The 1,078,266-nt window shown below is 45.3% G+C and overlaps 4 protein-coding genes, 2 non-coding genes and 2 pseudogenes across 18 annotated transcripts; 6 read left to right on the plus strand and 2 right to left on the minus strand.

Moving 5' to 3' along the window:
- The first annotated feature begins 18,654 nt into the window (after positions 1 to 18,654).
- LOC101598801 lies at positions 18,655 to 19,616 on the plus strand (annotated as a pseudogene).
- Positions 19,617 to 69,269: 49,653 nt separating this feature from the next.
- LOC123455714 lies at positions 69,270 to 69,481 on the plus strand. Its single transcript, XR_006634089.1, has one exon. It is a non-coding gene; the product is annotated as a small nucleolar RNA U3 (small nucleolar RNA).
- Positions 69,482 to 117,975: 48,494 nt separating this feature from the next.
- Positions 117,976 to 136,696, minus strand: Anapc13 (anaphase promoting complex subunit 13). 6 transcript variants are annotated; one of them, XM_045136470.1, is made up of 3 exons: positions 136,418 to 136,594; positions 122,124 to 122,265; positions 117,976 to 118,138 (listed from the first exon to the last, which is right to left on the minus strand). In XM_045136470.1, the coding sequence occupies exons 2-3, from the start codon at positions 122,220 to 122,222 to the stop codon at positions 118,013 to 118,015; spliced, it is 225 nt and encodes a 74-aa protein (XP_044992405.1). In that variant the 5' UTR covers positions 122,223 to 122,265; positions 136,418 to 136,594; the 3' UTR covers positions 117,976 to 118,012. The 6 variants fall into 6 exon arrangements, with proteins under 6 accessions (XP_044992405.1, XP_044992404.1, XP_044992406.1 ...); XM_045136469.1 differs by having other exon boundaries at positions 122,124 to 122,249; positions 136,418 to 136,592; XM_045136471.1 differs by lacking the exon at positions 136,418 to 136,594 and adding an exon at positions 133,819 to 133,843 and having other exon boundaries at positions 122,124 to 122,249.
- Positions 136,271 to 207,444, plus strand: Cep63 (centrosomal protein 63). 8 transcript variants are annotated; one of them, XM_045136461.1, is made up of 15 exons: positions 136,271 to 136,501; positions 145,821 to 145,889; positions 153,972 to 154,149; positions 169,937 to 170,032; positions 171,638 to 171,760; positions 183,038 to 183,151; positions 194,524 to 194,757; positions 195,052 to 195,191; positions 195,955 to 196,092; positions 197,341 to 197,455; positions 200,345 to 200,542; positions 201,267 to 201,353; positions 203,633 to 203,838; positions 204,514 to 204,784; positions 206,959 to 207,444. In XM_045136461.1, exons 2-15 carry the CDS (start codon positions 145,846 to 145,848, stop codon positions 207,115 to 207,117), a joined length of 2,103 nt encoding a protein of 700 aa, XP_044992396.1. In that variant the 5' UTR covers positions 136,271 to 136,501; positions 145,821 to 145,845; the 3' UTR covers positions 207,118 to 207,444. The 8 variants fall into 8 exon arrangements, with proteins under 8 accessions (XP_044992396.1, XP_044992398.1, XP_044992397.1 ...); XM_045136463.1 differs by lacking the exon at positions 136,271 to 136,501 and adding an exon at positions 136,529 to 136,564; XM_045136462.1 differs by lacking the exon at positions 136,271 to 136,501 and adding an exon at positions 136,824 to 136,871.
- Positions 207,445 to 237,506: 30,062 nt separating this feature from the next.
- On the minus strand, positions 237,507 to 289,086 carry Ky (kyphoscoliosis peptidase). The gene is made up of 11 exons (XM_004664342.3): positions 288,936 to 289,086; positions 285,640 to 285,702; positions 281,238 to 281,300; positions 265,597 to 265,671; positions 262,845 to 262,907; positions 259,922 to 260,004; positions 255,631 to 255,739; positions 254,300 to 254,417; positions 243,934 to 244,122; positions 242,189 to 242,379; positions 237,507 to 238,564 (listed from the first exon to the last, which is right to left on the minus strand). The coding sequence occupies exons 1-11, from the start codon at positions 289,072 to 289,074 to the stop codon at positions 237,669 to 237,671; spliced, it is 1,989 nt and encodes a 662-aa protein (XP_004664399.1). The 5' UTR covers positions 289,075 to 289,086; the 3' UTR covers positions 237,507 to 237,668.
- Positions 289,087 to 470,344: 181,258 nt separating this feature from the next.
- On the plus strand, positions 470,345 to 974,661 carry Ephb1 (EPH receptor B1). The gene is made up of 16 exons (XM_004664344.2): positions 470,345 to 470,417; positions 629,211 to 629,275; positions 657,670 to 658,351; positions 806,055 to 806,210; positions 836,995 to 837,330; positions 867,023 to 867,147; positions 875,198 to 875,360; positions 878,928 to 879,036; positions 880,154 to 880,218; positions 892,325 to 892,447; positions 909,801 to 910,048; positions 918,597 to 918,812; positions 956,398 to 956,547; positions 966,740 to 966,933; positions 969,218 to 969,373; positions 973,183 to 974,661. The coding sequence occupies exons 1-16, from the start codon at positions 470,357 to 470,359 to the stop codon at positions 973,289 to 973,291; spliced, it is 2,958 nt and encodes a 985-aa protein (XP_004664401.2). The 5' UTR covers positions 470,345 to 470,356; the 3' UTR covers positions 973,292 to 974,661.
- LOC123455711 lies at positions 650,116 to 650,211 on the plus strand (annotated as a pseudogene).
- LOC123455672 lies at positions 844,322 to 844,456 on the plus strand. Its single transcript, XR_006634056.1, has one exon. It is a non-coding gene; the product is annotated as a small nucleolar RNA SNORA66 (small nucleolar RNA).
- Positions 974,662 to 1,078,266: the final 103,605 nt, after the last annotated feature.

A 1,078,266-nucleotide genomic window follows, 5' to 3' on the forward strand; every position in this document is an offset into this window, starting at 1 on the left:
AGTGGACTGGTGGGCTGAAGAGTTCTCACCCAGGTGGGATTCCCTGGGAGATCTAACATCACTTGCCCATTCCATGCCCTCTCTCTCCCGAGTGGCTTCCGGGACAGCTTCCGTCCTGTAGCCTTCTGTCGAGGAGCGGTGGCTAAAGGAGAAGGGTCAAGGGAAGGGGGTCTGCATGGAAATTGGGATGAAGGGGTGAGGAGAGCCCTAGTATCTGCCACTGCAAAGCCCTGAAATCCAGTCTGCCCTGGTCCCCTGAGCGCACAAAGCCCCCCTCTAAGTCAATCAGAGGAGCCTTGGACTTCAGCAGAGCCAAGTCTTTCTTGGACTTCTTTCTCTGTGCTCTAAGCCAATGGTGCTGCCTGGGCTTCTGTCACCTGCATGATGGCCTGCTGGGCAGTCCCTGGGGGAGAGAGGAAGTGGGTTTGCAAGAAGCTGAGGGCATCTCAGCGGGACAAGCCTCCTCCTCTGCTACAGTTATACTGAAAATGAGCTTTGGGCTAGAGAGATGCATCAGGGGTTAAGGTGCTGACTGGTAAACCCTAACGACCTAGGTTTGATCCCCCAGAACCCAGGTACCACATAAAGGCAGACACACAAAGCGGCGCATACATCTGGAGTTCATTTGCAGTGGCTGGAGGCCCTGATGTGCTCATTCTCTCTCTCTCTCTCTCTCTCTCTCTTTGTCTGTCTCTCTGTCTCTGTCTCTGCTGGAGTGTGGTTGCCCACACCTTTAATCCCAGACTCAAGAGGCAGAGATAGGAGGATCACTGTGGGTTCAAGGCTAGCCTGGGACTATATAGTGGATTCCAGGAGGTCAGCCTGGGCTAGAGAGAGATCCTACATTGATCCTACAAAACAAGGTGCTGGAGAGATGGATTAGTAGTTAAGGCGCCTTACCTTTGAAGCTTAAGGACCCGGGTTCAGTTGCCCAGGGCCTAGGTAAGCTACATGTACAAGGTGGTGCATATGTCTGGAGTTTATCCGCAGGGGCTGGAGGACCTGGAGTGCCCATTCTCTCTGCCTCTCTCTCTCTCTCATACATACATAAATAAATAATTTTTTTTTTTTAAAGTGAGCTTCATTTTCATCTTGTGAGAAGGAAGCATTATGACAGAAGCCACCTCAGGATACAGTCGCAGTGAGTATCAATGGGTCAGTAAAGCATTCAGAACATGCACCTTCAGTGCCCGCTCTGTGGCACAAGTCTGTAAGTTCTTACTTCTTCCCCCTTCAGTGGGACCTGCTGCGTTCAAGTTCTTGGCCAGAGACTCAAGGGCAATTCTGAGCCAGCAGCGCCCTCAACCAAAGCTGTTCACAGGCCAAGTTCTTTTCTTGAGTCTCTTCTCTCCCTGCCCTGGCATGAGGCCATTGAAACTTTTGAGGTACCATTTGTCTCCCACTCATTCATTCCCTGCAGGTCTTTTCATCAGTCGTCATTTCTCAGGGTGACCTTTCCTGCTGACCTCATTGAAGGCGCAGCCCAGGGGACCGCTGACTCCCAGTCACCTGCATGCGTGTTCAGTCTCTAGTTTGTTACCAGTCTGCATACTGTGTATCTTTGTTGTTCACTGGTTTCTTGTTTTCTCCTCAACTTGAGTGTAATCTGTACATGATGGGGGAATTCTGTCTGCTTGTTCATTGCCGGCTGTAAACCTAATGCCCTGATGACTAACAATGTTTGGCACGCAGCAGGGGCGCTGCAAATATTTGTTGAATGAGTGAAATGAAGTTTGGGGTTTGAGTCTTTTTTTTTTTGACATGGGAAGATTCAAGTTGGTCCATGATTAAGTGGCTGCCTGGTGGAAACTGAAAGGTCACTTCTAAAGTACACAGGGATGTCCTTCTAGGTGTGAGAAGTGGTCACTTACTGTATATACCAGAGTGAAACTGGTCTGGGCCAATTAGACTGTACTGTCGTCTAACTGGCCCAATGGTCTCTTCTCTTGTCAGGCTACACTGTCTCTCTACATAGTAAGCAGCCCAGTGGCTTTATTGGGTTGACAATCATTGGCTTTTGCAGATATGATGTTCCAAGTCTTATGTATCAGGAATTATTATTTGGCTATGAATATTAGATACTATACAAAGAACATCTTACTTACTTTTTTTTTTTTTTTTTGAGGTAAGGTCTCACTCTAGCCCATGCTAGACTTGGGATTCACTATGTAGTCTCAGGTTGGCCTTTCAACTAACAGTGATCATCCTACCTTAGCCTCCCAAGTGTTGCTGGGATTAAAGATGTGTGATTAAAGGTTTATTTTTCTTAAAAAGTATTTTATTTGGGTTGGAGAGAGAGCTTAGCTATTAATGCACTTGTCTGTGAAGCCTAAGGACCCAGGTTCGATTCCCCAGTACCCACATAAGCCAGAGGCACAAGGTAGTGCATGTGTCTGGCATTCTTTAGCAGTGGCTAGAGGCCCTGGTATACCCACTTTTTCTATCTGCCTCTTTCTCTCTCTTAAAATAAATAAAAAAGGGCTGGAGAGGTGGCTTATTCAGGCATTTGCCTGCAAAGCCAAAGGGCCCAGGTTCAATTCCCTAGGACCCATGTAAACCAGATGTACAAGGTGGCACATGCATATGGAGTTTGCTTGCAGTGGCTGAAGGTCCTAGTGTGCCCATTCTCTCTCTCTTCTCTGTCTCAAATAAAATAAAATTAAAAAAATATTATTTATTTATTTATTTATTTATTTTCAAGCAGAGAGAGAGAACATGGGCACGCCAGGGCTTCTTGCTGCTGCAAACGAACCCAGATGCATGTACCACTTTGTGCATCTGGCTTTATGTGGGTGGTGGGGAACTGAGCCCAGGCTTTGAAGGCAAGGGCTTTAACCACTTAGCCATCTCTCCCTCCCCTTTTTTCTTTTTTTATTGGTTATGGGGGCATTCATGGTAGGCTCTTACTGTAGCCCAGGCTGACCTGGAATTCACTATGTGAACTGGCTTGGAACTCACAGCAATCTTCCTACTTTTGCCTCCCGAGCCAAAGGCTGGAGGAGCAGGAAGGTTAAGAGAATGTGCGACACTGAAGAGTCTGTGGGGGAAAAAAAGAGTCCGCGGAGCTTCCAAACCAGCCCCAGATTACCGTCTGCGGACTCCATGCTTTCTAAACGGAAAAGAGAGCTGAGTGTGGCGCTGCACGCCCTTAGTCCCAGCACTCGAGGCAGAAGTAGGATCACTGTGAGTTCAAGGCTAAGGTGAGACTATATAGTGAATTCCAGGTCTAGTGTGCCTACAGGGAGACCATGGTGTGCCCTTTATCTCTCTCCATCTTCCTCTCTCTCTGATTGCAAATAAAAATATTTTAAAAGAGAGAGAGAGAGAGATAAAAAGACAAAAAGAGCTGGAGAGATGGCTTAGCAGTTAAGGCATTTGCATACAAAGCCTATATATAATTTGTTGTTGTTGTGTTGAGGTAAGGTCTCACTCTAGCCCAGGCTGACCTGGAATTCACCATGTAGTCTCAGGATGGCCTCGAACTCACAGCGATCTCCTACGTCTGCCTTTCAAGTGCTGGGATTAAGGGTGTGTGCCACCATACTAACTTCCCCATTCTCTATATTGCCCTTCTCTCCCTCCCTCTCTCTCTCTCTCTGTCTCAAAAATAAATAAATAATAAAATAATTTTTTTTTTTTTTTTTTTTTTTTGCGAAAAGGAAAAAAGAAAGACGAGCCTTCCTTTCTGTACGCTAGCAAGCCAGGGGCCACGGGTAGGGAGCCTGTCACTTTCTACTTGTCACATGCTTCATTCCCAAGATCGGTCACCTTCCTCTATGACTCCAACCTCCTCATTCACCCACAGATGCGTGAAGACGACGTACAAACCGGAGAACAATTCATTTCTCAGAGGGACCAAGAATCTGGCCAGCTCATACCCTGGCCTCAGAGGTCTGTGAGTTGCTTTCGGAGGAAAAGCTGGGGAATTTTTTTTTATTTTTTATTTTTGAAAAAGCACATTTCCCTCACTCGCACAGTTGAAACTGGGCTGTGCTTCGCATGCTGGAATTTTCCAACTCTTTTCTGCTTCCCAAACACAGAAGGCCATGTGGACAAAGCAGGGGCTTGTTCTTAGGGGAGGAACGAGCTGGATCTGCGGTCCACCTTCTGTGTGCCCAGCGGGAGCTGGCATTTCATGGGCACCGCAGAAATAACAACAAGGGAACCCCCAGGATGGCTGTGGGGACCAGAGCAGCAGTCAGGGGACAACGGTGGAACACGGACGTCATGGCCTCTAGCGTGAAGCACATGAGGTGTGCTCTTAGAGATGAGAAGAGGCAATTGCTGGGGCTGAGGTGGGCAAGGAGGGGTTCTGGGAAAGAAGGACTCGACTTTTCCCTGTGCCCACGAGCCATGTTAGAACGGGAGTGTCTGTCATAGGCAAAGAGTGTGAGAGAACAGGCAATGGGGATTGGGACAAAAGGGACATGCCCATGATGTAGAAACAAACAGGGGAGGGAACAGGGAGATAGCTCAGTGGTAAAGATGCTTGCTTGCAAACCCTGAAGGCCTGGGTTTGATTCCCCAGTACCCATGTAAAAGGCAGATGCACAAAGGGGCCGTGCGTCTGGAGCTCATTTGTGGCAAGACGTCCTGGCACTTGCTTTCGTTCGCTCTCTCTTTCTCTCTCTCTCTCTGCTTGCAAATAAATAAATAAAATTTTTTTAAAAAAAGAGGGCTGGAGAGATGGCTCACCGGTTACAGCACTTGCCTGCCAAGCCTAAGGACCTGAGTTTGATTCCCCAGTACCCACAAAAAGCCAGATGCACAAAGTGGCGCATGTGTCTTGTTGCAGTCAGGTTCACACTGCTGGTAGAAATCACCCACCCAAGAGCAGCTTCTGGGTAAAAGAGGTTTATTTTGGTTTACAGGCTCAAGGGGGAAGCTCCAAGATAGCAGGGGAAAGCGATGGCATGAGCAGAGGGTGGACATCACCCCATGGCCAACATCAGGTGGACTATATCAACAGGAGAGTGTGCCAAACACTGGCATGGGGAAACTGGCTATAACACCCATAAGCCCTCCCCCAACAATACACTGCCTCCATTAGGTATTAATTCCTAAATTTCCATCATCTGGGAACCTAGCATTCAGAACACCTAAGTTTATGGGGGACACCTGAATCAAACTACCACATATCTGGAGTTTGTTTGCAGGGGCAGGAGGCCCTAGCATGCCCATTCTTTCTCTTTTTCTCTCTCTCTCTCAAATTAGGAAATAAATAAATAAATATTTTTAAATAGACAATGTTTTTCTTTCTTTCTTATTTGGTTTTTCAAGATAGGGTCTCACTCTAGCTCAGTCCTAAATTCACTATGTAGTCTCAGGGTGGCCTTGAACTCATGGCGATGCTCCTACCTCTGCCTGCGGAGTGCTGGGATTAAAGGCGTGCGCCACCATGCCCAACTAGGCAATCTTGCTTCTAAAAATTAAAAACAACACCAACAACAAAAAACTTAAGTTGTGGGCTGGGGTGATGGCTCAGTGATCAGAGGTGCTTGCTTCCAAAGCCTATAAGCCAGACTTCAATGTCCCAATACCTACTTACAGCCAGATGCACAAAGTGGCACATGCATCTGGAGTTCATTTGCAGTGGCTGGAGGCTCTCTCTCTCTTTCTCTTTCCCCTTGTAAATAAATAAATAAATAATACGTTTTAAAAAGTGCATAAGGGCTGGAGAGATGGCTCAGCAGTTTAGGCACTGGCTTGCCAAGTCTAAAGGCCAGGCCTTGATTCCCTCAGTACCCATGTGATGCCTGATGTATAGAGTGGTACATGCATTTGGAGTTTGTTTGCAGCCACAGGAGGCCCTGGTAAGCTCTCTCTCTTCCTCTCTCTCCTTGCAAATAATTTTTAAAAAGAGTACCAGGGTTTGGAGAAAAGTCAGGGCCTATATGAGGATTTCAGGGCTTAAGAGCCCAAACTCATTCCATTATCATAGGCTGACCCTAGATGGCCAAGTCTGTTGGCAGGAGCTATGTGTATGAAAATTATAGTTAGAATAGCTGGAATTCTTTATATAAATTCCAGGAAATCCAGGGGATTCTGGGCACCATATGAGAACATAAAAGAGGGAAAGCAGGCCACTTTCTGAGAAAAAAAAAAATGAAATAAATTTCATCCTCTTTCTTACTTGTTGGAGCTGGGGGTGGGTGCTGGGAGAGAAACCCCAGTTCTGCCTGCCGTTTCCAGCCAAAGTCTTAGGCAGAGGTGGTCATGATGCCCACTGAGGCTGGTGAGACAGGCACAGAGATGAGGCACATGTGGGCCAACAGGGACGTGAAGGGTGTTCTGGCACAGGCCTCCTCAAAGAGGTGGTGTGGTGGTTTGATTCAGGTGACCCCCCCCCCATAAACTATGTGTTCTGAGTGCTAGGTCCCCCGCTGGTGGCAATTTGAACGTTATGGGTGTTACAGCCAGCTTCTACTTGCCAGTGTTTGGCACGCTCTCCTGCTACTGTTGTCTACCTGATGTTGGCCAGGAGGTGACGTCCACCCTATGCTTATGCCATCATCTCCCCTATCATGGTGGAGCTTCCCCGCAAGTCTGCAAGCCAAAGCGAACCCTTTGCTCCCACAAGCTGCTCTTCGTCGGGCGTCTTCTGCCAGCAACGTAAAGCTGACTGCAACAGGTGGGAAGTTCACTTGTCTAGTGGAACCCAAGCTGTTAGAACTCAAAGAAGCCGCGTGTCACCTGCAGCCTTGCCTGGTGCCCAGACTGAAGGCCGGATGACTGATGTGTAGAAGGCTTGGTCTCTAGTGCGGTGCCCTGGGGAGGTGGTAGAACTTGGAAGAGGTGGGTCTAGTGGAAGGGCTTTAGGCCATTGACTGTGTGTTCAAAACCAGCTGTGAGGGGCTGGGGAGATGGCTCAGAGGATGAAGTCCTCTGCTCAACTGAAGTTCCTGAGTTTGATCCCCAGACCGCACATAGGGAGCTGGAAGCTCTTGTGAACTTCTGTGATCCCAGCACCTTGGTGCTGATGGTGAGATGGGAGACACACAAAATCAGTCAAGTAGAGTCAGGGAGATGGCTCAGCTGTTAAAGGCACTTGTTTGCAAAGCCTTCTGGCCTGGATTAACTTTCTCAGTATCCACATAAAGCCAGAAACACAGTGTGGCACATGCATCTGGAGTTGGTTTGCAGCTCCAATTGGTCCTGGCAGGCTCATTCTCTCTCTCTCTCTCTGCCCCCCCAACAAATAATAAAGTAAAAATTTTACAAAGGTATTATGAGATAATGGGGATATAGCACTTGGTGGGTACGGTACTTTGTTTAGCATGCATGTCCCCCCCCCAGGACTACATAAAACCTGATGTGGTGGTATATATCTGTAATCCTGTACTCAAGAGACGATTTAAGGGCTGGGGAGATGGCTTAGTGGTTAAAATGCTTGCCAGGTTCAATTCCCCAGAACCCACATAAGCCAGATGCATATGGTGGCACATGCATCTGGAGTTCATTTGCAGCAACTGGAGGTCCTGGCATGCCCATTTTAAAAAGAAGGAAAAAAAGAGAGAGAGAGAGAGATTGAGAGAGAGAGAGAGACTTAAGAGGTACATGGAGACAGTAGTATCAGAAGTTGAAGGTCATTCTCAGCTACATAGTGAGTTTAAGGTCTGAACAGACTACATAAGAGCCTATCTCAAAACAATAATAAAAGCCAGGCGTGGTGGCACATGCCTTTAATCCCAGCACGGGGGAGAGAGGGAGGAGGATGGTGAATTTGGATGGCAGCCTGAGACTACATAGTGAAATTCCAAGTCAGCCTGGGTTAGAGCACTAGAGTGAGACCCAACCTCAAAGAACAAAACAAAACAATGACAATAACATAGGGCTGGAGAGATGGTTCAGTGGTTAAAGTGCTTGCCTGCAAAGCCTAATGATCTGAGTGTGATCCCTAGTACCCACATAAAGCCAGATGCACAAAGTGGCACATGCATCTGGAGTTTGTTTGCATGGCTAGAGGCCCTGCATGCTTATCTTCTCTCTCTTTGCTTGCAAATAAATAAAATATTTTTTTTAATTTTTTTAAAATTTTTATTAGCATTTTCCATGTTAATTCCCTCCCTCCCCCCACTTTCCCCTTTGAAATTCCATTCTCCATCATATTACCTCTCCATCACAATCATTGTACTTACATATATACAATATCAACCTAAAATATTTTTTTTCAAATCAGAAAAAAACAATAATAATAAAGGGGGGAGCTAGCAGGGCATGGTGGTGCACGCCTTTAATCCTAGCACTTGGGAGGCAGAGGTAGGAGGATCACCTTGAATTTGAGACCACCCTGAGACTACACTGAGTTCCAGGTCAGCCTGGGCTAGAGTGAGACCCTACCTTAAAAAGCCAAATAAGGGCTGGAGAGATGGCTTAGTGGTTAAGCGCTTGCCTGTGAAGCCTAAGGACCCCGGTTCAAGGCTCGGTTCCCCAGGTCCCACGTTAGCTAGATACACAAGGGGGCGCATGCGTCTGGAGTTCGTTTGCAGAGGCTGGAAGCCCTGGTGCGCCCATTCTCTCTCTCTCCCTCTATCTGTCTTTCTCTCTGTGTCTGTCTCTCTCAAATAAATAAATAAATAAAAATTTTTTAAAAAGTCAAATAAAAAGGGGGGGGGTGAAGAGATGGTCTAGTGGTTAAGGCACTGGCCTACAAAGCCACAGGATCCAGGTTTGATTCCTCAGGACCCGCACAAGGTGGCACATGTGTCTGGAGTTTGCAGTGTCTGGAGGCCTTGGCATGCCCATTCTCTCTCTCTCCTTCCCTCTTTCTCTCTCAAATGAATGAATAAAAATAAAATATATTTTTTTAAAGGGACAGAACCAGGCGTGGTGGCTCACATCTACCATCTCAGCACTTGGGAGGCTGAGACAGGAAAACCATATGTGTATAAATGTGTGAGTTCAAGGACAGCCTGGGCTACAAAGTGAGTTCCAGGTCAGTCTGGGCTAAAGTGAGACTCTATCTCAAAAAAAAAAAAAAAAATAGGGCTGGAGAGATGGCTTAGTGGTTAAGCGCTTGCCTGTGAAGCCTAAGGACCCCGGTTTGAGGCTCGATTCCCCAGGACCCACATTAGCCAGATGCATAAGGGGGCGCACGCGTCCAGTGGCTGGAGGCCCTGGCCCACCCATTCTCTCTATCTCCCTCTCTGTATCTGCCTCTTTGTCTCTGTCGCTCTCAAATAAGTCAATAAAATAATAAATAAAAACAACAAATTCCAGATGTATGGACCATTTAAAAAAATAAATAAATAAAAAATAAAAATGAAAGAAAGAGAGACTGTGATCCCTGGCCTCTTCCTCACTCTGTTTGGAGAGAATGCTTTTGCATCATGTGCCACCTCACCACAGTCCAAAAAGCAACGGGACCAAGTGACAATGGGCTGGAAGCTCCCAAACTGTGAGCTACAGTAACCCTCTTCTCTGTGTGAGTTGATTGCCCTAGGTGTTTGCCTCAGTAATGGCATGCTGACTAATACAACCCTCAACGTGGTACACATGCCCATCACCCCCAGTTTTCTTGTTCTTCCTCATCCTCCCTTGCATTTTTTCCCCCACTCCACTCAGGCAACCATTGATGCTTGGGTTCCCAGACACCCTTGCCTTTTCTAAACTGTTACCAGTGGAATCATGCAGAGGCAAAGGAAGGAAGAACAGGAAGTGCTCAAGCAGATTGGACTTTGTTCTGTGGCTCTTGGCTATTTTGCTTTGGTATTTTTCCCCCAGGCTTCAGGTTCCTCCTGCATTGTGTGGAGATGCTGATTCTTGCGCTGAGAAGCAATGAGAACCTCACAGGCTGTCCAGAATAGGCTCGCGGGCCAACCCTAGCTGCAAGGGAGTCTGGGAAAGCCTGAGTGAGGCTGCTCTGCTTGACCTGAATGTCTCTGGAAGAGCGGGCACCTCCCAGGGAAGCCAAGCAAATGCTGGAGGGGAGAAATGGATCAGTATCCCCAGAAGGCTGAAGAAAGACCAGAGGCTGCAGGGAAGGGCTGGGAGAGTTAGGTCTCGGAGGCCATGGCCAGGAGTCTGGATTTTGGTGCAAGTGCAACGTGGAGCCATAGAACAACTTTGAGCATGACAGCAGTGTGATCTGATACAGATTTTGAAATGATCACGCACATTCAAATTCTATTTGTTGGGTGCCAGGTACTATAGGAATAGATAGTAATAGAATAGAATAGTAAACAAAGCAGAGAAAAATTAGTATTCATGGGTTGTCAACCGCCAAGTTTTTTAAAAAATATTTTTTAATTATTTAATTTAATTTTTTTGTTTTGTTTTTCAAGGTAGGGTCTCACTCTATCCCATGCTAACCCGGAATTCACGAAGTAGTCTCAGGCTGGCCTCTAACTCACAGTGTTCCTCCTGCCTCTGCCTCCCTAGTGCTGGGATTAAAGGCGTGTGCCACCATGCCAAGCTTAAAAAATATTTTTAAAAAATTACTTATGTATTTATTTGAGAAAAAAAGGAGTAGAGCAAAAGAGAGAGAGAAAAGAGGAGGGAATGGGCGTACCAGGGCCTCCTGCCACTGCAAACAAACTCCAGAAGCATGCTCCACATTGTGCATCTGGCCTTTGGCTGCTGGGCCATCTCTCCAGCCCTGATCACCCCAGTTTTTCAGGTAGGATTCTTTTTTTTTTTTTTTAACTTTTTTTTTTTTTTAAATTTATTTATTTGAGAGTGACAGACACAGAGAGAAGGACAGATAGAGAGAGAGAGAGAGAATGGGCGCGCCAGGGCTTCCAGCCTCTGCAAACGAACTCCAGACGCGTGCACCCCCTTGTGCATCTGGCTAACGTGGGACCTGGGGAACCGAGCCTTGAACTGGGGTCCTTAGGCTTCACAGGCGAGCGTTTAACCACTAAGCCATCTCTCCAGCCCTCAGGTAGGATTCTTAAGATGGCGGCTGCGCATGGAGGACACATTGTTCCCACAAGAGGCAGAAGGCAAGCAAAATAAACTGGGACACTGTACCACATGCTTAGTGGTGAGAAGAAAGGGAATGTAGAAGGTTGAGTCAGAATGAGGTTTTGGATACAGTGGCTGAGAAAAGTTACCCTGACAAGGAGGAACAAGGACTCTCTCACTGCAGATGTTTGGGGAAGAGCATTCCAGGGACAGGGAACGTTTAATGCAAAGGCCCCGCCTGACACCTGTGGACGCCTGACGGTGTTTGCAAATGTCAGTGCAGAACACAACTCTCACCTCAAAGGGAATAAGAGAGAGTTTCTTCTGAGCCAAATATAAGTGACTATCAACATGGATTCAGCTTGATGTTAATAATGTTTTTCAACATGGAAGCAGTTAGATGCTTTTTTTTTTTTTTTTTTTTTTTTTTTACAAAGAACAAAAGAAAGTCATAAATCAAGGCATTCATCAAATATATTGGTGAGGACATGAGGTAGGCAGGTTAGAGCCAAGTGGGGAAGTCTATACTTAAAGGTCTCAGATAGTCTCTCTCTCTCTCTCTGTCTTTTAATATTTTTATTTACTTATTTGAGACAGAGAGAAAAATAGAATGGCTCACCAGGGCCTCCAGCCACTGCAAACGAACTTCAGATGCATGTACCCCCTTATGCATCTGACTTATGTGGGTCCTGGGGAATCAAACCTGGGTCCTTTGGCTTTTTGTAGGCAAACACCTTAACCGCTAAACCATCCCGCCAGCCCTCAAATGGTCTTTTACTTTCAGATGACATTCTTAGCTTTTGGGGTGATGGAAGCTAGTGGTCTGTTAGTACATCCTCAACGTCTTACCTGATAGTTGAAAGGATGTTAGGCTAGACACAGAAGACAAGCTCTGGATGGCTATTAAGATGACTAAAGATAGCCCAAGATAATTTTGGCTGTGGTTCGGTCACATTCCAACTCTCCACAGCCAGGAAGTTCTAATCAGTCCATCAGCCCAGTGGAATCATTAACCTAGATGTGGCTTTTTTCCTGGGACTTCTGTAGTTCACTGGGAGCAGGCGGGAGGACAGTATGAGGACCGAGTACAGGAAATGAAGCCAAGGGAGGGCAGGTGAGATGGGGCTTGTAGAGCATTCATTGTAAACAATTTGGCTTTTATCGGAGAAGAAAGCCACTGGAGGGGTCATGAGGCCTGACCTCTAGTTTATGAACGTCTCTGTGCAGAGAAGAGACGGGAGCAAGGCGGAAGCAGGGGCATGGATATGAAAATATACCAGTTATCCAGGAGAGGTGCTGAGGGTTTGGCTCGAGAGGGAATTTAAGTAGCAGGCCAAGAGACCCAAAGAGGGAACACCGGGGCTGGAGAGATGGCTTAGCGGTTAAGCGCTTGCCTGTGAAGCCTAAGGACCCCGGTTCGAGGCTCGACTCCCCAGGACCCACGTTAGCCAGATGCACAAGGAGGCGCACGTGTCTGGAGTTCGTTTGCAGTGGCTGGAGGCCCTGGCGCGCCCATTCTCTCTCTTTCTCTCTCTCTCTCTGTCTCTCTCTGCCTCTTTATCTGTCTGTCACTTTCAAATAAATAAATAAACATTTAAAAAAAAAAAAAAAAGAGGGAACACCGTGCCTGCCTGCTTCGGCAGAACCAGGATTCAGTGGCCGATCCTTTCTATCGAATCAGCTCTCTCATGCCCTATCAGACCTGTCCTGTCCAATACGCTCAGACTCCCCCGAGCCTGAGAGTAAAGCCCACCATTCTGTAAGATCATAAACACGTCCATACCAGGTGGGCCAGGCCTCCTTTCTCCTGAGCTTCCAGGTTCCTGCTCTGGTAAGCCGCCCTCCCCTGTGCCCTGCCGGACTGATTGGGTTAACACTACTCCGTGTGCCCTCTGCCCATCCCGCCTTCCACGAGGCAGGAGCTTTCTCTCTCTGTACTTTTATTTATTTTTTCTCTTTATTTCTCCTAATATAATAAAGTCTCTCTAAGTCTTAACCTTCTGTTCTATGGGTTTAATTCTTTCAATTCTTTTTTTTTTTTTTTTTTTTTTGGTTTTTCAAGGTAGGGTCTCACTCTAGCCCCGGCTGACCTGGAATTCACTATGGAGTCTCAGGGTGGCCTTGAACTCACAGTGATCCTCCTACCTCTGCCTCCCGAGTGCTGGGATTAAAGGCGTGTGCCACCACGCCCGGCTAATTCTTTCAATTCTTAAGACAAGGATCCAGGGCACTAAATTTATTGGTGAGGATGGCATTGGCAGTGAATCCCAAAACTCTTGTTACATAGCCAGGGAGAATCTCTAAGACTTTCACCTGCAGAAATGTCTAAGGTATGCAAGTGGAGATGCTGGGGGAGAGGGGATTGTGGGAATTTAGGGGAACTCAGGAAATAGCCCCAGACTGGAATGTAAGTTAGGGAATCGTGAATGAATACATGTGCTACTCAGCTTTTTTTTTTTTGTGGATCATGCCTTTAATCCCAGCACTCCAGAGGCAGAGGTAGGAGGATTGCTTGTAAATTCGAGGCCACCTGAGGCTACATAGTGAATTCCATCATGTCAGTTTGGGCTTGAGAGAGAGCCTACCTCAAAAGACAAGAAAGAAAGAAAGAAAGGAAGGAAGGGAGGGGGGAGGAGGAAGGAAGGAAGGAAGGAAGGAAGGAAGGAAGGAAGGAAGGAAGGAAGGAAGGAAGGGAGGAAGGAAGGGGAAAAAAGAAAATGGAGAGAGGTCAAGTTTGGCTATAAAGAAGGGAGTGTGAAAAAGAGACTCCAGATGAAAGCCTGAGATCTTGCGTCTCTCCTCAGGGAGGCGATGAGCGGAAGGCCATTGGTTTGTACTCCGGGCTCTCACTTAAAGAAGGGTACCGAGGGCTGGAGAGATGGCTTAGCGGTTATGCGCTTGCCTGTGAAGCCTAAGGACCCCGGTTCGAGGCTCAGTTCCCCAGGTCCCACGTTAGCCAGATGCACAAGGGGGCGCCGCGTCTGGAGTTCGTTTGCAGAGGCTGGAAGCCCTGGCGTGCCCATTCTCTCTCTCTCCCTCTATCTGTCTTTCTCTCTGTGTCTGTCGCTCTCAAAATAAATAAATAAATAAAATTTAAAAAAAAAAAAAAAAAAGAAGGGCATCGAGTCCAGTCTACATTCACAACTCTCAAACCTTGCCCCAGCCCGCAGGCCTGCCCTTCATTCCGACTCTCACTAAGCACACATGGGCTGTGCACGCGGAGTCTGCGTCTGGGAAAACAACGCGGCACCCCCCGGAGTTTGCAGGAGAAATGAGGATGACCTAGGAGAATCGCAGGGACAGGGCACCCAATTGCCAGAAGCCACCCTCATTCTTGGTCCATTGGGCCGGGGACACATTGGTATCTCGTATTGAGCTGCGTCAGGCACTCAGGGACTCTACTTTCTACCATTACAACAAAATACCACAGCTAACCGGTGTGAGAGGTTTTCTTTGGCTCACGGTTCTAGAGGTTTCACTCTGTGGTCAGGAGGCTCTGTGTTTGGTGGCCTCCGATGAAGCAAAACGTTATGGCTGATGGAGTTAGGACAGTAAGAGAAAAAGGAAGGGGCCAGAGAGAAGACATATTTATTTATTTATTTATTTATTTATTTATTTATTTATTTATTTATTTATTTCCAGGGCAAACCCCCAGTGACCAACTTCCTCAAGCTAGGTCCCATTTCCCAATAATACTATTATGTGGTGAATCCATCAAGAGATTGATCCACTGATTAGGTCTGAGCCCTCAGAATCCAATCACTTCCCTGAAGGCCACCTGTTGGCAACCAAGTTTGCAAAACTGAAGCTTTAAGGGGGACATTCTAGAATCAAAGCCCAACGGGTCACGTGGCTCACTTGGGCTCTGGAACACATGTTAAGGGCGCCGTACTTGTGTGGTTTGCCTTAACATCCCCTGTCTCTGCAGTTGTCAGAAGAACATTCTCAAGGGAGCTGGGCCCCTCCTCTCAGCCTCTCCCTCAGAAAAAATGACCAGGGCCTCCACAGGCACTGCCGTCTCACACTTGGGAGGACGACATAGAAATTTCAGGTCAGCCGGGCTGAACAGTGAGACAGTCATCTAAATACACAAACAAAAGACAGAAAGACTGGAGAGATGGCGCGATGGGTAAAGATACTCGCTTACAAAGCCTGACAGCCCAGGTTCAATTCCCCAGCACCCACGTAAATTAAAGCCAGGCTCACAAGGCAAGGCATGTGACTGGAGATCGTTTACAGTGGAAGGAGGCCCTGGAATGCCCATATGCTCCCTCTATCTATCTATTTACATATTAATTTAATTTGCTTATTTGAGAGAGAGAAAGAGGCACAGTGAGAGAAAGAGAGACAGAGAGAATGGGTGCGCCAGGGCCTCCAGCCACTGTAAATGAACTCCAGGTATGTGCACCACCTTGTGCATCTGGCTTATGTGGGTCCTGGGGAATTGAACTGAGGTTCTTTGGCTTTTCAGGGAAGTGCCTTATCCACTAAGCCATCTCTCCAGCTCCTGTCTCTCTCTCTCTCTCTCTCTCTCTCTCTCCCCTCCCTCCCTCCCTCCCTCCCTATCTGTCTCTCTCTCTCTCTCTTGAACAAACAATAAAAAGGAGTGCTTATTGTCTGTGGGGGTTTTTGTTTTTGTTGTTTTGTTTTTCTTCAAGGGGTCTCATTCTAGCCTAGGCTGACCTGGAACTCACTCTGTAGTCCCAAGCTGGCCTTGAATTCACAGTGATCCTCCTACTTCTGCCTCCCAAGTGTTGAGTTTAAAGGTGTAAGCCACCATGTTCAGCTGTTTTTCTTTTTGTTGTTGTTGTTTCTGTTTTTTAACATCTTATATATATTTGCAAGAGAAAGGAAGAGAAAGAACAAAAAGAAAAGAAAAAGAATATGGATGTGCCAGGGCAAATAAACTCCTGGCACATGTGCCACTTTGTGCATCTGGCTTTATGTGGGTACTGGGGACTCAAACCCTGGCTGTCAGGCTTTGCAAGCAAGCGCCTTCAACCACGGAGCCATCTCCCCAGCCTCAATATTCTGTGCTTACTAACAGCACAACCTAACTGACCTTCCTTCAACCCTTGTGCCTGGTCCTCCTTCAACTCCAGTTTTTCTCTTTTTAACAGTCTATCTCCTGCCACCTGCCAATGTGTCCTTTGCTCATCCAAAAATCTTCCAGCCCTCTCCCGAGACTTCTCTAGACAAAACCAGCAGCTGGCCATAGGGCTTTGTCTCAGGAGTGCACTCAGCAGGCCAGAAATGCTTCTGACACTTTCTCACTGGGTCCTAAATCCTCCTTTGTTGAATATCCCTACCCTTGTTTCCCTAGGAGGAAGCCCAGGTTCAAAGAGGAGAGTTTTCCTCAGGGTCTCCCAGCAGCAGGCAAGACCCGAAGCCCAGCAGGGGGGATGGCCTGCCTAGGGTCAACAAGGAAAGAAAAGCAAACACTGCCATCTGGAGCCATGTGAGAAGGCTTGTTTTGAGTTTGCTAGGTGTACCTGGTATCTGCTCTCTCTCTCCTTCTTCCCCCCCCCCCATCTCTCTCTCTCTCTCTCTCTCTCTCTCTGCCTAGGAATATTGAAGGAGAACTAGGAGAAAGCTAGCTTCTTTCAGGCAGTTAGTTAGGGACAGAATCCCAAAGAGATGGCAGTCTGTCTCTCTTGGTACAAATAAAAATTCTTTCTGCTCCTGTCTCTCCAAGATGGCTGCCAGTGACCCTCGTAGTGACCCCGCCTCTCTGGGTCAGCCCTTGAGCACAAACCAATCAGGTCTCTGACTATACACCTCAGTCTGATGACAAGATGCAGCTGGATTGGATGTCGGGTCTGTATTCAGGAGGTCGCCCACTGGCTTCCTGTCTCTTGGTCTTTCTTCCTCTTGCCCTGTGACCTGTCTGTTGCAGTCCGGTTCGCATCGCTGTTAGAAATCACCTAACCAAGAGCAGCTTCTGGGAAAAAGAGATTTATTTTGGCTTACAGGCTCAAGGGGAAGCTCCACGATGGCAGGGGAAAACGATGGCATGAGCAGAGGGTGGACATCACCCCCTGGCCAACATAAGGTGGGACACAGCAACAGGAGGGTGTGCCAAACACTGGCATGGGGAAACTGGCTTTAATATCCATAAACCCGTCCCCAACAATCCACTCCCTCCAGGAGGCATTAATTCCCAAATATCCATCAGCTGGTAACCTAGCATTCAGAACACCTAAGTTTATGGGGGACACCTGAATCAAACCACCACACTGTCTGAGCATCCACTTATGTCCGTCCCTCATTCCAGGCCAAGAAGGGTGGGGAAAGACTACCTTGGCTTGAGGATTTTTCCATTTTAAAAAATATATTTTTTATTTACTTATTTGAGAGAGAGAGAGAGAGGGTGGGTGAGCCAGGACCTCTGGCTACTGCAAAGGAACTTCAGCTGCATAGGCTACCTTGTGCATCTGGCTTATGTGGGTCCTAGAGAATTGAACCAGGATCCTTTGGCTTTTCAGGCAGACATCTTAACCACTAAGCCAGCTCTCCAGCCCCTGGAGATTTTTCTTCTTGCTTTTTATCTGTGTCATGCTTTGGAGGTACTCTCTCATTTTCACTATATATGTAAGATTTATCTTTGATTCTTCACTATTTCTTTCAGTTTTTCAAGGTAGAGTCTTATTCTAACCCATGCTGGAATTCACTATGTAGTATGAGGCTGGGCTTGATCTCACAGCTATACTCCTACCTCTGCCTCCAGAGTGCTGGGCCTAAAGATGTTTTTGCAGTCAGGTTCATGTTACTGGAAGAAATCAACCGACCAAGAGCAGCTTTTGGGGAAAAGGGGTTTAATTTGACTTACACACTCTAGGGTAAGCTCCACAATGGCAGGGAAAACAATGGCATGAGCAGAGGGTGGACATCACCATCTGGCCAATATAAGGTGGACAATAGCAATAGAAGAGTGTGCCAAACACTGGCAAGGAGAAACTGGCTATAAAACCCATAAGCCCACCCCCAACAATACACTGCCTCCAGGAGGCATTAATTCCCAAATCTCTATTAGCTGGGGAACGTGGCATTCAGCACACCTAAGTTTATGGGGAACACCTGAATCAAACCACCACAGACTGCCTCACCCGGCCCTTCACTATATCCTTTTTCTTTTTTCTTATTGTCAACTTTCATAATTATAGACAATAAACCATGGTAATTCCCACCCTCCCACATTCCCCTTCAAATTCCACTCTCCATCATATCCCCTCCCCGTCTCAAACAGTCTCTCTTTTATTTTTGGTATTTTCATCTTTTCCTCCTATTATGGTGGTCTTGTGTAGGTAGTGTCAGGCACTGCAAGGTCATGGATATCCAGGCCATTTTGTGTCTGGAGGAGCATGTTGTAAGGAGTCCTACCCTTCTTTTGGCTCTTACATTCTTTCTGCTACCTCTTCTGCAATGGACCCTGAGCCTTGGAAGGTGTGACAGAGACATTTCAGTGCTGAGAACTCCTCTGTCACTTCTTAGCACTATGGTGCCTTCTGAGTCATCCTAAGGTCCCTGCTATCTGAAAAGAGAAGCTTCTCTAACCAAAAGTGAGAGTAGCTGCTTTAATTCAAGTAAAGAAAGAAAGGTGTACGTAACTTGTCTTGGAGGTTTTTCTTATTGATATCTTGGCGTAACGCGCTGTGTAACGTGAATGTTTTGATTTCATGACATTTGTCTTGGTAGGCGTGTTATGGATTGCGACGCTTTTGTCCCTATCGTGGACAGTTTTCTAGGAACATGATGTGTACTCTTCTGCGAGCTGTGCACTATGCAGAGAAGATGCACGGGTCCACAGGAAAGAGATTTTTGTCATACTTTGTGCTCAACAAAGCTTGATTGAAAACTGGGTCCCGTTTGAGATGCGGGCTGCAAGAGCAGAAAAAAATGGTGCAACCTAAACCAGTATGTGGAGTCGCCCAGAAAACCATTGGGACTCAGACACCGAATCCTCAGAAAGCAAAAGAGGACAGCAGCAAGCAAGTGTCTGTGCGCAGAGGTCAAAGTGGAGAAACCACCATCTCACCACCTTAGAAAGTGAAAGAAACTGGAAGGGATTTCACCTCAGCGTGACAGGGGGCTTGTTATACACGATTTGCAAAGAACTTTTCTCTTCATTCAGTCCTAATATTTTGTTGTTGTTGTTTATTTTTGCTTATTTATTTGAGAGCGACAGACAGAGAGAGAAGGAGGCAGATAGAGAGAGAATGGGCACACGAGGGCCTCCAGCCACTCAAATGGACTCCAGATGCGTGCTCCCCCTTGTGCATCTGGCTTATGTGGGTCCTGGGAAATCAAGCCTCAAACCAGTGTCCGTAGGCTTCACAGGCAAGTGCTTAACCGCTAAGCCATCTCTCCTCAGTCCTAATATTATATGTGGGAAAGCCTTTGAGAAATGCAGAGTACATCCTGAGGTGACCAGTGTCTTCGGTGAACCTGTCAAAGGCTATGGGGAGACGGCAAGACGAGGTCGGGGGCAGCACGTCAGTTTTATCGAGTATGTAAAAGACGGGCTGAGACGCATGCGAGAGAAATTCTACACCGAGGGCTCCAACCCTGGAAAGCAAGGAGCGGTGCACGTGGAAGTGGGGGAGAACTGGGAAAGGGAAAGAAAGTATGAGTCCCGATGTATATTTGTGGAAGCAGAATCCTATCCTACAAGAAGTACTGTCACAGAAGATAACCGATTCCAAGAGAGTTAAAAGGATCAAGCCAGCTGCTCTCTCCTGATGGCTGTGGAGGGTCGCAGTCCCCGCTCTCTCACAGTGTCTTCAGAAGAACAAGGCAGGAAGGAACACCCTTGCATAATACACACATAAAGGATGTTTGGAGTGTTTAGACAAACCAAATTAGAAATTTTCCTTGTGAAAAATCATGAAATGGAACACATTTTACATGACTGTGTCAAGTTGTCAATTAGGACAAGTATTTCAGCTCTGCTTTCATGATGAGAATTTTTTGTTACTGAAATTTTTATACCATGTAAATAAAATACATTTCAGTATTTTTTTAAAAAAAGTGAGAGCAGCATTAATATGTGGGTATGAACAATACAAGAAGTGCTTACTGGGCAGGTTGGTAACATAATGTGTACATTTAGGCTTACATTGGCAGACGTTACACCCCTAGGGCTCATGATCTTCCCATCAAAGGGTTGCAGTATCAGGCACGTATTCCCTCCTATGGAGCGTGCCTCTAATCCAATTAGAAAGCTGTTGGTTTCTCCCATAACAGACATGCCACTATTGCACCTGTTGGCTCATTTGGCCTTCCTGGCCATATTTAAGGCTTATAGTGTCCATTGTTGTTTATCTCCACTGGTGATTTCTCTCTCCCATGGAGCTACATGAAGCATAGTTTTTTCCAGCTTTCTGTTAGCTGGTCTACACGGAGGAGGTTTTCAGTTCAGGTCCCACAGGGTTTCTCAGTGACTTTGCAACCCAAGTATGTGGAGTCTTCAGCAATAGGGTCTTACCACCTATTCCTGTGAGGAATCAAAAGCCTCGGCAATGGCCTATAATGTTCTGAGGGCCATCAGGGACCTCTCTGGCCAACAACTGATTGGAAGGTATCCCATCTCTGGCTCTGAAAAATTTCTAGTAACAATCTATGCTTTCACTATTTCTTTTTTTCTTCCTTCCTTTTTTTTGTGGGGGGGGTGAGCTTCAAGGCAGGGTCTCACTCTAGCCCAGGCTGATCTGGAATTGACTCTGTAGTCTCAGGGTGGCCTCAAACTCACAGCAATCCTCCTACCTCTTCCTCACAAGTGCTGGGATTAAAGGTGTGCACCACCTTGCCTGGCTTTGACTTCACTGTTTCTTAATCCTTTTTGGTCTGTTATTTGAAGGAGCTTTATTTCCAGTCTTTGTGTGTGTGTGTGTGTGTGTGTGTGTGTGTAACTGCCCCAGCCTTTTCCTAGATATCAGTTCCCCTGAACAAACTCAATAATTCACAATTTAGCCTTCTTGAGTCTATTTTTATCAATCCTTTATTAAAAATATGATAGAAAACCCCAGTGTGCTCTGATCTACTCTGGTGGGACTCCCTGAAGACATATGAGTGGGCTTCCTGGGGGGCTGGGCTCTTTCAGGGATATAGTTCCCTTTCTTGTATAAAGAGACCCCAAGCTGGATGTATTCCTGTAATCCCAACACCAGGGAGGCTGAGGCAGAAGGATTGCTGCAAGTTCCAGGCTAGCCTGGGCTCCAGAGCAAGATCCAGTCTCAAAACACTTTAAAAAACAAACAAACAAACAAACAAGGAACTGGGCCCAGGCTTCACTGGCTAGCCAGTCTAATCTTCTTGGCTCCCTGAAGGCTAGTGGAGAGACTATTACCTCAGAAAATAGGGAGGACATCTAAGAGGAACAACACCTGAGGTTGTCCCCCCCCCACCCTCAGCAATCCTGGCACTTGGTTACAGAATGAGCTAGACTGAATCCCTTCCTCAAAAAAAAAAAAAACAACAAACCAATAAGGGCTGGGGAGATGGCTTAGCAGTTAAGCACTTGCCTGTGAAGCCTAAGGACCCCGGTTCGATCCCCAGGACCTATGTTAGCCAGATGCACAAGGGGGTGCATGCACCTGGAGTTCATTTGCAGTGGAAAGGAGGCCCTGGCGCACCCATTCTCTCTCTGTATCTGCCTCCCTCTCTCTCTCTCTGTCACTCTCAAAAAAATAAATAAATATGAACAAAAATATAAACCAATAAATAAATAAATATTAAAAAATTTTGTAGCTGGGTGTGGTGGCGCACTCCTTTAATCCCAGCACTTGGGTGGCAGAGGTAGGAAGATTGCAGTGAGTTCGAGGCCACCCTGAGACTACATAGTGAATTCCAGGTCAGCCTGAACTAGAGGGAGACCCTACCTTGAACCCCCTCCCCCTAAAAAGAAAAAGATTCACAGGAAGGGAGTAACTGTCCTTTTGCTGGGGCATCCCAGAGAGACCAACCTGAGCTCCCCTGAAACCCTGACTTCTCTTTGCACGAAGTGCCCGTCAGGAATAATGACCCAAGTTAAGTGAGTCCCATTTGTTTTACATACACAGAGATGGGTTTCACATATGCCCCATAGAGCCTCCTGTCCTTTGGCCAGTTTTCCCAGTGGGTGTATTTAATGGGAGAGGACCGCGAGATCTCTAAACCGGAGGTGAAGAGAGGAACCTAAGAGGGAGGGAGGCGTAGAATTGGGGCCCGCAGGGCTGTGGTTAGGAAAGGCCAGCCCACCAGCACACAGTGTCCATGGTCTATTTTCTTTTCTTTTTGGTCAGGATATATAGGAAAGGCTATATTTGCAGTCTCTAGGAACAGTAAGAGAGGATGTGAAATAGTCAACAAATCTGGGTGAAATACTGACTGCAGAGCCAACAGAACGGCTCGAAAGACAGACTTGTTCTGCGATCACAGAACAGACACGCTGGGCTTTCAACTCGCATCCCCAGAGGCTGGGACAATGGCGCTCAACGAAGGCAGACAAAGCCAACATCTGCATTTGAAACGGGCTGCCCGGGTTCTTCTCGGAGGCTTGGAGGAGGAATCTGCGGGCTGAAAGTTGGGGGGCGGGGGCGGGGGGAGTCTTCCAAGATAGAATAGCATCCCCGAAAGACAAGGCTGGCCTCCGTCCGTCTCCCCCACCCCCACCTAGGGGACGTCCCCAAAGAAAGTCCGCACCAGAAGCTAACGGGCGGGGGGAGGGCAGCTGGGCTGTTTTGTTCAAGGTCACCTCCAGACAGGACTGGAATAAACCTTCCTTGTTTGCCTCTCGCCGGGCCTGAGCCCCCGGGTCCCCTTGGGTGTCGTCCAGGACAATGGCGCGCAGACGACAGATGGCGGGCGGGTGGACGCCCGGGCGGGGCGCGGGCAGGTGCGCGGGTGGACGCCCGGGGCGCGGGGCGGCGGGGGCCGGGGCTGCGGCCCGCCCCGGGCAGGCAGGCAGGCAGCCGGCGGCCGCGGGGCGTCTGGGACAATCACGGAATTCTCCACGGCGACTGCAGCCCGCAGGGCTCGGCCACGCGCCAGGGGTGGGGGGGGGGGGGAGAGCCCGAGCAGGACTGTCCCCCCCGGGCGTCCCCGGTCCCAGGGCACTTTTGGTGCACGCGCGAAACACTCCCGAGCCCTGGTACTCAGGGCACACGGCTTGCTTTCTTTTGAAATCTTAAAACAAACAGACAGACAGACAGACAACTGTATTCAGGGCTGGAAAGGTGGCTTAGCGGTTAAGGCGCTTCCCTGCGTAGCCTAAGGACCCAAGTATGATGATTTCCCCAGGACCCATGTAAGCTAGGTGCACAGGGAGGCACATGCGTCTGGAGTTCATTTGCAGTAGCCAGAGGCCCTGGTGCATCCATTCTCTCTCTTCCTCTCCCAAATATATAAATATAAAATATTTTAAAAATCTTTATTCAATCTAGTTCTACTGTTAGTATTTTTAAGCTGTAGGAGACAGGAAGAGAGTATGGGCACATCAGGGCATCCTGCCATTGCAGACGAACTGCAGACACATGTGCCGCTTTGTGCATCTCCCTTTACATGGGTAGTGGGGAATCGACCCTTGCCCATCAGGCTTTGCAAGCAAGTGCTTTTAACCGCGGGGTCATCTCTCTAGCCCATAAGGGCTTTCTTTCTTTACTAGCGCACAGCGGACTCCAGAGAGAAGAGATGTTTTAAAAATTTATTTGATGCCAGTCTCACTTTTGGTAGAGAATCTTCTCTTTTCAGATGGTAATGACCTTGGGATGACTTAGAAGGCATCGAGGTGCTGGAAAGAAGTGACAGGAGTGCTCAGCACTGCAATGTCTCTATCACACCTTCCAAGGCTCAGGGTCTATTGCTGAAGAGGTGGTAGAAAAAATGTAAGAGCCAAAGGAAGGGTAGGACTCCATACATCGTGCTCCCCCCAGACACAAAATGGCCTGGATATCCATGACCTCACAGTGCCTGACCATCAGTACACAAGACCATCATAATAGGAGGAAAAGATGATGGCATCAAAATAAAAGAGAGACTGATTGAGATGGGGAGGGTATATGATGAAGAATGGAGTTTCAAAGGGGAAAGTGGGGGAAAACAGGACATTACCATGGGATATTGTTTACAATCATGGAAGTTGTAAATAAAAAAAAAATTATTCATAGCCGGGTGTGGTGGCGCACGCCTTTAATCCCAGCACTTGGGAGGCAGAGGTGGAAGGATCGCCATGAGTTCGAGACCACCCTGAGACTATATAATGAGTTCCAGGTGAGCTTGGGCTAGAGTGAGACCCTACCTTGAAAAAAAAAATATTTGAAAGAGAGACACAGAGAAGAGACAGAGAAAGGGAGAAGGGGAGCATGCTGCAAAAAAAAAAAAAAAAAAAAAAAAAAAAAACCCTCTAGATGCATGCACCATGTTGTGCAACTGGCTTTAGCTATGTTCTGGGGAACTGAACCTAGACCGTCAGGCTTTGCAAGCAAGCACCTGTTGTGCCCAGATCATAGAATCCCCAAAGACCACCAAGAGACAATCACGTATGCAACAGCAGAGAGCTTTATTTCAGGCTTAAGCTCAGGCTCTAGGCTTCACCAATGCAGTGGATCCATCTAAGAGCCCCGAATGGCGGTTGGGAGAGGTTTTTATTGAGGTCTGAACAGGGAAAAGGGAATTTCCACCTTGGCATTTATATGATTGGTTGGCATTTAGCAAGAGCATACATATTACAAGCTGATTGGTTACATTACTGTTGAGGAACATTAAGCAAATTTATGTAAAACCACAGGAATACACAATGCTTACTTAGTCCCTTCTGATTGGCCCACTACAGGCAAGTTTGCAGGTGCTGGACAGTTTGTGGCTTTTCCAGTAACTGTTAAACCTTTACCAGGAAACATAAACTTCGGCCTACTGATGACTTTGAAGCCTGTCCTGGCTTTACTCTGGGATGGCCCTTCATTCCCCCCTTTGCTTGTACTTAAGAGGGCCCAATCTTGGGTCCTTATTAGAAGGTAGGTTCCAAGGGACGGTACTGTGCCCTCAGTACCATGAGTTGCACTGTGTTAATCCGTTTCCTAACGAAGGAGACTAGTCTATTGATAATGCAGGGTCCGAAGGTGAGCAGAAGCAAGACGATTATTAATGGCCCTGTTATGGCTGACAGCAAGGTGGTCAGTCCTGGTGACCAATTAAACACAGACTCATACCAGGACTGGGTCTTTTTCTGTTCTGTTTTCCTGTCGTGTAGTCTTTTTCTAAGCAACAACATAGATTCTTTGACTATACCAGAATGGTCCACATAAAAATAACATTCTTCTCCCAGCGCTGCACAGAGACTTCCTTAAAAAAATAATAAATCTAAACCCCTTCGGTTTTGTAGGGCCACTTCTGCTAAGAATGAGAGGGGCTTCGGGAGGTGGGATACTGACTGTTCCAATGCGTTTAAATCTGCGTCTATGGCCAAACGGAGGCTGTTGTAATTGTGATCCTGGAGGACTATGGCAGACGCTCTGGTGCCTATGCCTCCCGCGATCCCTAGTCCCAGTAAAGAAGATAGCAGGATGGCAGTTGCTAACTCTCTCTTGGGGCATCCTAGGTTGGGAGTGGGAGGCTTGAGGAGAGCAAGCGTCTCTTCCTTGAGATGGCAGGAAATTCTAGGGAGGAAGTGGACCAAAACACAAAAGGATTCCTCTTTAGTCAAAATGGCAGAGTGAAGATGAGGAGTCAGTCCCGTAGAGCAGGCCCACCAGGTGTTATTGGGCGGCAGGAGATAACCTGTGCCATTCTGAGAGTAAGTGGAGTTACAGATGGGAGGGTGTGGGGGGTAAGTTGCCCATACGTAGTCCCTGATCTGAGATTGACTGGAGGGACAGGCCTTCAGAACATTGCCACCTACATAGCGAATGCTCTGAAGTGTTAGGAATGACTCCCGAGGCAGCAACGCCTTCATAGTAAGGAGGGTTAACATTCAGGCAAAGCCAACAGGAGGTAGTGAGGTTGGGGCGCAAGGCGTTCAAGACAAGAAGGGAGGCCTGTGGCCAGGAGCCAGGGATTCAGTGGAAACTTGGGGAGGAGGTGGGCTTTATATTCAGGGGGAGAATGGTAGACGTGACACTCAGGGTGTTTGGAACAAGGACATTTAAAGGTGCAGGCGTAGGCTTATTTGGTGGAATCAGGATTTTATTAGGACCTATGACTGAGGGACATCGGGCCTGAACGAGGAGCTGAACTGTGAATATTGCCCCTGGGTCTTGGGGCATAAATCTGGTTTTCTTGTAAAGGTGAATTCCCCCGGTCAGTCCTCTCCAACGTGTGCCTTTTATTTATTTATTTTTTTTTACCAAGCTCAGTGAATTTGAGCAACACTGAATGACAATTGTCCTCTATGGTTCCATGAGCTTGTTTTGCTGTACAACATTTAGGCAGACCCCCAGAAAGTCGATTGAGTCCACCAGATCTGAGGCATACGGGGCCGACCACCAAATGTGCCCAGTAGATACACAGGCCTGAGAGGGGCAGAAATAGGTTTTTCCTCCTCCACATTTTTTTTTTTTCCCCTGATGTTGTTTCCCTGTTAAATGTCCAGGGCAGACATAGAACCGGTGTTTTTGGATGAAAGTGTCATCCCATGTCAACTGAAGCAATGCTGCAAGGTCAAAGGTCAAGTCACGGAACCAGGTTGTGGGGCGAGCTACCATTGTGGAAGAATTTAGAACATCTCCTGTTGCCAGGTTTATTATCTGCCAGGTGAGGTTCTGAGACTCATGGGGGTTTTCAATACATACAGTTAGGAGTGTGGTCAGGATCAGGAGCATTTGAATGGGGTGCTGTGTTCTTGATCAATTTTCCATTGTGGTTTATAGTCCTCAGGTTGGACCAGGGGATCTGTGAAGCGGACATGGGTGTAATGAATCCAGGTGGTGATGCTGTCGACATTAACAGCTGTGGGGGTGGTCAGGATTACCATGTAAGGTCCTTTCCAATGGGGTTCAAGGGTCTCGTGGTGGTGGCGATGCATGAAGAACTAGTCGAGGTAGGGTCTCACTCTAGCCCAGGCTGACCTGGAATTCACTATGGAGTCTCAGGGTGGCCTGGAACTCACGGCAATCCTCCTACCTCTGCCTCCCGAGTGCTGGAATTAAAAGCGTGCGGCACCATGCCTGGCTCCTCAAGTATCTTCTTAGTTACTACATGCGCCATGTCGTGTTTGGTGGGGAAGGCTTCAATCCACCCTGAAAAGGTATCTATAAAAACTAGAAGATAAAGCCAGGCCTGGTGGCGCACGCCTTTAAAGAATATTTTTTTTAATTATTTATTTATTTATTTGAGAGCAACAGACACAGAGAGAAAGACAGATAGAGGGAGAGAGAGAGAGAGAATGGGCGTGCCAGGGCTTCCAGCCTCTGCAAACGAACTCCAGATGCGTGCGCCCCCTTGTGCATCTGGCTAACGTGGGACCTGGGGAACCGAGCCTTGAACCGGGGTCCTTAGGCTTCACAGGCAAGCGCTTAACCGCTAAGCCATCTCTCCAGCCCGGCGCACGCCTTTAGTCCCAGCATTCATGAGGCAGAGGTAGGAGGATTGCCGTGAGTTCCAGGCCACCCTGAGACTCCATAGTGAATTCCAGGTCAGCCTGGGCTAGAGTGAGACCCTACCTCAAAAACAAAACAAAACAAAACAAAAACTAGAAGGTATCTGTAGCCATATTTCCCTGGTTTTACCTCAGTGAAGTCCAACTCCCAATGGGCTCCTGGTTTAGAGCCTCTCAGCTGGGTTCTTGGTTCCTTAGGCTTGTTATCAGCATTGATGAGTTTATAGGTTAGGCATTTGCTTGAAATGTCTTCAATTTGTGGCCTCAAATTTAGTATTTTAAGGTGAGATGGGGATGCGTTTGACGGTACTCACCTAAATCTTCATGTAGGGCCTCATCAAACAGCATAGGTGAGTTTTTAAATCCCTGGGGCAATCTTGTCCAGGTCAGCTGTGTCAGCTGTCCATTAAATCCTTCCTCTGTGTTGTGCCATTCAAAGGCAAACATGGCTGACTCTGAACAGCCAGTGGCAGACTGAAGAAAGCATCTTTTAAATCTAGAATTGCATACCAAGTCCGAGAGAGGGGCAGAGAACACAGAAGTGTATAAGGGTAAGGCACGGTAGGGTGTATGTCCAGCACCCGTTTATTGACTTCCCTTAAGTCTTGGACTGGCTGGTAGTCCCCTGTGTGAGGCTTTTTCACTGGGAGGAGGGGTGTGTTCCAGGGGGAATGACAGGGGATTAGTATTCCCAGGTCCTGGAGGTGCCTAATATGAGGAGTGATTCCCATATGGGCTTCTCGGGACACGGGGTTCTTTTTTCCCTAATGGGGGTCATTCCAGGTTTTAGCTCTACCCAAATGGGTGGACGATGTGAGGCTAATCCCATTCCCCCAGTTTTGGTCGAGGCTGCAGGAAATTTCTATAACCAGGGAGCAATGTCTCTCAATGGACCAAGTTGTTGGTGGAGCCTATATTCATCTTCTAATTTCATCACAGACAGGACCTGTATGGGCTGCCCCCCGCCTGTCAGCAATGTGAGGTCCATCTCAGTCAAAGGAAATTTGGGCTCCAATTTTAGTGAGGCGGTCTCTTCCTAGCAGGGGGCATGGGCATTCTGGTATGACCATAAAAGGGTGGGATACCCAGCCCGAGCCAAGGTCCACCGTTCTTCAGGTAGTCCATGGAGAGCGGTTCATACCAGTAACCCCTTGCACCCAGGACTATTTGTCAGACAATTTACCTTGGGGCAGTATTAGCACTGAGTACTGAGTGCCACTGTCTACCAGAAAGTTTATTGGTGTCCCCTCCACTCTTAGGGTTACCCTGGGCACAGGGAGGGGCCCGAACCCTGTCTCCCCTAGTCATTGAGTTCTTCCAAATCTAGGACTTGGACTCAGTCCACACGTTTTTCTCTTTGTGAGGGTTTTTCAGGGCAATCTTTGACCCAATGTCCCTTTTTTTTTTTTTTTTTTTTTGTACAGTAGGCACACTGGTTACACTGGAGTTTGGGCCTCTGATTTTTAGGTCCCTTCTTACCTTGCTCAGTGGTGAGCTTTCTAAATTGTTGGTTTTGTCCTCCTGGGGACTCACCAGTTGCTGCTAAAAGATCTTAGCCAGATTGTGAGTATTTTTTCCATTAGCTGAAGATATGGCATGAGCTTGATGTTCCTCTGAGCTTTCCCTATTATTGTAGACTCACTCCGCCAGGGCAATCAGCCCCTGCAAGCTCTTGTCAGCTAGCCTATCTAATTTTTGTGTCTTCTACCTTATATCTGGTGCCACCCTGTTAGCAACTAAGTATGACTGCAGTTTCTTTTTCAGGCCTCTCTGGGTCCATGGATGTATATGTACGATACGCTTCCTTGAGCCTTTCTAAAAAGGCAGCAGGTGATTCATCTTTCCCTTGCTGTACATCACTGACCTTAGCCAGATTAGTGGGCCACCTAGTAGCGTGCCAGAGACCCCTCCCCCCATTAGAGTCTGGTGGAAGACTTAGAGTCTCTCATTACCTTCTGCTGTGTTGAAGTCCCTGTCGGGTCTGGTTGGTGGGAAACTTGCATCTATTATAGCCTGGTTATTGGTTGGGGTCCCATCTACTCCCGGGACCAGTTTACAAGCTTCAGTCTGGATTCTCTCTGTTTCTTCTGTAGTGAAAAGGATTTGCAAAAGCTGTTGACACTTATCCCAAGTTGGCAAGTGGGTGAAAATTATAGAATCTAATAAATCTATTAAACCCCCAGGTTTCTCAGAGAATTTTGGGGTTTGCATTTTCCAGTTACAAAGATCACTGGGGGCAAAAGGCCAGTAGTGACGTGGTTGATTACCGTGCTGGTCAGGGGGGCCCCAAAACTCTTGAGTGAAGAGCTTGGGAGTCAGCCTGTTGACTCCATTGGATCCTCTGGTATGGGGGGGGCATTCCAAGGGAAAGTTGGCCCACCTGACCAGGTGGTGGTGCAGGTTGTTCCCCTTGATGGGCTGCTAGAGGAGTTTCAGGGCGTTCAGGGTGGGCATATGGGGGAGGAAAAATGAGGTCCTCCCCAGTAGATGCCTATAGGACAGGATAGAGAGGATGAGAATCTGGGGGTACAGTGGGTGCTGGGTTAGGTTTGGCTTTTTCTTTCTTTTTTTTTTTTATTTGAGAGCGACAGACACAGAGAAAAAGACAGATAGAGGGAGAGAGAGAGAATGGGTGCACCAGGGCTTCCGGCTTCTGCAAACGAACTCCAGACGCGTGCGCCCCCTTGTGCATCTGGCTAACGTGGGACCTGGGGAACCGAGCCTTGAACCGGGGTCCTTAGGCTTCACAGGCAAGCACTTAACCACTAAGCCATCTCTCCAGCCCAGGTTTGGCTTTTTCTTTAAGGGCCAAAACAGTAGGAGTTTTAGCCTGTGGAGGAATAAAGTGTTGAAGCCAAGGAGCGGGATCCTTGACAAGGTCCTGCCAGACAATGATGTAGGGCACTTGGTCTGGGTGGCCAGGCCAGCTGAAGATTATCCTGTGGACTTGGTGGATGGTTGGCAAGCCAAAGGTACCCTCAGGTGGCCATCCTACATTGAAGGTCAGCCATTCACTCCTGCAAAATGTACTCAACTTTCCTTTTTAAATTTCTACACTCACATTATGAGCTCAGAGAGGGAGGGTGTCACCTGCGCCTGTCCCGTTCTCTCAGTCACAGTCACAAAAATAACACAATTGACAGACACTATGAGCACACACAGAGAAAGAATAAATCCTCCCGGCCAACAGAGGCAAAACTGAAAGTGAGATGTTGGCTTCTCGCTGAACCGTGGGAGTGACCCGCTTCATCTCTGCAAGTCCACCAGGGGGATTAAATCCCCTACAGGTGGGCCTGGGGCACGCAGGACCCACTGCCCAGGCAGGGTGGTCACCAATGGCACGTCCGCCTGACCATGGGGGTGAATACAGAGGTACAGGACAGGCCAGTTTCTAGGTTGAACAGAAGGAAAAACAACTCAAACAAAAACACCAGCCGGAGGTTTTAGCTCAATGTATTGGGATTCTCAGGGGGTCTTGGGGAATCCCGGATGAGCCTCCAAATGTTATGCCCAGATCATAGAATCTCCAAAGACCACCAAGAGTCGATCATGTATGCAACAGCAGAGAGCTTTATTTCCGCCTTATGCTCGGGCTCTAGGCTTCACCAATGCAGTGGATCCGTACAAGAGCCCTGAATGGCGGTTGGGAGAGGTTTTTATTGAGGTCTGAACAGGGAAAGGGGAATTTCCAGCTTGGCACTTACATGATTGGTTGACATTTAGCAAGAGCATACATGTTACAAGCTGATAGGTTACATTACAGTTGAGGAACATTAAGCAAATTTATGTAAAACCACAGGAATACACAATGCCTACTTAATCCCTTCTGCTACAGGGGAGGTTGCAGGTGCTGGGCAGTTTGTGGCTTTTCCAGTAACTGTAAAACCTTTACCAGGAAACAGAAACTTGGGCCTACTGATGACTTTGAAGTCTGTCATGGTATTACTCTGGTATAGCCCTTCAGCAACTTTAACCGCTGAGCCATCTATCCAGTCTCTTGTGTTTTTTGTTTGTTTGTTTCTTTTTTCTCTCTGTGGTGCTGAGGATGATATATACCTAGGGCCCCTCTCTTGCTAGACACTTTAGCCAGTGTTTGTGTCTGAGTGACCAGCTGCAGGTCTTAAGCTATCTGATCCTGGGAGGCTCAGGCAGGTGTGGGTGTAGAACCCAAAAAAAAAGAGTGGAGAGGGCTGCCACCTAGCCATGACTCTGAGACTTGGAGGTGAGAGGAGAAATGCCAAGTTGATGGGCTCCCTTCCCAACTACTGAAGTCTGCTCTGTTCTTCTAGTGCGTTTCAGCTTAAACTAAGTGAACCTGAACCGGGCAAGGCAGCCCCCTCTGACCATCCCCTCTGGACTGGCTTTTCCTGGGGACACTGAGCCATTGGACAAGTCTTTTGCAAATTCAGGCAGGACCCACTTTCACTGGTGCCAGGATCCATTTGCTGCTGAAGAGCTAATGGCCCTGCCAGGACTGAGAGTGTGTGCGGGACCTGGGTGTCTGACTTCGAGAGGGGTGAGTGTGCTAGCTGAACTTTAAAGAGGCAGCACAGTGAACCCCTGCTCCCACACTTCTACCTTGTCTTGACAAGCGATAGTAAATACTCTGTGACAAAGAAACAAAGCAACATGGTGGCTTTTGGTTTACTCTGCTGTGAGCACGTAGTGCCAGAGATGCAGGAAGCCTGTTTCTGTCTTCCTGCAATGTTAGAATTTATTGAATGAAATAAATTGAATAGCGATAAATAACAAGTTCACAAGCTACCTTGGCCGTTATGTTTTGTTGGCTGGAATATACCAAGTAGTCTGATATCTCTTGATAGCTGACTATTGGCAATTACAAGCTCTTTTATTCCAATCTTAATTCCTAATATTAACTGTCAGAGCACACATTATACTTCACATAGTAACATAGCCATGTGTGTGTGTGGCTAAGGTCAGTGATGTGCAGCAAGGGAAAGATAAAATTTTTTTTTAAAAAAGACTCTCAGAACTCCTTCCCATTTTCCACTCTTCCCTTCCCCCCTCCTAACCTGCCAGGCTCTAACTAGGCCAGTCTAAAACTACCTCCTGTTATGGTAATGGGACTTCAAAGAGAGTTGACTTTTCCCCCTTCCCTGTTTGCTCAGACTAGCTCTGAATCCCTAGGATCCCTCTGCATTATTATGGAAATTTGACTAGGCTTTTCTGCACCTGGGCTGGCCGGAAAACAACTTCCTCCCTGCTTCTGTAAAAGGGTTCAGCCTGGGTTCCTCCTCCACCCCCCACAATTTCTTTTGGCTTTCTTAGAGCAAGGTAGGGCTCGCTGTACCCCATGCTGACCTGGAATTCACTATGTAGTCTCAGGGTGGCCTCGAACTCACGGCGATGCTCCTACCTCTGCCTCCCCAGAGCTGGGATTAAAGGCGAGCGCCACCACGCCCGGCCTCTATCTCTTTCTCTCTCTGTCCTCTCCGTGTCAGTTTCAGAAGTTCCTCTCCCTTGCTCCGCTCCTGGTTTTCTGAGTTTCGACCTCCCTCCTTCCTCTTGGCGGGTCCGGGGTCCCCCGACTCTGAACTGTACTGTGTACTGCTCTCTCACTGGTGTTCCACAAAACCTTAAGCTCGGCAGACGTCTCGGAGTCCTCCCTTCCAAACCTGAGAGTCACAGGATGACCACGCGGACGTTAAAGAGGCCTTCCTGGAGGCACAGGTGATTAGATACCGAAGAACGCAGCTGGAGAGCTGCTGTAGGCACCGAGCGGAGCTTCAGAGTCCCGCGAAGCCACGGAGCCGCAGGACCAGGGGGGCCCAGGTCTGGATCCATGTGGATGGACAGAAAGATGGGACGAACCGATGACAATCTGAATGGGCCACAAGCAGCGGGGACCACGCTGAGCTGAAGCCTCAGGGACCGTCTCTTGTATGTACCATGAGGTTGAATGACAGGTCTTTGGGACCATCACTAATGCAGGATTCTGGGGTTCAGGGAGGGGCTGTGAACCCCAGCTTTGGGGTCCTTATCAGCGAGAGATGGACAGCATGCCTGCCTCTACCCTGCAGGCTTTGCGTGCCTGCAGCTGCTGCTGTACAGAGCTTAGAGGGTACCCGCTGAAATTTCCAGGATGCTGTGCCCTGGGACAAAGCATTGTAACTGAGGGTAAGGTAGTAGAAATGGAGACAGTGTATTAAGAAAGAGAAGGGAAGCTGGGCGTGATGGTGCACGCCTTTAATCCCAGCACTTGGGAGGCTGAGGTAGGAGGATCGCCATGAGTTCAAGGCTACCCTGAGACTACAAAGCAAATTCCAGGTCAGCCTAGGCTAGAGTAAGACCCTACCTTGAAATATAAAAATAAAAATAAATAAAGAAAGAAAGGATCTTACAAGAATGGAACTGGGCTAGTGAACTGGGAAAAGGGATGCACTCAAAAGTGCTGGGAGAGCTGGAGAGATAGCTTAGCAGTTAAGGTGCTTGCCTGCAAAGCCAAAGGACCCAGGTTCAATCCCCAGTACCCACATAAAGCCAGCTAAAGGTGGTGCATGTGTCAGCAGTTTGTTTGCAGTTACTAGCGGGCCCTGGAGCACCCATTCTCTCTCTGCCTCTCTCTCCCTCCCTCTCTCAAATAAATAAATAAATAAATAAATAAACATAAAATATGTTTTTAAAAAGCACTGGGCAGCAAGTTTCATGAACCTTTGCAGGTTATTTACATAGCACTCACCCTTATATATCACAGGCTTTTTCCATTCATGTTACTTGTTGCATGAAGCCTTTGCCAACTGGCTTCTTTCCTATGTTAATCTTGACCCCTCTCTCTCTATGTCCTTACTGTCCTGACACACCACTGTCACAGGGCACTGTCCCTTCTTCCTCTCCCATAAAATATCCATCCTTTAGGGTGCACTGGTGCCCAGATCTGAGCTCCTGTGAACTGTCAGAGAAAGAAGGTAGTCAGGAGGGACCGAATGACATAAATCTGTTAAAAGTCAAATGACAACATGATTTTTTTTTTTTTCCGAGGTAGGTTCTCACTCAACCCTAGGCTGACCTGGAATTCACGATGTAGTCTCAGGATGGCCTCGAACTGATAGCGTTTCTCCTACCTGCCTCCCCAGTACTGGGATTAAAGGCATGCACCACCATGCCCAGTGTCACACGAAAAAAAAAAAAAATTGTTTTGAAAAGCATGTGCAGATATTTAAATAGAGCAATGTGCTTAAAATATGTAACTTCTCAATCAAGCAGCTGAGCAGATGAACTGAAAGAGAAAATGACCATCACCACCCAGATTTGGGAAATAAAAGCCGAGAAAATCAAGAGCGCAATCAAGCTCCTCTGAGAGCCCAGAGCAGAAGTATAAAGATGGAAATCAGGGAAAAGATCAGTCTGGGAGGGCAGAGTTAATGATAAAACACGGGAAGACTGACAGAAGGAAAACGACCCTGTGAAAGAAATAATGAACTCATGGGCTGGAGAGATTGCTTAGTGGTTAAGGCCCCTGCCTGCAAAGCCAAAGGACTCAGGTTTGATTCCCCAGTACCATGTAAGCCAGATGCACAAGGGGGCACATGCATCTGGAGTTTGTTTGCAGTGGCTAGAGGCCCTGACAGTCCATTCTCTTTCTCTTTCTCTCTTAAAATAAATAAAAAGAAATAATGAACACGATTATTAAAAAGAAAGAAAAATGGGCTGGAGAGATGGCTTAGTGGTTAAGGTGTTTGCCTGTGAAGCCTAAGGACCCAGAGGTAAGCCAGATGCACAAGGTGGCGCATGCATCTGGAGTTTGCAGTGGCTAGAGACCCTGTTGTGCCCATATTTTCGCTCTCTTTCAAATTAATAAAATATTAAAAAACAAAAATCAAAAAATCAACCTTGCTTGGGTCTGTAGATCAAAAGAAATGTCCTGAATTTCAGACTGAAGGGACAAGAAAATGTCTTTGGGTGTGTGTGTGTTTACAGATGAGCATACCCTGTGCACATGCAGGCCGGAGGAGAACATGTCCCTGCCAGCATGTTTCCCGGAAACAGAGTGTATCACTGATTCCAGATTTTATTTTCATGAGCCCCAGATCTACTCCCTGCTCCTGCTCCCCACAGGACTGGAGTGGAAAGAGGGCGGAGGACGGAGGACGGGTGCAGCTCACATCACTGACGCCAGAAAGCAGAGAATGCCTGTGCTGGGGGATTTTTCCTTTCCTTTTTATTGCATCTGTGCTCCTAGAACCAAAACTTCTCCCTCCCTCCCTCCCTCCCTCCCTCCCTCCCTCCCTCCCTCCCTCCCTCTCTCTCTCTCTCTCTCTCTCTCTCACACACACACACACACACACACACACACACGCACACACAACTATTTTGGATAAAAAGAACAAAAATGACTTCACAAATTAGAAAATAGTCACTTAGATCATCCCAAAACCAATGGGATACAATGAACATTCCACTTAGAGGAAAATTTATACCTAAAAATCTGTTTATTTAAAAATACAAAAGGCTGGGCGTGGTGGCGCATGCCTTTCATCCCAGCACTCGGGAGGCAGAGGTAGGAGGATCTCCGAGAGTTCGAGGCCACCCTGAGAATACAGAGTGAATTCCAGGTCAGCCTGAGCAAGAGTGAGACCCTACCTCAAAAAAAACCAAAAAATAAAATAAAATAAAAATAAAAAAATAAAAATACAAAGGAGATCAGGCATGGTGGCTCATGCCCTTAATCCCAGCACTCAGGAGGCAGAGGTAGGAGGATCATCATGAGTTCTAGGCCACCCTGAGACTACATAGTGAGTTCCAGGTCAGCCTGGGCTAGAGTAAAAGCCTACCTTGAAAAACCAAAAACCCAAACCAACCAACCAACCAAACAAAAAACCAAAGGAGTGGTTGGAGAGATTTCTTGGTGGTTAAGGTGCTTGCCTGCAAAGCCTAACAACTTGGTTCAATTCCCTAGTGCCCATGTAAAGCCAGATGCACAAAGTGGTGCATGCATCGAGTTCATTTGCAGTGGCTAGAGGTCCTGGAGGGCCCATTCTCATTCTCTCTCTACTTGTAAATAAATAAAAAAGAATACATTTTTAAAAATACAAAAGAATGGGGAAAAGGTATTCTAAAAGGATAAAAACAGGGCAGGCATGGTGGCACATGCCTTTAATCCCAGCACTCAGAAGGCAGAGGTAGGAGGATCACCATGATTTCTAGGCCAGTTTGAGACAACATAATGAATTCCAGGCTCATGTGGTTTAGAGCAAAACTAGACTCTACCTCAAAAAACTAAATAAATAAACAAAACAGGGGCTGGGAAGATGGCTCAATGGTTAAATCTAGAAATTTCTTGCCTGCAAAGCCTAAGGACCTGAGCTTGATTCCCCAGTACCTACGTAAAGCTAGATGCATAAGGTGGCGCATGCCATGGAGTTTGTTTGCAGTGGCTTGAGGCCCTGGAGTACCCATTCTCTCTCTCTCTCTGTCTATCTGCTCCTTTCTCTCCCTCCCTCCCTCTCAAATAAATAAAATATTTTTAAAAAGAAAAATTAACAAAACAGAAACAATAAAAATGGTCAAGGGGCGCTTCCAGGTAAGATGGCAGCCTACTAGCCACACTAAAGCAACCTAGGGAGGGAAACAAACCGAAACATAGCGAAACACACTCTTCTACTGAAGAACACAAACAGGACCAGCTGAGCAGCTCTGATATGACTCTGACACATTGCAAAATCTCCCACCCCTCAACTGTCAGGGCTGTGAACCTCAGAAGAACTCATTCAGCCATACAGCACCGAGAGGGATCGAGCTGGGCGCTCAGCGTGGGTGAGATTGGAAGCCATCCCACAAGGTAACAGGGCTACTTATACAAAGCCAGATACATAGGCCTGCCCTGGAAGTGCTAATCGCTCTGTCCATGTCAGGAAAGGTTATGTATTACATTTGACTGATATATTCTTGGTTGGCTTTACGCTTCTCAAATAAGCTGTACTTTGGTTTTGACTATTGTTGCCTTTGGTGTTTCCTGATTTTTAGGGCCTTTGTCTTTTTCTTCTGACATTATTGAGGGCAGGGACTGACTGGCCCCAGGCTGACTTGGAATTAGTTTCAGACTAGAAATCTCAACCTCCCAGTTGACAGGATTAAGGGTGTGGGGCAACACACACCCTTAGGGACTTTGGCTTTGCTAGATTATCTGTTTAGTTTAATCCCCACATATAAATACTCTGTGCTGATTTTGACTGACTGTCTATATTGCTTAGTTGAATTTTAGAATTTGCCAGTAAATTGCTTCACCCAATCTACTACAACACTCGAATAGCAAGCAAATTCAACACCTAGGGTCACTTCTGCTGTTCCTCTTGGAGTATAAAATCTATACCTGACTTCTTAAACTTCTACATTGAAGACATATAAAGTTAAAGTTAGATTTATATTGCTAAGAACACTGCAGATAATTAGAAAACCCAAGCATCAAATTAACTCAGGATGCAAAAGTCTCTGCATTATAATATAAGAAACACAAAAAATCAAGACAATACAATCCCACCAAAAATTATAAATCCATCAGAAATGACCTCCAGTGAGACTGCTTTAAATGAAATACATGATAAAGATTTTTAAAAAGTGATTGTATTTATACTCAAAGAAATCAAAGAAGGAATCCAATAAGAAAATCAACTCCTGAAGGAATCCCAAGAGAACACAGGAAACCAACTTAATGAAAAAAGCCGGTCAATACAAAACATGAGTAAGGAAATGGAAATACTGAAAAAAATACCAACCAGAAATACTAGAAATGAAAAACAGAGCAAGCCAAATAGAAAACTCTGTACAAAGTCTCACCAGTAGAATGGATCAAGGAGAGGACAGAATATCCAAACTAGAAAAACCAGGTGGCAAATGTATTACAAAGAGCAAAACAAACTAATAGGAAGGTATGAATAGGAATTTTAAGACATTTGGGACACTGAAGAGATCAAACATAAGAATTTGGGGAGAGTTCCTACATTGAAAAACAAACAAACAAACAAACAAACAAACAAACAAACAAACAAACAAAGAATGTGGGGCATAGTAGGAAAAGAAATTCATTCCAAAGGCATAACAGGTATCTTCAACATAATCAAAGAAGTAGGGAAAATGATGGCAATATAGATGCAGGAAGCCTGTAGAACACCAAACAGACAAGATTAGGAAAGAACCCCTCACTGCCATATTATGATTAAACTACAAGACATACAAAGCAAAGAAAATATATTGAAAACAGCTAGAGAGAACAATCAAGTCACATACAAAGGCATCAGAGTAACAGCAGCTTACTCAACACAAATGTTAAGAGCCAGAAGGGCTTGGAGTGATGTATTGCAAGTTCTGAAAGATAACAACTGTCAACTAAGGTTACTTTATCCTGCAAAGCTATCCATTCAAATAGACAGAGAAATAGGACATTCTACAACAAAAGCAGGCTAAAGGAATATTTGAAGACAAAACCAACTCTACAGAAAATAGTTGAAAGAATCTTCCATGCTGAAGAGAAAGAAAAGCACACATATAAGGAACCTGGAAAAACAAGCCATACTCAAATACTAGTTAATACCAGAGCAAAGGTAAAACCAGAGGTTCTACACAACAAGAAAAATGGCAAAAATAAATACACACCTTTCAATAATATCTCTTAGTATCAATGGCCTCAATGTCTCAACCAAGACACAGGTTTGCAGACTGGGTTAAAAAGCAGGATCCTTTGATTTGTTGCCTCCAAGAAACTTACCTTGTCACAAAAGATGTACACTATTTTAGGATGAAAGGTTGGAAAATGGTGTTTCAAGCAAGTGGGCCTAGAAAACACGAAGGGGTCACTATCCTAATATCAGACAGGGTAGACTTCAGACCAACATTGGTTAGGAAAGATAAGGAAGGTCACTTTATATTGAGTAAAGGCACACGCCAACAGGACATTACAATCCTAAACACATATGCATCTAACATGGGGGCTCCCAATTTCATCAAATAAACACTATTGAAACTAATGTTACAGATAACACCAAACACAGTTGTAGTGGGTGACTTCAACACCCCACTCTCATTAATTGACAGGTCATCCCAGCAAAAAATAAACAGAGAGATATCTGGATTAAATGATGTCATGGAACAAATGGACCTAACATCTATCTATAGAACATTTCATCCAAGTGCTACAGAATACACATTTTTTTCATCAGCACATGAAACATTCTCTACAATAGACCATATATTAGGACACAAAGCAAATCTTAACAAATACAGGAAAATTAAAATAATTCCTTACACGCTATCTGATCACAATGGGATTAAACTACAAATCAATAGCAAGGAAAGCTATAGAGCATACACAAAACCATGGAAACTAAACAATGCACTACTAAATGATGAATGGGTCAACGATGAAATAAAAAAAATTCATAGAATCAAATGACAAGAACACAACATACCAAAACCTTTGGGACATAATGAAGGCAGTTGTAAGAGGGAAATTTATAGCTTAAAGTGCCTATATTAAGAAATTAGAGGGCTGGAGAGATGGCTTAGCAGTCAATGCACCTGCCCGTGAAGCCTAAGGGCCCAGGTTCGATTCTCCAGGTCCCATGTAAGCCAGAAGCACATGGTGGCACATGCATTTGGAGTTTGTTTGCAGGGGCTAGAGGCCTTGGTGTGCCCATTCTCAATCTTACTTTCTCCCTACCTCTCTCCATCTCAAATAAATAAAAATAAAATAAAGACCTAGTGTTATACTACTTCACATTCCAGTGGGTGACTATAATTTAAAAAAAAAGAAATTAGAAAGGTCAGGCTAGAGAGATGGCTTAGTGGTTAAGGTGCTTGCCTGTGAAGGCAAAGGACCCAGGTTTGATTCCCCAGGACCCATGTAAGCCAGATGCACAAGGGGTGCAAGCATCTGGAGTTTGTTTGCAGTGGCTAGAGGCCCTGGTATGCCCATTCTCACTGTCTGTCTTCCTTCTCGCTCTCTCTCTGCTTGCAAATAAATAATTTTTAATAAAAATTAAAAAAATTAGAAAGGTCACAAGTAAACAACTTAATGCTTCACCTTAAGGTCTTGGAAAAAGAAGAATAAAGCAAACCAAAAAATCTAGATGGGAAGAAATAATAAAGATTAGGGCAGAAATTAATGAAATAGAAACAAAAAACAATCCAAAGAATCAATGAAACAAAGAGTGGGTTCTTTGAAAGGATAAACAAGATTGATAAACCCTTAGCAAATCTAACCAAAATAAAGAGAGAAGAGACACAAATTAATAAAATTAGAGCTGAAAAAGGTATCATCACAATAGATACCAGAGAAGTTAAAAAACCATAAGGATACTCTACTAAATTTGAAAGTCTGAAAGAAATTGATGATTTCCTTGATTTGTATGACCTATGAAAATTAAATAAAGATGAATTTATTCACTTAAATAGACCTATAACAAGTATGGAGATCCAAGCAGTTATAAAAAATCCCCGACTACGAGCCATGTGTGGTGGTGCACGCCTTTTAATCCCAGCACTCAAGAGGCAGAGGTAGGAAGATTGCTGTGAGTTCAAGGCCACCCTGAGACTACATAGTGAATTCCAGATCAGCGTAGGCCAGAGTGAGCCCCTACCTCAAAAAACAAAAAACAGGGCTGGAGCGATGGCTTAGCGGTTAAGTGCTTGCCTGTGAAGCCTAAGGACCTCGCTTCGAGGCTCGGTTCCCCAGGTCCCACGTTAGCCAGATGCACAAGGGGGCGCACGCGTCTGGAGTTCGTTTGCAGAGGCTGGAAGCCCTGTTGTGCCCATTCTCTCTCTCCCTCCCTCTGTCTTTCTCTCTGTGTCTGTCGCTCTCAAATGAATAAATAAAAAATGAACAAACAAACAAACAAACAAACAAAAAAACAAAAATCTCCCAACTAAAAAAAGCCCAGGCTCAGATGAATTCACTAGTGAATTTTTACCAGACCTTCATGGAAGAACTAACACCAGTGCTTCTCAAACTTCCATAAAAATAGAAAAGTAAGGAATCCTACCAGACTCCTACAAAGCTAGCATCACTCTGATACTGAAACTAGACAAAGACAGAACAAAAAAAAGAAAATTACAGACCACTCTCATGAACATAGATGCAAAAATTCACAACAAAATATTGGCAAGCAGAATGCAAGAATATATCAAAAAGATCATTCACCCTGACCAAGTAGGCTAATCCCAGAAATGCAGGGATGGTTTATCATACACAAATCAATAAGTACAATATACCATATAAATAGACTGAAGGACAGAAATCACAAGATCATCTCAATAGATGCAGAAAAAGCATTTGACAAAATCCAACATCCCATGACCTCGCAGTACCTGACACTACCTACATAACACCGTCATAATAGGAGGAGAAGATTATGGCATCAAAATAAAAGAGAGGGCTGGAGAGATTGCTTAGTGGTTAAGAGTTTACCTGCAAAACCAAAGGATCCTGGTTCAATTCTACAGGACCCACATAAACCAGATGAACAAGGGGGCACATGCATCTGGAGTTTGCTCACAGTGGCTGGAGGCCCTGGCATGCCCATTTTCTCTCTCTCTCTGCATCTTTCTCTCTCTCTCAAATAAATAAATAACATATATTAAAAAGAAAGAGAGATCCAGCACTCAGGAGGCAGAGGTAGGAGGATCATCGTGAGTTTGAGGCCACCCTGAGACTACATAGTGAATTCCAGGTCAGCCTGGGCTAGAATGAGACCCTACTTCGAAAAACCAAAAAAAAAAAAAGAGAGAGACTGATTGAGAGGGGGAATGGATATTAGGGAAGAGTAGAGTTTCAAAGGGGAAAGTGTGGGCGAGAGCGAGGGAATTATCATCATGGAGTATTGTCTATAATTATGGAAACTGTCAATAAAAAGCGAATTAAAAATAAATGAAGTTAAAAAAGTGAAAAACAAATGGTCAAGGTACAAAGCCATCTCTCCAGCCCTGCATAGCAGTTTAAAACAAAACACTCAGGACTGGGAAGATGACTCAGTCATTAAAGGCACTTTCTTGCAAAGCCTGCTGGCCTTGGTTTCAATTCCAAAGCCATCCACATAAGCCAGATGCAAAAAGTGGTGCAAGTATCTGGTGTTCGTTTACCATAATAAGAGGCCCGTGCCCACTCCTCCGTGTGCAAAGAAATAAATTAAAAATTAAAAAACATTGACCCTTCCCCCACTATCTCAACGGTTTTCAACGCAGGCTGTATTCATTACTTTTTTCATTGCTATGACCAAACATCTTCCAGAAACAAGTCAAGGGAGGAACAATTGACTCTGGCTGATTGGCGTACGGGGGTTCAATCCCAGGACTCTTGGCTCTGTGTTTCTGGGCCTGCTGTGAAACATCACATCGTGGTGGTGGGAACAGGTGGTGGAAGAGAGTCCCCACTCTTTGGTGGGAGGACAGAAATCAGAAAAGCAAACAAACGGGAAGAGGCCAGGGAAGATATAACTCCCATGGACATGGCCCAGTGACCTCCTCCCTACCTCCTCCCTGCCCCACTTCACAATAATGCCATCAGATTAGATTCATGACGGGATTAAGCCATTCCTTAGGTCAGAGCCTTCATGATCTAGTCATGTCTGGAAATGCCATCTCAGGCACATCCACAAGTGTGCTTCATGAATCTTCTCAGCATTCTTTTTATTTTATTTTATTCTTTTCAGCATTCTTTTTAAATTCATGCTTCATTTATTTATTTTTTATTTTTGCATGTGTCCATATGTGTGGTACATGTATGTAAGTTCACACACTGTGAGCGTATGTATGTGTAGGTATATGTGTATGTGGAAGATAGAGGTCAACAGCATGTGTCCAATTGTGCTCTTTTTTGTTATTGTTAATATTAAATATATAGTTTTTTATTAAGTATATATTTTTAAATGAACATACCAGGGCCCCTACCCACTGCAAACAAACTCCACACACATATGCCACCTTGTGCATCTGGCCTATGTGGGTACTGGGGAATCAAACTTGGGTCCTTAGGCTTTACAGGCAAGAGCCTTAACCACTAAGTCATCTCTCCAGCCCTAAAAGTATATTTTAAAATTTACTTATTTGTGAGAAGAGTGAGAGAAAATGAACAGATGTTCCAGGACCTTTTGCTGCTGCGAACAGACTGCAGACGCATGTGACATTGTGCATGGGCCTTTTCATGGGCACTGGGGAACGGAATCTGGGCTAACTCAGGCTGGCAGGCTCTGCAAAAGACACCATTTTTTAAAAAAAATATTATTTATTTATTTGACAGAGAAAGAGGGAGAGAGAGAGAGAGACAGAGACAGAGAGAGAATGGGCATGCCAGGGCCTCTAGCCACTGAAAATGAACTCCAGACTTGTGCGCCCCTTGTGCATCTGGCTAAAGTGGGTCCTGTGAAATTGAACCTGGGTCCTTTGGCTTTGCGGGCAAGCTCCTTAAGAGCTAAGCCATCCCTCCAGCCCCAAACAAACACCTTTAACCACTGAGTTATTTCTACAGCCCTCTGTTCTTTTATTTTATATATATATATATTATATATATATGCAGAGAGAGGGAATGGGTGTGCCAGGGCCTCCAGTCACTGCAAATGAACATCTGGCTTACATGGGTCCCGAGGAATCAAAACTGGGTTCTTTTGCTTTGCAGGTAAGCACCTTAGCCACTAAGTCATCTCTCTAGTCCCCTCCTTTCTTTTGAGACAAGGTCTCTCACTGAACCTGAAGCTCATCAATTCAGCTAGCCCAGTGTGACCTGGAATTCACTATGGAGTCTCAGGGTGGCCTCGAACTCATGGCAATCCTCCTACCTCTGCCTCCCAAGTGCTGGGATTAAAGGCATGTGCCACCACACCCTGCCCCTCTTCTTTTTTGAGTCTGGGTTTCACATAGCTGGGGCTGGCCTGGAATTCACTTTGTAACAGAGGATGACTTTAAACTCCAGATCCTCCTCTCTCTACCTTCCAAGTGCTGAAATTCCTGGTGTGTGTCCCCACACTTGACAGGACAACCTAACAAATGCAGTAACAAAACATAATAAACAGTTGCTACAGACACTAGAAGAGGAGAACTATGTCTTTTTTTGGTCTGGTCATATTATAATTCCCCCAGTGTATCCGAAAATTTTAGGAACCAAATTTATAGGAATTAACAAAAACACATGGAAGGTAGCTTGACAGATGACACATCTATCCACAAAGTTGGCAATACTCACCTACAAGTGGTAGTGGAAAAGTTCTCATTGTCAGGACAGCAAAAATTAAGTGGTTACCTAGAGTAAATTTAGCATGAAAAAATATACCATCTGTTTGTCAAAATTTATGAGTCAGGAGTTCAAGGCTGGTCTGTGCTACATCGCATAGCGAGTTTGAAGCCCTCCTGTGAAACATAAGACCCTGCTTCAAAATAAAATAAAAATAAATAAAAAACAGTGAGCAAGTCGACACTCCCTACACAGGACCATAATCATAGGAGGAAAAGATGATGCCATCAAAGTAAAAGAGAGACTGGTTGAGAGGGAGAGAGGCTATGAATAAGAGTGGAGTTGCAAAGGCAAAGTGTGTGTGTGCGGGGTTACCCATGGTTTATGGTCTATAATTATGGAAGCTGTCAATAAAAAATTTAAAAGTTAGCAAACACCCCAAACTACACACACATATGTAATTTCCATCTCCATGGGCATATTGGAATAGGGTTCATTGATTTCTATGATTATAAGGAATTATAAAAATACCTAAAAATTGGTAAGAAGATTACATACATACATACATATATATATGTCTAGAGTCTGTTTGCAGTGGTTGGAGGTCCTAGAGCACCCATTCTCTCTCTCTCTCTCTCTCCCTCTCTCTCTCTCTCTCTCTGTCTCACTATAATAAAGAAAAGTAAAATATTAAAAAAGAGAGAGAGAGAGAGACTCCTTTGCATGGAACACACAGGGGGTGAGTGACGGAGGGGCCACACTCAACCTTCTCTTCTGGCCTCTGAGGGCGAGCCCATGGGGCACTTCGGGCAAGCACACAGGGCACCGCATCGGTACTTACATGTGCATACACCACACACACACCCCGCCACACATACAATGTACATGAAAAGAAACTTAATGAAAACACAGCTCCCCTCTGGCCAGCCATGCCATTCCTGAGCATCTGTTCCTTAGAAATCAAACCATGAATGCACAAAGATATGCATTGTCAGATGCCTACAGCTGTGTTGTTTATAAAGGGCAAGAATCAGGGCCTGGAGAGATGGCTTAGTGGCTAAGGCACTTGCTTGTAAAGTCTAAGGACCGAGGTTCATTTCCCCAGTACCCACGTAAGCCAGTTGCATAAGGTGGCACAAACATCTAGAGTTTGGTTGCAGTGGCTAGAGGCCCTGGCATGACCATTCTCTCTCTTTCTCATAAATAAATAAATCTTTTTTTTAAAAAAAGAATCAGCCCCCAGCACCTCAGCACTGAAGCAGACCAAAAATGAACCCAACATGGCTCAGGGAAATTTTGTGGAAGAGGGGGCGGAAAGAATGTCAGAGTCACATGTTGGGTCATGATTTGCAGAGACATTTATCATACCAATAACTGGGGGTTAACTCCACAGTGCACGACCCATTTTCATTAACAAGGAAGGTCTATTGGGAGGGGGTAGATCACAGATGAGCCTAAATAATGGTACCAAACTGCCTGTATTTACTGAAAAGAAAACTAATAAATTAAATTAAAAAAAATAAAAAATAAAAAAAGAATCAGTATTGATATGAAAGGCGATGGCTAGACATGACATACCCATGCCATGTTATATGTACTGCTTCTAAAAATGAATTGAAGCCAGGTACGGTGGTGCAGGCCTTTAATACTAGCACTTGGGAGGCAGAGGTAGGAGAATCACTATGAGTTCAAGGCCAGCATGAGACTCATAGTGAATTCCAGGTCAGCCTGTGCTACAGCGAGACCCTATGTGAAAAAAAAAAAAAAAATTGGAGGAATTCTTGTGGAGCAAACAGTACTCAAGTCCTTATATGTGTTCAATTGTGTTTAGAAAGGAAAGAAATCTATGACAATTTTTCAAATAAATAAATAAGAACAGAAAAGACACTTTTCTCATTCCCTGCTGACAGGTGTTGACCAGCTCTTAATTTCCACATGTGTCTGGACAGACAACTTTGAGTCAGAGTTCATTGGCGGGAAGAACCCTCAAATTGACCTTTTTTTTACTTAGGAACATTTTAGGGTGTCTGAGGTTCCCTCTGTCTGGTTCATTCCTCATATCTGGAAAGACCAATCAGGTAGATTTTCTTAAACCATACTTCTGCCCCTGACTTCTGCCTTTTGGCACTGACGCGAAGATGGAAATTTAGCTTTCAGTGAAAACAACTGACAAAGACTCATTTCATTACAAATAGAAAACTCAGCTATACATAAAATAAATAGAAGGAAGGAGTTGTTAAAAGTACTGTTATTAGGGCTGGACAGATGGCTTAGCGGTTAAGCGCTTGCCTGTGAAGCCTAAGGACCCCGGTTCGAGGCTCGGTCTCCCAGGTCCCACGTTAGCCAGATGCACAAGGGGGCGCACGCGTCTGGAGTTCGTTTGCAGAGGCTGGAAGCCCTGGCGCGCCCATTCTCTCTCTCTCCCTCTATCTGTCTTTCTCTCTGTGTCTGTCACTGTCAAATAAATAAATAAATAATTAAAAAAAAAGTACTGTTATTAAATTCTAGCTCCCAGTGCCAGAGGTTGGCTGGATCTAAGGCTCCCTCTGACTGTCATGAAAGATTACAAAGCTCTTCAAGGTGTGAAAAATCCTTCAGTACCTCACTGAGGCTTTCGCCCTTCCGTAGTTAGGGACTGGAAGGTACTTGCAAAGGACATAGTTCTTTCAGAGCCTTCTTCAATATCATTTGAGGCTCTGCTCAGGTGTCCCCTTAAGACCTCTGGTGGCAAAGCTGGGACACCAGGGCAAATGCTAATTTAGTCATAGCTTTTTTTTTTTTTTTTTCCAGTTGGTATACCAGCTCTTGGAAAGGTGTGGCACCTCTGTCAAAGTTAAACATCTGGATGGTGATATGGTCTGTCTGCTATGCCAGGCTAGCTCTTCCTGAGAAAGATAAATTTCCTGTAGATACTTTATTTAAATTTAATTAATTTAATTTATTTATGTGTGTGTGTGTGAGAGAGAGAGGTGTATGTGGGAGGGAGACAGAGAATGGGTGCACCAGGGCCTCTAGCCTCTGCAAACGAACTCCAGACACCGGTGCCCCCTTGTGCATCTGACTTACACGGGTATTGTGGAATTGAACATGGGTCCTTAGGCTTCGCAGGCAAGTTCCTTAATCACTAAGTCATCTCTCCAGCTCCAACCCTTGGGTATTTTAAAGAAGAAGCAGGGGTTGGGCTAGCCTGGTGTGGTGGCGCACGCCTTTAATCCCAGAATTTGGGAGGCAGAAGTAGGATGATCAACTTGAGTTTGAGGCCACCCTTGAGACTACAGAGTGAATTCCAGGCCAGCCTGGACTACCATGAGACCCTTCCTTGAAAAACAAAAACAAAAGAAAACAAAACAAAAATATCAACAACAAAAAAGATGGAGAAAACTGAGGAAGACAAACTGATGTTGACTTCTGTCTCCCACATCACAGGGAACACACATGTTCAAGAATACCTGCACACCCATGTACCCACACACATGAAAACACACACACTCCACACACATACACACAAAGAAGCAGAGGAATAAGGAGGAGAAATAGCTGCTGCCTGATGAGAAGATGAAACACTGCTCTTGGCTGTGCACAGAGAATATTTCACTCCTCTTTTCCTTTTCCTCAGAAAAATGATCTGTGGACTGGAGAGATGGCCAGGTTTGATTCTCTAGTACCCACCTAAGCCAGATGTACAAGGTGGTGCCTGCATCTGGAGTTTGCAGTGACTGGAGGTCCTGGCATACCCATTCTCTCTCTCTCTCTAGCCAATAAATAAATAAATAAAAATGTTTTGTTTTTAAAAAAAGAAAGATGGGGCCGGGTGTGGTGACACATGCCTTTAATCCCAGCACTGAGGAGGCAGAGGTAGGAGGATTGCCCTGAGTTTGAGGTCACCCTGAGACTACATAGTGAATTCCGAGTCAGCCTGGGCTAGAGTGAGACCCTGTCTCGGAAAACCAAAAAAAAAAAAAATCTCTCATGTTAGCAGCATGGACCATGTGAAAGTCTTGGAGAGAGAAAACACACACACACACACACACACACGTACACACACACCCCTCAAGAAGCCTTTTAAAGTGTTTTTGTCTTGTTTCTCAAGGTGAGGAAGGAGTGTAAGACCAGAACTCACGGAAACAAGGGTTCCAAATGGAAGAGTAGTTATAAAGCGATGGGCAATTGTGGTTTTCCAGGAAGTGCCTAAATGACAGGGCAAGTGTCATTTCTACGCTCCTTTTGCCAAGGGAGGGAAAACAAAACACAGGCATATGACACCTAGGCAGGCTGGGCTTCCCTTCCAAGGCTGAGGCAGCTTTGTCTGGGGTCTCCTCCTTCCTGGGGCCCCAGGCCCCTGTCACTTGGGTGAAGGGTGGCAGCAGCCACTCCATCTGCCTTCTCTGACCCAGGTGGTGCGGCTCTGCAGTCCCCTCCCTGCCTTCCCCGGGGCTCCAGAGAGATGGCATGGCGAGAGTCAACATGGATGAGGTCATGGAGAACAGGAGGCCACGAACAGCAGAACCTCCCTCCACTCTGCTCGGTACAAAGGCGACCTTTCATTCCCTTGGAAAAACCCACCCCAGCGCCCCGTGAAGCCGTGGTCGCCCCAGCACTCCTGTCTGCTCAGCTCTTGCCTGCCAGGCCAGCGCTGGCTGATAGAAAGGCCCCCCTTCCCAAGCCCCGCTGACCTCAGGCTGGCAGAGCCGAGAGCTGGGAGCTTGTGCGAGGGGCTCCTTCAGGGAGAGCGCGTGGAATTTTCCTCTGACTGCGACTGGAGCAGCTGTTTCTCTCAGTTGTTTTGAATGTGGGGACTTTTTGGACTCAGCCTAAAATCTAACCATTGAACTTTAGGAAACTTAAAAAAATAAAGGAGTAAGAACACAGATGTCCTTATCCTAGCCCTGAGCCTCACCCCTGGGTAGGGTGAAAACCAAGAGACTCCTTTTTTATATTGACTGACAGTTTTAAAAAACAGTTTATCATGTCAAGAAGGTGGCATGAGTGTCCCCATGCAAACCTCCAGCCATCTGTTGCGCCCTTTTCTCCTATGGGTGTTCTGTTGGTCCCTCCTTCTTTCTACTTCTCCTATTTAGACCTGGAGAGAAGGCTCAGCAGTTAAAGGTGCTTGCTTGCAAAGCCTGATGCTCTAGGTTTGATTCCCCAGTACCCACGTAAAGCCAGGTGTACAAAGTGGAGTTCATTGGCAAGGCACAAGGTCCTGGCATGCCTGTTCTCTACCCCTTCTCTCTGCATGCAAACAAACAAATAAATATAAAAATTTTCAGTAAATATTTATTTTTTAACAAAAGTATTTTTATTTGCAAGGAAGCAGAGGAGAGAGGGAGAGAGAGAGAGAGAGAATGAATGGGGGCAACCAGGCCTCTTGGCACTTCAAATGAACTTCAGGCACATGTGCCACTTTGGGCATGTGGCTTTACGGGAGTACTGAGGAATCGAACCCAGGCTGTCTGTCTTTGTAAGAAAGCGCCTTTAACTATTGAGCCATCTCTTCAGCCCCAAACATTTATTCTTTTAATAAAATTAAAACGTTATTAAAAATGTATATGATCCCCTCCACCACTCTCCTTTCTTCACTTCCCCATCTCCTTCCACTGAACACCCACTTTTTTCTTACTATTCACTTTTCTGTATTGATGTCTTCCCCTCCCCTTCCATCATCCACTGCAATCTGCTGGGGGACTCAATATCATGCAGGTCTGTTTTTAAATACTTATTTATTTATTTATTTTAAATTATTTATCTATTTATTTGAGAGCAACAGACACAGAGAGAAAGACAGACAGAGGGAGAGAGAGAGAATGGGCGTGCCAGGGCCTCCAGCCTCTGCAAACGAACTCCAGATGCATGCGCCCCCTTGTGCATCTGGCTAACGTGGGACCTGGGGAACCGAGCCTCGAACCGGGGTCCTTAGGCTTCACAGGCAAGCGCTTAACCGCTAAGCCATCTCTCCAGCCCTTTAAATACTTTTTTATTGACAATTTCTGTAATTATAGACAATGAACTATGATAATTCCCTCCTCTCTCCCACTTTCCCCTTCACAAATGCACACACCACCATATCCCCTCCCCCCTCAGTCAGTCTCTCTTTTATTTTGATGTCATGATCTTTTCCTCCTATTATGCTGGTCTTGTGTAGGTAGTGTCAGGCACTATGAGGTCGTGGATATCCAGGCCATCTTGTGTCTGGAAGAGTGCATTGTAAACAGTCCTGCCCTTCCTTTGGCTCTTACATTCTTTCTGCCACTTCGTCTGCAATGGACTCTGAGCCTTTGAAGGTGTGATAGAGATGGTTCAGTGCTGAGCACTCCTGTCACTTCTTCTCAGCACTATGGTGACTTTTGAGTCATCCCAGTGGTCACCACCATCTGAAAGGAGAAGCTTCTCTAACCAAAAGTGAGAATAGCACTAATACATGGGCATGGACATTAAAGAATAGTGCTTATAGGGCAGTTTGGTGGACATGAGATGCATTTAGCCAAACAACAGCAGCCGTTACACCCCTCGGGCTCATGGCCTCTCCTGCTCTTAAGTTTTTTTTTTTTTTTTCAAGGTAGGGTCTCACTGTAGCTCAAGCTGACCCGGAATTCACTATGTCGCCTCAGGGTGGCCTCAAACTCTCAGAGATCCTCCTACCACTGCCTCCCATGTGCTGGGATTTAAGGCATGTGCCACAACTCCCGGCTGTTTGCCATAGGCTTTTCACTAGGTTTTCAGTACTAGGCATGTATTCCCTCCCGTGGAGCGGGCCTCCAGTCCAATTAGTGAGCAACTGGTTTCCCCCATAACAGACATGCCACTATTGCACTCATTGGCTCATGTGGCCTGGCTGGCCAGACTTAAGGTTTGCAATGCCCACTGTTGTTTATCACTGCTGATGACTTCTCTGTCCCATAGGGTTGCATATAGCATAGCTTTCTCCAGCTTTCTGTCAGCTGGTCTATAGGGAGGAGGTTTTCAGCTTAGCTCCAGCAGGATTTCTTGCAGCCCAAACATGTGGAGTCTCCAGCAATAGGGTCTTACCATCTATTCCTGGTGGGAAACCAAGAACTTTGGCAATGGCCTGTAATGTTTTTGGGGCATCAAGGACCTCACTGGCCAACAACTCACTGGAAAGTATCCCATCCCTGGCATTGACATTTTTCTAGTAACAATCTATGGCTTCTGGGTGCACCATTATCCAAAGAAGTAGGTTTCCATAAGGCTTATTCATAACATCTTAAATTTTGGTTTTACAAGGTAGGGTCTTGCTGTAGCCAAGGCTGACCTGGAATTTACTATGTAGTTTGAGCATGGCCTTGAACTCACGGCGATCCTCCCGAGTGCTGGGATTAAAGGCACGCGCCACCACGCCTGGCTCAGGCAGGTCTTGAGCAGGTAAAGACAGCCACTGTGTGGTCATGAATACCGTGACCACTTAATGTCTGGGAGACACTATTCCATGCTCTCCTGCCCATCCTTTGGCTTTTACCACCGGCTCTCCTACAAGTCCTGGAGCCATCAAAGGGTGTGCTAGAGACGTGCCATTAATTTCTGAACATTCAGCTGTCACTTCTCAGCACTTTGATGAGTTTTGAGCCTCCAAGTCACTTTCTCAGAGGACGGTAACACACATACACATTTTCTCCATACAAACGTTTAACGAAATGGGACTAGGAAGATGGTTCAGTGTTTAAACATGCTTCCTTGCAATCCTGCCAACCTGAGTTCAATCTGCTTTGGGGCCCACATAAAACTGAATGGAACGTGGCATATGCATCGGAACCCCAAAGCACCTATGACTGAACAAGCCACGGGAATCCTGCAGCTCATAGGCAGAGAGAGGAGAAATACCCTGGGGTCATTCTCTGACCTCCACATGGTGGAGGCAAGTGCATACCCATACACACACACATATATGTGTATATATATATATATATATATATATATATATATATATATATATGTATACACATACATACTCAACACACACACATATACATACACACATATATATACATACACACACAAAACAAGATGTTTAATGAAATGAAACAGATTTATTAGCTGCCTTTGTACAATGGCTTTCTCCGTGATGTTTTCATACATGCATCTTACTTGCTTTGATATTTACTTCACATCAGCCTTCTTGTCTTGTCTCTTCCCCCCTTTTCTCATCCCTAAATGACCTCTTACCGACCCTACCCCAGTTCTGCAGATGACAGAAACCACGTGACACTTGTCTTTTTCAACCTCGCTTACTTTACTTAAGACAAATCTCCGGTTTCAACCATTTTTCCTGCAAAATAAATATTTTTATTCTTTATGGCTGAATGATATCCTTATATGTGTGTATTATGTTGTCTTTATTTATCTGTGAATTCGCGCCCAAGCTGAGTCCATTAATTGGCTGTGGCTACTGCCACAGTAATCATGGCTGTGTAAATGTCTCTAAGCTGCCTTTGATTGTTTGGGGGTATATTCCCAGGTGTGGCATAGTTGGATTTTATGATAGTTCTATTTTTAGTTTTAAAAAATTTTAATATGATTTATTTTAGAAAGAGAAAGAGAAAGAGGGAGGGAGGGAGGGAGGGAGAGAGAGAGAGAGAGAGAGAAAATGAGTGTGCCAGGGCCTTTAGCTGCTAAAAACGAACTCTAGATGCATGCACCACCTTGTGCAACTGACTTAGGTGGGTCCTATGGGGAATAATCGAACCTGGGTCCTTTGGCTTCGCAGGCAAATGCCTTAACCACTAAGCTATCTCTCCGGCCTTATTTTTAGTGTTTTTAAAATTAATTATTTATTTGTTTGAGAGAGAGAGAGAGAAAGAATGAGACAGAGAGAGAGGATAGACATGTTAGGGCTTGTAGTCACTGCAAACAAACTCCAGGTGCATCTCACCTATGTGGGTGTTGGGGAATTGAACCTAGATCCTTAGGATTTGCAGGCAAGTGCCTTAACCGCAAAGCTATCTCTCCAGCCATTTTTTTTTTTTTTTTTTTTTTTTTTTTTTTTACTTTCTTTGGTTTTTCAGTTTAGCCCAAGCTGACCTGGAATTCACTATGGAGTCTCACGGTGGCCTTGAACTACTGGCGATCCTCCTCCTTCCTACCTCCCAAGAGCTGGGATTACAGGCATGTGCTACCATGCCTGGCTTAAAAAAAAAAAAATATGAGACAGAGAGAGAGGGAGGCAGATAAAAAAGAGAGAATAGGCACCACTAGCCACTGCAATTGAACTCCAGATGCCTACACCACCTGTGCATTTAGCTTACATGGGTTCTGGGGGATCAAACCTGGGTCCTTTTGCTTTGTAGGCAAGCACCTTAGCGGCTAAGCCATCTCTCCAGCCCTGTTTTTGTGAGATAGGGTCTTGCTGTAGCCCAGGCTGACCTGGAATTCATTATTGTAGTCTCAGGCTGGTCTCAAACTCACAATGATCCTCCTACTTCTGCCTCCCAAGCACTGGGATGAGGACCGTGCGCCACCACAACCAGCTCATTATTTTTAGATTTATAAGGAACCTCTATGTTGATTTCCATAGTGCCCAGACTAATATGTACCCCCTGCCCCTGCCTTGCCAACCAACAGTGTATAGGAGTTTCTTTTCCCCGGCATTCTTGCCAGCACTTTCCCCCTTCCTTTTTTTTTTTTATTTATTTGAGAGCGACAGACACAGAGAGAAAGACAGATAGAGGGAGAGAGAGAGAATGGGCGTGTCAGGGCTTCCAGCCTCTGCAAACGAACTCCAGATGCGTGCGCCCCCTTGTGCATCTGGCTAACGTGGGACCTGGGGAACCGAGCCTCGAACTGGGGTCCTTAGGCTTCACAGGCAAGCGCTTAACCGCTACGCCATCTCTCCAGCGCCCCCCTTCCTGATAGCCAAGTTGAGTTGGAATCTCAATGCAGTTTTTTTTTTTTTTGGTTTTTCGAGGTAGGGTCTCACTCTAGCCTCAGCTGACCTGGAATTCACTATGGAGTCTCAGGGTGGCATTGAACTTACAGTGATCTTCCTACCTCTGCCTCCTGAGTGCTGGGATTAAAGGCATGCCCCCATCATGCCCAGCTTCAATGCAGTTTTGATTCATGGTTCCCTGATGGTTAAAGATGAACATTTTTTCCATGCCCTTATTGGCCATTTGTACTGCTTTTGAAAAGGGTTCAGTTCATTTGCCCACTGACGGGTTGGATTGCTGGCTCTCTGGGTGTTCATGTGACTGATGTCTTTGTGTATTCTGGGCATGAATCCCCTGTAGGATCCAAAACTGGTGGAGGTTCTCTCCTATCTTGTAGACTGTCTTTACTCTGTTGAGCACCTCCTTAGTTTTGTAGAATCTCTCATTTTTAAATAATTTTATTTATTTATTTATTTGAGAGAGAGAGAGAGAGAAAGTCAGAGACAGAGAGAATGGGCACTCCAGACGCATGTGCCACCCTGTGCATTTGGCTAACATGGGTCCTGGGGAATCAAACCTGGGTCCTTTGGCTTATTAGGCAAGCGCTTTAACCGCTAAGCCAACCCTCCAGCCCCAGAACCTTTTATTTTTATTTTTTTACTTATTTGCAAGAAGAGAGGAGAGGGATGAATGGGAGTGCCGGGGCCTCCAGCTACTGCAAATGAACTCCAGGTAGATGTAAGAGTCACTCTGTACATACGGAGTTATGTGGATCCTGGGGAATCAAACCAGGGTTGTGAAGGCAAGCACATTACCCCTGAGCCATCTTTCTGAGGATTACCTGCCACTGTCTTCCGTGTGCTGGGGCAACAAACTCTACTGAGTGGAAGGAATATAATGGGTCCTGCTTTTGTTTGTTTGTTTTTTTTAGTTTTTTGAGGTAGGGTCTCACTGTTGCCCAGGCTGACTTGGAATTCATTATGTATTCCCAGGGTGGCCTCGAACTCACAGTGATCCTCTTACCTCTGCCTCCAGAGTGCTGCTTTTTTTTTTAAATTACAAGATAGAGCCAGGGAGAGAGAGAGAGAATTGGTGCATCAAGGCCTCTAGCCACTGCTATCGAACTCCAGATGTGTGTACCACCTTATTGGCGTGTGTGACCTTGTGCATGTGGCTTACATGGGTTCTGGGAAGTTGAACCTGAGTCCTTAGGCTTCATAGGCAAGCACCTTAACTGCTAAGCCATCTTTCCAGCCCTGGTCCTGCATTTTACCACCCATTACTAGAGTTTCCCAAGGCCCATTCCCCATATGCAATCATGTGTGCCTGCTTGCTCTCCTTACCATCTTTAGCTGGACGCTGGAGCCGTCAATCTTCAAGAGAATTTGAGATCTACTCTGTCCTGAGTTCATGACTTGACTGCTTCTACATAATTCCCTGAGGGTTACACTGAGCATGAGGCAGATGCTGGCTGGGAAAACGTGGCAGTATTTGTTACGAGTTCCAGGGGAAAGGAAAATGGACAAACTTACATGACAAATGCTTTATCCACTGAGCCATCTCTCTTGTTCTTAAAAAAAAAAATCGGGCTGGAGAGATGGCTTAGTGGTTAAGTGCTTGCCTGTGAAGCCTAAGGACCCCAGTTCGAGGCTCGGTTCCCCAGGTCCCATGTTAGCCAGATGCACAAGGGGGCGCACGCGTCTGGAGTTCGTTTGCAGAGGCTGGAAGCCCTGGCGCGCCCATTCTCTCTCTCTCCTTCTATCTGTCTTTCTCTCTGTCTGTCACTCTCAAATAAAAAAAAAAATTTAAAAAAAAAATCCTAGGCCAGGCATGGTGGCACACACCTTCAATCCCAGCACTTGGGAGGCAGAGGTAGGAGGATTGCCACGAGTTCAAGGCCACCCTGAGATTCCATAGTGAATTCCAGGTCAGCCTGGGCTAGAGCCGCATTCATGCATATTCAGTTGGTTTGATGGACAGCAAATGGATGGCAATAATGCTACACTTATCACTTTCTGGGCCCATTCCTGATAGTGTTAATCAGGACGCCAGCCTCGGGAGTCACTGCCCAGCCACCTTAGGAGAGGCTTCCTAAAGGCAGAAGATGCTGTGCTGTGTGTGTGTGTTCTGAGGCTGGCCGGTGCTGGCTCTCGTTCCTCTGCATGTGCTGGCACCTGTCCAGCTGGGCATACTGAGCCTTCTGTGTCTCAGGAATAACATGGTCCAGCGTGGAGCTGAGACCTGGCATGCTCTTTAGGGTGCGCTTGGGAAAACAGAAGCCATACCAGGTATTTCAACAGAGAGGAACCAATGTAGGGAATTGCTGATGCAGCTGTCAGAGGGCACACCTACTGGTGAAGGCATGTGAAGGAATGTCAGCGGCCATGTCGAGAGGTCAAAACGTTCCTAAGCAGTGGCATGCTGGCAGCAGCTGGGTTGGCGTGGTCCACATCTATAGATTTGCCTGGCGAGAGGACAGAGACAGCCCTAAACTTGCTATATAGCCTGAGGAAAACTTTGAGCTTTTAATCCTCCTGCCTCCACCTCTCAAGTCCTAGGATTACTGGTATGTGCCAATACACCTGGTTTATGTTGTGTTAGAGGTCAAACCCAGGTTTTCATGGGTGCTAGGTGTGGTGGTTTGAATGTGGAATGTTGCCCTAGGCTTAAGTGTTTGTGGTTAAGCCTCATATTTAGTCCCCAGCTGGTGAAACTTTTGGAAGGTGGAGTTTTGCTGGAGGAGGTGTGTCACTGGGGTGGGCCTTGGGATTTTATAACCTAGCCCCACTTGCCAGTGCTGACTGGCTCACTCTTATTGCTTCTTCCCAGCTGGTAATGTGACAATGTGAGTTAGATTCCTGCTTGTGCCATCCTTTCCCCACCATAAAGAAATTTCCCCTTGGAACTATAAGCTAAAATCAACCCGTTCCTTCCATATGCTGCCTCTGGTTGGGTGTTTTGTCCCAGCAATGAGAAGGTAACTGTTACAATGGGCAAAAACTCTCCAAACTGGGCTATATCTTCAGATCCCTAAATGGATTAAAAGAGGAAGAGGACAAGGAAGAGGGAGAGAGAGAGAGATAGATAAAGAGAGTGAGAATGGGCACACCAGGGCCTCCAGCCACTGCAAATGAACTCCAGACACAAGCACTACTTTGTAATCTGGGTTACATGGGTTCTGGGGAATTAAACCTGAGTCCTAAGGCTTCACAGGCAGCACTTTAATCGCTAAGTCATCTCTCCAACCTGGTTTTTTAAAATTAAAACTATATATAAATTTTATGGGCTAGAGAGATGGCTTAGAGGTTAAGGCTTGCAAAGCCAAAGACCCAGGTTCGATTCCCCAGTACCCATGTAAGCCAGATGCACAGGGTGGCACATGTTTCTAGAGTTTGTTTGCAGTGGCTGAAGGCCCTGACATGCCCATTCTCTCTCTCTATGTCCCTCTGTCTCTTTCTCTCAAATAAGTAAAGTAAATAAAAAATATTTCATTTATTTATTTGAGAGAGAGAAAGAGGCAGACAGACAGTGAGAGAAAGAATGGTGAACCTTGTGCATCTGGCTGTACATGGCTACTGGAGAATTGAACCCAGGGCATTAGGCTTTGCAGGCAATTATCTCCTTAGCCACTCAGCCATCTCTCCAGTCCCATAAATGTATTTAGACAGTCTATCATTCTCCTGATAGTAAGCACCATGAGCATCAGGTTTATATGAGCTTCTCTGGTCGTTAGTCTCCAGGGGATGATGAGCAGTGGGCCTATGTGGATGCTAAGTACGTAGTGGATCTGAGGAGCCTTGAGCTCAGCAGATCTCTAATCTTATAAGGCCCTTGCTAGCCAGCCTTCTGTATTGGAGCTAGGGCTAGCTTTAATAATAGAATTGATTCCCCAGCAATTTCAGTGGCTAGAACTCTGAGGTCAAGGGATCCTGAGGCTATTTCTTCTGAGGCCTCTGTCCTTGGTGTGTAGACGGCCCACTTCTTCCTGTCTTCACTGTCTTCCCTCTTCTGTGTCTGTGTCCTCAGTTCTCATCAGTATACCAAACAGAACTTGAACTTACCCACATGACTTCATTTTACCTCTTCGAACACCCTGCCTTGATCATCTGCATTAGCGTGACTGACTCCAGGAGTGTTCCTTAAAGTGAAGTCATCAATTTTACTTAGCCAATCTCCTATTAATGAGAATTTTGGAAGTTTTTCAATGTTTATTTTAATAAACAGTATCACAATAAACAAAACAGACATTTTTTTTTCCCCCTAGATGTAGTCATACTCTGAGGTTTTGGAGTTTAGGAATTTTGGGAGAACTCAGTTAGCCTATAGTAGTTGTTTAGATTTTTCTCCAGAGGGAGCCATTATTACTACTATTTTGGTCAGAAAACCTTCCCTGTGCCTCCTGAAAGACTATCTCTAGCTTCCAAATCTGCTTGCTATGTAAACTTTGAAAAGACAGTCCTTACCAAAAGCTGTCACAGCATGGAGCACTGTCCCCCAGGACATAAGTGTAAGGTGTAGCTGTGACCTCAAGGGCTGCAGCACCTAAACAAGCCAGGTTCATCAGAACCCAGATTAGGATGGCTCTAGTAGTTTATCAAGAAAATGGGGGCAGGGCTGGAGAGATGGCTTAGCCGTTAAGGCGCTTGCCTGCGAAGTCTAAGAACCCATGTGTGACTCTCCAGATCCCATGTTAGCCAGATGCACAAAGGTGAAGCAAGCACAAGGTCGCACATGCACACAAGGTGGTGAAAGTGTCTGGAGTTTGATTTCAGTGGCTGAGGCCCTGGCACGCCAATTCTCTCTCTCTCTCTCTTCCTCTGTCTCTTTTGCTCTCACTGTCTCTAAAATATAATAATAATAATTGATAAATTTCAAAAATGAGGACTTTTGGTTAAGATAGTGGCATAGGAACCACGCCAAAGCAGCCGAGGGGAGAACCCCCCCCCCAAAAAAAAAACCCAGCAAAATAAATTCTTATACTAAAAAGTGAGGTGTATAAGAAATTATCAATGGCAGCAAAGAAGTAGGAGAGATCCAGAGCATCCAGAGCCCATATAGGCTGGCAGAAGCGGCTCCAACAGCCGTGGCACCAGGTCTGTGGGGGCAGCAGATCCGTGGGGCCACAGCTGCAGGGCTTGGCTTGAGCCCCAGGAAAAGCCAGGTGAGGGGATTTTCCACTCACACCAGAGCTCCTTGCAAACTCAAGAAACGTGAAGGGAGGACCTCAGCGACCCGATCACAAGGCAGAGGATCATGTGGACCAGAAGGAGAACTAGAACCACACTATCCACAACCTCCCCTTCCCCACATCCAGTGCAAGCGCCAGCAAGCACCAGAGACCTGGGGAAGGGAGATCACAGCACCTAGCATCGGCGACCAGAGCAGCAATCCAGTGACCCAGCCAGCCTACTTGAACCCACCGTGCACCAAAGAGGGACCCAAGCAGGCTCACAGCATAACTGAGACCAAAATCAGCCCCAAAAGTAACTGGGATTATACCAGTCAGTACCCACCAAATAAGCCTGGTATATAGTCTTACATCAGAAGTGCTAATTACAACTTCCATATCAAGAAAAATTATATGTTAAATCTGATATATGGTTGGATTTGCCATCCTTAAATAAGCTATATTTTGGGTTTATTGTTTGTTGTTTACTGATTTATGGTGGCTTTGTTCCTCTTCTGTTGTTCATTGGGGAAGGGTCTCACTTGGTCAAAAGCTGACTTGGAACTCTCAACAGACCAGAAATCTTAACCTCCTTGTTGACAGGATTAAGGGTGTGGGGGATAACACACCCTAAGGGACAGTGATATTGTTAGAGGATCTGGTTGTCATATCTACTCTTGCATAAATATGCTGTGCTGTTTTTCATTGAAAGTGCACATTGTTTAGTTAAATTTTAGAATCTTCCTGTATTTTGTTCCACTCAGCCTACTTGAATACCTTCAAAGCAGGCAAACCAAACATCAAGGGTCACTTTTGTAGAAACTTTGAGAGTCTTAAGAGCCACACCTAGTACCTTAAGCTCCTACCCTGAAGATATATAACATCAGATTGATTGACAAATCTAAAAGTACTGCAGCTAACTAGAAAATCCAAGCATTAAATTAATCCAAGATGCAAACATATGTACATTATAACACAAGAAACCCCCAAAATCAAGACAATGTAAATCCACCAAAAAGCATTAATACATCAGAAATGACCTCCAGTGAGAATGAGTTAGAGGGAATGCCTGAGAAAGATTTCAAAAAAAAAAAAAAATTCTAAATATGCTCAAAGAAGTCAAAGAGGAAATCAAAGGAATAAAAGAGGAAAGCAAAGGAATCAAAGAAGACACAGGAAACCAACTTAATGAAATAAAGAGGTCAATACAAGACATAAATAAGGAAACAGAAATTATAAAGAAAAACCAGTCAGAATTACTAGCAATGAAGAACAGTCAATGAAATAAAAAAAAAAAAACAAAACCCTGTAGAAAATCTTACCAGTAGAATGAATGAAGGAGAGAACAAAATATCTAAACTAGAAGACCAGGGGGCAGATCTAATACAGTTCAACAAAGAGAAAGACAAACTAATAGGAAAGTATGAATGGAAATTTCAAGATCTTTGGGACACTATGAAAAGATCAAACATAAGAATTCAGGGTATAGTAGAAGGAGAAGAATTTCACTCCAAAGTATAGTAGGCATTTTAAACAAAATCATAGAAGAAAACTTTCCCCAAATTGGGAAAGAGATGCCAATGCTGATACAGGAATCCTTTAGAACACCAACAAGACAAAACCTAGAAAGAACCTCTCCTTACCATATTATAATTAAACTACCAAACATATAAGCCAAAGAAAATATATTGAAAGCAGTTAGAGAGGAAAATCAAGTTACATACAAAGGCAAGCACATCAGGATCACAGCAGATAACTCAACACAAACCACCAAAGCCAGAAGGGCTTGGAATGCTGTATTCCAAGTTCTGAAAGATAACAAGTGTCAACCAAGGTTACTTTATCCTGCAAAGCTACCCATTCAAATAAATAGAGAAATAAGGACATTCCACAACAAAAGCAGGCTAAAGGAATATTTGAAGACAAAATGAGCTCTACAGAAAATACTTGAAAGGATCCTTCAAGCTGAAGAGAAAGAAAAGCACACATACAAGGAACCTGAAAAAACAAACCATACTCAAATACTAGTTAATACAAGAGAGCAAAGGTAAAACCAGAAGAACTACAAAACAATAAAAAATGGCAAAAATAAACACACACCTTTCAATAATATCTCTTAATATCAACGACCTCAATGCCCCAACCAAAAGACCCAGGTTTACAGACTGGGTTACACAGCAGGATCCTTCAATTTGTTGCCTATAAGAAACTCACCTTTCTATAAAGGATGGACACGATCTTAGGGTGAAAAGTTGGAAAATGGTGTTTCAAGTAAATGGGCCTAGAAAACAAGCAGGGTTGCTATCCTAATATCTGACAAGGTAGACTTCAGTCCAACATTAGTTAGGAAAGATAAGTAAGGATTAAAGGCACACTCCAACAGGAGGACATTACAGTCCTAAACATATACGCACCTAACATGGGGGCTCCCAACTTCATCAAACAAACACTATTAGAACTAAGGTCACAGATAACACTAAGCACAGTGGTAGTGAGTGACCTCAACACCCCACTCTCATCAGTTGATAGGTCATCCTGGCAAAAAATAAACAGAGGGTTTCTGGGTTAAATGAGGTTATAGAACAAATAGACCTAACAAATATATACATGACATTTCATCCAAATGCTGCAGAATACACATTCTTTTCAGTAGCACATGGAACATTCTCTAAAATAGACCATATATTAGGATACAAAGCAAATCTTAACAAATACAGGAAAATTGAAATAATTCCTTGCATTCTATCTGACCACAATGGAATCAAACTACAAATCAATAGCAAGAAAAGCTATGGATCATACACAAAATCATGGAAACTAAATAATACACTACTAAATGATGAATGGGTCAATGAAGAAATCAAGAATGAAATCAAAAAATTCATAGGGTCAAATGATAATGAGAACACAATATACCAAAACCTTTGGGACACAATGAAGGCAGTCCTAAGAGGGAAATTTATAGCTTTAAGTGCCTATATTAAGAAAGTAGAGGGCTGGAGAGATGGCTTATCATTTAAGCAGTTGCCTATGAAGCCTCAGGACCCCCGTTCGAGGCTCAATTCTTCAGTACCCACGTTAGCCAGGTGCACAAGGGGGTGCACGCATCTAGAGTTCGTTTACAGTGGCTGGAGGCCCTGGCAGGCCCATCGTCTGTCTCTCTCTCTCTGCCTCTTTCTCTCTGTCTGTCGCTCTCAAATAAATAAATAAAAATAAAACAAAAAAATTTAAAAAAAGAGACAGTAGAAAGGTCTCAAGTAAATGACCTAATGCTTCACCTTAAAGCCTTGGAAAAAGAAGAACAAGGCAAAGGAAAAAGAAGGAATTCTACCAAACTCCTTCTATGAGGCCAGCATCACCCTGATACCAAAACCAGGCAAAGATAGAAAAAAAAAAGAAAATTACAGACCAGTCTCCCTCATGAACATAGATGCAAAAATTCTCAACAAAATATTGGCAAACAGAATACAAGAATATATCAGAAAGATCATTCATCCCGACCAAGTAGGCTTTATCCCAGTGATGCAGGGACGGTTCAACATACATAAACTGATAAATGTAATAATTATATAAATGGACTGAAGGACAAAAATCACATGATCATCTCATTAGATGCAGAGAAAGCATTTGACAAAATCCAACATCCTTTCATGATGAAAGGATGATAAAAGTCCTACAGAGACTGGGAACAGAAGGAACATATCTCAATATAATAAAGGCTATTTATGACAAGCCAAAAGCCAACATATTACTAAATGGGGAAAACTGGAAGTTTTTCCACTAAAATAAGGAACAAGACAAGGGCGTCCACCATCCCCACTTTTATCTAATATAGTATTGGAAGTCTTAGCCATAGCAATAAGGCAAGAGACACACATAAAAGGGGTACAAATTGGAAAGGAAGGGATCAAGTTATCATTATTTGCAGATGAGATGATTCTATACATACAGGACCCTAAAGATTCTGCCAGCAAACTGTTAGAGCTGATAAACCGTTAAAGCCATGTAGCAGGATACAAAATAAACACACAGAAATCAGTAGCCTTCCTATATGCTAACAACAAACACTCAGAGGATGAAACCAGATAATCACTCCCATTCACAATTGCATAAAAAAAAAAATAAAGTACCTTGGAATAAAGCTAATGGTGAAGTGAAGGATCTCTACAATGAACACTTTAAAACACTCAAGTGAAAAATTGCAGAAGATACTAGGAAATGGAAAGACATCCCTTGTTCCTGGATTGGAAGAACCAATATTGTGAAAATGGCAATATTACCAAAAGCAATGTACACATTTAATGCAATCCCCATCAAAATTCCAATGGCATTCTTTGTGGAAATAGAAAAAACAACCCAAAAATTCGTCTGGAGCCACAAAAAATCTTGAATATCTAAAACAATACTAAGCGAAAGAAATAAATCTGGTGGTATCACCATACCTTATTTTAACCTATACTATAGAGCCATAGTAACAAAAACAGCATGGTACTGGCACAAAAGTAGACATGTAGATCAATGGAACAGAATAGAGGACCCAGGTGTAAGTCTGGGTATCTATACCTGATATTCGACAAAAATGCCAAAAATATTCATTGGAGAAAAGACAACCTCTTCAGCAAATGGTGTTGGGAAAACTGGATATGTATCTGTAGAAGGATGAAAATAAATTCTCTCTCTCTCCATGCACAAGAATTAAGTCCAAATGGACTAAAGACCTTAACATCAGACCTGGAACTCTGAAACTGCTAGAGGAAAAAGTAGGGGAAATCCTTCAATATATTGTTCTTGGCAAAGACTTCCTGAATATAACCCCATTGCTCAGGCAATAAAACCACAGATTAACCAATGGGATCTCATGGAATTACAGATTTGGTACAGCAAAGAACACTGTTAATAAAGCATAGAGGCAACCTACAGAATGGGAGAAAATCTTTGCCAGCTAGCTATACATCTGATAGAGGATTAATATCTAGGATATACAAAGTATTAAAAAAATTAAATAATAAGAAATCAAGCAAACCAATTAAAAATGGGCTATGGAACTAAATAGAGAGTTCTCAAAAGAAGAAATATGAAGGTATGAATTTTGCAGGAAAATGGATGGATCTGGAAAGGATTATACTAAGTAAGGAAACCCAGGTCCAGAAAGCCAAACATTACATGTTCTCTCTCATATGTGGATCCTAAGTAGAGATGATTAGACTTCTGTGTAAGTAAGAAGAAAACTCAGTAGCAAAGGCCAGTAAGCTAGAAAAGAGATATAAAGGGAAGAGAAAGGAAGGGAGGGGGGTACCTAATAGGATGGTACTGTATACATGTAAGTGGAAGAATAGATTAATGAGGGTGAAAAGGCCTAAGTGAGGTCAGGGGAAGAGAATGCGTAAAGGAAAGGTGGAGAGAGAGCTAATCAAAATCTAAGAGGATATAAATAAATCATATGTAAACCTACTTTTTTGGACAATGGAACACTCAGGAGCCATAGATTGTTACTAGAAAATTTTCAGTGCCAGGGATGGGATACTTTCCAGTGATACTTTGTTGGCCAGGGTGGTCTCTGATGCCCCCAAAACATTATAGGACATTGCTGAGGTCCTTGATTTCCCACCAGGAATAGATGACCCTATTGCTGAAGACTCCACATACTTGCAAGGCCACTGAGAAATTCTGCTGGAAGTGAGATGATAACCTACTCCATGTAGACTAGCTGACAGAAAGCTGGAAGAAGCCATTCTGTATGCATTTCAATGGAGGAGAGAGAAATCACCAGTGAAGATACTCAACAGTGGATACTGCAAGCCTTATACTTGGCCAGCCAGGCCAAATGAGCCAATGGGTACAATAGTGGTACATCTGTCATGGGAAGGAACACATCCCTGATACTGAAACTCTACAACATGGGTAGTCATGAGCCCTAGGGGTATAACGTCTGCTGGTGTCTGGCTAAGTGTGTATACTATGCTCATCAACCTGCCCAGTAAACACTTCTCTTAATGTTCATACCCATATATTAATGCTACTTTTACTTTTGGATAGAGAATCTTTTCTTTTCAGATGGCAGTGACCTTGGGATGACTCAGAAGGCATCACAGGGCTGAGGAGAAGTGACAGAGCTTAGCACTGAACTATTGCTACCACATCTTCCAAGGCTTAGAGTCCATTGCGGAAGAGGTTGCATGAAGAATGTAAGGGCCAAAGAATGGGTAGGACTCCTTACAGTGTGCTCCTCCTGACACCAAATGGCCTGGATATCCATGACCTCACAGTGCCTGACACTACCTACACAAGACCATCATAATAGGAGGGAAAAATCATGACATCAAAATCAAAGAGAGACTGATTGAGAGGGGGAGGGGATATGACAGAGAATGGAGTTTCAAAGGGGAAAGTGGCCAGGGGGGAGGGCATTACCATGGGATATTGTTTCCAATCATGGAAGTTGTTAATAAAAAAATAAGAAGAAGAAGAAAAAAAAGGAAATAGGAGGTGGAGCCCAGTGCTGCTGCATGAGTGAAAGGCTGTTTGTAAGACAGGAAGCAAAGAGGAAGAAATCCTGCCACCATGTAGCTCCTCCTAGCTGTGGAACTCAGCAGGGACCAAGCTCGTGAAGGAAGAGTTTTCAGAGTCTTACTCCCAGCATCACAGAGGGGAGTATAGAAAGGGTGGCTAAGAGACAGACCTAATGACCAACACTCTACAGAAGACTGCTACACACCCTTCTGTAAATACTTCAAGTTCCATGCATTGATTACAACTTTGTGTTTCCATATAACAAGATGCAGCTATACTTTATGACAAGGGAGATCCTCTCATTGCCATCAAAATGAAGAAACAAAACTTCCTCCCACTATTTTATCCATGTTTGGAAAATAGTCATCATATTTACCCCTGGGTGATAATAATTATTTCTTCAATTCACTCCTAGTCCCATGAAATTATCTGGTAACCTCAAACAACCAATAGGCAAGTACCAACAGCAACTGCTACAGAAAAGAAAATAGCAAGAAGAGTGAACACACATACCCCTACCTTCTGTGATCCCCACTTTCTGTAGCTGGTCATGAGGCTGGAGACAACATGTATTGCTTCTTTCTTCCCAGGAAGCTCCAGGGATGCAGCTTTTGTGAGTCATCATCTCTGCTGGGGTACAGTGGCCTTTGAGCCACCCATTCTCCTGTAAGTAACCCTTCACCCATGCTCTTGTAAGTAGCACCATTAAACTTACTGGCTCACTAAGCTACACTTGGGAGGAGTTGTTTCTTTCCTTTCTGTGCTCTGTCATTGTGCTGTATCTGGAGTGAGCAGATGTTTTTCTTTGTGGCTCCCCAGGAGAAGTCATGTAACATGCACCATAATTTGTCACTGAGCAAAGCTGGGTGTTGGCACCTAGGAATGGGGAGTCAGAGGTCTTGTTTACAGGGAGACATCCACATTAGGATTATCAGCACTGCTTTGAAGTTTGTCTTGCTCATCCATTCACTGTCAGTGGATATAGGCCTCAGTTTCCCTCATTATAAAATGAGAGGCCAGCCTGCTTCAGCACTGCCTCAGATGTTTTCTGGCTACAGCAGTCAGTCCCGCAAGGTTCTCTGGGACGATAGCACTTTTATTAATGAGACCCAAGCTAAAGATGTCCCTGAGAGTGTCTTGGGAAGCCTGTAGGCTATGTGCGTCCACCCAAACAAGGCTGACCACCCACCCTGGCTGAACCACATAGCCCTTTCCCTCAGGCAGGTTTCTGGACATTCAGCTGTGCAATTCTAGTGGCCTTCCCAAGCAGAGATGAGAAAAACAGGATGGGGTAGAAGGAATTCCATCCTAGACTGTGAACAATGCAGCACTCTCTCAGACCCGATAGAGACCAGTGGTCGCTTCCCTGCTGTCCATACTGAGCTATGGCAGCTGCCACAGTCAGAACTTGAAAACTGCTGGCTAGTGGGCAGAGCCATCCGGATATAGCCAAAGCTTGGCCACCCTCAGAGGTGAGCAAACCGGGGTTCCATTCCCATGGTGCCTCATCCCGTCTTTCCCACCTCCGCTCAGGTTTTCCAAAGATGCCCGAGGCAGTGAGACTGGGGAGGCTCAGGCTGGCCTGCAGGGGCAAGTCCACTTGTCTGACTCCCAAAAACGGTAAAGAGGAGGCATTTAGAGTAGACAGATTAGTTCTTCTGAAGCGCCTTCTCCAGGCTAAGAAAGAGAAGTTGGGGGCTGGAGAGATGGGTTGGTGGTTAAGGTGCTTGCTTCCAATGCCTGGTGGCTTTGGTTCGATTTCCCAGTAACCATGTAAAACCAGATGTCCAAAGTGGCACATATATCTATCTGGAGTTCATTTGCAGCAGCAAGAGGCCCTGGCAAGGCCATCCTCCCTCTCTCTCTCTCTCCCCCTCTCTTTCTCTCTGTGCTTGTAAATAAATAAATTAAAGTTTTTTTTTTTATTTAAAAAAAGAGAGCAGTTGGACTCAGTGGGCAAAATGCTTGCTGCTTAAGCATGAAAACGTGAGTTCAGAGTTCCAGCACTCTGTCTCATAAAGGCTGGGCTCCACAATGCCTGTAACTCCAGGGTTAGGAAGAGAGATATAGAAAGATCCCTAGGGCTTTCTCGCTAGCTGGGTTCAGGGAGATTCTGTCACTTGTTCCAAAAAATAAAGTGGAAGGCCAAATGTACTAACTGGTGCAATGGTGGCGTGTGTCTTATGGGGAAACCAATTGCTCTGTGATTGGATTTGAGGCCTACTCTACAGGAGGGAATTCCTGCTTGGTACTGAAAACCTCATCAAAAATCCTTGGCTGGGGAGGTCATAAGCCCTAGGGAGAAAACTACTACTGTTGTCTGGCCAAGTGGATATACTACACCCACCTGATTGCCCTCTAAACACATTTATGCCCATAAACTAATGCTACTGTCACTTTTGGTTAGAGAAGCTTCTTTATTCAGATGGCAGTGACCACTGGGGTGACTCAAACTTCACCGTAGTGCTGACAGGAAGTGACAGTGGAATGTTCAGTACTGAATGAGACATCTATATCACACCCTGGAAAGCTCAGGGACCATTGCAGAAGAGGTAGTGGGAAGAACGTAAAAGCCAAAGGAAAGGGAGTACTGCTTACAAGGCTGTCTTCCAGATCCAAGGTGTCCTGAATAGTCATAACCTCAGCCAGGTGTGGTGGCGCACCCCTTTAATCCCAACACTGAGGAGGCAGAGGGAGGAAGATCACTGTGAGTTTGAGGCCACCCTGAGACTACATAGTGAATTCCAGATTAGCCTGGGCTAGAACAAGACCCTACCTTGAAAAACAAACAAACAACAAAAAAATAAAACAACAATATATACATATATATATGTATTCATAACCTCACAGTGGCTGACACTACCTACACAAGATTTGCATAATAGGAGGGGGAAAATGGTGTCAAAAGAACAGACAGACCGAAAAGAGACCAGTTAGAAAGGAGAGATTCAGTGGAGGGAGGGGGGATTCGGGAGGTAGAAAAAAGGAGTGGTAGAAGGCAATTGTGCTCATAGTATATTCTCTATATTTGTGGAAGTTGTCAGTAAAAAGTTAAAAAGAAAATAAGTGAAGACTATACTTTCAGGGATCATTTCTATAGCTTGTTACTAGAGAAGTTTCTCTGACTGTGCAGAGCACCGGAAACCTCGAGGAGGAGGCACAGCTCTCTCCTGAGCGTGAAGCCGGCCCTTGGTGTTGCTTCGCTGCAACGGGCATTTGCCATTGATGATCGTTCCTTCTCCTCTTGGGGAACTGGAGGGAGAGGACGCAGTCTGCGTGGCTTAAAGAAAAATAAGTGGAGCCGGGCGTGGTGGCGCACGCCTTTAATCCCAGCACTCGGGAAGCAGAGGTAGGAGGATTACCATGAGTTCAAGGCCACCCTGAGATGACAGAGTTAATTCCAGGTCAGCCTGGACCAGAGTGAGACCCTACCTCGAAAAACCAAAAAAAATAAATAAATAAAAAATAAGTGGAGAGTGACTGAAGGGCAGGCGAGGTGACGCGCGCCTTTAATCCCAGTACTTGGGAAGCAGAGGTAGGAAGATCTGTGTGAGTTCGAGGCCACCCTGAGACTACAGACAACATAGTGAATTCCAGGTCATTCTCGGTGAGAGCGAGACCCTGCCTTGAAAAACAAAAAAGAAAGAAAGAAAAACAGACTGACTGAGAAGGTACCTGAAAGTGATCAATTAGTTCTCCATGGTGAAGAAAAGAAAGTCTCCCAGTGACTGAGGCAGGAGTCAGGGCTGAGACACTGGTGTGGAGACAGTGACCTCAGCCCTTGACAGTTGCAGCATTGGGACCTTGGAGCCCCACTGCCATGGCCGCAGGAGGTCTGGCTGCAGTGTGCACTGAGTCACCCCGAGGAGTCACGCCCGGCAGTGATGCGCACCTTGATGGAGACCTACGTCACGGCTGCGTCTGGAAGGTGAGTCAGGGGCCCACAGAATGAAGCCTCCACATTCCTGGGAATGCCTGTGTCTTACTGTGTTTTCTCCTCCTAAGTGACCTCAATGGAATAAAAGCTTTGCAATTCACATTTCTACAGTGGACTGGGCTACTGTGTGCTGCAGTTCCCAGTGCACAGTATAGCCTGCAACCCAAATTCCCTTGGGATTTCAGAGGGTGACAAGCCCTCCTTCACTCTTTCCCTCCTGCCATGTCTGCCGCCGTCTGTCAAGCCCTTACGAAATAACCACACATGCCGGGCGCTGCGGGCTGCGGCACAGTGATGTAGGGTACACACTGTTCCTGCTTGCACCCACCACAGAGTCACAGGGAGGAGGACCCTAAACGGCTCTACCAGTCATTACCTGCAATTTGCTGTGAACTGGGAATTAGTTGTCTGTCCCAGGCGTCTGACAGAGGACAGCACAGGTGAGAGGAGATGACCGGTCAGATGTCCACCAGGGAGGAGGGGGTCCTGCAGAGGGAGCTGAGGAGATGCGCAGCCACAGTCCCTGGGTGTGAGTGGACAGAGGTGAGTGGAGGAGGCAGGGCGGAGGGGGCACTGGGCTTCAGGGCTTTGATCAGAGAATAGGTCTTAGGCTAGGAAGGCCTCATCCAGGCAAGAGAGGAGAAATTTTATTTTATTTTATTTTAGAGAGAGAGAGAAAAAAAAAAATTGGCACACCAGGGCCTCAGTCACTGCAATTGAGCTCCAGATGCTTGCACCACCTAGTGGGCATGTGACACCTTGTGCTTGCCTCACCTTTGTGCATCTGGCTTACGTGGGATCTGGAGAGTAGAACTGCGTCCTTAGGCTTCACAGGCAAGCGTCTTAACTGCTAGGCCATCTCTCCAGCCCCTGCTCCTTTTTCTTTTTGAGGTAGGGTCTCACTTTAGCCCAGGCTGACCTATTCACTAAATAATTTCAGGGTGGCCTTGAACTCACAGTGATCCTCCTACCTCTGCCTACCAGCAGAGGTGTGTATCACCAGGTCCAGCACAGGAGAGGAGAGATTCTAGAGACACTTGTGCCCCTCCTTTCACCCATCAGACTACTTAAACCATGTCCATCAAAGAATTAAAACTTCCCCAGGTGTCCTGTGCTGGGAAAAGAGAAAGGCCGGAGCCTGGTACCAGCCAGAAGAGGAACTTGCCTCTCACGAGGAGGTGTTACACTTTTCTGGAATCTTATCCGGTCTCGTCAATACAATGATGGGCCAGTGATGGGCTACACCACACCAGGACCAGGGCTGCATGGTTATTCGTGCCTCTTGCCCTCTGTTTAACCCCAACTCTCCAAATGGACCTGGTGGGTCACTGGATCTCTTTATGTGTTCCTCTTCCCGGCGTGGCCCTCTTGAGTAAACCTTTATTCTCTACTTTACATCGTTACTTGTCTCTTTCACTGGCATGTTGGGGATGAGCAGCTGAGCCTAGCTTGTTAGGACTGCCGAAGGCCCGGAATATGATGCTAAAAACAAAAACAAAAACAAAAAAAAAAACGAAAGAGCGAAAGAGAGACAGAGAGAGAGAGAGAGAGAGAGAGGTGGCGGAAAGAATGTAAGGGCCAAAGGAAGGGTAGGATTCCATACAACGTGCTCCCTACAGACATAAAATGACCTGGATATCCATGACCTCATAGTGCCTGACACTACCCACATAAGACCATCATAAGAGGAGGAAAACACCATGACATCAAAATAAAAGAGAAAATGATTGAGATGGGGAGGGGATATGATGGAGAATGGAATTTCAAAGGGGACAGTGGGGTGGGGGGAGGGTATTACCATGGGATACTTTTTATAATCATGGAAAATGTTAATAAAAATTGAGAAAAAAGATAAAAAAAAAAGGGGGGCCGGATAGATGGCTTAGTGGTTAAGACACTTGCCTGCAAAGACAAAGGACCTCGGATTGATTCCCCAGGACCCAAGTAAGCCAGATGCACAAGGTGGCACATGCATCTGGAGTTCATTGCAGTGGCTGGAGGTCCTGACATACCTACTTTATGAGAGAGAAAGAGGCAGGTAGAGAGAAAATGGCATGGCAGGGCCTCCAGCCACTGGGAACAAACTCCAAACATTGTGCATCTAACTTACATGTGTCGTGGGCAATAGAACCTGGGTCCTTTGGCTTTGAGGGCAAACACCTCAACCACTAAGCCATCTCTCCAGCCCAGTCTTTTTTTTTTTTTTTAATATTTTTTGTTTATTTTTATTTATTTTATTTTATTTATTTGAGAGTGACACAGAGAGAAAAAAAGAAGCAGATAGAGAGAGGGGGAGAGAATGGGTGTGCCAGGGCCTTCAGCCCAGCAAACAAACTTCAGACGCGTGCGGCCCGTTGTGCATCTGGCTAACGTGGGTCCTGGGGAATCGAGCCTCAAACCGGGGTCCTTAGGCTTCACAGGCAAGTGCTTAACCGCTAAGCCATCTCTCCAGCCCACAGTCTTTTTTTTCTTTGAATTAACTTTTTATTGGTAACCTCCATACAGATAGACAATATGCCATGATCAAAATCTACTCCCCAAACCTTTCCTTTTCCCCTTCTCCTTTCCCAACTCCAGTATATCCCTTATTTTCAGCTAGTCTTTCTTCTGTTGATATCATCATTTCTCCTCCCCTTTATGCAAGTTCTGTGTTGGTAGTGTCAGCCACTCCGTGGTGATGAATACCACAATCATTTTGTGTCTGGAAGACAGTATTGCAAAACACTCTTCCCCTTCCTTTGGCTCTTACATTCTTTCTGCCATTTCTTCCTCAATGATCCCTGAGCCTTGGAAGATGTGACAGAGATGTCTCAGTGCTGACCACTCCACTGTCACTTCTCAGTACTTCCATAAGTTTTGAGTCACCCCACTGGTCACCATCATCTGAAGAGAGAAATTCCTCTAACCAAAAGTAAGAGTAACATTAGCACATGGGCATAGATGCAAGTATGGGAGGCGGGGAGTTTCATAGGAGATGCATATGCATTTCACCAGACAACAGTAGTAGTTTCCCTGCTAGGGCTTAAGATTTCCCAGCCATATGTTTTTGATTAGTGTTCAGTACCCAGGAATGTATTCCCTCCCATAGAGCCGGACTAAAGTTCGGAGACAGTTGGTTTCCCCCATAACAGACATGCCACCACTATATCAGTTGGAGCATTTGGCCTGGCAGGCCAGCTGTAGAACTTGCAGGGTCCACAGCTGGTCAAGACCACTGGTGACTTTTCTTCCCCTTACAGGCTACATAGCTCTTTCCAGCATCCTGAGAGCTAGTCAACAGTTAGGTGGCCTCCAGCTCAGCTCCAGCTTGATTTCTCAGTGTCCTGCAGCCCAAGCATGTGGAGTCCTTAGCAATAGTGTCTTACCATCTAGTTCTGGTGGACAACCAAGAGCCCTATAATATTTTAGGGCCTCAGTATCATTCCTGACCAATAACTCACTGGAAGGTATCCCACCCCGGGTACTGAAATTTTCTTATAACAATCTATGACTTCTGGGAATAGCATAGCATTATCAACCCACTTCTGCCCAAATCCTTTTTTTTTTTTCCAACAAAAGCAAGTTTTTTTGTTTTTATTTGACTGGTTTTATTAAGTAAGTCTACAAAGGTAATAAACTGAAGCACAAAGTGGAATCTTATGAAAAGTGTAACACCTTTGCTGGGTGTGGTGGCGCACACCTTTAATCCCAGCACTCGGGAGGCAGAGGTAGGAGGATCGCCGTGAGTTCGAGGCCACCCTGAGACTACATAGTGAGTTCCAGGTCATCCTGGAGTAGAGTGAGACCCTACCTTGAAAAACAAAAGCAACAACAACAAAAAAAAGTGCAACACCCAGAGTTAGTGCAAAGTGTACAATTAATGGCTGCTGAGAAACCCCTAGATTTGAATTCAGTTTTTTATTTGTTTGGTTAGCATGAGGACCTTAGCTCAAATCTCTTGCCCACGTACAAGCTGGGTGGTGGTGCATGCTTATATTTCCAGTGCTGGGGAGGTGGAGACAGGAGGACCCCAAGGGCATGCTGGGTAACTAATCTAGCTGAATTGGTGAACTCTGGATTCCATGAGATCCCTTGTCTCAATAAATGAGGTAAAGAGTTGTTGAGGAAAATGCATGATACTGACCTTCACACACACACACACACACACACACACACACACACACACACACACAAACATACACATCAATACATACCCTGCTCTCCCCCAACATGTTATTATGAAATGGGGATGGGAGCTGTAAAAATGGCTGGAGGGTATAGAACCATCCAGATGGCCAGCTTCTGGGCATAAAACGAGCTGAGAACTGAGCACTTCTAAAGCATTCTTCCCACCTGCTATGGCTGGTGGAGGGCAGGTGGAATCTTGTGAGCTTAGTCACCGAAGGCTTTGCGGATAGTGGGGGCAGGGCAGAAGCCCTGGGGTCAACCCAGAAGCCAGCCATGCGGGTTGCACCTGGAGAGGGTCTCTGGCACTTTCTGTGCTGGGCGGCGAGGTTTGCAGAGGTGTCTGTGAACGGGCCTGCCGTGGTCGGTGTCGGTCCTCTTTCCTTCCAGGATTAGACCTGTCCGGACGCTGTCACTCACGCATTTTGACTCTGGAGGCAGGTCGGGAGAGATGAACGGAGGAGGGGTTTGCAAGCTTCGAAGAAAATGTGACCATCTGGATGGGGCAGGTGTGAGGCGGCCGGGGCCAAAAGGAGGCAGGTGGCAGGGTTCTGGGAAGACAAATGGGGACAAAAGCTGACAGATGGGCAGGTGTTGGGTCATTGTGAAAGGGATTTGCTCAGGTAAAACAAAGATTGCCCCCCCCCCCCCATTTCAGTTTAGACTGAGCACAGGATTTCGTCATCGCTTATTAACTGCCTTTCAAGTTTTGCCCACAAATACAATAAGAATCTCTTGAGGGTACACCAGCTGGGGAAATAACTAGAAAAATGAAAAGCAGAGAGGGGAGGAGCAAGGTAGACCTATACATTCCATATCTACAATTCCAAACAATTAAGCACCTCTGAGAACTGCTTCTAAGGAATGCATTTGGCAGCATAAGCTGACTGGACTTGCCTGGCATTGGCCGAAAGCTCTTGGCTGCTTTCATCCTGTGTAAGGTGACCATCTGTTGCAGAAATGTGGCTGCTTTTATATGACTTCTGGTACTGCCCCGACCCCACGGGGGCTCTAGTTAATACAGCAAACGTGCTTCCCATTGTTCTTTTCTTTCCTTTTTAAAATTATTCTTATTTATTATTTGCAAGGAGAGAGAGAGAGAATGGGCATGTCTTGCCACTGCAAATGAACTACAGAGACACGCACCACTGTGTGCATCTGGCCCTATGTATCTACTGAGGAATCAAACCCAGGCTGTCAGGCTTTGCAAGCAAGTGCCTTAACCACTTAGCAATCTCTCTAACCTTCTATTGTCTCTTTTCTTAGTTTAATTATTTGAACGAGAGAGAGAGATTGGGTGGCATATAGAGAGAATGGGCTCTCCAGGGCCTCTAGTCACTGCAAACAAACTCTAGACACATGAGCCACATGGGCCACTTTGTACATCTGGCTCGATGTGGGTACTGGCTAATCGAACCTGGGTTGTTAGGGTTTGCAGGCAAATGCCTTAACTGCTGAGCCATCTCTCCATCCCTTATTACTTTTTTCCTTTAAGAAAGAGATGCCTATTCCAATGTCTAGCTTTGTCTTTACATAGTTGTTTCCTTTCTAAGCATCTGGCTTAGGTGGGCACTAAAGAATCAAACATGGGTCTTTCGGCTTCACAGGCAAGTACCTTAACTGCTGAGCCATCTCTCCAGCCCTTTATTGCCTTTCTAATACATCACATAGTTCCCGGGTCTGAGACAGAGAGCTGGCTCTCATAGCTTATGGAACAGATCAAAAACAGCAGAAAAGGAATCTTGGTGGCCACTTGGAGTCCACTGCCAGGGACACTAGAGGAAAGGCCACTGGTGTTGGGTATCCACCTGGGGTGCAGAGGAGCAACCTTGTATATTATCGGGCTGCTTCAGATGTAAAATTAGCCAAGAGAAAAAGAAGCCTTTAGGAAAGCCATGCTCTTTAAAAAAAGACTGTTGGGGCTGGAGAGATGGCTCAGCAGTTAAGGTGTTTGCCGGCAAACCCTAACAGCCCAGGTTCGATTCCCCAGTACCCATGTAAAGCCAGATGCACAAAGTGGTGCACATACTGGAGTTTGTTTGCAATGGTTAGAGGCCCAGGTGTGCCCATATTCTCTCTGTCTCTTTGTAGCTCTCTGCTTGCAAATCAATAAGCAAATTGTATTTGTTTTGTGTTGTTTTGTTTTACAAAGACTGTATCTCCAGCTTCTCGTGTAAGTAGATATTTGATAAATAAGTGGATAGATGATGGGCAATGAATGCCTGTGAGAATGTCGGAGGGCCATTGTGGAGAGGGCATAGTGGAACTCTGTACAGAGATGCTACCTTAAGTAGGTTAATGGAGACTAAAAAAAAAAAAAAAAAAAAAATCGCTGGAAATTGCTGGCCAATTTTCTTCCCCTGAAAGGCTTTGAGATTCCTGCCACTCTAACCCTGTGTTCCCTGTGTTTTGGTTTGTTTTTCATTCAGACATGGTCTCCTATAGCCCACACTGTCCTCAAACTTACTGTGTAACTGGGGATGGTCTTAAGTTCCTGATCTTCCTGCCTTCACCTCCTAAATGCTGGGATTATAGAAGTGTGCCACCATACCTGCTTTTATGGGGCACTAGGGATTGAACCCACGGCTTTGTGAATGCTGGGCAAACACTCTGCCAACTGAGCCACATCCCCAGCTCATTCCTCGTGGTTTTGACAAATATAGATCAAGATAGAGAACATTTCCATCACCAACAGAAAGTTTCCTTGTGCCTGAGTTGGTCTCTTGAGGGGACCACCGGGCTTCACACACTACGCCACGTGTTCAGAAGGGCCCATGACTGCCAACATACTGCTGCTAATGAGTCGTGGTTTTTTTTCATAGTCTGGCAGTGTAGCCCAAATTGGCTTCAAACCCATGATACTCCTACCCCAGCCTCTTGAGTGCTGGGATTATCTGAATGAAATTTATTTATTGATTTAAAAAAATATTTTTATTTATTTATTATAAGCAGAGAGAGATAGATGAGAGAGAGAAAGAGAAAGAGAGAGAGAGAAAATGGCACAGCAGGGTCTCCAGCCACTGCATACGAACTCCAGATGCATGTGCCACTTTGTACATCTGGCTCGATGTGGGTACTGGCTAATCGAACCTGGGTTGTTAGGGTTTGCAGGCAAGCGCCTTAACTGCTGAGCCATCACTCCATCCCTTATTACTTTTTTCCTTTAAGAAGGGGATGCCTATGCCAATGTCTGGCTTTGTCTTTACATAGTTGTCTCCTTTCTAACATCCTGCCCGACAAGTTCCAGCCACCTCAGTTCTCTCTAACTCTGACCTCTGCCCGCTTAACCTGGTGAGGCGCAGGGCTGCACCTCTGCTTTTCCTCCTGCACCCCACCCGTCTGGGCCAGCAGATCACTGCACAGGCCAGGGTGAGCGCAGACATCAGTTTAGTTCCTGGCTCTTCTTTACCACAATCCTACACTGCTTGCTGCACACTATCTGGAAATATATTTGTGTGTATGTGTGTGTATTTTGTCCAATTTTCTCATGAGCCATATAGCATCAGTTATCCCACCATGACTAGAAGGACAAGATGTACTTTAAGAAGAGCACATGGGGGCTGAAGAGATGGCTTAGCGGTGAAGGTGTTTGCCTGCAAAGCCAGAGGATCCCGGTTCAATTCTCCAGGACCCACTTAAGCATCTGGAGTTTGTTTGTAGTGGCTGGAGGCCCTGGCGCACCCATTCTCTCTCTCTCAAATAAATAAAATATACTTAAAAAAAAAAAAAGAGGGGCTAGAGGGATGGCTTAGCTGTTAAAGTGCTTGCCTGCAAAGCTAAAAAACCCAGGTTTGATTTCCTAGTACCCGCATAAGCCAGATGTACAAGGTGACACATGTGTCTGGAGTTCGTTTGCAGTGGCTGGAGGCCCTGACGCTCCCATTCTCTCTCTCTCCCAAATAAATAAATAAATAATATTAAAAAAGAAGAAGAGCATATGAGCCTGAGCTAGAGTGAGACCCTACCTCAAAAAACAAAGCAAACAAACAAACAAAAAAAAATTGCACATGGCCCCGCTCCTTTCTGAGGACCTAGTGGTAGTTTGTGGTTTCTAGGGAGGGAGGAAAAGCCTTCTCTTCAGTGGGTAGGCATTGGTAACTGGTGGGCAGAGGAAAAATTCAGTGGAAGTGGGATACAAGAAGGCAATGGGGAGGGGGTTATATGATCAAAATACAATATATATGTACAATTATCAAAGAGCTGGCTAAGGCATTTGCCTGCAAAGCCTAAGGACCCAAGTTTGATTCCCCAGTACCCATGTAAACCAGATGTACAAGGTGGCACATGCATGTGGAATTTGTTTACAGTGGCTAGAGGCCCTGGGGTGCCCATTCTCTCTCCCTCTCTCTCTGGCTCTATCTCTCTCAAATAAAAACACATAATCTGTTTTTAAAAAAAGAACAAGTGAAAAACAAAACGAGCTGGCATGGTGGCACCCGCCTTTAATCCCAGCACTCGGGAGGCAGAGGTAGGAGGCTCTGTGAGTTTGAGGCCAGCCTGAGGCTACATAGTGAATTCCAGGTCAGCCTGGGATAGACCGAGACCTTACCTTGGAAAAACAAAACAAAATCACACAATTAAAATAAAAGGGAGACCTGACAGCTTGGTGCTGAGACAATGATGTTTCTGGTGTGTGGGATGGGACTAGAATGGGAAAAAGGATTTGACAACTTAAAAAATAAAACAAACTAAATATGTTTGCTTTTTATTATTTTATTTATTTGCATGTATAATTACATTTTGGAGGCAAGTTATCACGTAGCTCAGGATGGCCTTAAACTCACCAGGCAGCTGAAGCTGGTCTTGAACTCCTGATCCTCCTGCATCTACCTCCCAAGTGGTACAGACAGGTGCCACCACATTTGGATAAATGCATTTTTGTCTCTTCTAAGATGTAGATCTCACTCTTAGTCAGATTAGAATCAAGAGAACAGTTATGCCACTGAACAAAACCAGTTAGTCTATGGTCTGGGTCCAAGCATCTCTACCTCAGCGCTCTTTGGGTTGTTTTGGCATCGTGCCTAAGCTGAGGGGCACGGCTCTGAGGTCCTCCTCCACCAGCGCTGGGCTGCAGAGCTTTCACCCTGGAGAGCTGCAGCAATGCTCTGTCTTACTTACTTCTCGACCATTCCCTCTTCCTCCCCCTCCACCCGCCCAATCTTTTTTGAGGTAGGGTCTCGCTCTAGCTCAGACTGACCTGGAATTTACTATGTAGTCTCAGGGTGGCCTTGAACTCATGGCGATCCTCCTACCTCTGCCTCTCGAGTGCTGAGATTAAAGGTGTGCGCCACCATGCCTGGCTCCCTCTCCCCCAACTTAAAAAAAAATATTTTATTTATTTGTTTATTTTTACTTTTATGTTTTTGGTTTTTCAAGGTAGAGTCTCACTCTAGTTCAGGCTGACCTGGAACTTACTATGTAGTCTCAGGGTGGCCTAGAACTCACGGCGATCCTCCCACCTCTGCCTCCCGAGTGCTGGGATTAAAGGCGTGCACCACCACGCCTGGCTATTTATTTATTTATTTGAGAGAGAGAGAGAATGGGTACACCAGGGCCACCAGCCACTACAAACAAACTCCAGATGCATGCGCCCCCTTGTGCATCTGGTTTATGTGGGTCCTGGAGAGTCAAACAGGAATCCTCTGGCTTTGCAGGCAAATGCCTTAACCACTAAGCCATATCTCCCGCCTTTCTCTTACTTATTTGTTTGAGACAGAAAGAGGGAGAAAGAGAGAGAATGGGTATGCCAGGGCCTCTAGCCACTGCAAATGAACTCCAGATGCATGTGCCACCATGTGCATCTGGCTCATGTGGGACCTGGAGAATCCTACCAGGGTCCTTAGGCTTTGCAGGCAAGCACCTTACCTACTAAGCAATCTCTCCAGACCTTTTTTAAGAACATTATTTTATTTTACTTATGAGAGAGAGAGAGAAAGATGCAGATAGAGAGAGAATGGGCACGCCAGGGCCTTTAACCACTGTAAGCAAACTTCAGACACATGCGCCCCACCTGTGCATCTGGCTTACGTGGGTCCTGGGGATTGGAGCCTGAGTCATTTGGCATTGTAGGCAAATGCCTTAACCGCTAAGCCATCTCTCCAGCCCCCTCTCTCCCTTTCTTGAGTCTGTTCTTACCCTGCGCTTGTTCGAAGGTGGCTCAGGACATGAGGTAAAGGGGCAGCCAGGCAGGGCTATTGTGATGGGTTAGAGAGCGGTGTAGATGCGGGAAGATGGAGGACATGAGGACAGAGGGTAAATGCCACCATGACCAGGGCTGGGGAAGTCCCCAGTGCCTCTGCTAGCCCTCCTCCTCCTCCCGCTCCTCACTTCCTTCAGATGCTCCAGGCCCAAACAAGTCTTCAGTTAGCCCTCTCAGTTGGTGACTGTCCAAGGTCTCCTGCCTACACTTCCTCTTCTGGAGTGATGCAAAGGCCTTGGAAGTCCCTTCCTACTTATCATGGATGCGTGGGCTTGTCTCCTGGGAACAGAATCCACAGATTCTCTGTGATGGAAAGTGCCATGAGGTCAGCCGTGTGCTGTACCCCCAAACTGCAGACTGACCCTGGGCCGCATTGCTTCCCCGTCTGTAAAACTAGAGAGACAAACGCATGTTTCCCCTGATGTCTCCGATGTGTATGCAGGCAGCCTGTGGCCTAGCAGTTGGCTGCAGAGACTCTTTGAGCTGTGTGACATCTGGGGAGTGTTGACTCTAATCTCCCCTCCTAAAAGTGCCTAGCTCTGACAGGTTGGAAGTGGTGGCAGGATTTGTAGCTAAGAGAGAGCTGATACCATGTTTGGTTTGAAAGGTGCCACTCAGCAGCCCCTGGTGGTTCAGGACAGGAAAGCCCAGAAGTGCCGTGGAGATGCCTAGAGTTTGGGTGAGGTCAGGGTGGTCAGCAAGATAGGAGCTGGTAGAGAGGGCCCTGTCCTTGGAGGATGTCTGAGCTCTGGATTGAAGCCAGTTCAAAGAGGGCCTCAACATACAGGACTGAACGTGAGGCTCTCTATCGTGGTTCTTGGGGCTGCAGTGGGTGTGGGGGAATCTCCTGTGCAGGGAGAGAGGACCAGGTCCTCAGTGTAGACCCCAAGGCCATGCCTGGCAGGGTTTCACCACTGCTACCAGGAGCGATGTCCCCTCAAGGACATTGGACTAAATGGACAGAATTGCCTGGGGCCAAAGATGACTGAAGTGGCTTTTTTTTTGGGGGGGGGGTGTAGGATCTCTCTCTCTCTCTCTCTCTCTAGTCCAGGCTGACCTGGAATTCACTATGGAGTCTCAGGGTGTCCTCGAACTCATGGTGATCCTTCTACCTCTGCCTCGCGAGTGCTGGGACTAAAGGCGTGCGCCACCACGCCCAGCCAAAGTAGTTTTCTGAAAGCATGTCCAAGGTCTTGCACTAGAGCCCGTGGGCACAACCTGAGAACTCTAGAAACATCAGGAGAGCCCAGAGCCCCTGAGTCGGGAGGTGAGGGCTGTGAGAACAACATGCAGTTCTTCCTTTTATACGCCGAGGCCTTGTCAAGGTTCACACAGAGACATGAGAGGTGGTAAGAGCAGAGTGGGAGACTGGAGAGATGGCTTAGCGGTTAAGGTGCTTGTCTGCAAAGCCTAAGGACATAGGTTCGATTCCCTTTCTTCTTCCCCATGTAAGCCAGGTGCACAATGTGGCTCATGCATCTGGAGTGGTTGGAGGCCCTGATGTGCCCATTCTCTCTCTCTCTCTCAGATAGATAGATAGATAGATAGATAGATAGATAGATAGATAGATAGATAGATAGATAAAAAAAGAGTGAGCAGAATGTGTAGGATCAAGTGCCTCTGGGTGTTTACAAAGCTGCTATGATGATCATCATGGCTAACGAGCCATCTCGGGAATGTTTTCATGAACTGTGGCCCACTTCCAATGGATCCCTCTGTTGACATCTGCTTGGTGACCAGGACATTGTTGTCCTGACCTACGCTGACCGTCTGTGGAACTCAGGAGTGAAATGGTGCCCATATCCTCTTTTCATGGTTGTTGTTGTTTTGTCTTGTCTTGTCTTTTTTATTTTTACTTATTTATCTGATAGAGAGAAAGAGGCAGAGAGAGAGAGAGAGAGAGAGAGAGAGAGAGAGAGAGAGAGAGAGAGAGAATGGGCATGCCAGGGCCTCTAGCCACTGCAAACGAACTCCAGATGCGTGTGCCCCCTTGTGCATCTGGCTTACATGGGTCCTGGGGAATTGAACCTGGGTTCTTTGGCTTTGCAAGCAAACACCTTAACCATTGAGACATCCCTTTGGCCCTGTCTAAGGCATCCCTTCAGCCCTGTCTTGTCTTATTGAGAAAGGGTCTTCATGTAACCCAGGCTGGCCTTGAACTCACTATATAGTGGAGTATGACCTTGAACTCCTGTCTCTACCTCCCAAGTGCTGGGATTACAAACAGTCCCCATCATGTTGGATGAGACCCATATTCTTTTTTTTTTTTTTAGGTAGGGTCTCACTCTAGCCCAGGCTGACCTGGAACTCACTATGTAGTCTCAGGGTGGCCTCAAACTCATGGCGATTCTCCTACCTCTGCCTCCCAAATTCTGGGATTAAAGGTGTGAGCCACTATGGCCAGCTTTTTAAAAAAACATTTTATTTGACAGAGAAAGAGGGAGAGAGAGAGAATGAATGAGCATGCCAGGGCCTCCAGCCACTGCAAACAAATTCCAAATGCGTGTGCCCCCTTGTGCATCTGGCTAATGTGGGTCCTGGGAAATCGAACCTGGGTCCTTTGGCTTTGCAGGCAAACATCATCCCTCTTTTTTTTTTTTTTTTTTTAGGTAAGGTCTTGCTCTAGCCCAGGCTGATCTGGAATTCACTATGTAGTCTAAGGGTGGCCTTGAACTCAAGGTGATCCTCCTACCTCTGCCTCCTGAGTGCTATGGTTAAAGGCATGTGCCACCACACCCGGCTTCATATTCTTATTTCATATATTTATTTATTTGAGACAGAGAAAGTGGTAGAGAGAGAGAGAAAGAGAGAGAGAATGAATGAGCATGCCAGGGCCTCTAGCCACTGCAAACAAACTCCAGACACATGTTTCACCATGTGCATCAGACTTACGCAGGTCTTAGGAAATTGAACCTGGGTCCTTAGGCTTTGTAGGCAAGTGCTTTAACTGCTGAACCATCTCTCCAGCCTGAGGCCCCTCATCCTTACCATGGTAGCCTGAGTTTACAACCAGCAGTAAGATCAGTGCGGGTGATCTAATATTGCAGCTTGTTTCACAGCCACACTGCGCAATTGCTGTGAATATAGCACGGATCCCGGAGAGATGCTCAGAGCACAAGCGGACACAGGAAGCGAAGCGAGAACGTAGACGCCCGGCAGGACCGGGACAGGATGGTCTTCCACACTGTTCTGTGGCACGCCGTGCACGCTGCTTGGGGGAAAGGGCAAGTTCGCTGGCCTCTGCTGCTCTAGAGCGAGAAGCGCTGGTCCAATCCAGTGCTGAACCTCCCCAGCGCCGAATCACCTTTGCTTGGAGAATGCAAAGCCAAAACTCTGGAGACAGGTTTTTTGGGGCCCCATACCCACTAATCAAAAGAATGGACATTTAGAGTTGCGTGTTTGTATGTATGAGGTATTGGAAACATGGGCTTCTTTCAGTATTTTTTTTTTTTTTTTGAGGTAGGGTCTCTCTACAGCCCAGGCTGACTTGGAATTCATTATGTATCCTCAGAGGGGCCTTGAACTCAAGACGATCCTACCTCTGCCTCTTGAGTGCTGGGATTAAAGGAGTGTGCCACCATGCCCAGCTTCAGTATTACTTATTGTTTGTTTGATCTGTGAACCTTAAGTATGTAGATTTCAGTTCAGTCTATGATACAATGTAATCTTTGGTATGTCTAACCATCTCTTTTATTAAAAAATTACTATTCATGGGCTGGAGAGAGGCGCTTGCCTGTGAAGCCTGAGGACCCTGGTTCGAGGCTTGATTCCCCAGGACCCACGTTAGCCAGATGCACAAGGGGGCGCACGTGTCTGGAGTTTGTTTGCAGTGGCTGGAGGCCCTGGCACACCCATTCTCTCTCTCTCTCTATCTGCCACTTTCTCTGTCTGTCACTTTCAAATAAATAAAAATAAACAAAAATTATTAAAAAAAACATTTAAAAAAACTCACTATTCAGGATAAATGTTCTGCTAAATTGGTGGTCTTCGTCTATTGTGGGAGCCATAACTTAAAATGAGTTTAGGAGATGTCCAAAGGATGGGGCTGTGGCATAGCTCAGTCGGTAAAATGCTTGCTGAGCAAGCATGAGGACTCAGGTTCAGGCCTCCAGCACCTGCATACATGCTGGATGGGCGTGGTGGCCTGCCTGTAATCCCAGCGCTCAGCAGGTAGACGGGAACCTTCACGTAAACTGGCTACCGAATTGGTGAGCTCTAGGCTCAGGTAAGGGACTGTGTTTCAATAAATAAGATAGAGAGCAAACAGAAACAGCTGACATCAACCTTTAGCACCACACACAGGGGTACACAAGGGTGCCCCCCCATGCAAACACACACACATGCACCACACACACATGCAAACACATACACACATGCAAACACACATGCACATGCACCACACACATGCAAACACATACACACGCACCACACATGCAAACACATAAACACACATGCACCACACACATGCAAACACATACACACATGCAAATACACACAGACATACACACATGCACCACACACATACACATACAAACAAAACACCCAGCTTAACTCTTTGATGAAAAATAGTTTTCAGGAGCTGGAGATGGCTCAGTGGTTAACAGATCAAACCACTGCAAACCCTAACGACCTAGGTTTGATTTCCCCAGTCCCCACGTAAAGCCAGATGCACGCAGTGGCACATGTATCTGGAGTTCATTTGCAACAGCAGAAGGCCCTGGTGCACTCATTCTCTCAATCTGTCTGCCAGGCACGATGGGATGGTGCATGCCTTTAACCCCAGCACTTGTGAGGCCAAGGTAGGAGGATCACTGTGAGTTTGAGGCCAGGTAAGACTACAGAGTGAATTTCAGGTCAGCCTGGGCTAGTAGAGCAAGATCCCACCTTAACAAACCAAACACTTAAAAAAATTTTTATTTTTATTTGGGGCTAGAGAGATGGCTTAGTAGTTAAGGTGTTTACCTGTAAAGCCCAAAGACTTTGGTTCAATTCCCCAGACCTGGACCCACGTAAGCCAGATGCACAAGATGGCACATGTGTCTGGAGTTCATTTGCAGTCTGGAGGCCCTGGCGCACCCATTCTCTCTCTCTCTCTCTGCCTTTCTCTCTCATCCGCTCCCAAATAAATAAATAAATAAATAAAAATTTAAAAATTTTAAAAAACATTTTATTTGGGCTAGAGAGATAGCTTAGCAGTTAAGGCAACTGCCTGCAAAGCCAAAAGACCCAGTTTTGATTACCCAAGACCCATGTAAGCCAGATGCACAAGGTGGTGTATGTGTCTGGAGTTTGTTTGCAGTGGCTGAAGGTCCTGGTGTACCCATTCTCTCTCTTAATCTGCCTCTTTCTTCCTCAAATAAATAAATAATATAGTCAATATTTTATTTATAAGGGGAGAGGGAGAAAATTGTCATGACAGGGCCACTTGTGACTGCAAACAAACTCCAGATGCATACACTGGTGTGTGCATTTGATTTTACATGGGTCCTGGGGAATCGATCCTGGGCTTCTATGCTTTGCACGCAAGCACCTTTAACTGCTGAGCCATCTCCCCAGCTCCTTTCATTATATTTTTGAGCCTCCAGAACTATGAGCAACAAACATCTTTTCTTTATAAAGTGCCATTCTCCATAAAGCTTTAGGCATTTTGTTATAGCAATGGAAAACTGGCTAAGATAAGCTGCTGAACTTGTGAGCAGGGCTGCCTATATGAGGAACAGGTAGTCTAGCTCCCCAACATCTCCCAAACTGGCTTGTTCACTGAAGTGGTCCCCAGCGGCCAGCCCCTCACCTTCTACCTGGCAAACACTATTTGGACAAGGCACGCTGCCTTTCTGATCCTTGTGTTTTTGCCTCCAAATGTCCACTTAGCTATGGTAACTGGCCCTGCTGGAGCCTTGACAGTGCTCCTGGTATTCAGCCAACTCCAGGAGCCCGCTCGTGCCCTGTGGTGCCCACCTACCTCATGTTTCACTGTCTCCATTAGTAGCCAGGGTCTATGCTGATGGAGACCCTCGCCTTGGCTGGGAGTCATGACAATGAAGCTTAGAACAGAGCGCGCACCCACGAAAGCCTGCCAGGGAGCTGGCCAGGGAGGCGCTCCCTCGAGGGGAACCTGTGGGGGGAAGCTGAGGTAAGGACAATTGCATTGCTGTGTGAGGGCTCTCTCTGCCTCCCTCTGCTCTCTCTTCCCCTTCATCTTGTAGAGCCATTCTTCCTTAGCATTTCTAACTCCTATTTTGACAGCTGGTTCCTGGAGGATCTGAGGTGATACAGCGTTGTGTTGTGGGAAAGTCTGTGTTGGATAGAGCCGATGGAGGGTGCCCTGCTCAGAGCCCATGGAGGGTGCCCTGCTCAGAGCCCTGACCCATAATAATCATGGCTTGGGTAGGAAGCAAAAAGAGAACGAAGATGCAGGGCTTTTGGTGGCTGTGTTTCCCACCGTCTGTACAGAGAATAGGGAGGCTAGGATCTAGGCTCAGTCTCATCTTTAAATATTTTATTCATTTATTTCAGAAAGAGAGAGAAAGAGGGAGGGAGGGAGAGAAGGGGCGGGGAATTGGCATGCTAGGACCTCCAGCTGCTATAAAAAAACTTCAGATACATCTGGTTTATGTGAGTACTGGGGAATTGAACCTGGGTCTTTTGGCTTTGCAGGCAAGTACCTTAACCGCTAAGCCATCCCTCCAGCCCTAAGTGCTGGGATTATAGGCGTGCACTACCATGCCTGGTATGATGGTCATCTTTGTCAAGTAGGCCTTGAGATGTCATTTCTGTATGCCAGATATTTTTCTTTTCCCCCATTTCCACACTCTGAGCGATTTCTCCAAGTGGTTAAAACCAGGTCTGGCCATGTTGGGCAACATATTTAGGGTGTCTAAGACTATAGCCAAGTCCAGGAAAACCTGTGAGGTGACATTCCAGAGAAACGCCTTGCCTCCCCTGCCTTCTTTCATTGAGATAATGACAGGTCTCTTCTTGACAGGCTCTGAAAGAACTTTCCCAGGGGGCAAAGTCCTTTGGAAGGTGGTTCAAGCCCAGCTTTAATGATATGCACTCATCACTCTGTCAATTATCTCAGGCACGGGGCAAACTCCCAAGTCATTATTTGTCAATACTGGGAAGAAAAATAATAGGCATACCGGAGAGTCAAGTTCAACTCAAGATAGAGTGTATTTTTCTGTTTTTTTTTTTTTCAAGGTAGGGTTTTACTCTAGCCCAGGCTGATCTGGAATTCACTCTGTAGTCTCAGGGTGGCCTTGAACTCAGCGATCCTCCTACCTCTGCCTCCTGAGTGCTGGGATTAAAGGCGTGCTTCACCACTCCCGGCTTCTATTTCTGCTTTCAGCAGTTCGTGAGCATATAAAGCAGTAGGCCATTTTTGCTGGCAAAACCTTTTCTTTCTTTCTTTTTACTTTCTTCTTTTCTTCCTTCCCTCCTTTGTTTTATTTTATTTGTTTTCTTGAGGTAGGGTTTCCCTCTAGCCCAGGCTGACCTGGAATTCACTATATAGTCTCAGGGTGACCTCGAACTCACAGCAACCCTCCTACTTCTGCCTCCCAAGTGCGGTGATTAAAGGTGTATGTCACCATGGCTGGCTCCATCCTTTCTTCCTCTTGCCAGGTCTCTCTGAAGCCCAGGCTGACCTGTAACTCACTCTGTAGTCCATGCTGGCCTTGAGTTCACGGCCATTCTACATCAGCTTCCCAAGTTCATGCTGAAATTACAGTTGTGAGCCATCAGAACTGGCCCAGAATGCCCTTTAAGATGAGGGCTGGCTGGTCCTGGCAGGCTATGTTAGATGTGCTCACAGAGAAGGCTGGGCTCTGAATAAAGTCCCATGTTCCCTTCTGGCTGCTCATCTGAGGACAATTAAAGAGCCAGTTGCCACACCAGGAGTATTTTCAGCAATCTTTCTCTACCTCTGAATTTTAATCACTTGCTCATCCCCCCAGCAACTTCTAGAAAAACATTCTAGAGGAAGACATTTCTTGAAGATCAAGACAGGACCGGATGTATTCATTCAATCACTGACTCACGCAGCAACAACCATTCATGATATGGACACCACATGCCAGAAATTCTTGTCACAAGTGAGGGTGTGACAGGAAGCAGAGCAGACATGGTCTCTCTTCTCACAGAGTGGATTTTGTTGTTGTTGTTTTGTCTTTTGTATATCGAGATAGGGTCTCACTCTAGCCAAGGCTGACCTGGAATTCACTATGTCATCTAAGGGTGGCCTCGAACTTACAACAATCCTCCTATCGCAGCCTCCCAAGTACTGAGATGAAAGGTGTGTGCCACCACACCTGGCTGGAGCAGATGTTTTACTGGAGAGGAGAGATTGATTTAGCAGCAATGTTCAGTGGGAAAGTTAGTTTCTAATAGTGAATCTCAGAAAGATTAAAAAAAAAATAGGTTACTTGGATGGAGAGTGTGGGTTCTTTTGGGTAGATGAAGTGGTTGCTAATGTGGTTTGTAAATTAGGGAAGAACTCATCACAAAGATACTTGGCCTGGTGTGGTGACGCATGCCTTTAATCCCAGCACTCAGGAGGCAGAGCTAGGATTGCCGTGAGTTCAAGGCCAGCATGGGACAACATAGTGAATTCCAAGTCGGCCTGAGCTAGAGTGAGACCCTACCTCAAAAAACAAACAACAACAACAAAAAGGTATGTGTACTACAACCCAAACAATCCCAAGAAGCCTTAGGAAGGTGGAGGTGGGAGACCTCTTTCCAGGTGGGTAGGAGGGCAAGGGCCAGGCTGTGAGAGGCAAATGAGCAGGTGTACTTAGGACTTAGAAGGAGGGCAGAGTGAGTGAACGGCAATGAGCCGGGAAGAGGACAAGGACAGGGCGAAATAAGAGGCAGATCATATGGTAACAATAGCCAAAGCGACATGCCAGCGCAAACACCACTGACTCCATGCTGTCTCTGTCTCTGGACACCTAACCCAGGGATCTGTGTGTGCAGGGAACACGGATGGCTATCCAACCCAAGATGACTTTCGTCACTCCCCTAGTCACACAGGCGTGCGGGTGTAGCTAGAGTCCTTCCTTCCCACCAAACTTCTGGCTGGCCTCACCCGCGGTCCAGTCTCATGTCAGCAAGGTCAACAGAAGTGGCTGAGCAACTAGAGAATCCGCATGAAAGTACCCACGTTTTGCGGGAGGGAACTGGGGTAGCCCTCTACATGGTGATTCCTCTGACTTCCATGGTAACTGTCTTGCTAAGCAGCATGGGCCACAGATTGAGGCTCCTTCTGAAGAAATGAAGCCCTTTAGTTGACAACTTCACACGCCCTTAAAGCCACGGGCTTAGCCACCGGAGTCCTCAACAAGTAAGTATAACTGCTGCCCCAAGATGCCCATAAGCAGGCCTTTAATGTGTAAGGGCTCTGGGTATGAAGTACACACACAGAGGCCAGAGGAAGAGGATGTTCAGTGCTCTCCATCATCTTTCTTTTGTAAAAATATTTTTATTTATTTATTTATCTGACAGAGAAAGAGGGAGAGAGAGAGAGAGAGAATGAATGTGTGCGTCAGGGTCTCCAGCCACCGCAAATGAACTCCAAACACATGCGCCCCCTTGTGTATCTGGCTAACATGGGTCCTGGGGAATCGAACCTGTGTCCTTTGGCTTTGCAGGCAAGCACCTTAACCACTAAGCCATCCCTCCAGCCCCTCTCCATCATCTTTCTACCTTACTTCTTTGAGACGGGATCTCTCACTGAACCCCTGATCCCGGGCTCACTGCTTCCTCTGCTGGGCTGGCTGAGCAGCAAGTCACCCCTCAGTGCTGGGTTTACCACAACGCTTCACTGAGTCTTTGTGCCTATGCAGCAAGTGCTCTGACCTGCCTCCCTGAGGGCTTTTGAGGATTCAGAATAATTACTTTTCCTGTGCTTGCCTAATGATTTGCTCATTAGTGTTCTGAATTTAGCAAATGATCAACGTCCTGTTCACTTTCAATGTCCCATATTTCCTTACATTTTCACATATTTACACCATTGTAAATGGAAACTTGCGGAACTAAGTATTTCTAAACAATTTTCCATTGATTGAAAATTGTCTTCTAGATATTTTTATTTATTTATTAAAAAGGTTTTTTTTTGGGGGGGGGTTTTGAGGTAGGGTTTCACTCTAGCCTAGGCTGACCTGGAATTCACTCTGTAGTCTCAGGGTAGCCTCGAACTCATGGCAATTCTCCTACCTCTGCCTCCCGAGTGCTGGGATTAAAGGTGTTCACCACCACGCCTGGCTTGATATTTTTATTTTTTAATACTTCATTTATTTATTTGAGAGAGAGAAAGAGGGAGAGTGAGACAGAGAAAGAAACAGAGAAAAAAGAATGGGCAAGCCAGGGCCTCTAGCCACTGCAAATAAACTCCAGACACATGTGCCACCTTGTATAGCTGGCTTTCTGTGGGACCAGGGGAATCGAGCCTTGGTCCTTAGATTTTGTTGGCAAGTGCCTTAACCATTGAACTATCTATCCAGCCCCTCTTCTAGATATTTATAACATCCTAGAATTACAAGCCTATCCTATCAACTTTTCTACATGCTTTCCTTTCACTACTTCATGAAAGAAAATCATCCCCAATATCACGTACAATGATGATTATTAAACTTTGTTTTTATTTTTTCTTTTTTGTTTTTTGTCAAGGTAGGGTCTCACTTTAGCCCAGGCTGACCTGGAATTCACTATGTAGTGTCAAGCTGGCCTTGGACTCACAGTGATCCTCCTATCTCTGCCTCCCAAGTGCTGGGACTAAAGGCGTACAGCCTAGTTTCATTTTTCTTTTGGTTTTTCAAGGTACAGTCTCATTCTAGCCCAGGCAGACCTGGAATTCACTATGTAGTCTCAGGGTGACCTTGAACTCACAGGACCCTCTTCCCTCCACCTGCTGAGCAAGTGCTAGGATTAAAGGTGTGCACCACTATGCCCATCAAGTTTCATTTTTAATTTACTGGAATTGGTGTAGATTTTTCCATAAATGATGGATCTCAAGCTTTGCATCCTGGCTCACTCCACCCTCTGCCCTGCCATATGATTTAAATATATATGTGTATGTGTATATATATATATACACACACATACATATATACATACATACACACACATATACATACATACATACATACATATATATATATATATATATATATATATATATATAAATTATTATTTCAGAGAGAGAGAGAATGGGCATAACAGGTCTTCTAGCCACTGTAGTGAACTCCAGACACATGTACCACCTTGTGCATCTGGCTTTACATGTGTACTGGGGAATTGAACCTGTGTCCTTCGGCTTTGCAGACAAGTGCCTTAACTGTTAAGCCACCTCTCTAGCCTGCCATATGATCTTTTGATTTGGTTAAGATCCTTGTAGGCATGTCTTCATGGGTAGTATGGTCATCTGAGGCTTTCCCCTAGTACGAAGTTAGGGGCTGAATCTGAACAGGAAACATCACCTTTGGGACACCGTGTTCCTGTGTGATACTGAAATCTACAATTTCAGTATCTTTGTAAGTAGTCACTGAGTGTCCACCAAGGCTGGCAAAGCTCAGGCCCTGGTCACTGTGTGGCTTCTGGACCTAGTCAGTTGGTCCTGCTTCTGGCACAGCAAATATTTTTCTTTCAGTTTTACTTGGCTTTGTCACAGCTTGTATGTTTTTAAAATTTGCATTTCAAGTCCATATCTTTAAATTACTAACACACACACACACATATATATAATGGAAGAAACATAATAACCCTATCTGTATGTACATGTATGTATTCATATGTGTGACTAGATATAGGTACTCTCTCTTTCATACCTATTAAATTGTTAAAAATAGAACCTAGGCTGGAGATAGTGCTCAGTGGTTTAAGGCACTGGCTTGCAAAGCCTGATAGCCAGAGTTTGACTCCCCAGCACCCACTTAAAGCTAGTTGCACAAAGTGGAGCAGATGCCTGCAGTTTATCCTGGGATTCCTGTGCAGTGGCAGGAGGTCCTGGTATGCCCATTTTCTTTCTCTCTCTCAAACAAGCAAACAAATATTGAAGAATAAACAAAAATAGAAACCATTTTATTTTCAACCTTAAAAAAAAATTTCTGTATGAATGTTTTCTTGGGTATTCTTGCACTCCAAAACTGTTTCAGTCAGTTATATTCGCCACTTTCCCAACGAAGGCCAAAGGTGTCACAGCTCAGGCCGTGGGGAGTCCTGCAAGCCAGCTCCTTGTTCCACCCTCACTGCCTCAAACATCCTAGACAGTCTCCTTGGTGTCTTGCAGCAACTAGAATGTTCCAGCTCCTTCCCGATTGTTCCTTATTGGTCGGGACCAAAGCCTTGGCATGCACAGAGTCGAATGCACAGGAGAGCTGGGGGAGGGAAAAGTGTCTGTTATTTCACTTTTTGAAAACAAAAATTACTTTAAAAAATGTGTGTCCACTGGTTGCTCCAGTGTAGCATTTCACTTTATCTCCCTTTTTTGGGCGGGGTGGTGGTGGTGGTGTTTGAGGTAGGGTCTTGCTCTAGTCCAGGCTGGCCTTGAATTTACTATGTAGTCTCAGGCTGGCCTTGAACTCACAGTGATCCTCCTGCCTTAGCCTCCTGAGTGGTGGGATTAAAGGTGTGCACCACCATACCCGGCTTCTTTCTTTTTCCTTCCCTCCCTCTCTCTCTCTCTTCCTTCCCCCTCCCTCCTTTCTTTCCCCTTTCTTTTTCTCTCTCTTTTATCTTTCTCCTACTATTCCTTTATTCTACTTGTGTATGGTTGGAGATGTTGGTATTTTTTTTCTTTTCAAGGTAGGGTCTCAAGCTGGTCCAGGCTGATCTGGAATTAACAATATAGTCTCAGGGTGGCCTCGAACTCATGGCGATCCTCCAACCTCTGCCTCTCGAGTGCTAGGATTAAAGGCATGCGCCACCACGCCTGGCAATGGTTGGAGTTTTTAAACCAAGCAGTAACTTCCTTTGTATTAATAAATAAAATTTTAAGTACTCTGAATAATAATCATTTTTTAAAAAATCACCCATGGTAAGCACTATTAGCAAGTACATTTTGTGTTTCCTTCTAGCCTCTCTCCAGGCCTGTATTTCTTTCTACATGATGAACCATGACCTGTGCTTAATTTCTTGTTCTCGCTTTTCATTTCATCTGACACGATGTAGCAAGCACTTTCTCATGGTATCAAATATTCTGGGGAAACACAGGGCTCAAAGCAACTGCATGATATCCCATCACAAAGATGAGCCATGATTTATTCAGTTCCCCGGCTGCTGGCAAAGAGTCATTTTGAGTCTGGAAAGTTCATTTCCAGATGAGAGAACTACAGTCCAGGGAAGCCAATCACGAGTCCACACATGGCCAGCTGGTGGGAGGGTTGGCTGGGACCGGATCTGCTTGTTCCCATGGCCCCTTGCTACAGTCACAACTCAGTCTCCTGGGCCTCCACAGGGCACTTTTGGAACCTACTGTAGGGCACTGCCTACATTCTTTCTGAATTCCAACTTTGGAATTTGGGGCACATTACTCTTGCTTGTCAAGATCATTATATCTTCTGTCACATAACCATTAGCTAATGAGGGACAGTGCCGAAAACGTCAGAAATTGTGGCTTTTCCCTCTATCAAGATGCACACCCTAAAACACCTGTGTGCAGGAGGAAGGGAAGTGTTGTCCCGGCTTTGATCAGATAATTCCAATAGTCACAGGCAATTACAGGGAAGGGTGCTTAATTAGCAGATCCCCTCTTGTGTTTCTCAGGGATCCCCTGGGTTCTGACATTTTGGTGCTCAGCATTCCAGCAGGATGTCTGGACTCTGCCCAGGGGCCAGCGCTCACAGGAAGGGAGAGGGATAATTACTGGGTGGGGAGAAGGGGAGGCGGGTGCTCACACTTGTGGATGACTCTGCCTGGCTCAGGGTTCCAGGGCCAAGGATCACAGAAGCGTGGGAGGAGGGGGCTGGGGGTTAGGATTGGTGTGGGCTTGGGGATGGGGGAAAGGTGGCTCGGAAGAATCTCTTTTACTCAAGTTAAGGAACATGGCCTCACCCTGAAGCTGCATTGTGAAAGTCGAAGCAGATGCCAAGGAATTCATGAAGCTAGAGGTGACTCTCGAGAACTGGCACTTATTCCGACTTTTTTCCTCCGCATTTTATGAAACACAGTTTATCCACGCTTTACAAACGAGACTTTGACATCAGTGTCTGTCATCACTGGAACCATTTCTTGAGTCATCCAATATAATTTTTTTTCCAGGTCATGTCATGCTCGCTCCCACCTACGTTATTTGAAACATGACCCTGTTTAAAATGTCTTTAAGAATATTGTTGGCTCGGGTTTGTTCCACACCAACAATTTTTCACAGATTACCTTTCAGAAAATGCTTAATTCACGCGAATGTGATTGACAGGTGCCGGAGAGGGTGGTGGTTTCTATTTATGCTTCATGTTAATTCAGTGACCATATGGTAGTGTGAATTTCCCGTACAAATATTTTTTGCATGAAGCTATAGCTCATTCTTGGACTGCGATAATTGTGTAATTTATCAATGTGAAAAATGGACTTTGAGATGGAATAGTCCAGAGCCAATATGGTTAGCAGCCTAAGGAAATTCTGTGTGTTTAGGAAGAAGCTGTTTCTATGGGAACAAAATCCTTTCAGAAAGTCCCCGGGATCCCTGGGCTTCAGTGTAAATCACACTTGCAGGTGACACAAGCCAAAGTCCCAAGCTCAGCTCTGACACGAACTACCAGTGGCTGTGGGCAGTTCCTTTAACCTCTCAGGGACTTAGCGTGCTTACCTGTGAATGCAGGAAGTCCGGCTGGACCTGTACCTGCCAGGCTTTGAGGGGTCACTGACCACTCATGTACTAAAAGGATTAAAACTTTTTTTGTAATAATTTCTTTGGTGTGTGTGTATGTGTACTATTGTGGAGTGTGTGTATTGGTATGGTGCACACACATGTGCATGCAGATAAGCGTGCCCTCTGCACACATAGACGGAGGCCAGGGGAAGAGGTCTGGGGTCCCCCACTATCATTTTTGCATCTTATTTTTTTTTTTAATCTTTTCCCCTTTAAGTTCCACTTTTGTTTCTTTTTTTTTTTTATTTTATTTATTTATTTATTTATTTGAGAGCGACAGACAGAGAGAAAGACAGATAGAGGGAGAGAGAGAGAATGGGCGCGCCAGGGCTTCCAGCCACTGCAAACCCAGACGTGTGCGCCCCCTTGTGCATCTGGCTAACGTGGGACCTGGGGAACCGAGCCTCGAACCGGGTTCCTTAGGCTTCACAGGCAAGCGCTTAACCGCTATGCCATCTCTCCAGCCCTTGCATCTTATTTTTTGAGACAGGGTTTCTCGGTGACCCTGGAGGTCGGGCTGGTTTTCAGTTAGACTGGCTGACCAGTGATCATCCTGTCACTGCGTCCATCAGTGCTGTGGTCACGGGTGTGTGGCCATGCCCAGCTTTGTACAGGAGTGCTGGGGATTGGACTCGTGTCTATGCAGCAAGCACTCTTAACCCACTGAGCCATCTCCTCAGCCCGTAAGTTTTGGAATAATTTTAGATTCACAGAAAAGTTGCAAAAAATAATTAGCTTTCTTGAATATGCTCCATTCAGTTTCTCTTACATCTTACAGTAGATGGGTCAAAGCTAGGAAATCAATAGAGGTGCAGTATGAAAGCTACAGACATTATTTTGCATTTCACTGATTTTCCTATTAAGACTTTGTGTGTGTGTGTGTGTGTGTGTGTGTGTGTGTGTGTGTGTGTGTGTCAGGTTCCAAGCCAGGATACCGTATCATACACGCATAACTATCCTGTCTGTTTAGTCCTCTCTAGCCTGTGGTGACCATTAATTTTTTTTTTTTTTTTTTATTTGAGAGAGGTGGTGAGTGTCAGGACCTCTAGCCTCTGCAAACCAACTCCAGATACTTTCTTTGTTGTTGTTTTTTGAGGTAGGTTCTCACTTTCACCCAGGGTGTCCTGGAATTCATTTTGTAGTCCCAGGCTGGCCTTGAACTCACAGCGATCCTCCTACCTCAGCCTCTTGAGTGCTGGAATTAAAGGTGTGTGCACCAATCCTGGAGCTCTTTCTTTCTTGATCATGACCTCAGTCATTTTAAATTTCAATATTGTACTATATCAATTAGTGATGTTAATAAATACATAAATACAATTGGAATCTAAGGTTGGCCATTTTTTACTTTGACAAGTTAAGTATATGAGTAAAGTCTCAAGACTGTAAGCGACAGGTAACCTGGAAGAAACTTACTGGATCCTATAACTCAAAAGTCCAGAAGCTTTCGTGGATTCTAGATGACATCTGTGCCCAGTTGTAACCCGTCTCTTGGCTCGGCTCTCCTCTCCTTGAAACAGTTGGGTTCCTTTTCAGACATGCCACCATCACCTAGTCACCCAAAGCCAGCCTCCCACAAGGCCATCTCCATCCAAGTGCGTGCGCACATGCTGTGAGTATAATTGCTGTGGGTGGTACGCTGGCCTCCCGTTCATCCCCCACCTCTCCAATCAACTCCAAGGTGCTCTGATTTGGCCATCCATCTGAAGTTGAGCCAGAGGGAGAAGGTCACTGTAGCTGTTACTCTCTCACTGCCGGGACAAAACACCCGGCCAGAAGCAGCTTATGAGAGGAAAGGCTTCATTTCCGGCTGGCAGTTTTGAGAGGAAGTTTCAGCGAGTCAAGGAAAGCGTGGCACAAGCAGGAAGCTGGCTTACATGTCCACATCAATGGGCAGAAAGAAGGATGAGTGAGCTGGCTCTGGCAAGGGGGCTTGGGCTACAGCCCCCCAAAGCTCACCCCAAATGACACGCTTCCTCCAGCAAGGCTCCACCTCCCACAATGCCACCATCTGGGATTGAGTGTGAGGCTTAACCACAAACACATGAGGACTATGTGGGGGGACGGATGGACTTTACATTCAGTTACCACAGTGACCGTTTTTCCGCCCTGAGGTTGCACAGAGATGTGGCTAGCATCTTGCAACCACGATGGGAGCACGAGGAAATAAATCAAATAGAGAGAGAGTTGAAGACACAGGACCTTCAAGATAGATAAGAGCCTGGTCTTGGGTAGTGCCATTTGGCTGGTGAATTAATCAATCTTGGAGCTCATCTGAGCTAGGTTGAGCATATGAAATAACAAATCTCCTTGGTGTTTAAGCCCCTTGTATTTGGGTCTCCTGTTACTGTCAGCCAAAGCAAGGGACAGGAAGGCATTCCATTACCCCGTTTCCTGTATGTTGATTTCTTTGTTGGACATCTGTAATTGATGGTGCTGGGTAAGATGAAGGAGATTGGCCTACCTGGCTCAGAGCTTTCATCAGAATTATTGGTGGAAACTCCAGCTTCACACGGGCACGTAGGCAGAAGCAGAAGGGGGCACTCTTTATTTTCACACAATATTGAGTGCTAACGTTAACAGCTCCAATGTTTCTGGTTGTTTCTTCTTGTGAAATCTGGAGGGAAGCCATGGGGACCAGGCAACGAGGGGAGCTGAGGGATCCTGGCTCGTCTGTCCTTAAGTTTCCTCCCATCCAGTGGGGACAGTTTGGAATTGTCTAGAAAGAGGCGCCTTGGTGGGGAGCACTTCCTTATGACAAGCAAACACATGGACCCCTGGGCTGCAGGGACGTCCACAGCCCCTTCCCTCTCCATGAGGCTGGTCTCGCATGGGTGTGGTACGTGTGCGGAGGTTGCCCGCAGCGGGATCCTGCTCTTGTTGCGGCTAGCCATCAGCCCACAGTTTCCCATCCGGGAACAATGCTTTCAAGGACTAAAGGGACAGAAATTGGAAAAGGCACTGGCTTCTCTGAGTCTTATGCCCTCCACTCCTTCAATGATGCATATACGAAAGTTTTACTTAACCCTCCCCCATCCAGCTTTTTAAAATGAAAGCAGTATCTCATCTTCCCTCTCCTCCCCTCCCACACACACTTTCTCACGAGCAGATACATACCTACACAAGCACTCCCAGACTTCTTGTGGATCCACATATTTTGGGCATGTACATGAAGCCGTTTATAGGAGTTTGATCCATGAATCACAGACAGAAGATTTTCATTAGGAAGGGGCAGTGGCTTCCGGAAGCTTGCATGGTACTTATGGTATTTGAAGGTGGAAAACTCAGCTTCCAGATTCATAGCGTGCTTTGCATGTTAATATTAAGAACTCAGGTATAGTGTCCAGCCCAAGAAACAATAATAATGTTGATATGCTAACAGCACCGTGTTTGGGAACTGGCATATAATAGCTGGTTAAAATTATTTGCTAGGGAGTGGGCAGTTGCTCAGTGAATAAAGTGCTTGCTGCTCAAGCATGAGGACCTGAGTTCAGATCCCCAACACCCATGTAAAACAAAAGAACATAAAAATGGTGTGGTTGTACGTGCCTATAATCCCAGCATAGGGAGGCAGAGACAGGAGGATCCCTGAGACAAGCTCACTTGCTACTCTAGCTGAATCTGAATCAGGAGTCTCAGGTTCAATGTGAGACCATGCCTCAAAATAAATAAATAAATAAGATAGATCTGGGCGTGGTGGCTCTTGCCTTCAATTGTAGCAGCAGCATTTGGGAGGCTGAAGTCTGAGAATCACTGTGAGTTTGAGGCTAGCCTTGGTTCTAGAGTGAATTATAGGTTATCCTGGGATAGAGTGAAACAACTTGACTCAAAAAATAAATAAATAAAATAAAAACCCCAACAGGGAGCTAGAGAGATTGCTTAGTGGTTAAGGGTGATGATAGCCAGCCCTGACAGCCCAGGTTCAATTCCCCTGTCCTCATGTAAACCAGATGTGCAAAGCGGACCATGTTTGCAGTGACAAGATGCCCATACTGTCTCTCTCTCTCTCTGTCTGCCTCTTTTCCCATCTCAATAAATAAATAAATATTAAAAACAGGGCTGGTGAAATGGCTTAGCAGTTAAGGCATTTGCCTGCAAAGCCTAAGGACCTCCGTTCAATTCCCCAGGACCCACAAAAGCCAGATGCACAAGGGGGTGCATGCATCTGAAGTTTGTAGTGGGTGGAGGCCCTGGCATGCCCATTCTCTCTATCTGCCTCTCTCTCTCTCTAAAATAAGTAAATAAAATATGTATTTTTTAAATATGAAAAACAAAAACCAACAGGCCAAGTGTGGTGGCACATGCCTTTAAACCCCCCCAGCACTTGGGAGGCAGAGGTAGGAGGATCGCTGTGAGTTTGAGGCCACCCTGAGACTCCATAGTGAACTCCAGGTCAGGTCATCCTGGGCTAGCTAGAGTAGTGAGACCCTGCCTCGAAAAACAAAGACAAACAAGAACTCCCCCCTAAACAAACAAAAAATAAAGTGGAAGAGTACCCAATGTTGACCACAGGCCCCCACTTGCGTATATGCCTGCTCCTAGGTGTGCCCTGGGATGGGACAGGACTGGGTTTCGGCTCAAGCAGCCCAAGGAACACACATACACACGCCTATACCACACATACACAAATCAGTTGGGAAAAATGCACAACTCCCCAGGAGGTTTTGAAGATAAAATTTTACAAAACCGAGCTTTAGAGAAAATTGATTATTTCTGGATAAACATCAAGCATCCCTGGATTGCTAAGTGCTGAAATAATTTTTAAATCTTTCCACATTAAATGTCCACAGGGCCGGGGACAATCTTGTACAGATTATGTCTCAGCGCAGGAAGGTCTGCGTCGACAGCCCCCGGGGCCTGGACACTGCTGCTCGGCTGAGCGTGTCTCGTGGTCCCTCCAAGTCTCAAATTAGCTTTACTGAAACTCTATCTTTATGTGGGTCAGGACTTGCTTCTTTTTCCTTAAAAACATCTGTTTTTTTTTCTACTTTAAAAACAAACAAAAACCTCCCTTCCATTTCCAGAAATTCCTGAACTTCTTATTTCCTGTTGGCTGATTCTGGGGCATTTTCTTTCTCTCTTTTTTTTTCGGAGATGATTTCTTGGATCTGCTGTAAGGTTATGTAAGTTTGCTGACTGAAAGCTATCTTCTTGGCTAAATTCTTCACGGTTGAGTCTCTTTCTGCTTTCAGGACAGAGGCTCCTTCTGAACCACTGATGTGGTCGCCATGGTGAAGCCGGAGTGGATGGTCTGCCACGTTGATCTCAGTTTTGAAGAATGTTGATCCGTGATGCGTTTTGTTTCCCCAGAACCCGATCTTAACGATCCTCTGCTCAGTCCTGAATTTGACTTAGTGGATTTCACCTAATTCTACCCTCAGACTCCAAGGCCCTGTTGCTTGTTTCTGGATTCCTAGGTCATACAAGACAAGTTTGAAGTGGCAGGTTTTTTAAAAATATATTTTATGGGCTGGAGAGATGGCTTAGCGGTTAAGCGCTCGCCTGTGAAGCCTAAGGACCCCGGTTCGAGGCTCGGTTCCCTAGGTCCCACGTTAGCCAGATGCACAAGGGGGCGCACACATCTGGAGTTCGTTTGCAGAGGCTGGAAGCCCTGGCGCGCCCATTCTCTCTCTCTCTCCCTCTATCTGTCTTTCTCTCTGTGTCTGTTGCTCTCAAATAAATAAATAAATAATAAATGAGGGAAAGAGAGAAGTGGATGTACCACAGCCTCCAGCCACTACAAGTGAGCTCCGGATGTGTATGCACCTTGTGCCATCTGGCTTATGTGGGTACTGGGGAATCGAACCTGGATCCTTAGGCTTCGTAGGCAAGCATCCTAATTGCTCAGCCATCTCTCTCCAGCCCTAAAGTGGCAGTTTTGATTGTGCCTCGTCTTCCTCAGTTGGGGAACAAGGAGCCTGTGGCGGGTGTCTTTATGGCTCTTCTAGTACCTCATTTTTAACCTGCACCGAAACAGATATTAGCTATTACATTTTTCAACTAGGTCTTGGAGAAGAATATTCTAGAACCAATGGCTTCTTTAGTTTTTCTGCCTAGTAACTCTAAAGTGTTTTTCCTTCCATCACATAGATTCTTTCTCATCCAATTAAAGCCATGTCCTTGAGGCAGGAGCACATGCCCGCATCTGCAGCCAGGTAGCTGTTAGCATTTGTACACCCGACACTGCTTTATTTTTTTTTAATGTGGGTACTGGGGAATCAAACCCCCATCATTATTAGCCTTTGTAGGCAAGCAGCTTAACCACTGAGTGATCTCTCCAGCCCCTCATTTGTTTTCATTTTGAGAATACAAATTGCCCCTGTGATGGCCCTGGGCTTGGGCTCCAGCAGCCACTCCTTATCTCCAGGTGACCCTGGCTCTCTGTTCCCCCGACTCCACGTGTAAGGCCGAAGCCCATCATCCGGGCAGCAGGGCGGTGGTGAGGATACACGGAGATGGTACACTGAAGTCCACATGACTAAGTGACTCGCCTGCGCCATGTCACCTGATGGGCTGCGGACCAGGGTCAGGCTGTGACGGAGACTTCCTTCCTAGGGGTGGCTTTGACCCCTATGGAATCTGTGAGGGAATGCAGTGTGCTAAAAATAAACGAAAGAATAAACTCAAAAGCAAGGACTTGAGGCTCTGGTTTCCTGTCACTCTATTAGGGTGCGGGGCAGGGAGGGATGATTGGGAGCATGCCGGCTTTCTCCTTGTGTCTCCCTGGTTTAAAAGGAGAGGGAGAGAGAGAAAAAAAGAAGAAGAAAGAAAGAAAGAAAATAAAAAAATAAAAGACAAGGTAAGGAAGAACAGAAAGGAAAGGAACAGAACTTTCCCGAACTTTCCCATTCCTCCACCGCCTGGCTGCAAACCCTGAAATTCCAGCCTGTGTTTGTTGTCACCCGCGCGGCCCCGTTTCCATAGTTACCCAGATTCCAGGGGCTGGCCCCGGGCCCACCGCAACCCATCCTTCAAAGTCTCCCTGGCAGAAGAAAAGCATTCCTTCTCCCTGTGGCAACATCAGGGCCAAGGGACACTGCTGTCCTTCTAGGGCTCCCACCCCGGGCCCACTGGCATGAGGGACGTGTTCAGTCTAGGTGGTTCCACTGGGCATCATTTTGAGGGTAAAAGCACTGTAAAGGTCTCCTCTATTTCTCCTCTTTGGAACCAAGGAATTACTTTCTTGTACCAAACGTTACGCTCTTGGAAAACACTCCAGCTGGTACTCATTAAAATTCCAGTTCCTTTTTTTTTTTTGACCCCCCCCCCCCTCATTCTTCTCAAACTGCTATCTGAAAAATAAACACCAGGTTGAGGAACAAACTCCAATGAATAGAGTCTTTTCAGAACCTCCTGCTGTGGTTTAAAAAAAAAAAAGTGCGGGGGGGGGATGGGGTGGGGCTTCAGGTCCTCTCCTCAATTGTGCCACCTGGCCCTTTCTGGGGCAGCTGGGGGAAGTCACAGTGTGACATGCTTTCTTGTCCACTGTCACCAGCCAGAGTCCAGGCACAGCTGGGGGACATGTTAGATAAAGGAGACAAGAAGAGGGGGCAAAAGACAGCCTAGGAGCTGCTCCCCAACAGACCCTGGGTGGCAGAGGGGCTGTCCACGCCAACCAGGGCGCACCGTGGCATCTGCGAGACAGCGGCCAAGCAGCTGGGCTGGGGGTGGGGAGGAGGATTGCTAATGCTTTCTGGCCATAATTGCAGCAGAGCAAGCCACAGGCTCTGCCTCCACATCTGGAAAAATCTGCTTACACAGGAAGAGTATGTGGGCGTCCAATGATGTATGTTCAGCGTGTTTTTATGCCCAACTTTACATTCCGCAAACATATTTAAATACAGAAAAGTAGTAAGGTTAGTGCAATGAATATTCATATATTCCTCTAGCGGGATGCAACAAGTGTCACGTTTGGTCACACTCTCTTTTTACTCATGGCTCCCCTTAGATAAGATAGACTATCTTGTCTTAGACATTTGTATCTTGCTCTGCAAAGTGCTTGATTTGGATGTTAATACAGCCGTGTGATATATGAGTATGTTCTTCTCATAGAATATTGAAACAGAACCGTTTAGAGAGGGAAAGCCATGCGTTAGTTTCCGCTCCTGTCACCACCCCCAACACCAGTTTAGATTAGCTTGCATCCTTTCTTGCCTTTTGTTCTCTTTATGCAAACGTATACATGTTCAGGCAGAACATGTCTTTTGTTATATGTGTTTTTAAATATGTAACTGAGGTTGTACTACACATGCAGCTGGCAATTCGTGTTTTTACTTGGAGCTGTGTCTATGTCTGTATTAGTATGGAGTTCTGTCTCATTCTTTGCCCACTGTAGAGAATTCTACAGAATGATTTTTTAGCCAGGTGTGGTCATGCAGACCTTTGATCCCAGCACTTGGGAGACTGAGGTAGGAGGATTTCTGTGAGTTCGAGGCCAGCCTAAGACTACATAGTGAATTCCAGGTCAGCCTGGGCTAGAGTGAGAGTGACACCCTACCTCAAATAAAAATAAAGAATTATTTTTTAGTTTTTTAAATTTGCTTGAGAGAGAGAGAGAGAGAGAGAGAATAGGCATGCTAGGGCCTTCAGCTGCTGCAGACAAACTCCAGATGCATACACCACCTTGTGTATTTGGCTTACATGGGTCCTGGCAAATTGAATCTGGGTTCTTTGGCTTTGCAGACAAGTGCCTTAACTGCTAAGCCATCTCTCCAGCCAAAGAATGATTTTTTAAACTATTTCCTCATGATGGAAGTTTCAGCCCTTTATTATTATTTTTTCATTACTCACAGTGAAATACTTAATATCTTTGGGGGCTATTACCTTAAGGGCATGTGCTAGTATTTTTCTATGACAGTTACCTTGAGGTAGAATTGCTGGGTTTGAGCTGATAAACATGTTACATTTGGGTAGATAATGCCAAACTGCTATAAGACACACAGCCTTCAAGACAGAGCCTATTTCACTCACCCTCGCCAATGTGGAGTTCTGTTAGTCCTTTAATAGAAGTGTTGACATTTTGGGCTGGAGAGATGGCTTAGCGGTTAAGGTGCTTGCCTGTGAAGCCTAAGAATCCAGGTTCAATTCTCCAGGTCCCATGTAAGCCAGATGCACGTGGTGGCACATGCATCTGAAGGTTGTTTGCAGTGGCTAGAGGCTCCAGTATGCCAATGCTCTTTCCCCTTTACTTTCCCCCTCTGTCTTCAATAAGTATATAAAATTAAAAAAAAACAAACTTTAAAAAAGAAGTGTTGACATTCTGATGAATGAGAAATAGCATTGTTGGTGTAATTTTCATTTCCTTCATTATTAGTAATGTCTTCATTCAGCTACAGATGACAGAAACCACTTTAGTTAGTTTATGTAAAAAGAGATTTACCACTGGAAATTGGTTGGTTAAACTCTTGTTGGATAAGATGGAATAGAAGATTCCAGGTTGAGGGCTGAGGAGATGCCTCAGTTTGCAAAGCACTTTCCATGAAAGTGTGAGGACCTGAGTTCGGATTCCCAGCCAGGCCGTGGTGGTGTGAGCCTGTGATCCCAGCACTCTAGAGGCAGAGACTGCCATGTCTCCCAGGGAAGTGGAATCAGTGAGCTCTGGCTTCAGTAAGAAACAGGGTGGAGAGTGAGAGAGAGATACCTGATGGGCTGCAGGCCACCATATGCATGCACATAGATGCATACACATGAACACACACAATTCACGGAGCCATCAAGGGAGCTTCCAGCTGGAGACTTGGGAAGCTGGAATCCAGCCACAGACTTGTCAGTCAAGAAACCAGTCTCCAGGACCACATTGTCTAAGGTGCACAGTGGATCCCCATGACAGGGACACGCACATAGACCTGGATTTCTCAACCTCTGTATGTCAATGGAGTTAAACTCTTGGGGGCACATCTATCAGAAGTCAGGTCACATGCAGAAGCTCAGCTCTAAGGAAGTCAGATATTACATGGGAAGCAGAGGTAGGAGGATCACCGTAGGTTCGAGGCCACCCTGAGACTACATAGTGAATTCCAGTTCAGCCAGGACTAGAGTCCAGCTTACCTCGAAAAACAATAAATAAATAAATACGACAACAACAAAAAAAGAAAAAAATGCCATGCCAGAAGAAAAGAAAATAAAAGAAATTACAGGCTTTGCCTTTCAAGCCCCAGAGATAGCAAGACAAGTTGCCAGGTGTCGGGCATAGGCTGAGGCAGGCTGAAATCTGTGCCATAACCACACTTTCATGTTTGGTACCTTTTTTTTCCTTTGAAGTATTTGTTTTTAATTTTTTTTTGTTTTATCTTTATTTATTTGAGAGCAACAGACAGACAGAAAGAGGCAGATAGATAGAGAATGGGCACGACAGGGCCTCCAGCCACTGCAAACGAACTCCAGACGCGTGCGCCCCCTTGTGCATCTGGCTAACGTGGGACCTGGGGAATCGAGCCTCGAACGGGGGTCCTTTGACTTCACAGGCAAGCGCTTATCCGCTAAGCCATCTCTCCAGCCCCCTTTAAAGTATTTTGATTTATTTGCAAAGAGAGAGAAAGAGAATGGGCCTACCAGGGCCTCTTGCCACTGCAAACTCCAGATGTATATGACACTTTGTGCACCTGGCTTTATGTGGGTCCTGGGGATTAAACTCAGGCCGTTAGGCTTTGCACACAAGATCTTTTAGCCACTAAACCATCTCTCTCCAGCCCTGTACCTTTTCTTCCTGTGAAGTGCTCAGTGATATCCCTTGCTTATTTCAATACTAGAGTTATTTCTTCTTATTAATTTATTGAACTTTTTATGGGTTGTCTGGAAAATAATTTTTATGTGTTATGTATATATAAATGATTGTATAATGATTACCTTCTGTTCATTAATTTTACATCCCCTGTCAAGCAGACATTTTAAGTTTGTTTTTATTCTTTGTAGTTCCTAGGTTTTATAAGTTCCTTAGGAAAGCCTTCAACTTCGTTTTCTCATAATACTTTTGTAAGTCATTTATGTTTGAGTTTTGAGACTACCTCTAAAATTAATTGTCTCGGCATAATGTGTTGAATATTTTAAAATATGTATGTATGTATGTATGTATGTGTATATATGTATGTATGTATACACACACACACACACACACACACACACACACACGCACACACACACACGTATATAAAGAGAGAGGGGGGAATGAATATGGGTATGCCAGCACCTCTTGCCACTACAAATGAACTCCAGATGCATATGTCCACCACTTTATACATCTGGCTTTTACATGGGTACTGGACAATTGTATCCAGGCAGGCAGGTTTTGGAAGCAAGCACCTTTAACTGCTGGACCATCTCTGCAGCTCTGAATATTTTTATTTTAATAGTTGAAATTGGGCTGGAGAGATGGCTTAGTGATTAAGGCACTTGCCTGGGAAACCAGGTTCAATTTCCCAGTATCCCCATAAGCCAGATGTACCAAGTGGCACATGAATCATTTAAAATCGCTAGAGGCCCTGGTACATCCATTCTCTCTATATATGCTTCTTTCTCTCACTCTCAAATAAATAAATAAACAAAATATATAAACTTTTTTAAAAAAATAGTTGAAATTTAGAGAATATAGAATAATCTCTGTCTCTTCTCAAGCTTTCCTTTTGGATAAAGCCTGAAGAAAAAAAAAAAAAGGCTACCTTGTTATTACCGCATATTTTGGTTATCTAAAAACTTTAAAATAGGGGTTTGGCATTTCTCAAAGGGCAGACAAGACAGAGCATTCTAATGAAAAGCTTGAGTAGGTCCTTTCCCCCCAGACGAAGGCTCAAGCTGTGTGACTAGTCCTCTGCTTACTCATTAGAGCTCCACGCCCAGTGGCCTTGGCAATCTTACTTCCCTGCTCATTTGCCCAGAAGAGAAGATACATCATATGAACTGGCTGACAAAAGCAAAAAATGTGTGCAGATATCTGTATCAGAGATTCCTTATGACAGTGTCATCTGTTTATAATGCTTCTCCCACCTACTGCTGTTTCTCCAAGTGTTCTCTATTAGAAGTTGGATAGACCAACTCTTTGATGCAATATATTGAATGGTCCAGGCCAGCCTCTTACTACACACAATGGTACCCTCTGACACCTACACTCTTCCCCCAGTTGTTGTGACGCCCAAAAAATGTTCCCACATTTTTGAACACACCAAACTTATACCTTAATTGAAAAGAAGGGAGAAAGGAAGAGAAAAGTGGATTTGAATCAGAAATAACAGGATGATAGGCTGGAGAGATGACTTAGTGGTTAAGGCACTGGCCTGCAAAGCCAAAGGACCCAGGTTCGATTCTCCAAGACCCACGAAAGCCAGATGCACAAAGGGGCTCATGTGTCTGGAGTTCATTTGCAGTGGCTGGCGGCCCTGGAGTGCCTATTCTTTCTCTCTCGCTCTCTCTCTCTGACTCTTTCTCTCTCACAAATAAATAAACATACATTTTTAAATAAAAAAGAAATAACAAGATGCTATTACCACAAGACACCTTCCTAACAGATTTGACTGGCTGAAGAAAGAAATTGTCACATCCAGCTTTATTGCCCCTCAAAATAGTCATGGCACTTCATGTAATCTTTCAGGTAACAGGTAAATATTGTGAAAGTCAGAAGAGCATTGTTCATTTTAAAATATTCTCACTGCTTCTGAATACATTTTAATGCACATCCCAAGTCTTTATTCAAAAGCAGTGAGGATGGTTCTTTTTAAAACGAACAATGCTCTTCTGACTTTCACAATATTTACCTTATTATCTGAAAAAAAAAAAAAAAACTCACAATGCCATGACTTTTTCAGAAGGCAATCAATCAAGTTGGATCTCACAATTCCTTTCCTCAGCCATTCAAATCTGATTGCAGAGGTAATCCTTGCCAACAGTTTGCTGCCTTTCCTTCCAGACTGTAGAAAAACATGATTATGTCAATTCACCTATGACTTTGCCCACATACACATTCGCTAAATTAGCACACATTCTAAGAGCTGTATAAAACATGAATTTGAGGGGAAAAAAAAATGTAGCCCGCAGTAAATAAATTCTGGCGTTTAATTTAAATGTGAATAGTTCTTCAAACTACCAAGCAGCTTTACATACATTTTCACTCTTCAATCCTGGAATGCTCAAAGAACCTGGCAGACAGGCTCCTGGTCCCAGAGTCAGTAACAGTTGGGAAGGAACTTGAATGCGGCTTGGGCTGGAGCTGGAGCTCAGTGGTAGACTGCTTGTCTAGAACATACAAGGCCGTGGGCTCAATCCCCAGCACAAACTTTGCAAAAAGAGCTTAAACCCATTCTTCTGCTTTTTAATTCACGGCTGTTTCTAGCTTTTAAAGTACTTCCTGAAGGTGATACCTAAATGCTTATGCATGTAATGAAATTGTTCCTTGACTTCCGAGCTCAATGCAGGATGCCTTTGAAATGCTTACTGTGTTATATTGGGCGCCAGCAATAGACCATGTTTATCAAGTGCTTACCATGTACCTGGCCTAAGCACTTGACTTGCATTGTCTCATTTAATCCTCCATGAAGCCTATTATGTAAGCAGCATTATTAATTCCACGGGGGGGGGAGGGGGCGGTGGTGGTGTGTGGTGCACATACGCACACATACAGAGGCCAGAGAACAGTGGGTGTCCTCTCCTAGTCTTCCACCTTTCTTCTTTGAGACCATCTCTCATTGAACCTGCAGCTGCTGTTTTCCAGTCAGACTGGCTGACTACGTGCATCCCAGTGACTCTCCTGTCTCTGACCCTCTGCACTGGGGTTATAGTTGTGTGGCCGTGCTAGGCTTTTTATGTGGGAGGCTGGGTTCGAACTCAGGTTCTCCTGCCTGCACAGCAGGTGCTCTTGCCTTCTGAACCATCTCCCCAGTCCCGTCAATCTCATTTTCAGTGAAAAGGTTCGGGTTCAAAAAGGTAACTGAAGTCGGGTGTGGTTTTGCACGCCTTTGATCCGAGCACTGAGGCCGAGGTGGGAGGATCACTGTGAGTTTAAGGTCACTCTGAGACTGCATAGTGGATCCCAGGTCAGCCTGGGCTCCAGTGAAACCCTGTTTTGGAAAAACAAAACAAAACAAACACAGGTAAATAAGCCATGCGGGGGTAGCTTGTTCAGATGTTGAACCCAGTATTTCTGCCTCCAGGAATTTTATTTATATATATATATATAATCATTATACTACATACATTTTATGCACATGTAATTTTAGTTTTACTTATTTGACAGAGAAAAAGAGAGAGAGAGAGAATAGGTGCGCCAGGGCCTCCAGCCACTGCAAATGAACTCCAGATATGTACGGCCCCTTGTGCATCTGGCCAATGTGGGTCCTGGGGAATCGAACCTAGGTCTTTTGGCTTTGCATGCAAATACCTTAACTGCTAAGCCATCCCTCTAGCTCACACATGTAATTTTAAATAAATAACTCATATAAGGCAAAATAAACTGTGACGTTGACATGAGTTCTATTTTAGAGATGTTTTCATTGTGAAAGAAGAGAGAGAGAGAGGTGTAGTGTGTTTAGATAAATGCTTGAGTAAGAGCTAGGGAACAACGAGAAAAGAGCTGAAACACAAGAGAGAAATAGCATATGGAAACATAGAGTGGCTGGCTGGTTGAAAGAGGTAGAAACATAAAATAAAAGAGAGACTGATGGAGGGGGAGGGGAAGGAGATGGAGCTGCGAAGGGGAAAGTGGGGGGAGGGAGGGCATTACCATGGGATATTGTGTATAATCATGGAAGTTGTTAATAAAATAAATTTAAAAAAAAGTGGTAGAAGCAGAGTTGATGGGAAAAGAGGGATCAGAGCTCTTGCCCTCTATATGTCTGCTGCGAGTCCTCCTGGGGCTCCCCCATAGGAGCTCAGGGCTCCTTTTTCTTGGAGGATCCTTTCATACCTGTAGTCCTGGGCTGATACTCATGAACCACTCACCTCTCCAGCTACACATCAGCCTGGCTGAGAGAGGCAGAGAGGCAAGTGTATTTCTTTATTAAAATTTTTTTTAGGGCTGGAGAGATGGCTTAGCAGTTAAGCACTTGCCTGTGAAGCCTAAGGACCCGGTTTGAGGCTCGATTCCCCAGAACCCACGTTAGCCAGATGAACAAGGGGGCACATGCACCTAGAGTTTGTTTGCAGTGGCTGGAAGCCCTGGTGCACCCATTCTCTCTCTTTCTCTGTTGCTCTCAAGTAAATAAGTAAAAATAAACAAAAAAAAATTTTTTTAGAGAGAGAGAGAATTGATGGTCCAGGTCCTCAGCCACTGCAATCAAACTCCAGATGTTTGTGCCACCTAGTGGGCATGTGTGATCTTGCACTTGCCTTTGTGCATCTGGCTTACATGGGATCCGAAGTCAAAATGGCAAGCACCCTAACCAGAAAGCTCTCTCTTCAGCCCACAAGTGTATTTCTTAACACCCACACAGCCCTGAGAATAGAGGCTTGGTAGAGAGGGCTGGGGATATGAGAACCAAGAAGATAAAACCTGAAAGATGGGTCCCACTTGGCAGGCCACCGCCCTAGCTGTGGGAGCAGAACTGAGGCAGGCAGTATGGGGCATCAGTGAAAGGCAAGTGTGTTTGCACAAACCCACTGCCAAGGGGACGAGGACGTAGCTGCCTCCCTCTTCCACAGGAAGTCCTCCCAGACTGGGCACCAGTTAGAATGAGCAGCGTTCTGGGAGCAGGGCAGTGGGGGAGGAGCTCTGCTTGAGACTAAATTGTTAGGTTCGGAGGAAGACAGAGTAGAGCTACCATGAGCGAGGAGGCAAGACCACAGCATGGGTGGAGGAAGACCTTTTGCCCTTGGGTAGTGGCATCACTGTAGTAGGGTGTCTGAGTCATGGAAAGAAAACATGGGATAACTGGGATGGGTTTGTGCATCTGCCTCCCTCACTTCCTCTCCAGTCATTTGGTTGTTTTCAAATTCGCCACCCCTTGCCAGTCCCCTGCAAATCCAGTGTGTGTGTGTGTGTGTGTGTGTGTGTGTGTGTGTACACACGGACATGTACAATCAACTCTTGGTAAGAATTTATCAGCTGAATCCAAAGGAAACTGCAAGTGTATCTGGCTAATTTCATCCTACAAAAATAGCTTTCGGGCTGGAGAGATGGCTCAGCGGTTAAGGAGCTTGCCTTCAAAGCCTAATGACTCTGACTTGATTCCCTAGTACTTACGTAAAGACAGATGCACAAAGCGACACACGTATCTGGAGCTCGTCTGCAGCAGATGGAGGCCCTGGCACACCCATTCTCTATGCCTCTTTAAATAAATACAAAACTGAAAACAAAAGTAGCTTTCATAAGGTTTAACCAGTTGGGCAAACTAATAAGAGCTCAGATAGACTCCTTTACAGTAACAACACAACTAATGAGCTGATGAGTTGATCATTGTCTCTGGATGTCATTGTGCTTCACGCTTTCGGTCAGAGACTCCAGTCTGGCAGGACTAGAAAAGGCTACAAGCAGGGGACATGTCCTGGAGTTGAAAGACCTTGCCGGTCTCGAGTCTTTCTAGCTGTCCACAAACCTGCTCAGCTGGGCTTTTGGCGTCGCTGTACCTGCCCCTCACCCCTTGGTCAGTTAGGTGAGCTTTCATGCGGCACTGACAGAGGGCTTAGTCAGCAACTGCCCTGGACGATCTTTAGAGGCCCAGGGAACCCCATCGGGCCGCAGCAAGCCTGCTCTGCCCCGGACTTTCTGCGGCTTCTCCCTGACCTGCCTGCTCTCTCACCCGTGGGTTGTCGCTCAAGTCTGTGTCCAACGTGGAATTCCCCGCAGATGGCTGCCATCCACTAAGCTCTAGTTATGTAATTTATTGGGTGCAGTGCAAAATGAAGATGTGGGTCCTTTGTTACAAATTATTAAAGATTCTTAACACAGCGGCAGAGCAATAGGCCTGTACTTCTGAGAGCGCACACGCATGAAGCCGACCTTGGCTGGCTCAGAGGCCCGCCCGTCAGCTGGGGCCCAGGTGTCCTTCCGGGCCAGCCCCCACTGGCCTTGCTGCTTCTCATCAAGCTCTGATGGACTGTATGGTGCCGAGAAACTGAGGAACAGCATCTAATGGGATTGAAACAGGGCCAGTGGAGAGAGAAAAACTCTAGAAAGGAGCCTTCCTAGACCCTGATGGAATCCTGGGGGGAGGGGTGATGCCTACATTATCCTAGTGATTTCACCGGAAGTTGGGACTCAGCATAATGAAAGAGCCCCGGGCCTGAGTATCAGCTGGGATCACAAGCATACAGAATTCTTGGTTCTGGCCATTTTTCTCCCTAACCAAAGTCCTGAGCTGCCTTCTCTACCCGCTCGCCTTTACTGGGGTCCTCCACAAAGCAAGTGCACTTTCCACACTTACTCCTTACCCAGCACTTCGGACAATTCAAATGTGGAGGGGATGAGCACGTTTCCAAGAAAGAGACCACGTTTATTCTGGACGCTGAGTAAGGTCAGCCAGTGAAACTTTCTAAAGGGAACTGCGCGCCCCCTGCTGGGCTCTGAATGGCATTGACATCCACTATACTCACAAGCGTCCAGTCTACCCAATGGCAGCTAATGGTTGCCGGGCAAGGAGGAGTCAGGATCTTCAGTGATGTAGCCACTGTAAGTTGCCCATTCCACAGTAAATAACCTTCAACTCATGATCATAAAGCACCCTTAATTTATTAAAAAAAATTAGGCATGAGCTGGGCGTCGTGGCCCATGCCTTTAATCTCAGCACACAGGAGGCAGAGGTAGGAGGATCGCCGTGGGTTCGAGGCCACCCAGAAACTACATAGTGAATTTCAGTTCAGCCTGGGCTAGAGTGAGACCCTACCTAGAGAGAGAAAAAAAAAAAAAAAAAAAGGCTGCATCTCTAGTTCTGTGTCTGGATCAGAGAATTCAGCCATGGATCATTACAGTACTCACACTGCACATGAGTCTCTTTAGAACCATATAGTCACATGGCTTCATAATATGAGCTCTGCAATGGGCTACCCTAAGAGAGTCTACCTGTAAGAGATATCCCAAGTCCCTGTACTTTAACCCGCATCTAGCTGGTACAAGCTGCCATCATCTCCCACTTGCATTCTTACCTGCTCAAGTCCATCCTCCAGGAAAACTTGAAGAAAAAACAAAACAAAACAAAACGGAATATCCCCATCTCTGATTAAAACCTTTCAAAGGCTGGGGAGATTGCTCAGTGGTTAAAGGCACTTGTTTGCAAAGCCTGACTGCCCCAGGACCCATGTAAAGCCAGGTGCACAAAGTGGCAAATGTGTCTGGACTTCATCTGCAGTGGCGGGAGGCCCTGGTGTGCCCATTCTCTCCTCTCCCTAACACACACACACACACACACACACACAGTTTTTTTGTTTGTTTTTTTTGAGGTAGGATCTTACTATATACCAGAGTAGCCTGAAATTCACTATGTAGTCTCAGGGTGGCCTCGAACTCATGGTGATCCTCCTACCGAACCTCCCAAGTGCTGGGACTAAAGGCATGTATCACCACAGCCAGCTCAATATTTTTACTTTTAAAGAAAATATTTTTACTTTATTTGCAAGGGGGGCGGGAGAGAATAGGGAAGTGGGAGCACCGGGATCTCTAGCCACTGGAAATGGACTCCAGATGCAAGTGCCACTTTGTGCATCTGATTTTATGTGGGTACTAGTGAATTGAGACCAGGTCATTAAGCTTTGCAGGTAAGTGCCTTAACCGCCGGACCATCTCTTCATCCCCTAGTTTTACTTTTAAAATATTTATCCAATGACTGAGGGAGATTTTAACAAGCCTGCCTTGCTTGCAATGCCAGTCCCACTTTGGGGCTTTATGTAGTCTGTAATGAAGCCTCACCTCCCAACTTTTTCCTGGCCGCTGCTGCTCACTTGTCACGTGTTGGCTTATATACTCAAGAAGGGAACCAGGAATTACAGTTTCTTTAAAGCCAGTGAAATCTACTTGGCCCCACTTTGCTGCGGTGCAACAGAAATGCAATCGATGGATTCTGGGACGCCTTATCCCCTTCTTAGAGTCTCCTAAGAGAATGAGCTGGAGGGTGGGTGAACATTCCTGCTCTTCATTTCACCCATCACGGCTGCTCTGCTGTCAAGTCTGACAGAGGCGGGGTCGCGGGGGTCTTGCAGAGGCCAGAAGGCTCAGTGTTGAAGTTCAGGTCTCCTCTGGACACTCCGCCAACCAAGGAGCTCTAAAGTTTGCCAACTTATCAGGAACCGCTAGTGAGTGGGACACGGTTTCCAGGCCTCCCACGAGGTTCCTGTCTGTGGACCCTCTTGGCTCCCCCTCTAGTCCCCAAACAAGGGACAGGGCTGTTTTTGAGCATGTCTACTTCTACTGTGCCCAGCAAACACGAAGAACTTGGCCACTTCCTTGGAGAGTAAAATCCAGAAACACAAACAGTATTTAAAATTTTATGCTAAGCCAGTTGTGGTGGCGCACGCCTTTAATCCCAGCACTTGGAAGACAGAGGTAGGAGGATCGCTGTGAGTTCATGGCCAGTCTGAAACTACATAGTGAATTCCAGGTCTGCCTGGGCTAGAGTGAGACTCTACCTTGAAACACCAAAAAATAATCAAATAAAATAAAATTTTATGCTATAGAAGCTACTAGTCAAAACGTCTCCCCTTGATTACCCAATATACATCAGGTTCGCCCATTGTTGGTTGGTACCCATATCCCTTCCCTGATGGGGGGTGTGTTCTTTGGCTTGTGTGTGTATTGTGGCTGCCAAAGGCATTCAGCTCATGTCTTCTGGCAATGCCTGGGGAGAGGAGGTGGGAAGGCAGAACCAATGACTGATAATTCATGGATCCTCTTGTCCCAAGACAATAAACCTTCATCCCATGGTCCAGAGCTCCTGTGGGATCAGACTGGGCTCTGCTTGATCCGAAAGCACTTGCTCCGTTTTTCCCGCTTCCTTCACAGGTGTCTTCTGGCAGCACAAGCAACTGCATTAAGGGCTTTGATAGGAACTTGGTTTAAGTTACGTCCTTTGTAGTTCCTACTTTGTCACCATTTGAATCCACAGATTTGCACAAGTACTTGTTCAGTACGTACTTCTCTCCTGGTAAACAAAGACTCCATGGACACAGGGGCCATGCTTATTTTATTCACTAGCACCAAGTGTGGAACATGTGTTCCAGAACATTCCAGCATATGTGTTCCTACTGTATGAGGACAGGCATTAAAGCACGGTGGCTGAAGAGAGGCAGAGGTCCAGAGTGCAAAACACTGGGAGACGGAATGTCACAGGCATGCTTCTGGACGGGAGTACATTTAGAACAGAAGTGACTTCATCCTGGCAGGAATGTACCTGGTTTATCTTAAGATGATCTCAAAGGATCAGGTCCATCCTGGGAGCCAGGAGGTGCTTGTGAAGGCCCACATATAATTAATGGCTTTTATCTGTTTAAAATGCCGGGAAACCTTGCAGGGAAAACTAGCTAGGGTTACTTGGGAGTAATCATGGCGGTTGCAACTCAGGAAGGCAGCTGTCATGTCAAGCTGAATCCATCTATATAGCATGCTTTGATCTGAAAAGCTGTCAGGCGCCAAGAGCCACACAGCCTCTCAGCCTTTGTTGACACTTTTGCCTTTGGTGCACATGGTGAAGAAAGCCACCCTATGGTGGCAGTGTGTCATATCTTGGGCCCATACTGCTCAAGCTGGATCCAGATGGACAGCATCCAAAGTCCCCGTCTGATTGGCTCAGCTTAGGTCCTTTAATTCTTATATATATTAATTTACTTACTTATTTGAGAGAGCATGAAAGAGAAAGAGCGAGAATGAGAGAGAGAGAGAATGGGCACGCCAGGGCCTCTAGCCACTGGCAAACAAACTCCAGATGTGGGTCCTGGGGAACTGAACCAAGGTCCTTTGGCTTCGTAGGCAAATGCCTTAACCTCTAAGCCATTTCTCCTGCCCAGATCCTTTAATTCTTGACACAAGACACAATTCTGGCATCAGGTCACAAAGTGGCCAATGAGGCTGTTCTTGGATATGGGGGCACTTCTCAGATGAGGGCCATAAGCTAAGGAGACAAGCCAAGGACTGTCACATCCTGTATCAACTCAAGACAACACTTGTACGTTACTGCTATACCAACATTCCAGGGCAAGCCTGGATTCAAAAACATTTGCCAAGTTCCCAGAAGTCAATGTGTTACATATTACATCCCACAAAGAATTGCAGAAGACATCATTTAATAAGAATGTGAAAGAACTGTGGCTTTTTGGGTTCTTTAAAAAAAAAGTTCAGTAATTTTTTGGCATAAAATTTCATTTTGAAACATAATTTTCTTTTCCATTCGGCTGTCTTTTTTTGGTTATTGAAGGAATGGTGCCTTAGGGGGTTTTAATTCTGAAGAAGGAGTACCAGGTGGGACCACTAAGGCAGAGAGAGGTGAGTCTGTCTGCTGCAACCATCTTTCTGGTCAAAATCCTAAAATCAGCCCCTTTGTTTTGTGATCCACTTCTTCCTTCTGAGAGCTACATGTCAATGAAAAGGACAGTAAAGAAAGGGTAGAAGGAAAAAAACAGCAAAAAAAAAAAAAAAAAAAAAAAAAGAAAAAAGAAAGAGTAGAAGAGGCAGTCCCAGGAGAAAAAGATTATGAATGTGTTTGGTAAACCACACATTCTTAAACAGAGTACTAGCTAAAGATTCTGGGGAGTTTTATCTGTAAGAACTTTGAGCCAAGATGGCATTACTGAGTTAGAGAGAGTGGACTCTCCAACCAAAGCCTTTTCTTAGTTGGCACCATAGGCAGCTACCATAGCTGGGGAGAGCGAAGGTAAGTATAACAACTTTTTAAAAAATATTTTTATTTGAGAGAGAAACAAAGATGGAGATGTGTGTGTGTGTGGGGGGGGGTAGAGAATGGGAATGCCAGGGGCTCCAGATGCTACAAATGAACTCCAGATGCATGCACCTTGTGTATCTGGCTTATGTGGGTCCTGGGGTATCAAACCTGGGTCCTCTGGCTTCACAGGCAAGTACCTTAATGACTAAGTCATCTCTCCAGCCCCATATGACTCTTTTTTGAAGCAGGGTCTCACTGTAGTCCTGGGTGGCTCAGGGTAGCCTCAAACTCACATGGATCCTCCAACTTTAGCCTCCCAAGTACAAGGATTAAAGGCATGTGCCACCATGCCCAGCTCAGATAACTTTTTGCTAATTAATGCAAAGTTTGAAAATCACCTGGAATCTTAGGAATCCCAGTGTTAGTGAGTGGAGTATTTACAGGGCACAGGCATCTGGCTAACTACCCAGGCTATTTCTTGGCTGGGAAATTCAGGCTGGTGGTTCTCCTTATGTCTGGCTCCCATCTTTGGCCTTTCCCTCTCCTGGTCTGAGTTCCATGAGCCACAGGACTCATCAGTCACTGGGAAGTGTTAAACTTTGACAGTGAGGCAAAGTCAGAGTGAAAGGCAAATGTTGAACCAATCATGTTCAAACACAAATGGATGAGGAGTTGTAGATACAAAGGGCCAAATATTTGTCATTCCTGAGAAGCCTTGGCTTCCCATACAGAACATCTTCACTCTGCACATCGGTGCTACAAACCAAATGGATACACAGTTTTGAGTGTTGACTTCTCAAATAACTGAATTTGGAGACTGAAAAAAAAAATACATATTTTTGAAAAACCCCTCAGTGAGAAAGGTGTCAGGAGTCAGTTTCCAATGGGGGGGCCGTTCTCATGGAGGTACTGTAAGGCCAGGTCTGTCCACTTCATTTCTTGTTCCTTCACAGATTCTGTGGTGCCGCCGTTGTCTTGCTCGGGCTCAGGAAGCTCATTCTGAAAGGCACAAGGGACATGTGGAACCATGACCAGCACTCACTCCCGAAAACACAGAGGCCCCGGCGCTGAAGCTCGCGTGTGGGGGCAGACCGCACAGCTGATCCGTGCATTCTAAAGAGAAGCATGGGAGCACAGCTCCTGTGAGGCCTGGCCCCTCTCCTGGAGAGAATGCTGGGCGTCATGACCCTGGAATCAATGTAAGAGGCGGCGTGGGAAAGGGGCTAAGGGTAGAGGCCTCTGGCACCCACTAGGCTCCAAGCCCAAGACTTTGCCACATGCTAGGTTACTTGGGCAAGGTATACACACTTCGGGGCCTTTCTTTACTTTCTGGCAAGTGGGTGGGAAAAAAAGCAGTCATCACCTCACAGACTGCTGTAAGGGTTAAGTGGGGTGATTTAGATCGAAGTCTTAGCACTGTGGGGGCGTCTAGGGCTCTAGAAAGGAACACTCCCTATTACTGTTTGTGGCTAGGAACACTGAAGAGCCAACACTAATTTTTTTCTTTTTCTTTGAAGAGCGCTTTAAGGCATACCAGATTTGCTGGCATATTCCTTGAATACAAGAAATGGCTCAAACAATTCACTTTACCCAACATGTTTAGGTTGCAGCAGAGGTAGGCTGGATGATGAGGGACCCTGGGAATGTAATGAAAAGATGGGATCGCCCCCTAGTGGTACAACAGGACAACATAAAACAGCAAAGACCAAATCTCACTCTACCGGCAATTCTCTTACCCCAGCAAGGTGCCGCCACATTCAGTATAGAATCTGATGTCATTTCCTTATGCCTCATATGAAAATTTAGTACTTCTGAAACTGTTTTGTACCAGAAGTCACCGATACCACTATATTTCTTTTCAAACTACTGCTTAATATTCTCTCTAAAACTCCCATTTGTAGTATGCAGGTAGGTTTTCCCTCTTTAAAATTAAGTTCTATATATATTGAATGACATTTACTCACAATAGGTACAAATGTATTTGAATAGCATATATCCTACTTTACAAATGTTAGTTGGAGAGTCAAACATCACGTACAGAATCAAGAGCTATTGCCGGGCGTGGTGGCACACGTCTTTAATTCCAGCACTTGGGAGGCAGAGGTAGGAGGATCGCTGAGAGTTCAAGGCCACCCTGAGATGACAGAGTGGTCAGCCTGGACCAGAGTGAGACCCTACCTCGAAAAACCAAAAAAAAAAAAAAAAAAAAAAAAGAGCTATTGTTCTCCAGTCAGCTTAGAAAATTTGACCCAGTAGTTGTTAGTGAAGTGCTTAATTCAGCGCCAGCAAACTGCTTAATTTAATTCCATCTATGGGATGTGGTATGCTTTCTACACAAGTTATCTTGTGTGTGTATGTGTGTGTGTATGTACGTACATGTGTACATATATATGTACATGTGTTTGCTGCTGTGAATGAATATCAGACGCATGTGCAGCTTTTTGCATCTGGCTTTATGTGGGTTCTGGGGAACTGAACCTGGGCTGGCATATTATGTAAGCAAGTGCCTCTACGTGCTGAGCCATCTCCCCAGCGCTAAATAAGATATTTTTCATTTCTTGCAATGGATACCAATGCATCAAAGTGCACATGTGCCTACAAAACAGAATCATAAACACAAGCACCCATGATGGTGGATTGCACAAATGGCTGCAGTTCTTTGCAGTCGCTCCTGACAAAAAGGTGGGGTGTTTATCCCCCTGATCTTGTATGTGGCCATGTGACTTGCCTTGGTCTGGGCATGGGTCAGTTTTTCGTCTGGACTCTAAGAGGCTCTGCAGTTCCCTCTTATGCGGCTCTCAGACCCACTCCCAGGTGAGCCTCCCAGATCATGACAGAACCAGACCAGCTGCCCCGTCTCCCAGGCATGTGCCGTCACCCTGGACCACCCAGGCCCCGCCCGTGCGCTGGCTGACAGCACAGTCCCAGCAAGCCTAGCAGTGGTCAGCTGGAACTCCCAGCTGACTCAATCAAGACACAAACAGCTCTTACTTTAAGCCACTGTTGCAGCCAGGTTCGCATTGCTGGTAGAAATCACCCAACCAAGAGCGGCTTGTGGGAAAAAGGTTTATTTTGGCTTATAGGCTCAAGGGGAGGCTCCACGATGGCAGGGAAAACGATGGCATGAACAAAGGGTGGACATCACTCCCTGGCCAAGATAAGGTGGACAACAGGAAAAGGAGTATTCCAAACACTGGCAAGGGGAAACTGGCTATAACACCCATAACCCACCCCTTACAATACACTGCCTCCAGGAGGCATTAATTCCCAAATTGCCATCAATTGGGAAGCTAACATTCAGAACCTCAGCTTATGGGGGACACCTGAATCAAACCACCACAGCCACTGAGTTTCAGAACAATCAGTTTTGCAGCAAAAGCTCCATGATGCACACACTGCATGGATCAGCACCAGGGTCACACTGCCACCTGGAGTCAGCATGGGACTGTCCCTTTTCCTTATTCCTAACATGTAAGTGGCTCCCAAATCTTGCTGTACAAAGTTTGGCAAGTTTCTACCAGTTATTTCCTATTCTGACCTTCCCCCTTGCCTGGACCTCTTCAGGGGTTTCCCAGTTGGTTTCATTGGCCCCTTTCTCTGTATTGGGCATCTCTAATAATGCTAGAAAGTGTCCATCTGGAAGACAGGTGTGAGCATGGTGGTCTTGATTAGACCAAGCATGGCAACAAATCTGCTCCAAACCTGTGCCCAGCTGGTAATAAATGATAGCCATAATTCTGATTTCTATACAACTGAACTAAACCGTGACCTGTTATTTGATATTATGTAATATGTATTATTCATTAAACACATTACTATCTCTTAGATGGACATGTAGGTGAGTTGAATATTGTATTTCTCAGTAAATAGCAGCAGCAGAAGACAACATTTCTATGTCATCATGTGAAGAGCAACTGGCATGCTTTATAAAAAACAGTCCCCAGCCCTTGTTTTCCTTCTTTAAAAGGCCTATGACATAAACAAGAGGGTATTGTTGCCATATGTGTGGTACGTATACACATGTATGATGTTCATATGTGTTTGAGGGTATGTGTGGCACATTTGTGCATGTGTGTGTGGAGGCCAGAGGACAACCTCTGGTGACTTCCTCAGGATGCTATTGACCTGTTTTTGAGACAGGGTCTTTTAACTGTCTTGAGTTCATTAACTGTAGACTGGCTAGCCAGTGAGTGCCAGGGATCCTCCTGTTTCCCAATTTTGCGATTACAGGTACATGCCATTACACCCAGCTTTTTTACTTGGGTATTGGGAATCAAACTCAGGCCTTCATCTTGTGAAGCAAGTTCTTTACCCACTGAGATATCTCCCTAGGCCTACATAAAAGCTTCAATGAAGCCAGGCATGGTGGCACACGCCTTTAACCCCAGCACTCAGGAGGCAGAGGTAGGAGGATCACTGTGAGCTTGAGGCCAGCCAGAGACTACATAGTAAATTCCAAGTCTGCCTGGGCTAGAGTGAGACCCTACCTCAAAAAACAAAGCTTTACTGAACATTTATATATGAAATATTGGGGGATCACTTATTGGACATGGTTTAACAAGCACCTTTCAGGGAAGTTTTTCAGAGCCCAGGAAAGAAAAGAGTATTCTGGGAGTTTGTTGGCTTGAACACAGAAGAATAAGAGCCAGGGACCGTCTGAATATGTTCCAGAGCACTTAGCAAATGTGTGCATGCCAAGAATGTTTCTTAATTATGCCACCAGATGGATGCGCCAACTCACATTACTTGGTTTACATCTAGCTTTGATGTGGTACACAGAACATGGCTCAGAAAATCTGGGTCCCAGTCCTGGTCTGGCTCCTAAGTGACCTGGTCACACCACCTCTGTGAGCCACACTGTTCTTGATGAGCTAGCTGTAGAGAGATGCCACAGTCTGATCACCAGGCCTTGCTACTTCATCCTCTGGCATCAACATCCCACCACACCTTTTACCCGCCATCCTCAGCTTCGACCATTACTTACCAGTGGGATTGCAACATCCTCATAAGGCAACTTGTCTTCTCGCCAAGCATCATCAATCAAATCCAAGATCCTCCCGTCTCTCTGCACCTCACTGTCCATCTTCCCGCAGCTTTGCTCTTGTGAGATCTGTAAGACAAAGAGGCTACTTCCTCAATGAAGACTCAGGGGATGGTACGGCACGTCATCACCCTAGAAAAGACTCATCTGGCATAGGTCAGGCGACAAAAGAAAACAGCTTGTTCCCGCACCTCATTTGACAGTTGCTTGATAGTCTATGTTGGACACAGACCAGTGTCCCAGTGTGACAAGAGAGCAACACACTTCTGGAAAAAGCCCTGAAATATACTACACCTAAATTAGTTTTCTTTCCTAACCTGCACATTCACTTTTCCCTGTTTGCACACCTTTACTGAGTCCCTGGTTTATACCTGCTTCTCTCCTGTTCCTCAGTCCACTCCTGCGTCATTTTGATGAAAGCCTCCATCTCTCTTAACTCAGTACCTTAGCATTCCTAGGCACAGGAGCTTCGTGAACATGTTGAGATAGCACTGAGTGAAAGGTCCAAAGTGACCAACCACAGGCCAGACACTAATCCTCAAGGCAAGCACTATGTCGGCAGGTGCACTTACATGCAGTCGCACATGGTTTACGCAGTGCTGGGGAGCAAGCTCAGGGCTTTGTGCATGGCAGGCAAGCACCTGGTCAACTGAGATACATCCCTGGACTTTCTTTGTTTTTGAATTTTGCTTGTGTGTGCACACACACATGCACACACATGGACGTGTGGTGTGTATATGTGTATGTGCCCTTGCTGAGCCCTACGGTCACCTGTGGCAGAGTCCCTCACCTGCAGTGGCCAAAGTGGAACATTAGGTGTCCTGCTGCATTACTCTTCTGCCTGGCTTTGTTTTTGAGCTGGTGTCTTTTCACTGTTTCCAGTAAAAACCTGCAGGGTCCTGTGGAGTCTCGGGTCTCTGATTGCCTGCAGGACTGGAGTTACACGTGTGTGTGGCTGAGCTTAGCTGTTTCATCTGGAGATCTGAACTCAGGCAGTCTTGGGCCCTCATGCCTGAGCAGGAAGTGCACCTAAGTGCTGTCTTTAGCCCCCCCTCCCCCCGGTATTTCTGTGTGTGTGCACAGTAGATGTGGTTGCGGGGTCATGTGTGTATGTGTTGTATGCATGTATATGTGCTGATGCAGCATCCAGGAGCAGGCCTGGGGTGGCCAGAGGAGGATGTCATACATCCTCTTCCAATCGCCTGTTTTTTCTTGAGATGGTGTCGCTTCCTGTTTCTGGAACTTGCCATTTTCACTAGCCCCAGAGAGTCTTTGGTGTCTGCTCAATAACGGACTATGGTTATAGACGTGTGTGGCCGCATCCAGCTGTTTGCATGGAGGCTGAAGATTCTGCCTTGAGCAGTCTCAGGCCCTCATGCTGCGTGGGACATGAAGTGCTCTTAACCACTGAGCCATCTCTCCAGCCTCCCTCTTCCCTGATCTTCAGTACTGCACTCTCTCCAGCGCCTGGGTCAAGTGGTCAAGATGTTTACTTAGCTGCTTCATTTAACAGCTGTAATCTCATCCAAGAGGCTGATCATCCTGGAGAGCACTTCTGGGTTTCCTACTTGAGTTTGGGCTTCAAAACAGGCATCATCCTATTGTGTTTCCAACTACAAATCCTAATGGCCTGGAAGCCACTGGCAGCAACTCCACTCTATCACTCCTCATTTCTGAGACGAAGACTCATGCAATTTATAGTCCTTGGAAGTGGAGTTCAACTCTGTTATACAGGTATGGGACTGTCTTCAACAGTACAATGTCAAGATAGCCCTAACTAGGTTATAGCTATACTCAGTTTGGAATGGGGAAGGGATTTTATCCAAAAAAACAAAAATCAAGTAAAACAGCCTAGCATGGTGGCTCATGCTTGTAAGTCCAGCACTATGGACACTGAGGTAGGAGTGCCAGGAGCTTGAGGACTGCGATACAGAGTGATTTCCAAACAGTCTGGCTAGCTAGAGTGATACTGTGCCTCAAAAATAAAAATAAAAAAAAGGGAAAGATGCAGCTTCTTCCCTGGGGCAGCCAGGTGAGGTCGCAATGTTTCTCTCAGATTTGATCAAGTCCTACTTTGTAGCTAACTCAGAACCAGTTGGAGAGTCTTGTCTATAGAAAATTTATACACTGGTCCTTCCTTTCAGTTCTAGTTAAGCTCTGGAGTCCCTTTCCTACAAGGTCTCTCCTTTTTCGGTACCACTCTCTTCTTGCTGCTCAGTTCCCTGGGGTACCCTTTAATGTACGCTTTCCTCTGCTGATCCAAACCTGCCTATTCCCCAGCCCTACACAGGTTAAACTGTTTTCTAAAATCACCCCAGCTTAAGAAGACATTTGGCCTTTAATGTGTTTTTCTTGTCTTTTTCCTGTTTTTGTTTTTCAATTTTTATTATTTGTGTGACAGAAAGAAAGAGGCAGATTCACTGTAAACAAACCCCAGATGAATGTGCAATTTTGTGCATTTGTATTTGTGTGGGTACTGGCGAACTGAACCTGAACTGTTCAAGATTTTGCAAGCAAATGCCTGTAACCATTGAGTCATCTCTCCAGCCTGGGCAGGGGGAGGGGGTGATGTTTGTGGTAGGTCTCACTCTAGTACAGGCTGACCTGGAACTCACTCTGTAGTCCCAGGCTAGTCTTGAACTCACAGTGATCCTCCTACCTTTGTGTGCCCCAACATGCCTGGCTTTCTTGACTTTTTTTTTATTGACAACTTCCATAATTGGGGTGAGCCCCCTGTCCTACAGGAGAAGAACGACCACCAAACGAAGATCCTTCTTGATCACACTTTATTGGAGAGCCTCTTGGTTAACAGGAAAGTTGATGGCGAGGGGCGAGGGGTGCAGGAGTGTAGCTGCTTTTATAGGGCAGAATACTACGGGGCGCCTGCTGGTTGGCTGCCACAGGCTCACCCGCCCACAGGAGCCACGGGATAGGCTCGGGACAAGGTACGTCTAGCGCATGCGCAACCTCAAGCGAGGTTGGCGCCAAGGCGTTGCCTAAATAAGGAAATGTTTACCTCAAGACTGGCAGGAAGCCAGTGCCATCTTGTAATGGCGTCTGCATTAGCTCCCTGCAGTTCCCCCTTTTTTGTTAACTTATGGCATAGCTCAGGAAAAATAGCCACCCTCCCGATCAGGTCCGCACCTCATGATGTGTTGACCGATTAAGGGAAGAAGTTCAACCTCCCCTTCCTCAGTGCAATGGGACAGATCCCCTGAGAGTGCAAAGGCGATGGTCAAACGAAAGGTACCAGATCCCTGCCCATCCTCGTGTAATGGGTACTCTGAGACCCTGAGGGTGCAAGGGCCAGGGGAGCTATTTGCCTTTTAACGCTGACAGCCAAATTTGGGGGAGGAACCACTTTCCAAGGCAGCGAGCTCTTGAGAGATGACCACCTTGTCTCTCTTAGTCTGGGTTCGCAGGCGGCAAATCAACCAGAGGCAAAGTACGCATCCTCCCAGGCAGCACACCAGGAACATTCCCACTCCTACCCATTCCTTAAAATAAGAAAACACTGAGGATATCCAGGAAGTAAACCCCTTTGCTAAGCTAAGGTCCACTCGGGTAGAATTAATCTGAACCACAGCCCTTCTTAACTCCTCTAATTTGTTATCAAACTCCTTGGACCAATTTGTTGTAAAGAACAGAGATAAGCTGCGGGACAAATTGGCAGCCCTAGTAAACTTTTCATAAGGGACACCGGCTGCTGTGGCACCAAAATCTCTTTTTTGTCTGAATAGCGATAGTGTGCTGGGGGCTTCTACAGGCACGGGGACCCACCGGGGCACTCTAAGGACCATAGCATTCTTGAATACCTTGGCATTCCAGCATTGAGACAAGTAACAGGAAACATTGGTACAGTTACTGAAAGAGAAATTACTAAGAACAAACATAAATGGTGGATGGACACACACCGGCACAGGGGCAAAAGAAGTATTCCTCCCACAGCCATGTCCAATGTCCTTAACACCCCCCGAGCTATTTCTTGTCTCCCAAAGTGCCCCGTATCCATCCGTAGGTGGTTCTTTTTCAAATTCCACCTTCTCTATGGACACGGAGACATTGTTGCAAGCTATAATTCCTCCCTGTAACAGCACAAAAGGTGAAAAGTCCGTGCAGCTGCCATTCACTCCACACAGGAGCCATTTTGTAAATGGATTATATCTTTCATCCTGGAGGAACAATCCGTCTTTCCAGGCACCAACATAGGGATGGCGACCTCTCATCTCCGGGGAGAAAGTGAAGAGGTGTTGTTTATCCGCCCACCCGACAGCTGATGACTGACAATCTGACCATGGCCAAAGGTCCCCTTCATCAACCCCCCCGCAACGGGGGGTAAGATGTGGCTGATATAAAACCTCCGAGGCATTGTCACCAACAACAAAAGTTCCATTAAACCAAATTGTTAGCTCAGTAAAGGTATAATTTGCAAACCGGAACTTTGAGGTATCATTTTTTGGACCATATTGAGAGGAACGTCTTTCGTGGTTAACGGGTCCCCACACTGGGCGTCCCGAAAACCAGCCAAAAGCCTGCTTTTTTAACACTATACAGGATGGATGTGACTGATTAATCGTAAAACAAAGAGTTCCAGATTCCTGAAAAACTCGGTTTTCCCCCAAGGCGACAGAAAAGTCGTCTCTAGTCACCATGGGGAGACCCAGCTGCTTCTCAGTTGTAAAGAAACGAGGGAAGACCGTGGCGGAATGAGGCACTGGCATAGGTTTGGGAAAGGCTGACAATATGCCCCACCGCGGTTCTCCCTCAATGTGCTCCAGGCGTAGGAGAAGGATTATCCACAGGACCTTCATCATCTTTGTCCTGGTGGACATCACTGTCTTCTGGACCTTCTTCTGAAGATCGCTTGACTGTCCTCACCAGCCGGGCTGGAACCCAATGAGGGGAATTCTATTCCTGTGGAAAAACACAAACAGCTCCCCTGGATCTTATTACAACAAGATTCGGTCCTTTCCATTTATTATCTAAGACATCTTTCCACATCACCATCTCACTGGATGATTGGACCCTATGTTGACTGTGTCTGTCAGCTGCAGATTTATCATTGTTGTCTAAAATTAAAAAAATAAGGGTAAAAAGGGCTAAGGAAACTCTCTCCTTGGGGGTCGCATTTTCTGTTATTCCCCCTTTTTTGTTTTAATAAGAGAGTTTTCAAACTTTTATTTGCTCTTTCTACTATACCTTGACCTTGTGGGTTGTAAGGAAGGCCAGTGGTATGAGCAACCTGTATTTGTGCGCAGAAGGCTCGGAAACCAGTAGATGTGTATGCTGGGCCATTATCAGTTTTTAAATGGCGCAGCTTTCCCCAAGCAGCCCAGGCCTCCAAACAATGAGTCTTGACATGAGAGACCTTTTCACCTGCCAATGGAGAGGCGAAAATAACGCCTGAACAAGTGTCCACTGAGACATGTAGGTATTTTAATCTTCCAAACTCTGGAAGATGTGTCACATCCATTTGCCAAAGGTCTCCAGGACGTAGGCCCCGGGGGTTAACGCCCACATGTGAGGAGGGCAAAAAGGTGACACAAGACCGACAAGATTTTACAATGTCTCGTGCTTCATTTTTGGAAATAGAAAATTTCTTTCTCAAGGTGTTTGCAGGAACATGATATAGTCTATGGAATTCAGTAGTTGAAGCTTTTGTGTCTTCCAGAGAAATCATGGCGAGCCTAGTGGGCCGGTCCACGAGGTCATTAGCCTGTGATAAGGGGCCAGGCAGTAGTGAATGTGCCCGAATATGAGTTACATAGAAAGGGCAAGTTCGCTGCAAAATTAAAGACTGAAGTTGTAAAAGAATATTAGACACTAGACTAGTAGAGCGAACCGAAGCGGCAATCTCTAGGCCAGCAACCGCATTAGCTACATATAGGGAATCCGTGAACAAGTTAAAAGAAGTAGAGAATGTCTGAAAGACCTCCAAAACAATGAGGCATTCAACAATTTGAGGGGAATTGGGTCTGAACATTCTTACTACAGGCTCCGAGCCCTGTACCAAGTAGGCCCCACGACCAGACTTTGAACCATCAGTAAAGGTGGCAGGGGCTGATGTAATAGGCTCCTGAACAGTGATTTTTGGAAAGTAAACCAGATTATTTTTAACAAAGGACAAAATAGGGCTCTTCAGATAATGATTATCTATGACATTTGGGAAAGCACACATGAGAATGCTCCAATCATCCACAGTGCCAGACAAAACTTCTACCTGTTCCTTAGTATAGGGGATGATGAGTTTGTCAGGCAGCTTTGTAAAGTGTAGTAAACAATACTTAAGCCCCAAAAAGGCCTGTCGAGCTACCAGTTGTGGAAAGTACTGAAGAGTGCGGGCTCCCAAGGAGTTTCCATGAAGCCACTGTAGGAAAAAACCCCCGCAGGGGGCCCCCACGCTCTGCCCGGATAAGGCGACACCCCAAATCACTCACGAGAAGCGGTCTTGATGCAAACTGCAAGAGGATTTTATTCCAAGCGCGCTGGGGCCCACAGTCGTACACCTCACAGGGGTAGAGGACTGCAGAGCCCCGAATGCAGGAACAGGACAGTTTTTATAGGGTTTCTAACAAAGCCTGTGCATTAGACCAATCATTTTCTAATATTAGGAGCCCCGCAGGGTGTTAGCCAGTCAGTTTGTGCCACCCCATAGTTTCTAAGCCAATTAGTTTATGACCTTGGTGGTCAGCATTTGCGCAGGTCCTTGGGTGGGAGTAGCAGAGTGTGGTACCAGTCTCCTATGACCTTGGTGGTCTGAGGCAGGCTGTTATAGCTTATGGTGCGAGCTACTAAGGCTAACAGTGTGGGCTATTAAGGCTTATAGTGTAAGGCTTATAGTGCAGGCTATTTACAGAAACCAAATAAGTGGTTCACTTCATTACTTATTTCCCATCCTTGAGGGCTATCTCATGCCCTTTTTACCTAGTTTTATATTAGGAGCGGGCTCTGATATAATGAGAAGAGGGATTCTTTACTTACTTCTAACAGAGAGTAAAGCCTGGAGTTTGAGGTATGCAGGGGGCCCGCTTAAGCTCCCTTTGGAGTGTGATAGTATTTCTGAGCTTCTGAATTCTTGGGCCTTTCACCACAACAGGGGCCCCTCCTGCCAGATCACTCCTGTAGGGACATCCTTAGTTTTTAAAATACATAGAAAAAGCAGTTTTGAAGGATCAAACCGATTAAGGTGTGTTTTATTAAGTGCCTCTTTGATCTTATTAAGCGCCTCGCGGGCTAATTGTGTAAGCATGCGAGGAGACGAAACATCGGGGTTGCCTTCAAGGATGGAGAAGAGCGGCAACAACTCTGATCGAGGCACATGAAGGAATCCTCGCAACCAATTAATATCTCCCAGTAGCTTTTGAAAATCATTGAGAGTATGTAAATGGGAGGTGCGAATGCACATCTTTTGTGGCCTCACAGAACAAGGGCTAATGACAGACCCCAGAAAAGTAACAGTATCTGTCTGTTGAATCTTCTCAGGGGCAATGGTCAAGCCATAATTCTCTAAGGCCTGAATAACCCTTTGAAAAGAGGAATGTAGGGTAGCCAATATGGGGGCTGTTAACAAAATGTCATCCATATAATGAATCATGCAAAGAGAAGGGAACTCCTGGCGGACAGAGGCCAATGCAGCATCTACAAAAAGCTGACAGATAGTAGGGCTGTTAGCCATTCCTTGCGGTAGCACACGCCACTGAAAACGAGCGTCCGGTCTCTCATGATTGACTGAAGGAAGGGTAAAAGCAAAGCGTTCCCTATCTTGGGGACAAAGCGGTATAGAGAAAAAACAGTCCTTAACATCTAGAACTATGATAGGCCATCCCTTGGGCAGGGCAGAAAGTGCTGGGAGGCCTCTTTGAACAGGCCCCAGAATCTGCATTTGGGCATTAACCGCTCTCAAATCATGGAGCAATCTCCATTTGCCTGATTGTTTTTTAATCACAAATATTGGGGTGTTCCAGGGGGACACAGAAGGCTCTAGATGGCCAAGATCCAACTGTTCCTGGACCAAGACTCTTGCTGCTTCCAGTTTTTCCTGTGATAGGGGCCATTGAGGAACCCATATGGCTTTGTTAGTTAACCAAGGAATGGGCACCTGAACCCTCTCGGAAGCGGCGTTTTCAACAGCCCCTAGGAAAAACCCAATCCAGAGCGGCCCAACTTTTCTTTTGGGATGATTGGGTCTGGACGCCCCTGGAGGAATTTTCCCAGTCCCTGTTCTGGGACAAAGCCTTGTATTTTTATCATATTTTTATTAGCCTCCGAATAGTCATTAGTCAGACGGAGGCGCAACTGGGACTGAATGTCCCGACCCTACAAATTAATCGGGACTGCCAATACAAAAGGCTGTACCTTTCCCTTTTGTCCCTCCTCAGTATACCAAGTTAGTTCTTTTGTGCTCATCTGGGGTGTCTCTGCATATCCCAGACTGTGTAGGGTCTGTGAAGATTTTTGAAGGGGCCAAGACTTAGGCCAAGAATTCATTTGGATAATGCTCCTGTCTGCGCCTGTATCCACCAGGCCTGAAAATGTCCTACCCTCAATAGTCAGCTGTAAAAGTGGTCTTCTATCTAATTCTAGTGATAAGCAAGCCAGGTCTATCCCAGTGGACCCAAAACACCCCTCCCCCCTCTCCCTCTGCTCAGCAGGGAATGTAGAATGCTTAGAGGGCAAGATCAACAATTGAGCAATACGATCTCCTGGTGCAATAGATACGGCCCCATAAGGGGAATGACAGAGAACTTTTATTGTGCCCATATAATCAGGATCAATGACTCCAGGAAAAACAAGCAGGCCTTTTAAGGTTGATGATGAACGCCCCAAGAGGAGGCCCACGGTCTCCTTTTGTAAAGGTCCACGAACATCAGTCTCTATGGCCTGTATGGCCATCTCAGGGGTTAGGACCAGTCCGGAGGCAGCACAGAGGTCCAACCCTGTGGAGCCTGATGTGGCTCTTCTGAGCGGGAGGACGGCGGCGGGCCCAATGTTGGGACTGGCGCCTGAAGTGCCCCATAAATTTGTGGGCCCTGGGGATGGGGGCCCGTCATTCCGTTTTTTGACTCTTGTGTATGTTGAAGGGGAGGTATAGGCATACCATTGATATCTTTTGTCGACCTACACTCATTAGCCCAATGTCTACCCTTTTTACATCGTGGACAAGTACCAGGAGGTCGTTGTTTTGGCCCCTCCCTAGCTGGGGGGGTGGACCCCCCATCCCAAGGGCATTGGCACTTAAAGTGCCCAAGCTGTCCACATTTAAAGCACCCTTTTGGGTTTTGTGTCTGTTGAGACTTAGTAGCAGCAAGAACTGCTGCGGCCAGACCTGCATTAGAAAGTGGCCCACCAATCTCTCGACATACTTTAATCTAGGCCTCAATTCCCTTCTTTCTGACTGGGTTAATAGCTCTTTGGCACTCTTTTGTGCTTTGCTCATATATTAGCTGGAGTACAAAGGGCATGGTATGATCTGCAGTGCCTATAGTTTTCTCGGCAGCCTCCATCAATCTGGCGGCGAAATCTGCAAAAGGTTCTGTTGGGCCCTGGATAATTTTTGTCAGGTTGCCAGCTACTTCCCCCTTGTTGGGGACATCTCTCCATGCTCGATAGTGTATGTCATTAACCTGTTGATATACCTCTATGGGAAAATTTACTTGGTCAGCCATGTGGGGGCCGAGCCCCAGGAGCATGTCGGCTGTCCATCCCGGGTGACCATTCTGGATATTTTGTCTAGCCTGTGTCTGAGCATTATCTGTGACCAAAGATTTCCACTCAAGGAACTGGCCCTTTGAAAGACAAGCCTTTGCCAACTCTGTCCAATCTGTAGGAGTCAAAGGAGCTGTAATGATCCTGCGCAACAGCGCAACAGAATAATCCGCACCTGGTCCAAAGTCCTTGACAGCCTGATCCAGATCCTTTAGTTGTTTATAGGGAACTGGTTCATGTCTCCTTTGTTGAGTTACTGGATCCTCAAAAACGGGAAAAGCGGAGGCCAGCCGCGACCAGGTTTTTGTTTTAATGAAGCGGCATGTGTCCCCAGGGAAGTTATAGGGTGGGGGTGCGGAAGGCTCTATCAACTGTGAAGGACCACACCCTTGGCCTTTAGGCCCCTTTGTTAGCAGAGGGTGCCTAGTCGGGGACCTGTGCTGTTCCCTTTTATAATAGGCAGTGGCCTCCTTTTGTCCTTTTACTTCCCCTTTAAACAAATTTTCTTCTTCCTCTTCTGTTGAACCGGAGCTAGCTTCCTCATCTGAGCTAGCTTCCTCATCTGCATCTAGCACACTTAAATGTGCAAGGTCCTCAATAGGAGGATAAAGCCTATTAAAGGCTTCTCTTCCCCCCTCAAGAGTGGGCAATCATAAATTTCACCTACTTCTTTGAGCTCATCTTGCAAACTTTTATCTTTGTTTAATCCCTCCTTTTTTATTTCTTCTCTTTTTCTAGGCCTAGTTTTTGACTCCCCATTTGAATCTGACTCAGAAAGGCTATCCTGATTGTCTTGCCAAAGCCTCCCATCCCTTTCTAATAATGTCTATGTGGTTCCCCTTACTCAAACAGGAGTGAATTGAGAGACCAGAAAGAAATAACACGTAACTAATTAAACAATGACACTGCCATTGTAGGACAAACCAAAGGAGGATCCCGGGCTCGGCTCAGATAAGGAACTAACTGATTAAAGTGCTGACCTTTGCTTCTGAAACTCATGCTCGCTTGCTCAACAGGACATTCCAGAAATACTTAGCTCTGGGGGCCTCCGGCCCCTTGCAAAAGATAGGATCTGCAAGCAGTCTGCTGACCAGAGATGAGCAACTAGAAATGTTCCCGCGCGCGCCTTCTTGGAACCAATCATTTTAAAAGATGCTATGTGATATAACCCTTTTGCCCCCTTCCCACTCTTTTCCTTTATAAACCCCTACTTTTAGAAGGTCGGGGCTCTCTCCCACTCCCGCTGCGTCAGTCTGTGTGGATTGAGTCCCTGCTTAAGCTTGACATTAAAAGAAACCTGTTGCTTTTACATTCGAGTGTCTCGGCTTCTGTGGCGGTCCTCTAGGTGACTCCTGGGTGACCGGGGGTCTTGGCTCCTGGTCAGGGGTCGTGGCACAACAAATAAGCCGCCAGAACGGCAATGTACCCTTACCAATTCTATCCTCTTGTTTTGCCGCTTCTAGGTCTCTACCTAGCTTCTCCCAATTAGGGAGGGAGAAGTCCCCCGACATCCCAAACCATGGCACAATCTCATCCAGATCTTTAACAACCTTTCTTATTGTTGCGGAGGAGACCTTAATGTCCCTTTGCTTAAGCAGTTCTTTTATTGGCTGGACGAAATCAATGGGCGCGAAGTCTGCACCCTGAGAATTACCCATGTTATGCGCTGTTATCTACCAGCATTCTTATCAACCGGGACAATTAAATAATATTGTCAAAAACCTTAGCGAAAAAACTTGTTATCTACCAAGGGTTTACTTTCGATTCACGCCGTGAGGTTAATTCTCCTCAAAACAGCGACACATCTTGTCAGGTTCATCACAGCGGCAGCAACAACAACAAAGGATAAGAACAACAAACCACACAGGGATGAAAATGGCAAGAATCAGGTAGGGGTCTAAGGAAAGGCACATAATGACTGGGGATGACTTACCGACGTCTTCCTCTCCGTGTGTCAAGTTTTGGATCCTCTTCGGCCCCTCGCCCGGTGACCACAAAACACCCGGCGTCCCGGGTTTCGGCACCACTTTGGGGCGAGCCCCCTGTCCTGCAGGAGAAGAACGACCACCAAACGAAGATCCTTCTTGATCACACTTTATTGGAGAGCCTCTTGGTTAACAGGAAAGCTGATGGCGAGGGGCGAGGGGCACAGGAGTGTAGCTGCTTTTAAAGGGCAGAATACTACGGGGCACCTGCTGGTTGGCTGCCACAGGCTCACCCGCCCACAGGAGCCACGGGATAGGCTCGGGACAAGGTACGTCAAGCGCATGCGCAACCTCAAGCGAGGTTGGCGCCAAGGCGTTGCCTAAATAAGGAAATGTTTACCTCAAGACTGGCAGGAAGCCAGCGCCATCTTGTAATGGCGTCGGCATTAGCTCCCTGCAGATAATTGTAAACAATATCCACAGTAACCCCCTCCCTCCCCCCATTTCTTGCCTTTTTTAAAAAAATATGTTTTTATTTATTTGTGAGCAGAGAAAGACAGAGACATAGAGAGAATGGGTGCACCAGAACCTCCTGCCACTGCAAACAAATGAACTCCAAATGCATGTGCCACTTTGTGCATCTGGCTTTAAGTGGATACTGGGGAACCTGTGAGGGAAGGCTTTGTAAGCAAGTGCCTTGAAACGCTGAGCCATCTCCCCAGACATTTTTCTTGTCTTAACTGGATCCATTAAAAAAGGTAGGTTAGCGGGCGTGATGGTGCATGCCTTTAATCCCAGCACTTGGGTGGCAGAGGTAGGAGGATCTGTCAGTTCGAGGCCACCTGGAGACTTCGTAGTTTATTCCAGGTCAGCCTGGGCTAGAGCGAGACCCTACCTTGAAAAACAAAAACAAAACAAAACCAAAGGTAGGTCATGGGCTGGAGAGATTGCTCAGCGGTTAAGGCGCGTGCCTGCAAAGCCTAATGACCTAGGTTCAATTCTCCAGGATCCACGTAAAAAGCTAGATGCACAAACAAGGTGGGACTGAAAGGCCCAAGAATTCAGAAGCTCAGAAATACTATCACGCTCCAAAGGGAGCTTAAGCGGGCCCCCTGCATACCTCAAACTCCAGGCTTTACTCTCTGTTAGAAGCAAGTAAAGAATCCCTCTTCTCATTATATCAGAGCCCACTCCTAATATAAAACTAGGTAAAAAGGGCATGAGATAGCCCTCAAGGATGGGAAATGAGTAATAAAGTAAACCACTTATTTAGTTTCTGTAAATAGCCTGCACCATAAGCCTTAATAGCCCACACTGTAAGCCTTAGTAGCCTTAATAGCCCACACTGTAAGCCTTAGTAACTTGCACCATAAGCTGTAGCAGCCTGCCTTAGACCACCAAGGTCATAGGAGGCTGATACCATACTCTGTTACCCCCACCTAAGGAATTGCACCAGTGCTGACCTCCAAGGTCACAGGAGACTGGTACCACACTCTGCTACTCCCACCCAAGGACCTGCGCAAACGCTGACCACCAAGGTCATAAGAGAGTGATTGGTCCATGAGGGGCTTGAACAAAGTAAACTAATTGGCTTAGAAACTGTGGGGTGACACAAACTGACTGGCTAACACCCTGCAGGGGCTCCTGATATTAAATAATGATTGGTCTAATACACAGGCTTTGTTAGAAACCCTATAAAAACTGTCCTGTTCCTGCATTCGGGGCTCTGCAGTCCTCTACCCCTGTGAGGTGTACGACTGTGGGCCCCAGCCGCTTGGAATAAAATCCTCTTGCAGTTTGCATCAAGACCGCTTCTTGTGAGTGATTTGGGGTGTCGCCTTATCCGGGCAGAACGTGGGGGACCCCCTGCCGGGGTTTTTTCCTACAGGACATGCATCTGGAATACATTTGCAGTGGCTAGAGGCCCTGGTGCCCATTATCTGCCTCTAATAAATAAAATTAAATTAAAATGGTAGGTCAGTTTTGACAGTTCAAAAGGATTCACTTTACACTTGCACTAGCCACATAGTATAGTCACTGTGTACTAGACCCCTTGTTTTCTCTCTCTTTTTTCTTTTTTTGCCAGCTAGTCTAAAGGTCTTAGGTACCAGGTTGTGTCCTTTAAACCTTAGGCTGAGCTTGGGGGAAAAAAGCCCATTTCTTCACCGGTTACGCAGATATCCCGGCACAGTGCTTAGCACCCCGCCCCACGTGCTTAGATATGTCTTTCTAGATATGCGATGCGCACATTTCCCGAGGTGGACACACATTTTATTTATCTTTGAATTTCACGGCTCTGCAAACTACGTTCAACGAAGTAGATGCTTTTCTAGAAATGGCCCTCGCAGGCCACCACTGGTTATCAGCGGAGCGCGATACAGCCCACATCTCCCACTTCCGGCCCGGGAGATACCAAATGCGGAAGCGCGGAGGGGAGGACTAGCAAGGCCGGTTCCTTTACAGCCGACACAGCGTGCGGTAAGGAAAATGACTACGAGGGTCAGGTGAGGGTATCGGCCGCCGGTGGTACCGGCCTCTCGACGGTGAGGACCGAACGCCTTGACCGCCCCTTCCAGAACCCGGGCAACGGGCGCGAGAAACCCTTACCTGCGGCGGGAACAGCGGTTTCTTCAGGACCACGCCCTGGGCGTCACGTGACTCGCAGGCTCCGCTTTGAGACCCCGGATGTGGGTGAGTCCATTTGTTCGTGTAGGGGGGGGGGGATAATGAACGTGCCCGTGCCGGAGGCTAGACGTAAGTTTGGCGGTGACGCGCGTGCGCATCCTGGAACCGAGGAGCGCGCTCTGGCTGCTCCGTAACCGCCTTGCGGAACGGAAGACCGACGGGCGGGCGGCCGCGGCCGTGTCCTAGACCGTAGACAGCCCCGGCCGCCGTCGTGCCGCTGGCCTCCAGGCCGCATGGCTCGGGGCAGGTTGCCGCACCCGTCCGCCAGCTGCCCGCCCAGGCCCGCGCCCCGCCCCCCGGCCTCGCCGTCTCCGCCCCGCGGCCGCGCCCTGGCGGCCATAGCCAGGCCCGCGGCGGCTCCGTGCGGCCTCCCCAGGTGCTGTGCCCCTGCCCGGGGCTGGGGTGACTTAGGGAAGCCCTCCCTGCTCTGCCCCTTCTCCGGCTCCGCCTAGGCCTGCTGCTCCTGCTGCGGGCCGGTAGACCGTGGCTCACTTAGGATGATGGGACTTGAGAGCTGAGCAGCTAATTCAAATCAGTGAGCTGGTTTCAGTGTCCCTATTAATGCCGGAGGCTCGGCAGTGTGGCAGAAGTCGCCAGCGATGAACTTCCCGGTGGGAACGTGCATTTAGATCAGGGATACGTAAATGGGTAGCTTGCTGTTGAGTTCGAGGCCACCCTGAGACTACATAGTGAATTCCAGGTCACCCTGGGCTAGAGCGAGACCCTACCGCAAAACAAAGAGCGAGCCGTTTCAAATAGCTCTTTAACCATGGAGGTCCTTGACGACTACATCCAGATCGCAACCGCGATCCTGACTGAGTCTCTTAGGAAGTTAAACTGAGTCGAATGTCACAGTTGTTTTCATTTATATACGCTAGGCTTATTTTCACAAAGCATTTCTCCTCTGAGCTTTCTTTAATAAGTTTATGTTATTGTAAGGTAGATGAGATGCCTTTTGTGCGGTTCCTCATGAATTTGCATATAGTTTTATTTTTGTGTGAAGAGAAAATGATCGTACACTAATTTCAGATATTTACACACGTTTAATAGCTGTATCTTAGTGATGGAATAGTGTTCTTACTTGGAATATGTCCATCTTTAGATTTGGTTTTTTTGTCCTGTGTCTTTTTTTTTTTTTTTTTTAATTCTCTCGCTGTAGCCCAGGCTGACCTAGAATTCACTGTGTAGTCTCAGGGTTATCCTCCTACCTCTGCCTCCTGAGTTCTTGGATAAAAGGCGTGTGCCACCACACCTGGCAGCTTTTGCCCTGTGCTTTTAACGATATACTTAGTGATCAGTATGGTAAAGCGGGCTGTTATACTGAGATTGGTTAAACATTAGCAACATCCACACTGTCTGTTAAAATGTCTGTATATTGAGGTTTTAAAGTTTTTTTTTTAAAAGTATCCATTTGAGAGAGAGGGCGAAAATAGCGTGCTAGGGCCTTAGCCACTGCAAATCATCTCCAGGGGCATGTACCACCTTGTATATCTTGGCTTAGGTGGGTACTGGGGAATCAAACCTGGGTCTTCGCAAGCAAGCACCGTACCTGCTAAGCCATGTCTCCAGCCCTATATTGAGGTTTTAAAAGCTGTGTAACAGGTATGTTAATTGTGCTGTGCTGTTTCTTCCCATGGAGAGGTGTAAGGCCTTTACTTAGTGCTGTCCTCATTGGTCATGTGGTAGCAGATGGTGACAGCATCGTGGGTGCACATTATCCTAGCTAAGACCTCCTCCAGCTCAAGGTATAGTTTTGCTCTTTTCAGTTTTCCAAGACCATACAGATTTTGCACCCATACACATCAGTAAAAAGTCCCTCTTGTCAATATGGAGCCAGGGATCAGGTTTCCTCAATTGCCCCATATGTGTGTTTGTGGTAGCACATGAGACCAAAACACTGCCTCATCCACGTGCTGTGTTTGGCTGCTGTACCCTTTGATGCTAATGTAAGTAGCTCCTTTACGCGGCTCTCCCTACTCTTCCAAATTGAGCTCTTTGTCGCCTGTCTTTTAATATGTGCCTCTACTCTGTGTCCTCTCATCAAGTGCCTATGTCTGTTATACATGTATACACACATATATACATACATGTGTGTGTGCTTATGTCTGCATAGATGCATATATTGAACAACATCCACCATGAAATTGCCCAAGAGCCTTTCACTTAGAGGAAGGCTCTGGGTCGATTGATAATGCATGTGTCCAGTACTGCCTGAGTGGCTGCAATGTGGAGATTCTCTAATTGTATCATTCCTTCAGGATTGATTAGCTGGAACTTTTTTTTCTTTTGAGAAAAGCAAACATTTACTTCAAATTGCAGTATGTGCTTTTCAATCACAAAAAGAAAGAATAGAACAGTGTAGCTGGGATTCTTATGAAGAACTTTCCCTCATCAGCTATCTGTTTATTCTGATACAGCTTGTACAGGCAGGGCAAGAAAAATGTTTAATTTTCTCCTCTATTTTCAGACTACAATAATGAGTTGGTGGCCTCGCAGCCTCCAAAAGTACACGTGAGGGTATTACCTGTAAAAACAATTTTATCATCATGAACTGATAGACTTTAATGTGCTTAAATTATTTCAACATGTTGCAACCTTCTCCCCTCTCCCCTGCAGGTAGGGACTCACTCTAGCCCAGGCTGGCTGGGAATTTAGTATTCAGTCCTACAGCTTGCAGTAATCCTCCTGCCTCAGCCTCACATGTGCTGTGATTAAAGGCATGCACCACCACAACTGGGATTTATTTTCATTCATTTATTTTATATTATATTTATTTTTTATTTGGTTTTTCAAGGTATGGTCATGCTGTAGCCCAGGCTATCTTGGAATTCATTATGTAGTCTCAGGGTGGCTTTATTTATTTTTGTTTATTTTTATTTATTTGAGAACGAGGTAGAGAGAGAGAATGGGCGCACCAATGCCTCCAGCCACTGCAAACAAAGTCCAGATGCATGCACCGCCTTGTGCATCTGGCTTATGTGGGTCCTGGGAAATCAACTCTTGAACCGGGGTCCCTAGGCTTCACAAGCAAGCGCTTAGTGGCTAAGCCATCTCTCCAGCCTCGGCTTTATTATTACTTTTTTAATGCCCAAATTGTTTTCTCTTTGGCTTCCTGGTCAAACATGCCTGGCTCATTTGCACATTTGTGGCCATTAAATGTCCTGGTCCTTTGAGTGGGAGAGGAATTTAGAGACCGCAGGCTGAGTAGGAGAGATTTTTGCTAGTAGGTTAGTCACTGGTATTAGTATTTATAGTGTGAAATACTTTTAAAATATTTATTTCTTGGGAGGAGAAGAGGGCAAGAGTGAGAATTGGTACAGCAAGGCCACTGCAAGCTGTAGACACACGTGCCACTTTGTATATCTGGTTTTACACAGGCACTGGGGAATTGAACCTGGGCCATCAGGCTTTGCAAGCAAGTGCCCTTAACTGCTGAGCCATCTCTCCAGTCCTGTGAAATATATTTTTTTTAACTAGAAGTATACAGAGTTCACACTTTGCAATTTAAACAATTTTATAAGTTTAACATGATGAAATAAAATAAAGGCCAGTTGTGGGTGCATGCCTTTAATCCCAGCACTTGTGAGGCTGAGGTGGAAGGATCACTGTGAGATCCAGGCCAGTTGGAGACTCCATAGTGAATTCTCAGCCAGCCTGGGCTAGAGTGAGTCCCTACCTCAGAAGAAGAAAGAAAGAAAAGAAAAGAAAGGAAAGGAAAAGAAAAAGAAAAGAAAGCAAGGTTGCAGCATGTTGAAATAATTTAAGCACATTAAAGTCTATCAGTTCATGATGATAAAATTGTTTCAGCATCCGTATACCACAGTTAGAATGCTGCAGAGAAATTAGCATGGCCCCTGTGCAACAATAACGTACAAGTTGAAGTGTTCTATATTTTAGAAACAAAGTTGTATATTTGTATATTTTCTCTTTTGCTGAAAATCTTGGTACCCAATTTCATGATTGTACTTTTAAAAATCAAGTATTATGCATAATGGTTTCAAATAAAAGATACCAGCTTTTTTTTTTTATCAACAATGTGATTTTAGAATAGTTGGAATTTCTTTGTGTTGCCTTTTTTAAACTTTTTAATTTCTTCTTAGTGTATGTGGTACTAAGGCAAGTGCTTTAAAAGTACTGCATCTTAATTTGAAAGCAGTTATTTGTTATATGGTTAACTTACCAATTGATATCTAGCTGATAATTTATTTTGCTTCCAGATGTTCTGCATTTTCTCTCTCCTCCCTCCTTTCTTTATTATTTTTCTTTTCTTTCTGACAAGGTCTCATACAGCCCCGGCTGGTTTTGAACTTGTTATATGTAGTGGAGGGGAAGATGACCTTGAACTCCTGATCCTCTGCCTCTGTGTTCCAAGTACTAGGAGCCTGCTTTGCCATACTCAGGACAGGTTTTTTCTTCTTTGAGGTAGGGTCTTGCCCTAGCCCAGGTTGACCTGAAATTCAATATGTAGTCCAAGGTTGGCCTTGAACTCACAGCATTCCTCTTACCTCTGCTTCCTGACTGCTGAAATTAAAGAAAGGGATGTGCTACCATGCCTGGCCAGCGCCCCCCCCCCCCCCCGCCCCAGTGTGTGTGTGTACATTTCAGAAACTAGAGGAGAAGTTTGGGTGTCCTCTTACCACTGATCTGCATTTTTCTTTGAGCCTGGGTCTCCACTTCAACCCCAGTGATTCTCCAGTGTCCGCGCCCCCCCCCCCCCAACTGAGGTTACAGAAGTGCGTGGCCATGCCCAACTTTTTCCATAGGTTTTAGCGAGTCATACTTGGTGGTCTACGGCCTGAGACTTAAGTGACAAGTACTCCTAACTACTAAGCCATCTCTCAGGCTCAGTATTACTTTTTCATTTTGATTTGTTATGTATAAAACATTATGAGGGGGCTGGAGATATTGCTCAGCAGTTAAGGTGCTTGTCTGCAAACCCTAACGACTCAGTTCAGTTCCCCAGTATCCAGGTAAAGCCAGGTGCACAAAGTGGCATATGTGTCTGGAGTTCATTTGCAGCATTTGGAGGCTCTGGCACACCTATTTTCTCCCCCCTCTTTCTTTGGAAATTAATAAATAAAATAGAAAAAGTTATCAGAATTCCTATAAACTAAATAATTTAAAACAAGATTTACCTAGAGAAGGTTACCTAGAAAAGGTTAACTTTCATCCCTTTTTCTTCTACCCTGATGACTTCTTTTTTGGGGGGGGTTGGTTTTTGAGGTAGCCCAGGCTGACCCGGAACTAGTCTCAGTAGTATTTCTACTAGCTCTTGGTTTATTCTTTCATTAAACAAGGACCTAAAAGCAAACACACACATGTACAGTTTCTGTTCTCATAAAATACTGTTTATATACACTATTTTTTTAAAATATTTTTTTGTCCATTTTTTATTTATTTATTGTTTGAGAGCGACAGACACAGAGAGAAAGACAGATAGAGGGAGAGAGAGAATGGGCGTGCCAGGGCTTCCAGCCTCTGCAAACGAACTCCAGACGCGTGCGCCCCCCTGTGCATCTGGCTAACGTGGGACCTGGGGAAGCGAGCCTCGAACCGGGGTCCTTAGGCTTCACAGGCAAGTGCTTAACCGCTAAGCCATCTCTCCAGCCCTACACTATTTTTTACATGTACTTTTTTTTTTTTTTTCCCCCCGAGGTAGGGTCTCACTCTAGCTCAGGCTGACCTGAAATTCATTATGTAGTCGCAAGGTGGCCTCGATCTCATGGCAATCCTCCCACCTCTGCCTCCCGAGTGCTGGAATTAAAGGTGTGCGCCACCATGCCTGGCTACATACACAATTTTTATCTTTTTTTTCACCAAAGAAGTATGTGGTGATTATTATACCTTTTGACAGTTTCATAGTATTCCCTCAGTGAATGAATGTCCAACTAGTCTCTGTTGATGTTAGGTTATCTCCTGCTGTATAAAAAAAGTTGCAGTGAATACCCTTTATGCATATGTTATTTTATGGTTTTTTTCTGGTGTATATTCCTGAATACTTCCTAGAGATAGCATTGTTGGGTCAAATAATAAATATGTAGATGAGCAGTTTGCATTCCCACCTGGATTGCATATGAGTGCCTGTTTTCCCAGAGCCTTGTAATCAGAGTACCAGTCAGACTTTCCCTTTTTGGTCAGTCTGATATGAAATAAAGGGTTTTCATTCCTCTCTCTTGAATAAACAAGGTTGAGCATTTTTCATATACTTAAGGTCATTTGCATTTCTTTTTCTGCTCACTGCTTATTCACATCCCTTACTACCAATAGATTTATTTTTGTAAGCTTTTTATAAGATATTTATTTACTTGGATAATTAACCTTTACTTTCAAGCACCATTGTTCTTTTGTGGCTTTCCTTATGATTTTTTTTTTCCATTTCAAACTTTATTTTTAAGTACTCATATTACTCAGTCTTAGTTATACTTTCTGATTTTTGTCATAGTATGGACATTCTTTTTTAAAGTTCCATTGTTGTCTTGTAAAGTTGGTTTACAGTATCTGCTGTCTTTCTCACCCAAGTTGAAAGAGGAGCTGTTCTGGGAAATATAAATGATATTGCTTAGTGGAACAGCTACAGTTCATTAGCATAGTGTGTCTGTCACAGCCACAGAGCGGACAGCACAGCTTCATTCTACTCCATGGTAGCCTTACAAATTAGGCATGTCCCTGTTCTTAGTATGCACACATGCATTCATAATTCTGTCCACAATCTTGATAGTCCTTTTGTGTCTCTCTCTCTCTCTTTGTTTTTGTTTTTTTGAGGTAGGGTCTCACTCTAGCTAAGGCTGACCTGGAATTCACTGTGTAGTCTCAGGGTGACCTTGAACTCACGATGATCCTCCTACCTCTGCCTCCCGAGTGCTGGGATTAAAGGCATGTGCCACCATGCCTCGCTTGTGTGTCTCATTTTGATCTTGTAATATAATCTTGGACATATAATCTGGATATTTTTTCCTTATCTGTAAAATGAAGAGGTTAAATTAGAGGCCTAAAGGCCTTTCTAGCTGTTAATCCCAATATGATATTGAATTTCAAAGATTTGCTCATCATCAGACACCCTGTTTATATGTCCTCCTCTTCTGTGGTGTTTTGAATGTGAAATGTCCCCATAGACTTGGATGTTTAAATACTTAAGCTGCAGTTGGTGGCACTGTTTGGGAAGTTGTGGAGCCTTTAGGAGGTGAAACAGGTGAAACCTTGCTTAAGAAAGTTATCCCTGGGATCAAGGGGTGGGGGAGCTTTGGGGAGTCCTAGCCCATTTCTGCTTGGTGCAATCAAGCTTTCCTACTTCCTGCTCTTTCTACCATACGGTCCTTGCTATTGTGGGCCCTTCCCCTTGAAACTGTCAGCAGAAATATCACCCCTTCCTCTCAGTGAGGAAAAAGTAACTGATGTACCCACTACAATTCAGAGCGTGTTTCTCCTGCTCTTTCTTAAAATCGTTCATTTCCAGATTTCACTGTGTGCAGAGATCAGAGTGACAGTGCATAGAGCTGAGTGAGGTCAGGTTGGTTAAAAACGTAGTCAGTGATGTGGCCTCATCCTATTATTTGCCTGGTCCTAAGGAAGATGCACTGCTAGTGAAGGTATCGTTAAAGAAACACATTTCACAGCCCCAAGCACTTTGTACAGGGGATGCTGCTGGTCCCCACTCCTGTTCTTTAAGCAAAGATCTCTTTCTCTTAGTCCTAGACCATTATTTCAATTTTAGCAAAGGCGATTTTCCTTACCTGAACTGTTTATTGGGCACTGCTGCCACCTGGTGGCCATAGGGTGATAAGATTTTGTTTAATGTCAAAAAAAGATAACTGATGTATTCTCAGATCTGCAATGCTAGTAGAGAGTAAAAGTCATTGAACGGTCAGCTTATCTACCTGCCTTTCATAGTGTCTAATCAACACTGGCAAAGATGTTGCTATGTGAAATCTGAGGCTCAGAGGGTAAAGTAACTTCACTGTGGCATGCTAAAAATTTGTAGCCCTACTTTTTTTTCTTTTTTTTTGAGGTATGGCTTCACTGCAGCCCAGGCTAACTTCATGGCCATTCTTCTGCCGCATCCTCTCAAGCCCTAGGATTATAGGTGTGAGCCACCATGCCCAGCTTACTCTACCTTTATACTGAGGGAAGATTTTTGATTAATTTTTTCAGCCCAATACTGGACTTTAACACTTTGAAAATGACCAAATCCTTTATTACTATATTGAGAGTGGTTAGTACAGCATTGAATTATTATTTGTTGAATAAAGGAATCTGCTTCTCAGAGAAGTATAGCTTTGAGATGAAGCATTAAGACAGAAGCTGGGCCTCCACACCCCAGCCTTGGCTGATTAAAGGCTGTAATTCAGGACTGGGCCTTTGAAGGCTGAGAGAACGAGGACAGTTTCTCAGGGATGAGAAGTGGTTTGCCAGGGAACGTTTTGAGGGTTCATGGTGAGAGGTGAGGCGCTTACAGCACGCACTACTCAGCGGTGCTTCCCAACTTAGAGTGCTTTCCCTTTTCACTCTCACCTTCTGGAATTGCTTGATGTCACTTTGCTTTTTCAGGCAATCTGGACTGTCTCCCTTCCCCTCTTTGTTCGCTAGACCCTGCTTGGCACTGTGCTGTGACTGGTTTGCATGCGGGGAAACAAGGGAGATGAGCGCCGAGCAGCACCCAGCGTGGCCGCGCTGACGTGCTCCTGTGGGCTGTGCACTGCAGAGGAGAATAGCATTGGTCTGTGCCCTTGAGGGAAGGGTGATCTAGAAAATACATGTGCAAACATTTTATTCTCAACTCCCATGTAATTTGTAATTGCTATGGAAAAAAATGTGTTAAGAACTAGGAACTATGAGGTGCCTCAGGAGGACCCTGTGCTTGCCTTTCCGAGAAGTGTCTTCTTGTGGTGGAGGATCTCTGACTGACCAGGGGGCTCACCTCAGTGTAGTCTACGTTTTTATAATAGCTCTTGTTTTAAAGTAAGAAAAGCTGTATGTGTCCTCTAATGGGGAGCCCTTGATATCTTTCTCTCCTTTTGTAGGGGTTAAGTCAGTGTCCCTCGAGAGAACCCCCCTAAAGTAGGCATAACAGATAAGGGGTTTCACTGATCTTGTAGGAGGAGTGCCGACAGGCAATTAGGAGTCTGTGTTCTTTTAGTTTAAGATGTATTTGGTTGGTCCTAGCATTGCTTAAATTACATTCTTTCCTTCTACATCATCTTAGGCACTGTGTTTTCTCATTGTGATTCAAATGTTTGCTTTCATATTCATAAAGTTGAAACTGGAATGTTGAACTTGGCACTTGAATTTTCTCATGACGTTTTCTTGTGATTTTCTTTTCCTTTCCCAGTTGCCAAAACAAAGGGGATTTGGTGATGGAGGCTTTATTGGAAGGAATACAAAATCGGGGCCATGAAGGGTAAGTCCATCTTTGACCCTAGGCTTCTCATTGCAGTTAGAAAGCTTATCTGAGTTATGCCTCTCATGGATTGTGCTCTGTCTGTGGAAAGAAGCAAAAGCCAAGCTGACCTGTGGCATGTCTGTAGCCAGCAGCTCTCTTCAGGATGTTTGCCTCAGCTCAGCTGTGTGTGTCTGGACTATTCTTCCTAGCTCTAGTTTTCTATTCTTAAAAGGGCTCTTTTTTTCCTGCTCTTAAAAGGGCTGGAGAGGTGGCCGAGTGGTTAAGGAATTTGCCTGCAAAGCCTAAAGACCTGTGTTTGATTCTCTAGTACCCACATAAAGCCAGATGTACAAGGTAGTGCATTTGTCTGGGATTTGTTTGCAGTGGCTAGAAGCCCTGGTGTACACATTTTCGCTCTCTCTTCCTCTTTCTCTCAAGTAAATAAAATATTAAAAAAGATCAAAAGTAAAATGACAGAGGTTGTATGAAACTAAGGATATATGCTCTTTAAAAAAAAAAAGCAGCACTACTTAGTAGCAGAGGCCAGTAAGTTAAAAAGGAGATATGAAGGGAAGAGAAAGGAAGGGAGGAGGGTACTTAATAGGTTGGTATTGTATATATGTAAGTAGAATGATTGAGATGGGGAAGTAATTTGATGGAGAATGGAATTTCAAAGGGGAAAGTGCGGGGTGGGAGAGGGAGGGTATTAACTTGGGATATTTTGTATAATCATGGAAAATTTTTTTTTTTTTTTTTTGTTTGTTTTTTTTTTTTTTTTTAAATTTTTATTAACATTTTCCATGATTATAAAATATATCCCATGGTAATTCCCTCCCTCCCCACCCCCACACTTTCCCGTTTGAAATTCCATTCTCAATCATATTACCTCCCCATTACAATCATTGTAATTACATATATACAATATCAACCTATTAAGTATCCTCTTCCCTTCCTTTCTCCACCCTTTATGTCTCCTTTTCAACTTACTGGCCTCTGCTACTAAGTATTTTCATTCTCACACAGAAGCCCAGTCATCTGTAGCTAGGATCCCCATATGAGGGAGAACATGTGGCGCTTGGCTTTCTGGGCCTGGGTTACCTGACTTAGTATAATACTTTCCAGGTCCATCCATTTTTCTGCAAATTTCATAACTTCATTTTTCTTTACCGCTGAGTAGAACTCCATTGTATAAATGTACCACATCTTCATTATCCACTCATCTGTTGAGGGACCTCTAGGCTGGTTCCATTTCCCAGCTATTATAAATTGAGCAGCAATAAACATGGTTGAGCATGTACTTCTAAGGAAATGAGATGAGTCCTTTGGATATATGCCTAGGAGTGCTATAGCTGGGTCATATGGTAGATCAATCTCTAGCTGCTTTAGGAACCTCCACACTGTTTTCCACAATGGCTGGACCAGATTGCATTCCCACCAGCAGTGCAGAAGGGTTCCTTTTTTTCCACATCCCCGCCAACATTTATGATCATTTGTTTTCATGATGGTGGCCAATCTGACAGGAGTGAGATGGAATCTCAATGTAGTTTTAATCTGCATTTCCCTGATGACTAGTGACGTAGAACATTTTTTTAGGTGCTTATATGCCATTCGTATTTCTTCCTTTGAGAACTCTCTATTTAGCTCCTTAGCCCATTTTTTGATTGGCCTGTTTGATTCCTTATTAGTTAACTTTTTGAGTTCTTTGTATATCCTAGATATTAATCCTTTATCAGATATATAGCTGGCGAAGATTTTTTCCCATTCTGTAGGTTGCCTCTTTGCTTTTTTCACTGTGTCCTTTGCGGTGCAAAATCTTTGTAATTTCATTAGGTCCCAGTGGTTAATCTGTGGTTTTATTGCCTGAGCAATTGGGGTTGTATTTAGAAAGTCTTTGCCAAGACCAATATGTTGAAGGGTTTCCCCTACTTTTTCCTCTAGCAGTTTCAAAGTTTCCGGTCTGATGTTAAGGTCTTTAATCCATTTGGACTTAATTCTTGTGCATGGCGAGAGAGAAGAATCTATTTTCATCCTTCTGCAGATATTTATCCAGTTTTCAAAACACCATTTGCTGAAGAGGCTGTCTCTTCTCCAATGAGTATTTTTGGCATTTTTATCGAATATCAGGTGGCTATAGCTACTTGGGCTTACATCTGGGTCCTCTATTCTGTTCCACTGATCTACATGTCTGTTTTTGTGCCAGTACCATGCTGTTTTTGTTACTATGGCTCTGTAGTATAGGTTAAAATCAGGTATGGTGATACCACCAGCCTCTTTTTTGTTGCTCAGTATTATTTTAGATATTCGAGGTTTTTTATGATTCCAAATGAATTTTTGGATTGTTTTTTCTATTTCCATGAAGAAAGCCTTTGGAATTTTGATAGGGATTGCATTAAATGTGTAGATTGCTTTAGGTAAGATTGCCATTTTCACGATATTGATTCTTCCAAGCCAGGAACAAGGGATGTTTCTCCACTTTCTAGTGTCTTCTGCAATTTCTCGCTTGAGTGTCTTAAAGTTCTCATTGTATAGATTCTTTACTTCCTTAGTTAGGTTTATTCCAAGGTATTTTATTTTTTTTGATGCAATTGTGAATGGGAGTGATTCTCTGATTTCATCCTCTGTGTGTTTGTTGTTAGCATATATGAAGGCTACTGATTTCTGTGTATTTATTTTGTATCCTGCTACATTGCTGTAGGTTTTGATTAGCTCTAACAGCTTGCTAGTAGAGTCTTTAGGGTCCTTTATGTATAGAATCATGTCATCTGCAAATAGTGATAACTTGATTTCTTCCTTTCCAATTTGTATCCCTTTTATGTGTGTCTCTTGCCTTATTGCTATGGCTAAGACTTCCAAAACTATATTAAATAGAAGTGGAGAGAGTGGACACCCTTGTCTTGTTCCTGATTTTAGTGGAAAAGCTTCCAGTTTTTCCCCATTTAGTAATATGTTGGCTGTAGGCTTGTCATAAATAGCCTTTATTATATTGAGATATGTTCCTTCTATTCCCAGTCTCTGTAGGACTTTTATCATGAAGGGATGTTGGATTTTGTCAAATGCTTTCTCTGCATCTAATGAGATGATCATGTGGTTTTTGTCCTTCAACCCATTTATGTAATGTATTACATTTATAGATTTGCGTATGTTGAACCATCCCTGCATCTCTGGGATAAAGCCTACTTGGTCAGGGTGAATGATCTTTTTGATATACTCTTGTATTCTGTTTGCCAATATTTTGTTGAGAATTTTTGCATCTATGTTCATGAGGGAGATTGGTCTGTAATTTTCTTTTTTTGTTCTATCTTTGCCTGGTTTTGGTATCAGGGTGATGCTGGCCTCATAGAAGGAGTTTGGTAGGATTCCTTCTTTTTCTATTTCCTGGAAAAGCTTAAGAAGCAATGGTGTTAGCTCTTCCTTAAAAGTCTGGTAAAATTCAGCAGTGAATCCATCCGGGCCTGGGCTTTTTTTAGTTGGGAGATTATTGATAACTGCTCGGATCTCCATGTTTGTTATAGGTCTATTTAAGTGATTAATCTCATTTTGATTTAATTTAGGTAGGTCACATAGATCAAGGAAATCATCCATTTCTTTCAGATTTTCATACTTTGTGGAGTATATGCTTTTATAGTATGTCCCTATAATTTTTTGAATTTCTCTGGAATCTGTTGTGATGTTACCTTGTTCATCTCTGATTTTATTAATTTGTGTCTCTTCTCTCTTTCTTTTGGTCAGATTTGCTAAGGGTTTATCAATCTTGTTTATCCTTTCAAAGAACCAACTCTTTGTTTCATTAATTCTTTGGATTGTTCTTTTTGTTTCTATTTCATTAATTTCTGCCCTAATCTTTATTATTTCTTCCCGTCTACTACTTTTTGGTTTGCCTTGTTCTTCTTTTTCCAAGGCTTTAAGGCGAAGCATTAGGTCGTTTACTTGCGACCTTTCTAATTTCTTAATATAGGCACTTAAGGCTATAAATTTACCTCTTAGAACTGCCTTCATTGTGTCCCAGAGATTTTGGTATGTTGTGTTCTCATTATCATTTGACTCTATAAATTTTTTGATTTCCTTTTTGATTTCTTCATTGACCCACTCATCATTTAGTAGTGTATTGTTTAGCTTCCATGATTTTGTGTATGCTCTGTAGCCTTTCTTGCTACTGATTTGTAGTTTAATTCCATTGTGGTCAGATAGAATGCAAGGAATTATTTCAATTTTCCTGAATTTGTTAAGATTTGCTTTGTGTCCTAATATATGGTCTATTTTAGAGAATGTTCCATGTGCTGCTGAAAAGAATGTATATTCTGCAGCCTTTGGATGAAATGTCCTGTATATATCTGTTAGGTCCATATCTTCTATGACCTCATTTAGTCCAGATGCCTCTCTGTTTATTCTTTCCCTGGATGACCTGTCAATTGATGAGAGTGGGGTGTTAAAGTCACCCACCACCACCGTGTTTGGTGTTATCTGTGACCTTAGTTCTAATAGTGTTTGTTTGACGAATTTGGGAGCCCCCATGTTAGGTGCATATATGTTTAGGATTGTAATGTCCTCCTGTTGGAGTGTGCCCTTAATCAATATAAAGTGACCTTCCTTATCTTTTTTGACTAACTTCGGACTAAAGTCCACCCTGTCTGATATTAGGATAGCAACCCCTGCTTGTTTTCTAGGCCCATTTGCTTGAAACACCGTCTTCCAACCTTTCACCCTAAGATAATGTCTATCCTTTGTAGAAAGGTGAGTTTCTTGAAGACAACAAATTGTAGGATCCTGCTTTTTAACCCAGTCTGCAAATCTATGTCTTTTCGTTGGGGCATTGAGACCGTTGATATTAAGAGATATTATTGAAAGGTATGTATTTATGTTTGCCATTTGTGTGTGTGTGTGTGTGTTACTTGTTCTACCTGTGCTCTCTTCTGTTAACTGGTATTTGAGTATGGCTGGTTTTTTCTAGGTTCCTTATATGTGTGCTTTTCCTTTTGTTCAGCATGGAGGATTCTATCAAGTATTTTCTGTAGAGCTGGTTTTGTCTTCAGATATTCCTTTAACCTGCTTTTGTCATGGAATGTCTTTATTTCTCCATCTATTTGGATGGATAACTTTGCAGGATAAAGTAACCTTGGTTGACAGTTGTTATCTTTCAGAACTTGGAATATATCACTCCAGGCCCTTCTGGCTTTAAAAGTTTGTGTTGAATAATCTGCTGTAATCCTGATGGGCTTGCTTTTGTAGGTAACTTGATTTTTCTCTCTAACTGCTTTCAATATTTTTTCTTTGGTTTGTGTGTTTGGAAGTTTAAGTATAATGTGGCGAGGAGAGTTTCTTTCTGGGTTTTGTCTGGCTGGGGTTCTAAAGGCTTCCTGTATCTGTATTGGCACCTCTTTCCCAATTTGGGGAAAATTTTCCTCTATGATTTTGTTGAAGATGCCTACTATGCCTCTGGAGTGGAATTCTTCTCCTTCTACTATGCCCTGAATTCTTATATTGGATCTTTTCATAGTGTCCCGAATATCTTGAAATTCCCACTCATACTTTTCTATAAGTTTGTCTTTCTCTTTGTTGGACTGCATTAGGTCTGCCACCTGATCTTCTAGCTTAGATATTCTGTCTTCTCCCTCATCCATCCTACTGGTGAGATTTTCTACAGAGTTTTTTATTTCATTAACTGTGTTCTTCATTGCTAGTAATTCTGACTGGTTTTTCTTTATTACTTCTATTTCTCTATTTATGTCTTGTATTGCCTTCTTTATTTCATTAAATTGGTGTCCTGCCTCTTCTTTGATTCCTTTGATTTCCTCTTTGATTTCCTCTTTGATTTCTTCTTTGATTGTTTTCATGTGTTCTTTGACCTCTTTGAACATATTTATAATTATTCTTTTGAACTCTTTCTCAGGCATTTCCTCTAACTCTTTCTCACTGGAGGACATTTCTGATGCATTAGTACTTTTAGGTGGATTTATATCGTCTTGCTTTTTAGTGTTTCTTGTGTTATAATGTATATATTTTTGCATCTTGGATTAAGTTAATGCTTGGATTTTCTAGCTAGCTGTGTATTCTTAGCTGTATCAGTTGATTTGGTGTAATATATTTTCAGGGTAGGACCTTAAGGTATTAGGTGTGGCTCTTAAGACTTTCAGAGTATCTACAAGGATGTTCTTAGGGGTTGAGTTTCCCTGCTATAGGAGTATTCAAGCAGGCTGAGTGGAATAATATACTGGTAGATTCTAAAATTTAGCTAAACACTGTACCCATTCCATCAAAAACAGCCCCGAGTATGTATGCAAGAGTAGTTATTATAATGACCAGATCCTCTATCAACATAGAGGTTTAGATTTCTGGTCTGTTGAGGTATCCAAGTCAGCTTGTGACCAGGTGAGACCCTTCCCTGGTGCAATCCCAGTTACCTTGGGTGATTGTGGTCTCAGTCAAGTTGCTGCCTGGGTCGTCGGGCTGCTGTTCTGATTTCTGGAGCTGGGCACTTGCTTTTCCTACGGGGCAAACTGAGCCGCTGCCGCCGCCTCTGCAGCTGTTGTAGGCGGCACCGCCGGAGCCCCCACCACTGCTGAAGCTGCCGTTGTCGTGTCCACCGCTGCTGCTCACCCCGAAGCCGCTGCTGCGGGATCTGTCACCGCTGCCGCTCCTGGGTCCACTGCTGCTGGGGCCACTGGTACCGGTGCTGGAGCCGCTGAAGTTGCTGCCAAATTCTGCTCCTGCTTGGGTCCCGCCGTCAGCCCAAGTTGGCGTGGCCGGGTCCCGGGCCGCTGCTGTGTTCGCTGGAGCTGGGTTCAGGCGGCAGGGGAGGGGAGGGAGCCGCGCTGTTCTGGTTGTATCGTTTCTCCACGTGTGCTTTTACCTCGCGGTCTGCTCCCCCCTCCGTTGCTCGCTGCCGCTCTCCCCTCACGTTTCCCGAGTTGCGGAGAGCGCGGTGTGAGGGGAAAATCCCGCACCTGGCTTGTCTTGCGGCTCGAGCCGAGAGTCCGGCGGTTTTCTGCCGCTCCGCGGTTGCGGCGGGTAGCCAAGCGGCCCGGAGCCGCTGTTCTCGCCTGTGCAGGCTCTGGATGCTCTGGAACTCTTCTACTTCTCCGCTGCCGCCTCAACTTCCTATACACCTCACTTTTTAGTAAAAGTGTGTATTTTGCTGAGTTTTTTTTTTTTGGTCTTCCCCCCCCAGACTGTTTTGGCGTGGTACCTACGCCGCCATCTTAACCGGAAGGAAAATGTTAATAAAAATTGTGGACACATAAAAAAAATAATGTAAGAGCCAAAGGAAGGGTAGGACTCTTTATAACGTGCTCCCCCCAGACACAAAATGGCCTGGATATCCATGACCTCGCAGTGCCTGACACTACCTATACAAGATCCTCATAATAGGAGGAAAAGATGATGACATCAAAATTAAAGAGAGACTGATTGAGAGGGGGAGGGAATATGATGGAGAATGGAGTTTCAAAGGGGAAAGTGGTGGGGGGGGAGGGCATTACCATGGGATATTGTTTATAATCATGGAAGTTGTTAATAAAAAAAAAATTCAAAAAAAAAAGCAGCACTGTGAATTTGACACACCACTTGGGCTCACCTGTGTTTCACGTCTGCAGTTTCTGGTATCTGCTCCCGCTCGGAAGAACATCAGCAAGCTTACAACAGCAACAAAGTGGGGTGCAATACCCTTCTAGAAGTAAGGTGGGAAGCAAGAGAGGACGGGTCTCTTGACACAGCTCTTGAGCTTTAGTGTCACTTTCCCACACAGTAGCCTGCGTGCTTCCAAGAACTTTCATTTTGGCTGGACAAGAAAGTTACAAGGTTTGCCTGGACTCTTCCCAATCGCGTCTCTAACATATCACAGAGCACTCTACAAGGCAGACATAAAACAAGAGTCTATGCTTGACCAAATGACCTTGGCCTTCGTTAGGTCAGTCATGAGAGGAGGCAGAGTGCCCTGCAGGATAAGTAGCCTTACTTGAGCACGGAGAGTGGAGAGCAGCCCTCAGAGACCCGGTCTTCTTTCCGGCCGGTGCTTCATAGCTCTTTAGGTAGGCTGAGTTTGAGGTATTTGACATGAAAAGCTACTTGACATATGCTCTGTGCTTGGTCTATTCCTACTTACAGGGGATTTCTGACATCCTGTGAAGCAGAACTACAAGAGCTCATGAAACAGATTGACATAATGGTGGCTCATAAAAAATCTGAGTGGGAAGGGCAGACACAAGCTCTAGAAACATGCTTGGACATCCGTGATCGTGAACTCAAGGCTCTGAGGAGTCAGTTGGATATGAAACACAAAGAGGTACAGCATTTTGATCTTCTATAGTAAATATAATTCTTAAATATTTGTTGAAGTATTTGTGTATCAAGTTAAAAATTTTTTAAAATATTTTATTTGGGGTGGGGAGGGAGAGAGAGAAAAAGAGAATGGGCACACCAGGGCCTCTAGCTACTGCAAACAAACTGCAGATATATGAGCCACTTTGTGCATCAGGCTTATGTGGGTACTGGACAATCAAACCTGGGGCTTTGGGCTTCATAGGCAAGTGTCTTAACCGCTAAACCATCTCTCTAGTCCCCAAGTAAAATTGTTATTTTGCTTATTTTCTAATTCTGATGGTTTCTTTTAGAAGAAAAATTTATTATGGAAATATATAAGAATATTGAAATTATTTCAAGAATCATTTTTTCTTTAAACATGTGTAATACATACTTAATTTCTTTGTGTGACTTTCATCATACCACGTGTCCATATGCACTGAGTTTGGTGGAAGTTGTTTTGGCCTCATTTGTATGGCTAGTTGTTGTTCCCTTCACATTGCTAGGACATAACACCCTATTAAAAGCAGCTGACGGGGAGAAGGGGTTTACTTTGGATGACAGTCTTCAGGGGAAGTTTTAGCATGGCAGGGAAAGGATGGTAGAACAGAGGCTGGACATTACTTCTTGCCACAGCAGCTGGCAGAAAGCAGCAAGAGAGTGAGCTGAGCTCTAAACACTGGCAAGCTAGGCTAATCAATCTCCCCAGTGATGCACCTCCTCCATCCAGCAAGGCTCCACCTCCCAAACTGCCACCAAGCGTTCAAATCACTTGAGTCTGTAGAGGACATTGGATTCAAACCACCACTTAAACCACCATACTAATTAAAAAAGTTGAGGCCTGGGGGTGCAGTTCATGGTTCAGTGGTGAAACAACTACTTGACGTGCTTGAGACTCTGGGCTCAATCTCCAACACTGAAAACAAACAGAACCCAAAACTGTATCCCTGCTTCAACAACATTTATTTATTTATTTATTTTTTAGATTTAAAACAAAATTCGGACTGGGGAAGCAGCTCAGTGGTAGAATGTTTGCCTAACATGCATAAAACCCTAGGTATGACTCTTAGCATTACAAAAAAGGAAAACAGACAAAATTAAGAAAACCCATTAAAATTACTTGCAATTCTACCACCATTAATATTGGTAATTTGGTAGAAGAGCTTAATAATATTGGCTAATTCCTTGCTCATAATTTAGCTGACATAGCAGGAAGTACACTGAATAGTAGAGGGAAAGCAGAAAGCATTTCTAGGTGCAAGGATTGCCTCTAAGTTGGGCATGAATGTTAGTCTGAGAATGAGAGTTGCGGGCAACCACAAATCCTGAGCCCATTCTGGTAGCCTTTACAGAAGGATCACCACTTGAGGCTGTTTCCAGTTGCCTGCCAAGCCAGGTACACCTCCATGTGTGGTAACACAGTGACACTGTGGTTGGATGCAGGTACACCTCCATGAGTGGTTGGATGGCTCATGATGTCAGGAGTAGTCTAGAAATGTTCCATGTGACAAGCTTCATAAGAATATATATATATATATATATATATATATATATATATATATATATATATATATATATAACAATTTTGAGGCAAAGTCTCACTCTAGCTGAGATTGGCTTAGAACTCATGGTGATCCTCTTCCCTCAGTTTCTCAAGTGCTGGGGTTATAGGTGAGAGCCACCAAACCCGGCTCATAAGAAGAACCTGCCAGAGGTTGCACATGTGGACTTTGGGCCATGGCAGTGTGTGTTAGTGTTGGCTGTTATCAGATGCAGGTTTCTGCAAGTGGTACTTGCTAAACTAGAGCTCTTGTAAAGTTTAGGGAGATTTGTTAAACACACACTTTGAAGTTAGACATTATGAAAATATGCAGACAGTGATGGGATAACACATTGGATGGTCATGTTTGGTTTTCTTTTCTTTTAAATATATTTTCAAGCAAAGAGAAATAGAGAGAAGACACACACACACACATACACACACACACACACACACAGAGAGAGAGAAAGAGAGAAAGAGGGGGAGAGAGAGACAGAGAGTGGGCATGCCAGGGCTTCCAGCTGTTGCGGATGAACTCCAGATGCATGTACACTGGCTTTATGTGGATACTAGGGAACTGAACCAGGGTCATTCGGCTTTGCAGGTAAGAGCTTTAACCACTGACACAACTCTCCAGTCCATGTTTGGTTGTCATCAAAGCAGCTTACGTAGGTCCGTACTACTCTAGCTTCCACAGCTTTATTCTCTTAGAGCAAAATAAAAGTGATACTTAGTACATGAGGTCATAGTGGTGTCCTGAGTATGAATGCCACATATTGATAGCTAGGTTATTTTGTTAAAACCCATTAAAGAAACTAGTATTTGTAAGTATATTTAATTATCCTTAGACAAAGCTAAAACTTGAAATTTTATTTATTTATTTATTTGAGAGTGACGACACAGAGAGAGAGAGAGAGAGAGAGAGAAGAATGGGTGTGCCAGGGCCTCCAGCCACTGCAAACGAACTCCAGATGCGTGCACCCCCTTGGCTAACCTGGGTCCTGGGGAATCGAGCCTCGAACCAGGGTCCTTAGGATTCACAGACAAGCGCTTAACTGCTAAGCCATCTCTCCAGCCCTTGAAAAATTTTTTTAATTAATTAATGTTTTTTCAAAGTTAGAACTTTTTCTTCTGGCTTGGTTTTGATGTCAAGGCCATTATTGCCATGACTCACTGCTCAAAGAGAAAGGATTAAGTGAAGTTCTGTGATAAAGATGTGGAGATTACACGGTAGCATGGGAACCAGAAGAAATTTTGAATTTCAGCTGTCTGGTTAATTTGCTGCTTTGTTGACTGGGCTGCTAGAAATGGCTAAATCGTAGATATAATATACTTTGTCAAACACTAATAATGGGAATCTATTCTGTAGTTTTTATAACATTGTGTTGTGTAACACTCCTCCTCCTCATCTGTTCATAATCTCACATGACAGAACTAGAAGACAGGGCTTTAGGTTTTTGTCATTGTGTTTGAAAGGTCAAGGCTGGAGTAGCTGGTCTGTGGTAAAGTAGTGCTCCTGGAAGGACAGTCCAGCTGGTCTCAGAATGCACATCCAGCATCCGTGTGCTGCATCCTTCACTGAGAAGGTTTTGTTATGTAAAAACATCATCTGCCCTGAGCAGGGTATTTTCATGGCAGCATCAGTTTTCAGTGTGCAGCAAGCTCTTGTCTCATGCGGTGGCTGCTTGTGGATCAGCTCAGACCCTGCTGATCACACGTGAGTAAGCAGTTCATTTCCAATGTTAGTGCAGTACGTGATTCCTCATTAGAGTGTGGGCATCTCAGGGTTGCTTGTGATAGAAATTTTGCTCTGACCCTTTACATTCTGTAGTTCAGGTTCCATTACTGGAACTGGGAAGGAATCTGGAGTCCTGACTCTGCCCCTTCCTAGCTAGATGGGCATGGACGAGTATCTTGAGCCTGTTCTGTTATATGTAAATTTTGGATATAAACTCGTTGTGAAGTTGAGTTATCTTAAAGAAACCGTTTTGAAAGCTGTGTAGCATATTTAAAATGATCATCTAGGACCAGGAATGTAAGGTGCTTACCTAGTGTGTCTTTTGCTCTGGGTTTGAGCCTAACAATACAAAAAAAACCAAAAAAACAAAAAAACACAATCAGTTATTTCAGGTCTCTTTTCCATCATTTGCACAAACCCTGACTTTCACTTTTCTCATGTTAATTCTTCACTCTCAGTATTTAATCTCTTTTTCTTTTAAAAATTTTAACTACTGTTAAGTGCCCATTATGAACCAGAAGTTGGTACATAAACAAAACTAAGTCTTTTCTTCCCATTTAATATTGATACTTATAATAAATAAACAGAGAAAATAATCCTATAATGCCCTTTAGGAAAAAAAAAGCAACAACTCCATTTGCCTCACCCCTCTGAGCCTAGAATGCTTGCTTGCTTGTGCAGAAGTTTCAATGCCTTTAATTCTTTCTTTTGAATTTTTATTCCTGTTCCCAAGTAGCATTTACCCCTCTGCTTTTTAATATTTATCTTCAGCTGTCTTAGATACAGTGGCTGTGTTTTGTCCTGGTAGGAGCATGGGTTCTAGTTGCCTGTTCGGTTAGCTTTCAGTACTTGCATCATTAAGAAGGCAAGCATCACAACTGAGTCACACGGTTTAACTGTAATCAGACTTACTTCTTGTACTGTTTGTTTTGTTTTCTGGTAATTAATAATTGTATCATTTTCATTTGCCTTACTTCAACATATACACCATTGTTTCTTCCTAAATCCTCTGATACAAGTATAGTGTATTGAGACATGGAATTGGTAAAACTACTAATTAACATTTGATTTGTTATGTCACAAACCCCTCTTTTAATCTAAGGGCACCAATGAAAGGAGAATATATCTTCCCAGTTAATATAAGGAGAGAAATGGAATTATAAAGACTAATCAGGAGAGATGGCTTGGCAGTTAAGGCACTTGCCTGTGAAGCCTAAGGACCCAGGTTAGATTCCCAGAATCCATGCAAGCCAGGCACACATGTGCACAAGGTGGCACACATGTCTGGAGTTTGATTGCAGTGGCATGCCAGTTCTCTCTCTCTCATTAAAAAAAAGTCTAATCACAGCTAGGAGATGGCGCAGGGGTTAAAGGCTTGCAGAGCTTGTAAGCCCAGGTATGATGCCCCAGTACCCATGTAAAACCTGATATACAAACTGGCACATGTGTCTGGAGTTTATTTGCAGTGGCTAAAGGCCTGGCATGTCCCCCCTCCCCCAAATAAGTAAATAAAAATATGTTTTAAAAAAGAAAGCAAGTAATGAGAAACATACATGGCTTATTAAGTGCACATAGCACATAAGATGATATGCTTACATTTAAGTAGGGCTATTAAGTGCAAGTGCTGTAAGTGGTCCAACTAAAAGATAAAAATCGAACCCTGGGTCATTAGGCTTTGCAGCCAAGCACCTAACTGTTGGGCCATCTCTCCAGTGCCCACATGAATTTAGATGCACAAAGTGGCACATGTATCTGGAGTTGGCTGGGGGCATTGGTGCATCCATTCTCTCTCTTGCTCTTAACAATATTTTTAAAAAGATAAAAATTGGCCAACTGTATGAAAAAATAATTAACTGCAATTATTTGATGATTGTAAATAGACAAGAAAGTTGAAAGCAAAAGTTAAAATAAGGGCTGTAGAGATGGCTCAGCATTAAGGCGCTTGTCTGCAAAGTCTAAGGACCCAGGCTCAGTACTTCATAACCCACATAAAAGCCAGATGCACAAGATGGCATATGTGTTTGTAGTGGTCTTTCTCTCTCTCTGTCTCTCTCAAAAAAATAAAATAAAATCTTGCAGAGTTAGAAATAGAAAAGGTAAAATAAAACACCTTCCCTGCAGACACTCATATAGATGAGGTAGCTATGTTCATATTAGGAAAAGTGTATTTGAAGCAGAAGGAAAAGCACTGGCAAAGGGGAATAGAAACACTTACTAAAGGCCTAGGGCTGCGTTTCAGAATATGTAAGTCATGAATACTGTGTGCTCTTTACTACACAGTGCCCTTCCTTTCTCCTGATCTCAACTACAGGTAGCTCCTTGTGTGCGGCCAGCATCCCACTGTGCTTTGCTACCTTGAAGTGCGGGGTGGTTCACCTCTCTAGGACAAACCTCAAGTTGAGGAGGGGTGGACGGTCAGTGGGTAAAACCAGCTTCCCTTGCTTAGGCACACAGTTCTGACACACACTCTGTGGGTCCTCAGAGCTTCCCAGTGATCCAGCTCCAGCTGTTTCTGTGGAAGACTGTCCAGGAGCAGACCCCATAAAGCTCCTTTGCCTTCCCTGCCTGGCCCTCCCTGTCCCCTCACTGTGCTTTCTGGGATCACCTCAAGCTGTTTGACAAAGTGCATGTCTCAGAGTGCATTTCTGTGGTCACCTCCAACTGTCTGGCAAAGTGCATGTCTCAGTGCATTTCTGGGCTTACCTCCTACTGTCTGCCAGTTGTATGTCTCACTCAGAGTGCATTTCTGGGGTCACCTCCAACTCTTTGCCAAAGTGCATGTCTCAGAGTGCATTATTGGGGAAACTCAAAAGTAGGACACACAGGAAATACAAGAAAATAGTTTTAAAATAAAATTCTCTTTTTCTCTCTCCTTGATATGTATGCAAAAGCATCAGGATTATAAATGGGAAGGAGATGAAGCCATAATCACGTGTGGGGGTGTTAGCACCTTTATCTTTGTAACTGGTAGGAGATATCAGTAAGGATATAGAGTTGAGCAGCATAAGCAGCAGACTTGACCCAACATTCCACAACAGAACTGCAGAGTTCCAAATTGATCGTATAGTCAAAGGCTTGAAATCTTAAGTATGGTCTCAAAATAAATAGAAACAACTTGTGGGGTGCAACTAATGTAGTGCTTAGAGAGTTTTTTTTTTTTTTTCTTTTTTTTTTGAGGTAGGGTCTTGTACTAGCCCAGGCTGACCTGGAATTCACTATGTAGTCTCAGGGTGGCTTTGAACTCATGGCAATCTTCCTACCTCTGCCTCCTGAGTGCTGGGATAAAAGGTGTGTGCCACCATGCCCAGCTTCTTGGAAAGAATTTTATCTGTCTGTTCCTATGGATACACATTACAGTAGAAGGGCCAAAAAAATCCATCATCTAATACTTATTTGCTTGAAAAGAATAAAGCCAGACATGGTGAGGGAGAGAGAGAAGAGAGCAACAGAGAAAGAGAAAAAGAGAGGGTGAAGGAGAGAAAGGGGAGAGGAGGAAAAGAGGAGGGAGTGGAGGGAGAGAAGGGAGAGAGAGAATGATGTCCACAGTCAAAGAGAGTAACTAACAGGGCATGTTGAGATGCTGAGGCAGAAAGATGTTGTTCTCAGACTTACCATGCAGACCAGGCTGGCGTGGAACGCAAGGAAACCTCATGTTATTCCAGTCAACAAGACAGTGTATTTCCAGGAGGAGGTTGACAAAACTGATTCTAAAATTTAGGTAGAAGTAACCAAGACAATTTTTTCTTTTTTTTTTTTTTTTTGAGGCAAGGTGTTATGTAACTTAGGCTGGCCTTGCTCTCACCAAGACTGGCTTTGAATTCTCTTTTTTATCTTATTTTATTTTTGTTTTATTTTTATTTATTTATCTGAGAGCAACAGAGAGAAAGAGGCAGAGAGGGAGAAAGAGAGAGAGGGAGAGGGAGAGAGAGAGAGAGAGGGAGAGAGAGAGCCCACACGTCAGGGTTTCCAGCCACTGCAGATGAACTCCAGACGCGTGCACCCCCATGTGCATCTGGCTAACGTGGGTCCTGGGGAATTGAGCCTTGAAACCAAGGTCCTTAGGCTTCACAGGCAAGTGCTTAACTGCTAAGCCACCTCTCCAGCCCTGTCCTTGAATTCTTAAAGTCTGCCTCCAGCCCTGTTCCCACCTGTCTCCCCCAAATGCTGGGATTATATGCATGTACCACCACCTCTAATTTGCCTTTTTTCTCTGTTTTTTTTTTTTTTTTTTTAAATATTTTGTTTATTTATTTGAGAAAGAGAAAGAGGCAGAGAGTGAGTATACCAGGGCCTCCAGCCACTGCAAACTCCAGACTCATGTGTCACCTTGTGCATCTGGCTTATGTGGGTACTGAACTGTTTCTAGTAACAGTCTGGCTTCTGGGTGTGCCGTCCAAAGAAGTATGTTATCATATGGCTGATTCACAATATCCTGAGTTTAGATTAACCCTCCCCCACCCTTCTTTTATTCAGTCTCTTCCTCTGACCTTGCTTAGGCCATTCCACCCACAGTAATCTGTTTGTCTACTTATATATATACAGTACCATCCCCTTAAGTTCACCCCTCTCTTCCCTCTCTTATAGCCCTTTTCTAGCTTACTGGCCTCTGCTACCAATTTTTACTCCAACTCAAATACAAGTCTAAACATTTGATACTATGATCCACATATGAGAGAAATATGTGATGTTTGGCTTTCTGGGTCTAGATTACCTCAGTTAGTATAATCCTTTCCAGATCTATCCATTTCCATAAAATTTTATAATTTCATTTTTCTTTACTGCTGAATAGAATTCCATTGTACAAATGTACCACATCTTTATTATCTATTCATCAGTTGAGGGACATCTAGGCTGGTTCCATTTCCTAGCTATCATGAAAAGAGTAGCAGTAAACATGGTTGTGGAAGTATCTCTAAGGTAGTGAGAAGAGTCCTTAGGATATATGCCTAGGAGTGGTATAGCTGGGTCATATGGTAAATCTATTTTTAGCTGTCTCAGGAACCTCCACACTGATTTCCCCAGTGGTTGTACCAGATTACATTCCCACCAACAGTATAGTAGGGTTCCTCTTTTTCTGCATCCTCACTAGTGTTTATTGTCATTTGTTTTCAGGATGGTAGCCATTCTGACAGGAGTGAGATGGAATCTCAAAGTAGTTTTAATTTGCATTTCTCTTAAGGCTAAGGATGTAGAACATTTCTTTTAGATGTTATATATGCCATCTATATTTCTTCTTTTGAGAACTCTCTATTTAGTTCCTTAGCACATTTAAAAAATATTTTTATTTGTTTGACAGAGAAAGAGGGAGAGAGGGAGGGAGGGAGGGAGAGAGGGGGGGAGGAGGGAGGGAGGGAGGGAATGGGTATGCTCCAGCCACTGCAAATGAACTCCAGATGCGTTTGCCCCCTTGTGCATCTGTCTAATGTGGGTCCTGGGGAATTGACCCTGGGTCCTTTGGCTTTGCAGGCAAATATCTTAACTGCTAAGCCATCCCTCCAGCCTTAGCACATTTTTTAATTGGGTTATTTGATTTCTTATTATTTAGTTTTCTGAGTTCTTTGTATAGCCTAGATATTAATCCACTCAGATATATGGTTGGCAAAGATTTTCCTCTATTCTGTAGGTTGCCTCTTTGCTATATTCAGTGTCTTTTGCTGTTCAACAGCTTTGCAATTTCATGAGGTCCCGTTGGTTAGTTAGAGGTTTTATGTCCTGAGCAACTGGGCAAAATTGAAAAAGTCATTGCCTATGCCTATATGTTGAAGGGCTTCTCCTACTTTTTTCTCTAGCAGTTTCAAAGTTTCAGGTCTGATATTAAGGTCTTTGATCCATTTGGACTTGGTTATTGTACATGGAGAGAGATAAGGCCCTATTTTCATCCTTCTATATATAGATATCCAGTTTTCCCAGCACCATTTGTTAAAGAAGCTGTCTTTTCCCCAATGTAGGTATTTGGCATTTTTGTTAAAAGTCAAATGGGGGCTGGAGAAATGGCTTAACAGTTAAAACACTTGCCTATGAAGCCTAAGGACCCAGGTTTGATTCTCCAGGTCCCACATAAACCAGATGCTGCATATGGTGGTACATGTATCTGGAGATTGTTTGCAGTGGCTAGAGGGTCTAGTGTGCCCATTCTCACATTCTCTTTCTCCCTCCCATCCCTCTCTCTGTCTCTAATAAATAAATAAAAATAAATAAATCTTTAAAAAAAAAGTCGAATAGCTGTAGCAGCTTGGATTTACATCTGGGTCCTCTGCTCTGTTCCATTGATCTATGTGTCTGTCTTTGTGCCAATACCATGCTGGTTTTGTTGCTATGGCTTTGTAATATAGCTTAAAATCAGGTATGGTGATACTGCCAGCCTTATTTTTGTTGCTCAAAATTGTTTTGGCTGGGCTGGAAAGATGGTTTAGCAGTTAAGTGTTTGCCTATCAAGCCTAAGGACCCTGGTTCAAGGCTCGATTCTCCAGGACCCACGTTAGCCAGATGCACAAGGAGGCACATGCGTCTGGAGTTCATTTGCAGTGGCTAGAAGCCCTGGCGTGCCCATTCTCTCTCTCTCTCTCTCCCTCTCTGCCTCTTTCTCTCTCTGTCTGTCACTCTCAAATAAATAAAAATAAACAAAAAAATTAAAAAAAATTGTTTTGGCTATTTGAGGTTTTTTGTACTTGTTTTTTTTTTTTTTTTTTTCTATTTCCGTGAATAATGCCATTGGAATTTTGACCAGAATTCCAGAATTGCATTAAATGTGAATTCTGCTTTTGGTAAGATTGACATTTTCACAATATTTGTTCTTCCAATCTAAGAACATGGTATGTGTTTCCATTTCCTAATGTTTTCTGCAAATCTTACTTGAGTGTTTTTAAGTTTTCATTGTGTATAGATCCTTCACTTCCTTGGTTAGATTTATTCCAAGGTACTTATTTATTTTTTGAGGCAGTTGTGAATGGGAATGATTCCTGGATTTTATCCTCTGTATGTTTGTTGTTAGTATATAAAGAAGCTACTGATTTCTGTGTATTTTGTATCCTGCTACATTGCTAAAATTGTGTATCGGCTCTAACAGTTTGCTGGTAGAGTCTTTAGGGTCCTTTATATATCAAATCATATATTCTGCAAATAATGATAATTTGATCTTTTCCTTTTCCTTTTGTATTCTTTTTATGTGTCTCTTACTGCTATAGCTAAGACTTTTAGAACTTTATTAAATAAAAGTGGGGACAGTGGACATCCTTGTTTTATTTCTGATTTTAGTGAAAAGCTTTTAAGTTTTTCCCCATTTAGCATTATGTTATGTGTAGGTTTGTCATAAATATCCTTTGTTATGCTGAGATGTGTTCCTTCTATTCCCAGTTTCTGTAGGACTTTTACAATGAAGGGATCTTGGATTTTTGTCAAATGTCTTTTCTGCGTCTATTGAGATGATCATGTGATTTCTGTCCTTCAGCAGCCCATTTATGTTGTGTATTACATTTATCGATTTGCATATATTGAACCATCCCTGCATCTCTGGGATAAAGCCTACTTGGTTGGAGTAAATGATCTTTCTGATATATTCTATTTTTTTTTTTCCAAGGTAGGGTCTCACTCTGGCTCAGGCTGACCTGGAATTCCCTATGTAGTCTCAGGGTGGCCTCGAACTCTCGGCGATCCTCCTACCTCTGCCTCCCGAGTGCTGGGATTGAAGGCGTGCGCCACCACGCCCGGCTTTCTGATATATTCTTATATTCTGTTTGCCAATATTTTTTTTGAAAAATTTTCCTTCTATGTCCATGAAGGAGATTTGTCTGTAGTTTCTTGTTTTGTTCTATTTTTGTCTGGTTTTTGTATCAGGATGATGCTGGCTTTGTAGAAGTTTAGTAGAATTCCTTCTTTTTCTATTTTATGGAAAAGTTTGAGAAGCAGTGCTATTAGTTCTTTTTCCATGAAAGTCTGGTAACATTCACCAGTGAATCCATCTGGACCTGGACATTTTTTAGTTGGGAGACTTTATAATTGCTTTGATCACCATACTTAGTATAGGTCTGCTTAAGTGGTTAATCTTATCTTGATTTAATTTTGGTAGGTCATATAAATCAAGGAAAACATCCATTTCTTTCAGATGTTCAAACTTAGAGGTATATATATTCTTAAAGTATGCCCTTAAGATTTTCTGAATTTCTTTGGTGTCTGTTGTAATGGTGCCTTTTCATCTCTAATTTTATTAATTTTTGTCTCTTTTCTCTTTCTTCTAGTCAGATTTGCTAAGGGTTTATCAATCTTGTTTATCCTTTCCAAGAAGCAACTGTTTGTTTAATTGATTCTTTGGATTGTTTTTTTTTTTTTGTTTGTTTGTTTCTATTTTATTAATTTCTGCCCTAATCTTTACTATTTCTTCACATCTAGTGAATTTTTTTTTGAGGTAGGGTCTCACTCTAGCCCAGGCTGACCTGGAATTCACTGTGTAGTCTCAGGGTTGCCTGGAACTCACTGTGATCCTCCTACCTCTGCCTCCCAAGTGCTGGGATTAAAGGCATGTGCCACCATGCCCAGCATGTCTAGTGATTTTTTATTTACCTTGTTCTTTCTCCAAGGCCTTAAGGTGAAGTATTAAAATGTCTACTTGTGAACTCTCTAGTTTCTTTTTTTTTTTTAAATTTTTTATTTATTTATTTGAGAGCGACAGGCACAGAGAGAAAGACAGATAGAGGGAGAGAGAGAGAGAATGGGCACGCCAGGGCTTCCAGCCTCTGCAAACGAACTCCAGACGCGTGCGCCCCCTTGTGCATCTGGCTAACGTGGGACCTGGGGAACCGAGCCTCAAACCGGGGTCCTTAGGCTTCACAGGCAAGCACTTAACCGCTAAGCCATCTCTCCAGCCCTCTAGTTTCTTAATATAGGCACTTAGAGCTATAAATTTCCCTCTTAGGACTGCCTTCATTATGTCCCAAAGGTTTTGGTATGTTCTATTCTCATCATCATTTAAGTCTATGAATTTATTGATTTCCTTTTTGATTTCTTCAATGACCCATTCATCATTCAATAGTGTACTGTTCAATCTCTACAAATTTCTGTATGCTATGTAGTTTTCCTTGTTGCTGATTTATAATTTAATTCCATTGTGGTCAGATAGAGTACAAGGAATTATTTCAATTTTCCTGTATTTGTTAAGATTTGCTTTATGTCCTAATACATGATCTATTTTACAGAATGATCCATGTGCTGCTGAGAAAAATGTGAATTCTGCAGCATTTGGATGGAATGTACTATAGATATATTAGGTCCATTTGTTCCATGACATCATTTAATCAAGATGGCTCTCTGCTTATTTTTTTGCAAGGATGACCTGTCAATTGATGAGAGTGGGGTATTGAAGTCACCCACTGCAATTGTGTTTGGTGTTATCTGTGACCTTAAGTCTAGTAGTGTTTGTTTGATGAAATTTGGAGTCCCCATATTAGTTGCATATATGTTTAGCATTATAATGTCCTCCTGTTGGAGTGTTCCTTTAATCAAGATAAAGTGATCTTCTTTATCTTTCCTCACTAATGTTGGTTTGAAGCTTATCCTGTCAGATATTAGGATAGCAACACCAGCTTATTTCCTAGTCCCCTTTGCTTGAAATACCATTTTCCATCCAATTTTCTATCTGTCTTTCATTGAGAGATGAGTTTCCTGGAGGCAACAAACAGAAGGATTCCACCTTTTAATCCAGTCTGCAAGCCTGTTATTTTTGGTTGAGGCATTGAGGCTATTCTCGCCATTCTTCTTGTTTGTTGTGCTTCCTGTTTTCTCTTTACTCATTTGTTTTAACTGTTATTTGAGTATGATTTATTTTTTCCTGTTTCCTCATGTGTGTGCTTTGCTTTCTCTTCAGTGTGAAGGATTCTTTCAAGTATTTTCTGTAGAGCTGGATTAGTTGTCATCAATTCCTTTAGCCTATTTTTTTTTTTTTTTTTTGCGGAATGTCCTTATTTCTCCTTCAGTTTGGATAAGTAGCTTTACAGGATCAAGTAATCTTGGTTGACAGTTGTTATCTTTCAGAACTTGGAATACATCATTCCAAGCCCTTGTGGCTTTTAAAGTTTGTGTTGAGTAATCTGCTGTTATCCTGATGGGCTTGCCTTTATAATTGACTTGCTTTTTTTCTCTAGCTGCTTTCAATATATTTTCTTTGGTTTGTGTGTTTAGTAGTTTAGTTATAATATGGCAAGGTGAGGTTCTTTCCAGGTTTTGCCTATTTGGTTTTCTAAAAGCTTCCTTTATCTGCATTGATGCTTATTTCCCAATTTGGGGAAATTTTTTTTTTCTATGATTTTCTTGAAAACACCTATTATGCCTTTGGAGTGAAATTCTTCTTCTACTATACCCCGAATTCTTATATTTGATCTTTTCATAGTGTCCTGACTATCTCGAAGTTCTCATTTCTATTAGTTTGTCTTTCTCATTGTTGGACTATACTAGATCTGCCACCTGGTCTTCAAGTTTAGATATTCTGTTCTCTCCTTCATCCATCCTATTGGTGAGACTTCCTACAGAGTTTTCCATTTGACTTACTCTGTTTTTCATTTTGAGCATTTCTGATTGGTATTTTTCATTATTTTTATTTCCTTATTCAAGTCTTGTAATGACCTTCTTATTTCATTAAGCTGGTTTCCTGTGTTCTTCTTCAGGAATTTGTTTTTTTCTTTGATTCCTTTGATTATAGATAAAATCTTTTTTTTTTTTTTTGAAATCTTTCTCAGCATTTCATCTAAAACAATCTTATTGGGAGTCATTTCTGATGGATTTATAATATTTTGGGGGATTGTGTTGTCTTGATTCTTTGTGTTTCTTGTATTAATGTAGAGAGTTTTGCATCCTGAGTTAATTTGATGCTTAGGTTTTCTAACTATCTGCGGTGTTCTTAGCCATGCAACTCCAACTTTATATACCTTCAGGGTAGGAGTTTAAGATGCCAAGTGTAGCTCTTGTACTCCAATCCAACTGCAGAAATAATCCTAGGTGTTGAGATTGCCTGTTATTCAAGTATATTTGTAGGATGGGTGGAACAATTTATTGGGAAATTCTAAAATTCAACTAAGCAATATACACATTTCATAAAAACCAGCACAGAGTATGCTAGTGTGGGGATTAAAATAAACAGATATCCTTATGAAGCCAAAGTCTCTAGGGGCGTGTGTTGCTCTACAGCCTTAATCCTGTCAGCTGGGAGGTTGAGATTTCTGTTCTGAAATGGGTTCCAGGTCAGCTTGGTTCTGAATCAGACCCTACCCACAAAAATGACAGAAACAAAAGAAAAAGGCCCTATAAATCAGAAGGCATCCAAGGCAACAATAGTCAATCCCCAAATACAGCTTAATTAAGAATGGTAATGCCAACCAAGAATAGGTAACCCATAACCTGCCCTGTCATGGAAAGAGATATTAGCAATTCCACTGCAGGCCTATGTACCTGCTTTTTTGTCAGTTGTCCACATTACCTTCTGGGGTGGCTTGCAGTCTCACCAATGTTGAGTACCCCTCTTGATCTTTCTGTGTTGCACTGTGGATCTGGTGTTCTGATCGGCTGTGCTGGATGCTGAATGAACTCTCTGGAGGTACATGGGCCCTGAAGGTTGTGGGATGGGAAAATGCAGGAAACCTGGGATTGTACTGGAATCGCTCACGTGTCCCGCCTGGATCTCCTTCAGCAGCTCCCCAGGTAGCCCTTGCTGTCTTCTTCAGGTTTCTTGACTTTGTGAGGTGGCTGATGTGAGTGGAAAATCCCCTCTCTTGGTCTCTGCTCCTGCAGCTCTGCGCTGGGCCAGGTGGGCATGTAGACTGGGGCCTCAGTGGGATTCTGATTGTTTTCCTTGTTTCTGGAAGATCTTGGTCTCCAGTTTCTCTACTGTGCCTAATGCTAACCTTTGTACCTATGCATGGAAGGAGAGTGTATTTTACTGTGGTTTTGCTTAAATCCCTCTATAGGCTGGTTTGGTATGACTCCTTTGCTGCCATCTTACCCAGAAGTCCTAATTTTTTTAATTAATTAATTAATTTATTTATTTATTTATTTATTTATTTATGAGAGAGAGAGGGAGGGAGAGAAACAGACAGACAGACAGACAATGGGTGCTCCAGGGCATCCAGTCTCTGCAAGCAAACTCCAGACACATGCACCGTTTTGTGCACCTGGCTTTACATGGGTACTGGGGAATTGAACATAGACCATCAAGCAAACACCTTTAACTTCTGAACCTTCAGCCTGTTCTGAAACTTCAGCCCTGTTTGTTATGAAAAGCACTGGGGAGAATAAATCATAGGATATGAGTTTTCATCTAACCTTAAAATTCTAGAATTGCTCTTGTGTTTTTTTGATAGTCACATGGTTTACAAACTCGTCATTTGATTGCTGAAAAGGAGATATATATTTGAAAACTTGAGTAAATACAAAGAGTATTTTCTGTTGTTCTGTTTCAAGAACATTGTTTCAGGGCTAATATCGGGAAGTTTGTCTTCTATCTGCTTTTAGGTTGGAATGCTACATCAGCAGATAGAAGAACATGAAAAAGTCAAGCAAGAAATGGCGGTGGAGTACAAACAAGAGTTAAAGAAGCTACAGGAAGAAGTGAGATTTTAACTTGATTATATGCTGTCTAGTAGTTCCTCTTGACTCTTAAGTTTTCATTTGTTGAAGGAAAGGGTTTCTTTTGGCTTACTTGTCCAAAGGGATGGCAGCAGGACTAGGAGGTGACTGTCACATTGCATCCAAAAGCAGCACAGCGTGAACAAGAAGTGGGGCCAGGCTATAAAACCCGGAGGCTTGCCCCAGGTACCCAGTTTCTCCAGCAAGGCTCCACCTCCTAAAGCCTCTACACCCTTACTAAACAGCTCCACCAGCTCAGTGCCAAATGCTCAGACACAGAGCCTGTGGAGTACATTTTACATTCAAACCACAAGATTTAGCACCTGACACCCACAGGCTCATGGCCATCTCATGATACAAAATTCCTTCAGTTCAGCTTCAAGTTTCAGTTGAGCTGGGCATGGTGGCACACGCCCTTATCCCAGCACGCGGGAGGTAGAGGTAGAAGGATCGCCCAAAAACTACATTGTGTATGTGTGTGTGTGTTTCAAGGTAGGGTCTTACCCTAGCCCAGGCTGACCTGGAACTCACTCTGTAGTCTCAGGCTGGCCTTGAACTCACAGAGATCCTCCTACGTACTCTGCCTCCCAAGTGCTGGGATTAAAGGCGTGCACCACCACGCCCAGCTCAAGACTACATATTGAATTCCAGGTCAGGCTGGGCTAGAGGGAGACTCTATCTTGAAAAACCCCCCAAAAAAGCCTCATAGTTTTAACATAGTGCCAACATTCAACATTGTTCAAAAGTCCAGTCTTTTCTATGACAAGGCAGTAATGTCTAAACCATGAGCCCAGCTCCAGTGGTACAGTTCATCATTGTGAGGAGGTCATGGAAGCTGGGGCAGGAAGCATCCAGTCAGAGCAACCCTTGACAGTTGTGTTCAGAAGAGCCAATTTCTACTTTGTACGATGGGAGGCACATAGTCCATGGAACATACATGGAGGAAATCTATTTTGATGATCTTGAATCTTGGCAAACAATCTTGTACAAAATACTTGATGCTACTTAAAACAAGGGTTGGTTGAATACCTGAAAGAAACAGCTATTTTTATATAATCCTATGGCATATTGATTCAGGAAAATTTAATATTTTAATTTCTGAGTTCTCAGTTACCAATTTTTAAGTTATGGGATATCTAAGGTATTAGAAGCATTTAGAATAAATAAGAAAAGCAAAGTAAGAAAATTCTATTTTCTTACTCAATTTTATTTTTCAGCTTTAGGGAAAAAATCCATTTATGTTGGTTTAATTCAAAGTACTCCTCTCCTGCTTATTGTATGTCAGTGCCCCTCGGAAGGTATGTCTTGAGAACCAGACTGCCTAAAAGAAAGGTTTCTATATGTGCAAGGCAATTATAATAAAAATGAAAGTTTTGTTTTAACAATTATTTTCCTTTTCTTTTTTGCCTGAACTTACTTCCTTGCTAGAGTCTGTTTTCCATATATGATGTTTAGTTTTGTTTTGAGTTTTAGCTTGCAAGCCTGTGTTCTTTGTAGTACTTCCTGGCGTGTGCTCACAATACCAATTTGCCCCACCACCACTGTTTGCTAATGCTCAAATTTAAGTTAAATAATTGTCTTCCACAGTTGGGCAGACTGAAGAGAAGCTATGAAAGGCTGCAGAAAAAACAAATAAGAGAATGCAGAGGAACTACTAAAAGCCACAGGGAGGACCGGTCTGAAATTGAGAGGTTAACTGGAAAAATAGAGGTAGGTTCCTATCAATAGTTACAGTACTGATTGTCAGCCTTCATGTGGGAAAATGCTGAAACCATTTCTGCCACTTCTAGGTCTGCCATTGAGCTATTTCAGTGATTTGAGGGTAATCCAGGGACCATTACCTGGTCCCCTGTGGCTGGTGTGGTTCCTCTCCACCAATTATTCTCAACAGGGTAGTCCTACCTTTACAAGGCATTTGGACATGTATGGGGATTTTTGTTATTACTGTTGCTAAAATGATGGAGCTAAAACTGGTTAGGGGACAGAGCATAGGGTAGCAGCATGCCTGCTTTACCTCCTGGAAAAGATTATTGTGTTCAGTATCTCCCATATTGAGAAACACGGGCCATCAGTTACTAGCAGTGTCCTTATCACTGTGTCTCAGGCTCTCAGTAGAGGAGGGTGTCACTGAGTGTGGAAAGCACATGCCTCTTCTTGAACAAGTATTCTGCATATCAGGTGGTTGATCTTCAGTTCCCATTTAGAGCGAGCAAGCTAAGTTACAGTGGATTTGCCTCCCTCTGTGCTGACTTTTTGCTCAGTTAAAAAAATGTTTTTTGTGTATGTTGACACAAGGTGGTGAGTCCCCACAGCCAGGAGCAGATGGAGCAGCACTGGGTCATCTGCACTACCGCTGTCTTCTCCCCAACTTCTTCCGTGCACATAAGAGTAACCTGGTGTGCTTTTAGCCTTTTTCTGGTCCAGTAGTATGCACGGGACTTGGAAATCTGCATTTTACCCAGTTCCTCTGCTTGATTCCCATTTGAGAAACATAGTTCAATGTCTTTTTATAATTTTTTTTTGTTTATTTTTATTTATTTATTTGAGAGTGACACAGAGAGAAAGAGGCAGTTAGGTAGAGGGTGGGTGCGCCAGGGCCTCCAGCCATGCAAATGAACTCCAGATGCTTGCACCCCCTTGTGCATCTGGCTTATGTGGGTCCTGGGGAATCAAGCCTCGAACCAGGGTCCTTAGGCTTCACAGGCAAGCGCTTAACTGCTAAGCCATTTCTCTAGCCCTAGTTCAATGTCTTTTTGTGATCATTTCAAAATATTCTACTTTGGGCAACTTGTCATCCATACATGCTCACTATATTTTAATACCTAGAATTGTAATTTTTATGTTTAATGCTATTTTATGTCTAGTTTTACATATTAGACTTAAGAGGACTGCATGGATGTTGCTTCCTCTCCAGCTTTTCTCATGGATGCCTTTCCCGTCCACTCCCCTGTGTCTTACTTGCCCCTCATTGACATTTCCTAACCCCCCCTTTTTTTTTCTTTTTGGTTTTTTGAGGTAGGGTTTTACTCTAGCCCAGGCTGACCTGGAATTCACTATGTATTTTCAGGGTGGCCTCAAACTCAATGGTGATCCTCCTACCTCTGGCTCCCGAGTGCTGGGATTAAAGGCAGGCGCCACCACGCCCGGCCTTCTTTTTTGTTTCTACTTTGAAAACCCCATCTTCAGTTTTCATGTCATTAGCCTACACCACCAGCCAGTGAAGTATCCTCTGACTCCCAGGTTACTCCACTGGCTCATTGCCCTTAGCTCCTAGTTCATTATCATTCTTCTCTCCAACATTCCTCTTGCTGTGATTCTTAAGGGCTCCGCCATGGGGATGGTGCTTATTGTACTCTGGCCTTTTAGTGTCTTGGTGTCCTTTCTTCCCTAGGTAGTTTGATCTCTTCCTTGTCTCATCCACTTACTCCTATTACCATCCTTTACAGCTTGTCTACCAGTGTTTGCAATCCCTGTAGAACTGCATTTGTAAGCATTTATTCATCACCCCTATCTTTTCAACTTTTTCCTTTTAGTCTTTTGATGTTCAGTAATCCTTAGCTATCTTCAAAGCAAGTGAGTTGTGGCATGTTACACTGCTCCATATCTACCTTGTGTTTTCCCTCACCAGCCCTGACCCAGCTCGCATTCCGTGGTCACACTGTGTGCACTCCCCCACATCTTCTGCGCCCTCTCTTGCTTCATTCTATTCGCTTGGTAACATCACAACTCTAGTTCAATGTGTTTTCTGCCCACTGCCTACTGGCCACATATTACTGAACATTGCCATGTTGTCTGGCCTTGTGTTAAATTCATTGTCACTCACCTTGTATGGCTCCTAATGTGACCTGGAATCACTGCAGTTCCTCTCATGCTCCCACTCTCCACAGTGGCCCTTTCATTCTTCCTCTTTTCCCCGCAGATGTTCAGCACTTATTCCCATGTTGCCTGTGTGCAGCCTTCCAATGCAGTGTCCACCTGCCTTTTTGCAGCTGCGCTTGTATGCGCACGTGTCCTGCCTCCCTTTCCCACTGAAACCACCATTGTCCTCTTGCCTCCCCCTTTTTTCCTAGCATTTTCTTTCTCTTTTCTGCATATTCATTTTGTTATATCCCTGCTTAGTGTTGCCACTAGCATCCACATTTCTGTCCACTTAAATATCCTTCTCTGTCTTAAATTGTGTTTTCTTTTGCACATTGATGTATACAGTATGTATGCATGTGTGCAGTCATGTTCACATTTGTGTGGGTGCTGACACAGTATGTGGGGGCAGTTGTGGGTGTGCATGCATGTATGTGCTTGTGTGTAGACGCCAGAGGTCAGTGTCAAGTGCTGTTCTTAGTCATTCTCCATCTTTTTTTTCTGGTCATTTTAAAATTTATTTTTTAAAGCCGGGCATGGTGGCACACACCTTTAATCCCAGCACTTGGGGTGCAGAGGTAGCAGGACAGAGTGAGTTCAAGGACACCATGAGACTACAGGTCAGCCTGGGCTAAAGTGAAACCTCGAAAAAAAAATTTGTGTGTGTGTGTGTGTGTGTATTGATGTTTGTGGGTATGAGTGCAGGTATGTGTGTGCCATGATGCACTTGTGGAAGTCAATTCTCACCAGTCCACCTCATTTGAAGCCAGGTTTCTCTTAATCTCTCTTGGCTGCTATTCTTTTTGCTACACTCATTGAGAGGTTCCAGAAGATTCTTCTGTCTCAGCCTCCCATTTTGCTAATAGAGTGCTGGGACTACCAAAGACTGCTTCAACTTCTGTTTTTTTCCCCTCTAGGATAAGGTCTCACTCGAGCTCAGGCTGACCGAGAACTCATTCTGTAGTCTCAGCCTGGCCTCAAATTCATAGTCATCCTCCTACCTCTGCTTCCTGAGTGCTGAGATTAAAGGTGTGTACCACCATGTGTGGCAGCTTCTGGCTTTATTTTTTTTAAAGTTTATTTATTAGAGACAGAGAGAGGGAGGGATAGATAGATAGAGAGAGAATAGGCATGCCAGGGCCTCCTGTCCCTGCAAATGAACTCCAGACGCATGTGCCACTTTGTGCATCTGGCTTACGAGAGACCTGGAGAATTGAACGTGGGTCCTTTGGCTTCACAGGCAAGTGCCTTAACTGCTAAGCCATCTCTCCAGCCCAGCTTCTGGCTTTTTTTTTTAAACTTGTTTATTTTTATTTATTTATTTGAGAGCAACAGACAGAGAGAGAAAGAGGCAAATAGAGAGAGAGAGAGAGAGTGGGCACGCCAGGGCCTCCAGCTACTACTGCAAACGAACTCCAGACGCATGTGCTTCCTTGTGCATCTAGCTAATGTGGGTCCTGGGGAATCGAGCCTCGAGCTGGGGTCCTCAGGCTTAACAGGCAAGCACTTAACCGTTAAGCCATCTCTCCAGCCCAGCTTCTGGCTTTTTATATGGGATCTGATGGTGGTAGGTAAGCACCTGATCCATGAGCCATCTCCCCAGCCCCTCTCCCCCTTTATTTCTTGAGACAGTCTTTCACTGCATCTGGAGCTCACCATTCAGTTAGACCAGCTACCCAGCAAGCCTCTCCTCCCCTACAACCATGCCTGCAAACTCAGGTCTTCATGCTTGTACAGCAAACAGTTTAACTGACTAAACCGCTCCCCAGTTTCTAATTTTTATTTTATTTTATTTTATTTTTTTGGCTTTTCAAGGTAGGGTCTTACTCTAGCTCAGGCTGACCTGGAATTCACTATGTAGTCTCAGGGTGGCCACAAATTCATGGCATTCCTCCTACCTCCTACCTCTGTCTCTCAAGTGCTAGGGTTAAAGGTGTGTGCCACCATACCCAGCAAGTTTCTAATTTTATTTTATTTTATTTCAGAGAGAGAGAATTGGTGTGCCATGGCCTCAGTCATTGCAATTGAACTCTAGACACTTGCACCACCTACTGGGCATGTGTGACCTTGTGCTTGCCTTATCTTTACGTGTCTGGCTAACATGGGATCTGGAGAGTTGCCTTGGGCTTCATAGGCAAGCACCTTAACTGCTAAGCCATCTCTCCAGCCCTATTTTTAAAATTTTTTAAATTGGCATATATTCATTGTACATTGGATTTGATTTCTAAAGACTTTTTTATTTTTTTAAATTTTTTTTAGGTAGTCTCACTCTAGTCCAGGCTGACCTGGAATTCACTATGTAGACTCAGGGTGGCCTGAAACTCATAGTAATCCTCCTACTCATCCTCCCAAGTGCTAGAATTAAAGACGAGTGCCACCACATCTGGTAAGACTTTCTAAAGTATATCGTGCAGTTGGACCATATTGATTCCTGTATATCCTCGCTGGTCTTCCCTCCACTGTCCTTCCTCCTGCTAATCTCTTCCTATAGTCTCCTTTTTTAAAAAAAATAAATATTTATTTTAATTTATTTGAGAGGGAGAGAGAGGGAGGGAGGGAGAGAATGGGTGTGCCAGGGTCTCTAGCCACTGCAAGTGAACTCCAGATGGATATGCCACCTTGTGTATCTGGCTTACATGGGTCCTGGAGAATCAAATCTGGGTCCTTTGGCTTTGTGGGCAAGTGCCTTAACTGCTAAGCCATCTCTTCAGCCCCCCGTCCCAACCCCTGGTCTCTGGTTTTATTTATTTATTTATTTTGGTGAGAGCAAGATCTAGGGTGAGAATTGGCACACCAGGGCCTTAGCCACTGCAATCAAACTCCAGATGCTTGTGCCACCCTGTGCTTGCCTCAACTTTGTGTGTCTGGCTAATGTGGGATCTGGAGAGAAATTGAACATGGGACCTTAGGGTTTGCAGGTAAGTACCTTAACTGCTAAGCTATCTCTCCAGCCCCGCCCCCTCCCCAGTCTCCATTTAAAAAATATTTTTATTTGGGCTGGAGAGATGGCTTAGCAGTTAAGCACTTGCCTGTGAAGCCTAAGGACCCCAGTTCGAGGCTCAATTCCCCAGGACCCATGTTAGCCAGATGCACAGGGCTTGCATGCATCTGGAGTTCATTTGCAGTGGCTGGAAGCCCTGGCACACCCATTCTTTCTCTCTCTCTATCTGCCTTTCTCTGTCTGTTGCTCTCAAATGAATAAATAAATAAATAATGAACAAAAAATATTTTTATTTATTTATTTTTGTTTTTTTGAGGTAGGGTTTCACTCTAGGCTAAGCAGACCTGGGGTTCCCTATGTAGTCTCAGGCTAGCCTTGAACACACATGATCCTCCTACCTCTGCCTCCCGAGTGCTGATTTAAAGGCATGAGCCATCACACTTTGATTATTTCTATTTATTTATTTGACAGAGTGAGGGAGACAGAAAAGAGAGTATGGGCACACTAGGACCTCTTGCCACTGTAAATAACTCCCGATTTCTGTGTTATTTTGTGTATCTGGCTTTACTTGGGTACTAGGAATCGAACCCATGCCATCAGGCTGGTCAAGCAATCACTTTTAACTGCTGAGCCATCTCTCAAGCTCTCCCTAGTTTCCTTTTTTTTTTTTTTTTTTTTAAATTATCCATGTATTTATTGGTGAGAGAGAGACTGGGTGTACCAGGGCCTTCAGCCACTGCAAACAAACTCCAGAGGCATATGCCACCTTGTACTTCTGGCTTATGTGGTGCCTGGGGAATTGAACCTGGGTCTTTAGGCTTTTCAGGCAAGCTTCTTAACTGATAACCCATGTCTCCAGCTCCTTAGTTTCCCTTTTGCTTTCATGTCTTATATGTAAAAATGGTTGAGGGAGGGGAGTGGTGACACACGCCTTTAATCCCTGTACTTGGGAGGCAGAGGTAAGAGAATTGCTGTGAGTTTGAGGCCATTCTGAGACTACAGAGTGAGTTCCAGGTCAACTTGGGCTAGAACGAGACCCTACCTTAAAAAATAAATAAAAACAATGAAAATGATTTTATATATTTAGTATGAACCTTTATAAAGTCTAGGATATACAAATAAAATATGTCTGGATTATTTCACTTAATATGATGATCTCAAGTCCATTTTCCAGCAAACAACACAATTTCATTAATCGTTACGGCTTGATAAAGCTCCATTGTGTTTTTATACATCATATCTTTTGCTGCTAAGCTGATTCCATAAGCTGGATATTGTGAATAATATTGCAACAAACATGGATGTGAAAGTATCTAGTTTGTTAACATTCTTTGGGTATGTACTATAGAAGTAGTATAGCTGAGTTATATGGCAGTTCTGCTGTTATTTTATTTTAAATATATTTTATTTATTTATTTGAGAGAGAGAAAGAGAGAGAGAGAGAGAATGAATATGGGTGTGCCAGGGCCTCTAGCCACTGCATATGAACTCCAGATGCATGTACCTCCTTATGCATCTGGCTTCCATGGGTCCTGGGGAATCAAACTGGGGTCTCTTGGCTTTGCAGGCAAACACCAGCCCTACTTTTTTTATTTTAAGGGAAACTCTACTGATTTTTATATTAATATGTATTCCTACCAGCAGTATAAAAGGGTTGCAATTTCTCTATATCCTCACCAACATTTAATTGTTTTCTTTATGATAGCTATTCTGACTGGGATGATATAAAATTTCAGTGTGGGTTTAATTTGCATTTCCTTGATGGCTAAGAACACAGAACATTTTTTATTTTTTTATTGGCCATTTGAACCTTATACTTTGAAAACTGTTAATTTCCAAGTCCATTTATTGGCTGGGTTATTTGGTTTTCTACTACTTAGTATAATATTCTAAATATTAGCCCTCGTCTGATGTACAGCTAGCAGAGCTGTTTTCCCATTCTGTAAGGTGGTCTCTTCACTCAGTTGTTTCCTTTGTGGTAAAGAGGCTAATTGCATGCAGTTCCATCTGTCAGTTCAGGTATTATTTCCTGAGCAATTAGCATCCTTTTCAGAAAGTCCTTGCCTGTGCCTGTGTCTTCAAGTGTTTTTCCTATGTTTTCTTGTAGCAGTTTCAGAATTTGCTATTTTACATTAAGGTTTTTGATTCATTTTTAACAGGGTAAGAGAGAGGGATCTAGTTTCATTCTCCTACATGTTTGTATCCAATTTCAGCACCATTGTTGAAGAGGCTATCTTTTCTCTAATGTTTTTGAAACTGTTGCAATCAGGTTTACATTGCTAGTAGAAATCACCAACCAAGAGCAGCTTGTGGGTAAAAGGTTATTTTGGCTTACAGGCTTGAGGGGAAGCTCCATGATGCAGGGGAAAACAATGGCATGAGCAGAGGGGGGACATCACCCCCTGGCCAACATAAGGTGTACTGTAGCAACAGGAGAGTGTGCCAAACACTGGCATGGGGAACCTGGCTATAAAGCCCATAATCCCGCCCCCAACAATACACTTCCTCCAGGAGGCATTAATTCCCAAATCTCCATCAGCTGGGAACCTAGCATTCAGAACACCTAAGTTTGTGGGGGACACCTGAATCAAACCACCACAGAAATTTTTGTAAAAAATTATGTGTTTGTAGCTGTGTGGGTTTAATTCTGGGTCCTCTGCTTTGACTTGCTGATGTACATGTCTGTGTTTGTGTTACTGCCATGCTGTTTTGTTACTATAGCTCTTCAGTGTAATAGACATTAGGTATTATGATACCTCTAGCATTGTGGTTTTCCCCAGATTGCTTTTTCTACCCAGAATCTGTTTCATTTCCATATGAAGTTAGGATTTTTTTTTATTACTGTGAAAATTGCATTCAAATTTTTGTAGAGATTGCATTGAATCTGTAGATTGCTTCCATAGTATAGTGATTTTCATGGTATATTCATTCTGGAGTATGGGAGGCCGTTCCGTCTTCTAGGGTCATCTTCATTTTCTTTACTCAGTGTTTTAAAACTTTCATTGTAGAGTTCTTTTACTTGGGTTGGTGGGTTTATTCCTAGGTATTTTATTTTTTAAAAATGCTATTGTGGCCGAGCACACCATTAATCCCAGCACTTGGGAGGCAGAGGTAGGAGGATTGCTATGAATTCAAGGCTACCCTGAAACTTCATAGTGAATTCCAGGTTAGCCTGGCCTAGAGGGAGACCCTATCTTGCAAAAAAAAAAAAAAAAAAAAAAAAAAAAGCTATTGTGAATGGGATTATTTTCCTATTTCTTCTTCAGGATGTTCATTATTGGTAAATAGAAAAATTACTGATTTTTGTTTGTGCTTGTGGAGGCCAGGTAGTTAACATTCGGTATATCTTTCTCAGTCTCTCTCTTGATAACTTTGATGCTTAAGAAAACTACTGGAAGGAAAAGAGATGACATGATTTGACTTACATTAGTACAGCATCATTCGTACACATAAGAACACACACATATACATACACATATGTCACACACATATGTATGCAAAAAAGTTAATTACTGTAATGACCTAAACAGTATCACTGATGTAGGATTTTGGGGCTTAGAAGGGGCCCCTCAGTTCTAGGTCCTGTCCTGTTTTTAACAAAGAATTGACAAAAGTGGACTCAAGAAGGATAAATTATAAATTACTGAGGTTGGACTGGAGAAATGGCTTAGTGCTTAAGACACTTGCCTGCCAAGCCTAAGGACCCAGGTTTGATTCCCCAGTACCCATATAAGCCAGATGCACAATGTGGCACGTACATCTGACTAGAGCCTCTAGGGCATCCATTCTCTCTCTCTGCTTCCTTGTCTCTCAAATAAATAAGTAAAAATGAATTACTGTGTTTATTTAGGGAAAATATCCCAAATTATGGGGTTTATTTAAGGGAAATTGGGACCTGGGAATAAGGCGAGAGCAGAGTCCTAAGCACTGGGAAGTAGGAAACATGGACTTATGGAAATCAGGGGATAGTCTGTGAGATTCATTTCAGAGAAATGGCTGGAGCAGAGACCTAGACCCATGAAAACAGAACCCAGGTGCTTATGTAGGTAGGGTTAGAAGAGACACATATAGTATCCTCCCTGCGATTCCCCATGGAAGAAAATTAACAGGGCAAATTGTGATGGCTTAAGGAAGAACAGCAGAGGGAAAATACGAAAGCAGATCCCAAGAAATTCAGATGAGAAATGAGTAGTAGAGAGAATTACATGCATGCTTACCCCAAGTTTAGAGAAATTGCGTAGATAGCAGGCCTAGAGTTCAGAGAACGCACCCACATGGTAAATCTAGAGTGTAAATGAAACATACATGTGGTGACTTCAGTGACCAGAGGAAAATCACACACGTAATTAAAGTGAGAAATTACCGCAAAGTATAAGGCAGAGGTTAGTAGAAACTTACCCAGGCCAAGAAACAGTACTCTGCTGGGCGGAGGTGGGGGGAGGGAGAAGGAGCAGACTCGTGTATCCAAGCAGAGATCACAGGGCAGGTCGAGGAGAAAAAGCAGAGCAAAAAGAGCATGGACAAGCCTTTATAGTCAATTGAAAATGTATTCTTATGCCGTTTTAGGTATGTAAAGGGAAGGCCTGATAGGTTTGTAGATTTAAAGGGCAGAACCCCAAAGTCAGCTCATCTAGGTAGTGTGCGTTGGTAGTAGGGGCACTGCAGCTGTTGAGGATGACTCAGCCAGACAAGGCAGGGTGGCCTTGCTTCCCTCTTTGGGCTTCTGTCCCTAACAGAAACTGCCTAAAAGCAGCTAGTTTTCTCCCCATTTTCCTACACCACTCCCTAAGTCTCTGCCCTTATCTACTCCTATTTCCCTTCCAGCCACATCTACCTTCTTCTCACCCCTTCAACACAGGAGGCTCCCACTTTCAGGCTGTTCCTTTTGCCTATATTACTGCAGCTTCATTCCCATCTTCTGAGGTGTGAAGCTCTTTATGCAGTCTGGCCATCTTTTTTAAAGCTTGTGCCCCACCCCCAACTCTGAACACCCTGAGCTCCATTTCTCTAAGTTACATATTGTCATCTTGGGTGTAGTAAAATGAATTTGTTGACTGTCATCCTCCAACTGAGTGGCTTTTAATAAGTAATTTGTTTATTCATGAGTGAGCGAGCGAGCAAGCGAGCTAGAGAGAGAGAGAGAGAGAGAGAAAGAGAGTATATGGGCATGCCAGGGCTTCCTCTTACTGGAAACAAACACCAGACACATGTGACACATGCCCACTTTTGCAGCTGGCTTTATGTCAGTACTGGAGAATTGAACCTGGGCTGTTGGGCCATCAGGCTTTGCAAGCAAGTGCCTTTAATAGCTGAGCCTTCTGTCCAGCCCTGTGTGATTTTACTTGTTTTATTAAACATTGTACACAGATTAGTACTGAATATATATGATTGACTGAATAAGTGAATGAATGAATGAATAAATGAATAGGATATCAGAAGTCTGATTGTCAGCAGTTGGCACAAGAAGAAATCTACAAATGAGAATTCCTGGAGGAAATGATAGACTGTATTTCTTTTCCCTTTAATTTGCCTCATTTTCACAAATATTGGGCTCATTTTAATGATCATACAATTTGGGGTTGCTTGTTAACCATTAATTTTGAACTGTTTCACTTTTAGGCAGAAATTCCTGTTCAGTTATGGTATGTATTTAGCATGTTATTCACATCTTTGCAGTTCATCTGTGGAGATGATAAAAATTTATCTATCAGAAGATACTGTCTTAACCTGAATGTACTTGGATCCTGAGTTTTCAATTCTGAAATGTGAGAATTGGTCTACCAAGTTACTTATCTGAAAAATTTTTTAAATCTGCTCAAATCCTTGGTCTGGATGTCCAGAATTTGGATAATGAAGGATATGTGTATCTAATTTTGAAATGTTAGTTATCTTGGCATCAGGTTTCTGAAAGCAGTCACAGAAGCCCTTAGGTGGCAGCAGATCTGTGAGCTGCTTCTGAGCCACTGTTCAGCACCTGGGTCCTACTCTTCACCATTAGAAAGAGAGAACCAGAGGCGCAGTGTGAGCGGAATGCAGCGCTGCTCTGTCAGCTCAATGAGTAATGCAGCTCTTGCTGTGGAAGAAGGTGCCAGTGTACCCAGGGGGCTGGAGGAAGTTAAGGAAAGGGATTCTGGGAAGCAGTGACAGCTAAAAGCTCTCAGGAGTACCTTCCTTCATTGCCTTCTCAGGAATTTCGTCAGAAATCACTGGATTGGGAGAAGCAACGTCTGATTTACCAGCAACAGGTGTCTTCTTTGGAAGCACAGAGGAAGGCTCTGGCAGAACAATCAGAGATCATTCAGGTAGGCTGGAGCCATTTAGCATAATGAGTGGCAAACAGGCTTTGATGGAATCTAACTTACTGTCATGCAGCTCCTGGTGCCACTTAGTCTTTTCTTAGAGCCTCTGCTACCCCTCTTCTCTTTCTTCTTTGGTAAGCCCATCCTCCTCTACCTGCATGTTATCCTCTTCATCATCCGCTGCTCAGATTTCCCTTACCCTCCATCACACTCACCCTCTGTCCTCACCTGGGTCCTGCACCCAGTTCCTCCTGTGCTTTCTTGTGTTCACAGTCCTCATCTTGGTCCCTTGCCATTTCTCCCTCCCTTTCTGGCTCTATCTTCTTTCCCATGGTTTCTGCCTCTGTCATTGGATCTCCTGGATATACTTCTGTTTGCTTTGTTTCTTTGTTCATCTCTGTGACAGCTGGGGATGTGGCTGAGGTGCCCCACTTGGGAGTTTGTGGAGCCCGTCTGTTTAGACACACGTATGAAGAGTCGCGCTGCACTGGTGTGTGTTCTAACTGCCAGTAATGTCTCTGTGGCTACAGAATTACCTTTTTTTTAGAGCAGTGGTAAAAACTTTTATGAAAACCAGTGACTAATCAAAACCAAGTAGACACTGAGCTTAGGAATGTGTCTTCTTAGGACCTATACAGCTCCCTTGCTTTTTCTCAGTTGAAATCAAGAGAATGAAAGGAAACATATGTTCCGGGAAGTGAATGGTTGTGGCCCCATATCATGTGGCAAGCTAGCACTGCCTCAGTGCTGCTTCTAGATGCAGTTTGTACGTGTCATTTGTAATATGGTAATAGTCACGGTTGGTAGCTAGCTCAGTTTCTAGATGACAGAACAGACTGGGTAAGTTCACAGAGCTGGAGGGGATTTTTAAAAGTATTTTCTTTGCTGTTTTAAATATTAGCTTTTTGTTTGCCCCTTTGCAGTAGTTGTCTGATAAGCTGTCATGAATGGTTCTGCTCAATGTTCCCATTCAGATTGTCAGAAGGGCCCATAACAACCCCAGCAGACATGACTGTTTTGTGAATTGCAGCAAGCATGTAGCCAGAGCAGGACAGTGGAACTCTGAGGTTTCTAGAGCAGGGGTTTGACCTGAAAGAGAAAGCACTGTGCACACTTAGCTGCTCTAATACATTGTCATCTGCTAATTACAGCCTTCAAATTGGAAAGAAATAAATGGAATCTTTATTTTTTTCACTCTTCAGTGATTTGTCCATGAAGTGTTGTTCATTGATTGCAATGCCTCTTTTCAAGATACTGTTACCCTGTTTCAATTTGCTATTGTGATTATCAACTCTATATAATTAAAACTTCATTGTTAGCAAAAATGGGATTTTTATTTACCATAATTCAAGTGGAGCTAGAATAAGAAGTCTTCAAAGAGCCCTTTGTTTTGCCTACTAAGGACATTTGAACTATTTTTCTGAAATGACTTAGTTAAAATGTTACTTATAATGTATTTTCCTTTTTCTTTGGCAAGCTCACAAAGACTAGAGTTTTCTGTGGTTCCCTATCTATCTATACTGCATAAACATCTTTACCAAACATACAAGTAAATGTTGCTATGAACATTACCTCACATTAAGTGTTACCATACCTTGACAGTATGATTTTTTTTTTTTTTGCTGCATTAAAAACTCATGACAAAAATTGCTTCTAAATTTTTGTTCTTGAGGACATGTCTCATGTATCTCAGGCTGACTTTGAACTTGCTACATAGTTCAAGATGATCTTGAGTTTCTGGTCCTTCTGCTTCTACCTCCCCAGAGCTATTCTGGGCTTACAGGTAAATATCACCCATGCCTGGTTTTGTATGATGTTGGGCATGAAACCTAGGGCTGTGTGTGCTGGGCAGGAACTCTACCAACTGGGCTAAAGCCTCATCCATCTTTTTCTTATCCTTTTTTTTTTTTTTTTGCTGGAGGTTGAACCCAGGGCCTTACTCATGCTAGACAGGTGCTATAGCAGTGATCTGTGCCCTCAGCCACATCTAAATGGTTTGTCAGTGTGCAGTTAGTGAAGATTGCACCATGTTGTGTGGTACAGCAGTTCTGTAGAAATTTTTTGTTTGCCAAAACTCTGTACTCTTTTCTAACTTGCACTTTAAAAAATTTATTTTATTTTATTTATTTTTTTTTTTTTTCTAGGTAGGGTCTCACTCTGGCTCAGGCTGACCTAAAATTCACTATGTAGTCTCAGGGTGGCCTCGAGCTCAAGGCGATCCTCCTACCTCTGCCTCCTGAGTGCTGGGATTAAAGGCTAAAAAATTTATTTTTATTGCTTTATTGAGAGAGAGAGAAAGAACGAGCATACCAGGTCCTGTAGCCACTGTAAACTAGCTCCAGATTGCATGTGCCACCAAGTGCATCTGGTTTTCATGGGCTCTGGAGAGTCGAACATGGGTCCTTAGGCTTTGCAGGCAAGTACCTTAACTGCTGAACCAACTTTCCAGCCCTTAACTTGTATTTTTGATGACTAAAATATTGTAAAGCAAATCATAGATATCATCTTATTTCCCAACAAGTAAGACCAAAAAAAAAAAAAAAACCTTTAATATGTCAATATCACATTAACTGGATAGCTAGTAACTTCTTAATATAATTTAATATCCAGCGTGTCCACATGTTCCCAGTTTCTCAAACCAATACTTTTCCAGTAGCATGCTTGAGTCAGAATTCAGCCAAGCTTGACTCTTCACTTGTTTGATACGTGAGTCATCACTGGGTAACAGTAGAAAACCTGGGAGACTGGGTAAATCCTCTTTTGAAAAATTCTTGGCATAAAGTTTTTCTTATGTGTTTTTAGCATCTAAAAATGGGATTCAGAAATAGCTTTGTACTCTTTGATTTATATTTGCTCAGGTTCTTTTAGTTAGCTATTAAAATTATGTACTACAATGAAAATGAGAAAATTAAATAAAATAGCTCATGATTTCACCTTTTCAAGAATTACCATGATTACTAGTTGGTGTAAATTTCTTCTGAGGTTTTCTGTGTTTACATATAGTGTGCATTACCTTCAGGTACCCTTGAAAAAATTAAACTGTAAATACTGCATGGAAAGAGGAATAGTTGTAAACCTCTAAAAATACCAAGAACCATTGGTCATTTTGAAGCTAAGTATTAAGCATATCTTACTTTCTGTAGATAGGTGTACATTTGAAATTTCCATGAAATACCTTTTAGGAATGGGAAGGATGCTTACTGTGTGGAAGGTACTCTTTTCAGTACTTTTGATTCAGGATTTTGGGGTTCAGGAGGGGGTCCCCTAAGTTTGTGAACCCCAATTTTGGATCCTGTCCTTTTTTTAAATAAAGAACTGACAAAAATGGACTTGGGCTAGAAAGATGGCTTAGTGGTTGCGGTGCTTGCCTGCAAAGCCTAAGAACTCATGCTCAAATCTCCAGAGCCCATGTAGCCAGATGCACAGTGACACAAGCGTGTAATGTCACACTGTGCATAAGGGGCTATACGCATCTGGAGTTTGTTTGCAGTAGGCCGAAGGTCCTGGTGCCCATTCTCTCTCTACCTCTTTTTCTGTCTCTCAAAAATAATAAAGAGTAAAATAAAAAAAAAATTAAAAATGGACTCACGGGCTGGAGAAGTGGCTTAGCTGTTAAGACATTTGCTTGAAAAGCCCATCAACCTGGGTTCAATTTCCCAGTACCCACATAAAGCCAGGTGCACTAAGTGGTGCATGCATCTGGAGTTTACAGTGGCTGGAGGCCCTGGGGCACCATTCTGTCTCTCTCCCTCTCTGTCTCTCTCTCTCTCTCTCTCTCTCTGTCTTCTTGCCAGTAAATAAATAAGTAAGTTTTAAAAATAAAAAAATGGACTGAAAACTGGGCATAGCGGTGCATGCCTTTAATCTCAGCACTCAGGAGGCAGAGGAGGCAGAGGTAGGAGGGTAACTGAGTTCAAGGCCATCCTGAGACTGCATAGTGAATTCCAGGTCAGTCTGGGCTAGAGTGAAACCCTACCTCAAAAACCAAAAAACGAAACAAAACAAAAAATGGACTCAAGAAGGATAAATTATTGAATTATGGGCTTATTTAGGGAGAAATCACAAATTGTGGGGTTTGTTTAAGAGAAATTGGGATCTAGGAAGAACAGAGTTATAAGCACATGGAAAATAGGAAACACACGCTTATGTGGAAAACCTGCATAGCCTGCAAGATTCATCTAAGAGAAATGGAGGTTTTCGGGAAAGACCGGAGTGGGGCCATAACCACATGGGAAGAAAGTTACGAGGGCAAATGGTGGTGGCTTGTGGATGAATAGCAGAGGGAAAGTATGAAAGCAGAGACCCAGAGCTTCAGATGAGAAATGGGTAGTAAAGACAGTTCTACCCGAAGTTGTCCGAGTTTAGAGAATTACACAGGAGGCAGGCCCAGAGTAGGGGAAGCACCCACATGGTAGATCAAGAGTGTACAGGAAATGCATAGGTGATAGATTGAGAGACCAGGGGAGAATCATACATGTAATTAAAGTGAGAAGTTACCCCAAAGTATAGAGCAGAGGCAAGCAGAAAATTACCCAGGCCAAGAAACAGTACTGTGCTCTCCTCCCACCCCCACTGTGGGCCAGGTGGTAGCCACACTCCTTGTATCCAAGCAGCACAGAGTAGGAGGGCAAGGAGGAACATGCCCAGAGAAGGAAGGCTGGGAACAGCCTTTATAGTACATGGGAAATGTGGGTTTTGTTGTTGGATTCAGGCATGCAATGAGAAGACCTGATTGGTTTGTAGATTTAAAGGGTGGGCTCCAGGGCCAGCCCGACTGGGGAGTGAAGGCCACCCCTCTAGCTAGCATGCTAGACTGGACAACAGGTGGACACTGCAGCTGTTGATGAGTTCCATTATGCCAAGGCGGGGTGGCATCAGTTCTCTCTGGACCTGTGTTCCTAACTGAAACTGCCTAAAAGAAGTTAGCTTTCTTGGGCTGGAGAGATGGCTTAGGGTTAAGGCATTTGCCTGCAAAGTCAAAGGATCCTGGTTCAGTTCCTCAGGACCCATGTAAGCCAGATGCACAAGTGGGGGGTGTATGTGTCTGGAGTTTGTTTGCAGTGGCTGGAGGCCCTGGCGCACCCATTCTCTCTCTCTCTGCCTCTTTCTCTCAAATAAATAAATAAATAAATTATATTTTAAAAAGAAGTCTTTTGAAAAAGAAGTTCACTTTCTCCTGCTTCTTCTTCACTTTATGATATAATATTTATTTTCTCAGCTATTGAAATAAGGTATTTCAACATTGTGTAGTCATAATAATTGCCTGGTAATAGTTTTGTAGATAAATGTAATTTTACTTGTGTAACCAATCCCTTAATGTAGAAACATTTCCTTTTTAGGTTTTTACTTTTATAAAACATTCTTCATCTTCTTTTTATAAGTTTATATTTTATTATACAGACAGAGGTTTTCATAGATTAAGTATGAAGTATAAGCCCTATACTCTTATGTGGTAACTGCATGTATATATACAATTTATCTTAATTTGTTTTGTGTTATTTTTCTACTTATTTGTTTATTTGCAAGCAGAGAGAGAGAGCAAGGCAGGGAAAGAGAAAGAGAGAGAGAATGGGTGTGCCAGGGCCTCAAACCACTGCAAATGAACTCCATATGCATGCACCACTTTGTGCATATAGCTTTATGTGGGTACTAGGGAATCAAACCTAGGTCTTTAGGCTTTGCAGGCAAACACCTTAACTGCTGAGCCATCTCACCCGCCCCCAATTTATCTTAATTTTACCAAGTAATTTTTTTGTTTATTTTTATTTGTTTATTTGAGAGTGACAGACAGAGAGAGCAAGAGGCAGATACAGAGAGAGAATGGGCACGCCAGGGCCTCCAGCCCCTGCAGACGAACTCCAGATGCATGTGTCCCCTTGTGCATCTGGCTAATGTGGGTCCTGGGGAATCAAGCCTCGAACCAGAGTCCTTAGGCTTCACAGGCAAGCGCTTAACCACTAAGCCATCTCTACAGCCAAAGTAGTTTTTATAGAATGAAAAATTTAAAATAATTATTTGGAATTGCTTAATTCTGCCAACTTTTTTAAAGGTTCTTTTATATCATATTACAAGTCTTATTTAGGCCAAGATTGTTTCTAATGCTTTCTGACTTTCCTTTCACTTCTAAAAATAGTTTATATATTTATTTGCAAGTAGAGAGAGATAGAACGAGTGAGTGAGTATGGGTGCACCAGCTGCTGCAAACAAGTTCCAGATGCATGCTCCACCTGGGTCATTAGGCTTTGTAGGCCAGTGCCTTAACTGCTGAGCCATCTCTCCAGCCTGCTTTCTGACTTTTTAAAATATATTTTTTCCAAGATTTATTTTGGCATTGGTCTAGAGATATAAATTTTTTTCAAATAATTTTACTTTTTAAGTGATTATTCATACAGTATATTCTACTTTGAGGATTTGACAGACAGAATGAGTCTAAAATTTATATGGAATCATAAGAAATGGTACAAGGGTCAGCAGTTAATGTATTAGGAAGGGACTAGGTCTAGGGTTGGATTCAAATCCTTTCCTGGTTTTTGTTATGTGCTTTGGGAGCTTCAAGGCAATTACTGCTGCAGATAGGGAGGCTGCCAGAAACAAGATGGTCAGAAGCAGCGAGGAACCCTGCTATGACAGCATGGTCGCTGCAGGCACTGTCCCTTTCCTGGCTCCCACCATGGTCAGCTCCAGATGTGTCCATTATGTGCAAGCCTTGCAGTAAATATCCCAGTAGGCAGCTGCTTGAAGCGCCCTGCAGGGCACCAAGCTCCCAGTGCCATCCCCTGACCCATCTGTCTGGGTCACTGTAAACGTTCATTCATAATTAAGGAGGCAATGCATATCAGTGAAAGTTTCATCACCAGTATTGCAATTTTCTTGAAATAACTCTACTCACTTAAGTGGAGTAGTTACAATGGAAAATTAATGAGAGAAATGTCTAGATTTTGGTAGTAGTTTATGCAAAAAAAGATTTAAATTAAATTACCTTTAAATGCACCTAAAGCTGATTATTTAAGAGAAATAATCATTATTTTATAAGTGGTTCATCTGATGATTATTTCTGACTTTCTAAATATTGGTAGTGGTATTCTTAAGATTAGTACAATGTACTATCTAACTCACATATTTAAAATTTTTGTAGTTCTATTAAAAAGGTAAAACTGATGTTTTTCTTTTTTGATTTTTCGAGGTAGCACTTCACTCTAGCTCAGGCTGGCCTGAAATTCACTATAGCCTCAGGGTGGCCTCTAACCATGATGATCCTCCTACCTTCTGCCTTCTGAGTGCTGGGATTAAAGGCTTGTGCTACCCTGCCTGGCGTAAAATTGCTTTTAATAGTATATTTTATTTAATTCAGACTGTCAAAATACTATCAGTACACAATATATATATATTTTTTCTAGCAGAGTCTTTGGCATCCCAGGGCATGTTTACAGTTAGCGCATGTCAGTTCAGTGTTCAGTAGCACAGGTGAGCCTCTGCCCTGGGGCACCTTTACAGCTAGAGCCTGTGTCATGTCAACTAGCTACAAGTCAGTGCTCTGTAGCCACTGTGAGCCTCACCTCAGAGGTTGGTCAGTTTTAAAGCGACAGATCTACACTAACTGGTTAAACTACAGCTTAGTTCCGTTCAGGTCCCAGTTTGAGTTGAATAGTGTTCAGCAGTAGTCAGTGCAGCCCTGGGTGTTGGACACGCTGTGTTCTCTTTCACCTGAAGGCTCATTAGGACAGAGGTTCCACCTGGACAAGTTAAGGTGTGGCGAGCAGAGGTTCAGCTAACTGAACTCTTGCCCTTTGCTCTTTCCTGCCCTCACCCCCTCTACATTTACTTATTTTGCACAGGATTCTCTGTAAAATCTCCTATAAATCTTATATTGTATTTGAAAATCTTGGAGTAAACCTGATGAGTCTTCTCCTATAGTATTACAGGATCTGGTAAAAATAATATATGCCTCTGCACTGGAGTCTTGCTTTGTAATTTACACAAATATTACTTCTCTGTGTCCTTGTCTCTTTCCTGCAACTCCTCCCTTGATTTGCGGGCATTTTTAGTAACTATTTTATGTACAAGTACAGTACAAGATTTGGTTTTTAAGTCTACTACAGATGGATTCCCCAGAATAAAATTGTAGTGCTTAGGAGATAAAGACTCTTGTTTACAAAGTGTTCCAGGTTCATTTCCCCAGTACCCACTTAAATCCAGATGTACAAAGGTAGGCATGCATCTAGATTTCATTTGCAGTGACAAGTGACCTTGGTGTGCCCATATTCACACATACTGCTCTTCCATCTCTCTTTTTCTCTTCTTCTTTTAAAAAATATTTTTATAAGCTGGGTATGATGGCTCACACCTTTAATCCCAGCACTCAGGAGGCAGAGGTCGGAGGATTGCCATGAGTTCAAATCCACCGTGAGATTCCATAGTGAATTCCAGGTCAGCCTGGGCTAGAGCGAGACCCTACCTCGAAAAACAAAAACAAAAACAAAAACAAAACAAAACAAACAAACAAACAAAAAATATATAGCTTAATTTATTTATTTGCAAGCAGAGAGATATAAGAGAGAAAATAGAGAGAATGGGCACACCAGGGCCTCTAGCCACTGCCAATGAACTCCAGACACATGTACCACCATGTATATCTGGTTTATGTGGTTTCTGGGGAATTGAACCTGGATCTTTAGGCTTCGCAGGTGAGTGTCATAACTTCTAAGCCATTTTACTGGCCCTTAGAGATATTTATTTATGTAATTATTTTTTTGTTTTTCAAGGTAGGGTTTCACTCTAACTCAGGCTGACCTGGGATTCACTATGTATTCTCAGGTTGGCCTTGAACTCATGACATCTTTCTACCTCTGCCTCCCGAGTGCTAGGATTAAAGGAAATAGGGAAGTTTGCCTCTAGAAATGACTTATGAGTCTGGATACTGAATAAAGTTATGACACTAGAAAGTGTGAGGTCAAAATGATATCTGCATGCAGTTCCCCAAAACTTAGGGAATATACACCACAGGCCTGTGAGACAGTTGCTAAAGTGGTTTCGGTTTTTCTTTTTCTTTTTTGGTTTTTCAAGGTAGGGTCTTGCTCTAGCCCAGGTTTGCTTGGAGTTCACTATGTAGTCCCAGGGTGGCCTCAAACTCATGGCGATCCCCCACCTTTGCCTCCTGAGTGCTGGGATTAAAGGTGTGCACCACCATGCCTGACTTCTTTTCTTTTAAAAATATTATTTATTTATTTGTAAGAAGAGAGAGAAGAGAGATAGACAGAGAGATAGAATGGGCACATCAGGACTCCCAGCTGCTGCAAACAAACTTCAGCTGCATGTGCCACTTTGTGCATTTGGCTTTATGTGGGTACTGGGGAATCAAACCCTGGTTGTTAGGATTTGCAAGCAAGTGCCTTAATCTCTGAGCCATGTGTCCGTCTATCTAAAGTGTTTTTTTTTTTTTTAATCACCTCAGCAGATAACATCAGGAACTAATTTTAAGATGTGCTATATTTGGTTAAGTCTGTTAGTTTAGGAAATGTCCAGATCCCACTGACAGAACCAGTCCTCTCCTGTAAGCACCATTTTCCTCAATAAAATTCTGTAATCACCCCACCTCTCCACATTTAAACACATTTTGTGCCTGGTTTCAATGATCTGAAGATGAGTGTTTCTAATGTTGCTAAAAAGGACACTAAAACAATAATTTCATGCCGCATGCTATAGGTGGGAAGAGAATAAAAATGTACACTACAAATTTAATAAGTTTGGTGATTTAAGAAATTTTAATTTTTAAATTATTTTTTATTTAATTAAATTAATTTTTTTTAAATTTTTATTTATTTATTTATTTATTTATTTATTTATTTGAGAGTGACAGACACAGAGAGAAAGACAACAGATAGAGGGAGAGAGACAGAATGGGCGCGCCAGGGCTTCCAGCCTCTGCAAACGAACTCCAGACGCGTGCGCCCCCTTGTGCATCTGGCTAACGTGGGACCTGGGGAACTGAGCCTCGAACCGGGGTCCTTAGGCTTCACAGGCAAGCGCTTAACCGCTAAGCCATCTCTCCAGCCCATAATTAAATTAATTTTTTTTTGAGGCAGGTTCTCAGTCTAGCTCAGGCTGACCTGGAATTCACTATGTAATCTCAGGGTGGCCTTGAACTCATGGTGATCCTCCTACCTCTGCCTCCCGGGTGCTGGAATTAAAGGTGTGCGTCACCACGCCTGGCAGAAATTTTAATTTTTAAAAAATATTTAATAGTTATTTGATAGAAAGAGGGAGAGAGAAAGAAAGAATAGGCATGCCAGGGCCTCTAGTCACTGCAAATGAACTCTAGATGCATATGCCACCTTGTGCATCTGACTTACATGGGTACTGGGAAGTCAAACATGGGTCCTTAGGTTTCGCAGGCAAGTGCCCTAACCACTGAGCAATCTCTCCAGCCCGAGAAATTTTAATTTCTAAGCTACCACAAGATGTAGAAAAATTCATTTGAGCTAGAGGTGGAGCTCAGTGGAAGAAAACTTGATTTACCTAGCACATGCAAGGCTGCAGGTGCTTACCACGCACAGTACATATGTGCACAGAGCTTGCTGGTGGATGGTGGATGGGTAGGTAGGTAGATAGATAGATGAAAGAAAGAAAGAATAATGCATTATAGTTCTTTTTTCCTTTGTTTTAAGTAGGGGATAGCTCTACTTTTCTTCTGCCATGGCTCATGACTGCAGTTAAATTTCTACATGCAGGTGGAACACAGTCGTCTTTAGTAGGTGAACAGCATCTGTTCTCCACAGGAACCCTGTACTTCCTCAGTTCTGTCTTATTGCTTGGTAGGTACCACATACATTCTTAGTGAGCTAATGCTATCTTGTTGCTATTGTTGTTTTAGATAGGGTCTCACTGTAGCCCAGGCTCATGTGACATTCACCCTGTAGTCCAGGCTAGCCTTGTGCTCACGGTGATCATCCTCGGACCTCTGCCTCCTGAGTGCTGAGATTAAAGGTGTGAGACACCATTCCCAGCCATAATAATGCCACATATATGTGTGTATATGTATGTATATGTATATATATGTGTGTATATGTATGTGTATGTATATATATATTATTTATAACACACACACACACACACACACACGTATATATATATTTTTTTTTGAAGTAAGGTCTTAATCTAGCCCAGGCTGACGTGGAACTCTGTAATTCCAGGCTGGCCCTAAACTCACAGTTATCCTCCTACCTTTGCCTACTTAGTGCTGAAATTAAAGGTGTGCACCAACATGTCCATCTGCTATATATTTTTAGAGAAATAAAATTAAGTTTTTAGTGTCCCTTATTCATCAATTATTCTTTGATTATTCCCTTTTTACTTATTAATAGTCTGTTTGTTTCTAGGCTCAGCTTGCCAATCGGAAACAGAAACTAGAGTCTGTGGAGCTTTCCAGCCAGTCAGAAATTCAGCACCTGAGCAGTAAACTTGAGCGGGCCAAGGACACCATCTGTGCCAATGAGCTGGAAATAGAACGCCTTAACATGAGGGTCAATGACCTGGTTGGGACCAATATGACTATTCTGCAGGAGCAGCGACAGAAAGAAGAAAAGTTGAGGGAATCTGAAAAACTACTAGAGGTATGTCTTAAAATTACTAGAATTAAGGAAATGTGCCTATAAGTATTTGAGCGAGAATAACCTAGAACTAGGTTCAACATATATGGCTTCTTTTGTACCGGGAGGCCCAGCTGTTGACGGCTGTGTTAGTGCAGTGCCTGTCATGCAGTGACCGTCGGCCTCCCTGGCTGCTGTTTCTCATGAAATGGAAACGTTGTAATGCTATCATTCTCAAGAGTGTCTTGCAGGCTCTGCAGGAAGGAAAGAGAACAGAAGGAAAGTTGTAATAACTGACTTATTCTGAGTGTTTTGCAGGCTCTGCAGGAAGAAAAGAGAGAGCTAAAGGCAAGTCTTCAGTCTCAAGAAAGTTTTATTCATGAGGCTAAAATGCAAAAGGAGAAACTACAAGCAAAATTAAAGGCTACTGACACTCAACACTCAGTAGAAACCCTAAGGTTGTTTTAATCGTAAATATAATTCTGCTTATCTATTTGGTAGTTTGACATTAAATGCAGATTTTAGTATTAAATGTTTTTAATTCTTTGATCATATTGGGGGTCTTATTCAATTTCAATTTGTGAATTAGATTTTTATAATATTATAAAATTTGCATGGCTAGTTTTTTTCTCCTTCTTGTTTGGGTCTCTTAAGATTCTAATGTTCATAGAGTTGGAAATTTCTTAGTCTGCCCTCCTGGCAAGGCTCTGGATGGGAAGTGTGGCGAGAGTTATATCCTGTCTCCTGGAAGGCTGCCCTGCCCAGGTTGCCTAGGTCATGTTTCTCATCAGTATTAGCCTCTCACCAAGCTAGACCTTCTACCACATTTCTGAGCCGAATCTCATTTTTATGTGTGCCCAACTACTAGGTTAGATCTGTAATGGAAAACAATAGAGGGAGGGAGCTGTGCTCCTTTTGTTTAAGTCTGATAGACTTTATCCTCAACAGTAATCTGTTTTTATTTATTTATTTTTTATTAGTGCAAGGAATCAGGTGTCAACAAAGTGATTAGCCTTTTTGTATGGCTTTTCCTCTTGGAACATGGGCCAGTTAGGAAAAGGAGTAAATTACTGCTGACTGTTGACTCTGTTCTCCCAGTGTTTTCTTCTTAAAGGAGACAAATGGAAGACTTCCAAAGAGCTTAACTGTCAGACGCATTTGGGAAAAATAGGCTGGATCTGTGTTGTTTTTGCCTGTAACCGTCACACTGTCTTGCTGCAGGCTGCAGGAAGTCTCCCAGGCAGAAAGGAAGTACTCTTCTCAAGGGCAGGGCATCTTAAACCATGTGCTTTCTGAACTGGATTTCACCCATACAAGTGAAGAGCTTCTGCAGGCAGAGGTGACTCGTCTTGAAGGCAGGTAGATAATTTTGTGCACATTAAAAACTTGGAGTTATGAAAAAGTTTTGAGCTTCATGTTGACTAAGCAAATTACTATCATAGTCATGGTGAAAAACAAGCTTTTTCTGTAGTACCCACAGATGGCAGTACTTCGTATTTCATTGAAACAGCAAAAGTAATTAAGAGAGAACCTAATCTTTCTGACACCAAATCTTGTGGTCTGCCTGCGTCTGTGCTTGTAATCTGTTTTGTGGCTGTCTGTTCTCCTGAGACAGCCCAGCTGCTGTGAGCTGTTTTTGCCATTCACTTCCTTTCTCACTGCTGAACACAGAAAATATGCTATGCTCTCCCACTATGAAAAAAAATCAGAACTCTCCTTTAATCCTCTTGTCTCCATCAAGTTCCTTTCTCCTATTTCTGTTCTTCAAGATTCGTGTGCGTTGACTACCTCCACTTCTTCACCCTGTACCATGTTCTGCAGGGGCTCAAGGAAGAAGGCTAAGTTTGGCAGGATATAAGAAATAAAGACATTTTTAACAATGGAATTTGTAGTTTCAGAGATAAAATATACATGTTAAAGGACCAGAGAAAAATTTAAATCAGTAAATTTATAGTAGAAAATTCTAGAAAAATTTATATTCAAGTTATAAAAATTTTAAATGAATTTCATTTAAGGTGATTTGGGGACTAAGAATTGGGTCAACCCCAGTCAGGTAGACACGGATCTTGTTCTTGGGAAGGTATTAATTATCAGACTGGGTCAGAGGGGAAGGAGGAGCTTTGTGGCCAGTGAGGTGATACATGAAGAGGCATGGCCCATGACAGACAGGTTTATGTCAGTAGAGGTAAGCAGTGGATCAGAGAGGCGAGTTGTCTCTGAGGTTCTTACATCTCATAAGGGATTGGTTCTCTAGTAGGAATGATGAATGAGAAGTTCTTTAAAGATTATTGTGTGGCTCTTTATGGTATGGGATGTGTGTAATTAAGTGTGGTGAACTCTCAGACAGTGCTGGCTGTTTTACCCTCTAATGCAGCTAAATGAAAAATATTAGTGAAGTTGTTTATGTCTTTATAATTTTGTAACTAGTAAGTATCAAGTAGCTTTCTCTGTGAGGTAATAGATTATAATCTGAGAGATATCCAATAACATGCCAGTACTTAACATTTGACAAGTACCAATACTGACACTGCAGTTTCAGTGCTGCGAAGAGATACACGCATCTTGTAGGAGTTGTTTGAAATATGTAATTGTGTTTTGGTCTTGCAGTTTAGAATCTGTAAGTGCAACATGTAAACAGCTGAGCCAGGAACTCATGGAAAAGTACGAAGAACTGAAGAAGATGGAAGGACACAACAACGAGTACAGGGCCGAGATTAAGAAGGTGATAGTCCCTTTGCTGTGGTCACAGAGCTGCATGCATTTATGGTCTAAACGTGGATCGCGTTTAGTGCTAGTCAGCAGATTTCAGGGAGAGCACTCGGGATGTACTTACTGGAAATGCTTTCTCTGTTGGTGTCGTCAAGGATATGACTTTTATTTTCAAGATAATGTGAGCCTGCTGACTTTTTTTTTTTGTTTTTGTTTTTGTTTTTCGAGGTAGGGTCTCACTCTGGCTCAGGCTGACCTGAAATTCACTATGTAGTCTCAGGATGGCCTCAAACTCACGGCGATCCTCCTACCTCTGCCTCCCGAGTGCTGGGATTAAAGGCGTGCACCACCACGCCCGGCTGAGCCTGCTGACTTTGAACCCTGAAACTTTATTTGAAATATCTTCTTGGAAAACTTTCTTTTCTTCTTACTTTGCTCTGTATGTGTGGTGAGGTGTGGTGTGTGTATATCTGGCTCCCCATACGCTTGCCTGCAGCATGGTGTTCTCACCTACCATGTTGGTGTGGAACATCTGGTGTACACTCCATGACTCTTTTCTCTGCTCTTTGTTTTGAGCTGGGGTCTCTTTTACTGATTGCAGTTGTGATGACTCTCGGGTCTCTGCTCCCCTGTGGGGCTGGGGTTACAGGTATGTGTGGCCACACACAGTTCTTTACATGGATTTGGAGATTTGACTCTGTGGGTTTCAGGCCCCTTTAGGCCTCATGCTTGCACAGGAAGTGCATGAAACTGCTGAGCCATCTCTCCAACTTTATTTATTTGCAAGGAGAGAAGGGGCTAATGGGCATGCCAGAGCTCTTGGCACTACAGATGAACTCCAGATGGGTAGTGGGGAATAAAATCCAGGCTGTTAGGCTTTGCAAGTAAGCACCTTAATGGCTGAGCCATCTCCAGCCCAAAGCTTTCTTTCTTTTTTAAAAATTTTACTATTTTTAAATAATTTTATTTTTATTTATCTATTTGAGAGTTACAGAGAGAGAGAAAGAGGCAGATAGAGAGAGAAAATAGGTGCGCCAGAGCCTCCAGCCACTGCAAACAAACTCCAGCTGTGTGCGCCCCCTTGTGCATCTGGCTAACGTGGGTCTTGGGGAATCAAGCCTCAAACCAGGGTCTTTAGGCTTCACAGCAAGCGCTTAGCCACTAAACCATCTCTCCAGCCCTTATTGTGAGAGAGACAGAAAGATATATACGTACATGTATATATGTATATATATATACACACATATACATACACACACACATACACACATACATACATACATACATACATACATACATACATACATACATACGTAGAGTGAATGGACATGTCAGGGCCTCCAGCCACTGCAAATGAACTCCAGACGCATGCACCACCATATGCATCTGGCTTATGTGTGTATAGAGAAAAATACCTTAACCATGAAGCTATTATTGCAGTTTCAAAGCTTTCTAAAAAAACACGTATTTTCCCACAATTGCAAAAAGATATTATGTAAGCTATTACTTAATATTTTCTTCTTGGCTAAAGATGGATATGAATATATACTTTCCTCTGTGCTGTGATGTGGCTAATGTTCTCACTGTCTGTTGAATTACACAGAACTATATATCTCCATTAAAGGGCCCTGGCACTGGGTGTGGTAGCACATGCCTATGGTCATAGCACTTGGGTGGTGAAGGCTGGAAGACCAGGAGTTCAAGGCCAGCCTGGATTATTTTACACCCTGACTCATAAAACAATAACAAAATTAGGAATGAAGGAGGGAGGATGTGAGGAAAGAAGGGGAAGTGGGTCTTGGCTGTTCTATATGCTGAAATTTGTTTATTTAGAGAAAGGGTCTTGCTATATAGCCTGGATTGGCCTCAAACTCCTGCCTCAGGATCCTGAGTGCTGGATTGCAGGTGTGCTCAACCATCCTGATTTGAGCTTTTTATTACTTCTTTGAGAGGATGCTGACCCCCCCTTTCTTCCTTTTTCTTTTATTATTACTTTGTGTGTGTGTGCATGCGCACACATGGGTGCTTACACAACACACACACACACACACACGAGCCATGGCATGTTTGTAAAGGTCATAGGAAGACCTCAAGGTATCCATTCTCTCCTTCAACCTTCTTTCGAGATAAGGTCTCTCGTTATTTTGTGACTGCAAGCACCAAACTAGCCAGTGAGCCTCTGGATTCTTCTGGCTCTGCCTCCTTTTGCCATAGGTGCATTGATTAGTATCACAGATGTATGGACTGCTTTGGGTCTGGCTTTCCATGGATGCTGGGGAGATCCAAACTAGGGTCACCAGGCTTGCAACCAAACACTTTTAACCACTGAACCATCTCTTCAAACCTGCTTTAATCCTATTTGTTAATCACTATCTTCTATTACCAGAAAACCAGGTAAACACAATATTTAGATTTGTAGCTGATCCTCCCCCAAAAATGAAGGTTACAAGTTCTTTCCTCTAAGTTAATTGTGTAAGGACTTTGATATTGATCCTCAGTATTTGAATCATTCATCTCTTCCTCTTTTGATAGCCAATAAATGAGCATGGACATATAAGTTGGAGAATTGCCAATTTTCTGTACATTTAATTTAGGAAATATTTCATATGTTGAGGTAGGAAATCATGACCTTATTTTTTATTATGTATTGATACATGTTTCTATCTCACTACTTTTCTTTCAGGCCCTTGTATATGCCAGGCAAATGCAATACCTCTCACCTTGTGATTTTTGAGACAGGGTCTTGCTGGGAAGCTCAGGCTGGTCTTGACCTACAATATCACTTGATCTTGGGATTGATTCTCTGCCCTCTGCCTTCCGAGTGCTGGGATTACAGGTGTGCACCACCATATGCCTAAATTTGAAATAACTGTTGTCATTATTTTTCTGATTTTTTTTGTAGTTGAAAGAACAGATTTTGCAGGCTGAACAAACTTACAGCTCTGCACTAGAAGGAATGAAGGTGGAAATCTCCCAGCTAACTCGGGAGTTACATCAGCGAGACATCACTATTGCTTCTGCCAAGTGTTCTTCCTCAGACATGGAAAAGCAGCTGAAAGCAGAGATGCAAAAGGCAGAGGAAAAAGCAGTGGAGCATAAGGTAAAGCCTGGGCCAAAGCTCTTGACCTGGTGTTCCTTCTGTTTTCATTTGTTTCATTCCACCCTGAATGAGGACTTCCTTGTGGCCACTTCTAGAGGCTCCTTGTTCCTATCCAGGAGCAGGACAGCACAGAGAAGCACTTCAGTGGGGCTCACTATGTCAGAATTACTCCCAAGAATAATCTTCCTCCCTCAGTAGGGCTTACTTACAGAACATGATGCCCCAAAGAAACCACTGAGATGGAGCTCATTGTTCCTAGATTTTTTTAAAATTATTTATTTATTTGAGAAAGAAAGAGGGAGGGAGAGAATGAGAAAGAGAGAGAGACTGGGTGCACCAGGGCCTCTAGCTACTGCAACAGATGCATGCGCCAACTTGTGCATCTGGCTAATGTGGTTCCTGAATTGAACCTGGGTCCATTGGCTTTGCAGTCAAAGGCCTTAACTGCTAAGCCATCCCTCCAGCCCTGTTCCTAGATCTTTCATGCTCTCTATACTCTTATCTCCCTCTACGGTCATAAGACCTCATGATTATTGCATAAAGTGAGTGCAGGGGATACCTGAATCTCGGGTGGGGATCTGAGAGCCCTCCCCACTCCTCTCGCTGCTTTTGACAAAGTTGCTTTTACACCTTCAGTGCAGATACAACACTTAGTGAGAATTAATATGTGGAAAATTTTATAAAATGCATTTGAGGTTTTTTTTTTCCTGCTTTTTTCCCCCAGGAGATTTTAACTGAGCTGGAAACACTCAAGTTAGAAAATCGTCGTCTCTCTGAAACAGTGATGAAATTGGAATTGGGTTTACATGAGGTAAATACATAGGAGTTTAATTTTTTCTACCCTGTAAGCCTTTAAAAAGAATTTTGTATATATTGGTCTTATCAAGAGTAAGTTAACATTAAGTTAATTAAATTATCCTTTAGCAGATAGAGCCTCAAAACAAATGAAGTAGTATAGCCTGTGGTGGGAGTAAGGGGTTCAGTGGGAATGGGAAGGGTTATTACTGTTCCTTCTTTCCACAAGTAGGTACATGCTTGTTACTCAGTTTTTATATTACCCTTTATGTTCATTTCTGGAATTTTTGTTAATAAAGTAATGACTTTGAGAAATTTCTGCATAATGCCTAGAAAAGACCAGTATTATCTCTCTTTTGTTCTTTTAGACAAAAAAGTATGTTTTATGATCTTTAGATATCAAAGTAGTAAAGGTCCTATCAGCAGTTTAAGCTTTCTCTGGTTTCAGAGTCACAGTAGGTATGTGTCATATACATACTGAAGACCAGTGGTTAGGAAAGTCCCTTTTGCATTTTACCACCTAAGAGGGTGAACTTGCTCTTCTAAATTAATGTTTGGGTTAAAAACATTTATTTCAATAAGTCATCTAATTATCTTAATGAAAGCAGTAGCTCCAAAAATCAATTGCCCACAAACTTAAAAGCAATAGTTAGTTAGTTCATATATCTTGCAAATACTCTTCTGTAATTTTATCAGACATGGACAGTATATTGAAAGACTTTCTCACTCATCCTTACAGCATCTGTGTGTGTGTGTGTGTGTGTGTGTGTGTGTGTGTGTGTGTGTATGTATATACATACATATATACATATACTTACACACATATATATAACTTCCATTTTTAATTTCAATTTTTTTTATTTATCTAAGAGAGAGAGGCAGATAGAGACAGAGAGACAGAATGCGTGCACCAGAGCTTCTAGCCACTGCAAATGAACTCCAGATGCTTGTGCCACCTTGTGTATCTGGCTCTATGTGGGTACTGGGGAATCAAACCTGGGTCCTTTGGCTTTGCATGCAAGCACCTTAACCACTAAACCATCTCTCCAGCCCCACTTACAGTATATTTTATTTATTTATTTTATTTTATATTTAGAGAGATTGAGAGAGAGAGAGTGAGTATTGGCATGCCAGGGCCTCTGCCACTGCAATTGAACTCCACATGCTTGTGCCACCTCATGGGCATGTGCAACCTTGTGCTTGCCTCATCTTTGTGTGTCTGGCTTATGTGGAATCTAGAGAGTTGACCCTGGGTCCTTAGGCTTTGCAGACAAGAGCTTTAGCTGCTAAGCCATCTCTTCAGCCCTACAGTATATTTTAAAGTATATAATTTGCTAGGTAAATTTTTGAATTTAAAAATTTTTAAAATAATTGTTATTTATTTGAGAGAGGCAGATAGAGAGAATGGCGCAGCAAGACCTCCAGCTGCTAGAAATGAACTCCAGATGCACATGCCACCTTGTGCAACTGGCCTTCATGGGTCCTGGGAAATTGAACCTAGGTCCTTTGGCTTTGCAGGCAAGTGTCTTAACCATAAAGCCATCTCTCCAGCCCATAGATAATTTTTTTTTTTTTTTTGTTAGAACACTATTGGCAAACTAACTTTCAGAAAATTTTTTATAGAAAAGACCAAGGTTAATATCATATTAAGCTCTATTGATCACTATAATTTTGTGGAATGTTAATTAAGACATGTCATTAGGGATAAAAAAGAAAAAGCCATGTATTATCAAGAAACATCCAGAGTTGAAGGGCAATAAAATGTATGGTTGTAGAATTAAGACCAGATCAAGGTTTGTAGTTCCTACCACATACTTGTTTTGCCTTATTGGGTCTGCATCTTTATACAGATAGTCAAAGTTACATAAAAGTGATTAAAATGAGAGCTGTTTATTTAGAAATTGTCTCTGTTGGCCAGAATTCATTTTAGAACCTTTGGTTTTAATTTGCTTCCTTGAATTCTAGTTCTCTTGATTCCTTCCACAGGTGTCCTGGGCTTTACAGCCATCTTGCCGCAGAACTGTGGTTAGGACTTCCTTTTCCCTCTCTCTGCTCCTCAGGGCCTTCCTTCGGCCTTTCCTCCAGTGTCCCCCCCACCCCCACCCCGGCACGTGAGGAAGCCGTTGTGCTTCCAATTTTACTTTTTACTCTAAGCAACTGAGACCAATGTTCACTTTTTCCAAAGTAAAGCCATAGATAAGTGACAACTAAAAGCTTGTTTTTTTTCTGCCAACAGTATTATAGTCACAAGTATTCCAATACAGTTAAATGATTTTAGTATTCTTTTTTTATTAGGCAAAAGAGATTTCAGTAGCAGACCTTCAGGAGAATTATATTGAGGCATTAAATAAATTAGTGTCTGAAAATCAACAGCTACAGAAAGATTTGATGGATACCAAATCTCAGCTGGAGATTGCCACCCACATGTGCAAAAAAAAAGATGACAGGATCTTTAAACCAACACACACCAGAACAACTGAGTTCAAGAATACAGAGTTTAAGTAAAGTTTTTTTAAGTCTCCTTTTTAAAGTGTATAGTTGGATATAACTCATTTTTTAAAGAATAATTTCTGGCTTACAGAAACAGAATGGTGTAATAAGGGCAGCTGAATTCTGAGCATGGTGCGCTCAGGCAGAGCTGCCATCAGTCAGAAGTGGAGGAAGGTGACTAGGGGCCTGGTTGAAGCTCAGCTCTGGGCACTCTGGATGTAGTGCTAAGCAGCGACTTTGTTCCTGAGCCTTTTAGTGCTGCCTTCCACCTCTGCAACCCCGCCTGTTCCTAAGAAGTAGAGCTGTTTATAAAAAACCTCCATGTGGTTTTGGTCAGTTAATTATAGACTGTTACTATAAGAAGCAGTCATTCTGCGAATATGCACGTGCCTTCGGCACATGCGTTTTCCAGTCAGAAGCCTTTGCCGACAGACACTGTCACCCCCAGTCTTATGTGTGCATGAGGCGGCCCCTGTATGCTACTTCACTCTGCCTGCCTGGCCTTGCTGTGGTGTGACAGGCAGGCCTGAGGGAAAGAACACTCCCGGAGTGAGCTGCTCATTCTGTAGGCGGTAGAACCCCACAGGTTAGCTTCTTTCTGTTTAAGTGAGCTTCCTACAGCATTGGTTGAAAAGTGAAAAGTTACTACAACTTTTATTTATTTTGTCTTCCAATCTGCTCTTCAGGCCAACCCATGGCCAGCGCAGACATGGTGGAATAAAGAACGAACACTGCAAAGCAGGTCTGCACTCTCTGCGAGGACAAGCGTCGGATAGCATAGACCCCTTGAGCAGGAGCCACAGCCCCCCGAGTGCTCACATCAGTCCTGGCAGCTCCACCGTCTCCTTGCCTTCCCACTTTCTGTGTCAGACTCACTGCTTGCCTTCAGTGCTAGATAGAAATGCCAGTTTTTCTGACATGTCTGACAGTATGGACCAAGAAGAATTTGTGCCTTCGGTATGGAAACTTAACAATTTGACTAGCTTATGAGTTCATTTAGCTTGATTTTATTTTTAAGTTTAAGAGTAAAGAGGGGGATTGTTTTCTTTACTCTGGGGCTGTCTCATCAGTACCCTTTTTTCTTTTTTCTTTTTTTTTCTGAGGTAGGGTCTCTGTCCCAGGCTGACCTGGAATTTACTGTGCATTATCAGAGTGGCCTCGAACTCACAGCGATCTTCCTACCTCTGCCTCCCGAGTGCTGGGATTAAAGGCGTGTGCCACCATGCCCGGCTCCCCTCTTTTCTTATGTATTTCTGCCATATGGTTTTGCTGAAATGACTTTGAACACTGGATCCCAGCTCCGAAGTGGAAGGTGTTGCAGGCATTCGTTGTCTTTAGCCTTAACTGGAAAATCCCTTCCTGCCTTTATCAGAGAGTCTGTTCTGTGCTGCAGGAGTTGCTTCAAGGACTGTCTGTGGAGGCAGAAGAGTTCTGAGGCATGGTCTGTGAGGGGAGAGAAGGGGAGCTTCTGGAAGGGCTGGGTGCCAGGGGCAGAAGACAGTGCATCTGTGTGGCACAGAGGGTGCTTGGGGTGACTGTGATGGCCCTGGTAAACTGTCTCCTTTGCACTGGCCCATCCCTTCCACCGCTCCACAGTCATTCCCTTTGTCAGCTATTTTTTAAGTAAATGTATTTATTTATGTATGGGAGAAAGAGGCAGATGATAGGTAGGTAGGTAGGTAGATAAGAGAATGGGCATGCCAGGACATCTTGCCACTGCAAACAAACTCCAGATGCATGCACCACTTTGTGCATCTAGCTTTACATGGATCCTGGGGAATTAAATCTGTGTCCTTTGCCTTTGCAGGCAAGTGCCTTAACTGCTAAGCCATCTTTCCAGCCCCTCATCAGCTGTTTTTGTGTCCTTATGAAAGTTCAGGAGTCTTGATTATTTTAGTGTGTCAGAAGATCTATGGAAAGGCTATCCAAATAAGGCCTCATTTTACTCATGTACTTCTGAACCCAAGAGAGGAAGGACAGACAGACAGACAAACAAAAACCTTTCTGGAAAGTAACTTTCTTCCTAAGTATAGCAGCAAACTTTCTGTCTTTTTACAAAAATGTCCTCTGGCCTATGCTGTTATGTAGAGTTTAGTTTTTCTACTTAGTGTGAGTTTCCATGTTTTGCTTCAGAAATAATCAGAGTATCTGGCTATGGTTGTCACCTTAGACCCCATCAGGTTTGTAGACTGCTCTTGGTTATTCGTGCGTTGAGCGTTTGCCCTCCCCTGAACTCTGCTGTGGCCCTTTAATGCTCATGTGTGCACATGAACAGCGCAGGGGCAAATCTCAAGTCACTGACTGCGTGTCCCTAGCAGATGGGAGGTGGCCCAGGGCGTTGCCTCTGCCCTCAGTGCTCACTGGCTGGTGGTGGGGCAGCACCGTTTGGTCAGGAAGCTCAGCTCCGGCATAACTGCACAGGGTGTGAACCTGAACACTAGGTAGTGGGTGGGACAGCCTCAGGAGAATCATTTCCTGGTTTTGAAGCTCATTTCTCTTGTGAAGTAGAGACAAGAGACCCCGAGGCTGAGGTTGTTCTGGGGTTCAGGGTTGTCATCTGTGAGAGGGATGTGTGCATCTGTGTGATGCACGTGTGTGTTTCTTCTGGGGTGTGATGCGGCGCTCACTAACTCAGTGGTTGTTGACTTCTGGGACATAGCAGCTGTAAAGGAGGGTGGGCTGCATGTGGTGAGTTTCCTGTATTGCCTTCCGTACCGGAGCCAAGAGTTTCACATGGAAGACCGTGGACTAGAACTTTAGGGGAGAGAAAATATGCACATATTTGTAGATTTTCAAATGAAAGTAACATTCAGATTTTTGAAGTATCTTGAAAGATTAGGCATTGCTATTCTCTTCTGGCCATTCAAGAAGGCTTAAACTGAGAGCTTCTTCAGACCAGTGGCCAATACTAACCACTACACCTGCCTCACACTTTACATTGAGACCACTTGGCTCAGAAAGGGAGAGACCTGGGTTGCAATTTTTGCAAAACTTTTTCTTGTCATTAGGATGAAAATGTGTCTCTTCCAGGGGGCAATCATGTTTTTATTATGGCTAGTTATAAACTGTCAGTAGCTTACGAGTGCTTTTTCCTACTCACTAATACATGTCATGATTTGCTTCTCTCTTAGTGCTCCATGCCTGTTTCTCCCCTGGGTTCCATAGCTACAAGGTTTTTGGAGGAGGAGGAGCTGAGGTCTCATCATATTCTAGAGCGGCTGGATGCGCATATCGAAGAACTGAAGAGAGAAAGTGAAAAGACAGTGAGGCAGTTCACAGCCCTCCTTTAGCACTGCACAGCCACAGACTTAGACCTAGAGGTCACACTGAGGAGTCACTGTCACCTGAAGGAGCAGCTTTTTAAAAACATGAACACAGGAAATTCTAAAGATGATGTCTACTAAAGCAGTGGGAAAGAAATCTGAAAAGCTAGTACCTGGATGTTTTCACTGGTTTGTTTGAAGGACTTCTTCCAGCAATAACTTGTGAGAATAAACCACTTTGCAGACTTTTCTTCTGTGAATATTTATTATACCAAAGCCCTGCTTTCTTGGGTTGACTTAAATGTGAATAGCTGTGTACTGATTAAATAAAGCTTTTCTGATGCACATTGGAAACCAAGTTCCTACAGGAGATCTCTTAGAGGAAGTGTGCAGCGGTGCGTGAGCCCCAGTGTCGCTCCTGGCGCTGCCCTGGCTTCCGCCTCTGCCTCCCGAGTGGTGGGAAGAAAGGCCTGTGCCGCCACATTGGCAAATTGTCTAAATTTGTCAGAACATTTGACTGTAGTTTAATCCTTCAACTTCAATTTTCAAATATTGTCTACTATCAAAATGTGTCAGTACTAAGTTTGAGTTAGTTTCTTAGCAAATTTTATAAACTCAGTGATCAGGATGCCAAATGAAATTATTTTTATTATTATTATTCTCTTTTCCTTTCCCTTCCTTCCCTCCTTCCTTCCCTCCTTCCTTCCCTCCTTAGTTACCTTCCTTCTTTTCTTTCCTTCTTTGTTTTTCTGAAACAGGATCTTATGTAGTCTAGACCAGTCCTGAACTCTCTGTGAGCCAAAACTGTTCTTGAGCTCCCAGTCCTCCTGCCCCCACGTCCCAAGCGCTGGCATTACAGATATGCGCTCTGAAGTCTGCTTTCATTCTTCACAGGTAATGCTTTGTTGGATGAGTGCATTGTTCCTCCAGCCCTGAATGTCCAGGAATTCATATGTGGATTCCTATGCAGGGTTAACCGGAGGACAAATTGGGGTTCCCATTGTGTGCCGGACACACTCTTCCCATGAACCTCATTTAATTTTAACAAATTAAGGAGGCAGTGACTGTCTTCCCACATTTTACAACGAGGTTTATGGGATTTGCAAAGCATCTTGGGCCCTGGCTTTACCACAGCTGAGAGGTAGAGGGTGGAGGCTCTGGTGAATGACCCTGTTCTTGATCATTAGCCACCTATTAGCAGTGTGATCCTGAGTAAGTTTATTAATTTCTCTATGCTTCAGTTTTCTCTTCCGTGAAATAGAGCCCTCCTTATAGAGGTGTTGTGAAAACAACTTATTTAACTTTTTATTTGTGAAGCACTTAGAATGCTGCTTGTATTAGAAAATACCTTGTTGGATGGAGGAAACACCACAGCCTTCTCTTTATGTCTAACTCCAGTTAGATCTGCTTTGCCTCACCCTCGTGTATCACAGCTGTAGGACTGTGGGTGGTGGTCCTCTGTTTGCAGAGCACCCTTGAGCCCAGTACCTAAAAGAAAGAGGTGAGAAAAGTATCAAATAGACTGTCTGTCATTGAGGACATAGGTGAAGCAAACAATTGTCCTGGGGACCACTGAAGTGCAGAATATGAGAGACGGGAGATTGTCAGCTTGTTCCCAAAGCAGTTGGAAGTCATACATCATAGAGAGCCAAACAGTAGTGCAAAGGGAAAAGGAGGGCTGTAGACACTGGTACAAAACCCAACCCAGATGTACAATTCAGTTGCTTGGGGCAGGCAGCCAAGTTATCCCCTTTCTGAGGGGCAAAGGCAGAGCAGAAAACACTGTCACATAATAGTTTTATGGCCCCCACAGGACTGAAGCAGACCTTGGGCTAAAAGCTTGTTGTGGGTGTCTGCATGGGCCTGGAGGAGGCTCTACAGTATTATCCTAACGAGTAAATATCTATGGCACTTCTTACAGCACATGGGCGGATGGCGCAGGCCAAAGTGCGGTGCAGGGGACTGTTCTGAGACTGTCCTCATATAACAGCATGCAGCTCACAGCCTGGCTGGCTCCAAGGGGAGGTTTAGAGGAGCAGCAGACGGTGGGCCTCGAAAGTAGCACACTGCAAAAGCCTTTCCTCCGAAAGAAGCGCTCCTGGAAAGCATGTAGGTCATGCTGTGATCCAGGTGAGCAGTGGCAGGTGCAGGAGCCTTGCGGCTTCTCCAGGGGCCTCCTGTCTTGGCTGACAGACCCCAAGATCCACCTCTTCATGACTGTCGGGCCTTGAGCAGAGAACGGGAAGGGAAGGGTTCTGTAGCACTGGCATGCTCAACCCACCATCTTCTGCATAAGCTACAACCCGCAGACTAGTGCATCCCCTGATCTGTTCATTTTGTTCCAAAGTCATCCAGTGTTAAACTATTGTTGATCATCAGTATCTTCCCAGGCTGAATCATTCCCTAAATCCACTTACAGTCTTTTCCAATGATCTGAATGAATGTGCCAATCAAGGCAATTTTGAGCCCAGTAACTTTCCATCATGGCTGATGGAATGACAGAAAAGAAAGTGACATCACAGCAGAAGAGGGACTTGTTGAAAAGGAAGCATTCGATGGAAGGCGTATGGGGTAAGACAAGGTAAAGGGAGAGGATTATGAACAAGTACTTTATGTACATATGTGAAAATTGTCAATAAAAAGTTAAAAAAAGAATGCGTCAAAGCAGGGGAGGGGTGTTGGGGAGCTGGCTCAGTAGATAATATATTGTAAGACAAACAGGACCTGAGCGTCCCTGATGCCCGTGTGAAGGCCTGGCAAGGCGGCATGTGCCTGTAATCCCAGTGCTGGGAAGGTGGAGACACAAGGACCCTGGGCTCACTGGCTCGTCTAGCTGAAATGGCGACCCCCCCCCCAGGTTCAGTGGGAGACCCTGACTCAAAACACAAAGTGGAGAGTAACACACCCAACGTCAACCTTTGTCTTCCATATGCATGTACACATGTATCTACAAACACATACATGAACACACATGCACACCACACACACTCTCCCAGAAGAAAAGGTGTATGCCAAAGCAGAATGGGAAGTTTTGTATACTTGCACAATATCCCAGGACTAGGCCATCCCCTGGATAACCTTGCAGGGGGTTGGGGGGAGTCCTGTCTCCCTCCCACTGGCCAGGATCCATCCCCTCTTCTTCCCCCATTGCTTCCCCAAATGGGCTGACATCTGGCAGCCTGAGCACTTAGAAGTTCTTAACCTTTTGTGTGTCAGGGCGTCCTTCCTCTGGCAGAGTGGTAGAGCCCCAGGATTTCTTGGAATTTGGACCAGGTACACAACATAAAATGCATAGCATTCAAGGGAATACCAATTCTGTTGCCACTGAACTATCAAAACGCCAACACAGATTTGTGATACGGGATTATGTGTGCTTCCTTAGTAACTCATTAAATAAGCAGGCCAAGAGGCAGGTCTGTCACCTACCACGCCTTCAACGTGGTGGTGCGTGAAGACAGTGCTCTGAAATGTCTGGGACAATTTTAATGAGTGATGAGAAAGAACAGTGATTTCTGTTGGAACGAAAGCCACAGATACTGCCACGACTGGGTTATGGCCTGTGGACATAATGAAAGCAATGTCAAATTTCACTTACAGGGTGTTGAAAATAAGGATGTCCGTTCTTCCTAAGTTCACGGGACTCTAAATTGCATTAGGAACCCTTCAGGGGCAGTTTGTGGCCTCCAGGATAAGACTGCATAGGCTCCCTTAGTTTCACTGCAGTCTGGCTCCCTGGGGACAGTCACTTGTTTAGAAGGGGCAGTGCTTGTGCTTAGCTGTGACTCTAAGAATGGCCTTTAAGTGGATTGAGATGATAAACCAACCTACCCAAGCAAGGGAATCCTTTAAAAAAAAAAAATACATGGCATCAGGCTGGAGAAATGGCTTAGCCATTAAGGCGTTTGCCTGCAAAGCCAAATACCCAGGTTTAACTCCCCAGGACCCACGTAAGCCAGATGCACAAGGGGGCACATGTGTCTGGAGTTCGTTTGCAGTGGCCAGAGGCCCTGAGTGCCATTCTCTCTATCTGCCTCTTTCTCTGTTCTTCTCTCTCTCTCAAATAAATAAATAAATAGAAATGTTAAAAAGAATACATGGCATCAACTTTGGAGAGCTATTGTTCTCTGTCTGATCAAAGCATTCTACCTGGGCTATAGACGGATCCTGAGGTCTTAGAAGCCCTAAGAATTTGAGGCAGCCCCCCACCCCCTGGATCTCCTTGGAGTAAAGTCAAGTCAGCCCTTTATGACCACAAGCCCTGTGAGCACCATCTTGGGTGGCTGCCCGTGATCAAAGAGGATCCACCACTGGGACATCTGTCTCTCAATGGGGCTGTAGAGGGCCCTGCTATGAATGAGGGCTGCTGTTCAGGGGGCTGGTGTTGGTGGCCCCGAGACAACTGTGCACAGCCCGAGTACAGCTCCCTGGGGACTGAGGTGGGAGAGATGGGGGCGGTTGGTACAGGTAGGGCAGAGCTTGGGACAGTGTAGGCAGTAGTTCCTTCCAAACCTGTTCTACAAAACAATAGTTCTAACCATTTATGTGAGCTCCACAAACAAGGCTAAATGTATTAACACTGCATCAGATTTTTTAAAAATATTTTATTGACTATTTTTCATGTGATCTGTTTCCACTCTGGGCCAGTTCACCCCTCCTTAAGCAACCTGGTGGGGGAGGTCACCAAATTTATGCAGACACCCAGTTGGCATAGCACGCTGTAGCCCAGAACCCCAGACTCAAGCAATCCTCCAGCCTCAGCCTCGCAAGTAGCTGGGACTACAGGTGTGCACCATTGCCTGGCATTGTTAACGATTTTCACACCTGTGCATGTGTTTTGATCATAAACTTCTCCCATTACCTTTGTTTTCCCCTGTCCCCTTCCACTGAATCCTTCTTTCCAATTAGTCCCTCTTCCCCTTTTAAACATTTTTTTTTATTTATTTATGAAAGACAGATACAGAGAATGGGTGCGCCAGGGCCTCCAGCCACTGCAAATGAACTCCAGATGCGTGTGCCACCTTCTGTATCTGGCTTACGTGGGTCCTGGTGAGTTAAATCTGGGTCCTTAGGCGTCATAGGCAAGCACCTTAACCACTGAGCCATCTCCAGCCCCCTCTTCTGGTTTTATGTCTTCAGCGTTTTCCTCTCCTCCATCATGATACAGTGTCGATGGGCTCATTATTGTCATATTGCTGCAGTTATGTCATAAATGCAATGGCCACTTCGTGTCTGGAAGACTGAGATCCCAAACATGCCCTGGCTCTCACATCCTTTCCCTCCTCCCTTTTCCTCAATGCTCCTGCCTGGAATAATTCTTTCTGTCTGCTACCTGAGTCTCACCCCAAGCCAGCCTCAGAATGTTTGCTTTCACAAGAACCACAGATTCATTTGTTTTGAAAATTAATTTTATTAGGTTAGCCTACAAAATAATGGATTTCACCATGACATCTTTTTTTTTTTTTTCAAATGCCAGGTCTAAAAATGTTTGGTTGGATTAAAAAAAATCTATTCATAATATTAGGAATTCCAACAAATTTGTTAGTGAAAAGAGGACTATCAGTCTGAGATTTTGGGTACACTCTGTACTGTTGCGATTTCTAAATGAATGTTGCAGAAAAAAAATGATCCCATTTTAGGGCTGGCAAGATGGCTCAGCACTTCCTGTGTAAGCATGAGGGCCTGAAGGGCCTGAGACGACCTGAGTTCAAATCTCCAGATTCTACATAAGACAGCTGGGCGTGGCCGCATGCGCCTGTGACCCCAGTCCTGCAGGGGAGCAGAATCGGCCCGAGCCAGGCGAGCTGCAGAGTTAGTGACAAGGAGGCTGGCTCAAAGCAAGACCAGGCCGAAGAGCCTCGGAGCATTGGCCCAGTGTTCCCCTCCTGCTGCAGGCAAGCAGCTCCTGTGCAGGTGTCATGTGGGGCGCCTCAAGCTTTCCTGAATGTGCATATGCCACACACACCACACCCTGCACCCCCACACCTACATAGAGCAACAATTTAGAAAAACACCATGTTGCAAGCTCTCATCAGTGTGGGCTGTGAAGGATTTACAGACAGACGTCACAAAACTGCCTAGACCAGGAATTGTGTAGCAAAGTCCAACCTGAGCCTCAAGGAGGACAAACCCCATTCAACCTGTCGCACATAACAACATCCTTCAGTGCTCTCCACAGGATTAATCCCAAATCATACTGACATTATTGTTGGCATGGAAAACCCTCCTTTCAAATACATAGTCACTAGGAGACAGAACCGCTTCTGAAGGCCAGGGCCATGGGTTCTGGTACTGAAGGCCAGCCCTTCTCTTCATGCTTCGGCGGAAATCTTTCCGCAGTTGAAATCTATTTTGATGAATGACTAATGCTACGGGCACTACTCAGAAGACAGTTCATCCATTTCCTAATCGGTCCTTCAAACATGAACCAAGCAGGCCCTTCATCTGAGAAGACAAGCTCCGGTCAGTCTCTGAAGATTGCAGGACCACGGACACTCGGATACCCGTGCCAGACCCCCACCCCCTCCCAGAACCCTTGACTAGTGCACTTAGCACTTTCTATCGCTCACCAGGGTTTGAAGATAGCCCCAGGGCCCAGGGGCCAGTGAAATGAGCCTGAGAGCTGAGAGAGGGCCTCAAAGCAGCTGCACACCCTTGGCCAGAGCCTTCCTATGCAAAACGGGCGCTGTGATCCTAACTCACAAAGGCTGTCCCGCCGGCCCAGGCAGAGGCTGAATGAGTAGGAAAGTGACTTGGATGGCTGTGGGTGGGGCCCTGCAGGGAACATCAGTTGCAGAGGGCACCTACAGAAAACATCTGACCAGCTTCAGGGTTTGGAGGAAATTCAGAGGACAGGAAGGGAGTGATGTGGAGACCCAGGCCATCCCAAGGAGACGCAGGGGTACAGGGCAAGGCTTTCAGGAAAGAGGAGCTGGGATCAGCTGATCTCTGCGGTGTTCCAAAGGACACTAGATCACAGGGACCAGACTATTCACCATGTGTTCTTTCAAAGTTGCAGAGAGAAAGGGGCTCATTTTTACAACACAGCGACTTCCTTTAGTGGCTAAAGCAGCCAGGTGTGATGGCATATACTTGGAATTCTACTACTTGGGAGGCCGAGGCAGAGGAGGAAAAGGCCAGCCTTGGCTGTATAATAAGACCCTGTCTCAAAAACAAAACAAAGCTGCTGAGCTTCAGGAGATCTTTGCAAAATTTCTCTTTAAAAAATCATTTATTTGCAAGGAAAAAGAGAGAGAGAGAATGAGTGGGCATGCTACGGCCTCTTGCCATTGCAAATGAACTCCAGGTGTATGGACCGCTTTGTACATCTGGCTTTATGTGGAACTGGAGAATTGAACCCAGGTCATCAGGTTTTGCAAGCAAGTGCCTTTCACTGCTGAGCCATCTCTCCAGCTCTGATGTTTAACTTTTTAAAATACCAAGCTTTTTTTTTTTTTTTTTAATGGTTAAGCCATTTTACATTCCCACAAGTAATTTTGACAATGATTGACAGTCACCAGTCTTTCAGATTACAGACTGGTGGTTTGATACAGGTGTCCTCCCATAAACTTAGGTGTTCTGAGTGCTAGGTTCCCAGCTGACAGAGATTTGGGAATTGACACCTCTTGGAGGCAGTGTATTTTGGGGGATGGGCTTATGAGTTTTATAGCCAGTTTCCCCTGGCCAGTGTTTGGCACACTTTCCTGTTTCTGTTGTCTACCTCATGTAAGCCAGGGGGTGATGCCCACCCTCTGCCCATGCCATCATTTCCCCCTGCCAATATGGAGCTTCCCCTAGAGTCCGTAAGCCAAAATAAGTCCTTTTCCCCCCAAAAGCTGCTTTTGGTAGGGTGATTTCTGCCAGTAATGTGAACCTGACTGCAACACAGCCATTCTAGTGAGTGTAGAGTGGTAACCTCTTGCTAGAGTTTGGATCTGAAATGTTCCCTGAAGGCTATGGTCTCTAGCCTGTGCAGCAATCTTGAAGAGGTGTGGCCTAATTAGGACCGTTAGGTCATAGGGTGTACTCTTTTTTTTTTTTTAAATTATTTATTTATTTATTTGAGAGTGACAGACACAGAGAGAAAAACAGATAGAGGGAGAGAGAGAGAATGGGCGCGCCAGGGCTTCCAGCCTCTGCAAACGAACTCCAGACGCGTGCGCCCCCTTGTGCATCTGGCTAACGTGGGACCTGGGGAAGTGAGCCTCGAACCGGGGTCCTTAGGGTTCACAGGCAAGCGCTTAACTGCTAAGCCATCTCTCCAGCCCTAGGGTGTACTCTTGAAGAATATATTGAAACCTTAGCATGCCCCCCCCCCACCATGTGCTTCCTGATCAACTTTGCTCCACCACATGCCAGGATCTTTCATGCCACAATCTCAAAATCAACAGACCCAATCAGCCACAGATTAAAACCTCTAATATCAACCCTAATCTTGCTTATATTAGGGTATTTCGTTATAGTCACATAAAGCTAACTAGCATACTTGTTATGATATTAATTTGCATTTCCCTAAAGACTATAGATGTTGAACACATTTTTTATGGGCTCATTAGGTAATTGCATGCTCTAGTTTCTTTGATGAAATGCATATTTAAAACTTTTGTGTGGTTTTAACTGGGTTGTTTGTTTTCTTATTATGAAAGGGGTAAGCGTGCTTCCTGTATTTAATATGGAATTCTACTCCTAGGTCCCTACAAAATAGAAGTGGAAACATGAATCTATCTATCTACCAACTTTATTTGAATGTCTATAACAGTAGTCACAAAAAAGTCAAACTCCAGAAACAATCTAAATGTCCATCAGATGGTAAAGAAAACTTATTGCACACCCATCCAGCACGCTGCTGTAACAGAGCAGTACAAATAACAGAATGCTGATATATTCTGCAGCACGGATGAGCTTCAGACCCATACTAAGAGACAGAAGCAGAAGGTTATGCATGGTGTGAATTATTGTACAAAATACCTAGAGAGGGCTAGAGAAATGGCTTAGCGGCTGTGGTGGATTGACTCAGGTGTCCCCCATAAACTTGGGTGGTCCAAATGCTAGGTCCCCAGGTGTTGCGGTCAGGTTCTCATTGCTGGTAGAAACTCACCCAACCAAGAGCAGCTTGTGGGAATAAAAGAGGCTTTTTTTTTGGCTTTCAGACTCAAGGGGGATGCTCCATGATGGCAGGGGGAAATGATGGCATGAGCAGAGGGTGGACATTACCCCCTGGCCAATATGAAGTGAACCATAGCAACAGGAGAGTATGCCAAACACTGGCATGGGGAAACTGACTATAACACCCATAAGCCCGCCCCCAACAATACACTTCCTCCGGGAGGTGTTAATTCCCAAATCTCCCATCAGCTGGGAACCTAGCATTCAAAACACCTAAGTTTATGGGGGACACCTGGATCAAACCACCTCATCAGCTGATGGAGACTTGGGAATTAATGCCTCCTGGAGGCAGTGTATTGTTGGGGACGGGCTTATGGGTGCTATAGCCAGTTTCCCCTTGCCAGTGTTTGGCACATTCTCCTGTTGATGTTGTCCACCTGATGTTGGCCAGGAGGCGATGTTTACCCTCTGCTTATGCCATTGTTTTCCCTGCTATGATGAAGCTTCCCCTCAAGTCTCTAAACCAAAATAAACTTTTTTTTTCCCCTCTAGCTGCTCTTGGTTGGGTGATTTTTTGCCAGCAATGTGAACCTGATTGCAATACTAAAGTTGGTACTGAGACTGTGGTCATTACTTGAAACCTGACTGTGTGGCTTTGGCCTTTTGGGGTTGATTTTCAAGAGGAATGTGGAAGGATTTGAAACCTTGACATAAGAGATGACATGCAATGCTGTAAGTATAGCTTGATGGACTATTCTGGTCAGAGTTGAAAGCCCTGAATGTAGTAAGAACTATGGACTGTGAGGTTTGGCTTATGAGGATGAGAAAAAGCTGTGCCTGGACTGGGCTAGAAGTAGTTTGTGTGAGATGCTTGCTGTTGTGCCTGTGTCCTGAGAATTTGTGCAGAGTTGCTTTGCATAGAAACGAACTGGCGTGAGCAATGGGATATGGCACAGAAATGAAATCTTTGGGCTGAAACTTCTGCCTGTTCAGCTGCAGTTATATGAGAGATTACAACCTTTGAGACTGGGCCAGCTGACCTGCATTGGGACAACAGAAAGAGTGCAGGTTTTTGAAGGGGTCTGAATGCTGTTCTTCAAAGTTTTCTTTATTCCCCTCTGGATTAACAAATTGGCACCCCACTTGGTATTATGGAATATAAGAAATTCAGGAAAGAGAGGGTCATTGAATTTGCAACATAGTCTTGTGTTTTGGAAATGGCCATGGGCAGTGTGAAGCAGGATTGCCTGCATGGAGACCTGATAGAGTCATGAGAATGAACTGTGGGTTGCTGTGGAAACCCAGTGGAGATGCCAGGACCATGAGATGGCTACTATGGAGAGCTTCTGGCCCTGATGAAGTTTTCCAGACTGTGAGTAGCCTAGCTGGAGGGGTGGAATTGAAGTTCCAGAGACTTGTTGCTGGTTAGAATTATCAGACTCAGAGACTTGTCACTGGCTAGGGTTGTTGGACTTGAAGCTACAGAGTTTGATGTTTGCCATGTTTAAATCTTGTATTGGTTGAATATTTCTTTGTTATGCTCAATGCCATCTTTTGCAGTGTGCTTATTCTGTGCCATTATGTTTTTGTTTTTTTTTTTTTGGTTTATTTTTAGTATTTTGACTCAGTTAAAAGACCTTGGACTATGGGGATGTTTGAACATAATTAGGATTGATTAAAAAAAAAAACTATGAGGACTTTTAAAGTTGGATGAATGCATTGCACTGTACATCATGTATGGTTTTCAGTTTATGGGGGCCAGGAACAGAATGTGGTGGTTTGATTCAGGTGTTCCCCATAAACTTAGATGTTCTGAATGCTAGGTTCCCAGCTGATGGGGATTTGGGAATTAATGCCTCCTGGAGGTGGTATATTGTTGGGGGAGGTCTTATGGGTATTATAGCCAGTGTCTCCTTGCCAGTGTTTGGTGCACTGTCTTGTTGATGTTGTCCACCCAATGTTGGCCAGGAGGTGATATCTACCCTCTGCTCATTCCATCATTTCCCCCTGACATCATGGAGCTTCCCCTCGAATCTATAAGCCAAAATAAACCTTTTCCCCCACAAGCTGCTCTTGCTGGGTGATTTTCTGCCAGCATTGTGAACCTGACTGCAACAGTGGTTAAGGTGCTTGCTTGTGAAGCCCAAGGACCTATGTTTGACTCTCCAGATCCCACATAAGCCAGACAGACAAGGTGATGCTAACATGCATGGTCGCACATGTGCACAAGGTGGCACAAGCATCTGGAATTTGACTGCAGTGGCTGGAGGCCTTGGTGAGCCAATTTTCTTTCTCCCTCCCCTCTTCACTCTCTTAGAAACATTAAAAAAAAAAAAAAACCCAAAAACTAGAGAGGCAAATCTATGGGTTAGAGGTTGCCTGGTGTTTTCATTATCCTGTTGTAGGACCTAATACGTAGCCAGAAGCAGTGCAGGGAAGGAAAGAGTCCATTCTGATTTACAGTTCCAGAGCAGTAGAGTTCATCCTGGTGGGGAAAGCACGGTAGGAGCAAGAAACTGGTGTCACATTGTCACAAACCATCACCACGAGGAAGCCAAGAGCAGTGGGTCCGGTGCTAAGTTCTCTCTCTCCGTTTTATGCAGTGTGGGACCCCCAGCCGGTGGAATAGCGCCTCCCACCGTTAGGTGAGTCTCTCATCTCAATTAATCTAACTTCAAAATTCCTGGCTGGGGCTTGGAGGTGCACACCTTTAATCCAGCACTCAGGAGGCAGAGGTGGGAGGATCGCTGTGAGTTCAAGGTCAGCCTAAGACTACATAGTGAGTTCCAGGTCAGCCTGGGCTAGAGTGAAACTCTACCTCAAAAAAAAATCCCTATCAGACAAGCCAAGAGATTTGTTTCCATGATGATTCTAGATCCTGTCAAACTGGCAACTAGAGATTAACCATCTCGAGACTACTTCTTGTCAACTCGACACGTCAGCATAATTCTTTTAAGCCATAGCCTTCTACTCTTTTTTTCCCTATAGGCTCATGGTCATCTCATAATGCAAAATCCATTCAGTCCACTTTCAAACATTTCCATCACTTTTAACACCTGTGAAAGCAATGGATTTGAGGGAGCTTCACAGTGTAAGTGACATGTGCTAAAACTGGATTGTGGGGAGCTGGTGTGTGGGGAGCTGGAGAGACAGCTTGGCAGTTTTGTTTTTTTTTTCCTGCCTGCAAAGCCCGAGGAACCAGGTTTGATTCCCCATATAAGCCAGATGTACAATGTGGCACATGTGTCTCAAGTTTGTAAATAGAGGCCCTTATGTGGCCATACATACAGACACACTCTCTCTATCTTTGCCTCTTTCTCTCACAAATAAATAAAATCTTTTAAAAAACCTGGATAATGGTAATGACTATAAGAACTTACAAAAACTATTTAAAGGTATCTTTTTTTTTTTAAGGATAGGGTCTCACTCTAGCCCAGGCTGACCTAGAATTCACTATATAGTCTAAGGCTGGCCTTAAACTCATGGCGATCCTCCTACCTCTGCCTCTCACATGCTGGGATTAAAGGAATGAACCACCATGCCCAGCTAAAAGGTTTTCTTTTACAAGGTGAATAATATGGCCTATAATTTAATCCTCAAAATCCCTTTTAAAAACACCTAAATGGAACTGGGGAGATAGCAGCAGGTAAAAGTGCTTGCTGCATGCACAAGGACCCAAGAGGACCTGAGACACACTGATTTTGATTTCCAGGATCAACTTAAACAGCTGGGTGTGGCTATGTACATATGTAACCCTAGTTCTGTTGGGAGCAAAGACCAGAGATTAGCTGGGGCTCTCAAAAATGGCAGTCAGCTGGGTGTGGTGGCACATGCCTTTCATCCTAGCACTTGGGAGGCAGAGATAGGAGGATCACCATGAGTTCAAGGCCACCCTGAGACTATATAGGGAATTCTAGGTCAGCCTGGGCTAGAGTGAGACCCTACCTCAAAAAATGAAACAAAGCAAACAAAAAAGAAAAAACCACACAACATAGGCCGGGCATGGTGGTGCATGCCTTTAATCCCAGTACTTGGGAGGCAGAGGTAGGAGGATCACTGTGAGTTCGAGGCTACCCTGAGACTACATAGTGAATTCCAGATCAGCCTGAGCTAGAGTGAGACCCTACCTCGGAAAACCAAAACACAAACAAAAAAAGGCAGCTCCGTTTTCAGAGACAGACTTCATCTCCAAGACATATGCTCTGTAGATGAGTGAGCCTTCATGCGCTTATGAGCACATCTGCACACATACGTCTGCACACATATCACATGCACAAACATGCCGTACTACACATGCAGAAAAATTCCCCATACAAACAAAAGTACTAACCAAGCTTTCAAAACTACAGGAAACTTTTTCAATTTTTAAAAATTAGGCTAGGCTGACAAAAATATTACAAGTAAAGAAATTTACAGATGAACGTCCCTCATGACTGTAAATACCCAAACCATTGATGAAATATTAGCAAATCAAGTCAGTTAGAGGGTTAAAAAATTCCTAGAGTCGTACTGTGGTAGTTTGAATGTATGTTCTCCATAGCCTGAAGTGTTTTTTAAAATTTTTAAAAATATTTTATTTTTATTTATTTATTTGAGAGAGAGAGAGAGAGAGAGAGAGAGAGAGAGAGAATGAGAGAGAGAATGGGTGTGCCAGAGACTCCAGCCACTGCAAACGAACTCTAGACACATTTGCCACCTTGTGCATCTGGCTTACATGGGTCCTGGGGAATCAAACCAAGGTCCTTTGGCTTTGTAGGCAAGCACCTTAACCACTAAGCCATCTCTCTAGCCTGCTTGAAGTATTTTTACTTAACTTTGTAACTTGGTTCTCCAGCTGCCTGCTGCAGGAGGCGTCACTGGGGGTGGGTCTTAAGTCCAGCCTGAAGGTATGTTCAGAGCCAGTTGATCTCTGGGAGTTTGTGCTTACGGGTCTTGGTTTTTCTTTCTCTGCTATGCTGATGTATGATGGAGTGAGCCAGCTTCTTCCACCTTGGGTGGAACTTCCCTTGGATTCTGTAAGCCTGAAATATACCCTTCCCTCCTGTAAGCTGCTTCTGGCTGGATGTTTGTCCCAGCCACAGAGGTAATTGCAACACACTTGAAAATGGGAAAACAACAGAGCAGAATCTGTGGCAGTTTCAAAAGCATTACATCAGCAAGTAAGGAAGAGAGATCTTGTCTACAGCCATCGCACCCTGAATGTTCCCCATCTTGTCTGATCTTGGAAGCTAAGCAGGGTTGGATCTGTTTAGCACTTGGACGGGAGAAAGTAAGAGAGGTCTCAAATGATTTAGTGATGCATCTCAAGGCCTTAGAAAAACAATTTGGGGGCTGGAGAGATGGCTTAGCGGTTAACCGCTTGCCTGTGAAGCCTAAGGATCCCAGTTTGAGGCTCAATTCCCCAGGACCCACATTAGCTGGATGATGTACAAGTGGACGCAGTGGCTGGAGGCCCTGGCGCATCCATTCTGTCTCTCTGCCTCTTTCTCTTTCTGTCTGTTGCTCTCAAACAAACAAACAAACAAACAAAAAAAACAAAATTAAAAACCCCAAAAAACAATTTGGTTTCATTCCAGGGATAAGACTTTGATTCAATATTTGCAAATCAAGAAACATAGGAAACAAGCACAAGCCAAACTCCAAATTAGTAGCAGGAAAGAAATAACAGATATCAGAACAGAAATTAATGAACCAGAGACCCAAAGAATAGAACAAAGGAACAATGAAACCAAGGGTTGGTTCTTCTAAAATATAAATAGGGCCTGGAGAGATGGTGCAGCAGCTAAGGTGCTTTCCTGCAAAGCCTAACAGACCCAGGTTCGATTCCCCAGTACCTATGTGAAGCCAGATGCATAAAATGGTGCATACATTTGAACTTCTTTTGCAGTGGCTGGAGGCCCTGGCATGCCCATTTTCTCTCTCTATCTCCTTTTTCTGCTCTGCCTGCTTTCAAATAAATAAATAAAATTTAAAGATAAATGGACAGGACTGGAGAGATGGGGTGATTAACATGCTTGCCTGTGAAGCTTAAGGACCCATGTTTGACTGTCCAGGTCTCACATAAGCTAGATGCACAAAGTGATACACGCACATAAGGTCGCATATACACACAAGGTGGCACACGTACCTGGACTTCAATGGCAGTGGCTGGAGGCCCTGGCACGCCAGTTCTCTCTTTCTTGCTCTCACTCTCACTCTCTTGCCTTAAAAAAAAAAAAAAAAAAAGAGGCCAGTCTGTTGTGGTTGCCTGAAGAAAAAAAAAAGATAAATGGACAAAGATTAACAAACCCTTTCCCAAAGTAAGGGGGGTAGGGAGGATAAATTAATAAAATTAAAGACCAAAAGGGATGACATGCATCAAGAGAATTACTATTTTGAAGTTATATTCAGGAAAATTAGAAAATCTTGAAGAAATGGGAACATTTCTAAATGTATATGGCCTGCCAAAAGGGAAGCAAGAAGATATAGACAACCTAGATGGCCAGGAGTGGGGCTGACACAGTAATAAAAAGTTATCTAGCAAAGCAGGCTCGGGACTAGGCGGGCCCACTGCAGGGTTTCACCAGACCTTGGGAGAGAGCTAAAACCAAGGCTTGGTATACTATTCAGAAAGCAGAGAGAGAAGAAATGCTTAAGAGCTCATTTTATGAAGCCAGTGTGATGCAAGAAACACAATGAAGCACAGGAATGGAATTCAGAACAGCAACAAAAAAATACATGATCATCTCACCAGATGCAGAAAAAGCTTCTGACAAAATTCAACATTCTCTCATGATAAAAATCTCATAGAAACTAGGAAGGTTGTGGCTCAGCGTAATGACAGCTGTATATGGTACTGGAGAGATGGCAGTACAATTGGAAGGTGCTTGCTTGCAAAGCCTGCAGGCCTAGGTTCTGTTCTCCAGTACCTACTTAAAGTCAGATACACAAATGTGGCACATATGAATGGGGTTCATTTGGAGGCAGGAGGCCCTGGCATGTCCATTTCTCTTCCCTTTTTCTCTCTCTCCCCACTTCTCTCTGTATCAAATAAATAAACGACTATTTAAAAAGCTATATATAGTAAACTTATTACCAACATCAGACTGGGGAAAAATTGGAACAGATTTTTTACAGAATCTGGAATTAAATAAGGGTGTATATGGTCACTATTCTTTATTCTTATATTTTGACAAAGAGAAAGAGAGAGAGAGAGAAAGAGAGAATGGGTCCACCAGGGCCTTCAGCCATTGCAAATAAACTCCAGATCCTAGCACCCCTTTGTGGTGCATGTACAACATTGCAGGCTTGTACCACGGTATGTCTGGCTACGTGGGACCTGGAGATTCAAACATTAGTTATTAGGCTACACAGGCAAGCACTGTAACTGCTAAGCCATCTCTCCAGCCCTTGCCATTCTTATTTGGTATTGTACTTTGAATTTTATTTTATTTTATTCTATTTTTGTTTTTTGAGGCAGCGTCTCACTCTAGCTCAGGCTGACCTGGAATTCACTATGTAGTCTCAGGGTGGCCTTGAACTCTCAGCAATCCTCATACCTCTGCCTTCCAGGAACTGGAATTAAAGGTGTGTACCACCACACCCAGTTTGTACTTGGAATTTTAGCCAGACAATTAGAAAAGGGATACAAACAGAGCAGACAAAAGTCAAATTATTTCTGTCTGTACATGGTATGATCCTGTACTTAGAACCTTGAAGACCACACTGGAAAACTCCCAGATCTGATAAATTCAGCAATGTGTCAGGATACACCATCAACATTTAAAATGTATTTTTTTGTTTTTTTGAGGTAGGGTCTTGCTCTATCCCAGGCTGATCTGGAATTCACTCTATAGTCTTAGGCTTGCCTTGAACTCATGGCAATCTTCCTGCCTCTGCCTCCCAAGTGCTGGGATTAAAGGTGTGCGCCACCATACCCAGCTTAAAATTTATTTCTGCTATATATCAATAATAAACTGATTGAGGAAGAATCAGGAAGACCATCCCATTTGCAATAGACCCAAAAGAACAAACTGAGCTGGGCATGGTGGTGCACACCTTTAATCCCAGCACTGGAGAGGCAGAGGCAGGAGGATTTCCATGAGTTCAAGGCAAGCCTAAGACTACAGAGTGAATTCCAGATCAGCCTGGGATAGAGCAAGACCCTACCTCAAAAAAGAAATGAAAAATTTGGAATAAACGTAGGGGCATTGTGGCCCCTACAGCGAAAATTGTCAAGCCCTGGAGAAAAAACTTGATGCAGACATTAGAGATTGAAAGATCACTCATGCTCATGAACTGGCAGAATTAATATAGTTAAATAGCTATATCATCAAAGGTGATCTACAGATTCAACATAATCCCTGTCAAAATACCAGTGATATTTTTCACAGGATAGAAAAAAAAAAAATCCTCACGCTCATATTGAAGTACACAAAAGACCTTGAGTAGGCAAAGTGGTTCTGAGCAGAAGGAGTAAACCTAGAAGTATGGCAGCATTGCACAACTATAGTAACAGAAAAGCATGGTGTTAGCATAGGACACATAGACCAATGAAATACAGTAGAGAATCCAGAAAGAAATCCACATAGCTGCAGCCATCTGATTTGCAACATAGGTACTAAAAACCCAAGTTAGAAGAAATACTTGGCAAAATCTAAGAGGGTATGAATATGTCATTTGGAAACCTACTTTTTTTGGACAGTGGCACATCCAGAAGCCATACACTGTTGCTATAAAAATTTTCAGGGCCAGGAATGGGATACCTTCCAGAGAGTTGTTGGCCAGGGAGGTCCCTGATGCCTCCAAAACATTACAGGCCATTGCTGAGGCGCTTGGTTTCCCACCAGGAATAGACTGGCAAGACCCTATTGCTGAAGACTCCACATACTTGGGCTGCAAGGTCACTGAGAAATCTTGCTGGAGCTGAGCTGAAAGCCTCCTCCCTGTAGACCATCTGACAGAAAGCTTGAAAAAGCTATGCTGCATGTAGCTCCATGGGAGACAGAAAAGTCATCAGTGGAGATAAATAACAGTGGATATTGCAGACCTTACATTTGACCAGCCAGGCCAAATGAGCTAGCAGGTGCAATAATGGCATGCCTGTTATGGGGGAAACAAACTGTTCTCTAGTTGGACTGGAGGCCTGCTCCATGGGAGGGAATACATGCCTGATACTGAAAACCTATGACGGGGAAGCCATGAGCCCTGTGGGTGTACTGTCTGCTGCTATCTGGCTAAATGCATATATCACGCTCACTAAACTGCCTGATAAGCACTTTCCTTAATGTTTGTACCCATATATTAATGCTACTCTCACTTTTGGGTAGAGAAGCTTCTCTTTTCAGATGACAGTGACTTTGGGATGACTCAGAAGGCACTATAGTGCTGAGAAGAAGTGACAGAGGAGTGCTCAGCACTGAAACATCTGTATTGTACCTTCCAAGGCTCAGGTTCCATTGCAGAAGAGGTGGCAGAAAGAATGTAAGAGCCAATGGAAGGATAGGACTGTTTACAATGCAGTCTTCCAGACACAAAATGGCCTGCATATCCATGACCTTGCAGTGCCTGACACTACCTACACAAGACCATCATAATGGGAGGAAAAGATGATGACATCAAAATAATAGAGAGACTGGTTGAGACAGGGAGGGGAATATGAGAATAGAGAGTGGAATTATAAAGGGGAATGTTGGGGGGGGAGAATTATCATGGTTTATTGTCTATAATTATGCAAGTTGTCAATAATAAAAAAATAAAAAGAATCCATTTTCAATTCCCCAGTATCCACATAAGCAGATGTACAAGGTAGTGCATGTGTCTGGAGCTCATTTGCAGTGGCTAGAGGCCCTTGCATGCCAACTCACTCTTTCTGTCTACCTCTTTCTGTCTCTCCCTCTTTCTCTTCAATAAATAAATAAATAAATAAATAAATAAAATATTAAAAAATAAAAAAGAAGAAATACCTGGTATTTTCTGACCTACACATGCACGTGTGTGGTGTGTGCCCATCTGCACACACATATGCATGTACCACACACACACACACACACCACATATACTGCAATACACACAAAAAAAACCTCAAAAAAATCACCTCCTTCCCCGCAAGAAAGCAAAAACCAACAAGTAAAAACCAGGAAAAATAACAGAACAGGAAAATGGAAGCACCGTATGGCCCAGAGATACCACTCCTGGCTATGTACTAGGAGTTGAACTTTGCATTCAATAGAGATATCTGCACACCCAAGTTTATTGTGGTACTCTTCATAATGGCCAAGTTATGGACTCAGCCGACATGGATGGATGGATGAACGCATAAAGCAAATGGGGTCTGTGGAGATTTCCCACCATATGGCCCAGCACATGAACTCCAGATGCATTTGCCACCATATGCATTTGGGTTATGTAAGTACTGGGGAATTGAACCTAGGTCTTTAGGCTTTGCAAGCATAACTACTAAGCCATCTCTTCAGCCTCCAGTTTAAAAAAATATTTTATTTATTTATAAGAGAGAGAGGAAGAGAGAGGGAGAGAGAAAATAGATGTGCCAGAGCCTCTAGCCACTGCAAAGGAACTCCAGATGCACATGCCACCTTATACGTCTGGCTTTACGTGGGTACCGGGGAATAGAACCCCAGTCCTTAAGCTTTCGTCATTTTTCTTCATCACCATTCTGTGCCTATACAGGGATTACCACAGTCTCCTTACTTCTCTCTCTCTCTGCGTGTGTAGGTGTGCATTAGCTCGTGTGCACTCATGTGGAGACAAGAGAATGTCTGGTGGATTCCTCTATTGCTCATCTACATGTCTCCTTCAGTTGAAGTCTCTCACCAGCTCCAGAGCTCCTGCTTTCTGTCAGACTGTGTGACCGACTAGAGCGCCCCAGCGATTCTCTGGTCTCCGGTCTCCACAGGACTGTGGTCACAGGCAGGCGTGTCCATGCCCAGCTGCTTACGTGGTGCTAGGGGGATTGAACTCAGGCTGAAGCAGACCATGCCAGGCCCTCATGCTTGGTCTGCAAGCTCTCTTACCCTCTGAGTCACTCCCTAGCCCTGTGACTTCTATTGCTTAACTCTTCACTGACCACTCAGCGCAATTGTTCCTGACCTTTCACAGTTGTGGCTGCCATTCTGCCTCTGTCCCTTAGGTCTCTCCACAGTCGCTCTTTCTGCTGCCCTGCAGGGGGGCGTCACTACTTTGGTCTCCCCCACAGCTAGGGTGACGTGTGGGCTGATTCCTTGTGTCACGGAGGCAGCCAGCCAGCAATCTCAGGATAAGTTCAGAGCAGGCGGATCCCCTGGGGCGAGGGGCTCCTTTGATCCACGGGTTGCCTAAGCACTGATTGCTTTCCTGGAGAAAAACACCGGGAGCCAGGTGACCATTTGTCTCTTCTGGTGCGTCCTAGCTCCCATAGGGGCAGGGAGCTCACGGTAATGCATCTGTTTCTTTGCTGAGTTGGGGACAAGAAGGAGATGACTGTTTAGGATGGTGTAACTCAACAACAGCCTTTTCAGTCAGCAGCCGTGTAAATAAAACAGTGAGTCATTATTTCATTTTTTGAAATGACAAATCAATACTCATTTCGAATCACTGCTCATGTTAAGTGCAAGGCAATGCTTAATAACCCCGACACCAGTCAGTGATTTTTGGCTCCTGCTTTCTCTTGGGAACGACATGCCTGCCTGTACTAATGTGCTCCAACTGAGGATGCTGGGTGGAACCCCGCCTGCAGCCCAGGGGTGTGCAGAGGCCTCCAGAACACCCAGAGGGCGACTGACTAGTTGTCAGACAGCCTAGTTTAGCTAGAAGCTTCTGCCCCCATGGTGCTGAATAACCTCTGTGGCTCTTTTGGTTTTTGCCCTGTTTTGACTGGTTGGGAGATACGTGGCACACTTTCATTTTCATCCCCTGAGTGATTTCTAGTCACATTGACAGCTTTCCTACCGAGTCCAGATGGGACCTAAGAATCCTAAACTGAGTGCTTCAGGCACCAATGACCAGCCATCCAGACAGCTGATATGAAAGATGAGAGCTGGGCTGGAGGGATGGCTTAGTGGTTAAGGCACTTGCCTGTCATGCCAAAGGACCTGGGTTTAATTCCCCAGGACCCACGTAAGCCAGATGCACAAGGTGGTGCATGCATCTGGAGTTTGTTTGCAGCAGCTGAAGGCACCATCACACCCATTCTCTCCTCTCTCTCTCTCAAATGAATAAAATAAAAAAAGAAAGAAAGAAAGAAAGAAAGAAGGAAGGAAAGAAAGATGTGAGTCTTTGTGGGCCTGTCCAGGCATCCTTCTCACTTTCAGACCCTCATGGCTCCATTGCCATCTTCTTGTCCCGGCTCCCGGCAGCTCTTCGTACCTTGGACTCAGCCTTGGGTGTCTCCCTGTCGAGGATCGGCCCTGAGAATAATCCTGTGTGAAGAAACCATGTGCATTGAATGTTCACTTGGGCACTGTTCTCAAAATAAATATCGACTTTCTTGAGACAGTCCTCCATATCCAGGCTTCGCTGGTAGAAAATGTTTGTGCCTTTGGGTCCTAATTAGCAAAACTTGCCATTTTGTCTCTGCCCCACCTCCCATAAAATAACAGGATCTCCTGGGACCTCGGCGGCTGGACAGCAAGGCTTGTTGGCTGAGTTCTGTTCAGGGAGGTGGCGATGCAATTAGCAGAGCCTTAGTGATCTGCATCTGCGGGTTACCTTGGGTTAAACACAAGCATCCAGTTCTGGTTGATAGACGCTCCTTTGAACAATGGTAGGAACCATGATTAGGAAAGACAATTCCGCAAGCTGTTCATAGCCTTCTGCTTTCGCTTTACAGCCCGGGTGACTCTCCTTCTCTTGTCACACAGAAATCCTGCATGCAGGGCTGGAGAGATGGCATAGCAGTTAAGTGCTTGCCTGTGAAGCCTAAGGACCCCGGTTCGAGGCTCGGTTCCACAGGACCCACGTTAGCCAGGTGCACAAGGGGGCGCACGCATCTGGAGTTCGTTTGCAGTGGCCGGAGGCTCTGGCACACTCATTCTCTCTCTCTCTTTCTATTTGTCTCTTTCTCTCTCCCTCTCTCTGTCCATCGCTTTCAAATATATAAGGTGGGGTAGTTGGTCAGGGGGTCCGTCACATCCTTGAAGCTCACCATTAACAACACCACAATTTCTCTCCCAGGCAGCTATTCCAGGGTCTCCCTCCACCCCGGGTTCCTGGCCCTTAGTTGGGTTGTGAGCCCCCACGGAGAGGATCTTGGGTTCTCGTCCTCAACATTCAGACAGTGGCATCCAGAATTGAGCAAAGTCACCAAGGCCAATCCCTTCAGGAATGCATCAATTACTTTCTCATTGCTGGGGCAAAATACCTGACCAGAAGCAGCTTATGGAAAGAAAGGATTTAGTTCAGTTACAGCTCCAGAGAGTAGAAGCCATCGTGGCGGAGAAAGCGTGGCAGGAGCAGGAAGCCAGTGTTGCATCATAATATCAACAGGACAGAGGGAGGGAGGGAGGGTGGGAGAGAAGCACCTTCAACAACACCATGCTTGGCTTTTTTTTTTTTTTTAAAGAGTTTTGGGGCTGGAAATCAAGGCTTCATGCTTGTGCGGCAAGCACTCTACTGACTGAATTACCTCTCCAGCCCCACACCCTAGCTTTTGAGTGGAGGCTAACTTCTACCCAGGCAGTCCCACCCAGCTGAGCACAGTGGGTTGTGGACGGACTGGCCATTGAAATTTTTTTTGTTTAATATTTTATTTTTATTTATATAATGCCTCAAGGCTCGTTCCCCAGTGATACAAGCCTCCAGTAAGTCCTCACCTCCTAAAGGTTCCACAGCCTTCCCGCACAGTGCTGCCAGCTGGGGATCCAAGTACAATAGCCTATGGGGACCATTGTCCACTTAAAGCCCCAAAGGGAGCGTGCTTCAACACTCGGAGAATGGTTGCTGGGATGCTCCATGACTGCCTCACGGTCTTCACATTCCTTCCTACTCTCCCAGTGAAATCTTGCCCGAGCACTTATTTTTTTTTTTTAAATTATTTATTTATTTGAGAGCGACAGACACAGAGAGAAAGACAGGTAGAGGGAGAGAGAGAGAATGGGCGCGCCAGGGCTTCCAGCCTCTGCAAACGAACTCCAGACGCGTGCGCCCCCTTGTGCATCTGGCTAACGTGGGACCTGGGGAACCGAGCCTCGAACCGGGGTCCTTAGGCTTCACAGGCAAGCGCTTAACCGCTAAGCCATCTCTCCAGCCCCCGAGCACTTATTAAACACGTCATCTGTGCCGAGGAGAACCACAGCATGTGTATTTCTGTTGTTTAGAGAAGCTTCTCTTTTCAGATGGCAGAAACCCTTGGGGTGACTCAAAAGGCACCATGGTGCTGAGAAGAAATGACAGAGGAGTGCTCAGCACTGAAACATCTCTATTACACCTTTTGAGGCTCACGGTCCACTACAGAAGAGGTGGTGGAAAGAATGTAAGTGCCAAAGGAAGGGTAGGACTCTTTACAATGTATTCCTCCAGACACAAAATGGCCTGGATATCCATAACCTCACAGCGCCTGACACTATGTACACAAGACCGTCATAATAGGAAGAAAAGATGCTGACATCAAAATTAAAGAGCGCCTGATCGAGAGGGGGAGGGGACATGATGGAGAGTGGAGTTGCAAAGGGGAAAGCGGGAGGGAATTATCATGGTTTATTTTCTATAATTATGGAAGTTGTCAATAATACAAAAGAGAAACTCACAACTTAATAGCATGAACTTTCAACATCCACTCATCCTAGAATCGTATAGAAAGTGCTGGGGTAGCAGATCAACATGAGTGGAATGAACATGGAAGGTGTTCATGACACTGGGTAATAGAAGGTTGGGGAAGATCTGGTCCCCAAAGACTAGGCAAGGCTTCTGAGAGACAGAGAGAGAGAGAGAGAGGGGGGGGGGGAGAGAGAGGGAGGGAGGGAAGGAGGGAGGGAGAGAGAGAGGGAGAGGGAGAGAGGGAGAGAGAGAGACACACAGAAAGAGAGAGAGAGAGACAGGGAGAGAGAAGGGTGTTAGCATGACAAGGGGTAGCATGTAGAAAGCAGGGTGAGGTGAGTGGCCTGTGGTTGATTAATCTAAGGCGCTCTCAAGGATAGTCATGACACACTAGTGTGAGTGAGAATGGGGGCTCAGCTGCAATCTCAGGCAATGGGAAACACGAGCAAGTTTTATGTGCCAGCATCGTATGGATGTCGTGTTGATCCTGCCTGGGTGGCAGAGCCGAAGGGACAAGGAGGTATGTGGAACAAACTGCCTTCTTTCCATTAGTCCCCGGGTTCTGGAAGGAGGGTCCTGGGAGGAGGTCACATTGTGCTGTCACAGAGGCAATCTGACCTGGAGTCTTACATGGTCCCTTCTGCAAGTCATCTTATAGAGCCTCACCCGCCGTCCCTGCATCCCAGATGCCCCTTGGTCATGCTATCTCCGCTTCCTCAGCCCTTCCCTACCCTTTCTCAAATCCTCAGCAGCATAGCCTCGAACTCACAGCGATTCTCCTGCCTCTGCCTCCAGGGGGGTGGGATTAGAGGTGTGTGCCATCATGCCCAGCATGTATATTGTGTGTGTGTGTGTGTGTGTGTGTGTGCGTGTGCATGCGCATGTGTGCATGTGGAGGTCAGAGGACAACCTCAGGTGTTGTTCCTCAGGAACACGCCTCAGCACTTTTTCAAACAAGGTCTCATTGTCTTGGAGTTCACCAGTTACTTTAGACTGGTTGACTGGCAAGCCCGTCTGTCTGGCTCTGTTTCTCCTGTGCTGGGATTTTAGGCATGCAATGCCATGCCTGGGGCTTTTTTTTTTTTTTTAAAGAGTTTTGGGGAGGAAATCAAGGCAGACACATGCACCACCTTGTGCATCTGGCTTCCTGTGGATCCTGGGGAGTTGAACCTGAGTCTTTTGGCTTTGTGGGCAAGTGCCTTAACCACTGAGCCACCTCTCCAGCCTTGGGACTGGCCAGTTTTGCTTGACTGGAGACTCTTCTCTCGGAGAGCTTTGCTCTGGAGCTTCCTGCTGCCTGCGCACAGACATCACCCTCCAGAAGCCCGCACGCCTCGCGCTCAGCACCGGCTCCCCATGGTGCCCCTGAACACGTGATTAGTGCATGGGGAGGCGGTCTGTGAGCCATGGCTCTGGGTAACCTGATTGACAAGGGTTTTCTTCTTCACCCGCAGGTGGGGCTTCTCTGTGGGCCCCGTCACTGTCTCACAACTGGCTGTAGTGTGAGGCTGTAGGGAGAGGGTAAGGGAGAGGGGGAATTGGCATGCCAGGGCCTCCAGCCGCTGCAAACGAACTCCAGACACATCCATAGCACTTTGTGTATCTGGCTTACATGGGTCCTGGGGAATTACACCTTGGTCCTTTGGCTTTGCAGGCAAGTGCCTTAACTACTAAGGCATGTCTTCAGTCCAAAGCTTTATTGTTATTATTATTATTTTTTGCTTCAAATGCAGCCTATGTGGACAATAATGACATAGTGGGGAGGTGGTGACTCCTCACAGGGAGGACAGAACAGCGAAGCTAAAAGAGTCGGAACTCTAGCAGGGCTGTGATGAATATGGGAGAGGGAACAGAAATGTAAATCAGAGCTGAGACACCTCCATATAGGCCAGACTTCATCTCAGGGGCTTAAGAGTCTCTGTTCATCATCTGGCTTGGGAATCTGAGAGCAAAGGCATGCATTTCCTGAGCCGGGGGGCCCAGAAGAGTTGGAAGTAACCTGGGAGAGAAAGAGAGCTTCAGGTGAGCATCTTTGTCCATGGACATGCCCATGGGACGTGCGGAAGAGGACAGCCCAGGAGGGGCTGCCTGCAAAACCAAAGAGGACTGGTCTGCAGCGTAGACTTCAGTTGGTAGAGTGCTTCTCTACTTTGAGGTCCTGGGTCTGACTCCCAGTACTGCATAAACCAGGTATGGTGGCACACGTTTGTCATTCTGGCACTGGGGAGGCGGAGGCAGGAGAATCTGGGATCTTGTCTCCAAAAGCAAGAAAGAGTAAAGGAAAGAAAGGAAGAGAGAAGGAGAGAGAGAAGGTAATTAGAGAGAGGCTGTCCCTTCCCCTTGGTCCCTCTGCTGGACGCTGCATCCCCTTGCCCTAGGTGAGAGTGGGCCCAGTGGTACAGTCTGCGTGGTCTCACGGAGTGGCTCTTATCGCAGCAGGGCCTTTCAGATGCCCCCTCGCTGACAACCCCAGGCCCAGCGCCTGCCAGCATCTGCTGAGAGACAGAGCTTCACAAGTTCTCTGGACTGGAAGGGACACTGGACATCATACATTCCAGCCTCTGGCCTGGAGCTTCCAGACTGTTCTGATAGTTTCTGCAAGAGCTTTTCCTTCTGTGTACAAGACCATTTCTTTTGACTTCCTCTTTATACGCAAAGACGCTATCTGCCTGTCGTCAAGAAAAACACACCGGGTCTCATTTTCTCTGGATCTAGCATGGAGGGCACAATAAACCCAGGTTTGGGAACACATTCTTTTTGTCCTTCATGCTGGTCTCCATGGTGACAGTAGTTTCTTCTTGGAGGCGTATAGAATTTCATTTTTTTCTCCCCTAAATGTCTAATTTATGAATAATCTGTTTAGGTAAGTGCTGGAAAGTTTCTGCATGAATATGACTATCAAGAAATTAATCTGGGCGTGGTGGCACACGCCTTTAATCCCACACCCAGGAGGCAGAAGTAGGAGGATCGCCATGAGTTCGAGGCCACCCTGAGACTACATAGTGAATTTCAGGTCAGCCTGGGCTAGAGTGTGACCCTACCTCAAAAAATTAAAAAAAAATATATATATATTATATATTCAGAAACAAAAAAAGTAGGTCGACAAGCATTTTTGGCACATTTTTTTCCTCCCACTATAAAAAGAAATTTAGATTGATTTAAAAATGTTCACGTTAAACAAGAGTCAATGAAAGAAACTGCCTTCATGTTCTTCAAAGGCATGTGAGCCATCGAGGGCTGGAGCTAACCTAATTATGTTTTCTTTAATGTGGAATAGCTATTTGCCCGACATTCCATTTGCATCTTACCATCACATTCAAATGGCTGGGACATTGATTTTTTTTTTTTTCTTTTTTCTTTCTAGAGTTCCCTTTGAACATGAAAGTGTTTTTTTTTTTCTTAAACTTTTTTTTTTTTTTTCTCCTTGTGAGAGCAGTGATAAGGATGGATCGATAATTACATTGTTGGGTAAAAATGAATATAAATTTTATTGAAAAAACACCACCAGCAACAATGTGGGAAAAGCATATTCCACAGCCGCCAGCCCACACAACCCAATACACACATGATAAGAAATAATCACCTCTTAAGGGTCCTAACTGCTTATTCCAAAGGAAAAGACGTTACAGACCTCAGAGAAACTGATGCAGCCCGCAGATACACACTGCCTTTGAAAACTTCTGCCCCCATCAAGCCATGTGGCCCATAACGTTAACTCTATGTTTGCTGTCGGAGGGCCAGTGTATTTCAGGAGTTAATTGGTGTCCAGAGAACCTAACCCTTCCAGTGGACTTGGCACAGAAAACTTCACACCACTGGAGAAACTTCTCTCATTTTTCTTAAAGTCCTTTTGAGAATCTCACAGACTTTTCTTGGCAACATGTTCCTCTTGCTCTGAACAACAGGAAGTAGTTCTCTATGTCTAGCCTAAGCCCTTCATGCTTCAGTTCATCTATTTACGTCTCTTTAATCTCAGCAGGTCCGTGAGGAGTTTGTCCTGGTGGGACAATGTAGCATATGGAGAGCTCAGTGATGACAATCAGGCTGAGAACAGAGTCCAGCTGCGCTGGTGGCATTTCTGAAGCAAGTGGAAGTTAATTGCGCCCTTCTGCCCCAACTGTCCCTCTGACTGCCTTACCACGCCCCACCCTGGCACCTAATCTGGGGCTTGCTGGGCAAAATGCTGAGTTTGATCAGTTTCAGCCCGTCATTTGCATAGCAATGAGTATGATCAAAGCTTCCCCATTCATGCCTATGTCCAGGCACCCCCCTCCCCCCCCCCCCCCCCCCGTCCACCCCCCCCCCCCCAGCTCAGGAAGGGATTTCCGGGCAAAATATTCTTAATTCTTACCACATCCCAGGGTTTGTCACCATGCCAGGCAGTCTCCCAGGCTCTCCTCACAGCTTGTGCATAGCAAAAATAAGCTCGGTGCATACAAAGAAACTAGGAGGAAGCACCAGCCATTTTAACATAAACATTTCAGGCATCTCTCAAGTTTTGAGTTAAAAGGCCTCGAGGAAGTAGGCAGCGACGGTATTGACACATCTTAGCCACCAGGGGGCGCGCGCGCCATTCCATCGGCGTCTGGGACTCGTGGACCAGTGGAGGACAAAGATGCGGGGTGGGGGGTGTGTGTGGTGGGTGCGTGTGTGTGTGGGTGGGGGGGAGAGTGGATTTGAATAAAAAAGCCTTCGAAACGCGACTCCAAATTTTCCAGCCTGAGCAGCATGTGCGTAAAATTCATGAAGATTTGCTTTTGTTTCATGTATCTTTACTTCAGGGGAGAGAAAGGCCGGCGATTGAGTCTGGCTGTACCTCCTACAGCTGTCTTTACAAAGGGGCTGCCTGGTTAAATGAGGAGGGCGGGGCGGGCAGATAGATGACCAAGGGGCACTTGGAGAGGACGACCTTCCCTCCGCTTCGTGTGCTGGGATCTGCGCTTGTGCCATATACATGTACATGAACGTGTACATGTACATGTATGTATATAGCTGGGTGGCCAGTGTTGCGTCCAGTGACTGACGGGACGCATAGGAGGCACTTGATATTTTGATGAAACACAGCGCATCTCGTTCAGCTCATGAGATCAAAGTGTGAGAAAAGGCTGCTTGCAGGGTGTACAAGCTCCTGTTTCCCTGGGGCAGAGTGTTGGCACCTCCCGGGCGTTTGTGCATTTTTCAGGCTTGAGCCATGTGGCGCTGGGAGGAACCTAGCCTGGCGGAGGGTGCTGGCCACAGACCCAGAGCAGCTCAGCCTCCCAGGGGGTATGCCCATCGTAAGCAAGGCCCCAGGGTGGTGGCAGGTGGGCACTGGGTGCCCGATTGAGGCAGTCCAGCTCACAGGGACTTGGGGTCTTGAGATGGGAAGAGGCGGCATCACACAGCCCAGGAGTTTGTTGGGGAGCCACCGCCCTCCCGTGTGTCTGCCTGCAGGGATGGTGTGGCTGTGACCTCTCAGGGGCGTTTCTCAGGCTTGCCTGCGACAGCTGGTCTTGCCATCAGCCGTTGCCATGGCAACACCAGCCTTGGGCGCTGTTGAGGGCCAGCTGGGCAGCTGAGCTTTCTTGGGACAGGCCAGAGCAACCGAGAGGCCCTTGACCGCTTCCCACTGCCTCCTGAAGAAGGCGGAAGTCGGGGAGGAAAATGTCTTTCATCTCGGAGAAAGACAGGAAGGAAGATGGTTCATGATGGGGCCTTTTTCTGCGCCAGGCACAAAAACTGCTCCCAGGGCAGGCAGTGGTCCCCTAAGCTTGGTAGGGACCCCAGGACAGGCAGAGAGTTCTATTGTCATTCAAGCGTCCCTGAACAACTGTTGCTCATTCACCTCCTCTGCCCACCCAGGGCCCTGTCTGCCTAGCAGGTATTTAAGGCTCCTGTGAAGGTGGAGGCTCAGCCTGCTCTCAGGTTCCAGCCGAGCTCTGGTGGGGACATTGAGTCAGGCCTGTCTCTGTTAGGCTGGGGGTTGCAGGACTGCCAAAGGCATCACTCCATTCCTGGTCCCTGCCTCGGACACCCGTGTGTGCACGCTGCTACTGCTTTCTACTCTGGTCACATCCCAGCAACCTGCAGCTGGCTAGGCTTGCCATCTAGGTTCTCCACCGCATCTTCTTTTTTTCTTGGGGGGGGGGTGATCTTGAAGAGCAGGAAGTGGTTACAGAAGCAGCAGCAGGAAAAAGGAAGACGGTAGCTCCACCCGTGGCTGGGGTCCCCGAGGTTGTGGAGGATCACCCGGGCGCTACTTGGAAGGGGCTCTCTGACTCAACTAGGGCCCCCTACGTCAGGGCTAAGGAGGAGAATTCTCTTGAGCATCCTGCAGCCAGTTTTCCACCTGGACAGCACGCCGGCTTTCCCACATCAACCCTCACCACGACGAGGCGCCAACACAAGACGGGGCAGGGGCCCGAGGGCGCACAGTTCACAACACCCTAGATCGACATAGCACCTTTTCTTCTAACTGGCCTTCGCCTCTGTGCTTCCGGCCACAGCCACCACCACACTGAGCGTAGCTTATAGGGACACCAGCAGCTCAGTGCCTGTGGCCGAGGAGGGCCGGGGGGGGGGGGGGGGAGTGAGAGGGGAGGTGGGGCGGGGCGAAGGGGAGAGGTGTGGGGGGGAGACTGAGGCAGAGGCCTAGAAGTGATTTCATGCAGGTCAGTGTCCTGGGTTCTCTGCACTTCCCTAGAGCCCTTCCCGGGGCAGAGCTGCTGGCCCTGGCCCTGGGAGGCTGTGGGGCGGGGTGCAGGCCCTCACTGGGCACTCACTTTATATTTCAGGATGTAAGAGTAGAAGTTGTGATTGGCGTTCTCCAGCACCATGACGTGCACCTCGTCGCAGCCCGCTGTGCTGCAGCTCCCTTCCCAGTAGCCCTCGGGGTTCAGGGTCAGGGGCCACGTGTCCTGCCCCTTCACCAGGACTTTGGCGATGCCGTGCAGCTTCAGTTTGAAAGGCACGTTCCGGTTGGCGGGCAGCACGCCCGACAGGGGCTCCAGCAGCTCATTGTTCTGCCCCCAGTTGCCGAAGCTCTCCGGGAACACGGGCCAGTTCACCTTGGTGTTGCCGCAGCACAGGAGGTAGTTGAACACGAAGACGTAGTTGCCCGCCTCCTGCCTCTTCTTCACGAAGATCTTGAGCGCAAACTTGCCGGCGTGGGGCAGCTGGACCCTCAGCTCGGTCCGCTTCTCGCGGTGCAGCTGGAAGATGTAGCGGCGCTGCGTCTCCTCGGTGATGGGGCCGCCGTCGCCGTGCAGCGACGCCAGCACGCTGACGCCTTCCTCCACGCCGAAGCTGACCGAGCAGCGCCCGTCCCTGGTGTGGATGATGGGGTCGGGGTGGGAGGGTTTCAAGATGCCCATCTGCTCCGAGAACCAGCTGGGGCCCACGGGCTGGTGAAGCTCAGCGGGCAGCCGGACCCCGAGGTCCACGTAGTTACACTTGATGGTGTATTCCAGCACGGAGCTGTAGATGTCAGAGTTGCCTTTGGCGAAGATCTGCAGCTTGTGGGTGCCCATGGTCGGGGGGAACACCTCCAGCTTCATCCCGTTTTTCCGGAGGCTCAGTAGCCCGTGCTCCTGCCTGCCATTGAACATGAACATGAAGAGGGTGGGGGCGCAGCTCTCGATGGTGATCGTGGCCTTGCCGTTCACTGTGGAGACAGAAAGTCAGGGGGCAGGTGAGATGGGTCCAGCGTAGGCTGGTGTGCTTGCTGGTCCATGCTTAACAACTAACTGGCTCTCAGGAGGAAAAGGGCTCTGACTTCCCACGCTTGCTTGGGTGTAAGTAATTCCACCAAGGTTAGTTTCACCAGTGTGGTGTCGCTGAACGTGGCATACGGCAGGTGACGCACACCGCTGGGAGGATTCTTTGGCTTCCTTGAAAGAGCTGATAGGGGCAGGAAGGGTGGCATAGTGGTTAAGGCGCTTGCCTGAGAAGCCTGAGGATCCAGGTTGGATTCTCCAGATTCCATGTAAGCTAGATGCACAGGGTGGGGCATGCATCTGGAGTTTGTTTGCAGTGGCTAGAGGCCCTGGCTGTCCATTTTCCCTCTCCCTCTCTCTCCTCTTTAATAAATAAAATAAGATAAAATAAAATTAAATATTTAAGAAGAAAGAGCTGATAGCTGGGGGTGGGAGGGGTGTTAACAAGAGTCTGCCCTTAGCCATATCTTCTTGGAGGTTTGCCCTGACTCCAGAACTGGTAAGAGGTTCCAGGGGCAGGAAGGTTCCTCTTCCTTCAAGTCTCAGGTCTTGCTTTCACACTCCCCCAGCAGCCTGCATAGTGGTATCAGCAGCAGTAATGCTGACATATAACTTTGCAAACCAGCTGGCCCTGGGAGGCTGTGAGTGGGGTGCAGGCCCTCGCTGGGTATTGGAAGGGTTTCACTTCAGAACACTGTGCCCAGGAGTGGGCGTGGAGTACTTTCCCCGTTCCCTACCTCCCCCACACCTGCTTCTCCCTTAAGGGGACCAGAGCTGTGTTTCTGGAAAGTCAGCATGTGAACCCCTTCTCCCTCTGCCTCCCCATTGGCCTGCAGTTGCTTCTTCCTGTCTCCATCCTTATTTCTTAGGGACAGGTGGCCAGTTTCCTGGGCTTTGCAGCTCATGAGGACTCACCTGGCCCTCTGTTTCTTCGGGACCTCTGTTTTTTTGTTAGAAGATGGTCACCTGCCCCTGGCCAGAGCAATGTGCCCGGCCTTTCTTAGGCAAAAGAAAAGGCCATCTGGTCCACGGTCACTAGAACCCCTTCCTCCAAAACCTGGTATGGGCTCGTCCTAAAGCTTAGCTGTAGAGAAGGCTGCCCGGACTCCTTGGGTGATACTGACCTCCTGGGAGCCTCTCCACTGGCCTTGGCTTTCTGTAGAGAGCTTATCACCATTACAATGAGTTGTGTGAACACTTGGGTATAATCTGTCCTCGTCTGGGCTGCGGGCTCTTTGGGAAGAGGACTACAGACAGAGGTTGCTGAGTATCTGGAAGATGATGCAGAGGGAGGTACTGAGGGCCCTAGTGACCCTCTGAAGGAGCTATAAATGGCCTCTCTCTGTCCTCCTTCCTCTTCCTTCCCTAAGCCCTGAGCACTCCTGCCCTTATTGGCTCATCCCTATCTTGGGGCTTTCTTCCCACCCTTACTTTTGATCTTTTAGTCCCCCCTTTTTTTGCTTCTTTCTTGTCTTTACACTTTAAATTTTATTTATTTATTGTGTGTGTGTGTGTGCGCGTGCACACATGTGTGCTAAGTGGTAAGCGTGCACGTGTACCACAGTTCATGTGTGGAGGTCAGAGGACAGCTTTGGGGTGTCTGTGTCCCACCTTCTTTGAGACAGGGTCTCTTGCCACTACAGATAACCTGCTGGACTGCAAGGGGATGTCACCATCTGGCCTGTGACTTCAGATTCTCCCGGCTCTGCATTGGGATCACACTGCGTGTGCCACTTTGTATCCAGCTTTATGTGGGTGCTGGGGAACTGAACCCAAGCTGGCAGGCTTTTCAAGCAGGTGACTTTAACCATTGAGCTATCTCTGCAAACCCTTGTTTTTACACTTTAAGCAGATCACAACCAAAAGAAATATATATTTTTTCAATTATGCACCATGAAGCAGAAGCAGGTTCTAGATTTCTTTTAAGGAATTTGGTGTCTATATATACATGTATATTTTGAAGCAGGGCATCATTCACTCTGGAGCTCACTCTGTAGCCCAGGCTGACCTCGAATTTACAGTGGTTCTCCTACCTCAGCCTGGCTTGGTGCTTTCATTTTTTTAACCTTTTTTTTTTTTTAATTTTTTGGTGTTTTGAGGTAGGGTCTCACTCCAGCCCAGGTGGACCTGGAGTTCATTATGTAGTCTCAGGGTGGCCTCGAACTCACTCTGCCTCCCAAGTGCTGGGACTTAAGGCGCGCATCACCACACCCTGACCTGGCGTTTACATTTTCGTGCCCCTTGAAAAGGTAAACTTAAACCAGTGACATTAGTGTGAAGTTGTGGCCTGGCTAATTCTGTCCTGGGGTTTAATGGTCCATTCACAGGCCTCCTCTGAGCACAGCACTGGCCTCTGAGCCAGCAGCTGCATGCTGTAACTTGAACAACCTCAGGCGGGGACTGCTGGGTCTGTAGCTTTACAGAGCCCACGGGGGCTCAGCTTCCCTGTGAAGGAACCCCGGGGGAGGTGGGGGGCTCATGTTGGGGCACCTGCTTCCCTGTGGCCCCACCATCTTGCAGTATGGAGTGCAGTCAGCCCTGCTTGACCCCAGTTGAGCGCTGTTAGCTCAGGCATCTTGTTCCAGATGAATGAAGGAGCGCCCCCTGCTGGCGGCCCGAGTTGGTGCTTTGCCACAGTGGGAGATGGGTTGACCCGCCTTTCTGGGCCTGGCACAGAGAGGCAGACTGACGACAGAAAGCCCTTTGCGGCCCAGGACTGCATGCAGTTCCGGAACCCCAAGTCTGAACCCTCAGAGTCAGTTTCCGAGGTCTTCTTGTGGTGGGTGGAGAGCCAGTGTCAACCCAGGCCAGTTAGCCACGGGCTCACAGCTAAGCTCGCTGCTCTGCCCATTCTGGCCCCCAGCAAGCGGACAAGTAAAGTCCAGGTCCTGCTTCCAGAAGGGAGGAGTCTGAGCAGGCCAGGCTGAGGGAGCCCCGTGGAGCTCTGCAAGTCTAGGAGATGTTTTACAGTGTCCCCTCCACTTATCTGTCCCCACTTCCTGCAAATTGCTATGTAGTTATTTCCTCAGGACTGACACATTCCCTCTTGGATAGGGAAGGGAGGCTTACGAGATTCAGGAAGCTGGGGCTGGAGAGATGGCTTGGCGGTTAAGGCATATTTGCCTGCAAAGTCTAATGACCTGGGTTTGATTCCCCAGTGCCCACCTACAGCCAGATGCACAAAGAGGTGCATGCATCTGGAATTTGTTTGCAGCTGCTGGAGGCCCTGGCACACCCATCCTATCTCTCTGTTTGCAAATAAAGGAATAAATAAATTTAAAAGAAAGACCAAACTTACAAGGCTTGGGACTCTTAGAAAGGTTATAAGACCCACAAGGCCCCTCCTCCCTGAGGTCCTATAGTCAGGGACCATTGCAAGTTGGGTAAGGAGCTTGAGGGGTACAGCTTTCTTGACACCTCCCTCATCCTAGGGTGGGCTTTTCAGCGACACAGCTATCTTTGCATCACCCTGTAAGCAACCTCACATGTACGTGTTGACTTCTCAAGGCAAGGAACAGACTTCTCTATTCCTACGGACGGTACCCTGGCCTGCCCACCTGCCCATGGGTTACCTGTTCGGATTATGGGGGTGTCCGGGTGGGCACTGAGCATCCCCTTGTTGTAGAATTCGCTTTTGTGGTACATATTGTTCTCAAACTGCCTCAGAGACTGAGGAGGCCTGAGCAGCTGCCAGTTCTTATTGTCTGGGAAATGGTCCTCGATGAACAGGGCAGGGTGGGTGAGGAAGTAGAATTCATTGTAGCTGGAGGGGAGGAGCGGAGGAAGAGCTGGTTAGGAGCTGTGTGGGTGAACAGGCCCAACTCCCCTCCCCCAGATCTTCCAGGTGGCCCCTCTTGTTTTCTTTTATTTGAGAGAAAAAGAGGGGAGAGGGGAGAAACAGGGACAGGCAGAGGGAGAGAGAGAATGGGTGCGCCAGGGCATTAGCTGTTGTAGTTGAAAACCAGGCGCTTGCGCCACCAAGTGGACATGTGTGACCTTGCGCTTGCCTCACCTTTGTGCATCTGGCTAATGTGGGATCTGGAGCGTAGAACATGGGTCCTTAGGCTTCTCAGGCAAGTGCCTTAACCACTAAGCCATCTCTCCAGCCCCTAGGTGGCCCTCTTGGTTCTTCCTTTAGCTGACACAGGACAGCAAGCAGCATGTCATTTGAAATCCCATGTGCCATCCTAATGTGGGCCCTGGAGACTCCTCCCCAGTACGTGCTTCCACAGCCTGGAGCCAAAGCAGGATCTGAGGCTCCTTCTGAGACAAAGCCACAGCTTGAGCACAAGGCCTGCTCTCAGAGCCCTAGGGTGTCTGGGTGGGGGGAGGAAGTGGCTTCCTGTGCTCTCAGTGCCAAGAAGACATGATCCGAGAGCAAGATAGGAAGGTATGGGCTGTGACTCCGGGCAGGCAGTGGGGCTTTGGGGGTGGGGGGGGAGGCGAGGTGCCCCGTGCTCTGCTTCCAATGGACTCTTCTCGTTTCTGCCCCTGGGGAGCTGTGCACTGAGGGGTTTCTGAGGATCCTTTCAGTGCTCTGAGGAGCAGCAATGAAGCCCGGGAGAAGAGGAGGCTCAGCCTTGGGCTGCAGGAGGCTTTGCTCTGCCCAAGGGGAATGGTGTTCAGAGTAGCAGCGGTGTGTGTGTGGGGTATGGGGTGACTGGGCACGGGGCTTGCACTGGTCCCGAGTGAGGGCTGACATCCCAGCTGCGCCACCGAGGGAATGCGTTCTCCCCTGTTATGTAAGCGTCCTGCGTGGCTGTAGGTCAAGGCCAGGACGCACCAAGGCCCGCAGGGAAGAAAGGGCTGAGTCTGCACCCCGGTAGCCCCAGTGTGGCTGGGCACCCTGCACAGTACTCCTTCCTGCCACCTGTGGCCCCTTCCTCTCCCCCAAGCACAGGACAGCTTGTGTCTGAGGAAGTGGGAGGAGAAAATTCTAGCATCTGTATGTCACAGTGACAGCAGCCCTGCTGGCAGTGACAGAGGCGGCTCAGCCTTGTGTCTCCTTACCTGTGCCCTTAGGGCCACCCCAGGGTTTAGGTGGAAGGAGACACAGGGAGCCAGAGGAGGGCCCTAGTCAGAGGAGGAAGAGTAGGCACACAAGTCTGGTTTCCCACAAGTGGCCTAGAGCTAGCTCCCAGCTGGGGGGTGAGGGTGGAGTGGGGGATGGGGTGGGGGGATGGGAGCAGCCTGCAGCATTGTGAGGCCGCCCGACTTTCATTTCTCTCCCTTCTGATCTTTTACATCAGGTGCCTCCTCCAACCAGGCGCCTCTCCCATGCCCACCAACCAGACCCCAGGACGGAGCCAATACTTACAGGAAGGTGAATTTGGAGGTGGCAGTGTCCACCAGGCCACTGCCCCAGGTGCTGTCCAGCAGGTGCCATCGCCCCTCCAGGAACACAGCGTTCCAGGCATGGTCAAACTCTCCGGAGAAACTCTGCCCTGTCTTGTAGCCGAAGCCCTTGGAATAGCCAGGCACGGCCATGCACTGCACACCAGCAATCCTGCGGGTGGGACACGGGTCTGAGAAGGGACCCAGGCTGGGGGCATGTTTGCAACCTCTCAGTCCTCTCTCCTCCTTTCTCCTAGCTCTCACACTCACACTCACGAAGAGCGGGTTTTGAGTGCTGAGCACTGGGGCAGGACACAGCGCGGGCAAGTCCCGCCGGTGCGGACCGGCTGCAGTCCCCCCCCCCCCCCACCACCGTCTGTTCCTCCCCTGAGACTGTTCACATCACTTCCGAAATGTGTCCCCAGAGCCTGCTTGACATGATCCACGAGCAGCTCTTCAGAAGGAGAAAAATGAGGGCAAGAGCGAGGACGGCCTCAAGAACATGAGGAGCAGGGAAACCACAATGCTCTTGAAACAAAACTAACCGGGGGGGGGGGGGGGCGGCGGGGGGTTGGAGGGATGGCTTAGCGGTTAGGGTCAAAGGACCCAGGTTTGATTCCCCAGGACTCATGTAAGCCAGATGTACAAGGTGGTGCATGCGTGTGGAGTTGGTTTGCAGCCACTGAAGGCCCTGGTGAAGACCCCTTCTCTCTGTCTCTCTCTCTCTGCCTCTTTTCCTGTCTCTCAAATAAATACAATAAAAATAAAAACACTGACATGGAAAGGCTGCGCACAGAGGCTGGGAGATTGGGCTCCTCAAGAGAGAGCTGAGCCCTGTTAACAGGTTCTACCCGCCCATGGGTGTTTGCATGGGGACCTGATGGGTGCCTAGGCACCCTGCTGTGTGCAGCAGAGACCTCACTTGGCAGTTCTGTCCTTCACAAGCAGGGTCCAGGAAACACTGTGGTGCATGAAGACTGACTGCCCGGGCCAAGGCTGCTAGGCCAGCAGTGGAAATGTTCTTCAGGCTTTGTGTGTGCATGTGTGTGGAGTATATGCAGTGTGACGTGTGGTCTATGCATGTGTGTGCACACAGATAAGTGTGTTGTGCGCATGCTTAGGGAGGCCAGGAGAGAACTTTGCTAATCTTTGTTTAAAATATTTCATTTTTAGTTATTTATTTATTTGAGAGAAAGAGGGAGAGAGAGTGAGAGAGAATGGGTGCACCAGGGTCCCCAGCCCCTGCAAACGAACTCCAGACGCGTGCATCCCCTTGTGCATCTGGCTAACATGGGTCCTGGGGAATCGAACCTGGGTCCTTTGGCTTTGTAGGCAAACGTCTTAACCACTAAGCCATCCCTCCTGCCCTTTGCTGATCTTCTTTATAGCACAACTGTGTATTTCCTGGAGACAGGGTTTCTTCTTCAACTCAGAGTTAATATTGTTTTTTTCAGTCAGCAAGCCCAATAATTCTTTGGTCTCTGCCCTGCCCCCTGTCCCCCGTGAAGATTGAGGTTATAGGCATGCATGACTGTGCCTTGTTTTTTTACATGGGTTCTTGGGACTCGAACTTAAGTGCTTTCCAGCCCTCCCATGCTGTCATGCTTAAGTGGCAAGTGCTCATAACCAATATGCCATCTCTTCAGCTCTGGGGTATTTTTGACAGATCACTCTTATACCGTTCACCACCAAGCTGGTACACTTCCTGGGAGCCTATACTGTGGGCAGTGCATGCCATCTCTGGATACTAGCCATGAGTTACTGAAGCCTGAGGCCAAGGTTGTGGGTCCAAGAAAAAAAAAGTCCTGACGGTCCAGCGACCCCGACCAGGGTTGCTGAGGGATGGACAGTGTGTATAATGCTACATCCAGTGTGACCCGGGGGAAGCATCTGGCCCTTCCGGTACATCGGGAATGAGGGAAAGGTGCCTTTTCCTTGTGGAAAACCAGCATAATATAAACACAAGCCTATACACTTCTGCATGCTCAGGCCGGCCCTCTAATTCAGCTCCTTTGCATCCCACAAGCTTCCCTGCCCTCCACACAGTGGCTGGCCCAGGGGCAACCCTCTGATGTGCTGAGTGAGCAGTTCAGACATCCAGGGTGTGCTCTGTGGGGCGCCCCCTGGAGGTTGGGTCCTGCTGTGATCTGCAGCCTCAGTTCCTCTAAACAACGATGGATTTACTTACTGTAGGGATAGAGGGATGTTTCCCTCTGTAGGGAAATGTTTAACTAAAATTTATTCGGCTCTTGGACTGCATACTGCCGCTCTAAATCTATGCATCATTTGTTGGATCATCAAGGCAAAATGTGGCGCCACGAAGATTAACGGATTCCTGTTTCCCTGCCATCCAAATGGACCGTGCCGGAATGGCACCTTAGCTTTTGTTCACCTGCACAGTCACGCTGTGGCCACTCACGCTGAGATCTGTTAGGGGCATGACGCTTGGCGGTCCCTGACTTCTGCCCGCAGGGTCATAAAAGGGGGCTTAGGCCTCTTGGACTCTTCAGGGATTATACTAGCTGGGCCCCACGGACAGACACCCAAGAGATTCCCATGACCAAAGATTACCAAGAGATTCTGATGGCAGGATTTTCTGCTAGAAATAGTCTAAAATGAACCCCAGAACAGAAGGTCTGCCAGGGGCAGGAGGCCACAGGAGACAGCGAGCCTCTGAGCCCAGGGGAGAGGAGAGAAGAGTAGGCAGACCCCTTAGGCTGTGCTGGAGGGGAGGCGGGGCCAAGCAGGGTGCTTCTCTGCATGGGGAGACCTGAATATTTTGATAGCCTGCCGGAGAAAGCCAGCAGAGAGGAGAGTTGAGAGCATTGTCAAGAGGGGTGGGATGGAGGCGTGGACAGGAGCGGGTTTTGAACTGGGAGTCAGGGTTCTATCCTCTCAGACTGGGAGGGGAGAAAAAGACGTGAAAACTGGTTAGGGAGGTAAATAATGACATAATGTTAAAACTCTACAGTCAATATGGTATCTCCGTGTGTAAATATGCACATGCATGGAGAAGAAAGAGAGAGAGAGAGAGAGAGAGAGAGAGAGAGAGAGAGAGAGAGAGAGAGAGAGAGAGGGTCCTTTTAGTAATGGGATTATGGGTGATTTTAATTTATTTCAAGTTTTTCTACATTTTGAATAATGATTATGTTTTATTTTAGAGTCGAGGAAAAGAAATCAATACATGCTATTTAAATTATAATCCTTCAGTGAATTATTTCCCCGGTTGCTTAGGACATCCATGTGTATCCGTTTCAAGTGTGGCATGCAGGGTTAAGGGGCGTCTTGGGAACCGTGCTGTGAGGACAACGGCTCATTTTGCATCAAGGTTAACTGACTAGCAGATGTTCTGGGCTCTGGACCCAGTGCTCGCTAGTGTCGTCCTAGAGTTCAGAGCACCTGGGATCAAGGAAGGGAGAAACGGTTAGCATCCATCCGGGTCTCCCAGTGTTGGTGCCAAGTGCGGTGGGCACCATGTAGGTGGCCAGGACTTCCTGCTGTGAGAAGTCTATCCTGAGCAGTGCACCAGGGGACATCCTGCCACTCCGCGGGGCCACTGGAAGGAATATCTGAAGAAGCAAGTGGGGAGCCATAGTGAGCCTCCCCCAATCCAGGAACGTGCCCGAGGATGAGGAAAGTGAGTGGTGGGTTATCCACCTGCATTTCTCCAAGCTGGGGGGGGCGACTCGACCTAGCCAGGAAATCAGGACTCCAGTCCCAACTCTAATGGTCACCTTCAGTGCACCCTTGCCAGGCTCAGTATGGGCGAACGAGAAGGAGAGTTGACATTAAGTGATGGGGGGGGGTGGAGGATGGAGGGTGATGCGCCTCTGACAGGCTGAGGAGAAGCTGGAAGGGCCACGGGGAATGCCTGCGGCAGAAATAAGATGTAAAAATGAACTCAGCTGTGAGCTTATGCATCGCTTGAGTATGATATGAGGGTGTTTTATTACCTGGCAGCCATGCGCAAGATGAATTGGACAGCATGAGTCATAATGTTAAAGCACTATTGTCGATACTCCAGAGTCGTTATGCAAAACAAAGCAATCCATACGTATCAGACAATGATGGTGCAGCTAGCCGCTTTACATCCAGCCTCTGGTTGCCGGTCAGGATGACCCCTGACCCTTTCATGTCATCAAAAGACCGCGGACCGGGTTAAGTGGTGGGCCAAGCGCTGAGGCAGGCACCAGGACACGTCACCGTATGGCCACGTGGCATGCAACCAACACCATGATAGAGTATATTGTTCCCTAAACGAGGCTCGGTGGCTGCCTTGGATGTGTTCGTGTTTGGAGGGAGGGCTGATCTGCGGGCTGTCACCGCGCCGCCAGGCTGGCAGCAAAGCCCTTGGAACTCCGTGGAGGAGCTGAGAGGACGTGGAAGGCGTCAAGGATTTAAAACATTTCTACCTGCTGAAGAGCTTGACCAGCCATCCCCAAAATATGGCCAAAGGCCATCTGTTTAACAACCTCAAGCCACGGCAGGTGGCTTTTCCCTTCGGACAGCCTTGGCAGTGCCAATGCCACCTGCCTAACACAGGGCTGCTACCTCAAGCCATCAAGCAAATGTGTGTGCAAGGCACCTCGAGCAAGACACTCCTGGGGCACCCAGAGTGCTTAGCGGAGGCTCCAGCCCCATCTCCAGCAAGGACAGGATAGGGTTCAGGGACCCTTGCAACATTGTGACTGCAAAGGACTATGTGGCCATGCACTGGAGCCTGATGGAGATGGTCTGAGTTAGAGGTTCAAACAAGTGGAAGGCAGTAACATCCCCGGTAACCCTGAGCTGCCTTGGCTCTCAGGATACTTGTTGTTTCGTTTTTGTTTTTTGAGGTAGGCTCTCACTCTAGCTTGGGCTGGCCAGAGCCTCCAGCCACTGTAATCGAGCACCAGACGCCACCTTGTGTGCTTGCGTCACCTTGTGCTTCGGGCTTACGTGGGACCTAGAGATTCAAACATGAGTCCTTAGGCTTCCCAGGTAAGTGCCTTAACTGCCAAGCCATCTCTCCAGCCCAGGAATGTATTTCCTATGCTTAGCCAAGAGGCTGAGAAGCTATTATGAACGTATTTTCTTATCACTCCAAAAGATCCTTGTGTATTCGTTTGTGTGTGATCTATCTTCAGGTATTAACTGAGTAGGTGGTGGGTCAGGAGTGGGACTATTGTTTGATACTGAAATGGTGCCACCTATGCCACAGAAACCATGTAATGCAACTATAGCTAATGAGCTGCCAGGCCCCAGAAGCCATGTGCTTAGAAGGATGTACACGTAGGGGCATCCTACTCACCTTGGCCTCTGACCATAGTGGTCTATTTTGATCATCTCTCCACAATGTCTGAGAAGAAGTGGGGGAGGAAAGAAGGAATCTTGCCTGCAGGAGAGGCAGTGAAACATGTTTTTTTTTTTTTTTTTTTGTAATCTTGTTGAAAATGGTGTGATTTCTGTACCACAGTAATGCAAACAAACTATGACTTATCGTTCACAATTTCTATACCTGATTTCTTACAAATGTAACAGTATCTCTATGTTTCTGTGATGTGTTCCTACAACCCTATGGACAGGTCACTTGTAATCATGCTAAGTCTTACTCCATGGCCCTTAGAGGGAGCCCCACAACATGAAATCTCACTGGCCTTCTCTCTAGCAGGGCAAAGGTTATGGCTCAGAGATGGAGGCTACCTTTCTTGGGAACACTCAGCTAGCTAGTAACTAAAGTGAAATTGTGGGCAGCTGTCCCCAGGCGCAGTCAGGAGTTCTGGAGTTACATTAGACCTTCCTCTGGCAAACCAAAATTTTTTTTAATCTGTAAACTTGTGTGTGCACATAGAATAAAATTAAAAGATGGTTTGGTGTGTGTGTGTGTGTGTGTGCTGGAGAGATGGCTTAGAAGTTAAAGCGCTTGCCTGTGAAGTCTAAGGACCCATGTTGGAATCTCCAGGTCCCACATAAGCCAGTTGCACAAAGGTGAGGCAGGTACAAGGTTGCACATATCCACTAGGTGGCGCAAGCCTACGAAGTTGGATTGCAGTGGCTGAGGCTCTGGAGCAGTAGTTCTCTCCCTCCCCCTCTCTCTACAAAAGATGGTTTGGTATAGCTCTACATTCTCCTTTGGTGTGTCTATAAGGGGAGGAAGAGTCAGGGGTTTTATATGGCAAAATCTGATTTGACAGTATTTTGGTGATTCAAGGTGGGCTTGGTAATCCAACTATATGGAGGTTGTGTCAGGAGACTCACAATTTCAAGGTTGGCCTGAGCTACAGAGTGAGTTGAAGATCAGCCTGGGTAACTAAGTGAGAGCCTGTATTAAAATTAAAAATAAGAAAAGATTGGGGATACAGCTCAGTGGTAGCATTCTTGGCTAGCATGAGCAAGACCTTGAGTTTAGACCCCAGTATTACTAGAAAAAGAAAGTTATCCATCTTCTGGGGAATCCATATCTCCCAAGAGGTTTGGGTGGCCACTTCTCGCCTTTTGGGGCATTTGGAACCAAGTGATGCTTTGGTACCTCTGGTTGTCATGCTGACTGGTAGCTGGCATCTGTGCCTGCCTGCAAAAGCCCTTGCTTCCTGTGACAGCTTGAGGGTGGACAGAAATTCAACTGATCTATGATTGGTGACAACTGGCCCACTCAGTGTCAAATCCTCAGACCGGTAATAAACTCCTGGTTATCCAAAACATCCGGGAAATCTGCTAGCTGGTAGTGCTGGAGCCACGAGAATAGGGGAAGAGAGTTTCCGGGAGGCGCCTGGGGAGTCAGCCTCAGCCCTGGCAAGGAGATTGGGCAGAAACAATTAGGGCTGTGGGCGATTGTGGCATGAGAGGAGACATTCACGCCCGATGATAGAAAGTCACAGCAAGACCAGAGCAGCCCGAGCACTATCGAAACACTCCACATCGGCCACTTGGGGAAGCCAGTGAGTGAATGAATGATGGTAAGAATGTAGCCGAACTTCCTACCAAATCACTTCATTAAATCCATTCTTAATGACTCTACTGCTAAGAGGAAAAGAAAGCACCAGCAGGAAGGACTGATGGCCGTGTGTGGACGACTCTTGCTCTTCAGGCCACCCTGACAACCAAGCAGGCCTAAGTCGTCAAGTGGATTGCTTGTTTTCCGTTATTAAGGAATCAGCTTAATGAATTTGCCAGACTTTTGGCAGTTATTCCAGAGGTGGAGGGAATTAGGGAAGCGATGCGTGGATGCGTTACTGATCTTCAAAGCCTACGCTAAAGGAATGTGTGGCACCGGAGCTCTTGTGACGCATCCCGGGCAGTGCTAGGAGTGTGTTTTAATGAACAGCTGCAGGCCAGGATATAGATGCCCGTTGTTAAGCATCTGGATCAGGCCAGAAAGCTGACAGGTTCATTCAAGGCAAGTGTCAATTTTCTGAATCTATAGGCTGGCACATTCTGTAGGAAAGTGCCATGAAGTAAAACTGCTCCTATACTTGAGAAAGACAGAAAAGATTTTTTTTTTTTTTTAAAGAAGCCACTCCAGCAAAGCCTAAGGACCCAAGTTTGACTCCCTAGAACCCATGTAAGCCAGATTATCTGCACAAGGTGATGCATGCTGGAGTTCAAGTGCAGTGGCTAGAGGCCCTGGCACGCCAACTCTCTCTCTCATAAAATAATTTATTTTTAAGATAAATAAACATTCTAAAACAGAAGCCACTCCAAAGTCAGGTGAGCAAACCCTAGACTGCTTGCTCTCACTCAGCTAGACTGTTGAGCGGTGCTGGCAGCGTGACCCCCCAATGCAGAGATGAGGAGACGGGGCCTTAAGAAGGTGATAGCAACTGAACAAAACGAAGCGGCGCTCGGTCAGGGACTGCGCCTAGGTTTTTCTGGCTTTGCAGATGGCTCTCCCACAGCATGCTAAGAAACTTCTAGTAAATAAAGAACACTTACGACCAAAAAAAAAAAAAAAATCCCAAGTACAGATGTTTTAGATGAAAACAATTATGTTTTGAAAGATGCCAGGCATGCATGGCCCTGAAAACACACTGGTGTGTTACTTTGTTATTTGAAAGAGAATATACAAGGCTGAGAGGACTATCCTGCCATTCTGTAAGTGTCTGTCGAGGGTCTATCGTGTGTGGGATTCTCAGCTGGGTATTCATAGGGGAGATGGAAAGATAGGGAGCAAAAAAGACACTTAAATGTGTAAGGCCTGAAAGACATGAGAAACAAGGGAGCATGGGGAAGGCCTATGTGCTTAGATTGAAATCTGGAACAGAATAAGATGAATGTCACCAATGACATCTCAAAGTCGTGGAATTTATAAATTTTGTACAGTGAGTCAGTTTTTAAAATCTAAAACATGTATTAGCAGAGCATGGTGGTACACACCATGGCCTCAGCACTTAGAAGAGCAACCTGGACGATATACTAAATTCAAGGCTAGCCTGAGCTATATAGCCAGACCTCACCTCAAAAATCCACGGACTTGGGCTGGAGAAATGGCTTAGCAGTTGGGGCACTTGCCTAGAAAGCCTGAGGACCCAGGTTCGATTGCCCAGATTCCAAGTAAACCAGATGTACAACGTGACGCAAATGTACAAGGTCACACACGCACACAAGGTGGTTCACGCACCTGGAGTTCTATTTCAGTGCTAGATGCCCTGGCATGCCAATTCTCTCTCTCTTTCTATCTCTTACTCTCTCTCTCTCTTACATAAAAAAGGCCAGTCGGTTGGGCCTGCTTTAAAAAAAACAAGCCATGGACCGAGGATGTAGTTCAGTGGTAGATCACTTGTCTACCATGTGCAAGATTCTGGGTTTGATTCCCTAGAACTGTCTTAAATCAAAGATATTAGATGATAGCATCCAGTGTGTACAAGGTGTGAAGACATCAAAGGAGGGATAGAGTGGGACCTTGGGGTGGGGAATGAGCATGAGGAGCCAGAAGTGTGTGGGGTGTTGAGTGACTCAGGGCTGAAAAGGTGATTGAAATCAGATTTTGGAGTCCTTGGTAAGACTGTCTTATCCCAGGGCCCGGGAAACCTGGGCTGGGAGGCCCAAAGGCAAAGGGGGCACCTGGATCTAGTGGTGCAGATGGGCAGTGAGACTGTGGAAAAGTAGAGAAGGCTGCTCCAGAGTAGGGTATGGGGCAGCCAGGGTACAACCTGACCCGGCTGCCTCTAAGGCTCAGCTCTCAGAGGTGAGGGATGTTCAGAAAAGTGAAGAGCTGGGCCAGAGGGCTGGGGCAACTTGGGGTCCAGGTACGTACTGTGCTTGGAAGTGGTGAGGGCAATGGGGAAGGCAGCAGAGCTGGGAGGTCAGGCCAGGAAAGGGTTGCATGTTCTCTCAAACAGAGTACCCCGCGGCTGCCTGACGAATGTTGAGGCATCACAGGCTGCTGGCCTGTAGACCATTCGTTTCTACACTTGCTTTGATGAATGCCACCTGGAGTCTTGGAGGCTGACATTGGGGGCCCGAGAAGACCTACCCAACATACACAGTCATTTCCTGGGGAAGGGGCTCTGTGGTGCCCCTGGGCAGCCAGCTTGTTTCTTGGAGAACCCAGAAGACCTCAGAAGGAGGGCGCAGGAAGGAGGAAGCGGGAGGTCAGCAGGGCTCCTCCAGCCTGGAGCCTGTCTTAGTTCACTGGGAAGCAGCACGGCCTATTGTCCTACTCAGACTGACAGGTCAACCCCGGGCTCAATCCCACAGCCCTGGAAGTAGAGCCCCAAAGACACTGAGAACTGCCATCTGGTTCCTCAACTTTCCAGTGGATGGATCTTTGCGCTACAATTTATTTTATTTTATTTGGGGGGGGGGAGGCAAATAGAGGAGAGAGAGAGAGAGACAATGGGTGCTCCAGGGCCTCCAGCCACTGCAAATGAACTCCAGATGCATGCACCACCTTGTGCATCTGGCTTATGTGGGTCCCGGGGAATTGAACCTGGGCCCTTAGGCTTTGCAGACAAGTGTCTTAACTGCTACCTCATTTCCCCAGCACTCACTACTTTTTTTGTATCACCCCAAAGAGGTGGTACACCAGCACGAAGCATAGCCCTTCAAAGTCCCCTGACATCAGCGGTTACTGTCCGGGTGCACCCGGGCCTGCCATACTTTTAACCTTCAGCTGCAGGGAGATGGGAGAATTTTGGGAAAAGGGCTTTTTATAACCAAATTATCTGTGTGCATTTATCTGCCATTATGCTAATGCATCACAAAGCCAGCAGATGGTACAAAGTCAATTATGCTGGCATTAAAAAAAAAAAAAAGGGAGAAATTGACCTTTTCAGAACACACTTGGATTTCGGAGTGGAGTTTGCAAACTTGGGCCTCAGGCCTGGCATGGGGGCAAAAGCACGTAGGGCTGTGGATGGAGAAGGATATACCTGCACATTCTTTCAAAGAGTCCGGCATAGCCGTCGCAGTTGGTCTTCTTGGTCCGCAGGATGTCAGTGGGTTTGAAGGCCTGTCGGTCCTTCTCCTGGGCAGCCTCGACATCGTACTCTGGAGGGCAGAGGAGGGAGCTGTGAGGATGCAGGGCCCTTAGGTGACCAAGGAGGGTGTAGAGAGAAGAGGAGGCTTCAGTGTCTGTAGCAGGGTCCCTGCCCCCCGCTGCGTTTCGGGCCTCGGATGGCCACGGGGAAGCAAAAGTGTGATGAATGGAACCAAGTCCCCAACCTAGCCTGATCTCGACCTGCCATTAATTTTTGTGAAGGTAGCAACAGGAGGGGTAAGGCCAAGCCAGAGAGCCACCTCCTTCTCAAGGACTGAAGAGACACTGTGTGTGTGCGCACATGGGGCCGGAAGCAATAAACAAGTCCTACTGAATATCCTATTTTTTATTAAATATTTTATTTTAGTTATTTATTTGAGAGAGATAAAGAGAGAATGGACGCGCCAGGGCCTCCAGCCACTGCCAACGAACTCCAGACGCGTGCGCCACCTTGTGCATCTGTCTTACGTGGGCCCTGGGGAATCGAACCGAGGTTCTCTGGCTTTGTGAGCAAGTGCCTTAACCTCTAAGCCATCTCTCCAGCCCTGAGTGTTCTATTTTTGATCCTGCCCCTTTAAGACCAGGCATTACTTAGTGGTGTTGGCATGGGTGGAGATGGCACACGACAGGTCCTGTGAGGTGAATACATGTTCTAAATTGCCCCCGGAGGACAAAAACAAAGGCCTGAGGCCTGGATGTTCTTTATGTAAAAAGACCAGGGGTCCACCTTATACCAGGCTCCATTGTCCCCTCATTTGCAGGTCTTGGCAAGGGCCAGCACACCCTTCACATTTCCAAGGCTGTCCTGTGTGAAGCAGTGAGCAGCTGCTCAGGCCCACGTCCCCCGAGCTCTGAGAACCCAAGAAAGGGTTCTGAGTGGTGGCACAGGTCCCCAGGGTGTCCACAGGAAGCAGACAGGCAAGAGCCTGAGCTCGCTTATATTGGTACTTTATGGGTGTTGTCCGAGCTTTTCAAACAGCCAAGCCTCTTCAACGCGTGGTCACCCCTCTTGGAGATGGCCTGTCCCTGGTTCTTGTCTCTGTGGAGTCTGGACCAAGGCCTAGCTCCGGAGGGCAAGTTTACCGTCCTGGTTGTCCTTGGTTAATCGATGCAGGCTCTAGGGAGCCCGTCTCCTCTATCTCCCCACTCGCTCCTCACACTGGTGATGGGATGGGGAGCAGAGCGCAAGCAGGGGTTCCTGGCCTCGCTACCCTGGTGACCTACCTATATGGTGGCAGATCCACGTCCAGATGGCACGGACCCTTTCCAGATCGCTGTGGGCCTCCTGGAGCAGGTCACTCACCAGCTCGTCCAGGCCACTCTTGACGGTCACCTGGAGAGCAGAAAGGGCACGCTGCACGGGGGACCTGGAGAAGGGTGGGGAGCCCAGCGCCTGCTGTCTGTCTGTCAGCACAGCTCTTCCTTCACACAGGGAAGCTGGGGGAGAGGCGCCGAGGGACGGAGGCTCCAGGAGGTCAGTCCCATGGAAGTGGGGGAGCTGGACAAGGCAGATGCTGCTGGCTAGCTGAGCCACAGGCCCAGAATTCCCTGAGCTTTTCTCTCTCAATCTGGGGCCAGGCTCTTGTCAGGGTTAATTCAATCAGCAATCTGCGGTTGAATGCTTATAGAAATTCCAGTAGATACTATGAAGATTAAGTCCTTATCAGGTGTATGATTTGCAAAGCTTTCCTTCTTTGTGTTTCTTTTCTTTGAGTGCGTGTATGTTCTTGTTTGTAAACACGTGTGAGTGGGTGTGCATGTGTGTGAGTGAGTGTGGAAGACAGAGATCAACAATACTCTCCGTGTTATTCTTCAAGGCAGGGTCATTCACTGACCCTAGAGCTCACTGACTTGGTCAGCTTAGCTAGCTAGCGAGCCCCAGGGTCTTCTATCTCTGTCTCTCTAGTTCTGGGACTCTAGACACACCCCCCATCATGCCTGGCATTTTACATGAGTGCTGGGGATCCGAACTCGGGGCCTCGCACTTTTGTGGCAAAGTGCTTTACCCACTGAGCAACCTCTCTCGTCCCCTTTGTGTTTCCTTTTTAAAAAAGTTTTATTTATTTATTTGAGAGCAACAGACACACACACACACACAGAGAGAGAGAGAGAGAGAGAAGGAGAAAGAGAAAATGGGCGCACCAGGGCCTCCAGCCACTGCAAGCGAACTCTAGATGCGTGTGCCCCCTGTGCATCTGGCTAACATGGGTCCTGGGGAATAGAGCCTCGAACCAGGGTCCTTAGGCTTCATAGGCAAGCGCTTAACCACTAAACCGTCTCTCCAGCCCTGTGTTTCCTTTTGAAGGGTTTATTTTTTATTGTACGTGAATGGGTATGTTTGTGTGTAGCATATATGCGCTTGTGTACAGACGAATGTGTTCTGTGTACATGCATGTGGAGGCCCGAGGAGAACGTCAGGCATCGCCCTACGTAACTCTTTTGCTTTAGTTTCTTGAGACAAACTCACTCATTGAACCTTGAGCTGTAGTTCTGTTTTTTTATTTTTTTTGGTCAGCCTGGCTGACTAGTGAGCTCCAACAATGCTCCTGCCTCTATTGCCACCCAGCGCTGGGGTTACAGGTGTGTCTGGCCATGCCTGGCTTTTTGCTGGGGATCAAACAGAAATTCTCGTGCCTACATAACATACTGTTCTTACCCACTGAGCCATAGCTTCAGCCCTTTCTTTTGGTTTATTACCATCCATGAAAATATATGTTAAGTATATATTAAATATATTAATATATATGTTAAATATACATATTGCTAGAATGGGAAAACCAATCTTTAAATTCATCTCGATATGCAAGGGGTTCCAACAGGCCAAAGATATTTTGAAAAAGGAACGAGATCGAAAGATTCACGTTTTCTAATTTCAAAACTTACTATGAATGTAATCAAAGCAGGTTTGTACTAGCCTAAGAATCTGTTGACCAATGAACTATAGAGAGTTGAGCCCAGACCCATGGCCAGTTGACTTTTGACAATGCTAAGTCCACTCAATAGGGGAAAGAACAGGGTATTTAACAAGTGCTGCTGAAATAGCTAGATTTCCACTTGCGAAAGAATGATGATGTTGGACTTATATCTTGTATCATATTCAAAAGTCAACTCAAGGGCTGGAGAGATGGTTTGGTGGTTAAGGCACTTGCCTGTGAACCCTAAGAACTCATGCTCGAATCTCCAGGTCCCACATAAGCCAGACACACCGTGTCACAAGCGTGCCATGTTGCACATGCGCACAAGGGGGTGCACGCATCTGGAGCTCGTTTGCAGTGGATAAAGGCCCTGGAGCACCCATTCTCTAACACACTCTGTCTGCCTCTTTCTCTCTCTCTCAAATAAAAAAAAAAAAAAAGAAATCAACTCAAAATGGAACAAGAACCCAAACATAAGAGCTTAAGCCACACGGCAGGTGGAAGAAAACATTAAAGTAAAGCATCATGATCTTGGATTTGGTGTACTCCCCAAGAAATTAAACAGAGAATTACCATATGATGCAGCAATTTTACTCTAACGTATGTCACCCCACACTGAAGACAAAGGCTCAAAAGATATGTATCCATCCATTTCCACTTCAGCACTATTCCCACAATAACAACTCCAGCATCCACCCAGGGATGAGGGGATGCATCCAATGTGACACATACATTCAGTGGACGTAATTCACCACGAAAAGGAGAAATCCAGGGCCTCACATGCTACCACATGCTGCTACGCGAAGTAAGCCCGGCGAAAGGACAGGTATTGTGTGTCTGCACTATAATGAAATATAGAAACTAGGTAAATTCATAGACTGTAAGCACAGGGTATGAGAGGTTGGGGTGGGGATGGGAAATCATTCCTTAATGAGAGAAGAGAGTTTCTGTTTGGGATTACGAAAAGATTTTGGAAACAGTGGTGATGACCGTGCAATGCTGTGGAGTCATTAATGCCAGTTGAGGTTGCTGGGAAGGCAGCCGTGACACTTCCCAACTTTCTAGAACCTGGAGCAGGTGGTACTCATGGCTGTGGTGCCCAGGCCCCACTGGGTCCCACTGTGAAAACACTCCTTTCTATCACTCACACTGGACTCACACTGGACCCAACTTCTGGCCACTCCCATGCACCACAAAGACCTTCTTCCACTCTCCCCGCTGTCTTCTGCTCTGTTCTTCTCCCATTTACAGTGCCCACCCCATGGCTTTTGTGTCTACCCCTCTCCCAGGGCCTAGAACAGCACCAGACTCATTAAAGGTCCACACTGCAGACTGGAGTCCAGTTCCGAGGCTGCTTCCTTGGGGCCTTTCTCCTGGCGCCCTGGGCCTGGCTTGCTCTGGCTGTCCATTGCTCTGAGGCGGGGGCCTGTGGCCTCAGCTGGGTCCCATTCCTAGCACTGCACTCTGTCCCAGCCCTTCTGGGCACTGCCATCCAGAGTGCTGCCCTCCTTAGTCTGCGGACTGCACTCCTCCTACTCAGTACATGGCTGGGTTTCACACGCCCAGTGAGGCCAGGCGGACCTTGATAACTGGCAGATCTTCCTCCTGCTCCCCCAACCTTAAAACGCCCTCCCAACCTCTTCCTCTGATCTACATGGGAGATTTTTTTTTCTTTCCCCTGACAGCCTCCTTGGGGGGAGTGGGGTTCATCCATATTCTACTGCATCCTCAACCCCCTGGAGTCTGGCTGAGTCAGTTCCTTTAATGCTCAGCCTCACAGGCAGGAGGTCATGGCAGCTCACACCTCGTAGAGATGAGCGGCGCTGAGGTCATGGTGGCTTTGGCCATCCGCATCTACAGCCCTTCCTTCCCCATCTTCTCCCTCCTTCCCTCCACGGCCTGGACGCTAACAAAGCTTCACACCCCTGATGACCAGATGGGCAGGGCAGGGCTGGTCAGACGAGCTTGTGAATGGAGAGGCTCCAGCATGTGCAGCCTGTGGCGGAAGCGTCAGGATGATGGCAGAAGAGGACTGGAAGGACCTTTGGTACTGGGTGTGGGCCGGCTGCCTTGAGGCTTTTCTATAGTGCTGTGATCTGAATGTCAAACGTCCCCCCATAGGCTCATGCGCTTAAACACTTGGTCCTCAGGACGGCGGCACTGTTTTGCCGGGTTGTGGAACCATGAGTGGACGAGGGCCTTGCTGAAGGAAGTGAGTCACCGAAGGACAGATCTCTAGGTTGCATAGCCTGTTCCCACTTCCTGTCTGCTTTCCATTCCCGACTGTGGATGCAAAGCAACTAGCCACCTCACGCTGTTGCCACCATGCCTTCCCCACCACAGTGGACCACGTCCCTCCGTCTGCAAGCCCAGACAAACCCTTCTCCCCTTAAGTTGCTTCTTGTCCAGTGTTTGGTCACAGCGATGAGGAAAGAAGTACACACATGCACCGTGAAAGGCACCCCTGGGCCATCCACCTGGGTGACCCAGGATATGTGCAGATGGGACCTCTCAGAGGGATTTTTTGTTTTTGCTCTCCTGATTTAGATAACTCTAAGCCAACTTTGGATGCACTTGGCCAAAGGAGACAGCTGTCCTACCTGTGCTGCATAGGTGTCTAGTTTCTCGAACTGCCGCAGGTCCAGGGGCATGGATTTCAAGCTTGACCTGTCCCAGGGGTAGGCTGGAAACACAGAGAGGACAGGTCAGCAGCGACACCCACTGAGGATGGGCTTCTCAGCCCCAGGCCTCATCGTATTTTTTTTTAAAATTATTTATTTATTTGAGAGCGACAGACACAGAGAGAAAGACAGATAGAGGGAGAGAGAGAGAAATGGGCGCGCCAGGGCTTCCAGCCTCTGCAAACGAACTCCAGACGCGTGCGCCCCCTTGTGCATCTGGCTAACGTGGGACCTGGGGAACCGAGCCTTGAACCGGGGTCCTTAGGCTTCACAGGCAAGCGCTTAACCGCTAAGCCATCTCTCCAGCCCCTCATCGTATTTTTTGAGGAGACATGAATACTCAAACCGTGGACCTGATTCCCAGAGCCTGAAACACGCATTCCAGGAGCTGTACCTCCTAGCAAGGTTCCTTGATCAAAGTAGTTTGGGAACTATGGCAAGTCCTATGGTCCTCTTGGAGAGCCACAGGGAAGATGAGCCTGGAGAGTCAGCATTAAAGAAACATAGACCTTAACCCTGGATGATATAGCAGTGCCCAGACTTATTAGTGATGGAATTCCCTTCTATATAAAATTTAAAAAAAATTGTAATTTTCTGTGAGAAGCATCCAGGGAGTGCTGTTTAGTCCCTTGACCAGGGAGGGCTCCTTGGTAATATACCACACTCTGTGGGTACAAAACAGAATACTAGGTATAGAAGAAAATGGCAGGGTCAAGTATCTGGGTCCCATAGGAGGACCCCCCCCCACGACCCCACCTGGAGATTGGACTTTGAGTCAGGTTTCAGGAACAGAAAGGAAGAAAGAGGGCTGGAGAGATGGGTTAACAGTTAAGGCGCTTGCCTGCAAAGCCTACGGACACATGTTCAACTCTCCAGGTCCCACGTAAGCCAGACGCACAGTGATGCAAGTGCACAATGTCGCACATGCACACAAGGGGGCGCACTCATCTGGTGTTAAATTGCAGTGGAGAGAGGCCCTGGTGTGCCAATTCTCTCTCTCTCATAAAAAAAGAAAAGACAAGAAGAAAGGGAACTGGAGATTGATGCTTCCCCACTGGGCACGGGGGAGCCCAGTTGGTGCTGGGAGGCAGTTGGGAAGTGGATCTAGAATTCAGGGGCCAGTAATGACTCATGACTCATGTTCACACCTCTGAGAGAGGTTTCCTGAAGATGAGATGATCCACCCCAGTCTGTGTGGTCCAAAGGCAGCCACATTCCAGCCAGGGGTGGGGGATCCTGACATGCTCCTACTGAGCCCCTCCCTACTTCTCAATGCCCTTCCCTCCTCAGATTGTCACATCTGAAAGAAGCCACCAGGGTGACCTAAGTGGACATGAAAGTGGACTTCCACATCAAACAGATTTCCACTGAGTGGAGCTCTTCTCTTATCCCCCATTTAGAAGAAGAAGGCATTTCTAAAATGGAATTGAACTCCCCTTCTGTTTTTTGAGGTACGGTCTTGCATTAGCCCAGGCTGACCTGGAATTCACTATGTAGTCTCAGGCTGGCCTTGAACTCACAGTGATCCTTCTATGTCAGCCTCTTACCACAGCATGGATTAAAGGTGTGCACCATCATGCCCGGGAGAGAGACAGAGACAGGGAGAGAGAGAGGGAGAGAGAATGGGCACACTAGGGCCTCCTGCCACTACAAACAGATTCCAGACACATGTGCCACTTTGTGCATCTGGCTTCAATTGGATACTGGCGAATTGAACTTGGGTTGTTAGGCTTTATGGGCAAGTGCCTTAACTGCTAAGCAATCTCTCCAGCCCTGAAGACCCTATTTTACTACTATCCCTTTCCTTGTTTCCATTTTAAAATACATAATATTTTGTATCAAAATACCTATGATTTATGCTTCATTAATTCTACCTTCCGAAAAGATTATAATATGATTTTGTAGGAATACATTTAAAATACCAGTAGTGTTGACCAAATTATTCTAATTTTAAAGCAAAACTACAGGAGGAGGTGCTGAGCTGCAGACAGCCTTTGGTGGCATCTGTTTTACAGGGGGTGGGGAGAGGGAACTGAGGCTCAGAGGAGACACAAGTGAGGGCGACATGTAGGATTTGAGTCCAGACCATTCACTACCCCATTTAGTATTTCCTCATCTGCTGTCACATTCGTATTCCAGTTTTACTTTGTTTTTTATTATTATTAGGTTTTCAAGGTAGGGTCTCACTCTATCCCAGGCTGACCTGGAATTCCCTATGTAGTCTCAGGGTGGCCTTGAACTCACTGCGATCCTCCTTCCTCTGCCTCCTGAGTGCTGGGATTACAGGCATGTGCCACCATGCTGGCTCAGTTTTAATTTTTTATAAAAATATTTATTTAATTATTTTTGGTTTTTCGAGGTAGAGTCTCACTCTAGCCCAGGCTGATCTGGAATTCACTATGGAGTCTCAGGGTGGCCTCGAACTCATGGCAATCCTCCTACCTCTGCCTCCCGAGTGCTGGGATTAAAGGTGTGCGCCACCATGCCTGGCTTAAAATATTTAATTTTAATTTATTTATTTGAGAGAGAGAGAGAGAGAGAGAGGGAGGGAGGGAGGGAGAGAGAATTGGTGCGCCAGGGCTTCCAGCCACTGCAAACAAACTCCAGACGCATGCGCCACCTTTGCTTTATAATCATGACATCTGACATGTGATCATTTCCCTTCCCCACCTGTGTCCACATCAGGCATTGTTAATCAATCATGACACCCTTCCTCCCAAACCCACAAGTGGCACCAGATATTCAGTGTTCCAAGAAGCCAGTGCCAGTTAATCGGAGACCGGCCCATGAGGCTGACTCAATGCTTTTTGGGGAATGGCCCAAGGGAAGGCCTAGAACTTACCATGGGCATCTTTCCCTCCAGGTTGCCGGGGTCTCGTGTTTCCATTTTTGTCACCTTGTAAACCTGCAATATGTCAGAGGTCAAAGGTAGAGACACTTCGAAAGAAACAGAGCATCGAGCACCGATGACCCCCTGTGTGATTGGCTTTGCCTCTGGTGCCCCCTCACTCTCCCCACGGAGTCCTTGCTCCCACCCCCACTCATGAGGCCCTGCTGGCATTGCCACGTGGCCTGGTCTGGTGGGGCAGCGAGGAGGCTGGAAACACGACTGGATGGCAGCAAAGGGAGCTTCGGTCTTCAGGTGGAGTCCGAATGTGCCCCGACCTCAGCTCCCTGTGCTGTGCTGTGCAAGAGGCTCAGCTGCAGCCTGGCTCCCTGCCCTCCTCTCCTCTGCGTTCTCCTGCCATCTTGGAGTACCCGGCCGGGTGGGGGGGGGTGCTGAGCACATGCGTCCATTCCCGCAGATAACCGCAGGACGCAAATTGGCCACGGGTCAAAAGGAAGAGAGAGGAGTAGACAGCATCTGTATGAACCTTGGGGCCCAGTGAGTTTGAGAAGTTCTCAAAGGGTGATTAAATCCTATAGATTCAGGACGGTTAAGGCCGACTGGTGGTAAATAGTTATTAGAGTCCACGGGCAAGAAGAAAAGGATCTTTTTTTTTTTTTTTTTTTTAAATTTTTCCTGCTGATTTGATGCTGGGTCGGGAAGGTGTGGGTCTCTAAGGGAGCCATTTGGAGTTGGGGATAGGGACGCCAAGGCTGATGGCAGGTGCTTTATGCCTCTGGAAGGTACTTGAGGCTGTAAGTATAACAACAGATAGCTGCGAATGAGCACAAGTCATTCTGAGAAACAGTGAGCCTTGTGTTTCTGGCATTTTGTTTGTTTGTTTCCACCTACGTCCATGATGGGTTTTGAGCTCACTATATCTACTCCTGGGCTTTAATTTTGCTATTTTATCTAACCTTGCAACAAATGTCTGGGGGTGGGTGGGGAGAGGTGTATTCATTTCCTTTCTTTTCTATAAAGAAATCCAATGAAACAATAAAAACAGGGTAAGCCATTTGCCCAAGATTTCACAGCTTAAGTGAATGCCCTCAGTGGACTCCTGAGAGCCACCCTTGCCTGCCTTTCTGGGATTCTGACTTGTGAGGACCACAGAGGCAGTCTTAGAGGAATTTGGCCTACTGAGTAGATGTGTAGTAGACATGTGCCTTGCTGCCCTGAAGCCACCCCTTCTTGGCCTCTGTGGTGGTTTGATTCAGGTGTCCTCCATAAACTTAGATGTTCTGAATGCCAGGTTCCCAGCTGATGGAGATTTGGGGATTAACGCCTCCTAAAAGCAGCGTATTGTTGGGGGCGGGCTTATGGGTATTATAGCCAGTTTCCCCATGCCAGTGTTTGGCACACTCTCCTGTTCTTGTTGTCCACCTATGTGGGCCAGGAGGTGATGTCCACCCTCTGCACATGCCATCATTTTTCCCTGCTATTGTGGAGCTTCCCCTCAGGCCTATAAGCCACAATAACCTCTTTTTCCCCACAAGCTGCTCTTGGTTGGGTGATGGCTACCAGCAATGAGAACCTGACTGCAACAACGTCCCTTTCTCAGAAGGTTCTGGATCAGCCAATAAGATGGGCATGTGCAGGGTGAAGATGGCGTGGGGAGCAGAGAGGCATCATCTGGGCACCACGTGGGCAGCAGTTCCGTGGCTAAGACCACAGGCTGCAGTGTTCGATGGGGAGGCTGACCTGCCCTCAGGCTGGGTAACTTGGGCAGTTACTTCACAGTTCTTAAACCCTCCCTCTGCTGACCTGAATATCATGGGGCATAGGTGAAGACATCACAAAATTAATGCGCAGAAAGGACTTGGCATCGCACGTGCTGCAGTTTCGGCAGTTGGCAAACGTGATGACGATGCTCTTGTGAGGAAATGCGCCGTTAACTACACGTTTTGTGTCACCCAGGTCTGATCCCAGAGTTACGGGAACAGCGGAAGCTAGGTGTTGTGATTTGGGGGGGTATGAAACGTCCCCCAAGGGCTCTTGTGTTTCAACACTTGGTTCCCAGCTGGCAATGCTATTCTGGAAGACTGTGGGCCCTTTCGGAGGTAGAGCCTTGCTGGAGGAAGTGGGTCAATGAGGGCAGGTCCTGACGTTTAATTTTCATTTATATATTTATTTATGAGAGAGAAAGAGGTGAGGAGGAGAGAGAGAGAGAGTATATGGGTGCACCAGGGCCTTCAGCCACTGAAAATGAACTCCAGACCCATGCACTACCTTGTGCATCTGGCCTATGTAGGTCCTGGGGAATTGAACCTGGGTCCTCTGGTTTTGTAGCAAGTGTCTTAACTGCTAAGCCATCTCTCCAGCCCAGGGCCTTAAAGTTTGCAGCCCAGCCTTACTATCTGTCCTCTGCTTTCAATTCCAGCAAGATGTGGAGAGGTAAGGCTTGCCAGCTGTTCACTCCTGCCTCCGTGGAACCACCTGTCTTCCCCTCTAGGATGAATTTTCTCTCCTTAGACTTTAAGTCATACTAAACCCTGTCTCCCTTAAGTTACATCTTCTCAGGTATTTGGTCACAGGAACAGAAAAGCAATAAATACAATGGTTGTGGACAAAATGATCATGCTTCTAGCTTTTTCTCATTTATAAATTCCCCTCTCTCAGAAGACACTTGAGTTTGGGTCTGGCCCAGCCCATTGCCCTCCAGCCTGCTTGTCAGGCCTCTTCCGTGAGCAGCCCTGTCCATACGTACGTTTAGCCAAGGAGAACTTCTTGAGCAGCTGGGGCACAGTGTCTCGGGGGTGAACCTCCACAGTCAGCTGCGTCCCTGCAAAGAGGAAGTGGTGACATCCTCAGACCAGTGCTGCTGGGAAGGGAACACTGCTCCACATCAGATGTTCAAATAGCAAAACATGATTTGTTCTAGAGCTTTCTTTTCATTATACAAATAGTTCTTGTTTCTGAGAACAAAGTCAAACCAGCAAACCAAAGTTTCTACATCTAAGCAGATGGATATTCATAACCTCACAATGGCTGACACTACCTATAAAAGACCTGTGTAATAGGAGGAAAGAATGATGCCATCAAAACAGAAGAAACACTAGTTGGAAAGAAGGGACTCGGGGGAGGGGTTTCTTGGGAGGGGAGAAAAGGAAAGGTAGTGGGAGAGGATTATGGTCATGGTGTATTGTTTATGTTTATAGGAGTTATAAATAATAAAGTCGGCCAGGTGTGGTGGCGCACGTCTTTAATCCCAGCACTTGGGAGGCAGAGGTAGGAGAATTGCCGTGAGTTCGAGGCCACTCTGAGACTACATAGTTAGTTCCAGCTCAGCCTAGACAAGAGTGAGACTCTACCTTGAAAAAACAAATAAAAATAATAATAATAATAATAAAGTTAAAAACTAATAACAATAAAGAATATTCAATAAAACCAGAAGCTAGTTTCTTGAAAAGGTCAGGAAAAAATGGTCAAACTGTAGAGTGACTAATACAAATATAGCTACAACACAAACTAAGAATTCAGAAGCTAAAACCAGGATGAAATGGGGAACATCACTGCAAAGCGGTACAAGTAGTAAGCTGGTAAGTATAGCATGTACTTCTCATTACTGCAAGAAAACATCATACCAGAAGCAGCTCATGGGGGAACGAGTTTCTTCAGGCTTAGAGTTCCAAGGGGCAATTTCACCATGGGATGGCAGAACAAGCATGACAGAATGGGCAGCCAGGGTGCCACTCACATTTTCTTACCCAGCAGACAGGAACTTTGCTACGTGAGCTAGCTCTGAAACTCAGTGGGGCTGGATGACTAAACCTCAAGGCCCGTCCCCAGTGACACTCCACCTCTTGTAAGGCTCCACCTCCCAAAGGCTCCACTAGTTAGGGACTAAATAAGAGGCTTAATCACAAACGCAGGAGGCTATGAGGGAAACTACCACAGTAAGGGAATGCTACCAAAATCTCTATGCACACTCATTCTACAATTCGGATAAAATGAATCAATTTCTTAAAATTCAAAGTACTACAAAGATTCATTCAAGAAGCAGATATCTTGAACATTTGTATATCATTTTTTTAGAGAGAGAGAGAGAGTGAGAGAGGGAGGGAATTGGCATGCCAGGGCCTCAGCCACTGGAATTGAACTCCAGATGCTTGCGCCACCTAGTGGGCACATGAAACCTTGCACTTGCCTCACCTTCATGCGTCTGGCTTATGTGGGACCTGGAGAATCAAACATGGGTTTTTAGGCTTCACAGGCAAGCACTTTAACTACTAAACCATCTCTCTAGCCCTGTATGTATGTATGTATGTATGTATGTATGTATGTATGTATGTATGTATGTATGTGTATATATATATATATATATATATGTATATATATATGTATGTATATATATATATATACACATACATACATATATATATACACACATATATATATATATTTTAAAATTAAACTTTTAAAAAACCTTTCATTTTTTAAAAACAGGGCATTTGTAGTTTTTATGGAAAATTCTAATCAATGTTTACAGAGAAATACTACCAAATTTTCACAAGATCATTAAAAAATAGAAGTGGACTAAACACCTCATAACTTGTTTTATGAGACCAGCATTAACCTTATGTAAAACCAGTGACAGCATTAGAAAAGAACATTGCAGACCAATAGCCTTTATGAAGATAAACACAAAAATACTCAACATAAAAAAATTAAACCTAGCAATATAGGTAAAGATTAATATACCACAAGTACATGTGGTTTGATTTGGGAATGTAAACCTGGTTTAATATCTGAAAATTAATAAACACAGTTCACTATATTAGGATAAAGAAGAAAACCATACTCATGAGAAAACCTCATAACTAAGAACAGAAGGGAACATACTTAATTTGAAAAGGACATTTACAAAAAGTATACAACCAATATCATATTTAAAGGGAGAAAATAGTATGTTTTCTCTTTAATATTTGGGACAGTCAAAGACGCCCACCCCCACTGCTTTTAATAATGTTGTACTGAGCTGGGTGTGGTGGCACACATCTTTAATCCCAGCACTCAGGAGGCAGAGGTAGGAGGATTGCTGTGAGCTCGAGGCCACCCTGAGACTACATAGTGAATTTCAGGACAGCCTGAGCTAGAGTGAGACCTGAACTTGAAAAACAAAAACAAACAAACAAACAAAGTTGTACTGGAAGCACCACCCAATGAAATAAGATAAGAAAAAGAAAAAAAGCTATATTGTTTTTATTCACAGATTATATCTGTGTAACATAAAAACCCAAGTAATATATAAGAAAAACTCCTAGAAATAATTGAATTTAGCATCATAATAGAATACAGAATCAGTTTTATTTTTCCATATTAGCAACAAACACTGGAAAATGAGTTTAAAGGCTATCATTTTCCACAGCTCAGAAGTGGAAACAGGCATAAGCATAAAATAAGCAACAACTGTGTGGTGAAATATTAAAGAGGATTTAAATAAATGAAGAGACATACCATGATCAGGAATTGGAAGACCCAACATTGTCAAGTTGTTATTATATCTCCAGATTCATCTCTAGATTTAAGGCCATTTCAATCAGACTCCTTGGAGAAATTATCTAGATACACCAAGGTAATTCTAAGATTCAGATGGTAAGGCTTGCAAGTAGAATAACTAAAGCACCTTGAAAAGGGCCAGGGTGCCTTCGCTACCTGATTTTAAGATGTGTTCATAGAACAACAGTCATCCCAATGACCGGGTGCTGATGTGGATCCAGGGAGCAGATGCAGTCAAGAAACTGACCCACATAAATTAGCAAATTGTTTTTCTATAGAAATGCAAAAGCATTCTGATTAATAAAAAGGGAGAAGAGGGTGTGTGTATCTCACCATAAAAGAGATTTAAAATGGAAAATAAGTATGTGAAAAGACAATTGCATCATCAGCCATTACAAAAAAGCACATTAAACACAACAATGATCTATCATGTCCACTAGAGAAGCTGTCAATACCATATTAAAGTCATGATACTGGATCTCCTACCTGATTTTGGGATTGTAAAATAGTACAGTGGCTCTGGCAAATAGTTTGGTAATTTCCTTTGTTGTTTAGTTTTGACTTGAGGTCTCACTATGTTGATCAACCTGGTCTTGACTTCATAGCTCAAGTGATAGTCCCTATTCAACTTCCTGAGGAACCGGGATGATAGGGACAGGCCACCACTCTTGGCTGACAGTTTCTTATCAAAGAAAATATGAACTTGCCCTAAAACCCAACTATTGGGCTGCTGGGCATTTAACACAGAGAAATGAAAACATGTTCACACAAAAACCTGAACCTCAGTGTTTACAGCAGGGCTGTTCATAATCACTCTATTGCAGTTAGCTTTGCGTTGCTGGCAGAAAATACTTGACTGAGAGCAGCTTGGGGGAGGAAAGGGTTTATTTTGGCTTACAGGCTCAAGGAGAAGCTCCACAATGGCAGGGGAAAACGATGGCATGAGCAGAGGTAGACATCACCTCCTGGCCAACATCAGGTGGGCAGCAGAAACAAGAGAGCATGCCAAACATTGGCAAAGGGAAGCTGGCTATAACACCCAAAAGCTCCCCCCCCCCAACAATACATCACCTCCAGGAGGCCCCAATTGCCAAACCAGCTGAGGAACTAGCATTCAGAACACTAAGTTTATGGGGGACACCTGAATCAAACCATCACACACCCCAAGCTGGAAATACCTCAATGTCCTATAGGGAGTAAATGGACAATCTGTTATACTGCATTGAGAAATATCTAAATGTGCTCCAGGGAGTGAATAGATGGATTATTGTGGTAACTTCACATTGAGAAACAACACAGAGGAGCTCTGAAGAATAACAAGAATTTTCTTGGAAGGAAGAGCAGTTCTAGTGCTAATGATGGTGATAGTAACATGATGGGATTCATGTATTAAACTAAGAAGCACACACCACAAAAATTCACTTTTATTTTAAACCAAAAGCAAAAAAAAAAAAACAAAAACAAAACCAACCAAAACATACATATACAACTCCAAGTAGAATTTAAATAAAATAAGAATGTGGATGGAATGAAAAGATATAAAGGCAAAAGGAAAAAGCCCTTTCAGACTTAATTTGTACATTTAAAAATCCAAAATAAATATTATGGTAAATATTCTATTTATGATCTGTGTTTTTTAAAAACTTATTTGAGAGAAAGAAAGAGGCAGAAAGAGGAAGAGAGAGAATAGGCACACCAAGGCCTCCAGCCACTGACGAATTCCAGATGCATGTGTCCCCTTGTGCATCTGGCTTACGTGGATCCTGGGAAATCGAACTGAGGTCCTTTGGCTTTGCAGGCAAATGCCTTAACCACTAAGCAATCTCTCCAGCCCCTCTTTTTCTTTTTTTTGACATTGGATTTCATGTAGCTCAGGCAGGCAATCTCTATTTTTTTTTTTTTTCAAGGCAGGGTCTCACTGTAGCTCAGGTTGTCCTGGCATTCACTATTGTCTCAGGGTGGCCTTGAACTCATGGTGATCCTCCTACCTCTGCTTTCCAAGTGCTAGGATTAAAGGCAGTCTCTAATTGGATGACTTTGAACTCCCAGTCTTCCTGCCTCCAGTAGGATTATAAGCATGCACTACCACAACCAGCTTGTAACTTTTCTTTTTTTAAATATTTTTTTGTCCATTATTTATTTACTTATTTGAGAGAGACAGACACTGAAAGAAAGACAGATAGAGGGAGAGAGAGAGAATGGGTGCGCCAGGGCCTCCAGCCACTGCAGACGAACTCCAGATGTGTGCACCCCCTTGCGCATCTGGCTAACGTGGGACCTCGGGAACCGAGCCTTGAACCGGGTCCTTAGGCTTCACAGGCAAGCGCTTAACCACTAAGCTATCTCTCCATCCCGTAACTTTTCTTAAAAGAAAATATTCTGTATGTATTATAATAGGTTATACTCTTCTATCCCCTCACCCCTGCTCCCATTGCCCTGGGGACCCTCCTCAGTGGGGTCATGGTAGTCACTGTGGGGTCATGAAGGCTCAGTCAGTCCCTGTAGGGTAGTGGGGGGCTGTGCCTCAGGGCACTCCTTCCACTCTATGGCTCTGCAGCCTCTTTTTAAAAATCTTTCATGTTAGTCAGTGCAGTTGTATGTTCCATTTTAAGTGACTACATAATGCTCTGTTTTAGAGATGACCTATATAGTCCATTTAAGCAGTTACTTTTTGTTAGATATTTTACATTTCCCAAATGCTTTCCTATTATAAACATTGATGGGATAAACATTCTGATATAGACATCATTAAAGTATTAAACCTTTTCAAATTAGTCTCATTGAGAGAACTGTTAAATATCAGTGAAAGATATTCCGGAGGGCTCCTCTGGCCCCTGTGTCTTAAGGCTTTTTGATATCGGCCAACTTTTCACATGAACTATTTCATTGGTTTATGAGTTCTGCAACAGGGCAAGAGACTGCCCATTTTGTTCATTCTTGCTGTGACTGATTGAAAAATTCCCAGTGAGACTTTTTTTTTTTTCCTATTCCTTGAATTTGGGCAGACCTTTGGACTTAGCGTAGCCCATGAACATGTGGTAGAAGTGATGTTATTATCCGAGTTCTGAGCTTAGCCCTCAAGAGACTTTGCCATGCTTGTGTGCATTCTTGGCACTGCTGTGTGGATGCACCAAGCTGAGGCCGAGAGACCACACAGAGCAAAGCAGAGCCTCTCTGGCGAGGCTATCTGAGACCAGCTGGTCTTCAGCCAGCCCACCAGCTGACAGTAGGCAAATGCACAAGCCCAGCCAAGAGCCCAGGTCAGCTGGGCATGTGGCTCAGGCAAAAGAGAATGTCCAGCTGACCTACAGGCTTGGCTGCTGGTCAGCGCTGGTGGCAGCCGAGTTCTTTGGTGGCATATGACATAAGCATGACTGGTACACTCACTGACATTTGCTTTTAAAAAATCTTCAGTATTTTTGCATGTGTGTGGTATGGTGCGTATGTGCAGTGTAAGCGCTTGTATGTACAGATGGGTGCCCTGTGCATGGATGGAGGCCAAAGGAGGATGTTGGGTGCCTCCCCCCAGCATTGATTATCCACATGTTTCCTTGAGATAGAGTCTCTCACTGATTCTGGAGTTTGCTCCAGCGATTCTCTGGTCTATGCTTCTCACAGGACTAAGGTTATAGCTGCTTACACAGGTGCTGGGGAGTCAAGCTCAGATGGTCCCAGACTCTTTCAGGCACTTAACTGCTGAGCCTCTTCCCCAACCGCAAATCCTTTAAATTTTTGTCTTTGTGTATTTCTCTAATTTTTAGTGTAGTGTTCTCTTCATGCATTTACTTGCCATTTAAATTCCCATTTTATGAGTTGATTATTTTTCTACTGATTTATTGATTGTGTAAGCACTCATATTATTAACTTTGATAAATGTGTTTCAAGCATTTTTCTGCAGAAAAACAATATGGATTTTTTAATAATTTTATTTATTTATTTTTAATATTTTATTTTTACTTATTTATTTGACAGATAAAGAGGGAGAGAGAGAGAGAGAGAGAGAGAGGGAGATAAAATGGGCACGCCAGAGCCTCCAGCCACTGCAGATGAACTTCAGATGCATGCACCCCCTTGTGCATCTGGTTAACATAGGTCCTGGAGAATCGAACCTGAGTCCTTTGGCTTTGTAGGCAAACACCTTAACTGCTATACCATCCCTCCACCCCTAATTTTATTTATTTATTTGAGAGAGTGAGTAAAAGAGGGAAAGAGACAAAGAGAGAGAGATAATGCGATCTCCAGGGCCTCCTGCCACTGCAAAAGAACTCCAGACGTACGTGCCACATGGTGTATCTGGCTTTAGGTGGGTACTAGGGGATCAAACTCGGGTCTTTATGCTTTTAAGCAAGTGCCTGACTGCTGAGCCATCTCTCCAGCCTGTTTTTTTTTTTTTTTTTAATGCCTTATAAACTTGCCCTGAGCACTAAACAGACTAAAGAGACAGTGTGATCTCCCTGTTACTGCTTTGAAGGGGTTCACATGCATTTTTGAGGTTTGGATCTAGTAGATCACTGTTAGCCTTGTGATTTTTATGGTGAAGATATGTATTTCAGAATGCATGGAAGAACCAGGTCAGGGGACTGGGTACCCTCACCATCCATAGCAAATACTGCCCCTGTGTGGGCTTGATTTATTTTACCTCATTACTCTCCCTACACGAATCTCTGTCTGGGTTATTTTTCAAAAAGTGTGACATGGCTATAAGGTGCCTTGTAAAAGATGAACTGAAAAATATATCCACCATCTCTCCAACTTTACATCCCGATCCACAGTGCTCTGAGAAGCCCTGCAACAAAGAAGTCCAGGCTTGAATTCACTACGGAGTCTCAGACTGGCCTTGAACTCACAGCAATCCTCCTATCTCTGCCTCCCCTGTGCTGGGATTAAAGGTGTGTACCACCACACCCAGCTGCAGTTTGGTTTGGTTCAGCACAATTTAGAGAATGCTGGGCTGGGATGATCTCCCTAAGCTTAGAGAGCTGTGAATATGAACAACTTGTTGGCAATAGAGTTCAATTAAGCTCTTCCCCAAACTTCTCACAATGTCCAAGAGTTTCCAACCACTCCCATTTTAGCCACATCTTTCTTTTATGAAGGAGGGTGCTGAAAAGCCCAATGTGGTGACAGCCCTTCCAGGGCTGACACTGAGGTGTCGTGGGCAGATGGGGCCTGGGCCGGAAGCTCTTCCCATCACTGTGTGAATCCCTTCTCTCCTTCCTGCAGTTCCTCACATAGCCATGAGGTTCAGGCTGCTGCAAGGCCTGTTTTGCACACGCCAAGCTTTCCAACCCTACACTGGCATCCTGCTCTCTTCCACACACACGTGAGGGCTTCCGGAGGTCTCCTCTGGCCCCTGTGTCAAGGGACGCAGCATTCACTAGCTCTTCATGCTTCCTGAAGGAGTGTGGGAGAGAGAGGATGTGCTGACCTGAGACTCCTTTGTAAAATAAAACTGGCTGGGTGCGGGGGTGCGTGCCTTTAAACCCAGCACAGGAGAGCTGAGGTGGGAGGATTGGTATGAGTTTGGGGGTTACCAAGTGAGTTCCAGGTTAGCCTGGGCTAGAGTGAGATGCTACTTCAAAAAAATCAAAGAGAAAAATCAAATAAAATTCTAAATTTAAGTGAAAAAAAAAAAAAGCCCCATTAATCTGACCAATGTTTTATCACAGAGAGTCAGATCTAAACTCTAAGAATAGCAGACACCATCATATTGATCTTGGCCATTCATCAAACATAACAGAGCCTCTCCCTGGGACTTGAGGTGACCTGGCTGGCCTCTCATTTATTTTCATTTATCACCCAAATAACACTTGTGAAACTGGTTTTGGCCGTCATAATGAGAACATTTTCGGGATTATTTCTTGCTAACCCTATGAAGTGTGGCTTCCAGGCCTTTATCCTCAGTGCTACAACTTTTCCGCCCCTTCTCTTCCAGAAGCGGAGACGCACGCAGGGTCACCGGCTCCGCACAGGCTTTGCTCAAGGCTGTCTTTCGCTCAGTCAGGCGACATCTCCCACACCACCTTTCTCTGTGTCGCTCCAGGTTTCCATCAGGATTTGTCTCAAGTCCTAATTTGCTCAGAATATCTAATGCGGGGATGGCAAACAGGCTTCTTGCTATTCATTAACTTTGACTGATTGGAAGTGGCTTCTGGGAGCGTATAGATCAATTAACAAACACCGCCAGGCACGCGTGTGGGTGTGAATGTGAGTGTGCACATATAGGGTCAGATCCGCGTGTGTGGAAGCCCCAGGATTCACGCTAGACACTCGCCATCATTTACTCTAGGTGTTTGGGAAGCCTTCCTACAGCAGCAGACGGCTACATTTACAACCTGGGTTTGCTGCCTTGGAAATATTTTTCTACAGTAGTTCGGAGTCAGGAAAACCTTACTTAAAGCATTTATGATTTAAAGAAAATACTCTTGGGCTGGAGAGATGGCTTAGCAGTTAAACATTTGCCTGTGAAATCAAAGGACCCCGGTTTGAGGCTCGATTCCCCAGGACCCATGTTAGCCAGATGCACAAGGGGGCGCACGCATCTGGAGTTCATTTGCAGTGGCTGGAGGCCCTGGCGTGCCCATTCTCTCTCTCTCTCTCTCTCTCTCTCTCTTTCTCTCTCTCTCTGCCTCTTTCTCTCTCTGTTGCTCTCAACTAAATAAATTAAAATGAACAAAAAATAAAAATTAAAAAAAAATACTCTTAAACAGGGCTGAGGAGATAGCCCATACAAGCCTGAGTTTTTGAGTTCAGATGCCCAGACCCCACATCAAAGTCAGGAGCAGGCAGGGGAGATGGCTCAATAGTTAAAGTGTTTGCTTGCAAAGCCTGCTGGCCCAGGGTTCAATTCGCCAGTACCCATGGAAAGCCAGATGCACAAAGTAGCGCATGCACCTGGAATTTATGTGTAGTGGCAAGAGGTTCTGGTGTGCCCCTTCTCTCTCTTTCCCTTTCTCCCTTCTCACAAATGAAGAAATAAAACTATTTTTTAAAAATGCCAGAAGCTGTGGTGGGCTTCTGCGACCCCACTGTGATTATGGCAAGAAGGGAGGCTGAGACAGGACAACTTCTGGATAGCTCATGGACCACTTAGCCTGGGAACACCGTGGTGAAAAGCAATGAGAATGGCAGACCCTGTCTCAGAACAAGGTGGAATCAGAGAATACTGCCTTGAGGTTGTCCTCTGCCCTCCATCTACATGCCATGGCACAAGTGTACCTGGACTCATACTTGAACACACATTGCACCTATCTCACACACACACACACACACACACACACACACACACCCCTCTTTAAACAGACCCCAGCTAGGTATTCAACTGTGGCTCTGCCCAGGAAGGATAACAGTAGTTGGGAGGTAGTAAGTGACGACATCCAGGGAACAAGCATGTTAGATGGTGACAGCCTTAGTTGTGTGGAACATTAACTGAGCACCGCCCTCCCTGGGTACTGCCACATGCAACACGAAGGCCCCACACAGCAGCTGTGGTTCGGAGGTGACAACGCAGAGTGTCACAACTCAGAGCTGCGTCTGATGAAAGGTTCTTGGGCCCATGCTGGCGCGGCTGATGAGAGGCGTCTCTTGAAGCCCACGCTGCTCCTGGCATGCGCTCTTAAAAACACAGCGCCGCTCATGAGTCTTTCTGCACGGCAGAGCTCCACGGGAAGCCCCAGGTCTAGAAATACAGCAGTTCAACCCCAGGCGTGCTCATTTCAGGATCAAAGTTCCATATGGAGCAAGGGCTGGGGACCAAGAAGGGCAGAAGCTCTGACAATCACTTTTGGAGCCTGAACTTACAGGATGTCCTGCAGATTAACTGCCCTCTTACCCAGCCCACAGACCCACTGTAGATCCATCTTTTAAAACCTTTCATGGGAAGGTCCAAATTTCCAATGGGATTATTTTTTTTTGTCACCTGATGCATAAAAATCTACCATCTACCATCGAGTGGTAAATCCAAGGAGTAGGGGAATAGCTGAACCATTCAGAGCACTAAGCTCTGTGTGAAACCTTGGATTTCTTGTGGGGAGGCACGTGTGTACACAATGCGAGTATGCCCCCACCCCATATGCCCCCACCCCCAGATTGGTTCCTGTCCTGTATGAAGGAGGCCACATGGTGGAGAAGCAAACAAACTCCAGACACATACGCCACTTGGTGCATATGGCTTTACATGGGTACTGGGGAATTGAACCCAGACCATAAGGCTTTGCAAGCCAGTGCCTTTAATCACTGAGCTATCTCTGCAGCCTTTACTCCTTATTAATTCTTTTCTTTTTAAAAAGTATATATTTTATTTATTAGAGAGAGAGACACAGAGAGAGAATGGGTACACCAGGGCCTCTAAGCTTACTGGCTTTGGGAGCACACAGACAATAAGTCAACTCCTGTGTAGGACATTTTCTAATTGTGGAGAGGCAGGCAAGCTATTTGGGCCTCCATGAGCCTTAATTTCAGCATCTGCAAGGCAGGGGAAATGTGGGAACATGTGGCCGGGGGCATTAGAGAGGAGCTTAGCTCAATGCGTGACACACAACATGTACTCAACCTCTGGTCTGTTACTTTGATGGAGTCAGAAAGAACTTCCAGGAAAGCTACCCTGAGGTTCATGGGGACCACAGACAGCACTCAAGGATTTCACTGTTCTCAGGAAGAGTGGAAAAAGGGCACACGGAATACAGCATCCTCAACACTGCTTTCTGGATAGCCAGGGGCTGGCACCAGACTCAGCGGAGCTGAGTTTCTTCCTCAGTCTGCTTTTTTACCTTCCCATTGCTTAGTCCTTAATCCTTGGCTCCCCTCTTTCTCTTTGCACCCCAAGTCTACTCTGTGAGAATACCTCTTGTCCAGATTACTAATATAATGCCCCTAGGGAGTTTTATTTTTTTATATTAATTTTTATTGTATGTTAATTAGAATAGGTTATTCTTCTTTACCCCCTTTCCCCAGCTCCTGTTTCCCTGGAGACCCTCCCCAGTGGGGTAGTGGTATTCACCAAAAGGTCATGAAGGCCTGTCAGACCCTGTGGGGTAGCAGGGGACTGTGCCTCAGGATATTCCTACCCACTCTGTGGCTCTTACAATCTTTCCAACCTTGGTTCCAACTTTCCTCCTTTGCTTACTCTCTGCCTTCTGGAGGCTGTCATGTGGAAAACTCTAGTGATTCTGATACTTTCAGATAGGAGGCTAGCACACCAGAGGCAGTCTTCAGGCTCTACAAGTCCCGTCCAGAGTCCTCTGAGATGCACTCCCTACTTGTTCTTCATAAAAAATATTTATTTAATGGTGTGTGTGTGTGTGTGTGTTTGAGAGAGAGAGAGAGAGAGAATATGGGCATGCCAAAGCCTCTTGCTACAGCAAACAAACTCCAGACACATACGCCACTTGGCGCATATGGCTTTACATGGGTACTGGGGAATTGAACCCAGACCATAAGGCTTTGCAAGCCAGTGTCTTTAATCACTGAGCTATCTCTGCAGCCTTTACTCCTTATTAATTCTTTTCTTTTTAAAAAGTATATATTTTATTTATTAGAGAGAGAGAGAGATACAGAGAGAGAATGGGTACACCAGGGCCTCTAGCCACCCCAAATGAACTCCACACGCATGCACCACCTCGTGCATCTGGCTTACGTGGGACCTGGGAAATTGAACCTGGCTCCTTAGGCTTGCAGGCAAACACCTTAACCACTATGCCATTTCTCCAGCCCTCCTTATTAGTTCCCACTCTGCCCATACCCCTCCTTCCCTTTCCTGCTGCAACCATCTGCTCTCTATATCTGTCGGGTCATGCTCTTGCCCAGTGCCTTCAGGCCTGTGGCTCCTCTAGCTGAAAGCTCTTCCCTGGATGCCTTGGGGGCTTTTTCAGTCACCTCTTTCCTCCCTCAGATGTTGTCTCAATAAGGCCTTTTATATTTTGCAGGGGGTGGGGAGGGTTTGCTGTTGATGACTAGCCTAGAACCTAATATATGTGAGGCAAATACTCTACCACTGATCTCTACCCCCATCCCTGCCTGCTCTTTTCAACTGTTCCCTGCCACAGGCCATTGATATCTCTCAAGATCCACATGCAGAATCTCTGGAACCTGGGTTGGGACGATGGCTCAGAGGGTAAAGTCCTCACTCAGCAAGCATAAGGATATGACTTTGGACCCTCAGAGCCCATGGAAAAGCTGAGCATGGCGGCAGAAGCCTGTCATCCCAGCACTGGGGAAGTGAAGGCAGAAAATCCCTGGGGCTTGCTGACTAGCTAAGTCTGGCTCAATCAGTGAGGTCCAGGTTAATGAGAGGCCCGTGTCTCACAAAACAGGGGGGAGAATGACAGAGGAAGACAATCAATGCTGATCTCTGGCCTCCATGTGCATGTGCACACCCATGTATACACACCAACACACACACTAAAAAGAGTCTCCGGAGGGCTGGAGAGATGGCTTAGTGGTTAAGGCACTTGCCTGCAAAGCCAAAGGACCTAGATTCGATTCTCCATGACCCATGTAACCCAGATGTACAAGGGAGCGCATGTGTCTGGAGTTCATTTGCAAGGCAAGAAATTCTGGCACACACATTCTCTCTCTCTCTCTGCTCCTCCCTCTCTCAGATAAATAAAAATATGCTTAAAAAATGAGTCTCCAGAATCTGAGACTGTTGCCTTCTGTGACAAAAGAGATTTTTTAGATGCGATTAAACAGAGGAGCTCAGGGTGGAATGATTACTTTGTATGATCAGGTTGGACCCTAAACACAACCACTTAACTTTTTGAGAGGGAGACAGGATGAGGTCTAGCTACTTATAAGGAGAGAAGGCAATGTGATAATGGAAGCAGGGACTGGAATGACACAGCCAAAAGCCAAGGAATGCTGGCAGCCCGTAGAAGCAGAGGGAGGTGAGGAATGGATTCCCCCAGAGCTTCCAGAAGCCTACAGCCTTGCTGACACGTTGCCTTTTGCCCACTGAAGCCAGTTTCAGACTTCTTCACTCATGGAAATGTAAGAGAACAAATCGGCGCTGTGTTAAGCCACCAACTTGGTAGAAATTTGCTATAGGAGTTGCAGGAAAATGACCTATGGCCCCTCCCCCACCCTCCTCCTGCCCTGACTCACGGTCAGGTACCTGTTAGCACTGCTCCCATCCCCTCACTGGGACGTTGGCTCTACCAGGGCGGGAATCTCTGCTTGTTCCCTAAGTGAGGTGAGTGTTTTCCTGCCCACTCTCTTTCTAGCAGGGTGGGGTGTGTTGTGGTGAGCCTGTGCAGTTAAGTAGATTGCAAAGAAGCAGCAGGGCCCAGATTGGTCTTTGTGCGAAGGACAAGTGGCAGCTGTTGGTGGACCAATCAAGTGGGTTCCAGGGTCTGTCCTGGAGATGTGATCCGATGAATTCTGGCCTCAAGAGATACTGATGTAGACTGTACAGGAAGCTGGCTCCTTCATGCTGGTGATCCAAGTTGACTGGTCCTTTCTTACTATCTGCTGGTGTCTTTCTGAGGAAGGTGCTGGGTCAGCTGCATTTCTCTGAGAGGTTCTCCACCCCCAGGGCCTTGCCCAATGGCCCTGGATGCTATCGTATGATTTGCTTACAGGTCAGGGCATCAGCACTATGAGAAACGGCGGCACACTTTCCAGACGTCATAGAAGAGTCATTGGCCATGGTGAGTGTGAGTCTCTAACCAGGCCTCACCTCTAGCCATGGCTGTGGAACCCTCTTGATTATCTTATCATGTTCTCAGATCCAGTCAACTACAGCATTACCCTGGAAATGGCCCTGTCTGAGCTTCCTGAGTCCCCAGTCTTGGGACAATGAGCGTTCTCAAGGAAGGGCTCCATTGCTCTGCTTTGCTGGGGGTGACCCTGTTCAGGCTCAGTCTCAGGAGAGGTCATGAAACCTGGGGCTCAGGGTGAAGGAGGACTGGACACTGTGAACCAGCAGTGAGAGGTTGTTGGGTTCCAGAGGAGCTGTGGACTCCAGCCATGTGAAGGCTAATGGTGGAGACCTTGGTGGGAGTGAGGATAAGTGGCCCTGACACTTGCTGGCCATGTGATGTTGGCTACATGACAGCCATCCTAAGCCCTGGTTTCCTCATCTGTCAAACGAGGGCAGTTATTTTGGATCATGCAGAGAATATATATTGTACTGTAATAATTTTGTATTCAAATTTATATGATGTGACATAATAGATATGAATGTTAATCACTGCTTGACTATGCTAATAAAGTTATTTAACTGCAAACAGTGAGAGTACTTATCAAACAGGATTAAAATGCATGTAAATAGATGTGTGAATGGGCTGGTACCCAATAAACATTGGCTCTAGTGATGATGATGTTGATGATGGGTTCCAAGGACTTCCTGACTCCCCTGCCTCATTCCCTCCCTCCCTCCCTCCCTCCCTCCCTCCCTCCCTCCCTCCCTCCCTCCCTCCCTCCCTCCCTCCCGTCCTTCCTTCCTTCCTTCCTTCATGTGTGTATACATGTATGGGTGTGCCAGAGCCTCTTGCTGCTGCAAACGAACACCAGACATTTGTGTCACTTTTTGCATCTGGCTTACATGGGAGGCTTGGGAACTGAGCCCAGGCTAGTAGGCTTGTAAAGCAAGCACTGGTAACAGTTGTGCCATTTTCCCAGCCCCTGGGACTTCATTTCTTGATGGCTAATGAAGCATAGACTTGGACTGCATAGCCTCTCAGTGCTTCCTTTGGGATGTTAGGAGACAAAACGATACTCCAACCTTCATAGAGCAGAGAGGAACTGCTTCCCACAGTTTGAATGAGCCCCATACCCTGGGCTTTCTAGCCAGGGCAGCAGATCTAGACACACTTCCCCAAGAGATATCATAGCTAGCAATGAGTCACTTACCTTGGTTGTCATAGGAAGTGATGACCTGAGGCTGTTGAAGATGATGCTTCTCTGCCAGGTTTCCTGTTTAAGGAAGATGGAGAAGGCTGTTGTGACCACTGGAACCAAAGTAGAATGTCCCTGGGCAGAGACATGGGAGCTGTGTGCAACTACAAGAAACGTAGGCAGTTGACGCCAAGCATACCCACAGGCGGGCCTGGTCCAAAGGGGTATACTCATGGGCATACTTCCATGGTATGCCCCCTGCCCTGTTAGCCAGTACAGTCACACCCCTGGGAGCCTGTGTGTGCACACCCCTCCTGCCTCTCAGCAGGAGAAAGCACAGGGCGATTTGCTGCAGTAGTCTGTGGAGCCACTTCTCATCACAGTTTCTGAAACACTTTCTCATATACAGATGCCTCACTAATGATCACACCTTTCTGTGGGGTGGGCTGGGAGGTTCTAGCATGGTGCCTGAACCCCAGCTTTCCGAACTTCTGGCTCAGCCTCTTGCTGGGGTGTACAGACCAATGGCCTGCCTTGGAGTGTAGAAGGTGTTCAGTTTGGTTCAGTTTCACTGACATTTCAGGGCACACACTTGGGGTATTTCTGTCTTTGGGGCACAGAGTTGTTCTTCCAGCCTGTGGGGTCAGGTTGCTGAAGAGAGATGTCTAGTTCTTGCCACAGGCCTCCCTGCCCATCCTGAGCATGCTCTTTCCTTCATTTCTGCTTTACAGTTGCTTCTTGGCCTATGGCCTGTTTTTGCTAAGGCTGCCCTTGATCTTCTGCCTCAGGGGGATGGGGAGGGCCTGGGGGAAGCCAGAATTATGGAAGAAAAAGATTCCTCCGTTACTACTGCCTGATCCTATGGCCTTCTGGTGGCCTGCAGTGGGGCAGGGCTATCACTGGAAGTGGCCAGTGGGACAAATGTTTCAGTCTAGGAATTAATGTGCCTCCAGCCAAGGGTACTGTCCTGAACATACAGCCAATCAGATTGGCAACTCATTATTTCCCATGCCTGAGCCCAAGCAGAGGACTGTTAAGGTGGGTAGGTGATGCACTGAATTGGGTTCGGGTCCACCAAGCAGGGTCTTGCCCTGGAAAAGTCTATGTGCTTCAGAGTTCTCCTATGAATGGGCCCAACTGGGTCCCCAAGGCCCTCAGACCATGGTTGTTTAGTTCAGGCCAACTCCACTGTCTCTATGTGCCAATGTGGACTGATGTGGCATGCTGGGCTGGAGCTGTAGGCCAGACCCAGGCAAGGACAGGAAGGCTGCTTCTGTGGGCACAGCTGGCTGCATCTCCAGGAGGAAACAGGATCTGGGAAGGGAATCCTCAAGGAGGGTGATTGGCTGGCATGGTTTCTGCAGGGTATTTATAGTCAGGGTGACACAACTGGTTTCCCTGTAGCTGTACGGCATCGGACACTGCTGCTAGGCAGACTCCAGCCTGGACCAAGGAGAGCAGCCAATCACAGCCGGGGAAACCCGTTGCTGGGCAAGCTATGGAGGGAGGGGCCGGGTGCTGGTGGCCCAGACCAAACACCTGCTGCTTGCAAAAGTTTGGAGCGTTCCAGGCTCCTCCACCCTCACTCTTGCCAACACCCAAGCCCAAGGAGTATACATGGCATCAACAGGGGAAAAATGTGCCCCTTTGGATCGCTGCCATGTTCAGCCACATTTGTGCACACTCAAGCAGCACGTGCCACCAGCTACTTCCTTTTGACGTGAATTTCTACCAGCTGCTAGGACTGGGCAGTTCAGCCCTGGGTATCTTGGGCACTCACAAGACAGGTATGATCAAAGGGCCCCTTCAATATTTGAAAATATAAAAGAAGCTTTAACCCAACGTTCTGCATGCATATATTTATATCAGTGAAAAATAAATGAAGCTTTACTTTCAACTACCTATATTGGTGGAGTGGGAGAACTATGATGCTTATTTTTCTTAAAATTGAGAACTTTCATATAGCATTGCGATTGCGTCATATTCCCATGGGGTTATACTTGTATGTCCTCGCTCCTCGGCTCCCATTTCACTGAGGCCCTCCTCCACGGGTGACTGGTAATCACTGCGGGATTATGAAATCACCAGTCAGTCTCTGTGGAGGGGGAGCAATGCCTCACCTTCCCGCCCTGTGCTTTTTCCCTTCTTCCCACCGCTTCTTCTGCAGTGAGCCTTGGAGGGCTCATTACAGGTCTTTTTACCACGGAGCTTTCAGCAGCCTCTACTTTTCTGTTTTGATGAGTTTTGAGTCTTTCCAGTGTCTATAGAGCTATGTTGCTTTCTGAACTCAGGCTCTGTAGATCCTTCTTCCAGTCCTGCATTTATGCCAAATCCTTAGTCTGCAAGTTATTTTTTTGTTTTTGAGGCAAGCCCAACAGACTGCCTTTTTTTTTTTTTTTTTAATGCAAGAGTAAGAGAGTGAGAGTGTGTGGGGGGTGAGGAAGAATTGGCATGCCAAGACTTCCCGTCACTGCGATAGAACTCCAGATGTGTGCGCCCCCTTGTGCGCATGTTTGCGTCAGTGTGCATCTAGCTCACGTGGGACTTGGAGAGTGGAACATGAGTCCTTAGGCTTCACAGGCCAGCGCCTTAACTGCTGAGCCACCTCTCCAGCCCTGCAAGTGGTTTTGCAAGTGGTTTTGCAAGAACTGTTTTACTCACTCTCTATGGACTGATACCTCATACTAAGAACCACCTTGGGTCTTTTCTAAGCATCTAGCATCAGTTTTGCAATAGTTACTCCATCTCATTGTGGTTTGCTGAGTCTTACCACTAACCTCTCACCAGATCAGGAATCTGGAAGGTGGTGAAAGTAGAATGAATTCAGAATATTTCCCGAGAAGAAGCTCTAAGATGATTTTCGGATGACTCACACAAGGTAAGAGGGAATGGTGATGAACACGGATGTGTACTCTGTCTCTGCACCCACCTGCAGCTTGTTTTGCCCACTTACCTGCTCACACACTGTCCTGGCATGCTGCCATGCTCTGAGTGGCCATTCCTGTGGCTCACAGGTTTCTAGAGGTCTGGCCTTATTAGAATTCCCACTAGCCTACTGCATAATTTTACTAGCTGGGACATCTTCCTCAGTAGAGTTGAAGTTGGAATGCTTACTATGTGATGGGTTCATGTCTGTTAGCTAGGATGTGGATATCTGTGTGTGTGTGTGTGTGTGTGTGTGTGTGTGCGTGTGTGTGTGTGTGTGTGTGTGTGTGTGTGTGTTGATGATGTCTCCTATCTATGAACAAGGTAAGGGAATCAAGTAAGTTCCTCATGGCCTGATTTTAAGAACCTACTGCAGTTAATCCAATCATGTTAACACAGACCTCTGAAGACCAGGTTCTTGACTAACTTGTTCACTATTTCATCTTCAACATTTGAAACTGTGCTTGTCACCGGTAAGCAATAAACATAGTCACTGAGGGAATGAATGAGTGAACTTAGTTTCATAATTTTACCCTTCCTTTTTTTTTTTTTTTGCCACCATCACAAGGTGGCAGAGAAGCTATTCATTCTTACTCAGTTGCAATCCTATCTCGCCATTGGTGAAGGGTCAGTCAAACTGATTCCAGGGCTCACACAGCCGGGGTCTGACAGAGCTCCAGAATGGGGCTCTGGGAGTGGTGGTCAGATCTCTACTAGAATTCTACCTGCTATCACGTACAACGCCACTGATGTCTGTCCTTGGAGGTTGGGCTGATGAATTCGGGGGGTACAGAACAAAGCCTTCTCTAGCTGGCTCATCTACAGTGTTCTGGAGAGATCCTAGCCCTGCAGGGAAGACAAGATGCCTGGCACCAAAGAGGAGGCTTGTTTGTTTGTTTGCTTTTTTTTTTTTTTTTCCCCCTGTGGTACTTGGAATTGAACCCAGGGCCTAATGTGTGCCAGGCAAGCACTCTACCATTAAGCTCTGCCTGCAGCCCCAGAAGAAGCATTGGAATCTGACTTGTTACTGACTTTTGAAGCACAGGCCGGCAGGGAGCTACAGAACCTTCGATTGACTCCACCCTAGGCTTCAAGCCATGCTATTCCAAGGCAGGCCACCATTTTCTCTGTTCAGAAAACATTTCAAAAGATGGATCAGCATGCCTTCCATGGGGACACATGCACACTTCACCATTTCAAGCGATGCCAAGTCCACCCCAACAGCTCAGCCAGGAAACAAGTGGGTGCTCAAGTTTATGGCACTGCTCTCCAGCTACAGCCTCCAGGAGTGCAGGAGCCCTGATGCCAGGGACAACTTTGTAGGTTCACAGTGGCCTTAGAGTTCTGGCAGAGTCCCAAGAAGGTACTTTCTGCTCAGTTAGATGTCAGAGCCAGTCATCCAGCAAATGAAACCCAACCCTTCCAGTAATTTTTCCATGTACTGAATTACAAAGATTGAAAAGAAAATAGAAAGAAATAAAAGAGAAGTTACCATGAAAATCATTTCCTTCTAATTGCTGCCATTTCCGGATCCCGTTTCTGACCCCTTGGGGTCCTGTAAAATAAAGAACTTGGTGTGAGTAGTTCCCCATGGAAAAAGTTCCAACGCAAGAGCCACGTGGGCACCGTATACCACCTGAAAACTTATTTGAGCTAAAGTGGGGCTGACAGAATGTGGCCCTCTTAGTATCCAAGGCAGGGTGCCCTTGAGTGGGAAACTTCTGAGGATCAACCCCCCAAATAAAAGCATTAAAATAAGACATGTTAGAATGGTAGTTTTCAATGATGGTGGAGTTGGTTGTCAGGATTTTTCCATGACAAATTGTTGCTTTTAAAGATGTTCAACTCTCACTACCACACCTCCAACACATCAAAAGAATTATTTTTGAAGAAATTGCTCTGTTCTGCTCACTCATTTCTGTATGTTGCATAGCCCCTACTTGGGACCTTTTTTTTTTTTTTTTTTTTTTTTTTTTTTTTTTTTTGAGGTAGGGTCTCACTGTAACCCAGGCTGACCGGCAGTTTACTATGTAGTCTCAGGGTGGCCTCGAACTCATAGCAATCCTCCTATCTCTGTCTCCCAAGTGCTGGGATTAAAGGTGTATACCACCACATCTGTCTGGGGACTTCTTAAAAATGCTTATTATTATTAGTAGAATTAACAACATGGGGACTTTTTGTAATAGGGGGTGAGGCAAGGATAGACACAGACTGCCTAACCCCATGGGAACCAAAAGTGACAGCTGCTGCTTTCCCAGCTTCCCTTGCAGCTACAGCATGGACATGAGGCCCATCCAGCCCATTCACCCGTGTCCCATGCTGGTGCTGATGCAATGGAGAAAGGCAGTGGCTGGAAGTGGAAGCCGGGAGGTTGAGCTCCTGGCCCAGAACTGACATATGTCCTGGCAGTGGGAGCCACTGCCATAAAAGAAGTGAGTTCTTGGCCTGGAAAGAGTGTCGAGTGCACCTTGGTGGCGGCAGAGGTTTCCCCACCAGACCAGCTCTCACAGCATGTGCTAGGGCGGTGTTCCCAGAAGCTCAGTCTCGAGCCTGCTTCTCCAACCTTTCACCCATTCAGAGTCCCCTAAGTCCCCCTCGGGCCCTCTTGCTTCCGCAGAGTCCTTCACGGTCAAGGTGCGTGGGTTGCCACTTAGAACTCTTGCCTATACGCGCCCCCCCCCCCCCACCTTGGCTTTTGCTGGACCCGGAGCTATCTATTCTGGCTTGGTGCACTAGGCTATGCCCTTGGCTGCCACGGGAACATGGGAGCGATCCTCACCAAGGCGTGCTTTCTGCGAAGTGCTCTAGGGGCCCAGCTGGGGAAATGCTAGGGCCCTAGAGGAAAGCAGAGGGAGCGTCTGCCGGCCTTGCGGTTTCGATGCCTGGTGACTCTTCCTGCTTTCGTGTCCCTCTGTCTTGTGACAGTAACAGAACTTCGTTCTTTTTTTTTTTCTGACACGGGGCTCAGGCCTTTATTTACTAAGGCAGAGGAGGGCTGCTCCTCAGAGGGGGAACTGGCTGGTAGAGAGGACAGGAGGTGATGCCTAGAAGCTGTCACAGGCTTTTTTGGGATCTTGTGCACCCATGACAGGCGTTGGCTCCGTGTTTTCCTCCTTACGTTGTTTTCCAAGGAGAAGGAGTGCAGGCTGGCTTATCCTGGCATCTCCTGTGCTTCTTTACTACCCAGCAGACCTTAAAGGCCGGGCATTTCTGCTTTTCTCCACTGTGGTGCAGACTGATGTGCCTAGGGGACAACAGTTCCCTCCACTGGAAACTTTATCTGTAGGTAAACATCACTATCTCTTAAGGAGGGGTGCTTTCTCCACCGAGTCATGCTGGAAGTTTGAAGTACATTGGAGTGGAGTTTGGTGGGGGCTGTTAGTTCCCTCTTAGGGCACTTCTGGTATCTCACATTTCCTGGGCTACTCTGTGTCCTTTGCCCTCTGACTGACAGAGTCTTTAGGACAGCTGCGATCCAAAGAGGCTGGAAGGTTGGTGGGGGGGACTCCTGGGATGACCTGAAACAGGGCCTCACTCCCCACACACTGGATTGTCCTACAAGCAGTAGGGGCAGTTCATTTCCAAGAAGCTAATGCCCTCCGCTGTTTCTACGCAGACCTACCTGCCATCTTCCTCGGGGACAGCACGCAGGAACCAGAGCCAGCTAACCTCAGCAGCTCCAGGACCCTCGGTCCCTCCCCAGACTGGAGCGTCTATTAACTTCTCAGCCCCTGCAATCTCCTTTTCCTGACTCCCTTCGCGAAGCTTCCCAGGCAGGAGCTGCAGTCCGGCCTGGGCACGGCTAGCTACAGAACCGCCGCTCTAGCAGGGCAGCTGGGCAGTGGGTGTCCAAGGTGCCCAGGGGCTCTGAGGGCTCCGGGGACAGCCGGGCCAGAGGCAGAGCTGCAGCAGGAGCTCTGCAACTGGAGGGAAAGTGAGAGGCAGAAGTGGTTTGATAGCAAGTGGTTTTGAAGCATCATGTGTAACGTGGTGCAGTCGGCCTTGTGTGTACCCTCAAGCCAGTCTCAAAGGTCCCCTCAAGAGACCCAGGATGCCATGGTCCCTGGTCCCCACACTTCTCCGTTGTGTGCTATGTATACGCTCTTCCCATCGTGTGCATAGACAATGCAGAGGCTGGTCCTGTCTTCCACTACCACGCTATCACCAGTCTATCAGTTTTCAGTTTCCCACCAAGTCTGTAGAACAAGTGAGACGAAGAAGGCCAAGTTCAAACTGGGAGAGGAGACTTCAAAGCCCATCCCACCCAGGCCTGTGTTCGCTTTACCCATCTTCTGTCTTTTACGTGTAATGGGACAGGAGGGCAGGGTTACGAAAGGAGAAACTGAGACTGTAAAGCTATCCCAAAGTCTGTCTTGGGTACACAGATCCTCTCCCGTCCCTGTTGCCTCACCGCGTGCTGCGGTGAAGACCTGCACCAGGGCCTGCCCTTTTCCTCTAAGATCTTTTGCCAACCCGTCCTGCACCCTTCAGGGAGGAAACAGGCACCCGAGGTGACCGAAGCACCCATCGGCCTGCCTGCACGGGGAGTCAACCCGGGACAATCACTGAGCCGCGCGCGCGCGGCGTTGCCAAGGGACGCCGGTGTCGGAGGAGAGGGTTGGGTTCACTGGTGGTGTTGGGGAGGGAGGTGGTCAGGCGAGGCGATCCCTCCCACCCTGGGGGCTGGTCCCCTCTTTGGGGGGGAAGAGGCCGACGTGCCCATTGCCCATGGGGGGGGGTTGGAGGGTGGGATGGATTCAGAGACCCGGGCCAGGCGCGCGCGTTTACCTCCTCCGCTCTGCAGCCGCGCGCCCGGCTCGGCCTGCGGGTCCAAGTGCGCGCCCTGCGCCGCGCGCCGCTTCTCCGAGTGCACTATGAGCAGCATGTCGATGGTGACCGCGTTGCCTCCGTCCTTCTTCAGCTCCATGGTGCGGTGCCGCCTCCCTCCCGGGGCTCGCGCGCCGCGGCTGCTCGCGACGCTGCCTGGGCTGCAAATGGCCCCGCGCGCGCCGCTGCCAGGCGCGGGAGTGGAGGGCGAGGGCGCGGGCGCGGGAGAGGGCGCTCCCCCGCCAGCCGCCGCCGCCGCCGCCGCCGCCGCTAGCTCGCTCGCTGGGCGCAGCGTTTCGCTGACTCGACCAAAACGCACCATTTAGGACCCGCCCGGGAGGGCGCTACCCTCCTAAGTCACCTTTGAAAGGAAATCCCCCAGGACCAAGCCCTGACCTGCACCCGAGGCCACAGTTTTGCAGAGGCGGGGCCCTTCCAGAGCCTCCCAGGCGCTCCGGGTGTCCAAGGCGTTGCAAAGCGCTGGACCCGGCCTCTGGGGACCCGTGGTTCCACCCTCCACAGCGGGCATAGAGGGGCTTCCTTTGAGGGACCCTAGCAGACCACCTGAGAGAAGTCACTGGGCAACCCAGAAACCTTACCAAGTGATGAAAATCAAGCGTTGGTTTTAGGAAAAGAAAGACAAGGGGCGTCAGGATTGAGTATCAATCAAGGTGTGCAGAAATCGGCCAACTTTTGGACTTGACCTCAGCCGTTTCCCTGGGTGGGCTTTGGAAAGGTGGGGTTTACAGCTCTCTCTGTGCGTTGGGGTGTTATGGCCAAGGTCCCTCTCCTCCTGATATGGCTGCTCCAGAACTTGGGTCATGTCAACCAGACACCAAGCTAATGATCCTATTGTTTACTTTTTCTTCTTTTTTTGGTGGCTGAGGAATGGGTAATCCTATTTTGACTGAAATGGAAGTCTTAAAAAAAAAAATCTCCATTTCTTCTGGAAGATTGGCTCTTGCCTGAGGGGAAGTGAGAAGGGACAGAGAGGAGGAGGCCTGAGCGCAGGCTGCTGTCAGGGAGCTGGACGTGAGAACCCCTTCTATTTATAACCAGGCCTGGTCTGCCCAGCCAACAGCCACAGGGTGTTTGGCTGTAGGACTGAAGAGTGTTTACGTGGGCTTCTGCCTGGGAGCCTTTGGCAACACAAGCCCACCGAGTGGGGGATATATCCCTAATTTGAGGTTCCACCAGTAACAAGAGGCCACCCACATGGAGGCCTTGCCCTGGGACACCTTCCCACATTGGAATACACTGACCTTGCCTTGCAGCATGGCTCCCAGAGCTCCCACTTTGTCCTTGGAACAACCGGTATCACCCAGGCTGTGTTCCAGCCCCTGCACCAGTGCCACCGCTTACTGGCCATGTGACCCTTGCACCGGCCGTTTCCCCTGCATTTTCTCACCAGTATCACTGGGGTAATAAAAATTCTCACAGGGCTTTTGTGAGAGTGACATGCACGTAAGGTGCGTGGCACATGGTAAGTGGTCTCCAGACGTTAGCTGCCATTCTTATCTCATTGTAAGGCCGAGGAGAGACAGGTGAAGGGACAAGCCAGTGATGGAGCTGGGGTGGGAGGGGATTAGAGCCACACCCTTATATTGGGAAGGTCTTCCCCCAGTGCTGATGGTGGTTCACAGTAAGGTCGTATTAAAGGCCGCCGTCCCACAGCCTCCTTCCCCTTTGCCTGTCTGCCATTGATTTCCGATCCTGTTGAACAGGAGTTGCTAGACTAGACGGACAGGTAGATATGGGTGACGCTTAAGGCAGGTTTCCTCCTGCTGAAGTGAGTCCTGTCCCCTGTATGTGTGTTTGCGTAAACACACACAGCCGAGGAGGAAGAAAGGACCGTGGGTTACAGAGCTTGGAGGTTGCCTAGGCCTCGCCTCCACCCTAATGTAGCCTAGATTCTAGTTAGGGGTCAAATGTGAAATGTCCCCTACTAAGTCACATGCTTGAACACTTGGGACTCAAAGAGTGGCGCTGTTTGGGAAAGAAAGTGGGACCTTGAGGAGGTAAGTCCTAGCTGGAGGAACTGGGTCACTGCAAGGCAGGTCTTGAGGGCTATAGACCGGCTCTGCTTCCAGCCTGAGATCTCTGCTTCCCCCTTGAGCAAGTGAGATGTGAGCAAGTCAGCCATTTAGACACACACACACACACACACACACACACACACACACATACACATACATATATTTAAAGCTTGCAATGAAACAAACTTGATCTGTTCTGTCGGTTACTGCATCATTTTCTTTTGTGCTTGATTTAATCTCATGTTATTTTGCTCATTATGACCCTAGAAGCAATAAATTATTTTATATATTCCTATCTATACCTAAACTATCCAAAACTGATAGTTGTTTTTTTTTTTTTTTGAAGTAGAGCAACTCACAGCGATCCTCCTACTTCAGCCTCCCAAGTGCTGGGATTAAAGGCATGTGCCACCATGCCAGGCATATATCTATGTATCTGTCATGTATTTATGTCACTACCTATTTATGCACCTATTTTATAGCTAAAATATGTCATATGGTACACCAAAGCTTTTTAATCTGTGTGTTTGACAACTTGAATGTGGGAATTGTAAAAAAAAAATTGGTAATAAAAGGTGTCTAAATGCACAATGGCAAAAAATAACTCAAGGCTGGAGAGATGGCTTAGTGGTTAAAGCACTTTCTTGCAAAGCCAAAGGACCCAGGTTCAATTCCCCAGGACCCACATAAGCTAGATGCACAAGGTGGCACATGTGTCTGGAGTTCATTTGCAATGGCTGGATGCCCAGGTACACTCATTCTTTCTTTGTCTCTCTCTTTCTCTCTCTGTCTCTTTCTCGCTTTGCCTCTTTCTCTTTCTAAAATATATAAGTAAATGAAAAGAAAATATTTAAAAAAAATCCAAAATCAGCTGGTTGTGGTGCACATGCCTTTAATCCTAGCACTTGGGAGGCAGAGGTAGGAGGATTGCCATGAGTTAAAGGCCACTCTGAGACTACTGAGTGAATTCTGGGTCATCCTGGGCTATAGCAAGACCCTACCTCAAAAAAAAAAAAAAATCAAAACCAAATGTGTAATTCGTCTGAGGTGTTTCTGGTATCATGTGACTTCCGTGGTTCTGAGCACAGAGGATTCGTACCGTGCATTGTGCAGTGATGGTGTGCAATCCTGGCTAAGGCTGCCTGCAACACCTTGGCTCAGACCCAAGACTATTGTATGCCATAAATTGCAACATGTTTCTTAACAATACATGCAACTTTGTTTTGCTATTATAGAAACATAATGGCTTAATTATGGAAAACAAAAAAAATATTTTCTTACTGTGATTCCTCGGGCTATAAGTATCAAATTAGTATCTCTTTGGGTTACATTGTGTTGTGTTAGAACAACTGATTTTTTTTTAAAAACTGTTTTATTTACCTGTAGACCCAAGGTGATAAAAATAAAACTTCTTGGATTCAAAAGGGTCATAATTGGAAAAGGTTAAGAAGCCTTGGGCCACCGACTTTCTGTAGTCTGCACTGCGCCTACCTAGGATTGTATAAACATGCTCTATGATGACGTAATAAGAAACTCACCTAATGATGCCGTGCTCCTGTTAAGCAACGTATGCCTGTCTCTGGGTTGCCAACTTGATGTTTTAAATTTGTCACTCAGACGTGTCCAGCTGTCATCCACGCTCCTTCCATCCCCTTTGCTTGAAGACGGGTTTGTCAATTGTCTGATGGGCTCAGGGCCCTGACCAGAACCTTGGAAATGAGGAAGGGGAAGGAGGCCTGGCTTCTGACCACAGAGACCCCCACGTGAGGAGTGTGCCCTTGCATCCTCACTCCCCTTGCTGCTTTTCCTCAAAAAGAGGAGCTTTTCAGGAACTGCTGGTCCCAATCCTTTCCCATTCCCTGGGCTTCCCCAGAGGCAAGATGTTTGTCTCTTCTCCACAGAGTCCATGGCAGGCAGGCTTTTCAGCAGGCCTTACAGACGTGGCATGTGCTTCTCCATGGAAGCAGCAGAGAAGGGGCAGCAGAGAGGATGGGGACTTGGTGAAGAGCCAAAGACCAGGGTCTCTGAGCCAGGCGGCCACGGGCTGAGTTTGGTTACGGCGCTCCCTTGGCCACAGCGAGACAATGTGCTCTGCCAAACTCATGCTCAGCATAGAAAATTCAGAAAATGCCCCAACTGGACAAACGAGGAAATATAACCCCATCCCACCATCTAGACATAACTTCTTTTTTTGTTTTTAAGGTAAGCCCAACAGACTGGCCTTTTTTTTTTTTTTTAAAGCGAGAGTGAGAGAGAGAGAGAGAGAGAGAGAGAGAGAGAGAGAGAGAGAGAATTGGCTCACCAAGGCCTCCAGCCACTGTAATAAAACTCTAGATGTGTGCACCACCTTGTGTGCATGTGCAACCTTGTGAATGCATCACCTTGTGTGTCTGGGGAATCAAACATGGGTCCTTAGGCTTCACAGGCAAATGCCTGAACCACTAAGCCATCTCTCCGGCCCTAGACATAACCTCTTTTACACATTGTATTATGCAGTGTTTCTATGTATCACTGCTGATATATATATGTGTGTGTGTGTGTATGTAGGTAAAATATATGAGTATATATACCTTTAAAATAATACTGGTGGGCTGGAGAGATGTATTAGCAGTTAAGGCACTTGTCTGTGAAGCTTAAGGACCCAGGTTCATTTCCCCAGTATCCACGTTAACCAGATGCACAAATGGCACATGCATCTGGAGTTCATTTGCAATGGCTGAGGCCCTGATGCACCCATTCTCTCTCTCTTTCTCAAGTAATAAATAAAAATAAACTATTAAAAAAATAATGGGATGGCACTATGTGCAATTTGGTATCATGCATTCCCTTTGTTCAGTACATGTAATGATTAGTTTACTAAAGCTGTCTTGAAACTAAAATAAAATTTTACAGAAACTCAGTTGAAAAGGTTCATCAATGATTATATCGATGTGATGTGTACCATCTATTTTCTTACTGCTGGACTTTTAGTGTGTTTCACGTTGGTCATAAGTGATGGATGATAATGATCTGTGTGCTTATACCTTGACCACATATCTGGTTATTTCCTTAGAATAGATTCCTGGAGGTGGAATTACTGACTCAAAAGGTTATGACTATTTTAAGGCTTGAGATATATACAATGTCAAATGGCTTTCCAGAATGATTGTGTCTATTTACAACTTCCCTAGCCATGTTATGTCCACTTCCTCATACCCCATCACAAGCATTGAACACTTTCATTAGACAAACTTTCACTATTGGGGTAATTAATGCAGTGGATAACTTTCTAATTTTCTTTTTGTGTTACCCATGAGAATGAACTTTCTAATATAAGTTTATGTGTGTGTGTGAGCGAGCGAGCGAGCGAGAGAGAGAGAGAGAGAGAGAGAGAGAGAGAGAGAGAGAGAATATTTGTGTCTTTTGGAGATCAGAGCCTTATTTTCTTTTGCCTACTGGAATGGCACCGACACTTAAATGTTAGTTGGAAGGAAAAACACATCTTTGTCTAGCCCAGATCTTTTTTATTTTACAGGAGGCTCTCTGGTGGTAAAGGCCCTGCCATGCTTTTGACCCCTTTAAGCTCCTTGAGGGCTTCACCACCTCATTCTTTCCTGAATCCTTCATTCTTCCTGCACATTGTGCTTATAGGTGTGGTACACAGGAGGTGCTCAATAAATGTCTGAATCAAATTGGGCAGAATGAATGCTCCCAGCCAGTAGACACGTCTCCAGTTAGCCCAGAGCTATCGCTCAGTTTCCATTTGCAGCACTAGCTCTTCTGAATCTTCTTCACAGACCTTCACGGGACCAAGGAGAAGGAGGTTAAATGAGGACAGGCAGCTCTAAAGGCACCTTCCTTGGCTGCTGCCAGAACTTTCTGGTGCATGAACTTGGGCGAAGCTTGGTTCTAAGACAGAGCTGCTCCAGCCTTGATTAGCCACCACCCCTACCCATGCCAAAGCATGACTTGTTCTTGTGCAGAGAATTTCCACTCTCCTCCGCTTTGCCGTTATCTGCCTGTGAAGTCTGTGGTCTGTTCTCAGCCATTCCTCATTTCAGCAGTTCTGCTCATGACTCCTTCATGACTTGCAGTTTTTAATTTTAATTTTTTTTTGCCTATAGCTCATTAAAACCTCATCTTCTTGCACATGTCATGTACAAATGTGGGAAGCACTCCATTACAAACTTTAAGTCCTGTGAATTTGGAGTCTTTATCCTCTGTGGCTGTCTTGGCATTTTTCCTGGGGATGGACATGATGAAAATCAATTTGTCTCTCACCACCATTTCCCAAATATCTTGAGCCATGCCAAGGGAGGTATCCAGTGGCACATGAAAGCCTGTGGAGAGATTACCCCTTCAGCCTTGCCAAATGTGCATCACTGAGCTCTCGACACACCCCGTGCACGCCCAGTCCTTGACGCATCTGGCCCTGCCTGTGAACGAGAGACCACATCCCTGGTGCCCCCTTCAGAGTTGGCTGTGTGTTCAAATTCAGCTTCTGCCTTCTTATCTCCTTGAGTTTATGCTGTCTCATAATAGCCCGAGGCGGGGCTTTCAAGTTTGTACCCACTTTCTTGACAGAGAAACGAAGGCTTTCCCCAGGGCTTCTGGACAGGTCTAGTTCTCCCACGGAGAGCAGCATAGTCACGAGTCCTCATGTTCTACTTCAAAGAGGCAAAGGTGTCATTTCTTGGGGCAGACGGAGATTTGGGCTGCACGCTGGCAGGGCAGTGCTGTGAGAGACGAGAGTCCCCCAGGAGAGCTCTCTCTGCCGAGCAGGGGGAAGTTACCTAAAAGGATACTGAGGAAAGGCTTGGAAGATGCTAAGTGTACCCTTCTGATCAATACTTCAGACCTCCAGGAACCTGTGGGGAGGATGTTGCTGGGGAACAACAGGCCAAGTGGCCCGGATCCCAGAGGGCACGAGGGAGCCAGCGTTCGGCGTCTGCACCCACTTGGGCTTGGCCTGTCCCTGGGGCAGAGCTTCTAATAGGATCCCTGGGTATTTTTAGTCTCACGTGTGCAGGCGCAGGACAGGGTGAGCTGGGTGGAAACAGCTAATAAGCCATGGTCCTTGTTAAGTTGGGAAGGATGACACAGGGGAGGAGAGGGAGCTGGCTGGAACTTTTCTCAGCCTCATTTTCGGAGAACTCTCCATAATTCACGGAGAAAGATTGAGGTCAGGGTAATCACGTACAAGCCTGGCTGCAGAAACCTGAAAGTGGGACATACTCACCTCCTGTAGCATGCCGTCCCATCCTCACGGTCCCTGCTGTGCCCTGGTGGGGAGGAGAGAAGGCAGGAGTGGCCAAGGCTTGGAAGGTTAAGCCGGGCATGGTGCATACCTTTAATCCCAGCCCTCGGGAGGCAGAGGTAGGAGGATCGCCATGAGTTCGAAGCCAGCTTGAGACTACGTAGTGAATTCCAGGTCAGCTTGGGGCTATAGTAAGACCCTACCTCAACTCATGCCCCTGAAAAAAAAAAAAAGACTTGTAAGGTTGGAGAAGCCCATAAATAAACCCCATTATGGGGGTGGGGGAGGCTCTGGGGAGATGGCTCAGTCAGTAAAGCTCTTGCTACAGAAGCAAAAGGTCCTGAGTTCGTATCCCCAGTACCCGTGTGAATGTTAGGCATGGCGGGTCACATCTCTAATTGAGTACTGGTGAAGGCAGAGAGAGGCAGATGCCTGGGGCAAGATGTCTAGCTAATCTGGCCAAATTGGTGAGCGCTGTGTTCCTGCCTCAATACCTAAAGTAGAGAGGACTCGAGGAAGACTCTCAAAATTGACCTCCGGTATGCATACTCACCCACATGAACATGTGCACATGCACATGCAAGCACATTACACACACACACACACACACACACACACACACACACACACACAAGCTTACCAGAGAGGCTGGAGAGATGGCTTAGCGGTTAAGGCATTTACTTGCAAAGCTAAAGGATCCCTGTTTGATTCTCCAGGACCCACATAAGCCAGATGCACGGTGGGGGTGGCGGTGGGGGAGGCAGAGCATGCGTCTGGAGTTCATTTGCAGTGGCTGGAGGTCCTGGTGTGCCTTCTTGTCTCTTTCTGCTTCATAAATAAATAAATAAATAAAATATTCTTAAGGGCTGGAGAGATGGCTTAGCAGTTAAGGGCTTGCCTGTGAAGCCTAAGGACCCCGGTTCGAGGCTCGGTTCCCCAGGACCCATGTTAGCCAGATGCACAAGGGGCCCCACACATCTGAAGTTTGTCTGCAGTGGCTGGAGGCCCTGGTGTGCCCATTCTCTCCCTCTCTCAACTAAATAAAATGAAAAAATAAAACAATTTTAAAAAGCTTACCAGAAATTAATTCCTTATGTGGTGCTGTGTGGTGGTTTGGATGTGAAATTTTTTCTAGCCTCCTGTGTTTGTGATTTGGCCTCAGACTTAACCCTCAGCTGGCACAGCCTTTGGGGGGTGGAGGTGGAGGAGGTGTTTTGCTGGTGGCAGGTCTTGAGGTTTACTGGTCTCGCCCCACTGGGTGTTCGGAGCTCACGCTCACTACTCCCTCCCTGCTGCTGTGGATGTGTGACTCCAGCAGTCTGCTCCTGTTTTGCTTTCCCTGCCGGGATGAAATTTCTCCTCAAAACTACACGCTGGAGCTGGGCGTGGTGGCGCACGCCTTTAATCCCAGCACGCGGGGAGGCAGAGGTAGGTGGATCGCTGTGAGATCAGGGCAACCCTGAAACTACATAGTGAATTCCATGTCTGTCTGAGCGAGAGAGAGAGCAAGCGAGCAAGAGAGAGAGAGAGAGAGAGAGAGGGACAGAGGGACAGAGGGACCCTACCTTTTGAAAAACCAAAACAGATAATGGAAATAGATCCTTCTGGTTGGGTGTTTCCCCCCAGAAATGGGAAGGTAAGTAGTGCAGGTACTCCCAACCGCTGCTCCTAGCTGAGTGGCATTCAGTACGATGAGCTCACAGGTGACCATGTGGAGGGTCAGAGAGGCCCGGGACTGGGTATGAGCATCCGGTTGGGAAGTGACCGAGTTGGGGAATGCGTTCTCAGTCATCTAAAACAACACCCATCGTTGTTTCCCCACAGTGACAACCGGTTATGCCTTAGATGCCTGGCTCATGTTAGTTAGCCCACAAGCTTCTTTTCCTATGCCAACTCCGTGTCAGGGACTCTATGACTGGAGCGGGGCAGTGAGGACGATACCATTCCTGCTGTCAAGGAGCTGTGGATTTAGTGAGGGCCACCCAGGGGTGACGCACAGCTGAACCTCGGTGTGGCTGGAACGCAAGCTTGCGCTGGGGGAAGGGCAGTTGGCAGGGGTCCAGCCTTTGGTGTCGAACGTGAGGACAGCGACAGCTCTGCTGGTACAGTTAGCTCTCATTTCCCATAGCACCTCCCGAGGGGGACACTGGGCTCATGGCCAGAGGAGGCAACTGCGTCTTCCACCCCTTCCTATGCCCCCACCTCTATAGTGCTTGGGTCCTGTGGCAGGGTTCACCGAGTGAGGGCTTAGACAAAACTGGCATGGGGGCGGCACCCCGTGCCCGCTGTCATCAGTTTTACCCTCCCCACCGTCTCCGTGTTTGTGGTTTGGCAGCAATGGGAGACTGAACGGTTGAGGAAAAAGCATCGAAGGAACGTCCTTCCAGCCTTCCTGCTTAGCGTCAAGACAACTTGCCACGGGCCTGTGGCCATCTGTCTGCTCATCTCTCCTCTTCCGTACGTGAGCAGCACATGTTGACATTCAGCCAGCTCCCTTAGCTCTGTATTCATTCATCCTCCCACCTCTACCTGGAGATGACTCCTCAATCCATCTACCAGTCCCACTCTTCCTCCCCTTGTATCTAACACACTATCCATCCACCCGCTCACCTGCCCTCATGCCCGTCGAAGCAGTGCGCTCCTTGCATCGACAACCAGACACGGTGTTCTGGGCCTGCGTCAGGTGCTGTGGGAGCGCAGAGGTGAATGAGTCTCCTCTTGTAGGTGACCTAGCAAACAGTATACGGATCCACTGACGAAGGAAACAGAAGGGCTGAAGAGCGTCCTTAAAGGAGCCTCCCAGGCTCACCAAGAACTGAGATGGAGTAAACAAGTGGGAGCTGACTGAGGAGCCATGCTTGGGACAGAAAGGAAGGAAGAAGGAAGGGAAGAAGGAGTCAGGAGCAGATGTTAGGTATATACGGTCTGAATGCTTGTGTCTAATTGTGTACTGAAATCCAATGTCCGGTGTGATGGGAATAGCATGAATGGACCTGAAATTTTTTTTTTTTTAACTTTATTTATTTGACAGAGAGAGAGAGGGAGAGAATGGGTGCACCAGGGCCTTCAGCCACTGCAAACGAACTCCAGATGCATGTGCTCCCTTGTGCATCTGGTTTACATGGGTCCTGGGGAATTGAACTGAGGTCCTTTAGCTTTGCAGGCAAATACCTTAACCGCTAAGTCATCTCTCTGGCCCAGAACTGGAATACTTATAAAACCAGGCAAAGTAACTTTCCTCTGCCCTTCCCACCACAAGTGGACATTGTGAAGAAGGGTTCACTGGTGAGCCAGGAAGCTCCCTTCCAGATGCTGGATGTTCTGGGAGCTTGATCTTTGATTTCTCAGCCCCCCAGAACAGAGAGAAAAACAGTTCTGTTGCCCAGGCTTCCTAATTTATGGTATTTTGTTATGGTAGTCTGAGCAGACTAACTCAGAGGAAAAAAAAAAAGAAAAGAAAAGACTGTGTGTCAGGGCCTCACCCTATGTCAAGTGCTGTCTCCAGCCCTTGATCACCCAACAGACTTAGTCTTGATCACCCCAACAGAATTTTAATGCAGCTTCCTGCATTTGAGACAGGAGTCTGGGGGCTCAGAGAAGGCATCTGTCCAGCATGCATCAAGCATAAAGAATAGCATGGGTTTGAATGTGCTTGCTAATACAGAACATCAGAATGAGGGTTTGATGCAAATAGGGCCAGGATAACTGAGAGTCATGCTACTTGACAGGATCCTCTGGACTGGACTGCTCAGAGGCATATGGGACCAGAACCACAGAGTCTATAGGCTCTGTCTATAGCATCCTGTGAGAAGGTTTTGGGGTACGCTGCTGCCGTGCGATGCCAGTTTGTACCTATGTGATATGGACTTGGAACACCCCTTGGTAGCTGCATCAGATCCAGGGGCAAACTGGAAGACTTCCAGACTCTCTCTAGCTAGGATTTACCCAGTAATCTTGGGTCAGGTCTAGGGGCAGTCACACGGTGGGTTCCGAGTCCAGCCTTGCTTTACTGATCGAGAGTTTGAGGTGGGAATGGAAAGCGTAGTTCCATGGCTCACGTCCCACTCACTAAGCCTTCAGCCAGGGCTCCATGAGGGCCATGTTGTCTCCTGACAGGATGGTTCCTATATATTCTGGCTCCACACTCAATTTTCGTCCCAACTAACTATCTGTCCTTTGATCATCCTAATAAGTCTCTGAGGATCATTGACTGATATAACTCCTATCCCAAAACAGGTACATTCCCAAATGGTGAGGCAGGTGGCCCAATCAACCAAGGGTCTCTAGTACCATCTTAGGGTGTGAAGTTTGCCACGCAGATGCCTTCCATCAGCTGTCACGTTTATTCCATAGGAGTGGCGTTAGAGGCCGGGAGGGGTGTCAGTTCTGACTAGAGATTCTAGAGTTACATATTTCTCATTCATTCCAGCTCTGCTATGCTCCATATATGTCATGGGTTTCTAATCCCTGCAAGTCAGTCTTTCTGTATGTAGAAAAAAAAAAAACCCTATATGGTTTGCAAAGTCTGGGGAAAAGAAAGTGAGGTGCCCATAGACTGGTGGGTGCTAGGTTTGGTGGATTCTGCTCTGGTGTACTGAGGGGTAGCCAGAAGTGGGGGGGTGGGGGTTGTGGGAGCTCAGAAGAGTAGCTGCTCCAAGGTCTGAGTTACTTCAGCAGACCTTCCTCCCCAGCTTCGCCCTCAGCATAGCCAGGCACCCGCCCACCTGCCAGCTCAGCTGTCCTTCTTGCTCGCCATGTAATCCCTGCCAGGAAGAGAGGAGGGAAATTTGAGCCGGGCCTGCTCCGCACCGCATCCTGCCATCCTGTCCTCCCTCCAGCCAGGAGGAGGGTGGCTGAGGTGGGGACAGGGAAGGGCAGGGCTGGGGGAGGGCTCCCCACCTGTCCCAGAGGCTTCTGGCGGTTGCAGGGCCAGTGGCCCCTGGGGTGCTTGGTAATCACAGGGCTTTCCTTGGGAGCAGGAGCGCAGGCCCACTTGGCCCCCTGTAGGCATACACCTGCTAGGCCGAGTGAGCCCCAGCAGCTCTTCGGCCTTCTTTGAGGGTTGCCTTTCCCCTCTGCCTCTCTGCATGTGGGAGGACTCCTGCTGCGGAGTTTTGTTTTGTATCCAAAGAGATCATCTAGGAACCAGGGAGTTGAAGCCCCAGCATTTCCAGGCAGGCCACAGCCTCAGCCTTCTCAGGTAACCCAAGCAGAAGGCATAGGAGACCATGGAAAGTCCCCCCCCCACCTCTCTCTCTCTCTCTCTCTCTCTCTCTCTCTCTCTCGACATGTGCTTGGAAGGAGCAGGGACAGAAGCTGCCCATGGACACACCTCACGTTGACATCTCAGGTGCTTGTGTGGTGAGGTCTCTAGGGCAGGGATGGTACCATTTGTGTTTATATGGCCGTGTGTGTGTGTGTGTGTGTGTGTGTGTGTGTGTGTGTGTGCAAACACCTATCTGTGTAACAGGGAATTTGAACCTCAGGGTCCCCGCTGAGGCTTTAGATATTTGCGAATCCTTTCATTTCTCATAACTCTTGTTTCCTCTCTGAAAAAATAGATGCACTGGCCAGGAGTGGTGGCGCACACCTTTAATCCCAGCACTCAGGAAGCAGACTAGGAGGACAGATGCGAGCTACAGGCCATCCTGAGATTCCTCAGTGTATTCCAGGTTACCTGGGCTAGAGTGAGGCCCTACATTGAAAAACAAAACAGAACAAAACAAAACGCATTGATTCTCTGGCCTGATATGGCTGGTGGCTTGCTAGTTGGCACAAAGTAGATAGAGGGTACTTTAGACCCTGTCCCCTTTGCCCACCTGTTGCCAGGATGGGCTGCCTGAAGTCTGATCCTGAGAGGAAGGGAGCAGAGAAGGGTGGGGCAGAATGAGGGCATAGGGGTGTGGGGGCCCTGGCTTCCCTCTGCACCCTTGGGTTCTTTCTGACTGGCTCTCAGGACAGCAACACAAAACCACTGTCACCACCCTGCAGGGCCAAGAAATCAAGCATAGGTCTTGGGGCACTTTGACCAGCGTGGATTTATACCATCTGTCAAGAGAGGGTGGGGATGGGAAACGGGCCCGGGGCACCTCAACACCACGACCATGTCTCTCAGCAAGAACCTTGGGCTGCAGATGACTGTTGCTTCCAGGTGCGGCCCCTGAGCCTGGCAAAGCTTGCTGGGTGCAAAGCTCCCTCCCTCCTTCATCCCACTGTTGGCTTCTGGCCTCTGCAGTGCCCATTGCGCAAGCAAGACCGGGAGCTGGCTGCTCACAGGGTTACCCAAGGCAGGCTGAGCCCAGGCTGGGCCAGGCCCTGAATCACTGGTGACAGTGACTTGTTTGTGGCAGGACAGTTTGCACTCCCCAGGTGGTCACTGACAAGCAGCGTGAGGGAGGAGCCTCTATAATGACATGGGGCCTCTGGCCAACACCTAACAGCCATCTGTTCCTGGCCACCAACCTGGAGGCTTCCAAGGAAGGAGGAGACAAGGAAGGGACAGAGAGATAGAGATAAGCCTGAAGACACAGAGGCAGACAGTTACATTCAGAGATGGTGAGATAAGTGGACTCAGAGGCACAGGGACAGATGGAGCAGAGAGACATATGGGGCAAAGAGAAGAAGCAGGAATGACAGTAAAGGGCTGAAGAGATGGCACAGAGGTTAAAGGCACTTGCAAAGCCTGATGGGCCTGGGGTTCGATTCCTTGGTACACACATAAAGCCAGATGCACAAAGTGGTGCTGGAGTGGCTGGAGGCGCTGGTGCACCCTCTTTCTTTCTCTCTCTCTCTCTCTCAAATAAATAAACAAAAACATTTTTAAAAAGAACCTCAATAAAGTAGAGAGACATATATAGGAGAGGGAGAGGAAAGGAGGAGGGAGGGAAGAAAGGAAAAAGAGAGAGACAGAGAATAGAACACAGAGATTAAAAAAAGGGCAGGATTATAGAAACAGAATGTAAGGAGGAAGCCAAAGGGCAAAATCAAAGAAACCTCAGGACAGGTGATGTATGGGGTGTCCTCTGGGGTGGGCTGGCCTGGGCAGAGGACATGCTTTGGTAAAGCCCTCTGGTGGAAAGGACCCTCATGAGTCAGGTCCTTTAAGCCTCAGCACGCCCAAGGTAAGATGTCACACTTGATCCTGGCTTTAGGGTCCTGGCAGTGGGTCTCGGTTATTCATGGGTACTTGAGCCTCATTTCAGAATCTGACTCCCCCCACCTCGATTAGGACAAGGCCAGGAATCTGCATTTGCAACTTGCTCCTGGGATGTTTTGATGTACACAGTCCGAAGTGCTCGGCATAGACTAACCAGGACTGGTCCTCTGCTTCCTTCCCCCTCCTCAGCCTATGCTGCAGAGCCCTGGGTGGGTGAGTGTCTGGTGGGAACCAGGGCAAAAAGAGCTGTGAGCAAATTTCTCCATATATTCTGGGACCTCCTGCAGCATGTTATTTTAATCAGCCTGTGATTGACAGGATGGGTGAGGCTCTCTGTCCACCCCTGGACAGGTAGGTTGGGCAGTACCTGAGAGGTTCTGACCCAGTCCCAGCACTGTGGGAAGTTGAGGGGTTTCACTGGATGAAGTAAGTTTATGACATCCCATGACTGCTCGTTCCTCAAACTCCTGTGATGTCTCATTCTCTTAAACAGCTCAGGAATCAATATTTGCCCCACCTTAAAGGTGAAGCAATGGAATCCAGAGATGATGGCAAGTGACATGTCCAAGGTCACAAAGCAAGTAAATAACAGAGTCTGGGCCCAAATCCAGGTCTGTCTGACCCTAAAACTCATGCTTGCTCCCAACTCCTCTCCTGTGCCTATTAATGGCTTGTTACATTCCAGGTTACGAGAGCCCAAAGTCAGCTGCCTTGCCTAGGCTTGGGGAAAGGGGAAGAGGAAAAAGGAGAGAGAGGGGACAGAGAGAGCAAGAGAGAGAGAGAGAGAGAGAGACAGACAGATACAGAGAGAGAGAGAAAGAGAGAGAGATAGAGGTAAGGAATACAATGCTGAGTTCACTACAGTTTTAAGAGCAAAACCTGTTTCATTTTATTTTACTTTATTGTAGAAGGTTATACGAAGCCATTTTCATGCAAGTCTATAATGCACATCGGACACATCCCCTGCACCTCTCTACCTAACTCTTTGTCGCTCCCTTCTGCCATTAGGTCCCTTTGTTCTGATGTTTCAATTTCACTTTTATAGCATCTGCGCATATATGGCTTTATGTACCTGTAAAGATTAGGACCGAGGCTGGGAAGACGGCTTAGCAGCAAGAGTGTTTGCCACACAAGCATGAGGACTTGATTTGCCCCGCGTTCCATTCCCCAGCATACAGGTAAACAGCTGGGGATGGTTATGCATGCCTTAGCCCTGGTCCTGTGGGTACTAAAGACCTGAGAATCCTTGGGGCTTGTGAAAATGACAGCACTAGGGAGAGAGAGAGAAAGAGACTGTCTCTAGGGAATATATGGATGCCTGAAGAGCAGGGCATGTCTCCTGTGGCCTTTGCTTGTATGGGACGCCTGCACTGCATATATGTGTGCATATACCACAGTACTATACAGACACCTTGCCCACAAATAAGAGGAAACATGCAATATTTGTCTTGTGAGACAGACTTAAGTTGCTTAATAAAATTATCTCCAGTTGCACAATTTTCTTGCAAACGATATAACCCCATTTGTCTTTATGGCTAAAGACATTCTACCGTCATTATAAATCCCCTTTTCTTTGTCCATTCCCCTGTTGATGGACAACTAGGTTGGTTCCATAACTCAGCTTTCATGAATAGTGCTGCAGGAAACATTGATGTATAACTATCCTTGTGACATTTTATGCCAGTACCACGTTGTTTTTGTTACTATGGCTCTGTAGTATAGGTTAAAATCAGGTATGGTGATACCACAAGCCTTATTTTTGTTGCTCAGTATTATTTTAGATATTTGAGGTTTTTTGTGATTCCAAATGAATTTTTGGATTGTTTTTTCTATTTCCATGAAGAATGCTTTTGGAATTTTGATAGGGATTGCATTAAATGTGTCGATTGCTTTTGGTAAGATTGCCATTTTCACAATATTGATTTTTCCAATCCAGAAACAGGGGTTGTTTCTCCACTTTCTAGTGTCTTCCTTGTGACATTTTAATGTGAAGTCCTTTGGGTAAATGCACAGGTACAGATTGGCAACAGTGGTAGAACCACTTTTAGTTTTCTGAAGAATCTCCATACTGATTTCCATGGAGGCTGGTCTACATTCCCATCAACAGTGAGTAAGGGCCTCTTTTTGTCTGCATGCTCCCCAGCACTTGTTAGCAAATAGGCACGCCAGGGCCTCCAGCCACTGCAAACGAACTCCAGACACAGGCGCCCCTTTGTGCATCTGGCTTATGTTCGTCCTGGGGAATTGAACCTGGGTCTTTTGGCTTTGCATGCAAGTGCCTTAACTGCTAAGCCATCTCTCCAGCCCTTGTTATCTCTTTCCTTGATGACTTCCATTCTGACTGAGGTCAGATGGAATTTTAATGTAGTTTTTTAAAGTTTTTAAATTTTTCATTTTTATTTCTCAGCAGGAAGAGAGAGAGAGAGAGAGAGAGAGAGAGGACATGCCAAGGCCTCCAGCCACTGTAAATGAACTCCAGATGCATGCACTACTTTGTGCATCTAGCTTTACATCGATCCTGGGGAATCAAACCCGAGTCATTTGGCTTTGCAGGTGAGCACTTAGCCACTAAGATCTCTCTCTAGCCCTCCATGTAGTTTTTATTTGCATTTCTCTGCCAGACAAAGCCCATTTCTTCAAGCACATGATGGTTTCCAAGACAAAAACATTCATGTTTTCTCTTGAAGTAAGGTGTATGTGTCCACACCTGCCTGCATCTTACCTCTCATTGGTGAGAGCTTACCCAGAAGGCATTCATGTCTCAGTGACTAGGTGTTTGGGCAGTTGTACATTCACCAAGGTGGGCATAAGAGGGCTAATGTTGAACCCAGACTTTGTGCTATGGGAAGGCTGCATTTGTGTTAAGAAGTGGGGTGGCAAGCCAGTGGCTGGGACCCTGTCTAGACAGTCAACTGAGGTGCAGGGAGCAGAGAGGACTGATCAGCTCGGCTAAAGCTCACAAACAGGGTCTGGTACAGGAAGACATTTTTGTTGGTACGGGTATGTGGTCTACAAGCATGCGTATGTGTGTTCATAATCATGTGTGCAAATATGTGTGCGTGTTCATTGACATTATATATTTCCTCAATTGGTCTACAACTTATTTGTTTATTTATTTTTTCGAGGTAGGGTCTCATTCTAGCCCAGGCTGACCTGGAATTCACTATGGAGTCTCAGGGTGGCCTTGAACTCATGGCGATCCTCCTACTTCTGCCTCCCAAGTGCTGGGATTAAAGGCATGCACTACAACTTATTTTTTTGAGATAGGTTTACCTCACTGGACCCAACGTTCATTGACTTGGTTAGATTAGCCAGTGGGCTCTAGGGTTGCCCTTCCCCACCTCCCAGAAGTAGGATTACAGGTGTTCACCACCACACCCAGCATTTGTGTGTGTGCTGGGGACTTGAACTCAGGTCCTCATGCTTTTGTGGTAAGCACTTTACCACCTGAGCCATTTCCTCAACCCAGGAAAACATTTTTTACTGGTAAGCTGATACTGAGTCAATTAGGCAATAAACCATAAATCAGTATAGTCAAGTTCGAGTTATATTTAGAGGCATGCAGACTTGGCAACATGAAAACAACAGGTCAGTGGAACACCCACGGCCTGCCTCACACTTAGCTGTCCTGGAGACACATTTTGGGAGGGACCCTTGTCTCCCAATGTGGTGGCCTGGCAGGCTTCACGATCCACCCATCATAAGGACTGCAGGAGCCACCTCACATCAGTCCGTAGTCCTCTGTCCAGCTTCTATGATGCAAGTGCCCGGATATGGAAAGATAGGCTACTATTGGCACCTGAAGGCCATAAAGGGCGGCGCCTTGCAAGAAACAGCTGGGGATCTGTAAAAAACTGTGAAGCCTCTGGCTTGGGAATTCTTCAGGCACTGTGGTCCGCTGCTTTTGATGCAACCCTGGCTAGGTTTGGGGAGGTTAGGAGGTCAGCAAGCCCCTACAGCCATGTGAACCTCTTGTTGGAAAAGTACCCACTTCCATCTGAGGGGTAAATTGAGGATGAGCCAGTATAAATTGGCAAGGAAAAGTCCATCCCCAGGAAAGGAGCTGAATTGCATTGAGTTCATTGTCTCCTCAATGGTCAAGCCAAAGCTATAACACACCACAGAGCTGCTGTTGGCAAAGCAGACTTTCAGCATCTTCTAAATCCTGAGTGTAGTCCAGTTCACGCTCAAGGTAACACCACATCTGCTTCTTCATTGAACTGAGCTCAAATGCTCTGCGGGCAGACAGCTTATACCTAGGAGATTTTCATTTGAGGAAGGTATCTTCTGCTTCCCTCAGGACTGGTTTCTTCTTCTCGTTTATTTCTGAGGCAAGGCCCAACAGACTGGCCTTCTTTTGTTATGAGAGAGAGAGCAAGCATGAAAGAGTGAGAGCAAGAAAGAGAGGTTGGCATACAGGGCCTCCATCCACTGTAGAGGCATGTGCCACCTTGTGAGCATGTGCACCCTTGTGCATTGTCACCTTGTGTGTCTGGCTTACACGGGATCTGGAGAGTCGAACCTGGGTCTAAGATTTCTCAGACAAGCACCTTAGCCACTAAGGCATCTCTCTAGCCTAGTTTCTTCTTCTTTTTATTTTTTAAAATTATATTTATTTATGTGTAAGCATAGAGAGATAGAGAAAAGAGAGACAGAGAGAATGGCCACAGCACAGCCTTCAGCCACTGTAAATGAATTCTAGACACATGTGCCACTTTGTGTATCTGGCTTTATGAAGGTACTAAGGATTCAGACCTGGGTTCTTAGGCTTTGCAGGCAAGCTCCTTAACCACAGAGCCATCTTTTCATCCAGATTTCTTCTTAATAAAGCATATTATTGCCACATAGAAGCCACCACCTGCGTCATCTCTACCTCCACTGTCTCACCATCTCCACTACATCTATTTTTATAAGCACTGCTACCTTCATCTCTATTTCTCCCACTTCCATGCCGATTACTGTCACCTATGCCATGTCTACCTTCATCGCTTCCACCATCCTCCACCACTTCCAGCTCCATCCCTCCACCACCTTCTCCCGCATCGCTTCCACCATCCTCCACCACTTCCAGCTCCATCCCTCCACCACCTTCTCCCGCATCGCTTCCACCATCCTCCAGCACTTCCAGCTCCATCCCTCCACCACCTTCTCCTGCATCGCTTCCACCATCCTCCAGCACTTCCAGCTCCATCCCTCCACCACCTTCTCCCGCATCGCTTCCACCATCCTCCAGCACTTCCAGCTCCATCCCTCCACCACCTTCTCCTGCATCGCTTCCACCATCCTCCAGCACTTCCAGCTCCATCCCTCCACCACCTTCTCCCGCATCGCTTCCACCATCCCCACTGTGTTCATTTCAGTCACCATTACTTCCATCTCCACTACCATCATTTTGTCACCGCTACCATATCCATCACCTTCACTCCTCAACCTCCATTGTCTTTGCCATCTCCCTTTCTATAACCTGCGCCACGGCTGCCTCTGCCACCTCCACAATTCACCATCTCCATCACCTCCATTGCCCCCATCACCTCCGCTCATTCCACTTCCACAACCTGCATTACATCCACCAGCAACACTGCTATCTCCATAACCTTTATCACCTACATCTCCATCACCTCCACCATCTTCTTTGTCATAAGCGGCACCACCTGTACCACCTCCACCTGCATGTCTACCGCCTTCATCTCCATCACCTCCATCACTTCCACCTCCATCACCTCTACCTGTACCACCAACCTCCATCACTTGTGCCACCTCTACTTGCATCACACCCACCCTCTCCACCTCTACCCCAATCCCCTCTACCACATCCATACTGCCCCTCCAGAAGAATTTTTCCTATATGGCAGAGACATCAAGTCTTCAAAGAAGCAAGCAAGGAGAGAAGGGAGGCGGAGTCCAAGAAGCACCCTTTCCTCTTCTTTGTGCGCCTGCCCTTGGGCTTCTGGTCAGACACTGTGTTGGGGTGCCCTGAATATACCTTCTATACACTCCTCCATCCCTGACATGTGTGGTCTACACAATATAGATGCTTCCAGAGCAGCAATAATCAGTGGTCTCTCAAGCCATGTAGCATTTCAGTCCATTTTCATGGTATGGCTGCCCCGGGCTGTTGACAGGTGCTGTTTAGATTGATCAGCTTCTGTGTAATGTGGACCATTAAATAGTTCTCATTGCACCGAAGCTATGCCTGGTGAACTGTGACTAGTTTCACGTTACTTATTGATGAGGCTGAGGAATTCAGTAAGGCTAAAGCTCTTTAGTTATTGTTCCGCGTTTTCTGGAGGATTAAATTGCCTGGAGAGTTGGATTGGAAATCCAACGTAAAAATATAGAGCCAGTGTTTGTTGAAAAGATAGGATTTGGCATCTGACAAATTATTTCTGAACACATGAAAAGGTTTTCAATTATTACTGAAAAGATGATTGCTATAGACCGAATGTTTATGCTCCCACAACATTTGTATGTTGCCATCCTAATCCTGGCGTGAGAGGGACGGGAGGGAGCCTTTGGGAGAGGATTTGTCAGAAATGCAGAGCCATCATGAATGGAATGAATCCTTTAATAAAATAAATCCCAGAGATCTCTCTTGCTTTCTCTGCTAGTGAGAAGGTGGTAGTCTGTAGTCTGGAGGAAGGGACTCACTAGAAGCCAGGTATGCTCCATCTTGGCCTTTTAGTCTGCAGAGCTGTAGACCTAATGCCTCAGGACTGTGAAAAAATAAATTTCTGCAGGTTATAAGCCACCCAGTCTATGGTAATTTATTATAGTAAGTACCCTGAGCAAAGACAAAAATCTCAAATATAAATTTTGAGGTTCTCTGAGCTAGTTTCACAGTTTTGTAAATTATTTGCCTTTAGTATATATGCATTTCTCGCCAAACCACATATTTAGGTAAAGAAACAGTTGCTCACCATGGGACATCCTGTTTTAATACTTGATGAAATACTCTGAGGGAAAGTTAAGTGGCCACAGAGAGCCTTCAGTATGGAGAAGGCAGAGTGAGGATCAACGGGGGCAGAGAGGCCGTGCTGCATCACTGTATGGAAGTAACTTGCAGAAGTCGCCATGAAACCAGAGATGGTGCTGAATTCCCACCCGTTACATATAAGCAGGATAGTGACTTCTGGATATATTATGGTTGGCTGAAATCCAAATAGACTAGTTGTATATGGCTGGTGGGAATAGAGAATGTTAGCATGAACTTAGAGAACAACTGGTCAGCGTTTAAGCCAGTTGAAATGTGGGCGCCTCACTATCCAGCTCAGGTCATGTGCATGGCTGTTTATTAGAGAGGAACTGGTAAGACTTAAAAAGTAGACTGTGGGTCTGGAGACATGACTTGATGGGTAAGGGGCTTGCCTGCAGAGCCTAAGGACCCAAGCTAGATTTTTCCAGAACCCATATAAAGCCAGATGCACAAGATGAGGCATGCGTCTGGCACTCATTTGCAGTGGTCAGAGTCCCTGACGTGCCCATTTTGCTCTCTCTTTTTCTGTCTGCCATTCTGTCTCTCTTGCTCTCATTAAACAAATAAATATCACAGAAAAAATTCAAAAGTGGACTTGCTAGAGTGTGATTATATAAATCATGGTACCCTCCCACAACAGAATATTAAATAGCAGTTTCCATGAATGGATTCAGTCTATAGGAACCAAATGAGGTAACAACCACAACACAAAACTGAATGAAAAAAAATAAACTAGGGTTACAAGGATACTAGAGTATCACATCATTTAGAAAATGCTTTAAAACATGAAAAACAGCATTATACACCATCTATAGAAACATACAAGTGTAGGACAGTTTAAAGAAATGAATAGCATGTACCACTACCTCAGGATCGTGATTCTTTTGTGGAGAGAGGGAGGGAAGGAAATGGAAAGGGCTTCATAGAGATCATGAATACATCTATAATATTTTACTTTCTCTAAAAATGATCCAAGGCAAACGTTGAAAAACAAGTTAACCTTTGTTCACTCCCAGTGGTGGGCATGTGGGTATTTGTTATCTTGTCAACTGAACTCTTCTGTGTGCTTGAAATATTTTAGAATGAAAATAGCAAATGTGCAAAGGAAAAAGAAAACCCAGGGTCCTGGCTTCATGGCAGTGTTCAGACAGAAGCTATGGAAGTGTCATCAGGGCACAGCCGAACAAGTCCTTTCTTTACGGGGGTGGGGGGTGAAGTCTTCACTTAGAAGACCCAGAAATCAGAGGAAAAGGCTGGAGCCCTTGCCTTGGGTTCCGGGAATGTGAGATGTCCCAGTTAGTGGGGATGGCCTCGTTCCTCCTCACCGTGGATTCCCATCTGTGGGACAGGGCATGCTGTCATCTGAAGAAGGCTGTGTGTGAATATGGGCATAGCCTATGAAGATAAGGACCTGGCCTGGTCAGACATGGCCTCTGGCAACCTCCAGGAACAGACAAGTTGTTAAATGACTCAAACAAGGTGGAGTGTGGAAGTGATTAAAAAACATTTTTTTTTTAAGTCAAGCCCAACAGACTGGCTTTTTTTTTTTTTAAATTTTAATGCAAGAGAGTGAGAGCATGCGTATGTGAGGGAGAGAGAGAGAGAGAATTGGCACACCAGGACCTCCAGCCAGTATAACGGAACTCCAGACGCCTTGGCCTTGTACGCACGTGTGACCTCACGTGCTTGTGCCACCTTATACATCTGGCTTACGTGGGACCGGGACAGTTGAATAGGGGTCCCTAGGCTTTGCAGGCAAGCGCCTTAACTGTTAAGCCATTTCTCCAGCCCTACAGTGATTTTTGAAGTGCCCTCTATCTCCTCAAGGCCCTAAGTGCTGGCATATGCAAAGTGCACACAGATTAAATAGCAGTACACTAGAGTTAGGTTCAGAACATCTTTTTTTAAATTATTTATTTATTTATTTGAGAGTGACAGACACAGAGAGAAAGACAGATAGAGGGAGAGAGAGAGAATGGGCGCACCAGGGCTTCCAGCCTCTGCAAACGAACTCCAGACGCGTGCGCCCCCTTGTGCATCTGGCTAACGTGGGACCTGGGGAACCGAGCCTCGAACCGGGGTCCTTAGGCTTCACAGGCAAGCGCTTAACCACTAAGCCATCTCTCCAGCCTGGTTCAGAACATTTTGTCATCCACTTGTTACCATCTACCCCACTGTGTGACCTGATGTTTTCCTTGCTTCTAAAAATGAATAATGAGAGGAAGATCTGCCTTGTTTTCTCCTCTGAGAGACTTCACGTATGAAATGCTTACTACATACCCTGGGGCTTGGCAAGCAGCCAGCGAATTATGACTGTGATCGTGACCAGTGTCCCCTCCTGGTTCAGGACTGAAACAGATGACTGGGAATCCATGGCTGCTCAGATCCTTTGATAGGTGTAACTTGAAAATAAACCCAAGGAGAATGTGGCTGTTAAATTCCAAGTTGTCATGATTGTGGGATATTGCTTTTGGGATTATACCTCTGAAGAAGAGAGGAAAGTAGACCATCAGGAATCTAGCAAAAGGTGGTTCTGTCCTGATAAATTTTTTTTTCTCCATCCATCCTCATTTTGGGGCTCTTCTTCACTGCATAAGCTATTTCTCTTCCTGCTTATATTAACTAATTCTTTTTGTTGTTGTTGTTGCTGTGACAAAATATGTGACAAAAACAACTTAAGGAAAAAAGGGTTTATTTTGACTCAGACAGAGGTTGATGTTACGTGTTGAGGCGGCCCCTGTGGTTGTTTCTAACTCGTCCTTCTCTAGAACTGCTTCCTCTCTGAGGTCTTCAAAAAGCCCCCTGACAACTCTCTTGTCTTCTGGACTCACACAGGCACTCCTGGACTTCCCTGAGACCTCCCGTTCCAAGCTCTCACCTTCCTCCCCAGAGAATGGTTCTGTGCCGCCTCTCTTTCCTGCTTGCTCCACGCAGTGTTCAGTGAACAAGCCACTTAAATGACTGGCTTGTTAGCTCCCAGAGTTCCTCTCTGCCTTGTCTTCAAATCTTGACACTTGGCAAAACCCCAAGCCCTCACCCTGGAGGATGGAGCAAGACATGGTCAGGAACCCCATTGTTACTGGGCCCTTGAGGCCACCCTTCTTCCCTTGGTACCTTCCCACCTCACTCCATCCTGGAGTACTGCAAACTGTCATCCCTTTCCTCTCCATTTTCCATTTAATTTCTTCCCTGAGATAAGAAACAAGCAGTAGAATCATTTGAAAATGATATGATATCATATATGGAAAACCCTAGGAGCAACGCATTAAAAATCTGCTTAATCTAATAAGTGATGAAAATAACAGGATAATAATTAATACGTAAAAGTTCACCATGTTTCTATAGCTTAGCAGCAAGCATTCCAAGAATAAGGTCAAGACAACAATTCCATTTACAATAGATTTCAAAATGAATGTGGTGCTTTGCATCATATGTCCCCATAAACTCATGTGTTCTGAATGCTTGTTCCCCAGCTGGCGGCAACTTGGGAGGTGGAGCCTTTCTGGAGAAGGTGTGCTGTTGGGGGTGGGCCTAGAGGTGTTATAGCCAGCTCTCCCTTGCTAGAGTTCAGCTCATTCTCTTGTTACTGTCTCCTACCTGCTGTGGCAGAGATGTCTAGCCTCTGTTCATGCGACGCTTTCCCCTACCATCATGAAGCTTCCCTTCTAGACTGTAAGCCCAAATGAATGCTTTCCTTCCACCAGCTGCTTTTGGACAGTTGCTTTGTTCCAACATCAAGAATGTAACCACAACAATGAATAAAATAGTTAATAAATTTGACAAAAGAAGTTCAAGGCTGGACAATGAAAGCCACAAAAAATCCAGAAATTAAGGGCTTTACAATGGAAAGTCATCCTATATTTATGGGGTAGAAGATTTAATATTAAGATCCCAACTTCATTTACAGACTCGACACAGCCCCATTATCAAATTTCCAGTGCCCTTTTCTGGTGGAAAATGATAAACTGTGTCTAAGTATCCAGTCAGCCTAAATAATCTTGAAAAACGACAAAGTTCGAGAACTCATGCTTTCCAAATTAACAACTTGCTGCCTTGCTTTGGCAATTAACACTATGTGGAGGGTGAATTTAAAACATACATACATATCAGTGGAGTAGAATTGATTATCTAGAAGTAAGCACACATGTTTATGGTCACCTGATTCATGAGGAGCATGTTACAACCATCAGGTAGGGAAAGATGGTTTTTCTTTTTTATTTGAGGTAAGGTCTCATTCTAGCCCAGGCTGACCTGGAATTCACTATGTAGTCTCAGGGTGGCCTTGAACTCATGGTGATCTTCCTACCTTTGCCTCCTGTGTGCTGGAATTAAAGACATGAACCATCTCAGGGTGGCCTTGAACTCACAGTGATCCTCTTGTCTCTGCCTCCTGTGTGCTGGGATTAAAGATGTGAGCCACCACGCCTGGCAGGAAAGATGGTTTTTCAACAGATAGTGCTAGGATACTGATATTCACATGAAAAGGGCAAATTTGGATACTGGCATTCCACCACAAACAGAGTGAACTTAACATGGATGATAAAAGTAAATGTAAGAAACCAAACCTTACAATCATTAGAAGAAAACACAGGAGTAAATCACCATGACCTTGGGTTAGTAACTATTTCTCAGATACAATACAAAGAGCCAAAGGAAGAAAGTAAGGTAAGTTGTACTTTCCCAAAATAAGAATGTTTGTGCTGCCAAAGGCACCACTAAGAAAGGAAAAGACAATTCATAGAAAGAGAAAACACTTTCAAATCTTGTATCTTCTCTCTAGATTATGTAAAGAACCCATACAACTCAATAAAAAAAACTCTGTTAAAATTATAGGCAAGGATATAAATATATGAGTCCCCAAAATATGTATCAATGGCCATTAATCATTGCCCAACAACTTTAGTTATTCAGGGAATTACAAACCAAAGCCATAGTGACTGGCTGCAAGTACAGATAGCAATAACAAGAAATTGATCCCTTACACACCAATGGTGGGAATGTAAGAAGGTAGAGCCACTTTGGAAATTCTTCAAAAAGTTAAAGATGTAGCTATCATATGGCTAAAGAATTGAGAACTTATTTTTACATTAAAAATATAGTAATAGCAGCATTATATATAATAATCCTCAGATGAGAATAACATCAAATATCTATCAATTTATGAGTGGATAAACAAAATATGGTCTAGCCACACAAGAGAATATTATCTAGGCAAAAATGGAATGAAAAAATGGAGGCTATGAGAGGTCCTTCAAAACATTATCCTAAGTGCAAAATCCAGTCACAAAATGCCACGTGTTATATTTCTACTTGCGTAAAATCAAGATGGGCAAAATCAAAGTGATGGAGTAAACTAGTAGTTGGGGATGGAGGTAGGGAAAATAGGTGAGTAACTGCTGACACAAGCTGATTTAAGTTTTGGGGATGTGATGAACATATTCTGATTTAGATAGCTGTGATAGTTGCATAACTTTATGAATATAGTTTTTTTAAAACCATTGTAAAAAATATCTTCCTGTTAAGACACCAAATTTCATGGCATGTGGACTAAATTACAGCTTGTTTTAAAAAGAGCAGAAACAAGGTTGGAGGAGATGGTTTAGCAGTTAAGCACTTGCCTGTGAAGCCTAAGGACCCCGGTTCAAGGCTCCATTCACCAGAACCCACGTTAGCCCGATGCACAAGGGGGCGCACGCGTCTGGAGTTCGTTTGCAGTGGCTGGAGGCCCAGGCGCGCCCAGTCTCTCTCGTTCTCTCTCTCTCTATCTGCCTCTTTCTCTCTCTGTCTATCACTCTCAAATAAATAAATAAATAGAGCAGAAACACTGGTGAGTTTGAGAATGGGGTCTTTAGTGAGGCATCAGTGAGCGCAGGTGGAGGGAGACACAGGGACCTTTGTTGCCATACGAAACCCTTATATCCGGTTGTGCCAGAAGTCGGGTTACCTAGATAGAAATGCTTCCGTTATGGGATCCAACACCTGCTCTGCTTCTTAGGTGATGGAGGATCAGGGCTTCTGCCACCGGTCCCAGGTGGCTGGCACAGGCGCCCCCTGACCTGGGGGACAGGGCCGTTCCCTCCTGCACTACCATCTCCACCTTTGGGCTCCTTCTTCCACATGTAAACTAATCCTCTCCCTACCCTGCTTTGGGCTCTTTCCCTCTTCCCCATGTCACTCTAATCTCCCAAAGAGTGGCCCACCCTTGCTGGTTCACTTTCCTCAGCCTCGTACCCCTCCCCTTTAAGACCCTGCCCCACAACCCCTGGGCCCTCTACTGCCCCCCGGTGACTAAACCCAGACAGCACTTTTGGCCTCCATCTTCCTGATCATCTCTGTTCCCACCAGGCAGGGCTCTGAGTGTGTTGGACAGGGCTCCGTCTTCTCTCTTCACCCCTGGATGCCTGCCATCCTCTGACTCTGAGATCAGCCTCTGTTCTTCCCTTCTTCCTCCATCTCCCTGAACTGCTCACGACTTGCAGCCTGAGTTCTGCCCGGACTTTTTGTCATCCTTTATCCTCCGCTGGTTTGGAAGTACCCTGTGGACCAAGTCAGTCAAGCTGCCCATGTCACCTTTCCCTCTCTTCTCTCTTCATATAGTCATCCAATCCCTTTCAAGCATTTCTGGTGCCCTTTAGTTCCGGCATCCCTTTTATCATTGCCATCCATGCCAGTCAGCCTACTGTGATGGACTCTTGACTCCAATGTTTGTCCCCCTACCCCCCAAGTTGTATTGTCTACTGCACTTGGATTTAGAACACAAATCTGAGCGCACCTCCCTCCCTCCCTCTCTCCCTCCCTCCCTCCCTCCCTCCCTCTCTCTCTCTCTCCCTCTCTCTCTCTCTCTCTCTCTCTCTCTTGCCTGCGTGGGATCCACCCCACTCTCTTAGAACAGGCTGGCTCCCACTTGTTTTTCAAACGCACTTCCCATCACCTCCGCTTGTTGGTTGGACTGTGTAGGCCCACAGTTCTCTTTTTCCTTCTGACTATCTCCTCCTGCTACATTTCTGTTCTTACTGTAAGATTGTGCATCTTGGGCTGGAGAAATGGCTTAGTGGTTAAGGTACTTGCCTACAGAGCCTAAAGACCCAGGTTTGATTCTCCAGTTCCCATGTAAGCCAGATGTGCAAGGTGGTGCATGCATCTGGAGTCCCTTTGCAGTGTCTAGAGGTCCTGATGCGTCCATCCTCTCTCTTGAATCAATCACTGAAAATATTTTTAAAATTTTTGTGCATCTTCCTGAGGATGCTTTCCTAGACACCCTCCTCCATATCTATGCTCGTCTCTCCTCCATCCAGCTAGATCTTTGAAGCACTGCTTAAGTGAGCTTTGTACCTACGCCAGGTCCTTCTGTAGGGCGTGCCTGGTATACAGCCAGCACACACCAGGTGATCAGTCCATGTTTAATGAGTGTGGTGGTTTGAAGAGAATAGATGGCCCCCAATATATTCAGTTCTTTTTTGTTTGTAGTTTGCATCTGCTGGCTACCTGGCTGGAGGCAGTGTCACTGGGTGGATCTTAAGGTGTGGTGGTGGGTTTCCAATTTCAATCTAAAGATATGCAAAGTGTGCCTAGCTGGAGTTCCTGAAGTGTGCTGTGTGGCTTTTGACCTTTAAGCTTGTACTTCTCTCTCTCTGTTTGGGCCTGTGAAGGCAGGCCAGCTTCTTCTTCCATTTATGGAACTTCCCCCAGATCTGTAAGCTTCAATAAATCCCTTCCTCCATAACTGTGCCTGGTCTGGAAGTTCATCTCAGCCAACCTGAATCTGTCTGCTACAATGACTGAACAGGTGAGCCATATACCTAACACTCCTAGGCCACTGGCTAGATGCCTGGCATCATTCTAAAACTTCTTTATGTATGAACTCATGTATATTCACCTCCGCTTACAGATGAGGGAGGACATTGACATAGGGTGAGTATAAGTAAGTTGCCCAAGGTTGTGTGGTTTGAATCAAGTGCAACCCTAGGAGCCTAGTTCACACCTGCCCCACCCACCCCACAGCTTTTGTAGCTTGGCCACATCCAAGCTGGACTTACGTTGACGTCTCCTCCCCATTCCTAGAGTGGTGGTCACCAGGCACTTCCTCCATCTTGCCCAGGACTCAGCTTGGGCTCTTTCTGTGCATAAGCTACAAAAACCCTGTGATACAAAGGTAAGTGAGCCCCTTGTATGTGCCCTTCATTGAGTATTCCAGAAAGCCTTACTTCTGAAGCTCTCATTCAGATCTTGAAGAAAGCCAGTAACATTGGCCCAGTGGGTCTGCTCCACTCTGCACATCACGAGTGGTTTGGACATACCGTGTGGTGGTGGTTGTGGTGGTGTGTGTACGTTTTGCTGTCTTTCATTTGTTTGGTATGATTACGACTCATATCATGATGCCACCTAGGTGAGTTCGTTGATAGTCCCTATTTTCCTGTGAAGTGTTTAGGGCAGAGAAAACTGAATGTCATGAACAGTAAGTCACATGTACTATGGGTCACTACACACGGCTTGTCTAAGGGTTGAACACACCTGCTCAAGGTGTCTAAACTCCATGTAGCAACAGAACAGACCCTCAGCAGAACCTCGTCCAGTGAGCAGGTGACAGAAGCAGCCCGGCACTGAGGAGCCCCAGTCGCCGGAGTGGGCTGTCCCCACACTGTGATGAGGACCCCCACTGGCCTCGCATCAGGTGAGTCCCCAGGGCTCCTATTTCACCAAAGTTCTTCTGATTCTTCTCTCTTATGTGGGCTGGATGGGATCCTCAAATTCATGTTTTAAAGTCCTAAGTCCCCATTATCTCAGTATGTGACTTTGCTTGGAGATAGTTTTAAAGATGGAATAAGGTAAAGTTGAAGTCATTAGAGTTGACCCTTATCTACTGTGTCCTCATAAGATCAGGAGACCCACAGATCCGTGCGGGGAAGGCTATGCAAGGCTAGCCGATGGCTGTCGCAGTTTCCTTCTCATTGCTGAGACAGTCCCCAGACCAGGAGCAGCTCATGGGCGGAAAGGCCTTATTTCAGGCTGACAGGTTCCAGGGGAAGCTTCGTCATGGCAGAGCAAGCCGGCTCACTTCAGCATCCCTCCAGAGCACAGAGAGAACAAGCAGCCAGGGTTCAAGCTGTCTCAGAATACACCTCAGGGCTGGACTGAACCCCAAGCTCTTCCCCTGGTGGCGTACGTCATCCAGCAGGGCTCCACCGTCTCCCAAACACTCTACAAGGTGGGGGCTAAGCAGGAAACTTAATCACAAACACTTGAGGCTATGAGGAAATTACATTCGAACTACCTCAATGGCTTACCTATCAGCCATGGAGAGAAGCCTCAGGACAAAGCAACCCTGCCAGTACTTTGATCTGGAACTTGCCAGCCTCCAACTACGAGGAAATGAAGTTGTGCTGTAAAAACTCTCCCCAGTCTGTAGGACCTTGTTATGACACTCCCCTGGCAAATGAACACGTGCAGGATTTTAACTCTGCTTAATTCTGTGATTATTTACTTATGACATGTCATGGGCCCCAAATTCACGTTTTGGAATCCTAAACTCTGAGTACTTGAGAATATGATTGTAGATGGAGGCAGTTATCATGGGGGGAGTGAGGTCATTAGAATAGATCCAATTCCAGTGGTTTTAGTCTTGCGAACACCACCAAGTTCTCTAAAACGATGACCACTGAGGAAAAGGTGTGTCACGGTGTGTTGAAGTCGTCTTCTGAGAATTCTGTGCACTGGCACATGTACTGAGGAGGAAGAACGCTGGACAGCCACATGCATGCCGGGTAAGGGACTGTTTCCTGTATCTTTGGAGGTGATTCTACTTGGCCACTCACACAGAGGTGACTGAGCAAAGAAGTGCACTTTACCAAGCCTCAGTTTCCTTGACCTCAAGTCTTCCAACTTCCATAATTTCCTGATGGGGGAGGTGTGAAATCTGAGTTTTTTTTTTTTTTTTTTTTTTTTTTTTGAGGCCAGGTCTTGCTCTAGCCCAGGCTGACCAGGAATTCACTATGTAGTCTCAGGCTGGCCTCGAACTCATTGCAATCCTCCTATCTTTGCTTCCTGAGTGCTGGGATTAAAGGCGTGCGCCACCACGCCAGGCAAATCTGAGGTTTCTGAAGTTAGGAGACTCATGTGTGCGCTTTGGGGCCCAAAGCAACCCCCCTCTTTCATCATCGTAAAGAGTAAGTACAAAGGCTCTTTGGTTTCTTTGCAGAATCTAGTGTTGGATGAGGACAGAGTTCAAAGAGATCCAACAGACCCAGGGACTGTCAGCAGATGGAGGAGGTGGCCAGCATTTTACGAGGACTTTAACGAGTGCCTTTGAAACTTTCTGCTATTCAAGTCTGTTTAGAGCTGTCTTTGGAAGCCCATTATCTTTCACCTCTGGAGTCTTAATTCGTCCCTCTGCCCTGGAGACCGAGCCCAGAGGAGCTTTACAGGACTGTGGCACTTGTGAGTGATGCCCCAGGACAGGTGGCACTTGGGACACAGAAGTGGACCTGGGAGCAGGACAAGTCTCAAGGGCTGGAGAGAGCCCAGGGGCAGGTGGAGAGCGGACCCTTTGCAGGACCCCCCATTTTGGAAGGGGCCCCAATTTTGAGAGAGCCAAGATACCATGTTTGCTGAGGCTGGTACTGTGGAAGAGAAGCTCAGAAGTGGTGGAAGTGGCCTCTGGGGCTGCCCAAGGGAGAGGGCGCATCACCTTGCTCTATGGAACTCTGTAAACTGTGAAGTGAGGGACTGCTACCCTGTACCTTCAGGTGACCCATGGACACGCTGCCTGAGGACAGAGCGGATGACCAGCTGCTAAGGTTCACCTAAGGCAGGGATCTTAACTTAGGGATTCCATGAGCCCAGAGAAATCACATGCTAATACATGGCCATTTTCTCAAGTTTGAGGAACATAGCTTTTATTAGACTCTGAAATAATTTTTAGTCTAGAAATGTGAGGAAGCCCTAATTTGGGGTAAAATACTAAGCTGGAATCTGCCTGTGAGTTCTTCTCCAGAGGCAAGAGTGTGATGAAGCCAAGGCAGGAGGCAACAGAATCTAGGTTTCTCTCTCTCTCTCTCTCTCTCTGTAACGTAGTGGTAGTGGGGTGTGTGTGCATGGGTGCACACATGTGGTGTGTGTGCGTGGTATGTAAATGTGCATGTGTCTTTTTCCATCCTTCATCCACCCATTACTTCTTTTTTGGGGGCGGGTTTTGAGGTAGGGTCTCACTCTAGCCCAGGCTGACCTGGAATTCACTGTAGTCTCAGGGTGGCCTCAAACTCACAGTGATCCTCCTACCTCTGCCTCCCGAGTGCTGGGATTAAAGGCGTGCACCACCATGCCCGGCTCACCCATTACTTCTTGAGCTGGGACCTCTTCCTGATTTCAGAGCTTGTCATTTTGTTTTTCAGGATCCCCAGTGATTCTCTCGTTTCTGCTCCCCTCCGAGTTGGGGTTGCAGATGGGTGTGGCCACATCTAGCTGTTGATGCAGGCCCTCAGGATTGAACTGTAGTTCAATAATGTCTGCAGAGGAAACTCTTACCCTCTGACCCTCATGTTTGCCCAGGAAGCGCTCTTAGCCTCTGAACCATTGTCCCAGCTCCAAAAAGAGTCTGAGCCTGAAAATTCCTTGGGGGTTATGTGTCCCAGTGAGTGGGGTGCAGAGAACTGGGGAGCCCGAATGAGGGGGCTCCTGGCACAGCAGTTTCTCTCAAGACGAGGGAGGGCTCTCAAGCCCACACAGTGTGTTGTGGTTTGGTGACATGGCAGGTGTTTTACATGAGTGATCTCAGCCAGGTCTCCCAGTTACTGCAGAAGGCGTCATGGCCCCATGTTACACTTGACGAAATTGAAACTCAAAGACGTACAGGATGTGCTCAGAGCCAAGCAGCTCACAGTGTGGGAACTGCCCTGTGCGCTGCTGCACCCGTCAGCCGACTTGGTTACACTCTGCAAGTCACCTGGGAGTGCTTCTGGCCTCTTTGCCTACTTCTGAGAGAAACCTCCTGAGCACTTGGAGGGCATCTTCTGAGAGTCCTGGCCTCTGGGAGGGTGTCCTTCGAGTGATGTCACGGACTGTGTTCCTGTCTAGTGATCGCTCATCACACCTGGATGAACGGTCTAGCTGAGGTGTCAATTGGCTTCGTTCAAGAGCAGGTTGGGAGGATTGGTTCCCACATCCTGCTGCTTCTGAGCGCCCTGGAGAGCTGAGTTCTGAGTCAGCTGGCCCCTCTGGAAACCCTTTACCTGCAGTCTGCATATCACTGAGAAATGACCCTGCAATTGGATTGGGAGCAGCTCATATTAGTGACTAGGAAGAGAAGGCTTAGGCTAGGTGTTTCAAAGCACAGTAACTAGGTGACATCCTAGTCCTGCTGGACAACAGCCAAAGAAGGGATGTGTTGAGGACGTGAGAACAGGAACTAAGACTTACTCCTTCTGATTGTTCCTTTTGGACCTCAGCACACCATTGCTGCTATTTACCGATAGTATACATTATACGAATCACAAACTCTGTGGTTGAATCCATTTGTCCATCCATCTATTCAAGCAACCATTCAGCCTTTGCTGATGAATCTATTAAGAATATCAGTGGGGAAGACTTGAGCTAACACACTGCTTACTCTTGACTATCCAACGTTCTGAGTCTTGTATTCCTTTAGGGCTCCGAACAGTACTCACAGGAAGGGACTGCTGTGATCCCCGTTTTGCGGATGAGGTGGGGAGACTGAGTTATGACGCGTGTGTATTAGCATCTGGAGTGACAAGCGGTCGTTGAAAGTTTATCAAATGGGTCCTGTGTGCTATGGACTAGACCGCCACAATTCTGCTTTCTGAAGATTATTGCACTGCTAGGCTGCTCCTGCCTCTGGCAGTTTGTAGACAAAATCTAAGACAGAGTAGCCAAGCCAGAGCTGGGCATTGCTCACTGGAAGTGGGCAGGAGCTAGTGGAAGTGTTCAGGCATGAGAAACTAGCGACGCCATGTTTACATCACAAATGGGGCTATTGTGTGCTTTGCTAAAGTAGAAAGATCTCAGAAGGTTTGCATCATCTGGTATGGGATAAATCTTTTTGTAATTGCATCTTAATATTTTGAATCCATATCCTTGAAGAAAATGATTCACCTAATTATTTGACAGTGAAGGTTGCTAACACACTATTCAGAGATACATATAATTTCAGAACTGGAAGGGAGATTGAGTTCAGCATTTTCATTTTACTGTTGAGAACTCATGGATGTGCCTTGTTCAAGATCAGACAGCAAGACTTTTCAAATTACTCTTTAAAAGAGTATTTATTTGAGAGAGAGAATGTATGTGTGTTCCAGACCTCGAGCCATTGCAAACGAACTCCAGATACCTGCACCACCTTGTGCATCTGGCTTATGTGGATACTGGGGAATTGAACTTTGGTCCTTAAGCGCCTTAACCTCTAAGCGATCTCTCCAGCCCTCAATTGGCCCTTTTTATTGACAATTTCTAGTGTACATAATGACTTCATTAATTTACAATCAAAGAGAGACAGACAAGAAAATGGATGCACCAGGGCCTCTGGCCACTGCAAACAAACTCTAGGAGAAAACATCACATTGGGCATCAGCCTTTATGTGGGTACTGGGGAATTGAACCCAGGTCATTGGGCTTTGCAGGCAAGCACCTTAACTGCTGAGCAATCTCTCCAGCCCTGCATAATGTATTTTGATCAAAATCCCTCCCATTACCTTGTCTAACTTGCCCTTCCTGTCCTCTTCCACTGAACCTCTTCTTTCCAAGTAGTGCCTCCTCTGCTTTACGTCTTTTTCTCACCTTGTACATGCCTGTGACCCACTGAGCTGAATTAGGGTCGTTTGCGTGAACATGGGTGGGAGATTACTTACCAGAGCACGCACAGCTTCCAAGTGGTGACATCACTGAAGAAAATGTCTCCAACCACCTCAGCAGCCATTGAGAGGGATCCGGACCATATGCTTGCCTCCATCACCCATGAGGGAACATTGATGGGCCCAGTATTGTGTGGGTCTTGTGCAGGTACAATCCTAGTGAGGTCGTGAACATAATGGTCATGTGATGTCTGGAGGACAGCATGCCTCTGGCTCTTACATTCCTTTGGTCTCCTCTTCCTCCATGTACCCTGTCCTTTGGGAGGGGTGATAGAGCTGTCTCTTTCCATGCTGAGTACTCCACAGTGACGTATTCTCAGCACTTGGATGGCTCTGAGTCTCCCCAGCAGTCACTGCCACATGCACAAAGAAACTTCTGTAATCAAAAGTGAGAGTTACAACTAATCTACAAGAATAAACACAAATATTTAGAGGGCAATATGACGGATGCAACATATCCATTTAGGCAATCACCAGTGGTAACTTGTGTAGCTGCTAGATTGTGTAACTTGCAGGGTGTACCCTTGGGCAATATCATTGATGAATTTTTGCCCTCAGCATAATGCCTTCCATCACTATGACAACTAGCCAGCAGAAAGTGGGTTCTCAGATCATTTATAGCTTGATTTCTCAGTGTCTTACAACCAAAACAAGTGTCTTTAACAATGGGGTTCTTACCATCTAGTTCTGGTGGACATCCAACAGCCTTGGCAATAGCCTGTATTATTTTGGAGGCCTCAAGTGTCTCCTTCCCGACCAACAATTTCGTTGGGGGCCGTCCTACTTCTGCCACTCGGGTTTTCCTATAACAACCTGTGGCTTTTGGAAGCTTTGTTATCCACACATAAAAGGAGGCAACAAGCATTTAATGCACACTAGAAACAACCCAGCTCTTTTTTATAAGATGAAGAACCAAATAATAAAAGGAAGAACATTATTCCTTTCAAAGGTTGAGAATTGTTATCAACCCAAACTCCATCAGTCACAAGGGATAGAAAAACCAGATACAAAAAAAAAAAAAAAAAAGAAAGAAAGAAAGAAAGAAAAGAAAAGCCAGATACAGTACTTAGGTTGAAACGAAACAGAAATATAAATCATCAGGTTATCTGCATGAAAGGTGCTGGCTTCAGACAAGAGGCTCCGTTGATATAATCAGGGCTCAATCTGTCTCCCTCTGAGCACCTCTTTCTAGCTTTGCTTCATTAGTAAGCAGGTGCTTCTCGTCAGAATGGTCCAGGGTAACTGCTCAAGGGCTCACATCTCCCTGGGTTTAGCAAGTAAAGGACTCCACGATCCTTTCCCACTATCAGTTGTATCTCATTCATCTTGTTGGCCTTGGCTGGGATTTATGTGCCTGTTCCTAAGGTGCTGAGGGCTATCAGGGGGAGGCACTGGCTAAACCTGGGCCATGTGCTCACCCATGGATCCGGGTGGGGTCAGACCCACTGTGAACCACAGTGTTTCAGGGCAAAATGGGGTGCTGCGAATGGGCGCATAAGTGGATGCGTGGTACGTAGAACCACAGATGTGGTCCACAAGGTTTTGCGAGAACAGATAGTTCCTACATTATTCCTTCTCGTTTGGCTTTTGCACCAGTGGGGATCTAGTGAGACCAAGAGGAAGTGTTAGGAACCTCTGTTAGCTTGAAACGAAAGCTAAAAAAGCTCTCTGTGCATTAGGGGCTGTAAGGAAGGCTCTAGAAGATGGTACAAGTTGCCTACAAGAGATTTTGGTTCAAAAAGGCATACTTCTAGATCTCTAAGCAACTCCCCTCACATCGTAGGGATGGGGGCAATAACAGTGTTTCAGGCTCTTATCAACTTTTGGCCCCCTCTTCTGCAATACCCCCTGAGCCTTGATGGGTGAGATAGAGGTCTGATTCACTGTAGCTTTCTCTGTAGACTCTGGGTCTCTGTTTTGATGAGGTGTGAGGGACCTCAGCGTCTGCTGCCCTTTCCCTGTGCAGGCTAGCGGTGAGAGAGTATTCAAAGAACACTTTTCTTATACTCATAAGAAAAAGGGGTGTTCTCAGTTCGATTGAGTTAAGTTAGAGCTCATCTCCCCCCTTGGGCCTCTAGACTTGCCAGAGGCTTCAAAGTGCTGATGCCAACTGTCCCCGAACCCAACACCGGCAAGAGATGTGCTTGTCATGACAACTCTGTTCATCAGACCCCTCCCTGTGCTTAGCCTTGGTCCTCGTGACCAAACGCCCTGGGTGGAGGAGGGAAGAAGGCTTGGCTGCCAGGTCAAAGTTACCTTGTATTTAATTGGATTGAGCATGTTCAATGTGTTCTAATATTCACGAATGCTTCTCATTAAAAGACAACTTTGCCAGCATATTTTGGCCCAAGCAGGCCTTTATGGATTAAAAGTATAATGCAAACATCACATATAGAATTGTCTGAATGGAGAAAAATGCATAGCCACATGTCAAACATCTTATTTATAAATGCACTTGTAGCAATTTAAACTGGATTGAGGGGAAGCAATGATTAAAATGATTGAGGTTTTGTTCGGGGAGCTGTGATCATCAGGCCCCATGCAGAGCTGTGGGTAGTGCCCTGTCACTGCACAGCATCTGTGTGAGTGCCCACATACGCGCAGCCATGCTGAGGGGTCTCCATGGGATGCTCGCCATTCCCCGTGCATGTGGACACTCATCCATTTTTAAAAATTTTTTGTTCATTTTTATCTATTTATTTGAGAGTGACAGAGAGCGAGAGGAACAGAGACAGAGAGAGAGACAGACAGAGACAGAGGCAGATAGACAGATAGAGAGAGAATTGGGGTACCAGGGCCTCCAGCCACTGCAAATGAACTCCAGACGCATGCGTGCCCTTGTGCATCTGGCTAACATGGGTCCTGGGGAATCGAGCCTCAAACCCGAGTCCTTAGGCTTCACAGGCAAGTGCTTAACTGTTAAGCCATCTCTCCAGCCCCTCTCATCCATTTTTATGCTTGGCCCGTTGTGCCAGAGTCTGGGCATAGACAGGTGGGCCGTGGCTCTGAATATTGACTCTGGTTTGTGTTTGGTATATGATAACTTGAGGGTTCATCCCTGGAAGCCCTTTCTCAGCCCTTTCTAAAGAAAATGTTCATATTCTGGGGTTTGGATGCAGCTCAGTTGGCATGGCATTTGCCTGCCTGGGTCAGATCTCCAGCACTCAATAAACCGGGCATGGAGGCAGGAAGATTAGAAGTTCAAGGTCATCCTCTGCTATATATTGAGTTTGAAGTTAACCTGCGATACATGAGAACTTGTCTCAAAAAATAAAAATAGGTAAGCAATGTTTTGGCTTGGTGGAACAGAGAAGTGGAGCTTGGCAGATCGATGATGCTGTCCCAATCCTAGCTGGCGTTTTCCATCTCCTGCCTGGACCCCCGCAGCAGGAGACCACTGCTCTCCCCTTTGTCCCCTGCAGTTTCTGTTATAGAGCACTTAGGCACTAAAGCTTGCAGCTTAATCCTCCTGCGTTCTAAAAGAAATTGGGATACAGAAATCGGTAAGTGAAAATGGATTTATTTACAGTCTGGTCAAACTGGGTGATGAAAGACTCTTAGTTTCTCTCTGTCTTTCCTGTAGTGTTATAAATTTTAAAGTATATTTTATATTTATTTATTTAATTATTTGACAGAGAAAGAGGGAGAGAGAGAGAATGGGCGTGCCAGGGCCATCAGCCACTGCAGACAAACTCCAGATGCGTGCGCCCCCTTGTGCACCTGGCTAACATGCTAACAAAGTCCTTTGGCTTTGCAGGCAAATGCCTTAACCACTAAGCCATCTTTCCAGCCCCCGGTGTTATAAATTTTATAGAAAAGATGAAACAATACCAAGGCATGTGCACATGTGAGTTTAACTGTGAGGCAAGCTGGTAGAACTCTGTGGTGCCCCTGCCTGAGAAGTGAATTCTTCTTCTGGCTGTACCAGGACTTCAGCCCTTCCCTCACTGGATCCCAGGCTGACTCCTGGGTATTAGTTATTTTTGGGTTCTGGCAAGGGGGATCTGACTATAACACCCCAAAGCCTGCTCCTGGGAATGTTACCTCCTCCAATACGGCTCCTCTTTCCAAATTGTTACCACTTAGGGACCAAGTATTCAAAGCATGTGGGTTTATGGGGGACATCTGATTTGAACCACCACGCACGTTGGGGAAGTCTTCATTCTTTGGGGTACACTGTTTCAATAGTCTGATGGCTGGAGGGAGGGATATGAGTGTCCGTCTCTGGAGTTTCTTGTCTCTGGCCAGGGCCTCAGTAGAGAGTCGTGGTTACCATTCAGGCTGTGATGGGCACTGTGCACTGTAGATGAGAACATGAGCTGCTTAGGTTCTGACCTGGTGGGCTTCAGTGTTCTCATGGGTCAGCAGGGGACACTTCTCTGCATTTCACCGCCATGTGTCACTTACCCTGTATCAAAGTCTGAATTGCATAGTCTCATTTTATGTCTCCAAAGCCTTAGGTTCACTGACTTGCTCAGGGTCAACAACCAGCCTGCACTGGGGCTGGGGCTCCATCCGTGGCCTGTCTGATGCCAGCGCCTGAGCTCTGAGAAGGAAGAAAAAGGAAAAACCTGGCTCAGTGGTCAACTTATGGTGGCGGGTGTGACGCTGTTGCTGTTTCTGCAAGAAGCTCAGGTCCTGGCGCTTCCCTAAACCGGACAGCCAGCCCTGCAGAGCGTGGAGCTGGCCGTGGTCTCCCTTGAAAACTTGTTTATTGGCCTTGTGGCTATCTGAAGAAAGAGCTGTCTGTCCTCTCTCAATTTCTGAAGGCTCCAGAAGGTAGGCTCGAGTTACTGAGCACACACACCTGTTGTTCTGGGCCGTGAGGAGTGGCGAGCTGGGTGAGCTAGCACACTTCTGACCTGGGCTGGGGTCAGCAGTGTCCTTGGCAGGCTGAGGCGCTGGCCGATCAAGGGTGTCTAGCTGGGGGGTGCTGGCTGAGCTCCTGCAATCAGGGGCCTGCCAGGACATGGGGCTGCTCGGGGCCTTCAAGCTTACCTCTTGCCTCATCCTGTCCCACCCATGTCCACAGTCGACTGAGCACAGGGCTTCCCCAAGCCAGTTGTACATCAGTGGGAAAGAGGACAGCTTCCTGCCCACAAGGTCAGAGAGAGGGAAGCAGCAGCAGTTTTGAAAAACAGCAAGTGCTAATGAGGGCTTCTGAGGTCCCAGGAGGGGTGTTCAAGGAGCTCTGGCCACATATGCTCCAGCAATTGCAGAATGATGCAGCGACTTTGGAAAATAACTGGGTGGTTTCTTGAAAAATTAAACTTAATATTTACCACATGATCCAGAAACTTCCCTCCTACATAGCGATTCAAGAGGAATGAAGAAGTTGGATTTGACTGTCATGATTGTGGTCTGACTCCGTGGGAAGCTCTGGGCTGTGTGTCCTTATCTGCTTCTCTAAGGCCCTTGGTGGCTTGCTCAAGCAGTTTGTGGTGGGGGGGCTGGGGCTTGAGGTCTGGCCTTATCGGACTCTTGTGGGTGTGCTCTCAGAAACTGCCCTGCTCCCGGGAGGCTGTGGGAGGCAGAGATGGAAAGTGGCCCAGGAAGATGCTGGCTCGGTTCATAGAAGCATTGTTCATGACAGTCGCAGGATGGAAACAGTCCACATGTCCATCAGCTGGTGGTTGGATAGGCCAAATGTGGTGTAGCTATACAATGGAGATGAACTATTAATTATCACGTTATAGCAGAAGAAACTAAAACAATAGTATGCATGTTACATGGCTCTATTTACATTAAACACCCTGAAAAGACAAATCTATCGAGTCAGACATGGTTGTCTTGAACATAGCATAGTGGGGGGGGGGATGCGTGATGTCAATGTTATAAAATTAAATTGTGGGGCTGAAGAGAAGACTTAGTGCTTAAGGCGCTTGCCTGCAAAGCCTAAGGACCCATTGACTCTCCAGATCCCACATTAGCAAGATGCACAAAGGTGAGGCAAGTGCAAGGTTGAACATGCCTACTAAGTGGTGCAATGTCTGGAGTTCAATCGCAGTGGCTGAGGCCCTGGCATGCTAATTCTCTCTCTCTCTCTCTCTCTCTCTCTCTCTCTCTCTCTCTCTCTCTCTCTCAAAACAAACAAATAAATAAAACATTTTAAATTTTGATTATGGGTATGGATTCATACCTCCATAAGTTTACTAAAAGTCATTGCATTGTTTATTCAAATTATAGCTTAATGCAACTATTTAAAGAAGAAAGAGAGAGAGAGAGAGAGAAAGTGAAAGAAACAAATTGAATTCTGGCAGAAGTGTGCTGTCCCCTGGTGTGGCACATTAATTCACAAGTTTACCAAGATGACCTCGAGAAGCTGCAGACAAGCAGGTGCCGCTCGATCAGCCGCCCAGTGGAAAGAAAGCTTATTTGTCAGGTAGGAACCTCAGGCGTGCCAAACACAGGCCCTCGATGAGAGCCATCAGACGGATCCAACTCTCCCCACGGGTATGTGGCTAGAGATTAAACAACTTTTAAGCACTGTTGAGAAGGTTAATTCAGACAGGTTTTTATTGCAAGTACCCTTTAGTGTTTCTGTTTGTTCCCTAAGCTAAGTTGTTAGGATTTCTTGGTAGGCCCCTTGAATGAGGATAAGGGCCGACAAACCCTTTCCTGGTGCCTAGCTGCCTTCGATGGGGAGCTGACAAGCAATGCCATCTTTGGCAATTTTGAACAGTGCACGGCCAATGCGCGGCAGCCCCGCTGTGATTGTCAGCACCACGGGAAGTCTGGGTGCAACGGAAGCCATGCCCTCTGCGTAAGGAGGTCTTACTCCAGTCAACACTGCTCCAGGCAAGTTGCACTGGCTTTGGAAGGCTCTACTTGAGCAAGACAAGTCCCCGGTGAGCTCTGGGTGACCCAACTCACCTCGCAGCTGTCCTCACTAAGGAGAAGAAGGGTACCTCCTTGGTGACTGAGCAAAAAGCATGCGATTGATCTCCTGAAAGGCTGGTACTTGCGCTGGATGTAAGGCTGGTGACTGGCGAAATTGGAAGCCATTCGTGTACAAGCCTGTGTGACTGCTGGAACTATGATCTTAGTGCCAGCATGCCCCACCCCTCTGGTGGCTAAATGAGCACGGTGTTTGCCACTCTTGCCAGATTGGTCCAGGAGGCTTCTCCTCTGTGTGCTCTTCTCCAGTATTACAGTAATAAACCCCTATAAAAGCTGTTCCCAGCCGGGTGTGGTGCTGCACACATTTAATCCCAGCACTTGGGAGGAAGCAGAGATAGGAGGGTTGCTGTGAGTTCGAGTCCAGCCCAAGACTACATAGTGAATTCCCGGTCAGCCTAGGCTAGAGTGAAACCCTATCTGAAAAAACCAGAAGGGAAAAAAAAATTATTTATTTTTTTCCTGAATGAGCTTCTGCCTACATGTGGCCTTCATTGTGGGTACAAGCTGACCAGGTTGGCAGCACAAAGAGCTGACAAGACAGATCAGAGGTAGGAGGATCTCCATGAGTTCGAGGCCACCCTGGGGCTCCCAGGTCTAGCAGTGGCAGTGAGATGAGGAGGTGTTTGAAAAGTTCTACACAGCCATTGAAAGTTAAGGGTTCCAATACTCCAAACTCTGGTCTGCAAGACTAGGAGGAGGCTGGAAAGTTCCAGTGAGAAACCAAGGGCAGAATGTGTGAGGTGCTAAGACGATGAGGAATGGCAGAGAAACTGAAGCTGCGGTAGACAAGTGGCTGTGGAAAGGCCAAAGTGGGAGCCTGGGCTACAAGGGCTGCAGGCTCTGGTCCCTCGACGAGTTTGAAAGAACTGCCAGAGTTGAAAGAGCCGAGTGTCCCGCCACTCACGGCTCAGGGACCGTAACTCTAGCTGCCGGTTGTTCGTTTTCTAAACCCAGTGCAGTCAGCCTCTACCTTGGGCACCTAGAACAGTAAGCCTCTTAGAGCCATAGCACACTGGCTTTTTCTTCTCTCTCTCTCTCTCTCTCTCTCTCTCTCTCTCTCTGTGATGCTGTGCATATGCTGTATGGACACGTATATGCCCATGTGCTTGTCTGAGGTTGGGGTGGGAGCGGGCTCTTTCCTACAGTGGCCAGAGCAGAACATGAGGTATCCCACTCCATTGCTCTTCTGCCCATTCTCATTTTGAGCCAGAGTCTCTTACTGATACCAGGGTTTGATGTTTTTAGGATCTTGGGTGATTCTCTGGCCTCTGCTCCCCCTCGTGGGACTGAGATTTCTCAGCGTGCCCCTTGCCATGCCCAACTGTTTACGTGGGTTCTGGACATTTGGATTTGGGATGGTTTCGGGCCCCCTCAGTCCTCGGGTGTGTGCAAGATGCACACTTACTGGCCGAGCCATCTCTTCAGCGCAGTTTCTGGTTTGGAAGCCCAGCTTGGGGGCCTCTTGGACTCAGGGTCGTCAAGGGCTAAGGGAGCTGCCACTTTGCCTGTCCATAATTTCTACCAAGCCAGAACAAAAGGATCTCCAGACAGGTGTTTGTGACAGGAGGGTCACAGATGGTTCTGCATTTTCTCAAATGTAGATCGAGTCCCTGGCTTTGTGGTGCCAGGGTGCAGATTCTCATGATAAAGGTCTTCCACAGGACTTGGCTTCTGGGGCTGAGATTACATTCCGGCATGGAGACATTGACGATCAATTTCACGGACAAGCATTGAGCCACTGATCTTATAGAGGTGTGGTTTTTGCTCACTTTAACAAAAGTAGGTGCTTAGTGACAGCTGGACACAAGTATTTCTTTTTTTTCTTTTTTCTTTTCCCCTGAGGTAGGTTTTCACTCTAGCTCAGGCTGACCTGGAATATGTAGTCTCAGGGTGGCCTTGAACTCATGGAGATCCTCCTACCTCTGACTCCCAAGTACTGGGATTAAAGGCGTGCGCCACTACGCCTGGCCCCAAGTATTTGAAATTCACATATAAAAGAATACATGGGATAATCCCCATGATTTCAATTCTCTCTCTTCTCCAGCTAACACAATCTCCCTTAGGTGTGTTATAATTTCTTGTGTTCTCTACTACACAGCCATGATAATGAGGAAGCCAAAACTAGAAGGAAAGAAAAGCTACGAGGTAGAAAAAAATGCATGGAGCTGGGTGTGGTGGCCAGCACGTCTTTAATCCCAGCACTCTGAAGGCAGAGGTAGGAAGATTGCTGTAGTTTGAGACCACCCTGAAACTACATAGTAAATTCCAGCTCAGCCTGGGCTAGAGCAAGACCCTGCCTTAGGAAAAAAAAAAAAAAAAAGAAGAGAGAATGTTCTTTGGGTTTGAGAGATGACTGAGTTGTTAAGGCACTTGCCTATGAAGCCTCAGGACCCAGGTTCGAGTCCCTAGTACCCATGTAAGTCAGATGCACGAGGTGGCACTGGCCTCTGGAGTTCCTTTGTAGTGGCTGAGGCCCTGGTGTGCCTATTCTCTCTCTCTCTCTCTCTCAAACAAATAAAAAAAATTTTTTTTTAAAGTATCAGAATGAGAATAAGAGAAACTTACAGAAAGCAACTGAGTAAAGTCAGTGGCGGGGTCTGAGAGCAGAGCTTTATAAACTTTGTGACTAACATGAAATATTATATTATTTTTAATTAAGTTTTATTGGAACCATGAATGGAAAATTTAGTGAGATGTTTCCTTTAGGTCCAAAGAGAATTCAAAATCATGTATATGTGTAGGGAGCCAATGCAGACGCCATTACAAAATGGCGCTGGCTTCCTGCCAGTCTTTAAGTAAACAACTCCACTGCAGGGGGCTAATGCAGACGCCATTACAAAATGGTGCTAGCTTCCTGCCAGTCTTGAGGTAAACAATTCCTTATTTGGGCAGCACCTTGTCCTGAGCCTATCCCGTGGCTCCTGTTTGGGTGGGTGAGCCTATGGCAGCCAATCAGCAGGCGCCCCATAGTCTTCTGCCCTATAAAAGCAGCTACACTCCTGCACCCCTTGCCCCTCGCCATCAGCTTTCCTGTTAACCAAGAGGCTCTCCAATAAAGTGTGATCAAGAAGGATCTTCGTTTGCTGGTCGTTCTTCTCCTGCTGGTCAGGGGGTTCGCCGCATATATGTAATTTAAAAACAGGAATATTGGCATAGCTAAGCAAGTGGAGGCAGAGCTGGCCTTTTCTTTCTTTCTTTTTTATTTTATTTTTATTTATTTATTTATTTCACAGAGAAAGAGGGAGAGAGAGAGAGAGAAAATGGTTGTGCCAGGGCTTCCAGCCACTGCAAACAAACTCCAGGCGCTTGCATCCCCTTATGCAGCTGGCTAACAGCTGGGGAATTGAACCTGGGTCCTTTGACTTTGCAGGCAAGCTCCTTAACTGTTAAGCAATCCCTCCAGCCCCAGAGCTGGCCTTTTCTATAGCAAGGAAAGAAAGTCAGTTGCCTGACAGTTGCATGTCTATAGGCAGAAATTATTTCACGTTGCTCTTATTTACATATAACTTATAAAAGTTTGAAATTTCAATCACAGGCTATAATCAGGTAATCAGGAAGGGTGTGTGTAGTAGTTTATATAGATGGCCCCCATTATGTTCAGGATTTTATCAACGTTTGTAACTTAGATCTGCAGCCACCTGGCTGGGTGAGGTGTCACTGGGAGAATCTTGGGGTCCAGCCCTAAGGTGTGGAGGTGGATTTTGAATTCCAGCCTAAAGATGTGCAAAGTGCCTGAGCTCTGCCTGATGTCCCTGAAGTGTGCTTATTGGCTTTTTGGAGGCGTTGGTGTGGCTTATGGCTTTTGTCCGTGCTTGAACTTGTGGAAGAAGGCTATCTTTTTCTACCGTTACAGAACTTCCCCTTCTTCCATAAACCCTTTCCTCTCATAACTGCGCCTGGTCTGGAAATTCATCCCAGAGATGTGCAGCTGTCTACCAGAGCGTGCTCTAAACAATGCACACTTTCCCCAGAAACACAGAACTGTGTATGTTATCCGGCACTGCGGCTTAGATAATTAGCATTTATCCCTTGTGATTCATCTCAGGCATGAAATGACCATATTTTCTAAAATTCCCAATGCATCGTGGAATACTTTCGTGAGACACAAGTAAAAAAATAAATTGCCAGAAAAGGAAAATGATGGAAGAAATACAAAAGACAAACCAAAATGTTCTGCTCATTCGCTTAACAAGTAAAGCTACTTTGCCCAACTTCTATGGAAGTTTCTAAAAGCTTCTCTATGGTAACTGAGCTGCAGTGTCGCAACATTGTTCACACGCACAGCTGCAGAAGGCCCTGGAACTGTTATTGCCTCTCTAGGAGCAAGCAGTCTCCGTGTGGTATAGAGGGCCCTAGCATCTGTGGGGGTTTGAATAGAAAATGCCCCCCCAAGGGCTCATGCATTCAACAATTTCATTTCCAGCTGGAGCCACTGTTCTTAAAGGCTGTGAAACCGGGCGGGAGGGATGCCTTAGCAGTTAAGGCATTTGCATGCAAAGTCAAAGTACCCGGGTTTGATTCCCCAGGACCCATGTTACATTAGCCAGATGCACAAGGGGGCACATGTGTCTGGAGCTGGTTTGCAGTGGCTGGAGGCCCTGGTGTACCCATTCTCTCTCTCTCCCTCCCTCCCTGTCAAATAAATAAATAAAATATTTTATTTTAAAAAGACAAAGTTGGGCTGGAGAGATGGCTTAGTGGTTAAGCGCTTGCCTGTGAAGCCTAAGGACCCCGATTCAAGGCTCGGTTCCCCAGGCCAGATGCACAAGGGGGCGCATGTGTCTGGAGATCGTTTGCAGTGGCTGGAGGCCCTGGTGCACCCATTCTCTCTCTCCCTCTATCTGTCTTTCTCTCCATGTCTGTCGCTCTCAAATAAATAAAAATAAAAAAATGAACAAAAAAAAATTTAAAAAAGACAAAGTTGTGAAACCTTTAGGATGTGGAAACTTTCTGGGGGAAGTGTATCACTTGGGGCAGGCCTTAAGCTTTTATAGTACAGCCCAGCTTGCTGTTCTCTCTCTCTCTCTCTCTCTCTCTCTCTCTCTCTCTCTCTCTCCTTCCTTCCTGCTCATATGACAATATGATACCAGCTTCCTGCCCCTGACATGCGTTCCTCACCATGATGGACTCTACCCTGGGGAACTATAAGAGGAAATGAACTCTGATCTTCCCTAAGCTTCTTTTGCTTGTGTATTTTGTCTCAGCAATAAGAAAGGAACTCCAGTGTGGGGAGGGGGGGAATTACCATGGGATTTTTTTTTATAATCATGGAAAATGCTAATAAAAATTAAAAAAAAAAAAGAAAGGAACTCCTGTACCACCCTTTAATTTCCAGGAGATTCTACATTCTAATTCTTTAACCTCCTACCTTTAGACTATGTCAGATAAGCTAAAGGCTTTTTAGACCTAGGATCCTTTTAAATTCTAGGGTTTTTGTCTTTTAAATGTTAACTATAGTTATTGATACTTATTGCATTAGAAATTTAGGCCAAGAAAAAATTTTAAAAGTTACTTATCACTGGGGATGATGGTGCATGCCTTTAATCCCAGCACTTGGGAGGCAGAGGTAGGAGGATCACTGAGAGTTCAAGGCCACCCTGAGACTACATAGTGAATTCCAGGTCAGCTGGAGCTAGAGTGAGACCATACCTCCAAAAATAAGTTACTTATCAATTCTTTAAAATAATCATAATAAAACCTTACATGATAATCCAGCAGTTTTTTGAAAAAATATTTTTTTAAAATTTATTTAAAAGAAAAGAGAAAGAAAGAGAGAGTAAGAGAGAGAGAGAAAGAACAGGCAAGCCTGGGCCTCTAGTTGCTGCAAGCAAATTCCAGATACATGAGCCACATTGTGCAAGTGGCTTTACGTGGGAATGAGGGAATGGAACCAGAGTTGCCAAGCTTTACAGACAATCACCTTAATTGCTGGGTTATCTCTTCAGCCCTAAATAGTTTCTTAATTAAAGTAAGTAACCAAAGAAAATAGTAAGGAGAATGATGTTGCAGTCAGGTTCACATTGCTGGCAGAAATCACCCAACCAAGCAGCTTGTGGGAAAAAAAGGGGTTTATTTTGGCTTACAGGCTTGAGGGGGAAGCTCCATAACAACAGGGGAAAATGATGGCATGAACAGAGGGTGGACATCAATCACCTCCTCACCAGCTTTGGGTGGACAAGAGCAACAGGAAAGTGTGCCAAACACTGGCAAGGGAAAACTGGCTATAACACACCTAAGCCCGCCCCTAACCATACACTGCCTTCAGGAGGCGTTAATTCCCAAATTTCTATCAGATGGGAATTTAGCATTCAGAACACCTAAGTTTATGGGCGACACATGAACCAAACCACCACAAGTGACATTATTTTTAGTAAAAAATCTCTGGTATTTAATGTTTCTTTCTTCTTGTCTCTCTCCTTCCCCCGTCTTTCTTTTCTTTCCCTTTTCTTGAGAGCACTAGAGATTATTAGGACGAGCTTTATTTTTCCTTTTCCTAACAGTGCTGAAGGCAATTGGATTCTTGCTTCTCTTATTTTTAAAATATATTTTTTTGTTGTTCATTTATTATTTATTTATTTGAGAGCGACAGACACAGAGAGAAAGACAGATAGAGGGAGAGAGAGAGAATGGGCACGCCAGGGCTTCCAGCCTCTGCAAACGAACTCCAGACGCATGCGCCCCCTTGTGCATCTGGCTAACGTGGGACCTGGGGAACCGAGCCTCGAACTGGGGTCCTTCGGCTTCACAGGCAAGCGCTTAAACGCTAAGCCATCTCTCCAGCCCAGCTTCTCTTATTTTTAATTAAAAAATATTTTGTTTACTTATGTGTGTGTGAGAGAGAGAGAAGGAGGGAGGGAGGGAGAGAGAGAGAGAGCAAGAGAGCATGCCGTGGCCTCCTTCCATGGCAAATAAACTCCAGACACATGAGACCCCTTGTGCATCTGACTTTACATAGGTACTGGGGAATCGAACTTGGGTCCTTAGGCTTTGTAGGCAAGAGCCTTAACTGATGAGCCATCTCTCCAGCTCAGCTTCTGCTTTTTCCACCCCCTTCTGTTGCCATATCTCCTGTGGAGAGCTTTTTGTATGCCAGTGCGAGAAAAGAGAGCGACACGGACGGATAGCTTCATCATCTATTGGAAAAATAGTCTGCACTTACAGTCTCCCCAGAGGGGAGGGCTTTGGGATCCTTCAGAGGCTGGTAGTGGAGGCCTTTGTAGGCACTGGCTAGGGATATCCAGTCTAAGAACAGCCCTTTCACCCTACATGTGGACTGAGTTTTATCACCTGAGGTCCTGTGTCCCCCGCAAACTGAGCGCTAATCCTCCTAACATCTTTTTGTTTGAGCTAGGCTGAGCAGGCTGCCCCTAATTTACAATGCTTCTTCTCTACCTTTCCCCCTCCTTCTCTTCCTGTCTTTACTCCCTTTCCAGCCCTTTGATGACTAGGGTTCGAGCTGTTACGTAGGTGTTGGTGTAGACAGCGGGCGCCCACCCCCTGTTCTTTCTCCTCTTCTTGCAAACGATCAGGAAGGCCATTTTGTGTGTGTGTGTGGGGGAGCAACAATGTGTCCCGGAAAAAAAGAATAAAGAACGTTTCCAAACCTCCCAGCAAGCAGATGATCATTTAACAGTTTTAGTTAATAAGATGTTCAAGAAGTTTGTTGGGCAGGGCTTCTGGGAAAGCTCACTAAGCCTAAGAGGGCTGGAAAGATGGCTCAGCTGTTAAAAGGCACTTACATGCAAAGCTGGACAGCTTGGATTCAATTCCCCAGTACCCACATAAAGCCAGATGCACAAAGTGGTGCAGGCATCTGGAGTTCAGTTGCAAGAGACCCCAGCACACCCATACTCTCTGTGTCTCAAATAAATAATAAAACTATGTAAGGATTAAAACAGAGTATGGAGCAAATAGTGGTAGCTCAGCAGTGTAGAAGGGATTGCCTGGCCACAAGGCCCTGGAGTCAGTCTCCAGCAAGAACAAACAGTTCTGAGAGGGTTCCTGGCACATTATGTCCCTTCTATTCTCCTACATGGAGCTCACCCTGGGTAGGTGGCTTTCCAGAATCAATCCTGTAGCCATACTGGGAGGGAGGCAGGCACAATGCCAAGGGCCGGAAGGACGCTGGATTCCTAATGTCTCTGTGAAACTGCCTCAAGGGCCTTGAGTGAATCAATTCTTCCTAGATTTCTTCCGCAGGTCAAGGAACGAAGCTAGAACGCCAAATCTCCGTCGGGTTTAAATCAGTGCTCTCCACATTTCTGTTGAAAACACCATTTATAATCAATCGAAGCTGCTTTTTTTTTTCTTTTTTTTTGTGATTCCACAGAAAATTTCTTCACACAAAACAGTGGGGATGAGAGAGAAAAATACTGGCTCATGTATGGCCTTGGTCTAGCTGCACTTAAATGCCAGACACCCCCAGAAGGCAGAGAAGCTTCTGCAGGTGCTTCTTCCACCAGGGCCTGGGTTAAGTGGCTACCCACTGCCGCCCACAGTCACCAGACTCTTAGAACTGTCATCACTCAAGAGCTCAGAGGAAACAGGACAGAGGCCTGGGGGACAAGTTTCCGCCTCATCGCACAGAAAGCCGGACTGACGTCTAAGGGCCCGGTGGGGAGCTCGGCATCCCTTCTCTTGCGGCAGCAGATGGGAGGCAGCCCCCCTATGGACTGCTCCTCACTGCCTGTGTCCTGGAGACTGCTGTTCTGGGCTCAGCACGCTGGGAAGGAGGCAAGGGCATCCTGCTGGAGTGTTGGCAGCGGCCCCCCCCCTCCGCCCCCCGGGGCACACGGGCAGCTTTCTTTACTTGGGCTGTGATACTTAACATCCTTGTGGTCCACTGTTTTCTGGCCCTACCCTGGTAAGTAAGACCCCCCCAGCCTCCAGGCCTCTCTGAGCATGTTTGATGTGGTGGGCAGGGGTCCTTGATGTCACCTTAAGGCTTCTGGGGTTGGGAGGTGTGGAATGCTGTCCTTTGGGCGTGACATGGCTTTTGCCCTCTTGAACTGTCATCAGTTGCGAGGATCCAAAGGAGACCTATACAGCTTAGGCCTACATAAAGCTAGGTCCATTAGCTTTCAGTCACCAAGGATTCATAGACAGTTAACCGGTATTTGTGTTTGTATGTATGTATGTATGTATGTATTTATGTATGTATGTATAGAAGATACACACACACACACACACACACACACACAGAGAGAGAGAGAGAGAGAGAGAGAGAGAGAGAGAGAGAGAGAGACTGAGCTTTTTTTGTGTGAGGTAGCTAGCTTCCCATAAATAACCCCCATTAAGCTCACTGGCTCACCAAGCTACACTTGCATGGAATCATTTTATTGTTCCTGTCACTTGTGCCCTCAGGTAAGTAGCCTTTTTTTTTTTTTTTCCTGTTCTCCTCAGGAAAAGTTCACACAACAGGAGGTCATCATGCCAACCGTAACTTTGTCGGTGAACAGAGTCATCACCTTTGGACGTGCTGCATCCACGTGCTGCCCTCTTGGCCCACGGACAGGCCAGAGACCTCCATGTAGCCAGCCCCGACCCCCCCCCCCCCTGTGTAGTTCTCCGGCCAGCCTCCTCTTTTGACTGCAGAGCGAAACTTCTCTGAGATGCCACCCTGCTCGGCATGCCCGCCGTTCTCCGAACGCTGACCCAAGTTATGTAGTTGCCCAGAGTCTCTAAGTGCATGGATCCTTTTGTCCTTCCAGCCCCCATCAGCAAGAAGTCCCCGAGTGCTTGTCTGCAGGCGAGGGTTCCAGGACAGGACAGGGGACAGACTCGCAAGTCAGCTGGATGTGGCTGCTGCTTTTGCAGCACTCTTTTCCCCCATCATCTTTCCCCAAGAACTCTTGAGGGATGTGGCCTCACTTTCCTCTTGTTTTGAGCTCCTCGGACTGCTTCTATTTCTCCCTCAAGGAAAATACCACTGCACGCTGATACCCTGCAACCTAGACAAGAAACTATTGGTTTTGGGCTGGAGGGAATGGCTTATTGGCTAAGGGGCTTGTCTGCAAAGCCAAAGGACACAGGCTTGATTCCCCAGGACCCATGTAAGCCAGATGCACAAGGTGGCGCATGCATCTGGAGTTCGTTTTCAGAAGCTGGAGGCCCTGGTGTGCCCATTCTCTCTATCTGTCTCTCTCTGTGTGTGTGTGTCTCTCTCTCTCACTCTCAAATAAAAAAAATAAAGAAAATGAAGAAACAGTTGGTTTGCTTTTTGCACGTATATGTGATGTGTGTGTGTGCAGGCATACATGTGTGTCAGGGTATATGTGCACAAGCACATGTGTGTATACATTTGGAGGCCAGAAGGTGACCTCTTGTATCACCCTCAGGGACAATGACCCCTCCTTAGACACAGTGTCTCTCATCGGCTTGGAGTTTACCTATTGGGCTAGATCGGATGGCAGCAAGAAACCAGGGATCTTGCTGTCTCCGCCTCCCTGTGCTAGGATGACAGGTGCATGCTGCCAATACCCAGCACTTTTGTGGGTACAGGGGATCAAATTCAAGTCCTCAAGCTTGCATGGCAAGCACTTTACTGAGCTATCTCCTCAGCTGACAAAATGTTTTTTCATTATTCCAGACGGCATACTTCTATTTCCCAGGGTTCATCATTGACGTTGAACTAAACATTTGCTATGCAAGCATGTGTGTCTGTGTGGGCACATGTATATGCACATGTGTGTGTTCATGTGCACATGGGGTACAGAGGAAGAAGGCTGTATGAAAGCAGGGGTGAGCTGGACAAAGATGTAAAGAAGGAAAGTGCCCAGGCCCTTGCGAAGAAGGACCAGCTGGGCTGGAGAGATGGCTTAGCTCGCCTGTGAAGCCTAAGGGCCCATGGTTGACTCTCCAGATCCCATGTTAGCCAGACTCACAAAGGTGAGGCAAGTGCAAGGTTGTACATGCCCACTAGGTGGCCCAAGTGTCTGGAGTTCAATTGCAGTCCTGGCATGCCAATCCTCTCTCTCTCACACACACACTCTCTCACTCTCTAAAAGAAATAACATGTTGAAAGGGCTTGGCCAGATAGTATAGTCCCTGATATATATAGCAAGAGGCTCTGGTTCAGCCTGTCAGGACTGCCTGAGCTGTGGGGTGCCCTGGCCAGATAGCACAGGGCCTGATATAGCAAGAAGCCCCCATTCAGTGTGCGGGGACTGCCTGAGCTGTGGGAGGTGAGAGGCGGGAGGCACCGAGCACTCTGGGCTCCAGGTGTCCCCTCAAAGTCAAAAGCCACTAATGGAAATAAGCACCAGGGCATGATTTTTCATGCCCTGGTTCCAATCACAGACCTGTCATCCAAGAAGAATATTGAAGGGGAAATCCCATTTCCTTTCAAACCAAACGTTCCCCACAGAAGCCACAGCTCGTGGAAACAGGGCTGATTGGAAAGCCTGGACGTACATTGCTCTGGCTCCTCAAGTGAGAGGCGGCAACACTCATCACTGACTGAAAGATGACTTTGCACAGAGTTGGGGGGCGGGCTTGTCTGTACATAGCGGTGACCGTTCCTGTTCGCCTCGACCAGACACACGGCTCACAGGAGGACGTGTGGCCCATCTGGTCCTTGTGAGCAGACAGATGTGGGTCCTGGTGGGTGAAGGGCTCTGAGGCATGGCAAGGAGGGCAGTGGCACGCAGTAGGGTTCCAGGGATGCTCTGAGGGCTTGTGGACCACCTCCAGAGAAGGCATACAGGCTGACGCGTGGGTGCTTCCGCTTCCCCAGGCCATGCACACATAAGAAATTCTTGACTGGGCAGGGAAACAAGGAGGGTTGCAGGGATAGTGCCCCAGCTAGGACCAGGTAACCAAAGTCACCTCTCTGACCTCCATCTTGGGCCCAGAGAGACTGGGTAACTGGTAGAGCCTGTGGGCTTTACCACCTCACTGTGCCCATCTCTTGTCCACTACTTCCTACCTTATCTGTCTAAAGCAGCTATATGGATGGACTTTCTTTTTGCATGTGTGGTATGGTATGTGTGTGCATATATTGTGTATGCACATGTACGTGCAGATGTGCAGACATCTGTGCACAGGTGGAGGCCATAGGAAAATGTGGAATGTCCTTCCTTTGCCCATCCATGTATTTCCTCTCTCAGAATGCAGAAGTATGTTTTTAAATTTTTTTCTAATATTTTGTTTTTATTTATTTATTTAGAGAGAGAGAGAGAGAGGGAGGGAGGGAGAGAATGGGTATGCCAAGGTCTCTAGCCACTGCAAATGAACTCTAGATGTGTGTGCCACCTTGTGCATCCGGCTTACGCGGTTCCTGGGGAATCAAACCTGGGTCCTTTGGCTTTGCAGGCAAGTGCCTTAACCACTAAGCCATCCCTCCAGCCTGGAACTATGTTTTGTGTGTGTGTGTGTGTGAGCATCAATGATTCTTCCAAACTGGGGTGACAGAAACAAGCGACCATCGCCAGCTATTTATGTGGGTGCTGGGGAATGGAACTCAGGCAGCTGTCTGGTCCGCTCAGGCACTGAAGCTGGTGGCAGTGTTCTCAGTTGTTGAGTCATCTCCCCGGCACTAGATGGGGATTTTGTTTGGAGACTCAGGGAATTCCATGATGCAGGTGAAATCTGTCCACCTGGACATCCTTAATGCATGGAAATGACCCTGAAAACTCTGGCCCCAAGGGGACTATGTGGAAGGCACGTGCTGCCGTGGCAGGACTTCATTCACTCCCTGAGCACGACTCAGCCTTCAGCACCACCTTCAGCCACTGCTCGTGGTCCTTTCTCTGCCTGGGCCAAGCCTTGCATTGGGTAAAAATCATCACCCACAAGGCAGCACTGGCAGGGAGCGCTGGTTAAGGACGGCTCCTGCAAGTCTCGGGGCTGTTAGCTGATGGGGCTGCAACAGGAAAGTACAACATCTCTCAGCTTTAGAGCGAGACCAGCACCCTTTGCTAGCCAGGCTACAGGAAGCATGTTGGGTCAAGTTCCTGGCACCATACTTTTATTAAAAAAAAAAAAAATTCTTATTTTTGTTTTAAAATATTTTTTTGTTTTTTTGTTTTACTTTAAATATCTTTTAAGGGTTGGATGAGTGCCTTAATGGTTAAGGTGCTTGCCTGCAAAGCCAAAGGGCTCAGGTTTGATTTCCCAGGACCCACGTAAGCCATATACACAAGGGGGGTGGGGCGCATGCGTCTGGAGTTCATTTGCAGTGGCTGGAGGCCCTGGTGCATCCATTCTCTTTCTCTCTCTCTCCCTCTCTCCCTCCCTCTTTCTCTGCCAAATAAATAAATAAATTAAAACAAAATATTTAAATATCTTTTTAAAAATCCTTTTTTATGCTTTAAGTTTTTAAAGATTGGATCTCAGGTAGTCCAGGCTGGCCTGAAACTTGCTATGTAGCTGGGACTGGTTTTCAACTCTGGGTCCTTCTGCTTCTACTTCCCGATGCTGGGATTACAAGCATGTGACCCACATCTACCTACTTTTCTTCATTTAAAAACATTTTATTTATTTGAGGGGGAGAGAGAGAGAGAGAAAGAGAGAATGGGCACATCAGAGCCTTTAGACACTGCAAATGAACTTCAGATGCATGTGCCACCTTATGCCCCGAGCTTATGTAGGTACTAGGGGACTCAAACCCGGGCTGCTGAGCTTTGCAAGCAAATGCCTTTAACTTCTGAGCCATTTCTCCAACCCTATTTTTCTTTTCTTTCCTTTTTCTTTCTTCCTTTCTTCCTTTCTTTCTTTCTTTCTTTTTTTTTTTTTTGCAAATTAGGGGTATTGCACTCTCATCAAAATATTTGAGAACTGTACAGGAAGTGTAGGATGCTTATCATCCATAATTCCACTGTTCATATTTAAGGATGTTTCCTGTTTTAGGTATGCATGTGCATGTGTGTGTGAGTGTGTGCTTAAGAGTATTTCACTATGTAATACTGAGTATTCAAATACTCTTTTTCTTTATTCCTCAAAACACAGTGGTTTGTAGTTGCATATACTTCACCATTATGTGGATGTGACAAACTTTATATGCTTGCTTTCCCATTATTGTATATTATTCCATAATAAAGGTTCACACTTCAGGGAAGAGCTGTAAAAGCAAAACCTGGCTACATATGTCATCATTTCCTTCCTTAAGATAGATTTCTGGCAGTCAGATGGTGGAAATACAAGCTAAGAACGTTCGTAGCTTCCTCAACTACTTTGCTAGACACCAGTCCCAGCTTCCAGGGGCTTTGACATACTAGAAACACATCCAGGGGTAGGTTATTGGCCAGTTTGGATACCAGCTCCCTTGAGGAGTTGTCAAGAGAGAGGAAAGTCTTTCATCTAAAAAGAGAGGGCATCTGAGCAGAGCAGCTGTCTGCAAAGTCTGAAGATTTCTCTTGTGACAAGAGGTGGGGATGGATTTTTCAGGGATGCTTCCATCCGGTGAAATGAGCACCCTGGAGAGATGCTAAGAGGGAATAGGAGCTAAGTCTAACATAAGGAAGTGCTGCTTTTATGTTTCTGACGCCAAGTTCAGTGTGGACAGAGGGGTTGCCTCAGTACTTCATGAGGAATCTCTCAGCAATGTTTTGGATAGGCAGGCATGCCCCACCCTGGAAAACATATGCTTTTGGGCATGTGCTTTTCTAAAAATATGCATGTAGGTGGGGGTGTGTGTGCATACAGTTCATATGACAGAATCCCACAGCAGATAAAGGCAGGGCCACAGAGTCAGTGTGTGCACAATGTCTCCACATTCAGTCTGGACAGGGTGGACGTGCAGTCACCCACACACAGGACACAGGACCCTTGCACAGGCCGTGTACTGCAATGGTAGGCTTGCAGACAGGTGACCTGCCAGGCTGACACCCCATGGCACAACACGGATGGCATCTTCATGATGGCCTCAAGTTCAGCAGCATTGAACAAGATTTAGAAAAATATGAGCATCATTAATTATACATACTAATGGATTCCATTAGGATATTCTCATACATGTTTATAACATTTTGATCATATTCATTCCCATTAGTGTCTACTATTCCTCTCCCATTCCCAAGGATTCATTCCCTTCTTTTTCCCAATAGTGAATCTTGTGCTTTCACGTTTATTTTTCTTGTTTGCCTGGTTTCTGGTTCTGGTTAATACGGGTAAAATGGTTCGCTTAATGTGGTTAGTTAGAACTACTTACAGAAGCATGGACAAGTCACAAGTGGCTACAACGCTAAACAAAACATCTCTTCTTCCTTTGGCAACCATCAACTGCCTGCAGAGCCTCAGAGAGAGAGAGAGGTGGGGTTTTGTGAGGCCTTGTGGGGTCTCTCTGGGTGGCAGATGTTGACGGTTCAATCTTATGCAGGTAATGGCATCTTCTAAGAGTTCAAGTATGCAGCAGTCAGGTCATACCCACCATCCGTACTTTCGGCTCTTACATTCTTTCTTCCCCCTCTTCTGAAATGTTCCCTAGTTCTTGGGAGGGGGTCATATAGTTGTCTAACTTAGGGCTCCACATTTAATTTACGTCCCTTATATATGCTCAGCACTTTGAGTCTTTGCAGTAACCACTGGCTCTGGCAAAAAGAATCTTCTCTGGGCAAAGCTATCAGAGCACATGGCATGGTGGGCATAATCGTAGATAATTAGAAGGCAATTTGACAGGTATGTCATGTCCTATTAGCAAAACAGTAGCAGTAGCTTCCCCACTGGGGCCTATGACTTCCCCAGCCATAGGCTTTTGATCAGGTGTACAGTACCAGATACGAACTCTTTCCTGTGGAGTGGGCTTCAAATGTACTAAAAAGTGGCTACAGCCCCCATAACAGTTATGCCACCATTTCACTAGTGGGCACAGCTTGCCTGGCAAGTCAGCAGTATAGCACATGGGAGCCAAAGCTGAGTAAGGCTGCTGTGGACGGTTCTCCTCCAGCAGCCTGTATAGCGTCTTCAGACACCATGATCGCGAGTCTGCGGGGAGGAAGCTCACAGCGAGGTCCAGCTTGACTTTATTTTAATGGCCTGCAACCAAAGCACGTGATGTCTGCAGCAATAGTGCTACCCGCTGCTTCTGATGGGTAACCAACAGCAATATCACATTCTATTTTATTTATTTATTTATTTACTTACTTACTTACTTACTTATGAGAGAGGGAGAAAGAGAGAATGGATGCAACCAGGCCTTCCAGCCACTGCAAACGAACTCTAGATGTTTGTGCCACCATGTGCATCTGGTTTATGTGGATTCTGGGGAATTGAACCTGGGTCCTTAGGCTTCGCAGGCAAATGCCTTAACTGCTAAGCTATCGCTCCAGCCCAATATCCTATATTCTTTCAGGACTTTAAAGGCCTCCTTTTTTTTTTTTTTTTCCTTTTTGGTTTTCTGAGGTAGGGTCTCACTCTAGCCCAGGCTGACCTGGAATTCACTATGGAGTTTCAGGGTGGCCTCAAACTCAAGGCAATCCTCCTCTGCCTCCCGAGTGCTGGGATTAAAGGTGTGTGCCACCATGCCTGGCTTAAAGGTCTTCCTTTCAAATAACTCACAGGGAAACATCCCACTCTTGGCATTGGGATTTTCATTTGATAACTCAAGGTTTCTGCAATTTTATCCACTCATACAGAAGGACAGGATTTGTTTTATGCATATACATATATATATATATATATGTAATTTAGTATAATTTTATATATGTATATATATATATATATATACATACATACACACATACACATACATACTCACTGTGACTCTGACCAGAGATAATTTGTGGAATTCAGATATGGAAGTAAATGCTAGGAACATTGTCTTCAATGTACAACATGCCTTGAGGCCGAGGGAAATCCTAGGGTTCTTGCTGCCTCTACTCCCCGGTTCTTTTGAGGCCAATTCTCTGCTTTGGTATCATAGCCATGTAGAGGTTCCTAACAGCCGAGTCCAGAAACTTCCCCAAGGCTGGCAGGGGTTTCCAAGGCTATGCAGTGCTTCCCACTTCCTCATGGAGGCAGAGATCAGCAAATGGTTCACTTTATCTGCTTCTCTGGCTTCCAAGTAGAGGGGTTGGGACTTGAGCAAAAGTCCCCACTCGCTGCTGCCGAGGCCATGAGGGGCTTCCCTCTATGTCACCCACACCCAGGGCCAATTTCCACAGAGATGGGATTAGAAAGATAGACATAACCCATCAAGAATGCATTCTCGAGCTGGGGGCTTGCAGCTGTTGCTATCTGGGGTTGTTGGTTGCAATTAGCTGCCAAAGCCATAGGCTGTGGAGAATGGGGGTGCTGGGCTGGCTCCAGGCTAGAGCCCGAGTAGGGACCAGGCTATAGATGGACAGGAAAGGAGGTATATGGCTTCCTCTTGGGCTGAGTGATACCAGGGGAAACAGATCCCTGGGTTGCCCGCATCTATACCTCCGCTCTGGGTGGCCCGGCATGGCCCTCCCCTTCCTCAGACAACCTTCATCAGCGTCTCCATGAACACATTCCTCATGTCTTTGTTTGGGTTGCCAGAATATGCCAGAATATCCGTGATTCCACAGAGCAGGCACTTCCTTCATCTACCCACCAATTCAGTCACCGTTGTAGGCCAAGCACCATACTGCCAGGATTGGCTCTCAAGAGCGGAGCACAGCCAACCTGAGATTCCAGACAGTGGGCTTTAGAGAGCTCCTCAGTTGGAGGAAGGTGAGGAAGGGAGAAGAACGCCTTCGTTCCTTACATTAGCCATTTCACATAGCCAGGGTGTGAGACCAGACCAATGAGCAGGTGACTTAGGAGATAAGGGGACAGGAAACCATGACCTGGGGGAGGTGTTAGGCAAGGATGGGACAGTGGCTGGGTGGTTTCTTAGGAATGTGGATGACCCACTTCCTTGTGTCTGTTGACATCCTGCTGTCCCTGGTGACTCCGTATTGGGAGCCTGTCCTGATCGAACACGTCTCAAGCTCTAAAGTGATTGGGCACATCACCAGCTACCATTCTTTGGCCATTCCAGGCATGCTTTTCACTATTGTAGATTTGTTTTTAATTAATTTGTTTTTTACTGATAACTTTACTATATGAACTTGCTGCAAATTGGTCATATTCCCATTGAGTTATATTCTTATGTCCTATCTCCTCTTCCCCCATTCCATGGAGAGCCTTTCCCAGTGGGGTTGTCAGTAATCACTGTGGGGTCATGAATGCACCAGTCGGTCTCTGTGTATGTAGGGGCACAATGCCTCAGAGTACACCATACCACCCTGTGATTCTTATATTTGTTTTCTACCCCCCCTTCCACAATATCCCCTGAGCCTTAGAGGGTGTGTTATAAATCTCTTTTAGTGTTGAGCTCTCAGAAGCCTCTACTTTTTTGTTTTGGTGAATTTTGAGTCTCCTCTATCTATCTCATGGATGGTTCTAGCAGCCCATGAGGCATCACCTCAGGGAGAGGAAATGTTAGGGCTCGGTGGGCTTGCCTGGGGCTCTGGCTACCGGGCTGGGACTGGAATTCAAATGTGGGCAAGTGGTGTATCTATCTGAATAGGCCTAGAGCAGAAGTATCCCAAAGACCTATGGATCTCTCTGGAAATCAACATCTATCTGGGCATATTAGGTATTTACTTAATAAGAAGCTACTGAAAGAGTGGCTAAAGGCCAATTCTTAGAAGCCAGCAGGGGTTGCTGAGCTGGGCTATGAGGTCCTGGGGAAAGGGAGAGCCGCAGACTTCAGAGGCAGGAAGTGGCCTGGGGGTGGAAATGGAGCAGGCTCAGCAGTACGGTGCCAAGGAAGGTGAAGAGGGTGGGCCACACAGTTCCAGGTGGGTACACAGAGACAAAGCTTGGGCAGGATAGAGCCCAGTTTCTGTAAGTGGGATGGGGGGGTCTAGGAACATCCTCATTGCAAATGCTTTCATTACAGCTACCCCCTTGCTGTTCTGGATGATTCTTTGGTCCTGCTTGATGGTTCTCTTCACTGGCCCATGTCAGAAGGTCTCGGATCTGACGCTTCACCATCACTCCAGCTAGCTGGTCTCCATCTGTGAGTCTAGCCATTATCTCTAAACTTGAGGCCCGAGACTGTGTCCAAGGCCTTGACTGTCTCCCTGAGCCGCTGATCTACAATGCTGGTAACTTTCCGTAGATTGCCAGTAGGTGACTCCATCATCACTTGTCTAATGGAAAATGTTTGCCCTCCCACTCCTCCCCACGATGCCTACTTTTGCCATTAATTTCCCTATTGCAGCAAATGGTACATGAGCCCATCAGGTCAAGGCTAGATCAGAACAAGGCTGCGAACTGCTGAGGCCACCATACATCAAGAGGTCCTTACACATAGGGTACCCCACACATCCCGTTTGTACCTGTGCGTCATAAAGAGTGACGGTCTCCTTAGGTCCTGTGCCCTGGGTAGTGGGTTTGTCTCACACCGCTGCTTCCTTCCACATGTACCAAGTTTCTCCAGCCAAATGCTTAGAAAGAATGTTTGAATCCTCTCATTTCTCACTGCCTATACTCAATCATTGAGGAGTTCATTTGAGTCTGCTTCTCTCCAAAACTTTGCAAACACATCCATTCTTCTCCGCCTGTCATACCTCTATCATCTGCCCCTGGACCAGGTGATGGGCTTCTCTGGCGCCATTCTGCCCTCCTCCAACCTATTTTCTGCACAGCAGCCAGAAATTTGATTTTTATTTTTATAAAAGTAATACGCGGTCATAGTTTTAAAAGACAAATGGTTTTATAAAGCTTATCATAAAAACAGCAGGCTCCTGTCCTATTCTACCTCAGCCACAATTCACACTTCCCAGAGGTGGCAGTTTCCATTCTCACACTACCAACATTTGGGTTTTAGGTTTTTAGGTATTTTCTGGTGAATTGCAACCACGGGATCAGATTTATTCTCTTGTCATTCCGCCACCACACAGACATCTCCTATTCCCACGAACATCTTCCCAATCCAGTCACACTACGTGGCAGGTCGAAACACCAGGTCCTCGTAGTGTGTGGGATGGGAGGCGTTCAGGAATCTCCTTGTCTCTTAAGTTGACCTTTAAGGTCTTTTCTCACAGCAGTCACACATGTTCATGGTTCAGGTTTTGCAGCACAAGCCAGCTTCCTTCCTGGCTGCCCATCCCCTCCCTGCAGAGATGCACTGTTCTTTTATTTGGCTGATTTGCCAATGTGGCTATTCCTTGTTGGTGGGGGGCAGAATGGGCACATCAGGGCCTCCAGCTACTACAAATGAACTCCAGATACATGCACCACTCTGTATCTGATTTTACATGGGTACTGGGGAATTGAACCAAGGTTGTTAGGCTTTACAGACAAGCACTTTAAATACTGAGCTATCTCTCCAGCCCCATCTCTGAGCTTTCGCCATTACACTTTTCTATGTCTTATTTGCTATTATCTCCCTCAATTATTTTGGTTTCTATATGGTAATTCTGCTTATATCCTTTTTTATTTCATCATTTTGTTGGGGTCTGGGGAAAAAAAAACCAAAAACATGTGTTCAGACTTTTTTTTCCAAGTGGAAGCTAAAGCAGTATGTATAGGACTCAAAATTTCATTTTTGTCTCCTTTTTTATAAATATTGTTTTTTGAATGATTGAGTAGTATACTATGGATTTAAAGGGTATTCATGATTAACATGATTTATACTGATTTAGGGTGATCTATGTATCACCCTAATACATATATATGTATAATATGTATGTGTATATATATATATATATATAATATATGTAATATATATATTATATATGATATATAGCATATATATATATATATATGTATGTATGTATAATGTAAAAGTTTTATTTAAAAATATATTAGTCAACACTTGTGGGGACCCATCAAAGCTGACAGATGCAGGGAAGTTCCGTAAGGGTGGAAGAAGCCGGCCCCCTTTACTAAACCCACGCTGAGAGAAAAGCCTCCAGCAGCACCATGGCCAGCACTCTCTGGGAACCCCAGGCACAGCTCAAGCACTCTGCATACCTTAGGCTGGAATTCACATCTGGCCCCAGCAACCCCTTAGGGCTGCACCCCAGGATCCACTCACAGTGACGCCTCCTCCAGCCAAGACTCTGGAAATCCAAGTTACAGTTTTAAATCAAACATCTGAGTCAACTGGGGAACATAAATTCAAACTAGCACAGTGATGATATTTATAAAAGAGATGGGAATTAAGGCCAATGCAGCAGTTAACTTCTTGTTTTGAGGACAGGGCACCAGACAGCTTAGGGAAGGAGAGTTTTATTTCATCTCACCGTTTTGAGGGGAAGTTTTGCCGTGGTGTAGAAAGCATAACATAAGAAGGAAGTCTGGCTCATATCCACATCAGTGGAAAGGAAGTAATCCAAATATTGGGCTTGGACTTGTGTTATATTATATCCCAAAGCCCACCCCTGGGGCACACCTCCTGCAGCAAGGATCCACCCTCCAAAGACCCCATAACCTTCCCAAATTTCCATCAGCTGAGGACCAAGTATTGATGACACACGAGCCTGTGGGGGGCCACTTCATTTAAACCATTATAATGGAGTGTTAGAAGTCCAGGAAAACCCTTGCACCCCAAATCCTAGGTTTGCTTCTAATTTTTAATCAAGGAATTAAAAAAAAAGACTGAGAAAGATAATTATTAACTTATTATATATATATTGAGGGAAGTACAGAGCTAAGGAAAGGCACCCACGTGGCTAGAGATCCTGTGTGGATGGCCTGGAAAAACTGAGGAACGAAAACAGAGAAAAGAACATTCGAGGAACTCCTACATGTGGGGAGCTGGAGGGGATAAAGAACCCATGTGGAGAGTAAGGTCTGGGGTGCCCTCCTGGCTGGGTCAGCACAGGCCTAGCCAAGGGAAAAACTCATGCACCCACAGTTGGAAGCTCCCAAGAGGTCAGACACCTCCAGAACATGCCCTCCCCTTGCAAAGGTGTTCATAACCTTATAGTTGTGGGCTGTCTTTAGGCTCAGGTGAATCAGAGGGCCAGCTGGTTGGTTAGGGCTAGGGGCTGTCTCAAGAAGAAGCTACCCCAGGGGCTGAACTTGACTAATCACAAGGCTTAAAATCTTATGAAAAACCTCCCTCCCAGGAGGGGTCCTGGTTGTTTTTGGAAAAACAGGTCTAGGGAACTAGGCAAGAGATAAGAAGTCAGATCATTTTTGATTTCTTGCAAGTGTAGACTTTCCTGTCTTAATTTTTTTTTTTTTTTTTTTTACTTCAGGGGATCCAGTCACCCTAACTGGTCTCCATTTCACTGTCCCAGCAGATTAAGAAGGAGTCAGAGTGCCTGGGGTGGGGGCAGTTTGCATTACTCGATAGTAAACAGGGAAGGCTTCATTGGGAGGTTGGTGTGTGAGTAGAAGATTTGTGAAAGACAACTGCGTGGCTTTTGGGAGGAAGAGTCTTCTAGAAAGAGGGAACCACTCATGCAAGGGTCTCTTGCAGTGCTGTGGTGGCAAGGAGGCCACTGACTGTTCTGGAAGTGGAGCGATGGAGAATGAGTGGAAGACGGGAGGAGAGAGATCTTGAGAGGCAGGTTCCGTGAGGCCTTGAGGGCTCTTGTTGTTCCTGGGTGAGGGGGGAGCCCCAGGGACTCTGAAGAAAGGGATTATGGAATCAGATCTAAGAGGCTTGACCTGCGTGGCCAACAGATTAAAGGAGGTGTGATGGTTCATCTCTGGTTGTCAGCTTGACAGGGTTTAGAATAACTATGGAGGGCTGGTTTAGGGGCTAAGGTGTTTGCCTTCAAGGCCAAAGGACCCTGGCTCAATTCCCTAGGACCCATGTCAGCCAGATGCACAAGGGGGCACACGCGTCACGTCTGGAGTTCATTTGCAGCGGCTGGAGGCCCTCGCGCACCCATTCTTTCTTTTTCCCTCTTTCTCTGTCAAATAAAATAAAATAAACTATTTAGAATCACCATGGAAACAAATCTCTGGGCATGTCTGTGAGGGACTTTGATTTTACTGTTTGAGGTGGAGATGCCCACCCTGACTGTGGGCAGGGCTACTCCCTGGGCTGCAGTCCTGGGCTGCATATTGCAGACCCAATGTGACCATGCTCCTGCCACGGTGTCTTCTCCGCCGTGATAGTCTATAACCCCAAACTGTGAGCCAAAATAAACCCAGCTTCCTTTCAGTTGCTCCTGGCCAGGTGTTTTGTCACAGTCATGAGCCGGTAAGTAATACAGAAGGCAAGGGGAGAACTAGGCATTTTTAGTGACCCAGGTAAGTGACAGCTCAGGAGGTGGTGAGAGGTGGCTGGGCTGAAGATACGTATGCCAAAGGTAGACTGCACAGCATCTCCTTGAGGTTCCAAGTAGCGGTGTGAGGAATCCCAAAAGTGTAACCTATGCCTTTTGTCAAAGGTTGAGGGGAGTTTTTAACTTTGGCAAAGGCTGGGAAAAGCATGAGTGGGGTTCTTGAGTGGTCAGAGAAAGGATAGTATAGGCCAAGGGTAGCATAGAACAAGGGAATTTTATATTTCTTTTGCATCCCTAATAATGCTGCATTATTATTTTTTTTTTTTTTTTGGTTTTTCAAGGTAGGGTCTCACTCTAGCCCAGGCTGACCTGGAAATTCACTATGGAGTCTCAGGTGGCCTCGAACTCACAACAATCCTCCCACCTCTGCCTATCTGGGATTAAAGGTGTGCGCCACCATGCCCGGCTCAATGTTGCATTATTGAAGCTCCATGTCTCAATGAATAATTTACTTAATCTGCTTTTGCCCACCCTTCCCACCTATTGTCTAGTCACCTTCCTGGACACCTCTACCAACTACACCGGGCCAGCCACAGTAGCCTTCTACAAAACTTGTTTCCTGTAGGTAGATTGATCCACTTCGGCCCTCTGCCGGAAACCCTTCTGCATCCAGACATCCAAGTGGTTGCCTTCTTCTTAGCCTTCAGGTCTGAGTTGAAATGTCACTAGCTCAAGAAACCTCTCTGGCCATCCCGATGACCAACCTCTATCTCACATCTTGCTTTGATGTCCTTGTAGCGCATTTCTCCAGGGAATGCTTGCTCACTTCTATTGTATGTTGTGTGTATCAACTGCTGAGGTACCTGAAATGTACTAGGCTGCTGCTGCTGCTCTGTGAGCAAGTCTTTGTCCATCATGTTTACTGGGGTGACCCCAGGCCTCGAAAGAGAAGAGATTTTATATTATGGAACAAATGAGTGTCACTTAGGGCATCTACGATGCATGGGAATTCTCCTTTGTCTCCTGTCACTGTTTGGCTTTGATGTGAACTGGTTTTCTCTTGAGACACAGAACAGCGGCCACTCACGACTTCATGGCTTCCAGGAAGGGCAACGGGAGGTGGAGTACTTAAGACTCTCAGGCAAGGTCATAGACCAGATGCAGGCTAGGTTGGAGCCTGAAGTCTTTCTCTCCCTGTCCAAGGAAGAGCCAGTTTGAGGGACTTTAAGATTCTTTTCCTATTTGCTTTCAGTCTCAGCCAGGTAAAATTCCATGGCTGGAGGGAAATGAAAAGCCCTGGTGTGGTCCTAATATGGGGATGTTTCTCATGTCTATTTATTAGCAGTGGTGTGAGTCTAGGGAGGGGAAAAGAGATTTGAATGAGGTCCCTTTCTTTAGGCAGGTAAAGAATTATTCTTGGAGTACTGTTTGAGCCTCTCCTGGATGCTTCCATGCACGTTGACTTTAATTTTGATCTCCTGCAATCTAGCTTATGCAGTGTGGTCACAGTGATCTCTCAGCTACATTTCTCTGAGTTTTATATGTTGTATATTTTCTACTGATAGATCTTTGAGTTCATGATCCCTCTCTGGCTATATCTGCTTTCGTGAAGATATTGACCATAGTTATTTTGGATTTGTTTACACATATTTCTGTTATGTGAACTATTCTCTCTGTTAGCAATCGGTTACATTTTCCTGGTTCATAGCCTCAGGGAGACTATCTCCAAGGAACAAGTTCCAACTAAAAGTAGCCAGAGCCTTCCCAGAACTGCAACTCTCCTGGAAATCCATCTATGTTTGTGTTGGATGGCTCTCTTCATCCCATCTACCGAGCAGAAGGAATCTCTGCTGGTGGATATCTTCTGAGACCTTTGTCTTTCTGTAGTATTCCATGACTAGCATGGAATAAAAAACTACCAGATATGGGGCTGGAGAGATGGCTTAGTGGTTAAGGTGCTTGCCTGCAAAGCCTAGTGACCTGGATCCGATTCCCCAGTACACACGTAAAGCTAGATGCATGAAGTGGCACCTGCATCTGGAGTTTGTTTGTAGTGGTGGAAGCTCTGGCACGTCCATTCTCTCTCTCTCTGCTTGCAAATACATAAGTGAAACTATATTTTTTTTTTAAAAAACAACTGGCTCAGTCAAATGAATATTTGTGATCAATTTTATGGTTGGAAATAATAACTTTGAATACCTGTCAGGCAAAATGTTATTTTAGCTCCCAAATTTTCTTTTCATAGATAGTCTTATATTTAATATATACTCAGTTAAAATTATATTTTGAATTTAGCTGGGTGTGGTGGGGCACGCCTTTAATCCCAGCACTTGGGAGGCAGAGGCGGGAGGATTGCCATGAGTTCAAGACCACCCTGGGCCTACATAGTGAATTCCAGGTCAGCCTGAGCTAGAGTGAGACATTTTCTTGAAAAAAATAAAACCAAAAAAAAAACCCCAAACCCTCAAACAAAACAGCAACAATAAAAAAAAAACAAAAAAACCCCAAGATTTTGAATTTTGCTCAAAATTTGTATATTTTGGCTCATGGTTTCTGTCCATCGTTACAATTGTGAAAGCGTGACCAAGTGTTGTATTGGAAGCATGTCACATGGCTTTGCCCCTAGAGGCAGAGTATAAGCCAGAGGCAGGGCCATATATAACCCTTAAAGACCTGGCCCTAGTGACTTACTCTCCAGCCAGGGCCCCAGCTCTTAAAGTACCCACAGCCTTCAAATTAGCACCACAAGCTGGGAGTTCAAAACATAATAACTCTTACATTTTTTTTTTTAAAATCATCCTCTCTCATTTATCCTTCTATTTCTAGCTGTGATAGCAGGAACACCAGTCTGCTACAACTTTCAGTATTCTTGCTGGATACCCCAGTCATGCTCAGGTCAATGTGGTCTGCTCTCTTGTTCAAGTCATACTTTCCCACTGGTCACTGGACAAATCCTATCTTAGCACCCATGGCTGTCCAGGAAGTCTACTCACGTTCAGCTTCCTCTCCTGTACCTACCCTACTGACATACTTGCTGCCCTCCTCCTCAAATACCCTATCTTCTCTCAGGTCTGGGTGTTTTTTCTTTTAACCCGTTACAGTATTTCAGTCCTAAATGTCCTCCCTGATTTTCTACCTAACCAACATCCAACAATCTTTCAAATTCCAACTTGATACAGCAGGCTGGGGTGCCCCACCTCCTGAGATTTCCCCACTGTCCTGTGTATGTGAAGTCACCATACTCATTTCTTTTTGCTTTTGCATGTGCACAGCACATGTGGTGGTGGTGGTGTGTGGTGCACATGTGTGTGCTGTGTGCTGGTGTGGAGCCCTCTGCGCTCGCCGTAGGGCCACACGGGCTTGCCTGGGGTGGCGGAAGAGCATGTTTGCTTGCCCCTCCCATCGCTCACCAATCTGTCTTTCCTTGATGTGGAATCTCTTACTGATTCAGGAGCCTGACTATTCTCCAGTGTCTATTCCCCCTCCCCCCCACCACAGGACTGGGTTTACAGACGTGCCCAGCTGTTTTAGCATGGGTTCTTGAGATTAGAACTCAGGTGGTCTCAGGCACCCTCAGGCCCTCATGCCTTTTTTTTTTTTTTTTTTTTTAAAGAAGCACTCTTGACTACTGAGCTAGCTCTCCAGCCCATCATATCCATTTCTTACTTCATGGGGGGTCTCGTTCATGACTTTGTGCCCAGTACCTATGACCATATTTATATTCAATAGACATCTGCCTTGTAGCAAGAGAGAAAATAGAAGCAAGAAAACAGAAGAAAGGAGGCCAGAGAGGTGGCTCAGGGAATAAAGCGTTTGCTGTGTAAGTGTGAGCACCTCGCGTTGGGCTCCACAAAACCCACTCTGATCATCCTGCACGCTTTAGCAGGCGTCTGTAATCCCAGCATGCCTAGGGCGGGAAGGGAGGCAGAGGCAAGAGAACCTGCCAGAGGCTTGGGGGCCAGCTAGCCTGGCAAGCCCAACAGTGAGCGAGAGACCCCGCCTCAAACGCTGTCTTCTGACCGCCACGTGCACACAGTGGCACTGCCTGTCTGTACACTCACACACATCACATGAACACACACACGGAAGCATACATGCACCATGCATATACATACAACAAAGAAAGAAAATGCAGGATGATGTATAAAACGCTTATATATAAAAGGAAAACGGTTGGGGGAACTCAGTGGGTAAAACTCCTGCTGGGCAGACATGAGGACTTCAGTTCAGATCTCCATCACACACTTGTGGAAGCTGGACATGGTGATGCCCGCCTGTAATCCCCGAACTGGGGAGGCGGAGACATCAAGACCCCAAGACATTCTGTCTAGTTTTCTAGCTGAATTGGTGAGTCCCAGACTCGGTGACCCTGTCTCAAAAAGTAAGGTGACAAACAATTAGGGAAGATATCTGACATTGACACCCCTGGCTTCCATGCGCATGCACACACAAGTGTGCCACACACGTAGGAGCATGATAAGTGCATACGCACATCACACACAAATACACACGCAAAAAGAAAAGCAAGAGAAAATGACAGGAGCCTATCTTAGATGTGCATTCTAGTTGAATCCAGAAGTTACTGAGATTAGCAAGTGTTCTGACCCCAGGCCCATCCATGCCGAGACACTGTTACCAGTAGCCAGCCTCTTTGGAGCCGGAGCCAGCCCATGCCTGCTGTTTACAGAGAGAGTGTGCGCCCACACATTGGCAGTGCCAATCTCCTATAAGCCAACCTGCTACATGGCCCCTAGGTGCTTTATTTGGACTCATTGGGCAAGCCTGGACATGTTCATGGGCTAGAAGCTTCTGCAAATAGTACGTGGATCCCAGAATGGAAGGGTCATGGCTGGCTGGGAGGAGGGGCCTGGCAGGGGTTTCTGAGCTCTCTTTGGAGAGCAATAGCTCAGGATCTGCCAGACCTTCAGAAACAGAGGAGAATCAGCTTGATTCTTCTCTAACTTCCTAGGTCTCCCACCCAGGTGCCAAGAATCATGGGTCCCGTACAACATCCCCAGGGTCTCCCTCTCTTTTTTTTTTTCCAGGTAGGGTCTCACTCTAGCCCAGGCTGACCTGAACTCACTATGGAGTCTCAGGGTGGCCTCGAACTCATGTTGGTCCTCCTACCCCTGCCTTCCGAGTGCTGGGATTAAAGGTGTGTGCCACCTTTCTTAATTAGGGCTGTGTATATAGAAGGCTGTAGGAAGTGCATCTCCAGCCCTCTAAGGACAAAAACAACTAAGCTGCAAGAGGCCGAGAGGCTCCTCTGATCCCTTTAGATTTACTCTGAGACCTAAATATGCAGGACCTTAAAGGAACTAGGGTTGTTTTTCTTCCTGTCACCTTGTAAATACCTAGCCAGACTCCACCCTTCATTCTAGGAGGTCAGAACAAGTGGTGGGTGGTCGCCTGGGTGTAGGCCTGGGCATGAGTGCAATGGGCATCTCACCCTAGCCATACTTGAATGTCCACCGTTGCCCTGGAGGCTCTGGTGGGATGGGCTTGGGACACTGGTGGAGAAAAGTGTGAATTACTTTTTTTTTTCTTTAACTGCAAGTTTGAGTTCAATTCTCCCGATCCAGTGCTTTATATAACTAACTGCACCAAGTGACTCTAGTGAAAATTATAAAGAATTTGTTTAAAATGAAGAATACTTAGTTGAATTATAAAAACCTGAAGTCACTAGCACTAACTCTATTTGTTGTTCAGAGGGGTTCAGGGTGTGGGGAGAACTAAATCAGGGTCTCCTGGTGAAGGAAGTAACATGTAGAGGGTAAGAAGAGAGAATGGAGCTAAATGGGAGATATATCAGCACACTGTCTAGAAGGTTCCTAACTTTCCTAGCCCATCCCTTTCGAACACATCTTGAAAAACTGGGCCTTAGGCAAGCTGCTTGTTTGATTTCTAAGGTCCTCTTTAAAGCTATAGACCTAATATCAGACTATAGTTTCAGACACTCAGTTATCTGGTTTTACCGCTTAGGGGAGATTATTTTACTGATATAAGTCTGTTTTCTCTCCTATGTAATAGGGGACTTTGTGCTTGGAGGCCTCTCCCTGTGAGATCTGAGAGGAGAAGGAATGGCTTGGCAGAGGCCTGAGAGCTCTGGGGCCAGGTGAGGAGGCAGCTGTAAAATTTTGAGAATGAGTCTTTTTTTTTTTTTTTTTTTTTTTTTTGCTTGTAGATATGTGTATGGTTTGAATGTGTGTATTTATGCTTGCATGCATGTGGGGGCACGGGTGTGTGTGAGTGTGTGTGCCAGAGATCAACACTGAATTGATTTTCTATTGTCTTTCCACTTTATTTGTATGAGACAGATTCTTTCTATGAACTCAGAATTCACCAATTCAGCCAGACAAAGTGACCAGCAAACTCTCGGGGTTCTCCTATCCCTGCCTCCCAAGCGGTGGGATTACAGACCCACTCCACCATGCCTGACATTGTACACGGGTTCTGGGGGTCCAAAGTCAGGTCCTCACACTTGGGTGGCATGCACTTCACCCACTGGGCCATCTCCCCCGTCTCATGAATGCTTTGGTTTTTTCAAGAGCTAGTCCCAGGCTCCTGTTCTACGTCACCCTAGTCCTCTTGATGGTTTGTCATTCGGATAAAGTCGCTTCTAAATTGGTGTATCTGTTCCCCGGGGCTGCCTTAGCAAAGCAGCACAAGCTTGGCGCTTTGGAAAACAGCGAGGTGTTCACTCCCAGCTCTGGAAGGAAGCAGCTGGATGAGGGCAGCGCTGGCTCCTTGTGGAAGGGCGGAGGGAGAAGCCCCTTCCGCCCCCTCGCCGTCGTTCTGGACGTTCCGCAACCGCTGGTGCTTCCTGGCTCGTAGACACATCACTGTACACCTCTGTCATGTAGCTTGGCTGTCAGTGTATCTCTGGGTGGAAGCTCCCTCCTTTCTCTCTCTCTCTCTTTTTCCAAGGTAGGGTTTCACTCTAGCTCAGGCTGGCCTGGAATTCACTATGTCATCTCAGGGTGGTCCTCGAACTCACTGCAATCCTCCTACCTCTGCCTCCCCAGTGCTGGGGTTCAGGGTGTGCACCACCATGCCTGGCTACCCTCCTTTCACTTATAAGACCCCTGTCATAGGATCTAGGGCTCACCCTAAATCTAAGATGGTCTCATGCTGAGATCCTTAGCTTACTTATATCTACAAAGATCATATTGCCAAATAAAGCCTCATTCAAATTCAAAGGTTAAGATTTGGTCATTTTGTTGTTGTTGTTGTTTTGTTTTGAGATAGGGTCTCACTCTGGCCCAGGCTGACTTGGAATTCACTATGTAGTCTCAGGGTGGCCTCGAACTCACGGTGATCCTCCTACCTCTGCCTCTCAGAGTGCTGGAATTAAAAGCATGTGCCACCATGCCCAGCTTTCTTTCTTTCTTTTTTAAGGAGACATTATGCAACCATTTCAGTTCATTTTCCATTATTCACAGAACAAAACTTTTAAAAAATCATTTAATTAATTTATTTATTTAAAGAAGAGAGAAAGAGAGGCAGATAGATTGATAGATAGAGAGAATGGGCATGCCAAGGCCTCCCGCAGGTGCAAATGAACTCCAGATGCATGCGCCACCTTGTGCATCTGGCTTTATGTGAGTATTGGGGAATTGTACCTGGTTCCTTTGGCTTTGCAGGCAAGGCCTTAACTATTAAGCTCTCTCTCTACTCAGAACAAAATGTTTTGACTCCTTGCCTTAGAGTATGCTATCTAGGGCTCTGCTTTTCCAGTCTCTTTGCAGACAAGTAATACTGCATGGCGAGTTCAATGGTTCAGACTGTAACGGTACAGACGTGTTTTCAGGAGTTCTCAGGTAGGACAAGCCAGCCCAGTGCTGACACACACGGAAGCCAAGACTTAGATAACCAAGACCCTAAGGTCTTGGGGCTGGACACTCTGATGGTGTAGACCAAAAGGAAAGTTAAGAGATCCCCGAGGCTGGAGAAATGGCTTAGCAGTCAAGGCACTTGCCTGAGAAGCCTAAGGACCCAGGTTTGGTTCCCCAGGACCCACATAAGCCACATACTCATAGTGGCACATGAGTCTGGACTTTGTTGGCAGTGGTTGGAGGCCCTGGCATGCCCATTCTCTCTCTCTTTCTCATAAGTAAAAATATTAAGAAAGGGATCCCTAGCTGTCCTCTTGGCCGCAGAGGTCCTCGTTTATTGACATTTCATCATGGCTGGCACTATTCCTGCCCTCCTCTACTGCTGTGCCCCCTCCTCTTCACCCTGTAGGGCGAGATCAGCGCTTGCACCAACTGCTAGGCACAGACCAGACCTTCAGGCTCGGTGATGATGGTGCCAAGAAGCGCAGGCCTCTTTGCCGCAGAAGACACGCCGGCGTAAAAGACATCTTTGTGAACTTTAATTCGTCTTTACTTGCGGCGAGTAAATGCTGCTCAGCTGGCGTTCATACCTTTAATCTCGTATCTTGGGAGGCCGAGGTAAGAGAATTGCCAGGCGTTTGAGGCCTCCCTCATCCAGAGCGTGTTCCAGATCACCCTGCGCTCCACTGAGATCCTGCTTTAAAAGACAAAACAAAACAAAACAGGAAACGATGCTTTTTGAGGTGTCTTGGAATTAATGATGGTTCAGTCCCCCTTTCACTCTGGGTTGAGCACCAAGGGTCCTCTGAGATGCTGCCACAGAGGGGATGCCTTCCTGACCCATAGACGAGCCCATCTTCAAAAGGGCCACCTAGGTACCTTGATAGCTCAAGGTCTCTGCTGATTGAAATAAGACTTCTTGACCCCAGGGGCCATGCCAAAAATGCAAATCTGTACCCAGGGAAGGAAAGAAATGAACCTAGGGCAGCCACTAATCCTAAAATGGCAAACAAGCAGGGCCTATAATGCCACTGGTCCCCAGAGGGCTCAGGGCTCGGACATTGCAAATTAATCTTGGCTCTGTTGCTTGCTGAGCTAAGCTCTGGCCACACGGTCCTTCTTAAATGAGCACTTTCGGTTGCCCCTACCAATCAATCACTGTTGGCAGCAAAAATGAAATCCATTTGCCATCTTTGCATTAATCTTTTATCAGAGATTAATTTGTCCGATTAGTCAAGGATTTCTAACAACAATAAAACTCTGCCTGGCAGAGGCCAGAGTCTCAAGGGAATGGACGCCAGAGTGGGGAGAATTTCATTAACTTGATGGGTCACTGAAGGAATAAGCATGAAGCCTGGAAATTTACAGGCTTGGTGTGACAGAGTTGGTCACGAAGGGCTGCTCGGGCTGGCCTCTCCGCACTGGGAATGGCTATCATAGTCTCACTGTGGTGCTGTAAAGTTTATACTTTTTGCTCATCACAGAATATACATATGATTGCCTGTATTCTACATCCTTTTCTCATAGTGCCAAGGGTTATTTCTGTTATGTAGATATCAATTATTAGACATTTTTACCCTTAGAAATTTCAGGGTATTTCCCTGAGATGTGACAGGAAAGCAATTCAGTGGGAGGCACATGGCTTCGTGCCCTCTTCAAACCCTAGTGATAATGTTTGAGAGTGGCAGGTCCTTGACCAGGTATGGTGATTTATGCTAGGGTAGGAAAAGGTGTGTGTGTGTGTGTGTGTGTGTGTGTGTGTGTTGGGGAAGGGAATGTTGGCCCACCATGGTCACTCAACCATGGAAGCAGGTATGTGTCTAAGAGACCAGTAAGAGATAAGAGATATTATGCCCTGAGGCACCAAGGAGACTCCTGACAAGAAGTATTGTCAAGTAGAAGGCTCCGGAACAAAAACGCTTTTTCTGCACTCATCACTCAGATGTGTGGAGTACCAAGGAGATCTTTCCATGGAGACCTTGTTGGCCTTAGGGGCAGAGCAACCTTGCTTTGGTGCCAGGTGACAGAGGTTTTTCTCAGGAGAAGGGAGGAGCCAAGAAACTCCGTTGTAGGAACCAAAGCAGTATGGCCTCAGTGTGCCAAGAGGGCAGATGCTAAAACGGCATTGTGGCAACTTCGGGGCTCCAGAGCGTTGGACACTGCTGTGGTTTCTGGAGGTGGTGTATGGTGACGGTGGCTGCACTTGGACCCTGGGCTATTAGAGACAGCCAAGCACATGGACCTTGCAAGTCAGGAGTGTACGATGCTGCTACATGATCAGTCGTAGGTCATGTTCACAAACACATGAGAGACATCTGAGGAGTCTCAGAAACAACTGGGCCAGGGTGGAAGGTGGGCCCCCTCATCAGAGAGAGGTGGTGACTTGTTCTTGTGTCTTCCTCCGACATGGAACTTGGCCTGGTTGAAGACAGGAACATCAACCTAGCATCAAAACTTCTTGAGTTAACAAGTAAGTATTTGTTTCCTGCAATACTTATTCATAAGTATCCTCTCACTGAAAATGTGCAGCCTCTTGGGAATAAGATACGTGCCTCTACATTTATAGAGACAGTCTGGAGAGAATCCAGATTTCAGGGCCAACAGGGCTGAGCTAGCAGTTACTACCTATGTTGCTGAGGTGGAGTCACTTAACATCTTGATTAAGACAAGTAAGATGTTCAGAACGTATTTTTGGAATATGTAGTTATAGAGGGATGGCTGAGAAATGGGTACTCTGTGATTATGCAGCTGGCTAGGACAGGGCCTGGGTTTGCATACAAGTTCTTTTCACTTTTGATGCACTGTCCTCCCATGATTCTGAATGAAGACGGTTGTAAGAAGCAAGGGCAATGCTCACATGATTGTGGCCAATGGCTGTGAGGTGGTCTGGGATCAGATAGGCAGAGGGGAACCTAGTCTTCAGTCTCCAGTTGACCTGGCTCCTGGTCTGGGCAGATAATCTGTAGCTCAGTGCTATCCTAAGACCCAGGGATGTCTCTAAGTCCTTGGCCTTAAAATCTTTGAGGCCAAAGATTATATTTACAAGCTCTCAGACCCAGAGCAATGGGCTTGGAGTTGTGTGTCTTAGGGGCAAAGGAAGGTCAAGTTGTAGCTTTGAAAAGAATTCTAGTCATATCCTTTGACTTCCACAGTGGCCAAGGAGAGGCCCATGCTATTTCTTTTCTTAAAAGTGGTTTTTAAAATTTTTTGATTTATTTTACAAGCAGAGAGAGATAGAGAGAAGAGAGGCAGAGAGATAAAATGGGCACATCAGGAGGTCCAGCTGCTGCACACAAACTCCAGATGCAGGTACCACCTTGTACATCTGGCTTTCATGGGTACTAGGGAATCCATCTCGGGTCATTAGGCTTTGCAGGCAAATGCCTCAATTGCCAAGCCAGATCTCTAGCCCCCTCCCATGCCATTTCTTCCTTTTCTTAAAAAAATAACTAATTTATTTGAGAGAGAGAGAGAGAGAGAGAGAGAGAGAGAGAGAGAGAGAGAGAGAGGGAAAGAGGGGGTGGGAAGAGGCAAATAGAAAGAAAGATTGGGTGTGTCAGGGTCTCTAGCCACTGCAAACAAACTCCAGACGTATACGCCACCTTGTGTGCATCTGGCTTACATGGGTACTGGGGAATCCATCTCGGGTCATTAGGTTTTGCAGGCAAATGCCTTAACTGCTAAGCCATCTCTCCAGCCCTCCCGGCCCCCGGGCTATTTCTAATAAGAGAATTTTACCTAGGACCAAGGTCCACAGGCTCACTCACAGTGGAACATTTTGTAATAAGTGGAAGTCATTTCTGTCTTCAAAAATAACATGGACATTAGATTTGGTTGATCATGGCCCAAATTATTCTTTATTTCCTTCCCTCCCAAGCCCCAGGGAGCCTGTCACCAGGGTTTCCTGCATACCCATATGTTTCTCAATACTGCAATTATACTTCAGCTTGCTAACTGCCCACTTTCAGATATTATCTACTGACAATTTATTTCAAGGTTAGGATTTAGCACTTTTGCACACAGACACTTCTACTCCCTTCTCTCGGCCTATTTATCTCACAAGATTTGATTAAATAAACTTCCAGGGTTTACAGCATTATGACTATAAATATAATTGACAGCTAAGCCACCGATTGCTCTTCCATTACACGTCTTGTCTTTAACAACTCATCGCTCATTGCTTTCTGGGAGGGTTGGGAAGTGAGGGTAATTGCCTCGTTGTTTTCATTTGCTTTTACTTCGTGCCTCTGTCACTAAACTCCTCTGTGCTCTTCATATGTATACAGTCTTTCAATTTCATACGTTCCTGGGATGTCACTCTAAGTTCCTCCCATCCTTCCTGGAGTCTCTGCAATCATATACACTTGAAATTGTCACCTCACATGCCAGAAGCTTCCTAACTGAATAGGCAACTGCCTCTGAGGGTAAGGAAGAAGGCCCAGTTTCTAGTTCTGGGCATGTTTATATGATCAAAGACAAAACATGTGGCTGGAGAGATGGCTTAGTGGTTAAGGCACTTGCCTATGAAGCCTAAGGACTCAAGTTCAATTCCCCAGTACCCACATAAGTCAGATGCACAGGTGACATGTGCATCTGGAGTTCATTTGCAGTGGCTAGAGGTCCTGGCATGACCATTCTCTCTCTCCCTCAAATAAAAAAAAAATTAAAAAAAAAAAGATGAAACATAGGTACAGGAGTCAAATTCATAGGCAGGATTCGTCTGGGGAGGAAGACCTGCCCTGGGCTACACAGAGCCAAATAAGGGACAAGAGATAAGATGGTGGTGTCTAGATCCCAGGGTTATCATCCATTCACTGGGTAAACTTAGTAAACTAAAATGCAAGCAGTCATGAGAAGTTCTTTCTACATTGTTGAGATTAGCAACTGAGAGAACATTTATTAGGATCTCATATCTGTGCTTGGCATGAAACAAGGGCTCTTCATTGTCAGAGGCTTGATCCACCAAACACTGAGCTGGAGCTACGTCAGACTGACTGTGTAAGGGATACTAAACCTCAGAGCCAGGCTGGGCCTAAGTGGATGTCAGCTAGAGGCAAACACATTCTCCCAGAGGCAGGGGAGAAAAGACACTCAGCAAATTGGAAAATCATCAATGTGTGGAAGTCTTGGAACTGCAAGTTCTAACATTACAGCAGTGGTCCTCAGACTTGTGTGTGCATCACCACCCAGAGAGTGTCTTAAGAACAGTTTCCTAGATCCCATCTCAAAGTTTCTGACTTAGTAGGTCATGATGGTCTTGTGAGTTTGCCTTTATAATGTGTTCCTACGTGATGCTGAAAGGTCAGTGTGTTAAAAGATGAGTCACTAAGATGTTGCCATTAAGAAGTGAGAGAAACCTTTTGAGTAGGGCCCAGTGGGAAGTCTTCAGGTCTTTGGTGTTTAGGCTCTTGAAATATCATAGTCTGGGAGCTGGAGAGACAGCTTTGTGGTTAAGGAGTTTACCTGTGAAGCCTAAAGATCCATGTTCTACTCTCCAGATCCCATCTAATGTCACACATGCCCACTAGGTGGCACATGCATCTGGAGTTCAACTTCAGTGGCTGGAGGCCCTCGTGGGCCATTTCTCTCTCTCATTAAAAAAAAAAAAAATCATAGTCTACTTCTACCTCTCTTTTGGCCTTGAAGCGTCATGGTCTTGATTTCTTCCCCTCTTTTGTTTGCTTGCTTTAGACAATCCCTATGATGTTTTATTAATATCAATGTCCCCTCTCACCATAGGCTCAAAACAATAGGGATACTTGATCTTGGACTGAAACCTCCAAAACTGTGAGTCAAACACACCTTTTCTCTTTTTTCTGTTAATTGACTTAGGCATTTTGTTATGGCAATAGAAAGTTGACTGACACATCTGGAGACCACAGCTGGGAACCATTGTGCTGGAAGAGTTGGTAGTGAATAAGACCATAAAGAGGAATTATTTGAAAATTCTGTATTTAAAAAAAAAATTATTTTTATTTATTTATTTAAGAGAGAGAGACAGAAATTGGCAGGGAGAGAGAGAGAATGGGCACACCAGGGACTCCAGCCACTGCAAACAAACTTGAACTTGACTGAGACCAAAATCATCCAAGGTAACTGGGATTGCACCAGGGAAGGGTCTCACTTGGTCACAAGCTGACTTGGATCCCTCAACAGACCAGAACTCTAAACCTCTTTGTTGATAGAGGATCTGGTCATTATAATAACTACTCTTGCATACATACTCGGGGCTGTTTTTGATTGAATGTGTACAGTGTTTAGTTAAATTTTAGAATCTACCTGTATTTTATTCCACTCAGCCTGCTTGAATACTCCCATAGCAGGGAAACTCAACCCCTAGGAACACCTTTGTAGATACTCTTAGAGTCTTAAGAGCCACACCTAACACCTTAAGCTCCTACCCTGAAAATATATAACATCAAATTAATTGGTACAGCTAAGAATACCCAGCTAGCTAGAAAATCCAAGCTTTAACTTAATCCAAGATGCAAAAATATATACATTATAACACAAGAAACACTAAAAAGCAAGATGATATAAATCCACCTAAAAGTATTAATGCATTAGAAACTTCCTTACATGGACTGGGGAGATGGCTTGGTGGTTAAGGTACTTGCCTGTAAAGCCCAAGAGCTCATGTTCAAATCTCCAGGTCCCATAAACCACACGTACAGACAAGCATGCAGTGTCACACATGCACCATAAAGAATTGCACACATTTGAAGTTAGTTTGCAATTGACTGAAGGTCCTGGTGAGCCCATTCTCTCCCTCTCTCTCGGCCTCTTTCTCTCTCTCTCAAAAACAAAAATAATAAACAGAAAGAAACTTCCTCACAGACTTACCCGTAGATTTGTTTCTCATGGGATTCTAGATCCAGTGAAGCTGACAACCAAGATTAACAGTTACATGAGCCTTCACACACCTGTCACTCAGCTTTAATATGTATAACTCATATCTCAGCTGTGTCAGGTGATGGCTTTTACGTGAGTGTTGTCTCTCCAGCAAGACTTGTCTCTAGACTCAGAAAGATGCCTCACGCATCTTTGAGGACCAGCCAGATGGAAAGATACTCAAACAAGATGATAAGTGATACTCCTTAATACTCCTCTGTCATCCTCAACTACTGTCCTTCCCATATGTGTCACCTGGCCAGGGGATTGGCTTTTTAGGAGGAGAGCTGGTCTTTAAAGTCCAACACTATGCTAGCCATGGCTACCTGTGGCCATAACTGTCCAATTGAACAGCCAACCAGAGATAGGATAGCTGGATGCTATCCATGCATGGTAAATTGATGGTTGTAAGATAGCAGGCTAACTGACCAGAGGAAGCATATGCAGGAAGTGTCATGGGACCATGATGATGGTGCCACAAGCCCAGATGGGGCGGGTGGTTATCCATGGAAACCTCCCTGACTTCCTCAGAATAAGGAGGAGCTCTCAGTACCCACCCCCACCTTACTGATAGGATATCTGCTTGGGCTGTTAGAGTCACCTTGACTTGTCATAGCTTATCAAGGCTTCCTGTAACCTGCATGCATTCTTTTTTTTTTTTTGAGATTTATTTATTATCATTTGCAAGCAGGGATAAGTGAAAGAGAAAGTGAGGGAGAGGGTGGAGGAATAGGCATGCCAGGGCCTCTAGCCAGTGCAAACAAACTCCAGATGCATACACTGGCTTTACTTGGGTTCTGGGGATCTGAACCTGGTCCATCAGGCTTGCAAGCAAGTGCCACAACCAGTAAGTCACCTCCCCAGTCCCTAAAGCACCCACTTCTCTCCACACAGACTCTACGTGTCTAATTGCAGTTTCTTGCCATGAGTACACATGTGGGTGAGGATCCTTGGGGGAACTGCTTGGAACTAGCAAGGGGCTGGAGGTCACAGCAGATGGTGAGTGCTTTGTCCTGAATTTATTCAGGAAACAATCTGAGTTATTGGTGATGACTTTCCCTCCTGGGTGACTCTGAGGCGCCCTGCTTTGTGTCCATCGGGCTTGGGGGTGGCCTGAACACTTGTGCACACACGCTGATGGTGGGAGGTCTGTGCAGCCAGGAAAGGGAGTTTCTCTCTCTCTAGTGACGTAGGAGACAGGCGGACCTGGGGTCTCATGATACACTGCATCCTCCTGATGTAGAAGGCCCCACCCACTTACAGAGGTCTTGGCACTGGTATCAGGCAAGAAGGGAGAAATTCACGCTTGTAATTGATGTTATCCCCTCTCTAATGTCTGCTTTTGAACCCCCTGATGGTACTAGAACCCATTTGTTCAAGATCTCTCTTCCCACAACTACTTACGACTTACCAATTTATCATCATCTTTATATTTAACTAAGTTGCTGTCTTCTGTTTAATATTTTCAATTAAGCTCCTAAAACCAGATCTGTCTTATAGATCTCAGTAGTTGCTTTCAAAGGCTTTGTCATGGGAGCTTTTCTTTTATTACCATTAATCCCCTATAATAAATAACATAAACTCCGATAATACTATACCACATACTCTCTCCCAACTCCTGTCTCTTTCCACATTTATTATTGACTCAATTTATGTTCCTTTAAATCAGTTTCAGTCTGGGTGGCAATACTTTAATTTACTGACTGATCAATTTGAATTTGTTTTATAAGATTCCATTAATTACTGTGTCCCATCTCCTTGCAATGTCTGGAAACAGTTCATCCCTTAGCATGTCTTCCAGCCCCTCTGGTTATATATTTTCATAGATACATTGTCACTAGGTTAGGCTTGTCTTGGGTAGCTGTTTCCTTCAGATTGAAATATTCTCTCCTAGAGGCAGGATGGAGACTAATAAGATTCAAGAAGCTAAGGAAACTTTTGTAAGGCTCAAGAAGCTTAGAAAGTTACAAGACTCACAAGGACCCTTCCCACATCTACGAGATCAGCAAATGACTGTTGGAGGAGGGCAGACTATTTTTGATGTCGTTACCAGCACGTTGGGCCAGGAGCTCCTGGGATGCAGCCCTTGTGAGACATCACTCATGCTGGGGTGGAACTGATGTGATACAGCAGCCTTAGTGTTCTCAATGGTACTGTGAAAAAATCTTTTACTTACTGTCCTGTAACCCTTCATTCACGCTTCCTATCAGTAACCCCAATAATCACATTGGTTCACCAAGCTAGACTTCAGTGAATCATTCCCTTTGTCTGTTGCCAGTGCCCTCCTTATTTGAGGTGAAAAGATACATCTCCCCACAAAAAGTTATACAACAGCTAGAAAGATCTCAGGGGCTCAGGTTGCTGAAGCTTTTTAGTCTTATTCTCAGCAAAGAATAAGGAGATGCCTTGCTATGCGGTCTGGCTTTTCGTATACCTTAGGTCATAGGTTGGACCTCTTCTCCAGTGAATCCCCTAAAATTCTTTTTTTTTTTTCCTTGTGGGTTTTCTTTATTATTTTTTTCTTTTTTTTTTAATTTTTAAATTTTTATTAACATTTTCCATGATTATAAAAAAAAATCCCATGGTAATTCCCTCCCTCCCGACCCCCACACTTTCCCCTTTGAAATTACATTCTCCATCATATTACCTCCCCATTACAATCATTGTACTTACATATATACAATATCAACCTATTAAGTATCCTCCTCCTTTCCTTTCTTTTCTCTTCCCTTTATGTCTCCTTTTTAACTTACTGGCCTCTGCTACCAAGTATTTTATTCTTATAGGGAAGTAGATGACAATTTGAAGAGGTACCAGTTTCTGAGAAGGGGTGTGTGGGGGGGCTCATACGTGCTTTCTGGTATGTATTGTTTGGGTTTCTTAGTGTGCATAGTCTGCAGTACACATAGCCCTTCCCGGGGTACACTGTAAGCACAGTCATGATGGGCCATCTCCTGTTGGCTGCTGGTCCCACACACTTGTTGTTGGTGGATTTCTTCGCACCTTTACTCTGATCCCACTCCTAGCAATAGTTACAGACACATTAAAAAAGAAAAGAAAACCAGCCCCACGACTTCCACTGCTTCCACCATTTGACAAGACAGTGACTGTACTGCTCCGGTGGCCCTGTCACCTAACCCCTTCAATTCCCTAGTTTAGCGGGCTTGAATCCATTCTTCTCGAGTACGAAACTCCCCAGTCATTTTATCCTGAGGAGGATAAACAAGGTGGAAGTTGAGGATCAGCACCTGGGGTTCTTCTCTGACCTCCACATGAAACATGGCACGTGGGTGTGCACGTGTGCACATGCACACGCGCATACACACACGCACAATTGGGTTAAGCCAGCTAGGAAAGTGACTAGCTCATGGAACATGAAAGTCCAGAGATATATTCTGAAACTCCATCATCCTGTAGCTGTCTGCTTCCTTATTCTGTTGACTGACTGTCACCAGCTGCCTCACGTTCCTGCCACCATGCCTTCCCTTTCCTGATGGGTAATAACATTGTACTGTGAGTGGAAATAAACCCTTTCTTCTTCACATTGTTTCTTACCAGACATTTGGTCACAGCAATGAAAAGGAAACTAATGTAACAGTATAGGAATGACTTCTAGAAGTGTCCTTTCTGTTGTCTTTGAAAACTCGCTGAGCATCATGGCATGAATATGCCCATGCTTTCCAGCTCAGGAAAGTATGGTGGTTTGATTCAGGTGTCTCCCATAAACTTAGGAGTTCTGAATGCTAGGTTCCCAGCTGATGGATATTTGGGAATTAATACCTCCTGGAGGGAGTGTATTGTTGGGGGTGGGCTTATGGGTGTTATAGCCAGTTTCCCCATCCCAGTGTTTGGCACACTCTCCTGTTGCTATGGTCCACCTTATGTCGGCCAGGGGGTGATGTCCACCCTCTGCTCATGCCATCACTTTCCCCTGCCATCGTGGAGCTTTCCCCCAAGCCTGTAAGCCAAAATAAACCTCTTTTGCCCAGGAGCTGCTCTTGGTTGGGTGATTTCTACCAGCAATGAGAACCGGACTGCAGCAATGGGTTATGTAGGAAAAGCAAAGCTTGGGAGGTACAGGGCCTGAGGTTTTCTTTCAAGTAATCTTCCGAATTTTAAGCATGTAAAATTGTAAGTGATGAATTCAGTTCTCATCAGCGCCTCGTCAAAGCAGGAGTTCACTTATTCGTGAACACAGTCAATAAGCCAGAACGCATAAGCATAATTGCTGCATATACCCTCTTTCCTTTCTTGATGGGACTCGTGGAAAGTAGAGTTGATTAGAATTCCTACACTACAGGCACAGTCCCAGAACAATATTTCAAACCATAAGTACAATTGCAACCACTCTTATATGAAAGAAACTTGATAACCATTTTTCTAAATTTGAACAATCCTAGAAATAAATGCACACAGTACTGTCAATAATGAGCAGTGAAGCCAAACGAAACTTTTCTAAGCTATCAATAATTTAAAACAAAATTCAACCAGCTGATCTGGAGAAAGATTGGATCTCCTTTGATTCCTTCCGGAGAAAATATGACAAAAATCATTTTCATGTGGAAACTTAATCAAAGATCGTCTAGCCAAAATATCAAGAAAGAAGTGTTGCGAAGCAGATTGGGCAGTGGAGTGCTACTTTTTCCAAATTATGGTACTATTTTGGGTTTTGAGACATGAATATTTTTTCTATTCATTCCTAATTTGTAATTATCATTCTTGATATCTGTCATCAGAATTATTACTTTGTAGAGTTTCTCTTGGCATTGTGAATCAGTGTTCATGTTGCTCCTCACTTACTGCTGTGGTTTAAATGTTTTACCAAAGATCATGAAACTCATGACAATTTCATTGACATCAGGAAACAGTAAGAAATCATCAGATTCTACATACTTGCATGTCTTAATCCATTCATGCTTATGAGATCCACAGACAAATGGGTCTTTAAAAAATTAAAATAAAACCATCATTAGAAATTTATATTATCATCTCCCATCACCCTCCTTTGCTTCTTCCATCTCCCTCCACTAAATCCTCTTTTTTTCCTGCTATTTCTTCTGTTTTAATGTCACTTATTCATTTATTTGCCCTCCTACATCATCCCCGATAAGATATAGAAGGGGCCAATATTATTTAGGTCTTGTGCAGGTCACAATGACAGCTGCTATGTGGTCAAGAATACAATGATCACTTCGTGTCTGAAAGAGAGTGTTCCAAAGCATTCCTCTCCATCCTTTGGCTCTCACATTCTTTCCATCACCTCTTCCAATATAGTTCCTGAGCCACTGGAGGGTGTGATAGAGATGTCTCATTTAGTGTTGAACACTCAACTGTCACTTCTCAGCACTTTGTTGAGTTGTGAGTCTCCCCAGCAGTTACCATTATCTGAAAGGAAAAACTTTGCAACCAAGAGTGAGAATAGTACTAATATATGGGCATAAACATAAGTATTTGGAGAACAATTTGGTGGTCATAATATGTCCATTTATCCAGGTAACAGAGAGTAAAGTTTTTTTTTTTTTTTTAACAGTGTGGCTCAGTTCTTGTAGGTGACCCATCTACACATATACTTCCTCAGTGTCTGGACTCTGCAGAAACCTTATCAGAAAGAAGGTGCTTGCCAGATGTGGCCCCTCCATCTCAGACTTATCAGCTTCCAAAGCTATAAAAAATTAATTTCTTTTAAAAATGATGCAGCCTATAGTATTCTGTTATAGCATCCCAATACAGGCTAAGACATTTTGTATATGTAATAATATATCTATGTACATGCATTTGTAAATGTTACCCCAAAGGGTCTAGGTTTCTGAGTCTAGGATACCGGCCTCTACCCCTGCCTGAAAGAGGGGACATACCAATTTCTTTAAGGGATCCCCAGGAAACTCACAATGTCAGCCTGAAAGCCCTCTTCCAATGAAGAGGAAGGCCTGCCCAGCTTCCACTGAGAGCTGACAGGTGGACTTAGAGAGATGTCTCAGTGGTTAAGGTGCTTTCCTGCAAAGCTTAATGATCCAGGTTCAATTCCCCAGTACCCATATAAAGCCAGATGGGCAAAATGGAACATGCATATGGAGTTCATTTGCAGTGACTGGAAGTCCTGGCACTCTCATTCGCTCTCTCTCTCTCTCTTCTTTCTATCTCTCTCTCTCTGCTTACAAATAAATAAAAATATTTTAAAAAGAGGTGACAGGTGGATTATCAGTTTTGGGTTGCCAGGTTACTGATTTTCTAAAACCTGATGGCTATATAGATTTTTATATGCATCCTCCTGGGTTTCAAAAGTTAATACAATATTATGTAGGCTATCCTGTTAAGCACTCTGTTAAGATAACATTCCTTTTACTTTTTGCGTGTGTGTATGTGTGTGGTGTATATTCCTGTGTGTGGGGGTGCCCATGTATGTGTGGGCATGCATGCACTGTACATATGCCTCTGGAGGCCTCAGGTCAATATTAGGTATCTTCCTCATTCCCTGGTCACCTCACTTTTTGAGACAGGGTCTCTTAGTGAACCCAGAGCTCACCACTGTGGCTAAACTAGAAACCCTAGGGCTTCTCTCATCTTTGCTCCCCCAGTGCTGGGATTATAGATGAGCCGCCACCACACCTGTCTTTTACATGAGTGCTCAGGCTCTCCCTAACCCTTGAGACACGTTTTCTTTACAGGACTTGGTTTGTTAACAATACATTGTTGGGGAATGGAGAGATGGCTCAGCAGTTAGGCACTTGTTTGAAAAGCCTAGCGGCTCAGCTTTGATTCCCCAGAACCCACATAAAGCCAGATGCACAAAATAGCCCATGCCTCGGGTGTTCATTTGCAGTGGCAAGGGGCCTTGGCATACCCATTCTTTCTCCCTCTCTCTCTGCCTCTTTCTAGTTGCAAATAAATACATTTAAAAAATACATATGGTCTACAAATACTAGAAATTTGTCGGTAATAATAATTCTATGCCTTGGGCCTTATGGTGACACCAGGCATTCAGAATCTAGCAGCAGATGTTCAGACTAACCCAGCTGTTGGGGTCCTGTGTGCACGATACCTCTGCATCATCCCCCAGCAGAATCCCTGCTGACTGGCATTCGTGCCAGTGACAATAGGCTTGAAATGGGGTGGCCAGGAAGTTACCCCAGGCCCAGGCAGCTCTGGGGACTGTGAGGAACAAGGGCAGCAGAGGCTACAGCCACCAGAGCCAGGACTGTGTCCTCCCCTGTGGCCCTGAAGGGCAGGAGTCCTGTAGAAGGACGGGGGATTGCAAGAGTTAATGTGATAATGTCTGTTGATTATTTTAAACCACATGGAGGAAAAATACATTATAAATAGCAAGGGCCATAACAGATTCAAAGGGTAAGTGTATTGATAGCCTTTTCCTCTTCCTAAGATTTCTGATGTTTCAAAACAAGATTATTTTCGGAGCACATCTATTTTAATTCAAAAGATTCTTCCTGAAACACGTTTCATGGTGAGAGAGCCTGTCTCCTTCTTGTTCTCCTCTGTCTTTTTCCACGGAAAGGCACGGCTCTGGTTTCACTCACCTCGTGCCGGCCTCGAGCCTTTCTAAACCTTTCCGGGCTCGGGCTCACCCAGCCACCACCAGGCCACCATGTATTTTAGCAAAGGCTTGGTTTTGGGCTGGCCTCAACATTTTAATCCCCCAGAATCCTCTTTGCTTACCACTTGACAGCAGGGTTTCATTTATGAACTAGGTGCTCTGTAACTGTCAGCTTCTGAAGTGTAATAACACAGATGCACTTGTGCACATGATTACATGTGCGCACACACACACACACACACACACACACACACACACACACACACACACGAATGAACCTTCCTTAAGGGGACGGATGAGTCTCTCTCCCTCCGTCTTCTTCTCCAAATGATACCAGGCTAGGCTGGGAGATGCTAAAAAGTCGGCAGGAGGCAAAGGCTTGACCCCAATACAAATACGGCTTTGAGCTTTTCTGGAGAATGTTGAGGATCTGGGCCACGTCCTGTCCTGGGCCTTGACAGGCTGGTATTTCTTCCCCCACATGGCACAGCTTCCCAGATCCATAGTCCCAGCCTCCACGCCAGATGCTGAAGTCAGGCAGGCAGCTCAGATTCCTGAAGCTCCTATTGCTCTCACTGGGATTAGCACAGGGAATGGACGGCCAGAGCACGGGGCTAGAGTGGCCTTCTCCTCTTCCAGCCTGGCTGCGGTTATGTCTTTGCAAGCACTTGTTTTTTTAAAAGCTACTTTTGCTGTCTTGCCGGCGTGTCTCTCCCTCCCTTGTTTCTCCACTCTGCCCACCGTAGTCCGCACGCTCAGGGCAGCTTGCTCGGGTTCGGATCTCCTCCGAACTTCGTAGAAATAATGACATTGCCACCACGTAGGTGCTCTGCTTAAGACAAGACCCCATCTGCCAAGGGAAAGGCAAAGGTGGGGTTGATCTTGTTTCCAGTTTGACCGAGAAACCCCAGTGAATGGAGGGAGGAAGGGAATAAACTCAGTTTCCTTTCCCAACACCAGCTGCTGTTTAATGCAGATGAATAAAGATTTAGGCAGTGTTAATGCTGTTGAATTATGGGTTTGATTAAGGTAGGTATCAGCCAGCAAGAACACAGGCCTGGAAGACACGCTGTTTATGTTCCCAGCAAATGCTAATGGATGATTCTTCTCTCCTGAAGATCTGGGTGGCTTTGACAAGGCCTTGGCCGTTCACTGTCCTAAAGTCATGATAACAGTATTTTACCAATAGTCCAGGGAGTGCATGCAGGTGGGCTGAGAAAGGACAAAGCTACCTTTTATATATAGGTTAAATGAAATGGGAAGGCATGGCAGAGGGAAGGATTCTGACATGTTATAAACAAACTCCTCATTGTGAAAGTTAATGTGTGAATTTCTTAAATAGGAAAAAAATATCGTGAAACATCCCAAAAGTTCTCTGCTTATAGGAAAAAAAAAAAAGGCACAAGGCCTAGGAGGTTTCTAAAATGCGTGTGTACTGAAGAAGAAACAAGTAAAAAAAATTACAAGTCAGGCTCGGTGGTGCCAGCCTGTATTCCTAGGTACTCAGAAAGGCTGAAGCAGGAGGATCAAGAAAGAGTTCAAAGCCTGCTTGGGATATAGACCGAGTTCAAAGCCAGCCAAGGCAACTTAGAGAGACCCTATCTCATAATGGAAAATAACAATAAGAACTGTGTCTCTAACTTAGTGGTAAGGTTGCTTACCTAGCATGTGCAAGGTCCTGGGTTCAATACCCGGGACGGTCACTACCACCATTGTAATATCAAAACCACAGTTGGGTTGTTTGGTGTTTAGGATTGTTGAAATTGGGTGATGAAAAGATGGAAGTTCAATGTACTATTCTTTTTGTTTTGGTGTTTGTTAGAAATTTTCCACAATATGAAGTTCTCTACACCTTAGAATGACTCTCTGGAGACAGTTGGGTTAACCATGAAGTGAGAGGCAAGTAAGACACTCCAAATAAGAGAAGATCTACAAGAAAAGTGAAGTGCCCAAGTAAACAGACAAAGCGTTTAAGGAAGCAACTGGTAAAAAGGAAAAAAGAGAAAAAAAAAAAAAAAACTAAGAAAATTTGAAAACTTGTTGAATTTTACTAAAATGATTTAAGTGAAAGCAATTGGATGTCTTTACCAGTTCCCCATCCCCCAAACCCTTTTTTTTAAAAGATCCAGGGATGGAGAGATTGTCTAGCAGTTAAGCACTTGCCTGCAAAGCCCAAGGACTCAAGTTTGATTTCCCAATACCCATGAAAACCAGATGCACAAAGTGGCACATGTGTCTGGAGTTTGTTTGCAGTGGCTGGAGGCCTTGGTGTGCCCATTCTCTCTTTCTCTCTCTTAAATAAATATATACATAAACAGACAGATCCAAATATTACATATATTCATGGAGTATAATGTGTGTATAATTTTGATACATGTAAACATTGTATAATGTTTAAATCAGACTAATTGTACCTGTTTTCTCAAACATCAGTCATTTCTTTGTGGTTAAAACTGGAGTAAAAAAAAAATCCTTTGTTGGGCTGGAGAGATGGCTCAGCAGTCAAAGGCACTTGTTTGCAAAGCCTGATGGTCTGGGTTTGATTTCCCAGTACCCACTTAAAGCCAGATGCACAAAATGGCACATGCATCTGGAGTTCGTTTGCAGTGGCAAGAAGCCCTGACATTCATTCTCTTTCTCTTTCCTGTTTGGAAGTAAGTAAATAAAATATCTTTTTAAAACAAACACTCTTTCTCTCGGTTTTTTGAAATATATGATTAATTTTCACCATCTATAGTTAACTCTACTGTGCCACAGAGAACCAGATGTATTTCTTCTGTCTCTGGAGTTTGGTACCTATTGACTGACCTCTCGGCCCTTTCTAGTACTTTCTCCAGCCTCTGGCCACTACCATTCTATACTCAATTTGAATGTGACCAGCTTCTATAGTGACTACATATGAGTGAGATTGGAGGTGCTTTCTTGCTGTGCCTGGCTAATTGGGTCCCCAAGGGAGTGAGCAATGCAAGGACTAATAGTTCCTAATTTCAGGGTGCGTCAGGGTCCTAGTCACCCCACAGAGCAGTTACCGAGAGTGCAGGTCGGGACAACTTTTTGGAAGGCAAGTTAGCAATGTGATTTCAACAACCTGAGGTTTTTTTCCTACCCGGGAGCCAGCGATTCCACTTCTAGGAATTTTGCCGAAGGAAACAAGTGAAGATGTGTTTGGTGATTGGTGATTTATGCTGACCATGACTGTGTTGACATCATTCAGAGGACTAAAGCACTGGAGATCACCCAGACCCCAATCAAAAGCTACGGGTTAGGTAACTTTCAGATAATTAATTTGTGTGTTTATTCCATGGTCATTTATCAAGTTTTCCTCTATATGCCAGACACAGGGGGCACAGAGGTGGATTAGATGTAGAGCCCCCTTTCCTAAGTAGTTGACAGTGTATTCAGAACAGGGACAGATAACAGGTGACAAAGGCTATTTATATGATGGTGCACACAGCAGATATTAAAAACAGAGGTTACAAGAAGTGGCTTTGCTTTAAGGTAAATACAGGATAAAAGTTGTATATAATGCCTTACATAAAGTGCATATGTAAAAAGTAAAAGATTAATAAATAGGATGCAGTCTGCTGGAGAGGATAAAAATGGTTATTTTTTTCTGAAGATTTTTTCTAACTTTCAATTTTTCTTTATTTTTTTGTTTTTTTTTAATATTTAATTTTTATTTATTTATTTGAGAGAGGAAGAGAGAGAGAGAGAGAGAGAGAGAGAGAGAATGGGCGTGCCAGGCCTTCCAGCCACTGAAAACAAGTTCCAGGTGTATGAGCCACCTTGTGTGTATGGCTTACATGAGTCCTGGGGAATCAAACTGAGGTCCTTTGGCTTTTCAGGCAAGTGCCTTAACCACTAAGCCATCTCTCCAGCCCTCTATTTTTATAATTCTAAAATATCTATAAAAAGAGAACAGTGCTGCATAGAATGAATATTTATTGTTTGTATGGCATGTGAATTTCTGGGTACTACATGCCATTGTATATATAAATCCATACAATCCATACTACATATATAATACACACATATACCTGGGCTCATTTATCTCAACTTTAAAAGGTAGACTGCTTTTTTAATTTTTGAAAATTTTGAACTTTTAACTTTTATATTTAGTAAATTATATATTCAAGTGGTTCAAAAATTAAAACCATATAAAATGACACATAATGAAACATCACATTCCCACTCCTGCCTCCAACCCATGAGTTCTGTCACCTTTCCCATCCTCATGTCAGATGTAGTCATAGCTATTAAGTTTCTTATGAATTGTTTAAGATAAGCAAATAAATTTTGATGTTCTTAATTTTTATGTAGAAGTCACCACTCACACACACACACATACACACAGCATACACGCACATACAGACAACATACACATATATACAACACACAGACACATACACACATAACCACAAACACATGTCACACACACACTTGATCTGATTCAAATTTGGACTTTGCAATTTTTCACTCAGTATGGTTGAATGAAGTCAGTTGTTCTCACCCCATTTTATAAATGGAGGAACGAAGTCTTGGAGAAACTGAATTGTTCAGTGTCACACAGTTTGTTAAGAGTGGATCTAGACCCCAAAGTCCAGCCTGACAGGTGCTTTCCTGCAAATCCTAAGGACCCAGGTTTGATTCCCCAGTACCCATGTAAGCCAGATGTACAGAGTGGCATATGCATCTGGAGTTCATTTACAGTGACTGGAGACCCTGGTATACCCATTCTCTCTCATAAATAAATAAATAAGCAAACAAGCAAACAAAAGTATACCAAACTCTACTTAAAAGGTAAGTTTAGGGCTGGAGAGATGGCTTAGCGGTTAAGCGCTTGCCTGTGAAGCCTAAGGACCCCGGTTCGAGGCTCGGTTCCCCAGGTCCCACGTTAGCCAGATGCACAAGGGGGCGCACGCGTCTGGAGTTCGTTTGCAGTGGCTGGAAGCCCTGGCGCGCCCATTCTCTCTCTCTCTCCCTCTATCTGTCTTTCTCTCTATGTCTGTCACTCTCAAATAAATAAATAAAAAATGAACAACAACAAAAAAAAATTTTAAAAAAAAAGGTAAGTTTATCAGATAAATTTGAAAAATTTATTACTCATCAACATGTATCTTAACTTTTGGGGGAAATCCATTCATATTCTGTTTGCAAGAAGCACACTGAAATAAAAAAAGACATTAAAAGGTTGAAAATGAGAGAGTGGCAAAAGATATTTTTAGAGTAATCAAAACAAAGTGAATATAGATATACTAGCACCACCTTTTAAAAGATCAAGCATGTCATTATATAATGATAAGTCTTTAATTCAATAGGAAAAAAATCTTCATAAACTTGGATATGCCTAGTAACACACTCTTAAAAATGTTCAAAGCAAAATTGGACAGCTCACCAAGAACAAACTGAGAATTACACATCATGCTGGGAATTTTTTAGTGTACTTTCAGTAATTAACAGCTCAAGCAGACAAACAAGTTCTTAACAATATTTCAATAACTGCCACTCCATCTATATTTAGAATCCTGTGTTAAGAAATTGGAGCAAACGTATTCTTCTCAAGCACACAAGAATCATACACAAACTATTCAGAATCTAGGCCACTGATAGGCTCTCTATTTCACAGAACCAGCAATATACAGAGCACATATCCCAGTGCAGGATAAACAAAAAAATAATAATTTTAAAACCTCATCTATTTTGAGATTTAAGAATACTGTTTCTGAGCAACTCGTGGGTCAAATTAAAAAGGAATTAAAATGGGCATTTATGGTTCTTAGAATGGGAGAAAGCATTTATGATTGGAAAATAATGTGAACCACTTGGATCTGCTTAGGTCTGTACATTATCTTCAAAGCCAATGAAGTCAAGTAAAAGAGGAAGTCAAACCACTCCAAACTCACACCTCCGCATTGACAGGAGGCAGAGACCACCATCAACATAACTAACTGTACCTTGAGAAATAAGCATCACATCCCATCAGAGCAGCTGCCACTGCTGCCCAGCCGGGGAGAGGAAGACAGAGGAGGCTCAGAGGCATCTGTGGAAGGAGAAATGAAGGGACGCATAAACCAAGGACGTGCAAAATCACCCCCCGAAAAAGTGTCTGACAGGAAGTGCTGAAAGGCTGAACACAGGCTGGTGGCACAGTTGTTCACAATGGCAGCCAAAGGGAAAGTGGCTTGAGGATTACCAGGGCTGGAACTGGCTGTCTCTGAGAAACACAGATTCTAGGAAACAATAAGACACAGAGATGAATAATGCCCCTTGCAGACATGGCAGGAGAGGAAAGATTGCAAGTAAGAGAGGAAATACACTGATCTTGCAGAGGTGGAAAAAGATACGGCCGACCTCTCCTCCTCCCTCATTACCCACAGAGATACGACACTTTGCCAACTCGACAGGAGAAGGTACTTTGAAAGCACAAACCCTGTTCACACAATGCAGAGGAATAGGGAGGACTAAAAAACAGAAAACCAAGCCAAATCCAAATAAAACTATTAGCCTACCATAGAGCTGCTCCAGCAAACACCCACAAAGTCCGAGAAAATGATAACACAATGTTCTGCTCTGAATTAAATACACTTACAGAAGCCATTTGGAGATTTTTAAAAAAAGTAGAACCAGAAATTAACAAACTAAAAACAAAAACGAACAAAGAAGGGAGGCCTGATGAAACTCAGGAGATACACTGAAGAAGAAAGCAACAGAAATTCAGAAATGAAGAATAAATTACAAAATGTTCCAGAAGGCATGCACTGAGCTACACAATCTAAAAAGGAACACACACACACACACACACACACATCCAAAAAGATGTCCAAGCACTTAAAATAGTAAAACTGAAATTATGAAGTAAAATTGTCCAGAGGAAAAGTGATTGTCATGAAAGATGGGTAAAGAAAATTCAGTCTACATGTAATTGGCAGATAAAAGTTAATAACAACAAAATTTTAAATTCTTTCTGAGAAACCTGAAAAGACTCATAATATTCAAAGGGTGCATCCTCCTAAAAACTGTGAAGGGCCTTATATTTTATCCTACTCACAAGCTAGCAGTGTAGCTTGTCAGAGTCTTACAAACACCACTGAAAATGCCTGACCTTTCTCTGCTATGGAGAAAAAATGGTTAGTTACAGAAATAGCAATACATAAAGTATTGTCAATTTATCCTGATCCCTCAGCTCCTATAGTTACAGGCTGATAGAGAAAGTTGGGGGAGATGGCTTAGTGGTTTAGAGTTCTTGTTGCCTAAGCAAGAGGGCCTTTCCTGCTGATTATCATTAAGTTTGACTCCCCAGAACTTCCGTAAAAAGCTGAGCATAGGGCTGGAGAGACGGCTCAGTGGTTAAAGGCACTTACTCGCAAAGCCTGATGGCCTGAATTTGATTCCCCAGTACCAGATGCTCCTGCTTTTTCTCAATCTCTCTCTCTAATAAATAAATATTTAAAAATCTGGGTATGGCATGCACTTTTATAACTCCAGTGTGTGTGTGTTGTGTGTTTGTGTTGGGATGGGGCAGAGACCAGAGAATTGCTGGGATTCATTGCCCCACAGGAGCTTGGAATCAGGGAGAAACCTGGACTCAAGAAGACAGATGGATGAGCAACAAGAGGGTACCTGACATTCTTCTCTGGTTTGCACATGCTAGTGCAAGAGGTTCATGGATATGCAAACACGCACACACTAATAAAAGCATAAGTCTTTAAAGGTCATGGGGCTAGAAAGATGGATGTGTAGTTTAAAAGTGCTTGCTTACAAAGCCCTCGTTTAATTCTCAAGCCACTCACATAAAGCTAGCTGTAAAACAAAAATGGTGCAAGCATCCGGTATTCATTTTCAATGCCAAGAGGCCCTGCCATGTGTGTGCGCATGCGCACACACATGTAAATAAGTATTTTCAAAGGCCATGCAACATTTATGCATAGACGTTACAGAAGACGAATCCTGAGCTTAAGGAACTTCAGCCTTTCATGATGGGTTGGAGGCTGCATTCCCTTTAAAGTTTTCTACTGGACAGAAATCACTTCTTGCCTTTTTTCAGGAGGGATGTGGAAACCCTTTCTCAAAGCTGATTCCTATATATTCTCCTTGAAAAGATAGTCTAGTGTCTTGCCTGCGATACGTAGGGAAACGCAGCACCCCAAGGAGAACTATCTGCTAACACATGTACTTGCAATGTTGTTCCAGAATGATTAAGCCTCAAATATGAAATCTATATTAATAAAAGTACAGACATGAAAGACAAAGAAAAATCCTCAGGGCTTCCAGGCAAAAGTATCAAGTTACTTAACTGCATATGAAAATTAAGCTTTCACCGGTCTTCTTTAGCTCAAGCTAGAAGGGAAGGCAGCAGCAACACGACTTTATTTGGAAATAGAATCATTTCCAATATAGTTGGTTAAGATAAGGTCATAGTGGGTCAGGGCAGGCTCTTAGTCCAATGTGACATGGAGATACGGAAGGGGAGGACACTGTGTGTGATGGCTAACCCCAGTTACTGGCTGGACTTAGAATCATCTTGAAAACAAATGCCTGCAAATTTCTGTGAGGGATTTTTTTTTTTTTTCTGGATTAGGACAACAGAGGTGGGGGGACACGCCATAACTGTGGGTGGAACCATTTCCACGGGTGGGGTTCCTAGACTAAATAAAAAGGAGAAAGATGGCTGAGCACCAGCATTCATCTCTCTCTGCTTCTTGACTGTGGCTACAATGTATCCACCTCTGCCTCATTCCCCTGCCCCCATGCCTTCCCTGCCAGGGACTGTAACTTCAAACCTGAAGCAAAGACAAACCCTTCCTCTTTTAAGTTGCTTCTTGTCAGGTATTTTATCCCAGTGACAAGGGAAATAACTCATACACTGTGTGAGGAAGGAAGCAGGGCTGGAGAAATGAAGCAGTGAGCCAAGCAATATCAAGCATTGCAGACAAAACGCCCAGAAGCCAGGGAGAGACAAGGCGAGAATCTTCCCTAAGGCTTCAGAGAAAGGACAGACTTGGTTTCATACCTCTATCCTTCAGGAAAAAATTCTGTTTCTTAAAGCTATACAGCATGTGGAACTTAGCAAAGCCTTAGGGAACTAATCCAGGTAGATACTTCCTCAACATGGTAAAATACCTAAACCCCAACTCTCAAGGGCAGAGTTTTATTGGGTAGGGAAATATTGAATGTATTCCCACCAAGGTGAAGGTTTCTACTGTTTTTAATATGACTAAGCATTGTTCTTGATGCATTAGCCAATGTAATTAGATAAGAATAAACATTTAAAGGGCTGGAGAAATGGCTTTGCAGTTAAGGTGTTTACCTGTGAAGCCAAAGGACCCAGGTTCAATTTCCTAGGACCTACGTAAGCCAGATGTATATGGTGGCACATGCATCTGGAGTTCATTTGCAGTGGCTAGAGGCTCTGGTGTGTCCATTTTCTCTCTGTCTCTCTGCTTGCAAATCAATAAGTAAAATTTTTAAAAAATCCAGAAAACAATAAATATTTAAGGTCGTAAGAGTTACAAAAGAAGGAAAATATACATGGACTAGAAGACCCAAAAATGACACAACTGGGCAGTTATATCAGAGAAATGAAGACTTATGTTCATACACAAACCTTTTTACATGGATTTTAATAACAACTTTGTTTATAATACTCCAAGCTAAAAATAACCAAAATATCATTCCATAGTTGAAAGACGATTCTGTGGCATTAAACTATTCCTTATAGAAAGAAGCCATTGAAATACCCAACCATTTGGATATAGCTTTGTTTTTTTTTAAGGAAGGGCCTTGCTCTAGCCCAGGTTGACCTAGAATTCACTATATAGTTTCAGGGTGGCCTCAGACTCACGTTGAACCTCCTACCTCTGCCTCCCAAGTGCTGGGATTAAAGGCATGTGCCACCACACCTGGCCCATTTGGATATATCTTAATGGTACTTCATTAAGTGAGAAAAGACAATTTTACAAGGTTAGACACTATATGCTTGATTTCATGGGCACACACATATACACACACACACTAGACATGGTTGACACAGGATTTTACTATGTTGCTACTCTGACTGACCTGGAACTTGCTATGTAGAACAAACTGGCTTAGAACTTCCAGCTAGCCCTAGCTGAAAGAAGTTTAATGATTTCCTGCCTTGGATAAAATACCAAACTTATTTGGTTTTCAACCTCACCACAATGATACCAACTATGTTTTAAATTAAACCCCTATTATCATCTGATGACTCCAAAAATTTCACTGCTTTTCATCTTTTCTATAACTTCATCTTGTATTACAGTTGTTCCTCAGCATTTCGTGGAGAAGCCTCATACATAGATCAATGAATTCCTTCTCATTTTCTTTTTTTTAAAGCAAGGAATTTTTTTAAATTTTATTTTTTATTTATTTATTTATTTTATTTATTTGAGAGCAACAGACATAGAGAGAAAGACAGATAGAGGGAGAGAGAGAGAATGGGCGCGCCAGGGCTTCCAGTCTCTGCAAATGAACTCCAAACGCATGCGCCCCCTTGTGCATCTGGCTAACGTGGGACCTGGGGAACCGAGCCTTGAACCAGGGTCCTTAGGCTTCACAGGCAAGCGCTTAACCGCTAAGCCATCTCTCCAGCCCTCCTTCTCATTTTCTTAATGAACTGAATTGTGGATTCATTAACATTGAGCTCTCAGTTAATAGCACTGTCATTCAAGCCTAAATTAAGTTTATCTAGCACAAATATTTTCTCCAGAAAGCTTGTGATAGCTTTGTTATACATAGAAACACTACTTAGCCCCTTTACCCTAAGTTTGATGACATTTTAAGCAGCAAAATCACTAACAAAAGTCCCAGATATGAAAAATGTGGCACTAAACAGGCTATGAGAAAGAATACTGTTTATATTATGAAAGTGGAAATAAGAAGGCCAAACATCACCTTCGTTTAAAAAATGTTTATTTATTTATTGGCAATGAGGGAGGCAGGGAGGGAGGGAGGGAGAGAGAGAAAGAGAGAGAGAGAGAGAGGGAGAGAATGCATGCCAACGCCTCTTACCTATGCAAACAAACTCTATATGCATGTGCCACTTGGTTCAGTTGGCTTTACATGGGTACTGGGGGATCTAACTGGGGCTATCAGACTTTGTAAACATGCATCTTAAATGTTGAGCCCTCTCTCCAGCCCCATCACCTTCTTTGGTGAAAGTCACCACTCTGTGCCTGTGGATAGACGACCACTAAGGTGCCACAAGTATTGACTTTGCGATTATAGATACGTTTTAGGGAGTAGACAAATTCTCAGAGACAGATTCCACATATAATGAATATAAATTATAATTCGATCTATAGCTCATAGTCTGTCAATTAAAAAGCCCTAAAAAATGTAAAACCAGCTCAGGTGATTTGATAGGGAAGTTGGTGGACTTTCCATCAACACCACTTGCTTCAGGGAACAGGTGAGGATTGATTCTCAGCAATATGAGGCTGGCATTTCCTTCATACTAGAAAAATTAAAGATAATGCAAGTAAAGAAAATGATAAGCCAGTAGTCTTCATGAAAATAAATTAAAATTTTTGAGCAAAACACTAGAGAGCTGAGAAAAAAATGTGACACGATCAAGGTAGCTTTGTCTCAGGTACACATGGCTGACTTAATGGTATAAAACTGTAAAATTCACTACAGCTGCAGATAAAGGGGAAAAGCACATTACCACCATGAAGCTATCTTTAAAACCTCCACAAATTATATGGAAATTGTATGGGTGTTCCAAACACCTACTGGAATCACTGCACAGTTTGCTGAAATATTAGAAGCAATGTATTTAAAACTAGAAGTAGAAAAAGGGTGCTTCCCGTTCATTATTTTTATTCAATGTTTATGGGAGCTCCTGGCTCACACAGCAAGACCGGGTAAAGAACAGAAAGATAAAATGATTGTAAAGGATAAAAAAGAAAATTATAATCACTAAGTAATGTGATAATCTATATGGAATCATTAGAATTAATATGATGGATGATTGCTGAACACAAGGTCAATATGCAAAAATTAAATGCCTTCCTACTTACCATCAGAAGAAGAGTCAGAAAATACAATTTTAAAAATATCATTTGCAGGACCAACAACACAAATATAAAGCACACAAGGATAAATGCAAGCACAAATGCTAGTGACCTTTTTGAAGAAATTATTAAACTTTATTGAAAGAGAGCTAAATAGATGGAGTGATATATCACATTCATGGATAGGAAAGCTCAATCCTGGAAATATAAATCTTCTCTGCAGTATTCTATAAATCAAAATCTTTGTAGGGTTTATGTTGACTTTGCCAACCTGATTTAAAAATTTACATGGGAGAATATTTATTTATCCCAGATAATAGCACAAGAATGGGCAAGAGCAGATAAAATAATTTTAAGAAAGGACCGGCATAAATCTTACTAGATAATAATTTTTTAAGTTATAATAACTGAGGGATGGAGAGATGGTTCAGGGGTTAAAGGCTCTTGCTTACAAAGCCTCACACCCTGGGTTTGAGTCCCCAGTGCCCATGTGAAGGCAGATGCACAAACTGACACATGTGTCTGGAGTTTGTTTACAGTGGCAAGAGGCCCTGATGCAGCCATTCTCTCTTATTTTATCTTTACAAGTAAATAATTTTTTAAGTTATAATAATCTAGACATTGTGTTATTGGTACGGGGCTACAAAAGTAGGTCAATGGAGCACTGTAGTGTGTGTGTATAGTCGTTTTATGTCCAAAGCAACATTATTATCAATGGAAGAAGGAAACATTATTTCATTAATAATACTGGGTCAATTTTTGTTTAATGAAAACAAAATAAAATTGAATTCCCATTTGTTAACATATGTGATGACTATTCCAGATAGATTTAAAATAATAGCGAAGAAGCACAACATTAAATATTTTACAAAATACAGATACATGTTTATGGCCTTAGGATAGAAAAGGATTTCAGAAGCAAAACATAAGAAGCACAAGATCAAATAGAAAAAAAAAAGGTGAGTTCAGCTGTATCATAATTAAAATCTTATGATCGTCAAAAGATTATTCAAAAGTGAACTAGAAGCCAGAGGAAGTAATTTGTTGATATACTCAGCCAATACAAGATTGTCACCCAGACTATAAAAAAAAAAATCCAGCAAACCAAAACCAAGAGAACAATCCAGTTAAAAAAAAAAGCAAAAGATATAAGTAAATAATTTACCAAAGAGGCAACAAATAAACAATAAATCTATGAAAAGATGTTCCCCTTTACTAGCAGCCAAGTCATTCAGTGAGTCTGAGTTGGAGCAATGTGTACCCTGTGACCCATCAAATTTAAAAACACAAAGCATTCAGAACTTGCCTAACAAGCTACCTCAAACGTAGTGGCTTTAAAAGACGATAGGAAATCGGTCAGCTCTGTTTTGCTGTTTATAAGCTTAGAAAGTTGCACAGAGCCCAGAGAGGACAACTTATTTCTGCCCCACATGATGCCCGCTGGGCCTGGAGGTGCACTGAGGCTTCCTTCGTTCTCTGCCTGGCACCTGGCTCAGTTAGTTAGCAGCAGGGGTGCCAGCTGGCATGACTTCACAGGGTTATGCAACTCTTTTGGCTAGACTCCTCAGTTCCCAGGGCCACTCTTTCTGCATGTGACCCTTCCACGTGACCTCTCACTGTGTGTCTTCATGTGGCCTCCCCAGCACTGTACGGACTTCTTACATGCTGACTCGAGACTCCTCTCTGAGAGCATGCATCTAGAAGCTGGCAGTCCTCCTTGAAGCTCTGGCCCTGGCGTCATTGCTGTCATATTCCGGTGGAAAAAGCAGATCACAGGGACACTCAGTCGGAGAAGAGGAATAGATACAAAAGCCAAAATGGTGACATGTGTGAATCATTGAGGGGCACCACATTAACATATAACGCATGAAAGAAATTCAAAATAAATGTCATGATCAGATAGAACTTCATCACTGTGAATTGAGCAAAAATTTAGAAAGGACAAGAGGAATGATTGAGGTGGGTTTGCTGGAACCTTTATGCATCATTGTGTGAGTATAAACTGCCTCAGACACTCTGACAAGTGAGTCTGAGTTGGAGCAATGTGTACCCTGTGACCCATCAAATTTAAAAACACCGAGCATTCAGAAAACTATTATACACCTTCTAGCAGGCTAGAAATCTTCACAGAAGCATTTCTGATGATCATACACATGTAATACGATTTATATGTCTGTCAACAGGAAAATGGAGAGTACTGTAATGATAAAAATTACTGAATTAGTTACACACATTAACAGAGATGCATTTCCAAACATAAGGTTGAGCATAGAAAGTAAATTGTAGGATAAATGCATTCAATAGTACACCATAGATGCAAGTTATTATTGTTATTGCTATTGTTATTATTGCTTGTTGGATTGGAAGCGCTTGTTACGTGCTGAGGAGGTTTGGATGTGAAATGTTCCCAAAGCCCATGTGTTTACGATCAGTGCTCATTCTCAGCTGGTAGAGCCTTTGGGAGGTGGAGTCTCACTGTCAATGGGGATGAAGCTCAAGGTTCATTAGTTTCTGCCCACTGGATGTTCAGAGATTGCTCAGGCTTGCTGCTACCTCCCAGCTGATGTCACACGTGATGCTTCACCTCAGCTCTGTCATGCTTTCTCTGCTATGATGAAACTTCCCCTTGAGACTGTAAGCCAAAATAAACCCCCTTTTCCCATTAGCTGCTTAAAAAAAAATTATAGAAACTGGGCAAGAGAGACAGATAGAGAGAGAGGATTGGTGTGCCAGGGCCTCAGCCACTGCAATCGAACTCCAGATGCTTGCGCCACCTAGTGGGCCTGTGCAACCTTGCGCTTGCCTCACCTTTTGTGCGTCTGGCTTACGTGGGATCTGGAGAGTGGAACATGGGTCCTTAGGCTTCACAGGCTACTGCCTTAACCACTAAGCCATGTCTCCAGCCCTCATCAGCTGCTTTTGGTCAGGGCTTTTTGTCCCAGCGATGAGAAGATAACTTCAACACATGTCCACATGGACTCAAATGGGGAAAACAAACTATCCTTGCTTACAACCATAGGAAAGGTCTGAAGAGGGTCTCAGCCACTCCAGCTGTCACATGTATCTGAACGTCCTGGAGCTTATCATGTCAGGCAGGTACTGTTTTTAGCAGCAAATTCCAGTAGGCAGTCACATCCCAATAACCCCCATGGACTTGAATATCCTTGGTTTTCAGAAGAGGAGAAAGGTGACGGGCTTCCTCTGTACTTCCAGTGTTCCTCAAATGTGCAACTCCTGGATTTTTATCATCCTTGCGTTTCTGGCTGGGCTCATAGGAGCCCTTGCTTCTGGGAGATGACATATATGTCCAGTGGGTCCCCAGAGTAAATGAACTCGCTGAGTTAGAGCTTTATAGGGAGTAGAGAGGACAGCCAAGAGTGAAAACTGGGGGACCTTGACATTTAAAGGACAAGTGAAAAGAAAAACCACAAAAAAATAAAAATAAAAAGAATCACCAAAAGATATCAAGACAGGCACATCAGGGGAGCCAACCTCTTTGCACGTGGAAGTTTGGGAGTCCTTGGGGTATGGAGGCCATACTGCATGTACCTATCACTGCCATCAGATGATGCCTGGTGAAAGCATGCCTCATGAGTGAGCTGTTTCATGCCACGAATGTCCCCCCCCCCCACCTCCAGGAGGGGGACCAGCAAGAGATCTGACTACATTGGGTATCTCCTAGCCCAAGTCTTGTTCTGTTCTTTCTCTCTCTCAATCTATATGCTGTGGTGGTGGATGGAAGCCAACACCTCCTGCAGGTGAAAGACAGAAGGGACAGCAGGTGATAAGCCACAAAGACAGCGCGCCCATTGATTCTCCTCAGAAAGAATTAGTTACAATCATAAAAAGAAGACAGAAAAAAAAAAATCAGTACCCGCTTCGGCAGCAGATTGGAACAATACAGAGGAGATTAGCATGGCCTCTGCGCAAGTCTCAGGGAATTTTGCAGAAGAGGGGGCGCGGGAAGGTTGTTAGAGCTACAGGTTGGGATGTTATACCCAGAGGCACTGCCTCCCCCCAGTAACTGACTGCTGTTCCCACAGTGCACAGCCCACAATCCCCATGGGGACAACCTGCAAACCCCAGTGAGGAGGGCCTCTTTGGAAAAGGAGCAGGGATGAGGGAAAGGATGGTACCAACGTGTGTTGTTTCCATACTAAGTATGTGCATAACTAATAAAAATAAAGTTCCGGAAGCCCCTCCCGCCCCCAGAGTGGGCAAAGCCAGACCAGGGAGAGGTTACAGCCTGAGTGGGCCCAGGAATCACAGAAAAAAAAAAAAAAAACACCTTATCCAGGGAGAAAATTGCACGAGGTCTCATTAATACGATTAAGCTGCAGGGCTGACAAGTGAAGGCTCCTCCGTAATTGATCGCGGCTGTGCTATGGAATCAGCCTTTTGAAGTGCTCTCCTCCTCCTCCTCCTGCCGCAGCTCTGCTCCCCGATGATGTGCTCTGCCTCGCTCCCCATGCCCCCACCGCATGCTCCACTGCTGCCCGGGCACGATGTGGGCTCAGTGGCCAGCAGCCTGGCAGGAACCCAGAAGGGAAGGGCCTCTGTGGAGGCCGGGCACTTAGCAGGCTCAAAGGTCACAGGTAGACAGGCATCTGTGTCTCCACCCTCTTTCTCCTGTCCTCAGCTAGGAGTGTCTGCGCATGTACAGTTAGTTAATCCCACCTACCTGAAGAATGATTCTCGTCTGTCTGTCTGTCTGTCTGTCTGTCTGTCTGTCTGTGGGCCTCTGCTGTCTGGCCATGGATGGTCTTCTTAAGCTGCTTCTATATACAGACCACCTCTGCTCTTTGCATCTGTCACCACTCTATTTAGAGTTTCTCTTCTTCTATATTTATCCCAGCTCTCTCCCTCTCATTGTCTCCTCTGCTCTGTGCCTGGCTCCATGGGGACCTGCCACTGAATCCTGTGCCTCCTCAGGCAAGCAGCAGATGGGCTCAAAGAACCCTAGCTCTCTCTGTCCCTCTGACAGTCCACATGCTGCAAGTGTCAACACTTAGTGAGCCAAGGACCTTCATGTCCCATGGTTCTTTGTAATTGGAAAAGTAGCTTAAAATACAGTAATAGTGGCCAGGGCCGGAGCCCATCACCTAGGGTATAAACCAGCACCTCTTGATTTGTGGAACCTCTTCTCCCTCTCCCAACACCATGCAGTGCCGTCTTCCTGGGTAACCACTTCCCAGTGGTGCCCAATGGTCAGCACTGATCTTGGGCTAAGACTTTGTGGGCCATCTTCCCAGTCTTCAGTAAGTGCCTTGGAGTTCGGTGGTTCTGACACATGGAGTTTCAGAGAGGCACAGTAACTTCCCCGAGGACGCAGGGCTACGGAGAACAGAACACGCCTGCTCAGCATCCTCAGTCCCATTGCAAGGCTGCCTCAGCACACTGCCGCGTGCGGCTTCAAACGTGTGCCTGCCACACACTGGTGTGCATGAGCCGTGAGCAGCGTATGCTTGTGAGGCTCGTGCCCCTGCCTACGCGTGTGCAGGGAGCTCTACGTTTGTTAGTGTTGTGTGTGAAAATCTAGTTTCTTTTTTTTAGAGAATCCCTTCGGGCAATGTGAAATGCTCCTGTCAATCTTTCCTGAAAATGTGACAACATATAACATCTCTGTACCCAAGTGACCTGCTAGGTGCAGAGTTCCTCTTGGCTATAGCATTTGTGTGTGCATATGCATGTACACACACACACACACACACACACAGCAAAGGCTGGCAAGTAGCTGACCAGGGCCAGACAAGCAAGGGCTTACTTCCTTTGTGCCCTAAGGCTTATTTCTTGGCTGTCGGTCCAGATCAGCAGTGGGGTGCATGCTCCGAGAGTCTGGGCTTCCCCTGAGCCCAGAGAGGTTCCATTAGAAGGCTGTGGCTTTCTTTTCTGGCATTGGTAGATGACTCAGCTCATCTTGTCACAGAATGGTCCCAGCATGAGGACAATCTCCTGCTTGGTAGCACTGCCCTCCTTTAGACAAAGGGCCATTTTCTTGGCTTTGTTATGTGCAAGGCCACAGGATGCCAAGATGCCTAGCCCTGCGAATTTCACGTGGCTTCCTGGAGACTCACAGCCTCTCCTAGAGGGGCCTCCATGGCTACTCCATGCCGGTGGTGGAGAAGGTGGCTGGGCATAGGAGACTCAAAAGATAGGAGTCGGGCTGGAGAGATGGCTTAGCAGTTAAGGCACTTGCCTGCAAAGCCAAAGGACCTCCGTTTGATTCCCCGGGATCCACGTAAGCCAGATGTACAAGGTAGCACATGCATCTAGAGTTCGTTTGCAATGGCTGGAAGCCCTGGCGTGCCCATTCTCTCTCTCCCTTCCACTCTACCTCTTTCCCTCTCTTAAATAAATAAATAAAAATAAAATATTTTTTTGAAAAAGATAGGAGTCTGCTTCCCCTCCTCTGACCAGTGCGACCTGATTTTTCGTGTGCCACACTGTGAATGTGCAGTAGCTCTGTTAGGCTGACGCCCAGGCTTGTGCTGTGCTGTGGTTTGAAGGTGAAATATCTCCGGCAGGCTTATGTGTTTTTTAATGCTTGGTGGCCAGCTGCTGGTGCTGTTTTGAGAAGCTGTGGAACTCTAGGATGTGCGGGACAGCTAGCAGAAGTGGGTCACTGGGGCAACCATTGAAAGTTATCCTCAGTCTAAATCCTGCAAGATGTGGGATGGCTTCATTGTAAGTACCCAGCAGCACAGACTGAGGCTACGCCTTCCCTGCCATGATGGATGGGTGTCCCCCCAAACTGTGAGACAAAATGACCCTCTTTTCCCTTAAGTTTCTTCTGTCAAGTATTTGGCCACAGGGACAAGAAAAGTAACGAATATGGGTTGCATTTCAATTTATACTGCTTTTTTGTTGTTGTTCTGTTTTGTTTTTTGAGGTAGGGTTTCACTCTAGCCCAGGCTGACCTGCAAGTCACTCTGTATTCTCAGGGTGGCCTTGAACTCACAGCAATCCTCCTACCTCTGCCTCCCGAGTGCTGGGATTAAACCCAGCCACACTGCATTTTTTTGTTTTAAAATTTTATTATTTATTTGTAAGGAGAGAGAGCCAGGCTCTCTAGCCACTGCAAATGAGCTCCAGAGGCATGTGCTGCTTTGGGCATGTGGTTTTATGTGGGCGCTGGGGAGTTGAACTGGGGTGGTTAGCCTTTGCAGTCAAGTGCCCTAACCACTCAGCGATCTCTACAGCCTACATGATGCATTTTTAATCATTGTGTGTATGTGCATATGATGTATCTGTGTGTGTTTGTGAGGGCGCACGGTGCCAGGTTCACATGGGCACGATGTCTATGCACGCGCCTGTGAGGGCGCACGGTGCCAGGGTTCTCCTGTGGCGGTCAGGGGACAGTCTTGGGCGTTGGTCCTCACCTTCCACCTCATTTGGGACAGGGTCTCTTGTGCAACAGCCTAGTTGGCTTTGAAGCTTCTAGGGACCCCTATGTCTGTACCTGCTATCTCACTACAGGAGTGCTGAGATTGTAGTACTACGTCTGGCTTTATTTGGGCTCAGGGATCTGAACTTGGGTCCTTACGCAAATACAGCAAGTGCGTTACCCACCAGGTCATCTCCCAATCCACTGTGGCGTTTTTACTTGTATTCTTAGAACCGGCTCAGCTCCTTTCCCCTTCTGCCATGATGCATGACAGGTGAGCATTTAGCCCCTCAAATGCGCCTCCCTCCCCCCGCTTGGCTCTGTGGGCAACTCTCACATGATCGTCTGAATCTTAGCTACACTTTGGACTCCTGTTTTCTGGGTCTTGGCCAGGACAAGGGGCCTCTCGGGTAGGTAGATATGAGGTGGGAATGGTCAGAAGGGTGCTGGCTGGGTCATGTTTCCTCTGAGAGATGATTTACGGCGCACTGGCAGGTATAGTCAAGTGGGAGGCGAGCTTAATTTTCCACCTGCTGAGCGGCTCCTTAATTCTTGAGCTCTGGGCATTTGAAGGTGGTAGAGCTCCCAGGAATGCGTGCTGAGTCCTGCCCTCGCTCGTAACTGACCTCTAGTGGAGAGTGCGTGAATGGCACTCCACCCTCACGGTCCTTCCTTCCCAGAGGGTGCCCGGGCATTCAGGTGAAGACATTTACTGTATTCTATGCTGAGGACATTTGGCTCCAGCACAGCCACGGACTGTGCCTCGGCTGACTCGGCCTCTGAGCAGAAGGAATCACTCTAGCTGTTTGCTCAACCGTGTCAGCTGCTTGGGGCAGGAGCCTCCTTGCCCGGCAGAGGGCTTAGGGCCACCCTACCCAGGTGCCTTGTCTGTGGCTCATCTGAGCTTCTTTGCGCCCCTTTCTCCTGGGAAGGGAGAGGATCCCCAGGGGAACCGCTTTTCTCAGCTTCCTTTCTAGGATACTCACCGCCCAGTGTGGGCACCAGCTCTGCTTATTTAGGATGGCAGAGAGGGCTGGGAGAAGCACACTGGTGATTTTTACACTTCCCCACAGCACTATGTAAATGGTCGGTCCTGGGCAGGACAGCAACAAGTGAGTGTGGTGGTTTGAATGACCCCCCCCAAAAAAAACAAATAACCAACAAAAACTCCATGTGCTTGTGATTACGTCTCATAACTAATGCCCAGCCGGTGGAGCCTTGCTGGGGTAAGGGTGTCATGAGGGTGGGCTTTGACGTTCATTAGCCCATCCCCACGGGATGTTTAGGCCTCGTTCTCTGTCCTGCTGTGGAGATGTGGCACCTAGCAGTGCACTTCTGCTGTGATTTCACTGTCACAGTGAAATGTCCCCTTGAGACTGTAAGCTGGAAACAATCCCTTGCCTTCCATAAGCTGTTCCTGGTCAGGCGTTTTTGTCCTTAAAGGAGTTAACAAATCTTGCCATGGAGGCACTGAGGAATTCATCATATGTCTGCTGACTGCTGGTATTTTGATAACCCCTGGGGAGATGGATACCTGGCCATATCTCAGAAGGAAGAACTTCAAAGAAGTTCGCTTCCCTCACACTGGCTGAAGCTTCTCTCTTCCCCCTCTCCTTGGACATAATCGCCCCCCACCGCACACACACATCGGCCCTATGCCGGGCAGGTGCCTCGCCCTTCCAGGGTCTCCGCTGCTGGGATGTGAGGTGTCCCTGTAGAACTAGAGTCTCCTCTGGTACAGTTCCTCTGTTGTAGATAGTCCTACTGTTCTGTCTTTTTCTAACAGTCCTAGCAATGAGAAGGTAACTTCCACAGTGTGGAATGGTGCCTGGGGAAATTTGCTCCAATTTGGAGAAAAGCATCCACCTGTGACTCGTGGGGTGACTGGAGCTCCGTCCAGAAGACAGGAGGAACTTTAGCTCCTGCTGGAAGCCTGTGCCATTATGGCTGGAGGCAGGGCCAGTAGAGGGTCTGGAGCTGGACACTGAGCCCTTTGCGCTGGTCACTTGCCCAGCTCCAGGGGTGGGAGTGCCAAGTGTTCCTGGTCTGGATGGCATCTCATAACAAGTTCCCTAGCTTCTCTGAGTTCAGCTTCAGATCAGAGGAGACTGCGGGCATCCATCCCCACAGGGACCTTCCATGAGCAGTCAGGGAATTCTCATCTCAGCACGAACTTGGGCAAACAGTCAGAGAGCTAGCTACTCAGTTAAGAAGCGTGTTTTCTTCCACGGGCTCATTGGTAGTGTCAAGTTCTAGGGTGTGGAGGGATGGAGGACCACATTCCCTGTGATACATTTCAAGAGGACCTGTTTGCTGTAGAGGCTGGAAACAAGCTGTGTTCTGACAGCTGACAGTTTCTCTGGGTCTAGGAAGAAGGAGCTCTAAGGTTAGTGGACATGTGCTTCTTTGAAGCACAGTCCCTAAGTTATCACAACTCCAGATGGGAGACCAGAACTGGTGAGAGAAATTCTACACAGGCCCTGAGGGCTCAACAGCAAGCACTTCACAGGCCTTGTTGGGGTCTTGGGGTCACCAAGGAGTTAGGACCCAGTGAACAGCTAAGCCTGGTCTGTTTGCAGGTACTGATCTCTGAGCATAGGCCTCTCTGACTCATGGGACCATTTATGAGCAGATGCTTTCCTCTCAACGCTGTTGTGTGGTGGACTGGCTGGTTGCTCGGGGCAACTGATCACTTGGAACCACGAGGTCCTATAGGATGCAGCAATGTCATCTTTAGGACAGAAGTGGTCACCCAGAAGTAACTGGGGTTGTGGCTGAGTGTGTTACTGTCCAGAGCAGAACTAGGGTTTGGTTAAGGAATAACATGAGAATGGGTAATAGGTAAGAGCCAGCAGAGTTTGCTCAGTAAAGTTCCTTTATACCAAATCCTCACTTCACGGCCGAGCAAACAAGCCTATAGTCTCTAAAGAGTCGCATAGACACAGTGTTAAAGTTTAGAATGAAACTCAGAGCTCTAGACACTCAGAACCAGATTGTGTTTTCTCATGTCTACTGTTATTATTATTAACATAGTTCATATGGATACGTCATATGTTGGTACCCTTTTTTCCAACGTCCCTGGCCCCCTTCCATTGGGGATGCTCCTCAGTGGGGGTGCAGGTATTCTCCATGAGGTTGTGATCTATGTGTGATCTACTTCAATTCAATAGTCCTCATGAAATGTTCATAGGATCTGATGATGAGATTAGTAGAGGACAAAAAAAAAAAAAAAGGAGGAATTAAGAATTATTCCAAAGTTTTGGGCCTTAAAGAGATGAAACATGTGCGAGTTAGAGAAGCAATGAGTGGTGCCTAAGCTGTCCATGTGAATGTGTACACATGTGTGTGCGTTGAACATGGACATGCATGTGGATACACACACATGTGTTTGTACATGTTTGCACATGTATTTGTGCATGTTCCCACATGTGTGTGTGTGTGCATGCAGTAGATTGTGGGAAGGCACACTGGATCTGGGGGGCTAAGGGACCCTGAGGTGGTGCAAAGTGGAGAACTGTAGTCTGCACAGGACACAGCTTTGGAGCCCCACGGGGGTTAGAGAGGCCCACGCTGCAAGCGAGACTGGCTCTACACAGCACAGTGCTGGAGCGGAGCCAGGTGAGTGCTTAGCCTTCCGGGACCCTCTGGGGAGGAAGAAGAGATGAGAGGACAGGGGTAAAGCTGCATCAGGGCAGGAGGTGGGACATGGAGATGGCAGAAAATTCCTGAAACAAAGATGGGAGGGTTTGGTGGCCCCCTAGTGCCAGCAGAGTCCTATGGAAGACAAAGACCCTAAGATAGTGTCACCCTTTTGAGGGAACATGTCCTTTCAGTCTTAGGTGGTGCTTTGAGATTGGGTTCTGACATGAGGAATACCCCTGTGTCAATGAAGTCAAGGGGCCGGCAGAATAATAACCACGAGAGGGGTGGACGGACCAAGGAGGCTACTCTTCGGGGCTGAGGAGCACTCAACAGGATGGTAGGCCTTTGAAGAGGAGCTGGAGAGAAAGGTTGGGGGGCAGAAACTGCAGGACCAGGGATGGGGGTTGGGCAGGAACAACCCTAGCCATGAGCAAGGGTAGATGTGGGACTTCCGCCCTGGGTGTAGGATAGCAGTTAGCATGTGCCAGGCCTGAGCATGTTTCCAAATGTGAAGTGGGTATGCGTCTGCCTTCCTGTGTACCATGGAGAGCCAGACAAGGGTTAAACCAAAATGGACTTGGCCAGAGAAGTGGTCTATTCTGATATTTGGATAACTAAAAGGATAAAGAAAACCAAATATTTAAAAGACACAACTAGACTGTGATAGTCACCCCTAATCATAGCTGCTATGATGATTACAGAACATCCATGGGCTGCTTTTGTAAAAACAGGGAACCCAAGTGTCAACTGGAGCCCCTTACCTCTAAGACCTGTGTGAGAAAGGGCTTTGCGCAGCCTGTGGGTGTCCACTACCTCTGTGTGCTGATGTCTGGACATGTGGTGTCCACACTGTCGATGCATAAACCTGCGATCATCATATCTGCCGCTTCTTTGACCTCTCCAGAACCTTCCACGGCAGCATGGGCTCTATGGGAGGGATGCTGGGGGAGGGACAGGAAGGGCTGGTGTCAAGACATGGGTTGATCTCAGGATCCCCACTTAGGCCTCTACCCTTACAGTGTCCACTGGCTGTGCAGTATTTCCCAGCTACACTCCATGTCTCCATGACTCTCAGATAGATCACTTTTTCCTCTTCCTTTCTTCCTCTCCCATCTCCTGTTGAGTCTTTCTGAGCAGGTTCTCCCTTCCCCGGAAGCCATGACTTCTGCTGACACGTATCAAAAAATTCTTCCCCAAAAGGATAGCATGTTCTACCAGAAAATTTTCATTGAATCAATTTTTCATCACCCACTTAGTATTCATGCTCCAGGTTAGCTTTATTTTAAGCAGCACTTCGAGGTTTTGTGCTGAGCTCTGATCACGTCTGTCACCTTCTCTACCGCTCACAGGGCTTGGGTGACATAATTATGTGAGTGTGGTTTCCAAGCCGAGGTGGCAGCACTGTTTCTTGTGTGGAGGAAAGGCACTGGGTCGCGGAGAGAGAGTGGGGACTATAGCTGGGACTGTCTCACAGGCCGGGTATGCACTGGGGGAGGAGCGTTCTTCCTGGGACGTCAGCTCTGCATCTATGAGGTGAAGTTGGGCTGGGAGTCCTAAAGAACCAAGCTGTGATCCTTCCAGGTGCTGGGCTGGCCTGGATAGCAACTCTACAGAGAATACTGGATGCCCCTCTCCAGATCTCGCTTACCTCCACCTGGCTCTGCTTGGGTAGTTCCGTTTCAACCATATCCGAGTCCCTTCCTTGCGTCCCTGCTGAGGTTTCTACCCTTGCAGGTCATCTTGGCCTCCCAGGCAGGTGTGAGCTTTTTCTCTCTTGCCCTTTGTTCCTAAATTATGGTCTCTCCACAATCAAGGGGAAGCTCGATTTCCCCAGAGGTGTCCCTTATCGCCAAGACCAGATTACACTGGTGTGCATGTTGCCCTGATATCCAAGGGTTCACTTTGCCTATGGGGCTTAGTCTCAGCTGTGTGGCTTGAAGCTTGCTTCAGAAGCTCTGGGGTCTTCTAGGTGACAGTTCAAAATTAGGACTGGATTCTAGTTGTCAAGAAGCAGAGGAGGGGCTGGAGTATGGCTCAGTGGTTAAGGCCGTTGGCCCTAAAGCCTAACGATGGCGAGAGCTGGTTCTCCATCTTCTCTGGGTAATATAATTATGTGAGACTGTCTGACACTACATAGTGAATTCCAGGTCAGCCTGGGCTAGAGAGAGACCCTACCTAGAAGAAAAAAAAGAAGAAGAAGCAGAGAAAGAGGTTCATGAGACATCTCAGTGGGTAAAGGGATTGTCAGGCAAGCAGGAAGACCTGAGTTTGGGTCCTCAGAATCCATTTAAAATGCTGGGTGTGACATCATATGTATCTGTAACTCCAGTACTGAGCAGCTGGAGACAGGGGATCCCCAGGACTTTCTGGTTGGTTGTCTAGCCTAATCAGTGAGTTTTCTGGTTCAGTGAGTGAGAGAGATATAGAGACCCTCATGCCAACCTTTGGCTTCCATACATATGTGCACCACACACATATGAGCTTGCTTATATGCACACCACACACCACATGCACACCACATACACAGGCAAAAGGAAGAAAGAGTAAAAGAAAGGAAAAAAAGAGGAAAATATCCTCTTCATCAAGTCATTTACTCAGCAATTACAAATGAGCATTCATTATCTCAAATTGGATACAAAAGTACTGTAGACTCCAGATTGTTTCAGATTTTGGATTATTTAAAAGATTTTTATTAGTTGGGCATCTTGATTATGAAAACAAAAACTAACATTCCAAAATTTGAAAAAGTTTTAGCACCTTGTCAGTTCTCAGAATTCAGACTTTGGAACCTTTTAATTTTGCATTTTGGGGTTACGGATGTTCAACCTGTACTTCTATAAGAGTGCATTGAAAGGCGAGGCCATGTGGTCAAGCCCTAACCTCTGGTACCTATTAATGTTACTTTTTTTAAAATTTTTTTGTTGTTGATGTTCATTTTTATTTATTTGAGAGTGACAGACAGAGAGAGAAAGAGGCAGATAGAGAGAGAGAGAAAATGGGCATGCCAGGGCCTCCAGCCACTGCAAATGAACTCCGGTTGCGTGCACTCCCTTGTGCGTATGGCTAATGTGGGTCCTGGGGAATCGAGCCTCGAACCTTAGGCTTCACAGGCAGGCACTTAACCGCTAAGCAATCTCTCCAGAAGTAATTACACAAAGGGGTGTGGGGGACACCTATGTGCCATGGTGCATGTGTAGTTACTCCTCACCTTCTATTTCATTTTAGACAAGGGTTCTCTTCCTTGCTGTCAGCCAGCAAGCTTCGGGATTCTCCTGGCTCAGTGTCCCATCGCTGTAGGAGAGCTGGGGTTACCGACATGTACGCCACCTGCTTGCATCGAGCTTTACAGCTCTGTGGGGCTCTGGGGGTCTAACCTCCAGTCACCAGGCTTGCTCGGCTAGCACTTTTAATCACTGAGCCATCTCCCGAGCACTCACGTCAAGGATTTTGAGGCAAGGAAAACTCCCAGGAAGGGGAGAAGAGTATGGGCAGCGGGAAGCAGAAGTCAGACTTAGGTTGCGCCAGGCAGGGCGCGGAAGACACGCAGCCTCTGAGCTGGGAATGGTAAGGAAAGGCTCTCTCCTAGAGCCCTTAGGAGTGCAGTCCTGCGAACACCTCCATTCAGACTTCCAGGCTCAAGAAGTGTGAGAAAACGTGTGTGTGTGTGTGTGTGTGTGTGTGTGTGTGTGTGTGTGTTATACATATGCTCCCCTCAGGTGGGGGTTACTCGCTTGCAGTGGCCTCAGTAGAACACTGGGTGAACAGCTCCATTGATCTTTCATTAGGTCTTATTTTGAGCTACAGTCGAATCTCTTTTCACTGATTCTAAAACTCGTGGGGCTCCTACAAGTCTTGGGTCTTTGCTCCCCTGCAGACCTGGGGTTACAGGTGAACGAGGCTGCACCTACCTGCTTATGTAGGACTGGGGACTTGAACTCAGGCAGCCTTCACGCCCTCGTGCGGGTGTAGGACGAGTGCTTAACCTCCAAGCCATCTCTCCAGCCCAGGAGGACGCATGGCTTTCGCTGAGAGCCACCTGGTTTGTGGTAGTTTATTCCAACAGTGGTGGGAGACTAGCGAAGTTCCCCGAAGGCTGTTTCTGCAGTAGGTGTTGTTCTTGCTGCTGAATCAAGGTGTTACCTATGCCACGGAGAAGCTCAGAGTTAACAGGAAACTGCAAGAAGAGTCATTCCTCTGTTTTTTTTTTTTTTTTTAATTTTTTTTTTTTTTTTAATTTGAGAGCAAGAGCGACAGACACAGAGAGAAAGACAGATAGAGGGAGAGAGAGAATGGGCGCGCCAGGGCTTCCAGCCTCTGCAAACGAACTCCAGATGCGTGCGCCCCCTTGTGCATCTGGCTAACGTGGGACCTGGGGAACCGAGCCTCGAACCGGGATCCTTAGGCTTCACAGGCAAGCGCTTAACGGCTAAGCCATCTCTCCAGCCCTCCTCTGTTTAAGAAAAGTTTTTCGGCACAGCCACGGTAGGCTGTGGGGATAGAGGACTGAGCCAGACGGGCCAGCTTCCTGGTCTCGTGGGCTTTACCACGAGCATGGTTACGGCCCTGGCATTTGGATGATAAGGCTTTATGGTCGTGGGGGTTATGAGCTTGGGTCAAATGTATCACTTCACAAACAACAGAAGCACCTAACAGGTGTGGTGAAGGTCAGCTCTGCTGGGCACCAACTAGACTCTGGACCTCTTTAGTTTACATACCTTGTCACTATTCCCTCAGGAGATGACTCTCACAAACCTGGAAGGCCCATGGGGCGGCAAGTGAGGGAGGCTCCTGTCCACACGTGACAGACCCTTGATAGTTAAATTCAATTGTCAACTTGGTTAGGTTAAGAAATGTCTAGGACTGGGCTGGAGAGATGGCTTAGTGGTTAAGTGCTTGCTTGTGAAGCCTAAGGACCCCGGTTCGAGGCTCAATTCCCCAGGACCCACGTTAGCCAGATGCACAAGGGGGTGCATGCATCTAGAGTTTGTTTGCAGTGGCTGGAGGACCTGGTGTGCCCATTCTCTCCTTCTCTCTCTCTGCCTTTTTCTCTCTCTGTCTGTCTGTTGCTCTCAAATTAAAAAAAAAAAAAAAAAGAAAGAAAAAAATGTGCAGGATTAGAACAGTAGTCAGGCATACCTTTGGGCATGTTTATGAAACTATTTCTTGGGATTAACTGTGGCACTGTGGCAAGGGGAGGGGTTAAGATCCACCCTAAATGTGGGCACCATCATCCCATAGGCTGGGATACTTGAAGTGAATGAGAGAGAGAGAGAGAGAGAGAGAGAGAGAGAGAGAGAGAGAGAGAGAGAGGGAACCAAGATTTGAAAAAGTTATATGGAGGGCTGGAGAGATGGCTCAGCGGTTAAGCGCTTGCCCGTGAAGCCTAAGGACCCCGGTTCGAGGCTCGGTTCCCCAGGTCCCACGTTACCCAGATGCACAAGGGGGCGCACGTGTCTGGAGTTCGTTTGCAGAGGCTGGAAGCCCTGGCGCGCCCATTCTCTCTCTCTCTCCCTCTATCTGTCTTTCTCTCTGTGTCTGTCGCTCTCAAATAAATAAATTTAAAAAAAAATTAAAAAAAAAGTTATATGGAAATCTACTACCTTATAAAGCAATTAAAATTTTATTTAAAATAAATGATTACAAAAATAAGAGAATACTCTACACACATGGATAATGCTGCTCCCAGAAGTCACACATCATTTATTAAACAAAAATAACAGTGCCAGTGGATGGGGCACCTCCCTATGAGTTGTTGGTCAAAGAAGCTCCAGAGGCCTCCATAAACAATGCAGGTTATTGCCGCGGCTCTTGGTGGGTTGCCTACCGGAACTGGACAGTAAGACCCTGTGACTTGAGACTCCCTACTCCTGGCAGGATGGAGGAAAATCAGGCTGCCACTGAAGAAGAACCCTTTTCTCTACAGGCTCATTAGTTCTCATGGTGTCCAAAGGTGCCCTGTAGACTTGTAAGGGTGAGAATTCAATGGCCTCACCCAGTGATGGACTCTGTATGCTATACTACTGACCTGCCAGGCAAGAGGTACCCACCTGTGCACTAGTGGCATGACTGCTGTGGCGAGGCAGTGTGCCAATCATGCCTGATACTGTAATCCAGGTCAAACACCCATGGCTGGGAAGGCCATAGGCCCTGGGGTGGGGAGGAGGCCTACTACTGCTATTTAACTCAACAGGTAGGTTGTTAAGCTGCCTTCTAAAGAGCTATGTTTATATAGTGTCGGCTTCAACCTTGGGCAGGAAAGCTTGCTGTCTGTAGTGGACTACAGTTAATGCAGAATCTCATAACTGGTCAAAAGACTGAAAATAAGTGACTGCTGAGCACTCACTCTTATAGGGGACATCAATATAGTCCTCCCCCAAGTACCCTGAGAAATTGTAGAAGTGAGGTGGAAAGAATGAAATAGTTGGAGGGTGGGAAGGAAGGCTGTGGAATTCTCTTCCCTGGACATGACATGGCTGTTTCACTCATGAACTCCCAGGAGCTTTGGTGACCTTCCCGGGACAGGGCCCTTCACCAGTGGGCCATGAATGGGCGCGGAGCTTATGAGTCCCCACTCCTCCTGGAATAGTTACTGGTATTTCATTGTTCCTAGGAGAGGGGGAATCAGTCTCTTCAAAAATGTCTCCACTAATATAGGGGAGAAGAAGAGCAGGGGATAAGACAGGACAATGAGGGGTCTATCAAATCAAATTATAATGCACATGTATGAAATTGTCAGAGAACACATACAAAGCATGCAAACATTTAAGAAGTTAAAAGAGAAGGCCAGCTGTATTCTAGAGCTCACCTCCCCCGGCTTCCTGATCCACCCTCATGCGAGCAAGCTGCCTCACACTTCTGCCCACATGGCCTTCCTGGACCCTTCAAGCTACAAACCCAAACAAGTCCTTCCACCATCAAACTCCTTTCTGTCAGTCATTTTGTCACAGAAATGAGAAAAACAACTAATAAAAACAACAACAACAACAAAACCCTAAGCAAGGCCCAGGTGGAGAAGCCATTTAACATTTGGAAATATTTATTGAGTGTGTCTTACTGTAGGGCTGCTGAATCTGGTTCTGGGGACATTCTTAAACTCCCTCATGTCTGCCTTGACCCAAGGGGAGGACACTTCAAAGTCACATTTCAGAAACCTGCTCTGGCATTCACAAATTGTCCAGCATAATTTGGGACAAGATTTGTGAATGAATCTACGTGGTAGGCTGAATAACGTTTCTTCCAAGATGCCCGTGTCCCAGTGCTTGCGTGAATGTCTCACTTCCTGGGTGAAAGGGCCTTTGTGGAAATGATTCATGATCTTGGACTGGGGAGACTGGGCTGGGTTATTCACATGGCCCTGTTATAAGGACAAGGGCCTAAGAGGAATGCACGGAGGTCAGACACAGCAGATGCTAAGATGATGGCTTTGAAAATGTATGGAGAGGCCAAAGCCAAGGAGCATAGGCAGTCTTCGGAAGCTCGAAGTGGCAGGGACACAGATTCTCTGTGGTGGGTTGAACCAGGTGACCTCCCATAAACTCATGTGTCCTGAGTGCTAGGTCACTGGCTGGTGGCAATTTTGGAATTGGAGCTTCCTGGAGGAGCTTATGGGTGTTATAGCCAGCTTCCCCTTGCCAGTGTTTGGGACACTTTCCTGCTGCCGTTGACCACCTCATATTAGCCAGGAGGTGATGTCCATCCTCTACTCATGCATGTCCCCCCCTGCCATGAAGGAGTCGGTAAGCCAAAAATCAACCCTTTCCCCCCACAAGCTGCTTTTGGGTCAGGTGTTTCGTGACAGCAACAGGAAGCTGCTGCAGCACTCTCCTCCAGAGCCTCCGTGAGGAGTGAGTGCCTGCCTCTGTCCTTCCTGATGCTAGGTTCCTACCTCCAGGACCGAGAGATGATACATTTGTGTGATTTTGCCAACTAGGCCTATGGTCATTTGTTATAGCACCAGTGGGAAACGAAACCAAATGGTCTTTCTGCCTCTTTGAAAGAGCAGCACTTTTTTTTTTTTAATTTTTATTTTATTTATTTATTTAAGAGAGAAAGATAGAGGGAGAGAGAGAGAATGGGCGCGCCAGGGCTTCCAGCCTCTGCAAACGAACTCCAGACGCGTGCGCCCCCTTGTGCATCTGGCTAATGTGGGACCTGGGGAACCGAGCCTCGAACCGGGGTCCTTAGGCTTCACAGGCAAGTGCTTAACCGCTAAGCCATCTCTCCAGCCCGAAAGAGCAGCACTTTAAGGCCAAGACCTGTGATTTCACAGGAGTCAGGGCCTCCACATGCCAGCTTGCTGTGTGAACCTGTCCTGTGCAGAGCCTTATGCCTTTGTCTCCGATGACATCACCCACTGAATTTTCCTGGCAAGAGAAACCACGTTCTCCTCTCATTGAACCCAGCAGTCCGAGCAATGGAAAATTTTGTCTGAGCAGAAAAAGAGACATGCCTTGACTTTGGCCTCTGGCACCTGGATTCTAAAACTCAAGCTCAGCATAGTCCGCCTTGTGGAACTGTGGCATGTGGAGTTAATGTGGTGTCCACTATGAGAGGGGGCCATTTTTCTATGAGGCAAATAAGAGGGAGTTTCTGGCAGCTGCACATGAGCATATGAGATATCTCCCAAGAGGAAACAGCTCCATGGTCTTTGCATGTACTGCTGTTGATAGTAATGGCACCAATAATTGTACTAATAAATGGGGTGGACAGTAGCTGTTGTGAGCTTTTATGTTATGTTTTTAACATTTTGCTCATACTTTTAAATCTTCATAGTATCCCATAAATTAGCTGCCTTCTTTAATTCCTAGGGCACAGGGAAGTAAAGTAATTGCAGAAAACACAGAATTGAAGCCCATGATTAGACAAGTGTGACTTGGGAGTATGCTGTTGAATCAACTGTAAGCATTTTTTATTATTTATTTTGAGAGCATGCATGATTGGGAGAGAGAGAGAAAGAGAGAGGGAGAAATGGAGAGAGAGAGAAAGAGAGAAAGGGAATGGGTGCGCCAGAGCCTTCAGCTGCTGTGAATGAATTCCAGATGTGTGCGCCCCCTTGTTCACATGTGCAACATTGCATGCTTGCATCACTGTGTCTGGCTGTGTGGGACCTGGAGATTCGAACATGAGTTCTTAGGCTTCACAGGCAAGTGCCTTAGCTGCTTAGCCATCTCCCCAGCCCAACTGTAAGCATTTTTATTCATGTTATTACAGATCCCAAAGCAGTCTCCCATTCCTGGATTATTTTTGTGCTCAGAGCAGTAGTCAGAATACTCACCTCCATTCTTGAGGCGAGGAAGATGTCAATAGTCTGATCCAAGGAAATGCCAGACATTCCTGTCAAATGCCAGTGTGGAACATCGACAGGAGTCATGGTGGTGAATATGATAATAGAAAGCATTAGCATTTACTGAGCCATTACTATGTGCTCTTCAGGGATGATGTCACATGATCATCTGCTCACTTGATCCTCATTACAATGACCCAAAGTGCTCAAGAACTTGTTTGAGCTTGCATGGCTATAATGCTGGGCAGTCATGCCAAGGCAAGCACTGATCATAGTCTTGGCCTGACAGGAGCCCAGAGTTAATTAATGCAAATAGTGTTCTTCCCCTGCTTGAAGACCTGGATGAGATAGAGCTGTCTTTGGTCTCTTGGTCTTGGTGGGCACCTCTTCTTAGTGTCTCAGTGCCTGCAGAACACTTTCCCTGCCCCACCCTGATGAACTCTCATGCCAGGACACTTCCTGGCATTTTATTTATTTATTTTTAAACTTTATTTATATTTATTTATTTGAGAGACAGAGAGGCAGACAGAGGGAGAGAGAGAATGGGTGCACCAGGGCCTCCAGCCACTGCAAACGAACTCCAGACATATGCATTCCCTTGTGAATCTGGCTTACGTGGGTTCTGGGGAACTGAACCAAGGTCCTTTGGCTTTGCAGGCAAACGCCTTAACTACTAAACCATCTCTCCAGCCATTTTTCTTTTCTTTTTTTTTAAGGTTTTTATTTATTTGAGAGCAACAGACAGAGAGAGAAAGAGACAGATAGACAGAGGGAGAGAGAATGGGCATGCCAGGGCTTCCAGTCACTGCAAACGAACTTCAGAAGCATGCGCTCCCTTGTGCATCTGGCTAACTTGGGTCCTGGGGAATCGAGCTTTGAACCAGGGTCCTTAGGCTTCACAGTCAAGTGCTTAACCGCTAAGCTATTTCTCCATCCCTCTTGTTTTAAAATTTTTAATTTTATTTATTTATTTGAGAGAAAGAGAGAAAGATTATTTTTTAATAGAATAACTAAACTCATTGCCCAAACGGCTACTGTAAAAATAAATAAATAAAATAAAAAGGCCACAGGGTCTCTTTGCTGTTAGATGGTATATCCTGTGGCAAACATGCTTTAGATTTGTGTCTCAGGAAAAGCGTGGAAGCAGCCTTGGTTGTTGCTAAGGCGATTCCTCTGCACACCTACCATTGTCCACTCACACGTTACACACCCCATCCCCGGGCCCACAAGCTTTCCTTGGCTGACCACCAAGCTCTGCCTCCTCATTCTCCCAACGTGGTCTGAATGAATGTTCAGGAACCTTTAAAATGATCATAAGGGCTGGAGAGATGGCTTAGTGGTTAAGCGCTTGCCTGTGAAGCCTAAGGACCCCGGTTCGAGGCTCGGTTCCCCAGGTCCCACGTTAGCCAGATGCACAAGGGGGCGCACGCGTCTGGAGTTCGTTTGCAATGGCTGGAGGCCCTGTCGCACCCATTCTCAATCTCACTCTCTCTAGCTGCCTCTTTCTCTGTCTGTCACTCTCAAATAAATAAATAAAAATGCACAAAAAAAATAAAAAAAAATGGTCATAAACATGAACTGAAAATTGAAGGGTCCTGGGAGAGGACCAGCTGCCATGAGAGGGGAAGGGCTCCCTCTATGCCGAAGGCATGGGTGTGGGGCTCTGGACTCCCCCACCTCTTGGCATTGAGCACTCTTTGAGCTGAGCCTTCAGGTAGATGGCTTTGAGAAAGGGTTCTCTGGCTTCATTTGAGACCAAGCCAAGAAAACCTCATTTTATCCAAAAGAGTGGGGGCTGGGGTGGACTGCATTTTGCTTTGGCTGAAGCAAGTATGGGCACAGGTGTGTCCTTCGCTGCGGGCAGCGAGGTGTGACAACGCACAGGGAGGGACAGTGGTGCGGCCCAGCGCAGCACTGGTGACCAGCTCCAGTGTGTGTCTTTCACATCTGTAAGGAGGCTCTGAACAGAACTGGCAAAGCGATGTCTCTGCCTCGCTCTGCCTCCGCCTGTCTCTCCTGTGTGTTGATGTCCAGCAAGCACAGCCCCTCACTTCGCCACCTTTCCCTGAGCAAGGAGGCAGCCGAAGGGTCCTCTGAACCCCTCAGCTACCAAGGCTAGAGGAAACCTCAGAGGATTTTCCCCTCCATATTTTGCCCATGACACTGAGCTTCTTTGTAAACTCTCTACCTGTCCCTTTCTTCCTCCAGCAGAAAGCAAAGCCTTTCATCAGTTTCTATCCTGAGACTTAACAGTTCTGAGATTTTTTTTTTTTTTTTTTTGAGACATGCTTGGCAGAATGAGAGGTGAGAAACCTTTCTATTGATCCCTGGGCTATGTATAGTGTCTAATGTCCAAGATGAAACAGACAACAGTGCCACCATACTGGAGGACCTAGCCTACCTGGCGATTAGTAAGGTCATGAAGACAGGCCTCAACTGTAAGTCCAGTCTCAGAAATATTGGCAGCTAACCATAAGCGGCCTGACACAGCAGTGTGTGCCTTTTAAACGTTTTTTAAAAATATATATTTTTATTTATTTATTTGAGAGTGACAGAGAGAGAGACAGAGAGAGAGAGAGAGACAGAGAGAGACAGAGAGAGAGAGAGAATGGGCGCGCCAGGGCCTCCAGCCACTGCAAATGAACTCCAGATGTGTGCGCCCCCTTGTGCACCTTGCTAACGTGGGTCCTGGGGAATTGAGCCTTGAACTGGAGTCCTTAGGCTTCACAGGCAAGCACTTAACCACTAAGCCATCTCTCCAGCCCTGTGTGCCTTTGTAAGCTGCTTCCCTGGGGTGGGCATGGCTTAGGTAGGGTACCTAGGAAGACTGAGAATTTCTTTCCTCCTTTGTACAATGTGGACCATTTTCAGGTATACCTGCATTCTCATGACCCAGTGTATGTGAGTGGACTTGCAGGATTTGGGGAGTTGCATCGTATCTCAATTCGTGTGATAAAGTCTGGTCCCCAGTGCCTTAGAAAGTATCCACATTTACAGACAGAGGTTTTATTTTTTATTTTATTCTTTTACAAAAGTAGTTACAACTTAAAGGAGGTTGCTAGGGAGGATGTTAATTCAAGATGACTCTATTCCTGTGAGAGGAGGGAGTGTGGACACCAGCATGTAAGAGGCAGTCGAAGGAGGCACTGCGGGCCACGGTGACGCCAGGAGCGGACCTCACAAGCCCCAGGGACAAGCCACCTGGCCCCCACCTTGAGATGTGGGTGTCTGCCCTCACAGCTGGGAGGAAAAGCATTTCTGCTGGCCAATCAGCCCACACCGTAGTACTTCTTTCTTTCTTTTTCTTTTCTTCTTTTTTTGTTTTTGGGTTTTGGAGGTAGCATTTCACTTTAGCTCAGGCTGACCTGGAATTCTCTATGTAGTCTCAGGGTGGCCTTGAACTCACGGTGATCCTCCTACTTCTGCCTCCCTAGTGCTGGGATTAAAGGCGTGCGCCACCACACCCGGCTTCTTCTTTCTTGCAAACTAATACAGGGAACTTCTTTGGTCAATAAAATGAAATAATCCCACACCCAGCAGACAAAAGAAAAACAAACAAAACAACAACTAATTTCCAAACGAACAAATGCAATACCAGATAACATTTCAGGCCTTGGTGAATAAAGGAGGGCGGGCATTCCAGAAGGCTCCCCAGGAAGCTTCTTGCCTGTGCTGGTGACCTTTCCCACTGACCTTTCTTCACTATCAAAAAGCAAGGGTAGTCTGCCAAACCACATCAGAAGACAGGAGCAGTTTCTTCATGCATTTTTAAAATACTCTTCACAACTCATAAAAATCCATGGCCTGCCTGTAATTTAGGGCTATCTTAAGAAGTTGCATGTGTCTACTTGGTGTGAAAGAAAATTCAGACAGGCTAGGACTATATAATCTAAGAGGTATGAAAAGATCAATACCATTAACATTTATGTTGTGATGTGTCTATGAGGGGAAAATGTTATTTTGTTGAATTCTCCAAACAACCCTGCCTAATATTTTAAAAAAATTTATTAGCTTTGGGCTGGAGAGATGGCGTAGCAGTTAAGTGCTTGCCTGTGAAGCCTAAGGACCCTGGTTCGAGGCTCGGTTCCCCAGGTCCCACGTTATCCAGATGCACAAGGGGGCGCACGCGTCTGGAGTTCGTTTGCAGAGGCTGGAAGCCCTGGCGCGCCCATTCTCTCTCTCTCTCCCTCTACCTGTCTTTCTCTCTGTGTCTGTCTGTCGCTCTCAAAAAAAAAAAAAATTATTAGCTTATTTGAGAGAGAGAAAGCAAGAAAAGAATATATATGTATATATACATAGATACATACATACATATATGTATATATGGAGAGAGAGAGAGAATGAACGGCATGCCAGGGCATCCAGCCACTGCAAATGAACTCCAGATGCATGCACCACCTTGTGCATCTGCCTTAACCACTAAGCCAGCTCTCTAGCCCCTAATAGACTTTTAAAAATATTTTATTTATTTCTTTGAGAGAAAGAGAGTGGGGAGAGAGGCAGATAGAGAGAGAGAGAGATAGCCAGCCACTAGCTACTGCAAATGAACTCCAGACACATGTACCATTTGGTACATCTCACTTACATGGGTACTAAAGAACTGAATCTTGGTTTTTAGGCTTTGCAGGCAAGCACCTTAATCACTAAGTCATTGCTGGATTCCCTAATAGGCCTTGTGTGTGTGTGTGTGTCTGTGTGTGACGTATATATGTGTGTGACATATATACGGCATATGCACTTGTGTATGCAGATATATGGACTTGTGTGGAGAGCAGAGGAGAATGTAGGTTTTCTTCCTCTGTCACTCATCATGGAGTCTCTCGCTCAACCTGGAGCTGCAGACTTGGTTAACATGCCTCAGCTCTTCCTCAGTCTCCACCCCTTCCCACAGTATTGAGGGCTGCCTACATTTGTGGTCAGGCCCAGCTTTCTACATCACTGCTGGGAAATCAAACTCAAATGGTCTGCGGCCATCTCAGGCCCCCGTGCTTAGCCACTGAGCCATTTCCTAGTCCCCCTTTGCTGTTTGGATAGTATCATGAAGAAATAAGAGGGGCTGGGTAGCTTGCTGACTCACTGTTAGTGCGTATTGAAGAAACATTCCTCCAATGCATGCCTGCTTTTCAGGACAATCAATTTCCTCCAGATTAAGTGTTTGCACTGAAAACTGAGCTCCTGTGCCCAGATATCTCTCGCCCTGATTTAGGTCAAGTGCTGATTTCAAGAATTATCTACCAGGCTGGAGAGATTGCTTAGTAGTTAAGGTGCTTGCCTGTGAAGCCTAAGGACCCATGTTGGACTGTCCAGATCCCACATTGGACAGAAGTACAAATGTGAGGCAAGCGCAAGGTTGCACATGCCCACTAGGTGGTGCAAACATCTGGAGCTCGATTGCAATGGCTGAGACCCTGGCATGCCGATTCTCTCTGTCTGTCTGTCTCTCTTTCTGTGTCTAACATAAAAAAATTAAAAGATAAGAAAAACCTACCCTGTAGTGACCTAGTGAAAGATGTTTGCCCTTAGTGGAGCACCTCAAGTGCCCATTGCTGGATTCCTAGCATCTCCCTCATGGGGCCTAAGGTAGAGAAGGACTGCAGCCAAGGCCTCCCATTTGTGCTCTGGATCACTAGGGTCGCCCGAGGTGAGTGGCAGTTACTCAGTAAACGATATTCTGTTGGCATGTCAGGGCTTATCTGAGAGCAGGCTGTCAGACACGGGCAGTCAAGAAGCATATGGTAGAACTGCAGACCGGAGCTTGTCGTGGTTTAATAAACAAGCTCAGCCTCTTATTTCTGGTCTGTTTCAGTGCCAAGTAGCTGCATGTGTTCTCTACTTTCTAGTCTTTGCAGGAAAGTGAGTCCTTGCTGATGGGATGTGAGGGAAAGCCACCCAAGTTCAAGTTGACTTTTCTCTTCTCACCTGGGCTCTAGCCTCTGGGTCCTTTTGTCTTGACAACAGGCAGTTCTTCCTTGCCTTATGGTGTAGTACTACCTTCCAGGGCAGTTTGTCTTCTCCATCATCCCCTTGCCTGTTGTGGGGTTTGAGGCTGAGCTGGAGCCTCTCCTCCAGACCCGAGCCGCCTGCACCCGCGTGCTTATCCGTTCTCTCGCATTTTCCGCTCATACCCAGACCCATGCTTGATGTATCACAAGGAGGCAGCTGGAAGAATCTGCACAGGGCTGGCTGGCTAGCTTCAGCCTGCCAGGTGCCAAAACAACTCTAGCAACCAACACTTCTTCATGTGCGTATGTGGGGTACACCTGTATGTGAATGTGGGTACACATGTATGTGCATGTGGAGGCCAAAGGACAACCTTGGGTGTTGTTCCTTCTACCTTTTTAAAAAAATCTTTTGTTTATTTTTATTTATGTGAGAGTGACACAGAGAGAGGGAGAGAGAGAGAGAGGGAGAGGGAGAGGGAGGGAGGGAGGGAGAGGGAGAGGGAGAGGGAGAGGGAGAGGGAGAGGGAGGGAGAGGGAGAGGGAGAGGGAGAGGGAGAGGGAGAGGGAGAGGGAGAGGGAGAGGGAGAGGGAGAGGGAGAGGGAGAGGGAGAGGGAGAGGGAGAGGGAGAGGGAGAGAATAGGCCTGCCAGGGCCTCCAGCCACTGCAAACAAACTCCAGATGCATGTACCACCTTGTGCATCTGGCTTACGTGGGTCCTAGGAAATCAAGCCTCGAACTGGGGTCCTTAGGCTTCACAGGCAAGTGCTTAACCACTAAGCTACCTCTCCAGCCCTATCTTTTTTTTTTAAAGGATGAGATATCCTAGTTCTCCCCTTTTATTTATTTTTTATTTTTATTTATTTGACAGAGAAAGAGGGAGAGAGAGAGAGAATGGGTGTACCAGGGTCTCCAGCCACTGCAAACAAACTCACAGTGCATGCGCCCCCTTGTACATCTGGCTAACGTGGGTCCTAGGGAATTGAACCTGGGTCCTCTGGCTTTGTAGACAAATGCCTTAACTGCTAAGCCATCTCTCAAGCCCCCTTCTTTTATTTATTTGTTTTATTTGTTTTTATTTTTATTTTTAAATATTTTTTTGTTCATTTTTTATTTTATTTATTTGAGAGCGACAGACATAGAGAGAAAGACAGATAGAGGGAGAGAGAGAGAATGGGCGTGCCAGGGCTTCCAGCCACTGCAAACGAACTCCAGACGCGTGCGCCCCCTTGTGCATCTGGCTAACGTGGGACCTGGGGAACTGAGCCTCGAACCAGGGTCCTTAGGCTTCACAGGCAAGCGCTTAACCACTAAGCCATCTCTCCAGCCCTGTTTTTATTTTTTAAGAGAACTGCCAGTCTGGGTGACACAGAGGACCTTGTCTCAACCCTGGGGCTGTTTTCACATACTCAGGCACAGAGCAGAACTGCCCAGGCTCTGACAGTTTCTTTCTTTCTTTTTAAAAATTTTTTTTTGTTTATTTTATTTATTTATTTGAGAGCAACAGACAGAGAGAAAGAGGCAGAGAGAGAGAGAGAGAGAGATAGAGAGAATGGACACACCAGGGCTTCCAGCCACTGCAAACGAACTCCAGATGCGTGCGCCCCCTTGTGCATCTGGCTAACGTGGGTCCTGGGGAATTGAGCCTCGAACTGGGGTCCTTAGGCTTCACAGGCAAGCACTTAACCACTAAGCCATCTCTCCAGCTCCCTCAAGCCCCCTTCTATCCCTTTGACACAAGGTCTCTCATTGGCTTGAAACTTGCCAAGTAAACTAGACTGGCTGGCCATTGAAACCCAAGGATCTACCTGTCTCTGCCTCCACAGTTCTGGGATTACCAGGGTGTACCACAACACCCAGATTTATTATAGGGGTTCTGGGGATGGAACTGAGGTCTCCATGTTTTCAGGGTTAGCACTATATGGACTGAGCTATCTCCCTAACCCCCCCACCCACTTCTTACTCAAATTCTCAAACTGACCTACAGCTCATCTGGTTCTCATTGTTGGTTCTAAATGTAGCCCTCAAATCATTCACCTGATGCACAATTGTCTACTTTCCAAATACAATAGAGGCTGGGTACTCCAACAATGGCCATCTGTCTGCTGGAGAAGCTAAAGAACCTGGTAGCTGCTCAGTCCACCAAGCCGGAGCCCTCAAGGAGTCCTAATCCAGTGCAGGAGGCCTGAACGATTCCTGGAATATCTCTGGTACTCAGTCTATGTTGGAAGGCTGAAGAGGCTGGAGTCTGATGTCAGTGGAAGGATGGCATCTTCCTTCTGTGGAAGCACCACGTGTGGTCACAATAGATATTCATTCAGGAAAAAGTGAAGGCAGATGAGCCATGCTGCTTTGCCCTTGGACCTATTTTCTATGGGTTACCACTTTGATGGGGCTGCCCACTGTGAAGGCAAGTGTTCCCCCAGTATTTAATCATCTCTGGAAATGCCCTCCCAGCCATGTATAGATTTCCTAACCCTCCCCCCACTCTGTATGATATATTCTGATATGAGAAAGTCACTGAGCCAAAGAGTCAGGAAGGGACCAGATAGAGGCCATACAGGTCACTTAGGAACATCTGGAATTGGATGTCTTTATGCCCATAGCACAGAATCAGGTCTCAGTAAATAGTTACTGAATAAGTGAACAAGTGAATGAATGGGAATGGCAGTGTGCGGTATTTTCAAAGATCTTCCTGATCAGTGTAAAGAATGACTTCACCTACCATATGTCTGGGTATGCCTTTATTTTCAGGGTTAGCTGTCTCTTCATTGATGTAAGATATGGGATCAGAGATGAATGTATTGGCTAAGCCAGACTCCCTGAGCTTTCCAAAAATTTTTTTAATTAATACGCACATACGATAGAACCATCCTGATCAGCTTACATGGGAAGGAAGAGGGTGTTCTGGGAAGTGAAACGTTCAGGACAGCTGACGGTGAGCCTGAACAAAGTGGTGCTGGGTGAGTGTTTAGGGAGCTGGGGAGATGGTTGCATCAGTCCAGTGCTTGTTTCACAAACATGAGCCTCTGAGTTTGTATCCCTAGCACCCACATAAAAACCAGGAACTTTTCAGAAACTTAAACTTCACAGAGCGACAGAAAGAGAGAGAGAGAGAAAGACAAAATTTATACCATATCTTGAATTTTTTTTTTTATGTACAGGTGAGAGATGGGATCTAGTTTCATTTTTTTAAAAATATACATATCCAGCTTATTTTTTCAATAAGTAAATCCACCATTTATGGAGCGTGCTGGTCTTTCCTCCAGTGTATTGTTTTTACACCTTTGTTGAGAATCAGATCATGATAGCTGCATGATTTATTTATGGATCTTCTATTCCATTGGTCCACATTTCTGCTGTTATGTAAGTATCACGCTGCTTTTTTTTTTTTTTTTTTTTGTTACCAAGAATCTATATATCACTTTTGATAACATGCCATTTTGGCAGCATTAATTTTGCTGACCCATGATGGAAAGTCTTTCATCTTATAATGTCCTTTACAATTTATTTCTTCAGTACTTTATAGTTTTCATTGTAGAGGTCTTTAAGTAACATATTTTTTTTGGTTAAGTTTATGTTAAGTTTCTTTTTGGCTATTGTGTATTTTTCCTCTTTTCAGTGATTTCATTATTGGTGTATAGAAAAGCTACTGACTTGCATGTTGATTTTGTATCCTGTTGTGTCACTGAATTTGTTGATAAAAATCTAAGTTTTCTGGCGTAATCTTTAGGATTTTCTAAGTATAGGCTTACATCATGTACAAGCAGGGTTAACTAAACTCCTTCTTCTCTTTGTTTGTATCCTTTTTGTTTCCCTTTCTTACTTGATTGCTCCAGCTATGAACTCAAGCACTGCATTGAACTTACGTGGAGATAGTAGACACACTTGTCTCAACCCTGATTTGAGGGGAAGTGCTTTCAGTTTTTTTTTTTTCCATCTGGTATGATGTTAACTATGCATTTGTCACACATAGATGTGAGGACATGGAGCTGTGATCCTTTTACCACTGGCTTCATCAGGAAGGGACGCTGAATTTGGCCAAGGGCTTTTACTTTGCATCTATTGAGATGATCATGTGTTTTTTTGTTGTTGTTCTGTTTATGTGCTGCATTACATTTATTGATTTGTCCATGCTTTTCTTCTGTGATCATGTAATCATGGTGCATGTTTCAATGTGTTGTCTACTTTCATTTACAAGTATTTTGTGGAGGATTTTATGTCCATGTTAAGCAATGAGATGATGTGAATAAATATTGACTATGAATACACAGGATAATTCTGGCTTCATAAAATGAATTTGGAAGCATTTCTTCCCTTCCTATTTTATAGAATAGTTTGTGAGTCATTGGCTTTGTTTCTTCTGTAAAGATCTGTAGAGTAAGTCCACCTGGTCCTGAGTTTTATTTGTTGGGAGACTCTGGTATTTCACTAATCTCATGAATTTTTGTTGTTCTGTTTGGGCTTTTTTTTTTTTTTTTTTTTGCATTCTGTTTGTTCAATTTCTTTCTCTTTTTTTTTTTTTTTTTAAGGTATGGTCTCATTTGAGCCTAGGCTGACCTGGAATTCATTATGTAGTCTAAGGGTAGCCTGAAACTCATTGCAATCCTCCTACCTCTGCTTCCAAGTGCTGGGATTAAAGGTGTTCACTTTCTGAAAGATGTATTTCTCAAGAAGTTTAGTCACTTCTAGAATTTTTAATTTACTGCAGTAGGAGTTTGGAAAAAATAATGTCCAATGGTCCCATGGTTTTCAATGTTATCTGTTGTAATTGTTAGAACCAAAAAGACTCCATCTTTGGATTCTGACTGAATTACAACTCTCCTGGATGGAACAGCGAGGCCAAGGCGGACGTCATTCTTTGGTGCGCTCTCACAACTCCCTGGTGGCTAGGGCAAATCTCCAACAACTTGGTAAATTAATCCACCCACCTTAATCCTTTTCCTTCTCCTCTCTTCTCAGCTCCAGCCATATCCATTGGATAATCCAACACCGGACCATCTTTAGCCTAAGGAGGTGGTGAGTCAGCTTCTGTCCATTTGTCTTCCTACGGTACCTAGGAGAGGCAGACCAGACTCCCTTGTCTTGTCCTCAGAGGGCTACCCTGCGAGGCTCTGGTCAGAAACATTGCTCAGAGACAGCTGCTTTCCTTATGAATCACACGTCCTTCTCCAGGAGAAGGTTTCCTGCCTCTGTCTTCAGATAAGAGATGCCTGATCTTCAGCTAGGCATCTTGGCCCAGCCCACGAAGATTACTACAACCCTCCTTCACTGTGCATATGGCATTCTCTCTGTGTCTCTTTCTCTCCCAAAGTGCATTCCTAAACTGCAGTTAAGTTTGCTTAACCTGTTTCTGTTTAAAGTGCAGCTGTAAAACTGGCCTTTGAGATTGGCTCATTCTCCAGATACCACTGGTTTCCTTTTAAAAAAAATTTTTTTTGTTCATTTTTTATTTATTTATTTGAGAGTGACAGAGAGAGAGATTGAGAATGTGTGCCCCAGGGCTTCCAGCCACTGCAAACGAACTCCAGATGCGTGTGCCCCCTTGTGCATCTGGCTAATGTGGGACCTGGGGAACCGAGCCTCGAACCGGGGTCCTTAGGCTTCACAGGCAAGCACTTAACTGCTAAGCCATTTCTCCAGCCCTGGTTTCCTCTTTTTAAAAATATTTAATTTTTATTATTTATTTGAGAGAGAGAATGGGTGCATTTGAGCTTCCAGCCACTGCAAATGAGCTGTAGATGCATGCACCACCATGTGCATCTGGCTTACGTTGGTAGTGGGGGACAGAACTTGGGTCCTTAGGCTTCACAGACAAGCTCCTAACCTGCTAAGCCATCCCTCCAGCCCTGGTTTCCTATTTTGTGCCTCTTCTCCTGCCTTGAATATTTATGACATGATTTGCTTTTCCAGAGAAATCTGCCTGTGATCAACAGCCACATGGTGAGATGGGGCCTCTGCTCTTCATTTGCTGGTCACAAATAGGGGCCACCTAGATTGTTCTTTATGGCTTCACATAGAATTAGTAGGACCCACTCATCAACTCCATGCCTTCCTGGAGGGCATACAGGCCTCCTCCACATGTTACAGCCTTCCCAGAGGCAAAGAAAAAAAGTGTCAGTTTTAAACTCAAACTACAAGCAACTGTTGCCATGTCTTTAAGATTACTTAATGCCTTAATAGTAATAATAATCAGAATAACAATTTAGCTTAAAAATATTGTCTATATTGCTGATATGGGAACATTGGCTCACGTGTTATTATTCTAATAAATTTAAGAATTAACTTAAGTCCTCATCAATTTAAAGTATAACTAAAATCTTAAGTAAAAGCACCTCTCTTTTAATCATGTTATGTGCCCTTGCCGTATGTCTGATGCTGGCCACCTGTCATGTGTCCATATGTTTCATGTGGTCTGTCTTCATGTGTAACTGCAATCTCTGACAATTGTGTTCCAATTTTGAAGTGTGCCACGTTCATGGATTTATATTAAGATGATGCTAAGTTATAGAAACAGGTTTGCAATACATTCAACATAATTCATTTCTGTGCTTTTGGCTTCATGCTTGTCCATGCTTATCAAATTATAATCCTGCTTCTAACATTGCATTCTAAATGATTATTATGACTTAAATAAAAAAATTAATTAATTTGGGTTAACTAAGAAAACATAGACTGTTGATATATTTTGCCTGTATTTACAGCTGTTAAAATACAGGACACGTGTCTTCTGTCAAGTATTGCTTCCTGAGTTTTATTATTTTTTTTCTTAATTTTTAAAAAAATTATGTGTGTAATTATTTTTAAATATTTTATTTATTTATTTACTTGACAGAGGAAGAGGGAGAGAGAGAGAGAGAGCACTCCAGGGCTTCCAGCTACTGCAAATTGATTACCAACACGTACTCCCTCTTATGCATATGGCTAACGTGGGTCCTGAGGAATCGAACCTTGAGTCCTTTGGCTTTGCAGGCAAACACTTTAGTCACTAAGCCCTATATTTATTTTTTAATTATTTATTTTTCATTTAGTTGAGAAATAGGCAGATACAAAGATAGAAAGAGAGAGACAGGGAGAGAGAATGGCTATGTCAGGGCCTCTAGCAACTACAAATGAACTGCAGACACATCCTCCTCCTTATGCATTTGGCTTTACTTGGAAGTTGGGGAATTGAATTTGGGTCCTTTGGCTTTGCTGGCAAATATTTTAACCACCTAGCCACCTCTCCAGCCCTTAATGGTAATTTCTAAATTATAAGTTTGGTTCTCTGTATTTTTTTCTCACCTTAATGGTTATATAATTAAAACTTCACTCCTTTAAATTTATTTATATTGCCATATCTCATATCAAAGTTAAAATTCAGTTATTATACCTCAGTTTCCTACTAAGTCTAGTAAGCTTTAAAAACTGAGTCACTAAGAACATCAAGATTTATTTTAACTAGTTTTTGTTTAAAGTTTATTTAAGTGTTATCTAAGTGTGACATGAAAGTCATAAATGCAAAATCAATATAACTGACCTTCTGGAGATTCTACAAAAAAAATGGGACACCTTTACCGTTCCACCAATGCACTTCAGAGGGTTCTACAACTGCCTAATACCATGTATCTGGTCCCCCTTTTAGTTGTTCTCCAAGGCCTAAAAGTCAACAAGAGTAGAGAAAACCCCCAAAATTACCTTCTTTACTCCATTTCACCTTGAAGAGTCAGATTTGAACTGATGACCATCTCCTGGAAGAAACTGGGGGGTCTCAGTCCTTGAAAGAGTAGTGATAGATACATAGGAAGACATTGGACTTGGAGGTCATCAGGGTACAGATCTGATATCCTTTCTCCATGGTAACATTAGAAAGGAAAGAGCCACTCCCTCCTAACCCAAGGTCTTATCCTAAATAGAGATGTAAAGGACACATGTGCTTCTAAATTCAAAGGTCATAAGGTTATTAAATTTCTGATTAAGATATATTTGATCATTTAGCAAAAATATAGAATGAACATATTATTAAGTGTTTTTAAATTTCAAAGGTCAGAATTCAAGTTTACTTAAATATGATTCTGCTCTTGTTTGCAAAATGCCTGATCCTCTGTTTATAAAAATAGATCTCTTAGATATCGCTCTACTTTTTTAGAAATATTCACAAAATGGTTTATATAAAAAAGAAATTTATGTTTTATCTTTTATTAATTGAGCTACTTAAAATTTATGATTAACTTATATCCAAATGCTAAGTTTATGTGTTTTCCATTGGATGAAGTCTTTATTTTGTTTGATAGAATATCTGATTCTCTCTTTACGATAGATTTTTTTAAATATTCTGCTTTCATGTTTTTCAATTGGGTATAACTTTAATAAAAACTTATTCATATTGGGCATGGTGGCACACACCCTTAATCCCAGCACTTGAGAAGCAGAGGTAGGAGGATCGTCATGAGTTCAAGGCCACCCTGAAACTACATAGTGATTTCCAGGTCAGCCTAGACTAAAGTGACCCCCTACCTTGAAAAACAAAACAAAACAAAACAAACAAAAAAAAAAACCTTATTCGCAAATAAAAATTGGCTGTGATTATATAAAATTTCACTGTGTGCGTAAAATGAACAACTGATAATAAATTATCAAGATTAATCAAAGCTTTAAGCCTTTTTAGCCTGAAATACTTTCATTAATTTTCTATAGTTATGACTTCTTTTGACCTCTGTACCAAGTAAGTAAAAAATACCTGTCTTCTATATTAAATACATATAAAGTTTAACTTATAAAACTAGCAAGTAAACTTCAAAGTTAATTTCATAATTTCTATCTTGTTTAAATTTATAATTGCTTAAGATATTTCAAACATTACTTCAATACTACTTTCTTTTACTGCCTACCTTACCTAAGCCAAATTTGCATAGTTCCATAAATTTCAATTAATTCCCTATAACAAGTAAACAATTCCTTCTTCCTTACTTTTATAGGCAGCACTCCTTGCTTCCTTTCCTACCTACTGCCTATGTTATTATTTTCAAACTTAGACATAATATTCATGCCACCTGAAAATGTCATGTCATATACAAGAGAATTCATATATAGCTATATAATGACCATATCATAATGGCTAGTAGATTTTACATGATCTAGGAGTTTCTTTCATAATGGCCCTGATACATACCACACTCCTGAAGAACTGCCTGCCTTCTTGCCTGTTCAGCAGCATCCTTAACAGTTCCTAAGAGAAAGCATCTTAGCCACATGGGACAACAGCCTTCCATGTGCACGAAGTACAAAGCGATGTTTGGCAAATCAAAAACCAAAGCCTGAGGCTTCTAGATGCCTGGCCTGCGTGACTAGAACTTCAACGGTGGACAGCAACTATGCAGAAGTCAATGTTACCAGAGCCTAAATTGTATGGGGCTATGTTAGCCTTTTGAAAATGACCAGTTTATTATCTTTTCCTCTATATGACCTGACATCTCTGTGACCAGCTGAGGCACCTGTTGTTCTGGGTTGTAGTTCTTACAGACATATTCCTATTAAATTAGTCCTATATCTTGTGTATTTCCTTGGAGGTAAAACTCATTCTCTTGTCTTCCAGGCCTCCTCACATTTACTGAGTTTTTCTCTTCTCAGTGTCATGTGTCGATCTTTTATTTACCTACTTATAGAGCTTGTTTCAGCAGTTCCAGTTCTAAACGGTTTCAGAAGTATCCATTGCTAGTTAGGATTTTGAGACTGATGCCAAGGATGTTTTTATTTCCAGAGCCACCTCTTAGGACCACATCAAGTCCGTACTCCTGCTGCAGACCCACTGGTGACACATCCACCTCAACAGCCATGTGACTAGAACCAACTCCTGTAACCTTCCTGCCCTGGATTTCTACCTAATGACAGAGTTGGGAATGTTAGATCCACAGTGACTCCATCTTTGGACTCTGACTGACTGTTCATTTTACTTCTCTGTTTCCCAAGAGTGACTTAACCACTGCTCCCAATGATCACATCCTGGAATGATCCAGAATACCCATCCCCATTAACATTTTTCTGTAGTGGCCCACGCCTTGAGGCAAGGTGGACTGCTCCACAACCAAGGAATTACAATGACCCCCCACCACCCCTAGTCTGTAAGGGATATGGCTTCTGACCTGCTTGGTTAGAGACCTTCTTAGACTTTTCCTGAATAAAGCCTGTCTCCGCTATTGAGCCGTGTCTTCACTCTCATTTCTTTCATGCTTTTTCTAACAGTAAAACCCCCTTTTTGTCTCCAAGTCTTTCAGTTTGAGTTTTTGCTCTCTTTCTAGTCACTACTTATGATAACAGTGTGTCAATCTTGTTAATCTTTACAAAGAACCAAGTCCCCATTTTGTTGTTCTTTTATGTTCTTTTATACTGTATTTCATTATTTTTAGCTCTGATTTTAATTATTATTATTTTACTGCTTTAGGGTTTGCCTTGTAGTTGTTTTTTTTTAAATACTTTCAGATGTATAACTTGGTTATTTGAGATATCTGGTTTGGAATGTAGGCACCTGTATATTATATAAAGTTCCAATTAGAACAGTATATTCTACATATATATATATATATATATATATATACACACACACACACACACATATATATATATACATACATACATATATATGTGTGTGTGTGTGTGTGTTGTGAAGACTTGCTTTATGGTCTAATGTATGACTTATTTGGATTCATATATATATGTGTATGTGTGTATATATATATATAAAATGAAATATATATTTATATCATTTTTATTTGATTCTAGGAATTAATTTATTCCAGTATCTTCAGCAATCCATTGATCATAGAAAAGTATATTGTTTAGTAGCTGTGTGTATAGTTTCTCTTGTCACTGACTTCCATTATGCTCTGACAAGATGCAAGAAATTACTTTGGTGTTGGGGAGATGAATCAATGGATAAAGTGCTGGCTGTGTAAGTATAGGATCTGAGTTGTGATCTCCAGATATTACTTACAGACAGGTGAGTTCTGATCTCCAGATACTACTTACAGACTGAAGAGTTTTGATCTCCAGATATTACTTACAGACAGATGAGTTCTGATCTCCAGATCCTATTTTCAGACATGTGGTAGCACATTTCTGTAATCACAGCACTCCTGTGGTGAGATGAGAGGCGGGGACAGGGAGAATTCCCAGAACTCTATGGCCCAGCAAGCCTGGAGTATGCAGCAACAAATACCAAGGACACTCTGTCACAAACGTGAAGGGAATTTTTTTTTTTTTTTTGGTCTAATGTATGACCTATTTGGAGAAAGTTCCATGAGTCACTAAAAAGAGGGAGGCAGAGGTAGGAGGATTGCCCTGAGTGAGTTCAAGGCCACCTTGAGACTACAGAGTGAATTCCAGGTCAGTCTAGATCAGAGGGAGACCCTACCTTGAAAAACCAAAAAAATAAAAACTATAAATAAATAAATAAATAAACGAAAAAGAAAAAGAATGCACATTCTGCAGTTAGTGGATGGAATATTTGGTAGATATAAGTTAATTCATTTGTCCTACAGTGTAATATTTTCACAATTTATTCTTTTGGTTAACATATAAAGAAATGGGCGGGCTGGAGAGATGGCTTAGCGGTTAAGTGCTTGCCTGTGAAGCCTAAGGACCCCGGTTTGAGGCTCGGTTCCCCAGGTCCCACGTTAGCCAGATGCACAAGGGGGCGTACGCGTCTGGAGTTCGTTTGCAGAGGCTGGAAGCCCTGGCGCGCCCATTCTCTCTCTCCCTCTATCTGTCTTTCTCTCTGTGTCTGTCGCTGTCAAATAAATAAATAAAAGATTAAAAAAAAATTGAAAAAAAAAGCAATGGGCTTCACTGTGCTACTTTCATATGTGTATTTCTCATTACCTTTCCACATTCCTGTCTTCCCTCTCCTCTTGTTTATCCTCTTCCTCGCCTTCTGCTTTCATTACATATAATCTATTACCTTCTCCTATTTTCACTGACATTTCCCTTTAGATCTCTTTGTACTATATCATAGTATCCTATTTCCATATCTCTCTTGTCCTCCATGCGTTACATGACATTCATAGAGGAATGAATGGAACTGGGCGCATCATGCTAAGTGAAATAAGCCAGGTTCAGCAAGACAGAAATGTTTCCTCTCACATGTGAATGTATGTTTAAATTTGTTGAGTAGTTTATGCTGAAGTTTCTTTGCTAATTAAATTTTTTAAATTTATTTCTTTGAGACAGAGAGAAGGAGAGAGAGAGAGAGAGAGAGAGAGAGAGAGAGAGAGAGAGAGAGAGAGAGAGAGAGAGAGAATGGGAGTATGGGAGTGCCAGGGCTTCTAGCCACTGCAAATGAAATCCAGATGCATGCACCACCATGTGCATCTGGCTTATGTGGGACCTAAAAAATCAAACCTGGGTCTTTAGACTTCACAGGCAAGTACCTTAACTGCTAAGCTGTCTCTCCAGCCCTCTTTGCTGATTTTTTAAAGGGGGGTATAGATAACCTACCTATTAATGAAAATAGGGTATTCAATTCATCTAATATTATTGTATTTGGACATATTTTTTCCTTTACATTCAATGGTGTTTGTTTTATGAAATTGAGTGCATTCAATTTGTAATTTTGTATGATATACAATTTTGTGTAATATACATTTTAAATTTCTATGTCTTCTTTTTGGCTTGTGTATGTGTGTGTGTGTGCATATGGAGGCCAGAGGTTGACATCAGGTATCTTTCTTTATTGTTCTACACCTTAGTTTTTGAGGCACTGAACCTGGAGCCCCTGACTTAGCTAGCCAGCAAGCCCCGGGTAGCTGCTTGTCTCTTCCTCCTCAACACTGGGAGTACACATGCATTCCACTGGAATGGCCTGGCCTTTATGTAGGTGCTAGACTCACATCTTCATGCTTGTCATAAATACTTCACCAGTTGAAGCATCTCTCCACTCCCTACCCTCACTGGGGCTTCATCTATCATGCCTCTGGTCTATATTGACCTTCTTTGTCAGTTATGACTTTTTTAAAAAAAAATTTTTTTAAATTTATTTATTTGAGAGTGACAGACACAGAGAGAAGGACAGATAGAGGGGGAGAGAGAATGGGCGCGCCAGGGCTTCCAGCCTCTGCAAATGAACTTCAGACGCGTACGCCCCCTTGTGCATCTGGCTAACGTGGGACCTGGGGAACCGAGCCTCAAACCGGGGTCCTTAGGCTTCACAGGCAAGTGTTTAACCGCTAAGCCATCTCTCCAGCCCATGACTTTTGATTTGATGTCACTTTGTCAGATGTGCATAGCTTCTGCTTCCTGTTGGGTTCTATTTGCTTAAAATGTCATTTTCCATCCTCTCACTTTCAGTGTGAGTATATCTTTACCCTGAGCTGTGTTTCTTGCAGGCAGCTAACAGCTGGATGTTGCTTTTAAATCAACCTGCCAGTTGCTGTCCTTTCCTTGGTTATAACTGAGAGCTGTGAGCTAATTCCTGTCATCTGTTGTTTTTCTAATGTTTGTTTCTTTCCTAATTCTTTTTTTTTTAAGTTTATTTATTTGAGAGAGTCAGAGAGAAAGACAGAGAGAATGGGCTTGCCAGGGCAAATAAACTCCAGATGCATGTGCCACCTTGTGCATCTGGATTACATGGGTTCTGGGGAATCAAACCAGGGTCCTTTGGTTTTGCAGGCAAACACTTTAACTGCTAAGCAATCCCTCCAGCCCTCTTTCCTAATTGTTATGCACTTACCTTCTGCTCTAATGGGATGTATTCCTTTGTGTGCTCTCATATTTTGTTTATGATTCTCTTATATGCATAGGGTTCATTTATGTAGCTTTTGCAATGCTGATCACAATATCTTTAGTTGATGCTTTTCTTGGGAAGTTTTTTATTTTTCCTTATTTGGAAGGATAACTGTGCTATAATGTATGTTGGCAACTATTTCCTTCCAGGATGTTAAATACATCTTTCGATGCCCTCCTGGGCTTCAGAGCTTCTGTTGAGAAATCTATTATTGTAATGGTTTTGCCATTGTTAGTGAGTTAGCTCTCTCACAGCTTTCAACAGTTTCTCTTGGTTCTGTACTCTTGGCATTTTAAACTATACTAGGGTAAGGGGAGTTTATTTTCTGGTCATGTCTGGTTTGAGACTACAAATAGTTCATCCCTATCTCAAATTTGGGGCATTTTCTGCTAATATTTCAGTGAAGAGCAGATGCCTTGGAATCTTCTTCTATGTCTAAAATAAATAATTGTTTTTCAATAATGTCACAGAGACTTGCATATTCTAGTCAGAATCTTTATTATATTCTGAATTTCTAATTAATAACCTTATCTTCAAGCCCTGAAATTCTTCTGCATGAAAAGAAAATTAGTCTGTTTGTGACACTTTGTATATACACACACATATGTATGTATCTAAAATATTTTTATTTATTTGTAAGCAGAGAAAGACAGACACAGGAGACACACAGAGAGGGAGACAGAAAGAGAGAATGGGCACACCAGGGCCTCTGGCCACTGGAAACGAGCTCCAGATGCGTGCTCCCTTTTGTGCCTCTGGCATTATGTGAGTACTGGGGAATCAAACTCAGGTCCTTAGGCTTTGCAGGCAAGCACCTTAACTGCTGAGCAGTCTCTCCAGCCCTGTATTAATATTTTATTTTAATTTTTGATTTTTTTGTATGTGTATATGGGAGATGTACACACATGTATATATGCATGTGTGTATGCAGGTGCACATATATTCATGTGCATGTAAAGGTCAGAGGACAACCTTAGATGTTGTTTCTTAGCTACTCTGTCCACTTCTTTTTGAGATAGGGTTTCTCCCTGTCCTGGAGCTCACCAACTGTGCTAGACTGGATGACCAGAAAACTCCAGGGATCGTCTTGTCTCTGATTCCCCAGTGTTGGGATTATAGGTACTTGCCAACATGCCTGACATTTTTTACAAGGATTTTGAAGATACAAAGTCAGGTTCTCGTACTCAGACAGCAAGTGCTTTATTGACTGAGTTGTTTCCCCAGCTCCATCTGACCTTCTTTCCAGAGCTGCCTGAGCTGTCAGTCATTAATGAGGAACCATGTAAACTCTGTTCTGTGCCGCCTACCCGGCACAGGGGTTTTGGAGTTCAGAGAGAGCTTATGAAACCCAACTGTTGGGTTCTTGTCTATTTTAACAAGGAATTGAAATAGACTGAGAAGGATAAGTGATAAATTATTGGATTTATTTAGGGAAAAATTATGAATCCAAGGAGGAGGCTAGAATGGGTAGAAATGCCCACATGCAAATGAAACCTGACAGCCTGCGTGGGAAGCTGAGCACGGAAGTGGAGGAAAAGCATGAAGGGTGTTTCCAGCAAAACTGATTAAAAAAAGAGGGCCAGAGCTTATAGAAACATACACACATGCATGCACACACATGAAGTGGGGCAAAAGAGAGAAGAGCGTCTCTTCTTCATTAGGACAAAAAGGAAGCTAAGAGGTCAGTTAGTTAAGGACCCATAACTTAGAGAGGGTAACAAAATGAGAAAGAAAAAAATTCCTCCCCCACTACCCCAGCAGCCAGGCCTTACTGGAATAGGGACTCCATGGTTCGGGCGAGGAGAAAAGCATTACCGAGAAGAAGGTCTTGCCCACCTCAAAAGCCTCTCACTGGGGTGAGCTTTACTATGAGGCTCAGGCAAGTCCGGGAGAGAGTTGGTTTGGACTCAAAGGGCTTGACCCAAAAGGGGCCAGTATTCCTAAGTATGTCAGATTGGGGAAGAAGCAAGGGGCTGAGGGATGAGAATAGACCAAGCACTGAATTCCAGCCCTGCCGAAGAAGGTGGGGTGACATCTCTGTGTCACCTTTCTTTGGGTCTTTCCCTACCTAAAACACAAAGGACCTAGCTCCCATTTCTCTTTTACCCCATGAACTCCATTCTGTATGTATAATCTTTACTGAGTCTTCTTCCTGTGGAGTTATGCCAGGGCCACTCTGAACTACAAGGTGCATGCTGGCTGGGACACCATGGCAATATTTCTTTTATTTATTTATTTATTTATTTATTTATTTATTTATTTATTTATTTGAGAGCGACAGACACAGAGAGAAAGACAGATAGAGGGAGAGAGAGAGAATGGGCGCGCCAGGGCTTCCAGCCTCTGCAAACGAACTCCAGACGCATGCGCCCCCTTGTGCATCTGGCTAACGTGGGACCTGGGGAACCGAGCCTCGAACCGGGGTCCCTAGGCCTCACAGGCAAGCACTTAACCGCTAAGCCATTTCTCCAGCCCAATATTTCTTATAAGTTCCACAGGAAAGGAAACATGCAGGGTCTTAATGATTTCCAAAGCTGCCAGTTTGGTGTGACCTTCTCAAGATGGTTCTCGGCCAGAGTGCCATGTTTCTATGATGAGAAACATGAGGTCTTCTCAAGCACAGACTTGCTGTGCAGCTCCTACATCAGCTGTCACACATTAGCTTCAGTGCCAGCTTTGCCCATTATCATATCTCTGCTACTTACCTTGCTAGCTCTCCCCTATACTGCACCACGGAGCTACCACCGGTTCAGCATTGTTTCTGTCCTCTGTTCCAATACCCAGAGTCTCTATATCGCTTTATCTGTGTCCAACGTTGAACTTAAGTCCCTTTACTTCAGTCAGCCACCTCGCTGAGCAGCTGTTGTCTGGCTCTTTTGATTGGGAGTTGTTCATGAATTAGAACATACTGCTTGTTAGTAATTTGCCATCTTAGCACCTCCTTGCCAAAGTCTTTGCCGTGGTTAATGAGTTCACATGCTGGGCCAGGCACCATGCGTTGTTCAAAAAGATCTTCAACTTCCCAAGATGAGCTTGCTGCTGAACTTGGTCTGCCACGTGTAGACATTCCTGCCTAGCCATGGAGAGGGATGAGCTTTTCTGAAGGAGACATTGTGTGAAGTGGTGGGTAATGACAGACCAGCCAAGTAAAGACTTCAGGAGAAGGACTGTAGGAGCTGGGACATGAGCTGTCACCATGTTTTCAGGGAGCTTCAGGTTCTTAGGGAGGCTAGAGGGACTGGAGAAGAGCCTGGATGGACCAGTGAGGTCCAGACCACAGGATCTTCATACACACATCTTTGGCTCTGTGATGGGTAATCTTCATCACCAACTTGATGGGATTTTGAATGACTTAGGAGACACACCTCTGGGCATGTCAATGAGAGGGTTTCTAGAGAGATCTGAGGAGGGCATGCCTATTCTAATTGCAGACAGTACCACCAATCCCATGGGCTGGGGTCCAGGGTTGAATAAAAAGGAGAAAGTGAGTTGAATACCAACATTCATTTCTTTCTGCTTCTTTTTTTTTTTTTAATTTAATTTAATTAATCTCGTTACTTATTATGAGACAGAGGGAAAGAGAGAGAAGCAGACAGAAAGAATGAGCATACTAGGGCCTCCAGCCACTGAAAATGAACTCCAGATACATGTGCTACCTTGTGCATGTGGCTTACATGGATACTGGGAAATCGAACCTCGATCCTTACAGTTTGCAGGCAAATGCTTTAACCACTAAGCCATCTCTCCAGCCCTCTTTCTGCTTCTTGACAAGCCGTCTCTTCTCACCCTCATATCTCCCCTTCATGATGGACTGTATCCCTTAAACCATGAGCCAACTGCCTTGTCCCCTTCATTCCATAAGTAGATTTTGTTAGGGCATTGAGCAAAAGCAACTCATGTGGACTTCAAATAAGGTGCCATTGATGGCTTAGACGGAGTCAGGGATATAATCAGATTTGCATATTCCGTGGGTGGTTGTGTGCTGGGAATGGATTAAGGGCAGGGTGCCTGCAGGGTACCTGTCATATGATATCCCATTGTTAGACATTATCTGTAGCCAACCAGCCAACCAGACTAAAACTTTCCTGCAACAAGAAAAATTGCTGAAGACTTTGCCTTCTGATTTGAATTTCCCAAGCCATGCTTTCAAGTTGCTCGCGCTCTGATGAATGCAGTGACATGCTTTCACACTGACCAGGGGCATATGACCTTCGCTCTCTCTTTCTTCACAATGCCAGAAGGACCCAAGACCCATCCTCTCTCTTCCCGTCAGCATCGGTGTCCCTTTCTGACTCAGGGCCAGTCCAGGCACAGGAAGGCTTGAGATGATGGTTGTACGACCACAAATAGTAGTTATTTACATAGCTGACGCTGGCTCCAGCATCTTCTCTAAGTGCGGTTTCATTGAAAAGTGCTACTAACCAAGAGGAGAGTTGTGTTTGTTATGTTATGTTCCTCAAAGCTCTGTCCCTGGGTTACTCAATCAAAGGCTTAATGGGCTGCACTGCTGTGAAGGAACTTTGATGATGTAAATAGAGTTGCTGATTAGCTGGCTTTTAAATAAGGAGATTGGCCTGGGTGTCCAGGTGGGCCGGATGTAACTACAGGAGAAGGCAGGGGCAGAAGAGATCTCAAGTATGACGAGTGTTTAATGTGCCGTGGCTAGTCACATGCAAAGATAAGGAAGGTTTCTTGAGGCTAAACACACCCCGACTCTTAGCAGCAAGGAAACAGGGGCCTCAGCCCTGCACCCTCAAGAAGATGGGGTTTCTCCAAGAACCTGAACAATTTTGGAAGAAGTTTCTCAACTAGAGCCTCCAGTGAGGAACACCATTTGCCCTTGTTCCTTTTCTCCCGCCTTCCCCCTTTCTTTTTTTTTTTAAGTTTTTTAAAAAATTTTTTTTAAAATTTTTATTTATTTATTTATTTTGAGAGCAACAGACACAGAGAGAAAGACAGATAGAGGGAGAGAGAGAGAATGGGCGCGCCAGGGCTTCCAGCCTCTGCAAACGAACTCCAGACGTGTGCGCCCCCTTGTGCATCTGGCTAACGTGGGACCTGGGGAACCGAGCCTCGAACTAGGGTCCTTAGGCTTCACAGGCAAGCGCTTAACCGCTAAGCCATCTCTCCAGCCCTTTTTTTAAGTTTTAAAATTTTATTTTAGAAAAATAGAGAGAGGAAGAAAGAATTGCAATTGAACCCCAGACACTTCCGCCACCTAGTGGGCATGTGTGACTTTGCACTTTGGGATCTGGAGAGTTGAACATGGGTCCTTAAGCTTTGCAGGCAAACACCTTAACTACTTAGTATCTCTCCAGCTCCCCCTTTACTTTTCAAATCAAAGCTAACTAGCAAGCTTGAGCCTCAAGGTTTTCAAAGGAGATGATCTTGGATGTTCTGTATGAGGGAGGTATGATTTCACGTGAGCTCTGATGCTAGGAGACAGGCGAGAGTCTATATTTTTAATTGGCTGTAGATTTCCTGAGATATAAGCACACCATGTTCTAAGTGAGGTACTGGACTAAGAGGGCATCACCTAGGAACTGGTAGAAAAGTGAATCATTGTCCCCTATCTCAGACCTACTGAGTCAGGAAGTGTGTGGAGGCAGAAGCCATGTTTTCATGAGCCCGGTAAATGATTCTGATGCCCATTCACATTGGAGGGTCAATCACTAAATGGAACTCTGCTATCAGGAGTCTCAATCTTGGCCACATCTTAGGAACACGTAGGACATTCTCAAAATTACAGTTGCTGAGACTTGATGTATAACCGATTTACTCAAAATTTCTGGGGTAGGATTTGGGCATTGGTGATTTTTAATTAATTTAAAAAATTCATTATTTATTTCTGTAATTAAAAAAATTAGTCTTATTTATTTGCAAGCACACACACAGAAAGGGGGGTGAGAGAAAAGAGAAACAGAGAGAATGGGTGCACCAGGGCCTCCAGCCACTGCAAATGGACTCCAGATATGTATGGGCCACTTGGTGTTTTACATGGGTACTGGGGAATTGAACCCTAGTCCTTAGGCTTTGCTATAAAGCATCTTTACCAACCATCAAGTCATCTCTTCAGCCTTAATTAATTTTTGAGACAGGATCTCACTCTGTAGTCCAGGCTGGCTTGAAACTCAGTATGTGGACCAGCTGGGTCTCAAATTTGTGGCAATACCCTTGGCTCTGCTTCCCATGCACTGAGATTAGAGGTTTGTACCACCACACCTGTCTGTCACTTGTAAATTTGAAAGTTTGCTCAGTGGCTAGGGTATACATAGAGAACTGCTGCTCAAAAGCCTGACACATATTTGAAGCTTGATGATTTCTTCCTAATTACATGGGTGCTTAATACACAACGAAGTATCCATGATTTCAACCATTCTTCCATCAGAGTAACCCCACAGCCTGACCCTAAGAGGCCCTGGGGTATTCTTTGTATGTTTTGGGAGGTATGGGAGTATCCAGACATTTGACTGATTGCAATATTGGCCTTGGTTTCCATTCTCCTTCTGAGCATGTTTTTGATATTTAATGTAATCTACTTATGTTTACCAAAAAAACAACAACAAAAGGATCAGAGAGGAAATCAGAAATAGGAGGGCAAAGGCCCACTAGGAATAGCTAATTCTGTTCTAATTCCCATCCATGCCTTCAGCCCCACGTCATGCACAATGAAAAGGCTCATTTCTGAGACATGGGAACTACATTACATCAGGCTCCTCGGCTTGTGCTGTACAACTTGCTCCCTGTCAAGTGCTTGGTGTGTGGAGATGGCACGTGAAAGCTGCTGCGCTTCCCTTGGGAATGCTCTTTGCATTAAGAGAAGCTACAAGGGTGTGATAGGCCCTTATTTTTACAGCCCAGATAGTTAACAGCGGGTGGATAACAGAGAGACCCAGATAGCGGTTCTCAGACCTGACTGTCCACTGAAATGTGCTTCTTTCTACCCAGACCCACTAATTGGATGCTGGGGAGTGAAGCTCCCAGGTCTGAATTTTAATAGAATCCCCAGGTGAGTAGGATATAGTCAATCCATGCAAGTGTGGGAGTCATTGTATCCTAACCTCTTATTATTTTTTTTTCACAAACTGATGCTATTTCCAGAAAAGAAATTATGTCTTAAAGTTGTTACACAAACTGGTACTAGCAGAAAGAGTATATAAATAATGTGGCACCATTGAGAGTAAAAGTTAAAGCAATGTAAACACATCAGAACAGTTGTAGTTCTATTTTCATTTCTTTCCCACTAACTTGACTCCTTCTCAAGGTTTAGTGGAACCTCTTATCTTAAACACTAGATTTCATAATTTATCTCTCTTCCCCTAGTGGTTATGAGCATTAAGCTAATTTCTTATCAAATGTCATTCAAACTGCTTTTCTTTCTTCTCACTTCCCAGCTACAACCATTGGTTAAGGAACGACAGTTGAGGAAGGGTGCAGTCATGGAGTTTTTTTCTGCAGCATCTTTGCCAGTGCTCCCCCATCTTGTTCTGAAGTGGCAAAGGAAAAATATAAGTACTTAAGCCACATCATATCGCCATGATCTCTCCAGAGTTCTCCTCTTGTGTCTGTTTTGCTTTAATCACTAGTACATATGCTAATTAGCTTCAAAAGTCTTTCAAAGTTACAGCTTGTGTTGATGATAATTTGGAAAACAATGATAAGATTTGCACACCAAATACTTTTCTTTTGATTCCCTTAGCAACCATTTCCAAATCTGATCAGAAATTTTCAATCCATACTGGCCAGAAGGTAAACTTTAAGAATTCATTGGAACAGATATTAACAAGGGTAGGCAACATCCTTTCTTGTGTTGGGGAGGGGATCCTGCTCCCAGGGTTCAGTCCTCAGGACAGGACAACCCAGCCTCATGCTTCAATGTCATTAACTCCACTGGTTTTTGTTCTTTCTTTTTAAAATTATTTAAGCAGACAGAGATAGAAAGAAGAGAGACAGAGTGAATGGGCATACCAGAGCCTCCAGCTACTGCAAACGAACTCCAGGTGCATGCGTCACTTTGTGCATCTGGCTTTATGTGGGCACTGGGGAATCAAACGTGGGTTGTTAGGCTTTGCAGGCAAATGCCTTAACTGCTGAGTCATCTGTCCAGCCGCTCTGTTGGCTTTTTGAATATTGTCAAGAAAGCCCCTTCTGTCCCTTATCCAGGATGGGAAGTGGCAGGTTTACTGAAGAGCTAGTAGAAATAAATTCATGCCCCTCTATACCTTCAGAGGGTACTAACTTGGTCATGAAACTTTTCTAGCTGCACTATACTGATTCTTGAGAAATACCAGGATAGGCCTGGCGAGGTGGCTCAATGGATGGGAGTGGTACTTGCAGGGCAAGCTTGAGGACCTGAGTTCCAGCCTCAGTGTTCACATAAAAGCCAGGGGAGGCTGGATGCCCTCGCTATCCCAGTGCCGAGGAGGTGGAGACAGAAGGATACCTGGAGCTTACTGTCTCACTAGTCTAGCTGAATTGCTGAACTCTAGGTTCAGTGAAAGATCCTGTCTCAAAAAATAAGGTAGACATGTTCTCCCCATCCCTGTAGAGCCCACCAAAGACCATCCACAGAATTAGGGCTGGGTAGAGGGGGTCTACGTACGCAACCTTTTTATTAAAAAAATTAATAAATTAAAAAATATGATGGAGAGCAATTGAGGAAGATCCATGATGTTGGCTTCTGGCCTTCTCACACATGTGCACACCTGTAGATGCATGCATATATGCACATACATATACACACATGGCAACCCCCCCCCCCCCCGCACACACATAAAAAGAATGAAATACCAGAAAATTCTTACAGGGGATTCTTTTAAAAATTTTTATTTTAATTATTATTAGTTATGTACGCAGTGTGCATACAGTCATGTTGGTACCATCGTTAGCCTCCTCCCTGTCCTCCCTCCTCCTCAGGGACCCTCCTCATTGGGGAATGTGGGTCGTGCATTGTGGGGGTAGTCATCAGTTATGGTTAAGGGGCAATGTCTCTGTGCATCATGTCCCCACATGTGGCTCTAACAATCTTTCCTCCCTTCTTCTTCTGCGAATTTCCCCTTACAGGGAATTCTTACAGCTCTACGCCTTCTAGATCCTGACTGAGGCAGAAGCATTTCCCTGTAAGGTTAGCTACAACCCCACTGGTGTGAACAAGTTGGTGGCACCTTCAAGCTGCATAGTAGACCCAGTCTTGCAGGGTGGAAGGGGTTAAGTCAGACACAGGCCCCCAGAACACAGTGGTTCCAGACAGGCTTGTCTGAAACATCAGTCTTGGCTACCCCGTTGCCCTCTTCCCTGGTGGCCTTGAAGATATTGTCCACTTTGGGTGCCAGAAGAGGAGGTGAATGGGAGACACCTGGCCTTTAGTGCCAGATATCTGGTAGAGCTGACGTAGGCCTGGGTCCTCCTGCAAGACTAGGCAGGCCTTCCTCTGTGTTCGAGGAAGCACTAAGAAGATCAATTTCTGTTAGCCAGGCTAACAGGAGACTAGGATGGCTGCAAGAGAAACACTTGGCTTGTGGATACCTTGTGTGGGTGCCAGTTTCTTGGGTGGAGGTGGGAGACAGAGCTTTTCTGAGTTTTTCCTTTCCCCTTCCTTTTCCATTTGTTTGGTTTCTATTCTTTTTATTAGCATATGTTAATTATGAAGGATTGCATTATATTATCATACATGTCCACAATGTGTTTGTATCACATTCACCCTCTGTTACCTTCTCCTGTTTCCCTCCCACTTCTGTTTTTCCCATTCCTCTCCCCAACTAGTCCTATTTCTGCTTTCATATCTTCTTTTTTTTTTTAATTATTTATTTATTTATTTGAGAGCGACAGACACAGAGAGAAAGACAGATAGAGGGAGAGAGAGAGAATGGGCGCGCCAGGGCTTCCAGCCTCTGCAAACGAACTCCAGACGCGTGCGCCCCCTTGTGCATCTGGCTAATGTGGGACCTGGGGAACCGAGCCTCGAACTGGGGTCCTTAGGCTTCACAGGCAAGCGCTTAACCGCTAAGCCATCTCTCCAGCCCTCATATCTTCTTTTTTTTTCCTTCACTCATCCTTCCTGCCTCTGTCCCAGTGTTTTATTAGGATTGCTTACAGGATCCTGTGTGACGGATTATTTGTAGGAGGATAGGATTCTTCCCTGTGATGACATTATTGGTGAAAGTCTTTCTCCCACTTTCAGGAGCTTTAACTGCTAATAACTATTCAGGGAGGGTGAACCACTTCCCTCCCAGCTACTTGCCTATAAGACCCCGTAATGACAAGAGCTTGGTAGGACAATTTCCTCTTTACATTCTGCATTCTGTCCCTCTTGGTCTAGGAATGCTGTGGGTAGAAGGGTCTCAGGCCCCCTCTTGGCTTTGAATGTGAGGGGTGCCTCTTTCATAACATAACTCCCTGTATCTTTGCCAATGGCACACATGATTTGAGCATCTGTGACATTTTTCCAACTTCTCAGCATGATCTTTGGGCTTGCAGGAGGGTGAAAGCTTGATTCCAGGAATGTGAGAATAGTTCCTCACAGCTCAGTCTGTGATACCATTTATGCCCTCGGTAACTTTTGGAGCAAGATGCCTGGCATGACCTAACAAGACCATTGTAACAGGAGGAAAAGATGATGACATCAAAATAAAAGAGAGACTCATGGAGAAGGGGAGGGGATATGGTGGAGAGTGAAATTGTGAAGGGCAAAGTGGGGGGGAGGGAATTTTCATGGGTTATTGTCTATAATTAGGGAAGTTGTCAATAATAAAAAATATATTAAAAAAGAAAAAGAGAAGGAATGCAGCTTCCAGAAGGTGGAGGAGGTCTCCAGGCTGCTGCTATCAACACTTGGCCAGTAAGCCCCACCTGATGGTTATCACTAAACTCTAAAGTGAGGAAGCAATAACTTCCTCTATATCCTTCCAAGTCAGCTTGCCCATGAGCTCATAGAGGCAGCAGTGCGGGAAGGCACTGGAAGCTTGCTGGTCAGAGGTCCTGCTTCTGTTTTCTGCCCTCAGCACACAAGCATGCCCAGGGCTCATGTACTGACGGGCACTCTGTGGGCCTCCTTCCTGGTTAACTCATCCCTTTTAGAGAAGGCACAGACTTTTACTGTGTATGGCATGCCCAAGAGGGATCTTTGACAGTCATTGAAGCCACTCACTTGGCCCAGGCAAAATGTTACCCAGAGAGGTCAAGTCTCTTTGAAAGCAAGAAGTTCACCATTGAAATGGCAACAGAAACAGGTGGAATTCCTTTTAATTATACAACTTAACTCCATATATTCAAATACTATCATTTGCATGTGTAGTCTACACAAAAATCTTCAGTAACATGCAGTCATGCACTGCAAAATGATACTTTGGTCAATCAGTAACCACATATACAACGGTGGTCCTGTAAGATTATTTCTTCTAATGACATCATAGCCACATTCATATAAGTGCACTCTACAATGCGTGTACAATACAGAATCAGCTAACAGCATTCCTCAGAACTTACCCTGTTCATACGTGTTTTCCATTTCTCACATTAAGTCCTTTAATTCTGGTATACTGATAGTACATTCATGTGGACTGGCTGTATCTTAAATACTCGGTAGGCACATGTGGCTAATGGCTACCATGTTGGGCTAATCATATTTTATGGTCCCTGGAAGTCAGCCTGGCTTTGTTGACATGGCCTGGCCACGAGGTCTAGGCTGGGTTAGGAAACCAAGCAAATCCAGTAAGTACCCACTGTTCTCAGTGTTGCGGCAGCCAAGCTGAGGCCGAGGATGCAGGTTTCTGAGGAAGCCAGCTCAAGGGTGCTGATGAATCAGGATGTTGGAAGCCTTGTAAGTCCCATTCTAAGAGTGGAATTTCCAGAGCTGCAGATCATGGAAGTGGGGTAGTTCCTAATCCTGGTGGCTTTTTTAAAAAAAAAATTATTTATTTATTTATTTGAGAGCGACAGACACCAAGAGAAAGACAGATAGAAGGAGAGAGAGAGAATGGTCACACCAGGGCTTCCAGCCTCTGCAAACGAACTCCAGACACGTGCGCCCCCTTGTGCATCTGGCTAACGTGGGACCTGGGGAACCGAGCCTCGAACCGGGGTCCTTAGGTTTCACAGGCAAGCGCTTAACCGCTAAGCCATCTCTCCAGCCCTCCTGGTGGCTTTTGAGAGTGGATGGAGATAGGCCACTTGACTGGAGTGGTAAAGGAGCATACAAAGCAGTGCTTGTGAAGTCTTTGAAACCATCTGTGATACTGACTGAACTTGGGGTAGACAGACAAGATATAAGACCAGGCTGAATAAAGCTCTTTGGGGAGTCAGGACCCCTTTGGTTTGAGTCCAGTGGTGCCCATTTGTGGCTCATGTATTAATGATTTTAAAAGTTTGCTATTCTTTTCTCTTATTTGAGAACTTTTATTATATGAATATATTGCAAAGTGGTCATAGTCCTATCAGAATGTCTTCTCTCCCCCACCCACATCCCGTTGGGGGTTCTCCTCAGTGGACCTATCAGTAATCACTGTGGCGTATGAGTGTGCTGGTTAATCTCTGTGGTGGGGAACAATCCCCCAGCACACACCTTTCCTCCTTGTTGCTCTTACATTCTTTCCATCCCCTCTTCAACACACAAAAAGAATCCCAACTTTCTAATAAGAAGATTAAAAAAAAAAAAAAGACGAACACAACGTCAGCAGCATGCTTCCTTTCCCATTATTAAGTCCTCAGGGAAGGTGTGAAAAGCAACACACTTTTGCAGTGATCTCTTTGAAGATCCCTTATGGATTTTCCCAGTCATAAGTCCCCTTTGGTTCTCACTCCCCAATTAGTTGTGTGATCACCTAACGGTATTTTGATCTGGACTGTATTTCTTATTTTAATGACTAGCATTTCATACCTTGGCTCATCATGAAAAGTAAGATAAATTGCTTCTATTTCTCCCTCTTGATCAGCCACGCATGGGCTCCGTAAAGAAAATGGTCAGAGTTTTTACTCGCGGGTGCCGATTCCCTGACTTGTGAAAAACATACACTCACCTTGTTTCTCAGATGGGTAGGCCAACGTCTGGAGCAATTACTGGACTTGTCCAATTGACTCACTTATAAAACAAAGACCCGGGAGATTTGCTTAATGGAAATAGATGGAAATACCCAGTACTGTGCTTCCTAAGATGCATTAGTGGTGTGATTCAATCTTGGAAGTGATTGATTTTTGTCAAGACTGGGCTTTGCCTTTAATTCACCACTCTATCCACATTCCGACATGAGTGTGTATGCTTTTGTTCAACTTTCACAGTGGCAAAATACCTGATATGAACAACACACAGGGAAGAATTATTTATAGTGCCTCATTACTTTAGAGGTTTAAGTCTATAGTCCTTAGAGGCCCATGGCCAGGTGATGGGAGCTTGTGACAGAAGCTACTCACCTCATAGCAGATAGGAGAGAGAGAGAGAGAGAGAGAGAGAGAGAGAGAGAGAGAGAGAGAGAGAGATTGTATATTGATTCATTTTCTCTCCTTTTATTCCATGTAAGCCATATTCAAGGCCTGTCTTTCCTCCATTGGCAAATTTCTGAAGATACTCTCACAGACACATACACAGAGGTGTTCTTTGCTTGTCTCCTATCCAGCCAAGCTGACAATTATCCTAGCACTCAAGAGCTGTTACTCCTACCATTGTCATCATGATTTTGTCATATTTGGAGTCAAACCCAGGGCCTTGCACATACTAGGCAAGAACTCTACCACTGTGTTACATTCCTGTCCCTAGAAATGGTTTTGAATGAATGAATAAATGGATGAGTTGTTTCATCTCATCATCTAGCTTTATCTACATGTGAAATTATTTTTTTATAATTTAAAAATGTTTAAGCTCTTCTTGGAAAGATGGCCACATAATAGCTATACCAAAGCAGCCTATGGAGGAAATAGGCAGAAAAACAGCAAAATACACTCTTCTACTGAAAAGTGAAGGTGTATAAGAAATTATTGCTGTGTGTGGTGATGCACGCCTTTAATCCTAGCACTCAGGAGGCAGAGGTAAGAGGATCGCTGAGAGTTCAAGGCCACCCTGAGACTACATAGTGAATTCCAGGACAGCCTGAGCTAGAGTGAGACCCTACCTCGGAAAAACCAAAAAAAAAAAAAAAAAGGAAAAGAAATTATCAACCTAAGAAGAGAAGCAGGAGAGACCCAGAGCTTCTAGAGACCATAAAAGCAGGCAGAAGCAGCTCCAGCAGCAGTGGTGGTCCACACCAACCATGGGGCTCTGCCTGAGGTGCAGGAGAAGCCAGGTGAAGGGAGTTTCTACCCACATCAGCCTCCTCACAAAGCCGAGAAAACTGAAGAAGACAGCACAGAGACCAACTGAGCAGCTTGTGAAGAAGAGGATCACAGGGACCAGCTCCGCAGCTCTGGTACAGCCTCTCCACCCCCAACCATCAGCACTAGCAACCACTGGAGACCTGGAGAAGGAAGATCAGCTACACAGCATCCAGCACAGATGATCACAGCAGTGGTCCCACTGATCCAGCTGGCCTAGCTGAGCCCACGGCACAGTAAAAGGGACTCTAGCAGACACACAGCCCAGCTGAGACCAAAAGGTAACAAGGCCTACTTACACCAGGTTAGTACCTACCAAAAAAAAAAAAAAAAAAAAAAAAAAAAAAAAAAAAAAAAAAAAGCCTGGTATACAGGCCTGCATTGAAGTGCTAATCACATCTTTCATGTCAGGGTGGGTTATATGATTGATGGTTGGCTTTGCCACTCTTAAATAAGCTCTATTTTGGAGTTGTCCTTTGTTGCTTCCTGATTTATAGCACCTTTGTCTTCTTCCGTCATTCATGGGGGCAGGGTCTCACTTGTCCCTAGGCTGACTTGGAACCCTTTAGAGACCAGAAATCTCAGCCTCTCAGTTGACAGGATTAAGGGTGTGGGCAACACACCTCCTTAGGGACTTTGACTTTGTTAGATTTTTTTGTTTGTTTTAATACCTACTCATATAAATACTCTGCTGGTTTTGCTTGAATGTGTATATTGTTCAGGTGAAATTCAGAATTTGCCTGTATTTTACTCTACCCAGCCTACTAGAACACTTTCATTAGTAGGGAAACCCAACATCTAGAATCACTTCTGTTGTTAATCTGGGAGTCATTTAAGATCCACACCTAGCACCTTAAGATTCTACCCTGAAGATATATAATGCCAGATTTGTAGGTCTAAGAATATTGTAGATAATTAGAAAACCCAATCATCAGGTTAACCTAAGATGCAAAAATATCTTCATTATAATACAAAAAACACAAAAAATTACGACAATATAATTCCACCAAAAATGACCTCCAGTGAGACTGATTTAAATGAAATTCCTGAGAAAGATTTCAAAAGAATGATTCTAACTATGTTCAAAGAAATTAAAGAGAAATTAGAGGAATCAAAGAAGAAAATAAACTCCTGAAGCAGAACACCAGAAAACCAATTTAATGAAATAAGGAGGTCAATATAAGACATGAGTAAAGAAATAGAAATACTGAAGAAAAACCATTCAGAAATACTAGAAATGAAAAACACAGTAAGTCAAATAAAAACTCTCTAGAAAGTCTCATCAACAGAATGGATGAAGGAGAGGACAAAATATCTAAACTAGAAGACTAGGTGGCAGCTCTAATACAGTCCAACAAAGAGAAAGAAAACCTAATAGGAAGGTATGCAGAGAATTTCAAGATATTTGGAACACTAGGAAAAGACCAAACATAAGAATTCAAGGTATAGTAGATAAATTTCAGTCCAAAGGCATAGCAGGTATTTTCAGGACATCATAGAAGAAAAATTTCCCCAAATGGGGAAAGAGATGCCAATGCAGATACAGGAAGCTTTTAGGACACCAAACAGACAAAACCTGGAAAGAACCTCTCCTTGCCCTATTATAATTAAACTACTAAACACATAAACCAAAGAAAATATATTGAAGGCAGTTAGAGAGAAAAAGCAAGTCTCTTACAAAGGAAAGCTCCTCAGGATCACAGCAGATTACTTAATAAAACTTTATAAGCTAGAAGGTCTTGGAGTGATGTATTCCAAATTCTGAAATATGATTGTCAACCAAGAATATTTTATCCAGTAAAGCTATCCATCCAAATAGATGGAGAAATAAGGACATTCCACAATAAACACAGGCCAAAGGAATATATGACCACCAAACCAGCTCTACCAAAAAAGACTTGAAGGGATCCTCCATGCTGAAGAGAAATGAAAGCACACACATGAGGAAACAGGAAAAAATAAAACCATACTAAAATAACAGTTAACATAAGAGAGTAAAGGGAAAACAGGAAGCACTACAAAATAGGAAGAATGGAAAGAATAAATACATCCCTTTCAATAATAACTCTTAATATCAATGGCATCAATGTTCCAACCAAAAGACACAGACTGGATTAAGAGACAGAATGCTTCTGCTTGTTGCTTCCAGGAAACTCGCCTTTCTATAAAAGATAGGTACCATCATAGGGTAAAAGGATGGAAAATGTTATTTCAAGCAAATGGACCTAGGAAACAAGCAGGTGTTGCTATCCTACAATCCGACAGGATAGACTTCAAACTAACATTAGTGAGGAAAGATAAAGAAGGTCACGTTATATTGATTAAAAGAACAATTCAACAAGAAGGCAATTCTAAACATATATGTACCTAACATTGGTGCTTCCAATTTCATCAAACAAACACTATTAGACTTAAGGTCACAGATAACACCATATACAATTGTAGTGGGTGACTTCAATACCCCACTCTCATCAATTGGCAGGCCATTCTGGGCAAAAAATAAACAGAGAAGCATCTGGGTTAAATGAGGTCATAGAGCAAATGGACCTAACAATAGAACATCCCATCCAAATTCTGTAGAACACACATTCTTTTCAGCAGCACATGAACATTCTCCAAAATAGACCATGTTAGGACACCAAGCAAATCTTAACAAATATAGGAAAACTGAAATAATTCCTTGTACTCTATCTGGTTACAATGAGATTAAACTACAAATCAGCAATAAGAAAAACTACACAGCATATACAAAATCATGGGAACTAAATAGTACACTACTGAATGATGAATGGGTCATTAAAGAAATCAAAATGGAAATAACAACTGCATAGATTCAAATGATAATGATAATACAACATACCAAAACCTTTGGGACACAATTAAGGCAGTCCGGTCAGGAAGTTTATAGCTTTAAGTGCCTATATTAATAAATTAGAAAGGTTATAAGTAAACTACTAAATGCTTCCCTTAAGTTCTTGGAAGAGGAATGCAAACCAAAAATCAGTAGATGGGAAGAAATAATACATATTAGGGAAGAATTAATGAAATAGAAACAAAAATATCCAAAGAATCAATGAAACAGTTAGTTATTTGAAAAGATAAACAAGATTGTTAAACCCTTAGTAAATCTTTCCAAAAGAAAGAGATAAAAGACACAAATTAATAAAATTAGAGATGACAAAGGCACTATTACAACAGATATGAAAGAAATTCAAAAAGTAATAAGGATATGACTTTAAGAAATATATTTCACTAAGTTTGAAAATCTGAAAGAAATGGATGATCAAGATGAGATTAAACCATTTAAATTAGACCTATAACAATTGTGGATATCCAAGCTGTTATAACAAGTCTTCCACCTAAACAATTCCTGGCCCAGATGGATTCACTGGTGAGTTTTATCAGACCTTCATGGAAGAACTAACATCACTGCTTCTGAAACTTTTCCATGAAATAGAAAAAGAAGGAATTCTACTGAACTCCTTCTATGAAGCCAGCATCACTCTGATACCAAAACCAGATAAAGACAGAACAAAACAACAACAAATTTACAGACCAATCTCCCCCATGAACATAGATGCAAAAATTCTCAACAAAATATTGGCAAACAGAATACAAGAATATATCAGATATATTATTCACCCTGACCAAGTAGACTTTATACCCAAGAATCCAGGATGGTTCAACTTAAGCAAATCAATCAATGCAATACACTATGTAAATGACTGAAGAACAAAAAAAAGAAATCACATGATCATCTCAACAGATGGAGAAAAGGCATGTGACAAAATTCGACACCACTTCATGGTAAAAGAAACTGGGAATAGAAGGAACATATCTCAACATACTAAAGGCTATTTATGACAGACCTACAGCCAACATAATACTAGATGGGGATAACTTGAAGCTTTTCCACTAAAATCAGGAACAAGACAAAAGTGTCCACTGTCTCCACTTTTATTTAATATAGTACTAGCACTCCCCATCAAAATTCCAATGGTATTTCTCACAGAAATAGAAAAAAAAATCCTAAAATTCATTTGGAAGCACAAAACCCCTCAAATAGCCAAAACAATTTTGAGCAACAAAAATAAAGATGGTGGTATCACCATACCTAATTTTAAACTATATTACAGAGCCATAGTAACAAAAACAGCATGGTACTGGCACAAAGACTTATATGTAGATCAATGGAACAGAATAGAGGACCCAGATGTAAATTCAGGCAGCTACAACCATCTGACTTTCGACAAAAATACCAAAAATATTCACTGGAGAAAAGACAACCTATTTAACAAATGGTGCTGAGAAAACTGGATATGTATCTGTAGAAGGATGAAAATAGATCCTCATTTCTCTCCATTCACAAGAATCAAGTCCAAATGGACCAAAGTCCTTAATATCACACCTGGAACTCTGAAACTGCTAGAGGAAAATATAGGGGAAACCCTCCAACTTATTAGCATAGGCAACAACTTTATGAATATAACCCCAGTTGCTCAGGAAATAAAACCACTAATCAACCACTTGGGCCTTATGAAATTACAAAGGTTTTGTACGGTAAAGGATACTGTGAATAGAGCAAAGAGGCAACCTACAGAATGGGAGAGAAATCTTTGCCAGCTATATATCTGACAGAGGATGTCCAAAGAACTCAGAAAACTAAATAATAAGAAATAAAACAACCCATTTTAAAAAATGGGCTATGGAACTAAATGGAGAGTTATCAAAGGAAGAAATACAGATGGCTATAAATATCTTAAAAACTGTTCTACATCTTTAGCTATCAGGGAAATACAAATTTAAAATACTTTGAGATTCCATCTCACTCCTGTCAGAATGGCTATCATCAAGAAAACAAATGACAGTAGATGCTGGCCAGGATGCAGAAAAGAGGAACACTTCTACACTGTTGGTGAGAATGCAATCTGGTACAGCCATTGTGGAAATCAGTGTGGAGGTTCCTGAGACAGCTAAAAGTAGATTTACCATATGAACCAGCTATACCACTCCTGGGCATATATCCTAAGACTCTTCTCACTACCTTAAACATACTTGCCCAACCATGTGTATTGCTGTTCTAGTCACAGTAGCTAGGAAATAGAACCAGCCTAGATATCCCTCAACTAATGAATCAATAATGAAGATGTGGTACATTTATACAATGGAGAGCTATTCAGTTGTAAAGAAAAGTGAAATCATGAAATTTGCTGGGGAACGGATGGATCTGGAAAGGATTATACTAGGTGAGGTAACCCAGGCCCAGAAATTTAAATGTCACATGTTCTCTCTCATATGTGGATCTTAGCTACAAATGTTTAGACTTTTATGTGTATTGGAGTAAAAATCAGTAGCAGAGGCCAGTAAACTAGAAAAAGTCTATAAGGCATTAAGGAGAAGGGAGGATTTAAGGAGATGATATTGTATATATGTAAGTAGATGAACAGATTACTGGGGGTGTGTGGAGTTTGATTCATGTGTCCCCCATAAACTTAGAACACTGAATGCTAGGTCCCCAATGGATAGCAATTTGGGAATTAAAGCCTCCTGGAGGCAGTGTATTGTTGGAGGTGAGCTTATGGTTGTTATAGCTAGCTTCCTCTTGCCAGTATTTGGCACACTCTCTTCTTGCCCAGGAAGTAATGTCCACCCTCTGCTCATGTCATCATTTTCCCTGCCATCATGGAGCTTCCCTCAAGCCTGTAAGCCAAAATAAACCATCCCCCCCCCCACAACAAGCTGTTCTTGGTTGGGCGTTGTCTGCCAGCAGTGTGAACCTGACTGCAATAGCAAAGTTGGGTAGTGTGAAGCAGACTTGTTGAATTACCTGTGTGGGGCCCAGTGGAGTCATAAGGATGAATTGTGGGTTGCAGTGGAGACCAAGTGGAGATGCCAGGACTATGGCATGGATGCCTAGGAGAGCTGCCAGCACTGGATGAAGGTTTCTGGGACTGTGCGTAGCCTAGCTAGAGGGGTACAATTGGAATTCCAGAGACTTGTTGTTGGTTAGAACTATCAGACTTGGAGGAGTCTTGCAACTAATTAGAGTTGTTGGACTTGGAGCTACAGAGTTTGGTGTTTGCCCTGTTTAAATCTGTATTGGCTGAACATTTCTTTTCTATGCCCAATACCATCTTTTGCAGTGTGAATGTTTATTCTGTGCCATTATGTTTTTTTTTTGTTGGTTTTTTTTTTTTTTTTTTTTGTAATACAGCTCAATTAAAGAACCTTGGACTACGGTGAAATTTGAACATTATTGGGGTTGATAAAAAAAAAAAAAACTATACGAACTTTTAAAGTTGGACTGAATGCATTGCATTTTACATCATGTATGGTTATCAGTTTATGGGGGCCAGGGGCGGAATGTGGTGGTTTGATTCAGGTGTTCCCCATAAAGCTAGGTGTTCTGAATGCTAGGTCCTCAGCTAATGAAGATTTGTATACGAACACACACACACAAACACACACACACAGAAAGAGAGAGAGACAGAGAGAGTTTTAAAAGCGTATACACAAACACTCACACCCTATAGGAAATATAACAATGTCTTCAGTCATTTGTTTACAAATTGCCTTTTTAAAATTTTTTTATTTTTATTAATTTATTTGAGAGAGATGAGAGAGAGAATGGGCATGCCAGAGCCTCCAGCCACTGTAAATGGCCTTGAGATGCACGTGCCACCTTGTGCATCTGGCTTATGTGGGTTCTGGGAAATCGAACCTTGGTCCTTTGTCTTTGTAGGCATGTGCCTTAACCGCTAAGCCACTTCTCCAGCCCCCTGCAAATTGCCTTTTTACAGAACTCTGATTTGAAGATCTCTGGCACAAATAATTCCACATCACTCTTTTTTTTTCTTTCTCACAGCATTCTTTTTTACTACTTGGTAAAATGGTAAACTAGGTGGTAATATGGTGGGTCATAGTGGGGATAGGCATTACATCAATGGCATCTACCTTTTGCTGTTTTAGGGTTTGCTGCAATGAACATCTTTCCATGCTGCTTTTGACGTGCTTCTCTGGCTGTTTCTCCAGGTTAGTTCTTAGCAGTGAAACAGCCCGTCATGGTCATTGAAATGTCCAATTCAAACCTTTTCAATTCAAGCCTTTTCTTTATTATTTATTTATTTATTTATTTGAGAGAGAGAGAGAGAGAGAGAGAGAGAGAGAGAGAGAGAGAGAGAGAGGGAGGGAGGGAGAGGGAGAATGGGTGTGCCAGGGCCTCTAGCCACTGCAAACAAACTCCAGATGTGTATGCCCCTTGTGCATCTGGCTAAAGTGGGTCCTGGGCAATGGAGCCTTGAACTGGGGTCCTTAGGCTTCACAGACAAGCGCTTAACCACTAAGCCATCTCTCTAGCCCACGCCTTTTCTTTTTAACAAAAGTGCCAACTAGGTGTGGTGGCTCACATCTTTCATTCCGGCACTCAGGTAGCAGAGTTAGGAGGATTGCCTTGAGTTTGAGGCCACCCCGAGACTACATAGTGAATTCCAGGTCAGCCTGAGGTAGATAAACTGAGACCCTACCTGTAAGAACCAAACCAAACAAAACCCAAAACAAAAACAAAACAAAACATGCTCTCTAGAGTAAAACTACATTTCATTCTTTCACTATCCATCTGCTCTTATCCTTGCCTACATTGAATATTAGCAAATGTTTGCTTTTACCAAACTATTGGATGAAAATGATATCTATTTCATTTTGGGGATGTAAGCAGAAGAATTCGTCATTGTAAATATAGTCACAATAATGAATAAAATATACACGCATATGCATGTATCATTTGAATATTGCTGATTACAAAAAACACACAGGTACGTACTGCTCGGCCATATATGATTTTGGTAGGAGCATCTTTAGTCACCGGCTCCCAACGGCTGCTTTTGTTCCAGCGATCAAGTGACTGTGATTTCTCTTTCTGTTCTGCAGTCTTGGGCATTTGGGACGTTTCCTCTTTCATCCTCATGTGACAGCGCTTCTGTCCGTGCCGTGCATATGCAGTAGCCACGAAATTGCTGAATCGTGGTGGAGACGACCAGGTGTCCATCCGGATCCCTTTCCCTTTCCTCCTAATTCCCAGGCTTCCCATTCAGCTGGCTGTGGTTCTAGGACGAAGCTCACGGCAGTGAGCTCTTAGCAGCTCTCCATCCTACCCGCCACGTGCATTTCCTCCAAGCTTCCTTCTCGCTCCCCCCAGGTCAAAGGCGACAGAGACGCACCTCGACATGGCAGCAAAAGAGTTGGGAAGAATTGAGAGCCCGGATGACTGTGAGAATCACAGTGAGCCCGGTCCTCCAGACTTTGGAACTGCAATGTGACAGAAAAAAAATATAATAATCTCCTTTACCTTTCTAGCCATTTTGACATTATTACCAACTTCACGGCAGCCAGCGCTCCCTGTCATTAATGCAGCAGGAAGGTCACTGCGGAGTGAGGCCTTCCTCTCCAAAGTGCTCCCACGGACTGGCACTCCCACGGGCATTTCATGACCGTGCCCACGGCCCCACGTCCTGCCAACACCAGTGATTTTCTGACTTCATTGCTTTTGCGTGTTGGCAGGTGAGAAATATTAGCTTGGCGGTGTTTTCATTTGAAATGAGATCGTCCATCTTTTGAGATATCTTCAAACATAGGTAATGCAAAATTCGCATTTAAATTCTTTGAAGTGTAAACTTCGGTGGCATTCATTACAGTCTCAGAGTTATGCAATCATCAGTACCTAATTCCAAAACCCTTTTGTCACCCCCAAATTGAGACTCTGTGCTCATTAAACTCTAACTGTGCCCTCTTCCCTCCCCTTAGTTCCTGGCAAACTCTAAATCAACTTGCTGTCTCTGTGAGTTTGCAAACCTTAAATATTTCCTATCAGTGGGGTCAAACAATTTCTTTTTCTGCTGCATGTGGCTTAAAGCATGGAATGTGTTCACAGATTTGCAAGACCTCTTAGCGTGGAGGCCGTGAGAATATTTGCATCATTCTAATGTTAGTGCAGTGAGCTGCCCAAGCGAGTGTCTGGCTAAGTCCCCAACCCCCCCCCCCTCTCTCTCATGTGTGTGTGTGTGTGTGTGTGTGTGTGTGTGTGCAGAAGTTAGAGAACAACCTCGAGTGTCATTTCTCAGGTGTATTCTACTTTTTTTTGAGAAAGAGTCTTTGGTTGACCTTGAACTCCCAAGTAGGCTAGACTGGCTGCCCAGTGAGGCCCAGGGATCTGCCTGTCTCTGCCTCTCCAGAGATGGGATTACAAGTGTGTGCCACCATTCCTGGCTTGTTCTATGAAATCAGGTCCTTGTGTTTGCAAAGCAGCCACTTCATTTATTTTTTTTTTTAATTTTAATTTTAATTTTTTTTTTTTGAGGTAGGGTTTTGCTCTAGCACAGACTGGCTTGGAATTTATCATGTAGTCTCAGGGTGGCCTCAAACTCACAGCAATCCTCCAGCCTCTGCCTCCTGAGTGCTGGGATTAAAGGCGTGCACCACCATGCCTGGCTACCAGGCACTTTATTAGCTGAGCTATCTCCATAAATCCCTGAATAGTTTTTTTAAACATATGATTCTTATTGATCTGTGGAAATTCTTTACATATTGTAGAGACTTATACTTTATTTAGTTTAGGGTGGGGGAGGGAGGGAGGGAAGGAGAGAATGGGCACTCCAGGGCCTCTAGCCACTGCAAATGAATTCCAGATGAATGTGCCACACATGGGTACTGAGGACTCAAACCTGGGTCCTTTGGCCTTGCTAGCAAGAGGTTAATACTTTTTATTAAATAGGCTGCAAATATTTCTGCCAGTGTGACTTGACTATGTTTATGGTGTCTTTTTCCCCAACATTTTCCAGTTTTCTTAATTATATTGCATTGTCCTTTGCAGTCTTTTTTTTTGTTTTGTTTTTTTGGCTTTTCAAGGTAGGGTCTTACTTTAGCTCAGGCTGACCTGGAATTCTCTGTGTAGTCTCAGGGTGGCCTCGAACTCACGGTGATCCTCCTACCTCTGCCTCCCGAGTGCTGGGATTCAAGGCGTGCGCCACCACGCCCGGCTCTGCAGTCTATTCTGTTTGTGTCTTGCTTATAAAGAACTCTTCCACACCTCTGCTTCATTATGGAATGATATTTTCCTCAAAAGCATTTTCAAGTTTCACTTTTGATACGTGTTGTCAAGTCCACCTGAAAATGATTATATTTAGAGGGAGAGCAGAATTTCAATCTCCATTTTCTTTTTTTTTTTTTAATTTTTATTTATTTATTTATTTGAGAGCGACAGACACAGAGAGAAAGACAGGTAGAGGGAGAGAGAGAGAATGGGCGCGCCAGGGCTTCCAGCCTCTGCAAACGAACTCCAGACGCGTGTGCCCCCTTGTGCATCTGGCTAACGTGGGACCTGGGGAACCGAGCCTCGAACCGGGGTCCTTAAGCTTCACAGGCAAGCGCTTAACCGCTAAGCCATCTCTCCAGCCCTCAATCTCCATTTTCAAATGGTCTCATCAACATTTACTGAGTTATTTGTTTTATAATATATATAATTTATTTATTTTTAGATTATTTATCCTTCCCCAGTTTGGTAATGCTTCTCCTGCAATGGATTTTTCCACACAGATATTAATCTTAAATTCTATATGAATTTCAAAGTTTTAAAAATTATGCTAGTTATAGTAAATTTTGACAGTCGGTAAAATGAAGTCCTCCATTGTGCCTTAGTCACTTTGCCTTTTGCCTTTGAATGTTAGGGTTAAATTTCCATATTCTTAAAATAGTGTATTTTTTTTTAACTTTCATTAAATTCAGAGTTAAATTGCTATGAAATCCCTCACTTTTGAACCTACTATGTCTCCCCAGTTTTTAAAATACTTTTTAATAAAGTTTTACAATTTTTCCATGTAGGTCTTTAAAGCTTCCTTAAGACTGTTTCTTTTTCCAAAAGATATTTTAGATTTGTTCCAAGATACATCAGAGTTCTTAAATAGTTCTTAAATAAAATGCTATATTACTAAAAGTATTTGTTTTGAATGTTTAGAAAAGACTAGATTTTAATATATTGACTTTGTAACCAAAAACTTCATTGATGTATTACATGTGGTCTGATGGATTATTTGGAAGACTATTGGATTTTCATGTGCGTTTGTGTATGTATGTATACATCTGTGTGCTTGTAGGTATGTGTTCACATGTGCACATGTATGTGGAAGCTAGCGAACCATCTTGGATGCTGTTCCTTTAGCAATTTTGTTCACCCATTTAAAAAAAAATTTTTTTGTTCATTTTTATTTATTTATTTGAGAGTGACAGACAGAGAAAGGCAGATAGATAGAGAGAGAGAGAATGGGCGCGCCAGAGCCTCCAGCCACTGCAAACGAACTTGAGATGCGTGTGCCCCCTTGTGCATCTGGCTAACATGGGTCCTGGGGAATTGAGCCTTGAACCGGGGTCCTTAGGCTTCACAGGCAAGCGCTTAACCACTAAGCCATCTGTCCAGCCCTTGTTCACCCTTTTATCTTCTTTTGAGACAATGAACTTGCCAAGTAGCCTGACCAATAAGTCCCAGGGATCCACATGTCTCTGTCTCCTTAGAGCTGAGATTATAAGAATACATCATCATACCTATGAAAAAGATTTAATTTATTCATGAGGAGAGGGAGAGAGAGAGAGGCAGAAGAGAGAGAGAGAGAGAGAGAGAAGGAGGGTGGGAGAGAGAGAGAAAGAGAGAGGGAACGAGAGAGACAGAAAGAGAGAGGGAGAGAAGGGGGGGATGTGTATGGGTGTACCAGGGCCTCTTACCACCACAAATGAGCTCCAGATGCATGTGCCACTTTGTGCATCTGGCTTTATGTGGATATTGGGGAACTGATTCCCAAGCTGGCTGACTTTGAAGTCAAGCAACATCTTTAACTACTTAGCCATCTCCATCTCGGGTTGATTTTTTTAGTGGGTTCTGCAGATTAAACTCAGGTCCTTATGCTTATAAGGCAAATATGTTTCCAACAAAGTTATCACCCACCACTTCTTAGCCCTTCTATGTGCATTATTTCACTATCTATCATTCAATATAGTTTTCTTTTCTCTCCTTATGTCTCCCATTTCTCTCCGATGTCTCTGAATGCTAGGTAGGACCTGCAGTAAGATGCTTTCATGATTCACTATCAAATGTGATATGTGCTCTGGAGTTTTGGTAAGTATCCTATCCTGAGAAAGTCTCTATTGTTTCATTATATATTTTTCAGTGGTCAAAAGTTCTGCGTTTTAACCAAAGTTCTGTTTCAGCCTATTGAGAATATCAAATGTTTTGTCACTTAATCAGTAAATGAGGCGAATAGATTTCTCTAAAATTGAACCATTTTTTTCAGTCCTGGGACAAGCATAAAAAGGTTATCCCAGCCTCCTGGGAAACGTTTGGGAGACACATCTGTCTGGGTGTGCAGTAGAACTCAGGGCACAGCTCCCTTCCTGTGGCACATTTGGCACATTTAAATTACTGACTCAAATTCTCTTATGGTGGTCTACTCAACTAGTCTCATATTTTGTGTGTGAGTCAGATTTGATATGCTGTATTTTCTTCTCAAAGAGAGCAATTTGATTACTGGATTTAAGTTCATAGTATTTTCTAAAGGTTTAAAGCTTTACTCTCTCTCTTTCTCTATATATATGTGTGTGTGTGTGTGTGTGTATAATGATAAAAGAAAATATTTTTATTTTTAAAGGTTTGTACCACTATATTAATAGCAAACAAAATACTATTAGGGATGATATATATATATAAATTTTGAATGTATGCAAATCATTATGGTTTTGGATTTGTTTATAACTTCTTCTTAAAGATTTTACTTTTACTGATTTATTAATGAGAGACAGAGAGAGGGAGGGACAGTGAGAGAAGAGAGAGAGAGAGAGAGATAGAATGGGCATGCCAGGGCCTCTAGCCACTGCAAACATACTCCCAACGCATGTGCCCCCTTGTGCACCTGGCTAATGTGGGACCTGGAGAATCAAACCGGGGTCCTTAGGCTTCACAGGCACATGCCTTAACTGCTAAGCCATCTCTCCAGCCATGGATTTGATTTTTAACAGCATATAATGGGATCTTTTTTTTCTTAGCCAGTCTGATGTCTGTCTTTTAGAATGATGCTATCACTGTATTGTATGTATTCTTTTTGCTGGCACGCTTGGTTTACTTCCATTCTCGCATCTTATGCTTCGTATGTGCAATACTCCCCTTCTTTCCTACTTCCCTGACTGATTAATATTTATTATTACTCTTGTTTCCATTGATTATTTGGAAGTGGTCACCCTTAACATTGTCAGCATGGTTGACTTATATAAAATTCTTCAATATTTCTGCCTGCTTTCAGAATGACATTACTGTTTTAGAAACTTTTGGCTTTTTAGCTCTCATATTAAATGCCCTTACTCTGTATTTTAGTGTCGTTTCACTGTTATACACCCTAATGATTTCCCTGCTTGTTTAACATCTCCTTTACTTATGATGTTTCTTTCCTCTTATTTTTGCTCCTTTTATTTCCCTTATTCCTGAAATAGTTCATAGTATCTTGGTACTAAACTTCCTCAGTCTTACTTGAAAATGTATCTTTTGGGCTGGAGGGATGGCTTAGCGGTTAAGGCATTTGCCTACAATGCCAAAGGACACAGGTTCGATTCTCCAGGACCCACGTTAGCCAGTTGCACAAAGGGTCACATGCATCTGGAGTTCATTTGTAGTGGCTATAGGCCTTGGCACACCCACTCTCTCTCTTTCCCTCTTTCTCTGTCAAATAAATAAATAAATAAAATTTCAAAAAAGAAAATGTATATATATATATATATATTTTTCAATTTTAGCCTTAAATAAATATACCACTGGGCTGGGCTGGGCTGGACATAGGATTATAGGATCTATATGTATATTATATGATGTGTACATATACATACATACACACAGAAACACATTTACAACTTAAATTTTTATTTGTAATCTATTTTCTTCTGTTGTTTACATTTTGTTGCTAGGAAATCTGTAATTTCTTGCATTTATTTTAGTCAAGATTCGGTTCATTCATATTTGTCATTGGAAGCATTTCTGAATTTCTAATAAAATAATATTGCTTGAACTGTAATTTTCTTTTGGTTTATCATTTTGCTCAACTCTTCTGTCAACATAAGGATGGTTTACCTATTTGAGAGAGAGAGACAAAGACAAAGACACACACACGCACACGCACACACACACACACAGAAGAAAATGGGCATTCCAGGGCCTCCTGTCACTGCAAACAAACTCCAGACACGTTCCCACTTTGTGCATCTGGCTTTATGAGTATTGGGGAATCAAGCCCAAGACATCAGGCTTTGCAGGCAAGTGCCTTTAGCTGCTGAGAAATCGCTCCAGCCCAAGGATAACATTTTGTTTTTATATTCTCCAATATTTTCAAAGGTATTTATATATTTCCTTAATGTATATTTGTAGAAACATCTAACTTTTGAAATCTATGTTTAAATTTTAAACTGAGTACCTTTTTTAAAGGAATTTCAGTGTTTGCAAGATAGGCAAGTGAGAAAGCTTCAGAGTGCTTGTATTTCCCCCCCCTTACTCTTTGCTCTCGAGGTGTGACTCATGTGATTTAAACAAATAGAGTTAGATTTCAGTAATCATAATTTTAACAATAGATGATTTTTGAAACATTTATTCCTTTCAAGGTAGAGTCTCATTCTAGCCCAGGATGACCTGGAATTCACTATGTAGTCCCAGGCTGGCCTCGAATTCACAGCAATCCTCTTACCTCTGCTTCCCAAGTACTGGGAATAAAGGTTGCACTACCCCATCCAGTCCCTCTTTGTACCTTTTTCTTGGCAACTTTTATGAAACTATATGATATATTTTGATCATAGCGCCTCTAATTACCCTTTCTTTAAAAAAATATTCTTATTTATTTGAGAAAGAGAGAGAGACAGTATGAGCATGCCAGGGTTCTCCTGCCACTACAAATGAACTCCAAACACATGTGCCACTATATGTATCTGGCTTTACGTGGGTACTAGGGAGTCAAACTCAGATCATCTGGCTTTGAAAGCAAGGCCCTTAACCATCTACTCATTTCTCCAGCCCTCATTACCCCCTCGACCTCCTTCCTGGTCCCTTCCAACGAACCCCTCCTTCTTCCCAACTAGTCTTTCTTCTACTTTGATGCATCCCATTTTTCTTGTGTGACTCACTGAGTTCAACTAGGATTGCCTGCCTGAGTGTGGATAGGGAATTATCTAGCAGATTAAAAATATTTTATTTCAAATTAAAAGGATACAAGAGCAACAAAAAATCAGATTCATTTCTTTTTTTATATTTTTATTTTAGAGAGAGAGAGAGAGAGAGAGAGAAAGTATGGGCACATCAGTCCCTTCTGCCACTGCAAATGAACTCCAGATACATGTATCACTTTGAGCATCTGCCTTTACATGAACTGGGACTTTAAACCCAGGGCATCCTGCTTTGTAAGCAAGCACTTTTAACCACTGGGCCATATCTCCAAACCCCAGTTTCATTTCTTTCTTTTCTTTTCTTTTTTAAATATTTTTTGTTCATTTTTTATTTATTTATTTGAGAGCAACAGACACAGGGAGAAAGCCAGAGAGAGAGAGAGAGGTGATGGGCATGCCAGGGCCTCCAGCTACTGCAAACAAACTCCAGACGTGTGCGCCCCCTTGTGCATCTGGCTAACGTGGGACCTAGGGAACTGAGCCTCGAACTGGGGTCCTTAGGCTTCACAGGCAAGCGCTTAACCACTAAGCCATCTCTCCAGCCCCATTTCTTTCTTTTAAAAAAATATTTTATTTATTTATTTGAGTGAGAGAAAGAGGGGAGGGGGGAGAGAATGGGCGCACCAGGGCCCCCAACCACTGTAGCTGAATTCCAGATGTATGTGCCCCCTTGTGTATATGGCTTACATGAGTCATGGAGAGTTGAACTGGGTTCCTTTGGTTTTGCAGGCAAACGCCTTAATAGCTAAGCCATCTCCCCAGCCCCCCAGTTTCATTTCTTAACATCAATTGCAACCTGTGGAAAAGAAATCAATAAAACAACCCCATTAACAACAGCCTAAAACTAATAAAATACCCAGCAATAAATTTAGCTCTGGGGATGAAAAAGCTATATACTAAAGACTATGAAATATTAATCAAAGAAACTGAAGAAGATACAAATGCATGGGAAGATAGCCTGTTTTCAGAGACTAGAAGAATGCATATTGTTACAGAGCACATGATAACCAATGTGATACACAGATCCAACATTGTTCTCTATGAAGATTCCATTCCAAATTCATCACAGAAACAGACAACAATGCTCACATTTGTATGGAGACACAAAACATCCCAAATAGCCAAAGCAATCTTCAAAAAAGAAAAATAAAGTGGGAGGTATCACACTTCCTGATTAAAAAAAAAGTATATCTTTGGGCTGGAGTTAAGGCACTTGCCTGTGAAACTTAAGGACCCCGTTTTGATTCCCCTGTTCCCACATAAGCCAGATGCACATGGTGGCTCATGTGTATGGAGTTTTTTTGCAGTGTCTAGAGGCCCTGGCATGCCCTTTCTCTTCCTCTGTCTCTCTCTTTCTCTAATAGCTAGCTAGCTAGCTAGCTAACTAACTAATTGACTATGTGTGTGTGTGTGTGTGTGTATACATATATATATACATATATGTGTATATATATATATGTATATATATGTATATATATATATGTGTGTGTATATATGTGTATACACACACACACACACACACACACACACACACACACATATATATATAATCTTTATGCTAGTTTGTGAGTAATGTGCTGCGCTGTGTGTGTGTGTGAGGTGTGCGTGGAGTGTGTACATGTCTGTTCCCTGGCAGGGCACCACGCACTCCCCTGTGGCAGCCTGCTTTCACTTGGGCCAGAGCCAAACTTTGGCTGTCCAGGTTTCCATGTTGTTACTTGAACCAGACTCTCTTACTGATGCCAGAGGTTGCTCCAGTGATTCCTGGGATTTTTCAATTCTGGGTTCTCTGCTCTTTGGAACTGGGCCACGCCCAGCCGTTTGTGTGGGTCCTGGGAATCAAGCTGGAACAGTCTCTCGGGACCCAGACCTTGCTGCTTTCACAGGAAGCGCTCTTAACCACTGAGCCATCTCTCCAGTCCAAAAACTGTTTTTTTTTTTTTTTTAATTTTTTATTTATTTATTTGAGAGCGACAGACACAGAGAGAAAGACAGATAGAGGGAGAGAGAGAGAATGGGCGCGCCAGGGCTTCCAGCCTCTGCAAACGAACTCCAGAGGCGTGCGCCCCCTTGTGCATCTGGCTAACGTGGGACCTGGGGAACCGAGCCTCGAACCGGGGTCCTTAGGCTTCACAGGCAAGCGCTTAACCGCTAAGCCATCTCTCCAGCCCCAAAAACTGTTTTTGTGATTGTGTGTGTATGGTGTGCATGTGGGGGCACACATGTTTGTGCATGTATGGAGGTCAGAGTTTGACTTTAGTGTCTTTCTTGACCAATAACCCCCTCCTTATTTACTGAGGTAGGGTCTCTCATTACCCGGAGCTTAGCGATTCGGCTAGTCTACTCTCCAGCTTCCCCCGGGATCCTGTTTCTGTCTCCTGAGCACTGCGATTACAGATAGACTGCAGTGCCTGACCCACATTGACGTGGGTTCTGGGGATCCAGACTCAGGTCCTTAAGCTTGCGGTGTGTTTTATCCACTGAGCCATCACCTCAGCTCCTATCCACTCAGTTTTGACAAGGACACCAGGAAGGCACCATGCATCTGTTCAATAAAAGGGGAATGGGAAAAGTTATCCACGTGCAAGTGAGTGAAATTGGACACTTACTGTACACCATCCATATATTTGAACTCTAAATGAATGAAAGCTCTAAATACAGACATGAAAACTTAACTCCAAAAGAAGGTGAAATTCCCCTGACAGCAGCCTTGGTTGTGAATTCTTTTGGGAATCACATCAAAGTTCAGACAGTTAAAGCACAAAGAAACAAGGGGCTCTATGCCAAGCTACGCAGTGTTGGCACAGTAAAGAAATAGCAAAATGAACAGGCAGTTGATAGGTTGGGAGAAAATGTTCACAAATCGAATATGTAATAAATGGTTACCATCCAAAACTCATGAGGACCTTACACAACCCAACAGCAAACAAAACAAGACAAGCTGCAAAAGGGGAGCATGCCTGGAATAACTATTCCTTTTTTTATATTTAAAAATTTTTATTTATTAGAGTCAAGGAGAGCGAGAGTGAGAAAGGGCGCGGCAGAGCCTCCAGCCACTGCAAATGAACTCCAGACACGTGCGCCCCCTTGTGCATCTGGCTAACGTGGGTCCTGGGAAATTGAACCTGGGTCCTCTGGCTTTGCAGGCAAGCGCCTTAACTGCTAAGCCATCCCTCTAGCCAGATAAGTTATTTCTTCAAAGAAGATGTAGGTGTGTGGAAAGGATCTCAAGTAAGCAGTGGGGAGATGAAAAGAGAAACCGCACTGAGACAATGAGGTATTGCCCATTGTGCTGGAATGGCTGTTGTCAAATACACAAGAACACGTGATGGTGAGAGCAAGGGGAGAAGGGAACCCTGTATGCTGTTGAGGGGAACGTACATTTATGCGGCCATTGTGGAACAATATGAAGGCTCCTCAATAATTTATTCTTCAAATTTTAATTAATTAGAGAGAGAGAGAGAAGCACATAGAAAGAGAAAATGGGTGCCTAAAGCATCTAGCCACTGCCAATGAACTGCAGACACATGTGCCACCTTGTGCATCTGGCTTACATGGGTACTGAGGAATTGAACCTGGGTCCTTAGGTTTTGCAGGCAAACACCTTCACCGCCTAGTCATCTCTCAAACAGCTACAATAATTCAAAAATGAACCTACCATACGAACCAGAAATTTCTCTTCTTTAATACTTAAAGGTCGTGAACTCCCCACCTTGCAGAGATGTCTGCACTCTTCTGCTCATAAGGTATTATTCATAATAGGAAAGACATGCACATAGCTTGAGAATATATCAATTCATGAATAGATAATGAGCTGATAAGATATCTAGACAAACACAAAGTGGAATTAGTATGCAGCTTTTTACAAGGTGATTTTACCAGTTGTGACAATGTAAAGTGAACCTGGAAGACATCATGACAAGTGAAATAAACTAAGACCATGAATGCTGCTTGCTCTTGCTTCTACACGGAATATATATTTTTCTTTCTGTAAATACAAAGAAATGGAGTAACACAGTGACCACCAGGAGCAAGGGGGAGGAAATAAGGGATCTAAGTCAAAGAGGACAAAGGTGCAATTACACAGGATGAATACAAAATTAAAAAAATGTAAAATTGGGCTGGAGAGATGGCTTAGCAGTTAAACACTTGCCTGTGTAGCCTAAGGACCCCAGTTTGAGGCTCGGTTCCCCAGGTCCCACGTTAGCCAGATGCACAAGGGGGCGCACGCATCTGGAGTTCGTTTGCAGAGGCTGGAAGCCCTGGCGTGCCCATTCTCTCTCTCTCCCTCTATCTGTCTTTCTCTCTGTGTCTGTTGCTCTCAAATAAATAAGTAAATAAATAAATAATTAATTAATTAATTAAAATAAAAAACAGGGCTGGAGAGATGGCTTAGCGGTTAAGCGCTTGCCTGTGAAGCCTAAGGACCCCGGTTCGAGGCTCTGTTCTCCAGGTCCCACGTTAGCCAGATGCACAAAGGGGCACACGCATCTGGAGTTCGTTTGCAGTGGCTGGAAGCCCTGGCGCGCCCATTCTCTCTCTTTCCCTCTATCTGTCTTTCTCTCTGTGTCTGTTGCTATCAAATAAATAAATAAAAAAAAACATAAAGCAGTTTGCAAAACTTGAGCATATTATTGTGACACAAATTTTCATTGTTAAAAGTGCATACTAAAACAAAACAAAAATACAAGACAAAATAACCCTAAACACCTAAAGTTATAGTTCTTGTTCCATTTTCATCTGGATTTAGTGTTATTTAATATTTGCTCTGTCATAGGCAACCTGCTGCATGTCCATGGTGTGTCTGATTGTGTGTGTCATTGGATAGACATGAGATTTCTTTGAAGTTTCTAAATGAGGCCTGGGGAGAAGCCCCAGCGGGGTCTTTCATTGGCAAGAGTTCACCAGGTGGGCTAGACTGGCTGGCCACTGAGCCTCAGAGATCTACTTGTCTCTTGCCCCTCTTCCACCCAGAGCTGAGATTTCAGGCACATAACGCCAGGTTCAAAAGTTTTGTGTGTAAATGTCCTCTGTCAGTAGCTGACTAAGACCCCCAGGATGTCTTCAAAGCAAATGCGGCACTGGGAGATTGAACTTGCAAGGTAAGCACTTTACCAACAGAGCCAGCTCCTCAGCCCCGTGATCTCATTTTCAAGTCCTTCCAGGGAATACAAGGGTCTGAAATGGAGGCAGCGATGGATCTTTTCTTTCTCCATTTTCTGGTAGGCAGAGATCCTGGGCGACTGAGTAGGTATTGACAGAGGGCATTACAATGTGCCCTGCCAGCTCTTTCTTTAAAGCAATTTCTCCTTAAACAAGAGAACTTGGCATGTGTCATACATGTGCTTGATGGTTTTTCTCAACCCTACTTCATCTACGTTGCAAGTGTGGTCACATCCTGGCAATTACCCTGTCTGTCAACATTTGCTCACCTTGTTATATAAATCCTTATATTTGTCTGTATTTGCTGGGGTATTTAACTGAGAAGGAAAGATGAAAGAGAGGAAGGAGGGAAGGCAGGCAGGCAGGCAAGTAAAGCTTTTTGGAAGCTTCCAGCCAGAGGCCATTTGGATAGTAAGTCCTACCATGCGTTTCGGTTCTTTACCTACCTTCCTAGAGAGACCTTGAGAGCCTGTGTGATCCTAAAGAGAGATGCCAAGTTCCAGGCATCACTGGGTCCCTAGCACCGTGCAAGGCACTGGTGCAAGATTGCTGCTGATAAAATAAAGAGCAAAAGATGGCAGATGTAGATTTTCATTATTTGTCTATCATCCATTTCAAGTTTTAAAAAATATTTTAAAATATGTATTTATTTGTAAGCAGAAGGGCATAGAAGACAGACAGACAGACAGAGAGAATGAGAATTGATGTGCCAGGGCACTGGAAATGAATTCCAGACACATGTGCCACCTGGTGCATCTGGTCTACGTGGGTACTGGGGAACTGAACCTGGGTCCTTAGGCTTCACAGGCAAGCACCTTAACTGCAAGCTATCTTTCCAGCCTTCAAGTTTTTCTTTTTTTGTTTGTTTGTTTTGCTTTGTTTTGTTTGAGGCAGAGTCTCACTGTAGCCCTGAGTGACCTGGAACTCACCAAGTAGTCCAGGCTGGCCAAGAACTCTCAACAATCCTCTTACCTCAGCCTTCCAAGTGCTGGGCTTATAAACTTGAGCCCCCATGCTTGGCTTTCAAGTATTAAATGAATTTTAAAGGGTCCATTTGCTTCTCAAAAAAAAAATCATGAAAATGTGTCTTGCAGTTTAAGAATACAATTACAAGCAGCCCAGGCCATGTAGCATGCAATGAAACCTTACTCGTTTATGAGTAAAACATATTTTTAAACAAAAGATAAGATTCAGGGGCAACAGTAACTACCCGGTACAAACACATAGGTGCTCTTCCTTGGGATAAATGCTAGTAAGTAGAACGGAGGAAAGAAGTGAAAATGTTCTAAAAGAAATGTAAGTTTGAGAGAGCAGGACCTTCCTAAGCATTTTCATGGTGTGGCTTCATAATGAATAGAATTACCAAGGGAAACTGTATAGTTGTTCTTGCTAGAAACACTTTGCAATCATTCAGACACAAAACTATTCAACGGTAGGAAGTGAGCCGGTTGGCTGCCTCCAAACCTCCTCCTCAGAAGGGCCTCTGAGTCCTAGTGAAAGGGTTCAGTCACCCTTGGGTGCCTGTGAGCCCTCAGCTGCTGGCCTTTGTGGTGAGCATCTGTCGCTCTGAAGGAGTGATTTAGCGATATCAAATAGCTCAGTGATTAATCAAGGAAACAAGTGAGCATTTGACATCAGAGAGGAATAAATAGCCAAGGAGGTGCAGTGGGGCAAAACAAACCCCCTCCCCTTCCCCGTCAGGCTTAGAATCCCACTCCCATGGTGCTGTTGGGGGGGGCACTTACAAACCATGACCCATTGCAGAAGAAAGATCAACATGTTTCACAGCAAAGTTAGTGTTTCACGTGCCTAAGAAACATCAATCTCTTGAGTTAGGGAAATTAACTGAGGGTTTTCTTACAGAGCCATGTACAGATTCTAGAAGTGACTGGTGCTGTTCTTATAGCTCTCTGAATTGATAGTCCTATAATCACCCCAAACTAGTCCTGTCCCCTAATGCTCTCAGCTGTCACCCTACCAAGCCCCCCATGCAGAACGCTTCCTTCACATAAAACCTCCTGTAGGCATCTGGTACAAAACTTAAAAAGAATTGTTGAGGCAAAGGTGAGACTGGACGCCCTTTCCCTTGGATGCTGTGGTATTTCTCTTCCAGGATATTCCCAGAGAGGTCTAAGAGTGGTTTTCATGGGCAGGAAGGAAGCTCACAACCACCGGAGAGAAGCCCCCATTGTTCTTTGGATAAGTTGAATGGGTATCTTCATGAAAATATCTCTCAAAATTATATACATATTCCTTTTAGTCACAGAGATGCTCTCAACCATGGCTGGAGGATCTACTTTACAGATGGCAGAGAATACTGGGAAGACCCAAGATCCATCGATTTGACAAGAAAACACAGCTGACTGCCCACCATGAGATGTGCCTCCTCTACCACATCTACTGGGTTCCAGAAGAATCTGCAGAGGAAGCAGTGAGGAGTACTGCTCTCAGTGCTAGCCTGACAACTGCCTCCAGGGAAATGACAACCAACACAGTAGGGAACTGAAACATATCATAACAGAAATGCAGCATCTACAGAGAACTCAACACTGAAAAATCAAACTGTAACATTCCCACCCTGGCTCAAGGCCTGTTGCTGAAGAGAGACACGAAGACTGTACGAGCTACAGAGTGGGAAGACATAACCTGGGGCACAGTTCCTACCACCAGACTCATGGAGGCCCTAAATACCCCACAGTAAAGGCCAGGGACCTTACTGAGGAGGGCCCTCAGGGAAATGGAGGTTGGGGTGAAGGGATATAAGACTATAACCTATGTGAAAAATATACATTTATATAAATTGAAAAAAAAAATAAATGCCTGGGCCAAGCCTCCAGGCCCTTCCTAATCACCAATATTGATTGAAACTCTTCAAAGGCTCAGGCCAAGGGGACGTGTTTTCAGAGCACCCAGTTGGTGGTCCTGGCACAGGTGGAAAGATTTTCACAGGGTTTTCTTCCTGGTATCTGTACTTGGTGGGCTCCAAGAAACCTTCCAGGTGTGACATTTCAGAACTGGATAATGTCCAGTCTTATCTCTAGCCAGATCTAAAAGAGACACTTAGTTCTCACACAAGATCCAACAGGATGGTATAGGTGAGGGAGACAAGCAGAGGGACAGTGGAGAAGGCTTCGGGGAGAGAGGGACCTGAGTAGAAATGGGAGGTAGGAAATATGGTTCAAGTCATTTTGGTTCTGCAAGTAAACACCTAATCCATGCTTGCATGCAACAAGTGCTCAATCAGTGGCTGTTATTTCCAGCTTCTTAGCAGACACCTAATTTCTTTCTCCCGAGTCCTCACAGCCTGGCAAACCCTTGCCTGTTTGCTTATTATCATCCCTCCACAATTCAGTAAGATCTATGTCCACTGTGGTATCCCCAGTCCACTTCAGGGCCGGTCAGGCATGTAATTGGTACTCAGGGAATATTTCTTGCATACGTGGGTGAGTTCAGGACTAGCTGGGGTGTGGGTGTGGAGTCAGTGAGGGAGGGGTCAAGCTGGCTGAGCAGGGCGGGTCCAGAGTAGAACTAGCAGAAACTGTGCGGAGAAAGTAGCTCCAGGCATGTTGAACTGAAATCTTAAGGCCACGCCAGAGTGACCTGTCTTTTTCTCCACTGACAGTGAGGAGCCATGACGCTGCAGTGCTGGGAAGAGAAAAGATCAAGCTCAGTTTGGGAAAGATTAAGCTGGAAGAAATGTTCAGAGGGGGCTGGAGAGGTGGATCAGTTGCTAAGATGCTTGCATGCAAAGCCTAATGTCCTGGGTTTGATTCACCAGTGCCCATGTAAAGCCAGATGCACAAAGTGGCACATGCATCTCTTCAGTTGTCCAGGAAAAGACAGTGTGACCTAGAACTGAGATAGCCTCATGGGCTTGGGGCAGGGGTAATAAAGTGGAGGATGTGGGAGACAAGACTTGGCTGGGTGTGCCTCTCAAGAGACTGGTGTAATGGACTTTGAGGAAATAGCTTGAATATCATCCGCTTGCCCCCATCCACCCATCCTTTGGCTTGGCTGGAGGCAAAAGAACAGGTGGAGTTATCAAGGAGCTGACCGTGAACCAAAGGACGGGAGGAGAAGCTTCAAGGAAAGAGCTTGGGGGACCCTTCTTTAGTGAGCTTGCAGCAGACAGTTTCAGGTTGGCTGAGATGAACTTCCAGACCAGGCACAGTTATGGAGGAAGGGATATTTATTGAAGCTTACAGATCCAGGGGAAGTTCCATAATGGCAGAAGAAGCTGGCCTGCCTTCACAGGACCAAGCAGAGAAAGAGAAGCACAAGCCAACAGCCACACAGCACAGCACACTTCAGGAACTCCAGCTAGGCGCACTTTGCATATCTTTAGATTGAAATCTGAAACCCACCACCACACCTTAAGATCCACCCAGTAACACTGCCTCCAGCCAGGTGGCTGCAGATGTAAGCTACAAACAAATAAAAACTGAGTATATTGGGGGCCATCTATTCAAACCGCCACAGAGCTGAAGAGATAAAAGGGCAGCAATAAGAAGGGGCACAAGGGTTAAAAGGGAAATGGGACTCTGGAAATTAGAGCCAGCGCTGCAGATGAACCATGGATGTCAGAGAGTGCCAACCCTTGGGTCCAGGAGGATATAGACTATTGCTCTGGGTGACATCAACTTGTTCTAGAGACTTCAGGACACAGTTGGTGCTATGGAGGGACAGGGACATCAGTAGGAGATGTTCCCTTCAGGTTATGAGGCAGGGTACATGGAGGGTGGGGGAAGAGGTTGGGAGGAAAGGAGTTGTCAGGATGGGGAGGCATGTGCCGGGCAGAGCTGGGTGAGAAGCAGTCCCAGCAGAGACTGATCACACTCACTTGGGAACTGACTTAACGTCCTGAAAGAAGAACCTTCGGGGCTGTTTAACAGCTCCTGGGCAGGTCAACTGTGCCTCTGTCCTCAGGTGACTCACCTGTAGAAAGCCTGGTGTAGGATGGAGATAGGAACATGTCTCCCACACAACCGTGGACAAGCCTCAAGGTGTGTGAGCATAGAGAACTCAGACCCTCTCCAGAGACAACAAAACAAGGTTTGAACCAGAGAGAATCACTTCTGCTTTCAATACCCTGTCCACCTGTACCTGCGGAAGCCGGCCTTTCCCACTCACCTCCAGGCCTAGCTCACAACAATGTGCCTTCTTCTGGCTTCTCACCCTGCATAGTCCTGGGCCAACTCATTGCGTTCTCCGCTTTTCCATAGCTGGCTGTGCAACTCAGGGTCTTTCCATTAAGGCTGTGGGCAGACAAGAATGAGCTGGGAAGGGCTGGAGAGATGGTTTAGTGGTTAAGCACTTGCCTGTGAAGCCTAAGGACCCCGGTTCGAAGCTCGATTCCCTAGCACCCACGTTAGCCAGATGCACAAGGGGTTGCATGCCTCTGGAGTTCATTTGCAGTGGCTAGAGGCCCCGGGTGGGCCATTCTCTCTCTCTCTCTCTCTCTCTCTGCCTTTCTCTCTCTGTTTGTCACTGTCAAATAAATAAATAAAAATGAACAAAAAAATAAAAATAAAAATAAAGATTGAGCTGGGAAGAGGTTTTTGGAGAATCACAGGAGGCATGCTGGACTTCCTGGGTTCCACAGAGCAGTGGCCACAGGTGTTCTAAGTCTGCCTCCTCACTCAAAAGATACGTACTATACAGGTCAGGCATTTTCTAGGCGCTGAGGATGGTAGAGTGAACAAAAATTGAAAAGAAGGGCTGGAGAGATTGCTCAGTGGTTAAGGACCATGGTTCAATTCCCCAGGACCCACGTAAAACCAGAGGCACAAGGTAGAGTCGGGAGTTCGTTTGCAGTGGCTAGAGGCCCTGGCACGCACATTCTCTCCTCTCCCTTTATAACATGTCCCCTCTCAAATAAATGAATTAATAAATAAAATAAAATTCTAAAAATGTTAAAATATCAGAAAAGAATAGAGACCCTATTTGGCTAAGTGGAGACCCACAATTAAAAAAATAACAAAACCTGAACCAGGGCCTCTTGCCAGTGCAAAGGACTTCCAGATGCATGAACCAGTTTATACATCTGGCTTTATGTGGGCCCTGGGGAATTGAACCTGAGCCACTCGGCTTTGCAAGCAAGCAACTTTTAACAGTTGAGCCATCTCTCCAGCCCCCCTTTTCAGCTAATTTTTAAGTAGTATACACAATAATAAATTCTTTTATTATTATTGGAAAAAAAAAACCCCGACAAACTAAGCGTGGTTGAGAGGAATCACACTACAGAGGGTCTCCGGGGTACCTCCGTCGCTGAGAAGGTAAATAAGAGACAAATGGGTCATTGAAATCACTCCTCCAGGTTTGGGTGGGCTGTACACAGTACGAACAAGGGTCCTCCCCTTGACTCCCAGGTTGAGCCCCCTTCCTGCTGCGGTTCTCCGAGAGCACCACGAGGGGGCGCGCGGACCTCTCCTAGCGCCTTCGCAGCCCTCCCGCACCTCGTCGCCGGCAAAAGTTTTTCTTAAACTAACAATGCCAGCGTAAGGAGGTGCTCGCGCCTGATTGGATGAGGGAATTTTGCAGGTTTGATTCCTTGATTGGACGGGAGGTGTTAGGGGTGGAGAGAGCTAGCGAGCTGATGGTGGTGTCGGCGGCGGCGGCGGCGGCGGCGGTGGGGGGGAATCCCGCTCCCTCCCCGCGTCAGTCTGGCCGCGCTCGGTCCGTGCTCCCGTCGTAGGCTCCGCCGTCGCCCGGCAATGTGACACCCGGGACGCACACGCTCTCGCGCGCTCTCCCAGGCTCGCTCGTCCTCCTCTTTCGCATACACACACACACACACACACACACACAGACACACACCCACACGCACGCACGCTCGCTCGCTCGCACACACCCACCTCCTCCCATAAACACACACACACACATGCACACCCACATCCACGCGCGCCCGCACCGCCCCACGCGCGCACACTCCCGCCCACGCCCACGCCGCGCTCCGGGGAGTCCGGTCCCGCCGGCCCGAGCGCGAAAGGATACGGAGAAGCCCCCGGCCGGGAGCGCACTCGCCCCAGCGCGGCCGCCTCGGCTCGCATTCGGCCCGGGAGCCGCGGGCCGGAGATGGCCCTGGATGGCCTGCTGCTGCTGCTGCTCCTGGCGTCCGCCGCGGCCGCGATGGAAGGTAAGCGGACCCTCCGCCGCGCCAAGTTGGTGGCTGCCGCCTGGGGGTTGGGGTGGTGGTGATGGTGGTGATGGTGGTGGTGGCCGGTGGGGGGGGGTGGTGGTGGTCCGCCGTGACTCCGCGGCTCGAGGGGTCCCTCCAGATGTTCCTCCAGATCCGCACCCACACCCATCCCCTTCCCGGAACCGGAGGTCAACGCTGTCCCGTAGCCTTTAGCCACCACCTAGCGCGCGGGGCTGGGGTGGCGCGTCCCCCGCGGGCTGCTTCGCCAGAGTCCCGCGGCTCCCACGCCCCGGCGCACCCTGGCAAGCCCGATTACCCGTCATCTCCGGCTCGGAGAACGCGGGTCCCGCTGCATTGCGGTGCAAGCTCCCGGGTGGAGCTGGACGCTGGGGAGAAGAAAAAAAAAGGGGGGGGGTGCCGCCTTGGGTCATCGGGCTCCTGGAATGCGGGCACCTTACTATCCCGGGCGTGGATGCGCTGGCGAGCGGTCGCGCGCCACCTCGCTCTCACCAGTTCGCTCCCTCGCTAGCTCGCTCGCTCGCTCGTGCTCATCCAGGCTCCGTCCCAGACTCTGGGCACGGCGGGCAAGAGCGCTGTGCGCGCGGGGATCCGGGAAACCCGTCCCTGGCACCTCGCAGGTGTGGCTGCTCGCCTGGGAGTGAGGGGGTGCAAAAGGGGTCCATTGGCCGCATCCTGGGGAGAACAGTTGCGTGGGCAGCATTCTACGATCGTTAGGAGCGAGGTGGACACCTTTCTTGACTTTTGGAACTGGAGTGGACTTGGGGGAGTGTTGGTCCTGCCCAAACTCGTCCGAGAGTCCCCACGGAGAGGTGACCGGGCGCTGCGAGCCCGCGGGCAGCGGTACTTTTTCTCTGCCTTCTCAGCCGCCGCTATGCCTCCGGCTGGTGGCCGGGGGAAAACACACTCCCGGGTGAAAAAGCGCCTGGCGCACTGGGGCGCCCGCGAATCCCCGTGGGAAATCCCTGCCTGGCACCCCGCCTCCCGCCCCCTTCCTTCGCCCCCCCCTTCCCTATTCTTCCCAGAGCCGCAGCCACCTTCCAGAACGCAGCTCCGCCGGGAGGAAGGGAGGGAGCGCGGAGTTAAGAGTTGCCAGCGAGGAAGCGACTCTGGGGGGGCTCGTCTCGCAGCCCCACTTTGTCCCGCGAGTGGGGAAGACTCAGTGGAGGGGGCGGCTCGTGGAAAGGTTGCAGCTCCTGAATGCTGCGCTGCGTTTCCAATGTGAGGAACTCGATGCTTCGCTGGGTTTCTGGTTTTTCCCCCCAAACTGACTCGCTCAGTTGAAACTCTCAGCCAAAAAAGAAAAGAAAAGAAAAAAAAAAAAAAGAAGAAAAAAAGAAAAAAAACCACCACTAATCCAGTGCCTCTCTCCCCCGAAAGCACTTCCCTTCTCCAAGCGGGGCTGGGGTATTTATTTGAGTGGCAGCTACGATGCTGGAGCTGGTGGCGAAGGCCGCCCCGGCCTGCGTTGGTTCTGGGGAACTGCGCGGCGCTCGGCGGTTAATACCTAGAAAGCTCTCGCTTGCTTTCCCAAAGGTGGCCTTTTTTTGTTGGTCCCGAGTCTGCCGTCGCCCTGCCCTGCTGATGGTCTTTTTCGAGAGGGGAGGGGTGCCTTTTGGAACATGCACGGTCTGGCTTGGTGCATGGTGTGGCCAGTGCGCCTAATGTGCGATCCGTACCCCAGTTCAGGACGCCTGATTTCTGACTTACCCGGAGAGGCAGGCACGTGCTGAAGCAGTTGAAGTAGAAGGAACAGCGTGGCGATAGATACAACACTCCACAGCCCGCAACGCAACAAAGCCCGGCGAGAGCGAGCGTTTGCTACACTCCGTTGGGGAAAAAAAAAGGGGACTTTGTATGCTGGGGCGGCGGTGTCTCGCTGCTGGCTCGGAGGCTGGGGTGACCCACAACTCACCGCGCCTCCAGAGGGTCAGGGATTTGGTCTCAGACCAAATAGGTGACCACTTCAGGGAGTCTGATTTTTGGCTTTGAGTTCCCGCGGGTGAGGCAGAGGACAGACATAAACGAGTGAAATTTTGCAGAGCAAATGCGTGGGAATAAACCAGACATCAGGATGCAGCCGGATTCCTTCCGAGACCCCTGGATTTTTTTTTTTTTTTTTTTTTTTTTTTGGCTTGCCCGCTTGGCTGGAGCGACGGCCGGCCGTGGAAGCTGCTCGTCAGTGCCATTGTGTGGGCGCTCAGCCTGGCATGCAGGGCCAGGTCACTCAAGCTGGCTGGCTGGCTCAGTCCACCTCGGAGCTTTGGCCCCTCTTCTCTGTGTGCACGGGCTGGGGGTTGGGGGACGGGGTAAACTTTGCCATTCTCTTGGCACGCAAGCTTTATTTTGTGGGCTAAAAAGAAAAAATCACCTCCTCATCAAGGGTTAAAAGAAATGCCACATTCAGCAGATATTCAAGCAGCGCCTCGCCTCCATCCCTGCTCAGGGCGCACGGGTAGAGCGCACCATTCACTCCTGTCCTCGAATGACAACAGGCAGGTTCATTTGCTCATCTCCACACCCCGCCGGCAGCTTTCCTGCTGGCCTGGCGGGGCTGGGCCCAGCATCACTCGGGTTTGTGATGAGTGCGGGAATAATTATCAGAAGAGTAAATCAATGAACAGGGATAGCATGGCTCTCTCCAACTATGCAGGGGCCAGGAGTGTCTCTCCTTGCTGGGTTTCAGACACTTGTAGGTCTTCTGCTCCCTGGGGTGGCTGTGTGTGTGTGTGTGGGGGGGGGTGTTCTAGGTTGGTCCCCAGCTCAGGCCAGGGCAGGGACAAATGAACAGCGGTAATCATGAGCTAGATGGGGACATGTGGCCAGAGGAAAATAGGTCCTTACATGACCTGGGTGGAGGAGATGGAGGGAGGGTGGGTGGGTGGGTGTGTCTAAGTGAAAGAGCTGGTTGTCAGAGGCTGGGTGGGGGTGGAGGGGCTTCAGACTGAAAGAGGGCTCCCCTTCTGTCTGCCTCCTCCCCACCCAGTTCTGCTCTGGGTGGGAGGGCACAGAGCAGACAAAAAGCTCACTGGGGCTTCCTGAGTCCAAGAGAGGCTGGGAAGGCAGAGGTGTTCCCACATCTGGCTTTCTGGAGCCAAGACCCAGACCTATTTCCTCAGTTTCTTGACAAAGCAACTGCTTCTTCAAGCGTCTGTCTTTTCATCCTGGCTGAGGTGGAAGGAAGCAAGAAAGGCAGTGGAGGCAAGTGGCTGATGCTCAGAGACAGGATCTGGGGGCCGGAGGTGCCCTCGGGGTGCCCGCTCAGCAATAGGAACACGATGGGCTTGCAGAAAACATTCGTCCTCAAGTTAGTGCATGGCTGGGCCAAGCCTGGTGGTCCTTTGAGGACAGCACCCAGAATTGCTAATGTCTCGTCCCATGTCCATATGATCACTGTGCACCTACAGGTGGCCTCAGTTTGTGGGACACTTATTGGCTGGCCAGAATCTCTACCCCAACAGGAGACTTATCTTTGCTGTGGCCCAGAGTGAAGGTGTTGGGCATGGAGACCCTTGAATGGCCACATGTGTTTGAGTGCCTGATTCATCAGGGTCTGGTGATTGACTGCTGGTGGGTTAGCAAATGACTGAGTTACTATGCTCCTTGAAATACTAGAGCACTGGATGCCCCTGCAGATACTTTACACGCTGCTAACTCTCCACCACAGGCTTATGATAGAAAACCCTAAGTTAAGCCCACGTGTCTTCAGCAGACCACCAAACAAGGCACTGGTAAGCTGTTACTGTATTTAAAATTTTTTATTTATTCACTTATTTGTAAGCAGACAGAGAAAAAGAGAGAGAGAGGGCAAGGGAAAGAGAGAAGAAGAGGAAAAAGAAGAAGAGAGAGAGAGATAGAGAGAATTGGCATGCTAGAGCTTCCAGCTGCAAAGAAACGCCAGATGCATATGTCACTTTGTGCATCTGGCTTTATGTGGGGACTGAGGAAATGAACCCAGATCACTGGCTTTTGCAGACAAGCACCTTAACCACTGAGCAGTCTCTCCAGTCCTGCTTCTGCATTTTTTTTAAAAAATAAATATTTATTTGTTGAGAGTGCATCTGCTTTGGGTGTTCGTGAGCATAATTTAAGTCTACAAGCAGTACTAGATGCCACAGATGTAAAAAAAAAAAAAAAAGAAAGAAAGAAAGAAAGAAAGAAAAGCCTTGGAAAATGGTTTGGAATGTGAGGCACTGGTAGAACACTTGTCTAGCAAGTTGCAGGGCCCTGGGTTCAAGTTCCAAGGCCACAAAAGAATGTGTCTGGGTAAAGGAAGGTGAATTTGGGAAAATTTTATCTGTTAGCTGCCTTTATTTTCTATGCCTTGTGAAAAGATCACTGTTGGTGTTTGTGGAAGGTTACCCCTCAAGCCGCTATTGGCATGCTAATGAAGTAGGGCCAAAGTCCTGGAAACACCTGTAGTGTGCCCGCCAACCTTTTGGGTTGGTGGAGCAGAGCTCCTGGCAGCTGGTGATGCCCTTGATGCGCTGGGTCTCGCGGTTTTGCTCTGGGCCACCCCCTGCCTTTTGTCAACGGAGAACTGAGCCCTGACCACTCATTACCAAGAGAACTTAACTTAAAAAAATTTCCAGTTGAGAGAGAGGAGAGAGAACGAGAGACAATTGGCTCAACAGGGTCTTAGCCACTGAAATCGACCTCCAGATGCTTGTGCCACCTAGTGGGCATGTGCGAGCTTGCGATTGCCTCACCTTTGTGCATCTAGGTTACATGAGATCTGGAGAGTCAAACTGGGTCCTTAGGCTTTGCAGGCAAGTTCCTTAACCTGCTAAGCCATCTCTCCAGCACCAGGAAGACATTTTTGATAAAACTAATTGGACCAAAGAAGAAGGTTGCCTTCAGGGACTGCCGGAGAGATAGCACCATGGTTCCTTTCTTTGAACCTAGCATGTGGACCCCATATTTGTCAGAAACCACTTGTTGTCTGGATAAATGTCACATGACCTTGTGGTGAAGGAAGGAATTACAGGGTTGTGAGAGGCCATTGGTCTGGGGCTGTAATCAACTTGGAGTGGGGACTGACCTCAGGATCCGAGCATGCCCTCTGTCTTTTTGCCTTCATCTGACCATAGTCTTGCCCTGCAAGTGAGTCATGAGAATCACTTATTCCAACCCTTAGGAGCTGGGACAAGTCACATTCATTATAAGGACATACTTTGTACTCGCTTAGAAAGAAAGAGATGTTACTAAAATGAAAGGTATATATATATCTTAGTGGCACTAAGATTCAGGAGTGACATACCAGTGTTTTGCTGGCTGGGGAAGAGGTAGAAACAACTTTGTAATTTTTTAAATGAGCAAAAGAGCAGAGGAAGTGCATGCCAGAGCGACTTGGCATGCCAGGGCCTCGAGCCATTGCATTTGAACTCATGTGCCACCTCGTGTACATGTGCAGGCTTGTGTGCTTGTGCCACCATGTGCGTCTGGCTTATGTGGGACGTGGAGAGTAGAACATGGGTTCCTAGGCTTCACAGGCAAGCGCCTTAGCCACTAAGCCATCCCTCCAGCCCGTGGAGACAACTTTGAAGGATGAAAGTGGGCGCTTTCATTGTAAGCCATGGTTCTCCGATGTTCAGAAACTTGCGTGTACCTGCCACAGGCTCTGGAGGTCACTTCAGCAGGTTTGGATGGGTCTTGGATGTTTGTAGGTTTCGTGGGCTTCCCAGGAGATCCTGCTGCAGGTGATTCTTGGGAACGCTGGCAGAATGGTTCTGCACACGGCTGCTTGGTCTGAACCAGGCTGGAATGGTCCGAACACCTGCATTTTTAGCAAGGGGCCCTGTGATTCAGAGGCAGATGGCCCAGTACCACCTGGAAATTGCTGTTGGGAGTTGGAGCTTTATATATATGTGGCTTCATTTGACCTGTACAAAAATATATCAATTAAGTATTATTCTTATTAAGCCATCTTCCATGTTTCAAATGAGAAGCCTGAGGTACTCAGCACTTAAGTCATTTGATGAGGCCACATGGCTACTAAGAGGCAGAGTGTGGGTTTTTACTCAGGCAGTTAAGTTCTAAAGTCTTTCTTCCTTCCTTCCTTCCTTCCTTTTTTTTTCTTTCTTTCCTCCCTCCCTCCCTCTCTCTCTCTTTCTTTTTTTCTTTCTTTCTATTTAGGTAGGATCTCACTGAGGCCAGTCTGACCTGGAATTCACTATATAATCCATGGTGGCCTCAAACTCATGGTGATCCTCCTGTCTTGGCCTCAAGAGTGCTGGGATTAAAGGTGTATACCTGGAAGGTTCTGGAGTCTTTTTATTTTTCCCCATGCCATCTCATCCTTTTGCAGGCTTTGGATAAAGGAGGTTCAGTGTGTATCCAAGAGTTCTGGTGCCATCTAAGCCAGTGACCAATGGGCCCTTCCATATCCAAGGGGGAACTCCAGTTTCTGTGGTTTTTGAGAAGCGAGGAGGGAAGTGTCTCAACACTGAGGAGCAGGCACTAGTGGGGGACCCTTCCAGCCCTTCACCTGCCTCTCACCCTTATTACACACAGAGAGGCAGGGCTGGAGACCGGGAATCCAGTAGGAGGACCAGCATCTTTGCTCTTCTTCCTGCCCAAGAAGAAACGATAAGCGGGCTTGTGTCCCTGGAGGTGCTGGTCTGGGCACGTTACGCATTGTGAGGACGTGAGTGTCCTTGCCTGTCCCTACTTGATCATCTCGAGCACATTCCTCACCTGGACTCTGGGCGTCTGGTGCTCTTTGGAAGAGCTCTCTTTATTTCTCCCTCTTCTGCACTAGCCACTTAAGCAGCCTGAATATTTCTATTAGATTTCCATGTCTCCAAAGATGGTGGAGAAACAGAGCATTGGATGTCTGCCCTTCTGAGGAAATTGCTATAATAATAAAGTAATGCCTTGGGAGGGATTTCATATTTAAAAGAAAAATTTTGCATGCGAAATTCCTTAGCTCTACGTGCAGATTCCATTTCGATTGCTGCTGCAGGCGGGGCCCCTTGGGTCAATGCTGAGAGGGATACTGAATGAACAGCTCAGGGTCACCTGCCCCATCAAAGATGCCCCAGACGTCTGATGTCCTAGAAGTGCCTTGCTGGTTTCTGTTGGTCACTCCTGTGCGTGTCAACTAGCAGGGGACACACCATTTAGGGAGGCTTGCCGGACAGCAGGTGTGCTCTTTGCCGATGGGAAAACATGTTCCATTTGATCCGAGGCCCAGGACGCAGCCATGGCATGATTACACTCCCTCTACCTCTCCCTGTGCCTCAGTTTCCTGATTGTTGAGTCAGGCTGGGAGAAAGCTTTATGTAGAGAGTAGCAGAAGTTTGGAGTCAGACATGGACATGCTGTTGGATTAAAACAGTGGTGTGGATGTGGGGGGGGGTCATTGATGATGATAGATAAAGTCTCTTCTGAGGCAAGGTGACCCCTGGGGATTTCAGAACAGGGTGTGGATCCTCACAGGTGGTCTGGGGTCCAGGCATCTGATTTTCAGGTATCCTACACTGATGAGGAGGAGGTTGGCCATCATTAAGAAGGGCTTGGGGGTGAGGGTCGGCTAAGGAAATGTCTCAGTGGATAAATTATTTGCCCTGCTGGGTTCCCATCCCAAGAGCTTACCTGAAAGGAGCTCACTAGCCATTCTAGTCAATTCTGTGAGCTTTAGGTTGAGTGAGAGATTCTGCCTCAAAGGATAAGGTGGAGAGTGAGAAGTATCCCTAAACTCCACCTCTGGCCTACATATGCCCACATTTGTGCCCCCCCCACACCATACACCACACACACACACCATACACCACACACATACACACACAACCACACACACCATAAACCATACACACATACCATACACCACACCCACACCATGCACCACACACACCCACACCATGCACCACACACACCCACACCATACACCACACACACACATATACCATATACCACACACATGCTTTACACCACACACAAACATACACACACCATACACATACATGTACACATGCAAAAGAAGAGGGTTTTAGCCTTTCAGCCCAGATGAGGAAGGCCATGCTTTGGGGACCTCTGCTGGCCAGCGCCGTTATACCTGTGTAGGTATAATGCAAGCAGTGTGAGATCGTCATCCTCATTGCCCCTCAGTTGACCCTGGCTGTCAAGTCTACCTCTAACTTGGTTAATGAGGTTTCATTTCCACAGCCTGGCAGATGAGTTCTGTGTTCCCTGTCGTGTTGCTGTGACCAAAATAATGGACCCACGCAGCTGAGAGCAGGAAAGGTCTCTTTTGCTCATAGTTTTAGAGCAGTTGGTCCACTTTAGGGGAAGGCTGGGTGGAGCGGTTCGCATCATGATGGAGAGCAGGCAGGGAGGGCGGGTGCAGGCGCTGGCGTCGGCTTTCCCTCTTCCTCCCTTTCACTATGCCAGAGCCCCCGGGAAATAGTTCCACTCCCATTCAGTGTGGATCTTCTCCCGTCCAGGAATCCTCTCTGGAAAGATCCGAATAGACACATCCAGGGTGTGTCACACCGATCTCCTAGGTGACTAGAAATCCAGTCAAGGTGACAGTGTGGACGCATTGTTGCGGGCACACTTCATTCTGCTGTGGTGTTCTGTGGGGGGTGACCATCTTACTCAGCTGCCTAGAGTGCTGGCTGGGGGAGCATGCTGTAGCTGAAACTCTGGGCCCTCCACAGCACTGTCCTGACCTGGTTGGCACCTGGAACCTCAGGATGACACACTTGCAAACGGGAACAAAAGGCCAGGAGGAGATGGCTACATTTGGAGCACCGTCACCGGCGTAGCTCTTTCCCCAGCTCGGGTGAACCCCCAGCAGCTGCAGACAGCATCATTCGCAGCTGCTTGCAGAGGTCACTCTTAGAAGGCCCGCCCAGAGTTCTCTGTAGCAGGGCTGGGCCCATGTGGAAACACCTAGGACGTTTCCTAAGAATTAACCAGGGCTCATTTCTACCCGTAGATTGCACCTGAGGCCCTGCATGTCTCTCGTCTCTTCCCCTCCTGCCTGCGCTGGCAGCAAGTGACAAAATGTCTGATTTGAATTTAACCTCCTTGCCCTGCTTTTCCGTCTCCCAGCGGAGGTGATAATGAGCAGAGAAATGGGCAGAGGCAGGTGGCCAGCAGGACAGCAAGCGAGGTGGAGTGGGGGGCCCAAGACTATTACCCAGCACTAGCTTTGAAGGTCTCTGGATTGATCCTGGGGCTGCGTAAGCTTGAGAGAAATAGAAAAGGACTTGGCTCTTCTTCTGCGGACTCTCAACATGGTGGAAGGAGAATTGCAGACAAGGTTCAGACAGGGGACAGACTTTCCAGGAACCTTCCTGCCCAGCAGTGCTAAAGCCGGGACTGGACCATGTTGCCACCTGCTCATAGGGCAGTTGAACTGTGCATGGACGTTAACGCCTCAGTGCGGAAGCATGGGATCCCCGGGGAGCAGCTAAGGGAGCTGAGGCTTGCAGAGGTTAACGACCTGGGAGCTGACATCTGAACCTGTTTGTTAAATTCTCTGCGTCTCCCCTCCTAGTGCGGAACCTTTCCCATTGAACGTTGCTTATGTGTGACTCGCACGTCTAAATCACGAGCTGTTTACTCCTTAGCCTGCTCGGTGCCTCCCAAGGTACCAGACAGCCCCCCTCCAATGTCCACACGTGCATCTTGCCTATGGTCACCGCACCCAGCTGTACCGCACCCTGGATTTGCAGTTTCCTGCTGGCACACTCCTCTCCCTTCCGCGCCAGGGTCGCCACTGGCTTCTACCAGCACACTGATTGTCCTTTGGCCCTTGTCTTCTGTGGATGGTGGCGCTCAGGTGGCTTGAGTGCCTGGCTTTGGTGAGGGAGCAGTGATGGGGAAGGGGGTGGGGTGTTCAGGGTACTGTGCAGGGCTCCTAGGCGCCCTCTGTAGGTGGCACCTGGCTTCTTCCCCTGGGGTCTCAGCCTGGGCCTGCTGCTCCCTGAGCACCTGACTGTCCCCACCCCTCTGGCCAGCTGTGGATTGATTTCCATTGTTTGGGAGGGAGGGAGGTGTGGGACTTAATGTTAGCTCTGACTGTGGGAGGAACCGAGGGAGGAGACAAAGGCCTTCAGCAGGCTGGCCTCACTGGACAGTGGCATGTCTCCCTTGGGGACTGTGACTCTGGAGTGGACCAGGTAGGAGGAAGGGGAGTAATTGCAGGCAGCTTCGTGGGCAGTGGCAGCAGACAGCGGTGCGTTATCTGTGAGCGGCAGCTGGGTCCTGCGGTTGATTGTTCTCTTCTTTCCCCTGTGCTGTTTTTCCAGCACATCGGCATCAGACCTTTGCCCTTGTCTCGCTCATTGACACGAAGCTGAAGCTGGGAGGTGAGCTTGGGGAAGGAGAAGGGACCTCTTTCCAGGTGCTTTTACAGAAGACCATAGAGCTTCTGCTTGGTGTGCGCGCTCTCTCTCTTTCTCTCCCTCTCTGCTTCTCTCCTCCTCTCCCTCTCTTTCTCCCCCCCGCCCCGTCTCCTGGGATGAATACCCTTGTGACCCAGCTACCATGTTGTAAGGAAAGCAGGTGACAGGAGGTCATGCGTGCATGAGTTCTGGCTCCAAAACTTTGCTGTTCTTCCTGGCTTTCTGCCTCTGAGGTCATGGTCACAGGACTGAACCCCCCCCCCCCCGCCCGCCTACCTCCAGGGTGTTCCCAGCCCTGTTGAGGATGTGGTGCTAGGGGGAGAACATTTAAGCCTCAGGGTTGGTATCACTGTTCACTTGGCTGAGTTTTGGGGGGAAGTGCCAGGGGTTAGGAAGTCACTGCCCAGAACAGACTTTGCGTACTCGGCACCCAGTTTTATCCTGTTCACATCACACGTGTGAATGAATCCCTGGCTGTTTCTGCAGCACCTGCAGGACTCATGCGAGACCCTCCGGCCTCCAGGTGCTCCTTCACGTGGATGCCACGTGACCACCCGCACATGCGCAGGGCGTGCATTTTTTCTTCCTCTCCATCTAGAAGAGCCTGGCCTCCCACTTTGTGTGCCTCTGGGGCTGTGACCATTCCACGGCTCTGTGAGCTCTTGTAGGGTGAGATGCTCTTTCAGTGGTCTTGGTATCCCCAGCACTTGGCACCCGGGAAGGGTCAATAGTGTGAATTGACTTAATGCATGAAAAGAAAGGAAAGAGCCGCAGAACCCTTATATCGGAATCATTTCTGCACAGCGTTTTAAAACACGTCTGCAAGTTTTTGACCCTTCCACATCAAACGTCGGGCCTAGTTTCTCCTAAAGAGTATGGGGCGGCCCTGCCATTCACTATGACGGCAGTGAAAAGAGTATGTCCTAGGGCTGGAGAGATGGCTTAGCAGTTAAGCGCTTGCCTGTGAAGCTAAGGACCCCGGTTCGAGGCTCGGTTCCCCAGGTCCCACGTTAGCCAGATGCACAAGGGGGCGCATGCGTCTGGAGTTCGTTTGCAGAGGCTGGAAGCCCTGGCGCGCCCATTCTCTCTCTCCCTCTATCTGTCTTTCTCTCTGTGTCTGTTGCTCTCAAATAAATAAAATTAACAACAACAACAAAAGAGTATGTCCCATGTGATGCTGTATACAGCTTTGGGGGAGTGCTCATAAAGGAAGATAGAGTTTTTGCCTGGCTCTCCTGGGACGTATGCCCTTGTGACCCAGCTGTCATGCCATAATGAAACGCAGGTGACAGGGAGGGCCGCGTGCTTATCTGAAGCACAGCCCCAGCTTCAGTCCCAGCTCACAGGCAGCATCGGAGGCTGAACACGGATGAGGGCCCTTTACCTGGCTGCAGCCCTGCCTTTCAGCCACTGGTGCTTTTTCCAAGGGCCGGCGGGGGACGGACACACTTTCCTCGAAAGCCCCATCACAACTTCCTGAACAAAATGAATGCCATTGCCTACAGCCTCTGCGTTTGGAGTCTGACTTACTGTGTGACAGTTGGTAGCTTGAATGTCCTAGAAGTATTAAGAGGAAAACTGATGTAGGGACAAGTAGAAAGTAGAAGAAGATGGCTGGGATCGGCATGCGGATGTGATGCGCTATTTTGTGAATCCAACATTTAACAAACATCTGTGTGCTCGATGGTGTCCGTAGAGTGGAGGTTCCAGCTGTGGGATTGGCCTGACAACTTGGGGACAGTTAGTCATCAAGAAGATGAATAGTGGAGCCACCTCATCATACCTCAAAAGGGTCCCTGGCTGAAACTAAGAAAAATTGGTGAAACAAGCAAGGGTGCTGTTTTCCTGGTGAACTGGGTACCAGCGCAAGGGGAAGGAGACCAACACAGAGAAAAATCAACTCCTACCAAATCAGAGATCCAAAACCCAAGAGGCCCCCAACACCTCATCACTGAAGCAGACCAGAAATGAACCCAACATGGCTCAGGGAAATTTTGCGGAAGAGGGGGCGGAAAGAATGTCAGATCCACATGTTAGGTCACGATATGCAGAGACATGTATCTTACCCACAACTGTGGGCTAACTCCACAATGCACGACCCATATACCTCAACAAGGAGGGGCCAATGGGGAGGGGGTAGGTCACGGATGAGCCTAATAATGGTACCAAACTGATTGCATTTGCCAAATACAAAACTAGTTAATAAAAAATTTAAAAAAACATAAGAAATAAAGCTGAATGCTTGTAAAAAATAAGATGAATAGTGGGGCTGGAGAGATGGTTCAATGGTTAAGGCACTTGCTTGCAAAGCCTTCCCCAGTACCCATGTAAAGCTGGGTGCACAAAGTGACACATGCATCTGGAGATTTGCAGAGGATAGAGGCCTTAGCACACCCATTTTTTTCCTCTCTCTCTCTGCAAATAAATTTAAAAACATATTTTAAAAGAAGATGAACAGTGAATAGAGTAATTTCAGGACAACTGTAAAGGGAACAGGGAGACAATGTGATTGGGAGTGTAGGCTTGAGCAGCCTGGGGTAGTGGAGGGCAGAAAGAGGTGATGTTTGAAGGGCAGCCCTGCAGGCAGGATTACACCTGTTGTGCCTGGGGAATAAACTCTGGCTTCACTGAAGTTCTGTCCAGTCCAGCTGAAAGATAGAAGAGGCTGCTTTAGCAGGTGATGTGTCCTGTCCTCAGAATGTCATGCGAAGGCTGTGCTCTTCCCAGACTTGAGAGCCCACATTCTGTAAGGGTCAAGAGGGGAGTGGTCACAGAGAGTGGTCCACTTTGCCGGACAGCCAGCGGTCTCAGGGGACTCATTCCGAACACATGTGTTGAGCATCTGTGTAAGAAATGTTGTTTCCAGAACTGGAAACACAAAGATGAAGAAGACAGCCGTCGCTTCAAGGAGCTCGCTGATGAGCAGACTGGCAGGGGAGGCAGAGCCTCGCAAACTGCAGGCTGAAAGAGGACATTTGAGGGCCACAGGTGGATGGGGGGGGTGGTTCTATGTCAGCTGCTGGGAAAGACTAGAGGAGAGGGTCATAGGTCATTCGGTCGTTCTTCTAAAGGGAAGGAGTGTGTGTTTGTGGGGTAGGAGGAGAGAGAAACAAAGACACAGCACGTGCTTGTGTGAGAGAAAGCTACAGTGTGTACGTAAGTGTGAGTGTGTGTATGTGAGGAAGGGGGGAGGGAACAAAGAGACAGATCAAATGTGCTTATGTGACTGTGTATAAGAATGAGAGACAGAGAGAGAGAAGACAGAAACAGTGTGTGCTTGTGTGTGTGAGATAGGAAGATATACTCAGACAATATATGTGTGCTCTGCAGAGATGGTCCGTGTGCGTGTGTGTGAGAGGAGAGAGCGAAAGAGGGAGAGATGGGGGTGGAGAGAAGGAAAGAGGAAGCGGGATGCTTCTTGGTGGTGGAGCAGAACATTGTCAGAGAGCTCAGAGTCTAATCTGAGTGTGATTTCTAACATGGTAGCTATTCCCACTCTTTCTCAGGAAGTTGGACATTCAGGGCTTTCAACCAAAGGCTTTACCTACCAGCCACACGGTTTGGTTGTAGTGACAGCTACTGGACTGTAACTAGAGACAAACTAATGCTAGGGGCACTTGTTATTACTAGGCCATTTGAGACTAGAGTCATGATCCTACCCAGGGGCCTCTTTTCACTCCTTAGCTCTGTGTCACAGACCAAGATCCTGGCACTAAACAGACATCACTCACAAAGAGTAATCCGAGGAGAGTTGAATGTGGAAACTCTTTATGGAGAGATGCATAAGGTTAAGAGAATCAGTGAGGCTATAGATGGAGCCAGGATCTGATGGTAGCAGTGTAACGGGGTGTTGGAGTTCAAGAAAGTCTTCAAACCCTAAACCCTAAGTATGTGTTTGTATTTAACCAAAGAATTGGGCAAACCAGAGCGAGGAGGATAATTATGAAATTACTACATTTATTAAGGAGAGTCTAAAACCAAGGGAAGGGAGATGGATGCCCCTTCATGATATGAGAGCCCATGTGGTGGGCCTGGAAGAGATCTGAAAATAGATTTAAGGGCTGGAGAGATGGCTTAGTGGTTAAGCGCTTGCCTGTGAAGCCCAAGGACCCTGGTTCGAGGCTCGACTCCCCAGGATCCACATCAGCCAGGTGCACAAGGGGGCGCACGCATCTGGAGTTGGTTTGCAGTGGCTGGAGACTCTGGCATGCCCACTTTCACTGCCTCTTTCTCTCTCTGTTGCTCTCAAATAAATAAAAAATAAATTTAAAAAAATAAAATAGATTTAAAAGAAAAGAGGAGAAAGTACAGAAAGCTCATGCCTTGTGGAAGACAAGGGGGTGAGCCCGTGCGGGAGTAGGAGCCGGATGGAGGCGTTTCTCCCCTTGTCTGTCTGTCTGGGCTGAGGCAGAGGGAGACTTACTTGGACCCGGAAGCTGCAGTGGGATGACTGGCCAGCTAAGAGAGAGCTTGCTCCCTGGTGAGGGTCTATTTGTAACTTTATTGAGGTGGGTTTCAACTTCAGGCTCAGCTGAGCCAGAGTGAGGGCTGATTGGTCTGGGCTAGGGGGTGCCTCAAGGAGAGGCCAGCAGTGATGCTAAGTTTTGGGGGCTGAGCTTGACAAATCACAATGTCAGGATCGAATTTAAATTCTAGGAGAGGAGAACTCCTTCCAGGGAAGGGACTCAAGTTGTTCATGGCAAAACAGGTCTAGGGAACTCCTTTAGGCAAGAGATAAATAAGTCAGATCATTCTTTGATCTCTGGAAAGGGGGAGGTTGTAAGGGCCGACTTAAGAACATTCCTGCCTTTACTTTTGGGGGCTCAGTCATGCTAGTGGCCTCAGTAGGAGGCCATTTTCTACCCCAGGACCATCAGGACCTGGCCAGAACCTAAGCATGGAGAGGGGCTCCTAAAAGCAGCTAGACACAGACAGGTTTGTAGCTGTGGCCCAAAGTGTATGTGTGGCGGAGGGTGTTACCATCACTGAGCTCTTTCTCCTCATCCGCTGTCAACACCGCACATTAGGAGGACTCAAGAAGACGGGGCCCATCAAAGACTGGTGAATGTAGTTTATAGAATTTGGTTTTCTCAGGCACAGAAATGGGTCAAAGGAAATAGTAAGGAATGGACCCACAGGAACTAATGGAGACAAGTCAGTGTAGAGTCCTCCGTGTTGATTTCATCCCAGTTCAGACTCTTCTGTGAGAGGCTCATGTGATTCCTGGCGACTTCAAACTCACATCCTCCTGAAACTTTGGCAGAAACAAGTTATCACTCTCACGAGTTCTTCGTTTTTGAACCTCTCCATGAACCAGGCTGTATGGTAGGTATGCTGTCACCGATCAGCTTTGGGTCACAAGGCAACCTATCCATGGAGTTGGTGGGGGTGAGACGATGCCACGTGATCCACGTCAGCTCCTTTGCCTGGAAAGAGGGGGAACAGGTTTCTCACAAAAATGTTAGGGACCTGGTATGAAAAGTAACAGAAGTGAGGACAAGGAAGGCAGCCATTCACCACACACATGCAGTGTCCCCAGAGTGACTGGATTATGGAGCGTGGTATAGAGGACATGGTCCCTGGAGGCCAGAAAGAGGTGGCTCTAACTGTGATGTCTTGTTTGAAGACAAGGGAAAAGCTAGGGAAATGGAAGGTGATTTAAATTAAAAAAAAAAAAAGTAAAAACCCTGGAGTGGAGGTCTAGAGACAGCAGGGCATGCCGCTTCTTTCCTGACGAGTTCTGTACATTGTAATCAAATGCAGTGATTAATGGTTGGAGGGAAGCGGTATTGGGCTAAAGGCAAAGTGATTTTAAGGCTTGGGTATCTCATCTTGATTCTGAAGGAAGAGCAAGATTAAAAATAAATGGCTAGGAGTTGTGACACCTTATTGCAACCTTCCAGGTTCCAGTATACACACCAGATCATCATCACCTTGCATATGCTCTGTGTATCCGTTACTTTATTATTGCTGGGACAAAACACCTGACCAGAAGCAACTTATGTATGAGGGTTTAATTTTGCTTATAATTCTGAAGGGTAGAGTCCATTATGGCCAGGGAAGCATGGCGGGAAAAGGAAGCCAGTGTCACATCATCACATAAGCAGGGAGACAGAGGGAGAGATTGAGAGAGAGAGAGAAAGAGACCGAGAATGAACCAACAAAACAGGGCTAAGCTGTAATATTCCAAGGGCTGCCCAAAAGTGACACACTTCCTAAAGCAAGACTCCACCTAGAAAAGATTCCACAACCTTCCAGAACAGCACCCCCAGCTGGAGATATAAAGTATTCAAACACATGAGTTTATGGGGAGCATTTTATATTCAAACCAGCACACTCAGGGAGGGCAAGACTGGAAGAGAGGAAAACTCACAGGTATAGGGAGATGACTCATTTTCCCTCTTTCCTACCATTGTTAGTCATGGCTAAGTCTTACCCAGAATTCCATTTCATGTCAGTAGAATATAATTTTCATAATTTTCTACAAGCTTTTCATTTTTCTTCCCCCTAGGTTTTGAAACTTGTCTAAGCTGGCAGATCTTCAAAGTCCTTCGCAGACTACATCCTTTTTTACCTTAGATGTCTCTTTCTCAAATGAGAGAGCAGGGCTGAAAATCTGCTTAGAGGAGAGTCTGTGTGCTTTTCCAAGTTCCCTGCTATTGGTTCCAACTTTCCTGTACTCCCAGCCAAGCAGAAAAAGAACAGATGCCCCCCCACCCATAAAACACAGTAGCACAATGCTGCTGCTCTGCATGAAAACCGTTGGTTTCCTTTTCCCAATCAGGAGAAAGTAATTTTCCTTTCACTCACCTGACTAACTTGCTCAGAGCATCCCCTCCCCACCCTGTTCTGATATCTTGCTGCTAAGTATTTGCCAATTCATTTGCATCTCAATGGTTCCTTAGCAACTATCTTGCCCTCAGCATTAGGTACAGAGCTGCTCTCTGACACAGACTGAGTGGGCTACATTGCCCTCTTTTATGGTGCTTTTTTTTTTTTTTTTGGTGGAGTTACCAAATTCAACCCCACCCAGACACGAAGAGGCACATTTGCCCAGCATCTCACAGGCGGTGAATTATAATGCCACTACTCCTCTCCTTATCTGAGCGTGCAGACTTCCAACCTCCTGAGTACCCAAATGCCCCCGGGATAATCCATTGGTTCCTGAAATCTGTCTTCAAATATATGAGGGCAGAGAGAAAAATCACAATCCAGTAGAATAGAGTCCTATCTTCGGGCAGACAGGAACTGAGTCCATGAGACTGACCTGGCAGCTGAGGCCCAGGAGGTGAGTTGATGTTCTCCAGGGTCCTGTGGGCACCCTGAACATGTCAAGGCATCTCTGCTTGGGCCTCCAGATGCTGCCGCCACCAAGCCCTTCTTAGTGCCCCGTCACACGCTGCATCACGCGGGCAGTGATCCGTACTTGCTATCTATGGCAAGCTTTCAGAATGAACTCAGAGAAAGCTTGTACGTATGTGAGTGTGCCACAGCGCGTGCCTGTGTGTGTCACAGCATTCGTGTTGAGGTCCAGAGGACAACTTCTGGGTGCCATCCTTTATCTTCCACCTCTTTTGTGGCAAGATCTCATATTGTTCACCACTACTGTTTATAAAAATATTTTTTATTTATTTGAGAGAGAGAGAGAGAGAGAGAGAGAGAGAGGGAGAAATAGGCAGGGAGAGAAAGGGAGGGAGAGAGAGAGAGAGAGAGAAATAGGCAGGGAGAGAAAGAGAGAGGGGGGGTGCATCAGAGTCATATTGTTCACCACTACTGTTTATAAAAATATTTTTTATTTATTTGAGAGAGAGAGAGAGAGAGAGGGAGAGAGAGAAATAGGCAGGGAGAGAGAGAGAGAAAAATAGGCAGGGAGAGAAAGAGGGGGGGGATGCATCAGAGTCCTTACATGCATGGGTCCTGAGGAATCGAACCTGGGTCCTTTGGGTTTGCAGGCAAGCCCCCCCCCCGCCCCCCACTGCTTATTTTTTGGCTAGACTAGTTTCCACAAACTTCTGGGGGTTGTCCTATCTCTACCTCACATCTTACCTCTAGGCATGGCTGGCATCATCGACACTTGCCACATGTGGGTTTTTACATTATGTGCTGGGGTTCTGAAGTCAGGGGCTCATGAAGACATGACAGAGACTTTTATACCCAGAGACATCACCTCTGCCCTCAGAGAGGTTTTAGTATAGCTTTGTGACTGTCCTCACCAAAAGTCCTAGGAAATTTCACTTCTCATCTACCCAGAGCATCAGTGTAGTCTTCCCAGGAAATATGACAAATATGTCTATTACCTAACTTCTCTGGTCCTAGCAGTAGTGGCTGGCAGTTTGTACTACAGGACTAGAAGGCTTGGGAGGAGCATTTATCTGTGCCTGTGATATATTCTTGACGTAGACAGACTGTAACATGGGACCATTCAGCAAGTCAGAATATTCCACCCCGACTAGATAGTATAGCATTTTTTTAAAAAATAAAAAGAAAAAAAAATTTGTTTTATTTTATTTTTAACAACACCAGCCTGTGCCACCAACGCGTATGGGTACGGAACAGCCTGGCAAATGGAAGCCAACTATTCCAAAAAGGACAATCAGAACAAAGTGCCTTCTCTGGAAGGACTGACCTTCGCGACTCCCACTTCACGTTGTTATGAAATATCGGGGGGAAGACGGAGAGAACAATTACAGCATTGTCATCATGGATCAGCATACAGAGTGAGCTTTGCCGAGGAGGCGCGGGCTGCGCTAAGCCTGACACGAAGCAGGGCGACTCAGCTCCGGCGTTTAATTTCTTCTCGTTTGGAAGTTGTCTTCATTACTTAACACCCACTGGAAAGCACGAATGGATATGCTGTGTGCCATTCTGCCGCCGCTGCGGGCTCCGGAGAGGGACGGAGAGCGAGAGGAGGAGGGAAAGCGGCATCTTGGGTTTCTGCTCATCTCTCCACAGACCCCAGTTTGCTGGCCTGGCTGCAGCCATATTTGCCTAGATATAGCCCAGGCTTATTAGCTGGGTGGCTTCCAGGGGTCCTTGTGTCCTTGTGTCCTTGGTGAACTGAGGGAGGGAGGGAGAGAGAGAGAGAGAGAGAGAGAGAGAGAGGGAGAGAGAAAGAAAGAGAAGCTGGCTTTCTTAAGAAGGGGTGCATTTCTGTCCTTCACATAAGCCACCAAGTCTCACACTTCCTACTTTCCCATGCACCTGTAGCCTACTGAATGCCCCAGGGGGAATTGCACCCTCAAGTCCAGGGCTTGGAGCTGTAATGTCACTGCTTTCTCTGTTATCAGATTCTTCCAGATACACCAGTGTTTCTCAACCAAATCTTCATTTTTGCCTCCCTTAGGAGCCCTTTTGTTTTTACTTCCCTATAATATGTTAAAGCCACGGGTATTATTATTTTTATTTATGTATTTTTGCAAGGAAAGAGAGACAGAAAGAGAGAGAGAGAATGAATATGGATGGATATACCTTCTTGGCACTGCAAATGAACTCCAGATGAATGGATCACTTTGTACATCTGGCTTTACATGAGTGCTGGGGAATTGGACCCAGATCATGAGGCTTTGCAGATAAGTGCCTTAACCACTGAGCCATCTTTCTAGCCTAAGCCATGGGTATTCTAACGAGCCGGTCCTCCACTGAGGTCTTTGACAAGCCACAAGCCATTCTAAAACCCAAGACATTTTGGCTGTCCCTCCTTCCTGAGAATCAGGTTTCCTCACTGGTGAGAGAATGCCGTCTAAATGAAACAGATCTGCCAGTAGCTTAGTTGGCCTTCAACAGGGTTAGAGCAGGCTGAATTATCCCTATCACTTTACTGGTGTGACACCGGAGGAAGCCCAGCCCACCTTAGCTGGCCCAAGAGGACCCTGATGGCCATTTTTAACCTTTTACCTGCTGGATGCTGGAGAGTTCCTGAAGCCGTTTATCTAGAGAAGGGCAGAGATGTGAGGCCAGGCGGCAGTGGGGACTGCTGGCCAGGGAGGACGATTTTGGTATGTTAACATGTCCGTCTTGCTGAATGTGAGTCCTGACTCCAGGGATATGAATACAGTTTCTTAAGTCTGGGTCTGTTCTTTGAAAACATAAGCTTTCTTGAGGTATAATTCAGAGACAACACAGTTGTCAGTGTATCATTCCATGACACAACAGATGACTGTAGACATGTCTCTACCGTATAGACATGACGTAGACTTTCACCACCAGCTCCTGAATGTAGACATGAACCTACCGTATAGACATGACCATCACCACTGGCATCCAATGCCTTCATCTTCCTTCACCCCTGGCCTCTGGCAACAATTGACTGGATTTTTCTGTTGTTTGCTTTTTCCATAGACATGTATAAAGGGAATCATGTAGTATACTCTTTTTTTTTTTTTTTTTGGTTTGACTACTTTTGCTTATCATAACGTATTGAGATTCATCTAGATGGTTGCATGGATCAGTCCTTCCTTTTCTTTTCCATTGCTGAGTAGTAGTCCATGGTGTAGATGCACCACGCCTGCTTTGTAACTCAACAGTGGGTGGGCACTTGTAGTTTCGAGGTTTTGACTTTCACTGTGACCATTTTAGTACGTGTCTTTATGTGGATCTAAAATGGAAAATGGGTGCTCATTTGCCTTGCGTAAATACCTAAAAGCAGAAATGCCGGAGAATGTGGCGAGTGTAAGCTGAACTTCGCAGGGGACTGTCAATCTGCTTCCCAAAGCGACTGCGCCCGTTATGCATGGAGCGGTGGTGTAGGAGACTCCCAGTTGCCCCACAACTTCATCAACAATTGGTGGTGTCAGTCTTTTTAAATTTAGTCATTCTGGTGGGTGTATGATGACATCTTATTGTTGGTTTTCATTCTCATTTACCTAATGACTAGTGAGGTGGTTTCCATGTGCTTATCAGCTATTCATACGTGTTATTTGGTGACATGGGTGATCAGCTCATGTGCCCGTGTTGTTTTGTTCACTTGTCTGTCACAAGCCCGTCTCCAGCATGGAGGTTCATTTGGAGGCATCCGAAAGTTTGCAGCCCCACAGCTGCCTGTCAGTTTGCATGGCCGCAAGATATTGAGGAAACTAAATTGGTACCGGCTGAGTTTTATTCTTGGGACTGGGTTTGGGATGGGCTATGGTCTTCCCCGCAAAGATCGTCAATAATGAAGGGGAAAGGACACGTGGGGCCTGCCTGGGGAGTGTGTGAGTCGCAGCAGACACCCAGAGGCTGGCTTACCGGGGATCGTCTGGCTCCGTTGCTTCCCGCCTCCGGTTCTGACCTCATCTCCGTCGTTCTCCTGGATGTGGAAGCAGGGTGCGCTGCAGGGCGGCTGCGCCTCCGTGGTGGCGGCAAGGAGCAGCTGGGGATCCCCAAGGATTTCTTCTTTAGGCCATTTTGATTCCCCCTATTCCTGTCCCTCCCTCCTTCTCTCCCTTCCTTCCTTCTTTTTTTTTTTTTTTTTTTTTTTAATTTATTTGAGAGCCACAGACAGAGGGAGAAAGAGGAAGGGAGGGAGGGAGGGCAGGAGGAAGGGAGGGAGTGAGAGAGAGAGAGAGAGAGAGAGAGAGAGAGAGAGAGAGAGAGAGAGAGAGAGAATGGGCACGCCGGGGCCTCCAGCCACTGCAAATGAAGTCCAGATGCATGTGCCCCCTTGTGCATCTGGCTAACGTGGGTCCCGGGGAATCGAGCCTCGAACTCGGGTCCTTAGGCTTCACAGGCAAGTGCTTAATTTCTAAGCCATCTGTCCAGCCCTGCTTCTTTTCCAATTCCTTAAATTTTCTTTTGCATTCGTGTATGTGTATGTATGTGTGTGTATACGTGTGTGTATGTATGTGTGCATGTGTGTATATGTGTGTGTATGTATGTGTGCATGTGTGTATATGTGTGTGTGTGTATGTGTGCATGTGTGTATATGTGTGTGTATGTATGTGTGCATGTGTGTATATGTGTGTGTGTGTGTGCATGTGTGTATATGTGTGTGTGTGCATGTGTGTGTGTGCGCTGTTGCACCCAACCGAAAACAGCTGATGGGAAGAAAGGGTTTATTTTGGCTTACAGACTCAGGATGCTCCGTGATAGTAGGGCAAATGTGGCATGGGCAGAGGCTGGACATCACCCCTTGGCCAACAACAGGTGGACAACAGCAGCAAGAGACCGTGACAAACCCTGGCAATGGAGAACTGGCTGTAACACCTGCCCCCAACCACGCAAGTCCTCCAGCAACTCCCAGATGGCCATCAGCTGGGGACCTAGCATTTGGAACACATAAGTTTATGGGGTACACTCAATTCAAACCACCACACATGTTCATATGCGTGTGGATACATACGTATGAAAAGGGCATGCATGCCTATGTATGCATGTGTGTGTGGAGGCCAGAGTTGTCTCCCTTTGGTTTTTTTTTTTTTTTTTTTTTTTTTTGAGAGAGAAGATCTTGCGTCATTGAACTTACAGCTCACCAGTTCAGTGATGGGTAAGCAGAGCCTTGACTTTGGGTAAGAAAGAGCAGAGATGGTGGCACAGTCAGCCAGCAAGTCTCAGGGATTCTTCTATTTCCAGTTCCTCAGCATTGGGATTATGGGTGTGTGCCAGCAAACCTCTGAGGACCTGGGGTCAGAACTCGGGTCTTCATGTTTGCATGGCAAGCACTTTACCCACTGAGCCATCCTTCCAGACACACACACACACGCGCACACACACACACACATATTGATGTGGGCATTTACATTTTCATAAAGAAAGATGTGACTTCTTTACATAGGACACCCTGTGAAAAGTTCTCTGAAACACCGGGACCCAGGCTCAGGTCCAGACTTTCAGGCCTGAGCTTACTTGACAGGACACGTGGAGTGCTCCGGGCTGTCCACTGCCTTCCTCGCGGCTGCTTCGGCATCTGGGGAGTCTCTAGTCTCTCTGACTTGTGCCGCATTCAAGCCACGGTTTTGCCTGTGGCTCACCTCTGAGCTCTGGAAGATGGGTTCGGGGTATTACAGATTTTCCAATGCTGTGGATGGCGGAGGTGCATCACCCATGTTTGTTTTTACTTGCATGTTGACCCGTGATCAGAGAAATCACAGGGGAGGGGACACATGATAGGAATGCAGAGGTCTGTTATGGTGCCATCAGGGACTGTGTGCTTACTGGGGCCATGTGTCATTGCCTACAAACACCCGTTGTGCTCAGTCAGAAATAGCTGAGGCCGCATCACTTCTGATTCTGAGAGGCAGGCTCCTCTCCTGTCTGACCTTTCTTGTGCTCCCCTAGAGTCCAGCCCAGGGCCTGGCACAGGTAGGCATTTAGTAAAGGATGGATGGATGGATTGGATTCCTGTCATACTGTCCAGGAATACTCGGGGAGATGCTGATGCTGGTGCTACCATGGTGATAAAAGGAGGGACTCAGCAAGCAAAGGACGATGGCAGCGTAGGATCCTGAGTAGGATCTGGTCGTGAGACAAGGCTGCTGGATGTGGTGCCACGGGGGCGGAGCCTAAAGCTGGTTCAGACCAGGGACTGCCACTTGAAGGGACTTCCTGCAAGAAGAAGCCTGTAGGTCGGCAGAACCTTGACCTTGGGTGGAACAGAGCTGAAGCAGTGGTACAGAGATGGGACGGCTGCCTGGAGCAGCAATGATAGCCAAGTGAAGGCTCAGTGGTCCAGCCCACACTGGATGTCTGAGAGTATAGGAGTCACTGTGACAGAGGGTGACCAGGGTGGCTCTTCCCAGAGGAGCTGGTGGGTTTATGCTGACAAAGGAGGCAGGGCATAGGAGCTTCCCTCTCCTCAGGCCTCCCTTCTGGAGACTGAAGTCATTTGGAAAGAGGATCCAGCAGTGAAGGCTTCCTTCAGTAGCACACGGCCCTCTGCCTTGGAGTCCTGGCTGCAGAAGTCTGGGAGGACTCCCACGTGAGAGGGGGCTCAGCATGCTCAAAGCACCCCGAGACCCAGCAGCAGCGACCAACAGGCCTAACTCAGAGGAAAGCAAGGGGCCACTGGTAGGGGTCTGGATCAGCTTTTCACAGACTTCTTCCTCGGTGTCCCTTAAGTGTGTGGTGCCCACCCAGGGCGTGGGGTTCCCATGAGAGCATGTTGAAAATGCAGGCTCAAGTCCTAACTTACCACCACTGGTACCCCGGCTGCCTCTGTGGGCAACCCGTGGTCAAGGGTTCTACACCAAAGAAATGACTGCTTTAGACAACTTAGCAGAACTATGTTGAAGATTTTATTATGTTCATGACTTTTTAAAAATGTTTTTATTTGTTTGAGACATAGAAAGGCAGAGAGAGAGAGAAAGAGAGAGCGAGAGAGATTGAGAGAGAGCATATGGATGCACTATGGCCTCCTGCCACAGCAAACAAACTCCAGACATATGTACCATTTTTTACATCTGGCTTTATGTGGGTACTGGGAAGTTGAACCTGGGCCATCAGGCTTTGCAAGTAGGTGCTTTTAACCACTGAGCAATCTCTCTAGCCCCTTATTTTTATTTTTTTAATTTTTATTTTATTTTATTTATTTGAGAGAGAGAGGGGGGGGGGGAGAGTGAGCATGCCAGGACTTTTAGCTGCTGCAAACAAACTCTAGATGCATGTGCCACCTTGTGCATCTGGCTTACATGGGTCCTAGGGAATCAAACCTGGGTCCTTTGGCTTTGCAGGCAAGTACCTTAACCATTAAGCCATCTCTCCAGCCCCTTATATTTTATTTTGTATATTTTTATTTATGAGAGAAAGAAAGGGGCAAGTACAGGCCAGGGCTAACTGCCACTGCAAAAGAACTCCATATACTTGCCCCACTTTGTGCATCTGGCTTTATGTGGATACTGGGGAATCAAACCAAGGTCATCAGGCTATCTAAGCAAGCACCTTTAATCACTGAGCCATCTGTCCAGCTACATTTAATTTTGTGAAAGAAACAGTTATAGATTAAAGAAGATCCAAGAGACATGACAAATACCATCTATGACCCTTTACTTTATCTTGGACTAGAGGAAAGTTTAAAGTAACTTAGACAACTGATAAAATTGGAATATGGGCTTCCAAAATGAAGGGAGAGGTCTCATGGGATGAAAGAATTCTGAAAAAAAGTTAAACCTCCCATATTTGATAATTGCATTATAGGAGAATTTAAAATTATGTTCTTTCTTAGGAAAGCAATATTGAAGAATTAATCAGCAAAAACTATGTGATGTATTCTACCTGCACTCAGGGGTCAGGAGGGAAAACAAACAACTAAATATGTGTACCTAGTATGCTGAGTTGTGCATGGTGTACGAGATATATGTAATCTATTACACTGCAAAACATACAGAGCAGAGAAGAAATGTGAAGAATGCGGTAAAATGGGACAAACTGTTGAGTAAGGGTATAAACGTATTTAGAAATCCTACCATGTCACTTTCCTGTGTGATGGCCATTATTTTAAAATAAAAAGTTTAAGAAAAACTAAGTGGTTTGTTAAAAAGCTTGATGCATGTTGCCAGCTGACCTTCAAAAAGACTAAACCAACTTACATACCCACAACATGATGAGAAAGTTGCCTCAGCTCTCGGATGCAGCTATTTTTATTTTACCAAGGACTTTGTTTTTTAAAGATGGTGTCATATAGCAGCGTTGACCTAGGGACATTTTGTTGTTTCCCGATTTATTATGTATATTTCAAAAAGTAAAAAATGAGCTGGAGAGATGGCTTAGAGGTTAAGCGCTTGCCTGTGAAGCCTAAGGACCCCGGTTTGAGGCTCAACTCCCCAGGACCCACGTTAGCCAGATGCATAAGGGGGTGCACGCATCTGGAGTTCGTCTGCAGTGGCTGGAGGCCCTGGAGTGCCCATTCTCTCTTTCCCTCTCTACCTGCCTCTTTCTCTGTCACTCTCAAATAAATAAATAAAAATAATAAACAAAAAACTTCTAAAAAATTAAAAAAACAACAGTCAATTGCATAGTTCAACGAAGAACCATAGTCCACTATTCAGATTCTGCCATCATTCTTGTGACCTGTTTATCATTGCACATGGCTGTGCCAAGGAAACTGAGACAAGGAAAGTTAAATGAGTGAGAATGGAGTCACCGTCCATGCCCCTGGCATCCTGTCCTCCTTCTCCTGTCCCCAAGAATTTTCTCCTTTGATTCCTCAGCAGGTAGAACAGGGATGTTTCTTCTGGCTCACTCTAGTAGAATGTGGGAGTCAGACAGGCAAAGATTCGAATTCCTCCGCTGCTCTTGGACAGGCTATGTAAACCCTTTATTGCTGCCTCGTTTTATTTTTTTCTGATGAGTGCGGTAATGGGACAGACTCAGGCTACTGTTGTGAAGGAGAAATGATACAGTTTAAGGCTCATGGTAGCTGTCATGACCATTGCTATTTCTGTTTTTTTTTTTTTTTTTAATGTTGAACAGAACCCCAGCTGCGTCTAATAGGATGACTGCTCCCCAGATCTTCTGTCTTCTGATTCCATGTCTGCTCCGTAATACGCAGGTGTGCGGGGTTTCCTTGTCGCCTCCCGTGGACTTGCAGGGGCAGCGCTCCGAGAGCGCCCAGGCGTTGACATGCGAACGCGTGTGCTGGCTCCTCTCCCACCCACCCCAGCAGCCTCTTTTAGTAGACAGGATTCCAACTTGTGGGGGAGGGAACACAGAGGTCCAGGACAAGGGACAGGGATCAGGGCACTCACCTGGGGCAGACTTGAGGTGGAAGTGGAACAGTCACTAATCGAAGAAGTCATGTGACAATGCAAACATTGTAAAATGAAATTTGGGAACTGTGGATTTTAGGCTGGCTGGCTAATTTTATAAATACAAAAATCCCCCAAAAACCAAACAAAAAAACAAAAAAACAACATCACCTTGGCTGTGGAGATAATTCCGTGGATAAAGTTCTTGCTGTGCAAGCCTGAGTGTCTGAGCTTGGATCCCTGGTGCCCAAATAAGGCCGTGCACATTAATATGAGCATCTGCAAGCCCAGTGTGTCTAGAGTGAGATGGGAGATGGAGACAGGAGAATCCTCTGGAAGCTTGTGGGCCAGCTAGCCCAGTACACAAGACACTCTGCTTCAAGAAAGGTGGGAGGCAAAGACTGACATCAGAGAGTATCTCTGATCACCTCCCCATGTGCACTGTGGCGCGCACACACACACACACACACACACACACACACACACGCCTGCACTCACATACACCCAGCAGGAAATTTAACAAATTGAACCTCAGTCTGCCTGCCCTTCTAGCTGTGACCCCAGAAATGCATTGCTCTTAATATCACAATACCAACAGCACCTGCGATTCCGTAGTCAACTCTGAAATGGCCAGATGCCTTGGCACTCTTAGTACATGCCTTCCGTGCCTGTGGCCAGTATGGCATAGCACTGAGAGCTGGAGTGGGTGGGGGCATGGTTGGACTTGTTTTCCTGTCCTAGCGGAGGACCGTGCATGGCTTTCCTGGTGCTACCTTTCTGGTCCTATAATGGAAGGTATGAAGGCATGCAAGGGACCTGTGTTGGGGATCAGGGACTGGCTCACACTTACCAGTTAGATGATGTTAGGATTTCATCTTGTCTCTATGAGGCAGAGGATAATGGAGACCAACCTCTTCCCCTCTGGGCTCTTTGGTAAGAGTTGTTGAGTAGAAACAGCAGTTGGTTCAGAGGACATGCTCATAAATTGGGACGTGCTCCTTGTCACAGAGAGTGCGACTGACCCCCATAGAAGATGATCAAGTCCAGCCAACTATGTCTCAGCTGGAGCAGGAAGTGCATTGACAGCGGAGGGAAGCTGTCTATCCTCAGCATCCACTCAATCCACTGCCTATGTTCCCTCCCACCTAGTCCTCAAAGAGGTGGCTTCCCTAGTGCCTTCTTCCTCCCACCCCATTCTCAGCTCAGCTACGTCTTGTAGACCTCTCTACCTACCCTGGACTTTCCGCAGAACCATTACAGAGGAAAGATATGTAAAGGAAGGCTATGCAGGTACTAGGTCCTGCCCCTTGATGACCATCCAATCCCTCTGGATGTGTGCAAGGCCGGGCTATAGAATTTGCTTTGTCTGTGTCATTTTCCTTGCTCTTTTACTCGACGGGAAGTGAAACCTGTGGTCAGCTCATGGACAATGAGGGTGAAAGTCCTTGGTACCCTATTTAAGAGGCTGATGAGGAGGTAGCCAGGCTGGATGAGTGGGAAGCTTTTCTGTTTTCTTCCTTGTCATGTGAAACCACACCGTGTTGAGGGAGCGGTAATCCATGCTACTAGAGACGTCATAATTGCCTTCTTTTTTCTTCTAATTTTCTTTATGAGAGAGAGCGAGAGAGAGGGAGAGAGAATTGGTGCGCTAGGGCTGCCAGCCACCGCAGTTGAACTCCAGATGCGCGTGCCACCTTGTGCGCATGTACGCTTGTGTCACCTTGTGCATCTGGCTGACATTGGACCTGGAGAGTCGAACGTGGGTCTTTAGGCTTTGCAGGCAAATGCCTTACCCGTTAAGCCATCTCTCCAGCCCCATAATTGTCTTCTTTGAGCCTTCCAAGTGTCTGGCTTGACCCCTATCCCTAGATTGTTTTACAGGGTGAGCAGGGATATATGGTCCAAGGACAAGGAACAAAAAGGAACCATTCAGCCTGGCTAGATATCAGAGATAGAGGGGCGCGGTGGGAGAATTTAACCTGCATATGGCAAAGGGCTGCTTAGGGGCCAGCTCCTGGGTGGAGGGGCATTGGGGCAGGGCAGTCAGAGGTCTAAATGCGGGCTGCCGATCAGGCCAGCTTGGCAGGTGGGGTTTTTGCTGCACACAGACGTGTACTTCTGAGCTCAGGGAAGAACACCTGCTCCGTCACTTCTGTAATCATTTCCATGTCCCAGTTCCTCTCTGTCTCACCCTCCCTGGGTTTTGATGGCTGCGAACCACCTATTCATGTACTGGAACCTTTCACTGGGCAGGCAAGCAATACGTGGCACCTTCTGGTAATCCTCTTTTCCCACCAGGGAGGTGGTCTGATGGTCTCCCGTACTCACTTGGCTGCTGTGTGTCTCTTCCTCTGAACATGGGCATGGAAACACGCCTCCTTCTAGGGGCTTTGGAAATGAGAAACTCTCATGCATACCTCGAATGCATGATACACACAGCACCTGGTATGTGGTAGATGCTTAGGAAACTCCTCCTCCTCTCTTCCCAGGTTTCTTATTTTCCTTCTCACGCAAGGCAGCAGTGCGGGGGTTTTGCTTGGGGAAGCTGGCTCTGCTCATTGCATACCCACCTGCCTCCTCCTGGCTGCTCACACTCCACCCCGGCAGCTTCTTGTTGTGGGAAAAAGGTTGGATTTGGAATGTGTATTCTCACAGCCAAAGCTCTTCCCACCTTTGTGTGGTTGTGGGGGGCAGGCGATGTTGCCCTTTCTCTAGCCTGTGCTTACATGCAGAAGCCCCTCCCCAACTTCCTGCTCTGCTGCCTTGCCCAAGGTGGGGCCTAGCTCAGAAGACACAGATAACCCTGATGCCAATTCCTGATTTGACAAATGTCAACTAATTACTATGACAGTTCATTCTCATTTTTTAAATTTATTCTCACAAGAGTAGAAAGTTTATTTCTCATACCTTATTCCAGTGAGACCAGCATATCCCTTCACCCCATCATTCAGGGCCCATCTGCTGGATCCTGATGACAGATGCTGATGGAGAAAGACACACACCTGCTGTCACCTAATTCAGCCTGGAAGTGACATTTTGGTTTTTCATCCACCCTGTTGCAGTCAGGTTTGCGCTGCTGGCAGAAATAACCCAACCAAGAGCCGCTTTGGAGGGGGGAAAGGTTTATTTTGGCTTACAGACTCGAGGGGAAGCTCCATAATAGCAGGGGAAATGATGGCATGAGCAGATGGTGGACATCACCCCCTGGCCAACATAAGGTGGACCATAGCAACAGGAGAGTGTGCCAAACACTGGCATGGGGAAACTGACTATAACACCCATAAGCCCGCCCCCAACAAGACACTGCCTCCAAGAGGTGTTAATTCCCAAATTGTTGTCAACTGGGGACCTAGCATTCAGAATACCTAAGTTTATGAGGGACACCTGACTCAAACCACCACATATGCCTTTGGCAAAGTCCACGCTCATGGTCCTACCGGGACAGCAGCAGAGCAGGAGAGGGAGCTTCCATTTCCTGGAAGAGGGTGCAGGTCTTGAAGACACTCACTGACCCTTCTGCAGCATCCCAGCTTCTCTGTGGCCCAAGGAGGGGGCAGATGCTTACCCCCACTCTGCATGGACCTCTGCACCAGAAGGCTAAGACACCTCCCTCCCTCTTTTCTTCTTCCCTCCTTCCTTCTAGCATTTACAGACGGTCCCATTGGGTTGGAAGTTGGCTTTTTTATGAAAAGATAAATAGGGCAAAAGATGCTTAGGGATCACTTTTCAGTTCATGGAGACTATGCCCTCTAATCACAGGCAAATAGTGAACAGCAAGTTTGTAATCAATGTCACTAATTTATTTCTGTTTGTCTGAGGTACCTACAATATGTCCCCCTCACCCCCTTCCCTGGCCCAGATGCCTTCTGGAAAGTTCCATGCTTCCTCCTGCCTCAGAATGTTTGTAGATGCAGTTCCCACTTCTGGTTAAAAAGAACAAATATCAGATAACCTTTTAAAAAGAGAAAAGGTTTGTACCAGGCATGATGCTCCAGAGAAACAGAGGCAATGGGATTTTTTAAAATTTATTTGCTACTAGGTTTATCATGAGGGATGATAGAGGCAGATAAGTCCCATGATCTACAGGATAGATTGGCAAACCAAGGAGGGCTGACAGGGCACATTTTGGCTGCGTCTGAAGGCCTTGGGAACAACCAGGGCTGATGGGGCATCTCTTGCCAAAGGCCAGCAGGCTCAAGACACAGACACAGTTGCTACTCCAATTCAGGCCCAAGGGCAGGTAGAAAGCAGTTGTCCTACTTCCACAGGCTTTTAGGCAGGAGGCATTCGCTCTTAGGCAAGAGATGATCAACTATTTTCTTCAGGCCTTCAGTCTATTGGATAACTCAGATAGGGAAGGGAGCAATCTCTTTTTATTTTTTACTCAGTTTACTTTTTAAATGCTAATGCCATCCAAAACTAGCCTTACAGAAAGACCTGGAATAATGTTTGGCCAAACATCTAGGCATTCTATAAATTGACATAAGTCACCACAGGATTTTAGAAGTTAGGTAAATATATTAGAATGAAGAATATAGGGAAATAAGGAGATAAAGTGGCAAAATACAGAGTCAATGAAGTTAAAAAAAAAAAGAGGCTAGGATGAAGAGCAAGACAAATGGAGGAAAATAATAGGGGCTAAAGGTGAATTAGAATGGACAGGATAAAAATGTGAAATCCAGAAATCAAAAATAGGAGACTGAATAAACTAGAAGACAAAACTAAGAAGAATTCTTTTCATCCATCCTGACACACCCACACCATAAATAACAGAGTAGGAATTTGGGTGGGTCTGATATTGGTAGATACTGGTTTCTTGTTATTTTTGGGTTCCTGGATGGGGAGACCAACAGAAACGTACTTGCGGGTAGCGAGGCGGGGAGGCTGAGGCAGCTTGCACTATCTGACCCGTCCCTGGAACGAGCCCTTCTCAACTCCCTTTTCTCCAGCCTAGGTTTGGTAGAGTTGGGGAAAAGGAAGTGGGGAGGTCAGAGCTTGCGGCCAAACACTGAGCGGCTTAGCACAGTTTTGCCCAGAATATTGGCTAAATGGGAAATAGAAGACCATGCTGAGATGGGGGCTGTTGGTGAGGAGGGAGGCCGGTCCCTGGAAGGTCTCTGTCTGCTTCACTCTCAGAGTTGAGGCTGTGTCCTGGGTGTAAAGCGTCCCACGCTGGCAAGCAACTCACTTCTCTCTGACTTGTCTCCACACTCCGCCACGCGTGGAACTCACCCGGCCTTCAGACTCCATGACTCCCGAGTGCCCAGCCACTGTATTGCCACACAGTAGGTGCCCGGTTGCCCTTCATGCTGTTGTGCACGTGGGGCAAGTGGGCCCAGTAGGTACAGTCTAGAGAAAGGGCAAACTCCACACACACTCCCAGGATTTCTGGGTCCCTGGCCTCTTGCAGTTCCCAAGGTTGACCTCCCTTCCCCCAGACCTTGTTGTAGGCGAGTGGAGCCCAGATAATGTGGTGTGTCTAGTAGTGGAGGTCACTAACCAATATATATATATATTTTTTTTCCTTTTTCATTTCTGTTGCAAAAGGTCTGCTCCTTAAAGCTGGGAAGTTGTCGGAACATTTTTTCGGGAATGTCCGTGATTTCATTCAGTGTGACATTTAAAGTGGCCGAGTGTAATCCTGTGCTATTTGTGAGCAAGGCCACTCCAGCCTTTCCTTTGAGAGCCCTGCTGTGTCCTCACCAGCACGCTTTCTGTTTTCATCTTGCCTCTTTCTGCAGAAGCATAGATCTTAGCATGCTTGTGCTGCTGAGGAATTTCTTTTCGATTGCTTTAGAGGAGATTTGTGTTCTCGGAAGTGGCAGGGAGGTTCTTGGCCATTATGGTAGCAGATTGTAGCATGGAGAAAACTGAAATGAACCCAGACTATTGAGCACAGATCACATGGGCTGACTTCCCATTGAGGACCCTGCACCGTTGCCTCAGATCTGGGCAGGAAGAAAGCAGTCCCATCCAGCCCCCATCAGGATCACCCAGCTTTTGCACCCGCCACCCAGATCCTATCTTTCAAAGCTCCTCTGGCTCTCTCTTGGACCTATATGGCTCCTTAGACAATTGCTTTTGCCTGAAATCTATGAAACTGTTCGGAACATGAGAGCTGGGGTAAAGACTTACTGGCTTCCTCATTGGAGGAGACCTTTCGAACAGAAGTGGAGGATGAAGACAGAGAGAGATGGGTAAATAAAGGCAGGGGTAGCGGAACTGATGCCATTCGGGGCCTATCACCACTCCTTTATGTCTCTAGGGGCTCTTGTTGCTGAAACAGGCCATACCACCTTCTTAAGTTCCGGGAGTCCAGGGAAAGGGAGTATGTATCTTGTTTTAGGCTCTGTAACAGGAATGTGCCCCTTGCAAGATCCCCAAAGGTTAAGCGTGATCATCTACATTTTACAGATTGGGAAACTGAGGCCCGCCTTGCCCAAGGTCATGCCCTGGTTTCTTCTGGGAACTGGGCTTGGTTCTTTCTGCTATTCCCATGAGTCAATCAGTTATAAGAAACTGAGTAAATACTCAGAGACCATTGGACTTCATACATGTGAAGACCCATTTCAATGCCGTCATGGGAAATTGTCAACACAATGCAGTTTTACTGTCTGAAGTCAGACATCTGTGATAGCATCGGTTTCCACAGCAATAGGCTATGATGTCAGAAACTGAAGCCTACAATGACAGTGACAAGAAAGAGGGAAATGAGGAGCCGGGGTGGGAGGGTGCAGGGTGTGCTCTGTTACACAGACCCGACAGCCCCCCCATCATTCTCCCCCTGCCCAGCCTCCGCTGCTGTTCACAGGGAAGGGCACTGCTATTTGGAACGAATGCCTGGGCTTTATGAGCTGCTGGGTGTTGCCCATTGTAGATTCACAAGATAATAAAAACAAATATGATTTTTCTAAGAGCTTTCTTCGAATATTTACAAAAAAAGCACTTACCAAAGGGCTAACTCTTATTTTTTGTCTCATTTTTCAATCATGGCTCTTGCAAGTGACTAAGGTGGGTGGTTCCTTGTGTGCCCAAGTAAGGTGAGACTACTTAATTGCTATTGGCATGGCATGCCAGAGTGGAGATGTGAATGAGGCAGGGCCAGTTGGGGTGTCAAACACAGGGGAGGTGTGGAGTGTCTGGAAAGAGACAGTGGGGCCAGAAAGTAGATGGTGAATGTGCTAGGCATGATGTCATTTGATGCACACTAATCTTAAAGGATCTAAAGTTCCTAGATGTGACCCACAGTGGGACATCTCTAACTGATGATAGTGCTTTAGCCCTTTGGAATCCTTCCCATCATTGTCCCCTGTTGTGTGTGATCAGTTATATTTCTAAGAGATGGCTACCACCGTAGCTCCCATCCAACACACTCTTAGCCAGTATGACCTCACCAGCTTAAGAGTCCGTTCCCCTCCTTTTGACTCTCATGTATTCTGGTGACTCGCTTGACCAGGAACATGTGGTAAAGCGATGTTCTGAACCTCCTTAACTATAGCGTCATCAGCATACATTTCCACCCGCATCTCTGGGGACTCTAGCTGTGAAGATGTTCACCATGCGAACCCAGTTACCATCTGTAAGCTGCCCAAGACACATGGAGAGGCTGTTGTAGGTGCTCCAGTTGACAGTCCCCAGGTGAACGCTGAAGCCAGATATCCAGACACTGCCAGCCTTGCGAGTGAGCCATTTGGGCACTGAGCACAGTGGGGACTTCAGATGTCTGCAGACTCTGCCAAATCTGACTGCCACCTCCTGAGTGACCCAAGTGAGGGCTACCCAGTTGAGCCCAGCCGGCCTGCAGGATCGTCAGAGATAGTAAAACATTATTGTCTCAAGCCACTAAATTTCGGAGGCGATTTGTTACACTCAATAAACAGCAGTTATACAAGCCATCAATTGAATTCGTCATAGAAGACAAAACTGACAGGTGCAGCCCTGGTGGTCACAGTCCTAGCACGTGACTGAAGGCCAGTAGAGCCAGGAAGAGATGGTCGGGGCCGACCGGACTGCGGGCGGGTCCTGCTCTAGCAAAGGCAGCCTGGTGACATTGGGATCATGTGCCCATCGACTCCAGAAGCTTGGCTGTTGGTCTGGAGTTTGGCAACATCAGCGCCAGTCAACAGATCTACTGTAGTGCAGGACAGGATGACTTTGAACCGAGTCACGCAGAGTTGTTCATTTCATCGGGTTTGTTTTGGCCAAGCATTTCCTCAGCTAAGATTGTATAAATAATATCCCTCGTATGGGTTTTGTCTAAGCCTTGATTTTAAAAAAAAAAATGCCAAAAAGGACAGCGTCTGTGGTATCTCCCAGGGGATGCTGCTGCTGGCGGGCCCTCTTTGGGTACCGCTGTTCTGCCAGCTGTGAATCCACCAATTTGCACTTGTCTTGGCCCACAGTCCTCCATCTGGTCTACCATTTTGTCAAGTGCTTTTCTGAAATCCACACATAACATGATCCTAGTAGTCTAGGAAGATTCTCAAGAAGCAAAACAAGTGGGTTTGGTGGGGTTTATATTCTCTTAAAACCTATGTGTCCTCCAGGAGATGTTTTCTTTGTGTATTAATGTCCTCCAGCCTCTACTTCAACCATAGCTTGGCTTATGGTGTGGAGTGTTTGTTATATTAATATATTTTCTTCCTGAAAGACTAAAAACTTGTCCCTCCCAGTTCTCTACTGCCTTATTCATTCTCTGTCATTCTATTTTTATTTTTTTTAAATATCTTCATTTATTTGAGAGAGAAAGTGAGGGGAGAGAGAGATAGGGAGAATAGGGGTGGGAATGGGCATGTCGTCAGCTGCTGCACACTCCAGATGCATGTGCCACCTTGTGCATCTGGCTTACGTGGGTCTTGGGGAGTTGAACCAGCATCCTTTGGCTTTGCAGGCAAACATCTTAGCCACTAGCTCATCTCTCCAGCCGCATTCTCTGTCATTCTCGAAGAAGGCCTTTCATTGACTATGTGGTGGTTTGAATGTAGAAGGTCTCCCCCAGCACCGTCCTCCGCCCCCAGCCTCATGTGTTTGTAATTAAGCCTCATACTGAATTCCCAACTAGTGGAGCCTTTGGGAGGTGGAGCCTTGCTGGAAGAGGTGTGTTACTTGGGGGTGGACCTTGAGGTGTTACAGATCAAACCTGCTTGCCACACTCACCTCATGCTTTCTGTGTCTTACCTGCTGATATGAAGGTGTGAAGCACAGCGCTCTGCTCCTCCATGCTTCTCCCGCCATGATGAAGTATCCTCTTGAAACTCTAAGCCAAAATAAACCCCCTTCTTCTATAAGCCTGTTCTTGTTGGGTATTTTGTTCCATCCATGACAAAGTAACAACTACCTCATCTATGCACCACCTTTCTACATTGTATTAATCCATAAAAGGCGATTGAAAACACATTTGAGTGTTGCACAGAGAACTGTCACACTAGCAAGTTCTTCCTGGCATTCACTGGATGTCCATCCTGTTATCAGTGTAGCTCCATTGTCGTTTGTCCCCTTTCTGTCTCTCCCCTGGTTGTACGGAGGGAGGTATGGGCTTCTCTTCTGCAGTGCTGCTCCACATATAATTGACGGCTCTTGCTGTGTCCTTCATCTGCCTTCTCTGGTTGTAGATAAATAACCCCTAGTTCCTTATGTATTTCTTCCCTGTGCCTGGTTTTCAGGGCCCTAATCAGTTTTATTTCATTCTCCACTATAAATGATTTTAAAGCCCCTTGGAAATATAAAGGTTGTCTAAATAATAAATCATCATTTTGGCAAATGATACTGAGACATTTAGAGAGATAAAATTAATCACCCTCTTATAGCTATATAGCAGTTTTTCCACTGGGAGTACAAAGTAGCCTGTAGAGCTCATAGTTAATTCTCATCCCATTCCTGGGGGAAGAGGGTGGGGGTCATTCCCTTGTGCTGTAAGGAGAAAAGGCCATGGGGGTATGTATAACTTCTTTTTCAGCACCCTCCCAGTGAGCAGTCAGTCCCTGGTGTGGAAGAAGCTATAGATTTCTTTACAAGAGTCTGAGGTTGGGTCCATGGACATACCACCTCTTCTCAGCCTGGATAGCGTGATGGAGTAGCCATAACCCCTCCCCACCCATGCCCATGAGGAACTTGGAGTAGATTTTCTTTAGCATGAATTATACTGCAGTTTTGTATTGCATCCAGAGCTAGTGCAGAAGATTCAGCCAAGATTGATGGAATCTACACTTCCACAAACATCAACTCACGAATTCTTATGCCATTTGACAGATGAGGTAACTGAGGCCTGTAAAAGGTAAGTAGCATACTGAAACTCATACAGTTTTATGTGGGAATGCTAGAAACCAAAGCCAAGCTTATCTACTAATCTTTTTTTTTGTTTATTTTTATTTATTTATTTGAGAGAGACAGACAGACAAGAAGAGAAAGAGGCAGGTATATATAGAGAGAATGGGTGTGCCAGGGTCTCCAGCTACGGCAAACGAACTCCAGATGCATGTGCCACCTTGTGCAACTGGCTTACATGGGCCCTGGGGAATGGGGCCTCAAACTGGGGCCCTTAGGCTTCATAGGTAAATGCTTAACCACTAAGCCAGCTCTCCAGCCATTATCTACTAATCTTGTTCAACGTGTTCTTTTCTCTATAACCTGAGCTGTTCATTATGATTATGTTGGCCTTCAGTGAAAGTAAGAAAAATTGATAAGTGTGTACGTGTGAGCATGTGCACGTGCACACACACACACACACATACACACAACACACACAGATACACACCACCACCTCCCCTTCTTGGTGTGTGTACTTAAAGCACAGAGTGATGCTGGCGTTGTGCTTGGTTGGACGCAGTTTCTGTCTTTCAGTACCACTTCCTCCATAGCATCTTGCTCCATCCGCAGTCTCTTGTTCTGATTATAACAGAAATCAGAAGATCCACTTCCTAGGAGATTGTGCAGAAGTCTTGGGGGCATTCTAATTGGTCCTCGCTGAGGTCACATGTTGGAAGTCAACCACCCACTGCAAAGCCTTCCGTCCTCACCCTGCCCAGCACCCTGTCTCACTGGGCTGCTCTGCTGGATAGTCTGTTGTCCCACAGGTATCTCGTTGATCACTCCCCCCAGCTCTGCTTCTTGTTCTCCTCTCCTGCCTGCATTCCCCTGTACTCCTCTGACCTTTTCCTTCAAGCCACAGTGGACTGCGGACGCCTTCCTTCCCTTATTGGCATCCTGTGAGCTAGATTCCTGCTTATGTGGTTCCCCATTGAGAAAAGACATCTGCTTGGCACACTGGATGGTTTCCAGGAAGAGAGCGTTATGTTCAATTGGAATGTATGTGAAAAATTCACATTTTGGTGGCATGTAGGGCTTTTGGTGATGGGTCAGTGAAAGTTAGTACAGCAAAGGAGATAAAGCCAAGTGTGTCTGAGTGGGAACAAAAATGATAGACCTGTCATGAATGATTCGGTGTCATATTGAGCAGTCTGGCATGGCCCTCCCAGTCTCCCATGTGTGATTAAAGCAAATAGAGTATTTTAGGCGGTGGGGGCGGGGGGAGTGGGTTGTCCTCTAGCTCTGGCACAGGTCAGCTAGAACCTTCCTGGAGACTATTCTCATTCTTGTGGCACTATACTTAAAAGCACATGTTCTGGGCTGGAGAGATGGTTCAGTGGTTAAGGCGCTTGCCTGCAAAACCTAATGCCCTGTTCAATTCCCCAGTACCCACGTAAAGCCAGATGCACAAAGCGGTGCATGAGTCTGCAGTTCATTTGCAGTGGCTGGAGGTCCTGGCATGTCTATATTCTGTCTCTCTCTCTCTGTTTTATCTCTCTTGGCTTGCAGATAAATAAAAAAGAAAAGTTAAAAAATAGTTTTAAAGATACCTGCTCCTTCCCAGCATCTGACTCAGTCTAATCATTATTGACCTGAAGTTAGGGAAACTGAGAGGCTTGCTCTTTCCCTCCCAGGGGCCTGGGTAGGTTGAGACAAAGCTAGAAGTTGAGGTGACTTGACTTCTGATGCAGTGCTCTTTCCGCTCTCCATGGTTGTTCAGTGGGTCCAAGCTGGGTGAGGACAGAGAATGACCTGTGGAGGAGGCTGGGGGATTGCAGGCCATTTCTAGTCAAAAAGGAAGCTGAGGGCTGTTGAAAGGGTCTGCTGGGACTTTCGAGAACATGGTTTTAGCATAGTCCCGGGCACTCACGTCACTGAATCAGAGCATGAGCGTGTGGGTTAGCTTCCCAATGGGTCCTAGGTACAGGAAGTTTCCAGCTATTAAGGCGCTACTAGAATTTCTTATGCTCTCAGGGTCGCACCCCTGGGGACAATATGGGGGCAGTGTGAGTGGCTGAGGCCTGAGCTGTATAAAACCAGGGAGGGAGGTTGGAGCTGCCTGTGTACCCTGGTAGGGGAGCACCTGCGAACCCCCGGGGCTCCTTCTTCCTCTGAGTAGAAACACTGCTGTAGAAATGCACAGTTTCTCAGACATGATTTGAATAAAAGGAAAACTCTCATATGGAGTGTGCTATTTTTAAGAGATACTAGTTAAGGAATAAAATTCTGTGAAACACACAATTATTTAGCTGTCTTTGTTTAGCAACATTCTTCTAATTAACCACCACGAGCATCTATTGGGATGCTGGGCAAGTACGGCCTGCTACAAGCTTGTCTTGAAAAGAAAAATATTCATTTCCTCAACCAAAATCAAGAGTGTCTCTCTCCTCCAAGGGGAAACATTGGGAGTATGGGAGGTTGGGTAAGGGGATCTCTTTGTCTTGGGCACATGGGTACTTGGGGAAGGTCAGCTCCCTCAGATGCCTCCCAGAGGTCACCTGCTAGTGGAAGTTTTGCATGCTGGGACATGTAAGAGGACCCATACCCTTCTCAACAGTGGTTTCCTCCCCTGCATACCCTCCCCTCCTCTTCCTTCTTAAAGTTTGATTCTCTCTTTCTTTCTTGTTTTTTGTTTTTTTTTTTTCCATATAGGGTCTGCTTTAGCCCAGGCTGACCTGGAATACATTATGTAGTCTCAGGGTGGCCTCAAATTCAAGGCGAAACGCCTACCTCTGTCTCCTCAGTGCTGGGACTAAAGACATGAGCTACCATACCTGGCTTCATTCTCTCTCTCTTTTTTAAAACTTTCTCAATTCTGAAATAACTTTAGACATATAAAAAAATTACCAAGACCTCCAGAATGCTTTTGCTATGGGTTGAAATTTTGCCCCCTAAGAGCATATATTGAAATCTTAACTTAGACCCTCAGAATGTGACCTGATTTGGAAACAGACTTCTTGCAAATTAGCTAAATTAAAAGATCATACCGGAATATGATGGGCCCCCAATCCTAAAGGACTGGTGTCCTTATGAAAGAGGGGACATTTGGACATAGGCAGGCGCTCTGGGAGAACAGCATGTTGGCACGTGTTTCTAAACCACGATATACCAGAGACTGCCAGCAAACCATTCGGAAGGAGAAGGAGGCACGGAGGCTTCGGAAGAAATCAACCCAACAACACTAGGATTTTGGCTTTCTGCCTCCAGAACAGATACGATACCATGGTAGTACTTAATCTGAGCCACTTCACATTGTGCTAATTTTTCTACGACTGAAAAGAAAAAGAACAACTTTTTTCCTCCCCTGATCTCTTTTGTCTTTTAAAAAGACTTCTGGGCTGCAGAGATGGCTTAGTGGTTAAACGCTTGCCTGTGAAGCCTAAGGAGGCCAGTTCGAGGCTCGATTCCCCAGGATCCACATAGGCCACATGTACAAGGGGCGCACACATGTGGAGTTCGTTTGCAGTGGCTGGAGGCCCTGCCGCTCCCGTTCTCATCTTCCCTCCCTCCCCCCTTTTCTCTGTCTGTTGTTGTCAAATAAATAAATAAAGTAAAAATAAAGCCGGGCGTCGGGGCACATGCCTTTAATCCCTGCACTTGGGAGGCAGAGGTAGGAGGATCATCTAAAGTTCGAGGCCACCCTGAGGCGACATAGTGAATTCCAGGTCTGCCTGAGCTAGAGTGAGACTCTACCTTGAAAAACCAAAAATAAATAAATAAATAAAAATAAAAAAAGTAACAAAGACTTCTGGGGCAGGAGAGATACCTAGTTGGTAAGGTGCTTGCCTCATAAGCATGGAGACCCAGGTTTGCACCTTAGTATCCATGTATAATGACAGGCATGGGGGGGGTGCAGCCCTGGAGAGGCAGAGACAGGAGAATCCCTGGAGCCCCCAGACCAGCCAGCCTAGCCTGATTGGTGAACTCCATGCCAATGAGAGGCCTCGTCTCAAACAGAAGTGAATGATGGTCCTGAACATGATGCCTGAAGTTGTCCTTTGTCTGCGTAAGCATGTATGTACATGTGTGTGCACACCCGCATACACACGTGAGGCCACATGCATACATGTATACATTCACACACATACATATACACATACAACACGTGTGTAAAACCTTTCTAAGTAAAACCCAAAATAAAAAAAGAAGTATTTTATTTATTTACTTGAGAAAGAGAGAGGAACAGGTAGACACACACAGAGAGAATGGATGCTCCAGAGCCTCCAGCCACTGCAAACGAACTCGAGATGCATGCGCCCCCTTGTGCATCTGGCTTACGTGGGTCCTGGGGAATCGAACCTGGGTCCTTAGACTTCACAGATAAGCTAAGTCATCTCTCCAGCCCTAAAACCTAATATTTTATCAACATAAACGTGCATTGTCTTTGGGACAGAGTGGCAGATTACCGGAGAGTTTGGTGGAATTTTGGGTTGTCTGGAGTGTCAGGGCTGAGAGAACCACAGTTGGGGTAAGAGCAGGAATAAAGCATGACAGAAGTCAGTAGAACAGGCAATAGGCTTTTCTTTTCTTACTTTTAAAAAGATATATTTTATTTGTTTATTTGCACACAGAAAGGTCTTTGGGCATCTGGTTTTTATTTGGCTAGTGGGGAAATCAAACCTGGGTCTTTAGGCTTTGGAGGCAAGTGCTTTAGCCACTGAGCCATCTCTTCAGTCTTGGCAATGGGCTTTTCTGAGCAACGAGTGGTGCTTATAGCTCTTCTCCCTCATAAAGGAAATGTGTAAGAGAAGTTATTTGGAGTCCTTGGCAGCAGGGACCTCCTCCTTGCCTGGCTTCTGCTTGGCCGTGTGCCCCTGTGCCCCAGTCAGATCCCTTCCCTCTGAGCAGGTGCCTTGAGGGCCACAGGACTCTGAAGCATTTGTTTTCCCATAGGATTCTGATATGCTTCCTGGTGTCTCCCTCTCCCCATACAGAATGGGGGGGGGGGTCCCGGTTAGGAAGAGTGCTGCAGATGTGTGAAGGAAGAGACAAAAGCCCTTGAAGAGTGAGGATAAGACCATTCCCAGTGGGGAAGGCACCAGAGACTTTGAGGGAAGGAATTTCCATTTTCTCATAGCCACCAGCTTTCCCTCCATCTTCAAGTGGATGTTGATGTTTCAGGTAAACTTTACCACATACATGTAGCTTTCGCCATTGCCCATCTAACCAGAATGTATCGCTTCTAATAGAGAAATTCCAGGGTAGTCTCTGGCGCGTATAATTAGAATCCTGTCCAGGCACATAGCCCCACAGAGCTCTAAGGTCTTGTGGGGACCCCTCAGATCTTCACGCAGGAACTAAGAGACCATCCAGAGGCCAGAAGGTGGCTCATGGGACTCTGACCAGGAGAGCTGTGGATGATGGAGCTGGACTGTGAGTGACGTTCTAGACCAGCTGCCTCACCCCATTGCTGGATGGACTTAGGAGGCAGACCTCCTGTGTTCCATCCTTTCTCGTCCTCTTTTCTCTGGCTTCCTTCTCCTGAGTTCACAAGCTCTTTAGAGTTCTTTTTCCCTTATCTCATTCAATGTGATCAACAGAAGTTTGCTTCCACCCATCCCTACGACGCCTCCTCTTTCCCTTGGACCCCTCCATGGTGGGCCTCATCAGCTGCCTCTATGTCCTTAAAGGCTTCCCCCTCCTGCCACTGTTGCCTTCAGGTCATTGTGTGGAACCTGCCTTTCCCCTTTGCATTATGACATTCCCTGCCTTTTTTCTTGGATGGCAAAGAACTGCTTCTGAGGTTTTTTTCTGATTTCCCAGAGAGGAGATTCTGCGTTCTTTATTGGTTCAACCCATGGAAGGGGAACTTACTTGTTTGAATGTTGCTATGATAACCCTGAGACAATTTGGGACTGTCACTCTGAGAAATAAAAATGTCAATGGAAGGGTACAGAATTGTCTGAATATGCCACCATCTTGAGAGGAGCACTGGTCAGAGTCATGACAAGACCAGACTGACAGGTAAAATGCCCACTTTGGTCTGAATTCCCGAGAATAAGTACTTTGTAGTGTTCATGACCAAAATATGTCATGGGCGTGCATTGATATACTGTGTATGGGATTTGAGACTTGCTAAAGTATTAGGCTTCATCTACTAGGAATTTAAATGTAGCCGGGCATTGTGTTGTTTGTTGACTTGCTGAATCTAATATCCAATGGCAACTTGCAGTGCAGAGCTGGGCCCTCCTCAGAGGTAAGTGAGGGCTTTAAAGACTGGAGCTGAAGCCAGGCTAGGAGCAGAACACTGGCGGTAGAAATGAGAAGAAAGCTGGGAGAGTTTGTAAGAGAACTAAACTTGAAGACCCTTAATTATACGACTCATTGCACCTTAGTATCCATGTCCCCCATGACCTGCCGCTCTGGGATCCTCTTCTGTTTTCAGCTTCGGCCATCTGAGTGCCCCTGCTGTGACTTCCTGCTTCACCGCATGCCACTTTAGTTCATTTAAAGTCTTGACTCAAGGTATTTTGAAAAGGAAACTGCCAACCGGAAGCTGGTGTCACATCACACGCTGAAAGTGGCCGCCAATGAAATAGATGCTGCTGAACTTCCAACTCCTGGCTCTGAGTTTGAAACAGGATCTCCCGTAATTCCTTAAAAAACTGAAATTAGCAAGTGGTTGAGAGGTGCTAAAGACATACGGGTTCCCCTTGGAAGTTACCCTGACACAAACAGAAAGATCAAGGAGTTGAAATGACCACAGCTTTGTAACCTGGCAATCCAGTGCCACATGCTCGCTCCTTTCTTCTTGCATGCATATGTGTGTGGCATGCTTGCATGTTCATGGATGTGTAGATGCGTGTGCGTGTGAGCATGTGCATGTTGAGGTCAGAGGACAGTCTCCAGTGTCCTTCCTCAGATATGCCATTCATCTCATTCTGAGGAACGGTTGCTCATTGGTTTGTAGCTCTAGCGAGCCCCAGGTCCAGTGACTCTCCTGTGTCCACCTCCTCAGTGCTGGCATTGTAAGTATCCCGTCATGCTCAGCTCTCTTTTGGACATGAGTGCTGGGGACTGAAGTCAGGTCCTTGTGCTTGCAAGGCGAGTACTTTCCTGATTGAGACGTTTCCCCCAGTCATGACACGCTGCATCCTTGCACTTGGGCTTAATTGGGATTCTCATTTGTAGGAAGTGTGGTATTGATTATTAGGTCCAGCAATAGCCAGTAGTGCCATGTTTTTATGCAGCTCTTGATCCCGAATTCTGTTCTACATGTAGAAGGGGCTGGCATATTTGTAGGCAGGAAGCAGCCAATGCCCTGCCCTCTGGCTCACCTGTGGAAACAGTGCCTCGCACACCGTGAGCTCATCAGAGAGAAGTCGTCTTGGGCTCAGTATGGGATTCTCACTCCCATGAGAGAATCCGCAGAGGCAAACCTACGTGGACGCTTCTGTTTCAGACTGCCAGGACCCCCACCCTGGCTTGTGTTGTCCCTCCAGTTTAGTGGGGATGACTGCACAGAGGACAGTGGGTTAGATGAACTGACAGTCCTGTCATGCGACAGTGAGGTGGGTGAGTCGTGTCCCCAACACGCCGGGTAGAATGTGGAGCATAATTTTTCTATAGAAACAATATACTAAAGGGGTGGTTCAGATTTTATGGCATGATTGGTTCAGGGTAGTAAACTTTCATCGAACACCTAATATATTCCAGGATTGTACTGGGACTAAGAGATGCATAAAGGGATGTTTCAGGCCAAATGGAGTTCAGTCTCATGGGAGGTAAGGCAGACAGTAAATGCTCAGACTTTGTCTGCTCGGCATGAAGGGTGCTGAGACTGGATGGGGCAGAGAGCTGTGGGGTCCAGCCACGGGGCCCAGGCAGGCTCTCTGGAAGAACTGCTTGTGGCATTGAGTCTGGGAGGGTGAGGAGATATTTTCCAGGTGAAGAGGAAGCAGCGGGTATAGGATTTACAGATGCATGTCCAACAAAGGGACAGTAGGCTGACCAGAACTGTGTGCTGAAATTCCACCGTCCCTCATCTGCTGTGGAGGGAGTGGGATTGGTGGGTCGGAGGTAAGTCGAGGCAGCCTTGGAACAACCCTCCTACCACGTGCAGTAAGGAGTATGGAGGCCCAACCTTACACTGATGTCCATTAGGGGTTTTAGTTTAATTTACACTTAAAGAATCAGCTCTGGCACTTTTGTGAGTGATGGACAGGAAGCTGCTGTCTCAGTCTGCTTTCTGTTGCTATATAAAAATATGGGAGGTTGAGAATTCTATAAAAAGTTTTTTTAGTTCACAGTTTTGGAGATCCAAGAGCATGGCACTGCTATCCGCTTAACTTCTGGTTGAGGGGCTCACGGCAGAAGTGCAGGGTGCACATGTGGAAATGGGGAGGGCGCCAAATAGCTGGCCCTTGTTATAACAACCCGGTCCTGTGATAACTAACTCTGTCCTACAGAAGCTACATTAATCCCTTCATGATGGGGGAGCTCCCATGAACTAATTACCTCCTAAAAAATTCTTACTATCTCTCGGGACTGCTGTATTGAGACTCAGCTTTCTTTCCTATTTTGTGTGTGCATGTGTGTGTGGTGTGAATGTATATATGTGTATGTAACACATATGTGTGTTAGCACATGTGTGTGCAGGTGCATGCATGTGTACATCTGTGTGTACCTCTGAGTCCAGAGGTTGATGTTGAGGGGGATGTCTTCTTAGTTGCTCTCCAGCTTATTCATTTCTTAATTTTTTTTTTGAAGTTTATGTTTATTTATTTGGTGGGGGAGAGAATGGATGTGCCAGGGTCTCTAGCCACTGGAAATGAACTCCAGATGCATGGGCCACCTTGTGCAGGTGGCTTACATGGGTCCTGGGAAATCAAGCCAAGGTCCTTTGACTTTACAAGCGAGTGCTTTAACCACTAAGCCATCTGTCCAGCTCCAGCTTAGTCTTTGAGACAAGGTCTCTCGCTGATTGAGCTGGACTAGCTAGCCAGTGAGCATCAGGGATTCTCTTTCTCTACTTCCGTAGTGCTGGGATTAGAGGATCACACCACTACGCCTGGGATTGTATATGGGTATTGGGGATCTGAATGCAAGTTCCCATGCTTGAATGGCAAACCATCTCTCAGCCCCAAGAACCAAATCTGGTAGAGAACAAGCCACATCCAAGCCACAGAAGCCACTGAGATGGGGAAAAAGGACCAAATAGATGGCTTTGGGGTTATTTCACACGGGAAAATAGAGGGTCTGGACCAAAGGGGCCTTGCCAAAACTCCCTAGAATCCAAGCCCCATGACATCAGGCCCCTGATATGCTTAGTTCAAACAAATCTCACATGTATAGACTAGGGCATGCTTAAGAAAAACAAAAAACAAAAAACAAACAACAACAAAAACCATGGTAAATGTTTTGTTGTACCAGAGGGCAGATGGAGGAGAGAATCTGGGGGCTGGGGGCTGTAAAGATGAAAGGCACATTTGATTTTCCAGGCTGCCCCCTCCAGTGGATCCCCTTGATGCCTGAAGACCTTCTGGAACGTAACTGCTTATTGCTGTTTCTAATCCCTGGGGGCCAGTCTCTGGTCTGGTCTGGTGCCTCATGTTGTACCAGCCCATCTTCTTGCTTGGTCTCTACTAAAAACAGAACAAAGCTTTGCCTTTCTGTTTATGTTCAGAACATAACCCCTTTTAGTTGCTTCTCAGAGATGACCCTTTGAGTCTTGTCATTGCAGAAGCAGCAGGTGGTTAGCTCAGACCTTAGCTGGTGCTTGGCTGGCAATCTGTGAGTTGAGGACGCCCTGGCAAAGATCTCTTGGCCATCAGGACAGCTTTGAATGTCCCCAGTGGAGGAGCATGAGGTATCTATCCTATCAAAATCTGTGATTAATAGACATAATCTCCACCAGAGCATTAATTTCAGGCATAATCAAAGTCTGCTGAATTATTTCAGTGTCAGACCTTGACAGAGAAGTCAGCCTGGGATTAGCATTTTGATTTAAAGTTCAACGGATGGTATTTATCTTTATTTCTGTCACATACGAGTGATTGACTGTCTGTCCTGGAAAATAAAAACAAATGCTACTTCCCCAGTGAAGTGAACGGGGGTAGTTTAGAAGCTCTTTCTCTCTTTCTCTCGCGCGCGGTTGGCTGCCTCGTGGTGTGGTGAGTCGGCCGACTCTCTTTTTTGGGTTCTGCAAGGCGTCTAGGATTTCAGTTCCCAGTGTTATCAATGGCCAGGTGACAGTGGGAGAAACTGTGTTGACATCTGAACAGATGGAAGCTTCTCTGCTGAGCTGTTTCCTGAGGCAAGAGAGTTGAAGGTGGCAAAGACTCTAGAGAAATGAGGTCCATCTTAGCCTGGGGCAGGGCCTGGGACCTCTTCTCTTACTTGAAGTGGATATGCTTAATGGCGGGTGATTCCGGGTTTGCCCACGTGCTGCCTACTCTTGGCCCTGCAGAGGGGATGAAAAGGGGGAATGCATTCATCTATCTGTGAGTATGACATTTACTGATGCTCATATTTGCACTGGGCACTGCGCTGATAATGCCTTTGTTTGTATCATCTTGAATCTTGACTATACTCATGCTCCTCAGGACCTGTATACAGGTCCAGAGAGGCCAGTGGAGACAGAAGGACCAAGACTGCAGTCTCTAGAAGTCAGGCACCAAAGCCTGTATTCTTTTAGCTCTGCTCCCTGGCTCATAAGCCAGGCGGCACAAACTCTGGTTGGGGTGAGGGGATAGAACCCTGTGCCTTGAAGGGGCTTCTGTGGAGAGGAAAGGGCGTGATAGAGAAGGGAGGAACGCAGGACGGGAAGCAGGAAATGGGAACTGAGGTTTCTCGTGTTCTCCAGAACTCCCATTTCTTCTTGGCCCCACGTATCATCTCAATGTAAGAACCTGGAGGCACCTGTCTCTCCCCTATGGGCTGTTTTGGTCACAGATTGGAAGCTCCTGGCATGAGAACTGTTTTGATCCAAACACAGAAATGATCAGCTCTCTGCCAACAGTTACCAAGCTTCTTCGTAATGAAGATTTTGTCACCGGCTGTGTTGCAGCCAGCATTTTGAACCTTCTGCGGATATTTCATTTGAAGGCAGAAGTTAGCACGTCGGATGCTTTGTGATGCAAAGGTTGGTTTGCCGTCCCTCAGAGCTACCTCCGGAGTACCTGCTGGGCACGGCCCTCCAGTGCCCTGTGGTCCAGGAGACACACTGAGCTTCCCTACATGGCACAATTAGAGCTCTTGACTCTCAGAAGGGTTGTGTGAGAATGAAAGGCATGATTTAAACACGGATCAGGCTTAGTTTTATCAGTTGGAAAGTAAATTTTAATGATGGATTTCATCACCTTGTTTTAAAAGGTGCTTTCAAAGGATTACTTTGTCTTATTTTAATTTTACATCTAAAATTATAACAATCCTTTATGAATTTTGCTTATTGGTACAAATTGCAGTAGCTACTTGCAAATGAAGAGGCAGACAGTCTTCAGTCTAAGACACATGATATGGTGAAGTTTTAAAACCTGTACTTTAGTGGGTGAATAAAGTGTAACTAAAATAGACATTCAAACTATTTCATCTCATTAAACCCACAAATTTATGTGTTATGAATATTTACATCCAACAGAAGTACATTTTAGAAGGAACCTGTATGTACGCTCTTAGTATTTCAGCTATAAGCATGAAATTTGGCTTTGAAAATGGTCAAGTATAAGTCAGCTTAAGTTTAATCATGATAAGAAACTTAAAGTCTTTCATTGTGGAATGACTTTGACATTGACGTTTTTCTTCCTGTTAATTCACTGACCGGAAAAGAAACAGAAGCTCTCCTGCTCTCCCAGTTCCCCAGGGATCATTCTGGAATAAATTTGTCTACAGAAAGAAGACATTGTTTCTCCACCTTCATAGAAAAGGCTGCTGTTATGTTACTAAGAGCTTGGTGATCGTCTTACCATTCTGATGTTTGGATAAGTGACTTTAATTGGCTTGCATGATGCTTTAAAGTTACGTGTCAGCAAAAATCTGATGTGTTCACCCTAAGCTTTGACATGCAGAGCTGGTATTGCCAAAGGATGATGGTTGGTTCTTCCTGGGGCTGGTTGCCAAGATGTCCTCTACAATGAACCACTGAGCCTGGTCTATCGGTGTGCAGCTGTCGCCTCCTTGTTGCTGGGGCAAAACGCTGACCAGGAGTAGCTCATGGTAGGAGAGGGGTTTATATCAGCTTACAGTTCCAAGGGGACGTCTCAGCACGGCAGAGCAGGCAGCCAGGGCGTCACATCTTGTCACAGCTTTTAGGAAAGAAGCAGTCAGAGAGACCTATCTCTGAACACCCAGTGCACTGGACTAATTTACCTTAAGGCCTGCCCACAGGGACCCACCACTGCAAGCAGGGCTCCTCTCACAAAGGCTTCATAGTTCTCTCTAATTTCTATTGGCTAGGGAGCAGGTCTCCAACACACATGAGGCTATGGTGGGGTGGGGGAGGCAGGGGACCGAATTTCATTCAAGCCACCACACCGTGGAATACTAGCAAAATACTAGAAACAATTTATTCTGTCAAATGTTCCCCATAACTACAAGTTAGCACCCCGTGTTCTGTGATTTGGTCTTTGAGCTTTAGTACTTCATTTTGATCACAAGAAAAGAAAATCAGGGCTGGAGAGATGGCTTAGTGGATAAGTGCTTGCCTGTGAAGCTGAAGGACCCCGGTTCGAGGCTCGATTCTCCAGGACCCACGTTAACCAGATGCACAAGGGGGTGCATGAATCCTGAGTTCGTTTGCAGTGGCTGGAGGCCCTGGCGTGCCCATTCTCTCTCTCTCTCTCTCTCTCTCTCTCTCTCTTTCTCTCTGTGCCTCTTTCTCTCTCTGTCACTCTCAAATAAATAAATAAATAAATAAAGTTTAAAAAAAAGAAAATCAAATTTTTATTTAAAAAAATTGGGGTCAATCTCAAAATGCCTTTTAGCATGTGTATGTATCGTACGCATGCATTCATGCATATGCATTTCTATAATTGGTACACGTGTGGGGGCAGCCAGAGGTTGACAGCAGGTGTCTTCCTCATTGTCCTCCCCCACTTTATTTAGCTGACACAGAGTCTCTCACTTGAATCCACAGCTTGCTGATTCGCTACTCCAGCTAGCCCACTTGCCTCAGGGATTCCCTGTCTCCATCTCTCTTCCCTGAGTGCTGGGATTACAGGTGGATGGCCACACTCACCCAGAACTCACATGGCTTCTGGGATCTGGACTCAGGTTGTCACGCTTGAGAAGCACAGGCCTTATCCACCAAGCCAAGCTTTATCCCAACCCCCCCAAACTGGATGCTATAATGTGATTTGCCTAGAAGGAATCCCGGGCTGCCCTTATCCTTTATTCACATAGATGCAGAGGCTGTGTATAGAAACTTGAGCATGATCATCCAGTGACTAGAATGCTGTGCAGCATGTCCCCATGTGTCCCGGGGGAGAGCAGAGGAGGGCAACCACTCCTTGCTGGAGCAGGGAGGGGCAGGGCCGGTGGGAAAGGGCGTCCATGGCACTGGATGTTCGTACAAAGGAGAAAGACTGAGTGTGGAACTTCTTCAGGCTTTGCTGGTTGTACATATGGATAAAAGCGGTTTGGCAAAGCAACCAAATCCTCCAGAAGTCGTACTCTGATGCCTAAAAGTTGAGAATTAGCCAATTTAATGGACGTCAGTGTTTAGGGCTAGTTGGTGGAATTTCCAATATTTTCCATGCAAGGAAAATTTAAAAAACAAGAGATGGAACAGAAATGGCTTTACTTGTGCCAATTCTGTTCTGAAGGTGAATCTTAAGATGCAGCTAGCTGCATTTTTTTTAAATCTCCAGCCCCAGTGGCAGCGCTGGCCATCATTCAGTCATACAACAGGAAGAAATGGCACCTGGCACCTAAGAACAGACAAGGCCCGAGAGCAGGAGAGCGGGAAGCATGGAACAGGCATGTTGCCTGGGCGGATTTCGCATCAGGATTACTCGGGAGGGTTTATGGGGTCATTGGTCTTAGACTGTGCTTCTTTCCCACCCTCAATGTCCTCATGCTTCACGGAAGGTTTCTTATGGTATGGAGATAACCCTAGGTCTCCGGAGAGGCTGTTCTTGGTGGGGAATTTTCATACACACTACAGAAGCTAGCACCAGCGAGCTGCAACAGAAAAGGGTGGAAGTTACATGTTGGCCAAGGTCTTGGGAGCCGTGAGAGATCATTTCTTCTCTTGTCTCCTTTACAGATTAGGAATTGAGGTCCTGGTATGTTTGTTGATCTGGCTAGAGACCAACGCTGTATTAGCAGAGCCACAAGGAAGCCCTGGCTTCTGAACTGCCAGTCCCCTCATAGCTAGCTGAGCCTATTTTGGCTCTTGGTAACATTACCCAGATGTCTTCTTCATATAGTGTCTTCTATCAGTTTATACTATTTTTTTTAACCATGCTGTTGGGGAATCAACTCTTCCTAGTATGTGTCATACACTAGGTTCACATGGAAACCACAGTACCTCCTCCTATGCTCAGAAGCCATGGAAAGTAAGCACTTAGCTTAGCACCCTCTGCTCAGATGAAGTCCTTTACCTAATAGATCCCTAATATCCATTGGATGGAGCCTTTCTTTTTTTTTTAAATGTTTTTGTTTTTATTTTTATTTATTCATTTGAGAGCAACAGACAGAGAGGAAGAGGGAGGGAGAGAGGGAGGGAGGGGGAGAGAGAGAGAGAGAGAATGAGAGAAAGAGAGAGAGAGAATGGGCACGCCAGGGCCTCCAGCCACTGAAAATGAACTCCAGACACGTGCGTCCCCTTGTGCATCTGGCTAACGTAGGCCCTGGGGAATTGAGCCTCGAACCGGGGTCCTTAGGCTTCATAGGCAAGCGCTGAACAGCTAAGCCATCTCTCCAGCCCTGGATGGAGCCTTTCTTACTCTTTGAAAAGTAATATCGGGACAATTCATGGTTGTAGCTGGGTCTAAGATACAGCATGCTGCTGGTTTAATGGTGAGCCCCAAGTAGCCCCTGTGACCTGGAGGGAGCAATCACTAATGACAAGAGAAGTGTGGCATGAAAGAGCAGCTGGTTCTTCCCTGTACAACTTGGAAGCTAGAAAGTGAAGGTAAACACTTTGCTCCTTGGCAGACTGTAATAAAACCACAACAGGGATGGGGAGATGGCTCATCACTAAGGAGCACTTTCCACTTAAACATGAGGGTGTCTCTGGACACAGAGCCCCTAGCTTCAGTCCCTAGCACCCATGTCTAAAACTGGGTCTGGCTACACACATGCACGTCTACGAGCCCTGTCTGGAGGGTGTGAGCAGACTCTGAGAACTGCTGGGCCTGGCTGCCTGACGACAGCTGTGGGTTGACGGAGAGACCTTGTCTTATGGAAACTTGAAGATGAGTGATGAGAACACCTGCATTATTCTCTGGCCTCCACACACACACGCATGGTGTGTGCACATCTGCACATACTCATGCATACACCACACGTCATACACACCATATACATAACACACACACACACACACACACTTGAAAAGAACTGCCCACAAGAACAAAATACTTAGGGACAGTTTGAGGCATGTCCAAGTAAATGATTTCTTTTCTACTACAGATTCATCCAGAATAATTCAGCAGTTAATCTTCTGGTGGAAGAATGTTTTTGTCATCCCTGCTATGGCTATTGTAAGTGCGTTGATCACCAGTATACAGCACCACAGAATTGTTCCTGTTTCACGGATGTGGCCAGGCCAACAGGCCAGTCTGCAGTCAGGATGTGGAAAGGATTGTTCCGGTGCAGACCTGACTCTCTTGCCTCCCTGCTTCCTGATGCTGGCCATGGTATCAGTGACCCCCCCCCCCCATATCCCTGGCCTTTACCATGCTTGTTGGCTGGTGCCTCATCCCATGAAGTTCAGCATGATGAATTTGAGCATCCTCTGGTCTTCTAATAGGGCCTTTGTTGTCTTTGCTTCTCAATGTCTTACTAACCACTGCTGTGAGGCGAGACTGGAAGAGCGGGAGTCTCGGGAAAAGGCACAGGCAGGGCATCAGCTGTCTGAGTTAGAAGGCTGAAGCTAGGCTTATCCGAAGCCACCTCTGTTCTCCCATACCCAGAAAACTCTTCTGTACCATCACTCATCCTGAGGCCCAGAGTGCCCAGCCAGGGTCACCACCCCCTGCTGGGCTACCCTTAACTAGGAAGAGAGGGTGGTGGTGCTCTGAGAGAAGACTGACATAGGTCGGGGATGTTGAGTAATGGGGTACAGACCTCAGAGTCACGAGGTAACTATTTTCCAGGTCTCACCAGCACATAGCCCTCCCTAGAAGAGAGTCGATTCCATAAGTGGTGCACGGTGTTTGTGGAAGGAGTGAGACTTCTTTCCCATGATTTTGCTATATGTTCCAGGGACATCCTTAAAGCAAACAGGGGGGAGTTTCAATGAGCCTAGCTAGAGATTTGCAAGGAGCGAGCCTGCACAGGGACCCTGGGGAAGACCACTGTCAGGCCCAGGGGCGGGGACCAGGAGCTGGTATTTTGGCATGCGATCACATCATTCCTCTGCCTCTTGGTAAGAAATCTTTCTCTGGCATTCTTCTCCACTTGGCATCGTCTTTAATGCCCAGATCCCATCCCTTCATTAGTGTGTCTGCCTGTAGCCAGGGGCACAAGCCGCTGAGGAATGCATACCAGGCTTGGTTTCTCTCCCCATAGTGTCCACAGAGCTTGGACTGTGGGCTTGTGTTAGTGTTTGCTGTTGACCTTAACCAGGTGCCCCAGACCCAATTAGCTATGTAGATACTGCCTCACATTGCACATTTTTTTTTTAAGTGCAAAAACACCTTCAGTGAGCTGGGGAGATGGTTCAGTGGTTAAAGGAACTTGCTTTCAGGCCTGGGTTCCATTTCCCAGTACCGAGGAAGAACCAGATGCAGAAAGTAGTGGACCCACCTGGTGCTTGTTTGCAGCAGGGTCACTGGCGCATGCTGCTTCTTTTACCCTCCATTCTCTCTTTGCTTGGAAAAAAATATTTTATTAAAATAACCTCACTTTTAGGGCTACAATGATTGCTCAGTGATTAAAGTGCTTGCCTGCAAAGCCTAAGGACCCAGGTTCAATTCCCTAGTACCCACATAAAGCCAGGTGCACAAGGTGGCACATGCGTCTGGAGTTCATTTGCAGTGGCTAGAGGCCCTGGCTTACACATTCATTCTCTCTACCTCTCATACATAAATAAAATTTAAAAAATACTTTTAACCCTCCCCCCCTTTACAAGTTGACCAAACTGTAATTTTTTTCCATTTAATTCTCTGCACTGGCCAAATAAAATGAAACTGTCTCTCAAATATCTCAGACACCTGAAATTACAGCAATTCCCATACCTGACATCTACCCTAATCTTTAAAAACAGTTTCTTAGTGCCAACCCCCAGTTAGATAAGCCTTGACAATTGAACTTCTATCTTTCCAAGGGCTGAGTGAACATGAGCACCCACTTTGTAGGAAGGAAAATTTTATGAAGTTGTTCGAGTCAGAAGTATAACAGTGTCAATAAAATGTGTTTTACGATGGTGGTGGGGGCGTTGCAATCCGGGTGCCGTTTTACAGTGTGCAGCAATGGTACAACGCCATAAATGCAAGGTCCCCGACTGGTTCTCGGCCAGTCCTTCAGTGACAGATGTGACAAACCTTCCCTTTAATAGTCCGCTGTGAAGCTTGCCGTATAGGACGAGCTTTAGTGGCCTTGGCTAAGAATTTCCCAACTGCTCCCTTCCGGAGTGGTTCACTTTTTGTAGTGACCGTCAGCTGCCCATCGGGTTTCCCTCCCTCCGTTTCTTCCTTCCTTATCTTCTCCATCCCTCCCTTCCTCTGTTCCTCTCTTCTTCCCTCCCTGTTCATGTTTTATTTATTTTTTTCAGACAGGTAGCTCAGGCTAGTCTTGAACTCACCATTCTCTTGCCTTAGCTTACAGGCAGGCTTGTCTCTCCACACCCTAACACTATGTGTGTCATAAGGAAGTAGAATTTTGCCGTGAGATGTGCTGTCTCATCTTGGGGTTCTTTCCAAGGCATGGACCTCTTTCTCAGTCTCCCACCCACCCAGAGCTGCCTTTTCTGGCTGCATTTCTCTGCATCTCACCACGAGGGCCCAGAGATTCCTTGTGCAGCTGTGTGATTGGCAGCTCTTGTCCCTCCCCTTTCCAGGGCTTCTTAGTTTTCAGCAAAGGTCTCATGTGGGTGACAAGCGGTCGGCTGAGACACCCTCCAGTCGATGGCTCTGCCTGCCCTGGCTGAAAGAAGTAGGCTTTCCTCGACCAGGAACGAGTTCAACCTGCTACTTGGGCTCCTGTGACTGTATATTCCTGGAGGTATGTGAAGGCAGTGTGGGAAGTGCCAAGATTGGGCACCACGGAGCAGAAATGAGTCCAGGTATTTTCTTCTTCATTTTCTGCATGTGTTTGCGGTATGTTGTATGTGTTTGTAGGTGGGTTTATGGATTTGTGCGTGTGCGTGTGCGTGCGTGTGTGTGTGTGTGTGTGTGTGTGTTTGTGTGTGGAGGGGGACACACATGAACGTGAATCACTGGGCTTGTGGAGGCAGGAGGTTGGTGTTGATTTCTTTTTCACTTGCTTTCCACCTTATTTTTTAATTTTAATTTTTTAGATTTTTTATGAGAGAGAGAGAGAGAGAGAAGAGGGATCTGGTGGGCAAGGGCCTTCAGCCACTGCAGTTGAGTTCCGCACACGTGTGCCTCCCCCCTTGTGTGTGTGTGCAGACTTGTGCCCTTGAACCACTCTGTGCCTGGCTTTTGTGGGACCGGGAGAGTCAAACATGGGTCCTTAGACTTCGCAAGCAGGTGCCCTAACCACTAAACCATCTCTCCAGCCCTCCACCTTATTTTTTTTTTGAGACTGGGTCTCACGCTGAACCTGGAGCTCACTGGTTTGGCTAGTCCTAGGGGGTTCTCCAATCTCTGCCACAATTATAGGCACACATCATCATGCCTGGCATTTTATGTGGGTTCTGGAGATCCAAACTCAGGTCTTCATGCTGTGCAGTTAGCAGTTTATCCACTGAGCCATCTCCCCAGCCCAAGAGTCCAGCTACTTCCCTTTTAGGGAAAGTTCAGTGGAGCAGGGCAGAGGAATAGCGAGCTAGCAAGGTGGCTGTAATTTCTGCTGGTCGTTCTCTGACTTGTTGATTTCTCTGACTTGTCAAATCCTGCTCTCGAGTGGACATCATCTCACCCCAATTATTGATAGAAACTGTGGGAGAGAATTGGGGATGCTCAGCAGCATGGGAGCCCTGCTTGACTTGTTCCCTATATGAGCGTAGTTGAGAGTACCCCTATTTTATTCCTCTGTGAAAATAACAAAATCTCCTTTTCAGGCCTGAATGCTGGGGTTTGTGACATTTAACAGAGGGTGTGGTAGTGAAGAGATTAGTTTAAATTCTCACATTTCCCTGTTTTTATGTGTTGCCACCTAACGGTCTTCCTTACTGATTTGCACCTACCTAAGATTATCTATGGGACTTAGAGAGCTGGAGAAATAATAAAAGTGAGTGGCCATTATGGATGTCACTACATGTCCTTGCAGTCATTCTATGACCTAGCCATTTGTGATCCTCCAACGCTCATAGGTTGCAATTCTAACTCCAACTGAGATGGCCGTAGGAGGTGGCATCTTTGGTAGGTGATTATAATAGGAGGGCAGAGCCGTCATGATGGGGGGGGGGAATCATGTCTCATCACAGAAATCCCAGAGTTCCCTTGCCTCGGTCACCATCCGAGGACATATTGAGGTGGCGCCATGTATGAACCAGAAAGCAGGCCTTCAGTAGATGCTGACTCTGTTAAAACTTGGACTTGCAGCCTTCAGGAATATAAGGGGGAGAAAGTTCTTTTGTTTCTTTGCCCAGTTTTGTTGTTTGTCTGCTCAGGCTATTGTTTTGTGTTCCTGCAGCCTGAGTAGACTGACGTGTGGGCTCCTAGAGAGCTCTGTATGGCAGCCTCGCTCCCTTCACTCTTCCAAGCTCTCTGCTTGGAGCCTTTTCCACGCTCACACCTGCTTTGTCTTTAGTCCTGTGTGGGTCTAGTGCCTGCAGCCATGAAACTCTTCCTAGGACACAGGTTAGAAAGATTATTTTCTCTAAAACAGAAAAAACCAAAAAGCCTTCTAGTTTTCTTTTCTTTTAAAAAATATTTATTTATTCAGAGAGAGAGAGAGAGAGAGAGAGAGAATGAGAATAGCTCACCAGGGTTTCTAGCTGTTGCAAACCAACTCCAGATGCACGTGCCACTTGGTGCATCTGGCTTTACATGGGTGCTGGGAAACTGAACCCGGGTCATTAGGCTTTGCAGGCAGAGGCTTTGCAGGCAAGTGTCTTAACTGCTGAGCCATCTCTCTTTAGCCCTCTAATTTTCTTTTGATTGGATAAAAAGTGGTCCCATTTCCTTAGCACTGTTTTCTATGGGTCTCTTTAGTTACCTGCAGCAGACTTTCCGTGTGTCTCAAACATTCCTTCTCCGTGTCTCCACCTTCAGATGCTTATCGCCCTGCGCCTGGAGCACCGCTCCCACTACCTCCGCATTCTAGGTGAAGGGGATCCTCTCCCACGAAATGTGTCCGGACTTGTTCTCTGTGTGCTGTATGCTATAAACGCACCACGGCAGTGTTATTACTTTACAAGTTTTCAGGTTACCATTGGGTGCCATTGATTTCTATCCTGAATGTTATTCTTCAGCATATTTGTATTTTAAGGAGGTTTGTAGATAACAGAATCTCTGTCTTTGTTATCTAGGAATATCTTTATTTCCCCCTCATTTTATAGGACACTTATAACTCTTAATTTCATGTCTTACATAAGCTGTAGAGTTGATGAAGATAATATGCCTTGAGTATTTTGGCCCATCCACCCATCCATCTGCCCTTCCTTCTTTCCTTCCATCTATCTATCCATTCAACCACCCATCTATCTGTTCACCTTGCAGATGCTGAGATAAGAGAGCATCCACTGGGAACGTGCATTTATTGAGGAAGACAAACCTGTAAACAATAGTTTACAGCTGTAAAGAAGTTCGGGTCTGGAGGCTGGAAGATGACATTTGGGGTGCAGATCTGGCATCTATGAGCCTCTGCCTTGGGACTGTAGTCAGGGACAGAGGTAGAGGAAGACGGGACCACAGCGCCAACTTCTGCAGTCATGTGTCTGGGGAGACAGCGCAGCAGACCTCGGATGATGGCAGTCCTATGAGATAACTCTCCCTCCTAAGAGGCACAATTGCATTTTTTTTTTTTTTTCTGTCAAGACCCTCATCACCTTTTATTCCCTGTCTTGCCTAAAAGCACTCACACATCGTGTGATTTGGGGGTGCCTAGCAGGTACTCTGTGTTCTGTTAGAAAACCAGAACCACACTCTCCTGCCCACTGAGTCCCCCCCCACTGCACATAGTACACACACACACACGCACACACACACACACACACACACACACACACACTTCTATAGAGGCTCTCCTGATGTGGGCTGCATCCTCAGTGAAATCTACTTCGAAGTTGGCTTCCCTCCCCCCATCAGGATGGTGTGCCATGCATTGGTGGTCAACGGCCTCTTTTAAGAGGCCAAAGGACAGAAGAGCAAGGGACAGTGGCTTTCCTGTGGTCTGTTTACCAGGCATCAGGGACTCCTGCTGTGTGGCAAGCCAGCAGCAATTTTTCTTTGCAAATACAGACCCATTTCAAAAGTTGAGTGCCCCGTGTTGTGGCCGAACAGAAACCCATTATGAAGTGGTTCATTGCTTGCACGTTGCCATCTGCCAGGGCAGGGCTCCAAGGCCCCATTTGGGAGAATGTTAGTGCAGCCCAGTGGAACCCAGGTTGCTCGTAACGCTGCCACGGCCGCACCTCCCATGCCCTGCATTGCTCCCTCCGTGCACATCAGCTCGAGCGTTGCCCCAGTGCTCCTCCGCCAGGCCGGGAAACTTTATAGCCCGTATTTACTATTCATTATTGTTTCCAAAGTACATCGCGTGTGATGTCTGTTCCGTGGTAAAATGGCTTCTCCCACCTCTTTGCCACAGAGTAAACCTGCACCCGGCTAAGGGTAGAGAGTGGTTCTCTTTGTGAAAATGCGTGCGGGAAGGAAGGGGAGACCCCACCAGCTTATCAGGGAGGTGTTTGGGGGAAGGAAGATGAAGGGCAGAACAGAGCAGAGCCCAGTGCCCCAGCGAATCGCTCTCTCAGGCCCCGGTCCCTACTGCAGGCTGAAACTGAAGCCTCTGGGTATGTACCCAGTAAAGTCACCTGGAATGAAGAATGGCCAGGAGGGTCATGTGATGGGAGTCGAGGCCAAAAACAAAAGAATCCATTTATTATCCTGGCAGGAAATTTGTTCTTTGCATTCTGTAGCTGCAGACATAATGATCTCATTTCCTTTGGTGGCACGAGATGAATGGCCCTTACTCCCGGGCCTGTGTGCACTGTCGCTTCCTCCCGTTCCCCAAGCGGGGACGAGTCCAGTGCGTGTTCCTTCCACGCGGGGCCAGGGGGCCGGTGCCAGCTCATGCTGACGAACAGAAGGTGGCCGTCTCTGTGGGAGGCGCCAAGAATACCCAGTGATGCTTCAGGTTCAAACACACATCATGGGGGGGGGGGGGGAAATATCCCACACAGACAGGCCGACATGGAGCCTCTGGGGCTTCCAAGGGCTGCAGAGAAAGGCCGGGGAGTGCCTCGTGTTTGGAGTTCTCTCATCGCCCATGCGGCGAGGCTGCACTGGATAGAGCACGCCCTTCAGGGACGCAGCTGAGCTGAGGCTGTCGTCAGTCTGCTCTCTGCTAAGCGGCCTTCTTGTGTCTAAGCCTCAGTTTCCTTGTCTGTAAGAGGTGGAGACCGCCTGATTCACGAGGCCCTGCATCAAAACGCTTGCAAGCGCAAGTCCTTTTGCAGGCAGGACCGAGAGCCCCAAAGCCCTTCTGGACTCCCGGGTGGTTGTGAGAACCCCTGGTGTCCGTCCAATCAGCCTTATTTAAAGGGTGCCGTCAGTGGGTGACTGTGTGTTGGTCTGTCCCGAGGTGTGGGGGTCAGAAAAGAAGCTGGAAGTGGAAACTCCAAGGCCTCAGGATGTTAGCCCGGAAATGTCCTGAGCTGTACTGAGAGGGAGCTTTCCCCACGGCTCTAGGACTCCATATTTCACGGGCAGACATTTCTTATGGAGACTCATTCTGTATCTGAATAATGACCAGTGTTCTGCTAAAAAAAAAAAAAAAAATCAGAGAAGCAAATTTTCTCACTGTGGATCAAGACGTGACGCATGTTGTAGTTTTAGTGCCTCAGTGTAAAACGTCCTCCGCAGGCTCGTGTGTTTGAACACTTGGTCCCCAGCGGGTGGTCACTGGTTTTGAAGGTTGTGGAAGCGTTAGGAGGTGGAACCTTGTGGGGGGAATTGGGTCACTAGGGCTGGGCCTCGCGATTTTAGAGCACAGTTCCGCTTCCTGTTTTCACTCTGCTTCCTAACGGTGGATGTGATGTGACCAGCTGGCCTACTGTTCCTGCTGCCAAGCTTTGTCCTGCCCTGACGGAATGCCCTCCTAACCATAAGCTAAATAAACCCGTCCTTCCTCGAGCTGCTTCCTGCCGGGTGCTTGGTCACAGCGATGAATAAGGTAGCTGATGCTTGATTCTCAGAGGGGTCAGCCATACAGCAGTGCCCACAGGTTTGGCTTACAGTGCAGAACAAGGAAGAAATGAGGCTAGGGTGCCCAGTGCTCTGCCCGGACTCAGCTTCTAGAATGTGGTGGTGCAACAACTGTTCTAAGTCTGGCATGTACTGGGCATATGACGACTGTTTAACTTATGAGATACCTTCTACATTTTCAGGGAGATGTGAGTGTGACTTCTCTGGAGGCTTTTTGGTATTCTCTCATGCCTCAGTTTCCTTTCTGTGCCTCTTCCTCATCCCAGACACCCATTCATAATGGAAAACAATGAACCTTCTTTGTTCTAAGTAAAGAGATGTTCAGTTCAATAACATGAAATTAAAATGAATTACATTGACAAGCCAAATGGACACAGGAGTGCGTAACTAGGGCCAGGGCTTTTCTATTCCTTGGGGGGGGAGGGCTTGGGGACAGGGTGGGGCTTCTCTGCAGAGAGAGGTTGTTTCATTCAGGGAAGGTATGACTATGTCTAAAAGGGAAGTTCAATATGGATAACGGAGAAATTTTAATAAACATTTTACTTTTAATATGTTTATAGTGTTGTTAATTATCACTGTAAGTGGAGAAAGTAGAAATCATAGCACATTGAACAAAGATAGCTGATTAGGATAATAAAATGGAAATTTTAATCAAGATGGCAACTTTAAGTCAGAAGGAGTTTTCTCCCAGGCTGCTGGAACCTTCATCTTTATTTAACACCCCATTTATCACCATCACTCCGTTCATTGCAAGCATTGGATTAATATTGACAATTTAACATAGAAATAACTTTGTCTTGCCATTATGGTGTTGGAACGATACTGGTGCTGCAGAGTTGGAGGGAGCCATCCACAGCAGAGAACTACACCCTCCACTCAAAAGGGGACTTCTCTTTCCAGAAAGCTGCTCTGTAGCACCAGGCCATGCATACAGCCTCATGTGATCTTTGTGGAGAGAGCAAAACGCCTTTGGTTGGTTGCAGGTCTCTTCAGTGGTGGAAATGTGCTCAGAGTTCGTGGGCCACTATTTCTTGTCCCTAGGCCAAATATCTTCAGTGTATTGTGAGGTTACTGTTCGAGGCATGGCTCAGCTGTGCCTTGTGGAGACCATAGCAGTGTTCGGGGCAGGGTGTATGAGTCTCAAAGGACTAACAGGGATAACAACACACCAGAAGTTTAAAGTAGGGCTCTTGCGGTAGTTACCTTCTCATCGCTGGGGCAAAATACCCAACTTGAGGCAGCTTATAGGGGGAAAGGGTTTATTTCCTCTTATAGTTTTTTTCACTGTGGCAGGTAAAGCGTGGCAGAGCAGGCAGTGGGCTCACATCTTGTCACATATTAGCAGGGAGGAAGTAGTCTGAGTGAGTGATCTAGCACTGGAAAGGAGGAGGAATTATAAAATCCCAAGGTTTGACTCCAGTGACATACCTCCTCCAACAAGACCCCACCTCTCAGAAGCTCCACCAGCTAAGTACTGTGTATGAGGCTTAATCACAGACACACGAAGTTACGGGAAATGCTCCATATTCAAATGATCACGGTTCTCAAATTGTTTTGCCCAAGCCCATAATATCTTGGTAGTTGAGAGTCCCTGCCTTTGACCAGCCATTCTCAGACTCAATTATCAGAACCATAGAACCTTCTGGAAGGCCTGATGACTCAAGACGGTTGCCTCTTGGCTGTAGTTGTTGACTGGGTACTTTGGTGTGGAATCCAAAATGAGAAATGCACTTTGAGCATGTTTCCCTATACTTCTGCAGTTGCTTATGCAGAGAACACACTGTGAGCTTTGACAGTGACTGAGGAAGGCTTAAGAGCAAGACAGGAGGTCTTCTAGAGAAGAGGCACAGAGGAAGACAAGACCTGCAATGGGAAATAAAGAAATGGAAAGGTGGAGGGCACTTGGCCCTATGGAGTGGTGCTTGGCTTAAGAGCAGCAACTCTTGGCCCAGAGATGGAGTCAGACAGTTCAGGTAGGACTCTTTGGTGCAGTCTTTGTAGAAAGGTATGGTTGGGGTGGTGGTGGTGGCAGGTACAGGGAGGGCTGTGAATGCTGTGAAAATGCGACCAAGAATCAGAAGCAGATCCAGAGGTTCATGGGTCAGAAGTCCTTCACACCAACAGGACAATGTGGTGCCTGTATCATGTGGCTGTCTCCTGAGATGCAGCCCAGTGTAGACCATACCACAAAGATAAACTCACCATTCATCACTCCATCCTTCCTCTCCTGTGTAATTTCTTTTTCTTAGACCTTTATTGGGAGTGGATAGAGAGGGGGAGGCAGCAGGTAAGACAGGGTAGGAACAGGAGGGGAAAAGGGTGGGATGTGCCTCGTTTTGGTCTGCTTCAAGAAGCCCTCCACTATAGAGCAAGAACCACCACCATTAGTTCTCCTGGGTCACCCAACAGTCGATGGCTTGGGTATCTGGTATCTGAGTCCCGTGGCCGTGCAAAGAGGAGGCTGTTTCCACTGGATTGTGTCTTGGGATGCTGGAGAGAGGAAAGGCTGCAAACTTCAGCATGGAGCTGTCTCCTTTCTGTCGCTGCTTCACTCTTCCTTCCTCCTCGTTGGAGCCCCTTCCTCAATCCTTTGGGGCTCCTTAAATATGCTACATGACTTTTTTTTAAAGGCCTCTTTCTTCTCTTTGATCATAAAATTGCTAAGAAACAATGGCTGACATTTAAAACAGCAGCTGTTAAAGCTCCTTTCCCACCAATCTCTGCCATTGTCATCTGAGTTCCAGATCAAAGCAGCCTGGAGCTCCTGGGAGAGGAGCCTGGCTTGATTTCTGCACCACAACCAGCCTCAGGTGTTTTGCTGCATGCCCGATCCTTCTGAGAACTAATGGTGGCCTCCACATTGGCTTCACGGGAGACTAGCTAACCTGGAGCTAAACAAGGATGAGCCTAGAAGGTTCTCAGGGATGTGGGCTTGCCTCAGTGTCCTCAGATGCTCTCAAACAGGGCTGGGGAAGCGTGAACAGGAAGACGCCTGCATCCTGGGCATGTGCTAAGAGGCATTGTTGATGATTTGAGGATTGACTTGGAAATCCGAGTCCAGGCAACTTTTGCCAGTCTCAGAGAGCTTTGGGAATGTGTGTGCCTGAGTGCACAGGAGCAGCTGGCTGGAGTTCTTGACTCTGGTTATACCTCATCCCTTTCCCAATTTCTGGAGGCGCCATGGCTATTGGGAGGGCATGAAGAAGATGTAGGTGGCCTCTCTATGGCGCAGGGTTAGCTGGAGGAGGTCCTCTGTCCATTGGCACAGAGCTGGGAAAATGTTTATCTGTTTGCCCCTGGGGGACAGCCCTGCAGAGGCAGCTGGAAGGGAAATTACATCACAATGAAAGGATGGACCTTGGCCACTAGACGAGGCCTTTCCCCTCTTCCCTGTTGGACCACTGCCCTGCTTCCCTGAAAAGTTGCCGATATGAGTGTTGTTTTTTTTTTTTAAATAAAAATGCTGGTTCTGAGTCCCTCCAGTATCTGGCTGAATCCAGCAAGGTGACAGAGGGTCCCTAAGGCCTGCAAGGCCATGTCTGGAGGAGGGAGAAGCCATTTCAGGCTTTAGGAAGATGGGGACAAACAGGAGCTTCTTAGTGACAGGTGTCCAAGGGTGGTTAGGTCTCCTTACGTGAAGCCTTCTTTGGAGTCTCCTCCACTGTCAGATCCTCAGGGGATTTTCTTCCCATGGCCTCAGGGACCTTTGTTCTATGTCTCCATCTCCCCTCTTCTCATTTGACCTTTGATGCTTCTCCTCACTGCCCTTCTGCTTCCTGCTCTTCATCCCTCCGGCCTCCTCCCCCTGCACCCCTCTTCCTCCCCGCCCCCCATGCACTTGGACCTCTGCTGGTCTGCAGGTGTGTGTGGCTGCTGTTGCTTCTCCAGTCTTGATCCTCCATGTTCACGGGCTTGATTGTCCTGACTTGCCCCTGACTGATGTAGGAGATTTTGGCTCTGAGTTTTCTTTATTTCCCTTTTCTTTTCTTTCTTTTTTTTTTTTGTTCTACATTTTAAGTCTTACAAAAGAAGGCGTAAATATCAAATCCTCTTTGTTACATCTAATGTGTTGTGTTGGCTGAAAGTCATAGAATGGTGCAAAATCTTGACAGTCTGGAAGAAATATTGTAATCGCTTTCACCCGTATACTAGTTGCTCTGGCCATGCTCTGAGCTGCACTAGGATCTTTGACCAGGCCCTGGAGGCCTGTGGGTTTCCTCAGACTTCAGGATGAGCCCAGGATCTTAAAGCATCTCACTTTGCTCCATGTGCCTTGAAACGCTGCCCAAAGATGGATTTGCAGTAGAACCCTATGGCTGCAGAATCTGTCCAAGTTCAGATTGCATGTCCTGACTCCCTGTTGCCAGTCACTGCGCACGGGCAAACACCTCCGGGGTGTTACCCTACATTTCAGGTGGTCACCACAGGAAAGACTCTGCCATCGTGGTGCCATTCCCTGCCCCCCTCTCTCTCACCTCTCCACCTCAATGGTCCCTTGCTTTTTTGCTGCCCCACCCTCTGGCACCCTGCCCCGACCCTCAATCTGTAGCCGTGGTGCACCCTGCCACTCCCACCCTGGCAAGCAGTGTTTCCACAGATGGCTCTGTTAAATCTGGATAGGCTCCGAAGATATTATTTGATTTCTGCAGGCCTCCCGTGCCAAGACCATATGGGGCTACAGGAGAGAAGGGCGGAGGGTCAGCACTTACTCTTGCCCACCCCCATGGCTTCTTTGGGCTCCTTCTCCATGGTTTGTTAGAAAATCCTTTGTGTTGAGGTGAGGAGATCTTGTAGAGGAGTTTTGTAGATTCATCCAGCTAGGGAAGGGGGTACCAGCCTTGCCAGGGTGAGCACTGGGGTTCTGGAAGTGATATTCCGAGAGGGTGAATCCGTTCTCTGGGACTCTGGGGCCAGATGTCCTCATGTGGGGTGAAATGTGTGTGTGTGTGTGTGGGGGGAACAGAGACACACACACATGAAAAGAAAGATTCAGAGACAGCCAGGGAGCGTCAGCTATGCATATACATACACAGACACCCTGATTACTGGTTGGCATTGCACAAGGGTGGCCATCCCTGTGTCTAGCTAGCACAGGACCACAATCACAGGGTAAGCATCAGGGAGCAAAGAAAAGCAGGGAAACAGTGGGATGCGAGTGGAGGAGGGTGCTGGACTCAGGCCATGTATCCGAGCCATAGGCTTGACCCTGCTGTTAACTGCTGGGCGAAAGTGCACAGGGACCCTAAATGTCACATTCCCCATGCAGCATGCATGACGTCCTAAGGGAGCCTGAAACTGCCCAAGTTTGAATCCCTCAGGCCTTATGCCATGTAAACAGGTAGACATTGCCACACATGTCTGTGAGCCTGGACCTGGGGGAAGTGTGGTGGATACGTTGCCTTTGGTTCTGAACACTCCACTGTCACTTCTCAGCACTTTGGTTAGCTTTGTGTCACCCCTGTGGTCACCGCTCTCTGAAGAGAGAAGCATCTCTAACCCACTGGGAGAGAAGCATTAACCTATGGAAATCAGCCTAAGTATACAGAGGGCAGTTTGGTGGGCATAATATATCCATGCATCCAGATAACAGTGGTAGTGTCCCCTCCGGGGTCAGCCTCAGCATTCTTTAACTCCACGTGGCTTCCGTCAACTTGCTGTGAGCAAATGCATGTGTTGCTCTGGGGATTTACAGGGCCTGTCAGTTATGCAGACAAAAAAAAAGGTGTTGGCTTTTCTGTGAGCCCTGGGTTGATGTTGAGCAGGATTGCAGGTTCGTGGGAGCTGTGGTGTGGTGGCATGCATGGTGCCAGGGGCAGGGGTGTTCCATGAGTATGTATGGAATGAACGGGGAGGCTAGATGAGGAAGTGTCTGCTGCCTCCTGATGGCGTAGGATCCTGCCTGGTGACTTAGGGACTGGCTGTGTGGGAAAAGGGGATTCCCTGGAGGGAGATCTGTGCCACGGTCTTGACGCGCTAAAGTCTCCCTCTGGATTCAGTCAGGTCCATTGTGAACCTGGCCACATTTTTCCCAGTCCTTGCTGATTGCTGATGCTGAGCGGAATGTGGCCCCGATGCCACCGCTCTGTGCTAGGAGGCGCGGGAGAGTGGCCCCCAGAACTCTTGCTGCGGTTTGCTGTGAGGGTGATGTCGCAGCGTTCACTGCAGCGCACAGCGTGTTCTCTGTGGGCACCCAGGGGAGGCATTCATGTTAGGCTTCCATACCAGAACAGCTGGGTCTTCCTGAGCAATCATCCCGTTTATGTCCTACGCACCCGGGACCCATGTAAGCAATCGGGTTTTCTTTATCCACTGACTGCTAGAGAACTGAGCTTCAAACGTGTGTGGCTTGGCCATGGAAAATGGTTGTCTCAGCGTAACCATGGGCTTCCATTTATGTCTTTACACTTGGTTGGACTTTTTCTTTCTCAACTGTTTTTCTTTAGAGGTATTTTTATTGCTTTCTTCTTATAAAGCAGATATAGATTCTCTATAAAAAGTTAAGAAAAATATTGAAAGATAATAAAGAAGAAAACAAAATCAATTATAATCCTCCACCTGGTCTCTGTGATAACCAGTCACATTTTGGGTGCAGCTTTTCTGTCTTTCCACACATGCATGAGTGCTTAACACATGCATGTGGGCACACATGTAAATGTGTGATGCTCATAAGCATTTCTGCATATCTCTACATAGTGTTCAGTAACTTTTTTAAATTTAGTAACATACACAGCATATATTTGTTAGTTGTTTACTTGATATAGCTTCTAGTATTTTCCATAAGTATTGTAAGCCCCTTTAAATTTTCTCGGATAGAATGGGTCATAAATAAAATTCAACGTGAGATTTAAAATAGAGACTTATAGTCAAGACAAAGAATACCTGCGACAAAACTTAAAGAGGCCAGAGGATTTCCACAGAGGCTGAGGCTCTGGGATGAGGTGAGGGAGTTGGTTTTGGATAATAGCTTGCCCAGATCTCTGAGAGGATCTCAAACACGTTGGAAGCAGGTTGAAGGTGCCCACTGAATTGTGCAATCAGACTGGGAAAAATGAAATCCCCCACTCAGCCCGAGGCTGGAACGCTGGGATAACTGCGAGGTGGCGTTGAAGGAATGTGCACCTTTGGAATGGCCATCATTCATCTGATTAGAGCTATCAGAGGTCACCTCAATGCAACCAGATGGTCCTGGGCAACAGATGGGACTATCATTTGAGTGAATGCAGTCAGTACAATGGGAGGCATCTTAGACATCCGTTCCCTATCTGCCTCTGTATCTGCAGGCTGGTTTGTTGCGCTGAAGCACTGGCATGAGTGGAGCCACGGAAAGGTGCACCATATAGTGCAGAGAAGGGAGGAAGGGAACAGGCAATGGTTGATAAGCTGACAACGACCGACAAGATTGAATGATGTTGATGATGTGTGTGCCAGAGTGATGCATGAGCCAGGGTGCCAAGGTGCTGTTTCAGATGCCCTAGTACCCACCCTTTCTCTTTGCCCCTCCCCCTGACTTCATTCCATTGGGCTTATCCTTTTCTTATCTCAGTAAGTTTAAAAACATTTTAAAAAATTAATTTGCAAGGGATTGGAGAATGAGCATGCCATGGCCTCTCACCACTGCTAATGAATTCCAGAACTATGTGCCACTTTGTGTATCCAGCTTTATGTGGGTACTGGGGAAATCGAACTAGGGTTGTTAGTCTCTGGCCATGAAATAATTTCTCTTTCTCTTCCTTTTTTAAAGTTTTATTTATTTATTTATTTGCAAGTAGAGAGAAAGAGAGAGAGAGAGAGAGAACGCAAGGGCCTCCAGTCACTGCAAACAAACTCCAGATGTGTGCACCTCCTTGTGCACCTGGCTTACATGGGTACTGGGGAATTGAACCTGGGTCCTTTAGCTTTGCAGGCAAGTGTCTTAACCATTAATCCATCTCTCCAGCCCATCTCTTTCTCTCTTTTATTTAGGTAAGGTCTCACTCTGGCCCAGGCTGACCTGAAATTCACTATGTAGTCTCTGGGTGGTCATGAACTCATGGTGATTCTCCTACCCAGCTCAATAACTTTCTCTTTCCTCAGAGTTGTGGCTTCCTCTTAGCTTGTCCTGGCTCAGCCTTGTGTTCTCCTTGAAGCCTGGGCTCTTGCTAGCTGCTTCATCCTCATAGCAATTGGTTCCCACTCCTGATATAGGCATTCTGGCTATGATGCATTTTCTCACAGAAGAGGATGCTTTGGGCTTTGGGACACTGGCTGGGCTACAGGTGTAGGGATGTAGAAAACACTGGCAGTTTGGGCAGGCCTGGCATGATATACCCAGTTGGGTGTACTAGGGCCTCCATAGTCTGTCAGCCTGGATCAGGCAATGCTCCTTGGGCAGGCCCTGTAGTCTGCATGGAAAAGAATAGGTAGACAGTCCATCTCATGCCCCAACCAGCTTTTCCAATACCCTGGCTCCATCTGGAGGCCAGGTAATGTGGGCCAAAGGACCTGAGTGCATCTATTAAAGAGCTCCTTGTTAAGTGGAGGAAATGAAATTGGCTTTAATTTCGCGGTTTATTTTTGTCTACCATCAATAGACCTGGAGGCTGAAGAGAAAGAGATCAAATTTGAGACCTCCTTTATCCAATACTGGAGCCAGCAGCCACACGTGACCATCGAGCACGTGTCACGAGTGTGGCCAAGAGGCCTTGCAAATGGGAAATCCACCCTCTCTTGCGAAAACTTGGCATGAAAAAGAATAGAGTGTCTCAGTGACTTTATATTGATTATATATCTAAGTCGCAATACTTGGACATATTGAGATAAGTAAAATAATTCATTGAAATCAGATTTACCTTTTGGAACTTTTAACGACAGGTGACTAAACTTTTTTAATCACTGTGGCTTACATAACATTTCCGTCAGACAGCCCTGTTTTAGACTAGCAAGAAGATTATATAAAGCTAAGACGGGGGTTGAGGAGATGGGTCGATGGATAAAGTGTTTATCATGTAAGCATGAAGACCTGAATGTGGCTTACCTTTAACCAAAGCACTGGGAATGTGGAGATAGGAGGATCCCCAGGACTTCCTGACTTGCCTGGCTGGTTGGATTGGTGAGCTCAGATTCAGCAAGGGACCATCTCAAAAAAAAGTTAGGTGGGGAATGACTGAGGAGAACACCCTCCCCATGGATGTACATCTGCAACATGTTCAACCTTGTACATATAAATGCACACACCCACCCATTACACACACATACACATGCAAAAAGTCTAAGAAGGAAGGTTCTGGGTTTTTGCACACCCCACTGAACTGAACTGGGGGTTTTTGTTTCATGACATACATCTAAGTCAGGAATGTGTCCTTACAGAGACAGCGTTTAGGCTGCCTCTCTGGGTCTTGGGGATTGATAACATCTCAGATGACTAGAGTGTGCCCTGTGGTGAAGACCTTGGCACCAGGAGAAGCTGAGAAAACCAGTGCCAAGAGGCAGGGGGTGGTGAACACTTCCAGGGTGGGCCTGGGGGAGCTGACCCCAGAAATAGCGCACTTGTCACTTTCCCCACACTCCTCGTCCCCTGACTACAACCCCTAGCGTCTCCACCCTTGACTCAGTAGCTTTTCCTTCCTTTGGAGTCTGGCTCCATCCCCGCATGTCCCGAGCCCTGCTTCCAGCCCTTACTGCAGCCTGGACGCCACAGAGCGGCCCCACGCTCCCGGGTGCCGGTTCCCACTTTTGAAGCAGGCGTTCTGTTTGGTGTGACTCACCTTTGGTGGGATACACCAGGCCACACATGGGCCACTCACCAGCTGAGTTTGTTGGCCTGGGATGAGTGTCCACTGCAGTCCACCCAGTGGCTATTTTCTGCAAATTCCCATTTGGTGTATGTCTCTGCGCAAGGGCAGGGAAGCTGTGCCGAAACACCTTGACTGGTCCAGAGTGGAGATGGCTAGCCGTGACATTAGCAAAGGCTTATAGAGTCCACCCCCGCACCCTTCTGGGAGTCAGTGCCCACCTAAGCCCCTATAAGAAAGTGAAATTTGTTACATCCCCAAGGTGAAGATGAATCCAGAGCTCATTGTAGCCTGAATTCACTAAGTATTACAAGTCCACTGTGAATCCCATGCACCTGTTAGATAATGTGAATTTATGTGCCATTGGCTCTGGAGTGCCCACAGTCAGCACGGGCATCCTAGGAAGAGCATATCAGTGTCCTGGTTCATATATCACCCTTTATGAATGTTGTTCCTGTGAGTCAGGCCACCGTTATCACGAACTTTGGGGTCTGACCTGGCCAGAAGTTATTTCATGAAGGACACCACTTTTCCTGGAAGTCATTTAGCTTGTGCCATCCCCTTACCTAAATTTTAAAACTCCTTCAGAGGCAAGTTTGTGGTCCTCTCAGCATCATGACATGACTGTCATCTCCGTGATGTCCCTGTAGGTTGGGATATCGTGCATTCCTTGATCCAGAAACCTGATCTGAGTATGCCTTTGCCCCACCTTCCTGGTGAGAGTCGATGGCAGTGCTTCATGTATATGTCCATATGTGAGTTCTCGAGTTGGCACTTGGGACAGTGTATGGGGCTGCCACGGGCAAGTAATTAAACATGTAGAAAGGATCTGATGTCCAGGTAATTACTGCTGAACATCTGCTAAGTATGAGCTTTCACTGACGAATGGTGTTGTGAGGCATGGGAGTGGGTGGTGTGTTTGCACTCACCATGGCATGGGGTGATTGAAAATCTGTTTCCATTGGCAGCCGATGGCATGGTCCCTCGTGTAGATCAAGGATCTGGTGCTTATGAAACAGGAGCCAAAAACCACCTCCAGGGCGGGGCAGAGGAAAGCCTGTCTGCTCTGGAATAACAGCGTGAGATGAGAGGCTGCGGCAAGAGACAAGACCCCCAAGAGCACCCCCGATTCACTCATTCCACAGCTGAAGAAACCGGGGGGGGGAGGGTAAAGTAACCCCAGAGTGGAGCGGGTCAGAGGGACAGAGCTGGGACCGGCCGGTCAGACAGTACACAAGACAAACCCTTGATGGATTTCCAAAGCTAAACCTGCTTTGACAGATTCCCTTGGAGGTGTCTACTGAAAATATTGGCACCTTCCTACCAGATAGTAGGAATCCCTGGGGTGGGGCTTTTGTTGACTTTCTAGGAGCGAATTCTACCATCTTCTCGCTGCCCACATAGGGGCTGAGGGGAGCTGAGATGGAGGGACAAAGGGCAGGAGGCGTTAGGGAGATGTCTTTCCCTTGGGTTTGGAAACACCCCAGTCGTTTCCTCTGGTTTCTTTTTTTAAGTTTTATTTATTTATTTGAGAGAAAAAAAGAGAGAGAATAGGCACACCAGGGCCTTTAGTTACTGCACATGAACTCCAGATGCATGTGCCACCTTGTGCATCTGGCTTATGTGGATACTGGGGAATCGAACCTGGGTCTTTTGGCTTTGAAAACAAACACCTTAACTGCTAAGCCATCCCTCCAGTCCCCTCATCTGGTTTCTTATTTCCTTCTTGTCAATGCGTGACAGTTAGCAATGTTTAACTTTTTAAGACTCTTACCAAGGGATGTGTGGTTGAGTATCTCCTCTCTTCTCTCTCTGATCACTCTCTGTTAGATCTGTATGTGTGAAAGCCACTAAGAACCAGAAAACAGATTTCAGACACAGCCTTGGGATGGTGCTCAGTAGGTGACTCCAGCCAGACTCCCCGGGGGTGGGGGGCAATAGCATTTTCCCAGCTTATTTTAGGCTGTGTGGTGAAGGTATGTATCAGGGCTGGGCTCTAACCTGGTCCACTGTTTTCAGACTTGGTATCTCTAGAGGGACTGCCCCAAGTCCAGCTCTGTGGAGCCTGGCATCCCCAGCGCCCTGGCTGAGACTGACTAAACCTCCCGCCAGAGCCTGCCGTGGCCAGTCATGGGTCTATATAAATAGCATCTCGCCTTGGAGCCTTGAGACTGTGCCTCCTGTCCCCATGGAGCCTGCCAGCTGCACCATTAGGACTTAAAATTCCTCCTGCCCAAGAGCAATCACTCATCCAATTAACAAGCATTTATCCTCTCATTCTGTTTCTTCTTAAAATAATGATTCCGGTTACAAAATCACTACATTTTATGTGACTTTCCTTCGATAAGTTGTGTAAATTCTTCCGTGCCTCCAAAGAACAGATCTGTCATAATTTGCTTTTTTCCTCCACCTCTTCATCATTGTACTGTTAATATTTTCCTTGCTTCACATAATTTCTATAATTTTCATTTTTGGATGGCTTTGTAATAGTTCATCAAGTGGTTGTGTAATATGTAACTGTTCCCCTGTTTTGTTTTGTTTTGTTTTTTAAGTGGAAATAAAGGTATCACCCAGGTAGTTCTCTTTTGTGCCATGCTGTTTTCTTTGGAACACTATGCAGGGTAGAGTTTTTTTTTTTTTTTTTTTCAATACTTAAAAAAAAAGCTGTTGAAAGCACAGTTACATCATATGTACATTTAATTGACCGGAATTCACCATTGAGTTCTGACAACATACACATACACACAGAGCAAGAAAGGAGCTCAGGGAGTGTGTCAACACCTCGGCTCAGCTCCCTCCCACAAGCTTCGTCCTCCCCCATTTTAGACACCTCTCTCCACGCCCAGCGAGAACCACGCTATGTTAAAGATGCATGGTTTTGTATTCTCTGGCACCTAAGTGTTCACCAGCTGCCTCATTGGTTCCCAGCCAAAGGAAGGGGCCATCTGTTCCTGGGTTGGTCAGGCACATGGAAAGATGGCATGTTGGTCTTGAGCATGGTGCCTTCCTCAATGATTTCTAAGACGTCTTGACCACATGCACCTTCGAACGTAACCCTGGCATACCATGGAAAGCCACTTCATGATTTCCCAAGAGGATGTTTGGCACTACCGCCATGAGTGACAGGAGAGCCTCTCACTTGTTATCGTTCTTCCTGCTCGCCTCGCTGGCTTACCCCAACATTTCCTGGGTGCGAAGTCGCCTTGGCTTACTGCTTCATCTGCATGTGCTTACCTGGGGTAGCTTCCTTTATGAGTGTCTTTCTCCACGAAGCACTCGGTAATGGTTTGGCTACAGATGATGCAGCGAGTGCAAGAGTCCGTGACAGAAGGAGGAAGTCTGGTTTGCTGAAATGCCAATCAGAGGGCAGGGCTAGGTCTACGTGTGTTGGAATTCCAGGGCTAACGTCTAGTGGTTAGAGAGAAGAGGGGAGCACATATATACAGAGTCACGTTAGGGGCACAAAAATCTGGAGTTGGAATAAAATAAAGCAATGGTTGACCAGAAAGATGGTAAAGTCATTTTAGACTAGTTCGGGGCCAGGTGTTCAGGAAGAAGGCACTCAGGTGCCCCCTAAGTGGTCAGGGCAACCTGGGAAGAAGGAGAGAACGGCAGTTTGGAGACCACCTTGGCAAACTTGTCTCCCAACACAACGGCTGGAATCCGTATCTGATGACAGTAGGTGGGGGGGGGGGAGACCCCAAGCCTCCCGGTGAAGACCGTTCATAGGAGACTTTCAGTAACCCCAATTCGAGATCTCACAATATTGCCTCAAGTTGGGGAAGGGACTTCGGAATGAGAGTAAAGCCAGCTTACAGAAAAAGAGACTGCCCCAGGGTGAAAGGAATGTGAAGAATAAGGGAACACAGAGGGTGACAGAGGATAAGGAAACAGGATGCCGGAAGTAGCAGGGTGGGGCATGCTTAGCTGTGTTGGGGGGCAAGGATAGCTCACGTCGTGTAGCCCTTGGGCTCCTGTCCTAAGTCTAAACCTTGCGATTCATTTTGGAGGGATGCACACGTGAACTTCCTAGCCTCCAGGGTGGGTCATCTCTTCTGGGAATGAGCTCCCGTCTGGCCTTCCTGTACCCCTGAAATCAACCAGCTTTCGGACCCTCCTATCCTTCAGAGCATCATGGGGGCTGGAAGGACACTGTGAAAAGCAAGAAACCGCAAACGTTGGTTGAGGCCTTCCCTGCCTGTCAGCAGGATGTGGTCCGGCACTGAGCATGGCAAGGCCCCCGAGTCAACCTGGGCATCAAGCACTAGGCTGAGGGCTGGAAGAGCCCCTGACTCCTTGAGAATCAACTGGCACAGTTTTAGAGCTGCCAGGGCATATGTTGGAGCTGTGCCTAAGGAGGTCAGGGTTATGTGCTTACGCTGTCTCCTAGAGACCCCACAACACACTTAAACCTGTTTTGACGTGGCTTTCCTCCGACTCCCCCCCTGAGCACTCAGATCTGTTTGGCCACAGATTGATTTATTTTTCTTTTTTGACAAGTTATTATTCTTCCATTTCTTGAAACTCTCTGAGCTCAAAAACCCCCATTCAATTAGAATGAAAGTTTAATTAAATCGAAACACCAATTTGAATGTATCATCAATTAAAATAAAGCACTAATTAAAGTGTTCCCAACACAGTAGCAGCCAATATGACCAAGGGGCTAGAGGTACCAGCATTGGTCACAAGGTGGCTTGAAGAGCCAGTGGGACATACTTCCTGGGCTGTTGGGGTGTGGAGGGTGGTTGTCAGCCCTGGGGATGGGACAGCCCTCTTGCTGGGTCTTCTAAGTCCAAGGGCCAGTTGAGAAGCTCTTCTCCGGGGTCTTGCAGGAGCTCACAGCAGCTTCCGGGTGCAGGTGACCAACAGGACCCAACCTGATGGTCAGCAGAGGGGCTCTGCCTCAGCTCCTTCTCCTGGCATTCATGGTTTTGTGCCACCGGGGTCTTCTGGCTCTCTCCCCTTGTCTCCCAGTACGACTGTGTGGGTGTACTCTCCCCCCGACCCGTCCTGCCGTTTTCCCAGCTCACTGGTACGTTGCTGAAAGTAACAAAGATGTTTTCTTTGATGCTGACTTCTGCCGTCTTTCTGTCCAGGGCCCAGGTAGTCCCATCTTCTTATTGTCCCTCTAAGTTTGTCAGCTGGCCCCAACTGACTTGTTTCAAACCAGAGTACATCTGCTTACATACCTATATGGCCAACCATGTAGGTACCAACTTCTTTGGACATGTCAGGATTTAAGTTAACAAATAGGACTAATTTTCAGCTTTCTCTCCTTGTAAACTTCATGTCTTCTTAAAGTAACCAGTGACCTTTATTTACTTAAAAAATTTGTTTTGGTTATTTTAATTTATTTACTCGAGAGTGACAGACAGAGAGAGGAAGAGGCAGATAGAGAGAGAGAGAGGATGGGTGCGCCAGGGCCTCCAGCCACTGCAAATGAACTCCAGATGGGTGCGCCCCCTTGTGCATCTAGCTAACCTGGGTCCTGGGGAATTGAGCCCCGAACCAGGATCCTTAGGCTTCACAGGCAAGGGCTTAACAGCTAAGCCATGTCTCCAGGTCAGATCTTTATTTACTTTTAAACATCCACCTTAAACTGTCAACTTCCCAACGTTAAAAGTCATGTCTTTTGTTCCTCTAAGGTTGAGTTCTATTTTGATAGCAAAAAAGGGACTTTGTGTGGAAGAGTCCCTGGGGGCCACTGGTTAGCACACCTGCCTGTACACTGTGAGGCTGGGACCTACCACGAGCTCAAGACCTGGGCTCCCACCTACCAGGTTTGAGCTTAATTTATAAGCAGGAAGAGTTCTTAGGAGAAAATTGATATTTCAACTCTCTCTCTCTCTCTCTCTCTTTCTCTCTCTCTCTCTCTCTCTCTCTGTGTGTGTGTGTGTGTGTGTGTGTGTGTGTGTGTGCACATTTGCTCACACAGTGTCTGTAAGTGGCAGCAAGCACCATCAGGAACCAAAGGAGGAAGCAATCTTGTGGAAAGCTCATATGGATGCTGGTTTTTTATATTTTGGAGTCCTAACAGTCATTGTTGCAGTGGGTTCTGGGAAGCCGTGGCTGTCACAGCCTGGCTGCTGGCTCAAGCCTCTGCAAAGCTGCTCATTTCTACTTTGCTCTTCCACTCGTGGGGCCTGGAAGGGACAGGGAGTCAGGCAGGCAGTACAGAAGTGAAAAGACAGGATGCGTGCACTTGCTAGAAATCAAAGGATGATGTGGATGCTATCTCTTACCTAGTTCTGTTTTTCCACAAACATCCTGGGTCCCTCCTGGGAGGGAGGTCTTTCCTACAATTTGAACATTGTGGTTGGTCAAGTTCAGCTCCCAGAACTTGGTGTCCTGGCTAGCCTCTTCCTGAGATGGCCCCAACCTGCTGTCTCTCTGGTTCACGTGAGCCGGAAGGAAGGGTCCACCACCGTAACATTGCAGGTATGTTTGGAAGGGGAGGGCAAGCTCGCTGTGCTGCCTGACCTCTCCTGAACGTTCAGCTGCTGGTGAGGGAAAGCGCTCCCAGCCCTTACTCTCCACATGGGCTCTTTACCCCTTGTAGTTACCCACATGGCAGAAGCAATTTGAACTTTTTTTTTTCTTTCTTCTTTTCTGTGTTGTTTTCCCAGGCCTTCCACATGGGATCTCTAGCCATGTGGGTGCCTTTCCTTGGCTCTGAACTTCCCTAAATAAATATAATAATTCAATTGCTATCCTTCTCAGTCCTTATTCCTTCATTTATTTATTTATTTATTTATTTATTTATTTATTTATTTATTTATTTGGTTTTTCAAGGCAGGCTCTCACTCCTGCCCAGGCTGACCTGGAATTCACTCTGTAGTCTCAGGGTGTCCTTCACTGAGATCCTCCTACCTCTGCCTCCCAAGTGCTGGGATTAAAGATTTACGCCACCACTCCCAGAGGATTGCAGTGAGTTCAAGGCCATCCTGAAACTACAGAGTGAATTCCAGGTCAGCCTGAGCTTGAGTGAGACCCTACCTCGAAAAACCAAAGAACTGAAAAACAAGAAAGAAAGTAAGAGAAAGAGAGAGAGAGAAAAAAAGAAAGGAAGGAAAGAAGGAAGGAAGGGATTCAAAAGGAAGGAAGGAAGGAGACATGGACCTAGTATTTAGGGTTCCAGGACTTTCTTGAACCCCTACCACCCAGTTACAGAAGGGGGAGCAAAGATGCGGTGTGGCCTGCGCAGTTCAGCTCCTTTCTGCTGTTCTGCCCTTACCTTCCCGTGGGAGTCCGGGCCGGTGGGGTTGGGGTCCTGCCAGCACACTGCTCCTGGGGGTGAAAGCAGAACGGGTCTTCACAGCCCTCCACGGCCTCTCACCCAGGAGGCCCTGCGAAGCAGTAGGGCTCAGCGTAAGTGTTAAGTGTTGGGGACTCCAGCGTCCTACTGCAATCCGGGCTAAGGCTGACTCATTGGAAAAATGCTTTCCGGAATCAGTGCGCCCTCCTTCCTGCCTCCTGGCCCTTTGGGCTCTCTCTTGCCTCCACCGGCCTGAGCCTCTGCAGCTGCAACCCCCTGCTTGTGCGTTCAGTTCCTCTCGCCTGCTCTTTTAGTCCCTTGTGCTGTGGGCTCTGGATCATGCCCACAGCCCTGTCTAGAGAAGGTGCCCCAAAGCCAGGGCAAGGTGTGCGTTCCCAGTCGATGGAAAGATTCTCAGCTATCCTGTGCATGCACATATGCTCACATCTGCCTCAGTTTCTCCTTTTGTTCAGAGCCTTTCTAAACCTTACCTCAGCCTCTACTGACAATTTTCTTCCATTGTGGTCTCTCTTTCTTTCTCTCTTGTTTCCCTCTCCCCTTCCTTTCTCCTGGTTCCTTCCCCCTCTCCTCTCTCCCTTTCCCTTCTCTTTAAACTTTACTTCTCCACTTAGATACAGATTTGGAAAATGAATCAGTGAATTTGAAGGAGAGAATCATTTTACTGCAAAAATCTCTTCTCAGCAGGTGGGGGTCAGAATCCCAGGGCTGTGGAAAGGGAGGTGCCTTGTTAGAAAGAAACATGGCGTCTCCCTCTCTTTGAACTTGCCACTGGCTGGACTGTCCACTCTGGTAGCATCCTGGTGTAGACGATGAGAAAAGATCACACCATCCCGTCCTTGAGTGTCTCATGCCCAGGGTTCACCCCAGACCTGTGTGTCTGAATAGGTCTCCAGGAGGGCAGAGAACTGAGATGTGATGTGTGTGAATGAATATTCTAGGAAGACTTTCTACAGTCCCAAGACTGGTTTTCAAGAATATTTGGCCATGACCTAAAGGAAAATATACTGATGCTTGTTGACTTTCAATGGGGCTGTGACCCAGTAAATCTATTAGTAAGTGAAAATACGAGGGAAACATTCATTTAGTGCTGGGAGTGGGTAGAGTTGACATCCCAGTATGCAGAAACCAGAGGTAGAAGGGTTAGAAATTCCTCAATTCTTTTTTTAATTTTTTTTGTTTATTTTTATTTATTTATTTGAGAGCAACAGAGAGATAGAGAGAAAGAGGCAGACAGCAAGAGAGAGAATGGGCGTGCCAGGGCTTCTAGCCACTGCAAATGAACTCCAGATGCATGCCCCCCCTTGTGCATCTGGCTAACGTGGGTCCTGGGGAATCGGGCTTCTAACCGGGGTCCTTAGGCTTCACAGGCAAGCGCTTAACCACTAAGCCAACTCTCCAGCCCGAAATTCCTCAATTCTTAGCCTGACTTTCATAGTGAGTTTGAAGCAAGCCTGGGCCCCATCTGAACACACACACACACACACACACACACACACACACACACACACATTTTTGTATTTAATACACTTAACCTACCAGACAGCATAGCTTAACTCACTGTAGCTTAAACATAACCAGGATATTTCCATTATCTCACAGCTGGGCAAAAGCATCTAACTCAAAGACCATTGTCATAAAATATAGAAGATTTTATATAATTTAACAAAACCGTACTGACAAATAAATGAAACAGAATGGTTGTATGCTTTCACCCTATGATAAAGTGTAAAATTCATAAAATGAATGGTTATAAGTTGAGGTCCATTAAATGCATCTTGATCAGGTCTTACATTTGTGTGTGTGTGAGAGAGAGAGAGAGAGAAAGAGAGAGAGGGAGGGAGGTTTCTGAGTATTAGTACATTTAAAACAGAACCAAATAATACATTTTATACATGCAGTTCAGCAGTTCATGTGGTGTTTTCTGCTTAATTCTACTTTGAGTTTCTTATAACCTCTCCTATTTTATTTATTTATTTATTTATTTATTTATTTATTTATTTATTTATTTATTTGAGGTAGGGTTTCACTCTAGCCCTGCTTGAACTGGAATTCACTGTGGAGTCTCAGGGTGGCCTCGAACTCACAGTGATCCTCCTACCTCTGCCTCCCAAGTGCTGAGATTAAAGGCGTGCACCACCATGCCCAGCTTCCTATTTATTTTAAAAATATTTTTATTTATTTATTAGAGAGAGAGAGGTGGGGGAAGCAGATAGATAGAGAGAGAATGGGTGCATCAGGGCCTTTAGCCACTGCAACCAAACTCTAGGCACATGCACCACCTTGTGCATCTGACTTTGCATGGGTCCTGGGGAATCAAACCTGTGTCCTTTGGTTTTGCAGACAAGAACCTTAACCACTAAGCAATCTCTTCAGCCCAACCTCTCACATTTCATTAAAAACACTAGTTGTAACCCACAACGTTGATTTCATGCCCAGTGATGAGTCACCACCTTGGAAAGCGTGGATTTGCAGGAACATGCCGCCACTGATCTGGGAGGTCTCAGCTGTCACCAGTGGGGGGTGTAGATGAGCCCGATTCTTTTCTTTTCTTTTTTCTTTCTTCCTTTCTTTCTTCTTTTTTTTTTTTTTTTAGCTCAATTCTGAATGAAAGCCCCTTGGTAAAATCTACTGAATTTACATAAACATCTGCCCCTTGACACCGATGTTCCATTTCTAGGAACTCATCTTACAAATATCCTTATACTTACGCAAAATGATGCTCAGGATAATTATTTGGTGTGTTGCGTATAATGGCAGAAGATTGGCAACGGCCCAGATGTCTATCTCTATTCAAGTGGCTAAATGACTAATGGAACATCCACACAATGGAAGAATACTCTGCGACTGCTAAAAATAAATAAATAAAATAAAATAAAATAAATAAATAAAGGTTGATCTCAATGACCTGACTTGGAAAGATTGCCAAGACACATTAAGTCAAACAAGTAAGATGCAAAACAGAGTATTAAGTATGTTCGTTACCATTTGGATTTTAAAAGAAGGATCTAATTAGACTTGAAATTTAGATTTTCTCATTTTAGTTTCAACTTTACACAGTGACTTTTGTAAAAAGTCAAAATGGTTGAATGTTGGCAACTTCATTGATAACCCATGATATCTCAAGAAAAGTATATTGTTTTGCTCGTTGCTGTAATGGAAAGTCTGGAATGAGCAATGTGCAAAGAATAGAATTATTTTGGCTCCCAGTTTCAGGTGTCATTCCATCATGGAGAGGAGGGCTCGGCAATACAGAGTAGCTCATGTGGTGGTTGGGAAGAGAGAAATCTCTGTAAGAAGGGACCTAGACAAGGTATAGACTCCTGGTGACCTGCCACCAGTGACCCCTAGACCCTAGTTTGTTTTGCTTTCTTCTAATAATGTCACTACATAAAGACTCTGTTAAGGGATTAATTAATCCATTCAGATGTCAGGTCCTTGCAGGGTAGCATTTTTTGGGTACTTTACTATCATTAGGGGCACAGTTTTGGAGATCTGCTTACATCAGCTTGTGGGGAACACACCTCCCCGGCCCTTCAGGACTGAGGCTCATGTACAGATGCAGCCATATTCCCTCCTACCCTGGGAACAGAACAGCCAAGTGCAGAGGTCCAGTCCCTCTGGCTACAGGTCGTCTCCTTTCTAGGCAACTCTGCAGTGTGGAGGTGCAAAATGCCAGTCAGAAGGCCTTTAGCTTTTCGCAGTAACCCAAGCACTGGCGAGGACAGAGCAGAGCTCCCCTTTGTTCTCAACGCACCCCTCCATAGTTAGCCTGTATCTGGGACAGCAGTGTCTATCCTCATTCTATCACTAGGCATCCAGGGTAGACCCTTCTCTGCCGAATTACGGATGTGCTGGGAGGGTCATGCTCTCCCAAAAGTCCCTTTTTATTTTCAGGGTGTGAACCAGGCCCTCTTTGGGACACATCCCTTCATTAGCCTTATAAACTAAGTAACATTAATTCAGCGCCTATTGGCTTTAGTGACCAGTGATCTTAATACCTTTTCTCAAAAACAATATGTTGATAAATGTCTTTTGGAGTTCCATATGTATTTATTTAAGCAAGAGAATCTACTGTCCATGTTGTTTTCTGCTTTACCCAACTCCCCACCCATGAGATGACAGAACATATATAGTACCATGGTCAATAAACTGGGTGATGTATGTCAGGGGAGCCTGTCTGGGGTGCATGGAAGGGAGTGAGTAGGAACCAGGCAGGGGGAAGGCAGGAAGCTGTTGGCAAACACCAGGAGCTATCCTAGGCCATGGTGAGAGGGAAGGAGCAGGCAGGTGAGATGGCCAGAGAGGCTCAGGGGGTCTTGCAAAAGGGGGAAAGCTTCTCACAGGCTTTCTTCACTAAGGAGTGGGTATGACTGCAGGCTCACCCCGGTGGTGGAAGTGTGATGGGACGTGTCTCAGGGAGCCCACCTCATGTGGTCAGGATTTCTCATTTTACATTTCGCTCACTGATGGGGACGGGGCAATGCATCGCTTTCTGACTCCTGAAGGACCCCTATCCTGATCTCAAACTTAACATTGACTTCAAGACTCTGAACTAAATTATTCCCTAGAGGCAAAAGATGGTGACTCATTGGTGTGAAAGAATAGATGAGCCTGTTCTAGAGGAAGGGCTGAGGGTATCTGCGGCCAAGGCCAGTTCTTAGAGCAGGTTCACTGGGGAAGCACTTCACTATTGTCCTTTCTCATTACATCCTATGCTGGGAGTGACAAGGCATAGAGGGGAGGCCAGCCTGGTCTCTCTGGCTTCTGCGGGTGGGTGGTCTCCTCGAAGGCTCTGCCACCAACAGTGAGTTCAGTCTTTGCTGGAAAGAGAGCTGGGGGAGAGCTGGAGCCAGCACAAGGGATACTCTGTGGACTCCAGGTAGAGCCCTTGCCTCTGAGCTATAGTTCAGGGTAATGTGAAAAGTTGGATTTGCCTGCAGTCAGGGGAGGAGGCTAGGGTTAGATGAGTCATTGATGGATGAGCTAAATTTTAATGGAAAGATACCAAATTGTCCTTAAGTGCTTATCTTTCTTCGTCTCTTGTTCTTAAATTATGTATCAGATTTTTAAATGTGGACATGATTAATGTTACTTAGGACTTCTGGCTTGGTTGGCTGTTTTAACAAAGAATTATATTTAACTTAAGAAAGCATAACCGAGAAGAGACTTGCCATTTTTCATCAGCTAATCGCTCCTGTATGGAGCTCAGTTGTTTAGATCCTGCCCACCGGGTGGCCATTTTCCTGACTACTGGCTGAACATTCTGGACCATATAAGCTGGCCCCTAAACACAACAGCAGTCATGTGCAGGAAATGGTCCTTGGGATGTGGAAGGGGAAACAGCCGTGGAAGATGAGATGGGGAGAGGAAGGACAGTGCTTATGCTGAGCATCTCTAGGGGAATCTAGGGAGGGCGTGGCTGAGCTGTGGCAGAGCCGGAGACGTGTACCCCGAGTCTCAGGGGCCCTGGCTTGCTCAGTGCAGTGTATTTATCAAGCATCTACTATGTGTCAGTTTCTGGGGCTATAAATAGGTATAAGACACATTCCTGGCTTCTAGTTATTTTCTAAATAGTGAAAAGAGACAGACTGCTAAATGCTTGGTTGTGACATGCTTGTGGGTGATATAATACTAGCTGTTTGTACAACACACAAAAGGGAAAATAATGAACCCTTTGGAGTGTGCCTAGATGCCATCACGTGCCCGCAGTCGTCACGTGCCACCGAGCAGACACTCTGTACACTCGGGGTTGTGTGCGGGCAAGGCTGCATAAGCTCTCACTCCAGGGATAAGGAGCTCGGTTCATAGCCTGCCCTTGCCTCTTGCAAATCGGCTTGTATTGGGCAAGTCACTTCGTGTCTCTGTCCCTTGGTTTTCTCACAGTGGCACTTGTTTTATAGGCTTGAAATGGATTAGGTGGTATCGAGTATCAGCTGCGGTGATGATGATGATAAAGGTGGTAATGGAGGAAGACAAGGAGGAAGAAGAAAAGGAGGAGGAGGAAGAACAGGAATCATCCAGAGAGCATGACCAAAAAGGAGTTTGTAGAGGAGACAAGGCTGGGTCCATGATAGAAACCCCTAGCCCTCCTGGCTTAAGCAAATGGAATTTATCGAGAGTAGACCAGAAGGACCAAACAGTGCCTTGGATTTGTGGTCTCTCTTCCCCTCTGATAGCTGGCTCTCTCTCTCTCTCTTGATTTGACTCCAGTCTCAGGAAATTCTTTATATGACCTCAACAAGGTGGTGGATTATAGCTCGCCAGCACCATAACCTTGCAGTGTAATGTGCTAAGAAGCAGTGGCAAGTCTTTGCTTTGTGCACCCCTGAGAACATCCCTTGAATGGGTCTCAGGAGGGTGCAGCCTACGCTCAGTCTTGGGCCACTTGCTAAGGTCAAGGGGATTTAACACCTGCTCTTCGTAGGTAGGGCCATCTAAAATTCTTGCCGTCTAAAACACCCTCCGCCACTGCCTTCCTACAATGGAGCAAGAACTTCAAAACTCTAAAGCAGCTTTCATAAAAAATGTGTTGAAATTTTAATGATATTTAGTTCCTGAACTTTTAGCGTTGTCTTACCCTTTCCAAAAAGAAGTACTGCTTTTTTTAAAAAGCAACTTACATATGTTGTGTCTTTCCAAAAGCATTCAGCTTACTATAATAGAAGCACTGTCTCTTTCTTTTCAAATTCATACTTCTATGGCTTATTAATATTTAACTAAGCATTTATAATAAACACAGCTGGCAAACAGGTGTGTGCACAAACAAGTCCTTGGGTAGGCAATCTAACTCAACTGATGGGGCACAAGTGCAAGTGGGCCTGGGGCCACGGCAAGGCTCCACTTTTTACACAGCACATAAAATGTGCACACACTATGCCTATGCAAATCAGGTAAGTTCATTTAAGAGAATTCACGCTGCTTGGACGTGTTGCCAGTGGCTGCTTTAGACGGACTAGCTGCAGGGGATGTTGAGAGGGTGATCCGCGTCCCCTACAGGAGGGACGAGAGTGAGCTGTAGCCTTCCCCAAGAGAACTAACAGTTCACAGAGGCACAAGGGCTTTAGTCCGCAGCCAGACCTGAAGACCAAGGTCTGTGGGCAGCTCTCTGACTAAGGAAGATCCCCAGAGCAGGGTCCATGGTCGCAATGGAGATGTAAGGGCGCCCGTCTATTCTAAGAGTATTGGTCAAGAGGGGAGGATGCCAGCTCTTTGTCCCATGTGGCAGGGCAGGGGAGGTTAGCTGAGGAGTATGCATAAGGGGTTGCCCACCCAAGGAGCCCAGAAGGGCATTGACACTTTTTCTGAAAGACTTGGGAAGATACAACCTTCTGAATCCCTTTGCATCTCAGAGTGAGACCAGCATCCTCTATGTCGCTGCTCCAGATAGTAAACAGTTATCAGCATAATGGGCTGATGTAGGCTTGGAAATGTAACCTTGGGAAACCCAAGGCACTGGCTGTGTAGGACTTGGAAATTCCATCAGTTAGAAAGGGAAAGGCTAGAAAGATGGCTTAGAGGTTAGGGCACTTGCAAAACCTAAGGACCCAGGTTCAATTCCCCAGTACCCGTGTATGCCAGATGCATAAGGTGGCACATGTATCTGGAGTTCTTTTGCAGTGGATAGAGGCCCTGGTGGGCCTATTCTCTCTCTGTCTCTCCCTTTCTCTCTCAGATAAATAAAAATTATTTTTTAAAAATGGACAAAAGTATCTGATGCATGCTATGTTAAGGATTAAATGAGGTATGGATCACTGAGTTCCCAGTACAGAGTACCTAGTATCAGCACCCTCTTGCCTAGGTCTCCTTTCTTTCCAGTTGCGTGATGCTCATGATGATCAAGCAGCTTGCCTTGTTAATATGGCATAGGCAAAGCAGAGCATAGGCTCCACACTTCCTCCTTTCTTCTCAGTTCCAGCGTGGCTCCTTTACACAAGAGAGGCTGCTGGCCTCTCTAATAGCTTGGACCCCCTGTGATGAGTAGCCTATGAGCTGTTCACCGTGGGTTACTGTGCACTGAGAAAGGCCTCAGTTTAATAATGTAGCAGAAATTAGAAAAGAGCAGGCCATAGGGAGACCATAGAACCACCTAGTTACTAAAACAATATCAGATAATGACCTTTTAAACCAGAGGCAGCCCGGGGAAGCTGAGTGGAACTAGGTAATGAATACAGCTCAGAGCCTAATGAGGAGGCCATCACTGATTTACAACACTGCTGCCCACTTGCCTGTATTACACGTGCACCCCTACATCTGGGCAGGGGGGTACGTTCCAAAATCAGAGCAATAGATGAGAGAATTTGGCTAGGGGAGTGGCTGAGAAGAGGGAGTCGAGTTGAGTAGGTGTGACCCCAGATTCTGACAATGTAGTGAGGGAAAGAGTAGCGAGCTAAAGATCCCAAAGTGTTCTGTGCAAGGTATAGTAATGATGAACTTGATCATGGTTTATTATTTATGATCATGATTGCTACCTTTATCCACCAAGAACACACCCTGCACCATGCATTCCACAGCTCCCTGGTGGGGGGATCTCAAGTAATATGGGGACTTTAAATACTGTCTGGACACTGATGACTGTCTAATACATTTTAAGCCACTGCAGATCCATGATGCCCTTCTGCCACAGACACATCTTATGGGACATGCTCTTTAGCCATAGCATGTCCAAGACGGGACTTCTCCTTCAGTCTTCACACTACTCAGTGTTACCTGGTGGCATGGTCTACTCAAAAACACAGGCCATCTTGAACATCTTCCCTTTCTCTTCTAGCCCTTGTCTGGTCTACCCATAGGCACTGTGTATCCTGGCCCTGTCCACCTCACCACCTCTACTAGTCTCAGTCTCCATTATTATTATTATTATTATTATTATTTTTGCTAAGAGGCAAAAGTAGCAGGCTTCATCCCCAGGTTCCCACTCACCTACTCTCTGCCAATATCCACTTCTCTTACTCTTCATGTCTCACCCACGCGGTGCAATAAGAATCAAACCTCAACTTGGTCCTAACACTCTCAGGTACTTTACATGCCCTCCCTTCCCACCTCTGGGGCCTCATCCACTCCTGCCTTCTGATCTCGGCGCTCTCCAAGACACCTTTGCTTATTCCCATCTCAGTGCTGAGTCATAGCTGTTCCCTCTGCCTGGAACTGCCTCTTCCTCCAGATCTTTCTACAGCCAGGTCGGCTTTGTAGAGAGGCCTCCCAGCCTGCCTCTGCTAAGGTAAGACCCCTTGCTGCTCTTCGTCCTGTACTACTGCTTTCTCTTATATATCACAAAAACTTTGACATACATATAGGACTTTTTGTTATGTTGAGAGATAATCTTGACTGTCTTATTTTTTTCCCCTAATCCACAGTTTATTCACAGCTTACAGTTTTGAAGAAAGATTTCATCCCGGTGGGAAAAGTATGACAAGAGCAGAGAGCCAGAGGTGTCACACCTCCACAGCAACAGGGAGGAGGCCGAAACAGCTTGCCAGCACTGAGGTGCAAGCTTCACTGGTTTTGGCTCTAAGCAGAATCAGGTTCCATGCCTGGGTCACATCAAGTTTCCAAAAATCTTTGTTGAGTGTGGTGGTTTCAGTGTAAAATGTCCCCCATAGCCTCATGTCTTCATGATTAAGCCTCCTATGGAATTCTCAGCTGGGGTGAAAGCCTTTGGGAGATGGAGCCTTGCTAAAGAAGATGTGTTGCTCGGGGTGGACCATGGAGCGTTATAGCCCAGCCCCGCTTGCCGGTCCTGGCAAGCTGATTCAGCCTCCTCCCTGCTGCTGTGGAGGTGTGATGCCTGGCTCTCTGCTCTTACCTTGCTTTTCCCACCATGATGAAATCTTTCTTCAAAACTGTAAGCTGTGAGCTGGAGAGCTGGCTCAGTGGTCAAAGGCACTTGCTTATTTACCGAAGCCTGAAAGTTCAACAACCCAGATTTGCTTCCCCAGTACCCTTATATAAAGCAAGATGTACCAAGTGGTACATATGTCTTGAGTCCATTTGCAGTGACAGGAAGCTCTGTTTCAACCATACTAAATCTCTTTCTGTCTACCTCTTTCTCTCTATCTCTCTCTTGAGTAAATAAAATAAAATTAAAATATTTTTTTTGAAAAATACACCTGTAAGCTAGAAATAAACCCTTTCCTTTCATAAGCTGCTTTTGGTCAGGTGTTTTGTCCCAACATTGAAAAGGGAACTGCTTCATTGAGTGAATTCATGATCAAGGACTTTCCTGTTGTTGTTTTTTTTTTTTTCGCATGAGTTGGTGTATGCGTGTCATATGTGTGTGTGCACATGTGCACAGATGTGCTTTTGCTTGTGGTGGCCTAAGGTTGATGCTGGTCTGCTGCACTCTATCCTACTTATTAATGTGGGGTTTCTCACTGAACCTGGACTTCACCATTTCAGCTAGTCTAGCTCTCCAGTGACTCCTAGGGATTATCTGTTCCTGACTCTTTAACTGGGGTTACACACATGTATCATAACATTTAGCATTTATGTGGTTTCTGGGGAATCTAAATTCAGGTTCTCATGCTTGTACAGCAAGTACTTTACTGACTGACCCATCTCACCAACCTCTCTAGTACTAATAATAACCTAACAAGTTTGGTCCATTTATTCCGTTTCATAGGATGTTGACATGTAAAGAACTTCAGGTATCTTGCCTAAAATCATTCAAGCTTGTGTGTGGCAGAGTTGAAGTTCAAATCCAGTCTTGCCTTACTCCTGTAGTCATTTATCCAAAACCATTTTGCTTTCCCAATACAAACCCACTGAATGTGGCCCCAAAGATCCAGGTTAAAGGGTCCCCATGGGAAAGTCTTCTTTGGTTCATGGTCATTCAATCAGGGGGCTGTGTCTGGACCCTGGGGTTAGCAGTAACGATGATCATTGTGAGCTCAGCTGCTATAGTTAAGAGGGGACAGTGTGTATATTTGGGGGTGGGGATGTAGAATGAGCAGGGGTGTCCCAAAGCTCTGACTTCACCTCACGGGGACCATGCCACATGTAACTGTGGTGATCAGCAGCCGGCGCACTTAGAGGAGTTAATTTGCCAAGCAATGAATACAACCAGGGGCAATGCTTGCATACAGAAGAGTCCAGAGGCATGAGCGTGCAGACATGAGGGAAGCTATTTGATGGCAAGCCTTGGATGCTGCGTCCATTGCTAGCACAGGGCTATCGAAATGGCCCTTCCTTGAACCTGTTACTGTATCTGCTCATGTTCTTCATGCCGAGGGCCTCTTTCTCATGTCAAATCCTTGACCTTCAGGTCCTATCCCATGACTTAGTTTTGTTTAGTTCATTTTGTTGTCTGTCCTCTTTGTTGTAAGCCTCACCCGATGCTTAAGAATGAAAGTCAATCTAACACAACAGATCAACAAAGAAGGGCTGGGACCAGGGTCCCGGATCATTTGCCTTTCACGAGGAAACTGATCATCTCCCAGGGGTCACTGGGATACCTCCAGAGTAGTCTTGACATTATTAACATAGAGTCTCACAAGTCCTCTGAAAAAGAATTGTCATTCAAAGGAGAGGCTTTTGGTTCACAGCATCTTAGTTCTTTCTTCCATGGCCTCACCAATTTCTTATAATTTGGATCTAGTACAATTAATAAGATTGTACAAGAGTCTGGGACCATTAAGCAGAATTTTCCACTTCCGTGAAAAACTGAAAGATATGGCTATTTCACATGTAGCAATTAGACATTTTTATGGCCAACATATCACACGACATACCACCGACTTCCAATAAATAAAGCAAGGCCAGAATGGGGGATGCCGGTTGTGTGACAATCCAAGTAACAATATTGTGGACAGAACAGTGCTTTTTTGACACGTAATTTACTCAGTTACATGAGTGATCATGTTACTTCCTGCTTAAGCCCTTGAATGACTTTCCATAAATTAAAATACAGAGTTAATACCTTCATTTTTCTCCCACCACCATTTCCTTATCACAGAGCACACAGAACTCTTTCTCCTGTAACAGAATCGGAATCTCACGAGGCCGGGATGACACCTAGTTTTCCTCTGTATCACTTGTCTAGCATAGGACCTAACATTCCAAGAGAACCCAACAGAAGTTTGATGAATAACTGAATGATCACCTGAAGATACGGTGGTAGGGAGGGATGAACTGGGACTGGGGACATCTCATCAATCTCACATGGTTCATATTTTCATGTTCACCAGAGGTCATTTCTAGATACGTGACACATCATTTGGAATTTTCTTTTCAGCGTGAATCCATAAATGAGAACCATTTATGTTAGGACTGTGCCAGGTTAACTGCCTGTGCTGTGATAGAGATTGAGAGGCAGGGAGAGAGAGAAGAGAAAGGAGCAGAGGAGAGAGGAGAACGCAGAAAGAAGGAGAGATATCTTGTGCCCATTTGATTCTTAGGGCCCAAGCATCTTGTTTTCTGAGTACAATTGAGGATTTGTATTTTTGACTGACTTATAACCAAATTTATCTCCTTGCCTCAGGTAAGAGAATTCTCTTTCTTCTAGGGTATATTTGACCCGCATAGAGGACTTGGAGACCCATACTAAATTGATTAAATTTCTAATGCCTGGCAAGTCTTTGTATGCAGGCTGCATCTTAGCAATCATTGTGTGGGTGTTTATTGAGGAAATATGGCTGTGGGGACTTGATACACACTGTCTATCCATCAGCTTCTGCCCTGGCTTGCTGGTTACGTGACACAGGTGCTGTAGCCCCACTTGCTGGACTTGCATAGAGGTACCATTAAGTGGATGGTGCAGGTCTCAGGCTCTGGGCCAGCAGGTGTGTATCCTGTGACAGCTGTGAGGGCAGTCAGTGGGGGTTGAAGAACAGAAACCATCATGAGCAAGGAGAAGGTCTCCGTTGTTGGCAGAGTAAGTCCCATGAGAAGGTCTTGTCAGCCAGCTAGAGGGGAAAGGCTAACATCAGCATGGACCACCAACCCCCGCGCCCCCCCACACCCCAGTTGCCCACAGAGCTGTGACAGAAACAGGGTTTCACCTGCTGCCTTGGGTTCGTGCTGGGGCAGAAGCCTGCTTCATTGTGGCCAGCCAGGCTGTAGAGTCTGTGTGGTTCTGGGGTTGGGGGAGGATGACTTGGAGCAGGGATGGCCAGACAGTCATCTGCTCTTTAATATAATCTGGACATGGACTTAGAATTTTTTTTTTTACCTCCTTTTGCTTTGCATATGTTTGTATGGGGTATGTGCATATGAATGCATTTTTGTATGTGCGTGGGTGAATGGGTGTCTATGCACATGCATGGGAGCCTAGGGGCTGGTGTTGGGCATTTGGGGGTATCTTCTATAGTTGCTACTTCCCCCTTTTTCTTGAGACAGAGTAGTCACTGAATTTGGCGCTCGCTGGCTTGGTTAGGCTAGCTAGCCAGCAAGCCCTGGGGATTTTCTACATCAGCTTCCCCAGTGCCGGGATTATAGGCATGTGCCACCACATCTGACATTTTACACGGGTCCTGGGACGCCAAGCTTAGGTCCTCCTGCTTGCCCGGTCATCACTTTTATCCACTTAGCCATCTCCTATGCCCAGAAATTTTTCACTTTTCTGTGATATCTTCACTCTTTAACTATGAGCAACATAGTTTTTAAAACATTGGAATCACGGGTTACCCGATCAGCGTGCCGGTCTGGTTGGCGAAACGGCACTCCCATGTGGACTGCGTCCGCGCCGCCCCTTGGCTCTCCACTCACCAGCAGGAGTGGCAGTTGTCCCGTGGCTCAGACCCTGTTCTTGTTCTGCTTCCTTGGGAATCTTCAGAAGGAATCATTTCAGGGTAAGCCGTGGCTTCATGACAATAACTACCTCATACTCTATTTATAGCATGGGTCCCTCCTCTGGAGTCACTGGCAAGATCCTTCCCTTTCCTGTCTCTGTAGCAGAGAGACCTTGCATTGGTCCCTGCATCTTCTTTCCAAGTGCAGGGACCTTCGTGCTGTCTGAGGACAAACCTGCTCAACTTCCCCCTTCCTTTGTCATCTTGGATAGCCAACGGGCAAGCCTTTTGTATCACCTCTGAGGTGCCACCCCAGACTGGGCTCCTGGCACCTTTGCCTGGTCTCCCTCCGAAGATGCAATGCTGTTACTTTTCCCTTTAATCAGCCAGGGACAGCTGACCAGCCCGCCTGTCTCTCACCGGGACTTTGTGTTGGTGGATAGAGGAAACAGAAGGCCAGCTGGGAGAGAGAGAGTTCGGGCAGATGGAGGCCGGGTTGGCAATGGCCACAGGTGCATGAGGCCCGTGTGGGGAGGATGTAGCCAGGGTCCCCTGCAGAAGGCAAGTGCATTTATAGAACCGCAGGAAGGGAGGAGAGACTGATGGCCTTTGGGGCCCCCAGGGAGCCAGGACGCCATGGCCCTGCAGACCTGCTCTGGCTTGAGCCTCTCTGCGTTGGTGGTCTGAGTCCCAGGCACGTTACTCGGGGCCTCTGAGCTTTAGTTTTAAAATGTGGGTAATAACTGCCTCTCAAGATGGTGATGAGCTAATGTTTGTGAGCGGGCTCGGAACACCGTGGATTGCAGAACCTAAGTGAGATGATTATTATATTTTACCTGTTCTTATGTCACTTCTCAAACACTTGCTTTTTTTTTTTTTTTTCAGCTCTTTAAAGCAAAAGTTTTAAAGACAGACCAAATGGAGGAGGTCAGAGAGGTGGCTACTGGGCCTCTTTTGAACCTTTGTTATCTCTCACAGGGTGGGAGGCCTTTCTCTCTGTGTTCTGAGGCAGTGCCCAGCGGAGTCCCAGCCTCCAGCCATCCTCCACATGGCCCCCAGAGAGAGCGCTTTCTAAACCACTTACCTTCCTTGGGGTCTTGCTTCGTAACCTTGATTCCTGGCTCGGCTTTCATCGAGGAGATGGGCAGTGAGCTCTGAGCTAGAGAGCCAGGGCTGAGAAGGGGGCATGGCACTGTCCTCGGGTGTCACGGGGCCCTGGGTTCCCTCATTTCTTCACCCTGTATTCTTCTCAGTGAGTTTCTTTCCTAGGGAAGGTGGTGGTAAACAGAGCCACTGTTCAGGCTCAAAGTGTAAACAGTGCACCTGACCCATGTAGGGCTGGACACGGCTCTGGGGAGAGGCTCAGCAGTCCGGTTTAGGTGTCCTTTGGCTGTGGGGGTTGCATAGGGACAAGTGTCTGGAACAGGTGGGGGAAGGTATGAGCCTGGCTGAGTCATATGGGCTGAAAGCACGGGAGTATTTTAGCAGTGCCAAGGTGCTCCTGCTAAACAGAGGGACCGTGGATGCCTGACTGGCAAACACAGCAGGTTCCCGCACACCTTCCCTGACTGTTCCTACCACCCTGCGAGGTTAGTTTCCTTCCCACAAACCTGGCTGTCCATGTCCCAAGTGGAAGGGGCGTTTATTCATGCACCAATGTCCCATTTGGCTCTGAATCCACACCCCTTGACTCTGGCTTGCACTCCATGGTATTCACACACGTGTGTACCTGTGAGCACACTGTTCACAAGTCCGTCCTCTGGCTCAAGCCCAGCCTCTGGAACCATGTTGCTCGGAGGCTGGAGCCACACGGCAGACCTGAGGATTGTGGTCCCGGCAATAGGTCTGCATCCTTGAAGCCGCCATCCTGTGCATCCTGGGATCTGGCAAGAGCCACCATTTGGGAAGGTGGCGTGATCAGCTCTGAAATGGCGTTCCTTCCATATTGAGCACTGCTCCTTGTCCTCCTGTGACCCTCAAGCCTCTACATGGCGATTTGCCAAATCCCCTCATTTCCCTAACCTTCACTCAGGCACCCACGCCAGAAGCGAGGTCAACGTCACTTAGGAGTCTGACCCCAAGAAAATTACTGCAAATAACAAAGCACCTAGGTTTATGAATAATTTACAGTTTTCACAAATGAGAGGGTTTCAAGGCTGTTTCCTGTACTCATCATCTTCTTGCTCACCGATATGTGCTTTTCTGGGTGGGAGAGGAGAGGGTGGTTTCAAGTGCTAAGCTGGAGGCTTCTGTCAGCGATGGTCTTTTCTGTCTGCACTTCATCTCCTCTACCTGGGGTCCCTGAGGAGGCTGGGAGATGTCTTTCTGTGTCACCCATTGAGACAGAGACTCAGGCAGGGTCCACTGCTCTAGACCTTCAGCAACGGGGGTCCTCCTGTGCTGAGCCCTCAGTATCACCAGCGCTGGAGGCCAGCTGCCAGAGAAGCTGGGGGGAGTCATCTGCAGTCCCACGAGAGGGGCTAGGGAAAATGAGGGTTCTCGCTCCGCCTGCTAGCCTGGGCTCCCGTAACATGACTGCCCTCTGCCAGCCTTGCCCACCATGGCAGGTGTTTCAGTGTACAAGATCTTACCCCCGAAACTGAGGACAGCTTTGGGTGCACAGAATGGCACTTCCAAAGAGAACCTCATGGACTCTTTCTCCATGGAACTTTCTAAAAAATATCTGTGCCTGAGGAATTAAGAACCAATCTCAGGGCTGGAGAGATGGCTCAGAGGCTAAGGCACTTGCCTGAAAAGCCTAACGACCTGAGTTTGACTCTTGAGTACCCTCGTAAAGCCTGATGCGCCAGTGATGCATGCATTTAGAGTTTGTTTTCAGTGACTTAGAGGCCCTGGCACACCCACTTTCTCTCTCTCTCCTTGCAAATAAGTAAATAAAAATAGTTTTTTTTTTTTTTTTAAAAAAAGAACTAATCTCAGGCTGTTCTTTAATAATAAGCAATTTGATAAGAGAAAGGTTCAGATAGAATTAGTTATTCTGAATAATTCATTTTTCTTTTTCCAAACTTAAATTTGCTCTTCCCTTAATGAAGAGTGAACCAGTGGTGGGGCAGGATAGATAGCAGAGTGTAAGAAAGATCTTAAAGAGCAAGAGGAAGCTGGAGACCTCGGGACCTACTGTGTGGCTAGAGAGAACTGGCTGGGGAGTTGGCTTCCTCTTCCGCAGCTAGAGGGAGGCCAGCTCCCTGCTGAGCACCGGGGCTGATGTGAAGCCTTTCTTTTTTCTTTAGTTTTTCAAGGTAGGGTCTTGCTCTAGCCCAGGATGACCTGGAATTCACTATGTAGTCTCAGAGTGATGGGATTATATACATACATACATACATACATACATACATACATACATATATGTATATGTATGTATGTATGTATGTGTATATATATATATATATATATATATATATATATATATATATATATATATTTGTAAAGGTGTTCCTTTGTAAAACAAAACTCGTCACTATCCTGTATGGAAAATTAGACATGTCTTCACCACTGTATGCACTGGATAGCTGCTCTGTGAGCTTCTAGGCAATTCTTTCATTTTCACCTCCCTTCTCAGCCTAGGCACACTGGAATGACCGACTTGAGTGTTATAGTGACTGGCTTTACATGGGTTCTGGGGGATCCAAACTCGAGTACTCAAGCTTGGAGAACAAGCACTTTATCCACTGAGCCATCTGCCCAGCTTTTTTTCATTGTTTAATGTGCGCGTGCATATATGGGTGTGCGTGTGTGTGTGTGTGTTCATGTTGACGTATGTGCACGTGCGCAGGTGTGTGCACGCAGGTGGAGGTCAGAAGACAAGCTCAAGGACCCCTCTTCAGGAATGCTATCTTCTTTTAGACTGGCTTTCTCATTGGCCTGGAACTCTCCAGTTGGCTTAGCTGGGCTAGCCAGTGAGCTCCAGGGGCCCTGTTGTCTCCCATCTCCCCAGCACTGAGATGACAGTCATGTTCCGCCACATCCAGCAGTTTCAAGTGGGCTTTGAGATTGGACTCATGTCCTCATGCTTGCAAAGCAAGCCCTTTACTGGCTGAGCTATCTGCCCTGCCCTAGCAGCTGCCTCTTGCTAAGATCCAGGGTAACCCTTGTGGGAGGCGACACCCTGCTCTAGTCTGAACTGGCTTACGTGCAGCTGACAAATGGTGACAAGCCACTAACGAGCGACAGGAGCACTACTATTCCCTGAGTGGCTAACCTCAGGGTGTGGTGCTGACAGGGATGGGGGTACTTCGCTCCAGAGCTTCTGTGGTACACTGTCAGGAGACCTGTGGCATTTCAAGAGCTCCTGGGGAGCTGTGGTGAGGATACCTCAGGGCTGGTGTGTCACTCAGCAGAGGGCTCAAGCTGGGCCCTTCCCATGGGAGGAACAGACTGGTTCTGCCACTTCCTCCTTTGTCTGTCACCTCATGGCCTTGGCCTGAGCATTTCCTTTAGAGTGGGCTTGATGATGGTGACCGGTGTCCACCAAAACAAGAGGTCCTTTCTGGAGACTGCTGCAGCCCCCCTGCAAAGACCCAGCTTCTTCCAAGAGCATGGTGCTGAGGGCCAGAGCTGCAAGGCCTGGCAGCCAGGCCACAGTGATGACCGAGCCGGGATCCGTCTTCCAAAGGTAGCCCTGGAATATCCAGCTAGTGCTTGGGCACAGCAAGGTGACCGTGCACATAAGCTCGTGGGCTGTGGAGCAGAGCTGTGAGGCTGAGGGTCTGCAGCTCATCCAGGCCCAGCAGCAACAATGATGAGAATCCCAACTGCTCACCATGTGGTGCTAGGAAGCCTGGAATTGGGCTTTGGATCCTCCTCTCAGGAGGAAAGTAAAAGATTGTTTATCTGTGAGAGGAAGGTGAGCTATGAGAATTACCTAACCTAGGGTTTGGGGGATTTGGGATAAAAGTAAGGTGAATAGAATTGCTCCTCACTGGAATAGTGCCACTTCCACACTCCTCCTGGCAGAATGGAGGGGCCTTGGTCAAAACCCTTGGGTATTCTGTTGTAGGAGGGGTTCTGCGTAGACGAGCCTTGGCCACAGAACCTTGGTTACAGAAGGAGAACCTTCTGTAAGCAATGACCCCTGAGCCTTGTGTCGATGTTTCTAAAACAGGAAGTAGCATCTCCTGTCGTGGTAGAGGCTCCAAGGACTCATAAGCGAAGCAGGTGCCTGTGTGCATGCGTGTGTGTTTCATGGATGAATGGAAGTACTGGGTGTGCTGGATGTATGTGGTAGGATGGTATTTGAAGCATGTATTTGGTGGCATGGGCTATGACACATGTGTGTGCAGATAGGGGCAAAGGGCTGTCAGCAAGGGCAGCCTACTCAGAAAGAGTGTGTAGCCCAGAGGACCACTTGATGTGGTGGGGCTGTGATTGTTCATCGGCACTGTTGGCATGACTCGATTTGGAATCAACCTAGGAGACATGCCTCCTCACCCACCTGCCTGTGAGAGCATTTCCAGAGCTTAGCTGAGGAGGAAAGGCTCGCTAAGAATGTGGGTAGTGGGCTGGAGAGATGGCTTAGTGGTTAAGCGCATGCCTGTGAAGCCTAAGGACCCCAGTTCGAGGCTCGGTTCCCCAGGTCCCACGTTAGCCAGATGCACAAGGGGGTGCACGCGTCTGGAGTTCGTTTGCAGAGGCTGGAAGCCCTGGCGCGCCCATTCTCTCTCTCTCCCTCTATCTGTCTTTCTCTCTGTGTCTGTCGCTCTCAAATAAAAAAAAAAATTGAAAAAAAAAAGAATGTGGGTAGTGCCATGCCATGGTATGGGGGCTCCTGCCCTGAATTAAAAAGGAAAGAGGAGAAAACCAGCAGAGCTCCCTTTCCTGGTCTGCCCAGATGTAGACAGGCTGCTGCCCAGCCTCCTTAAGCTGTTCCCTTCACCATGCCTTCCGCACCATGATGAATCATAACCTCACCCTGCGAGCCCAAATAAGCCTTTGGTCCTTTAAGTGGCCTCTGTGAGGTACTTTGTCCCCACCATGGGAAACATACAGATGCCCAGTGAGAGATGAACCTCACCGTACAGGAGCGTCCTGTGAGCCCCACCTGGTGTCTCAGGCTGACCTCCTAGCAGAGACTGACAGTTAACCTTCTGTGGATCTGGATCGGAAGGGACTCTGTTCTGAAGGGACAAGGTCTGTGAGAGAAAGAATCTTGACCAAAGAACTGTTAATTGATTTGTGCCCTTGTATAGAAGTGCCCAGTCTGCCTCAACCAACATCCTCACCAGAGTGGCAAACAAATATAAAATCGAGAGGAAGAACTTCTCAGACGAGCCAGGCCCTTAACACGATCATGAATCTTATTTCCAATTCACAGAATTCTGGCATTTTAAAGGTTTTATTTTTGTGTATTTTTATTTATTTGAAAGCGACAGACAGAAAGAGGCAGATAGAGAGAGAGACAGAATGGGCATGCCAGGGCCTCTGGCCACTGCAAACGAACTCCAGACGCGCACGCCCCCTCGTGCATCTGGCTAACATGGGACCTGGGGAACCGAGCCTCGAACCGGGGTCCTTAGGCTTCACAGGCGAGCGCTTAACCGCTAAGCCATCTCTCCAGCCCAGAATTCTGGCATTTTAAAGAGAGCTTGACTCAGCAGGCAGTAGGAGAAAATGTGTGAGGGATGGCTGCCCCATATCTGACCGAGGCTTGGTGCAGTCTCTCATGGAAGATGACCGAGCAAATGGAAATACGGCTTCACAGAGGGTTAATAAAGCCTTATTGCAAAATCCAAACAAAGAATTCATGGAATGAAATGATAATGGGGAGCTGTCCAACAGTATACTTTGGGATGCATCCAGGACTGTAATAAGAGGCATGCTAATTCAGTACTAATTTCAGGGAAAAAAGATGGGGAAAAATGGATAATTAGAAAGGAAAATGGAAACACTAGAGAAATTACATAAACATAAATTAGGTCCCAAAATACTGACACAATTAATCATAGCCAAGGGTGAGTCAAACTACATTCTACCAGGAAGAATTGAATATTTCATAAAGTATACAAAAGAGGGGTGAACTGAGAGGCATACAACCAGCCATAAGCAAAAAAAAAAAAATTGTCAGAAATTGTCAACAGAAATGTAAGAAAGAAATAACATCTTCACTAACCAGTGAGAATGACAAATAGGCTTAGAAAGTACAACAAATGTTCATATCCCTCCAAGCCCAGTCACCTTCTGTTGAAATTATAGCCTTAACTTCCAAAAGTCTTTTTCTTTTGTCATCTCTGAAGAGCAGAATGAATAATAGTATATAAAACAGAGAACAAAACAGAGGACATAATTAAAGCTATAAAAAATTCCCAATCACAAAACATTAGCGTCCAGATGGCTATAACATAGATCCTCCATGAGGAGTCCACTTGGAGGTGGCCGATGTCTAGTCTGACATGATGGACATAGAGACCTGAATAAGGGTATTTTGTAAGGATATGTCTTTTTCCTACTATTAGGACTCATAGGCTGAGAGGGAGATGTAAAGAGATTTAATATGTTGGGCCTCCATTTCCAAGGGTGGTGAAACAAGTACCTCAGAGCAGCAGAAACTGGAATTGTGTCCAGGGAAGAACAGCTGAAGCAATGAGGGCAGGTTGCACAGCAAAGAGCTCAGAGGCAGGTGTGAGTTCTCCTAACAAAGAGGACTTGGGCTGGAGAGATGGCTTAGCACTTAAGGTGCTTGTCTGCAAAGCCCAAGGACCCATATTTGACTCTGCAGATCCCACATAAGCCAGATGCACATGGTGATACATGTGTGGGGCTGTACATGCGCACAAGGTGGTGCCTGTCTGGAGTTCGATCACAGTGGATGGAGACCCTGGCACACCAGTTCTTTCTCTCTCTCCCTCTCTCTCATAAATTAAAAGGAAAGAGGGCTTTCCAGTGCAGCTCATACTGAGTCTCTGATTTGGACTCAGGCTGCCTATAGATACACTGTTCTCCAGGGTGGGTAGTCAGTGCTGCAGTCCAAAAGCAGGCAGGGTAGTCTCCTGTCAGAAGTGTTGAAGGGGATTAAAGTACTGAATTCAAAAGGTCCTACTTAATCCTTGTGTTTTATAATTCTGAGATTGGAAGCCTGACCAAATTGAATTCTTCTGAGAAACATGAAGCACTATGTTTGAGATTTTTCTGGAGAAGGAGCTAGCTTTTAACTTGGGCCTTTGTGGTCCAAACCTCAGTTAGCTATCAGATAATAAAGTGTACAGCCTTACTCAGAAAGAGGAATTGGGTTGGGGGAGCTGGATCAGGGTGGAGTGGGGATCACTGCCCGTTCTGAGAGTTGGCCTGCCCATGTAGCTTGTGGTTACAACAAAGCCTCTGGAGCAGCTCCCAGCAAGGAGAGAATCAGAGAGCATGTGTTGCTCTTCCTCAAAGGTGAGGGGTGGTGGAGCCACCAATGGGACTCTGCACAGGGGTCTCCCTGGTGCTGAGCTCCATGCTAAATGCATTTCCTGCATTGTCTCATGGCACTTCAATGACTCCTAAACCATTTCTCTGATTTGGAAAGGTGCAGAAATGTAGCTATGCTGCAGAGAGGTGGAAGGGGGAATGGGTTGTGAATGCAGGCCCATCCGCCCTACAGCTGGTTGTACCCCTGTGTGTGGCTGCTCATCCTGCCGTCCATCCTTCAGGTGGAATGCCAGGATGGAGATGCCAAAATGCTGAGGTCATTTTCCCGCATGAGTCGTCTCCAGCTGAGCTCCACTGGTCATGTTGGGAGAAGGTGATGGCACCCAGCACCTTGAAGCATGCTCAGAGAGCAGAGATAGTGTGTGTCAATGTGGGTGGGGTTTGCACATTTCTCCTGAAGTAATGAACAGCTGGAAGAATTCTGAGTCCATTCTCTTACTTCATTAAGCCTCAGAGAAACCTTTTTGTATGCATATGCTTATTATAAATAAATGAGCTCAAGCTTTCTTTTAACTCTTTGAAAATAACTGCTTGAAGTCAAAGCTGCCCCAGTTCTGTTCCATGGGACTGAAAAGTTCATTTGATCAGAAGCTGATCTGTTCTTGCTAGAGAGTACACTGGGTTCTAATTAGTCAGGGTTCAAAGACGGAGGAGCATCAAACGCAGTCGTGTTAGTTAAACAAAATATCAGAAATCAGCATAAACAAGCAACAGGATACAATTTAATAGTACTATTTCCTTTCAAAAGACCTTAATGGCTCTGACCGTATTTCCTTCGGCTAATCTGAATGTTTGCATTCTAACATGCTAAGGTACAGGGCACAGTGCAAAGCTGGGAAGAAAGTATCTCTGTTTGCTTTACTGCATGGGTTGAGCTGGGCTGTGCTCGGATCTGTCATGTGTGGGCGCAAAGGTGGCACCCAACCATAGAACTAAAATTGAACAATCTTTCTGGTTAGACCTGGCCTGAGTACCTGTGGCCAGCCAATCAGCAAGTAATTATGGAATCTTTATGTGACTGTAGAACTGACATCAGTCCCCCAGAGGAAATAGTGAGTGGATGCAGTGACTCCTGTTCTACAGGCCCCCGTGGGGAGCTTTGTTTGAAATCCCCAGGTAATTGGAATATGAAGTTGTGGACTCTGAGGGTGTGAAGAGTTACCACTGATTTTCCAGAAGGTAGAGAAGAGTGTGAACACACCAAGGACACACACACACACACACACACGCAGAATCTCCCAGTGGAACATATACAGGTGAACCTGAGGTGGGAAACACATTGATTGGGCAGGGAAAACTGAAGATGAGGCAGCAGAAAAGAAGAGACAGGCAAGCTTGAAGATGTAGCCAGTGAACACAGCTCAAAATGAATCAGAGAAAGAAGAAAAAAAAAGATGGAGGAATAATGGATAGAGCACCAGTGAACTGTCAACATTTATAATAACAGAACCATCTGAGTGTAATGTTAGAAGATTCAAACAGCAGACGTGTTGATATGTTCAAAAGCACAATAAAGCAGTTCTGAGATTATGTCAGTAAATTCAAACCGCAGGCACCTATGTGGAATGAAAAGTGATCACCCCTTTCCTCAGGCTGGGCCCACGTTTTTCCCCCCTCTGTGATTATCGCTGGCACTAGTGACCCTTTCAGAAAACTAAATAACTACTTGTTTACGAGACATCCCAGGCTTCAGGCAAGCTGTCCAAAAGACAGCACTCAGAACATTTCCTCCAGTTCTCAGATGCTGGGAAGCCTTAAACACGTTTCCTCCTATGGCCTCTGAGGAGCATCATGGACCATAATTGATACCACGAAAAAGAAGGGTTCCATGGAACAGGAAGGTTAGGAAATTTTGAGGACAACAAAACCATGTGGGATTTGCTATTGGTGTTTACGGCAAAGCTTCTGAACCTGGTCCAGGACAGGGCCAGAAAACCCAAAGTGGTGTCCTAAGTCTGTGGCTGCAGGTTGACTGCAGCTAGTGGGGACAGTAGAGAGGAGGCTGACTAAGCTTGCTGAGCAGAGTCTAAGAAAGATCCTGGTCTGGGCAGTGCTGGAGGCAGATGAAGTCCACACATGGAGGGAAATGCCTGGGAGATGGGCATGGCTAAAGAGTTAGTTAATTCAAAGAGAGAAGCTTGCTGGGAGGGGGGCTGACTCAGCAGTAGGTACAGTTAGAGGAAAATAAACAATGGAATGTGAAGAGCTGGGCTGTGTGTGGAGACTCAACAGAAAGAAGCAAGAAAGTTTGGGAGTCCATTTCCAAAAATGGGACAGTAGCCAACACCGAGCCAGATAGCTCTTTCTTTGCTGGTTGTCAGAGTGGTCCTGTCCACATTCCTCAGCATCACCCTCTGACCTCAGAGCAGGACAACCTGTTACTAGTATTTGCTGAACACTTGCTGTAGTTCTTCTGTGTATTTGATGAGAAATAACCAATTAACTTCTCACTAACATCCTGGAAAATAAGTATACATTTCGCCCTCAGACTTCCTTGGGAAAACTGAGGCACAAAGAGGTAAGGTCCCACAGCTTATACGTGATAGAGATGACACAGGGGCACTGTATTTTTTATACCATGCCCACTTGCCACATTACAAAAATTAAAAAAAAAAAAAAAGAAAAGAAGCATTCATGACACAGTGAAAGTGATCCATGAAATATTAGAGTCTTTCCTTCCTGAACATAACAATTTTATGAAGCACTCAATAGAGGTATTTCTTGAATAAACATTTTACAATCTTAATGCAGCTAATACTTCTTAAGTACTTGCTATGTACCGGAAAGTGTACAAATCTTTTACATGCTGCATCTTAAGCTCACAACCTTGGGTTGGCACTTGGATGTTCTTATTTCCAGGTGAGAAAGTTCAGAAGGAATGGATTTGAGCTTTACAGCCATAGTCACATAGTTAATCGTTGAAGGAATCAGAGGAGGCATTGACCTCTGTCAAAAGCCAGGGGCGGTTAGCGTAGTTGTTTTTCTCATCACTGTGACAGAAAACCTAACAAAAGCAACTTAATAGAAAGGAGGGGTGATTTTTGGCTCACGGTTTGAGAATATGTGCTGCATTGTGGCAAGGCTCCCACAGTCAAGAAGCATGAGGAAACTTGAGTTGGGGGTGGGGTTGTGGCTCTGTGGTGGTTTGAATGTCAAACATCCTCATATGTTTGGCTTTAAGCCTCAGCATTCCCCCATTGGAGTCTGCAGGGGGTGGAGCCTTGCTAGAGAAGGTTAGGCCTTGAGTTTTATGAGTCCCATCCCACTGGGTGTTCCTCCCTGATGTGTGGAGATGTGAAATCCAGCTCTCTTCTCTTGCCATACTTTCTCCTGCCATGATGAAACTTCCCCTTGGAAGTGTCATTTAGAAATAAACCCTCTTCTTCATAAGCTGCTTCTGGTGCTTGTCCCGGCAACAAGATGGTAACAGCTATAGTCCATAATGCCCACCCCTCAGTGACCCACTTCTTTCAGTGAGCCCCCACCTCCTACAGTGCCATCATCTTGGGGACCAAGTGTTCCAACACATGAGCACAGGGGAGACATTTCACATCTAAATCACAACAGTTGACAAAGCAATTAAATGTCAGAATGGTTCTTCTTTGCAGAGTGAGGCCACATGGGAAGCATATTGGGAAGCAGAGAAAAATACCGATGCAGAATGGGAGGCAGCAGACATGGGCAGTGGTGTACCTAGTGTGCAAAGCAAACTGTCCCCAACCTTAATGGCTTAAATCAGTATCAGTTTGTTATTTTATTTTTTAAAAATTATTTATTTGAGTGAGAGAGAGAGAAAAAAAAAAGCATAGAGAGACTGAGAGAGAGAGAAGCAGATAGAGAATGGGTGCACCAGGGACTCCAGCCACTGCAAATGAACTCCAGACACATGCACCATCTTGGTGCATCTGGCTTACGTGGGTCCTGGGGAATTGAACTGAGGTCCTTTGGTTTTGCAGGCAAGTATCTTAACTGCTAAGCCATTTCTCCAGCCCCAGCTTTTTATCTTTCATATCCATGTTCATGTTGTTCTTAGCTGAAAGGTTGAGGCACTAAAGGAGCCTCCCTCCTATCTGGCAATCGTCCTGGCTGTTGGCTTGCACCTTGGTCCTGCGCCACGTGGCCTCTCATGTTCTGTAGGTTTGGTTAGGCTCCTCTTTTATTTATGTGCATGTGATGTGCATGCGTGTTTATGTGTGTGAGTACATGTGTGTGTGTATGTGGGCGTGTGTGCATATGTGTGTGCATGCCTGTGTGCACGTGGATGACAAAGGTTGATGCTGGGTGTCTTCCTCAGTCACTCTCCTCTTTATGTCACTGAGGCAGGGTCAGGGACTTGAGCCAAGATCTCACCAGTTCAGCCAGTCTAGCTAGCCAACATGGCCTGGAAAATCTCTCGTCTCCACTTCCAGTAGGCTGAGGTTATAGGCCAAGTCCAAACTCAGGTCCTCAAGTTTGCATGACAAGCACTTTACCATTGGGGTCCCCTCCCCATCCCCATGACTGTGCTTCTTTATGGTGCAGTGGACTCAACATCTGAGAAGATGAAGAGTACAAGCCCCAAGGCTTTCTATTGCTCATGCCAAACAGGTACAAAGACAACCTGGCTTTGAGAGGGAGAAGAAAGAGACACCATGTCACGAGGGGAGCGGTTGGGGGTGTTGGAAGCAAGCACCACTGAGGTGCCATGCAGGTAACCATTCTCCACCCTGGCTGGGTTCGGGATGAAGGGTACCCAGAAAGAGAATGGCGTTTGCACAGGAGAGAACAGGAAGTGTTTGCTTTTATTTCTGTCTTTTGATAAGAACTCTCAAGGATGTCAAGGCAACTTACTATAAGTTTGAATAATGAAACAAAGTTGTTTGGGGAGTGGTGATAAAGGCAACTCCAGCTTTTGTTGTTTTAATTCTTCAGGGTGATCCATTTTGTAAGTTCATAAAAAGAGTTGCAGAGTAACAAGCCCACATCCATAAAGTATTTAGAGCTCCTTGTGAGAACTCTATCAATATTAGAGTAATCATCAAACAGACATTCAAGTGCCTTTAAGAGAAGGCAGGAACTATTTTGTATCTGGAAGAATTATATTCTAATTTTCATGGAATTGCCAGGATGATTTGTGCTAATCAACTTCACCCACTCCTCTTGGCTAGGAGCAGAGTAAGAGCTTCTCCAAGGTAGTAATTTACAGTGGCTTTGTTGGCCAAGGAAGACTCAGAATCTTCTTTCCAGGGGTCCTGGAAGGGTCTGCCTTGGGTCTGGCTTCTTTCTGCCCTTTAGGACCCCTGCTAAGGGCAGAGGGGCAGGCTCAGCAGGGGAACACTGCTTGTGAATGGGGAAGGGATGTCTTCTTAACAGCCAGCCAGAGGTGGGGCCCTTCTCAACTTGATGTCATGCAGATGGCGAAATTAAGTACCACACAGCACTCATGTGGCAGGTCTCAGGGAGCTCCAAGGCACCAGACAGAGGGACCTGTAAGATATCCAAGGACCTGCAGCAAGAATTAGTCCCATCTGGGGGGAAAATACCCCTTGTCTTCTGGAATGAAATAAAACCTAGCTTCCTGGAATGCCACTCTTACCAATGTGCCATTTGCTTAATCCAGTAAATACTTGAGTGGCGCCATTCCCCGGGCACTGTGCTAGAAATGGAGAGCCAACATTGAACAAGATGGTCAACATCTCTGCTGCCCTGGAGCTTCACTGAATATTGCAGGAGGGGAAAGGGGCTGTGGAAAACTCTATTCTAAGGAGACCAGAGTTTGGCAGGTTGTAGTAGCAGGGACTGCCCTTGGGGGCTCAGAGGTGGGCAAGCCACTCATGGGACCTGGTTAGAAGTTTAGATTTTCTCATGAGTCTGATGAGAGATGCTTTGGATGATCTTGAATGGTAGGATGTTCAGAGTTTCTTGTTTTTTTCCTGTTGTGTGGAGAGGTCAGAGAGGGCCCCAAGGAGAGGGGCACTAGTAACTGGCAGGTGCAGGGCTGGCTCTTGTGAGACTCTGGCTGGCCTGGGTGGTTATGAACAAAAACAGATTTGGGGGAACATTGTAAAGCCTGCATACATTTCAGCCATGAAGGTTGAGCATGCAGAGTTTTATAAATTACTTGGGGCCTGTAGCCCGGATCTTGAGAGCTGTTGGTCACTCTACCTTATCACAAGAGATATGGGCTGAAAACGGTGAGAAGCATTGCTTGCAGAAAGTATTGTGTTAGGACAAGTAGATGCCCTCTGTGAAAAGAAAGATGAGGCAATTTCTCAACTTTATCTTTTCTTCCACTGAACAGCTTCTTTGTGTCATACAGATTGTACTAGCTGTACCAGGATAATATGTTTTAACATCTGGTAGGGGGTGGAGAGATTGCTTAGTGGTTAAGGCTCTTGCTTGCAAAGTGTAAGGACTCCTGTTCGACTCTCCAGGTCCCACGTAAGCCAGACAGACAAAGTGATGCAAGCGCGCAAGGTCACACATGCATGCAAGGGAGCGTACATGTCTGGCTCTTGATTGCAGTGGCTGGAGGAGGCCCTGGCATGCCAATTCTCTTTCTTGCTCACTCACTCTCTCTCTCTCTCTCTGTCACTCTCTCACATAAAAAAAAAAAAAAAGGCGAGTTTGTTGTGCTTGCCTAAAAAAAAAAATCTGATAGGACAAAGTGCCTCTTATTTTTCTTTTTTTTTGAAGATATTTCTAGTTATTCTTGCTTTATTTATGCTTGAGTATATATAACAATGCAACATTTGAAATGGAAAATTAAAAAGGGTTATAAACATTGTCCTAACAGCTCTTAGCTTCTGAGATTTTCTGAGTATCCACTACCAATGCACGGGAGCCCCATTGCCTCTCCACAGCCCTGCCTCTCCCCCTTCAGCATAGACACAGGACTTGGTGTTTTATATTTCCATACATTTTACCCCCATTGAATGCTCATGCATGTGGAGCTAAGCAAACAGTAACCGAGATGTTTCTAAATTGTTTGTAAATGGTATTATAATTCATGTGTTCTTCTGAATTGTGTTCCACTTCTGTTTACCTATCCCCTCCCCCTGTTCAATATCATGCTTGAGAGATTCATCTAAGTCAAGGCATGTTCTTCTAGTCCATTATTGACACAGCTGTGTGGCATTTTGTTGTATAATGGTATCACAGTTTGTTAATTTTCCTGTTGATAGGCATTTAGCTGGTACACAATTTTCTACCACGATGCATACTTCTGCTAACATTCTTGCATGGGTCCCCTTTGTGCATTTGTAAGAGTGTCTCTGGCTCCCTTGAGCTTGTTCTTTGGAACAGGATTGTTGGTTCATAGCTTACACGCTTCTTCAGTATTGTGCCCATCTATCCCCCACCACCAAACAGAGCCACTCATGTGCAGTGAGTACTCCTGTTAATTTTGCTGCTTGGATTTTAGTTTTCCACTTTTATTTGGTCAAATTCATACACTGATTTAGGATGAGTAAAAAATTTTATGATGTTCAGATTTCTTAACTGAGACTATGCATCAGCGTCCTTTTCTTATAAAGTATTTTATGTTTTTGTTAAAAATGGAATTTTCCTTTTCCTTGATATCTCCCAACTGTTTTTCTTAGGTATGTATAAAAAGCATTGCTTTCTATATATTATCTTAATAACCTGTTCTTTTGCTGTTTAGAGCAGATTGCCGGTATCTCAGGCTTGCCAGGTGTATGATTATATTAGCTCCTAATGTTGACTATGTTTGCTTTCTCCTTTCCAATTCATATATCTAATTGTCTAGGCTAATTGCTTTGCCTGCTGCCCCACACCAATATTCAGTAACAGTGGTAAATGTGACATTTTTATCTTGTTCCTAATCTTAATGGGGGAAATTCTGCTGTTTATCCACTAAGCATTTTGGATAGAAAAAATTGTATTTCACCAAGGCAGAAATTATACATCTATTTTTATTTTATTGTAGTACTTTTTAAACAAAATTGTCATTGAACATTGTGTTCACTGAGATGTTTAGGTAATACTTTGCAACTATTCATTTGGTTAATTATGTTATTGGTTGTCTAATATTGAACCATCCTTGCCTTATGGTAAACCCCACTTTGTCCTTCAATGGATTGAAGTTGCTGGAATTTTGCTCAGTAACTTATCTAAGACTCTTGTATTGGTATTCACTCCACAGGCGTGTCTGAATGTTGGAGAACAGAGCATAAATCAGCCTGGAGTCTTCCGTTTATACACTTCATTGCACACACTAAGCACCACTTCCTGTCATGAAGCATGTCATCTCGGTTAGTCTGTTTGTAGCCCTTGGGAATTACTGTGGATGCAGCCTCTCACTGTAGCGAGTATCATTCTCTTTTCATCCAGGCTTTTGTGAGCATAATAAATGTATTTTGGAGAACTGTGATGTGACTCCCACTATCTAAGCAGGTCCTTTCTCCCAACCCTTTACCTGCCCTTCTTGCTTTTTCATAGAAGTGTTTCCTTGTACCTCAGCAGGGTTCTTTCTCAGAGTTGGACTTATATGGAAGATGTTTGAATCTGGGAGCAAACTTTTCCAGACAAAGGATGGTTTCATTAAAGTTAAACTATTCCTCCTCATAACCTTGAAAAAAAGCAATAAACTGCCTAATGTGCTTGCCAGGGTTGTGGGTGTGGCATTTCATCTCGTAGCTCCCCACCAGTTGTCACAGTTCTTGAGTTCCTGGAGTCCCTTCCCAGAAACCCATCTTGCTGACCTAGACCCAACAAAAGGGCAGTTGCTTCTGTAGGATTTTTAGACTGACTACATATTTGCACAAGGGGTACCAGTAACAGGTTAACTCTATTAAGAAGAGGTCTCCAAATCTATTTGCATAAGAAAAGAGAACCATGAAACATTTTCACAGGAGAAAGCAACTGCCTATCAATCACTCTGTAGGTGACCCCTCAGAGAACAAAGGGAAGTTGGTTTTTTAAGTCAAGTGTTTGTAAGTCAGAGATTTCCAGTTCATGGGATCTCTCTTGGTGGGAGGCTTTTCTTTCTCTTTTTCTTCCTGATGGCCAACTTAGGTTTCATTTTCTTTTATTTCTTGCTGGTACCTAGCCTGTCTATAAGTCTCTATTCTATGTTTTTTTTTTTTAAATCCCTTCTTTTAAATTCCCACTTTCCTCAATTGGCCACTGCTCTGTCCACCCATCCATCCTTCCCTCCCTCCCTCCTATCTCTTGGTGTGTAATTTGTTTGTAGTCAGGTTGTCTCTTTGATTTACTGGACCTCTTCTCTGCAGAATTATAATAAATGGATTGCTTTGCTGAGCCCTTGCTCGTTCAACACCGTTTGCTCAGACTGGGTCAGGCCCCTTGCAAACAGGGGATGTGGACAGCCTGCACAAAAGCTCTTGCTCACATACACAATATCAGCTCTCTGCATCTTTCTCTAGTCAAATATAATGAAAAATCTCAAGTCATCCATCTGACAGCCAATTAAGCTCAAGATCCACGTAGGAAGGGATGGCCCCAGGACAGGCCACTTCCCTATGGTGCAGCCCTGGGTGCTGATGGTCTCCAAGGGATAAAGATTGTTCTGATTACAGACTTAATTAGTTGTATAATTAGCAAGTGTAGGCCCATAAAATCTCTGTGTGTGTGTGTGTGTGTGTGTGTGTGTGTGTGTGTGTGAATCCAGAATACTCATCAAGAGTGTAAACTTGAATTGTGTTAACTGGAGGTCATTCATGTGCCACTCTGCGTCAGATGCTGCAGTGTTTTCCCTTAGCATGGAGAAGAAAGTGGGAAAGCAAGCCAATAGTCATAAATCCACAGGAGGAACCACATCACGTGGCTTACAAGGCCCAGCCTGCTTGCTCTCCCACCTTCTCCCCAGTGCAAGCACATACTATCTCCACCCTAGCCTCCCACAAATGCCCACTCCCAGAGCCTCCCTCTCATTCAGAAGCATCTGATCCCTGGGCCTGACTAGGGCTTTGGAACCATTTTGTCTCTTCCTGACAAACAGTACAGAGAACTCTCACTGCTTTTCCTTCATCAACCCCTTTCTACTCCTCTCTCTAATCCTGCCCTAAAGCCACTTTTAGGAAATAGCCTCATGATCTCTCTCATTTCCACCTTGCTGAACTTCTCCATGGCACTGGTAGCATTTGGACCATTCCTTGCAGGGTGTGTCTGTCTGTCCTTCCAGGTCATAAGGTCCATGAAGGGGGGGGGGGTTATGCCTGCTATATTCTGGACTTTATCCAGAGCCCTGGCATAGTGCCTCGTGAAGTGGCACAAACTGTGGACTGAGCCAAATGAGGGAAGAAAGGAATGAAAAGGGCAGTGGTGTCCTTCTTCCATAAGGCGCTGGGAGCTCTCTTTAATTTGTTTTCTCTGCTTCCCACCCTCTTCACATGCCTCCTTTATTCCTGAGTGTGTGGCTTAATTTCTCCCCACTTGGCAGGCTAAGTGTGTGCTGGATTTTCCCTCACTAGAGCAAGAGACACAGAGAACTGGGCTGTACTTCCAGCTTGGTATTCCCATTGCACAGTGCACGTGGGGTTTGCACTGTACTCGGTGACTGTGGGTGGCCTCATCCTGACATGCCCGGGGATGCAGAAACACTGGCCTGGGATCTCCCTACTCCCCAGTACAGGTTCAGCTTGTGGTGGTTTGTAGGGTGAAGACTTGAACTGGAAGTGAGATCGTTGTGTCTCAAGACTGCCACTCTGTTGTAGGGCTTCACTCTCCTCCTCTGAAGCCCTTTCCCATGGTAGAGTTTGAACTTATTTTTTTTAATTAATTAATTTATTTATTCATTTGAGAATGACAGACACAGAGAGAAAGACAGATAGAGGGAGAGAGAGAGAATGGGCACGCCAGGGCTTCCAGCCTCTGCAAACGAACTCCAGATGTGTACTCCCCCTTGTGCATCTGGCTAATGTGGGACCTGGGGAACTGAGCCTCGAACCGGGGGTCCTTAGGCTTCACAGGCAAGCGTTTAACCGCTAAGCCATCTCTCCAGCCCGAGTTTGAACTTATTGATACAGAAATGTAAACCTACCTTCTAAGGGATGTCAGGTTCATTCCCTAGCCTCCAGGAAGTGTCACACCTGCTGTGTGCATGTCTTGGGCCACATGTTCTATGTACTGTTCTTCTTCTCCCTGACTAATCATGCCTGGACATTGGTTTGGTTCTGTCTCTGGAGTCCGGCAAGTGAAAGACAGTTCTGGAAGAACACTTATGAGCCCTGGAGCAAAAGCTATGGTGTGAAATATCAGCCAGTGGACTGCCCCCAAACTCTCCGTGGTGGGCTTTTCAACCCTCGTTCCTCAGCATCGCATTTTGTGACGGTGCCGGTCACAGAAGGCAGAATTTCCTGGGCATCCCTGTGTCCACCCCTAACCTGCAGAACCGACTGCTTTGTCCCCAGAAAATGCCTCCTTTTGATTGTTTTGTTCCCCTAACTGATGTTTCCCCCTGCCTCTAGTTTCTCGTTTCCTTTTCCTCCCTGGGAAGGGAGAATGGTGGCTATTGCAGTTCGGTCTCTTCTTGTTGAGTTCGGTAACTCTCCAGCATCTGAAGGCAGCAGACAGCCTTCAGCTTTGGCAAGGAAAGGCTCTTCCCTGTGCACAGCCAAACCTTCTGTTTCAGTAATGGGTCCTGTCTGTCCCGGGGGTCTGCAGTCTAAGAGGGGAGATGGGGTGGTTTGAATATGAGTATAAATGCATGTTCTCATAGACTTGTGCTTAATGAAAATTGAGCTTGTAGCTTCAGCTCCTTGCAGGCAGATTCCCGCTTAGTGGGTGTGTCAGTGTGGAGGGGGCATGGATCTGAATTCCAGCCCAAAGTTACGTGCAGAGGGCAGTTTGAGCTCTGGGATTTCTGTCTGCAGGCTGCTTGTGTGTGTTTGCTGGCTGCATTTTTTTTCCCTGTCTCTCTCAGTTTGGATGTATGGAAATAAACAAGTTCTTCTGCCATTGATGGAACTTTCCCTGGATCTGTAAGCCTGAAATAAACTTGTTCCCTCCCCTAAACTGTGTCTAGCTGGATGTTTGTCCCAGGGACGTGGAGCTGATTACAACAGATGATTTAAAAGAAGTCAATGCAAAACAGGAGTCTGCGTTGGGAGCACCCTTGGTATCCTGTCTGCCTTGCTTGCTCCCTGCTGCACTGGGGACCGTGGGCTGCAGGCATTTCCTAACCCACATTACTGTGTTTCCCGTCTATTTCCTGGCTCACTGGATGCCCTGTAAGTGTGACACCTTGCTCAAGCACAGAGAATCAGGGTTCAGATGGACACAGGAGTGTTTTTGGTGCCAGTGCAGGCGAGTATCAGAGAGCGAGTGTCTGCTCCTCTGACATGATGTGCAGAGAGAAGATGAGCTCGGGGAAGAATCATCTCCAACTGTTACCAATGCATTTTTTCCACGAAAAAATAGAAGAAAGTTCCATCTTTGAAGTGGAAATTTTCCAGGCTTGTATGAAGCTGAAAGGTAAAATGCAGTACTAGGACCTTTTGTGTGCAGATACAAGACCTGAAAACAAGCATTTTCCCCATTAAACACGCTTGAATATCTGTCTAGTACTCATGTAAGTAAGGCTGACTCTGTCATTCATAAGCTCTAAGAGGAAAAGCCACCCGAATGTTAAGCAGGGCAGTCTGGGTTTCTATTCAAGTTTAAACTGCCAGAGAAGGTGGGCTGAGAACAGAGGCCGTTCCAAGGGATGGGCAGGGAAAGGGCATGTGGTACAATTGAAATCCAAATCAAAAAGAGCGTGTGGCCCTTCATAAGGCTTCCCTTCTTTTTTCTCTTGTGTTGATAAGAACAAGTCCCAAAGTGTACAGCCTTAGCCAGCCTTTTTTTTTTTTCACCAAAAAGAAGGAAAACAAGAAAAAATGAAAGAAAGAAAGGTTTGATGTCGAGGTGGGGCTTAGACAGAATATTCTCGACTACTTCTCCAGCTTATTTCTGGGTGACTGGTCTGGGAGGTGCTAGCAGGACTTCTGGGAAGTTGAGGGCACCTGGGCATGTCAGTGGAGTACCAGGCTCAGTACTGCGCCCTGCGCCACGGCCAAGAGCTAGGAGATGCCACTCACACCTCCTCATTGCCATGGGCCTGCCGTGCCTCCCTATAGCCTGCAGAAGTGGGCTGGAGAGATGGTTTAGTGGTTCAGGCCTGCGAAGCCTAAGGACCCAGGTTCAATTCCCCAGGACCCATGGAAGCCAGATGCACAAGGGGGCGCATGTGTCTGAAGTTGGTTTGCAGTGGCTAGAGGCCCTGGCATATCCATTGTTAATCTCTCTCTCTCTCTCCTCCCCCCCTCTTTCTCATAAATAAGTAAATAAAATGACCTGCAGAAGTCACCATAGGGATGTGGCATCTGTCTCTTACCTGTGTCTCTGGAGGCTGAGCTTATTCTAGCTTTTGACAACTCTGCCTTCCGCTCTTCATCCGTGACCTGGCACACTGGGTGAAGGTGCCTCGTCAGCACAAGGGTGGCCATCAACCTTCCTTGCAGTGTTACTGAGGCTTCAGAGACACTGATACCAAAGCTGTACTGCCAACAGTCATAGATCTTGTGGTTGGGGATAGTACTGTTGTTATTATGATTCTCATTTTTCCACCCCCACTGTAATGTCACCCCTTGATGACCTTCCTTCATGCCAGAAGATTTAATCCTTCCATCCTTTGTCAAAGGCCAGCCTCTTCCCTGTTGGCTCCACTGAGCTTACAGGTCTTTGCCCAGAACCCTAACAGAGTGGACACCCTCCATCCCATTCCCTGTGCCCTAAGGCATTTGCTCACCAGTTCTTGGAGTATCCAGCTCAGAGGGCAACCTCACCTGGACACACTTGCTAGAAACTACCACAGGTTTGGGATTGGCACACGTGGCAATCTAAATGTTCAGCTACCAGCTCCTGAGGACCAAGTGCCAGAGCCCAGCAAGATCCTTCTATGATCTTGGACTCCATAGAGCTGAGGTTGGTTGAGGACCAGCCCGAGGGCTCAGCCTCCATATTGGAGAAGGAGAAGTCACAGGGGGTCACGTCACACTCCTCCCAGGCTCCACACATGCCATCTGTCTAGTTAACAGCTGGGATGTTCCAGCATGAGGACCGGAAGCCACCCATGGCAGTAAGAGGAGGACTTTGGTCTCCACTGAGTCAGCTGTACCTTGGAGGGTTTTTCTTTTTGCTTCTGTTTTTGAGGCAATATTTCATGTAGCACAGTAAAGTCTTGAACTCACTAAATAGCCAAGGATGACCTTGAACTCCAGATCTGGGAGGAATTTATTGAAACTACGAGGGTCACAATTCTCCTAGATCCCCTCACACAACCACATTTAGGTCAGGGAACCCAAGGGCACAAGCCGATCTCCTCACCAGTATTATTACTCAAGCATCCTTTTCTTCTTGGTTGACTCATCATCCTGATGGTTCTAAAAGGTTCCAGCTTTTTTTTTTTTTTTTTTTTTTTTTTTGATGTGGGGATCTTTGAGGGGCTTTGACATCTGAAAATGGGTGTCCCAATCTAGCCACTCCCTAGCCTCAGGTCTACTGACAACGCCTATTTTGGATATCGGAGAGAGGAGCAAATATGCATGGGTAAAGGAGAGGGTCCAGGCCCTGGCCACTGCTGGCAGTGCCAGGTAGCACAACAGAACGTTGGGTCGGCCATACACAGGTTACTTAAGGTGCTGCTGAAGACTCAGGTGAGCAGGATTTTCAGACAATAGGTTGATTTCCCTGCTGGACTTTTGTGGCCACACTCAGGCAGAGCGCAGAGTGGCATTTCCTATGGGAGAATGCCTCCGACCACCCACTCTGAAGTACCCAGACCCCCTCACCCCATTCCATTGCACTGTTGACTGATGCCATGAATGGATGATGGATGAATGGCCACTTCTCCCTCTGGGGCTTTTTATTTGCCCCCTCACAGATCCTCCTTCATCTTGGCCTGAAAACCCCGGGATTGGCTACAAAAGGAAGACTGGCCCTGCTTTTGGGCACTAGCCCAAGGGGCTGTGTCTGCAGTCTCTCCAAGGGGGAGACATCTTGCTGCCTTGGCAGCTGGGGCTCTCAGTGCCATGATCAAGGGAGCGGCCTCAGAGCCTCTTCCACGGGCATTTCCGCTGTGCACACGTGGCTCAAGGCTGGACACCCTGTGTGCTGGACCCCTGGCCATCCCCTGGGTATTCATGGCGTCGTGACTCTCTGGTTAACTGTGCAAAGGCCAATTGCTCTGTCTGTCTCTCGTGCTCTCTGGGATGGACGGAGGATACTGTGGGTGGCTGAAGGAGTGTGACTAAGTGGACAAGTGGGTGAGTTTGCCGGAGGGGGAGAAGAATAACCATATATGCGAGGAATGGTTTGTGGTCCTGGATTATCAACTTCATACCCCACTTACTCTCAGTCACTCTCTCACACTCACCATTCCAAGTAGTGTCTTGAAAATGGCTTCACTGACAGCCCCATATTTTTTTTCTTTTTCTTTTTTGTATGCTTATGTTATGTGTGTCTGTGTGTGTTTCTGTGGGGTGTGTGTGCATATGTTGTGTGTGGGTACATGTGCATATATGTGTACCTGTGTGTGCATTCCAGGGGGTCAGTGTCAGGGGACTACCTCCATGTTCTTTGAGACAGGCTCTCTCATTGGACTTGGTGCTCACCAATTTTGCTAAGCTAGCTAACAAGTGAGCCTCAGGAATTCCTTATCTTGGCTTTCCACGTGCTGGGATTACAGGTGCATGCCACCATACTAGGCAACATCCCCATTTATTATTATTATTATTATTATTATTATTTTAGAGAGAGGGAGGGAGAGAGAGAGAGAGAGAGAGAGAGAGAGAGAGAGAGAGAGAATTGGTGTGCCAGGGCCTCAGCCACTGCAGTTGAATTCCAGATGCTCTTGCCACCTAGTGGGCATATGTGACCTTGCACTTGCCTTGCCTTGTGCATCTAGCTTAGGTGGGATCTGGAGAGTGAAACATGGGTCCTTAGGTTTCACAGGCAAGTGTTGTAGTGGTTTGATTCAGGTGTCCCCCATAAACTTAGGTGTTCTGAATGCTAGATTCCCAGCTGATGGAGATTTGGGAATTAACACCTCCTGGAGGGAATGTGTTGTTGGGGGCATGTTTATGGGTTTTATAGCCAGTTTCCCCATGCCAGTGTTTGGCATACTCTCCTGTTGCTATTGTCTACCTTATGATGGCCAGGAGGTGATTTCCACCCTCTGCTCATGCCGTCGTTTTCCCCTGTCATCATGGAGCGTTCCCTTAAGCCTGCAAGCCAAAATAAACCTCTTTTTCCCAGAAGCTGCTCTTGGTTGGGTGATTTCTACCAGCAATGCAAACCTGACTGCAACAAGTGCCTTAACCACTAAGCCATCTCTCCAGCCCAACATCCCCATTTTTAAATATTTTACTTATTTATTTTCAAGCAGAGAGACACAAACAGAGAAACAGAGTATGGTCACACCAGGGCCTCTAGCCACTGCAAACAAACTCCAGATGCATGTGACGCTTTATGCATCTGGCTTATCTGGATACTGGGGAATCAAATCCAGGTCTTTAGGCTTTGCAAGCAAGCACCTTAACTGTTGAGCCATCACCCCAGCCCCAACATTCCCATCTTAGGATGGTTAAGAGTCACTTGATCTCAGTGGCGCTGAAAGCCCGTGGCAGGACTGTGCACATTTCCAGCCAGTCTCCATGGGTCTTTTTCCTGCTGACCACATCATCTAAAATCTGAGCCTCATGTCATGACGGGATTCAGCTTCTGTCTATGCTTGGCAGTGGGCCAGCCTGGATGCTCCCTACTCCCTGGCAAACGACTGCGAAGTCTGCACATGAGCAGGTGATGTGGGCCTCGGCACGATCTGTAGCTTTGGAAGCGAGCTTGTGTTTTCTAGGCGCCCATCTGTGGGAGGAGAGCGATATCTGCACAGGCTCTGTTTGCTTACGGAGGAAAAGACAGCTGATCGAATGGAGACGTCTGCCCTCTGGGGCATGTCAGCTCGTTGCCAAGTGGAGAAGTCCCAGAGCTTCTGAGACTGTGGAGCCAGCCTTCAGGGGCCCAGGAACACCTTGATGCCCCATGTCCTTGTTGGAGGAAGCTGTGCAGAGGGGCACCTGTGCCATGTACATTCCCAGAGCTCAGGACTTGGGGCACAGTCTCAGCAGGCCCTGGTACCTGTGGCAGGGAGGGCACTGGGTGGGCAGCATGGTCTTGAAGAGGCCATGCTTCGGTTCTGCATAGTCTCCCAGTAGATGGTAGATTAAGACACTCTTGAGCCTGGCGTGGTGGCGCACGCCTTTAATCCCAGCACTTGGGAGACAGAGGTAGGAGTAGCCATGAGTTCGAGATGGCCACCCTGAGACTACATAGTGAATTCCAGGTCAGCCTGGGCTAGAGCAAGACCCTATCTCAAACAGCCAAAATAAATAAATAAATAAATAAATAAATAAAGAAGAAGGTATTCTTATTTGCTGGTTCAAACTTTCTGTTTTTTTCTTTCTTTTTTTTTTTTTTAATGAGAGGGTGAGAGAGAGAGAGCCCGCAAGAAAGAATTGGTACACCAGGGCCTCCAGCCACTCCTCTTGAACTCCAGAAAATGTGAGACATCTGTGTGCATGTGTGACCTTGTCCACTTGTGTCACCTTTGTGCAGCTGTGTTATGTAGGGCCTGGAGAGTCAAACATGGGACCTTAGGCTGAGCAGGCAAGCACCTTAACTGCTAAATCATCTCCCCAGCCCAGCTTCCCACTTTCTTAGTTTCTATTGGTGTTGGTCTTTAGGGCAGCAGAAAAGGAACATCTTCATGCCATTGCAGAGGCTCACAGGTACTTCCTAGGCATTAAGAGTAGAACAAAGAAACCATCTTGGATCCATGATACATGAAGTTCATCTTTATCATCATCCTCAGCCACAGGAGTCCAGGGACTGTGAAATGTTTCTGTTCTGCATGTTCTCGGCACAGTGAGGTTGTTTCTAACTGTGCCTGGCCTGCAGTGTTCATTACTCTTGTCATTTTTTTCCTGACATTCTTTTTTTTAAAAAAATATTTTATTTATTTGTCTCATTTTGAGAGAGAGAGAGAGGCAGGTAGAGAGAATGGGCACACCAGGACCTGCAGCCACTGCAAAAGAACTCCAGATGCATGCGCCACCTTGTGCATCTGGCTTACATGGGTCCTGGGGAATTGAACCTGGGTTCTTAGGCTTCTCAGGCAAGTGTCTTAGCTGCTGAGCCACCTCTCCAGTCCCTTATAGTCTTCTTCTTCTTTTTTTTTTTTTTTAACCAGAACATCACATAAGTTTCTTTCAGATGTAACAGTGATGTTAAAATTGACAAGTTTAATTCTGAACTGCACCAAATAAGCTTAGCCATTTAAGTATTTTTAAAGTTTTCCCTCCACAAACTGAGGGAGCTTTTGTTTTGCACCACCATACACCACTGTTTCCCAATAGTTCTCTTATTGGAGGACTTTCAATGAATGAGCAAACTGCTTTGAGATGCTTCAGAACTCTTTTCCTTTCCTCAAATGAAAACTACAGGGCAAACTACAAATTGCATAGATTTCTCTATAGATTCTTTACATGGAGGCTGGGATGGAGACTGACCTGGCTGAGAAGCCGAGGCCACTGGGAGCAGTGATGTTTCCCTCTCCTATCTCTAGATCTCCCATGGGATCTAGTGCAGTGCAGGCGATTACTGGCTGCTCCATTCTTGGAAGTTGTTGAATAGACTTGACCCCTTGGGATGCATTTTAAATGAGGGAGAGGCATGGTGAACGTGGTCTTTAAAGGAGAAGATCCTGGGGTTGGTGAGTTAGCGGGGGAAGGGAGGCGGGAGGGCTGAGGAGTAGATGGAGGTAAGGACCTCCGACCTCAGAGACCAGGGTGTTTCAAACACGCATAGACTGCAGGCCTGCAGGATGTTATGGGGCCTCTTTCTCCTGCCTCCTGCCTGGACTAAGGGGCCTCAGGGAGGAGGTAGACTTGAACATTGAGATGGACAGGAATGCTCAGGTGTATGAAGGTAAGCATGCACAAGTTGTGTCACTGTCTGGATGGGGGGAGTGTAGGGCTGAAGGGGTCATGAGTGTACGTGAGTAAATATGTGTGTCCTTGTGTCTGATGGACCAAGCTGACCAGCTAGCCTACCTCTATCCTTGTGTAGTGTATTATTTGGACTAGCATCATCATGTCAAAATGTGCAACTTAAAGGGAGGAGTTATTTATTTACTTATTTTATCTTTTAATATTGTTATTTACTTATTTATTTGAGAGAGAGAGAGAGGCAAATAGAGAATGGCTGTGCCAGGACCTTCAGATGCTGTAAATGAACTCCAGATGCCTATGCCACCCTGTGCATCTGGCTTACATGGGCCCTAGGTTCTTTGGCTTTGCAGGCAAGTACCTTAATTGCTAAGACATTTCCCTAGTCCCATTTTGTTTTTTAAAATATTTTATGTAGAGGGAGAGGCACATACAGAGACAGAATGGGCACACTAGGGCCTCTAGGAAGTCCAGACACATGTGCCACTTTGTATATTTGGCTTATGTGTATATTGGGGAGTAGAATTTGGGTCCTTCAGCTTTGTAGGAGAGCACCTTAACTGCTAAGCAGTCTCTCCAGCCCCGATTTATTTCTTTTGTGTCATGGTTTTAGTCCATAGTTCTTGGCTCTACTGCTTCTGGGCCCATGGTGAGGCATAGCACCATAGGAGTGGAAGCACGTGGCCGAAGCTTCTGACCTCATGGTGGACAGGAAGCAGAGACAGAAAGCACAAGAAGGGGCCAGGGAACGATAGTCTCCAAGGACTTCCAGTGACCTCTTTCTCAACCAAGCCCCATCTTCCACACTTCGCCACCCCCGTAGTCTTCAGAGTTCGAGTCCATCAGTGAATTAATATATTCCTAAAGACAAAGCTCTCAAGACCCAGTCACATCCCAAAAGTTTTTCAGCTAAACCCTGATATATGAGCTTGTGGATGACATTCCAGATTCAGACTTCAGCACATAGCTTATGGTGGCATGAGGAAAAAGGACATTAACGAGATTGTTGTTGCTTATAAGTGTGGTGATTGGTCTACTCAGAACATCTAGGAATTCTCTGATAGTTCATATAACTACCTGGGGGCTTGAGCAAAGAAACTCTTCAAAGCATTTTTTACGTGATTAGTCATAATTTTATAGAATATAATTTAAATATTTTTACATAGATAAACATGTCATACCTTTTCTTGAACATAACTGTAACAGCATTATCATATGTAAGAATAATACTAACCCATGGTATCATCAATTATTCAGTGTTTAGATTTCCTGTAGGGGCCATAATGCTTTCTTTTAATAGTTAATTTATTTAAATCTGGATCCAAACAAGATCTACACGTAGCATTGGGTAGATTTGTCTCTCACATCTTTCTTAACCTATGGGTTTCCTATTCTTCATGCAATTGATTTTACTTATGAAACAAGTTATGTGTCCTGTAGAGCAACCCAGAGTCTGTATTTGGCTGATAGTGTATCCCTTTAAGGTCAGATAACATGGTCCTCTGTCCCTTGGGTGTTCTGCTGACTGCCAGTTAGACTTGGAGGCCTGAAAGAGTTTGGGTTAACTCGGTTTCTCCTTATATTCTCATCCACCGGGTTGGCAGCCTTCAGTGGCCTACATGGGGAAGACCTCACATTGACTATGGCACTGAGCTGCAGCCGCTCAGGGGAAGGGCAAGGGGCGGCGGCGTCTCAGGCAAATGGAAGCGCAAGGTAAAGCTCCGATATGCGAAAGCCTGGGTCAGAGCTGAGCGCGGTTCTGCGGAGCATGACCCTGTGGTGAAGGAGGACTGGATGGGGGAGGCAACAAGGGAGGCAGAACAGAGCTGTGGGAACTCCAGCTGCAGAGTGGGGCAGCACCTGTTCCTCCCACTTAGAAGACTTGAGGGAGATTAAAAGAGATAGTGGATAGGAAACATTTAGCACTAGTTTCTTTGCCGCAGGAGGGAAGCAGCCAATGTCACCCGATGGGGGTGACAGGGAGGATATGGAGGGGAAGGGGAAGGGAGCTCCCTCCCCTCCACACCCTCAGACCCATGGGAAGCCTTTGAAAAGCTTTCTGTGTGAGAGACAAATTGGATCAGATTTGCATTTGGGAAGCCCAGTCTGTCTGTGTGATGGAGAACGGATAGGGAAGGAGCAGACAATGGGATGGGACCACAGCTAGGGGTGGGACCAGGGAGGTGTCTCAGAGAAGGGAAGACTGTGGCTTTGGACATGGAGACAAAAGGAAAGACCAGTCACAGAAAAGAGCCGAGGGACAGCTGGAGAATCTGAGATGAGGGGTCTATAGGCTTTTAGACTGACTGACTGGCAAGAGGGTAGTGTTGCCTTCTGAGACTTGAGGGAAGTCTCCCCTTTCAGGACCCAAGGATTCCGAAGCTCATGTGTACCCCATTGCTTGCATATTGATGTACCTAGTGAATATGCACTTGCGTTTCTGTCCTAATCTATCCTATGCAGTAAAACAAAATTATTTTTAAAATCAGATAAAGATGAAATAAACAGTATTTTCAAATCCCTTGCTATGATTAAAATGGTTTTTTTAATCTCATTAGCTGATACAGCAAGTCAAAATATATAGTTAGGGGGAGACTCATCATTAACGATAGTGGAATGTATATCCATATTTCAAATAGGCTTCTTGATTATTTGATATTTTTTTGCCAATTTTCTGTCAGATTTGATTAGACTCTCCTGGCTTTAGCTTTTCCTGCGCCTGATGAAGAGCTATAACCAGAGGCAGGGCAAGTGTTGGCAGCCTCAAGCTTGAGGCCTTATTCATGCTAGTGGTATTTGAAGTGTTCTTCTTGTACGTTTTGAGGTTGCTTATTTCATTTAAAAGCAAAATGAAAATTACTGTATTGAGGATTGAACCCGGGGCTTTGCGCATGCTGGGCAAAAGCTCCACCACTGAGCGACCTCCCCAGACTGGTTATTTCATTTCATAAGAGTTTAGTTTGGCCTAACCAAGTATCAGATCTGCAAGTACTCTTTCAACATGTCAGCGAACTGGAATATGTCATGTTGACAATGAACCTCACTGGCATACTCTGCAGCCCTTCAGGGGGTCCTCACAGCTTGCTCTGAGGGCCCGTGACCTTGATCATAGCCCCAAGCGAAGGCACCAGGGTCTGACTGTCTGTCTGTCTGCATACTCAGTGAGCTTATTTTTCCTTTCATATTTTTTGATGTATTAAAAAGAAATAGGGATAGAAGTGTAGATACTCCACTGAGAACTCTGGCTTGTTCCGCGCCACAAAATACACTGTGGGAGGCAATAGGGTAGATGAGGCTATGAGAATTGGCGGGGATCCTGCATTCTAAATACCCCTGAAGCAAAGGTGGGTTTGTGGAAAGGGGAGGGGCAGGGAAGAGGTGAGACTGTCGTATTTAGACTCCCTAGTCCCCTTTGGGACTTCAGATAGAAGCCCCCAACTTGTTAGAAGGCCTGCGGTGTGTTGGTACACACAATACCCATTGGCACATTTAGCAGGATGCTTGGTGATTGGAAATGAATCATGGGGCTGGGGACGTAGCTCAACTCTACAGTGCTTGCAAAGCGTGCTCAAAGCTGTGGGTTTGATCCCCAGCATTACCTAATCCAGACATGGTGGCAGGTACCTATCACCCCAGCACTCAGCAGGCTGAGGCAGGAGGAATCAGAAGTTCAAGGTCATCCTCAGCTACATGGCTTATTTGAGGCCACCCTGGGATACATGAGACCCTGTCTCAAAAAATTGTGGGCTAGCGAGATGGCTCAGTGGATAAAGCACTTGGCATATAGAGTGAGTACTTGAGTTTGGATCCCTAGGATCCTTGTAAAGCCAGATGTTATAGTCCATAGAGCCTAGGACAAGAAGGACAGCAGAGGCAAGAGAATCACCGAGAAGCGTATGGTTCAGCTAGCCCGGCAAACACAGCGATGAACAATAGGAGACCCCCTGTCTCAAACAAGGTGGACAATGCAGACCAGCACCTGAAGTTTTCCTCTGATCTCCACATGCTTGCCTTGGCATGTGCACACTTTTGCTCGTACACATGAACATGCACACACATATCCCACACACAAAACATGCCCCCCACAAATGAATCAAATGGAATCTGTAGCTGTTATCTCCCTATTGCTGGGACCGAACACCCAACCATTAGCAGCGTATGGAAGGAAAGGTTTTTATTTCAGCTTAAAGTTTAAAGGGGAAATTGCATCACGGTGGGGGAAGCATGGCAAGGACAGACAGAAGGGTGTCGCGTCTTGTCACATCAGCGGTGGGGGAAGTAGCAAGAGTGAGCTAGCTAGCACTGGCAAGTGGGGCTGGGTTATAAAATCCCAAGTCCCACCGCAGTGACACACCTCTTCCAGCGAGGTTCACCTCTCGAAGTTTCCTCCATCTGGGGATCAAGTGTGAGACTTAATCACAAACATATGAGGCTATGTTCATACTACCACAGGAACATTGCTGCTGTTTTGGGGGTGACAAGTCTACTGTCACTGCCCACTCCCTCTCAGACACTCCTTTCTCACCCTGTTGGAGTTGTGTTGTGCACAGGAGGGTCCCGAGCACCCTGCAGAGATGGTGTTGCATCAGCCTTGCATTGCTGGCACAAAGCCCCCAACCAAGAGCAGCTTATGGGAAGAAAGGTTTTATTTTCACTTAACCAAATTGAGGGGGAGATCCATGATGGCAGGGGAAAATAGGGCACGAGCAGAGGCTGGACATCACCACCTGGGCCTACATCAGGCGGACAACAGCAACAGGAGAGTGTGACAGATAATGTCAAGGGGAAGCTGGCTACCACACCCCTAAGCCCACCCCCCCCCCCAAACACACCTCTGATTACCGTCAGCTAGGGATCAAGCATTCAGAACACATAAGTTTATGGGGGACACCTGAATCAAACAACCACAGATGGGGAAGCAGGGCGTAGCTGAACCAGGCAAAGCTGGAAGGAAAGAGACTTGCGGGGTTGTTTAAAATCGCTGTATTTTCATCTCGTTACTATTCCGTTGTCGCTAACCCTGAATCCCAAGGAGGATGATGGGTACTTTTCACTCTCGCGCTGAACAGTCCTCTATAGACCCTATCTCAGCAGCAGCTGAATGTGCCTTGGAAGGGAAAGGCCTGGGAGGATTAAGGGCCTAATTGGTTGTTGCTGTAACAGTTTTGATTGAGCATTGTAGCAGGCAGCTGTTCCCAAGCAGAGTGGCACAGCTCTCAGGAGAGGGGCAGGCACCTGAGGCATTTTGGGCAAAGCATGCTCACTGCTGCCAGCCTAGACCCAGGGCTTTTGCATCCCCCAGCCCTGTAAGGATGCTGGCTGTGGGTGGGCAGAGAGGCAGAGTTCCTGATTCATTAGATGTCCATTCGTGTTGCGCATTCCTTCCCCGAGGGATCATTTTCTTCTAGGGCTAGATTCTGCCCTCTGATTATGGCAACGCATCGCCCGTTTGGTTTTTTCTCAGTTTAACTCCCACACTCATTTTGTGCATGAACGAGTACAATGAAACCAGTTTAATTTGCTGTTAATTCCCTGCTCAAAATATTCTCTCCTGTTTAAGGGACACAGCCCCTTTTATCTCTCTGAAGCAGTGTGTGAAAAAACAGCAGCTGCTAGGGTGGCAGAGGCTACTGATGTGGGTACAGGCTGGGACGGTGGCGGGTGTTGGGGGGGGGTCAGCCTGGGCCAGCGCTGCTGGGGTCCATGGGATGAGAGGGGGCAGGGGGGCTATGTGCCAGGTGAGCCCCCATTGGGTGGGCCGTTCCCAAAAGCCTGTGGGAGGAGGGTCTGGAGTTATTGGGCCTTTGTACCTGCTGAGCTAAGGCCTTGTGCTTCTGTATGTGGAAAATACACTGACTCTTAGGACTGTGAGAGTCTAATGCTGTGGGCTACAGGGAAGAGAGAAGAGACTTTGCCTACAAATCAAGGCTGGTGGCTTGTGGATCTTAAGTACGTGAGTGAGTGAGGAAGTAAAAATTTGCAGCTGATCACAGAGGCAGAGAAGACGGCTGACTGTAATTTAGGAAAAACCAACTTTGAAGATTGCTTCGAGGCGTCTAAATATAGTGTTTATAGAATTTGCCCAGGCTCGGCTAGCGAAAGAGGTCAGTTTTTGACGACAGTGTTCTTGTTACAGTCAGTCATGCCTAAGCACTCACTGTCTCTCTCTCTCTTCTCTGCTTTAACCAGAGGCCATTAGGGGCAAAGGCTTTGCACCACGTGGCAGAGTGCCTGATCTCAGGCAGGGCTGCATCTTAAGAGAAATGATCTCTCTAGAACCAGAATCTTATTGCAAAAGAAATGGGGCATGATCCCGAGGCATTATTCACCAAAGGGCAGCCCCTCAGCCATCAGGAGGCCGAGGCTGAGCTTTCAGGAACGTCTGCCTCCCTTGAACGACTACGTCAAGACCTTAGATAGGAAGCCTTGTGAGTTTGCAGGTGCGGGAGGGTTGTCAGCCGCCAGTCGGACCTGGCTGTCTTTCCTTGGAGCGGTAAGTGACGCTGGGTGAAGGCACCTCAGGAGACTTCATGGGATTCCAGTGTGTGAGTGCGCAGGTCCCTGGCTTCCCCAGCCGATCCTGGATCCTGCCCACTACAGTCACTGTCTTTTTCATATTCCATACCTCCCTGAGGACCTATCACCATGAAGATTGCACGAGGCTTCCTCATCAGTTCACAGAATGCCTGCGGGGTAAAGATGTCGGACAGGTGCCACTGTGTGGAACCTTAATGAAAGGGAAGGAGCTTCTAGGTTTGCCCTGCCATAGCCACCCTGGATGCTGCCCACCTCTCATCCTTCTCCTTGGCAGCCAAGGCATTTGCCCAGTGAGAGCTACTGAGGATTGTCACCATGCCCAGGGGTGTTTATTTCTTTGCCCTCACTTTGAAGACTCTTACAGTAGGGAAACAAGTTTAACTAATTGTGTTAGGTATTCACTGATCTGACTACATGTCTTATTTTCTCTTGAAACAGTTCCTCTCCCCCCACCCCCCACACTTCCACATATCATCCTTTGGGAAACATATGTCCAAAGTTTTTATCCTTTCATTTCTCCTCCCATGCAAATTCTCTATATAATTTAATACATTCCTGTAGTCTGCTTGCTGGAAGCCTTTTTGGTTCACTCCCGGCTTACGTATTCTGTTCTCTTCTGCAGGGTCCTGTTAGCTCCAAAGACTCCTGTTGACACTGAGGTGATAAAGAGGTTTCTTGGGACCTGCATAAACACCAGGGCTGTGGTTTTTTCCATGAACGTGGCCACTCTTGCCAGCTGGATGTCATACCACCTAAGCTGACCTTCTTAATTCCATTACCCAAGAGCCCCTTGGCTCAGAACTTGACATGCTAAGACAGAAAACCCCACAGCCTTCAGGACCAGTGCCATAGACACCTGACCACCTACCTCTGATCCCATCTCTATAACCAGAAACCGGCCGTCAGCCACCTCAGGGAGTTGTGTCCATTCAGGCACTGAGGAAGGAGTGAGGATCAATGGTCAGCCTAGGTCTGAGGACACAGCAGACTACATAACCAACACCTCTGTGATCTCTGTGTCCTGCTCCCATCCTATCGCTATCCTGGGGATGTTGTGAAAGTAACCTCAGACTTGGAAGCCTAAAACAATAGACCTTTGTTCTCTCACCATCCTGCAGACCAAAGTATGACATGGAGCTGCTGGTATGGTTGTTGCTTCTGGAAGCTTTGAGTAGAGCCCATCCAATGTCTCCTTCTTAAGCTTCTGCTGACAACTGGCCACTGTTGTTCCTTGGTTGGTGTATACACAACTCGAATGCCTGCCTTTATCTACCCAAGCCTCCCTCTCTGTAGCAGACCTCTTCTCCCCTTCTATTACAAATCACTGGATTTAGGCCCACCTTAAATCTAGGATGATCTCATCTTAAGATACTTAATTGTATCTACAAAGGGTATTTCCAAAGAAGATCACACATCTTTTCAGTGGACGCAATTCAACATATTCCATCAGCCCTCACCCTCCACTCTGGCAGTGTAACTAGGGTACACTGCTTTACCTTGACCATCACCCACAACCACCCCCCTCAACCATGACCTTAGTATGTGCTGTGTGTTCTGGGACTCATGTTTGGTTCTTTCATCTCTGGCTGTTTTCTGAACTTTCTAACTCACTAATTCCCCCTGCAGGAATTGGTTTGGACTTAGCTCTCCTTCAGGGTGACCAGGAACCTTTTTTGGCCATTTCCCCCCCATTGGGATTCCAGACCATGGCAGCCAGCCAGACCCTTGCCATTTCTCCGTGGCTCCCAGGCAGTCCTTGGCCTGGTTCAGCTGAGTGGATTGTATCTGGCCTCCCTTCTGACGCCTGCTTTGCCCATCTGTTAACATCACTTCTCTGGTACCTGGATCTACCACATTGCCTTTTCTTTTGGCAGATCTCCTTTATCATGCCCCTGATTGGGGTGTTTCCCATCCTATCTGATTGCCTAGGCACCATGGCCCTTCTGAACCCTCCCACAGTGATGCGTTTCCATTGATGTGTCGAGGGTACAGAAGCCCAGCCAACACCCACGCCTATTACACACATTCCTCTGCGAGTTCATTAGTGGCAAATGAGGCTTCTGTTTGACATGTTTCTACCCTTCAGGAAGGACTCGGCTTCCCTTTGAACCAAGCTGAAATTGGTTAGCCCAACAAGACAGCATTATAGACCAAAATTAGGCCAGTCATCTTCTGTAGACACATTTTGCTCAGATGGTTTGTGAATACAAAATTTATTTAGTTTTGTTTTTGTTCATTGAGTATCCCCAGGGTCCCAGCTGGGGACTTTCTGGTGTTCTGGAGATCACACAGGCTTCTGTGTAAGTTTTTAGCCTGCTGATACATACAAGTTATTTTATTATTGTACAATAATGAATTTATTGATTAAAAATTACAAAAGATCCAAACATTCTTTAAGTTTGGGTTATGGCAATTTTTAGTTGATTACGTTTTTGCCTTTTTTTTTTTTTTTTTTTGGCCAACTCAGTCTTCTTCATATTGCAGTACTCTTTCGTTGTCTCTGGAAAGTCTACTTACTCTTACAAAAGTGAGAGACTGAAATGAGAGAAGTTGCTGGTGTTCATGGCCATGTTTAGACAGTTCAGAGAGTCCGTGAATGAAATGAGATTTTACTGAGTAAAGAAAATGGAGTTTTGCAATTGAAAGTGAAAGGCTTTAGCTCCTGGGCTAATCATTTTAGATGACTCGACATTGGAGGGAAGACTTTCTACTTCCTCCTCCCATCAGTCTGCAAAGGAATGAAGTGTTCCGTTTATGAAGCCTACAACTTGATTTAAAAAAAAAAAAGAATGCAGATCCAAAATGCCAGTCAGCAAGCATAGACATAGATCTTCCCATTGAATTGTCTGTTGCAGTCAAGTTTCATTGTGGACAAGTTCGCTGCAGTTGACTCCTATGTGACAATAAACGATCTTGTCTGCTTTCTCCAAACGAATAAAAACTGCTAAGAAGTTAGGCTCTGTAATCTGCAGTTCAGTGCTTTGAGGGGTTCTCGAAGAGAAAGTCATCAAGTAAACCCTCCCTGGGTCATCATCTCAGAGTTGTGGCTGTTATATCTTTAGGAACTGGTCCACAGAGTAAATTTCAATGGTTTGTGTGTTTTCCACGGTCACTTCTGAGGATCCTTCGTGTCAGACAAAGGAAATCTATTGCAATGAGAAAGAGTTACACTTTGGAAGTGTGTGCGTGAGACCTGTTAGCCAAATGGAACATCACTCCTTGGAAGCAAGTTCAGTGTGTTTTGTGCGCATTATTTTGAGCTTTAATGGCTTGTTTTCTAACACAGCCTTTGGGTCTGTTTGGTGTTTAGATCTGCTCCATATTTTATGGTAGTTCCATTCTACAGTTCTAATCTAAACCCATATGGGAGAGCTTCCTGAGCGGCCTGTACTCTAAGCTGTATCTGAATGTACCAAAAAGCTCATTGCATGAGGTTGTGGAGGAGCAAAGATACAGCCTTGTTCATTTCTCTACGTTCTGTAAACAGGTGCATAGAGCTTCGTTGACTTTATGCGTTACCTTGGTTGATAGGTGTTGCGGTCAGGTTTGTATTGCTGGTAGAAATCACACAACCAAGAGCAGCTTTTGGGAAACAAGGGTTTATTTTGGCTTACAGACTTGAGGGGAAGCTCCATGATGGCAGGGGAAAATGATGGCATGAACAGAGGGTGAACATCACCCCCTGGCCAACATAAGGTGGAAAATAGTAACAGTAGAGTGTGCCACACACTGACAAGGGGAAACTGGCTACAACACCCATAAGCCCACCCCCAACAGTGTGCCTCCTCCAGGAGGCTTTGATTTTCAATTGCCATCAGCTGGGGGAATGTAGCATTCAGAACACCCAAGTTTATGGGGCCACCTGAATCAAACCGCCACAATGTGTCATATTTTTGGCTGAAGATCGTCACCATAGCCTTGTATTCCAGGGCAAAATGAAGTCAGTTCCTTTTTATAGTTGAAATACAGTTTTTTTTTTATTCACTCTTGTCTGCAAAATCCTTGGAAATAAAATCTTTTTTTCCCCTAAAAAATTATAAGAAAAAGCCAGGCGTGGTGGTGCACGTGTTTAATCCTAGCACTCAGGAAACAGAAGTAGGAAGATTACAATGACTTTGAGGCCAGCCTGAGACCATACAGAGTGAATTCCTGGTCAGCAAGACCCTACTTCGAAACCCCCCCCCCACCAAAAAATATAATTTAAATTATATTTTTTTGTTTATTTATTTGAGAAGGGGGGAGAGAGAAAGAGATAGAGAGAGAGAATGGGCACACCAGGGCCTCCAGTCACTGCAAAGGAATTCTGGATGCATGCGCTCCCTTGTGTATCTGGCTTATGTGGGTCCTGGGGAATCCAGCCTCAAACTGGGGTCCTTAGGCTTCACAAGCAAGTGCTTAACCTCTGAGCCATCTCCAGCCCCATATAATTTAAATTTTATTGAACATTGTTTTAGTGTGCAGTATGTGTAGTGTGTGTAGGTGTGTGTTCATATGTGTGTGTGCATGTTTGTGTATATGCCACAGTGCATGTGTGGAAGTTAGAGGACATCTTCTGGGCCAGTCCTTACTTTGGCTGGGCTTCCCTCTCTCTCCTTCTGTTGTTGCTCATGCGCTGTAGTTGATCACAAGCTTCTGGAACATTGTCCTGTCCCTACTTCTCGTCTCACTGTCGCTGCCATTGTCCTAGGATTGTAGATGCTGGCCATGACTTCTGGCTTTTTTATGGGGCTTGGGGGTTCTCAACTTAGGTCCCCAAGCTTGACCAGCCAGTGCCTTATCTGCTGAGCCACTTCCACAGCCACCATGCCTGGCTTCCTTTGGGAGCACTGGGAAAAAACCAAACAACAACAACAACAAAGTTCTCACGCTTGTGCAGCAGCAGATCCTCTCCCCAGCCCTGAATAGATTCTTTCAGCATATTTATCCATTCCTGATCCCTGAGCTATTTTATGCACCACAGTGACAAAGTTCAGTAGGTTCAGCTGAGACCTTAGGACTCCCCACGCCTGATTCACAAAGTTTGCCGGCCACCAGTGTAGACCATCAAGCTATTCATCATAGTAGGCAGTGTGCTGTGGTAAGCTAAGACCACTAGGGGTTCTGTGCTTCTTTGTTGGGTTGGGGGACGGGGGGAACCCCTAATCTTGTGCTGCTTGTAGCCAAAATGATGTTGTCACCCTAGAGGTCTAGGCAGTAACAAGCCAAGGCCCCATTAGATAGATGGCATCCTGTCCGGTTTGCGTAAAATGAGATCTCATGCGGTAAAGCCGATGCATATCTCCTAACGGTCCTCTGAAGACGTGATAATTTCTGCGTAAACATTGTATCAACTCTAAGGACCAGACAGGGCTTTTTATATAAAGCATGTCTTAATTTTCATCCAAGTATTTAGAGATAATAGATAATGTCCAGAAGTGGTTAGTGTAGACTGAGTGCAGTGGAAACATTTCCCAAAGTGACTCATTTCATCTTGGAATTACCTTGAGAAGTAGGTATGCATGTTGCATCCATGGTAAAGGTGAGCAGCGTGGGACTCAGGAAGGCTACATGGCTTGTCCAGGATCACACTGTTATTAGCGCACAGCTGAGGCGAGAACTACTTGTGTTTAATTTTGCCTCCAACGCCAGGGTTGTCTTAGTTGGCCCAAGGCTGGCTAAGCAGGGGGGGTCCCTCTAAAAGAGGCAGGTGTGTGTGTGTGTGTGCTTTTCTCTGCTAGTGCATAAAGCTTTTTATCATTTTTTTTCAAAGGAAGGGCAGGCAAGCAAAAGGTGCTTGGTGAAGCATAAAGAAAACACAGTTCACTCGTCTCTGGCAAATTCCAAGATTTAATACCGAGGTTTATGTGTCATAGAGTGAAGGTCTGTGTCATTTTGCTGAGATGCAAACTTAACTCACAGGCACCAAGGCACCTGCCAAGAGGGATGCGTTTGCTTTGCTGTTTCCTGCGTGGCGTTATTGCGGCACATTCATTAGAGGAACTTTCCAGAAGAGAGCAAAGGAGAGTCCTTCCCGCCCAAGAGAGCCAGTTGGTACCATGGACAGAAATTGAGAAAAAAAGCAAGTTCAGACATCTTACAAGGAACAGGGAGACTTGGTCTTACTCAGTTTAAAAATTCATGAAAGTCACAAGGACATGCCCATGGCAGACTTCACCAATTGATTGTACTTGGGAAGCCAGGCCTCATTATTGAGCATGGCCTTGCCTCCCATGCATTGCAGCCTCCAGTGTACTAGAACGTGGCTTCTTCATTCCAGGCTGCCAATATGTCACGTACTTGATGTCAGGGTCTAGAGTGTAGAGCTAGGGACCAATAGCTTTCCAGATAAGTGTCCACCTTTGCATCGTTGGTGGAAGGCAAAGGTCTCCTTCTTTGTTGCCTTGATGACTCTGACTCATTCAGCCATCCTCCCACAGACACTCGCGGACAAGACTGGTGTCCGTACATCATCCATGGGGTCCTAACCTCTCTGGTGAGTCCATGGGGTGGGCCTTGCCATGCCTCTGCTGCTCTCACTGCTCTGGCTGACAGAGAGGAACTGTCTTGGGTCCAGCGCCCTGGGCTCCGGTCCCTCTGCATAGAGGCATGCGGGGTCCTGTGGGATCCCACACGGGCAGCTTACTGGGGAGGGGATTTGTTTCCTGTGCCTGTCACTCTGCACCGCTCCGAGGGCAATGGTGCTGTTGTGAGTTCTCAAGTGAACCCACTGGCCCATTGTCTGACCCTGCCCCAGCACCGTGAGGACAGGGGTGGGGCTGGGAAAAGCCGGATGTATTCCTGGCCATGGCTGAAAACACCATTCATCCCATAGCACTCTATTAAGCCTTAACAGCACCCAGAGGGTGGCGGATAGGAGGGAGTGGGAAGGGAGGAGGGGGGAGGCAGGGGGAGGGGATGTAAGGAGGGAGGAGGAGAAGTGTGAAGGGAGGGTAAGAGAGGGGAAGGGTCCCGCACTCTGGAGAAGGACAGACTTGTGGAGCCCTTCCTGTGCACCAGTTCTAAGAGTGCACGTCTCTACTGACGAGGCAGCAGGGTGTTTGGTGATGAAATTCAAAGGGGTACTGACAGGGAGATGAAAAGTCTCTGCCCGTCCATGCTTTGGGGCTGCCTAGGCAGTCAGGGGTGGCTCTGGGATCCATCAAAAAACAAGATGTACCCACCAGGGAGGTGACAGCCCCCTGCACCCAGCTGCTGCGGCCATGCAGAATGTGTTGAACTCAGCCGCAGGTGCTGGTCCCTCCAAAAGCAGTGCAGTGGGGGGCGGGTGCTGGGAGAAGTGCTCATGGACCCAGGAGTGTGTGCTGATTGGGAAGAAGGAATTCCCCTCATCCAGGGGGCTTCTATGGAGAACGGGGAGCATTTGGTTCTAAGTAGGCCCTTTCTGGGGTACAATAAGAGCCAAGGAAAGAGAATCCTAAGAAAGCAGACATTTTATGGGTATTTCTGTTTTGTTTTTGTTTTTGTGAAGGAGTCCTTGTGTATGTAGCGTGGAGATCAGAGGACAACCTTGGGTGTTATGCTTAGGAATGACATCGCTTCCTTTGAGAGAGGGTCTCTTGCTGGCCTAGAGTTCACTGGTTAGACTACACTAGCTGACTCCCCTTGCCTATCCAGGCACGTGCCACTGTGACCTCTCCATGGGTGCTGGGGGTTGGACTCATGCTCGTGAGGTAAGCCCTTTTCTCGTTGAGCCATCACCCTAGCTCCCCTGGACCCGTGCTTTTGACGGGTGGAACCAGCTAAGCAGACAGCAGGAGCTTGGGAAGGTGTGAACGCCTCCTTTAAGCAGAGATGGGATGACTGGCCATGTGACTGCTGAACAGGGGGTCACACTTGGGGTAGAAGTGGAGGCCGGGTCTGAAACATCGTCATCTGTGAGAGAGGCTTGGATGGACAGGTAGGAATTGAGTGGAAGGGCAGATGAGCTGTCCCAATTGGAAGATAGATAACAACCTTTCAGGTCCCGAAGCCGTAAACTTGTCTGTTCTCAGTTCAGAAGGAAGAGGATTACAGATGTCTTCTCAAAGCCTAGCCTTTGGGTTTCAGGGAAAGGATGCACAATCGTGAGGCTCCAGCCTCTTAAGGAAACCTTTGTCCCCACCCATCGGGGAGGGTGCAAACGAGTGACCCAAGGCCTCTCTTGAGTCTGCAGTGTGCAAGCGCAGGAGGTGATGCCTGCCTGCCCATGTTGGGAGACTGGTACCTTCACTCAGGCACAAGCTCAGACCTCCGTGCACATGGACAACCCTGCCTGGTGTCCTCTGGGGGTGGGGCAGGACTGAGCAGAGGAAGGTCCAGGATGGTCCCTATTTCCTCTGACAAACCAGGGTTCAGAGGACCTTTGACCTCCACACTTCACTATTAGATGCTTGTTTAGTGAGAACGATTCTATATGGCATTTACTGCAGTTGAGAGGGCTTCCTACAGCTTGGGACATATGGACTATGATGTGGAATTTGTCCAGACCTTAAGGCTGCAAGTCACTCTGGGGTGTGAAAGCATCTACCAGGCAGTTTTGAGCTGGGATTCACCTTGCCCTCCTTTCCTGCTGCCAGGGACAGTAGGCCTTGTGATGCCAGCTTCAGAAGAGGGCGAGAAGATGGTGGCCCTTGGTCAGCCACAGAAACCTGCAAGACACTGCTAAGGCTAGCAAAGGTATTTTTCCTGGACCTTCAAATCAGCCCAGAGACATTCTTAAAATTATTTTTACCTTAGAGAGAGAGGGAGAGAGAGAGAAAGAGAAAATGGGAGAGAGAATGGCACACCAGGGCCTTCAGCCACTGCAAACAAACTCCAGATGTGCGCACCCCCTTGTGTGGGTGTGTGACATTGTGTGCGGGTGTGTGACATTGTGTGCTTACATAACTGTGCATCTGGCTACGTGGGATCTGGAGATCTGAACAGGAGTTCTTAGCTTTGCAGGCAAGTGCCTTAACCGATAATCCATCTCTGTAGCCCCAGAGACATTTTTATACAGAAGTGAGCACTGTGAAAGATCTGTGAGGCTCATGGGAAGGACATTTATGACACTGAGACCATTTGGAATCTTGGGAAATGCTAGGTGCCAGGAGCCAATCAATGCTATTGATCAGGAAACACAAATAGAAGTCTTCTCAGGCCTTTTTTTTTTTTTTTTTTTTTTTTTTTAACAGAGAGTTTGGTGATAATAGAAAGCCCTTAGAAGCATGAGTGACAGGCAGGAGTGGACAGGATTTCCATGACAATGAGACGTAGATGGGCCAAAGGTCCTTTTCTGGGAGCGGGAGCATCTATGGAGTTAGAGAGGGCAGCGGTGATGGGGGCCATGGGCCATCACTTTAATGACTCCTGAGACTGCACAGCTAACCAGAACTATGACCTCACAGCCAAGTGTGAACTATACTCCAATAGGTTCCTTTCATGGGGTCTGCTCTGGGTGAGCCATTGATCTGGTCACCCTCCCCTTTCCTCAAGCCCTGTACTGATGAACAGTGGTCAGGTAGCAATACGGGGCAGGGTTAGAGCCAGGATAGGCAGGCCATTCATTGCAGGTAGCTCATGGGCAAGCCTGTGCGTCAGGAAGCCACCGGGACCAGCAGAACAACTGAAGTGTGCACTGAGCAGTGAGACTGTAGCGAGTTGGGATGGGATGACTTGGGTGGACTGAGATGTAGGGAGCATATGGAGAATGATGGCCGCTTCTTGAGTGCTTGGGGCCTTGGAGCTCATGGGGCCTGGTTCCTCTAGGCAACGAGGATGGCTGGCCACCACTGGATGGTGCACCCCTTTGAGGTGCAGAGGGCTGGTTGGGAACAGAACCTGTTATTCTCTGCAAGCTCTCAGGTCGTCAGAACAGGAGACCTCGCAGAGGACAGCGCTGTCTGAGGGAGCTGAGATGTGAATCTGAAGGGGAGGGCTGGAGTAGGCCAGCCTGGCCGTCAGAAGTGGCTGAGGGAAGGGTGTGCTGAGGCCTTGAAGTGGAGAAGGGCAGAGAGGAGCAGATCACAATAGAGAGTTGTACCCATGGGGCTGTGCAGCCGTTTGGCAATGTTGACATTGGCAAACACTCGGGGATATCAGCAGCCAGTCTCAGCCACGTGGTAGGAGCTACATCAGCTCCAGTGGCCTGTAGTACCTCTGCAGTGTCTGTCTGGTCTTGGGTATATGCAGGAGGGCCATCTGGCCAGCTCCTATCCTTTCTTCTGTGACTGGCTACCAACCAACCAACTAGCATATCCCGAAGCCTCAGCTTGAGTAATATCCTGGAGTGCTGGCTCCCTCTGCCACCAACAGAACATACAGTGCTCTAGGGTACAGCCAGGGGCAGTGCCATCTGAAAGCTACTGTACCACAGATCATTCAGGACCGAAGGCCCGGGAGGGTCTGGCAGGTAGGGGCAGACAGCAGCAGTATGTTCCTGTTGATTAATGAGCAAGGGCCAGCATCCATCGCCAGCCTTCATTAGGGCTGCAGAGAGTCATTTTGCATGGGCGTGTGGGCAGTCCTCTCCGCTCTTCTCCAGGGTGATGGATGCCCACGGGGCGCCTGCATCGTGCACAGAGTGAGCGTCCTTCCCTCATTGCGTCCACAAGGATCCGAAGCAGCAGGCTGATTACCCACGGCTCTGTCAGGGTGGCTGTAGCAAACAGCTTTCATCTCCCTTAGAACTCATGGGGCCAAAAGACTGGGAAATGCCAGGCTCCTAAATTTTAATAGATCTTTGACTGTCCCCCCGCACCCCCAGATGTGAGTAGATGAATTGAGTATCCATGGGCTTCTGGCCAGGTCTGCACAATGCACAATGTTGGACATTTACCTTGATGATGTCCCTGTACCTGCATCTCTGGAGTTCTCTTTCCTCTTCTTTACCCTGGTCTGCCTCTCCATACCCTCCCTCCTGCTGCTGGATTGGGTAGCAGAGTGTGCCTTGGGTCTGGAGGGGTGTGACAGGAGAAGTTTGGAGGACTAGGAAGGAGCTTGGCTACAGGTCTGGTTACCGTACTTGTTGCCTGGGAGAGAAAGGGAGAGAGAGAGAACATGTGTGTATGCCCATGCTCCCAAGACCTGCCATGCCTGTGCACACTGTTGAATTCTGCCTGCAGATATGCCGTGAGAACCTCCTGGAGACCCTGTCATGGTTTCTCTACCTGTGGCACAGTTTGAAACGTAAGGACCCACCCTAATTCGAGAGAGAGTCTTGACTATCATAGAAGGGGAAGAGTACAGATACCTGATTGGGAAAGGGGGCTGAGGTGGAAGACAAAGAAGGTCCTTTGAGGTGTTTGCATGCTAAATTGAGGGCTTCCATTTCCTCATTCGTGTGTTAGGTCACACTTGCTCAGAGGCTTTTTGTGGGCGTAAGCTAATACAGCAACCCTTGGATACACAGGGCGCCGCTTCCATCAGTGAGCCGCACGGAGTTGGGGAGCTGTGCTGTGCACGGGGACACTGATAGAGGGAGAGCAGGCACTCTCAGTGGTGGGGAGCACACAGGATGAGTAGAGGCTGTGCCAGGGTGGGGAATGTGTGCTCAGGGTTTCGGGCTTTCAGGGGAACAGTCTCCTGGGGCAGCATTGGATTCCATCTAATGGCAAGTAAGAATACTACAGAGATCATTGCCCTGGGAAGAATGACACTGATTGGCCTCATATCATATCAAGGAGATGCAGCATGTATTTGGGAGGCAGCTTCAGATGCTGGGCTGTCTTTGTTGTGAAGCATTGTCCCAACTGTGGCTCTTGGGGGACTCAGAGGACAATTCAGCTGTGTCTTCACCCCACTCTCATGGGCTGTGGGTATAGGGAGATAGACTTTTGTTTTCAGTTATTTGACCTTGTGGTGGTTTGATTCAGGTGTCCATGTACCTGCCTGGAGGTGGTATATTGTTGGGGGCCAGCTTATAGGTGTTATAGCCAGTTTCCCCTTGCCAGCGTTTGGCACACTCTCCTGTTCCTGCTGTCCACCTAATGTTGGCCACAAAGTGATATCCACTCTCTGCTCATGCCATCGCTTCCCCCTGCCATCATGGAGCTTCTCTTCGAGCCTATAAGCCAAAATAAACCTTTATTTCCACAACCTGCTCTTGGTTGGGTGCTTTCTGCCAGTAATGTGAACCTGACTGCAAAGGCCCCCAAAAGGCAAACTCTCACTTGACACATGATACAGTAGACAGAAAAAGAACTTTCTCCTCAGCCTCCTTGTTCCAAAGACACTAATTCACCATGTAGTCTCAGGGTGGCCTCGAACTCATGGTGATCCTCCTCCTTCTGGACACCACCCCTGTCCAGGTCATTAATTCCTATTTCTTAAAGCATATTAAGTGAAGCACCTGAACAAAAGGACTTGTTAGAATATAGATAACGTCACATTAAGAGTCCCCTCACTTCTTGGGACTTCCCAAGGTCATATTGGAAGGCAAAATCAGCCCGAGGCTGATTGCCAGGAAAACCCAAGACCACCTGAGTTATGGCCTTGGGTTCCATCCAGTTGCCTCCATGGCACCTAACATGTAGGCTGAGTCACACGGAGTAGAACTTTCCCCGTCGTCAGAAACTTTGCATAGGATAAAGTGATTTCTTTGTCCTCTGGCTTTGGTGACCCATGCTGTTCCTTCATGGTATACGAACTCCCCTCCTCTGCAACATCCAAGAAATTCTCTGGCTTTGGGACCTGCTGATGTGTTTCCTGGTAAAGCTTTAATTCTCAAAGGGCAGTTGTCTCAGTGTCTCTCATCCAGCCAGTCTGCTGCTCTCACTCTCTTCATTTATCTGTCACTGCCATATTTAGCCCAGGTGGCTGGTCCTGTTGTGCTGGGGGCAAGACAGGTCCTCTGTGTTACGAGGGTCTAGTTCCCACCCTGCCCATGCAACACATATGTCACCCTACCCAGTCCGGGCTTCTTATATGGTCAGTCACCTTCCAGCTAGTTCCGAAAGTCACTGTTTTCATCCCTGAAGAAATGCTGTGGTCCTCTAGGACTGGCTGTGGGAGAGCACAGACCTCTCCTGTCCTCCTGCTGGGGAGCCTACTTCAAGCAGGAGGAGAGCGTAGGGTGCAGAGCAGGGCAACACTGGGGATGTAGTGACTCCAATATGGCTACATTCTTTTACAGTATATCCAGTGACTATAGGCCCTTGACTATCAACTTCCTGTGATTGGCACGTGTAGCTGTTACTTTCTCACTGCTGGGACAAAACAACTGATTAGAAGCAGCTTATGGAAGGAAAGGGTTTATATTCCACCTTACGGTCAAGGGAGAAAAAGCATGTCAGGAGTAGACAGCCAGGAGTCACATCTCCACACCAGCAGGGAGAGTGAGCTGAGTGCACCAAGCAGGGCTGTGCCGTAACCCGCCTGGGCCTGCCCCCAGGCAACACACCTCATCCAGCAAGGCTCCACCTCCTGAGAGTTCCAGCGGCTACAGAGGTACGTGACTTAATCATAAACATGAGGCTTTGGTGGTCTTTCGTTTTTACGGTAAGGTCTTACTATAGCCCAGGCTGGCCTCTAACTCATGGTAATCCTCCTACCTCAGCCTTCCCTTCCTGAGTGCTAGGATAAAAGGCATGTGCCACCATGCCCAGCCCTATGGGAAGGGCAAAATACATGTAGATCGCCACAGTGTATCAGGGTGCAGGAACAGACATCAAATTGCCAAAAGTCCAATGCTCTTCTTAGGTCTCAGTGCATGTCATGGGAGGGGTTGTGGTAGAGTTGTGAATCACATGGCCCTTTGGCCTCGTTCTTAGTGGACTGCCCTACTGTTTCAGAGCTGGGAGGGCCCGACAGCATCTATCTTGTTTCTCTGAGTTGCCAGCAGGAAAGTCTGTTGCTGAAGCTCAGGCTGAGGCCCCATCCCAGATGTCCCTGTGCACAGCATATTGGGTTGGTGAAGGCTGGACCAAGAAGGCTGTCTCCGGCTGGAGGAGGGTGCTGTAGGATAAGTTAAACTGTGATTGGAGGGTTGAGCGTGGTTGCTCAATCAATTAAGGTTACAAGAGTTGGTTTGGAGGCAAGGCTGGATGGAGCCAAAGCCGGCCCTTCAGAGTGAGCCTTGGGGTTTGGCGTTATTAGCTCAGTCACTGGACTGGCCTTGGTCTCCTCTGGTGCTAGGGAATGTGGGCTGGGCTCCTTGCCTCAAGACCTGCAACTTAACCATGGAAGTCCAACAATGACTGTTCTTTGCAGACCATGTTGAACTTGCCAGAGGCTGCGATTCGTATTTCATATTTCACTGACTCCTTTTAAATGCTTTGTGAAGTGGACATTGTTATCCCCATTTAATAGATGGCTGAACATGAGCCTTAGGGGTCTTCATACTTTGCTTGAAGTCAGAGAAGTAGGCTGTGGTACAACTGAGGCTCATATCCAGGTCCCTGTGATCGAAGCCCAGGGTGGTCTGGACTTGGCCACACCGTCATCATGTGGCTGCGTTCTTGTGTGGCGTGTTCCGGCTATCCTCTTATTCGTAACTCCAATAAATTCCCGGATTTACAGAGCTAAACGTGGATGGGTTATTTATTTGGTCTGTTGTCAGTGTTCTGTCTGAGATGAATAAGCACTTGTTCATTTCTCTCCAGGAAAAGACACACAAAGGATCTTTGCAAAGGTTTGCACACAGTTAACAAAAGGCAACAAAGATGATGTGGCACTTGAGAACTAGCAACAGTCATGGCCTTTTACCATCCTGGTTCTGAAGGACTAGGAAACGAAGCCATGTTGTCAGGCCCAGCTGTTCGAGAGCACTGCCACCCTCTGCATCTCTGAAAGAGGAGCTGGGGCTGTACACATGGCCAGTCATCCACCATATCCCATAGGCTTGCTCCTGCTGGTGAGGGATGCTCCCTTGACACAATCTACAAAGCTGTACCTCTCAGGAAGGAGCACGGTGGAGACCAGAGGGTGAATCTGGAGGCATGAATGGAGACCACCCCTCACTTGCTAGAATGTATGGTTTTGAAGGAGATACCTGGCCTTCTTTTCACCTATGCTCAAAGAAATGCACTAGCCTTCTTTCTGAGCATCCTACTCCTCCTGTAGTTGACAATTTTCTGCTGTTGGCTTCTTGTCCAGTAACCATGAAGAATGAATGAGGCACATGGGCCCCGAGGAGTGAGCAAAGGAAGGGAGAGCTATTGTGTGGACGAGAAAGCTCTTCACAACCAAAAGGGGACTGGAAGATGGATTGTCCACGAAGAGACAGTGTCTAGGAGTTTTTATGTGCTTAAAAAAGAGGAATCAGGTTTTATTGGCCCATGTGTATGTAATGTTGGTGAGATGGTATGGACCAGTCATGAGAAAGCCTGCCAATCTAAGGGAAGCTCTCATTCAGATACACGGCTTCGCTTCCGCCCCCTTTTGACACTAATGTGAAAGCGAGAAAATAGGGAAGTAGGCTTGAGTTGTCCCAGGTCCTGGCAGACAGTGTGGGCAGTCTGTGCCCTGTGTTTCTCAGTGGTTTGCAGCTGGAGTCTTAGTACCCGTGGCTTGACCATAGGATGCTCCTGACCACTGGCCCGTATCAGAGAGAAAGTTTTCTATGGCTACCCTGGGGCACTCCCCCAATCCCTATTTATCTATTCCACACATGTATCTACCTCTCTCACTCTTATGAGTTGAGTATTGTTCTGTAGGTAAAAGAAAAAAAAAGATGTCCAAGTCCAAACCCCTAGTGTGACCTCATTTGGAAGCAGGGTTACTGTAGATATTAGTTACGATGACATCAACTTGAGTTGGGGACTTTTACTTCAGCCCTTACAAAAGGAGAGGTGCACGGGGTGATGAAGGTGGCTTGGAGTTCAGCAGCTGCAAACCAAGCAACACCTCAACTTGAGTTGGGGACTTTTACTTCAGCCCTTACAAAAGGAGAGGTGCACGGGGTGATGAAGGTGGCTTGGAGTTCAGCAGCTGCAAACCAAGCAACACCACAGGTAAGGGCCAACCACCAGAGAGGCAAGGAAAGCCCCAGGATTCAGAAGTAGCCTGACCCTCCTGATAGCTTGCTGTTGGACTCGTGGCCTTTACAACATGAAGACGATGCACCTCTGTTTTTTAAGTCATTTGTGTGATGGTGACTTGTGATTGCAGCTCCAGGAGACAACCTTCTCTAATCAGCTCCATATTTTTCCGATGAGCTCTAAGCTCATGCACCAAGCCAACCGGAGGAATGTGCGAGCAGTGTTCACCCTGGCTCCTAAGGTCCCCTTTATTGGTTTCCTGTGTTTCTCAGATACCACCCTATTAACTTGGAGTCAGAAGAAACCCTCTATGCCAGAGAGGACAGGGATCCTCACAAGTCACACGCCAAGTCAGAGGCTGAGCTGGGCAAAGAAGGCAGCTGTCCTTGAGGCATTCCCGGTAATTTTGAGGACTCCCCTTTGACCTTGCACCCAAACATGTGCCTGCTTCCCCGGGAGCCTGGCTTGGAAGAACCCTTAGAAGAATGTGCATCAGAAACTTGCCACTTGTCTCTGAGCTGTGCCTTGTGCAGGAACCAGCACCAGCTCTGGAGTCCGTCCCAACCCCTCCAGGCGCATTTCTCCGCGCTGTGACCCTTCTAAGCTGCGGCTTCTTTTCTAGTTACCATAATTAATTGTACCTTGGAACCTAAAAGAGGCAGAAGGAGAAGGGTGTCGGGGGGAGGCCGTGCTGATCTGTATGTCCTTTAAAAGAGCAAATTTCGCAGTTTGTATTTATAATTTAAATGCCTGTTCAGACTCATTCAATCAGTCAGTCTTTCAGCAGATGGGTTGGGTTGGCTCGCTCCGTCTACTCAAGCTTGTTTCTCTTCCTCACCGGCCATTACCACCCATCAATCAGTGGAGACATATATAATAATAGCTTTCATTCACCCAGTGCTTTGCACTTGGCAAAGATAGTAAATAAGTGTTAGTTAAATGAGTGTTCTTAAGAAAAGAGCATCTTTCTGGGCATGGCTCAGTTGGCTGAGGGCAGTACAGGCGGAAGCTCCTCTGCCATGTTACAGATGAGGTCTCTGACACTCAGCTGGTGATGGAGCTGGGAAGTAAATGCAGGTCTCCGGGGTCTGCTGACCACTTCTACAGGGGGTGGATGGGGGTGGGGGAGAATCTAGCAAAACTCTGAGGACAGAGTTCACAGGTCCACCTTCCTGAGGTGCTTTAGGCTGTACTGAGGACAATGAATCTGAACCCCAAACCTAAAACTGGCCACAAAAACAAGATGAGTTACTTGAAGCAAGGAAGACCTCTATGCATGGGGTCAGGGCATGCTTTACAACCTAAGACTTCACACCCCTTCATGATAAAAGTCCTGCAGAAGCTGGGAATAGAGGGAACATATCTCAACATAATAAAGGCTATTTATGACAAACCTACAGCCAACCTAATACTAGATGGGGGAAAAATTGAATCTTTTCCACTACAACAAGACAAGGGTGTCCACTGTGCCTATTTTTATTTAATATAGTACTAGAAGTCTTAGCTATAGCAATAAGGCAAGAGGCACATATAAAAAGGATACAAATTGAAAGGAAGAGATCAAATTATCAGTATTTGCAAATGATGTAAGTCTATACGTGAAGGATTTCAGGACATGGAGAGGAGAAAGGAGGAGGACATTCTGGGAAGGAGAAATAGCATGACCAAAACAAACGGGGTCGCTGGGGGAAGGGGCTTACTTTGAAGAGTTCCTTGAGAGTGGTCCTTGGAAAAAGGTCCTGGCAAGCCAGACATTTGCAGCAATCTTCACGTCAGCAGAGAGGCTGGAAATCACCAAGCAAAGAAGTGGAGTGTGATGAAATAGATGTTTCTAGAAGAATGGCTACTTCTGAATTTTGATCTTGTACGACAACATAATAGTACCAAAGCTCACCTGTAAACGGGCCTGCCTGTCCCAGCAGAGCTGGCGGCTTCCCTTCTCCTCTGGATCCCTGCACTGCTCTGTGTCTCCCGGTCGAAACAGCACCTGGCATCACATTCTGCTCCATCCTGCTGCATGTTTGGGGGCTCCGTTACACATGCGCTTTGGCTCGTGACACTGTGGTGTGAGGACGAGTTCTCTCTACCTTTTCTGTGGGTGACCTAGTGCTCTACCCTCATTTCCAGATAATGATGTGACGGACATCTTCATGGAATAGCACCTTTTATCCACTTTTCCTTTGGAATTACTACCTCTGGAGAAATTCTTGGGAGGGAAGTCACATGCTGGCCAGAGGACCTGGGGTTATATAAAGCTTTGCTTCCTGTGGTCATTCTGCTTTCCCCCAAAGCTGAACAGTCAGCCAAAGATGACATTGTCAGTGGTACTGGGAGCAGTTCAAATGGGTTTCTGGTGAGACAGTAGTTAGGAGGTGGTACTGGGATCCCAATGTGTAGACAGGAAGCCCTGGGCTTAGATAGGTTTCAGGAATGGAAAGAGGTACGAGAGAAAGGGGTTGCTGAGGAGGAAACACTGGCAGTTGATGAACGGTTTCCCTGAAGTCTACAGCAAAGGAGGAAGCCAGAGCTAAGCATCTGTGTGATGGCCTGAGTGTGCAGTGTCCCCCATAGCTTCATGTATTTGTGATTAAACCACATACTCAGCCCTCAGCTGGTGGTACTTTGGAAGGTGGAGCCTTTCTGGAGGAGGTGCGTCACTTGGTGCAGGACTTGGGGCATTATAGCTCAGCCTCCCCTTGCTAGAGTTAGCTCATCCTTGCTGCTCCCTTCCGGCTATTGTGACAAGACATGGTGCTTAGCTTCTGCTCTGCCATCCTGTCCTGCCATGATACAACTTCTTGAGAGTGTGAGGCAGAAATAAACCCTATCCTCCCATCCCAAACATTGCTCAGGTGTTTTGTGCCAGCAACAAAAAGATAATGGAAACAGCATCTGGGGTTTTAAAAATATTAGTGGTCTGCAGAAAGATGGTAGGAAAGTTTGGTAGGAGGCAAGTGTGAAGAAGAAAAGTGCAGGGAGTGAGACTGATGTAGGAAGATGTGGGTGGGTGGACACATGGGTGGAGGTGGGGTGTGGAGGCTTACTTAGAGAAGTTTTCCACTCCAGCCTTTTGCAGCTGTGCTGGGCCCAGGTTCTTGTCATGTCAGAACATATGCCCCGGAACTTGTCTGGCGCAGCGAGCAGTTGACAGTCAACCAACTCCATCTCAAAACTCAGTGTTCACAAAGCCGCTCCCTCCCTGGGTCCAGGCAGGCATCTCGAGGCCAACTTCAAAGGAGCAGAGATGAGATCGCAGGTGGCCAGTTCGTACTGTGGCGGAAGGTCTGGGTGTGCTGGGAAGCTGAGCTTAGTCACCTTTGGTGCTGAGACTCTGTCGTAGGAGCTGAGGACGGAGGGGTCATCAGAAGAGCCCAGTGGCTATGATCTAGGAGCTCTGTTGATGGGCCTGGGTTGCCCAGTTACACGGGCATTGTTACAGCCAGGTTCGCATTGCTGGCAGAAAGCCCCCAACAATGAGCAGCTTGAGGGGGAGAAAAATGTTTATTTTGGCTTACAGACCCAAGGGGAAGCTCCATGATGGCAGGGGAAAACGATGGCATGAATGGAGGGTGGACATCACCTCCTGGCTAACATCGGATGGACAACAGCAACAGGAGAGTCTGCCAAATGCTGCCAAGAGGAAGCTGGCTATAACACCCATAAGCCCGCCCCCAACAATACACTGCCTCCAGGAGGTGTTAATTCCCAAATCACCAACAGCTGGGAACCTAACATTCAGAACACCTACATTTATGGCGGACACCTGAATCAAACCACCACAGGCCTATAAAAGCTGGGTCTGGAGGAGCATTAAGACCTCTGGGAATGGCAGAGCTCTGCTCGCTGGATCCCAGCAGTTTACACATGGAGTGAGGAGTGTCATCCTATGCTTGCCAAACTTAGAGCAGGGCTGTGTGTGTATGTGCGAGAGAGAGAGAGAGGGGGTGGGAGAGATGTGTACAGTCCCTGTTGCTTTCACCAGCCAAGGGCTGGAGACATGGGAGGGAAAAAATGCCATCTGCTGCCAAGTTCCACACACCTTTCATGTCATTCATTGCTCACAGTTGTCCCTTGTCATCCCTCCTTCCTGCCAGTCACTGAGGATAGAATTGCAGATCCATCGGCATTGGTTCTTGGATTAATTTCGTTTCCTGGTTGGCTGCAAACTCCCTGAGGACTGGCATGTCTGTCTGTTCTCGTTGTACCCGCAGAGTTTGCATCATTTACTCAAAAACACCTTTGTTTGAAGGAAACCTGCAGCCTCCTGTGCCACCATTTGGCAGATGTCTCCCACGATCCTTTGCAAAGAGTGGCGTCGAAGCTGCTTGAGCCATGGCTGTAGTGGAGCAAACTCTCAGTTTCCTGTGTCCGGTTCTTGCACTGCTCCACGGAGTGGCTCGCAGGCCCAGGTGTTCCGCAGGCTGCGGAGGGAAACCAAGGGAAATGACTGGGCGCCGGCCCTGGTCCTCCTGCGTGCAAGGCCGGTAGGGCTGTTCTTGTCAAATGCACATGAGGTGTTTGGGAAACAACTGGAAGCCGCTGTCCCCTCTGTCTGTCTGGGCTTGTGTATGTTGTTACCATCATGGAAGAAAGCTGCAAATCAACTGAATGTCTAATTCATGTCTTTCCAGAAAGAATGGCCGACTTTAACAAAGAGCTTATTAATCTCTCTTTCATCATGGTAGGCGTCTAACTTCCCCCAAATGTCAATGCATCCAGAGGTGTCAGTTGAGACAGAAAGAGAAACTTCCCACTGGGCCAGACCACAGCTTCCAGTTTCTCAGAGGCAGCGCAAAACTGGCCTGAATTATACTGAGACCTCGGGCGGTAGCTGCCCCCCCCCCCCCCCCCCCCCCCCCGTTTGGTGAATGTGCCGTGAGGGTTTCTGTTCAGGTCTCTGCAGGAGGATGCTCCTGGGAAAAAAAGAACTCTCTCTCTCTCTGCCAGGCCCCTCATCACCCTCTCCTTGTCAGCCAAGGCACTCCTTGCTAGAGGCCACACTGGTCTCTCCTCTCCTTGTGCTGGCTGTCTTTCTCACTGCCCTGCCTCTTTGGGATGGTTCTGACTCCATTCCCTTCCGCCTGACTCTGCCCCTCCCCTTGGTGACCTTGAGAGTCACTCTCCGTCTCTGTCCAAGGGGCAGGCAGGGTACTTGCTTCTTCCCTTTCAGCTCTGCCTCGTGCAGGAGACCTTGAGCCTCCCTGGGGAGCCAGGCCCACGTGCTCCTCAGGTACAGGGGACTTAGGCCAGTTACCTCGAGCTTCGCAGCCTTCTTCTTGTGGGCTCAGCCTGAACAGGATGCCAGCCGTGCTTGGCTTCCTGTCCTTCTCTAAGCCGTGAGTTCATGCAGTGCATAGCTCATTGCTGGGTGCCCAGTGTGTGCCCCCCCCCCAGTTTTCACTAGTGCAGGGAAGAAGTTAGATGCAATACCTGATGCCATTAGATTCTTGTAGTTACCTGATAGGTATACGATTGTTTTCATGGATAAAGGAAGCTTAAGCTTGAAGTGATCAAGTTATCGTAGTGGTATCGTTGTGTCGTCATAATTCTACTTACAGCTCCCACTATCCCCCATGCCGCCCACGAGAAGGGTAGAGATTACATGAGACGAACAAGGCCGTACTACTCAGCCTTGGAGCTGGGATGGCGCCTGGACCTGTCTTCCCACTCTAGAGTTTTCTCCACGCTGTGTCAAGCATTCCCCGAGTGGCAGAGCCCGGGAGGTGGTGGGCATGGGTCCCAGAGCCCTGTCCCTTGTAGGCATCTTTGGATCTGACGGCAACACATGCCCTTCCAGCTGGTCTGGTCCCCGCGCCACCGTTGGAGAGCAGAAGTGATGGTAAATATTTAATTATGCTTCCACCATAACTTTCTGCCAGAGCTCTCAATATGCTTTATAAATGCAAATGAGCATGCTCTTCCTCTCCAGGGACATGTAAACTTCCTCGACTCACTTTTATTCAGCCCCCACCAGAGTGCAGAGCCATCATCAGGAGCTCTCGGTGCCAGAAACGAAACTGCCCTCAATCATCTCGAGGGGCTGGTTTACAGTTTTGTGGTCTTCTGTCTCCAGGATGGGTGGACTGTAAAGACTGGATTCCTCTTGCTGAAACTTCTGTTTCTGTCCAGTAGACTGCATGGAAAATATGATTTACAAACAGATTCAATTACAGCCTAGAGCAGGGGACCATGGCATGTATAGAGTCTTAATGTGTACTTATAGAAGCAACGAAACAGAGGAGTCCCTCGAAGGTTTGGGAATGAAGGTTAAATCTTATTTCTTTTTAATTTTTAAATTTTTGTTTATTTATGAGAGAGAGAGAGAGATTGGGCACACCAGGGCCTCTAGTTACTGCCTACGAACCCCGAATGCATGTTCCACCATGTGCTTCTGGCTTACGTGGGTTCTGGGGAATCACACTTGGGTCCTGACACTGCATGGGCAAGTGCCTTAAGTGCTAAGTCATCTCTCCAGCCCTAAATCTTACTTTTGATCCTGGCTTCTGTTTGCCTTACCACCGGCATTCCCCTCTGCTGAACACTTCTTGAGCAAGACCTGTGGCCGGGGTGGAGATGTAGTATTTTGGGGACTTCTGTCACATCATGGCTTTAGAGGTGAAGCTCCCCACACCCCGGGACTACAGGAAGCTTGGGTCTGCCAGATAGGACTTAGATTGAGATTTGAGGTTGTTCATGGCAGGCTGGGAAGTGGTGTGACTTCACAGAAAGTGCCGCGCTTGCCTGTCCCTCGTTCCCTCCTCTGCTTCATGGGTACTCAGATCACCTGGCAGAGATATTTTAATAATCATGGGGACAGGTTTCTCCAGAGTCTCAGGAGAAGAGTATTATGTAAATGCATGTGTCATTATGATCATGATTAGTGATGTGAAGTGGGGATGAGGGGAGAAGGGGGGTTGCTCCACATGGGACCCAGCTTCCCCAGCTGACAGATGAGTCGGTGGGGAATCAAACTCAAGAATCCCACTCCAGCGCTGGGGAAATAGCTTAGTGGTTAAGATACTTTCCTACTAAGCCTAAGCACCCTGGTTAGATTCACTGGGACCCAAGTAAGCCGGATGCACAAGGAGATGCATGCGTGTGGAGTTCATTTGCAGTGGCTGGAGGCTCTGGCATACCCATTCTCTCTTTCTGTCTCTCAAATAAATGAATAAATGAATTATTTTTAAAAAGAATCCAGTGTTTAGGTTCCTTCATACAGCCCTGAACATGGTTCTCAAACCCAACCCAAAACCAGGGTAGATGAGAAAATGCAGTTTTCCCCTTCTCCCAGACAGCTTGCAGTTTACACCCTTAGTCTGTGGAGGCAGAAGTGCTAGCTTGGGTTTTATACATTGTCAAGTTGTGGGTGAAGGCATTTTGTGGCCTTATGAGTCCTGTCCCATAAGGCATCCGTGTATTACTGACTCCCCATAGGCTCCCCTGTGATTACCTGGCTCTTGTTTATAGTACACGCAGGTCCTACTGACTGGTTCTGGGTAACTTTATCGGCCATGCTCAAGTTCCTAGGGCTCTCTGTTGCTCCTCCAGGGCCCCATTAGATGGCAAAGCTACTCATAGAGGCCTCACCTGCTGGGATCCTGGAAGTCTGCAGCCCTGTGTTTTGGACTGACTCCCATCTGGAGCAGGAAGCTGTCTGGATTGAGCCCTGGGCTGTGAGTGATAGGGAGGTTCTTTACTCAACACACATCCTTATCTTATCGCTTTTTTCTGTCATTCACCCAATCCTGGCCGAGAGTAGGTTCCTCCCTAGACCTAATGAGCCCAAGGTTTAGTACCTCAGCTATCTGCATTCACATCTCCTTCCTGAAGCAGCAATCACAAGAGGTGGGGGAGTGCAGTGGGAAGGACAGGAAGGAAAAAGCAAAACCACATAACCTGCATCAATCTAGCCATGTTTGTTCAGCATCCATGCAATTAGGATCCACCATTCCCTTGGGGAATCTAGGCAAGACACCCCCTCCAGGCTGTATGGCGTCATAGTGTAGATTTTCAAAGATGTCCCTCTGTCGGGTCTCTGGCACAAACCTGTCATCCCAGCTAATCAGAAGGCTAAAGGACTAGAATCAGCTGAGCCCAGGAATTTGGGACCAGCCTAAACAACATGGTAATATCTTGTGGGTGATTTTTGATGATGCTGTTGTTTGCTTGTTTTGAAAAGTTGCTCTTCTGGGGCCGGAAAGATTGCTCAGCAGTTATGTCAGTTACCCGCAAAGCCTGATGGCCTGGGTTTGATTCCCCAGTGCCCAGGTAAAGCCAGATACACAAAGTGGCATACAGCCTGCATCTGGAGTTTTTGTAGTGGCTAGAGGCCCTGGACTGCACATTCTCTTTCTTTCTCTGTCTCTCTCTATTTGCAAATAAATAAATAATATATTTTTTGAAGTTGCCTTCTGGAACAATTTGATAAATACATTAAAAAGTACATTGAGCCAGGTGTGATAGTGCATGCCTTTAAGTCCAACACGCAGGAGGCAGGGGTAGGAAGGTCGCCATGAGTCTGAGTGAGACCCTACTTCAAAACTACAACAAAAGTACCTTGCTCTCTACCTTTCACTTTTTACCAAAAAATGTAAGTAAAAACGAACTAGAAAATATTAGGTTAAAAACAATCTTTGTATTCTTGGATTAAACAGAGTTTTCAGATATGGCAGTAGACTATGAAAGAAAAAAGCACCCTGATAAATTGGACTTTGCCAAAATTTAATACATCTGCTTTTGGAAAGACACCAAGCAAACAACTCTAGTTTAACTCAATGAGTTTAAAAACAAAAGGCCTAAAAGTAATGGGGGCTAATGGAGGAGAAGAAGGGTGTTGCTGAGGGAAGAGGAGGATGTGAGGCAATAATTAGGAGGGGGTAATAGGAATACATTATAAACATGAATGAAGATGTTAATTGTAAGAAAGACAAACCACAGAATGGGAGATGATATTTATGAAGTATATATCTGAAGAAGGACTTGAATATAAAAGGAATTCTCAGGAGACCCCAAGATGGCTGAGTAGAAGGGCTCTGTGCGCGCCTCCTTCTCAGCGAGTGTGAACAAGCGAGTGCATTTCTACGAGAATGTGGAGAGAGAAGGGAGTCTGTGGGCCATGGAGACAGCACAGAAAGACAGGCAAGGAGGAGGAGCAAGCTTGGTCTCCCATTGGACCTCTGCTGCCAGCTACGCTCAGCCAGGGGGTCTGGGAACACATCTCCCATACTCTCTGTGTTTGTTGTCACCACTTCTTTTGTAGACCACCTCTGACAGTGGAGCTCACCTCAGCAGGGCCTAAGGAGACATCTACCTCGTTCTTCATCCCTGACATCACCATTCCCATTACCAGAGTAGCTACATAGTACATAGTGAGGCCCCCTCTATCGCCGCTGTGTGTACCACGCCCTGCTAGGATGTCCTTACACGCGAGCCTTGGACTCCAATGAGCTCTCTGACCCCGCTGACATGTGCACTACGCTGAAGCCACTGATTATAGCTGAAAATATAACTTAGCCTACCAAACCAACATGCTAAGAACACACCTTCAGGGAAAGACCTCTTACTATGACGGTTGCTCTTATATTGCAAGAGATGAGGAATCTGTAAGACAAATAAATATCAATATAGAGACACAAGCAATATAAAAAGTAAGATAACATAATGCCTCCAAAGGAATACTATTCTACAGCAACAGACCCCAAAGAGAAGGAAATTGAAGAAATGCCTAACAAATGATTCAAATAATGTTTCTAAGGCAGCCCAATGAGATACAAGGGAATATAGACAGGCAGACAATTCAATAAACTTTTAAGAAAACAATTCATGATATATATATATATACATATATATATATGTATATATATATATGAAATTTAGCCAAGAGAGATCATGAAAAGACACATAAATACTGGAATTGAAGAACTCAATCAAATATAAAATACAGTTAAGAGCCTCTGCAACAGACAAGAGACCAGAGTCTACACCATAGTTTTGCACAGAGAAGGAATCCGCATTACCACTTCCATCACCAGCCTGACAAAGCTGCTTAAATGAGTGATATTAATGGAGTCAAAAGGGCAATAATTGTCATTGAAAACTCACACATACCAGTGAGGGCTAGAGAGATGACAGTGGTTAAGGTGCTTGCCTGCAAAGCTTAAGGATCTAGGTTTGAGTCCCTTGTAAGCCTGATGTACAAAATGACGCATATGTCTGGAGTTTGTTTGCAGTGGTTAGAAGCCCTGGTACATCCATTCTCTCTCTCTTTATGTTCCTCTTCCTCTATCTTTCTCTCTCAAATAAATAAAAAATATTTTAAAATTGAAAGAGTGAAATCCAGTTGTAAAGCAGAGACATCAATGAAAATGAATCAATTTTTGCCATCGTAGAAAACTACCAAATCACCAAATTAAACCATATAACAGATGGAAAGGAACAAAGAGAGAATATAGAAACCCATTGGAAGATAATTCACAAAATGATAGGAATAATTTTTTGTCTCTAATATCCTTGGGTTTAAATGGATGAAATATCTTAATCAAGAGACATATTGTGGTCCAATGGATTAAAAAACAGCACCCAATTATTTATTGCTTAGAAGAAACCCATTTTGAACTTAAAGATACATGTGGACTAAAATTGATGGGTTAGAAAAAGACATCTCTAGGAAATAGAAATTGAAAAATGAGCAAGATTAGTTACACTTTTACAAGATAAATAGACTTTAAGTCCAAAACTGTGAAAGAGACAGAATCACTATATGATAACAATTGGATCAATTCAGTAATAAATATATACATATATAAAATCTCCTAGTGCTGGAGCCATCCATTACACAAGGCATATATTTTTAGACTAAAAACAACATATAGACTCCTGTACACTAATAATTGGGACCTTCAACATCATACTTTCATCAATAGACATGTCACCCAGACAAAAATTTTTATACAGGATCATCAGAATTAAAGTATTTTATAGATGAAGTAGCCCTAATAAATATTTCTAGAGCATAGTTTCTAACAACTGTAGAATTCACATTCTCTCATTAGTATGCAGTACATAGGAGATTCCCCTGAATATAATAATATAATACATGTGAGGCTTTAAAACAAATGTAAGTGTGTGTGTGTGTGTGTGTGTGTGTGTGTGTGTGTGTGTATGCCAGAGTGCACATATGGAGGACAGAGGATAACTGTGTGTTGGTCCTCTTCTTCTATCTTGCTTGAGACAAGATCACTTGCTATTTTGCTGTTGAGTGTCTCAGGCTTGCTGTCCCATGGCTTCCAAAGATTCTTCTCTCTCAATCTCTGTCTTGCCACGGAAGCACTGGGATTACAGACATGTGGCTTCACTTGGATTCTAGGGACTCAAATGTGCAGCAAGACCTTTACTCCCTGAGTTATTTCTCCAGTCTCTAAACAAAATTTTGGCATTAAGACCATATCAGGTATCTTATCTGACTACAATGGAACAAAAGTAGAAATCGGTAACTAGAAGAACTTAATGACTGTACAAATGCATAAAAACTCAACATCCTGTTCTTGAATTACCAGTGGGGTCAATGAGGAAACCAAAAGGGAAATTTAGAAAAGATGAGTTAAATTCAAGAAACATCAGGAAGGCTAACTAAGAAATACAAAGGAAATCCAGATAAAATCAGAACTGAAAAAGGAGACATTATAGCTGATAGTACAGAGGATTATTAGACACTATTGTGAACAACTATATACCAAAAAAATTGGAAAACTTGAAATAAATGGGTAAGTTTCTGGGCACATGGAACCTGTCAAAACTGAACCATGAAGAAATAGCAAAGCTGAAGTGATCGACAGTGAGCCGTAAGAGCGGATCAGTAATGAAACATCTCACAACGAGGGAGAGCCCAGAACTTGGTGGCTTTACTGCTGAATGCCACAACAACGCTTCAAGAATAGCTAGTACGCGTCTTCTCAAGCTATTGCATAACTGAAAGGGTAAGAACACTGCCAAGCTCATTCCACAGGGTCATCATCACTCAACACGAGACAAAGTCAACCCACAGAAAGACAATCTAGAGACCAAGTATCCCCAGTGAACATCCGTGAAAATTTTCTCAGCAAGATGCTAGCTGACTCTAACCAATGATAAAGTGCGATTTATCTCAAAGAACGATTCAGCATATGCAAATCAATCAATTTAATAAAGCACAGTAGCTGATTGAAAAACAAAAATCATGTGCTCATTTAAACAGATGGGAAAAACTTTCATAAAATTCAACATCTCTTAATGATATAAACCTTTAAGAAATTAGTTATGAAAGAAACAGAGTTTAACTCAATATAAAAAAAATCCTTGTCAAAAATGGGAGGATGTGGGGCTGGAGAGATGGCCTGGTGGTTAATTCCTTTGCCTAGAAAGCCCAAAGGCTTGGGTTCAATTTCTCAGTATCCATGTAAAGCCAGATGCACAAAGTGGCACATGCATCTGGATTTTGTTTCAGTGGCTGGAGCCCCTGGTGTACCCATTCTCTCTGTGTGTCTATCTCTCTTCTCTCTGTTTTTCTCTGCTTGCAAATAAATGAATATTATTTTTTTAAAAAGGAAAAATGTTCTGAATAGACATATCTCAAAGGAAGACATAGCAATGACTGAAAGTAAACAAAAGTATTCTCAACCTCATTGATCATTAGGAAAATGCAAACCAAAGCCATAAGGAGATATCATTTGACCTTATTTAGAATGACTGTTATAAAGAACGATTAAAAAAAATAACAAATGCTGGCAAGAATGGAGAGATGGAACTCATGTATTACTGGTGAGAATGTGAGTAGTTGTTATGGCAAATCGTGGGGATGTTTCTCAGAAAAATTAAAATAAAAATTAAAATTTTAATAAAAATTAAAATTAAAATTAAAAAATTAAAATAAAAATAGGACGACCATCTTATTCAGCATTGTCATTTATTCATATATATCTAGAAGAGATGAAATTATAAGAGATACTGTGAGGTCCATGTTGATTACAGTGCTGTACACAATAACCTAGATGTGAGCTCAACCATACTGTCCACAGATGGATGGATGGAGTTGGGAAATATGGTGCACTCACGATGGAACACTACCCTGTACGGAGAAAGGTCAGAATCTTGTCGTTTGTAGCAACATACTACAACCGGAAGACAGTGTACTAAGGGAAATAAGCCAGGTACATAAAAACAAATAGTGCATATTCTCACTCATTAGTGGAATCTTAAAAAGATGAACACTTGTGGGTAGAAGTTAGAATAGAAGTTACTAGAAGTTAGGAAGGGATGGGGAAGAAGAAAAACTGCACCATAGGTACCAAAATAGTTAGGAAAGGGAAGCAGTTCTAATGCACTAGAGAATGTTGGGTAACTGTAGTCTACAATAATTATCTACTTCAAAATAATGAGAAGGATTTGGAAGTCCTTGGGACATAGAGACAATATTTCAGGGGATACATAATGGGTTACATTATAATAGTGTATCTCAGAAGTAAGTGTCATGTATAAAATTTGGGCTGTAGAGGTGTGGTTAGACACTTGGCTGTGAAGTGAAAGGACTCATGTTCAATCTCTATCCAGATCCTACGTAAGCCAGACGCACAAAGGTAAGGCAAGCACAAGGTCACACGTCCACTAGGTGGTACAAGCATTTGGAGTTAGCTTGTAGTAGCTAAGACATTGGTGCACCAATTTTCTCTCTCTTGCTCCTTCTAAAAAATAAAATAAAATAAAAAATAAAAATTGATTTTCTGTTTACAGTGTATAGGCCCAGGAGTGGCATAGCTGAGTCAAATGGTAGATCTACTTTTAGAGTTTTGAGTAATTTCCATATTGATTTCCAAAGTGGCTGTACAAGTTTGCATTCCCACCAACAGTGGATCAGGCTTCCTCTTGCTTATAACCTCATGAGCAATTGTCATTTGATTTTGACTAGAAGAAAATGGAAGGGCTGGGAGGATGGCTTAACTGTTAAGTTGCTTTCCCACAAAGCCACAGGACCAGGTTCGATTACCCAGGACCCACAAGATGCATAAGGTGGTGTATTCATCTAGAGTTCATTTGCAGAGGCTAGAGACCCTTGTCTGTCTTTCTGTTTCTCAAATAAATAAATTAATTAATTAAAAATAAAGATAAAAATGATCTTTATAAAAAGAAAAAGGAAACACTGCTGTACTCATAATTTTAAAGAAAATATCATTATATTTCCTTAATGTTAAAATTATTCTATCATTAAATAATAATGACATGGCTCTCAAAGAAAAGGTCTAGCATGTATTGAGTCCACAGCTGTCTGACTATTCAATACAGCTTTTTTTAAAAAAAATTTTATTTATTTATTTGAGAGTGACAGACACAGAGAGAAAGACAGATAGAGGGAGAGAGAGAGAATGGGCGCGCCAGGGCTTCCAGCCTCTGCAAACGAACTCCAGACGCATGCGCCCCCTTGTGCATCCGGCTAATGTGGGACCTGGGGAACCGAGCCTTGAACCGGGGTCCTTAGGCTTCACAGGCAAGCACTTAACCTCTAAGCCATCTCTCCAGCCCTAATACAGCTTTTTATATCAAGTAAGCAAACTTCCAATGCATAGCTGTTTCAAAGGACTCCAAAATTATAATATCTTTGTTATATTAAATTATCATTTCTTCCTCATGGCAAAATATGTAGAGGAAACAAAAATATCGTCCTTGAGAAAATAAATATAAATCATGTAACTTTAAATAAATTATTCCCTATAAGCATTCATTAGTAGCATTAAAAGATAAAAATTTGCCCAGTGTGGTGGTACAAGCATTTAATCCCAGCACTCAGGAAGCAGAAGTCAGAGGAACACTATGAATTCCGTGCTAACCTGAGACTACATAGTGAATTCCAGGTCCGCCTGGGCTAGAATGAGACCTTCATCCATGGAAAAAACAAACAAAGATTAAAGTTTAAAATGAACTCTCAAAATGATAAGAAAATGAACAACACAATTAAAAATGGGAAACATTGGGCCGGGTGTGGTGGCTCACACCTTTAATCCCAGCACTCGGGAGGCAGAGGTGGGAGGATCACCGTGAGTTCGAGGCCACCCTGAAACTCCATAGTAAATTCCAGGTCAGCCTGGGCTAGAGTGAGACCCTACCTCAAAAAAAAAAAAAAAAAAAAAAAAGGGAAACATATTTGAACAGACACTTCATCAAAGAATGTTAATGGAAAACAAATGTACAAGTAACAAGTTGTCATTCATCATTCATTCATCAATATCATTTATCAATAAAGAAATGAAAATTATAACCACAATACACCACCACAGACCCATTGAAATTTGGCTGGGATTTAAAATAATTGGCCATTTCATGTGTTGGAAAGGATATGGAGGATAGAGTATTCTCTGCCCTCATGTTATAGTTTGAAACTGGAAACAAAAAATGGTGTAAGCAAATTATATCACATTTATATAATGGAACTCCACTTAGCAACAAGAAGAAATGAAGCCAAGTAGGGCCGTGCACACCTATATTCCAGACTTTAGAAATGTCTGAGGCAGTAGTCGTATGACTCCTGGGCCGGTCTGTACTAGATAGCAAGACCCTGACTTGAACCCTCTACTCCCTAAACAACAAAAACAAAGGTATAAACTAATGATCTAGTAAAAAAAAAGCATAGGTAGATCTAAAAATTATTACACCGAAAAGGTCCTGATAAAAACAGTGATGTGGGGTGAGGAGATGGCTCAGTGTTTAAAGAAACTTACTTGCAAAAACTATCAGCCTAGGTTAGATTCCCTAGTACCCACATAAAACCCGATGCAGCTGGAATGGCGTTCATTTGCAGTGGCCAGTGGCCCTGGAGCACCCGTACTTTCTCTCTCTCTTGTGAATAAATTAATAAAAATATTTTTTTTTAATTTTTTGTTTCTTTTATGTTTATTTATTTATTTATTTGAAAGTGACAGACAGAGAGATAGAGTGAGAGAGAATGGGCACTCCAGGGCCTAAAGCCACTGCAAACGAACTCCAGATGCATGTGCCCCCTTGTGCATCTGGCTAACGTGGATCCTGGGGAATTGGGCCTCGAACTGAGTCCTTAGGCTTCACAGGCAAGTGCTTAACCACTAAGCCATCTCTCCAGCCCCTCATAATTCTTTATGTTTATGACTTCTGTGTTTTTTTTTTCAAGTCCAAAGAGCACAAACTTCACAATCTAGTGGAACTAGAATTAATTCTTATTTTGTCCCTTAAGAGTGTCATCTAATAAAAATATTTTAAGTGATCACAAAACAGTATGTAATCTATGATTCCATTTGTATAACATTTAGGGAAATGACATTTAGTGCATAGTGACAGCGGGTCAGGCACTGCCTGGGGAGAGAGAAAGGATGAACTAGGAGCAAGAGGGTGCTAAGGACACAACTGGATAAAGAAACTGAGGAACGTGATGGATACGTTTATTACCTTGACAGTGGCCATGGGGCTTGAGGTGAGCATTCATGTTTTAGATCAGCCCTCTCTCAGAGCTTCTTGGGTCCTTTCAGTATTGGGGAAGACGGTGGATGTATCTGGGGTCAAGGGCAAAGAGGCTCACGAGGAGATGGAGACTTGGGAATGTGGTTGGGGTCCTGGGTATGTCTACCCAAGGGCATCAACGGGGATACCCGTCGGGAGGAGGACAGAGCGATGAGGCTGGAAAAGCCACCAGTTCAAAAGAGGAGTGCCCACAGAATGCTCAGCAGTGCGCCAGGAAGGGATGGCGTTTGGCTCAGGGTCAGCATGGCCCTGGGAGATCCCCTTGGTAGAAGTCACAAGATATGGGATATGGAATTGGGGGAAATGGCTACAACCCAACTGGGCAGCTGGCATCTCTGGAGAAAAGAACACTGGCTTTCGTACTAGCACTTCAGGTCTGGGGTGCTCTTAGCAGACCTCTTCCTTCTTTGCGTCTTGGACGGCACAGAGCAACCTGGGCATGAAGATGTCCTAAGCTGCTTCTAGCTCTGATGGTTACTACCATGAACAGCTTTGTGAGGATGAGCATGTCCAGCCACCATCTCAGTCATGTGTTCTCTTTTGGTGAGCAAACGCCTTTGGCCACTAAGTCATGTCCCCAGGCTCTTAAGTTGTTCTGTTTTTGATTTGCAGAAACGTTAATGGACACAAGGACGGCTACTGCAGAGCTGGGCTGGACAGCCAACCCTGCCTCAGGGGTGAGTCAGACCAACATCCTTCCGCCCTGTGGGGAGGTTCTGATCTCGTATGAGGGCTTGAGGACAGACTTTCCCATAGTGCATGACTGGGAATATTGCCCACCCAGAAAGAAGTAGTACCATGTATCCAACCCGCCCTGTGGTGACACATAGCACATCTCTTGAAGCAGTCCTTCCAGAGAGCTGGCTGCTAGGCAACTTGGCCCATAGATGTGTGGATATGGAGACATGGAGGCTATTGGCTTTGGGGCATATCAGAAGTCGGCAGTGGGCACAGTACTATGAAGAGGGCAAGGGCACAAGGGAGGGGCTGAAGGTCAGAAAGACTGAGGCTGTCATTCATCTTGAGCTTGTGTTAGACTCTTTAATGTTTCATTTTTTTTTTCATTTGTATATGTTGTGTTGTCATGTTTGTGTTCATAGGTGTGTGAGCACACGTGTGTAAGTGTGTATGCATGTGTGTGCAGGTCAAACATTAACAAAGAGTGTCTTTCTCGAGTGCTCTCTACTTATTTACCTGGAAAGACCTTTCACTTGAGTCCAGAGCTCTGATTCAGCTAGCCTTGGGGATCCATTGCCTTTGCCTCTTGAGCGCTAGGATTATAGGTGGACTTCCATGCCAACCAGAATGCTAGGCATCTGAACTCATTTCCTCATGCTTGCATGGCAAGCACTTTACCCACTGAACCCTCTCCCTAGTTCCTAAAGAGGCTTAACTTTTTATTTATTTATTTATTTATTTATTTATTTATTTATTTATTTTTTGGTGTTTCGAGGTAGGGTTTCACTCTAGCCCAGGCTGACCTAAAATTCACTATGTAGTCTCAGGGTGGCCTCAAACTCATGGCAATCCTCCTACCTCTGCCTCCTAAGTGCTAGGATTAAAAGCGTGCACTACCAAGCCCAGCTTTAATTTTGCAGAAGAGGGAGTGGAAAGATTGTAAGAGCCACAGGTTGAGACATCATACCCAGAGGCATTCCCTTCCCCCCAAGATAACTGACTACTCCTCCCACAGTGCGTAACTACAACCCCACAGGGAATACCTGCAACCCTCCTGAGGAGCATCACCAATGGAATGGGGGTACTACCACATGATGTATATGAGACATCTTGTTAATAACAATAATGATAATGACATTTAAAAAGAGGCATTCTTAATTCATTTGCTTGGTCTGGAGCTACAAACGTGGAAGAGCCTTCGGTTGCTCATGGCCTCCTGTGGGGGTCACCGTGTGCATGGATAAGCTCGAGTGCCTCTCTCTCTCTCTCTCCCTCTTTCTTTCTTGTGACCAGTGGAAAGATAAACAGGTTTATATGATAGAGCTGGGACTGAGATACAAAAGACAGAGAGAGAAGGAGAAGGAGGAGGTGGAGGGGTCATCAGAGAGAAGGTGCATTGAGCTGGGTCTGGGGCAAGTGGATTGGAGTTTGCTAGGCTGTGAGCAGAGGACCTGGGAGACTATTCAAAGTAGGGGAAGTGGTTAGTAAACAGTGGGTCATGAAAAGACACAAGTAAGAGAGTTGGTGTCTGTGTGGTACATGGCAGCGAGTTGAGGGTGCAGAGATGAGCTGGGGACAGATTCGAATGTGGCTGTCGGGGAAAGGCCTTGGTTGCCATGATGAGCAAGGCACTTTGAATTTCAAGGACAAGAAATTGTTCCTGGGCTAGAGAATGAAAGGGTTAGATCTGCTGGTAGGATTGTGGCAAACAGTTGAGAGGAAGGCAGTGTGGCAGGTATCTTCTTCCTATTGACCAGAGCAGCTTGTAGAAGGAAAGGGTTTCATCCAGCTTACAGTTTCTGGGGAAAATCTGACAGGAAACCTGTCAGGGACCATGATGCAGAGTCACTTCATCACATCAGCAGGGAGGAAACCAGGAAAACATGCGGAGTACCATAAGCAGGGCTGAGCTATGGCGCTGGAGTCTGCCCCCAGTGATGTACTTCCTCCAGTAAGGCTTCCCTGCCTACGGGCTCCACAAACTTCCCAAGCATCGCAGCCAGCCGTGGAGATAGATCTTCAACATTTTACATTCAAACCACCAGAGGTATTTAAGAGGCTCTTTCAGTTGCCTGGGATGTAGCAGGAAAATCAAATTAGAATAGGACACACACTGGAACCTTTGAGGGGAGTGGAGGAGGATTGGCCGTGGTGAACCGCGGTGGGAGGGTATGTGGGGGAACAGCAAACATGATGCTCACGTCTCCAGCAATTGGCTGCTCTTGAGACTTCGTGATGAAGGGAGATGTGAGGATGGAGATCTAGGGGGCTCCTCTTCAGGGTTGAAGTCAGGTGGGACAGGGTGGTCCCAGGCTCCCTCACTGTGCTAGAACATCCCTTTGTTTGGTAACCTCTGCAACCCACAGGAGATTTCACACACAGCAGGGCCACGCCCCATTGTAACCACCCCTTACTGGCCTTATCCTGCTATAGGAATGGTTCCAAGGTGTCACCCCTGGGTACTTTCACAGCCCTCATTTCTACCCCACCCCTGCCAATGCACACGGCCACGCACTATTACCATAAGGGGTACAAGGTCCAGATGAAGCTACTGTTCCCCAAAACATGGAGTGGGGCCTCAGCTTCAGGAATCCTACAGGCTGCTACAGAAACCATCCTCTTCCAACGGGGGTCTTCATGCCAAGCTGATGAGGCAGAACGTCTCCAGGATACCCGAGTTAGTAGAAGCTTGTTATCGTTTACAGATTACACTTCCAATTGAAGCTGTGTGTCTTTACAGGGCATTTATATGATTTATAGCTGTTTTCTCCCCTGACTGTTGTACAGAACACCTGTCTTCTTTAAACTTGAGCTGTTTCCTAAGGAAGATGTTTCTTGAGGGAAACATTTGGCATCAAGTGATGCCCTTTAGAGATGGCAGCTGTCTGGGTGGCTTATGGTCTGCCCTCTCCATTCCCAGTGTGGCTTACTTCCTTCCCCAGTGCTTTTCCTGAGGTCATCTATAACTGAATAGCTCATCTCTTGATCCCCCAAGAAGCCTGGCTGGCTTGCAGCAACCAGTGGTACATGCAGGCTAGTCCTTGGCCTGGATCAAGAGAGGGACTATGCTGTCTTCCCACCCTTTGTTCTAGTCTTTAGCAGAGGCCTCCAATTCTACTAAACCACCAGGGGCTCCCAATAGCCCCGGCTGCCATATCCAACAGCCACAACCATGCTGGACCCCCCCCCCCCCAATCACAGGTCTTTTCAGTGCTGGGGGGGGGTTCACAATAATGCCCTACATCATTTCTTTTTCTAAAAATCTATTTTATTTATTTATCTTTATTTGAGCAGAAGAAGGGAGGGGGCAGGGAGAGAATGGGAACACCAGCCCCTGTGCATGAACTCCAGATGCATGTACCACCTTGTCTATCGGGCTTTATGTGAGTACTGAGGAATCTCAAACCTGGGTCTTTTGGCTTTGCTGGCAAGCCCCTTAATAGCTTAGCCATCTCTCCAGCCCACACTACATCATTTCAGAGTTTACACCTCTGTGTATTAGTACCTGATTCCTTTCTGTCTCACCACCTTCCTTCTGTGGTACCATGACCGGGATCCAGGGTACAGAGCTGGGCATGTTTGCTCACTATTGGAAATTTGCACCTGTTTTGCAAGCTGATCCAACTTGTTGAAAGTTTGTGACTTGGGCAAGTGATGATGGCCTCATTCTTGGAGGTGGAGGGCATGAAATGAGGAGGAACATCTTGGGTGGTGTTGCAGTTTCCTTCTTGTTGTTAGGACAAACATCTGGCCAGAAGCAGCTTTTGGGAGGTGGGAGCGGGAGAGAGAGAGAGACTGACCAAGGAGACTCTTCATTTTATGGGGATGTATTTATACTTGAGTATTGCCTGATCTAGGAAGGGAAGAGGTTGGATCACATCTACCCCACAAAGTCATTTTCAATTCAACTACTAGAATGGTGACCATAATATTATATGTTACAGCCAGCACATATGTATGACCAAATTCATAACATTACTTTATAATTAAGCAGCCTGTCTTTAATGCCAGGTTTGTAAAAATCACCACATGCTACCTGGTGAGCAGAGAGAAAAGACAACAGAAAACATTTGTATTGGGACGAAGCCAGGGAGGAGCTGAGTTACCACTGTGGAGCTGTGGCTATGCTGAGGGGTCCTCCCTGTGTCCCTCAGTGACCCTCTGCACAGAGGATGCAGGCAGAGGTGGGAGGAACACCGGAGCTTGCTGACCAGCGACTCTAGGTGAAAAATGGCTAGGTTCAGGTTCAGGGAGACTCTGTCTCAAGGAAATAAGGTAGGAGAGGGATGGAGAAGGGCACCTGATAGTCTCCTGCGGCTCCCACATGCGTGCGTGCGTGTGTGCGTATGCACGCGTGTACATTTGCAAACATATTACGCACACGCATATAACAAACATGCAAAGCACATAATAAGTGATGTCAATAGGGTTACCTCTGCTGTGTTAAGCCCGATGAGGGCAAGGGCACACCCAGGAGGCGCCCTTGCTTTCAGTGGAGTAACAGTAAGCCTGGGTCCCTCGGAGAGGCAGGCTTAGTCAGTTTCCTAGTTGGAAATCCAAACCCAAGTCCTTTTTACTTTCAAAGAGTTTGGATAGAGCTCACCTGCGATTGAATCTGGGCTACTTATGGCCTTCCTGTATGCAAGTCACTGTGCCCGCGACACAAGAGTCTCTAAGAAGGGCCATTTCTGTGAGTCATCATCCCCAAAGCCTGCTCTGTAGGCTTCTAGCCTCTGCCTCCACCCATGCCACCTCTCAGAAACATCTTCACGGCCTGTGGGACGGGAGTTGATGATTTGAATGCAGTCATTGTTTTCAGAGGGGGAGGGTTTGATAGAGGAAATGCGGAAAAGAGAACCACAGGCCCTCAGAATGAGTGAGCTACTTTAGGCGTGTGTTCCCTGTGTGTGCACAGTTGTGTGTTTGTGAGCATATTTGTGTGTGTGTGTGTGTGTGTGTGTGTATATATATATATATGTACCTGTATGGGGCTATATTTGTGTGTGTGTATGCATGTATGTGTGTATAGGCATGGTTTTCTGTGTGTCAATATTGATATTTATATATTTCCATGTGTGTATATTTGAATGTATATGTGTACATATTCATATACGTCTGTGTATGAGTACGTATTTGTGTGTAGGTATGTATGTGTATATGTTGACATTTGTGTACATATATACATGAATATATGTAGGTTTCATTATAGGCATATATGTGTGTGTATTTGTGTATATATGCATATGTTTGTATACTTATATGTGCTTGTTTATGTGCATATGCATATGTACGCTATATTTCTCTGTATGTGTGTAGCAGGCAGCTTCAGGGTCACTGAGATGAACTTCCAGACCAGGCACGGTTATGGAGGAAGGGATTTATTGAAGCTTACAGATCCAGGGGAAGTTCCATAATGGCAGAAGAAGCTGACCTGCCTTCACAGAACCAAGCACAGAGAGAGAAGCACAAGCCTAAAAGCCACACAGCACAGCACACTTCAGGAACTCCAGCTAGGCCCACTCTGCATATCTTTAGATTGAAATCTCAACCCCACCACCACACCTTAAGATGCTCCCAGTGACAGGGCCTCCAGCCAGGTGGCTGCAGATGCAAACTAGAAACTAAGAAATCATTTAACATATTGAGGGCTGTCTATTCAAACTACCACATTGTGTGTTTGTATATATGTCTGTATATGCCTGTGAGGATATGCGTGCCTATATGGTGGTGTAAACTGAGCTACTCCACGCATCTTTAGGCAGTCCCTAGAGTTCTGGAAATAGTTTCTGTGACGGGAGGATTGCTGGATGAGATGCTGAGCTTCGGGAGGGAAAGATGCTCCCACGAATGTCTGTGTCTGGTCATTAGCTGCCCCATGGGGGTGCTCACCTGTGGGGCTAGGGGCACGCAGCCCTTCTCCCACAGCCTCTACGTGGCTGTCTTGTGGTGGGCTCTCTGTGGCGCTTGACAGGCCCTGGCTGTTGCTGTCTTCCCTGCCAGATCCTCCCTTGCCAGCCTGCCCCTCGGGGGAGTGTAAAGAGAGACCACTCCGTACAGGAAGCCACTCTAATTACTCCTTGCCTGTTTCAAGGCTGGGCAAAAATCAATTCAGCATTATCAGGGCTGGTCTGTAAAACTTTATGGAGTGAGGCGTGACAGCAGATCGGCTGGCATCCCACACCCCAGCGTGACTGTGCGTGTGACCCGCGCCTGCCATTGAGCCCCGCTCAGCTCGTCTCCTAGATCCTCTGCGTAGTGGGTCTGAACAAATTGGGTGAAGAGTTTACCTTGGCACGTGCTTAGGAAATGTTAGCACATCACTAACCCTCTCCCAGGCTGAATTTTCTCTCATCCTCCTTTGATGATTCAACCCTACTAATTAACACAGAAAAGCCTGAGCTAAGTTAGACAGATCCAAGTGAAATTGAACTGTGGGCAAAAGAAGTTTGTGAATGGAACTTCCTGTATTTGATTTTGGAGTCGTGCCGGGGCAGGAGGGGTAGAGGGTGGTGGCTGCTTGTACCTTCTCAGTCTAGTGCCACGGCATGGCACCCTGGTAGCATGTGGCTTAGTGGTTGGTTGCTCACTGATGTCTTTATTTTGCTTTTGCCTCAGTTGGGGCTTTTTTTTTTTTTTTTGGTTTTTCGAGGTTGGGTCTCTTGCTGGTCCAGGCTGACCTGGAACTCACTATGTAGTCTCAGGGTGGCCTCAAACTCATGGCGATCCTCCTACCTCTGCCTCCAGAGTGCTGGGATTAAACGTGTGTGCCACCACGCCTGGCCTTCAGTTGGGGCTTTTTGTAACCAGTGACAGAAAAGCACAAATCCTGAAGGAAGTAGTTTGGCTCAAGGAACAGGATGTCCCAGGGCTTGTGTGGCTTTCGGCTTGGGCCAGTCCAGGTCCCCGAGGTCCTTCGGTCTCTTCCGCCCCCGCCTCTTTCTTTAATCTTTGTTTTCTCTCCTGTTTCTTTTCCCACCACTTCTCTTTTTCTTAAAAAATAATTTACTTTTTCTATCACTGACATTTTCACACATGTATATAATGTATTCTGATCTTATTTCCAACAGTTACCCTCTCTTATTTTCCCCTCCCATTAATACCATTCTTATTCCTCATTAGTCCTTTTTCTTAAAAAAAAAAAACAATTTTATTTACTTGAGGGACAGAGGGAGAGGCAGATAGAAAGAGAATGGGCATGCCAGGGCCTTTAACCACTACAAGTGAACTCCAGACACATGTGCCCCCTTGTGCATCTGGCTTACGTGGATTTTGGGGAATTGAACTCCGGGTCCTTAGGTTTTGCAGGAAAATGCCTTAACTGCTAAGCTATTTCACCAGCCCTCCTCCCCCCCATTAGTCCCATCTTAACTTTCACACCTTTGTTTTCAACCCATTGAGTTAAATGAGGGTTGTTTGCATGACAGTGGATAGAGGCTGTTTTCTGTAGGAGTGGGGACCTCCAGAGCCTGCGGTGCTGATGACCCAAACTCCCCAGCTCCCAGCGACTGGAAGGCTTGGGGTGTCCTGTATCCTTCCCCCATTGATGGTGAAGTACCCATAATTCAGTGTGCTGCCCAGCCCTTCTCTTCCCTTTGCTCCCATGGTGTTGGCCCAAGCCAGGGCTCTATGGGTCAAAGCTGACTACACAGCTCCAAACCATTAGCCTCTTCCATCCAGATGCTGGAGAAAGAACGAATGTCTGCCAGTAATCCTTCTAGCAGCAGCCCTAGGTTTCATTCAGATCAGGCCTGACTTGCCTAGTTTCTATCCTGGGCCCACTCTGAACCAATTCCTGTAGCCAGAAGTGCACAATTACTTACTGCCTACACTGAGTCTGGGTCCACCCTGTATTGAGTGTGGCCCACAGGAAGCTCCAGGCCTTCAGGGCAGGAGGAAGTAACTCTTCAGAGAGAGAGAGAGAGAGAGAGAGAGAGAGAGAGAGAGAGAGAGAGAGAGGGAGGGAGGATATAACTCCAGAATGGTGAATAGATGCTGAATACCAAGACATCTCACACTATATACCCTGAACATGATGTATACCTAGGCAAGTGCTGATCCTCACAAACTCATTTTACAGATGAGAAACCTAACGTGCAGAACAACTGGTGAATTACCTAAGGTCTCTTGGCTAAAAAGTGCCAGGGCTGCCCTTAAACCTCCCATAGGCGGGCCCTCTAGAGGGACAACCTAGGTAATGTACCACATGGAGAATCCAGAGATGCATTCTGGAAGGCATCTGAAGTTGAATCTCTGGGAGTTCCTTGAATTCGGGCTCAATCTGTAAAAGACTTTTTTATTTTTTATTTGTATTTCCCCTTACAGCATTAGCCATGCCTGGAATTCTTTCTGGAGCTGTCACCTAAGAATTAGTGTGGCTTTCTTCACAGAGAGTAGCTGGCTCCCCTGCTGGTGGCCTCTGACCCTCAGATCCCTCCCTCTGCCCCTCTCCTCCCCTTCCCTCTCCAGGTAAACCACACAGCTAAGTCACAGCTCCCCACCCCAGGCCTCCCACCCACTCTTTATCTTTTTCTCTCTCTACCAAAAGGCCTGTAATTAGGAAACATTAGCAGGCTCAAAACAGCTTTCATACCTGAAACATCCTCCCTAATTGCACTCAGCAGAGCTCTTCCCTGGCTATTAATGTCACTTTTATGAAGCAATGAGGAGCAAAACACCCTGAGGCACTTAAAACATTTTTTATATAATATGCGTCTTTTAGGAATGGAAGTTTAAAATCACCTGCTTGACAGACACAGTGATAGACAAAAGCATGAGGGGCTCAGGACCCCAGCCATGAGATGGGTCCTCCTCCAGGAGATGGAAGGCGGTCCAGGAATTTCAGAGGCTGCTTTCCAAGGAAGAAGTCAAGAGACATGGCGAAGGGAGAGGCTGATGAGCATTGGATGGATTTACATTGGGAAGAGAATTGGACCAATGATTTACAGGGGTGTGTGTGTGTGTGTGTGTGTGTGTGTGTGTACATACATGTGTCTGATAGAGGAGAGAGAGAGAGAGAGAGGGAGAGAGTTCTGTTTGCCTAGTTTACTGGAATCTTGGGAGTTGTAGTTATTTGAACAGAACCTTGATGCCTTGAAGATTTCTTTTCTTGCTTTTAGAAATGCCTCATAGACTCATTCATCAGCAAAGATGATTTGTACAAAACTCCAGAGCTTACCCAAGCCCATCACTCCCTTTCTGGGAAAGTTGTGGTCCCAGAAAGAAATAGTCCCCTGAGGTGAGTCACCCAGGCCAGCTGGAAGCAAATAGGCAGACGGAAAGTGTCCACCGCCTAGGCCAGCCACTATCTGCTTGTGCCCTGACAGGCTGAACCGTCTTTGCTCAGTTATACAGGCGTTCTTCTTCTCTCAAATTTCCTGGGAAGACAGCACCTACCACGTCCCTTACCTCAACCCTGAAACCTTTTTGCCAATAGCATGTGGCACGTCTTCTCAAGTTGAACGGCAAGGGGCTTTCAGGACAGTTGAAGGAAGCAGGCTTCTGACATTGGCGCCAGGATAGAGCAGGTGTGAGTCAGGCCTACCAGCCTGAGCTCATAGCACCCTAGGTTGGAAGCCTGGGTGAAGGATGCAGGTGAAGACTCAGGGATGAATGCAGTGTCTTCAGAAACGGGGCAGCTCTCTGAGGAAGCCTTACTGCTGAGGCTGTCAAAGTGATAGAATCATTCGGCCTAAACCCACTGTATTTATGAAGGAATCAGCCCAGGACTTGGAATCTGCTGATCTCGGATTATTTCCATTTTCTGCTAAAATTCTTTACCCCCTCTGGGCTCATATTGTGCATTTATAAGATGAGTAACGTAAGAGCTTATTTACAGAGTGACTGGGAGGATTATGTTGTGTTTACCTTTTTTTTTTGTAAGCTATAAAACTCATTGCAGTGCTACATGTCCTGACTCTTACCAGTGGCAGAATTGACTCTTGTTGAGATTCAGCTTGCACGGGATTAGGGTAGGCACTGATTACAAGAGGTGGGCCTTTCTTTGATATAACAATGTTGATATAAGATCAATGTTCCAGCATTTCTGTTAGGTTGTGTTTCTTGTTTGAAGAGTAGAGGGCACACCTTGTTACTAAATCCAGTGTTACTCTTAATTCCTACTATGTCTGGTCACCGTCAATTAAACAGTGACTGCATGCCAGGCATTGGGGATTATTTGTGTCACGTCACTGATTCTCACCAGAAGTCTGAAGGCAAGTGGCATATCTCCCAATTCTCAGAGCCATTACCCAAAGTCACAGAGCTGCATGCATAGGGGTGTTACCGGAACTGACCCCAGGCCTATCTGACCACAAAGATTACTTTGTACCACTGTCTGTGGATGGAAGAGTGTGAAGAAGGAATCTCAGTAATTGTCGAGAAGCCACAGGGAAGGTGGGGCAGTGGGACAGGCCAGTTTTTCCCAATATTCTGCAAGGGAAAGGATACATTTTCAAGCGATGGGCTAGAGAGAAATGCATGCAGTAAATAAGAGACGAGACATTTTTTTCTTTTTGGTATGTGTGCGTGATGTGCATGTGTCTGTGCATGTTCATATGTGTGGATGCGAGGGTGTGCATGCCTGTGTTAACAAGCCAGATATCAATGTCAGTTGTCTTCCTTAATTGCTGTCCACCTTATTTATTTTTATTTTTATTTTTATTTTTATTTTTTGGGTTTTTTGAGGTAGGGTCTCACTCTAGCCCAGGCTGACCCGGAATTCACTCTGTAGTCCCAAGTTGGCCTTGAACTCATGGCGATCCTCCTACCTCTGCCTCCCAAGTGCTGGGATTAAAGGCGTGTGCCACCACGCCTGGCTTACCTTTTTTTTTCTTAAACATAGGTCTCTCACTGACCACCAATTTAGCTAGAATAGATACTCAGCAAGCCCTAGGGATCCTACTGCTTCTGTCTTCCTGGCACTGAGGTTCCAGGGGCACACCACCACACCCAGCCCCACCCAGCTTTCACATGGCTGGTGAGACTCTCAGCTTATGTCCTCACGTTTGAGTGACAAGCTCTTTACTCACTCAACCATCTCCCTGCTCCCTATGCTTTCTGAAAGCAAGTTCTGGAGACATGCTCGAGTGGCTGATTCGTGAAGCAGAAAGCCTCACTTAGAGACCAAATGAGCCCAGGCCAGAAATCCAGAAGACAGACGTGATCCCTGCAGACGGTGAGCTCCTGGCAGTGTCAGAGGGTCCCAGACTGGCCAGATCTCACCTCCTGGACCTTGGCGGACACCCAGGAAGTGAGGACTCCTGGGAAGGGGAGCTGTCAGGAGACCCCAGTGAGGTGCTCTGTCCCTCCAGTGGCGTCCGTGTTAATGCTGCTGAGCAGATGCCTTCACCTTCTTCTCCACTGGGCTTTCGCATCAGGGTGCAGACAGCAGGTCCCACCCATATCCTGTCCTGAAGGATGGAAGAGCAGTCCACCTGAGCAATGCTGGAGTCGGATTTCAGACTTGCTGTTGAGGGCTCTGCTTCGAAACCAACACCGGCAGTGATACTGGCTTGTGTGTGCATTTAGGTGCAAACAATTCTGCAATATTGAACCAGGGAGTTAACACAATACTGGAGGTGATGTGTGTGGCTAACAGTCATGGGAATCCGGGGTGTCTTTGAGAGTGATGGGACTTTCTTCAGTCCATGGTTGGGCTGTAACTCAGGGGTTAGGGCGCCACACATTCATGGCCACACAAAACTTCCACGGAGTCAGTGTGGCCTCCAGGTTCTTGCCTAGGAATTTTGGCGAGTGAAAGCCACAGACCATAGAGGGTGATGTTTAGAAAGGTTTTATCGTAGAACTTAAGGAAAGAAGTTAGAACTTCTGCTCAGAGTTAGGAGGGGCTTCCAGGATATAGCAAAGTCTGCCTGGCAACTCTGATTGTTTTTTTGGGTGGGGAGATTTACTGGATGTAGATTGAGCTGGTCAGTCCAGTCTTCAGGTGTCCAGGTGCTGCTGGGTTTTCAGGAAAGAAAATAAACCTGTTTGCATTCCTAGGATGGGGAATTGTCTTTCTTAGAATGGAGTGATCTTCCAGGAATCTTCTGACATTTCTGGCCTCTAAGCAAGGTGGATGCTACATGGACTCCTTTAGGGAAAAAGAGATAAGGAAGAACCAGACTCCCCTCCCTCCATCTATAGGCTCTGGAACATTTCTTGCTTTTACTTTCAGAAGTCCTGTTACCCCTAAACTGCTTCAACAGCATCTTCAAGGAGCTGGCCCCAAGGTGCTAGTATAAGAAAGACCAGACTGAAGTTAGCTATTCAGAAGCAGTCAAGTGCAAGTCCTAGGTGACAGAAATATCCACTCCACATGGTGCTGGCCTGAGCATATCCACAGTGATGGTCTTAATCTGGGAGCTGAGTTTTTAAAGTGACATTAAGAAGACCTGAGAAGGTTGAGCAGGGACTAATGGGTGATCTTGTCATTCAAGGGAGGTTCACGGAACTGGGAATCTTAGTCCAGAAATGGTCCAAATCCACACCCAGGAAGGAAGCAGAGGAATGAGATCATTCTTAGTGGATGCCAGGGTCCTCTACAAGCTTCTTAGCCACAGTCTCAGGGAAATAGTCATCTGAAGCAGTTATACATGATGGCCACATTCCCATCTAATTGCTGGGAGGGAGGAGGGCAGGCAGACTGGAAGAGGGGCATCCTTCCCAGGCCAGATTTAGTTCTCTTGCACCCTGAGAACGGAAATGAAGCCAAGAACTCCTCCCAGGAAGGCTTAGGCCCTCCCTCCTCCCATGGCTGGCTCTCTTGTCTCTAAGCTGGCCAAGGCCACCATGGCACATGTTCCCTGAAGTCCACTTTCCCTCGCCCGCAGCCCCGTGTGTCAAGCCTCAGCTTCAGGTTGGCCTCGGCGGCTATGCGTTCTGAACAGAAACCCCTCCAAGCTGAAGGGAAATGCCACCAGTCTCTCTCTAGGGATAACTCCGTGCCCTTCCATCAACGGAGCCCGGGCTGAGCAGAGCTGTTTAGGCGGCTGGGGCAAGGGAGCTAGAGCCCCCGCCCCTGCCTTGTTGAACAAGGCCTTGTTGGGCAGCAGTGAGAACCACATTCAATCGACAGCTTAAGATAATCACATGTGTGAGGCACTGGGATAATGGTGGCTGAATACCCTGCACCGTTGCTATAGTGACCAGCCAAGCACTGGTTCCCCTCCTATTTTTTTTTTTTTCCTTTCTTGTTTTCTGGACCTCCTTGTTATAGGGCTGGCTGATGGGGTGGGGGGGGATGAGTTTGGGAAATGGGAAAGAGGAGAAAAGGGGGAGGGGAGACCCAAGAGGACCAGGCCATTATATTCTCTTTAAATACCCCAGCTGGAGGTTATTTTAAATCTCAACAGAGACAGAGAGAAACAGTGTCTTAATCCCCAACTCCCTGTGAATTATTTAAAGGGATCCTGTCAGAAGGATGAATTTGTCACTGTTGCAGTGTCAACAGCAGCAGCAGCTGTCATAATGGCTAAGGACCCCACTCCAGGCTGGGCCTGGTAGCCATGTTGCCTCCTGGTGGAGGCTATAGTGGCCTGGAGGGTTGTGGGCCGGAAACTCCTCCTGAGGCACAAGCCTGCAATGTTAAAGTTCCCCGTGGTGGGCTGGCAGATCATAGCTGTATGAAATGTGACAGGTTGTCAGGAGATACATATCATTGCGCCCTTAGAAGCTTCTAGTAGTGTGCCTCTCTTAGCCTGGGGGGGGGGTCTCAGCTCTGAGGGGAGTTCCCTCTTGCTCAGATAGGACCGAACTAACCAGGGCTTGTTTGGCCTTTAAGAGGTGGACATGCCATGGCTTACACCCTCACTGATACACATGCATGTTCACACATATGCACACGAGAGTACTGAAGGTAGAAGTGCAGGAACAGACAACCAGACAGATCCCATCCATTACCGAGGGCAAGCCCATCAAGGAAACGCGGCTGCCCTGTGCTGGGAGCAAGCAGCTAAGCAGGTGTCTCCAGAGCGCGGGCACCCATGCTAAACCATCTCCGGCGACCGTGCCTTGAACTTAAGTACCTCGTGGTTTTAAATCTCACAACCACCTCGTGAAGTCTGCGTGATTAGCGTCCCTGGGTTGTGGAAGGCGCAGTGGATTCAGAGACGTCATATAGCTGGGTTTGGCCGAGTCCAGGGCCTGTGAGCTTCATCCTGTGCTAACCTTCCCATGATCAGGTCCAAGTCAGACAGCACTGTGGCAATGCCCCTTAAGCCCACGCCTGGGTTGCTAAGCATACATGGCCCCCTTTTGGGATCAGGTGGCCTCACTTGGGTCCCTCTTCCCCTTTGTCTCCTGCGTCTTTCCACCATCCAAGTTTCCAGACTTGTGGGTCCAGGTTGGTGGAGCGTTGCTTTTAAAAAGAGTTTGCTCTGAGAATCACTGTAGGTATGTTTTTTTTTTTTCATATTCTAATTACATCCTCTTCTGTTCCTTTGCTCTAATGCATCCCAAGGAGTGTGTCCTTGCTATGAATGTGTGGTTCAGAGCATTCTTTGTTTTGTATCATGGCGATATGGAAGTCCTTTCAAGGTTCTGGGCTTTCAGAGGCAATGCTCCCACTGAGTCAGCCACCCATCGTTTTAGCACACCACATGGGTTGTGTTAATGAATAAGGGGGGGGGGGCATTCATGTCCTCCCAGTCCAGAACATCTGGGAAGTAAATTAGGCATATTGGGAGGTGAGCTGGTACTCAGGCCCCCAGGAGAGCTGCTGGGGGAAATGTTGCCGTGGTTGGTTGGTGTGCTAAATGATAGGTCCCTCTGGGTATGTAGGAGTTTATGCCCCAAGGACCTCCTTTTACATTTTCATTAGCTCTCTAGCTTGTCTAATCTCCCTAGCTCTTTCAGGCTTAGCCTATGGTCTACAAGGGAGTTTCTTTCTTGAAGTCCATGCTGGTTGGTGGGGAAGCTGTGGATAGTGGTCGTTCTGGGCCCAGGCCTGAGCCATCTGCTTTGCTAAAGTCTCATTGGCCTCCTGTGGGCTGTGGGAAGTTGAGTGTTGCCTGAGCTCTGGAAAGCTTATTCAGAAGGGCAGCCATCTCTCCTGATTGGGCAAGGCCAGCAAATTTCCATTACGATTCCACAGGGCATAGTGGTAGTGACTGTTTGTGAGACAGTGCCTCTCCCAAACAGCAGTTTATGTATACCCAAGTACAGAATGCATAATGGGCCTAATGCCTGAGAGCTGTGTCTAGTGTTGTCTCCTGTGATCAGAACTGTTGGCTGACAGTGATCCAACAGTTGATTGATTAAAAGAAGAGAGCCCACGCTGAGACAGGACTAGTGGAAGCTTAGGAGATTCACAGAGGGGAAGAGAAGGGACTATTGGCCCTTCTGGATCTGTGAGGGGAAGGAATTTGGTCCTCTAGTTCCTGATTTCCGCTGACTGCAGGGCAGCCTTATTTATCTGTGATGGGGATGATTTCCACACCCCGTTGACTCATCTGGAATTGGAGCTTGACGTTACCACAGTAATAATGATGCTGAGTCCACTAGTAAAGGTAATAATTGGTACCCAGTGAGTGGCAATTAGCTATAGGCATGGTGCTAGATGAGTTATTCCCATGACCTTTCAGGCCTCACCACACCCTGCAAGGTAAATATTATTTTGCAGATGAGGAAACAGAGGCTCAGAAAGGCCTGTGTGGTCACAGGGCTCTAAATAACAAGGTGGTGTTCACCTGCCCTGGCCACTTCCCAGCTTCATCTCCTCCTCCTTCTGTCCCTTACTCTTGCAGCCCTTCCAGTTTCCTGGTTGTCTTGGCAGGCCACTCATTCTGGGGGATTTGTTGCTGTTCCCTGTGACTGGAACACATGTTCATCCTGGCTGGTGTGTGTTGCTCAGGTCTCAGAGGGCACCTTCCCAACCACTTCACTCACAGGCTGCGGCTGTCTCCTTATAAGCTTTCATGGCACTTAATCCTGTATGGCTTTTCCTGGGAAGATGGGAACAAACATCTGTCTATTCATTCCACACAGGGACTGCAGACCAAAAAAAAAAAAAAAAAAAAAAAAAAAAAAAATCAGAAAACAAAAATAAAACAAACAAACAAAATGATCCACTCAGGCCTAGGTTGGACAACACATGAGGTTATTAAGGTCACTCACAGGAGCATGGGTAAGAGGGTGCAGGATCATAATAGGACTTTAAGGCAGTTGCATCCCAGAAAGACCAACCCCAACATGGATGAAGACTCATGATAGCTTCATTCCCTGAGCTCCTTTAGTCCACACACAAGTCCATGGAAGAGCATCTTTGCAGGATAAAGAAGGTGTCAGTTTCTGGAGGCTGATCTAGAAGGTAGCAGATAGATTTGGTGGGAAGAGCCAATGATAATGGCCTCGTAGGGGTGGGGAGACTTGGTGGCAGTTCATATACATCAGTGATTTTTTTGTTGTTTATTTATAAGAGAGAGAGAGAGAGAGAGGGAGAGAGAGGGAGAATGTGTGTGCCAGGGCCTCTAACCATTGCAAACAAGCTGCATGCACCACCACGTGCATCTGGCTTATGTGGGACCTGGAGAATCAAACCAGGGTCCTTAGGCTTTGCAGGCATGTGCCTTAACTGCTAGGCCATCTCTCCAGCCCATACATAAGTGAATTTTAATGGCACTCTTTATGTACACACACACACACACACACACACACACACACACACACACACACACACAGAGAGAGAGAGAGAGAGAGAGAGGCAATCAACCAGACTGCAAACAGTCAATATTCATTGTCTAAATGTCAACAGGCACCAGAGCCACTTCTGAACAACACTTCTATGAGCTCAGACTTCCAATAAGCAGGTCTCACAAATCTAGATCTTGTGGGGAGGGGACCAGAGATGTCTTTCTCATACATCAAAGTCATGGTCTGAAAGCCTGAACATGTACTTTCTAATGGGTGTCATTGTTTTCTTTATTATGCTTATCTCAAGGACAGATTGTCTGCTTGCATCAATAATTGTGCCCTTTCAAAGGCTGTTCCTATTCTGTGTGCTGTGCAAGGTGAACTGGTTTCTTCTACTCGCTGGGCCAGGTTCACCTGTTAGCATCCGCAGTAAGACCTCGCTCACTGCCTCGGGCTTTAGGCAGGTTCCCCCAGCACCCATGCAAACAGGACTGGGCACTGGGAAACAACATGACAGACAGATTCAACATAGTCCATTAGGGTGTTGATTTTGTATTTTAGAATATTCGCAGGGACAGAAGAGTTAAGGAGAATAGCTAAGACTGGAGAGAGAGCTATAAAGCAGAGAGGAGCAGAGGATTTGGCGGTTAATGCCCTGGATGAAAAGCAGGAAGGATGACCACAGGGAGGGAAGAGCCCAGAGTTCTTGCTAGGCACCTGGCACTGGAGGCCGCACCATCCTCAGAGGCTTGAAGAGAGCCGGGTGGGGAATGACAAGCGTCTCCAGGAGCTTTCCCGCAGGTGGCAGGTCATACGAGTCCAGGACACTGGGGAGATTGCAGGTTGGTGACGCTCTCCTTGGTGACTAAAGCTTTGCCTGTGGCTGAAGTCACCGAGGATTCAGAGTGAGCTGAGCATGGAGTAAGGGCTGAGCCTCCGAGAGACCTGTGGAGTTCACTGGCCTCAGACATTACTGGGTAAAACACGGCTACACAGCACCAGCCTTGTGAAGCTAAATGTGTGGAATGATTTTACTTGTTGAAGTGAACTAATAAATTAGTCACAACATAATTCCCTGTCCTTAAGGAGCTCACAGCTCGGCAGCAGACACCAATGTCACACACAAACACCCAGAGCAATTAAAGAATGGTTGAAGGCAGTGCATTATCAAATGTTAAGTTGCGTGGAATAAACTCAGCCATGCTTGAAGCATTTATAAGAATAATAGCTGGATATAAGTGGAGGACATTATCAGGGTCCAAGATTCCTTGAAGGAGGGGACTGACTGCAAAGAGAGCTGAAACTTGCCACATATCTACCATCTCTTGCAAATGTCTCCCACACCTCAGTCTACCCATTTGTTAACAGAGGATCTTGTTCATCTGAAATGGTTTCCAGCCATGTCTGCTGCTCTCTGGCTCTGATGGGACAAGTGTGGAGTAGGTGAAGGGCATTGAGGTCAGCCCGAACTTCAGCGACAACACCAGGGAGCAGGAATGGGCACGGCCTCCATGCCCAGATGTGACAGGATGTGGCCCTTCTTGCCTTATCTGTTGCCACTATTTTCTGACCAAAGAGCCATTCAGGCCATTCATGCAGGGATGGTACAGTGCCCTGCTTAGCGCCGTGACTATGGGAATGCGAGAGAAGCAATGTAGGAGAATGACTGTTCTGCAAGAAATGGCCAGCTGGGGTTACGGTGGGCTGGGAGGCACTATAGCATGCTGACTATGTTGTCTGATCTTTGGGTTGGAAAAGCGAGGCATCTTGGGAGGGGGTTCTGGGACCAAGTGTCTCATCCTGTGTGTGGCCTGCCTTCCTTGTTCCCCCCAGACCCGCAGTCTTGGTAACAGTGATGTTTTCTTGGTCTACCTGTCCCTTCTCTACATGACTTTTTCTCAGTTTACATGTCATTTGTTCATCCACAAACAAAGTAGAGTGAACAAATATTTGGCATTTAGTTTAGAGCAGGGCTTTATAAACTTCCCAGCTGTATTTCTTTTTGCCCCAGGAATGTTTGTGTGGCCCCAGGCCTAAGATACCTAGAATGGGTATACAAATCAGACATTTGCTGATAGCAAATAATAAAGAAATGACTTTTAGAATGCATATAAGTCCATCACTTATTAAAGACAAAAGCAAATTTGCATGCTGATGAGACAAATGCGCTTATTTTTACATAAATAATGAACTCTTGGGGCTGGGGAGGTGGCTCAGGAGGTCAGAATTCTTACTGTGCAAGCATGAGGGCCTGAGAGGGCTGACTTCCCCTGAGTTTGATTCCCAGGCACCCATGCAAACAACTAGGTGTGATCACTCATGCCTGTAACCCCAGTCTTATGGGAAGTAGAGACCAGAGAATTGCTGTGGCAGATGAAAAACTATAGGCCTGGGTTCAGAGAGAGACTCCATGGTATCTGCACATAGACGTGCATACAGCACACCCCACCACACCACACCACACCGGGAAAGCACACCAATACATACATACAAGGCAAAAAAGAATCAAATTGTGTCTAAATCTTTGATGCAGCAAGGCTCAGAGCATCTTGAACATTTTTTTCAGAGTTGATCAATATTTTGCTTTTATGATTGTCAATGCTGAGTATGCCTCTTTGCCTGAGTACATAGTACAAAGTAGCAGTAGTACATTTAAGGTCATTTTAGAAATTGCTGGAAATTCTGCCCTAATCCCAAGCCAAAATTCATCTAATGATTCTTTTATGAGACTCAAGTCAGCAACTCAAACAGCAATTTTTAAATCAAACATTCTAATACAATATAATCCAAAGATACACTAATTTGATACATGCTGACGAATAAAGGAAGGACCATATTAACAAAGGCTTTCTTTTCTAGAAATAAGCCATTATGTCTTTATAAAGAGCAGAAAACTTTGTATGTGCAGTAAAAATACTGCAGTTGGTGTAATCTATAGTTATTTTGAATCCGAGTCAAGGTGATTTAGGCAGAGTTCACTGGTAGTGTGTGATGTGAGGCGTATGTAGGATACAGTGCACGGGTTAGGTGTTCAGAATCAAGGCTGCAGTGAGATTGCATGGTAGAACATAGGCATGCGCTGTTGGAAACGCCTTGGATTCACTGCACGTTTGATTGTGTATTGTTTTGGGTCACTGCATTTTCAGAATCCTCTTACTGTTGCCAATGTTTTTGTATCCCCCACATTCATTTCTGCAAGCCCATATGGGTTTATGATGCACAGGTTAGGAAAGCTGGGGTTTAGAAGGATAAGAGTTGAGTAGCTTGTCCTTGGTTCAGGGGTAGGGTGAGGGGAGATGCAAGGTTACATGGACATACTGTTCATGGATCATAGAGGCCACATTAGGGTATTGAGGTGTCCGCTGAACAAGGAGACAAAGATGGATTTTAAGCTATACTGGTGTGTTATCCATATTCCATAGGTATGCTTATATAAGCATATGGTTCAGTTACTTACAAATTTGTAATCACCGTGATCCCAGTTCAGAACATTTTTACCTACACGTGCAGTTATTGCCATTCTCCTTTGCAGGCCCAGGCTAACAGTCATGTACTTTTCCATGTGTAGATGTGGGTTTCTGGAACATTAATGCATGGTTTCATATAGTCCATTGTCTTTTGAGACGCATAGCTTCTCCACTGTAATGTAATGTTTTAGGAGTTCATCCATGATGCGTATGTGCCAGTAATTCAGTCTTCTTTAAGTCTCACATAATAGGCCATTGCATGGGAACGCTGTATTTTGCTTATGAGTTCAACAGTTTATGATTAGTTATGAAATCTGCAGTGTGCTGTAGCAGAGTTCAGAGCTCCAAGAAGAGGGTGTAAGAATACAGTCAAATTGGCATGCCGTGGAATAGGCATTTTCCTTACAAATCCAGATGTAAAATAATGGTCGGTGAGTATTTCAGTCTTAGGGAATGTTTTTTCATGCCATCATGACGAGCCAAAGCTCCTGAGATACCCTCAGGGCGGATTCTGAGGAGACTAATGCATTTTTTTTTCTCAGGCCCATCATCCTTTGAGGCCTGGCTACCCCCATGTTCTCAGGACACACATAAAGGCCAGAAGGTGATGGTGGTGGCTGTTGTTAATAACAAGGGTGCATCCCCAATTGCAAACATGAAAATCCACCTGAGGGAGTATTTCCTGAGTGGAATTACTGAGTCAAATGGTATGAGAACTTGTCATTTTTCATAAAACAGATTTTATCTCTTTGCGGCCATTTGGCTAAGATCAAGTATAGTATCTGTTCTTAGCAGCTTAATAAAACTAACATTTTTTGAGGTTGTACTGTTTACCTATTGTCTAGCCGTATGTCAGATTCTTATCTCCACATTGTCTTCAACACAGCGTTCTCAAGCTTCTACAAGGTATCAAAATATGGCATATTACCATTTTTATAACAGTGAGTGGCATTTAAAATCTTTTCATTTATCTGAGAGCTGTGTCCCAGTAAATAGCTGTTATTCATCATCTATTTTTATATATTATTGTTGATATGTAAGCCGTCCTCATATATTAAGGGAAATCAATACTTACTCTGTGATAAACTTCAGAAGATTTTTTTTTTGCATGTGTGTGTATGTGTGGTTGTATAAATAGGGCACATGTGTATGTGTGTACCCACACGCATGTAGAGATGTAGAGTCCAGAGATAGATGTCAGGTGTCCTTCTCAGTCCTTCTGTGTTTTTTTCTGAGACAGGGTCTGTCATTGAGCCTACAGTTCAGTGATTCAGATAGACTTGTTAGCCAACGAGTCCTAGATTCCACCCGTCTCTTCTTCCGTAGTGCTGGGATTAAAGATCTCCACCACAATATTGGCCTGGCATTTGATGTGGGTGCTGGGAATCTGGACTCAGGCTTGTGCATCAAGTGCTTGGCTCTCTGAGCCATCTTCCCAGCCCCACAAATGGTTTGTGTCAGATTTTAAATGAAAGATTCCTTTTTTAAAAAAATTATTAATGTGTGTGTATGTGTGTGTGTGTGTGTGTGTGTGTGTGTGTGTGTATTCATGGCAGGGTCTCTTGCTGCTGCAAAGGAACACCCATTAGCTTTATGTGGGTGGCTGGGGAATTGAACCCACGCCAGCTGGTTTTGCAAGTTTGTGCCTGTAAATACTTAGCCATCTCCCAAACCCCAAAAGAAAGATTCTTGAAGGCACGTTTGGTAGAACTATCTTGACACTTTATTTCTTTTGGTGTGTGTGCACAGTGTGTGTGTGTGTGTGTGTGTGTGTGATAGTGTGTGATATGTGGAGTATGCACATGTATGTGCAAGTGCCCATGCCATGTTCACGTATGCAGAGGTTGAAGGAGAACTCCGAGGGCCCTTCTGTATCACTCAACCTTGTATTTTCTTAAGATTGAGAGAATTTTTTTTCCTTAGTCCTGGAGCTGCCATTGGCCAGCAGGATCCAGGAATTCTCCAGTCTCTGCTGCTCTCACCCCTGAAGTTACACACATGCATGGCTGTGCCCAGCTTGTTATGAGGGCCGTTAAACTCAGTGGTCTCTTAAGCATGATGCCTCGTGTTTAAGTAGCAAGCACTCTTGAAGATGGAGCTATCTTCCCAGCCCATGAAGTCCTTTGGAAGGGGAAGGGTTATGGGGGCCTTAGTACATGTTGGAAAACCATGGCAACACTCTGAAGCTGAGGCTTCAGTTCTAAGGAACAAAGGGAGCATCTTACTTTTATAGATTTCTGAGGTCCACATCCTGTGACCCAGCTTACATGCCAGGACCTACTAGTCTGCCAGATGAGAGAAGGGAGATAAAGAGGGCCTCTCTCTGGTCCTTCAAGGTCCCTAAGGGAAGGGACAGTTCTCCTCTTGCTCAGCAAGGGTGGGGGATGGGAGAGTGAGGAAGGCACTCGATAAGAGGGTAGAGTTGCCATTTATGGTGGCCTAGTTTGGGCAGCAGGGCCTCTTAAAGAGGCTGCATCTGGGTTCTATCGGTTTTGAGAAGGTTCCCCCACATCATTATTTTTCCTTTTACTTTGTATATCATTATTTCTGTCATGGTCATTTAAAAATCATAGAAAATTAATCTAGTAGAATTAATCAATTTATAGCTTCTGTGTTTTATATCACAATTAGTATAGAGAAATTTGCCCCCCCCATGGTTTCTTTTGCTATTTTTATGGCTTCACTTTTAATGTTTAAGTCTTTGATGGATTGGGAATTTATCCTAAAGTAATGGATAAAGTATAGATGAGTTACCTCTTTTTTTTCAGATAGTTACCCAATTAACAACATTTTCTTTAAAAAAATGATTTACTTTTCCTTTAGATTTGAGTTTCACATTTTGAACATTGAGAGAAGCCACTGTGTTGTATTCTGAAAAATGTCACCAGTGTATCCTTCCTTCAGAGGTGTGGGTCGTGGCATCTTTCCCACTCCTTTCTTACCAAGACTTGGCACTGTATCTCTTTGATATTTCTCTCATCTGCTAGGTGCAAATCAGGGTGCTTTCCATTGTTTTTACTGGGGGATGATGATTACAGGGAGAAACTCAGGAGGGAATACCTCATATGCTTGGTAGTGGAGGCTGAGAAGTTGACCCTAAACAAACAGACCTTTAGGAAATTGGTTTGGGGCATTGAGAAGGACATGGCAGGGCTTGGAGGTGGTACAGGGTAAAAGAAATTGGTCCTGGACAGGGCACTGGACATCTAATTGGGTAGACTGTCTGTGGTGGTTTGATTCAGGTGCCCCCCATAAACTTAAATGTTCTGAATGCTAGGTTCCCAGCTGATGGAGATTTGGGAGTTAATGCCTCCTGGAGGCAGTGTATTGTTGGGGGCGGGCTTATGGGTGTTACAGCCAGTGTTTGGCACACTCTTCTGTTGTTATTGTCCACCTTATGTTGGCCAGGGGGTGATGTCCACCCTCTGCTCATGCCATCGTTTACCCTGCTATCATGGAGCTTCCTCCTTGATCCTGTAAGCCAAAATAAACCTTTTTTTTTTCCCACTCTTGGTTGGTTGAGTTTGACCTGATTGCAACACTAAGATAGTTAAAACTTCTCCCATTTGGAGGAAAGGCACGGGGGAGGGAGGAATGCAGTTATTTTCAGTTGTTGCACTCAAGCTCCCCTCCAGCCAGTGCCAACTTTATACCTGAGAGTCTTTCAAAAAAAAAAAAAAAAAAAAAAAAAACAAAAAAACAAACCTCTGATCGCCTGTTCTTTTTCTATCTAGAACCCATCAGTGATTTTTGGTTTCCATGTACATTGATATTCAAAGTATTCTATCTTCTGCTTCGTCTCCTTCCTGTTCCATCCAGGTTCTTATGACAGTCCATTGCATCTACCCCATTCCTTCATGACCCCAGGTTGCTTTTTTTTCTCACCACAGGGCTTTGATTCTTATACATCCCAGGCACAGATGCTCTGAGCCGTTCCTGTCCCCAGGAGATACACACTTCTCCAAGCTAACCACACATCCTGCCTGTTTGGAAGCTCTTTCCCAACATTCTTCTGTATATTTGGTATGCCTCTTTTTTTTAAAAAAAATGTTTTTGGCATCCCAGTATATTCCCCCACCACAGACAACACACTTGTAGTTATTTAGTCATTTTAATAGTCATTTTCTAATTTCTGTTCCTTTCACGAGTATAAGCTTCCTGTTGCTGTGTCCCCAGTGGCTGATGGAGTGCCTGGCATAAAGCTGGCATTTAGTAAATAGTTCCCACTGAAGAATGAGGGAGGCATAGTTATAAAGCATGAGACCAATTCCGAGCATCATAAACAAGTAACAATGTTTGTCCCTCCCACTGGGAATGTCACCCCATCCTCATTTCCATGAACCCAAACCTTCTCTTTCTTTGAGACCCTCCCCATCGTCATTGCTACTTGCTCTGGAAGATCCCTGTCTCTTCTCTAGCCCAATCTGATCACTTATCTCCCCAGCCATTCCCACCCCCCTGTAACACCAGCTGACAGGAGAAGAATGGCAAAGCAAGAAAAATGAATGCAAGACTCCATCATAGCCTTTCCCCAAACCACAGGGAGTTCTTTTCCTTTCTCTCAGTGTCTTTTTTTCCCTCTTTCCCTTTGAATATACAGCTCTGGCCCCTCTAATTTGATTTGATAGCTCCCTGGGGAGCTGTCACAGAATCATTTAAATCTGTAGATTTTTACAACTCGGGGTCACCCAGTATGATTCCTCATTTTACAGATGAGAAAACTGAGGCCCAGCGAGGTTAATGTCTGAAACAATTACTTCTGATGGGTCTTAGAATGCTAATCAGTGTCATTTCCTAAGATTAATGTTCTCCATATCCCGGCTCCACAAGAGTGAAATTCTCATTCTATTCATCTCAGCATTTGGAGGTGACAGTCTCACAGCTGAGGTGAGCCTGGCCTGTTGGTTCTGTCCTACTTTTGGGACACAGCTGCAATTAGTCTTGGGTGGTCAGGGACACTGGCTGGGACTAGACGTCTCTCCTAAATGGGGCCATGTACTTCACCTGTGCGCTGACAAAAGTGGTCCCACGTTTACGCCAAGTCCACGCTGGCGCGATGAATCTGCTGAGTTTGAACAATTGTTGCAGAAGAGCAAAAGAAAGATGTCCTTCTTCCTAAAGTCACATCAGGTCAGCTGCGAAAATGGCTCAGAACGGCTCTGGCAAGGGACGCAGGTCTGAGAAGTTGATTGGAGACACGGTCAGCAAGTTTTCCCTTCTATATTTGCTTTCCGGTTCCAAAAACCCAGGCAAGCAAAGCAAAACTTTAACCATCACGTTTCAAAAGAACATAACACAGTCTTCAGGAGGAGGAAAAAGTGGTTCATTACATCTAGATGATCAATATGAAATTAAGCAAAGCCCAGGTGAGGTCTGACGGTGTGAATTTATATGTACTCCATAGGAGCTGTGGAGTCAGGCTTGTTCTCCAGAGGTAGCCCTGTCACAGAACATGGGAACAGGTCCATCTGTGTGGGTGCAGAACCCTCTGCTCTGGGGTTGTGCTGGATGCCACCGAGGAGCACGCCGAGCCCTGGAAAATGCGCTTTCTCATACCAGGGTCCCTGCATTCCTGCAGTCTGTGGGGCTTGGCTGGGGCTGGGGGGTAGAGACGGAGAATAATGGAGCATAAAACAAGATGAGCTGGCTATCCAGTTCAGGCTGCAAAGCATGATATAGAAGTTAGAGGTTTTTTAGACCTGGGGAAACTCAGGCAAAAAGACCAGAAATGCATCCTAGATCAAGCCCAGTTTGAGGACAGGCTTGGAGGTGGCAAACACTTGTGGGTTTGTGAAGTGAAAAGTCTTTGACCTTGGAAGTGGAGGTGCTGGGGCCTGTTAAAGAGTGTGTCAGGTGGGTAGATGGAGTGCTGGGTGCCTTACGGAGTGGCTGAGACTTCATGCAGGCAAGAAATCAGAAGGGCCCTTGTGTCTTCAAGGGTGCCAAGTTCTGGAAAGAGCCGACCAAGCACTTTGGCCTGGGATGGAAATTGGTACTGTGGGAACCTGGGAAGACCCTGCCTGAATGCAACTCCGGTGAGCCCAGTGTGACCATGAGTAAGGTCACCTGATGGGTCTGGTGTATAGACTAACTCTCCAGAGGTCTCCCCTTTGATTCTTCTCCCTCGTTCTACTGTGCCTCCTTGCTCCGGTGCCCCGGAACAAGTTTGAAGGATAGTCTTGTCTCCGTCCTTCTGCCTCCCTACAGGGGGCTTAAATCCTTGCAGGAAGCCCTTGCAATATATTTTCCATGTATACGTAATTGGCTTTCAGCTCTGTTAATGAATTCTATTATATATTAAAATACGATATTTAATATATGTTTGTGTAATATACTACAATGTGGCCTTACTCGTGGTCACATTGTGATACCTGAGTTGCAGTCCAGGAAGGCTCTTCACAGCCCCCTGAGAATGCCAGTACTCTCCCCAGATCCTGTCAGAACTTTGTACCCTTTGAAGACATAAGGGCCTTTTTAATTTCTTGCTACTCAAAATATAATGAATATATACATATACACACATACATAAGCTCAACACCATGAAAATAAGCAGTTAGCACATTTAAAGAAATGGGTATGATTTGGTTACCTTGATCATAACTGCCAAATAGTCATGGGTCTTTCTCTTTCACTTGAGTAAATTTAATTTCCTTTCTCCCTTATTTATTTAAGACAGGCAGGTACAACTTGAACTTTATTCCTGAAATTATCCTCAGTTATTGAGATCAGACCCCAGGGACAGGCAGGAACTTCTTCCTCTGATTTTCTAGTAGCTTAAGGAAGAAAGAATGTTCCAGAAACTTTTCTTTGACTTCTGTCTTTACAGACTCCTTCCTGTTGACTGCTGTGGAAATAACTTCCTAGAAATTTTTTGTTGTTGTTATTTATTTTTATTTATTTAAGAGCGACAGACAGAGAGAGAAAGAGGGAGAGAGAGAGAGAGAGAAAGAATGGGCGCGCCAGGGCCTCCAGCCACTGCAAACGAACTCCAGATGTGTGCGCCCCCTTGTGCATCTGGCTAACGTGGGTCCTGGGGAATTGAGCCTCGAACCAGGGTCCTTAGGCTTCGCAGGCAAGTGCTTAACCACTAAGCCATCTCTCCGGCCCTAGAAATTTTTAGGATGCTTATTGCTTAGCACTTCCTTTTAGTTCATCTCTTATACAGCTCATCTTATACCCATGTGCAAGGGGGGAAATTGTCCCTAGTTTCGGAGGGCCGTGTGCAATGTCTTGTTTCCCTCTTTTCTTCTAACACATAGGGATGTTAAGAAGGCATTGTGTTTTTCAGTATGAATCATGGTTGTCTAAGAACCTTTCCTTCCTCTCTAGGTACCAACCTGCAACATTTCTCTTCTATCACACCTTTGCTTGAAATTTACACAGGATGGAACTCAATTTGCTTCATTAAGTATCACTCTCAGCATTTTCACAATCAAAGTTTGATATTCTGAAAATAAAGTTTCTGAGAGTCTGTTTATGAAAAAAACTATGAAAATCTCTGTGTGTTTCATATGGCTGTGTGTATGTTCAGTTGCCTGTGTGTACACATGTATATAGAAGCAGGAGAAAAACCTCTTATCCATCTCTTTGAGATAATGTCTCTCATTGTCCTGTGGTGGGGGGTGGTCACCAGTTACTCTAGACTGGATGGCCAATCCAGGTATCCTCCTGTCTCTGTCACCCCAGTGCTGGGATTATAGATGCATTCTGAAGTTCTCTGCATTTTACATGGATACCAGGTATTGAACTCAGCAAGCACTTTGCCCACTGATATATCTCTACGTCCATGAAAAGCCTGTCACTGTGAGATTTTCAGAGCCATCAAAGAGTTTTACCACAATTGATGAAATTAGGTTCACAGATAGGGATTTCCAAGATGGAAGTGGGCAATAAATAAATCAATCTTTAACCCACAGAATAAGGGGTGTGGCAGCGAGGAAAGCAAGTCTCCTCTTAGGCACGGTGAAGAATGCTATCGGTTGTTTCTGTGAATTCACTGAGCCATAGGCACAGCATGAGTTATTAGTTTGATGGTGGAGGGGAGAGCTGTTTTCTAGAATAAAGTCTGTTATATGTTGGGATGAGCTGAAGAGAATGGTAACTGCTTATAAGGAGATCTTTAAAATGAAGGTATGGCTGGGTGAGTTCATTTCTTAAGTCAAGGAGTGGGACTGGTGGCCTCTTAAAGCCCCTTCTAGCCCCTGGATTCTCCTCCGCCTTGCCTCTTTTTGTCTGCTCACTTTCTGCCCTCTGTTTTGTGTTTTTGCATGTGTGTGCCCATGGCCTGCTTGGGGCAGTGGGAAGAAGTCAGTGGCTACGATGAGAATCTGAACACCATCCGCACCTATCAGGTGTGCAACGTCTTCGAGCCCAACCAGAACAACTGGCTGCTTACCACCTTCATCAACCGGCGGGGAGCCCACCGCATCTACGCCGAGATGCGCTTCACCGTGCGGGACTGCAGTAGCCTCCCCAACGTCCCGGGCTCCTGCAAGGAGACCTTCAACTTGTATTACTACGAGACGGACTCCGTCATTGCCACCAAGAAATCTGCCTTCTGGTCTGAAGCCCCCTACCTCAAAGTGGACACCATCGCAGCGGACGAGAGCTTCTCCCAGGTGGACTTTGGCGGGAGGTTGATGAAGGTGAACACAGAGGTCAGGAGTTTTGGACCGCTTACTCGGAATGGTTTTTACCTCGCTTTCCAGGACTATGGAGCGTGTATGTCTCTCCTTTCCGTCCGTGTCTTCTTCAAAAAGTGTCCCAGCATTGTGCAAAATTTTGCAGTGTTTCCAGAAACCATGACGGGAGCCGAGAGCACGTCTTTGGTGATTGCTCGGGGCACATGCATCCCCAATGCCGAGGAGGTGGATGTGCCCATCAAACTCTACTGCAACGGCGACGGGGAGTGGATGGTGCCTATTGGGCGCTGCACCTGCAAGCCTGGCTACGAGCCCGAGAACAGCATGGTCTGCAAGGGTAAGCTGGGGGTGTTCAGTGTCTGCTTCCTGGCCACCTGGGAGGGCCAGGTTCCCAAGGGTTTCCTACTGCTGGCTCTGGGTCATCCAAACAAGGAGAGGGAAGCGGGGGAGCTTCCTGACTTACAGAGTGCTGGAGAACCCTTCATCAACATTAAGCCTGTTGATTTTCCATTTGTGGTCAACAAGATTGGTGTATGTACACTTTGTGTGGAGGCGATAGGAAAAATTCAGAACAATGGAAACCAATTCAATCATCACTTGTTTCTACTTAGTTTGGAAATAAACACATCTTCCTATCTCTGTTTCTCTCTCTTACATACACACACACACACACACACACACACACACACACACTTTTGCATGCATTCTGCATCAACATCAAGCTCTGTGGGGGGCACGGAGCATTTGGGTTGTCATGGATAATTCACTCAAGGGTAATTGAGAAGTGACTGAATTTGGAAAATATTTTAGTTCATTTCAGTCCAGCTCCCACAGCATTGAACTTGGTACTGAACCCATGTATCTCATTAACTCAAAGCCCTCTGGCTTGGCTGCCTTTCTCCAGGGGCTCAATGCCAGGCCCTGGAAGGAGATGAAGCGACCAGGATGTGAGTGGGAATGTTTCATGTGTGGCATTACCTTTTGCTTCGGAATGACAGACTGAAGCAAACTTTGCAGTTGGGGGATGTCAGGGTATCATGGGCTCACAGTAGCTCTCCAAACCCTGCTGAGCCCATGTTCAACATGTGACAGTAACTATACAGAACAGGCTTGATGCTCAGTCTGACTGGGAGTGAATAGAAGGTTCTGGAAGTGCCACAGATTCAGTCTTGTGTAAATCACAGTAGCTGAATATAGGTGAATCCAGGGATGAAGAAGGAAAGATGACTTTCTAATATCAAATCTTGCTTGTGACTCTGTTACAAGGAAGGCTCTCCACAGTGGCCTGGAGATGATTATCTCAACCACACCATATCACTAGGGTGACTCCAGTCTTTTGCAGTTTGGAGGCTAAACTTGCTTTATCTCCATCATGAGCCTCTTGACAGCTGGCTTCCCTGTTGCCACCCCCACCCTGTCTGGGTACCAGGCCAGCTCATGTTTACCCCCCCACCCCCTGTAACTTTGCTCCCCAAACACCTGCCTGTGACACGCCTGACACGGATTAGCTAATGTCCATCAGCACGCGATCCCATGGACTCAGCTAATTGCATGGGCTGGGGCCTTCACACAGTCTTTCGGAGGCCTGCTGGGAGCACAGAGCCGTGCCTTTGTGTCTTTATTGGATTTCTTGGTTCTGGTACCCATGATGGATGGCGTGGAAACAGAGGGGAGAGAGTGCCAGGTTCAGTGATGAATCAAGCAGACAGTTTTAAAACCATCCCGGTTTGGTCCCACAGAACCGCTCTTTGTCTCATTGGTGGGCAGTGGGGGTGGGTGGGGGTGGGACAGGAGCACCCTCTGTGGCATTCTTCAGGGTCTGAGTGGGGACCAAGACATCAGGCTGAGTTCTTAAAGGCACAGGTGCAGCAGCTGCCGGGCACGCTTACAGCCTTGCACTGTGATTTCTCTGGGCTTCAAAGTGCTGCCACACTGTACTTGCTGGCTGGGGCCGTCTCATTTTTCTCATTATTTCCTGAGCAGAACGGCAGGAACCGGAGCAAGCATTGATTGGTTCTGATTTAATTGGGACTCTGGGAACAGGCTCTCGCTTCTTTGGGCTAATTGGAACTTTTCTCTTTTGCGGGGAGCTCCAGTGTCCATGTCAGTCACCTCCTCTGGTTGTCCTGGGAGGGCTTGTGGGGAAAATATGTACATAGAAGTTGTTTCTTTCCATTTTCCCTGACCAGCTCCTCTAGGGTTTTGTGTGTGTTCCTAATCTTCAGCTATTGTGAGCCTGGCTGGACTGTACATGTAAACCACTTATTACAAACTCACTGGAGAGTGCAAGCGAGGGAGACAACAGGGTTTTCTTATTTTGAGATTAAGCACAAGCAGCCATATTCTGGTGGCATCAGGGACAGTGAACCGTGGCAAGTGGCAGGAGAGGGCCCTTTGACCCCACGGCCTGGCTTGGCTCAGTGCTTTGGGAAGGCAAAGGAGGCCCCGTCTCAAGGGCCTGGATTTATACTCCCTGAATTCTTTGGCCCTGGCTTATGGATCAGCCAAACCTCCCTGCCCAGGGCTTGCAGGGAGCTGCCTGGGAAGTGAAGGGATGCTAATAGATAAGCGGAGACCTTGGGGGGATGGAAGGATGACGCACCCTTTGGCGGAAAAGTAGACAGTGCATGCGGGGAGACTCGAGGCTGGTCCTCATGGTGTGTTTTCAAGGAAGGCCTCCACTCCATGCTTTTCTGCTGGGTGGGCACTGAGGCCTCGTGCAGTATTCTGGGGTGACCATCTAGAACTTCTAGTGCTCAGTAAATCAGAATGGGGAGAATGGTAGATGGTAGAGACTTGCAGGTAAAAAGTAGTGAGGGTCCACCAGCCGCTGCGTCTTTGCACAGCCGGAGAAATGACGTTACAGAACCTGGCTGGGGGAGGCCTGAGAGGCTGTGTGGTTCACACAGTGTGTCAGTCCAGTACGTTTTCTCCTCTGCACACTCGCGTGCCTATGTAGAAGGTGTAGGGGGAGGCAGAAAAAGAATCCTTTCTGCTTCTAGGTACGTGCTATTTTTCTGGAAAGACAGACGACTATCCTGATGGGCAAGGAACCATCGTCTCGAGTGTTCACTTTCCATCTGCTAAGCCCCCAGACCTGTCAAATTCCTGGTGACCAGTTGCTGGGTTGTGCAGAGGCACCTAGAGACCAATTAGGCAGCCCAGCCAGCCTACTGCGGTCCAGGCCTGGAGCAGTTCCTGGTTGTGAGGAGGGAAGATGTGAGAACCCGGGTAGGAGGGCAAGCACAGGGAGCCACAGGGGAACTTGTTCCTTCGCATGTAGCTCAAACATTTTCTAAAGGGCTCTGTGGCCAAAGGCCCACTCCTGACTTCTTGCTTTTTTTGCACGTACAGACTTGTTCCATTAGGCAAAATCACTCGGGCCAGTCCACCCCACTAACGACTCCACCCTCATCATGAACTGGCCTCCTGTGATGTTATTAATTACCAAGAAGATGGTTCATTTGTCTCAACTTCAAGGTTTATGTTTGCAGTGTAGCAGATTAACGAGGAAGCATAGCTCTCTCTCTCTCTCACCCCCTTGCCACGCCGCTTCTCTGCGGAGGTTGGTGGTACAGTGATTCTCAACCCCACGTGGCCTGGATCTCTTTCCCCGAGGAAGGCAGGTGAGGAGCTCAATTTGAGTAACCGAGATGAGTTCAGCAAGTCTCTCTGTCTGTGCGGAGGAGCTTAAAATAGCGCATCAGCTGAGGTTCAACCTGAGGTGGGGCAAGGACTGACATTCTGGGGAATCTGCCAGGGCCGATGCCTCATCTGTCCATCAAACTTTGCAGCCAAGTTACCTCCTAGGGGTATTCGTGGATGCTCTGGGCAGCAGATCCTAACTGGAGCCGTGCACCACGGGCTCCCCAAGGGTTTGACTTTCCCTCTCAGATGGTTCCTAGAGCTTCCAGAAGGAGCTGTCTTATTAGCCTAACTTTCCGTCCGTGGGGTATGGAGGGACTCTGAAGATCATCTTGCCTGCTGTTCTGTCTTGCGTGCTCCTGCCTGTCCAGGTGTCCTTGACACAGCACTGCAGAAGATACCCAACAAGCTGCGGTGCCCACAAAATACTTGCAACCCGAGCAGAGGCTGGGGTTGAGAGAAGGCCCTGCAGGGCATTCCTGAGAAGGCTGCAGTGTAATCTTGGTTCCAGATGATCATGATCATGAGGAGCTCTGAGCAGGGAAGGGGAGGGTAGAAAGCTGAGGCTAGACTATCTAGGAGTAACGGAAGGGAGCAGCTTTTCCCACAGCTGCCCTGCACCACACAGACACCAGGAATGTCATTGCTCCCTGAGGAGGGACAGGGCTAAACCTTCTCCTTCAGGACTTCCATTCCAGCCTTGCACGTCAGCCTCGGGGTTGAGCATGCTGGGGGGGGCGGGGTGGAGCGGGGGGGGGAGAAGCACTGTGGCTTTTTTTCAGGGGGACTCTGGATGCCAGCAGGGCCCTCACAGTTCCCACACGAGAACAGACCAGTTCTCTGCTCAGTGGCTGCTGGCCTCTAATCTGTCTGTCTGCTGTAGCTGTGAGCTAGGGCCGGCAACTCCACCACCCACACACAGCTTTTGAAACATCTCTCTCTCTCCAGGCCAAATACTTTTTTTTTTTCTTCTTTTTTTTTTTTTTTGCTATCTCCCGAGAGGTCTCCTTGTCTCCCACAGGCTGCTGCGTTACTACACCCCTCCTCCCCCCCCCCCCACGCCACCACCAAGTAGGAACTTTTTTCCTTGGTAATTTTCTGCCTCCATGTAAATTTCTTCATGCCTAGAATCCCAAGGGACGTTTTGAACCTTTCAACAGTTTCGGTGCCTTTGTCAACCGGAGTAGCTGAGATGAGCCACTTTATAAGCCTGGGGGAGTTGAGAAGGAAAATCTATAGATTTGAAGGTGTGTGTGTGGCGGGGTGGGGGGGGGGCGTGCAGAATGTGTCTCTTTTCGCTCCTTTTGGCAAGAGGGGTTTCCAGGGCCCATTTCCATTTCCCTTAGGTGGTTAGGCCCCTGCCTCCTCCTCGTCCTCCTCCTGAAGTGTCCTAAAAGAGAAGGTGGAGGCCTGAGGGAACTGTGTCCAGGTATACATATCAGGCCACATCCAAGGACACCAAGCAGTCCCACTGCTCCCCCCACCCCGGGGCCCCATCATCAGTTGCCTGGTGAATGAGAGGAAGTCCAGAGCCCAGATGGCCTCCTCTTAAGCCCCAGGGAGACCAGCTATTCTCAGGGATGGGGGAGGCCAAGGTCATTAACACCGCAGGCCTGTGAGATGAGCTTCCTAATAGGATTTCCCTACAGGCTGCTTCATTTATGCGGCTCCTGGGCCTCCTCTGCTCCCCGTGGTGGCCTGCCCAGCGCCCTCCAGAGAGGAATCAGATGTAATTGGCTGGAGGTAATGGGCTGTGACACCAGCGTGAGCAAGGGCAAGCCGAGTGAGAAGGTCATCTTTCTGTACCAGGGACTCCAGGGTGCGGGGCTCTGGGGGTGGCACAGGAATCGGTGGGTGGGGGGTGTCTGGGCCCTCTTATGTCTGCTGTACCCCATCTACTTTGGGGACACTCACATGCCACTGCTGTTGACCAAAAGTCATGACTGGCCCAGGTCGGTTAGTGAGAGCTGTATGTCCGTGTCCTGCGCCTGAGAGCTACCTCAGGTGGAAGCCCACGTTTTGTCTCAAGCTTGGTCAACCATGACTTAATAAATATGCATTCGATGTGCAGACTGGAAACGTTATTGGGCCAGGAATTCAGCAGGTTTCCAGGCACTTCCATTGACTTGACCATCACTGGCCATGAAAGCCTACGAAGTCTTTAACTGCCTAGCAGGCATAAAGACATATTCTGATCAACTTGTTTGTTCTTAGAAGGCACTGACCAGGAAGCACATGTGGACACCAGGATGGAGAACTGCAGCTTGTTGCTGTCAGAATGCTGGCCTGGAGAGGCCACCTGTTCCCCTCTGCTTCTGAGACGGGGTTGGAATGAAGTCATTTGTCCTTAAAAATTCAACACGTAGGGCTCAGGAGATGGTTCCGTGGGTAAAAGTGCTTGCCGTGCAAGTGTGATAACCTTAGTTCAGATCCCCAGAACCCATGTGAAGCTGGACAGGGGTCTGTAATCCCATCCTACTACAAGGTGGGAGGCAGAGACGAGAGAGTTCATAGATGCTCATGGGCCAGCTAGCTCAGTGAACACAGCACTGAGCAATGAGACCCTGCCTAAACATGGTGGGCATCAAGGACAAGCTTGGAGGCTATCCTCTGACCTCCACACATCCACAACGCTCACACATATCCACACAAAGGTAACTGATAAACAACAACAACAAAAGCACGCAGCGTATGTTTTCAGGAGCATCCAACCTCTCAATTAACCCTCTCACAAATACTCTCTCATGTCCTTGTTGACCCTCATTTTTCTTAGGGTTGCTGAGGCCCCTGGACCATACTCAGTACTTAATATTTTTGCTCTGTGTATCCACCCATATGTCACCATCTTAGGCTGGCTGGAAGCAGCCCCTTGTCTCTAGAGAGCTCTAACGTGAGAACTGCTATGAGCCATGCAGGTAGCACCCAGTTTCTGGAGGGTGGACCCCCGGCTTCCTGGGGAGAGGTGGATCCAAAACTTTGTGTCAGAGAAAGAGTGAAAGAAAAGTAGTGGGACTTAGGTGTGGCTCTCTGCTCCACACCAGGGACTTCTGTCTGGGCCTTCAAAGCTGTGCTCCGGTGCAGTCAAGGCTGTAGCAAGACTTACTATCTTAGTCCATTTGTGCTGCTGAGATGGAATGTCACAGGCTGAGTGAGTGATCATGGGCCAAAATGTACTTCTCACAGTTCTGGAGGAGGGGGGAGTTCAAATCCCAGGCTTCCACAGGTTCCATTGTAAAGTGAGGGTTGCATCCCCTGGAGGGGAGGACCACTGTTTCCTCACATGACAGAAAAGTAGAAAAGCAAGATGTCCCAACATCAAGAAGACTGTTGTGGGCTGGAGAGATGGCTTAGTGGTTAAACGCTTGCCTGTGAAGCCTAAGGACCCCAGTTCGAGGCTCGGTTCCCCAGGTCCCACGTTAGCCAGATGGGGGCGCACGCGTCTGGAGCTCGTTTGCAGAGGCTGGAAGCCCTGGCTCGCCCATTCTCTCTCTCTCCCTCTATCTGTCCTTCTCTCTGTGTCTGTCACTCTCAAATAAATAAATAAAAAATAAAAAAAAGAAGACTCTTGTGTAAGTGCCTTCATCCTGGTTATGAACTAGAGGACTTCATGACTCAATCCATTTTCTAAGGACCCACTTGTTAATACTGACACATTGCAACATGTGAATTTTAGAGGGATAGTTTTAAATATAACATTAATGCTTTGCTTTCTCTCTCTCTCTCTCTCTCTCTCTCTCTCTCTCTCTCTCTCTCTCTCTCTTTCTCTTTCTGTCTTTCTTTGGTGTTGGGAAGTCCCTTACTGGAGACCCTGAGCCCAAACTTCTAGTCATGGAGGAAGAAATCACTGCTTTTCAGTTTGAGGCATGAAGATGAAAACTCGCTCTGAATCTGAGCCTGCTTGTCCCGGGGTCTTGTGGTTCTGAGCCCCGCGGAGCTCGGTTGACCTGGGTTCTGTTTTCCCTTCGTCTGTTACTACTGACAGCTGTGTTGACAGAGCCCTATTGCTCCTGGGTCTGAAACATCTTCTGTACAGCGAGGTGAAGATGACTGAGAAGTCCTGACCACACCACTACAAATAGCAGATGCATCTCAGACACTGGCAAACTCCTCAGGGCAAACATGACTTGGCCAGCCATCAGGGCGTTGAAAGGGACACTGAGCGGGACACCCTTGACCTTTCACTAGGGACAGCTCTCTGCCTTTAGATGACCTGTCTGCATTCTCCATGATGACTGGGCTAAGAGCCAGAGTAATAGCTACCCAGCCAGGCAGTTGAATCCCCGCTATATTTCAAGGGTCAGCTAGAGATATGGAAAAAACAATTTCTTAGAAACCGTGGCTTCCTACCAAAGGTATGGCAGGGTTTTCTTTGGATTCAAGAATCTATCTCCATAACAGAGCACATCTTGTCTCCCCGGCACCCACCCGGCCCGCTACAGGATGTGTCTGCGTATTTATAAATAAGCAGGCCTCACCATTCCATGGGCTCGTGGAGGTCAGGAGGAATTCAGCTTGGCCACAGCAGGCCTCAGTGAAGTAGAAGGAAGCACCAGAGACCAGAAGCCTCTTGGAATTTCAGGTCAGAAACCCCGGGGCCAAGTCAAGCCTTAGCAAGGCTTTTCACTAGAAGGGCGCTTGATGGGAAACTAGCCTTTGGTTTCTGGATGAGCCTGGCCTCCATCAGAGTTTCCCACTGACCCTAGTGTTTCCAGTACCACCGTATGCTTCTAGTGAGGGTGTAGTGGTAGGGCCTACTTTGATCATCTCCTACAGACCTCTGCAGTTCTGCTCTTCACATCTCTTGTCCCAGTTGAGCTCCACTCTTGAGGCCAAGTGGGGTGATCTCCATGGCCCTCCGCTTTCAGATACTTACTGAGCTCCCATGGGGGTGGGGCCCTTTATGCTTATTTTCAATGAGCAAAGGATGCTGGTTCCACATGTGCCAATGTTGGTCTGAAACAGTGGGCACACAGAATCCTTCTGGACAGATCAGAGCTCCATAGTTAGCGAATCCAGTCCCCTTGGTAACATTTAATTTGCTCTCCCACCATGAGCTGTTTTGAGGTACCTCTGGTGGGGAGCACTCATACTTCCCAAGACAGCCCGGCTCATCCCTGAACCTGACTTCCTTGAGGTAGAACTTTCATGCATATCTCTACTCCTTTAATTCAACACTTTATTATAAAAAGAAAGATTCCAGGGATTGGGGATTGAGCTCAGTGGGTGAGCACTTCTCTAGCAAGCACAATACCCCTGAACATGTAATGTCTATGATAAGTAAGTTTCCACTGCTACAATTTCTGATTTCTTTCTTTAAAAAATTTTAATATATTTATTTATTTATTTATTTATTTATGAGAAAGAGAGAGAGAGAGAGGTTGGCAGATAGAAAGATGGCCATGACAGGCCCTCCAGCCACTGCAAACTAACACCAGACACATGCACTACTTCGTACATCTGGCTTATGTGGGTCCTGGGGAATTGAACCTGGGTCCTTTCGCTTTTCAAGCAAGTGCCTTAACTGCTAAGCCATCTCTCCAGCACTCTAAATTCTTTTGTGAGAGGACCCACATGTTTGGTCACTCAGAATATAGACATACCTTTGTCTCTTCCCCATGGAAACATATGATAGAGGGTCTTATATCTAGTTTTCCAAGCCCCAGTCTTACTTAACAATCATTTAGTTGGTTTGTGGGATGTATAAATGTGCCTCATTCTTTTCTTATAGTACTTAATTGTATTTTACTTATTCATACCTACCTTATTCATTTGTATACATTTAGGTTTTATCCCTACATTTTGCTCTTTCTGAACAGTGTTGCAATAAATATCTGTGTACATTCATCTTTGAACTTATTATATATGAGTCTATTAGTGAGATACATTCATTAATTAATTTACTCAATGAATATTTATTGAGGACTTTCTATGTGTTAAGCACTTTTCTATGGGCTAAGAATGCAGAAGATTCTTTGAAGTAAAATTGCTGAGTCAGAGTGTATAAATTTTTAATGTTGATGGATATTCCCAAATTGTCCTCCCTCAAAAAGGCATTTTCCGTCAACTTTTTGCACCCACCAGCAGTGGACGGGAGTTCTCATTCCCTATGCCTCTGCCAAGATAATAAAATATCAATCATTTCTATCATTGCCAGTCTGGTGGATGAAAAATGACATCCCCACTGTGCCTTCAATTTGCATTTGTCTTGCTGGGAGGGGTGTTGAACCTTGTGATGTTCCATAATTTGCTTCATTCAAGAGCTGAGGCTTGTGCTGGCTGCTGTGTTGTGTGATGCAACACAATCCCTCGTAGCATGGTCTCCTTCCCTCTCTGTCCTGTCCCTCTTCCCCTGCATGGTACCCTATATGTGCTCTCTTCCAATATCCAACACCTGGCATTTAAATTTTATTTATTTATCTATTTATTTGTTTGTTTGTTTACTTGTTTGTTTGAGAGGGAGAGAAAGAGAGAGAATGAGCATGCCAGGGCCTCCAGCCAACTGCAAAAGAACTCCAGATGCATGTACCACCTTGTACATCTGGCTTACTGGGTCCTGGGATTGCCTTAACCGATAAGCCATCTCTCCAGCGCTGACACCTAACATTTAAAAAAAAAAAAAAAAAAATATATATATATATATATATATATATATATATATATATATATATTGATTTATTTATTTGGGAGAAAAAAAGAGGCAGTGAGAGGGAGATAGAGAGAGAATGGGCGTGTCAGGGCATCCAGCCACCACGAACAAACTCCGGATGCATGCGCTACCTTGTGCATCTGGCTTACTTGGGTCCTAGGAAATCTAACCTGGGTCCTTTGGCTTTGCAGGCAAGTGCCTTAGCTGCTAGGCCATCTCTCCAGCTCAACACCTGACATTTTGACACATGCCTCACTGCTATTTAGCTTTTTTAGGGTGTGGTAGGGGAAATGTCTGCAGTGGGACAGGTCAGGTGCAGGTGCCCAATGCTGAGGGACCATGCCATCTTGTTGTTTGGTTTCAGAAAATCCAAGAAGTCTTGTGGAAAGCCCATTTGTCTTTCCTCTCCTGCCCCTGACTGTGTTCTGTGACTCGCTGCTCTGTTCATGCATATTATAGCCCTTTTGGTTTAGAACCTCACTATACTCTTTTCTTTTTAAAATTAGTTTTGTACTCAGCGAATACAGTCAAGTTGGTACCATTGTTAGCCTCCTCCCTGTCCTCCCCCCTCCCCCTGCCCCTCTTTGTTGGGGTATATGGGTCATGCATTGTGGGGTTAGGCCTCAGTTATGGGAAGGAGGAAATGTCTCTGTGTATCATTACCTAAAGTGTGGCTCTGACCTTCTTTTTGCCCACTCTTCTGCAAATTTCCCTGAGCCATGTTGGGTTCATTTTAGGTCTGCTTAAGTGATGAGGTCTTGGGAGCCTCTTTGTCGTCTCTGTATATCTGATTTAGTAAGAGTTGATTGTTCTCTGTGTCTATCTCCTTCACCCTTGTGCTGGTACCAGGTTCACCAAGAAAACAACACCCTTGCTTGTTTCCCCAATTATTCTTAGTTTCAGCTGGGGCACTTTTGAGGTATGATGGGGTGGTTCTTTTCTTAGGATCTGCATCTATCTGAAAAAGAGAAGCAGATTCTCCAATGGAGAGTAAAGTTAGCACAAAAATGGGATAACCATTATTGTTTTTTTTAGAGAGAATTTAATAGATGTAAGCCCTCTTGTAGCCCACAATTGGTGGTAGCTTTATAATGGAGAGGGGGCTCATTTTTGGATCTGCTTCTGACTTGTTTCCCAGCTCCAGCTATGGGTTCCATTCCACTGAGTGGATCAGTTAGCCAAATCAAGAGCAGTTGGTGGGGCTTCACAGATAATGTTCATTTACCACGAGCTAGGGACGAACCACGCGTGGCCACATTCACTGTTAGAGGCGCCGACACGGCTTCCACTGCACACGTCGTCAGTCCCAGCACATGGTCACATCCTCTCCCCCGAGCCCTGATGGGTACAGGCCTGTGCCCGATGCGTCTCTGCCTGCTTCTGCCTGCTCGGTGCCATCTGTTCAATGTAAACAAAACGCAGCACACTGAAAACAAAACTTGTGGAAGGAAGTTGTGAGCTGGGGAGGGAGAAAGTTCCAAAAGCACTCACTGAGAAACCTGGCAGGCCATTTTTTTTTTGGGGGGGGGGGCTGCTGATGATGGCAGAACCAGATGGTGACGGTTACCAGGGATAGCAGAGGACTTGTCTGTCTGTTGTCTGATACAGCGACACGTCGTGCACACACACACACACACACACACACACACACACACGCCACAAAATCAAACCAACAGAACAACCAGCAGCCCATGCGTCATGAAACTCTCTTCATACAAAGTTGGTTGACAGAGGACATAAGGTCAGTGCAGTGTGTGTGTATGTTTCAAGTGGAAAATGACAATCTGCTCTTTGCTTACGATGGATAGAGCTTCTCAGTAAAGTTGTATAGAATATGCAAGAACTCTGCCAAATCATGCATTTGGCAAAAAAAAAAAAAAAAGAAAAAGAAAAAAAAATTGCCTTGTTCTGGGAATCAGGCAATTCCGGGGCTTCCATTTGGTTTCTGAGTCTGTCACACACATGCCCACCGCGATCTGAATGTGGAGGCCCTTGTGACTTGGTGCTTTTCTTTCCTGCCTGGCTCTGTTTGTATTTCCCCCTCTGTCTCTTTGGCCACATTTGTCTCCTGTGTTTTCTTTTCATTTCCTCCATTTATTCTAGTCTCTCGCCTGTCTTCTCTCCGGATTGATTCAGAAGAGAGAAAAGGAGAAAGGCATCTCCCTGGTAGAATTTTAATACATGGATTCCCGTCTCCATTTGTTGTTTTTAGGGTTTTTCTCTCTCCAGGAAATTGTCTAGATGTGAATTACAACTAAAATTTGTTTTTTTCATGTAGGAAAATACAGAAAATCAATGTCTGTCACTGAAATTGATGGCAAATATTACAAGAGTGATTTTTGTTATCAAAATCATTAATATATAATCACACATTTTCATAATTAAATCATGAGTGAAAAAGAAAATTACTTTATTTCATTATTACTTTTAAAGTATGTTTTGTAATGTGCCCTGATGCTCCATTCTTTTTTAAAAAATTTTTTTGGCCCATATATATATATTTTCACTTCTTCAACCCCATATTTGATTCCTCTTGGTTTATAGGAATTCTTTCAGTCTCCTCTCTCTTCTTGCTTCTTTCAAATCGTTTATGCAAGCTACTCGTTTAAGAGCCAGGGGACAAAGCTGTTCGTTGTCAGAGTTAGCTTACATGGTGGGAATGACTAATCCACCCTGGCAGGTTGAAGGTGCCCTTCCATCTGGTGGGTATTTCTGCCCGCCCGCCCAGGTTACCTGCTCTCTTAAGAATTTGCTTTAACGAAAACAATTAATGGGGAGTGTTTTATCTTTGGGGATTGACCTCCTACTCCATCTTTGTTCAACTGACCTCCATCAAAGCATGCTGACTTTCCCCGTCATGTTTTTTTTTTTTTTTTAAATTTTTATTTATTTTCTTTGGTTTATGAGACAGGTTCTCACTAGGCAGGCCAGGTTGGCTTTAAGCTTTCAATCCTCCTGCCTCAACCTCTTGAGTGGTGAGTATAGGCAATAGTCAACACTTCCTGCTTGACTGTCTCTCCTTGGCCACCTATAGTCCACATGTGAATGGTCAGTATCTAAGCAGACAAATCGCCTGCACCTTAGATTTACTAAAGCTCTGGAGCGGGGGGGGGGGGTGGGTGACAGATCTGCTACCTGGAGAACTGATGACATGGATATGTTGGCCGCAGTCACCGGCTTGGACATTGCTATACCTGCTTCCCCATGAGTGGAAGACAGAGCTGGCTGTTCCTGAACATCCCACAGATTCGTGACTTTGGCATCCCCAGCCTTGGACGTCTTCAGGTCTTTCCCTCGCAGTCTCCTTTCTGGCCCGTAGCTGTGTGCTGTCCCCTCCTTCTGGGCTATGAAAGGCTCTGTAGACAGACATTGTGTGTTGTTTGCCAACATGGGCACCCGGGCATACAAGGGGTGAGAGAGAGACCGTCTGCTTTCTCCTTTCACACAGACCTCTGCGTTCTCCCTTTCACTCGCCCCTCACTCTGTCTTTGAACACGCATACAAAAAAGTAGTTGCTAATTAGAGCCACAGAATGGGCATGAGCCTGGAAGAGGGACACAGTGGAGAGGCCTGTCTCCGTGCAAATCAGCCAGGTCCTTAGAGCCAGGGAGATGGGCTGCGAGGGGCCCCAGGAGGGTCTGAGGAAGGATTATTTTGGCAAAATAACTAGCAAAGCTTCTTTAGAATGGGAAATAGGGCCTTCGTCTTAGCCTCCCCTTATAGGAGGGGAGAAAACCAGAAGTGACAGTTTCTTTTGACCGCTCCTTACAGCCTCCACCTACCCTTCTCCTGTCTTTTTTACTCCCACAACCATCCAGTTAACGATAGACTGTGTGTGGAGGGGGAGTAATGTAAGTGTATCCCTTTGTTGATAACTTTTGCTCTTGCTATTGGAGACTAAGCTATCAGGACCTTGTGTTTCCAGGCAGGGTTGGCTATACCCCCCTGAGGAAACGCCTGAGGTGCCAGGAAGTTTCAGCTTCAAAATTAGGCCTGAAGAATCAAGGCTTTCCTTTGGATCCCCCGTCTCATTGTTGGTTCAAGACTGTGTTTCCCCATTTGCAGCACGTCATTGGGTTTACCCAGAGCAGTCTGCCTGCTTGGATGAGAGTGTAGCGTGTGAGCAAGAGAGAGGCAGCCACTATTTGGCAGGGATCTGCTCTGACCCCCCCCCCCCCCACATACACATGAGGTTCTGAATGTCACAGCAAGCAGGCCCTCGTGGCTTGTCTGTGTTTCGTCCAGCTGGGCTCACTCTGAAGGCCCAGAGGTGCCCATGAGGACCAACTTTGCAGAGCAGTGAGTGATCCCTTCGGACTCAGCTTCTCTGCAGATATGTTTTCTACAAGTACAGGAAGAACGGATGGGTGGCCCAAATACATAAAGATTTGAAATAAGAGCCCCTGTGCATTGGCAAAAAAAAAAAAAAAGAATTTTCTGATTTCTTGTGGGTGTAAGTAAAGGAAAATAAGGGTAAAGAAGCCTTGCTAAAATTCAGATAGAAAGTAACTAGTCAGGTAGAAAGAAAGGAAAAGGAAATATAATTTGGAAAGGAAGGTTCATAGTTGGCTCATGCCTTCCACTGGGGGCTTATGAAGGTGGTCACTACAAAAGAGGAGAAAGAGCCTCTGGAATCTGTTGGGAAAAATTCGGATTCTGAGGTATCACAAGAAACCTAAGTGTCTTGTCTGTAACACATGTTCCTCCCTGGTCTCTAGGGCATTTTGCTTCAATGGTGCCCAAGGACCTCACTAGAAGACAAGGGCATAAATTCATGTCCTGTATAATTACCGGGAGCTGATGGGAAGGCAGGGGTGGATGTACAGGTGTTCCAAACTGTAGCAGGAACACTTGGGTCAATCGATCTGGTTTCATGTTTAAAGCTGAGCAACTTCTCTGGCCTCAGTATTTCCCTATGTTAAATGATGATAAGACAACGCTGAGCTATGTATGCTGGGAAGTGGGAAAACTGAAAATCTGCACGTGCTGAGCTTTGAAAAGACATTGGCACAAGGCAAGTGTCCAAAAATGGACCTTGAACTTAAAAGCATTTTTATTATTCAATTAACCAAGAGGTGATTATTTTCTATCTGTATTTGGTGCTGCTGGATCTGTTGAAACATGAGGCTTATAGAAAATGTTAATTTACAGAGATCTGAAAGGGTCATATAATTTGATGACCATTTTTGTCTTTTCTTTGAGCCTCTGTGTATACAGTGCATGCATGTGTGTGTTTGTGTGTGTGCGTGTGTGCATGTGTGTGTGTGTGTGTGTGTGCAAATGCATGCTCCCTGCCTGTGTGCATGAGAGAAAGGCAGAAGAAGAATGCTGAGTAGCCTCTCCTAATCACTCATCTACATGTTTCCTAGGGATGGAGTCTTTCTCTGAACCTGGAGCTGACTTTTTTTTTAAGAGATTTTAAAAAATTTTATTGATTTATTTGCAAACAGGGAGAGAAAGAGATAGATAGATAGATAGATAGATAGATAGATAGATAGATAGATAGATAGAAGAGAGACAGACACAGAGAGAGAATCGGTGCACCAAGGCTTCCAGCCACTGCAAACGATCTCCAGATGCATGTGCCCCTTGTGCATCTGGCTTACGTGGGTCCTGGGGAATCCAATCTGAGTCCTTTGGCTTCAAAGGCAAGCTGCTTTTTTTTTTTTTAACTGCTAAGCCATCTCTCCAGCCCTTGGAGCTGACATTTCAATAAGGCTGGTAGACCAGTGAGCCCGAGCATTCTTAAGTCTCTGATCCCACCCCTACAGAACTGGGGTCACAGGCATGTGTGGCCGCACACAGTGCTCAAGGCATGCAGTGTCTGTCTCTCCCCACATGGTTGTAGGCAGCTCAAGGGCAGAGACGTTTGAATGTGTGTGTGTGTATACGTGTGTACATGCACACCACGTGTGTGTGCTCTGCTTGTTAACTGAGGTATCTTGAATGATTAGTAAGTATTTAGGACTGAAGAAGGGCTCCCCTAGGCCTCATAAATTGCTGAGGGGAAAGGCCCAGGAGCTCCAAGGTGAGCAGCAGCCCTCACATGTGAGCCTGGCCTCCCTGCCTCAGATGTTCATCAGGCAAAACAGGTTTGCCAGAATTAAACATGCTGTGAGCTCTTCTCTCCCCCAGCGCCCACCATATTGTTTGAGGCTAATAAGAACTTAAGCAATTAAACCGTTCTCCCTCTCAGTCTTAAAGTATTTGTTCCCTGAAATTTAAGCTTTATCCCTTTCTCACCCTTCTACCTCTCGGAAAGAAAGAAAGAAAGAAAGGGCTCTAATGCCCTGGGAAAATTATCTTACATTCTAATCAGTCCTCGGTCCTGGGTGTTAGAAGCGACTTAGAGACGGGGTCGTGGGCAGGACAGAAACAAGGTGAGGGGAAAAGCTGTTTCGTAGGCAAAGTTAGCTAGAAAGGAAACTTCTAACTGGCCCCGTAGTATTTCAGTGCCAGGGAACAAGCTTAAGTTATCAAGAGTGGGGCCCAGAAAATCCGAGGAACAAACTGCCAAGATATGGAGGGATCAGAAGAAAAAAGGGACGTGAATAAGCTGGGTTGAAAGCCTAGTGGCTTTTTCGTCCCTGCAAGCAGAAGCCCTTCTTTTCATCTGACCCTTCCCTGCATTCTCCCTCACTTTCCCCAGGGGTGGTGTCCCTCGGCTCTAGGCCTCTCCAGTAGCAGGTGGGTTGCATGCATGGCATGGTCTCCCTGGGGTCTGATCTGGGGTTTACAGACACCTGTTGGGCTAGATGTGTGGGTTTGGGGCTGTCCGGGCCCTGGCAGGCTATGTTTACACAGTAAGCACAGTGCTCTTAAAAGGAAGGTTTATGTGGATTGCAAGGGTCAAGCCAAAGTCATTGGTCCCTCTCCTTCCTTGGTACAGGGAACTACTCTCCTCTCTCCACTTCCCTCCTCACAGACCATGCTTTTCTTTCTCTGGCCATTCCTCCTCGGGCAAGGAATGGGGCCCAGCAGGAGAGTCCTGATAACGAAGGGGCCCGGTTGACCCCATGGAGTCGGAATCAAGTTCCTGGATCAGCTTGGAAGAAGTCCAGCAAGTTCTAGAAAACCAATTGTTTTTCTCATTGATCACATCCAAATAGCCAAGGCTCCTGACCTGCCTGCAGTCAGCTGATATTCTAGGTTTCTTCCCAGAAAAGCAAACTGTCTTGTATCCTGTTTCCATCTTGTCTCTGCCACTGGATGAACCACAACGGCTAATTTTCCCTCTTTGATTAATGTGTTCAGTGTTCAGTGGCAAGGGCTGTGTAATTTTATGTCAGTAGACCTATGAAGATGAGGGAATTTCAACTTTGTATATATTTTTTTAAATTATACTTTGATGAAGATTCCCATGAACACTTGTAGTAATTGTTGGAAAAGAAGCATATGCTGAGCTGGTTCAAATATCCTCCTTTGTCTATTGCTGAAAAAGTGGAGCCGGCTTAAATAGAAACCCTGCTTAGGAAAACAGACTCAGTCTGAGCATCACCGCTCCAGTGTGGGCCATGACTGGTGCCTCCAAAGGTTCCTGTGGAGGGGATAGGGGGATTCTTCATGGAGGAGACTGCCTTCCTCTCTTCCTTTCCTCCCCTTTCAGAATATCCTTGCTATGTATGTAGCAGAGCTACCTACAGGCTTCCTAGCTGCACAGAGAATGCTTGGGTCTTTGGGTCTTTCTCTGAGAACATGCGTCTATATTTTAAAAGATAATGTCAAGTCCGGGTCAGAGAAATTGCAGCATGATTCAAATGTTTGTGTGCAACAAATAAATGCTCTTAACACAGTAATTGAAATAAGGTATATTATGCTGCAAGAAGAGACGTGGAGGGCTTATAAATGTATTTGTGTGCCGAGCCTCAGAGGCAGTCGGGTTGGATACTGGGACACAATTTGAAGCTGTGGCTTGTGAGTGGGTTTTGCCGAGTGTGAACTGGAGGTCTTTCTTAGGATGGTAGAGCATCAAATTTTTTTTTTTCTTTACCTTGCTTGTGACAGCCTTGCCTGGCCTTTGAGTCTGATCCAGCTGGGTCCCTGGTGTACCCAAGGTATGTTACCAGAGAACTAATAAATCTGCATTCATTGACCTAGGGGTTCTGGGCACTTACTCTCTTTCCTTGGGTTGGGGAGCATGTTACCCTACCAGGAGCTCCAGCTTTGGCAGCCCGGTGGTCTGAGGATGCTCAGATACCCAGATCTGTGGCTCATTCTGAGAGATGCCACCTCACAGACCATGCTTTTCTTTCTCTGGCCATTCCTCCTCGGGCAAGGAATGGGGCCCAGCAGGAGAGTCCTGATAACGAAGGGGCCCGGTTGACCCCATGGAGTCGGAATCAAGTTCCTGGATCAGCTTGGAAGAAATGCTCCCTGCTGGCTGGGGTCTGGCTCAGTGGCAGAGCCTTTGCCTAGCATGGCCAAGGCCCTGGGCTGCATGCCCGGCACTTCAAAGATGAAAAACTGCTCCCTGTGCCTGCGTTGCTGAGGAGCCAGCTGTGAGTCTGGCAGCAGGGACGGAGGAGAGCGCAGCTTTTCTTGTCTGTATTCTGAGTTTTTGGGGGGTGGGGTGGGGTGGGGAGGTGGAAAGGAGTTATCTAAGCAGAAATAGAATACCCAAGGGTAGCAGGGGCAGGGTAAGGTGGGGATGTCAAAGAACCTAGAGAGAATAGTTACAGTCTACTCAGTCCCAGGGAAACCTGCAGCCTGCGAGGATTGAGCCTGGGGTCGGTGCCTTATTGCTTCAGGGAGACGCTGAGAAGGTTGCGTGACCCCCCAAAAAAACAAAAGGGTGTTTCTGCAGGAGGGACGATTGGAAGCCAAGTGGACACAGTGACTTGGCTGGAAGGCCTTGGCTGGAAGGACAGTCTTCAAAGAAGGCTGCAGAGTGGCTTAGAGAGCATCTGCTGTCGACTGCAGTGCTTCTCACCAAGCCCCTGTTCATGCGCTTTGCTGATTGACCTTCCGGAGACCCAGGTAGACCCACCCACCCCCATAGGCAAAACTTTTCAGCCCATTGTCTTGATCTGGGAGCAGTGAACTTTTTCAGGCAAGCATTCAAGAATGTATATACATACGCACACGCACATGCACACACACACAGGAATGCACCACAAGTACCAAACCCAGTTTGGCTGAGTGTGAACTGAGGGGCCGGGCTGCCTGGGGTCAGACTCTAGAGCCCCTCCCTTACTAGCTGAGTGTGAACTGAGGGGCCGGGCTGCCTGGGGTCAGACTCTAGAGCCCTTCCCTTACTAGCTGTATGACTTCAGAAGGCTACTTTTCACCTCTCTGCGCCCCGGTTTTCTGAGCTGTAAGAATGCCACAGTAGTTGTCTACTCTGTAAGATGGTTGTGGTAAGGGCGCAAATGAATGCTTGCAAAAGCGCTGCTGGCCTCCACAGAAAATTCCGTTTGCATCTGCTGTGGATTCATAATTCATGCCTAACGTGTCATCTGCATACCCTGTCCCTCACACCACTCCTGAACAGCAATCCTAATTTCCAAATCTTATCAAGTCTTCAAGGTCTACCTAAACCCCTAGATAAATTTCTGGGGTGGTGGAGGTGATGGTGTCCGGGGGTGGGGGAGGTGGGTGTGCATGTTCAAGCGTAGGAACACAGATGTGTGCATGTGCATGCCATAGTACATGTATGGAGGACAGAGGATAGCATTTTTGCCAAAAATACTTTATTTATTTATTTGTTTGGAGAAAGTGAGGGGGAGAGGAGAGAGAGAGAAAGAATGGGCATGCCAGGGCCTCTGGCCATTGCAAACAAATTCCAGATGCATGAGCACCTTGTGCATCTGGCTTAATGTGGGTACTGGGAAATTGAACCTGAGTTCTTAGTCTTTGCAGGCAAGTGCCTTAACTGCTGAGCCATCTCTCCAGCCCAGGGGCAACTTTTGAGCGTCGGTCCGGTCATTAGACTAGCTGGCCTATGAGCTTCCAGTGGCCTCTCCCATCTCTGTCTCCCTTCTCACTTTTAACAGACATCTGCAGTGTTTGAACCCGGGCATTCATGCTTGCCTGCCAACTGCTTTATTCACTGAGCCAACATCTTGCAGGACCCCTCAGGTATTCATGTTTGCCTGGCGAGTGCTTTATTCCCTGAGCCACCATCTCCCCAGGTCTCTGCACATCTTATTATTAGATTTTCTTTAAACGTGTTGATATTCTCAAATGTGTAAACAATGCATTTGTTCTTCCCACTTACCTACTGTCTTTCCCTTTTCCGCCCCATTAAAACCCTTCTTTCCATGAGGACCCTCCCCACCCTGCTTCCATATATGTCTTGTTTAAATTAGGATCACTTGCATAATCATGAGGGGGAGGTTGTTTACTGATGAACGGGCAATCATCCAATGGCGAACCCTTAAAGGACATGGCTTCACCCTCTCCCAGCAACATTTTACTCAGGGAGGTGTGGGGTCTCATGGGCCCCTCTCTCAACGATGATGAGATACTGACAGGCTCCATCATGCACAGTAAACCCCATCTGCTATAATTTCGTGGATACAGAGGATTTGTCATAAAGTTTTTGGGGTGTTAGAGGAAGGAGGAGCAGGAGTTCAAGGTCATCTTCAGCTACATGGAAAGTTTTAGGCAAGACTGGGATAGATGAGACCTTGTCTCAAAACCTCAAACAATAGCAACAACAAAGAAAATTAAAAAGAAAAGTTTTTTTTTTTAATTTTCTTTTCTTTTCCAATACCAGCTGGACATAGAAATTGACTTTTCTGTTTGCTTCTGCCTCCCAGCATTGTTTGTCTGTCTCCCTGTGTGCTCTTTGCCTCTCTGCCTCCAGGACCGTGAAGGAAAGGGATGACTTCTGGGGAAGAGGGGGGACACAGCAGTGCCAGAACTTTATCTGAGTTTCCACCCAGCATGTTCCTTTTTCTCCAGGGGAGGGTCTTTGGGGATGGTTGATAGCCCTGTGCTCTGCGCCTGGCCTTTCTTCCTTCTCCTCCTCTTCTTCCTTTTCTTCTTCCTCCTCTCTTCCCCTGGTCACCACCCCTCTCCCTCTGATTCACTGTTTCCTCCCCTCTTTCCACCTCTTCCCTTTTGATTCTTCTTGTTTCTCTGACCTCCCCCACCTCTCTCTTAATGAGAACTTTCACACATCATATTGATTTGGAGTTTTAAAAAAGCCAGCATTGATTTTTCTGGGGGACTTTTCATGATCTCATTTTAAAATGTAGGAAGAAAGCTGTTTCGAAAGCTGTCGACTTTGTTCTATTGAGTTAAGGAGTCGATGTTGGAAACTCTTCTCCAAAGACTTGGAACTCAGGGACCTCAGATGCCACATCTAATGAGCTGGGGGTTAGGACAGCCCTCCATTGTTTTAGGCCTTAGTCTGGTGAAAGCCTTGGATGTGTGTGTGTGGGAGGGATGGCTTGGATTTGAGGGTACGGCTGATGAGGGTGTGTGTGCAGAGAATGGACAAATGAGAAGCATGGGTTACACACGAGCGAAGCGTGGGCCTTGGGAGGAGAGTGAATGGAAATTCATTGGAAAATCACAACTTCAACTACTCTGGCATCAGGGAGAGTTTGTGGCACCATCTCTTCACATGTGCAGGACTTATTCAACTTGATATCTGCTCTGTGTGCCTGACCCTAGCCTATAGGGCCTGCCTACTTGACCTTGTTTGATCCTCAATCACCTCAGGTAGCAGGTCACTTTGTAAGAAGACATTGTGGGAAGGAAGTTGCTGAATGACACTGGTTTAAACAAACAAACGAACGAACAAACACCACTGGTAAACTCGCACCATGGAAAGGCCAGAGAGGGCAAAGTAAGAGGATGAACGGCATCTTGTCTAGTGGGAGGTATAGGTGTGAGTATGTATAGCCTGCTATGAGACTGGATATCCAACAGGGTCAAATGACTATGTGAGGATCCCGGAAACCAAAGCAGGGCACTAGGGTGACGCTGCAACAGAAGTTCCAGACGCTCGCAGTTGGAGACACACCAGGGGTGGGTAGGTTGTTTGGTTGTCACCAGGTCTGAGCGGCACCACCTCCCTCATCCCTGGGTGCCACAGCCAGGAACTGGGACCAGCTCTCTCCTTCACGAGTTTCAAAGATCTAGGAGGCAGGCGGGAGAGCAGCTAATCACAGGGTTTAATTGATTCTGACTCCTGGGACCAGGGCAAAGAGGTGAGGCCAAGGGCCAGCGGGCTGGATTAAGCAGCTCCTCTGAGCGCTGCAGCCAGACAGTCCCTGGTTACGCGGGACAACAGCCTGCCGGGCTGGGCAGTTCATCACTTTAGAGGCGAGGAAGCCTACCTGAGGTGACCTGGAGCTTTGGTCCACTTTCCATCTCTCTAACGTGTCCACAGACAGATCTAATCTTGCTGCGGAACACTTCATTTTGTTTGGTTTGGTTCTCCTTTCACCTTGTTAGCCTTTCATTTGGGGGGGGGATTAGAGATTAGGAGTCACTTCTCCAGAAGTGAGCCCCATCTCTTCCTCCGTGTGCTTATAACACCCATCACGACTCAGACACTTCTAGGATTCCTCATGTCCATAGACTACTTTAAATGTGTGTGTGTGTGTGTGTGTGTGTGTGTGTGTGTGTGTGTGTGTGTCTATTTTATACTATTTATACTTATTTCTATACTATTTATACTTATTTATTTCAGAGAGAGACAGAGAGAGAGACAGAGAGAAGGAGGGGGGAAGGAGAAAATGGGCGCGCCAGAGCATCTAGTCACTGCAAACAAACTCCAGACACATGCGCCAGCTTGTACCTCTGGCTTACGTGGGTACTGGGGAATTGAACCTGGGTCCTTAGGCCTTGCAGGCAAGCGCCTTAACTGCTAAGCCATCCCCCCCCCCAGCCCCATAAACACATTTTTATATGACACACTCTGGAATGGAAGCATAGAGGTAAAGCTTATCATTCAACACCTGACTGATTTTATTACCCAAATCCTAAAATCAACAACAATACTAATGAAAACAGGCGGCCCAGGTGAATCTCTTCCACCGTTTGTACCCACCAAGCTGCCTGGTCAGGGAGGGACTTTTGGTCTTGACCCCTGTGCCCAGCTTTCTCCTTGGAGCCGTAGACCCTGAAGGCCATCTGCTTCTAGTGGAGATCTGTCTTATCAAAATAAAAATCGGACTGTATTTATTTGTCAAGTATACTTGAGTACAGCTGGGGGAAAAAAAAAATCCTGCAGCTTCCTTGCAGATACTTCGCCACTGGGAAGAATACCTTGCGGTTTCTTCGTCTGCCTTCCCGCTGTTAGAGCTTGCCAGAGCGGAGGAGCAGGGGTGCTGGAAGCTCCCACCGAAGGAGACATCGGGGTGGCCTGTCAGCCTGTGCTGCCCACCGAGACTGTTACTAAAGCCGCCAGTGTGCCGGGATGCAGAGGACGACGCTCGGTCTCCCTCTCGCTCTCACCCCGGTCCTTACAGCGAAGGCGGGCTCTGGGGTTAGGAGAGGGAGGCTGCGCACGCAGCCCACACAGCTTCCCCTGGGCTTGGGCTTTACGTTCTAGATTCCTTGCACAGTGCCTCCAGGGCCCACTCTACGCAGGCTTTCAACAGATATCTGCTCCTCCTTATTTATCTATTTGTTTTTTGGGGTTTTCGAGGTAGGGTCCCACTCTAGCCCAGACTGATCTGGAATTTACTACGTAGTCTCAGGGTGGCCTCGAACTCACTGCGTTCCTCCTACCTCAGCCTCCCGAGTGCTGGGATTAAAGGCGTGCGCCACTGTGCCTAGGTGTCCCTTCATTTTTATAGTGTTCTCTGAATGCAGCAGGGGTCAGGATACTGCCTGCAGCCTCCCCAGTGGTAAAGAAGGACTCTCTCCTTTGTTCTTTCCCCTCCACTCCTACCCCACTTTCTGTCAACCTTTATTCTCTAGGGTCACAGTCCACCCTGGATACCCCTGGTGGCTCCCAAAGATGGAATGCCTTGATTTGAGTTTTCATCAATGTGTCGAGTTCCCTGGGCAGGTTCCTTCTCTGTGGCTCTTCCTCAGTGACCTGTTCTCTACTTTGTCCCTTCTCCCCTTACCATCTTAAGGATGAGGCTATCCCTTCCCCTAAGATAGCTTTTGTGCCCCATGGATGTTCCATAGAGAGATATGGTAGAGACCAGAGTCCACTGGCCACTGGAAGTCATCCCAATGACCCCTTTGTCATGGGCTAGAAGCAGGCTCCTGCCCACTTAGCCCTGCCTACACTTCCGAGGGAGACCCGCACACAGAGCCCCCTTATCCTGTGTCTTTTTCTGCTGCCTCCAGGCCTGTTTTCAGGACTCCAGATGATGGGAGATGGGATTCACACTGAAGCATCCAGGCATCTCTGCCATACCCACAAACCTCTGGCTGATTCAGGGCACTGAGGAGGCAGGCAATTATTTGTGAAGCCTCAAAAATGGGAGGTCTAGGGTCTGGAGGAGAGATGGCTCAGGAGTTCAGGTACTTCCCTGCAAAGCCTAAGGACCTGGGTTTGATTCCCCAGTACCCACGTAAAGCCACCTGCACAAGGTGGCACATGCATCTGGAGTTCATTTATAGTGGCTAGAGGCCCTGGCGTGCCGATTCTTTCTGTCTCTCTCACTCTGCCTCTTTTTCTCTCTCATAAATAAATTAACAAACAAACAAATAAAATGGACCCAAGATTTTTCTTCCTCCCCTTAGGTATCCCTAAGCCGTCACAGTGCCATGTCTTGCCCATTCCACGGTGGAGAAGTCCTTCTTCCTGTCTCCTATGCCCACTCCTTGGCCACTGTGATGGGTCCACTCTGACACTGTCTCCTGTTCTGGATGCCCAGTGCATCTTCCATAGCTGCTCCACAGCTTCCCCCCAGCGTAAAGCTGGTCCTATCCACATGTGAGATTCTTCCTTAGATCTTCTCTTTACTTTCACAACCAAGTCGGAGCCCCTCACTTTCTGACCACATAGCGCTAAGGGGTTTCCAGAACTGGGTCTGGTCTCTCACCCCTCATGTGTACAGTCCTTCTCCTAGATTTAACTGCTCTTTCCCTTTGATTGCCGTCATCCCAAGTCAGCTTCTCCTGCCCTAGTGTTCCTTCAGAGAGCCTCTCCTGTCCACCCTTCCCTCAGAAGGCTCTTCCTTGTTCAACTTTCCTGCAGAGGGCCCCTCCTCCCCAAACCTTCCCCATTTTCACCATGTTAACAGCTCATACTGCTGTTTACCTGCTCTGCTGCCCCCCTCCCCCCATACCTCCCTAGTACTTTGTGAGTATTTGACTCTGGTGGCATCCCTGCTCTAGGGACAGAGTATGTTCTCTTACCTGGTCCTCTTGTAATACTATGAGCAGCAGCAAGGTGACATCCAACTTGGTTCCAGTGCCAGGCAGAATGGAGGTCTTTCACCGCAACAGATATATTGAAAATGCGGAAGTAAATGCAAGGATGGTGTGGGATCAACGCCATGGTGAGAAAAGGACTCACACTTCTGACACAACCTCAGAGGTGCAAATCAGACCAGTCCTCTTGGATTTCTACCTCCAAGGTTGCTGGTCCTATGGAGGCTCTAGACTTTGGTCCTAGCATCTAGAAGTCAGGCAAACATTCAGAATTTCTGGCCCTCTGATAGGTTTTTATTTGGGTCCCCAAAGAATGGAAGGATTTTAAAGGTTTTTTTTTTTTTCTTTAAGGAAAATATATATTCTCAATTTATATTTAGAATGGTGCAGCATCTTTTACCTTGTGAATTGACTGACAGAAGAAGTAGATGTAAGCTATTTTTAACCTGGAATCTTAAGGAGAACAAATCTAGTGATTAGATCTCTGGAAGCTATTGTGTACAGTTTATAACTTTGGTAAGGGGGCTTGCTTAAAGTGTGGAGGGGTCCCAGCCGGATTGATAGGTTTCAGTTCTTGTTACTTTAGACTTTTATTCCAAAGGAATCTATTGTTTTCAGAAAGGGGTAACAAAGGGTGTGTGTGTGTGTAACAGTATACTTCATAAATAGCTAAAGATTATGTTCTTCACGGAAGCTGCTTAGAAAGGGCTTCTCTCACTCTATTGGCAGGAACAATGGATGTGTATCAGGACTTAGCAAGCTCTAGGTTCTCATTTGTCTTTTTCAATAATCTATTGAGGGCATTAGGACTGTGGTCACAATTATTTCTGCTTTTCGGAAGGAAAAGAAGTGGAAACGAGTGACCAACATGAGACCCTGTCATCAGTGGGTGGGTGTGGCTACACGTATCATTTGAGCCCAGACTCCCTCGAAATCACAGTGTTGCATTGATACCTTGATGCCCAAGTGAAAGTCATTTGTGTTTCTCCCACATGGCCCTGCCGCAGACTTTATCTGGTAGCACTGTGCTTTGTTCGGTTGCCTGTGCCTACGTAACAATGGCTTCAGTGGTTATCTGAAACAGCCATGGTCTTTTCTGTATGCACAGGTTATCTTTAGGAAATTGAATGGAATACTAGAGATGTTTGCTTCTGCTCTGTTGTCTTGAGTCTTCAGCTGTAGGGTTAGAATGGCAAGGAGATCTAATCTTTTAGCAGCTTCGTATATGGGATGGTCAAAAGACAAAACTCAGTAAAGACAATGGATTGGAACTTTCATCTGAGACCTCTCTGGGTGGCTCACAGCATGGTGGCTTTTCAGCACTTGGCCATCTATGTTCAGCATTCCAAAAGAGAATGTTCTAGTGAAGAAGGCAGAAGTGACGTGACGTGACTTTGATGACTTTCTCTCAGAACTTATATGTTTTGACGTCTGCCATTGCTTACAGATCAAAGAAGTCATATGTTCACCCAGAATCAGGAGGAAGGAATGTGGATCCCACTCATTAACAGAAGGGACGGCAGGAATTTGCAGTGTTTTCTTAAGTCCATAACTATTATTTTTTTCATTTTTTAAGATGGTCTTATGCTCAGTGCTATCTACAAAAAAGGGAATGGATAAGATAGTCTCCAGAAAGACTTACTTGCAGCAAGTCTCCTCCTGAACAAAGAGGTCTTCTAGATTCTTCCATTTAGTTCATCCTCATAGTACCAGGTCATAGATGTGGCACTTGCCACACTCCATTGGGACTAAAGACTTACTAATGTTTGTCTTCAAGTAAGATGGGATTTTTGGCACTGGGCTAGACTTAAGTACTTGCATGGTTTGAAGACCGATGTTCATAAACCATGAATACTATATCATTTGGCACAATGCTCCAGAGTAGAAATAGTGACACCCTCTCTGGGAGAGCGGCCAATGATCCAGATTCCAAGAGGTTCAACCCACAATATCCATGAGTTCCAATGGTCTCCCTCCTTCAAGGTTAGACCAGTAAGATGGTCACAAGTCAGGTAGAGTATCAGGCCTTGCAGGTCAACCTCATTGAGCCAAACCATTGTTGATGTTAGGTCATAGACAGAAGCTAGTCCTATGGATACAAGTAGACTTGTGGCCTTGCAGTTGCTTCTCATGCCAGGTACAGCTGGAGGGAAAGCAGGCCTCCTGGAGGGATAGTAGGACCAAATAAAATTCAGTTTTGATCTTAGAATGTATCCAGTGCCTTCTCCTGGCCCCTACCACTGACAATCCTGAGTCATGTCCATTCCGCAGCAAAGCCTTATCTCTAGTTAAAGACTGCTATCTTTAGAAAGTTCCAAAAATAAGGAATTTTCTTTGTCCTGTGAACTCCTGCCCCTGACCGCCTGAGGATCTGCTTCCACTGCGAGTGGCCAGTGTCACTGAGGGTAATTCCATCAAAATCTGTTTCGGTGCCTCTCCATTTGAGACAGGCCTGAGGTCTTCTGAAACACATGTTAACCAGCTGCTTCTTTCTTGGTAACCAAAGGTGACTTCAGCTGACCTTTCTAACCTCATTTCCCACAAGAGGCTTCTCTCACCACCCCACCTTGGCTAGATTTTAAAAAAAAAATTGTTCATTTTTATTTATTTAGTTGAGAATGACACAGAGAGAGAATGAGGGGGAGAAAGAGAGAGAGAGAGAGAGAGAGACAGAGACAGAGAGACAGAGAGAATGGGTGCTCCAGGGCCTCCAGCCACTGCAGACGAACTCCAGACATGTGCGCCCCCTTGTGCATCTGGCTAACGTGGGTCCTGGGGAATCGAGCCTTGAACCAGCCTCCTTAGGCTTCATAGGCAAGTGCTTAACCACGAAACCATCTCTCCAGCCCCCTGGCTAGATTTTTTTTTTTTTATCATTATGCCTTAAAATGTCATTGTGCCTGTTATCAGTCAGCATGGGCTAGGTTTTGTTGCAGTAACAAATCTCCAAATTTTAGTGTGTTAAAGACAGTGCAGGCTTGTTTACTTCTGATCTTGCATGTTTATCCTGGGTTGTCATGGAGTTACATGTCCCTGGTAATTATCTGGGAAGGGAGAGGGGGCTCCTGAGAGCTGGATGTTCACCATTAAATATCCTGCTTTAGAATTTATGTATATCACTTCTTTTCATAACTGTGGTCGTCAGCCTTCTGTTGCTGCAGACACTGGTGATAGCTTACAGGAAAGAAAGGTTTATTTTGGCATATTGCTTCATGGATTTCAGCCCACATAGTCATTTGGCTCCATTGCTGTTTTGCCGGTGACAGGACATTATGGTGGAGCAAAGTTGTTGACCTCATTGTTGGTGAAAAGAAAAGAGAGATAGAGAGGGAGGAACAGACAGAGAAAGAGAGTGACTGCACATCAGAATTATACTATCCCCTTTAATGGCATGAGCTTAATTACCTACTTTTCTTCAATTTGGTCTTACATCACCTCCCTAGATCACAGTCGTGTGGCCAAGCCTCTAGCACATGGACTTTTAAGGGGCATTTAAAATCCAGATCAGGGCTGGAGAGTTGGCTTAGCAGTTAAGGCGTTTGCCTGCAAAGCCAAAGGACGTCTGTTCGATTCCCCAGGACCCACGTAAGCCAGATGCACTAGAGGACATGTGCATCTGGAGTTGGTTTCAGTGGCTGGAGGCTCTGGGGCATCCATTCTCCCTCTCTTTCTCAAATAAATAAATAAAAATAAAGTTTTGAAATCCAAACCATAACCACATCTCACTGACCTCAATCTTAAAGTTGTACTTCACCCAGAAAGTTCATTTTCATAATGTATCTAGAACACAGCTAGGAAAAAAAAAAGTAATGGCAAGTTGCACTGAGTCTCACATGACTATCATATAATGCTCCCCTTCAGTCAGTATCTTTGGCCTCACTCAGCAGGGCTTTTTTTCCATCTCAACAATTTCCTGCTGATCTCCAAGCCTGCATACAACTATCCATTGGCCCCACCAAGTACAGATTGAGCATCCACCCTGTGTCTGGCTGTGGCTCTTGGTACGAAGTCTACGGAGATGGAAATGTTCTTTACAGATAGCCATAATGTGACTGGGATTGCTCAGCATCTGTCCAACTTTCTCAGGCGTTAGCTAACTTCTTCATGAAGACAGCCAACATGCCTGGATCCTTTGCCAAGAGTATGCCATTGACGGTTATGTATAGTGACTTTTGTTTAATTCTAGAACCCTTGTGATAAGCTTGACACTTGGCTATGAGTGGCGGCCTTTGTTGTGCTGCTTATGGACGAGTAAACTCAGCCTCAACAGGATTTAAGTTACCTGTCCAAACTCACATGGCTACCAAGTGGCTGAGTTCAAGTTTGAATTTGAAAAGAGTCCAAGTCCTCAATCCTTAATGGAAACATGATATTTTGTTTTGTTTGTAGGTAGATTCTTGCCTCCAACTCCTAATCCTCTTGTCTCAGTTTCCCCAGTGCTGGGGTTACAGGCATGTGCCACCTTGCTTGGCATGATCTCACCTTTAAAGTTAATGCGTTTCCCCCTTGAACCATAGATCTGGAAGCAATATACCTACAGAGGCTGTTTCTCGGCAGTGCTGTGTGTCCTTACAAAGCAGCTACCATCTCTAGTGATGGCGGATGGTTTGATTCCTTTTTGTGAATGAAGGAAGGTGTGGGAGGCGAAGGGAAAGAGGGTAAAATGAGAGGATAGAGGGGAGCAAAGAGGAAGGAAAGGATAGAAAGGAATGAAAGAGGGGAGGCGACAGAGGAGTACATTCTCTTAACTCAGAAGGGGAGTGTCACTCAGCAGGGCTGATGGCATGGCTCTCCTGGAAGGCCAGGGAATGCCCACCTTCTCAAGGCAGACATCGGCAAAGTCATGGGCAGCTCCTCTAAGCTAAGCTCCTTGTCAGCTCTGTCCCGTGCCTATCAGTTCTGAGCCTTCACATGTCTCATTACCGCTGAAGAGGTTCTTCAGTCTACCCCGTCTGAGACAACCACAATTAAAAGACACAGATGTATTCCTCCTCACTCGGCTGCTGAAAAGGAAATATTTTTGAAAAATATGACAACTCAGTATCACAGCTCAAAGAAACTGGAGGAAGGAAGAAAGGGCTACAAAGGCAGCATTGAGTAGAATTTTTAAAGGTCACTCTCTGATTTTGTGCGTGAGTTTCCAAAGCGCTGTCTTGAGATTAAAAAAAATAATAATAATAAACTGTGACTATAACAATTATGGCTAGCCTCTGTCCTGTGCGGTTAAATAATGGTTTACATCAGGGATCAACAACAGGCGGTGAGATCTGAAAGCTCTGGCTTTTTCTGCAGCTTGGCCTTGTGTGCCCAGGGCCAATTTGTTTTCCACTATTGCTCAGTCTTTATCAAAAGAAGAATCTGCAATCTCAAGCTGTTCTTATCGGTGCTGAAGTCTTACACTGTGTCCTACATATTGATATAAGACTTGGGGTAACCTAGATTTTTCTGATGCAGCTCCTCAAAGTTTTAATTGAGTGTGTGGCGGAGGGGTGGGGGTCACTGCTTAGTGTCTTAGTCTGTAACCTGAGAGATTGTTTGATTCGCGGTTCACCCCTACCTGTAACAGGAAGTGTCTAGATGCCCCTGCGTATGTGTATCAGTGTGTGTGGGCAAGGCCATGCATTTCCTAGTGACTCCTGGCTTGGCAGCTTTGGTCCTGGAGATAATATATAAGTGTCTAATTGCATTTGCTATTTAGCAATTAACCACTCGCAGGTGCAACTAGTTGTGAGCACCATTCTGCGTGTATGTGTGTGTGTGTGTGTGTGTGTGTGTGTGTGTGTGTGTGACTAATTGCAGGTGTAAAATATTCACCTCTGCAGCTCCCCTCAGGGCTCAGCGGGGCTCGGCGCTCGTTCTCCATGCACTGCACCATCTGGACTTGTCCGCTGGCCAGTGTGTCCTCAGGAGAGCAGCCACTTGGGGGAGGCAGGGGCTACTTCTGAGCAAAAGGGGGGAAGGGAGGGGGCAGGGAGCAGGGCACACTTCTAGAGGTGCTCTGTGGGGAGGGGAGTCAGAAGCTTAGTCCAAGAGCTTCCTCCCCACCGGACCGCCTCACAAGGCCAAGCTGGGTACCTGGGCTGTGGTATCTCCCATGAGGGCCCGACATCTCTTCTGCCAAAGCCTCTGGTGGGACCCCTGGCTTTCTGAAAATTCTGTGGGGTACCTTCTTTTTTATTTTTATTTATTTATTTGAGAGTGACGGACAGATAGACAGACACACAGAGAGAGAGAGAGAGATAGAGGGACAGAGACAAAATGGGTGCGCCAGGGCCTCCAGCCACTGCAAAAGAACTCCACACACGTGCCCCTAGGGTGCCTTCTTTGTTCAGCAGTGACCCAGAATCTCATAGGCAAAGGTGCTGGGAGGAAGTCTGGGGGAGTCTTCAGGAGGCTGAAATTCTCTCTTTAGTATTAGCACCATCCTGCCCTTTTGGGTTTAACAGTTCATCTGCAGAGTAGAGGAGGCACCCCTCCCCCACCCTTATAGTGTACCCCCTCCAGGTGAGCTTTAGGTAGCTGTGACTTCTGTTGCCTTTAATCCCAGCACTCAGGAGGCAGAGGTAGGTGGATCCCCATGAGTTGAGGCCACCCTGAGACTACATAGTGAATTCCAGGTCAGCCTGGGCTAAAGTAAAAAATAACAACAACAGCAACAACAAAAAAGAAAGCTCCCCTGGCGAAGATCAAACTAACGCTGTGTCTTGCAAGCGAGCGGGGGTGTGTTTGGGACACAGGGAGCTTCTTGTTTGTAATACTCTGATCATGGGAGTCCGAAGGATGGAGCCATGGGACCGAGGTAGGAGTTCCCGACTCTGACCTTCACTTCCACACGTGGGCTTTTCCTCTTGCCCAGTATGAGGTGAAGCTCTCTTCCCGATGGGGTGACTCCTCGTTGAGAGCTCCCCACAGCCCACAGCCAGGCTCTCTTCCCCTCCCTCTGAGCCACACCAACTGTGTGAACAGCAGCCCTGACAGGAACTTCCTGAGAGCTCCTGTCTATAGCTTGATGCCTTAATGGGGTGGGCTTCAGGAAGAGAGGCATGGGGGAGGGGCAGTAGGGGCCACCGGAAGAGGCAGAATGCAGGCTAGGCTAGTGCATGGCTGGGGTGACATCTGATGGCTGATCAGGCAGCAAGGCAGAATACTATAGTCTCCAGGAGGCCTTCCTGGAATGTAGGGGGTGATAAGCTGCTCTCAGGCCAAACAGAGGGAAGGGTTCTCACTCATCCACAGTGTTCAGAGAACCCAGCCAACAGCTGGCACGGACTGAGCCATGCTTGCCGTGAGGAAGATCTCAGGATGGGGCTGGGGAGATGGCTCTGTGGGTAAAGTGTTTGCTGCAAAAGTACAAAGACTGAGTTAGGGTCCCCGGCACTTACATAGATGCTGGGCAGGGGTGGTGATCTGCCTGCCTGTAATACCAGCGCCGGGGAGGAAGTGGTGGGACCCTGGGGGGAAGCTGGCTCAGTAGATGAACTGAATCAACAAGCTCCGGGTTCAAGTGAGAGGCCTTGACTTAAGGTGGACAAGCACTTGAGGAAGACACTTGACGTCAACCTCTGGTCTCTACATCCATGCTCACACACCCACCTGTACCTACGCAGATACAAAATGTGCATACATGCACGCACACATGCCACGCATGCGTACACATGCCAAAAATATCCTCAAACCTTAGTGTAGGGGCAAGCATGGGTTTCTGGGGGGATGGGAGTGGAGGAGCTACAGAATGGGGAGAAAAAGTGTGTGGTGGGCAGGAGAAGGAGATGCTACAAATAGCTATAGAGGAGATGCAAGCATAGGGCTTCTGAGGCAGAGAGAGTAGGTAACCAAAGAAGATTTGGTCACAATCTCGTGGCTTAAGGCAGGGAGCTTGGATGGCTTCGATAGGGAGCTATGGATGGGCCAAAGTTGGACCCATAGTCACCACCACTGTGGTGGAGCATTTTCAGTTGTTTCTTATTGAAGTATTGATCTTGGCTTCCTGTTTCTTATTCTTAATATTTTTTATTGTTTATTGGATAACGAGAGAGAGCATGGGCATGCTAGAGCCTCTAGCTACTGCAAACGAACTCCAGATGCATGTGCCACCATGTGCATCTGATTTATGTGGGCACTGGGGAATCAAACCTGGGTCTGTAGGCTTTGCAGCCAAGCACCTTAATGGCTAAGCCACCTCCCCAGGCCCCTGTTTCTGATTCTTGAGCTTACTCTGAGTCCTTTTTGGTATACTACCCTTGGCCCTTGGTGTACCCCTTGGTGGGGTTCATTGGAGTGTGGCAGAATATTTAAAGATCGCTTTCTGCTAGGATAGAGGTGAGCTGAACCTTTGTGTATTATTTCCTCAGACATTCAAAACCCCATGAAAATAGGAAAAGGACCTTTCCTGGGTTTATTCAATTTCATGTTACATGTGCCTCCAATTTCCCAACCATAATCCCATTCCCTAGGCTGTAGCAAGGTCTCAAGAAGAAACAGAACAAATCTTCACTAAATATCAATTGACCAAGCAACTGATTATTGCTTTATTGTTGTCGTTTGCATGTTGAGACAGGGTATTGTGTAGCTCAGACTGGCCTCAAACCTACAATCCTATTGTTTGGACTTCCAAGTGCTGAGATTACAGGATGTGCCAACAAGACTGCCTTTTTGTTCCTTACAGGAGGCACCTTTCTTCCACAGTTGTCTGCTTCTTGACATATTGACTTGGTCAGTGTTGCCTATTGGCTTTGGATACCTGGACCTCACAATGCTGAAATGAGTTTAGTTCAAACCTGAAACATTGTCCTAGTCATGACTATAGATGGCTTTGCTGGGAAACCTCTGGTCAAGTGTCACACATAATCCTAGCCATGCAGAAAGCATGCTGGGTCTAGATAAAGGCCATCAGACATATTCCACTCCCAACAACTTGGGGATGAGATGCATATAGAGAAGTCTGTGACTAAAGAGATTGCTCAACTGTTAAGACATTTGCCTGCAAAGCCTAATGACCTGAGTTCATTTCTCTGGTTCCCATATAATGCCAGATACATAAAGTGGTGCATGTATCTGGGGTTCATTGGAAACCCTAGCTGGCCCATCCTCTCTCTCTTCTTTCCCCCTCTCTCTTTGCTTGCAAATATAAATAAACAACAAAATACTTTAAAAAGAAGTTTGCGGGCTGGAGAGATGGCTTAGCGGTTAAGCGCTTGCCTCTGAAGCCTAAGGACTCCGGTTCGAGGCTCGCTTCCCCAGGTCCCACGTTAGCCAGATGCACAAGGGGGCGCACGCGTCTGGAGTTCTCCCTCTATCTGTCTTTCTCTCTGTGTCTGTCGCTCTCAAATAAATAAATAAAAAATTTTAAAAAAAAGAAGTTTGCATTTCACCCACTGCTTTAGGGTACAAATCCAGACTGAACACAGCAGGTTGGGATGTGGTAATTCAGATGCCAACTGTCTAGCTCTGTTCCTGTCATAGGGAGGGACTTTTCTCTAGACCATTAAAAAACTTGAGTACCAGGAGAATCTCTCATGATTATCCCATGAAGCCATTCATTTCATTTTGGGGAAAGTGGCAGCATGTTCAGTAAATTCATCAAGGGTGGGCCAACGTGGGTCCTTTATCTCCTAGATGGTGCCTTTGAAGTCATGCTTGTCAAGTGTAATGCAGCCTAAATGAGACCTTCTTAATTGCCCATCCTCACTAGTAAGCATGCCCGTTGGCAGATTTGTTGTCTGTGCGTGGCAGTAAGCATCCCCGCCAGCATGGCAGAGGGGCATCGATCTCAGCTTTTAGAGACTGACTGTAGTTTGACGTAGGCCAGTGTGGTTGGAAACACCCACACAGTGCCATGATCTCCACTTCCTGTCTGGAAAATGGAGTTCTGGAACAGAGAGTTCTTAACTTTTCACTTCATATTGGAATTTAGTCCAGCCCATAGCCTCCAGGCTTTTGGGTGAAAAAAGTGTTCTCTTAATATCACTGTGGCACTGTAAGTTTTCCACTGAAGAACAGCAACAACCCCCAAACATAAACAATAAAACAGCTTTCTGTCCTATGCATCATTTCTTAAAGGAACACCACATTTGCACACATGAGATATGGAAAGAACAGTACTATCTCAGAACTTAAACATCTAAGAATTTCATCTTCATGCAGACGCTGGTGACGATTTAATCCCTGTGAACATCTAACTGAATTACATTTAGCTCTTGTGTGTGTATAATGTCTTCTCATCTCTGGCAGGTCTGCATGTAAGACAGATGGACTAGCTTGATCATACGATGGAGGGCATTTTCTTCTTTTTATTTATTGATTTATTTTCAAGCATAGAGCGTGGGAGAATGTGTGCACCAGGGCCTCTAGCAATTGCAGATAAACTCCAGAAGCACGCACCATTTTGCATATCTGCATTTATGTGGCTACTGGGGAATCAAATCTGGGTTGTTAGGAATTATAGGCAGGTGCTGTAACCTCTCAACAATCTCTCTCCAGCCCCATTTTTTCTTCTTAATCCACATGTCCATCAAGTTTCAGGGAAGCTTTATATATGAAATAAGCAGGCATTTGATAGTATACAAATGGTAGCTGTCCAGGATTCAGTGAGAGCAACAACAGTGACAATATATGAAATAATCGCCAACATTTATTAAGTGTATACTATTGAGGCACTGTCTTAAAGGACACCACTATATGTATTAACTTTACCTAATCATCACACCTTTCCTGGACTGGATTGTGTCCCTATAAAATTCCTTTATTAAGGTCCTAATTCCCAATACAATGGTATTTGGAGATAGGATCCTTATGACAATAATTAAAATTAAATGAGGTTAAAAGGATGAGGCACTCATCCAGTAGGACTTACTTACTTACAACCCTTCACAAAAAGGAGGAAATAACAGAGGCACTTTCTCTGGGCATTCACACCAAGAAAAGACCATGTCAGGACATAGCAAGAAGATGTCATTTGTAAGGTAAGGAGAAACAGCCTTACTAGAAGCCAGCCCAGCTGATACCCTGATCTTGGACTTCCAGTCTTCTTCAGAACGGTAAGAAAATCAAATCTGTTTGTTAAGCATCTCCATCTGTGGTGTCTTGCTGGGGCAGTATGAGCCTCCTCAGACAGCAACTCAATGGAATATATACTTTTGCCAGCTCCATTTTGCCAGGAAGACCTTGTTCAAGGTGGGATAGAAAGCACGGACCTTAGCCATATTCCAGAGTCTCAGCTAGGGTCCATTGAGGAGCACTGCCTCACACTGAGCTTGAAGGGAGGCCCACGTCCCTGCTCTTCAGATAAACCCTGTGGCTCCGTTGTCATGACCAGCGTGGAATTCCCACCAGTGCAGTGGGGCTGTTAGGATAGCACATGAGTGTAATGTCTTGGGCTGAGAGCTGGGCACAGACCAGAAAGCAATTCAAGTGATGCAAATGAGATCTGCCTAACAAATTAATGAATGGTACTTGCATTGATGTCCCTTTATCTTCACCTTCGTCTGTGCAGTCATAGTCCTAGTGAAGTCTAACTATATATTTTTTTTCAAAGCAGAGTACTTAGCCTAATCAAATGAGTAAACATGAGCAGAACTAATCACTGTTCAGTTCTATAAATTGTGTCTTGAAGTGCTAACTGTCCTAATAAGAGCAACCACAGTAAATGAATGTGCCATTAGTGTGAACATAGGACCATCAGTAGCAGAAGATGCCCATTCCTCCTCCTCCTGTGTTTATTATAGCTGGGGTGGTCATGGTGATCCACAGAGCAAGACTTCAGGTACCATGCCAACGTGATTTTCACTTGTATTACTCACAGTGCTTTGTGATACAGTAATCCCTCCCAGCCACAGATTCTCTTTTTATGAAATTCTGGTATCCTTGGATTTATTTCTGTATACTTGGAGAATTTCTGTTTCAAGACATTCAGGTTCTGAGTCACGGCTATTGGGGACAATTCAGAAATAGTCTGGTAGGCGCAGGAGTAAGAAGAGGCTGGAGGCAGAACTGATGTTTCACAATGTAGTCTGGGAGGGACACCGGGGTGGGGGGTGCCTGCTTGTGCCTATATCAGTCATAGGAAGGGGACTGAGATGTGCTTGGTCTCCAATCAGAGTTCAAGAACAGAGGCTGAAGGGCTCTGTCTACTTGCTGTGTTTATAAAGAACCCTTCTTCGTAAGTGCAAGATCCCCTGAAATGCGTCAAGCTTCCCAGCGATGGTGAGTCCTGGTACCAAGGTGGGAACAGGGAGACGTGGTCCAGGTAATGGCTGACTTAAGCCAGAAAGTCTGTGAAGGTTTGACCAGAGGATAAGATAGTGAAGTATGGGCATTGATGACACCAGAGGAGGATTACAGATGCCTTATCGAAATTGTGGAGAGGAGGATTCTGAAAACACATTAGCCCAAACAGATTAGCAAGAAAGAATTACTAACATGTAAATAATAGTTATATTGGCATGCCATTGTTACTGTTGATGTGTGACATTTTAGAGTTTAGAATAAGGACTTTATGTTAAAATAACAGACATGGTTATCACCATTTCAGAAATAGAAATAAATAGGTGTGCATATGTATAAATGTATGTACGGATGGAAATTTAGAAACGCTTAAAAAGTGACCCAAAAAGCCGAGCAGGGTGGTACACACCTTTAATACCCTTTAATACCAGCACTTGGGAGGCAGAGGTAGGAGGAGTGCCGTGAGTTTGAGGCCACCTTGAGGCTACATATGAATTCCAGGTCAGCCTGGGCTAGAACAAGACCCTACCTCAAAAACAACGCCACAATGCATGACCCATTTTCATTAACAAGGAGGGTCTAATGGGAAGGGGTAGATCACAGATGAGCCTAAATAATGGTACCAAACTGCCTGTATTTACTGAAAAGAAAACTAATAAATTAAATTAAAAAAAACAATAAAGAAAGAAAAAGAAAGAAAGAAAGAAAGAAAGAAAGAAAGAAAGAAAGAAAGAAAGAAAGAAAGGAGGGAGGGAAGGAAGGAAGGAAGGAAGGAAAGAAGGAAGGAAGGAAGGACCCAAAGAATCCAGGGACTGTCATTAAAAATTAAGTCAGTATCAATTTAATATATATGTCATCTATCAATGCTTATCATTGCTAGAAAGATAGATGGAAAGAAGTCATAACTAACTTCGATGGTAGTGATAATTTGTATAAATTAATTTTATTTTGTTAAATGTAACAAAAATAATATGAAATGAGGGGGAATATTTTATATATATAAATACATATATTTATATATATTTCTCAACACACATATATATATATATATATATATGTTGAGAGAGAAAGAGGTGGTATAGGGTTTAAAAACTTTTTAACAATAGTTATCAGTTTTATTTTATTATCTTTTAGTTAACATATAGAGTTTAGGTATCACTGTGACAATTTTGTTGTTTGGAGACAGGGTCTCAAACTGGCCTTAAAATAATAATCCTTCCTTAAGAAAGAATGGTGTAAAAGCTGTGAGTCTAAAATCACTATTTTGAACTCCCTCTGTCCCCACAAATCTCTCTCCCTCCCTCTTTCCTTCCCTTCTTTCTTTGGGGCTCTGTTTGTAGACTTGTCTCACTTTGAACTCAAGATCTTCTTGCCTCAGTCTCTTGAATACTGGGATTACAGGCCTTCACTTCACATGCCCGGCCTACACTTCATATTTCAATTTTAGATAATGCCACCGAACTCTGCAGGAAAATATGAGGAAGCCAGCTTACTTCTTTCACTCATCTCCCCTCTCCCAATTCCTGCTCTCTCTTAACACATTCATTTATTTTTTCGTCTCGAGGTTTGTATCGACTTCACTGTGTTTAGTTGTATTCCTATATTTAAAAGACTGTCAAGACTCTCAGCCACTTCACCCCAATTCCTTTATACTAGGTTATTGATTTGACTTGCCTTTTGGTCAGGTGATCTTCAGCATCAAATAATTCCTCCTTAAAAGTCTCTTGGTTACCTGAAGTTCTACAGTCAGGGCTGAGGCTGACCTGTGGGTCCCCTCACAGGCCACCTGCTTGTTCTGTTTGCTGACTGATCACGTCTTTTTTTAGAGCTGAAGGTCAGCCATTGCATTGGACTTTGCCTTGGAATCTCACCCCGACCCTTCCTTCATTTTGAGGAAGTTTTTAAACTAGTATTTCTTTGAATATCTTTTGTTTGTTTGGGCTGGAGCCTCTCCTGTGTAGATACCAAGTGACTTCTTGCTGCAGTCCGGTTCGCATTGCTGGTAGAAATCACCCAACCAAGAGCAGCTTCTGGGAAAAAGAGATTGATTTTGGCTTACAGGCTCAAGGGGAAGCTCCATGATGGCAGGGGAAAACGATGGCATGAGCAGAGGGTGGATATCACCCTCTGGCCAACATAAGGTGGACTACAGCAACAGGAGGGTGTGCCAAACACTGGCATGGGGAAACTGGCTATAAAGCCCATAAGCCCGCCCCCAACAATACACTCCCTCCAGGAGACATTAATTCCCAAATATCCATCAGCTGGGAACCTTGCATTCAGAACACCTAAGTTTATGGGGGACACCTGAATCAAACCACCACACTTCTGCACAATCTTGTCTTTGCTAATGGCTTCTTTTTCTTTTTCACATATTTCCTATGTGCCAATAGTTCAACTCTACCTATTCTGTAGCCATTCCTACTTTATTAGTTTATAATATTGCATTTTATAAAATCTGTAACTTGCATTTCCTTAACTCGGCAATCTCTCTTAAATTTTATCATGCCCTTTTAGTATGGGCCTTTAAAAAAAAAAGTTTTGTATTATTGAATTCTGAAAATAAGCCCTTATGAATAATTTTTTCTATTTTGGGGGCTATATTTTTTAGCACCTTAGGTATTTTTCTGTCTCTTTCTTGCTACATTTCCCCTTTTCTTTTTCTTTTTACATATGTAATTATGAGCTGGCTTTCTTGCCCTGCCATTTCTTTTCTTACTGTGCCCTGTTAACAAGGCCAGGTCTGTGCAGAGTCCTGTTGGCCCCTGCTGTGGAGTGGGTCATGTCTCCTTGGCTCTCCACCCACTTTACCTGAGGCCCAGGGTCTTCACACCTAGGCCACTGCTTTAATGATCCGCGTACTCCTCCCCCAACCTTTTCTTTGTTTTGTTTTGCTTTTTTGAGGTGGGGTTTCATTCTAGTCTAGGCTGACCTGGAATTTACTATGTAGTCTCAGGGTGGCCTTGAACTCACTGTGATCCTCCTACCTCTGCCTCCCAGGTTCTGGGATTAAAGGCGTGCGCCACCACGCATGGCCTCCACATGCCTTTTTGCACTTAGGGCAGGTCTAGCAGACTCAACTGAGAATGCATCGTCTTTCTTGGAAATGCTTTCCTCTCTCTCGGACATTGTTACTTGCTTCATCTGGGACTGGCGTTCCTGCCATTTGGGATGTGGCCCTGGTATTCAGATAGATTTCCTGGTTCCAACAAGTGTCCTGTAGTTTCTTCTCCAGACCCTGATTTACTTCTGCTTGTAGTCCCTAAGGTCTGCACAGTGGCCTTCCATTGTTCGCCATAACTTTACCTAAGCCCATCTCCCCCTTCCTGGGCACCTTTCTGCCAGCTGCTTCAGGTCTCTTGCCTTCCCCACATTTTCTTTCAACCTGAGGCCTTTCCCGTACTGATGTGTCCACTTAGATTCCACTCCCTTCTTGCCTTGCTACCTTACCACGGCTGGTCAGATGCCATGACCTCGGAGATTCTCCCTGACCTCTCAAACATAGCCAAGCCCGTTGTCTGACCATGAAGGGCACAGATTTCTCCTCTGCTCCCCAGGACTTGCCCCCACGGCTGAATCACAAGCAGCCCCTGCCCCCGGCTGCTTATTTGACTGACCCTTCTCCCTGGGATTCCACTCCAAGCTTTCCTTGCTGCCTTTACAACTTTAATCCCAGGTCACCAGCAAGGAAAAACTGGCTTTTCCTTTTTTTTTTTTTTTTTTTTTTTTTTTTAAAGGTCACACTTTAAATGAGCTCCATGTTGAATCCCAAAAGTTAGCATTGAGGCTGTGTAAGCTATGATTTATAGCCCAGGGACACTGGTCCAACATCCTGCAGGGGACTCCAGGCTGTTCTGGGTAAAGGTAGGTTTTGGAATCTGTTTTCATGGCCTGCCTCTTCCGGAATCTCACGTTTCAAGCTGTGAGCTGGTGGAAACTTGGCTTGGCTTCTGTGAGAGCCTGCCATGTTAGCTCTCTGAGGGCAAACGATGCATGCTCTAAACTTCTCTCTGGTGCCAGGATGACGTCACCTAAGTTTCTAGTCAGTGTGGTGAAAACTTGTTTTCTGACAAAACAGGTTAAAATAAGACAACATTCCAAGGGTCTGGCCCTAAACACGTGAACACGAGTACAAAACGACCTTCGCATTGCAGAGGTATTCACACCAGGGTTTTGGACTTAAACCCCCTTCTGTTGCTTCCTGAAGGAAACTACAGTCAGAGGGCATTGCCAAGGGACAAGTGTGGCCCGACCTCACCCCCTCCACACTGTGCTGTGCCTTGAGAGAAAACCTAATGCCTCTCCCCATCACAGTGAGGATGGGCAGAGGACAGATCACATATTCCTATTCCCAAACCTCCTCCCCCAGAACACTTACTTGAATTTCCTCACTCATATTTGTTTTTTTTTTAATTTTTAAAAATGTAGTTGTAAGGAGAGAGAGAAAATGGGTGTGCCAGGGCCACTAGCTGCTGTAAACAAACTCCAGATGCATGCACCATTCTGTTCATCTGGATTTTTGTGGGCATTGGGTAATAAAACCTGGGTCATTAGGCATTGCGGGCAAGCACCTTAACCTCTGAGCCATCTCTCCTGCTCAAATCTCTTCACTCCTGACCCCATTTCATGCTGGTTATGCCATCATAGTCCTCAGATCTCTGAGGAGAGGGGAGCATTTTCCCCTGTGTTTTGGGGCTAACTGATAGACTTTCTGTTTTTGGTTTCATTGACCCCTCCACTTGGCTCTTCTTCACAGATCACCTGCTGGGTCTTTTTTGGTAAGCTTCTGCCCAGACGGCACATATCCCACAGTGGCATCTTAAGTTTGTTCTCACAGCTGGGACAAATACCCGGCTGGAAGCAGCTTATGGGAGGAAAGAGTTTACTTGAGGCTTACTGATTCCAGGGCAAGCTTCATCATGGTGGAAGAAGCTGGCTCTCTTCTTTATTACACACCCCCAGCAAGAAGAAAACAAGAACAGCCAGTGTTCAAGCAGGCTCAAAGTACACTTTAGGGCTGCACTCAGCACCCACCACCTGCCATGGCACACCTCTTTCAGCAGGGCTCTGCCTTATGGAGACTAAGTAGGAAGCTTAATCAAAAACACCTGAGGCTATGGGGCCATTTACATTTGAAATGCCACAAAGTCACAAAGGATGTCCTGCCTGGATGAAAGAGGGCCTTAACCCCTACCTGTCTCTTGATGGTCTTCAGTTGCTGCTGTCTCTCTCTAAGCTGTAGTAGCATGGCCGGGGAAGCCTTCCAGCCTCATCCTCACGCCAGACAAGCAAGATCTGGGGAAACAGATAGATCTTGGACCTTGGAGGGGACAGCTAAATCGTCAAGCAGCACACTTAATGGGGGCTGCTGAGTGCACAGGGATCTGTGGGTTATAAATGTTCAGCCCCAGCAAGCCTCCTAAGTCACCTAAAAGACAACTTTATGATCCGGAAACTAAAAGCACTGGAACAAGATCAGTTTGTGACCGTCAGCAATTGATCGAGAATGGGAGAGAGAGTTTGGCCCAGGAACTCAGAAGTCCATAAACCGTCAGAGTTCTGCTGTCTAAGGGGACCTGCTCCAATCACAGCATGAGGAACCGAGGGGACTGGGGAAGATGTGCAGTGTTGGGCTGGAGCACCAGTAGAGTGGGGCCTCCCTGCAGCTCCCCAGTTCACAAGCCTCACTGCTCTCAGGATGAACTCCCTTCTGCCCAGCTCGGGTCACTGGCCTCCCTTGCAGAGTGCCTTTAGTGGCTCCTTCATCATCCATTAGCGAGGTCCAGTCTTCTCGGCATGTTGCTGAGGGCCTGGTAGGGTCCTAGGCTAGGTCAGACTCCCAGTCCCAAGTCTCATGTAGTTCCTAAGTCTGTGTTCCAGCCACGTTGCAATCCTGGGAGTCCCCAACTATGAAGTCTATTCTTCCCTCTGGTCTTTCTGTAAACTGTCGATTCCTATTTCGTTGAAGTTTATTCTGGCGTGGAGTAGGGGGATTCTTGCCTTTTACTATCTTGGGGATTTTATTTATTTATTAATTTTTGATGTAGCATCTCACTCTAGCCCAGGCCAGAAAATAATTCACTAAGTATTCTCGGGGAGGCAGGACTCCTTCTACCTCTGCTTCCCAAGTGTTGGGATTAAGGCATGTGTCACCATGCCTGGTTTATTTGCCATGTCTTAACCTGAAGGTGTGGTGCAGTGTTGTGCACATAGTGGTTATTGGTTGAACATATGAGTAAACGCATTATATGATAAATAACATACTGGGGGAGTTAAGTTAGTTTGATTTTCTTTCTTTTCTTCCCCTCATTATTCTCTCAAGCTCTACCAAGGGAATGGATATGAAAGTTGTGTGCATTCATATATTCTTTGTAATTACAGAATAGCATTTTATTGTATGGATATATGACAGTTTGGCTAACCATTTGTTCACCTTTTTTGTTTATTTTTATTTATTTATTTGAGAGCAACAGACAGGGAGAGAAAGAGGCAGGTAAAGAGAGAGAGAATGTGTGTGCCAGGGCCTTCAGCCACTGTGAATGAACTCCAGATGTGTACACCCCGCCCCCCTTGTGCATCTGGCTGTGGGTCCTGGGGAATGGAGCCTCAAACCGGGGTCCTTAGGCTTCACAGGCAAGCACTTAACCACTAAGCAATCTCTCCAGCCCATTACCTTTTTTAAAGATTCATTTTCTTTCTTCCTTCCTTCCTTCCTTTCTCTCTTTCTTTCTTTCTTTCTTTTTTATTAAATTTTTTAAATTAGTTTTGTATTCAGCAAATACAGGCAGTTTGGTACCATTATTAGGCTCATTGGTGGCCTACCCCCTCCACGTCGGCTCCTCCTTGTTGAGGTATATGGGTCATGCCTTGTGGGATTAGCCCACAGTTATTGATACGATAAATGTCTCTGCATATCATGACCCAACATGTGGCTCTGACATTCTTTCTGCCCCCTCTTCTGCAAAATTTCCCTGAGCCATGTTTGGTTCATTTTTGGTCTGCTTCAATGATGAAGTGTTGGGGGCTTCTGAGGCTCTGGCTCTCTGATTTGGTAGGTGTTGACTTTTCTCTGTGTTGGTCTCCTTCCCTCTTGTGCTGGTATCCAGTTCACCAGGAAAACAGCACCCTTGCTTGTTTCGCCAGTTTTCCTTAGTTTCAGCCAGGGCCCTTTTGAGGTATGATGGGGTGGCTCTCTCCTTAGGATCTGCATCTATCTGAAAAAGAGAAGCAGATTCTCCAATGGAGAGTAAGTTAGCACCAGGTCAAATGAGATAACCCTTACTTTTTTTTTTTTAAATATATTTTTTGTTCATTATTTGTTTATTTATTTGAGAGTGACAGACACAGGGAGAAAGACAGATAGAGGGAGAGAGAGAGGATGGGCACGCCAGGGCTTCCAGCCACTGCAAACGAACTCCAGACGCGTGCACCCCCTTGTGCATCTGGCTAACGTGGGACCTGGGGAACCGAGCCTCAAACCGGGGTCCTTAGGCTTCATAGGCAAGCGCTTAACTGCTAAGCCATGTATCCAGCCCTAACCCTTACTTTTTTATAGAGAATTTAATAGGTGTAGGTCCTCTTGTAGCCCATGATTTATGGTAACTTGATATTGGAGAGTGGGCTTATGTTTGGATATGGTTCTGACTTGTTTCCCAGCTCTAGCTATGGGTCCCGTATCACTGAGGGGACCAATGAGCAAAATCAAGAGCAGTTGGTTCCCCCCCGCATGGCTGTGTACCACTATTGCACTTGTGTGGGTATCACAACAGGTTATTTGCTGCTAAGTAGGTTCAACCATGAGTTGCTTGGACAGATATTGGTCATTTTCCCCAGTTGCCCATGTAGCACCTTCTGGCATTAGACATGCTGACTGTCTGGGGTCTCTCCTGGCTTCCAGCCATGCCATTCCATTTTACATGTAAGCTGCATATGGTGTCTTCAGCAATAGGGTCTTACCACTAACCTTTGGTGGGTCATCAAGTACTCTGACAGAAATCTGTCTGTCTTTTAGGAAACCCTGTAGGTTTCTCTGATCAAAAGCTCATTGTGGATGATAGCCCCATGCTGGTACTGGGAGTTACAGGTCAGTGCCCACTAAGAAAATGAGGAAAAAGATAACTAATATACAAGAGTCAGAGAGACGCGAGGAAGAGGGAGGGAGGGAAGATGTAGAGGATTTAGGTTAGACTTGATCCTACCCTCTCCAGTGTTTTCCAGGAGGATGAGTATGCCACGGCCTCTTGCCACCTCAAACAAGCTTCAGATGCCTGCACCACCCTATGCTTAATTGGAGTGCTGGGGAATGATACCTGAGCCATCAGGATTTGCAAGCAAGTACCTGTAACCACTGAGCCCATCTCTGCAGCCCCTCATTAACCTTTTGAGGAACAATTGGATTATTTATAGTTTGAGATAATTCTGAACAAAGCTATTGCAGACTAACATATTAGTTATTAGAGAAATACAGATTAAGACTACAATGTCTTGACTATAGTCATCAACAAGAATGGGGTAAAATAAAGCTGGACATGGTGGCTCACACCTTGGATCCCAGCACTTGGGAGGCAGAGGTAGAAGGATCGATGGCACCCTGAGACTACATAGTGAATTCCAGGTCAGCCTGGGCTGGAGTGAGACCCTACCTTAGAAAACCAAAAAGAAAAAAAGAATGGGATAAAGTAAATGAGAATGGCAAGAACTAATGCTGGTTAGGTTGGAGAAAACTGTAGCTGGAGGGAATACACAATGGTAGGGCAGCCACTGTAGCAACAGCGTCACAGTCGCTTACTGAACAGTTTGCTTATTATGTGCCGCATCAGTTGCGTCCTTGAGCATTTAAATTCTATTAAAACAAGTTTTAAAAGTGCATGCATAGGGCTGGAGATGGCTCAGCAGTTAAGGTGCCTGCCTGCAAGGCCTAATGACTTGGGATCAGTTCGTCAGTACTCATGTAAAGCCAGACACACGAAGTGGTGCATCTTCTGCACTTTGTGTGCAGAGGCTAGAGACCCTGGTGTGGCCATTCTCTCCCTCCCTCCCCCTCTCTCTCCACTTACAAATAAATAAATAATAAAATTTTAAAACAGCGCATACATAACTTATATTCATGGTAGAAAAATGAAAATATAAATTAATAGAAAGAAAAAAAAATCTCATCTCATCTCATCATCATATACACACAGCCGCTGCTAATATTTTCAAGTATTAGAGGCATGTGTGTTTTACTTTTCTTTCTTTCTTTCCTGTTTTTTTTTTTTTTGGCCATGCTGGTGAGGAAACCCAGGGTCTTGTACATGCTAAGCAAGTGCTCTACCATGCAACTCCATCCCTGGCACTATCTTTTTATTTATTTTTAGACTAGACCTTGTTATGTATCCCAGGTAGACCTTGTACTTGTGACCCCCCCAATCCCAGCTTCCTGGGTTATAGAGCTGGGTTATCTGGCATGTGTGGTTCTTTACCAAAAACATGGTGCCTTATGCTTTGTGACTTTTTAAAACAATGTTATCACCCCTCCCCCACCCTGTGTTTACAATGCTGAAATGATTGTGTTAACAACTGCCATATGCTATATTCAGTGATGCATTTCACTTAATTTAGACACCTGGGCTGTTTCACACACTCTTTTTAATTAATTAATTAATTTTTTTTTTTTTTTTTAATTTGGAGAGAGAGGAAAGGCAGAGAGAATGAGCACACCAGGGCCTCCCGGCACTGCAAAAAACTGCAGACGCGTGCGCCACTTTGTGGATCTGGATTTATGTGGGTATTGAACACAGGCCATCAGGCTTTGCAGGCAAGCATGGCTGAGCCATCTCTCCAGGCTCACATGTAATTTTGAAATAACGTGATGGTTTTCTGAAGATAAATTCCAGTAAGTCAGGTTTTTTGGTTAAGGTTTTCCCTATTTTTTTAAAATTATTTATTTATTTATTTGAGAGCGACAGACAGAGAGAAAGACAGATAGAGGGAGAGAGAGAGAATGGGCGCGCCAGGGCTTCCAGCCTCTGCAAACGAACTACAGACGCGTGCGCCCCCTTGTGCATCTGGCTAACGTGGGACCTGGGGAACCGAGCCTCAAACCGGGGTCCTTAGGCTTCACAGACAAGCGCTTAACCACTAAGCCATCTCTCCAGCCCCTGGTTTTCCCTATTTTTAAGACATTTGAAAAAACTGTGAAATGACATTCTGAAGTGCTGTCCTGGCGGACCCACAACGTACCAGCTAGCGAAAGAGTAACAAGCTGCTGCCCCGTAGGGTGGCGAACAGGAGTCATTGTAATTGTTCTGAATGATTTCTAGTGTGATAGCTGTAAAATCTGCCAAGTTCTGTTTATTTTAATTTTAAATTTCAATACCAGTTGGACTACAAACTTGTGAGCTCAGTCTATTTTGAATGCCTGTTTAGCTTCCTCACTAACTTTCCACTGATTTCAATGTCATGTAGTACTGCCATACAGACTTAATTTTTTTTTCTAACATCACAATTTAAAAATTCTGGGCTGGAGAGATGGCTTAGTGGTCAAGTGCTTGCCTGTGAATCCTTAGGACCCCGGTTTGAGGCTCAATTCTCCAGGACCCATGTTAGCCAGATGCACAAGGGGGCGCATGCGTCTGGAGCTCATGTGCAGTGGCTGGAGGCCCTGGCGCGCCCGTTCTCTCTCTCTCTATCTGCCTCTTTCTCTCTCTGCTGTCGCTCTCATATAAATAAATAAAGATAACAACAACAACAAAAATTTAAATTCAGTTCAAAGTTTAACAGTTCTGTATAGTGTAATCCATCAGCCTTCTTTCCTTGTGTACTTTCAGTGTGTGTGCGCGTGCACGCACGTGCATGCCCATGCGTTTGTGCATGCGTGTTTGCACTTGTGTGTGTGCTTGAGTGTGTGGTGAGTGTGGGCATCCTGGTGCCATGGCATACACTGGGAGGACAGAGGGCAAATTTCAGCCACTGGTCCTCACCTTTCCCATTTGAGGCAGACTTTCTTACTGTTCACTCAGTTCTACTTTTGCCAAACGAACTGTATCCCACCTCCAAGGTTCTGGAGGATTCTCCTGTCACCTGTAGGTATGGCTGAAATTATGAGCCTCCGACAGGGCATCTGGCTTTTTATGTGGGTGCTGGCATTTTGACCTTGGGTACTCATGCTTGCCCAAAAAGGGCTTTACCCATTGAGCCATCTCCCTAGTCTTTGTATTTTACTTTTTAAGTTTTGGTCTCTCCCTTTAAAGTTCCTCCTCACTTTGTAAAGTTATATAAATATGTACCAATATTTTATCATATGATGCTTACTCACAGTGTTTCCTTTGGATACTTCATGCAGCAGGGAATACATTGGGGGACTTGATATAAAATGAGGATTTCAGTTGTTTCTCAGTAGCTGACTATGTCTCAGACTCATTTCCAGTGTTCCCTCCTTCCTCCTCGCTGGGAGGTCCCTTCCATTACTGACCACACTTTGACCGTCCCGAGATCACTGTGTCACCGAGACATTGGAAAGCCACCTCATTGCACTTGCAAATAGCCTGCTCTCTCCCTCAGACATTATCTTTCTTGTTTTCCATCATGTGTCTCCTTTCCCTGACTTTGCCTGGTGAGCCCATCTGTCTGTACACAAAGCCTTTATCTTCAGCTCTGTTTTATTACTTTCTATCTCTCATTTCTCCTCTGCTTCATTTGTGGCAGCTTCTATTTTAAGAATCCTCATTACCTACATGTGGTTCCTCACTCTCCACTTTCCAGATCTCCCACCTTCCGTCCCCATGGTCTTCATTTCTCTCACATTTCTCTTGCAAGGTGGCTTTGTTTCTCAATATCATCTTGAATTTCCTTGTTGACTTCCATTTTGGATGCACCTACCTCTTCCTCTCGTCCCATCGATTATTTCTTGTGACATTTTGCTTTACAGTCTCAGAGGCCATTTGATTCCATAGTGTCTCATTTTCAGAGGGGAGTCTTCTTCTGACGCCACCTCATTTGTGTTATAGTTGCTCCGAGATGGGCTTTGCTGAGACTCACTGTGATTCCATATTCAGGGCAAGAAGCTTGTCTTGGGACTCAATTTCTCTCCATTCCTGGGCCGGTTCAATTTTTTTGCTATTTTTGTAGACACTGCAGAGATGGATGTGTTCAGGTCCCAGACCAATTTCTCATATCTCGATGGTTTCTTATTTGATGTATCTCTGTTCCACTTGGTCACATATTCCTTTGACCTATAGCATCTGGTTCTTTAGTTTCTGTAGCCTGATATAAGGAAGGTGTGAAAAAAAAATACCACTCCCTGCGTGAACAATTTCTTCCATGTTGCTCTCTTTACTCCCACCCACCAAGTGCATTTCCCCTAAGACCAACAACTCTCTGAACATTCCAGACCTTGTCTACTCCTGGGGCAGCAGTATTCTGTGTGGTCATTTTGTGGGAGGGCAGGAGAGGGTAGGGATGACATGGAAACTTTCTGGACTCCCAATACAGACAGGTACCTCCTTGGCAGGAGCCCTGGGTCTCTGAGTCGAGGACAAAGGATGAGCCGTCTTGTTTTTCTTTTCCTTCTTGTGACAAAGTATGTTGTATACATAGAGTCAGGATGCAGGTGTCTCAATCCATCTCTGATGAGACACCCCCTCACCCCATCCTGACACCAGATGACTTGTCAGTATTAGTTTGAAGAGAGGGGACTATGAAGTTTTGGTTGGTGTTCTGACATCATAATAATTTTGCCAAAATATCACGAGTACTTTGGGCCTTGCTATCCCCATCTTGGGGCAAAACTTTCTTTATAGTTTGTGTTAAGTCCTTGATTTATCTCTCTGTTTTCATTCCTCATTTGTCTTTGAAATTTGGGAAAGAGCTATTATTTACCATGGCATCACGGTGTCTTATTCATAATGTTTAATACATATTTCCTTTAAACAACTAAACTGAGCTCTTGGCAAGAGAGGGGAGAGAGAGAGAGAGAGAGAGAAGAGGAGGGAGAGATTAAGGACTTGACACAGGGCTTTGATGGACATGGTAGCATTATGGGCGATAACCCAGGAAGGGAGAGAAGAAGCAGGAAGTGTGAGGCTCACAGCCGGGTGAAAGGGTGGAGGCTGGTTGGGTAGACAGGTCTACAACATGATATAGGGCTGAGAAGGGTGAAGGGTCAAGTAGAATGGATGTGGGGCCAGTCTCTGGTGACTGTTCATTTCTGAAGGATGGGGAAGACAATACCTTCCCTGGTTGCTAGGCTGAGTGGGTTGAGGCAATGGGAGCAGTTAAGTGTAGGTTGGAAAAGGAAGGACAAAGGAGAGCTGGAGGGGAAATAAACACTGTCAGAAGGTTGTTTTGTTGGGGTTACTCTTGTTGCAAGTGATGGAACAGGGATGATTTGATCAGCTTTGGATTCTAAGAGAAAGCAATTGTGATTAGAAGAGCAATGGGCCAGACAAGGATGAAATATCTGAAAGGAATTGGTGAGCCTGATGGGAAAAGGATGAGGTCAGCTAGGCTGAGACAAGAAATGGCCTGAGAGTTTCCTGGGGTCCAGAGCTGCCCCTTACCAATTGCCATGTTGCTGGGTATGGTGGTCTAAATGCAAAATGGGTCCCCATAAATCTATGCATTTGAATGCTTAATCCCCATGAGTGGTGCTGTTTAGGAGGCCCGTGGAGCATTCAGGAGATGGATTCTTGCTTGAAGAAGTTGTGTCACTATGAGTGGGCCCTGAGGCGTTATATCAAGGCGCCAAGTGGAGGCCCTCTCTCTACTTCCTCCCTGCCAATGTGACCGTGTGACTTCATCTTTCTGCTCTTGTCATGCTTTCCCCACCATGATGAAAACTTCCCCTTGAAACTTTAAGCCAAAATAAACCCTTCCCTTCCATAAATTGCTTCTGGTAAGGTATTTTGTCCCAACAACAAGAGAGTGACTGATACACCAGACTAGGAAAGTGCATGTGACTTGTTGGGTGGAGAAGGAAAGATGCTAGGCTGTGGAGAAATGTCAGGAGGTGATGGCGAGATGGGGAGCCACTTACTCTATGGTCTCCTGGCATCTAGTTACGGAGAAGGAGGCAGGCGGGGCAAGGCAGGGCCCAGACCTGGAGGAGACAGAAAGGGAAGGATGACGGAGGATCCTGGAATCTAGGGCAGGTGAAGCCTCTCAAGATGGTGCTGGACAGCTCCACCAGTGCCCTCTTGCTTCAGGACATCTGTGGCCTGTGCTCGTAGTGAGTGCTCTTGTGAAGAAAGGGACAGTGGGTAGGTTGGGTGAGGAGCTTTCTGTAAGATTGTAAATGGAAGATTCTCGATGCAGGCTTTGACTGAGAGATGCTTAGATAGATTTCTATTGTGGGGAAAGCATTTATTAGGGGGTGTGGTAGTTTGAATATGAAAATGTCCCCGATAGCCTCATGTGTTTTAAATACTTGCCCCCCGCCAGTACTTGTTTGGAGGTGGAGCCTTGCTGGAGGAGGTGTGTCACTGGGGGTGGGCCTTGATGTTGATTATCCCAGCTCCAAGCCCAGTACTGAGACTGTTGCCACCCAGTGACGTGGTGCTCAGTTGTCTATCTCCTTGTACCATGTTTTCCCTGCCAAGATAAAGCGTCCCCTTGAGGCTGAAATATACCCATTCCTCCAATCAGCTGCTTTTGGTTGGATTTTTTTGTCCCATTAACAGGAAGGAAATTACAACAGGAGGATTGTATAAAATAAAATCAACAGCACAGACAAGGTTCTGAAGTCGGGACTTCAGTTCCAAAGAATGAAGGAAATTTCTTTATCGATTTTAGGGGTGTGTATGTGCACGTATGCATGTGCGTGTTGGATTTCACATCATGTGCAAACTCATGTGCAAGGTGCCATGGAGGCACTGGAAAAGACAGTGGGAGGCTGGAGAGATGGCTTAGTGGTTAAGGCACTTGCATGGAAAGCCAAAGGACTTCGGTTCTATTCCCCCAGGACCCACAGAAGCCAGATGCACAAGATGGCGCACGCATCTGGAGTTCGTTTGCAGTGGCTGGAGGCCCTTGCATGCCCATTCTCTCTCTCTCAAATTAATAAATAAAAATAACATAAAACTAAACAATTAAAAATAAAAGACAGCGGGAGATAAAGAATATATGTAGTGCTTCAAGGTCCCTCAGGAGGGAGGGGCTGTCCTCCTGCCCTGCTCTCTGGCTCCTGCTCACGACAAGGATGAGAACCGAAAGCAGTTGGAAAGGTCGTAGGTAAGAGAGGGAGGTTGTAATAAAAGTTTGCCTGGTTGGGTAGCATCTGGCCTCTAAAGCAACCACATCTGTATTCTAACGCCTTCAAGAAGTGCCCTTGATGAAGCCCAAGAATGAGGCTCTCACTCAGGCAAGATCAGACATGTTCAGACTGCTGTGGTCACAGAGGCTGTCACTCACACCAAAGCCTGCTCTCCTTCCTGGCCTGCATGGCCATGAGTGCATAGCTCCCCTCTCTACCTCTGGAGATATCAAGTATATTGGCTGCCAGTGCATAGGAAACTATGAAGATGATCCCTGTCTTGGGGTCCTGGACCTGAGCTAGACACACTCCAGAAACTGTACAGCGGTTTTCTGACTGCATCTGCATCTATGCCCAATCTCCTGCTGGGATGTAGGAATCGTCTTGAACCTCTCAATCTCATTTAACACTGCCACTTGGGTGAAAAAGATGAATCTGAGAGACCCAGCCTCGAACTTCTGCTTATGATGTCTTTTCATGTTACAAAATCAGACCCCACTGAATTAACAAATCCATCAATTAATCAATACATCTTTTAAGAGCCTTTGGGGGCAGGTATGGACACAGTAGAGCTGAGGGGATCATTATTGCTAATGCTGAGGGTAACATGTAGGTCAACGAGGGGAAGTCCCATAAAGTCCTTTGAGGGAAAAAGTTTCATACAAGGGAGTTAGCAGTACATTAAAATGAAAGGCAGATAGATAGAGAAAGTGATCCCTGAAGCTACTGCCCAAGCGAGCAGTTTCATTTAAAAAAAAAAAAATGGGACTTAAAACTTGGCTTTTCCTTTCAGTATTTTTCATTGCCCTTTCAAACAAATAATTAACCACGCAAAAATAATGCAGCATATTCTAGAACTCAATTCCTCGTACTGCTCTCCAGAGTACTTGAACCGTGCCCTGGGGTTGGCATTGTTACAAGAATCTCTTGATGAGAATAATGCCTGATATTGCGCAATTGTGCGAGTTGGCCCTCCTTGTGTGGCTCTGTGTATGCACATCAATTACCTACATTCGGTATAATTTGTCTTTTTAAAATCACACCTTCTATTTCACCCCAAGAAGATAAATGGATCCTGCCTCGGTCCCAGTTCCATTGATTTTTTTTTTTTTTTTTTGTGGTCCTATGGTGAAGCTATTATCAACACTAATCTCAAACCCTGCTAGGAGCCAGGAAGGCCTTAGAATACAGGGTAACAATTTCACCAACTTCCCCCTTCTTTTTCTTTGCCCTGGCTTTTATCCTGACTCCCCCCCCCCCCCGCATTTCATTTTCAAATATGATTTGATTATCCTCCTGTGAGATCTGTGCAGTTGGGTTAGAGCAGATACCTTTTTGACTTATCCAGCTTCGAGGAGCACAACAGCGGCCTCTCCTCAGAGCACTGACCTTCCTCAGGGCAGGGCATCTGTGCAACTTTGAACAAGCCTCCCTCCACAGCCTCCACCTAGGCAGGATGAGGCGTGAGCAGCCAATAGGCAGGGGAACCTTACCCGTCATCACGTAGCTCTCCAAGTGACTTTTCCAGGGAGACGCGGAAGAAGAGAGGAAGCAGGAGTTCTAGAAGCCAGAAGCCAGGGAACCTCAAAGAGGCCGGGACCAGTGAGCACCGTCTGAAGATACAGGTAGCAGCAGTGCCATTTCTAGGACTTACTGTCACAGATGTCCTCTGCTTCTGTGTCCCAAGGCTGCTGTGCAGCTTCCTTCCTATCAAACTCTCCTGTTTGCTTCTAGACCCATGACCATATTCAGCATCTTAAGAGATCACATGCCAGTGTAAGAAAGTATTGATTAATTTTAAGAAAGTATTTAATTCATTCAAAGATTTATTTGTATTTATATTTTTTATTTATTTGAGAGACATATACACAGAAATAGGCAGGTAGAGAGAGATACAGAAATAGGCAGATAGAGAAAAAGAGAGAGAGAGAGAGAATGGGTGCCCCAAGGCCTCCAGCCACTGCAAATGAACTCCAGACACATGGGCCCCCTGGTGCATCTGGTTCACATGGGTCCTAGGGAGTTAGTTGAACCTGGGTCCTTTGTCTTTGCAGGCAAGCGCCTTAACCACTAAGCCATCCCTCCAGTCCCTAATTTATGCAAATATTACCACCAGTACAAAGTCTCCCATCACTGCTGACCCATGCCCAGTAACTTTCCAGGGTACTAGACTAACTGACTCATGAATGTCCAGAGACAGACTATGCATCAGGCATATACTGAGTTCCTTCCTAGCTACTGAGGCTGTGAACATCTTCCCATTATATTTCTTGTGATTTCACCTTATAGATGATTCCATACCAAGAGTCCAAGAGCAGTTTCATTCTAAAGGGTGGCATGGAATTCTAACATGTGGATACAATGACTTATTAACTAGTTCCTAATCAATAGTTACTGTTGTTTGTGATAAAGGGATACTGCACAAAATGATTGACAGAGAGACTCAAATGGAGATCTGTATGCCAATGTTCACAATAGCCAAAAGAAACATTCCTATTGTCCATCAAGAGATGAACATATAAGGGCCAGAGAGATGGCTTACTGGTTAAGGCACTTGCCTGAAAGGCCTAACAACCCAGGTTCTATTCCCCAGTGCCCAAGTAAAGCCAGATGCACAAAGTAACACATGCATTTGGAGTTCATTTGCTATGGCTAGGGACCTTGATGCACCCATTCTCTCTCTCTCTCTCTCTCTTTACCCCCTTGAAAATAAATAAATGGTAAAAAAATAAAAAAGAGATGAACACATAAGCAAAATGTGCATAAATTCAGTGGAATGTTATTCACTCATGTAAAGGAATGAAATCTTGCTATGTACTGCAACAGAAATGGACCTTGCAAACATATTACTAAGTAAAAGAAGCCATCCACAGAAAGACAGTAATGTGTGATTCCACATACATGATGTAGCTGGAATAAACAAATGAAGAGTGACTGTGTGGTGGTTTGAATGTAAAATGTTACCCATATAATCATATGTTTGAGTATTTAGTTCCCAGTCGGTGGCACCTTTTGGGATGGTCATGGAATTGTGGAGAGATGAAGCCTTGCTGAAGGCAGGGTGTCACTGGGGGTGGGCCTTGAAATGTTGTAGTCTGGTCCCACTTGCTCTACTTCCTCCCTTCTGATGTGAACTTGTGACGCTGGCTGTCTGCTCCTCCCATGCTTTCCCCACCATGATAGATTTCTCCTTGGAACTGTCAACTGAAATCAATACTTCCCTTCCCAGAACTGCTTCTGGTCAGTTATTTTGTAATAGCAATGAGAAGGTAACTGATACAGATAGACAAGACATAGATTCCCAAGGGCAAAGAGAAGAGAGTAATGGGAAATTCTTGTTTAGTGGATAAAGGGTTAGGGAAATGATAAAAATGTTTGCTTTTACACATAACGACGATAGTTTCACAATATTGTGAGCAGATTTAGAGCCACTGAATTATATACTTACGAGTGGTTAAAATGATACATATTATGTTACACATATTATGGTGTCACAAAATGACAATAAAAGATAGAAATCTCCTGCTGAGACCTAAAGTAAGAAGTATGGTGTAGTTCAATAAAACACTACAGGAATGCAAGTATATCTGTGTGATGCATTTTCAGAAATGGGTTTATGGGAGTAGAAGATGGTATGCATAGTAAATTTTGATATTTTTCCAATATTTTTTAATTAATTAATTTGAGAGGGAAAGGAGAGAGAGAGAGAGAGAGAATGGTCACACCAAAACCTCCAGCAACTGCTAATGAACTCTGGACACAAGCACCACCTTGAACATCTGGCTTACATGGGCACTGGGGAATCAAACCCGGTTCCTTAGGCTTTGCAGGCAAGCACTTTAACCGCTAAGCCATCTCTCCAGCCCCTGTGTTGCCATGTTTTTATTCCAAAAGATTACGGTGGTAGGTAGTGCTCCAACCCACGAGGTATGTGGATCAACCACAGTCTTGATTCAAATATTTTGATCTTTACCACTCTGACAGCTAAGTCATGATGCCCTTGTAACCTGAGTCTTCATTTGGACTGAGATAATACAGACCAGGGTCACTTTGGTTCTAGGTCAAAACAGCAACAGGTCGGGAGCAGCCTAGGTACAAAGGGAGGTGGCTTCCTGGGTTTGAAAGAAGGATATTTATTTATTCATTCATTCATTTATTTTGTGAGTGCACATTGTATGCATGTTCATATGCATGAAACATGCGTGTTTGTGTGCATGGGTGCATGTGGAGGTTAGGGGTCAGCACTGGGAGACTTCCGTAGATGTTTTCTACCTTTTTGTGTTATTTATTTATTTATTTATTTATATTTTTAGTCTTAAACTGAACTTAGTGCTCACAGATTTAGCAAGACTAGCCAGCCAGGAAGGCCTAGGGGTCCTTCCTGTCTTCACCTCAAAAGTGCTGGGATTGTAGGCACATACTGCCAGGCCTGGCATTTTTAAAATTTAAATATTTTGATTTCTTTATCTGAAAGAGAGAGAAAGCAGCAGACAGAAAGAGAGAGAGAATGGGCGCGCCAGGGCCTCTAGCCACTGCAAACAAATTCCAGATGCATGTGCCACCTTGTGCTTCTGGCTTATGTGGATACTGGGGAATCAAACCTGGGTCCTTAGGTTTCACAGGCAAGTGCTTAAACCTCTAAGACCTTTCTCCAGCCCTAAGGCCTGGCATTTTTTATGTAGGGTCTGAGGACCAGAACTTAGATCCTCATGCCTGTGTGGCAAACACTTTACCCACTGAGCCATCTCCCCAGGCCCTGGAAGAAGGATTGCTGGTGTAGTTTACCTCTTCCCTGCCTCCGTCAGCTGGGCTCTCCAATTTCAGTGTATGTGTCATGGAACTAAGGGATGGTTCTTGTAAGAGGCCTCTGAAGTATGCTGTTGGGCACCATATCAATGCCCTAGACGTTCCCTTCCCAGCTGTGCACTCTGTATACATCTGGTATACGGATGCCCACTCATCTCTGACAGCGTGAAATGATGTGTTCCATCATTTTTCTTTAAAAAAAATATATCTTTATTTATTTATTTGAGTGAGAGAAAAAGAGAGAGAGAGAGAGAGAGAGAGAGAGAGAGAGAGAGAGAGAGAGAATGGGCATTCTAGGGCCTCCAGCCACTGCCAACGAACTCCAGATGCATGCGCCCCCTTGGTCATCTGGCTTATGTGGGTCCTGGAAAATTGAACAGGGCTCCTTTGGCTTTGCAAGCAAACGCCTCAACCGCTAAGCCATCTCTCTAGCCCATAGTTCGTCTTCTTTTTACCAGTTCCTGGGGCCAACTTCTTGTGTAGATGGGGTTTGAAATAAATGGTGAGCGGATCCGTGAACCAAGCAAGGCATGAATGAATGAACGACCTGCCAACTCCAGTCACTGACATCCTTATCACCCCGTGGCTGGCGCAGCTGTCAATCACTCTGGCAGGGCCTCCTCAGCTCCGAGGACAGCGGGTGGGAGTGCACTTCGTGGGATGCCGCCCCCTGCTGGGCAGGTGAAGGCACCGTGCGGGTGTGGTCATTTTCATGCCCCATCCCTCTTCACGCAGCGTCCCACCAAGCGAAGGTGCCCCAATTTGCAATTTAAGCCTGTCATATAAAAAGAGCACCTTTCCTTGGCCTCAAGCCAGAATTCCAGTCTCCCGTGATCAGTCTGAACCTGAACTCCCTCGCCGGCATTTTGGCCATATCTTCCAGCTTTCTGTCATCTCCTGATTTGATATACATCCCATTAAATATTTCCCCTCCACTTTATGGATTTAAATGTTGATTAGGTCAGGACTAAGGGCAGTGCCAGGTGATGCCTTCCCATTTCTCAAGGCTGACAGGATAGTTATTTAACAGAATCATTACTAATGGGATGGCTGGGGCTTCAGCCAACCTTCACGTCAATGACAGAATCACTAGAGATTCAGATGCTGCGCGCAGGAATCAGGGTGACCGGGACTGTGGGGAGGGGTGAGGGACAGATTAAGGAAGCAATGATTAGTGCCTGAGGGCTAACTATAAGAAAGAATTAGATGGAGAACTAGCGATAGGGGTACGGACGGGACGAAGCATGAACTCAGTGCTTATCACTAAAAGAGGACAGAAGGCTAGATGCTCTGAGCCAGCTAGACAACTTTAAAATAATCATCATGAACATGTAAGTATGTGTTTGATATTGTTTTGTGCCCACTTACAGTATGGAGTACGGACTTATAAATTCTTACACGTCGTTGTGAGGCAGGTATCATTATTAATCTCAGATGAGCCAGTGAAGTGCAAGGAAAGGTGAAATCATTTTCCCTGAGTTGGATTTAAATCCAAGCATGTGTTTTCAGGCGGGTTGCTCTTCTCCTACTCTCCCAGTGCTCGGGATCACCCCCAGGGCTATGTAGGTATGATAGGCAAGTGTTCGACTTCTAAGTTGCACCCCAGATTGTGGGTGTGCTCTTCACTGCTTTGCTTCATGGCCTTGGAAAGTTCAGCCTCCAAGACGTGGTGGGTGAATCTCTTAAGAATGCACGGTCACATCTAGCCAAGCCACACTTCAGAATTGATTTGGAAGATGCCAGGGATCCAAGACCCGGGAGCAATCTCTCCAGGAGTGAGAGTCCCTTATGAAATCTGCTCCCAGCAAAACAGGAGAAGCCACCACGCAGAGCAGGGGTGGAATCTCTCTTGGAAAACTTTCTCGCTGTGTTCTGAATAAGTAGGAGGCATTTCCTAGTGGAGTGGGCAAGGCACAGAGCCAACAGAGGGAGGGCCTGGTCCATGGAGGCCCAGTCTACCACCAGTTCATGTGCCTCAGTAGCTTCATCTGGGATGGATAAGTGTGGCCTCAACGGTAGCTTGAATGGAGTTATTTTATTGGTAGAGAATTTTAGTGTCTTGAGATGGATATGTCTGGCTGCCAACAAGGTAAGTGTACCCAGTGCCAACAGGTGCTACACTGAACAGTCATGGCTACCATGTCACAGGATGTGGGTTGCCTGTAGGAAAGGAATGGTATAATTGCACCCTTCTTTGGCTGACAAACACTGGTCCAGGAACAGGTGGGAAAGCAGAAGTTCACAGTCCTGGTTGCAATTAGAGTCACATGGGAGGCCTGAGGTACCTGGCCCAAGTCCGGAGTCTGACTCAGTTCTCTGCCAATCACCTGAGAGCTGCTGAAGTCAATGGGGGTCACAACATGGAAGGAGGTTGATCCTGGTAACCAGCCTAATTTGAGAGCCATGTGTGTAAGGGCAGAGCTCTGAGGTCCTGGGTACTTTGCTGTGTGGGTAAGGAAACGGGATTTGAGGGCTTTTGTGAGTTAGCTGTTTGGGGTGCATGAGGATGATGGGGCAGTTCATGGTAGGTTCCAGGAAGCATCAAGGATCGCCAAGGTCATAGGCACTGAACTTGGGGACTTGGAGCCTGGAAAAGTTGAGAGGGTTAGCCACTACAGAACAACTTCTTAATGGATAGAAGTTCCAAATTCTTCCAACATCTTCATGGACAGTGTTGAGGGATGAAAATGGTTAAGGTCTATTGTAAAACCAGTTTATCACTCAATTTGGTTTCTTTTAACTTCGTTTAATTATTTTTCTTTGAGATTTATAAGATCTAAGTACTATTTAGAACATTATTTAAATCTGTTATTTTCAGAGACCCTTTTGATTATGCTTTTTAAGAATTTTATGTGAAAATAATATGTGCTATTATTTGTTTTTGTAATTAAGTAGTAGAAAAAATATAAAAATGAGATAAAGACAAAATTACTTCCCACCATCCAGAAGAAATCATTAACACTTGGTGCGTAGCTCTCTGATAGAATGATAGCTAATTAGATAAATTGAAACACTTTCACAAAAATAGAATCTTACTATATACATTTTAAAATTGAAGGCAATATGTTTAGTTTGATTAGCATTTAATAGATAAAAATTAAAGCAAAACTGCAAAATTTGCTAAATTTGAGATATGCCTTCATTACAAGTTCTAGGGGATAATGTCTTTAAAGTTTCTGTGAAGTTTCTTTTTGTTAGGGCGGAGGATAAAACTTATTCACATTTTTACGACTTCACAGGTATTTTGACTTTTTGCAACCCTCCCTCAGACTCTGGATTTCTTGCTTATTTATTTATTTATGTGGGGATTGGTGTGCCAGGGCCTCTAGCCACTGCAAACAGACTTGCCTAAGGGTTTATCAATCTTGTTTATCCTGTCAAAGAACCAACTCTTTGTTTCATTAAACAAACTTCAGTTGCATGCACTACAATGTGCTATCCTGGCTTACCTGGGTCCTGGGGAATTGAACCTGGGTTCTTAGGCATCACAGGTAAGCACCCTGACCACTAAGCCATCTCTCCAGACCTTGTTCATTTTTAATCTCTGTGTGTATGTGTGTGTGTGTGTGTGTGTGTGTGTGTGTGTGTGTGTGTGTAAGTGTGTATATACCACAGTGCATGTGTAGAGGTCCGAGAACAACTTTTGGTGTTTCTCCTTGCCTTCCACCTTGTTTGAGGCAAGACCTTTTGTTCTTTATCACTCTGTGTGACTAGTTGGTCCACAAACTCCTGGGATTCTCAGTCTAGGCCTCCTATCTTGCTGTACAGAGGCGAACTCCCATGTTTGGCTTTATATGATCTCCATCTGAGTCTTAGCTGGCTGATAAAACTTTTTTCTTGTAGTCTCCATGCCTTGGTGTACACTCTGGCTTCACTCTGAGGAGCTCAACTCAGGTACTCCTGCTTGCTCAGTGTAGTAAGTAACCTTTTAGTTGTTGGGCAAAATGCCTACCCAGAAGCAACTTATGGGAGGAGAGGTTTCATTGCAATTTTGAGGAGGAGCTTCACTGTGGCAGGGAAAGCATGGTGTGATCAAAATTTCAGGGTGTCACATCTTGTCATATCATCTGGGAGGAAGCACTCCAAGGGACCCTAGCTCTGAACTTCCAGTGGGATGGATTAATAAGCCCCAAGGACCACTCACAGTGGCACACATCAGAAGCTTCACAACTTTTGCAAAGTTGCTGCCAGTTGAGGACCAAGTATTCAAAACACATGAGCCTATGAGGGACATTTCATTCAAACCACCACACACAGCCAGTACTTCACCCACTGAGCCATCTCCTCAGCCTCTGATTCTGGATTTCTGAAGTTACTCTTATTTGATAAGCATTCTGACTCACACATTTTGTTCTCTGCTGGAATGCCTTATCCACTCAGTGACTGTTTCTCATTTTCCTGCTGAGATTAATCTGTTCCAGAGCTGTGGTTCCCTAAGTTTGAAGTGCATATGAATTGACTGGTATGTCTCTGAAGTGAGGAGTCTGGTACAATAGATCTGTATTTTTATTTTTATTTTTTTTAAATTTATTTATTTGAGAGCGACAGACACAGAGAGAAAGACAGATAGAGGGAGAGAGAGAGAATGGGCACGCCAGAGCTTCCAGCCTCTGCAAACGAACTCCAGACACGTGCGCCCCCTTGTGCATCTGGCTAACGTGGGACCTGGGGAACCAAGCCTCGAACTGTGGTCCTTAGTCTTCACAGGCAAGCGCTTAACCGCTACGCCATCTCTCCAGCCCAATAGATCTGTATTTTTAACAGCCCCCCCGACATACGTCATTGCCACTGCTCTGAGAACTCCACTTGGATGGAGAACTGCTAACATATAATGCCTCGAATCCCTTGGCCAACCAGGTTCCATTTAGCTCATTCTTTGCCTCGTGCTGTGCTCATCCCAAAGGTCATTGACACTATGTTCCATGACATTTTAATAATCAGAGCTCTTTCCCTATTTGTGTACATGGTGGGTAGCATCTCCTTGGGTTTAATACATACAGGTCACATAAATCCATGGGTATTGCTTCAGCATTGATGATAGGAATCACTGAATGCCATCATGGACAGTTTGGAGCAAGACTTGATTCCTCCTCTTTTAGGTCATCTTCCCTGTTTTCTCCTAGAAGTTCTCAAGATTCCTTCTTTGTTCTTTAGATTTACTCATTCTCCAAGGATATGTCTAGACTCATCTTTTGACATTTCCCCATGGCTCTTTGAAGCCTTCATTTGAGGACATCATTCTTTTACATGCCTATGATGGGTCCTTGTTGCATTTTTGGTGATCTCCTCTATGGTTACTAATGAGATATGTGCCATAATGCACAGGGGTTGACCTTATGCTGAGGGTGTTGTGGGTTATGATTCAATAATGCTGTTTCTCTACCACCTTCACACTCTTCTAGAGTTTTCTTTCAGTTATGAAGGAATCAGTGACAGAGAATATCCTCTGACTATTCCACACTTTCCTGTCCACTGTGTGACCTTATGTCATTGTAGTTTCTCTCAGGAGGTCACATTCATCCCTATGGAAACCCAACCTTGCCCAGAGACTCAGGAAGTTTAAGGCAGAATGCAATGCTCTTCCAAATTCCACTACATTTTCTGACATGTAGTTTACAGTGACAAGTATTTCATTATTTTAATGAAGATTGCTTTCTTCTCTTTTTTCTTATGGCCTGCTTGGATGGTTTTCAAGAGAACAGAGTTACAGAAAAACTACATCTAGACAATGCATCTCAAATATTTTTTATTTTTAAGTGGATAAAGCAATATAAATTAAACTTGATTTCAATATTCTTGCTTTTTATTATTTCTTTCTTTCTTTCTTTCTTTTTTTTTTTTTTTTGGTTTTATGATAGAGTCTCACTTTAGCCCATGCTGACCTGTAATTCACTCTATAGTCTCAGGGTGGCCTCAAACTCAATGTGATCTTCCTACCTCTACCTCCTAAGTGCTGGGATTAAAGGCGTGTACCCAACAGGTATAAAAGGTCAGTAGGAATAACTACCCTCACGGTGGATCAGCTTCTTTCTATGCAAAGGTGGTTTCATTGGCATCTGGTGAACTAGAGAAAATCTGAACCCACTGAATGTACTGGCCTGCTCCGGGGAGCAAAGACCACATCTCCCATCATCCCATGGGCTATTATTTGTATATTCATGCTTCACTGTAAATAAAGATTCTTAGCTGGAAATATTTCAAGCATACACCTTTAACCACTGAGCAATCATCCCAGGCCTGGAGATATTTTGAAATGACCCAAACTTTTCATCTGAAATACACTTTCCAGCCATGATATTGTAATAGCTGTGGCACTCAGTCACTTGGGGATGAAAGCATTTCATCCAAGCGGACTTCTCAACTCCTCCTCCCCTTTGCCCTACTTCTGACTGGGCCTTACTGGTCGGGACGTCATTCCCACTGGTCAGAAATGAAAGCTACCTTGCTTAACTCCAGAGCCTCGAACCTGTAGCAAGTCTCAAGGAACTGTGCAGAGTAGAGGTTGGCCTCTAGGTTCCATCAGTGGGTGGCCTTCCCCTGAAGTGCCTGCCCTATAATGATGCCCCCAGGTCCATTGAGACAGCCGTGGAGTGGGTGCCTCGCCTATAGGGGCATAGGAGATATGAGCAGTTGGCAGCCATGACAAGGTTCATATGTTGGAGGACACATCTGGGACAGTCAGCAGGTGATCTAGACAGAACACAGCGAAGGTGACGAGACAGCAGCCTTTGGGCTGAGAATGTCGGGGCCAAGCTATGTTAGGAAAGACACCATTTTTGTCTAGCCCCCGCTCTCTGCCTCCAGCCAAGATCATCCCCCAACATGTCTACCCAGCCGTGGCTCAGATCCAACCTCCCTCTGTAAAGGTGCTTATTTCCAGACATCTCCCTTCCCCCAGACACTGTCCCCAGCCTCCCTTGGGAACCAGAGGCTAAACTTAAAACTGTAGCTGTTATTTCCTCTTGAGTGTGGATTTAGCACATTGAAAACAGTACAACATAACCTACTCAATGGCACATCAAGCAAGAGAGCTGATTCCTGCTTAAATTCCGTTGCTTATTAAAGGTATGAAGGAATAAAGCCATGCTGGGAATTGACGAGATGCTGTGTTGCAGAGACATGCCCAGTGTTAGAGAGGGGACACTACCCAGACTTAAAAAAAAATTATTTGCAAGACAAAGTGCGGGTAGGATATGCACACAACAGCGCCTTCAGCCCCTGTAAACGAGCTCCATATACATGAGCCACTTTGTGCGTCTGGCTTTAGATAGGTACTGGGGAATTGAACCCAGGTGTTTAGGCTTTACAGGAAAGCATCTTATCCACCGGGCCATCTCCCCAGCCCCAGCCCCAGGAACCTGCCTATTCTTTCCAGCTTGAGGATATGGATGGTGGTGTGGTAGGGGGAAGGGGATGAGGTGGAGAGGTGCCTGCAAAAGCTACAACCTTCAACCCAGTTGGGCTGGATGGGGCAGGGAGAGGTGGGACGCTGTTGCAGCACTAATTCCCAGTGACTGCATCTGGGCCATCGGGAATGTTTAGCTTGGTCCACACCATCCTGATGTGTGCCTCTGCAGCCCAGCCTGCCTTGAGTCTCACTTCCCCTTCCTGACATACGGGTGCTACAGAGTTCTGAGTCAAGCAGATGTCTCTTCGGGCAAAGCTGTTTCTGGCAAGAATACAACACACCCTGGGTGGGCCTAGAAGTGTCTATTCCTAACTCAGCACGTTGACGAGTGAGCACACGCTGGCTGCGGGCACTGTGCGCAGCAAGGGGGCAGCCTGCGTTCACGTGCAGATACAGGTCTGTGGAGGAGACACGCCTGTCCAGCTTCCGGCTCACCTTTCATTTTGAAACCTGCCTGCCAAGTAGGGGCCCGTGGCCTTCACAAAGCAGGTGCCTAACAGGACATCGTGGGGGGTCACTTGGAGCAAAGTCCCGGCATTTCACCACACAGACAACCTAGAGCTCAGCTTTCAATGAATGCATAAATAACTCACTCTTTTTTTTTTAAATTTTTATTTTTATTTTAATTTTTTTATTTGAGAGCGACAGACACAGAGAGAAAGACAGATAGAGGGAGAGAGATAGAATGGGTGCACCAGGGCTTCCAGCCTCTGCAAACGAACTCCAGATGCGTGCGCCCCCTTGTACATCTGCCTAACGTGGGACCTGGGGAGCCGAGCCTCGAACCGGGGTCCTTAGGCTTCACAGGCAAGCGCTTAACCGCTAAGCCATCTCTCCAGCCCAATCACTCACTCTTTTATGGCTTGTTATAGCTACTTCTTCCAGCTTTTGCTTTCTGCTTTTATTTTTCCTTTCTTATTTAATAGACCTCAGGAGGGAGAGAATGGCTGGTCAACAATTAATCACGGGTATATGCCCTTATCTTCAGGGGCAAAGGAGCTCTCTGTGGGTACGTGCATGGGTGAGGGGGGCTTAGGAGCTCTTACTTCTGGTCCTGGTACCCTTGTTCATGACCACTTAGCAGCCACCCCATGTATATATGTATGTATGTATGTATGTATGTATGTATGTATGTGTGTGTGTATATGTGTATGTATGTATGTATGTATGTATGTATGTATGTATGTATGAATGAATGTATGTATGTATGAATGAATGTATGTATGTATGTATGAATGTATGTATGTATGTGTGTATGTATGTATGGATGGATGGATAAATGTATGTATGTATGTATGTATGAATGAATGTATGTATGTATGTGTGTATGTATGTATGAATGTATGGATGGATGTATTTAACTTTCTTTGCTGCTCAACACTCTCTCTATCCCACCATTGGTCATCCTTCCCATATAAAAACCTGGAAGGTTCATTTCTCAGGGCTTCAGCTGGAAGGATTTTCCTCCTCTAGATAGTTCCACACTGTCTTCCCACTGGCTTTGGCTCCAGATGGCCCCAAACAGCCCCCTTTCCCATTTCCAAGCAATATCCACTGGAGCTGACTTCTTCCTTAGGCAGCCTGGGAAAGATTGTTTAAATTTAGGCCTTCCCCTTCCAGAATGAAAATAAGTTATTTTTATGTGAGTAGGTATTTGTCATTGAATTAAATATAAGTATAGGGCACTTCTCCTAATTTATAGTGCAGTGTGGGTGCGTTGGGCTTACATCATTGGGCCTGCCTGGGCCGCTAGGCATCGTCTCTGCTCCCCTCCCCATCCTGCGCTCATCTGTCTTGGTTTTCTCTCCCAACTCTGTCAAGCGTAACACGGAAGAAAGGGAAATTAAAAGAAAACGAAAGAAAGATTGCGTGAGAGAGGAACTCAGATTTGTCCTAAGGTAATTAAATGGGTAGGAAACCAAGAACAAAAGATTGCAAATTGTGTGAGTGTGTGTGTGTTTTGAGTGAGAGAGAGAATAAATCATTATTTCTCAGACAGCCAGAGTCCTCCGGTGCATCTTAAATTCAGGTGCCTACAACATGGTGTACGCAGGTGACACCAAACACAAGTTTTGCGGGGCTGTAGCTCACTGGCTGTGGTTTGCTCAGCTCAGCTTGGCACCTGCGTTGGGCCACCTCAGCTGGGCTCTGAGCATGGGGCTATGCAGGAGACCATTCTCTGCTGTGTCTGGCAGAATCCTGTCTTTCTCTCTCTGTAGCCATTCACTCTCACCTTCCTGCACCACCCGCTACCCCAGTGTAGTAAAAGGGCCTTGGAGAGGCTTCCATCACTCAAGCACTCCACAGTGCTGGTCTTTAATTTTTTAATATTATTTATTGATTACTTTATGAGAGGTTGTACTCTCAGACCTCCTGGCTTCTGCTCCAATTCTGTTGAGGGTCTTTCTCGCTGGGGTTATTGGTATTCATTGTGGGCAGCACCGGTCTCCTTCCTTTCTTGTTTCATCAACTGGGAGCTGAACACATTAGAGTTAAGGGATGGTAACTTCATTGTGGCATTTGCTTAATTAGTATTCCTTAAGGGAGGGAGGATGGGAGGGAGAGAGGGGAAGAAAGCAGAGAAGAGGGAGGGAAGAGTGAGCCCAGGAGTGGCCCTCATACGTTCAAATTCATGAAAGTCCTTCTAGTGTCATCCATCACGGAGGCTGTGAATGCTGAAGACAGGTGCCTACGTTTGTGCCTGGAAATTAAGGCATTTGTTACAAGACCCAGATAGGATAGGGAAGCCTAAAAAGCAGTGAGGTAAGAGGCGGTCCTATCCTGGGCCAGGATTTTTGAGTAGGTCTTTCATGTAACAGAGGAGAACACTGTTGTCTTAAGAAGGTCCCCACAAACCCTTGCGAGGCGCAGGCCTGCCCATCTCCCCATATTCCCACACTCTGTGTAATCTAAGTAAAATTCTGCTGAGTGGCCAGCAAAGTCTTTCTGCCACTGTGCTGGGAATGCTGGGTGAGGACTGTTCTCCAGAGGCATTCTCTGGAGGGCATTGTCTACTCTCTCTAGTGCACACGTTGCTGATATTGTGACGACGTCCATCTGTAATGGCTCTCCTCCATTGCTCCGATACTCTCTTCTTTCAAAGACCAACACTGATGTCACCTTCCTCCCCTTACCAGCCCACTCCAATCCCAGCCCCACTCCTTGCTTTGTTTGTTTTCTGAGACAAGGGAGCCCTGGCTCACCTTGAATTTGTGTCAATCAGTCCTCTCTTCCTTTTGCCTCCCAAGGGCTGGGATGACTCAGCATGTGTCACCACACCCAGATCCACTCCTTACAGGACACAGTGACCTTCGTGAAATCCCCCCAGCTTCACAGAGAAACTTCTGACTCCTTTGAACATATTTAGCAAGTGCCTGACACCTCTCTTCACATGCGTGACCATCACCCACCGGTGTCAGGATAACTTCTGTCCCTTCTGTGGAGCATCACAGGACATGGCCAAAAATCTCATTTTCTCAGGGACACATAGTCTAGCTTTCTGTGTAATGCACATAGGGCCTATTTCCCCTGCAGACCAGTTTACAGCTTTCTTTGTGTGATAGGATTGTGCATGGTGGCCCTGTGTAATGTTTCCCTGGTGGGTAGGAGATGGTCCTGCCAGTTGAGAGGGGTGCAGGGATAGGAATTCCGGCCTGAGGAGGGGCTGCAAGCAGAGCGGACGAACGCAGACAGCATCCAGAGGTCTGCCTGCAACCACTGTGTATGCGCAGCAACCTCTGTGTGCCGGGCTATTGCAACACTTGGAGGCCTGTGGCCTGCCACTGGCCATTTTCCTCCAGAACAGTGACTATCCCAGTAGCAGGTATGTAGGCTGAACAAGGTTCCTCCGTGCTTCCTCCAAAGACTTGAAGACTAACTTCCATGGCTGGACCCTTCTAAGAGTGCTTGTTAACCTAATCACCACTCCGGGCAAAACGACCCACAGCCCATCACTGCTAAAGCATGCGGATGGAGGCCTTTGGGTGGGTATGTCAGCTAGTGGGGTGGGGGAGGTACCCGAAGGATTATGGGTCATCAAAACTGCCAAGAGCTCTGGCAAAAAGCAGATACCAACCTTTCAAGAAATTGTATCATAGTTTTCTGTCTTTTCTGGCCAAGAACTTGTCTTTAGGTAAACATCTCAAGGAAAATACTATTTTTCTTTGTCTTCTAATCATAGAAGTAAAGTATGTCTGGGTAGAAAACATGGAAGATATGGGAAATACAACGAATGGAAAAGTACTCAGAATGACACCATCTGAACAATGTCTGTTGCCCCTTTGGTGTATTTCATTTTGTCATTTTGTATGAGTGGGATTATATTGTCAGCAATTTTCTATTCCTCATCCACTGAATATTGCAATGTGATAATTTTCCCTGTCATTAAATTTATGTGAGAACATCATTTTTAATGGCTGCATAATATTCAATCTGTGACTGACCCATTATTTATTTAACCATTTCTCCATTTTTGAGCATTTCAGTTCATTTTGGTTTTAGGGCACTTCAAATGTCTGTAAATGGTGACGCTATGAACATCTTTGTATCAAGGTCCACCTGAGACAGATCCAAAGGAAAAGGTCGCAGGCTAGATGCCCACTGCTGAGTTGCTTTCCATCTCTGTTGACACAGCAGACTAGACAGCCCTCATTTCTACACTGATCACAGCTGTTTCTTACACCTCCACTAACTTGGTTGGATGAACAGCACTTGCTGCTTTATTAGTCATTCATTGTCTGTTTATTGTTTTTGCCTGTTTGTCCAATGAGGTGCTAGTGTTTTATGTGATAGCTATTCTGTATACCTTATCAGAACCTCCCAACAAAATATCTTACAAATATTTCCCCTAGTTGGGTATTTATGATGAGAGTTTTATATCAATTTTATTGAGATAGAATTCACAGAATTCACTCATTGGAGTTTTCTGTTCATTGACGTATACTGGTGTTCAGGGTATTCACAGGGTCGTACCACACACGTTAGAATTGTTTCTTCATCCCCCAGAGGAAGCCCATGTCTGTAAGCACTGCACCTTTCACTTGAACTCTCCTAACCTCCAGTCCTAAGCAGCCACATCTCCTGCCTGCCTCTGTGGACATGCCCACTCTGAGCACACGTTATGAAGGGACTCATCAAGCATGTGGTCTTTTGTTACTGGCTTCCTTCACTTAGCATGCTGCTTTCAAGGCTGTCCTAGGTGTTGGAACCTCAATTCACTATATATAGTTTTTACAGCTCTATGTTTAATTATACTTAAAACACGAAAACTAATGCTTGTTAAAACTTCTTAATTTCTTGACCACTCGTTTTACCAGAAGATTTCAGGATTCTTCTGTCAAGTCAGTCTCTGTTTCCCTCCAGTGCATTCTCTCTTTCTGACACCTTTTCTTTGCCACCAAATAACTGATAGTAACCCTGGAAGTGTGCTTCAGAATTCTGTGTTTAGTTAGGAGCTGATATTATTCAGTCTTCCAGGAACATGTTGCTGATTTTGTCAAACCTCATTTTGTATGCTTTATCATATTCTCAACTTTGTTCCCACAAGGTGGGACGACACTGATATCTTTTGATTGCTCTTGATACCTTATTGTTGTTGTGAGTGGATTTTTAAAATTGTGTTATTTTTAACATTACAAAGAACCCTCTTTCCCCCCATCATGGTCCACTTCTCTGAACTGTCTTTTCTAATTATAACATATTTTCAAATTGTTTCCTTCACAATTTTTATGTCTCTAATTATACTGTTTGAAACAATGATTATTTCTTCCTTTCTAATAGTTATATCTTTAATTTCTGTTTCATTTTGCATTGTCTTGGCCTATTCTTCCAGAACAGTGTAAAACATTAGTGAGAGGGGAAAAGCTCATTTTCTCCCTAATTTTAATGAAACTGCCTTTAAAGGGGGTATACATTTAAAGTAGAAAGCTAAAGAAACACACACATATGTATTACTGGAAAGCATAGATTGAAAGAATACATTCAATATGTTTCAATATGTTTTAAGATGAGTGTATTGCTTCCTTATTGACTAATTAACATATATATATATATATATATATAATATATATATATACATACATACATACATACACACTATGTATGTATATATGAAAATGTATATATGAAAATGTAGTTTCAATTTGATAACCAACCCTAATTTAGCTAATAATGGTGAATGTAGTATTTGTTCTAAAATACTTTTACTTTGATGTGCACACCTATGTTCATATGTAAATGTTCCTACCATCTTTAATTATATTAAACCATTTTGGTATAAAAATTCTATTAACTATAAAATTAATTAGGTAATGTTTTATATTCTTTAATGACTGCAGCAAGTAATATAGCATGTTTTTTTAAATTTTTATTAACATTTTCCATGATTACAAAATATATCCCATGGTAATTCCCTCCCTCCCCACCCCCACATTCTATCTCAAACACAGCATGTTTTTTTTTAATGCTTAAAGAAGGGCTAGTGAGGTGACTTAGTAAGTAGTGCTTTCCTTCCAAACATGACAACCTGGATCCAATGTCCAAGGACCCATGACCCGTGTTAAAATGCCAATTATGGTAGTACATGCCTGCAATCCCAGTGCTGGGGAGGTGCAGACAGGAAGATCCATGGGGCTTACTGGCCAGACAGTCTAGCCTAAGTGATGACTTTCAGGACAATGGGAGACTCTGTCTCAAAATGAGTTGGATGGCGGTATCTGAGGATGACACCTAAGGGTTATTCTGTGGCCTGCACATGCACGCACATGTGTATGCCAGCATGCCCTCACACCCACACATGCACATACACACCTAACATACATACATCAAATTTAAAAGCTTGAAAAAAAAAAAACTATTTGTAAAGCTAGTCAGCCTTAGACTTTTTCTTAGATAAAAGCACTGGTAGATTTTTAAATTTTGCCCTCAAAATTGATCTCTTAAAGTTTTTCTTTATCCCTTGTCACACTTTAATAATTTATGTTTTATGAGAAAATGATTCAATTTGTTGACAGTTTCTTACTAATAGCACACCGTGATACAAAGATGTCTTTAAACTGCAGGAAAATGCTGTGTCTCTGCTTACCCTCTGTTCTTATTATTTCTGCCATTTCATCCATCCTTATTATTTATAGTAATAATAAAAAGAACTTTATATTCAAATGTGAGCTAGCACTCATCTTCAGCTTCATGCTTGAATTCATTTTGATTCATCACTCTGTGGGGTGGAATGTGGGTTCCAATACTGCTTTCTTTTGAAAAATTATACTTGATGCAATTTTAGAGTTCATGCGTGTCTTGAAATGTCTTTGTTACTCCACATTTGACAGTGTAGTGGTTGAGTGTGAAATGTGTAGCTAGGGCAAGTGAGTGTGACTCAGTGGTTGGAGGCATTTGCTTACAAAGCTTGCAGGCCTGGGTTTGATTCTCTAGTGACCCATGCAAAACCAAATGCAAAAAGTGGTGTGTGTGTGTGTGTGTGTGTGTGTCTGGTGTTAGATTGCAGTGACAAGAGATCCTGGTCTGCTTGAATGCATGCATAACACACACACACACACACACACACACACACACACACACGCACACACACACAGAGAGAGAGAGAGAGAAAGGGAGAGAAATTAGTATTTAAGAATAAAATGTCTAGCCAAAACATTTTTGAGCAATACCCAATAAATATTGTCCAGTGTTCTGTTCTTTCCTTTCCGTTGTAAAAGGTGGCGTGAAGCCAGTCCTTCACTGATGTTGTTTACTTCCTTATTTTACTTTTTCTCCCACCTGAATATGTACCAATTTGAAAGCCCTTTAGAAACCATTAGGACTTTCAAGCCTAATATATTAAATTATATTGTTTCTGTGTGCATGTGTGTTTGTCTGTGCACACAGAGGGAGGGGAGAGAGACAGAGAAGCAAAGAGAAGAAAGACAGATCAGTACGCTAAATATACTCTTATTGTCCTGAAATATCACACATGCCTCTGGGTGGTAGAACATTCGTTCTCGTCTTCTGCACTCTTGATATCTGTTCTGGTAAGTCCAATGTAGGCACTGCCCTGCGTGCATAGGATGTTTCACAGCTACTGGATGTCAGTAGCATTTCTTCTCCCTTCACGTTGTAAGAGCTAAAAAAAAAAAAGTCGACAGACATTGGCTCGTTATTTCTTGAAGTTGAAGGGCGTTGTACCTAAATCCCTACCGCCGCGACAGAGGAGCTCCAGGAAGGCATTTTGTACTTACAGCTGAGAGGCAAACACAGCATCGTTCCTCTACCTCATTTCACATTTGCTCCTTTTCAGGCAAGAAAAGGGAGGAAAGAACAAAAGGCAACAGGAAAGCATTTGTGTGCCTCCATCTGTGCTTTTCAGTTCCACTCACAGCTTCACATGGGTGGAAATCCCTGGAGGTTTGAGCACCGTATTAAACTGCACCGTGGGCAGTAGCTGTTGGTTTCTGCTAGTTTTTACTGATGTTTTTGTGGGACTCTGGGAGAGACGGAGTCAGGCATCACTACAGTGGTACAGCTACTGTCGGTTTTTGTTTTGCTTTGTTTTTTGGGATTTTTTTGGTGAGAATTTTCTCACCCTGTGTGCTTTTATGCTCACAGTCTTTAAAAAGAATAATACCTGTTTCATAGGGACTTGTTTTCCATATATACGAGTTGGTGTTTCTGGTGAATCTATCACTGGTTCAGGCTATAACTTGGGATATACAGTGAAGTTGTTTCTTCATGGCCACAGTGCACTGAGGAAGGGTTCTTCCTCAGCCTTAAACGCACATGGTCAGTCCTTCGGCTTCATCGGACCACAAGCGTCCATCCTCCATGGCGGCTGAGCCGTGCTGTTCACTCACGGTCTGTACCTAATGGATTCTAGAACCAGGCTGATGGTGACAAGTCTGTCCAAATGCAAAGTGTGAGATACTGTGGAGGCATGGTAGAGGAGCCCTGTGGCCTTGCATACATTGCCCAACTTCATCTGAGAGATTTGGGAAAAATGCAAGAGCACTTCCTTTCCACTGCTGTTTATTCTAGGTTTTTTTTTTTTAATTGTCATACATGTATCTAGTTTTGTTGTGCATGTGTATGGGTGTGTGGTATTCATGCATGTGTATTCATTGTTTGAGATGGGCACCGATGTGCACAACGGTGTATATGCGTGTGTGTACACATGTGTGTGAAGGCCTGAGGTCAACACCAGGTATCTTCTTCAAACGCTCTCCACCTGATATTTTGAGACAGGGTCTCTCATAAAAGTGGAGCTCACCCGATCGGCTCGACAAACTATTTATCAAGCTCTGAGGATCTTCTTGTCCCTACCTGCAAAGCATTGGGATGACAGGCACAAGCTACTGCCATCATGACTGACATTTCACATGGGTTATGGGATTCCTCACGTTTATGCATCAAGCACTTTACCCACTGGACTATCTCTCCAGCCCCTTAATATCCATCCATCCATCCAACATCCATCCATACATACATACATACATGCATACATATTTGTGGTAGGGTCTCACTCTGTAGCTCAGGCTTCCATTTTGCCCATTTCTCTAGTGCTGTCTTTACATCATGAGCCACCATGTCTGGCTTGTTTTATGAATTGTGGCCATTGTGTGGCTGTAGGTGTGGAAATCTGACTTCCCCTTCTGTGTTAATCAGCAAAAAGTTGCAGCTGATCTGCAAAAGCCAGCCTCCTCAACACCTTTTCAACTCTGGCTCAGATACAAGGACAGCCAGCATAGGGAGTGGATTGGTGCCGAGCTGGAGTAAGCAGGTGTGTGGGCTCCTGTTTGGTTTGGCCTCCCTGAGCCTTGGAAGGTGTGATCGAGATGTTACTCGGTACTCCAGTCACTTCTTTCCAGCGCTATGATACCTGCTGAGTCATGCCAAGGTCACTGGAGGCTTTCTTATTTTACCTCACCATGATCTCCTTTGTCTGTTGTTATTGCCCATCTCTGTGTCTGCTTTTTATTTGTTTTATTCACTTGTGACGCTTTATATCTATATGATTTTTTGCATCTACACATAACATAGAATGCATATTCATTTTCTTTAATAAATACAATCACAACTTTATGATTAAATTCATAATCATGTTTCGATTATCGTATTTACACAACTAATTTTAAGCTATGGGGAGCTACACCGTTATTGTCTTTGTCCGATATTTTTTATGAAACTGAGAGGGAGGATTTCTTCCTTTGTTTTTCATTCATTTGATTTTGGATGCACTGTCATGTTTTTGCCACAGAATTCAACCAGTAGCCAATATGTTTTCTCAGTGCTAGGATGGTTTGGGCAACTTCCCGGATCTTTCCCCCTGCTTAGAGTACCCCTCTGCCTTGTTGCATATTAGGGTGTTGGGATTTGGTGGGTCTGTCCTTTACATACCCTGTTTCTTCTTTCTCCTGAGACTGCGTCTTCCTGTTTAATGTGTTACTTCCTCATTTACCTCGAGTGTACCCTTTGGGTCTTTATTGTTAAGTATGCTGCTGGGAATGGAATCTACATTCTGTGTGCTCACCTGTCTGAAGGGACCATGACTCTACTCTTGTACTTGTAATGTGTGGGCATAAATTCTGAGTTTAAAAAAAAATCAATTTCCTCTGAAATGAAATCATGGATTTGGCTTCTTTTCTTGTCACCGCTACTGTTGGGGTGCCCAATAATGTTCACATTTTGCTTTTCTTGTGTTTGCTTTGGTTTGATTTTTTTCCTTGGAAGCTTTTAAGTTTTCTCTTATCCCTGAAAAATCGAAATTTCATACTTTATAAATGTTTTTCATTTTTTGATAATACTTGCTTGGGTTCTGCATGGGTATTTTAGTCTGGAGCCTCATGCTCTATATTGTGATAATATTTACTTGAGTGCTTTTTGGGTAGCATTTTTTTTAAACATTTTATCTGTTGTCTCTCAAATTCTTATTAAACAGGACTGAGAACTCCTAGGTAGATTCTCTAATGCTTTCAAAATAATCGCTTATTCACCTTATTCCTCCCCTTTTCTCTTTTTTTTTCTCTCCTCCTTTCTTTCTTGTCCTTTTTTTCTCCTTTCTGTTTTATGATTCAGGGTCTCATGTAGCCCAGGTTAGCCTTGAACTCACTGTGTAGCTGAGGATGACCCTACAGTCCTGATCAGCCTGCTCCTACCTCTCAAGAGCTAGCATTACAAGTATGTGCCACCATGTCCATCTGCCAGTTTTTTACAGGCTATTTCTCCAACTTCAGTTCCATCATGCAGTGATTAAACTGCTTTATTTTTATATGCACTTTTGTGTATCTCCTAATATACCTTTTCCTAGCCTCCTGTTCTCTTTCCATGAGTCAGAGACCTCCCCATGTCTCTGAGTGTTTTTACTTTAATTTTAGGTGTTATCTGTTTTGCTCTTTTTTTTTTTTTTACCTAGATCCCCTTCCCATTTGCTGCAGGCTCTGATGACAGACTCAAATAAGCATATGTGGGCTGGAGAGACGGCTTAGTGGTTAAGGCACTTGCCTACGAAGCCTAAGGACCCATGTTTGACTCTCCAGATCCCATGTTAGCCAGACACACAAAGGTGAGGCAAATGTAAGGTCACACATGTCCACTAGGTGGCACAAGCATCTGGAGTTAGATTGCAATGGCCCTGGTGTGCCAATTCTCTCTCCGAAATAAAATTTAAAAAAAAAAATGAAACAAGCATATGTGGGCATCTTGATGAGTGGTTGCCTCAAAAAGCACTACAAGATGATCAGAATCCTGTGCAAGGGGCTGAACCTATTGATTGATGGACGCCACTGTGGGGTGGGCAGATGACAAAATGACCATTGGTTAGGTCAATATCCAGCTATTTTCCTCAGAAGTCCTCCATCCTCCCTGGAGATTTCTCCAGTCACCTGATATTTGATGAGGTCATTCTTTTTTAACTTGAGGCCAGGTACCTCCTGTCTGCTCTGTTATCCCCCAGTTGCCCTCTGAGGATTTGCAGTGACCAGGAAGCTCATATGGCCCTCTAGAGGCATAGGCCATTGTGGCCATTTCTTAATGTCAACTTCTGTTCCCTGCATACCTCTGTGTGCTGAGTTCCTCCTCCGTGTTCTTTGCCACAAGGAGTTTATACCATTTCTGCTCTGTGCTGCCATTTTAGTGGGGTTCCAGCCAAAAGGCATGTGCTGGAGTCAGAGACTTGGATGCAGGTGTCATTGGTGACAGAGATTCATCTTCCTCCAAACTGAGAGTGAGGCCGAGAAGAGCAACCTGACGAGACCACCCCAAAGGAGTAAGAGCCCGCAGGCCTCACTGCAGAGATGTTTGTGCTGGGATTAAGTGTCACAGGGAAATTTCTTTTCTGCCAATGTGATCATGAGGGACCATTTACTATAGTGTTGACTTACAGGCAAAGGGGTACACTCAGAAAGTTCAGATTCATCCTGAATTTAGGGTAGCATATATCCATGCAAACTGTCGCCTTTCAATGGGATGCCGTGTCTTCCGTCGCTGTAGCTACCCAACGACCCCTGGGATCACATGCTACCCCCAGCCCCGTGGGAATCACATGAAGCGGCTGCTCTCTCTGTCTCATTTGTCCATTTACTAGTTCTTGATTCTTCTGACTCTAAAGTGCAGGGAAATAGCCTCCTAGGAAGAACAACGAACAGGAGCTTTGGGAGGCTGTCAGAAAGGAGCCATCATTCCCTGAGAACCTCCAGTGTGCCCAGCACAGCAGGAGGCATTTCCCCCCACCCCCCGCACACCCATCCTTCTTCATGGTGGGTTTGAATGTCCTCCCAGAAAGATGGGGACGGTGAGCCATCCTTGAGGAAATCTGGGGAAATATCCTTTAAAAACGAGAAGCTGCAGTTTCTGAATAAATTGTTTGCAAATGGTGTGTGTGTGTAAGAGAGAGGGAAAATCAGGAAAGGAAGACCCATAAATCAGCTGTTTCCTACTGCACTGCAAAGGCTCCATCCAAGTGCTGGGTGCTTCTGCCCAGCTCCCCGAGTGCTCAATAACAAGTTGCAGATTCAGGGCATGTTGTTGCCGGAAGGGGCCTGAGAGGTTCCGGCGAAATGCTTCCTCCTGCAGACGCTGCTAAAGAGGCGCTCCAGAGCTGCACGCTCTCCTTCACACCATTAGTGTCAAACCTTCGTCAATATTTAAACATTCATTATTCAGAATTTCATTTCTCTTCTCTCTCTCTTTCTCTGTGTTTTTTTTTTTTTAAACCCAGAGAAAGAAAGAAAAACAAGGTTAACCACTGTATCTTGCATTCATGTATTTCTGCAGGAAAGAAATGAGCCACTTCCAAGCTGAGCTGATTTACTGAATAAATATATATTTAGGCATTTGGGGACTTTAAATGTATATGATTTACCAGAGAAATAGGGGGCATTTTTTAAGAATCCACAATGCAAAGATATACTGACACAATCTCCACAATATGGTCACGTCTCTGATGAATCAGCCCGCCTCCTCCAGACCTTCATGGTCCATTGGAGATAAAATATGCACCTCTTGTCTGGGGAGGGCAGGGGCCAGTGGGCTTTGAGGTACAGCGAGGTCTGTCAGGAGACTCTTGAGTGGCACAGAGTTGGGTGTGGGAACCCGGTGTGAGGCTGCAGGCTCTGGGTTATGCCTTCGTAGACAGTATCTGGATGTTATGAGAGACATGTGCCATCAGCCTCGGGGAAGATTGGCTGCAAACCCGTGCAAGACACCTGGCGGATCGATAGCCAAGTCGTGTTGCATGTTAGTGCCTACTCAAGGCTTAGCCTCGAGTCACAGCCAGAGGGACCCTGGATAGACCCTTCCATGTGGATCCTTTCGGGAACCTTGCCAAGGCTGCTAGCACGTTCTTTCCAAGGTTGGGCGTAAGGGAGCTTTCTGGAACCTCTCACAGGCTACACCTGCCTGCAGGGTCTGAGTAAGACCTGTGGCTGGAAAGAAAGAGCACAGCTGATGGAAAGTGCGGAGGGGAGCTGGGAAAAGGCATGGGATTCCTGTAACAGCTCAAGCCAACTAGCAAGCGCATTGTTCACCAGCTACTCGGTGGGCACACCCCCTTCCTGCTGCTAGACACGCCCCAGCCACCGCCAGAGCCAGCTTTGGACTTGCTTTCTCCACAGCTACATTCTGAGCTCATTCTTCCTAACTTGAAGTCACAAGGCTTAGTCCTAGGGTTCACTCCCCACCTGGAATGGGCATGAGTTTTTCCAAACAACCCTTGTGCTTCATGTATGTGTGTGTGTGTGTGTGTGTGTGTGTGTGTGTGTGTGTGCGTGTGCGTGTGTGTGTGTGTGTGTGTGTGTGTGTACACATGCGCATCTCAGAGAGGCTGTGTGGCAGCCTGCCATCACCCCTGCTTTGGGCTCTGTGGTGTCTTTTGTCCACAGAGATTTGTTCCCTGCCCCTTTCGCTGAGAAGGATTGGCTCTTCACTTGTAGGTTTGAGATTTCACTGCCTAGTCCCACAGAAGGGGAAGCTAGGCTTGCACAGGGATGAAAAGAAAATTCTGTTATTCTGAGCCAGTATTTACAATAATTACATACAATGGTAAATGGAATTGGGAAAGGTGAATTACCTTTAATCAGAGGGTCTTTTATTCTTAAAATACCCCCTAGGGAGCACATCCTTGGCTAATTAGAGGAGAAGGGTGAAATTCAGCATGCTCCGCATGGGACCCCCTCAGGCCCTTCTTGGCCTCAGTGGCACAGCCCCTCTCATGACCACTCACAGGGCCCCGAGTCTCATATCTGGACATGGATTGATAGCTGAAGACCTGCTATTCACTGACTTGTTCTTCCTGCTGCCACAGATGTCCTTGTGTGGTGCACGACACATTGGTCACTCCAAAGCATCTGAGCTCATGCAGGGGTCAGGCAACCTGCCAATGTGGAAGCCTGTCTGTAACAGGTCAGTATTCTGCTGGACCACCAAGAGGAGAAAGCTGGCTGCAGAGAGGTTGGCTCATGTGACCTGCCAAAACATTTAATCTGTCCAGACTGACCATTCTGAGTGGAAAAAAACGGGCATACAGGTGCAAGGCCAGGCATAGTGGTGCACACCTTTAATCCTAGCCCTTAGGTGGCAGAGATAGGAGTATCACTGAGAGTTCAAGGCCAGCCTGAGAGTACATAGTGAACTCCAGGTCAGCCTGGGCTAGAGTGAGAACCTACATTGAGCCCCCCCCAACATACTAAAAAAAGGACTAGGTTTGGGTGCTAAAATACATTTATCCCTCCCTCCCTCCCTCCCTCCCTCCCTCCGTCCCTCCCTCCCTCCCTCCCTCCTTTCCTTTCCTTTCCTTTCCTTTCCTTTCCTTTCCTTTCCTTTCCTTTCCTTTCCTTTCCTTTCCTTTCCTTTCCTTTCCTTTCCTTTCCTTTCCTTTCCTTTCCTTTCCTTTCTTCTCCCTCACTTCTTCTTCCCTTCCTCCCTTTTTCATCCTTTCCTTTCTAGTTTCCTCCCTGTCTCCCATTTCTCTATTCTTTGTTCCTTCCTTTCTTCCTCAGCTCCCATCCCTTGTAATCATTTGTTCCTTTCCCTCCATCCTTTTCATCTCTCCATCCTTCTTTCCTACTTCTTCCTCCCCTGACTCCCTCCTGTCTCTCCATCATGCATTGATTCCACATCTGTCCGCTAGCTTCTAGGGGCTGCCAGGCTGTCGGTTAAATAAACGAGAACAGAGAGGTGAGGAACTGCTCCTGACCCCAGGAACACATGGCTGCTTGAAGAGGACAGATAAGACCACTGGCACGGGTGGCGTGAGAAGGCTGATGTGACAATGTAGACAAGGGGTTGAGTGACATCGGGGAGGACAGCCGTCACCTTAGCCCAGCTGCTAGTGGTTAATTCAAGTGGCCAGAGGAAGAACTGACCTAGAAAGTGGTGGACTTGTGGGCTGGAGAGATGGCTTCATGGTTAAGGCGCTTGCCAGGAAAGCCAAAGGACCTCGGTTGGTTTCTCCAGGACGCACGTAAGCCAGATGTACAAGGTGGCACATGTATCTGGAGTTTGTTTGCAGTGGCTAGAAGCCCTGGCATGCTAATTCTCTCTCTTTCTCTCTCTCTGTCTCTCTCCCTCTTTCCCTCTCTCAAATAAATAAGTAAACATATAAAATATTATCAAAAAGAAAGAGGTGGACTTGGCACACACCTGTCCACTATGGTCAAGATGGAGCAGGCAGGCCTCGATGACCTGTGAGGTCAGCTAGAGCTTTGATGTCCTGCACTGCCCATCTGCAGATATGCCTTAATGAGCAGATTACTGTGCCTTGAGATGGAGCGAGACGGGGCCCGCAGGCTTGCGTAGCTCAGGTGCGTTTGCCTCCTATGTTAGACACACTCCTCACACTTGGAGAGAGCTCGTCTCACCTCAGACATGGTGACAGCGTGGCTGGCAGATAGCCTGTCTTTTCCCTTGTGCTCCATGGTAGTCTGGATTTCGGGTGGTTCCCTGACCTCTCTGGTCAGTACAGTCCTACGACTACTTAGGAAAAGCCAAGAATTTCAGGTTGGGTTAACCTCATGCAGCCATGCAGCCAGGTTGGGAGAAACCCAAGTGTGAAGCCACAGGTGGAATATAGAGAAAGAAAATGAAAGAAGTGACTGGGGTCCAGGCCTGTGGCCGTCTGCAAAGGTGGGCAGTGGGGCTCAATGAACAGTCATGATGTAGCTTGTAGGACAACTTTCTCTTCTCCCGACTAATCAATTTCAGCCATCTGGATCCGGGCCACGTGGGGAGGACCACAGCGAGGAGACGGTGGCTATACCACAGGGGAGATGCATGGATTGTTACTCCACAATCAGACCATCTCAAGATATGAGGAGCATCCTGACCTGGGGTGATGCCACCCTCATATCAGGCTTGCTGATGAATTAGCATGTACCAAGGAACTAAAGAGATAGCTTTGGCCTGGAAGCAAAACAGAGGTTTGTCAGCACCGCAGATTACTCTGAAACTCAATCTCCTTAGTCCAGATGCACAGTGGAAATGAGAAGTCTGCTGTGTTTCAAATCTCCATGAGACAGAAAGAATGCTGGGATCAGGCCTTGGGCCTCTGGGGTGGGTTTGATAGAATTTTCTGTGGTCTTGGCCTTGAAACCTGGAGAAGGTTCAAACCCCCAGGGAGCTGTCCCTTATGGACAAATGCTTTGTGCGGAAAAGCACTCCTTAGGTATGGAAGGGGAAAAAAATGACTGGTTTTGCATGCATTTGGCTTTGAAAGGTCACTGATATTACTCCTCACCATAAAAATATAAGAAAATAAAATAATATTAAAAATATTTAGCCGGGTTGGAGAGATGGCTTAGCGGTTAAGCGCTTGCCTGTGAAGCCTAAGGACCCCAGTTCGAGGCTCGCTTCCCCAGGTCCCACGTTAGCCAGATGCACAAGGGGGCACACGCGTCTGGAGTTCGTTTGCAGAGGCTGGAAGCCCTGGCGCGCCCATTCTCTCTCTCTCTCTCTATCTGTCTTTCTCTCTGTGTCTGTCGCTCTCAAATAAATAAATAAATAAAATATTAAAAAAAAATATTTAGCCTTAGAGATCATGTAGATCTAGTGCATTTACCAAAGAAGAAGCTGAGGCTCAGACCATTTAGGTTACTCACCTATGGACAGATATAGCATTACTTCTCATCCATTGCGCCATGATCTATGAGATAGTCTGTATAGGGCTGTTCTAACAATCTAATAGAAAAGGAGTGGTTGAACAAGATTTGGTTGGTTGTATCTGTGGTCCACTTTGGGTAGCAGTGGCATTACTAAAAAAATAAAACTAAAAATAAAAAAGCCATGAGGTACAAGATTGAAATAGGGACTTCATATTTTCCTGGAGGTTCCATGGTGCCTAAGTGGTGTGTGTATTAATTTAACTATATTCATTGATGGTAGTGTTTATCAAGTCATGTTTTCCTTGTCTTCTCAGCTCACTGACCAGCCCATGGACAAAAATTATGGGAATTAACTAGGGCTGGGATTAAAACAATTTCCTGCTTCTCCCCTACCCCTGCCCTTGAATCTGAGCTGGCTTGTGACCATTTGGACCAACAATGTGGCTAAAGGAACATGTTGGAACTTCTAAGAGTTGCCTGTAAGAGTATGTGCTGCTCCCTATTGAGTCTCTTTGTGTCCCAAACAGCCACAAAGCTCCAACCCCTTGCTAGAGAAGCATACAGCGGAGGAAAGGAGAGGGAGGCATACCCAGCCTATTAGTCAACCTATCAGTTTCAAGGTCACCAGGCAGTTGAGTGAAGACATTCAGGCCCGTCCGCTGTTGACTGAATACCACCAAGTGAGACTGGTCCATGCAGAAGAATTGCTCTGCCAACTACCAGCTTCTACCTACAAAATCTTTATAGAGGGCTAGAGAGATGGCCTAGCTGCTAAGGTGGTTGCGTGAAGCCAAAGGACCCAGGTTTGATTCCCCGGGAACCATGTAAGTCAGATGCATAAGGTGGCACGTGCATCTGGAGTTTGTTTGCAGTGGCTGAAGTGTTTGCAATGGGCTGAAGTGCCCATTCTCTCTCTCTCTCTCTGTCTCTCTCTGTCTCTCTTTCTCTCAAACAAATAATATAAAATAAAATTTTTTAAAAATCTTAAAATTTAAAATTAACAAATGCCAATCCTCTCTGAGCTTTAATTCTATTAACTCAGTGGTGCCAAAATTACGTTCCTCATAGGAGAAATATAAAACATCCACCATAGCAGGGTATAAAGGGTTTGGTGTATACAAGTCTGCAATAGGGGCTGGAGAGATGGCTTACTGGTTAACATGCTTGCCTGCAGAGCCATATGCACAGGGTGACACATGTGTCTGGAGTTCGTTTGCAGCTCCTGGAGGCCTTGGCGTGCCCATTCTCTCTCTCTCTCTCTGCCTCTTACTCTCAAACAAATGAATAAAAACTATTTCTAAAAATTAAGTGTGCAATAAGGGGCTGAGCACTTGCTTCACAAACATGAGGACCTCAGTTCAGTCCCGGCTACACACATACAAAGCTGATGGGAAGCAAGAGACGTGTCTCAGCGGTTGAGTGCATTTTCTACGCAAGCATGAATGAGGCCCTGAGGGGGCTGAGATTCTCCCACGGTTGAATCTCCAGAGCCTGTGGTAAACATCTGGGAATGGCTCCATACACCTGTTACCCTAGTCCTGTAGCCTTGCAGAGACCCACAAAGTGCTAAAGCTTATGGGAAAAAAATGACACATTTTAGGATCAGTAGGAACTGTGGTTCAAACAAGAACAGAGGGAAGAGTGACAATGGAGTGGACACCTGGCATCATCCCTTCTAGTCACCCCAGGCCAGTGCATCCCATCCCGGGTGAGCACATGGGGCAAGACAAATACATGTGCATGAGCTTCACATACAAGCCAACACATGCAATATATCTCACGCACGCGCGCGCGCACACACACACACACACACACACACACACACACACAAATAAAAACAGGTTGAGTGGTCCTATGCACATTTATAACTCCAACACTGAGGAGGACAGAGACAGAGGGGTCACTGGGGCTTCCTGGTCAGCCCATCTAACCAAAAGCCTGCAAGCCCCAGAGGGAGACTATGTCTCAAGGACATCATGTGGAAAAAATGATAGCACATAATATCTTGCACTTTCGTAGTGTGTGCATGAAGCTTGCGTATTTACATACACCTCACACACACATAAGTGTGCAAAAAAATCAAGCTATTCTTCAGACATCTTTCTTTAGCCAGCCAGCATTCTTACAGACAGGGATATCTTGGGGGCAACTCCCTCACTCTCAGGCGCAGTGTGATGTCCCAGAGCAGCCTAGCTTGGCCTCTTGGGGGGAACCCATGATGCTGGAAGGAAATGGCACATAAAACACAGTCTTGTGATCTGGGGGATGCATTTGGTAAACCAGCCCCCCATCTCCGTCTGCAGGAGCATAGGACTTAGGCTTATGAAGGAAATGTGCCTGCACCTACATGAGTTTGTATGCTCTTGCACAGGTGCGTGCGTGTGTGTGTGTGTGTGTGTGTGTGTGTGTGTGTGCGCGCACACACACACACACACTTGTGCAGAGGAAGAAGGGGCTGTGGTTGAGGGTGTTAAGCACAGCAAAGTGATATTGAGGAATCTGGGTTCAGGAAATAATGTCATAGCTCTGGCAGGTCACCGCTCTGCCCAGCCGGCCCCAAAGATAATGCGAAGGAAAGCTCTTTCTAACCGGCAAGGCACTCTATATGCGAAGAGCATTCTTCTGAGCAGCGTGACCAGGAGGAGGAGGAGGAGATGGAGGAAGAGGACAAGGAGGAATCCGCCTGAGTCTTCATGATAACAATTTTACATCTCTAATTCCTTCCTCTTCCTACCTCATCGGAATTTGATGGGGATTAGTGGCGTCCAGCTGCAGAAGGCCCAGAGCCCCTTAGGAAAGGCTCAGCCCAGGACTTTATTTAATGAATGCCTTCAGAAGGGATTTTCTTTTGTGTCAAAAAAAAAAAAAAAAATCCCCTGCTGGTAAAGGATGTATTCTGCTGCCTGAGGCCCCCTTCCCCTGGGCTCCCAGCAACCAGGAGGACTGGGGTTCAGTCACTTGTCAGAGCGCAGCACTGGGAATGTGGGCAAGGCTTCCACGCTGTAATTCCAGTTTCTGCCTGGGGGGAATAGCCACAATGCCATCGCCACTAGAGTGCACTTGAGTGGCCCAGACCATTTCTCAATGGGAAGCGTGGTGCCTGGTGGGGCTTCTGGGACCTGTAGAAAGGTGAGCCGTGATGCTGGAGGTTCCTGGCTTTCCTGGAAGCTACTTTCTCAGATGCCAATATCCCAACCAGTCTTGTTGAATGACCCCCCTGGTGTTACTCCCCCCACCCCACCCCCACCCCCCGCCGCCGCACCCCTTGCCAGCCCAGAGCAGGTTGTTCTCTCTGAATGGGGGTCAGCCATACTACTAAGTTCCATGGTCAAAAAAGCCTCAGATTTGAGATTCTGTGCTAGTATAGCAGAAAAGCGCAGACTGGGTTGATTGGAATGAATAGAAATGTATTGGCTCATGGATCTGGAGGCTGGGAAGTCCAGGATCGAGGGGTTGCTGCATCGGTCCAGGGCCTTGCTGCATCATCTCATGGCAGCAAAGCTAAGAGAGCAAGGCGAAGAATAAGGGAATCCAAATGTGTCCTTTGAAAAGGACCCTACTTCCGCAGTAACACCATTAACCCAATTCTGTCATTAGACCCATCTCCCAGCCCCTTTTTCATTGGGGATTGAATTTCCAACACATGCTTTTGGGCGAATGCATTCACATGTAAGATACAAATGTATTTTCTTTTTCTTTTTCTTTTTTTTTTTTTTTTTACAAAGAATAACTTTTTTCTTTTAGTGTATGTCACATGTAAAGTTTGGGACACGCGTATACAAAAATGCTATCTATTGTTTGTTCCGAGATTCTCATTCACCAGATGTCCTGCATTTTTGCTAGTTAAATCGCACCACCCTGTTGATGACAGCTGCTCTTCTGCAATGTTGGTGGCATGGTTTATTATTATTTTTTTCACTAAGCAGCCTTCATGGAGTTTACAGGGCACTGGGCTAATTGCTTCCTCTTTAGGAACCCTTTGCACCGAGCTGGGTGGCCCATGCGTTGGAGGTGCTCCCTCATTATCTAGTTCATCCACATAGCAAGTTCATTCTCCAGCTGACGGGGAGAAAGAAGCCTCATGACTCATCCCCTAGTGTCTCTTCTTTAATCATTGAAGCGGCTCCCCACACAGAGTCGCAAATACTAAACTGTTGCATTAGATGTTACAAAGTCACTCCTGGGATTTGATCTTTTTTTTTTTTTAAAAAAAAAAAAACTTTTTTATTGTCTGCTTTCTTAAATATTGACAATAAACCAAGGTCATAATCCCCTCCTACCACTCCCCTTTCTCCCTCCTAAAATCCCCCTCCACTGAATCCCTTCTTTCTAACGTAATTTTTTAAAATTTATATCCTACACTTATATCAAAAGGAATGCCAGATATTTGAACCCCCCCAGATATAGTTTAGACCTCTTCTCTCTTCTTTTTTACAGTGTACATGTGTATGCATGTTCATATGTGTGGAGGTGCCCTTGTTTGAGCATGCATGTGGAGATCAGAGAACAATCTTTCCCCTCCATCTTTTTTTTTTCTTGTTCTTTTTTTTTTTTTTTTTTTTGTTCCAAGGTAGGGTCTCACTCTAGTGCAGGCTGACCTGGAATTCACTATGGAGTCTCAGGGTGGCCTCGAACTCACGGAGACCCTCCTACCTCTGCCTCCCGAGTGCTGGGTTTAAAGGCTTGCGCCACCACGCCCAGTCCCTCCATCATTTTTTTAAAGACATGATCTCTTGTCACAGAGCTTGCCAACTGGGCTAGAGAGGGGTGGTCAGTGAGACTTAGGGATTCTTTTGTCTTTAACCTCCCACTTCTGAGATTGCAAGTATGTGGTACCACACGGGTTCTGAGGATGAATTTGGGCCCTCATACCTGCAAGACAAACACTTTACCGCCTGAGCTCTTTCCTCCACTCCCCTCTTTTTTTAATGGGTGTATGTGTGTGCATGTTACTGTGTGAGCAGGGACACACATGGACATGTGCGTGCTGGTGCATGGAGGCGAGAAGTAGATGTTGTGTATTTTCCTCAATTGCTCTCCGTTTTATTTTATTTTATTTTATTGAGTCAAAGCTTCTCACTGACTTTGAAGCTTACCCATGGACCTAGACTAGCTTCTAAGTTCCTGGAATCCTCCCATCTCTTCCTTCTCAGTGTTGGGTTATAGGTGTGTGCCACCATGCTACACCCCCCGCCCCCCGCCATCGTTTGTTGGCAAAGCAGCTTTAGTTGAGGCTAAAATGGAGCTCCCCATAATGTCAGTGGTTTATCTCACAGAGAAGACCCACGGGAGGCATGGATAGGGACCTGGAATTGAGCATGGAGATTCATCACCCTCAGCTCTCCTCTCTTCCCCTCTAGGCCCTTGCACACCACTTTCTGGTTCCCTGCACCCCTCCACCCTGCCTCAAAAGAGGCCCTCTCTGTGGCTTTTGATGCTCTGAGGACAGCTGTCTCTTCCCACATCCTGCTCTACTTCCCCATCACACAGACATTCCCAGAGTGCCTTCTTGTGGTGGAAGTCCTTTGCATCCATTGAATTGCAGTTGCCTCTGATATAGATTGCGCCTTATTACTGGCGGATCCCTTGTACCTTAGATTGTGAACGATGTGTTAGTGTTTGGAGAGGAAGAAGGAGAAAGAGAAAGAGAGAAAGAGAGAGAGAGAGAGAGAGAGAGGTTGACCTGCCTGTTTCCCGATGCCAGATGGAGAAGGAGAGTCAGGTGGAGGCAGGAGAGCAGGCCATGTTGGCTTCTTGGTGACTCCCACACCAACCCCGCCTGTGGAGCTTCCTGAGATCCCCACGCCTCCTGCATCTGACTGACTGTCAAGGCTCACAAGAGAGCACGTACGACAGTCACTGATTGGCAGGTTGAGTTTGTATAATGAATGTCCAAACAGTGGATTCATCAAGAAATTGATTCTAATTAAACTGGAATTATTTGGCTCGCTTTCAAATGACTAGTGGGTAAGGAAGGGAGAGGAGAGAGAGAGGGGGGAAGGGAGAGATTGACCAACATTTACTGCGGCTTCCTGGGATACCAAGGGGCAGATATTTGTCTGTACATCACAAACAGCTTGGAAGGACCCAAGTAAAGACCCTGATGGACGTCATTGGAACACATGAAAGATAGGAAGACCTTGTCTTGAGGGGGTTTGCAGGTATGACCAAGCCATGCTTTCCTGGAGGCCAGTGGCTCTCTATGCATCTGCTGGGGGACCAGCTCTGTGGATAAAGGTCAGCATCTAGTCCTTGGCCAGTAGAGCAACCTCAGTGCAGACTGCATGGTCAGCAGGACCCAATGTGCTGCAAAAGAGGGGTTATGAATATGGCGTGATGATAGGATAGAACCATGATCACAGTTCCAGATCTGTTTACTTATCACTCCTGTTTAATATGGGGCACATTTCTTCAACTCCCAGAGTCTTAGGAAACTGTCCTATAAATGGAGGTAATTATGCTTGTTTCCTAAGGTTGTTGGAAAGATCAGCAAGATAACACAAGCAAAGGTCTCAGCATAATGCCTATCCCTTTGCAAACTGTCTGATAAATGGTACTGATTATCATTAGAAAACATATTAATTAGGTCTCTAATGTCTGAACACATTTGTTTGTTTCTAAAATGATGTCATTTAGGCTGAATTAAGCTCCCTTCTTAATTGGATTATATTCTTAGTTCATGCATTACAGTATAGAAATGTATTTTTGTGTTTGCTGATTTTTTTTTTCTTCACACTTTGACCTTTTGTGTTTTTAATCTCTTGAGGCATTAAACAAGACAGGTGGCTGTTCTGGGGATGCTTGAGAAACATAGGGGAATTTAATGTAGCCATAGCCTAGCAGTTCACAAGTGGCATTTCATGGATCCCTGCGAGCCTTGCAGAAAGTCCCGACAGCACTTAGAGATACCATTTGCCTATCTCTCTGTGATGTGGCACCTATGGGTGCTGCCAAAGTGCTTGTGGGTAAACTAAGTTCTGCCTGGTTATGATCTGGTATTTGTAGTGGCACCAAAGTGACCCAGACGTCCTCATGTCTTCTGTCACCAGCCACTCAAAAAAAAAAAAAAAAAAAAAGGCAGTATTACTTAAGGATGCCCTTGATGAACTGGTAAAAGTAATTTTATGAAATCCTCATCTTGAAGACCATTTAATATTCAGTGTGATGAAACAGCGAGTGCAAATGAAAGCTTCTGCTGCATATGAAAGTGGTCTGGAGTCACAAGCCGACCCTTCGGGATGAGCTGCAAGGTGAACTAGCCCTGCCTTCCGTGATCACCCTTTCCTCTTGAAGGAATGGGAAAGCACAGATGACGGCCATTTGCAGACGTATTCTCAAAACGAAAAGGAATGAGCCTCTCGTGGCCAGGAAAACAACTAGAAGCATTTGTTGCCAATGATCAAAGTTGAATTTCAAGTACAAATTAGAGTTTCCGGAAACCAAACAGTTTCCTATCCCTTCTGAGTTTGTACTGACAGAAGCATGGTATCATGTATCGGCTTTCAGAAAAATCTTCCCAGTTCACTGCCAAGTGATCAGTACATGTTGTGACCACCATGGGTAAGAGCGCCATGGAAAGTTCAAGATGTGTGATTGATTCGATAGGGCGTGGATGCAAATTTTCACTGGTTAGGTTTAAGATTCTACACTGTAAAGTATCTTGCCAAGTTTTGGTGTAACATCAAAGAATATTCCCGGGCTGGAGAGAAGGCTTAGTGGTTAAGCGCTTGCCTGTGAAGCCTAAGGACCCTGGTTCGAGGCTAGATTCCCCAGGACCCACGTTAGCCAGATGTAGAAGGGGGCGCACGCATCTGGAGTTTGTTTGCAATGGCTGGAGGCCCTGGCACGCCCATTCTCTCTCTGTCTCTATCTGCCTCTTTCTCTGTCTGTCACTCTCAAATAAATAAAAATAAACAAAAAATTTAAAAAAATGTTTTTTTCAAAAAAAAGAATATTCCCCAGCGAATGGGAAAGGCTATCACTGTGCCATTCTGACTTCCAACTACCCATCTGTGAGATTGATTTTCTTCTTACAAGTCAATCAGGACAACATATTACATCAGATTGTATGCAGAGGCAGAAATAAGAATCTATCCATGTTCTAGTTCTATCAAATCAGACCTAAAGAGATTTGCAAAACTGTACAATGGTATAAGCCTTCTTGCTGTTTTTGAAAAGATAGTTGATTTCATTAAAATATTCTTTTTGCATGTGTATGTGGTACGCATGGCTACGTGGCTGTGTGTCTACGTGTGTGTGGAGAAACCAGAAAGTCAGCCTTGGGTTGTCTTCCTCAGTAGGTCCCTAACTTGGTTTTTGAGGTCTCTCACTGAACCTGAATCTCACCAATTTGTCTTGACTAAGCTAGTCTACAAACACCAGGAGTCTTCCCAGCCCTCCCTCCCTAGTGCTGGGATTATAGGCACATACTGTTGAGTGTGCCTTTTGCATGAGTGCTAAGGATCTAAACTCTGGCCTTCATGTTTGCACTGGCAAGCACTTTACCCACATCTTCCCATTCCTCATTGACATATATTTTAAATATTCATATTTATCTAAAGAGAAAGAGAGAGAGAAAGAGAGAGAGAGAGAGAGAGAGAGAGAGAGAGAGAATGGGCATGACAGAGACTCTAGCCACTGCAAATGAACTTCAGATGCATGCATGGCCATGTGCATCTGACTTATGTGGGATCTGGTGAATCAAACCTGAGTCTTTAGGCTTCACAGGCAAATGCCTTAACTGCTAAGCCATCTCTCCACCCCTAAGTTTTTGTGTGTATGTGTGTTTGTATTAACTTGCAGTGAGTACATTATTGAGTCCCTCAATAATTTTCAAGAGTAAAAAATGGCAACAAAATCAAGAGTTTGAGGCCTGTTGCCCTAGTGTTCAAAGAATAATGAATATTCTTTCTAAACTCACAGCTTTCCCCATGTTTTATTATAATTAAACTATTACAGTCTTGTGTGCCTCCCCTCACTCATTGGTCACATATGTTCCTTGAAAATAACTTTTCAGTTTTAGTTTGTGTCCCCAAAAGGGACATGGCAGGGCAATGGTTACATGTTTGGGAAATCTTTAATGAATGAGTTATTAGGTTATTTCTCTGTCTATAAAAATTTAGGTTTGTATGCCTACAGTATTACCTGAAACATCAGAGTATTACCTCAGGCTCTCATGCAACAGGTGTAGCTCCTATCGACATCTGCCTCTGGATATCTGTGTATTTGGACAAGCTCCTTGCTAAGGTATTAATCCCCTAGGAGAGAACTACTAATTTCTAAGCATTGGTCTAGACCTCAGCTAGAAACCCTGTGGTGGGTTCAACAATCTGTGTCTTGAGAAGCCCACCAGGGGGTTCTGATGTTCTCCAGAGGCTGAGGACTTCTGAGCATCTTTTATTCTCCTCTAATGTGGAGAACATTGCTTTGACGTGAGATTGTTTTTTGTTTTTTGTTTTTTTTTTTCCTTTTTTCATTGCACAACATCAAGGCCTAAAATGCTTAATACATACCTTATTTTAAGCAGGAAGTTTATGTTATTTTATGTCTCACTCATTTATTTTCTTGTTTATAGACACAACCCTTGCTCATATGCAGTGGCCTTGAGCTCAAGGTAATGAGGGTGGCTGAATCAGGGAGAAACTGGAAGGGCAGTGCTTGGTCAAGTCCCTAAGGCTTCTTTTCTTTTCTCCCATCCTTTGTGAATGTCTGTTGACCTTTGACCCTGGGGGCTTTCTGCTCCCACCCCAGTGTCCATCAGTACATACCAACCCCAGTGAATTCTAAAGAAGAAGGCCTTGATGTGGGGCAAAACAGAGGAAGAAACATAACAGTTTTGAGAGAGGTTGAGAGAGATGGAAAACTGGGCAAATTAGAGCAAGTAACCTTTGCAGATGGCAGCTGGGGAGACAGAAGGTGAGAAACTGTCATTCCAAATCGCGACTTTGTCAAAGAGAATGAATCAGCGCCTTGGCAGACAGGTGCCTGAGCTTCGCGGTGTCATGCTTACCAACATGGCTTATCAGAGAGGACCCATTCCTGTGACCCTATTAAAGGTCTGTCGGCATCTGCAAGTCTTCTTGCTAATTGGAAAAGCATCAAACTGCACAGCTAGCAAAAGCCATTGTGGATTCTGGGCCTTGGTAGGAATGGCTGACCCATTAACTCCTTCAATGCCGGCCATGTCTAGCCAAGAGCACAGAGTTAGAGCTCGGGAGCACTTCCCCAGCACCTGGACTCATTCATAATCTGCTCTGTTCACACACTCATTCATTGACTTCCCCAGTCATCATTTCCCTTCCTTAGCAAACATTTACTCACGTCTTGTGGATATATTCCCATTCATAGTTTAGACATTTAGCAGTGTCTGGTGATATTTTGATAATCAAAACTAGAGGATGTAATGGCAAATTGTGGGGAGAACAATGCTGTTCAATATCTTGTAATGCAAGGGCAGCACCCCCCACCCCGACACAACCAAGCCAAGTATTCAGCTCCAAATAGCAACAGTACTTACTGAATATGAAAAATAGATACGTGAATGTCACTGAAGGACTAAATAGGCAAGAGGGACAGTAAACTTTAACTTGTGTCGGCGGGGGTATGGAAGAGTGGGCAGGGAGGAGAGATGAGACTGTCTTTTGAATCTTCCTTCAAGTTTTAGAAAACATTCTCCTTTCATCAGGTCTCATGACCTGAGGTTTTAAGCAGGTGTTGTAGAGGGTGAGGGGTAGAATGGCTAGCTTGTGACCCTCCTTGCTACTTTGTGCTCCCACATGCTGAAGCCGGTCAACTTTGACATGTAGCGTCATAACTGTTACAGAGCCCCGGGCCTCTTCTTCCAAGGTTTTGCCTCTTTGCCAGAGTGCCTGACTAAGGAAGTGAAGGAACAGCACAAACTCCCAACCACCAGTTGACTCATTCCTACTTGCTGAGTTGGTGGCCCTTGCTACTCAGTACATATTTCAGGCAGATATGGAGACCCATTGAACAGGGAGTTCCAGTTCTTTTGGAAGCTTTCACAAGAAGGGATATAGAAGAAGGCTGTTCACTGTGATTCTTCAGACCATCACAGTCCTCCTGGACGCGCCTGTGAAAGTCCTAAAAATAGAATCATCTGCAACCATGTTGTTCTGTAGATGAAAAGTCACTTAAACCTTTCCCCAGATGTCAAGGACACAGTGAATAAAGGACCGTCCTTTAAATGAAGACAAACTTATGTTTATTAAAGTTATATTACACTTTTCATATTTTTAAAGATATTTATTTATTTATTGGGGGGTGAAGGGTGGCGGGAGCCTCTAGCCACTGAAGACGAACTCCAGATGCATGCACCACCATGTGTATCTGGTTTATGTGGGACCTGGAGGATCAAACCTGGGTCCTTAGGCATCATAGGCATGTGCCTTGACCACTAAGCCATGTCTCCAGCCCAACTTTTCATACTTTTGTTAGCATAATTCTAACACCCAACCATCGTGTTGTCTAAGAATACTGTCTCTTCACTCTCTGGGAATCTGCTTGTCTTGGTTTTGAGAATGGCCAAATGGGATGAAATAAGAAACCCAATAGGCAGGACTGGCAGGGTCATGTCAATCCAGCCCACTCTGACCCTGAAGCGGGCTCCTAACCACCTTCAAAGTTTCCTTACTTTTCCTTTGTAAACTCAAAGCGAGACAAAGAACCCAAAGATGTTATTTCCTAATAATAAATTGTCCTCACCTCTTCCCATCATTCTATTAATGACTTAGTCCCTGGGAGGGTTCCTCCATGCAATTTAAGAATGGCTTGAGCGAGCTGTCATCTTTCCAAATGGTTTCTGATCGCAGCTTCAAGATTGATTAGCACCTGCTCTCCTGTTTCTCCCCACCTAGAGGCATCTTGGAGAGCAGCATGCTGAAAAGATGACAACAGGACAGACCTACGGAATCATAAATGGCTTTGACTGTGTGGGTTTTGATGAGGCAATATGGAAAATGATTGCATTAAGCATTGCTATTTATTTACTTGACTTTGTACAGGACAATCAATTTTTCCATGTTCTTGGCCTCCTGTCAGGGAGCTAAACGGCAGCAAAGGCAGACTGGATGCATTACCTCATTGCTTTAAGACGTGCTGTCACTTCTCAAATCGCTTCGGAATGTTTATGGTAACTACATCTTTCATTCTCATCCTGAGATGAGGTGAGAGGATTTTCTCTCATGGAGAACACAACACTGAGGGAAGTGAAGGGCTGGCCAGGAGAGATGAGCTAACTTTTTCTTGATCCATACGACAATGTTATTTCTGTAGGTCAAATATTGGTTAAACACACAGCATTTGCGAGGAGTGTGTTAATATGTCCCTGGAAGGTGGGATTCAGTCTTATTTGAACATGTAGGACGGCAATTCCAGACCCTGAACATCAAGCTGGGTAGCATGCAGATCTTGTCACAGGGGACATCATGATGTAATTGTATGAAAAGATGGTGGTCAGAGGCTAACATGAATGGGAAAAGCCTCTCTGGTATGTATTGGTTGGATAATTTGAGGAGCTTGACAGAATGGATTGGCATACTGACTATCTCCTTTAACATGGTCACTGACCTGAATATGTTCCGAGAATCAGGTTTAGTCTAAGGCTGGAGAAAATGCTAGCTGAGCCTGGGGAGATGGCTCAGAGGACAGAACACTTGCCATGGAAGCATGGGTTCCTGAGTTAGGATCCCCAGAGCCCTTGTTAAAGCTGAAAGCCACAGAGAACCTCTGTAGTCTCATCAAACCAACAGAGAGATGGGGAAACAAAAGAATTTCCCAGAAGCTCATGGGCTAGCAAGTCTGGTCAACAGCAGGCAAACATGTTTTATGGAGTATGTGTATGTGTGTGCATGTTTGTTTTTCATGTGTTAGTGCATGTGAACATGTGTTATGGTGTGTGGAGGGGCGCATGTTAATGGTCATGTGTTAGTGCAGATGAGTATGTCATGGTGTATGTGTGTGTGTGTGTGTGTGTGTGTGTGTGTGTGTGCGCGTGTGTCAGAGGACAATGACTTTCAGGTATAGACCTTCACCTTCAACCTCACTGGAGGCAGGGTCCTTTGGTGTTTAGAATCCCCTCTGCCAGGCTAACTGGCCTTGGAGATTCTGGGAAATTTTCCTGTTTCTGCCTTTCATCTCTCCATACGCAATGCTGGGATTGCAGAAGCCCACTACAGTTTCCAGCTTTTACATGGGCTCTGAGGATCTGACCCCAGGTACTCACGCTTTCATGGCAAAATGCTTTATCCGTGCAGCTACCTCCTCAGCTCTTTATAAAATGAGTGTGTGATGTGTGTGCGTGCGTGATGTTTGTGTGTGTTACGCTAGTGTGTGTGTGAGTGTGTGTGTGTGTGTGTGTGTGTGTGTGTGGTGTATGTGTGTATGTGTGTGTGAGTGTGTGTGTGTGTGTGTGTGTGTGTGTGTGTGTGTGTGTGTATGCTCATTAGTGGCCCTGTGCTAGTTTTCAGCAGGCAGTGTTCACCTACTGTGACTAAAGAGGAGTAGTGGGCGGCCCCATCCATTACTCTTCCACCCATTCTTACTTGAGCCAGAGACTTACTGATCCCTGAGCTCGCCGGGGTTTTGCTTGTTTGTTTGTTTGTGGGTTCTGCAAATTCTCTGGTCTCTGTTGCCCATCGGACTGGGGTTAAACATGTGTGTGACTACACCCAGCTATTTACGTGGGTTCTGGGGAGTGAACTTGGTCTCTCAGACCTCCTCTGGACCTCCTACTTGCAGAAGAAGTGCTCTTAATCTGTAAGCCATCTCTCCAGCCCTATAAAATAATTTTTAAGTTGAGTGACCCATTCATCACTCAAGGCACCCAAGCTGGGTCTTACCAGACACACGGTACCTTAACCTCAGGCGACCATGTTCACTGTTGGGCCCCAGTTCCTTGACAGGGCGTAGCACACAATTTGTTCCTACTCAGTGATCATTCATTTGACTGTCGGGCTCCTAATTCCGGGTTTGTTCTGGAGGAATGAGGCTTGAAGTGAAACTAGAGCAGCATGGAAAGGAACAAAAGATGAGATGCAGCTTCCTTAGAGACCTGGAGAGCCAGGCATGGGGGGACGAGAGAATCGGAGAACTCTGAAACCTGCCAGGAAGGGGTTACTTCATGCTGAATGCCCGGCTCACCATGCCCTTGAGGGCTTCGGATGGCATCACACCCAGGTGAAGGAGGTGGGGCGTGGGCCTCAGAGAGAGAAGACAGCTGCTCTCCATTGTTGTTGGATCAATGGTCCTGCTCGCTGTGGGAGCTTGCATGGATGTTAGCTGAGATCGTCACAGATTTATCATAAAAGATTTACATAGTATACATATTTATCGTTCTTTTTTTCCAGACACAACACAATTTCCACTAACATTGCATATTCATTCCTTATAAACTCAAATTTATTATAGAACTCATTTTGTCCCCCTGATGTTAGAGGTGCTTTTTCCAGGGTCTGCGTTTCTCTCCAAGCTTCCCACTGTCCTTGCTCTCCTGCACTCATTCTTTTTTGTTGTTGTTGTTCAAATAAATTAAATTTTGCTACAAAATTAGCAGATGCCTACTGTCAAAAATTTGAGTAAACATAATAAAGAAGTGTGCAAAATAGCCCCCGTGATGCTGCTACTATTTTGGCCCGTAACTTGTAGCCTCTTTATCTAGCTCACTCTCGTCTGTACCTAACATTCTATTCTAAGCACTGTGACATGAAAAAAATAAAATAAAAAGAAGAATTTAATTTTTAGTGGCTGCCCATTTGGCTGCCTACCTTTGGGTATAATGCCATTTGCCGAACAATTTCTGTAATGTTGGACATTTGGTTTGTATCTGTTTTTCTGAAAATGATTATGCATAACACTTCAAAGAACATATTGCACCTAAACCTCAGACTGCCTTTTGCGCTGCCTGCTTCACGGAGACACTCAGTCACAACACTGGTTCACATCTATGAAGCACTCCCGTGGGCCAAGCCCTGTGCTAAGTACTTCTCCCGCATTTGCATGGCAAATGTTTCTGACAGTGGCCTTGTGGGATTGATAGCATCACCCCCATGTTGTGTATGTGTGTGTATTTTTAAGTTTTTAATAGTCCTCCACAAGGGCCACTCAGGTAACGAGTGGTGGTGCTCACCCTGAAAAGAGGCAGTGTGTTCCCAGCATGGCTGGCTACTTTGTTGGTGGAAGGCAGAGGCATTTTCCACAACTTCTCATATGGATTGCCAAACTGCTTTGTAAAGCAAATCCTTGTAATCCCCTGCCTCGAGAAGCCTGCTTGTTCACAAGGCTGTTGGATATATGGGGTAATATATGTCAAGGGCCAGCATGGCACTTGTTAGGGCCTCAGAGAAAGATGGCTGCCCTCACGTCTATGGGGCAGGCCCCCACTGTGCATGTCCTCAGGCCTGGGGCGATCCTTTGCTGTGAAGGTCTGAGTTATGGCCTGTCTTCTTCCTTGTCTTAGGAAGGCTCTCTCCTGTTCTCCGTTCATGCTCCATCCTGAAGCCCAGAGGACATGAAAGCAAGGAACCCCACAGTGTTCCTCAGGGCTTCTTCTACCCAAGAGCTCCCCTCCCCACCCTCTGACCTGCCCTGGAACTCTCTTGGCTTCCCCCATCTTAGCCCAGACAGCCCACCTATCAGGTCGCTTTCAGAAAGAAAGCTTCTACTTCCCAGCCCAAGCTGCCAGGGACTAAGTGAACATGGGACCAGGGAGCTCACACATCGATGAGGAGTACTGTTGGGTTTCTCTTGGCAGATTCGATGACCCTCCCCTCAGGTGGGTCCCTCCACCGGGCATGAATGAGGTGAGGCTCCCCTCTGCAGGAGAGAATCTGGCCAACGTCCTTACGCTGCACCACTTCCCAGGCTGCCTTCTCTCTCCGCACCTAACACACCCTTTCTTCTCTTTCAGGCATATTTCAGACCTCAGCCTCCTCAGCAAGTGTTTGAACTCTGACAGAGCCAGTTATAAGCAAAGCTAATGTAATGTTGCCTTCTTTACTAACCCTTCCCCAGGAGCTAGATTTCTCCAAAAGGGCCGGAGGTGGCTGGCATGGAGGCTAACTCAGGTGTGCTGGATTCCTCCTGGGGCTCTTCTGAACACAGGAGACCCACCCACTACCAGGCTAGTTAGAGCAAACATCAAATACAGCACTGGTAGAAAGGAGTTGAATTTGTCTTTCTTTTCTATGCTGTTCTCATTAGATTTCCAGTAGATTTCATGGTCCCTAATGCATTTGCCACACAATGATGCTTGGGGTTTCTTGGAGTCCTTCACAGATGAGACAGGCAGGGAGGGAGGAGTGGCTGTCTGGTGGGAAGCTGGGCCCTGGTAGCAGTGATAATTGCCAGTAAGGAGCCTGAGAAGTGTGAGAATCAAGGTAGGATGCTAGCCCTCCATTCCCCGCCACTGCCGCCACCCAAGACTGCCACTCTGGGAGAAGATTCCTGCCAATGTGCATGATCCTCGGGGCCACCTGCTACTCCCTCACTGTGCTAGGTGCCCACTCATGCAGGCTGAGGGAAGAACAACCATATATACAGAGTCCCTTTGGGCCTGCTCAGTGACCCCTGGATAAATCACCATCTGCGTTCAAATCCCACGTGCTTCACGGCCGCATTCTTCTTGCTGCCTCTGATCCCAGGAGCAGGTGAGAAGGGGAATAAGGGAAGGAGCAGATGAAAGGGAGAATAAGGGAAGGAGTGAGCTCAGAGGCTCCAAGGCTTCACGGTGGCAAGGAGGTGACCAGGTGTTCCATGCCCTCCTCCTGCAAGAGGCATAACCAATCCCGTTGGCAGCAGGAGAGAGAAGGAAGAGAGCATAGCAGTGCCCATCACCTGCCCGGCAGACCACCATTTCCATTCACAGCACGGCCTGGCAGCAGAGGGGTCAGACATCAGAGCTGTGACAAGGGCACTCCATTCACCTTCTGCCATATTCATCAAGTGAGATTACGAGCACAGGACTGAGAAAGATGGCGAGACAGAAAGGATGTCCCAGTCCCATCCCAGTAGCTCAGGGCTCCAGTGCTGTCTTCCCAGAATGTCTTTGGAGGATGTCTTTCTAGATGGGAAGGCCCTGGAGGAGGACTGTTTGTAGGAAAAGGATCTGAGGTGGGGGAGGGGGAAGAATGAAAACTCACAGGTCAGATGAAAAGTGGTGAGGAGGAGCATAGGGCAGAGGCGAATGACCATGAACCCTAAGGGTCCAGCACTGAGGCCTTTCTGGCTCATGCCCGTCCCATTCTCCATGGTATCCACTGCTTATGTCTCCTCTCCTCTCCTCTCTTCTTTCCCCCTTTCTTCCCTCTTTATTATTCTCTTCTCCTTTTGAGGAGGTTCTAGTGTGCCCACACCCCCATGATGAGTTCCAGTGATCACATCCCACAGGTCCATAACTTCTCACCTGCTAACCCTATGTGATCTTTAGACCCTTCTGGATGACCCAGTGGCAGGACGTTGACCTCTGCTGGGCCTTCCTCATTAGGCTTTTCACTGACGCCATCCTGTCCAGCCGGCTCCTCTCCTCACAGGGTTGGGAAGTCCTAGCTTTTCAGAGGGGTCTACCTGTTTACTTTCCCGGGGCTTTGACCGCTCTTCCTCAAAGGCTGTACGAGTGTGGTGACCACATTGTCTACCTCACCATCGGACTCACTGACATGCGCCTGTGTTACGCATACACTTGGATATGGAAATGCTTACAGCGTGCATAGGGGTGTACAGAAGTGTGTGAGGTTGAGCACCCTTCTGTTCAGGCCACTGTGGGCAGCTTTTGTCTTTTAGGTTACTTTCTCCCTTCTTTCAGGGAGTTTATTTTTTCTCTCTCAACTGGAAAATCACATTTGATCAGCTGTAGAGAGCAGTCACATACCGAAACATTGGATTTTGCCCAGGAGATGACTCCTCCAAGCTCATGGTTCCCTGGGATGGGGGGCAGGGGGCAGTGAGACCAGACCTAGGGTAAGACACATTGGCCAAGGGAGGAGTGTCAGGTGGACCAAAGACAGACACACATTGGGAGAGGGAAGAACGAGTCTGGGAAAAGCCAGACAGTGCTGACCAGGGGAGCCCTGAGCCCTTGGACTGGGTTGACACATTCCTGTCTGCCTCATAGCCTCCTTCGGTCCTATGCTCTTCAACTCACTTGGTGAATGTGGCAGAAGGGGAATGAAGCGCCCTTGTCACAGCACTGATGTCCGACCCTTCTGCCACTGGGCTGTGCTATGAATGGAAATGCTGGCCTGCCGGGCAGGTGATGGGCTCAGCTTTCCTTTCTTCCCTCCCTCCCTTGCTACCAATGAGATTCTTGATGCCCCTCCCAGGAGGAGGGCCAGACCCCATGAGGGCCGGGGCTGTAAGATTGTCTGGATTTCTTAGGACGCCCCGGATCCTTCCCTCTCTCTTCCCTCCCTCTTCTGCTGCCGCTGGCCTTCGTCAGGCCTTGGGTAGGTGGAGGCCCTACAGGGAACTCCATTTTTAGTTTGTCTTTCCAAATTTTGTGGGGTGTCTTGGGCTCTGCTCTCCAGCATGGTATACATGCCATCTCAATAGCATCTCTTGGTTTCTGCCCACATCACCTTCCTGGAGACAGGCAGTAGTATTCCGCCCTAAAGGTCCTATCCCCACTTATTCATCTCAGCCTCATGGCTAAGGCCAGAATGTCCAGAATCATCTCTCCTGTGATTGCTTCTTCAGCACTGGTTGCCCCTGGCCTTCCCCATCCACCTCGTGTGTGTGTGTGTGTGTGTGTGTGTGTGTGTGTGTGTGTGTGTGTATCTCAACCCAGCAGTCCATTCACCATTTTCATGTCCTTTGAAGCATAAGTGTTTCTAAGTTCACATGCAGAAAGGAGTCTTGTTCAGACTTGGGCAGAGTTCATCACGACTACTATCCCCCCTGTGGAAACCTAAGGTCTTGCCATAGTCTAGTGTGCTTGTTTGTTTGTTTGTTTGTTTGTTTTAAAGACTGATGGGAGGTTTAGTACTAAATTCTCCCTGGGTTTGTCTGATCCAGGTAGCCTCTCTGCCCCAGAACCCCCAATGACACCTAGGCAGAATGCAACGAGGGGCTCATGAGAAGCAATTTGTTGAAAAATTATCCTTTTCACTCAAGTTCATGAAAATCCTATCTTGTGGATGTTATCACACAAATCCTATCAGCCAATATTTCTCATGCTCCTTATACATACCATCTATCAGACTCTTTTCTATCAATTCCGTTCTGTGATAAGAAACCAGGGGACATATGTCCAGCTTCTCTAAGGTTTACTTCTGAGGTAAGAAAAATGTCATTACTGAAGAAGTCGTCTCGGAGTGAAACACAATCATTTACTGCTTCACAGCTACTAAGCTGACATTTAGAATTCAGGTGTCACCGGGAGTGCCTGAGTACGGCATTCTCTGGGATATTATGACATGGGTCACTTTTCTTCTGCTGGGCTGCTCCCTGGTAGCTAACCCCATTACAAGCGGGTCTTCCAATTTACCGATGCTTGAGGAATGAACTCCCACTTGCTTGAAACAACTCAGATAGAGGGAGGAGAGATGAGAGGAGAGGAGGAAGAGGAAGAAAGGAAGGGGCAATGGTGATGGTTGAGAAGAAAGCAAGGTTTCTGCTGCTGGCGTTTTGTGAATGACTGTTGCTGAGCCTCCTGGCCTCACTGTCAGTGTCAAAAGCAAGGGACACAGGGTTTCATCAGTTTTAGGAATGGTGGATTTGATGAAGGAAATGACCACATAGTATAAAATAGCATCCCAGAGTCTTAGATGACTAGGGAAGTTGAATGGGCCCTTAGTGCTCTGAGGTGTGAAGATGTGGATACTGGTCTTGGCTGTGGCACTGTGTGACCTTGAGCATGTCCTCTGGGCCTGTTTGGGCCTCACTGTGCTCATGGGTGCGGGTCTGATTCTCTCATGCATTGTCTCTAAGTGCCCATGTGGGACTGAGCTTTCATGAAAGGAGCCAGGCAGGCCATGGGGAGGGATGGGAGCACTTCTGTACTTGCCCTACCCCCTCCCACATACGCAATGTTTCAGGACTAAAATTTAGCTCATATGCAGTAACATACAGCCACCATAGTTGTCCCAAAACGTCATGATCCCTGAAAGAAATCCACACCCATCCATTCTCAGTTCATCATAATTAGCAGCATCCTCAGGCCCCCTGGTAACCGTTGGTTGCTTTCAGTCTTTCAGTATTTGCCTTCTCTAAACATTTCCTGCCAATTCCATGGTGGGCATGTGGCCTTTTGTAACTTCATATGTTTTAAAGTTGTCCAAATTGCGGCAAGCGTGTACTATGAAGAACTCCATTATTTTCCATGACTGAATGATATTCCCTTGTATGAGTATACAAAGTATTTGTTATTTATTTATCAGTGAACAGACAACTGAGTTGCTTCTACTTTTGGCCACTACAGATAATACTGTTGGGCTGGAGAGACGGCCTAGCAGTTCAGGCACTTGCCTGTGAAGCCTAAGAATGTGTGTTTGAATTTTAAGTCCTACAGAGCCCGATGCACAGTGATGAAAGCATGCAATGTCGCACATGCACACAGGGGGCGCACGTGTCTGAAGTTCATTCACAGCAGCTTAAAGACCCCGGCACACCCATTCTCTCTCTCTCTCTCTCTCTCTCTCTATCTATCTATCTATCTATCTATCTCTCTGCCTTCTCTCTCTCTTCCTCTTTCTCTCAAAAGGAAATAAAAAATACAGATAATACTATTGTTGGGACTTACACACAAGTTTTTGTATGGACAGATATGTTCAGTTTCCTTGGGTATATATCTAGGATTGGAATCTCTGGGTCATATGCTAAGTCTATGCTTACAGGCTGGGAGAACTGTTAAGCAATTTTTCACAGTATCTAGCATTTTGTACTCCTACTAGCAATGTATGAAGATTTCAGCAGCTCCACATCCTCACTGATACTTACTGTTGTTGGTCTGTCCTGTTATATCCATCCTCATGTATGTGAAGTAGTATCTCATTGTGATTTTCATTTGCATATTAATGTCGAATCTCTTTTTGTGTGCTTATTGGGGCCATTGGGGAATCTTCAAAGATGTGTTTATTCTATATTGTTTCCCAGTTTTAAATTGGACTATTTGTCTTTTTATTGTTGAGTTGTAAGAGTTCTTTTTGTACTCTGAATTGTATTCTCTTATCTGATCTATAATTTACAAATCTTTTTTTCCCCCATTTTGTGGGTTGTTATTTCACTTCCTTGATAATGTCGTTTGAAGCATAAAAGTTTTTGATTTTGATGTAATCAAATGTACTATTATATCTTTCTGCTATGCCTTGGTGTCATAGCTGAGAAACTCATTACCTAATCTGAGGACATCAAGATTTATGCCTATGTTTTCTTCAAAGATTCTCATAGAGCCTTTTAAATTTTGGCCTTTCATCCATTTTTGAGTCAGTTTTCATAGTGTACTCTCTTAAGATCATCAATTTAATTAAAAACCAAACAGGGTCTCAGAGTTGGGCCAAGGAAGATTGTCATTCTGGTCACTAGTTCTTCAAATTCTGAGCAGTGTTCTGGGCCACTCATCTGTCTGGCTAGCGGCCTTGTGAGTGACTGTGGTTTAGAAGAGGGCCTCATGAAGCAGTAGAGACCCATAGATGTTATCCTGGGGCAGGGGAGGGTGTTGGGTCTTTGCTTTGGAAGCCCAGATGGACACTGATGTGCTTTTAAGACCTTGCCAGAGTAGGCTGAGGTTGAACCTACATTCTGGGAGCTTTAGGAATGGCTTGCTCTTGGCTTCTCAGAGTCCAAGAGCAAGCCTGGTGTCAGGAGTTTAAGATCCCATTGTCATTTCTCCTGTTACTTGGTTGTATGACTCCAAGCTGTGCAGTGAACTATGCTGACACTCCTGTTCTTGCTTGGAATCATGGCATAGTGGCCAACCTGCTGCTAATGATACTAATGATTACTTGAGTCCCACCCACTGGTAAGAGATCTTTCCAGGGGTTAGAGGAACTCTATCTTGGAGGTGACAAAGGACTGTAGGAAATACACACACACACACAATTTTTTTTTTTTTTTTTTGGTAAAAGAACTGGAAAGTGCTAAGTCAAAACAAGCAGATCTCTCTACCGCAGGACTTTCCTGAGTCTTGGAGGGACCAGAAGCTTGAACATCAAAATGGGTTGAGGCTGTCTGCCACACATACTATTGGCCATCCGCATGTTGTGCCATAGTCAGGAGGTCAGCACCAGAAGCTGGTGCCATCCTGGCTTATAAATCATCTTCAACAATATAATAGGATCCAGTTTCCACATGTTCATTTGTGCTGAAGGAAAAGGTGGAGTCAGCACGATCTTCCCCACTGCTGCTAGTCCACCATAACCGTGGTCCAAATAAACCTCTTTAAAAAATATTCCTTAGTATCTAGTGTTCTGTTACAGTAGCAGAAAATGGACAAATCCCATATGCTTTTTGCATTTCACATTCTGCTTAACTTTCTTGTTTTACATTTTTAGACACGCGTTTTTGTTATTTTGTATTCCTGAAGCACGGGTTCTGAGTTATATGATGAGTAGCAGGAATGCAGACAGATCTAGGGCATGGGAGAGGGAATTCTAGACCGAGACGGGGTGGTGAACCGCTGGGCTAAGGAGAGACTCAATTTGCCAGTCTTCCTTTGCTAGTCTTTCTTGATTCTAAAATGGCGCACACCTTTAATCCCAGCTCGGAAGGCAGAGGTAGGAGGATGACTGAGTTCGAGGCCACCCTGAGACTACATAGTGAATTCCAGGTCAGCCTGAGCTAGAGTGAGACCTTACTTCAAAAAACCAAACAATAAAAATAAAATGGCTCAAGACTGCAGTATAAAGGCATTTCTGGTAGAACAGCTAAAGGGATCCCGGCAACAAACATCTATTTTCTTTGTACTACAATGCAAAGATGGGACCAAAAACGTGTGCTTCCTTGAGCATCAGTCTTCCTGGGGATGACTGGCTTGAGTGCGATATGACCTCCCAGAAACTCAGATGCAGACTTGGGAGCTCTCAGAGGGGAGAGCTCCTTTCTACTTTGACTGAGAGATACCAAGGCTTTATAAGAATGAGATGACTTGGGCTAGAAAAATGACCTAGCACTTAAGGGTACTTGCTTGCAAGTCCTGACTGCCTGGGTTTGATTTCCCAGTACCCACACACAAGCCAGATGCAGAGTGCCACATGCATCTGGAATTTGTTCACATTGGCAAGAGGCCCTAGTATGCTCATATTCTCTCTCTCTGTCTCTCTCTCTCTCTTTCTCTCAATCTGTCCCTTTTAAATAAATAAAAAAAGAATAAAATGAGTTGTTAAAAAGCATCTTTAAAGAGGATAGGATTTGAACATGCTGAAGAAAGGATTTATGGGCCTTCTTCCAAAAGTTCACAACAGGAAACTACAGTTATATGATGAGCCACTGTGCTGGATCAGAATGGAAGAAACCCTTCATTCTGGGCTTGATAATTTAGAGCAGTTTGACACCTCCGTCTGTTCCAGCACTATTTCCTTGGAGGTTCTGGGGGGCCTGTTCTCGGTGCTTTAGTTTAGTAATGAGCGGAAAAGCTCATAGCTCTAAATGCCATCTATATGCTAATGACTCCAAAATTTACATCTCCAACCCAGCCCATAGCTCCAGAATCATATTTCCACCTGCTGACCTGACAGCTCCCCCTGGATGGCTAGTGGGCATCTCATATTCCACGTGTCCTGCAGGGAATTCTTGATTTTTCTCTTCCACATCCCCCCCTTTGATTGTTCCTCACTTTTCGCCGTTTCAATAAACGTTTGTGCTTGTGTTCAATAAAGGTTTGTGCTTGTTTTTTTAATTAGATATGGACATATTTAGTATGTAAACAACACATGTCGGTGCCATCCTTTCCCTCCTCCCTTTCCATTTTCTGAAGAGGCCTCCCTCCATGGGGAGGCAGGTCAACCTCATAGGGATTGTGGGTCATGCTTTATGGTGGTGGGGGGACAGGCAGTGTCTCTGTGCAAAATGTCTCAACTTGTGGCTCGAACAATCTTTCTGTCCCCTCTTCCGCAAAATTCCCTGTGCCATGCTGGGAGCATTTTAAGTCTACTTCAGTGATGGGCTCTTAGGAGCCTCTGGATCTCTGGTTTGGTAGGTGTTGAGTGTCCTCAGTATCTTTCTCCATCACCCTTGTGCTGATATCAGATCCACTAAGGAAGCAGCACTCTTGCTCATTTCTCCAGTTCCTCTGTGGTTTCAGCTGGGGCCGGGGTGGAGTGCACTGGGTCGTTTATCTCCTCAGGTTCAGTTTCCATCTGAGAAAGAGAAGCAGATGAGAATGAAGTCAGCATTGGTTAAATGGGATGACCATTATTAACTTAGAGAGAATTAAAAGGGTGTAGACCCTATTATAGTCTAAGGTTAGCGAGAGCTGAAAGCAGAATCATTATCTGGATATGATTCTGACTTGTTTTCTACTTCCAGATATGTTTTCCTTTCCACTGCATGGATCTGTTCACCAATCCAAGAGCAGGTTACCCACCCTGGCTGTGTGCCTCTATTGCACTCGTGTGAGCATCACGTCAGGTTGTTTGCTGCTGAGATGCTTGGACTTTGAGTTGCTTGGACAGATGTTGGCCACTTTTCCCTGGTAGCCCATGTAGCGCCTTCCAGCACTAGATGGGCTACTTATCTGAGGAATGGCTATCCTCTGGATCCCAATCAGGTCTCTCCATGGTCCATGCCAATAGCATATATTGTCTTTTTTTTTCTGATCCAGGAAATGTTAAGGGAATGGAGAGATAGCTCAGTTATGAACATGCTTGCCTTGCAAGCCCGAGGGCCTGACTTTGATTATTAGAACCCATGTGAAAATACTGGGTGTGTTGACTTCTTTTTGAAATCCTAGTACTAGCTGGGGAGGTAGAGGCAGGAGGATCCCTAGGGATGGCTGGTCAACCAGTGTAGGCAAATTGTTGAGCTCTAGGAAAATGAGATCCCATGTCTAAAAAAAAAAAAAAAAAGTTTAGACACTGTTCCTAAGCAATGACACCAAGGGTGCCCTCTAAAACAAAGATGTGAACCCTCATATACATGCACACACATATACCAACACCCCCCCCAAAAAAGAAAAGTTAGATTATCCTTGATCCCTATTCTCAATAGCTTCTCTACCCTGCTTCCAATCCACTCCATCTCCAGAACATAAATCAGTACATGCCATCCTCCTTCTCACACTTCTCTTCTTGCCTCCTCTATGGTCCACTACTCTTAGCCAGCGGATGATGGTGTCAGAAAGCAAGTGACATAAGCCACGCCCCTTTAATGTCCTCCTCACTCACAGTAAAACACAATCCTCACCAAGGACCACCGCCTCCACCTCCACCAAGTGGGTCCTTTAGGTGGCTGCTTCTGACCTTCCTTGACCTTGTAGTTTTAAGGGCAATCCCTTCCACATCCTTGTTACCTCTGTTTGGCCTGTTTTGTGTTCAGTAATGTCAGTTGGTATGTGAAACGTGTTTTGCGTATTTGTGCAGGAGGCTGTCTCCTCCTCCTTGTCCTTCTCACCCCGGCCACAGTAGAAGCTCCGCCGGTTGCCGCTTCTCCCCACCGCCTTCATCTGGTTGCTATGGCATCTTCTATACCTCTTACCTAATAAAAAAATAAAGTATGTGTATAATGAAAACTTCAAACATGCACAGAAGTAAAGAGAACTCCTCCCCATCATTCAGCCTCAACAATTATTAACCCAAGGACAATCTATTTCTACCTACTCCTTAATGCTGAAGCAAATTCAATACATCATATCATTGCATCAGTAAATATTTCAGAGTGTATCTCTAAAAGATAAGGGCTCTTTAGAGAAAATAACCATAACCACAATGCCATTATCACATCTAAGCAAATTTACAAGAATCTCTGGCTCTCATCAGATATGTAGGAAGTCTTCAAAATTCTGTAAATGCCTCATTTTTAAAAATAGTTTGTTGGCCTTAGATTCCTAAAAATATCCCTAAATTGCAATTGGTTTCTCGCATCTTTTTACTATCTTTTAATTCATGGTTCTCTCTCTGAGTGTCTTGCCTTTACTTGCAATCTGTCTGTGGAAGAAACCAGGCTGTCTGTCCCAGGAGGCAGCCCCTGGTCTGGGCTGCTATTTTCATTCTAGAAGTGGTGTTTTTCCATGTCCCTTGCTCCTCCACGTATCCCCAAGTCAGGAAGTAAGAGGCTTGACAGGGTCTGGACTGCTTCTGTGGCAAAAGTCCTTCAGCCTCATTCCCATCCTTGGAGGCATATTGTGTCTGGTTGTCTATCAGGGGTACTTGGGACTTGATCCTCCTTGTCCAGCTCCAGTGCTTCACCAGCATTTGAAAATGTAAATATTTCATTTCCTTCATTCTTTCTATGTGTATTAACTGAAATATTTCTCTCTCTCTCTCTCTCTCTCTCTCTCTCTCTCTCTCTCTCTCTCTCTGTGTGTGTGTGTGTGTGTGTGTGTGTGAGTGTGTGTACAAAGGAAAAGCAGATCAATTTGCTGGACACTTTGATGAGCTGGCCCCTCCATCCTGTCTGGTCATCAGTGATGATGCTTGTTCTAAGCGTCATCATGAGAATATACAGTGAATGTATGCAGTGCGTGACAATGAACAGGTGTTTGTTGATTGGATGGCTAAATGGCTAAATGTGAATTTAGAATTCTACAGATTCTTTTTTTTTTTTTTATTTTGCTTTCCAGACTTCGTGGTTTCAGACTTTATAGTGAAACCATTGCATGATTTTGTTCTAGGGTTAATTCCATGCCTTCAATGTTTCCTCAGTACTCTGGGGTTTTATTGAGTAAATAGAACACAGGCCCTGCTGTTAGAAATACTCTCGCCCATCTGCTACTGAACAAGACAATTTCAATTAGAACTTGAGTTATATCATTATTGAAAAAAATTGACATTAGTCACTGGGCCAGAGTCAGTGACGTTGACTAGATTACTCATGTGCCTATGCCAAAGCTTTTTTTCTCTTTTTTTTTCTATTTTGAGACTAGGTTTTACAATATATCGAACACTGGCCTGGAACTTATTATGTGGCCTCGGTTGGCCTTGAACTCATGGCAATCCTTGGCCAGAGCTTCCCAAGTGCTGGTATTACAGGTATGGGTCACCATGCCTGGTTTATTCTATCATCTTGGGCTACTTCCCTCCATTCTGGGCCTCAGTTTCCTCATCTGAACAAGAAGAGATATGTTTACTTAATCAATATCAGGCTATTTTTCTAGTGCTTACTTGTCGGAGTTCTCTGCCTCCCTTTCCTGCATGTGTGGCCTGTAGGTCAAGGCCATGTGAACAATATGAAGGCAGAAGCGTGGTGAGGCACAGGGAAGGAGGAGTGGAACCTCTCACAGGCCAGGGTGAGAACCTACCATACAGTCCAGAGAGCTGCTCAGAAGGGTCCACAGTGAATACACTTGCCATTCTCCATGGGGTTTTTCTTAACATCTTCCTACGCTCTGGTGTTACCAGCAGGGCCTGCTGGCTTAGGAAAGCTATTTGGGAGTGTCCCATGGCATCTGGCAGAGGAAAGACTAGAAGTTGAATGTAAGAGGCATTGTATTGGGAAGTCTGGAGCACTAGGTGACGTGACAGCTGTGCCATCTTCTGAAGACCCAGCGCTTCTTCTTAGGACTGTAATAGTCTTTTCCCACCTGCAGCTGCTGCTTTTCCTAGAGGGGTCAGCGAAGCTTTGGCAGCACCCTGGAAGCACCACCACTGAGGACTTTGCACTTCTATCCTGCCAGAATCTTCTGGCATTTTCCTTTGGTCTGCCCCAAGGTTAGATTGTCGGGGTATTGATAACAGCACTCTGTGAGCTTCCTGGTGAGCATTCCTGCCGCTGAGCTATTGTCTGTATTTGACCTTCCAATTACACAGCCTCCTCCATTTCTGCCAGTGTGTGACTCCTGTCCCCAGGGAGAAAACGCGTTTATCTGATGCTCGCACGATGCTGATGAGGTATCAGGAGAGGATGGAATCTCTCTCTCTCTCTCTCTCTCTCTCTCTCTCTCTCTCTCTCTCTCTCTTTCTCTTTCTCTGTCTCCCCTGTCAGCAGGTATGACTGACAGAGCTTTGTGCTTTCTCTGGGACAGGGGTTGGGCCAACAGTGGGGTGTGGTGACTTATAGAACATTATCCACTGCTCCTTACATACCTGAGAGATAGGAAGGGAGAAGCTGCTTCAGGAGACTACTGTCCTGCCTCCTTCCCAGGAGCCTCATGGCCTCCCTTCCAGCATCAGTTAATTCTCACTGACTGTGAACGATGGTGGGGGGGGGCGGGGCATGCTGAGAAGTTATGTTTTTCCCCTGCACAATCTCCACTTGGTGGGAAGCCCCACTCTCTCTCCTCTGCTTCTGTAGGCGCTGTATGCCTCTCCCACTGGTAGGTAGGATAGCCATGCCTTTCATCTAGGGCAGCTACAGGGACAGATGAATTGTCAGTCAGTCACGTAAGTGGTTGGAAGCCATCCTGAGAAGCAGACTTCTCACATCCCTTGAGGCCTAAGGGAAAATGCTGGGTCACGTATTTATGCATATCTAAGAAAAACAAGCATAGACCCTTACCCCTCACCATGAACAAATATTTTCTCAAAAAGAATCAGACCAAACTGGAACTGCACAAGCATAAAACGTTTATAAAAATGTGACTTTAAGGCCACAATTCAGACATGACATGACTCCAAAAGTAACAATACATAAAAGAAAACTTGATAAATTAGATTTCATCAAAGTGAAAATTTTTATGCTTCAGAAAACACCACCGAGGTAATCAGAAGATGGAACAGCATGAGAAACTATTTGCACATAAGATATTTGATAAGGAACTTAGGTTCAAAATATATGAAAACCTCTAAAAGGCAAGAATAAGGAGTCAAAAAACTCAGTTTAAAAATGCGCAAAATATTTGAATAGACTTTTTTTTTGCAAAGAAGATGTGCAAATGATTAATATGTCCACAAAAGGGCCATTAGTCAGGAGGGAGATGCAAATCAAAACCGCAGTGACATGCTGCTGCACTGGAATGGATGTAATTTCCAATCCAAACGTCGGAAGTCTCATACAGCTCTGGAGTGAATGTCAAGCCGTACAGCCACTTTGGAAAACAGTTTGGAAGTCTCCTGAGCTAAGCATAAAGTTACCATAGAACCCAGCCACTCCGCCCACACATTACCCTCAAGACAGTGGAACCAGAAGCCCATGAAATGATTTGCATGCAAAAGTTAACGTTGGCATTATACGTAATAGTCAAATGATGGGAATGATGCAGATGTTCACCAGCTAGTGAGGGGATAAGCAACATGTTGCATATCCACATCGTGGAATATCACTAATTAAAAGGCATGAAGTTTTTTATTTTTATTTTTATTTTAGCGACAGACACAGAGAGAAAGACAGATAGAGGGAGAGAGAGAGAATGGGCGCGCCAGGGCTTCCAGCCTCTGCAAACGAACTCCAGACGCGTGCGCCCCCTTGTGCATCTGGCTAACGTGGGACCTGGGGAACCGAGCCTCGAACCAGGGTCCTTAGGCTTCACAGGCAAGCGCTTAACCGCTAAGCCATCTCTCCAGCCCTGAAGTTTTTTTTTTTTTATTGAGAACTTTATTGTATGGACACCTTACATTTTGATCATATTCCCATTGGGTTATATTATGTTCCCTCTCCTCCACCCCCATTCCACTACAAGCTCCCTTCAGTGGAGTTATCAATATTGTGGGGGATGAATGCCTCAGTCAGTCTGTATGGGGGGGGGGAGTGGTGAAAGCAATGTCTCAGAGTACACCTCCCCAATCTATGGCCCTTACATTCTTTCTGCCCCTCTTTGGTAATATTCCCTGAGCTTTAGAGGGCTTGTTGTAAGTCTCCTGTAGTGTTGAGCCCTCAGCAGCCTTCCTATTTCTGTTTTGATTGGTTTTCAGTTCCCAATGTCGAAGGTAGGAAGTTTTGATACACACTATGGTATGGAAAAACCTTAAACATAGACTGTGATGGTTAATATCCTTTTGTCAACTTGACAGAATATAGAATCACCATGGAAACAAATCTCTGGGAATGTCTGGGAGGGGTTTTCTAGATTAGGGTAATTGAGCAGAAGGCCTCACTCTAACTGTGGTTGCACCATTCTATGCACTGGAGTCCTGGACTGGATTTAAAAAAAAAGACGTTGAGCTGGAGATATGGAGATAGTGGTTAAGGCGCTTGCTTGCAAAGTCAAAGGACCCAGGTTCAATTCCCTATATCCATGTAAGCCAGATGCACAAGGTGTTGCATGCATCTGGAGTTTGTTTTCGTTTGCAGCTGCTGAAGATCCTTATGTGCCCATTCTCGTTCTCTCTCTCTCCCTCTCTCCATCCTTGCAAATAAATAAATAAAAATATTTTTAAAGGAAAGAGCTGATCGTTGACATTTTTCTTTCTCTCCTTTTGATTGTGGACCCAATGTGGCCAGCTGCCTCCTGCAGATCTCCCCTAAATATACCTTGGGACTGGACCTTAGGATCTGCCCACAGTGACATCTCATCCAGCCAGGCCGCCGGAGATCTAAGTTACAAGCTTGAATAAAACTCCTGTATCTGTTGTGGGACATTCAAACTAAACTCCTGTATCTGTTGTGGGACATTCAAACTACCACACATGTGAAAGAAATAGCCATAAAAAAAACACTGAGAAAATCTGTGAAATACCTAGAAAACGGAGTAGAGTTGCATTGAGTTGGAGGTAGAAACAAGTCATGGCACATCAGCAAAAGGACTTTTTTGCTGTGACTGAAGTGCTCTAAATGGTGTTGCAATGGTGATAGTAAAACTCCATAAATTTACTAAAAGTCATTGAACTATACACTTACAATAAATTTTGTGGTATAATTTTACCTCTATAATGCTATCTAAGAAAAAACATTGAAATAGAAAGAAGGTGGAAAACAGGGAAAATGGCCTCAGAACATCTTGGGCCCAGTCTCAGCTTCCAGAGAAAGCCACACACTCCTTGCCAATGTGAGGCCATGGCGCTGAGTGCAGAGCCAGCCACATCCCCCTTCTACAGAACTGACACCCTCAGGGGGCTCCAAAGTTCACCCTTTCAGTCTCAGCTCATGACATCCTGCCTCAAGCTTGCTCTCTCTTCCTCAGTAATTCATCACAGGTGCACTGCTGTTCTCCGCTTTCTTCAGCCATCCCACATCCAACTTGCCTTCTCTCAGCTCTTAGCTGTCCCTCCTGTCCTCTCCGTTGTTCTGATGGGAACGCTCGCTTTCTAGTCACTAGGCTGTGGGATGGCTGGGCTCCTCCTTGCTGAGAAGTAACTTCAGAGATGCGGAGTGGGGGATGAGTCAGAAGAAGCTGCCTGCCAGGTAAAGGGGAGATGATGGAGCAATACAAAGATACAGGATGAGGGAAACCATAGAGACCTAGGGTTGCAGGGCACATCCCTGTGGCTCAAAGGGGGACCAGAACAGAGTGTGGAGTCCTACGTGATATCTATTACCCAGTATCTGAAGTAAGTCACTCTGGAGTAGTAGAGGTCTTTTGTGTTTCAAGAATCAAGACACCGCCACCCCCCTCCCCCCCGCCGCTGCCTTTTTCTTGATGGTTGGTCCTAGCCATTGGTTTAGACATTTAATTCTCAGTATTGTCAAGCCTCTCTGAACTCTAAGCCTAATTGTGGAGCCCTTTCATGTGGTGGACTGTGCAGGAAGTACGCAATACCACGGATCCTTTTCATCCTTACAAAGCCTTTGAAGTAGGCGCTATTACTATCACTCCATTGTACAGATGACAGACCTGAGTCCCAAAGGTTACCCAAAGTCTGAGAAGCAATTTGTATCAGAGTCAGGTTCCTGCTGAGAGCATCTGAGTGGGCACAGGGTGAGAAAGCTGAAGGCTTCAAGATACAACCCCCATCGCATCCAGTGAGGAAGGGAGGGTGCAAAGAGCAAGAGAAGGTGACATGCTCTGTGACAGAAATATCCTGAGAACCCAAGGGATCTGATTTTGTCTACCTCTGGACTGGGCAAGGCATCCCAAGCCCAGCTCCCAGCCCATGCTGGAAGGAAGACCAGCCACACACCTACCATCTACATCTGTGATGGGCAATAGTAGACACTGGGACCAGCATCCCTGTCCAGCCTCTGGTGTCCTCTGTCTGTCCTGAGTACTGCAAAGCCAGCATCTGCTCCAGCTACAACTGCCTGGATGAGGACTTCAGAGAGGGCTGTCTGTAAGGCCAGTGTGAGCAGGGCATTCCCAGAGCCCCATGTGTGAGAGGCAGGTAGAGCAAGCTGGGAGCTGCCATGTGCTCTGCCAGGAGAAGCCTGGTTATGCATCCTTCTTGGGGGTTTGCAGCAAAAGAAGCTGGGCCTGAAAGAATTGGGTGAAAGGAGAATCTGGAGAAATGTACCTTATGGGTGTGCCTCCCAAGGTAATGTCTGCCTGTCACCTCAGCACTCAGGAGACAGAGGCGAGAGGATCATTGCAAATTTGGGACCAGCCTGGTCTATATAGCAAATTTCGGGTTAGCCAGGGCTACATAGACCAATGACAGCAAAGACACCAATCAAATTCACCCTACACTTTAGGGGCATCTACAGTTAGTATCCTTGTTTTTGTACAGAGGCCTTCTCAAAGCTTTTGATAGGCTTACTCCTATCTCTAGTTTTTTTTTTTTTTTTAATCTAGTTCTCATAACCACAGTGGCTTCCAGAGACCGTTCTTTTTTAAAAAAATATTTCATTTTATTTATTTATTTGCAAGCAGAGAGGTAGAGAGAAGAGAGACAGAGAGAATGTGTACCATGGCTTCCAGCTGATGCAAACAAACTCCAGATGCATGTGCCACTTTTTGCATCTGGCTTTACATGGGGACTGGGGAATCAAACCAGGGGCATTAGGCTTTGTAGGGAATTGTTTTAACCACTGAGTAATCTCTCCAGCCCAAGACTTATTTTCTAAAAAAACATTTGATTTATTTATTTAAAAGAAGGAGTGTGTCAGATAGGGGGAGGGAGAAAGAGAGAGAGAGAGAGAAAATAGGCATGCCAAGGCCTCTAGTCACTGCAAACAAAGTGCAGATGCATGCACCACCTTGTGTATCTGGCCTATGTGGGTCCTGGGGAAATAAACCTGGGTCCTTAGGCTTCACAGGCAAGCACCTTAACCTCTAAGATATCTCTCCAGCCTGAGAATTTTTCTTTTTAAATATAATTAATTAATTTATTTATTTGAGAGGGAGAGAGAGAATGGGTGTGCTAGGTCCTCCAGCCACTGCAAACAAACTCCAGATGCATGTGCCCCCTTGTGCATCTTGCTTACATGGGTCATGGAGAATCGAACCAGGATTCTTTGGCTTTGCAGGCAAATGCCTTAATCACTAAGCCATCTCTCCAGCCTGTGGGATTGTTTTTTTTTTTTTGATAAGACTAGGTACCAAAATCTACCAGCACCAGTGGTCAACTCCTCAGTGCTAAACCCCAAACAGAGCCAGGGCTAGGAGTGGGTATGGAATCTTGGACATAAGTAAAACCAAACAAAACTATTAATTAGCTACCCACCATAACATATTAGAAGATAATTGATGTTTCTTTCGGGTTCAGGTAGTAGTGACTCAAAAGGCTAGAATAAGTTGATCATAGATCTCTAAGGAAAACCTTTTGCTTCCTTACAGATGGGAACTGTGGTTCTGTCCCAAGGACGATCACAACTCTATCCAAATGGGAACTGTAATGCCATTGAAATGAGATTCATTCCTTTATACTAAGAAGGACCATGCATTCCTCAAAGGGGAACCCCTGGCTTCATCCAGATAGGACCAGTGCCGCCAATGTAAAGGGACCTAAGCTTTTTTGTAATGAGACCCATAGCTCCATTCAAAGGACTGTGTCTCCATTGTAATGAGATTCATGCCTGTATCCAAATGGGACTTGTTCATCCAAATGGACCCATACATTCATGTAATTGGTGCCACTTGGAGCGTTTTCCATGCTACCGCTGCCACAGATACCCTCACCCCATTAGAGCAAGTGCTCTGAGAGGCTCTGTGTAGAAACCCCATGTGAGAGGAGACCTCAATCAGTGCTCTGCCTCTTGGCACCAAGCCATTCTTTGCTGGTTGGTGATAGAGAGCTGGGTAGGGGGCCTTGCTGCACAACAGTTCTGAACTCTCTCAGGGCCATTCTCCTTCCCTCCTCCTTCGGCTTGGTTATTATTCCAAAGGCTCTTTATGGAAATTACAAAATAATGGTTCTGCAATTTGTGCATGTGTGGCTGTGTGTACGCTAATTACTATTCTTGTGTACCAGCTCTCAGAGGCACTGTGGTGGAATCCGAAGATGCGGCCCGCTTATCATGGCAGCATTGCTTCCCTTTCCTTCTCTCTTGTCCTGTGACGTTTTACCCAAGCTATGTCCTTTCTCCAAGGTGGAATAGTGACAGCCTGCAGTGCCTGAGTAGAAATGGTCACTCTAAACCCATCTATGTATATCCAGATGGGCCTTGGGAACAAAAGACATGGAGGGTGTGCCCCTTACTGGAAGAGATCCTGTATCTCTAAAGAAAGTACACTGCTGCATCAGAGGCTCTGCTCATTTGGAGTAGTTTTAAGATGTTTCTGGAGATCTTGGAGGGTGGGCTGAAGTCCCACCCGCAGTAGGTAACATCACAGTGTTGACTCCACTTCTGAAGTTTAGGCTCTTCTCAGGTATAGGGAATTACTTGTAAGGTTGGGGAAGGGAGGAGGAGGGAGAGAGGGGATTGATGGGGAGGAGAGGAGTCACTGCAAAGTCTACACCAAGTGTGATGCTGGGAGCAGGGTGAAATCTTAAGAAATAGCCTTCAGAAGGAGTTCGAGTGACCCTGGACCAGGTTTCAGATGGAAAGAAGGTGAAGGGGTCAGGAAGAGAAATTAACAGCACCCTGTCCTGATCAAAACCAAACTCCTGCAGCTCACCACAGAGTTAATCAGATTTGGTTAAGGAAATTATTCCTGGAGAAAGCTAAGCTGTCTTGATAATGGAGGCTGAATTCCTTTAATCAAATTCCATCTAGGGATACCAGGAGTGGGGCAAAAGCTGAGCTCGAAGGAGTTCCTGTCTGGATAGTCTGAAGAGAGTATGGTCCTGAGCAAGGGGAAGAGGCAGCTGTATGAAAGGGGTACGCAAAGGAGGGTCGTGGTGATGGAACAATTTGCCGTCTTTAGGATTTGAGTGCCAGTGAAATGGCTTGAGTTCACAAGCAGAATCTTCAAATATGCCTTCTGGATACTTTAGTCTGGAGAAGACTAGTTACTTAAGCCTCTCTGTGCTTTTCTTTCCACTTCCGTCAAATGGTATGATGAGAACACCTACCTTGAAGGAGGGCAGGAAATTTAAACATGGCAGGGTGGAGGCTAGGGAGATGGCTTGGTGCGTTACGTGCTTCCCTTACAAGCACGAGGTCTTGAGTTTAATTCCAAAACCCATGTGAAAACAAACAAAGTCAGGTGTGGTAGTTCATTCTTGTAATTCCAGCACTGGGGAGGAAGATACAGGATTATTTCTGGGGCTCACTGGCCAGCCAGTCTAGACTATTTGGAAAGCTCTAGGCCAGTGAGAGACAACTGTCTCATCAAAGGCTGACGACACCTGAGGTTATCCCCTGGCCTCCACATGAAGAGAACACATGGGCACCCACATCTACAAACACACGTATCTACACGCAGGCGCACATAACTACACACATGCCCATACACACAGACACACAAAGCCATGACAGTGTGGCTGAACCCTAAGAACAACAGCTGTCCCAGAGTGAGTCCTTACCCATGATGGTTATTTGCTATATTATTGTGCAAGGTTACTGCGTTGTCTTCAAAACTAAGTGATATAAATTCTGCACAGCATCTGGCCTATAACTACTGTGTATTCATTTTTGATTGTAGCTCTGACATCTAGCCTCTTCCAGTTCAGGCAGGCATCTTTCATTTCAAAATCTTCAGCCATCTCCATCTGGAGAGGTGAGGAGGAGATTCAAGAGAAGGAGAAGCACAGAAGAGAGGTGCTCTGCCTTACCTGCTCCCCCATCCTCGTTGGAACAGTAGTCTTTGAGGAATTTTTCAGTCCCTCTATTCTGGAATATACTCCCTATTCTCAGAGTTTGAGGCATAAGTCTGGGGAGGATGTTTAAGATTATTTTAGAAAAATATCTTTATTAAGTCTTAGAGAGAGAGAAAAAGCAAAAGGAATTTATATAGGAATGTTCCAAGTTATTTCAGGTAGAATTACATTTGTGTGTGCATGTGTGTGTCTGTGTGCATGCAGAGGTGTGTGTGCAGGTGCATGTGTGTGCATGTGCATGTGCATGTGTGGCCAATGTACAACCTTGAGTGCCATTCCTCAGGAACACCAACCACTGTTTTTGAGACATGGTCTCTCATTGGCCTGGAGCTCACCTATTAGGCTGGTCTGGTTGTCCAGCAAGCCCAAGGGATCTGCCTGTCTCTACCACTCCAGCCCTGCATACAGCACCTACACCTGACATTTGTTAAAAAATATTTTATTTATTTATGAGAGAGAGAATGGGTGTGCCAAGGCCTCTATCCACAACAAATGAATTCCAGATACATTTGCTACCTTGTGCATCTGGCACATGAATGAGTACTGGGGAATCAAGCCTAGGTCCTTACGCTTCACAGGCAAGTGCCTTAACTGCTAGGCCATCTCTCAAACCTCACACCTAGCATTTTTAAGTACTGTGGATAAAATTCAAGTTATCATGGTTATGAAACCAGAATTTTACTGACTGACCTATCTCCCTAGTCCCAGAATCGGATTTGGCATAGGACTTTGAAGCTTACAAAACATTTGGTGCTTTGGATCAAGTCCAGGGCCTCGGATGTGTTAGAAATGTGCTCTTCCATTGAGCTATACCTCCAGTTCCTTTATAAATCTCTTGAAAGAGGTGAACAAACACAGGTCAGGCTAGGCCACTGGGCCTCCTCAGATTAGTCACTACCTTTTAGGATTTCAGTAGCTGGGAGCTTCTGTCGGCGATGGTCATAGCTACGTCTAGTACTGAAGCAGGTGACATGCAGAAACCACTTGGAGGTTTCCGACAGCTTTCTGTCTTCTGAAGCCTATGGGCTACTCCCCTCCACTGCCTGGAGAGCAACACCAGAGTATTCACTAGTCTTCCTTTCCACATCTGGAAGGAAGTCCTTCATTGGTGGGCACTACTACACGTCCTGCTTAGCATTGTGGGAACTGCTTGCATCTCCTGGGAACCTACTGGAAGGGGCCTAGGAAGTGATGGGGGTTGATTTTCCGCCTGACAACTCACGTGTGCATTGCCCCTTTCAGACCCACAAGGCAAAGGCTATACACAACAAGGGCATAGCAGCATCAGGAGGGCAGGAAGTGCAGAAGAACTGACTACCATTTGACGGTGTAGATAGCTCAGGGCAGCACAGCTCCTGGAGGGAAGCAGAGGGAGAGAACTACGCATGCCTCCCTGTGAAGCAGATGGGACAGCAGCAGGAGCGGGGCGATCTGAGCAGAAGGCCCAAGCTGGAGGCATACTGTATAGTCTCTCTTCAGTATGGGAGATCAAAAGAGGAGGCGGGACTCAGAGGCTTAAGCATCGCCCCAAAAGACCTCTAAAGAGAAGGGAGGAACAAGAGTAGCCACGGGGTTCATGTGGGGGATCCATACCTGATCACTGTGACCAGGCAGGAGGACCAAAGACCCGTTGTGGATGTAAAGACACTTTTACATTTAACTCAATTCAACAAGTGCTGAAAATATCCACTTAAGTTAGGTGAGGACTCTCAGCATAGCAGTGTAGATTTGACCTGGGCAGAACCTGTATTTTCAGGTGTTTAGGGAGAGACACTAGATGATGATGGTGGTGGTGGTTTTGTTTGGGTGCCCATACGTCAATCACTTCACATGTACCATCACAGTTTGTCCTCCGCAGTTACATGAAGTTGGTACTACTATTATTTCTAATTTACACATGGGGAGCTTGAGACATGAAAAGGTTAGTTTCCAGCCCGTAATCTCTACCCAGCTTCTAAGAGGATCTAAACCTCACACCTGCCCCCCTTCCCTCCCACCTTCCCTCATGGTGCTGATGGGCCATTCTGGGGAGAGACATTCTTGCCCGCTGAGAGATTGCGTTGTGCTCATGGGTAGGATGGAATGGAGTTCAGCTGTAGAGAGTAGGGCACATTTCAGATTCAGAGATGGCAGAGAAGGGCACTCCAGAGAGTGGGATATATATGTGAATAAAATCTTAGATCATACCAGCTGCAGAGCAGGAAAAGTAAAAAGTCAGAGTTCTTAAAATGTCTTATCTATACCCAGAGTTTTGCTCATTCTACACATTCCTGAGTGCGCCTTAGGCACTGGCAGGCAAACAGGTAAGGGTATCGGAGCAGCTTGGCGGGGGTGGCTGGCAGATACACAGGCAGTCCTATCTATATCCGGGGTGGGGTGTTCTGCTGGGAAGATGCGCAGACACCGGCCACTGCACAGAGCTGTACGGGGCTTTGGGAAGGAGGAGAGAGTCCCTGCGCAGCTTTGACTGGTGTGTGTGGGAGCTCTTCAGGCAGCCAGCATGGTTGGGCAGAGGAACTAGAAAACTTTGCCCAAGCATGTTCCCAGTAGCTCAGCCTCCTATGTGCCCCAAATTCTCAGCAGTGCTGGGGAAGCGAGGGAAGGGAGAAGCTACAGAGGTGAGCAGACCTCCACTTTCCACCATCCTAAGGCACAGGAATATATGGGCCAGGGGACCTTGGATTCCATCCTTGAGTGTGGGAGGAGCCATAGAAACGTTAAAAACAAAAACAAAAACCAGCCAGGCACAGTATGAGATCTCTGCCAGGTATAGAGAGGAAGCAAGCGACCTTGGGGATGGGGGTGGGAGTTAGGGAGTCACTGAGGAGAGGAAGGCGGGAGGACTGGACCATAGCTCAGAATGTAAGAGGGCAAAATATAGTGACGGAGATGTGGGAGAGAATGTTCGGGAGGGAGGTCATAGGCTTAAGGGAAGATGTTTAAAACACAGGAGAGGAGGAGAATCAGGAATTCAATGTCATCTTTAGCTACACAGTGATTTAGAGGCCAGCAGAGGCTATGTAAGACCCTGACTAAATAAAGAAGAGAAGAAATCAGAAAACAACAGGAGAGGGGCTGAAACCCTAAGAACAGGAAGTGGCGGGCAGTGGGGCTGAGGGTGAGAGGGGATGGGTGATGGGTCCCATCTGGAGGAGCACCTTCTCCCCGCCTGGGGAGGACAGGTGGGGGAGAGGCTGGTGGAGGTGCAGGGACTCCTACATACTGCTGTTGCACTTCTCCAACTGGAAATGTAATTATATGTGCAGTAGGCAGGAGTTAGTGTCGGGTTAATTAAAGCATACACATTAAAAAAACAACAGTAATATAGGCCGATGAGTTCCCCACATCCTGCACCTTTTCTTTTTTTTAAAGTTTTTTGTTTATTTTTATTTATTTGAGAGTGACAGAGAGAGAAAGAGTGAGTGAGTGAGAGAGACAGAGAGAGAGAATGGGAGCGCCAGGGCCTCCAGCCACTGCAAACGAACTCCAGACGTGTGCGCCCCCTTGTGCATCTGGCTAACGTGGGACCTAGGGAATCGAGCCTCTAACTGGGGTCCTTAGGCTTCACAGGTGAGCGCTTAACCGCTAAGTTGTCTCTCAGCCCATCCTGCACCCTTTCTATTCCATCTGCTAGTGCTCAGGGAGCCCAGAGCTGTCCTGGAACTACAGGTCCGCATGAAGCTTGGCTGCTGGCCTAGCCCTGGACCTTCACTTCCCCAGAGCAGGTCTTATGGGTGTGTTTGTTGTAGCAGCACTCCAGGCCTGGCATAGACTGTCAGTTGAATAGGTTTCTCCCTCTGTCTATTTTCTCATGGATAATTTTTTTTTCAGCTCAGATATATGCCAAGCAAATGAAATAAATGCAAGGGGGAGAGAGAGACCAAAGTGTTTTTAATTTGAGTAGCTTTTTCCCATGTGCAAAAGCGATTGTTCATTGCAGAATATTTATCTTCATTATAGTTGGGATCGTTATTGATGGAGAACCCTGTAGACTAATGGGAAAATCTCTCCAGGAGGCCTGCCTCCAGATGAGCTGAGCCTCTACCTTGCATTTGCCATGTGGGGAGGGCATGACCTTGGCTTCCTGGGTGCCTGGATCACCTAGCTACAGACCCAGAGAGGACGGTGCTCATTTTCCACTCAGTCTCATGGAGCCAGCAGGGGCTTATCATGGCGCACAAGGCACTGGCTGGCCTCTGTGTCATAGACTAACCTTGTGTGTGACGGCTGGATCCAGGATGGGCGAATGGCCAGGAACAGGCATGTGGTCAAGACACAACAGGTCTGAGTCCACTCTAACTTTATTCACCCTACCAAGGAGGCAAGTGCAGTCCGGAAAGGGCGACTCTTACCTGGACGCTGCAATGCTTGCCTGTGGTTCAGTTCTTTCATTTCTGGGGACATCTCTGAGGTTCTTCCCAGTCACTGTGTGTTTTCTTTTGAGAGGTGTTGCAGAGCAGAAGGGGAAGGTACACAGTCTCTGTGCTTGTTCTTGTGTGTGTGATGTGCCTGTATCTGTGTGTATTTATATACATGTAGACACAAGTGTGTGTATTTATATACATGTAGACACAAGTGTGTGTGTGTGTATTTATATACATGTAGGAGCAAGTGTGTGTGTGTGTGTATTGATATACATGTAGGCAGAAGTGTGTGTGTGTATATTTATATACATGTAGGTGTACATTTGTGTGTGTGTATTTATATACATGTAGGCAGAAGTGTGTGTGTGTATATTTATATACATGTAGGTGTACATTTGTGTGTGTGTATTTATATACATGCAGGCAGAAGTGTGTATGTGTATTTATATGCATGTAGGTGCAAGTGTGTGTGTATGTATTTATATACATGTAGGCACAAGTGTGTGTGTGTGTATTCATATACATGTAGGCACAAGTGTGTGTGTATGTGTGTAGGCCAAAGGTGGACTTTAGATATCTTCTTAGCACTTCCGTATCTTATTTTTTGAGATAGGTTCTCTCACTGAACCCAGAACTCACTGATTTGTCTAGGCTAGCTAGCCAATGAGCCCTGGGATTCTGTCTGTCTACTCAGAATTGGGATTACAATCATACACCACACTCCACCACCCCAGCATTTTATGTGGGTGCGGGGGATTCGAACTCATGTACTTAATTAAGCTTGTACAGCAGGCACTTTATACACAGTGAGCCATCTCTGAAGACTCGGAGAATATTACTAAAATAAATAAATAAAATAAAAAAGCTTTAAAGGAATCACAGTATCTTTATGAAGATGGATGTTGGAGAGACTCCAACAGGCAGCCTTGGGAGCTGTAATTAACATCAACATCAAGCCTTGGATGCATTTGCCAATAAACAGCGAGGCGAGAGAGCTCTTCTTGCTTCCTCTTACCCCCTTTCACAGACCAACCTAAAGCTCAGACATGGTGCATTAGGACTTCACAGGTAGCAGGAACATAGGAATTGGTTCTGGAACACAGAAGGTCTTTGGAGGTAATGCCCGGGGTGAATTATTTCCTCCTTACATATTCTTAAGTCACCTGCTTTCAGCCCACATCTGGGCAGGCTTGGTCCTTGGCTCAGCTGTGTGCTCCTCAGCAGGCTGAGGTAGTTGATTAACACAAGGAGGTACAGAGAGCAGCCTTTGAGGAATTCCTGGAGGGAGGTTGAAGGTGTCTTGGTAAGCTCATTACCGGTCTTAGAACTTTAGAGCCACACCTCATAAATTGGTACCCCGTGTGACATTTGGCTGTGTGCTGAAAAGAGATGTCAGGTGTGATTTAGAACTGCTGTGTGTGAATCTCCGGTCTGTGTCTACACACAGAAAGCTACTGGCCGGAGTACTCCTTTATGACTTGCTATTTCTTTGCTACTCGTGAAATCAGCCACCTTCCAGCCCAGGTTGACTGTCCAGAGAGGGAAAGGTGTAGGAGAGACTGCCCTGCATGGACACTGGGTCTGCCTCAGATGGAATCTGCCTGTCTAGGCAAAGATAGCATCTCAAAGATTGGGTGTGGTTGGCTCCTCTTTTTCTGAGACATTGGGGTATCTGAGCAAGAGCCTGGAACCTTCAGCATCCAGGCCTGACCCTCCCAGCCTCTGTCTTCCCAGGTGACTGGTGTCCCCTGCCTCTGTCCATCTCAGTGTACTATTAACGCCTCCCTCTGTCTCAAACCACTTCCCTTCCCCCAGGGAGAGCTATGGGTTGGAAATGATGGTCTTTAATCATTTCTTAAGTGACCAGCTCTGAAATCATTTCTTAGTGCCATACACACAAATTAAATCATAAATCCACAGTGGGCTCTGCAAAAGTCTGAAGTGTTGCCCTGATTAAGAGCGGAGAGCAGGCTTCCCCAGGAGAAAGGCATCGCCTGCGCATGGAGGAAAGGCCCACCTCGGAGAGGCGTATGCGCTGCTAGGAAGTGGAAGGGAAGCAGGACCCATGCATTTAGCTGGTTCTGCTCTGGACTGAGGAGGCACTGAGAAGGCAAAAGTGCTGGGGACATTGGGGGGGGGGGCTGCCTTGGGGTTAGGAAAACCGAGCAGCCTTGTCCATGATGGGGAACCTCCACTCTCAATATTTCAGAACAAATAGCCCCATTGGGTCCTTTGAGGCCCTTTGCAAAGTTGGAAGCAGGAGGATGGAAATGATTAGCCAGGACAACCAAGAGTAGTGGAATAGTGATTCATACTTATCTCCGTCCACTTACATCCTCCCTGTTAAAGGCTTCTCTGCCTATGTGGCGCACCCATCGCTACTCATGAAGACAGAGTCTGCATTAGGCGGGTGGTGGCCGTACAGCAAGGTCACTAGAAAGCTGCGAAACGTCTTTGAACCCCACTACCACCATGCCTTTGCGTGTGCCATTTCCTTGTCCTGGAATGCCTTTCTTCATTTTATTTATCAAGTAAACTCCTGTTTGTTCACTCTTAAAACCCCATCAGAGCTATCACTTTCTCCAGAAGTCTTCCTTCTTTCTCACCTAATAGGGGAGAAGGCCAACTCTCCCTCCACCTCCATATATGCTCACATCATTGACAAATTTGGTTCCTCTACTAGCATCCAAAGGATCAGTATTTCTGACGCTTTGTGGTCAAGTGACTAGAGACTCAGGATAAAAGGCTGACAAAATATATTTCTTTGCTTCCTTGGTCCCTTTCCTCCCTCCTTCAGTCTTTCTTCCCTCCTTTTCTCTACCTTCTTCTCTTTTTCTTTTTTCTCTTTTTCTACTATTTTTAAAAAAATATTTTATTTTTATTTATTTATTTGAGAGAGAGAAATAGGGAGGGAGAGAAAGAGAGAGGGGGGGGGAGAGTTAAATAATGGGCACACTAGGGCCTCTAGCTGCTGCAAATGAACTGCAGACACATGTGCCACCTTGTGTATCTGCTTATGTGGGTCTTGGGGAATCGAGCCTGGGTAATTTGGCTTTTCAGACAAGTGCCTTAACTGCTAAGCCATCCCCCCAGCACTTTCTCTATTATTTTTGGCAGTGTCTTATTTGGTAGCCCAGGCTGGTCTTGAATCTAAGGGCTCCCAGCCTTAGTCTCCTAAGTGCTGGGATTGCAAGCATGAGCCACCTTGCCCAGCTTTCTTCTTAGCATTACTTTGGCTTGTTTTGCTGAGGCAGGATCTCAGGCTCTGTCCCTTGTTGGCCTGGATCTCTTTGTGCCCAAACTGGCCTTGAGGTTGCCATCTTCCCGCCTCTGCCTCCCGAATGCTAGAATCCCTGATGTGAACCACCATGCCTGGATCTCACATTATATTTTCTTTGCCTTCAGCATACTTTCTTTATGTAAATCACTCTGATTCTGAATTGATAATCTGACTTTCTTCTGAAAAATGGGAAAAACAAAAGCTCTGCCTTTAGAAGCCCACAAGGAGACCAATTTCGGAGCAGGTTGGTGGAGGGATGTGTCAAAACGCTTTAGCTCCTTGAAAAATTCCATCAGCAAGTCAAGGTTTTGGTACTGCAATTATTATTTGATTCCCAAATGGGGAGAGTGCTTCCAGAAATGTGCTTTGCTTGATGAACCAATACATTTTAAGCCCCCCACTGATGAATTTGGGAATCGAATACCTGTCATCTTGAAATAATTGACATGTCTTGGTGAATGGCTCATATTCTTCTGATGAAATCCTGGATTCTCGTTGAGGATGACGAGATAGACATGTTACAAGGGAGCAGTATTATTTTATGGACCGTTATTCTGGTTATTAACAAATGAGCTTTGCGTGTAGAAATGGGAGAGGGAAATTCGGTAATGAAATTTCACAGGATTCTAATGACTATTAGCCTGGAGATGATGACATCTATGCCTACCTGCTTGCAGTTTCCTCAGTGTGCTCTGTCTGGGCCCTCACCTTGTGGGATAGCACACTGGCTACTTCTGTCCCTGACATCCCATTCTAAAATTATCGGGGAAGTGGCTATACATTGGGACATAGGCTCCTCAAGGATATCCAGACTCGGGTGGCTGTGAAGAGTAAACATCTCAGGGTCTACATGTCCTGCAGACAGCAAATGCCTCATCTTCTCAGAGCTGGAGCTGGCACCCTCTAGAGGTGGGCACAGTTCTGCCCATGGCAACTCCTTCTCTGCTGCCAGGCGGCCAGGAGCACCCTTTGGCTGATGCAACCACTTCCCCCATCATTTGTTCTCACTTCCTTTCCCCCTGTGTCCCAGAAACCACTGGAAAGATGAATGTCCCTTTTAGAGCAGGCCTCTGCTGATGACTCAGCCACCACATCCATACATCATGTTTTCATCCCTGGTCGGGCATTCAGGCCGGCAGTGCCTCAGGGAAGCAGGACCAGCATATAACATAGACCATAGGTGGTGAGTGGGTGTTGTTGTTGTAATTATTGTTGTAGTATGTGTGTGTTATTGTTTTTGTTGTTTTCCCTTCTTTAGAAGCAGGGGTAGTAGGGCAAGGTGCCCTCAGTGAGCAGAAAAGAAATGCATCTTGTCCCTTCCCCAAGCCTCTCGTCTGAGCTTGTATGCCCTTAGTGAGTTTTTGAGTCTTGGTGCACAGAAACCTGAGGCCCGAAGGCCTATAGCCTCCCTGGGATAACCTTCCATATAGTAAGTAAGTGTAAAGGTCATGGGCTCGTGAGCCAGGCAGATCAGGTGTTGAATTCTGTTTCTGTGATGGCTAATCTTGATTGTTATCCTGGCAGGGTTCGAAAGCAGCAAGTGAACCACCTCCTGAGTGTATCCATGAGGACATTTCCAGGGAGGTTTGATAGAGTAGGGAAGACTCACTGTGACTACGGGAGGCAGCATTCCATAGGCTGAATACAAAGGAGAAAGTGAGCTGACCATCAGTATTCATCACTCTCTGCTCACGGATTATGGGTGCAATGTGACCAGCTGTCTCACACACCTATCACCATGACTTCCCTGCCCAAATGGACTATATCCCCTCACATTATGAGCCACGCCTTCCTTTCTTAAGACACTCTTGCCTGGCCCTTGGTCCTAGCAACAAGAAACACAGGGCAAGTTCAACCTCTCTGCGCCTCAATATCAGTAAAATGGGAATGCCGCTGTCTTTCTTGTGCAGCCTAGTTGAGAAGAAATGGTATCTTGGAATTATATTTGTCAATGAGAAACAGAAAAAAAAATTTGCAAGATAATAATGATGTTATCAAAGATGGAGGTGAAGCCAGGGATAGAGCTCGGGGTAAAATACTTGCCTAGCGTGTGCAAAGCCCTGGGTTGGATTTGCAGCAATGTATAACCTACCTCTACATTAATATTTACTGGGTTTAGTCTCCAGCAAGATACACACACACACACACACACACACACACACACACACAGAGAGAGAGAGAGAGAGAGAGAGAGAGAGAGAGAGAGAGAGAAAGAGAGAATATAAATTCTTACTCTCATGTAAAGCAAATCCATGCCCATGTGGTGCTCCATACCAGTCAGAGGTTCAGCTGTATTCTATCTTATTGCTCTGATATTTCTAACACAATTTCTACCTCATGGTCCAAGGTGTCTGCTTGAGTTCTAGCCATCATGTCTACTTGCCAGCCAGCAAGAATGAAGGAGAGTGAAAGAAGAGCTTGAACGTCATTTCTCACAAGTCCTATAGCAACCTATAGGATTGCAGCTTGCATCTGAGAAATTCAAGCCAATGCCCATCCTTAATGTGCCTTGATGGGAGTGTTCCCACAGAGTAGGAAAAATACTGACTTTGAAAATATAGGGCTGGAGAGAGGGCTTAGTGGTTAAGTGCATGCCTGTGAAGCCTAAGGACCCCAGTTCGAGGCTCGGTTCCCCAGGTCCCACGTTAGCCAGATGCACAAGGGGGCACACGCATCTGGAGTTCGTTTGCAGAGGCTGGAAGCCCTGGCGCGCCCATTCTCTCTCTCTCCCTCTATCTGTCTTTCTCTCTGTGTCTGTTGCTCTCAAATAAATAAATAATTAATTTAAAAAAAAGAAAAAATAAAATACTAACACAGTGATGTACTTCATTTATAATGAATACAAAATTATTTTATAACAGGAAATATTAACTGCTGTGCTCAACTGAGAAGGTATTGTCAGGTACTACACCAAACATCTTATACTATCTAATTTAATCATAAAATAGCTGTCTGAGATAGGCACCACTGTTACTCCATCTTTACACGCGAGAAAAGCAAAGCCTCCCCCCAAAAGTTTGTAGAACTTGTTCCACGCGTGCTTTTTCACACGAAGTTATGTGACATTGCTTACATCTTAAACTTTGCATGCTAGCATTTACTTGATATTAAAAAAAAAAAGAACACCTTCAGCCAATAATCTCTCAGGCCTCAGACATCTTGGGCTTAGATCTTGTGCGCTGCCAGTAGTGGGAACTTGAACAAGTGTTTCTGAGCCTCAGTTTCCCACTTGAGGGTAATCATAGCTCATGTACCTTGGGGCTGCTGTAAGGAGACCATGAGTTCATTCGGACTAAGGGGCCTACACCATGATGATGAAAGCTGTCTTTTTGTTTTGTGTTGTTTTGTTTTTCAAGGTAGGGTCTCACTCTAGCCCAGGCTGACCTGCAATTCACTATGGAGTCCCAGGGTGGCCCTGAACTCACAGCAATCCTCCTACCTCTGCCTTCCAAGTGCTGGGATTAAAGGTGTGTGCCACCACGCTTGGTTGAAAGCTGTCTCTCTTTTTCATTAATATTATTGCTATTGTTGTGGGTCTCATATAGTCCAGGCTGGCTTCCAATATAGTATGTAATTCAGGATGTCCTTGAACTTCTGCTCCTCCTGATTATATCGCCCAAGAACTAGGATTACAGCTGTGTACCACCATACCTAGCTTGTTGTTCTTATTAATACAGTTGTTGCAAATATTGAGATGGCTTTAAAACCAATTCTGATAGGTGGAGGCTGACTTGAGATGGGCCTTGCCGTACAAGGGTGGCAGGAAGCCACTTAGGATCTGAGGATGGGAACAACTGCCCAGAAACCCAGTATCCGGTCCTACCCTGTGCATTGCAGAATATGCCAGTTTATTATTGTTATCATCATCTTCATCATTGTATATATGTGTGTGTGTGGTACACACGTGCCATATGTAGAGGTCAGAAGATAACCTTGAGGTGTCGTTCATCTTCTTCTACTTGTTTTGAGACAGAGTCTGTCTTGTTGCTTTGCGACTGTAAGCACCAGACTAGCTGGCCCATGAGCTTTGGGATTCCCCTGATTCAATCTCCCATTACTCTAGGCAGTTGGGCGGGCAGGCACGTGTGCCACTGTGCATTTGGATTTTCACGGGAGGCAAGGATCCAACTCAGATCAGCAGGCTTGTGCCACAGGCCCCTGTAGCCCCTCAACCATCTGCTCAACCCCTTGGTCTCAACTTTTATAGCAAACCTTTGCTGGCCTGGCTCATGCACCTGAGGCTAGGCAAGGGAAAGCAGACTCCTTCTTTGGCAGCAGAGGGACCACCATGGCGTCCACCTGTCTAACTAGGTGCCAGTCATTCTTTAAAGCCCTGGTCTTTTGTGTGCTGCCGATTGCATTGGACAAGTCCTTCCTCTTGTGGACCTGCCATCTCCCGCTTCTCCAGGGGGATCTGCCCACCAGTCTGTGCCTCTGCTCCTTCCTGCCTCCCTTCCTGCTGAGCTGCCTTCCTTTGAGCCACTTTCACGAACCCTAAGTGCACATCAAGATCTAAGTGCAAAGCGTGTCCTTAACACCTCCTCTCTTTGCTGCAAGGCATCTCCTTAATCATGTTTAACTGACACCTCTGAAGGCAGTGGGTGATGTTAATGTTCATCCACAAAACTGTAGACAGAAAGGGCACACACAGCAGGCTGGAAATTACCTCTCAGCACCTGGGAGTAAATGGTCACTTAGAAAGCATGGCTATCCAGCCCTTCATACCTAGTGCATCTCTTTGGGTGTGCTTTCTCAGCTGCCACGATCCACCATATGTACTGCTCCATTCATACTGCCTAGGCTTGGCTTCGCTGCACTGCTCAGAAAGAGGCTAATTCCCCAACTAGTACCTTTTGAGACTCATTTATCAAGTAGCTATGACCACGGGACTGGGGAGGTCCTGAGCTAACTGCACTGCTCAGAAAGAGGGTAATTCCCCAGCTAGTACCTTTTAAGACCCATTTATCAAGTAGTTATGGCCACGGGATTGGCAAAGTCCTGAGCGAATTGTACTGTTCAGAAAGAGGGTAATTCCCCAGCTCGTGCCTTCTGAGACCCATTTCTCAGGTAGCTATGAACCACGGGATCAGTGATGTCCTGAGCAAAAGTCATGGGTCACACAAAATGGATTTGGCCAATCTGTCTGTCATTGGGACACTGCTCAGGCAAACATGGTGTGTTCTATTCCTGGTGCAGAAAGGATTTTTTTAGGGTGGGTATCACCCTATTTCACCACTGATCTTGGCTCATGATCATTCCACTCTCAGTTTAAAAGGAGTAACTCCTCTAAGGAAATGCCCCTTGAAGTGGTAGCAGAGCTGGCCAGGCTCATCTTGGATGCCTGCCTGCCTACCTGCCTTTGGACAGGCCACACCTCTTTCTCTGGCATTCTGCTAATGGGTCCACTGCCATGACACTGCCAAAGTCAGAGCAGTGTAGGCAGAAGGACTCCTGTTCCCTCTCTACCACGATGGCTCTGGTAATTCACCACAGGAATATCACCTTCAAAGTTTTGGCTCTGTCATGACAAAAAAAGTAAATATGATTTATTTTTTCTACTTGGCCCCCTTGGATGCTGTGTAATATCAGTTTAGATTTATGTGTTTATGACTTGGTGACCTGGGGAAGCTGGAAACTCCATGGTTCCTGTTTTTACTCCTGGGTTTCTCGAAAGGTCACAGCAAAATTATTTTATCAAGTACACCACAGAAGGGGAAAATCTTAATTTTATATTCTACATATGCAGCACTTGACCTTCTGTGGAGATGTTACACCTCTTAGCACACTTACTTCCACATAATGCCTTGCTCCCTGATGCACACGGAGAGAATAATTAGATGCCCGGGTTTCCCAGTAGGTTAGGTGGCAGTGCCACAGGGCTGACCTCCATGCTGAGAAGGAGAAAGAGTGGAGGCAGGTGGAGTGGGGAAGGAGTGAGCCCTTGGGATCTGTACAAGGCTCATTCCCTGGCAGGGCCATGTGGGCAGGTAAAGCAGACTGGCACATCTGATCCCCCATGCTGACTACATGCCTCAAGCTAAGTCACTACCCCTCTGTCACCTTCCATGGTTGGGGATATGGCAGATTCCTTTGAGCGACTGTGAATGCCTGGGGCAGTGTGGTAAAGATCCTGAACTCTGCTCGGTGTCAAGTGAGGATTGATTAGTGATGTCTGTCACGGGAGGGCAGGGAGGTGACATGGTCTCTGTGCTGCGGTCCTGGGTGTGGTCTAGCCTGATCTAAGGTATTTCAAAAGTGTTTTGCCATCTTGTCTGCCTGGAATGAGTAGACTCAACAAAGTCCTGGGCCCAGCAACCTTTGCTAAGAGAAACTCTCTTTTCCTTTCCAGAGTTTAGAAAGGAAATGAGATTTTGTGATGTAATCAAACATGGTAGCTTTTTACTGTTTTTTTGTTGTTCGCATTTTTAGACAGGGACTTGTTATGTAACCCTGACTGGCCTGGAAATTAGTTAGTATAAGGCAGGCCTTGACCTTTTTTTCTTAAATTTATTTTTATTTGTTAGAGAGGAGAGAGACAGAGAGACAGACAGACAGACAGACAATGGGCATGTCAGGGCCTCTAGCAACTGTAAACGAACTCCAGATGGATGTGCCACCATGTGCATCTGGCTTATGTGGGATTTGGGGAGTCGAACCCTGGTCCCTAGGCTTTACAGGCAAGTGCTTTAACTGCTAAGCCATCTTTTCAGTCCTGGCCTTGAACTTTTGGCATCCCTTCTGCCCCTGCCTCCAAATGCTGGAATCACAGTACAGTTGGGCACCAGCTTTTTGTTTTATTTTGTTGTTTTGAGACAAAGTATCGGAAGTTTGTTTTTCTTTACGTATTGGCTCTGTGGGAAGTAGAGGTATCCTGGGGAGCTTGGAGGACTCTCTCTACAGCTCATCCACCTGAGTTGGGCCTAGCCTAGTGTAAGCAGCCAGGGTCCAGCCACAAAGACCCAGTGAGTGGTCACCTTGATTTACTTGGCTATAAATTGATTTTTAATGAAATTTTTGTCAAGGTGAGTGTCAGGGGAAGTGCTTAAAAACAAGATTTTCCTCCAAGGGTAAATGCTTGAGTTTGAAAGCATAGGAAGCTCTCTGACGGCCAGCATATGTCCAGCTTGTCCATGGCACGGAGCCACCATGTTCATGGCATTTTTAGAGCACTGGCAGCCGGGCTGGGCTGGGGGTGTAGGCAGAGCCTCAGGGTGGACAGCCAGGGATGCTCCTGCCCTAGCCGTTGCAATGAGGAATTAATCGGCCCCATGAGGACAGACAACCTGCCCCCTCGCAAGGTGGCTTCAGTGATCTTATCGTCACCTTCTATGGCGGTGGTTTGAATCAGGTGTCCCCCATAAACTCCCGTATTCTGAATGCTCGGTCCCCAGCTGGTGGCAGTTTGGGAGATGAAACTTTGCTGGAGAAGTGTGCTGTTTGAGGTGGGATTTGGGGTGCTGTAGATAATTCTCCCTTGCCAGAGGTTGGCACGTTCTCCTGCTGTGGTTTCTCACCTGCTGTGGCAGAAGTGATGGCCAGCCTCTGCTTTCCCCTGCCAACATGAAGCTTACCCTGACTGTTAACCAAAATTGAACAACAGCAAAACTCTCCTCTCATCAGCTGTTTTGGGTTAGGCACTTTGTCTCAGCAATGAGAAGATAAATATAGCATCTTCCACTCTGTTTAATCAAAGGGACACCGTAAAGCCTCTCCCTGCTGGTTGGGAAGGAAGTGAAGAAGGGATACTACTCTCTTAGGTTTGTCCTGTTGTCTTCTAGAGCACAGGTTCCCTCCCTGCCCCAGCCTGGGCTCACCCTCCTTCACTCAGCGCTGGCCTCCCTGCACAAGACACCATTTCCTCATCCCCTGCTTGGCTGTGGCCTCACATTATCAAAGAGGTCTTGATCCTACTCTGGACTCCCTGCTTAAAAGTTCCTGCTTCGTACTGAGTTTCTCAGAGGCCTTTTACACCTCAGGATTCCTGTGCACAGCTTTGTAGTATGGATGTAGTGGGAATGACCCTCTGATCACGACCTCAGGACACACACAGGAAGTGCTCCCAGGCATGCGTTGAATGAATGAAGGGATGCAACGCACATAAAGGAAAAGGCTCTCATGCCTGCAAAGTAGACTTTGGGAGGATACTGACAGTGGCTGAAGAGGTAGAACTTGGGGATACAGAGATGCACTGGGGCCTAGAAGACCTGGAGTTAAGTGGAGGCCTTCCTACACCACCCCTCAGGCCATCTCATGCCTCACTTCCAAGTCTGCCTTTCAGAGGCACATGGTTCCTGCCTAGAATGCCTGCCTCTCTGTCCTTCTGCTTTAAAAAAATTTACATATTTATGTGCAAGAAGAGAGCAAGATGAGAAAGAGAAAGAGAGAAGGGGCACCTTGGGGCCTCCTGCCACCACATATGAACTCCAGATGCATGCACCACTCTGTGCATCTGGTTTCATGTGGGTCCTGGGGAGTCAAACCCTGGACAACCAGGCTCTGCAAGCAAGTACTTTTAACTGTTGAGTCATCTCCCCAGTCCACCTTCTGCCTTTTGAAGAAAATAGTTTTCCATACCAAAAGCAATATAAATTTACTGCATAAAAATGAAAAAGTATAAATCACACAAAGTGGAAACCTACCCCAAGTCTCACCACTATTAAAAATAAGTGAACTATAATAATAGTATTTGGGAGCACTATTTGTTCCCGTTATTTTCGCGTGTTTTATCACTCACTGATATCTAACCAATATTTTCACATGTCACTGAGCCTCACAGTAGGGAGTCAGTTAAATTATGGTGTGCTTATATATATTTTTAGATTGCTACTATTTTTTTTTTTGCTATAAACTGTCATGAATGCCCTGATAGTTAAATCTTCTAATCATGTGTAATTATTTCTTTAGGATATATTCTATAGAAAGAGGAGCTTAAACATACTTCTTAGATAATTTGCCTCTCAGAGTCCGACTTCTCCAATACTTCTAAGCCCCCATGGGCCTTGGGCAGGCTACCTCAACCTGGCCAGTGTCGCGCTGGGACACTATTCTGTCCCATTCCATCTTCTGCTTGCCCAGTCAGGGTTACAGGACACTAACAGAATGTAATACCAGTTGCTCTCACTGTTCACTGCCTGCCTGGTGGCTGCTCCCCAGTTGGCAATGTCCCTGCCTCCTGTCCCATTCCTGGGCACCCATGATCTGTGTACAGACTCCAAGATGTCCCCGTGGGAATAGATGGAGGTGATTATGTTGCTTCTCCAAGACTTGAGCTAGGGACACGAAGGGCCTTCCAGTTGCCTCCCAGCAGTTAGTTTGCTCCACATGACCCCCTATGACTTCTGCTCCTGCTTGGAGGCACATGAGACCAGTCAGCCAGTTAGACTGAGTCCTACTTGCTGGCAGGCACTAGGAAAGCCTTGGCTTCCCCCTATCAGAAGGATGTGCAGTTCCTCCCATCTACTTCTCTCCATTCTCACTGTGCCGGTCTATGGTCACTCTTGTTTGACTGATGTCGCCATGTCTCCAATCCAGTCATTTCCCTCCAGCCAGCGTGGTCTTTTAAAAAGCCACCTTTAACCCCAGCACTTGGGAGGTAGAGGTAGGAGGACTGCCATGAGACTTCATAATGAATTTCAGGTCACCCTGGGCTACAGCAAGACCCTACCTCAAAAAACTAGTACATGTATATGTATATATCTGTGTTTCTTCCCAACTTCTAGCCCACCCATGCCTTCCATGGACCTCAGGATCAAGGCCAAGGGCTGAGTCACCTCTCCTCACCTGCTCACTGGCACCTGACCATCCACATATGTGTGTCTGAGTGTCACCCACTCATGGCACAGCCTCACCGACCCTCGGCTTCTCAACTAGGGCCTTTGTACGTATTGCTCTCGACACCTCCTCACTACCTCCTTCCTCTGCCAGTCAACATGGCTCCTACTGACTTACTATCGATCTTCTGCTAATTGGAATGGCTCTCATTCATTCTTTACATTTTAAATTATATGTCAATTTTCTAGGGTTTTCTTAGACTGGGCTAAGTCTCTGCTGTGTCCTGCATACACCGTGGTGACCACACCCTCTGAAATTTTGCCAGTGAAGAATCTTTCTTTCTTCCATGAGGACATCAGTACAGGGAAATGGCTTCATGTCTCATACACTGACGTATCCCGGTGCCCAGAACAACTCCAAGTATATAGTAAGAGGTCAGTGAGAGCATTTGCTCTCAAACAACCAGCTGGTGTTAACATTTACCCTGGCTCCTTGCAAAAAGACTCTCTCTGCTATTTATTAATGTGTACAAATGTTCTAAGAATCTTATGAACATCGCACTTATCCCTGCAACAGCCAGAGAGGAGGTGACCTTGTGCCCTTGGTTACTGACAGAGGTATTTGGGTCAAAAAGGTTAAATAGCTTGCTTATATTCACACTCCAGTAAGCGGTTCTGCCTGATCAAGTGGCCTAAAGTAAAGATTCTGTTCTCACTTCTATACTACACTGCATCAGCAGGACCAGGAGGACTTGGCGAAGCTCGGGTGGCTGGACCCCTTCCGCAGAACCCCTCAGGTACCAGGTCTGGATTAGGATGCAGGATTCTGCGTATCTGTGATTCCGGGTACCAGTAATGATGTCCCCATTCTGACACGCAGCACAAGCTGGGTGGAAGAACAGTGAACATGTATATTGCACACTGGGAAGTACAGGTTTAAGGTACTGGCAGATGCAGTGTCTGGTAGAGCTCACTCCCTGGCTTATAGATGGCTGTGTTCTCACTGCATTATCACATGGCAGAGAGCAATGGCAAGCAAGCTGTCTCCCATCTCTTAGAAGAGCAATAATCCCATGGACGAAGACTCCAACCTCAGGGCCCGGTCACCTCCCAAAGGTCCCCACCTCCAAACAAACGTCCAGTCAGAAGCACTGCTGGCCTGAAGAACACAGTTAAAAAAAAGACAAAAACTGGCCTAGACCATTGGAAAACACATCTTAACCACTGACCATGGGATAAGGTTGCTGGATTCAGCCTCATTCTTGCTTCTGAGAGGCTACATTGTCCCTGGCTACTCTCTGTGGGCTGGAGGGCCTGCCCCTGTCCCTTGAGATCTTGCTCTTCTGTTGTCTTCCTTCTTCAGTCCATTGCATTGAGGCAAAGCATTCCCATCCCAACCCATCTCCTCAGCCACTTCCATGCTAATCATTTCCAGACTGGCTGCTGCTGCTGCTGTCTGAGCAGCTTAATAGCACTGTAACTTACATTCTCGTCTGTGTCGTGATGCTTGCAGTGTTCATCAATTTCAGCAAGCGTCACCATGAGTGATATGACTGTGTGACACAGCTAAGTGTCCCAACTGCACAGGCCATTACAGCTGGCACTGGGCCCAGAGAGTCAAGAGATGGAAACCCAGGTGGCTTCACGTGCCCTGAGTGACGTAGAAGCGATGGTGCCCTGGCCCACCTCCCATGAGGACACCTTGAAGTACTTAGCAGTTCTGGATACTTCCGCAGCTGCACAAAGGTTTCCCAGACAAGTGGGATCCCTGTGCTGTGGATCTCCGTGCACTCTTGTCCCTTTTCTGTCCTCTCTCATCTCTACATCAGCCTTATGCATCCTCCCAAGCCTTGAGCGGGTGCCGAATCCTCTAGGCGGTGTTCCCAGCTCCCGTTTCATTCATTCTCGTCTTCCTCTGAGCACCTTTGGACCAGGGGCACTTCCACGCCTGCTGTGGCACCTTCGCTAGTCCACCGCCCACCATGTCTTGCCCTACCTCGCTCCACAACCTGGAATCGGAGCTCGCATCCATACTTTTGTGTCTGCTACAAAATTTAAAACAGAAGGCAATGAATGACATTTCCTTTGATTACTAAAGTGTGTATATACATATGTGTGTGTGTGTGTTTCCTTCATAGCTTCTCTCTCTCCCTGTACACACACACAACATGGTATAAAACACTAGAAAAGTCCAAAAAAAAATTAGTAATTACCAGTAATTGCCTAGGACTCCTTTTTGGTTTGTTTTGTATTGTTTTTTCGTAGTAGGGTTTCACTCTAGTTCAGGCTGAGCTGGAATTACACTACATAATCTCAGGGTGGCCTTGAACTCACGGCATTCCACCTACCTCTGCCTGCCCAGTGCTGGGATTAAAGGCCTGCTCCACCACGCCCTGTTCTATATTTTTTTTTTTAAGTGAGTATAGTGTGTGTATATATAGTAAAGTTCATTCTCTCTGCCTAGTTTTAGAAGCTACTTTTTACTTTTTTTAATATTTATTTATTGATTTTAAGATAGAAAGAATGGGCATGCTAGGACCTCTAGCAATGCAAACAAACTCTAGATGCATGTGCCCCCTTGTGCTTACGTGGGTATTGGAAAATTGAACCTGAGTCCTTTGACTTTGCAGGCAGGAGCCTTAACTGCTAAGCCATCTCTGCAGCCCTAGAAGCCACTTTTTAAATGTTTTTCAAGATGCCATGTCACTGTCTGTATAGTGCTCTACTACATGAGGTTTCCACAATTTACTTAGTCAATACCATCTTTTCAGATTTATAAATTCCTTCCCTCCCCTCTCATCTCCCTTTCCTTCCCTTCCCTCCCTCCATTCTTTCATTTCTTCCCTCCTTCTCTCTCATAAATAACACTGTGGTGAACATCTATGAACAAAAATCTTTCCCCACATCTGACTCCCTTTTCTTCATAAGTCTTTTGTGTTGAATCAAAGTTTTGGACAGTCTGAAATTCTTAATACCCTTCATTAAATAATGTTCCTAGAAAGGATCCACACATTGTAAATGACTGCCCTCCTCCTCTAGCCTCTGAATACCAAGATCAGATTTGTGATTGTTATTACTATTCTTTTCATAGATTTCATTTTTAGTGCCTTATCACATCAGGGCTTCAGTGAACATTCAGTTCATCAAACCAGAGCATGTATAAGGCTTGTAGTAAGCACCAGGGGAAGGAAATATGTGCATGATGAGAACTAGAGTTATACTTCACAGAGCTTTCAGGATAGGGAGTGGTGGGAGGATGTATGGGTGGCATTGTGAGTGCATGGGTGTATGGATGGCTGGAGAGATGGATGAATGGATGGACAGATGGATGTGTGGATTGTTAAGTGGATGGGTTGGGTAGAGGGATGGATGGGTGTGAGAGTGGATATGTATATATGCAGGTGGATGGGTGGGGGAGGTGAATACATGGATGAGTGGGTAGATGGACAGATGGATGAGTGAATGTTAGGTGGGTGACTGATTATGTGGGTTGGTTGGGTGGTGTGGATAGATGGATGGGGTGTGGCGGTGGATGGGCAGGCCGATGAGTAAGTAGGTGGTTGGGTGGGTGTGTGGGTGGATGATTAAGTAGATTAGCATGTGGGTGGGAATGTGGATGGTTGGATAGGATGTAGGTAAGTGGATTGATGAATAGATGGGTGAATGGAAGGATGGGTGCCTAAGAACTACTTCCCTACCACCAAGTTACTCAGCATTGCCATGAACATAATGGACCAGAGAGTTGTCACATTGCCTCATGTCCCCATGGCATGTCCTTGTGTTGTTCGGAGATTCCCCATTCAGGGAAAAACAAAGGATACTTCTCTGACAAGAGAATTCCAGCCCAGGGAGGTCAGTATCACCTCCTACTAGGAAGCCTCTTGATTGGCCTTTCAGACTCAAGCGTCCATGATGTAAGGCAACTCGTAATGTGAGGATGACGGGAAAATTCAGCCGGGGCCACGCGGGGCCATCGGAGCCATGGAGGGATCTTTGCAGACAGACCCATGTGTTCGGCCTCTAAGCACAACACCCAACCTGCAGCTCCAAGCTGCTGCCGAGATCGGCACTTCTGCGTCGCTTACAAAGTGGGAGCAAGGCATGGGGATGGAGGGGCCTTAGGAGCAATGCTCTTCGGGCTGCAGACCTCTCTCTTCCTGCTTATGTCCTACCCCTCTCACTGTCACCCCCCCCCCACTTTCTGAGCCAGCTGCTGAGCTGCACCTGCCTTGAGAAAAAGAAAAGGCACCCGGCTCTTAAGCAGGGTATGAATATTCATTGGCATGAACCTTTGCAAACTCATTTGGGGAAAAAAAATTAGATCAAGAGAAGTAATCAGATTATTAAAAAGAAAGCACAAGGACAGAAGGCAGTGGTAGAGGGAAGAATCACATTTAAAATGCAAGGAGAGATTTTCTTCCTGCAGAGTAGCTCTGACCCCCTAGACCATGCACCAGGAATAGTTAAGCTCTGTCACATTTCTGCTGCATAAAAAAAAAATGCTTTCTGAGGTACCCGTTGAGGGAGAAGGAGGCAGAGGCAATGTGCCCCCATCCACCTTTGAAAATTATAAAATAATGTTTTGCCGTTTTCATCTTATCTTCCTTAGATATCAAGAAAAATTGTGAGCGCTAAAGAGGCTGTGGTGAGTGCTGAGTGACAGGTTAAAGGGCTCCAATAAAGATTAGATGGTCCACTATCTCCTGAGGAAATTGCATAAAAGTGGTTATTCCCTCTTGCTTCTATTAATTTCCTCTTCCTGGCTGCTTGGAAATGCTTCATAACCTGATGCTGCAGACGAGGACGAGAGACGCTTTCCATTATCTCAATCACTGCACTGTTTATGAGACACTTAATCTGTTTCTTTATAAAGTAATAGTACTGTAGGTGATGGATTCAGTGTCACTGGAAGGCTTCGCGCAGGGACGGGAGGAGAGGGGCGTTCTCAAGAACATTGTAAGCAGCGGGTAATTTGTTACAGCTTGGAGGCTCCGAGAAGCTGAGGGGGTGGGGGAGTGGGTGCGTTTCAAGGTGACCCACTGGTTTTTCCAGCTAGGGATGACATGTACCCGTCTCCTGTTGCTTGAAGTGGGGGTGGGACAAGTGTGCTTTGCCTAGCCGATGGAAAATATGTACATACTTAGGGCTGGTTATTGTTTCTTCGCTCTGCTACAGTCAGAGGTTGGGGGAAGGTATTGGGCACCCAGAAGTGTGGGCTTGGCCAGCTGAACATAGGTTGTCATTCTGAACTGCGATCACATACCATGAAGGTAAATAGACCACATTTTCTTCTTGCTTTCTCTGTCTCTTTCTCTCCCTTCCTCCCCCTCCCCCTTGCTCTTTGGTGCATGTGTGTTTGTGTGTGTGTGTGTACTATGGGCAAATGCACACACACACCATACACACATATGTGGAAGCCAGAGAAGGGCATCGGGTGTTCTCTTCTATTGCTCTCCCACCTTTATTCTTTGAGATCGGGTTTCTCACTGAACCTGGAGCTTGGACCATTTATTAGTTAACGCTAGCTGACCAGTGAGCGGTAGAGCTCCTCCGCTTCTCCTTGTCCTTCTCAGTGCTGACGTTACAGGTGTATGTGGTCACACCTGGCTTTTTATGTGGGTCCTGAGGGATTGAACCCAGATCCTCCTGCTTGTGTAGCAAGCGCTCTTACCCAATGTGCCATCTCTTCCAGCCCCACTCTTTTTCTTGGCATATGTTTGCATGGTGTGTAGCCATATGTTTGTATGTGAATGGGCACATGTATGTATGCAGGTGCACATGCATGTGGAGGCCAGAAGTTAATATCAGATGTCTTCCCCAGTTGCTCTCCATCTTATTGATATATATATTTTTTGAAATAACATGGTTTCTTAATGAACCCAGGGCTCACTGATTCAGCTAGACCATTTAGCCAGCAAACCCTAGGAATGGTCTGGTCTCTGCTTCCCCAGTGCCGCGAGTAGACAGACATTCCACCACACCTGGCCCTTATGTGGGTGCTGAGGAATTAAACTCAGGTCCTTAAGTTTATGCAGCAAACACTGAGCCATCCATCCATTCAAACTGACATTTCTTAAAGAAACAGCAATCATGGGTCCCTCTTTTGTCAGAAATTCAGTCTTGGGGTATTCCAGGTATCCCACTGACAAAGATCTTCCAGGAATCCTCAGAGGGGCACGTATGGATTTTCTCTTCCCATCTCCTTCCTGGAATAGGAATGAAACTTTCTGCTCAGATCCTTCCTAGCTTAGTGAACCTTCAGCTCCTCCCATTTTTCCACCTCTTTCCTTTTTTACTTTATGGTTCTTTCTCTTTCTGAATATAGATAATTTTTGTGGACCTTGTCTTCCAGGATTGGATCCCATGTGATGGCTGCCCCAAGTGACTGCACCCCTGTACACACATGAGCAGAGTTTATACAGGTGATGTTGCATCAGAAGCAACATTCCATTGTTTGCCTCCCCCACCAAAAAATCCTGCAACCTGGTCTGCTCACAGCTCTATATTTCCAACATGGTGCCCAGCTTATAGGAGATCTTCAGAAATCATTCACTGAATGAAAGGCTCATCATGATAGTAATGTGCTGGCCATAATTCTGTATCAAGTGAGGAAACCTGGGCTAGAGCGATGGCTCATTAGTTAAGGGTACTTACTTGCAAAGCCAAGTTTGGTTTCCCAGTACTCACATAAACGCAGATGCACAAAGTGACACATGCATTTGGAGTTTGTTTGCAGTGGCAGGAGGCCCTGCCCATCCATTCACCCACTTACTCTCTCTACCTCTTCCTCTCTCTCTATCTCAAATAAGTAAGTAAAATATTATTTTAAAAGGAAACTATTGAGTTTTGCATGAACGATGTAAAGAACTGTGTTATCCGCCTCAAAATTACTCTAAAGTATTGTTCTATATTTGGTTAGATCAACATAATATGTACCTATTCATTTTTGAAATCATAGACCCTTTAAACAGACATGTGGTCTTCAGGTTACCGGAGTCCTTCATGGCTCTGCTTTGGCAAACTCCAGTGCCTTACCTTTTCCTCAAGGCCATTTGTATTTCACTTCTAGCCTACATTTTCTTTGTAAAAATTGACTCAAAAGCTTCATTAATCACCTCTAATTAAAGCTGCTTGTTTTCAAGGGGAGACATACATCTTTATTTATTTTTCTTATGAAAATATCAACATTATTAACATCTATTTCTTATTAGTGGTATATGATACAGGATGAGTTTGAAAGACTTTGTGAACTAGGCTAACACTTGTCACTTAAGCCATTGACTATATGAGAAAAGATATCTGAATGTGTGGTTACAAGTTAAAATCTAGAAGCTTAATAAGCAAATTTAGAAAGACTGTTTCTTTAAAAATTAGAGAAAACCTAAATATTTTATTAAGCTGTTAACACTTGAAGTGAAAATATTAACATGGGATTCATTCATTTTTAAATTATAGAAAAAATATGACTTATAGAGAAAATATTTTACCTATTATCTTGACAGAAATAGTCTATGCAGAAATTCTTTTTTCATCATTTGGTTCTAAGACTTAAATATCTACTTTGGAAGCCGGGCATGATGGCATACACCTTTAATCCCAGCACTCTTGGGAGGCAGAGGTAGGAAGATCGCCATGAGTTCAAGGCCACCCTGAGAATACAGAGTGACTTCCAGGTCAGCCCGGGCTAGAGTGAGACCCTACCTAGAAAAAAAAAAAGTATTTATTTTGTGACTTCAAATTTATAATCTGAGTGGAAAACTTGACTTTCAAAAGGGAGTGGAAAAGCTGGGATGGAGAAGGGCTAGCATTTTGTGTATACATTAATGACAGCTACATCTCATTTTTGAGCTTATTAAATTCTAGAGGCCTGTGAAGAAGGAGAGTGTAAAATTTTTATAGAGATGAACAAATCAGGGCTATGTGGAGTGATATAACTTGCTCGAGTTGATCTTAGTAAGAACCAGCAGAACCAGGAGGTGGAGCCCAGGATGGCACAGTCATACCCAGAGCTCATTTCTCTGGGCCTAATGGAGTTAGACACCCCCACCCGTTGTACCCATTTTCCTCCAGTCCTTCTTCTGTGACCTCGTTGGAATTCAGAGAGTCAGTCACCCAGAAGTGAGTCCTTCCACTCCTCCATCAGAAATCACAGAGAAAGGTATTTTCTAAATCCCCCTGCTACTTGTGGATATCAGGGTGATTGTTTATGCTGTTAACTTATTAAGTATAAAATGAGGAGGCTTTTAAATGCTTGGAAGAAAGTGAAAACATTTTGTTCTTCTAGGACTGGTACATTAGGAAAATTACAGTGTGGTCAGGACTGAATATGAATTGCATGAGTTGTCACCACACCCCCTCCCCTTCCAGGAAAGCATCTTGATGCATCTAGACAGCTCAGGCCTGGGGTTTGTGGGGTGGGGGGGTTCAGTTGCAGAACCCAGCAGGGCAGGAACATGGGAAACTGACAAGGCAAAGGGCTAAATGTTTCTCCAGGAGAGGAGAGAGAATGAGATGTGGAGTGGAGAGGAAAGGGGGAAGAAAGAAAGAGGAACTCTACCAGTTGGGCTCAGAAAGAGATTAGCCTCATTACAGGCAGTTTTAAGTATGCCATTCAGGGTTTTCTGCTTTTTTTTTTTTAATTTATTGATTCTTTAATAAAGCTTCAAACTCATTCTTTTTCTTTCTATAGATATTTTTCTTTAGAATGTATTGCAATGGATCAGCAAGTGCTCTGTTTTTTTTTTTTTTTTAAGTAAGATTACAACAGAAACTATTATTACCCAATAGTTGTGAAATGGAATTGAGCTCACTATGTATCTCGGGATTCTCTGCAAAGGAGGGAGGGCTTCATAGTTAAAAAAAAAACATCAAGGTACCACTTTTTTGAAATGCTGAGAAATTATGAATTAAAAATTAAATTAATGGGCTGGAGAGATGGCTTCGTGGTTAATGCACTTGCTTGCAAAGCCAAAGGACCCAGGTTCAATTCTCCAGAACACACATAAGTCAGAAGGTCAAGATGGTGCATGCACCTGGGGTTTGTTTGCAGCAGCTGAAAGCCCTGGTATGCCCAATCTCTCTCTGTCTCTCTCACTCTTTCTCTGTCTCTCTCTCAAGTAAATAAATAATTTTTTAAAAAAATAAATTAAGCAAAAATAAATTTACTCTTTAGGTCCACATTTTTTTTTGTTTTGTTTTTTTGTTTTTTGAGATAGGGTCTCACTCTGGTCCAGGCTGATCTGGAATTAACTCTGTAGTCTCAGGGTGGCCTTGAACTCACGGCGATCCTCCTACCTCTGCCTCCCGAGTGCTGGGATTAAAGGCATGCGCCACCACGCCTGGCTCCAGGTCCACATTTTTAAAAGAATTTACCACAGGCACCTTTTTTAAATAATACATTTAAAAAAGAAAGCTCTGAGAGCTTGCATCACCAAGGAACACAGTTGGGCTACACCATTCCAGAATATTCTATTTCAAAGAGGTTGTCTCCCATCCACAATGGGCTCTCACCCAGGGCATATCCAGCATCACTTGAAACTGTTTCCTCACTTTAAGTGAGCAGTGGAGTGAGAAAACTTCACAGTATAGAAGACCGCTTTTCTTTCTTGTCTTGGCAGCAAAGTGGTGGATGTTTTTCAAATAGCTTATGTGTATATCATCACGATCATTTCTCCCACTGAGTGATCCTTGCTAACTTTTTTAGCCTCTCTGTGTCCCAATTTCCTCATTAGTAGAGTCGAGATGATAATAATAGCCACCCCATAGAGCAGTGGATGTGGAACACTTAACAAGACAAGTTAACAGATGGTGGCTACTGCTATTATTAAAGAATATTCTGCACTTTCCAGGAGGGAACAATATATTTGGGAAGATGAGATTTGTATAAGCAGTCATAACAGTTATAACAGTGCTTCTTTCCAGGCAACGATCACATAGTATCGTGATAGTAGGACTGCACTGGATTCAGAGCTGCCTGGCGGTAGGCTGTGGCCTCTGAGTCAGGACCTCGGCAAATACACAGTGCATGTTCAGTGAAGTATTTAGAAAACTAAAATAAATTGCCCAGGTAGGCAGTAACTTTTATCCACTCTCAAAGGAGTTCCAGTGAGAACATTTTTCATGGGGACAGACAGAGTTGAAGGCTGAGGTGCTGAGGGAGGGCCTTGGGAAGACGGGATTACCATCTTGAAGGATAATCAAAGAGGTAAACAAACATCTAGATTTGAGGGTGTCTACAGATGAAACATGATAACTACTGAGCTCTACAGCCAAGGAACCCAGACAAAACCCTGGCCTGAGAATTGCGGGACATGACTTTTTTTTTTTTTTAAGATAGGGTTTCACTCTATTCCAGGCTGACCTAGCATTCACTATGGAGTCTCAGGGCGGCCTTGAACTCACAGTGATCCTCCTACCTCTGCCTCCCGGGTGCTGGGATTAAAGGCGTGTGCTACCACGGCCAGCAGGACATGACTCTTGACAGCTTAAGCCTCCAGAGAAGTCAGAAGAGGTGTCCCCAAAAGAGAGCACTTGAGTAGACATCAAGATGTATCAGCTTCTCCAGCCTTTCCCATTGTCAGTATGTGATAGAGGACACCAAGTCTCTGGTGAATTGCCTGCAAAGCTACATTTTTTTTCCCTCAAACCTTAAAAGCCTATCAAAATGCAATTAAGGGAGAATGATCTTGTTAAATCACTTTAATTTTTCAAGAATCACTCATGAATTCCTTTTCCATCATTCATAACAAATGCTTACGAACACATCTCAAACTGTCTCTCGTGAGTGCTGTAACATGGCATTAAGAATCAGGAGTCTGGTCCCTTGCTAACCAACACTCCTTCCACCTGAGGCTGTATGACAAGATACCTTCAGCAACTGGCTCAGGGAAAGGCCCTGACAGTTAACATAGTAAAAAGGAGGAGCAGCCATATGTACATTATACATTCACACTTGTGTCCCAAGTTTTAAGCTCCACATTAGATTCAGTTCCTTAATCATACCTTTTGGCACACTTGGGGGAGAAGAATTATTTTTCAAGTTGTTCAAGTGAGAGGGGCTACCAGTACCAGGGAGGTATATCCACTAGGGATGTCCAGAAGTTACCCTCTTATTGCTGGGACAAAATATCTGACCATAAGTCATATATGGGAGGGAAGGGTTTATTTCAACTTACAGTTTGGTGGAGCAGTTTCATCATGGTGGGGAAAGCATGACAGAGCAGGACTGGGCATCACATCTTGTCACATCAGCAGCTGCAAACGTGGGCTAACTAGCCATGAACACCCAGTGGGCTGGGCTTGTGATCCTCAAGGTTCACCCACCCCCAGTGACATACCTTCTCTAGCAAGACGCCTCCCCAAAGGTTCTACAACCTTCCCAAATTGTCACCAGCCAGGGACCAAATATTCAAAACACACAAGGCTATGAGGGTCACTTCATTTGAAACGACCACAGGATGTTTGAAGAACTAGAAATATTAAGCAAAGTTTCCTCAATCATCTGACATCTTTACTCCATGAACCATGCACAACTTGATATTCTGGTTTTTCGTTTGTTTTGACTTTTATTTTTTATTTATTTTTTTATTTTTTTTTAGGATAGCCGACTCTTTCATTTCCTAGCTCCATGGAAAGGTCTCCAGTCACCATTCTTCCATTAACTCTCTTATGATCTCTCTGTGTTACAGCCTGTCCTGCCGGGACTTTCAAGGCCAGCCAGGAAGCCGAAGGCTGCTCCCACTGCCCCTCCAACAGCCGCTCCCCCTCGGAGGCATCTCCCATCTGCACCTGCCGGACTGGCTATTATCGAGCAGACTTTGATCCCCCAGAAGTGGCATGCACTAGTAAGTGTCAAGCAAGGGTTTTGGGCTGGAAAGCTTCGTTCTTTGACAAGTGCAAGTGGTCTGCCTGGGGCATGAGAGACACTTCACACTTCCTGGCAGTGCAGAGCATAGACACTGGCCATGGTGCTGAAGTAAAACGTAGCGGGCTCCTGTGCTGGTTATGGGGCCATGCCTCTGCTCAGTACCATATGACCGGTCTTTCCTCCTCCTTCCAGATGGGAGTGCCTTCCTTCTACCCCCAACAAGACAACCTAAACCCATCAAGTGTTAAAAATTTTAGCTTGGTGTGTTCTTTGATAACAACATCAGGATTCACTAGAATACAACTATTCCATGAATCGCTCATGATGTAATTGTGTAGCTGTTCTGTAAACGCCTTATTTCAGCTACCAAAGGAAGCTGCTTGTGTACCAGGTCTAAATATTCACACTGTGTCCAGTGTGCTGCCAACATCCAAGCTTCTGCCAAATGACAAGTTCAGAAGCCCGATGGCAGTGTGCATCGTGGTGACATAAAGTCTAGGTGCTGGGGTTGGCATAGCAGCTCTACTGACTGCCAGGGGGAGGGGCTGATTTCCTCTTAATCTATCTCCCCATCATTATGTGAAGCAGGAAGCACTGCTCTGCCTAAGCAGCACTTTAGAGAACTTTCCCCTTCTCTTCTATGTGTTGAAGCTTTGAAGCAGAGATCATCTCCCTGTTTAGCATCCCCATTGCATGCTGGGAAAAGCATTTACCTCAAGCTAGCCTTTAATCATGGTAGAACTTTCTTCTGTATTGGATGCTATGGTACATCTCACTTTCTTTATACTTCCTTGGACCAGTTCCTCATCCAGTGAATCCCAGTGAAGAAAACTATAAGAGGGATATTTCACACCTACTTACATTTTGATGGACAAGGAAAAAAAAAAAAATGACCGGACTCACAGTGGAAGAATTTCTCAATTCTGGCCTTGCAGCATATATAACCTTTGCCTAGTACAGGGTTGAATTAAAAGCATCTTCTAGATCAAGGTGCCGCAGTCAATCGATGCTTATAGATCTGAGCCGAGGAAAAGCTCATCCTCACGTAAACTGATTTTCCCCAGCCCCCCTCTCTGGCGGGTGGAGATTAAAAGAGATGGTGCCTCTTCTGCTGCCTCAAGTCCCCGTCTTTCTGTAGTGGTATCTCCTCCACTGCTGAGGACCCCCCAGGGGTTCAACTATGAGTCTGAAAAGTTTTGTTTAATGTGAACGTTTAAAAGGCATCAAAGATGCAAATTCATTGCTGCCTCAGTGTCTGCTCCAAGCACCAGTCTTCCGGACAACCAAAGCCCATATTTAAGGCCTCACGCAGATTCGCTCCCGAAAATATCCCCTTTCACCTCTCCTCAGGAATCTCTCCTGGCTACACTCCCTCTGCTGATCCTCTCATGCATGTGGAAGCCTGGGCCTCCCAGGTTCTCCCCTCAGCAGAAACACTCTGTGAGTTCATCTGGGCTTTAATAAGGCTACCAGGAGGAAGGCAGGCAAATGTCCAGAGGCTCAGATGTTAGAGCTACCCTTGCTATAGCTCCCTTTCCCTTACTTCTGAAGGCTTTTCTTACAGCCCTCTGACATGACTGACTTGAATGTATAGGATCAAGTTCTGGGGGGGGGGGCGGTTGAGAATATCCAGAACTTTCAGTCAGAACCTGGTAGACCCTCACTTCATACTACCCATATCTTTTTTTTTTTTTAATTTATTTATTTTTTTAAAGTATATATTTATTTGAGAGTGACAGACACAGGGAGAAAGACAGATAGAGGGAGAGAGAGAGAATGGGCGCGCCAGGGCTTCCAGCCTCTGCAAACGAACTCCAGATGCGTGCGCCCCCTTGTGCATCTGGCTAACCTGGGACCTGGGGAATCGAGCCTCGAACCGGGGTCCTTAGGCTTCACAGGCAAGCGCTTAACAGCTAAGCCATCTCTCCAGCCCCATACTACCCATATCTTGAAACCCTCTTCTCTCTCTCTCTCTCTTTCTCTCTCTCTCTCTCTCTCTGTGTGTGTGTGTGTGTTTTCGAGTGAATGTTTGTAGTTGCATGTCTATGCACTTATGTGTGTAGTCCAGAGGACAATATTGAGTGATGTGTGGAGCCCAGAGAACAAACTTAGGTGCCATTACTCAGAAACATAGCCTACATTTTATAAGAGAGGGTTTCTCATTGCCTTGGAGTTCACCAGTTAGACCAGACTGTATGGTCAGTGATCCCAGGTACATGTCTGTCTAGTGCCTCCCCACTGCTGGGATTAGAAGCACACACTATAACACCCAGCTGAATCGATCTTATTTAAATTAGACATCACATGCTTTTCCCTCCTGCCAGCTCTGGGGTTGGACCTACCAGCCTCACTCCTGTTGGTTCCACTATATCTCCCATCTTACCTAGAAGTGGGAGCAAGCTGGCTTTGCCTGAGCATGCCACTTTCCATAGCTCTGCGTCTTACTTCTCAGGACATAGAGCATAGGCTCAGGCTAGAAGTTGCTAAATCAAAACTACACATGGCTCTGGTGGGCACACCTGAGTGCAGCTCCTGGGTGCCTTGTCTAGATCCTTGCCTTATTCCAGACAGACAAGTGCTTGCTGAGGGGATCTAAAGGGTAAGACTATGGTGCAACACAATACTAGACAAAACAAGTATAAATAAAGCTATTACTTTATTGAGTCTCATTATATATTTGATTTATTGTGTGCCAGGGAAGTACTGTATGAAAAAAGTCAATTTGTTGGCTTTTATATTCTCATTAGGGTTTCCTTTAAAACCGTTCTAATTGGAGGTACCATCTGTTCTCTTAAAAAGGCATCACACATCACCACAGTAAATAATTTTTCACATACAAGGAGCATATCTGGAGCTGTTGAGGAGAGACACAGCCTTACCCTGTGGCCTTCAGGGCCCCAGCTGGCCCAGCAGCTTGAACAGGACAAGGTGTGCAGGGGCCCAGCCCAGACTGAGAGAAACTGGTTGGGACCTGAGGCTAGAAAGGTTGGTTCACTTTACAAATATAAGTCTCCCATCTGTCCCATCAGGAAATGACTGCAAGCTGGCTAGACACTGGAGGTACCCAGGTGAAGAAGGATAGGGATAGGGTTAGCACTGTCTTTTGAAAGTGTTACAGGGATAGTGAGCCCCTGCAGCGTCCTGGGCCTGTGTGTGTGTGTGTGTGTGTGTGTGTGTGTGTGTGTGTGTGTGTCTGTATTTTCAGGGCTGGAATAAGAAGAGGTAAGAGCTGAGATCTCTTAATTCTAAAGGGACTTCAGATCTAGCTTATTGTCATTATCTTTAGATGGGATTAAATCAATAATTTATTCATTCATCTTGAACATTTTATAAAGAACTCTAGATCACTAAATCGTGCTATCTTACAAGGCTGTAAACCCTACAGTACTTTGTGAATTATTACTATTAATTATTATTTTATTTTTATATTATTATTATTATTATTATTATTATTATTATTATTTTGGTGGTACTCACGGATCACCTCAGGGCCTTTTGCTAAGGAAGTATGCTACCACTGAGCTTCCTTCTCAGGCCCCTACCCAAATTTTAAAAAAAAACAACTTTATTTTGAGATAAGGTCTCATTAGCTTGCCCAGATAGACTTTGAACATGCAGTTCTCTAACCCAGCCTCCCATGCAGCTGGGATTACAGGCCCAGCAAAAATTAATATTTTTAATGCATACTGCTAATCTCTTAGGACCAGTGCATGTATAGTCACTGTATTTCTATAGTGTCAGCAATGTTCACTGATGTCCTATCTAAACATTGACAGTGGCAGTTTTGTAAGTCTAGACATATGTATATTCCTTTCAATCAGCTGGATGAGGCAGGGATGCCCTTGACTGCCAAGAGTCTCTGGAAGCCCTGTGTGTGGAGCCTGGCAACGGGCTCAGCAAGGGTGTGCGCACCCCCAAAGCAGTGTCAAAGAGGCTGGTTGAGACTCTGGGTGACCTCAGAGGACAGTGTCAGAGTGAGTTGTGCAGCCTTTCTCCGTTTGTGGTTACAGGACTGCTGTTACTGGTCTGCCAACGCAGGGCGACGCGCTCATGTTCCTCCTACTCCTTTGCCTTCTGCGCCTTCACCTGGTGCCCTCCTCCCTCTGCCCAGGCCTGCAGTTCTATATGCGCAGCAAGAGTACCCAGCCTCTCTTGCCCAGCCCTAGCCCAATACTAGCTCCTATGCAATGGAGATTTCATCCTTTCATCCCAAGCCATGACAATAAGGAGGGTGCTTGGGGCAGCTACAGATGGGCTACAGGTGACCCCTCAGCACGCCCTACTATGAAACTCTGAGTTGAAACCAGGCTACTTGTAAACTGGGGATGTCACCTTCAGTGAGGAATTCCCCAGGGCTCACCTACAGTGGGGAGCAGGGGTGGAAGGAGAAAAGAGAGGAGAAGAGGGATAGCGCCTGCAGGGAGGCGATGGGGACTGAGGAGCCAGTTCTGAGCTTCGATCTCGCTACACTTCAGCGTCACTGCTTCCTGCTTCCTCTTTGCTGTCCGAGAGACACAAAATGCCTATTTTTCTTTTGCCCTTCCATGCAGAAGACCTCTGAGACACCCCCGCCCCCCGCCAAAGTGTGAGGCTTTCTCCTGCATCAGTGGATACCTGTTGTGTATGGTTTCATCCAACTCTGATCTGACACTGTTTACCTGGAAATAGTGTCTAAACCACAAGTGGAAGGCTAAGTCCCAAGGTTACTGCTCACTTGTAGATGCCAGTCACGAGCCCCACGGTTTTTTTTCTTTTCTTCCTTTTTGTTCATGTGTGTGTGTGTGTGTGCGCATGTATGTTTGCATGTGGATCCATGTGTGCACACATGAATGCGTGTATAAGTGCATAGGAATGCCAGAGATTGACATCGGGTGTCTTCCTCAATCACCCTCCACCTTACCTAGTTATTGAAACAGGGTCTTTCACTGAACCCAGAGATGATTGATGAGGCTGTTCTAGCTAGCCAGCTTGTTCCTGCAATCTACCCTTCTCCACCTTCTGAGCACTGGGATCACAGGGCCAGGCTGTCCCACCTAGCGTTTATGTGTGTCTGGGAATCTGAACTCAGGTCCTCATGGTTATATGGCAAGCCCTTTACTGACTGAGCCATCTCACCAGGTGCCACAAGCCCTTAGTTGTTTCACTTGAGCTTCTGACCGACCAGGGTCAGAATCTGGGTTCCCATGAGCCTTTCCTTTAAGTTTGATTAATGCGCATGAGTGGCTTACAGAACTCAGTGAAGCAGGCGTCCCCAGCCCACTGTAAGGGATATCACAAAGAGATGCACAGGGCGGGGTACGGCAGCAGGGGCGCTCTGTAGCTGCTGTGCTTTGGGAATCTCCACATGTTACAGCTATCCACAAGTTCTCTGAGGTGTTTGAGAGATTAAAAAGAAATTGTTTATTATTTATTTATTTGAGAGTGGCAGACAGAGAGAGAAAGAGGTAGATAGATAGAAAATGGGCACGCCAGGGCCTCCAGCCACTGCAAACGAACTCCAGATGCGTGCACCACCTTGTGCATCTGGCTTACATGGGTCCTGGGGAATCGAGTCTCGAACTGGGATCCTTAGGCTTCACAGGTAAGTGCCTAACCATTAAGCCATCTCTCCAACCCTGTTTCAGGGATTTTTATGGCAACTTCCTTACCTGGGAAAGATAATTTATATCAATGAACACTAATGATCAGTTTAATCTTCAGCCGCTCTCTTCCCAGGAAGTTGAGGGTTTGGACAGTCCCTCGCCTCCTGTACTAGTTACTTTCTTGTTGCTGACCAGCAGCAACTTAAGGAAAGAAAGGGCTCTTTTAGGTTCATTTTGAGAGGAAGTTTTGTGCCAGGGAAGGCATGGAAGCAGGAGCATGGTGCAGAACTGATCACCTCACACTGGAGTCAGGAAGCAGGGAGTAAACAGGAAGTGGGGCCAGGCTAGAAAACTTTAAGGCTTGCCCAAGGTGACCCACTTCCTCCAGCAAGGCTCAACCTCCTAAAGGCTCCCAAACAGCACAACCATAACTTGGACCAAGTGTCCACTTAGGTGAGTCTATGGGGGCATTTTACAGTCAAACCACAATACCTCTTAATCCTGCCTTGTGACCAGCTTCTCTCTTTCTCCTTCCTTCCTTCCTTCCTTCCTTCCTTCCTTCCTTCCTTCCTTCCTTCCTTCCTTCCTTCCTTCCTTCCTCCTTTCCTCCCTCTCTGCTTCCCCCCTCCTTCCTTTCTCTCTCTTTCTTTCCTTCCTCCCTCCCTCCCTCCCTCCCTCCCTTCCCTCCCTCCCTCTCTCCCTCCCTCCCTCCCTCCCTCCCTCCCTCCCTCCCTCCCTCCCTCCTTCCCTCTTTCTTTCTTTCTTTCTTTCTTTCTTTCTTTCTTTCTTTCTTTCTTTCTTTCTTTCTTTCCTTCTTTCTGGTAGGGTCTCACTCTAGTCCAGACTAACCTGGAATTCACTGTGTAGCCTCAGGCTGGCCCCAAACAGACAGCAGTCCTTCTATGTCCTACCTCTCCCTTCCAGAATACTGGGATTAAAGGTGTGTGCCACCATGCCCAACTTGATGACCAGTTTCTAGCCTGCAATTACCTGTATTTAGTATGCCAAGTGGCACTGATCACTGTGAAGATTCCAAGGACTGAAAGAGTTATATGCTGGAAAAAGGGTAGAGAGCAAATACCAACTCTCTTCATCATGTGGCAGTCTCCTGCCAGGACACCCCTGGGGCACTGCCCAGAGGCCCTGAGATCCTGGGAGTTCTGGAACCTTTAAATGACCCAAATTGCGAAGGGGTTGGAGGAAAACATTTAGCAAACATTTAGAAACTGCATATGGTGGTGAGATGGGCTGATACTTCAGAGTCAAACGTTGAATCTTGACTCTCATACCTTCTTGACGGCCTTCACCTTGTTCCCTAACATTCTCACATTCCAGCGCTTCCTTCTCACCACCTCATAGTGATGTCTGGCTTTCTGAGTTGTTATGAGGATTAAGCAAAACCGCATAGCATCTTTGGCACAGTGCCTGGTTTGTAGTAAATTCTCAATCGGTGTTAGAACTTGCTTTGGTTATAGCTCTGGAATGTGTGAAGAACTGTTGAAGCTTCTAACCAAAGTGGATGCTGAGGCTGAAAATAAAAGTGGCATGGTTTTGTCGAGGGGGTGGTGGGGATGGTGGTGGGGGTGGAGGGTGAGCCCAAGTTGCACTCCAACTTGGAGCATCACAGTGGCCACAAACTACAGGGTTACCCTGAAGGTCCTGGGGAAAATGGATGAGAAAGTAACTCAGAAGAGTGGGGAATTTGCAGGCAGAACATCTGAGAACCTACTGAGTTCTGCATGCTGGAAAGACAGCAGAGGAAAACCAGCAGGTGGGATGGAACAATTGGCAACAAGATAAGGCTATCAGTTCTTTTTTATTTATTTTATTTTAAAATAAATATTATCTGCCAAGAGAGAGAAGAGAGAGAATGGGTATGCTACCATCTCTTGCCGCTGTAAATAAACTTCAGATGCGTGTGCCTCTTTGTGTATCTGCCATTCCGTGGGTGCTGGGGAACCAAACCAGGCTGTCAGGCTTTGCAAGAGAAGTGACTTTAACTGATGAACTGTCTCTCCAGTCATCTTTTTATTTATTTACTTATTTGGTTTTGATAAAGCATCTAATGTAACCCAGGCTGCCCTTCAACTTACTATGTATCTGAGGATGACCTTGAACCTCTGATCCTGCTCCCATCTTCCAAGTGCTAGAATCACAGCTGTTCACCACCACCACACCCAGCTTGGCCCTTCTACCGTGAGGGAGCTGGAGGAGTAGGGGAGGCTGTCTCTCTCCTCCCAGTAACACAGACTTGGCTTCTGTCCACAGCAGGGTCAGGTACTAAGGGGAGTATGAAGGGGTGAGTCAGAGGAAGCATGCAGGAAGGCCGGAGGAACTGCAAGGCAGAGGAAAACCAGGCACCACAATGCATGGCGTCAGTGTTAAATAATTTCTAGTTTACTGGGGGACGAAATGGAAAGGAGAAATTTATGAAGCAAGCAAAAATAGATAATTATGCCTTATAAAATTGCTGTCTGTGAAAAACTATGCAGAAAGACTGGTGTGAAAATAATTACCTTGTTACATTTCTGACCGCAAAAACAAAAAAAAAATACCCTTTTTTCTGTCAGCCACATGGGAGAAATTTTGATGGATCACAGAGGCAAGCTCGAGCTTGTCTTGTTTCTCTTATTTCCTCTTCAAATGCACTTCTTCAAAGTTGTTCCTCAGCAACTTTGGCTCTGAAAATGGAATGAGCAAGGGGCTCCAAGATGACTCTGTCCCTTGAGGGCCCCCTCCCCAGGACAAAACGCAGTGCAGGGCCAACCCGCTAGGTTCTGGAAGCCTTCCCTGACCTCAGCCCTGACTCGCATGCTGATGTAGGGAAATGGAATGGGAAGAGCAGTGGCTGAATTTGCTCCTGATGCTCCAGTGGGTTTGTAACCTTTCAAAACCTGTGCCTCCTCATTGGTAAAACCGGATTGTGATGGATCTCAAGTTAGACGGCCAGCCAGATGACCTAAATGACAGAATGTCTGTAAAGCACTAGGATGAGAATCTAGGTCTGGCTGAGGTCAGTGACATGATTTCAATGGGAACTTACCCTTCGGGAGCTCACAGAACAGTATTGTAGATGACTTGATATTGTGCCTGCACTTAAAGGGTTAAATGCTTTTTTACTCTCTTAACTCTTTTCCTCTAAACTAATGTTCTATCTTTTTAAATGATATTTGTTTATATGTAAAGAGAGGATAAAGAAAGAGAATGTGCCAAGGCCTATAGCCACTACAAATGAACTCCAGGTGTGTACACCCTTTGTAATCTAGCTTTACTTGGGTACTGCAGTGTTGAACTTGGGTCATTAGGCTTTACAGGCAAGTGCCTTTACCACTGAGAAGTCTCTCCAGCGCCCTGTTTTATCTGTTCAAAGCCTGGCAGCTGTTCTCATTTTTATGCCGCACCCCACAAGGAAGTATGGTGGTTCCTCATTCCTGGACATTCGTTGTGTCTAGGCTCTGGTCTTTCCAGACAAACTGCTTGCGAGGGAAAGAGGACACTCATATTTTGGTGCTAAACAGGGGCATCAGGAGATCCTCTGCCGCCATGCTTTGCAGCTGGTCTGATGACCGCCATGATACTGTGAGGTCTGTCAGTGTTCACTCCCTGGTGTAAGGATGAGAACATGCTAGTTCAAGTATGACATCCAGTTTAGCTGTGAAGGTGCTTGCCTGCGAAGCTCAAGGACCCATGTTCAATCCCCCATTACCCATATAAGCCAGATGCATAAAGTGGAGCATACGTCTGTAATTTGTTTGCAATGGCTAGAGGCTCTGGCCTGCCCATTCTCTCTCCCTCTCGTTCTCTCCCCCACCCTGTCTCCCTCTGTCTTTCTCTGTGTCTCCCTCTTATAAATAAAAACAAAATATTTTAAAAAGTGACAGCCAGGGGCTAGAGAAATGGCTTAGTGGTTAAGACGCTTGCCTGAGAAGCCTAAGGACCCAGGTTCTATTCTCTAGGTCCCACGTAAAACAGATGCATGGTGGCACATGTGTCTAGAGTTCATTTGCAGTGGCTGGAGTCCCTTGGGTGCCCATTTTCTCTCTTTCTCCCCTCTCCCTCTCCTCCCTCCCTCTCTCTCTGTCTCTAATAAATAAATAGATAAATAATATTTTTAAAAAGTGATATCCAGTGATAGTTTCCTTTGGACTGGCGGAGTGTGTGTGTGTGTGTGTGTGTGTGTGTGTGTACTTATTTATTGAGTGTGCATGCTTGTATTTGTATAGGCAGCCATGTGTGGACAACCTCAGCTGTGGGTTGTCACCTTCATCTCACTTTAGACAGGCTCCTTCCATTGTTTGCTGCCGTGTACTCCTGGCTAGGGGACCCACAAACTGCCCAGGATTCTCCTGTCTCCACCTTCCATCTCGCTATAGTAGTGCTTGGATTCCAGATGCTTACTTACCTCACATCTGGCTTTATGTGGAGTCTGGAGATCTGAACTCAGGACCTCATCCATACATACAGCAAGTGCTTTCTCAGCTGAGCCATCTCCCCAGCCCAACTGGTGGCTCTTTCATGCAGTCACTGAACAAGCAGCCTCGGTGTCACTTGGAAACCTAGCAGACATGCAGGTTCTTATCCCCTCTCCAGCTCTGCCGGATGAGAACTCGGGTGGAACCCAGAGAGTCATTATAACCAGTCATAGTGATTCTGGGGGATACACAAGTTGGAAACATCACTTTAGAACAGGGCATATTTCTCTGTCCTCTGACTTAGGATTCCTGGGGAAAAAGACCATTGAGTGAATTTCCACAGGACTTGTCCCTCCTCATCAGTGGCCCCCGTGATAGCTGAGCAGACTGGGAGGGCTTCTGCATTGTGCGAGGGAGGGAGAGAAGCGGTTGGAGGCGAGTGTGCATGTGTGTGTGTGTGTATGAGTGTGTCTGTGTGTGCACACCTGCGTGTGCCTGTGCATACAAATAAGTGTGCCTGTGTGAGTGTACATGTGTGAGCGTGCTTGTGTGAATGTATCTGGGCATATGATTGGTGGAGACCCAGAACATACAGGATTCATCTGGGGCTGGGGTCTGTGATTGGGGAGATAAAACAATGGGTATTTGGGAATACAGCCTAGCTGGAGCATGCTCAGGATGAGCTGAGAGGGAAACTGAGGCGGAAGCAGCATGATCGGCAGACACTGTTCATCTGAGGTGAGACGGAGGGGTGAGGGCTAAGCGATGTGCCTCACCACTTATGTAGGCTTCCGCCCCACGGAGGCCAGCGTCATCGCAGGAAGAAGCTCTTCAGGCTGGCAGGGTAGGAAAGCCCCTGTGGAGAGAAACACTCCACCCGGGACAGGAATCGCGTGATACATGCTGGGAGCTTCCTGCCTATCCATGTGCTATCCTTTTGGGATGATTTTAAGCCCTTTTCAAAAGTCAGCTTTAAAAAAAAAAAGTGTTTGTCTGTCTTCAGCTAGAGCTTGCAACATGTGCAAAGAAAGCTGCTCCCCTCAAGGTTAGCCTGACCCTTTTTCTGACCCAGGCTTCAGTAAAAGATGTGCTGTGTGTCTTATTCTATTGCAAGAGAGTGGTTTGGTTTTACACTGAAGTGTAGATCCATGTTGTACGTTTAAAAATAAATTGCCCTGCAGAGGCGTGTCAGTGATGAAGAGCGCTTTCATGCAAGCATGAGGGACTGAAGGGGGCTTAAGACCACCGAGTTTGATTCCGCAGAAGCCATGTAAAATAGCTGGATGTGGGGAGCAGAAATCAGACAATCTCTGGGGCTCTTTAAAATGGCAAGTTCTGCAATCAGGGAAGATACTCCATCTCAAGGGAACAGGTGAACGCTGGAGAGGTAGCAGTGTGCTGCATCTGTGCATACGCATGTGCACACACACACATGTGCATACACCCCACCACACACTACACACACACCACATCACACCTGCTACACACACACACGTGCATACACCACACACTACACACACAGTATATCACACCTGCCTCCCTCCCCAACACAGTCATTTGTGTATTTGAGTGGAGGCAGCCTGTATTGTTCATGAGATGAAATTTAGGAAAGCAGGGCCATAGATCAACAAGACTCAGGGGGAGGTGCTTCACTGAGCCCAGGTAGGGACTCCACCCAGTGCTGGCCAGGTAGAAAGAAGGTTTGTGCTCCTGGATACAGAGTGGAGGGAGAATGGCTGCAAGCTACCAGCTATTTATAACTGTCACTGCTGTTTCAAGAAGGGTCAGCCCTGCCTGTGTAAATGGGCTTTTACACTTCTGTAGTCTACAATTTCTTTTCACAGTCTTTTGACCCCTGTGTGTCTAACCCTTGTGAGCTATCCTACAGCTCTCACTTTTAAGCTAATAGGTGATTTTCTGTCACTGTGTTTTAGCCTGAGACCATGTGAAGTCACAGATTGCTAACATTTGGAGCACCTTAATGGTTCTGCCCCACTCCAACTTCCCCCACCACGTTGGCTTTCTCTCTCCAGCCATGCCAAGATGTCACCCCATGTGTACTTTTCTGAGTCTGTGTTGACAGACAGCTCGCGTGTGGTTCCATCTCTCTGCTTTCTCATACCTCCCATATTGCAGGCAGGCTCTGACATAATTTGTGTTGGGCATTTCTTCCACGCCTCGCCATTGAGTTGTCCATTGGCTGGTCACTGGGGACCAGTGTTCCACAGGTCAGAGGTTTCCATGCTTAAAGCCAACTTCCTCATCTTTCCTTAGCCATGTACATTAGGCTAAATATCTATTTCATGTCTGTGTGTGGCTGTGTGCAGTATGCATGCATGTATGTGTGCTTTTATGTTTGTGGAAACGTGTGTGCCTCATGTGTGCATTTGAAAGCTGGAGGTCAACAGTTGATGTCTTCCTTGAATACTCTCCACTTACCCTCTTACACAGATTCTCTTGCCAAGCCTAGAATTCACTAATTTGGGTAGATTATCCAGCGGATGAGCCCCAGGAACTCATTGTCTTCACCTTCTCAGCACTGAGAACATGGGCATGCTTCAAGGTGCCTGGCATTTTACATGGGCTCTGGAGATGCATGCTCCAGCCCCCCCCCATTTTTGCATGGCAAGTACTTTACACACTGGGCCCCCTCCTCAGTTCTACATCTATCATTCCAATCCGACCTCCGAAATGTGGCATTTCTCAAACTCCCCCATACAAATATCACTCTTCTGGGTAACATTCTCTGAATTTCTTGTATTGATCTTCAGCTCTCAAAATTAGAGCACTCAGGATGAAATTTGAGACCCTCACTCCAGGCAGAGTTCCATAGGAAAGTGATAGATTTTCTCCTGTGACCAGGTACATTAGCTTGTTTATTCTGATTACAGCCCCAGACACCACGGGTTCTTATCAGAACTGCTGGCCACGAATCAGCAAATGTTTTCATTTGTTCTATCAGGAAGTGCCACTCATCTGGGACTCTCCTGTTGTGCACTATGAATGTGATCTCAGACATGTTGCCCTGCAGATTTTAGGCCTGATGTTTTATCGCAAATATATCATCCTAAATGCTGACTTTTTAATATCAAGTGAATAATGTCAATAAAATTGTTAAGAGAGTAGGATCAGGACATTGTGTTCTGTAAAATGGTTAAGAGTGTGGGATTTGGACATGGCTATTGAGTTCAAGTCCCACTCTTCCACTTGACAGAGGTGTGGGGCAAGTGACAGGAGTTGTCTATGACTCAGTTCACAGAAAATGGGATATTACTGGTATTCATTACATAGTATTGTGGGGATTAAATATCAGTATATACTTTTTTTCATTGCTATGACAGAACATCTGACAAAAGTAACTTAAAGAAGGAGGGATTTATTTTGGCTCACACTTTGAAAGCACAGTCCATCATGGTGGAAAGCACATGGTGGCAGGAACATGAGGCTTCCAGTCACATTGTGCTTGGGGAAGCAGAGAGAGGTAAATGCTTGTGTTCGGCTTCCATCCATCCTGTTATTTATTTATTTGTTCAAGGTAGGGTCTCGCTCTAGCCCAGGCTGACCTGGATTTTACTATGTAGTCTCAGATTGACTTCGAACTCAGAGATCCTCCTCCCTCTACCTCCTGAATGCTAAGATTAAAGGTGTATGCCACCACATCTGGCTTTCCATCCTCTTTTTTATTCAATCTGAAACCCCAGCCCATGGGATAGACCTACCAAAATTTGAGTGGGTCTTCCCACCTCAACTAACCTAAACCTAGAAACTCCCTCAAAGACATATCAAGAGATTTGTTTCCTAGGTTATTCCAGATCCTGTCAAGCTGGCAATCAATATTAACAAACACAAATGCGATGGTGCTGTTTTAAAAAGCCTGACATAGAAAGCATTTAATAAAAATGAAGTTTCATTTTATTACTGCTATCAGATTTACCTACACTATTTTTATGCTTCTTTTCAAGACCCCTAAAATCCAAGCAATAGTACTGTCATTTAGTTAACATTGTTTCCTCCGGTACACAAGTATTTGTGTACTTTCTCTAGTTACTCTTGTAGAACTCTGGATTTACCCTCCATACACTTCCTCCAAAGGACAATTGTTCTAGTTACCTTGTTGACACCAGCACAAAGCTGCAGACCAAAAGCGGAATGGTTTATCTTGGCTTAAAGACTCCAAGGGAAGCTCATAATGGCATGGGAGAGGACGGCATGGGCAGAGGCTGAACATCACCTCTGCCGTAGCAAGTGGAAACAGCTGCAGGAAAGTGATCCAAACAATGGCAAGGGGTACTGGCTATAACACCTCTGAACCCATCCCCAACAACACACCTCCAGCAAGCCTCCAATTCCCAAATTGCCACCAGCCAGGGACCTAGCATTCAGAACACATGAGCTTATGGGGGCCAGCTGACTCAAATGACCACACCAGTGCTCTTTTATGAAGAGAAGCAATGTTTCCTGGTGTGATACACTCAGACAAATGTGCTGGTCCTTGTGAGTCTTTCTTTGAGATTAAATTAAAAAAAAAAAAAAAAAACACCACAAATTGAATTGTGTAGTTACACACAGAACTAGGAGGGGATTGGAGTAAAATTATCCACTTAATCTATTCTCTTCCCTACTTAAAAAGTCAGAATTATGGTGTAACATTAGGACTCTTTCTTGACAAAAATACTCCTCTGAAGTTTCAGGCAGTGGCCCTGAGGTCCCAGCATCCTGCTTGGTCTTAGGAAAGACTTACTGGGGATGAATGCTAGAAATCCATGGCAGCTACAACTGAAGGTTCTTTCCTGCTTCAGTTCCTGTCACCCCAGAGGAAAACAGTCAGGAGTGGGCAGCTCTGCATCTTCTATCCTCCACCAGACTCAGCTGGTCCCGAGAGGAGGAGGCCTTGCTTTGCATTCTCGATATACTGTGCTGGTTGTTGGCATTTGGTCACAGGGGTCTTACCTGCCTATAGTAAAAAAGTTCTTGATGACCTGATGTTCTTTTGTGTGGTGTTGTGTGGTGTGGTGTGGTGTGGTGTGGTGGTGGTGTATGTGTAATGTGCTAGGTGTGTGTATGGTGTGGTATGTGTATGTGGTGTGGAATGGGTCCTCATACGCTCACCTAATGGAGCATAATGTCAGGTCTCTGGCTCCATTGCTCTTATCCCTGGTCTTGTTTTTGAGCCTGAGTCTCTGCTGATTCCAGAGCTTGTGGGGCTCCAATGATTCCCAGGTCACTGCTTCCTGGTGGAAAGGCACATGTGGCCATACCCATAAGCTTACCTGAGATTGAAGATTCTAACATTTCAACTCATTTGGTATCAGACCCCTAGGCTCCCACTGCATAAGAAGTACTTTGACCACTGAGCAGCTCTAATCTTATTTTTTAAGTTAAATTTAATTTATTTTTTTATAATTTTATTTGCTTGATAGAGAGAATGAGGCATGGGGGGTGGGAGAGAATGAGCATGCCAAGGCCTTCAGCAAACAACCTCCAGATGTGTACGCCCCCTTGTGAGAATGTCAGCATTGCCTGCTCAATCACTGTGTGTCTGGCTTATGTGGGACCTGGAGATTCAAACATAAGTTATGAGCCTTCACAGGCAAGCACCTTAACCACCAGCCATCTCTCCAGCCCTCGTCTGTTGTTTCTAAAACCTACTCTGTGACAACACGATGGGTGTCTGGCACAGTCTCTTGCTAAGAGCTCTACTGTTGGGATAACATAGACCAGGATTGACTCCTGGCTCCTCCTTTGCCTAGTGGTTTTTGGATAGATTCTTGTACCCTCCATATTGTTTATTATCCTATCCATTGTCAAATACCTAACTTGTTGCTGAACACATGCCAATTGCTTAATAAATTGTCTTGTTTGTTAAGGATAGCAGCTTAGTGGTGAGCCTTGGATCTCTATATCATTCAACACAAAATAAGAAAATAAATGTGTAGAAGGAACTTATCAGTTGTATCAAATGCTTCTGGAAAGTCATCCCAGGTTGGCTCAACTCTGACATCATAGCACCACTTCTGATGCCATATCATCTCTGTGTCTCTTGCCATTACAAATACATGTGCAGACTGTGTGTACTGTGTCAATGCCCAAGTCCTAACAGGTGACTCTGGATAGCCTGCCAACCCCAAGTGAAGAGTGATGAAAAGCCGCTTGTCTCTCACATGCAGTGTACCGTGTGGCATCAGCTAGTTGGATCAGGAACATGGGCACATACCCCCGACAGTGACAGTGTCAGGTGTTTGTATTTTCAGGTACTGTGCTAATCCCTTCACATTGGAATTTTTTTTTTTTTTTTAAATTTTGAGGCAAGTCAAACAGACTGGCCTTTTTTTTGAGATAGAGAGAGAGAATTGGCATGCCAGGGCCTCCAGACACTGCAATGAAACTCCAGACATGTGTGTCCCTTATGTGCATGTGTAAGCTTGCATGCTTGCATCACTTTGTGTGTCTGGTATATGTGGGACCTGGAGAGTTGAACATGAGTCCTTAGGCTTTTCAGGCAAGCATCTTAAGCACTAAGCAATCTCTGCTATATAATTTAAACTCATGGAACATAAGGCAGGTATTTCTGTTACTCCAATGTGTAGATTAGGGAACCGAGGCTCTGGAGGGCTAAACAAAATACTCAAGCCCACACATGAGTAAGTGACAGGGCCTGTATTTCCTCCAAGGTCTGGTCAGGTTGGGGAATCCAGCTCTTTACCTTTGGTGACAGTCAGCTTGCTTCTGGAAGGAGGGCCGCTCTCTCTGAGGTGAGCCAGCACCAAACCAATGGCACCCAGGAGAAAAGATGAAAGGTTGCATTTCATTGGCTAGGATTGGTCAGGTGCTCTCTTCACAAGGTGGCTGGGAAAGGCATCTTACCTTGACACTGAGGGGAGAGGAGAAATAGACTGGGAGGCACTGTTTTCTCTGCTGAGCTTTGCTGTCCCGTGTGGGTGGACACAGGCCAACTCCAGTTTCTCATATCTTTAAACAGGAATCTTGCTACACAAATGCTCACAGATACTTGGGGCGCATGGGCTTGCCTAGAAATAGTATTGCTGAGTTATTGGGTATAGGCACTCTAAAAACAGGTTGACATCACTGAAGTGCTTTCCCAAAGGACAAGACCGATGTGCATCCCTGCAGCATTAAACATTTCACTTTCCCATGTGGTCCAACTGGTTGTTATCAAGGCGTTAAATCTGTGCCAAATTAACTGACCTCCTCGTCATTCTGATCAGTATTTCCCTGATTATACGTGAGCGTGTATTGTTTAATATGTTTGTTGACCAATTTGTTTTGTCTTCAGGGAGTTGCGTGTGTATAACCCTTGCCTTTTCTATTTTAAGCTGACTTCCAGGAGCCCATTAATTACATGTGGCATCCTGCCCTCTAGTCTTCCACTGATCTATAAGTTTGTTTATGGGTGCCTTTCTTCTGTCATATCCATTTTGATTTTTTGAACTCAAACCTGACCATCTATTTCTTTCTAGCTTTGAGGATTTGTGTCCTGACCTTTTGCATTCTCTTCCAATCTAGGGTATAAAAATACTCATGTTTATTTTTCTTTCCCTTTAGGTTTTGTTTAACTCCTTGTTCTATCTGGGAATTTATTCTTACATAGGCTGTCATATTGATATTTGTGTTTATCTGTGAGAGTGTGCATGCCATTGGCCCCACCTGAAGTCTTCATATTTTCGTGAGATACTTCCTTCTTTATAGGCTAGAGGCCTGTGCATCAGTATCGTTATCTTGCTCACTGCTTGTCTGAAGTGTTCTGGTACCACATTTCTAAATGTGGTAGCTTTATCTCAATGACTGGTAGACCAAATCTCTAGATAATATTCATTCTCAAATATATTATGCCCCTTATTAAACTTTGTTTCTTAGAAGATGAGTCTTAGAGAAAGTTAAACACATTTCATTAAACAATCCTGTTTAATAGGTATGGTGGTGGTTTGATTCAGGTGTCCCACATAAACTTAGGTGTTCTGAATTCTAAGTTTTCAGCTGATGGGGATTTGGGAATTAATGCCTCCTGAAGGGAGTGTATTGTTGGGGGTGGGCTTATGGATGTTATAGCCGGTTTCCCCATGCCACTGTTTGGCACACTCTCCTGTTGCTATTGTCCACCTTATGTTAGCCAGGGGGTGATGTCCACCCTCTGCTCATGCCATCATTTTCTCTTTCCCTCATGGGCCTGCCCCTCAGGTCTGTAAGACAAAATAAGCCTTTTTTTCCCCCACAAGCTTCTCTTGGTTGGGTGATTTCTACCTGCAATGCGAACCTGACTGAAACAGTAATGTTGGTACCTAGAGTGTTGTCATTTGCTGTTAGACACCTGACTGTGTGGCTTTGGCCTGTTGGAGCTGATTTTCAAGAAGAATGTGGAAGGATTTGAAACCTTTGGCCTAAGAGATGCCTTGCAGTGCTGTAAGTACAGCTTGATGGACTATTCTGGTCGGAGTTGAAAGACCTGAATGCAGTAAGAACTGTGAGGTTTGGCTTATGAGGGTAAAAAAGAGCTTTGCTTGGATTGGGCTAGAAGCAGTTGTGTGAGAGGCTTGCTGTTATGCCTGTGACCTGAGAAGTTGTTCAGGGTTGCTTTGCATAGAAACAAACTTATGTGAGCAGAGGGATATGGCACAGTAAAAAATGAAATCTTTGGGTGAACTGCTGCCTACTCAGCTGCAATTGAGAGATTACAGCCTTTGAGATTGGGCCAGCTGACCTGCACTGTGGCAACAGGAAGAATGTAGAAGGGACCTCAGTGATCAAGGAGTGTCCTGCTCTTCAATGTCTACTTTATTCCCCCCTGAATTACCAAATTGGCACCCTACCTGGTATTGTCGAGTATAAGAAATGCAAGAAAGAGAGGGTCATTGAATTTGAAACATGGTCTTGTGTTTTGGAAATGGCCATGAGCAATGTGAAGCAGGTTTGCTGGATGCCTGCAGGAAAAACCAATGGAGCTGAGAGGATGGACCGTGTGTTGTAGTGGAGACTCAGTGGAGATGCCAGGGCCACAAGATGGCTGCTAAGGAAAGTTGCCAACCCTAGATGAAGTTTTCCAGGACTATGAGTAGCCTAGCTGGAGGGGCAGAATTGGAACTCCAAATACTTGTTTCTGGTTAGAATTATAGTATTTGGAGATTTGCCACTGACTAGAGTTGTTGGACTTGGAGCTGGAGTTTGGTGTTTGACCTATTTAAATCTTGTATTGATTAAATATTTTTTTGCCTTGCCCAATGCCATCTTTTGCAGGGGCAGAATGTGGTGGTTTGATTCAGGTGACCCTCATAATCTTAGGTATTCTGAATATTAGTCTCCCTTGCTACTGACAGTTGGAAATTAAAGCCTCCTGAAGGTGGTGTACTATTGGGGGCAGGCTTCTGGGTATTATAGCCAGTTTCCCTGTGTCAGTGTTTGGCACACTCTCCTGTTGCTGTTGTCTACCTGATGTTGGCCAGGGGGTGATGCCCACCCTCTTCTCATGCCATCAGTTTCCCCATCCATCATGTCTGTAAGCCCCTCAAGTCTCTACGCCAACATGAAATGCTTTTTCCCCACAAGCTGCTCTTGGTTGGGTGGTTTCTACCAGCAATGTGAACCTGACGGCAACACTGGGGGTTGGGATGGCATCGAATATGTGCATTGCTTTGGAGGTGACTGTCTTCTTTATGATGTTGAGGCTTTTTTATCTGGGGACATGGAGTCCAGGTTTTCTTTTATGCCCTTCAGTTAGGTTTTGTAGTTGTCTTCACATAGTTATTACAAATACCTTGTGAGATTTGATCCTAGGTTCATTATGTGGTTTGTTGCTATTGTGAATCCTTTTATTTTTTCTCATCATCTTTTCAAACAGGCTATGATGACTTGATAGTAGTGGGAGTAGCAAGCCTCTCACCACTGCAGGAATCCAACCAAGGCTGGCCACCCCTATGGGATGTGGAGGGTATTTGCTTCAGAGAGTACACTGACCTCCACAGTTTCTTTCCACTATAAGAACAGATGTGTCTGTGCAGTGTCAGCACGTGAACTTGATCTTGACTGACCTATGGCTCCCTGAGAAGACTATCTACCTTTTTCAGTTCCTTTATTTGTTCCCTGACTTTTCAATTCTCTGGAATTTTTGGGTGTTTCCTGTGTACCAGGATATAGGAGCATGTCTTTTTTATAACTATACACATCAGTGCCTGGAAGATACTTCTGTGTATTCACAGGGAAAATAGTATGCCTTTCCCATGAATATTTAGCCCATAGTCCCTTTACAGCTGTTACCTGTTCCATATTTGCTAAAATGATGAAGAATTATGACAGCTAGAAAATCTTATGTTGTACAGGAACAATACTCTTGGTCATTTCTGATGCACTTTGGAGGTATGAGTTTTCTTCAGTACTAAAACCTTCCCTAAGGATGGTGGGAAGGCTCCTCCTGCTAAAACAATAGCCCTGAGGGCTCTTCCCAACTACCACCAAACCCTTCCCTCTAGATGCAGCAAGGACTTGCCCAATATGCCCTAGATTGCTATTATCTTTTAAAAATATTTTACCTTTATTTATTTGAGAGAGAAAGGCAGAAAGAGGGGGAAAGAGAATGGGTGTGTCAGGGCCTCTAGTCACTGCAAACAAACTCCAGATGCATGTGCCACCTGTGCATCTGGTTTATGTGGGTCCTAGGAAATTGAACCTGGGTTCTTTGGCTTTGCAGGTAAGCACCTTAATCACTAAGACAACTCTCCACCCCACTATGATCTTTTGAAAGCTATTTTGGAATATTCATCCCACCCCCTCATAGTTGGCTGTGTCCTTTGTGTGATTCCCGAGAAGTGGTTCTAGACAAGCCAAGATACATCACCTTCTGGTCTTTCACCCTTTGTGATCTTTGTCCTTGACATGCCTTGGCCTAGCAGCTGGTGATAAGGTCTTGAGATACAGAGCATAATTCTTGTTACAGTTTCCTGCCTTATCCCAGTCTCCATGCTTGCACATCCACTGAGCTCTGCACGGCATCCCCTTGTGTGAGTAGTTCTAGGTGGTTCCGATCCTAAGTGCACCACTTAGAAATGGCAGGGCAGGAGCTGTCAAGAGGGCTTAGCCAGTGAAATGCTTGCTTTCCAGGCAGTCGTGAAGACCTGAGTTCAGACCCCGAGAACCCACATGTTGCAGTTATCTTCTCATTACCAGCACAAAGCACCTGACCAAAGGCAGCTCAGGGGACAGACCTCTACCAGTCTTGTTGGGCAGTGATCTGCATGGCTGTCATGGAGGTGCCCATTTCACTTGAATACCCTTCAGCTTCTCTGTGTAGGCAGGAGTGAGAGTTTCATAGTCCCACATATGTGGCCTAGTCCACAGTGAAGTCTAGCTCAGCCCAGCACAATACACAAAGGCTTCTTAGTAGACGTGGATGGGCCAAAGGTTCAAGAATCAGTGAATAATTCATCTAAGTGGATTTCCTAAGGTCCACAGTGGCAAATATGGGAGTTAGCTTCAGTTTTCTTTGAGTCCAGAGCATTTTCCCATTCCAGGAGGTTTCTAAGGCCTCATTTCAAGGCTTGGAAAGGGGTCTTAAGGGTCATTTCTTTAAGATCACATCACTCTATTTGTTCATGGAGTGCCTTTAGTGGGGAATCCCATCAAAGCTTGCCTCATCTTGGGCCACAGATAGAAGATTGAACATTTCATTTCTCCCATGAATGGGCAGTGACTTGAGACTGGCTACAAATATATTTTACTGAGACCTTCTGTCTCCCAAGCTATAGGGAACATGCCTGTCTTCTCAGGGCTTTGAAACCCTCTAAACCTCTTTGTCTCCCAGCTTCTGCTTATGCTAGAGAGGAGGACTCATGGTCTCTTTTTTTCCAAAAAAGCAGAATCTATACCTTTTCTCCAAGACAATTAACTCCATTAAAGAAGGAGAAACAAAAAGTGCTTTCTGTAGATACTGGTAAGATGTGTAACACTAGCCTGTTTGATGTTCCCCAAATCCCTCTCACCAGGGTCCCTCCTTGTTTTGACTAATCATTTCTTTATTATTAATAACTGTTATGATTAGGAGGACTGCATAAGTAGGGACCCGGTGTGTCTAAGTCCCAAATGAGCAATGCATGCAGACTTGTTAACACGGCCCTCTAACTGCACCAGTTCTTCTGTTCCTGCAGAGGAGGTGCCAAAACCCTCCTAAACCAGAACTTGCTTGTGAGAAGCCCTGCGCATCCCCTGTGTGTATTATATTACACTTGTGCCTTACATCCTTGGGGGCCAGGACTGCAGGCAAGTGTTAGTTCCACCACTCAGCAGCCCATGACTCGATTCAGGCTGTTTCTGTTTCCTCAGATGCATGCTGAGGATAAAGCTCCCACCTCCCAGGGTGCTGGGAAGATCAATTTCATCAAGTCATACATAAGATGAATAAGACAGCACTTTGCATATAGTGTTTATTATTAAAAGAAAATTCAGAGCTCCATAGAGAACTCTATGGAGCCAATAACAGTGGCTCAGAAAAGGATCGCAGCAGCCAAAGGATGAAGAGGCCGATTATGAATGTTATTTTAACATCTTTGAACAAAAAAATCCCTTTTAATACATAGACACTGTCACTAGTTTTTCTCCACACCTCTGAATCTTAGCTATCTTCCTTTTAATTATGAGAAAAAATGAGGCCCAGAGAGGCAGCATAGCTGGAATGTGACCACAGACGCCAGCAGAGGCAAGTCTGTCACCCAGGTGTGCACGTTTGGCACCAGCACCCTTTCCCCTAGGTGGTTGGAGCTAGGTGGCCAAAAAGACTGCCTGCTGCCCTTGTCCAAGCCACTGTTGTCTCTCACCTGGATATGACTGTGACTCACCAATTCATTTGTCAGATTTCGCCTTCATCCTCTTTCATCCTGTCCTCGCGAGGCAGCTGAAATATATGTATAAAATCCAACCAGGTTTGGAGTAATGGCTCAACCAGTCAAGCACTTAACTTACAAACAGGAGGACTCAAGGTCAATCCCTAGCACCCACATAAATAATCCAGGTGTGGAGGCATGAGTCTGTAATCCCAGTGCCAGAGAACCCCCTGCACAACTCCATCTCTGGAAGAGACAGCTCAGAAGTTCCTCCCAGGTTTAGAGCAAAACACTGCTCCTTATGCCGGGAGCTCATCGTTTACAGAGTGCACTAATATTTGGTCTGCTTTTGCCCAGTGGCCCTGAGTCCCTCAAAGTTCCTCTGTTGAGATGAAAGTACCTGACATCCTCTAATGACATTGTGTGCCACCAATTTCCACCAGGCACTTGATAAATTATTTCCACCTTCCCAATATGGATTCAACAGTCACTTTAAACCTATAATACCACACACACCCCCATGTCTAACACAGAGTCTTTAGAATTCTCTTACTGGCAATAAGGGTAAAAGGAAAGGGCTTGGAGGATCACTGGCCTCTCGTCTCTCTCCAAGGTCCTGAAGCAATGCCGCACAATTTGAAATGATAAGAACTGAAGAGGAATTGGGAATGTGTTTGAGAGGAGGGCTGGGGCGAGGAGGAGCATAACTTAGTCCAAGTTATACACGGAGAGTAGAGAGAATAAAGAACTTTTACTTTTTCTTGTTTTCTTTTGATTTTGGTATTGCTCTCAAATAATGTGTCACTGCAAAAGAAATGCAAGTGAACATGGAGCTGTGCATTCATGTTTATTTGATTACTGGATGACAGCTGCGACTTTCCCTCTCTCAAGTTATGTCACCCATCAGCCTATGCTGCCTCTGGCTCTGTATGGTGCCTTTAGCACATAGTCATTCTAACTAGGCTTGTTTAATTGCCTGAATCTTTTTCAACCATAGAAAACTTCTGTGTTCCCCATTGTCATATCTGCCATCGCCCCCTGAATCTTATCCATTTCTCTACAGAATCTCAAGTGTATTTTCACCTTCTCCGGGAAGCCTTTTAATCACTCTGATGCTGTTTCTTTAATTAACAATGTCACACCAGGCAACAGGGAAAGCAACAACCAGATAGAGCCCTCATTTTGGAGAAGGAAACTGGACCCCATCAACTGTATCACCTGTATGTTCACAAGTACCCACAACCCACTCTGACCATCCTCTCTACCCCTAATGTCATGCTCTCACCCTCTTATTTCATCCTTTGACCTTTAAGTCCATATTAAAGTTGTTTTTTTTTTCTTTCATTACAAACTACAATCTTAACTTTTCAGGCATGGGAACATCTTTTGAATTCTCTTGACTTTAAATACTCAGGAGTCCCATTTTGGCTCATTCCCAGACCCTACCTCAGCACTTTCTCCTAAAGAGAAATAGAGCAGAATTTACAACTTGCCCTGGATATAAGAAGGGGCTTCCTTACCTGGAAGGACCATGAAAACAAGATCATATGTGAAAGTCAAACTACTTCTCGGGAGACTGGAAGCATAGGTATGAGTACATGTAGAAATCACAATCTCAGAATGTAACGAGATCAAAACCCATTCTAGAGACCCCAGCCCCATGATTAAGGGTCAGGTCCTAGCCCTTCTTGAGTATGCTTTCTGGAGCTACATGGCCTGGAGGGTACAGAAAGTGACAGAGAAAACTCTAGTGCTTTTCTTCAAGTGTAGCCCCAACCTTGATTAAAGGAGCATCAGATATCATATCTGAATATATTGATTTGACTTTTCACAAATATCTGTACTATTATCTATCTATCTATCTATCTATCTATCTATCTATCTATCTATCTATCTTTTATGACTTGTATAACTCCATGGATGTGTGTGGTGTCTTGCATCAGAGTTTACCAATGTAACTCCATATTTCCATGGCTTTAAGAGTACCCAATATGGTTCTGGAAGCAGTCTGTTCTCATAGAGAAAATGCCTGATATATCCATCTTAATTAGATGATCCAATAATGACAATTAGTAATAGCAGCTGACTGTACTTAACGCTTCTGCATACTAGCCACAGTTGAACAATCTGGGCATATTGTCTCATTAAATTCTCAGAATTATCATCTTTCAAATGAGGAAATTGAGGCTTAGACGTTCACTTTCTCACAGTTGATCAAGTTGGATTGACCATTTAGGGATGCCATGGTTTGCTTCAGAGGGCTGTGAACTCACTCCCAGTGTGAACAATCATGTGTGACGTTAAGTACACATTCACTTTTCTGAGGAAACTTTTCTGAGGAAAGGCGTTGCTTTCAGCAGATTCTCCTAGAAGTCATGCATAGAGTGGGAATGCCATCTCTGGCCTGATGGAGAGCATACCACCAAGGGCTTCAAAGGAGGTGGTCTCCAGGAGAGTAGCCCCTCATCACTGCTGTCATCCTTACCAGACCCCGTGAAGAATGTTGCACTTACCTTATCATTGCTGGAACAAAATACTCCATAGCAGCTTATGGAAGAATAGGGTTTTTTGGACTACAGTCTTGAGGGGAAGTTACCTCATAGCATGGGATGTATGGCAAAGCAGAGGCTGGACAGCACTGTTTGTCACATCAGCCAGGAGGTAGCAGCAGAAGAGAGTGAACTCCATGTGTGCTGATCTAATACACCTCAAGGACTGTCCCCAGTGACACACCTCATCCAGCAAGACACCACCTCCCAAAGGCTCTTCCATCCGGGGATTAAATATGAGACTTAGTCAAAAACACTGAGGCTGTGGGAGGCTTTTCATATGCAAACCACAGCAGTGAGACATGTAAGGATGCTGAGCTGGCCACAGCAGTGTGAGTTAGCAAGAACTGGTCCACTCAGCTGCTCATACCAGACCAGACTCCATTTCAAAATTCTGAGAGCAGGATATTGGCCTTTATTAAGAGTCATAATAAAGGAACTAGCTTTCAAGGCTTACCTGTCTTCAGTAGATTTCCCTTTGATTACCCAACCACTTTCTTATTTTCAACTGAGTATCTACAAATATACTTAACTACTTTCTGCCACCTACCATTGCTTTCCATTCTTAAATAAAAACTATCTGGCTGAAACCACATTAATAAGTGGGAAGATTGTTTCTCAAGATTTCAATGTCAGCTCTGAAAAGATTTAACTCTTTGAGGTCCTCATGACAACCATGTTTCATGCAGCTGAGCCACCTCGTGGGTACATCCTGCAAGGTACTAGAGATTTATCCCCGAAACTCAGGACCTACCATACTCCTTCCTCATCCAAGCAGAAAATCACAGCTCAACACTTTTCCCATTCTTTCAAAGGACTGAATTTCCCTAGCTTCTTATTTTTTCTTTAAAAAAAAAAAAAACACACAGAATGTGTTCATCAGTAGTAACCGTGGCAACAGATCAGACAGGCTTCAAAAAGCCTGTCTGTATGTAATTAAGAAAAACGAGGGAGAAGCTGTGGGAGCAGGGAGTGCAGACAAGGAGACTATGCTGCTGAGCCTGGCCAGACAGTCACTGAGGGCTTTTGCTGATGGAGAAAGGAGAGTTTTCTTCACCCTTTCCTGCCTTCTCTGTGCCTGCCCATTTACAACAGTTAGACCTCTTTCCAGGGATGTTGCTGGGGACTTAAATTTTGAATGAATATTGTCTGCATAAAGTAGCTCCCCACATCTGGGAATGACCCTTGATGGACAGAAAATGCTGACAGCACCGTCCTCTAGCAAGGTTCACGCACAGGTTCAAAGCTGCTTAGGTTAGTCCCTTTACTTAGGCAAGACAGGCCGGGCAGCCCACCTGACAGAATGTGCCGATCTTATCAGGATGCCAAGGCTCAGATGACCTGCAGTCACCACTGTTATACCACATAGCTGGGAAGCCCTAGCACTGCCAGGCCTGGGGCAGACCTCATGTGAATAAGATCCAGAGCACAGCATTGATAGGAGGCATCTGAGCCTCAGGGCTGTTTTATCTCACAGCACTTATTCTTATCTGAAATCAACCCCTATATCCTTAGGCTTCCTTCTATCCTGTCAGTTTCCTCTCTCCAGAGAGAAACATGGGCTACATGAGAGCCAGTGCTTGCCTCCCCTCCTGCCCCCCCTCCTCCTCCTTCTTCGTTCTTACTTTTCTCTGCCTTCCAATACCCAGAAGAATTTAGGGAATATATGTTACAGTAGTGATGAATGAATGAATTGATGGACAGATGGGTGAATGAATGAATAAACAATTGGGTCATAACCATTATTGTCATCCATACTTGGGTAACCCCTATAAACGCACACTGGTATTTACTCTATGAGATGAATAAGACACATCCCTGCCAGTGAGAGAAGGACACACAGCTGACACGTTAGCTCTCCTAGAGCTCTGGCTTCCACTCTCAGGAAAGGTTCTTCATGTCTGTCAAAGGATTCTGGAAGAAAAGGATCGGATTTATTCACTCCTGAACTTAACTATGTCCTCCAAAGTTTTCCCTTCACGTCTCACCGTTGCATGCGCTCTGAGAAAGCATACGTGAATGAGAAGGGGGCCATGACTGTGCCCCATAGAGGCTGTTTCTAAATAAACATGGGAGTGAGGTCTTCTTGGAGACCACTTGCTCTTTCTTTCTAAGCAGCTGGAAGCAGATGAGCTGACACGGAGTAGTATCCACTTGTCCAGGTCTCCCCAGAGGCTCCAGATCACAGAAGAGGCTCTCCAAACCGTTTGCTACTTCACTTCTCCCAAAGACTCTGCCCCAAGCAGTAGGTCCTCACTGCAGCTGATGTGTCAAGGTCTGTCTAAGGCCTCTGCACATGCCCACAGTAAACCATTCTGTCCAAGTTAGGTGGGCACATGGACCTTCAGCCATGTACAGAGCTAGCGGAAACCCAGGCGTGAAGGTGTTCCCCTAGTTGAATTGCTACCTAGGCTTGGGAATCACTATGACTAACCAGATACCTTTTCACCAGGAGGCCACTGTGTGGTGAGCATGGCACAAAGAGGCCCTCACAATATGGTGGCACAGTCTGGGTTAGGTGTCTAGAAATGGGCCAAGAATGGAAACACATGACTGCTTGATGTCGGGGAAGGCTCCTCCCATGTCTCAAAGAATGATCAGGAGTTTGTGAAGTAGATAGGATGGGAAAGAATTCCAGAAAGAGGATCAGGGGTGTGAAGATGATTTAGTGCACAGAAAGTTCCAGAAACATCCCTACATGCCACATAGTGAGGGGTGAGTGTGAGTACCTGAGATGAGAGTCATTGTACCAATCCCCAGTTAGACTTGAGTGACATTAGGAAGGAGGGCGGACATTTGGGGTCACTGGAAGGCAGAGGGTCGCTGTGCTGTGAAATCATTTGCATTTCAGAGCTCACGCTCTGGTAGAAGAAAATGGATCAGAGAGATGCGGAAGCAATCCTGAGAAATTATTTAGGAAGCTTTTGCAATAGAGTGGGTAATTGACAAGCCATGGGAATACCCAAGGAAAAGGAAGTAGAGCTTACAGACTATGGTGATGGCTCATGTGTTGGGGAACACAGAGGATGTAACCGTGAGGGCAAAGGTGGTGACTTGACCAGGTGTCAAGGAAAATAAAGATTGAATTGTGTTCCCTGGTTTTGAAAATGCCGTGGTGGAGGAGGACAGAAGTAACCAGGCTGTAGGCATGAGAGCAAGAAGAATGGCAGTTTCTTTTTGGAAAAATCTTAGCTGGGCCAATGTGAAGATGCCAGGTGGTAGTGCTTGGGTTGAAAATAACAAATGCGCGTGCACGTGCGTGCACACACACACACACACACACACACACACACACACACACACACACAAACCTGCAAGTTTAATTTCAGAAGTTGAGGTCAGCAGGGAGGATGAAAAGAAAGAGTGGACGTCTGTAAGTGGTGTGAGGGATGGGTGGCCCCTTTTTGATCAGGACCTGCTTTAGCCCCTCTACCTGATCTAAATGATAGTATCGGGATCCCCTGCGGCTACATTTAAATGATTCTGTTGGAAGATTTGCCTCATACCTAGTATAGAGCAAACACTCAGAGAATAAATTTATAGATTAGAATAGAATGTGAGAGTGGCTTATGGGTGAGGCAAGGCTGTCTGCTACAAAAGTGGACGTGTAATAATGGCATTGACGGCTAGCAGCTTGGAGGCTGAGTCTCACTGGCCCGAGGCAAACAAAGATGTCCAGGACAGGCATGGACCAATATGGGAGATAACAAATTTTTACAGTGTGAGGCAAGGTTGTCTTGGTCTAGTAAGAGCCCACCTGGGACAGTTCTCCCAGTCCTGGCTGTGTGCTGACTTGAGGAGAGATGGATGTTTATCCATGGACAGATGGGTAGAGAATTCTTGAGCACTGTTTGAAAGAGTTTAGTAAGCATGCTTCCTGAATTCGGCCCTGTCACAAGCAGGCATGAACACAGTTCTGTAGCTCAGGCCTGATGGGCTTTGTATACCAGAGTACTGGTTTTCTTTCATGTTTTCATAGAATCCGATTTAATATTTGCTTTCTGCTCTGACTGCTTTCTGTTGACTGATTCAACACAGAATCCTTCCCTGGTGCCCCCCGACCTTGTTGTTATTCCCTCATTTTGTGTGTTGGCATTTGATTCCTGTCTCCTGCATGAACCATTTTACACATGTCTTCGTTCAGCTGGCGACGGTCACGTGCGTGGATGCTGAATGCATAACTATCTGAAGCGACTGCTTCAGCCGACCCGCTGCTGCTCAGAAGGGGGGCTTCCAGGCAGTGCTTGTTTCCACCCGGTAGACACTGAAGACCTGCAGGGCTCAGGCTTGGGAACTTAAGGCTATATGGTCAGTTCTCTTCGTGGACAGGGCTTCTCCTGCCTAATCACAAAATGCCCAGCGCTGTGGTTATTCAGCAACATTTTCCTCCCCTGCACACAGTAGCTTCCCAGTGTTCTGCAACAAGGCATCTCCACAATTGCATTGCAAACAGTCATGAACTGGGTTTTGCCCTGAGCACAGGGAGCCTGCTGGGTGTGCAGGAGGTGGAGGTGGTTCCGAGCCAGACAGTGTTTGAGAAGATGAGCTTTGGGGGCCAGGCGTGATGACCATTCTGACTTTGATTCTTAGAGATCACGTGATCCTTAACCTTTCACCTCCCTAAGTACTTTGAGTTGATTACTGCTTGTTTCTGCTGGCAGAGTTCTTTGGGTAAAGGACGTAATGTGTCTCAATCAGCTAGCAGTGTCTGAAGCATACCTATTTTCCTCATGTCACAGGGTCAAAAATGGTGGCTGTGCGAACCTCTCCTACCCAGTGCTGTTTCTTGTCTTCATGCACCAAAGCTGGTCAGCGTAAATACTCACTGCTCCCGGCTGTCATGCAGCCCATCCTACAGAGAAGCAGCCCTGCCTCTGCACATTCCGCAGGGGCAGTAAGTGGTGTCAGGTTATGGATAGGATTCCGGAATCCGTGGGGACTTTTGGAACAGCCACTTAAATCCTTAAACTCTAATCCAAATAAGAAGAATAGAAAAAGAAAAAGACAAATTAGGAAACTCAGTAACACACATCTTATAAACCATCAGCCTGGCTTGAGGAGGTGACTTTCCTGAGAGTAAGACTAAGTGAAACCCATTTCCCTTCTCTGCACACACAATTAAATCAAAGCAAGCCACTGTGGGGATGCTTGACGGGACTTTGGGCCAAGTTGCCATCTCCGTCCACCATTTCCCTCCCACAGAATGGATTGAAGCTTAGAGCTCTGGAGTTGAGGAATGGTGTGTATGTGTGTGTGTGTGTGTGTGTGTGTGTGTGTGTGTGTGTGTGTGCGTGTGCGCATGCATGCATGTGTGTTAAGAATGACCATTTACCCAAAGTAGCCTTGCTGGACAAGGAAGTGTCCAGCCTCACTCCACCATTTTCTGTCTCCCTACAGGTGTCCCATCAGGTCCACGAAATGTCATCTCCATCGTCAATGAGACATCCATCATTCTGGAGTGGAACCCTCCAAGAGAGACTGGTGGGCGGGATGATGTGACCTATAACATCATCTGCAAGAAGTGCCGGGCTGACCGCAGGAGCTGCTCTCGCTGCGACGACAATGTGGAGTTTGTACCAAGGCAACTTGGTTTGACTGAGTGCCGTGTCTCCATCAGCAACCTGTGGGCCCACACTCCTTACACTTTTGACATCCAGGCCATCAATGGAGTCTCCAGCAAGAGTCCCTTCCCCCCACAACACGTCTCCGTCAACATCACCACAAACCAGGCAGGTGAGTCTGAAGGTTCCTTATGATCCTTCTCCGTCTGTGTGGCTCACAGTTCATCTGTCTCTGGGAAGGGATGCAGCTGCAGCCACACCTATCCTGAAACCTTGTCTTTGGACTTCCCCTAGGAGTAAAGGTGTCAAATGATGGGCATTTGTGACCATGGAGGATGTAGTCTTTCACCTTAAAGAGTAAGGTGGAGGGCTGGAGAGATGGCTTAGCAGTTAAGCGCTTGCCTGTGAAGCCTAAGGACCCTGGTTCAAGGCTTGGTTCCCCAGGTCCCACGTTAGCCAGATGCACAAGGGGGCGCACGCGTCTGGAGTTCGTTAGCAGTGGCTGGAAGCCCTGGCATGTCCATTCTCCCTCTCTCTCTCTATCTGTCTTTCTCTCTGTGTCTGTCGCTCTCAAATACATAAATAAATAAAAATTAAAAAAAAAATAGTGAGGTGAAGACTAGGGGATTTTCTCATGCCCAGCATCAAAACAAGTATATGAGTATGTAAGCTAGACCAGGACCCGGAATTCCACATCCAGCCACAGCTGGCTCAATAAACACTGGTGGAAAGAACTGGAGGGAGGGTTGGAGAAACAGATGGATGTGTGGTGTAGAAGTCAATTTCTCATTGCTGAGACAAAACACCCAACCAGAAACAACATATGGGAAGACAGGGTTTATTTCAGACTTACCATTTTGATGGGAAGTTTTATCATGGTAGGAGAAGCATGTCAGAGCAGAGGCTGGGTGTTACATCAGCCACATCAGTGTGGTGATATCAGCAAGAGTGAGCAAGCTAGTCATCACCAAGTAGGGCTGAACTAATGACTTCAAGGCACACCCCAATGACACACCTCTTCCAGCAAGGCTCCACCTCCCCAAGACACACCAGCTGGGGGCTGAGCGTGAGACTTAAAAACATGTGAGGCTGTGGGGTTCCGTCCATATTCAAATCACCACACATGGGTGGATAGATGAGTGGGTGCATGAGTGAATGGGTAGACAGAAGGACAGATGGAAAGATGGGTGGGTGGGAAGATAGATGCCTGCAAGTCCTTGAGAACAGGAATGCTGATGATGCTTTAATAGAGAGCTCAATTAAAGAACCTTTACAGAAATCATATCTCAAAAGGAATATTTCCTTTGCAGGATATTTTTCAATTAAACCCTTCTTTTCCAAGAGTGTGTCCTCCTCAAATGCATGCCACAATGCTATGGAGACCTCAGATAGATCTATGAATTACTTCTTATAGTCAGTATACCCCTTTGGCATGCAAAGCTCAGAATGCATTTTCTTCCTCCTACCTTCCTTTCCTCCTTCTCTTCTGATCTTTTCTCATTACTGCTTTTAACACATCTTACTACAATCCATTTCTTTTTATATCTGTTTAAGCAGTCCATTCATGCACTACCTCATTTATTTACTCATTCATTATTAAGAGACATTTTATTAGTATCTACCCTATGCCATGCTGTGGGTTGGATGCTGTGAGAAATACTGTGATACTTGGACACCGATTCCTCCCATGAAACTCATTAATGGAAGAATTTACAGGACACGGGCACAAAATACCGAGCTGCAAGGTGCTATATTCTAAGCATTGTGTGCTGTATACCCGCAGTAAACACTGAGGGAGTTGGAGAGAAAGGAACAGCTTCTCCCCCATGCGATCTCGCAAGGCTCAGAGGGGAAGCAGACAGCACGACCATCGCAATGGGGGTCATCAGCAGTGGGCCATGATCTTACTCGGCATTATAGATTTTTCTCAACCAATGATTCTACAAGTACAGCTTGTTAGTGGAGTAGCAGTAGCTAAGCATCTTTCTTTGCTCTCTGTCCCACTGTGTATCTCCCCTTTCTTGACCTCCTCTTTCCTACCCCATCCTTTTCAACTCCTCAACTCTCCATCCTCAGACTTGTTCTGTCTCTTTTAGTACCAGGCATCCTCGATGGCAGATGATTGCAGGGTGTGTAAGCTGTCAGAACTGAGAAAGAAAAAAAGGTGTTATGGGAGAGCATGGCTGTCCAGATGGCTATGTTGCTGTGTGTGTGTGTGTGTGTGTGTGTGTGTGTGTGTTCATGTAGTGTGTTTGTATGTATGTTCATGGTCACGTGTTTACATGCATATGTGTATAGTGAGAAAATAAGCATGAAAGTGTAGAAGACCCCAGCTGGTGACCACAGCTCCGGTGCCATGGAGACAAAGGTTGTGACAGTCTGTTTTACCCAAGCAAGTGGAATGGTAATTTCTGCATTATGTTGAACATGTAACATGGGCAGTCTTTGTTAGCTGTATTTCCCTTGGTGGATTTAAGGCAGAAAACTGGATGAAATATTTTAGTACCCTATCTTCTGGGAATAGCAATCCTGCCAGGCTGTCATGTTACGCTGGGCTTGGCTGTCTTTTCTCTCTCTCTAAGCATGTGCGAATAAACCTGCCACTTATATCAGTTTGCTTTTATTTCTTCCCTCCCTTCCCTTCCCTTGCTATTCCCGAACCTGCCCATCTGGTTGTCTTGCCATCTGTACCTGCCTGGGCTACAGTGGAGCAGGGTTCCTGCAAGGATCTCTGTATTATCAGTGTTCAAAATATTTATTTTTATCCTCGCTCACTGCTCCTCCACAAGCTCATTCCTCATGCCCTTTGTTCTCCCCTTCAGAGGCCTCTTATTCCTCATTGTCCCTGGTTTATAGTCCTAGCCACACTTATCACCTTCTAGTCTATAATTTTTCTTCGGTCACTCAAGAATTTTGGTGTCGAAAAGTTTATAATTAGCAAGAGAGGAGTGCAGCTCTTACTTGGTGGCACACAGTGGGTATAAAACAAATATCACACTGGCCATTGGGTCCTAATCTCTAAGCAGTGGGGTAGTGAGGACTCTTATCTCTCACACTTGCTTGTTGAATGCATACATGAATGCAAATTCTCTTCAGCCAACAGACACTATTTTTAAAAGATGGGAACCATCAGCATGAACATTATAGCCAATGCCTCTATAATAATAATTTAGAAATATGAACAAACAGAAGGTACTCATTTTTCCTAGAGGTAAAGGAGACTAAACTGTAGCCATTGAGCTAATCTTCTGTCAAGGATGAGGTGGTGGATCTGGATGTCACCACGTATCCAACTTTCCCAGGGAACTGAGCATGTCCACTCTGGGTGAGGTCCTTGCTGGTTTTCTTTCCTTGGCCTCATGGTATGGTGTGATCCACTTAAGTCCCCGTAGCTCCTAGTGTCCTAGGTAGATGGCAGGTACAGAATTTGGCCAAGGCTTTCCTGAAAGCAGTCATTAAGACAACTTGTGTTTTATTGAGGGGCCACTCTGCACAGGAATTGCCTAAACTGTGAAATGGTTGGACATCATTGGGTGAGTCCTCAATTGGAAATGTGTTAAGTCCTTACTGAGGAATAGATGAGTCATGATTATTGTAACAGACACTTCATAGTGCCTTTCTTTTGAGTTTACAAAGAATTCTGGAACATGTGAGTGCATTTGTTCCTCAAATTTACCCAATAGTGGGTATTTTGTTCCCATTTTTATTTTTTTTCTTTCTTTTGAGTTTACAAAGAATTCTGGAACATGTGAGTGCATTTGGTCCTCAAATTTACCCAATAGTGGGTATTTTGTTCCCATTTTTAATTCATGATCAGAAGTGGGACAGCAAGCCAGGCATGGTGGCGCACACCTTTAATCCCAGCATTTAGGAGGCAGAGGTAGGAGGATCACTGTGAGTTCAAGGCCACGCTGAGAATACAGAGTTGAATTCCAGGTCAGCCTGGGCTAGCGTGAGATGCTGCCTTGAACAACAAACAAACAAGCAAATAAAAACATAAGTGGGACAGCAGGATATCACTTCCCAGTTTCTGCCTTCCTGTGTCCTGCCCTAAAAGTATACAGTCCCTCTAGGCTCCCTGTTTCATAGTCCCAAACAAGAAGTTTCTTTAGCAGTGGCTTCAGATTTTTTTAAATCTGATTCCTAAAATTCCTATACTCTATGTTAATTTCATACTTAACAGAAGTAGAATTTTTACACAATTACAATAGCAAAGGAGACTATTAGGAAACGTGTTTCTAAACCCCAAGAGATGTGACGTAAGAAGAGGTTTTAGAGATTCTGTAATCATCTTCCAGACCATGGGGCACATAGCCACCATTCCTCACTCAGAGATGACCGTGACTGTTGGAACACAAAGGGTCGATTGAGATTCATCACCTCCATCCTCCATCACAACTCCAGTCATGAACGAAGTCGTAACATTCCAAGGACCTTGTATCTCTTGGAGAGTATCAGCCAAGTATTCTCACCTAGGTTATAGGCAGTGCCAATAAATAAATAAATATACTGCTGCTTCTGAGCATCATGGGTATGTCTACCCCTAGCCATTTTTTTTTTTTTTTTTATGGAGATGAGGTGGTTCAAATGATGAAACCAGGATCAAGCTGCTTTTGGAATCTTCTCAGCATCTTACTGCCAGTAAATGATGTTCCTGGATTTCAAAGTCAGGTTACTGACCATATTATTCTCAGACCTATCAAAAATCACATTATGGTCGAGCCATGTAACTTATAAGTTCTCTGTAAGTTATTGCCACATAGCTGGGCCACTTTAGCTGTCAAAAAAATGTCCATCATCTTTGGTCAGGGTTGGTCATGAATTATGCAAGCTCAGATTTACGTGAGGTCTTCCAGGATGCATCCTGGCACTGAATACAGCTGCCAAGAGTTTAAAATAGACCAGGTCAGGTGGAACTCTGTCTGTTCCAGTAGCCAAGCAATCTGCAGAGAGGTTGTTATCACCACTAACTCCCACAGTCATTCCCTGGCACCTGGCCCCAGATCCAGTCCGATGGCTGGATCATCTAGCTGTCAGAGAGAATTAAATGAATGATAAAGTTCACTTCTCTCTTTTTCCAACTAGACCCGGAGCAGTAGAATTGGATAACAGGGCCTCAGAGACCTTGGGGGTAGGGGAAGGATGAATAATACAATAATGTGGGATTATCCAAGCCAGAGAGAACCAACTCAAAGGCCAGTAGACCAGGGCAGTATTGTAGAGAAGCAGAGCAGAGCCAGACAGAAAGCCTGCTTAGGACCACAGGGACCTTGGGACACAGATGCAGCCGCCACTCTGCTCCAGCAAGAGTAACTACGTCCAGAGCTGCCTGATTTTATAAGCTGAAAATCCAGATTTAAAATGTTGACAACTGATTAGGAAATTTTAAAGCACTTGAGAGCCAAATAAATCTAATTCTGGAATTGGCCTGCTAGCTGTGGCTTGTATCTTCTGACTCGGAGAGCTAATCTGATTTCCCCAAAGCCTTAACCATGAGCTGCTGCATTGTTCAGTGCCATTTTGCCCTGGGGTAGGCTTTCTACTCCACCCTGGTGATCATGAGGGGCAGTTATGGGGTTGGATCCCTTTCCTGCTTCTCCCATGTCTTACACAAGCTTATTGTAACTGACAGGATCCCCCATGTCTCACCTGCAAAATGAAAATCATGACACCTGCTTCCTAGTACTTTAGTGACAATCAAACGAGACAGTGGATGGAAAATCACTGTGTAAAGCCATGCTATGGGCTGAGAGATTCACATCTTATCTGCGAATATGTCCTGAGCCAGAGAGCAAGTTGCCGGACGTTTGCTCCCTACACTGTTCCTTTCCATTCTTCTCAGTCTCTGGGACTGATGTTATCTGGACCTGCTTATCCATTCTGCGTTGTCTGGGGCAGGTGCCAGGCCAGAAAGGAGAGGGCCAAGTCACACTTATGACCCCAACCTGGTACAGGACAGCTCTGTCTCACAGAGGAGCCCTCTTCCTCACCTTACCTTACGTTGGCAAAGCCATTCTTTCCGCATACTCACTTGAATCCACCAACACGACTTCCATGTGGCGTTTATGGTGTACACAGTGCAAGTGTGGCCTGCTGTGCTGATTCCACATGGCATTCTGTGCATCGTGCCCATAACGTCGACCCAATCCTTTACTTAATATCGCCCGAAAACACTACACTGTCTCTGTTCATAGTCATAAGCTCCTACGGTTTGTCCATTTTGAAGGCATTTTGAAGTTCTTAGACCATTCAAGTCACTCAAATACACTGCTACTCATGTGAATTACCTAGAACATCAATTCTTCTGAATTCATCACCTAATTTGCATGATTCCTTGGTTAAATATAGTATTTGCATGCATAAAGAATAATCTTTGAATATGAAAAGGAATTTATGATATTGCAATATATTGAGCTCTTTGGAGGGAAGATATTATGTAAATCTCAAAATTAAATATTAAAACAATATTACATGCTGCCTGTAAAAATGTAGTGTTAAGATCCGATATGCTGGAACCAGTTCATTTTTAAAGGCTGGTTTCATTGGAAATTAGTGGGTAAAATTTGCTCTAGAATGAAGAAAAGATTAAGTCAGAACTTTTAAAGGACTGGAATGACTTAAAAGAAAACTTTGGAAGAGGTAAATAAAGTTTTAAAAGAAGACTTAAGTAAATTAAATTTTCACTGTTCTTAATTCAGTTTCATGGTTTCATTGCTGTTTGCCCATTGCCAGTTCCTGAAAGGTTTTTATTCTTTCCTAAGTCCTGGCACAGAGAAAGAACCCCTAGGTGGTCTCAGAAAGGCCCTGGCAGTATCCAGATACAGATGTGCTGTTGTGGGAGCTGAAAAGGTCAGCAGATGGCGCTGTCATGACCAAGGCTACATTTCCCCTGCCAGCAGCCTTAATGTTTTCCATTACATGGGGAGCTCTGAGGTGGAGCTCCAGAATTCTAGTCACTGAGAGCCTTGGGAGAGATTTGTCCGATGCCTTTAGTGCCCGCAGATGAGCATCAACATGTGTTTGCATGTGTGATGATCAGAATGTGTCCTGCAAGACCACAGATGACAGCTTAACATCCTTTCTAGGTGAGCCAGGTAGCCATATCTTCTTCCTCTGTAAAAAAAAAAAAAAAAAAAAAAAAAGAAAAAAAAGAAAAAAAAAAAAAGCTAACTCGATCACTAGCTCTGCCTTATATAGCAGAAGAAGTTGAGGGAACCAGGTTTGCTAAAGTAATTATGGGGATAGGAATGATTGGCCTCAGAAGCTACTGACATGGCCTACTCTATCCTAGTACAGTTAAAACAAACAAACAAACAAACAAACCAAAGCCTTGGGGAATGAAGGTTAGAATGAGACTGCAAGCCCTGACCATGCCAGAGGAACACATCAGAGATTCATCCACACTCAAATGGGGTTATTTGGTTTATTTTAAACTTTGGAAAATGAGTTCACTCACTCAACGCAGTCCTTGTGTGACAGCTTACTAAGTGCTGGCTCCGTGCTTACCTGTGTCTAGAGGCTCTCATTTATTCACTCTCTCAACAAGTCCCTACTGAGACTTTCCATGTGTCATACCCTGTTCCAGGCACATAGCAGCAGAAACAAACACGTGCCTCTGTGGGGCTCATATCTAGTCCACGGCATCCACTGGGACTGGGATGAAAGGCCCAAAATAGCCACCAAGGGCATCGGGGAGTCTTTTGTGAGTGACTTGATGATCTGGGCCCCACAGCTGGGCTCTTGGCGCCACTGGTTGCTGGGCATTTAGGATGTGACCCTGTGCACTTGGCAGAGAGCATTTCAGTTGGGGGTGGCAGGTGCCATCCAGTGACTGCATCGGGTAGGATTTAGTGTTCACTAGCTGCCCAATTTGAGCTCCTTGAGAGTAAGTCCCACCTGCTGGGCCCCACAGTGGCTGGGCTTGGAAACTGTTCAGTGGTTAGTGTTGCTACTGGTGACTTGAGAAGAACTGAGAATGGCCTTTTCCCTAAATGACTCCCAAGGTGACTCTTGGACCAGGCACTCTTAAGTATGTGGCTTGTGAGGTGACAATGGGACTGCTGTCAACGAGCCTGTGAGAGAGGTCCCTTACCTGTTAAAAGTCCTTCCGTTGCAGAGGGCAAACTAGTTGAGTTATGAAATAGCTTTCACTTGCCTTGTGGTCTTGGCAAAGGACAGAAGACCCTGATGTCTGTCCACTGCACACCCATGCTAAGTCAGTCCCACGACCTGACTGCAGTGGTCAGAAGAGCGTGCCCGGTATCCATTATATTGGCTCTTGAATCCCTGTGTCTAGTCATAAGCCCCAAACAGAGAAAGCCTTCAATACATGCTCACAGAATGATCTGATAAATTATTAAATAAACACAGGAAGGAATGTCTCAGTCTTTCTGAAACGACTTTCGGGCATCGGCAAATGGTATGGCTTTATCTCTGCCATGGTTCTTTCCATTGTGCATCTTTCTGTGTGGGGCTGCACTGGAATTAAGCCCTAAATTCCCTCAAGTATTGGTGAGACCTGGGGCTTCCTGATTGCCGTATCTCTCTGATCAGTGGACCTGTGGGAACCACGATGCTATGACCTGGCCTGTCCCCTCACCTGCCCATACACACACCCTGGCAGGGGCCCAGTTGCCTGAGCAAGCACAGTTGGAGGCAGCCAGAATGGCATTCCAGTGCTGTTCTCTGTCCACCTGCATGCCAGCTCCATACCTATCATTTTCTCAGCACCATCCATGTTAAACAGGCAAGAGCACCAGGGGTTTTTGAATGCAGCAATTAACAAAACAGTAATCAAGCTAAGTGTTTAATTTCAGAAAATTAACATCTTCTCTGAGCGGATGTGAAAGATGGGGTGGGGTGGGGGAGAAGGCACATCAAATATTCTGGGTAAATAAAGGCAATGCTGGACTTCAAATATTTTCCAGGGAAAGGAAGACTGTGTCAGCGACCCAGGCCTTGGGATCCATCTTCTGTTAAGAGCTGCACTGTAGGATGTTAGCTGCAGAATTGAATCTACGGGGTTTTTTTGCCTTTGTGTATGTGTGGCTCATGTGTGTATGTCCATTTGTATGTGGGCACATGTGTGTGGGTCTACGTGCGTGGTTGGGCACATGCCTGTGGAGACCCAAGGTTGAGTTCAGGTATCTTCCTCTCCACGGTATTTTCCTTTCTTTTGAGATTAGGGTCTCAACACAGTAGCTCACTGATTAAGCTACACTGGCCAGCAAGTCTTTGGGATCCTTTTGTCTCTATTTTCCTGGCACTGGGATTGCAGGCATGTGCCAGGTTTTTACATGGGTTCTATGGATCTGACCTCAGGTCATCATGCCTGCCCAGAAAATACATTACCCACTGAGTTATGTCCCTAACCCAAACCCTAGAGTTTTAAAGCACACATTCCTTTGTTGCCCCTCCTTTTTCTCTACATGTATATATAGAGAAAATAAAGGACCCATTCACTCTTGTTATGAACATATCTACCCCACAAATTATCATTCAGCTGTAGTAGCCTTCCCTAAACTGTTGTAGTCATAAGGGTGACATGATGAGTTCTTGACTGTGCATTAGGGAGTTTAAAAAATATATTTATTTATTTATTTACTTATTTCAGAGAGAGAAAGATAGAAGCAGATAGAGAGAGTGAGAGAGAATGGGTGCACCAGTGCCTCCTGCTTCTGCAAATGAATTCCAGACACATGTGCCTCCTTGTGCATCTGGCTTACGTGGGTCCTGGGGAATCGAACCTAAGTCCTTAGGCTTTGCAGACAAGTGCCTTAACTGCAAAGCCATCTCTCCAGCCATTAGGGATTTTTGTGTGCATATTTTTTTTGCTGAGAGATCCTCTTCCCCGGGAAAAGGGCCACAGCTCTCTCCTCCAAGCAGCCCTTGCCCTCAGCATTTTGTCCTCAGCTTCAGTATTTGGGGTAGCCACAGATCACATCTCTGCTCAGAAGCTTCCTCATAAACCAGTGGTGCTGCTGTCAGTGGGATGGGGCTTGCATGTGGGGAGAGAAGTTTGTGAAGGGGTGAGGGTGCAGGGGACTTGGTGGAGATAGGGCACAGTAAGGTCCTCATAGTGTCTATTTTCTTACCTAGATTGGGGGTGAGTGCCCATGATCGAGGATGGTGACAGCAAGGAAAGTCTGTGCGCACTGAGGGAATGCTGTGGCGTTTGAGGAGCAGGCGGGCAGGCTCTTGAGGTTCTTTGACCCCTGCCATAGCTATCTGGGAGAGCAGAGTTCTCAGGAGTTGTGCTGAGCCTGGCTCTGCCCGAGGAAACCCCAGAAATGCACTCACAGGGCCACAGGTCTTCCAGGAGGGGACTAGCAATCTGGCTTAATGAGCAGCTTTCCTTGAGGGGACTCACAGGCAGCTGACATGGAGAACAAAGAAAGCAAAGCTGGAGAATGAGAGAATGGCTGCCAAGTACCTAGGAGACATCCCAGGGGCTCCCAGACGCCTCCAGGTCCAGTATCCAGAGAAGGTGGGGTTTGGTTCTGCATGTAGCAATTTGTGAAGGATTTGAGTTCCCCTTCAAAATATTACTTATGCAGTTGAATATTCAGGCTTCAATCTCCTCTGTGAAGTGGGAGATCAGGTCTGCTGCTAAGAGTGAAGGGGAAGTTACTGGAGCTGGAGTTTTGCAGGGAGAGGGGCAGATAGGATGAGCCATTGCAGAAGACGAGAGATGGAATCATGAGAGAAGGCTGGAGTTCACAGACACGCTGAGAGCTCATTTGAGCTGATGATCACGTATTTGCAAAGCTCACCCCTCCTCCCTTTTGCTTCTTGGTATGGCCTTCTTAGCCATGCCTGGCTCCTAGAGGTCAGGCCTTACAGCACACGGACTGTGGAGCGAGCTCTGTTTGAGATTTGACAATTTATGTGTCCAAGCTATACCACCCTGAATGCACTGACCTCAGTAGCTAAGCAGAGTCAAGCCTGATTAGCACTTGGATGTGAGACAGTTGTATGGTGTGAAAACATGAAGACAACACAAGCCTGAGGGTAGATTGTGCCCCTGAGAACATAGAACCGAGGCCGAGAGATAAGAATCAGAAAGGGGGTGGCTGACATGTTAGGCGGAAGTGGAGGTCGGCTGGGTCAAAAGAGGCCAATAAGGGCTGTAGAGATGACTTGGTGGTTAAGGCACTTACCTGCCAAGCTGAAGGACCCAGGTTCGATTCCTCAGTACCCACATAAGCCAGATGCACAAGGAAGCACACGCATCTGGAATTCCTTTGTACTGGCTTTGGAGGCCCTGGCATACTCATTCTCAATCTCTCTCTCTCTCTCTCTCCCTGCCTATTTCTCTCAAATAAATAAATAAAAATAAAATAATTTTTTAAAGAGGTCAATAGGAATGCAAGTTCAGGCTGGAGAGACCAATCACTGGTTCAGACGCTTGCCTGCAAAGCCTAATGACCCTGGTTCAATTCTTCAGTTATGCACATAAAGCCATATGCACAGAGTGGCCCACACATCTGGAGTATCTGCAGTGGCTGGACACCCTGGCACCCATTCTCTCTCTCTCTCTCCCCTTCTGCTTGCAAGTAAATAATAAATAAAATAAAATATTCAAAAAAGAGTTGCAACACATGCATCCAAGATTGTAGTGAGGAAGTTGAATACTCAAGTTTTGAATTTGAAATTACAAACTTCAAGTGTACCGTGTCCTGGACACACACGGGAGAGCTGTAGAGCTGAGAGAGTGGACTGTGTGTTATTTTCAAGGACATGGAAATCATCTGCTGAAGGACAGCTCAGGGTTGGAGAGGGAGACATGATGAGGAGCTGAAGCCTTCCATGAATGGGGCTGTGATGGTGGAAGGTGTGCATGGTGGTCTCAGGATCAGGACAGTGGTGATCCATACACATTGAACATCTGCAGAGTGTAGGAGGTGGTGAGATGACCTACAAAAGAGCTGATGGAAGCAGGGTACACACACCATTATTTCTTTCCCTTGAGGTGTGTACACACACACACACACACACACACACATCACCGCTTGATAGAGTTGCAGGACAGAGGTGACCCTAAGGGAGAGCTGCTTTTCCTTAATGAAGGTATGGAGACAAGGCTCTGAGAGAATGGTGAGGACTGAGGGCTTCCCTGACTTGTGAACAGCCCACTTGGAAGGCTCCGTGGAAATATGCTGTGTGGTGGAAAGGGAAAGGGAGGGTCGAGGGAAAAGAGGTTGAATCTTCGCGGGGATGATTGTGTGCAACACAGAGCTGAAAGCAAACACAGCAAGTTGAGGGGCCAGAATTGGTGCTCTACTATGATGAGGAAGGACCCTGGGCTTTAAACCAGACTGGACCCCTACCCTGAGGGAGGATGGTACACTGATGTCAGTCTCGGGGAGGTGGTGGGAGTTGTGCTGAATGTAAATAGATGAAAACTAAGGAGTATTCAGGATGGACTGCAGAATGGGTTTTTTGTTTTGTTTTGTTTTTTTCTGCCTCTGGAGACCCCTCTCATGCTGAAGTTTTGAGTACACCGCTTTCTGTGATCAGATATTAGACAGTTCAGAAGTGTCAGTCCGTGCTCCTGCCCAATACTGGGAAAGGCTGACAGGCCACAGGAGACAGGCTGAGCAGAGCACCTTAGCTGACCTAATGGTCCTAATGGTCCTGTCCTCATCTGCCCGCACAGAGCTCCTGGATCCCTGCCCAGGATGGGCTTTTTCTAACAATCATCATCCTCCTTTGCCATTGTCACCCATGGCTTCAAGGTCACACCACTCTGATTTCCGATAATCTCCATGGAAAATTCTCATGTCCTGAGACACCTTCTGATTTCCCCACTCTGGGAAAATGTGAGGCTGGGGGACCCAGGAGGCTATTTCATAGCAGGACCACTGACCTCCCTGCCTCCTCCTGGAACAGTGTTCTTCACACTTTTCCCCTGTGAAAGAGTGAGTATGGGGGCCTGGTCTCTGTAAAGACATAAGGGATCCTGAAGGCAGTACTGACCTATGAGTGACATGAACGTAACTGCTGCCCTGTCCAATGCCAGGCTTCTCAAGGGGTTCTGGAATTACTGAGTGCCTAAGTGTAGGGATAGGAGAGAAAGCCCACATCAGTCGTGGAAAGGAGGCCGGGCTATTTCTGGCTCTGCATTAACTTGCTGGGGACTCAGGGAAGTCACTTTTCCTCTCTTCCCCTCAGCTCTCTAATCTGTAAATTTTAAGAGTTGACAGAAAATTGAATGACCTGGATGTCCTCTTGGAGCTTAACATTTCTTATTTAGAGATTTCTAGATAAGCAGTTCCCAAACCTGAGCACGCATCAGTCTCACACAAAGGACTGGAAGGGCTCCTTAAACACAGGTTATGGGGCCCATCTCCAGTTTCTGGCTTAATAAACCTATAGTGAGGCTCAGGTGTTTTTCTTACCAGATTCCAGGTGACACTGTGGGACCACATTCTGAGAACTCACAGGGTCAGGTGGATGATCTCAACACAGGATCGTGCTCCCCCTAACACGTGAGAGGTCATGGCAGAAATGAGGGCCCTGACTTAAGCCTACATTTTCAGAGTAGACTGCAACCACAAACCTCAGTTATATACATACACACACACACACATGCATGCTTGGAAACAATCCCTTTGTGGATGGATTACTGAAGGAAGAGACTGGGGCTCTTTGCCTGGGTGTATGAAACTCCCCATTTTCACTCACATCTCTTTGAGCTCCACACTCTTGACTCAGCCAGTATCCTACAATGGTATGAAATTGAGGCTTCCCAACAAGGAAGACCTCGGACCCCAGGCCACTCTAGGTTATGAAGAGAGAGAGAAGCAGGTGCCAGGGTGGCATAAGCCAAAGCCAGAGCAAAATAAGAAATTGATGACCACAATAAGAGAAAACAATGAGAGAAATAATCAATTCTGCTTTTGTATTCATGCCCTGTCTCCAAACTAATTGCTTATTTGTTTAATCTACTTTGACCAGAAGTGTTACCGCACCAAAAGCATTTAATGAGCCAGGCTTCCTCATGTAAAATTCAGGTATATTTGTGGGATGGAATGAGTTTTCATCAACAGAAGGAGAAGCTGTTCTCTAGGTAGGACCGTCTCAGCAGTTTCCTTCTAGAATAGAAATGTCACCAGAAATGCAAGTCACCTGTCTACAGTCCATTCTTCGGTGGGATGTGTGTCATGTGAGGCAAAGGATGGCCAGCTGCTCCAGTCGGTCTCACCCAGTCCTATCACTTATACCTTCTAAAAGCTTGTGTAATTTAGATTTAGGCCCCAAAGGGACCTCTGGAGACTTCTACCAGATTGAAGTCGCAGTGAGCTGGGGATGGACTTAGCCTCCCAGGTGTCTTCATCTATACAATGCCGAAGTCCTCCTGCTCCGCCCCTTGGAATGTCTGTATTGAGATCTACCCCATGTTCCTCCTGAGAGTCACAACCCCACCTTCACTCTCCCGTCCTGTTCTCCTGGGATACTGAGACCCATGCTTGGTAGAACTAAGAAATTTTCTGACAGCGTCCCCCCGCTTTTCCTCTTCTCTTTGGAAAAGAGCTATGACCATTCTAGTAAAAACAGTGTTTCTCCAAACAGCTGTCAGTGGTGGTAGCAGACAGCGTCAGGTTCACTGAGATGGACTTCCAGACCAGGCACAGTTATGGAGGAAGGGATATTTACTGAAGCTTACAGATCCAGGGGAACTTCCATAATGGCAGAAGAAGCTGGCCTGCTTTCACACGTCCAAGCAGAGAGAGAGAGAGAGAAGCACAAGCCTAAAAGCCACACAGCACAGCACACTTCAGGAACTCCAGCTAGGCACACTTTGCATATCTTTAAATTGAAACCTGAAACCCACCACCACACCTTAAGATCCTCCCAGTGACACCGTCTCCAGCCAGGTGGCTGCAGATGCAAACTACAAACTAATAAGAAAGTGAATATATTGGAGACCACCTATTCAAACTACCACATCCTATGTGGATTAAAGGGGAGAGGCTAACATGGTGTATCCTGCTCCCAAGAGCTCACTGTAGTGATGGAGAATAAAGCAGTTGGGATGTTAGATCACAGCTTACTGAAGACACCACCTGAAATCATTCCAAAGTCATATTATAAATGATGAGGGCTTTGAGTTTGGAGATAGGAAGGGGCTGGCAAGGCCATGCCAGGGCAGTGTATGGCTCCATCTCTGCCTTTGAAGGTTGTCAAGGTTATGAAGAGAAGTCACAGTTAGAGTTAAAGAGTAGGAAATAGTTGATCCTAGAGGAGCCAATGCCTACCATACTTAAATGTTACAGGAGGCATCAATAATTTTATATTTCCAATGGGGAGGGCACTAAAGGTTTTGAGGTTCAGAGTAACATGGGTGAGAATCAAGCTTCAGAAAGACTGATATAACTATAATACAGTTTGAAATGTAGAGGTCTAGAAAGGTAGGACAGTAAAACGAGATGTAAGAAGATACAGGTAGGAAGAACTGGAGAACTATAGTGGCCGAGTCTCAGGAGCACCGGGTGTTAGCCTTAGCTTGGGCCATACTACCGGATGGCTGGACACGGCTTATCTCTGCCCTGGAGTCTCAGATCATCTTATCCCTAGCGTCAAGGCACTCACCGCTTCCTAAATTCCTTCCCCGAAAAGCTAGACTATCTCCAGCTGCCACAGGAAGCCAGCCCACTTCTGGAACAAGTGTTACTGCCAGCTCCTGGAAGCCTAGCTTTCACCACATTCAAGTATGTTTGTACTCAGCCCCTCTACCCTCACTTGGGTGACGTGTTTACTTGTCCCCTCAAAGGTATTTATCAAATAAAAACACAAGGCTGGCACTGAATGGTGCTTCTCATGTTTACCTTGAGGAGCTGTGCCCAGGAATTGACTTGCATTTTTGAGCAGTAGTGAACCCAGAAGGAGAGATTGAGGAGGATGTCAAGTGCCCAGCCTGACAGGTAGACTCTAGTTGAAAGGAGGAGGAGACCACACATGGCATATCCTCAGAACACTTGGAAAGTTCATAACTGAAGGACTAACATTCTTATCTTATAGTTGGAAAATTTGAGGCCCAAGGAAGTTATGGTCTCAGATTAAATTTAACTCAAGATCACATGGTAAGCAGATGGCCAAGCCAGAATAAGACCCCCACAACCCGCCATTTTGACATCATAGCAGCTGGAGGGCCCTGAATACAGCCCTTGTTCATTTCAGCTCATCTTCCTGCACTGGCCAGGGGCTCTGGAGTGTTTGCTGTTACTCCCCTCACCTGTTGTCTTCACAGCTTTGCCTGTGGTATAGACTGCGAGCTGCTTGTTCAAGGATGCTTTGCCTAGGAAACGCTACTCTAGACAGAATAGAGGAGGTTAGTATTACCATCTGATCCAGCAGCTTTAATGCTCTGTCTACCCTCCAGAGAAATGCAAACATATGTCATACAGAAACTGGAGGATGGATGCTCACAGAAACATTATTCCTAAGAGCCCAGGTGTAGTAACCACCAAAATGCCCATCAGTTTACAGATACTTCTGCTACAAAAAGAAGTATCCATGGTGGCAAGAATCGGTCACCAAGTCTTGGGTACACATTGTTCAGACTGGAACACATGAATTCCCCTGCCAGAGCAGTGGGGGAGCACGCCACCCCCTCTCCATGAGAGGACCCGGGAAAGCGACTCCAGGCTACCCCTAGTGGATTACAGGCAGGGCAGTGGTTGGGCTCCTCTTTCTACGAGCCTCCTGGGAAAATTTAGATATGAAATATTTCAGACTGAAGAGAGCTTTCATCTGAGTTAAGGAGGTCAGGGGGAGCTCACTGGTACCGTCCTGACCAAATGAGAGATGACCTCGGACCATGGCCGCCTCTCGCAGGGTTCCCACTCATCCAGGGAACATGACTTTCCCTGTTAGATCTGCCTTGCTGAGCTCCAACTTTTATATTTTTGTAAAATATATATATATATTTGTTGGAGAGAAAGAGAGCAGAGGGGGGTGCAAATAGAGAGAAAGAGAACGGCCATGCCAGAGCCTCCAGCCACTGCACACAAACTGCAGATGCATGCACCACCTTGTGCATCTGACTTATGGGTACTGGGGAATTGAACCTGGGCCCTTGAGCTTCTCAGACAAGTGCCTTAACTACCAAGCCATCTCTCCAGCCTCTTTCCAAACATTTCACTTCAATAAAGCAACTTAATTTTGAATGCATTTTTGTTTGCTGTATTTTTTCCCTTAAAAGTATTTATAAATTCTTTTAGGCATAAAATATTTTAACATTATAAATTATTATATCATTTCTTTGATCCAAAGAGGATTATGATTAAAACTGTTGAAAGAATTATCTTGACCTACAAAATCAATTAAGAGATTATGAAGTAATTTCTAATAAACAAAGATAACACATTAGAACTTAGTAATTATCCCAGAAAAAAAAATGAGTTTACTTATTCCCACAGTTTGGAATCAGTGCTACTTTATTGTTAGGGGAAAATATCCCTATAGAGTAAGGAAAACAAAGTAAGTAAGAAGAAAACTTTAAATATGCTTGAGTCTGAAACTAAATTGCAGGACTCGGGTCAGGGCAGTGGCTCAGTGAGTTACAAGCACTTGTCATGCAAGCGTGAAGAGCTGAGTTTGTATCTCCAGAGTCCACATAAACGCTGGGCGTGGTGGTGTGCACCTGTGATCCCAGTGTTCAGGAGACAGAGGCTGAGCATCCTCCGGCCAGGCTGGCTAGCCAGAGTACTTAAATGCTTTGTTCTGGCTTCAGTGAGAACTTGTAAGTCAGGTCAAGAGCAATAGAAACACTCAAGCTCACCCTTGGGCCTCCACACTTGTGCACACACACACATCCCCCCCCACATATATACACACATATAAACATGTGCACAATGCACACACATGCCAAAATAAAAATAAAAATGAAATTATTTCAAGGGCTAAGGAATATACGGTCTAAGCAATCCTGTCAAGGCTTCCATATGTCAGGACTCTGGGATCCTTATCATTTTATTCACATTGCAAATCTTTTATAAACATATGAATCATTGTTTACAAGTAATTTTGATGTCATGATCTTTTCCTTCTCTTATGATGGTCTTGTGTAGGTAGTGTCAGGCACTGTGAGGTCATGGATATCCAGGCAATGTTGTGTCTGGATGGAGCTCATTGTAAGGAGTCCTGCCCTTCCTTTGGCTCTTACATTCTTTCTGCCACCTCTTCCACATTAGACCATGAGCCTTGGAAGGTGTGATAGAGATATTGTAGTAGTGAGCACTCTGGTCACTTCTTTCTAGCACCATGATACCTTCTGAGTCATCCCAAGGTCACTGCGATCTGAAAAGAGAAGATTCTCTACCAAAAGTGAGAGTAGCATTAATATAAGGGTATGAACATTAAGAGAAGTGCTTACTGGGCAGTTTGATTAAATTGAGATGGGGAGGGGATATGATGGAGAATGGAGTTTCAAAGGGGAATGTGGGGTGAGGGAGGGTTTTACCATGGGATACTTTTTATAATCATGGAAGTTGTCAATAAAAATTTGAAAAATAAAAAAAGTAATTTTGGGGGACTTTAATATATGAATTGAATAGGGCTATAAACTTTTGAGAGATTCATGTAACTACCTTCCTCCCCAGACCGAGATCCCACCTGCATCTCATGGCTTCAGATTTGTAGCCTTTAATAGAAATGGAAGGCTGGCCAATAGCTTTGGTGTCCTCAACTCTGATAGCACTGGTAATGAACAGTGACCAATGAGCTGCTTGGGCTCGGGTCCTCCCAGAGTTGTGCCTCAGATTCCTTCCAGTATGTGGCCATCCTGTCCCAACAATATAGCCACATGTCACTTGTCAGTTCAAGCAAGAACTTTCTGTGCATTTTCTCTACTGTATTTGATAAGCTATCTAGGAAGGCAGCCATGCTCACCACTATACCACCAACGCATGATAAGCTATCTTGGATATGTCTGTTTCTAAAGCACTTTGGGAGGAAGATCTCCCCAAAGTCTTCAGTGGTTTAAAAAAAAAAAAAAGGCAAAAGAACTTCTCCCTCAGCTACCTTTGTTTCTTCTCCATCCCTGAGACCTCTGGCCACTAAAGATTTCAAGTTATTTTCTGATCTGGTCACATTCGTACTTAAAGAACATGTTGTTATTTGGGGTACACCCTTCTTGGATTGAATCCTGTTGATTCTTTTCTAAAGCATGAACAAAGCTTTCTTCCTTTTGCTCTCTTCTAGGATCCTGTTGGGCCAGCCTCTTTATATTTCTAAGAAAAATTACAGGACAATGGTGATTCTGTTTAGATTTATTCACCACCTACATTTTAGGCCAGACATCTTTACTGAACCTTCAGTACTTTCTTTCCAAGTAGCCCCTAAACTAATTCTTTCTTACCCCTCCTTTAAATGGGCTTGCATTTGTTTCTTAGCAAAATTTAAATAATCTCGTGAACTCCAGTCTTTCTATAGAATGTTTAATTTAGTCAAAGGCTTTGTGAATGCTTTCAAAACAGACTCTTACACTTTCAGCAAAGCTACATCTTCATATGAGGATAATGGGGGGAAGATGATTGGCCAGGAATGACTATTGAAATCAGTGCATTAGGGGGTCACCCGGGATATCTCTTTGAATTAATCTCCCATCCTTTTTTAATCTGCCTAGGTTTCTCTAGAAGTTGGTGTTCAGTGAATACCTGAGCTCATTTTTATTTTCTGTGCTGTCTGAGAGTTTCATAACACATAAAACATCCGATCAAGAGGTGGCATTTGCCCTTGAAGAGAGACAAGCCAAAATCCATCACTACAGGTGATTGCCGATGGCTGAGCCCTGGATGTGAGCTTCCCCTGGCTTTCGCCCAAGAGAAGAAATGTGTTTTTCTTTCTACCACATGCTAAATCCCACCACAGATTAAAATGTTAAGACATTTAGAGTGCCCTATGTGATGGTACACAGTTTTCTACAGGGGTTGTGACCATTATGTTATCACCATAAATCAGAGAAACACTGACAGGGACGGCCATTACCCTCTGGCAACTTCTGCTGGATCTACTGAGCTGCTAAAATTGACTGACTTTCTGGGCAAATCCATGCTATCTCCAGAAAGGGACCCATTTATGATTTGAACTCTTGATGGCCTCTGTATCTGCTTGCCCTGTGATCTTGTCTTTGCAATTGGAAGCCCCCTCGACTCATGAGTACCTTGAAGGCAAGGTTGAGATTCTTTTTCCTCTGTCCCCAGTGGTTAGGAGAGTCAAGGCATGCTGTTTGGTGCCATGAGGACTTTTGAAAGATGGATTTCTGAAGAATCGAGACAAAGAGATAAACCAAGCCCAAGTATATCCCAGGCTGTTAGAGTTGACATAGAGGATGGTGGTATGCCAAATTTTCACACACATTAAATGTACAAAATAATTGTGTTTATTGTGATAATTTCATACATGCATAAAACATAATTTGCTTATATTTGTTATCCATTAAACATCCCATATCTACTCTCTCTTCTCCCTGACCCCCATATCTCTCCTACCTAGATTCCCTACAAGAGAGAAAAAATGTGATATTTGTCTTTACAAATCTCGCCTATTATTTTTAACACAATGGTCTTCAATCCAATCCGTCTTCCTGTACTCCAGTGTGTACATATGTCATGTTTTCTTGGTCCATTCATGCAGGAAAGGCATCTAGCAGTTTCCATAACTTAGCTTTTGCAAATAGTACCAGAATAAATATGGCTATGTCTCTCCCTTTGTTGCTCACTTTTATTTTTTTCAAGTATCTACTCAGGAGTGGTATAGCTAGATCACATGATAGTTCCATTTTTAGTTTTTTCTATTTTTGACGAACACACATATGGATTTCCATAGTGGCTACACTCGTTTGCATTCCTACCAACAATGTTCAATTGCTCCTCACTTCCATCATTGCCAACACTTGCGGATTTTTGTTTGTTTGTTGTTGATAGCCATTCTGACAAGGTGAGTTGAAATCCGGATGGACTTCTAATTTCCACTTCCCTGATGTTGCCGAGCATACTAAGCATCTTTCACATATTTCTTGGCCATGTGTTTGTCTTACTTTACATTGTATCTGTTCAGTTCATTTGCCTACTTATTGATTAAATGATGAGTTCCTTTGCTGTTTTACCTGAGGTCTTTGTATGCTCTATATATTAATGTATAATGTTTAAGAGGATTTAGCTATCAGAAGAATGCTGTTTATTTCTTCACTCTTCTACTATTTCTATTGATGTTCAGACGCCTCTTAATTTGAAGCAATCCCATTTGTCAATTTCTGCTATTACTTCCTGAGCTATAAAAGTTCTATTCAGAAAGGCATTGCCTTTGTCTACAGATTGATGTGGTTCTGCTGTTTTTCCCTCTAGCAGTTTCAAACTTTCAGACCTTAGATGATCCATTTTGAGTTGATGTTTGCACATTGTGAGAGATATGGCTCTCAATTCATTCTTCTACATGCGTGTTCCTAACACCCTTTGCTAAGGAGGTTGGCTTTTCCTCAATGTATACGTTTTGCTATCTTTGTTAAAAATAAAGTGATTATAGCTGCATGGGTTTGTTTCTTGGTCCTTTAGCCCATTCCATCTGTCCACATCCCTATTTTTGTATCATACCTATGTTGTTTTGTTACTATACTTTTGTGGTATGATTTGACACAAACTTTGGTACTGTTTCTTTTCTAGTACTATGAAGAATGCAATTAGAATTTTTTAAAAAATATTTTATTTATTTATTTATTTGACAGAGAGAGGAAGAGGCAGAGAGAATGGGCATGCCGGGGCCTCCAGCCACTACAAATGAACTCCAGATGCTTGTGCATCTGGCTTATGTGTGTCCTGGGGAATCGAACCAGGATCCTTAGGTTTTGCAGACAAATGCCTTAACATGCTAACCCATTTCCCCAGCCTGTGATTCAAATTTTGATGTGGATTACATTGATTTTGTAAATTACCTTCAACAATGTGGCCATATTTCTGACATTAAATATGCCAATCCAGGAGCACGGGAGGTCTCTCTATCTTCTAATATTTTCTTCAGTTTCTGTTTGTCAGGGTTTTATAGTTGGTATAGAGGTTTTATGTCTCTTAGATTTTTGAGGTTATTATTAATGGGTTATTGTTTTGCATTCTTAATGAATTCATTATTAGTAGTGTTTGGAAAATCTGTTGTATCTTAATTCTGTATCCTGCCACTTTGCTGAATTTTATAAGCCAGATCTAAAAGTCATCAGGTAGAGCATTTCGTTATAGAATTATGTTATCTGAAAATATAAATCATTTGAATTTTTCTTTTTCTATTCCTCCTTTGACTGCTTTAATGGCTCACTGGGGGTTGAAACATATATTTTTCAGTCTTCTTGTATTTTCTTAGTTTCTTCTGCTTATTATTCCTACTTTTGATTCTTTATGAACTGATAAGACACAAGAAATTATTTCAATATTTTTGTATTTGCTAAAACGTGCTATATGCTTTAAAAATTTTGGAGAAAGTTCCATGGGCTGCTGAGGATGTATATTATGCAGCAGCTGGATAAAACGTTCTTTAGGAGTCTGTTGGGCCAATGTGATCTATATTGCAATTAATCTTGGGTACTTTTTGTTGAATTTTGGTTTGGATAAATTGTCTCTTTATAAGAGAGGGATACAAACTCCACCCACTAGGTTAGTTGGCTTTTTCACTGCTATAAAAATATACTTGTGAAAATAAATATTTCTTATGGCTCACAGTTTTGGAGATTTCAATCCACGGTCAGCTTGTTGCATTTCTTTGAGCCTTTGGTGAGACGCAATCTCATGGGACAGCAGGGAAGGTTGAACAAGGCTGCTCATCTCGTGGTGGCTAGGAAGCAGAGAGTCAGAAAGGAGGCAACAACAATATATTCCTTTCAAAAATACACCTCCAGTGACCTATTTCCTCTAACCAGACTACTGCCTAGTTTCTATCACAGCCTAATAACCCAATCATTTTTTGACCCTATCAATGGATTACCCTGTTGATGAGATCAGAACTGTTCGGATTTAATCACTTCTCAGTAGCACCGCCAGCTGGGAACAAAGCTTCAAGCACATGAGCTTTTGTGGGACATTTAGTATCCACACTGCAACATATTCATATGTATTTGTACCTTTAGTCAGGGTGGGCTTCTGGCTGGTAGTAAGCATTTAGGTCTTGCTTTCCTAATCAAATAAGTGAGCCTTGGTCTTTTGACTGAAGAATTACAACAATTTAGATTCAAGGTTCCTTTTGAAAGGCATGTTGTAATTCTCATCATAATATTGATTTTTCTAAGATTTGATTCCCAGTGGTCATTTACTTACCTGATCTTTCCCAAGATTTGGGGAACTTTCCACCTTTATTTCACTATGTTGTCTATGCATTTAGTACGTATCTGATCATCTTCATCTATACTCAGAATTTATAAATTTGGTCTTTTACTTGAGTCTCAAAGATTGAGAGTAGTCTACTCATAATTTCTTATGTAACTCTTTCTGATTTTATAATCAGAAGCTTTATCTTCAAGCTCTATTATGGTACTTTTTGCCTAGTTCAATCTACTTGTGAAGCTTTTAATTAAAATTTTATTTGATTTATTGAGCTTTTCATGTTCAAGATTTGTTTGGTTATTTTCAGTTCTGTATCTCTTTATTAATTTGGTGTTTCATATTATGTTTATCTCCTTTATTTTACTTAGCTTTTGTTTGTTTCCCTTTTGAGTTCATTGATCACTTTTATGATCATTCTTCTGAATTTTTGTTGTACATTCCATATGGTTTCATAATGCAGGAATCAGTAACTATGGAATTAACTTAAAAAAATTATTTATCTATTTGAGAGAGACAGACACAGAGAGAAAGGCAGAGAGAGAGAGAGAAAATGGGCACGCCAGGGCCTCCAGCCACTGCAAACGAACTCCAGATGCATGTGCCCCCTTGTGCATCTAGCTAATATGGGTCCTGGGGAACCGAGCCTCGAACTGGGGTCCTTAGGCTTCACAGGCAAGCGCTTAACTGCTAAGCCATCTCTCCACCCCGGAATTAACTTTTGAAGGAGTCATGTTGACATGTTTTTTTCTTGCCTACTTAGTGCATTCCATGTAGAAATGTGCACATCTGAGGTTGAGTTAGTGGTTGGAAGTTTTAATCTCCTATGCTATTTACATGCACTACTCACCAAGCTCCAGGTAGAACTAAGTCATGTCTAGTTTAAGGTGTATATTCTTTAGAAGAGAGAGAGAAAGAGAGAGAAGGGGCATGCCAGGTCCTCCAGCCACTGTGCATCTGGGTTTACATGGGGAATCAAACTCAGGTCATTAGGCTTTCTAGGCAAATTTTTTGGCCACTGAGCTGTTTCTCCAACCCACGGTATTCTTTCTAATAACTGGGCTGGGATGTAGTTCAATAGCAGAATACTCACCTAATAGTCTCAGGGTCCAGGTCTCAATCCCCAGAATAATTTAGAAAAAAAATGAAAACAAACTATAGAAAACAACACTGAGAATGAAAGAAGAGAGACAAAGATGATATTGAATGAGCTAAAAAGATACAGGTTAATAAATGTGGGAACAAAAGAAAAAAAGTACTAAAGTAATATTACAAAAGATACATTATATAATAAGAGAGGGAAAAAAGAAAGAAGAACGGGAGGAAAAACAAAGATTTTAAAATAGAAACAATAAAAATGGAAAAATAAAAGGGGAAAATGAGAAAGAAGAAAAAAGGGACAAAATGATCTAAAGTTTTTAAAAGGGGGGAGGAAAAACGTACTAAGAATTAAATGTTGGGCTGGAGACATGGCTTAGGCTTAGTGGTTAAGGCACTTTCCTGCAAAGCCTAAGGACCCAGGTTCAATTCCACAGGGCCTACATATATCCATATGCAAAAGGTGGTGCATGTGTCTGGAGTTCATTTGCAACAGGTAAAAGTTCTGGTTCACCCACTCCTCTCTCTCTCTCTCTCTCTCTCTCTCTCTCTCTCTCTCTCTCTCTCTCTCTCTCTCTCCCTATCTTTTTCAAATAAAATAAAATATTTTTAAAAGAATTAAATGCTAAAAGAAGAAATAAAAGTAAAAGATGTACCTGTAAATTTCAAGCCAAGCAGACATGACCAAAAATGTCTTAATAAAATTCAAACAAAAGCAACAATGCAGGTTTCCTCTCTGCCAGAGTCAACTGTAGATAGGAGGGTAGGGTTTGTTTTGGCTTAGAGTCTTGAGAGGAGGTCCCATGATGGCAGGTAAAAGATGGCAGGAGCAGAGGCTGGGCATCACCTCTGCCACAGCAGGTGGAAATAGCAGCAGGAGAAAGAGCCATCTAATACTGGCAAACTGGGGCTAATAAACTACCAAGCTCCACCTCCAAGAACATACCTCTTCCAGCAAAGCTCCATCCCCAAATTACCATCATCTGAGCATCAAGTATTCAGAAGGAAGGAGGAGGGGCTGGAGAAATGGCTTACCGGTTAAGGTGCTTGCCTGTGAAACCTAAGGACCCAGGTTTGATTCTCCAAGTCCCACGTTAGCCAGATGCACATCCTGGTGCATGTGTCTGGAGTTCGTTTGCAGTGGCTAGACGCCCTGGCATGCCCATTCTCTCTCCCTCTCCCCCTCTGTCTCTAATAAATAAATATTTTATTAAAAAAAAAGGAAGGTAGTTGGAATGAGTTTATGGGAGATGCCTTATTCAAACCACCACATACACCCACTCTTCTGGTTGTTCAAGACAAAAACTTTGCGGTAGTTTTTAATTATTCTCTCTTCTATATCTCACATCTATGGAGATATCCTAAATGGCTTTACCTAGAGACATGAACAAAAGCGTATTCACTGTAGGTCGGGCACTGATGACAGAGCAAAGAAATGATTCCACCAAAGTCTAGCTTAGTGAACCAGTGAGGAATTTGTTGGATTTATAGACATATGGGTGAAAGGTTATATAAGGAACACGGGTGACTCACAGGAAACTGCAGCATTGATAGGCCCACCCCAGCATCCCCCCAAGACCCAGCTTACTGTAGTCATCCCACTACAGAGAGTCCCCTGTTCCTAGCAATTGTTACTACTTAAAGACCCTTGGGGAGGGAGGGAGGTTGGGAATCTTGTAACTTTCTGAGTTTCCTGAGTCATAAATTTCATGAGCTTCCTGGGCTTCCTGAATCTTAAAAGCCCCATTCCTCCTTCAAGAAGGGAATGTTTCAATTCACAGGAAATAGCTACAAAACAGCATTCAGTAACCTAACTACCTAACACGAAGCTTAGCCCAGCCCACTTCAAATGTACTCAGAACAGTTACAGTAGCCGGCCCTTAGGCAAAACCATCTAACACCAAGTTAGTTTATAATAATATGTTGAATCTCTCCTGTAACATATCAAGTCCCTACACCTCAAAACAAATGTCTTGCGCATGTACAAATAAAACCTGGCTCTGCCATGGATTGTAGATGATGGATGGCCCTCCCTCATGACTGTGGCTCACCACGGTTGCCCAGTATCAATAGAGAGTACTGGATCAGACATTGCTAAGCTGACAAAAGGCAAAACTTCAAAAACTACAAGTACAGTTTCTACTGAATGAGAATCATAGTATACTCAAAAACAATCAAAGCTCAAAATCTGGGGACCAGTTGTGCGTATACACTGACCACTTCTGGGTGTTAGAACGTGGTCCACGTAACCATTGTCTCCCAACAATGACTTTATGATGGGTCCCCCTGCTCTTGCATGGCCCGCACATTCGACATTCAGCACAACAGAAGACGTGCTGTTGGGTTGTAAGTCAGATTGTCACTGCCTCGCAGTCTTCCTTCCCGGTGTCTCCTTCTCTCTGTTCACTCCAAGTAGAAGCCGCAGGTACCTGCCCGCTGAGACCTTCCCTCCGCTCTGCTGCTCTGAATGATGCATCCAGGTTGGACTTCTGGCTCTAGCTATTTCCTCTCAAATCCTCTCTTTCCCTCTTCTTCCTGTAATTTTCACTCCTGCTTCTGCTTCTCAGGAAGGCCCTAGCCGACCACACGCAGACAGTAGACTTCCCACACCACGGCATCCGGTGTCCCTTCCTCTTGCCCCTGTTTCCCGTTGTGTCATTGTCTTTTAACGCACCTGTGATTTATTGTGCCCAAAATGTGAATCCCTGCGGTATCAAGTAAACTCTATGAGGGCAGGGAATTTTGTTTTGTTCACTAATGTATCTCCAGAGCCCAGAAAAGCCACCACAGGTGACAGATGTTCAATAACTGTTTAATGAATTAATGAAGCTGGACTGTTACAATACCCAGTTGGGAGACAGGAGATGCATTATTAGTTGGTTGGATCAGGATCAAAAGTTATTTCAACTTAATAGATTAATAGGCCAAATTTAATACAATGAAGTAAATGCATACATATAAATTCCCACAAAGACTGTATAAACCTTGGGAAAACCTAGCGGTTACGTGTGTCGGTGACTTCAGAATTGAATGGCAAGGACACGATTTAATCCAAAGACTAATAGTTACATAAATAGATGCAGGGTACACAAAACACATTAGATATTAGTTTTATATTATATTATATTATATTATATTATATTATATTAGTTTTATACTTATTTTTGTAGCTCAAACATTGGATGGATACCTGGGCCTCAAGTTTCCCAAGGTGTAGATAACATGGGCCCTGTTTGATGAGAGTCGCTCTGGGCCTACTCATGTCTTATTTACCACAGAAGTGTTTGCAGCATTTGACTTTTCTTCTCAGCTGAAAAAAAAACTCAAGGGCCAGCTGACTTGTTTCCTTAGGTACTTAACAAGGCATTCAGTACCACAAACAACATCCTATGTTACTTTAGTTGGGAGAAGTAAGATCAGTATAGAGAAGACAAATTTGAGATAAACATAAGAAATATTTGTAAGTAGTAAGAGTTATGGAAATCACAGGACAGCAGGTCTCGAAGGCAGAAGTGTCCCACCCTGAGCGTCGCAGGAGCTTCCAAGGAAATATTAGACAAGGAGAGTGCAGAGGAGTTCAAGATCAGTTTAATTCAGGTGCTCCATGAAGCGCTTGCCGAGATGAGATTGAATGTGCAAGAGCTTTGTTGCAGACATGAGATAGAAACCAGGAGAGGCTGGTGTTGGTACCAGACCACAGTGAGGGTCAGGCCCCTGTGAAGGAGGGAGGGACGGAAGGAGAGCTGGGTACTAAGCTTGGTAGGCCACTGGGGGGTCTTTGAGCCAAAGCTGCCCATCAGAAGAGCCTCATGTCTTGCAGAAATGGACTGGCTACTTAGTCAATGGTTAGAAGCAGCCTGCAGGAGGCAGGCCTCTGTGTGGTCACAATGGGAGATTTCAGAGTGTAGAAACTGAGGGTATTAGGTGCTTATACTGCCACATGTAGGAGCATTTTCACTGCCAACACATGGTCCCTAATGGGCTGTGTGCAAAATAGTGTTCAAAGTCTCAGATGACATTGATTCTAAGGTGTCACCGCAAAGCTTCCCGCACTTCTCACTCTGCATGGCTCCTCTGACTGGGACCATCTTCAGCATGCAGCTCTGCGTCCCCTCCCGCACCAGCCCAGGCCGTACCCAGTAGATGCTCACTGAGTTCAGTGAGTGGTAAAGAAGGCAATGCCTTCCCTTCCCCCTCCCTCATGCCCTGACCTGTTAGCTGTGCTCTATAATTCCAGGTCTTGGAGGGAATCTATTAACTTAAATTGAGGATAGTAAATGTCACTCAGCCACGGTCCCCAGAGAAACCCTTGTAAAGTGGAGCTGGAGTGAGGAAACGACCTTCGTCCCTGCAGAAGTGCCAAGATTCAACGGAACAGCCCCCGAGCAGAGCACAGACTGGAACTCATCCATTACCCTCCTCTCCCCTTTCCTAGGAAGACAGCCTTCATTTATTATTTCCAGACTGTTTTCATTATACTTACATGGTGTGAAAAAAAAAATGTCGAATTGGGAAATAAATATTGTTTCCAAACAGAGATTTCCAAATCAACTTTACTGATCTTGGAACTATCATCTTGTTTCCAAATGTTTGGTTTCTGTATCATTTCTTCATTTATTTTTGTGAGTTTCCTACTGTGAATGTCCTCGTTTGGAAAACTCTGACGGAGCGTCTGTTGCTGGTCCCTGTTCTTGTCTTCTTGAAGGATGCCCCCTCTTGTCCTTTGAAGCACATTAAAATTGGACCTGCAGTACCACCAAGAAATATTTGCTGGAATGTTCCTTTCGATTGCACAGCAATTCTACACTGCACAGTTCTGTTTGCTGTTGTCTCTGGTTCCCAGTTTCTCTTCTCTGCAATTGTTTGGCACAAACTCAGTTAAGACTGAGGATCCTTCAAAACATTGTATTCTAAAACCATTCCACTGTTCCCCTTTTACTTCGGTCTTTTCTGCCTCCTCCTTCAAATGCTCTTTTGTTTTGTTTTGTTTTTGTTTATTTATTTATTAGCAAGGAGAAAGAGAGAGAGAGACAATGGGTACTCCAGCCTCTAGTGGCTTCAAACAAACTCGAGATGCATGTGCCTCTTTGTGCATCTGCCTTTACTTGGGTACTGGGAAATCAAACCCCAGGTTGCTAGGCTTTGCCGGCAAGTGCCTTAACTGCTAAGCCATCTCTCAAGCCCAGTGCTCTCTTGTTTTGGACCAAGATTTCTCATCGCTGGCATACAAATACCAAATCCATCCCAGTCCCTTCAAGCTTGTGCTTTCCTCTGCCAAGTCATCACCTTTTCTCTCCTGTGATCCAGACAATTCAGCTTGCAAACCCCACAGGAAGTACTGCAGTCCAGCTCAGCTATCGAGACCGAGAGGGCAGAATTCAAACCCAACCCCTTCTCTCTCCCTATTGATCTCTGACAGACCATGCCTCTCCTGTGACTGAGCACCTCTTCCTCTCTCCACAGCCCCCTCCACTGTTCCCATCATGCACCAGGTCAGTGCCACCATGAGGAGCATCACCTTGTCTTGGCCTCAGCCGGAGCAGCCCAATGGCATCATCCTGGACTATGAGATCCGGTACTATGAGAAGGTGAGCCAGACCTGCCCGCAGGCTTGTGAGGCCCAGGTGAGGGCTGTTCTGTGGGTTGGTGGCCAGTGGAGGGCACAGGAATCCTGGCAGAAGAAGGAATCAGGTGATGGAGGTCAAAGACTCCTTAGAGAGTTAGCTTGGTCTTCCCTGCCCAGGTTCTCTTCTGTCCCACAACCTTGTAGTTTAGACAAGTGACTGGGTAGACAAGCGGCCATCTCCCAGCCATGTGTTTGCTATACTAATGAAAGGCTACGTGTCCCTGAAACTTCAGAGGAATTTGTCGTCTTATTGATTAGTTGTTTTAAAAGTTGTTGCTGCTTTGCTTCCAACTTAAGTTTGTTTACTTCTAAATTATATACATATGCCATAACACTAATATGCCTGTGGAGGTTAAGGAACATGTAATTGGAAATTATAAAAGGATGAGATAAAAAAAAATGGATTGAAATAGAATTGAAATAGAAATTTATGTGCTGCCTTCCCTGACTGCTCTTCAGCACCAGTTGCTGGGGGCAATACAGGCCATGTGCTGCGAAGAAAAGGGAAATGATGCCCTGCGGAGTGGGTCCCTGGCCTACCAGCAAGGGAAGCAGGGCCTCTCTCCATCCTGGGAAACTACAGCATTTGCAAAATCCCAGGAAAATACAGTGCTTTCTGTATTAAACCAACACAGTGTTTGCAAGAGTGCCAGGCTCATTTGTCTGTTTGTTTAACGAGTATTTACTGAACACTACTACTTGGAAGCTGCTGTTCTAGGTATACTAGTGAACAAAAGATTCCCGTCCTCAGGCGGTTGCCTTGCAATAGAGGGAGACAAGTGATGAACACAGAACATAAGGAAACTCAATAGGATGTTGAAACAGGGTAGTACAAAAAGTAGAATGAGGTAGAGGGGTTCAGGAGGGTCAAGCTTAGGGGACGAGCGGATGATAGAATTAAATTGAATGGTGATGGTTGGCCATTTGGAGAAGATAAGCTTTTTCATTCATCACAGAAGAAAGTTATGAAACAATTATCTTTGCAAGCAAGGGAGTAGAGCTCCTGCAAAGGGTCTGGTGTTACTCAAGGAGCAGGAAGCGGACCCAGATAGCTGGAGAGATGAGAATAATAGGGAGTTAGGGGACATCGTCACACTGGGCCTTAAGGAGTCTAGCTGCAGCAGTGAGTAAGACAAGGAGGCAGAGCAGGTTTGGGGACAGAAGAGAGATAGGGTTTAACTTCCGTTCTGAACCTATGCAGAATACTGTTATAAAACAGACCTGCTAGCTCCACAGTCATCCCTAAAGAAAATGGAGACGTGAATTAGGGTGTCAGCCAAGAGCTGTTGGAAGGTAGCTGACTTCTAGATATACAATATGACTTAAAGGCAGAGACAATAGGATTTCCAAATTGGATTTGGGATGTGGATGGGTTTGGGGGAGCTGGTAGGAAGATGTGGCCACCATTGACTGAGGAGAGACTCGTTGTGTCTAACGTGCCCATGTGATGACACAGCAGAGGTCTGCAGTAGAAAGACAAGCTGTGCACGTCTGGAGTTAGGAGAGGAGAGCATGTTCGGGGTGCTGGGGAGTCAGAGGCGTGAAAGCCCTGCTCCTGCATGAGGCTGCTGGGTGGAGCGAAATCAGAAGAGCAACAAGGATAGATGCCGTACCCCCGCGCAGGGGGCCCGGATGAACAGAGGAACGGTACTACACCAGAGAGCAAAGCCAGTGCCCAGGGCAACCATGCTGCTGCCACGGTTAAACGACAGCCATCCGGTGTTCGAGGTCGTAGTTTGTATTTTTGAGAAGGTAAAGGTGCCCATGGGTCACCCATCTAGCTTGTGCGGAAGTGTGCCCTTCCACGTTACAGCCAGACCAGTTAGCCAAGTAGATGGGACAGTGTTTGCTTCCATTTAGGGAATACAGGCCTTTGTAGGCAGTCAGTTCAGAGAAATCCAGTGACTCAAGTATCATTTAAACCATCTGGATTCATAAACACCAAGTATATGCAATTCGCTTTCACTTTGGGGCTCTATTTTTTGTGCAATATATCTTATAACAGGTAATAAAGTAAGGGTTGACTCTCCAACATGCTTTAGACCAATCTGTTTGGACCTATTGATCACATGGTCTCATCTTGTACCAAGCTGACCATGCAGCCCCACTGAGGACAGTAGATGGTGTGATGTCAGAGTCATTGCCACACACATGAATGTATGCCCCGGATGAAATAATATTTCATCTCAGAATAATAATCATCATCATAATCCATTTTCCTGAAGTGTGCCAATATGGTTTCAGGACTTATTTAATAAGGATTACTTTTTGTGCCACACCCTGGTGTGCTCAGTATTAGTATGGTTGCAAAACAAAACATGACTACAACAGCACCAAAATTTAAAAAAATAAAAGAAAATCCAGCTTGTCTGTGGCCACACAGCTGGAAAATGACACTGTCACCTTTGCCCTTCAGCAGGTGGCAGTGTTGGCAAGGGGCTGAGTGTCCTGAGACACCAGCTCTTCCTCACCTGTGTGAACCAGGCAGTGACGTCAGTGGGCAGCAGAGGTGGGACAAGGACTGAGCGAGCTCCAGCCTCCAGTGAAAGGCACGTGGCTTCCGGTCCAGCGCAGCCAGGCCTAAGCTCCCCCACCTCCTTCACCTTTCCAGTCGTCCTTTCTCTCCTGACATGCTGTGAACTAACCTCAGCTTCTTCAGGTTATGCAGGAAGCCTATTCTCCCATTGTAGGCCACCTCCTCACTTATCATTAATCTATGCTGATTATTAACAGACTCACGCGCATAGTACTCAGGGCCCGAGGCAGCTTGCACACCTCAGTGGAGCATATTATTGTCCTTTCTCCAGACAAGGGGAGAGAATGCTTTTCCTGGGAACAGAAAGGATCCTTGCCAAACCACTGGTCACCATTCAGCTTATTAATGTAGACCTCTCATTCGCTTGTAAAGTGCTCCACTATGAAATCTATTCCACTGCCTTGACCATTTCTGATATATCTAAAGAAAAAGACATTAGCCTATGAGGGCATTTTGAAATAATAGCCACAATGATAATTCATCATATGTTGAATGCCTGTTCGGTTCCAGATATACACAGATGTATTGGCTCTGATCTTTAAAAGAAATGTACTCAGAAGCTAACCAGATATAACCAATTTATAGATGATGGAATTAAATCACAGAAAGGTTAAATGACTTAGCAATGACCGCACAGGTCAGTTATGGAGTCACAGAACAAAAATTGCAGGCGTTTTATTATATTTCAATGCTAGAAATTTCTGAGCTCAGTGTGGAAGCAGATGCTATCGCCATTGATGCTAAGATCTCTGAACTAGCATGGCATCTGAGATAAGACACAGTATCTTAATATTAAGTCCACATCCTTTGTAAGCAGAATGGTCCTCATGCCTGCTCCATGTGACCATAGAGCCATGGTCTTTATGACATCGAAATACAAATAGAATGAGGCCCAGCAGATGACCTGGACTCCAACCAAATTAGCTAAACTCACCCTCCTTCTGTCTTGCGCTACCTGTTTTCCCCACAGATATTCCATTTCCTTCACTCAAACCAAGAGCCAGTATAGCAGGCGAGCAGCCACGGGCAGAATGGCACCCGATAGGAGTGGCTGGATGTAACAGCTTTATCTATAAAATGGTACCTGGCCCACTGGCGGCACCTTTGCAACCTCTGAAAATCTGCCTTGAGTCTTCTACCCACCACGATCCTTTCACTCTGTGCTGGGGCCACCTTTTAATTTCAGCTCTGTAAATCTGTAAATCAGTAAGGCTCCCACTTCCCCCAACAGCTCATTAATAGAGATCTCAGGTAGCAGAGAGCTGAGGACACTCCCAGAGCCTCTCTCATGTTCATCTCCTTCTCCATCTCAGCACAGCCCCATTCATCATTCTCTCTTGTTTACTGTCTTGTAGCACTTTTCACTCCTGGTGTCAGTGCGTGTAGGCAAACCATGGGAGGAGCATCTACATCTGCTCTCGGCTGTCTTCATGATTAAGTGTTTTGATCTCACTGGCACGTCATAATAACCATCTATCTAAGGGAGGACCAATTGGTTTAGGCTGGGAAATTTTCTGCTTTTCAGATTCCACGATCATTTTCTCACAAAGACACTTTCAGAACTCGGCAATAGCTTGTGCTCAACTGTTTCTAACTAGCCTGGAAGCTTGATGATTGTTCAGTCAGTGAGTTGTTGGGAGCCCGGGCGGTCATGCTGGGCTGCCAGGAGTAGGAAGGGAAGACATAATCACTTTCCTCAGAAGCTGTGTCCTCTGTATCACCACAGTTATAATAAAACCAGTCATAAGCAACCTTGCTTATCACTCACTCATTTGTATGCAATTGATTTATGACTTATTGGGGAAGACGAACTGGTATTCATTTTAATCACTGAATTTTTTCAAGAATGTGTGGACCATGAAGTGATTATGGGTTAATGGTTGGTCCTCACAATCCAAATGCCAATATATCAAAACACATGTTTTGTTTTCTTCAGGAAAATCTACCCAATCACATATTGATCTCAAACAATGAACAATTCCATGTGCTTTCTCTAAAAATCAGATGATTTGGGCAGATGCCTTCATTTTTGAAGCAATGGTGTTTCATTATTTTATTTGTAAGGTGATGAGGTGACTTTCATAGCCTCAGATCTCAGGTAGACCCTAGAAGTATTATCACAATAGTAATTAATAATCAGGGTTGTAGCTGACATCCCTTCTATAGTAAACAGAGTTCTTTCTGCTAAACTCCTTATCATCATACTGATGAGGCTAGGGAATCCTCTTGTCCAGATAGATGCAATTACTGACACATGCAGTTGCTCCCAAGGCAGATATTTTCTCAGGACACAAATAGATACCCCCCTCCTAATTAGGGTGAAGATGGGTATTTTTGTAACTTTCAGTTCAAGGCAGCCTTGAATGTGTGCTTCAGATTGCTTCAAATCACTCATTGACAGCCCATGGACTACCTGTATGGCAGATTCTGATTTTTTTGCAGGCTCTCAACTCCTCTGGGCCTTGCTTTTGCATGTTTTATTTTGCTCTCATTGCCCACAGTGATCCATGTGGTTAATTTCTTGCATCTTCCACAACTCAATTCATGTCTCCCTTTCCCGACTCCCTTGGAATAGATCGCCTCCAAAATCTGAGCTTGTTTCCCCTTAATACATTCCAAAAGCCCCTCCTCAGCCTCCACACATAGTGAGTTTCTCCCTGCCACATCACTCAATCAACACTAATGTAATCTTCTGTTTGTGTGCCAACCCACCCATAAAGTACTGTCTCCCTAGAAGAGAGAGACCATGCCTTTGTACCCACAACCTATATCAGGCATCCAGACATTTTATTGTGTCATTAACATAACTACCTGCTTGACTGAATGAGTAAATAATACACATCAGGCCGGCTTTGCTTTTGCAAAGTTTTATTTATTTGAAGAGCACAGAAATTTCTTCTTTTATCCTGGCTCAGTCTCTCATGTTTACCCCCCTGTTACTTCACTGAGCATTCAGCTTATAGACTCTCATCCCATGGCTTTCCTTTCATTTTGCACCTTGCCTCTTGAGCCATTGTGTCTGGAACCCATCACGGTTCCACACAAGAGGTTGGGGGTCTGTCTTCCTCGGTGACTTAAGCTCTTCAATTCTGCTGACGTCACCTCCTTGCTCCAGGATTCATGGTACATTCAAGACTGTCAGAGTTTGTTCCTGCATGCGTGGAGGTAGCCCATAGAAAGATATGCTAACATGGAAACAAGAGAGCAGCCTGATATTTAAGGTGCTGAGAGAAGTGGGCTGTAAACTGGAAGGAGGGAAACGAAGAGCCTTTGAGCAAGAGGTATGAGAGAGGCTCCCTTCCTAGTGAAGAAGCCTTGGGGATGTAAACTGGAAGGAGCAGAAGCATCCTTGGAAAGAGGCACATTTCAGATGGGTATAAGAAAATAAATTTGGCATTGGATGGAAGTCAGATGGGTAGCCAGCATCAGAAAAGATGGGAGACAACGAGAGTCCTGTCACCAATCCGTTGTCAAATAAGATCAGCAGCTGGCGATGACCACTGGGATGACCCAAAAGGCAACATAGTACTGAGAAGAAGGGATGGAGGAGTGTCCAGCACTGAAACATCTCACACCCTCCAAGACTCAAGGTCCATTGTAGGAGAGGTGGCGGAAAGAATGTAAGGACCAAAGGAAGGGTACCACTCCTTACATACAACTGTCTGGACGTAATTTGGCCTTGATATCCAAGACCTCACAGTGTCTAGCAATACCCACACATGACCCTCATAATAGGAGAAAAAGATGATGACATCAAATTAAAAGAGAGACTAATGGCAAGAGGGAGGGGATATGATGGAGAGCAGAGTTGTGAAGGGGAAAGTGGCGGAGAGGAGGGGAGGGAAATACCATGGTTTGTTGTCTGTAAGTATAGAAGATACACACACACACACACACACACACACACACACACACACACACACACATATTGTCAGCAGCAAAACGAGGAGATGGTGCTTTAAATGTTCTTACGATGGGAGGAGAGCCGGGATGAAAACACAAGCAAGCTTTTCAGTGTTCATCAGAGGAGACAGGAGGGCAGGTAGTACATATTGCAGAGAACAAGTCATGGAGCGTTAGAGAGGGGCAAGCAGGGGGTGGGGCCGGCCACTTGAGCTGGTGGAGGAACTGAGAACACAGGAAGAAAAGATGTGATCTCCTTGCAGCTGGAGGAGAGGAGCTGGGGCAGGGACACCTAGACAATATGAAGGCAAAAGCAGAAGTAAGTGTGGGATGCTACCAAAATGACCCAAACCACTTCAGCAGAATTTAGACTCGTGCTTTTGCCAAATACAGGAGTGACCAGGAAGGTCTCCCAAAGGTGGAAAAAAATGCAGCGTAGCTCAGCAAAGCAAGACAAGCAGCAGATGAAGGCCACCAAGATTCTTCTTGATGATGTTAGAGGTATAGCAAGAAGCAACAAAACTGAATGGGCTATTATTTTACCTCTGAATCCCAGGAAGGGAAAGACAGCTCCGAGCCCTCTGTCAAACCCTGGGAGTGCAGCCATTTCCTCAGTGCAGCCATGCAGAGGGGATATTCGCCACAGCATGGGCAACTTGCTAGTGGCAACACCACTGAAGCAAACGTCTCCTCTTCTCCCAGCAAACATTAACTAATGATAGCTCATCATGAAGGAGTGCGGCACTCATGAGCCCCCCTACCATCCATGACGGAATACTGACAGGTCCAATCTTGTGCAAGCCTTAGGCAAGTAACTACAGCCTCTGTGAGTTCATGAATGCAGCAGCCACGCCATGCCCAGAAGACAGATTCCACAGCCCTCCTCCCCGTCCCCGCTAGTTCTCACCTTGTTTCCATCCCCTCTTCCACAATGTTTCCTGCGAGCTGGAGGGGATGAAACAAATGGCCCATTTAGGGCTTGTTATAGTCAGCTTCATGTTACTGGCAGAAAACATTTGACCAAGAGAAGCTTGTGGGAGGCAATGGTTTATTTTGGCTTATAGACTCAAGGGGAAGCTCCATGATGGGAGGAGAAAATGCTGGCATGAGCAGAGGGTGGACATCACCTCCTGGCCAACATCAGGTAGACAACAGCAGCAAGAGAGTGTGCCAAACACTGCCAAGGGGAAGCTGGGTGTAACACCCATAAGCCTTCCCCCAACAATACATCACCTCCAGGAAGCTCCAATTGCCATCAGCTGGGACACATGAGTTTATGGGGACCTGAATCAAACCACCACAGGGCTGTTTACCTCATAGTCACTTGTACTCAACACTTGGATTGCAAGTTTTGACTTTGACACTTTTTTTTTTTTTTTTTTTTACAGAGTTCAGCTGCCCCATAGTTCAGAGATGGTTCAGTATTCCCTTGACACAGTCAGACTGTCTCCATTCAGAAGGAGACAACTTCTACCAAGGCGAAGAACTGATAGTGACCAGGGAAGACTTGTCTGGGGTGTAGTGCTTTGAAGCCAGATGGTAACCTCTTGCTCTTCCCCTGTTTCTTCTTTAGGAGCACAATGAGTTCAACTCCTCCATGGCCAGGAGCCAGACCAACACAGCGCGCATCGATGGGCTGAGGCCTGGCATGGTGTACGTGGTCCAGGTGCGAGCCCGCACGGTGGCTGGATACGGCAAGTTCAGTGGCAAGATGTGCTTCCAGACCCTGACAGATGGTAAGGGCAGGGTGGGCCTTGAGGGCAACAGTGACATAGACCCAGGGCCAGTGGGGGAAAGAAAAACAGCCCCGAAGAAGCTGTAATCACAACCCCAGTGATCACTGGACTCCAGTGAAGTTCCCCTCTGACAGGCTTGCCTTCCCCAGTAGGGCCAGGTAGACTCCGTGCAAGCCAGCTCTTAAAAGTCAGCTTTCTTTCTCTCCTAACATCTGATTGTATTTGCCTTAGAAGGCACCACAACCCACGTGGTCTGGAAGTTGCGCTGTAGTGACTCCCATACCATCGCAAAGGTGTGCCGTGCCCCTGCATTAGGTGCCTGCACTGTTTCCTCTTTGCTCCCTCCTTGCTTTACCATGCTTGGGCTCTGGAGCTAAGCTTACCACCCACAGAAAGAAGCAGAGGAGATGGCATTCCATTCATGGCATTCTTGTGTGCCCGGGATCTTAGACTTCTATTAGAGCAACTTCACCTGTGACCTCTCCTAGGCTTGGCACAAGTGTTTGCAGAGAGAAGAGACAAACTGCTTCCAATGCCAGGAAGTCTGTCCACCAAGTATTTCTACTTGGGAACTTGTTTGTTATTTTACCTAAGCATTCTACTCCTCTGAGACCACCTCCTTCATTAATTCTGAGCATCTGATTTCCCCAAAGCCTTGGTACTGTCAAGGATGTGACTGTCTGACTACCCGCCTCTCTTTCCCTTAGCTAGCAGCTACCGTCATTTATGCATTTCTTTATCTGCCTGCCTGCCTACCTGTCTATGCTGATTCATTCACGAGTTGCTCACAGATAGCTTTCCAAATGTTAGTATTCCTTTGCTAGTTAACTTAACATGTTTAAAAAGCCCATTTTCACATAGCATTATATTTCAGAACAGCTCGCTTACATCGGGTGCTTGATAGGTCATGAGGTTTTATATTGACTAACATATTTTAAAGAAATTCTTATACTGAATAGGAAAATTTTAAAAATCAAATGATTTTTATATAAATACAAGCATGTTCGTTTTCATGTGAGAAATGATCGTAGCAGCAAGCGCTGTCAGGTGTTCTGGTGTGAGGACCCTGCCCTGAAGACAATGGTAGATGGTTAAACCCCTCACCCCACTTCCCAGTGACACCTCTGGAAACATTATTGTGAGCTGTCTGGCCCCCACAGAACTGGAGTTTGCTGCCCATTTTGAGTTTATTTCAGGTGAATCTTCTCTCACTCATATTTCAAAACCGGTGAGGTCGGGTAGAAAGGTGAGCAGTTCATTGAGATTAATAATGCTGCTAGGATGGAAAGAATAGAGGCCATCTGCTCTTCCCTAAGGATTCTGTCCCCCACTTTGCACCTCGCTTATCTAGAGATTTATAGGCACTTTGGCATCTGGAGGTACATAGGATTAAAAGCCCCAAACTCGAAATACTCTGTGCACCAGTCTCTTGGCAATTCTGCTAGACAAATCAAGAAGTAACAAATTTCTCCCAAGAAGGTGATTCCTTTTATATTTGGCAGTAAAGTTTTGCGGACCCAAGAGGGTCTAGATGTAAGAGAGTTCTGGTAAGTGGCCAAATATTGGAGTATTTATCTTAATGACGGAGGCTCACATGTTAGTGATTATGTTCATAGAGTCTGCAGGTCCCTCTGCTGCACATAGGTGAACTTGCAGATTGATCACTGATAGGGCCATCGAGGGCAGGAGGACCTGGGGGATCCTTCCAGGGTCAATGGCTGGACTCTGGGCAGATGATTGTCACACCTAACAACTCTCTGCTGAGCTTTGATGTAGCATTATTATTATTATTTTAATTAAGACATTTGGGTTTCATGCTGCTGTGTGAAGATATGAATAACATTGGTAAGGACTTCTTATTATGATTTCCTGCATTTTTATTTTGCTAATTTACTTTTTTAACATACATGCAAAAAAAAATCACTTCTTCGCTGCAGGCAACTAAAAGCCTTTTTAGTTAAGTTTTGTAGAGTAGGGGACTTCAAGGACTAACAGCCTTGTTTTTCTTAGAAGTATAAGCATCTTTTTTCCACCCACATAATTGAAGAATGGTTCTCAAATACTGAGAGGCATGAAAACCCACTGGGATCCTGGTCAAACATACAGATCCCTGACCTTACCAAGTAGATCTGAGGAGGGGCTTAGAACCAGCCATGGGTGACACGATCATCACGTTCAACAAAATTGTTATGCTCACCAAAATGGCCATGTTAAATGGCTGTGCTCAGGGGATCCTGAGTGGTTCATGGAGAGCTTCACTTTAACAAGCTTTGCCATTGAGCTTTCCACATAAAATGCAGGAAGAGCAGGTTAGCATGAATTCCAGATAAATAGCAAACAGCATTGAGGGAAAATATCTCCCATGTAATTTGAGGGTCATATTCATAGTAAAATATTATTCATGGCTTATCTGAAATTCAGAATGAACTGATCACTTTGTGCTTTCAGTTGCTGTGTCTCAAAACCCTAATCATCACAGACCATAAACAGCTCAGCCTTCCAGATGTCTGGGTCTAAAGCATTAGATAAGCCTTAAAACAAAACAAAACAAAACAAAACAAAAAAAAACCCTCTCTCTTCTTTCCTGCTATTCCTTCTTTTATTTAATGCCTTTTCACCTTCCTCCATTGACCTTGATAACCAACCTGTTGATGGGACCAATGTGCAGGTCTTGTGCAGGTAAGGACAGCCATTGTGAGGTTATCAATATAATGGCCACTTTCTGTGTCTAGATCGTGGTTTCTTAATGCTGGCCAGAGGGTAACCACCACAATAATAAGAATGACCAACTTGGCAGGTGGTTTGTGTGTGTTAAAGGAAAGAGAACTAGAATTTGAGGAGACCAATAATAGGCCAGACTCTATGAACTGTTCACATGGTTTGATCTTATTATTTTTTCCCCCAGCAGGCAGGAGGTCTGAGGGCGGCCAGAGAAGCTAAATAATTTCCCTAAGATGAAAAAGAATACACAGGCAATGCCAGGGCTTGGATGAGCTCTGTCCACCTCGCTGACCCATGGGCTTCCCAGTCTGCCTGTAACACAGCATGGTTTTAACATTTGGCAGAAACCTTGATCTTTTTCTTGTCAAGTGGGAGCTCAGAGTGCTGGGTGATTTCTCAGGCATCTCTTCATTCTTCTCAGCACCTGGTGCAGTGCTGGCTGCCTGCAGATGTACTTTAAAAGTCCGCTCAATGAATCTGTTGACAAGCTGCATTTCGACAGCTCCCTGTCTGTGAAGCTGTTTGGGCGATGGGTTTCATTTCCTCTCCACTGGACTTACCCTTAGCATGGCTAACAGTACTCTGAGAGAATTTCAGAACCAAGGGAGTCGCCTCTGTTCTGGAGACAAATGTCATCATCCCTTAGTTCCCAGATTCCATATCACTGCTGTCTTGTTTTAATTGTTATCGTCTTTGGTAGTTTGTTTCTGTGAGCCTTATAGCTCTGGAGCACTGAAAATGGAGTCCACACGCCTGCATCTATCTGATGTGTCTGATGTTCTGCACTCGGTCCAAGTCCGTGCAGCGGGTGCATGGGGAGGGTTCTAATTCTCCTCTCTCACCTAGATGACTACAAGTCAGAGCTGAGAGAGCAGCTGCCTCTGATTGCTGGCTCAGCGGCGGCTGGGGTCGTGTTTGTCGTATCCTTGGTGGCCATCTCTATCGTCTGCAGCAGGTAGGTCTGCACTCCGACCTGCTCCCCACCCACCGGACTCCATGCGGCCCCTCCCCTTCCCAGGCTGCACAGACAAGACAGGACTTGATCATTCCCAGACACAATCTTCATTTCTATCTCAATCCACCTGCAGTCTGGAATTCTCTAGATTATTTATTTTCTCTGTGTCTGGGATAAAACTCACTGTGGGAGCTAGACAAGACTGTGAGTAAAGAGCATCCATCCTCAAACCTCATTTCAGCCAAGACTTTTAGCCTCCCCCCCACCAACTCACTGTACAACGACTTTTCAGAGTGACAGTTACAAAATTGCATTTGACCCGGTGGAGCATCGCTGCCTGTACACAGACTGGCTTCTGGTTAGTGCGCACAGGCCCTGAGCGGGAGGCAGGCAGGAGACGAGGCAAGGAAGAAACCAGAAAATCTGAGTTTTGCACACAGACTGGCCCGAAGGCCTTTTGAATTTTTAATACTGTTTGCAGCTGCCTTGGGTGGTTAGCCCAGATCCCGCGTTTGCAAAGCTCTGTGGCCCGCTCCTACCCGAGCAGCTCTGCAGCGTGACCCGCTGCCAATGGAACCCTTTGTCGCCTCCGCCCTCTGACTGAGGTCCACAGCCGTGGTAGATATCTGCAAGACCTTGACTTGAAGGCAGACTCAACTTCCCAAAGGAATGAGTGGTGGCCAAGCAGAACACTGGCCAGTGCAAAAGCAAAACCTTAAAGTGGAGGCTGGAGAAATGGCTTAGCAATTAAGGAGTTTGCCTGCAAAGCCAAATGACGCGGGTCCGATTCTCCAGGACCCATGTAAGCCAGATGCACAAGGGGGTGCATACATCTGGAGTTCGTTTGCAGTGGTTGAAGGCCCTGGCGCACCCATTCTATTTCTCGCTCTCTTTCTCTCTCTCAAATAATATATATATATATATTATATATATATATATATATATATATATATTATATTATATTATATTATATATATATAGATATATATATTTTTTAAACCTTAATGTAAGGGTTGCCCAGGACTTAATCCCAAAAGACACTCAGGGATGACCCACCTGACTGGGCATGAAGTCTGAATGTGACCCTACTGAGAGAGTCCCTCTTCTGTATTTGCAGGAAACGGGCATACAGCAAAGAGGCTGTTTATAGTGATAAACTGCAGCATTACAGCACTGGCCGAGGTGAGTGGGAAGGTGTGCATGCATGGCTTAACCCCTGGTGGACCACTGAATCAAGCTGGCTAGCAAGCACAGAGAGCCTCGGGGGCCAGACTACTGACTGGTCCAATGACCAATCCCCGCCCAGTCCCAAGTGCCAAACTGGCCACTCTCTGAGGGTCTCTGGGGACCACAGACTGCTCACCTCCTCTTCTGCATGCCATTTGTTGACTTCTGCGGGTAGATTACCTTCTGCATTGATAAGCCCTTATGGTAGACAGGAGGAGATTGGGTTTAGTAAGTCAATGAATCCTGAAATCAGACTCTGTGGGAAAAGGTGGAGGGTTCTCTATTAACATCTTCTGCCTTATCTTATCCAATTGAGTGGCTGGGGAATGTGTTAACCAAATTCACAGATAAGCCATGTAACAGGCATGCAGGGAATTAAAAAGATAGCAGAGCCCAGGAGGCCAGAGTGCTGGGATATCTCCCAAGTGTTTTCTTTTACATAATACCTTTAAAAGTTTTTCTCACTCTTTATCCTACCCCCCCCCTCTCTTTTTAAATAGCTGTATAAAATATTTCATAACTGCAGTTTCTCGTCACTGGTGAACAGAAAGTGCAGTATCGGAATGACGCTTCCTTCCTCTGTACGATGGCAACATTGCACAATTCAAAACAGGTCTGACAAGGACAGTCGGGCCACGTTCCCGCCTCTAAAAGTGGTTTGCCAGGAGACTTACAGCAGGAGGGTTCACCTTCTAAGTGACCCCTTCTGAATTCCACGCAGGTCCTCAGAACTCTGTCCCAGCACTTTGTGCCCTCGCTGCGGCTCACCTCGGTCCTCCCTTCGTTCCCGTACTGCTCATTCAGCACGGAGCATAACAAACAGAGCCCATAACCGAATGTAACCCAAGCATGCATTCACTGGGTTGGTTCTTCTCATAGCGAAAAAGAAAAAAAAAGGGGGGGGGAGCTTCTGAACCTAAGTTCTCATGGATCAGACTACTTCCTTTCTCCACGGCCACCTGATCCAGGGGAGGCGGCCATGCCAGGAAGGGGTCTGTGCTCCAGCATGGAAGTGGTGTTCATGCTACACAAAGATAATGCCTTTTGTCCAAAATCTAGTCTCTGCTAAGGGATGTGTAGAGGACACAACCTTGGCAGCTGGGCTGCTGCACAGAGCAGGGGTTGTTGGGAGGAGCCCCAAGCAGGGCACGGCCACTCCACCCGCGCCAGCTCTCCTAATCTGAGACTTCGGTGTATCTGACTTTCAACTTGAAGGACATCACCTGGGTGCTTCAGAATGACTCGCAGGGATCTCTCCCACTTCCTGCCTCCCTTTTCCTCCTCGAGCCTCCAGCATTGCCTCCCTGCCTGCTCTGGCATAACTCCTTGTTATGGTGGGCCACTAGATAGCCATTCACATCTGGCATCCTGTGACCCTTTCAGATGTAGCATTTATAAATAATCATGTCTGCCTGAAAGCAGAGTCAGGACCACAGTGACATGTGATTGGGTAGGTCATCTCATCCAGGAGCTCTCTTTCGAAAGGCGTGCAGGGAAAGCCCGATGCACCCTCTCAGGTCTGGCAAAGAGAGTTCCCAGGCATCCAGAGGGTATTATATGGGACTCATTAGGGTGGCTTCAAGCCTGCTGCATAGGAGTGGCTTTTCCATGTAGAGAAAAGTGTGTCACTAAAATGTTCCAAGTTGAGACTAGGAAGATAGCTCAGTGGTTAAAGGTGCTTGCTTGCAAAGCCTGCTGGTCCAGATTCAATTCCCTAGCCACCCACATAAAGCTGTACAGGCATTTGTTTGTCATGCCCCCACAATAAATAAATTAATTTAAAAAAATAAAGGCTCCAAGTTCTCTTATCAGTGGGCTGAATTACCTGTAAAGCCATAGAGGAAAGTGTATCTGGTTTCCAAAAGCTCTAGTAAAACCAACATTCAGTTTTCAGATGTAGGAACCTTGTTACCACCCCTGAGCATGGTTGGAGGCACAGTGCTAACAAGCTAGCTACCCAGTGACTACCTTTGGGTCATTGTAAAGTTCTTCCTAAGCCTCAGTTGACTTCTTAGCCTTTGGAAGTCTGAACCATTTCTGAACGTCCTTTTCTACTATTTATTACTATTCACTTTTCATCCAATTCATGATACCTGGACCCTCCTTGTACCCAGGTTCTCCAGGCTTACCCTGCCATGCACTCATCAGTGCATTTTCCTTCTGTGAACATTTATCTCCTTGACTGAAGCTATTACGAGTGGAGAGTCATGAGCAAAGGCCTGTGGAGCTTAGGGGAAGGCCCAGCACGCAGAGAGCAGAAGGGGAGACTGCAGCTCGGTTAGAAGCAGGGTCTGGCTAAAGCAGGGAGGGGGTGGAGGCAGGGTGATGGGTTATGGAAGACTTCCTCTATGCCTGCATTGGGAACTTCAATCTGGGAATGCTCTTCAACACATACAACCTCCACAGTCATTGCAGGAGACAGGTGTTGATTCAGGAAGGACAGTAGCATCCCACATTCCCAAGGTTTATAATTTACAGAGGTGGACTGTATACCCTCTGGGTCTGGCTGTAGAACCCACACTTTCTCCATATTGGAGAGGTTTAAGGTGCCTGGCCCTGAGGAGCAGACCCAAGACTAATAATCGATGTCCTGGTTGGTCATTTGTGAGCCTCCCCACACCCTCCATTCTGGGTCCCACTCCAGGAGGCAGAAAGCTCAATCATGGCTGATTACACCCGGATCACCCATGGGCTCCTGTGTGGAATGTGGACAGCATGGGGTGCTCTGATGGTTTCCTGCTCCAGGAGTGACAGAACAACCCCCACAGCAGTGACCCAGTTCTGTTCCCCAATGTCTGTGGAGAGTACCATCTCCCCTGGCTTTCCCACAGGCGGGGACTAGGGCATTGCAAAGAGGCTGGCAACTCAAAACTGATGCAGAAGCTGAAAGGCACAAAAGGGAAATGTTTGCCAAGAGCTCACCTTCTCTAACCAGCCAGATTGTGGCAGATTTGGGGGAAAAAAATAATCATGTTCTTTCTCCAGGCGCTGGTTCAATGTTTCAACTTGGACCCTGGAGCTTGGTAAACAGGGTTATAAAGGAGAATTTGGATTGGGTGGAAAGAGGCTGGCCGAGATGGGCAGGGTGGAAGAGGATCTGTTGGACATCATGCCAGATACACAAATGAAGAGCGTATGAGGCAATGGTTCATGTTCAAGGGTGGAAGGAAAGGAGTGCGGGCCTCCTAAGCCCCCAAAGGGACAGACAGAATATTGTCATGGTTTTTTGGTCCAATTCTCATGTTTGGCTGACTACTGGTTACCTGGACAGGTGATCGAGGTGGGGCAAGGTGCGCTCACGCACTACCTTTGGGAAGTTAGAACACATTCTACTTTTGGAAAAAGCAAATAGGAACTTGTGAAACATCGGTTACTGTATGTTTTATAGTGGATGGCTCATTCCTGATTTCTCAGTTGGATGGGGTGCGTGGAGAGAGATGAGGGAATGGCTAAAGGGTTAAAGGAGTTCAAAGAGCAGCTCTAATGAGATCACCTCTGTGTTGGGACAACTGCAGATAAAGTCACTATTGCTATATTTTGAGGAAAGCACAAACAAATGGGGCATGTGCCTGAACATTTGAGATAAAGAAATGTCCTAATTTTCAGAGCAGAGAACGCAGGATTGTGAGCTCCAGCTCCAAATGCTTCAAGACACTGTAAAGCACATGGATCTGGGCATGATAACCTGAATTCAGCAATCAGTGGTAGCTGCAAGGGTTCATTAAGAAAAAATCATGGGAAGCTCTTCTCTTACTAGGGTCATACATTAGTATATTGAAGAAGAATCACTGAGGTAGGAGATTTTTATTGGGGCAAAAATGCCTTATAATCTCTTAAGGGAAAGCATTGTTAAGTGGATATAGATTTTTGTCTTCATATGAAAAGAAAAGTGAGTTAGTGACTCTGTCACCCAGGAGGAAAGTCCCTGGCCTCATTCTAGTCCTTGTCCTATTCAATCTCCTTTTGTTTGTTTGAATATATTTTTTTAACTTCATGAGTTAGAATGGATCACGAGGATGCTGATGGAGTTTGTAGGTAACGGTTGGAAACCAGAACGAACACCGTAAAAGACAGAATCAAAATTCAGAGCTACCCTGCAGCTTCGAATGCTAATTTGAAATCTGCAAGACAAAATGTTAGCAGGATAAATCTGGAACCTAGTGTTTAGGTTAAAACATAAATGAAGCAGTACAAACAGAAAGGGACTTGACTTGCTCTCTATTTACGAGGGAAAAATATATCTGGTTGATCACATGTTTAATATCAATGTTACTATTAATAAAGTGGAATATTAGTGCTATTAACTACCAGTTTTGAGCACATACTGTACTAAGTGTGTGTGTGTGTGTCTGTGTGTGCGTGTGTGTGTGTGTCTGTGTGTGTGTGTCTGTGTGTGCGTGTGTGTGTGTGTCTGTGTGTGTGTGTGTGTGTGTGTGTCTTCTGCACTGGTAACAACACACCAAGTGTCTCTGACCTGGAAATCCTCATTTCAAGAAGGCATGTTTGTAAAATACCTCCTCCCGATCAAAGCGGTCTGTCCTTCTGGGGCAGTGGCAAGTCCTGAAGGAAGCTGGCTCAGAGGCAGTGCCCTGCCCCCTTCCCTGGAGCTGTCCAGCACAGACAGTGTATTTTTGTCTCATTCAGGCTTGGGATCTACAGATTTTGGTAAAGGGTGTTGGGGGAGGATTCCTGCCTCTGGTGAATGATGGGACAAGATAATGTCCAGAAACCTTACTAGCACCAAGACTGCATGTGAGCTGCCAAGATGGGTGGTGTTGCATTTCAGAACTTCAGCCCCCAGGGAACCGCCTGAGTAACCAACATGCAGGGCGGGTTTGCGCTGGAGGGAGGAATCTGACTGTGGTAGTTCCGCTGCCTCTTCTGGAAGGTTCCAGGAGCATTAGAAACCAATTGTGAGTAATGAAGGCCTGTGGGCATCCAAGGAGAGGCACCTTGGTACAAAAGGCAGCTGAGTTTATAGTGGGTGTTTATTAAACGTCAAATAAAGTTAAGGACCTACATTCACCCATGTGTCTGCTGTTGGCTGTGAGCCAGAGCCTCTGTAACTGTTAACTCTTATGGTCCAGAGATCATTAGCTAATGTCCTTGGATTCCCAGCAAGAGCTCAGTGGCTCAACATGGTCCAACACTAGGAGGCCTTTATCTGGAAGGACTTAACTAGCCATTACTACCAGGAAACATAGAAGTGCTAATCAGTTTCCCTGGAATATTTTTCTCAGTAGAAAGCAGCCTGTGTGTGTGGTGTGTTTTTTTTTTTTTTAATTTTCTATGTAATCAGTAACAAGTGGTTATAGAGACAAATCCCAACAGTGTAATGACGTTGACCAACTTCTGCTGGCAGATGTAACTCACTTCACCTTGCACCCATGTTCCTCTCCAGCCCATACTCCAGTTCTGCTCATTCATCTGATTCCAGTTTGAGTTTTCTGACCAGCACCTACAAACTTGGGTATTTCACTTGTGCATCTCAAGTTAAAAACTGCAAGAGTCAACTCTGCTTACATCAGAGATTCTTTCCCGTGTCTGTTAGTTGGTTAATAGTAATATCCTACCCTGCAAGTTTAGGCATTGATTGGGATTCAGCCCGTTCCTCTTGAATGCCCCATCTCTGATTGCTCACCCAAGTGCCATCAATTCTTCCTTTGAATTTTCTCTCTCTTCTTTTGTTGTCCTCATTGTAACACTCCTGTTGGAAACTCTGTTATCTTACTCACAAGTTAAGCAATTACTGTAACAGCCTCACAACCATTTACCCAGCCTTCAACTCTTCCCCAGCAAAATAAGCTCCCCAGTGCCCTGCTTTCAGTACGTCCTGCCCCTGCTGGTGAAGCAGTTGTCAGCTCTGTGTGTCCCATGTCATCAAACCCCTTGCTTTTGTTTGATAATCGGGTCCCCATGGTAGTGCATTGACCCCATTCTTCTGCTTCTAGAGCTCTGTCCTCTCTTCCTACTCCCCCTCTCTCTTACACACACACACACACACACACACACACACACACACACAGAGAGAGAGAGAGAGAGAGAGAGAGAGAGAGAGAGAGACATGCCTCTCTCTGAACATGGAATATCTCTCATGACATTCTAAACTTCTCCCTTTTGGAGGACCTTATACACTTGCCCGTCCAAGTTCATCCAAGTCCTAGAGCTTCTAGAACATTGACTTTCTCAGACCTTGACCTCGAAGACTGACACCCACCGCTTTCTCCATTGCAACCCATTTCCAGGGACAGCTTCCTGATTCTACATTATTCAGCACGGGCCTCTTTTGCATTCTAACTCACACCATAACCACGTGAAGAATCTCACGAGCTTTGTTTTCTGATAGCTCCCACAGTCGCTCCCATGGAGATAGTTTTGTGTTGAGCAGTGCTCAGAAAAAGGAGGGTGCTCAAAGTACTGAAGTCTCCTCCAGAGACTGCCCAGATCCCTAAACAGCTAGCTACTTAGGCATAAACATCTGCACCAGAGTGGTGGGTTCACAAAGGTGACGAAGTCTGTGTTGAATGTAGACGAATGTACAGGAGACACACTTTCCCTACCTCCCCACAACTCTACCAAAGCACAGCCTAGTAATGAATGAGAACAATTTTATACGCATGTTCTTTGAGGTCATGCTGTGGGGTTCCAGCAAGCCACCTCCAGCTGGAGGCAGGCTGGCTCCTCCTGTTAACCTTGAAGCCCTGGGGTCAGCTGGCCTCATTGGTCTGCAGATATCCAAGACACTAGTTGTGCATTCGGAATACACGGGAGGCCTGAATAAGGCCACCAGTTTTCTTTACATTGCCGCGCCCACGTGTCACCTACTGATCAGAACTAGCCTGTGCCCAGGCTCCTCTGTCTTTTCCTGAGCTACTGTCTCCCTGACGTTTCAAAGCCCTCACATTAGTTTTCCAGCATTCCTCAGAGCTCATCTCAGCCAGCTCCTTTCTTAGAACATCCTGATCTACAGATACAGGGTCTCTCGCAACGGACAGTGGCTCCTTCTGCTTCCAGAAATGCTTGACGCCATGCAAGAAGGCTCCAGACAGAGGCTATTAATCCTCCCAAGCCAGAGCTCAGATGAATACAGTCTTAAAAGGCTTTTGACAATCCAAACCGTGACCCCTGTCATAGCATAAGTGGGTTTTGAAGACAAAGAATGAACATATCTGCAAATTTCATCTTCCTCAGAAATTAGTGAGGCAGGAGATCATAAAGCTGAAGGGTATCTTTCTTTTAAGTCCATTCATACCACTTCTGTGCCAGAAATATGTAAACTATGATTTAAAAAAATGGAAACTATAGAAAGTGACAAATACTTTAAGAATATATTAATAACAATAATGTGAAATGCCATGCTAATTATTATTAAATGCCTCTTGCTATAGGGATCTATCATACCCGATAACATCATCAATCCCACTAACAATATTTTCCCAGTGCTTATAATCTCAGAACATCATCTGAGCTCTATTTCCCAGGGTTTAGCTGTGCCTGGCTCTGCCGCGGACTTGATTCCTGGTTCACTTTCTGGTGATTCATTACACTAAATACCATTTTCCTGATAATTAAAAACTGCTCACTGGCAAGTGGGAACAGGAACAGGCTGATGCAGGATTTATGTAGAAACACAAAATGAGGCAAAAGACAAATGACCTGTTCTGCCTAGCTCAAGGCTCCCTCTCCCTCCCTACCCGGCATCATCTTCCCAGTCTTAAGGAAGGCTCACTGGACCACAGGAGAATAGGCTGAGGAGATGTGTTATACACGGTGAAGCAGAGGCAGCCGTGTGGGTGTGGGGTGGACATTACATGCGTGTGCTCAAGCAACATCACACTCCCTCTTTAGAGCACACAGATTCCTGTCCTTAGCCAGAGGAGCTGGGCCAGGGCCATCTCGTTCCCTGGCTTTTTACACCATGACTAGTGGAAAAGCCTTCAGTCTGAGCTGCTGATAAGACCTTACTCAGCTTCCTTCCTCAACTCAGCTATGCTAGTATTTGATTTCAAGGAAAGCAGGAGCTGATTCCTACCATTGCGTAGATACCCCGGTGAGGATGTTCGTTCTAAAATGTGACATTCCATTGATCGCACTCCTGGGCTCTCGGCAGCCTCATGGCTTCTGTTGAAAGGCTTCAGTGGCAGCTAAAGCCTTTGACCCAAGAACAGAAGCCATATCACCACATATGTGTACATACACACACGCATACACACAGGCATGCACACACGCACACACATCTTAATTCTGCAAGATAGTAGGTTTCTCTGAGTGTAACATCCACACATAATCACAGTAAAAACCTTTCCTCATTTGAGCCCGCTTTGTGACACATTACTGGCCCAAAGAATAAAGGCCCCATCAAGAGATGAGCCCTCTCCCTTCTGGAAATAACTCCTTTGCCAAACTGGCTAGGCCCAGTATTCATAATGCTCATTAACTCATAATCTTTTCCCATTCATCCTCATATACGTCTTTGCTTGCAAGCCATTCATTACAGCACATTCTAGATTGTTTAATTAGTTTCCATGGAAGAGTTCCTGTAGGACAGCTTAGCATACATCTTTAAAAGCTCTTGATCTAAAATAATAAGGTAGTTATTTTTAAGGCAACTAATACACCCCTAAGCGGCTTACATCCACCACTGCCCACCCCATCTCACTTCCTCATCCTACCTCCCCAAACGCTTCCTAGAACCATTTACTTCTAACAGTAATGAGTCCATTAGTCAGGAAGTCCTTTCTGTTCATCAGGCACTGGGCTGGACTTGCCACTTGTGATAGGGCTTGCCATTCTTACAGGCCTCCTAAGATGAGGATTTTATTTCCCAAATTGGCGAGGGAGAGAACTATTCTAAGAGATGAACATGAACTTATATTATGCAGGGCTCGTAAAAGGCTTTGGGGTACTGATGACACCTGTGCGTCCCAGCACCTGAACTGCAAAGAACAGGGGGGATGTCACAGCTTGCTCACAGTGTCCTGGTGGCTCCTTTTACTTTTTTTTTTTTTTTAAAGTATGTGTTTATTTGAGTGAGAGTGAGCAAGTGAGTGTGCGCATGCACAAGAGAGATGCAGATAGAAAGAGACAGAAAATAGGTGTACCAGGGCCTCTAGCCACTTTAAATGCACTCCAGACACCTTGTGCATCTGGCTTACACGGGTGCTGGGGAACCGAACCTGGGACCTAGGTTTCTCAGGCAAGCACTTTAACTGCTAAGCCACCTCTCCAGCTTTCTTTTGCATGTTGAGTGTGTCTCCGTTACCTCATCTACGTCGCTTGCCCTCCCTCGCACCCTGGCTGATGTCCGAATGCAGCAGCTGTGTTTCTTGGCCTGAATGCTTTCTCTGGCCCCGGAGCCTCCCTCTCACCTGCACAGCAGGGACACGCAGTGTGCAAATATTGATCAATGGGAATCCGGGTGGAAATACCTTAACACCCTTCCCCTCTAGCGTGGCCAACTTTGAAACCTGTGGCCACCTATCCTAGCTCATAGGCCTTCCTTGGGGAGATAAAGCCTGTTTTAATAACCCATAGGGACCGGTGGCTTAAGGACACACCTCAGGCCAGGCACCTTCCTTCCTCTATTCAGTCCCCACTTCCGCTTTGCATACTTCTCGGGCATCACCTCTGCATTACTTATTGCTCATCTTTTGGGCCAAATACCAGATGAGAAGCAGCTTAAGGAAGGAAGGGTCCATTTCGGCTTGCACAGTTCCAGGAGTGCAGGTTACGGTGGCGTGGAAAGCAAGGCAGGGCAGCGGGAACAGGAGGCTAGCTGGTCACATTTCACGCACCAAGAGGAAGCACAAGGAGAACAGGAAACAGAGCCAGGCTACAGAACATCGAAGGCGCCCCCCTTCCCCTCAGGGCCTACTACTTCTTCTAGCAGGGCTCCACCTCCAAACTGTGCCACCCATTGGAGACCAAGTGCTCAAACGCACGAGTCTGTAAAGGGTATTTCAGGTTCGACCCATAACAACTTCCAAAATCGCAACCTTCCTTCAGGGATAGTTTCTGAGGAACCTGAAGCAGGGCTGGGGCAGCCTGGAGATACTGCCCTGGGCTTTTCACACACTCTCTGCCATCATTTGTCTCACTCTTCACTTCTGCATAGTGGGTGAGAAAAGGGTGATGTTCTCATCTCTTATTTTATTTTATTTGTTTATTTATGAGAGAGAGAGAGAGAATGGGCTCATTGGGGCCTGTAGCCACTATAAATGAACTCCAGACACATGGACAACCCTGTGCATCTGGCTTATGTGGGTACTGGGCAATTGAACCTGGGTCCTTAGGCTTCACAGGCAAGTACCTTAACCACTTAGCCATCTCTCCAGCACCCCCCACCTCTGCTTTGTCCTTTGTCCACTTATGCTAAAAAGTCCATCATTCACACACATGTACACATACCCTCACAACACCCTTCACATGTCCCGGGGGATAGAATAAATGTTACAGACCTGAGGTCCATTCCCTTTGCTTTGTCCAGTGTTCGTTGGTATACTCCAAGGTCAAAGTCATCACTAGGTTTCCCAGAAGCATTCTAGAATGCGTTAGCCATCCCCCTGCTCCCAAGACAAACAATGCAAAATGCCAGGTATGGATTTATTTGATGATAGAACAACCTACCTTTCAGGCAAATCTCTTCTTACATAGCAGGGCACTTGAGTTCTCTTCAGCTCTGGAAAATAGCCCCTTTATTCTTTTCCATGTCCTTCTTCCTTCATTTGGATTGCCCAAAGTACTTCCATTCCTTTCCTGAGTAGGTAGGTAATTAAGACAACATCACAAGAACCATCAGATGTGATTACAATGGAACATGCCAGAACTAGAGTGTTTGCAAAGGGCTAGGAGTCAGCAGAGAATAAGTTGTGATGATCTGTGAGGTTCTGAGTCCGGACTTCTGGAACCTGAGCTCCAGCCTCAGTCTCGGATCCCCATCACGAGGAATGATCATTGTGGCTTATGGACCCACCTGTCCCTGTAGACTTAGCTCCTTCAAGGGTGACAGCAGCCACCAGCAGAGCAACCCTCTGTCACAGGGCCGTGGCATTGGATGGCATCACCTATCTTTTGGAGGCCTCGCCTTTCACCTTCCTACCATGGTGAAAACAACTTCACATTTAATGACACATCAAACAAGTTGAAAAATCACTCTTCAAATGAGTCCATTTGTTTCTTGGGTTCCATTTACTTTTTTTTTTCTTTTTTTTTTTTGCCCCCTGTCCTATACTTTTTGAATGTATTTTTTTCTGCAAGGACAATTCTCTATTTTGTCCCCAAGCACACTTATTTGTCTTGCTACTGTATATATCAGTGACAAGGTCCATATTCCTTTATGTATTTCTCATCTCCCATTTTATTCGTTTTTTATACTTCAGTGTGTCTGAAGGCATGAGGGTTCAATTACCATTTTTCTTTCATTCCAACACTTTTTTTTCTATGTAGACTTTGATCTTTTTGCTTTATTAGTATTTTCCAAGCTTCTCTTCACGCTTTCTCTTTTGGTGAACTATTTTGGCATTTCCATCTTGAGGGTTTTCTAATGGTGATTTCTTTCTTCCTTCCTTCCTTTCTTTGTAATTCCACCCTCATTCCTCTTGTGGCTGTGGACTATAGCCGTCAGTTATAACCTTAACAGTGGCCTCCACTCAGGAAAGTTGTCAAGTTGATAAATATTGATATCTACCCTACCATTTTACCACCACTTTTCTGCTAATGCATTTGGTTGGAATCAATCAGCTCCTCTGCCTTCTGTGAGTGCCTGGTTATAGGAACTGGTCCCGATCTGTCACTTATAAGTAATCTATTCCACATTTCATCAAGAGCACAGAAAGAGAAGAAAATATGGAGGAGAAGTAGAGGACAGAGAGCCAGGCTCCCGTAATACAAAAGGAAGGGAGATGGGGATGCTGAGCCAGAAGCAGGGCAGGAAAAATCTGCAGCAAGCTGGCAAGCTGGAGGGTCACTCCCAGGAATACCCCTGGTGCTGGGGACATCAGCCGTACTTAATGGGGACCCTATCCTCTTTGGGATGTTAACCCTGCTTATCTCCTCCAATAAGGCTCCCCAGGGATGAAGATCTACATTGACCCCTTCACTTATGAGGACCCCAATGAAGCTGTCCGGGAGTTTGCCAAGGAGATTGATGTTTCTTTTGTGAAAATTGAAGAGGTCATCGGAGCAGGTATGGCTCTCCCCTCCCCTCGTCTCTGTACTCTTGGTGTCCACACATCTCCCTCCCTCTGCAGGTGTCTTTTTCAGCAAATGTCAGTCCATTGGGAAGAGAGTTTCTGCCTTCTTTATCTTCAGAAGATGAATCTGGACCGCCTACAATGTGCATTGAGTCTAGAGCAAGAGCATGATTCAGAATCTTTTGAGGACCTTAATCACAGTGGCTAAGGTGGCCTGGCATTGCAGGTGTGTCAGCTACAGTTGTAAAAGATCCAGAAGTATCTTGGGGAATAGACCACCAAATGCATAGAATGAGAGGAGGTAGGGTACTTGGTCGTGTAGGGTTTTTTAAAAAATTGTTTTTAAACCAGGACCTAGTATCTCATTACAAATGGCATATCAATGGCTTTGAGCCAGAATTTCTCACTATACTTTGAGTTGTCATTTCCCTAGGCACATATACCTGGATCTGGGCCAGGATTCAGAATAGAAACTCGACCCTGTGTAGAATTACTCACGGAAATACTCATAGGATATCACACACTCAGTCTAGAGCAGTGATCTAGAACACTTGTCTTTCTTTAACAGATTAATGGATTATAGAGTCAACTTGGTAACAGACTAAGCCTAATTAATATAAACGAGAGAAAACATGCCTAAACATCTTTACTACCTCTGGTCAACCTTCTTAGAAGCTATGCTTAATCGGAGTCACCTTCCTATAACTATTTTGCTCTATAACATTCTGTTTTTACTTTGCTTGTTAAGCCAGTGTACAGGCTGTCTTCACTAGTATGCTGTAGTGGGTTTCCTTCTTTCTTTCTTTCTTTCTTTGTTTCTTTCTTTCTTTCTTTTCTCTCTGAGTCTGAAATGTTTTTGTGTCACTGTTTGGCCATCCATGGAGTGGCATCTCCCAATAATATTTTAACTCAGTAAAATATAGTTAGTCAAAGACTTAAAGACAGCCACTTCATATATTATCTTTAGGGGAGATGTCATCATCCTTCCAGTCACTGCCTCTCTTAATGCACCAGAGGGTCAAAAAGCCATCTGTGAAATTGGAAGTCACGTTGGAAAGCCTGCCCCATTAGGCTGCCATTTTCACGCTTTGGTTTTCCTCTTGACGTGCTGGGGAGCTGCGTCCTTGGGTCCATCTCTTCCAGCCTCCCCATGGAAGGTACCGGGACTCTCCCTGTCACGACCCACCACCCACCCCTCACGAGTTCCGGTCTGCTGACCCGAATCCGATCCACAAGCGTCCGTCCACATTTTCCATCGACTGTCATTAAATATGCTACCGAACCACGACTTTCGCTTCTGTGAAGATAATTTTCTCTTCCTCCTTAGTCGCTGACATATTTAAGGATCGTGCCTTGGAAAGCTGGATACCAGATAAATTGGATTAGTCTTAGGGGCTCTCATTTCTCCAGGAAACTTGAAAGAGCGTTGGGGAGGTGGGCTCTCGGTCCTGGACTCTGTTTGCCCGCATTATTAATTGTTGTTATGGCTTGTGGTAATGGTGCTGGTGATTTTAATGTTGTTATTTATGTCATATGCTTAGAGCAGTGTGTTCTGGGCTGCATTTCATTCCAGACAGCATGCATCGACACCCCCTCCTGCCTCTGTCGGGGGAAGAGTAAAGAGCTTTCTCGCTTTATGATCCTGACAGGGAGCTACAATTTGGGGTGAGCTCACCTACTGCTGGATGCCTATAAAGGGACAATTGATGGCCCCACTCCCTCCTTCACCTTCCATTTGAGCACAGTGTTCTCCAGTGCTGCTGTGTTTGTGCATTCTGCTCAGAGGAGCATCAGCGTTCTGAGTGGCTCTCACAGTCTTCAGGAAAGATGCATTTAGCAATTTAGGTAATGCTCGACAGTATGGCATAAAAGACCTCTGTCCGGTTCTGCAATCCACCCTCTACCAAGGTCCATCTCCTTGTGATTCAGAACCATGCCAGACCTGATCCCTGTGGCTATTAACTCACTGTACATACATAACTGGGGGAAACTTCAACACTAGGCTCTCCCACTGGGAATCAATCTTTCTCCAGTTCCTTTCTTCTTCTTTTAACATACTCTCTTCCTCTGCAAGCTGCCTCACCGAGATTGGCTCTGTCTCATACTAAAAGAGCTGGTCAAGTGTGATTGTCAAGTTAAAAAAAAAAAAGTATAACATAAGAATTATAAAATATAATTGGCCATGTTTCTTTTAGCCACCTGGAAGGATTAGAGGGTGAAAAATTGGTTACAATATCATAAAAAGTAAAGAGAGAGAGAGAGAGAGAGAGAGAGAGAGAGCAAAAGTCATGCATGAAAGAAAAAATCAATAGCCCTCCTCTAGCCTTCCTTTCTTCTCTCACTCCCTTTCTCCTCATTTCTCTCTTTCCTTCCTGCCTGTCTCCCTCCACTGCCTCCTTCTCACCTCTTCTTCATATAGCCCCATGCTCTGGAAGGAACTGTAGTTATTTATTATTGTTAGTTATTTTCCTAATTGCTGTGATCAAATCCAGAACTAGAAGCATCTTCAGGGAGGAAGGGCTTATTTTGAGAAACATGGTTAAAAAGGGATATAGTCTATCACAGCACAGAAGACATTACATCAGGAATATGAGACAGCTGGCTAGAATGCATCCATAGAAAGCAGAGAAAAGATAGGAAGTGGGGCAAGATTACAAAGCTGCAATACCCTACCCTGCCCAGTGGCCAACACCCTTCCTCTAGGAAGGCCTTCTAATTCTCTCCTAAACTCTCCACAACCTTTAGAAGACTCCCTTCTTCCATCTCCTGAAGGTTCCACAAATTTCCAAACAGCACCACCAGCTGGGAACAAGTGTCAAAAAGACATGAGCTTACTGGAGGAGACATTTAACATTCAAACCACAACAGCTCCCCAAAGGAAACGACCTTTGGTCTGAGCCTTCAAGGATGAGCTAGTCAGAAAAATAAAAAGTAAGGTTTTATGAAACACATTAGAGAGAATGAGACAGTGACAAAGAGGAATGCCAAATAACTCAAGGAGGAAAAGGCACATCACCTTTCCAGCCAAGGCATACTGGAACCAGCCTGCTCATGTTCCCAGAGGCCAGCTGAATGCACTCTTCCGGCCCCACGTGCAGGGAGTTCCATGTTCACCCTGCTAGTAGCTTGACACCAATCATGACAGGAGTATTGACACCATGGGAACTGGCAGACGCTGCAAGCCATGGGCGTTTGTTTCTCTCTTTGCTTCTTGTTTTTTTCTGGAGAGCCAGTAGTTGGGCGCTTAACCAACACACCCTTACCCTGTTAGCTGTGAAAAGTTATTTAAAAAGAGGTTGCCAAGTGCTGTGCCTGCCAACTATGAGCCAGAAGTCAGGGTTGTGTTTATAATTTTAGGGTTCGGGGACCCCTCATTCACTAGGCATTGCCTAATTTACGCAGATGCCTAGCATTGCGTATCCTAAGGAGCTTATTCTCTGGCACAGTAATCATAGTGCCCCATTCAGTGGGAGAGAGAAAGAGGTTGAGAGCTGAGGAGGGAGGTGTAGACACTGTGTGAGCCTGGAGGTAGAAAGCAAGCTCTGATAGTATGGAGAACTAAGAGTACAGGGATCTGAGTGAGCCCGAGGACGAGGAAGCTCGGATGGACTATGAGCAAAAAGGGATGGAGGCCGTTGGGACAGGTTCCTATAGATAAGCCTGGAGAATCAGGCTGGCCAAGAGATTTAGAGGCCAAGGCATGGATTATATCCTATAGAAAACAGAATTCTGAGCAAATGGGCCTGATGGGATGAAGTTCAAGGACTCTGCTAAATGCTGTGCTTGGATCAGATGGCAAGGGGAATGTGGGAAAGGGTGGATAATCTCCCAGAGACCAGAGGACCAGTAACAGGGTCTTGTCTGGATGTGGGAACAGTCTCTAACGTGACTGATGTTGAGAGCCAAGGGTCAGCAGGAAAGCTGCATGGCAGTACCTAGATGCCCAAATAGGGGTAAACCCAATGTGTTGGAAAGAGCAACTGGGAGCTTGGTGACTGGAACTGATGGGGCAAATGTCATGAAGACTGTGACCAGAAATGCAGGACATCAGGCTCAGCACCAAGAAGGCAGAGTGAGGCTTCCTGGCACCTAGAGTGTGGGAGCGGTGGCTGTGCATGGGCGTGAAAATGCAATGAAGCAGAACCAACAACTATGCGGTTGAAGAATTACATCAACTGCCAAAGTATTTCCTAAAGTTGTTGAGGTTGGTGAACAGAGGAATAAAGTTAGCGGTAGTGGGCTTGGGTGTCGACTCAGTGGCTAATGTGCGTTTTGCTAGTTGTGAGAATCTGAATCCAGATCCCCAGCACCTGTGTGCAGTGCTGGGAATGATGATGTACACCTGTGATACCAGCACGGGGAGTCGGAGCCACAGGACTTACTGACTGCCGAGTTCAGCCCGACTGCTGAGTTCTGGGTTCTGGGGGAAATCTTGTCTCAAGAAAGTAAGCTGGGGGCTGGAGAGATGGCTTAGCGGTTAAGGCACTTGCCTGAAAAGCCTAAGGACCCAGATTCAGCTCCCTAGTACCCACATAAGCCAGATGCACTAGGTGGTGCATGCGCACAAGGTGACACATGCTCACAAGGTGGCGCACATGTCTGGAGTTGGATTGCAGTGGCTAAGGCCCTGGTGTACCAATTCTCTTCCTCTCTCTGATAAATAAAACAAACAAAAACCAACTCTTGGCCTCCATAGGCACACATGAGGACCTGCACACACGCATGCAAACACACACATGCACACACGTGTGCAAACCACGTACGCACATATACATATAAAAAAAAAACCCTAAAATTACGAGCCAGATGTGAAGCCACACGGGAAGATTGAACCACTGGTCATTAATACGTAGCTAGGGGGTGGGGAGATGGCTCAGTAGTCAAGTGCGTGCCGCTCAAGCATGAAGACTTGAGTTTAGATCCACATAAAAGCCAGGAATAGTGGCGCCTGTATTTCATCACAGTATTGGAGAGGTGGAGACAGCAGAATACTGTATGCTTTCCGGGTAACTAGTCTAGCTCAGTTCCATGAACTGCTGCATAGATTCAGTGAGTAGTTGAAGCTGATACCCAACATCTAAGTCTGGACTCTGCACGTACGCACACAATCATGCGTGCACACTGGCCTACGCACATGGAGACACACAAAAACACTCATGCCCAACACCAACACACACACACACACACACACACACAGTACATAGCTATTTTCGACATCCATCTTTCCTCATGAGGTGCAAAGTTCTTTAAGAGTGTGAAGCATTGTTGTTTCATAGATATTTGTTCTATATGATGATGAAAGTGGACGCTCAAGGGGAAAATGTGACAGAGGAAAAAGTGTGCAGAGCTGGGTAGTGTTTTGGAGAATGAAGAGAGAGGTTAGGGATAGGGAGTGAGGGCCTGGGTTATTTGACTCTCTGAAACTGGCTAAGTGGGGGGAGGGAAGCCCAATCCTTCCTCTTCTTCTTGTGGATACAGGGGTAAATTAAAGTCTCTGTAGGGGAGCAATGCACCACCCTGGTGTCTTTGGGAAATAATAACGCATGGCAACTGTTGCTGTTACTTTCTTGTTGCTTGACAAACACATGACCAGAAGCAGCTTACTAGAGGAAAGGGTTTATTTCAGGCTGACACATTTCCAGGGGAAACTTCATTATGGCAGAAAAGGCTGGCTCACTTCCATAGATCCATAGCGGAGGGACACACCATCAACCTGCCAGCAAACATGTTCAGCCTGAGTTCAAACTGCTGTGAACACACCTTGCAGCTGGACTTACCATCCACCCTCTAGCTGGCTGATGGACGCTTAAGTTGCAAGCTTAATCAAAAAAATTACCTCAGGCTATGGAGAACATACATTCAAACGAGCATGGTAACTATAAGTCTGACTCCTAGGAGTCACTTCAGAGCTCATCTCAGATGCTTTGTTTAATATTGATTAGTTGGAGCAATAAAATTACTGAGAGAATAAACCAGGTCTTTCCTGCATGATCGGTCCTTATTGCATGAATGGGGATCCCACGATCAGTTTGCAGCCTGAGTAACTATTTACAGGAGGCCGCACACACTGTCCAGCATGTGAAATGTTTCTGGATGTCCCATCAGAGGTGCCATCCCAGGGACAACATGCTGGTCATGCTCTAATGAATAATGTACTGTAGAGGCTACCAATGCAGTCCTCCCACCGTGGCTGCTCCTGAGGGATTGAGACTGCTTGCAATTAGAGGGCTGGGTAAGGGAACCAGCTATCTGTCCAGATAAGCATGGGATCACCATGTCCATCTGAAGATGAGGGTGAGTTTCCTTGAAAGTGATTGGGCAAAAAGGTCTCCTGTCAGCTTGAGACTGTTGGATTCGTTCAGAATATGGCTGAGCAGCATGGGGGAAGCAAGCAGGGTTCTAAACCCATATATGAGTCTCCATTTTACTTTTTATAAAAATTTTAATTTATTGATTTCAGAGAAAGAGAGAGAGAGGTGGGTAGAGAGAGAATGGATACACCAGGGCCTCTAGCCACTGCAAATGAACTCCAGATGCATGCACCACCTTGTGCATCTGGCTTTTGTGGGTGGTGGGGAATTGAAGCTGGGTTCTTAGCTTCACAAGCAAGTGCCTTAACTGCTAAGACAACTCTCCAGCCCTCAATTTAATTTTTTTTTTTTTTTTGAGGTAGGATCTCACTCTAGCTCAGGCTGACCTGGAATTCACACTGTAGTCTCAGGGTGGCCTCAAACTCTCGGCGATCCTCCTACCTCTGCCTCCTGAGTGCTGGGATTAAAGGTGTGTGCCACCATTCCTGGCTCTCAATTTAAAATTTTAAATGTTTATTTTTATTTATTTATTTGAGAGAAAGAGAAGAAGGCAAGAAAGAAAGAAGTAGGCAGAGAGAGAGAGAATGGGTGCACCAGGGTCTCCAGCTACTGTAAATGAACTCCGGATGCATGTACCCCCTGTGCAACTGGCTTACGTGGGTCCTGGAGAATTGACCCTGGGTTCTTTGGTTTTGCAGGCAAGTGCTTTAACCACTAAGCAATCTCTCCAGACCCTTGTTTAGCTTTTAATTAAAGTAGCTAGCTTGCGCTGAATGCTTACTGTTTGCCTGTTACTACTTTGTATACTTTGCAAGTATTGTCTCATTTAATCCTAGTACTAGCTCTGTGAGTCAGAGTTTATGTTTATGTGTGTATGTATTTTTTTTTTCTTTTAAATGGCAAGGAAATTAGCATGCAGAGGACAGCCTGCTACAGGCTGTGCTGCCCATTGAGTTAATGATGCAGCGAGAATTTAAACCCAGATACAGCTGATCTGAATCTGGTAAATGAAACCCTTACACTCGCTGTCACTTTAGTTGCTGTGGAAAAGAGCAGCTAAATATACAGTCATTGCTGATGCTGATAAACTCAACATAGCAGTTAAAATACCCAAGCCTCTTTGCTGGGAATTCCAATACTTCCTTAGAATTCATTATCCCCATATGATAGTGCTATAAAGACCATCCCACAATCCTTGGAGAAAACATGTTCTTCAGAGGATACGCACTGGTCCCATCTTTTCCTGTGGTTACCTGTCTGCCCTAAGCAAAACATTAAGAGGGCCAAGGTACTTTGTAATTTGAATGATATGTGCATGTTACAGAAATAAATTATGTACATATATGTAAGCATTTGCATGTATAGACAGTGAAAATGTACATGATATGATGGTATACAGTTGTCTGACAACCACAGAAAGTTATAAAAAAAAGAGGTGTCCAAGTTTTTTCTCAACACCTTAATATTGGGCTTTTTAAAAAAGTTTTATTTATTTATTTATTTGAGAGCGACAGACACAGAGAGAAAGACAGATAGAGGGAGAGAGAGAGAATGGGCGCGCCAGGGCTTCCAGCCTCTGCAAACGAACTCCAGACGCGTGCGCCCCCTTGTGCATCTGGCTAACGTGGGACCTGGGGAACCGAGCCTCGAACCGGGGTCCTTAGGCTTCACAGGCAAGCGCTTAACCGCTAAGCCATCTCTCCACCCCAGTATTGGGCTTTTTTGGACTCCACGGTCATCAAGCCAGTCCATTTTATATACCTACTGCTTGCACAATGAACATCTGAGAAACGTTACTGAAGGATGAGGATGGCTGTGATCATTTAGTAATGCCTGTCTTCTGTGCTGGGTCAGGAGGTGGTAGACTGTGTGCCGTGGCCCTACCATCACCCTCCTGTTTAGTCATGATCTACTTATCTTGCCTAAGCTAGTATGCTGAAGCTTGTTAGAAATCATTGTATAAAACGTAGGTTAAATTTATCCTTTAAAAATTCCATATTGGGCGCAAGCCTGAATTAGTAACTAGGAGCTCTGCTTTCCATCTTTCCCCCGAAGGCAGTTTGTGACTTCAAAATGCTGCTTTAAAAAGAAGAAAGAAAAAGTGCAATTGTGTGTGTAGGATCCACGCTGCACATAGCCAGTAGCTACTGGCTGAAATACCTGCTGGCAGGTGGGATGTTTCATTTTTCAAGAATTGAAAATTCTTCCCTTCTGATTTTACATATAATAGTCAAGGCATTTAACGCTGCCGAAACACTACTTTCCGCCTCCTCGTTTTGTCAAGGAAGCCAGGAGATAGTAACTGGCAAGGTTGAAACTTGCAGGGAATAATTTCAGCAGCTGTCTAGGTGGCCTGTCACAGGAACCTACTAGATTACACTTGGCTGACAACCTCGAGGGCTGTAGTTCTCGAACTTGTGCCACACGTCAGAATCACATGGAAGCATGTCCAAAGCCCTGACTCCAGGACCCACCTATTAAGCTTCAGATTCAGTAGATCTAGTGAGACATGGGACTCTGTATATTTTTAGGTGGTTGCTGCTGCTACTGGGCAAGACCCACACTTTGAGATCCACTGCTAAGTGCCACTGATCTCTAGACTGGCCTGATGCTGGAGCTGTGCCCTAATCAAGTAGATGCATGGCATTTGGAGAGGTCCCAGGGTCCATTGCAAAGATGCATGCCAAACAAAGTCCAGTTAGAAAAAACAAAACATTAGGCTGGCTGTATTTGCATTGTGGGTGACAGCGTCCACAGATAGAATCAACCGCAGCCACTGCCCAGCAGAATCATTTCCTATAAGCACCTTGATTTGTCTGAAATGTATGCAGAGAGTATGCATTTTTATTTAACAAAAAAATGGTATGGGGCTGGAGAGGTGGCTCAGCTGTTAAGGCACTTGCCTGTGTCACCTAAGGACCATGTCTGACTCTGCAGATCCCACATAAGCCAGATGCACAAAGGTGAGGCAAGCACAAGGTCGCACATGCCCACTAGGTGGCACAACTGTCTGAAGCTAAATTACAATGGCAGAGGCCATTCTGTTCTCACTCTGGCTTTCTCTTCCTATCTTTAAAATAAAAAAAAATTAAAACTATATATTCAAATGATATACTGTAGTGTGCATATTAAAGTCTTTATGAATTCAGATCTTGGAAAATCATACCATCAAATTCTGACCTTAATTATAAGAAAATTGTCAAAGAGCCAAAATAGGGGCTTTATTGTTTGTTGTTTTTAAAATATTTTGATTAATTGATTGACAGATTTATTTAAGAAAGAGAGAGGCAGAAAGAGAGAGACAGAGACAGAGAGGGAGATTGAACACATCAGGGCCTCTAGCCTTTGCAATTGAACACCAGATGCATGCTCTACCTTGTACATCAGGCTTATGTGGGTCTTGGGGAATTGAACCTGTGTCCTTTGGCTTTGTAGGCAAGCACCTTAACTAGACAGCCATCTCTCCAGCCTTTGTATGTTGTTTTATTTGTTTGTTTGTGTTTGTCTTTGAGACAGGATTTTACTGTCGAGACCAGGCTGGCCTGAAACCTGTGGTTCTCCTGCCTGCATCCCCTGAATGCCAAAAGTAGCTTCTTGAAGCAAGTATATGAACCTAAAAACCAGAGAATTCCGGCAACAGCAGTTTCTTAGATTGTAAACAACATAGGAACTTTTTTTTTTTTTTTTTTTTTACTAATAATGGAAATATGAGCTGGTGGTGGTGCGCACACCAATAATCTTAGCACTGGGGAGGCAGAGGTAGGAGGATCACTGTGCGTTTGAATCCAGCCTGAGACTACATAGTGAATTCCAGGTCTGCCTGGGCTAGAACAAGACCCTACCTCAAAAAAAAATAATAATAACGGAAAAATTTCCATCAACTCCTACCTCCATACAAGGTTGTGGAGATGTTAAAGGGCCAGGCACCTTAAACCTTACCCTCCTAGGCTTATCTGGGGACACGCTCCATCTCCAGGTCCCCGAAAAAGGCATTTCCTCATTGCCCTTGTGTGTCTTGGATCAGGCACCTGCAAGTCTCATAAGGCTGAAGAAACCTATGTCTCCTCCCTTTCTCTACCCTTACCTTCCAAAAGACACTACACCCCTTCCTCTCCTTATCTCTATTCTTTTTTTTTAATAGCCACCCATGTGCATCCTGAATAGTCTGTTATTTACCAAACACTTTCTCATAGTCCCCCCTCAGCATCAAGTTAGGAAGGTATAATGGTTTGTCACTGTTTTGTAAAATGTTTTTTTGTTTATTTATTTGAGAGCAACAGAGGGAGAGAGAGAGAGAGAGAGAGAGAGAGAGAGAGAGAGAGAGAGAGAGAGAGAATGGGCGTGCCAGAGCTTCCAGCCTCTGTAAACAAACTCCAGATGCGTGGACCCCCTTGTGCATCTGGCTAACGTGGGTCCTGGGGAATTGAGCCTCGAACCGGGGTCCTTAGGCTTCTCAGGCAAGCGCTGAACCGCTAAGCCATCTCTCCAGCCTTGTCACTATTTTTTTCTTAACTTTTCATTGAAAGCTTCCATACATCTAGACAACAATAAACCACAGTAATTCCCTACCACACTCCCATTCTCCTGCTCTCAAACCTACCCTCCATCAAATCCTCTTCCCCTTCCAATTAGTCTTTCCTTTGATTTGATGCCATCATCTTTCCTTCCTATTACGAGGGTCTTGGGTAGGTAGTGTCGGACACTGTGACGTCATGAATATCGAGGCCATTTTGTTTCTGGAAGATTGCACTGTAAGGAGTCCTACCCTTCCTTCGATTTTTTTCTTATATGGCAATGAGAAGGTTGGTTCCTGAAGAAGTGAGAGCTAATCCAAGGTGCACTGTCTTGGTGTGGGTTGGAGTACACATGGATTCTCTCCCTCACTCACAGGCTCCCTCCCTGCTGCACTTGGGGGGCGGGGCTACTTGGCCAAAGGGGCACCTCTGAGGGAGGCATAGTGATTAACTCCTTTTGCAATTGGTGCAATTGAACCTGGCTTGGGGAATCCGAAGTCTTTTGGTTTTTTTGCGCATGTATGTTGTGTGTCATGTGTGTCTGTGTGTTTGGTTGCACATGTGTGTGATAGGTACACATGCACATGTGTACACGTATACAGAAAACAACCTCAGGCATTATTCTCAGGTAATTCCATCTGCTTGTCTTTGAGTCAGGGTCTCTTCTTGGCCTTGAGCTCGCTAACTAGACTAGATTGCCTTGCTAGTGAGCTCTAAGGATCCTCAGTCCCTGCCTTCTCTGTGCTGGGATTATAAGCATTTGTCATGAACACAGTCTTTTTTTAAAATCTTTATTGTATTTTATTTGAGAGAGAGAGAGGGAGAGAGAGAGAGAGGCAGATAGAGAGAGAGAGAGAATGGGCACTCCAGAGCCCTCAGCCATTGTAAATGAGCTCCAAATGCATGTACCACCTTGTGCATCTGGACAACATGGGTCCTGGGGAATCAAACTTGGGTCCTTTGGCTTTGCAGTCAAGTACCCTAACCACTAAGCGGTCTCTCCAGCCTATGAACTGAGTTTTTATGTAGATTCTGGAGATTGGATTCAGGTCCCCATGTGCTGCAGTCAGGTTCACATTGCTGGTAGAAATCACCCAACCAAGAGCAGCTTGTGGGAACAAAAGAGGTTTATTTTGGCTTACAGGTTCGAGGGGAAGCTCCATGATGGCAAAAAAAAAAAAAATAAATAAACCATGACGGTAGCAGAGGGTGGACGTCACCCCCTGGCCAAAGTGAGGTGGACCATAGCAACAGGAGAGTGTGCCAAACACGAGCAATGAGGCGCTGGTTATAATATCCATAAGCCTACCCCCAACAATACACTGCTTCCAGGAGGCTTTAATTTCTAGTTACCATCAACTGGGGAGACTAGCATTCAGAACACATACGTTTATAGGGGTCACCTGAATCACACCACCACACCATGCTTATGAGGTAAGAACGTTAGCCAGTGGTCCATTTCCTCACCTCAGAACCACTATTTATTTATTATTTGCAAGCAGAAAGAGAGAGAGAGAGAGAGAGAATGAATTGCAGTGCCAGAGCCTCTGGCTACTGCAAATGAACTCCAGGCACATGCGCCACTTTGTACATCTGGATTTACATGGGCACCGGAGAATCAAACCTGCATAACTAGGCTTTGTAGGCAAGCATCTTGACTGCTGAGCCATCTCCAGATGCCAGCCTCCAGAATCACCATTCTTTATATCACTGCAGAGCAAGGTTTTTTAAATGAAAATATTTTTAAATATTCTATTTATTTATTTATTTTGGGGGATGTGAATGGGCGCATCAGGGCCTCCAGCCGCTGCATCAAAATTCAGACACATGCACCACCTTGTGCATCTGGCTTATATGGGTACTGGGGAATCACACCTGGGTCTTTAGGCTTTGCAGGCAAACGCCTTAATCACTAAGCCATCACTCCAGCTGCAGAGCCTGCATTTGAGAGCAGTGATACCATGGACACTGAAGTCACTCATTACAAAACACAACTCACCTACCCAAGGAGAGAATGTTTATTCTTTTCCTTTCCGTTCTTTCTTTCTTTTCCATTTTCTTTATGTATATGAGGAATGTACATATATTTATATATACATACATACATACATACATACATACATACATACAGGTACACATGCATGTGGAAGACAGAAGCCAATGACAAGTGTCTTCTGTAATCAGCCTTCATCTTATTTTTTAAGACAGGGTCTCTGTCACACTGGACTTAGAACTCACTGGTTCAACTATATTAGGTGGTCAGCAAGTCCTTGCGGTCCCCTTTCCCAGCATTATGGGATCTTCTGCCATGCCCAGCTTCTACATAGGTGCTGAGATCCGAAGTCAGGTCCTCATGCTGTGTGCCCCTGAGCCGTCTTCCCCGCCCTGTGAAGCTGACATGCCAGAAGTATTGCACTTAAAGACCAGTCAGTCATGATAATCAGCACAATAACATTTGCCAGTCAGAGAAGTAATTGATCTCCAATGTCCTATAGAGAAACAACTTTTCAAAGCCAGGTTTTCCTTATTTTATGTTTTCCCTGCTTTCTTTCCCCCTTGTCTCTGCTCGCATCAATACAGCCCATACTGTGTGCTCAGTCCTGTGTAGTGTAAGGAAGCCTGCATGCAAGTTCTGCTCTCTGAAGTATTCAAAGGTGTAGAGATAAGTGCCTGGACTCCAGGGCTCTGAGCAGTCCACTGATCTTTCATTAGTCATTAACATAACTGTGTGCTCCGGGCTTTAGATCATGGGTCTCAGCTTTGAGCTTTGGTTGTGCCCCAGGATCACCTGGGCAGCCGTGTCTGTGCCCAGCACTTCTGTACCCCGTATTCAGAGAGGACCCCACTTCATTTTAACACCCTGCTGTCACTGCTTGAAATTCTTCATAAGTTTTGAGCAAAGAGTCTTGCATTTTCATTTTGTGCCAGGTACTGGGAATTACTTAGCCAGTCTTACAAGCAGTTTTTAACTATGTCAATGCCAAGGCTGCAACCAGACCAATTGCTCAGATCTTGAAGTGAGACCCAGGTCTCCGTACAGGGTAAGAGTCCTGGGTGATTGCAGGGTCAACCAATTTTGAGAACCGTGGATTCCAACTGAGATGCTTGTTATGTTGGGGGTGGGGTTGTTTTCAGTCTTCCAAACTGTATACAATTGATATATACAAAGTGATGACTGTCCTGATAGTAGATGACTCCCGGGCAAGAGCTTTGGATGAATGACACCCATTTATGAAATGGTTTTAATCCTGGGATGGTAGTGCACACCTGTAGTAATCACAGAACCCAAAAGGCTGCAGCAGGAGGATTGCTACACTTGAGGGTAACTTGGGCCCAACGTGAGACCGTGGAGAGAGAGAGAGAATTCTACTTTCTTGCTGTTGGCTGTATACTGTGCGGCTGTGATTATCACTATATACAAATTGATTTGACATGCACAAATAAAAAAAAAGATGGTTTATGAATTCTAACTTCTTACCCTGGAATAAGACAGAGAGAGACATGGGCCAGAACCTTGGCTTTGTCTCTTCTGACTCTCAGCTCTGTGGCCTAGGCTGTGTTTTCTTTATGCCACTGTCCTTATTGGTAAAATGGGCACACTAACCCTCAGGTTGCAGCAATGCCATGAAGATTGCAAGAAATGAGGTATGCAAAGTATCTAGCTAATACCAGCTAGATAAGTAAACATTTTTGTGTCCTCTCTTCCCAGAAGGAATATTAGTATATTTTAATCCCCCCACTTGAACCCTCAACTACACTTTTCCTAAGGGGAAAATATAACTCATTCTGGCAACAAGAAGAAATACTAACCAATGCCATTCAATTAGCATACATATGAATGCATGCATACATATGTAGACACATATATACATAGATAGATACATACATATATGCGCTCACCCATTTATCCATATATATGACAGTTCCCTGTTGTTCAGTCCTTTTATTTAAATGTATGCATTTTAACTATACAAGTTATTCTCATTACAACTCAACATAAAGTTAGCTAAATTAAGTTTGCTAGTCTCTGCTTTCTCCTCTCATCTCCATCCTTCTAGTGTAAGCATTTTTAGAAATAATTTGGTGTTAAAAATAAATTTGATATATGCTTTTCATGATTTTTTTTGCAATCATACACATATCCCATATGGATACACAGTGTGTATGACATTCTATCACTTGCTTCCCTTTTATCTTCTTCTAACAATATAATGTGAATGCCTTTTATAATGAACACTTACCACCCATCTATTACTCTCAGTGTCTCAGGCATTCCCCAAGGTGAGTGAGGTATTTTCCATCCATTTCCTAGTAGTATGTGCATTAAGTGTGTATCTATCGCTGTGGCAAGCATTCTTTTTTGTTGTTGTTGTTTTCTCAAGGTAGGGCCTCACTGTAGCCCAGGTTGACCTGGAAGTCACTACGTAGTCTCAGGATGGCCTTGAACTCACAGTGATTCCCCTACCTCTGCCTCCTGAGTGCTGGGGTTAAAGATGTGTGCCATTACGAGAGAAAGAAAGAGAGAGAGAGAGAGAGAGAGGAGGCAGAAAGGGCACGTCACGGCCTCCAGCCACTGCAAATGAACTCCAGTCACATGTGTCACTTTGTGCATCTAGCACAATGTGGGTACTGGGGAATTGAACATGGGTTGTTAGGCTTTGCAAGCAAGCACTTTAACCACCGAGCCATCTCTGCAACTCTGTAAACATTCTTTTACATAAAATTTGAACACTGGTATTGGATTAAGCAATGACAGTGTCTCAACAATTTTACAACCCAAGAATGGGCAAGCAAAGGCCAAACAACGATGAGTACGTATGGCTCACCAGCTTTACATTGGCATGCCTACCGCTTACCAGGCGCTCCAAGGATTGTTCAGACTACAAATGCAAAAATGTCTCCATCTGGCTTCAAGTGATTCACCAAAGCAACATATAATTCCATGTCAATATAAATGATATAAGTGGTATCTAAGTACCAGGTCTAGGTTGAAATCTTCCTGATGCTGCTAAAGCCACTCCCCCCTGAAGCCCCGAATGCGGACATACCCAGTAGACCCTGGGGGCAGTTTTGCATGAAAGTCCTTTCATGCATCTTCTACAGCAGAAAACAAAAGGAATATCCCTACTAAATCACACAGGCATGTTAACATGGCTTTCGAATCTGGCCAGTAATTTAGCTGATGGCTCACAGTTTGCTCCCTCATTTTCTTCCAGAAGCTTCAAGTAGAAAAGAAAGTTTTCCCAGCAGAAGCCCGTGCTTGTCCTGACAGGCCTTTGACACACATCTCAGGGATGCACTTGCAGGTAGCTGCTTAACTGCTTCCCGCGAAGGAACTAGGAAGGTACAAGAGCAGGTGAAATCATCAATAACTTTTGAAAGCACATTAAAGCTTCATCCACTGGATTTTGTTTGCAGGCAACTATGAAATAGTGTCATCGAAATTGTTTTTACTCCTGGTGATTTCACTGCAAAAATGGTGCACCCTTGGAGGTGCATTACTTGTAACCACTTGGAGAAATGACTTAGTGTTCAGTTGCCAGACTTCCACAGCTGTAGCACCTCCTGGGGGCCTTGCTTTCCCAGATATCCCCAGCCAGTGGCCGAGCCTGGTAGGGCCTGGCTGTTTCTAGAATGAGAGCATTCGCTTGGGATCTTTCTCTTCGGCAGCTCAATCTTTGCCAGGTCTGCATGGGATCTAAGGTTCTTCACAACCTTGCTTCCTCTGAGATTTATCTTTCACAGATAAACCTCTTTTTTTCCTAACTTTTTTTTATTAATATTTTTGTTCATTTTTTATTTATTTATTTGAGAGCGAAAGACACAGGGAGAAAGACAGATAGAGGGAGAGAGAGAGAACGGGCGTGCCAGGGCTTCCAGCCACTGCAAACGAACTCCAGACGCGTGCGCCCCCTTGTGCATCTGGCTAACATGGGTCCTGGGGAACTGAGCCTTGAACCAGGGTCCTTAGGCTTCACAGGCAAGCGCTTAACCGCTAAGCCATCTCTCCAGCCCTCTTTCCTAACTTTTTAGTGTCTGCTCTCTGGGGTACAGAATAAACACAAATGAGTCCACAACCATATGAGTATCAGGAGCAGGAATCTTATTGAATACCTAAACATGTCTCCTATCCCCTGGACATTTTCACATCTGGCTCCGCTAAAATCCAATTATAATTCAACCAAAGTGAAGCTGGCCATTTCATTTCAGTTATTCAGCTGAGACTCACATGAAAAATTAAATGTGCGGATAAAACAAACTCACATGCATTCTGAAATTTCACTTTAGATAGTCAAACCATTTCTAAGAACAGACGTAAGAAATATATTTTAATATTTCTTTTGTGTTTTACATGAATTGATTACAGCCAAGATACCATAGCTATGTGAAAAAAACCTGATTTCCGTTTCTGCCACTTTAATCACAATTCTACCTTGCCATTGTTCCTGATGATATTCCTCCCCATGTGGTTCCATAGATGGACAAGGAAGAGGATGCTAATGGCATTCTTACTATTTCAGGAGAGTTTGGAGAGGTGTACAAGGGGCGTTTGAAACTACCAGGCAAGAGGGAAATCTACGTGGCCATCAAGACCTTGAAGGCTGGATACTCGGAGAAGCAGCGGCGGGACTTTCTGAGTGAGGCGAGCATCATGGGCCAGTTTGACCACCCTAACATCATCCGCCTGGAGGGTGTCGTCACCAAGAGTCGGCCTGTCATGATCATTACAGAGTTCATGGAGAATGGTGCCTTGGATTCATTCCTCAGGGTAAGAGCCACTGAGAGGCTTGGATGATGCTACTTCTGGATGCAGGAGCACACTGACCGTGGATAGGTGTTGTGAGGATAACCTGTTTTCAGGAATGTCCCGCTGGCAGTGTGTGGGCAAGGATGGGACACCTTTGCCATGTTGGCAGAGATTTGTTGCTGAAAGGAGAGAACAAAGCAGAGCTTGAGGACTCCTCAGAGGGTGAATGCAGCAGAAAGGGCTTTCAATAAATGCTCATTGGATGGATGAGATGAAGGAGGCAGAGAATGGTCATTGGCATATACATGAATCACTGAGATGGAAGAGACTCCTAGAAGCTTCATGACCCTCTGTGATTCATGCAACGCCAGTGGCCATCTCTGCTTTCGTCTAGCACAGTCACCCTCTCTGCCTGCTGTCTCGGGCCACTCTTTTCTAGAAAACCCCTGGATTTTCTACCCCCTGAGGAGGCATTTCTAGGCAGGGGAGCAGAAAAATGCCAAAGGCACCTAGAAATTTCCAGGAATCTACAAAAAGCCGTGACTCCCACCTAACCTGAAGCAGGAGTGTTGTGATGGAGAGAGTAACAGAATGCCTTTTGTTTGGGAAACCTATGAAAGCTCATGGTCAGACCACGTTCCAGTGAGGCCAGCCTCATGGTGTAGGTTATCCCTGAGCCACAGAGAAGAGAGGTGAGTGGGAAGGGTTATAAATAAGGTGCTGGTATCTGGGGAATGGATAGCACCTGAGGCTAGGCTGGGATTAGACTCAGTAGGGACATGGTGATGTTGAGAAAAGAAGGTCTGGGCATGGAAGGATGGGCAGAACTTTCTGAGCAGGACAGTGTTCAGAAGCAGGCTACACACATCACCACCATTACCAGGCAGTAGCTGTGGGTGCCAAGCACAGGACCATCCATTCATCCGCAGTGAAGCACTGATGGAGTGACTGCTGTGCGCAGGCTCACACTAGCGGCGGGGCCTATGGAGATGAAAGGAACAGGTTCTCAGGCCAGGAACACATCACCTCAAGTCCTTACCAACTTAGCACACAGTTTTATTTATTTATTTTTACGCTTATGGGCCTGCTGAGTGTGGGATTGTGTGTCTCTGCGCCTTGCAGGGTAAGACGGAGCAGTTCAGGGGTGAGGCTTGCCATTGTCTAAAGTCTCCCTCATTCTCGCACCTGGCATTGCATACGATATCCGTTACTAAGGTAACTTTCTCCATGGCCAGCTTGGGCTTCCTTGGAGCAAGAAGGATCCCAATAACAGGCATCCTATGAGAAGAAAATAAAAACTGCATCGTCTCTGTAACTTGGCCTTACAAGTCACATAGGGTTACTTTCACTACAGTGACAGAACCACCTACATCCAAAGTGAGCAAACAGCCCTGATATGTGAATAGGGGACAGTTACCCAACATCTGTTTAAATGACAGAAAATCTTGTTATGTCCGTTTGATAGGATTCAACCCACCCAGGCTTCTAGCAGCCACCTACCTGTGTTATACTTCTTGTTTCCGTGAGTGAAGAACAGAGGTTTCATAGAGGAAGATTGAGATTTCCCGGGGAGGTCAAAGAAAGCGTCATAGAAAGGATAAACTCCTCAGAGACTATAGGATGGAATATTTGGCAGAGAAGCGAGCAGTCGACTGAGGAACCGGATGCCAAGTGCAGAAGTCAACATAAGCCGAGGTTTAGTCATGACATGGTGGCTCCCACAGCGTGGAGAAGGTTTGCATGTGCACGTTCCTGAAGCTACGTTTTCAGAACAGCGCACATTTGTTGCCTATGGTGGGAAAATGTTCATAGTGGGGGTTATTTTGAGAAATGGGAACAGAGACAATTGATACAGATTAGGTAGGACAGACCCACGTACCATGCCTAGCCTAGCTTCCTTGAAGGAATGGTTACACCAATCTACGGAAACTCCAACACCTGACACAGTGATCCCCAGATAAATGCTCCTTGAATGAAAATAAATCATGAACAACAGTTGGGGAGATGGCTCAGTTGATAAAGCGCTTGCCTTGAAAGCATGAGGATCTGAGTTCAATCCTCAGGGCCCATGTGGTGACCTGCACCAGGAAATTAGAGAAAGGAGGCTATCTGAGGCTCACTGGCCAGCCAGTCTGACCTAATTGGTAAGCTCCTAGCCAGTAAAAGAATGTCTCAAGTAAGTAAATAAATAAAACAGGCAGATAGCATTCCTGAAGAACGACAGCTGAAGTTGTCCTCTGGCCTCCACACGCATGCCCAAAACCATGTACACACACATAAAAAATATAAGAAAACCATGAACAGTCATTTCTAGAACCAAATGTCAGGGAGTGGCAGGAGGTAAGGGATTTCCAGCTGCCCTGTGTGCACATGAATCTTGTTTACTGCCCTTGAGGCCACATCCGAGCAAGGCACGCTCTGTGTTTTGCTGAGGGTATTTGTTTGTGGTCAGAGATCTGATGGAGACAATCCAATGAACATGAATAGGAGGCAGTGTTAGAAGAAGCATTGTTTTCTGGACCAGCACGGCCTCAAGACTTGTTCAGGAGTCATTTATTTCCTTGCAGTCACTTTCAGAGAAAGCCAGCACATGATCAGAGTCCCTCTGTGGGACATGCAGAGGACATGAGATTCATTGTCCAGGAGCCTGTGAAAATTAAAACCTCAAATTGCCTCTCTTGACCGAGTCTGTTTCAGTCTGGGGCCTAGGATACAGAGACATGTTGGACACCAGCATTTTTTTTTATTGTCAAATTTTTATACTTACAGAGGGTATACCATGATAATACCCTTCCCCCCCAAACTTTCCCCTTCAAAAATCCATCATACCCTCTCCCTATGTCCGTGAGTCTCTCTTGTTTTGATGTCATCATCTTTTCTTCCTCCTATTCTCAGGGTCTTGTGAAGGTAGTGCCAGGCACTGCGAGGTCGTGGATATCTAGGCCAATTTTTGTCTGGATGATTGCATTGTAAGCAGTCCTACCCTTCCTTTGGCTCTTACATTCTTCCCACCACCTCTTCTACAGTGGACCCTGAGACTCGGAAGGTGTGATAGAGATGTTTCAGTGCTCCATCACTTCTTCTCCGCACTGACTGTACCTTTTGGGTCATCCCACTGGTCACCGCCATCCGAAAAGAGAAGCCTCTCTAACAAAAAATGAGAGTAGCATTAATATATGGGTATGAACGTTAAGTAAAGAGCTTACAAGGCCATTTGGACATCAGCAGTTTTCATGATGATAAGGTCCAGTGCACAGTGGGAGAAAACCTAGGGAAACAGAGGACAGGGGACATACAGCGAGAGAGGGGTGCTGGGAGCAGGTAGCGCCAGGAGCCGAGGGGAAATGAAGCGTTTCTGACTGCCTGCACCTCATGGAGGCAGGTAATCCATAAATCTAATTTCAGTCTTACTACCAAACCCTGGAGCCTAGCAACATTAATTGATGTATCTGCTGCTTGATAAAATTGAAAAAAATTAGGTCATCAGTTCAATTCTACAGGGTCCATCTTCTGGGAAGGAGGATACTTTTAGGATCACCATTCAGAGAAGAGAGGAAAAGGGTTAGTCCTTGAATTGTGCCACTGTTTCCATTCCTCCAACTTCTGGACTTAGCAGCTTCGAGAGGGCCCTGGGTCAGCACCTCAGGGACATACTCGGTACCTCAGGCGTGCTTTCTCTTCATCCGCTCTCTGTTCCTCTCTCTCTGTGTAGGACTTAGAATCCTGCTTTACTAGAAGGATAGGAAACTGTTATTCTTCAGCAGTACACACAGGGAATGGTTCATTATTACCAACGTTTTCAAATGGCCAAGCGTTGCATTGCATAGCTCACATGGAGTCCATCTGGTAGTTCTCCCCTCATCTTAGGAGTCATCCTTGAAGCTCTGAGTCATGTCTACTGCCTTAACTAAGAAGAATGACTTGCTTCAGAAGGCCTTCTTGCCTAAGAATGACTGTGTTTGCTAGCTTCTGGTTCATTCACAGATGCCCATCACTGGAAGACTCTTGGAAGTCGCTGAGTAATGTCAAATGGGACGCTTTTCTTCAGGGAAGCTTTTTCATGAGCTCAAGCTGGAAGGAAGCAGCCCAGATGTGAGGGAGAGAACACCAGTTCGGAAGTGCAGAGACTGAGGCACTGCCTTGGCTTTTGCTATGAGTCACCCTGTGGCCTGGAGCAAGTCTGTTAACTCAATTTTCCAATCTATCAACTAAACACATTCAGCTGGATGAGCCTGAAAGTTCTCTTTTAGTTAAAAAAAAAAAATCTACAATTCATTCCCTTCAAACAAATCAAATAAGGGTTTCATTTCCTGAAGTGGATTTGTCAATGAAAGTTGAAATACCTAAATCCTTCCTGTTTAATATAAGGGCCAGCAAGTGGCTTTGGTGCATTTGCAGGAAAGCAATTTCAGTAGAAAGCACTCCATGAAGGGAAGAAGGTTTAAATCACTCCACCCAGGCACCGTATTTCTTCTCTCTACCATGTTTTCCTCATGTGTTCAGCACTGAAGCAGGTTCCTTCACAAAGTTACAGATAAATCTGGTCGTGATTGCACAGAGAGGAGTAGATTGGGAAGATGATCAGAAGTGCCGGTGATCATGAAGCCATCTTAGCGTGATAGCAGCATCCCTAGCCAAGCTTTTTTGCACATATTGCCTCATGTGAGCTTCCCTGGGCCCTGTAAAGGGTGGATGGCATGCTCCTGTGTTGAAAATACAGAAATCACTGCTCCGGAGGATGAATCACATTTTCAGTCTTGCAAAGCCAGCGAGCGGCAGAGCCTGCATCCAAAGGGCCTCTTTTGCTCATGACTTCCAATGTGTCTCTTCTTGGCCTCCTTTGACCCCCAAATTGGACTAGATGTTGTAGCAATTAGGATAATAAGCCAGCTCTAGGAAGACCACAACAACTTGAAGCAAAAGAAAATAAAAGGCATGGGCTGGAGTGATGGCTTAGTGGTTAAGCGCTTGCCTGTGAAGCCTAAGGATCCTGGTTCGAGGCTTGTTTCCCCAGGACCCACGTTAGCCAGATGCACAAGGGGGCGCACATGTCTGGAGTTTGTTTGCAGTGGCTGGAGGCCATGGCACAACCATTCTCTCTGTCTCTCTCTCTCTATCTGTCTCTCTCTCTCTCTCTCTCTGCCTCTTTCTCTCTCTGTCTGTTGCTCTCAAATAAGTAAATAAAAATGAACATAAAAAAGCCCACAGGCACCCCACCAGCGTCATTCTCAGAGTTCCTACAGCCACCACCACTGCCCTCCCTGGAAGTGCAGCCTCTTTAAGAAAACGTTTTCCACCATGATCTTGTCTTCACTTCCAGAGAGGAAATAACAAACTGAATTTAAAAAAAAAGAAAAAAGAGATACAACTCGAGTGACATTCAGCTGAGGTACATTTTTATGACTTATAAAACTTGCATGGATACTTTTTGAGAAGACAAATCCTCCAGAGACCCACTTTGAAGAAGCACAGGGCACTCAAGGAAGACTGGCTGGCTTCTTGAGAAGGTGTTGTCTGATGTCTGTTGGTGAGTGGCGCATCTCTCACAGCTTATTCGCCGCTCACAGATGGGCAGCCCATGTTCAAAAGCAGTCAGCTTCCAGAAGGCAGTGCTTTCTTTCTTTCTGTCTGATCAAAAGAAAATGTCTCAGAGAAAGCATTGGATGGGGCTGGAGAGATGGCTCAGTGGTTTAGGTCTTGCCTACAAAGCCTAAAGACCCATGTTTGATTCCCCAGTACCCATATAAAATCAGTTGCACAAGGTGGTACATGTGTCTGGAGTTTGCAGTGGCTAAAAGCCCTGGCATGCATATTCTCTCTCTCTCTCTTTATAAACAATATAAAGTTTTTGCAAAAAGATTGGCAGGTGGTTAAGAATTGAGTTAGGAGCCTCTTGGCACATAGGGTGTGTCTCCCTCAGGGTGTTTGTGGACCCTTCCTCTAGCAGGAAGGGGAAGAAAATAGCAATTTGTTCCACTCCTTCAATTGATCACAAGTATAAACCCTCAAAGATAGACCCAAGCTTGCAATACTTTTTAAAATTTCATTTATTTTTCTTTATTTGAGAGTGACGGTGGGGGGCGGGAGAGAGAGAATGGGCACGCCAGGGCCTCCAGCCACTGCAAACAAACTCCAGACACATGCCCTCCCCTTGTGCATCTGGCTAACGTGGGTCCTGGAGAATCGAACCTCAAACTGGGGTCCTTAGGCTTCACAGGCAAGTGCTTAACCACTAAGCCATCTCTCCAGCCCCCAAGCTTGCCATCTTGCATGAGGAACAACCTTCAATACCTCTTGATATCCTTGTTAGATTTCTTGATCATTGGTGTTTGTTTTCTCTAACAGAGTGTCTTGTAACAAGTCTTCTAGGTTATCCTAATTACTTTATTTTTAATAGAAAACTGTTGTTGTTGTTTTTTTTTCAGGAGCACATGCAAAAAAACATGGCACACCCATCCACAATTAGATAGCGTATGTGAGAGCGTTGTGCGACATCAGGCATCCAGTAGATGCTCAATGCAGGGGAGCGTCTGCCACTGTGGATACTATGTGTACTCCATATGACAACTCTGGGCCAAGCATGTGGCTTGCTCAGGGCCTGTGCCCAGCAGTAACTAACGTAGACCCCTGATGGCCTGCCTTCTTCCTTCTGTCCTCCAGTCACAGCATCCCAATGTTTAGGCCATGCTGTTTTCATAGGATACAAATTATGACTCTTGGGGGAGCAACTAGGGCTGAGCTTGGATTAGAAAACACTTTCTTGGCAATATGAGCCAGTGTCTACTAATTTAACCACTGACTGCAGCTTAGGGGTGGCAGAAAGAAGCCACTTTTTGTTGAAATTGTGAGCCTACCAGTGACAAGAGACAAGAGTATTGCAGGCTGGCATGATTCACTAGCAGTGTCTCATGTGCCAGATTCCACGTGTGAACTTACTTCTGTGCTGATCCCTATAAGGTGGGCATGGTTATGCAAGGTGATGTTCGACAACTCTGGGACTAACCAAAGAAAGTGCCTTACACATTGAGTGTTGGAAGCAGGAAGCCACATAGCAGTCATTCATTCAACGGGTGCTCGTTGAGTCTTCTTTTTCTTTCTCTATTAAGTTTTTCATCATTGATAAGACTATGGAGGACCACAAGAGATGGGATTATTGTCCTCAAAGAGATTAGAGCCGAGAGGCAGCTGCACAGAATAATACATACACATCTGCAAGGTCCAAAATTGTTCTATTCACTAAAAAGACTGATAAGGACACCCACTGAAAGGCATTCTCCCATTTGAAGAAGAGGGAAGAGTTGTATGGATGTCTTCTCTGAAGAAGGGCATTTAGCAGGAAATGAAGGGCATGGATGGAGAGTGCTTGATGCACAAGCATGAGGATATGCGTTCGGATCCCCAGCACCCACATAAAATGTCCAATGTGGCAGCGGTGTCCTGTAATCCCAGCGTTGGGGAAGCAGAGACAGGAGATAGGTTTCCTGGCTAGGTAAACTAGATTCACCAAGAGACCTTCTATCATGAAAATAAGGTGTAGAGCTAGAGAGATGGCTCAGCAGTTAAGGTGCTTGCTTGCAAAGCCTAAGAACTTGTGTTCAAATCTCTAGGTCACAAATAAGCCAGTCACACAGTGACACAATTGTGCAAGGTGGTACATGCTCACAAGGGGGTGCACGTGTCTGGAGTAAGCTTGCAGTGGCTGAAGTTCTTGGTGCACCCATTCTCTCTGTCTCTCTCTCCCTTTCTCTCAAATACACAAAAGCAAATAAAATGGTAAATGACTGAAGAGAACACCGAATGTCAATCTCTGGCCTCCACACACATGTCCGTGAATTCATACACACATGTGCACTCACACACGTGCTAATATGTATGCACACTACACACACATGCACATGCCAGCAAAAAAAAAAAAGAAAAAGAAAAAGAAAACAAAGGGTAAATAGATGTGGATTATGGAGAGGGAAAATGGAGTGGAGGAAATCAGAAGAAATGGGATAGGAAAGCGCTCCAAGATGGGGCCAGAGCTTGCCTTGGGAATACCTGCAATGTTACCTGTCACCATGGCTTATAGCAAAAGAGTCCAGGACCAAGGCCTGAGGCAAGACAGCCACTGATCTCTGGGGTCTAGTGAGCTGTGCACAGTTCGGCGATTTCCCTTAATGCACTGGGAGGCTATTAGAGAGTTTAAGCCAGGGACTGACATGGCCTGATTTATGTCTTGGAAAGATGGCTCTGGCTGGCGTGGAAAGAATGGATTGTAGGGGTGAGGGAGACAGGTGCAAGAGGCTGTTACAGGTGATGGATGACGATGACTTGGTTGGATTGGTGGCAGTGGAGAGGGAGAGGAGTGGATGGGTTGGAGACGTAATTTGGAGATGAAATCGACAGGGCTTGGCAAGAAGAAAGCAAAGCATTCAAGGAAAAGAATGAGGAGGAGGGAAGGGGCAGCAGTGAGCTGTGTGCCCAGCCCTGGCAGGTGCTGACAAGCCTTTGGCCATGTCATCTAGGCTCCTGTTCAGCCACCGAAGACCACTTTGATCTCTATCTTCCTTGTGTTTTATCACAGCAAAACGATGGGCAGTTCACAGTGATCCAGCTGGTGGGGATGCTGAGGGGCATTGCGGCCGGCATGAAGTACCTGGCCGAGATGAACTATGTACACCGGGACCTGGCTGCACGGAACATTCTGGTCAACAGCAACCTGGTGTGCAAGGTGTCCGACTTTGGCCTCTCTCGCTACCTCCAGGATGACACCTCAGACCCCACCTATACAAGCTCCTTGGTGAGTCATTTCTCTTCCTGGGGAAACCATGGGAGGACTCAAAGGTGGCTGTAGGTATCTGGGCACCTGTTGATGAACTTAACTCCCCACTGGGGAAGTCAGTGGGCTGCTGGGAGACCCATCCATGTAAGAGAAACCCAGCAGCTAGTGTCCAGATAAGGAAGTCATGCTATTTCTTGGCCCATGGGTGAGAGATGATTTTGCAGGAGATGATGTTAGGATCCAAGCAGGTAGACAGTGACAGCAGAGACATCATTCATTAAGGAACAGCTACATCCCTGATTGGGCTGGGTACTGCGTCACCAGACAGAATCTTTATCTCTGTCATCCTTTCCCTCTATCTTGCTTCCTGAGAGCTTTAAGGACCCACTACATGACGAGGGCTCTTAAATCTGTCTTTCCTGCTCAGCCTCCCACTCCACATCCTGAGCAGCTCTAATCATCTATATCCCACTGCCTCCTCCACACACTTCCACTTAGAATTTTAACAGGTCCAAAATAGAGTTCTGGCTTTATAGTCCATATCCCCCCTCCCTTTTATTCAATCACCATATCTGGCATCACTTAAGGAGAGATTGAAACCTGAAAGTCACCACTGCTTTCTCCCGGCGCCTCAACATCCAGGTCCAATCTGTAAGCAATTCCTACAGGTTCCTAAGAAATCCATCTCTCTTGACCCCTCCACTGTAACTCCTCATTACAAGACATCATTTTCTTTTGTCCTGATTGCTACAATGGCAGTCTAAACAATGCCTGACCAGAGCATCCAAAATGATTGTTATAATCACCTTCTTGCTTAGCCTATCTCTTGCTTCAGCCTGAAAAATATGTGTTATATACAAATTAAAACAATACAGCAAAGCCAAGCAAAAGAATGCCTAGAAAATGACATTTCCCTTGAGGCAATAGTTGATAAACTTTCTATTCAAGAACCCATCTGGTTAATATTTTAGGCTTTGCTGGCCAAGAGGTACAGCAGAGGTTATTATGTAAATAATTATGCAACCATTTACAATGTGACCCTCTAAAATTATTAGAAACATCATTCTGAGCTCATGAGCTATAAATATGGGACCAGCCAGATTTCACTCTGAGATTAAAATGTTCTAAACACTGCCCTAAAATAGCATTTTCTTTTAAAAATATTTTATTATTTATTTACTTACTTAGTTATTTATTTGATATATAAGATATATAAGGATATATAAGATATATATAAGGAGAAATAAAGGAGGGGGGAATTAATGCGCATGCCAGGGCCTCCAACCACTGACAATGAACTCCAGACATATGCACCATCTTGTGCATCTGGCTTACATGGGTGGTGGGGAATTGAACCTGGGTTCTTAGGCTTTGCAGGCAAGCACCTTAACCACTAAGTCATCTTTACAGATCCTGTAGCAGCATTTTCAATCATGAGATGTATCTCCTTTCACAATATTTCTTTTGCTTAAAAAAAAAAAGGCCCTGGGGCTGGAGAGGTGGCTTAGCAGTTAAGGTACTTGCTTGCAAAGTCTAAGGATGCAGGTTTGATTCTCCAGATCCCATATAAGCCAGATGCACATGGTAGCACATGCAGCTGGAGTTCATTTGCAGTGGCTAGAGGCCCTGACATGCCCATTCTCTCTCTCTGTAATAAAATAAATAATTTCTTTTTAAAGAAAAGCCCAAGTGTTCATATGTTAATTACATAAAAGTGAGATCATACTGTGCCTGCTTCGCTACATTCTTTGTATTTCTCTGGCTTTCTTACTGCCAGGTTGATTTTCCAAAACCTTCTATTTAGACCCACATTCCAGGAATGTATCTTCTGGCATTCCTTCCTGGAGGTGATCAGGTTCTAAGGATGTGTTAATCCAACAATGAAAAATGGATACCTCGCTTTATGTTAATTTGCATTTTCATGCAGTTGCTAAATTCATAGTTCTTCTGTTGTCTGTACTTGCTTTTATCTACTTTTTCATTGATCATTTATTGGTTTTCATACAAGGAATATTAACCCTTCATCAAACAGGATACAATTGCTCATTCTTTTAATTGTTTATGACATGCTTTGACATGTAACATGGTTATTTATGTAGTCAAAATTATCCATCTTTTCCTATGCATCTTTAAAAATATGTATGTGTGCACATTTGTGTGTGGGGGGGTAATCATGTATGTGTGTGTGTGTGTGTGTGTGTGTGTGTGTGTGTGCTATGGGGTCACACCTGTGTGTGCTTATAGGTGGAGACCTCATAGCAACCTTAGGTGTTATCCCCAGGAATGCCATCTGCCTTTTATTGAGACAAGGACTCTCAGTGACTTGCAGCTAACCAATTAGGCTTGGCTAGCTACCAAGCAAACCCAAGGGTTCCTCCTGTTTTTATTTCCCCAGCACTGGGATTAGAGGCAAGTGCTTTCATATCTGGTATTTTACAAAGGTCCTAGGATCAAACTCAGGTTCTCTTGCTTGTATAGCAAACTACCAAATGAGCCATTGCCAAGTGAAAGAAAGAAGAAAGACATAGGTAATGTAAAATAGGAAGAGAGAACAGAGAGAGAGACAGGAGAAGATTAAGGTCAGCCTTTATCTTACACTCTCCAGGGCCCTGTGATTCAGGTGTTCCCTCTAAGGACCTGATGAAGATTCAACTATTTTAGTCTATGGTTTAGGAAATAGAATTTTATGGTACCATTGCCATTTGGATCCAATTTTGTGCCTCCCACCCCATCCTTACCCTCCCTATTGAGCCGTTGCCCAGACACTCTTCAATAGCTATGTAGGATTCTGGTTTGTTTTGAAAGCTCTCTTCACTCAAAATTATTAAAAGTTCCTTAAAGTTTTCCATACTACTTTATTGCATGGTGGGTTGTTTTATATAAAAATGTTTAGTGCATCTGAAATTTATTTGTTTCTTCCCAAGACTTTTACTTCAAAAAAAATTCAGACATATAAAAAAAACTTGGAAGAATTTGACAGAAAACAGCAATATTCCCAATCCCTTAGATTGTAGAATTAGTAATGTGGTATTTCTTCATCTGATAAATTCTACATACCTGTGTCCATCCATCGCTACATCATTTTTTCTCTACACTTTTTGTTTAGGCAATATTTGCCTAAATTTTAATGCACATTTTGAGTTTATATTTAAATTTTAAACAAATGCACACAGTTGTATAACCTAAACTCCCAATAGATTAAAAACATGGGCATTACCTCAGAAAATTCCCTCATGTACCGCCTAGTCAATTAACACATATACATGCTTGTGAATTTGCACACATACATACACACACACTCAAATATAACTACTGCTCAGGTTATATAGGTATATTTGTATATTATATATGTATATATGATATATGCATATATATTATATATATATATATATATATATATATATATATATATGTATGTATGTATGTATAGTGTGACCTGTGTCCCAAGACAATTTTTTCTTTGTCTATTGTGGCTCACAGAAGCCAGAAAATTGGAACAGGAGTCACACAGGATAGGATCGTTTGTTTCTGCTTGCTTCCTTTAACATCAAATTTGAAAGAATGACTGTTCTTGTTATTTTTATTATTTATTTTTCCATTGGCTTATTGGCAGATACCAGAAATATTCTGGAATTTCACTTTGTTCCAGGTGAGCAATTATACCAACTTGTTAAATATGTAATTGATTTTTATTAAATTATATTATTTTTAACATTAAGTTCTTTACACCAACTGACTCAAAATTAATGTCTGCCGACTTGTTTATTTTGTGCTCCAGCATATTGCTCTACATATAATGACTCTAGCCAAAGTCAGTTTGTCTGCATTATTCTAATTATAACAATTTTAGCAACTCTTACTGTTTAGGTTTCTGTCATTCTTTTCTTTAAAAGAAAATATCCGAGGATAATCTCAGATGTCTTTTCTTTCAGTGCAATAAAAATCTCCCTGTCTGGTTCCAAGCACACATCCACATACACCCAGGCTCACATTTGAATTTTGACCAGATCTACATTCTGCCTTTGAAGGACTAATATTTCAAATCCTGGGTGACCTAAATGATGATGTAAGACAAATGTACAATTTGCATGTACCTTACAGTGTTTCTTAGGTAAAGTCATTCTTAGGTATGATCTTTTTCCTGTGCACATTATTTTAGATCACTTGTTGTGATTTTAATAGCATTTCTTTTATGTGCTAAAGATTATATACTCTAGACCTGAGAGTTTTCTGGGTCATTAGTCATGTAGTCACTTGATCCACCATATTCATTGTATGAATTCTATGCTATTTTATTCAAAATAGAAAAGGTAACATGCTTGTGGTCAAACAAGTTATGTTTCTAAAATTCAAAAATTTAGTCACACAGTAAGCACTTACTGAGCATCTTTTATGTGCCAATACTTGGTGTCACAGAGATATAATCATGACTGAGGAGAGACATTGGTACTGCTCCATACTGCACACAATTTAGTGAGGACACAGGATATTAATCAGACATATACTCACTGACAACACAGTGACCAGTTATGAGAGCTGGAGTCAAACAATCAATAAAAACATGGCCTGGCAGTGTCTTCAATTTAGGAGGACTTCCAGAGGAGGAGATGTTGGCCCAGCAGATCTGATGAATAAGTCAGTTGTAGTCAACTTGGGATGTCAAAACAAAATGCCCCACACTGGGTGTCTTAAATAGAAAACATTTGTTTCTCATGGTTCTGCAGGCTGGTGAGGCTAAGATACATGTAACAGCCTGGTCAAGTTCCTGGTCAGGATCCTCTTCCTGATTATATCCACAGATGCCCTTTCCTTGGTGTGTGCATTCTGGGAGAGAGAGAGAGATTGCATGGTTCTTCTTCAGTTTGTAAGGGCCTTTTTCCATCATGGAGGCTACATTTTCATGACCTAATTGTAACCACAATTACCTACCTGCCCAAAGCCTCTCTCCAAACACCATCCCATTAGGGATTAGGGTTTCAACATACTGCTTTGGAGACACACAAAGATCCAGTACATGGTATACTTTACACCAAATGAAAGTGTTAGGTTAGACCAAAGAAAAGGGACACAACACAAACAAATGTCCTGTGGCAAAAGGCATGATGGGATAGAACAGAGAAGAGGCCTCCAGTCCCAAGAGGTCAAGGGCAGTTACATCACGCAGGATCTCTGAGATTCCTGTGATGGAATTTATAGTCTTAGAACTATGGAAAATGACCCGAAGGGTATCCACACACATGCCATGTACTCACATGCATGCATTTAATCCAGAGGTGATATATTTGATTTTAGAAAAATAGCTTGTCTTTTTCCCCCTTGCCTTTTTCTTCAAATCTCTTCTGTTTTCCTCTTTAAAAAAAAACACAACAAGCGGAGCATGGTGGCGTACGCCTTTAATCCCAGCACTCGGGAGGCAGAGGTAGGAGGATTGCCATGAGTTCAAGGCCACCCTGAGATGACAGAGTTAATTCCAGGTCAGCCTGGACCAGAGTGAGACCCTACCTCAAAACAACAACAACAAAAAAAAATCCTCCAAAACTTACTTAATATTTTTCTTTCTACTTCCTCTCACCATAAAATTCACTGGACAGACCTAAGAAAGGTAGATGTTCTGAACATGGGAGATTAGCCCTAGTGAGTATTAGGACTCACTCATGAGGGACCACCAGCCCAGCAATATGGAGAGATGAGCTACGCACAGGAAGATTGAACTATATTGGGGATGATAGAAGCTGTTGGAAGAGGAAGCATACATAAGGAATGCATAAATGCTAGAATGAATCTGGCAGTGTCGAACTGGAGTAGAGGTATTGGCATGAACTATGGAGACAGAAAAATAAACACAGGTTGTATGCTCGAAAACAGTCACAGTCATGTGTCAAGTGTATGCCTGACACTCAAATCTTCATTTTTCTCTCCTCTACTGCAGGCAACCAGGACTCATTAGAGAAATGAGGGACTGGGGAAGGAAATACAAGAAGAGGCTACCATGCCTTTTATTGTGCAAGGAAGTGAGAAAATACTTAAAGAATGATGCAGGTGTATTTTAAAAGCCCATGGTCCAGTTTGAAGTGCCTCCTAATATCAAATCTGGGATGATCTGAACCTGAAACTATACAATGATCATAACAGATTATAGTCCATTAAATGATATGGGGACTGTTGAATCCACACAGATATGAATATGATAGCAAAAGTGCACTGTTTGGCATCCATCAGGTTCACAGTTAGTTCAGACACGAAGTGTCGCTGGACGCTGAAACATGAGGGGAACATGGGGAGAGGAATGGATTTCACATAACTTCAAAGTACTGCCTTCCAGCACATTTATTTATCACAGAAAGCGAGGAGTCACTTTACAGAGGAGAGGTTTGGCAAGCACCCTCTGAATCATGGGATTAAGGTTTACAGACAAGAAGACATTGTGTGCCACCTACCTGGCATGTAGGATGCAAAGAAATAAACGTGGCATTTATGATACTCTGTTCAAAATGTACAGCCTGTTTCATCATCAGGAAACTGCAGACCAAAATGGAGGTACATTTTATTAAATGTTTGATCTGTCATCTTCAAAAATGTCACACACACACACACACACACACACACACACACACACACACACATAATCGATCATATTACACTGTTGGCTTCTAAGATTCCCCTTTATATTTAGTTTCCTTAGCTTCACTGTGGTGTGCCTAGGTGTGTTTCTTTTCTCCCAGATTTGTCCTGCTTAAGGTTTGATAAGTTTCTTAAATATTCACATCTGTGTTTTAAGTATAATCAGGAAGTTTGAAACCATATTTCTTCAAATCCATTTTCTGTCCCTTTTTCTTTTCTAGGGTAACTTCTTTTTTCTGATATTATATGTATTTAGTTCCATAATTTCTAATTAATCCCCATTATACTAATTTTGATTAGGAGTTTTATATTCCTATTCATCAAAGGATATCTTTCTTTACCTCATTAATAGCTACTTTAAATCATTCTTTTCCCCCTTATACTTTTAACATCTAAATTCTCTTGTGACAAGTTTTCATCGTCTTTTCTTGTGAAAATGAGCCTCATTTCTCATAGTTTCAGATTAGCTACATCATGAATGTTAGGATGCAGGCACTCTAGATTGTCACGTTGAGCTGTGTTGAGATCCTTGATGCAGCAGGAAGTTAACTTGGCTATACTGACTGCAGACTGACGTTCACAGGGGACATCAGTGCAGCTCTCAGCTCCTTGGGGTCTCAGTCTAGCTTGAATGGAACAGCCCAGGGCCAGCCAGAGTCTTGAGGTCCTTCCTCTCTGGCTGATCTGAGGACCATTACTTGGGCTTCTCTTGATTCTCTCAGCCAGCAAGATGGTGGGTTTTCCACTGGAATGTTAGCACTGAGCGGAGACTGAAGCGGTCCGTAGACAAAGCTGCAAAAAGGTATAGCCTTGTGCTGCTCAGTTTCCAGAAACTTCATGGAGTATTCCCTCTTCTTTCCTTTCCTTTCCTTTCCTTTCCTTTCCTTTCCTTTCCTTTCCTTTCCTTTCCTTTCCTTTCCTTTCCTTTCCTTTCCTTTCCTTTCCTTTCCTTTCCTTTCCTTTCCTTTCCTTTCCTTTCCTTTCCTTTCCTTTCTCTTTCTGTCCTTTCCCTGCCCTTGTCCTTTCCCTTTCCCATCCCTCTCCTTTCCCTTCTCCTCTCCTGGGGATTCTGTTTGTTAGAAGCATACCCAACCACCCCTCCCCCCCCACACGGCCACACACACAAATTGTGTCCTACCTTTAATTCCAGTTCTGTAAGGCAGTCTTCATAACTTCTTGGCTTCACCCTAACTCTCTTATTTCATGGAGTTCTTGCAAGATCTTTTTTAAAATCACCATCTCTGAGTCCAGCTGGCATTACTTTATAAATGAAGACCTCATTAATAGCTATTAAAGTTTTCTAGTCTTCCCTCCTAGGCTTGCATCCTTCATCTCTCACTTTGACGTAGTTTCCCACCTAACTTCTTTTCTCCAGGTATTTGCTCTCTGTTTTAAATTGCTATTTCTAGCCCCAGGAGCATTTTGCTCCCAACAGGCTCCTGCAATAATGAACAGATAAAATTTATTCCTTTGTGCTTCCCTATGATTGCAATAAACTCACTAACCTGGCATTGCTACTAATATTCTCACTTTCTAAGAAGGACAGAGAAGCGATATGGGCTAGGCTCCAAAAACCTGTGCTATCTACACATGCTCCATTTTGGCAGACAGATTTCTGAATATTGTGATGCGTGAGCTAACAAACGTTTTCGTGATCTCTTATAGACCAGCTCTCCGCATTTGACCTCACAGGTCTTTCTGAAGTTACCAATCTGGCAAAAGGCTCACACGTCCCAGGAAAGATGATTTGTCCTTTGTATTTGGGGATCTCATACACCTTATATGTGGAGAACTTATACACTTTCCCAAATCTGATCTCCACTCAGTATCAGCCGACATTGGTACAAAGAGCTCCAACAAGATTCCATGAACTTCTGGATGGCGCTTTATGTTGGTGAAATCAAGAAGTGTGACCCCATCCAAAATGGCTGTTTTTTTTCCTCCTCCGATCTGTAGGAAGAGACCATCTTGTCCCTTAGTGAGCACAGGCTCTCTTCTTAGTATTAAGACAGTACCTAGCCTTGTGCTGAAGAAGTGACAACTTGCCCGTCTTACAGAGCCCCAAGCTACCTCTCTCACAGGTCTCCGGGCTTCCTCCTGACTTCGTTATGCAAGGTCCTGCTCCTTGCAGGCTTTCCTGCTTTATCATGAATAGCACTTAGCCTTCAAGACACTTCTTAGCTCCTTCAGCCCCTCCCCTTCGACTCCTCTTGCCATCCCATCTTGTCCTAAGCTCTTGCTCTGCCCTCTCCTTGGGTTTCTGCCTCTTCTAGAGCTCACTTCCTTCCAAGCCTGCCACTTCCTTCTCCCCCTTGCCTTCTCTGTCTCTTCTCGTGTGGGTGTGAGTCCTGTGCTCTGACTCTGTTCCCCTCTGCAGAGCTCTATCAGAGCTGTTCCTGAGCATCTGGCCCTGTTGACATGAGGCAAAAGCTGTCTTCTCAGGCTGTTCACCAGCTGCTTTTTGTCCGTCTTTGGTCCTTGTTCCTTTGCCAGTGCCTCCTCTCATGCCCCCTTCCTGTCCCTGCCTCTCACTTCCTTCGCTGACTGCTTGGTCAGCTCACGTGTTAAGCTTACTCTAGAATACACCCATCTGCATTAGACTCATTTCCTGCACTGGCGGAGGCATGGGGCATAGCAGTCCATCCTCCTCCCTATAAAGGGACACCTGGTGTCACGACCCACTCCTCACTCCTCTGTGATGAATTTCAGTCATCCCAAATCTTACTACAAGCAGTACCACCAACTCACCATGGTCTGCCCTCCCCGCCTATTACCCATTAATCCTGTGAATTACTGTGTCAGCAGCAGCCTCCGTCTTTACTGATGTTAGTCAGGTTTCCATCACTGTGAAAAACAAGTAGCAGAGACAATCTACTGACCGGGTAGAAGACTGGTCTTGGCTGATGGTTTCAGGGGCCTCAGTCCTTTAGCCCCATCACTGCGGCCTAAGGTGAAACCAAGCATCACTGTGGGGAGCATAGACCAGAAAGGAACGACTCATCTCATGACATCAGGAAAGCAAAAGGGAAAAGAGAGCTTCATAACATATCCACTCCTCCAAAGCCCATGAAGTTCTGTAACCATGAGGTCAGGTCCCTCGTGATCCAACCATCTCCCAAAGTCCCCACCTCAGAGATATGGGGAACAAGCCTTCAACATAGAAGTTTCTGTGCACATTCAAAATTCCAAGACAGGGGGCTGGAGAGATGGCTCAGCGGGTAAGGTGCCTGTCCGTAAAGCCTAATGCCTGGAGTTCGATTCCCCAGTACCCACGTAAAGCCAGATGCCCAGAGTGGCACATGCATCTAGAGTTTAGTTGCAATAGCCGGAGGCCCTGCTGCACCTCTTCTCCTTCTCTTTCTCTTTCTCTTGATAATAAATAGATAAATATTTTTAAGAATCCAAGAAATAACAGCTTTATTTCAAGGACAGCATCTATTCCAGCCACAATCAACACAGTCCATCTAGGCTGAAATCTAGTGATTTCCTTTCACAACTTCTTTCATGATATTGTGCTGCCAGGTAGAGTTCTGTACGGACCTGGAAAATAGTGGAGGGCCTTGTCTAGAACCTTCTCTATTGGTCTAGTATGGGAAAACAATTCTTTGATATGGTAGAAGAAGGAAGGATTAGGGTCACACTATGCCCTAGGAATTTGGGCTGGGTCTTCTCTCATGAAAAATGAGGTTTTTAAGATTCTGTTATGGGCTGGAGAGATGGCTTAGTGGTTAAGCGCTTGCTTGTGAAGCCTAAGGACCCCAGTTCGAGGCTCGCTTCCCCAGGTCCCACGTTAGCCAGATGCACAAGGGGGCGCACGCGTCTGGAGTTCGTTTGCAGAGGCTGGAAGCCCTGGCGTGCCCATTCTCTCTCTCCCTCTATCTGTCTTTCTCTCTGTGTCTGTCGCTCTCAAATAAATAAATAAATAAATAAATAAATAAATAAAAATAAGATTCTGTTAGATTTGTGAGAGCGCATGTGATAACCCCTGAAAACAGCCTCCAATACAAGCCCTACTTCAGCTATTGCTTATATGGTTGCTGGGGCTGTCACCATGAACAGATTCCGGTCTCCCAGAATCCCACCACCAGACGCCCTGACAGGCATTGTCAAGACTGACTTGTAAAAAGATGCAAAACAGCCTCTGAGATGCTCAGAAGCAGCCCACATTCACAAAGGAAGTTTCATGTCCTTTGGTCATGGGATGAGCATGGAAGAGTCTTGAACAACGTTTCTCGGCAGAAAGCAGGGGAGATGTGACTCAGACCGTGTCTGTCCAAAGACACCTATGACTCTCACGTTGCTGTGCGCACATTCTCCTGGATGGCTCGTGTAGATGCAGTACCTGAGCTCCACCCCAGGGTTACTGCTTCTAGGTCTGCAAGGGAGCTGGGAGTTTGCCTTTCCTCTGAGTTCCCAAATGATTCTAAGTCTCCTAGTTTCAGAGAAATTGAAGGTGTTGCAGCAGAAATTTTACTTCACAAATATCCATTGTCAAGAAAGTCAATGTTTGTGTGTGTGTGTGTGTGTGTGTGTGCGCGCGCGCGTGTATGTACCGTGTTGTGTGATGTATGGCATGTACACATACCAAGCATCTGCATGCAGTGGCCAGAGAATGTAAGTTATCCTTCTGTTGTCACTCACTCCTCCATGTATCTCCTTGAAAAGGGAGATACCTACATCCAAGCTATTGTCTGTCAGAGAGCCCCAACAATTTTCAAACTTCTGACTCCCAAGATCTGGAGTTACAGATGTGTGTGGCCGTTGCCCAGCTATTTTTTTTTTTTTTACACAGATTCTGGAGAATTGAACTTGGCAGTCTCTGGCCTGAGAGGCCTTCATGTTGAATTGACAAATGCTCTTAACCACTGAGCCATCTCCTTCCCTTAGCATAGGAAAGGATGAGGGCTGAGACCTTATTGGAGTTCCAGTGTCTTTGCAAGGCTGTGCGCACCCATCCTAATTTCTCTACCACATATCCAGCCACCACTTCTGTCTGAGGCGTCAGTCAGGACACAGTCAGGACATAACCCCAAACTTGTGTTTGCTTCCAGTCTTGGGTCCTTCCACATTTGTCCAGGTAATGACCCATTTCTAAGAGTCTGAACCTCCACTCCATCAGATGATCTATAAGAAAAAAAAAAAAAAAGAAAAGAAAATGCTGATTAATCAGCCCAGAGATCCTGGTGAATTGGCAAGAAGTTGTGAACAGGTGACCAAAGATCACTGTCAAACTTTTAGATCCACATATACCACAGCATCAAAAGCACACAAATTAGACTGTCAGTCATTTTCACTTCCATGTGTCTATCAGGAAAACAAAACAAAACAAAACAAACAAAACAAAAAGCTCTCTGTCTGTCCAGTAAGACGGGATTAAATTCAAAGGAATTCCCTTGCGTTGCATTTTCTTGGCCTCTGTATTTAAAGGAAGAAGGCCATTCTCATGGTTTGAGTCATAAATATCCTGCAAAAGCTCATATATTAAAGGCTAGTTCCCCAGCTGATGGCGCTATTAGAGGTGGTGATTCCTAGAGGTAGGGCCTAGGGACCAGTTGAAGGAAATTGGGTCATTGGGTGTGCCCTTGAAAGGGAGAATGGAACCCCTGGCTCCTTCTTCTCTTGCTTTTACTTCCAGGCCAACACGTGTTCTCTGCCACGATGTTGAGAATCATCACAGGCCCAAAGCAACAGAATGGAAAGTTCTGCCTATCCAGGAAACTTACCTGGGAGTCCTCTAGAGCAGGAATCCAAAGAGAAGAAGTCAGTTGGTGCCAAAGTCTCACTCTTAGGGCTCTTCCCTCTTCGTCCTGTCGAACCCAAGTCCAAACTGTTTCGACTGTTCTCTGGAAACAGCAAGGAGCTGAGGGTGATGCTTAGAGCAGGCATCCCCCTGCCCAGGCTTTGATGTTCCACCAGGGGCCAGCAATGCCATATGCAGTCCTTCTGGGAAGAAAATGGCTAGGGTTAGAAGGACTCTTCCAGGACAGGAAAATAGTAAACTCTGTGGACATTGCCCCAAGCCTGGGGTGAGTGACTGCCCATTAGTGCTATGCATGTATACACATGCATTCATTTGTACACACATGCATGTGCACATGTGCACACAGAGAGAGGTATGAGCAGGGCATAGGATTTCATGCAGAGATTCACAAAGCAGTCAGAAACACCACGAGATGCAAAGGAACACACATAGAAATCTGCCCAAGCACCCAGAAACATGCATTCGCAGGCACAGACATTCCAAATGCCTCTTGATAAAAAAGCCAAAACCTGGGCTTTTCTTCTTTCATTAGCTCTCAGAAGTGAGTTTTTCTGCTATAGTACTTGGTTTTAGAGGGTTTTTTTTTTTTTTTTCCTTACAGTGTACCTAATACTTAAAAGCAGAAAATTATCTCAAAGATAATCCTTCCTGCATGCTTTCCAGGAGAGATCCCTATCTATCTGCACTTGTCCAAGAAGTTGCTACGAGCTGGGCATCGTGGTAAACACCTGATAATCCTAACACAGCAGAGACTGAGACGGGAGGAACAGTTCAAGGCCTGCCTGGGTTATATAGTTAGAAGCTGTCCCAAAATTGAAAGGTTGACCTGACTCCTTCGCTATAGATCTTGGGCTGTAACTTTTATCCTTCAGAAAGAGCCAGGTTTGCTGGCCTTCTGTGCAACAACCCGGGTCCAGTTTTCCTTTTTTCCTCTCAGTTCCTGGCAGCTTTACATCTCAATCATACTTTGCCTCCCTTTCTGTTCCATGGCCTCCCTCAAGAGGCTGCTTTCGGAGCATGATTTTTAGCTCTTCTTTGAATCTTAGGACTTGGGAGGCAGCATTGTCTCCTGGGTGGGAAGGAGAACGGAGAGGAATGAAGACAAGCAAGGAAAAGACGGAGGAAACCCTTTAATTGCAGCCAGAATAAAACCGAGACCTGGTCCCCTGGAAATTCTTCCCTGGTGTTAATTAAGCTGAGGAAAAGAATAATTCAAATGTCAATGGGCCCCATGCTCAGCCTTTCTCCAGGCAGTGCTGCCTCCTCCTTCCTCTGATCTCACCATGGGTCACTTTGTCAGCAAATGCTCAGTTAGGGATAGTAAGGCCTGACTGAAGTGCCCTTTGAGAAAGACGCAGCGTAATTATTTTTAGCAGGGCCTGTGTATTATTAGCCTGGGTGGAATCAGTATGGGATTTCAGAGCTAGAGCCAGCCAGAACCCAAGGACTCATCAGATTTCTCAGCCAGTGCTTCCCTCTGCTCTGGGCCCTTGTGGCTGTGGTGTGGACAATTCAGTGTGCAAAGCCTTGCCTTCACGTGTTCATCCTCGTGTGGGAGCCATGGCCCTCTGAGAGCCGGCCAAGCTACGCCTCTGCTAGTCATTCTTGAGTGAATACAGGTTGAGCACCTAACACGTGCATAGCCCAGTATGTAACGTTGTTTAAAAAATAGGTCCTCAGTACAGGAAATTCCCTTCCAAGTAAAATAGACATTAATTATGCAATTAGTCACATAATTATCATTGTTACGTGTGATGGTGGGGAATATCAAGTAGCCCTGAGAGGGGAACTCCTAGCTGAGACCTCAGGATGGAAAGGAATTAACCAGGGGACGATCCCAGAGTGGGTCACACATTCTGTCCCTCAGCAAGGACAGAGCATGCAGAAGGAGTAGCTTGTGGAGCCTGTGTGCACAAGTGGGAAGAAACAGCTGATCTGTAGAAAGAGCCAATGGGGGCAAAGGCTGTAGACGTGACTCAACATTGAGACAGGAGCACCGTTTGAACAGCCCAAAGTGGGCCGTTGAGGTTTGGCTCCAACCATTGGACTCCCAGGTTATGGGTAGGTAAGAAAAACCAGGCACAAGAGCCTACAGGGGAGTTTTCAGGGACTGAGCTGGTGTGAATAGATAGATGAGCCGTGAGGGTCCCATGGCTTAAAACACTCCTGGGCGGTGGGAACCTGATATTATCTTTCTCAGCTGAGGGCATAGAGAGAGTCGGGCAACAAGCCAATCAATCAAGGATCATGGATTTATTTAAAGAAGTAAGGATCTCTGCTTAAAAAAAAAAAAAAAAGAAAAAGAAAAAAAAACAAACTAAAACTTCGTATTTAATATGCTGATTGACGGTAGTGTGTCTGTCACGTTGCTATGATATATGCTTCTTTTCCCACCCGAGTGCCTAATGTACACAAGTTTGGAGCCATAAGCTGAGGAAAAGAGAGATGGTATTCAGCTGACACGAGAGGAGCAGATTTCCAGTGCAGAACTGTTGGCAGCTCATCTCCAGCCCCGCCCTAAGCATCTTGAAGACTTCTCTTTCCACTTAGGGTCCTCCATTTAGGCAAAACCTGGATTTATGGCTTCAACACAAAAAAGACTTTCAGGACTAGCCAGTAGGAAGCACAGTTGGGGTTTTAATAAAGAGATTTTAATATAGGCTTTAAGTTGGGTGAGGGAGTTAGAAAAAGAGACACTCAAAAGGAAAAAAAATATCCACACACTAGAGAGTCGGGGTGTGGGCTTCTCTGAGGACTTCACCCCATGGTCTTTACCATTAGTCACATATAGGATTTGGGTGGGTTTTGATGTTGCTATCTTCAACGAGCTGTTAAGACACCCAAATGAGATCCTCGGACAGTACCTGACAGGATCATGATTGATAGCAGATCTAGGAAGGTAGGCTATCTTTACTGCAAACACAGTCAATAGTCTTGCTTTATATTCCCAGGGCATATGTGGGGAAAGGAATGAGACCAACTCTGGGACCTTAAGCCCAATTCATTGCTATTTTAACAGCATATTTACCTATATGTGAAAAAAAAGTTACTATTATTATTATTATTATTATTATTATTATTATTTTGGTTTTTCGAGGTAGGATCTCACTCTGGTCTCGAACTCACAGCAATCCTCTTACCTCTGCCTCCCAAGTGCTGATATTCAAGGCGTGCGCCACCACGCGCCGGCTAAGAATGGTGTTTAGATGCTGCCATTTTCCACAGCAAATGTTAATGGTGTGGAGTTCTTTCTCCTCTGCTGATAAAAGGCTTAACTAGTCTCCCAGGTGAGGGGCTCCTTTTCCTTCTCATGCCCCCAGAATTTTCCCTCTGTATGTGTATGCCATCACCATTGTGTGCATGTGGAGGTCAGAGGACAACTTCAGAGGTAGGTCCTCATCTCCCTCCTTATTTGGGCCGAGGTCTCTTTGTTAGCTGCTGCTGTATTCCTGCCTCTGCCTCCCATCTTGCCATAGGAATTACAGACATGCACCAGAGTGCCCCGCTTTTGCGTGGATGCCAGGGTATGAACTCCAGTCCTAATTCTTGTGTGGCAAGTGCTTGATTCGCTGAATCATCTTCCTAGACCCTTCCCTGTCTTCCTGTCCTGTCTCAGAACCGGGAAGCCACTCAGTTACTATCTGCATGCGATGGTGTAGATTGGTGGGAACGTGGGCTAGCTGATGAGGGCACCGAGGTGTGGAAGGTTTTGAAGAAAGGGGCGATGGTCTGATGAGACTAGCCTTAAAAGCACCTGTGTGTGTGCTCCTTTGTGGAGAACACTGTTGGGGAGAAGCGCTGAAGACGGGTTAGCCCTCAGCTGGGGACTCTTTTTACCAGACCCTTGCCCCCTCCCAAAGGAAATATAGGAGTCCTTGGCCACATTTCCCCATATACACACACCTGTCTTGTGACCTTATTTGCAAATGAGATCTTGAAAAATAATAATCAAGTTAAAAAGAAATTGAATCAGAAAGGACCCTAAATATCTAATCACTGGTATCCTTAGTCAGAGACATACAGGGAGGGAATGGCGATGTGGTGGCAGAGAGGGAGATCGGGGTGCTGTGCCGGCAAGGCAAGGAGTGTGAAACAGTGCTAGCAGACACCAGGGAGCAGAAGTGTCATGGCTTCAGGGGGAGCAGGGCCGCAGTGACTGGCATGTTGATTTCAGACTGGTAGGCTTCATAACCGTGAGACAATCAATTTCTATTGCTCCAAGCCACACGTCTTATGGAACTAGGTAAGAGCAATCCTGATTAACCTACACAGCCTCTAAGAGACTGACTCCATTGCAACAGGTGGACTCTGAGTGGGCTGTTAGCCTATAACAGATGAAGTGGTAAGGGCCTTGGAACACACCGGTGGACATGTTGAATGTCCATCTCAAGTTTCTCCAGAGGAAATTCTATGCATGGGAGCGGAGGTTGCACTGAACGTCCCTTCCAACTTGAGATTTAAAGGTCAAAGTTTTTAACAAGTTAAAAAAATAAAACAGAACTTTCAAGCTCTTGGGCATTATGTTACCAGGGTAGAAAGGCATCCTGGTCGGAGCATGGCCCTCAGAGAGCTCTGGCTCCATGTTAGATAGCAGACGCTTTTCACCTCTGGAAAGTTCTGACCAGGCTGGAGGTGAGCCTTTGCAAAGCTGCCTGGCTCTGACGTTGATGGCTGATGCACACTGTGGGATGCTCGTCCTGAGCATCTGGCTAAAGGGCCTACAGGACCCAGTAGGGCTTGGCCTAAGGGACCTTCCTAGAACAGGTCTATTGGTTCAGAGAATCTCTACAAGGCAAAGTGTTTATCTAGGTAAAGGAAACGGGGCCTTTCAATCGATTTAGTGCTCTGAGAGGCTGAGGAAAGAATGATTTTCTAAAGAGCAGGGTAGCTCTAACCCAGCGCTACCAAGGCTGAGCATATTTCCTATCCTCTGGGGAGAGAGACTTCAGCAATCTGGAGGCAGCCAGGACACTGTTAGCCAGTGTGGCTCACAGGTGCTGAGGTACAAGAAAACGCGAGTCCGGTGGCAGCTAGAAGGGAGGAGAGAAGGACGAAGGGGAAAAGCAGGGGTGCAGATCAAAGGCCGCTCAGCTCAGCAGTCCTGGGGAATAGTGGGGAGGATATGAGAGGTGAAGACTTTATTTTAATCCTCCCACAAAACATTCGCGTAAAGCCTTTCCTGTGAGAACCCACAGAGGAAGAAACAGGAAAGAGGATTCCAGCGAAAAGATCCATGTAGACTTCTCCTAATACTGCTCACTTAGAAAAGACAAGCCATCTGGGTGTTTGATAAAAAGGAAAAAAAAGGCATCAAGACAAGTTCAAAGCCATGGATTCTGCTTGGGAGTGCAAGCTGCTCACCTCTCTTCCTCATGGCCAGCTCTTTCCTTTGTTGGAAGGCAGCCTTTTTAAATTTCTTTTTTTAAAAAAAAATCTTTTTTATATTTTTCCTTTTTCTTCCGTGAGCAAGTCAGCAATGACTATTTTTTTCAAAGTACCCTGCCAAGTCACTTTATTCTCTCGTGGTCTAGGATCCAAAGACTGTGGAGAAAGGAGGGGAGGAACCCAGGTGATTAGGGCCAAGCAGACATCTGATTCCTGCATCATTTGAGAGTCTTCTGCTAAATGCAGAGCCACAACCCACAGATGGCTGGGCTGACTCCAGCAGGCCCACACCTTGCTACTCCATGCCAGAGGGCATGAGAATATTCTTCCTGTGTAGAAGAAACGTGTTTGGGGGGCACAAACTCCCAGGACTCTGGTGCATGTTTCAACCAGAAATGGCCATTGGGCCCTGATTGTGGACCCCAGCATTTTTAGAGAATTCTTGTCTGGGAAGGAATTTGGCCCACTCTAAGGATCATGGAAGATACAGGAATCCCAATAGCTCAACAATGTGAGTACGCATGCTGTAATATCCCAATGAAAGGAGTTAGATGGCTTCGTAGGAGGATAATCTATCCTGGAAGTTGAGAAAGGTGGGAAGTAGTGAAAATCCCGTGCTATCACTTTAAGATGCCATGTTCTTTTTGCATTCTTGTCCCTGTTCCACACACTGTGCATGGCTCTCCTATCCTTACATGATAATCATGTACAGTGTCACTGTTCTATAAGAACTCTCAGTATTAGAATTGTTTCAGTAAGCAAACAAGGCTCAACCATTGGAAAGGCATTATTCAATTTTTGCTGTTGCTATTTATTTGTATTGGCTTTTGATACCCATTACCCTAATCATTCTCTTTAATAATGAATACAATAAACTCATTTACTTTTCTCTTTATATTTCCATCACATTTTAAGTCATGTAGTATAACAAATCCCAATAATGCTAATGATGGAAGATTCGGGGCAGAGGACATAACAGTAAAAGGATGGATAACTCTGAAGTTGAGAGCAGTCCTAGGGACAAAGGCTGAATGTTAAACCGGAAAACATGGCTTGAGCTCTGGATCTTTCAGCTGGTAACTTTGTATAACTTAATGTGGCTTATCCAAGGCTTTCCTTCTCTCTCTGTCAAAAAGACACAACATCTAATACCTGGTATATGTCACATGATTATTATAAAGATCAAAGAGAAGCAGACTGGAATGTTTAAATGAACCCCTACAATCATAAAAATGTAAAGAAAGACCCAGGTTACTATAAAAGCTAATGAAATAGGATCATGTATATAAATAATCAAGTAAATGATTTTTTGCATGCATGCATGTGTGTGATGCACATACATGTATGTGAGTGTTCATATGTGTATAGGTGTGTTCATGTGTGTGTGTATGTATAAAGGCTAGAGATTGATGCCAGGAATCTTCCTTATGAAAAGAGTCGAGGAGCTAAGGGGATAGCTTAATGGATAAAGTACTTGCCCCACAGCATGAGGACCCCAGTTTGATCCTCGGTACTCATATAAACGCCAGGCATGCACCAGCATGTTATAACTCCAGCACTGGGGAGTCAGGTGCAGGAAGGTCCCTGCCACTCACTGGCCAGCCAGCCTAGCCTAGTAGGCAAGGTCTAGGCCACTGAGAGACAATGCTTCCCAAAAAAGGTGGATAAAATTCCTGAGGAACAATTCTTTCAGTTGTCCTCTGGCCTCCTCATGCTCACATGTGCATGTATACCAACACACACACACGCGCGCACACGCACACAGAGAGAGAGAGAGGGAGAGAGAGAGACACTTTAGAAAAATAGTTTAACACTGATGGAAAGGTTTTTCTTTGGTGAAAATAGTGGCTTAGCTAGTGGTTACTAGAACACATAATTGTTCACTCTGTTATCTATGCAACAGAGAAAACCAAACATATTTTTCTTTTCTGTTAAATTTTAATTAATTGACAAAAGAGTCTACACCCTAGACTGGATTTCAAATTTAGATGAAACAGATCCCTATGAAATGTTCATCTCACCCAGAATGTACATCTGCAAGAAGGAGTACACAATCCTTTCTTTTAAAGCTACAAAGAAACTCTAGAAAACAGCGTACCGGGTGCGGATACAGGCTGTGATGTCCCTGTGCTGAGGCTGTTATTAAGACAGTGTGTCATTGTTATTTTCCTTGTTTTGAATGAGCTCCTCCAAATGTACTTTCTCCCCATAGGCTCTGTTATTTTACTATACAGTTTTGCAAAATGTGAGGGTTTTTATGAAATGTGTATGTGACATAATGACAGAAATGCCTGTATTAGGAAATTAGCATCCTATTCAGTCACGTGCAGGAAGCTTGAGTTCACGCGTAATCTAGTTGCACCGTAAGTGAGCCTAACCATCTCAGGCAGGGAAAACTTGTACTTTTCAGCGAGACTGAAATTAAAATGATTATGATAAAATATCTATCTGAATCAAAAGAAAGGGACAATAAAGGTCTCCCCACGTGAGAGGTGGCTGGGATTTTCTCCACATCCTAGACTTTCTCAGCCCACATGGCTGGCGTGTTGGAAAGACGTGGCAGTGACCCAGACCCGTCGGCTTCAGCCACAGCAGCTCGCCTCTTCCCTAGTATGGGCAGTACGTCTTCACCTAAGCGTCCTTTCAAATAAAGGTTTTGCCGTTAAAGTAGGTCATTTCATGGAGCCAACAGTTCTATCCCCTGTTACACTTTTTCTAGCCTTAGAAGAGATTCTAGAGCACATGGCATGTTTTAAACTCCAGACAGTATGTACCAGTCAGCACTTGTTGACAAGGGGCAGGGGTGTTTGTGTGGTTTAAAAAAAAAACAACAATCAGCCAGATATTCCTTCTTTTCTCCTTGTAAATTTAATCTGATGGCATTCTGAAGATCACATTCTTTCAATTTTTTATTTTTTATTTTTTATTTTTTCTTGGGAAGTCTTAGAATGACCTTTGGCTAAAACCCTTAAGATTCTCTTGTGCCCCCAGTTGCTAGGCTGTGCTCCAGGCTATGGCCTTTCGGAGCTGATTTTATTCCACACTCTCCACAGCCTTCATGTAATCAGTCTGTCAGTCTGAGGCTTATTTGGGACATGACAGTAACAGGATGAAGTGGCAAGAGACAAGCATCTCTCCGCCTCACCGATGGCTTACTCTCTCATTCCTCTGTCCTCTGGCTTACTCTGCCCCAGGACTAGAAACCCTGTATTCTTCTGCCCTTTTCTCACTCATCCTCAGCAAAAAAAAAAAAAAAACAACCCATGAAGAGCCATAAAGTTCTAAGTGTTCTAGACCTTGGAAGATCTGGAACATTCCAGTACAATAACAGACCCTCTAGGGTCAGCAAAGCCAGTTAGGAGAGAGATTCTACTTAACTACATGCACAAGCCACAGAACTTGGGATAAATCTTTTAGGTCCAGCAGATAATGTTGCCATGACGCACAGTCCTAAAAGCAGAGCTTTCAGATTGGCAGGGTTAGAAAGGCCCACATCTGGTCAGCCACTGGGAGCCATGGGTCAAGGACCTCTTCTTCCCTCTGTGGAAAACCGGGTCAGCCATTTTAACTCACCCCTGGGCTCCTGGGCTCCACCGGGTCTCCACAATGGTTTTATATCACGCCGACAGGTCGGTTCACAAGTATTTGCTACTTAGCCATGTATGTGATGTATGAGCTTTTCCTCACCAGTTCTGTTAAAGTCTGGAAATGGGAGCAGCTCCAGCAGTTAGTTTTCTAAGAAATAAGTGAATGGAATGCAGGTCCTAAGGCAGATTAGAAGTGGAGAGAGCAGCCACTGGGGAAGGATTCAAGCAGCGCCACTAGTTTACATGGAGCTGGGAGCCTGCATAGACCAACGCAAGAGCAATGTCGAGGAGCTTCACACAACACTGTCTCCAATGTGTCCCCAACACTGAGTTACAGCCTGTTCCCAGAATCACATTTCCCTATTTATTTCTTTATTTTGAGTAAGAGGTGGGGAGAGAGAATTGGTGTGCCAGGGCCTCCGGCCCCTGCTGTGGATCTCCAGATGCATGCACCACCTTGTGTGCATGTGCAGCCTTGAGCACTTGTGTCTCCTTGGGCGTCTGGCTCACTGGGATCTGGAGAGACGAGCATGGGTACTTAGGCTTTACAGGCTAGTGCTTTAAGTGCTAAGCCATCTCTCCAGCTCTCTCCCCCTTTTTAAAAAGATTATTTTCATTTATTCACAAGCAGAGACAGACAGAATGAGCACACCAGGGCCTCTAGCCACTCCAAATGAACTTCAGATGTATTTGTCCCTTTGTGCATCTGGCTCTACATGGGTACTGGGAGATTGAACCCAAGTCATCAGGCTCTGCAGGCAAGCAACTTAACCTCTGGGCTATCTCTCCACCTTCTGCATTCCCCTTTTCATCCTACCCAGAACTCCTCACCACCCTCCTCAAATTCTTGCTTGGCCAGTGCATTCTCTCCCAGTGGCTGGCCTGACGTCATCTCTACCCTAGAACCCCTGATTTTGGGTGTGCTGTTAGTAAATGGACGTGGAGTTAACTAATGGATTAAAAAGTGGCCAACACGTCACTGGAGATTTGAGATGCCAAGCAGGATGGCTAACACAGAGTGGGCCAGGAGCATGGGTACCCTGGGTATGATATGGCTGCCCCAAAGGCTTCTGGGCCCTGGGGTTTCTGTTCCCCAAACTGTGAATTTGATCCTTTCCCTCAGTCTCTCAGTGCTTGCGATAGCCAATCCCATTAACCAGACTTTTCCTGTTTAAAAAATATTTTATTTATTTATTGGAGAGAGAGATAGAAAGAGGAAGTAAGAATGAATGGGTATGCAATGGCCTCCAGCAACTGCAAACAAACTCCAGGCATGTCACCACCTTTTTGCATCTGGCTTACATGGGTGCTGGAGAATTGAAGATGGGTCCTTAGGCTTCACAGGCAAGCACCTTAACCACTAAACCATCTCTTCAGCCCCTATAAATTATTTTTATTTATTTATTTGAGAGAAAAAGAAAGAAAAGGGCATATGTGTATTTGTGTGGGTTTGTGGGGGGGGGAGAAAAGGCATGTCAAGGCCTCAAACCACTGCAGATGAACTCCAGATACATGTACTACCATGTGCATCTGACTTATATGAGTACTGGGGTATCGAACATGGGTCTTTAGGCTTTGCAGGTCAGTGCCTTAACCCCTAAGGCATTCCTCCAGCCTTAATCAGGTGTTTCATCATCCAAATTCCATACTCCCTCTCCTGTACCTGGGAAAGAAATGATCGCTGAGTAGACAGCAAAAGGGAGTCTTACTGGTCCACCTTGGGAGACTTTAAGCCTTCGTGAAGAAAGGAACACAGAGAAGTCCCCAACATGCTGTGTTTTAAAAACATGACAGTTTTATTTATAAGAAGAATGCTTAAAAATCCATCAAAAAATAAAAATGTGTTTAAAGTAAACAATGAAACTTACTTCCTCTCTGCACTTCCTGGAAGTGGTTATCGATAGTAGTTTGGTGTGGTTCTTCCTAACTGTGGCACCTATGTATATATGTCTGTATGCATATATTTATATGTGTGTGCAGCACATCTTGCACACGTGGATTCGTTCAAAGGCCTTCTTTGTTACCTTGCTATCCATAATGAATATTGTTACTTTTTTTTTGGGGGGGGAGTTCTTTTCTTGTAATCCGTGATGCATGAAAAATGTAGGCATGGTAGGAGAAGCGAGTTACAGAAATTTTATTTCAGGAAATGAAGTAAAGGAGGAAGAGTTTGGAGGGATCCCAAGCTGATAACCAGTCATGGGGTTTGAGCGGGGTTTCTTGTAGCCTTGGGGGATGTACATGAGTCATCTTTGAGTTTCGATGAGATTTACTGATTACATTTAAATGTGTTTAGAAGACCATGCTTGGTTTGTGGGTCAGGGAGAAGAGCACAGACTCAGATTGGGCCTACCCATGGTGTGAAAAAAGGCACATAAAAAATTCCTAGACAGAGGAAGAACCAAGGAAGTAAAACTGAGGGCTCTCCCTGATGGCTGTCTTGATGAATCAGGTACAGGTGGGTCTGGAACTGCCTTTTAGTCTTGCCAGGGCAGGTGGACATCAATACTTTCTGGGACCATGTCCCTAACGATCTACAAAGAAGTCCACCTTGCTCCTCCTCTATCACTATGGCCTTTCCCCATCTCAGTCCCCGACTCTGCCAGCATCACCTAACATGCCCTTAGAGACCATTTGCCGTTGTCTTTGCGGGTTGTTTCCCAGGTCTGCTCAAGCATTTTTACATGGGTAAACTGCAGAGGTGACTTCACCAGTTCTTTTCGGATGGCATAAATTATTTCAAATATTTTTTTCAGAGAATTTGTATCTGTCGACATCTTTGCACGCTCATATAGATATTTCAGTGATATAGATGTCAAGTATAAACAAATTTGCTGGTTTGGGCTGGAGAGATTGCTTAGTGGTTAAGGTGCTTGCCCAGTACCCATGTAAGCCAGATGCACAAGATGGCACTTGTGTCTGGAGTTCATTTGCAGTGGCTAGTGGCCCTGATGTGCCCATTCTCTTTATTTGCCTCTTTCTTTCTCTATCTCACTCAAGTAAATAAATATTTTTTTTTAAAAAAGTTACTAGGTCAAACAATTTTTGTGTATTTAAGTTTAAAAAAAATTTCAGGGCTGGAGAGATGGCTTAGCAGTTAAGCGCTTGCCTGTGAAGCCTAAGGACCCCGGTTCGAGGCTCGGTTCCCCAGGTCCCACGTTAGCCAGATGCACAAGGGGGCGCACACGTCTGGAGTTCGTTTGCAGAGGCTGGAAGCCCTGGCACGCCCATTCTCTCTCTCCCTCTATCTGTCTTTCTCTCTGTATCTGCCGCTCTCAAATAAATAAATAAATAAATAATTTAAAAAAAAATTTCAAAATTAAAGAAAATTTCTGCGAATAATACAATCCCAGAACACCTATATAACTTTTCTAAAATGTATTTTATTTATTTGAGACAGAAAGAGGCAGATAGAGAGAGAACGGGCATACCAAGGTCTCGAGCGACTACAAACAAACTCCATATGCATGCATCACTTTGTACAACTGGTTCTATGCAGGTACTGGAGAACCAATCCTGGGTCCTTAGGCTTTGCAGGCAAGTGCCTTAACCACTGAGCAATCTTTCTAGCCCACCTATGTAACTTTTACTCAATGCTTCATCAATTATCACTAAGCCCTTCTACTCTCTTGTTTCTGTTTCTTTCCTTTCAATTTTTTGTGGGATCCTGGTCTCATGTATGCTAGCCAATTGTTCTACCACAAAGCTATATATGTCCAGACCTTTTCTTCAGGTCTTATGGTTTTTGTTTTTGTTTTTGTTTTTGTTTTTTGGTATAGGGTCTCATTGTGTTGCTCAGGCTGGCCTCAAACTCACTCTGTAGCATGGGTACATCTTGAATTTGGAATTCTTTGGTTTCAGCCTTCCATTGAGCTAAGGATTATGAGCCTGTGCCCCAAGGCCTGACCCATGGCCCTTGTCTCTATTATTTATCTTTTTCTTCCACTTTTGTAAATATTTTTTTTTTTTGCAGTATTAGGAATTAAACTCAGGCCCAATTAAACTTATGCATGCTGGTCAAGCTCTCTGCCACTAAGCAATATCCCCAGATCTTTTCTGAATTTTTGATAGCTATATCATATACATCATCACTTTTTAGTCTTAGATAGCTCTGTCTGAGTTTCCACACTTCCTAAGGATAAGATATTCTCTTCCATAACTGTAGTATACTTCTCAACTTTAGTAATTTAGCATGGATAAAATAATTTTTATCTACTCTGTTATTTGTATTCTAACTCACTGACCTCCAAACTGTCTTTCTAAAGACTTTTTTTCCACTCTTATTGGGGTCACATGTTACACTTAGCACATGTCGATTCAGCCTTCTTTAATCAGTAGCATTTTCTCTATCTTTCTTAATGACATTAACATTGTTAAAGAACACCGCTCATATATTTTTAATGGAACCTCCTTCCTCTCAAGTTTGCTATCTCCTCATGATCAGACACATGTTACACATTATGTAATACATAAGTGATACCCTTTTCAGCTGTCATATTTTGTGGCTCATGACATCCATCTGTACCTCCAGGTAATGTTAAGACTTTGCTGGTTTTAAAAATTTTGTAGAAGTTTACTTACCAAATACTTTTGCCAACTTAAACTCTTGCCACAGTTGGTGAGATTTGCCCATTTCCACCTTCTCTTCCTCACACAGGATACCATCCACCCTCTTCTCTGATTTCCACTGTGCACACTGTGCTTGTTAATGCTTTCGTTAAAAAACAAAGAGGAAAGTAGTATATATTTTTAGAGACAGTCAGAGCGCTGTGGTTTGAGAAAGTAACACAGGAGAGGTGCTGCCTGCCCTCCATGTCTACTTCTCTTCCTGTTTCTTTCCCGTTATCTAGTGGGAAGAAAAGGCAGCTCAGTATTTGAGGTGAGAGGACGTCATTTCAGTCCTCTGTCACTTGTTATCAGGGGTGGACTCTTAGGGCCCCATTCCCAGAATCTGTAAGACAAGATACAGAATACCTATTGCCATCACTGGTGTGGAAGATGCCCAGGAAGTACCTGGTCTCCCTAGTGGCCTTTGGACATGGCTCTGACCACCTTCAAACCCCACTGCTTATACCACCTGAGCAAGATAGGAGGCCCAGGGAAGGAAGATCTTGCTGGGAGGCAGGTGGAGGAGGCTGGCTGGCATAGTTATACCGCCAGCATTAGCTAACAGCTCCTCATACACCCTTCTGAGATAATTAGGCATTATTATCCCCATTGGCAGGTGGAGACAGTAAGACAGAGTGGTTAAGTGGCTTGGTTATAACTGCTGGGTTTGTTTGAGGGAGAAGTGGTGCCAAGAAGGTTCAGGAGACCAGAAGACTTTTAGCTGTGTAATGTGAATGATTGTCAAAAAACAAAGCAAACAAAACAAATAGAGGGTGGGGGCTAAAGGGGCCTAAAAACTGCTAGCAGACATTAGTAAGGCTTCAAAAAATTATACTGTCAATAAAGAATAGACTCGTGAGGCTAGAGAGATGGCTTAGCAGTTAAGGCTCTTGCCTGCATAGCCTAAGGGCCCATGTTTGATGCGCCAGATCCCACATAAGCCAGAGGCACAAGGTGAGGCATATGCAAGGTTGCACATGTGCACAAGGTGGTGTACGCGTCTGGAGTTTGATTACGGTGACGAGAGACCCTGGCACACCAGTTTCCCTCCCTACCTCTCTCTCACTCTCACTTGCTGTCATAATAAAAGCTGTCTGTTAGGCTTGCCTCAAAAAAATAAATTAGAAGTAGTTGCCTGCTAAAATAAGTCACTATAGATGTCCATCAGATGTTCATATTGCATGAATAGATGGGAAATATTGATGGGTGGAGCAGTGGAACTGACTCCATAGTTTGGCATGAGGCTGAGCAGTGTGCTCTAAGATAGCTGAACATGAGACAAGCCTCCCCTGAGATCCCCTACCTTCTCCAAAAACAGAAGCTACAAGTTCTGCAGGCTTCCCCCCCACCCCTCTTCCACTCACTGTCAGGATTCCCTGCCAACTTCAAGGCCACAGGAGAGGCATCCTTGTCCCAGGAAACAGGAAGGCCCAGTACCCTCCACGCACAGCGATAGAAGGGAAATGGAATGGGAGAACAGCAATGGTATGTCACCAGGGAGGCACAGGAAGATAGAAGCAGAGGGGTCACCAGGGCCTCTGGTCAGAGGCAGGAGCCACCGAGATGGTAGACAAGCTCAGATTCCACTGGCACAACAGATAGACTCTCTGAAGAGGGAGGGAGAAGAAACTACTTTGATTCCTTCAGGTGGACCTGGGACTTGGAGGTTGACTGGCTCTAGGAGGAAACCCAACTCTGGCTGTGTTCATAGAAGTGATGGATGGACGACGCACTGAGCTCGGCTCTGCAAAGGAAGTTAGGGTGAACTTGAATTGCTCCTGCTCCCTCCCTGCTCCTCTGTGTCAACCTGTAATCTGAAGGGCTTTGTGGCTTAAGGTTTTAGTTCCACAACAGGACAGCCCGCCTCACTAGATCCCAAATGGGTGGCCAGATTCCTCCCTATGTTATCAGCAAGCAATCCACCCGTGAAGGCTTTGCACAGGAATCTCGAACCCATTGGGCCAGTCGATCCCACTGCTGTCTGCAGGGGTGGGTCTTCAGGCGCACTGACGGCAAGCAGGGCCCTCCTGGCTTTGGGGTCATACGCAGGCGAGAACCTCCTGCACTATTACTGGGCCCTTTGCACTCCTGGCTTCCCTGGACAGCGTCTCCCTCCTCAGTGCAGAAGCCATGTTGTCTCCTTCCCCTCTGCCGGCCCTGGCTCTCAGAAGGTTACCACCTGCCTACTTGTCAAATGCATGAAGGCAGCTAGAAAATTATTGAGCCCTCATTTTGGCTCCGTTCATTCTTTTTAATTGTAAGCTTAAGAAGTGCTGTAAGATGGGAGAAAAAAAAAATAACGATGCCTACATCCCGGCAGCAGGGGCTGTTTTGGGGTGTGGGTAGTAAAAGACAGCTGTTTCCCCTGTTGGTAGAGTACAGAAAAACGATGTCTGTTTGGTTTCAGAATAGGGATTTTTTTTTTTCCCAGTCAGAAACGTCACCAAGTGGCCTTTCTGTTCTTCACACATGAAATACACACTATCATCCGCATATTTTTAGTTAATTTATGTCCAAATAGTCCTGTTTCGAGCTGCTGGGAAATGATGTTTGGGTTGCAATTACCTTTCGCAGGCTTCTCGCAGAAGGGTTTCAGCACGCACAAAGCTCAGGGGAGAAGCAGCCAGGAGTCCACACCGACTGTAAATCTTTCCATTTGTAGTTATTCAAATCACATATTTTATTACTAGTACGAAATACATTGTGTCATTCATTTTGCAGGAGCAGCTAATGCTTCAAGAATAGCTTTGAAAAACATTCTGTTTAGAAACAATTTTGTCTGCAGTCACTGATGCTGGGTGTCTTTTTTTTCACCTGCTCCCCCCTTTTTGGGGGGCCCTGTGTGTCATTTGCATGAAAACGAGACCACCCTTCCCAGAAGCTCACCTGTCTCCCACAGCTGGCCTGCCTCTCCTGGAAGTCCTTCTGGGCACGCCGAGTCATAATTCTTAGCACGGTGATGAATTAGAGCGTCACCGTCAAGATTGTGGCTTCTGGAAAGAAGTGAGCGCCAGGGCCAGAGGAACTCTTTCCCCATGATGGGGAGACTGCTTCCATGCAAATTCCTGGCATCCTGGGCTACGTTGAAGCTAGCTTCTGTGTTATTTAGGCCCAGGTGCAATTTAACAGCCAGAAATGATCTCCACTGGCTAGTCGGAGCTGCTCAGTCTCAGAGATAGCTAACCTTTTAAACAGAGACTTCCCTTTCCTTCTTGGCAGATATGGGTTTTATCTGTGTGTGTGGAGAGGGGTGGGGGAGTGGGAATCACACTACTGATTAAGTTAAGGAAAATAGGTTAGTGTATTTTCAGAGTGCTTTTAAGGCCAGACATTCACTGTGACATACAGTTCACATTTAGCACATAAGGCTCATTTCAGACTTCTTGGTCCAGAGCAGTGGACAGTGACAGGAACAGGAGGGGACCAGGCCACATGGATGGACCCTGAGGACAAGGCCATCTGTATTCCAACTGGCCCACAGAGGACTACACAGAACTGCTCTCATGGGTGGATGCCTCATCCAGGCTGGTCAACTCCAGTTAGGATGGTCACTGCCCTAAGGGGAATGTCCAATCTGCCCAGTCCAAAGTGACTCTTGACATGCAATGAGACTTCACCTCAGTTCTCCCAGTGTTTGGTTTTCAACATTTTAAGATCTTTTGATGTCAAGGGCCGTGTTGCTTACCATGCATACTGTGTGCTCACCCCTGTCGTCCCCTGCCACTCACAGCAGGCATTGCTCACCAGGACAAATGCTCTTCTAAAGACGCAGAAGGCCTAGTCTGCAGTTCCTTTAGCTTTACCCCGTCACACTCACCTGGAGGAACATTTGTAATTCCGTGAGTATTTTCACTTATTTAGATGCTCTAATAGTTATAGTAATCTAAGAATAAGGTAGATTTTTTTTAAATCTTTTTAAAAATATTTTATTTATTTATAAGAGAGAAATGGGCACATCAGGGTCTCTAGCAACTGCAAATGAACGCCAGATGCATGCATCACCTTGTACGTCTGGCTTTACGTGGCTACTAAGACTCCAACCCTGGTCCTTAGGCTCTGCAGGCAAGTGCCTTAACCACTGAGCCATCTCTCCAGCCTGGTTGTTTTGTTTCTGAGATGGCCTCATGCAGCTCATGCTGATCTCAGGGTCACTACGTAGTCAAGAATGACCGTGAGCTTCTGACCCTCCTTCCTCTACCTCTCCCGTGCTATCTTACAGGCATGTTCCACCGTGCTGTGTCTGTGTGGTGCAGTGGGTCCAGCCCAGGGCCTCACAGGTGCTCGGTAAGCACGCTATCCACTGAGCTGCACCCGCAGTCATAGGAAGGCCTTAGCATGCTTCAGTTCCTTCTCACGTATCATCAGTCACACTCCCTGGCTGTGGTGGTGTGATTCAGGTGTCCCCCATAAACTTAGGTGCTCTGAATGCTAGGTTCCCAGCTGATGGGGATTCAGGAATTGATGCCTCTTAGAGGCAGTGCATTGTTGGTGGCGGTCTTATGAGTATTATAGCCAGTTTTCCCCATGCCCATGAACGGCACACTCTTGCCTACCTGATGTTGGCCGGGGGTGATGTCCACCCTCTGCTCATGCCATCATTTTCCCCTGTCATCACGGAGCTTCCCCTTGAGTTTGTAAGTCAAAACACCCCCCCCCACCACCACCACCACCACCACACACACACAAGCTGCTCTTGGTCGGGTGTTTTCTGCCAGCAATGTGAACCTGACCGCAACAGTAGCTAAGCCCAGGCAAAGTCACAGAATTCTTCTCAACCCAGCCACGGTTTCAGGATTAAAACTAATACAGCCTATGACTTATCCCAGGTTGATCAATGCCAGTTTGGTTCTCAACATTTAACAACCACACAGGGAATTTGTTAGAAATGTAAATTATCAGGCCCTGCCTGTCTCCTAACTGGCAACTTGAAAGGCTGCATAAGGGCGAATTTTACAGGTCCTGTGGAAGATCCCGGTGCGCACTCAAGTCTGAGAGCCAGTGGTCTGGCTGGTGGTTGTAAGTAGTGGTTGTGTGTTAGAATCACCAACCAGAGTCTAGTAAAATTCAGACAATTCATGCTAAACCTACCAATGCTTGGGCACCCCTCCCAGAAGTTCTATACAAGTTTGACTACTATGACACTTGAGAAAATGAACATTTCCCCTTTGTGGTTCCAGTGGGTAGACAAGCTTGAGGACGCTGGGCTAGGCTTTCTAGGTAGGCAGAGGCAGAGTACTGACCTAGCTTGCACTGCCGCGCATTTCTCTCACTGCCGCCCAGGCCGGAGTTGCCCCTGTGGTCTGGGAATATGACTGATAGAGAGTGGAAGGAATTCTCCCCCAGTCAGTCTTCCAGGGTCTGAACTATAATAGAGGGGTCTGGTCGCTGGTTAATTAAAAGGCTTTGATTTGATTAAGTGATTTATCCCTCACTTCCAGCTCTCCCCTACCCTCTAATAAGTAGCCTTTGATAGTTCTGTCATATAAGAACTAAATACCAGTATTTTTAAACTAGTTCTTCATATAATCGTGTACACACACCCCATGTACTGGTTTCCTATCACTTCTTTAATAAACTATGGTAACCTGGGTGGCTTTAATATCAGACTTTTACATGTCATTTGTCACAGCTCGGGGGGCTGGAAGTCTGAGGTGACAGTGTTGTCAGGCCCACATTCCCCTGAAATCTCTGGAGGATCTGTTCTGAGTCTCCTTCCAAGATGCCACGTATCCTTGCGGTACCTTTGTAGATACAGAGCTCCAGCCTCTGCCTCCATCTTCACATGGTGTTCCCCACTTTGTGCCTCTGTATCTATACCTGCATGTGTTATGAGGAAGCCAGTATGGAACCCCATATGACTTCACCTGAATTTGATCACATCTTCAAATATCCTATTGCCAAATATTGTCACATTAACATGTTCAAACTTCAGCATATCATGTTTTGTGGGTGACATTGCCCAGTGCAAAACACTTGATAAGTCCTTGTTTAAAGACAATAATTATGCTCCATGGATTACATAGCTACCCTGTTGCATTTTCGCAATCTCAGTATAGTTTATGTATTAGACCATTTGTAATATTGAGCACATGAAGTTTAGAGCCATTGCGTGATGACCTTAGTTTGAAACCTACCACTTTGAAGCTTAAAGAGATACGTGCACAAGTCCGTGGTCCCATCATCAGTGTTCCTTAGTTCCCAGACTGCTGCCGCGATCCCAGCACGATGTAGTCGCACACAGTTATAGAGACAGGTAGGACAGCGATGCCAGTGACAAAAGAGTACTGCATCATGGGGATCTGGGACGGTGGCTGAGAGGCAGAATGCTTGCCGTGCAAACATGGGGACCTGAGTTCAGACCCCCCCCCCAGCACCCATGTACAAGCCAGGAATGGCAGCACACACCTGTACACGCAGTGCTGGGTGACAAAAACAGAAGGATCCTTGGGGACAAGCTGGCTAGCTTTTCTAGCCAAATTGATGAGCTCCTTGTCCTGTGGGGGTCCCTGTCTCAAAAGGTAAGGTGGAGAGCAACTGCAAAAGGCACCCAATATCAAACTCTGGCCTCCACATACACATGCACACACACATACACATTCAAATATGCTTATACTGTGTGTGTGTGTGTGTGTGTGTGTGTGTGTGTGTGTGTGTGTGTGTGTAAAGCAATGCTACCCTGTGAGCTTCTTGAGCATGAGAAATTAACATGGAGGAATGAGGCCTATGCCAAGACCTTGACCTGGGAAACTTAACAGTGGAATGGTATATCGAGCCAAATCTAAGGGTTGTATCTGTCTAACCTTACTGTGGCTGTCTGGGTAGCATCAGGGGTGTTTATCACTCCTTGGGGTAGAGCTGAGCCTCATCAGTGCCATGTCTTCAGGATAGGTCTGGGCAGAGTTTACACTACATAGATACATATTCCATGCTGGCTGCGGTTGAGTGAATTAAAATGTCCTTCTATTGACACCTTTTGCCGATTGTCACCACAACTTCGACTGTCATAGTGCTTCTTGTTATTATCAGGTGTGGATGTGGCTTAGCAAGTGACCCTAGGATGGCTGAGATAGCAATTGATCCAATGTCAGACATCTTCTCTTAGTTCATCAAACTCTACACATACATGCAAAGTTTGTCTTAAATCTGAGTTTAGATATGATCATTATTAAGCAGAGGTTTTCAAATAGTAGGAGTTTCCTGACGGCACAGCCATTCCATGCACAAGAAGGTCAGTGTGTGTGAAATCATTTGGAGAACTCAGAGTCCTGCTACTGCCATGGAACCTGCCCCCCCCCCTTGTTCTTCTTCCCTACATCCCAATAGTGGCCCCTGTGGCGGCTCTGGGGTAACTTATTGTACTTGTTAATTGAGATTGTTAGCTTGATTGGATTGTGAGACCTGTTATAGATTAGTAAAGTACACCTATGGGTGTTTCTCCTAGCCCATTTCTGGAAATGATGAAGTTGGAAAGACTCGGAACTAATTAATGGCTTGATTCATCCTTTGCTAGAGTCGTGATATGATGGCGTTGTTATAAGTGGTGAACGATAAGAAGCAGATCCTAGTTAGAGAAAGTAAGTCACTGGGAACTATATCTTGACCTGTTCCCTGCTTGTATACCCCCTTTCCTCTGCTTCCTTTCCACCTGATATGAACTGTTCGGCTCTGATTCCTGGCCACAGTGCCCTCTCCACCATCATAGGGTGACACTTATGAAACTGGGAGCCAATATAATTGTCCCCTTACATTATTTCTGTTAGGTATTTGATCACAGTGAAGACAAAAGTCTCTAATATATCACTCCCTGATGGAAGCAGACTTGTACACTCAGCATCCCTGGAGAAATGAGTCCTTACGTGTTTCACAAAACCCATTGCAGGGATGGTCGTCTATCCAGCCTCTCTCTGTGCCCATGGATTAGGGTTCCATCCCAGTAAGCTCTATCCTTTCTCCATTGCATAGACTTCTTCCCTCACATTTCCTACCACCAAACACAGCAAGCTACTCCCCTTCTGCCCCTTTTTGGTGCATTGGAGAGGGAAGGACATTTAGAGCACTTTGCAGACACTTGCGTGCACTGACCTTGACTTCTAGTCCAAATGTCATCTTTGGGCAACAAGTCCTTCCTGCTTAGCAGTCACCTGCCTCCTTCACTTCAGTCCTCTCACTGAGTGGTCAACATCGACTGCCTATCACATCATTGAAGACAAGTTGTAGCAGCTGCCTTCTCATTGCTGGGACAAAACCCCCAAACAGAAGCAGCTTGTGGAAGTAAATGGGTTTCTTTCCAACTTACAGTTTTGAAGGGAAGTTCCATCCCATGAAGCAGAGCCGGTGACCCTTAGCATCGCATCTTGCCACAGCAGGAGAGGAAGGAAGTAGTCAAAGTGAGCTAGCTCTGAACATCACGTGGGTGGGACTGACAAACCTCGAACTTCACCCTGAGTGACACACCTCCTCCAGGAAGGCTTCACCTCCTTCCCAAAGGCTCCACCAGCAGGGGATTGAGTAGGAGGCTTAATCACGAACCCATGAGGCTCTGGGAGGGGGCATTTCATATTCAAACCAGTACACAAGTTCACTCATCATAATCATCACTGTGATTTCCTCAGCATTAGAAGGTCTGTATGATGCTTGAAGAGAAAGAAGGAAAATTTCCAATTCCCAGGCAGGAACACACCCATTCCCATGCTCGTCTGACTTTGTGATTCTTTTTGTTCTGCCTCAGAGGTCAGTGTCCTCTTGCTCTTCATCTGAGTAAGAGAGCCAGCCAGCCATGACAAGCTGTCACCTGCCTGTCCAGGGTAGCTCTTCTGGAAGGCTCGGCCACCTGCTGAGATGGAGGGAATGGTGGTGACAGGGCAAGCTCCATGTTCAGTGAGGCCCAACAGCGCCAGGTGTCAGGGGGGCTTGAGGCTCCTCGCCAGTGGGGCTGGCACTGCCGCTTTACATGCAGGAAGGAGAGGCTCAACAGCTGTCACTGACAGCCCCTGGGGTCTGCTCCAGACTTGGCAGAGGAGGACACTTCCAGACTCCCAAATCACCTCTTTGAAATTCGGAACTACACTTTCATCTTGCGCCTCTACCCCCCAACAAACACACACAAAAGATAAGCAAGCCCCAAGCCTCTTTTACGCACAGATCCCCACCACCAATTTTTCTGTCTCTCAGTCTTGCACACACATATTGGTAAATTCTCACTTGCAAGGAATCTCATTCTTTCTCTCTCTCCCTCTCCTCATTTTCTGTCCTCTCTCTTTTGTCTCTCTCTTTCTCTCTCTCTCTCCCTCCCCTCATACACACATATACAAACTCCTGTTCTTTCCTACCTTACTTAATCCAAGTATTATGAAAAAAAAAAAACATCCTTTTTCTCTGGGAGAACCCAGATCATCGCAGGGCGTGGCAACAATCCCTTCCCTCAAGGGGACATACAGTAAGAATCCCTGCAGTGATATTAGCTGGCTTCTAGGTGCTAGTCCACTCCTGGTTTACCGGATGAATTTCCCACCTTCTTCACTAAAACCAATAAATGTATTCATGTTCTGGGGCCAGTGGGAACCCCACATTCTACTGCAGGCAACCCAAGCCTGCCCTCCAGGCATTTGTCATGTGGCTGGCATGCGAGCTGAGGGCATCTCCCACCACAAAAGCTTGCCAGCATCCTCAGGGGAACTCAGGGCTGTCTTTTTTGTAGAAAGCTGGATGTATGCCTGGGAAGGTCCAGCCTTGGTGGCCTTTATTTTCCTTAGCTCCGGACGGGAAACCAGATAAAAATGCACTTTTCTGTTTGCGTCCTCCTCCCCACCCCCAACCGGGTTAGCCATTTTCACATTGTAAGGCTTTTTTTTTTTTTTTTTAATTTTCTAAAGTCCGCCATATATTTTTGGTGATTTGAACAGATCTTTAGTGTGGTCAGTATATAAATAGCTTCCCATAGCCAAGGCATGAGGCCAAGGAAGAAAGACAGGAAGAAGCTTCAGTCTGTCCTTATGCAGACTCTGTCGCCCAGGAGCCCTGGGATTAAATTATCATGAAGTGATAGGGAGTTCAAGCATGGAGCCAGTGCTGTGGGTAAGATCCTGGCATTTCTGCATGAAAAATAGAAGAAGAAGATCACACTGGTAATAGAGAGGAGCAGCCTGGGTATATTATTATCACACTGATACCTAAGGGCAGTATCAGAGCTGGACACATCTCCTGTGCCCTGCATTTTTGGTCACCCTCACCTCCATCTACTTCCCCCCTCAGCAATCACACAGCTTCAGTCATCCTGGATTGCCTGTATAATTCCCTTCCTTTCTGGCTATGGCACATGCTGTGCTCCACTCAGACTTCCCTTCCACGACCAATCCACCTGCCAGCTTCTGCTTGTTGTCTGGAGCTGAGCATGGAGGAAGTCAGAGTCAGCATGCGCATAGCACTTGCTGTCTCTATCAAGCTAGTGCGCATCTTGGCTGTGACCCTCACGATAACCTGGCTATGCAGGCATTAGCGATCTAGTGAACAGGGGAGGGGTGCTTATCCTGATCGCCTAGGTAGGAGGGGCCAGTACTGGTTTCCAAACTCAGCTAAGGAGTCTGGAAGCTCTTAACCATCCCAGAGAACTCCCCTTTGGCTGTTCCTAGCTACCTTTACTGACCCTCACTGATAACTGGCACCCCTCCCCCCAGTTCGTAGGATCCCCATGGCTCACCCTCCTCACTTTTAAATAGTATCAGCTACATTTTAAGTTTCTTGTTTATGGTCTGCCTCAACATCATCCCACATAGCTTGATGGCAGGGATTCTGGTGGCTCTTTCCTAGGATGCTAGATCCTCCTCAAACAGTGCCTGCCTATGTGTTAATGAGATGATGGATGAATGGGTGGATGGATTCAGCTCTTAGGTAAAGAGCACTGGCTAAGTTATCGTAGCCAAGTTAGGGGCTAAGCAGATAGTCAAGTTAGAAGCATCCAGTGTGGTGTTCATGGGTAAGGAGAAAAAACACCTGAGGATGGCCCTTTAGCAACCGGCAATGTCATCTCCTAGGGCAGGCACGGTGACCTCAATATGGACAGAGCAGGGAGCGTCCCACACTAGTACAGCCCAAGACCATCTGCAGCTGCGGAGCTAGGAACCCTTCTCCTCAGAGATGGAGCACAGCAGGAATGGAGCATAGGAGCAGCTGGTGCCATCTAGCAGTGGGTGGGTCTTCAGGAGGTATACCCCATCACTCCTCTTCCTTTGGTTTCCTTGTGTTTCCCCCTGAGCCAACTACTATGGACTTTTTTTCCCTTGGCATGGTACAAAGGCAACCACAGCTCGCATCCTGGGTAGCCAATCTCACGTGGTTCTAGTACAGTCAGCATAATTATGCTCTCTCCCCCCCCCCCCCATCCACCTCTATCCATCTATCTTGTCAGAATCAGTGTGTAGAAAATCGAGAAGGATTGTGACCATGTATAGTGTGAGACCAGCGTGGGTCACCGTGATCTATTAGGTGTCCTCTATGTAAACCCAGAAATATTATCTGTCCATAGGGTAAGGTGATCCTGGCTGGCCGAATTCACAAGCTGAGGGAATGAGCTTCGAAGAGTACATGTGCCTTGTTTCTCTTCACTTGCTTGAACTGACCTTCATCAGGGTTTTCTTTCTTCCAGGGAGGGAAGATCCCCGTGAGATGGACAGCTCCAGAGGCCATTGCCTACCGCAAGTTCACTTCAGCCAGTGATGTCTGGAGCTATGGGATTGTCATGTGGGAAGTCATGTCATTTGGAGAGAGACCCTACTGGGATATGTCCAACCAAGATGTAAGTATCAGCATCTTGTCCACAAGCACTCATCCAGGTATCTCTCATGCAGTGAGTACCCATCCTACCTGATTTCAGATAAATGTGTCATAAACCAGAACTTGAGTGTTAAGGGCAGAGAAGCAGGCTTACCTTTGGCATGGAAGTTTGTAATAATTGAAGAACTCTGCATGGAGAGTAATAATGACAATGACTATAAAGTCTATAAGGATGCTGGACTGTTTCTGAGTAGCCATGGACCATAAATTGATGAGACTAAACTAAGACCCAATGCCATGGGTCCCAGCCCATACTCCATGTTTCCCTTCCACCCGAGTCCTGCGCTATCTGTGACAGCTTTCTGCACTCAGCTAGATGTAGCTTTTCTTTAGACTTGTATCTTCCTACTTAAAGAGAGGAATTCTAATGAACCCTTCTTCCCTGGGAAGTCTTCTGTGAGCCCATGTTAACATCAACCAGCAAAAGGGGGCAGGGAGAGGGCTGAGAAAGCTTCCTAAAACTTGCTGGCTTCAGGCAGACCACAGGAGCATTATTCGGACTGTCCTCCAGGGACAAGAGTGAGAGTGGAACAGAAAGAGTCATCAGAAATACTGTAAGTAGAGGCATTTGGGGAATGTTCCAGATGGGAAATGTAGTCCACTGTTTGTAAGGGTGGGGAAGCTTTAGGATAATTTGATAAGGTTACAACCAAAAGTCCCTTTTGGATTTCAAGCTAGACTATTCCCCTAAACCATTCTTCTCTGTTTTGACAACATAGTGAGTGGATTAAGGTTTGTAAATCCCATGTACCTGTGTCTTCTGCTTGCTTTTTCCACTACTGGGGATGGTCTTGTCTTTCTCAGCTTACAGAGTGGCAGTCACAGGGTTGTTCCCAGTTAGATCTGCTTCCTGCAGGTCCAACAGTCACAGTGTAAATACCTCTATGCAGTGGCTTATCCACCCCCAGCCAGCCTCTGTCCATCCAGAGATTTACAGCCATGCATTTGCCCAGAAGACTGAGAAAGGTGATGGTTTCCCAATAAGACTGTGGGGTGGAGAGCTGGGGTGCTGTGGGACAGTTCTCTGTACTGGTGTGTACAGAAGACTCCAGCCCCGAGCAGGTGTAATGACTGCATCTTTAACCAGGTCCAACCATGGGTGGCGTCTAGGTCCTCTATTATCTGTGATTATCCACGCCTCGACTCTGCTCCTATAGCGTGTCCAATCAGTAAGTGGAAGAGCTGACAGCAACCAGGCTCTTTTATGAAATCGACCGCTCACAGGTTCCATCCATACTGTTAGGCACACAAAGCCAACCCATCTCATCCCGCCCAGAGACCTTAATCGGATTAAGAACAATTCAGCACACATAGCATAGATTACAAAACTGACAGACAAGATTTGACATATAAGATATTCTCAGCCAATGCATTGCATTCATCTATGCTGGAAACAAACAGAATTTCTGAAATTAGATTTCCAGAATCGCCGAATCATTCATTCAATACAGTCAATGCATGCTAATGGTGACCAAGCATCGTACTGGTTGCATCTATTCTTGAGGGTTTCACAGTCCAGTGGCATATACAGAGGGCTTCGAGAACATTCTGTGAGGAAGAAGAAAGCTTCCTGGTATTTAACATTTAATCTGGGACACAGAGGGAATAAGAACATCTGCAAGATTACAGCTTTTTCTCGTCATATTATATATATATATATTTTTCCAAAACAAAGCCCCTAAGCATTGTCCCAAGTGCAGTGCTGCTCTTGATGGGAGGCAGGAGGTGACGTCATGCCCATTCAGAAAGCCCCTGAGACCTGGTCTGGGCGAGAGTCAGGAGGGGCTTCCGGCTGCTGGGCTGCAGTCTCACTCTTCAGAAAGCACTGAGGTGGTGGCGGCAAAGGATTTCACAGATGACAATCGAAAGGCTTTAAGGAAGAGAATTGCAGAGGCAAGTCGGAGTGCTGGTAATTGGGCTTCCGGAGCCCAGGAAGGTCTTTTGAACATGTACAGAGAGTTTGTCAGCCAGAGAGAGCAACTTGGAAGTTCTGCTGCTTGGATCTGATTGACAGAGATAATGAGAGTGGCAGTGTCTGCGGAGAGGAGCTGCGGCTTCATTGAAACATCAGAGCTCAACTTAACCCGCTCTGCCCTGGTGCCTCCGCTGCTCCGCGCTCCTCCACTTCACTCCCTCCAGAGTAAGGTCGGCTACGCACCGCCTGCCACCGGCTCCCTAATGAGAACGACACGTTCCGGAGCAGCCAAGGACCTTTCCGAGAATGCTGGGTGGGGAGGCGGGGAGAAGGGCTCTGCTCACTTCCCAGATGCTCTGGTCACTTCGTCCAGTCCCTGAAGCACTTGGCGTACAACTCCTGCCCACCCCGTCCCTGCCATCGCTCTGGGCGCAGCTAGACAAAAGCAGTCCCTCTGCCGCCTTGCCGTCTCCACCATTTTAGTCATGGCTCAGGATGTTCACTTTCACTGGACTTCTGGGCTAGCCAGAGAATTTCTGCAGCGCAGGCAGCATACTACGCCTTCACTCTTCCTTCCTAGTGAAATGCCATTTGATCATACTCTAATCTCCTCTCCTGTCGACATCCATGTGCCTCGTGCTGCTATGCGTGAGCGGGCCTAGATTGCCTCCCCCCAAGTTATCACCCCTCCTAGGCAGGACACTCTGTGCCCCGACATTAGGCTACTTTTTCCCATATGATTTAAATATGGACCCCTGGCATTTCCCTATATTCCCCACCCTGTTCTCCACATCCACTAGTGAGGCACGTGTGACAGAATGATCGCAACGTCCCATTACTGGTCCAAGATTATTTTTGACATAATGATACTGCTGACTATAAGTGATATCTATTGAGAAAATCTAGAAGAAAAAAAAAAGATTCTTAAAAAGTGAGTAAGCATATCCAAAGTCAAATTGCCTCAATCAAACCTCAGGTCAAGGGGCTGGAGAGACGGCTGAGCTGCCGAAATCATTTGCTTACAAAGCCTGACAGCCTGAGTCCGCTCCCGGTACCTACATAAAAGCCAGAAGATCAAAGTTTCACGTGCGTCTGGAGTTTCTTTGCAGTAGCAGGAGGCCCTGGTGTACCCATTCTCTCTCTCTCGCTCTCTAAATAAATAAATATTTTAAGATGAAGATGCATAGGTAAGTGTTGCCCTACATGTATCAATGAAGCAGGTTTTTTTTTTTTTTTTTTTTTTTCCTTTGAGGTAACTCATTGTGTTAGTCAGCTTTTCATTACTGTGATGAAATACCAGGGAGAAATAACTTTAAAGGAGAAAAGGCTTATTTGGCCCAAGATTCTAGAGGTTAGAATGTTTGGCTGGCTTCATTTAGGACTTTTGTAAGACAGAGCATCATGACATATGGCAACAGAAGCTATTCGCCTCATGGTGGCCAGGAAGTGGAAAGAGGGAGAAAAGGAGCTAGAGTCCTAATGGCTTCTTCAAGGGCATGCTCCCTGGGACACTTCTACCATCTAGCCCCTACCTCCCAAAGGTTGTGTGACCTCCCAATAGGCTAGTGACCAAGCCTTGAGCACGTGGCCTATGGGGACATTTCAGATCCAAACCATGACAAAGATGTTATGGTTTGAATGTGGAACGTCCCCCTTGGGTTCATGGGCTTGGTCCCCTGCTGGTGGTGCTGTTTGTTTTGGAGGTTGTGAAACCTTTAAGAGCTGAGACTTAGCTAGAGGAAGTACATTCCTGGAAGGAAAACATTTTTTTTCCTACCATATCCCCCACTTCTGACTCAAGCCATTTCACAAGCCCCTGCCACCGCAGACCTGACCCTCTGCTACACCTGTCCGGGCCACGAGGGACTCTATCCCTCTGAACCTTGAGCCAAAATCAGTCCTCCCTGTTTTAAGTTGCTCCCGTCAGGTATCTGCTCCTCACAATGAGGAGAGCAATGCAGAAGGTAAAGACTACTTTATATGCCAGAAGTGTCTGTGCTTCCAGAGTATCAGCTTGAGTAATAGCAATGAAATTATCTAGACAAAATAGCTAATAGAAGGAAATTCTGCTTTGTCAACATGAGCTCGTGAGAGCTTTCTCATTGCTATCCTTTGCAATAATAGGTGAAAAGTAAAATATGGCCTCATGATGTCTCACAATGTACTAGGTGATTTCAAACACTACCTTCCCGGACCTCCAAAATGACCAGTAATGGCTCCCCATTTTCAGAGAAGTTGTCCAGTACAGAAGAGGGACAGTAATCACACCTTCCCATGATGAGGATTCTTTCTGCTATATGCTGTACACTGCGTGGTACTCAACATGGGTCATCCACTGTGTCATCAGATCTCTGTGTGTGTGTGTACCTATATATGTTCATGTGTGTGTGTGTGCACACACATGCATGTGGAAGCCAGAGGTGGACACCAGGTGTCTTCCTCAGTCTCCAGCTCATTCTCTGGGACAGGGTCTATTACTGAACATGGGGCTCACGGATTTGTCTAGACTAAGTAAGGTACAGGGACCCTCCTGTTTCTGCCTCCCTAGCACTGGGATTATCAGTGCGCACCATGGCGCCTGGGTTTCACACGGGTGCTGGGGATACAAACTCGGGTCCTCATGCTTATATGGCAAGCACTTTACCAACCAAGCCATCTCTCCAGTTCCTCATCTTGCCTGTTAAAAATTATTTTAATATTTTAATTTGCATACAGAGCTTTAGGCATCATCCATTCTGGAATTTTCAAATGCATTTTGTTTTAGATGCTACCCCTCTCCCTAGTTCCCCCTTCTCCCACAGTAACCTCCTGCTTCTGTTTATGTATGTCCGCCCCCTCACTTCTCCCAAATCTGTATGTCTGCTCTTGATTACCATTCTAACTTTACAGGCTTTACACACACGCACACGTTATAAGCCAGGATCCTCCTATCAGAGAGAACACGAGGTTTTGTTCTTTCTGAGTTTGGGTCTTCTAATCCGTTTTAAAGTACACCTGTGGGGGCCAAAGAGATGACTGAGCAGTTAAGGTGCTTGCCTGCAAAGCCAAAGGACCCAGATTCAATTCCCCAGTAAGCAGGTAAAGCTAGATGTACAGGGTGGAGTTCGTTTGCAGTGGCTAGAGGCCTTGCAATGCCCATTCTCTCTCCTGTCTCTCTGTGCTTGAAAATATTTTTAAAAATACACCTGGGACATTTCAGGAAGTCACATGACTGTCCCAAGGTTCCACAGCTGGTAAGAAATGAAGGCCTGCCCCACCAATCCCCGCGTTAGCATCCTCACCACCACAGACACGTGGGTCGGTGTGTGCTCCTGGCTGACCGGCCTGGAGAATAAGAGCTAGAGACATTTTGATATCCTTTTCAAAAGAAAGCAAGCACACCAAACAAACAGAGCAAACGCTAAAACAAACGCTAGGATAGGTTTCAGCAAAATCCCACAAGGTGGCATGCAGAGGATACAGAACAAGGGGAAGAGGGTTCGGTGTCTTCAGCGTAGCCCTCATAGCCAGAGGACTGGGCACAGACCCGGGTCCTCATCCTTCTGATGCCCTGCGGTAGTGGTGCATCCCAGCGCCTTGCTCCTGCAGAAGAGCTCGACTCGCTGTGGCCTCTCTCTAAGGCAGGCAGGCAGGCAGGCTGCCTTGTTGGTGGGGGAAATTGGTGCTGTTCGGTCAGCAGTTTAGGGGAGTTCTAGCAGAGCCAGGTGTCTAGGCACCAGACTTTGAGTTCCCTTATGCCCACGAGAAATGGAATCTGGACACCAGCCATTCCCGGGCCTCACCTAGCTTGCCCTCGCAACAGTCTGAGAGAGACAGTTCCTGGGAACACTGAGTGATTGTGGAGACTGGGCTCCTGAATCTGGCTGCCTAGGATCTGGAAAGGGGCATAGGTCAATGAACCAGGTCGACACGAACCATGCCCAGATGCCAGCGCTCCTGCATTACATCATTCGTGAAGACAGGCACACAGCTCCGGCTCACTGCCGTGGGGATCTAGGCTGAGATTACAAGGCCAGCCCCCGAGTACCCTAAGGAAAAGTACCTTTTGAGTTATTCGAAACTTAAAATCACATGCCTCTCTTCTTTATCTCCAACCTCATTATTGGCTTTGTGCCTTTGGGCAAATCTGCTTGTACTTCACTGGGGGGAGTGGGGGGGGGGACGACAGGTGGGTGGATAGGGAGAAGGTCAAAATGCTCTCCAAAGAAGATAGGGAATTTTTAAAAAAATATTTATTTATTTATTTGTCCAAGAAAGGGGAAGAGAAAAAGAAAGAGTGGGCACGCAAGAGCCTCCAGCCACTGCAAACAAACTCGAGACGTGTGCGCCCCCTTGTGCATCTGGCTAACGTGGGTCCTGGGGAATCGAACCTGGGTCCTTTGGCTTTGCAGGCAAACGCCTTAACCGCTAAGCCATCCCTCCAGCCCAGAAGGGAATTTGATTGACAACAGTTTGAAAGTGTTAAAAAAAAAATCTATCAATGAAACACCTTGTTCAAAAGTGAATGTTCTGTTCTGGGGAATGGGCAGATGGCTCAGTGGGTAAAGGGCCTGCCACACAAGCATGAGGACCCGGGTTCAGATCCCCTGCGCCTGTGTAATAGCAGGTCTTGGTGGCACAAGCATCTAATCCCAGCACTGGGCAGGTAGAGGCCGGAGGCTCCCTAGGGTTTGTGGGTAAATGAGGTGGAGAGCCACTGAAGGAGATACCCAGTGTCGACCTCTGGCTTGCACACACATACGCACACATGCACACACACATCATGCACACACATGTGTCCATACGCACATGAAAACACATACACACACATCGAACATGTACACGTGGATGTTTCCACTTGCTGGTGTCTGTATATATATAGTGATAATACTGATATGGTTTTTATTCTTTTTTTTTTTTTAGCACATTGAATGGAAAAAAAATAATACATCTTGATTTTTCTGTAATAACTTCAGGTCTTATTATCTTGTGCTTCATCTCATGCCTTATGTTCTGTGCATAGAAATTATAAAAATATTAACTGATTGAGAATACTCACTTTCTGAACAATTTACAAGGTAAAAAGGCAAAGAATAAACAGCTAAAATTAATTTGATTTTCTTAAAGCGGAGGTAAAAACATCGGGAAATTACTGAACTCCAAATTATTTCCTTTGTTGTTAAAGGCACTTTAACTGTTTATCTTAATATAAAATCAATGCGTGATCATTATAGAAAATAAAAAATACAAATATGTGAAAAGAAAAACATAAAGAATGTTCATGTTCTCCCTGCCCAGAGGCAGCCACCATTAACTCCACAGTATATAGTCTTCCAAGGTCTTTGCTAAGTGTGTGTATAATTGTTGGGTTTTGCTTTGTTTTGATATTTTTTCATAAAAGCAAGAATAGGCCATATGTGTAGTTGTACAGCTTTCTTTCCTGCCTAACATTATAATGTGAGCTTATTTGCATTTCAATGGATACATAACTTTAAAGGCTGGGTTAGATTACAGGGTTTCAATTTTATTGTGAGTATAATATAATAAATTCATATGTTTAGCACTTGGGTCATTTATGATTATTATTGTTTTCTAATACACAAAGCACAGAGTAGGCATAATTGACATAAATGAATTGAGAATTAGGAAGGACGATGTGAAAAACACAAAAATCTGAAATGAAGTGCTGAATGATCCCCAAAATTTTAAAAATGTATTCCCCGGAGTTTGATAAAGTCACCAAAACCCGATTGGAATATTCATTTTAAGGGAGCAACCTTTCATTGCATGACCCACAATTTCCATGGGTTTGACCTGTATCCCCAAGAAGGAGGGCCTCTTCAGAAGAGGGACAGAGGTGAGGGAAACGATGGTACCAACATGCGGCCATTGTCATTGTACTGGACCAGCTTTTTTAATCCTGTTGATCTTCAGTCCCATGCATGGTCCTGCGTCAGGAGGGCCAAGGCATATGTAGTGGCCCTTGCATGGGACAGGGGAGGTGCTGGATCAGCATTTTTTTCCTCTCCCATCTGAGAGAATGAGGGCACCTGAGGCGTTAGGATAAGTTTTTGTTTTGTTTTCAGGACAAACAATCAGTTCACTAAGTGTCCTATGAAACCTACTTTCATTGCTCACCTACCACCTGCTTCCAGGAAGGCAAAATTGAACCCTATGTCTTCGTTTTGTTATTTTTGTTTTGTTGTATGGTTTGGAAAAAGTATCTTCTTATGTCTTACCCAAGCCTACTTGGAATTCATAACCCTCCTCCATCATCCCCCCAAGCACTGGGATAGACATATACCACCATGCCTGGCTCCTGTGTCTTCTTTTTTTAAAAAAAAAAAATATTTGTATTTATAGGCCTGGAGAGATGGCATAGCAGTTAAGGCACCTGTCTGCAAAGCCTAAAGACCCATGTTGTACTCTCCAGATCCCATGTTAGCCAGTCACACAGAGGTGAGGCAAGCACAAGGTTGCACATGCCCACTAGGTGGTGCAAGCACCTGGAGTTTGATTTCAGTGGCTGATGCCCTGTCATGCCAATTTTCTCTCTCTCTAAAAAAGTTTATATTTATTTATTTGAGAGAGAGAGTGAGTTTGGGCATGAAAGGGACTCCTGCCACTGCAAAGAAACTACAGAAACATATGCTGTGTGTATCTGGCTTTATGTGCGTACTGGGGAATCAAACCCAGGCCATTAGGCTTTGCAAGAAAGTGCTTTTAACCTCTGAGCCATCTCTCCATTCCTCCTATGTCTTTTATTTTAGCATTAAAAAATTTATTTATTTATTTATTTATTTATTTATTTATTTATTTAAGAGAGAAAAAGAGGTTGAGAGAGTGAGAGAGAGAATGGGCATGCCAGGGCCTCCAGCCACTGCAAACAGACTCCAGATGCATGTGCTTCCTTGTGCATCTGGCTATGCAGGTCCTGGGGAATCTAACCTGGGTTCTTTGATTTTGTAGGTAAACACCTTAGCTGCTACATTTTCTCCAGCCCTCCTATGTCTTCTTAAAGAGAGGGGACACCAAGCATTTCATCTACTTTAAAAAATATATATATATGCCCATGTGTGTATATATACATGTGTGTTACATACATGTGGAACCAAAGACAAATTTGGATGCTGATCCTCCAACGTCATCTATAAATATTTTTATTTTTATTTACTTTTTATTTTTCTTTTATTATTTGAGAGAGTAACAGAGAAAGAAAGGGCACTCTAGGGCCTCCAGCCACTGCAAATGAACTCCAGATGCATGTGCCCCCTTGTGCATCTGGATACATGGGTCCTGGGGAATTGAACCTGGGTCCTTTGGCTTTGTAGGCAAGCATTTTAACCACTAAGCCATTTCTCCAGCCCCTTTATTTTATTTTTAACCTATTTATTTGCATGTGTGTGTATGGGCACAACAAGGTCTCTTGCCACTACAAATGAATACCTGCCCAACTACATGGGTGACTGGGGAATTGAAATCAGGCTGACAGGCTTTGCAAGCAAGTGCCTTTAACCACTGAGGCACATCCCTAGCCCCTATTTATTTATTTTTAAAGATTCATTTACTTATTAGAGACAGAAAGAGGGAGAGAGAGAGAGAGAGAGGGAGAATGGGCATGCCAGGGCCTATAGCCTCTGTAAACAAGCTCCAGATGCATGTGCCACCATGTGCATCTGGCTTACGTGGGACCTGGAGAATAGAACCTGGGTCCTTAGGGTTCGTAGGCATGTACCTTAACCTCTAAACCACCTCTCCAGCTCATCATCTATACTTTTTGAGATAGAGTCCCTCGGTGGCATGGAACTCTCCAGTTAGTCTAGGCTGCCTGACCAGCAAGGCTTGAGGATCTGCCTGTGTCTGCTTCCCCACTGATGGGATTATAAGCACTCACTATTGCTCCTGACCTTGCTGCATAGGTTCTCGCTGGAATACAGGTCCTCGTGCTTGTATAGCAAGCCTTTCCAACTGAGTTATCATCCTAGTTTCTACTCATTCATAAACAAGCATTTACAGAGATTCAAAATGTTCCTGATCCTGCGCCAGGCTGTGAGAACTCAAAGGGACAATGAGATGTGGACCCCATAGACCAGAAGGGGAAACCAAGATCACAGAAGATGTATTATGATGAGAGATATGCGGTAATAGAAGAGGGAACCTGAGCCATCCTAGTCAGAGGGGAACAACATCAGGGCAGATTTGCGAATGACTGGTGGGTGGCTCAACTCCACTCATACTTGTCCCTTGTGCGCCGCTTCAGGTCATCAATGCCATTGAGCAAGACTATCGGCTGCCGCCTCCCATGGACTGCCCAGCTGCTCTGCACCAGCTCATGCTGGACTGTTGGCAGAAGGACAGGAACAGCCGGCCCCGTTTTGCAGAGATTGTCAACACCCTGGACAAGATGATCCGGAACCCGGCAAGTCTCAAGACTGTGGCAACCATCACCGCTGTGTGAGTCTATTGAAACATGGTGACTCCTAGACATGGGTGGTTTCTATGGCCAAAGGCCCAAGGCCTCTTATTCTATTGAGAACAAGGTCAGAGTAATACAGCTTATACATTAATGAAAAAAACAATTCTAGGTTCTTCCCTTCTTTTTCTCCTCCATCACTCTAGACTCCCCACCTCCGCTGTGCACTATAGGTGGTAATGGGGATGTGCCTCTACCCAGTTGCTTATAGTATACGTAACACAGGGCTCTGTATGGGTTAAACTGTGTCTGGTCTCATTTGTATGCTGCTCCATATCTGGCAATCTTGTTTCCAGAAGGCAGCTTTCTTTTTAAAAAATATTTTACAGCCGGGCATGGTGGCGCATACCTTTAATGCCAGCACTTGGGAGGCAGAGGTAGGAGGATCGCCATGAGTTCGAGGCCACCCTGAGACACCATAGTGAATTCCAGGTCAGCCTGGGCTGGAGTGAGACCCTACCTCGAAAAACCAAAAAAATAATATATATATATATATATGTGTATGTATTTATGTGAGGGCTGGAGAAATGGCTTAGTGATTAAGTGCTTGCCTGTGAAGCCTAAGGACCCCGGTTCAAGGCTCAATTTCCCAGGACCCACGTTAGTCAGATGCACAAGGAGGAACATACGTCTGGAGTTTGTTTGGAGTGGCTGGAAGCCCTGGCGTGCCCATTCTCTCTCTCTCTCTCTCTCTCTCTCTCTCTCTCTCTCTCTCTCTCTCTCTTTCTCTGTCACTCTAAAATAAATAAATAAAAATATTTTATTTATTTGGAAGAGAGAGAGACAGACGGGGGGGGGGGGTCTTTAGCCACTGCAAACCAACCGGGGAATTGAACCTGGGTCCTTTGGTTTTACTAGCAAGTGCCTTAACTACAAGTCGTCTCTCCAGCCCAAAAGGCAGCCTTCTGTTAACAACACTAGCCCTGCAGGCAAGTGTAGCTGTAGTGACTGTAGACTTGCAACTCTGGCTGCCATTGTGGCAGGTTAAGGCCCCCTACCACTGTGGGGCAAAGACATACAAAGCAAATGGATTTTCTGAGAATGGATGCACAGAGTATCTTTGTCTGCTGTGTATTGCTTAGATATATCTGCATTACTTATTAATTTCTCTCTTCCACCAAAATTTATTAGGAGTATGCAGAGTCATTGTACCCAAGTGCTGGTAGCATACAATGACTGAGACATGGCCCCTGCCGTGCCTCATGGAGGTTACAAATCATTTAGGAGCATCAAACTTTAGTCAAATGATCACATTAGCAACATATGACCACAATAGCGGCTGTGGAAGGGAGATTGAGGGGCGCAGAGAGCCATACGTCCCACTGCTGAAGGGAAGGCATTCTGGTGAGCGTGGTGGCGGTTGAGAGATGAAGGGCCAGGGTGCATTCACCCGATCATTAGGGAGATGAGAGCTGAGGGCCAACAAGGGCTCAACATATGAAGAAGGTCCGGGCCAGTGTGCTCGGTGCACAGCTGAAGAGCAAACTGCATGAGCCTGAGGCTGATGAAGTAGGCACAAGCAAGACCACGCAGAGCCTTTAGGCCATGCTGAGCTTGAGTTTTGGAACAATAAGTACCTACTGAAGGGTTTGATGTGTACCAAGGTTAAGGTGAGGGCTCCTGGTATGATCATGCTTGCACATTATGAAGTGGGCTTGGACTTTACAAAGGAGAACATCTCAAGAATCAATGAAGGAAAGATAATGCCTCAAGTCGGGACGATGCCTCTGCAAAGATACGAGAGGCTAACTCAGTGCCTTTCTGAAAAGACTGGCTGTGGAGTCGGGCTGTGTCACATGGCAACCTGGTTTCTCGTGTCCTTACCTGCATGTGTGTCTAAAGTCTGTCCCGTAGAAGGTCAGTAGTGGGCTGCTCTACCTGTTTTCAAGTTAGAAGAAACAGAAAACTGCCACCAGTAGTTAGGGAAGGTTATAGAGAGCTCTACATGCTATTTTAGGACCAGATCTTTTGCTGGTGAGACACCTAAATTGATGAGAGTGGGGTCTTTCCTTCCCTTCAGTTGAATGCTGTGCCCACCGGGCTGCCCATGTTGACTGAGCTATGGCAGTGCTCACAAAGCTGGCCCCTCAGCTTTGGAGGTGGTGGCAATCTAGGATTCTGGAAGCAAGCAAGCATGGGAATCACTCCATCAGGGATGCTGCTCTGCATCCCCTCTAAATAAGCACCGAGTGTGACACTGTTGATGTCTCTGAAGTTGCAGAGTCAAATCTCTCTTTCTCTCTCTCCTTCCCTCCCTCCCTCCAGGCCTTCCCAGCCCCTGCTCGACCGCTCCATCCCAGATTTCACGGCCTTTACTACCGTGGATGACTGGCTCAGTGCCATCAAAATGGTCCAGTACAGGGACAGCTTCCTCACTGCTGGCTTCACCTCCCTGCAACTGGTCTCCCAGGTGACGTCAGAGTAAGTGACGGGACTCCCCTTGGCCCAGCCCACAACTAGAAGTCAAGGCAGATTATGTGAGTCCCATTGTGGCCTCACTTTCAGATCTCCTTCTCTGTATATAACCAGACCTGGGATTGGGAAAATATGCTGTGCCTTGGAAAGATGGAGAAAGAAATGGATGCCGGCTAGGGTATGAGGTAGAGATCTATTCTTGGCCCCAAATGAGAGTGCTTCCAACTCATAGCCATATGTCATCTGACTAAGCCCTGAGTGTCTCCTGTACCCCCCATACAAGTTTATAAACTTTACCCATCAAAGACAGCATCCAGAGGGAAGGGAAGAACTCAGCAGCCAGCGCTTTGCGCAGCATCGCAGGGAAGGCATAGCCGTGATTCAGCAGCAGCCGCGCCGTGTGGGGCACACATCCTCATGGACCACAGCGCTGGTCAGTATGTACACATTTCCATCCCCCACCAGGTATTTCCCAGGCTGCTGCTCTCACAGGGGTGTGGAGGAATACACAAAATAAAATTATCCAAATAAGATGAGGACTAGAAAGGCTCTTAAAGATCCATGTGGCCCATCATTTCCCCTAGAATGTTCTGAGCAGCACCGGTTGTGGGAAATGTTAATAGGTTCTCCTTGGGGGGGGGGGGTGGGAAGGCCCCATGGTCAAATAAATTTGAGAAATACAGCACACTTTATCACCCTCTTGTCGATTGACTGCTCATATTAGCATTATAAAGGCCATGAGAAATCCTGAAATAAAGAAACCCATTTAAAATTATTAAATACCATGGAGCCATATTTTGGAGAGCCAGCATTTTATGGAACTGCAGTTTGGGAAATATTTATCTAGATTTCAGTCTTTGCATTCAGCAGATTCTGAAGTGGTGTGACCCTGGTGCTCACAAGAGGTAAAGCCCAGGCCGCAAGCCTGCTCTGTTGGCTGTCGGTTCAATGGCCTTCTGCCTGTACCCCTCCCTTAGGGCCACAGGGGTCCTCTGACTTCACTCTTATGAGCATACTCCAGGGATCTTTAAGAAGTATGGATGGCTGGTTTCTATCCCCGGACTTGAGACTAATGGGTCCATGGTGAGACCTGGGTTTGTGGGGCTTAACGCTCCCCAGGTGAGTCTGACGTGGAGCAAAGTTTGAGAACCACATGAATGAAGAACGACACAGTTAGATTGTGTTCTTGCTTTCTGCATTCCTAGATGTTCAAATAACTCCTAACCACAACACACACACGCACACACACAGACCCCTCATGGGTTTCCAGAGCTACAGTGTGTCCTGACCACATCAGAGTGGGCTGTGGTGGGCTGTAACACATATCTCCTACCCATCAGTCTGTCAGACAGCTGACAGACAGTAACTGATCACCTCGTGTGCCGTAGGCCCAGCGCTGGGCTCTGGGGTTTCTGCAGGTCAAGGCAGATGCTGAGCCCAGGAGAGGGAGATGGATGCCTGTACCCCTTACAGTTGAGCCCAGAGGAACAGCTTCCAGACATTCTGAGTAGTTACCCACCTATCTTCCTGCCTCCCCCCCACAGCCCCCTGCTTTATTGCTGTGAGCTTTGTTTTTGCCATAAATGACAGAGCTTGCACCTTCTCCAGGAAGATGGTTTGGATGTGTATCTAGCCTTGAATCTCACTAAACATCAGAATATGTTTTGTAAAGGACCATTTCCTGGTGGTGCTTAAAAAGGATACCCCTGCCATTGTGAATAATGGCTAGCCAGCCAGGAAAACACTAAAATAAAATTTAAAAACCAGGGCTGGAGAGATGGCTTAGCGGTTAAGCGCTTGCCTGTGAAGCCTAAGGACCCCGGTTCGAGGCTCGGTTCCCCAGGTCCCACGTTAGCCAGATGCACAAGGGGGCGCACGCGTCTGGAGTTCGTTTGCAGAGGCTGGAAGCCCTGGCGCGCCCATTCTCTCTCTCTCTCCCTCTATCTGTCTTTCTCTCTGTGTCTGTCGCTCTCAAATAAATAAATTAATTAATTAAAAAAAATTTAAAAACGAGTATTCACCACTAGAAATCCTCTCATGCAAAACTAAAAGTGATGCCCCTACATGATGCTCAGAGGGTGTCGAAAAATGTGGGTATTTATGAATTCAGGGCTAATATTCCTACATGTGGAGGTTGCTGTCATGTGATCTCCCTCTCCTCCAGGTTTGTAGGGGTCAAATGAAACAATTCCTTCAGTCTGGGAATAGTCACATTAAAAAAAAAGGCTGGAGAGATGGCTTAGTGGTTAAGGCGCATGCCTGCACAGCCTAAGGACCCAGGTTCGATTCTCCAGGTCCCACGTAAGCCAGATGCACATGGTAGTGCATGTGTCTGGAGTTCATTTCCAGTGGCTGGAGGCCCCAGCACACCCATTGAAAACTCTCTCTCTCCCTCTTTCTCTGTCTCTAATAGAAATAAATCTTTTTTTTTTTTTTAAAAAAAGAACAAGGTGATGAATGCAAAGAAAGTCAAACTGAAAATTAAGGGATTTAGTTCAAAGTAAAACACGTCCGCATACTCATAGATCAATTCAGATAAAAGATAGAAAGAGAAAATGAGCAACTCAATAAAATAGATTGTGGGGTAACTTGTGAGTTCAGAATGCAAGCATGCCTCCCAAAAAGTATTTGCTGAAAAAAGACGATCTCAAACAGCTGCAGCCCCTGGGGCATTGGCTACCAGCTAAAAGGGGGGAGGGAGGGAGCAGAAGAACGGAGGCATTGTGGATACAGATCTGACCCTGGGTGTGCAGTGTTCAAAGTGGTCACTTTGTGTGCTAGGGCCAGGGAGCTTGGGAGAAACAAGATGGGATCAGAGAAAAGTTTGATGGCAAAGAGGAGGGCTCTGGGGTTACAAGTCCGGCATATTTGAGTCTTACTTCTGCTTACTTACTGGACGATCTTGGGCATGCAACGTAATGTCACTGAATGTCAGTTCCTTTGTCTGTGAGTGCACATGGAATAGTAGTACCCATCTCATTTTTATTTTTATTTTTTAGTGAGATAAAAGAAATAGTATATACAAAGCATTTGCCCACGGGGGAGGGAAGAGTGTGGTTCAATTGCCATCCTTGACTTTGCAGTGTGCTCTCAACATTTAAGGACACTTCCCTGTAGGTTTAGATGAGATAGCACATGACACGTGGGTGGCCCCGAAGCTGTGATGTGAATTGGCGCTGTTGGCTTAGCAGAGATGTACAGGAGTCTTCGCAAGGTCCAGTTTAAACCATGAACTTCTTCATGTTAGTACTCACACCTCACTGATGAATCCAACCCCAGCCTCTACCTCAGACGCATTCTTTGACTTCCTGCTTGGGCAGATCTTTGGAAGTTATTTTGAGATCACCCTTCTTAAAAATGCATGACATTAAAATTCAGAGTCAAATATTGAAAACTCGAGGGAAAAACATCAGAAGACTGGGCAAACCCCCTATCTTTTCAATCTCAGTAGGTGTTCACTAATTTAGGCAGAAAGTTCCGCAGAATAAAGGAAGCCCCATAGAGAATGCACTAGGAGTGCAAAAAGAAACAGTTGAGGAAAATTCCCGTCCACCTGAGGGTCATGACACTGAAGGAACTGTTCGAGAGCCCCTCTGTTGAGGAGTAAGGCACACCCCGTGCACAGTACAGGGGGCAGGGGGCACTGGGGATAGGGGTCATGGCTTGGGGAACACAAGAAAATGAAAGATTAGGAGCTTGCCAAAAACTTTGGTTCACTCAAAATGACTTGGATTTTTAAGAGCTTTTATTTGGCTACCCAACTAATTTCAGAAGCATGACATTGGTGACGAATTTTGGTATTTTTCCTTCCTTAGAGACCTCCTGAGAATAGGGGTCACCCTGGCAGGCCATCAGAAGAAAATCCTGAACAGCGTCCACTCCATGAGGGTCCAAATGAGCCAGTCACCAACAGCAATGGCATGAAAACTCGTGTTTCCTTGGGGAAGGAGAGGAAGGTACAGGACCGAGGTCGAAGGGGAACCAGAGGTTGACCTCTGTGGAATGTGCTGGAAAGATCAGCGTCTTTGCCTGGGAAACATGTTTCCATCTGTGGAGAACAAACTGGACCTGCAGCTCATAGGCCATGTCTTTCGTTTCTCAGTGACAGAAGCATATAGATGCCGTGGGAAACCAGATACATAACCATCGAGAGAGAGGTGATGCTTAGCAAAAGTGGAGACAAAACCGTATGCATCAGGGAACCAGAGTGAATTTGGTTCCCACTCTTGTGGGGGGGCTGGAGTTATCCATCTGCAGGAAGAAGGGAAGGAGGTGGAGGGAAGAAACAGAAGCCGTGTTCCATTTTCTTCCTCACCAATGACATCCTTTTCTTTTCTCCTTTCACACACCTCCCTGAGCATCCCTCCTCCTCCCACTTCCATTTCCCTTTGCTCAAGAGTGACTCTCCTGTAGGGAAGTTTCTTCAAATAAAACCCAGCTCCTGAGTCTCCAGACGTTGTTCTGTCAGTTGCCAAAGGACTTTGCTGACCACTGCATGGGGATCCAACCAATTCAATTAATGTCTTCATATTGAAGAAGAAATGTACCTTCAATGGAAAACCTTGTTTTTCTTTTGTTTGCATTTTCTGCAAAAAGGAAAAAGAAACCACAAATTGGAAAAAAAAATAGGAAAAAAAAACCTGTTTCTGTGTGCGAGAGCACACACATGTATGTCTGCGTTATAAATTGACAGTGCTTGTTCGTCACAGATGCAAACAAGGAAATGAACTGGGAAGGTTTTGCCCTTGGGAAGTCCATAGGGACTGGAATATGTTGGCTTGGTTTTCTGGTTGGCCCATTGGCCACTTGGCTCAATGGGAAGAGAGGAGAGAGGGGGGGAAATAAAATGAAATTAAAAAGTAAAAAAAGAACTCTGAAGAGTTTGCAAATTCAGACAGGAAACAGGTGAGTGGTTTGAATTGGATGCAGTGTGGGACGTTCTAGAATGATACTGACTGATGAGTCACTCCTGATAACATCTGAAGAAAAGGAGAAGGAAGGCTTTTTGGAGAATGTTCTTCCACATCCCTGGAATCTGCGATGTTAAGAGGCAGCGGCAAGGGAGAAGTCTTCTTGCCTTACATGTGGACAGGCTTAAGCCGTGTGACATCCGAGGAATGTTTCAACTGTGTCTGTGTTTCTCTTTACATTCCTGATTGTACCTCATTGTTCAATCCACTTTTGTAAATTCCATCTAACATTTAAATATTTTTAATTTCTCCTTTTACCTTAATCTCCTTGCTAATTTTATCTGTCTAATTAAAAAGAGCAGAAGCATGTCTGGGTTTACGTAAGATGTTGTCAGAATGTGTGTCCCTGGACCCCAGTTGACTTGTCCTCAAGCTACCTGGAGAATCCTGAATAACTGTCCTTCTCTGTAACGCGGCCTGACCTCCTGCCTTGTGCAAGTTGGGACATATTCAAAGGACCCACAAGAGAAACAGTATGAATATGAGGTCCTGGGTCTCCAGTGAGTGGTGCAGGAGATGGCTGGCAAGTAAACACAGCTACTCTTCCTACACCACCAGCCCTGGTTTCAGTTCACACACTGAATTGACAGGTTCACATACAAGTGAGATTTGTAGATGCCAATTTAACCTGCTTGCTCCTGGTGTGTCTGTGAGCATGTTACTGGGGAGTAATGGGCTCTGGTTCCCAAGTAACTGACTTCATATACGTTTGTGGCAGTGTGGACCCTGCCTCCTCGGACTAGGCAAGTGGTTTTGATGGTTCTGAACTTCTGCAGTTACAGCCCTGAATTACTACAGTGGAAGTAGTTCAAAGTAATTCAAAGAGGCTCATGGCTAAGAGATGCAGCTCTGACTTAAACAGGTTCATCTTAAAGTACCACTGTGAACTTGATCCCTGGAGAGTAAATAGGAGGAGAAGATAGAGGGAGTGGGCGAGAGCTCTCAACAGATTCTTATGTGGCTGCAAAGAGCTCCAGTCCAGCCAGCAAGGTAGAAAACAAAATCTCACCTTATTAATTGATTACCAATTCCATGCACAGTTTACTTATTACCCCAAAGACCTCAATCCATGAAGTGTCTTACAAGCCTAAGCAATTTGACTAATCTACTCTCAATTTTCCACAGGAATGAGTTTTAATTTGTCACCAAATTCCTTAGACAGCATCTTTAATCCGAAATCCTTGCCACAGCTCCTCCAATGCTAACCTGCCTTCTTGCTGTCAGAGAACAGGGTCAAGATGAAGGTCATGTTAATCACTTTGATTTGGTGTTATCATAAGGTCCCAGCAAGGACAGAGAAAGAGAATCCACAGCACACAGAGCATACTGGGTCAGCAGAAGAAAGAGAGGACCCTAGAGGCACATTTCTTTTTTTTTTTTTAGTGGAACGGGAATAACCAAGATCTCAACATCACCACACCTGTCCTGCAGATTTCCTACTTGGTGTTAGATTCAAGCACTACTCCATCTCCACTCCCTAGATCAACACAGAGAAAGAAGCAAGAAAGAGACTGAAGTACATCATTAGTAAGTGAGACCTCCTCACACATCATCTCTGTGGTACTGAGTCAGTCAGCCTCGCTGTGCTTAAGTTTCCTGGTCCATATAATAGGAAAGTGACACCTACCTTCAGGGAAGATTATTAACCATTCCCAAGCAGACTGTCAATGCCAGGCATATGTTTAAGTGCTTTACATGCATTCTCTGTCTTTCTCACTATAAAGTTGTGAAGGCCTAGCAGATAACTGCATTGTGCCCTATTTTCAGTTTAGGAAATTGAGAGATAAAAGAACCCTTTCAAGATCACCCCAAAGTGGGGTCAGCATTTTATTTTTATTTTGGAGACAGAGAGAGGGGGAGAGAATTGGCACACAAGGGCCTCAGCCACTGCAATCGAACTCCAGACCCTTGCACCACCTAGTGGGCATGTGCAACCTTGCACTTGCCTCACCTTTGTGCATCTGGCTTATGTGGGATCCTGAGAGTTGAACATGGGTCCTCAGCCTTCGCAGGCAAGTGCCTTAACCACTAAGCCATCTCTCCAGCCCCTGGGGTTGGCATTGTAATGAAGGCATCTGACTCCTGACCTTAACCACTGCCCCAGTGGGTCCCATACCTGAGTATGTATTGCTATCACCTGGTGGGGGGAGATGATACATAGATCACAGACTCTGCCTTCATGTTTCTAGTACCTAGAATTTGTGGTTCTTATGAGTGAACAAGATGTGCTGATACCACTGATCTGAAGACCACAGTAAGAACCTCTGTAGCACATTTAGCTGCCATCTGGAGAATTCTTGACACTTGCTAGAGAGTCCCTGCCTCAGAAGATGAGCATCACAGAGGTTATCCAAAAGGATGGCAATGAGACCTCGCACTGTCTAGCATGAAATAATGGGAGAGAGATTAATAAGCCTTGGTCTCCTGCAAAGGGGCATCTATGCACATGGGCACGGTTCGGTTCCAGGGTTTCCTTCACAGAAAAAAAAAGTGCTCTCCATGGAGGACTCTCACAAACAGTGAGACCCCTCATCATCCACCAGAGGGTCGAATCCAACTGGGATCTCCTGGGGAAGTGCTGATGCTAGAAATCCACAGAAACACAGTCACAGCTCAAGACCTTTCTTTAAAAAATAACCAAAAAAAAAAAAAAAAAACATACTCTGCTCAATGGCCAGAAGCTTGTGGCTGGAGCACCAAAAATAAAATGAAAACTGCATCTGTGCTGTGTAGCCCACAGTGTAGTCACTGTGTAGTGACTCAGAGAGAGAAAACACCACCTAGGGTCAGCAGGGTGGGAGAGCAGGATAGGCAGGTGTGAGGTGTTTGGTCAATGCTTCTGGGTCAGCGGTGACAGGAATGGAGAGGATCTGTAGAGGGAAGCCTTGGAGACTCCATCCATCTCCCTCTGGCCTTGCCTTGCCCCTTCAACGTGCAGAGGGAGGAATGAAGACTTATAAAGATAAACAAGACAGAGATCAATGAGGTTAGGGAACAGGATTCCGGGAATAGGATTCCAAGAATACTGGGGGTGTGGGGGGGAGAAGGGCCAATGAGGCAGAAGGCAAGGGACAGAAACAGCAATGGATCATTTACAAATAAAAGTTCCTGACAGCTCTGCCCTGCTTGAAGAAGGTCTTTGTGAATTAACCTGGGGTTTTTATTATCGTTAGAAACAAACAAAAAGAAAACAATGGCTCTGGTCCTAACTGGTTATAGACACAGTTAGGTCCCTGGCCAGTGAAGTAAGGGGAATGAGTGGCTATGATGGGGGACTCAACAACAAACAGTCACCATCCGAATTCTCAAAGGGCATCCGATGCCCAAGGAGGTCTAAAGATTCATCCCAGCTGAGCTTGTTTTCATGGCGCCATGTGGTTCGAACAGAAGTCGTGGCTATTTTCAAAAATAGTTTATATTGTGCAAGATATCCACGGGGCTGAAGGCAGAAATGATGGGAAGGAAATTCATGTTCCCGTGGTGTTACAGAAAGGTTCTCAGACAGTGGAGAGGGTGGGTCTGGGTCACCCTGGAGGGCCATGCAAGTTGATTGAGACCAAATGGCAGCTGTTTTCAGGCCTCTACAAATGAGGTGACCAAACTCCATTCCTGGCAGAGCACAGGCCCTGGTGGGATGAGGACCTGAAGGAAGAGTGAGTGAGATGAGTAGATGCTTAAACAGCTGTGGGCTGGTATCCATTACACATCAGGAAAGAAGGACGACTTCACTCCCCTGCATACCTCCTGGGTCAGCCTCGCTATCAGAGCCATTGATGCTTTGCTGTGAGTCATGGCTTGTCACATCACTTCCCACAGCCAGCTTCTGCTGGTAGCTCCCCAAATGGGAGCAGACACAGGGCAGGCCCTTCTTACATTCGTGTTCGCACTTGACATACTGCATGGTTTATAGAAGGTGCCAGAATGTTTAGTGAAATAAGTTTGAACTGAGAAAGTTGAACAAGTTATTATTTCACCTGCAGAAGTCTATGACCTTAGACAGCGTGCTTTAAAATAAGTTAATCCCTAGGTATTTTGTCAGAATCTTTCTCAGTTACTCTTAACTGCTATCAGTCGTAGCCTACCCTAATTTTAGTCTTGCAAAGTTTAAAACACTCCCTTTCAACCCTGTCTTTAACATAATGGCACCATCTTCCTCAGAGCTCCAGCCCGGGGCACAGCAGCTTCCCACTGCATGTCAGTCACCTCACAAAGGCCCCCAGAAGTGGAGACTAATTTGACCCCATTCCTGGTGTGACAGAGGCAAATCCAAAGGGCACAGAGAAGTGATGATAGCAGCCTATCTTGAGAGAAATCCAGGTTCTGTGTCCTACCGGTGATATCAGTCTATGCAGGGGACACTGTCCAGGCCTCTCTGATCAGAGAAACTTCAGTGTTTTTTTACAGTTTCTATATGCCAAGGCTTTCTTCCAAGAGGTTGTTGATGTTCCCACAGGCACGCTAACTCTGCGAATTCTGCTGCCTCCTGTATTCCACAAGGAAGGACAAAAAGGATAGCAAACATAGCTGAATGAGCCCCATCCCCTTCTTCTAAGTTTCTGCACTTTTTTGTTCCTCTATAAGAGAAGCTCTCTTTACCCCAAGATGACTCTGGTTCCCTACTCTGGCCTTATTGAGATTCATATCTGCCCCATGTGTGAGCAACTGCTATAGCTCTATAGACAGATTGCCAACAGAATAAAACCACAAGTTCGAGGCACAATCTTTAGCAGAACTCAACTTTGTAAGTAACTTGAACAGAAAATGATCTGAGCAGATAGGAACACAGGTCAGAGAAGCAGACAGGTCAAAGAAGGTGCCACCCAAAGGACCTGCTGTGCTGAAACCTGAAAAATGGAAGGACTTTGCAAGTTGGGGTGAGGTGTTATTAGTAAAGGGTACAGCTCGTGGCTCAAGTTTCAAAAGCCAGTGAGTAGATGATGTATCTATGAGATCACATACTTTTCACTGAAACTGGTGAATTAGTAGCTAGAACGTTAGGCAGCTTCTGGATCATGATGTCTTCTATGTCAGGATAAGAAATTTGGATACTTGTGGCTCATGGCCACCCTGGGGCCACTGTGCATCAGTTTTCCAAGGGCATCTGGGAAACTGCAGAGCAGGGTCTTGAGCGACCGTGAGAGCAATAGGAAGAAACACCTGGGAGACTGTGTCAGAGGACAGCTCGTTTATTTGTTGGGGGAATGGGCTTATAAGCGTTCATGTAGTGGCGGGAAAAAGTAGAAGATACGGGTCACAGAAGGATTGGCCGTGTGAAGGCTGTTGGCTGATACCTCATTAACATATAGGGACCTTCTGGGTGAGTGGTAAAAGGTCACATGGCCACGGGGAATCTGAAACCTAAGTCTTATCAGGACATCCAGGAGTCCCAGGCAAAGGGAGGGTGCGGCCCCACTTGTGCCCACTCCTGCCAGTATCAGGAAGATGATTGGAGTCTAGACCTGCTGCAACCTCCTGTGGCCTGGAGACCTTAGCCATGCCTGATAGCTCAGGCCTACTTTAGCCTCCAGTGACCTATAATTGTGCCCAGAAGGTATTTCTTAAGCAAGGGGCAGAAAATGAGTTGAAGCAAGACGATTTTTATTTTATACAACTCACTGGCTACCAGATGGAAAATGGATTGATAAGTCTTCCACTCATCTCAGAGAGCTGAGCCAGGAGACTGTGTGATAATCTAGACAGAACTCTTGTAGTTTAGGCAGAGGTGTAAAAATGGTGTGTATGGGGGGGGGGGGATGGAAGAAGGTCAGCAAAAAGGGAGGAGGATTAGTGAGTGAATAAAGGGTCAAGGTGACACCCCATGGATCAGGTTTGGGTAACTGAGTAGATTTAGATACAGTCATCTGAGATGGGGAGTAAAAAGGAAGGAAAAACTTGGGAGAGGAGAGACCATATTAATCTGTTGTCCTTGGGACATTGAGTTCAAAAGCTCAACATTTCAACCAATAGATTTGGGTTTTTAATGTAAATTTGGAGATCATTTTTTGCCTAGCAGTTATTCACAGAAGTGGAAAAGCTTATTCTGTTAAAGTGTGAAGTAGACAGAGAAGTGAGCTTGCAGGGAACCTTGGCGTACAGCTTTATTTGATAATCATCCAGACACAGAAGTCCGCACAGAGTCACTACCCAGCAACAGGGAACCGTAGGAGCTGGAAGTATCCATCCAGCCACAAGAGCACATTCCGTGGAAGGAACCAAAGCCCTAAAGCCCAGTGTTGCCTAGACGGACCAAAGTTAGGAGAGCACTGACAAGAACCAGTGGAGCGAGGCATGATGGTGTGCACCTGTATCATAACACTTGGGACATGGGGAAGAAGGAGCAGGAGTTCAAAGTCATCCTTGGCCACATAGTGAGGAAGGAAGGAAGGAAGGAAGAAAGAAAGGAAGGGAGGGAGGGAGGGAGAAAAGGAGGAAAGGAGGAAGGGAGTAATATCCCTGAAAGGAAGGCATAGGTGGCCTTGGTAAAGGCAGGTTCAGCAGAGATGGGGTAACAGAAAAGATAGTGTCTGATTAAGGAAAAAAAACAAAGCAGCATGATCTTTCAAGAAAACAGCCTTTGAAGGGAGAAGAAAACGATGGATGCAGCTGAAGGAGGCACCTTTGGGGTGATGCTATTTTGTTACTTCTTAATGGGAAACACTGGGGCATGTTTAAAAGCTAATGAAAGAGAATGGGTGCCAAGAGAAGCAGAGGAGGATAATTGAGAGGGTCAGGCCCCAAGAAGACAGGGAGTTTCAGATGGAGGGATGGTGTTGCTCCAAGTGCAGCAATTCTAATTTGGTCTGGGGGATGAAGAAAATGAGGAATGACACAACTTCCTGGCAGAACCCAAGCTCACCTTCCAATTTCCTCACAATCTAATCACTTAGTTCCCATGGCCTCTTGTGTGGAAGAAGCACTATGATTGGGACTCACAGGCCTCACAAGCCCTGCTGGAGCCATGAAACTGGCATGTTCACCTCTGATGAAATGGGTAAATGGACAAAGGCGTTAGCTAGGAAGGAATGAGATAATATCACAGGTCCCTGTCCTTCTTAAAGGCCCTCGACGCCTTCCCACCATCACTGGGATGAAGTTCAAATTCCTGTTCATGGACAGGAGACCCAAGGCCATCTCTGTAGCCAAACTTTCCACTAGGCAACACGTACCACCTGCCCACATCCTTTCTCCCTCTGTGTCTGCTGTCTCAAGGATTTTCCACTGCTGGGATCCCTTCCCCAACCCGGGAGTCCCATGGAGCTAGCTAAAACATCATGGGTCTTTTAAAAGTGGCCCTGCCTGCGGTCCTTCAATTTCTTCTCTGGTTTCTGCGTGATTGCCCTCCTTCCATTACACTCAGCCTAGTAGGCTCATCTTCTAGCCAGTAAGGTCCTTGAGGACAAGGATGAGATCATGTTCCTATTTGCGTCTCTGGCACCCCACACATAACTGTTCATGAGACCATCGGCTTGGCTATTATAATCCAAATAGTCACAGTGGACTACAAGATCTAGACTCAAGGAATAGGAGCTGTAGTTACAGCTCAGTGATATAGTTCTGGCCTAGCATGTATGAATTCCTAGGTTCAATTCCAGGCAGTGCTAAAGCAATGGAAGAAACCACATCTGAGAGGGTCCTGGATACATACAATGGAAAGTACGCTCAGGGATCCAGCAAAGGTAACAGAGACAGGTGATACGTGAACTAGTCAGCACTGGGCAAACCCAGAGGACACGCATGATCATCTTAATGAAGGCTAACCAGGAAGGCTGTGGCATTAGGATGTCTCTTTGTTAGGGTTAGAGTCTTAGCCATAGGGCAGAACCCAGGATTAAGACCCCAGGGTCCAAGGAACTTGGGTCTAGAATAGGAATTGCAATTTGGTAACAGAAAACCAGCCTCCCCCATCCCGTTCTTCTTTATGAACAAGCAGGTACAAAGCCACTGCTAAGCTCCAGGGACTTCGTATGATGCTGGGTAAACATCATGAAGTCATGAACTCAACTCAGTGTTACCTTTAAAGTAAAGGCAAGCCCAAGGCTAGTGGGAGGCCAGAGCTTCACCCACTAGAACAGGTAGGCAGCTGACATGTCTCTGTGGCATCCAAAGTCGGGAGGAGGCAGCACAGCTTATCATCAGACCACCCAGGGAAATAAAGAAAACACTTTTCCAGACACGTAAGGTGTATGTCTGGACAGGCCACTAGCTTCTTTCACTCCATTTTCCATTGCACTCACAGAGCAGGAAGACAACTACACTGGATATAAGAAGAACACAGGACTGTTTGCACAAGGCTCCTTTATTTTTTAATTATTTATTTGTTTATGTATGTATTTTTTTTTTCTGGTGAACATGATGCTATGCATGTTTAGCAAACTCTACCTGTCTGGAGGCGGTGGACTCTGCTGAAAGTACAAATGAGCAGGCTCACAAAAAGTCGTCTTGGGACTCTACCTACTTATATGACATTGCGGGCAGGAAATGAAGGCCTTAGAATGTGTCTCTTGTCTAAGCTATATGGAAGGACAGGTATCTTCCAAGTGTGAGCAGTTGATCCACCTTTTGCCGAATCCCTCTCTGAAACACTGTCCCTATTCCATGATAAAGCAATTGCCTTGTTCCAAACATGCTCCAGGAAAAGCCCCGATCCAGGAAGCTGTGCAAACAAGTGCTGCACTCCAAAAGCCAGCAGGGTTTGGCATGCCAATTTGATTTTCCTGTTTGATCACAAACAGTTCAGGGCCCTCTGACCACAGCCAGGAGATGTTCTGAGGAGTACAAGCTGAGTGGGCTCCCATACCAGGCTTAAGTGTAAGGGTGACAGCTGCACGTGTCCAACATTTAGAATTGGTCTTTCTATCAGCTAATTAAAGGAGGAGCTCCTGGGGTGGGAGCTGAAATTATGACCACTTGAGAGGTTCTCAAAAATAATAATCACAAATTTAATAATAGAAGTGGTGACAGCAATTGTAATTTTTTGAATGCTCGCTACAGAGCCAAGCAAACCAATTACTCATAAGCTGGTTTTATGATGCCCATTTTGGAAATGATTTAGCTAATAGGTCTCAGAGAAGTTCAGCTAACTGGTTCAAGGTCATACTGAAGAGAGTGATTTGAACCTAAGTTATTTGTCTGAAGTGTCATTAAGTCATGTTGCTGCCTAAGCTGAATGCTTTCTGTAAATATCTTACCAACCCTTTGTGTTCTGTTACAGAAAAAAAAGTGACTTGTGCACACTGTCTGTCTGTAGTGGGGGTGGTATTATCTGTTACAGTGAAAACAAGAGGCCACTGATAAACCAATAACAGCTAAATCACATAACACCATGGCTATGTGGTTCTTGGGCGCTCAAAAATGGCAGCTAGAATTAATTATCTTATTCTACGATGGATTTGGGAACATGAGCTAGAAATACAGAGTGAGTCAGAGCCTGGGGTTTGTTGTAAAAGTCTTCTTGCCTTCTGATAAAGGTCAATCCTTAATCTCTGTGGATTTGGGGCTTTTGTGAACTTCACAGTTGCATGTTTCTGTCATCTGACTCATTTCTGCCCTTCACCTTGCACATGTGCAGAGACTAGACTTGAGCTTCGATTCGCTCTTGAGTGGATTCCCAGGCTGCTTATCAAACTGGCCAATGGTTGGAGTCTAGAAGGTTTCCACCATTGTGTTCTCTCAGCATATTGCTTGTTCACTTGAACAGACCAGTGGCCTTTCCTTTTTGATTCTAAAACAAGTCATTTGATGAAAGCCCAATTTTGGGGTCTAGCAGCCAATAAGAAGAGCTTTATTCAGATAAATAACTGTTCAGAGGTTTTTCTTATGACAATCAAGCCATCTCAGGGGTAAACTTTATAGATAGGTTCTGAAGGTATGTTGAGTAAACCATTGAATGACAAGTGGTTTTTTTTTTGTTGTTGTTGTTGTTTGTTTGTTTGTTTTGGTGCATGTGTCCAAATTCTCTAATGTTGGATTCATTGCACATTTACTTTAAGATACACTAATGAAAAGAGAAAAAAAAGCTAACACAAAAATGTTTCATGAAAGAAGAGAAATTGTGCTGCATTCTTTTGGAATAGGTTTATTCAAGTAAAACCATATATGGGCTTTAGGAACCATAGTGACTAAATGGCAATGCAACTAATATGTAGATGTGGCAACATTTTACGGAGGAAATTGGAAAGTGGAAGATTGGAAACCTGTGAATCTGTCCCACTTGCCACTTCCAACAGCACCTGTCAAGCACCCACAAAGCCCAGATAGTCCCTGCTCCCACCGTTCTACTTCTGCACCCCCATTTCCTCCCTCCTAACTGCTCTCTGGCCATACTTAAAGCCTCAGCTAACCTTGAAGCAATTCCAGAGTCTTCTCATGGGGTCCAGCTGCTTCCTCACAGCTCCTTGGTCCCTCACGTTTCTCACTGTCATGGTATGCACCCCTCCGTTCTATGATAGGCTGAGCATGCATTGTTATCCCTGTGAGCATCCTCAAGCCCTGAGGTGTGTGTTTGTCACAGCTGAACCTACGTGCTTGAGACATAGCTGGCACATGAGTCTTTTAAGTAAATCAACCAATAATTGAATCTGTGTAACTTTGCCATCACTCACCTCCAGCCTAAGAAACCAAGGGACCGTCCACACTCACTAATAACACTGGTTCATTTTTATTTCATTTCATTTTCTTATTTTGGTGTGTGTGTGTGTGTGTTATATCTGTGTTTATGTATGCAACCTGCTCATGTATGAGCACAGGGCACACATGTATAAGTCCGAGGAAATCTTTTGGATTCCAGTCTTTGCCTTCTTCCTTTTTTGAGACAGGGTCTCTTGCATTCACCAGGCTATCTGATCCATGAGCTTCTGACACTAGCCTTGTGTACGCTAGACAAGCACTCTGTCTTTCAGCTACATCCCTCAGCACACCCTCACTCTTTCTGATATCACTTCTTCCCAAGCTCCAGATTGGGCCATGTTTAGTTGAACTCTTAGAGCGCCCGTTCAAGTCTCCTTGTACACGTGGTTTACTTAGTGTTCTTGCTAAATTAAAGTGCCACAGTTGAGCAGGGCACCTGGTAGTGAGTCACCCTGCAGAACGTGGCAGATGGCACCAACTTTGCCCAGTGGGAGGAGGGCTCCTTTGCCTCATGGTGACCTCCGACCTTACTCACAACCTGATATTTTTCAAATGTAAAGTGCCTACTGCCACTTTGAAAGATAGTCTCTCTGACATCCAATTTAACAATTAACAAGCATTTTTTATTGTTTTTTCCCCCTTACCATGGGATTTAGCTCCTGCTGAGATGTTTCACAAAAAGGGAAGTTTGCCAAGGACTTACTTGTCTGGCCCATGGGGGCGTTGGTATACAGCTGACTTCATCTGAGTGAGCATCACTCCTGTGGTCTTATTTGCAAACTTTCATACTGGGCTGCAAGTCAGTTAACTGTTTGTGGTTTTAAGACCTGTGGCTAGCAAGCAAGCCAGCAAGGGAAAAAATACTGAGTATCTCTTATAGATTGCAGTACAGTAGGGGATGAAAAAAATTTTCTGCACAAAGTCAGATGACAAATAGTTTAGACCACATGATCTGTGTTGCATCTATTCAACCCATGGCATTTTAGTATGAAAATATTCACAGGAAATATTTCAATGAATGAGTGTTAATGTGTTCCAATAAAGCTTTATTTACAAAAGTCAAGTGGAGGGTCAGTTATATTACATGGGTGACAGCTTAGTCTAATTTAGTGGCAAGAGTTCCTTCTCTAGAATGAGATCAACTGGGATATAATCTATTGTAAAATGGCATAAAGGGATGGTGACTAGGGCCAGAGAGGTTGTGACAAAAGTTAGGAACCTAAAATATTGGCAAGTCTCACTAACCAAATCCAGATCCTGGAGCTAAATAACCATGTCAGGCCATACTTACTTGAAAGCCAGTAAAGGGTGCCCTTACTGTGTCCAGAACTGCTTATTACCACAGAAGAGTAGACAAAGCAAGCCACCCATAATACCTTTGGGTGATGAAAAGTAGATGGTCCATGGCCAGTTTTATTTTTTGCAAGCAGAGAGAGATAAAGATAGAAGAGAGACAGAGAGAGAATGGGCACACCAGAGCCTCTAGCTACTGTAAATAAACTCCAGATGCATGTGCCCCTTGTGTATCTGGCCTATGTGGGTCCTGGGGAATCAAACCTGGGTCCTTTGGCTTTGCAGGCAAATTTCTTAACCATTAAGCCATCTCTCCAGCTCCCCTGGCCAGTTGTAAAAGGATAGTGGGGCTGAAGAGATGGCTTAGTGTTCAAGGCACTTGCCTGCAAAGCCAAAGGTCCCAGGTTTGATTCCCCAGGACTCACATAAGCCAGATGCACAAGGGGCACATGCATCTGGAGTTAATCTGCAGTGGGTGAAGGCCCTGGAGCACCCATTTCTTTCTCTCTCACACACTCTCTCTTTCCCTTACACACACACACACACACACACACACACACACACACACACTCACACACACACACACAGTAGTGGTCCTAGACCAAGACATGAAATCTGTTCTTTGCAAATGGTGATTCCTTCTTTGGAGAGGCTGTGAAAACTGGAGAAGTAGAAGAGAGGGTGCTGGCAGTGAAAGGTTTGGAGAGAGTCTCCAAGAAGTTAGAAAGAATCTTTATTCCTATATTTGTTTTGTCTACCTATTCATTTATTCATTCACAGTGAGTGAATCTTTCCAAAACCCCTATGAATGCCAGTCTGCCTTTGCTGTAACAGAGGTCACAATCTATAAATTGGTAATTAAGAATGGAGTAAGAAGGCTGGGATGGTGGTACCTGCCTGTAATCTTAGTGCTTGTGAAGTAGGGGCAGGAGGAACAGGAGTTTAGGGTCATCCTCAGCTACATAGGTAGTTCAAGGCAAGCCTGTGCTATGGACCTTGTTTTGACCCCAAACACCCCCCAAATCATGTGAGAAGGCCCCTGAAGGTATGCTTAAAAGTTTGGACTTCCTAGTCAGGAATCTGACAGGAAGCAAAGTACCATTTCCAGATTGCTTCCACCTACACAGCACGCCAGATTATCACCCATCCTGCCCAGGAAAGCACGGTCTGGGCCGAGGGGGATTGGTCTCCAGCTGCTAACACCCTAACCTCACCTGTACCTTGATGCTACTCTTGATGGGAATGTTTTGCTGGGCCAAATGCTGTATTCCCCTCATGCCAGGCTATTTGGCCACCTTTCCGGCCCCTCAGCCCCAAGAATTTTCCTTAGAGCTGGGGTAAGATCTGTTGTACTCCAGCCACAATGCACAGTTGCTCCTCTTCCAGTTCACAACAAGAAGCAGACATCATCAGCTGCCGCACACATGTAGTTAGAAGAAATAGGAGCAGTGAGAGAAAACTGGTTAAGTAAGCCCCAAATGACTTTCATAATGAAGCAATAAATCTCAGAGAGAAGCTAAGCAAAGCTGGAGCACACACTATGTTCCTTTCTCTTAGTTGCAAGGAAGGATAGCAAGGTCACCCCACAACACAGGATTCTGCCCCATCTGAGCCCACTCCTCAGGGGTCATGATTCCTCTGTGCCCTGCTCCATTGCTGGGGATATTGTGACTTCTTGCAACCCCATTTTTTTCTTAGTCTTGCTCACAGAATCCAAAACCTTGGACCACAACCTTGTCACCACATGGCCCTTCCTCCCATGCTCGTGACATGGCCGTTCATTAGTCAACCCCCCACCCCAGCCCCCTGCTGCAGGCTCACCCCTCTCATGCTCCTCTCTTTCCCCTCTCTTTTGCTTTGTGAAATGCTTTTCAGCTGTCAGTCCCATTTCCAGATTTCTATGGCAACCATAACCCCCAGCCTCATTGCCTTCTCCCCACCCCACCTTTTCCTTTTGCAAGTAGGATTTGCAAGGAAGCTTCTGGCAGGCTGAGCCTCCAGTAATTTCCCTCATGAAACAACAGCTGGAGAGAGAGAGAAAGGGAGAAAGGGAGGGAGAGAGAGAGAGAGAATATGCATTGAGTTGGGACCATGCAGAGGGACCAGGTGAGGGAAGCTACTAGGGGACAGAATAACTGAAAGCAATGCGCACATGGAGACGAGACCCCAGGGTGTAGCAGTTGGCAGCCCTGCAAGCCATGTCTCACTGGAGCTTGCAGAGCTGGGTGAGGCGTGGAAAGTATGGACAGAGGGTCCTATGTGAGCTCTGACTGGTGGCCATCAGCGTGTCACAGCAGGACATCAACAAGGGAGGTTATGCTCCAGCAGGAGCCGTTCTTGCTGGGCCCTTGTGACAGAGCCCTAAGCATCTAGGACACAAGCCACAGCCCCCAAGGGAAATTATCCCAAATATCCTCATTACCAAAGCCACTGTGTTTGAACCCATCAGCACTTAAGTGCCGGAAGTGCCCTTTCCCTAGAAGACAGGGCCATTTCACCAACTCTAATGGCCATCTACCTCATCCCAGTCCGCTGCAGGCCACAGGCTCCTCTGGGAACTGCAGGACGCCAGGCAGGTGTCAGGGAGAGGGCAGGTGTGAGGAAGCTAAGGCCAAAAGGAGGTCACTCTGCTGGGGCCAAGGTGGAGCAGGCAGCTTTCCCCTGGGGGGAAAAGGCAAAGAAGAAGCCGGGAACAAGGGTAAATTTTAATAGCCTTATTACGTGCCATTTTTATAAATAAAAGAAATATGTTTTAGGCTGCTAATGACCTTCAAATTAGCAGCCTTTTCAGAAAACACTTATGTATTTTTAATTCCACACGTTGCGGAGTGTCAGTAGCAGAAGCTATGAAAGCAGCAGGGCAGCTGGGTAGTTTTAAATAAGAGGAAACCCAGATCATTATTTTTGAAACTGTCAGCTTTTACGCCTCTTAATGGATTCACTTTCTATCATCTCTTCCCCCATCACTGTGGTCTTTGAAGAGTCGCAGGCATTCTCAGGGGGGAACAGGAGCAGAGGCATAGCCTGTCTGTGTGGAGGGGCCCAGGGTTCCACTCCTCACCTTATCTGTAAGAGCATCACAGCCACTGGCCGGGAGAAGGCACCGGAGCTTCAGAGGAGCAGCGGAGAGATGGAAGAGTTTATGCCTGGGACATAGGATGCCAGCTGATGACACTTGTAGCTTCCTTCTCTAGTTTGTTCCTGAGTCTAAGTTCTAAAAAGAGAAAATATTGGCCTTGGAGTAATTGAAATAGGAACAGAGGATATCAAGATAGACAGAAAGACAATGAAAGAAATGGTGGCAGAGACAGGTAGAAAGAGAAATAGCGTGAGGTTGAGTAGGAGAAAGAGCCGGCATTGAGAAGTGCTCCTCAAAGTACAGTCTTCAGACCCGCAGTAGGGAACTTATTAGAAATGCAACTTTTTATTAGGCGTGGTGGTCCACTCCTGTCAACCTTGGCACGGGAGAGGTGGAAGCATGAGAATGGGAGGTCAAGGCAAACAAATAGACAAAAAGCTTAAAGGGGTACCAGCACATTCTCAGGCCCAATCCCAGACACATCTTAATGACCAGCAACTGAGGGAGAGGCTTCTGGGTTTTCATAAGCTTTTGTGGTGGTGGTTCTGACGTCACCAAAACTACTGACATTTCTGAGAAAAGAAGCCAGCGCAGAGGAAAAAGTGTAATGACAAGTAGGAGGAAGAAAGAATTGCTTCCTGCTGTTTTTTCATAATCCCCTTGTAGGCATCTCACCCATGGGCCCCGAGACACCAGCACCCAGACCCACCACAACCTGGAGCCTCTTCTTAGCAATAAGAAGGGATCTGACGTCTTAATGACCAGTGACCCCCCCCAACCCCAGCTACTCCATGCTTCTTCCAATACAATGGACAGTTTCACTGTGACATTATTGTGGTGGTATGGATCACATACCCCTCATAATCCCATATGTTTGGAATGCTTGGTCTCCAACTGGTGGCAGTTTTAGAGGTGGAGACTTGTTGGAGGAAGCGCTTTGTTGGGGACAGGATTTCAAGTTTATAGGCAGCTACCTCTCGCCAGAGCTTATGTCGTCCATACTCAGCTCACTCTCCTACTGTTATTTTCTCTCTACTGGGGCAGGAGCTGATGTCTAACACACGCTCTACAATCCCTTTCCGGCCACCATGAGCCTTCCTCTCCGGATTGTGAGCCAAAATAAACCCTTTTCTTCTATCAGTTGCTTTTGGTAGTGTTTTCTTCTGACAACATGAAGGTAATTACAACAGACATTCTGCTAAAAACTGGACTGACCACCACCACTGAGGAACCCTTTGCAGCGCACATTCTGCACTTGTAGTTTCAGCTGCTGCAAGGCATCATCTTCCAGGCAAAGCTGTTAGCCATTTGATCATGGAAGACTTGGTGTCTAGAGACAAAGTTAACAAGTACAAGTGGTCGTTAAATATTCCAGCTGAGATACTATCCCCAGGTGCTCAGGCTCAGTAAACAAAACACGGACCTGCATCGTCAGCAGGACCTTGCAAGGGAAGACAGACAACTCACAATATGTATAAAGTCAAATTATCTAAGTCTTTGAAGGGGCAAAGTCTTGTGGAAAAAAAAAAAGAGTCGTTTGAGAGCAGAAAAAGACTGGTTTGGAATTTTAATTATGGTGATCAGGACAGAGCTCATGAGGATGTAGGATATGAGCTCATATTTGCAGAAGGTAAGGGAGTAGCCCAGGTGGAAGACAGTCAGGCAAATTTCACTAGTGCTATGGCTTAGTTTATTCAGTGAAACGATCTGGTGCAGAAAACACAAATATACTTTCCATACACTCTTTCACTTAAATTTCTTCCTGTCCTGATGCATGAGGCATCCTTATTCACATTTCACAGGGGTAAAAACTGGGGTGTGGGAAGGGTGCTACATAGGCAGCCTGTCTAAAGTTGTCGAGAGAGTAATAGTAGAACTAGGATTACAATCCTGATCTTAAAACAGGTATAGTTCTCCAAAATCCACCTTGTCTTTGGGCATATTCCTGAAATTCATCTATTGATGTAGTCAGGGGTCTCTTCTCTTTCACTACACTTTCTAATTGCTTCTAAATATGAGTATGAAAATTGCCCAACTTATCGAGAAGTGTTACCATTATTAAGATTCTTTGTATAATGTCAAACCACAGCTAGAAAAACTAAGTTTAATAAGTATCAGATAGATTTTCTGTAAAAGAAACAATTGACATGTGGATGCTGATAATGAAGGGGGGACAGAGTCCAGCCATGAAGACAGAACAGGCAGCCGGTAGCTATAGACTAAGCAACAAGGTAGACCACACTTACGATAGCATGACTTTCAGATGCCTAGGGAAACGGACTCACATGGCCAAGAGAGTAGACCGTAACAGAAGAATCGAGGAGAGAGCAATCACTTTAAATGATTTGAAATCTCCCAGTCCAGAGGATATCACAAGGCTCTTCCAGAGATAGTCAGGTGGTAAGGAATTGGGAGAATCAGGGTGCCCATTGCAGGGAGAAGCAATAACCAAAATGCAGTGGATGGTCAACATGGAGTGCTGTGTGTAACAGACTGCTTGATCTCCACATGAAAACCGGCACAGATTTTAAGATGAAAGGAGTCAATGAGTAAAGCAAGACAAACAGGTATTTAATGTGACCATTTGACAAGAGCGCATATTACCGAAGCATTCACAATGAGCACAACAGCATGGCTGCCTGTGGTTGGGGGGATGGGGTGATTTACCTGCTCCCCACTTACGTCATGCGCTGTCTTTAAACCAGATCCATGTGTGTATACTTATCTGTTTGTGGACATCTGAGATGCTCCATTAGTCTGCCAGCTCTTATTCTAGGACAGCGCTATCTTAATTATTGCAGCCTCATTGCACATTTTAATATGGTCTAACACAAGTCATCCATCCTTATTCACTTTCATAGTCTAATAACTGTTTTCACCTGTACACTTTTTCAGGTAAATTATTAGTTCATTTTGTAAAATCCCCAATCATCAGTACATTTGTTAACAGAGCTCTAAGTATTAAATTCATCTGGGAGAAAAATGGACATCTATCTATACCGGGCTCTTCCTCTAGTGTAAAGGGATGGCGTTTCTTCCCATTGTGCCAGGTAATCTTTTACAGACTTCTGCAAGGTATTGTGCTTTCATGATAGATGCTGCATACTTCTTACTAATATTTTCTGTAATTTTTAAACTTTTATAGTCAGAAGATTCTTCTCTTTCACTATACTTTTTAGTTGCTTTTAAATATGTGTTTTATGGTTGTCTGACTTACTGAGACATGCTTTATTTAATGTGTCTTTGATGACATTTATTATTCTATAACCTAAGCATATAATAATACAGCTTACATTAAAAGACTTAATTAATTTCAAATGATTTTCATTTAATTTCCCTATCTTATTATGTTTTCTAAACTTATACAGAGATACTCAATAATAGTATTGGTGGACATGTTTATCTTTTGTACTTAAGTTGCAGCACCTTCATTGTTTCTCAACAAAGTATATTAGTTGCTATTTTATGATTTAAATAAGGGAGTGGATATCTTTATTTTGGTGAGAATTGTTTAAAATTATTTCTTTATATCTTTAAATTAATTCTAACATTTATAGGAGAGATAATATAGTAAACCAGACTTGAATATCTAAAATAAAGCTTACTTCCTATGGCATGTTTTGCTTTTGATTTTCTGATGAGTCTGACATATTTTTAAATTCACATGGGTTTTGTGCTTTTATACTAACCAGGATGAGTGTGTGGCTTACTTGTTTTTGTACTTGTGCCAACTTTCCCAGTATTTAATTATTAATGCCTCTGGTCTTTTTTGTAGAAGTTTTAATTAAAGTATAATATATAGAGAAAGGTTGTCCAGATGATGCATCAACAGCCTGGTGTTTTTCATAAAGCAAATTTACCCATACAATCACTACTCAGAGGTGGAAATCAGAAAGCCACTGGCATCAAATTCCCTCCCTGTCATTATGCCCCAAGATTGTTTTCTATTCTTTTGAACGTCATTTCAATGGGATAATATAGTAAGTATTATCCTGTGCCTGACTTTTTTTGCTCAAATAGTATTTATGAAATCCATTTATATTCTTATAATAGTAATTCATTCATTTAATGGTAGATAATACTCCTTTGCATGATTATAGCACACTGTGTTTGCTATTATTGTGTATTTGTGCTGTTTCCAGTTTTGATTATTATGAATAGTTAGTAAAAATGAATATCCTCACTCATGTCTTTTGGTGTACATGTTTTTTGAAATAAGCATTCTGTGTTTCCATTGCTGAAATCATCCTCTATATAGTCAAGTCTTTGGACATCAGGAAACTGAGACCTTTATATTAAAATCTGATTCATCTCACAGATATATAACTACATTTTATATAGTATATATCTTATATAGTAACTAAGATACAGACCATTAGAATAGAATCGAAATCATAGTAATAAGTCCACGTACTCAGAGATAATGAACTTCTTGGCAGAAGCACTCACAACAAGTAGTAGTAAAAAGGAAGAGGGGTGGAAAGAATGTCAGAGCCACACGTTGGGTCATGACATGCAGAGACATTTCCTCCTACACATAACTGAGGGCTAACTCCACAATGCATGACCCATATTCCTCAACAAGGAGGGAGCAGGGGGAGGAGGAAGGACAGGGAGGAGACTAACAATGGTACCAACTTGACTGTATTCACTGAGTACAAACCTAATTAATAAAAAATAAAAGAACCGGCTCAATACATGATCCTGGAAAGCCTGAATATTCTTTTACAGATGACTGGAACTTGATCCCGATTTCTTACTCTATACAAAATCAATTCAAAATGTTTAAAATCTAAATATAGAAACAATGAAACTAAGAGAAAAATGATAGGGGAAACACTTAAAGACATTGCTACTGACAAAGTTTTTTTAATTATAAAACCCCAAAACTCGGACAACAAAGGCAAAAGTAGATAAATCAGATTTTGTCAAATTAAGAAATCTCTGATAAGAAAAGGAAACAATAAGTAGAGTGAACAGTCAATTTTTGATATGGGAGAAAATATCTATGAACTAGTCATTTGATAAATGATTGATATCCAGAGTTTATAAGGACATAAACAAACTCAACATGATGAGTAAATGATCTGAACAGAAATTCAAATGACCATTAAATGTAGGAAAAAATGTTTATTATCATTATCCACCAGGGACTTGCAAATCGAAATCAATGGGATGTCAACTCACCTCAGTTATAATGGGTATTATTTGAAGAAGAAAAAAATCCAGGAAATGCTGGTGAGGATGTAAAGAAATGGAAACTCTCATGTGCTCTTACATGAGTAAATAAGTTAATGTAACCATTAAGGATAATAGTATGTCAGTTCCTCAAAACCTTGAAAATAGATCAATCATATGATCCTTTTATCCCACTTCTAGGTATATTGCCAAAGGAAATTAAATCAGTACATCAAATAGATAATGCCACCCATGTTTATTTTGCCATTATTCACAATAAATAGGATACAGAATCAACCTAGATAACCATTAATAGATACATGGATGCATAAACTGTTATATACTTTTATTATTATATATTATATTATATCATATTATAGGTATGTTTTTCAGCAAATATAATGAATTAAATCTTATTACAGCAACATAGTTTAAATTTGTTCTCTGTCCTGTGGAATCTAGAAACTTAATCTGAAGTTTGAATAACGATTCCTAGAAGCTGGAAAGGATTGTGGGGAAAGTAGAGGGAGAGAAAAGAGAGATAATGGGTATACAAACACAAATAAGGGGAATTAGTTCTAGAGGTCCACAGCATAGTTTACTAGAGCATAATAACCTATGATATCTTTTTTGAATAACTAGACAGTTTCATTGTACACTGTACTCCATAAATATGTCCAATTAAAATTATAATTGAAAACATATTGTGGGCTCTAAAACTTGACTCATTCACTAGTGATAAAACGCGGAGTTTAGGTAACCCTGGGAGCCGCTAGGTGTCCTTCATCTTTATGAAGCTCTCTGAACAGTAGAAGCTTTTCACATTAAAAACCTCACTGTTCATGCATGTGAAACTTTAATACAGTGATCCTCTCCTATGTGTAGCTTTGCTTTCTGTGATCTGAATATATTAAGTGGAAATTTCAAAAGCAAACAAATCATGGGTTTTAAATTGGGTGCCATTCCAAATGTCATCATGATGTCTTGCTGCATGCAACACAGAAGCAAATATCCCTTTACTCCAATGTATCCATGTCATGCATGCCATCCTGTGAGCCAGCCAGGAGCCATTCTGGCAATCAGATCAACTGTTCCAAGTTATGGTGCTTGTAAAGCACTAATGCACAAGAGTAATGATGCTACCAATTCAAACTATATCAGAGAGAAGCTGTAGTATAAGTCAGAGTTCTCTAGAAGAAAAGAACAGATAGATGGGCATATGCTACAAAGGGGATTTATCAGGTTGATGCACACAGTATGGCCTGGCGAATCCAACAGTTGCTGAAAGCTAGAGAGGCCTAGAACCAGTCTTCTGCCCAGGATGCTTAGTCCCGGGGGCTTGCATGCCTCATCAGTCTCAATTTGGTGCTGAAGGCCTAGAGGAAGACCCGCTGATCTTCAGTCCCTGTTGGCAGACCAAAGAATTGGATTCCGATGTCAGCAAAGGATTGAAGCAACAGGGTGGATGCATTCGCCAGTGATGAGCAAAGGTAGGTAGGCAAAACCAACCCTGCTTTTTTCCCACTCATGTATATTTATGTCTGAAATGTTGCTGGAAGTGCTGCCCATTCTGAGGGAGGGCCCCTTTGTTCTCAGTTAACCCTTTCAGGAAATATCCTCACAGACCTGCCCAGGGATCTTTTACTTGATTCCTGATCCAATTAGATCAGCAGTTGAGATTCACCATCACAGAGACCATAGGTATCATTTCACATCATCACAGAGAGAGTGGGTACATTACAGAGAGATAATTTGAGGGAGAGAAACCGTAGTTACATTACTTATATTATAATGTTATTGTAATTGTTCTAGTTTATTAGTCAGTGGGGTTGACCCCTTTCTGTGCTCAATCTGCAGCTTAAACTTCATCATAGATATTTATACACAGGCAAAAACAATGTTGGGAAGAGGATGCAGTATTGTCCATGGTTATAGACATCCCCTGGGACTCTTGTAACATACCTTCTCAGATGAGGGAGGCCTTTGTATGGTTTACACTTTACAACAGGACACTTAATTGATTTAAAAATGCCCCATCCATAAGGATATGCTAACTTCCTCTACCACCCTGAACAATACTCATATCCCAGTGGCTGAACTCAGGCCATGAGAAAGACAGTTGCCTTGGCACCTAGGCCTGATACAGCCTTAAAGGTTTAAGTCCCACCTCTCCCCAAAATTCCTTAACATACCCAGACAGGTGCATAGGGTATTCACTACTCTGTAGGAACAAGGAGATATCATAGGCCTATACCTAATCATCTTCTTCATGGTAAAGCAGCTGAGGTAGGGAGATGAGATGGCATCGAAGGGGCTAGGAGAGAGCTGCTGCTATACACCAGTGACCCAGCCCCATTCACTTTCCACTTTGAGTAGCGCAGCAGTTGCTGTCAACTCAGCCAAACAAGCTTGCACTCTTTTTAGCCACTCCAGCATTATAGCGAATGGTGAAATCTTTGTGTCTTCTATCACCTGTCTCTGCCTTCAGGAACTCCATGGCTCAGTAGCCACAGCCTCACTGATTTCTAGCTGGGGCCCTGATGTTTGTGGCCTTGGGCTGGCTTGTGTTTGACTCACACAGTGCTAACCTCCTTTAAAGAGTCCACATTAACCTAGAGAATCATTGCCCATTACTACACCTCCTATGTTTTCATTCTGTTTCCACATAAAGACTCAGGGAACTTTCCAAGGTGGCAGAGCTGACAGCGAACATTTATCTAGATTTCTCTGGGCCAGTTTCTCATTCTGTACTGGGTCACTTTCATCATTATTGTGCACAAAATCCACATGGTAAGACCCTGAATACCAAACAATAATTCATTTATGGTTTTCCAAGGGAGTTTCTCTGGCTTAGGGAACAGTTTCCTTATAACAGTGAGCACCAACTGCATAAATAAAACCAGAACTGAACCTGTTACCGTCATCTCCAAGGGACAGATCCTATAGGAAGCTAAGCCACATAGGAGCCAGGTGCTTTCTTATAAGCACAGGGTATCTCAACCCGTTCAGCCTTGAAGCCAAGCAGCTAAAGGTCTATCCATCTTCCTGGTTTCTACAGATAGTAGTCATAAGCTTGCTTCCTTTTCTTGCTAAGTGTAGCTATCAGTCTTACAATAGCAATTTGATAAGGAAGATCTTTCAGGCCCTTGCTTCCATGAACAAGAATTATAGTACTTCCTACAATGAGGAGGACATGACATGGACAGCCAGACTGATGATGAAATCCCCACAGCAGCATTCTGAAGGCCATATTAGACAGCTATCTCTGAACCTGTTTCCGAACACTTTACCCTACAGCCACCTACCCAGTGCCTTCTCATTATAGGGCAATGAAATATAGGACCATGTATTGTCTGGTTAAGCATTCACTTTGGTCAATATGCTTACATTCCTTGAATCCCATTAATTAACTTACTAGGTCTTTATCCTTCCTTTTCCAGAAAAATCACATCTCTGCCAGTATCTATTCTCACTAAAATGCTGAAATTGTAGAGAGTCAAAGAATTTCCTGTCCTACAAAGACCTGTTGTCACTGTTTCATGGGTGCTGGTGGAAGACACAAGACTCCTGACCAGAGATGAAGGAAAGTTTATTATGGGAAAAAATAGTAACCAAGACCACGGAGATGGCTCAGTGCTGGTTGTGCAAGCATGAGGACCTGAGTTTGGATCCCCAGGACCCACATGAGTGCTAGGCATAAGGGTGTACACCTGTAATCCCAGTGCTAAGGGGATTGAGATAGGCAGATTCCTGAGGCAAGCTAATTAGCCTGTTAGCCAAATCTGGGAGCTCTGGGTTCAGTCACAACCCTTGTCTCAATAAATAAGATTGAGAAGAAGAGAGGGAGACACCTGAACTCAATCCCTGCCCTCCACATGCATACCCACACACATTCATGTATACCCACACATGCAAACATACACACACATACACATGAACATACACTAGCAGTAGTCAGCATGCCACCTTGAAGGTCAGTTACTTGGGCACTGGTTCCTATAGGGTGACATGACTGAAGCCTACTAACACCTATATATCCAGTATGTGGCATGACAGACCCCTGAACTTTATACTCCCCTGCCCTTTGCTTCATACATTTTCTTACTGTCTTTATTTACAGAATGATAAGCATGCGTGCACCTTGCTCTGAAATCAATGCTCACCATCCACCCAGGCTATTCACTGTGCTCATACATATAAAGTCCCCACCATGACCTGTCCTACCAGACAGACAGAAACCCAAGAAATCAATGGTGAACTGTGTGTTAATGCATGATCTGCATCAGTTCAACCTGTGAGGTTTGGCAAACACATACAGTCACATAGGCACTATTTTAATCAACATGGAATAATTTTTGTGACCTCACAAAGTTCCTATGGCCTCCTTTCTTGTGACTTTATTCCATCCACTCTCAGCCTCTGGAAACCACCATCCAGCTTGTTTGCCTTTTCCAGAATTTCCTATAACTGGAATCATAAAGGATATAGCATTTGACTTCATTCACTTAAAATAATGCTTTTGAGAGTCATCTATTCACGTATCAATAGTTAAATTCTTTCTCTTTTTGAGTAGTATTTCATTGTCAGAATACATGACAATGTATCCATTCACCAAGTAAAGGACAATTGGTTTGTTTCAAGATTTTTTTTTACTATTATGAAAATATGTGCTATAAACATTCATGCACAAGTGATATCTCGTTATATTTTTATTTTCTGTCATGATTAATGATGCTAAGCAGTCTTTCATGTGCTTGTTTACCGTCTTGCATTTCTACTTTGGTGAAACATCTGCTGATGTCTCTTTTTTTAATTTTTATTTATTTATTAAGCTCTAAAGTTTATATCTTGCTTTTTATAGTCAAAAGAAGTGTTATTATGCGGTAGTTTTACATCTTTATCTGGCTCTTTCACCCAAGTTTTTCCAGATTCATACATGTATTTTATTTCTTTTAGAGTGGTGTGTGTATGTGAGTGTGTGGGTATGGGTGTGTGCAGTGTGTGTGTGCACGCATATGTGCCCTGTATGCACATATACACACCCATATGGTTCCCAAAACACTCACCTGCCATGGCTAGAGGGGGACAGTGGGTGTCAGGCTCCGTTGCTCCCCACCCCAGAGCCCTGGCCATTCTCCATTTTCTGCTCCCCTACTGGACTAGGCTTACAGACATGCTTAGCTGTTTATGTGGGTTCTGGGGATCAAACTCCAGTGGTCTCTCTGGCCTATGTAGGCTCTCATGCTTGCACAGGAAGTGGTCTGAACTGCTGAGCCATCTCTCCAGACCTCATCCATGTTTTCACAGCAAATGGTAGGATTTTCCTTCAAGGCCAAACAGCTTTCTCCTGTGTATTTATGTGTATACACATATGTTCATATACACCATATATACTCAACACATATACAATGATTTTCTCATTGATTCCTATCAGTAGACACTTGACACTGTTTCCCCATCTTGGCTGCTGTGAACAATGCATCAGGGACCAGGTAGCCCATATATCTTTAAGAAGTGGGCATTCTTTTATTTAAAATATATGATGTATTTATTTGAAAGCAGAGGGACAGAGAAGAGAGACAAACAAAAAGAATGGGAGCCCCAAGGCCTCTAGCTACTGCAAACAAACTCCAGACACATGCAACAACACTTTGTGGATCTGGCTTACATGAGCACTGGAGAATTGCATTAGGTCATTAGGTTTTATGGACAAGCACGTTAACCTCTGACCCATCTCTCTAGCCCAAGAAGAGGTGGTTTTCTTGTCTTTGGGTATACACCCAGAAGAGGAGATGATGGTCATGGTAGTTCTGTTTTAATTTTGAGGGGGAATAGTCATATTACTTTCCACAGTGGCCCCATTCATCTGTGTTCCCACCCACAGTGTTGTGTCTTCTACTTCACCAACACGAGTCATCACTTACATTTGTGGTAACAGTCTTTCTATCAGTGACATCACTATTACTTTGACTTTCTTTTCTCTGAAGATCAGTGACGTAGTGTGTTTTCACATATCTTTTGGCTATCTTCATTTCTTCTTTGGAGAAATGTTTATTCAAGCTCTTTGCCAATTTATTTGGATCTGATCATTTGCTTTTTGTATGTGGTTTATTTCTTATTTGTTTTTATCATCTATTTATTCATCCATATTGCGTTATGTAAGTTACCTGTGTTTTGTAGATCATCTACTTATGTGAAAAGGACAAAAAGTCCTTTCCTTTAAAATCCAGAATCGGACCAAAATATCCATTCAACACTTATATTTTTACATATTACTGGAGGTATTAAGAAGAATAATAAAACCTCAGAAAGAAAGAAATATATCTGATTCAAAAAGGAAAAAAGTAAGATGATGCCTGTGTGTATATGACATGATTCCATATGTGAAATATATTCAATATTCCACCATAACTATTTGTTAATAACAAATTCAATAAAGTTGGAGGATATAAAGTTAGCATAGAAAGTGATATTTCTTTATAATAACAATATATACCAAAAAATAAAATAATCCATTAAAATGGGTAAAATAATTAGAAAAAGTTTAATGAAGGAACTGAAAGTCTTCAACACTGAAAACTATAAAACATTGATGAAAAAATGGGGGAAGATACAAATATCTGGACAAATGTCATAGATTTGTGGACTGGGAAAGTCAATATTGTTAAAAATGTCCATACTAGAAACCAGGCATGGTGGCGCTTGCCTTTAATCCCAGCACTCAGGAGGCAGAGGTAGGAGGATTGCCATGAGCTCAAGGCCAGCCTGAGACAACGTAGTGAATTCCAGGTCAGCCTGGCCTAGAGTGAGACCCTACCTATAAAAACCAAACCAAAACAAACAAATAAAAAAAGTGCATGCTACCTTAAGCAGTATGAAGTTTCAATACTGTCCCTATAAAACTCTAGTATTTTTCACAGAAATAAAAAATGCTAATTATAACATTTATATGAGACCATAAAAGACCCCTGAGTATCTAAAACTATCTTGAGAAAGATTACAAAACTGGAGGTTTGCACTTTTTCTTTTGAGGTAAGGTTTGGCTGCAGTCCAGGCTGAGCTGGCACTTACTCTGTAGTCTCAGGGTGGCCTCGAACTCACAGCAATCCTCCTACTTCAGCCTCCCAAGTGCTGGGATTTAAGGCGTGCACCACCACATATGGCTTGCACTTTTTGATTTCAAATTAGGATATAAAGTAATGATAATCAAAACCAAATGGTGCTAGAATAAAATCAGACATATAGGCCAAGGGAGCAGAAGACAGCATATACTATCAACTGAGTTTTGACAAGGTAACCAAGAAGACATGACAGGGAAAGAAAAATTTTATAACCACACTCAAAAGAATGAAGTTATTCCCTTACATTACATAATATTAAAATTGATTCAAATTATATTAATGACCCAATCACAGACTTGAAATCATAAGATTCCTTGATGAAAACCATGGTAGACAACACTCTTTGATATTAATCTTTGCAACCACTTTTAGATATCTTACCCAAAGCATAGGCAAGAAAAACAAAATTAAATACCTGAGACTGAATCAAACTCAATACCTTCTGATAGCAATAAAGTTCTTTATCTATTCAGACTAAATATCTTCCATAAGACATTTTCCTTACAGAAATTTTCTGTTTTAAATATATTTTTAATATTTATTTTTTATTTATCCTGAAATAAATATTTATTATTTATTTTATGTATTTATTTGAGAGAGAGTGAATGGACATGCCAAAGCCTCTAGCCACTGCAAATGAAGTTCAGATGCATCTACCACCTTGTGCATCTGGCTATGTAAGTACTGGAGAATCACACTTGAGTCCTTAGGCTTTTGAGGCAAGCACCTTAACTGCTAAGCCATCTCTCCAGCCACTTTGCAGACATTTTATTTATTTATTTGTTTATTGGTCTTTCAAGGTAGGGAGTAGGATCTCGCCCTAGCCCAGGCTGACCTGGAATTCACTATGTAGTCTCAGGGTGGCCTTGAACTCACAGCAATCCTCCTACCTCTGCCTCCCAGGTGCTGGAATTGAAAGTGTAGCCACCACACCCAGCTGACATTGTCATGTAGACTATTGCTTCTCATTCTTTTTCCTTTTCTTAACATACAAAAAGGGAAAAAAAGAAATTTTAATTAAGTTCCATTTATCTTTTTAAATTCCTATTTAGGATTTATGCTTCTTGTGTCCTCTAAAATATCTTTGCATGCATATAGGTAAAAGATATTTCCCTTTATTTTTAATTTGGGAGACTTCATAGTCACGCACTTTATACTTAGGCTTATGATTTACATTACACTATTATGACATGGCACAAGATATTGGCAGAAGTTTATGTCTTTATTTACATTTTCATGTGGTTATCCAGCTAGTTTAACAATATTTGCTGAAAAATGTCTTTTATGCATGGAATTAAATTGGTACTTTGACTTAAAAGCAAATGAATGTAAGTGTTTGCATCAATTTCTGATAGTTCTATTGCATTTTATTTATCAGGTCTTAAAATGAGAGAGAAAAAGTCTTTTGTTCTTTAAAAGTGTCTTGACTATACAATTTTTTTCTTTTCCATAAAGACTTAAAAGTTAGCTTTCTGATTTCACAAAAGGCATGCTGCTGTTTTCAATAGGGTTGTCTTGAATTTATGAATTTGCATATTTATATCTCCATTTATTTAGAGCCTCCTTGATAATTTAATTAATACTTTACAGCTTTAGTATATAAACTTTAGTATATGTTTTGTTTGTGTTATGTTTATGATACTATTGTAAGTGGAACTTTTCTATTTCCATTTGGTCATCTATAGCACATATTAATGCAATTTTTATATTAACTTTGCTAAATTCATTAACTCTAGTAGCTTTTCTGGACATCCTTTGGAGCTTGTACAAAAAGCACTCATGTGAAAATTGAAGCCGTTTCATTCTCTCTCTTGTTTTCTTCCTTTTTTTGTCTGTTTATGTCTTAGTTCTCTGGATGGAACTGCCAGGAAATGTTGACAAGAAATATGAGCACTGATGCCTTTGCATGTTCCTTGTGTTAAGAGAAGAACATTAGTGTTTCTTCCTTATGAATGTCTAGGATTGTTCAGCAGTTAAGCCACTTGCCTGCAAAGCCTGACAACCTAAGACTGGTTCCCCAGTACTCATGGAAAACCAGATGCACAAAGTGACACATGCATCTTGAGTTGGTTTGCACTAGCTTGAGGCCCTAGCATGCCCATGTTTTTTATTCTCTTTTTCCTTGCAAGAAAACAAACAAACAAATAAGTAAATCTATTTTAAAAATAAATGTCTAAGGTGACTTTATGAAGAGTTGATATTTTTCTTGTTTAAATGTTTGGGGATAGTCCCCATTCCTGCAAACAAGTTCTCTGTGGTTCTTTTGTGGTTAATGGTGTTGGACAGGTCTGCCATATCCTTACTAATTTTTGGTCCATTTGTTTTGTTAGTTAGTAACATGTATGTATGTACCTATATCTTTTATAATTCTATCAGTTTTTATTTGTGCTATTATTTGGGGGATAAATAAATATTTGGGGTTTCTATGTTCTGGATGTATTTGTACATCTCCATGAAATAATCTCCTCTATCTCAGATAATATACTGTATCATTTTCCATCCTTTGTTCTTTATGTATTTCTTATGGGCAGCAAGTAGTTTGGCCTTATTTTTTATTCATTCTAACAATTTAGCTTTGTGATGGGCATCATTAAAAATTTTCATTTCACCTGGGCATGTTGGCATATGCCTTAATCCCAGCACTAGGGAGGCAGAGACAGGAGGATCACTGTGAGTTCAAGGCCAACCCTACCTTGAAACACCAAACGAACAAAATTCATTTAATGCGTTCACTGGATAACATTATTATGAAAGTAACCTTAAAGTATTATTAAGAGACACTAAGTTTTTAATAATAAATATACTATTGAATTACTGGACAGAAAACTTCAATATTCTAATGAAGATAGTTATTCTAAGGGTGTGTGTGTATATGTGTATGTGTGTGTGTGCACTATGTGTAGTGTGGTATGTGGCACATGCACAAACTTATTTTGGAATAGCTTTTTTATATTTCTAAAATATGTATTTAGACATGGAAAAATAGTCTGTGGGCATACCATCCTTAGTGCATCCATTTCCATGTGGTACGGAAAACGTACCACATTTAAATATCCAAAAAATTAAAATATGGAGAGGATATTACTCTGATAAATATTAGGATATATCATAAATGTGAAGTCATTTTTTATGTAAAATGCAATTTATTCGTCCAACTTTTAAACCCCCATAGTTTTGACCAGTCTCAATGATGTTCATACATCCCCAAAGATCTTTTAACTGAGCCATAATATCAAAAAATAACCTCAAAAACCCCATAATGGCACAGAATAAACATTCACACTGCAAAAGATGGCACTGGGCCTAGCAAAGAAATATTCAAGCAATACATGATTTAAACAGGGCAAACATCAAACTCTGTAGCTTCAAGTTCAACAGCTCTAATTAGTGACAAATCTCCCAGTCTGATAACTCTAACCAGCAACAAGTCTCTGGACTTCCAATTCTGCCCCTCTAGCCAGGCTACTCACAGTCCTGGAAAACTTCATCCGGGCTGGCAGCTCCTTAGCAGCCATCTCATGGTCCCGGCATCTCCACTGGGTCTCCACTGTAATCCATGTTTCATCCTCATGGCCCATGGGGTCTCTGTGCAGGTATCCAGCAAACCTGCTTCACACTGCCCATGGCCATTTCCAAAACACAAGACCGTGTTGAAAACACAATGACCCTCTTTCCAACATTTCTTATACTCCACAATACCAGGTAGGGTGACAATTTGTTAATCCAGGGGGGAATAAAGCAGACTTTGAAGAACAAGACACTCCTTGAACACTCAGGCCCTTTCAAAAGAGTCTACATTCTTCCTCTTGCCCCAGTGCAGGTCAGCTGGCCCAATCTCAAAGGTTGTAATCTCTCAAACATTTTGCAGGTAAGTGGACAGCAGTTTTGGCCCAAAGATTTGATTTTTCTGTGCCATATCACTCTGCTCACACCAGTTCATTTCTACGCAAAGCAACCCTGCACAACCTCTCAGGACATGGGCACAAGAGCAAGCTTCTCACACAAACTGCTAGCCCAGTCCAAGCAAAGCTCTTTCTCACCCTCATAAACCAAACCTCACTGTCCGCAGTTCTTACTGCATTCAGGTCCTGAAGCTCTGACCAGATTAGTCCATCAACTTGTACTTATAGCACTGCAAGGCATCTCTTAGGCCAAGGTTTCAAATCCTCCACATTCCTCTTGAAAATCATCTCGAAAAGGCCAAAGCCATGCAGTCAGGTGTCTAGCAACATTCCCACTCCTCGGTACCACTTTACTGTTGCAGTCCGGTTCGCATTGCTGGTAGAAATCACCCAACCAAGAGCAGCTTCTGGGAAAAAGAGGTTTATTTTGGCTTATAGGCTCAAGAGGGAAGCTTGGCGATGGCAGGGGGAAACAACAACATGAGCAGAGGGTGGACATCACCCCCTGGCCAACATAAGGTGGATAATAGCAACAGGAGAGTGTGCCCAATGTGCAGTCATTTAATCCTGTACGATTTACACATGAAAATCATGGTATTCTGTACCAGTGTAGAAAGTATTTTTTTTTAAACACATGGTATTCAGATTACTTCGAAACTCTCAAAAAAACTATCATTTGAATGTTTTCTTTGCATTTGGCATTGATAACATTGTGATCAAAAATTTAAACACAGGAAATACTAAGCAAAGACACAAGTACCAAGGCATGATACACTTTTAAAAAATAATATTGAAAAGTTGAGTTATAATCAGAACACAAAACAAAAAAATTTTTAACAGAAATAAAAATCCTAAAAATGGAAATAAATAGAATATAGATATATCCAATTGATCTTTGACAAAGGTACTAAGGCACTTATTGGGGAAAATAAAGTGTTAACAACAAATGGGGCTGAGATAATTAGACTTCCATAGGACTAAAATAAAACAGAGATAGACAAAGACCTTATACCCTTCACAAACTATTTCAAAATGGACCATTAATGTGAGAAATATAAAATTAAAAGGCATTACAGAGAAAATATGAATAGCTAGATTTTGTGATGAGTATTTAGATAAAACCTCAAAAGTATAATCCCTAAAAATACTGATACATTAGAGTTTACTAACATAAAAACTTCATTGCTAAAGATGGTATTAAGGGAATGAAAATAAAACAAGTCATATGCTGGCAAAAAATATTCACAAATACATATTTGATAAAGGATAAGTATTCAAAACACTTAAAATTAAACACTAGGAAAACATCCAGCCCAATTTACAAATGGACCAACAATATGAATAGATACTTGACCAAAGAAAATGCATAGATGGCAAATAAACAACAAAAGATGTTCTGTTTCACTTGTCATTAGGGAAAGGCTAATTAAAACAATGACATATATAGCAATTATGGTGATGTGCCAATTAGAAAGATCCAAATCCAAAGGAACCGACAATGGCAATTCCTGGTAAGAATGTGAGAAATAGCAACTCTCACTTATTGTTTTAGTGACAATGTGCAATAGTATGCACACTTGGAAAGATAGCTTTTCAGTCCCTTATGAAGCCAAATATAGTCTTAATTTTAACCTGAAGATCACATTCCTAGTACATAGGCATTTACACACTTGGTCTGAAAATTTACTCATGTGTACACAGAAATTTTGCAGAAAATTCCCAGCAACAGAGTTTATTCATATTTATATGAAACTGGGAATGAACAGAACTTCCTTTGTTAAGTGAATAAGCAAACAAACTGTGGCACAGCCACACAGTGGTCCTCCATGCAATGGTTAGTCATATGAAGACAAAGAGGAACCTATGTGCATACTGCTAAGTGAAAGAAGCAAGTCTGAAAAGGCACACATTGCATTGCTCCACTTATGTGACATTATATAAAGGGAAAACCTATAGGGATGGTGAATATATTGATTACTATTATGGGGGTTTATGTCAGGAATGGAGGTTTGGTTAGAAGACATGGAGGGGATTTTTAGTGTGGTGAAACTGTCCTGTATAAAATATGATGGTGGCCACATGACTCTGTTTATTAAAACCCATAGAACTTTGTAACACAAAGAGTAAATATTAAGCATGGAAACAAAAAAAAATATCAATTAAGAAGTTGAGATGGGGCTGGAGATATGACTTAGCAGTTATGGCACTTGTCTGCAAAGCCTAAGGACCCAGGTTCAACTTCCCAGTTCCTATGAAAGCCAGATACACGAGGTGACACATGCATCTTTAGTTCACTTGCAGTGGCTGGAGGCTCTGGCATGCCAATTCTCTCTTTATATCTTCCTCTCTCTCAAATATATTTTTTTAAATGATGTTGAGATATTTCAGAGTAGAAACTAGCATATGATAAAAATATCTAACTGTGGGTGGTTAAGGCATCTGCCTGCAAAGCCAAAGAATCACAGTTCAATTCTCCAGGATCCAAATAAGCCAGATGCACAATGGGGCACATGCATCTGGAGATTGTTTGCAGTGCCTGGAGGCCCTGTTGCATCCATTTATTTTCTCTGTCTCCCCCCCCCCCTCTCTCTCTCTCTCTTGCTCTTTCTTGCTTTCAAATAAATCAATAAAATATCTAACTGTATTACAAATACATGGGATAACCTCACTGAAAGGGATGGGCAAATGGTGTTTTTCTAAGTAACTCAGCCTAAGATCAAAAGGACTTAACTTTAAGCACTGTGCTCCTCTTAGTAAAACTGCCTCCCATGGGGTGATAGTGAACAATTCTGAATATATTAAACACTTACACTGTAAGCAAATAATTAGGGAAATCAATGACAGATACTGGGGGCCAAATTTCTCTACATTAAAATGATATGTTATAGATAAACATATCATCTCTCTCTGTCTCTCTATCTCTCTCTCTCTCTGTGTGTGTGTGTGTGTGTGTGTGTGTGTGTGTGTGTACTTCTCTTGTCTTCTATCATCCAAGAGCCTAGCAATGACACTCCATGTTATAGTTACTTTCACATTGCTGGGATAAAACACCTGTCCAAAAATAACTGATAAGAGGAGAGGGTTTATTTTGGCTTACAGTCTTGAAAGGATGTTTGTAAGGGCATGAGAAAGCCTAGCACAAGCAGAGGTTAGACATCACTTCGGCCCCAGCAGATGGAAAACAGAAGGAAGAGATTGAACCATGCTGTGGCCAAGAGGGTGCTGATTATAACACCCCAGGCCTGACCCTCCTTCAGTCAAGGTCCACCTCCCAGATTGTCATCAGCTGAGGACCAAGCATTCAGAACACATGAACCTATGGGGGGACATCTGATTCAAACCACCACACTCCAATAGCAGTGAACACATCTGGAAATCAGACTTCAGTATCTAATACCATTTTTTCAATAATAAAGGAGGGCTCTTTGGAGAAATGATTGATTTTTAGGACCCAGGGCAGGAGCATCTTGATGTGACAGGAAATAAAGAAATGCTTATAAAACAAATCAACCCATAATGTCAAGGATATACCAAAAGGACGCAGAAGCCAACTGAAATAGCTCCCAGTGGCCCAATATGTATGTCTTTACTCCAATAGAGTTTTACTAGCAGGAGCCACAAAATAAGAAAACCAGCATTATATTATAAACAAAAGCATAACATAAATATTCATGAGTCCATACTGACATAAATAATTGAATAAACAGACATATGAATAAATTGGGAAAAAGACAAGTTGATCATGCAAAATACTTCCCAATAATTCATTGAGATGTTCTGTCTCAAAATACTGGTGCTAAAATAACTACTTAGGTGTGGGCTAAACTTGGTGACATCCTTCCAGAGAGTGGGAAGAGGGAAACCAAATAACAGTATGGTAGAGAAATCTGATTGTTCATATCAGGTGGTCAGGCTCGACATCAGTTGGGCTAACTCATGTTTATAAGTGTGTGGTGCTTTGATTCAGGTGTTCCCCATAAATTTAGGTGTTCTGTATGTTAAGTTCCCCAGCTGATGGCAATTGGAAATTAAAGCCTCCTGAAGGCAGTGTATTATTGGGGTTGGGCTTATAGCCACTTTCCCTATGCCAGTGTTTGGCACTCTCTCCTGTTCCTATTGTTTACCTTATGTGGGCCAGGAAGTGATGTCCATCTCTTCTCATTTCATAATTTCCCCTGCCATCGTGGAGCTTCCCCTTGAATCTATAAGCCAAAATAATTCATTTTTGTCCCCAAATATGCTCTTGGTGTGATGATTTCTACCAGCAATGTGAACCTGACTACAACAGTAAAGTGGTACCAAGAGTGGGGTTGCTGCTAGACACCTGACTATGTGGCTTTGGCCTTTTGAAGCTGATTTTCAAGAGGGATGTGGGAGGATTTGAAACCTTGGCCTAAGAGACACCTTGCAGTGCTGTAAATACAGCTTAATGGACTATTCTGGTCAGAGTTGAAAGACCTGAATGCAGTAAGAACTATGGACTGTGAGGTTTGGCTTATGAGGGTCAGAAATAGCTTTGCCTGGACTGGGCTAGCAGTTTATGTGGGAAGCTTGCTGTTATGCCCATGTCCTGAGAAGTTGTACAGGGTTGCTTTGCATAGAAATGAACTGGTATGAGCAGAGGGATATGGCACAGGAAAAAAAAAGTCTTTGGGTGAACTTCTGCCCATGCAGCTGCAATTGAGAGATTATGACCTTTGAGATTGGGCCAGCTGACCTGCACTCCGGCAACAGGAAGAAGTTACACTCTTTTGAAGGTGCCTGAGTGCTCAATAAGTGTTCTATTCTTCAAATTCTGCTTTAGTCCCCCCTGGATTAACAAATTGGCACCCTATCTGGTATTGTAGAGTATGTAATTCAGGAAAGAGAGGGTCATTGAGTTTGCAACATGGTCTTGTGTTTTGGAAGTGGCCATGCACAGTGAGAAGCAGGTTTGCTGGATGCCTGCATGGAGACCCCATGGGAATATGAGGAAAAAGTGTGGATTGCAGTGGAGACCCAGTAGAGATGCTGGGACCATGAGATGGCTGCCAAGGAGAGCTGCTGGCCCTGGATGAAGTTTTCCAGGTGAGTAGCCTAGCTGGAGAGGAGAAATTGGAACTCCAGAGACTTGTTGCCAGTTAGTATTATCAAACTTGGAGACTTGTAACTGACTAGAGTTGTTGGACTTGTAACTACAGAGTGTGAGATTTGCTCTGGTTGTTTTAAATCTTGTATTTGTTGAATATTTCTTTGGTGTGCCCAATGCCATCTTTTGCAGTATAAGTATGTATTCTGTGCTGTTATGGGTTTTGGGGGGATTATTTTAGTATTATGGCTCAGTTAAAAGATCTTGGACTATAGGGATGTTTGAACATCATTGTGCTTGATATAAACTATGGGTACCTTTAAGTTGGACTGAATGCATCGTATTTTACATCATGTATGGATGTCGGTTTATGGAGGCCAGGGGCAGAATGTGGTGGTTTGATTAAGGTGTGCCCCATTAACTTAGGTATTCTGGATGTTAGGTTCCCCTAGTGATGGCAATTGGAAATTGAGGCCTCCTAGAGGCAGTATATTTTGGGGGGCTGGTATACCAAGTTTCCCTATGCCAGTGTTTGGCACACTCTGCTGTTCCTATTGTCCATCTTATGTGGGCCAGGGGGTAATGTGCACCCTCTGTTCATGCCATCATTTTTCCTGTCATTGTGGAGCTTCCCCTTAGGTCTGTAAGCCAAAATAACTCTTTTTTTCCCCCAAAAAGCTGCTCTTGATCGGGTGATTTCTACCAGCAATGCGAACCTGACTGCAACAAAGTGTGTCCACATGACTTGAATTCTATGATATTCTTGTTCATTTCCTAAACAATAGCTGACCATTATTCTTTAAAATCTCAAGGGGTCCAAAGAAGAAAGCCTAGGGAACTGTCACACTAGCCACCAATCTTAGGAGACATGATGTCTAATGTAATATGACAGAAACATGGATCAGAAGTGTCATTAGTAAAAACCATGGGAATCTGCATGATGTCTGGACGTTAGTTAATCATAATACATCAGAATAGGTTCATGATGTATTATAATAAAGCCAAAGTGACAAGATAATAAGAGTAGGAGAATCTGGAGTGGGGTACATAGGACCTTTGTCCTGTACTCACCAGTGTGTTCATGTGCGCGTGTACGCATGTGAGAAGCAGGTTTTTTCATATGGAGGTCAGTGGACAACATAGGGAATCATCCCTCAGATGTTGTCCACCTTTTATGAAACAAGGTTTCTCTTAGCCTTGAGCTCAACCAACAGGCTAAACTAACTGTGCAGCAATTTCGAGAGATCTGCCTGTTTCCACCTCCCGGTCACTGGGATTACAAGTGTGCCTATCAAAGCGCCTGGCATTTTAAACATGGGTTGTGGGAATGTGCAGTAGACAGCTCCATGTTGCTCTGATGAACATGTGCAAAGCAGGCACAGTTTATAAGAGGAAAGGACTTATTCAAGCTTACAGATACAGGGTAAGTTCCATAATGGTGGGAGACGCTGCTTCCATATATCCAAGCAGAGAGACACAACCAACACAGCACCACACATGCCAACAGGCACCCTGACAGAGCTCAGACTTCTCTGCATACCTTCGGGCTGGAATTCAGATCCACCCCCAGGCACACCTTTAAGCTGGAACCCAGGATATACCCCCAGTGACACCTCCTTCCACCCAGGTGGCTGGAGACCCATGTTACAAGCTTTAATACAACACCTGAGTCTATGGGGCTGGCATACATTCAAACCACCACAGGATGGAACTCAAGTCCTCCTGTTTGCACACCAAGAGCTTTACCAACTCAGCTGTCTTCCCAGCCCTATTCACTGTTCTTTAAAGTCAAAAACAGTTCTCAATTTGAAAGATCTATTAAAAATGTAAGATAATAAACTTCATAAATAGTGAAAAACAAATGCTTTTTTAAATTTGTTTGCATGCTTGTGTGTGTGTGTACTTGTGGTTTTGTGTTCCATGCTGTAAGTGCAGGCTTAGAACAAGTAGGTCATAAAACAACTTTCGGGTCCATCCTTGCCACTTCATCTGGGGCAGGGTGGCTCTTGATCTCACTCTGCTGTTGTGTGTTTTTCTGTGCTTTCAGACCTACCAGGAAATTCTTCTGTCTACAACTCTCATGTGACCATCAGTGTTCTGGAATTGCAGATGCTCAACACAGCTTTCTGCTCCTCACATGAGGGCCTCAGAATTGACCTTGGCCTTCAGACTTGTCCATCAAGGGAATTATCTGCTGAGTCTTCTCCCCAACCCCAACACATTCTTTGAATACATGGCAAAGACTAATTTTTTTTTTTTGTGGTTTCTTTTTTTTTTTAACATTTTTTTTTTAAATTTTTATTAACATTTTCCATGATTATAAAATATATCCCATGGTAATTCCCTCCCTCCCCACCCCCACACTTTCCCCTTTGAAATTCCATTCTCAATCATATTACCTCCCCATTACAATCATTGTAATTACATATATACAATATCAACCTATTAAGTATCCTCCTCCCTTCCTTTCTCCACCCTTTATGTCTCCTTTTCAACTTACTGGCCTCTGCTACTAAGTATTTTCATTCTCACACAGAAGCCAAGTCATCTGTAGCTAGGATCCCCATATGAGGGAGAACATGTGGCACTTGGCTTTCTGGGCCTGGGTTACCTGACTTAGTATAATACCTTCCAGGTCCATCCATTTTTCTGCAAATTTCATAACTTCATTTTTCTTTACCGCTGAGTAGAACTCCATTGTATAAATGTACCACATCTTCATTATCCACTCATCTGTTGAGGGACATCTAGGCTGGTTCCATTTCCCAGCTATTATAAATTGAGCAGCAATAAACATGGTTGAGCATGTACTTCTAAGGAAATGAGATGAGTCCTTTGGATATATGCCTAGGAGTGCTATAGCTGGGTCATATGGTAGATCAATCTCTAGCTGCTTTAGGAACCTCCACACTGTTTTCCACAATGGCTGGACCAGATTGCATTCCCACCAGCAGTGCAGAAGGGTTCCTTTTTTTCCACATCTCCGCCAACATTTATGATCATTTGTTTTCATGATGGTGGCCAATCTGACAGGAGTGAGATGGAATCTCAATGTAGTTTTAATCTGCATTTCCCTGATGACTAGTGACGTAGAACATTTTTTTAGGTGCTTATATGCCATTCGTATTTCTTCCTTTGAGAACTCTCTATTTAGCTCCTTAGCCCATTTTTTGATTGGCTTGTTTGATTCCTTATTAGTTAACTTTTTGAGTTCTTTGTATATCCTAGATATTAATCCTCTATCAGATATATAGCTGGCGAAGATTTTTTCCCATTCTGTAGGTTGCCTCTTTGCTTTTTTCACTGTGTCCTTTGCGGTGCAAAATCTTTGTAATTTCATTAGGTCCCAGTGGTTAATCTGTGGTTTTATTGCCTGCTAGAGGAAAAAGTAGGGGAAACCCTTCAACATATTGGTCTTGGCAAAGACTAATTTTTAACACAAAGTTAATTCTCATAAAAAAAAATTCAGGGCTGGAGAGATGGCTTAGTGGTAAAGGTACTTTCGTGCAAAGTCTAAGGAACCAGGTTTGCCTCCCCAGAACCCAGCCCAGATGCACAAAGTAACACATGTGCACCAGGTCACCCCTGTACACAAGATGGTGCATACAACTGGAGTTTGATTGCAGTGGCTTGAGGCCCTGGCACACCAATTCTCGCCCCCGCCCACACCTCATAAATAAGTTAAAAAATAAGAATATCAGGCTGGAGAGATGGCTTAGAGGTTAAGTGCTTGCCTGTGAAGCCTAAGGACCCCGGTTCAAGGCTTGGTTCCCCAGGTCCCACGTTAGCCAGATGCACAAGGGGGCGCACGCGTCTGGAGTTTGTTTGCAGAGGCTGGAAGCACTGGCGCGCCCATTCTCTCTCTCTCCCTCTATCTGTCTTTCTCTCTGTGTCTGTCGCTCTCAAATAAATAAATTAATTAATTAAAAAATAAGAATATCAATAACTTAATAGAATCAGAATCCAGGAATAACTAGATAGCTGACATAAATATAATTGGAAATTACTTCTGAACACATAAATATTTGAATGTTATTACTCATAATAATATAAATGCAAATTGTGAGACCAGTATTTTACTGATCAAGAGGGACAAGTTTGATAGCATAATTTGTTGGGGAGCAGGAAAGGCACAGAACTCTTCATTCTTTGTGGGAACATAAGTAGATACAAGTCAGTAGATGGAGACTTGACAGTGCGTATACAAATGAGCACTATGTATAACTTAGGCCAGCACCAGCCCTCTTTGCATCTAGGAATGCATTCTATTGAAATATTGAACTACATATACAAAGATATTCATACAAGGAAAATCGTCATTGTTTACATAACATTATTATTTTACAGAGCTAGGTATTAATTATTATGGGACTGGTTAAAAATTACAAATATGTAAGCTGGAGAGACGGCTAAGTGGTTAAAGGTGCTTATTTGCAAGCCTGCTGACCCAAGTTCAATCCTCAGCACCCATGTAAAGACAGATGCAAAGTGATGCAAACATCTGAAATCCTACACACCTATGGCAATGGCATGTGAAGCAAGCAGAACTGGGAGGCTTGCAAACTTCAGCAGCTGGAAGACTGCGTCTCCAAAAAAGGTAAAAGGAGATGAGATGCCTTATGCTGTCCTCTGACCTCCACATGCATGCCAGTGGCATGAGTGCATCCATATACACACATCATATACTTCTATACATACATATACACACATATGTAATAAAAATGGAAAAATAAAACTACACATATGTAAATCAGAAATCAAATTACAATATTGTTTCCATTAATAGGAACTAGGATAATCTTAGGGTCCTGATGTAGCAATTACCAAAATATGTCAGGCAAAAATGAGCAAAATGAGCAAAATACAAATTTAGAATATTGTGTACCTAATAATAATTCTTATTAATACATACAGCAACAACTTAAGAGAAAATTGTACCCCTAGAAGAACTGGATAATTTGAAAAGCATAATCAGAAACAGAAAACAAATAAAAAATGTGTTCTTAGTAATCAAATATGATTGCATAAATACAAAACAAAATTGCATTCTGAATAACTAGAACAGAATTGACTATAGAATTGATCCTCTGACAAAGTTTGCTAACATCTCAAAAGAAAAAGAAAAAAAAATAATACTAATTGAAAGTCAAGGAGTCAAAATAAAAATGTAATAAGTTGACATCCACATAGAAAAGACTCAAAGGGAATGGGTAGGAGCAAATAGTAGCAGATTACTTATAGAAGAAACTGTTCTGGAGCTAGGGAAAGAAGGAATTCTTCTGTCCAGAAAGCCCCACCAAAGGCTAACAGGGATGAAGTTATACTAGTTCCCATTAAGAGAAGTTTTAGTGAGGCTTCTGAACTCCTGAGAGTAAGAGGAAGTCCTACTACTTCCCAGAGACCGGAAAAGAGTAGTCAAGGGGCCATAGACTTTTCATGTGCTACAATAGATTTCAAAAGGTAAAAGAGAATGATTGCTTTGACAATCCTAAGGTGAGATGGTGTGACCTAGGAAATGCATGCCAATCTAAAACGGTCAGTTAAGTGTGAGGGTGAAATAAAGACAACCCACACACACACACACAAAGCAAATAAAAGGGGTGGAGAGATGGCATGGCACTTGCCTGAAAAGCCTAAGGACCCATGTTCAACTCTCCAGATCCCATGTAAGCCAGACACACAAAGATGAGTCAAGCACAAGGTCACAAATGCCCACTAGGTGGCACAAGTGCATGGAATTAGATTGCACTGGCTGAAACCCTGGCATGCCAATTCTCGCTCTCTTCTCAAAAAAAAAAGCAAAAGAAGAAGACAGATTCTCTGAATAAGGCAACTGCTGTACAGATTTCGTAGGGCACAGTCTTAGCAATAGAGGCGGGGATGTTTTCATGAGGAACACTTTGCAGAAGGAAAGAGATTTCATTCAATCAACAGACTGAACAGAATGCTAATAATTCTCCATTAGTCAAATGTGAAAAGAAGCTCAAGATATCTAGGAAAAATGGAAGACTGCTGAAGAAAAATATGGTGTTGTCATTAAAAGCCAATTAGAAATGAGGCATGATGACCCAGCAGAGGTGAGCTGTGAGGCGTGTGTGTGGGAGGGAGAGGGTGAAAATAGATAAAGCATGTGGCTTCTTTCCTTCATAGCAGTTCAGTGACAAAGAAGAAGGTATAATTTGGGGAAAAGAAAAACCCACAGTATTGGGATTTGCAATGAATAATATTTACATATTCATAATATACTAAGTGCTTAAGTGGTATTCATTTATTTCTAGAATCATCTTATGAGTAATTGCTAACAGAACTAAATTATACTTACAGAATAAAAATTAAATGTTACAAATTTTGACCATGTGCAAAGTACAAAAGAGAAATGAATACTCCATTCTTCCCCATACATAGTGGGGAATAGCAATGTCTAAAGTTGAGAATAAAAAAGAGACACCAGAACTTCCAGTCAAGATGGAGACTGCCTAACTGCACCACACCTCCCCGGGAAGGAAAGGCAAGGCATTAAGGGTTCACTGGGTCTTTTAGGGGAGAGAAATCTCTAAAAGATCACCAATGGGAGGGCATGGGGGGGAAGGGAATCAACTGATTCCCTCACTCTCAGGGAGCCCACCAGTCCCCCAATACCCCCAAGCAGCCACCCAAGCCATAGTCCCAGGCTCAGGATACTCCCACACTAAAAAAGGCCACCCACACCCAACCTCGGGCATGCTCCGCCTGCCAGCCCTAGTGAGCTCAGGCTCAATCCGTCCATCTGCCTGCCACACACGCACCCCTCATCTGCCCAGGTGAGTTCAGCCTGCTCTGCCCATTTGTCCACTTGCTGCTCTGGTTGCCCGATCATGCATGTGTGAGCTCAGGACCATTCCACCTGTCCACGCATGAGCTCAGGCTCACTCTGCCCATCTGCCTGAGCTAGATCTGGCACAATCCCCCATCTGCCATGCTGGCCGCCTACCCATCTGCCCACTGCCAGTGGCCCACTGTGTCCTAGCTCAGACTGGTCTGGTGGCTGGACACATGAGAGCTCAGGCTGATCCACCCACGCGTGAGCTCACGACCACTCTGCCTGTCTGCTCGCCCACCTGCTATCTCAGGCCAGCTCCCCCAAGAGGCCCCACTTCCCCCACCCATGGAGACCACAGTCTTACTCTCCCTGCCCATACACTGTGATGGGCAGAGCACAGTGCAAAAGAAATAACATAAAAAACTAAATGCAAGTAAATCCAGTAAGATCATCCAGTCCGATAATGAATGTCTCTAATCAAAACATAGAAGAAACATTACATCAGGATCAGAGCACCAAAATGAAGCTATGAGCAATGCAACCCTTACCAAGCTGCTGGTAGAACTTGCAGGAAAGCAACAAAGGAACGATAATCATTTGGATGCTGCCATCACTAGACTACACCTAATAGATAAGAAAATGAAAGGAGTTCAAAGACAGGTAAGAGATATGAATGAGAGTGAAAAAAAGGAGGACCTCAAAAATCAGCTGCCAATGCTAAATGAAGACATAAAGAAATGCAAGGATGAATTCTAATAAGCATCAAGAAAATCAGAAAATGATGTGAAAAGGGAGTTTGACAGAGGGATGGAAAATATACATAGAAAAGTAGTAAAAAAAAAAAAAAAAAAAAAAAAAAAGGCAAACCTAATTGAGCAAGCCCCAAACTCTTTAGAAGCTCTCAAGAACAGAGGCAGACATGTGGAGGATAGAAACTCCTATCTGGAAGACAAGACAGAAGAAACATTTCAAGAGTTCAAAAGTTTCAAAAGTTCAAAAATTTCTGTGAACTGAACATGGGGGAATGATGGGATACCCTTAAATATCCTAACATTCGGATCATGGAAATACCAGAAGGGGAAGAAATTCAGACCCAAGGCATAGAGAACTTATTTAGCAAAATAATTGAGGAAAACTTTCCCTCTCTCTCAAAAGATATGCCCATCAAAATATAAGAAGCTAACAGAACTCCAAGCAGATTGGATGAAAGTAGCAACTCTCCAAGACATACTGTCATTAAGATTCAAAACATTAACACCAAAGAGAAAATCCGAAAAGTAGCTAGGGATAAACAGCATATCACTTTTAAAGGTAACCCCATCAGAATTACTTTAGACTTCTCAGTGGAAACCCTGAAAGCCAGAAGGGCTTGGAATGGAACACTGCAAAGTCTAAGAACCTATGGCTTCCAACCCAAACTACATTACCCAGCAAAAGTATCCCTCATAATAGATGGTGAAAGAAAAACTTTCCATGACAAAACTCAGCTTTACAATTATATGAACACAAAACCAAACCTACAGAGAGTATTTCAGGAAATTCTCCACAGAGAAGAAACAAATAATCAACCTCAAAAGCCTACAAGAAACAGATCACAATAACCAAACTCAGAGAAGGCACAAAAAACTTCAAAGTCCATGAACACACCAAACCACATATACCAACACAATTTGGCAGGAATCAAATCAAACCTCATAGTCATTACCCTAAATATTACTGGCCTTAATTCACCCATCAAGAGACATAAGCTAACAGGGTGGATCAGAAAATTAGACCCCTCAATCTATTGTCTTCAATAAACCCACCTCACCACTAAAGACAGACACCTCCTCACGGTAAAAGTGTGGAAAAAAATATTCTAAGCAAATGGGAATAAGAAACAAGCAGGCATAGCTATACTAATATCAGGTAAAATAGACTTGAAACCAAAAATAATCAAAAAAGACAAAGAATGCCACTTCCTACTTATCAAGGGAATGATCCATCAAGAGGATATCACAATCATAAGTCTTTATGCACAAAACACAGGGGCACCGCAGTTCACAAAACAAAACCTACTTGACAACAAAACGGAAATAGCCACCAACGCCATCCTAGTTGGGGACTCCAATACACCATTTTCAGTAATAGATGGATCATCCAAACAGAAACTCAACAGGGAAGTGAGAGAGCTCAACAAAAACCATTCCATCCCAAATCCACCGACTACACAGTCTTTTCAACAGCCCATGAAACATTCTCTAAAATAGAACATATAATGTGTCAAAAAACCTGCCTCCATATGTTTAGGAAGATTGACATAATTCCCTGCATGATATCAGATTACAATGCTATATTGCTAGAAATTAACAAGAAAAGACCCACCAAGAATCCCATTGGCTACTGGAAACTGAACAGCACACTTTTAAAAACAATAAATGGGTAGTGGACAAAATAAAAAATAAAATTGCAAAATTTATAGAAATGAATGACAATGAGAACACATTGTACCAAAACTTATGGGACACAATGAAGGTGGTCCTCAAGGGAAAACTCATAGCACTAAATGCCTTCATAACAAAGACAGAGAGATCCCAAATCAATAAGCTAACCATCCACCTAAAGGCACTGGAAAAGCAAAAAAAATTCAACACAAAAAGCTCCAGATAGAAAGAAATAATTAAGATCAGAGCAGAAATTAATAAATTGGAATCTAAGAAAACAATTAAGAAAATTAATGTAACAAAGAGCTGGTTCTTTGAATAAATAATAAGATTGACAAACCCCTGGCCAATTTGATCAAAAGAGAGAGAGAGAGAGAGAGAGATGCTTCAAATTAACAAACTTCTAAATGAAAAAGTAGAGATCACGTAAGTGAAATTGGGAGAATCACCAGGACTTATTTCAAAAACCTCTGTTCCACAAAACTGGATCACATGAAGGAAATGGATAAATTCCTGGACACACACCATCTACCAAAGCTAAACTCAGAGCAGATTAATCTCCTAAACAAGCCTATCACACTCATCGAGATTGAAAAGGTAATAAAACAAAAAAACTCCCCAAAATGAAGAGTCCAGGGCCAGATGGCTTCTCAGCTAAATTCTATCAATCTTTTATGGAAGAACTCAAACTAATCTTTCTCAAACTGTGCCACACAATTGGGGAACAGGGAAAGCTCCCCAACTCCTTCTAAGAAGCTAGCATCACCCTAATTCCAAAACCAGGCATAGATGCTACAAGAAAAGAAAACTACCGGCCTACTTCCTTGATGAACTTAGATGCAAAGATCTTGAACAAAATCCTCCCAAACAAAATCCAACAACACATCAAAAACATTATCCACCTTGATCAAGTGGGATTCATCCCAGGAATGCAGGGGTAGTTCAACATATGGAAATCTGCCAATGTAATACACCACATAAACATGGTTAAACACAAAAACCATATGATCATTTTGATAAGTGCAGAAAAGGCCTTTGACAAAATTTCATGATCAAAACATTGGAGAGAATTGGCATGGTTGGTTAATATCTTAACATAATAAAGGCAATATAAAAAGTTCCTAAGGCCCAAATAATACTTAATGGAGAGAGACTAGAGGAATTCCCATTGAGATCAGGAATAAAACAGGGGTGTCCACTCTCACCTCTGCTTTTCAATATAGTAGTGGAAGTCCTAGCTCAAACAATAAAGAGAAAGAAATAAAAGGGATACAATTTGGAAAGGATGAAGTTAAGTTACCTCTATTCACTGAAGACATGATTCTTCTACCTGTAAGAGACCTGAGAGACTCTTGAAGATGATTAAATCCTTTAGCAAAGTAGCAGGACCCCAATATCAATGCACAAAAATCAGTAGCCTTTCTATTTGCAAATGACAAAGATACAGAGAAAGAAATAAGGGACATGGTACCATTTTCAATAGCAACAACAACAAACATACCTTGGAATAATGTTAACCAAGGAAGTGAAAGATCTATACAATGAAAACATAAAAACACTCAAAAAGGAAATTTAGGAGGACTTGAGAAAATGGAAAGACCTCCTATGCTCCTGGATAGGCAGAATTAACACTGTGAAAATGGCAATCCTACCAAAGGAAATATACAGATTTAATGAAATTCCAATTAAATCTGAACATTGTTCTTCACAGAGATAGAAAAAATGATCTCAAAATTCATGTGGGAAGGCAGAAGGCTTCTGATATCCAAACATATCCTCAGCAAAAGAAATATCTCTGGAGACATCACCATACCTGATCTAAAGCTATATTACAAAGCAATAGTAATAAAAACAGCATGGTACTGGCATAAAAACAGGAGTATAGACCAATGGGATAGAATTGAGGACCCAGACTTTGGGTCAAGCAACTACAGCTACTTGATATTTGACAAAGGCTCTAACAATATAGGCAGGAAAAAGATAGTATCCTTAATAAATGGTGCTGGACAAACTGGATAACCATATGCAGGAAATTGAAACCTTATCCACACATTTCACCATGCACAACACTCATGTCCAAGTGGATCAAAGACCTCAATATATTACCAGAAATTCAGCTACTACTGTAAGGATATATAAGAGGAACTTTCCATGAATGGAAGAAAGACTTCCTGAACAAAACCCCAGTAGCACAGGATCTTAAACAATCACTCAACCAATGGGATCACATGAAGCTGAAGAGTTTCTTCACAGACAAACATACAATAAGCGAAGCCAATAGATTACCCACAGAATGGGAGAAAATATATGCTGAATATCCAACTGACAGAGGCCTAATCTCTAGAATCTACAAAGAACTCAAAATCCTAAACAATGAAAAGCAAACAACCTACTCAGAAAATGGGACAAAAAGCTGGACAGGCAGTTCACAGAGGAAGAAATACAAATGGCAAACAGACACCTAAGAAAATCTTCATCATCCCTAATCAACAGGGAAATGCAAATTAAAACAACTATGAGATTCCACATTACCCCAATAAGAATAAAAAAACATCAAAAAATCAAATGAAAATAAATGCTTGCAAGGATGTGGACAAATAGGAACCCTCATCCATTGTTGCTGGGAATGTAAGATGGAACAACCACCTTGGAAAGAAATATGGAGACTCCTAAAAAAGCTGACTATAGAGTTATCAACAGTCCCAGTTATTCCCTTACTGGGCATCTACCCTAAAACCTTCAAGCCTCAGTCCAGTGAGATTTGCTCAATCATGTTTATAGCAGCTCAATTCATAATAGCTGGGAGTTGGAATCATCCTAGTTGGCCATCACTAGACAAATGGATAACTAAGATGTGGTATATCTACACCATGGAATTCTACACAGAAGTAAGAAAAACACTACACAATGAAATTTGAAGACAAATGGTTGAACCTGGAACAGATCATCCTCAGTGAACTTATCCAATCACAGAAAGATAACCGCCACATACACTCACTCATCTATATCACCTAACCTGAATCTACACAAGATGCCAACGTACCCAGCAAGCATCTCGAGGACTAGGCAATAGGGTGGGTGGGGATGGAGGGGAGGGTAAGGGAGGGGTGAGTGACTCAAATCTGGACCCAAATGGCAATAGTACCATAAAATTCTATATCTTAAAAGGCAGACCAAATGGCTGAACCTTCAACAGGCCCTTAGAGGGAACACCTGAGTCACAAGACCCTGGAGAAGATATGGTGAAAACTGACCCTAATCTTCTACTGCTTCTCTCTCTTTCTCTCTCTCTCTCTCCCTCTCCTAACTATTTTATATTACTTATCTTTTTCTCCTTTCTCTTCATGGGCACCTACTTGTAATTCCCAGTACCAGCAGGTGGCTATCATCCACAATGAACTTTTGATCAGAGAGACCTACAAGGTTTCCTAAAAGAATGACAGATTTTGGGCTGGAGAGATGGTTTAGTGGATAATCACTTGCCTGTAAAGTCTAAGAATCCTGGTTCAAGGCTCAATTCCTCAGGACCCACATTATCCAGATTCACAGGGGGCAACACATGTCTGGAGTTCATTTGCAGTGGCTGGAAGCCCTGGTGCACCCATTTTCTCTCTCTCCTTCTCTCTCTCTCTCCCCCACTTTCTCTGTCTATCACTTCCAAATAAATAAAAATAAACAAACATAAAAAAAAGAATGACAGATTTCTGTCAGAGTACTTGATGACCCACCAAAGTTTTAGTGGTAAGACCTTACTGCTGAAGACACCATATGTGATTGACACAAAACGTGGAGTGACATGGCTGGAAGCTGGAAGAGAGTCAATCCCCAGACAGCACGTCTAGTGACAGAAGGCGCTAAATGGGCAACTGGGGAAAACGACCAATATCTGTCCAAGAAACTCATGGTCTAACCTACTTAGCCGCAAATAACCTGTTGTGATGCTCACACAAGTGCAATAGTGGCACCAGCCATGGTGGGAAACCAACTGCTGTTGATTTGGTTAACTGGTCCATTCATAGCTGGAGCTGGGAAACAAGTCAGAACCATACCCAAAAATGAGCCTGGTCTTCATCATCAAGCTACCACCAATCATGGGCTACAAGAGGGCCTACACCTATTAAATTATCTCTAAAAGAATAAAGGTTATCCCATTTATCTGGTGCTACCTTAACTCTTCTTGGAGAATTTGCTTCTCTTTTTCAGATAGACGCAGATCCTTAGGAAAGAACCACCCCATCATACCTCAAAAAGGCCCCAGCTGAAACTAAGAACAATTGGCAAAACAAGCAAGGATGCTGTTTTCTTGGTGAACCTAGTACCAGTACAAGGGTGAAGAAGATAGACAGAGAACCACTTCAGTTGAACTCCAGCAATTTGTGCCACCTCATGAGCATGTGAGACCTTGTGCTTGCCTCACCTTTGTGCATGTGGCTTATGTGGGATCTGGAGAGTCAAACAGGAGTCCTTAGACTTTTCAGGCCAGTGCCTTAACCACTATGCCTTCTCTCCAGCCCCTCAGTTCTAACTTTTCTTTTTTTTAAATGACAATTTCCATAATTGTAAACAATATCCCATGGAAATCCCCCTCCACCCTCACATGCCCCTTTGAAACTCCACTCTCCATCATATCCCCCACCTCAATCCAAATCTCTTTAATTTTGATGTCATCATCTTTTCCTCCTATTATGATAGTCTTGGGTAGGTACTGTCAGGCACTATAAGATCATCGATATCCAGGCCATTCTGTGTCTGAAGGAACACGTTGTAAGGAATCCTACCCTTCCTTTGACTCTTACATTCTTTCCTCCCCCTCTTCTGCAATGGACCCTGAGCTTTGGAAGTTGTGATAGTGATATTTCAGTGCTGAGCACACCTCAGTCACTTCTTCTCAGCATTATGGTGCCTTCTGAGTCATCTCAAGGTCACTGCCATCTGAAAAGAGAAGCTTCTCTAATAAAAAGTGAGAAAAGCATTAATATATGGGTATGAACATCAAGAGAAGTGCTTACTGGGCAGTTTGGTAAGCATAGTATATACAATTAGCCAGACAGCAGCAGATGTTATACCCCTAGTGCTCATGAGTTCCCCTGCTGTAGGTATTCAGTATCAGGAATGTATTCCCTCCCATGGAGCAGGCCTCCAGTCAAATTAGAGACCAGTAGCTTTCCCTCATAACAGACATGCCACTATTGCACCCATTGGCTCATTTGGCCTGGCTGGACAAATATAAGGCATGCAGTGTTGACTGTTGAGTATCTTCACTGGTGATTTCTCTCTCTCTCATTGAACTGCATGCAGTGTGGCTTTTTCCAGCTTTCTGTCAGCTGGTCTACATGGAGAAGGTTATCAGCTCAGGTCCAGCAGGATTTCTCAGTGTCCATGCAGCCTAAGCATGTGGAGTCTTCAGTAATAGGATCTTACCATTTATTCCTGGTGGGAAACCAAGGGCCTTGGCAATAGCCTGTAATGTTTTGGGGGCATCAGGGACCACCCTGACCAACAACTCACTGGAAGGTATCCTCTCCCTGGCTTTGAAAATTTTCTAGTAACAATGTGTGGTTCCTGAGTATTCCATTGTGCAAAAAAGTAAGTTTCCATATGACTTATTTAGTCCTCCCTCCACCTTTCCCTTACTCAATCTCTTCCTCTGACCTCAATTAGGCCTTCTCACCCCCATTAATCTGTTTTTCTACATATATATGTACATATTTGTGTGATTTGTGTGTATGTGTATATACACAGATTCTCCATTCAGAATCTCTAACTTTTTAATATTCTGATTTGAATCTCATTGATTTCACATCCTGATAGAATCCCTAGCCTGGCAGATGAGGGATGTCCCATGTCGGAGGTATGATATGAGGGGATTTGCACATAGTCAGGCTTTCATGATTGCCTGTATGCTGGGTCATGGCTCTGTGGTCTGGCAGATAGCTCAACTTCTGTGTAAACAGTTATTTCTAGTGGATAAGGTGGTGAGCTTGGGGTGACATGAAGGGTATGCGGTGCATAGCTCTGACCCTACCAGTTGCTTCAGATTTACACTGCAGAAAGAGTCACAAGATGCACAGTGAAGGAGTTTGTAGAAGCCAGCTCCAGGATTGAGTTCGTTGAAAAGTGTGTATGAGCTGGGGCAGACACAACAACCTGTGGAGATAGTACTCTGCAAAGGACAAGGATAGGAAAGGGTGCATCCCACCTGTCCTCTCGACCTCAGGTGAAGCAGGACCTAGCTTCTATGCGAGAGTTCTAGTGACAGAGTTATTCCTGCGGGGACACTGGGAGGAACAGGAATCGCTCTGTTGCCCTGTCACCTTGTGTACTACTAGTTCATCCAACAAAGCCCCACAAACCATTCAAGGAATAAGCACATTTAATCTCTCACAGTTCTGGAGGCTTGAAATATAAGACTGTGACGTGACCCAGTTGCTTCCTTCTGAGACTGGGGGGAAGTGTGTTCCATGACCTCTGCTAGCTTCCAGAGTATTGCTGACAATCTGGCATTCTCCAGCTTATGCAAACATTGCCCTGATCTCTACCCTCATATGCCGATCGTGTTTCCAGTGTGCATGTCTCTGAACTTCCCCACTTCATAATACGGTCACTTATTTCCCACACCCAAGATTTTGTCAGTTAATGGTAAAAGAAGGCTCTCTCAGACTAGGGGTCGAGTTCTCATCTGTTCCGATGGCTGTGAAGTCTGCAACCACATACTGCCTGGGGTGTGGCTTTCCAGTGGCAGAAGGTTAGAGGCAGAAGCACAGTGACGATGACAAACCACAGTCTGCTCACACTTCTGCTCTGCTCACGTCACCTGGGTGACCTCGTTGGTCCATGCAGGTTTTCTGGTGCAAAGCCCGTGCCCGTGCCCGTGCTTCGGACACACTCAGAAGGCACTTCAATTTTACAGCAGTAGGAAAATATGTGTATCTTTCAGGGAGTGGAGACGAGGTACAATGATGTCCAACCAACAAAATCCCTGCTTACTCCATAGTTGTTAAAAGTTTGGTAAATACAGAGAAGCAAAAAGTGGAAATAAACTGACCCATGCTCAGAGATTGGTAGCTTCTTGCCATCAGATCATATCACAGTCACAGTGACCCTCATAAACCACACCGCTCCCATCCTGCAGGTGTCCCCTAACCCTAGGGCTGGAAAGCCAGAACATACTTATTGAATTTGAGAAAGAAAAAGTTTCTGTGGTTTTGAATCAGAAGTTAAAAACAGTATTCAGTTCAATAGGATGCCAGAACCCAACCAACTACACGAAACTCACTATGAAGACATAAAAAAAAAAAAAGTCCTACATTTAGGTGAGAAAAAAACTGTACAAGATGGAGAGATGAAAACTTAATAACACTTCATGTGAGAAAAATCTGGGTGTTCCAATTTATCATAAATAAAACAAGAGCCAATCGCAAGGCTGCTTTCACAGATGCACCCAAGCTAAGCATGTAACATGTATATACGTTTCTCAGTGTGTGTGTGTGTGCATTATTTTAAATGCAGAACACATTTTTGGAGAGATTTGTAAGAAAATGCTAAAAGGGGTTATCTTAAGGTGGAGGCAGGGATTGGGAAGGGATTCTTTGCTTTTCATTCTGTACCTCCTCACATATATGATTTTTTTTTACCATGAGTCTATATTATTTTTATATTGTAAACATTATTTAAATTGAAAGAAAATGTAAGAGGTGATAGAAATACTGTTGGGGCTGCATAAAACAATAATTTGAGGCATTAATTTTTTTATTATTGTAACACAATGTGATAGTATACCAGAATGTTTGATATATACCCTCAGAGTTGCAGTCACGGCAAATACACAATTGTATACCTGGTTTTTATCATTTGACATAAGTAGGGTTTAGGTCCATGGGCTCTGAAATCAAAGCGCCTGGGCACTAGCTATGTGATCACATGCATTGCTCACCTTCCCTGGGCTTCATTTACCATGTTTGAAATGGCAATGACAATGCTATCTACCTTGTGGAGCTATTGAAATCACACAAAGAGGAAATCACTAATATGCAATGAACAGAGTCCAGAGTGTCATTAGTGTTCTTTGCGAGTGTTAGTTATTTGCTAACCGACATTTGGGTTGTTATTATTACACTTCTCCAGTTATCTGTGCAGTTTCTTTGTTTTTAAACTTTAAAAAAATTATTTATTTGAGAGACAAAAAGAGTTAGAGAGAGAAAGAGAGAGACAGAGAGAGAGGGAAGGAGAATGGGCACGCCAGGGTCTCCAGCCATTGCAAATGAACTACAGATGCATGTGCCCCTGGTGCATCTGGCTTACGTGGGTCCTGAGGAATTGAACTGGGGTCCTTTGGCTTTGCAGGAAAACACCTTAACTACTAAGCCATCTCCCCATCCCTGTGTAGTTTCTTTACCACCTCTGTGATTGCATGATCCCTCATAGCCTACATGTATCATAATTTAGTTCTTTTATTTGGGATATTTATAGAAAGAGGTGTGTGCTAGTTACTTTTCTAGTTGCTATGAGAAAACACCTGGCATAAACAGATCAGAGAAGGAAAGTTTGAATTTGTCTCATGGATTCGGGGGCCTCAGTCCAGAGTCATGTGGATCCATGTTTCTGGTCCCCACTGTACAGCAGAAAGTCATGGTAGCGAGAGTGTAGAGGAGGAGCTCACCTCAAGGCACACAGAAAGCAGAGTGGAGGAAGGAACTAGAGACCAGATATATAAGCTACAAAAGCCGTGCCCTACCAGCGACCTACTTCCTGTAGCTACATTCTCCCCCCTCCCAAAGTTTCTACCACATTACAAAATACCACCAGCAGCTAAAGACCAAGCCTTCAGCACATGGGCCTGTGGGGAATATTACATATTCAACCGTAGCAGTGTATGTGATTTACTATAAAGATGCTTCTGGAAACTTCACGCGTGTGCATGCGTGCGTGCGTGTATGTGTGCCTATCATCTAGGGAGCTTGTTAGAATGATTTTCTGATTCTGGAGGTCTAGAGTGGGACCTAAGAGACTGCATTTTAGAAGTTCCCCGGTGAGCACAGGTCCAGCAGCAAATTTTAAGGAGTCATAAACATGTAATGAAAACTGAAGAATTAAGAGGGGTTTAAAAATAGTCACAGGAGAGGGGAGGTGTACTAGTTTAAAAAGGAAATGTCCCCCATGGCTTCATGTATTTGTGATTAGGCCTCTAAGTGTTGAGTCATCTCCCCAGCCTGTCATTAGGTCTTTCTACACAATCCCCAGCTGGTGGCAATTTGTGAGGTGGAGCCTTTCTGGAGGAGGTGTGTCACTGGGGGAAGACCTTGAGGTTTATTATCCAAACTCCAAGCCTGGTGCTCAGACAACTTCTGCCCATGTACATGACCATCTCCTGCTCAACCTTTTCCTCCCATCAGTTGCTTTTGGTTGAGTGTTTCTGTCCCAGCAGTGAGAAGGTAACTATAACACAAGGAGTAATTTTCCCAGATAAGTTGAATTGCTGTGTCATTTAATACCTTCTGATCTTTTAGAAACTGTCACATAAAGGAGAAGTCTGAGTCCAGAAAACTTCAGAATTCAGACTAATTAATAGAAATAATAGGGAGGCAAAATTCCTCCCCCCCCCCAAAATAAGGCAAATCTTTCTTGTGGGTCTTGTTTTTGTCATAGCGCTCAGTGTGTGAGCTAGCATCATTGGCTTAGTCAGTCACCACAGAGGCAGATCTAGCCTCCTTCAGTAAAGTGAAAGGAATGTGGAGTCAAATGTTCCCAACTTGCAGAGGCAGCCTGAAGGGAATTTTCTAAGAAATTATTCGGGAGGCCACAGCTTTCTGAATGGTATCTTCGAGGAGCCTTGGCATTTCATGGCCATCTGTGGTCTGGTTGGGTGCTCTTCTGCATTGAGAGGGTATGGTGAGACCATGTCTCATTGAGGACCTTTCTACCCATGAGTTCTGCAAAGTGCCAGACTCTCCCAGTCGGCCCCACAGTCACACTGCTTTCTAACTCCAGCTTCTTGGCTCTTGGTCTCTCTATGAACTTGCAGTGTGTCGGCTGCCAAGGCAGCAGACTTCACTGACAGATTTTTGCTCACCACGTGGCCAGGAAAGATCTGGGCATGTCCTTCAATGGGATGTAGACATCCTGTCCTCCTGCTGGCAGGAATCAGTGGTATCGAAGTTCGCCCCTCTTCTTAAGGGGTGGGCCTGGCTCTCCACCCGCTGAGTGGGAACAGCTGTGGATCTGTGGGAAAGGAAGAGCGCTAGGTTTCCCGTCCCAGTTCTGCTTGGAAACCGAGCATTTCCAGGGTCCTCGGGTGGCCTCTGAAGGGCAAAGGAAAGAAGGGAAGCTCGCAGTGTGGAGTAGAGCGGGCTTCTAGGATGCACAGGTTCTGAGCGGGCCAGAGGGTGTGAAGCCAGCAAGGAAACAGCGCTCACCAGAGACCTTCTAGCCAGTGATATCCTGCAACTGGGTCATTGTTGCCCTGAAAATAGTCTTCTCCCCAGTTACCATTTACAAAGCCATGTCTTTCTTTCTCAACCCATTAAGGAGTCTACCGGGCAGAGCCTTCTCTGTTGGGGTCATTTTTTACATCTATCTATCTATCTATCTATCTATCTATCTATCTATCATCTATCTATCTGGAAAAAGGTTGAACTGACAATTCTGACACCAAGTGTGAAGGGTGGGGTTCCCACAGCCCTCGACTTGCTAATTTGAAGGCACTGAGAATCTATCGATTCAGTCCATTTCTGACAGTAGCTCTCTACTCCGCAGACTCCACAGGTTCAGGGCTTAGTCCCACGTGATTGCTTCACTGCCAATACTAGTTGCCAGTCCTGGTTAGCACCTGTGTTTCTGGCTAGAAACTCAAGAGTTCCAACACTTCCTGTGTAATTTCAGTGATTGACTAGAGTGGCTCCTAGAAGTCAGGAAGGTCCTTTCTTACAACTGTGGCTCGTCATAAAGGTTAAAACTCAGGAATAGCCATGGGGAAGAAGTGCCAAGGGCAGGGTCTAAGAGATGGGTGGGGCTTCCATGTCCTTCCCAGCTACACCATTCTCCAAGCACACTAGTGAGTAGTAACAAGACAGCAACATCCCTAAGTGTATTGTTTTTCAGGTCACATGATGTGGGCCTGACTATTTAAATCAATGGCCGCTACTGATAAATCAACCTGCCATCATTTCGCCTCTTTTTGCCATCATGGAAGTTTCAACTTTCTTTATTTTATTAAAGGGAAAGAGAGAATTGGCATGCCAGAGCCTCAGCCAGTGCATTCAAGCTCCAGACACTCACGCCACCTAGTATGTGACCTTGCACTTGCTTCACCTTTGTGCATCTGGCTAATGTGGGATCTGGAGAGTTGAACATGGGGCCTTAGACTCCACAGGCAAGTACCTTAACCCCTATGCCATCTCTTCCACCCAAAGTTTCAACTTTCTAACCATGCCTTAGCCTTCTTGACAATCCCACAACGATCTATACTTAGCAGCCCCTCCCAGCATACAAAAGACTTTTTAAAGTTTTTTTTTAAAGTTATTTATTTATTTATGTGAATGAGAGAGAGATAGCAATGGAGAGAAAGACGCAAGTATACATAGAAAGCAAATAGGCATGCCAGAGCCTCCAGCCACTGCAAACAAACTCCACATGCATGCAACATCTTGTGCATCTGGCTTACGTGGATACTGGGGAATTGAACCTGGGTCCTTAGGCTTCAGAGGGAAGCACCATAGCTGATAAGCTATCTCTCCAGTCCGACAAAAGACATTCTTATTGCAGGAGATCTCAACGGTTTTAGGAGATATATGCCAGGAAATGAAACGAACACCAAATCTTTGATTATAACTGCATCACAAAGGTTAGTGAGATATTTTCAGCATTAGAACCCTGGACAAGACTCATGTCCTTGCCTGTGTTATCTAAGGTGCTGTAGTGAAGACACAGCTGGTGTTAGGAATGTTCAACGATGACACACTGGTTATTGTAGTCAGGTTCGCATCGCTGGCAGAAATCCCCCAACTGAGAGCAACTTGTGAGGGGGAAAAAAAAAGAGGTTTATTTTGGCTTACAGGCTCAAGGGGGAAGCTCCATGATGGCAGGGTAAATGATGGCATGAGCAGAGGGTGGACATCACCCCCTGGCCAATATCAGGTGAACAACAGGAATGAGAGAATGTACAAATACTAGGGGAACTGGCGGTAACACTCACAAGCCAGCCCCCCAACTACATGCCACCTCCAGGAGGCATCAATTCCCAAAATCTCCATCAGCTGGGAACCCAGCACTCAGAACAGCTAAGTTTATGATAGTCAACTGAATCAAACCACCACCCTGGTTCAAACACTGTAGTGAAGGACGGGGAAAATCAGAAAGAAGGAGAGAGTTACACCATTCTGCCTTGCCTTGGGGAGAGTGTTGGTGGACTCTTCTCAAGTCTGGTTGATCACTTAGTAGTGAGTGTCTCAGGGCAGATACTGACTCTGAGTGTTCCGTGATTGGAACATCACACAGAGCCGGTTCTCAATAATCACATGCGGAGTTTGGAAGAAGGAAAGCTTATGCAGAGGTGAGAAAGGAGACATGGGAACAGGGTGAGGACTTGATGGCCCAGGCTCTGGTACACTTTACAGACCACTTGCTCCTTTTGACGCTAAGCCCCCTTCATGGTGGTTGGTCATGACTTCTTACTCATTATGAGAAATGATGACTTTTTTATGTCTGGGTCAAAGCAGAAGTCAATAAGCAAATTTAAACATTGAGCAAATTTCTTTTGTTCCTTTTTTTCTTTTCTTTTCGTTTCTTTTTCTTTCTTTCTTTTTTTTTTTTTTTTTTTTGAGGTAGGGTCTCAGTCTAGCTCAAGCTGACCTGGAATTCACTATGTAGTCTCAGGGTGGCCTCAAACCCATGGTGATCCTTCTACTTCTGCCTCTCGAGTGCTGTGAGCAAACTTCTTAATCATATGCTCTTTTATTCTGGCTATGCTGAGAATATAGATTGATATGTGTGTCAGCCTCATCCTTCTACCCTCTGCCTGGGGCTGTTTTATTTTATGTCCTCACCTGATTCACACACCTCCTCATTTTAAATTCCTGTTTTCTTTCGCAGAGTCTAATACAACCTTCTACTTCACATGACTGCTATAAATGGTTTAAATGCATTATCAAACACCCCCAAGGATCAGAAAACATAAGAGTAAAGGTTTTTCACAATGTGTGCATGACTTAGTTTGTGACCCATCTGGACAGGATTCAGTGAGTGCAGGGAAGAGCTAAACAATGGATTGGTGCTTAATTCACCATTCCCCAGCCGTAGGGAAGAGTTCGTTGCATGCCCAAGCACCAGGCAATTGATGATGACAAAGAAGGTCAGTGAGAGGAAGTTATCTTCCTTCTGAATACAAACAAAATCCCAGTCACGGGGCTGGAGAGATGGCTTAGCGGTTATGGCGCTTGCCTGCAAAGCCAAAGAATCCCATTTGATTCCCCAGCACCCACATAAACCAGATGCACAAGGGGGCGCATGCATCTGGAGTTCGTTTGCAGTGGCTGGAGGCCCTGGCCTGCCCATTTTCTTCCTCTCTCTCTCTCTCTCTCTCTCTCTCTCTCTCTCTCTCTACCTCTTCTCTCTCAAATAAATAAATAAAATATAAATTTAAAAATACCCAGTCACTCAAGGTTGGAAATGGATTCAGTGTAGTGGACATCATTTACTCTGAGTTCACTCTGTACCAGTGCATCATGCCAAGTGTCTTACATACAGCAGCATTGGAGTACCCATTGTACAAGCGAGAAAACTAAGGATGGCAATATGAAGTGCATTGTGTAACCCAAGTCTGGCTTTGCCCAAAGCCCATGCTTGCTACCACTCCTAGGAAGGACCGATTTCCAAGCAGGGAAGAATAATGGAACAAGTTCCCTCATATTTGAACTCCAAAGCTCTGTTCCCTTCAGTAACTCATTAATAGCCCTGCCACCTCTACCGGGCTGCTTTAGATGGTCCAACTTCCTCTTTTGTATTCAGACCCAGACAGAATCCACAAATGTAGCTTGTATGGCCACAACCAGACCATAAGGCTGGAACAGCCTTTACCCACACAGTACCCCTTTCTGCCTTAGAATTGTCTGTAGGTACTCTATAAAGTATTGTCTGCAACGTGGTACCACTAGGTAATCAGTTGCAAATTAAGGTCAAGTTCCAGAGCTTCTTGCCTCAGCCCTTCCTGGATAATCTCTATGCTATGGTAGACCCCCTCAAACGTTCCTGACAATCAAAAGCACATGTTTAGTTTACTTATAAAACATGGTCTCTTTTGGGTCTGCCAAAGAAACAGGTGATGTTCCATCTCTCAAGCTGGCCTAGATGAGGATGATTCCTGAGAGAGTACCCAGGAGACAGCGTCACACTTCAGAGGAGGAGTCAGGCCCAACACCAGGCACAGGGCCCAGTCCAAGCCCAGTGGATCACAGAGTCAGTGCCGACAGGAAGGGGTGGGAGGAGGAACTCTTGCCAATTTCTCCTGGCATGTGGGACAGCAGGAAGAAGCGGGATCCCAGGCCCTGAGAAGAAGGAAGATAAGCATATATGCAGTAGTGACAACATCCTGATTTATAGACTGGGCAATTTACCATGAGTTTGAAACACAGTCCCCTACCTCCACCCCGTGCCACCCAGTCTGATGCAGTAGATGCCTCTGACAGGTATGTTCAGAGAATCTCGGGCTAGGTCCAGGGATGGGGTGGAATCGGCTGGTGTAGGTCAGCAGGGAGGAGGGAACACTGACTGAGGACAAGTTGGACAAGAAGAATCTTTGGAATACTTGCCACCAATCAGCACCTGCCACAGTTGGTCTCTAAAGTCAGGATTTAATTTATTTTTATCTTTATTAATTTATTTGAGAGAGAGAGAAAGAGGCAGATAGTGAATGGGCACACCAAGTCCTCCAGCCACTGCAAACAATCTCCAGACACATGCGCCCCCTTGTGCATCTGGCTTATGTGGGCAAAGGGGAATTGAACCAGGGTTCTTAGGTTTCGCAGGCAAGTGCCTTAACCACTAAGCCATAGCTCCAGCCCTGAAGTCAGAGTTTTAACACAGGGCGAAGGAGGCAAACACAGGGCCAAATAATGATGAAGTAGGCAGGTAGACGGCTGATATTATAAAAGGGGGAGTGCCCTGGTCCTAAGACACTTGAGATGGAACCACAGCAAACTCACCAGGTCTGAGCCAGAAGCCACAGAGCCCAGCTTCTCACAGAGCCTAAGCTTGGAGCTGGCCATGATCCCTGAGGCTGGCAGGTCTATGCCCACCTGTGAACGTTCAGTAGCCTTGCTGCCAGGATCTAAACAGACAGGCCATCCTCATGACTCTCCTTCTGTCTGGTGCGATATCAGCTGAAGATCAGCCATCTGTGGAAATGCTATAGACGTATACCATGGGCATGTCAAGTAAATCAATCTTCAATTGACCTGGACCAGCCGTCTCTGCTTTTCACTGGAGTAAATGCCACTCAGGGGCTAGCTAACTGTTCATGCTTCAATGTCATGACTTTCCTGCAATCCTTGGGACCCATTCTCATGTCAGGCTCTTCCCCTGGTTTGTGACAGGTGTTGAGGATGTACATGACCCAGCGGCTGTGAAAGCCATTCTAGAGGGACAGTGTCCTTCCTGGGATCACAGGCATATCCTCACTGCTACAAGCAAACAACCCAGAACCAGTTCCTTGGGGGCTCTGCCACAGATCAGGACATCTTTAGTCTGTCCTCAAGGGTCTCTACTTTCTCCCTGTACTCTGGAAAGGAAGCTAGAAGCCTGGAATCCAATAAGTCTCCAGCACTTGTCTTGAGTGGCCCTTTCCAACATCCCACCTGGGCTAATAGCAATCCAGCCAGTCAGGAAGAAAGAGGTCCCTTCACTCCCTGTTTGTCATAGGCTATGAGTCCTGGCTCAGACATAATCTCTTTTCCTAGCTTTTTCCAGTACCTTGTTCAGGGAGCCTGCCCTGCTGCAATAACCCAAGGGAACTGAGTCTGGAAGACTGACCCATGGCCTTCTAGGCAGAACTGAGAGTCTGGTACTGAGAAGAGGCCCAGAGGATGGAGGGATGGATGCATGCATGCAGGAATGTAGAAAAGAAACAATGCAGGGATGGGAATTATCTTTAATCTCTTATGTGGATTAAAGAAACTTTTTGTATCTATGATGAGTGAAACCATGAGCCCTAGGAGTATAATATCTGCCTAAATGTATATATCATGCTCACCAAACTGCCCAGTAAGCACTTCTTTTAATGTTCATACCCATATGTTAATGCTACAGAGGAGTGCTCAGCACTGAAACATCTCTATCACACCTTCCAAGTCTCAGGGTCCATCGCAGAAGAGGTGGCAGAAAGAATGTAAGAACCAAAGGAAGGGTAGGACTTCTTACAATGCATTCTTCCAGACACAAAATGCCCTGAATATCCATGACCTCACAATGCCTGACACTATCTACACAAGACCCTCATAATAGGAGGAAAAGATGATGACATCAAAAATAAAATAGAGTCTGATTGAGAGAGGGAGGGGATATGATGGAGAGTGGTATTGCAAAGAGGAAAGTGGTGAAAAGGGAATTATCATGGTTTATTGTTTATACTTTTGGAAATTGTCAATAAAAAATGAAAAAGAAAAGGGTTTTGCTAAAATGTGTCCATAAAAGAAAAAAAACTTTATTCTTTGCTGCTAATATCTAGACTTTGGCAGTATATAGGTATGCCCTGATGACAGAAAGGTTGGTATTTATAAGTCATTGTTATTAAATTATTAATTCAGTTAATTAGAGCTCTGAAGATCATATAGTATTTTCTCCCTATGCTCCCCACACTCCCTCTCTCTTTCACTCTTGGGGAATGAGGCCTATTTTCCTCCTTTCAGAAGCCAGTGTGAGATAGCTGATTTTTCACCATCAATCAACGTCTCCTGTCCTTCCTTCCCCTTCCCCACAACCATCTTCAAACCCTTGTACATGCATGCGTGTGCACATGCACACACACACACACACACACATGCACACAGACATTACTTCCACCAGCAGTCTTAGCTCCACCCATGCAAGCATTAAGCATCTCTCCTCTCTCATATCTGACTTTTCAGATGCCTCTAGAATGAGCTTTTTCATGCATTCTGGGGCTGGTCCCAATGGTGGCTTACAATTGACATAATGGAGATTACTCTTCATCTTGATACCCGCTCCTCTTGCAGTGTCTTGTTCCTCCACCCTTGGAGATCACAGCATAGTTTAATGAGCAGTGATGGTGCCTTCTGCAGGCAGAAAGCAGGGACAGTCCATGGGCTCCAATAACCACAGGGCTGGGCCTAACTCAGTACCTTTGAGACAGCTGTAGTCATATACCCTGCAGATTCAACAACCTTGGTGGAAGTCAGGCCCTTTGTCACAGCCCATTTGGCAAAAAGAGGCAGAGTCCAGCAGAGTGTGAGATTCCCTCCCCATGGATGCCTTTAAGACCTCTCAGAGGAAGATACGGCCAACTGTGAGCTCCGGCCTGTCCTGCCTTTGGCCACCTCTGGGGATGTGGCCCATTCCTTACCCTTTCTTCATCCTAACTCCAGACACACGGAGCACACTTTCACACTTACTTCCAAGCCTTTCCCATAATCTCTTAAGAGAAGAGAAAGCCAGATGCACTGCCTTCATCTTTCAGGTCCTTGGTTTCTAGGCTGTGGCAAAATTGGTCAATGCGGGGCTTCTTCAGACTCACCACAGCATGAGTTTGAAAAGATCCCATTAGAGTCCCAGGTTGGCCTTAGGATCATGACAGAAATTTGGGGTAATGGAACTATTTTTTTTATGATTATTTTGGCACATAGATGATTATACGTTTGTTAAAACTTACAGAAAGCTACATGTAAAAGAGAATTTTGTGCTCTCTCTCTCTCTCTCTCTCTCTCTCTCTCTGTGTGTGTGTGTGTGTGTGTGTGTGTGTGTGTGTGTGTAAAGAGGGGGGATAGTGTCTGAATCATATCAGTGAGGAACAAAATGAGAAGATGGTAAGCAGGGCTATGATTTTGGTTCCTAGACCTGAGTATTTGGAATCTAAGGGAGATGGGAGGCGGTCCACATATTGCAGCACCATGTCCACCTCTTGCAGAGTATTTGCATTTCAGCTGGTGTCAAAAATACAACATTCCATATCCCTGCTCTCCACTCTGCATCTGAATTCTGAGGGGTACAATCCGGGGTCTGGTGATGTGGATATTTTTATTTATTTATTTTTAAAATTTTTTTTTTAATTTTATTTATTTGAGAGCGACAGACACAGATAGAGAGACAGAGGAGAGAGAGAGAGAGAATGGGCGCGCCAGGGCTTCCAGCCTCTGCAAACGAACTCCAGACGCATGCGCCCCCTTGTGCATCTGGCTAACGTGGGACCTGGGGAACCGAGCCTCGAACCGGGGTCCTTAGGCTTCACAGGCAAGCGCTTAACCACTAAGCCATCTCTCCAGCCCAAGATGTGGATATTTTTAGACTTTTCATCCATGTGTTGTGTCTTTCCCCCTGACCACAATTTCCATGACCCTGCTCCTTCCAAGAATCTCACCAACCACCCAAAGCAGCAGTTACTGCTCAGGAGCTCTGCCCAGTCTCATTTCAACACATCTCACCTCCAGGCAAAATGGGCTTGTTAGGGAGATTTCTTCTGTCCAGAGGAATTTCTGGCTGTCTCTACATGTGGACCTAACTCCTTCCATCCACTGCTCGGTGTATGAGCATCTGTTGGAACCCACTGAAAGCTTTATATTTCCTAGCTTTTTCAAAGCAACAGAGATGGAGGTGGGCTGAAGAGATAGTTCAGTAGATAAAGCACCTGACGCACACGCATAGAAACTGGAGTTTGGATCCCTGATACCTAAGTGCTGGGTATGTGTGGTGACCTGCCTATAATTCCAGAATTTGGGAGGTAGAGATGAGATCCCTGGAAGTAAGCTAGCTAGCTAAACTAGCCACACTGGGAAGCTCTCAGTAAGTACGATGGTCAAGGATAGAGTCCAATGTCAACCTTTGGCCTCCGCAGGCACATGCCCGTGCCCATGCATAGCTCACACATACACAAACACAAACAAAACTACCAGAGGGGAACTTCCTCATGGAGTAGTATAAGATGATAGTTGGTAATCAATCTCTGCTTCCCAAATATTTTCCATTCTCCTATTTAAGTATCTCACATTCCCTGGCCTCCTATTGGTGGAGTGAGACTAACCAATGAGAAGTCTCTTGTGCCCCTTCTCTGAGACTGAGGATTGAATCCTTTGTATGAGACTTTTCAGACCACTCCCCAAACTTCCCCCATAAAAGACACTTTTCCTATTCAGTGTGGCTGGCATCATCTGATATGGTGACTTCTCTATTACTCAGGCTTCCTAAGCCACGGTGATGGTCATTGTCCTTCTTACCAGCCCCTCCCCTAACTCACTCTCACAGTGTTGAATGAGCGAGACTTGAATTCTTGTTGTTTCAGCCACCAAGGTCACCAGTGTGACTGGAGCACGGGTTCTCCTAAGCAGCTCACATATTGAGGGGGTCATGATGTCTGGAGACACATGATTGATTAATAAAAGCTAGTTGTGGTCACAAACAAGGCCATATATGGACTGTCACACTTGCATACTACCTACCAAAAGAAACCAAATGGCTTTGTTTTTAGCTGTGGCCTATCCCATTAACATCCACTGATCCCTAAGGACAATGGAAACCCATTTTGACTGACTGGGTCTCATCCATGATGTTCTTGGCCCAGAGGGAACTATCAGTAGAGCATGGTGTTTTGTGGATTTCTTTTGTTTTGTTTTAAGATTTGGGTGCTTTCTTTATCAAAACAATCGAAATAAGGAAGATTTTTAAGCCTTTTTGTGTGAAGTAACAAGAGGGTAGATATTTGACTTCTCCCCATTTCTGAAGAGCTTTCTAGTGTCTTGGTATCACTTACTATGGGCTAATTTGTCAGCAGGGAATTATATTAATGCAGGTATCAAATTGTTGGGATTCAGGTGCACGACCTAGTAGGTGTAGTGTCAGATGGATTCATTTGTAACAATGATTCTGCTATTTCTTTTCCTTAATGGTCTCATTTAACTCAGGATGGCCTCAAATTTTCAATGACCTTAAACTTCAGATCCTCCTGCCTTCACCTCCTTCCTGAATGCTGGGGATTCAACCCAAAGCTTCATGCATGCTGGGAAAACACTTTCTCAACTGAGCTATACCCTGCCCTTGATGTTTAAATACTCTCAAAATTTATGCACCCTACATTTCCCCAGACAATGCACCTGAAATGGTTTCCACACTAACTTTCAGTTTCTTATATCCATTAGTCATTTCACTTTCCAGGCCATGTTGTGTCCAAATCTGCCTTATGTAGAAAACAGCAAGGAGATGGGGTCGGAGAGTCAGCACCATTTCTGCAGGCTACCAGTGCTCACAGATGTCCCATTCCAGTGCCGCTCGATCCAGGCATTCATGTCCCTACTCGATAAGGTTGTAAATTAATGAGCCACTCAAAAAACAGAAAACTTAGTTTCTGAAGTTTTTGAAGGAGTATCAGCCCAACAGCACCAAATAGTGCAACATGATTCATGTTACGGAGAGAATTTTTGCTGTTGCTGTTGTTGGTCAATTGCTTTAGGCTCTCAGATGTTCTCAGAAGGACCGTCCTCTTCACATCTCACCCTCATTTGTGGTGAATGCCAGCAGTTGCTGGGCCCCAGCACCCGTCTCACTGAGCTAGAGTCATCTCAGGTGAGCACAACATATAACTGCAAAAGCCATTCCTTGTCTGTGTGCTTATACATTCCATTTGGGCCATGACCAAGTCCACATACCCCCTGGGTCTGCTGCCTATAACTAACTTCTAGAACCAATTTCTATTATCAGCTGAGGTTTTGCTGCAACAATGGAAACCATTTCCAACCGACTATGAGCAAGAGAAGAAATAACAAAACCCTGGGGAGTGGAGTTTGTATGTAATTAATCAGAGGCTCCCTTGGTAGCTAGCTTACAGGCATGAAAGCCTGGCCTTGAGACTCTCGTAGACCATGCTGCTCTGTGCATCTCAGCATCTCAGCTGCAGCCAAAACCAAAAAATAAAAATAAAAAATAAAAACCCACTAAAAAAACCACCATAGAGGACACCTGTCAATCTTTCCTCTCCCTTTCCCTGCAGTTTGATAACCCCCAGCATAAGCTCTGTGACTGGTCCAGCTTGGCCTGTGTATCCAGTCCTGAGGACAGTCAGGATCTGTTACCAACAGAAAAGAAAATAGCACATGTCTGTGTAGAAGAGCCTCAAGAACTTCATGTAGCCCAAGCCCCCTTTCTCCTTAAGCCCTTCTCCCCGCAAGCCCATGATAGGAGAGAGTGTGGAACAGGTCTGCCTCTTTAACAGGAAAGCCCTTTGTCTAGCGGGATGCTTGCGTCTTGAGAACATTGTGATCATAGGGACCCAGGCCACTAGCCCGTGGCCTTGCTCAGGGGAAATTCTTCTCAACTGTTCTCTATCAACCCCGGGAATTTCCTGCCATTTGCTACAGAACAGGCATCTCAGCACTGCAGACACAGGGAAGGAAGACAGACATCTCTCCGAGAAGCAGGAGCAGAGTTGCAGGACCTCTGCTTTTCACGCGGGCGGGAAGATCTTCGAAAGGAACAATTCTGTTCTCTATTTCCACCCAGCGGCGTGAACACAGCCCTGGAAGAAGATTTGGTCAAAGGGTGCCTTCACCTGGGGAGCCCTTTCAGCATTTCGGCTTACAGCAGCCTCTCTCGGGAGGACGGAACACTTTTTTGAGTTCAGCGGCAGTATTGCATTTCCTCGCTGGAAGTGTGAACACTCCCTTCGCTCGATCTGCACGGCCTCAGACAGCGAGGGAAGAGCTGGGCTCCAGCTCGGTACTGTAGAGGACAGACGCTGCAAAGGCTCCGCTCAGCCTGGACGAGTTCTGCAAAAGCCATCCCGGCAGTCCCAGGAAGCCGTCTGCGTGCAACCTGCAGTCCTGTGTTTTGGGGGTCCTTGGAGAGACAACAACCATACCCTCGTGACCAACCAAAAAAAAATGCCTCATCGCATCACGAGCAGAACCTGCCCCCACACGAACCAGCCTCTCCCCGGGGCTGCTGCTACCTTCTAGAGACACTGAGGGCTGGAAACAGATCCCCTCCTCAGGAACCTGAAATGCCCGCAACGGTGCTCCTGTCTTCATGTTACTTCCTTCCTTTCGTCATTCCCTTTATTGTACCAGCTTCCTGTGCCTTCAGCTATTTATTTATTTTTTTCAAAATCATCTTTTGGGGAAAGGGACTTAAAAAATTTTTTTGTTGTTCATTTTTATTTATTTATTTGAGAGCAAGAGACAGAGAGAGAAAGAGGGAGGGAGAGAAGGAGAGAGAGAGAGAGAGAGAGAGAGAGAGAGAGAGAGAGAGAGAGAGAGAATGGGTGCGCCAGGGCCTCCAGCCACTGCAAACAAACTCCAGACGTGTGCGCCCCCTTGTGCATCTAGCTAATGTGGGTCCTGGGGAATCGAGCCTCCAACTGGGGTCCTTAGGCTTCACAGGCAAGCGCTAAGCCATTTCTCTAGACTGAGAGGGCCTTTTATTTTTTATTTTTTATTTTATTTTTTTTTTTTTTTTAAGGTAGGATCTCACTCTAGCCCAGGCTTACCTGGAACACCCTCTGCAGCCCCATGCTGGCCTCACAAGGATCCTCCTACCTCAACCTCCCAAGCATTGGAATTGAAGGCACGTGCCAGCACGAATTTACTAGTCTTCTTTAGACCCCTGGTCCCTGTTAGCCCCATCCTCAACCCTTGTCACCAAGAGAATTGGTCATTTCTTTGTGCCCCATCCGTCCTGTATTTCTGTCAAGGCACCATAGCAGTTTTGTGCAATTATTTGTTTAACCACCTGCCTTCACCAGTACATTATGAGCCCCTCCAGGGCAGACAGCTCACCTCTCTGCATCTGGAAAGCCCCCAGATCTTGACGTGAAGTCATTCAGAGCACTTACTGCACAGTTGGCTGCCTCCTGCATGCTGAGCATGACCCGCTGCTGAGGGACTTGGTCCAGGGAACTGAGCAAGCATGGGCCCAGTTCTTAAGCAGACTTTATCCACACCACCAGTTGTTTAAAGCCTCCTCTTATTTATTCTCCTAATGCTACTTTGTAGATTTTCAAAATCATCTCAAAGCTTTGGCTTTCTATGAGTAGGGTCACCAGGTCTTCTCACACTGTCTCTGGAGACCATGAATAGCAAGTTGGGAGGAAACTTATGCAATGGGTCACACTATTTTGAGTGAATTACAAGTTTTTTTAAGCCAGGTGTGGTAGTGTGAATGTATATTTCCCCATAGACTCATGTTTTATTAAAGCTTGTAACCTGGCTGGAAGAGGCATCACTGGGGAGGGCGGATCCTGGCCTTCAGACCAAGGTGTGTTTGAGGGTGGACCTGATCTCCAGCCTAAAGCCATGCAGAGACAATTGAGCTTTGCCTGGGTCCCTACTTCTTTATTTATTTATTTATTTATTTTTAATTATTTATTTGAGAGCGACAGACACAGAAAGAAAGACAGATAGAGGGAGAGAGAGAGAATGGGCTCGCCAGGGCTTCCAGCCTCTGCAAACAAACTCCAGACGCGTGCGCCCCCTTGTGCATCTGGCTAACGTGGGTCCTGGGGAACCGAGCCTCGAACCGGGGTCCTTAGGCTTCACAGGCAAGCGCTTCACCGCTAAGCCATCTCTCCAGCCCAGGGTCCCTACTGCTTTGCTGCCCATCAGAGCTTGCCTGTGGCTGTTTGGTGGTGTCTCTCCACTTGGATTTATGAATGGAAGCCAGCCTCTCCCACCATTGATGGAACTTCCCCTGGATCTGTAAGCTTGAAATAAATCCCTTCCTCCCATAAAGCTGTCTGTTTAGAAGTTCACCTCAGCAATGTGAAGCTGCCTGAAACACCAGATATCAGAATACACTGGAAAATAATATCGGAGGTCTGTAAGAAATAAGAAGGCTGACCAGGGGGCTCAGTACTTTTGCTCTGTATCTTCCCTTTCTGACCATGGTTTTAAACCTCACAGGTGTGTGTGTGTGTGTGTGTGTGTGTGTGTGTGTGTGGTGTTCATATGTGTGACTGTGGGGGCACACATGTGGAGGTCAGAGGACAACTTATGGGGGATGATTCCCACCTTCCACCTCATTTGTGTTTTTCATCTTCCATAGGTTTGAGGCAGGCCTCCCATTCGCCATTCATCACTCTTCTCACCAGCCCAGCGGCTCCTGGGAAATTCTCCTGTCCACATCCCCCTTCTCGCCATAGGCTTGCTAAGGTCACAGAAGCCCACCACAGATTCTGGCTGTTACATGGAGTCTGGGAATCTGAACTCAGTACTTGTGCAACAAGTACTTTATAACTACTGAGGCATCTCCCTAACTCTATCTCACAGGCGGGCGTGAAGTTCAATTGAGTAAAATAGAGTAATACCTGGTGGTGTCTAGTATGCAGTAGATGTGCCCCAAATATGAGTAGTTAAAAGAGCTACTGCGTTTCCAGGAAGCATTTAAGAAAATAAACAGCGAAGATACTAAAAGGAACTTATAGAAAGATGTCATGATCCCTGTACTTTTAATCACAGCTTCTTTTCCCCAGAAAATCCAGAGACTTTAACACATCCAGAGCAAGACTGAGCTCTGAGTCTTCAGGGCTAACAGTAGTTTGAAGCTTGGTAATAAGTGGTTTACATCTACTTAAGTCAGCTTCAGAGTACGGATATGTACATGTGCCCACTCCATGGCAAGCCAATTCAATCCCATATAAATACATCCATCAGTGATCAAACACCAGTACAATACTACCCATAGCAACACTGCATGATGTCCTAAACTTTGACACTACTCAAACGACCATGAACAAGATAAGGAATAAAGTAATCATGATGTATTCATACATGTTTCAGCATGGATGAATCCCATAACAATAGTGTTAACTGAAAGAAGCCAGGGACAAAAAAAAAAAATACATGCTTTGTAATTCCATTCATATAAACTTTAAAAGCAAGTGAATTAGAATTGTACTGCTAAAAGTCGGAATAATAGTCACCCTCAGAGGGAGCAGAGCTGGCTGTAAGAGGGAACATAAGAAGGTGGCACATGTCTAGGTTACAAGACATTGGTGGTTTGTGCTCTGCTATATGTACATTTTGTACCTCAATTTTAAAAACTCTACTATAACATTGTCACAAATACACACAAAAGATGTGTGGCTATGGCAGGCCTCCAAAACAGTGATTGTGCAGGGACCTTAGTGAAAGGTGGAAAAGGGAATCCCATTCCATAACAAAGCAGATACAGAATCTGCCCACTTATGACATGATATTTCATCACCCGAAACCAAGCAAGGCTTTTGAGATGAATCCTGGATGTAGCCTTCCCTTAAGCTCCTCCTTCAGTTATAGGTTCTGTTCCTTGCAAAATATTTTATCTTAGGAAATTGAACCTAGAGGGCATGGTCCCCCCTTACTCTAGCTCATGAAGCTGGAAAAGGTAATCCCTGTGTCCCCCAAAATTTAGATCTGTGATCTCATTGAATTTACCTTCACAGTTGATGCCAGCTTTGTTTTTGATAAGCAGCAGCAGATGTAGACATTTCAGTCCCCCATCTCCCCTAATTGAAAATGCAGAAAAAGATAACCCAAGACATGGAAGCATGCATTGATCTTGTCATCAAAGACAGAAATCAAACCTGGTCCAAGTTGTACAACCTCAGTATTGACCCAAGCCTATTTAACACTTGTTCAAAGACTTTAAATGCATGAATGAGACTACAAAGAATGCCCTTTTTAATCACAAAATAACCAGTGACAGAAAAAGCACTTTGCCCTAGCCCTCTCCTGATATCTTTAGATTATTTGAATTTGTATTTGTTGGCTAGAGCAGAAAAAAAAAAAAAAAAAAGATGGCCAGCATCTGTTGTCAGATGATAATACAGCATTCCCAGGAGGCCTCCCACAAGGCAGTTTCTGTCCGTCACTAAGAACAGTTAACCACTAGTTATGCCTGTAGATGACACTTCTGGTTAGCGGGCCCAGCAGCCATCTCAGCTCCTTTTCTTTTGCAACGTTCCACTATAGAAGGTAAGGAGTTAGTCAATCCCCATTCTCCATTATAGCTGGAGATAGTCATGCTACTGTTATGGCCAATGTTAAAGCAGAAGCTTTCTGCGGTGCTGTTTTGTTGATTCACGAGAAAGCTGGATGTCATTTTCTTTACCTTAACTATGAATGTCTGAAAGCAGTTATCTTCCTTCTGTATAATACAGGTGAGCTTGGTAAGAATGATAAAGGAGGGGAAAAAAACCAAAGGAGCAAGAATTGCCTGCTTTTAAATGAAAAAGTCTGTTGTGGAGATGAGATATAGAATATCAGACAGAGGAGGTTATAAACTAACAGTGGAGGCCAAGTGTACCAATCAACTTCCTGTGGAAATTAGCCTTTGTTCTGTTTCCATACATGTATAACCCAATGACCCGAAGTGTCCAATCATCTCAATCCACGAGGAGCAACTCAAATCACTTCAGTCTCATGGTCAGACATCCAAGTACTACCTGGGACAAACACCAAGCAAGAAGTGATTTTTTTTCAAAATGAGAACAGTTACTTCAGAAGAGAAATAAGCTTTTCTCCATAATTCTGAGTCTTGCCTCTGTGATTCTTGCTGGAGGACATAAGAGCTTTCAGAAATCTTTAGTGATGTTGGGTCTGTGGGTCATAGAAAACAGGTACAGAGTACCTGGCCCAGGAGTTGGGACTTTCAACACAATCTTCTTTTTCTTGATAAATGGATGCATGGATGTGAACATCTTGCTCAAATGTAGTATATTTTATTTCCAAAATTTAAGGAGGCACCAGAAATGTTATTTCATCTTCTCAGTAGACAGCATAAGGTGAAGGAACTCGTCACTTAAAAAAAAATATATTTTATTTATTTATTTGCAAGAGAGGAGCAGAGAGAAAGATAGAGAGAGAGGGAGAGGGAGGGAGGAAGAGAACGAGTGAACCAGGGCTTCTAGCCACTATAGATGAACTCCAGACACACAGGCCACCTTGTACATCTGACTTACATGGGTAGTGGGGAATTGAGCCTGAGTCCTTAGGTTTTGCAGGCAAGTGTCTTAACCACTAAGCCATCTCTCCAGCCCAGGAACTCGTTTTTCACATTGAAGGGCATATCCCATATGGTCTTCTAGTTCATAGTCTATATGATCTAGATCGGGGTTTACTAAATATTTTCCATTTATAATCCCTTTCTACCTGAGAAATAGTTACATGATGCCAGGTATATAGATATACAAAACAGGTATGAAAATAAATATTTACTGTAAATAAATCAGAGAAATTTATTTTCAAACAATTCTTTTTTATGCCTATAATTTTATCATTCATTGACAATGAATCAAGTTCACATACTGAGATGGGTGTGCTTGTTTATTTTACATAGAGTTAAATCTTGGTTGAAAATCCTAGTGGACACAGTGCATCTTCAAAAGTTTTCAGAGGGCTGGAGAGATGGCTTAACAGTTAAGGTGCTTGTATGCAAAGCCTAAAGACCCATGTTCCACTCTCCAGATCCCACATAAGCCAGATGCACAAAAGGTGAGGCAAGCACAAGGTTGCACATGCCCACTAGCATCTGGCCCACTAGCAAATGGGGCCAGCATCTGGAGCTCCATCACAGTGGCTAAGGCCCTGCCATGCTAATCCTATCTCTCTCTCTCTCTCTCTGTCTCTCTCCATCTCTCTCTCTCTAAAATAAAACAATAAATAAAGTTTTCAGTGTTGATCAATTTTATATCTGCCAATGCTAAGGACACTACTTTGCATAAATGCATAATACAAAATGGCAGGAATATGTTTAGAGGCTGTCTCAGAAATTGTTGGAAATTCTGTCTTAATCCCAAGCCAAAATTCATTTAATTATGATTTTTTTAATGAAACTCAAGTCAACAACTCAAATAGCAATTTTCACAAGCAAACATTCTTCCACAATACAATCCAAACAGATACTAATTTGAGACATGCTGAGGAATGATGGTAGGGAAATATTAAAAATCTTTGTTTTCTATAATTAAACCATTGTGTTTCTACAGGTGCAGGAATCCTTGTATGTACTACAAAAACAATGCCATTCATAACAATGCAATAACTTCCAATCTAAGTCCAGGTGTTTCAGGCATGTTTTGCTGATATATGCAGTATGAAGACATTCACAGAGAAAAGGGCTCATGCCATGTCTTCAGAGCCAAAGATTTAGCAAAGTCTCATAATGGCATCCTGGGTGAGCAGGTGACCAGACTCCTCAGATTCATAACATTTTGATTCTGACTTAATTTTGGGTAATGGCATGTTCACACACTTTGTACCATCGCTAAGGTTATTTATTTATTTATTTATTTATTTATTTATTTTTGCAGCTCTCACATTGTTATAGGACCACCTACAGGGTTGCAACCCACAGTTTAAGAAGTTGGGACCCAGATCACAGGAGCCCTAGACTTCACAATGATAATAAGCTCCTGGATTTTTTTTATAGGACCTATCTCCAACCCCCAGGTATATCTTTTTTAAACTTCTATGATACTTAGTACTTTCAATATTAGCAGTGGCCTGTGCAATTGTACAGTGTTTGGTGAAATACCATGGTTAACGATTCTGCAAATAAAGGGAGTTGGTATAGCCTGAAGGCAGCAAATTAAGGTGTACTGCGGCCCCTGCCAGATGAAAGAGAACTGATTCCTGTGGTCCTTGGTACAGCGCTAAAGACATTTGCTATACAAATAGTTGTGCAACTGTTTCTAGGGGGCTATGCCAATTTTTTTTTAAATTTCATTGTGAGATTTCACTTCTGAAATAGCAGCTATAAGTGGTGTTAGCATTTGATTAATTCTGAAGTCATTCACCTTCCACACAAACCAAGCAGACCAATTTAAATGGAATATAAGTAGACACACCACCCTCACATCTTTCAAGTCTTTATTCTCTGTAGTTTCCTTTGAGATACAATTTTGCTTTTGGCTTATTACCCTATAAAGGGGGACAAGCTCCAGAAGCTTCTATTAGGACTTTCTGACTATAAAAACCACTACATTTTTTTTTTAGCACAAGGAACAAATGTTGGGGTTTCCCTAGTTGCTGAGCATGCTGTTTCAACTATGTATTAAAGAACTTGAAAATAGGCATAATGAGGATTCAGAGACCCCGTGGGATTGCTGGGAACAGCACTGGGCCTAATTTATCTTCAGTTCTTCATAAGCATCCGATCTGCCAGTGGACTACTGTGGCATTTTGGCTCCTTAAGGATTCATATTGAATCAGGGCCAGTATCTTGTGATTCCTAAAAGTTCTGGGCATTACTCATTATCCTTGAAGAAGATGCTGAGAAACACCTGAGGTACTGTTGCAGGGACCTAACTAGGGAGACCCCAAGGGGCCTTGGCCTGTGAACCAGCATCAGCTTTAAATCTTACTGGGAGACCAGAACTTTCCATTTTGGGGATCTCAATCCAGGTTTCTAACAGCCAGACAATTTTGCCTTGCTATATAAAAATCAAGTAATATTTTCATAGGTTGCATATCTATTTCATTCCTATGGACATTGTGGTTATTGCTACTGCTAAAGCTTTCTAAAGAGTAAAACCATGTGTGTGTGGGTGTGTATTTTATGTGTGTGTGGATGCAAGTGTGTGTGTGGCGTACATGTGTGTGAAGGCTAGAGGTTGATGTTAGGTATCTTCCTACTTTATTCTTTGAGACAGGATCTCTCACTGGTCCTAGACCTTGCCAATTCAGCTGGACTAGCTAGCCACACAGATTGCCTATCTCTGCTTCTCCAGAAGAGTGTCACTATGCCCAGCATTTGATGTGGGCACTGGGCCCCAACTTGGGTCCCTGTGCATGCACAGTGAGCATTTTCCCCACGAAACCATGTCCCCAGCCCTAACAGCCTCTTATGACCACCTCATCCTTGCTGCTCATTATGGTAATCTCTCCCAGTTTAGCCTGCTGGGTCGGTGCTGTCATGTACCTTCTGCTACTTCAGCACCACACAAATCCCATTGAAAAGGGAAGTTGCTACCCAGTGATAACACTTCCAGGCCTACGCATGCCATAACAGAGCTACTCAAGATTCTGACCCTTCTTAACGCTCTCCTCAGTGCACTCATCAAGTGCAGCTTGGAAGCTTCTCAGAGGACTCCACGGGGTCGTGTGAACGTTGTCCGAAGTAAATCTGCTTCGGCACTCCTTTTCCTAAGCACTTTTATTCTTTCCTCTGTATGTCATGCTGACGAAGTTTGAGCATGTCACTATCACTGAGCTTAAGTTTCAGTCAACTAACCGAAACAGCCATGTCAATAAATTCAGTCTCATTCACTACTGTAGACAATCCTTCTTGTCCTGTCACCTGACAAATCATTCCCAGGACTAGCTTCCAGGTTTATGATTATGTAATTTGGCAAAAAAAAAAAGTGACATTATTCTGCAGTAAAAGCCATTTTCTTTTAGGAGAGAATGCAGCTAGCTATCCCCTGGAACATGGGTACTTGAACTGTAGTCATAGAAACAAGAACAAGTATGAGCTCCTCACAGGAGTCTGAAGAACTTGAGGCAACAGACAGGCAAGAAGGGGCCCTAAAGGGCCCAAAGAAGCTGGAGGCTGGAGCCAACCATCTACTCTTATTGAAAGGAAGATGAGAGAATGAAGAAAAGCAAGAGAAGTTCCCACTTTTCCTCTTGTCTTCTCTGTCTTCCTCTAGCATCCTTCACTGGCAGAATGTACTAGAAAGCCAGCTCATATGGGGAGTAGAGCCCCAGTCTCAATAAAAGAAAATGCCTGACAGCATGCTCTCAAAGGTGAGAACTGATCCCCACATGGTCCCAGCAGTTTTCTTTTTTTGGGGTTTTTTTTTTTTTCATTTTGTCACACAGCATCTATCTACTCACCTTTTCCCATACAAAAAAGTACCATTAATTTCTTTTTTGAATCCACCCTTTTGTCATTTTTCAGTCCATTCAAATGAGATAAAATTAATCACTTTTAATTCTAGAGGTGAGCCCCAGTATGGTTAAGTGAGTCAGAATATCACATCAGGCTGGTCATACTGAGAAAGGGGGAAAGAAGTAGTATAGTGGAATTCAATCAATGTGAATCTGAGACACAAAGACTTTCCTACAAGTTCTGGGACAAGGGCAGAAAGAAACTCGAGGCTGCCTCTGCAAAGCTGTAGGTTTGAGCTGTAAGCATCTTACTAGAACTTGAGTGTAGGCATAGAATCAACACAAACGAGAGAAGAGAGATGAGACAAAGACAATGCAGGTCCAGGCGACTTCCTATGAACCTAAGTCTCACCAGCATTGTTCCAGAACATTTGCATTTTACCAGTCATGAACTCCTTTCTAATAGGTGATGTGCCTGACTGCCTTTGGTATCTACTCAATACATTACTTCTGAGAACTATCACCCAGAAGAAGGACCGGATGCAAGATGCATGCCCACTTCTGTCAGAGACCAACACAATCTCTCCCACCTCACCATAACATGTATACCCAAGTCTCATGTTGGAGTTTCTGATCAAAAATCAGAATAAACATTAGCTTTTCATAGTGGGATCAAATTCTATGGTTAGGTCTCACTATCATGATGCTAATAACCCAATAAAATTGTTTGGCGAACCTCATCATGGAATTGAATGCTTCAAAAGAACATTTGAGGTGGCAATCCACCCAGGAGGTAGAATCAAGAAGTTGTGGGTTTCAGACCAGCCTGAGCTGCAGAGCAAAACTCTGCCTCAACTACAATAATAAGCAAACAAATGTTAGATGCACACAAAGTAGAAATCCATAGAACAATCAAACAACAATAACTATAACAACAAACCACAGGGAGACTTGCAGAGTTTATGTGGTTGAGCTCTGAGTTTCCAGACAATCAAGAAGGAGAGAGAAAAACATCCACCTGATGCAATGAAGCCTGCAGGTTTGTTTGTTAGGACGAAGGCATCCATAGCCATGCAGTGGCAAGCACTTGCCATGTATCATTTCCTGTCTTGAGAGAGACAGGGCTCATTGCCAAAATTTAGGAACAAGAAACCAAAGTTTCTGGAAATTAAACATTTCGTCCATGATCCAAGCCCTAGAAAGGAGTGCACCCATCCTTTGAGTTCACCTGTTTCAAAGCTCACTACCTCCTTGTATTAGTCAGCTTCCATTTATTGTAACAAAATACCAGAGGCAATTAAGTTTGAAGAAGGAAAGATTTATTTTAGGTAAAAGTTCTGAACCTCCTGGTGTAAAAGCAGATGTCTAATTTCTTTGGCAAGTATGGGACCACATGGCAGGAACATGTGGTTGAACAAATGACTAAGATATAATCAAAACAGAGGAGAAAGAGACTGAGAGCTAAGCTAGGGTCTAACAAGTCTTGTAAGATTATACCCACAATGACCCAAGGACCTCCATTAGGTAGGCTCTGTCTCTCAAAGATTCTACCACCTACCAATAGCACTGCCCTGGGACCAAGCTTTTGTCATGTGGGCTTTGGCAGTGGTGGGGGACATTCAATGAAGTATAACACTCCTGTAATTAGAGATTATGTTCCTATCTCTAGAAATGGACATTTTCTTTAGTGTCCAACTATAAGAGGGTGCTATGAGTCCAGGAAAGTCTGTGCACCATAAAACTTAGGTTAGTTTCTAATTTTATTCAAAGAATTGAATAAAAAAAGAAAACTGAGAAGAATAGTTGTTAAATTATTATAATTATTAAGGGAAGTAGAGCCAAGGAAAGGCACCCATGTGGCTAGAGATCTCACATGGAGAGCCTGAGGGAAAAGCATGGAAAGAACAGAGAAAAGAAAGCTGAAGGAGCTCCTGCCATGTGGGGAGCTGGAGGGGATAAAGAACTCACGTGGAGAGTAAGGGCTAGGGGGCCCTCCCGGCTGGCCCTGGCCTGAGCCAGCCCAGGCCCAGCCAAAGGAAAAACTCATACATTGCTGAGAGTTCCCAAGTGATCAGATAGAGAGAGAGAGAGACTACCTCCTATTGCAAAGGTGTTTACAACCTTAGGATGGTGGGCTGTCTTTTGGCCCAGGTGAACCAGAGGGCCAGCTGCTTGGTTAAAGTTAGGGGATATCTCAGGAAGAGATTAGCTCTGGCACCAATTTCCAGGGGCCGAACTTGACCAACCACAATGTTTAAATCCTATGAAAGACCTCCCTCCCAAGAGGGGTCCTGATTATGGAAGAATAGTCTCTAAGTAACTAGGCAAAATCTAAGAAGTCAGATGATCTTGGATTTCTAGCAAGTGCAAACTTTCCTGCCCTCTTTACCTTCAGGGGTTGAGTCACTTTAACTCTAACCCCACCCCCACAAGAGGATCCAAGATCTTCATATAGTTATTACCATTAGCTTGTCCAACAACCCTGCTTCACATATAAGAAAGCCACACAGAATATTTTTTCTTGGTGCCAAATAAAAAGTTTTGTTCTGAAAAAAAAAAAAAAGTTTTGTTCTGATAGGCATCCTCAAATCAAAGATACTGGGTACTTGCTAGACGATGTCTTTATTTCAGTTTGACAAAAACAGAGAAATTTTTCCAGATGGATGGTGCTTATATAAATGAAGTGTCTCCAAATCCTAGCTCTGTAATGGTATGTCTATGGGGAGCTAAGATAGCCCAGGCCAAGCATTTCATATTCTTATGACCTTGCTAAATAAGAAGGCAGGGCTTAGGGGGAATCCAAGAAAATGGGGAAACCTGCACGTTGATCTGACCCCCATGACATGAGCGGGCCTGGGGGAAGGGCCGGGTCTCTGCCTATTTATGCTGGATTCTCCACACTGTAACTAGAATGATCTTTCTAAAATGCAAATTTGAGCATGACATTCTCCTACTTGAAAACCCTTATTAAAAGCTGCATATTGCCTTCAGGGGAAAAAGTCCAAGATTTTAAAATTCATTCCTTTATGACTAAGCCCTCACGCCCTGGCCTCATCTATTAGCCTTCTCTGTTTCTTCCCAGACTATGTTCTAGTCACACTGAGCTATTTTAGCCCCTCAATGGGAGTCCTCCCCCACTTTCTGGCTCATCTTCCTGCTGCTTTGTCTCCAAGCATGTCTTCTCTCTCCCTGCTTCCTGTCTGTGCATTTCTATGTCCTCTTTGCCTGGCTGACATTTACTCTTAATTCAGGAACTAAGTCAGGTCTGTCTTTCCTTGGAATCCTCTCCAACTCTCAGGTCTTGGCTGAGCGACCTCCTGCGCACCTGGGCTCACCCCCGGCCCTTACATTCCTATTCCCCAACTCTAAAGCATTAGACTCATTTTCTACTAAGGTCTCAGAATAGCCACTGGGTATAAAATGTGCTTGTCGGACAAGCCAGTTGATTAAAAAAAAAAAAAAAATGAAGTGTCTTACATGTTACGCATCTCCATTGAAAGACATTTCCAGAAGTTTCAGTTAATGCATATCCACGCACAAAAGATGTTTTGTTATGAACGTTTGAATACTGAAGTGAGCAAGGCTGTACACAAACGTTAATAAAACACTGGGAATGGCTGCAAACCAGACTGGATTTCACCAACAGAAAGGCTCACTAGACCTGGCTCAACAGCAGCTTCTGAGCCCGGGGCAGAAGAGACAATAGCATATGTGTCTGGTAAACCTGGAGGTGATAGGGAGAAAGAATCACACCAGATGGCATTTCTGGAGCACAGGGCCATGGGGACAAGACCGGCCCATGGTTGGCTTTATTGTGGACTTCGTTTTGCTTGATTTGAGCAAGTCTTATCACGTGTCAACCTCTGGCTTGGTTTCCAGAAGAATCGGCAGAGTGGTTTACAGAACACGTACATCCTACACACTTTTCTCAGCCACTCTGGAATATGCCACCTAACCCACTCTTCCAATCCCTGACCTCCTGGAAGCATCACAGTGCCATTTGGTGGGAAGAACCCCGAGGTAGTCACTGAAGGTGTTGTCCATTCTGGTGATCCCTAGTCTGGGGTGGGGGGCGGTCTTATGAATTTGAGATCCACATCTCCACCTCTCTGAGACCAGTTGCTAATCTGTGAAATGGGGATAAGGATATCTTTCCTGTCTTCCTCAGGGGTTGCATGAAGATCAAATAATATAATGGTTGTGAAAGCGCTTTGAACACTGTAAAGTACCATGGAAATTTGAGAGTATGATGAAGAGACAGCCACTGCCCCCACGTACACTTCAAAGGGGAGAAACAGGGTGGAGAAGGCTGACATGCTCTGCTTTTGAAGTGCACAAGAGCGGCTCTCAGCAGAGGAAAAACAACGTTGCTGCTTAAAAGGCAACTTTCAAAACAACCATTTTCTCTGTGAAGGGAGAATATAGTTGGGAGTACTTCAAAGGCTAAGGAAAATTTCCAGAAAAAAAAAAATGATGTTCTCAATCCAACTTTTAGTCAAGTCATAGTTATTTTAAAAGCCTTCAGAACTCTTCATTTATTAAAAAAAAACTTTAATGCATTTAAAAATTAAAAACTATTAAGAGGGGCAGACAAAAGCCTACTTTTCCCTCTTCTTCAGAGCACTCTGCAGAAGGTGGCTGTAATGAGCCTGCTGCCTCCATCCGCTCTGTCCTCTGATTAAACATTCTTTTGGTCCTGATAAATTTCTTACCAAGAATAAGTTACCAGAAATAGTATCTGCACCTATCCATCTCTGACACCCAGCTATCAGCCACAGTGAGGTTATTTATTTGGTTTTTCTTTCTCCTTTCTTTTTGTATGGCAGCTTACAAAGGATCAACTTTAAGAAACAAGTATAGAATCACAATATCCTACTTCACCATTCCCAGCAAAGACATTATTTTTTTAGTTGATCTGGCTCTCTAGTCCAGTCTGCAGAGATACTCACTAAATAGGTCACAGCGATTCTCCTGCCTCAGCATGCCTAGTGAGTGATGATATTACAGAAATAAAACCACTATACCTAGCAAGATTTCCCATTTAAAAACAATTAATTCAGAAATAACTAAAGGCCAGGCCTCAGGTCATTGTTCTAGTGGATAGCAAATAGCAATATAGCAGTTCCTGACCATGACACACGGGAGGACAGCCCATTGGAACCTGGTCAAACCTATTTTAAAACCCGACTGTGTCTTCCTCCCAGTGGCCCCTGCCCTTTCTCTCCAAGCGTCATGCTGAGCCAGCAGCCTAGACTGAAGTCATCAAGGTCCAGGGAAACCAAACTTGGCTCGCCACCGCCTGAGAGACTCCCCAGACTCCTCTGGCTGGCACTCAATAAGGTTTCTTAGAGATATGTCTTACTTTTTTCCCATAGATCCTATCTATGCCCATAGGATATGACCAAATTGAGAGCCACTTAGACAAAGCCCATTGCTCACTAAGAAAACCCACATGTTCTATTCTCATAAAATGTGTAAAACCAAACTGGGCAGAGAAGGTCAGAAAGAATGCAAAGAGGTGACCCGCAGAGAAGGAAAGCGTTTCTTTCGCATCTCCCACCAGCTCTAGCTTCAGAGTACATTTTTTACTAAGGGCTTTGAAGACCCAAGTTAAAGAAATCTCAGTGGTCTAGAGCCAGAGAAGGCAGCTGCCAAAGGGAGATTAGTCCTAAGGAACAGAGAAAGAGCCGGCTGACGTCACGGGGAAGAAGAGGCATCCGAGCCCAGCTCTTCCCCCACAGCGTCAAGCAACCCCGTTTAATTAAACTTGTGCCTCTTGCTGGCATGAGAGCAATGGAAGTGTCAGTTTGCTTGTCAGGAGCTCGTTTGCCTGGAGCCCAGATCGGAGCACGGGTGGCTGTGCGCCAAGCATGTCTCCAGCACAGATGGGAAGGCCGAGGGTGATTACCCTGTCCTGGCCGGTTGCCTTCCTGGGTGAAATTTCAGAAACGTAGGAGACGGTGTCTATCTGATTCTTATTCCAGGGAAGGAATGAGGACGGCCACATGTACCGTTCTGATTCGGGCAGGAAGACTACCAGGAACCTTCTCCTCTAAAAACTGCTTTGCAGGAGAGTAAGCCCAGAGGTGTACCCTGAACAGGTCCTAACCAGCAGCTCTGCAAATATAACTGACTGATCAAATTGTCTGAACCCTACACCACAGACATGAAGTGTTTACCCAACCCCTGCCCTCAGTTGGGCTCTCTCAGGTTTCCCTTTCATATCTTTCAAGTGTTTAGTGGGCAATGCTGGGGTGCCTGGTCAATTCTAGTTGATTGGGAGGAAAGAGTGCAGCCTGTATTTTCACTTGTCTCCATATTTCACAACGGACCATGTGGCCTGCTTTTTTTTGGGGGGGGGGGGCAGTTAGCCAAGAGGTCAGTGCGACTAATACGTTCCTGAGAAGTTGGATCCTCACTTTAGTGTTCTCCTAGATATCATGACAGAGCTCATTGTATCCCTACCCCCAAAAGGATTATGAAATCCACGTCTGAATCCCAAGGCTGTTTCAGTGTCTGCTGTGCCCCTTCTTCTCTTGGAGAAGAATATATCATGGTTCTTCCTTCCAGGTCCCTTTGATAAGTCCTTTCCTTCAGGAGCTCAAAGCTCCTCCCCTTTCCAGCCCTAGACACCTGTGCTGTAGAACAGGACACTCTGGTCCAGTGAGGAAGCATGGGTTATTCAGTGTCATAATGAGGGTCTGCAGGAGAAGGGGAATAGAATGCTTTGATGAGCATGCAGATTATGGAAGGTTGGTACTAATGCACATTAGAGATTGCCATATGGTTACTGGAGAAATACGGCCTTATGAAAACAGAATGATCGGGCCTAGCATGTGACAGCAAAGAGCGGATATAAGCTTGGCCTTGTGTGTTCTGATGATGCTAAGGGCAACAACAACAAAGACTTAAAGAGCACTGGGGACTTCACCCCTCTCCCAATGAGAGATAAAACTTGTTTATTTGATTTTTTATTTATTGCTTTGAGAGACAGAGGTAGGTAGGTAGATGGGCAGATAGATAGATGATAGATAGATAGATAGATAGATAGATAGATAGATAGATAGATAGATAGAGAACAGGCACGTGACAGGTCTTCCAGCCACTGCAAATTAATTCCGGATGTACATGCTACTTTGTGCAGCTGGCTTGCATGGGTACTGGGGAATTGAACCTGGATCTTTTTGCTTTACAGGCATGCGCCTTAACTGCTAGACCATCCCTCTAGCCCAGTTTATTATATTTTTATTGAGAGCTTTAATACATGGGTATGCTGTAATTTGATCGTATTCTATCATATTATCCTCTTTTGTTCTCCTCTCTCAGGCTCCATTCCACCCAGGACCCTCCTCTTTGTAGGTAGTCTTTCCTCTGTTTTGCTGTCTCATTCATTTTGTCTTCCTCCTTCCTCCATGTAAAATGTTGAAAGGCCTAGAACAGCTCAGAGCTTGTGGGTGTAATTAACTACTGTGGGGTCATGAATGCACCTCTTCTTTACTTCACATCTTTGCAGTTCATCTTTCACTCCAACTTTTGTTGAGAGGACCACTTTTACGTGAGTGGCAACTCTGCTTTAGCCACACCCTGTCTTTCTTAAGAAGCTTTTGAGGAGTTCCTGGGTTGCTCAGTGTGGGATGCTTTTGAACCGCAGACACAGTTGTAGTCAGAAAGCATGAAGAAATTAACAATACATGGGCAAGGATCTTTCATCCAAGTCTCAAGTGGATAATTTCAAGATATTCTGCCTTGCAGCGAATCCTGGCAAGATTGCTCACAGTGGTGGCCAACTCAAGGACACCATACACTTGGTCCTTTCTCTGTTCCTGCTTCACTCTCTATCACCAGCACGTGAGACCTCTAGCTGCTCTTCTACTCTGCCTTCTCCCACAATAAATTTCCTACCTGCAAGTCCTCGTCTCCAGCTCTGGGGGGAGACCCAGGCTGAGTTGTTTAGCCGCATTTAGATACTTTAAGCAGAATATCTGCTTTAACCCTCAAGTAACCTTAAGAGGAAAATACCATTTTTGTCCCTCTTTGGTGGATCAGAGCGAAGTGCAGAGGGGTAAGTAACAAAACCACCATGTCTTAGGGAGGTATGGGTGACCTCAGGGAGCCTAGATACAAACTCATCACCTACCTGAGCACTACACTTGCTTCTGGGCTGTGATCCCGTCACTTGATGCATGTCCTTGGGGAGCGCCAGGACCAAGTGGAAGTGCAAACAATCCTTAGGAAGGAGAATGGGAGGGAATGGCAAAAGGTATGTGTGAAAGCACCCTGTTCTTCAGGACTTCTCGGCAAGAAGAGAAGTCTGTTCTGATTCGTTGGAGAAGACAACCATCACATTCATGGGGGGAGGTTTATACTCAGTATCCCGACAGCACTGACTGGCCGCAGCATGAATAATCCTGGCAGACAGCAAGCTGATGTTTCTGTAAGTACACATGGGGCGGGGGATTAAATCAGACAAAGGTAAAATTTGAATATTAGGCCAAGAAATTTTGTATCTTCACTAATCTGTCCAAAATAGCCCTAACTGGCAATTTCTAAGATTCCTTTAGTTGTTATTGCTGTTACAGCAACCAAGAGTACAATTTCACGGGGAGGGGGTTAGGAGCAGCAGTGTGACCTGGATCGAGGAAGATCACATTGCCTGCTAAATAAAAAGGACTTGCTCTTCTGAATGAAATGGAAAACTGAGACTCTACTTTCAGGTGAATTTCTTTTTTGCAGTATTTCTTTTGAACAAGCATGTGCTCAAAAAGACCCTGAAAATACTCATAGTATATGTATTAGTCAGCTTTTTGTACCTGTGCCAAACTACCTGAGAAAATCAACCTGAAAGGAAGAAAGCTTTATTTTAGTTCACTCTTTTAGAGGTGCCAGTCCATGGTCACATGGTGTCGTCATATTGGACCTAAAGCAAAGCTGAGTACCATGGTGGAGAGTGTGTGAAGGAATAAAACTGCACATTTTGTGGAAGAAAGGAGGAAAAGAGAAAAGGAAGTGAGAAGAGGGAAAGGAAGAAGTGGAGAGGAGGAGAGAGGAGGGGAAGAAAGAAGAGGAGAGAGGAGAAAAGAAAACCTAGCATTCAAGGGGGTGTTCCCTTCATCTAGGTCCTGTGCCCACTAAGTACCAACCACATCCCAATAGGCCATCAAATTATAAATCTGCCAGTGAATTAACCCACTGATAAGGCTAGAGTACTGAGGACCCAATCGCTACTTGCCGCCACATTGAGGATCTGCATGTGTGCACTTGGGAGATATTTCAGTTTCAAACCATGGCGGTGTGAAGCTAAGAAAACATGGTGTATGTTTGGTCTCCAGATGGTGACAGTTTGGAGGAATGGTGGGGCCTTTGGGAGGTGGAGACGTCCTGCTGGAGGAGACGTGTTGCTGGGGGTGGACCTTGAGGTTTAAGTATTAGCAATCCAGCTCACTCTTGCTGCTCCTGCCCCGCTGCCGATATGTGACAAGATGGCAGACTCAGCTGTCTGCCATGCTTTCTGTACTGAGACGACAGTTTCCCCCAAGACTTTAAACAAATACATCTTTTTCTCCCATCCGTTGTTTTTGGTTGGGTGTTCGGTCTAGGCAACATGAAAACAACTGTAGCCCATGACCACCAGCTTTAAGCCATCTGTGAACTCCAAGCTGGCCTTATTCCTTGGCTCTAATAAAACAGTCTTGTTCTGAATCCTCTGTGATGAGTTTGCGGTATCTCCTGTGATATCTCAGTGAATGTTCTGAACTAAAAATGGAGCACTTGCCTGGGAAATGGGTGAGGTGCCTGGTGAGTAAATTGTTCGTGATCCTTTGCGATCCTATGAGGTGGACAGAAGGCTTTCTGCTTGGAGTTGGGTGGTCAGGACTGGGCTCTACCCACAGAGGTAGAAGCATTGTCATCACTAGCTCACTGACTTTACCCATGACAGGTGAGCCTCATGTACACAGAGTCAGGGTGGAAAGGACCCCATGTTTCTAAACAGTTCCCCACAGAGGACATGAAATGGACTTCAAGGTAGGTAGTTTGTAAGGAAAGTTAAGGAAACAGTTGAATTCAGAGGTCCAGTCCATACCTTTGATACTCTCGCTCTCTCTTCTCAAAATCCACTGACTTTGTAAACAGTGCATGTGAGTGGCCTCAAGCTCTGTATGAGCTTTTCCTTTAATTTCTCACTGGAGAGGCCCAGCAGCCAGGAAGCTCAGAGGGAGGAACAATGAATCGGTGATGGTTTTAGAGCCAGGAACTCACCAGAGGTGAGGAAAGCCTCATCTATCAAGCAACTAGGCTGTTTGTATGGCTGGAGAAGAGATGGCACATTTAGTAAGTCATACAAACATGAGAGCGTGAGTTCAGTGCTCCAGAATTTACGTAAAAAGCCAGGAATGACAGTGAACATTCATAACCCCAGCGCCAAGGAGGTGGAGTCAGGAGAGCCATAGGATGTGCTTGCCAGCTAGTCTAGCTGAATTGGTGAGCTCCAGGTTCAGCTAGGAGCCCTAGCTAAAAAATAAATAAATAACAAGAAGAAGGTGAAGAGTGATCAAGAGACCCCGAAAATTGGATTATGGGCTCCACATGCATGTGCAAATGTTCCTGCACACCAACCCACACAATGAAAGTCTTAGATTAAGAGGGTGTGCTAGAAGTATTGGGCCATTTTCAGCCTTCACCAAGCCAAGGATACTTGAATGTTTTGGTTCTGCTCACCTCTGTGGCACCTGCTGGCCTTTATAGCCACAGTCACCTCTTCTAGTCTTCTAACATCCCCCCTTGACACAGGACGAATTGACTCCCAAATAGCTGCAAACAGAAGAAGAGACATTTTGGCAAATGAGTGTTTATCAGACTGTCCACTTAGAATCCAGCCCAGGCTCTATCCCGTGGTCTTGGCAGCCCCTGTCCCCTGCTCCATGCTCTTCCCTCTGCCTTCTCTTACTGCTCTGCAAACACAGTATCGCTGTTCCTCCTGCCCTTTCCTCTCTCCCTCTCCTGACCATGCTGTTACCTACCTGGAGACCATGTTCCCTTAGTCTTCATAGATCTCCTCTTTCTCATTCTTTGGGGCTCAGTTTAAGCATCCCCTGAAGAGAGGACTTCTATGACCTTTGAAGCCTACAGATCCTGGGGCCAGATACCTTCAGCTTTGTTCCTCACCAGTCCCAGTACTTTTTGTCCTGCAGAAAGTGGAAGCAACGGGAAGCTGATGGTTGCAGGTGGTATCTTCCCTCACCCCCCTGTCCACTGGCCCTGCAGGTCTCAGCCATGGGAGGACTGGCAGGAGACTGGAGCAGGGAGGGAGAGGTCTTCTGGGCACTTTTTCCTTTCTTGCTGCATCAGCTAATATCTCTCATAGCTTTTGAGGCAATTGAAGGGTATTAAGTAGAAGGAGGCATCTTCCAGTATACCTTTTAAAAAACATCCCTTTGATTGCTCTTTGCAAAAGAGTATTGAATTTGGGAGAAAGGATTTAGGAGGCAGTCCCAGTGAGAAATGAGAATGGGTTGGTCCAGAGTGATTGCGAACTCAGAGGGAGAGAAGTGGGTAGATTAAAGCTGCCTTTGAAGGAAGGATTAACAGATGTTGGTGATTGTTTGGATGAGATGCTTGAGTGGAAAGTACTGGCAGGAATGACTTTCTCGTTTCTGGCTTAGGCAACTAGGTAGACAAAAATGTCATTTATTATGAAGACAAAAACACAGATGAAACAGATATTGTTGTGTTCAAGGAGGAAGGTTCATTTTTTGTGGTTGTTTTGATCTCACACTGCAGTATCTATTGTCTATCTAATCTATTATCTATAATCTATGGCTCTATAATCCACTAATACACTACCTATCACGTCTTTAAGTTTGGATTTTATTACATGGATTATATTATGTTACAATTTTATTTTCCAACTGTTTTGCATGTATAGATGCAGTATTGATTTCCATGTTGCACATTGACCTTATATTCTGTAGCTTGCCAATTTTATAACTTGGATTTTCTAGTGTGGGTCTATGTGAATTCTTTAAGATTTTCTGTGTAGGCAATTGCACTGTCTATGAGTAATGAGTTTTACTTTCTCATTTACAAACTTTGAAAATGGCTAGAATCTGTACCAGGTTGAATCAAAATGGCAAGAGAAATACCTGATGCTAACATTAGTCTTAGGGAAAAGTCATTCACTACTTCCTCATCAGCAATGTTAGCTTTAGGATCTTTCTTTGACAGATTTTTCATCAGATTGAAATGATTTTCATCTAGTAGTTTTCAAGAATATTTTATGAGAGAGAATGAGGTGAGAGAGAGAGAGAGGGAAAGAGAGAGAATTGGCATGCCAGGGCTTCCAGCCACTGCAATCAAACTCCAGACATGTGTGTCACCTTGTGCATCTGGCTTACCTGTGATCTGGAGATTCAAACATTGGACCTTAGGCTTCATAGACAAGCACCTTAACCACTAAACCATCTCTCTAGCCCTCCAAGAATTTTTTAATCACTAATACTTATAAAAGTTTATCAATTAATTTCTCTATATCTGTTGAAATAATCATATTCCCTTTATTCTTATTTTTTTAGTGATAACATTCTATTAGTATGTTACCGACATTAAAAGCTACAGACTGGGGCTAGGGAGTGGTTAAGTAGTTAAAGGCACTTGTTTACAAAGCCTTCCATCATGGAGTTAAAATCTCCAGCCACTCATATAAAGCTTGACAGGTATTCATTTGTAATGGCAAGAGACTCTGGCACCTCCCCCACTCTCTGCAGCATGTGGGCATGCACGTGCGCACACAAACACACACACACACACACACATAAATATTTTTTTAAGCTGTGCACTGTGCATAGTTAATGCATACAACTTAATGAGTTTGAAGGTAAGTGTACAACCATTAAGCCATAACAGAAGCTATAAACATGTTTATCCCATCCCCTTTTCTCTTCATCTAGCATTATTTTTTAATAAGACTATTTAATACAAGGTCTAACCTTACAGTGGATGTTTAACATAGGCAATACACTAGACAGCAGACCTCTAGGACTATTCATCTTACATAAGTGAAACTTCGTAACTGTGAACTAATACTTTCTTGGTTCTGCCCCTGAGCCCTGGAAACAATCATCCTACTATATGAGTTTGTTTTAGATTCATGATGTAAGTCATATCATGTAGTATTTGACCTTCTGTCTCTGGTTTATTTCACTTACCATAATGTCCTCCAAGTTCAGTTTGATGTGGTAAATAGCAAGATTTCTATCTTATTTAAAGCTAAATAAATATCCCATTGTATATGCCACATTTTAAATCCATTCACCCACTGATAAACATGTAGTTTGTTTCCATATCTTAGCTAATGTGAATAATATTGGAATGAACAAGAAAGTACAATTACCTCTATAAGGTGCTAGTTTCAATTCTGTATTTTGGAGATAAGTCTCTCTCAGCCAAAGTGTTTTCTGTTAGTGTTGGATTCAATTTTTTAAACTTTTCTTAAGGTTTTTATGACTATCTTAACATGTATGTGTTTTTCATTCTTATGCTGTGTATATTTATAGCTGAGATGTGGCCCTGATACATCCAAAGTACAACATCTCCTGATACAGCAGAAACATTTGTGATACTGGGAGAGGATCTCACCTGTTTAAGGACTGCTGTTCTTCTTCACCTATTTACCAATAGCTATTAACATCCACCAGCATTTGTGCAAAATTTATATATCATGATGATATTTTTTAAAAAAATATTTAGTTAGTTATATGAGAGAGAGAGAGAGAGGAAGAGGGAGGGAGGAAGAAAGAGAGAGAGAGAGAGAGATTAGGCATGCCAGGGGCTCTAGCCTGCGCAAACAAACTCCCTGGCTTACATGAGTACCAGGGAATTGAACCTGAGTCCTTAGGCTTTGCAGGCAAATGCCTTAAGAATTAATAAGCCATCACTCTAGCCCCCATGATGATAATTTTGATGATGATATCTATGGTCCTCTCATTTCTTTTTCTGGGTACTCAGTCTATTTAATCAAGAAGTATGCCCTATAATTTAGAGATGTTTCCTTAATTTCTTTATTCCTGAATGCTTCTTTCTATTTTATCTTTGGGATATTCCTGTTATTTAGACTTTGGATCTTTAAGACATTCCAAAATAGTCTATGATTTCTCTTTGATTCTGCATCTATGTTTTGTTCACCTGCTTTCTGAGTGATATATTAAACTTCATCTTTGGAACCATTTGGAGAAGAGCTCTATATGTTGTTTGAATGGTTAGATAAAATGGCAGAGTTAGTAGCCCAAAGTTACCTAAGGGAAGCATGCATGGAGCTGTCAGGGTTTCTAAATCTGTGCAGAGTTGGGATTAATATAGACCTTGTCTTTAAGCTCCACAGCAGAAGACTAAGAGGTTGGGGCTCAGACCTGAAAGAATAAAAGGAAAACTGTCTTATCTTCCTTACTGGTGGTAAACCTTGTTGGGCCCATGTCCAGCTCTCCAGAAACCACATAAGACAGACACACAAAGGTGAGGTAAGTGCAGGGTCACACATGCTCACTAGGTGGCACAAGTGTCTGAGTTCAATTGCAGCTGCTAATGCCCTGGTGCACCAATTCTCTCTCTTCCTCTTGCTAGCTCCCTCTAAAAAAGAAAGAAACTCATTGTTATGAGAGCTGAGTAACACCTAGTGATGCAAATACATCTGCTTTCCCAGAGGTTCAGAAAAACCTTTCACACAAGGGAGGAGACATTTGGAGACCCATTCAGGAGCCCACCTTTCTTCCCTGTAGTTCCCATGCTCACTCACCCCTGTGCTAAGCTTGAAACTCTAGAGACTTTGGGCCAAATACTCCTCAACTCAGACCTACAGAACAATTGTTTGTCCATCACTATGACTGGTAAATAGAAAAGGTGTTTCAGTGTCATTCCTATTTGAGGCTCTACTTTCTCAGCCAGAGCCCTCGGTCTGTTCACTTGGGAAAGCAATTACCCTAGCCATCAGCTATTTCCAGAAGCTTGGAAAGAGAGATTTCTTTAACATATTTTTCTTAAGTAAATGAACAATGTATTATCCTCAGAAGATCAGAAATGGCCTCAATTCAAGAGGAACACCACATCAAAGGCCTGGTTTCTCCAGGATTGAAACCTGGACACTACAACACAATACTAGTGTCTCCAGTCCCCTTGGGGCCATTTTTTCCCAGGGTCACAAGCCTGAAAACTACCAGTACCTGAAGCCATCTCCAACCTCTAGAAATATGTGAACATGAGCAGACCATCTTCTCCATCCTGCTCTTTCCCATTCACTTTCAGGGAACACCACTACATGTGGAAAGAGCTGGATAGAGGACATTATGAGATAGAGGTTTCCCATGCAAGTTGAGTGATTTAGTTTGGATCCTGTTTTCAGCATTGCCTCACAGCACAGCAATGTCATGATCACTTCACAGCCACAGAAGGAATTATTTCCTCTGGCATCTTTCATTTCTGATCCCCTCATCCTATGTGTCTGTCTGCTGACGAACCAGAGCTGTCAGAGCCACCTGTCACTGCAGGGGGGAAAAGTGCCTATTTGACAACTGTATCATCCTCTAGCATATTCTCGGTACCTGACGTCTGTGTTCCAACCCATGTTTGTGACACTTCTATTATTTCAAAGGGCTTCACGAGAGTCTTCAAAAGAGAATCTCAAACTCAATTATTTTAAATTCATTTTCATTTTGAATGTGCTACAAGACATGTTTAGGAGGGAGCATGTGCACCATAAAACCAAAGCAATGGGAGGGCCATCTTGTAAAGGAACATCTTCACTCATTTAAGAACAAACACAGGAGCCTCTAAGGATTGCAGAAGCCAAGATATCAGAATGTGACTCATTGTGGCTGGGGTTGGCGAATGTTATGTTATAATCCTGGTGCTAGCCATCCCTGTGGGAGAGAGATTTCTCTAAGTGGAAAGAAATACATCTTCCTATTTCCTTTGAAATAACAAGCTGCCCTTTCCGCCACCAGTCTCATATTATCCCTCGACAACGTGCCACAGCCATGTCTAGGCCCCAGGACTTCTCTTCTGCCTTACTAAGTGTAAGCTCATATGCTCTGTTCTCTGGTTCCTAACTCGAGCTGCTTCTGTTTGTTTTGATTTTTGTCTTACTAAATACCAACCAAAATAGAAAGAAAACACTTTTTAAAAAATTACTGTAGAGCTTCAGTCAGCAGGGAATTGCTTGTTTTCCAAGTTTGATTGCAACGTTTTGGTTTTAGATTTGGGATAGTACCCTACAGAAATACATCACACCTTCTGCCCACAGGTTCTTAGGAAAGTGTGTCCATAACATCTGAAAAAAAACAAAAAACAAAACAAAAAAAAAAAAAAAAAAACAGAGACTAAAACTCTGGCACGACAAAAATCTAAGGGAAAGTGTTGTCAATGGGACCTAAATGATTAAAGAAAAATTATGGACAAGAAAATACAGACATGATGGGATTGTCACAACTCAAAACTTGCCAGGAAGAAGACACTGGCAGCTTATGAGCAGTTTTTCCCAGGAGAGCCCAGCACATCGCCCAGCTTGAGTTTGGCAATGAGAGATAATCAGTTAATCAGGATCATTATTTGGAAGATTGTCTACAGTGATGGCTTCCAATTGTTTTGAGATGCATACTCTTTAAAAGAAAAACACATTTGCAAATCATACAAATTTATTTACAAAATCATATAAGTATGCGTCATTCCTCAGCAAATAACATACATTTGGTGATTAATTAAATAATGATCATGAGTGAGAATTCATCTTCCAAATGTTCTTCATGACAGTTGTGAGCTTTGGGGGCCAGATTTTCATCAAATCCTAAGAAATCATCATGATTTGTATCACATGATAAGACCAATAAAGCTTAGATATATCAAATTTACTATGCTCCAGTGTTTGCCAGAATTGACATTTAAAATCTTTGATTAATATTTTCTATGCCAGGATTTTAATCGTTTAACCATTTTGTAAGGATTAGACTTGTTTTAGTGGGATGTATTATCCATAAATCCCTTTAAAGAACAAGATATCAGCCATGATTCATCTCAAGACAAACAAGCAAACAAGTAGATTATTGAAACCATACCCTCACCTCAAGAATGATAATTCACATATTAAAATGATACAGGCTTAATGTCTTTCACAGTCCATAGAAAATTCATATATTTATAGTCGTAAGTTTTTTTTAGGGGTGTGTATGGAATCAACTTGCTTAGCTCTCAGTGTGAGCATCTCCATTATCCTTTCTTGAGGTCATTATCCGCTTGTCTAGCTGGCCCTATACTCCACTAAGGTTGAAAGAAGCTGGCTGAAGCATCCATTTGTGGATGGTGCCTGGGAGCCCACAACGTAGTTATAAGGAAAGTGGAAAGGAGAGATTAGAGCACCTCCCAGTCTCCTTAGCAGAGCAATTTGTTCAAAACTGGGGCAGTGCCACTCGAGAATGAAGTATAGATGATAAGGGATAAGTCCAAGTCACTGGTGGGAATTGTGAACCTGGTTGTCTTCCATGCTCAATATCAACCCACACAGTAGCAAAATGTCCCTTATGGCCATATGTACCTAACAGCCTTGCTCTTCATTCGTAAATGTGGAAAGTCAGCCACTACCACCTGATTTTTAAAGAAGATCGACAGTACGAAAGTGGAAGTACAAAATGAACCAAAGCAATGTAATAAATTAAGAGTTCAATGAATGTAAGCAAAGATTTGAAAGCAATTTAAAAGATTGTACTACTCAGATTCTTAGAGTCACTTGAGAAAAAAATATAAAAAGGAGCAATCGCATGGAAATTGATTAAACATTTTTAAATCTGTAAACTGAAGTCCTAAATAGCTGGACAGAAAAACAACATAAATAAAAACAAAAATTAGTGAATGGCAAGATAAAGAAGTGTTCCATAGCACAGAAAAAAAAAACATAATAAACAAAAATATAGGATTAAGCAGTAAATATGCAAATGGGGCAAATGTAAATGAGAATAGCATCAAAGAAAAATGGTGGCACCTGGAAAGACAAGATAAAGTAGAGCTAATTTCCTTTCTTATCCCTGCCAAACACAACTATAAACTCTAGAAATGTAGCAAGAGATAACCAAAGAACTTCAACAGATGGTTAAAAAAATATATAAACTGATTTGGGGTTTCAAAGACTAGACCAGTAACACAGAAGTAGGTTGGCTTGCACTCCCATACCTGATAGAAATAAGCTACCCATGCCAGGATGCAACCTGGCAACAACAGATTTCCTGTATCCAACAAAAGTATTACTAACAACATGAAATGATCACAATGCCAATGGAAAAGTCAACTGGACAGGAGAGTGCTTGGGAATAGGCAGCCAGGGAGGTATGGTCCCCCTTCTGTACATGAGAATCCCTCTTTCATCAAGAGATAGAGGAGCGAGCAGGTGATGCCAGCAGAAGAGACGCAGTCATAGTAAGTCTGATCTGAGAAGCCTCTTGGTCCTTGTGTGTCCCTCCTCTTCTGCACAGAGACACTGGGACAAGAGGACCAGAGAGCCAGCTACAGCAAGTAGCCAGGTTCCAGAAGCTCCTCTGTCCCACTGGGGTCTAGGCTCCCAGCTCTCACCTAAGACAAATTAAGGATGTGTGTGAAGAGGTTCTGGAATCTGGTGGACACGCTTGATGAAACAATGTCTACCTTATAACACAGCACCACCATGAACCCCATAGGGAGCTTCAGTGGTACCTGATAAACCAAGCAAACCAAAAGAACATCACAAAAGCTCTGAATAACACTCAGCATTTGGAGGCTGACAGTCTATAAACATAGACCAAGGCTCATTAAACCTAGCCAATGGACAGCCATCAAGATGTACAGGAGAAAGAGTGGGATGAAAAAGTATTTGAAGAAATAATTGTCAAAAGTGCCCTAGTTTTGATGAAAGACATACACTTACAGATCCAAGAAGCAAAAAAAATTCCCCCCAAAGATAAGCCTAGATAAATCATTACCATAACACACCATAACTAAATTTATGAAAACTAAAGATAAAGTGTTAAAAGAAGCAAGCAATGAATTACCTGCATGTGAACATCCGCTGGAAATGCTGGAGTGGACTTCTCATCTGGAACCATGGGGGCCAGAAAGTACTGGGGCAGTGTTTTCTTAAGTACTGAAACTAGAGCACTATAAATAGAACAGCACACTCTCTAGCCCGTGAAAAAGCATCTTTTAAAAATTAAGGAGAAATAAACATCTCTAGGCACAGGATAACCAAAATAACACATTAGCAGACATGCCTCTAAAGAATGAGCAAAGAAAAATACTTCCAGTGGAAACAAAGTGGGGAATAAGGAATCTTGGGATTTCAAGCATGTAAAGAAGACATTGGGAAATGCAGATATGTAGGATGCATAGCATAAACTACCCTATTCCTCATGCATTTTATGTCATACTTAATGACAGAACCGAAAATTATAGTACCATCTGACATCCAAGACAATGCTACTTGAGAATGGGTCAGGCATGATCTACCTGAGATGCTGACATACCTAATAAGCATATTGAGGACTGGATAATAAAGGTAGGTGGAACGGGAGGGGAGGGCAAGCATGGAGGTGGGGGACACAGAGCTGGACCCAAATGGAAATGGTAGCCTAAAATTCTACATCCTAAAAGACAGACTAAATGGTTGAACCTTCATCAGGTCCTTAGAGAGAACACCTGAATCATAAGGCCCTGGAGATTGACCTTAATCTTCTCCTGTTTTTCTCTCTCTCTCTCCCTCTTCTCTCTATCTCTTTCATGCTACCTATATTTTTCTTCCTTCTCTTCTTTGGTGCTTACCTCTCACTCCCAATACCAGCATGTGGCTAACATCCACAGTGAACTTTTAATCAGAGAGACCTACAAGGTTTCCCAAAAGAAGATGGATTTCTGTCAGAGTACCTGATGACCCACCAAAGGTTAGTGGTAAGACCCTGCTGCTGAAGACACCATATGCTGATGGTACATAACATAGAGTGACCTGGATGGAACCTGGAAGAGAATCAGTCCCCAGACAGCTTGTCTAGTGCCAGAAGGTGTTACATGAGTGACTCTGGGAAAATGACCAATATCTGTCCAAGCAACTTGTGGTCTAAACTAGTCAGCAGCAAACAACCTGACATGATGCTCACACGAGTGCAATAGTGGCGCACAGCCATGGTGGGAAACCAGCCGCTCTTGATTTGGCTGACTGATCTACTCAGAAGAACAGAACCCATAGCTGGAGCTGGGAAACAAGTCAGAATCATATCCAAAAATGATCTTGCTCTCCATTATCAAGGTCCCACTTACTGTGGGCAACAGGAGAACTTACTCCTATTAAATTCTCTCTCAAAAGCAATGGTTATCCCATTGATCTAGAGATAACTTTACTCTCCATTGGAGAATTTGCTTCTCTTTTCAGACAGATGCAGATCCTAAGGAAGGAACCAGCCAATCACTCCTCAAAAGGGCCCTAGATGAAACTAAGAGTAATTGGGGAAATAAGCAAGAATGCTGCCCTTTTGGTGAACCTAGTACCAGCATAAGGGTGAAGGAGAGAGGCACAGAGAACCCTCAACTCCTACTAAACCAGATGTCCAGAGACAAGGCTCCTAAGACCTCATTACTGAAGCAGACCTAAAATGAACCTAACATGGCTCAGGGAAATTTGTGGAAGAGGGGGTGGAAAGAATGTTAGAGCAATACGTTGGGTCATTATGCATAAAGACATTGCCTCTTACCCATATCTGATCATTAACCCCCACAATGCATGACCCATATTCCCCAATGAGGAGGGTCTCTGCAGAGGGGGGAGGGCAGGGAGGAGGCTAATGATGGCACCAACATGACTGTATATACTGTGTATATAACAAACAAACAAAAGAATGGGGCAGGTAAAGCTATCTCAATGGGAGAAAAGTTGTCATGGTTCCATAGAGATGGCATATATCAGTCGCCTTCTCATTGTTGGGACAGAATACCCAACTAGAAGCAGCTTAAAGAAGGAACAGGTTTATTCTGGGCTTACAGTCTCCAGGGAAGTCCATCATGGTGGGGAATGCATGGCAAAAGCAGGAACCTGGTTCACATCAGCACAACTACAGGGTGAAAAATAGACAGTGATGGCTTGCAATTGGGGCTGAGCTATTATGTCCAGTCACTCCCCACCCCCATAAGCATACTTCCTGCAGTAAGGCTCTACTTTCTACAGTTTTCACAACCTTCCCAAACAGCACCGACAACTTGGGATTAAGTATGCAAATACATGAGCCAAGGGGGGGGGGGGCATTTTACATTCAGACCACCACATGGCATTATACTGATGTCAGTTGTGATAGGTAGAAATTGCCCTTCCAGACGTGCTCATGTCTGAATACCCAGAACACATATGGATTGTACATGACAAAAGAAGCTTTGTAAACTTGACTAAGAATCTTGAAATGTGATTAATTTCCTGTAGTATCCTACTAGATCCCATGCCAGTACAAGAGACCTTAGAAGAGAGAGGGAAAGATAAGGGTGAGGAAAATGAACATAAAAGGATAGAAGGAGACGACAGAGAAGAGAATAGTGGCTTTTCAGATAGAGGAAAATACTATGAGCCAGGTAATGTAGAAAGTCTCTACCATCTGGAAAAGGAGTAAAAGAATGCAGTGATGCATTTATTTTAAAATGCTGACCTCCAGAATCAACACAGGATAAGTTCATGTGTCCAAATAACTAACTCTTAAGTTAAGTGTCAAAGCAACAACGTAAGACTGACATTCATTTGACTTTTATAAGTCACATGTGGGAGTTATACCTGAGTAACTACTACAAGAACTGTGGAAGAGAAATAAAATGAAGCAAACTTCATAAACACAATAACTACATCAATGTAATATATCATAGGATAAAAGTAAGTACAGCATATAATAATCTCAATCGATGCAGAAACAAAATTCAACATCTTTTCATGAATAAAAAAAGTCAATAACCTGGGAATAGGAGGGACTATCCTCAACCAGACGAAAAGGCATGTGTGACAAAGCCACAGCTAATATAATACAAAATGCTCAAAACTGAAACATGACCCTATCTGTGGAGGAATAACACAAAATTCAAAATTCTTTCTCCCATCCTACTTGCAATACACTGAAATTCCAGGCAGAGAAATCAGGCAAGGAAAATAAATAATATGAACCCAAGTTGGAAAGGAAGAATTAAAATATCCCTATCTGGAGATCATACACACACACACACACACACACACACACATTTTCAAGATTCTATATTCATATATTCACATATATAGGCATATGTATCCACATATATATACAATGTCTTCAGGAGTGTGCAGAGAAGCCAGAAACAAATTCAGCAAAGTTGTAGAACACAAGATCAACACATAAAATCCATCATATTTCTGCATGCTAGCAATGTACAATCCAAATAAGAAATTACAAAAGCAATTATAGTTACAATACTATCAGAAGGAATAAAATGCTCCAGAATACATTTAAGCAACTTTAAGCAAGATGCAAGACTTGTGTGCTGAATGCTATAAACCAGTTATGAAAGAAATTTAATAAAACCTAATAAATGAGAAAAAATCTGTATTTGTGGATTGGAAAGCTAAGCATTGTTAAGATCACAAAACTCCCCAAAGCAATCCACAGATTCAATGCAATCCATATCAAAATCCCAATAGTATTTTGTGAGAGATTGAAAAACTGATCCTAATATTCATAGAGAATTGCATGTTGCCGTGAACAACCAGAACAATCTTGAATAATAGAAGAACAAAATTCTAGGACCTGCACTTCCTGATCTTGAGATTTATTGCAAAACCACCATTAATCAAAACAATGTGATGATGCTATAAAGATAGGCAAAAAATTAATGAAATAGAATAGAGGGTTCACAAATTAATCCATGCAGTTTGGTCATTTTGTTGTTAATAAAGGTGCTAAAATGATTCAATGGAAAGAAATTGTCTTTTCAACAACTGATCCTAGAACAACTGGATGTCTATATGCAAAAGAATGAAATTACAAACCTATGTGACCTCATAAGAAATGAGTAAAATCGGTTTAATACCTAAATATGAGAGGTAAACTAATTAAATAAACTTAAAAAACCCACAAGATTAGATCATCATGCCACTGTCAATGTATTTCACATATGGCACTAAAAATACCAAAGGAAAAAAAATAAGATATATTGGAGTTCATCACTTTAAAAAAAATTTAAAAAACCATACTACTTGAGGGGCTGGAAAAATGGCTTAGTGATTAATGTACTTGCCAGCAAAGCCACAGGACCCAGGTTTTATTCCCCAGGACCCATGTAAGCCAGCTGTCCAAGGTACACATGCAACTGGAGTACATTTGCAGTGGCTGGAGGCCCTGGCATGCCCAATCTCTCTGCCTGTCTCTCTCTCTCTCAAATAAATTTAAAAAAAATAAAATGTTTAAAAAGTACTACTTCAAAAGACATGGACAGGCATGGAGAGATGGCTTAGCAGTTAAGGTGCTTGTCTATAAAGTCAAAGGACTTAGGTTTAATTCTCCAGGACCCACGTAAGCCACGTAAGGTGGCACATATGTCTGGAGTTTGTTTGCAGTGGATGGCAGCCCTTGTGGGCCCATTCTCATTCTCTCTCAATGTCTATAGCTATCTCTCTACCTGCCTCTTTCTTAAATAAATAAATAAAAATGAAATATTTAAAAATGACATGGACAAGAAGATAGAATAACAATGGGAAAACAGAAGAAACCATCTCTACATCATACATCTTATAAGTGTTTCTTTTCTGGACTAAACAGAAAATTCTTCTGACTTGATAATAATTTTACAAGAATTAAGAAAAGCACTTGGGTTTATATTTCTGCCAAGAAGATACACAAATGACCAAAAACCAAGGAAAAATGTGCTTAACACCACTGCCCCATAGAAAATGCAAATCAAACCATAATAAGATATAATTTCATATCTACTTAAAATGACTATAATCTGAAACTGGAAAGTAATAAGTGTTGCTAAAAATTTCAAGAATTTGTAATAATTACACATCACTGGTGGGAATGTAAAATGTTGTGGCAACTATAGAAAAGAGCACTTGATACTTCCTCAAAATATGTGGAAATTGCCATATAATCCAACAATTCCATTCTGAGATATACACTCCAAAGAAATGCAAACATGAATCAAGCAACAACTTCACAAGAATGCTCACAGCAGTACCACTCACAGGAGTCGAAGGTGGAAGCCACCTACATGTCCATCAACTTTAGATGAACAAACAGAACTTTGGTACATCCATGCGGTGGAAATATTATTCGTCCATGAAAAGGAATTGCATGCTGATATATGTCACAACATCGACAAACCTCAAAAATTATGTTAAATGGTGCTGGAGAGATGGCTGAGTGGTTAAGGCACATGCCTGTGAAGCCTCAGGAGCCATGTTTGATTTTCCAGCTCCCATGTAAGCCAGATGTACTTGGTGGTGCAGGCATCTGGAGTTCATTTGCAGTGGCAAGGAGGCCCTGGTATGCCCATTTTCTCTCTCTCTCTCTCTCAACTAAATAAAAAATAAATATTTAAAAAATTATATTAAATGAACAGAATACTCAACATGAAAGGTCACGTATTATGTGATTCCATTTACATGAGCTATCCATGAGAGCGGAATCCAAAGAGAATCAGAGTTGTGACTGCTGAAGAGTGAGGGCAGGGCAGCAAAGAGGGGCTACTGAAGCAGGGATAGTTTTCTCTTTACTTACAGCAAGCAAAATGTTTTGGATGCACTAGATGTCATGGTTGCACATTGAAAATGTGCTAACTGCCACAGAACTGTGTACTTTGAAAGTAATTAATTTAAATTAAATTTTATAAATGTTGCTTTTTGCGAAAGCCAAATCCGAAATTGTATAGACTATATAATTCCAATTACATAACATTCTTGAAATTACAAAAAAAAAAAAAAAAAAAAAAAACAGTAATGGAGTACAGATGAAGAGGTAGAGTAGCAACATAAGAGATGGACGTGGTGCGTTTGCAAGAACCGCAGAAGAAATCCTTGTAGTTTTGGAAGCGCTTAGTGTCAGAGTATGAGACTGGATGCAAACCTACACGGGTGATGAAGTGGAATAGCGCTTAATTGACAGATCTTTACATGCACATGCACACACATCAAAGTAAATTCAGAGGACTCTAAGTAATGCTGTCAGACTCTTGTTAGGGATATTATACTACAGTTCTGCAAAATACTACCATTGGGGAACAACGGGCATAGGCCCCTCTTTATAATTGCTTTAAAATACGTAAGAATCTACAGTTACTCAGTTCATCACAAATAAGGCAGAAATTATTGTGGTAGACTAGTAATTAGGATTCATTGAAAGAACATATTCTGACTATATATATATTCTGATATGGCTTGCTGATTAAGAGTGCTTGCTGCTTAAACATGAGGGCCTCTAAGGTTACAGACCACAATATTCAACACTCCAACACCCATGTAAGAAGTGGGATGCGACTACACACCCGTCAGTAATCCCAGCATTGGGTCAGAGACTGAAGATGACTGGGGCTGCCTGGTAGACAGCAACTCTAGGTTCACGGAGAGACCATGTCTCAAGGAACCAAATATGCAGATGAGCCATAACAAAAGGACATCAGATCTTTTCTTCCAGTCTCCACATGCATGTGCATGGGCTGCACAAACCTGCATGCACCTCATACCACATACACTACACACACTACAGCACACACATAATCTACACACAGATTCATATACATGCCAAAAAAATCAAATCACAACTTAATAAAGATTAACTTTAAAAATCACTTTAAATATGGTTTATTTAAATTAATTTATATAAATTTATAGAACTTACAATGATACCTTCAAATGAATTAATTAAACAGACACTTTAAATACTTTAAATATGGTTTGTCGGAGCCCTACTTAAAAAACAACATAGACTTTGAAAGTAGAAGGGGAAAATTGCTTACCATCATCAAATACGTTCTTTGCCTGTGTACCCCATAGTTCTAGACACTGATACCTCAGAGAAACAAAGAATAGATGATATTCTGTCTGCATTCAGCACACAATCTAATGGTGGAGAGGGGGCTACATACAATCAACAATGAGCAAACAACCCCGTACACACTGTCACAGCAGGATCCAGGGGACAGTGACGAGTATTACAGTTTTAGAGAGGGAAATGCTGGATAATAGCATTAAATCAAATTGAAGCAAAAGCATGTTAAATTGTATTCAAGATGTTACATATAGGGCCACCTATAGGAATAAAGAATGTCTATACAAAATGATGAAAGGAACAACCTAGAAATACAATATAGCAATCATGAACTATCTAGTGAGCTTCTATTATGGAACTTGCATGATCAAGAACATGAAATTCCCCAGTGAGATCAAGGTACATCCGCTCAATACTAATGAGGAGAAGAGAGGCTCAGCCAAACAGTAGGCAGTTTTCGAATCCTTTCTCCATCACCAGAGTGCTATGTAATATATTATATGTCTGCACAAATCAACAGCAAGCCAACAGTTGAGGGGACCGGAAAACTTCCAGGGCTTTTGGCGAAGATTAATTGAGGCCAGATAATACAGTGATCCATCTAGCTTACTATTTAGCATGTCATAGACATTTCATGTTTTCCAGGATAGTATAGGCAATGCTGCAGTAACAAAACCCTAGGTCCTGGGGTCCCAGTCTGAGAAGGCTTATTTATGTCTCCCATAAACTATAATGCAGGTCACATAGCCCTCCTCCATCTTGTAGCTAAGACACATGGCACACGTGAACTCCAAGGTCAATGTAGTCAAGGAAAAAAAAAAGCTTTGTAAGACCGGGTAAAATGCTACTGAGCACTGGCCTGGAACAAGCTCATAACATCACCCATTGGCCAGGACCTTGTCACGTGGGTTGAAGGTATTTGCAAAGGAAACTGGGACATGTGGTCCCCCTGTGTGTTCAGGAAAATGAAATAGCATGGAGACACATAACTGAGGTGCCACAGCACAGAGAGAGAGAGAGAGAGAGAGAGAACAAGAAAGCAATGAAAAACTCTACTCTCATGTCATTGCTTCCGTTTCTGCCCCAGTCGTGTCCAAGGTTGTAACAATAATAAGCCAACCAACACTGTTCAGTTTTGTGCCGGGCATTAGCCGCTTTTCATGATCTCAATTTACACAGCAACATTACCAGGTAAATTTATTGCTTATTGTAATGAATCAAGACTCAGAGATTGGGATGCCCTGAAGTCACAAGTTGGCAATCGCTTGTCTTATAACTAGCATTCTGCTTAAAACCAAGTTTCTTCCGGATGACTCACCTACCCCGTGTGGTCTCTCTGGCAGACACTTGCCTTTCTCAGTGCTCTGCTGCGTGCGTGGTACACAGTCACT

The sequence above is a fragment of the Jaculus jaculus genome, chromosome 17 (genome assembly GCF_020740685.1).
Source record: "Jaculus jaculus isolate mJacJac1 chromosome 17, mJacJac1.mat.Y.cur, whole genome shotgun sequence".
Taxonomy (NCBI): domain Eukaryota; kingdom Metazoa; phylum Chordata; class Mammalia; order Rodentia; family Dipodidae; genus Jaculus; species Jaculus jaculus.

Coding starts and splice junctions, on each gene's coding strand:
- Anapc13 (XM_045136466.1), bottom strand. CDS start 127,012: ATGTCCACCAGGACAAAGATGATGAAGGTCCTGTGGATAATCCTTCTC.
- Cep63 (XM_045136460.1), top strand. Junction 145,890..153,971: donor CAAAATCGGGGCCATGAAGG/GTAAGTCCATCT, acceptor TCCTACTTACAG/GGGATTTCTGACATCCTGTG. Junction 203,839..204,513: donor TTCAAGAATACAGAGTTTAA/GTAAAGTTTTTT, acceptor TCTGCTCTTCAG/GCCAACCCATGGCCAGCGCA.
- Ky (XM_004664342.3), bottom strand. CDS start 289,074: ATGGAGCTGAAGAAGGACGGAGGCAACGCGGTCACCATCGACATGCTG. Junction 265,672..281,237: donor CACTTCCTATGACAACCAAG/GTAAGTGACTCA, acceptor TCCTCTTTGCAG/GGACGCAGCTGACTGTGGAG. Junction 255,740..259,921: donor TAGACACCTATGCAGCACAG/GTAGGACAGCTG, acceptor TCTGCTCTCCAG/GTGACCGTCAAGAGTGGCCT.
- Ephb1 (XM_004664344.2), top strand. CDS start 470,357: ATGGCCCTGGATGGCCTGCTGCTGCTGCTGCTCCTGGCGTCCGCCGCG. Junction 470,418..629,210: donor CGCCGCGGCCGCGATGGAAG/GTAAGCGGACCC, acceptor TTTGATTTGCAG/AAACGTTAATGGACACAAGG. Junction 956,548..966,739: donor GGGATATGTCCAACCAAGAT/GTAAGTATCAGC, acceptor GCGCCGCTTCAG/GTCATCAATGCCATTGAGCA.